Here is a 910,997-nt window from a genome sequence, read left to right on the forward strand (position 1 = left end):
GGGATTCAGAGCTCGAGCCATGAACCCAGCCAACCTCCATCCCAACCCAGCTGCTTGACAGCTCAGCCTAATGATCAGAAGTTATTTACATAAACTAACACTGTTGTGCTAGAATGCTGACTTGGAGCAAGTTATATCATCACCGTGTTTCAGGGATAATAATGACAGCACCCAGCTTACAGGGTCGTATATAAAGAATGAGCTCCTGCAAAGCACTTAAATAGTATCTTGTACACGGTAAGCCCTCAAGACACATTGCCTGTAAATTTTATATCTGTCTCCCTGAGTTGCAATTCCTTGAAGGATAAGTAAATTTTCTTTAAAGATTTTATTCTGGTTTGCTTAGCTATTGTTTTAAACAGCATATAGAGAGCTTTAATTTTATACTCCTAGGGACACAGTACTCTGGGTTTGTTTTCTCATTTAATTCTTTGAGCAACTCGGGTTATTATTATACAAATAATAAAAACAGTCAACGGAGGAATTAGTGAGTGTCAGGGTTGTGCAGCCACACATGACTGAATCAGGTTTTAAATCTAAGTCTTGGCTCCGAAGTTAGAGGACTTCACAGTTCAGGTATTTCCCCGCATTGTGGCTTTGGCTTCAGCTGACACCTTCAGGAAACGTTCGGTCATTGTGTCATATGTCAATACCTAAAAGATCTTAGGAAGGTAACCATAGACCCCAGGCCCATGCTGCACCACTGCAGGGTAAGCTGTGGTCGCCTTTTGCTGCAGGTTGTTGTGAGTAAAAAGGTTTCTAAAAACCATTTCAAATATCTGAGTGTTGTATAATCTGGACAATCATTTTATCGAAGAACTCTGCGGTGTCACAGTTTTAAGTGAGAGATTCAGCATTCAAAAAGGAAGAAAGAGAGCATCTGTTCTGAATATTTCTGGCAAAACACACTAGAAGCCAGCGGCAGGCAGTGTTGCTTCTAGGAGAGAAATGAAAGATTTGGGAACCCAAACGGAAGGCTGCTTTTCATCCATGTCTTCTGTACCCTTTGAAATTCTGTGCTATGTGCATGAATTACCTTTTAAAAAACAAAGTAACTTAAGAATGACAATAATGACTGCATGCCCTGTCTGGCCTCCCACTGAGGAAGCCACAATGATGACACTCTGTACAGTTAGAAGACCTGGCTCAGGCGTCTGCACTGCTCTAACAAGTAAACGTTGTTCCAGCACCTGAGTTCGCCATCACTTCACGCCAAGTTCCGAAGCTTTGGTCATCAGTTTTCCACTTCTCATTAAGAATTCCTCAGTAGAAGCTGGTCATGGTGGCACATGCCTGTAACCACAGCACTTGGGAGGCTGAGCAGGAGGCTCACTGGAAATTTGAACCCTGCCTGTTTCAAAAAACAAAAACAAAAACCAAGCAAACAAAATGTGTGGTAGTATTATGCTCATTCTGATAACATACAGAGAGACTACTTTATCTGGCTGGGGTCTCGGGATACTTAGCTACTTCCTCAGTGGGTTGTATATTTAGTGGTAGAGCACTTACCTAGTACATGTGAGGCCCTGGAGTTAAACTCCAGCACCACTAAAACACAACGGCCAAAAACCAAAACAACCACAAGGCTGTTTCTTTTTTTCTCAAATGGTTTTCCTTTTATCTTTTTTTTTGCTTTTTGCTTTTTATCAGTACAGGGATCAAATTCACCACTGCCTGCTTGCAAGGCAGGCGCTTATGCCGCTGAGCTAAATCCCCAGCCCCTTTTCCTTTTATCTTCTTGGTACATTTTAGATATGTGTAGTGATAGCATTCATCACTGGGAATTCGGTCCCGAACCCGGTATCTCTTTTCTTTTCTCCCGTTACCCCACCCTCCGTTCAGTCCCTTTTCCTGTCTTTGTTTAAAAAACATTATTTCCATTTCTTCCTGTTCTTTCCTTCCCTGTCCCTTGTTGCCTTTCTCCTTTGGACATTTGCTTTCCATTTCCCAGCATCTGTTTCACATTTTGGCCCTTGTTAAGATTTTTGGTTTCACACAGCAGAGAAACCATGCGACGTTTACACATGTGTGTCTGATTTGTTTCACTTAAGAGAAAGGCTTCAAGGCACATTCATTTAGCTGGTAACGTCTCAATATTACCCTTCTGTATGGCAGAGTAGTACTTCATTATAAAAATCCGTCTTCTTTATCCACTCATTAGTTGACGGGCATTTGAGCTGTCTACGAGATCCAGTTATTACAAACTATGTCTACACTCCCACCAACAGGGGAGAAGGGCTCTTTTTTCCCCACAGCCCCTCCAGGATTTGTTATTGGTTGACTTTTTGATGTTAGCCATTTTTTCTGGAGTGAAATGGAATTTCAGTGTTGTTATAATTTACATTTCTCAAATAACTAGTGATATTGAGCATTTTTCATATATGATATTCATTGGCTGTTTTTACTTCTGCATATGAGAAATGTCCATCCATTTCAGAGGCCCATTTTTGGATTAGGTCTTTGAATTTGGGGGGTCTGATTTTTTTTTAGTTCTGTATATATTCTAGATATTAGTCCATTGTCTGAGGAATAGATGGGAAATGTTTTTCCAGTTCTGTGGGTTGTTTCTTCACGCTGTTGGGAGTCTCATTTGCTGTGCAAAAGCTTTTTAATTTGATGTGATCCTAGTTGTTGATTCTTTGTAATATTTCCTATGAGACCAGGGTTTTATTCATAAACTCTTTGCCTACACCTGTCTTTAAGAACTTTACCTATTCAATATTCCAGCAGATTTAGTGTTTTCATCTTAATATTTAGATCTTTGGTAATCCAAGGGTTTTTGTCCTTGACTCTGTTAATATGGTATATTGATAATTACATTATTATTGATTTGCATGTATTGGACTCTTACTGCATCTCTGTGATGAATCTCACTTGGTTGTGGTGTAATCTTCTTGATGATTTGCTCATTTTGTTTGTCTGTATCTTATGGATTTTCTGTCTGGGTTCATTAGGGAGATTGGCTGGTAGCTGTTGGTTTTGTTTGGATCTGTCTCTGGTTTTGGTATCAGGATGATGCTTGCTTCCAGGAATGAGTCTAGGAGTAATTCCCTTTCAATTTCATCAGAGAGTTTGAAGAGTAGTGGCTTCTCTAACATTCTTGTAGAATTCAGTAGTGAATTAGGCCATGGGCCTTTTTTTGTTGGTTTCTTCTCCTTCTTGTTCTTCTTCTTCTTCTTCTTCTTCTTCTTCTTCTTCTTCTTCTTCTTCTTCTTCTTCTTTTTCCTCTTTGATTCCATTGATTGATTTTGGATCATTTATTCAGAATTTTTCTAACTTTTTTCTTCACTTTTGGTAATTCATATGCATCTAGGAATCTATTTCTTCTGATTTTTCCATCTTGTTGGCGTGCATGTTTACCAAGTAGAGACTGATGATCTTACAGAGTTCTGTGACATCTGTTTTGATTTCACCCTTTTTATTCCTAATTGCATGCATTTGAGTCTTTTCTTTCCTTTGTCTGACAAGGTTAGCTAAGCATTTTGTCTATTTCCTTTAATTTTTCAAAGGACCAACTTTTCAATTCATTGATTCTTTATATTGTTTTTTAAAATTTTATTTTAAGAAAATAAAACAGAATAAAGCCAATCAAAACAAAACAATGAAAGTAATACAGGACTTCAAAACAGGATAACAGGAAATCAACAATGGCTACCATAATGCCTCTTGTTATCTTCAAAATAGCTGCCCATACCATCAGACATAATAAAATCAAACAACATGGAACAGAATAAAACCAATCAAAATAGAACACTGAAAAAAACCAAACAATAAAATGGAACAAAACAAAATGGTGAGAACAATATTGGATATCAAAAATAAGACAGAAGAAAACCCCCCATAGTCGCTATATTGCATACTGTTATCCTCTAAATAGATGCTCAGACTACCAGCTTTAGGCCTGAAAAGTCAATCAAACAATACAAGCATTAAGTTGGTTACGTCCTCAGTTGCTATCAACTCATTTGTTTTCCTCCAAATCATCTAGTTGCTTATTGGGTTAGGGGTGGGGTGGGAGAGTTCTTGTCTCTCAGCCTGTACACTGGCTGGCTCACAGGAAGGGTGAACTGATTTATTGTTTCTCTTCCCAGCCCCACATGGCAGCCCTGGCTCATGGGGAGGGTGAACTGGCTTTTTGTTTCTCCTCCTGGGCCCTGCTGGGCTCTGCTGGCTCATGGATTTTTTGTGTTGCTTTCTTAGTCTCAATTCCATTAATTTTACTAATGTTGTTATAATTTCCTTCAGGTTTAACTTGCTTTTCTTTTTCTAGAACCTTGAGTTCAATATTAGGTATTTATTTGAGTTCTCCCTGCTTGTTTTTTTTCTTTTTTGAGATAGGGTCTTGATATGTAATTGAGGCTGGCCTTGAACTCACTATTTAGCTTACACTTGACTCCAACTCTTAGTGATCCTCTTGCCTCAGCCTCCCAGGTGCAGGGATTATAGGCATGTACCACCATGCCTGGCTTTCTGCATTTTTCTGATGTGAGAATTCACTGTTGTAAATTTCCCTCACAGGACTGCTTTCATTGTGTCTCATAAGTTCTGGTGTGCCATACTGGCATTACCATTTAATTATAGAAATTATTTAATTTCTTGTTTAAATTCTTATATGACTCATTGGCTGTTCAGAGAGGGTATTATGTAATTTCCATGTGTTTATGTAGTTTTTGTGGTTTCTTTTTACATTTATTTCTCATTTTATTACTCTATGCTCTGATAATATGCATGAGGTGATTTCAATTCCCTTGCATTTACTTAAGCAATTCTATTTTGGAGAATATCATGTGGAGCTGAGAAGAATATGTATTCTGATGTTGTGGGGCGGAACACTCTGTAGACATGTGTAAGTCCATTTGTTCAAAGTTTTGGTTCAGCTCTGATATTTCTCTGTTGGTTTTTTGTCTAGTTGATTTGTTTATTTGTGACAGTGGGGTATTGAGGTCTCCCATTACAATCGTATTAGTGCTTTTCTGATTTTTATATCCATTAGTGTTTACATATATTTATGATTGTCATCTCTTCTGGTTGGGCTGTTCTCTTAGCAAGGGATGTAGTGACCTTCTTTGTCTTTTCTGATTAGTCTTGGCTGAAATCCATTTTGTCTGCAAATAAAACAGCTGCCCCTGCTTTTCTCTGGGTTCCTGTCACATAGAGTATTGTTTTCCATTCTTTAACTTTCAGTCTATGAATTTCTTTTTGAACTGAATATATTTCTTGTATGTAGCATATTGATGGATCTTGTTTCATGACCCATTCTGCCAATTTTTCTGATTAGTGAATCAAGAGCATTCATATTGATAGTATAACTGATAGGTATCGATTTGTCCTTGTCATTGTATTATTTTCCTGTTGCTGATTCTTTTTCTTTTCCTTCTCCTTGAGTGCATGTCTTGCTTGGCGGATTCATTCTACTGGGATTCTTGGGATTGTTGTCTTTGTTATCTCTAGAATGTCCTTCAGAACATTTTTGAGTCTTGGTTTGGTGGTCATGAATTTCTTCAGGTGTTCTTTCCCATGGAAGTATCTTATTGCTTAATCAGTTTTAAAGATAATTTTGCAGGCCACAACAATCTAGCTTAGAGGTTGTTTTCTTTTAGGATTTGAAATACTTCATTCCAAGCTCTGCTTGACATAAGAATTTGCGTTGAGAAGTCTGCTGTGATTTCAATGGAGTTTCCTTTACAAGTGATTTTTTTTCATCCAACAACTTTTAATATTTTATTCTTGTGTTAAATTTCTGGACTCTTGGCTACTATATACCTTGATGTAGTTTTTCTCTGAGTATGGTATTTGGAGTTATATGCCTTGCTTGTCTGTATGTCAAAATCTTTTTTCATACTTAGCACATTTTCTGCTATTACTTCTGTGAACAGATTTTTGATATCCTTTGTGCTGTCTTCTAATTCTTCATCGATCTCCATTAATCTTATGTTATTCTTCTTTGTACTTTGCAGTTGCTGGATTGATTTTTGTTGGTTTATTGCTATTTCTAAGAAACTTTTAATTTGATGATACCAACTGCAGTCTGGTATTCTAGCTTCACATTGATCCTTCCATGTGTACATTCAATTGAATTTTAAAACTCCTGGACATTTGTTTGAATCTCTTTTAGAGAATCAAGTTCTTTCCTATGTTGGGTATTCATGGTTTCCATTTTTTCCTAAGGACCTCAATTTTTAAAAACATTTGTATCTACTCTAGTTAACTATGTTCTTGATACATCATCTCTGTTGTAGTCTCTATAACTTCAGTCTTTGGTTCTCACACTGTGAACCAGGAGCCAGGGAGAAAGTGAAGGTTGCTTTTTCCTTTTTTTGCATTTTGGTCTGTCTCTTCAATTTCCCTGTAGGCTAATGTTCTCTTCAAGTCCTTCCTGGGACCCAGGGATCCACCTCTTTCCTTCTTCGCTTCTCCAAATTGTTAATGTCCAGAGTCTCAACATATACAAGTTTTTTTTTTTTTTTTTTTTTTGGTACTGCGGATTGAACTCACCACTTCATACTTGCCAGGCAGGTGCTTACATCATTGAGCTAAATCCCCAGCCCTACAATTTTATTTCTATGTGTTTTCTTTAAATGTGTGTGTGTGTGTGTGTGTGTGTGTGTGAGAGAGAGAGAGACAGACAGACAGACAGACAGACAGAGAGACAGAGAGAGAGACAGAGAGAGAGTTTTGCTTGTTTGAATTCATGTATATTGTCTTCATTAAGGGCTTCCTAGAGCAAAATAGTGGAATGTTAGTGATTGGAGTCCTGATCTTTCTTTTGATATATTGTGTTATGCTTTGTGTCCAGATGTCCCCCTAGCAAAACCCTCATGCTGTCATGGGTGCAGGCTTTTAGAGTTTGTGACTGATTCATGGTCTAATGCTGGGATTAAGGGTCTGAATGCTATACCTGCCTAGGGCAGGAAGCCTGCATACAATATAAGCATGGAAGAGGCTTGCCCTCCTTTCCTCTCTTGTTGCATTTGCTGTCTTCCACAGACATGAACTGTTGCCCCTCCTACCACACCCTACCGCCCTACAGCTGGTGGATTATAGACTGAAATCTCTGAAAGCTGTGAGCTAAATAAACTTTCCCCCTTTTAACTTGTGAGTGTTAGGTATTTTGTCTCAGCCATGAGAGAAAAGTAGCTAAGGTAATTGGGAAACCAAAGCTGTGAGAAACTTATTTAATGCCACAGAGATAACTGCATTTTTTAAGGCCCTAAAAATTTTTGTCCTATAGCTGAGGTGATTAGAATGCTTTCTAGTTTTTTTCTAAAATATGGTTTTCCCTGTAATGAATGTAATTTTCTTGAGCCATGAGAAAGGTGTGATATAAAGCATAAACCACTCATGCTGGGCATGGTGGTGCATACCTATAATCCCAGTACGTGGGAGGCTGAGGCAGGAGGATCATCACGAGTTTGAGGCTTGTTTGGACCACGTAATGAGCTCAAGGCCTTGAGTGTGAGGCCTTGTGTTGGATCCCCAGCACTATAAGAGTAAATAATCCCTCTCCGCAGCAGTTCATTTGTTGTGACATGCCCTACAATGATGGATATCACAGAGTTGCTCATAAAAATTAGAAATAAATCTCTACAGCTTAGGGATTAGTTATATTAACTACAGTATTTCTACATAGTATGTGAAATCATTGCAAATCACGTTGTAGGAGATGATTGAATGACACAATTAGATATCCATGAATATTATAACATAAAAAAGTAGTGCATAATTAAAGGAGACCTAACCAAATGGAACCGTATATCACATTCACGTTCATGAAGTGAAAAAGCAGCATTAAGCTGCCCCCTCTCAGTGTTGATCTGGAGAATCAGCGTCCTCCCAGTGGAATCTCAATGGCATTTTTCTTGGTTGCAGGGTGGTTGATTGACAAACTGACTTTGAAACATATATGGGAATCTAAAGGTTCTAAAATATACACAGCAACAGTGACAAGAAAGGTAGTGGGTTATACTATCAGCTTAAAAAAATATAAATTAAGTGTGCTATTGGCACAAGAATAGACTAATTAATAGAAGAGAATGTAGAATTCAGATACAGTGTCTTATGTTCCTATGAAAGGCTTTGGCTTTTACTCCACATGATAAAGGAAAAATTAACTCCAAGCAGATCCTAGACATAAATGTTAAAACAGTACAGCCTCTAAAGAATGCATGGGGGTGTCTTCAAGACAACAAGGCAGTCAGTTTCGTAAACAGGGTACAAAAGTATTGACCATAAAATACAGATAATTTGGATTTTTTTTTTATTTAAGAGGAAAAAGAGAAAAACACAAAACAAAACAAAGCGGTGTAAGGGTACACGTAATACAGAACTACAAAAAAAAAAAATAACAGTAAGAAATCACCTGTTAGTAGATTACATATTATCATCTTGAAAATAGTTGCTCAAATCACAGTATCAAAGAATACAAGGTGGACATTCAAACAGGGAGACTGCAAACAGCTGTGTTCAATGATCCAAAAACATTGATATAGTCAGCTATTTAACACCCCTAAACACACTTGCTGTTATATCCGTTAGAGCTCTTTTTCTTTTTTTTTTTCTTTTTTTTCCCCTCTCTTTTTTACAACAAAATTTACACATTTTGGATTTTATTACTCCTTAGTGCTTATTACTTTTTGGGGGGGGGGAGAGAATACAGTCAAATATGGCAAAACAAAGCTGTCAGTCAAAACCAAGGATAGACATAGCACATGGTGTAGAACAGAGTACAAGGTTATCAACAATGGTTATCAACGTTGTCTCTTGTTTCCTTAAAAAGAATTGTCTATCTCATTAGATATTATAAAGTTGGACAAAATAGTAGAGAACAAGACCAATAAAACTTAGGCATTGTAAACATTACAGGACTTCCAAAGAAGACAATAGTCAAACCAGAATGGGCATCTTAGTGAATCTTATTGCCTTCAAAGTAGTTGCCTATGTCTTCAAACTTGATACTATCATATAGAATGGAACAGAGTCTAATCAGTCAAAACAAGATCGTGGGAGTATTACAGGACTTCAAAACAAGTTGGATTTCACTGGAGTGAAGAACTTTTATGAAAGGCTAAGTTGCAGATTGAGAGGAAGCATTTGCAATATAGAAAAATATATCCAACAGAGAACTCAAATCCTATAATGTGAGAGTAAAAATATAAACAACCCAGTTAAAAATGGACAAAACACTTGAACAAGCATTCCACAGAAAATGATATTCAAATATTCCATGAATGTCTGAAAAGGTATTTAAGAATAACTAGACACCAGAGAAATCCAAATGAAAACCAAGAAATACCAGCTCATATTCTTCAGGAGGACTAAAATAAAAAAGAATGGTGAGCTATTTTTTTTTCTTTAAGACAGAGTCTCACTGTACAGTTCAGCTGGCCTGGACTCACTATGTAGCTTAGGTTGGCCTTAAACTCAATGTGATCCTCTTGTCTCAGCCTCCCAAGTGCTATGATTATAGGAGTGTGCCACTGTGCCTGGCCACAACTTTATTGTTATTAACCAAAATTTTGAAATAAAAATTTCCCCTATCTCTAAGATGATAATATGTAATCTATTAACTGGTGATTTCTTATTGTTTTTTTTTTTTTGTAGTTCTGTATTACTTGTACCCTTACACTGCTTTGTTTTGTTTTGTTTTTTCTCTTTTTCCTTTTAAATAAAATTTAAAAAAAAAGAAATAAAAATCTCCCTTACCAGGGAACTGATAAGCACATTGTACTGTTTATGTAACAGAATGTAACACAACAAAAATGAGCAAACACCAATCTACTACTACATGTGACATCATGAATGAATGGCATAGACATAGCCTGAGAAGAAGAGGAAGAAGAAGAAGGAGGAGGAGGAGGAGGAGGAGAAGGAGAAGAAGAGGAAGATATAAACATTAGAGACTGTATTATTGCACTTACATGAAAACAGATAAAGCAAATCCATATGTTAAAGGTTAGAATAACATTTACACGTAAACATATGGACTGGGAAGGGACTGGTAAGGGCTTTCTACAGCAATGGCATGTGCTCTATGGTGAACTAAGGAGTAATTAAACTAGCACATACTTGCATTAAAGAGTAACACAAGGTATATGCAAGATTAGTGAACTTGGTCAGGTATAGTACTTCACTAAACAGTATTACAGGGCAATTTTTGGTTTCTTTCTTTCTTTTTGGAGGGCTTCCCTATGTGGTTCAGGCTGGCCGTGCACTCACTCTGTCACTAGGCTGGCCTTGAACTCACAGCACTCCTCCTGTCTCAGCCTCCTGAGGGTGGGATTACAGGCACCACCACGCTGAGCTCATGTATTCTAATATCATCTTTTTCTTGGATATATTTACCAAAAAGAAAACCATGATAAATTATAATAACAGGGGGACAAAAACCCATAGAAAGTATTTTTTTTTTTTAAAGTGGGAGCTAAATCTCTATTCCATCTCAATTTACTGGACTAAACACTGGGCCCAGCTAAAAATAATCTTGATCCTTGCAGGCTGGGGGCCAAGCTACGTTTGGCAGAACAGCACACGGAGTGGAATGGGATGGGGGCTCACAGCCTAGCAGGGACGGCTCCCAGCAGGCTGTTTAGGCCACTCCTGTGGTCATCGACTCAGCCATTTCCCCACAGCAGGCCTCCAGCAGAGCGCCGGGCCTCAGTCCATTGGGAAGTGGAGGTGAGGGACAGGGAGTGAAGTCCACCGGCAGCAGGATGGACACAAAGGAACCCAGAGATGCTAAACCCTGGTGAGTCCCAAACAGCTTTCCCTTTCCTCCTCACCTGTTCAGACTTCCGATCCATTATTTTTTGTAGGCCTTGATTCATTTTTCAACAACTCCACTTGAAATGCAGTGCTGCTGTTTGGACAAGCCAGGGGCAGAGCTATGGAGACGGTGGTGATGAAAAGTTCCCCAGGTGGTGCTGCTGCTGAGTCAGTACAGGCGGGGGCATTCGCTGCCCTTAACCTCCTCCTGCCAAGGGTGCCCATCTGACTGGTAGGAGCAGCTGGCGTAGTTACCCACACCATGGCGACACTCACAGGCTTAATTCACGTTCCTAACTTGCTTTGAAGTGTTCGGCTGAAGGCACAGTTGACAGGAATGGTTACGAGCTCCAGCCAGTTAACAAGGCATGGAGCATGGCATCCCCGCCCCCCGAAAAATCTACTAGCCTGGCGCCTCCCCTGTTCGTCCTGCTTTAGTCAGCACTGCCACTCAGCCACCAGGGAGGACTCTATTTCTACATTTTGTTCATCTTTAAAAGGAAAGCATAAACACAGAGTAACTCATAACAAATGACACCAGATGATTGTAAACAATTTGCTGTTGTCCGTAGAAAAAGAACTTGTACTCCAAAGTGGGATGCAGTCCGACTTTTAAGACCAGGCAAAAATGTGCCAAACTCTAACGTCAAAGGTAAGCAATGAGCCAAACACCGTGGGTGCTGTTGGAAACCTGACAAAAAATAAACCCATCCTGTGTGATAGATTTGGAAATAAATTAGGGTGCCAGCTTTCTATCCCTGAGAAGCAGAAACACTAAAATGTTATTTTTTTAAAAATCACCTGACCGAGGCTACTAAGACTTTTCCTGGGATGTGGTGTCTCTTGTGTAGAATTCACTCCCTGAGCAGATCCATGAGCAGACAGAAAGGTGCTGGTTTCAAAACATAATAAAAGTCATGGTGACAGTGGTGATGATAATAACATGGAGGTACCGAGTGCTGGATGCTTTTCCAAGGTTTTACTTTTCATCTGAGGCCCACAATAACCCCAGAAGATAGACTCTATTTATGTGTACTACCTCTATTTTACAGATACAACCAAGGCTTGGAGAAGTTCATTAATCAACCTGCTTATAGTTGTATAGTGTAGCAGGCAGCAGTGGTTTTCATATCTGGAGTGCTGGAAAGCAGTGTGCTTTCCAGACCTTCAGAAAACAAATGCCTCTTTTTTTTGTACTAGGAATTAAATTTCAGGCTTCGTGTAAGCTAGGCAAGCTCTCTACCACTGAGCAACATCGCCAGCTCTTCTCACTTTGTATCTTGAAAGAGGGTTTCACCAAATTACCAGATTGGCCTTGAATTTGTTATTCTCCTGCCTCAGCCTCCAAAGTAGATGGGACAACAGGCAAGTGCCCCTATTCCGGAGAAAAATGCCCAGGGCTGCTTTACTGTGGGTGGCCTTTAGACTACATTTTGGCAATGGTGGTCAAGACCAAAGAAAGTAGAGAGGTCGGTCAGGAATGGAAAATTTCCAGTATTTCTCCAGCACTGGCCTTCCCTCTCCAGCTGGAGAAGAGGTCTTTCATTGCCCAGATGGTGCCATGCGTCCCTGTAGTGGATAAAGGGCGCATCAGCCTTCCGTGGCTTGAGAAAAAGAGCCCTTTAAAACACCCAGTTTGATTTGTTCAGCTTCCATATTTCTCATGCAACCTTCTGAACTTCATTTGGTTTCTTAAATAGATTTTTCCTACCAGGAAGAGCTCATGCTGACCTCATATGACTTCAGCTAGATAGTTCTGGTTCTCACTGATCATAAGTAAATGCAAAAACTCTCTCAGGTTTCTGTGGCAAGGAGAGACTTTGATACATCCTCCACCTGCCTCTTTTCCTTCAGAGTTCACGCTCTGTATATGCCAGGACTCCCTGGACGCTCCAGCTTGTCTACCAGGAGCAAATGCCCTCATGCGGTGACGGGACGGCCCATCTGTTAGCCATTTGTGCTTATTGTTAAAATAGAATAAACTGAAATTCAGGTTAGGTAGCAGTCTTTTCTTGAGCTTTAGTTAGTGTGAGTAGACTCCATGAAATCGAGTTCCTGAGCAGAGTGACTTACATTGGGCCCATAGTATATGGCAGAGACTGAAGCAGAGTTTGTGTAGCCTGGAACAGACTGGCTGGGAAGACACCTCCACGAGGGCTTGTCTGGCCCAGCTCCGTCTCTTAAACTCACCATCAACTCACATAACAATGAGTAAGGTGGTGATCCTAGTCGGACTCTACTTTTGAGAACTCACAAAGGCTGGACAGATGACACATGAGCTCTGCAGTTCATGGGTGCAAAGTTTTTCTATGAAGGCCCAGACCATCAATAGACTATATTTTGTGGGGACACATATAATCTCTACTACATATTTTTCAACATCTTATTGTTCATTTATTTATTTTTGCAACTTATCAGAAATATACAACAGTTCTTTGCTCTTGGTGCAAAAGTAAGCTCTTGGCGGTTTCTGAGGAGTCCTGCTCAGGTTTGCTCTAGTCCTGATCTGACTGCCCACCGGTGGAGACATCTTTCAGACAAGCTACTTGATCCGATTTATTCATTTACAAAGAAACAGTAAATTGGGGCTGGGGATTTAGCTCAGCGGCATAAGCGCCTGCCTTGCAAGCAGGCAGTCGTGAGTTCGATCCCCGGTACCGATAAAAAGGAAAAAGACAAAAAAAAAAAAAAAAGAAACAGTAAATTGAAAGCCACTGTGTTCCTCTTCAGGCTAGGACTTCCACCTCTGCCGGACCAAGAAGTCTGCTGGTCATACGAGAAGGAGCAATTGGTGAGAGCTCAGAGGAGGCTGGAGGCTGTGCGTATCGTGTGCTGGCAGGGCAGGAGGGGCCAGCCAAGGTGACATGCGGGTATCTGCAAAAAGGTCTCAATCAAAGATGAGGCTTCCTCCAGAGAGCTAAGGAGAAAATGCTCTTGGTCAAGAGTGACTGGAGTCATTGTCGGGAGTATCAGCTTCAAGGAACCTTGCAGATATTTCCTAAGGTCTTCTGTCCTAGTTAATTTTCTCATTGCTGAGACAAAATATCTAATATCTCTAAAGGTAAAGAAAGGAAGGTTTCTTTAGCTCACGGTTTGTAGAGGTTTCAGTCCATAACTGGCTGGCTCCAAGGCAGGGCGATGTAGCTGACAGGCATCACAGAGGGAGAGAGTTCATGGTGGGCAGAAGGAAGCAAAGCAACAAGGGACAGCCACAGCTCTCTCCTTACATTTTATCCAGGCCACTTAGGGCAGGTAACCGCCCTTAATCCTAGGGCCCTTGAGTCTAGCATTGCACCACAAATCAACCCCAGCGTCATACATTCTAGATCGCCATCTCTGAAAAAGCCCCACCTATGACTGCGTGAACTTGTGGGGGACAACTGGATACAAGCCATAACAACCTCCAAGCTCCTTGCTTTCATTTCTGTGACTGGTAGCCCCCAGCTCTATAGGGGCCCAGCAGCTCTCTCCCATCCATTCCAACAAGGGAAATGCCCAGCAATGTGGATAACCTGAAGCACACCCTGGTGAGGGGGCACCCACCCCAGAAATCTGGGTCTTCCAGGACCCAGCTATAGTTCAGTACATCAGTTTCTTGAAGTGGTAACACTTCCTAAAAGAAACCAATGTAACCATCTTTGCTCTTTATATTCTACGTAAATATAGTAGACCGTCTAACTGTATCATGTCTATATTTCACTCTTTAGACTTTTACTTAAATATAAAATATACAGATGAAGAGATTCATGTAATTGACTAGATGGTGAACAGGATCGCAGAGCAGTGGGGGAGGTGGTGACAGAAGTGTAAACAGAGCCTCGAGCTCGGGTTTAACCTCCTATTGTGACTCACAGGCTGGAGAGGACCGGCTGGGAGCCGGCAGTGTGGGAGAGCTGTGCCCAGGGAGAAAGCTCTTACCTGTCCTCATCCACTGCTGACATCCAGTGACCTACCTTTTAAACCTCTGGGTCTCCTTCAAACCTCTTCAGATGAAACTAGTTTTTACAACTCAAGCTGGAGAATGGCTCTGCTTATTTAGAACAGCCAAGAATCAACAAATCCTAACCTGATGATTCACATCGAGGGGCTGTGGTTAATCAGTCTCACTCACTGGCAAGCAGCCACCCGGTAAGTCACAGGGTAGAACCATGGTAAGTTTCTTAAACTATAAGAATGTGTCGCAGACTCATTGCCTTTATTTCAAAAGGATCAAAATCAAGTAAATTCTTTCAGGGTTTGAGTTTATGGTAAAGTAAGTATGATGACTAAATAATTTCCCTCCAAATGAGGGTGGATTGAAAACATACCCAGAACGAACACCCTCCCCCCACGAATAGGTATAAATGTTGAGATTTAAGTAGGTCAGTCCCACTAGAAAAACATTAAAGTGCACCTGGAAGAGACTAAGGTTTTTCCTGGCACCAGTGTTACCAGAGGACTGAAGCTGCATACAGTGTAACTATTGGTTAAGTATCTTATCCCGATCAATATGAAGCCTTGGATTAGCAGATACAATTGTAAACAGTTTAGCCTTTGGATGGACACTAGATAACTATCCAGATGTAAATGCTGACTCTCTGCTCTGGACTCAAGCTGTGTGGGCTGGGCTGGACCAGAAACTGAGCGTATGCTCCTGGCACAGAGTATAGATGGACAACACAAACATTTCCTATTTGAGTCCTCTAGAAAGGTCTCTGGCAAAAGACTTTCAATTCTTAACACCCAGTAGAGCATCTGGTACTTAGTATCTGTTTCTTACACCAATCAGTTGTTTTGTCTGCTCAGGGTATTAGGATGAGTTCACTCCTAATTAAGTTCGCTGCCATAATTACAGCGGAAATAAAAATTAGGTAGACAAGTGACTTTCATTCAAGTACTGCAGAATGTTTTACTTTTGAAGTCTGAATTATTAAGGGTAGATTAAAAACAGCATCTTGTTTGAAGTTAAAAGTACAGATGATCTCATCACAGAAAAAGATTAAATGCAATTCTATCTACCTTATGATTATAATAGTTTACTGGGTTCAATAGCCGTTGGAAACCATCGTATCCTTTCAGTATCTAAATTATTTGGTTCTTTTCCCTGAAAAGGTAGAAAATACTGTGAACCTTTAATTTCAAGAGCACAAAAAATGGTGCTATATATAAACCAACCACAGGACAAAGGGAAGAAATAAAAGATTAAATGTTACATTCTCTTAAGAAATATTTTCTTTCAGGATTACATAAATATCTTTGTGCCTTTTCATTTTTTTTTTTTAAATCAAGTAACCCTGTGACATTTGGAAGCAAAATAACTACACACGGAATTTTTGCATAGAGTCAAGGAAGACTTTTTTTAGAGCAAGTATAATTACCCGCACACATGGCATATTGTTCAGTGTCCTCTGAACTTTGCTATTTAACTTCATTTTCTAAAGATGTTTGCTTCTAAGTGTAGTTAGGAAAATCAGAGAAGGTTAGGGGACTTTTGCTTGCTGAATATTACTGTGGATTTTATCTAGAATAGTTTGTCTGCCTTTGCAGGTGCAAAGTTTAGTACAAAAATAAATAATAATAAAAATAGTTTAGTAAGAACCTAGTAATTTGGATTTACTGGGGACCACACCAAAGGTCCTGAAAGATTTTAAATGGTGCCTTGTGGGTCAATGGTGACTTGTGTGGTCATATCCACTGGGGCAGGGGACAAAAGCCTACAATTCCTGAAGTCTCTAAAATTAAATTCCTGGGGGCTGGGGATTTAGCTCAGCGGCATAAGCGCCTGCCTTACAAGCAGGCGGTCGTGAGTTCGATCCCCAGTACCGATAAAAATGAAAAAGACAAAAATAAATAAATAAATAAATAAATAAATAAATAAATAAAATAAAATAAAATTCCTCTGTTCCTCTCCCCTGGCTGTCCCTTCTCCCCTGTTCCCTCCACACATCCCAATGTGACTGATCTAGGTCAAGACTTCTTAAGAAAAAATTTTTTGCTTTTTGGGGGGCCTGGCATGAGAGCACATGCCTGTAATTTTAGCTCTCAGGAGACTGAGGCAGGAGGATTGCCTAAAGTTCCAGATCAGCCTAGGCTATATAATTTCAATGTTAGCCTGTATTACATTGCAAAACCCTGTCTCAAAGACCAAAAGAAAAAAAGAAAGTAGTTTTTAAAGTTGTTCCTTCTTCTAAAATTAAAAAAGAACCCTTCATTGCACAGAGAGCAGAAGGGACTTGCTGAGGTTAGCTCGTGGTACTCAGGGAGGGTCAGTGCACCTCGGCGAAACCCACAGGCATATGGAGTGGAATTTTATAATTTCTGCTCCAGTGTGCCAACTTCTAGAAGTTGGGTCACCCTCCCTGCTCTAGTGCAGAGGCCACTGCCCATGCCAGAGCCACTTAGAGCAGGTTCCTCCCTGGGCTTTGCTCAGTGCCAGATGGGACCATCAGAACTAGAATCTGCCCCAACCCCCAACCCCTTTGCTAAGCCCAGGTGCCTGGACTGGGGCTGTTCTGCAAGGAGGAAGTTACTGCAAGGAGAAAGGGTGCCGTTTAGGTTTCATCTGCCCGAAGGGATGCAGTTTCTTAGCTGGTACAGGGGCTCAGGAGCTGGCAAGAGCCAGGCTCAAGGCTGGGGATGCTCGTGGCACTCCTGCTCCAGTCTTCCTGGTCCTCTTGTCCCCTGGTTTCTGGTGGTTCAGGCAGGGGGAGGTCTCCAGGACCAACTGGGGAGCAGCATAAGCAGCTAGTCAGTTCTTCCGAGGAGTGTGTGTGTGTGTGTGTGTGTGTGTGTGTAGAGGAGGACACAGGAAGTGTCAGGGCGGCACCTTTCCTGCTTTGGTCTGCAAACCCCAGATGCTTCTCTCTCTTCCTCCTTCCTTTTCTCCAAAAAGATACTTACATGCTTCTCTATTGCCAAGGTTTCGAGGGCTCATTCTTCTTTTAAAGTGAAGAAGGATACTTACAAATTTCCACTGAAGTGAATTTGCACTTAAAAAGGATAGTCTTGGTGGTGCACAGTTGTAATCTCAGCACTTGGGAGGCTGAGGCAGGAGGATTGCAAGTTTGAGGCTAGCCTGGGCAATTTAGCAAGACTCTAGTTCAAATAGGGGTGTAGCTCAGTGATAAACAGTTTTCTTAGTAAGCAAGAGGCCCTGAGTTCAATTCCCAGTACCACAAAGTACTTGGAAAAAAAAAAAAAGTACACACACAAAAAAAAGTATAGTTAGAAAAGTATGAGCATTCAAAGAAGTTCCTGGAATTTTTAGTTTTATTTTTGGAGAGAATGGCAAAGATTAGGGCCATTTTTTTTTTTTTTTTTTTTCTTTTTTGGTCTTTTCCCTTTTTATCAGGTACCAGGGACTGAACTCACGACTGCCTGTTTGCAAAGGCAGGCACTTATGCCACTGAGCTAAATCTCCAGCCCCAGATTAGGGCCTTTTTTTGAACCCCTCAACATATTACATTCCTTTGATTTCCTCCAGCCTAGGCCTCCTCAGGAAGCCCGCTGCCCCTCCATGCAGGCCGTGAGCCCTGTGTCCTCGCTTTCAAAAGTGAGTGCTCAAACCAAAAAGAGTTAAATAAAATGTTCTCTGTTTTTAGATCTTGACCAATCAGTGGCATCACCCAAAACCATTTGTAAAGCTATGGCTCTTACATGATGAAAGGCAGAAAAATGTCAAAAATGATTAAAATTAATTATCAAAATTGCACGTTTGGAAGAGCGAGGGACATTTTTGTTTGAATGATAAAATACATACTCAATTTATAATTTATCTACAACATTTATTTTATTTCAGCAAACTAAAGGTCTTGTGTAACTTGCATTCAACCCACAGTGATAACACATTAAAATTTTTAATTGTATTAAAATGTTAAAATTTAAGCATAATCAAAATATAAACTAAAGTGAATATCAGTTTTGAGATTGTCATTACTTTGCAATGTTTTAAAAAATTACTGTTTTAAAATATACCTTGTATTCAATTAGGAGGCAAAGTAAAAATATAAAACTTGAATGACACTTTAAATAGAACCAAAGCTGAACTTTAAAATTTAACTTTTAAACATGGATTAAACCTCTACAAATAGGTTTATAAAAGTTAAATGATTGCAATCCACAGGCTAGTAGCTATCTAGTATTAAATATAGTCAGTGTTGTTTTATAAAATGGTATCAACATTTACATATTGACACTTTAAAAGTACAGTTGTCCTTTTTTCGATGGGGGGAAACTCTGCCTCTGTAGGTGGGTGCCTAAAACGTTGCGTAGAACTAAACCCTAAATATAGTTTGCATTTTCCTGTATGTACATCCTTACAATAAAGTTTAACTTAAAAAGTAGCCACAGTAAGAGTAGCCAGAGTAAGTAATAACACAATAGAACAATTATAATTGTAGACTATAATAAATGTTATTAAAATATGAATCATATTTCCGGAATTTTCCACCTAATGTTTTTAGACTGTTGGTTGACCATGGGAACTGAAATTGTAGAGAGCACCAACAAGGTGTGCGGGGAGATACTGCAATCAGAATCGGTCTCCACTGAGAAATTTCGCCACTCACCCTGGTGCAGGCTGCTGAGCCGAGCACACAGAGCAGCCGGAAAGGGACTAGTCAGCGTCCCTGACTAATAGCACTTTGTTATGTAAAGGTCTTTTGAGTTTCCACTCGGAGAGAGGAAGGATTTGACAATTTAATTAATTTGTCTTTTCTTACTTAAGAGCTTGCACCACCCAAAGCTTTCCAAAGCTGTTTTTATTTCTAATGTTGGCAACAGCACAATCCACACATTTTGAGATGCTGAGCAGGGGGAGGGGGAGTCACAGAAGGGCTCCTGGGAATCCTAGATCCTATTGTCTCAAGGAGAAAGTTTAGGGGCAGGAGTTGCATGAGACAGGGCAGAGTGCTGGTCCCAGGGCTGGGGGTGCCCGCACAATCTTTCAGCAATTGACCGGGTGCCTGTCTCAGGGTGGAACCATCTGAAGGGTAAGGAGAAATTACCCTAACCAGACTCTGGGGTCAGAATTCAGAAACAGATATTAGTGTGGCAGGCATTTCACCTTAGTTGGCAATTACAAAGAAACAGTCACGCTGAAATTTTACTTTTCATTTTGCTGTGAGAGTAAGTGGTTCTTTTTTTTTTTTTTGGTCTTTTTCCTTTTTATTGGTACCGGGGATCGAACTCACGACTGATCGAACTCATGACTGCTTGCTTGCAAGGCAGGTGCTTATGCCGCTGAGCTAAATCCCCAGCCCCAAGAGTTTCTTTCTTTTTCCTGTTTGTCTCTGTCGCTGTCTAGTTCCCTTCTCCTCCACCTGTGTTGCTACAGTGATTTTTAATTGGCTTGGAATCCTTCAGTTAATTTGTGTTCTCACCCTGGTGCTAGAACAGTTTTCGTTGTTTTTTGGCAATGACTTAGTGACTATAACTCATGAATACACTTCAGCTGGGAGTGGTGGTGCACCCAGTAATCCCAGCACTCAGGAGGCTGAGGCAGGAGGATCATCATGAGTTCAAGACAACCTGGGCTATATAGTGAGTCTGAGACCAATTTGGACTACACAGTGAGACTCTGTCTCAAAAAGAACAAAGACAAAAAACCCACAATACATTTTATTCATTTTAAGTGTACACATCAATTTTTAAAAATGACCACAACTTTAGAATGTTGTTATCATCTCCAAGAGAAATTTCCCTTTCTCTTCAAACCCTTCGCTGCTTCAACCCACCCCAGGTAACAACTATTGTCCATCTCCATGGATTTGTCTGTTCTGGACATTTCATACAATAAGTATCATACGATATGTGATGTTTTCTTTTTTTTGAGACAGGTTCTCACTATGTAGCCCAGGCTGGACTTACTTGCTTAAGAAGCCCCAGCTGGCCTCGATCTCATAGTGATCCTCTTGCCTCAGCCTCATCAGTGCTGGGATTACAGGTGTTATTTCTACTTTTTTGGCTATTGTGAATAATGTTGCTATAAACATTTGTGTACATGTTTTTATGTAAACATATTGTGGACTAAATGTTTATTTCCCTTACATTCCTAGGAGTGAAATTAGTCATTAGTAACTTCATGTTTACCTTTTATTGGGGGGAAGAAGTCTGTGGTGCTGGGGATCAAGCCCTGGGTCTTTTTAAAAATTTTTTTGTATTTTTACCGGTACCAGGGATTGAACTCATGACCACAGGCTTGCAAGGCAGGTGCTTATGCCTGCTGAGCTAAATCCCCAGCCCCAAGCCCTGGGTCTTGTGCATGCTAGAGATGTGCTTTACCACTGAACCATATCCCAGCCCCATTTTTTAGTCTTTTGTAGAATTACCTGATGAGTTTTGAAAGGAGTTATACCATTTTATATCCCACCACAGTGCATAAATATTCTGATTCTCCCTATCCTCCCCAACACTTGTTGTTATCTGCCTTTTTTTATTGTAGCCGTTGTAACGATGGAAAGTGGTATTTCACTGTGGTTTTGATTTGCATCTCCTTAATGACTAATGATGATAGTTCTTTTCTGATTGGCTATTCCTAAAGAGAAAGGAAGAACAAAAATGTTTGCCAATAACCCTATTTACTGCTATGGTCCAATGTTTGGATAGAGATCAGTTCATGGAGCATAAACATTAAAGGGGCCTTAGTGGAGGGCTGGAGCCTGCTTCACAACGCAGCTCACCTGCACTCACAGATGTTCACTGCCTCCGTCTGAATTTTTCTGAAACTTTTGGTCACTGGGTCGAATTACACTCTCTGAAACAAGGCAAAGCTCCCTTTTCAGGCTAGCATCTTTCTCTTGTTCAAAGCCACCTGTATATTTTTATTAATTAACTAACTTTTGTGGTATTGGGGATTGAACCAGGGCCTCACTCTTACTGGGCAAGCACTTGACCAGTGGGCGACATCTTTAACCCTTTATATTTTGAGACAAGATCTTGCGAAGTTGCCCAGGCTGGCCTCCAACTCGTGCTCCTCCTGTCTCAGCCCCCTGAATAGCTGGATTTACAGACCTGCATGCCTGTGCTGGGGCCTGCCTACATATTGTTAAAGATTGCCTGTTTCCTTTCCCTTTTCAATTAATGAGCCGCCTGGGGCTGGCTTGTAGCTCTGGCTACTTTTATCGGTGGCTATGTCTCAGGAATCTCCCTGAAAGTCCACCTGAGTTGTAGGTGTCAGGAGGACACAGTCCAAGACCTCGTTGAAACATGCAGAGGTAACTTGAAGAAATGTTCTGGATTCATCTTGCATTCTTTTCAGTCACTGTAATTAGTTTGAAATTTCAAATCTTTCTATTTATTTTGTTTTTGTATGTGTGGCTTGACTTATTTGTTTATTTTGGTTTTCTGAGACAGGGTCTCACTTTGTAGTCCGGGCTGGTCTTGAACTCATTTTGTAGCCCAGGCTGGCCTCAAACTCATGGCAATCCTTCTGTCTCGGCCTCCCAAGTGCTGGGATTACAGGCCTGCACTGCCATGCCTGGCTCAAGTCTTTTTAAAAGAAGGAATATAATTTTATATTTGTTCTAAGAGAACAAATATTTAAAAGGTATTGGGAATGCAGTCTATGAAAACAGGGCTCTCTGTCTTCTTGTTTACTGTATTAAAAAAAAAAAGACACTCAACTCTCCCTCGACTTGGCACAGGCTGAAAGCTCTACTCCCACCGCACGCATGTGTGTACCTGTCTGGGTGCAGGCTCCAGGCGATCCTCCCTGATCTTCTGTGAAGTTAGTTTTCTTTTGTGTCCTGAGCTCTCCCTCTTTAGACCTATAAAGAAAGGATTCTCTCCTGCTTTTACTCAGATTCTGGACTGGTAGCTTCATCTTAGATCTCCTGTATTTGAAGGAAAAACTTTTTGATTGTGAACAACATGCCTTTCGCTTTATGTTATGTCTCTTATTTCCTGTTTTTGAGCCTCCATTCCTTCTAATCCACACTGAGGATTTTCCCTTGAAGACACCTTTCCCGGCTTTCCTGTTCCGGGAACACAGCCAGCTCTGCCCACATCCTTGCCCAGCTGCCCTCCTCAGGCTCGCTTCCCTAGGACCTTTGCTCAGATCTCAGCTCACATCATGCTTCCCCCAGAGGACTCCCATGATGGCCCTCGGCCCTTGAACATGGCACAGTGACAGGACTGCAGGGCTTCTGCCTGTGTCAGCTTCCAGAACAGCGCACTTCACAGGTGCTTGATACCTGCTTGCAGGATTGCTACGGGAGAGCAACAACCCTGTGGAAAGCACCTGATTGCACAATCTCTGCCATTCCGTGTTGAGCAAGAGAGGAGCTAAGGAATGGACCAAGAAAGCCAGAGCAGACAGGAAAAGAGAGAGAAACAGAAGTCCTTGCAGGGCAGGCTTCAACACGGATAGCTGGAAAGACCACAGGGGCAGGGACTAAAGCCTGTTCCCCACCTGTGGTGACGCAAAAACCAGGCTTACCATGGTGAAAAGCACGGTTTTTATGAAACCAGTAAAGAAGATGACCTCAGCTCCATCTCTCCAACCTCCCCTTGAAAACTCGTTTCAGTTTTCATCACAAACATAAAAAATGGCTAGATAGGAGTATTTTTCATTCCATGTCAGATAACTGCTTAGTTAAAAATATCAGCAAAGAGCCAGGCGTGGTGGCTCATGCCTATTATCCCAGCACTCGGGAGGCTGAGGCAGGAGGATCATTGCGAGTTCGACACCAGGCTGGGTTACAAAGTGAGCTCAAGCCTAGCCTAAACTGCATAGCAAGACTGTCTCAAAAAGACCAAAAAAAGGGGCTGGGGATTTAGCTCAGTAGGCATAAGCGCCTGCCTTGCAAGCAGGCAGTCATGAGTTTGATCCCTGGTACCGATAAAAATGAAAAAGACCAAAAAAAAAATAAAATAAAATAAATAAAAAAAAATTTAAAAAAGACCAAAAAAAAAAAAATTCAGCAAAAATGGGATCCAAATTCTAGAGATACAGTTTGGTGTGGAGGTGCATGCTATTTCCTGAGACTTTTTGGCTGCTGTCTATGGTGTCTGCTCGTCGCCCAGTGGATTCTCCCTCATGGTAGAAACTGATGACGTACAGACGAGATTCTCGGCTCAGCCCCACCGCGCAGCCAAACTCGGTCCCCTTGATCAAATTGGCTCTTCTTTTCTCTTTGCCCACTGAAATCAAGAGTGTCAGGTCGGAGCGCTTCGGTGGAATTGTTTCCACACGTGTTTGTCTTTCTCCTGTGTCTATGACGTGGAGAGAGTCAGGTTATAATTATAGGACGGAGCGCTGAAGTGGCTCTGCTCACACACACACCGAGGCTGAGCTGTGCTCCTGCCACTGGTGTTTAGGCCCCCCGGTGACAGCCAGCGGGCATTTAGTCACATGATTGTTTGGGGTGTGCAATCATCAGAGACTAGAATGACATCACCAGAGTGAATCACCCTGGGAGTCAGCAGATCTGCTCGGCAGGATTTGTCAAGGAAAATGAAACAATTAGCCACTTTATTTTCTATCCCTCCCACCTCGCATGTGATTAGTATTGTTTTTCTAGTGGCTTTTGTTTTACACTGAGGAAAAATTTTAGCTAGTTCTTTCCAGTACAGGTAAGTGTCAAGAAGACTCAGGTTTAGCCAGGTGTGGTGATGCACACCTGTCATCCCAGCTCTCCAGGAGGCTGAGACAGGCGGATGCCAAGAGCTGGTGGCCAGCCTGGGCCACACAGTGAGTTCAAGGCCAACCTGAACTACACAGCAAGATCCCGTCTCAAAAAACAAATAAACAAACCCCACAGATACAAATAAATCTTCAGGGACATGAAATCTTTAACTGCAATTGTTCTAATTTTTCTTTCTCAGTGTGGTTATCCAGTGCTGAGCTCTCTCCACAGTCTATGTGTTCTCACCTCTGACTTTTGGGGTGTGATGATTCCTCTGTGTGGCACGGCATGTCCTTCTCCTTGGTCCTCTCTTTTCTGCCCTATCCGGCGACCTTTCACTCATGCTTTAAAACTATTTCAAATGACTTCTCCAGCATTTCCCGGTCTCTGTCTGTCCCTCCTTCCTTCCCCGTCAGGGTCTTGCTGTGTAGCCCAGGCTGGCCTTGAACTCACGGTCTTCCTGCCTCAGCCTCCTGAGTACTAGGATCACAGGCGTGCACTGTTCCACCTGTCTCCTTTCCCACTCTCGGATCAGACAGACTCCTGGCTATTTCCCACCTCTCTGGCCTGTAGTGTATCCCTTTATCCCCTGCCTAACCTTAATCACATTATACACGAACTATTTGTACATGAAGGTTCATGAAGGCAGAAACTACATCTGACTTCCTTGCTTTCCCAGCATTTGGCACAGGTTTGGCAAATAATAACCCCTCAACATATGTTGGTTCCCTGTCCCTTTCCTCCCTCAATTATTTATTTTTATTGCTGTTCAATATTTGAAACATGATTGAAGTCTCATCATATTTTAGATTATAAACTTTGAAAATAAGTTATCAAGTACATGCAAGTTTAGAGTTGCTACATTTCCCTGACGAATTCAAAATTTTATCACAGTCAGTGAGTCACTTTATCCCTAGTAATGCTTTCGTCTTAAATTCATTTATTGGATGTTAATGAAGCTACATTAACTTTGTTAGAAGGTATTGTCAAGTCTATCTTTTTCTCTTTTGCTTTCTGTCCTTCTGGATCCTTAGAGTTTTGCAAATCTTTTTTTAAAAGGCATATATCTGGCTCTAACACTTTTTTTTTTTCCTGGGCTTTTTGAGACAGGGTCTCTCTGTACAGTTCAGGCTGACCTTGTCCTCACTTTGTAGTCCAGGCTGGTCTCGAACATGCAGTGATCCAGCCTCCTGAGTGCTGGGATTACAACACCACACCCAGCTTGGTTCTCACAATTTTTGGTACCAGGGATTAAACGCTAAACTGGCGCTTACATTGCTGAGCTAAATTCCCAACCCTAACATTTTAAAGTCTAATATTTCCTGTATCTGTGATAGGCAAGTTTAACCCATTTACATTTATTATGACTGAAAGGATTTTGCCCTAGACGCTGCAGCGGTGGGAGGCTGGGAGGCAGAACCAAGGGGCTCTATCTTGAGGTCATCTTCCCCGCCCTTAGGCAATTTACCTGTGGCAGGAAATTAATTCCAATGGGCTACTTGTGCATCAGTAATGCCCCCTGGGCACCACCCCAAACCAAAGCTATATGTATGCCCCCACAACACGTGCCTGGCAGAGAGAAAAGCCAGACCTCAGTGGTCGTGGGGTTATCTCTCTGCATTCTTAAAATAAAGGCCATTTTTATTTCATATTTCTATCTTTTTAGCCGCGCCAAAAATTCTATCAGTGACTACCGATAGTTGGACTTGTTTCTATGATCTCTGAACTTGTGCTTCTTAATTGTGCAGCTTTTTCTACGCTTGTTCCTCTCCCCTTCCTCTAATAGTGCAGCACACTTACACTCCCGTGTTCTTCCTTTTTCATAAACCCGTCTGATGTGCTCCTCCTATGGGAGCGTAGATTGAACCAGGTTTCTGGCTTTTTTCTTGAAATTTCTTCTTTTAACTAGGAAAATGAGAAGATCACTAGGACATATTTCTAATTATTCATTACATCAGCAGTAAAGAAGAATAGGTAGGGGCTGGAGATTTAGCTCAGCGGCATAAGCACCTGCCCTGCAAGCAGGCGGTCGTGAGTTCAATCCCCAGTACTGATTTAAAAAAAAGAAAAAAGAAAAAAAAAAAAAAAAAACACTTCATACAAAAAGAATAGGTAAGGGGGACTAAACCAAAACCAAAACCAAGCAAACAAAAAACTCCAACAAAAACAACAGCAAAACCCTTTCCAGCAGTTCTCACGGGCGACCAAGGCAGTGTAACAGCCAAGTAGCTAGATCTGCATATGAAAAGTCAGTGCAGCGTGCAACCGGGATACAGAAAGAGAGGGGTGAAGTGTGCTCCCAGGTTGAGGGCGATAGCCACGGGGAAGGCCCCACGAGCCACACGCCTCTCCTGCTATGAGTTGCATGAGCTGATGAGGAAGCAATTCTGTAACTTGTCACTGCTTAACCTCAAAACCTCGTTCATCCAGTGAGCCACAATGGCATGTGGTCTCTTGGCTAGAAATCTACCATGAACAAATACAAAAGGGAAGCGATAAATAGTGTCCTCAGGCACAATCACATGACCGGGCACATTAAAATATACGAAATTTTAGGATTATTATTTAAATAAAGAAATATCATTTTAATGCATTGCTTTGTAGTCTCTCTCTCCCTTGTTCCCCCTGTAAAAATAATCTAAAGCAAGTTTCTTGATCATGCTAAGCTTCAGTTTCCTTATACCCTAAAGGAGGCAAAATCTGCACATAAGGGGCTAGGGATTTAGCTCAGCGGCATAAGCGCCTGCTTTGCAAGCAGGCAGTCGTGAGTTCGATCCCCGGTACCGATAAAAAGGAAAAAGACAAAAAAAAAAAAAAAAAAAAAAAATCTGCACATAAGATTGTCATGAGCATTCAATAAATTAAAACACATTTGGTTTAAGGGGAATGAGTACTTTTTAAAAAGGGAGCCACTATTTTTGATGAGGTGTAGGCACAGGGAGATGGGGTGGGGTCCGGGTAAGTATCTGTCTCTTTGTTTCAGGGACCTAACCTGAGTAAGACAGAAATCCCTGCAAATTTTCAAGATACCCCCAGAGAGCAGTGACGGATAGCAAGGACATCGGCAAATACTCTGCTGTAGTGGGCGTGACACCCTTGAAGAGAGCATACTCTTCTATGTCTAAGTCCTGATGTCTCCAAAGTCACTTTGGAAGTTATCAGCGACCAGCATGCTACCAGCATTCTCCTTTTTTAAATTTTGAGATAGAGTCTTGTCGTGTAGTTTAGGAGGTTGGCCTTGAACGTCAGCGATCTTCCTGCCTCAGCCTCCCTAATGCTGGAATTATAGGCATGTGCCACCATCCCAGGTACCAGCCTCCTCCTCCTCAGGATCCCTTCCAGGCCCAGAGGGGTTAGAGTTGGAGACATATTTTTCCTATATGATCAAGGTTATTTGTGTCATCAAACTCAGAAATACAATGGCTAAAATAAGGCTTTTAGCTCCAGGCTGACATCCCAATCACATGGAAAATGTGTTCTTTCTCTGTTCCAAATAAGTGATTTACAAATACAACACTGAGACACAAGCCATTAGGACAGTGGGGACCTCAGTCCTTCAGACCTTTAGTTCAGGAAGAAGAAGGAAAACTCCCCGGACCACAGAAGGTGGGGAAAAGTTGAGCTCTACATTTTTTTTCTGAACTGGGCATCCGCCAGGGCAACACGTGAACCATTGTTTTGCAAAGAGCAACACTGGCTCCCCGGGGACGGCCAACGATAAGGACACAGCATTAGGTCTGGCCCCACAGCTACCCCTACACCCTCACCATGTTTGCATGCCTTGTTACTTGGAGAGTTCTCTTAGAGATGAGAAGGCCACCTTCCTGCCTAGGGCTTTCTAGAGGCTTCCAAATATTGTCTGGGGGAACCTCTGTGCGTATGAGCACTCCTTAAATGGGCCAGGCCAGTAGGCAGCTCTCCAAAGCCTCCTCACTTGTTACTCTCATCTGGGGTGCTGCTTGCGCTGGGTAGGAAGGTACAGGGCTTCCCTCACTGCATGGGACCCCTGGAGGCCTGCGAGGAATCAGGTAGGACAGAATTTCTGCGCTCAAGAGATTTGTAGTTTGTGAAGCAGTAAATCTTACGCATTAAAACAGCACAAAACAGGATCTGAGTCAGCCAGCCTTGGTGTGAATCTACCATTTCTTAGCTATATACTCTGAGTTTCAATTTCTGCATCTTAATATGGGAATAATGAGGTGGGAGTGGTGCTGCATGCCCGTAATCCCAGCACTGAGGCAGGAGGACTGTTGTGAATTTCAGGATGGTTTGGACTACATAATGAGAACCTGTCTCAAAACAAACACTAAAACCTCCCCTAAAAGATATATAAACAATAAACGTAACTGTCTCATAAGATCGTCATGAGGACCTGCCACAGGAAGTGCTCCATAAATCTTAGCTGTCATTACGTCATTATTTGGAAAGTTCAGAATGAGATTCAGCTAATCAGGGCTGCGAAGGAGTGAAATAATCCTTTCTTCAACACCCCTTGAGGTTTCAGCTGCTCAGGAAGAAGCATTGCTCTGGAGGGATGGATGGTGGAAAGAGGATCCCAGCATGCGTTTAGACCTCTGCTGGCTTGTTAAAGCAAGCTCGGTTCAGTCTTGGCTCAGTTCCGCATCCAATCCCTTCTTGAGCTTGGAAACCAAACAACTGGAATTTCTGCTCTGAAGAATGTGCCAGCAAGGTTGGGATTCAAGACATACACCAGCTAGGAATGATGGTACAACCTGTAATCTCAGGAGGCTGAGGTAGGATTGCTGTGAGTTCGAGGCCAGCATGAACTGTATACTGAGATGCTGTCTCAGAAAACAAAACAAACAACAACAACAACAACAAAAACAAGAGGCAGCTTTGACATAATAATGAAGCAGTATATTCACTAATAAGAACAAGTAACATGGTAAAAACTTGCAGTACCTATTACAAATATTTATGGCAAGAAATGCTTATTGATACTCTCAACTCTGGATTTTGGAGTAAGATATTCGGAATGTGTTAACACTGTCAGTAGCTCTGTAGCAATGATAGCACTGAGGCTCTTTTCTTACCTCGTGGCCCTCGGTCCTGGCTGGTTTTTGGTGTTTGCTTCTCTTCCCAAACTGTCTGGACCCACCAGTGAGCCCTATTTCTGAACTGTGCTGCAGGTGGTTTGGGAGGAAAGGCCAGAGCCTTAGGGTTCTGGGATTGTTTTCATATGTTAATGCAGGCACCCGGAGTGAGGGACAGGATAAGGTCTCATTTTAAAGAAGCACAGTGACTGTTTGCTGGGGCTTTCGCAGAGGACAGTGCTTCTTTTGCAGGCTTAATGACCATTCCGTCTTTCTGGGAGTGCTTCACTGAAAGGGGTGCAGATGGAGGTCACTGAGACCCTCCTCTCCTCTCCTCTCCTCTCCTCTGCTCTCCCCTCCCCTCCCCTCCCCTCTCCTCTCCTCTCCTCTCCAGTTTGCTCGGCTGCTGTTTTGAGATTTGTTCCTTGTCAGAGGAGAAAAGGTTTGTTTGTTTGTTTGTTTGTTTGACCAAATGACTATGTAGTTTTGCTTTTGGAATAAATGTATGTGTTCAGCCACACTTACCTCTTCCTCTTAGCTGATTGGAGAAGAAAAGCAAGTACAAAATGAAACACATAGCAGTGATGCTATTTTTAGTTTAGAAATGTCCTTGTGGAATTAGAAGGTATCATCGAAATCACCTACAGATGAGAAAAATCAAAGCCCAGAGCAGACAAGTAACTTGTCCAAGTTCACAAAGCAAATGAGTGTAAGAGCCATGAGTGAAACCCAACTTCACGGACTCCTGACCTCAGTCTCTTTTATTAGTGTGTACAGCAACAACCTTGGAGAGTTTGGATTTTGTTCCCTTCCAGTAGTCTAACAACAAGCAAAATGAGCCAGGAGATTCAGGGAATCACTTCCAAAAGCAACCTGTTTTCTCTTGGCCATGCTGCAAAGACTGCCGTTTCAGTCAAGTTTTCCAGCATTTCATATAAAAGCATGAAAATTACCATGGCTTCTTAAAAAAAAAGAGATTGATTTAGGCATTCAGGGTTTATAAATATAGACAATCTGCCTTCCACCTACTTCCATTAAGATGCATTTTTTAAAAAAGATTTAGAATACATATTTTGGTGAAATCGTTAATATCTTTCTTCTTTCTCAATGTTATATTAGCATCATCTTACTGTGTAATCATAATTTCCATTTTGCAAATGTTTTTAGTTTACGAATGTCACAGTGTAACTGCTTCATTTCTGATGAGAATGAGGTTGTGGGTGGGGCCAGGTAGAGAGGCTTTGATACTGTGGGCAGGGTGTTTGTGAATGTTTGGGCAATGGAATATTTATGTGGCACTGTGGGTGTTTTGAATGCTCTGGAAATTAGCAAGCAAACTCCACACACGAGCTTGATGGAAGTCCTCCAAGCTTCAGACCACACAGAGGACTTTCAGAAGACTGAATGGAATCCAAGTAGAACTGCAGTCCAGCATGCTAGTGTAAATGGAAGGCCAGGCAGATCAGAGCAAATGACACCCATGTAGGCCCCCAGGAGGCCAGGGCATAATGTTGGTCCTACCGCTGGAGGTTGTATAATCATAGCTTCTGCTTCATGGAATCGCTTTTGGGATAAAAATAAAAGAATGTGTGTAAGGCCTTAAGCACAAAGCCTGGCACATAATAAGCACTTGTTATTGCACGAAATGCCAGCAGGCTCTTGGAGAAAGACACATACAAACTGATTTTCAGTCAACTAGCCAAGGCCCTCACTTAAGCAGGGAGGCACCGGGGTGATAGCCACTGGCCTTGAAGTTGGCTAGATATGATTTTAGACTCCAGTGTTTTCTAGCTGTTATGTGATCATGGAAAATTCTCTGATTTTTTCCAGCCTTAAGACACATCTCACAGGGATACTGTGTGGGTTAGTAATGCGGCCCAGGCGGAGCTCTTGGCTTAGGGCCTGACATGGAGTAGACATTCAGGGAATGGTGGTTGTTAGTCCAGGTTCTTAGAGAAAGGGGCCAAGAAACCAGCAAGGTGAGGCAGACATGTCAGTTGAAAAAAACTATTGAGGCTGATAGAAACCAGGAGAGCCAGTTCAATGCCTTTGGGGCCCATGTGGGTTTCCTGTGGCTCCTGTAACAAATTACCACAAGGTTAGCCATTTAAAATAACAGGCCAGACATGGTGGCACACACCTGTAACCCCAGCACGCTGGGAGGCCGAGGCAGGAGGTTACAAATTCAAGCCCTGTCTGGATAATTTAGTCACTCAGAGAAACCTTGTCTCAAAATGAAAAATAAAAATGGGCAGGAGATATAGCTCAGTGTAAAGACTCTGGTGATCTCCAGTACAGGAAAAAAAAAAAAATCTGTCATGTTTCTGGAATCCAGGAGTCCAAATGGGCATTGCTGGGTCCAAAGCAAGGTGTGGACAGGGCTCCCTCACAGTTCTGGAGGGGAGAATCTGTATCGTGCCTTTTCCAGTTTCTGGTGACCGTTTACTCTCTCATTTTCTAACGTTAAGGATAGTTGTGATTATATTCAGGGTTCACCTGAATAACCCAGGGTAATGTCTTTATCTAGTATCCTTAACCTACGATGCCCTTCTACTTTACAGTGTAGCCTGTCCTGTTTTCTGGGATTAAGACCTGGCTACCACCAGGCCGGACACACCAGTGGCTGGGAGGATTGCAGGTTACTTTTCCCTGGAGCAACGTGGAGGGGACAGGAGTATACTAAGGAAGGACTGAACTGAGGGGAGACGTTACCAAGACAGCGGTACAGCCTAGGGGTTAAGGGCAAAACACAGGAGACCAGGGACGTAGAGAGGCAGGTGGCAATCACGCGGGGATAAGCAGGGTGACATCAGTGGAGTCATGTGGCAGAGTAGAGCTGAGCACTAGCCTCTGGGCAGGGGCACATTAATGACCTCTAGGAAAAGGCATGAGTGACTTGGCCACCTGACCGGTGAAGGCAGAGACCAAGTCTTGCTTGATTGCACGGTGGGGCTCAGAGCCAAGGTAGTGTGCACAAGAGCTTCAGTCCAGCAGCCCTGCCCACCCTCCCAAGCTGGGCACGGCTGGGCCACGGTGAATAAACCACAGCCCCTCTTTTGCTGCTGACTAGCTGAACGATCTTGGCAAACCAATTCAACCCTCTGAGCCCCCTTGGCTTATCCATAAAGTGAGGGGAGAGACATCTTCCTTAGAAGATTCTTTGGAGAGTTAATAATGAAGGAGAAATAATTTGAATATCTAGCTGCTCAAATAAATGTCAGTTTCGTGCCTTCCTGATGGCAAAGGCAGGAAATCGACAAAAGCTCACTGAGGCTCAGAGCGGGATCTAATGTTACCCAACACCTGCAGGAGCCTCAGATGCCTCCCCAGCAGCTGGAATTGTTTGGTTTCTCAGTTGTACCCTTCCGCGTTCTTTCTTTCCCCTGTGCTCCCAGGAAAATTCCAAGAGAGAGGGCTTCTGTTCAGTCCTTTTATATATTTATACCTCTAACATTGCCAGGAGGAGATGGCTGTCTCCTGAGGAGGAGGGAGCCTCGGTGGACGGGCACTCATAGGTAGACACACACATGCTCAGCACTCCATAGCCCTGGGCTTCCTGGGCGCCGAGAGCAGCTTCCTTCCACCGCGGCTCTCAGGGTCCTGCACTCGCTGGCCCATGGCCTTCTTGCTTGAACTGTCCAGTCCGAGAGCTGCACCATTCAGAGATCTATAGGCACTGCATCAGAGAAGTTGCTGGAACTCCAGGATTTGGGGTGGTCTCAGACTCAAGGTCAAGTCTGGGGCTGCTCTTTGATATCTGTGCCTCAGTTTCTCTCTGCAAAGCACAATAATGACAGCATCCGCTTCACTGGGAATGTTACAATGGTCAAATAAGAGGAGTATAAACTACTCAGTACAATGCAGGGCTACCAGTAAGTATTATAAATGGAGGAAATGCAGAATAATTTTTAAGAATAAAAATAAATTTAAGAATAAAGAAGTAAAAGTTATTTAGGGTGTTGGGAAGAGAAAAAATGGTCAAAAGGTACTTCTCACTCTCCTGTGACTTCAAGTGAGAGCAAAGGGGGCAAACATCCCAGGAGCTAGAAGCTTGTGGGAGGTCCACTAATACAAAACCCTTTCCGAAAGTTGTCTCCTGCAGGGGCCTGAAATTCCAGCCACTGGAGGACCAGTCTCTTACCCAGGATCCTAAGTCTTTAGGAATCTCTGCTAACATGGGGAGATAGCACATTAAATCACTAACATTTTTGCTCATAAAGTTTACCACGTCCCTGAGAATAGAGGGATGAGGCCCAGGACAGGTACTTTTTGAGAGAGGGGGTGTACTGAGCAGAGTGAGAGCCCCTGAAAGAGACACCCACATTCTGGGACCTGTGCATGTGACTTTGTTTGAAAAGAGGGTCCCTGTAAATGTAATTGAGTGAAAGATCTAGACAGGAGCTATCCCTGGATTATTTGGGTGGACCCCAAATCCATCGACAAGCACTAACAGAACAGAGACACGTGGAAGAGACACAAGGAGAAACAGTCCTGAAAGACAGAGGCAGGGAGAGGGGTGATGCAGCCAGGAGCAGCGGGCACTGAGGTCCCACAAGCTGGGCGATGGAAGGAGGGTCACCCAGATAGACAACACGTGGCCCTGTTGACGCCTTGGTTTGGGCCCTGAGATACATTTTGGATTCTGACCTCTAGGACTTTGAGGTAATACATTTTTGTTGTTTTAAGACTCCAAGTTTGTGGTAATTTGCTTCGGCAGCCACAGGAAACTCCTACAGGTTGTGAAAAAGGGGAGAGAATGGAGGTCTGAGGTGTGTCTGGCTACAAGCCTGAGTCCCAGCACTGTGAGACAGGCCCAGGCCTTCACTGAGATCCTCTGCGTACAAACCGAGTCTGTCTCCCACTTTGCCTAAACTCATCTGCCCGTGGTGGTTGGTTGCTTCTTGGTCCCTGCTCCTCTTTCACCAGCGCCCCTCCCTTTCCAGGGCTGGCACTTGGCTCCCGCTGTACGCCTGGCCCAGCCTGGCACTTCTGGACCAGCTGGCACTGACTGCCCCATTCAGCCAGCGCTCGGTTGTGGGCTTCATCCACGATTTTCAGTCCTATTTCTTTCTTTCTTTTTTTTTTTTTTATTTAAGAGAAAAAAAGACACAGAAAAGAAAAACAAAAAGCAAAAAAGACAAACAACAACAATAAACTCAAAACAATAACAATATAAGCTTTCAAAACAAGATGATAGGAATTTAACAATGGCCGTTCTATTGGATATTGTTACCTTCAAAAGGGCTGCTTAGATCACCAGATACAGACTTGAGAAATTGATCTAATCCTGTGAGTATTAACTGTTCTCTTCCAAAAACTAATAGAGCTTACTTAGCTATCTTATGTGTATATATACAAATTTGTGTCATTTTTCTTTTCCCTTCCTCTTTTTCCCTTTGAGCACCTTACACAATATTTATTGTAAATTTTGGATCTTATTTGCTCCTTTAGTTTCTTACATTAGGGAGACAATGCAGTATTTAAACACGTGAGTTTGATTTATCTCACTTATGAGTATGGTCTCAAATTGTGTCCATTTGCATATAAAAGCTTTGATGCAATCTTTCTTTATAGCTGAGTAGTACGTCATGGTATAAAAATGCCACATCTTTTTTATCCATTCTTCATTTGAAGGGTATCTGGGTTGTTTCCAAGATTTGGCTCTTACAAATTGTGCTGCTATAAACATGGGTGTACATATATCGCAGAGCTATGATGTTTTCAGTTTTCCTGGGAAAATGCCCAGAAGTGAAATTAGCTGAATCAAATGGAACTTCTAATCTTAGCTTTTTGAGGAACCTCCACACTGATTTCCACAGTGGTGGCACCAGTCTACACTCCCACCAATAGTGGAGAGGAGTTCCTTTTTTCCCACAGCCCCTCCAGCATTTGCTATTGGTTAGCATGATCTTGGTCATTCTTCCTGGAGTGAAGTGGAATCTCAATGTTGGTTTAATTCGCATTTCTCTAATGACCAATAATGCTGAACTTTTTTTTTTGTCTTTTTCATTTTTATCGGTACCGGGGATCGAACTCACGACTGCCTGCTTGCAAGGCAGGCACTTATGCCGCTGAGCTAAATCCCCAGCCCCTGCTGAACATTTTTAAATATATGTATTTGCTATTTGTATTTCTTCAGCTGAGGAGTATGTATTCATCTCAGATACCCATTTTTGGATTGGGTCTTTGAATTTTAGGGCCCTAATTCTTTTAAATTCTATATAGGTTCTAGATAAAAGTCCTTTGTCTGAGGGATGGTTGGCTAAGATATCTTCCCAATTCATGGTTTTCTTTTCACTCCATTGGAGATTTTTTTTGATCTGCAAAAATGTTTTAGTAAGATGAGATCCCATTTGTTGATTCTGGGAAGTATTTCCTGTATAGTTTGATTTTTGTTCATGAACTCTCTGCCTCCCCCTATGTCTTCAAGATTTTTACCTGCTTTGTCTCCCAGCAGAATTAATGTTTCTGTTTTTAATATTTAGATCTTTGACCCATTTTAACTTTAGTTTAGTGCATGGTGATAAACATGAGCCCAATTTTAGTTTTTGGCATATGGAAAGCCAGTTTTTCCAGCAGCACTTATTAAAGAGGCCACCTTTCTTCCAGTGAAGATGTTTGGCCTTTTTGTCAAAGATAAGGTGGTTGAGTGTGTTTGTAGTTGTGGCCGTATCTTCTAATCTATTCCAATGATCTTCAGGTCTGTTTTTATTCCAGTACCATGATGATTTTATCACAGTAACTTTGTAGTATAAATTTCAAGTCAGGGATTGTGATGCCTCCTGCCTTGCCTTTGTTGCCCAGAATTGCCTTTGCTATTCTAGGTCTCTTCTGGTTGAAGATGAATGTTAGGAATGATTTCTCTAGATCTGTGAGGTATGTTAATGGTATGTTGATTGGAATTGCATTAAATCTGTGTAACAGTTTTGGGAGAATGGCCATTTTCACAATGTTTGTTCTTCTTATCCATGAACAAGGAATGTCTTTTCATTTTCTGAAATCCTCTTCATTTCTTGTTTCAGAGTAATGTAATTTTCAATGTGTAGATCTTTTACTTCTTTTGTTAGATTGATTCCTGAATGTTTCATTTTTTTGGATGCTATTGTGAAGGGCGTGGCTTCTCTTATTTTTCTCTCAGTGAGTTTGTTGTTTGTTACAGGAATGCTATTTTTGAGTGTTGACTCTGTATCCAGTGACATTATTGAATTTGGTTATTACATCTAGAAATCTTTCAATGGAGTTTTGTTATCTGCAAATAATGATAATTTAACTTCTTTCTTTCCTACCCTTATTCCTTTTATTTCTTTCTTGTGTCTAATTGTTCTGCCTAATGTTTCCAGAACTATATTGAATAGTAGTGGTGATAATGGACATCCTTGTCTTGTTCCTGATTTTAGGTTGGAAGTTTTCATTTTTGTCTATTTAGTAGGATGTTGGCTATTGTTTTATCAAATATGGCTTTTATCAGATTGAGGTAAAGACCATCTCTCTGATTTTCCATAGGGTTCTTACCACAAATAAGTGTTGGATTTTGTCAAAAGCTTTTCTGCATCTATGGAGATGATCATGTGGTTCTTATCTTTGACTCTGTTGATATGATGTATTATGTTTGATTTGCATATGGTGAACAACCCGTGAATTCCTGGGATGAATCCCACTTGATCATGGTACATAATCTTCTTGATGATTTGCTGCATTCTATTTGCCAGTATTATAGTGAGGATTTTTCCATCCATGTTCATTAGGGAGATTGACCTGTAATTCTCTTTTTTGATTGGGTCTTTTTCTGGTTATGGTGTTAGGGTAATAGTTGCTTCCAGGAATGAGTTAGGGAGACTTTCTTCCCCTTCAATTTCATTGAAGATTTAAGGAGTATTGGAATTAAGTCATCCTTAAATTTCTTGTAGAATTCAGCAGTGACTCCATCAGGACTTGGGCTTTTCTTTATTGGTAAGGTTAGAATTAGTTTCTCAGTTTCATGAACTGAAATTGGATTATTTAGCAGTTTTATATCTTCTTGATCCAGCTTTGGCAATTCATGTTTCTAGGAATCTGCATTTCTTCTGTGTTACAGAACCTATGAGAGTAAAGGTTTTCAAAGCAGGTATTGATGATCTTCTGTATTTCCACAGGGTCTGTAGTGACTTCACCTTTTTCATTTCTTATTGCAGGATTTGAGTTTTCTCTCTCCTCTTTTTGACAAGATTGGCTACGAGTTTATCAATTTTATTTATTCTTTCTAAGAGCCAACTCTCTGATTCTTTAATTCTTTGTATTGTTTTCTTAGTTCCAATTGCATTGATTTCTGCTCTGATCTTTATAATTTCCTCCCTTTTGGCTTTGGGATTGACTTACTCTTCTTTTTCTAGAAGTTTGAGGTGCAGCATTAGGTTGTTTATTTGTGTTCATTCCATTTTCCTGATGTGGGAATTCACTGTTATAAATTTCCCTCTGAGGACTACTTTCATTGTGTCCCACAGGTTCTAGTAAGTTGTATTTGCATTTTTGTTTGATTGAATATAATGTTTAATTTCTTCTTTGATCCATTGGTTGTTTAGGAGAGTGTTATTTTTTTTTTATCTATTTATTTTTGTCTTTTTCTTTTTTATCGGTACTGGGGATCGAACTCATGACTGCCTGCTTGCAAGGCAGGTGCTTATGCCGCTGAGCTAAATCCCCAGTCCCTAGGAGAGTGTTATTTAATTTTCATGTGCTTATGGGGTTCTTGGGGGGGTTCTTTATCATTAATTTCCAATTTTATTGCCCTATGATCAGGTAATATGCATGGGATTATTTCAAATCCTTTGCATTTACTTAAGCATGTCCTGTGGGCTAGTATGTGGTCTAGTTTAGAGAATGATTCATGTGCAGCCAAGAAGAATGTGTATTCTGATGTTGTTGGGTGGGACACTCTACACATCTACTAAGTCCATTTGTTCACAAGTTTGATTCAGTTTTGTTCTTTCTTTTTTAAAACTTTTATTTTAGGGAGAATAAAATAAAGCAAAACAAAATAGAATAAATCTGATCAAAATAAGGCATTGTAAGTGATACAGGACTTTAAAACAAAGTAATAGGAATTCAACAATGGTTACCATAATGCCTCTTGTTGTTTTTGACATAGCTGCTTATACCTTGAGATACAGTAAAGTCAAACAAAACAGAAGTAGAATAGAACCAATAAAAACAAAAACAATGAGGGTAATATAGGACTTCAAAACAAGATAATAGTAAATCCAAAATGGCTATCATAATATATCTTGTTATTTTCGAAATAGCTAGCTGTCCATGCCACGAGATACAACAAAATAAAACAAGATAAAACAGAATAAAACCCAACCAAACAAAACAATGAAAATGATATAGGATTTCAAACAAGAAAATAGGGAATTAACAGTGGCTACCACCTTCAGAAGGAGATCCCCCATAGATGCTACATTGTGTATTGCTACCCACTGAATGGATGATCAGACTACTGGCTTTAGGCCTGAAAAGTCAGGGAAACACTAAACACTATAAATATTAAATTGTATTTTACCTCATTGGCTGTCATCACAGTCTGTGTTTTTCCAGATCAGCTCATCAGTTATGGGAGGGCTGGGGGAGGTAAATATTGGCCCTGTCTCTATGCCCACGTGCTGGAAGGGGCTGGCATCTGGCTCTTCCCCAGTCAGCCTGCCCATAGTGCTAACTTACAGGAGGTCTTAGCTTCTTGTTGAATTCATGCTCTTCTCTCCTGCAGTCCATGAACGGCACAGACTCACAGGAGAGGGCTGGCGTCTGCTTCTCCCCCAGTCAGTCTGTGCATGCTGCCAATTCTGTTCATTTTTGCTGATTTTTTGTTTGGTTGATCTGCCTCTTTGTGATAATGGGGTGCTAAGGTCCCCAGTTATAGCTGTATGATTGCTTATTTGATTTTTCATATCTGTTAATATTTGTCTTACATAGCTGGGTGCTCACTAGTTCACAATGTCTGCAAGCAGCATAGCTATTCTCACTTTTTTTCTGGGTTCCTGTCACATGAAGTATTGCTTTCCATCCATTGACTTTTAGTCAATGAATTTCCTTTTGAGTTAAATCTGTTTCTTGTGCACAGCATATTGTTGGATTTTGTTTCTTACTCCTCTGCCGGTCTCCTTCATTGTATTGGTGAGTTGAGGTCGTTTACATTGATGATAGGTTCTAACTTGTCTTTGTCATGTTATCTTTCGGTGGTTGACTCTATTTTTTTCTCTCTGTTTAATTGTTTGCCCTGCTTAGTGGTTTCCTTCTGCTGCTGCTGTGGTTATTTATCTCTTTCTAGATATCTTCCAGTACACTTTGTAGTGTTGGTTTGAATGTCATGAATTCCTTCAGTTGTTCTTTTTCATGGAAGTATCTTACTTCTCCATCAATTTTCAAAGATAGTGTTTCAAGGTACATCAATCTGGGTTGGAGGTTGTTTTCTTTCAGGACTTGAAAGTCTGCCATGATTCTGATGGGTTTTCCTTCATAGGTGATTTGTTTGTTTTCTCTGAAAGCTTTTAGTATTCTGTTCTTGGGCTGAATTTCTTGGATCCTAATTATTATATATCTGGGTGAAAATTTATTTTGGTTATGGATAATTGGGGTTCTATATGCCTCGCTTATCTGTTTATCAGATTTTTTCCATGCTTGGAAAATTTTCTGCTGTGATTTTTGTAAACAGTCTTCTCGTGTCCTTTGTGTTGACCCTGCTTTTTTGTTGACACCCATCACTCTTTTATTGTTTCTCTTTGCATCATTATATTGTTTCTCTTTGTTGTTTCCTGGTTCCTTGTTATTTTTAAGAGATCTTTTCTTTCATGTTCATAAGCTTCCATCCTGTCTTCAAGGTATGAGAGTCTATCTTCAGCTTCATTCAAGCAGTTTTGCCAGCTTTCAAAGAAATTTTTAATTTCCTGAATATCCCTTTGAATCTGTTTCGAGCATTCTAATTTTGTTTTATATTGCTCATTCAAGGTTTCCATCATTTTCTTATGTTCCTCTTTTTAAAATCTAGATCTTCTCTAAATACACTCAACATTTCTTTCATAATGTTTATCATTTCTTTTTTTTAACCTGGGAGATTATTTCTGATCTGATTTCCTTTATAGCTTCATGGAGTTGTCTCTTTACTTCAATTATCATTTCAGAAAGTTCAGTTGTGCAATTTCCAGTGTCTTCAATTTGATTGTCTCCTGGGTTTGTTCTCAGGGGGCTGGAAGACTGAGACTGCATTTTGCTCTTTCATTTTGTCATTTTCCTCTGGGACCTGTATGGCTGGCCAGGCATCTTCCTGATGGATTGCACTGGGATGCTGGGCTGGGTAGAGCTTTGATCCTCTAATATCCACATGGCTAGCCAGGGCACACTCCCAAACTATGGTGCTGGAGCTTTGCACTGTGATGGGCAGAGCTCAAAATCTTTAGGACCCATAGGCTAGGGTGGTCACTCCCTGATGGATGACTCCAGGGCTCTGAGCTGGCCAGGGCTTGGTACCTCTGGGACCTGTGAGGCTGGCTGGGCATTCCTGCAGTGGATTGCACTAGGCTGGGCAGAGCTCAGATCCTTCATGCAACTAGCCAGGGTGCACCCCTGGAGTATGGTGCTGAGGCCTTGCACTTGACTGGGTGGAGTTCAGAACCTTTAGGCTACACAGCTAGTTGGGATGCACCTGTGGAGTATGGCACCAGGGCCTTTGCAGTTCTATTTTTCTGGTCCCCTCATAGTCTGCTTGCCTCCTGAGTGTAGCTTGGTTCACTGTGTTTAACCACTGCTCTTATAGAAGTTCTGACCAGAAATTGCTATATCTCTAACCTTGTTGAGTGTCCCTCAAATGCAATCAATTTAAGGATCTAAAATGAGATCACCTTAGACTATTTGAGTGGGCTCTACATCCAATGACAAAAATCCTTACTTGAGACCTACAGAGGAGAGACATATGAAGAAGACACAAGGAAAACAGCCATGGGAAGGCGGAGGCAAAACAGACATCTCAGAGAGAAGGCTTTTCATTGGTAGTCCTCAAGGTTCTGACCAAGAATCCGAAGGCTGCTTGTGATTGGAAGTTACTGACCTTCCCCCTCTTCCTGGCTTTAATACAATGAGGCCATCACAGCAGATTTAAAACCTGCCTTAGGAGCACGACAGGAGTTCAGTGTCACTGTGGTCTTGAGATGAACACCAGCCCCCACCAACTGACCATTAAATTGCCACAGAACTTCGGAAGGAGGGACACTTTGCTGGTTCTTCATTATCTGTTGCAACCTTGGTCAGGTTGGTTATAATCTGTAGACTATGAACAATCTCTTTCCTCCATGTACTTTTATTCTGGTGTATTTGACACGGTTATCATCGTATGTGGCTGTCTACAACTTTCTTTTCAGTTCACCTTTATTTTTACTCTCTCCTGGTAAAGAGTAGAAGAGGACAAAAGAGAACACTTGACAAATCTTTAAACAAAGATGCTTTTAATGATCAAACACATCGTCTTTGAGAACACCTGGTACTGGGGGGCTGGGAGTGGATCTTTCTGTTTTTCCATGATGTCAGGTGGCAGAGGGGCTGGAATGCAGGGTGGAGGCAGAAGGGAACCCACTTGCCTGGTAGTTGTTGGTCTACGAACTGAGGTAGGTGCTTTGCAGATATTATCTCATTTTGAGGCTCACAACAATCTCCGGAGTTAGAAATTCTTGTCTCATTTTATAGGTAAGGAAATCAAGGATGATAGATCACAAGTCTTGCCCAGGGAAGTGCAGTTGGGATTGGGAGTGAGCTCAAAGCCGTGTCCTGATGTATGTGCCGAATACAATGAAGTGGCATCTGGATATTAGCTGGGAACTGCGCTAAAACTGCAGCCCAACCATGGGGCCATGTCACCCTGCGATGCATCGAGGATTGATGCAGGGATTAGAAACCTTGGACTCCTTTTAATGGAGCCTGGTAAGTAGAAAGTGAACTGTAGTTGTAGCCGGGGAGTGGCCTCCTGAAAGTCAATGTTTTAGATGGTATCTTCTATTAATTAACATTTCCAAAGCTTTTTGAGATACAAAGGTAAGAGGTGTAGGCTTGACAATGATGACTATGCTGTCACCCAAAAGGAAAGGAGGCCTTCCAAGGACATGGCCAGGCCTGTTTGATGTCCAGGAGAGCACCAGTGGCAGGCCTTCTTCAGCCTGGCACCCTCCCTCTGAATATATGTCAACGTGAAAGTTGGCAGGGCAGCAGCAGGCCAGGCTCAAGGAAGCATCCGGGCTTTCCTGGAAGGCTCTGAATAGTTATCTATCATTCTCACTTGGGTGAAAAGGAATTTCATATTCCAACCAGAGATCAGGTTCTGTTAGGGGAGAGGAAAGCCCAAGGATCAGGTTCCAGGGGTTAGTAGGAGAGAGGCCACAGAACACTGGAGCACAAAAATCGAGGAGTTAAAGACGGGCTCCACCGTTTTGCATAGGGTTGGACCTTGCAATGAGATACATAGTATTTTAATTCTCCAGACCTAGGAAAAGGCATAGATCTAGGCAAGAACTGAACACATGCACCAGAGCCACAGAAAGGGACAGAAGCTTCCAGGGAAAGTGAACAGAAGCACAAAGAATGAGCGAAGGACAGAAAGGTATTTCAGAAGATTGTGGTAGAAATGATGCCCTAGGCAGCCTGAAGAAAGCAGTCACAGGGAAGAAGGTTTATTTTTGGGTCTCACTATGCAGTTTAGGTTGGTCTTGAACTCATGGTGATCCTCCTGCGTCAGCCTCCTGTGTGCTGGGATAACAGGTGTGAGTCACCACACCCAGCCAGGAAAAACATTTAGAATTCTCTCTCTCTCTCTCTCTCTCTCTCTCTCTCTCTCTCTCTCTCTCTCTCTCTCTCTTTCTCTCTCTCTCTTTCTCTCTCATGCCAGGGATGAAACCCAGGCCTATGATTGCTAGGCTAGGCAAGCATCTACCGCTGAGCTACATCCCCAGCCCTTTTTATTTTGAGATGGGGTCTTGCTAAGTTTCCCTGGCTGGCCTCAAATTTGCAATCCTTCTGCCCCAGCCTTCTGAGTAGCTTGATTACAAAGAGCATATGCCACTACAGTTGGCATTTGATTTTTTTGTTTTGTTTTGCTTTTTGTCAAAAACAGAATGTGCACTGTGTCCGCGGTTTCCCTGTTGTGGCTTTATTATTATGGGGACACAAAAACCTGCAGATTCAAGTGCTCATCTTACACAGGGAAGCTGAGGTCCAGAATGAAACTGGCTTTTTCCAGATCATACTGTTGACAAGGAGGACCTGGAGTCTAGGTGGCCCGACTCTGTAGCCATGCTTGGTCCACCAGCCCATAGCAGCTTTCCACACACATTACAGAGTTATCAAAGACACAATAAACCAGGAAGATGGATTTCACCATGGGAAGACGCTGAGCTTTAGATCTAGCAGATATGAGTTTGAATCTTGGTTCCAACATGTAGTTGCTATGTGGTCCTTGACAAGTATTTGGCCTCCTCCAGCTTTATTTTTCTCTACCCTGCATTTCATACTCCAAGCACAAAAACTGCAGATGACAATGATGAAAAACATCATAGTTAATATAATATTTTTTGAATCCCACATGCCAGTCACAGTTATAAGCACATTTCATATAGTGGAATAATCCTTATAAGTCTGTTAGTAGAGATTATCCCCATTTTACAGATGGAAAAAGCTGAGGCACAGTTTGAGGCCTGGGGTCATGGGATAGATTGGAGGAGTGAAGAGACCTACAAGCCAAAGGAAGAGCAAGCCTGGTTCCAGTCCTGTGCCTTGCATGGCTTTTGTTCAGTGAGGCAGCTCTAGGGAATGTGAATGGAGATCTGTTTCTTCTCCTAGGTCCTCTACCTTGGTCATTTACCTCCAGAGCTTCTCTCTCTATTGTAGGCTTTGATTTCTTCATTGTTTTCAGTTGTAGCCCTGGCAACTTAGTTTACATTTCTTGTCAAACATTTTTCTTGCTTTTTTGCAGCTTAAAACTTTAAAAAAAAAAAAAAACTATGGTACATCTTAGTCACTTTCCTGTTACTGGGACAAAGTACCCAACACCCACAACCTAAGCAGAAGAGGTAAGCTTTGTTCATGCCTTTTTGGAGGGTTCAATCCATGGTGAACTGGCCCCAAAGCAGAAACAGTATGGTGGAAGGGCCGGGTGCCACAATGCCAGTGGTGGGGAGCACTCAGGCCTAAGGCACAGAGCACAGAGGCCTGGCCTGTACCTGCAGCCTCAGTGAATAACAGCAGAGACACTTCCGGTCTCTTTCGGGCCAAGGCCCCAAGCCTCCGCCGCAGCCAGCCTATCTGCTTCAGGGTTTGAACCCAGGCGGTTCTAGGAGGTGGAGCAGCTTTCTCCCCCTCCCCCACAACCCAGGGTCAAGCTGGGGCTCTGGGCTGGGAGGGAGGAGCAACCTCACTGATGACACTTGCCTCCCCCAAAGCTCCTTTTAGGGAGCGCAGGCTGTTCCACTTTCCGTAGCTTAGCAACCTGAGCCCGACAACTGATTTATTGTGAAAAAAGCCTACCTTTCTCCAAGCTGGTTTATTTCCCTTTTTCCTTCTTACTTCCTTCTCTTTCCTTCCTCTCCTCTTTTTTTTACATTGTGCCATATCTCGGTGCTAGCAAGCTTCCTGCTGTAGCCTGAATGTTTGAATGCCCCTCTCTCCCAGGACTTAAATTCTCAACCCACATTGGATCAGCGAAAGAGCAGACGCAGAACGGACAGGCAGAGCTCATGGGCAGTGCTGGCCAAGGTCAGGTGGAACCTTGTGTCCTTGCTAGGAGCTGTCACCCTGCTTCCTCAGGTCTTCTGAATGCCTTGCCCATGACGACAGCCTCCAGCTGGTTCCTGGCTTCCAGCCCTCTTGACCACAGCTTCAGGGAATTTATCTGAAACCACATCTCAGTTGCTTCAGCCCGAAAGCTTCTGTGGATCCTAAACATGCAGACATTTCATTGTATCGTGCACCTGCCAGCCTTATCTCTACTGCACACTTTCAAAGCTGGGCTCTTCCTATCTTCTCCACATCTGAAATGTGCTTGGGGGGAATGGGTTCTTTAGAGGACTGGTCCTTCCCTAAGCTCTGCTCCTAAACCTTTCTTCTTTCTGTCTGTGTCCTTTTAAGGCCTGGGATCTTCCCTTGATTTAAAATGGGGTTGGAGAATAGAAATTTGGCTAACTGAATTCAGATCTGCCTCTCGCCTTTTATATTAGTATGTATTTGTGATACATAATAATAATAATTACATTTACCCTGGAGAATTGGTACCTATAGATACTGCTTCATAGTAATTTTTACTGCCCTGGATCACACCTCCTCCTGTTCCTCTCATAGATTCCTTTTGGCTCTTGCCAAGTGTAGGGTGGGGACCCATCCGCCCCAGCAGTTTGGAGGCCACTCAGAGTCATTGTTACTCTGGTCTCCACAGAGAGAGAGAATGGACTACTGGTACACAAAACGGCCCAGCCCTAAGCAGCTTTGTTCATGCTCACAGAGGTCTCTTGATGCCCACTGCAGAGCTGGTGGGCAGGCCCTGGCTCCCGGCAGGCCCGGAGAAGGCAGAGGGACAGGAAACTGTACCTTCCCTACTCCAGCCTGGCAGCTCTTGACGGCCCCGGAGTCAGACCTTTTGCTGATGTGCTGGGTGAGCTGGGAGATACTTAGCTTAATTGCTAGGTTTTTCCTCAGTGTGGTAGAAAATCAAGAGTAAAGAAAGGAAAAAAGAAAAAGGCCTTTATTGAGGGCAAGGGAAGGCGGCAGTAGAGTACAAGATTCCCCCTTGGGGCAGAGAAAGAAGCCATCAGCTTTTGGGCGGTTTGAAGGGGGTGGAGTTTGAAGGGGCGAAGGAATGCTGTTTTGACAGTTGATTGGGGAAGTGACCAGTGCGAAAGGCGGGATGTTCAGTTTTTGGGTTTGCAAGAAGAACATGGGAGTCGGTGTTGAAGGGAGGCGCCGTGCTGAGCCTGGCAGCGCCTCACCCGCTGGAACCCAGCAGACCTCCTCACTCTTACCCGAGCACTAACGTTTCTAAGGCCATCCAGTATGGTGTGGCACTTTGGGCAGAGCTGGGGGTGAGCCCCTGCCTTCCACTTAGCAGCTGTTTGGACTTGGACAGATAACTTAATCTCTCATTTTCTTCACCTGTAAAACTGAATAACAAATATCGACCTTACAGGGTTCCAAATTTTTGCAACCCATCAGGCATAAAAAGGCACTCATGTATACTGTCTATCTAATATTGGAGACTTATCAGCGTTAAACTCTGTGCTCACCTTCAAGACTAAAAGTATAAGAATGCAAAGATGAGTAATACCTTGTCAGTATGTGAGAAAGTCAGTAGTCTCAGCAGGAATGGGAAAACTATTGCCAAAGGGTCAATTCTGGCCCAGTGTCAGTTTTGTAAATAAAGTTTTATTAGAACACAGCCACACCTGCTCATTTACATATTATCATGGCTGCTTTCCTGCTATAGCTGTGTGGTTGATTCATTGGAACAAAGGCCGTATGACCCACAACGCCCAATATATTATTTATTTGAATGTTTGTAGAGAGAGTTGGCTAAGGAAAGACAGGTAGGTGCACAGCTGGACTGAAGCCAGGTGTGGGAGAGATGCAGATCATCTCAAATGATAGCCCAGAAAGAGAGAGAATTGAGTCTCCCCTGAGTGGGCAGGCATTGGGACTGGTAAAGCCAGGCTGTGAAGGCTGAGAAAGAAAGTGGTTCCCAGAGCCTGGGAGTATTGGAGGGGAGGGCAGAGATGGGCATGTCAAGTCAGATCATGAGATATTTATTTATTCATCTATTTATTTTAGCATGCTTTTTTATTAGTGTGTGTTTGTAATACACAATGATCACATTCATCTTGGAGAACTGGTCCACCTAAACATTGCATCTTAATCCTTTTTACTTCCCTTCCCTTCCCAGTTCTCTCTCTCTCACCCCCAGATCCCCTTTCCAGCTGCACAAAGTCTACCTCCCTAGTCCCTATAAAGCATCTATTGTTTTACTCTTAAAATTATTTGCATTTTGAATTCCTCATGTTAGAGAAACCTTGTGGTATTTGCATTGTGGTCTCAAGATGCATCCATTTTCTACAAATGACTCTAGCTGTTTATACTTCATTGTACACAATTCTTTATTCATTCATCAGTTGAGGGCTGTATCGGCTGCTTCTGAGATTTAGCTGATCTTGGATTCTTTTTTTGTCTTGTTTGTTTGTTTGTTTTGAGACAAGGTCTCACTGTGTAGCCCAATCTGGCTTGAACTCCTCGAACTCCTCCTGCTTCAGCCTCCCAAGTGCTGGGATGATAGGTACCCATCATCCCATGGGATGATGCACTACCACACTGGCTCAATCAAGGAATTTTTAGAGATATAATGCATACATTGATGGAAGAGTGACTAGAATAGAGGTCAATGGCTCATTCAAAGTCACGTAACCTGAACGTAGCTCTATGACTTTATATTGTTATTTCATAAAATGCAAAATACATGAACACATACAGCCTCACAACCACTCTGAGAAGTAGGTGTTGCTAGTCTTATTTCACAGATGAGATTAAGCATTACTCAGGCAAGAGTTGGCATTTTGGGGTTCTGAAACCAGAGGAGGGACTTACAACTGGCAAAGGCACAAATTCCATGCAGTTCCAAACTCTGCCATGGGATCATGACTCAGTCACCTAATGCATGACATCAGTGACAGGCTCGCACATGCACAGGAAGCTCAGACCTGCGTACTTGACCAGTTACTCAAAATCCAAAGCATCTTCAGTGAAGAGCGGTTGTGTGTGCACGGAGTGAAATGCTGTGAGAAAAACTCAAGACTAGCAGAAGACAAAACCACCATGAAGCATCTAAGCTGTGAGCAGAGAGGCTGTAGAGGATGGTGGTTCAGAGCACAGGCTCTGGGTCTAAATCCCTGCTCTTTCATTTAATCACTGTGTCATCCTGGGAGAATTAGATAACCATTCTGGACCCCAGTGTGCTCATCTGTAAAGTGGGTATAATCACCCCCTCACTATGATCGTGGTACTGTACACCTCATAGGGTTGTAAGGAATCCATGAGATAACCTATGAATAAAATACAGCATCTGCTAGCTCATAGATATTCAAGAAAAGTTGGCTAAAGATTTTGCTATTAGCCTGGTATTCACCGACCTTTAGCATTTTGATTTCCACCTGTTCCTCCAGGCTGGCCTTCCCAAGTAGGTCTACTCATGGTCTCTTATTAACAACGCCCTATTTCTCCCTTTTGAATTGGCTTTTCTTCTCTGCTTTCCTCCTTGTCTATCTGTTGTTACCAGGCACTGTTAGGCTATCTCTGCTTTCCCAGAGTTCTCGGCACTTAGTCTGGACCTTTCCCTTGGTGTCCCATTGCTGTTTCTCATCCTGAATATTCATAACCAACGCTTCCAAGGAGCAGGAGTTCCTAGAACTTAACACTGGATTCTGCACACAGTAGGCAGACACCCATCCGGTGTATCTTCCCTTACTGGGTAGCTGTTGGGTGTAAGAGAACTTTGCCAGTCCTTTCCTGGGCACGCACGAGCCCATCTAGATCCTCACAGTGAAGGCGGACATGTGAGCTCACAGGGCAGGAATAGACCCAGGACCTTATCTGAGGGAGCCCTGCAAGGGGCGAGCAATGTGTCTTCGAGAAATGCTTGCGGGTGATGACAGAGGAGGAGGGTGGAACCTAAGAGGGAGATCCTGGAGGTGTCATACCCCAATGGGTCTGGCCCTGAAGAAGAGGGAGAGCATGAAGCTGATGGCTTCCCAGGTGGAAAAGGCAGCAATTTCTTGGAAGTGCAGGACTGCTACGATCAGAGGACGGTGTGAGGACAGGCACTGTGCTGAAAGGGGACTTATACTCCATCGTCACCTGCAGACGTGCCTGGGGACAGACGGGGCTCACTCCTGTGGCTGGTGAAAAGCAACCTGAGAAGGTGGTTTTTCTGTATCTGACACTAAAGGGACTGGAGGGGAGACAGGCTTGGGCAGGGTAAAAAGACACCCAGTGATTAATTCTAAGAGTGCCCATTTCATGAATGAGCTCGAGCATGTGGGAACCTGATTTTTTTTTTTTTTTTTTTTTTTTTTGTCTTTTTCTTTCTTTATCGGTACTGGGGATTGAACCCACGACTGCCTGCTTGCAAGGCAGGCGCTTATGACACTGAGCTAAATCCCCAGCCCCTGGAACCTGGTTTTTGATGGCCCAAGAGATATTGGGTAGCCCTAGGGAATGGAGAAAGAGCTTTTGCCTTGGATTTAGGTATGGAAAAAGAATTCAGGGGCTTTTGGGGGGTATACCTACTGACTTGGAAGTGCTCACTTCAGATACAAATTCCAAGACTCAGAGGCTGCTGGGTGATAGAATATTGAGCTTGGAGTTTGGGGCCCAGGGTTTGAAGTGGTAGCAGGTGTAGCAATGGGTCCACGTGCTAAGGAAGAGAATGTTTGTGGGTGGACTTGAGTGGAGAAAGAGGAGACTGGAATTTCATACAGCAGCCAAGCTAACAGGTTAAGAGGCTCAGCCTAGGTAGATCATGACAAATGACAAGAGTATGACAAGGTAGGTATGAAATGGGAAAGTCAGAGAGGCAGAGGTTATTCTAGGAGGTGGGTGGGGTTGGTAGGAAGAGAGAGGTTGTGGGTGGATCGGGGAAGTCTCTAGGGCATTTGAGGCCAATCTGAAAATGGGCAGGATGTCAACTATGGAGTAAGGACAAGGTGTTCCAGGTGAAGGGCTCAGCATGAGTCCTGGAGGTGCGCTTGGAGGGGAAAACTGAGTCAGATGGTAAAGGGTACTAAGTGCTAGGCTGAGAAGTTTAAATAGGAGTCTGGTTATGTCAGTATCAGTCTGTTACAGACATGATCCAAACTGGCGTTCAGAACTCAGCATGAACAGAAGTGGGCCCCACCAGGGAGGCCTACTAGGCTGTTGCTGGTCTGGTGTAGGAAAAGCCTCCCTCCCTTCTTGCTGCCCTGACCCTAGCTGCTAGTCAAACAAGACTCCTGATAAGTCCAACAGGGTTAAATAGGCCAGTCGGTAGTGGTAGCCACAGCTCAAGAGTGTGTCACAGATAAGCAGGGATCCTCTCTCACATTTGACCTGAGCAGAGGCCAAGCTCTCTTGGTGGGAGGGGACAGAGGATCACATAGCTGCACCTGGCTCTTTTCTTTCCAGCTGGGCCTCTGCTCAGAAACAAGACTCTTTATGAGGGCTCTGTGGTCAAGGGACCCCTCCTTTCGAATGAGTCACTCCTGCACTCACCACCGTGTACACTCGGCACTCTCATCTCAGACACTTCTTTGAATCCAGAATGGGTCTGCCCCAAGGTTGTGAACCCCGCACATGCTTTGCACAGAGTAAGTGTGCAATAATTTTGCCAGAATTCAAACCCAACAAAGCAGACACTCTTTTTCTGCCCAGAATTCTTCATTCCTGTCCCCAGATGCTCAGACAAATCCTCTTGCTGGCTAACTGGCACTGCGGGGCATCACTTGGCAGAGATAGAGGATTACACCAAAGGAAAACATTTGCTTGGCATTCAGCACTTTCCAAGGGGGAGGGGTTGTTCTTCCCTGTGGTGTTTTGCTGGGGTTTGTAAGGAGTTAATTAAGTCACAGTCCCTAGGACTTTGCCATAAAAAGTCACTCTACCCAGAAAGAATGCGACAGCCGTGCTGGCAGGCAGCTTTTCTCCTTGCTTAGGGCCAAAGCTACCGTCTGGGCTTTGCCGGCCCATGGAAACACAGGTTCCTGCAGCCACTGAGCGTGATGGCCAGTGCCTTGCCTTCCTCTCCCTCCTGACCTATGCCTGCAATGCAGGGGCTCCCCTGAGTGTAAACAGCGACCTGGTTCCTGAGTGGGGGAAACTTAAAATAGGAAGAATCCTCGGACGACTTTGGTGTGCTGAGCGCTCCTGTGAACAGGCGCTCTGCCAGGAGTTCCTGCATGTGAACTCATCTGCCCTTCCTCCTCGGAGCCACTGGCTCTTCAGGACCCTCATCCTTGGTATCTGGTGGACAGCTGGGTCTCCAGCACATGGCCCAGGCACAACTGATGATCGTGGAGGGCTGACCACATGCCAGGATCCTCCAAATTTTTTTGAGTCCTTGTAACTACCTTCTTAGGGCAGGTGTATTTGTATCCAGTTTTTACTTTAGGAAATGGGAAAGCCTTGGAGGTCAAAGTAACTTGTTATGACTACATAAATTAGCATCAGAGCCAGGACCAAAGCCCAAGTTACGCAAGTCAAAGCTCTGAGCTGTTTCCCTATGGGGCATTCTTTAGTGACCAAGGACATTCCTCTGATCCTTGGACTCCATTTGCCTTCCCTTGAGGTTTCCTAACATAGGAATGGTGTCTCTCAAGATCCCCAAGAGTGGTCATCCCCTGACATTTCACTTCTCAGGTTAGTCAAGTGCCCAGGAAGATGCCACACAGGTGACATTACCCTCCTGTGCTCTGTCTTTTGTGGGATGTTTCATCTGCAGCTTGACTTCTCTTAGGTGACAGATGGCCTGAGCTGGTTTTGGCTTCACGTGCACATTGGCCAGACTTGGGCAGTTCTTCCAGAAGCGTGCGGGACTCCACCCTGAGGCACTTGGCAAACTCACCAGTTGTTCCACGGTCCCAAACTGGGTAAGGCAGACTGGAGAACTAGATAGGATGGGTCAGGCTCACTTCCCTGCACCTCTGGTTCCATGAGGGTTGTCACAGAGCCGAACAAACTCAAAATTCTGGAAGTCCTCTTGGCCCTGCCAAGCAATCCCTGTCTCTCAACTCTCAGAGCCAAACCTGTGGAGCCAGTCCGACAGCTGAGAGTCTCACAAAGCCCCAGCCTCCAGCTGAGGGAGGGACTGGCTTCTCTCAAAAGCCAAGCTACCCAGGAATGATCATTGAAGAGTCTGCCACATGTCCCTATCCTTTGTCTTCTGGCCTCTTGGGGTCTTGCAGGACTATACTGCTCTGTACCTCTGGTGTCTGTCTTGCTCTTGGTTGAGTACGCAGTACCAAGCACATAGTAGGTTCTCAAGAATGAATGAATGGCTTTAGACGTGCCACCTTTCCTCGGAGCCTGGAAAAAACAACTCACTATCTTCTCTCAAGTTCTCTAGCCCCGGTAGGGGTAATGTTATCCCTTGACCTCCTTGGTAGACATGCCTACCTTTTCTCTCCTCTTTGCTGGTCAGGGTTCATTTGCTCTAAGACTTCCCTCCGTGCTAAACTCACCCTTAGCTTGCTCTTAATCTGTGTAGGTAATGGTATGGTGCATATGTAGCTAGAAAACAGCTTTTGTATGAGTTTTTATTTTCTCCTCCAAGTATTTTATTTCCTTTTTGCCATCCTATCCCTAAGCAGCCAAGCCTTTCTGAATTGGTCATTTTGGAGAAGGAATGTCACAGGGTAAAGGAAGAAATGAAGGTGACTGCCCAGGGACAGGAGAAGGGAGATGAGATGGTCAGCGGTTGCTTGGAGGTGCTGAGAGGATTCTCAGTTTAGATTTGGCTACACGGAGAGGCCATCAAGACCTATTCCTTAATTTCCCCGATGAAGCATTTGAGGAAACTGATGGTGCTCTGTGGCATGGGAATGGGCTGTCCGGGTATAGACTTTCTGGAACATGAGGCCTTTCCATGTCCTTTATTTTCTGAGTGGCATCTGCAGGAGCACACAGAAACTACAGTTCATTGTCACTCACTTGAGGTGAATCTCACTTACCTCTGTCCCCTCATCCATAGGGAGGAACCAGACCCCAAGCCCAGCAGGGTGCTGTGGGCATTCTGTTAAGTTGGCAGTCATGGCCCTGTGCCCATCTCTGCCACACAGCAGGTGCTGCTGACTATGCTTTTCACCCCCTTTCTTTCTTCCCTGTTTGGAGGAGCTGGGATAGGGGAGTTAAAAAAACTCCCAAAACAGGGAGCTAGACCTTTGTCCTGTTTTGAAGAAGATGGCGTATGTGAATTTGTCCCCATTTAACAGCAAAATTTACCAGTTGTGCAGCTGCATAATGGACATGAAAAGCCCACACCGTCCTCTGGGTCATGGGAGGGCAGGCTCTTGTTTGAGAAGTGGTGTATCATGTTCCACAGACATTATACACGACATCAATATTTGATGGGTCCCTGGGAGTGTGGGCTGGTTGTCTGGCCAACTGTGTTGTGACTGTATGTTGTCACATATCTGATGTGCCATGCCAAGGTCCCATATCCTCAGGGAATAAGCGGCACATTATTCTGCAAGGAAAAGATGAGGTGGCTCTCATTCTAAATAGGCTATTTTGTTTTTAATTTTTTTTTATTTCGAAGAGAATAAAACGAAACCAAACAAAGCAAAACACAGTCAATTAACCCAAAACAATGAATATGATATATGACTTCAAAACAAAATACAAGAAAATCACTAATGGCTACTATAATGTCTCTTGTTATTTTCAAAAGAACTGCCCATACCATTAGGCATAATAAAAACCAAACAAAATCGTACAGAATAAAACCAATAAAAACAAAACAATGGAAGCAATATAGGGCTTCAAAACAAAGTAACAGGAAAACAACAGTGGCTACCATAATGCCTCTTGCTATCTCCCAAGTAGCTGCCTATAGCATCATTCATAATTTACATAAGTGGGTAGTGCGGTCCCAGACACTTCCCACACTGGCTACAGTTTCTCTAGAGTGAGACTGTTTGGTTCTTCTAGCCAGTGCTGGCTGTGGGTATGTGATGGTGGCCAGTGTGTGCCCTGATGAGGGCTGTCTCTGCTTTACCCAGCATGCATTGCCTCACTGATGGCTGGTGGAGTACATTCAGGGGTGGGGCTCAGCCTGAGCAATGTCCGCGGGTCTGCTCCCAGCTGGGAGCTGCTGGAGGGAGTCAGCAGCTTATCCACCCGACTCCAAAGTGGTTTCTGGTCAATTGCTCTCTCCCACAGGAGGACTGAGCCCTCTGCACTCACCGCCAGCCAGTGCAGTCCTCTGTGTCCACTGCTCGCCTCCATTGCTATGTCTCTTTGCAGAGGCCCCTGGGGTCACCAGCCACCACTGTCACTGTGAAGTGCATCTCCAGGTTTCCCTTGGGTCCAGCTCCTGGTGAAGGTGCTTCCAGCTACCTTCTTCTTCAACTAAGTTTTTCTCTTTTAGTCTCTCTGTGGGCTTCAGTTCTCACTTTAGGGTCTCCCTGGGACCGGGGGCCCCACTTCCTTCCTTCTTGTCTTCCCCAAGATGCTATATTCCAGCATCTGGACTGTTTCTCTCAGAGAGGCTGTTTACTCTGCTGCTTACTGCTCCGCCATCTTCCCGGAAGCCCAAATAGGCCATTCTTTTCCTCGCTCTCTCATTTGGAAGAAAAGAACACCGATCCTTTCCAATTATTGACTGTATTGTCTGCTACACTTCATCCTCTTTGGGTGTCAAAAGGCTCACTTGAGGAACTGTTGAGTCTACTGGGGCCTGGAACATTGAGAAACTTGCCCAAGGTCAAACAGTCAGCCAAGGTCCTAGGAGGGCCAACTAGCCAAGGAGAAGTAGTCCGTGAGTCAAACGGCCCTGAAAAATGAGGTCCTCTGAAACAGTGTTTTCACACACTGGGGACTGGGAAGCTCTGACAGTCTTGGGGAAAGGGGTTGAGAAACCTTGCCCTCCCAGGGCTTGCCAGCCTGCCTCCTGCCTCCATTCTAACATAGAAGACCCACTCCACTTTCATTATTCTTTCAAATTTAACTTGGATGGGAAGAGAAAGCTACTGGGGGCTACGCCATCTGTGAAACAGAATTCAAAGAAAGGCGAGCATTCTTAATTTTAACCTGGTTTTCCAGGTCACAGAGGGTGTGTGTTTGCTAATACAGAATGGTAGAACATTTTTTTTAAAGTTTTAAAATACTAGACCTTTGTATGTGGGCCTCCTTTGGGCTCTTTCATTGACCCCCATGAATGTCTGGGGAATGTATGCCATGATGATCTGTGAGCCCTCAAAAGAACTCCAATTAATGAGATAGAGAATCACCCACTGAGATGACTTCAAAAGCATGGCTGAGTGTTTTTTTCCCCCAACATCCTGTGAATGTTCAAACACATTTTTAAAAAAGACAAAACTATGAGAAACAGGAATGGGCTGTAATAAGGGGCTAGAAGAATCAAGTGAACTATTGTGGTAATGTTATATCCATTCTTGGAAAGAGGTGATATTTTGCCCTTAGTGTCAATTTTACATCCAAATGGAAGAATCATTTGCAAATGCTTGAAGGATTCACTTCTGGGATTTTCTCCAGACCAACAAGGAGGACAGCCAGGCGCATTTCATTCCAGGGAGGCTGTGCCCTCTGCCTGTACATGTCTTCTGCTTTTTTCTTCTCCCAGGATTAAGTTTCTTCTACTCCAAAGGTAAAGGGTTGGGGAGCATAAGGAAGGGTTTGCTTAGAGCCTTCATGCTCTGGGAAGAAAGCCTCTGTCTATGTTCTGCAGCTTGCTTAAAAGCTGGGCTTCCTGCCTGCCACCAGACCCCGCCTCTTGCTGTAAGGAGACCTGCCCTTCGTGCTGGAGCTGCCATAGCTCAGGCTTACAGGAAGCTGTACCTGTGGACTATTGTGCTGCCCTCCCTGAGGGCAAACCTTCCCCTATCGCCAGGGCATGTCCTGCCACCTGTATTTATTGTCTGGTCCAGCACTCTGTCCCCGAAACTCCCTTGAGGACTATTAAGCCTCAAACAATGGGGACTTGACTACAGGAGTCAGCCAAGTCCATATGGACATTTCACTAGTGACCTTGAAAGGACCGTAACTGCTTATTTATGTTTGACCGAAGACACCAGCAGCGCTCAGGGTTCTGATCGCGTTGCCCAAGAGGAGGGCTGGAAGTGCATGGCAAATGCTTTGGGCTGTGGCCCAGGGCGCGTTTTAGAGGTCAGGGAGTGGCATCCTGTGCTTCTTTACATAGTATCACGCGTGCACTGTGGTTATTCCTCTACTGCCTGGGCTGGAAGCCAGCCCTTTAGCAAGATTATAAGGTCAGGCAAATTTATGTTGGCCCAACAATTGTGTATGTCCTTCCTCCAGGTCCCAGAGGATTGCCTGGCCTCTTCTCCTCGCCTGTGTCTCTAGCTCCCAAGCCTGCCACTGGGCTTCCTGGCTGGGTCTCAACACACAACCTCCTTCCTTTGTTTCCTCAAGGACTCAGATTTACATACATACACACACACACACACACACACACACACACACACACACTCCACTGGTGGCATTTTATATACCCAAAACAATTTCCACTTACTGTTAGAGGCTGGGAAGAATGATCTTTCCATTCCAGGAAGCACTCATTCACCTCACCCCTGATCATTTGTTTTCTGATCTCCAAGTGAGGTGTACAGCAGGCCCTCCATAAGCAGGAGAGCAAAGCACTCACTATCTGGGCAGAGGCAGGTCTTGTTGGATAGAGTTTGGGTTGGATTCCAGGCGCTACGTGCCTTTTGCCTGGACAGCCTGTACTCTGAGCTACCTCACCAGTGTGTGTACTCCAGAGGAGGGATTTTTTTTTTTTTTTGGTCTTTTTCTTTCTTTTTTTTTTTTTCGTTTTTATTGGTACCAGGGATCGAACTCACGACTGCCTGCAAGGCAGACACTTATGCCGCTGAGCTAAATCTCCACCCCCCTAGAGGAGGGATTCTAATATGAAGGACTCCGAAGCGGAGAGGAAGGGACACAGGATCCTTGAAGTTATTTGTAAGTTAGCTCATGTAGGTGTCTGTCTGAACCTTGTGCTCTGAGATCTGTTGCAGGCTGGACTATGCCTCACTGACTCAGAGGAATTCATTACTAGGAATACAAAGAATCTAACCTCTAAGGAGCACTGATCCCACACCATCGTTTGAGTATAATTGAATATGGTTTGTGCCCTCTGAAACTCATGCTAAAATTTGGTCGTTGTTATGACAGTGTTGGGACATGATTAGGTCATTAAGAGGGATTAATGCCTTTATCACAGGGCTGGATTGGCTACTGCAGGGGCCGATTGCTACAAGGTGAGGCTGCCCTCCTGTTCTATCTCTTCTGCACACAGCCGTTTCTCTTCCACCTCTTCCATGAGGGCACCACAGCCTCCAGAATCAAGGGCAAAAATAAATTTCTTTCCTTTTTAAATTACTCAGTCTCAGGCATTCTGTTATAATGACAGAAAACAGACTAAGGCACCTACTGTGCCGAGGCCTTTACAGTGGGTTGCAGGTTCAGAAACAGGGCTTGTTTTGATAATTTGATTAAGGTTAACCTGTGACAACTTTGGAAGGCAAGAACATTACACACATTTTATACAAAAAAAAAAGCTTGAGACGCAGACAGGTGAAGTGGGATCCTTGCCGTTGGAGCAGAAACTGTGATGCTCTAATATTAGTAGCTTCACAGGCATGCCCCATCACCTCTTTCCAGACAAATATAAAGCCCAGCTTTCAACTTAATTTTCTACAATGTACAAATCTTTAAGATGTTCTTCATACTTCCAAAGCATGGACCATTTGCCCTACATTTTCTTGTATCTCTACCAGCTATCTTTTATTTTTTTTTTTGCGGTACCAGGGATCGAACTCATGACTTCATGCTTGCCAGACAGGCACTTATGCCACTGAGCTAAATCTCCAGCCCCTCTACCAGCTATCTTACCAGGCCAGACATGGCCTTGAATTTGGCCACACACCACTTCATGTGTGTGCCTGTCTGTTCCAGGTCTACTGAGAGCTGGTGGTATTTTACATCTGTTTAACTCTTAATATTTGAAGGAATCCTTTCTGCTTTCCAGCAGCCTTAGAGTAGGCAGGGCTGTGTTTTGTCCCTTACAGATGAACAGGGGTGAGTGACCAGGCTCTCACATGCCTAATTTGGGAGTAGAGTCCGAGTTCTCTCATTCTTAAGTCCAACCAGCCTCCAGATTCATCTTGCTGCCTCTTCCCAGAGGGCCGGGGAAGCAGAAGCAACTGCCTACAGCAAACATGCTGCGGCTTCCTCCACAGACAGAGTTCCAGGAGCGCAGGGCACCATGGCAACTGAAAGGACAGAGTGTGCACATGGCGGCTTTCCTTCTCGGCCCACTCCAGTGCTCATGAGAAGCTGAGGAGCCACTGCGAATTTTATGGTGGGTCAGTCCTATTCTATATTTTCTATAAAACAGATCAGGGCTCTTTCTGGTCAAATGCCCTCAGTTTACAGATGAGCACAGAGTTTGAGGCTATAGTAGAGAGAGGTTAAATGACATTGCCTATGAGCAGGGACACATTTCCACAGTCTTGTGTTGAAGTTAGCTTGGTTTCTGTCCGCGATCTGGAAATCAGGTTGTCAGCAAGGCAAATGGCTGCTGTCATTTTAGTCCTCTGCTCAGAAGAAGATGCAGGAAGTGATTGAAATACAAGGCCAGCATCATCCTGGTTGCTCTGAACTTGAAACCTATGCTCAGTTGACTCTCCTGATTCCCTATATAACATGAAAGGAAAGAAAAAGATCTCCATCTTTGCATTGACCTTGACTCAAACCTGTCTATGCTCCGTCCTCTGCAGATTGCTGCTTTTCTCTGGGAGCAGTTGGCTTCTCAATGCACATTTACCCAGCGCCTTTTTCTCACCAGGCCCTGTGCTAGGTCAGGGGATACCCAATAAGAAAGACAGATGTCATTCCAGGCCTCTGCAGGACCAGTATGGCTGCTTAAAATGATGAATGCTGGAGCTCATTAGCTCTATGATGAATCCTAAGAATGCCCTAATGTTGGGAGCCGCGTCTGTGATAGCTCGCCTTGCGCGGCGGACGTGCGGCCTGTGGTAAAGAGCAAAGCCTGAGGTAGATTACCCCTCCCATCGAATATGTTAGTTTCCTGCTTACCGCGTAAACAACCCGCTCAACAATATAGTCTGCCTGGCAACTGATGATGTTAGCCAATCAGCTTGCCTTGCTTACTTTAACATGATTGGACACTGTACCCGTATATATACCGGTGCCACCCCTGGGCGGAAGAAGAAGCCAGGTAGAAGCCCAGAAGTAAAAGCCCAAAAGGAGCCACAGAGAGCGGACCGGTAGAGGCTTTGGGGCAGACTGAAGCACAAAAGGAGCCGCGGGGAGCGGACCAGAGGAGGCTTCAGCTGGGAGAACCCAGGGCAGGCTGTACGGAGAAGGAAAATAAAAAGAAAAGGTTGTCCACTACCAGACTTTGTCGTGTGTCCTTCCTGCCGGCCGGGAGCGGACATCGACACCCTAATACTAGCACCTGTTTGCTTGTGTTTTGACAAGGCTGTGTAGCTCAGATCTATGTAGCCCGGGCTGGACTTGAACTCTCAATCTCCTTACTTCAGCCTCCCAAGGGCTGGGATTCTAGGAGTGTGCCACTGTACACGGCTTTAGAGGCAACATTTGTAATTTAGGCTGTTAAGTATCCTTCACTTGTTCTGGATCCTGATCTGCCTTTCCCATCTTGGTGTCTAAAAACCATTCCCTGGTTGTTTCCTGATACCCACTTTGGATTCTAAATCTTGATCTATGGGTGTTTTTAAGGATGATCACACTCCTGTGTTCTCCTGCCTGGCCTGAGCACCTACATTGGTCGCCGGGCCAGGACCTGGGTTCAGGGTGCTGAACCAGCCAGATTCATCTTTGTTTTCAGGGATACACGCTGGCTCCCGGTCTCTGTTCTTGCCCAGGACTAGGAACTCTTGCCCTGTTCACTTGGAACTGCTGAGAATTCCCCGGGGCTCCCCTATTCACACTCTACATCTTCTTTGATTTCACCTCAATCTCTGTCTTTGGCTCGGACTCCTGTGTTTGTGGCACCTGAATTTTCCTTCCTGGATGAACTTAGCCCAGCTGCGACCTCAGGCATGTTCACTTCCGGCTCCTGTGCCCACCAGCTCGGCCAGCTTCCACTTCTGTATTTTCTTGGCACACTTCATTTGAGGCAACCTGGAGCCTGGAGCTGACCCATCCTCCTAACAGGCCTTTGATAAATATTTATATAGTTGAATCAACTCAGGAGTGGCTCAGAAATTCCAGGAGGTTCAAACAGAGTCCAAAGGCGCTGTTGTAGCCTGATGGTATTTTCCAGCTTTAAAACATCTCTCATCTGTCCCTGTGACTCCAGAAACTCAGGAGAGAGTGTCATAGGTCAATCAGGATGGGTGTGGGGACAACCTGCCACACCAGACTTGCCTGTCTAAGAACCTTGGCAGTCTCGAGCCCAGCCCTTTGTCCAGCCCGCACACAGCTCTGGATGGGATAGAGCTGGAAACAGGTTCTCCGTGTTGCTAGCTGACCTGGGAGTGTTCTTACTTCGCTAGTTCTGCAGAACAGCTCTGCCCACACAGAGAGTAGAGGCAAAGCCTGGCTGTGTGACTTTTTGTTTTTCCTTGAATACCTCTTTGGATTTTTGCATGGGCTGTTCTTTTGGACTGGAAACTTTTTGTTGGCATTTGTGAACTTTCTTCATACACGTGGAAGGCAGTCACTAAAAGCTAAACTATCAAAGCTAAAACCTTATGAAGCAGCTGACCACATCCTGCTGAGGGCAGCCGGTGCCATAATTTCTGTGGTCAGCTCTGCCACCATGTCACAAACTGGAGCACACTTTGGCTCCCGATTAATGTGAGCTTTTAACATTTCCTATGTTCTTTTTGTATTTTGATGATTTCAACTTTAGGACAAAAGAAATATTTGCTTTCTAAAAGAGTGGTTGAGACTTCACATCCTGATAGGCAGCCTCTAGAATGACCTTCATGTTCCAGAATTCACATTCCTGTGTAATTTCCTCCTCTGGAGTCATTCGACCTATCCTAACAAGTAGAACAGAACAAAAAGAAGGAGATGTTATTACGGAGATTGAGTTACACAAACACAGTTGTTTTGCAAACTTCATGACACTTTCTTAGCTTGCTTTGATTGTTACTTTACTTGACATTGTGAAGGACGCCCTGATCCTGGGAACTGGTTATGTAGAGCTGTAGGAAACAAGACTGAGGCGGGGCAGGAACACAAGCAGCACAGAGCGAAAAAGATGGAGCAGCCCGAACTCAGCTGCTGCTACTGCTGCCTCCTCCTCCTCCTCCTCCTCCTCCTCCTCCTCCTCCTCCTCCTCCTCCTCCTCCTCCTCCTCCTCCTCCTCCTCCTCCTCTTTCTCCTCCTTCTCCTCCTCCTCCTCCTCCTCCTTCTGCTCCTTCCTCTTCCCATTCCCCTCCGTCTCCTCCCTTCTTTTTCTCTTTCTTCCTCTTCCTTTTCACCTTCCCCTTCTCCTCCTCCTCCTTTTCCTCTTTTTTTTAAACTTGTGTGTCTCATTTATTTCATTTGAGATTATGGTCTCAAGGTGCATCCATTTTGATAGAATGACTCCGGTTTACCCTTTCTGGCAGAGCACTGTATATAAATCCCACATTTTCTTTATCCTTGCTTCTAGTATATGGCCTCGTTCCAAGATTCAGCTATTATAAACTGTGCTGTAATAAACATGGCTATGCATACATCACTGTGGTCTGATGCTTTCAGATCTTTTGGGAAAATATCTAGGAGGGGAACAGATGGGGCAAATGGAACCTCTAGCTTTAGCTTTTTGGAGAATCGCCATACTGATTTCCATGGGTGGTTGTCCTAGTTTGCACTGTCACCAGCAATGGAGAAGGGTCTTTCCCCCCATAATCTCACCAGCATTTGTTATTGGTTGATTTCCTGATGAAACTCACTCTTTCTGAGTAAGGTAGGATCTCAGTGTTGTTTTAATTTGTACTTCTTGAGTGACAGTGATGAACATTTTTCTTACTTTTTGTACTTTTTATCTGAGAAGTATCTATCCATTACAGATGCCTATTTCTGGACTGGCTCTTTAAAATTTAAGGGGTCTGATTTTTTTTTAGTTCTTTATATATTCTAGATGATAGTCCATTGTCTAAGGCATAGCTAGTAATTTGTTTTCTCATTCTATAGCTTGTTTTCTCCAATGGTTGGGGATTTATTTTTTTTCAAATTTACCTATTTATTTATTTAAAGAAAAGGAAACAAAAAAAATACATGGAGATAAAAAAGGGTAGAAATAATACAAAATTACAGAAAAATAAACGGTAAGAAATCGCTGGTTGATAAGTTACATATTGTCATCTTAGAAATAGCTGTTCAGGTTATAGAATTAAAGTATTTAGAATGACATTCAAAAAGTGACACTACAAACAGTTCTGCTCAATGATCGAACAAAAACTCAGTAATGTGGTTATCAGTCCTACACACTTGCTTTACATCTCAAAGAGGGTAAGATTAAACATATCAAAACAGAACAAAACAGTTAAAAAAACAATTAAAGAAATACAGATTTCAAAGCAAGTCCACTGGATATCTTCACTGTTTATCTAATTGTGTCTAGTTTCTTACAAATAGTTGTCCCCGTCTTCACCCACATTATATACATATTACATATTATAGAACTAATAAAATCATTACAGGATGATGAAGGCTTTTTAGTTCTTCAAGATCTAACTTTGGGGAAGAAAATAATAACTACCATTGCATCTCTCATTCTCTTCGTGGTAGCTGTCCCCATCTTTACATATGCTGAAATTGAACTTAAGAGACTAGACTAATATCATTCTGATCAGTGAATAATAGTATTGCTAGAATTTATATCATAATGCTACAAAATTAGCCTCGGGTTACTTAGTGTCTCTTCTTCAGAGTATCTGTTCATTACATCTTGCATTATATAATCTGTTCAGTTGGGGGTTTCTTTTATGCAAAAGCCTTTTAATTTGATAGGATCCCAGTTGATTCTTTGTGACATTTCCTATATAATTGGGTATTTGTTCATAAAGTCTTTATCTACACCTCTGTCATTAAGAATTTTTCCTATTCTATCTTCCAACAGATTGTCTCATTTTAATATTTAGATCTTTGATCCATTCCTATTTTAGTTTAATGGTGGTTGTGAAATACAAATCCAGGTTTAATTATTGGCACATAGCCAGTTTCCCCAGCACTATTTATTAGAACAGCTGTCTTTCTTCCAGGTATTTGGCCCCTTTGTCAAAGATAACTGAGTGTGGTGTGCTTGGAGTTATTTCTGAATCTCCTATTCTATTCTGTTCTTATTAGGGTCTGTTTGTTGGTCAGTACCATGCTGTTTTTATCAGGGTAGCTTTGTAGTATAACTCCACTGGGGCTTATGATGTCCCCACCTTTGACCTTGTTGCTTAGAATTGCTTTTGCTGTTTTAGGTCTCTTCTGGTTCCATATGAATTTTAGGATTGCTTTTTTCTAATTCTGTGAGGTATGCTTTTGGTATTTTGATCAGCACAGCATTATTTGTAAACAGTTTTGGAACTATAGCCATTTTCACTATGTTGGTTTTGTATATCCAAGAACAGGGGATATCTTTCCATTTTCTGATATCCTCTTCAATCTCTTTTTTCAGAGTACTGTGGTTTTCAATGTAAAAGTATTTCACATGTCTTGTTAGAATTATTCCTAAGTATTTCATTTTTTAAGAAGCTATTGTGAAGAGTATATTTCCCTAATTTCTCCCTCAGTAAGTTTGCTACTTGTGTACAGGAATGTTAATGATTTCTGAGTCTTGATTTTGTATCCTGTTACTGCTGAATTTGGTTATTGAATCTAGAAGTCTTTTTAGTGTTTTTGGAGTCTTCTGTATAATTATGTCATCCACAAATAATGACAATTTAACTTCTTCATTTCCTTGTTCCTTTTATTTCTCTCTCTTGTCTAATTGCTCTGACTAATGTTTCCAGAGCTATAGTGAATAGGAGTGGTGATACTGTACATCCTTTACTTGTTCCTGATTTGAGAACAAAAGCTCCAGTTTTTGACCATTAAGTATGATGTTGACTGTTGATTTGTCATACATGGCTTTTATCAGATTGAGGGAAAGATCTTATGTTTCAATTTTCTGTAGGCTTTTTATCATGAGTGGCTGTTGGGCTTTGTTGGGGTCTGTGCCTAGATCCCCAACCCCCGAACAGGTGCACAGAGAAGGCCCAAAGGAATGAAACAAGCGGCATGAACTGACCCTGGGAAACTGGTATTTAATTGGAACAGGCAAGGAATTGAGTGGAAATTGCAGGAAACCTGAGCAGGACCTTGGGAGGAGTTCAAGGACCCCTCAGAGCAACAGATGATGCTAATTAAGGAAAACTATCCAGAAAGTCTCCCGGTGGCCTCAGCTGTGGCCTATCTTACCCCCTGAAATGTCTCCTTGTTCTCAGTTCAACCATGCCCAGCCCACGCCACAGCCCTGCACGTGTATTCAGTTTCAATGGCTCCAACAGGACTTTGTCATATACTTTTTCTGCATCTATTAAGATAATCATATTTTTTGTTCTTGGTTCTGTTACTATGATGTATTACGTGTATTGATTTGTGTATGTTGAACCATCCCTGCATCTCTGGGATGAATTCTACATGGTCATGGTGTATTGATGATGATTTGCTGCATTCTATTTGCCAGTATCTTATTGAGGATTTTTGCATCTATGTTCACTAGGGAGATTGGCCTGTGATCCTCTTGCTTGGAATCTTCTCTGGTTTTGGTATCAGGATAATGTTTAATTTCAGGAATGAGTTAAGGAGTGTTGCTTCCCTTTCAATTTCATTAAAGAGTTTGAGAAGTAATGGCATCAGATCTTCTCTAAATTTCCTGTAGAAATCAGCAGTGAAACCATTAGGGACCTGGACTTTTCTTGGTGGGCGTTTAAAAAATATTATATCTTCAATTTCACTGACTGATACTGGGTTATTTAGAATTTTATATCTTTTTGATTCAGCTTTGATAATTCATATATATCTAGAAATCTATGTCTTCTAAGTTTTCGATTTTATTCAAATACAGGTTCTTAAAGTAGATACTGATGATCTGGATTTCTGAAGGATTTGTTGTGATTTTTGCCTTTTTCATTCTTGATTGCATGAATTTGGATCTTTTCTTTCATTTTTTGATCAAGTCAATTAAAGGTTTGTTAATTTTATTTGATCTTTCAAAGAACTAACTCATTGATTCATTAATTCTGTATAATGTTTTTTAAATTTCAGTTGCATTAATTTCCACTCTGATCTTTATAATTTCCTTAATCTTACTAGCTTTGGGTTTAACTTGCTCTTCTTTTTCTAGAATCTTGAGGTTGAACATTATGTTATTTATTTGCGCTTGCTCTGTTTTTCTGATGTGGGAATTCACTGCTTTAACTTTCCCCCTGGAATGCTTTCATTGGGTTGCATGAGTTCCAGAATGTCATATTGGCATTACTGTTTCCTTGTAGATCTCTCTAATTTCTTCTTTAATTACCTGTGACCCCTTGGTTGTTTAGCAGGATGACATTTAATTCCCACGTGTTTATGTAGTTTTCATGGTGCATTTTGCCACTGATTTTCAGTTTCATTGTACTATGATCTAAATGTGCATGGGATAATTTAAATTTGTTTTTTCCCAAATCTATTTTATTTCAAGGAGAAAAAAAGAAGAAAAACTGTAACAAAATTTCAAAATGCATTTTCAATTCCTTTGCGTTTACTTAAGCATGTTCTATTAGCTGGTATGTATTCTATTTGAAAAACATTCAGTGTGCTGCTGAGAAGAATATATATTCTTTTGTTGGGTGAAACACTATATCTACTAAGTCCATTTGTTAAAAGGTGTGGTTCAGTTCTGATATTTCTTTGTCTAGCTGATCTGTTTGTGACAAGGTGTATTGAGGTCCTCCATTACAATTGTTTTAGTGCTTATCTGATTTTTCACAGCCATAGTGTTTGTTTTATATCACTGGGTGTACTGGTATTTGGTATATATATAATTGTCAGCTCTTCCTCTTAGAGTGTTCCCTTAACAAGACTGTGGTGACCTTTGTCGCTTCTGATCAATCTTGGCTTGAATTGCTCTTTGTATTCAAATAGAATAGCTACCCCTGCTTTTTTCCTGACACATGGAGTATTGTTTTCCATGTTTTGATTTTCAGGCTATGAATTTTGTGTTGAATTCACTGTGTTTTGTATATACAGCATATCATTAGATATTATTTCTTGATCCATTCTGCCGAGCTGTGTCTCTTGATTGGTGAGTTGAGACCTTGTCATGTTTGAGAACCTGCACGCTAAGCTTCCTGCCATTTCTTTTTTTCTTTCTCTTGTTTCATTTCATCCCTTGCCTCCTGGATGCATTCTATTGGGATTCTTGGAATTGCTGTTTTGTTTGTCTTTGTCTAGAAAATCCTTCAGAACTTTTTGGACTGCTGCTTGGTGATCATGAACTTCTTTAGGTGTTTTTACCATGGAAGTTTCTTATTTCTCTGCGAATGTTGAAACATAATTTTGTAGGGCACATCAATCTGGTTGGAGATTGTTTTCTTTTAGGACTTGAAATACGTCGAATTCTCGTCTGACTTGGCTGCATTGAGAAGGCAGCTGTGGTTCTGATGGATTTTCCTTTATAGACAATTTCTTTCTTTTCTCCAACAGCTTTTCATATTTTACTCCTGCATTGAATTTATGGACTCTTTATTCCTATATGTATTGTAGTTTTTTTCTGTTTGAAGTTCTGTATGCCTCATTCTCTGTATCTGAAATTCGTTTTCCATTCTTGGAACATTTTATGGTAATACTTCTGTGAACAGGTTTTTAATGTCCTTTTTGCTGTCTTCTGGCTCCTCACTGATTCCAATCACTCTATATTAATCCTCTTTGCATTGTAACAGCTGTTGAATTGAGTTTCATGGTCCCTTTATATTTTTAAGAAGTCTTTCTTTGATAATTGCCAACAGCCACCCTATCTTCTAGACTGATATTCTATCTTCACATTGATTGACTCTGTTGTATATATTTTCAGTAGAATTTTTAATCTCCTAGATTTTTATTGAGTCTCTCTTACGGAGTCCAGTTCTTTTCTATGTTTGGCATTCATGGTTTATATGTCTTCTTAAGCTCCCCTATTTAAAAAAAATCTGCATATATTCTAGACTAATTATTCTCTTCATTATGGTCATCAGCACTTTAATTATCTCTGTTTTTGTTTTTTTATTCTTCTGCCACCATTTCAAAAAACTCAGCTAGATGGGTTTTGATTTCTTCTACTTGAATGCTCCCTTGATTTGCTCTGGGTGAGTTGGGGTTACATTAGGGGTTGCATTTTGCCTCTGTGTTTTCTCATTTTCTTTCTTTCTTTTTGTCTTTTTATTTGATTTTCTGTGTGGAGGTTTATAAATTGCTTCTGGTAGGTAATTTTACTACAAATACTGAGAACTCTTTGGGAAATGACTACTTTTCAGAAGCTGTCTTCTAGGCACAGCTGGATTTTGGCTTTTGAGTCTGTCCCAGAGTCCCGCCTTTTCAGTTTATTAGTAATAAAGATTGCTGCCTGTTTAGTCTTGTACCTCATTCTTTGATGCTGGACTACAGTAACACCTCTGTTCATAAACACTTCTGTTTACAAATAACTCAGTTCACAAATAGAAGCATCTGACAAAATTTTGGTCCCATTTGTGAACTCCACACTGGGCGATGAACATTACTGTGGTCCTTTCCCCACTCTGACACGTGGTCTTGGCTTCCTGTATTTGAGATCACAGTTGCAGACAGACACAAGCATACTTGCTGTGAAGCTTTTTTAATACATTCAGAGCATACAATACCGTACAGTATTATTTCATCCAGCTCCAAAGAAAGTGCACAGCAAAAATGGTGATAGAAAGGAAGTGCAGAGTGGTAGTGAAAAGTGTGCAAAGCCACGGTGGGGATTTAGCTCAGCGGCATAAGTGCCTGCCTTGCAAGTGTGTGGTCGTGAATTCAATCCCCGATACTGGTAAAAAAGAAAAAGACAAAAACAAAAAACAAAAAACAAACCATGCATGTGAAGATTAAACCACTACTGGCATACCATTTCCAGACCCCTCCTGCATTCAAGGAACAGAATATAAACAAGGTCAGACTGCTTGTCATGTGGAGGGCCAATGCAAAAGCTTGGGTCACAGGGCAATGTTCATGGAGCAGTTGCACAAGATATTCCCACACACTGTTAAGAAGCATCTTTCTGACAACCAACTGCCTGAAAGTTGCTTTCTTCTGATAGACAATGCCCCAACATACTCAACAAAGAAATGCTAGGTATGAGTCAATAGGTATGAGTCATTGGTTTTTTGTAGGTAAAAACTTCAACAAGACACCACTTTTGCAGCCCAGGGACCAGCAAGCTATCTGCAACTTCAACAAGCTGTCCACAAAGGTACCCCTCACCAGGCTTTTTAATATCACTAAAAGATGTCCTTGACACTGAAAGAGTTCTGGAAGAAACATTCCAATGTCCTCCACTGCATCAACCTCATTGACAAAGCTGGGGAGATGTCACATACTGGACCTTAAACTCAGCGTGGAGGAAACCATGGCCAGAACGTGTCCCTGAACATGATTTTGTAGAGTCTGATGCACAGGTAGTGGAGAACACTATGTCCATGGGCAAGAGTACAGGTTTGACATCAATATCGCTGACATAGAAGAGCTTGTTGAGGACCATAAGGAGGAGGTGGTGATGGGAAATTTGCTGAACTGCAGAGTGAGCAGCATAAGGTGCTTCTGGAGGAGCATTCCACTGAAGAAAAGGATGACAGGGATGAGGTGAGTAGGGTATGATGAAGTACATTATGGAAAAATGTAATGAGTGCCAGGATGTCTTCAAGAAGCACCACCCAGACATCCGTGGAACAGAGTGTTGAATTTGATGAATGATAACATGATCTCTCATACCTGGAGGGTCATGAGGTACAGGAGAGAACAAGTGGCACTGGACAGATTTTTCATCAAAATTGACCCTGTAGCTAAGAGGCAAAGAAGAGAAGAAAGCCCTGAAGGGGAGCTCCCCAAATGTCCTTATGGCTGAGGACTGTCCCCCCAAATACTAACTTCCTCTCTACCCATCGTCCTGTCCTCCACACCAGAAGTCACCTCCAGCAAGGTTAGTGTCCTCTCTCTTCATACTGTGCTGTGCTGTATGGTGGTACCTCAATTCATAACTTGATTTGTCTTATGATTTGGGGGAAGATGGCCATGTTCAAATCTATGTGGGGAAGACGGCCATGGTTGTATTTGTCACTCAATATGGAGTTTGTGAAGAGAAGCACAATTTTGTTAAATGCTCTCATTTGAGAACCAAACTGTTTGCAAACAGAAGCATTCATGAACTAAAGTACCACTATACTTTATTTCTTTTTTTTTTGTAGTTAAAAAATATATATGGTTCAGAATGGATTAACCTTATTTGCATTGAATGTTATATGAAAATTTGATTTGGTTCATGACCAAAATTTGTTCATTATCATGTTTGTAGGGGTCAGAACAAGTTAACTTTATTTACATTGAACCTTATTGGGAAATTTAATTTAGTTTATGACTAACTTGGTTTGCAAACACAATCATGGAACATTAAATTCATGAACCACGGTACCTCTGTGTGGTATTATTCATGACTCCCAGACAATCTAGGTATTCACATATAAGGAAGATCAGTACTGGCTAAAGTAGTACAATCAGTAATAAAAATAGCATTAATCATAGTCTAGAAAATGACAAACTGTGATAGTGACTAATTTCCCACTTTAACCCACAGGTATGAGATTTAAAGTTATATAACAAAGTCTAAGGCAAATCATAAAATTATGCACAGTAAGTATCCCCTTAGTAGAGGATTTTACTCTCAGAAAAGAAACTTTAAAATAGATACAAAGAAAAAATAAAGAAAAGAAAAGAAAAGAGATTAGCAGCAAGGCTGAACAACAAAGGAAGCTTGCCCAAGCCTTGGGAAACTGATGAAGACAACAGGAGGGAAAGAAATTAAAAAACAAGAACAACATAAAACAAAAGACTAAAAACAATGTTCATTAAAAAAATAAAACAAATAAACCAAAAATCACAAAAGAAGAAGAAGAGGAAGAAGAAGAAGGAGGAGGAAGAGGAGGAGGAGGAGGAGGAGGAGGAGGAGGAGGAGGAAGAAGAAGAAGAAGGTAGAAGAAGAAGAAGAAGAAGAAGAAGAAGAAGAAGAAGAAGAAGAAGAAGAAGAAGAAGAAGAAGACCAACAATAATCACCACCACCCAAAAAGTGAAGGGGTGGGGATTTCTCTGTGATTTCAAGCCTATGGTTATTTTCTAGGATTTACAGTTTTGCAGCAGTGTCCAATTCAGGATGCGATTCTGGTCACAAAGGAGACAGCAAGAGTCCAGATCCATACTGGATAATCCCAGGAAGTCTGCAGTAGACCTAGAGTAGGGTGCCTATTCTGGTAGTTGCAAATACATAGAAGTTCAAGCTGATCTTGACCGCTGGTTATGGGGTTGGGGTCTGAGTGGTTTAGCTTATAATACTCTGGGTGTTGCTTGCTAGTTTGACCGTGGCTCCCTGACCCTCTCTGATGTCTTCCGTGCTTGTCCCTCACCCAGTCACTGTGGGTTTTTAAAACTAGGAGCCTTGAGATGAAGCCAATCCACAGCTGTTCTGAGTCCCCGGTTCAGTTGGCTCCTCCCTAAAATGGCATCCAATCGAGCACTGTGTCCAGTGGACACTGCAGTTGCATGGACTGGAGTCACTCTCCAGCTGTTGAACCTCACAGCATTCACTGCTGTTTCACTGGTGCATGTCCCCCTGGAGGGCTCTGGAGTCCCTGCTCTCACTGTCTCTGTAGATTCCATCTTCCTTTTACACCAGGATCCAGAAGTTGGGGAGAAAGTGCAGCCCCTTCTCTTTGTGCACTGAGGTCTGTTTCTTTACTTTCTCTTTGGGCTCCCATTTTCCCCTTCAGATTCGTTCTGGTTCCTGGTGATCCGCCTCCCTCCCTCTTTTCTCCCCCACGCTGTTATTTTCCAGCATCTGGATTCTGAACTTGGAGAGGCTGATTTGTTGCTGTTTATCTCATTGCTATCCTCCAAGAAGTCTCTAAGTTGGTCCTTTCTGACAGTTGTCTTAGTCTGTTTTCAGCTACTGTACTATAATACCACAGATTGGGTATTATCATTTAGATTTAAAATGCTCCTCAAAAGTCTCACATGTTTGTAAGGTGATCAGATCACAGGGATCCTGTACTCATCAGTGGATTTATCCATTGATGAGTTCAGTAACTGAATGTGTTATCAGGAAGTGAGGCCTGATTGGAGGGGTGGGTCATGGGGATGTTACCAGAAAAGTGTGTATTTGCATCCCTGGTTCTTTTCTCTCTCTCTCTCTGTCTCTCTGTCTCTCTGTCTCTCTCTCTTTCTCTCTCTCTCTCTCTCTCTCTCTCTCTCTCTCTCTCTTTCTCTCTCTGGTTCTTGGCTGCCTTGGAGTGAGTGGCTCTGTTCTACCTCGTCCTTCTGCCATGTAATTTCTGCCTTACAGCCAACCAATCATGAACTGAGTTCTCTGAAAACCATGGACCAAAATATGAACCCACTGCAATAATGAATCCATTCCTTTGATAATAGTAAATCCAATTATGAGAGCAGAGCTGCTATGGCATAATTTTCTATTAAAGGCCTCACCTCTAAATACCATCACAATGGCTATCCAGTTTCAATATGGGTTTTCTAAGAGTCATTCAAATTATAGCAGTAGTGACCCTAAATATTGCTGACGGCCTTCCTGGTATCATGCTCACGGTCACCGCTGATTCCAACTAGTTTTCTCCAATGAGCTCTTGATCTGCATCCGTCCCTTTATGGCTACCCTGGTGCTGTGCCATCACAGAATTCATACTTGGTTATTACAGAGCTGTGCACTGCGGTCCAGGGGAACCTTCTATCTTAGGAATGTTTTGGCGACTCTGAATGCTGCTCTGATCTCTCCCTCTTGCATGGAGCTCCTCCTTTTCATGGTCCCTTCAGTTAGTTGCCTCCTGAGAGCTGAAACTTCCATCTCACCTTCCGTCTGAAGTCTTCTGGAGGTTTTGCTGTAGGAAAACAATTTCATCTCTAAGAGGAATTCTGTCCCTAAACGTTGAGCCAAGATCTTTTTCCACATGCCTCCAGTTCTTCAAGGAACCACAGACGGCTCATGTATTAAATGTCATCTTCCCAAGGGAATGCACAGCAGAGTGAATTTTTTGGGGTGTTGAAACTTTTTTCTAGGATCACTTCTCTGTTGGGATCATCTTTTAACTTCTTCTTGGTTGGCATTTCCCCAGAATGCGACAAGGACTTTTAAATACCCTGGCTGAGTTTTACCTTAGCAAGAAACTCATTTTGAGTTGGTAGATTCTCCATTGAACTTTATGCCACAGCCTCTGACTTTAAAAAGATGACGAAAGAAGAGATTGTTGGATTGGGCTTTGTGCAGCCTCAGTCGTGTTGTGCAGGACATTTCCTTTGGCTGCGCTTTGAAAAACCCAATTTAAATGTTACCACCTGCCCTGTCAGTCTCCCATTTGGTGCTACCTCACAGGCCCTTTTGTTATGAAAACAATGGCTTGAGTTTGTGGAATGACCTCTTCCCCTCATTGCTACTTTCCAAAAATTTTGAAATTATGTCAAATGTTTTCATGATTTAGTTTTCCTCTCTTTCTTTCTACTTCTGAGACCACCTGTATCTGTATTTTCTTCCTTCTATCCCTCATATGTGAGTCTTCTGACTTACTTTTTTTTCTTTCCTGGGATCAAACCAAGAGCCTTGCATGCACTGGACATGCACTCCGTTACTGAACTACATTTTCTATTGAATGGGGCGTGGTGATATACATCTGTAATCCCAATGCCTGGGAGCCTGAGGCAGCAGGATTGTTATGAATTCAACTCCAGGCTAGGCTACATAGTGAATTCAAGGCCCTCCCAGATTACATAGTGAGACCCTATATCAAGTCTCAAAAAACAAAACAAAACAAAACAAAACAAAACAAAACAAAACATCCACTGAAAGTATACAGAGCACAATGAATCAATGTGAGGACAGAACATCAGATCTAGAAGACAGGTTTGCAGTTAACCATCAGGAAAAAAAAGATTTATTAAAAATAGCAGGGGACCATGAAAAATCAACACAACAGCTGCTAACTGATGCAAAGAAGAATAATATAAGATTTACCAGAGTCAATGAAAAATCAGAGGATATTGTGAATAACATAAAACAAACAAACAAACAAACAAACAAAAAAAAACCTGGTCACAGATGTAATGGCAGAGAAGAAACAAGCCTCCCTGTGAATCAGTGCCATGCAAGGGCCTCCTGAGGGACAACCAGACCCTAGCCTTCTCCCGTGAGTCAGTGCCATTCATGGAGTGTGGGAGAAGAAAACAAAAAGTTCCAAGAAGCAAGCTCTCCCTGTGAATCAGCTCCATCCCAGGCTACTGTGGGGCAGGCAGCTGCCAGCCACTTCTAGCGTGTGGGCTGGGAGGCAAGAAGAGCCAACCCCCCATCCCACCTGTCAGATGCAACTGGATAATGTGGAGACACACAGGCTGTGATGATGGCTATTGAGGTAAAATACAATTTAATGCTTGTAATGTTTAGTGTTTCACTGACTTTGCAGGTCTAAAGCTGGTAGTCTGATCATCTATTCAGAGGATAACAGTATGCAATGTAGCATCTACGGGGAATCTCCTTACGAAGGTGGTAGCCATTGTTAATACCCTATTATCTTGCTTGGAAGTCCTGTATCATTCTCATTGTTTTGTTGGATTGGGTTTTATTCTGTTTTGTTTTGTTTGATTTTATTATATCTCATGACATGGTCAGCTATTTCTAAGATAATGGGATATATTATGGTAACCTTTTTAGAATTACTATGGCCTTCTTTTGAAGTCCTTTATTGCATTCATTGTTTTGTTTTTATTGGTCCTATTCTGTTCTGTTTTTTTTTTTTTTTTTTTTTTGATTTTTACTATGTCTGAAGGTATGGGCAGCTATTTTGAAGACAACAACAGTGATCATCCTGACTCAACCTCCTAAGTGCTGGGATTACAGGACTGCACCACCACACCCAGCTTGCCACATTATCTTTTTTTTTATTTTATGAAAAAAGGTAAAACAAAAGTTCATAACAAGATGATAGAAGAATAACAATAGTTAGTATATGGCATATTATTATCTTAAAGTAGTTACTCAGAGTACAAGATATGGGCATAAAAATTCTATGATTAATATGAGCACAAACATTTCTTTTCTATGAACTAAGAGACACTAATAGTATAACTAACTTGAATTTCTTCTCTCTTCCTTTCCTTCCTTTACTTTTTCACTTATCCTAGTTCCTTTTTCCTTTTTAACAATTTCTTCCCCATCATACATTTTAGACCTTATTTACTGTTTCAATTTCTCACACCAGAGAGACTATATATTGTCTCAAGTTGCATTTATTTATCTATAAAAGTCTCAAGTTTATCTTACTTTATAGCTGAGTAGGACTCCATCATATAAAAATAGCACATCTTTTTTGATGGGCATTTGGGTCGATGGGCCTTTGGGTTGTTTCCAAGGTTTAGCTAATACAAATTGTGCTGCAATACACAGGGGTACACACATATCACAGTGGTATGTTTGGGAAGATCCCCAGAAGGATTAAACACAGAAGAGGAATAGCTGGGTTGAATGGGGCCTCTAATACTAGTTTTTCAAAGAAGCTCCATACTGATTTCCACAGTGGTTGCACCAGTCTACACTCCCACCAACAGTGGAGAAGGGTTCCTTTTCCCCACACCCCCTCCAGTATTTGTTATTGGTTGATTTCTTGATGGTAACCATTTTTTCTGGAGAGAGATGGAATCTCAGTGTTGTTTTAATTTACATTTCTCAAATGACCAATAATGCTGAACATTTTTTCATATATTTATTTGCCATTTGTATTCATCTGAGAAGTGTGTATTCATCTTAGGTGCCCATTTTTGGGTTGGATCTTCAAATTTGGGGGATCTGATTTTTTTCAATTCTTTTGTGTTCTACATAAAAGTCTTTTGATGAACAATTGGATAAATTTCTTTCTTTCTTTCTTGGTTTTTTTTTTTTTTTTTTTTTTTTTTTTGAGACAATGTCTTGCTATGCAGTCCAGATTGGCTTGAATTCACTTTGTAGCCCAGGCTGGTCTTGAACTTGCAATTATCCTCCTGCCTTAGTCTCCTGAGTGCTAGGATTGCAGGCGTGAACCACCACAACTGGCTTCAATTAGCTAAAATTTTTCCCTAAACTGTGGGTTGTCTTTTCACTCTGTTGGTGATTTCTTTTGATATGCAAAAGCTTTTTAATGAGTTACTAGTTGTTGATTTTTTGAAATATTTTCCATGTAGTCTGAGATTTGTTCATGAAAATATCTATGTCTTCAATATTTCTACATAATTTCCCTTCCAGTAGATTTAATATTTCTGTTTTAATATTTAAATCTTTGATCCACTTTGACTTTACTGAATGGTGATAGATATGGGTCTAGTTTTAGTCTTTGGCACGTAGAGAGCCAGTTTTTCCAGCACTATTTATTAAAGAGGCTATCTTTCTCCCAGTGAGCATGTTTGGCTGGTTTGCAAAGATAGGATGTCTGAGTGTGTTTGTAGTTGTGTCTGCATCTTCTAATCTGTTCCACTGATCCTCAGGTCTGGGTTTGTTTGCCAGTATCATGCTGATTTTATCACAGTAACATTGTAATATAATTTCAAATCAGGGATTGCTGCATTCTGTTTGATAGCATCTTACTGAGAATTTTTGAGTCCATGTTCATTAGGGAGATTGGCCTGTAGCTCTCCTTTTTTGGTTGGATTTTTCTCTGGTTTTTGTATCAAGGTAATATTTCCCTCCCAGAATGAGTTAGGGAATATTGCTTCCCTTTCAATTTCATTAAAGAATTTGAAGAGTATTGACATTAAATCTTGGCATTAATTTCTTATAGAATTCAGCAGGGAATGTGTCAGGACCTGAGCTTTTGTTATTGTTGTTAGTAAGTTTTTTTTTGGTACCGGGATTAAACTCATACCTTGTGAATGCCATGCAGGCGCTTGTGCCACTGAGCTAAAACCCTGACCGTTAAGTTTTAAATTACATTTTCAGTTTCATTAATTGATATTGGATTATTCAGAATGCCCATATCTTCTTGGTTCAGCTTTGGTATTCCATACGTATATAGGAATCTGTCCATTTCTTCTGTTTGCCATCCCATGAGAATAAAGACTTTCAAAGTAGGTGTTGATGATCTGAATTTCCACGGGATCTACAGTGATTTCACCATTTTCATTCCTCAGTGCATGAACTTTAGTCTTTTCCTTCTTTTTTTTTTTTATAAGGTTGGCTAAGGATTTATCAATTTTTTTATTCTTTCAAAGAACCAACTCTTTGGTTCATTACTTGTCTGTATTGGTTTCATAGTCTCAATTGTGTTAATTTTTGCTTTGATCTTTATAACTTCCTTCCTTGTATGGACTTTGGGCTTGACTTGATCTTCTTTTTCTAGAAGCTCAAGATGCAGAATTAGGTTGTTTATTTGTGCTCATTCTGTTTTCCTGATGTAAGAATTCACTGCTATAAATTTTCCTGTGAGGACTGCTTTCATTGTGTCTTACAGGTTTCAGTAAGTTGTATTTGCATTTTTGTTTAGTTGTAGGTATTATTTAATTTCTTCTGTGACCCACTGGTTGTTTAGGAGAGTGTTATTTAATTTTCATGTGTTTTGGGGGTTCTTGTGGGATTTTTGCCATTAATTTCCAATTTCATTGCACTACGGTCAGATAATATGCATGGGATGATTTCAATTCTTTTGCATTTACTTAAGCATGTTCTGTGGGCTTTTATGGTCTATTTTAGAGAACATTCAATGTGCAGCTAAGAAGAATGTATATTCTGACATTGTTGGGTATAACACTCTGTAAACATCTACTAAGTCCATTTGTTTACAAGTTTGGTTCAGTTCTGATATTCCTTTGCTGATTTTTTTGTCTAGCTGATTTATCTCTGTGACAACGGGACATTAAGGCCCCCTGTTACAATTGTGTTATTGCTTATTTGATTTTTCATGTCTATTAACATTTGTCTTATTTGGTGGATACATATTTATGATTGTTATCTCTTTCTCTTGTAGTTTTATCCTAACAAATACATAGTGACCTTCTTTATTTCTTTGGCCTGTTCTTGGATTGAAGTTCACATTGTCTGCAAACAGAATAGCTACCTCTGCTTTTTCTGAGTTCCTGTTGCATAGAATATTGTTTGCCATCCTTTGTCTTTCAGTCTATGAATTTATTTTTGAGTTAAATGTGTTTCTGGTCTATAGCACATTGCTGGATTTTGTTTCTTCATTCATTCTGCCAATTTGTTTCTTTTGATTGATGAATTGAGGCCATTTCCACTGAGGGTTATAACTGATATGTACTGGTTTATCGTCATAATGTTACTTTCCACTGTGGGTTCCCTGCTTTTTTCCTTCTGTTCAATTGCTTGCCCTTCCTAGTGGTTTCTTTCTGTTGTTGTTCTTGGAATTGTGATCATTTTTATCTGTGTCTAGAATATCTTTCAGCATTCTTTGTAAGGTTGGTTTGGTGGTCATGAATTTTTTCAATTGTTCTTTGCCATGGAAGTCTTAGGTCTCCATCAATTTTGAAAGGTAAGTTTTTCAGGGTACATCAATCTGGGTAGGAAGCTGTTTTCTTTCAGGACTTGAAATACTTCACTGCAAGCTCTTCTTGACTTCATGGTTTATGTTGAGAAGTCTGCCATGATTCTGATGGGCTTTCATTTATAGGCAATCTGTTTCTTTTCTCTAACAGATTTTAATATTGTGTTCTTAAATAGAAATTATATGCTATTACTTTGGCAAATAATCTTTTCATGTCCTTTGTGTTGACTCCTGCTTTGCCACTGACACTTACCAGCCTTATATTGTTTTTCTTTGTATAATCTTGTAGCTGTTGAATTGTTATTTCTTGATTGCTTGTTATTTTAAAGATATCTTTCCTTTTGTGGTCACTAGTCACAATCCTATCTTAAAGGTCTGAAAATCTATTCTCAGTTTCATTCAAGAAGTTTTACCAGCTTCCAAAGGAAGTTTTAATTATCTGGATATCTGTTTGATGGACTCTATTTCTTACTTATATTGATCTTTCACAGTTTCTTTAATTTTCTTTCATTTTTTAAAATTGGTACCAGGGATCGAACTCACGACTGCCTACTTGCAAGGGAGGTGCTTATGCCACTGAGCTAAATCCCCAGCGCCTCTTTAATTTTCTTATCATCCTCTTTTTAAAAAATCTATCTCAACTGTAGATTTACTGAGCATCTACTTTACGATTATTGCCATTTCTTTTCTTTTTTTGCCTGAGAGGTTATTTCTGAACTGATTTCCCCTAAAGCCTCAAGGATTTGTTTCTTTACTTCAGTAGCTATCATTTCTGAAATTTCAGATGTTTCTTGAACTTCTTTTGGTGAACTGAATGTCTGAGAGTACATCTTGCTTCTGCATCTTGTCACTTTCTATTTCAAAAATTTTTATTTTGTTTTCTATATTGATCCTTGTAAGTTTTTGTAGTAGGTAACTATATCACTAGTATCAAGGCTTCTCTAAGAAAAGTTTGTTCCTCAGGGATGTCTTCTGTGTGGAGGAGGTTCTTGGCTTGTATGTTTCAAGATTCTACTTTCCCAATTAATTAAGAGTTAGATGTTGGGGGCTGAGGATTTAGCTCAGCAGCATAAGCACCTGCCTTGCAAGCAGGCGGTCGTGAGTTCGATCGCTGGTACAAATAAAAAGCTAAAAAGTTAAAAAAAAAAAAAAGAGTGAGATGTTGGTATCTGTTTGGTTCAGTCCCCAGTTGTTTGGTGCTGGACTGTGGTGAGGTTATTATCCCAGGACTTCCCAGTATTGTTACAGAAGGGAAAACAACTGATTACAACAAAAATGACATCTAGCTAAAGTAATATAATTAGCAATAGCAACAGCATTAAGAACAGTTTAGAAACCACAATCTGTAGTAGCTATTAATTTTGTACCTTAAACCTTGGGAGCAAAATCTACAATCATAACAGAATTAATTTTAAATTGGGAACTTTTTAAAAAAGTGTTTCCCCCAGGGACAGTGGTTTTACCTTGTGGTGAGGAGACTTCAGAAGGATAGTGATAAAGATAACTGAAAATAAAATAGAAGCAGGGCTGGAGGACAAAGACGATCATGCAAACATGGGGAAACTAGAGAAGGGGGCAGAAAAGAAAAAGAGTGAGGGATTAGCTGAAGCTGGTCTCTGTGTCTGGGGATGGGGTTAGTTTTCTGTGGCTGGAGCTGTCCCAGCCATTTAGGAAAAAGATAAGAAAAGTAAAAAAGAGAAGGGGGAGAGAGAGAGAGAGAGAGAGAGAGAGAGAGAGAGAGAGAGAGAGAGAGAATGGGGTGGCCCCATCTGCCTGCTTCTATTCAGTGTGTCTTTGTCCCAAACACAGTGCTGGTTCACCTAACTTACCACCTGTTAGTTCACATTGTTATTGTTGCTACGGGCTTCTCCAGACTGCTAGTTATGCCTGTCTATCCTGTGCATGTCAGGCTGTGTCACTGGCATTCCCTCTGGTCTCCGGGCCTTCTCCCATGGTTCACCTCGGTTGAGGCAGAGGCAGGGAAGGGGCTGTTTGCTGGGCTTCCCATGCTGTTTACCAGGGTCACAGCAGCAGGAGGGGAGGGGTGACACCTGATCTTGACAAAGGAGACCAACACCTTCACTGGAAGAAAGACAGCCTCTTTAATAAATGGTGCTAGAAGAATTGGCTTTTCTTATGCTGAAGATTAAAACCAGGCCTATATCTGTCACTATCCATTAAACTAAAATCAAAGTGGATCAAAGATCTAAGTATTAAGACAGAAACACTTGATTTGCTGGAAGATAAAATAGGTTGAACTCTTGAGGATGTAGGTATAGGCAAAGAATTTATGAACAAAACACCAGTTGTGCAGGAAATATTATAAAGAATCAACAACTGGAATCACATCAGATTAAAAAGCTTTTGCACAGCAAAAGAAACCACCAACAGATTAAAGATACAACCCACAGAGTGGAAAAATTTTTACCACCTGTTTCTCAGACAAACTAACTAATATCTAGAATATATAAAGAACTAAAAAAAAAAAAAACCCTCCTCCCAAATTTAAAGACCCAGTCCAAAAATGGGCATCTGAAATGGATAGACAGTTCTCAGATGAAGTAGAAATCAGAAGTAAATATATGAAAAAAATATTCAACATCACTTGTCATTCAAGAGATACAAATTCAAACAACACTGAGATTCCATCTCACTCCCGAAAGGATGGCTATTATCAAGAAATTAACCAATAACAAATGTTGGCAGGGTTGTGGGGAAAAAGGAACCCTTGTCTATGGTTGGTGGAAGTGTAGACTGATGCAACCATGGTAGATATCAGTGTGGAGATTCCTTAATAAACCAAAACTAGAGGTTCAACTTGACCCCACTATTCGCCTGCTTGATGTCTTCCCAAAAGAATTAAGAGCGTCATACCACTGCAATATATGCAGACCCATGATTATAGCAGCACAATGTGCGATAACTGAATCTTGGAAACAGCCCAGATGCCCACAATAGATGAATGGATAAAGAATATGTGAGGTGTTTTTAAATATACAGTGGAACACTACTGTCACAAAAAAAGGATAAATGCAAGACATTTTTAGGTAACAGGATACACCTTGAGACTCTATTTTAAATAAATTGGACACACATGTGTAACTATCATGTTTCTCTGGTGTGAGAAACCAAAAGCATAAAGACCAAAATGTATAATAGAGAGTGGGAAATATGTAGGGAATGTTCAATGGGAAGGGGGACAAAGGAGGAGGGAGGGGAAAGGAAGGGGCGGAAAGGACAAAAAGGGAATAGAAGGAAAAATGGAAACCAAGCTTTTGAAATTGGTGAGAGGAAGAGGGCTTGAAGGGAGGAGAGGAGGACAGGGAAAAGGCCAGGAAGAGATCATCACGGACACAAATTCCTGCTGATGAATGTGAGCCTTGTGTTTATGTACCAATCATGTCCCAATAAAACTAAATTTAAATTACTCAGCTATAAAGAAGGATGATCTTGAGGCTTTTATAGGTAACTGGAGGCAGCTTGAGACTATCCTTAGAAGTGAAATAAATCAGACTCACATTTGTAAATATTGTATTCTCTCTAGTATAAAAATAATAAAAAACTGAAGAGTAATAAGATTCCAAATGTATAGAAGATATTATGATAATGAAAGGGAAAGAAAGTGCTTTAAAGGGTACACCTGTGAGTATGTTTAAGTGTGCTAGGTAGATAACCTACTACTTAGTTTTCTTTAGTTCATCAAACAGAATGGTTTGTACTGTCGGTTGTCTACTTTTTATGCTTTGATTTTGTGACTTGAGCAACTACTTTTAAGATAACAATATGTAATTTATCAACTAGTGATTTCTTACTTTTTTTTTGAAATTCTGTATTTCTACCCTTTTTTCTTTAAATAAAAACAAAGCTAAGTTTAAAAAATGAAAGAAAAAACTACTAAGAGGAAAAAGGTGAATTAGGAAATTGTCCCCCAATAAAGGACAAACTGCTTTGGGGTAAATAATCCTGTATTAGGGGGAAAAAAACAAAACAGTGACAACAGTTACCCAGCATCGTTCTGCCATGTGTGATAACTTTACAAATTCAACAGGGCAGATTTTTTTTCTTTTTCTTTTTTTTCTTTGACAAAAGCCACAGACTGAGCGATGTTCAGAGATTTCTGCAGCTTAGATATCTCGGTTGGGCCAAATGAACTTGGAATATCTCTTTGTTCACTTCAAGTCCAGTCTTCTCTTCCCTGGAAAGTGGGAGCCGTAGCAGGCTGTGGAAAAGCTCTACATCTAGGGCGTTAAACTGTGTTCCTCTGGACTTTGTAAACAGAGGCCAGAGGCCAACTCCAGGAGGAAACGGACATTCTTGGGGAGGCCTGGAAGGAAGCTTAGGTAGGACAGTCAGGCAGCCATCAGTCACCCTGTAAATACAGGAGCCCAAGAACCTGGCCTTTGTCATGGCGTGGACCTCAGGGAGCAGCTTTTCTTGGAGCATACCCATGCAGAGTACAATTAAAGTGCCATAAAGGTTTTGACTCATCAAGTGTTGATTGCCCCAGCATAGGAACTCAGGGGCGATAGTACATCCAGGCCTCTGCTCGGGCTGTCTTAGACTGGATCAGAGAATTGGGCTGTTTGTGTATTTCCTGCCTTCTTTCTACTTGAGTGTACCGAGTCAGGCTCCGTAGGACAGCGAAGTGCTGGGAGTTGCCACAGGGATTATAGATGCGTGTCCGCGTGGGCATTTTCTTGTTTTCCTGGTGTGGCAGCACTGGCAGCACCTGGGACTTGTTAGATATGCAAATTCTCGGGCTCCCTCAGATGTTCTAAACTAGATGGACGGACCCCAGCAATTTGTGCTTTAACAAGGTATCCGGGTGATGCCGAGGACTGCTGCTGTAGGAGGGGCTCAGGGGGAAGAAAGCGGAGAAAGTGGAGCTGGGGCCTCTTTGGGCTGCAGGAGGACTCTGAGAAGGTTGGCAAGCCGTGTCCTGGTTTATCTGGATTGCTGGCTTGAAGGGCCTCTGAGGCATCCTCCCATCGAATTCTGCTTCCTGGAAGGGGAATCCCATCAGCAGGAGGAGCCTTGGGCAGCAAGGGGTGAGGTAGGGAGATTGCAGGGGTTCCTGGGGAGAGGGTTGTCCAGAGAGCTGTCTGGCCTGGAAGGCCCAGGGAGACCACCAGTGCCTAACTTGCAGGCTAGGCCAGGACTGACCTCAGGGTGTGGCCAGCTTTCTCTCATGCTCTTGGGTACAGATTCCAGGCTGTTTGGTTGTCTTTGAGGTATTGATTTCTGCCATGTTACCAGGTAAAGCCCTTCACAGCTGACTTGCATGCACAGACATCCTCAATGAATAATATGCCTTCTGCATAACTGTTCACAGTGTGCTGAGCCTGTTTCCTGCTTTTCCCTACCTGTCTCCTTCCAGAGACTTTTTAGGTCCCGCCAGTGGGGTGCAGTAGGAAATGATGTTCCAGGCACTTGACTGAGCTTTCAGGCTTTTTTTTTTTTCCATAGCTATTTTGGCAACAGGAAGATGAGTGTGTTATCATCAGTAAGGCTTGAGGTAGGAGATGCCTGAGATGCCTGAGTTGGGCACGTCCATTTAGTCAGTAAGTCATAAAAAGTTACTGATTAGAAATCATTTAATGAAAAGTTATTGGTTAGAAATCATGAATCATCTCAGTGCAATGATTAAATTCCAGAACTCAAGTTTTACAACCAGGCGGGGAAAGTTCTGTTCTACACGTCTGGTTTGCACATTTATGTTGAATAACTCACTCGTCCTCTGCATGCATGGTGTGTTGGCCATGGTGGTCGGCACATGCAAGCAGGCCCAGTTAGGCTGGGCTGGAAGGATCTTGGCAGCCAAGGTGAGGATGGGGTTAGACACAGGATCAAGAGGCAGGCACCGGATGCAAGAGGCAGACTCACTGTGGAGTTGGACGTGAAGGAGTTGGCCAAAGAAAATCACTATGTCTGTATCAGCTTGAAAAATGGTGTGGGATTTTTGAGTCCCAGTGTGCCACATGGAAAGGGCCACCTGTTGCTGTTAGTGGGAAGTGTGGCTGGGTGGGCATCCACCTCAAAGTCCATTAGATCTGGAGCTGGGTAAGGTTGTGTGAGGCTTTGTTTAGGGGACCAGCCAAACAGGCTCCAAGCATAGAGAAAAGGCTTCCTAGGAACTAGGGTGGTGGAGCACTGGTGCCTGTTGCAACCGATGTAGGGCTGGAAAGGCAAGTCCAACACCCATGCCCGGCTACACAGTCTGGGATTGGCTCCGGACCAGGAAAGGTGTTCAGACCTGTAGGAGGCAGGCGTCGGTGCCTGAGCTCAGTTCTACCACCAGCAAACACGCGGGTTGAATTCTCAGAGTTTCCAAGGATGTCATGGGTTTTCCAAGCTTTAATTACAGCCTACCTTCTACATCTTTGAGTTGATTCCAGCCTGCCCGGGGCAGGGCGTTCTGGAGCTTTGTTGGCCTCTTGAACTCAACAGGTTACAGAGGAAATCAGAATCAGGCCAAATAGGTTCTGAATCCTGGCTCTCTGCACTTAGATGTTTGATGAGCCTGTCTCTTGGCTCTGCTGAGCCTGTTTTCTTATCTCTGAAAGGGGCTCTGCCTTGTGAAGATTAAATTGGTACAGGGAGGGAAGGGTGAGTCATCTTGCATCATGGAGAAAGCTGGAAATCAATGTGAGTTCCCTTATCTTTTCTCCCTGCCCTGACCCGAGGCTACACTTCTTACTGAGGCTGCAGCCCCTGTCTTGTTTGGAAAACTCAGATGTGTTGTGGGGAACACACATGAACCTGTCTATGTCAGTTGGGTTGTAGACACTGGCTTGGAAGCATAGTATCCAGGTCAGCTTCTTTCACTTGGGGAGCCAGAGGCAATTTTCTTTCTTTCCTATTAGTGAGAATCTATGTCAGATATTCTATCCTAGAGATCAAGTTCAGTCCTCTGGGCATGGAGTCTGCTCTTTGGATATCCATTGCAATTACAGGAAAGGCTGGGATCTGGCCTCACTCACAACACTGATCATGGACAAAGAGTCTGGCTCTGGTTTCATGTCAGGGAGACCACTGTGGGGTGTGAGCGTGGGCACTCTGGCAGCCTTTCTCCTGTGTACCACCAGTTCGGGACAACACCATGCTGTATTCCCCTCTGTAGGAATACATTTCTAATATTCCTGTCACATAACCAGGACATGAATTTTGATTGCACCACTTTAAACCCCCTGCTTATTTCCATATTCCTGTCTCCACTACAGTCTGAGCTGTGTACACTGCTGTAAGTAGAATCTGCCAGAGGAAGGGAAGGGCCCTTGACCTTCAAAATGTAATCCAGCTGCAGGGCTGCCTGGCACAGCAGAGAATCGCAGCTGTATTTAATCTTCTCAGAGCAGAGTGGCTGGAGGTCTCCCAGCATCCTGGCGCCGTGAGGGGAGGCTGGATTTGCCCCAATTATGCATTTGAGCAGAAAAGTGCTCAAAAGAGAGAGTCAAGGTCACAGCGCTGCGGCTGCTTCTAAGTCTTGTGTGTAAGCAGTGTGTGATGTGCCTGTTGTCCTGGCTTAAACAGAAACACCTGAGAGCCTTTGGGTCCCCAGTGGTTTTTGCTACACCAACCGGTAAAGTGCACATGGAGATTTCAGGAAGAAAGGAAGGAAGGATCATGGTTGCAAAGTATGCAGGAGGCCTCCTTTTGCGGTAGGACAGTTCTGGAGGAGGTGGGGAGGGAAGATGAAGAGGAGGGAAGGCGGAGGGGCATGAGAGGAAGGCAGCTGGAAGACTGGCAGTTGGCCACAGCCGAGCTGTTCAGCTCTGCACTCACGGAGCCCCTGCTGTGTGCTGGGGGTAAACTCAGCTTTTAGCACACTTCAGCACCCAGTCTTACTGCTCCACTGCAGTCGACTACTAGAAAGCAAAATAAAGGGTCTTTTGGAGAAGTCACTGTGAGTTTCTGTTGCTTGGGGCATCTCCCCGAATGCAGCTGGGGAAGTGTCTGCCTTGGCAAACTGGCTGTGGCCACGGCTCCTTTCTAAGACGTCAGCGTAAGTCCTGAGGAGCTGGACTGTGTTGATGTTAGCTCTGCCTCAGCTCTGTGGTATAGGGGAGTGTCTAGTAAATATCTGTTGAGTGCACAGGAAGGGAGATTCAATTAACTATTAGGACAAATTACCCCAGAGACTGAGGGATTTCTACCCAGACCTAGCCCATGATACCAGGATCTTTTAAATTTTAATGTGCATATTACTTTCCCAAGGATCTTGTTAAAATCTCACATGGGCCTTACTTCTCAGAGTCATTAGAAAGACTGATGGCTGCCTTACCAGTGGTAGAAGATTGTAGTTTGGAATCCAGAAACTGAGGTTCGCTATCCTGTCTGCAGCTTGCTGAGCTCTGTGGCCCAGGACTGGACAGGATTGCCCTTCACTACTGATCCCGAGAACATTGTTCAGCAGAGTCATATGGTGCGCTCTCCCCTGAATGTCCCTTGTGACCAGGCCTTCCTAAGTGCAGCAGGACCTCATGGGTGTGTGAGGCCAAGGGCTGCCTTTTATGATCTTTAAGGTCCAAAGTTTTCTGTCTTGAGTATTATTTCTGGACAGCTCCAACTAATCTCTGGAATCCAACCCCAGTCATTCACTACCTACATGAGATCTCCACCAGCGTTTTAGCACTGCTGTCCCTACCTTTTCTGTCATAGCCTTTCTGACACCAGTACCTCTGGGTTACCTCTACCACCCCGGCTTGTAGTAGCCCTTTTTTAGTTGCTTTTATTGTGTTGCCATACCGATCTAAAGTATAGGTATCGTGAGTTCCATTTGAAAGAACTGTAAGGACCAGAGAAGTGAAGTCCTTTGTCTGTGGTCTCACAGTAAGTGACAGTGTGGCTCAAACCCATTGCCTCCGACTCCAGGACAAGTGCTGTTATCTGCAGACTTGACATCTGCTCCAAGAAGTCCGACTCCATGGTGCACTGTGGTCTCCTTCCTGGCTTGTATTTTGATGGAAAGGCTTGCTCTGGGCAGAGGGCAGATCCCTTTTATATGGGTACTATGTTCTGCTGAGCCAGAGAAAACTCAGACTTTCTCAGTTTATAGGTAAATTTTGGTGCCAGATCAGAATACTGAGGAGTCACTTGACTCGATGGGATGGATAGGGGTTGGCTGGGGATGTCACTGTCACTTCATAACTTAATTTGTAGGGTAAGCCTTTGGAAGACATTGATTTGTGTTTCTAAATGAATAAAGCCTCCGTCCTGAGCCTTTGATGTGGGTAGAAAGACTCTTAGTCACAAAGGTCTGATAATAAGCGCCTCACAATGTAATAATGAAGTACAGTTTCAAAGAGCCTATTTTATTTCATCTTGGTCCTCTCCATGGCTTTTAAGAGCCAGGACTGGTATTATTATTCCAGGACTGGTATTATTATTCTGCCTTTCTAGATGGATGGGAAACTGAGACTCAGATTCAGGACTTGCCCAAGGCCACAAATCTAGGTCCCCTATGGAGTTAGTCTCAGTGATGATGTTCTTTAGAGTGTATGGGGCACACTGGTTGCTTCTCTTGGGCACCGTGCCACCATCCACTGAAAGATTTATTACCGGCAATTTGCTTATTCTCACAAAAGTTCAAGCCTTTAGAAAGCATGTGAAAATTACCAAACAGAGCAGTCGGAGCTAAGTTGGTTTTCAAAGCGAGAACAGGAGATGGTCCCCCTACTGGGGGGTGGGGGAATGCTTTTAGATATGAGGGGACAGGGAAGACACCAGTCCCGAAACCTAGCAGTAGGCAATGGTAGGCAGAGGGGTGCTGGCCAATAGGCTGGGGTCAAGTCTGGAGGATGCGGAAGAGGCTGGTTACTTCCAGAGTCTTAGTTTTAAGACCTGAGGGCCAGAATTCTGGAGGAAAAATTGTCAGGGAACAATTTCTGGCAATAGTATTGGGACCATCCCTCCCCCCCACAAAAGGTGTGTGTGTGTGCAGATCAGGAGCCAAGAATAGAGCCTCATATTAACTAAGGATTGCTTTTAGATTAGATCCTGGAGAGAACTGGGTTTAAGTATTTAGGTTGGCCGAGTCCACTTGGGTAGGGCAGAGGTCAAAGTGGGGAAAGGGCACAGTAGTCCCTACCGTGAGTTTTGTAGACCTCTGTGGTTTCTCAACCTGACATTCTGCTCTTTAGGGTGCTTCCGAGTGTGTTAGGATGGCTCTGTGCTAATCACGGTGGGAATCCTGGGTCAAGCGAAATGCAGCAGGTGTTTTTAACACACGCTACCTCAGCACTTCAAATAAGCACGTATGCAATGTGAAAGCTTTTTGAAAGCACAATTTGCAAAACTTTTGGTTTTGGCCTAGAGGATAGCATCTCACGGGAAACTGTCCAAGTCTTCCTCCGCGGAGTCGGTGGTGATACTTTTTGTTTCCTGTACCTGGCCCCTGTGATTTTCCTCCTGAGCACACGGGCAGAAGTGTAGCCGCCTGAATAAGGCAGCACAGTGATTTTAGGTCGTTTCATCTGTGACTTGATGTCTTTTCTTTCGGTCTTTTCTTCCATGCCTTGTTAAAACTTGGCTGTTATCACATACTAATATAACTTTTTCTGACTTGGGGGATCGGACTCAGGGCCTTTGCATTAAGCTATACCCGTAGACCTTTTTATTTTACTTTCTTTTGAGAGAGGCTCTCTCTAAGTTTCCCAGGCTGTGCCTCCGCCTCCCCACATCCTGGGTGAGGAATGCACCATTACACCTCACTAATACATTTTAAAGAAGTCTGTGGTGTTTTATACATTGGAATTGGTAGCCTTTCCAACCAACGTTCAAACTATACTGACATTAAGAATAAAAGATCAACATCGTCAAGAGGTGCTCGCCATTTTCTAACTCCCAGGACATATACCACTCTTCTGTTGTCCCAAATAAGTGACATGGAGCATTGGCAGCCAGGCTCTGCTGTGTCTGTGGATCTGTTATCATCCTGTGGGTGACCATTGCCATCTGGCTGCACCTGACAACAGTCCCAAGTTTCTGTTTGGGCTCTGCTCCCTTCCTGTTGCTCCCTCTGACCTGAGTGTCTCCACAACCCCATGTTGGAAAGGTCTGCAAGGGCCTGAGGTACTGTGGTCGACTCCTGTTTCACAAGTTTGGGTGCCCAATGGAATTACCTAGAAGGCTTTGAAAAGCAGATTGCTGGGCCCCACCCTAGGAGTTTCTAATTGAATGAAGGAGTAGGGTTTGGGATGGAGCCTGAGAGTGCCACCAGGGTTACCGGTCAGCAGATTGTCCTTTGAAAATTGCCAATCTGCAATGTCCAAGCCTGGGTCAGTTGGGAAGCTTAGTAAAATGGGTGGTGTGGGGAGTCACTTCGATTGCTTCAAAGCCCGAGGCATTTGAGGACCGGTAAGGACATGACCCCACTGTCTGGCACATGCACACCACAGAAACACAAGCATGACTTAGCAGAGACAACCACACATGCATCACAGGGCTATGACACAAGAATGTGATGCTTGATAACAAACAAAGCTGCTTGCTAGCTTTCGTTGCTATCTGTTCTGCATGCTTGCTTTTCCTTGGGAATTTCACCCCAAAAATAACCCTTCAGCTCCCCGACTCTGACAAACTGCATAGTCGGGGATGAGGTGAGTGTCCCCTCGGTGTTGGTGGAAACTGTGCCTGACAGCGAGGGAGAGTCCCAGGGTGTTGATGGCATGCTTTCCCTGGCCTTGCCCTGGTTACCTGTAGCTACCTCGGGAAGGTCCCCATGGAGCCATCTGAGACGTGGTGAAGGTTTTAGAAGTGATAGACGTGCAAATCCCTCCCCACCACTGTAAGCTTGCAGGGCAGATGGCTTGGTTATTTTTTACTCTTCCACCACGTGGAGCAAGAGGCAGAAGGCCACCTCCAGCAGGAGGGCCAGCCACAATAGACTGAAGGGTGGATACCACGTGGCCTGTGTAACTGTTACTGATAAATGATCCAAACTCTTGGTGAGACAGCCACAAGCTCATCAGCATGGTGCCCTCCAGTGGGCCCATTGTTAAAGTCTTATGGGTCTGTGATGCTGTGGGCTGGCTGTCCCTGCTTGCACACTGAACAGGTCACTGCAGCTGAGAAGTCTCATACATTAAGGGCACCAGCAGACCCACCATCACAGACACCCCACAACTGGAATGCTGTGTACCACAGGCACCTTTATACTCAACAGGTGGCCTTGATGCCAGGGACAGGGACCACAGACCTAGCCCTTGATGTTGAAGTCCTTGCTCAGCATATGACCCAGGCCCCAAATGTCACACACCAGGCTTTGATGTTCTCGTGGATGCAACTTCTCAAATGAGAAAGGGGGTTTTGCAAAACCGAATGGCTTTCAGTCTGGTAACCTCCGTGTGAGGAGGTACTTGCGCCTGCATGCATATAGAATGTTGCATTTATTTCCCTGACCACCAGATACCACTATGAGAAGACTTACAAGAAATGGATGAGGAGGCATCCACCATCCAGGCCTTGCAGCAAGACCCACTCACCCAATGGTAGGAATCCTTGGGATCCATTTGATGCTCAGTAGCAATAAATTGCACTATGGTGGCAAGGAGGTTAGTGGTATGCTTCCCTTTACTGTTGTTGTGGTCTTTGTGTGCATTTGTAAGAAGTGCTGTTTCCCCAAACTCTGAAGGGGCAGGATGTGGGGAACTACTTCAGATTGCTTCAAAGCCCGAGGCATTTGAGGACCTGCAAGGATATAACCCCACTGTTTGGCACATGCACACAACAAGATACACTTACTTATACAGGCATGACTTAGCATAGACAATCACACATGCATCACAGGGCTATGACACAAGAATATGATGCTTGGTAACGGCAAATATATATGCACCAAACAAAAAAGGTGCTTGCTTGCCATCCTTGCTTACGTTGGCTCTGCATGCTTTGTTTTCCTTGGGAACCTCGCGTGCAAAAAATAATCCTTCAGCCCTGCCAACAGGTAGGTTCCTGGTGTCCATCTCAGCCCTACCAAATCAAAACGCTAGAGCCAGTGCTCTGTCTGCCTTTCCCTGGGCAGACTCTGCAGTCCTCTGCCCTCTCCTTTGCCAAATAAGAGTGCTGGGATGCAGACTCCTCCTCCTCAAATGATGGTTGCTATGGAAACCCCATCACCTCCAGTTGGGCTGGGAAAGGTCAGAAAGATTTATATTTGCCATTTGGTTAGTTTGAAGAAGATCTCTATCTGGGTCAATTCTTTTTCCCTTTAACAGAAGTAAAAAAAAATCATTTTTATAACATTGTTTATCACATATTGCTTTCAATGATATCCTATGGTGTATCATTAGCTCCAATTTATGCATTTTCATGCTATGGCTCATAAAGTTTACTAGCGACTCAGAGTCCCATGATTTTCCCATTCTTCAGCACTTGAAGATCACATTGCAGGTGAGTGTAGATACCTTAACTTAAAGGTTAGGCTCCTCCCCTCTTATTGGAGCCAGGCAGGCAGAGCTAATGGTTCCACCTGATCCAGGTATCACTATAGGAATCCCCTGGGCATCAGCCTATACCTCATTTTAGGTAATTTTTTTAAATACAGAAAAATCTCTTATATTACAACTTTCAACAAAGAATTGAGACTAAATATGGATAATGTAAGTGTAGTTAGGTATGCTGAAAAATTAAGTTGAACACAGAGCTTTTGATCTTGCTTGACATAAAATTCCATTGCATGAAACTGGGACTCACTAAAATGAGAAAAAATATTCATTTTAGTATATGTAGTGCTCAAGAAAGCACAGAACAAACCAGTTGTGATTAGGATTTAGTGAAGAGCAGAACTAGAATTTTAAGTCTGTCTATGAAACCTGTGCATCTTGAGACTAGAAAGACTATCAAAATACCATGCCCTAGTAAGGGGCAGGAGAACTGGAACCTCTCAGGTTGCTGGGCATGCTAAGTGGCTTAAGTACTTTGGAAAATAGCTTGGCAGCTTCTCCTAAAGTTCAGTGTATCCTTAAATGATGTAGTAATCTCATTTTTAGATATTTACCCAATAGAAATATACGTCTATACAATGACCATACACAATATTGATAGCAGTTTTGTTTTTAATAGTCAAACACTAGACATTACCTAAATGTCCAAGAACAGGTGAAGGAAAGAAACAGTGGAAAACTCAGCAACAAAAAAGAGCACAATGAAAAAGCATAGCATAGATGAATGTACAAGAGGGAGGCTATGGACAGGTTCTGATTTTAACTTCCGTTTACAGCGGAAGGACGGAGGCCCAAGAATAGCTTGCTCAGCATTAAACAAGCAGCAAGCAGTGGTCTGTGGGGTCTGGTCCTGTCCAGCTCATCCTGGGACCCACCTACCTGATCTCCACGCCAGGTTAAAGCCGGGTCTCTCCTCTTGACTTTGGGCCATCCTGCTGGACCTTTTTCTGACCCCCTTTTCTCTTTGGACGCCACCCACTTATTTTTCCCAGAGTTTTAGACCAGGCTTACTGTCTTCCTCTGCACAGAATGTGACCCTCTGAAAGAGTGACATCATGTGGATTTTTCTCCTTCTCCATCTTTAATCTCACCCAATGTTCTTCCACCAGTCTGCACTCTCCTGCTCCCTCAAACCCTGTCTCTGCCTCCTTTTCTCACTCTGTGTCTGCCTATACCCTGGTAGATTTTTGTCCAGCTTGGTTCTCACACATTTTCTTCAGTGAGGAAATTACATTCTCTATGCTTCCAAAAGTTTTGACAGATTTAGGATGGCAGGATGCCCAGTGCAATCTGAATTTCAGAGAAGCACACATTTTTTGTAATATAAGTATGTCACATGCAGTATTTGGTTATCAATTTTTTTGTTTTGCTTTGTTTTGGGCACTAGCAATCAAACTCACGACCTCATGCTTGCCAGGCACATGCTGTGCCTCTGAGCTAAACCCCGGCCCAAAATGCAGTATTTCGTACATTCTTACACTAAAAAATTATCTGTTGTTTCTCTGAAATTCAAATTTCATTCAGTATCCTATATTTCACATAACAATTCTAGCCTGCCCAGCATGCCGTCATTTTGGTAAGACAGACAGCGTCTGGCAGAAGCCCGAAGAAGACATTTCCCTGAGAAAATCGGTCTTTCCCTGTGTGTCTACCGTGCACGCTCAGCTGGTTTAATCCTCCATCCCTAAGTGTTTCCTCTGGGGCCCCTCGCTCTCTGTACTCGGCACCTTCACTGTGGGACCCCAGCCTGTCGCTGGCTGCCCTCTCGCAGCTGCTCCTTGTCATGTCATTTGGTCCAGCTTCTCCAGTCCAGCTAACCTTTTACAAGAGAGGACGCCGCCCCATGGCGGCCCCCACCCCAAAGGTACCCACTAACTTCCCACATAGCCGCCCCCGGAGACATATTCTGACTCCATTGACTAAAGCCATGTGTAATGGGAGTATTCACTATACAGACCAACCCCAAATAAAGCTGTGTAAAAAAGGAGATATCGAGCACTGGACAGAGGTTAAAATGCCTAGTTCTGATCCAACCCCGATGCAGTCTACAACCACTCAGAGACTACAAGAAACTGGTTAAAGAAGTCCAGACGGGCACTTATTGAGCCTGAAACCTCCACCCCACCTTCAATGACAACAGAATTGTTCCAACCTTTAGAAGTAGTGGCTGAGCTACTTAACAACTCCATTGATAGTAGTTTGTCAATTCCATGCTGGCTGTGTCTGTCCCCAGAGTCCCCCTTCTATGAGGGCTACATTACAGTCATTGATAAACTGACCTCTGATTCCTCCAGATGCAATATGTTTCTTCCCCAATCTTTATGGAAGAGTACCAGTTTAGAAGGGATAAATGGTACCTGCATATATCATTCCAGCCACACAGCCCCAGAATATTGTGACCTTTCTCGCTCCTATAGCATTACAGGAGCTGGTGATACTACTCCCATAGTGGCCCCGGCCAGCCATTGGTGGGCTTGTACATCAGGTTGGTTCCCTTGTATGACTTCGAAAAAGTTTGTAGTTGACCAAGATGAGGTGTGTGTACTAACTCAGGTCCTGCCTAGAATTTATTGGCACTCTGAGAAAGAAGGAAACCAGATTCTCACCTCTGCTAGTCTCCAGATAAATAAAAGGAGTCCGGTTCTTCCTGTTACGGCAGGGATCAGTATATTCTCAGCTCTCGGGTTAGGTGCTGCATCCATAGGAGTTAGTATACACCACTATGACATGCTATCTCAACAGGTAGATGAAGAAATAAAACGAGTTCAAAATGCTATTGAGGTCTTAGAAGACTCAATTAATTCATTAGCTGAAGTAGCTCTCCAAAATCGCAGAGGGCTAGACCTCCTGTTAGCCGAAAAAGGAGGACTGTGCTTGGCTTTAGGAGAGCAATGCTGTCTGTATGCTAATAAGTCTGGGGTGGTAAAACAAAATTTAGCCGAACTCCAAAAAGACCTACAAGAAAGGGAAACACTAAGCGAGAAACTCTGGGATGGGCAGAACAAATGTTCTCCTTCCCATCATGGATGCAAACATAATAGCGACCGTAGCCAGTCCTCTTGGCTCCGTCTGGCCAGGCACAGACTGGCTCTGCCATGGTTAAAGGTCCAGGGCATTCAAGTCATCAGCACCTTCCACTCTGCCTGGGATTGTAGCAGAGACATTAACTGAGATGATTCTCTCTTCCATTCAGCTCTGCTTACTACATGTGAGTCCCAGCAGTAGGTGAGGGTAGACACCAGGCAGGTCTCCGATCCAATAGACCATTGTTGAGTGCATGCCAGACAAAGGAACTTAGAAATGTATCTTTAGTTGGAAAATAGTTTTTTTTTTCAAAAAAGGGCCTATATTTAGTTTTATATTAATAATTGTTTAAGACAAGTAACAAAGCAAAACTTTTTAAAATGTATTTTTATTAGTGCCTATTAATTTTACAAAAATGGGTTTCAATGTGGTATTTTCATACATGCATATAATGTTTTGATCACATCCATCCACTCTCCCCAGGAAATCTTAAGCTACCTGGTGAGATGTTTTATAATTCTTTCCTTTTTTTTTTTTTGTGGGCACAAAACATGTGTAAACCATTTAGACTTCGGCAAACCGAGTAAGAAGTTGTCTATGAGGGTGGCTGATTTATGGCTGCAGTATTTTAGAGGAGGGGGATGATGAGGTATTGGAGTTTGGGGCACGGTCCAGAGGCAAAGTCCATCAATATAGCACCACTACCTGTGAGCACAGCAGTAAAAATCTGTGCACTCATAAATATTGTAGAAGGAAGTCACACACAGCTATCGGAGAAGAAGACAATAGCATATGTAGTCTAAGCTATTCAGACACAGGGTAATAAGGGAATTCCAGGGCTGGAAAGGAACCGAGGTCCCGACTGAGAGAAGGCGGAGAGGAGCGAAGAGGAAAGTGCTGTCTGAAGTTGGATCTGCATGGCTGGGGAAGTGTCTGGCTCCAGGGAACAGAGGATGTAGCCTCCAGAGGTCTCTCTGCAGGGTGCTTGGGGGGGCCCAGTGGGTGACACCTCTGCCTTGTTCCTGACTTTGGCTTCCGCTGGAAGGCTGCTGGGGAAAGGGTTAGAGACAAGCTGGTGTCCCTGCGGCAGCTGCCCCTCCAGCCTGGTGTAGAAGTTTCTGCGAGCTGCGAGCTCAGGTTTAATGTTCTCAAATTTTATATATTCCTGAAGCATTTGGGAATGAGGCAATGCCATGATTACTGTAGGAAAAGATTTATTTTGAGAGTTTGTTGAAACACAAATTTCTGTCTATGTGCATCCCTAGAAATTCAGATTTTGAGGGTCAGGGGAAGGGCCCTGTAATCTGCCTTTTTAATAAGCTCTCCAGATTGTCGGTGTCGCTCCCGGCCGGCAGGAAGAACACGCAACAATATCTGGCGGTGGTCAGGCTTTTCTTTATTCTCTCCTTATACAGTCTGCCCCGAAGCCTCTACCGGTCCGCTCTCCGCGGTTCCTTCCGTGCTTCTTTCTCTACAGTCTGTCCCGAAGCCTCTACCGGTCCGCTCTCCGCGGCTCCTTCCGTGCTTCTTCTCTACAGTCTGTCCCGAAGCCTCTACCGGTCCGCTCTCCGCGGCTCCTTCCGTGCTTCTTCTCTCGTGGTGGGAGAGGCACTCACTTTTATAGGGTTACAGTGGCCAATCAGTTCAAAGCGCGCGATGCGGGCTGATTGGCTAACATCAGTTGTTGCTAGGCAGACTATCTTACAGGGCGGGTTGTTTACCAAGCAGGAAGCAGGAGATAAGCGCCATCTTCCTGCCTCTGGCTCTTGAGTGCTGTGGGCATGCACCATCCTGCCTGGCCATTTCTACTGTTTTACTCACTGTCTGACTCTGTCTCACGCTATCCTTCTTTCGATAGCACACTCGATGGGAGGGGTAATCTAGCTCAGGCTTTGCTCTTTCTTACAGGCCTCACGTCCGCCAAGTAAGGCGACCGGGCTCGGCCACGGCTCCCAACACCAGATGATTTAGTATCAGTTGGATGTGGACTGTACTTGAGTGGATCCTCAGTTCTGTGGAAGATAGTGCATCATGCAGAGCCTCTGCTTAACACAGTATTTTTCTACTATCTATATCCGGTCAAATGCATCCTAAATAATGCCTAATTCTTCTGCATGGCCTGTGAATTTCTTCAGTGTCCCAGACCTAAGTCCCAGTTCATTGTTTGTTTTGTGGCCCTGGATGACACTACAGCCTTCGCATTGTGTCATGTTTTCAGCCCTTTATTATTATTTTTTTTTTTTGAAATGGGTCTCTTTAAATTGCTAGGCTGCCCAGGCTGGCTCAGACAGGTGAACCTCCTGTCTCATTGTGAGGTAGGCTTATATTAGGTTCCTATTAGAAAGTAGCATTTCTCTCCCACCTTCTGATCAGCTCTGACCAGCTTGATGTTCTCCAAATAAGTCCCTGTTTACCTCCTAGCTCCATGCAAGGCTAATACTACTGTGATTATTTTCACCTCCCTGAGTTGCAGCATCTTTCAAAGCCCCGCTACAATGTCCATAGCCTCTGCCCTGAGTTTGCCAGAGTTTCCTCTTTCCTGCCTTAAACAGCTCCTTCTGTGAATTTGTATCACAGCATCCATAAATGACATTTCTCTGTCCAGCCCAGAGATTCTCAATGTTTTGTGGCCACTACCCAGGATAGACAACATCCTCTTCCACCTTAGGGGACAGTCCCATGGTCATTCTCAGAGTCCAAAAACCAGCTTCACCTGAAGACTGTCCTCTTCAGCTTGGGAGAGCTCAGAGAGGGGTTGCGAGTGTAGACTGACAGATTGTAGGGATACCATACACAGTTCCCCGGGAATTCAGGCAATTCAGTCAAGAACCAAGCCTAATCTGAATCAGGATCCCTTCGGGTATGGGAGGAAAATACTAAATATCAATACTAAATATTACTATTTACACATATTTTTTTCCACCTAAAAGGAAGAATTTTGCTTTCCTAGTATTTTAGATTTAGCATCTCGCATATCATAATACCATATAGGCAATTTCCTCTTTTAGCATGTTTGCTGTGAATGTCCCCCCAAATCACAGAACTAACAAGTAACAACCAGAGTTTGAAATCTGCCTGGTAAGTCATTAGAGAAATTAAATCAACAAGGAAAATGGCAGAGCCTGCAGCCCTCTCACAGAAAGGACTCTGCCCAGCCCCATTACAAAATAAAAACAATGATGATCTAATCAGAGGCGACAGGAAGACACATCATTGGACTTACCCAGAAGTCTGTATTGAGCGTGACTGATGTGTTTCCCTCCACAGCTTCCCTAGGCATGGCTGGTGCTCGGCACAAGCTGGTGATGAGAAGCATAAACGGACCTGCAGAACATTAAAAAATTACATAGCTGGTCCATGTTGACAAACCAGCACATTTAAAACAAGAAATATTTGAAATCCGAGAATTCTGAATTCAACATCTTGCAAATTTCATTTGATGATGTCACCAATGCTTAAAAGCTTTTTCTTTTCTCATTTCCCCTCCCCTTTTAAGTTTCTCACTAGCAGTGACAAAGTGCCACGTACCGTAATAACTAAAGGAAACGAAGAAAACCACACAGCAAATAGAAGAATAAGCATTTCCCTGCCCGCACTGTCGGAGGGGCATGGGAACATTCCCAGCTGTTAGAGCAGATTATGAAACATTTGGCTAAAATACAGTTAGCCTAAGATACTTGTTGGATTGTTTCAGCTATGAAATAGACTCGCTGCATGTGGGTACCATTAAATGTTTTCAAATGTACCACTGAAGATATAGCCTCAGAAAAATTAATTCTTTAATAAAAACTATGATTTCTGGCTGAGGGTGGGTCTCAGCAGTTAGAGACGTGCTTGCTTACTTAATGTCTGTTGTAGGGACCTAGGTCCAGTCCCTAACACCGGGTGTAAAACTTTGCTTTGGAAAAACCTGGAAGTGTCTTAATAGTCACTGCTTTTACTAGAATACAGAGATTCTTGGGTGAAAATACAAATACAGAATTGTAAATGAGATTCTTTTGCTGTGTTATTTACTGGCAACAGCAGAGCCAGAAGTGTGGTAGGATACCATCAGTGTGTAACTGTTACAAAGACAAGACTTTCCGGGAACATAGAATTCTAACAGTGCTTTATGATGAGACACAAAGTCGCCATGAAAATATTTTTGGCACAGAACTCTTTTTTTTTTTTTTTTTTTTTGGATTACATATTGTCATCTTAGAAATAATTGTTCAAGTCACAAAATTAAAGCTTGTAAAGTGGACATTCCATCAATGATACTGCAAACAGTTCTGTTCAATGATCCAATAAAACTCTGTGATATCATTTTCTATCTTATACACTTAAATATACATGCAGTTATATAGTATAGAGCACTTTCTTTTCCTCTCTTTTGTACAATGACTATTACACATTTTGGGTTTCATTGCTCCCATGGTTCTTATTACTTTTTTTGGAAGAGAGTAAAACCAAATGTGACATAACAGAACAGAATCGGTCAAGTCAAAAGGGTGGACATAATAGATAATGTAAAAACATAATACAAGGTGATCAACAATGGTTACCATAATGCCTCCCGCTATCTCTAATAGAATTGCCTATATCGTTAGTTACAATACAATTGAACAAAATAGTAAAGAATAAAACCGACAAAACCAAAACATTGGAGACATTGTAGGTCTTCAAAAGTAGATAAAAGTCAACGAGAATGGGCGTTATAATGAATCTCATTATCTTCACAGCTGATGCCTAAATTTTCGAACCTGATACTATCCAGCAAAACAGAATAGGGGAACATCAGTTAAAAACCAGATGGTGAGAGCAATACAGGGCTTTAAATCGAGGTAATGGAAAGTCAAAGTGGGTTACTATAATATATCCTGCTATTTTTTTCCTTTAATTAAATGGATAAAAATAAAAAAGTAAATAATGGACTGGAGATTGAGATAAAAGAGGGCATAACAGCGAAACAGCACAGATCAAAACATAACCATTTAAGCAGAATAGTGTTTCACCACCAGATAATCCTGACCTAAAAGTAGTTACCATATTATCTCTTTCCTTGAAATCTTTGAGTACAACTTCGTATACTGTAGCATTAAGTATATCAAAACAATGTAAAATCATTTAAGAGAATGACAGCATTACAGAGCATTTAGAATCGACTAACAGAAAATGAACAATGGTTTCTGTATAATCTCCTTGTCTTTAAAAGGTTTTTGCTTATACTATCGTACATAATAAAATCCAGTAAGATACAACCTATTTGGACCATTGGAGACAGAAGGACAAAAGCTAGATGAGACTTCAAAACAAGATGATACTAAATCAGTATTACCTATTAAGATGTCATTTTCTCCAAAATAGCTGTTCCTATCATCCAATCTTCTCTGCCTCATTTCTGTTGAGCTCTTATTCTGTCAGTAGCTGTCAGTTTGTCTTCTTCACTTTGTTCTCTGCTCCATTCATTGTGGCCTCCATTATTTCTGGATTCTTTGTATTTTTCTTTTTTTAGAATATCCTGCAATATTCTCTGTAGAGTTGAATTGGTGGTTGCAAATTCCCCCAGTTCCTCTTTATCCTGGAAGCACCTTGTTTTTCCATCAATTTCCAGGGACAGTTGTGCAGGATATCTCAATCTTGGCTGGAGATTATTATCTTTCAAAGCTTGAATTATTTCCCCCCATGCTCTTCGTGATTTGATGGTTTGTGCAGAGAAATCTGCTGTAATTCTGATGGGTGCTCCCTTGTAAGTGGTCTGTTTCTTGTCTCTGACAGCTTTTAATATTCTGTTCTTGTATTGAATTTCTGGAATTTTTATTATTATATGCCTGGGTGTTGCTCTATTTGGGTTGTAGGTAGCTGGGGTCCTGTATGCCTCATACATCTGAGTATCTTTACCTTTTGCTAAATTAGGAAAATTCTCCTGGATTATTTCTGTGAGTAGCTTTTGTAGTTCATTTGTTTGTGTCCCTACTTCTTCTTTTATGTTCTTAATCCTTAAGTTATGGATCCTCTTATCATCTTCTTGTCTTTGTATTATTGCTGTTTGTTTCTTTGTTATTTTTAAGAAGTTTTTCATTTCATTCTCCCATATTACAAGTCTGCCCTCCAGTTCAGATAGTCTGTCCTTAGTTTCTTTCAAGCTGCTATGCCAGTCTTCGATAGACTTCTTAGTTTCTTGGTAGTCCCTTTGAACCTGCTTCACGTATTCTATGCTTTCCCTGTTTTCTCCATCAAACAATTCTCCCCTCTTTTTCTGTTCTTCCATTCCACCATCTGTTTTTTCTTGGGTGGTGCTTAGCATTTCTCTAACTATTTTGCATACTTCTAGCTTCAGGTCGTTGATAACTTCATTCCTGAATTGGTCTATAATGCTCTCTATATGGCGCCTTATGTGTAATGGTGCGGTGTCTGCTATTGCCTGTTTCTCAGAATTGGGGGCCGAGGAGCCTTTCTTGTTGCTGCCTCTTCCCATATTCTCTGTTCCTTATATATGCAAGCTTATATGAGAGGCCCAGCTTCTCTCCCTGTCAGCCGCAGCCTGATTGAATTGCGCCGGTTAGGTGTTCCCACTCACCGCTGCACACCAGGCAGCCTACGTGGGGCCCGCCCCTCCCGGCCTCTGTCGGGCTCTGGGATCTGGGTTGGGCCAGCCTACGGGGTCCACCAGCAGCGTCACGCAGGCCAGGCACTTTTCACCAATCCCGCCCGAGAGGGGAATGTGTGGCTGGAGTCGCCACCGTGCCCTGCTCCTGCAGGACTGCCCAAGCCCAGAAAGTCCTCCGCTGGAGTCAAACTGTGGTGGAGTGTCAGTTTCTCTCACTCACCTCGCCACTAGTCAGTGTACGCCTCCTTGTCTGTCCTGTTTTCGACTCTGTTCACAGACTCCCGTTCCCAGAGCTTCTGCACGTCTCTCCTTGCCGAGCCGCTGTGGAGGCAGCCAGCCACCGCGTGGCGGGAAACCCAAATCGCAGCTTCCAATGGCGCAGGGTCCAGCCTCAGCAGCGAGACTTTTCTGTTCCTGTTTTAGCACCAGGACTGCATTCCAAGTTGGTTTCTCTCAGCCGAGTTCGTTCCTGAGTCAGCAGAGCATAACTCCACCTGCTTATGTCTCTTTAGTCCGCACCATACCTGGCTTCTGAGCCTCGTTTTCAGAGAGCCTCCGGTAGTTGCTGTTATCTGTCCGCCATGTTCTCCCGGAAGACTGGCACAGTACTCTTAAGTGTCCTTAAGCTTGAAGATGAATTACGCGTTTTTAACCATAAATAACTTGTTTTAAATGTGCTGGCCTTCTCTGGTGACTACTAGTCAGTAATGTGTTATCTAACACATATTTTCAAAAATACAAACTCACTCGCTAAGAATGGGGAGGAAACAATTGCTTTTTGAATGGCAGGAAAACATTTTTTAAAAATGAAAATCAGGCTGGTATTAGGGAATTTGTTGCTTTTATATGATGCTACAGCTGAAAATGATCAGAGCTGACAATAAAAATCTTGGAAATAAAATTTTCAAATGTCTTTCAAAAAATTTCAAAATGAAGCGTATCAGTGAGATTAGAACCCTTTGCAAAAATGCAACATCTTCCAATCATTTGGTCCACCCACCATGCACAAATTGACATCATTGGCAGAAGAGTAATTTATGACTGACATTTCAACAAAAAAGTCTTTATATAATTTTTCTCTCTTCTGTGGCAGGGATCAAACTTAGGGTCTTGAACATGCTAGACAAACACACTACACTTGAGCCATAGCTCAATCCCAAAATGTTCATAGTTGAGAATCATGATTTCATCAACATAACCAGCAAAATAATTCTTCCAATTGAGGATACCCATCTTTATAAGCAAACTTGTCAGCCATGATAACATTTGAAATCAAGTTTAGGAATAAAAGCAGTGCTGTGTTTTAATGGAAAAAATAAAACAATTTCATAACAAAAAATCACCATCAGAGTGGGAAAAATTTTAGTTGTTCCTCAACAAAGGACTTATATCTATAATAACTAAAGAACCAAAAAAAATCAGACCTCCCTCAATATCAAAGACAAGGTCCAAAAATGGGCATCTGAGATGAATATACACTTCTCAGATGAAGAAATATAATGGCAAATATATTAAAAAATGTTCATCATTGGCCATTTGAGAGATGCAAATTAAAACAACACTGAGATTCCATTTCACTTTGATAATGCTGTTTTTAATCCACATTTTAAACATAGTGAAACATATCAAAATGCTCCCCTCCCAGAGAGTATCCTTTTAGCAAGAGCAAAAATGTTTAGTTCATCTGTAACTTCAAAATTTCTATTTGTGATTGTTTTATGATTTATGTTACAAATAAATCTAGAAAGCTCTTTTGGGGTGCTTGAATTAACAGTTTCTGCTAAGCAGATGCAGTGGAGAAGCAGAGGTCCATGCACATGGTGGCAAGTCTGTGGCTCCCACATGGGCCACATGAGGAGCAGCCTCTGCTCCATCCACTCACAGGAAGGAAAGCACGCTTTGGTCCAGCTGTTTGTCATAGGAACAGTATCAGTGTCAATTCAGGAGGCCCATACCACTAAATCAATAAACGGTATTTGGAAGCAAAACACATGCAATCTAATAAACTATGGAATGAGGCAGCTCATATGAATGATCCTAAGAATACAAAACTTTATCATCACTCTCTATGTGGCAGGCAGAGCCCTGTATCTTCCTCCCAAGGACTCCCCACAGCCTTAAAACGGTTCTGAGAGGTGGGTGAGTCAGGTTGCAATATCAGTGGGGTTTGTTTTCCAACTGCGATGCCTTCCAGAAATGGGTGGTGGTCTGGGGAGAATTCAGGCAACCATGCAGGTTCCTTCATCTCTCCAGGGAATCTCAGACTCAAAACAAGCCTGCTCCTATGCCCTGCTATGTAAAACTGGTTTCTAAAATAGAATTGGGGGAAAAATAGAACTGGGGGAAAAAAAAGTTTGAAATTTAAGCTTCATGATGCCATCAATCTGCTGGTCCCAGGAGATGAATGCTGAGCTATTTTCCCAGCAAGTAGAAAAATCTAAGCTGTGCTATGGGGCTCCCTTCTGGCCTCTGCCCCAGGGTTTGGGCACTTTCCTCTCTAGGTGGTTGACACTTCTTGGCTGCTTCCTTTTATCTGCCCATACAAGGCACAGAAGTACAGCAATTGGTTGTCATTCTGGCACTAAGTGGTCTAGGCAGAGCCAGCCTGGTGGGTGTGTGACTTGTGAGTCACACAGAGTCCCATGTTCAGAAGGACTTTGTGCTTGGTTTAGTGATCTGCTGTTGCTGCCATAAAATTCTTAGCTTTCAACCAAGAATCTTGTATTTTCATTTTGCGCTGGGCTCTGAAAATTATGTAATTGGTCTCAGGTCGAGGCCAAGATGCAGTAGTTGTAGCAGAGGCTCTGCCTAGACCAGTTACTGCCAGAATGACAACCCATTGCTGGACTTCTGGGAGAACCGTGGTAGGTGATACACCACAGAGACTAAAAGAGGCGGGACTGATGCTTCCAGCCCAGATTTGCACACAGGAGAGAGAATAATTACAGCTTGCATTCGTCAAGCACCTGCTCCCTCTCAGGCCCTGCCAATACAGATACTCATGTAACCCAGTCTTTTTAGGTGGCATCCTCTCATCTTATTACTCCTAGAGAAATTATATCGTTCCTAAGGACTCAGGATCACAATCCTCTTTCTGCCTTGTATGATCCTCAGTTCCCAAACTCTCCAGGCATGGTGGAGTAGTCGAACCTCTGAGCCTGACTGTGCTTGATGGATCATGAAGAATGAAATCCAAATGATCCAAACACCATTCTGGGACTATATTTAGGGCACATCTCTGTCTCTCTCACCTGCTTACCTTTTTCACATCTTCCCCGTGCCTCTGCCCAGCACTGTCTGAAACATCTCTGTCAGAGCAAACTTACTGCTGGCTGATGCAGTCGGAGACCCACAGGGGTGACCCCAATCCCCTGTAGGGAGCAGAGACCTTTGGTGGGTAGTAGTACTGGCTGCCAGGACAATGAGACAAGCTTATAGTGACAAGGCTCCTCAAGACTGCCAGGAGATAAGAGGGCACACACTCAAGTGGCCTCCTGCTGCTGAACTCTGGCCAACTGTGATGCTTTTGCTAATAAAAAATCTGGTGAACATCCGAGAGGACCATAAAACCATAACCTTGAGGCTTTCTTTTTCAATAGTCAGAGGTCTGCAAGTCAACATAATGTTACAACCTAGACACTATAATCAAATAGTAAACAGCAAAAATAAACACACATTCTAGGCAACCATTTCTTAGATGTGGCCGTTAAGTTACATTAACAGGATATCTTTTCACTTACTTGGGATACTTTTTCCAAACACTGTACTTTGCTTATCTTGTTAATTTGTGGTATGGATCCAATGATAATGTATTCAAGTGCTTTGTAAAGTCAAGGCTGCCAAGTTTTCCGATCAGTATGATTATTTTGCAAAACTCTTGAATCACATATTCGAGTCAATGCTGATAATGGTTCCCAAAGTACCTCTTCTATTGTTTGAACACATCTGTTACAGTTTGTTTTTCTTTAATAATAATATAGTGTCTGGGCCCAAGTCATAGCTCTGTTTAAACTATTTTAGGAAGTTCTATTTGTACTTCTTTCATAAATCTGCCTATTTATATAAATGTACAGCACATGTAATTATATACAGGACATCGTACTTGGTAGTAAGAAACAGTTGTGTTGCTGGCTTATGCACTGGCTATACTGTACTTTTTGTCATTATTTTAGAATATATTCTTTCTACTTAAGGTTTACTGTAAACAGTATGCACAATGTATCAGCAGTGTCCTTGTATGTCTTGTGTTTACTGCATCTGCCGATTGCATCCTGACCAAGCCTAATTGGCCTTGATCGCTCAGGTTGTGCAAATCCGTTCCATGATCACACAGTGACAAAAATGCCTAATAATGTACTTCTCAGGACACATTCCTGCTCTGTAGCAATGTAACCAGTCTTCCCTCAGTGCTACTAGTTTGTAAAACATCGTGGGTCATATCTTGCCTCTTATACCTGATTCTCACTTATAAGGATTGTTTATTCCCTTGTTAATTAAAAGACTTACTCTCTGATACAACTCCATTTTTCTTTTTTGAATTCAAAAGCCTCTCTGAGGCATACCAGTGTATGCTAGTAAAATAAATCATTGTCTCTAAGTTTAAGTTTTAAAAAGTGGATTATTAATCAGAGACGTTTGAGACCAGTTGGAAACAGGGATGATGGGACCATTATTATCTCACGAAGGTAATGACTCTCTCTTCTAAATTCTTATTTTATATGGCATTTATTTGCAGTTTGGCACAATTCACTGTTGGAGTTGGTGATTTTATATTTTGGGGTTATCGTCCTAGATGGATCCTGACATTCATTTCCACTGTGTAGTGAAAGTGTAACTCTGAACCAGTCCCTCTTTTCTGAGTCACAGTTTCCTTGTCTACAAGGAAGAATGTCATAGTGATGAGAGAAGTGTCATTACTATGCAGGTGCCAGTCCTAGCGCAAGTGCTATAACTATGTATGTTAGCTTTTATTGGCACATTTTCCTTTGTCCTAATCTTTTCTCACTAACACAGTTTCAAATTAAAGGTTACAACCATCACAGCCACACAAGCTATGAAGGACAGGTATTACCTCCTTCCTATTTCTGTAGTATCCTTGGGGGGGAGATACTGGGAATCAAACTCAGGACCTTGTGCTTGCCAGGCAAGTGCTATGCCACGAGCTATCTCCCCAGCTCCTCCACAGTGTCCTTCTAACCCAATCATCTGGCTCATGCATTTCATAGTTAATTTCTTCCCTGTCAACGTTTGCTATACACCATGCTCATCTTTCTCTAACTAGATGGCTTTGTCCCAGTCTCCATGGCCCCATTCTTGTGGACCTCTAACCAATTGTCTCCCCATGTTGCAGAGCTTACTTAAAGGTCTGAAGCCTCAGTGAAGCCTTTTTACCAAATTTAATTCCTTTTAATTTTTCTTTTTTGAATTCAAAAGCCTCTCTGGGGCATATCAGTGTGAGTTTCCTCAGGATTTGGTGGCTATGGTATGGCTTAGGGTGTTATTCTAACTAGACTGAATATTTTCCTGAAAGAAAAGAACATGGCAGTGCATACGGGTTGAGAATCTCTTATCCAAAATGCTTGGGACCAGAAGTGTTTTGGATCTGAGAAATTTTCCTGCCTGTGTAAGACAGGAAGCAATATGTATATTTACATATACATTAATTCATTTATGTTTCATATACACATAGCCTGCAGGTAGCTCTGTACAATATTTTCAGCACACCTGTATTTAGATTATGGCTCCTCACATGAGGCCAGGTGTGAATTTTTCCACTTGTAGTGTAAAGATGGTGCTAAAAAAGTTTGTTTTGGAGCATTTTGGATTTTTATATTAGGAAGTTTTGATTTATATAATACCACCAGTTACAAGAGGATACTTAAGTGTATTTTTGAGTGTTGGGTTTTCAGAATTTATCTGGTGGGAATTTGGGTCTGGTTGGTGGTTGTGTCCCTCTTGAAATGGTTTCCTCCTTTCTTTTGCCTAGTGGTCCTCAGTTAACCAACCTGGGGACCCCTTTTACATTTTCTAGCCGGGATTACTCAGGTGGTGTGAATTCTATCCCTCGGCCCAGGAGACGGTAGACTTGTGCTAATGAATTCCAGGCATTTTTGAAGTGGGAGCTACTAGACAAATAGAAACTGATGGGAGGAGAAAAAAAATGGTGTGGTTTTAAACCCCTGGGTTTAATGGCTTATCCTGATTGTGGCACTGTCTTAAGGCTCATGCACAATCTAGGATGTGTGACTTGGTCATCACACCTTTAGTCCAGAGGAGGAACAGGAAAAGGCATGCTATTCCCATTTGCAGAGATGGAGGCAGAAGCCTAGAACTCTGGGTCCTCTCTTCTGTGTTCCCAAAAAGAGAGAAGTTGATAATCTCTCACGAGGGAAAGACAGGCAGGCAGTCTTTATCTACAAGCTACTCCCAGCTCCCCAGACTTATCCTCTTCCAGGTCTGTCCTCTTCTCCTGACAGCCTGGGACCTACCCTGACCCTTTGCAGAAAGCCATCTGTTCCTATGTGTGTCATATTTAAGAATTACAGCGTACTTTTAGATCTAGTAGCTGCTTTTTCAAAAGTGCCATGAGAAAAGCAAAGTGGACACTCTGAGACATTTGGGTTAGCCTGAAAAACTGCACTATTTAGTTGATGATAAAATCTTGATAAGATTTTGGTGAGATAGAAGACAAAGAAAGTAGAAAAGAGGTCTTTATTGCGGGGATGGGAGGGCTAAGAAAAGGTGCGGGCACTCTCAGAATGAAGTAGAAGTACTTTTAATAGGTCTGGCTGGGGGAGGAGTTTGGGGCTGGGAAAGGTGAGTAAAATGACGTATTAAGCACTGATTTGAAGGAGCATCTGCCTGTGTAAAACAGGAAACTAAGATTTACTGGGGGCTGGGGGTGAAGCTTGAGTGGTGGTGGAGTCTTGGGAGTGGAGAGGGCTCAGCACGTGCACAAAAGGGGAGGGGGAGGTTTATCTCTGGGATAAGAAGGAGAACATAGCAGTTACTCTTGGATAAGCTGCTTCTCTGCGCCCGGCACTTCCAAAACTGCTCACTGCCTTCTGCCCAGGCTTCTGTGCAGAGCAAGAGAGCATCTGTAAGAGGCATCAGAGCAGGGCCTTGGCCCAGTAGGAGCTCAAAAAAGTACAGGTTCAGCCTGTATTTTTAGACACTCTCTTGCCTTCTCTCAGAAACCTACTGTATAACTAAGAGTTGCTGCCTAAATTTAGCACCTGAGAAAATCAGGCTGAGGACACATGACATACTCCTTTTCCTCCTAAAATAATGTCAAAATAGCCCTCTTCCAGGGACATTTTTCCTACGTTTCTAAAACAGCCAGGAACATCTGATGGATGCCCCAGGATTGAATTACACACTGTCACAGAGCCTCTTGTTTTTGAGGTTTTGTGTTCTTGGTCAGGTTGTGACATGTACAGTCTTGGAGACTCCACAATATTCTCCATTGTCCTGGGTATATGACAACTATGTGTCAGATAGAATTAGACAGTGGCCAGCCAGCTCCCAAAGTCTAGCTACCACCTGGTGACCAGCATTTTCTGATTTTTAAAACTGTGCGTTCGGTAAGAGAGTTTATTTATCTTGGCATTGAGATGGAGCCAGGCTCTGGCCTGAATCCCGTAGGCAACTGTGCCCAAGACAGGACTGGAGAGACCCAGGCTCCCACACTTGTGCACTCTGCAGAAGGGAAGTGAGGACTACAAGCAGGCTAAGTCAAAAACATGATGGCTTTGGTTTTTATTAAATTTGTCAATTCTAGGAGTAAGGCCAGAAAACAGCCCATGGGCCGAGAAGTCACAATAGTCCGTTTGGCTTCCTGTGTCACCGAGAGGGACTGGTGAGGAGGGTGGCTGGGTAGTGAGGGTGAGGATCTGCTCCCAAAGGCTTAGAAGTTGGCAACTGGCACGCTTTCTGGGGGAGATTTCTTCTGGCGACGTCTAAAGCTGCTCCACAGGCTCACTGCAAGGATGCCGACTATGAGGCCGACCAGGAGGCCACCTGCTGCTGCTGCTGACACAATCCCGGGGGCTACACCAGAGGCTTTTTCAGTCTGGACTGGGAGTGACAAGCTGTTCTGAAGGGTGTAGAGGTAAGGGCTCTCCTGCAGAGGAGGAGAGGAGGGTCAGAGGATTGGGGTACAACTTGGCATTTGTCTCTGTACTTGGTCCCCAGCCCTAGTAGGCACAATGATCTTGCGTGTTTTCACAGCCCTTCCCTGTTGGCAAAGCGCCATGATTTATACGGTGCAGGAGCCTTCTGAACAAGGATAGGTCTCTCAACACCCAACCATAACCTCCTTTAGCTCCTCCCCAGCATCTCCTTTCCTGTCAGATCTGTCTTTGCAAGATTGCGGACTCATCAGTGATAACCGAAAGACTCATGGTGGCAGCTGGCAGAGCTCCCACTCTGTGTCCTCCAGGTCACTACTGGACACTGATCACCATCCTGGGAGTGCCAAGGGTCTGGGAGAGGTCACTGCAAGAGGACAATGGGCTCCGCAGTGGATTAAAGCAGCACAGTGTGAAGGGCCAGGAGCAGAGTCATCTGGGTCTGCCCCCCAGATCCTTTTCTTTCTTCTGTTCTCCTCTATTTTTCTCTCTGTGTTTTCTGGGTGGGGTCATGGGCCAGGAACTGAGCTGAGTATCCAGGGCTGGCACAGGAGATCTGCTATCATTGCCCAGCAGGGAAATGAGACACACACAGAAGCAAACATAAAGGAGAACGTGTGCAAGCAGCGAAGAGTGATCAATACAGGGGGCCACGTAGGGCAGGGACAGTCGAGGAAGACAGGGTGAAATCACAACCCAGAGCAGCACCAGCTGGGCTCAGAAGGAGGTGTACATCTCCACAGGCAGGCAGGGAGGGGAGGGGAGCCACCAGGAGCAGATGGCAGAATAAAAACACAAGACAGACACCAGAGGTACATCTGGGAAGTGGATCCCTTTGTCAGGAGTGTGGAGTATATAACAGGGGAGTGGGTTCCTCTCTGGATTCCTCCAGTCCTGGGCAGTGGGGTCCAGGCAAGGATTTCAACAGCCTGAAAAGGCTGGGGTTGCCTCCTAGGGAGCAAACCCAGGATGATAAGAAGGGCTAGAGAAAGAGCAGGGCTGTGTCTGTGGTCCAGCCGAAGGAAGTGGGCATGGAGAGAGAGGTCGAGGACTGCAGTCTTTGGTTTGAACCCCAAGTCCCTTTTTAGTGCCTGCAGAGCTCCTCCATGCATGCTTGAGACCCAGGATGCACGGCTCCGGACAGCACTAAGGAGTGGCTCTGGGCACCAGGCAGTGCTCACTAACTAGGTGCCTCCCTCACATCTCCCCTCCCCACCCCCCGAGTTCTGGTGGCAATGACAAGGTTGGGAGAGTGGAGTAGGATGGTGGTGAGTGACAGTGTGCAGAGGCCTGCAGAGGCTCCCTTGTGCCCCCAGATGAGAGGGGCCTGGCTTCCTCCCACCAGTGGGACATTTACTCACAGTCGAGGGGCACTTGAGTTTGGTTCGGTTGTAGGTGAAGTTGTTGAAGGTTGTCTTATGGCCCACTGGTTCCAGCTGGAGAGAGAAACAGATACATGACTCCCTCCGGAACGAACAGAGACTTCCCTGATGGAAAAGGCAGCTCACACACACTGCATTCCCATCTTTTCAAAGGGTAGGCGGGAACCAGCAGGCCTGGGCCAGAACTGGGCCAGAACTGGAACTGGCTTCTGATTCACAGCGGTGAGTCTGAGTTTGCTTGAGTTGATGTGCCTGAATTTAACCAGGAGGCCAGGAGACAATGACCAATTCAGAGTCCACAGCATGTTCTGGAAGGGCTGGGACCATAACACCCATCTCCTGGCTGCTTTCATGGGAGTTTAGGATTGCAGACACCATATTTTTAATGTTATAAAATATTGATAATCATATTTACCTACTTTTCCAAGTGTGTGGGGCTAGTCAGTCTCAGGACAACTTTGAAAACATATTGGTTACCATGACATTCCTAGTACACTCGGTTTGTTAACCTTAAGAATCTGGAATATTTTCACTCGAGCTGCTTTATGTGTTTATTGACACAGATGAAAAGATTTACTTGAAATATCCCTGGGACTCACTGTGCTTAGCTGGGGGTTCTGCTGAATGTTTCCATCTGAGAAACCCCGAGACTGAGCTGAAAGCTCATATTCAGCAGCATCTCTAGCCCGTAGCCTGCCCCTGACCTGTAGCCTGTATGGGGAAGGACAGTCCTGGCACGTGCCTGCATGCCAACTCCGTCCAGCGTGTCCTCTGCCCATCCTACAATCTGCTCCCTGCCCGAGCCTGATCACCAGCCACTGCCAGTGTGGAGATGACAGTACTCCTCGCCCAGCCCACGGTCTCACTTTCTGTGTCTTAAAGCCTTTTGTACTCATTCCTGAGTGACACAATTAGAAGAGGCAGGGTGGTTCTGGTCCTGGGAGAGACACCACGGTGACTTAGCTGAGCACAGCGGGCAGATGGCTGGGTCCCCAGCAGGTGGCTGTGCCATCAATGACCACGCAGCACCACTTGACACCCCCCAGGTTGGGGACAGATGTCACAACGCTGTCCCAGATGCTCCAGGTACGGTTACTGTGAGCATAGATTGGGTCTTTTTTTTTTTTTTTTTTTTTTTTTCATTTTTATTGGTATCAGGGATCGAACTCACGACCGCCTGCTTGCAAGGCAGGTGCTTATGCCACTGAGCTAAATCCCCAGCCCCGTGAGCATAGATTGGAAGGTGACAGGAAGGCATGTGTGAGCTGGGGGGACTCACATACATACACAAGTGTAATTTCCACTCACAGAGAGCTGAGGAAACACAGTTGTGTTCTAGCATCAGGCCCTCTGGGACACTCCAGGAACACACTGGCACAGAGGAAGATTGTGACCGGGTGGGCGGATGAGTGCATCAGTTTCTCCAGTCCCACCAGCTCCTTCCCTTCGGCTCCCATCTCCTGTGTCACCTCCCATCCCTTCACCGGCCTGTCCTCGCCTCGTCTCCCTCTCCTGTCTTTGCTGTCTCAGCTGTCACTCCCTTCTGACTTCTGGAGAGTTTCCTGTAGCTGCTGCCTGCCCTGCCCAGCCTTGGTCTCTCCTGCCCACTTCAACTGGTCTGCAGCCTCCATTGCTTGATGGCAGCCAAGGTCACCAATGACCTGTGTGTGGCCAGACCTTTCCGGCAGTGTTTGTCAAAGATGACCCCCGCCCCACCAAAACACCTGACACTCTGAGACCCCGGGACACTACACTCTTCTCTTCCTCTCTCCCCGCTTCAAAAGGTGGAATGATGCCCACGGGCTCGGGAGTTGGTGCCACTGATCTTTTCTGCACATTCTTCTGTGGGTGTTCTCAGTGAATCCTCTGGGCATGGTTATTTTTGTGTTTTAACTTTTCATTTTCACATATGAGAGAAAATGTGATACTCGTCTTAATGTTTCTGGCTTTTCCTAAAAATGACAGTTTCATTCTTTTTCATGGCTAACTACTCCTCTGTGGTGTGATATGTTTATCCATTCATGGAGGGGACCGAGGCGGACTCCACTTCGTGGCTATTGTGAATAGTGCCACAGTTCACACACACACACACACACACACACACACACACACACACACACGCAGCTAGCTGTCTTTTTTGTATGCTGATTTGATTTTCTTTACATGCACACAGGCAGGTATATTTTCCACATAGCGGGATTCTATGGGAGTTCTTGTTTTAGTTTTTTGAGGCATCTCCATACTGTTTTCCATAGTGGCTCACACATGCAGACACACAGACATTCTGTCTGGAAGTGTACGGATGTTCTTTTTCCTTCACATCCTTACCAGCATCTATTTATTCTTTGATAAATAAACCATTCTGATAATAATTCTTTGATAATAACCATTCGGGGGCAAGGTGAACTCTCAGAGTAGTTTTGATTTGCATTTCACTGACATCTAAAGATATTGAACATATTTCCAAATATTTATTGGGCATTTTAATCCGTGTTTTTTTTAATAACACATCATTGCTATCAGCACCATTTTTACCTTATAATCTCCAGCCTGCCCTCGTCTATTAGCTCAGGACTTCCTCAGGCACTTCAGGCTCATTCCTGACCCCAGGCCTACACACGGGTCCAGTTTCCTGTCCCTGGGACACATGGGTCCCACACTCCTGCCTGCCTAGCAACCTCCTGACATTCAGTTCACAGATCCCTGTTCCTTATCTCCCTATTTGACTTTTATTTTTTAAAGCCCCAAATATGGCCAGACCCTGTTGACTTTTTGGGTGACTTGTTTATTCCTTATCTCTTCCCTACTGTAATGTAGACTCCCCTAGAGTAGGGACATTACTGTTCTTCTCCCTGTGGAATCCCTGGCTCCTGGAACAGCACCTACCCCCAGCAGGGCTGGAAAAACAGTTATGCAATGAGTGGATGGAGGAATGCAAGGCCCCCAGACCTGTGAGGGAAAACTCAGGCACAGAAGTTCTCGGGTAGCTGCAGGAAGCTGAGCTGTTATTGCTTACACCAGCTTTCCCTGAACCATACACTGTAGTTACTGATGCAGGCAGAGTGCAAATAGATCTGGTGACCGCAGGCCTGTCTTGGAGGCTCAGGAGCACTCCATGCGGGAACTGGCACCTGAGTACCACTGCGAGTGGGCAAAGAGGTAAGAAGGGCAATCCAAGATAAGGTAATGAAAAAGTACAAGCACACACAGGCGTGAGACTACATGGGTGGTGCCGGAACTTGCAGAGGTTACCAGATTACAGACTTGGACGTTTGAAAGCAGGCGGGTGACCTGGTCAGGTTTTCTTTTAGGTACATCATTTGGTTGTTCTGTAAGGACCAGATCTAAGAGTGACTCATAAATCCTGCATGTTAAAATCACCTAGGGAGGTTTTTTAAAGTGTTGAACCCACAATCCACTCTAGACCAATGACATCAGAATCTCTGGAGATAAGAGCAGCCCGGGACTTTGTTTTTGTTTTTTTAAGTATTCTTTATGGATGCTAACATACATACAGAAACAAGTAGAAATCACAGGGTGAGCAGCTGATCAATTGGGATAATACAAATGTATTAATGTCCAAACCACTAAACTGATATTACCAGTATTCAGAAGCCAGCCCTGACTTCATGCACAAAATATTGCATCATCTTGTTGTAGGAATGTTTTATTCATTCTATCAATAGTGGGGATTTGGGAGGTTTCTCATTTGGAACTGTTATGAACAACGTTGCTAAGAAACTTCTCCTATGTATTTTTTGGGGGAAACATGTGTCCCTTTCTGTCAGGGATAGATCCTGGAATGAAATTGTTGGGTCTCAGGAAATACATATGTTCAGTATTTGCTATACCGAAGGTTTTTTGAGTGGCTTAGGACTCAGGGCCTTTGGAAGTCCCCAGGTGATTCTAATATGCAGCCAGAACACAGAATCGCTGTTCTAAGAGCAATAAATCTGGAGACAGGTGACAATTAGGAGAGGTGACTCTTAGCTGGAATAGGATTTCTAGAGTGGAGAAAGGGGGAGCAGTAGGAAAGTAGGTCCCAGAAAAAAGGAAATAGTTTTTGTAAGAAGAATAAACAAGGTAAAGAAAGATAAAAACATCTGGTGGTGTATTTCTGGCTTTGCTTTTGTGCAAAGGTCTCTGGAGAAGGAGGTGTGAGCTATTAAGAGAGGAAGAGTAAGAGATGAAACAGCTTAGGGTGCATTTGTTGCCCGGTTGGGTACCCTGGGAACATCCGCCGAAGCCTGCAGACACTATGTCATGGGACTCAGGTTGTGAGACATGAGTTCACTGGCTATATATGTGTTTATCAGGTTGGGAGCAGAGGGGAGGGTGGTGAGGTACCCAGGACACTAGGAAAAGATGCAGACAGCCTGGACTCTCGTCTCTGGTGTACTACTGACCAGCTGTGTGGTGCTGGGCAATTTACATCTCTGTAGTTTAATCACAAAATGTTCTGGCTGGATGACCTCTTAGATGTATTCCAGCTCTAACAGCCTATTATTTATCTGATGTCACTCTAGGGGTAAAATTCCAGTAAGAAGATGATTGAGAAAGTTGGCATCATGCTCTCTAGCTTTGTGTCTGAGATGGTTTGGGATGAAAACACTGCACACTGTAATCATTTCCCCAAATTACATAGCACAGGATCAGAAACCCTTGGATGATTTTAGTTTTGTTTTACTTTGTTTTTGTTATTTTTAAATATGGGGGAAAGCTGAGATAATATTTGGGCAGTGTTGTCACCAATAGGGCTCTGTGGGCGTGTTCATCTTTTCTTGTCTTTTTATACCTAAAGCTCTTTCCTATCTGTATGAAGCAAAAGCGTCCCAGTGGATGAATGGGATGAACTGCTAACCTGCTTTGGAAGAGAAGGCCAGAACTATGCTGTTAATCATATGGTGGGAAGGCAGGACCACTGGCCTCTGTCTCCTGTGAGTCATCAGTGAGGCCACCGAGTCCCGGGAGACTCCTGGAGGGTCCCAACTTTAATACCACCCAGCCGTAGACTACCACCCAGGTAGGAAGGCTGGAGAATGTGGAAAGAAAGGCCAAGGGCTTAGCTTTCATGGCTCTTCTTGGACTCTGTGGATTCCTCTGAGGTCTTGGGAATGAAATGGGATAGAAATGGTTTTCTGCTTTTTGGGAGACTCTGGCTGCCTGATTGTACTGGGCATTAAACCCAGGGCCTTTGCACCTAGCTGTATCCCCAGCCCTCTTACAGTTTTAAATTTTGAGACAGGTCTTGCTAAGTTGTCCAGGTGGGACTTGAACGTGTAGTTCTCCAACCTCAGGGTCCCAAAGTTCTGGGATTACAGGCATGCGTCACCACACCCAGCTTTTGGGAACGAAGACATGTGATTTAGCCACTGAAAGACAACTTGACTTCAAAACAAACTCTATAAAAGAAATCTAACTGGCCATGGAAATTACATTTTGCAAGCTTTAATTTTAAAAAATACTGTGGGAACATTTTGGTGGCAATTCAGAGTCCCGAGTGAAAGGGTGTGGTGGAAATGTTTAGAAGTGGGCAGATAGATGATGTCAGCAGAAGGAAAACCCCAGGACAACCTAAATAGAGGAGAGCTGAGCCTGCAGTTCTATAGACCCAGCATAAAACTGCTCACAAGCTGTACTAAGAGGTTGCTGGCCAGGCAGAGGGAGTGTAGCCAAGGAGAAAGTCAACATTTGTGAGTCAACTGAGGAAGACACTGGACATTTGGGTGAACTGCCAGGTGTGGGAATATTTGCACAGCGGTGGTTAGCAGAGACACCAGAGGCTTAAAACTGCACTAGAAGTTGCAGAACTGTAGACTGTTTGGTCACCATGGGAGAACCGGGGAAACACACAGGTCAGCGTGGGGATTGGGTTACAGGCTGAGCCTAGATCAAAGGAAGCTACGGGATTGGGAAGGTGTCTCATTTGGTCCGAGCAAGAGGATACAGGTATTGGGGGACCAGCCAAGTACTGCAAACACAGCTGGTCATTCCACAGCCAGTGGCCAGCTGCAGAGGGTGGAAATGAGGACAAGGCCAGGGGCCCTTGTGGACCCGAGGTGGTATGTGCTTTTCATAAGGTCCCTTCCCAGCTCACTGGAGAGGACCGGACAGGGTTTCAGCCTGAGAAAATAAGCTGTGTGCATCTTTCTAAAATAATAGCTGGGAGTGTGAGACGGGGCACTGGAATGTAACAGAGCTGACATGTGTTGCAAGTTAATTACCGTGCTGGCTGCTGTGTGCCTTGATCTCAACTAATATTCTGTATCATTTTCGTTCTTCCATAGATGTTAATACAGATCACTTGCTCTAGGTCACACAGGGACGGAATGAAGGTGGAATTTTTACTGAGTCTACCTGTTTGCAAAGTCAGCCTCTGGCAGTGCCTGGGCGTCACTGAGAGTTGCATATGTGCATGCATATTTTGAAAACGACACATCAGGACAGAGTGTGCTGCCACCATTCTGAACTTTGGGGGGAAAGGAGTCATGTGAGTAGGTATGTCACTGTGGGAGGCAGTGACCTGGGGCCGTCCCCCTTCACATATGGCTGCCAGGCCCTCAGCCACTCACCATGTTGTTCCAGAGTGCGATGGCCATCTCCGCGTGGCCACGTTCTGAGAAATGAAGACAGTCCTCAGAGAAGAAGGTGGGGTCAGTGCTCCCGAGCTGTGATCAGAGACAAGCAGGTTATGATCCTCACAGTGCTACCTCTCCCCTCTCGTCTCCCTGCCCAGCAGATGCTTCGAACATTTCTCTTTTTGTCCTTTGAGTTCTGCTGCCAACTGGTGGGAAACCCCAAATTTTGCAACTTTTTAAAAAAAACACATGAATTGTAGCTACCCCCAGTCCATCTCTTTTTCGGCCTGAACGTTGAAAAACAATAATTACAACGTTAGGAAGCTTTCACTTCTATCCTAACCTAGCAAATATAAGGGTGGCTTGGTCACCACTGATTCTCTTTCTTTCTGTCTATGTTCTAATGATAACAAAAAGGCAAAAGAACAATGCTTGGGAGCCCAAATGATGGTAATAAAGAGCCCCCATGGATGAAGGAAATGCACCCATCATCCGAGCTAAGGCTCCACCGTTAGCCTCCCAGCGATGACATCAACTCACCTTGTCCAGCGGGATGAGCGTGTTTTGGAAGAAGGGCTGCACCACAACCGCAAAGTCCTCGCGCTGCGTGTACTTTTCTTGGTAGGACAACCTGGAGATGTCACTCTGAGAGTGGGACAGGCTTCTTAGGGCAGGATAGGCAGGGTCTACTCTGCTGCCTTGGCTTGGCTGTGACTACAGTCAAGCCATCGTACACAAAGACGACTTAAAGGTGCTACACCAATGTGACACACATGCACATTGCTTCCGTATCCCTCATTGAGCACATGCACCCCAAGACCTCTGCTGGATGTCAGGGTCAGCTGAACTCAGTGGCCCCAGTTAGAAGAGCTCCCCAACTTCCCAGACCTGCTCCGTCCATTCCAAGGTGCAGCCCACCCTCCCTGCATGCAAAGGCCAGTTAGATCCAGCTCAAGTGAGTGGCGAGCATTTCAGCCCAGCCCCCCAGAGTGCCCATGCCCTTTGGTGGAAGAGAGTCCATGGTTGCTGGATTTGTTTAGTGCCAAAGTAAGAAATGTAAATGGAATAGACTAGAAGTACTTATCCTCAAGGAGCTTACCATCCATCTGGGAAAAGGAGGCAAGATATAAAAACATAAGAACCATAGACAGCTCTAGGGTCCATCATGTGTACCTTGGACTTGATTTGGGAAACCCTTAGCAGAAGGAGAAGGCTTGCCTCTGGAATGGAGATAGATCACATCCAGAGAGGGAGCAATAGAAGCAGAGGCACCCACGGGCAGGAGAGTGTTGGGGAAGGAAGTGGAGGAAATAGGGAAGGGATGGTGGAAGGGAGTGAGGTAGTAGCAGGTGGCCACCATCCCACCTCCTCTGGGTAGAGGACACTCCAATGACATGGAGTGCACTCTGAGGCCAAGGCTGTATCTGCTCGGGGTTGGTCGGAGAGTCTCCACTATGGGCTCTCTCCCTGCACCCTTCCCTTGCTGATCAGTTAGTCTGGACAAATATTTGGGGGGCTGCTATCTGTCTTTTAGGGAGAGCCTTGCTATCAGTAAAGCCCTGCTGAGCACACAAGTTCTGAGCCCTTGGTTGGGAAGCCAAGGGGTGCTCCTAATAGAGGACAGTGGGGCTCACCTGGAGGTTCCAGGTCACTTTCTTCAGCTCTTGGATCACAGGAGAGCTGGGGAAGTGTCGGAGGCAACTGCAGGTGCTCCTGGGAGATAAGAAGTCTGGGGGTGAGGCTCCTGGGGCAACCTGGCTGTGTCGTCCTAGGAGACTGACTAATGGGGACTCACAGCCATGCACAAGTAGCCCCACAATATACACTTGCTGTTGCTTGGACCCAGAAGGTCATAGAACTGTGCTTGTTGGAGAAGCTGGCACCTGACTGGGATCTCCTCATGCATGGCTGCCCATTTTTTCTCCTTCCCATGCTGGTGGCCCCTGGGGTTTCTGTAGCTGGGAGAAGCTGGAGTCTTGGGAACATTACCATCTCTTTGGGTACAGACTCACTCCTCATCATCCTGAGGCTCTCAGCTCTATGTCTGAGTGTGTATGAATCTCCCTACTGCACGGAGGGCTCCTGCATGGGACGTCTGTTGGGGCAGGGCACCAAGGTGTTGGGACATGCTAGCAGCAGATTCTGAGGAGACATCTCACCAGGGAGAGGGGTTTCTTAATGGCTGCATGAAGCAACTAGGCACCTTCACATCAAATCCATTTAACTTCAAATAGGACTGCCCAGCCGCCCGCAGAACCTCCTCCCCTTAGCAACAGTCATGCACACTGAGAGCCTTCTGACCTCAAGATGGCATACTCCCGCCAGCATCCCACTGATCCGTAAGGAATTTTAGCCCTCAGCAGGAACTCTTACCTTGCTTCCAGTCCCAGCTTTCAAGCATGAAATAAAACCTCCTGCTCTCTGAGAGCCCACAGCAAGTATTTCCTCTCGGCATCCCATCTACCTTGCAAGGAAGGTGTTATCCCTACTTCTAGGTGGGGGAGTTTCTCAAAAGTCCCCTGACTTTACAACAGCAAAACCAGGACTTGACAGTTGGAACTGTCATCAGTGCTCACTGTCCAACGCTGCGTTTCAGCAGAAGGACAAGCCAAGGTTGGACTTTGGAATCCAAGAAATGCCGAGGGGCATTCAGGATCATTTAGTTTGTTCCACTTGACAGAAAAAGCATGCTGGGATCCAGAGAAATGAAGGCACTTGCAGAGAGCAGGCGTTCATTAATGTAGAGGCATCTACTAAGTGGTTTCCTAAGCTGGTGACTAGTTCCTCCCATTCACCCTCTGAATAGGCCCACCTGGCTCTCCCATGGTACCCCCCCGCCGAGTCCCCCCCCCAGGTACCCTCCCCACCATTCCCTGCTCACTTACTGTGCTGCCAGCAGCGCAGTGCAATGCCCGCCTTGGCCCTGGTGCAGGCCAGCCAGCTCCATGATGTCTACTACGTTGATGAAGGCCCTCGGAAGCTGCAGGGAACAGAGAGGTGGGCTTCATGAGTCCCTGGGCAGGTGCGGGGAGAAGTCACTGGGGACTGCTGGAAGGAGCCTGAGGGATTGGCTTTTCCACGTGTGCGGTGCTAGGGTCTGAACCCAGGGATCTGTACTTGCTGGGCAAACACTTTGCCACCCAGCTCCATCCCCAACCTGGAGGTGATCACCTTTAATCCAATTTCACCCTCTTCTGTTCTACCAAAAAAGCAAATTTCACCCTCATCAATTTTACCCTCAGAGGCCCAGAGGGTAAACGTGATTTGTCTGATTTACTGATTTTTCTTTAATGCCCCACTTTATCACGTGGGAAGCAGAGACAGAGACATCCCATTGCCAGTAAGCCACAGGGTGTGACTGCAAACCTGGCAGCTCCAGGGCCAACCTCTGCTATTGCGAAACCCAGTCTTGGAGCCAGTTAGAATTTCCTCTGCAGAGGACCTGGGGCTGCTGCCCCAGCACTCAGGTGGCCACTCACGGCGGAGATTCCAGCGTCTCACTGAACTTGTCTAAAGGCACTCAGGACGGAACCCTTCCCCAGCGAGGGCGCTTACATGTGGGCTGCTACCTTCTCCTACCTCCTCATACAGGATGTCCAGGGCCTGTCGGATGTGCTGGACATACTCCTCGGCCGAGTGGTTCTCCTGTGAAGAAAAAAGGGGCCTCTCAACCCCTGGGTTCTACTCTGGGGAGACAAGAGCACAGGAGGGCTTTGGGGTCTTAGGTGGAGAAGGAGAGGAGTAGGGTGGTCCCGGCCAGTCTTCTTGCAAGTGGACCCCCTGCCAAAACAGGACAGGAAATTTCAGGTGCAGGATAGAGAACAGCTGGTCAGCTATGTGGATACCAGGGACCAGCATTTGTGTGTCTAAGAAAGAGCATTTCCTCAGCAGTGCTGGAAGAGTGGGTCCGTCTAAGTCCTTCTGGAACTGGGGACCACTCAGGCAGTAGAAAAGGCACAGCCTCACCTGCTATGTGCAAACCAGGCATCGTTTGGGCAGATTCAGGTGCCCGGGAGCCCTGGCAAGTGTGACTCCCATGAAGGAGGAGCATGTGACAAAGTCAGGCCCCCAGGCAAGGTTAATGCCAGAGATCACCAGTGGGGTTGCTCAGGAGCCTACCGGATTGTCACAGTAATGACACAAGTCATTGCTGCCAATGAAGAGGGTGATCAGTTTCCAGTCCATCTCCAGGTTGATCTCCTGAGGGGGAAAGATCCCGAGTTTAGTTCCATTTAGGGGTCTGCAGGTGGTACTTACCAGGCTACCCAGCCAGCTCCTCAGGCCACTTTCATTCTCTTTGCATCAAAAGAGAGTAGGTGAAAGTGGGGTCTCCCCACCCTCCTGGTACCCGGGAGAAAGAAGCTTCACAGAGAAGTGGTGGTTGTTGAGGGTATCTATGCCCAAGGGGAGCAGGGTATTTTCCCTTTGCCATGCATTTCCCACAGCCTGTTACAGGCCAAGAGGATTAGCAAGTCCTGAAATGGATCTAAAGGCCTCCACAGAGCCAACAGAAAACATGCAGATAGAAGCCAGTGCCCAGTGTCGATTCTTAGCAGTGTCCTGCGGGCCTCAGTCAGGGGAGGGAAAGGAGGGCCAGAGGCTGGCCGGGACCTAGAGGTGAGGTGGGGTCAGGCCAGCAGCCAGGCCCTCTTGCAGCTGCTTCCCGCTCACCCACCACCATAATAGGAGTCCTGCCAGGAGCTCCATTCCAAGGCATAAACACAGAGCATCTTAAAAAATGGGTGACAAAAAGTGTCAGAGCCTGGGCCAGCGGTAAGGAGCAAGACTTGGAATGAGAAGCCTATTTTTAGCACCTTGTATTTATATAAGAGGACTCTGGGTAGAGGGGGGAAGGCACTAGAGGCCCAAACCACGATCTAGGCCAGTTCTCTGTCCCTCTTCACCCTCCTGCAGTTGGCCCTAGAGGCAGGGGTTCCAGGGGAGCCCTCCACATAGGTGGTAAGCTGGGACTGTCACAGGGCCCTGCCACCTCTCCACGAGGATATGGCACCTTCTGGGTGGTGGTCCAGGGGTCAGTACTCACGGTGCTGGCTTTCATTCGTTCTACCAGGTCTCGGGCCTGGGCTGGCATGTCCCTAACAGGAGGAAGAAAAAGAGGACGTCAGCGTTGCTCAGGAGGGCTCCAGGGCCTAGGGAGAGCAGCGCTACAGGATGAGTAGTGTCCTACAAAGGTTATTTCTCAGGCTGCATCGATGAGCTGTCCGCTCTCCTGAATCCTGTCATGGACTGCGGGGTCACACTGACTCAGACCCCACTACCCATCATTTGTAGCCAGGGTGGAGGCCTAGATGGCCATTTGGGTTGGGACTGGTCAACTTTTCTTTCAGGGATTTTTCTGTGCTTATATCCTCAAGCTTTACCATTGCGAGCTAACCCTGTTCCTTATTCAGTTTTAAAAATAACGTCTGGCCGTTCTTTCAAGATTATGGTACACAGCGTATTAACTATTGTTATTCTCTATTTTGTTATGAAACTTTTTTTTCTTTCAAGACAGGGTCTTGCTACGTGGTACAGCCAGGAGATGTAGCCCAGGCTAGCCTCAAACTCATGGCAATCCTCCTGCCTCAGTCTCCTCCCACATGGTGGGATTACAGGAGTGTGCCACCACGTCCAGCTTTGTGCATATGTAAGAATTCTTTCTACATTAATGTCCACTTTGATTGCATTGAATAAAAAATTAAATAAAAATAATCTTTGTATTTGAGTCTTTTAACTTTTACTCTGACCACGCTATTCCTTCAATGCTTTTGTTTCTCCTCTTTGTAGTTAGATTCCCACAGAATTCCCTGCCACCCTCCTCTTTTGTTTTTTGACCCCTGCCAAAAAACAGGATTAGTTCTTCGTTCATCTCCTAGGTGTCTTCATAAATAAGACATGGCTGTTTGGTGTTCTGGGTAAGTTAGATGTATGCCAATGAGACACTATTCGGCCACACAAAAGGGACAAACTGTTGCTATACTTAACAATATGGATGAGTCATAGTGTCTCAAAATAAGTTTGCTGGATGGAATAAATCAAATTCCACCCACCGCCAAGAGCACATATTCTTTGATTCCATTTACAGAAAATTCCCGAAAATTTAAACTAACAGTAGCGGAAAGCAGGTTAGTTGCCTAGGGCCTGGGAAGAGGTTAAGGCGGGAATGGAGGGAGAGATTAAAAAGGGGAGATTACTAGGAAACCCTGTGGGTGATGGACGGGTTTATTACCTTGGCCACGGTGATGGCGCCACTGGTATGTACGTATGTCAAGCCTTATCAAGCTGTATGCTTTTAATGTGTACTTTATTGTGGTCAATTATATCTCAATAAAGCTGTTTCTTTAAAAAGATATGGATATGAGAAGTTAAGTCAACAATGGGCATCTAGTCAATGGAATCTTCATTGAAGAAGCCATAAATGAAGTAACCAATACAGGAAAGCCATTTAAAATTGGCCACTGAGCAAGCCCCATCCCTGCCCTTAGTTTTCATTAAGCAGAATGTCTACATCTGGGATCATCTGGATGCTACTGCTATTTATGGTGATACCAGGAAGCTACAAAGCAAGCCTGATAGGGTAAAGGTGACCACAGAAGTACCCATAACCTTTTACTAGGTTCAAGACATGACTAAGGGAACTCACAGATGAAGACCGTCCACTACTTCCCTCTTCCTAGGCAACCTCTTACCCTTCAGTTTCCCATGAGCCTTTGGTTTCCCATGAGCCTTTGCTCTGAGCCCATTTGGCATCTCCTCCATTTCTCTTCTCATTCCAGGGCTCTGGGCTTCTCCTTTCAGCTCTGCTATGTGAGCTTGCAGGGGCTACTGAGCCCCACCTGCTGGTGTGACTCTTTTCACCTTGCAAAGCAGGAGGCTGGGTTAAATGATTTCAGTAGTCCTGGCTGATTGTCATTCCCTCCATGAGGTCCTGGGCTGGGGCACATCCAGGTTTAGACTGCACACTTCTGTTTTCTCCCTGTACTCTATGACTCAGTATCAGTCTATTTCAGTCTGCCGTGTTGTCATATACAATACTAACTTTACCCAAAAGTTTTTTCCTGTTTGCTCAGTGTCCTTAACTAGAGCACAAGCTCTTTATAAACAAGTTCACATTTAGATTCTTTTGTATCTCTTAGTAACCGTTGAATGAATTCGTGCTTATTGGTCAGTGGACGGGACATTAGCTATTGAATAAAGCTTGAAATTAAATATCCTAATAATAGCAAATGTTTGTGCATGCATATTGTATGTTGTACTAAATTCTTTCCAAGGGCTACACATCTTATTCAATCCTGAGAAGCATCCCTGTTTTGATGAAGAAACTAAGATTCAGATATGTTAAGCCACTTGCCCAAGGTCACACAACCAGCGGGGAGCAGAGCTGGGATTTGGACAAAGCTAGTGTGCTCCAGACCTCATGATCTTGGGTACTCTGCTCTGGCATTTATCTCTTAGGAAAATTCAACCTCATTCACACTGAGAACCAAGGAATGTCAAATCAGCCTTAAGTCAATGGCTTATTCTTGTTTTCCCTAATACTAGTCATCAGTGATGTCTACAGACCTCAGCTACCTCTTCGGCCCCTGGTGGAGATGCTGAGCAGCAGAATAGACAAGGCAGTGAGGGACGGGAACTGAGAAAGGAGTTTGAATGGGAACAGACAGAGAAACCCAGCCAAGCTGTGCTTAATGAGGCCTGGGCTGAATAATAATGGTAATAGTAATAATAGTAATTAAAGGTGAGTATAGTGGTCCCACAAAGCCCAACTTTTCACAGAAATTCAAGTCCTTCCTGCTGACATTGAGGAACGGACATGGCTTCCTGTGGCTCAGAGACTGAGCTGTGAGTTCAGTCAGAGACTGAACAGTTCACAAAGGAACGCTTCCTGTAAACGGAGTGAGTCAAGCCAGCGCCGTTTCCCTGGTGATCTGAGCATAGCGAAACTCCTACAAAGCAAATACCAAGCAGGCTCCGTGCAGAAAATCGATGAACCCGGTCAGGCATTTCAGCTTTAATTATCTGTGTTGTTGTCAAACCAGAGATCTCCGTGAAAACAAACAGCCGCCTGCTATTTGGAGGGTCCTGACACCTAACTCCCTGTGGTGAGAGTGTAGCCTTTTGTAGTCAAAGCCTAGGAGTCCTGAGACAAGGTAGAGAGGAGGCAGACAACCACAGGGACACACACAGAACCTTTCATATACTAAGAGTTGCCCCATGTGGTGCCTCTGCTGGACAGGAGGTGGCATCAGCAGGGACAGTGTCCAGAGAGATGTGTTCCTTCTGCTGCCTTGGAGAGGCTGGGATATCACAGAGGTTAGTGCTACAATCGGACAGTCACATCCTGGATTGTCTGACAGCTCGCTGGGTGACCTTGGCTATTTACGAGCCCTGCTGAAATTCAGCATCCTTCTCATAGTGTCCATGTCTGGAGGCCTAGGGCTTACATGACACAGCCCACAGGGAGGGCTTGGCGCAGGGTTAGCATACAGAAATGCGCCGTGCATACTCTTATGACCCATCAGGGACTAGGCCGCCCTTCCTGCCACCTCCTGCTTCCCACCTGGATCGCTCGGCCTCTCCTCCACGTTCCCTCAGGTACCCAGGGCTACTCACCGAGCTCTGGCTTCTTCCACTGCCACGTTGAATCCTGCCGTCTCCTTCCAGGTACCAGTAGAGAATCCAAAGATGGAAGGGTTGAACTTCTTTAGAATGTCTTTGGAAGGGGACAGGGCAGAGAGCACAGGTGAGAGAGCACCAGGAACTCACGTAGGCTGCAGTCTGGGGGCACAGGTGTGGGGCAGGAGGGTTCTGGTCTTTCTGAGACCCAGCTGATAACCTGCTCTTCCCTTCTCCAGGCACAAGGTCCTGGCCTCATTAAGAGTTGTGACAGCCATAGCGATGGTACTTCTTGGTGAGTCTACTTACTGGGCAGTGTGGTGTGGGTCTCTAAGGCTCCATCTCCTCCAATGCTGGGAAGAACAAATGTCATCGTTAAAATCACCCAGACTCACTGCTCTGTGTGTAATCACACTAGAGTTTCTGCCCCTGGATCATCATTCCCATCACCCTAAGGGCTATATAAGCATCACAGGGTCTCCTTGGGTCTTGGAGCTGGGCCGCAGGGACCCCACCTCATCCCTGGAGGCAGGAGAGGGGAAACACACTCCACCTTGGGAGAGCAGGCATTTCCACTGAGAACGAACTGAGAACATCCTTACCTCCAGGAGAGCCCCCTCCAGGACATGAGCAGGTCGCTGGAGTTGCTTGCTCGGGCTCCCACTGCTGTCTGAGAAAACAAACAGAAGCAGTTGGGTCAGGACATAGAGCTGGTGTAGGACCTAGATTTGCCTTTTCTGAAAACAGTAGCCAGTCTTCTCCAGGCCACCTTAATCTCAGGGTTCTCACATTCATCTCCCCAGACCTCTACCAGTTACAAAGAACCACGTTGTATTGATTCTTTCTTCCGTTTGTCATGCTCCTGGTTGAGACTCTTATCTCCCAGGCATGGAAAACACTCTACCTCCTTCCTGACTTCATGGTCTCACATCTCCCAACACCAGGGATGCTGCCTGCTTCTCAGAATACACTTCTGAACTCTCCAGCCCTGCAGTGTTTCCCTTACCTTGAGGGTCAGGGCCAGATCCCACCAACAATGTAGACACCATAATCTGATGTCTACTTTCCTTCCTGGTATGGTTGATACACTGGGCCAACTTGAGAAGTCCAGAAATTTAAGCAACTCAGCAGGGAGCCAGAGTCCTTACTTTCTAACCACCCCTCAGCCTGTGCAAGAGGAGGGCAGGGAGATTTTGGAAAAATCTTGGAAAGATGTGGAGATGTCGCCCGACAGAGTACAGCTGGATGCCTTCCTTAGGTTGTTCAGTATTGGAGATTCTGGTCAAAGCTCAAAAGACCAGAAGGCTGATACAAATCCTGCTAGTAAAGACTAGGCCCAGGTGGTTTCTGCTAAGAAGTTCTGCATTGGGTGCTGCACTCCAGAGAATGTGTATTATGAGTCGGCAAAAACTTTGTCTGTATGTTGCCTGAGATTAAGGGCAGTGGACTAATTAATCTGGCAAAAGAAATTTCAAGGCAGTCAAGTGTTAAGGCTGTGGCACTATTGTTGGAACTGTCAGCCAGATTTATGCTGCAAATAAAGAGCAAAGAGCTCAGCAGGATGATTTAAAACACTGAGTTTGGCCAGAAACAAAGCTCCAATGAAGCTGTGGACTGCAAAGATAGAGCTAAGGAAATCTTGATTGTTGAGAAGCAACAGGAGAATAGAAAAGATGGCCTGAAGCCATTACAGAAAGTAGCAAATCTTGAACTTTGGCAGCCTCAAAACTGCAAAAGTGAAAGACTTTGCTTTCAGGTAAAAGCTGCATAGAAAATTGGTTCCTCAGAATTGGATTCAGAGTGCTGGGTGATCGAGGTACTCGGCAGCCAGGAGAGGGAAGCCTGGCTAGCTCAGTGGACAAAGCATGAGCCTTGGGAGGGGGGCCGGAGAAAATGTTATGTTTCTAATGTAATATAATATTGATAGATGTATTGTTTAACGCTCTTAAGCGTTAAACTTGTGTTACAATGTTCAAGTTGTAAAATGATAAGAATATGCATATCTTTGTATTGGAAACCAGTTTAAAGAAATGTGTTTGATTCTTAAATTGGCAAGAGATGGATTGTTATGGTTGATGTTATGGTTAATACTTGAGAAGTTTAGAAGTTTAAGTGAATCAGCAAGGAGCCAGGTCCTTACTTTGTAAACATCCTGTGCAACAGGAAGGTGAGGAGATTTTGTGAGTGTCACACACCCCCTGGAGGGCGGGTGCCTGTGCACTATATAGGGGAGGGTGATACGGTCTTGTTGCTTTGTTGTCTTCGGCCTCCTGGAAGTGTTGCCCTGTGCGATGGCACCCTGCCCCCTGCCTTGGAGCCAGCTGATTATGGACTGAAACCTCCACAAACTGTGAGCTAAATAAACCTTCCGTTCCTTAATTTTGGGTGTCAGATATTTTGTCTCAGCAATGAGAGAAAAGTAACCGAGACATTTCTCCTCATCTAATCTCTCCTCTAGTCTATATAAAAGTTTCAGGTGTAGGCACATTGATCTGTCTCTATTTCCCAAGCAAGAGGGCCTCCAGTTGCTCAGCCCCAATCCCCACCCACTCCATTCTGCCCAGAGTGCTGAACCTCCTCCTTTCCATCCCCCTCAACCCCTAATTCATTCACTAAAATGTTCTTCATTCCCACTTCTTCTGTAAAAGCTTTCTCTGTATGTTCTGTCTTAAAATTCTTTGAAATCTGTAGAAGTAACACATTCAGCAACCAGTGAAATAATACAAAGATTTTTTTAAAAAAAGGATAATCTACTCCCACCTTAAGAATCTTGGGCCAGATGCCAAATCCACATCCCCCTTTCCATCCCCCACCATGGTGAAATCCTGGCTGTAAGCCAGGTGCGCTGCCTTCTATGCATGTCTCATCTTTGTACCGGGTGGCTTTGTTTCCTCAGAAAGGAGTACTGTATTTTGAAAGTCCTGTGATGCCACCCGTGCTGTGCGATCACACATCTCTTTCTGAATGCATTTCTTTTGTCCTGGCCAGACAGGTTTTTAGAGGGCTCTGGCTGTGCTGCTCTCTCTTTTTTCTTTTTTTTCCCCAGAATTGCTGATGGAGCATCAGGCACAGAGCAATCACTAAATAGTGGGCTAATGCTATGCTAATGCTAGTAGTGGGACTGAACTGTTGGCCAGGAATTGGGCTCCTGCTGCCTCATGGACTGGGGGCACTGGGCAAGGTGTGGGTGAGACTCTGTGTCTGGGTGGGTGGAAGTGAACCCCCTGATAAAGGCAGGCAGTGTATACAAGTACCACAACATGTGGATGAGATGTCTGGGAAATTGCTTCTCCCCAGGGTGCAGGGACCCTCATGAGAGTGGAGTTTGAACACCACTAGGGAAGGTGTGGGGCTCAATGCCAGCTCTCTGCACAGGGCGTGGCTGGCTCCCAAGCACCCACTTCCCCCCAGCCCTGTGCGTTAGCACTCACAGTCAGCGAGTCACCCAGGGCTGCAACCACTTTGATGTCTGCTGGTTGGAGCTTGTGAACTAGGGAGACAGACAAGCAGAGAGATGATTGGGGTTGGAGGAATCTGCCGAAGTATGAACTTTCCCAGGCCTGCAGTGCTACCCGGGCCCCAGGTTCCCGTGGCTCTTATTTCCAGCTTAAGTCTTTAGCAACTTTTCCCCTTCCAAAAAAGGAACTGATCCTACTTATGCAGAACCACCAGCCCACCGAAGGTCATGGGCTTGATGGATCGCATCCTCCTTGAAAGAACCCTGCTCCCACTGGGATAGTCCAGGAAAGTTTCAGCTGCTGCATCATAAGCATAGGGAGCTCGACCCCAACTCCTGTCTGTATTCAACTGAGCAGGAAAGCCTGAGGGGTTGCCACTGGGACTAATGGGAAATCAGAAGTGTAACTTGGAGAAGTGGCTCATGTTCCTCCTTGTGGGAGCCCACTGGTGGCCAGAGCTACCTCCTTGGGGCCTCCTAGGGTTTAGGTCTACCACACACGGCCATCAGCAAGGCCTGCTGGAAGTGTGTCTCAACCGTCCCACAGACCTGCTGCTTTGCAAGACCCTTTAGTGAGGGGCTGATGCTTTTTTCACTCACCTGAGGTGGGGACGCTATTGGAAGGCTTCCACTCTGTGCACAGGAAGTCACTGCCCCAGTTCTAAATCAGTGGAAGAAAAGACACAAGGCCAACACTCATTGAGCAGAGATGCTGACCCAAGAAGAGCCAGCTAAGGGGGTTTTGGTGAAAACTGGAAATACGTTGCTGCAGGGGTTCATGGGAATTGTGAGAGGGCTAAGAGGAAAATTAGAGGAGAAAAGTGGGTGTCTGCCTGCTCCACATACCCCCACCACACAGGTGCACGTCTGCGTGTACACACACTTGCACGTACACGCTACCCTCCCATCCTGGCCCATCTGTACTCTTGAGTGGAGCCAGCAGCTGCCCCAAAATGGGGAAAAACAGTGAACTCTCACTGCCATGTGGTTTCCTGAAGGAACGCAGGACATGAGTAGCAAAAGTGACATTATGGGCATGCCTTTGTGTTTCAACACTAAGCCAATTTGCACTAATTACAATGTGAGGGCCTAAGCAATCATTGTCTTTTGCATATCTTCTCTGTACACCTGTGTATATTTTTGCAAATTTAACTTAAGAGCCACCCAAGAGAGGGTGATGTGATCTAGTTCACATCAGTCCTTCATTCATGGTGATACTGAGAATTGAACCCGGCACCTTCATACTGGGTTACAGCCCTACACCTTTTGTAAAGTTCTGAGCAAGGGTCCTAAGTCACTTAGTTGTGTAGGCTGGGCCTCAACCTTGCATCCTCCTGCTTTCTGCATATCTTTTCTGTATACCTGTGTGTATTTTTGCATATTTAAGAGCCACCAATTTCTTGTATGTTTACAAATGAATGCCTGTAACGCTACATAGTTTTGATCAACCTTCCCAGCCTCTGTAGTAGAGGGCTTTTCTCCAGGTGCTTGGGTGGGGTTTAGAAGTGGAAAGCAGAAGGCCCAGAAATAGCTAGAATCCAGAAAACTGATGGAGACCTTGAATCTGTATCTCCAAATCTCTATTGCTCCAAATATCTATTGCTGGGTGCACAGGAAGCCTCCACTGACGGGTTGGTTCTCTAGGATTGTGACCGCCAGAGGCTTTGGGAGCTCAGCTCATCTGTTTAGGCAGGTAACGGTGAAGACAAGTTTTGTTAAAATATCCCTATTATGGAGGAGTGAAAATGTCTTTTAAATATTATTCGCCTAACCCAGGGGAATTTAGTTTATTCCAATGGGTTGCTCAGTTCAACACACCAAATAGATTTCTTCTTCTGTTTGGAAGTTTTACTGAAATCCAGAATAGACTTGTGGACAAATGACAAATATTCTGAGAAAATACACTTTAAAAAAATCTACATAGCCATCAGCACCTTAAAATTATGTCCTTTCATTGGGGAGCTAGAGACACGGACATTCCGTGGAGATTAACAGACACAGCCTGGAACTTGACAAAGATCGCCTGTGACAGGGGAGAACCACAGGCTGCATCCTAAGCCAGGGCTTCCCAGTCCCCCTGGGATCTTGTAAAAATGCAGAGACGGATTCCGCAGGACCGGAACAATGCCCACAGTACTGCACTTCTGACAAGTTCCCAGCTAAGAATGATACTGCCTGTCTGTGGCTACTTTAAGCAGGCAGCTGTTTCTAAGCTATTTCTCTAGCAGGGGAAGCAAAGATACACAAGAACAAAGATCCAAGGAGTCAGGCCCAGGGCTCACTCTGCTCACACTGCCTGCCAATAGTTAGGACAGCATCTGAAAGTAACTGTGAAAGAAATTAAGGGCTGATTGACAAGTTATAGCTCACATTTCAAGATTTATGATAGAATTTGATCACTGGGTTCAACACAGGACAAGACTCCACTGGACTAATGTGAACCAAAGACAGTACTTGTTAAAGACAGCACAGAGTCCAGCCCAGGGCTGTTACTGCTCATACTCTGGAGCTTAGGAACTGTTCTTTAATAATTTTATACAGATTAGTTCTGACTCTAATTTGACTTGGAAAAAGCTATCCCTAATCGCTGATCTCCAGGCTTGTTATCCACACAGTCATCAGAGAAATTTCTTAAAGGTGCGGACTGGGCCAATTGGGATGGTGAATACCTATAATCCCAGCACCCTGGGAGGCTGAGGCAGGAGGATGCAAGGTTCAAGCCCAACTCAGTGACTTAGCAGAACCCTTTCTCAGAATTTTACAAAAGGTGTAGGATGTAACCCAATGTGAAGGTTCTGGTTCAGTCCTCAGTATCGCCATGAATGATGTGAACTAGATCATATCACCCTCTCCTAAATCCTACAGTGGCTTCCCATCCCAACTCCCACCTTCTTGCTTGGAATTCAGGGTCTATGAGATCTGGTTCTGAGCACTCCTCTGATTTCATCTCCTGTGCTCTCCCCTCATCGAGTGCCCTCCCCCATCCACTGTGACCTCCTTTCTCTTCCTCAAATACATAGAATTCAACCCCCTTTTTAAGTCTTTGTGATCTCTCATCCTTCTGCTTGGAGCTGTGTTTCTGCCTCTACTTGGGGCACCATCTTCTTGTCTTGGCTCTTATAGCTCAAATCACCCCTCTTTGAAGAAGCCCAGTCTGCACACTCTGTGTGAATCTGCCACCCTTCCCCTGGCCCCATCATTCTGTCTAAGATTGCCCTCCTTGGCACTATTACTATATGAGAGGACTGTTTTTAGCTCTTTCCCGAGCACCTTCCTCCGTGGATTATAAACTTCACGAGAGCTGAGACCCACCTGTCAGGTCTATTTCTCTAACTCCCTGAATAGTGTCTGGCATATAGTAGAACGTCAGTAAGCATCTGTATTGGGCTCTAACTGCTCAGGTAAGGACAATGTGTGATCTCTCTCAATCCTCACCAGCACCTAGCTTAAGATGGGTGTGAAATCAATGGGTGTGAACCATGAAACTGCTGTGAAGCCATGGGTGTGAAGCTGAGCTGATGCTTGAGCTCCTGGTCTGGTGGCCGATAGATATGTACTACTCCAGGGCTGTCCTGCAAGGGCTGATGTGTCAGGGAGGCTGTCTCGTGACTGGCAGTCCCTAAACCCCTGGGCTGTGAATGCTCAGTGTGGGATGATTGACTTGAACCAAGAAGCCCTACGGGTCTGTGTCAGCTTCCTGTTGGGCCCCACTCTGGCACTGAGATCCCTTCCCACTTGGCTTCCACCTTTGGAAGCTGATGGAACACCGCTGCCACTGCCTCCTCTCTGTCTCTTCTTGTCTGACTCTGTCTCCACTTCCCCGGAAGTGGAAGAGGTGTTGGCGAGCAAGGATTGCCAAGGTCAAAGGCACTTCCTCTGACTGGTCACCGACATCAGGTAGGCGACCTGAGAACATGTTCAGGCAGCGCTGGGGCCTCCCAGTTCAGCAGTTCCCATTATGTAAGAGGAGTACATTTCTGCTTAAGTGAACACCCTGAAACCTGTGCCACACCCCAGGGCCCTGGCAAGTGAACACAGCTTGTGTTCAAGAGACAGACATGAGTCAGGGGTTACCTCAATGGCTGGCTTGGTGGGGTACGTGTAGTCGCTGTTCTGGGGGGTTCTCAGGAAGGGCTCCTCCTACAAAACAAAATAATCCATACGGACAGGTCATCTGACAGTACTGAAGATTGCTTAAGCAGTAAAAATTCTGCTGTCTAGATTTAACATGGTTCTTCTGCATTTAAATAGAGAGAACTATGTAGACATAATTTCATTCATTCCCTAGAAGGTTTTATGTAGCAGCTTTGGCAAGGGATGTAGGATAAAAGGCTTAAGCAGTCCCCGTGTCTGGGCTTTCCTTTCCACCCTAGCAACCAAACAGCAGCTCCCCAGTTCTCAGATTTACTTTTCTTTCGTTCGTAATTTCTCTGGCTAGAGATTCACGTGTCAGCCTTTTTCGGTTTCCTGGGAAGTGTTATGATCATCAGTATGTTTTATTATGTTTTTGCTTTTCTCTCTGCTTCCTCGGAACTGTGTGTTATATCTTCTTTTGGTTTCCTAGCTTTATGATGGTTTTTCTTGTGAAACATACTTTTCATGCTCTACTTACCTGTTTCCCAATCAGTTTTCAAACAAGTCCAGTCTAGACACCAGGTCTACCTAACTGCGGGTAATGGGTTAATCAAGGAAGATGACCGTGTGTGAGGTGGAAAATGGGAACATGATGGGAAAGCAAAGATCAAGTCAGGATGGGTGACTCATCAGGAAATATCCAAGTGGCCACAGAGCTGGGAACTCTCAAAATGCACTTAGGGTGCAGAAAGGCCATAGTGTGAAAATTTGAGAAAAGAAAATCAAACTATTGAAACAGAAGTCTTTAGGGATAAACGGTATGGGCTGAAAACTAACTACTCAGGAGTAAACTCCACCAGGAGATGTTTTAATCCACTGCAGAGGGTCAAGGGAGAAGATGAAGAGGAGGAGGAAGATGAAGGGAGGGAGGAGGGGGGTCTAAATGCTCTCAGAGGGGACTTGCTTTCTCCTGTTCCTGCTGTAAGCACTTCATCTTGTCTCACACCTGACCCCAGGCACACAGTCACATTCCTGCATGGCACTGCAGACATCTGGCACCGCAACTTGCAAATGTCCCCATTTTACAGACAACAACTGAGGCCTAGATGGGGCAAGAACCCGTTCCAGGTTAGAGACAACGTTGTAAATGCAAAGCTGGGGCCAGTCCTGACCTGGACTGGTCCCTGGCCTGGTTCCTTTCCTCGCTTTGGGACCAGGCCAATGAACAGAAGACCCTGTAGGACAGACAAAGAGGGTCCCTTTGGAGGACAAAGTTTATATGCACAAAATATTCAGTCCCCAACACAGATGTGCTCTCCTGGGGCACTGGACAAGCCTCCCCTTTCCTGTGAGCCTTGGAATTCCTGTCTGAAACCTGGACCAGAGGCCGTCCTTCCAGGGACATACACTTGAGGCCAAGGACAAGACAGAAGAGGGCTCTCAGTAGCCTGTCCCCATGGCTGCCTGGCGGTTCAGTGTGCACGGCTACTCAGAAGGGCATTCTGGGAGCCTCCAATGAAGAAATGGAGCTGCTCCTGCACTCAGAGTGGGGTTCTCAGCGTGAGGATGAGGGCAGTGCACAAGACACCAAAGCATCCGAGAATGGTGGCCCCATGAGTGCAGCGATGCTGAGGGGTTGCTGAGGACCAGAGAACTGCACTCCTTAAAAATGAGGATGGAGTGGGGAAGAGTGCTGCTAATTATGATCATCCCTACAAGGATGCCCCGACTGGGCCCAGGGTCAGGGGCTGGAGCTGGATCCAGACTGACCAGCAAGAGAAGAAGCAGAAGCAGACACATCCTGCCCTTCTGTGAGAGACACTGGAATGCCATGGAGCATGAGAACAGGGCCAGGACAATGGCAGATAGATGAGCTAGGTATGGGCACTCGTTTTTACGGACCATAGACTGACTGCTTTAAAGGCTATGAGTCTAGCAGGTTCTGCAGAAAAGGTACTGAACCCACCTGGCTCTTGAGGCAGCGGGGAACAGGAGCAGGTAATAAGTGAATGGGGGACAGAGAAGCAGCCTAGTTCCAGCTACCCCAAGGCAGCAGCCTGCCTGGGAGCCAGGTGGCCACCTGCTTTGTGTCCACAGCATGAGACAGGGGCTGTGGGACAGGTCATCCTGGGTACGTTACTAGGTATTGAGTTCCACAGAGAAGGAGCTTCTCTTCTGTGCTGCTTGAATCAACACAACTCAAAGGCGGCCACATCCCAAGGAGAAACATTTCCACGGGGGAGGGGCCAGCAGTCACATCTGAAGCCTGTGTTTGAGGCCACAGTGGGGGAGGAGGAGGGAAGGAGGCCCCACAGCAGGCCATGGAATGTGTCCTGCTACCTCTTCCCTTCTGTGCCCAAAATGCTGTTCTTTACCTGCAGATGGCACAACTTGTGGGTGGGCAGCCTTGGCAGCATGACTTCAACAAGTGTGGAAATTAAAGTGCAGGTGTCGCTGCTCCACGAGGGACATGGCGGCGGTGGAATCTGGTTACTATACGGGAGAGGGCGTCACCCATCTCTAAATCCTGTCCCTCTGAGATCCCAAAGTCAGCTGATTCTGTTATGTGATGGGAAGGTGGGGCCAGGTAACTTTCCATGCAGACAGTGGGGCCTGAGGTTTCGGGGGGCTGAGGGGGGCTGGGAAGAGGGACAGCAGGGCGGGACCCTGGGAAAAGCCCATTAGTTTGGGTGCTGGGATAGCAAGACAGAAATGGAGGTCAGAAGGAGCAGAGTTTGGGGAAATGGTTGCTATTTAGATATTATTTGTTCAAGCAATTATTTTTTGAATGAATGTTTGCTGAGTTACAGATGAGGGTGGGGCAGGGCAGGATTAGGAGGATTTAAAAGGTTTGTGCACTAAGCCCATAACTCAACAGAAAAAGTGCTAACCCATAAAGTTTAAAGAAACCCAACAACAGTTTCGTTTTCCTTCTCATGGTAAAAGATAGGATAAAATATTTGATGTTATTTCAGTGCTCTACCCTTTCCTCCTCCTTTGTTTCTGGTTCTCTGCCACATATTTAATCTACTTTTTGGGTAACCTTACACCAAAGGAGGAACGCTTCAGGGGGAAACTTGGACTGAGAAATGAAGACAGAAATCAAAAGACTGAGGAATCCAGAGATTGAGGAAAACCAAGAAGTGGGAACCCTCAGGGTGACAGGATGGAGACAGAGAGGGACAGAGACAGAGGAATGGAACTGAACCATGGAAGTTGGAGAAGGTCACATTTTCAGGATTAGGAGAAGAAAGGAGGGCCATTAAAAGAGATGAGAAGGGGCAGCACCCCGAAAAACAGAAAACTCGAGGTGGTTTAGCATCCACAAGCCCAAGGAGGAACACATTTAAAGGAAGAGGGGGGTTAACTTTCACAGCAGAGGTCAGAGAAAGGAACAGCTGGATAAGGATGGAGCTGAGCTCTCAGGTGGTTCAGCCAGCTGCACTGGGGGGAAAGGGAAGGCGTGGACAGAGGCCGATGGAAGCAGGGAGGGAGCATCAGTCACAGTCACTGTGCACAGAGCGATCCACAGTTGGTTGTGAAACATCCCCTCTAACCCGAAAACACACAGAAACCCAGGTGCTGCACAGCTGCACAAATTCCTGGCAGAAGGTACCCGGGCAGCAGTGTAGCTGGCGGTGGGGGAGGAGGAGCAGGAGACTGGAAAAGCTCCTTAGCACACACATCCATCTCGGGTCTGCCTCCCGCTGTGTCCTGCCTGTTGCTTCTATGTTTAGACACAGCTAGGACAGAAATTATGTACTGCCTGTCCCTTGTGGGGACTTTTGCATGACTCTGAGGCACATGGGAGAGAGCAGATGGCACCTGAGGCACAGCACAATGAAGCTGGCCTGGCCAACAGATGGACCCTCCTGGAATGGGTTCCAGGGTTGCTTAGCAACAGCTTCTCGCAGGCGGGGCTTCTACTGGCTGGGGAGGCTGAGTTTCTTCTGCGTTCACCAGTGGTGCCACAGAGCTCCACTCAGCTCACCAGTGGTTCCACAGGGAGGAGTATCACCCTCGTGGAGCTCCCTGCCTGGTCTGGTCTGGGGCATGGCAGAGTTGTTTTGTGATGTAGATATCCCTGACCCAGTGGCTAGATACCAACCTGGTAGTTAATATATATTTTGGGGAAAATTGCAAAGGATATCTGATTGGTGTGAATTATTCCTTTCACTATTACATGAAAGCAGTGTTGGCAATTAGAAAAAGGCCCTTCATGGTTGAAATTCAATATGGCACACAAGAACTGTAAAAATATTGAACTACCTAAATTGCCCAGTCTCTCCCTTGGCCCTCCTGAACATCCAAAGGATCTAGCCATTACAGGGGGACCTTGCCCACCCTCTGGCATGCATGTGACTATCTGGACTGGTGGCACCCATGAGGCATGGATGGTTACATGATTTGACTGTCATGGCTTAATCCTCAGACCTAGGAAGTGAGCTGTGTTACACTGCATCCATCCATTCCCGCTCTCCTAGTGAGGCTGAGGGGCATCAGACTGAGCCTGCATCCAAGGCTGGGTGGAGAAGGCAGCAGGGGCCTGGGCACAGGTGACCCCTCTGCTGGGGGCCCAGCGGACACACGGGGGAGCTGCAGGCCCGTGCCCTGGCTCTGCGCAGCCAGGAGGGTAGGAGAAGTGGGTGCTGCCTGACCCAGGAGGGAAACCCAGCCTCCCTGCTTAGGTCAGGCCCTCTGCTTTTATTGCCTCTGCAGGCGCTTAGGCCTTGCCCTTATTTGGTTAAAAAGCTGTAAGATAGTAGCTGAAGGCAATGGGAATCCAAACCTCCCCCAACTCGTAGGCCTGAAATCAAGCTGAACAACCATCACTTACATATTCCTCCTTAAAAGGATCCTGAGTTGTTCTCACCCTGACTGCAGCCTGCTCTCCTGCACCCAGCAGGGACTCTCCCTGTGCTGTCCTCTCTGATCATCTCCAGGCTGGGCTCTCTGCAATCCATGCTTTATGTGCTCTGATCACTACTCCTGAGCCTGCCTGGTCTCTTGCTGTGCCCTCTCACCTGCAGCAGATGGTTCTGTCTGCCACAGAAGGTGCTGCCAGAATGAGCCTTCCCATGGCTGCTGTTCAATTCCTGCAGACCCTTGCTACATCCCCTAACCCTTCCCTCCTTCCTCGCTCATCCCCAAGAAGCAACCACCTCTGCAGCAGATTCTCATCAACTTCCCCCCTCCCTCTAGAATGCGGCTCCCTTCCCCTCCCCGCCCCCACCCCAGATACAAGATGGTCAGTGGGGCAGCTGGTCTGGGGAAAAGAGGGAGGGCAGGGCTGGGCTGAGCTCCAGTTCTGGAGAGGAACAAATACCTGGGTGGGGCAGGGCAGGGAGATGTCTGCTGTCAGGTCCAGAGTATCAGTTTTGCTTCCTACAGGTTCAAGCTGATCAGGGAAGAAGAGAAAGTCACCAGCACGCCCATTCCCTGGCAGCGTCCTGCAGTGGGGAAGGCTCACAGCTTAACTTTGGGGGTTTTGACTCTGCCGCTCCTTGCTCTGCCCACCGTAGGATACTGAGCAAGTGACCGACTCCTCTGGGACTGAGCATCCTCAGAAATTCCTAACACTGCTCTGCTGGGAAGGGCTAAAACGACATCCCAAGCTTAGACTGCCCAGCACGGTGTGGGCACATGGGAAATGCTGACCGGGGATAGATTTCTGCATAGATTTTGCATAGATGCTGTAGATTTTTACATAGCATCTCTCATGGTTCCAAGCACAAAAGAAGACATGTAAGACCCAGGCCATGTAGAGCCTAGATTCCTATGTTCCATTCTATAGACTTCATCCCCCATTTTTCTCAGTATTTGGGGTTGGACCCAAGTCCAAGTAGTTCAGTTTGCACTGAACTACTTTTTTATTTTTTATTTTGACAAAGAGTCTTGTTAAGTTGACCAGGCTGTCTCAGCCTCCCAAAGTGCTGGGATTATAGTCATGGGCCACTATGCTTAGCCTAGGGCCTGGATTTTTGTTTGTTTTTAGTTTAAATGAAAAAAAGAATAAAAATGATGATATAGAATTTCAGAACAAAATAATAGGTGATTAATATATTGTGTATTGTTACCTTCAAAGTAGTTGTTCATTCTAAAAAAGTTTATGAGAATCGATTATATAATGCATGATGAAATGAACAACTACTTTGAAGAAAAAGAGACACTAAGGTACCCAGTGCTGATTCTGTAACATCATGATGTGAAATCCAGCAACACTATTATTCTTTGTTCAGAGTGATTTTGGTCTGTTTTGTTTTATTTAATTACAACACACGTGAAGGTATGGACAGCTATTTTGAAGAGACTGAGAGACATTATGACAGCCATTGTTAACTTCCTTATTGTCTGGTCTTGAAGACCTAAAATGCCTTCATCATCCTGTTCTGGCCATCCTGTTCTATACTATTTTGTTTTGTATGAATTCACTGTGTGTGAAGATATGGACAACTATTTAGAAGAAAACAAGAGACAATATGATAGATGGTGAAGATCTCCAGTTGTCTTACTTTGAAATCTGTGTCTCTTACAATTGTTATCTTATGATCTGTTTTGTTGTGTTCTGTTTAATTTTACCCTCTTTAAGAAGAAAATTTAAAAATAAAGTAGTTCAGATTACAAGGTGTAGGCATGAAAAATGATCAAACAATGTTTGCGAACTAATAGAGATTAGTGTATAGTTATCTATCTTGTGTGTATATATAAGGGTTCATACTTGGCTCTAGATTAAAGCCCCAGCAACACCCCACTTGTCTTACCATATTGACCCAAAGGGCTCTAGAGAGTTGGGAGTGGAATTTCTGGCCTGGGTTGATGCAGTCCGGGGCAAAGAAGGAGGTGTCTGGACGCCCATCCTGAAAGAGGCCAACATCCTTCCTCATCATCCTGCTCAGTAAGCAGGAGCCTCCTTGATGGATCAGACCCCAGGGACAGGCCATGTTATCCCTGCTCCCCTGGGAGGGTTCTAAGTCACCTTCTCTACAATGTCTGCTCATCTTAAGTAGGAGACAAGAGCAGATCCACACACAACCCTAAGCCCCCACTCTCCTTTTTGGCTCTATAGTTCCCCCTTACTTAATTAAAAAATGCTATGTTATTTTTAGGCAGTGCCCCAGCTCAGGCCATAGACTAGTTCACTACTGGACCAGCCAGGCAAGGAAAAGTGATGTCCCAGCCACAACTCACTAGTGCTGATGGTGTTGGTGGGAGAGAACGGACTGAGCCCTGGGCGGACCTGGGTGAAGCTGGCATCGGGGTAGAGTGCCACCTGGCTTCAGCTTTTCCCTCCTGCAGCACTTGGGCATGCACAAAGGCCATTCTCTTTCTGGCTTCCAATTAGGCGAGGCCCTTGGGAGGAGGCCCCTGCCGGCTCCACTCACAGACCTCTCCTGTCCTAGTGGAAGCACTGGGTAAGGAGCATGGCCAAGGGTTGGAAACACAACACCAGGACCCTCTTTTATAATTACAGGGTTGAATGTGATAGAGACTATGTGTATGGCGGGAAGTTACTAACGTAGGGTTAGATACCTTTGAATCTTGCTTCTCTGTGCCTCATTGACTATCTGTTTAGAAGCAAGAGTACTTCTGATTTTAGGGAGGATACAAGGATGATTAAAAAAATATATAAAAACAGGTGCAAGGTCTGGCACATAGCAAGCGCTCCACACAGTGGACGCTGTCCTTGGGGGCTACAAGAACTACCACATCAGGCTGTCCCTGGGAACAAGGCTGTTTCCAGCACACTGGGTGTCCTGGACACTGGAGCTGCAGAGGAGCATCTGGGGAGCTCTGTCTTGCCCATTTTATCCTCAGGCTTGCAGAAGCGCATGGCATCTTGCCGGGGCTGCCGTCCTGCTACGCTGGGGCTGGGTAGGGAGTGTACCTCCAGGATGGGGAGCCGGATGTTGAGGAAGAAGGGCTGCAGGACCACAGAGAAGTCCTCCCGGGTGTCATAGCGGCCTGATTCCACCAGCTCACGCATGCTGCTCTGGAGACGACATGTACACGGGGACCTTCAGCACAGGTAGGCATGGGCCGGTAGGGAAGCACCCCTGTCCTCACCAGCCCGGACCCGGGACCCTGCCCCTGAGAACCCAAAGACAGATGATCTTTCAGGAGAATTGGGTTTTGATTTTGATCCGAAGGCATAGGCAGGGGAATCCCACAAGGAATAAAACCTGGATACCCCCCAGGCTCCCTTCTGTTGGCCCATCTACCGTAATGGTGGCCCTGTGGGGCTCACAGTGAGCGGGGTGAGTGTGACTCAACCTCTGGTGTGGTCTCCTGGGCACCCAAAACTACTGGCCAAGATTGGGGTGAGGCCCCTAAGTGCAGCTCAGCCATGAGAGCATTGTCATCCAGACTCTGCTGAGATGACTCCAGCTGGAGTCATCTCACAGCCAGGTGGGACAGAGGAAGGCCCTGGAGGCTGATGTCTTTGTCCCCTGCGTGCCTCCCTGGGGTCTCCGGGCTGCGATGTCAGAGTGAGTGCAGAGAGCATAGGTGAGTGCCTTTCTTCATCTCACCTGGTAGGCTCGGGTCAGGGCGTCCATCCTGGCCAGCTCATAGGAGTTCTCCCTCAGGCTCAGGACGCAGTTGCACAAGATGCTGCACAGAAAGGGAAGCAGGAGAGCCCAGAGCCAAAGCTCCGTTAAAGCACTGCAGCCTTCGGGCTGCCAGGGTGGGGAGGAGGGGCTTGCTCAAGCTCTGAGTTAGGAGCACATGAGCCTGGAGGCTCTGCAGCATATGCCCGAGGCCAGGCTAGGTCCAGAGAGAAAATGGGGTCTGATCGGCACCCTCTGGGTGAACGCAGCCCTGGTGATAGACTGCAGGCGCTGGGCAAACGAGTTTAGGCAACAAGAATATGGTGCTTAATTAAAAAAAAAAAAAAAAAAACATGACAAACGCCATCCTCTGGTATTGCAGCAGGTATTTTCTGGCCTTTGATGTTCATGCCCCAAACACTCCTTCAGGCCACACTGTCTCCTTTTGTTTTATGGTGAATTAATGTACATCTATATGTACGTAATGTGAAAAGATTAGGTGTTCGGTGTTTTTTTTTTTATTTTTTATTCTTCCTTTTTTGAGACAGGATCTTACTCTGTAGTTCAGGCTGGTCTTAAACTTGCTATGTAGCCCACATTGGCCTCCAACTCACAGTGATCCCTGCCTCAGCCTCCCAAGTACTGGGATTATAGGGGTAATATAGCAGCCCCAAGTGCTGGCTGTTTCCCATGGGATTGTAGGGTTAACAGGGCCACAGCTCTCTGATCCGGCCCAGAATCACTGAACAGCATGGTACCACATTCCAGAGGTGTATCACACCACATATTGCTAGCCCAGGAAAAAGTCAAAACTCAAAATTCCAAGACTGGTTATTATAAAGTTGAAAACTCTAAATTATGGAGGGACTGTATTTTTAAGCACTTTGAACAGTGCTGGGTACACAGTAAATTCTATGAGATTTGTTTACTCGACAGATGTGTACATAAGGTATAAGTACATAATACATGGACTTGCTACCCAGCCTGTGCAACAGAACACTCACATCAGAAGTCCCTGGTGTCCCTTCTAGTTCCCTTCCTGCCCATAATGTCTGACCACACGCACACACACCTCCAGGGACGTTGCCCCTGCAGTCTGGGCTACTCTGTGCAAATAGCTTGTGGCTCCCACAGTCACAGAAGTCCCTAGCTGGCACCTGACACCTTGGGATTGGGTAAGAGGGGCCAGAGCCAATACTCCCATCTCCCAGAAGTGGGTGATTCCAGCCCAAGTCATCTTTTACAGACATGTACATGTGAACAGACAAAGTCACAGAGACCCTGAGGGCTCATTGCTGCATGTGGACCAGACCATGGGGTAAGGTCTCCAGCCTGGGGGGTCAGTAGCAGCCTACCTGGCCTGCTGCACGGGGCACTTGTCTGGGTTTCCCAAGAACACCTGCCGCATGATACTGGGGTTCATGAAGTCCACGAGGTTGACCAAGGCTCTGGGAACCTGAGGGCCAAGTTGCAGGTGAGAGAGGGGCTCTGGGACTTTTTCCCTAGGCTGCCTTGGGACCTGGAGATGTGGGAGCTGGCAAGTCTGGGCCCTCTAGATCAGTCTGTTCTGCAGTGGAGCTTTGGGGAAGAGTCTACACAGGGCCACCTCACAGAGCACTATAGGCTGTGCATCACACGGACACACAGAGTGACCCTTGCATGCACTGCAGCACCTCCTGGAGTAGGAAGATAAACTCTAGGGGGTCAGCCCTGTCCAGCTATCATTTATCTCCAGAATATTAATTTTAAATTTGCTAAGATATGCAACCTACTTGCCAGGCCACTGGTTCTGACAAGGTCCCACCAGCCCAGCCTGGTCTATTGCTACTGAGCAGGCAAAGGGATTCAGCTACTAAATAAGGCATCTGGGGGTCAGAACGCACCCTCCTGGGTATCTGGACAGCCTGTGTTTGCTAGGGGATAGTGCTAGGGTGGGCAGACTTGAGACTGCTTTCCTTTCTCCAGATCTGAGATTCCTTGGGGCCAGTTCCACATGCGATGAGGCTTCCTTGGGAATGGACCTCAACTTCCAGAAGGGGAAGGAGCCCATGCTCTAGGCTCTGTCCCTGAAGGAAAGGGAACCTTCACATTCTTCCCCCACCCACCTTTACCCCCACTATGCTGGAGCTGTCGCCAGCTTGTGGGAGCCGCCACCCACCTCTCTATGTAGGATGTCCAAGGCATTGAGGAGATGGTTGAAAAAGTTGGCTGAAGAATACAGGTCCTGGGAAAAGACAGGAGAAAGGAAGAGATGTTGCTGGTTTGGGTGAGAGGGCAGTCAGGGCAGCTGCAGATGTCTTTTCTGATTCCAGAATTCTCTCTCTGGCCTCCAGCTGTAACTAGCTCAGCATGACAGACTCTAAGAACAGCTGACTAGTTGCTGTTGTCAGAGATGGGCCACCAGGGGGACTGGCATCTTTGGCCAGAGCTTTAGTGGATGTGTGCTGGCACAGGGAAGGGTTGGTTCTAGGGATTGTCCTCAAAGATCTGCAAAACCTACTGGCCAATGGTGGGAGCTGGCCCCTGGCCCCATTACCAAATCTGTGCAGTGGTTGCACAAATCATTGGTTCCAATCAGCACCGTGATGACCTTCCAGTCTTCGTGGAAATTTATTCTCTGCATGGAGGGAGGAAAGTCCTTGATGATTGCCATCAACCAAACAAAAACACCATAGATCTAGGAAATCCAGTCATCCTCTACAATTTCCTTGGCCTCTTGAAATAACAGAAATAATAACTGACAGATTTTTAGGTTTATTTATAGACCACAGATGGAGGGACTTTCGAGGTTATCGTGACCAGTAACAATCCTCTTCCCACTGACACGACATCCTCTACAGGGTACCAGACAAGGAGCAGCCCTCTCTCTGCTCGAATGCCTCTAGTGATCACAGGCTCACTGTCCCCCATGGCAAACCGTTCCATTAATGCTATAAATGAGCACAGATCTGACTCACAGGATCATCTTTCATCTTCTGCACCAGAGTCTTGACTTGGCTCATAAGTTCTCTGAAACAGAAGGAAGAATCAATTCTTCCGTGGAGCCAATTTCGTGTGTGTCCTAAAGCTGCAGTCAGAGGTAACTGCCACCTCACAAGTTACTCACTGTTGCCTTTCTAGGGTGCGACATGCAAAATAGCTCCCAGGATTCTATCTTTTAAAACCATTTTTAAAGATCTTACAACTAGACCGCCAAAGGATTTAGCCTGCTTTGTGCAGCCTTGCCCTCCTGGCTGCCTGAGAGCCGAGTTTGATGTGGAAGCATTACAACCCTAAAAATGCTCTCATCGAAGAAACCATTTTCCCCTCTTTGGTATCCCCAGAGGCTGTGGCTTTTTTCCTAAAATGACTGTTGTATATATACTAGTACATATTATATATCGATGTTATAGAGGTTATTTTGTGAATGTATCTAAAACTTGGAAATTCATGGAAGAAAGAGATCTCAGAAAACTGAACCCCCTTGTTCTGGCCCCTGAGATAGGTCTCAGTGCTCGAGCGATCAGACAGTGACATGGGTGATCAGGTGCAGGGACCTGTTCCAAGCCATTGCCATTAGCAGGCCAAGTGAGCAAGTCTGGGGGCTGTATCCACCCCCCAAGTGTGAAGTCCTGAGTAAGATAACAACGTGGGCCAAATGACTGGGCCAGGAGCTACCTGGGGCAGGATACCCAGCCCCACTTTGAAGATCATCATAGAACGTGGCTTTGGGGGCCTCTGACCTTCTCTGTTTTGTTTCTTATTAGCTCCATTAGAGGGCAAGAGAAAGCAGAGGCTTCTTAGCCTGGAGACTGGCTGGCCTGCTCATGTGGGGCCTTCTGTGATTGCCCCCAGAGAGGCCAGCCTCTCCAGCCTCCCTGGCATGGTCTGGTCACAGGGACAGCAGGGAAAGGAGCTGTATCCTCTGCAGTCAGTGCTGCGGATGAATAAGGTCCCTCTCACCCAGAGGCCAGCACTGCAATCTCAGAGTGTCAGCAGCATGCTTCATTCGATTCCCCACCCCACAGCCCCCCATGCCATACTCAGCCTTCGCTCCAGGAACGGCCTGGTTGAGGAATGCATTGGTGTTGCTGGCATCACCAGTGCCCACCGCGTAACCAGTGAGGTTGCTGTTAAACTCCCGGAGGATATCTGAATGAGAAGCAAACGGGGCACAGAGTGCTCAGGGTGCCTCCCTTCATACCACAGGGTCTGAGTCCCCATGGTGGGCTGTGCCACTGTCCTTATGATTCCTGAGGGGAGGCAGGGAGGCCAGGAGGGTGCCCAGCCTCTGTGAGCTGAAATGACTTGATGGCACGATGGCTCAGGCAGCAAGAGCCTCTCACTTAAAAATACCTTCATATAATTCACGGTGCAGTGAAGGGTCCCTGCTCATTTATCTCAGGGCCCCCAGGCTGGTTGAAACACCAGAGGCTCAGAGAGTCTGGGACCTTGCCCTGGGTCAGGATTCGCAAGCTCCTAGAGAGGATAAGGGCTGGACCCCACATCTCTAGCCTCCATCCCACCACTTTAGCTGCCTGTCCACAGCCTGCCCTCCTTCCACAGTGTGGTCCAGACAGGAACATTATATGTTCCTTTCTTCACTGGGAGATACTCCTGGAAGCCTCAGTAACCGACAGATGAGAGGACAGACTTGAGCCCTTGGCGGTTACTTACTAGGTAAGGTGGTCACATTCATCAGGGAGCCGTCCCCTCCTGAACTGCAGGGAGTGAGCCAGCCAGGGAGAGGGAGAGAGAGAATCAGTCCACAAGGTTACAACAGGGCTACCCCACCCTTCGCAGAACCAAGCAGCGCCTGCAAGGGGAGGCAGACCCACCTCCTGGTGTTTGACAGATTCTGAGAAAGCTTGAAATTCACCTATGGATTGGTCCCCCCCCAAATCTAGGATTTGAAGGTAGAAAAGTTATTCCTTTCCTTGGCCACGTCAGGAAGAAGAGCACCTAGCTGAGAACACCTGTGTGCCCTGGTTCTCATCTCCCAACAAGTTTATGAGGCAGATGTGACATTTCCCACTTTACAGAGGTGAAAACTGGGAGGTGGCAGGGTTAGCGATGGACCCAGCCTGAGCAGGAAACCTGCAGAACACAGATCAACCCTTTTGCAGCCAGGACCAGGTAAATTCTGTCGGAAGGTTTGGAGCACAGCCTCTCCCTGCTTTCCAAACTCCCCCAAATTTCATCTCATGTTACCTCAAGGCACTCTAAAAGACTCCACTTCCTTTTATGCATTTAAATTAAGCATAATATATAGGAGACAAGGAGAGAAGTTTTTCTATTTTAACAAAATTCGACACTGAGATGTCCCGTATTTATTGTTACTTTGCTTCTGGGCCTCTTTCCTCAGTCCCAGCGTCTTATTCCAGGCCAGCTGGTTCTCAGGACAGACTCTGCACCCCTCCCAGTAGCAAAGAAGGGTGACCATGAATCAGGCCTTGCTGTTCCTCATTCAAGGAACGCTTGGAACTGAGCGGACTGTTTCCTGTGGCGGGCTGAGTGGGGCTTTGTCACAGGCTGAGCTGGCAGCCAGGTGGTAGAGAACAGGCAGCCAGGGAAGGCTTCCTCTTCTGCCCGCTGCCCAGCCATGGCTGAACCTAAGAGAGCCAGGGGTTGAACATTGTTCATATTTCCAGTGATTTTCCCACTCTGCACAAAGCTGCATTATTAGCTGCTTCCTGAGTCTTTTTCTGAAGCAAAGAGTAATACTGTCGTTCTTAAAAAATTTTTTTTGGTACCGGGGATTGAACTCATGACCTCGAGTTTGCCAGGCGGGCACTTATGTTAAACTCCTGTCCCCAATACTTCATATTTGATAAAATCCCCATACCACTTCCAGTTCTGACCTCTTTTTCCCTTCAACAGACATGTAAATGTGCAACATACACCAGCACATCAGGTACTTTCTACTGTCATTTGTTGTTTAAAGGCATCTTGGTGCTAATGAAGCGTAGTGTTGGGCCAACGTAAACGGGTCAGGGAATCTCTCCCTGATACCATTTTAGTGTGAAAATGTCTAGAGAAAAAAATTCTACAAATTAACAGAGAGGAACCAAACTATTTTAGCCGCTACTCTGATTAGAACTATGAAAACAGGAAAGAAAGCAGATCATGTCAAACAGACTCAGGCTAGTATAAATTAGATTCTTCAGTGAACATAATATAGATGACACTCTGAGCTCAGTAGCTGGGTCTCGTTCATATGTTGTCACCCACAGAAAAGTAGAGGAGGTGCTCAATAATTTCTGTTGAGGAAGCTTTAGTAATGTGAGATTAAAGTCCTAATACCAAAAAGCAAAGACATGTATCCTTTGGTAAATAAATATTTTGGTCCATTGAATGATCCTAAACAAGCCAACATATTTCAATAGAAGAAAAGATGTGGTCTTAATACCTCTGCCTGCCTCCTTGATGAGTTGGCCAAAACTGGGACCACTCGCATGATCTCACAGGCCAAGAGGCCCCAGAAATATTCACAGCCAAACCCCTCCTGTGGGTCCGGCTCACAGCCACCCAACACCCCAAGAGTCCTGCATCCATTTCTCTCCTGATTCTGTGAAGTCTCCTTTCTGCTCTGTTTGCTCGATAGAAGAGATCCAAATGGGTTCTTCATTTATCTAGAATCATTAACAGACTAGTATTTCCAATCTAGAAGCATGGATGCCTCCAGAGTGTTGCTTTGCTCAGGTCAGTTTACTACATGAACTTTTCCTGGAGGACGGTAATAGGTATTATAAACCAAGAGTCCTGGAATTGAAGGAAATACTAGCTTAAACATAAAATGAAAACGGATTTCTTTAATGCAGCACTTCTCAGAGCCTTTATTACACTAATAGTCATGAAAATCCCCCCCGCCCACAGAAAGGATATAGTCTGTCATGTTTTCCCCAAAACACAGAGGATTTCCCCTTCTGGGATGGAATTAATGATCCATGGAACACACTTTGAGAAACTAGTTTTGACCATAACAAAATCATCTCTTAGATTCTGACCTGGAGTTTCCATCTTTAACACTGGTGCATTTAGGAGCTGAAACTTTAGGGTACACGAATGGTTTAAAGGAAAAGCACCCCTCGGACAGGGAGTTCTAAAGTTAGAACTAGAAAAGGCAGTCACTCCCTCGAAGGAACAGAGCACCCACTAGATTCTTCCACAGGGGCAGAGAGACACGTGAAACACAAGATTGCCTTTGCACAGCGTTAGGATTGCAGGAGCCCAGCCAGGGGAGCTGTCTGGGAACCTGGGCCAGTCACCTCACTGCCCCGGGATTCAGTCGCTTACCTACCTGTCCTGCCTTTTATCTGTGTCGCCTTCTGTTTCCCCACTTTATGATGGGAGGTCACTGCCTCATTGAGCTGAGACCAAGCACGGTGACCACACCTGTGCTTTTGCTGAGCTGGAATAAGCCCCCTTTCCTCCTCCTCCTTTTTCTTTTCCTGGTAGCAGCACTGGGTTAGTAGGGAGTGACCCAGGCTCTGCTTTGTTTTATGCGGTCCACTAGAGACCACTGACCTGGCTGAAGATACAGTAGAAATTTGGGGGTCTTGGAGCAAGAGGATGCCCTGGGCTGGGGACCTCACAGGCCTTCTGGGGGTGGCTTTGTGATGATGCTTCTCTCCTGCCCTGAAAAACCTCCCTCTCTCTGGGACTCTGCTCACCTCTGGCTGAAGAATTTCACAGACCTTCTCACCCGCTGTTTCCTGTCACATTCTTGGGGGAGATATTTAAATTAGTTCCCCAAAGAACAGACCTGTAATAAATGTGCTCCTGTGCCACCCGCTGCTCATTTGGGGGCTCACTGCCCTCTAGTGGCTGTCTTTGGTCTATCGTTTTCCCAGATAAAATGTGAGCTACTCGCCACCAATCCCAAGGAAATATTCACCATCACACATTTTATTAGGGAAGAAAGCAATAGAAGAATATCCACAACCAGCTGCTCACCTCACACCCCGAGTTTTTCTGTTTCTGCATCCAGACCGCCCTTTCTGATCTCTTCCACGTGTCTAATGGCAAATCCTGCAAGGCCTGCTGGGTACCACCTTCCCTGGGAAGCCTTCCCCGCTGGAAGGTTGGTTTCTCCCTCTTCCCTAGCGTTCTAGTGCTCAGGTGCCTTTTATTTTTAAAGAGCGCTTCTCAATCGTGCGTGCACCTTACACAGAGTCCCCTCTCCCACCGGCCTTGACTCCTAACATTGTGCCAGGACAGAGAGGTACGCGGGGATCCCTGCCCATTGTGACTTTGCTTAGTCATTTCCCCCTGAAAGCATGTGTTGGAGTTTTTCTGTCAGAGACGGACATATACACAGAAGCAAAACGTGACTGTAGAACAACATGAATAAATACACATAGACGGACGTAAGGACATCCACACTCGCATACAGACATGCAGTTGGGAGGTGAAGACTCAAGACTTTGATGTTTTTCGGGTACATTTGATGTTGGATTTGCTGACCGAGGAGGCTGATAAGAACCTTGATTTATCTTGTCTGTATAATTTAAAAATAAAAAAGATTATCAATAGTAAAATAGCCTCTCCATCCACCAAAGGTTCATATTTTGTGGAAATGAAAGCCGCTTTTTGGCATTTACAGGAGTCGAACCCCTGCCCAATCTTTGGGGGTGAGCCCTGGGGAGAAGTCAAAGGTTAGCCTTACCTATAGGACAGTCCCCGATACTGTGTGATGACATCAGCGAGGTCGCCTGGTTTGGAGCCAATTCCACTGCCAGCCTTTGAAAATACACCAAAAACCATAGGAAAATGAGCGTGTTCAGGAAAAAGGACTATGACAGAGCAGGGTTTCCAGAGAGGGCTCAGTGCGCTCGGCACAGAAGGAGCAAAGCAGGCCAGGGGACGTGACCTCACCTCTGCAGCCCTGCCCCCCCCCCCAGCCTCACCCCTGCCCTGCCTATGGCTCCCTCCTGACTGCACTCAGGCCAAGCCCTTCTCACATGACACTTTTGGGGGCCCACATGGAGCACAGTTAAGACTGCCTTGAAATCTCTCGAGCCGTACAAACCCGAGCGACTGTTAATGACATTATTATTATGTTCCTCGTTTCCTTATGAAGGGAGTGTTCATAAGTGAGCTGCGCTGCGGTGGACAGATTTCTCACAAATCTCACATTTCTCCTCTTCCTCCAGGACCTTCATAAGACATTTGCAAAACCTTAGAGGTGGTGCCAGAAAGTGACCTCAAAGCAGCATTGCCCCTGGCTGGGAAGATGGGGGAAGAGCTTTACCTGCCGCTGAGGACCCCTTGGTGCTTTCTGTGCAAAGGTGGCTCAGATGTGAGTGCTGGAGCTGACTGTGACATACATTTCAAAGGGACAAGTATGCCTATCCATGTGAGTTTAGAAGGATTTCGAACCAAAATAACCTACTGTTTTCTTCTTAACACATTTTTAAAAAGTGTTACTGGTTGTTTGAAACCTCTGCTTACTGAAACAATTTCCTTTAATCCTGTAAAAGATTTCTTTTGTTCATTTGCTTGAGAAAATAGCTACAAAATCTAATCATTGCCACTTTCCAGGGCTACCAGAGTCCCAGGGGAGGGGGGAGGGAATGCAGGGGACAGGATCACACGTCTGGGAGTTAGGAGGGCAGGGATCTGGAATGGCCTATCCATGCCCAACTTGCCCAGGGCCCAAGGGTCCTTACAGTCAGAGAATCCCCCAACGCGGCCACAACACGGACATCTGCGGGTCTCAGGGCATGCACTGGAAATGTAAAGGGACAGGCTTGAGTCTTCAGGAAGGAGGCTGCTGTCGGAACCTAGCCCTTTGTGCTTCAAGCAAGACCTGCTTGAGTGTTTGGGCCGTGCAGGACTGGGCATCCACGCTGCCACAAAAGTAGACATTACACGAGGAGTGTTTCCTCCTAAGAGACGTGATAAACTAACCCCAGACCTGAGTTTGGCAGTAGGGGGTTAGGGGATAAACAAATGGATCAAAGGAACGGAGGAGACAGGCCAGTAGGGTACATTCTATCACTTTATGGTAGGGGCTGTATGGGAGGCCAGCTGTCACCTGAGTGCAAATCCAGGCCAATGGAGATAAAGAGCTAAGTTCTGAATTCCACAAGAATCTGAAGAATAATCACACGGGGCCTCTCCTTGTCCCCAGTTGTGAAGAGCCCAGGGAACCTTCCAGATCCTACTGAGGGCTGAAGTGGCTGTACAGCCAGGATCACAAATCCACACACCCAGTTTCCTGGTGGGATTCCTTGGCCACTTCTCACCCTCACACTTCACCACACTGTGAGACAGAGCCTCCTGCAGGTGAGCTCACATGTGTCCTCCAACAAAAGTACAGGAAAGAGCTTCTGGCCTGCTGGGCATGATATTGCCAGAGGCCAGTGTGGGGCAAAGCAGGTGCCCAGCCCAGACAGGAAGCAAGCTCTGTTCATAAATGTGGTATTAGCCTAAGAAAAGTCTCATCAGGTTTCCCAATGATGTGTAAGTCTTTGAGAAGCTTTGGGTCCTAGTGGTCACGCTGGGTTACCTGACGTGGGAGGCGAGGCAGAAGGGGTCCTCTCTCTGCATGTTAGCCAGGTTCCATGGCCCTAAAAGCACAGAACAAATCTCAGAATCACAGAGTTGAAAGGGTCCAGAGAGGCTGGCTGGGCATCAGATTCACCCAGAGGGCTTTAAAATGTATAGATTTTAGGTTCTACACGTGACAACAGATCTCTAAAGGGCATCTGAAGTCACCCTGGATGATTTTGAGTGTCAGCCAGGTTGAGCTGTTAATCGACTCCAGACCACTCCTTTACCCAATGTAAGGCTCAGGGCTTCAGCAAATGACCCAGCCCACCTCACCCGCCCCAGTTTGGTAAAGAGCAAGGTTATTGCCAGTCTGTCCTGATGGTTCAACTGACTGACAGCCATTGTCAAAGGAACTTATTCTGCCTTCTGAAGTACTGGTGAATGATGGCCTTTGTAAAGGCTGTGAGCCCTCCTGAGCTGCCTGGAGGGAACTCTTGCTCCCTTTCCTACCCATCGTGTTGGGCCAGCCCTGGCTTGGGCTGCTCACATTGCCTGGTGAGTCAAAAGGGAGCAATTAGGGCCAGGGATTTAGCTCAGCAGCAAAGTGCCTGCCTGGCAAGCGCAAGGTCCCAAGTTCAATCCCCGGTACCAAAAAAAAAGAGAGAAAAATTAGCAGATACCTCTATACCGTTCTTGTAGGTACTCAGGTATGGAAAGGCCTGTGGGGAGAGGGAGTGAATCATGGCAGCGCATGTAGCTTGCTTCTCTGTTTACCAGCCTGCGATAAGTGCCAGCTTAGACATTCATCCCCCATCGGCCTCCCCCTTCCATGATCTGAGCCCAGCCCCTTCCACCTATGCTGCTCGCTGAGGCTCTATTTCAGAATGCATTGAAGTCTTCTCTATATGAAACCTTAGATAAACCATTAATGGCTCCTGGCGACCTGTGTGTCTTCCTGCCCCACCACCCCTGATGGCGGAGGACCCTCGCTGCCTCTTTTTCCCCTCCCAACAACAGTACACCTCTTCCTGCTATTGACAGCTCTAGCCTCCCCTTACTGGGCTCCTTTGCCACCCCCTGTCTGCTCCACCCTGCAGCAGCCTGGGCCTCTTGTTGCTCAGGCAAGAAAAGTCAGATTTTGGTCCCGTCCAGTGCAAGGCCCGGCACAGGATTCTCAGTGTCAGGCCTGGAATCCTCCTGGGTATGCAGAGAATTATAGGGATATGGGCAGCAACCATCGAACCCCAAGAATCCTTCTAACAATTTATGGGTGGAAATGGGGTCTTGTTCTGCTTTTCCAGCTCCCACTTCCCACTTAGCACCCTGCTTTTGACCTCCTATCCAACCAGCTAGCATTCTAGGTCTCAGTTCCTTGTCCTTCCCAGATGGTGCCGGAGCCAGTGGCCATGTGCACACAGGCTAGGCCCCAGCTGCCCTTAAAGTTCTCCCTGTTATCAGCCTCACAATGAAAGCCGGATGTGGCTGCTGTGTTTTTACCGCCCAAGAAAGTCGTGTCCAGCTGGCATTGTGCAGGGAGCACTGCCAGGCAGAGACCAGGAGCACTGAAGGGCCTCCAGTCACTGGGGTCCAACCCTCCAGTTCACCCAGAAGGGACATTATGGGTGTTGACGTGGAATATTGAATGGGGTGGGTCCATGGACAGAGCAGGGGCTGGGGTGAGAACGTAGGATGAAGTGAGCTAGAGAGCGCCAGAACCTGGAGAAGATGCTGTCCATGGAGGGTTGTACGTCTCATCGTACCTGGTTTGGACAAATGATATCAATGCTGTTTTCAAAATTGTTCTGTGTTGTCTTCTGGCCAACGGGTTCCAGCTAAACCAAGAAGCAAGAAGACAGATTATGAGACAGAGGTGGCCAGAATACAAAGGTCAGAGTAGAGGCCAGGGGTGTAGGAGAGAGGGAGGAGCACAAGCAATTAACTTGGATGGAGGCTGTCCTTCCTCGGCCATCCTACCATGTTTTTCCAGAGGGCGCTAGCTGCACGGGCGTGAGTCTTACTGCTGAAGTGGAAACAGTCAGGGGCAAAGAAAGTGTTGTCAGGTAAGCCCTCCTGGCAACCAACAGAAAAAAAAAAAAAAAAAAAAAAAAAAAAGCAGCAGTTACTGAAACGTCACCTGGCACCACAGGTGCTCAGAACAGCTGGGCACCACCTGTGGGCTCCACTACCCCCAATTTGGGCTTTCTTTACCGAGGTCTTTGGTATGTCCACTTTTTCAAAGAACGGCTGCAGGACCACTGTAAAGTCCTCCCTTGTGTCATATCGTCCGCTCTCAATCAGCTGGTGAGTCCTTTCCTACAGAGGGAGAAGGGCACAGAGGTATGAATCTGCTGCATCCTTGCTAGATCTGTGATGTAGAATTAAACTGAATCTAACTGTTGGGTAAATCGCCTTTTAGCAATGCCACAAGTACTCAAGAGCTAGCAAGTTACCTTTGATCAGCCCTAAACTCAGCCCCTGGCTCCCATCTCTGCTGTAATAGCATATATTTCATTTAGGCTGTAGAAAGGGGGAGGCAAGAACAATCTAAATCTAGTAGCTTGGCCCCCTCCCCCCTTTTAAAGCAATTCTGATTAAAGACTTGGGGGGATTGTATTTGATTAAGTGGCATTGGATCATCCTTACATTTCTGTCCTACTTTTGTTCAGAAAAATCAAAGACAAACCTACAACAATGCTGTATTATACTGCTTGTGCTGTGTATGCGTGTGTGTATATTTTGCTGTCAGATCTATGTAAGTGGGTAATAACTATCATCCTCCCAGCTTCTGCTTGGGCTCGGTTCTAGGCAAACCAGTTATCCCAGTTCTGACTTGCTTCTATCAGACTTCACCATTTCACTGCTCACTAGAGTTTCTGGCATTTGGGGCCAAGATTCTGGCTGGAGAGGAAAGTCCGGTTCATGTAGCTGGGAGCATTAGTGTAGTCACCTGGGAAGTCATATGCATTATCTTTTCCTAAGGGCAACCAGAAGGAGAGTCCCAGGGACAGAGAATTCTCATGTCTGACCTCCTGGGCCAGCCTGTTCCATTACAGGCAGAGCCCTGAGTAAGACACAAGGGAAGGAAAGTGGCCACTCAGAAGACTTGCGGAAGATGCAATCTGCTAATAGCTGGGACTTTCAGGAAGCCCCGTCCCTCTCAGAACTTCATTTCCTTATCTGTAAATGAAGCATATTAGGCAAAGCCAGGGCCATCTCTTAAGCCCTTTCCAACGGGACTGGTTCCTCTGGAGGTCAGCCACGATGGTTCACAGTGGAGCAGTGGAGAAGAATATTGTGTAGAGTCTCTGGCATCAGCCAAGAGCTAAATACGTGACTGTGGTTATTAATACCAAAGATCATCTTCAGGGAAAGGGGTGAGAACTATATCTTTTGGAGGGAGAAGGGACTGAGGTGATCCTGAGGGGGTGAGATGGCCTCAGGTGACTGACACGTGTCTCCAGGACACGAGATCATGGTCTCAGCGGTGACCAAGATCAGACCTATGATCAGCCAGCATGTCTGTTGGTGAATTCTGGTGAATCCAATCATTTCTATGAGTGATTGATTCCAGGAGCCCATGGATGCCAAAATCCATGGAAGCTCAAGTCACTTATATAAAAATGGCTGAGTAATTGCACGTTAGCTACACACACCTCTCCTATTCCTTAAACTACCTCTAGATTGCTTAGAATACCTAAAACAATATCAGTGCTACGGAAACAGTTGCTGTGCTTTATTAAGGAATAATGATAAAGGAAAATGTTTGTTCCAAACAGACGCATTTTTTTCCATCTGTGGTTGGCTGAATTTGCATGCATGGAACCCACAGATCTAGAGGACCAACTGTGTTTCTCTCCTTTTAGTCTGCTCTGTATCTGAACCAACTTCCTATGTTTAAAGACCCCACCATAAGAATAGCCTGCCTCTTTGAGTAGAAGCTGGAAAAGTCACCTCACCTCCCACGCATCTTTATAACTGTGGGATGGGCCTATAAAGGGGGTCTCCACCAAAGCCCCATCTCAGGGACAGGACAGGCTCCATTTTGCTGATGAAGGCAGCCATCTCTGGCTCTTAAAAGCAGCAGTGACAGTGCACTCATGATTTCTCCAATGGCAAAGTCTCTGGCCTGATGTTGAATCTTATGATAGCTCAGCCCCCAGGAACCTATGGCTCTGATTCCTAATGGCTCAGCCTCCAACCCTAGCTAGCTCTCCAGCTCTTCTGAGACTCTGCTTAAATATTATGTCATTAAATTAATCACCAACTATATGAGCTTTTTGTTGCTGGCGCCCAAGAACCTCGCCCAGCACAGAGCTGCCCTCCTGGCCATAATCTCAGCTGTCTTTCCTCTCCTGGTGTGACAGCTTGTGGCAGAAGGAAGTACGGCTGGAGAGTCACCAGAGGGCTGAGCGGGGTGACAGGACAAATAAAGGTTCATTTCTGTGCATCCCTGACTCACCCAGAAGGAATGGCTACCTTCAGAGGAATCTTCAGGGAGGTGGTTCTACCCATGGAGTTCATAGGCTTTTGGAGGATGGATTACCTCTGTAAACTACAGGCCACACTGAAAGGAAGGTCGCACTGTGCCCTTTGAGTGACTGGATGATTGTTTTGGGGGAAACTCAAGGTGATCCAGGGAGTAGACTGTCTGGTCAGATATGACAGCAAAAGGGCTAAAAGAACAACCCACAAGATAAACCAGCTATCACCTCTCCTGCTCATGCACTGCAGGGATACCTATTCCTCAGGATGCAGAGAGAGGGCTTGTCTCTTTAGGACGTTCAAGACTCTCTAGAGAGGAGGTATCATGGCTTCCATTTGCCACCCAGGAGCTGGAAACCCAGAGAGCTGGGGTTTGGGTCTAGACAGATCCACACCGAGACTTGTTTCCTTAATATCATTTACATCTTGTATCTAGATGTCTACCAAAGCCTCACGCGGTCAAAGGTGGGGATTTTCAGAGGTGGCTGGATGTAGGGCATGTGATGCTGGGATCAAGGATGTGACACTGGGATTGACTGTGCAATGCTAGGATCGAGGGTATGAGTGCTACTCACTTAGATAAAACACAAGAGACAGAAAGAGAGCAGCTGCCTGCTGCAGCCTGCTCTGCGATGCCACTGTGCCTTGGTGCCAACCATGAACTGAAACCTCTACAAACTGGGAGCTAAATAATCCTTTCCTCTTTTCACTTTGAGAATCAGGTGTTTTGTCTCAGCAATGAGGAAAGTGACTAAGCCAGCACCCACTTGTCTGTGACAAGGGGCAGTATTGCTTTTCACATAAACACCAGCAACTGGGAACCAGTGAAGCCCGTCTTGTGATTGGACTCTGTAACTTCATGCCAGTTAGCTGAACCGCAGCCCCCCACTTCTTGCGTGTCTTCACACTGGCCAGCAGTCATCGTCCATCCAGTCTGGGTCCAGTTCCTCAGCATTGCTCATTCCCCGAACTACACAGTGGCCCTCTGCCAGCCCAAAAGCCCCTTCGGTTACCTGATACTTCTTGTTTATATCAATGAGGGACTCAAGTTCTGTTGAGTTGTCATCAGGCAGCAGGACACAGCGACACAGGTTCCTACAGGCCAAACCAGAAGATGCCCCACCCCAAGGTCAGTGACACAGAAACAAGGCTCAAGATGCCGAATCTATTTCTTTTCAGTGGGAAGCGTCAGGAATCTGTGCTAAGGAGGGCCTGGCTGCTTAACTGTGGACTGAGCCAAAGGAGGCCACGTCCCTGCCCTGGATTTGCTCTTGGAAATGAGACAACTGCTTCTAACATCTGTGTGAGAAAGACTTCCATGGCTCCTGCGTGGCTGTCTGAGGACAGAGCTGTGAAGAGGTGCCCTCCTTCTAAATCATAATTGCTAATATACACTGAATGGTATTTGTCACCTACTATGATAAGACTTTTGTGAGTTACACCTGCTTAATCCTCATAATTATCCTAGGAGTTGCATTACCACTGTCTCCATGTTATAAAGAACAACACTGAGGTCACCCAGCCATGTGTGTGCTGAGTATGAGAGCAGGGAATTAAGCCCAAATCCTCCTGGATCTGGACCTGAGTGTTTTTGCTGTTGTTGCCATAAAGGGGATTGGACCCAGGATCTGGGCACTAAGCAACATCCCCTCAGCTCTTTCAAATTTGGCAGGAGGTGGTGGGGAGACAGAGTCTCACTGAATTGTTAAGTTTCCTAGCCTGAGTTTGAACTTGAAATCCTTCTGCCTCAGACTCCCAGAGTACTGGGATTATAGAGAGGTGTATACTACCACGCTCAGCCCTTATCCTGAATTCTGAGCTGCTTCTGCCTCATCTGCAGCTCTGCTCTGGTCTGTTATCTGCCAAGTCTGGGTTTCTGGTCCAGGGAGCTAAGGTGATAATGTACAGATGGCTCAGGGTAGACCCAGCATCGTTACTGATGACATCTCAGCCACTGAGATAGAGCAGAAAGACAGAGTGTCAAGGGCAAGGTGACCTTGAATTCATCTGACTCCAGCCTCCAATGACTTGGCCATTTCAGATTCAAGTGAGGCTGGCGATGAGTTGCCCCCAAGAACCAGTAGCAAGAGATTTTCAGAGAACTGCTCCAAAATAGGATGAATACACGCAGCCCCTGGGTGGCCTAGTGACTGGAGAATTGGGAGCCAGGGGATGTGTCAGCAGTTGAAAATAGCATGCCTGACACCAGCTGTGTTAATAGGCGCCTGTCACCAGGCAGCCATCCTGTCTCAGCTCTCAGCACCCTGGAGCCTTCTCAGCGGGACCTGTACAGTCCAGGCCCCCAGGCAAGTTCTGGCGTGGACCTTCAGGAGATCAGCCAAAATCGGTCTTACTTTCCAAGAGCAAGTCTGGCCCTTGTGAATTATTCATTCAGTCATTCAGCAAGCAGCTGTGGGGCACCTACACAGTGCTAGCAATGACTCAGAGTTCCCAGGCTGTGGGGGATAATTACCACGTGGCAATGACTAATTACCTCATGGTGTGTCAAGGCTATGGTGGGGGTTGGAGGGGCATTGCACTGCCACTGTGACCTGGGCTAATGGTCCAGAGGACTTGTAGGACAGAAGGAGATGAAAATAGCCATGCTTTGGTTATAAGGGCATCTAGTTCCCCAAAGTGACAGAAATGTGTAATACTAGAGGGGGCAGCCATCTTTGTTTAGCTGTGGAGGCTGAAGGATGAAGCTGGTCTCACAGGCCTCCCAGGGTGGTTGTTCTTTAGGAAAGACTCTGTTCTCTGGACCTTACTGATTCTGACTTGGTCCCCTTCTCCTTTAGAAAGTGACAATTGCCCTGTATTTGTGAATGAGCAGTGTGGAGCACACCTGCTAACCAGAGGGACTGTATATGGGGATGGTGGTACTCTGGACACATCATGAGGTAGATCTTAGCAGCCTGAGTGCTCCTTGAACCCTGCTCACACGACCTGACTTCATCCTTGATATCTTGGTCACCTCTCCCTGAAGGATGCGGGATGGAGGAGAGATTGTGGCTGTGATGGCAACAGAATCAGGGTTGGGTTCCACATACACCCTGAGGGAAGTAACTGAGGCCTATATTGGGGTCAAAAATACTGGGATGCTCCCCCATGAGATTGCTCTGAATTTTGTCTGATACTTATTCTCTCTTCCTCACTCCTTGTCTGTCTGTCTCACACACACACACACACACACTCACATGCACTCGCAAATCTGCCAAGGGTCCATGGTCCTCTAGGGAACGGGACAAAGAAGCTTCCCTCTGACCTGAGGATCAGCCGCGGGCAGCTGACTCTGCTGTCCTTGTACAGCTCCCTCAGGTTAACTATCTGGAGCACCTTCACCATGTTCACAAATGCTCGAGGAACCTGGGAAAAGGCAGAATCAGGCAGCTGGAGCGTCTTCTGTGGGCCTGGGCCTTCTCCTCCTTGTAGGTTCTAAGCCGGGGATTTCCATCTAGGCTCATCCCTTTCCTTCACCCCCTCCTTCTTCCTCCCTTCTGCTCCCCATTGACACTGTACATTCAGACTGCTGGGGACCAGGCAAAAGGGACCTGCAGGGACGTCTCAGCAGAACATCTAAGGCCCAAGCCAACGGCCCGTGGAGCCTCTCAGCGGCCATTTACCCCAGCCCCATACCTCAGCATGGAGGATGTCCAGAGCCTGCCTAATGTTGTCCGTGAAGTTCTCAGGGGAATTTGTGACCTGCAGGATAAGAAATGTCTCCTGAGTACCTTTTATTTCTCTACAACCCTTCCTTTGTGGGCTTTTCCTCTTCCTGTATATCAGTCAGAGTGGACAATGTTAGAATAGAAGGTTTGTCTTTGGGGACCCCAGCCTCCACCCCAACTCTATACCCCAGGCTTGCCATAGCTGTGACCTTCAGGGAAATGCTCTGTTTTTGCATAGAGCTAGCTCTGCATCTATGCCATATTAACTGGATACACAGCCTTAGGTAAAGCATGGCACATCTCTGGGCTGCTCCACAACAAGGGCCGACATCTGAAAGCAGGGTCTGAGGATTTCCACAGTGGTGACCGTCACTGGTCCCAAGCCTCATCACTTCTGCTCGGGGCTTCATATACTGGAGGCTACACCCCAAGCAAGGGCCGTGGGGAGACAGCAGGAGAAGAGTGCCTTACGGACATCCATGCCCAAATGTACATTTTAACTCTTATTTCTCACCGTCTCTTGGGCACCATTCCATTTGCAAAGATCTATCTCTCTGATTCCTTTTGTCGACCATTTATGTTGCTTTTTATTTATAATTTGCAGTACTTGAGAGAAATGTAGTGTTTAAGTTTGTGTGTCTGACTCCTTTCACTTACCATTACATTTTCTAGGTGAATCCATTTCCTACAAAATGCCTGAAATTTACCCACGATAGCCAAGTAATGTTTCATTCTGTACAGATACACTTGCTACATCCATTCGTCTGCGGGTGGACGTATAGGCTGCTTTCAGGATTTAGCAATTATGAAGTGTGCTGTCAATATTGGTATGCATGATCGCTATAATATGTTGCCTTTAGGTTTTTTTTTTTTTTTAAAGCAGATGGCTTTTCTGACCAAGGATCCTGTTTTAAGACTATGAAATAGATCAGAGCCAGGCTTGGGCCCATGGTCCCACCTCCTCCCCTACGCCTAGCAGACCCCTGCTTTTCCTGTGCAGCCTTCAGATCACAGCTTGAAAACACATGGCCCCAGATGGCTGTAATGACAGGAAAGTGGGCTGTGAGGAACCTGGGGGCCAGGTCGCCCTCTGGGCAGCTGCGCACAGGTTGCAGTAGGGTCTTACACCTGGGTGTGCCGGTCCTCTCTCTGTCCAACACACTCGCTATGGGGCAAGTCTCGTGCACGGCACCTTACCTCACACGCGTGCACAATGCTCACAGCAGCTTTGACTTCAGACCCCGCTGTGCGCATCACCAGAATCACACAGTGATGCCTTGTTGCTGTTCTGACGCAATGCCTGTGTGTCCCTCTCTGGCAGGGCCAGCTGCTCGAGGACAGAGCCCGTCTTTCATTTGCCATGCTCAGTGCTCAGATAAGTGCCTGACATAGCATAAGTGCAAGACTTGGTGGCAGAGCCTGCGTGGTTTCTTTAGTTCAGAGACACTGAGGTTCCATGAGGAAGCGCAGAACTCACAAAGCAGCAGCCTTGACTCTTGGCTTCCCGTCAGCCCTGAATGGCACAACTCTGAACCTTCCCTAGAGGCCCTCATGGGAAATCAACTTTCTCTGTGCAATAAAGCTGGACATGGCATGTGCTGGAAAAGGAGTTGTCTATGAAGATTTTCTGGATCACTGGAATGCTATCGTGGTTTTTAGACTGATATGATAAGGTTCTCTTGATAGGAAATACTGTCTTCATCAGAATCAGTCTTACAACCAATTCTGCTCACCTGTCACCTCTGTCCTGGGAGGTGAACACCCTCCCGGGCTCAGAGTTCATCTCAGTCTGGCTCCCATCCAAGGCATGAGTCAGAAACTGGGCCATGGAAATCCTTTCCTCACTTGAGGATTGATGAAGGGCCTAGAGACCTACCGGGTCACTGCAGAAATCACAGAGATCATTGCCTCCTATGAACACAGTGATTATCTTCCAATCTTCCTCAAAATTTATACTCTGAAAGGAACAGGAAACAGATAAAGTTAACAAAAACACAACATACTATACACCAATGGGAGGGGATAAGTCCTCATGTGTTGGAGAGTCCAGGGGACATGCATATTTTTTCTTTGGTGGTTTTGGGGTGCTGAGGTCATAGATGCTAAATGGTTCACTAATTTTAGGTGGGGTCCTGAGCTTCCTCATGACTAACAGATTCCAACTAAGCCAGTGGGAGCAGAGTCAGATGTCCTCTGAGCTTTAGTGCCCCCTAGCTTAGCAAGCGAGTGGGGGGGGGGGGGAAGGGATGCTAACCCTGGCCTTGGCCCTGGGAAAGGAAGGTTCCAGGAATCTCTAGAAATCTGGGATTCTCCTTTTGCCTGTAGAGGAAAGGGCCTTCCTCCACGAAGAAAGAATTCTCCAAACTCAGATGGTTCAGTTACCTGTGGACAGATCGGGCTGGAGAGGCTGGTCAGAGCGACATGGTAGCACTAATTGCGGGCTCTGAAAATACTGTGCCATCTCTGTCATCTGCCTCCTCCAAGAGGCAGCAGGGGAGCATTTGAGGTCACTGGGCTGGGCAGAAGGCATGTGGCCACACGCATTCCATAAACTCCAGCCATGGGGAGCCATGGCCCTCACAGCCCCCTATGCTGTCCCCAGCATCCATAACTTTGCCTCACTGACTTATGCTTCCAAAATAAGTGGAGGGAGAAAGACAGAAACAAAATTCAGAAACGTTTGACACCAACATGGAAATATTCTGAAATCTCCCAATAATAGACCTGGCAGCATGTTCAATTATATACAGAATAACAAATTCTGATCCCTCTCTTGCATTTCTCTCTCCACCTGGGAACAGCTGTGCATAAAGTCTGCATTGAGAATCTGCTTCCTTCGAGGAAGAACCTAATGTGGTTCTTACAGAACCCAGGTCAGCGGTCTCTCTCCGCTTCCAGGCCCTCCCAAGCAGACTGGCCGTCCATTCTTCTGTGCCCTGTTCTTTACATGTGGTCTTTCCTATGGAACACACAGCAGCTGTTTCTGAATCTCATTCTTCATGTCAGTCTCATGAGCCTCTTAAGGACAGGGCTGTGCTGTAGTCCCTGAGTATTTCTGGCCCCAGCCCCAGCACAGTGGCAGATTCATGCTAATTCAAACTCAGCTGAGTCTGGACAAGTGAACAGGAACCTCACCTGACCTCACCAGGTGCCTGCTAAAAAGCTGGCCTTGCTCCTGGGCGCTCTTCAGCCCACAGCTGATCTTGTCTGGGTCCATAACTGTCTCCCCCCCACTTCCTGTTCTGGGAGTCCCTCTCTGACTGCTCCAGACTTACCGTGTGATTCTTCATCAGGTCCACCAGCGTCCTGGCCTGAGGGATCAAATCCCTGTAGGAGTGCACACAGGAGGAGGTTGGGTGAGAGGCAGGGACTGGCAGGGAAACTTGGCAGAAAGAAAAAAACCAGATATGGGGGTGGAGGGCAGGCCTGCAGGAAAGCAGGACTGAAGGCCAGGACACAGATCTCCTTCCCCAAGGAGAAGGAAGGGTAGAGCTCCGCACATGTAAGGGGTGACACTCGTGACTATTTTGTGGTTGACATATTTGATGATTTCCTTTCCCTTCTTTTCCAAAGTAGGCTCGTTCAAGTCAAACGGATGTCCACACATACACGTCCATGCACAGCTCAGCATGTCCATCTTGACAGATGCCATGACCTGAGAGTGATACGGCTATGTAGGACACTCCTGACTTAGACATTTATTTTTGCTGCTTGCTAACTGTGAGAAGGCAACTTAAGTTCTCAGTTTAAAAAGACTGCAAGATTTTTAAGGGCTCTGGGGGCAGCAAAGAAGACCAGTAAGTCAGCCCCCTGGAGTGAGAGCCACTGCAGGTACCAGTCAGCTTGCGTTTGAATCCTAGGTCTGCTACTGACCAGCTCTGAGGCCCCTGCAGAATGTTTTACCCTGAAAACCCTCAGTTTTTGCCTTTGTGAAACAGTGACCATAGGCATCCTTCTTCAACGTAATTACAAATGTTTAGCAAAAACAAAGACAGAAAAAAGAATATTATTTGTCCCTTTCTTTCTCTCTTCACTGTTAGCCCAACTGGCCTGATCTTGGTCACAGCAGAGTGGGGATCAGATGACCCCCAAGGGGACTATGACTTGACTTAACTTACTTGGTTTCCTCATCTATAAATCTGAAGTTAACCGGGCAGCTGCTCTGTCTGTGGACCAGACTCTTGGGATCACTTTCGGACTTGGTTTTTAGCATGAGTGAAACCTGAGCACCTGACCCTCCGCTCTGTCCCTCATACAGCATCCCTAAGGTGGCACATAAGGCCACTGTGTACCCACGAAGAGTTACGATCAGGCCTGGAACCAAGCCTGTGGGATGCAAGTCCAGAGCGTGTGGCCAAGGGGAAGCATCTGCTCAGTCTCTTAGCTTCATGTTGTCCTGGTTAATATGGAAATAATAATCCCAAGCCCTCCCTACACCCAAGATTGCTCGCACGAAGAAGCCCCAGGGTTTCAGGAAAAGCAAGGCCAGAAACCCGGGGCTGCATGGATCACACTCATTTTGGGTACTCCTAAGCTGTCCTGAGTCTTCATGCTTGGCTTCCTCTCTGACCGAATCATGCTCAACACTGCCTCTCTTCTACTGCCAGAGGACGTATGCTTGGGAAAAGCAAAATCATGGCAATATCAAAACAAGTAAAAAATTTAAGGCAGTAAATCCGTCTCCGTTCACTCCTGCCTCACTAGGCTTTGTAGGACCCACTTTTCCTACCAGAGTAAATGGGCAAGGTACTGAGGGGGTTCGCAGCCTCAGGACGGCTCTGGGAGCTGGGAGGGCATCGGGGACACTAAGAACCAAACTGCAGGGATCCCAGGAACTACCCAGAAGGTGAGATTTGTATTATTCTGGAAGAAAACAGGATTAAACAGAACATTTCTGTTTCTTCTCCTTTGATGGGGTACGGCAGGCACTTGTTCTCTGACCTGGCAGCAAACCCCAGGTGACACTCAAGAATCTGGAATCTAGCAGCATAACAGAGCCCGGGGCCAGGAAACCTGCCAGCTTGCTCTTGGGGATCAGCCTCTCAGGTCCCATGACCACAGCACAGCGATCTCAGTGCTCACTAGTAGTTCCCCCCGGGGACCCTTGCCGCCTGGATGCACCAGTGCTGGGGCCACCATCCTGACCCAATGTGTGTACCCTATTCATAGCTCAATACAGCCTTTGCATTCAAAAGGGTGTTCAAACTTTACAACTGCCCTATGAAGGAGGTTCACAGCCAGTTCCTCTTTGGAGAAACCAGGGAAGAATCTAGGATCCGAACTCAGGGACTCCCTGTCCAGGCTGCTGCTCTGCCCGTGAGTCAGGAAGGAGTACAGAGCCCACAAGAGAGAGGGAAGGCAGGGCTCTAACACAGAGCATAACGCAGGCACCACTGGGACCTTGTGTGAGTCCTTGAACAGCTGCTGCTTTAGGGTGGACACGAGATGTATAGATGGGGTGAAGCACATGCCAGGCATCAGTTACTGTCCCTAGTTGCTGGGGGTAATGTTGGGGTGCACTAGCAGATTTCTGTGTCTGACAGCAAAGAACACCCCGAAGAGACGAGCCCAGATGCTGTAACGCAGGCCCCTTCTCCTGACCAAGCCCCAGTCTTGGGCCATGAACCCCAGCCTAGGTCATGCTCCTCACTCTGACCCCCTGGGTCAGTGCTGTCCTCCCCCCAGGGTGCCCTGGCTCACCCAGCGCGGGCTCCTGCCACAGCCTGGTTAAAGAAGGCTCCTACACTGTTTGCTTTACCAGTGCCAGTGGAGAAGCCTTTCAGGGAAGGGTTGAATTCTCGGAGGATGTCTGCAAACATAAGGCAGAGACATTGTTAGTGGCTAGCCTGAAGCAATCTGCACGTGCCTTTCGTGAGTGTCCCTGGAGGCTGAGGACAGAGCAGAGCTTCCCAAGTTCACCCCGCCTGGGAGGAGATGTTCAGCAGGCTGACGCCTCACCACCTGGATGGCATCAGTAGGTGCCCAGTAAGTTACTACTGAATAAATGTAAGTCTGGGCTAGGCAATTTTTCTCATGTGCTTTTGCCTTTTTCTAAGTATATAAAGCTGTACTAAGATATAATTCATCCCATAAGATTTACCAATTTAAAAATATACAGCATGATAGCTTTTAAATATATTTGTAGTTGTGCAACCATCACCGTGCTCACCTTTATTTTTCATATTTGTTATTTTTATTCACTTTTGTTTTTCAGTACTGAAGATTGAACCCACACTGAGCTACAACCCTGGTCAGCACCTCTAACCTTTGAGACAGAATTTTGCTAAACTGTGAAATTGCTCAGACAGGGCTCAAATTTTCCATCCTCCTGCCTCAGCCTCCCAGAGTGCTACTAGGATTAGGGGTGTGCACTTACCACACCCAGATCATTGTCACTTTACCCATTCTTTTCCCCAGAAAGCATTCTGGGCTCATTAGCACTAAGTCCACATTCCTGTCAGTAATTTACTTTCTGTCTCTAAAGATTTGTTTATTCTGAACATTTTATACACATGAAATCATACAAAATATTTTCCTTGGGACTGGTACCTTTCACTCAGCAAGTTTTCAAACTTACTCCTGTGGTAGAATATATTAGTGTTTCATTTCTTTTCACTGCTGAATAACACATTCCATTGTACAGACACACATTGCATTTATCCCTTGGCCAGTGGATAGGCATTGGGGTTGTTTCTACGGAACTGCTGGACCATATGGTGACTCTTAAGAGCCTTCTGAGGAGCGGTACAGCCTTCATCCCAAAACAGCGGCCCATTTCCCAGCCCCTCTAGCAGTGTATGAGTACATGGTCACTGCTCTTCACTACTAAGAGCCTTGTCATTACTGGAGATTGTGATGAGTGTCTCACTGTGGCCTTGATGTGTGCTGGTGACTACTAATCTTCAGCGTCTTTCATGTGACATTGGCCATTTATTTGTATGTCTTCTGTGGAGAAACGCCACTCAGATCCTTTGCTCATTTTTTATTACGCTGTCTTTTTGTAATTCAATTCTAAGAAGTCTGTATAGTTTCTAGAGTCAAGTTTCTTATTAGACATATGACTGTATTTTCTCTCACACTTTGGGCTGCAATGACTTTCCTGCCAATGTCTTTTAAAACACCACATATATTTCCCCCCTTTTGTGTTTTTGGTAGCGTATCTAAGAAGACTTTGTTTAACCAGGGTCATGAGGATTTGCATCTATGTTTTCTTCTAAGAGTTAATTTTAGCTCTTATATTGAAGTCTCTGATCCATTTTGAATCAATTTTTGTCTATGAGGCGAGGCAGGAATACAACTGTATTTTTTGTTTGTGACTATCTGGTTGTCCCTGGCCATCTGTTCAAAAGTTCACTATTGCCCTCATTGAATGGTTTTGGTCTCCTTGTTGAAAATGCATAAACCAGGAATACAAAGGGTCATTTCTGACTCCCAGTTCTGCATGATTGACCTGTACGTCTATCCTGATGCCAGGGACACACTGTCTTAATTAATGTAGCTTCACAGCAAGTTTTGAAATTGGGATGCATGAGTAACAATCCTCTGATTGTTACTTTCTTAAGATTGTTTTGCCTGTTCTGGGTCCCTTGAACTTCCTAAATTTTAGGATTAGTTTTACCAGTTTCTGCTAAGAAACTAAATATAATGAAGCCGTGTACTAATTTGCAAAACAATTTTATAAAAGTAAAAATTTCCTGGCTGGGGCTCTGGATTTAGCTCAGTGGCATAAGCACCTCCCTCGCAAGAACACGGTTGTGAGTTTCATCCCTGGTACCAATAAAAAACAAAAAAAATTTCCTGGCCCTTGAACATGGGAAGTCTTTCTGGTGGTTTTTTTGTTTTGTTTTTCTAAGTTTTTTTTAGACAGGGCCTCACTCTGTAACCCAGGCTGGCCTTGAACTCACGGCAATCCTCCCGCCTTAGTTCCCAAGTGCAGGGATTACGGGCATGGGCCACCATGTCCAGCCTAGATCTTTAATTTTCATCAGCAATATTTTGTGACCTTAAGAATTTAAATTTATTCCTAAGCATTTTGTCATTTTGATGCTATTATAAATGGGATTGTTTTCTTAATTTCATTTTCAGGTCATTAAATGTTAATGCATAGAAATACAATTGATTTTTGCATATTGACTATGAATCCTATAAATTTGTTGAATGCACTTATTAGGTCTAATAACTGTTAGTGAATTCCTTAAGTATATATATATGTATGAATGATAATGTCATTTTCAAGAAGAGGTAGCTCTCTACCTCTGTCGCTTTTTCTTTCAATTTTTCTTGCCTAACTGCCATCACTAGACCCTCTGGAATCCTGTTGAATAGTGGTGGGAAGAGCCCATATCTTCATCTTTTCTGTCTCAGAGGAGGCAGCAGTCATCACCTCTCACCAGGAAATGTGTGATCTGCAGGCTTTTAGCTAACGCCTTTTATCAGACTGAGGACTCCCCACCCCCCCTCCCTGTTCCTCTTTATTGCATGTTTTCATCTTGAAGCAGCATTAGATTCTATTAACTGCCCTTTCTGGTCCATTGAAATGATCCTGTGGTTTTGTCCTTTATTCTATGTATATAGTATATAACATTAGTTGACTTCCGTATTTTAAAACTTTGTATTCTTGGCCTAAATTGCACTTGGTAATAAGATATTCTTTTTTAAAAATTGCTAGATTTAATTTGATAGTATTTCTCAAGGATTTCTGTGTTCATATTCCTAGGAGATTAATCTGTAGTTTTCTTTTGGTATCAGGGTAAAACTCATTAGAGTGAATTGGGAAGTATTTCCTCTTATTTTGGGAAAGGTTTGCCATAAACTGGTAACTGGTACTAATGTTTGGTAGAGTTTACCAATGATACCAGAAAAGCTTGGCTGAGGGAGGCTGGGAAATTCTAAAATTATTAATTTAATCTCTGTATCTACATACCTATTCTAAATCCCCTTCCCATGTTACCTGGGACTGAACCCAGGCAAACACTGAGCCACAGCTCCAGTTTTGTATTATTTTAAATTTTGATACAGGGTCTTGCCAAGTTCCTCACACTAGCCTTGAATTTGTGATCCTCCTCCCTCAGCCTCCCAAGTAGCTGAGATTACAGAATGTGCCATCCTTCCCACACATTTCTGATTGATTTCATTTTAGTAGTTCGTATCTTTTTAGGATTCCTTTGCCCATTTCATCTAAGTTATTTCATTTATTGGCCATTCCTCCACTGGCTCTACACTTGACTTTTCATTTCTGCAACTTGGCCAAGAACTCCTTAGAGAAAGATCTGTATAAAGACTTCACATACTCTCAATAAACATTTATGACCTAAATTAGGAATAATCAGAATACCAGGAATAAAATAAAGGTTAGCCAGGATAGAAAAATTGTTCAACATCATATAGTCACTGAGAACGGAACCCTCAGTTAGAACTCTGATGTCTCAGCCCCAACGCAGGGCATTTTCCTGTGTCCCACAGTCTACTGAGAGGGCCAGGGGATAGCCAGAACTTTAGGGCTTCATCTCACCAAGCAGGACGCTTTCCAGAGCCAAGAACTGCTGCAAGGTCTGCTCAACACAGGTGGACTGGACTCAGTTCTGTGGCACTGAGGACACTGTGCTAATGGATTAAAACTGTATCTGCTATTAACTCAATCAATAAAAGAACTGCAGAATCAGATCTGAAAATGGTTTGTCCTAGGAGGTGGTGGATTCCCCGTCCCACTGAACACTGGCTATCCAGCTGTTTGGCAGGAATATCACCAAAATGAATTCTACACTGGATCAGGCAAGGACTTGCAGGTACATTCAGTGATCTCTGCCAAGAACATTCCATCCCCTTCCCTTACTGGATGGAATGCAGTTCTTGGAGCTCCTTTTCAGAAGACAGTGTTCACAGTCTTCTCCTTTTCCCTAAGCTTCATGCCTGGTTATAATTATCTCTTCTTGTGTCTATGTTTAGTGAGCCACGCCCCCAAAGAGATTTAAGTGATACCATCAGACCTTTATTTTATTCCCCAAGCATCCAGCACTGGATTACATTTGCACAGGGTGTTGGGCAAAAATTTTGTTCTGACCTTTACATCCTCATAAATTTGCACACATTTTCATGTAGTTATTTCCCCTCCTACCCCGGTTTTCTGGCCCATAGACTCAAATGGTTTTCACCTCTCTAGCAAAGAGTCTGAATACCACCATTCCCCAGGGCTAAGTGAGTCAGGGGACTTCACCAGAGGGCTAATACTGCCTCGGCCATTTGCAAATCACTATGGTGGAAGATCTTGAGCCAGATCATTTCTAAATATCTCATCTACAGTAATGGCCTGGGAATGAGAAAGCCCATATGCTAGGCCATCTCAAAGCCAAATTCATCACACACATAAAAGCCTCCCAAACTATTTCTCAGCAATAGTTAAATAGCTTATTTATAGCTCTTGTGTGGAGAACTAGAAACAAATAGGACAGGCAGTACTTGTGGAGTAGAACTGTACCGATTTAAATACTACACAACTTGCCAATAATCCAAACAGACAGCAAATGTGAAGCTGAATCAGCTCTGCCCTCTGGGGAGATTAAGCTTCCCTATCATCAAAGTCTTTGTGACAAAGGGATAGATATATACCCGAAAAGTTAAAGAGAATGAGACAAATTAAACTCCTTTCAGGCAAAATTATTGGCCAGAAGATTTTCAGAGGGAAGAATTCAATGTTGACATCTTCTGCAGATGCATGTTAGGGGGCAGCCCTGTGATGTACCTATACTGAGGAGAATAAAATGATGGGGCGGTGCACACCTGGAATCCTGGCTCTCAGGGAGGCCTCGTGAGGAAGGCCAGCCTGAGCAATGTAGCAAGACCTTATCTCAAAATAAATAAAAAGAGCTAGGGACATGCTCAGTGTCCCTTGGGTTGAATCCCCAGTAATGGGGAAAAAGAAGGTTTAATAAGACTGGACCCTTCAGAGAATGTAGACAGGTTTTTAAAAATCCCAAGAGGCTGTTGCTGATAAGATTGAGGAAAATGCTGTGGAGCCCCAAATACAGCTATGTTGAAAAAACCTGATCACTGGTAACTTTGTGTCCTGCAGCTGTGACACACTGAACACCATGTTGTGAGCAGTGACAGCTAAGTAGCCCACTGTCTGTGTTTATAGCCGCCTTCCAGATGCGTGCTTTGCTCAGAATGACAGGCAAAGCCCTGTTCTTTTGTCTGAATGGTGTGTGTGTGTGTGTGTGTGTGTGTGTGTGTGTGTGTGTGTGTTTTAGTGACTTGCTCTTAAGAGTTTAAACCCTTCCCTCTTTCTTCCTCGTTGGACAAGGTCGATTTCTTTTAAAAGCAACAACACTCCCCCCACCGCACCTCCACTCCACCCCCACTACTCCATATCTAAGGCTTTAATCCAGCTTGGGGAGCAGAGCCTGGGGCGGGGGAGCCCCAGAGAAGCAGCGCCTCCTACAGGCACAGCTGTGCCCTGCAGCCTGCCCCACGTGCGCATGCGCCACAGCTGACCCCCCCCCCCTTCCCCCTCCACCCACCCACCCTGCACGCATACTCACTGGGCAGCGTGGTCACCGAGCTGATGTTGTGGTCGCCACCGATACTGTTTGTGGGAACCAAGAAAGAAAACGAAGGTTAAGAATGTCAGCAACGGCAGAGCACCTCAGACATGATCAAGGGAAATCTTTCTGCGGCAGCCTATAGGGTTTGCTCTTTCTCGATCATTTTGATCATTTCGGCAAAAAAAGCAAACCGCAATACAACAGCCCCGCTCCTCTCTACCTGCACGCTGGAACCGCCTAACAAAACTGCTGGTTAAATGGTCATGGCTGCTTTTCTTTCCCCTTCATTTTTCTCTTCCTTTAATCTGTGACACTGGGGGAGGGGGAACTAAGTCCTTTGCACTCAGCCTTCCAGAGTCAGAGTGACCCTTTGGGCAGCCCCCACCCCAATTCACAGCTGTGCATTATTACTAGCAGTGAAAAATGGGGTTGTTTGTTTTGGCCTGCTCTTTTTGTTTGGTTAGAAAAAGCCATTTTTAGAAAGGCATCTTCTAGAAGTTAGCAGTTCCCCCAATCAATGCTAAAATTCTAGATAAATCAAAGGTTGCAAATCTTAGAACGCTAAGGCTGGGCTTCTAGTGATGAAAATATTCAGCAGTCCAGAGTTGACTGGAATCTGCTTTTCTGCATCCCTTTGTGCTGTGCCAACCTGCCCGGGAACACCTAAAACAGTGATGCCAAACCTTTCAAAGTTCTCCATGATAATAAACCAGCTGACTGCAGCACGCATGCCATAGGTTTGCCACCACTGACCTAGAAGTTTCCCAAAGTTTTGGGGTTTAACTCTGTGCAGCGACATGCCAGTAGATGACAGGCTTCTACTGTCACTCTGGCTAAAGCTGTGTGAGGTGGACACACCCCATACCAGGCCCAGGAAGCTCCAAAGGTGGCCAGGTTAGCCTTTCAACACATGGTGGGGACCTGACCCATGCAGCTTACAGCTGCAGCTGGATCATAAACAGAGCAGGAATCCGCCTGCTTGCAGCAATACATGACCGGGCAATGCCCCAGACTGGCGTCAGGAACCATCTGCGGTGCTGCTTGTTCTTTTAACATCTGGCTATGTGACCTTGGTGACCTTTATCCTCTCCGTCTTATTTCTTGCTCTGTAAATGCCAGCTCCCATTTAGATCTGCTTGTGTCAGGCAGTCCCATCTCCATCAGTTCTCAGACAATATTTTCCCTGCATCTAAGATGAGGAGATAAGCTCAGAGAACTAAGTAACCTGTCCAGTGTCACAGAGCTGGGCATTCAAATACAACTCTGGTTCCAAAGGCCAAGACATGTTCATCATTAGGCCACTGACTCCTTCTGAGATTATGTCACAGATGGAGAAATGTAAGGGCGAGAAGTGCTTTCAACTGAACATGCGTATAGTTTTCCCCTACCCCACCCCAAACTGCTCCTGTTCAGGTCTCACCTCCTGCTTAGAGAATGCAGTGGTTTGGGGAAGCTGATAAATGCCTTTTACAAACTGAACCTGGAAGTGGATCATGGGAAAAAACTACTGGTCTACCCGTTTCTTGAGGTATTATTGTTTAGAAGGTTCAAGGGAAACTCACCTCCAGGACAGGCCTCGGTACTCAGTCAGGACATCCAGGATGTTCCCAGGCCTGGACCCAGCGCCATTGCCTGCCTGAAAAGAAACCACAGGAGGGGTTTCCCTGGGGTCCCCAGCCCCAGATCGACCGGAAGACCCACGTCCATGTCCTGGCCAGGTACTTTCAAAAGGACTTATTTTAGGGTCCTGTGTTTCCCATGTTAAAAAGTTATAGCATATATTATAAAAGGAAACATCTCATTATTAAAAATAGGAATAACATGAAATCCTGTACACTTAGTATCCAGTTGAAGTAAGCAGAGGGTTTTTGTTTTATTTTTGAGACGCGTTCTGTGTAGTCCAAGCTGGGCTCAAACTTGACATTTCTCCCGTCTCAGCCTCCTGAGTGCTGGGATTTTAGGTTGGGTCACACACTACAGTCTTACATCCCTTGCCTGAAGCATATTATTTCTATAAAGAGCTATTCTAAAGGGCGTGCTGATGACTGCTCCCCACCAGCCAGCTGTGACCCCCCCACGCCATGGTACCCAATTCTTCTGCCACCTCCTAGGTGCATCACACTCAAAACTGCTGCTCTCCCAGGAAGTCCTGAGCAGCTGTGTGGTTCTGGATGCTTCCTTATCCTGACAGCATGTTCTAGGAGACCAGGGGATTGAGGGAACAGGAAGTGAGGAGGATGAGCTGCTTGTGCCAGGACCAGCCTGCCAGTCCTTCCTGGAAGGTCTCAGCAGTAGGACCTTTGGGTGAGTGGCTGCTGAGGGCCATGGAGGAGGCCTCTGCAGCACAGGGGTAGGATCCACACTCAGGGTCTGGAACTCTGAGTTCTGCTGGCTTCAGCAGTTCCAAGCCAGAGAGAGGGAAACTTCCTTGTCAGAATGTAAGGAAAGTTTTATCATAAGAATACAAAGTGTGCAAATGTCACTGTGAATAGGCTGCAGACATAAAAAATGTCAGCCAGTCCTTGGGGAGGACCCAGCTGGAGACCTGGGTTCAGCTGACCCAGGGGCAGCAGCTTGGCTCTATAATGAGTGACTAGAGAATGGAAGTTTGTGTCTAGAAACCTCTGGGCAACCCTATCCCCAACCCCATGCACGGTAAAGACCTCATTCTGTCATTGATCTTTGTAAAGTCTGGGGTCTCAGCAATGGGGCACCTGCAATGTGAACTTGGTAACCTTAGGGGGCCCCCCTCTCTTCCACTGGCTCCTGCTTCCTCCCCCACATCGCACTCATTTCTGTCCCAGCATCTCTTCTTTCTCTCACTGGTACCTTCCTTTAGTTTTTCTCTGTAGACAAAACACAGCACCAGGTCTTGAAAGATTTCCTATATTAAAGCCAGCTGACCTGGCCAGCAAAATCCCACGACTGGTGGGCTGGATGATGCAGGGGGGGTACTTCTGTCAATCATGCTACCTTGAGGGCCCCTCCAGATCCGGCACTGGGAGAGAAACAAGTTGGCTAGCATGGAGGAAAGGACTGCTGGATGCTGAGGTGGCAGGGCGGAGATGGGGGACCTGGAGATCAAGGCCTCATATGGCAGCATTTCAGAGTGAGGAGCAAAGCCTCTCGCTTTCCCCTGTATCTCATTTCATCAAACTCCCCCGCATCTTCCTTCTACAATCAGAGCAACTTACTGTGAGAGAGTCGCCTAAGGCACCGATGACCTTGATGTCAGCTGGCTTTAGCCTGTGAACTGAGAATGCAAACTGGAGTGAATGGAAAGTGGGGGTTCAGGAAAGCCCTGGATCTAGGTCCCCCAAAACCAGTGAGCATTGTCTAGGCAAGTGGAGAGTCAGTCTCAGTAGCCGTACACCCTGGACAAAACACAGGAAGAGCCCATCCTGTCCTGACAACTCCATCGCAGCAGCCAGGGTGCTCACCTGCCAGTCTCATGATTTGTGGGTGATGCCAGGTGTAACAGGCAAGAGACAGGCCTTGGCAAGGCAACTTGCAAGGAAGGAAGGAATTCTGCTGCAACCAACACTTAATCTATTCTAGGATCTGGTGATGGTTGGGATAAAATATTGCATTGTCCTGTAAAAGACCTGCTTGGTTTTGCCAAAGTGAGGAGGGAAATACATTTACAACCAGTGAAATTTTTAGCTAAGGTAAAAGTTGCATAACACAAAATTAATAATTTAAGGTAAACAATTCAGAGGCAGTTAGTGAAATCACAGTGTTGTACAACCATCAACACTGTCTGGTCCTAAACATTTTCGTTGCTCCCAAAAGAGACCCTACGCCCATTAAGCAATCATTTCACAGCCCCTCTGCCCCAGAAACTAGTACTTACCTAGTGTCTCTACGGGCTTACTCAGAATGTATATTTTACATAAAGAGATTGTGTAATATGTGTCCTTTTCTGCCTGGCTTCTACTTTGCATAATACTTGCAAAGTTCAACCATACTAGAGCATATATCGATATTTTGTTCATTTAACTGAATAATATAACACTGTACGAATGGATCTATCACATTTTTATCCATTTATCCATTGATGGGCATTAGAGTAGTTTCCAACTTTTGGTGATCATGAATAGTACTGCTGTGAACATCTGTATACAACTACTCACCTGAACCCCTTTTAATTATTTGGGGTATGTACCTCAAAGTAGAACTGGCAAGTCAGATGATAATCCTATGTTTAACTTTTGAGGAACCACCAACTTGTTTCCCACATTCTGGCTCTAATTTTTTATTAACTTGAACTTAAACACATTCTGTGACATGATTAAACAGCTATTCCTGCAACACACACCCTGAAACCAGCAGTGGCTGGGTGCTTACGCGACAGTGACCAGAAATGGACAGGCCTTTCGGAAACTCATTGGCTAAGGGACTCTATAAGGAGAGGCATCTCTAGTTGTAATAATTCCTAGCCTGGTGATTGCTGCCAGACGCACAAAGTGATGGACCACTTAGAGCTGGAAGGAGTCCCCCTTGGGGTGTGGCAGAGGCAGTGTCAGAACCTTTCGGGGAGAAGATGGCATTTGAATTAGTCCCCCGGAAATGGCGAGGCATGGCAGGAAGCCGAGGCAGTGATGGCCAGAGGACAGCACACAATGTCTATAGAGCACAGCGAGTTGTACTGTCGGCTTAAGGGGAGGCCACATGAAGAAGGCTAACAATATTAGCAACAGCAAAAAGGTAGGTTCGGGCCACAGGCCTTTCCTACCTAAGAAGTTTGGAGATTAGCGTGACAATTGTCATATATGTAATTATTTGCATATACTAGTCCTGACATATGCTAACATATGTCAGCATGAATCCAGATGCGTTCTGAGCACTATGTCTGCAGTTTCTTGCCATGTATAGTTCAGTCCCTCAAGCCATGAGTTTACCTCCCTTCGCCCAGGCCATCCTGACTTTGCCATGGTTCCCACATGTGCCTTCCACTGTCCTTAGTGGTATGATGTTGCACACTAAATTGCTCAAATAGCTTTCCTGCCTTGCAAGAAGCCTAGTACAGAGTTTGCTTCAGGCAGTGGCCACCTAGGAGAAAGAAGCCCATCGCTACAGTGGACCATTGTTTAAGATGGACAAAGAAAATCTGTCTTCAGGAGGACTTCTTGATGGCTTTCTTTGCCAAGACAACCTGTAGCACCTGCAGTGAATCACAGAAGACGCTTTCAACACAGGTGGGCTCCATATAACCCACAGCATTCAGCAACACCCAAATCACAGTTGACCAGCATTTACACTTGCTTGGGAAGCCATGCTCCCCTTGGGAAGGTGTTCAGAGGGATCTCTAGGTCTTCAGAGACCTCTTGCCCACCTGTTTCTATAATGCCTGCAGAGGGGGACCTGCTATCCGACTGACCATTAGCTCCACTGAAAAAGTCCCTACCACTTCCTACAAAAGGAGGCAAAATGACACATACTTAGTTGTGAGTATATGTATGCAAGATATATAGATAGCAGTCCTCAAACTTGATTATGCATCTGTCTGCAGGAGAGCTTGTAAAAACACAGATGGCTGCCCTCCGAGCTTCTGAGTCAGTAGGTCTAAGGTGGGGTCCAAGGACTTGCATGTCTAATAAATTCCTAGCTCCTGCTGATACTGCCAGTCCAGTCTGGGTACCACATTTTAAGAACTACTAATAGAGACACCTTTTTATTCTAAAGCTGTGGCTGTGGTTTGTTTCTGCACCTGTAGAAACCTAGAGCCACTTACCCTGTGTGTGCCTATGAGCTCATACAAGTGGACCTAGCCCTACAAAGTCTGATGCTGTGTTTGTAGCTTTGCCTTTTTAGATTCTGGAGCCATAAGGTATATGGGGTGTCTGTCCTCCAAAGGCATGCACACTCATACATGTACACACACACACACACACACACACACACACACACACACACTTCCACATGATAGTAGCCTGCTTGGCCCTTCCCAGGCTTCCACAGCTACACGACATAGTTAGAAGAACAATATCAAATCATAAAGCCAGCTGCACACATTAGCACACGTTTACAGGGCTAAGCATGAGGATGCTAAGATGACCCCTTCTTCAAGAAATCAGGCTATGGGTAAAAAAGGAAACAAAAGTGGAAAATGACACCCTCTTCCCTGCCTTCCCGAGGGGTTTATTTTAGCTCCCACTGATGACAGTCAATCACCACATTCTTACTGCCATAATAGAGTAAATTCTCTGAACACTCTCTGGCGCGCAAAGGTTAGGGGAAATCTTTGGGGCTGGTAAAATGTGGAAGAGACGGCAGATTTGCTTCAAAAGCTTTATTATTATGGTTTCTAAAAAAAGCTAGCTGAAACTGACCATTCCTGTCTCCTAAGTTTGTAGTGGAAAAGAGCAGAAACACCAATGTACATGCACACACGCAAAGCTAAGTCTCTTGCCCTGTGTGCGCTTGGTCACTTCTCCATCCCTGGGGCACAGTATCCAATATTCACAACTTAGAGGAGGAGAGGTTTATTTTGGTTCAAGTTATCAGCCCATGGCTGGCTGGCTGGCCCCAAAGCAAACAGGATGTGAGGGGAGCAAGGCAGAGGAAAAGGTGAACAGTTCCCAGAGGCCAGGGAAGAGAGAGAGAGGAGAGGAGCCAGGAATAAGAATAAATCCATCTGGGTCACGGTCCCAGGGATCCACCTAATAGCACATCTCTCTACTCATCTACGGGTGAATCCATGCCCATGATCCAGTCACCCCCACACAGATTAGAATCTTGGGGGACATTTTAGACCTAAACCATAACAGTGAGTATATGTGTAAATACGTGTTTCTGGAAGAGGAGTTTTCCAGCTTGATGTTCAGGTGGATTCTTAGCAAAAGATAATAAACTGAATGAAATAAGTGGAGAAGAATTGACTTACCTAGATTTTACTACTAAATTAGAGCTCAGATGCACGGGATCGGTCTAACATTCTATAGATCATGATTTGAGATTTGTGAATGTTGTCATGTATGACAAAGACAGTTTAAATACAAAGGGTGATCAACAGGTATGTGTGTGTTCAAATAGAAAATATTTTTTTGGTACAGTAAAAGAGACATTGCCGTTAATCTCCCTCAAACACTTTCCCTCACTTCAGACAAATGTATTCCATCGGTCTGGCTACTTTCTGAAGCACTCTGGATGTCCTCCTTGGTGTCTTTATGACAGGTGACACAAATTCCAATGAATGCTGCTGCTGAGTGCCATCCTACAGAAAGGCAGGCTCATACAACATGTGATGGTGTGACCTCACCCACTTTATTCTAGGGATCTGGCACCCTGCAACTTTCGGCTCTGGCCCAAAATGATCACAGAAGAGGACTGTTTTGAATCTATTCATCACCACAATCATGAAATTAAAGACACTCCCAGGAGAAGACTTCTAGTACCACTTCAGCAAGTGGCAAGAAGATAGGCCGTGTGTGTTCAAAACAGCGGGGAGTAACTTGAGGGGAATTCATGGAAAGTATCATTGTATTTCTCTACCATACCTCATATAGCAAAGAACTTTAGCAATTGCTCTCTTTAGCAAAAGAACTATTTAGAGATAAGATTAAACTCCTGGGACTTGATTAGCCAAACATTATCTGGTACAAATTGTCCACTATCATGAAATAAATTGATAAACATATCATTGCGCACAAGATTTCTATGGAAGGAACCTCTTATCAAAAGGCCATCAGAGTGAGCTCTGATGAGGCATCTTCAAGGGGAGGAAATCTGTGTGCTTGAGTATGAAATGGGGAAATGCTCCATGTTCTAAAAGCTAATCCCAGGAGAAATGTTTGGAATGCTAATGCAAAGTCTTATGTAACTGAACAATTTAAACTATCTGGGACTGAAATGGGAAAACCCAACTGTTTTGATTATTGATTGGTGATGCCCAACCCGTTTGCTCTCTGATCTTAAGGACTTGTGAAAACACTTCCACCATGATGGCAACTTGCTGGCACATGACTAGGACCTTGTTTCTACCTTTGGAGTTTATATAAATATGCACTTTGTACACTGTAGGAGCAGTGGGGATTGAATCCAGGCCTTCATGCTGAGCTATATCCCTAATCCCCCTCCTTCCTATTTTGAGACAGATTCTCATTAAATTGCTAAGTTGCCCAGCCTGTGTTCCCTGATTTGGTGTTCCAGAGCAATGGGGCTACAGGTACTATATGCCACGGTGCCTGGTTTAATGTGGATGCTTTTATATTAGTTTTTTAGAGAGCACAATGTAGCTAATGGGTCAAATAATGATATTGGAAGCTTAGATAGGAATCGAGGGCTCACAATAAATAAACAAACCATTCTGGTTTATACTATTGGTGACAGTGGCACATAATTGCTTTGTGGATCCCTGTTCTCAAAATCTGTGAGTCTTTCCCTCTGTGTGGATTTAGAGACTTACTTCAAGATAGCCAACATCTGTAGATGGCCAACACACCACATCCCTTCCCACTCTGCATCTCCCCTCCTTTGACAAAGCCATTTCTTTTCTCACTGGGATACCTCAAGTCAGCTACTCAACTCAGCAATTTTTTTTTCTGTCTTTTTGAGATAGGCTCTTGTTATGCAGTTCAGGCTGGCCTTAAGCTCACCTTGTAGCCCAGCCTGGTCCTGAACTCACAACAATTCTCCTGCCTCAGCCTCCTGAGTTCTGGGATTATAGGCATGCGCCACTATGCCAAGCCCAGCATATGTTTAAGTTATCCAGATTCTGTGAGGTAGAAATACTAGCTAGTAACATGAAATGTTGATGCAAGTGATCACAAAGTTGTGAAGCCCACAACAGCTGGTACTTGGCTAACTGCGCATGTCCCCTGACCGTACAAGCTTTTATGTTTTTTTAACCACCAAACTCTAATTGGTTATCAAGTGAATTATTTATATCAGCTCTCTCCATGTCATCCCCAAAGCATGCAGGACAGGCAACCAGGCTCATCACCTGTGAGCTCACAACTGTGATAAGAACAAGGCCCCTGGGATACAGAGACCTGGTGTGGGGTGAAATATCACTCTCAGGGATGTATAGATTCCTGTGTCTGTGGACTGAGGGAAACACTGGAAAAGAGGTTTTCGAAAATCATTCTGAGGGTGAAATAGTTAATTGATAAGGTAGTCTTAGTGAAAAATGGTTTTAATGGGAGACATTTTGATTGGATGATTTTAAGATCTGTTTCAACCCTTAGAAGTGATTTGATGAATTAGAAATGCCCAGCCCTGTAATCCAACCATTCACTAAACATTATTGGGCTCCTATCATGTGCCAAGGTATCAAAATGAGATGACCAGCTCTGATACATATCAAATTCCTTTGTTTTGATTGGAAATTGCAAATACAGTATCCAGGAGAGGGAAAGAACTCACTAGAAACATGACAGTTATCAAAGGAAATAATAATGTGGCCCTTTGCTAAGACTTTTGTCCTTTCTCATCAGTCACAAGTGTGGTTTGAACCCTAATTATAGATCAATTTCATTATCATTCATTTGGTTGGGGTAACTTTTCAGGGGAGACTTAGCACAGTTATTGATGTGTACGTCCCCATTTGGAAACCAGGAGTGTTTTAGTCCTATGCCACCTTGGTTAGCTTGGGAAGGCTTAACTCTGCTTACTTAGACAGCTCCATCACCAGATATCCCAGCTCCCAAGGCCTTGAGATTTCTTCATTTTGCATCTTCAAGTGCCAATACATACAATAATCATCACGGAGTAAACAAGAGATTCTCCTTTTATCTAGTTTTTAGATATTGAGATATATTCTAATGGATTGGTTGTTATGACAAAAACATAATCTGGACAGATTGCAAAATACTCTGATCAATGTTCCAGAATGATAAGATTAAAAAGAAATGGATATGATTTCACTATAAACAGTACGGCTATTAAAACATTCAGATTGATATTTTATGTCTCTGTCTCAGTACACACATCTATATACACATATATCTATAGCTGTATCTTTGAGTAAGAGATTTTACTGCAGGGAGACCTACATAGGAAGCTGATCATCTATTTTTGCTGTTAAAGTCCAGCTGGTAATCTAGCCCAAGGCAATGAAACAAGAGACAGAAGTCTTAAAGACTAAACTGCATATAACTATAAGATCTTTGTCACTTCTGTGTCGTGCAAGCGCTGAGAATTGTTTCTCAGTGAGGTGGTGGAGTTCTTAAGAGAGGAAGCTTATAACGCAGGGTGAACAGAGCAGGTGCCTGCTCTTCAAAAGGGTTAATGTTGGTGTCCCAAAGTGAGTTACATCTTAGCAGAGGGGGACATAATAAACCAAAGACAACCCACAAACCTGTCCCCTTCTGCACAAGACAAATTCCCTTCCTAGTCTCCACTATGTTATAACCCCGTCAAGAGGGATATCACCTGACATGGGATATTCAGCCTCTACAACTGCGATCTAAATAGACCTCTTTTCTCTATAGGTACCCTGCTTTAGGTATCATGTGATAGCAACAGAAAACAGATCAGATGCAATCGTGTAGCCCATCCCTGCAGCTTAGAACCAGCGTCGGTTTTAGATCAAAGTTTAGATGAGAAAATTTTTCAGTTAGATACCCATCATTTGAGTGTTCAAAGGTAAGACATGTGTGAAAGGTGAGCTCATCAGGGCATCTATCTGCTCTACTCACAGCACAAGATCACAATCTGACTACAAAGATTTTTCATCCATGTAGTCATGTGACAGCTTTAAACTTAATTTTCCTGTCTTTTAACATATAATCTTGAGGCCGTGAGTAGTAATAGATCAACTAGAATACAAACTCCTGGAAGGCACACATAGGAGACACCTAACAATCCTCTAATGGATGAACATATCCTGTCACCCTCCAGGACCAAGTAAAGCAACCTGTGTCACTGACTCTGTGAGTTCTGTGGATCACCATGAATCTCCTGTGACTCTCCACAGCCACACAGGTCACATGCACAATGCCACTGCTTCCAGACCACTTTCCTGGGAGCAAAAGGACAGCCCTCAAGCAGTCTCTGTCTGGAAAGTTTGCTAGCTTAGATTTCCATCACTGTCAATCTGAAAGACATGTTTTAGAAATCCCAAGGGGGAGTAACGTGCAGAGCTGGGGTATTTTTCTGTCTGTGGAACTCTGAGTACCCTGGACCAGGATTCTAGACTGGCTATTTTGCTTTCTGTTGGGAGGAATTTTGCTTCTTTTGAAGAACAGTTCAACCTTCAAGCCTTCAAGGCAGGGACAATGACATCAGTTAGCTCAGCTAGCATCATACACAACATGCGTGATAGGGGGTCAATACTCAAATGCTTTCTGATCATGATTCTCTATTTTCTTTGAAGAATAATCACACACAAGCACAGCCTCATGACACACATGCCGAGCTATTTCTGTTGTCCTTGAAGAGTCCTGCTGGCGTGTTTCAGATTGTGCAGAAACCCCTTGCCCTCTTAAGGTTGCTCTGTTTTGGAGAATTTTACTTCTTGAGTGAGTTTAAAGAATCAGTGAATGCACATGTGTACCTGAGGTGGGAGTGGAGTCGGAAGGGTCCTTGTCGGGACATCTGATTTCCGTCCCTTCTCTCTCCTGAAATGAAAGAAGAAATGAAAATAAGAGAAATAAGAAGAAATGGATCGCACTACATTGGAAACTGGCTGAGAAGTGGCCCTCTATGTTGAAAAAATATCACTGAAGATAAAAATCAAACCCTGGGATGCTTTCAAAAATTTCTTCACCCCTTCAGTCCTAGTATGCCACTGTTCCCTGGTCTGTCCCCTCCTCTCTCTTAGCCCAAGTTCAGACCTTTGCTCTTTCTGCCCTGAAACATGGCACCTCTCACCAACATCACCATTCTCAATCTGTGGGTCTCCTCCACTTTCTGGTCATTTCAGAGTGGCCTCTCCTGGCAGGATGTCGCTATGGGATTCCCCTCCCAAATCCTCGTTGCAGCCGGGCATTTTTGTCTGCTACTATTGTCTGTTATTATACAGCCTAGAATGGTATCTGGCATAGTAGATGCTCAACAAGTACTTGTGGGTTGAACAAATAAATTACTCCTCTGTATCAACTTAAACCCTGAGTCCATTTTCCCATACATAGCCCAATAGCTCTCTAAACTTAGACCCTAACCAAACTCCTCCAAGTCCCTGGCCACACATTCACCCGTTCTCTCTCTCTCTCTCTCTCTCTCTCTCTCTCTCTCTCTCTCTCTCTCTGTCCTTTTCCTCTTTCCATTTTCTTACCCTTCCATCTACTTGGCTCAAACCTATCTTCAAAGGCTGAGGTCATGGGTATCCAGCCTTAGGAAACCTTCCTCTTCTCTGTGCTCTCAGAATACCTATGAAAGCTTTAATTATAGTACTTATTACATTGCTCGATAATTACTAGTTGCCTTATGTGTTACCAGCCTGAGTTGCTTGGGACAAGAAATGTATCTCATTTCTTTTTACTCCCTCTGCCTTGAATCCATCTAGCATTCCATTTATTCATTCAACAAATAGTTACTGGGCACTGACCCTGAGTTTTCCCTTGAGCTTGTATCCTAGAAGGACTCAGCAGATGCTTAATGAGTATACCCCAAATGAATGTATGACTGCCTCTTATCAGATGATAACTCCAACACTCACAAAGCACTCAGGGCATGCCAGATACAGTTCAACTTATTCATTGCAATTTCACAACATTACTTGATAGAACTATTAGTGTCATTGTTCCCCAGGTTAAGAACCAACAGATGGGAGGATAAGAGTCTTGGTGAGTGACTCAGCCAGTAAACGGAAGAGTCTGGATTTGAACCCAGAGCAAGATTCCGTACTCACTATGTCACTGACCCTGGGTGTGTCCTTACTAGTACGATATTAGAAAGTCTTTCACACTGCGTCTCTTAGGATGGAAACCCAAGCCACTAACTAAGCCTCTACCACTTGGCTAAATATCACTGTCCTTCCTAAAATACAGAGGGGTGAGGATTAGAACCAAATCCCACTCAACCCCTTAGGTCTCCAGGTCCATGAGAACAAAGACACCAACCTTAAAGGGTTTGTCCCTTCCTCAGAGGAGTAGAGTACCCTACCTAATTTCAACAGGAAGTATCAACAAGACACAGAGATAACCGTGGGCCGATAGGAATAAGTGAGGGCTTCTTTGGTTTCTATACTCTGTGGTCCAGAGTTCACCACATTTCTCTGCCTTGTCCTAACCATTCGCTTCAGGTTAAGGTCTCAGATGAACTTGTTAGAGGTCTGGGAAGCCTAAAGTCATGACAGATTGGGATCAGACACTCCCAAATCCCATAATGCCTAGCAGCTGGTGTCTCGGGTACTTCTTGGGTAGGGAGATCTGCTTCCCAGCACCAAAGGAACCATGCTCACTGCCTTCCCCACCCCAACCAGCCCTGACTGAGTTGCAAATGCCTGGACCTGTCCCAGGGGCACACATGGAAGTTTCCAAAGAGTCAGCAGCAGGGAGTGGCTCTTGGTTCCCCTGAGTGTTTGGCAATCACAGAAAACCTTTTCTTACCTTGTGCTGCCTCTGGCGCTTTAGCAACCTGGACTGGTAGTTGCTGTTCCTGTAGGTGAACAGGTAGGGGCTCTCCTGCAGGAAAAGGCAGCAAGCAGGTTATAATCACGAGCCAGAAACCTGTCTGCTGAAAAATTAGTGCTCATCACCCAGCAATGCCTCTGGTTGATTTGCAACATTCATTCATCCCCTCAATGATCACCAAGCCGTGTCCTGGCCTCTCTTGCCTGGGATACCCATTCAGAAACATACTGATGCTTTGAAATGTCCCCTAGGCAAGTCAACATCTGGCTTTTTCTAGTTGGGAGATTGTGTGCTAACAGGCTAAGTAGTCAATGAGAAGAGAACTTAATTTTAAGCTGCCTGATAGCCAAAGTAAAGAGGGAAGTAGGGTGAAGAACATACTTCTGATTGTATAGTAAGACAGATGCTTTGATTAGCATTAATTGGTAGAAGTTATTTGTTCCTGTTTAGCCTGTTCTGACTCATTTATCTGACCACATGTTAGCCACAGATTTAAGACATAACCAAAATGACCTTCTTTCAAGACCTCTTGGATACTCATCATGCCTTCCTCTGTCTTCACTCTGAAGCGTTGGAAATGGTGTTTGAGGCCCAGGGAAAGTGTGTGGGACCATTGTTTGGGACCGGAGGACCTTGGCTTTGTTCCTGTGCCTTCCACAGCTGTGGGAGGCCTCTGCAAAGCTAGAACGGTCCCCCTAGTGCTTAGATGTCAGCCTTAGTGCATCCTTGAATGCAAAAATATGTCCAGGCCCAGAAAAACAGGCGCCTCTTCTCGGCCAAGTCCATGCAGCCAGTAGCTCTTTTCCCTCCATTCAGTCCAGCCCTTCCTACCTGAGACGGACACTTCATTGGCCTCCTCTCTATTGTGCTGAAAGGCTCATCTTTCTGTCCCACTGGCTTCATCTAGAAAAGAAGGGGACCTTTAAGACAAACAAGTTTTGCCAAGATATCAGTCACCCAAGGTACCTTTGACCAGCATTTCTCAGAGTTTGGGTCTTGGATCAGCAGTGTTAGTGCCATGGCAGTGTTAGTGCCATGGGAAACTCAGAGCAAACGAATTTCCAACCCTGGTTCCAGACCTGCTAAGTCAACTGCTGCTGATCGCAAGGCTTAGGAGGAGTTGGTGGGGTTTTGACAGTGAAGGACCTCCTAGTCCTGACAGTGCGTAGGAGAAATTGAACACAGAGAGGATGAGACGGAGCCCAGTTAACAGGGCAGACTATGACACTGGTGCCCAGATCCAAGCAAATGTCTCCCAGTGGGTCACACAGTTTCCTGGTCCCTTAGGGGCCAGTTGCCCAGCTCACCTTCTTGTCCTGCTTCTCACTGCCCAACTTTTAGTTGGCTCATTGATCACATTTCCTTGGACAGTGGAACGAGACAGGAAGGAAGGGGCAATCCATGGCTTGCAAAAGGCCCACCCTCCCCTCATCCTTTCCACTTCCTGTGTCAACATAAACCCAGGCCCAAAGGGGAAATAAGCCCCCTGTGACTCAGTTTATACAACTGTGAATGGAACCAGTTTGGGGCCTAGGTCAGTCAACTCCCATGTCTCTAACTGGGGCGCACATTTGTTTTTGTTTGGGGGTCATTTAAGATGTTCATTCTACATGCATAAATGATTAAAGCAAATACCATGATGGCTTTGAAGGTTCACCGATTTTCTTTTGCATGTGCTTTCTAGCATTTGAGAGCTTCGTGTTTGGTTCTCAGCTTTGCAGTCCAGAGTGCTGGGCTCTGGTGGCACCCTTGTCCTCATGTCTCTTTTGAAGGACTCTTGACAGGGAACGCAGGAAGCCACTGACTGGGGCACCGCCCCTGGCCTGGCTCAATCACAGATTCTGCGTCTGGCATGAGCATTTCAGATCCCCCAGCAGTATCTCAGCCAGAAGCTGTGCCCCAACAGCAAGGAGTCAGGAGGGTCCTTTACCCAACACGAGAATGGTTTTCAGCAAATGGGGAGAAAGTCAGATAAGGAGGTGTAATTAAGGTCACATTTGGAAAAGGAGTGGCAACTCAGCAGTCCTGGGTTTGGGGAGCAACTGGGCTCCCCAGTGCCCCTTTTGGTTTTACTCTGATGGTGACCCAGCGTGCCCGGAGCTGCTCCTAAGGGTGTGTTCACCCCTCGATTGCTGCTGCTTCTCCTCAGCCTTCCAGCAATGTAACTGATGAGACTCTGGAGAGGAACCTTGAGAGGACCAGCTGTAAAGGATTCTGATAGAATGGGCAGAACTGAGCCCATTTCTCAAGGACCTCAGAAATAGAAAATGTATGGATTTTCCCTCCAATAAATCCATTCCTATTAAGCACCTTATCTGTTAGTCACCTATGCCTGTCTGTTTCCCACTAGTCACCTTTACACCAGCTCCAACCCTGTATCCTCAGCAAAGACGGAAAATGACCTGGTTACCTCGAAGAACCTCTCTTCGCCTCACCACCCCATTCTGTGCACAGAGGTGCTTGCACTATTTTTTTTTACTGCAGGGAGGCTACCTTTTACTCCTTTTATCTGGCCCTTTAACTGCGTGCATTTTCTTGCCATTACAAAATTAGCTAGTGTATGAGGGAGGAGAGAAGACTTTTACCAAAAATCCTCTCTTGGGGCCTTGGGACATAGCTCAGGGGTAGCACACTTGCCTAGTATGAGTGAGGCTTTCCTTCAATCCCCAGTGCCACCAAAAGAAAAATTCCTCCAAGGAGTAGAGTTCTTTAATTCTTTCTCAAGTATGGGCAGTTCCCACATCCCCTATCCTGCCTGATGGCTCTAGCGTTTGGAGAGGCACTTGGACAAAGTTGGGTCAGCAATTGTTGGAAGGATTTGGGACTTGAGTTTTCTAGCTGTGGGTCCCTTAAACCTTACCTTTGCACAGTATTTTCAGCAACTACTGAAGTGGCAGCCCAAAGCACCAGAATGAGCTCTGCCCCAGACACTAACTCCTCCTCAGCTGCACACCTGGAGCCCACACCGTGGGACAGTTCTAGGAGCGCCGTCCATGAGGCCACTCACACCACTGCAGGTGCCTTTCTTCCCTGCCCTCTGAGCTCAGCCTGTCATGGGATGGGCTGGGGAGGGCAGAGGTCTATGCGGCCTGTGTACAGTGGCATATGGCACTGTGGGCTGGAGATCCTTCTCCCCACAGGTGTGTCCTAGGTGCAGTCAGGACAGAGGGTTTGGCCTGGGCTCCATGATCATAGTGATCCTACTGTCCACTCTCTGCTCCCCACCTTAGAGGAGCTCTCACCTGGCTCTGCTCTGCAAATGTGAGCACAGGATAGGTGTGCCCAGCTCTCACTGGGATGGCCCCAGTTAAGGCCAGTGTAGCAAAAATCAAGGAGTAAAGACCCCTGCCTGCCTCAGGTCCCGGGGAGCAGGACCCCAAACTCGTTAGTCTTTTCAGTAGCCCTCAGGCTGGCTGAGGTCATTATACCCTTTTTTGCAGGTTAAAAAAATGTAGGGACCAAGAAAGACCAAGCCACTTGCCTCAAGAAACAACCAAAAGCAGGACAGGAGCCAGACTCCCCGCCCTGTGCTTTTCCCATAACCTGTCGCTGATCACTCGTGGATGGACACTGTGGCCTGCAGGAACTGTCAGTGAGTTCTACCAGCACCATGGACAGCCCTGTGTTTTGCCAAGAGGAAACTAAGCAAATAGTTACCCTCGGTGCCTCTCCAGTCCTCTCTTCCTGGGCTGCGGGAGCCTCCAGGAACCCCCCGGGGAAGCTGTGTGCTATGGGTTTCCGGACAGGTGTGGGGAGGATGGCTGCTTCCTCCTCGGCACCTTGAGACACGCACCATGCTCCAGGCCCGAGTCCAAGGACTTCATTTGTTCTCTGTCTCTTTTCCTCATGCCTGCTGGGTGGGGCTGACCGTCTTTGCCCCCTGCTGCCACATTTGACACACTCTTTTCTCCATACCCCCTGCTCTGGGTCCCCCACCTCAACATGTCACCTCTAATTCCACCTCCACAGCCCCTCTGAGCTCGCAGCCCAGGTTGCCTTCGAGTGCACAGCTGGCCCACCTTGCTGGCTGAGTGACCGCTGACCTGGCTCCTCGGGTTAGCTGGCCTTCCCAGCACAGGGCACACTGCAGGTGCCAGTTGTTAGTGAGGAGAAATGTGATGTGGGAGGAGAAGGAGGGCAGAGGTTTGGCTGAGCTAGAGCCATGGCTTCTCTGCCTGAGAGGTGGGTGGGAGGGCAGCCCTGCTTGGAGGGCATGGCATTCTTTCTCTGCCTCACACGGTAGATCAGCAACAGAGTGCTTCTCTGGGAAATGTCCCACCCTCGGCTCAAGTCCACTAACAACCATCCCTGCCCAAAGAAGCCAAGTGCCTTGTCTGCGGGCCAGGATGCTTCCCTCCTGTGGGGGCTGCTGGGCTGTCGCCTCCCTGCCTGCTCGGTCCTCTACTGGCTGCTCATGTACTCAGCCTAATACACCAGCTGAGGGGATAAAGTGGTTCCAATCTAAGAGGGAAGAAAAACAAATTTGTCACTGGGATTCTAAAAATAGGGCAGCTTGGGTAGGGAAAAACAAATGGCAAATCGAGGTCGCTGCCTGGTTCTCTGGAAAGTTCCTGAGCCTTGATATTGCATCCTGGCACTGACGAATTAATCCCCGAGATTGCTGGGGCAGCTTCAGGCTCTGGGAGGCCCGCTGTCATCCCAGCACTGAGAGCCAACACACACAGAGTCCTCGCTATGGGCCGGGACTGAGCTGCACACAGGATGTGTGGGGTTAGGGGGTAGGGGTGAGAATCAAGTTTGTTTTTCCCGTACAGGGGATTGAATGCAGGGCCTCACCCTGAGCTACATCTCCAGTGCTATCTATTGATCTATCTATTGATCGATTGCTCTATTGATCCATTTGAGTCAAGGTCTTGCTAAATTACTCAGTCTGGCCTTGAATTTGAGATTTTCCTGCCCAGGTCTCCTGACCAGCTGGGATTACAAGTGTGGCTATCAAGCCCAGCTATGACTGGGGCTTTGCAGAAGGGAGTTGAGATCTTGTGTCCACCCAGCAATAAGAGGTGGGATTTGGATCAAAACCCGTATCTTTACCACTCTGAAGTCCATGCTGGTTCCAGGCACTACTCAGAGCTTTTAAGTCTGCATGATGCTGCCTGGGTATGTGGAAAAGCTGGGTAGGGGTGAGAGGGGAGCCCTGCCAAAGAGCCCCACTCAGAGCAGGTGTCCCATACAACCTCTAAGGAAATGGCCCTGTCCCTGGGGACAGCAGGCCTGTCCCTGGCAAGCAAAACACCAGCCCTGGGACCAGGAGGTTGAACCCTTAGAGGGAGTGCTTGGCTGGCACTAGGCCTGAGAAGCCTTCCTGGTGCCCTACAGCCCTGGTCAGCACAGTGGACACTGGGGACGTTGTGCTGGTGGCAACGCTGCCTCTTCCTCTGAGAGCCACCCCCACCCACTCACCATGTTGTTCCAGAGGCTCAGGGCCAGTGTGGTGGGGTCCTGGGACGGGGGTTCTTCCTGGAAGAGAAGCAGGAAAGAAAAGAGCTTATCAGGGGTGGCGACTGCTACATACTCCGCACTCTGCTTAGCCTGGAGCTGGGTGGCACAGAGCTACCTTCCCTCTGCCCCTCACCACCCCCATCCCAATCACTATCAGTGGCATTTATGATGGCACTGCGTGGGTTCAGGTCTCAAAGGTCAGGGCCAGTAGGGGCAGGGTGGTTGTCTGATTGTTCTGAGTGTCACGGGCAAGTCTCACGGAGCCATCTGGGTGTGGTTAGGATGGGGAAGGGGGAGAGAGGCTGCTCTTCCCTTTCTCTGCTCACCTGCCTGTCTCTCCCTCCTCCTCCCTCTCCTTCTTTCTTTCTTTGGACAGCACTGACTGGCAGTGAACACACTATGTAACTCAGGCTGGCTTTAAACACCTTGCCCCAGCTCCCAGGTGCTGGGATCGCAGGTGTGCACCACCACACCCAGCTCTGCCCCGCTTTAAACTTCAGGTGTGTGCTGGAGGCAGCACAAGGCCCTCTGTAGACAGGAGCCAGGAAGGGGGCTGAAGGAAATAACAGTCCCAGACATAGCCCTGCGGGCTCAGCCTGCAGAGACCAGGTAAATGAGTGTGGCCCCATGTCCGGGGCCATAAGATGTGGGCAGTTCTCTGCCCAGCAACCCTGTGGGAATGGATGTAGAAGGGCAGGTGAGGAGTGTTGGCAGTCTGGAGATGCCATCCTGAGTAACACAAGAGCTGAGAGGTGGGAAGTTCTTCCTGTGAGTTAGCTCATAGGACCCTAGAGAGAGGGAATAGCAGCAATCTTGATGTCACAGATTTCAACTCAGGCACAGCAAGGTCAGCTACTTGCCCCAGATGACATAACTGGTCCATTCTAGAGCCAGGATTGGAGACCAAGCCTTGTAGCCTAAGTCCTTGCCTTATGCAGTCCCCTTAGAGAAATTCTGTAAGAAAACGTCATTTTTGCATTGACTCTGAGACTATGTATCCAGGTTCTGTAAAGCTGGACTGGACTTGGGATTCTGTGAGAGCCAGTGCATGGTCCAGGCTCCCCGAGTCTGCACCCTTGGCCTCGCCTGAAGCTCACTTACCACAGGAGATGACACCTCGTAGAAGAAAGGCTGGAAAACCACTGCAAAGGACTCCTGATCGTTGAAGCTGCTGGAGGCCAGGAGGCTGTCCCAGGTTTCCTGAGAAGGGAGCAGACGGTGCATTGAGGAGTCCAAGTCGGCCAGAGCTGGCCAACCTCCCAAGGCTTCTCAGCAGCCCCTCACTCAGGGCCACCCATGCGAGCACGTGCTATTTGGAAGGTCTCCCGCATCTCGTACTTTTGGGGCTACTGATGACCTATGCTGAGCTCTCACTTGCCCCTGAGTCCTTGACCTTTGGTCATGCCAGAGAGCACCTGCGGGGCACTCGCCAGAAGCTCAAGAAGCACTCAGCAGCTTGGCACCACGAGGCCCTGCTTTCCCCCAAGGCACCGGCCACTACTTCTTTAAAGCGCTGTCAATTTCAGAATGAAAGCAGCGTCCCCCAGAGCACCGCTTCCAACTGTCTTCTTGAACACAGGTTGTCGAGATGACTCAGGTTAGTGGGAGCCAGACATTGAGTGTTTGCCGAGGAGAATGATGGCTTTTATTGAGTCCTCTGTGCTCTGCAAGGATCTCTTCTGTCAACCATAACACTTGTCTTGAGGAGCCCTGGCTTCTTGTTGGCGTAAGCCTGGGATATAGCCCTACCTGGGCACAGCCAGCTCACCAGCCACAGATGTGGCTGAAGCAGCAGCGATGATACCAGGCAGTTCAGAATGAGTTTGCAAAGTTCCTCACTTTCTGCTGCCCAGAGTAGATGCACGGCCCCACGCCCAGCGCTGATGCCCCCACAATACACACAGAGATCATGGGGAAGCGAATGCAGAGTGGCATCCTCTGGATCCTGACTCAGACTAACGTGGGTAAACTCAGCTTGTCCCAGACCTCCTTTCTGCTCCCCAGCCTCCCCATGTGTGAGCCAGCAGCCCAGACCTCAGAAGTGGGCTCACCTGATAAGACCACTGCATTACAACCGTATCCAGCTTTGAGGTCTCCCCTGAGCAACCACAGGCCTCCGGTGAGGGTCTGCTGTGAATCAGAGTAGAAGGGAATGAGAGTCTGGGGTGCCTCTAGGGGGGAGAGGGGGCCTGGTGGGGCCTTGGAGTCACTTGGGGCAGGGAGGGAGGAGCTGGGAGCCCTAGGGGATCTAGGGGAAGAGAAGTAGCAAATGTTAGGGACAAAGAGGACGGAGAGGCAGTGGGGAGCCCTCGGCCCCAGGGCCAGATGGGCCACTGAAGTGATCATCTTTTTCTTCCGCTCCTGCTGCCCACACCCTGTCCTTCCCTCCCCTACGCTCTCCTCCTTTCTCTTTTTCCTCTTCCGAGACTCCTTTCCCCGTGGTCCTGTCCCTCTGTTCTTGCTCTGTCCAGATGTCCTTGCTCTGACTTTTTCTACATGAACTTCCTTTCCTGGTTCAAAGCCAGGATTTTTAAGGTGTGGTGCCAAAAAGTTTAAATTCTATGAAATTTATCAGACACACATGCAGGTCAAGTTCTGAGAAGTACACTTAGGGGACGTTCTTTCCCACCTGATTTCCTGAAGTAATACTTCTTGGCTTCTAAATGCTCAGATCGTTATGGTAGAGGGAGGGTGTCTGGCACTCCACCACCCTGACTGAATATTTAAACCCTTAACTGGGTCCCCCAAATAGTACTTGCCAATAGACTCTCTGCCCCGGGCCTGTGCTAGTTATATATGCTCCTACAGTTCTCCAGCCTTCACACTTGGGGTCCCTGCAGGGACCCCAAATCATGGAGGAACCAGCTCAGAGCCCAGCACAGGGCAGGTACCCAGCAAACGTTAGTCCTGTTTCACTTCTATATTTACCTGAGCAGAGTCCCCTGATGCCATCGAGGCATGGCCACGACCTCAGAGAGATCCACCAGGTTCACAAATGCTCTGGGGACCTAAGCGGACACAAGGGATATGAAGGTGATTATTTTAGTCAGGGGTTGTGAGGAGAACAATTACAATCAGGACACAGGATTTATAATATTATTTGTGATGGCACCCAGAGTTAAACACAAGAAAGTGCAGGAAATCTGTCCACAACACTACAGACTCAGAATATTCAGCCAAGGGCCTGGATCCCACAGCAATGTCCTGCATGAATCCAGATGAAGACATGGAGACCATGACAGTGCCTCCCATGAGTCCAACTGGAGGTCTAGAGGCCATGAGTAGGAGCCACACCAGTCTGTTTCATGGATCCATGCTGGGAAGGCCCAAAGGTCAGTGGTAGAAGCTAGAAAGTCTATGCCAGTGGGGTGAAGGAGCTGTGCTGGTAGGTTAAGGGCCGAGAAGTCATGCTCATAAGGACCAGGGCTGCCCTGAAAAGTACCACAGCCATCTTAGCGACACGGAGGTCCTCCAACAATGAGAACAGTTGAGTACGTGCTAGGAAGCCAGTGTGACAAGTTTCTCCTGAAGATTAAACAGCACACATCTTCCCTTCTACAGACAGGAAACTATGTTTGATATAAGGACAAAGCTCCCCCAAAGTGAACCACAGACACTCACCAACAAGGTCCCAAGCTTCTCTGATGATAATGGCTGGGGGAAGCTAATCATGACCATCTCCTCCAGGAGAACCAATGGCTCAAAACAGCAACGCTTAGGAGAACCCACAATGCACAGCTCTTCTCCACATCTCTATATATGCTGGCAACTTTCCTCAGGTGGGCCATCTATACTCAGTACCATACTGACTTAATTCAGCTGGTGTTAGGTTGACCACCAGTTTTTAATCCAAAACAATTACCCGTGGTCAACTTGATAACATACACGTTTCCTTAAACTGTAGTCTTTAGTGGCAGATTTGTGAAAGTTAACATATCTTGGTGTATTCAGATTTAAATTAGTACAACAATTACAGTGGTCGCTAAGTTGCCATGGCTGCCCAAGGGCTCTCTGGAGCCTGCTTTGGGGACTGTTTCTCTTGAAGATATTCAGTTGGGATCGGTCCATAATGGCCAAACCTGCAGCTGTGTTATCACCTCTTCCCTCCCTCTTGGTTGGCAGGATACCTCCCAGCTCAGAGTCAATGGGGCCTCAGACCCAAGAAGCTCAGGGGCAGGCAATATCACAGCACGGCCTTCAGGTCTCAGAACCTGTTGAGTTACTATGGTAGTTCTAGGAAGAAAACTCAAGCATTCTCTAGCTCTCTGGCCATCACTGCCTCAGACTTGGTCAGAGAGTAACCTCAGGAAACAGCAGAACCACGAGTCCCCAGGAGCTGAAATGCTTCTGGAAACATCCTTCTGTGAGAGTGGCATGCCCTGACCTGCACCTGACTTGCACTGTTATTTCAGAGGCTGACGAGATGGATTCTCTGGAGAATCCTCTCCTGGGTCTTGCTGGCCCACTCAGGAGTCCATTTCCCACTAGCTGCCCCTGGCAGAGCCCCAGGTCTTACGGGGCATAGAACATTAGCCTCACCTCCTGGTGCAGGTAGTGTAGAATCCCAGCCAGCTTGTCCATGTTGCTCATCAAGGGTCCATTCTGTGAGAGAAGAAATGAACTAGTGAGGTGGCAGCAGAGTGGACATGAGGCTGAGGATGCCTGGACTTGGGCAGGTCCCGCGGGGAGAGATCCTGATCAAAGCCCTGAAATCCCTCTTCCCACAACAAGTGTAGAGTTCCCAGTGCAGCTTTTTGGGGTTGGGGGTGGGGATCCATTTCTGGCTTCCCCAGCCTGTCATCTAGCAGGAGAAAAAAATAAATTCACAGGAAAGGGCAAGCCTAAGTGTTATGGTTTGTATCTCGATGTCCTCCCAAAGCTTCTCACAGTTAAGAGGGGTGGGTTTGAGGGGGAGCCTGAATCTAGAATTTGTGGTTCATTCATGATCCGATGCTGGGACTAAGGGTGTGAGGTGACACTCGCCCAGAGTGGGTAGTCTGCATACAGTATAAGGGACAGAACTCCCTTGTTGCTTTTGCTGTCTTCCACCACCATGAACTGTTGCCCCTCTACCATGTGCCAACCTGCCTTGGAGCCAGCCCATAAGGGACTGAAACCTCTACAAACTGTAAGCTAAATAAACCTTTCCTTTCTTAACATTGAGCATCGGGTGTTGTCTCAGCAATGAGAAAAGTAACTAAGACACTAAGGTCAGAGCAAAGTCAGAAACACCTGGCATGATTGTAATGCTTGAATTAAGGGGTTCTTACTTCCAAAGACTCATGGAATTACTCTTTTCCACAGAAAATTAGGTCTGCAGGTGAACGCATCAAAGCCTAGATTTAAGGCACCCAATGGGCCTTAAAACTTCTAAGGATATAAGACAATAGTGGTGAACCTATGGCATGAGTGCTGTAACCAGCTGTTTGTTATTGAAAGCTCTAGAAGGTTCACCATCGCTGATACAAGGTAAGGAGCTCTTTTCTGAAATGCCTGGGGTTTTCTGGGGTTTTGGAATATCTGCACAGACTGTACTGCTTGAACACCCCTGCCCAAATCTAAAATGCTCAGAAAGCTTTGGATTTCAGAACATTTTGGATTTCAGATAGGGATGTTCAACTTGTACTATGTTATGCACCCTCTCCCTAGCATATTTGCCATGAGAAAGATTGCTAGAGACCACATGAAAGGATCCACGTGATCTGAGTATGTGAACACATCTGCTATCCACCCAACATGCTCCGCCTCTTCCTCTTTGCTAGTGATGACAGTAAACAAATGAGACCACCTCAAAAACTGACTCTGGTTTACCTTCTCAGTGTGAAATATCAATAAACAGAAGACACACTCCCAAGCGGCCTGAACACTGGTGCTCCTGGAGACAACTTGGTTTAGAGAGAAAACAAGGATGGCCGAGGAGTGGATCTGTTCCTTGGAAGAAAGGACAACCCACGAGACGGGCTGCCAGTCACAGGTGAAGACCACAAGGCAGAGCGTGGGGAGGAAATTCAATGTCCTCGTCTCTCCGCAGGCTGGTCCTGCTTTGGGAGGCCGGCTCAGCCCGGTCTCTAAAGCCTTCTATGTAGTTTTCTTCCAAGTCTTTCTCTGAGCTTGACAGCATCACAGCTGCCCTCCCGAAGAGCCCTGGGAGCTGTCTAGAAATGTCCCTGCTGCCCTTCTGTGCCACATTCATGAGTGTCTGTCTAAGGGTCTGGGAAACCCCGTTGGGCCATTTTGAGTGCAAACTCCCAGTCGAGGTGTATTGTTCAGAGCTGTAGTGGGACTCTGGGCTCAGCCAGGCATTCCAGGCACTGAATGCTTAAGCTAGCAACTGTCCTTATCTTTTAGCGGGAGATATTATGCTCCTAGAAAATGCCCCTCTTCTATAAGTTCACGTATAACATAAACTCTCGGAGCCCAAAATCAGGGAGAAACTTATTTTTCCCAACAAACTTGTATCCTTCCATTTGTATCTTTTACCCCTAGATTCAGAAGAATGTCTATTACAAACACATGCCCAAAGCCAGATGTAGCTTTCATTAACAAAGTTATTTTAAAAGTGCAATAAATTATTTACTTGGGGTTTATTACAAGGAAGATGATTGCTAGGTTAAAAAATAAAAACGGTTTTAGGATTCTTCACTCACACTGCCAGTGCACACTCAAAACACGCTGACACCTGTATCCAAGTGGCATCACTGATACACAAACGCCTATGTTTTCTTGCATGCCATTGATTTTTACCCTGTTCATTCATAAAGCTAGATGTTAACTAGGAAACACTAAATAAGCACCCAGAGCCCAAAAGCATTAGTGTCACTGCCATGAGCCTGGTCATCATTTACCTCGGAGGCTGAGCCATTACTAGTGACTAAGGGACAGTTCCTGATCTCACTGCCTCATGACTCTGACCATCAGCAACCCTTAAAGAATAAATGGGGACACAACCCCTTGCTATTCCTCACTAGAGGAGCCCAGATTTTCAGAGGAAGAGAACTCCAAGTCCTAGTGCCGGACAGTAGTTTAACACCTCTTCCTAATGGTAAAACCCTCTTTCTTATATGAATTTTTAGGAAACGCTGAACCACAGCCAGAATAAGCTGCTTTGTGTAATCAGGTGGGGGCCAGGAGCCCCCCTATTCAGACTTTGACCTCAGAGGTACCTCCTGTGGACATTTTGACAACTACTGAAGGAGTGACAGTCCCCGAGATATGCCTGGAGGAATATAAAAATACACAGTAAGTACTCAACTGAGGATGTGGTGCCAAACCACAGGAAGAGCCCAGAGAGAGAACCAGGCTGGGGTGCGGCTGGGAAGGCAAGTCACTGTGTGCTTTGGCTGAGGAGGGTGGGCTGGGTGCCACGGTAGTGAGCTAAATTTATGGGAATCAGTGGCTCAGGGCTCAGAAATCAGGAGCAAGGCACAGTTACTTTTATCATATGTTTGCAACCAATTAAAAGTGTGAGGTTCTACGTGTGAATAAACTCAGCCCTTATGTATCAACACGGGCAATCTCGAGGCAATCTCACATATTAACGGAAACCATTCAGTGGTGGGAATGTACATGAGACAAGCTACTTTAGAGGGCAACTAGGCAGACTCCATTAAAACTTGGAGTCTGTCTCTGAGCACTGGTGATTCCATACTGAAACTCTCCGCACTTGTCTTCGAACTGTTTTGACAAGGACTCACAGTGTGACATACATTCGCTGTTCCAATCCAGTACACAGACCCATATGGAAAGGAAGCGAAGCTTTCATGAACCAGTAGTTGCTTTAGTTTAGTAGATGGAATGGACTAGGCTATGTTGTAATTTACTCCAGCTTGTTTGTGTCTTGGAGCTTTTTACACTGATTTTGAGGGACTCATGGATATACTCCAGTTATGGTTTACAGCTAGATGTTCCTGGACAGCCTCTTCACCCCCAGACAGGGCTTTTGAAAGGTGACTGAATTAGGAAGGTGATATCACCGGTTTGCTGCCCAGGAGGCAGAGCCTGAATAGAAGACACAGCTCCCTGTGGGGATGACCTGGAACCGTCTATCTTCCTTCCTTGATTCTCTCTGCTTCCGGTCCATCATCCATGAGCAACTCCCTTCCACCGTGCCCCTCCGCCACACTGTCCTGCCTGGGAGCCAGCCAGTAGTCAAAGTAAACCTTTCCTTCTTTAAGTTGTGGCTGTAAAGTATTTTGTCCCAGTGAGGAAAGTGACCAACTCAGTTCCAATACACAATTGGAAAATCATCGTATCTAGAGAATACCTTCACACGTTTAAGTAAATGAACAAGTTTGTTTGTTGTAGTGCTGGTAATAATAGTTAAATTAAAAATACCTAAGTGGCCATCAATAGAATAGTGGTTAAATAAAATATAAATTTACATAACAAAATACACTGTATTCAAGCTGCAGGAATAAATTCAATTCATGTGTTATCAACTTGCGTAGCTCTCAAAAATACCTAGTTAACAAAAAATTTACAAAATATAATACTGTCTATGCTAAATCTCATATCCACAGATATGCATAAAAATAATGCTAAGGTTCACAGGCATGTTACATAACATCTCATCCACATTAGAATGACTATAATCAAAATAAAAGAAACTCTTATATACCATTGATAGAAATATAAGCTAGTACAACCATTATGGAGAACAAAATGGGGAGGTTCCTCAAATGCTTAAAAACAGAAATACCATAGGACCCAGCTACCTCACTTCTGATTATAAAAAAAATGAAATAACATACCAGCTCTCTGGTTATGATTCTTGCGCACTCGTGTTTACCAAGCACTATTCGCAAGAGCAAAGATAAGGAATCTTTCTAGGTGCCTACTGACAAATGATAAAGAAATGTGGTGTATGAACATGATGGGGTATTATTCTGTCCTAAGAGGAATTAAATCCTGCCATTTGTAGCAAAATAGATAGAAATGAGGACATTACGTAAAATAAGCCAGACATAGAAAGACAAGTACAGAATGTTCCCTTTTATGTGTGAAAAAATTAAAATTTAGTGATTCCTAGGGATTGGGAGGTGCTTCAGGGGCTGGGGAGGGAGATCGGGAATTTGATCAATGCACTCTGTATGTACCAAAATATTACACTGAACTTCATTAGTATGCACAATTAACACATGTAAATAAAGAATATTAAATTTTAGAAAAAGACCCTGGGACGGAAAACAGGAGTGGGATTGGGTGGTGGTCAAAGTCCATTCTAGCTTCATCTGTAATTTTCAGTCTTTGTTTAAAAGCATTTGTCTATTTCTTGTGGAACTAAAAATTAACAAAAGCAAATAATGCATAAACGGAACACAGGTACAAAGGAATGTAGGTAGAGCGCTTGACGGGCTAAAGAAGGCAAGAACTCATGTGGAAATGCCTGCCTGCCAGGTGGAGGGTAGAGATGACTCATGAATGAGTGTGTGCATCCATGAACGCATATTCGTGTGTTAAACAAACTCTAGCATGAACAAACTCATCACAAATGCAATAGTATGCATCAGGGGCTGGGGATTTAGCTCAGCGGCATAAGCGCCTGCCTTGCAAGCCTGTGGTCGTGAGTTCGATCCCTGATACCAGTAAAGATACAAAATACAAAAAAAAAAAAAAAAAAAAAAAAAAAATAGCACGCACCTACATGTAAAAAAGCAGTAAATCTATATGTGAATACAACAACATAAGGAAAAGACATATAGAGGGATGCAGCAATGCAAACGTGCTTATCTGAATACTTTAATACATGAACACAGACATTCATGAATTAAGGTTGGTATGCATAAAATGACTCAAAAGGGGGGAGTGGTACAGAATTAGAAGGCATGCAAATTTACTTGGCATTGACAAGAAACGAAGGTGACCTGAACAATGATCCTTCATTATCAATATGCTACACGCCCAGGAAAGCTGCAGGAATGGGCCTGATCAACAAAAGCTGACCGGGAAGAAGGATTTCCCCCGGCCTCCTCCCAGGGTCCCCATCACTCAAGGAAGGGGAGTTCTTACGGCGGCCAGGGGTTAGGGCAAGCACATGGCATTTAAAGGGGGGCCACAAGCAAGCAGGAGAGATGCCCAGAGATGGGGGGAAAGATGCCTCAAGAAGCTTTGCTCGTTCCTGTGCCAAGGCCTGGCAGAGGCCCTGAGAGAGCGACTGGGAGGACAGTGGGCAGGCCACGGGACTGTCATAAGCAGCAGGGACAGCTTGGTGGCAATCATGCAGCAGATTCCTGGAAAGAGTCTGTCTGCCACCTATGCCACCATAGCCCAGGCTTCTCAGCTACCCCTCACTGTTTGTAACCTGTCAAAAAAGACTTTAGTCATAGGCAGAAGCTTACATGAATAGCAATAAATGAAGCCACAGGCTTCATGGCCTATTTCCAGGAAAGCCAGAGCCTAGAAGCTAGTCTACAGTTGACCTTAGGTCATCAGCAGACTTCCCAGTCCAACTAGAGTTCACAGGTCAAGGCTGACCACAGACTATAAACCCTGCTTTATTTCTTGAATTCGGTATTTACATGGATTCAGAAGCAAGATGGGCGAAATCATTTTTCAGTAACTAGATCAGTTTTCTTCAGTTGCAGAATGACCATTGAATGCTTATCTGTATTTTAAGTTATTTTTCCCTGATTTGAGGAATGGTTTAAAAAAAAATCTATAGCTTGTGATGGTCATGGATATAATTATAAATGTGCTTAATACCACCAAAGTGTTCATTCAAAAATAAAAATGAGCAATTTTTTATGTTATGGACATTATATCACCATAAAACCTGGAGAAAAAGAAGCAAACACAAAACACATGCCCTTGCATTTCCATTCCCTCACTCAGCCATTCATCTGCTCTGATTCTGAAATAGGTGGTCCCGGCCCCCAGCCTAGCAGAGAGGGACCAGACAGGTTTAGTTCACTGACCCAACGCCAGCATCTGTGACCCCCCAGCCTCCTAACCGATGGTTTACCTCGTGAGCAGAGGGACACAGGTAACACAGGCTTGCATTGCTAAAGAACACATTGATGAGTTTCCAATCCTGTTGAAAATCAAGTTGCTAAAGAGAAACCACATAAAAAAGAAATATTAGTAAGATCTTCAGCCAAAAAGAACTTTTTTCTTTCTGTGTCTTTCACTGTTATACACCCACTCCCACCAGAGCTATATTCATGGTTTTTAATTGGAAGAAGCGAATGGTGGGAATCTAAAATAGTATAATCATTAGAAGGCAATTTGGCAAAATATAAAAATATTTTAAGGGCACACCTTTGAATCCAATAGTTCCATTTCCCAAAATTTATTTTAAGGAAAAAAAGTATGCATAAACTACTTAGCTATAATGATGTCTTGTTCCTAAGAATGAAAAGCTAGAAACAACATGTCTAAAATAGGCGATTACTGTGTAAATTACGGCACATTCATAAGATGAAACATTATGTGATTACTACTAAAACAGTACTGGAAAATGTAATTATTGTCAGTGGAAATATACTGAGAAAAATAGGCTATAAAAAGTATCTACATCCAGTAACATCCCTGTTTTATAAAATATATACTGCTATTTATATACTGAGCAAAAACATGGAAAGGACTATGTGTCAGTTATTAACAATAATTATCACTGGCTATTCAATTTAAGATGGTTCTTAATATTCTCTTTATCTGTAATGATTTTTCTGTAATGAATATGTGTTGCTTGTATAAGAAAATACAAACTTTTATTGTGTTCTCCTGAGGCACCACATCTGCTTGAGAAACACTGACCTAAGAACCAAGCACTTTAGATTTTAGCTCTAACTAGCGGTATGATTTGGAACCAGTCTTCTTGGAACTTTAGTTCCCTCATCTGTAATATTTTTGATTTCGACTCAAGACTTCCCAGCTATTTGCAGAATAATTATATTCTATTGTCATAGAAATTCTGAAATTCTCCTGCTGGGGTGAACCGAGTCTTCATGTCACAGCTTGCATGTTGGCTGCTGTCCCTGTGTGGCTTGGAATGACCTCCAGTTTAATTCCCAACCCTTTAATGTCCAAGCGCTGACACAGACAGCAGCTTCCCTTGGCTCCCTGGCTGCAGGCACAGTGCTCAGTTAGAATCAGCTTGGTGTAAGGCCTGCCTTGATTAGACTGTTGATTCAGGGGCAGCACAAAAGACTGGAGGATACTTATTACAAACTTATGTAAATAATTCAGTGAAGAGCATCTGAACTATTAGGAGACCGGATAACAAGGTGTCCAGCATACTATGCGTGATAGAGGCCTTGGTCCTAAGAACTAAAATTAAGATGGTAATTATTAATGTCACCAACCACATGTCAGTGACAATCACAGCTATAGCTACAGAATTTTACTGAGCACTGAGTTTGTAACAGGCATGTTTGTTCCTCATTTAATTTTTCATAAACCTTATGCAGCAAGCTCTTTGATTATGCTCATAAGTAGGGAAACTAAGTCTTAGGAGGTTAAGTATCAGACCCAGCATCATGCAGAGTGGTAGAAAATACAGTCAGTCTCGAACTAGTCTCTCTCTGAAACACAATCCTCAAGTGGGAGGTCATTTACCCCATCAGCAGTAGCACAAGCAAACCATTCTGAAAGGAAGAGTCGACTAGTGACCTTCAGACAGCCCCGGTGGAAAGGATGCTTTTGAAGAGGCCCACACTGGCTGCTGTGTTCACAGCAAGATGGTGCCAGGATCATCATCGCTCTGAGTGTGTGGTTTGATTGCCCTGTGGCGACGATCAACAGTCAAATACACCAGAGTTACGTGGAGCCTTACCGGGTTCTTCTTCAAGCTGCTCACCAGTTCTTCAGCCTGAGTCCGTAATTCTCTGTGCAGGAGGAGGGGAGCACAAAGAAAAATCAGGAAAACAAAACTTTCCAGGGTGTGAAAGCTCACCGCTTAGCCCAGCTGAGGTGCTAGTGTCTGAGCACGGGGGGGGGGGGCATTTCAGCTTTGACTTAATAACCTGTGTAATCCTCCATAAATCTTATATAGCAAGCTCTTTTGTTACTCCCTGAAGCCTATTTGGCCTTGCCAGCCCCTGAAATTCTACCACCTGCTTGCCCGTGACCATCGGAAATACCCAAGCCTGGTGAGAGACAGAAAAGGAGCTTACTCAACACCACCGCGGACAGCAGCGCTTCTCCAGGGAGGACACGTGGGCAGCAGAACAGAAGGGTTGAAGTGGCTGATGATGTCTGAAAGGACTAAAGAGAGCGCTGGTCTGAGCCTTGGCCTTGACAACTGGAGGTCACCTCTAAAGACTGCTCCCTGCTGGGGAGAGGTGCTAAGGATACCACCCCTTTGCAAAGCACAGCCTTTGCACCCTGCTCTGGGCTTTGAAGTTACCCCTGGATCTGGTCCTGGAAGCGACTGGAGCCGAGATTGAGAACCTGTGTGATGCAGGCCAGGCCCAGTGCTGGACGTTTGCATGCATTCCGTCATTTAACCCTGTGTACCAAACTCAAGACAACACCATTTCCAGTTTAGTGCAGGGGGAAACTAAGGCAGAGCAACTCAGCAAGCTGCCCAAGGCCTCCCAGCTCCCGGAAGTCGCTAGGATTTGAACCACAGCTCGTGGATGCCAAGGCTTTTAACTGTCTGGGCTGCCCTCCAGTTCCCTTCCCTCCTCCCGAGAGTGACAGCAGGGTGGGTAAACTCCAGGGAACACACAGAGAACACAGCCCAGAGCTGACAGCCAGAGCACTGCTAAAAATAGTGCTGTCAGGAACAGTTGTGTCTTACTCCCTAGAGAGGAGAGGAGAGCCGGAGAGTGTCACGCAGGGAAGGTGCCTCCACCTCCAGGCTCTTTGCTCTCCCTTTCCTTTGTCCCCATCCAGGAGTGCCTGGGGCTTTACAGCACAGTGCCAGCAGGAGAGGGCCTCTCTGCAAGGGGAGCTGACTCTGCAGGCAGCCCACAGGGAGGGTGTGGGAGAGCTGGGCTGGAGGTCAGAAGACTGGCCGCTAGGCTCTGAGGCCTTGGGCAGCCACCTCACTCATGTGTGATGTGGTGGTATTCCCTTCCTTTTCCCTGATTAAAATTTTCATTTTCTCCATGTTCCTCCCTGACAGCTTGCAGAAGGAGCCCACGTCACATGGCTTTGAGCCCAGTTCAAGACGACAGGGACAGGTGAAGATAGTCTGTAAGGACCAGTTACAAGACACAAATGTCTAGTGATAAGTCTGTAAAAGGGAATTGCTTTCTAATCCCCAGTACTTAAAATAAAAGGCAATCAGCCTTTATTAGAGAGTGCAGGAAAAAAGTGGAGAAAATGAGAAATCAACCTCCCGGCAGCTGCATCTGTGGGATAAACTACACTTCGTCTTCCTAGACACCCCCAAATATGCTACTTCATTTCCTTCAGTTTTCTGTGCCATATAAAGGTAAACAAGGCCAGGCCTCAGCACAGCTGTGAAGCCACCAATTCAGGGAGCCTCTGCTTTTGGAATCCTTGTACTCTTCCCCAGGGGAACTGCCTACCTCTATGGCCACCAGAACTCCCTCGCCTGTCAATCAGGTGATGCGGGAGGCGGGGGAGCTGACAGCAGCCCCACGCTTCCCTGCCGGGTCACGAGTGGTGAAAGAGGCCCAGTATCCCACTCATCCCATCCTAACCAGGAGCCTGAGGCTCTGGGTCCTTTGTGCAAATTCCTGGCTGGATTCCAGGGCACCGCCTCCGTCCCTTCCTCCACCAGCATCTGCTCCACAGAGCTCATCCCCCCACTTCTCTCCTTCATCCCCAGGTGAAAGGTGGCCTCCCTTGGTCATGATTTAGGAGCTCCAGGCACAGCAGACTGACTTCCTGCCAAGTTCACTTGGCTAATGATAAGGAACTTGGGGATTTTAAGGTGACTTGATATCATCAAAAGGAACCTCTGATATTAGCAAATAAAAAAGCCCAGGTTACAGAGACTGTAATTACACTTGGATACAGAAAGGCCCAAGTGTGAACCCTAATTATCTCCAAATAGTGAGATTACAGTTGACTTCTGTTTCCTTCATTTTCCTGGAGGAACAAGCCGGGACATTCACCCAGCTGAAGTGACCCAAGGCCAGCCCTGGGCTCCCGGGGGAGCAGGAACTGCAGCCGCCCTTGCCTAGCCTGTCCCAAGCCCCTCTTCTGCATCTTTCAGTCTTAATGCTTCCTGGCTTCTCTTTGTCCAGAGACCTTCCAACACATTGCTAGCGCATGCTATTCAGGGTGTGTGACTTCCCATAGCCTGGATCCCTCTTAAAATGCCTTCCTTTCTCCGAGGATTTAGCTCAGTGACATAAGCACCTGCCTGGCAAGCACGAGGCTGTGAGTTAGATCCCCGGTACCAAAAAGAAAAGCCTTCCTTTCTCCCCAGGTCCTGGTGACAAAGTGGCAGTACAGTGTATTTTTTTATTAGCGGAATTGCTGTGTCAGGAGGGATGGGGACACTCTAGAATCTGGCCTGAAAGCCAGGACTCACCTGTCATCATTCCCATGCACCCCCGCCATGGTTCTTTCTCAGTCCTGCAAGCAGAGGTGATCCGTGAGTGTCTGGCTGCATTTGTCACTGACCATCTGCCTTTCCTGGTAGAACCCGCACCCTCCTTCCTGGCCTGACCCAAAGGCAGAAGGGGATGATGACCCCAGGGTAAAGGGAGCAGGATTCTACCCTTTCCCATTCCCCTCCAGTCATCTAGTGGAGCCACTGGAATTCATGGCCCTGGGCTGGGCAATCAGAGGTTGGTTCTGGTCCCTGCCCTGTCCCCAGACTCTAGGGAGCCTGGAGCAGGGCCTTAACTGTCTGGCTCTTGATTCCCCCCACCGATTAAGACAGTGGATCAGAGATGTCTCAGGCTCCGTCCTGCTCTCTGTCTCAGGGCAGGTACCTTTCACTGGTGTCCAGGTTGACTGCACCAGAGTCTGGAGGCTGGAAGAGATACGTGGTGTTAGCAAGTCATCCAGGGAAGGCAGCAGAACGTGTTTATTCTGCAGGGAAGGCAACCCAGACCTCTGCCCCAGCAGCATCTCTGCCAGGCTTCTGAGCAGCATGTTTTTCTCAGTGCTTTGGTTTGAATGCATTATAAAGTCATATTAGTATTCTACACAGAATCAAAGACTGCTTTGTGGTGACCTCCCTCCCCATAATCTGAAGTTGACTTTGTTTATTGTCATCTCTCCCTGCTAGAATGTAAGTGCCCCAAGGGCAGGAGCTTTCACATTCTGAACTTGCCTATATTTCTTAGGCCTAGAACATTGCCTGATAGGTTGTCAGTGTGCAGTGAACATCTGTTGAATAAGTATTTTCTGAATGAACAAAATAAGTTTCTAGTATCACCCTTGAACAACACAGACACTGCTTTTGGAGAAGTCCTCCTTTTAAGGGCTATAGGTGACACTGTGGTAACCACACCCCCTGCTGGAGGGATGGGGGTCACACCATTTGCAGGCTCCTAGGGATGCTTAGAATTAGGTCTGAGACAGAAAGGACTTAGTGAGTATTTGCTATTGTTAGCAGTATTATTTTCAGTTTCTGACCCACAGTCTCTCAAAATTCCTAGAAGGCAGGGTGTCAGGTGTGGTGGTGACAGTTTAGAGAGGGAGGCCACTGCTGTCTACACCCAGCCTGCTACAGAACCCCGAGTAGCCAGCAGCTGTCCCATCCACCCTCTCAAGTGAGAGCCAGGCTATAGGACTGGTCACAGCTCTGGAGCTCTCAAGGGAGATCAGGCTGATCGTGAAATTCCTCTCCCTGGGTACAGGGTTCTCTGATCCTCAGTAAGAGGGACTTAGAAAGGTCACTATCACAGGGAGGGAAGAAAAGTTAAATAAAAACCACTGTAAAGTGAAAGTTGAGGACTGTAAACACAGGTTAGCTAGAGAAGGGAGAAGGCTTTGGAGGTCCTAGCAAGGCAGGCCAACCTGTGCCCAGCCAGAGGGGCACTGTCCTGCAGCTTGGACTGATGGCAGTCAGAGGTCCATGAATCCATAACTGCCAGATTTTTCAAGAAAAGCTGGAAACATGCATTTTATTTAAAATATCCTGATTCCAGTGTTGGCAGCTCATTCAATTAGAAACACAATGTGAGCCAGGCACGTTGGTGCACCCCTGTAACCCCAAGCACTCTGGGAGGCTGAAGCAGGAGAATCACAAGTTTAAGCTCAGCCTGGACAAGTTAGGGAGTTGGCAAGACCTGTCTCAAAAAGCAAAATGAACTGGGGATCTAGCTCATTGCAACAGCCCTGAGTTCAATCCCCTGAACTATGATAAAAGGGGGGAAAAAAGTCTTAAAACCACCAGTTTGCTGCTTCTGATAATTAGTTGATGGACAATAGACCTTGTCCCCAAAGAGAAGGTGGTTGTAAAGAAAGGTGGGGAGAAGGACAGGACAGAGTATAAGAGGGACAGGGACAGGAATGGGGTGGGGGTCCAGGTGACAGGGACAGCTGGACAAACCCTGCCAACACCCACTTCGCCCCTTGTCCCTTACCAGCCATTGTCTCTCCCCTGCCCTCAGTTACTGAATGCCTGCCTCGCGGCATCAGTGACACGGAGCCAAGCAACACACAGGCTCTTTCCCCAAGGAATTCGATACAGTGGATCGTAACCTCTCATCTCCTGGTGTGGCACTATCTATGAGACCTGAGGAAAACAATTCACAGGTAGGACAGAGCAGCGTGATCCTATTTAGGTTTCTATGCCACCTATATCCCCACGAACTGCTATAAACTGGAGTGGGGCTGATAGTGAAGAAGACATAAAATGTGGCTGGGTCCTCCGTTATTTGAAAAAAAAAACTTTGTGCATACTTGCAGATGTAATTTTTGCAGTTTTAAAAAAAGGGGGGCCTTTAACAAAACAGTGATGATTATTGTCCCAAATGAGTGACTGTTCTTTGGTTATGTAGAACTCCAGGAATGTAAAACCAATGCAAAAGTGTGAAGCATTACATAGACGTTTCTTTTTAAATTCACTGTACACCACTATTTTCCCCTGATTATTCTTTTAGGCATGCAAACCCAGCGAGGTTCACATGCATCTCTCAGGACAGGCAGGAAAAGGCCCACAGGAGCTGTGCCTTCAGGTTTGATCCTGAAGGTCAAGTAGCCCAGCAGTGAACGGGCAATGACGCTGGGCTGGAGAGCACCGTGACCGAGCTGCGTGCACGTGCCCTGGCTCCCAGGATCACCCAGGGAGGAGGGGAGCAAGTGACAGCCTGGCGCTGTCAGGCCTGAATCATTCATGAACAGGAGCGTGCCCTGGAATCTGGGGTGGAACGGTGGAAGGCCCTGGGGGGGTTGCCTTTAGGAATCTGCCTGGGTGGAGATTCCCCTGCTCAAGGCCTGCCCATGGTAGAATAATCCAAACCTTCCAGCAAGCAGGTCACACCCTCAGACCCGGAGTGTCAGTGTCATATGCAGAGACACACAGGCTCAGCAAAGCCAACCTGCTACCCAGGACTCAAGAACCCTTTCCTCATCGATCTCCTCCTCCTCTTCTCATTGTTCTGAGGTGAGCCTTGCCCTTCCCCCATCAGCATACAGCTAAGGAAAGGATAGAGCAAGGATGGGGACACTCTGGCTGCCAGATGCCACCCGCCCAGGCCATCTCCCAACATGAAGTCCCCACCTTCACATTCCAGCACCCCGTTACCCTCCTCCTCGCCATGCCCACATGCCCCATTCATGCTGGCCACAATTGCTCAGTGAGTACTGGGGGTTCTGGGTCGGGACAGCCTCACCCAATGCTCAAGCAGAGGTGGTCCAGAGAGGTTGGTGATTTGAGAAGAGAAGGTGGGACAGGCTCAGGGGATCTCAGACACTGGATCAGTTGGCACTGCCATGGAGTCCTGGGTTGAGGCCAGGCCAGGGGGAAGAGGCTACAGTTTCAGGGAGGACAGACTTCAGCAAGGACAGGGGACAGATTCCAGGAAGAAAAGGAAGGTGGACACCAGGGGAAGAGAAGAACCTCAGGTGTGGGAGGGCAGCGAGGGCAGCTCTGGGCAGAGCTGAGGCCCAGTGAGAAAGGGTTCTGCCAGTTGGGGTCACTGGGTAGCAGGGCTACTGAGCTTTGCAAGGCTTGGGCACGTGGGATGCGGACACCAGGGACTAGCGGGGAGATGCTTCCCAACTCTCCTGGTGAATCACCCCTTTCTTTCCTCTTTTGTCATTGCTTCCTCTTCCTGGACCTCAAAGAAAATATGCCACTTAGAATTTATGAACAATAAGCACAAGAAAAGATGCTCAGTGTCACTGGTTGTTAGGGAAATGCAGATTTTAAAAAATCACAATAGTGAATACTATTAGGATGGCTAATTAAAACAACAAACCAAAAAAACCAGAAAATAAGTGTTGTTGAGAACACGGAGAAATTATTTTACCCCTGTACATTTTTGGTTTGAATATAAAATGGCACAGCCACTAGGAAAAGTAATTTCTCATGGAATTACCGTATGATCTAGCAATTCCACTTCTGGGTATAAAATAAAACAAAAAAACCGAAAGCAGAATCTTGACGAGATATTTGTGGGCACATATTCATAGCAGCATTAGTTACAACAGCCAAATGATAGAAGCAGCCTTAATATCCATCAGTAGTTGAATGGATAAACAAAATGTGATATTTCTGTACAGTGGAATATTATTCTGCATTAAAAAGGCAGAATCTGGCATCTGTGGACCTTACGGTGAGTGAAGTAAACCAGTCACAAGACAGCAAATAGTGTTTGTGTTCTCTAGTATGAAGTGGCCAGCATGGTTAGCCCAGAGAAGTGAAAGTCGAAGAGTGGCTGCCAGGGACTGGACAAGGGAGAAAGAGGAGTTGTTGAAGGGGTGGAGAGTTTTGAGTTCGCAAGATGAAAAAGTTCCTGAGGTTTGCACAAAAATGAGAATATACTTTATATTCCTGAACTACATGCTTACAAAGGGTTAAAATAGTAATTTTATGGATCCATATTTAGCACAATTATAAATAGTAACATTTTTAATGTTATGATTTATGTACTGAGGATCAAACTCATGACTTCACACTTGCCAGGCAAGTGCTTACACCACTGAGCTAAGTCCCCAGACCAAGAATTTCTTTCATAAATAGAAAGTTTAGAAGGTTGCTGTAAAAATTTTGTGCAATGATTTATCAATGGATTTATTAATGACAAACTCCAAATGCTTCCCCACCCTGATATAACAGGAGGTATTTATTTGACTTTTAAAATAAAAACCCAAAGCCTCTGGATTTTAGAATTTCTTCAGCTCATAGTGCTCTCTCTCCAAATGCAGCATTCTGCCTGGTTAGCAGGAGTTTATTCAGCCTCACCGACACCAAACCCGAGTCCTTCCCTGAGCTACTCTGAATACTCACAGTTTCCATATCGCCAATGGCAGCTATGAGTTTGATGTCAGCAGGCGTCAGAGTGTGCACTGTGAACACAAGAACCCACGCAGCAAGGTCAGATCTGTATCCCCAGGTCGTAGGCTGAGGGTATCAGATGAGTGTGGGGAGCCGACCTACATCCTATAGCACTTGTACAGCTGCCAAGTCAAATCTGTTGGGGTTGGAGTGGACAATTGACCACGCAGTCGCTGGGGATCCCGGGAACTGTATGGAAACAGCCTCCCTCCACTCGGGGCCACAGTGTTACCTGGACCTGGGCTCTCCGAATAGATGTCCCTTGGAAGGGCGTGCATGGTCCCCATTTCCCCCACTTCCCTGAACTTCTGTTTGCCTCTCATTTCCCTCTACTCTGTGACTCTGCCTTTCTGGGTCATCATGAATAAGAAAGAAGGTAACAAATTAAATTAAAGGCGGCCTAAAATTAAAGCAGCCCTGGGTACTCTAGGGTTAGCTTGAAGATTGCTGAAGAATGACACTCAAGGCCTGTGAATATGCAAAAACATACCATGTAGGATGTAAGCAAATTATATTTATGGAAGTCTCCCTGACTTGAATAACCAGAACTTTTGGAAGTCAAGTCTCCTTAGAAAGCTGACCAAACTCCTTAATTATGGTATGGGGACATTTAAATGCAAATCTGCTAGGGATTCCATTTCCTAAAAAGTACATCAACTTATTTCTCTGCCTAAAGTCTTATCTAACAGACAAGTAAGACTAGAACACCTCACTGATCAAGTCGGTCCAATGTAAGCATAAATAAAGCCATTAAATGAAGTCAGCCCTTTAATATGGATTAAAGCCAGGGAAGACCCACTCGAGAACAGCATTTACAGCATCCAGGTATTAGGCAGGCCTGGACCCTAATGGGGGCAAATAGCTTGAATGGCCAGTGTGATTACATTATAGAAGTGAGGAAGCCATGTGAGTGGACGCCATGTTTGCCCCACAGGGAGGTAAGGCCCTAGAGGTTGCTCCACCCAGGATAAGCACCCTGGGGCCATGTTGGTTTCACTCCTGACCGGAGCATTGGGCTCTGTCTCACCATAGAAATGATGGTGTGGGGTGAAGAGAGGGAGGTGGTGGAAAGGGCTGAGAATTGAAATAGAGGGAGAATTGAACAGCTAAAGGGTCCCAGAAGAGTGTGTATGGGAGTGGGGGTATGTTGGTCACCCCAGAGAGAAGAAGCTGGGCCTTTCCTGTGTATGGCCAGTGCACATACCTGACTCAGAAGGCATGTTCAGTCCCAGCTTCTTTGGGCTACACGAGAATGGAAAGTTCTTCTTGGTCTGCAATTGAAATGAAAAGTCAGCTGCCTTGTGGGGAGAGAAGCACTCAAACTCTGAACATGTGGTGTGCAAAGGGCCATGTATTTGCTCTGGCTGGGCTCAAAATCCAGAGGCAAAATTTCCCGAGGTTGTTTCTCCTAACCAGTTCTCCTGGTAAAGCGGACGATGCTTTAGCAGGTTGATTCTGACAGTCTCTCAGAAAAAGTAGGGTGGAGACAGAATAAAACTTACTTCTTGGAATGGTGAAAACTTCCTGGAAACAGTGGTGATGGGCTACCACAATGTGAATGCGCTTAGTGCTGTTAAATTCTATAGTCAAACTAGTTTTTAAACTGTCCTATTACATGTACTTTACCATAATTAAAAGAAAATAAGAGACCCAGTTAATCTAGACTAAAAAAAAAATCAGTCCTATGCTATATCCATTTGTACTATTGTTCCTCTTTTATTTTGATTATTTTCCCAACAGAAAATAAGGAGACATTTTGCTTGTTTGTTGCTGAAAACCAGATTTTTGGTTTTAAAATTTGTTCTTTTGTTTTTGGTGCCAGGGATCGAACTCATGACCTCACACTTGCCAGGCAGGTGCTTATGCCACTGAGCTAAATCCCTGGCCCAAATTTGAATTGAGATAAATTTGAAATGAGGAGATGCTTCTTTGCCCTCGGGATTGGAATGTTGTGAGCCCAGATGGACTTCCAGGTAAAAATCCTGAGCAGCTTCTACTTCTAAGAATAAAGTAGAAGCTTTGGGGGAAAGGAAGACTATGTCTTTTTTTCTCCCAGAAATCAAGAGAGGTGGGGGAAATCCCCAGGGGAAAATGTGGAGGAAGTGGCTGGCCACGTCTCATGGCCACAAAAAGATGTACGCTGATTTCACTTGAATTACTAAGTAAGAGACACAATATGCTCATCACTTATCTCATAGAGGCTCTGGGAAGGCCTCACCCAGATGCCTTCAGATAACGCACCACATCTGCTTCAAGGTTCACAGAGATAACATCCATTTGTCGTGCTTTCTGGATGCTTTTGGGAATTGGCTGCTCTGTACAGAAATGGAGTCCCAAATTCCAGGAGAGAGGGTCATGCTTTGCCAGGCAGCCCCACTTTCCCAAGAAAGTGGCTCACCTTGACCATTCCCTCAAGGCCTCAAGAAGAGACATGCCAATCTGTGTTAAGATTCGGATCTGTCCCATGGATGGAAACCTACCACCCCTTTACTTCTCGCCAAGAAAAGCTCTCACCTCTGGCCATAGCTGGCCTTCCAGTGTGCTCTTTCCAGAAGATGTGTGGATTTGGGTGATCCCTAAAAAAGGCAAAAATAGTGCAGGTATTTTAGATGGAATGAACTGCTCTGTGGTCCTCACATCTTTCCGCCAGGCCTATCCTTGTGCCCAGCTCAGGTCTGACTTTGTGTTAATCCAAGTTCCACTCCCATTCCTCCAGCTCTCACAGTCTGGGACACCATGCTTCCATGAGTGCAAACTCTCGGGAAAAGAATCCCCAGGTTGAACTGCAAAAGCGTAAGCTGAAAAGCGTCAGCAATAACATGTGTCATGCACAGGCACTTGTCACAGATGGCTCTGTAGGTTCCTCACAAGGACAGAAACCCTGTCTACCCACCTCAAAGGTAACGTCAGACAAGAGCTGTTTGGGAATCCACCACAAACAGAGAAGGCAAAGCACATTCCAGAGTACTCTGAAGGAAATGTGATTTTAGAAGAGCTAAACATGGGATTCCAAGCAGCCACAGCTGTAGTCAGTATCTAGACAGGGGCTGCATCAAGGGGTCTTGGGAGATCACAAAGACATAATCCCTGTCTCAGTTTTCCTTTGTCTAGCCTTTTAAAACTTTTAAATTTACCAAAAGCAAACATTTAAGTTTACTTTTCTAAAGAAAAATTTACAAATGACAAATTAAACTACTTTTCAGCATGCGAGGGGGTTTTTGCATAAAACAGTTTTGCACACAGTAAAACTGAACACTCTAAAAGAAGCAAAATATCACCCACAATGCTGCTATTCTCACATTCAAATGTGATTTATTTTTTCATCCTCATGACCATGATGGGACATTATTTCATTCCTCTGTAATCAATGTGCGTGCAATTCTGTATTCTGCAAGATTCCTTTAAATATTGTTTTTCACGTTGTTATATGAGCTTGATACTTATTGTAATAGCTGCATGATACACTATGATCCTGATATTCAATCAGCAATTTAGATTCCTTCCTATAACTTTTCCATACCTGATTCTCTCCCTGAAGTGTACACTTTTGGTTACAGCCCCCAAACACCAGTAGGCAATAAACTTGGGGGACTCGGCTGGATTTTTTTCACCCTAGCCTTCTGCAGCTTTGTTACCCTGAAAATAACCCATCTAGAGTTACATAAGGAGAGGCACTATATTTCCATTTCCTGCCCACCGTGAGATCACACTCCGATTTCCACGTGGAAGCTTCTGCATGTAACGATGGCTGAAACCTTCAACCAGATCTCAGTGACCCTTCTGAGAGTCCCAGAAGAAAGTTTTTCCAGCAGAAGCAGCTTCCTGATGGGAAGGTACAGGAATGGAGGGGACCATGGAAGGCTGGAAAGGGCTGGGACAGAGGGTTTGTAACTAGAGGGCAGGTCAGATGACCCTGCCCAGACAGACAAGAGCCAGGCTGGCCAGTCTGGTCTGTGAGCAATTGGGAGTCATGGCAGGTATTTGAAGGGAGGACTTTCAGGTTATTTTAAGATAATCATGACTTGGAAGTAGTGGGATAGATGAATCAGCATCACAGAGACTTGAGACTATTTTGGTAAAATGGTAGCCATCACTTACACATGGCATCTATAGATCAGGCAGTCTTCTAAATACTTGCACAAAACAACCCATTGGATCCTCACAGTTTTATGACATAAATACCTCCCTCCCCACTTTACAGATAAGAAAGCGAAACCCAGAAAGGTCAAGTGGCACTGTAAAGATGACATGGCTAGCAACTAGCGATGCAGGACTAGAAAATGGACAATCTAGCTCCACAGGACAAGCTAAGCATAAACCACATGCTCAAGAGCTAGACCAGAGCCAGTAAATTTTGCTGGAAAGGCCACATGGCCGGTATTTTAGGTTTTGCAAACCATCTGGCCTCTGTCACAATCCAGCTCTACAGTTGCATTGTGAAACAGGGACAAGTAACATGTAAACTTACAGAGATGAGTTTGAATGTCACAGAAATACTTTTTATAACCACCTAAAACACAGAAACCTTGGTAGATTCAACACACTGATTGGAAAGTTTCTACAGAGAGCCAAAAGATGGCCAGAATGTCTAACACAGCCTTGAAAGAGAACAACAAAGTCGGGGATTTACTCTCAAGCTATAGTGATCAACAAAGTACAGTCTTAGAAAAAGAATAGATAATTGGAACAGAACAGAGACTCAGATAAACTCACGTAACTATAGTCAACCAATCTTTGACCAAGAAGCAAAGGCAATGTAGTGGAGGAAAGATAGTCTTTTTAACAAATGGTGCTGGAAAGACAGGTCATCGACATGCAAAAACATTTCTTAATGTAAAAATAATTGTTAGCTCACAGGTCATACAAAATCAGGCGGCAGGCTGGGTCTGGCCCACAGTTTGCTGCCAACATGTGCAAAGAGAGATCATCCCGGTGAAACAGGGAGAGGGGATTTCAGGGAATCAGTGACAGCCCTTGCATGACAGAGTGACAGAACTGAACCAGTAAAAGTACCGAGTCCAAAGGAGAATAAGAACACAGAACAGATAGGGCACAGTGAGGCATAAATGTTATATTTAAACCCAGCAGAAAAGACAAGTGGAGGTGGGTTGTTGAGAACTTCACTATGTATAAGGCGTATAGTGAAGAATTTCACCATGTCAAGGAGAGTGGTGTGTCCATGCAGCCCCGCAGTTCGGTCTAGACCAACAGACACAAGTTGGTCCTTGGTCGAAGAGCAGCAGCTACCACAGAACGAGCTTCCCAAGGACTGGGGGGTAGCTCAGCAGTACAAACTTTGCCTCACATGTACGAGAAGGCCTGGGTTCGATCCCCGGAATGGTCTGAGAAGAGGCTGGGGGCGGAGGTGATGGAGGACACTGTATAAACATGACACAGAGTTAATAGCTTGGCTACCCCAGTCAACCTCACCAAGCCTCAGATTTCTCTCTATAGGCGAGATTGGTGATATCTGCCTCCCATAGTTGTTCTCAAACATGGTTAAATGCATGTAAACGCATGGTAGGGATACAGTGATTGGTAGTTAAAATTGTTATAACTTCAGCATCAGAAGGTGGGTTGATATTGATAATTTTTAGGATCCTTTCTGTATTCTATATTCTGGGATTTCCCCATATAATAAAATGCTCAAGAGTCCACATTTTCAACTCAGTTGTGCGACTCGTGTGTGATAGCTGTTCTGGAGCATCACAAAGCACTTAGAATCTCAGCACTATGTCCACACCTGAAACCCAGAAGGACATGTAGGGCCCTGTGGTCCTGTCTCCACTGAGTTTTGAAGGGGTTTGGGTCCCCTCCCCATTTTCTGCTTCCTACCAGGCACATGGAAGGAAATTCTTGCCTGTTTTCATAGTACCCCAAGGCATTGCAGAGGAAATTATCAAAACACAGAACGTGGCATCTTTGAACTCCAATCACAGGATCCCAAAGGAACCTGTCAAGCTCATAGATCTCTGAAGGGCTTTGGTCCCCTGAAAAATTCTCACCTCAATTAAGTCAGTAAGGGAAAAAACCAACTATTTTTCTACCCTGACAGAACGAAAGAAAAATCACTGTGTATGCTTGGAGGAACAGGTCTGGCTGAGCTGTCACCCAGGTTGGACAGAGCTGAGACCACTGGGGTCTGAAACCAACCCAGGACCTCAGCCAGGTACAGTCACACTGGCTCCTGCCTCTGCAACACAGCTCCTAAAGCAGCCCTGCTCTCCTCCCCTCCCTCCTGTCCCAACCTCCCAACCTCCCCACCCCCACCCACCAAAGACTTGGATTCTATTGACTTGGGCAGTGTGATAGCCCAGCAGCTGACCAGCAGTGGGGTGGGGCAGTTTCCCAAGCCAAATTAAAGCAGCGTGCACTTTCTAATTTACAGATTTTCTTCATTTCTGTCCTCTTCGACCAGGTCTAGCACAATTTTTCACCCTCCAGCCCTCCCAGTCCTCTCTATCCAGGGAGGATAGCCGTTGGGTGACCTTCCACCCTCCAGTCCTCCCTATCCAGGGAGGATAGCCATTGGGTGACCTTGATGAAGCATTTGATCTCTCTAAATGTTGACTTCCTCCTGTAGAAAGGAGGGAAGCAGGGTGGAGAGGATCAAAGAGCAGGAAAGTGCTGTGTAAGGAGAGGGCTGTCCACGTGCGAGGTCACTGTGCTCCTTGGATGAAAGGATGGGGTGTCCGCTGGGCACCAGGGAGGAGGGGCAACCCAAGTGGAACTGAGGTCACGCCTTGATGCTCGTTACATTGGTGTCCTCACAGCAACCTTAGAGACAGTATTTGTGACCCTCTTGGCATTTTTATAGGCTCGCAGAAGCCACACTAGTGAGGAGAGGGCAGAGCTCCAGCCTGCACTGCCCTCTCTAAGCATGGAGCCCTTTGGTGAGTCTGAGAGGGCTGAAGTTAGCTAGCGTTGTCCCCTGTGCTGTGCTGGACCATAATCAGGTCCTCTGGGTAACCCTGTACTGCATAGGGCAGCTGTTCCCACTCACATACAAGGCCTACACAATACTGCTGGGGACCTATGGGCCCCACCATCTGATACCATCTGCCACAAGCTATGGGCACTGATTCAGGAAACCATGAGCTATGGCTGGCAGCTGCTCCAACCTCAAAGTTCCAGGGCCCTGAGGAGCACAGGTATCCATCTGTTGGCATGGTCCCAGGGCAGTCACACGCCAGTCAGTGGAAGGTGACACAGACTGCTTGGGGGCAGCTCGGTGGTCTGTAAGTATTTGTCTCTAAATTCTAGAATGGCTGAAGAGGACAGATCTGAGGTCAACTCATTTTTCTACTTCAGAAAACTGTGATCCAAGGAAGCCAACAAACTTGCCAAAAACATCTCTGTAGGACACCAACAGGGCCATGTGTAGAACTTGGTTCTCCTTAACCTAGACTGCTGTGCATTCCCGGAGAGCAGAGGCTTTTTGAAAGGCAGTTATAACAAGGCTTACCTTGTGGGTTGTGATCTACTCTGAGTTGCCTGCCCATGGAAATGCATTCCGTTGCCATGTCTACAAGACCAGTGTTTTCAGCTGCCTACATTCGTCAGCCTACCTTTGCCATCAGAATACCAAATAATAATTTAGGATGAACACTTCCAAACCCTTTGGGTAGACTCAGCTCCTGGTCTGATGAGATTAGGAAAGCCACTAGAGGTATCTTTGAAAAGTCCCCCCAAAATAGCCCATGCCAATGGCCAAAGGCAAATACCACTACCCATTCTAGAGTCCATTCCAGGCAGAGACCAGTGTGTCCTTGTCTCCCCCTCTGGCTGGCTACACAGTACCCAACCCACAGTCTGCATCACAAAGAGGGCTGCAGTCCTCTTGGGAGAGGGCTTACTCAAGGGTCAGGGATACTCCAAGTTGACTTGTAGCTTTGCCCTTGGCTTTGAATGTTTCACTCTTAGATTGTATTTTTTATGACTTATGGGAAAAATTGAGACAGATCCAGAGGTAGGAAGGAACAACCTTGGAGAAGACAATCCAAGGTGACAACAAACAGGCAATGCTTTGCCAGTGGCAGGCTCTAGAGTCCTAGTCCTTCCCATGCTACCGTTGTCCATCACCACCTCCAGCTTCAGCTTGGCCTCTGTGACCATGCTCCCAAAACTTTGTGACCAGATGTCCCCAAGGCTGGAGAGCCGGAGTGATGATTAGGGAACCCCAAGAAGAGGGGAATCTGAGGAACCCTCGGAGAGAAAAACCCAGGCAGTTATAGTGTGAAGGGAGGAGTCTTGAACCCACTATAGCCTCAGAAACTCAAGAGGAAGTGGTGGCCAAAGGCAGGAGAAATGCACAGGTTTCTTGGGGTGCCCTGCTGGGGGGCCTGGAAGGAAACTCAGTGGTAGATAGAGCGCTGTCCTGTGCGGTGCTCGCCTGTGTGCCTAGCCTGTGAAGATCTCCTCCACCAGCAGGACAACGCAAACAACCAAACACAAACCTCCCAGCGGAGCCTCCCTCTCTCCCTCTCCCTCTGAGCCAAGCCTTTGCTTCCCTACACAGTCCGGGGACCTTTCCTGCCTGCAGCTGGCTCACAAAACCACTGGCATCCTGTTCCCCTACTGAAGAACTCTGCCCACTTCCCACTACAGCAAATTCAACTTCAGAGCTTGCTGGGTGCTTGGGTCAGTCATTCAACCTCTGGAGGGTTCGGTTTTTATAAACGTGAAAGAAAGTTTAGAGTAAATCATTTTAGAAGTCTTTTTTAAGTCAAAAGCACTGTGATAATCTTTACGGCTGTCCTTGTGCTGAGATCACGAAGTCCCGCTGTCCAAGGCTTCACTACCCCCACCCCCAACCTTTCCACCAGCCCTCACCCCTGTGTCTGGGGGTGGCTGCCCTGGCCCCCCGCAGCCTGCGCCTCCATGCAGCCTGGCCAAGCCCGCTCTACTTGCAGATCGCACTGCTCCCTCCCCTCACGAGCCCTCTCCTCCCTGCAACCCCTGGGTTATTTTAGTCCCACCAAGCTTTGCAGCACTCAGGGAATTTCACCTCCCACTTGAGACTTCTCCAGCCCACGTCCGCCCCTCAGTTCTTGGAACCCTGTTGCCTCTGTTACAGCTACTTGCACCTATTTTGGTGCTTAATTTCCTCCAGTGATTTTATGCAGATTTATTCTCTCTCCCCAGAGGGTTCCTCACTTTTGGCTTAGTATCTGCCAGCCAAGCTCAGCCCAACTTGGGTTCTTCCAAGGGTGCTCAGACAGTTAATTGACAGCAGCAAAAGTGCAAATTGATGAAAATTGTGATTGACAATAAAATCTTAAAAATCTACAAGGGCAGGTGAAATTCCAGGAGGGTACAGTTCCTGAGCCCCCAGAGAAAATTCCATACTGTGCCTGCTGCTCAAGGCAGGGGAGGCAGAGTCTGAATGACACAGGCAAGGGGGTGGGGGATAGGAGGTGGGGGATTCTGAAGGGAGAGGAGAGTGTGACCCCAGAGTTCCAAGGATGGCTCCGCTGCACCCAAATGCGGGACCCAAGTATGTTCCCTCTCCTCGTATCAATAGGCCACTGGACGTTCAGCAATAATCTCCCCACTCTTAATTGGAAAGAGCATTTCTAGAAGGCTGGGAAGGGGGGAGCAGAGGAGGGAGGGCCGGTCCAGGAAAGACCTAGATTTGCTTGTTTCCAAAGTGAAAAGGTGCTTCTGCGCTCTCTCAGTGAGTGCACAGGCCCTCACAGGCCCTCACATGATGTGCACATCATTACTAAGGCAAAGGTATGACTAAGGCAACGAGATTTTAGTCGCACAGTCTCCCAGGGGAACTTCTGACCCATTAGAGGAGAATGAAGTTCTAGCCAAAAAAAAGTATTTTGTTAGATACAGTGATTTCTTGCCAACTTGGTTTTGCCAATTACAGTTTTAAGATAATCCTGTTCCCATTTTATAAGCAGAAATGTTTAAAACAGGGATCTGTTTTCATATGTGTTGATTGCTGAGGCTATTTTAAAATTTAAACAGAAGTCGCCTTTTGGTCCTTCCCTTTCTAGGGCTGTACTGCCACAGGGTAGTGCTGAGACTTTGGACTGAACTCAGGCTCTGCTATTTATTAGCTGGGTAACTTTGGGTAAGTTATTTACTGTTGGAATTTGCTCATCTGGGAAATGGGAACAATGGCACAACCCATGGTAATTGGCAGCTGGTGTACACAGGCTGCCTTCTGTCACTGCAGTCTGTATCCATGGAGTCAGCCAACAGTGGATGGAAAACGTTGGAAGGGTGCATCTGTACCAAACTGGACTTTTTAGTTCTTGTACTGTATTGTTTAGAGAATAGCAACTATGTATAAAGTATTTTCATAGTATTAAATTTTAAAGATTATTTAGAGGTTATTTGAAATGTACCAAGGGGATTGTGTGGGTATACACAAATACAACGTCATATTATGTAAGGAACTTGAGTATCCATGGATTGTGACACACAGAGGGAACCAATTCCCCCTAGCACTAAGGGACAATTGTATGTGCGTGTTTAGTGAGGGTTTGACTGTTCCAGGGAAACTCATAAGGAATTTCCCTGAAATTATCCGTCAGATGTAAATGTCCCCAATGCCTTATGAAATGAACATTTATAACTCCTCTGAAGACTCCACTGTCATCCTAGGCCTCGAGAAATGTCACACATACATTTTTAAGGAGTCAGAGTAGTCTGAATGGAAAGTAACCAAGCACCTAAAGAAACAAGAGACCCAAGAGCAAAAGGATTTACAACACTGGTACCAAAACCTAGCAAAGACAGTAAGAGAAAGGGCACAGATCAATCTCATTCATGAACACATAAGAAAAAATAAATATGAACAACCTAAGGTCAGCAATGGATGGATACTTCAGTATTATCAGATCTATTAATATAATTCAACATCATAATAAATCTAATGGCAAAGAATCACATGAATGTTGAATACTGAAAATACCTTTGACAAAATTTAATATTAATTCTTGATTAATATGCTCAGTAAAACAGAAACTTATGAGTACTTCCTTAATGTGGTTATACACGCTTATAAATGTATGTTTCTATTTTTCAGTCTCAAAGGTTATCGATAACTCAGTAGGGAAAATATTTTATTTCCTATTGCTTTTTGGAACCCTGCCAACACGCAGTCCTGAAATATATGAAAATATATTCAGCTTCTTTTGTAATAAGAGAAATTAAAATTAAAATGCCACTTCTTACATTTGCGAAAATTCCATTTAAGTTGTGCAAAAAAGCTACACACACACACACACACACACACACATGAACTGCTGGTGGGATGCAAAATGGTATAATCTTTATGGAGAGAAATTTAGTAAGGTAATAGAACTATGTATGTGTTCAAGTCTTTGACCCAGAAATTTATTCTATAATATTTGTCCAAAACATGAAAATTGTTCATGACAGTATTATGTACAATACCAAAATATTACAGACAACCTAAGTCTCCTTCTCAGGAGGCTGGTGAAATACATGACACATGATGGGCTATGTAATCGCCAACAATGAAGATCTCTGAACTTAACAGACACAGAGTTGTATTGCAGGTTATCTTTTAAGGTAAATGCAAAAATAATGGAGTATACATTTTCAAAAAGAAACAAAGAATATAAACCTAACACAATGGTAGAAAAGGAAAGGACAGTCAGGGACGCGAACAGGAAGAATCTGATCCATCTTTTCTTATGCTTTTGACTTTTGAAATGTGTTAACATTTTACATACTCAAAAAACAAAGTAAAATCAATAAAAAACACTAAATTGACCAAAAAGAGACAAGGTTACTTTCCAATTACTTAATTACAACAGAGAGAATGAAAGAAAAATTAATTCAGGTCACTTTGAGCGTCATACTTTGATTATATTTCCCAAGTGGGCTCTAAGAACAAAGAACAACAAAGAAAATTTGAATTTCATTGGTTGTCAGTGATGTCACTTTCAAAGCAATCCCAGTATTATGTTATATTATTGGATTTGGCAAATAAATGGACTTATCGATATATTTATAACTCAGATTTGAATTGTGGGAGAGGATAATACAAATATAAAATGAGGTAAGGAGACCAAAAAGCTTAATTCTAACTAAAATTAAATATTTATTTATAAATTTATTGTGTTTCTTAAAGGAAAGCTTAGCTCTGTTACCAAGAAGGCCTAGACATACTAATTCTCTAGAAGGAGAGGAGAGCTCAGTGAATTATTTCTAAGTTGGGAGAGAGGGGGAGTCTCTTGGATGGAGCAAAGTCAACACACAAGAGAAGGAATAGTAGAAACAGAATCACCATGGTGCCAGTTCAGGCAACAGTTACCAATGGGGGCTGGAGGTTTAGCTCAGCAGGGAAGCGCCTGGCTGGCAAACATGGGGTCCTGAGTTCGATCCCCAGTACCAAAAACATTAAAAAAAAAAAAAAAAAAAACCAATGGATAGTAAAAACCACTTAGGTGAAGGACAGTCACATGGTCTCACAATGTCTTTCTATAGGTAATTTATGAACCACACAGCAGGGCGACAATTTTATAAGGGACGTCTGGTAGATACCATGTTAACCAGGTTAGCAAGTTTGGTATCACTTGTGTGCTAACGTCCCTTGTGTTCGCTAACAGGATGCAACAAATGCAACCCATGTTCTATTCTAGATTCAAATAGATTGAAAAGATAGTACAAATAAATGAAATGGGCAGTACTCTAATGAATCTACGATAGTAAGCAGTGACTGAAAAATTAAAAAGTCATTTTACATTACAATGAATGGTATCATACTAGAGAAGTAAATCAAAAAATCGTTTCAATAAATGCAGAAAAAGGGCTAGATACAATTCAACATCCATTTACAATTTTTTAAAAATATCTTGGAAATGAGGAATCCAAAAGGACTTAGTTTCATAAAGAGTACTGGTTGGATATCCCTTATCTGAAATGCCAGATAGGTTTCAAATGTCACTGTTCAGAAATGCTTCAAAATCTGAAAAGTTTCTGAACTCAAAAAGGTTTTATTTTGAAGCACTTCAGGTTTTCTGTGCTCAGCTTACACTGTATGTACCCAAAAAAAGCCTGTGACAAAAACCATATTCACTGATGAACAATGGAATAGTTTTCTTTTGAACTTCAGAATAAAAATGCCTCCAATCATCACTTGTATGAGAAATTGTAGAGCAGGTATCAGTCATCACAGTAAAAGCACAAAAACAATTAAGAGGTAAACTGGCAGAAAAGGATGCCGGGATTCCATCACTGTAAACGGGATTGTATACACAGAAAATTCCCCAGCATGTACATACACATTTATAAGAACTTAGTGAAATTCAAAAAATCAACAAGTAAAAACCAATGTTATGTTTATATGTCTATGCTAGATATTTTCAAAATAAAAATTTAAAATTTCATTTGCTACACAAGACAACATACACCTCGTTAACAAAACATGTGCAGGACCTCAACTACCAATATCTGTTTTCCCCAACTGGCTTCATAGAATTCAAAGCAATCTCTACCAAAATCCCAACAGGTTTTCTTTGCCAGAAATTGACCAGTGGATAGTCAAATTTATGTGAAACGTCAAAGCCAAGATACTTCTATAGAAGGAGAAACAAAGAGACTTATTTTGTCAAGTAACAGAACTTGCTGTCAAGCTACAGAATGAAGGCACGGGGAAGCACAAATGGACTGTGAAAAAGATGAGCGTATGCACAAATTCTCCACCTAGGAACACGGGAGGCCCACAAACAACTGGTTTGTTAATAAACACGCTGAGACAACTGAGTATCTGCATAAAAATTTAAAATTGAATTCCTTTTTTATATTGCTCACAAAAACCAATGCCTGATGCATTAGTGTAAAGCAAATGTGTAAAGCATTTAGAAGAAAATGTAGGATATCTTCATGACCTCAACATAGGAGAGGACTCAGCAAAGCACACAGAGAAAAAGGCTTAAAATTCGGGCACTTAGGAATAGACAGAGACTATGCAGATGGACAATGGCCTGACTGTAGAACCTGCCCAGCAATCGGCCCAGGGAGCCAAACCACAAGTCTGCAGCCACCAGCCCAGATGATCAGGACCTGGTCAATACCTGCCATGTTCTGCTTTTTCACCCCTGCTTCTGACACAGGGCTAACAAAAGAAACCAAATGCACTTCACAAACAAATCGCTTAAGACACCCTGCCTCTGGGTAGCTGGTCTCTAGCCTGCCCGTGCCAACAGCCTCCCATCAGGGCAAGCCTTCCCCTTTGACCACTACACTCATAAATCTCTCTTTCCCTGCCTGCCCCTGAGTCTCTACCAAAGGCAAATTATAGCTTGCTCAAGAGGGCTCTGAATCAGCAGTCTCTGTGTTCTCAGTTGGGTGGTCTTTACTTATTTCCACAGAATTACGAGTTTTGTTTATCAAAGGTCTCCATAAACAGTGGAAAGATAAGCTGTGGAGTGGGAGAAGGCATTTGCCACACATGTAGCCACCAAAGACACAGGGCACAGCATCCCTGAAAACTCCTAAATCCAATGGGGAAAGATTCACCTACAGAAAAAGCAGGAATGTGCATAAATGGGCACTTCAGAAAAGAGGGATTCAATGATCAACTTGAAAAACACCTCCGTCTCGTTAATTATCAGGAAAGCGCAATAAGCCAGAACAACAGAAGGAAATGGCACAGCTGGCATGATCTGTCTCCCAGGCTCCCCGGGGTCCCCTCCTTAACCCAGTGAGCAGCAGGGCTGGGAGAGACCCAGGCTTCCTCCTTCGCCTCTGCCCGCCTGGCCCAGCCCAGCCTCATGGGAGAGGTGAAAGGCCATACTTAAGGATTTTTCAGTTTAAAAGATTCTCCCTAAATCAAGGGAGAAGCAGGGATGGTGGATGGGGCAGAGGGAGTACAGCTAAGGCCTACCCGCTCCCAATCTTTAGCCTGGGGACTGAGGGCGGGGATGCAAAATCGGGGTGGCCCAGGCAGGCCCATCCATGCTCCAGAGGCCATTTGGTAACACTGAAGAGCGTGGGTCACCTTTTAGAACACCCTGAAATCTGTCTTTTCTGTTCTTTCAGAAAACAGCAAAGCCTATAAATACTAATAGTAATCCTCAATGCGTGCATCACAGTGATTTCCATTTTAAAGATGATAAAAATCAAGGTCCAGAGAAGTTAGAATTTTCCCAAGGTCACAGGGTGCCAAGAACTAGAATGCAGGTCTTTTGACTCCACATCCATAGCTCCATCTTCTCCCCGCTGCAGGCTACACCCTAGGTGGACCTCTCATCTCCCCCAAACCTGCCCTCAACCCCGCACCTCAGCACACGCAGCCCTCCGTCAATCTGCGGGCCACCTGTGCCTCCCACCCAGCCATAGCCTAAGCAGGCACTTGGGTTCAACTGTGTTCTGTGCTTTGTGTCAATCAGTAGGGCACGTAACTCCTTGCCTGAGCAAGAGAGGACACGAGGCGGGATGGGGCATCACTTGTGCCTGAGCAAAAGCACACTCACCTTGACCCAGCAGCAGCAGCCCCACAAGTAAGACGCCTGGCTGCAGCCCCATGCCAGCTGCTCAGGTGTCCCGGGCCTGCGGGCGAATGGCTTTCTTCCAAGGATGGATGAGTTAGCACACTTCTTCCTGCTTTTATCGCCTCAGGGACTGATCGTGCGCCTGTCATAAATTTTACTGTGTTCACCTTTGAAAGGGGGCAGTGGCTGGCTGTAAACGATAAATATTAACATTTAAGGAGAAGGGTTAAAATAGGTAGCATGTTCTAGGCATAGGCGCTTGGACACCAGGTCCTCGAGGCAGTCTTCATGTGGCCTTCCACAGTGGGGGCATGGAAGCTGCTGCCGGGACAGAGACCAGACTTCCGGGAAGAGTGCTGGCCGGGAATCTCGGTCTGGGGCTGGGATGGCAAACCTACCATAGCTGTGGGCACTTGGGCATGTCTTTAACTTGGCCTCAGCTATCTCCGAAGACACAGGCAGGGAATGCACTTTGTCACAGCTGTAAACTATAAAGCCCCCTCCAAATGGAAGCGTTCAGCCTAAAATGCGTTCTCGCTGTGTCTCAGAGTGCCAACGTGTCCCTTGATTGGCATCAGCCAAGGAGGCTTGTGTCTGTCTCCTCGTCCCAAACTCATGGGTGGCTAGAAACGGGTGTAGGTGGGGTGGTCAATGCCTATACCATGCATTTATTGTCTGCGTGTTGAATTGAGAATCTCAAGCAGAGTTGTGAGCCATAGAACTCAGTCTGACACATTCAGAAATTTCCTTTGGGGCACATGAAGTCAGCAGTGTTGAGCCAGGTCTAAATTGAGCTGGCATTTAAAGATTGAGTGACAAAGTGCCCTTGAGGGCAAAATTGACAGTTTATCCCCACAAGTATCAAGGAACAATTGCCTTGGTTAATCATATGCGTGCAAATTCTTAAATTGTGCTTGTCTTCAGCCAACCTTGTGGCAGCCGGACTCCCAACTTCTGGGATCTGGTTGGGAGCCCTGAGCTGGCTCCCTTTACCCAGGGCAGATTTTGATCTCCTGAGTGATCTGGATATTTTTCTCATGTTTTAAAATTATCCTTGTAGCTCTGTTGTCTTAAGTCTAAGTAAAGTCTGAGTGGGCAGCTCTTTACGCAGATTCCTGATTTTAGGAGATTTTCTTCCTTCCCCAGCTGCTGAAAACAATGTGACGTGGGTGACCCCTGATGGAGCCACACCAATGGTTTAGCCTCAGCTTCAGGACTGCATGCAGGTCTTGGGCCATGCCAACTGGACATTGACTGGCCCCAGGGTCTGCAAGAGGGTGACACTCACAGAAAAGAAAAAAGGAAACGTGCCCCAAAGCGGGGCCACCTGAGCACAGAGACTTTTGAGCACCTAGATGCTCACCAGCTCCCCTAAATTGTACACAAGTTCAACGAGCAACCCAAAGCAGCCGTCTCACTGTGAAGGATGGCAGGAGTCTACCCAGCTCCCAGCAGAGCCACCAGCAGCCCCAGAGAGCACCACTGAGCCTGCTTGCCTGGAACAAGCAGCCACAGGTCCCCACTCTGCAGGGCCAGCAAGGGGGCATGGGAAGCATGATGGGGTGGGCGTGGGGCAGCCTGGCTCTACCCTGACATGCTCACTTCTGTCTCTGATCACTTCCCTGGGCTGGTCACACACTGTCCTCTCACCTCTCTACTTAAGAAATGATTTTTTTCAAAAAATTATCTTTTCATCTCTGAGGGGTGTTTCATTATAGGCTTGAGTTGTCTTTTAGATAGAAGTGTTCTGTGTCCAGACCATTCACCAAGGACTCCCCTTCCACTGTGTGGCAGCAGGGACGGCAGAATTTCCCAGGCACCAAGCCAGGTGCCATAGTGCACCCTTTAGCTTGATTGGCACCTGCTGCCTATGTAATCTGTGAGCAGCTGAGATGGTGAAACACAGTCACGTAAACAAGAAACACGTTCTATGATCTGTCCATGAACTTTCATTTTCCGAGTTGTGCTATCAGAGGTGGTGGAGGGACAGGACTTAGAGCAGGAGGATGCTCCTTTTCAGATGTTGGCAGCTGCCAGCTGGTGGGCCTTCTGGAAAAGACACAGTGTTTGGAATTTGTGCCCACAAGGGGTGGCAGTGCGTGCTTTGCTCAGAAGGTAGCTTCGTGATTGAAAAGGCTGCTTGCCAAGGATCCACAAAGAGGGGTGAGACCAAGCATCAGGCTCTGGGCCCCTGTGGGTAAAGGATGTGGTTCCCGCCTTGGAAGAGTATTTTGTAAACTGTGAGTTACAACTATTATCTCATCACTAGGATATCATAATAGTTATCTATGAATTTAATTCAGTAAATTATCAGCTCATTTAAAGAAATGAAGTAAAATTTCAGACATCTTAGGAATATAACAAAGGTAAGCGATGTTGGGGGAAATTTTTTAGCTATATGTAGGAATGCAATATTTGTTTCTTAATGTAGGTCAAGGTAAAAAAAAAAGTTGAAAACTACTGACTGAACAGCAGATCTACAAAGAAATCCCTAGACTTTGAGAATAATCAAAACTAGGTTTGTTTCTCTTTCTGGTTAAGGACACGCCTAACCCTGCCTGCCTGCGCTAGAGAATGGCTGGGAGCAGTGTCTGTGAATGGCTCAGAGCTGTGGTAAGATAGGTAAGGACAGGGAAAGTCCCTAACGATTGTGACAGAGCTCAGCTCAAGTGTCCTCTTCTCTGGTGCCTGGGTGAGCTGCAACAACGAGATAGGAAGCATCCAGCAGTAGTCTGTCACCTTGGACAAGTACCCATGGCGCCTAGTTTCAGGAACAAGGACTAGGCACACACATGAGCAAAACTGTGCCCAATACAGGCAGCCGGGCTGACTCAGCTGCCGGTGGCAAAGGCTTTGCTTAGAATCAGGATACTGAAGACAGGAAGAGAGCTGCCTTAAGGAGTGAAGAAAAGAGACAAAATGGTAAAGGGATTGCTAATGTAGTTAGGGGGACATAGTATAATTTTTGAATATCACAGCCTTAAGTAATAACAAGAGAAAGATCAAGAGGGCAAATTCAAGCAGAAGGAAAGGACACTCCCTGGGAGAGGGCACCTGGTCTGCTTGACCTTGGCTGAGTCCCCAGTCGATAGCGAGTGCCTGACTGCACAGGCGTCCATTAGCACTGGGACTAAACTAACAAATGAAAGCCAGAATAAGGAAAAAAGACCAAGATTACTATAGAAAAGATCAGCTCACAGAACAGACAAGAAAAGGTGAAAGGAGTACAAATCCCGTTTTAGGACAGAGAATTGAGGAAGAAGTCAGGCACTGGGGAGCACACAGCATGATGGAAACCACAGAAAGCATGAAGGACCGGGGGAAGCTCCTTCCCAGGCCAAACCATGGTGATTCCCCGTAGCAGCTGGGACCGTGGCTGAAAGCTAGAAGCCACCTGGGGAGTGTTTCAGAAAGTATCCGTGCCCAGGCTTCACCCTCAGGTTCTGATTTGGTCTAGGATGGGACTTGTGTTTTAGGCTATTGGTTTTTTTGTTTTGTTTTGTTTTGTTTTCTGTGATGCCTAAGGTCTCACACATGTTACGCGAATTCTCTGCTCCTGAGCTACACCTCCAGCCGCATCGGTTATTTTAAAGATTTCGAATGTTCATCCAAGACTGAGGGTTACAGCTCTCAGGAGCCAGCACTCTCAGGGAACCTCCAGGCAACCAGCACTGAGGGGCAAAGAGTTCCATTCCTGCTGCATCAGACAAGCAAAAAGCCCACCCTACCCCAGGACAGGCTACTGACACCTGACACCATCAGGCTGACTCGATGGGCTCTCCATGGGGGGAACTCATAAAATACTGGGGCTAAGATGCTGGGACTTCTGTCTTAGAGGTCAGCATAGATGAAAGGGTCAGATGCTGATGCCTGTGAAGGCCCAGTCATGGGCACCAGATAAACTGTGTCACCCGTTGCCAGCTGTAGTCACCCCCTTGGTCTGAAATGACCAGTTAGGGGTCTTGCACCCTCCTGAAAGGCTACAGGGATCAATGACTTTGCCCATCTGTTAAAGATGCCCATTAATGTACCACATTTGGTTCAGATCTAAACAGCATGTTCCGAGCACCCACCAGGGGCCGGGCATCTTGCTATTCAAGTTCGTAAATATTGCCTTATTCAATACCATCAATTTTATATCCTAAACTGCCTGCATTCTTCAAGGGGTTAAAAGTCCTGACTAATGTTACCCAACTAGTAAATTTAGAAGGAGGCTCCAACCCAAGCTTCTCCTCCATATCCATTCATTTCTCTAGCATGACTAGGAGATGCACCTGGAAAAATGGCTTTAGTCACCCTCAAGCAGGAAACCCAGGAGACTCTTTATCTCAGGCTGGTGGAGGGTGGCCTTTGATTTACACACCCAGAGTGACAGCAGGGTCTGACAGTGTGACTCCCTCCCGGGACCCTGAGAAGTGTCACTTCCACAGTAAGCCTAGAGGACTGTCATTGTTGGTACCAACCCAGAAGGACCAGAGACTAAACAGGATTGTGGGTCCCATCTACCCAAGCTGCGTTCCCTCCTTTCCTCTTCTTGGGGACAATCCCATCCAGTGACCAAAGTGAAAGACTAGGTCAGGACTGGCCAGAGAACACCCAGCTGGGCTGTAGCAGGCCCCTAGTTCAGTTCTTCTCTGCCCTCTGTTGTACAGAGGAGGAAACTGAGGCAAAGAAAGAGCCTGAGCCTGGACTGGACATCCTGGTCTAAGTCCAGTGCTCTTCTCCATTCGTCATACAAGCCTGGGTCACCATGATCAATGCAACAAAGTTACTTTGGGTCCAGTTCTTTTTTGATGAGAAACTTAAGAGCCAGAGATGATTAATAACTTGTCCACAGTTGCTTAGCTAATAAAGACAGAGCCTAGAGCTCTTTTCTTTCCACCATGCCCAGGGGTACCATGGAGATTCGGCACAGATACCAAGATAACCTGCACCCGCCCCATTTCCATTCTGGGCAGAGAATCCCACAGAGATGGGCTGATATGCCTGGTGGTCAATGCACACAGAAGTTCTTCCTGGATCTTCCAGAGCCAAAACACCCTAGACCAGGTACATCCCATTCCCAGGTAGCAGGGCCAGAGAAGACCTTGGGGAGAGAAGTGGTGTAAAATCTACTCCTCTGCTCCAGGAGGATTCCACGGTATGCTTGCTAAGTGACTGAGCTTTCCCTCACCCAGTTCCCTTTGCCTCCTCTCTCTCTCTCTCTCTCTCTCTCTCTCTCTCTCTCTCTCTCTCTCTGTGTGTGTGTGTGTGTGTGTGTGTGTGTGTGTGTGTGTGTGTGTGTTAGGATCTGTCCTTCAAATCCAAAGGAAATCAGCAAGACCCCCATCTCCTCCCAGGAAATCTCACATGCTTCAAACCATGCCAAGAGGGTCACAGATCCCATAACCCCAAGCAAGCATCACCCTGTAACCCCTCTTGCCCCTTTGGTCTGCATTCAGAGGAGAGCACCTGCCCAGGAAAGCCTCACCTGGACTCAGGGTCCAGAGAGGGATGTCATCCACCCAGGCAAGCGTCTTCAGGACTCTAGAATCCAGGAAGGGACAAGAGCTTCTCTAGCTCCCCAAAAGACAGCTTACCAGCGAGGGACGTCACTCTCAGGCAGCTCTGCACAGCCTCTGTGGGGTAGAGCCTCTAGGGCTTTGACTACGGGACAGGATTGCTGCAGTGTGTCACCAGCGTGGTTCAGGGCTGGGCAGTGAACACTACCGGACATTGGCACGTGGGTGTTAATAGCCTTGTTTGCTCTGCCAGGTCCGTTTCAGTGTACTGTTTACCTTTGATGCTCCTCTTGGGGAGAGGACTGCTGTGAAGGTGGACAGAGAGGAGGCAAAATGGAGCTAGCCTGCCAGCCCCGGGCCCCTGATACAGACCAGCTCTCACAGCTCGCTGGACAGACAGACTTATGCTGAGCTCCCAGCCACTGGGACATCCAGGCACCCTGAGAAGTTATCCACTCAGGTTCTGGTCCCAGCCCGCTCCATCCTGAGGGAGCACCCACCCACCCCCACCTCCACGCAGCTGGTGGAGACGGTATCTTTCTGCCTGCAAGCATCCAGGAAAGGCCTTCTCCTAGCCAGAAGATTTGCACCCAGAAGAGAAAACTTGATGAACCTGAATATCCAAATTTCACATCTTCTCCTTCCTAACCCATGCATGTTTCTGAAAACAGATTTGACTTTTAATCTCCACAAACGTTTAGAAATACACTACCCAGAGTGCAGGTGGAAAGCTGGAGTTTCAATCCTCATTTTTCTGCTCCAATGCCCAGTTCCTTTAACCCAGGGAACAACGCTTCTTTGCTTTTGTTCAGTTGGGTTTTCCCCTGGACTGGTCCTCAGAGGCCTCCGTAGGACTGCATGGCAGCAGGAACATGCAGGGGCAATGGTTCTCCAGGGAGTGGCTGGCATCTCAGTGCATCCCTGTGGGAATCCTGGATGGCTCCTCCTACTGCCCATTCACTTTCTTCTTTGCTTATGGAACAGTCAGTAGACCAAGTCTGGTTGTTTCTCTCTGCTGGCATGGAGACCCATGTTTCCTTAGTCATTGTGGGGCTCAGAGTATTTGCTTAGCAGATGGTCCCATGGATTCCTATGGAATTCCTGCTGGTCCATCCATCCATCTTCCAGTGCATCCTCCACCCAGCACCAGGTGGTTTTTCTAAAGCACCTGCATCCATCTGTCCCTGGCCTTGTGGCTTCTGCTCCCACCAAGCTAGATGAAGGTCATGGTCATGGTTTGCTCAGCCCAATGCATGACGAAGTCCGCAGACCTCATCTTAGCTGCCCTTGACACTGCCCTCTACCCCTTGCCTCGGGCAGCTCTGCCCTTGGCCTCCAGCCTACTGGTTTCCTGTTTTCTTTTTTCTGGCTGTTCCTTCTCATCCTCCTCTGCCAGCTCCTCTTTGGCTGCCAGAGCTCCTCCAGGCTCTAGCCTGGACCCTCCTCCCTCACAACATCATTTAAACCTATGTGTCAATCATTCCCACATTTCCACTGCTGGCCAGATGTCTCTCCTGAGCTTCAAGCCCCATAAACTCATTCCCTGACTCCACATTCCCACTTTGATGTTTCCTGGCCTCCTCACACTCCAGGAGTAAACTGATAGCCTCATTTCCTTCATTGTCCGCACCCCTATAGAAGGTGCACCCCTATAGAAGGTGCACCCTTATAGAAGGTGCACCCCTATAGAAGGTGCCAGTGGGTTGCAGACACAGCAGGAATACTCCTTGTTTTTCCCAAGAGATCTCCAATTGCTGAGACCCACCACTTTCATATCCCAAACCAGCTCATGAAACCCCTCCATGTGCTCCATCTCCATTGCACAAGCATGGCTCAGGCCACACCTGGGCCAACCCTGCTCTAACACCCTGGACTGGCCACCTAGCTGCTTCCCATTGCCTGATAGACAAAGATCAGCCTTCTCAGTACGACGCAGTCCTCCTCTCCAGTCTCAAGGCTTGCTCCTTCTCCCTGTCTTACCTCTGGCCCACTGGGCTCTTTCACGTCCTTGAACTTGTAGTTGCTTGTTCCAACTCTGTTCTGTCTGTCTGCTTTTAAACTCCAGGAGGACAAGAACCATGAATTCCACGGCTGTATCCCTAACGCTTAGCACAGGGCCTGACATTAGCCAGTGCCTGATAATCACTACATAGATGAACTTCACTTTGTCAGGGTCAGAAACTTGGTGAATTGAGACTGTGTCCTTGACTGGAAAGTGGGTACCCACAGTCCCCTCATTTTCATGGCTGCTTGTGCAGTTCCTTCACCTTTGTAACTGCTTGTACCCAATGGGAAACCACACCCCAGAAATGCGCTCTCAAGAATTAAAAGGATCCCATTGCTGCTCAAGGGAAGGGGGCTATGCCAAGTCGCTGCGCCTTTATCCTCTAAATATAAGAAATCTCTTAAAAGCCTGAAAATATCTCGATCCTGTAAAATATATACAATCTGAATGATGAACCAATCAAGAACTGTCAAATATCCTAGAAGGTCAATTGGAATTTCACTATTTCCCTTGCTGTTTTCACCTTGGGGTTGGTTTTATTTTTTACAGTAATCTTGGATCTGTGACTTAGATCTGGCCAGACCTGCTTGTCTATGTGGATCTTGGTTCTTGACTAAGAGTAGAGGCACCGAGAGCCTCTGGGTCTCCTGCCTGTGGAATATCCGCTCACACCCACGGTAAATTGGCTCATAGCCTCAATTGTACTCTTGGCATTGAGTACCATAGATGTTTTACTTAGTAGTCAAGTCAGGGTATTTCCATTTGGTTAATGTTGCCCACTGGGGCTGCATCCTGGGTGATCTGCCTGTCCCTTCAATTTAACCCATGTCCTGAAGAGTTAATTGCCTCGGAGAGGAGGATGGTAGGGTGAGACCTGGGCACAGTTGCTAGCAGTTGGCTGTTTGAGCTAGACCAGCTCTGAGGACAAGTGTGACTGTGGGTCCCAGATAAAACCGTGGAGATCACCTCACTTCCCAAATACTGGTCCTGAGAGGGTGGTTTTGCTTCAGAGAGACTGTGCTCCCTGGCGTATTCTGCTTGCAGGGACTCAGACTGTCCAGTGTGTGTTTGGAGCTGCCTGACCATAATGTCAAAAATACAAACAAATGTAAGAGACTGTGATGGCGTAGATCTTGAGTGTCCCCCTTGTGAGACAGCTAAGTGGTCAGCCCAGCTTGGACTACTGAGAGGTGGTGGACACTGAGACAAAGGCACACTGGGTGGTCATCAAGGCTGTGTTCTTGAAGGGGATTAAGGGACTCCAACACCATTTCTTGTGCTTTTTCACTTCTTGGCCATAGCTTGAACAGTATCGCCCATCCCCACCAACACCCCCGCATGCACCCCACTATGATATTTTGCCTCATCATAGGCCAAAAAGCAACAGAGTCATCTGGACAGACTGAAACCTCAAAAACTGTGCCCTAAGTAAACCTAACCCCTAACCATAACCCCAACCCTAACCCTTATCCTAACTGGACAGTGGACAAATAAATCTCTGTTAACAAGTCAGTGATTTCAAGTATTTCATATAGTAACAGAAAGCTGATAACACATCGGCCAATAGAATGCTACTTTTCTTATGGTAAACTACATACACAAGTGTATATGTCTAATAAACATAGTGGAAAAGGCTCGTAAGGCTGTTAGAAAGTCACCAGGAGTTACTAGATTATCATTAAGTGGAATTTGATGGTCAACATGGTCTTTAGCCTTATTGTTACAATGGTATACGTTATTCTACATGGAGAATATAATTCAATGTATTTGTAGAACTAGATGTTTTTAAGATGGAAAGAGAACTGGAACCTTATAGGTGATTACATAATATATTGAATTATGTGACTGACCCCCAAATGTTGCTGCTTTTTCAATGAGTCATTGGGAGCTTCAGTTTTCTCATCTCTAAAATGGGAATAATAGCCAGGTGTGGTGATACACACCTGTGATCTCAGGAAGTTGAGGCAGGTGGATTGCTGTGAGTTGGAGGTAAGCCTGAGTTCTATATAAGACACTGTCTCAAAAAAAAAAAAAAATGGGAATAACTTCCTCCTTGAGCATTGTTGAAAGAATGAGAAGAGGCCTGTAATCCCAGCACTCGGGAGGCTAAGACAGGTGGATCACTGTGAGTTCGAGACCAGCCTGGGCTACAAAGTGAGCTCAAGGCCAGCCTGAACTGCATAGTGAGACCCCATCTCAAGAAAAAAACGAGGAGAGGTAAGATCTTTTCTAGGACCCAAGTGCCCCGAAGTCTCGGTTCCATGTCTTCCCCATAGCTGTTCCCTGCTCCACTCCTGTTTGCTCAGAGGACATGCCTTCCTCCCCGACATTAGCCTTTCACGGTGCTCACAGACAGAAGGATAAAGGCAACCCCTCCTGTTGGCTTGGGATCTCAGCAGAGTCACAAAGGCCCAGAGTGATCCAAAAGGCTCCCAGCACCGCTTCATCCACTATCTAGTGCTGGGCCCTGTGCTGCTTGTGTAGGAGACCATGGAGTCCACTGGGCCCTACCTCCAATCCCTCAGGACACGGATGCATCATGAAGATTGGTCAAAGGGAAGCAATCAGTAAGCCATAGAGGAGCCCCAGGAATTGGAGAGGCATCCTCCAACCTCAGGGAGCACTGGAACAAGTGTGGCCCCTGAGCAGCCCCTGTGTGCAAGGGAGTGGCTGGGTGACAGGGGCAGTCTTGGACAAGCTGACTGCCAAGTGTGGTACTGTGAAGGTGGGGTGGGGCAACCAGTCCTACCGAGAAGATCCTTAGGGGTGAGCAAGCCCCGAGAGACCCCCGGTGGCCAGACACCAGGTACTGCGCATGTCAGGAAACCCCAAAGCACAAGCCTCAGCAATGGAAGTGTTCAAAGTCACCACAGAACCCCCGGGGCAGAACCCAGATCTGCAATCCACCGCACTCCAAAGGCACTAAAGCCAGATACTGCTGCCAAAAGCCACCAGGCCCCTTTGTTCCTGGGGTCCCTCTCCCCTTTCCCTTCCTCTCTGCTCTTGGAGCAGCCTGGCTCTCCCAGCATGTGGCGAGAGATGTGGGTGATGTTCCTCTGCATCGCCAGCGCCCCAACCTGGACTGGCCGAGAGATGTTTCTGTTTCTGATGAAACAGAGCTCGAACTTCCTGTATCACTGAGGGCCAGTTGTCTTATCCCATGGGTGTTGTCCCTGCAGGGAAGAACAGGTCTAAAGACAGACTTGCTGGCACCAGATCACTGGTGGAGACGGTGACATGTGTCTTCACCTGTGTATGTGGGTTTGTGTCCTAGGCACCAACAGACACAAACTGAGCCTCCACCCGATGTTAAGGCTCTTTTGGTTTCATGCTGCTGTCCAGGAGCAGCTGTCCCAAGCCCCACGGGAATGGTACCAGCTGCCATGCGCCCATGCGGCTTCTCCCAGAGCCCAGAGCCCCTGTCCTAGCAGTACTGTGCATGGCCTGAAAAGCGGCTTCTCCTCTCCCAGGGCCCTCTCTGCTTCTTCTGCCAGTAAGATCCTACATATTCAGTGACTCTGTGGCTCCCTGTCTTTGTCACTGGAAGATGTCTTGAAAAAGATGCGACTGAATTCCAAGTGTGTGACAGTGATTTATAGAGGACATAAGGATTGGACTCTCCTTCCTATAAGACTGCTTTTTAATTTCTCCTTTTGCTAGAAAATAAAACAATCCTTTCCCCAACTCTAGGCCGAGCCATGGGGTCAACCTTTCTTCTCTTCCCCCTGTGACCGTCACCTCCCTAGAACCTGATGTTCCAGGTCTGCTTGGCCCTCCTCCCACTCCCCCGACACTGGGCTGCAGGTGCTCACAGGGACAGTATGCACCTGCCCTGCATAGCACAGCGACCTGCACCCAGAGGCGTCAGCCCCAAGGGAGGTCTGGTGTCCACATGTACTTTCTGAGCTACTTCTGTATGCTAACCGTGGTCTCTGATCTCCTGGAACTTCTGTTCTAAGCACATAAGGTCAAGAGGCTTTCATAAAATAGTTTCTCAATGCATGTAAAGTGACGATTTGGAACCACAACTGAGGACCCTCTCCCAGTCTCATTTCAGAGCTCTGGGATGAGCAGCAGCTTGGAGACTTTCAGAAAGGCTAGGTGGCTTCACAGTAGAACAAAGGAAGACTGAAGCAAGAGGGCCCAGCAGGGACCTCCTAGGTCTTGGTAACTCTCTCGGGCCTTCATCCCAAGAGAAACAAAAGGCCAGCAAAGCATTGCAAGTGGAGAAGGAAAAGCCTTGTGTTTTAACAGTGACTGATGATATGGAAGATGGGTAATAGGGAGCCAGGAGGAAGCAGGGTCCCCTGCCAGGACATTGTCACCCACCACACAGGAGACAGAAGAGGGCTGGCGTGGAACAGCTGGAGGGAAGGGTACAGAGAGGTTCTAACAGCAAATGGGGTGCAAACGGGGGAGGAGAGGTTCTGGCCTGGGTGCTGGCGTGGACGGTGGCTTGCAGCCCGAGTAGGATGACTGTGCTAGGGTAGAAGCTTGGAGGAGGATGCTGAGGAGAAGCACAAGTTCAGTCCTGGACACAATGAGTGTGTGGTATCTTTAGGACACATGCTCAAGAGATGCCACAGAGGCGGGTGGCATGTGACTAAGAAGCTCAGAAGACAGCTACTCTAGGGCCAGAGCTACTGGGGAATCCGGTGTGGTCGCTCAAGCTGGACAGCAGAGATGCCAGAGAGGAGGAGAAGAGGCCAATGACTGTGGCCTGAAGGGCTCTCAGGCTGAGGCTGGGCACGGGAGGAAAGACCTGCAGGGCAGACAGAGAAGCAGCAACTGCAGAAGTAAAAGGGGAGAAGAATGTTTCCAAAGAGGCCCGGGAAGAACTGCAGAGAAGCCCCGGGTGTGAGGCCTGAAAAATGGGGTTTTAGCAAGGGGAGTCCTCAGAGCCTCAGATCAGTGCGGTGCCCCGCCCAGGCCTCCCATTTACTCATCAGTAGAGGGATCCCTCCCAGGCTATCATTCCAACAAGCACCACGGCGGAGGCATTTTCAGCTCCTGCCATCTCCTCCCTTGAGTGTTTTGGGGTCATACCCCACAGCCACAGGCCCCAGGTGTGGGTGGGAGGGATGTACTGCTCTCTGGACATTCCATGCATGTCTGGCCTCCTGTGAGCCAACTCCACATTGGTGTCACTAGAGAAACAAAAAAGACAGGAGGTATGGCCCTTCCCCTTATCAGCTGAACATTCAGAAACGATAAGCAAGTCTAGAAACATGGAGGAAGAGGACAGAGCACAGAAGCATGCACAGAGCCACCAAGTGCACAGTGAGGGGTGGCCTTGGGGAAGAACTGGAGCCTGGCCTTGAAGAAGAGATAAGGTCCAGAGCCTGAGCAAAAGCAGGAGGGCAGATGTGGGCTTGGCCTGGTAGGTCCCGCTGGGTGCGACCTGGCTGCTTCCATCTGGGTCCGCAGATCCAGGCCCAGGCTACGGTCAGTCTCACAGATCCAGAGCCACATGGGACAGATAGCGGATGTCACCCTGGGGGCACCTGGGTCAGTCCAGCCTGGACAAGATGAATGGACACACAGGCTCACAGCACATCATAGCCAAGCTGCCGAAACAGCACCAAGCCCAAGCTTGTCACAGACCCTTGCCGCCCGTCTTCATGCCCTGACCAAAGCGACTAGGGTCACTTCTCACCTTGACGGGGAGCGAGCCGCTGTCTTCTCTTCCTGCTGGCCTCTCAGCTGGCCTCCCGGCTCCTCACGGGTTGGTGGACACTGCGCCCTGAGGTCCACCTCTGTAGCTCCAGCTAGGAGAGGCTCCCTGGGGTGGCTCATCTCCAAGAACACCCTGCTGCCCACAGAAGGGAGGCAACTCCGGACCCACCCACATTCTCTGCATAAATTTTCCCAGGCTTCGTCCCTTTTCTGCCGGGGGTGTCCCCTGTGTGCTGCCTGCTGAGCTTCACCTGCCCCCACCATGCGATTCCTGTGACCTTCTGGGAGGAGCGCCGGCCCCTCCCCCAGATGGCCCACCTGATTCGAACCTTCTCATCTGGCCTCACCTTGAAAGACACCCTGTGAGCTGAGCATGCAGCTCTGGCCCCAGATTGCCCCCATGTCCATTGGCCTAGCGTGCTTCCCTCCCCTCTGTACCTGACAGGCCTCACCTCCCGTTCATGCCAAGCTCCAGCTGTCTCAGGTGGCACAGCACAAACTGCAAATCAGGGGCATTGCTTAGGTCCTCTCCCAAGGGCGCCCCCAGGCAAGTCACTAGGGCTTCGGTGAAAGAGGGGACAATCTCTCCTTTAAGGATGGAACTCTGCCAGCCGTATGTGACATCCGGCTCTCTGCGGGCCTCAGGAACATGTATATTGTTCCCAGGTCCCTCTCACCAGTTCTGACCTGGCCTTCTTGGAAGTTCCAGAATATTCCTGACCGCTCTGACAGTACCCAAGTCAGCCATCTGTTATAGGTGACAAACACCTCCAAGGAGAGACTTGTCTTTGTAATTTTTTTTTTTGCATAGAAAAGCTATGGTTAAATGAAAATGCTGATTCACTTATTTTGGGAAAAATACTTCTCTGTGGCTCCGGCTGTCCCCAGGACCAACCAGGGGCCTCGCTACCTGCACCGGCCTTCTGATCCCCAAACCAGTGCCACACCTTGTCTCGTGCCTCAAGCCAACACAGTCACTCACCCTGGCCTCTCCTCACTCTCTAATCCTTCAACACAGTGACCGTGGGGAGCACAGGGCCTGGCTGACCAGGGATGACCCCCAGCTTGGCCAAAGAAGCAGAGGTCCCCACAGAACTGACAGATCCAGCCTCACCTGCTCAACCACACTCAGTGCTAAGCACATCGAATGGCCCCCAAGGACTGAGAGGTGGTTTTACAAGTCTTGATGTGGTTGGTAAGAGACCTCTGGTACAATCGCTGCCTTTTTTCTTCTTTAAAACAAAGTTTAGAACCGTCTGAGTAGAACAATTCCATCCTTGTCAAGAAAAGCAAAATAGACTTAGTGAAAACTGAATGGTATTCATATTTTTGTAGGCCCAGAGCAAAAACTTGTCAATCCAGGACAGCAGAAGTGGAAGAGATTTACAAGAAATGAAGAAGGAACATTTAATGACTTCGTAGATTTCTGTATTCTTTAAATGTTTCTGTATTCCTTAAATGTTTTCACAGAGAAGTAATTTTTTTTGAAAACAATAAAAAGCAAAATGTGTGAGCACATCTGTAACCCAAGAGCTGGTGTTAGCTTAGACTCTTATCTGGGCGGGCGTTTGCTCTCCCAGAAGTCCGGCTTTCTCTGGGGACATCCTCGATGGAAGAGGTCAGTCTTTTCCAGAGCATCTCCAGGAGGGAAAGCTGCAGAGCCGAAGTGTGGGGCAGTGGCTTTGAAATCATATCAGCGGCGCTACCCCTGTGTCCTGTTGGGATCGTGACAGAAGCAGCACCTGTCACCCATCTGGTCAGAATTCCACCAAAGAAAGAAGCAGAGCCCTGGTGCCCCCTGCCACCACGGCCTTCCAAGGGGCTGCCTCCATTCCCTTCAAGATGGTAGCATCGGTGGTCACCAGCTCCTGAGGCCACCTGCCTCCTCCCCACAACCTTCAAGCTGGGCCCAAAATGTCCCCCTGGTGCCCATCCTTCCCAGAGAGCCCACTACTCACAGGCATCCACCAAGTCAGAGCAGAGGCAGCGACAGCGACCTCCTCCCTCATCCTTTCCTCTGGGAACGAAGACCCAGACATTGGGTTGACCAGAGGTGGCAGCCACCCAGAGGCACGGCCAAGCCCTGCTCTTGGGGCACCGGACACATTCGAAAGCTCACTGGAGGGCCAGTTTCTCACAAGTCCAGCCGCCTCCTCCCCAGGGCATTCCCTGGCCCCAGGACACAGAGGAGGGGCATTTCCAGGGCTCAGATGGCAGCTCCCTCCCCTGCCCTCTGCCTGTACTGCACCCCACTCCACCCCTGCACCCCACACCTCCCTTGCACCGAACACCCTGAGAGCCTCTACTTCAAGCCCCCGCTGTCACAGAGCTCCTCCCTTCTTTTCCCCTTGGATCACTGGTTTTTCCTTTATAAATTACTGGGTTTTTTCAGTTTTTACTTTGTATTAGCGCACATTCACAGTTCACGCTGACGCATATGGACATACGCGCATCTTCAATCGTTTTGCAACCCATTTCCTCCCCCTCCTCCATCTCTTCATCCCCTTCCCATCTGCCCCTGCAAAGCCACCTTGCTACTCCCACATCTTTCCTGGGGTTCCTCCCCTGGCCTGACCTGGAAGCACCCTGTGGTCACACTGCCCCGCACCATGGCATTTGAGGGATCACAGTTTTGTTTAAGAACAGACACAGAGGTCTTTAAGCTTTTTGTCTATTTTAGTTCCAACTGTTGGCATATACTAGCACAAAGTAGCTGCTCAATAAAACTGTGTTGAAATTAATGAAGCCATGAGTTAGAATGTAGACTAACACCCAGAATCAAAACTGCTCTCAGTGGTACAGGGAAGGAGTAAAATGAAGACTCCTTCATCCGAAATTCCAAACTTTCCTTGTCCTCTCGGCCCCAAACCTCCATCATCTGACCCCTTCCTCTTTTTGTCCTTTAGCGCCATGGAGCTCTTGTGAACCACCCCAGGTCTCTGAGCCCCCATTCCCTCACTGTCTGAGCTGCCCGCCCAATGCTTCACTGGTCTACTTTGGTTCCCGTCATCTGTGGGTATGTGTGCACTACTGATCTAGCAATCTAGCAAGCTCCATTCCGAAAAGGTACCAACCAGGTTCTACTCCTTCCCACCCAGTCCAAAGCCAGCACTTTATAAAACAATAAAGTGACTAAGTGACTTGATGGCTGAATTCCCAAGGATCAAACCACGCTGTCACAGGACTCCATATTCCCGAGGGACTCGGGGACTCTCCCATGCCTCTCCAGGGATGTGGGCTATGGCACACTGGTCTCCCAGTCTCCCACATCTCTGGGCACCCACTGTGCCCACTCCAGACACACTTGGTTTTTTCTACATCTACATAGGAGGAGAGCTTAGGGGCCCCCATATCATCCCAGCTTTGGTCCTGACTTTCTGGGAGGTTTTGGTTTATGTGCCCCACCTTTGTGCCTATGTACTTTTCTTCATCAGCCTTTTATTTTGATATAAAACCTGTTCCAACATGTATTAAGTATTCTCTATGATTCTCTTTGCTTTCCCTCATGGCTGTAAAATGTCTACCACATCTCCACGCATCACATTTATCATAACAGAGACAATGATGTCCAAAGGCAGGAAGCAAATGCAGAACACTTTTTGCAAGTCTGCCCTTCACCTTTCATCAGAAAGAAAATCTTTTCTGGAGTCTCCAGCAAATTTCTTTTCTCTTGGAGGACATGGCTTCCCCTAAACCAGCCATGGGGGTAGGATTATCATAGCTGGCTTAAACTCAGCGTGACCCGTCTCCTGGGCTGGGGCTACCTTGCCTGAGTACATTGTTACTAATGTCTCGACAAAATTTGGATTCTTTTTCTTTTCTGTTTTGTTCTGTGTTTGAGACAAAGTCTCGCTACACAGTCAAGGTTGGCCTTGAACTCCCTGGGTGATCCAGACAGGACTTGAACCTGGTATCTTCCTGTCTCCTATGTGCTGGGGTCACAGACACGGCCACCGTACTCAGCTCAAAATTAGGATTCTAATAACAAGAAAGACAGGAAGCGTGGTATTTGCATAAAATATCATGTTATCTCTAAGGTGGTTGGTTCTGTGTGGGTGGGTGGAAGAGGAAGAGGTGGCAATTTATTGTTCTGAGAAACCAGGAGGATTACCTGATGTTGTAGAGGAGCCAGTGAAGCAAGGAGACATTTGCAAATTACAATCTGCTTCCGTTTGCCTCATCTGGCCAGCTAGCAGATTTAACACATCTTTTTTTTTTTTTTCCTTTTTATCGGTAGCGGGGATCAAACTCACGACTGCCTGCTTGCAAGGCAGGTGTTTATGCTGCTGAGCTAAATCCCCAGCCCAAGCTAGCAGATTTGAAACCTTTTTTAATTTATGTTTTATTTATTTAATTTTTTTTTTTTTTTTTAGTTTTTGTTTTGTTTTTGCTGTAAGAATGTATGGTAAACTTCTGCAATAAGCCACTACATTGTTACCTTGCCTTTGTAGTTTTCTGTCTGAAAGTATCCCAGAGAATCTTTACATACACTTCTCAGCACCTGGACCAGCAAAGCCATAGAGAGGAGAGTCCAAGGTCACTCCGGAAGCTGTGGCTGAGCAGAGACTGAGAATCCCTCCTCTTCCCAGGAGGCAGCTGCTGCGGTGGGAACTGCATCCACCCGAAGCCTTCCTGGACTCCAAAGTCCAGGCACAGCTGCTCTCCGGTTCTGCTGGAAGAAAAGCACAGCCACGGGAGCCCCTAGCTGTTTGGGTAAGGTTGCCATTTCCCCCAGGGTGGCCCTGGCTCCTCCAGGCCCTTGAGGATTAAAAGGAACACAAATCTACAGGACAGCAGAGCTCGCTGTGTTCTCATTTACCTGGACGCTGTCATCTCATGCCCTAGTGTGAGAACTTTTTTAATGAGCTGACCTTTTAAAATGGAATGATTCCATGTTGCAAAATGCAGGTTTCAGGCTTCTTTAGAAAATGTGGATGCTCTAGAAACACTAGTGCCCACATTCCTGCTTGGCCATAGTTGGCATCCTCCCTAAGAGTGTGTACCCCCACTGCCCCCTCCTTCTCCCTGGCGGGGATGTTAAAGGACTGTTTCCAGGTACCAGGTTGCCAGACCCCAGCAGCTCCTAGAGTCCGATTTTCCCTGGTACATCCTTTAGCTCTTCCAGAATGGGCTGTGCATACTTGGGCAGGTCTGGCTCCTTCAGAGCCAGCCTGTGGTTTACCCCAGAGGATTCCTCTCTGGAGCTAGGATCACTCCCTCTCCTCTGTCATTTGCCCTGGCTTGTCTGCCACCATGTGCTCTGATGTGGGCCATTAGTAATCCAGACCGCGTCATTAGTGGCTGAGCTCCCAGGTCATAAAGAGGTGAGAGTTTCTCTGTTCTCTGCCCAGGTTCTCCAAATGGGGAGTTTTGTGTCTAATTCTGAAAGCTGGTGTTTCAGAAGCACTGATCAACTTACTAGAAACCTGCTGGAGATGAGGGGCCAGGTGACTCCATCACATGAGATGGACAAATCTAGGAGCCCTTAGTGTAGAAAAGAGAAGAGCCAGACAATGTAACTGCTCTCTTTAAACACAAGAAGGGCAGAAACCGTTCCAAGCACACACATTGTCTCTGTAGTTTTGACACAAAGACTAACACACGGAAGCCACAAGAATATAGATTTTTTTTTTTTTTGTCTTTTTCCTTTTTATCGGTACCAGGGATCGAACTCACGACTGCCTGCTTTCAAGGCAGGTGCTTATGCCGCTGAGCTAAATCCCCAGCCCCCAAGAATATAGATTTTTGCCAAATCATTGTATACAGACCAAAGGGGCTGCCTTGCTAAGTAAGGAGCTCTCTTTCACAGGAGGGGCACACACAGAGATTGGTGACCACTGAGGCACACTGCAAGGATGATTGTGTCAAATGATTCTTACATCTTTTTCCCCTGGCCATTCTGTGGATTCAAGCAGTACAACTTTGGGGACCCCCCACAGACCCGAGGAGGCAGAGACGGAGCATGGGAAGCTGTAGATCCCATAAGAAGGGAACCAAGGCATGGAGAAGCGAGCTCAGCTCGGCAGCTCCCTGTGCTGACCTCCCTGTTTGAGGTCAGATCAAGAGGGTGAACTGTACATCTATACCTGCCCTAAAGCTCACATAGGTTCATCAATGCAAAGAGAGCTAGGCAGAGGTAGTGGACTGTGTATGAGGGTTCTCAAGCCCCTGTGTGATGGTCATCACACAAGCAAGAGCCACCCTGAGCTGATGACTAAATGTGGTCTGAATGGTGTTTTCCAAACTACAGGTTAGAACTCATTAGTGGGTTCTGAATCCATTTGGTTGGTATAACTAGCATGAGAAGGGGGGATGAGGGGAAGGAAGGGGAAATTAGAGCCCACGACAAGAACAAATTATTTCATTGAAATTTTCATTCTGTGTGACCGAGGTGGTGTTATCTACTCACAGGACTTCATGTGCCACCTGTGCCCTGCCAGAGATTACGTGATTTCTTTCCAGACTTCTAGATTCTATCCAACTAGTGAGAGAACATTTTAATTTTGACGTCTACTGAACATCTCAAGTTTAATGGATCCGAAACAAAGCTGGCGGTTCGGTTTCCAGGGCAGCCCAATAAACTCCGAATGCACAAAGCCCTACTAAACATCAAAGCCCTGAAGAGTGAACGAAAGAAGTTTCTGTAAGGGGGTGATTCCTTGGAGGAAGGGAACACATGCAGTCAGTCTCCCATTTTTAAATGGTGTTTAGCTGTTCAGAGGATCAGACAGAGAAGATAAAGAGGTGATAGAAAGTGTTCAGTCACTTGGGCCGGAAGAATTAAAGGGTAGACTTCGAGATAACCATGACCTTTGAGAAATGAGGAGGAGAAATCCATGAAAAAGAGACTCTGTCCAAGCTTCTGGCCAATTCCTGATCTCTGCTGCCACGATAAATTCCAACAACAGGGAAAAGAATGAACAAACTGAACTTGGATTTGACGTGTTGCTCAGGAGGCAGTTTATAGCTTGATCCAACCAAGTCAACTGCCTGCTGAAACAAAACAAATCAGTTTTTTGTAGGAAATAGCTCATAGAACTAGGGTCTCCATCACTAAGCATTTATCATGTCCAGAATAGTCAAAATTATTGCACATATGAAAAAATGGAGGCCATTGTTTTGTTTGTTTCGTTTTTGTTTTGTTTTGTTTTGGTGAGATGTTTTTCTTTTCTTTTCTTCTTCTTTTTTTTTTCTTTGCATAGACATTGGCTTTTTTCTTCCTATATTTAAGCCCCAATCTTTTTTTTTTATTTTATTAACACATTCTAGATATACATAATGGTAACATTCATCATAGGGAATTTGTGCCTGTATGTGGTATATCTTGCTTCCTTTTTTCCCATTCCCCTTCCATTCACTTCCCTTCTTATTTACAAACACTTTACCATTCTTTTTTTTTTTTTTTTTTTGTCTTTTTGACACAGGGTCTCACTATGCAGTTCAGGCTGGCCTTGAGCTCACTTTGTAGCCCAGGCTGGTCTTGAACTCACAACAATCCTCCTGCTTCAGCCTCTGGAGTGCTAGGATTACAGGCATGAGCCACCACACACGGTTATGCTTTGCCATTCTTAAAAGTCAATCAAAAGAGACAACCTTGAGGGGGCCTAGATGTTGGAATTAGCAGAGCGTAATTTTAAAGGAGCTAATACTGCTAGTCATTGTGAGATGAGAGATTATGTTTGTAGCAAATGAAAAGATAGGAAACCTTAGTAAAAAGTCAACTGTGTTTAAAAGAAAACTTGACTGTCTTCTGAACCGGAAAAATAATATTTGAAATAAAAAATTAACCAGATTGTCTTAGAACAGAATGGAGACAATAGAGAAAAGAGGTAATGAGCTTGAAGTTAGGTCAGTATACAGTATTCAACCTAAAGAACAAAGATAATGTGAGTTCAATGCCCAGTATCAAAAAAAAAAAAAGAAAAGAAAAGAAAAGAAAAGAAAAGGGAATCCAGGTGTGGTGGCATAGGCTTGAAATCCCAGCACTCGAGAGGCTGAGGCAGGAGGATCACCTCAAGTTCATTCCTGGACTACATAGAGAATCCTGACCTAGAGAGCAAAACCCTGTCTCAAAAAAACAAAAATTAAAATTAAAATAAAGAACAATGAGAAAAAGATTGGCGAAAGGAAGGAAAAGAGGCCTGAGGCTCTGTCTCAGTGGGACAGCACTTGCCTAACATGCATGAGGCCCTGGGTTCCATCCCGCCAGTTCAGCCTGTCCACCCCCCAAAAAAGAATTTCAAAGGCCTGCAAAACAATACGTAAATGCTGAACAAATATAGTTGGAATCCAGAAAAGAAAGAGGACGGATTATAACACAGAAAGGAAAAAAAAATTTGAATAGCCAAATGTCCTGTAGTTTGATAAAAGCCATGCATTTCCAGATGATGAAGAAACGTTTCGTCCCAAGAAGGATAAATACAAAGAGAACATTTCGTAGACACACCGAACTCACACAGTGGCAAACCAAGTACAAAAAGCAGCCAGAGGAAAAGATTCAAGTCACTGCTGACTTCTCATCCAAAAACAAAGGAGGCCATCGTTTAAGAGCTGAAAAATAAAAGGCTTCTACCAAGAATTCTATATCCAGCAAAAATATCCCTCAAGGGGCCGGGGATTTAGCTCAGCGGCATAAGTGCCTGCCTGGCAAGCATGAGGCCATGAGTTCGATCCCTGGTACCACACACAAAGCCTTCAAAATGAAAGTAAGATAAAAATATTTCTGCAAAAAGAAAAGAATTCGCTGGAGCCTGGGCAGGGAGGGAGAAAGCTAGCATGCTACAGAGCTCTGGAGCAGCTGAGTCAGAGGCCAGAGGCTGTGACAGAGCTGCAGAGACTAAGTGATGACCAGGGCAGTGTTGGACCCACATGAGAAGAATCCTTAAGGAACAATTTCTATTGATAATGAGCTTGCAGTCACCTCTGCTACACAGATATTCCTCATTTAACAGCCACTTGAACTCACTGTCTACTACTCAGATGTATAAGCCATCTCTTTTTGTTTATAGAGCCTCGGTGTCTGTTTTGTTCAGGGCACCTTGCTTAGACAGTACTGTAATTTTTGCTGACCATGCAGTCCTGTGCTTTTTGTTGTTATGCATGTACGGGTTATGCAAATAAAAGCAAAGGGATCAAGTTGGAGTTTCCTTTGACCATTTCTTTGTTCTGAATCTGCAATGTACATACGATATGCAGTTCCTCACTTAGAGACCAATTCAGTAAACAAGCTTGTCGCAGCCCAGAACTCAGTCATTAAATAAAGAATATCTGTAATAAAAGAAGCACTCTCCACCCAGAAGTAGCTGAGTGGGGCTCCTCTGATGAGGAATGACTCCTTTGCCTTGGTGCAAGGGGAAAAAAGCAATAGGTTTTACTCCTGCTTCCTAATTCAGACACCGAAGAAAGGAAACAACCTGACCTTGTCTTTAAAATGACTGTGAAAGATACCTGCCTTCTAAGGAAAAAGAAAAAAAAATAAGTAATTGGTTTCATATGCATCATACTGAGGATCATACTTCGCAGCGCTTCCGAATTGAGAGTTGGAAACTTCATGGGTTCTCATTCTGAACTCAGCCTGTATGCTTGAATGAATTCCAGCGTATCTAAATCCCACTGTGTCTCAGAACAGAATTAGCATGAAAGGCAATGGCAGATTGGACCTGCAGGCTTTGGACACATGGCCCAGGTAGGACCAGGGAACCGTTCCATAAAATGAATTCAGTTAGCTCCCCAGGGAACCAGATGCAGCCTGAGCGGCAGAGGAGGTGGGATTCTGCAGATGCACAGGTGTAGTCGGTGGATACAGAGGCACGATGGCACCGTATCCTTCCTCCAAAATATGATGGCATCTTGCTCTCCCTTTTGTAATCTTCTGCTTTATTCTTGGTAAGCACAGACCTAGTGTTAGTGTTCACTTGTCCCTGTTTATGTATATTTTGGGTGGCATGAGACCCAAAAGTACAGTGATCATTTTTTTTGAAGCTTCCGCAGAATGGATGCTGTGGAGTTGCTTTGATGGGAGCCCCTGGGTTGCCAGAAATTAATTTTCTTTGCTGCCTGGGCTGATTACACTGCTGCTATGATGCAGAGAAAGCTTAGCTATGGCACCAGGTCACAACCATTTCACTGAGAATGGTAACAGGTAGCTTATTGTAAGTATGACATTTGGATCTGTTTGATAAGAATTATGGTAAAAGAAAAGCTACATTTAGCAGGCAGCCATTCCACAGTAAGTGTCCAATGTAGTTATTCTGAGACTAAGGACCTGTGACTGTACACGGGTATCGTTATGTCTCTGAGTGTTGTAATACTCTCACCCACTCTGATTCTGAGCTGGTCGTTTCTTTGGGTTTATTTTTATTTGCTCACGGTTATGTTCAGTAGGATGGTATTCATATGTTCCCACTAGAGGTTCATTAAACTTCTGGCCTGTACTGTTAACTGCAGAGTCACTGGACCTTCTATATGCTACATAGCCATGGAAATTCCAAAAGCACAACACGCTGGCCTGGCCAGATCACTGACAATGAAAACAACCTACATGGTGACTTTATGTGGCATTGATAAGAAGCTTTTGCTCAAGTTCCAAATATTATTCTTCACACATTTTGCATATTTCAAGTAGATCTGCACATATTCTTTTCTATCAGAGTGTGGTGGTAAGCCTGAGTCCATAGCTGTGTTCTCAATAAAGTGTTCAAATCCTTAGAAAACGGAAGGAGAGTTCACAATTAGCCTTTATATACTACAAAAAAATGCTAAAGAAAGCTCATGGGCTGAAGGAAAATAATATAAGAGGGAAATATGGATAATTAGAAATAAATGAAGAATATGGAAAGTGGTAAATAGTATAGCAAATACAAAACACAAACTTTGGGTGTACACTCCTAATTACCCCCTCAATTTGCCCATCCCTCTAGAAGCATGATCTTAATTCCCCAGCAAAACCTTGCTAATACTGTAGCTCTTTTTCCCACGCCCCAGCAAGAATTCTTAGCTCTACCTTTGAATAAAAATGTATTCAGAATATATTCAATAGTAGAGCATTCTTTCCCCTTTTTTTTAGACGAGGTCTCACTAAATTGATGCTAGACTCAAACGTGCAATCTTCCTGCCTCAGCCACCCAGAGTGCTAGGATTATAGACCTTCACCAACAAGCCCAGCCCAGCCTGTTCTTTCTATCTCTGTTTGCCTGCTGTCATCTCCTGCCTGCATCACTGTGCAGCCTACACAGGCATCTCCCTATTTCCACTCTGGCTACCTGGAACATCTGTATGAATTCTTTGGTCTTCTGCTTGGCACCTTGCACAGACTGCCTTCCTCATGCTGGGGGAGAACACAGTGATATGGCTGTCGTATTTCTCTGGTCTGACCCCCTTTACCGGACCTCTTCCCACTCGTGCTCATGCTGATCTGGCCATTTTACTTTCATTCTTTTCTTCAAACTCAGCAGGATCCTGCCGCGGGGACTTTCCATTCCTTCTGGTATCTTCTCTGATAACCACATGGTTCCCTCCCTAAGTTCTCTGCTCATAAGTTTACTTTATCACTAAAGTAATTTCTAATCACCCTAAATAAAATAACAATACAACACACATTCCCTCTTTTAGTTTTCCTAACACTTATTTTCCTCATATTCAGTTAAATAGTTGTTGAATGAAAGAATGAATGAATAAATGACATAGCTATCTACAATTCAAGACCAAGTTCAAATACAAGGCTACAGAAGATCAAAAGAAAGAAATTTTTGCAGTTTATCCTGTGCCTATCACATATATCCTGTGAGTTATATTATTTAATCTTCATTACCTTCAGGTTAAGTAATTTATTAACATTAATGTGTCAAGGTCCAATGAGGTGAAATATTTTGCCAAGGTTGCATAGATAGTAAATGACCCAAACCTTGGTCTTTTGATATGCATACATGCACTGCACTGCATAGCACCCGAGACTCAGTGTGGCTCAGGTGCAGGGGGAGGAAGGTATCTGAGAAGGCTTTTTGAAAGAGGTGGCATCTTAGCTCTTAGATTTAGACAGGTGATTCACAATGGCAAAGGAACAGGGGCTAAAAGAGAATGTACCAAACCATACTAAGAGAATTTGTCTCTTTTGCAAGCCTGCCAAACCTTTCTATCAAGGAGAGCTGTCTAAAATGGAGCCCATGACCTAAGTAGCAAAAAGAATTACAAAGCAAATTCCCCTTTAGCAACCTAGGGTCCTTCAGAGTTTGCTAAGGACTATCACATATATCATCTCACTGGTCCCAAAGAGAGCTCTATGAGGCAGAATAGCAAGTGTCACCTCCTCATTTTATATCTGAGAAAGCCAAGGTTTATTGGGCACCCATACCAGTCTTTCCACTTGAGATTCAATGCCCTTCCAAGGTACGCAATTTCTACTCATGAAGTGCTGAGCAAAAACTGTGGGTCTCCAAGTCATGTTGCTGCAAATGAATCATGTGACTGAAAGAGTTTTGGCCCAGACAGGACACTGTAGCCCATAAAGCCTCAGGCGGAACCAAGGAGCTCTCATCTCCCCCACCCCTAGGAATTCACCTGTGGCTCTATCTTCCTCACCCCTAGGAGTTTGTCCCTGGCCAAACGAGTGCCAATGAGATACCTGTGCATCCCTAATGCCCCCTCAGGCACCACCTCCAACCTAAGCTACATGTATGCTTCCACTCCACGTGTTCCACGGAGAGATCGCCGACCCCAGGGGGAGATGCCGCACCCCAGGGGATTGGGGGTGTCTCTCCCCACATTCTTAAAATAAAGGTCATTTATATTTCATACTTCTTATCTTTTCAGCCGCCACCCCCCATAATTCTATCATATGGTTCCCTGACCAGGAACGGCAGATGAGAGACTCCTGGGGGCCCTCCCAGTCTGAGTCCCCTGCCGTTCAGGACCAGGACCAGACTGCATCCTGCATTAATTCCTCACTTCTACACTCGGGAGCTGTAAACTTGTCGATGCTAGTTCGCAAACAACACTGGCCCAATTTACCACAGGTGAGCAACCCCCAGAGATTGCCGCTGGGCCAGGCTCCACGCAGGTTTTCTCCCCCTTTTCGTGGATTTGCGTGATGCTCTCATGTCCTTAGACAGCCCAAGGCAGAGTTTTTCTGGACCAACCTGGGTTCACACTGAAAGACTCTCACGTCCTTCAGAGCTTTAAGCTCTCACAGGCAGAGCTGTTACTAAAACCCACAAGAAATCCACTCGTGGATCTCGGTGACAACTGAGAAATACTAGATTTGGAACTGTAACTTTTGTTCGTTGCAAAGGACGGGTGACAGCCCAAACTTTGGACCACAGTCTGTTTCTTGCCTGAGATTTAGCCATAAAAAATATCTTCCCTACTTCCCAAAAGACCACACCTTTGCAATGCTTGATTTCCAATCTGAGTACTCTTAAATTTAAAAAACCATACTTATTTATAGCTTATCACAATGATGAGAAGTTTACAAAATTCTCTATCTTTAAGCCTTTGTTTTGGGAATGTGCATCCTTTCCTGCTGTTCCAGGATCCCTCCCCTCCCCACACTTAAAGAGATAATAGTGTCTTTCTTTGCAGCCTTTCGGAGCTTTCTCAGAGTCTCCTTTCCTCTCTGCTTCCCCCCCCCTCCCCGCCATGCACGCCGACCCATTCCCCGCCGAGATGAAAAGTATGCCCAAACAGTGTTGAGAGATACACGTGGGGTGCTTTAGGCTTTCATGCTGCGCCCCAACTCCACGCGTTATCTTGGCTCTCATGCCATGCTCCAGCTCCGTGTGGGGTTTGGCTCTAACGCCACCCTAACCCGCACACCCTGCGAGCAGTTCCAGCTCCACGTGGTGGCTCAGCTCCAGGTCGGTCTGGCTACACACTGCGCCTCTGCGAGCAGCCCCAGCTTCACACGGTGCCCCAGCCCCACGCAGGGTCCCAGCGTGCAGGGTCCCAGCACGTCGCATCCCAGCTCCACTCCCATGTGCCGCATGCCTGCCACCACCACCTCCACCTTGCGTGTGTTTCCAGGGCAGTTCCAGCCCTGCCCCACATGCTGCATCCTGGCACACACTTGGCCCTCATTCTGCATGCCCCACCCCTATGCTGGGCATGCTCTTGCCGCGGGCCAGACCAGTCCCCACCCCCCAAGCACAAGCGCCACTCTGATCACAAACACAGATAAATAACAACTCGGCAGCTCGGCTCAGAGATGCTATTTTTTACATTCTCAAACCATTTAATCAAGGTTAAATAAGCCGACAATAGACAAGACTTTGGCCGATAAATGGAAAAGTGGCCACCTGGTAATTTTATCAGCCTTGTTTTTCAATTAAAGCCTTCATTAATCTCCATAGCGTTATATGAGATACCTCAACTAAAGTTCCTATTACTAAGACAATTCATAGTTGCTGATGTAATGGTAAAATTTAAAAAATAATTATAAATTCCTTTTGCTGGGAATGACTAGCTCTTTTCCAAGACAAGGGTTATATAATACTTGCAAAACAACAAGACCAACACTGTGGCAGAAGCCAAACTTAAACCTTTCCCAGCCTGTCTGCCTGCCCTGGCTCAGCCCTCCACCGAGCCATAATTAACTATATTCAACTGATATTAAATGACACCATAATTGATCTCACTCTAAAATAAAAGAAAAAATTAATAAAACAGGCCATCCTCCAAAAATCAGATGGCATTAGACATTTTAACAACATAAAGAGATACTTATATATGACATAAAGACATGTCAGTTCCTAAAATTCTCTAGACCTGTCCTCCTTATGAGAAGCCATTACTAAAATTATAAATACCCTGTTAATTATATTTGACTCCTGCATACTTACTTAATTCTATAGATATCTTCTACTATAGTCCAAATCCCAAACAAAAAGGCAAAACTTGACCTTCAAACCTCATAGAGACCTTAATATGGCTTTTCGTGTTTTTGACAACAGAGATAACAATAACACTTGTGACACTTGGAGTTCTGAGGCAGGTAAACCAACACAAGGTGGAGCTGCCTGCCCCCCCCCCCGCCATGGACCATGCCTCAAATGCAGCAGAAGACATTGAGCAAGAGAGTGCCCCATCCTGACATTCCTTTGGGAACTTACTCCAGGGCTACTGGACTGTCCTAGCCACCAGAGAATGGGTAAGCCATCCTAGCTTCCAGCCCTCACAGGAAATGCCAACACTGCCAGATACATTGCCGACAGATCTGTTTAAACTTGCTGCTGAAGACTGACGGGGCTCAGGGCCAACAGCAGCCCACTTTAAGGTGTCTGTCTCAGAGTCCAAAGTCCCACTAAAAGTCTCAGGTAAGACATTCTCTATATTTGTGGACATAGAGGCCATATATACAGAGTTCCTGAGTTTTCAAGCCACTATAGTAAGTCCTCAATCTCTAGGAGACATTGAGGATCAACCTATGCCATTTACAAACAGGCCCTATTTCGTGCAAGTTCCAAACTGCTTCTTCCCAATCCACCCAGTGGTGCCAAATCTTTCCTCCACCACTCCAGTCTACAGTCCTAAATCTTAAAAATGCTTTTTATTCCCTTGGGTTTATACAGGCTGACTCAGACACTGAGGCCTCAACAGCTTACACCTGTTATCGCTAGTAAACCTCTCCTCAGTGATATAAACCACCCCCTTCCTTTCTTATTCACCAATTTCTCAGACAACCCTAGTCAAGACTGACAGATAAATTTTGTCTTCTATTCCAAGGACTACAACCAGGTTAGAGCGACCCATACGTGATATTCTTGGCAACCTCAACAGTGATCAAAATTGCTAGACTGCCATCCTGGTTTCACATCACTCAGGCTAAGTGGTGCCCTTCCAGCCTTAGATCTAACCATCTTTTTTGCCTACTCATCTCCATTTCACAAGACCTCACAACTACAACTCTCAGGCTGCCATGTTTTGTTATCCAATTTGGTTTCTAATTTCTTATCCTTTTTTACAGCAGGACTCTCAACAGTATTTCCTAAAGACTCCCACATCATGCATATCAGAGACAAGCCTTACCCTCTTAACCTTTACCCTGTCAGATGGGGGAGTAATCACCTCTCATAACTTCACTCCTCCTAACAGTATTTATTTTTCAGAATTCTACCTTACTGTGGCAATAATTCTACCTCAACATGGTCCTGATAAAATGACATATCAAAATCAAAGGCTCCTTTCCTTTTACCTACCTGGATCCTTAAATATGACAGCGCCGTGCCTCCTCATAACAACTTGTCTCTTTGTTTTTCCAGTCTAACATACGTGCACTCACCAGTGATGAAGTTGTTCTGGCTAAAACACCTGGCACCAGCTTCTACATGGGCATCAACCATCATCCCGTCAACTCCCCTAGACCCCAGTACAGCGCCCCCTTCCAGCAGGAAGCAGTAAAAAAAAGAAATCTCCACCCCTTTTCCTAATAATAATAATCATAAGATGGGATATGAAAGAGTTTTGGCCCAGACAGGACACGCTACATGTATGTCTCCACTCCACGTGTTCCATGGAGAGATAGCTGACCCCGGGGTGAGATGCCACACCCCAGAGGATTGGGGGTGTCTCTCCCTGCATTCTTAAAATAAAGGTCATTTATATTTCATACTTCTTATCTTTTCAGCCGCCGCCCCCCACAATTCTGTCAGTGACTACCTGTGATGACAGAATCAGCTCTGTGGACTTTATGATCTTTTTAAAGTTTTCAGTCTTTTTTGTAATATATACATAAAATTTATCATTTTGACCACTTGTAAGTGTACAGCTCAATTGCATTTATATAGTTGGGTGCACTGGTATTTGGTGCATATATGTTTATGATTGTTATCTAAACCTTTAGGATTGTTCTCTTAACAAGTGTGTAGTATGACCTTCTTTGTCTCTTCTGATCAGTCTTGGTTTGAAATCCACTTTGACTGCAAATAGAATAGCTACCCCTGCTTTTTCCCATGTTCCTGTCAAGGAAATATTGGGAAAATATTGGGAAATATTGATTTCCAACCTTTAACATTCAGTCAATGAATTTCTTTTAGGGTTAATTGTGGGCTTTATATGCAGCATATTGTTGGATCTTGTTTCTTGGTCCATTCTGCCCATCAGTTTCCTTTGACTGGTGACTTGATGCCATTTACATTAATAGTTATAACATATATATATATATATTTATATATATATATATATTGACTTATTCTTGTTATATTATTTTCCTGTTGTTTGTTCTCTTTCTTTATCCTCTGTTTAACTGCTTGCCTTTCCTGGTGGATTTATTCTATTGGGATTAATGAATTTTTTGGAGTGCTAGTTGATGGTCATGAATTTGCTCAGGTGCTCTTTATCATGGAAATGTCTTATTTCTCCATCAATTCTGAAAGATAATTTAGTGGGGTTTATCAATATGGGTTGGAGGTTGTTTTCTTTTAGGCATAAAATACTTCATTTCAAGCTCTCCTTGACATAACAGTTTAGGTTAAGAAGTTTACTGTGATTCTGGTGGGTTTTCCTTTATAGATCATTTGTTTCTTTTTAACAGTTTTTAATATTTAGTTCTTGTGTTAAATTTTTGGAATATTGACTGTTATATGCCTTAGTGTAGGTGTTTTTCTGATAATGGCTACTTGGAGTTCTATAGGCCTCACTGATTTGTACATCAAATTTTTTCCCATGCTTGGGAAATTTTCTGTCAGTACTTCTGTGAACAGGTGTATGTGTGTGTGTTATCTTCTGATTTTTTTATTGATGCTGATTAATCTTACATTATTCTTCACTGCATCATCTCGCAACTGTCAAATTGCCTCTTCACAGTTCCTTGCTATACTTTTAAGAAGTCTTTTATTCAATGATTGCTAACTGCAAACATGTCTTCTAGATCTGATATTCTATCTTCACTTTGGTTGATTCTGCTGAATATAGTTTCAATAGAATTTCTAATCTTCTGGTTATTTGCTTGAATCTATTTTATGGAATTCAGTTCTTTGCTATGCTGGACATTCATGGTTCCCACTGCTTTCCTAAGCTCCTCTATTTTGTATCTAGTCTAGATTCACTAACTATCTTCTTCATAATAGTCATTACCTCTTTAGTTATCTGTATAATTATTTCTGATTTTTTCTAGAAACTCATTCATCTGCTTTGTTACTTCTGCTGCAATCACTGCAGAAAGTTCAGCTGAGTAGTTTCTGATTCCTTCTCCCTTGAGGCCTCTTGGATTTCCTTTGGGTGAGCTGGAGGTCTGGGGCTGCATCTTGCTTCTGTGTTTTCTCACTTTCTATTTTTTAAAATTTATTTTCAGGTTCGATCCCCGGTACCGATAAAAAGGAAAAAGACAAAAAAAAAATTATTTTCAGCTTGTAAAATGCTTATGATAGGTAGCTTTATTACTAGCAGCAAGACCTCCTTAGCAAATAACTACTTTTTAGAGATGTCTTCAAGGTATAGCTGGCTTTTGGCTTTTGAGTCTGTTCCGAGAGCCTGCCTCTTCAATTTATTAGTGATGAGCAGCTGCAGTCTGCTTGGCTCTTTGGAATTGGGCTGTGTTTATGACTCCCCTCCCCCAGATAATGTCTGTATCAGCATACAAGGAAAACTGACTGATCACAACTATGTCACCTTCACTAAGATAGTACAATTAGTAATAACAACAGCACTAGGCACAGTCTAAAAAAACGACAAACTGTGATAGCTGTTAATTGGCCATCTTTAGCCATGGGCACAAGATTTATATATAACAAAATCCAAAATAAGTCACAAAGTTATGTACAGTAAATATTCCCTCAATAGAGTGATTGTATTTCTCAGGGAAAAAAATTTAAAAGGGATAAGAGGAAAAAAATAGAAAAACAAAAGAAAGAGATTAGAAGGAAGCCTAAAAGATGAAGGAAACTTATCCAGGCTTCAGGAAACTGGTGATGAAGGCAGGAGGTAAAGAAGGGAAAAAACAAAAATAAGAACAAAACAAGGTAAAATTGAAAACAGTGTTCACTCCCATGAAAAAACAAAACCAGTCAAGTGGAAAAAAACAAAAGCAAAAGAGAGAGACAGAGCGAGACTGAGAGAGAGATTTCAGGCCTGTGATTATCTTCTGAAGTCTACAGTTTTGTGGTAGTGTCCAGTTCAGGGTGTGTCTCTGTTGTAGACAAAGGAGGCAGAGTCCAGATCCATTCTAGATGATTCCAGCAAGTTTGGAGCAGAATTAGGGTGGGGTGCTGAATAATCCCAGCAAGCCTGCAGGAGGAATAGAGCGAGGTGCTGATTCTGGTACTTTCAACTCTGCAGAAACATGGGTTGATATTGGCCTCTGCGGATGGGGTTAGGCCTGGTTTGTTCAGTCTACACTTACTGGTCTGACCTTGATCCCGGACCCTAGATGTCTTCCATGCTTGTCGTTTACCCAGTCACTGTGGAATTTCAACACCGGGAACCCTGAGATGAAGCCAACCCGCAGCTGCTCTGAGTCCCTTGTTCAGTTCCCCTCCCTAAATGGGATCTGGCCAAGTGCCCTCCCTGGGAAACTTGCACCGGAGTCCCTCACTACTGCTTAGTTCTCCTGGTGTGTTTCTCCCCACAGGCCTCCAGGGTCACTTGCCTCACTGTCTCTGTAGATTTGGTCCTCCCCTCTCACAGCACGAGCTGGGAGCTGGGGAGAAAGTGCAGATCACCCCCTCCGTTTCTGTGCCGAGGTCTGTCTCTTTAGTTCTCTGTGGGCTCCAAATTCCTTTCAGAGCCTTCCTGGGTGCTGGGGGTCCACCTCCCTCCTCCTTTTCTTCCCCAAGTTGTTATATTCCAGTGTCAGGATTCCAGATCTTGGAGAGCTGACTCATTGTGTTTACTGTTCTGCCAACTTCCCAGAAGTCCTGAATTTCATTTAACACTCACAGTGTTGTGTAGTTATCACATCATCCAGTCCTGAGCTATTCCATCACCCCAAAGTGTAATTCTCCACCTATTAAACGCTGGCTCCCCAGTGTCTGAATCTTCCCCCAGCTCTGCATGCATCTATTCTGCAGATAGTCCCTGACTTACAGTGATGGTGTCACTGCGCAGGATCAAAGGAAGTTCCTCTAAAGAGCAAATAGGAGCCTCGACTTGGCCCAGGCAGATTCTTGATGTCTTATTGGGAAAAAGCATTTTAGGGCTCATCAATGAGAATCATAGGCAGATTTATTAGGAAAAGTTAGAACACTAGAACAAATCAGAAGGTTTACTTAAGAGGAACTGATGAGAACACAGCTCTGATGATGCTCATTCTGGCCCTTTAATACCCCAGGATCCTGGCTAAGAACAGGGCTAGTTTTTAATAGAATGGTTGAGGTGGGTCTAGGGTCTGGTTGATCATTATCTCAGTTATGGTTTCTCAAGATGGCTCCAGAGAAGTTCTTAATGCTCAGTCTGATCCCCATAAAATGGTTGTTCCTGCCTACGGCAGTTTTAGTTTTGTGGAGGCTCTGTGGGACTCCAAGATAGGTTTAGGGCAATGACTGGAGATTTCTGGGTGTGCACTGGAATCAAATGTTCCTGTAAATCTCTTATCTTGGCTTCCTCAGTTTTGAAGGGAGATTATGTAGGTCACATAACTTTAGGTTAACCCATCGTAGTTTGCCAGCTTTTAGACAAACATTCCCTAAATGGTCATGACTGCATATAGAAATGAGAGGATCTGACCCAGAGTTTTAAGGTAATAAAGGACACAGATGCAGATAAAATCAAGTTTTGTTCTGCTTTTAGTTCTCTTTAGGTATCTGTAGGCCAAAGTGAAAATCTTTCTTTCTCTTTCTCTTTCCTTCTTTCTTTCTTTTTCTTTCTTTCTTCATTTCTTTCTTCCGTCCTTTCTTTTTCTTTTTGCTTTCTTTTCGTACAGCAAAAGCAGCTTCTAAACTCCTGACTGCTTCAGAAGAAAACACAGTCATGCTTCTCATGAGTAATGGGTGAAGGGCCCAGGAGTTCTTCCTCTGTTCTATGGTAACCTGATCGTCTCAGGTCCCCCTGTACTTTTTCTTTAACTTATGATAGGCCTTCAGTAGAAACCGTGCCTAGAATCGTGAATTGTGATATCTTCCTGGGCTGGTGACATGCAGTCTGGTCCTCTCTTGCAATGCTGCGCGGCAGCAGTGGTCACAACTGGTCCTGGGAACTGATGCGCTATATTATACTGTGCTGTCCCACGGGTTAGGGGCATTATGTGCATTTCCACCTTATAACATTTTCAACTTATAATTAGTTTATTGGGTGCAAAAATTGCACCCCTATCATCAAAGAGCCATCTTTATTTTCCACCTCTGGGCATTTCAATACTTTAGGCACTTCATGTATGTGAGGTCATAAAATATTTATCTTTTTGTGTCTGGCTTATTTCACTTAGTAGACATCCTGAAAGATCATCCACACTGTAGGAAGTGTCAGAATTTCCTTCCCTTTTAAGGCTCAGTAATATTCCATTGTAAAGACAGACCATGTTCTGTTTATCCACTTATTTGTTGCTATGGTTCAGTCCTGCATCACCAGAAATGTTTCTTTCCTTGAGGCTGCCAGCCCCAGCATCCTGCTTCCTCCTCCCACAGCTCTTCCCACACAACGGAACTAGATGCACAGAGAACCACCTGCTTGACATCAGATGCTGTTGTGAGGACCAGTCTTTCTGGATCTTTCTAGCCTTCTAGGAGACAATGCTGTGTGAGGTTGAGGCAATGGAACTTCTCTTTCCTTGAAGAATGAGAATACCTTCATCCTTCCCCAAAACTACGAAACGTCACTCAGCTGCCCAAGCTGCTCAGGGGAGAGCAAAGAAGAGGCCTGCAGGGAACAGCCGCCATTTCTATCTTGTTCCTCACACCATCTCCTAAGAACTCCCTGCCCAGTTGGTTGGGACCTGCTAGTAGCAGAATAGTATGTGGCCCCCTGCTGGGCACTGGCGGTGATGCAGCCCTGGCCTTCTGCCATCACTGGCCACACATCCCTGCGCCACCCTGGTCCTGCCTGATGAAGGGGTCAAGCAGTCTGAAGTCACTGAGGGAAAGACTAGATGAAAAAAGAACCCAGGCGGACAACAATAACCAAAAGCAGTCCCTACATCCCCAAAATGGAATTTGATTCAATACTAAAAATACATGAGCAGTCAAGACCAGAAGGACCTAGAGGAACCTTAGATATACATTACTAAGGGAAAGAAGTCAGTTTACAAAGTCCACATGCTATACCATTCCAGCTAGGTGACTTTCTGGAAAAGGCAACATTATGGGGACAGAAGAGACCAGTGATGGACTGGGATGGGGGACGGAATGAAGGGAGGAGCACAGAAGATGAGGGCAGGGAAACTGTGCCTGTGATACCACACCTGTGGATACACCTCACCATGCTTTTATTAAAGTCCATGGAAATAGCCTCCAAGAATGCACCCTAATATACGGACTGAGTGATCCTGGTGGTCCCAAATGCATCCCATGTGTGGGGCAGGGTGGTCTGGGAACTCTACATTTTGTGCTCAACTTTTTCATGCACCTAAAGCTGTTTTAAAAAATAATGTCTGTTAAAAAACAAAATGAGCCCAGTGTAGTGGCCCAGGATTGTAAATCCCAGCACTCTGAGAGGCTGAGGCAGAGAGATCCCAGGTTCAAAACCAGCCTGGGCAATTTAGCTATCTAGTGAAACCCTGTCTCAAAAAAGAGGGGGGGATGGGGGGGCTGGGGATGTTTGTTGCTCCTTGTGAAAGCCCTGGGTTTAATCCCCAATACCACACACACACACACACACACACACACACACACACACACACAAAGCCCAACAAAACTAAGCCAAAACCAAAATGCCCTGGAGCACTTCTCACCCCTCAACCTCAGGGCTCAGAAGCCTTTCTGTCCCAGGGTGAGGGGATAGAGCCCCACTTCCTCCTTAGCCTGTTAAGCCAGCTAAACGGAGTCCTTCAAGCCTCTTCCCGGGGTCAGCATTTAGGGTAACTTGCAGAGTCTTCTGGTTGGTTCCTCAGTTTAAATGTCACCTCTCGGGCCTCCTCCTAGTCATCTGCTCTCCTGTTGTCTCCTAAGATTTTGACCTGGCATGCGTTACTCTCTGAAATGACTTGTTCATAGATTTCTTAGTCACCTCAAGTAGATTGTAAGCTCCACCAAGACAAAGAATTTACCTCACCTCTGGATCGGTGGGTGGCACAGAATAGGGTTCAATAAATACTTGCTGACTGAATGAATAATTCTGTCACTGCCCAGCTGCACAACCAAGAGTGAAACAGTTCAACCCTCCTGGGCCCCAATTTCTTCTTCTGTAAAATGGGCAGTTCCAACCAGTGACCATGCCCTCTTCCTGCTCCATGCTCTGAGCATGTCAGCAGACTTGAGTGACTTATTCTCCTTGGGTTGCTGAGGCACAGGGATGACCAGGCAGCTCATAGGGAGACTCACATAGCCTGTTGGTCCTTCACCTTTCTGGTTTGGCTGTGCAGATGCAGGAGGGAGGTTGGAATGTGTGTTGGGAAGACTGTAGAGTGCCAGCCCCAAGGGGGCAGGGATCTTGTGCATCAGTGACCTCTATGGCCAAAATAGCTACAGCGTGAGCAAAGGAGCCACGTAGGACAGCAGCCCTTAGTACACTTGTTTGCACGGGGGCTAAGTGCCCCGTGGTATGAAAACACAGTGATCACCGCTCCCATTGGCGGAGCCCTGTGCAAGGCATCTGTGCTTGCATCACCTCATCTGATCCTCCTGACAACCCCATGAGATAAGCACTATTAAGTGTAATTATCTCCAATTTACAGACGGGATAACCAAGGCTCAAAGAGTTCGACCTGCCTAAGGCCACATTGCTGGTAAATAGCAGAGCCTAATCTCAAGCCCTTGCTTCAGACCCAGTTCTGGTGGATGCAACATGTTGGTTGTGCAAAGCTCTGAGTGTGACCAGGAGAAGGAAGCCCTACCTGGGGACCAAGGAGGCAGGAGATACAGCAGAGCGCCGAGCTGCCTGTCGGGGAGCCTGCCTGTGCATGCAGCTTAGGGCTGTCCAAGCTGAGCTAAAAGCAGGATGGTGGCAGATGGGTAGGCAGGGCAGGCCCCAACTGTGATCCAGCAGCAGCCAGGTGACCTAGAGGGGAGCACCTGCACAGACTGTACGACCTCACGTAGGCTCTGTCGACCTCAGGCCCAGGCACGCATGGCCCAGGCGAACAGTCCTTCCTAGGGCACAGATGCCAAGGATGTGGACAAACCAGTTTGAGGAACACAAAACCAACTCAGAGCTTTCTCTTCTTCCCTGACAAGGCATCAGAACCTACACCAAGAACTGTTCAAAGTGGCTTTGCCCCACTTCCAAATCCCCACGTCCTTGCCAAAGTCCTGTAAAGCTCTCCCTGAATCATATCTACCTATGCGTCCAAAGCAGACTCTGCTCCCTGGGAGCCCACGCCAAGCCACCCCACCCCACCCCACCCACCTGTGGGTACCCTGAGGCTGCATCCTGCAGGCTTTTCTCTCTGTTTCCTGCTCCAAAACCACCTTCTGTACCCCAAGCCCACCTCAATCCTCTGGCCTGGCCTGGCCCCTGGGTCCCTCTGTTTGAAGGATTTGTGTGTGCAACTGCCTGTCCTGCGTGGCCAGGTCCTTCTCCTCTCCCTCCTTCTCTTCTTCCTCATCAGGTCTTACTTGGTGTGGGGGTCACAGACGCCAGAGCTCTTGCATCAACCCCTGTCACGGAGCCTGGGGCATCACCAGCTTAGCAAACCTCCCTGAGGCCCTCCGGCCACAAGCCACCCTCACAGTGATGAGGAAATGGAAGGCTAGGGGTGAAGGCCAGGACGGGTGATGGCCCATGAGCTTGCCCTGTTGGTCATCAAGGGTGCCAGCAGAGCAGAGGTCATCTCCAAAGCTGGTGCCAGGGGATTGGAAGGGAGCGTGATGGTCCATATGCAAAGCCAGTGGGAAAGGGCATGGTGTCAAGATTTTTCTCTTGCTGGAGATGTGGTTTCCCTTCTGGACTCCCCGGGAGCAGTGTCCTGATTCATCACAGGCTGTTGTTTTTGGGTCACTCTGTGTCACCAGATGATTGAACTGGTCTGATAGCCCATTTAATGTCCGTTGTCCAGCTTTATTGCTCCCTCTTCTGCTCAGAAGTATGTCAATCTGGACGGGAGACGAATCCTAGGTTGGAGGTGGGGGCCTGCAGAGGCCCCTGGCTGAGAGCTGGTGTGACCCAGTCCCTAGCCCGGCAGGGCGACCACAAGAGACAGGCACTAGAGGGCGCCAGTGAGCTGCGTTTGGCGGGCTCCGTTTCAGAACAGTTGCCGCTGGAGGGCAGGTGGAGACCGGCCCCTGAGAGAGGCCAACCTGGTCCTTTAGGTCCTTGGCTGAGCCCTGTTCTGGCTGAGTCCCAGGCCTGGCCAACCTTCTCCGTCGCCCGGCACAGAGGGCCTTGGAATCCAAGAAGAACAAGAGGTGCTGGCCCCGGCCACCCAACTCCTTCATGTCAGCCTGGTCAGGTCCTGCAGTCCCTTCCCCTGGGCTCTCTGGTCTGGCTTTGGTGTCCAAGACCTGGATGCTTGTGGGTCTGAACTCAGACACAGCTGGCTGTGTGACCCTGTGCACACAATTTGACTTCCCTAACTCATTTATAACAGGAGAGTCTGCTTCACACGCCTGCCTCAAGGACTACACGCCACCGGGAAGGTGAGGCACACGGCTGCACAGCTCCTGGGGTAAAGGATTCCCCGAGCAGTGCAAAGGAGCCTTTAGCCTTGTCCTTCTCCTCCAGCAGGGTCTTGGTCCACAAGACACTCACAGTCGGAAATGGAGCCAACACACACACACACACACACACACAGACCTTTTTTTCTTTTTCTCAGAGTAGTGGGAATTGAACCCCCAGCCTTCACGCTGAGCTCCATCTTTTTTTTTTTTTTTTTTTTTTTTTTTTTTTTTTTTTTTGAGACAGCGTCTTAATAAAGTAAGTCATCAAGGTGCCTGGGCTAGACTCAAATTTGCAGTCTTCCTGCCCCAGCCTCCCAGAGTGCTGGGATGACAGGCATGTGCTACCATGCCTAGCTAGAATTTCTTGATAGTGACACAGAATATGTAGGAAGCCATGGATGTCTCCGCTCCATGACCTCAAACCATAGAAGATGCATTCATTATCCGGAGACAGCTATGCCCATTAGCCTCCCTTCGCTCTTGAAGTGTCCCAGTTTGGACATAAATTACACCCACTGGGCAGCCCCCATGTGCCAGCTCCTATGAGGGGAACGGAGGGTCTTGCCCCCCGTGCTCACCAACCCCAGAGGAGACAGACAAGGAGATGCCAGCCTTGCAGCGGGAAGGTGGAGCTGGACATGTTGCTGGTGACAGTTCGGGCTTCCTCCACCCCATGTGACCTTGCCAAGAAACACCCTGCCTTCCCCCAGCCTTCTTGCATTTGTTTACATTTACTGATTTACAAAACACTTCCAGGTTACTGGCTGCCGCACATTTCATACCTGTCACACGAAGCAGCAGGCTTTTTGCTCATCATCACCTGATTTTTCCCAACCTCCAGAGCTTTCGTTCAAATATCGGTGTATTTTCTTCAGAATCGCAAAAAAATTCCATCAGTTTTTATAAATATCCATTTTCCAAAAGCGGGGTCTTAATTTGTTTTCATTCTCATGGAAAGCGCACGACAGGAAACATGGCAGGGATCTGGAGGCACACCGGGAGCGGCCACTCCTCCCCAGAGATGCCAGAGACACCTCGGTGACATTCAGGGAAAAGGTGGGGGGTCGGCCAGGCCCACCCTGGCAGCTCAGGTGGGCTGGGGAGGGCGGCTGCTCCCGCCCAGATGGCCACAGGCAGCCCGGACCCACTGCCCGCCAGAGAGGGACGCTCGGGACATTCCGACTGGGAGGCCGAGCCTCTCGGTAAAGCCCTTCTGTCCTCCTGGCCCAAGTCCTGCTGCCCAGCTAAACCTTGCAGTGGTGCCCTGGTCCAACCCTGGTTGTCCCACAGGAATCTGATCTGTCCCGCATCAGCTAGAGATGGCCCTCTGGACCCGGGTCACTAGATGAAAACGCCAACAGTGCTCAGCGCTAGAGGAACATTGCCTTATTTAGATGTGCTGCCGGGGACAGGGACAAAAGGAAGGAGGGGGAGGGGGCCAGAGCAAATAGGGCCAAAGCAGAAGGAAGCCGGTGATTCTGAGAATTAAGGGTAATGATGACGTCATCAGGGAGGGTTTCGATAGGGTCAGGGGTGGGGGTGGGGCACCACAGCTCAGGCTTGTGACTCATTTATAGGATCAGGCTTCCTATCCAAGAGAAGTCCCTCATTTGGTGAGCCATTAATTGTTTAACACGTGTTTGTTGAGCTGTTATTATGTCTCAGACTCAGGACTAGGCCCCCAGAGGGAGCGATGGCTACCAGGGCCTGGGAGCTGGAGGGGAAGTAGCGTGGGTGTGGGGCGTGAGGGATGTTAGGGAGGAGGCCAGGGGCATGGCAGACAGACAAGATGGACTGGCAGGCTGCATCCTTGGGAGGTGAGGTGGGTAAGAGGGAATTGCCTAAAACTGGGGGCGGGGAGCCCACTGGGGTAGGGCAGGGAGTCGGGGCGGCAGGAAGAGGCTCACAGCTGACTGATGCCACCTGAGACCTAAAGAGAGGTGAGGGACGCAAGGGCAGCAGCCAGCCCCTGAAGACGCTGTTTCCGGCCATGAGGATCCCGGGAGTGTCAATGCCAGAACCCGTGGTCACATGTCCTCTCCTTAGAGCACAGCCCCACCTGGGCCGGCAGGAGGGACCCTGACAGACTCTGGGGGCAGGACCAGCTGCAGTGACCAGGTCCAGTGGTGTCCGTCTGTGCTGGGGGCTTTGTCACACATCACCTGTCCTTGGAAGTGGCCTAAGGCCCCCAGCTGGCGGGTGTCACAGCTGAGGTTAGCAGGGGGCAGAGCCTCCAGGCCCCCGTTCGCAGGGTGCAGAGCCTGACTCAGAAGCCGGGGCTCCAGCCACTGGCAAGCCCCTCCGTGCCACTAAAGAGCTTCCTGCAGCCTCCTGCTTCAACTCCAGGGTCAGCAGTCCCTCGCAGTACTGCCCAGACACTGCCAGCCCCACGGTGACCTGACACCTGCCAGGCTCCTGCACTTGCACCCTGCCGGGGTCCATCTCAAGCCCAAGGGCCTGGTGCCTGAGTCGGAAGCTGGGGCTCCTAGCTGTGTGATCCCCACATCCTGTCCTTACCCTGGCTCTGGGGAAGCCACCCAGGCTCCCTTCCAGAGGAGGCAGGCACAGCAGCCATCAAGAGGATGGGGACACCATGAATGACCTTCAGCCCTGGAATTCTCCTATTTCTGTCTCTCATCTCCCCCTCTCTGTCTCTCTCTCTTTTCTGCCTTTGGATTGAGCTAGGTCTTACAAAATTGCCCTCAGCCTGCCAGAGGCTGGGATCACAGGCATGCGCCACTGTTCTTGGAGACGGAATTCTCTTCTGTAAACAGGAGACCCAGTGAGAACTGTAAGGATGTGCTGGGTGTCAGAGACTTTCTCCTGCAGACAGCAGCTTTGGGTATCTCCGAGGCTCTGGGCAGGCCCGTTCCATGCAGAAGGGAGCGCCCGTTCCCGCCTGGACGCGGGCACCAACGCTGCCCATGCTTCCTGTTTCCATTAACTTCCCACACGTATTTTTGTTGCTCTCTCCAACGTTTAACCTTGGGTCTATTTCAAGGGAAATGTAAGTCTGCCTCTTCTGATTCATACCCCCTGAGCTCATCAAAACCAGAATGATTTGGTAATCGCTGCTGGGTTTACTGGATGCCCTCTGGGATCTGTAAAAATCTCTGTTCCTCAGAAACAGGAAGTTTCAACAGAAGGAAGGTTGCAAAACTCAGCGTTTGATTTGTGTCTACCTATTGGACGGGCCCGTGCTGGGGACACTTCCTGCTTCCAGATGGATTCTGTCCCTGCTGTGCACTGGGGCTGGGGACCCTGAGGTGACCTTTTCTGCAGACAGGGGCTGCTGTGACAGAGCACCTCACTCAGGGCAGCTTACAGGGTGGGCGCCCAGCCTCCCACGGCTTTGGAGGCTGGAGGTCTGAGGGGAATGGACAGTGCACATTTCTCACCCGGCCTCCTTCCCTGGCTGGCACAAAGCTGTCCCCTCCCTGCCTCTCCCTCAATTGTCCCTCTGTGTCTTTGTCCAAATCCCTTGTAAGGACACAAGTCACACCGGGCCCACGCTGGTGATCTCCTGTTAACCTCTCTACACGGCCTTTCTCCAGGACAGTCACACTCTGAGCGTTTTAGCACAAATTCAGAGGGACAGGAGCACACGTCAGCCTCTGCCAGCAATGACTCTGCAGTCCTCTTCCTGAACCACGGGTCCCCCTCTGGTCTCTGTCCGAGGTCAGTGTCTGGGGTGAAGGGGTACAGGGTGCTTTCCTGGGGCTGCCATCCATGTCCAGTGGTGGGATGGTCCCCGGAGGCGATCACCATCACATCTGATCATTTACTAGCTGGGTGGTAGCCCTTGTGACATAACCCAGAAGCCTCGGATCCTTGGCTGCACGGTAATATCTGTCTGATAGGGAAGGTTTGTAATGATCATGGTGAAATTCACAATTCAAGTTCTTTTCTCAGGCACGCTGCCTGCCGGTCCCATCCCCTCCTGCAGGATGCTAAGGGCACATTCTAATGGCTCCCTGGGGAGGAGCAGGCTGGGAAGCATGAGACATGAAGGCACAGTGTTAAGATGCCAAGTCTGTGACTGAAACGCTGACCGCTTGTTCTTAACTCCTCAGGCGTGGGCCAGACGGGCACGTGGTCACCTCGCACAGTCTGTGCTGGCCTCTCTCACAACACTGCTCCCTTCTCCTGGCACCTGCTTCTTCCACCTGAGGCTTAGCTGGGAACAGCTACATTCTGCAGGCACCAGGTCTCCTGGGCCCAGCCAGGAGGAGGCAGAGGGGAAAGCTCTGGAACTGACCTCACCACAAGTACCCACTGGCGGGACCTCTTTGAGCCCAGAGTGGGAAGGGGAGGGGATCTGTCCTGGTGCAGATCTGCATGGCTGCGCAGCGGGGAGCACTGAGCTTGACACCCTCCCAGCAGTCAGGCTGAACCCGGCTGTGAAGAGCCAGCGATGGAAGGAAAACAGGTCCACAGGCTGGCCAGGCCCTCTGCTCCAAGAGAGCCCTCACATTCCAAGGGGACACTAGCAAGTGATGTGGCAAAAACCATCTCTGCAGTGCTCCCCTTTGAAAGGTCAGAGAATGAAGTGCAGGAAAGGTGTCAGTTTAGTTTTTATTAATATGTCGGGGGGGGGGGCACTGGCATTTCCCCCCAGAGCAAGCCACTTTCTCTCTGCCCGGGAGGGAAGGAGAAGTCCCTGCCGCCCTGGTCTCCAGTCTGCTGGGCTCACAGCGCCCTGCACTGCACGCACACCTACTGCGGAGCAGATAAAGGATGCATCTCTCTTCCAAAAGAGGAGTATTTCCCACTCGGAGTGGGAGGGAAGAGGCTTCTTCTGGACTACATCACCTCTCCAGCATCATCCCACTGCCAGCCTAGAGTCCTCCCCCTGCCACCTCCCAGAATTACCCACTCCTGGAAACACGACCGATGGCTTAGGGATGAGTAAGGCTCGTGTGCGTCACGGCCTGAGAGCGGGGAGGGTGAGCAGGTTCAGTGCTGCTGCCTGCACAGCGTGCAGCACTGCTCCGGGACCCTAAGCAACGGGGGCCCAGGCCGAGGGGGAGCAGGCTGGGATTCTTTTAGCAATGAGCTAGAAGACCCATTTCTTCGTATGCCAGAGCCCTGAGTGATGGTAGCATTCTCAGCACGGAGCAACATGTCAAAATCTTCTGGGTCCTGGACACAGGGGCCCCTGAATTCCAGGGGACTTTGATCCTCTGCCCCAGGCACCCTGGCCCCACCCCAGCACAGCCAGGCCAGGAGCAGCCCCAAAGTTGGCAGCCAATCTTGGCTACCTCAGAAAGCTCCCCACTCCCAGGGCCCAGCCTGCAGGGGTGTGTGTGTGTGTGTGTGTGTTTATGCGCTCAAGAACACTCCAGCCCTGTGTGAGCCAAGCAAATATTTTTGGTCTGTTTTCCATTTTCCAAGTCTTATTTCAGAACATTTGGTGGACATGGGATCACAGCAAAGGAATGTATTAATTCGATACATTTTGAAATATCTCTTAACATTCTTAGAGTTACCGTGCAGGCTGAATGTGCTCATCTAAGCAAAACAACACACGAGCCAGACTTTGCTGGCACTTGATAAATAGGGCAAAGCATCAGTTTCCCCATACCTAGAATGGGCGTAGGCAGGACGCGGATGGTATGAAAAATAACACCTGGACCTCGAAGCATGAGGCGGCCCCACCTCAATGTTTGGTGTAGCCTGTCGCACAAGACAATGTCCTACTCAGAGCCTCAGCTCCCAGAAGGCCACTGTCCCAGACTTAGCTCAGCTCTGAAAGGCTATTGCTTGGGACTCACAGAATTTCCTTTGCCCAAGATGACAGCAAACGCATTAGATGGAGGGACCTCATTAAAACCTTTCAGGACAAAGGAGCTGGAACAGGTTAAGGGAATGAATGGTTAGAGGGCGCCCCGATCTCTCAAGCACAGGTGCTGGGATGTAAGTGAGATGGGCCGCTGGACATCCCCGGCTGCCCTGGGTCCTCAGCAGCAGCTCCTGTCCCATCAGGAGGGATGAGTCCTCTTGCTGCTTACGGCTCTTTATTAAGATCAGGCTTGGTTCATTAAGAAGCTTCTCAGAAAGCTGGCAGAAACCTTGAGCAACTCACTCAGGAATCCAAAAGATAGCACTTTCTTTCCTTTCCTGTAACTCACTTGAGACCCCTCGCCACCAGAGCAGTGGAAAATTAGTCCATCTGTGCAGAATCCCCTGCCAGCTGTTCTCAGCGTGACTTTCTGGGAGGTTCCCAGAGCACCGAGGCGCTGGGGAGCTTTCCTTAGGGTCACACAGCCATGCAGGCCTCTGGTGGGACAGCCACTGCCCTGACCCCGTGGTGCAGTTCTCTCTGTGCCACACAGAGGCCAAGAGCCCTTATGCCACCACGGGGACATCCAGAGACAGGGGAGGCTCTGCCTGCCGGCTCCATCCCCTCCTGAGACCCTAACCCAGAGAGAGAGCGAGGCTGTTTGTCCTCAAATGCCCTCTAGTCCCTCCTATCAGCCTGGAGCTTTTTCTCTAGTTTGAAGGCCAGCTGGCCAGAAGCTGCTCCCTCTCCAGCTTCCCCCAGGCTCTGTGTCTGTTCTCTTAAAGGCGTGGCCTTTGAGGACCCAAGTCAGGAAGGCTCCTTTATTTCTATGCTGCAGCCCATTATGTCTGCCCTCCCGTTAGCCATCAGCACACAACTGATGGGGTGGTGAAGAGGGGAAAGAATAAATCCTGGAGAAAGTGGGTTGATACCAAAACTCTCCTGCCCTACAGACACTGATGTGCAGCTAAGGTAACGGTGATAACACGGCATTGGCGTCACAGACATTGCGGTCAAGGAAAGAGCAGTCGTGTATCCCGCTGACCACCAACGAGGGAACCAGTGGGATTGGACGGGGAGAGGAAAGTCTGAATTTTAAAGGCAGCTAGGACAATTGGATATCAAAAAACGAGCCCTGATTCATCACATCACACTCAAACATCATTTAGAGATGGACACAGACCTTAGTGAAAAATCCGACTATAAACAGTTTAAAAGAAGATGGAGAAAATCTTCATGACTTAGCAGAAGGCAATGTTTTCTTAAATGGGTCCCCCAACATAAAAACTATTTTTTAAAAGCATCTAAAAGTCAAGCATGGTAATCCCAGACTTGGGAAGTTGAGTGGATTGCAAGTTCAAGGCCTGCCTGGACTATGTGGTGAGAGTCTGTCTCTAAAAACAAAACCCAAAATTAAAGAAAAAGATTGATTATTGGACTTCCTCAGCACTTTCTTAGCTCAAAAGATATTGCTAAGAAATTAGGCAAGTCAGTCTGAATAATTCGCAAAACAAGTCTGTCAAAGTTCTCACACCCAGAATGTATAAATACCAGCAAATCAATAATAAAAATACAGCCAAAGACATAGTTCAATAAAAGCAAGTGAGCCAAAGACTTGATGAGACATGTCACAAGAGATTACGAGTGGCTAGTAAACAAATGGAAATTGCACAACATCATTATGTTAGTCAGCAGATGCAAATTAACACCTTGGCACAAAAACCCTTCACACCCACTAGGATGGCTAAACTTAAAAAGACCAACAATCACAAGTGTTGGTGAGGACATGGAGCGATTATAACTCAATCATTGTTGGTCAGGGTATAAAATGGTACAACCATTTTAGAAAACTCTCAGGCAAGTTCTCCTTAAGTTAATCATATATCACCCAATGGGCCACCAATTCCACTCCCATGTATTTATCCAAGAGCAATGAAAACATATTTTTACTGGAAAACTAACCCAAAAAATGTTCCGTGGCAATTTTATTTAAAAGAGCAAAACACAAACTGATCCAGAGGTCCATCAACAGGAGGATACATGAACACATGGTGGTCTCTTACAGTAACAGAACACTAACCAGCAATAAATATGAAAACCAGCAGATGCCGCATAGGTGAATCTAATTTATGATGATAAAAATCAGAATATTGGCTGCCTCAAGGTAAGAGCTGGCAATTGCCAGGAAAAGGAAAGAAGGCAATTTGTGGAGTGATACACTGTATCTTGCTTGAAGCTGTGGTTATGCACCTGTCAAAGTTCATTGAAGTCTACACTTACAATCTACCCATCTCACTGGATACAGAGGAAACCTTTATTAAAAAAAAAAAAGGCATGGTGCACACCAGTAATCTCAGCACTTGGGAGGTTGAGGCAAGAGGATTCCTGTGAGTTCAAGGCCAGCCTGGGGTACTTAGCAAGAATCCATCTCAAAAAATTTTTTTAATAAAATAAAAAATAGAGGCTGGAGAGAAGAGAAATGGGAAGTTGTTTTTTAATGGGTAGAGCTTCAGTTTTGCAAGACAAAAATTTCTGGAAGTTGTTGCATAACAATGATAATATATTTAAGGCTGCTTCACTGTGCAATTAAAAATGGTTAAGATGGTACAATTCATATGTATTTTACCATAATTTTTTAAATAAAACCTGACAGATCTTACTCATGATAATTGAAAGCACAAACAACTTGATTCCTAATACAATAAATTTGTAGTTTCTTAAAAAATAATACAGGCAAGGTACGTGGTGGCTCACGCCTGTAATCCCAGCACCCGGGAGGTTGAGGCAGGAGGATCCTGGTAAGTTCAAGATCAGACTGAGCTACAAAGTGAGCACAAGGCCAGCTCGAACTGTATAGTGAGACTCTGTCTCCAAAAAAAAGGCAAAATAGATCTAATGTCAGGTATATTTTCCTACAGTAAAAGTAAAATACATTGAAAAAGGTACTGAGTGCAAGGCACCCACCCCGTCCCTGACCTTCCAGTGGTGTCACGGCTTCCCAGGTGAACAGCAGTGCCCACCACCCTTGCTGGCCAGGCCTCAGAGTGGCCAGGGGAAGGTCAGAACTTTGCTGGTACCAACAGGCTCCTGGTCTTTGGTATGGACGATGGGGCAGTGGGGGAGACCCAAAGCTGATACAGAGCTGCTTACAGGGCAGGTCCATACTCCGAGGTTTCCTAGGAGCTTCACTGTGTTTCCCTGGGATACTTTGGGAGGCAACCATCATTCCCATTTCACAGATGGGGAAATAGAGGCTTAGCATAGGGATGGCGTTGCACAAGGTCTCACAGTGAGACATGCCCCTTTACCCCATCGCAGTGTGTCATCAGCTCCCGTGTGAGACTGAGAGGTCCCCCCCCACCCCATTATGGCTATCTCTGCTCTAACAGTATAACCAGGGGTTCCTACAAACAACCCCAGCGCTGAGTCAGATTTTAAGGACATGGCAGAAGAATGCTCTTTAGAAGACAGGCCCTGCCTCAGCCTCGGAGAATGTGATAGAGGGAGAGATTCTACCTCGTCTGCCTCATGTCCCACCCCACCTCAAAGCCTGGAGCTTCCAGGCTGTCGCTGTGTCGTTAGACCTAAGCAGCTGCCATGGGAGATGCAGCCACCCGCGCTGACTATCTGGGGCTTTCTCTCAGGCTGGCCTGCTTGTCCTGGTCCACTCCACGGCTTTCCCATCGAGGCCTCTGCTGACCACAAGCCACTGCCAGTGTCTCACTGGGACTCTCCACCTGCCAGCAGGTTTCCAGGGACACACACAGCAGTGACAACCCTCTCCCCAGCCCCAGCCTCACCACACTCTGCTGCGAGACGGGAGACCCACTTCTCTCAGAGAAATGCAGGATTCTGTGGTCAGTATGCAGAGGTCACTTGGTCTTTCCTTGGAGACTGATATGGTCCAAGCAACCCTGGGCATGGAAACCAAACAGGCTCAGATCGAGGCTCTAATCAACAAGGAGGAAGAGGAGCCCAGGTGCTGGGGCAGTCACCTGTGCCTGCAGCTGAGGCCAGGAGGCACCTGGGACCACTGAGGAGGGAGGGAGGGAGGTGCACCTGTCCACAATCCTCCACCAGAGAGAGCCACCACAGAACAGTTTCCCTTTGAAAATAGTGGGGAAGGGGTGAGCCAGGCCGATGTTTTTCCAGCATTCTGCCTTCCTTGTGAGAGGGGAAAACTTTACATGCTTGCACTAGCTTTCCTAGTACAATAGATGTAGAGGTTCACAAGTATTCACACAATGCCTTTTGTATATTTAGAAGTAGCTCCACCACTATCTCCGAAGTGGAGCATTTGTTTTTTTAAAAATAAACACATAGAGAGAATGTGCCTCAGTACACAGGTGACTGTTGCGCAAGCCACCCACCCACCTGCTTGGGTGGGGACCAGCCCACAGATGTCACCCGGCTGCTACCTCCTCCAGGCACACCCTACTCATTAGGCCCCAGCCACACCTAGCCGCCCCATTCCTGATTGAACCTGAATGCCAGGAGTGGCTGGTGGCTCCTTGAACCCTGAACAATGGGCCGTGCAGGAGTTAATCTGGCCCAGGGCCTCAGGCTCCGCAGAGGTCTGAGCTGGCCCTGGAGCTCCGCCCTCCCTGCAGCCAGCACCCGGGCCTGTGGGTCCTGCAGGAGAGCCTGGCTCCTGTGCCTTCATAAGGGCCAGAAGCAGTCAGAGGCCCAGGAGGGAGCCAGGCTGAGCTCTAGATAGTAAAAATAGACTCTGTCTAGAGACTGCCTACCTCCGTGAAGGGTGAGCAGACATTATCTCACCTCTGCTCAATGTCCCCCAGGCAGGTAAGGGATGGGGCTTGTTCCTGCTTTATAGCTGGGAAGCCTGAGCAGAGTCTGGGGCAGACAGAGAGGAGGCCACAGGTACAGCCCTGCACCTGCCCTGCCTATGCCTGGGCAAACACCTCTGCTGGCCCTCCGGGGGGTGGCACACGTTCCAAGTGAAACACGTTACCTGTCCCCCACCCCACAGAGAACCTAGATCTCACTTCCATTCCCCGACCCAGGCCACCTCGGAGTGCTGTGTGGCATAAGGGCCAGCTGCCCAGCCTGCCCCGCCTGGGAAGTGCATCTTGCAGGTACTTCTTTTTTTAAATTTTTTAAAATTTTATTATTTTTTGTCTTTTTGAGACAGGGTCTTGCTGTGCAGTTCAGGCTGGCCTTGAGCTCACTTTGTAGCCTAGGCTGGTCTCAAAACTCACAACGATCCTCCTGCCTCAGCCTCCTGAGTGCTGGGATTACAGGCGTGAGCCACCACGCCCGGCTTGTCTGCCAACTCAGGACAAACTGGATCAGGGTCAGGCCAGTGGCAGCATGCTGCTGTATGTGGAGACTCCTGGCTTTTCTGGCTCCGTTGGTGCCAGGAGGTGAGTGTGACAGCCATCTCTGCCTGGTCACTGGACTACCCACAGGGCCACAATGGAGTCATAGGCCACAGGATCAAAGGCACAGAGCCAAGGCAGAAAGAGCCCTCGCTTGGACAAGAGATTCCCATGCAGCAAAGCCAACCCAGCAGCACCCAACCCAGGGAACCCCACTCTTGGGCCTTGTATGTTCAATGAGGGCTGGGATAAATGAGACCCCAAGTCCTCCACTATCATTAGGGGGATTTCCCCGACTCCCATCTCCTCCCTGCCTCTCTCAATAAAATCCAGTCTAATTGGGGATTAGAATTAACTTGCCAAAATTAAAGGCTGGGCAAGGAATAATCGTGGCTGGCACAAAGCGAGGCTTGCTGGAGCAGCTCTGAGGGGACGGCCCTGGGCCTCCTGAGGACAGGAGAGGGGGGGCAGGAGGAGGAAGGGGACCTAGAAAGCTTAGAGACTGCACCCACACTTGGCCTCAGGAAAGTCTCCTTAGGTTCCCAGGTCTCCAGGGCCAAAGCACTTGAGCTCAGAGACCTGTCCTGGAAATCTGAGCTGAGGGACCAGGCTGTGCAGGGTGGCAGGCTATGGGCACCATCCTAGGGAGCCCTAGGAGGCAGGGACCAGGGCTTGAGGACAAACTTGAGGACAGTCCCCTTAAACCTAACTGTGCTGTAGACATTCACCTACCGGGAAGGCCAGGGCAAAGGAGCCCCAAGTTCCACAAGCTCCATTACTTTACCTTTTGAACTGGCTAATCATTTGCAGAATCTATTTTGATTTACAAAGTATTTTTCCCACACGTGATATCATTTGAACCTCAAAAAAACAAATAGGTGTTCTGCCATTTCCTAAGAACTGAAGTTCTGAATGTTTAAGCAAACATGCCTAAGGGATCCCAACCTCAAAGTGGTGAAACCAGGCCTAGAAGTCTGCTGATCAATTTCCAGGCACAGCACTCTCTCCAGGATGTGGTGTCCCTGTCTCTAGCACTATGCACCCAGAAACATTCCATCAGGACGCAGACGGCAGACAGAGGCTCTCCCACAGCAAGGCTATGGTGGTCTGCAAAAAGAAAGCCCCCAAAATTCACCACACTACTGTCCCAAGCCTTTTGTGTGCTCCTAGATAGGAAGTCGGCCTGACGCTGTGGATCTCCCCTGGTTTGAAAGGGCTGGATTTCCGTGCTCCTTCAAAGCTCCCCGTGTTCCTTCTTTGAGAAACGGAGTCATCATCTTCCTTCATAGATCTGAAAGGTCATGAGGAACAGGGCATAGTCTTCTGAGGGGACCAATCAGGAAGCAACGGGAAAATGTGAGATGAACTCTCCAGCTACAAGCACTGCCTTAGGATGTCCTAGGCTGATGGGAAGGTTGTAAACTCCCTGTCTCTAAAGGAGTTCAAGCAAAGACTGGGTGACATTCTGCCCTGGGAATGTCAGGAAATTAAAACTACAGATAGTTTGAGTGGGAAGAATGGAATGCATAATATTCACATTAAAGTGATCCTAAAATGGGGATTATTTCTGCTTTTATTTGGATGCCTGACACCCTTCTATGGGTGCTATATTGAATCAGAGCTGTCACTGATTGGGATGGAGTAGGCAAAGTGGTCCAGAGAGGAACCGAGTGTGTGTGTGTGTGTGTGTGAGCCCTCAATCACAGCAAGCTCAAGTTCTGGCACAGAAGGTACTCCTGGAACTCTGAGCTCTGACTTTGAGGCTGTCCTTCTCTGCCCTCCCTTATAAATAACAAGGTCACTCCCATTGATTTGGGTGACCAGCTAGACACTCGCCTGCATCTTCTGGGCAGCTGTGCCCTTTGCCACAGTGATCAAAATAAGTTGTCAGGTTGGGTGAAGACAAGCCCCGCCTTACTGTGGGTGCTGGCTGGGCCACCTGCATCCAGGAAACAGCTGGCCGAGTCATTAGCCATCCTTCCTTGTGACCTGACCTGAACAGATCTATCATGGTTAGGAATTCTCCAGGGACATCCGGGTACTGGAGTCCAGTGGAGGACTCTGATGGTGGCATCCCAACATGGATACTCTGAATCAGAGTGAAAAAAAAGTGAAGCTTCCAAGTAATTTAACTACCTGATGCCACCATTCCTTCTGTATTCTATTTCACTGGGTCATTGTGGAGGTTGAATAAAGTAAGCTGTGTGCCCCCAAGTCCCTATGTAGAAACTTTAACCCTCAAAAGCTCAGACCACTGTGTGGTACCTTTCAAGAGGGGATTGAAGTGAAAACCTTAAGGCCGGCCCTGCTCCAATCTGACTGGCATCCTCATAAAAGAAGAGATGCCAGGGAGGAACACCCATCAGAAAAAGACCATGTGGGGACACCAGGGGTGCACGTGTGCAGATGGCGGCCACATGCAGAGGCAGCCAGAGGGCAGCCATCTGTGCACCAAAGAGAGAGGCCTCCAGAGCATTAGCACCACCTGCACCTGACCTTGGCCTTCCAGCCTCCAGAACTGTGAGAAAATAAGCACCTACTATGTGCTATTTGCTTATGACAGCCCTACCGTACTAGCATAGCACAGAAAGCACTGGAATAGTAGCCGGCATATAGTGCTCACTCAAAAATGCTAATTGCTGCCATTAATATTTTTGTTTATCTCAGCTGTGTACCCAGTCTGTGAGTTTCCGACTGGTGCTATAACAAATTACCATAAACTTATAAGTTTGAAACAACACAAAAGTATTGCCTTATGGTTCAGTGGGCAAAAGCCAGGGTGACATCAGACCACTTCCTTTCAGATGCTCTGGGAGAGGGTCTGTTTCCTTATCTCTCCATCTTCCAGAGGACATCTTCAAAGCCACCGGGGTGGCATCATCACCTGTGTCCTCCTGCAGCCCTCCTTGTTCCTGATTACCTCAGGCTCCCGCGGATAATCGAGGGCCACCTCCACCTCCAGGGCTACAGCTCCATCCCATCCGTGAGGTCCCTTTGCCGTGAGAGGGAACGTCTCCGCAGACTTGCTAGCTTAGGTTGTGGGCACCCTTTGAGGAGCACTGTCCTACCTGCCACACACAGGTTGTTTTTAAGTAAAAAAAGCAAGCCACAGGACAACGCATATAGGCCATTCTTATTTATATAAAAAGCACTAAGTAAATGTGGAGAAAATACAGAGCAAGACACAGAACTACTAACCTTGTGCTGTTTTGCAAGGCACCAGTTAGAGTTTAGATTCTTTGTGGATTATTTTGTAGCTTTTTTTTTTTTACAATGACTATGTTTGTAATTTCTTGTGTAATTTTTCTGACTTTGGTTTTTTTTGAAATATAGTGTCTACAGCTATACCACCCAGAAAATGCCCCGTCTTGTCTAAAACAGGGTCTCACTATGTAATTCAGGCTGGCCTTGAACTCACTATGGAGTCCAGGGTAGCCTAGAACTCAGTCCTGCTTAGCCTCCCAAATACTAAGATTACACGGCTGTACTACTGTATCTAGCTCTACTTACATCATTTTAAAAAAGAAATGTTTAGCCACCCAAAGAAGAAAGGAGACATGTACCCATTCATCCAGTGGGTGGTTAGGACAGCAAATCAAATCAACAGCACCCAAAGGTCTCAGCAAGTGAGAGACAGAACAAGGGAGAATGCTGTGCGGGTGGGCATACACTGGCTTCCGAGGGAACCTCAGGAGACTTCTGCAGAGTCCTTAAGGATAAGGAGGAGTTTTCCAGGCAGAAGAGGCAGCAGAACAATGCTAATGGGCCAGACAGAGTCTGCCCTCCTGACTGCATGGTTGCCGGAGTACAGGATGGAGGGAAGAGTTGCGCAGGGCCCAAGGCAGGGAAAGCGGGCAGGGGCCTCCACCTGTGGCCCTCTGCCTCCTGTGCTTGTCCTGACTTGCGGAGAGGACACAGCTGTGCCTCAGGGTGCAGCTGTAGGTGGAAGAAGCTGCAGATGGGGAATGGACTTAGATTACAAGGCAGCCCGCCTATCGGTGGAGGCACGTGGGCCTAGACAATGGGCTGGATTCCTGGTCCTGCAGGTTTCGAGCTGTGTGGCCCCAGACAAGCTGTTCAGCCTCTTTCTCAACTTCCTCGTCTCTAACCTGGGGTAATTGGTGGTGTCTACCTCACAGTCACCATGCAGTACATGCGGGTGCATGGTGGTGGCATTTTGGGGGACCCTCTGGGGTTTCTCGGCTAAGCTGCTACTAAGCAGTGCAGCCCTGGCTGCTGCAATTGGGGTTTACAAAAACTATTATATATAAGATGCATAATTTATAGTATTTATAATGGTCACCCAAAGAGTTAAATTCAAAGAAAGTGCAGGAAATCTGTCTGCACATTAAAGACCTAGAAAATTCAGCTGACGGCCTGGATCCCACGGCAATAACCTGTATGAGTTCAGGTGAAGAACTAGAATCCACGACAATGACTCATGTAAGTCTGATCTGTGCTGGGAAGGCCCAAAGGTCAGCAGTGGAAGCTAGAAAGTCCATGCCAGTGGGGTGAAAGGTTCTGTGCCAGCAGACTGAGGGTTCTGCATTGGAGCCAAGAAATAATGCTCAAAATAAGGGCCAGGGCTCTCCCCAAAATTACCACAGCCATCCTCAGCGACAAGGTTCTGAGCTCCTCCAATGATGAGAACAGTCGAGTTCATATCAGGAAGCCAGCATGACAAGCTTCGCCTGGAGACTGAACAGCATATATCTTTCCCACTGGAGCCAGGAAGCCATGCTCAAAGTTAGGACCAGAGCTCCCCCAAAGTGAACCGCAGCCATTCTCAGCGACGAGGTCCTGAGCTCCTCTGGTAACAGCTGAGTTCCTATTACAGAAGCCAGCATGACAAGCTCCTCAGGGGAACCGACAGCTCCAAACAACAGCGATGCTTAGGCGAACCCACAGTGCCACTATCTTCCTCTCCACTTCTCCTTTTTATGCTGGCAGCAGTCTTCAGAGGGGCCATCCACACTCAGCACCACGCTGATTCAGTTCAGCTAGTGTTTACGCTGACCATCGGTTTTTAATCCACCACACTGGCCAAGTTGCTTCAACCCTCAGGATTGGCAGGCAAGATCACTTTGGGATCTCTCTACCACCAGGCCACTACCCTCACCACTTACCTGCCGGGGGTGTCCACGGTGTGCCTGGAAGCACAGGCAAGGGAAACGGTGGTTGTGAGATGTGGTTACAGTGGCGGAGGCTTTGCATGGCAGCAGCCATGTCACTTGGCACAGAGGAGGCGGACAAGCAGGGAGAGGGGCTCCAGAGGAGCGAACGTCCCAGCAGAAAGATCTTTCCAAGGCTTGGCTGGGCAAACCTATGTGTCACTAAATGCCCAGCCCTGGGGGGTCATGCTCAGAACTCCTCAGCAATGTGGCACAATGCTGAGACATCTGTCGTGGTCTCAGGGACTGCTGCAAAAAGAGATCAGATGTGTGCCAGGCAGCTCTTTCAAGACAGAAGGCATAGGTGTCAGCCATACCAACAGTGGAGGGGCAGGTGGCCGGGTGAAGGAGGGGTCTGGACACTGATACTGCCCAGGGCCTGTGGCATCCTCAAATGGCTTGTCAAGAGCCAGGGGATGTGATCCATTCAGGCAGCTCCTGCTCACAGAAGGCCCTCTTCATGAGCAGGGGCAGGACTACTCAACAGGGCCTCCCACCCTGCAAATGGCATACTGGTGGCTCACCTGGGAAGCGGTAGCACCCTATGTGTGGTTATTAAAGCCACTGCCAAATGGGGTCGGGAAGCAGCCGATTGGAAAGGGTGCAGGCTATGGGTTCATCCCATCAGTTAGGGAGCCTCAGAAAGGAGCAGGTAGAAATTACAACCTCAGAGGAAGCTCAGCCCTGCCATCACTAAGCAGCGTAGCCATGGCCACTCTCGGTTCTGCCTCCCTGTGATACATTAGGGGAGCATAACTGAAGGGTGATAGAAAGGATCGTTAGGCAGCACTTACTAAGCCTGAGTCACTGCAATCCCATTTATCTCATGTGATCCTTATGACAAAGTCATGAGGTGGAGGACGCACAACCCTCATTTTGCACATGAGAACACGGAAGTTTGGGGAAGTTAAGTAACTGGCTCAAGGTCACCCAGCAAATGCCTGGCTAAGCAGGGCTTTGAACTCTTGGATGTCCAGATCCAAAGTGCCTGCAGAAATCTCAGCTAGGACCTCTCTGGTCACCTCTGAGCTCCATCCTAAGCAACAAAAAGCAGGAGCTGCTGCCTGGTTCCCTTGGGATCCACCTGGCTGCTGTGTAGGGATGGCGCTGGCCTGTCACCAGGCTTGGCTCTCTCCACGCCCACGCGCCTGGGCTCTCACAGGCCTGCAAAAGTCCCTGCCTGCTTTCCTCATATCCCAGCAACAAGTCGTTGCCTTGAGTTCCCACTGAACCCCGCTTTGCAAGAGCTCAGGGCCTAAGTCCTCTCCATAGAAACTGCCTCACCTTCCCGGTAAGAAAAAGAAGAACTTTTGTGAAGACTTCAGCAAAGGCACTTCCCATCCATGGCTCACCTAATTCTCTCAGCCCCGCAGGCAAGGGAGGTGATTATTATCATCGCTTTGATGGTCAGTTGAGGCAGAAAGATGACCAAAAGCGGGTGATGCAGAGTCACCTTGGTGACCAGCTGGGTGACCTTGGGCAAGTCACTCGGATGTAGGAACCGGGGCTTTCTTCTCCAGACTGTGGGAGGGTTGAGAGGACTTAGATGCAGAACCCACACACAAAGCTCTGCCCTAGTGGCTGTGGAGGAAGCATTCAAAATAACTATTTTTGTTCAATTCCCAGTACAAAAAAAACCTTTATTTTTCAATTTTTTGAGGTCCAATATTTTAAACATAGTCTTTATTTTTGAAAGTAGTTTTAGTTGCACAATAAAATTGAGCACAAAATACAGAATATAAATATATGTATCAAACATGGATGTGCACACACACACAGGTGCACAAACACAGAGTCCTTCACTATTAGCACTGCCAACCACGGTGGTACAGTTTTTGGGTTTTGGTTTTTTTTTTTGTTTGTTTGGTGTGTTTTATTTGTTTATTGGTTTTGTGGAGTTCGGGGGAGGTACTGGCACTGAGCCACAAACCCAACCTTTTTACCTATTTTTCATTTGGAGGCAGGGTCACGCTAGTTTACTAAGTTGCCCAGACTGGGCTCAACCTTGTGGTCTTCTTGCCTCAGTCTCCCATAGTGCTGGGGTTCCAGGCATGCAGGACCTCACCCAGCTCAGCGTGGTACATTTCTTACAACCCATGGACCTACACTGACCCGTTATTATCACCCACACCCCAACATTTATGTCAGGGTCATTCTTGGAGTTATGCACTCTGTGCGTGTTGCCAAGTGTGTACTGACACGGAGCCACCATTGTGGTATCACGGAGAATAGTTTCGCTGCCCTAAAAATCTGTGTTCTAGCTATTTACTCCTACGCAACCATTGATCTTGTTACAGTCTTAAAAGTTTTGTCTTTTCCAGAATATTATAGAATTGGAATCATACAGAATGTAGCCTTTCAGGCCGGCTTCTTTCACTTAGTAGTATACATTTAAGGTCACTCTGTGTATTTTCATCTGTGTATTACATCTTTTTAGTGCTGAATAATATTCCTTTGTCTACATAGGCCACATTCCATTTATCCATCACCTACTGAAAGGTGTCTTAATTACTTCAAAGCTCTGGCAATTACAAATAAAGCTGATATAAAACTTGGGCACACATTTGTGTACGTATTAGTCAGGTTATCTGTTACAGGGACACGATACCTGACACCCACAGCTTGAAGGAAGAGAGAAAAAAGAAAAGGCGCAGAGGTTTAATTAGCTCACCACTTTGGGAGGTTCAATCCATAGTTGGCTCCAAGACAGAAACTTCACGGTGGAAGGCGCATGGTAGAGCAAAGCCTTCAAGCTCATGGCGCCAGGAAGCAGACAGGAGGAGCAGCACCAGAGAGAAAGCAATGACAGACAAGATAGAAAGCCAAGATCACAGCTCCGTGACCCAGCCGGACATACCCAGGACTATTCCACCAGCCCCTTAGGCAGAGCCCAAATCAGTCAAGCTGGCAGGATCCGGTTTAAACATCAAATGTGCATACTAACTTTCAGCTCCCCTTCCCTGGGTAAAAGCCACGGAGGAGGACTAATGCATCATACAGTAACACTAAGTTTAGTGTCACAAGCAACTGCGTATCTTCCAGAATCACTGGCCTGTTCTGCACCCCCACCAGCAAAGAAGGACACTTTTGCTGCAGGCAGAGGTGAAAAGTTAGCTCCTTAAGAGTACACTGCTGTTAGCTGAGATTACAGAGCCCCGAAAGCCTCTGTTCTTTGGGTGGTTTCCACTTGACCACACTTCCCCTTGGCTGGACACAAACACACTCACTTCCCACTGCACTTGAGAGCGCCCAGAGGCCTCGCTCCCTGCTCCCATCAAGCCTTGCCAGAAACTCATCCTTGGGGCTCTTTTTCAGAGTCTCCAGGGCCCACATCCCACGTCCAAGATTTCCTGTTCCTGAGATCCCCTGCCCATGGTGCCTGTGGCCCAGCTCATCCAGTGGCCCTTCTCCGATCAGAGCAGGCTCAGCCAGCCCCAGTGTCTGAGGGATTCCTGGAACTGGGGATAAAAACAAAAGGCCCCAAGGCTGTGGATTAAGAACTGGTAGTCAATTTAATGCCAGCTGGATTACATCAGCATGGCGCTGAGTGTAGATGTTCTACCTGAGGAAAGTTGTCAGCATAGAGACGTGGAGAAAGAGAAGCTATTGCGTTGTTGTATTGAGGTGCTGGGGCATTGTGGGTTCTCCTACAACTTTCTGTTTAGGCCACTGGTTCTCCTGGAGAAGCTTTGGTCTTCACATTGAGCACTACTTCCTGGCTCTGGAGGGGAAGACGTGTGCTGCTTGGTCTCCAGGATGAACGTGTCACGCTGGCTTCCTGGCATGTTCTTGACTGTGCTTATCGGTGGAGGAGCTCGGGGCTTCTGTGTCGCTGAGGATGGCTGTGGTGCCTTTCAGGACAGCCCTGGTCTTTGTTGTGAGTGTGACTTCTCAGCTCCAGCGTAGAACTCTCAACCCACCAGCACAGCTCCTTCAACCCACTGGCATAGACTTTCTGGCTTCCACCGCTGACCTTTGGGCCTTCCCAGCACAGATCCGAAAAAGAGACTGGCATGAGTCCTTCCTGTGGGCTCTGGACCTCCAGCTGGACTCATGGGAGGCACTGTCATGGGCTTTGGGTTTTCATCTGGACTCATGTGGGACATTGCTGTGGGATTCAGGCCCTTGGCTAAATAATCTATGTCTTTGGTGTTGTGGACAGATTTCCTGCATTTTCTTGTGTTAACTCTGGATGATCATCATAAAACAATATTATATCCATGTCCTGATTGTAATTGTTCTCCTCCCAACCCCTGACTCCAACGGCCTGCCTTCCTTCTGTCTCTCTCTGTCTCCTTTCCTTCATCTTTCCTTCTGCTCATTCTTTGCAATGTGCAATTCATGTAGCAGAAACCATTTTAAATGAACAGTAAGGTAGCATTTACTACACTCACAACATTGGGCAACCTCCACCTCTAGGTTGTCATCCATAAAGAAAAACCCGCACCCTTAAGGAGCCCTGTCTCCTTCTCCATGGTCTTCCCAGCCCATGGCAGTTTGCCTCTTCCCCCTTTGAGTTCATTGTTTTTGTTACCAGAATAAACCAAATCATACATATGTGGCCTTTTTGTGTCTGGTTCCTAGTACTTTTCTTCCATCACACTTCCTGTAACTCCCTGAAGGAGGAAGGGGCCCCTTCTGCCTCTGTCTCCTTTTCTGTCCCCTTGTCTTATACCCCCTGCCCATGGTACACATGGCCCAACTCATCCAAGCCATGCAATTTACTATTTCTTCTAATTATGCCTACCTGAATACTTTAAAGGTTCACAGCTTCTTTCAACAAACAGCTCACAAGCCCTCAGGCGAACTGAGACAAAGAAATAGTCACTAAACTGTGATAAGGCAATGTGAGACCAGGGCATCCCAGAGAGGCAGCTACCGCAGCCTGAGGATGCCAGCAGTCAGCAAAGTAACATGCCAGAGGTGGGGTGGGGTGTTGTCCACCTCACCACTCCAGCACTCAGCACTGTTCCTGACACCTAGAATGGGGTGAATGTACATGGCTGTCAGTCAATTAAACAAAAAAATCCATTTCTCAGCTAACAGCTAAGTGATGCAAAAGAGTTGTCTGTACTGCAAAGTTAGGACAGCATATCTGAAAACTTACAAGCAAGGAGTTGAGCCCCTTTACTGAGAGGTGTTTTAGTCCAGATGGACGTGCAAGGAGAGAGCCTGGCTGGTGGGAGAAGACCACGCAGGGCTTTGGGAGCTGCTGAAGGGGGCTGAGCTTTATCTAGAGGGCCAAAGTGAGCCCCTGAAGGGTCTTTGGTCGCACTGCATTTTAGAAACTCATCTTCCTAATCCATACTGCAAATCATGATGACCTACAGAGAGATCAGGGAGACAGAACAGACAGCATTCTCGTCTGGAAGGCTGCAGACTTCATTAAAAACAATGGATTCAGTCATCACAAGCGGGCCAGGTGTTCTGATGGATCCCATGGGTCAGGAAATGCTCCCAGAGACAATGAGTGGACTTTAAATCAAAACCTGGGGAATGAAGATGAGCCAGTCAGTTAAAGAGAGAGGCAAAGAGCTGTCCCGACTACACTTCTGAGAAAGTCCTGAGAGGGATACGTTGAGGGAACTGAGAAAGTCCAGGGTGGTGGTTGTGAAAAGCTGAGGCCAGAAGCTGGATCCGAGGAGGTGGGGGAGACAAGCAGGGGTGTCAGATCCTTCTGGATCTGACACATTGTGGACTTACCCGAAGCAAAATAGGAAGTCCTTGGTTATGTAAACAGATCCTATTTTGAAAAATAGGATTGACTGCATTTATTTCTCTTTCGAATTTCTGTACATGTGATATTCCTGGTCAGCTCAAATATCTGCTTATCCAAGGAGCTGAATTAGGATTATCAAAGAAAAAAACTCAGCGAGAGATAATACTTAACTTCTGACATTCACAATAAACGTTTTCAGCCAGACAAGAGTCTTGAAAGAAAAAGAATGTTCTAGATATCCTTTTAAGATATCAAGAAGCAGACTGATCATGAAGCTTTATGTGAAGAAAAAAAGAGCTGGGCGGGGGGAACACACCAATGTTTAATCCAGAGGATGATGGGGAGGAGGCCAACTAGGATCCAGGAGAGGAGTCGGGGGAGCAGCCTCATCTACCACCTTCTAGATAAATCCCAGAGAGCCCGCCGGGCAGTCAGGGGAGGGAGGGAGGAAGAAGGGGTCCTTCAGGGCCATGGAGGAAATACCCTCCAGCATCTATCTAGCGGTCTTCACATCAAAGTCAACCTGGTGGTTTGGTGTCATGAGGCACAGGGAGAGTTTGAAATGAGCTTTCTCAAGCCATCCTGGGTTCTCAAGTGGTTTAAAAGATGTCTGCACCAGATCTTTAGCTGTGGTTTCTGCAGAAGAAACTAACTAGAAGCAAAGAGATTGGAAGCCTGCCAAAGTTTTTAGGACAGTACCTTGCATGTGGGGAGCCTGTCAGTCTTATGCATAGTCTTTAGCTAAATCCTAAAACAACCCCGGGCTCCAGAACCTACCTCCAGAAGAGGTAGGCCATAAACATATTTTCAAGGCTCTATTTGGGTTCTTGCTGAACCTAATCCTAACTGATGTTCCTGTACAATAGGCTTTAACAATGTTGTTTTGGGTTCAGGGCCCTAAAATCTATAACAGCAAGAAACAGACCAGCACCCCTCTTAATCCATGTGGTGTTTCAGCTGCAAAGCAGAGCTGGAGATACGGGTGCTGTCCTGATGACCGAGAATGGGTTTCTGCTGGGAAGCTCGCAGTGGGGCTAATGGAACTTGCCCATTTGACATGGACAGTGGTGGTGTCACACTGCCATGGGATTGAAGGAGCCATGAGGGTCAAGGCAGGACAAGGGGAGCCACGGAAAATGGCGTACCCCAGGAGGCACAGCTTGCAGTACTGACTGCACCCAGAGGCTAGGGGTGGCCAAGACTCAGATATGTCTACAGAACTTCATTGCAAGGAAGTTCAGACAGTCAGGGCAGTGGGGGTGGGAGCTGGACTTCAGTGGGTTGAGAGAAGAGTGGGAGGTGAGGAACCAGAAGCCATAGCCAAGATCTCTCTCTCCAGACTGGGCAGTGAGACTGAAACGGGAGGTGGTCGGGGAGGGGTTCTATCATTTCCAAGATGGGCAAGACTTGATCTCGTTTGCTGCTGCTTAGGGAAGGCAGACAACAAGGTAAGAAGAGCTGGAAAACGGTTAACGGGGGTCTCTGAGAAGGAGGAACATGATGAGCTCGGAGCTGGGTAGTGGGGAAAGACTTGGGAAGTAGGAGGGACCTTTCTGTGCAGAGGGAGAAAGAAGGAAGCTGACAGGTTTGTCAGCCTGGTGAGGGAAACTGAGGAAACCCCCCGTGATGGCCTCCCTCTTCAGTGGAGTGGAAGATGATGTCATCTGTGGAAAGTGTGGGGGTCGGGGGACACTCAGAGAGAGAAGAGGCAGTCTGGGTGGCCCTTGTGGGGAAGAAGAGAGGCACTGGCCGAGACACCAAGGCTGAGCACTAGGGCCGCTGCGAACATGAGCTAAGTGGGGCACCAAACTGCTCGGTGTGTGGCGTTCCTCGGAGCTCTGGCCCTGCCTGTGAACTGCCTCAGCCCCGGACCCCTGCCAACCCCTGTGGTGGCTCCTCAAAGTCACAAGCCTAATATTGAACTCAGGGCCTGGGCCTGGGCCTGGGCCTCCCCACCCACCCAGCTCCTCCTCCTGCCTCTGTGTTTCTGTTCCTGGAACTTGGCCTCCCAGAGCACCTTCCTGCCATCGGGCTCCACGGCTACACTCTGGCTGTCAGTCGGGCCTCTCTTGTCCCCGCCTCCTCCTCCCCTCCCTACCTGTCCTCAGCAGTTGCTCCTGCTCTGTGTCACCTGCCATTCAGCTGCACCCCGGTAACCCCCAATACTTGAAGTAAAGCCCCCATTTTCCCATTTTTGGGTTCTCAGTTGTAAACAACAGCAGTTCTGGGAAGCTCTGCTGCCCACGGCTGCCCCTCCCCCCCCAGATGTGGGAAGGTCCCAGTGTTCCTGCTGCACTGACAACGCCCTGTCTGTCTTCCCTGGATCTCTCAGTGAACTTGTAGTTACTGATCCTCCCCCGAGGAGAGGACGGCCAGGGTGGGGGCATGAAGCCTTTGGCACCCCCTCTGCCTCCCCAGTCTAAGTACATGGCACAAACAGGTGCCAGTGTGTGACACAAAAATTCAAGCCTACCATTTGAAAGAAGGTCATGGCTTCTTATGTTCATCGTCCCCCCAAATCTGCACACACTCAGCTCGACCTCCACAGCCAGCCACACCTGCATCTCTAAGTCTGCTCAGATGGCTCCCTCGGCCAGGCTCGCCCACATCCACTCACTTCTTCTGAGGTCCTGCCTTACCCTTCCAGCCCTTCCCTCCATGGAGTCTTCTCTGAAACCCCCGCCTGCCACAGGCCAAGACGTGTGCAGCCCCTGTCCCTCCATTCCCGCCAGGCTGAACTTCCCCAAGGGCAGCTTCCAGTTTCCAGCTCTTGCATTTCCCAACGGAAACACCTGACAGTGAAGCAGAGACACCTTACACACACCCGCACAAAAAGTTCCCTGCTCATCTGTGTTCCAGAGTGCCTTTTGCAATTCCATGCACTCAGCAGGGACACAAGAATACATGTGAACAAATGAGAGATTTTCTTCCCCATCTCTGTTATTCCAGGACAGTAATCGTCTCTGAACACTAAGTTTAAACTGTGGTCCTTATGTCTGTGAGATGACCAGCGTGTCTGTTTTCCTTGGTGAACACAGTCTGCCTTTTCAAGTTCTTCCATCTTTGGGAAACAGATGAATGCCTTGTGCTCTGGTTCAAGGTAGTGATTGTACCACCAGCGTGGAGGGGAAGAGGAATTTCTCCTGGAGCTGAGATTTTCCTACACACCCAGCTACTGCAGGAGACCATGAATGAGAAGACGTGAAAAGTATGAAGAGAAAATAAGGCAGATCATACTATTAATACCTCTTAGCTTTCCCTGCTAACTTTTCACGATTTTTTTAAAATTTGAAAATAGAATCATTCTCAAAAATGCCGTGTAAATTTAAGTTCATACATACAGGGGCAGGTGGGTGATGAGCTGGGATTGGGAACAAAGGTGATCAGGGCTTAACACTTAGTGGCATGGTGATGAAAATGGGAAATAGGTCAAGGGGGTTGCACAATATTGTGAAGACATTAAATGTTGCAGAATTTTTCACTATATGAGTGACCCTGAACTCACTGTGTAGCCCAGGCTGGCCTTGAACTCATGGCAATCCTTCTGCCTCAGCCTTCCGAATGCTGAGATTACAGATGTGCGCCCCCACTCCCGACTATAAGTACTTGTTAAGATATTTAGTTTGATTAATCATCTTCTAATTCCAGAGCAATTTTACTTAGTTTTTATTTAAATCAGTGGAACTTTCCAGAATCAACAACTTTCAGACTATGATAGGTTGGGCCATGGCATTTGTCCACTGGGCACCTCACTGAGCGAAAGGAAGAGGATCCTGCCCTGCTGTAACTTCTCTCCACGCCAAGCAGGTCTGACGGTAAAGAAGGCCAACTGGACCAGTTCCAACTGCTCCCAGCCTTGTAGGAAGCAGTCCAGTTGTCTCTTCAGGAAGAAAACGAATCTCTGCAAGGCCATTAGTGGACCTCTGCGCTGGAGCCTCTATTTGGGGGCCTGGTGGGGCCCGGTAGCCGGCAAGACCAGGCTGCTCCTGAACAAGCATTCATCCATCCTTCAAACACAGAGAGCCAACAGGAAAATCGCGCCCTTCATTTCCAACATGGCGCTGGAGCCCCGGGACCAGTGTCTGCACTGCAGTGAAGCTGCCGGGCCTCCTTAAGATCCTCCTGGTTTTAGCACTTTGTGGCTTCTCAGTGCTTTTCCATACTTGGTCTCATTGTTCCATGTACTGAGAAATGGCAGCTCCGAGAGAAATTCCTTTCCTCATACGTAGTAGCAGGTCTACTGAACACCCACAAAAGCCTAGAGACAAAGTTGTGTTCACTCGGAACTCAACAACAAAAGTAGATGGTTCCAGAAATCCCTCATCAAGAGATTCTAAGACAGAACTTTGCTTAATCCGAATTTGTTGGAATTGGAATCAAGGATTTATCATCAACCCAGGTCGTGCAACTGGTTTGGACCAATTCAGCCTAGACTCACAGGTGACTGCAAAACCTCCCCAGTGGACCCAGCAGAAGTCGTTCCTTACTGGTTTTTTCCATAAAAGACTGTCTGGATGTTCTTAAGGCATTTACAGCTGCACGAAGAAGCTTATGACTCCCTCTAATAAGTGTCTGGCAGTCAGTAACCACTCTAATTGCCATATAGACAAAGAGGTGGAAATTTAAATAAAAGTCGACTCTGAAATGTGACTGAAAGCCAGACAACACATGGAACCCACACCTGGGTGAGCACACGCTTCTCAGTACAGGATCATCCCACAGCCCAGAGAAGCTAAGCACCTGCTCCTTGAGACTTACTTCATGAGGGTGAACGCGTCCACTGCAGAGGAAAGCACAGGTGCCTCGGAAACCTGCGAGACCTTGTGCACGGTCCCCCTGTCCATCCGGACAGGAGCGGTCACAGTGAGATCCGGGACTGAGACTTTTGAGCAGCACTGATCCCCTGAACCATGCGGACCCAAAAGGGATAGAAAAGATACTATCACCACTTCCAGGAGGATGCTCTTACAGAGCTGTCACTGCATGCCCCTTAACAGGTGTGGAAAGGAGACTCGAGGGCTTTCAAAACAGGTAATGGGAATAGGGCTAGGATTCAGGGCTCCCTGGCTCCCTGTACAGGGCTCTGGGCTCCTCCAGAGAAAGAGGCCCACACCTCAGCTTGTCTAAAGCACATTGGAACAAGTGTGTAATTTCCACAACTAATTCCCAGCCAGCTGTCATTCGCTACAAGCTTTAACTAATGACTGGTTTGCCTTCCTACGAGGAAAGAACACCCCCAAACAGATATTGTTCAGTCACTCCAGGTTCCCTGGGCTACAGGATGATGGGAACTGGGCTGACATTTCTGAGTATTTCACACCTAACGACCTGCTGTCTTTCAGAAAGGAAGTCTAGAGATGTCGTCACGGCGCTAACTTGCATGCCTCAGTTTTCAGAGCCCTTTTCTGCACCCCACCTTGTCTGACCACGATGACAACCTCAGCAAAACATTTAATTGCTTCTTTGAAGGTTTGTGGATTTCCAGAATCAACCTGCTTCAACAAAATACCCTTAGACTTTTATTGGGCCACGGTTTGGCAGCAGTTGGCAGCTTGCTGAGGCCCTGGGCAGTGGGAAATCCAGGAGGATGCGTTAGAAGGACATTAAGGGGCAAAGAATAAAGAAGGCAGGCTGGGGGTGGGGGCTCTAACATCCCCTAAGCAATCCACTCCATAGTGTCAGAGTAAGTTTACAGTGAACCGTATCCCCGGGAGAGAGAGACCTGCTTCATCCACCAGGTCAAAGCAATAGAAGAAAAAGAGAAGCCGAAGGAGACAGGAACAAAGATGGAATAAAGCAACCATCAGAGGCTGTTCATCTTAATTCATTTTATTCTACAAAATGCTACTCAACGGAAAGTGGAAAAGCTACCAAAAAAAAAAAAAAAATACCGCGAGGGAAAAATGTTTTAATATGTTCTTTCTTCCATAGCAGCAAGCTTTTTCTAACAAGCTTTCTTTAGTGCAAATACTGTAGGCTTGTGTTACATACAGTAAAACAACACAACACAACAACAACAGATACCACCAGAGATGCTTCGGAACACAGCTACTCCTCAATTTTCGAAACTATACAACGATTTTGGGCTTACAGTCCTGCCTGGAAAGGGCGACAGAAGAGGTCCAATCGAACCATTTCCAAAATCAGGGGGAAAAAATGTTTAAAAGGTGCCCGGAAAGGTAATCACGTTCCCCACAGAGCAACAGAAACCTTGTACAACTTGTTTGCCTACAGGATCTAATAGTAGACTTTACTCCACACCATCAATGTATCTCAAATACAAATACACAAAGCTCGTGGATTTCCACAATATACCAAAATACTATATATACATCTCCCACTGTGAAAGACACCTGATTCTTAGTCTTTATACAATGTCAAATATTTTCTTCCTCCAAATCAAGTCACCACAAACTAAAATAAATGGAATAGTTTTTTAATCATAGCAGAGCACGTAATTTTTGAGGGACACGGCAAGGTCTTTCACTGTATTCTCTTACAATGTTTATTTTTCGACAGCCACTGTCCCTAGAGGAATGACAACCCACCTTTAGAAACACAACCTTTTTATAGTTTATCCAGCACATGTCACACATCACTTTGGAAACAAAAAAGCAAAATTATTGTAAATTTTTTTAAAAGAAAGTGAGAGAGAGGAACTTTTAATGCTATATTTCTATTCAGGCTTGGTACAACACATAGATGTAAACATTTAAAATAAATAATAAAATAAATGTCAATTTCTTCTCCCTCTTCCCTTCTCATGCCCCCTGTCAAAATCCGACCCTAACCCTCTTGAGCATGTTGTCAGCATTAGAAAATTAAAACCCTTTGTTTTACGTGGCCCAAAACACAAGAAGCATGAGAAGATGCCAAATTAGTAGTGGGATGACTGGGTTTTCTTCTAAAAAATGGTGCAAGACACAAGCGCACTTGAAAATACACACACAGGCGTGCACACACGTACACACACACACACAAACACACGCACGCACACACACATACATACCTGCCAATAAATAGTGAGATGCTGGCTTTTAGGATGAATGCCAAGAAAACTCAACAAGCAGAACATAGCAAGACCCCTTTACTTAAGTTTAAAAAGAAAGTTATACACACCAATATCCCATTGGTCCACAATTCTATAAAGACTTGCTTGGGTCACCCCTCCAGCCACCTGAGGGGACAAAGGAGCACAGGCTGGACACCAGGGGGGCAGAGACCATAGGGGCCTTTGAGAACAAACTTCAGACTGAAGGCAATCTCACCTCGGGTCTTTGGAGAAAGGCCTTCTCACCTCCAAGTGTTTTTATTTAGCCACTACTTGGGGGTCTTTTATAAGGGGGTCCCCTTATCCCTTAATCTCATCCTATTGGGTATAAATATGAAAGTGCCTCACAGTGCCTGGCATGTAGTAGGTGCTTATTCTTTTCCTTCTGAAGGGGCCACATGGATGTCTGATCAGGGAAGGAAATCAACCTGCACGTTACATGGCGAGGTTGCAAGGAGCACTGTTGGTCCATGAAGAAGGGAGAAATGAGCTCCCATGTCCAGACAGGCTGGCCCCCATGACACTTAGAGTCAAGTGGGAACACAGAGATTCCTTCCCCACAGGCTAAGAAAAGCAGCAGCCCCTGATGGCTCTTGGCTTTGAGATGCTTGTGTGACTGGCCACAGTGGGAATAGCTGGTCTCCCAACAGACAGAACGATGACTCTGTCACAACAACCTCCACCCCCAGGGAATTCTCTGCTTGGAGCTGGCTCTGGAAATTTCCTAAGCATCACCTGGGATGTGCTCTCTTTCCTGTGTCAGCAGCCATCCCCAGCCACCCAGCCAAGGGGAGGACTGTTCCCAGAGAGGCCAGCCAGATGGCCATGAGGAGTGTTTCATACTAGACAATCGAGGAGTGCCTGCAAAGTGTCCCAGAGCTGTGTGCGGCCCAGCTGGAGTCCACGTAGCTGCCTCGAGGCTGAGTTCACAGGGAGGCACGGCAGTTCTTCGCCCAAGCACAGAGGAATGGCCGCTGCAGCTGTTCCCGTAGCTGGATCCGTGGGAGGGAGCAGCAGGCCAGGCGTCTGGCGATGCTGGAGCAGGGATGCGGATGTGCGTGAACTCGGAGAGCAAGCCAGGAGGAGGAGAGCCAGGGTGCGCTCATGACTCAGGTGTGAACATTCAGCATTCTCCAAATAACCTCGGGCTCTGGGGAAGCCAAATGTCCTCCTGGGACAAAACAAGAGGTCTGCGAAGGGCTGCAGGTCGGAGGCCTCTGAAGTCCCGAGGGCTGGCTGGTTCCAACACCAGCGGGGCTTGAAATCTGAACCGAGGCCAACCTCTCTGGCTCAGGAATGTCCAGCTTGGCTCCAAGTCATAGACTGTGACCTGCATGGGAATCCACACAGCACAGAGTGGGACATACAGGGGCTTTTAGAAAGAAAGGGTCAGAAACCAGCTTCATCTAAGATATAGCTGTATGCACAAATAACTCCCACCTGGCTGCAAATACCACTTGAGATGATTAAGCCTTCCCAAGCTCAAAGCACCCCCTTTTCTTTGCTCATATCCTGCTACTCCTGGCTGCCTTCGGCTTCTCTGATTAATCTGAGATCAGAAAGCCAGTTGGCCAATCTTCTTAGGAATGCCCCTCCCAGAGGCCCTGGAAGCCAGAAGGCAGCCAGGGACCGCGGGAAAGAATGTTTGGAGTGTTCTGAACAGAATCTTTTCTCTTTTACTCCCCTCTCTCTAGGTGGCTGACCCTGGCATGCATCGCCTGCAACCCTGCTGGGCTGCATATTTTAAGCATAAGGCCCGGCCTTCCTTTCTAACTGCACACTTCAGGGTGTGAAAGGAACAGCCCGAGAAGCCATCTCTGCTCTCTCCAGAGCTGGAAATTTACATGCCACTGGGCTGGGTTTAATAGCACCCATGCCATTTTAAAGGCTGGACAGTGATCTCTAGAGCTGGGTCACTGACAGCACCAGCCCTGCAGAGCCAGCGGGACGAGAAGCCACCTTCCCAGACAGGAGTCAACGTGGTCTGGGGAGGCAGGGCCGGGGCTGCCCTGTGCTCCTGCTGGGGGTGAGGAGACCCATGAGAAGAGGGCAGCTCTCTGCAGCAGGAAGCCACACATCCTAGCTCATTTCAGCAACCGGCCCGGGTGGCACATCAGCTCCAAGCCCTGGCGTGTGGCCAGCTATGTGCAGCGTATTAACAGGGCCAGAAGGGCACCCTGGGGTGGGGGTGGGGGTATGAAGAGACAGCATTCACTCCTGAATCAGGTGGCGATGACCACAGAGGCCAGACAGGATACAGCACTTCATTGAGATACGCGTGGCCAGGTCAGACGGGGCAGGCTGGGTGCCAGGCTGCTGCTACCACTGACACCACCCCAGGGGCAGCCTCCCATCTCCCAGCCCTGTGCTGGGCCCTTCCATCCTCTGAGGCTTGGGGAGGAGCCACCTGCTGCAATCTGGGGAGGGTCCAGGCCCACGCTCATTAAACTCGGTGGGTGGCGTCACTCTGAGAGCCAGGGAAGGGCGGAGGCCAGCAGGGCCTGGAGTGATGTGTGGTTCCGAGGGAGGGACGCCTCCCCAGTCTGGAGAGAAGGGTCCAGGGGCAGAATGGTGAGGCAATAATTACAGGAGACGCCCTGCTCAAGACACCGGGGGAAGGGAAGCTGTCTGGGACACCCATGTGGCTTTGTTGGCACTACTGCTGGCCTGGTAATTAGGCACTTGGCACACCCAAGCTGGCCCGCCATCTCACACCCTTTCTTCTAGCCACGTCGATCCTGATCCCGCGAAAGCTGTCTCTGAGGGTGAGGAGGCAGGGTCCTTCGGGCCTCTTGGTGACGGTGGCATTTCCTGGGGCGCTCAGAGAACCCTGCTGCTGGTTCTGGAGACGGCAGTGCCCTGGGGAGTGTCGGGGAAGAAGGTTCTGTATTGCACTTTGTTCCCTTCTGGACAAGTCAGCCCCAGCAGAAGGGTCACCTGCTGCCCCATCTCCAGAAATGAAGAGTTTTAATATCCAGATTACCCCGATGAAATGTCATGGCGGATTTGATAAAAATCAAGGAGTAAAACCGACCCTGGGGAAGGATGGGGCAAGTCAAGGGGAGGAGAAACCAAAGGCACTGAGCATGCGTGGTGGGGCAAGGAAAGACACCATCACTCCAGAGACAACAGCATGACAAAGGGACAAGAAATGTTCAGGCCGGCTCCAGGTTCTTCAGAAGCCACCAAGCCAAGTTCTCCATGGCTTTTTAAGAAAGAGGGTTTGCTTCCAAGACGAATGATGCAGAAGAGAAGGTCCTGGGGCTTCCAAGAGATCAACAAAGTCCTCTAACGCCTCACTGTCAGGTCCCACTTCCGGGTCCCCCAGAGCAAGCTCCCTGGCAGGTCCCACTCTTGCCCTCGTGGCCCTGGAGGCTCAAACGTGCTGGTCCCTGGGAAGGAGGCAGTGGCGGGGACCCCTCCAGAGCTGGAAGGAGCACGGGGTTACAGGGCCAGCAGAGTGGGGGAGTTCAAGGAGTCTGATGACTGGTCCCCGCTGCTACTGCTTCTGCGATGAGCCTTGGAGCAGGACTCAGAGGGCGACGCGGGTGACTCCTGCTCCAGGACGCTGGGGTAGGTGAAGACGAGGTTTGAGGTGCCTGGAGTGATGGCAGGCGTGGAGGTCACCACGATAGGGGTGTGCAGCGGCTCCTCCCCGTAGAAGCCCCCGGCAATGCTGATGGGCTTGATGACGGAGCGCTGGGCCTTGTCCAGCACTGCTGAGGAGGACGAGGGGCTGTCCTCTTCCAGGGGCTCCTGTTTCACCACCACAGCACCCACTGCACTGCTCCCACTGCGCATGGGCTGCAGCCCGGAGGCCGGGGGTGAGCGGCGCTCCTCGGGGCTGATCTTGCACACAGGGCCATGAGCCACCAACATAAACTCCAGCTTCTCCTTCTCCTTCTGCAGCTCAGCAATCTCTTTCTGTAGGCCTGATTTCTCCTCCTCCAGCTCCTCTGTCTCCTGCAGGGGAAAGAAGGACGTAAGGGACGGCAGCCTCCCAAGGACCTGCCGCTGGACAGTGTCCGTCTAGGTGAGAAAGGGAAATGCAGCAAGGTCCTCACATGACCTTCTGTGACAGCAGCCAGCTCACACAGCTGGCCACTGGCCTTACTGGGCTGAGTCATGTGGTAGCTCACGACTCCTTTTATCTCTAAAGGAGGAAAGTCAGCTTGGATGAGGGGTAAATAATCGTAGCTGCTGTAAGGGTATTACTTTGAGCCAGACGCTGTACTAAGCATCTCACAGACCATTTCCTGCAGCCCTCTAGAAGCTTCTGAAAGCAGATGTTATCACAACCCATTTCTGCAGGTGAAAAAACTGAGATACAAAGAAATTTAATAATGTACCCAGAGTCACGGAGCTAGCAGGTTGGGCAGTCCAGGTTTGAATCCCAGTGGATCTGAAGCCAGAGTCCACATTCTACGGCCACTGGCTCCCCAGGAGTAATAGAGGAGGGAGCCCAAAACACAGCCCTCAATGCAGCCCCACCAGGTCACTTCCACTTAGCCCCTGCTGGCCGCCCTGTGGACATGGACCCTGAGCCTGAAGCCGTGTACTAGTGGGCGCTCAGCCACGCACGCTCCTCCATGGTGCCTGGCTTACAATGAGTCTCAGCCAACCCCTGTGGGACCCTCCCAGGTCCACTGCAGTTTTTGAAGCTCCCATCTCTGGACTCACAGAACTAGGAGCGCATTCAGTTTAGCCACGGAGACAATGGGGACACCTGACAGCTGCGTGGTCGGCCACCCCGCGAAGACCTCAACCCCCTCTTTCCCACGAGTGCACTTGGAAGGGGCAGCTGTGGGAGGGGAAAGGTGTGAGTCACCAGCCTCCTCCCCACTTTCCCCTCACTCAGATTCCTGCTCATGAGTGAGGAGATACCAGATACGGGCAAGAGCTTCATTAAGCAGAGCTTAGCATATTCCGGGGTAGAAAAGTTTCCGTCTGTCTCAAGGGTCTGACAAACGTCATGAGCTTGCAAGAGGCTTCCTGTGGAGGATGTGGCTCAGGGGCCTGGGTGGCTGGGTCAGGACCGGGGGAGGCAGGGGTGAAGGGTGTGAGGCTTCTGGGAGGAGGCAGGAAGATAGAAGGACCTGGGGGAGGGCTCATCTGGGGCTGGCGGTAAGAGACGCCTCCGGAGCACCCAGCCAGGAAGGCGAGCAGTGGGAGAGCTGTGCGGTGGACATGACGCATGCGTTCCCATGGCGTCTACCTCGTCCAGGAGGGAGAACTCCTGCCATCCGTCCTGCTCCGTCTCCATGGGGCATTACTACGGGCATCGTGGGAACACACAATACACACTCAGTGTCTGAGAGCAGGGTTTCGGGATAGAGCAAGGAATGGTAACGAGACTACGGAGGCTCCTGATGAGACGTCCTCCAGGGCCCCATCCTGGGACTTGAGGACCACTGACAGTCTCTCTGATCCCCCCACCTGGAAAACACTCTCCCCAGAGAGCCAGCCCTGACTTTGGGCCTCCTCACACGGCACACAGTCCTCCTCGCAGGCCACATGCTGGAGGCAGTTATGTGACATTGGTCAGGTCAAGCTTCCCAGAGGGAGGGGCAGGGCCATGGGCCCGCAGGGTCTGGGCAATTAGGGAGCATGACAGAGTGACTCAGAAGGGCAGCATGAGGTACCAAGGCTCATGACAGAGGTGGGGAACCCTGCTTGGTACACAGGAGATGAGAAACCACAAGAAAATGCAAATCGGCTGGGACATTTGTGTTGACAGTGGCACTCCCCACCCCCACTCCATTCCAACCAGAGCCCGTATGCCAGCGCTGGGCCACCACTGCCAGCAAAGCATGAGGGCAGCTGGAGCCTTGGGAACAACCCTGGTGGGGTGGGTCTGGGTCTGCCTTGGCTCCCAGGAGCCAGGGGTACTGACACCCTCTATCCCTTCACGCCCCGGGTCCCCAGCAGGTCTGAGAGCACAGAACACTCAGCACTGAGTGACACAGCCTGGTGGCAGAGGTGTGCCCCGTCCCCCACCATTTTCATCCATCAAAGTTGACCCATGTACTCAAAGGAAAGACCATTCTCCGCAGACTCATCCACAGGGCACTTGAGCAGAAAGAGCCACTCCGAGTGCTCCCACCCTCACAGAGCTCCTCACCGCCTGCAGCTTCTCGGTCAGCTCCCGGCGTCGGTTCCGGCACTTGGCAGCAGCCAGCTTGTTCCTCTCCCTCCGGATCCGACGCTTCTCTTCCTCTTCGGGAGACAGCTAGAGTTCAGGTCAAGAAGCATGATTAGGACGAGGTGAATGGTTCGAGCATTTTTTTTTTTTTGTCCCCCGCCCCTTGGTTCGAGCATTTTTAAAATCTGTATTGCAAGTAAGGTAATCAGCCCTTCCAGAACTGGGGAAGGGCGGGAGGAGGGCAAGGAGTGTCAGGCGCAGGAGGTCCCAAAACCTACGGTCACCACCCACCACCATCTCGCTGCCTGGATGGGGCCTGTTGCAGAATTTGTCCCTGAAGGTGATGCCTGATGCTGTGTGTTTACAGGGAGAACAAGGCAGCAAAGGTGTGGAGACTCAGTGGCCTGGCAAAATTTGTCATGTCAGCTCTGATGCAAAGCCCAGGCCACTAAAGAGCCCCCTCCAGCTGGGCCTGGCTCAGCAGTGGGCCTGGCCCCACCTGCTGCAGCAGCTTCCTGCAAAGCCTGGCTAATTACTCCTCCCCAACACTTTGCCAGCTCTGCAAGCCTCATTATCCCCATTTGGGTAAGTAGCTGGGCCAGGAGTCCCCACATAGGCAAGATCCGCCTGGGGGAAATAGTCTGTTGCCAGAGGGAGGCCAAGGATACTACCCTACTCCTGACGCCTCTGCCAGCCCACATGCCAGCTGCTCAGAGCCCAGCCCTAAGGAGCCTGGCATGGTCCTCAGCTGGACCAGACATGCAGAAGGAGGAGCACCCATGCATGCCAGGTCCTTCTACCCTCCCTCTCCATTTATTCAACCAGTGGGCAGCTTCTATAGCAAGACACAGTTCAGGGTCTTGAGACTGATCTGTAAATCAAAGGAAGATCCTCTGCAGTGCTCCGGGTTGAGCTCCTCACAGTGACAGTGGTTAGAGACCCACAAGTCAGGCCAGAAGGCAAGAGCTCCACCCCACTAAGTGAGGTCAGGGCTCTGCTCATATACAGGCTTGCCAGAGATGTGACCCCCACACTCTTCTAAGGCACAGGTGACCCAGGAAGATGGCTGAGAGCCAAAGCAGAAAGTGCACATCTTCTATGTGTCCAGTGCTACAAGGGGCTTAGAATATTCCAAGAGGAACCAGACCTGGCTTTACTCACAAAGGACACACTGGGGAAAGCTAAAGACAGCCTTGGGGAGGGAAGATACTCCCTTGGGGGGATGCTGCCCCCACTGCAGCAAGAGCCACTGCAGCAGCTAAGCCAGAGTCACAATCCAGGAATACTCCTCGATACCCTGGCAGTCTGTTACCGTGATGTCCTGACTAGCAAAGCAGGGTACAGGGTCACAAAGGGCAACCCATGACTGTCTACCTGCCTGAGGTCATGAGGCCACTGGGCCAAAGTCTTGCACACTTGCTATCCTTAAACTTGTCTTGATCTGAGCCCACCAGGGGTAGTTCCCAAAACAGCCTAGGGCCCTGATGAAGCGCTCTCACTGTGAGGGACACAACAGAAAAAAGGGCTGGCCTTGGTCCACCCCCAGCCTTCCTTCTCCCAGACAACTTTGGGTCCCAGAAGTCTCTTCCCTGTCTGGTGAGGTGTAGTAACTTATGGGAGCTGTTGACATAAGAAGTGTTCAGGGGTGGTGAGATCAACACGGTACGGCTTGTGTGTGTCAGCACCGCCATGACCCGCCCACAAGCCACACACACCCTCCGCTCCCTGCTTCGTCACAGCCGTCTCATCTGGGCAAGCTCCAGAGGGCCGTGGGGCCCCAGGATGGCTCCTGCTAACAGGTGCGGGAAGTCGGGGCACTCAGACAGAGAAAAGGCCCCCAGGCTAGGGAGCAAAGTGCTGAAGTTCTAGGGTCCAGCTTCGCAGGCTTCCCAAGGCTTTGATCATCTGAGTTCCTAACTGATATGGAAGGAAATTCTTCTGGTTCTCTCCCTTCCTCTCAAAGAAAGAAGGAAATTCTCCAGGCAGACTGTCTTAGGGCACAGCTAGATGGCATGGCGGGAAAGAAAAGCCAGGGTTGAAGGTCACACTGGTGGATTCCAATCCTGCCTTTGCTACTAACTCAGTATGTGTCTCAGGACAGTGGTTTTCTCCTTTCTGGGCCTCCATTTGTTTATGGATGATATACAGAGGGAAAATTAGAAAAGATGGTTTCCCAATCTCTTCAAGACAGAAATGTCTGAAAGTGGCATGAGGGAGACCCAGCAGAAAATGAATGATCAGAGCACACCTTGTTTTGCTGTCCTGTTAGCCAACAAGAGTTCCTCTCAAGCCTGGCTGTTGTATGATGTCATTTACACCCAAGGAGAATCTGGTTCATCAGTGACCACAGAGCTTTGCACCTGAGACTCTCTGCAGGAAACATTTCTTTCTTTCTTTCTTTCTTTTTTTTTTTATCGGTACCAGGGATGGAACTCACGACTGCCTGCTTGCAAGGCAGGCACTTATGCCACTGAGCTAAATCCCCAGCCCCACAGGAAACATTTCTAAAGAACATTATGTTCACTGCTACTGTAAGATTTCCAACTGAAACTAGGGAAAGTCATGGTTAGGGGCAGGGTCACCCCCTACCCCAGTGGCAGAGGCCCAACATGCAACCATGAGGTCCACTTATTACTGTGTACATCCCCATGGGCCTTGTGCTATGGCCCTGCCATTAACAGGTACTGGATATGAGGCCCAGGTTTGTTTCCAGAGGAGCAGGGCTCCCAAAAAAGCATCCAGTTCCTTGGGCTGGTTATCCTTATAGTTCTAAGCACCGTACTGTTCCTGGATCCACCATTACCCACAAGGAACCATGTTATTTAAAGGTCCTGTACTGGCATGTGGCGGCCTGGGGGTCCTAAAGTAGAATGGGTGGTCTGGAAGGGAAAGGGGTTCCCATGCTGGCCCTAGAGTAGTTTTCCAGGTTCACTTTTATTTGAATGAGAGTTCACCGCTAAAGTATTTGCCTGTTCAGGGCTCATAATGGCATGGCCTGCAGGAAGAGCACTTTGAGGCGAGTCCAGCAAACTGGCTCAGAGCTGTCAAAGTTGCCCGCCCACTCACCAAGGGAGCACAACCAGACAGGCCTAGCCCTGCTGCATCCCCTGCCAAGGAGGGCAGCTAGAGCCCTTTGAAGGCCTCAGCCCCTGCTTTCAGGAATCATGGGGTTCAGTGTCACCTCAACTCACTGTGGATGCAGATCACAGGACTTCTGAATATTTGCAGATGCTTCCTAAAAAAGCACTTGCCATTCTCTGACTGCCTTTCCTGCCAAGTTAACCCTCTTTCAAAGCTGAGGGCCCCCTCATCAGCCTAAGCAGCTGGACAGCTCCCGAGCCCTCACCCAGAGTCACCATACTTCTAGGACATACAGAACATTTCCAGGAACCTGTAAGGGCTGCTGCTTTGAGTCAAAGGCCTAGGACACTGAGGAAGATCGAGAAATGTGTGGTTAGTACCAGCCCTGAGTATGGTCTGCTGGGTGCCTGGCCTGCTCCAGACCCTGGGACACAGCTAAGGGCTGCTCCCAAACAGCTCACAGCCATGGCGCAGTGGTGCTCACTCTGTAGCCTCTGCCAACGCTCACAGCAGGACGCTGCTACAGGCAGTCAGGACAGCACTTCCTATCCACTGACATTTTGTAGCTACCGTGTGCTTTCCCACACATGATCTCCTTCGAGCATCAAGTACCAGCTGGCAGAAACCACTGTCCCCATTTCGAAGTAGACGAAACAGATTCTTCTGAGGGACACAGGTGAGATAAAGCCAAGCCTGACTCGGATTGTAGCTCCACAAGGCACTGCCCTGTCTCCTCTCATCGTCTGGTTCCCCGGTCTCCTCGGTGCATCCAGAACATTACCCCTGCTCCCCAGAAGTCTGCAGAAAAACCTGCTGTGCTTATAAAGCCCCACAGGTGCCAACATTAACATGGCTCCTTTCTGCTGGCCTGAGCTGTACCTGCTCATCTCGCCTCCTGCGGCCCACGGTGGTGCCAATGGTCTTGATCACGCCGGGTCTTGGGAGGGCCATGTGTCCAGGGACAGAAGCCAGGCCCGGCAGGGGGCTATAGGGATGCGAGCGGGGGTAGGGGTTGGACATGGAGGTGATCACTGTGGGCTGCACCATCCACTGCAGGTCCTGGCTGGTGGTGATGGCGTTGATGGTGGGGATGAAGGCACTGCCCGAGCCAGGCATATCTACCCGGAACTTCTGAAACAAGCAGAAAGGTATGATTGAAGCCGATATAGTCAGTGTTTGGAGAGAAAGGTCAGAACCACAGGTGGGCTGCCTTGGATAATCCTGGGTAGGTACCACAGACCCAAGGATTAGGAGGATCTCAACTCCTTCTGGGGTCTTGGATCTGCTCCCCAACTGGCATCCTCAGAACTCTATTCCCAGGTGGCTCAATGAGGATGCTCCCATATCCCAAATAACTCCTAAGTCACCCTTGATGCCCAGCTGCTCACTCACCCTGCAGCCCTCCAGGGCACACATCTGCAAGACGCAGCACCTGGGCCTCTGACGCCTCTGAGACACCTGCTAATTATTCTCCGGGATACTAGCTCAGGACACCTCGACCTGAGATCTGCACATTATCAGCTTCGGAGCAAGAAAGATCATGAAGAAACATACTGTGTCTGCACTGGTCACTTTCCAAAGAGGTTCAGAATGGAGCCATGATCCCATCAAGTCAAGGCCATGAGGATGTGTCTTATAGACCATGAGTAAGATATCTGTAGCCAGGCTTCCTTCTTCTTTCCCTGTATCAGCATCTCACCTGAACTGGACATGGGATCTCTACTGATTATCCACACATCTATCTGTCAGGGTTCACATATGTATTTGCAGGAAACTACTGCTGCCAGCTCAGAGTTTGCTTCATGTCTCTTAATTTATGCCCAGACCATACTGCAGAGCTCTTTGGAACATCCTTCAGGAAGCATTCGACTTAAAACATAAGATGATGACAGTACAGAAATGAAAATGGGCCAGTTCCTCAGCAGTTAGGCTCAATCTTCCTCCACAGCAGTGCTGGGCAAGTGAGAAAAGAGGGGAAAGAAGAGGGCCTCCCCACTCGTGGGAGAAAAGCCCCAGTGGACCCCAGGTAAATCCTCACCCTTGGATGATGCCTGTGCCCATGAAGAAGTTCTCCAGGTTCCCCCCTTCATCTGGTAGATGAAACCATGACAGTAACCACAGCCTGCACTCACTAAATGACTGGTGCTATGCTAATGTCTCAACCTACATCATCTCATTAATTCTCCCTCGAGGGCAAGAATGACTACTATCTCCATTTTCAAGGCAGAAATTTAGTCTGAGGATATTGGGTAACTTATCCAAGGCCATACGGCTAATAAGCAGTGGGGTTAGGATTCAAACTCAGTTCAGCATAACAGAGAGGCTGGAGCTCTCAACATGGCGCCATAAGCTTCTTTAGAGTTGCTTCATTTTTCTCAAAATCCAGCTCTAAGCAGCAGTATCTGCCTCCATTGTCCTCAGATAGTGTCCTTCAGATCACCCTGGCCAAAGATCCCTACAGACCAAGGCGGTCCCACAGATTTGTTTGACCCCCAGTGAAAGCCTGTGGTCATTAGCACAAATTCTATAGTGTCTTCCATTCCAGTCCAGTAGGGCCAACCAGGATTGGAAGCCAAATGGCCACCACTGTTATCTCTGTCATGGGTAACAACGACTGGGCATCTCTGTGTAAATAAAATGAACCTCAGAGTACCTCACTATAGTTGGCAAAGCTGGGAATCCTTCCTCACTCACCTCCCTGGCCCAGTCTGGATAGTAAAACATGGCTGCCTCACCTCCCAGCTCCAAGCCAAGGGCATTCAGTGAAGAGAGCTGCCTCGCACCATGTATTTCCTAAGAGCTGTCAGAGCAAAGGATTATGGGATTCTCAAAGGAAGGTTGCCCAGTGCAATGGATTCTGGGATTGCAAAAGGCAGCTACTTAGAGAGACAGATTCTGAATCATACCTCTAAAGACAAAACTGATTTGGGCTTTTTACCACAAGCTGATTGAGAAGAAGCAGGTGCATGTAAGAGAGGGATGTATGCAGCGAACATGAAAGAATCCAAGTGAGGAATGATCTCCAATGAGGAAAAGCAGATGGCCAGGCCTGGGCTGTTGGACTGTGAGGAGACACAGACGTGAAACGGTGGGCATGGCTGGGGGTATGCAGAAGCACTGAGTCCCAGACAGCAACTTTTCTCTTGGGATGCCAGGTGGGAGGGACCAGAGTCACACTGCACTTGGAGTCAGGAGACCTGGCTTAGCTAGGCCCGGCTTTGCACTGGGCCAGTTCTTGAGGACTCCATTCCAGGACAGAAAGAGGAACTCTAGTGCCCAACTCCAGCTCTGTCATGAGGATTAAATAACTAGCTATTTGTAATCACAGGCTTCGAGGCACCCTGGGGATCTCATCCCTGGCTGCACCCTAGAATAATCCAAGGAGCTCGTCCAAAACACTAATGTCACAGCCTTACTGTGAGAGTGCTAAAATAATTGGTGGGGGGATGGAGTTCTGATAAAGCTGTTTTTTTAAACCCCCAAGAAGGTTCTAACACGCAACCGGGGTTGAAACACCGTGTTCAAATGGAAGGTATACGGTCACCGCCTTCATGGTCACCGACTATGGTCACCCTCTTGCCTTCATCTCTCCACGGGTCTGTGTACTCTGCACTACACAACTCCACGAAGAACAGCCAGCTTCCACTCTCGGGAAGCACCCAACTTTTGTCTTCTGTGGCTCTCCTCAAACCAGGTTCTGGGTTGGAGGTGTCCGCAGTGGGGACTGGGGCCCGATAAAGAAGGCTTTTGTCTCCAGAGGAGCCTCTCTGAGAGACACACAGAGGTTTCAGTTAGATCTGGCAACGCCAAACGTATCATTCAGAAAGCAGCACTGGGGTAGGAGGAAGGAGGTGAGGAGAAGAGTCTGCAGTCCGCACCCAGTGTCAGGATCAAATTGTGACCCTCCTCCATGGGGGAACCGTCAGCTTTCCTTCCAGGAAAGCACCCAAGAAACACTTTCTCCAACAAACAAAAGTGTACCTATTCTAGCACTGGGGAAACAAGCAAAAATCTGAAGCAAAGTGGGGAGACTGAGATTACTTAGGGATGGGGGTTGCCTCTCAATCCCCCTGCTCTACGGACGGCAGGTACTTAGGTCCTCAGAACACGCTTCCTTATAGCAGTGTTGGTCTAGACAAAACAAGACAGCAATTAAAACAAGGCAGGAGGTAATGACTGCCTCTGAATCGCATGTATACCTTGTTTCAGACAGGAGGTAAAGCCATCTGGATAACACACTGGCTCCAAACTGCAAGGAAAACAATGTCCCATTCCCAGAGGGGACTGGGGCCCGATAAAGAAGGCTTTTGTCTCCAGAGGTTTCAGTTAGATCTGGCAACGCCAAACGTATCATTCAGAAAGCAGCACTGGGGTAGGAGGAAGGAGGTGAGGAGAAGAGTCTGCAGTCCTACAAGTTAGCCTGGCGTCCTTCTAAGCCAACAGACCCAAGGACCGGCCAGCGCCGTTGGGGATGAATCGTGGTTCTCTGTGTGAGTTAACATTTCACCACGCTGCAGCATCAGGGCAGATTTGCATGCTGCAGTAGCGGGATTGTGTGGGCAGTGAGGGGTGGAAGAGGTGACCTGGCTCTCCGTGACTCCGCAGCCCCTAGGAAGCAGCTACAAAGGACAAAACAGCTCCCACTGACCCCCTAGAGTGGAATATGGTAAGCTTTGCAACTAGAAAGCAAAGCCAAATAGGGGCCAGAGAGCAAATATCTCAGGCTTTGAGGACTACAGAGTCTATGTCGCCACTCAACTCTGCCATCATGTCATGTGGAAAGCCACAGACAATATGGAAGCAAACAGGTGTGCCCAGACTTCAATAAACTTCATTTATGAAGATAATTTACCAATCCCATCCTACAAGGTCATTCTCACCTCTTGGGCTCAGGTCCTCTGACCCAGAGAGCCAAGGAGATGGGCCTTCTTCATCAGTTTGTACCTCCAATCCTTGTGTCCAAATTCAAGCCCTTACAAACTGTGCTGTGGGTCTCTGAGCATGGGAATCTCAGTGTCCCTCTAGAGTACCCTGAGCCTGGAGCGCCATGGGCTGCTGGTTGAGTACTATGTGCCCTCCCATTGCCCACAAGAAGTGGCAAGGACACAGGGCCGGCTCCTACAAGCTAAAGAAGTCCTACAGTCATCCATTGATAACTTGGGAAAGTAACCTTTGGGGTCTCTTCAGGGGGGCTTTAAATTCAGACATGAGGTTCACACCCATGGCCTTTTGCTGACTGAGGGTTTGGGCCTCTCTTTCTTAGAGGTCCCCCTTTCCCAGAGGGCTTATCCCAGGGACTCCTGAGCCAGGTAGAAATGATCCTTCACATGGAAGGCATGGCTGGTATTCCTGGCCCAACCTCCACTGGAGGTTACTTCTCCACTGGATTGATTCTTACCAGGGATCCCCAGCCATTCACACCTCGAGTCCTGTGGACTCTGTGACTTGCCCCAACGGGAAGGCAGGTGTGATGTTTGGGAAAGAACAAGTCTCTTTCTCTATTTTTAGATTCCAAGATGGGGAAAGGAAAATTCCAACATCCCAGAAGCCTGGCTGCAGGGAAGAAAAAGGGTAGGAGCAAATGTGTCTCAACGCTTCCCACACTGCCCCCGTGGCCATCCAGCAGCAATAAATACAATGCCAATGCTCTGCCTTCTTAGGAAGCCAGAATGTCCTCCAAAGCCTTCAAAGCTGTCAGTATGGAATTCAACCAGGCTTCACAAACTGCGCACTGGACAACATCGTGACGTTTGACTTCTCATTCTTCTCCAGGGAAATGCCACTTATGTCACAATGGAAGTTGTCACTCGTAACTCATGATTTCCAAAGTCTCATTGTACACGCCAGCACCTTTGCTTTCTCAGCTTCACTTGAAATAACCTCTTAATTCTCTTTTACTGTTTAGGTGGAAAAACGCAAGGAAGAAGGGGGCTGGAGGTTTAGCTCAGTGGCATAAGTGCCTGCCTTACAAGCAGGCAGTCGTGAGTTCGATCCCCGGTACCGGTAAAAAGGAAAAAGACAAAAAAAAACAAGGAAGAAAAGAAAAAGATAACAGTTGCTGGTACGGAACCATCCCAGGGTGTCCTGGATTCCTTCTTCCCAGGGTCCTTCTGGTCAGAAACTCCACTCCACTGTCCTGGGGACCTTTTCCTACAGCCACCAATCCTCTGAGCTCTGCACTCCATAGGGAGCCTAACATCTCATCTTGCTTTAGAATCACAGGTTGTCAGTCACATAACAGGGCTGTGCAATCTCACATCTTCTCCCTGCAGCCCAGGAAGCTGAGAAGGAGTTGAATTACAGAATGGGGTTTGGAACAGATATATTTACCTCAATCAGAGCAGCTGCCATGGTTGTGAAATGCTGCGGCCACCAAAAGTAACCAGAAGACACAAAGTACGATACTGTTTTTTTCCTTCTTTCAACATAAAAACCAGAGTTTCCTTAGTTCTGAAAACCTGCGTCTCTATTCCTGTTTAACAAAGGAAAGAAAAGTATAGATGGCCAAGGCAGGGTGCCACAGGTGCTGGCCTCAAGGGGAGGGAGCCGTTTCCCAGGCAAACTGTCAAGGCTGAGAGCCACGGAGCTGGGTCACACTCTAGTTTGAACTCAGCCTGGTCACTCAGACTTTCTAGGTCAAACTTGGTTTCCCAAAGTTCGTTTGGTAATTCCTGAATATCTAATTCACCCTTACAGGGCCAAAGGTTTGTTAGGACGGAGGATTTCCAAAAGGATATGTTGCAAGCAATTCTAAAAGGAGGGTATTGCCAAAGTTTTCTGGGGCTGACCACAGCCACAGCCCTGAAGTAAGTATTTAGTCTCCCAAAGATAAAACACAAAGGGCACAACAGTGATTTAGATGTGGAAATTCTTGTGTGTTTATACTAAGATAGACAAAGAAAAAAATCAGGTTTCCTAATTTATATTCACCTTCAACAACAAGCAGGCAGAAATGCGCTCAGGGCTTTAGATACGGAATTTCAGCTGCCACTCAGACAATACATGACTATTTCACCCCATTCACTTTGACAAAAACGTGAGGTCGACTTCCCCCACCAAGAATCAGCAAAAGAGATGAATTCCTGGAAAAGCATTTCGTTCATTCCTAATCTACATCTGTAAGATCAAGGAAAAAATTAAATTCAAAAGCAACCAGGTCCTTAATTTACATCTCCCATCTTCCCACCAATTCTGAATGAGCTGCATACAAACACACACTTATACAAACACATAAAGAAAATAAGCCTTGAGGATGCGGTAATATTGTGTTGGCCCCTAACGAAGAGACATCAAAATCGGAGAAAAGGAAAAAAATATTTTCCAAGCAGGTTTTATTTAGAACAAAAATAAATAAATAAAAAACTCATTTTGAAGTCAAGCCATTCCTAGTTAACCACTGTTAAATACACGGCATTTATTTGTCCCGAAATAAAAAGAAAAATCCTAAGAATTTCAAAAACTAACCAAGTTGACACTCTTTCGGGGCTGGAAAAATACATCCTCAAGATAGTTCTTCTACAAATGTCCCATAGGGGGCACCAGAGAGGTTTGATTGAGGCCGACTTGGGAATCACAGTCATTTCTGGTAAAAGTTCTTTGATGTGAGGAATGTCCCAGCCTGGTACAGTTGGCAAAAGTTCACTCCGGGGAATTTTGTGCGTGCATGTGTACGTGTGTGCGTGTGCGTGTGCGTGTACGTGTGTGTGAGTCGGGAAAGAGTGGCCGAGGAAAAAGAGAGCTGGTCTGATGTTCCTCGATTCCAAAAGGAAATATCCCGCTTGATTTATTTTCACAAGTTATCCGGGAAACAGGCAAATAGTAGCACTGGAAAAGTTCTTGGTCTTGTTTTTGTTTTGTTTTGTTCTGTTCATTGAAAGGGGGCCTGGCTGGTGAAAACAAGTTATGAAATGACCTGTGTTTGTGTAACTGGCTGGATTGCGTAATGCCCAGGCCCAGAAACCTAACAGTCAAGCAGCTAGGCACGGTATATATCTGGGAGGTGTTGTCCTAGGAGAGATAGGCAACAGAAAACATAAACAACAACAACAACAACAAAAAACAAACTCCAGGAGGGGAAGGTATGTGTAACTGTTTCTAACAAACCTAAAATCACCAGTTACCAATCTTTGAGATTAAAACTTTAACTGCAACAGGAAATATTTTTCATGATTCAAGTTCCTGCCTTATACCAGAACTGAGGCTTTAACAAAGAACTGTCTGCCTTCCACTCTCCAAGTCTCTGGAATTTGTCTCTGGAATTCAGTTTGCCTTCTGTAGCTAGAGAAGAAAGCTCTGGATTGAGTACCAACAACAAACTTATCGGGAACATTGGACCCTACCAATAAGAATCAACAACTGTGTCACACTGATAGGAGGAAGCCCAGCAACTAACCCCCAGAAAAGTCTACTCATAAAGGCAGCTCAGAGAAATAAAGTGATTACAGGATTTATCTGGTATGCAATAAAGTTATCTTGAGCCCAAACTCAGCGAGGTCAGAGCGCAGACTTGCAGGGGAACAGCCCTGAGGTCAGTCCTCAGTATCTCAGAAAAATTTTGTGAAAAGTCACAGCAATGATGAAAAAACTCTCCCCAGTGCCGCTCCATCGTCCATCCCACGTTAGGCAGAAAGAAAACCTCGTCTAAGCAAATTACCTCGCCAATCTCTCCGGTTTGAAAGGCACACTGCTCACACTGCTGGGTCAAACAGGCAGGCGAACATAAGAAACTGTGTGCTGATGGTTGCTAATTGCAAAATCCTCATGTGTTACAGCATGCTAGAAATTAGCCAACAGCTGCTTTTTGCTTCGGTAATGAGGCCCTATTACACTCTGCTGGACTGAGTTCCCTTCCTTCTTCCTACCACTAGTTTCCTGTCTGATTTGCTTCCAAAACGGAATTGCCCCTGCTCACATCCTGGGCTCAAAGCCCTAGTGACACAGATTATTCAGTTGGGGCATTGATGTCTGTTCCGACTTCCCATCCAGGCCCCAGGTCAGAGCAACGCTGGGCAATGAGAATGTTAATGTCAAGGATCACTGTCTCAGACGTGTTAGCAAAAAGAATAGAGAAGTCCAAGAACAGAGAATCCCTTTCTGATTCCAGGAGGAGGAGAGAGGTGTTTGGAGTTTTGTTGAATTGGAAAGTGAGGGAATGGATATAAACTACCCTAACCCATTAATTAATGATGTTTGAAGCCAACACAAACTTGCAGCTGGGCTGAGAAGCAAACATAATGAACTTTTCAGGTAAGATTTTTAAACTCATCACCACAGCGCTCATGTTAAGGGCACCTACTCAATGCATAGACCATGCCTTCTACAGTGGGTGCTTGGGCAGTACAGGGGTACGGGAACACAGAAAAGCCACGTAGGACACCCACCCGGTATGGGGAATCAGATCTTCTTTGAAACAGATATTCTTTTTCAGATCCAATAAAGAGCCATGTTCACATTTTATTCTCCAGCGGGGTCCACTCCTTCCAGGAAGCCCACCCTAGCCCCTCATGGCTGGCTGGCTCCTAGGGGACAGGGTCACTGCTTAATGCTGCTGTAGTTGTCTTGGCTAGAGACCCCACAGATGCTGACCAGAGCAGGCTTCGGGTTGCATAGGGCCCTGAGTGTTAACCTAGCTTCTTCACAAGACAGAGGGAAGTGGGGAAGCCGCAGCTGAAGGAACCCACCCCACCAGCAGCTTTGTGGTACTTACAGCCACACTGATCACAGGTACAATCACTCCAGTGTAAACCAGTCTAGCTGCTTTAGAAACCACTTGTTTTTCTGCTTCTAGAACCAGCCAGGAGACAAGAGATGTCTCTTTCCCTTACTTCTCTCTGTGGGTCTCCTTGCCCCAGGTACCCCCCAGACCCTTGAGGCGCTGCTCTCAGCGCAGTGCTGGCTCCCCGCCGCCTAGACCCCAACAGGAAACTGACGCGGGCGCGCAGGCTGCAGGAGCCAATCAAGGCCAGCCTCTTTTCTGACCTTCGCACCTGATTCCCAGAGGCACCCCCCCCCCATCTCTCCCCATTACTTGAAGCAGCCCAACCACGTTTCTGAGTCCCTAGTCTTTTCCCGAAATGAACTAAGACTGATGAAGGCCAGAAGAGACGGAGAGGGCTTTCCCTGGGTACAGGACTGTTGGGAAGGATTAGTGCTTTCTCCGTCCATCGCTGAGACAAGGGAAGGCGGAAGGCGGGGTCCTGGAAGGAGGGAACAGACTTAAGGGCGGAGGACCCGCGATTCCAGGAGCTTTCCTGAATAGTAAAGGGTTCGTTGGTCCTTCAAGTGCAGTTTAAAAAAAAAAAAAAAAAAAGTGCGAAGGGGGTGGGGTGGAGCGGGGCGAAAACCCACAACTCACAACCCGTAGGGATGTTCTTGCCAAGCCAAAAAGAAGAAAAGCAAGCAAGCCAGAGGCAGGGGCGATGAGAGGAGGGCGGGAGTCCGCTCGCGCCGCCAGGTGCACCCGCGGCCCGCACCTACCTGCTGACCGCCGCCGCTGGAGTAGGACTCGGCGTGCGCAGGAGAGCCGCTGCTGCCCCGGGACGAAGTGTCAAAGTTCCCGGGATAATCCTGGTACATGATCCGCGGTGGGGGCCGGAGAGGAAACAGGGTGTCTTTCTTCCCCCGCCCTCGCCGCGGCCGCGCTCAAGCCGCTGCGCGCTCGCTCCTCCGCCGGCCGCGGGCTGCGCTCCCGGACTTTCCCCCGCGGCGGCGGGCGCGGACCGGGAAGTGGCGATACCCGGGAAGCGTCCCCCGAGCGCCTCGCGCCGCACTTCTTTCCTGCTCTGCGAGCGCCGCGGGACCAGTTGTCCACCCGGTCCCTCCCTCTAAAAAGTCGCCGGTCCCTCGGTCCCTCCCTTGCGCGCACCCTCCCGCCCCCGCGCGCAGCCGGAGCCGATCCGCGACCCACGACCCCTCAAAAAAATTGGAAATGAAAAATGGCTAGGAACCCGGCGAGCCTCGCCTGTCAGATCTGGGGTCCCCCGGCCCCAAAAAAAGGAAAGCAAAAAGAAAAGCTGGCCGCTCGGAGAAACTTCAGTTTCTTCCTTTTAGAAAAGGAGCCCGAGAATAAACTTCCTGTGGCCGGCTCGCCGCCTGACTTTCCGAGCGGCTCGGACACTCGGCTAGAAGGCGGCGTGCGCCCGTGCCGCGGCTCCCAGCGCGCAGGCGGGACAGCGGCCGGTGGGCTTCCAGCTGCGCCGGCTGAGGGGGACGCGCTCCTGCGCCCCGCGCCCCGACTGCACCCCGCGCCCGCGCCCGCGCCCGCGCCCGCTCCCGGACGGGCCCGCCTCGCGCGTCCGCGCCTCGCCCTCTCTCCTCTCCCTCTCTCTGTCCCCGCCGAGCACCGCTCGCTCGCTGGTTCGCTCGGAGCCCCTGCGCTCTGCCCGAGATGAGTCACTACAATGGCACGAGTTCAACTCCACACTCTTTATTCTCTAGCCCCTACCACATGGATTCACTCACGTCAACCCAGACTCCACCTCGTGGGGAGGAGCGCGGGAGGCGGCGGGAGGAGGCCGCGGGCAGGGAGGGGAGGAGGAAGGGGGCGGGCGGGCGGGGAGGAGGCGGGCGCGACGCTCCCCGCCGGCCCGGCTCGCGCCCGCGCTGACGCCAACCGCGCACCCCGCGCGAGGAAGGAAGGCGGTGGCGAGGGTGGAAGCGGGTGGCTCGTGTGGTTTAGGGGAGCCGAGGTAGCCCCGGCCCTCGCCACCCCTCCGGGCCCGGCGCCCTTGGTCTGTTCCATTGGCGCACGTTGCCAAAGATGGTCATTTGCGTTAGAGGACGCGAGTGCGGGTTTCCTCGCTTTCGGGTGACGTGGAGGGAGAGGGATTCCCTCGCCCGCTCCCCGGCGCTCCGCGGCCTCTCCCCTCCCCCGCCCCGGCAAGGGGCGCGGGGCGGGGCCCGAGAGCGGCCGCGCGGCCTGGACTCCGGGCTTTAGAAAACAATCACAGTCCTGAAGACGAGACGGGCGGCTCAGTGCGGCGCCACCGCCAGGCCTGGAGCCCGGCGCGCGGAGCCGCTCGCAGGGAGGGCGCGGCCATGCGCGGTCGTCCGCACCCTCCGCGGCGCCGGCGGGTGCAGCGGGCGCCCTGGGCGCGCAGGGTACCGCGCCGCCCTGCGGCCGGGTCTCGGCGGGGCGCGGCGCGGCGCCGCCAGGCGGGGCTGGCCTGCCTATTTTTCCCTGAGCCGCGGGCTGCCCACTGCTTCCCTTTTTTGTGCTTTTTCATTTGTTTCGGTCCTACAGTTCACTTGTTAGGGGTAGCTTTGAAGACAGAACTCACCGCTCAAGTCACTCGGGCCTCCCTGGGTAGCAGGCATTTAGGATGCATCCAATAGGACCAGTCAGGCCTTATAAGCAAACTCTAGGCTGTTGCTGTTAAAAAATAAAAACGGAAGAGGGAGGCCAGCGAGGGTGTGCCCCAAGTTGTCTTCAGCTGTTTTGGAGCGAAGTTCAGGGCGCGCATAGCTGGACTCGGGTCCTCCCGCCTCACTGGGAGGGGACAGGCACGGGGTAAAGAGCACAGGCCTGGGAGTACGGACGCCAGGCTGTTCTGTTTGCAAGCCATAAGCACTTGGGCGAGTCCCTTGACCTCTCTGGGTCTCACTTTCCTCCTGTATAATGAAGGGTTTGAGACCTAACCTTCTAAGGCCTTTGTCTGCTATGGAGCTGCAATCCTGCAGAGGCGACGTGTGGCTAGAAAAGCACACTGTCCCAGGAGTCAGGATTTTGGACCGGGGCCTGCGTTGGCCTCAGTTTACCCAACTCGTAAAAGAGCGCCATCCGTATCCCAGAGTCCCTGAGGAGAACCAAATAGGGAAGCTATGTCCTTGGGATTTCACTGTGGACTACGAAGCGCAACGCGCCCTAGCACATGCAGTCCCAGTCCTCAGTTTCCTTATCTGCGAAGTGGAGGCGTTGCTAGGAAAGAAAAATAGGGCCGGGAACTCGAAGCTTTCCCGGGGCTCTATATAAAGCGCTGGCGTTTCCGGGACGGCTGGCGGCATCTGGCCGCCCCAAGGGCCCCAAGATACGGTAATCCCAAACAATACTCGGGGTCATTGTTTACAGTTATAAAACACATTCTGTCCTGAGCTCCATCCCCAAGGACGTGCGCGCACGGCGGGGTGAGGCCGGCCTGACCCTTCGCACCTCCGCCATTGCCCGCCTGGCAGAGTCTGCAACTGCGCGGACCCAGACCGAGGGTGTGGGGTCGGCGGACACACGCGCCAGCTGTGGGTGCGTGGCTTTTTTACATCCCTGCGTCCTGGCCTGCTGGGGTGTTTACGCGCCTCTCCCAGCAGGACTGAGTAAATGCAGTCTTTTGACGCAAAACGGATCAGCTCTTCCCCAGCGGCAGCAGCAAAACCCAGAAAACTGGGGGTGGGGAAGGGGGCAGGGCTCAGAGGAAGAGATCGTGACACTTTGCTACTCGCCTCCCAGTTCCCTCCCCGCGCCACGCGGGCCGGAGGCCACGCTAGCGAGGTCTTGGAGGGGCTGCAAAGGGAGGTGCGGCCGGGGCGCGCGGGGTCCTCCCCTAAGCAGGAACGTGTCGGGGAGGCGCGAATAGACGCACTTTTGGTTTTCCTTTGAGCGGCAGCTGCTGCCCCACCCTCCCCCATCCTGCGCTTGAGAATCCGGGTGCCGCTGGGTCTCTCCCACACAGTCCTTCCAGTAACGCGGGGGAAAAGGAGGGGGAAGGGGAACAGGAGCTTCCTTCGCGGCCTCGGCCGTCCGGGGCGCGCCCAGCCTCGGGCAGGCACCGCCGGGAGCGCGCCTGCAGGCGAGCGCACCCTCGCGCGCTCCCCCGCCCCCTCGCTGCCAGCTCCCCCGGTCCTTTCCTTTCTTGTGGGTTCCCGTAAAGCCCAGCAGCCCCCAGACGTCTGCAGAGCATCACGGAATCTGTGCTGATGCAAGTCGCTGTCCTCCCTTTGGTGCGCCCCGGCCTGCCTCGGAGCGCTTTGATCCCGGCCTTGCCCTGCTGCGGAACTCCGGTTGGATTTGTCTGCCCGCCGCCGGGAGGACTGCGTTCTGCAGTCTGCCCTTGCATTTTCGTCCTTGAGCGCCAGGCACAGGGGTACGCTCTGGTGCTGCCTCTAGCCCGGCCTCCCCCTGCTTCAGCTGGTGCCCGCAGAGCTACCTACGCCCAATCCAGAATGCAGTCTCCGGATCCAGTTCAGTGAGCCCTTTTTGTGGAGAAGCGTTCTTGGGGTCACCCGGTTAGCCAGGGTCCTTTGGATCTTAAGAATGTTAAAGATAAGAATGAAGGCAAACCTTTACTGAGGGCTAACCAAAAAAAAAAAAAAAAAAAAAAAAGGATTGTCGCAGGTAATCCTCCCAACAATCCTTTGAGGTGGGTCTCATTCCTGGCCACAATGAAAAAGTGAGATTCAGTTATTTGTCCAAGGAAACTATTAGTGCCTTAGTGACCGGTTGACTGTACAGATGAGGTTCTTTGATAGCAGACTCTCCCTTCCATGTGGCATTACCCACCTTCCACTGGAGCGTCTTTCTCACTGATCTGGGGAAAGCAGGACTTCATTTGCTGATGGCTTTAACTTACTCTTGTAAATGTTCCTTAGCTTCTGCTGAATAATTAGGTAGCCCCAGCCCCAGTACCATCCTCAGCTTCTGGAAGAGGTCATGGCAAGTGGGTGGGGAGGAAAAGGTAGGGGGTGCTGGCCTCTCATGACCTTTCTGGCTGTCTGGACATCTTGGCACCCTTTGTTAGCTTGTCCGTGCAGCCCAGTGTCTGGCACCTGAGAGATGACCTGAGTCTCAGAACGGCTGCTTCCTGTGGGCTGCCTTGCCCCAGGTGTCGGAGCACTGGACACTCATGAAGTCATTCCACGCATGTGGCCTTGATTGTCTTTGCACACTGCATACTCACAAAGGGTGTGGGCAGCACTGTGAATACTCCGGGTTGCCAAAGAGGAGGCCAAACAGTGGCAGCACAGTAGCTACCTCAAGATGTTTTATCCTGTAACCGGGTGTCAGAGACTGAACTCCAAGCTGTCTCATCTGACCCTAAACCTGGAGCACTGCCATTCTTGAACTGTTAGGAGCAAACGTGACTTCTTAATGGTGAAATGACATCTACCCATCACCACTGAACAAATTCACCATCATTTCTTTAGAGAAGCCATACATTTTTGATGACCTATTATTTGCAAAGTCCAGATGCATCTTATAATTGATACCACTGTAAGTGTTTCTGTTTGTCCAGTGACTCATGACTGGGTCAAGGGGCCACTGGGAGGCAAATTTCAACCCAGGTGATTCAAAGAAAGAGACCTTAATGGTGAAACTCTTTAGAAAGATTTGGGCAGAGTTAGAGAAGGAGGGCCGGGTAGCGCAAGCCTGTAATCCCAGCACTCTGGAAAGCTGAGACAGGATTGCAAGTTCAAACTCAGCCAGAGCAATGCAGCAATTTAGTGAAAACCTGTTTCAAAATAGAAGAAGAGCAGAGGATGTGTCTTAGTGCAAAACCCCTGGGTTCAATTCCCGCTATTGGAGGTAGGGGGAGGAGAGGGGAGGGGACAGGGTGGATCTTGAAGCATCTGGAGTCTGGTACCAGTTGGAAATTGTGGCCACCCCTGAGGCTGAAAGGGGGAGAAAATGGAGCTGTAAGAGCCTAGTGAGGCAGTAAAGGAGGGCCGCTAGTGGGCAGGAGGGGTAGCCACTGCTAGACAAGGTGTACTGGAAGCGGGCATGGTGGCACCAGACCAATTTCTCCCAACTCCCTGTCTCTGGCCAAAGGATAGTGTGGTCCTGCAGCTTGGCCTTACAAGGCACAGAGAAAGGCAAAGAAGGCTGAGTGCAAGGTGGATCTGGTAGAGTCTGGGAAGGGGAAAGGGAGACCAACTCAACAAGTTCATGAATGGGAGTACCCAGCAGAGAGGCTAATGAAGCCCCCAGAGATTACGTGATCGAGATTTTTATGAGGGGCGTACTAATCGGTGGCTGTCACACCTCTCTCTCCCAGAGGAGACTGAACAGAATTCCCCACAGAGCTTTTGCAAGCCGCTCCTCCATTGATCCCTGAAAGCTCACTGAACCACTGTGCAGATGGAGGGGAAGGAGAGGGCGCAGTGCTTCTCAGGTGTGGAGGAAGAGGAAAGTCTAGGAGATCCAAACCTGGGGGAAAGAATGGTGTCAGCAAGAATGGCTTTCCCCCTGTGGCCTTACACCACCTCCCCAGGTCCAAGAGAACCCTCCAGCTCGGGTATTCTGAGATACAGTACACACAGTTCTGCCATGGTTCTAATTTCACCTGTGGGATATACGCCAAGGAGAAGAATGGAAGACAATAAAGTTCAGAAAATACCACTCCAGATTGAATCTTAATAGTAAATGACATCTTCTCTGAGTGGGGGTTATACCTGTCTGTAGACATGAAAAAATTCACCAAAGCCAGGCATGGCTGAGCATTCCTGAAATTGCAGCTGTCTAGGAGACCATAAATGTCAACCTTGGGAAATTCATCAACTTAGATTCTGTTGCAAAATTTAAAAAAAAAAAAAGATAGCGTTGGAATGGATACACAGCTCAGTAGAAAGGCCCAGGGTTCAATCCCCAGTACCACTACCCCTGCCCCAGATCATCAAGCTTTACCCTTGAGGTTATAGCACTTTATTACTTTACTTTCTTCTTCTTTTTTTTTTTTTTTTAGCAAAAGCAAACAATAGAAGAACTTTTTGTCACCCAGGACTATAGATTTACTATAATGTGGTACATAATGATGTTCCAGCCAACAAAGGCTGCCTAGTGACATCATAGCTGCTTAGTTTGTGCACAGATATTCTGCAATGCTCACACAACAAAATTGCCTAGCAACACATTTTTTGGACCACATCCCCATCGTTAAGCCATGCATGACTGTCTATTGAATTTTGTGTAAGATGTTTAGGAAATCGTATGCAAATGAGGCCTTTCTGGCCTCTTCCTTCTCCTCCTCCTCCACCTCCACAGGCGCTGAAAACGCTGAGTAGGGTCACTATCATGGAAGGCAGGCGAGGGTACTTCCTTGTAACGAGTGTTTTTGTTGTTGTTTTAAAGCCGGATACATTCCTAAGATAAAATGACCAGTGCTATTATTCCAAAATATCTTCATGAGTCAGAACAGAAGTCACCACTGCTAGGAATGTTTGTCGGGCCCTAAGGAGAAACAGTCCAGTTTCCTTGATTCTCCTTCTGTTCTCAGACCTGCACAAAGAGAAGCAACACAGGATTTGGTGTCAAGATGGGAAGCATAGCTCCAAGCACAGGCCCGCTCTAGGAGCCATGTGACCCGGGCCGGGCCCTGGACATCTCCAGGCCTGTGCTTCTCCATCTACACCAGGAGACCGGACTGAATTCAGCATCTGTCATACGGCAAGGGAGGAACGGAAGTCCTGTAGGAGGCAAAGCTTTCTCCTGCTTCTCCTGCATCTGAACAACATTCCTGCCAACACCTCCAAGTTCCACTTTGAACTCTGTCTCTGTGGCCCTCTGTCTCTGTGGCCTTTGTCTTCTGATGATCTAGGAGATCAAGGGGAGAGGCACTGCCAGGACCCTGCCTGGCAGGGTTTCCCTAGTGCAGCAGGAGACTCAGGGAAGTTCTTTCCATTTCTAATGTGGTTTGGGCTTGGGACTGTCCCTGGGTCCCTCTGCCACCTGTCAGCCTGGCTACAAGGATTTATTCCGCACTTGCTAGGGAAGCTAAGAACCTAGAAGGACCCTGCCCTCAGGCAGTTTATAGTCTGGCTGAGAAGAATAGGGAGCAACACACAGAATAGTGGGGTCATACGGCAATAACAATGTTCTTACTCAATCAGGACACCTATAAAAACTTTTTACAGGGACTGCCTTGTACCAGATATTGTTTTAATTAGGTCATACATATTAACTCAACTAACATTTGTAACAACCCTGTGAAGGAGTTAAAATTATTATTCCCATTTAACAATAGAAAAATCAGTCAAGATTGATAAACACACCCGGTTCCAGAGCTAAAAGCAATGATGGTCTTCCAGCCTCAGTGCCTTGGTACAGATGTTAATGAATTCTTGCATTAGCACAGCATTGAACCTTCACAAAGGATCTCTACACATACAGTCACATCACTGACTAGAGGCTCATCCTGTCTCTCAATGGTCTTTGCATAGATTCAAGGTCACACTGAGGGGACACAGGAAGAGCTCACAGGGACACCAGACACAAGAGACCCATTGCTTGCACCAGGGCTCCCTCAGGCTCAGTTGAAGCTATATTATTTGGCTGGTCCAGAATCTATCCTTTCTCCTTCTGGTGAGAGCACTTTGATTTTGCTTTGGAGACCCTTCATCTCCCCATTCCATGTACCAGGGCTGACCCTCCTCTGAGCTCTATGACGATCACATGGGCACATGATCTGGTCCCGGCTAGAACATCTCACATTCCTGGCTTCAGTTACTGATTGTTTCAGGATTGTACAGATGACTCAAGCCTGGCTTTTGAGAGTTAAACCTAGGCTTTGACTAAAACCCTTGAAAAATAAGCACTGTCTTTTTACTACTCCTTGGGGACAGGCTACTAGGAACACAGCCAAGCCAGTGGGAAGTGGAGCCAAGCCATGGGGAGCAAGTGTTTGATGACAGCAATGATCACCTGTGCCCCAGCATGCCTTCAGTGGTTGTTCTCCTGGATTTTCCAGTTATATGGCAAGAAATTTCCTTTTCTGTTTAAGCCAAATTGAGTTTATCTGTCACTTTCAACTAAAAGAGTCCTGGCTAATGTACTATGAACATATAAAGAGTAACTACTGTCAATGCCTACTGTTGCTAGACATTTCCAGAAGCACAAATATAGGTAAGAAAGTACCAGTGTGGGAAGCATGTCCTCCCTGCAAACCAGCGCCATACCTGGGCCACCGCTGCCAGAGGGACAGCCGGACCCCAGCCTTTTCCCGTGAGTCAGTGCCATTCATGGACCGTGGGGAGAACAGAACAATAATTCACCAAAAAGCAAGCCCTCCCTGCAAAGCAGCGCCACGTGTGGGCTGCCGCTGATTGGGAGACAGCTAGACCCCGGCCCCTGCCAGCACAGAGCCAACACCGTCCCCCTGTCCCCACTCTGTAAGCAACCGGCTGCTCCAGAAAAACGCAGGCTGCAATGATAGCTATTCGGGCTAAATTCAATTTGATGCTTGTGTGTTTGGTGTTTCACTGATTTTGCAGTTCTAGGGCAGGTGGCCTGATCATCTATTCAGAGGATAACTGCATGCAGTGTAGCATATACTGGGGATCTCCTTCTGAAGGTGGTAGCCAATGTTAATTACCTAGTATCTTGTTTTGAAGTCCTGTATCATTTTCATTGTTTTGTTGGGTTTGGTTTTATTCTGTTTCATTTTGTTTGATTTTGTTATATCTGATGGCATGAGCAGCTATTTCAAAGGTAGCAAGACATATTATGATAGCCATTTTAGATTTACTATTGTCTTGTTTTGAACTCCTTATTGCATTCATTGTTTTGTTTTTATTGGTTCTGTTTTGTTTTGTTTGATTTTTACTGTCTGATTTTTACTGTATCTGCAGCTATTTTGAAGACAACAAGAGGAATTATGGTAATCACTGTTGATTTTCTATTGTTCTGAAGTTCTGTGTCACTTACACTGGTTTGTTTTGATTAGCTTTATTCTGCTTGGTTTTATTCTCTTTAAAATGAAAAAAAAAAGAATTGAAAAGAAAATGTCAGTCTTCAAGGAACTTGGAATCCAGTGAGGATGAGAAAGATCCTGAAATAACTTTAAACAAGTCAGAACACAAGGCAGCCACCAGGATTCTCTGGTTAACAGCGGCCAAGAACGTATCAGCCTGGAACACACCAGAAAAGTTCTCACGCAGATGGCAGCAATGAACGTGGTCTCAGGAATCTCATAGAACACGGACAAATGAAGGTGGAGAATGCACTGAATTGCAGGGAATTCTGGGTCTCAGGGAAAGAGGACATCCACGGGAGTTGACTGGGACCAGAACAGTCCTACGGTATCTCCAAATATCTGAAGATATTCCCTGTAGAAAAGGAGGTAGGCCTATTTAGAATGACCTCAGAGGACCAGCAAGGACTAAGAGGGTCCTAAGGGTGCTGGTGTTGCAGGAGGTGGACTTGACCTCATTTTAGGGAAAATGCCCCTGTCTGGAAATACTGGAAAACTGTGGATGTTGTGTAAGACGCTGGGGCTGCATGGTGGACTTGGTGAAGGGGCTTCGGAAACCAAATGAAGGTCTGAATTCGCTGACCCCAAAAATTCTGTGAATGCCCTGCCAGACTTGGGAATCTGCGTGTTTGGGTGGAATTCTGAGGGCGAGGCTCCTAGGCACGGACTTGAGAAATGGGGAGGGAGGCAAGAGCAGCTGTGGGATTCGGCACCTCGCCTGTGGCCGGGAACTTTCTTTATAAGTATATAGTTTGGGAAATTTGAATATGGACTGAGCATTAGATGGTGCTCCGAACTGTTTCTAATTTTTTTTAGTCCCGTATGACATTAATCATATGTGTAAAATAATCCATATTATCCAGGGATGTATACTAAGAAACACAGAATGAACAGGCATAATGGTTGTTATTTTTTATTTTTTTATGCTGGAGATTGAAGCCAAGATGGTGTTTATGCTAAATGGTAAATACACCTTAGCCTTTGTGTTTGGATTTTTGATGTAAGATATTTCATCAAGAAAAGCAGGGACAAATTTTATATATTCATACATATATATGCATATTTTGTGCACATGTATGTTATATATGTGTATGTCACATGCCGACTATAGCTCATTAGCAAATAGAATGTTGAACAAAAGAAGCCATATACAAGTCTGTTTTGTTCCACTGTCTTAAAGGCAAAATCATATTTTTGGCAAAATGGATTTGTTTTTTTGTTTGTTTTTTGTTGTTGTTGTTGTTGTTGTTGTCTTTTTTCCTTTTTATCGGTACCAGGAATCGAACTCACGACTGCCTGATTGCAAGGCAGGCGCTTATGCCACTGAGCTAAATCCCCAGCCCAGGCAAAATGGATTTGTGACATTAGAAATCAGAACTTGGTTGACTTGGCCCCAGAGAGCAGCCTGAGGGCCTCTGTGTGGCTCAGTTGTGTGTCTCGCCTGGGCAAGGCACACATAGGTATGTTCACAGGTGAGAACTTATCGGGATGAGCACATGCCATGTGCACCTTATGCATGTTCTCTGTTTCAGTTTACCTCCAAAAGCCACCTCCTACACACACAGGCATGCATCATGGGAGACATAGAGAAGCCAGAATCATCTAGGTATCCTGCAGGGTCCGTTTTCTAATACGGGTGAAGCTGTGATCTGGGCTAGGCTTGAAGCAGGAGTCTCCCAACAATTCTGAAAGTGACCCTCTGGGGGAAGACCCAGCGGACACGTACAATGGACTACAGCCTAAAGGTGAAAACTGGAGCCTCAGGCTGATAACCCTGGTGGCAGGATGGAGGACAGAAGGGTATGACAAGAGCCCAGACTGATGACTGAGGAAGCGGGCTGCCGTCACTGCCCAGAAGAGAGGTAAGGAGCACTGCAAGGAGCCTAGGTGACAGCAAGACCGCTGTGCTTCGAGGGAAGGGTCCACATTCAGTGTCCCCTTCCGGGTGTCCGCATATGCTCGGAAGGACCTGTGCAGACTCAGCCAGGCCCTCCAGGGATGGCACGGGGGGATTGTAGGTGCTCCCCTGTGGACCTAGTGGATGTCCCCTGATAGTCAGCTCAGCCATCCTGGCACCCGAGCATCAGCTTTTTATGTTGCTGGACACACGCCCTGATGCACGGGGCACCCCCCGCCCCAACGCCTCTGCAGACACACATGGCTCGGGGAACCAGGCTCTTATCTGCACCAATGAGCACATCATGCGATTTCCTGTCGGGGACACGTGAGTACTTGAGAGGGGAGGGGATGTTCCTGGAAAGAAGGAAGCTAGGGAGGAAGGATGGAAGGGACCCCACTGGTTTTTCTTTTGAAGCAGCTGTGATGTTTCCATAAACAGCCCCAGGTTTGTAGGCAAAAGATAGCAGCTTGATTCCTGTCAGTCCCTTTATCTCTCCACACCAATTCATTTAGACGCAAAGTAAAGCAAAGAATGTGCCCGGTTCAAAGCAAACAGAAAAGGCTCACACCACAAAGGCCTGGGTTTGAATCCTGGCTCTGCTGTCTGGAGCGAGGAACTCTGGGCAGTTTTTGCAAGACTCAATTCCTCCAGTGTGGTGTGGGGATGTTGGAAACACCAAGATCTCAGGGCCCAGTGAGAGTGTGTGTGTGTGTGTGTGTGTGTGTGTGTTGAAATAGCCTCTCTAAGTCTATTTATTTACATGCTACCTTGCTGCCAAAGGGTTTCTGCAGCTCTGAGGAGGACTCAGGAGCCAGCCCAGCTGGGAAGGGGCTGGCACTGGCTGAGGCTCGCAGTGCTGCTGCCTTTCACTATAGCGAGGGTTGTGGCAGGGCTCAAAAGAGTGTCTGAGGACGACTTTCAGACTGGGCAACTCCACACAAAGAGGGAAAGTGGGAAAGAAAGGAAGGGAAGCTGAGTCCAGGGAGAAGGAAACCGGGTTCTTGAGCTCCAAGGCTCCTGTGCACCTGCTGGCCGCCCTCATGCAGGCACCGCAGCATTCACAGCTTCCCAGTTTCGGGAAGAGCCAGATCTACAGGGTCCTAGAAAGGTCCTGAGCACTCATTGGTCCAGTGCCCTCACAGCATTATACACATGGGGAAACTGAGGCCCGGAGCGGGAAACAGGCTTGCATAGGAGCAGAGGCTAAGCTGGGTCCAGGCTCCAGTTTCCCGATGTCCAGGGCAGGGCACTCTTTCCACTGCCCTTTGGACCCAGGAGGAGCCCTGCACACATCCTACACTCTGGCCAGCGCACCTGGAATCAGGCACATGGGCCACTTGGTTCCCAGGGAGAATCCTGGGAGCTTACGCCAGGAAAGCTCAGCCCCCTGCCCTGAGTAGTGGGTGGTACCCCCCACCCACCCACCCACTGATGTGCCTGGGGGCTTCTGAGCAGTGCACACAGCCAGTGAATATAACCCACAGCCAAGAGCAAACACAGAGCCTCATTGTTAGGGGCACTGATTACTGCATTGGGTTGGGCATTTATTTATTATCACATGTATTTCTTTTCATTAACAGAAGGCAAACATTCCCCACCCCTGTAACCAGAAGGCCACTACCTGCACTACAGAATGGGAATGTCTCTCCAGGCTGGCTCAGGAGCAGAGCCACCCCACCTCCACGGTCCCTTATCAGATCCAACTCAGGTAAAGGTAGGAGAGATTCAGGTCAGGCCCGGAGAGGACCTCCCACACCGTCGGGACCCAGCAGCGCTGTGACTAATGTTGGAAGCTATGGTGTGGGATCAGAGTCAGACAGATCTGGTTCTATTCCTAGATCTGTCTCTTGACTTTTAGCAAAACTCTACACCTCAACCATGTGTGGGGCACATGTCTATAATCCCAGAATGCTGAGAGGTTAAAGCGGAAGGATCTCGAATTCAAGCCCAGCCTGGGTAATTCAGTGACTTAGTGGATCCTGTTTCAAAAATTTTTAAAAGTAAAAACAAGTGGAGATGTATCTCAATGCAAAGGTCCTGGGTTAAATCTTCAATTCTACTTTAAAAAAAAAAAACACAACTAGACCCTTAGAACCTTGATGTCCTCACCTAGATGATAAGGATTAGACAATCTTATGTGTGAGAGCAGCGAGCCTGCAACGTGACACATAAGCACTCAACAAACAACCACAAAGCCAACTCTACAAAGTGAACCTCATTTCTGCAGGTGGAACTGTCAGCTCGCCCAGGCTGATCTGGACTCTGTGATCCCTCCTGGGGTCTTAAAGACAAGAGGGACGTGATAGCACATGCCTGTAATCCCAGCACTTCAGAGGCTGAGGTAGGAGGATGGACAGCAGTTTGAAGCCAGCCAGGGCTACATAGTGAGTTCCAGGTGGGCCAGAACTAGTAGGGACACCCTGTCTCAAAACAAAGACAAAAGACGGCGATAGCTCAAACGCAGTCTCACTTGGGGACAGGGAGGCATAAACTTGGTGGCCTTTTCAGATCACTCTGTGCTGCTGCTGCAGCTTTCAACACTTTTGTGTCTTGTTGGCACCAGGTGGGAGTTCCAACGCCAGCCCATCCCCTGGGTGAGTCACCTCTGCCTCTCCCCTCTTCCCTGCCAGCGGTGCCTTTCCCTTGGGAGGTCCAGGTATCCTTCCTGCCCCTATTTCATAAGATCCAACCTCTCTGAGCTCCGCCACTCCCAGCAAAGGGAAGATTTAGTTCAGACTTTCAAAAAAAAGAAAGCTTCCAGAAAACCCAGGTTCTTAGGTAGTGCACCCAAGGAGGAAGGGCTGCGTGTGAGGGAGAGCTGGAGTCTGGATCCCAAGGGGACAGGGATACGGAAAGAGCCTTCCTTCCCTGGCTCCCTCCCGAAGGGCCCTGTGTTTGTGTGGTTCCAGGCAGGGGCCAGACAGGCGCAGGGCCCCCAGAAGGAGGCCATCGCCCACAACCTCACCCTGGTTGTCTGCGGTTTGGGGGAGGAGCTTCTAACTTCCAGAATCTTGAATCTCATCTTCTGAGGGATAGTTTGTTATCTCCGGCAAAAGGCTTAGCAACAGCGCTGGGCATGGGAGCCTAACAAGATGACCTCAACCGGTCGATTCGACTAAAAGAGTTTGTGGACTTCCCAATGTAGTGAGGAAATTCTGCAGGGTGATATTTAAAAAAAAAGTTGTAATCTATAAAAGATTTCTATTTTTCAAATAAATTTGGAAAATAATGGGTTCTTAAAGGGGTTTCTTTACTCAGGACTCCTCAGAGTCTTTAATATGCCCATGCAGATGGTGACTCTCCAGGATCCATCACCCAAACGTGTCCTATGAAGCAGTGATTCAGCTGTCCTCTGGCATTATGGTGAGAAACTGAGGCACGAGCCCTTAAAGACAGAGTCACTAGGGACTCCAGGGTCTGTAAATTTCTAATCCCAAAATAAAATGGCCTGTATCTTTTCTGATTTTTAAAATTGTAGGGGACTGGGGATTTAGCTCAGTGACATAAGCGCCTGCCTTGCGAGTGCATGGTCGTGAGTTCGATCCCTGGTACCAGTAAAAATAAAATAAAATAAAATTGTAATCAGAAGTAGAGGAAGTGGGAATAGAGAGAGTATTTGCATGTATTTTACGTGCTCTGAAGGCCAGAACTAGACTCAACGAATAGTAGTTCCTGTCGAGCACAATTTCCATTCCACCCAAGTAAGAACCCTAAAATAATCAGACCTGTTTGGAGGCAGCCAACTGGTGGGGTAGTGAGCTTTCCGTCACAGGAGAAGTCCAGGCACAGTGCATGGGTGGTGCGGCAGACTGAGTGGGGGTCCTCAGTGTTCATGTGCAAGCCCCACACCTGTGAACAGGACGTTATCTGGAAAAGTCAGTTTTGCAAATGTAACAGGGTTGATGTAACACCTCTTGGGATGAGGAGGTCGTCTTGGATTATATGGGCAGACCCCGATCTCAACAGTAAATGTCCTGGGGAGACTGAGGTAGAGGGTAAATGCACAGAGAGAGCAGTGAGAAAATGAAGGCAGATAGCCACAAGTGGCCACAAGAGAGGGGTTTAAGAGGCACAGACAACCCCCTCCTCCATCCTCACCCCTATGGCACCCCGTGGAGCACCCCACCCCACCCTGTGGAGCATCCTGTGACATCATGATTCCAGACTTCTAGGACGCATTTCTATTGCTTGAGACCTGGGGAAACCATTCGGGATGAAAGGGTTCTTAAAGGGGTTCTCTACTCAGGACTCCTCAGAGGAGGAGTAAGGAAGGGAGTCCAGGCTGAGTGACGTGAGGCCATCCGACCCTCAGCACACAGGCCATTACCCCAACAAGGCTGCCTCTGCCAGTAATGGGAAGCTGCGCCGGGATTCCCCATCTGTCCCAGAAGGAGAAGCCATGGATGTACTAGACCCAAATCAGGAAAAGCAAGCAGGCTGCTGCTTGCCGTAACTCTGCCATGTCTATCTGCAAGGGCATCTGCTCTGACCTCTTTGGAAGTCAGTGCCTCAAAGTCAGAGAACATACAACCGGCTTCTGGACCCCAGAGGGGAGAGACCATTTGTAGTAGTTGATCGGGTGGCGTGGCAAGCGGGTGACATCAACGCTGGGTGAGGAGCTGGGCCAGGACAGCAGCGCCTGGGCCAGCCAATATTAGTCAGCTGGTCAGCTCCTGCAGTGTCCAGACTTGATTGCTGTCTGGGCCTCCTGCCTCGGTGACAAAAATCAGCCCAGTGACACCCACCAACACCCGCGCGCATACAGGCAGGGGACGACTGCCAGGCACACCCCACCCCATGTACAGCCTGTTCCCGCACTGTGCTACACGTGTGCACTTTTACACGAAGCCAGGAGCTCTGTCGCAACAGCCTCTCTGCCCAGAGACAAGCGCGAACACGCCCGTCTGCCCATCTTTGCTTGCCTTTAGTTCCTGGCAAATTAAGGCCAAACCCAAGTTTCAGGGCAAAAGAGGATCAGTTAGCAGGTGAAGGAGGAGCTGGTGGTTTGCAGGCTTCAGCGGCAGTTGGGGAGACCTGGGGATAGGAAAAAGGTGAAGCTAGTGCCCCCCTCAGTGCTGCAGATTGCCCAACTGCCTGCAGTTGTTGGTAAAGCAAATCTCTCTGCTCTGTCCCCACAGCCAGGAGCCCAGCTGGTTGTGCAAACCAGGGCCAGCTGCTGCCTTCCTCCTAGGGGAGTGAGACCAGCTTTCCCACAGGAGCCCCCGCCCGGGTACACCTGTGTGAGCAGCTGACTGGTCACTTAGGGCCCTCCGTGCCCTCTCTTCCTCCTTCTCTGCCCCACATCAGTCACGCAGGACCCACACAAAACCCCAGAGACCACAGGACCTCTTTCTAGACCTGGGTTTTCCTCCTGGTTTCTCCCTTCCCTGTCTCCAAATTTTCACAAATGTCAGCATCTGTCCCCAAACACGAGTCTAGTGGGGCAGGGACCTGGGCAGTCTCTGTTTCTATGTCAGCAATGTTTTGTAAACCGGCCTCTCCTCTGGCTGGGGGAGGGCTCGCTTGTGGGGTTGTTTTGCTCAGCTGGGCCGGGCTGGGCTGAAGCCCCCCTGTCCTCAGCTGCCTTCTCCCCGCCCTTCACCACCCTAATTTCGGGCTCAACTGTGCGCATTTAGGGCTTAATTAAACTCTTGTCTTGCTTTCAGAAGAGACACTTTCCGCCCCGGGGAGTTGCTACCTCCCTTTGTGGGGAGAGCAGGTCTGAGCAGGCTCTTCCCTGCGAGGAACTGTGTGTGCTGTGGGAGCCAAAGAAGACGCTGCTGAGGCTGCCGGGGAGGGAGCCGCCAGCACGACACCGGTGGCCTCCCGGCCTCTGCCGCCACCACCCCGCCACTGCGTGTGGCGCTCAATTATCGCGGGTCACGCTGTCCAGGTCACTCTGTTCTCGGTGCCCTGCCCCACCCCACCCTGCCCAGCAGGGCGAGCAGCAGCCTGCACTGCCACCCGCCCACCGCCAGCCGCACCTTGGTCTCCTGCAGGGCCAGGCTCCCACCCCAGAGACCTCGCCCCACCCCACCCGGAGGAAAAGGGCCTCTGTGACCCAGACCCTCAACCCAGCCCAGACACGTGGGGGCCCAGCTTCCAAGCCCTAGGATGGACTCTGTGGTGTAGGAGTTTCTAGAAAATGTCCCCCTGCCAGTTAAGGACCCGGTGTCCTTAAACAGAGTAGTTCATCTTTCTGAGCCCATTTCCTTGTCTGTAAATTAGAGGTCCTAACATCCCTCCTTCCCCTGCAGGTGTGGAAGGGGTTTGAAAGAGATAATTTACGAAAGCATTTTGCTAACGTTAAAAGCTTCACAAATACTAAAAATTATTTAGACCAAGACTGAGCAGGCTGTGAGCAGAATTGCCAGCACTGTACATAGCATTTCCCCCCAAAAGATCTCCACCCCATAACCAGGGCCCCACCCGTCGGCCCTGCAAGCTCACGTTCTCTACCCCATCTTGCCTTATCCCGTATCCTTTTCTTTCCTTGGGCTTAAAAGGCCTCCCGGGAGCAAAAGCACTGGTGTCCTCCCTCGGCTGAGGTTTTTCCTAACAGGGAAATTGAGGCAGGGAGCAGGAAGGTTTTCCAGCCCACACAGCCAGTTTTGAGAGATGGCCAGGGCCGAGAGCCAGGTCTTCTGACACCCTGCCCAGTCCCCAAGTTCCTGCTCCTGTCACTGGAATGAATCTGCTTTCTGATAAAGCCTTTAAGCTCATGAGACAGGGGAGCAATCATTAAAAACAGACAGCATGCCGGAGTATGGGGCTCTGTAGCAGGAGATGGGGGACCCTCAGAGCTGCCCGGAACCCCAGAGGTCTCCCATGTCAGCCTGTTCGGAATACTGAGCAGCTGCTTCGTGACACGGCCCCGCTTCTGAGGTCCTCCTGCCCTGCTGCCCAGGTGGCAGGGCAGAGGATATGTCTGTCACTCACCCCGCTGTGCCAGGAAGCAGGGTCCTCCCGAGAGGCCCACGGACAGGGCATGGGAAGCGGTCCCTGAAACCTGGGTGGCAGCCTATGGGGCGATTGTCCCCAGGAATCCCGGTCAGCTGGGGTGACCCTGCTGCTTGCATCTTCTGGGAACTTCCCTGTGGTATGACACTGAGGCCAGGACACAAGGCTTTTCATCTTGTCCTGGGAGAACCTGTGGCTGGCCGCTACCTCGGAGCACTTCAAAGCCTTCTGGTGTGATGTCATCGGCCTCAGCAGCCCACAGGAGGTTGGGAAGGAGTCAGGGGCCGGGGAAGGGAGAGGTTACTGCAGAGCAGTGGCTGTGTCCACAGTCACGCCATTGAGTAAGTTGGCTTTCTTTTGCATGCCTCGGTTTCTCTATCTCTAAAGTGATAGTTAATAATGCCCAAAGCTGCCCAGATGGTTTGTGGCACTGGACTAGTGACAACAAAGACAAAAGCAAAAGTGCTTGGTCCACCGTAGGGGAGACTAAATGGTGGCTGCCTCAACAAGCCGGTTTCCTCATCTGTGAAATGGGAATAATATGTCCTTTCTCACAGGTAGGACAAGGCCCGATAATACAAAGCATTCAGGGTCAGTGTACAGTGAGCGCCCTATAAATGTTACTCGTCTTCCTGGGCCAGCACAGTCCAGGCCTATGGCCTCCTCCTGTTTTCCTCCTGAGCTCAGTAGCTCAGATTCCCTCAGCAGGCAGCCCAAGGCCCTTGCTGCTGCCCCGTCAGCCTCTCTGCTTGTGCTTGAGATAGGTGGAAGCCCACATTGCCTGAGCCACCCCCGGGGGCCGAAGGCTGTCAGTTCTAACCCTCATAGGATTGGGAGCTTATTGTGTGGCCTGAAGCCAGCCTCCTGGCTTCTCTCAGTTTCCCCACCAGTAAAATGGGGCTAATGACCATCAGCCTCCTGCACCGAGGTGTTGTGAGAATTAATTAAAGTTTGTAAAAGGCTTTGAGATCCATGGATGAAAGGCCTCAGAGAAGGGCAGAGTGTTATTATCCATTATTAGTACTGTTACATTCTATCCAAGGATCTCAAAGCCTCTCACAGACAGTAATTAGTACCTTGAAGAGATGTTTTGAGGGTGATTAGTTCCATTTCACATATGGGAAAACCGAGACACAGAGAGAAGTTCAGTCAGAAGAGGGCAGAAGAGGTAAGAGCCAGCCTCGTATTCCTAGAATGTTGTGGCCGTGGGGATTCTTGTACCCTCAACCCCAGGGGACACTCAGGGCCCCTCCCTCGGACCAGGCTGGGAAGGTCCACCAGGGCGTGGTGAGAGGCCCCAAGCAAGGTCCTCACCACCGGTTTCCCTGGATCTTCCATGTGCATTGTGCTTCGTCCAGGGGGAGGGCTCGGGACAGCTGTGTCCAGTCTGGCTGGGCTGCAGAAGCTGGCACGGGGGACATGACAGCAGAAGATGCAGGCACAGAGCAGCCCCGTTGCTCTCATGCCCTGAACACAGACTCTCCCTTTCTTCTTCCGTCCCAGTGTCCCCCTCAGTCACCTTTACGTGGGATCACACTCAGCGCTGGCCTCCCCCGCAGTCTTTATAGTGGCATCCAAGAGCGTGAACCCACAGGGGTGATGAGATGGAGGTCAGGTGACAGGATGTGTAAGGGGTCCCTGTTCTGGAGGGCAGCACCTGGTGCTTGTGGCCGGCTCCATGGTGCCCTGCTGTGCAATACTGTGATTTTTTTTTTTTTTTTGACAAACGCATCCCAGAAAGAGCAATTTGAAGATATGCTGCCCTTTTTTCCCTAATAAGGCACAATAGTAAATAGGTAAAATGAAATTAATTCATTAACGTAGTCAGCTGCAGAGGTAGGTGTTCAACAACAAACTCAGCCTCAGAGCATGCATTGCTGGCAGGGCTGCCACATTACACGCTGCAGGCTTTCCTCCTGCTGCTCAGCCCCGCTGCCTACGAAGCAGGGCACTGAAGGAGGGATACTGATATTCAGGGGCGTGCTGGTGAATATAACCAGCGCTCAAAACGATAACATACACACCAACCTCACAACAGCAATCTGATATACAACGTTTGGCAATGATCCGGGTACCCCTCTACCATGGCTGACTTTAGACTATGGATGTGACGTTACCCAGCTCACCAAACTCCTGAAACTGACAGCTACCTTCAGGTGGTTTCACAACTCCTTCAAGTTTTTATCTCCTGAGACAAGTTTCCCCAAAGTGAGGGAACTGACGTCATACAAAAGAAGTCGCCTCTCACCCAAAGTGATTCCTTCCTTGATGGTTCTCAGTCACCAAAGACTGGCATGGAACTTCCGTTTCCGGTAGATCCCTGACACAAGTGAAGAAAAGGCGTTTTCTGCTCCCTCGTACATGTAGGGTGTTTTCTCTTCAAGTTTCTTTGGGAAATGGCAAGCGGGTTGGTAAAGTAATGGGTGTAAGATGGGTATGTCTCTGTTGATGGACAGAATGGAGCTAGAGGGGGGCAGGGAGGTTTTTCATTTTTCTGAACCTTCGAGAATTTAGAGCAAGTTTTAGACATGATGCCACTTGACCCCTAAATATTCCATTTCCTCTAAACAACATCCTCTCTGCATTACTACATTCAACCCTGCAAATGAGGAAATCAAAATGATTTTTACACCATCATCCAATCAGTGAGCGTTATGCAAATTTCTACAACTGCCCCAGCAACTCCTCATTTGCATTTTGGGTCCAGGATCCAAGACAGGGTTCAAAATTGCACTTAGGTGTCATGGCTCAGGAAGCTGATTGTCCATCTTTTACTTTCTACCTGTCAGAGGTCTCCGAAGCTGGGCCTGGATTGCTTTCCCACGGCCACGCTAAGGCTGTGTATTCACGGCAAGGTTCTGTGCCGTTCTGTGCATCAGCCCACATGAGAGGTTGCTGGGCTTTCCCACCAGTGGGGGCGTCGATCTTGCTGCCAGTTCAGGTTGGTGCATGCTGGGTTTCTCCCCCACACGCTGACCGTCTTTCCCTTTGTATTTGATACGAATGCAGTAAGGAGATAAGACAACATCAATATGCTGTTCCTCATCAAATCCCCACTGCTAGTCTTAGGATCTTGTGATGACTCCAGCCTTAATCAGCCACCACTAGCGCGGTTGCTAAGTAGTGAATGTCTTTGTTTATCACTTGTCTACATTTATTTACTGGCATCCGCTGGGAGGAATGCCTTTCTTCCTCATTCATACGTTCTCACTGATACAGACTTGCGGGTTCCTATTGTAGCCAAAAGGTTGTGATCTGTTCCTGTAGTTATTTGAATGCTCAAATTGCCCCAGATTTAGCCAGTGGAAGGAAGTCCCTCCAGACAGACTCCTGTGTCATTCTGACCTATCTCCATGAATCTTTGAGCAGCTGCTCCCTTCCCGGTGCACCTTGCAATTTCTCTGCTCCAGCTCAGATCAGCCATTTCTTCCAGTGGAGAATAGCATTTAGAAGACAAGGTCAGGACCCTTGGTAGCTTATTGCTACTGAAGTAACATTGCCTCTGAACAATGACATTGGCTGTGAGTCCCAGAATAAAGTTAAGTAAGAGCAGCCAATCCTGGCTTCTTCTTACACCTAACTTTAACACCTAACTTCTGCAGCATGCATGCTTCAGCCTGCCTGTGGTTTTTCCCAGTTGGGGAATTGATTGAACCCACGGCCTTCAGACTGGGCTACCTCCTCTGCCCTTTTTAATTTTTTTTTTTTTTTTTTTGTCTTTTTCGTTTTTATCGGTACCAGGGATCGAACTCACGACTGCCTGCTTACAAGGCAGGCGCTTATGCCGCTGAGCTAAATCCCCAGCCCCGCCCTTTTTAATTTTAATTTTTTTATTTTTTGAGAAAAGATCTTAATAAATTGCTATGTCTCCCAGGATAGACTTGGACTTTCAATCCTCCTGTCACAGCCTTGAAGAATGCTAGGGTTAGAGGTGTGACCACCGTGCTAAGCTGCCTGTTGATTTTGACATAGACATTTTAAAATCATGTCAAGAAAAAGAGGCTACTATTTCAATCTTACTGAGAGTCTTTTTTTTTTTTTTCAGAAGATACATAGGTATATATGTTGGATTTTTAAATACTCTTTTGGGACATCTATTAGGTAATCAAATTGTTTTTCCTCTTTTGACCTATTTATATAAATTATAGCACAGACTTCATTAGTATTAAGCCATATTTGCTCTCCCTGAACAAACTCTATTTGAGCAGGATGTAATTTTATAATATAATGCTTGACTTGGTGTGCTAATATTTTATTTAACATCAATATACATGAGTAAAAAGAACCTGGCATTCTTTCATTCGTTGCCTTGGTCAGGTGTTGGCACTGTGTGTGATTGGGGGTGTAAGTTCCTGGGGCCAGGGAGGCGGAGGGGAGAGGTGCGGGGTGGGAGAGAGACTATGGTGGAGGGGAGGCAGATACACAGGAAGGTGCATCAGAAGGGTAATTTTAAGATTACCCTTCCGGTGGGTGGGTGCAAGGCTCAGGTTTCAGCCAGGTTTCCTGCTGAAGCCCAGGAATGCCGAGGTCAAGAGACTGTGGCAGCCAGGCATGGTGGTGCACGCCGGCAATCCCAGAAGCAGGAGGATTACAGGTTCGAGTGTAGCCTGGGCAAGTCAGCGAGAACTTGACTTAAAATATAATTGGAAGAAGAAGGGGAGGAGAAAGAGGAAGAGGAGGAGAAAGAAGAGGAAGAGGAGGAGGAGAAGAGGAGAGAAAGCAAGCAATCAAGGCGTCCAGATCTCTTTAGGCAGAGGCACAGAAGCTGACTTACGGACTCTGCTAAGTGGAGAGGGGTCATGATTGGAGGTCTTTGGGGGACAGTGACACAGGGAAGGGGTGGGTCAGATGACCCAGAAGACTGCAAAAGGGAAGCAGCCTGTTTTTCTTTTCATGAAGGTGTTAAGGATTAAAAACTGGTGATCAGTTTAACACCAGCTGAATTAAATCAGCATGGTGCTGCGTGTAGATGGCCCGCCTGAGGAGAGCTGCCAGCATATAAAGAGACCTGGAAGCGCCTGCCTTGCAAGCAGGCAGTCGTGAGTTCCATCCCTGGTACCGATAAAAATGAAAAAGACAAAAAAAAAAAAAAAAAAAAAGAGACCTGGGCAGGAAGACTAGTGTTGTGGGTTCTCCGCAGTGTCATTGTTAGAGCCATTGGTTTTCCTGGAGCAGCTGGCCATGCTGGCTTCCCTGATATGAATTCAGCCATTATTGGAGGAACTTGGGACATTGTCCCTGAGAGTGGCTGTGGCTCACTTTGGGGCCTTTGCTCCTTACACTGAGCATCGCTTCCTGGCTCCAGAGGGAAGGTGTGTGCTGTTTAATCTCCAGGAGAAGCTTGTCATGCTGGCTTCTTGGCATGTCCTCGACTGTTCTCCTAGGCAAAGGCGCTCAGGACTTCCCTGTCGCTGAGGATGGCTGTGGTACTTTTCGGGGCAGCCCTGGTCCTTATTCTTGGCTCCACTGCAGAATCCTCAATCTCCTGGCACAGCTCCTGCACCCTGCTGGCACAGACTTTCTAGCTTTCACCACTGACCTTTGGGCCTTCCCAGCACAGATGGGTAAAACACACTTGCGTGAGTCATTGTTGTGGGCTCTAGACCACCAGTTGGGAGGCATTGTGGGAGGCGTTGTCATGAGCTCTAGGTTTTCATCTGGACTCATTGCTGTGGACCCAGGCCCTTGGCTGGATTTTCTAGGTCTTTAGTGTTGTGGACAGATTTCCTGCACTTTCTTGTATTTATAAACAATGCTATGAATTCTGTGTCCAGTATATAATTGTTTTTCTTGCAACTTCTGACTACAACAGAGGGTGATACAGACGAGCGCAGGGCACAGACCACAGCCAGGGCAGCTGGTGGGTGGCCTCTCTCCTGGGGTCAGGCAGGAGAATGAGGTGCCTGAGACCCAGCACTCAGCAGGGCTGGAGCTGTGGGGGAGGGGAGCGCCCCCATTCTCCCCCTGGGACCTTTTCACTTAAACAAGTTCGGGGTCTGAAATAGTGCCGGGCACAGAGTTAGGTCCACTACAAAGGTCATTGTCCTTAGTATTTGTAGGAAGTGGTTAGATGCTCTCCTTGTGTGCTAAAAGGCAGCTCAGTGATCAGTGCACTCCACTTACGGCCCAAATCTGTCTTTTCTCCCTTCTTCCCTGTGCTTTCCTGAGTTCAAGAACTTTCAAGCTGCCTTTTGTGTCAACCACACTGTCATTCACATCCCAGAGGCCCCACAACAAGCTGCATGAACCTGGGTAAACCTAGGTCAAGGTGCTACGTCCAGGGCCACCTGAGCTGCAGGGCTGGTGGCTGCTGTGAGGCTGAACAGATCCCAGGGTCAGAATGGGGAGTTATAGCTGGGACCTGGACTCCCACTGTTCAGACAGAGGAGCGGAAGGAGAGGGGATGGGCAGCCAACATTGCTCCATCCACCCTGGCAGTAATCTGTCTGGTCTGCAGATCCAGGAATGCAGTCCAGACACTGCAAATTCCAAGGCAGAGGCTGAGGCACTTTGCCTGGGGTTAGATGGATGGTCTCTGCAGGTCCTCATTTAAATGGAGAACTAAGCAACCAGCCCCTACCACATGCCCCATCCATATGGGCCCATTTTCGGGCATGCCCATAGTTCCAGAAGCCTCCCTCCAGGCCTTGCGTGGGTACTGGCCCTTCCCAGGGCCCCTGCTAGGGCTTTCCCTCCCCTGGTAGGACACTTACCCCTCCAGGGACAGGGCCTGCAGGGAAAGGAAGACAGGAAGGGTGATATCTGGTGACTTCCCCATCCAGGGTTGCCTTCCCTGGGCTCTGGTGGGCAAGTAACATGGTGACACTATCGTTTACTCAGCACCCGGCACAACACCCGCTTTATAGAGGGGAAAGCTGAAGCTTACAGACTGAACCTTAAGATAGCGCAGGTGCCAGTGGGGGCCAGAGAGGGCTAGGAACTTGGATCTGTGCAGCCCAGTGCCTGTGTTTCGCCACCTGTCTCCATGCAGGGCACAGTAATTAGTGAGCACCCTCATGCTGGGCCAGGCGGGGACTGCACTTTGGGACGCAGAGTAGACCCTGGAACCTTGGGCCGTCCACTGTCAGGGGCCCGGTTGACATATTTACCCTCTCCAGGGCCAGGAACCTCTGGAACAAAACAGGAACAGTGACAGTTACCCCAGCAAGATGTAAATAAGGCAGAGACTGTAGGGATGACCCAGATGCCACCCGATCAAGGTCAATGTGAAATTTCATCCCAAGTGCGGAGGAACACAGTCCCCCACTGACACCCCAGGGTGGCTGCATGGCCCCTGGGGTGTGGTGAGATAGGAGCTTTGGTTCTCGGGATCCCTCAGCCTCGGGGCGCTGCTTCTGCACCTCTCTCTCAGCACCACCCATCATGATAACCCAGGTGCCCTTCTCCTGGCCAGCCTCCCTCCCCCCTGCCTGACACCTTCAGCCCTTCTCTGCACATCCAACCCTCCCAGCCCCTCGAAGAGCAAAGAGGAAGGGACCTACTTACACTGCAGTCTCCGTACCAAAGATAGGCACAGGGGAAGTGATTGCCTTTCCCCTTCTAGCATCCTCCGTACGGACACCTGCACTTAGGAATTCTATGATCTGGACAGCATAATAAATCCATCTTTCTGTGCTGTGCTCTGCTAAGTCCATTTGAAAATCAGATACAATAAAATAACTCCATGGGGCTCTGCAAAACTCAGGCTGAAGCAGGACAACCAACATGGGTTCTAGCCCCACGGATAACCCACTGTGGCCTCCTGCAGGGACATGATTCTCCCTGTACCTGTGGCTGGGGCAGACGAGGACAGGATGGTGTGGCCCTGCTGATTGCCCTCCCCTTTCTGCAGAAGCTCTGGGAGGAGTGGCAAGCCCTCTTCACTGAAAGCCAAGTCACAGTCTCAACCCTCCCGCCCCGGGTCCAGCACCTGACAGACTGGCCACTGTGTCTGCGGCAGCCTCAAGCCTGAAACCAGATGCAGGCAGAGGCGATGGGGCTCAGGTTGTGGGTTTGCAGTGTGTGCAGGAAAGGCCAGGGAGGGAGAAGTGGGTCCCGTTTCCTGGCCCAACCACTGACAAGGACGGTTTCTTTGAGCAAGCAGCTTCCTCTCTCTGAGTGCTGTGTTCTCAGCTGATGAGAGGGAGGGGCTGGCTGTGTGGTAGGGCTGGGCTGCCAGGAGGGCTGAACACAGACAGGGGTCCTGAGTCGGGGGCCGTGGACAGGAGGCCCCTATTTAGGGCTCAGACCTGGGGGCACCAGAGCAGGAGGAAGAGTCGCCACCCAGCTGCAGACTCCATCCTGCACAAGGGGAAATCAACACGGAAAGAAGAGAAACATACAGGAGAAGCCATGGAGATGGGTGCTCACAGCACCCTGGTCAGCCACTGGTCATTCAGCCAACACTCACAGGGACCATCCCAGCACAGGCTAGTGGGCAAGGCTGTGCCGCCGAGCCCCACTGTACCCAACCAGATGACCCTCTCCAGCCCATTGGGGTGTGTCCCTCTGCTACTCCTCCACTCAGGTCACCCAGGCCACCTGACTTTGCCCCCATCCATCTGGGTTGTGAATGGAGGAGTGTTCTCAATGATGCACATTTATTGGGTATCAGGTTCCAAATTATGCACTGCGGCATCCATGCTGGGTCATCCTTTGGTGAAGGACTTGTCCAGGCTGCTGGAAGTGTGGCCAGTCTGCTATCTGCCTCTTTGGGGATGGCTTCGGCTGCAGGGAGCGGGTGCCCCCAGGCACTCACCTCTTTTCAGGGTGTTGGGCGCAGGCGCTCAACATACCATACCCCACCCGGGACTAAGGACCACATCAGCTTCCGCAATGCGCTACGTCCCTCTCCAAACTAGCCACCCTGTGCTCACTCCGTATTCGCCCCGTGCTGATTCTGTGGCAACCCCTGATTGGCCACAGCTGGGTATATTAACCAGAGCCCGCGTCCCATTCCAGCCCTGCCTCCTCGTGAGCAGCTCGTGGCAGCCTGTGATTGGTCACGGCCAAATATATAAGCCAGAGCCCGCAACAATAAAGCGGCAGTTACCTGTTACCAACAAGAGCGTCCTCTGTCTCATTGCAGGGGCTGCGCCGGTCACAGGGCAACCTAGGTTCGAGATTGCATTTTGAGAGCAGAAAGGATCTAACAACCTTGGCCTAGCACACAGGGAGCCTGTGGAGCGTGCTCGTCCCTGAACTCCAGAGGGACTGGCAGAGGTTGGCACTGGGGCCCAGTCCAGCTCAGCTTCTTTTGCCCATCCCTTGTCCTTGTCCGTTGCATATGGGGGTCAATCCTGAGGCTATGACAGCCCAGCCTGTGACACACAAAGGGGACATGTCCCCTGCTTTGGAGTGCTCAGTCTACTTGGAAATAAAAATAGCAGTAACATCAGTAATAACAGCTCTGCATATGGAGGGCTCCTTCTCATCCAGGCAACGCGTTTGCACCCATTAGCTCCAGGATAGTCAGATTTCTCCTGATTAAATAGGAGTGAAACCCAGTTGAAACACTGTAAGTGAAATACAGAGACTGTTGGTTCTGGTAACCAGAAAGTCCAGTAGACTAACTACTGGGCATCTAATATTGTCACAGAGTCAGGAATCGGAGGCCGCCCAGGGCACCAGGGACATTGGTTCCTTCTGGGGCTTCTGAGAAAACAATTGTCCGAGGCCTCTCTCCTAGCTTTGGGTTGGTGTTGGCACCCCTTGGCTTGCAGCCGCATTGCTCTAGTCTCTGCTTTGGGCATCGAATGGCCTTTGTCCTGTATGTCTTTTTGTCTAAGTTTTTCTTTTCTTATAAAGACACCAAGCGTTAGATTAAAGCCCCCCTAATACAGTACGGCTTCATTTCAACTTGCCTATATCTGCAAACACTTTTTTTTTTGTTCCAAATAAGAACACATACCAGGGATTAGGACTTGAACATAACTTTGTAGGGGACTCATGTCAGGGTTCCTCTGACCAGCACAGTGTCTCCACTGGAAAGAAAGTTGCTGCGACTCTGCGTAAAGCCGTAAGTATGATTCCCGCTGGTGTGCTGTGGGCCACCTGTCCCCGCCCTGGGAACCTATCTCTGTGTCCAGGATGTACAATATTCTTCTTGACCAGAATCATGTGTTCCCACTTCAGGAAATCAGGAAGTGAGGTCAGCCCAACTGGACCATATAGTCAACAGAAAACACAAGTGATCTCGCCAAAAGGAGGAAAGTGGATGCCAGGCAGGACAAAGGGACAGGGTCCCCTGAGCCTCAGCACCCCCAGGCACTCTGCGGCTGGGCCTGAATTCCAGTTTGCAGAAGGTCAGGAGCCTGCAGGGCCCAAGGGTTTAGGCTGAGGGGAGGGTGAGACCAACTGTGCCAGGCCTGGCCTATTTTTCTCAGGGTCAGTGGGTATCACTGATGATTTGGGAGCTGCAGACGCAGCTGCCTTGAGAGGGGCAGTGCTGTGGGCAGCTGCTGCAGAGTCAAGTGAGAAATGAGCAGGATCAAGTGGGTTAACTCCTCCCACCAGCCACGGAGCGTGGCCACCCTAAGTCTCACCATGTCCCACTCTGTCCCCACCCCCAGTGGTGCCAATTTCCTAGGACAGGTCCTAGGAGCAGCTGGGACATCCCTCCCACATCTGGTATTGCCCTTCAAAAACCCCTCTCAGTATCCCATTCTCATGACTTGGGTGTGAGGCAACCTCAGTGCAGTGAATCACACTCTGATAGCGGGAGAGGTAGCCAGCTGCTGGGGAGAGGGGGAATCTGTGCTCAGGGGCCCAGTGGGTGGTGGCCCCAGGACAGGGCTGCCTGCCTGCTGTCTACAGTGAGGAAGACAAGCAGAAGTTGGGGGAGTGGGCCCCTCAAAGCCTAGAGTAGAGTCCTTGAGCTAAGGTACGAGCAGGAACCTGGGACTCCAGAAGTCTCCCACATACAAGAGATCCCTAATGTCTCCAGGTGTGTGTGTGCATGTGCGTGCGTGTGTGTGTGTGTGTGTGTGTGTGTGTGTGTGTGTGTGTGTGTGTGTGTACACTGTCTGTAAGGGGCCTTCCAAGGCTCCTCTGGCACACCTGTCTATGGAGAGGATCTCAGGCCACGCCCAGAGCCGCACGGCTGCCCAGGTTCCCAGAGATGGAGAGAACCCTGGCCCACTGGGCCTCCATCTTCCCGGTGACTCGATGTGGCACCTCGCTCACTTTTCCCCTCTCTGCCCCCACTGCAATCAGGGAAGAGGAGCCATGAGGGAAGTGTGAGGGCAGCCCTGGGACTTCTCAGTGACCACCTCAGTGCCCCACCGCTTCCCACCTTGCTCCCGGGGGACTCGTTGCTCTGATGCCGGGAAGTGGCCCCTGGGGAGGGGATCTGGGTCTGCATCATCGGGAAGGCCCGCCTGGTCTCAGCCTTCTTCCCAGGACTCCCCCAGTGCTAGAAGCTGCCAGGTCCAATCCCCTCTTACCCTTCTTTCTCCTGGACCGGTCAGCGGTTTTGCTTTGGGGTTTGGGGTTTCCCAGCCCCCCAACCCCCTGGTCTCCCTTTTCTAAGGTTGATTCAGAAAGGTGAAAGCAGAGGGTTGATGTGAACATCGTCTCTGCCCATTGGTGGTTCTGGGTCATTCATAAAGTGTGAAAGGAAGCCAGCAGCTTCCTTTCATCAGAAAAGCAGAACCTGACGCCAGCAGCCTTGACCTTCAGGACGGACCAGCAGGGAGCTGGGCTCAGGAGCAGCTCTGTGCTCCACCCAGAGTGCTCCTCTTGCGTCTTAGGCTTGAAAGTTTTTCACAGTCTTATGCGAAAGGCCCGCTACATTTGTGTCTCCATTGCGAGACATCGCCCGCTCCCCACAGCCCTCTGAGGAGGATGCTCTTAGGATCCTTGTTTCACAGCTAAGGAGTTATCGAAGAGTGAGATGAAAATCTTGTTCAAGACCACGCAGCGGCCACGTGGTGGAACCCTGCAGCCTCCTCCACCCCTCTAATTTCTCACTGGCCAAACTACTGGGAATGTGGGCGTGGAAGGGGAAGTGGGGGACATAGTGGAGGAGGAGCAGGAGAAGCGGGATGAGAGGCCGCCGTGGCGATGCGGGGCTGGTGCAGGAGGCACAGGGTGAATGTGGGAATCACGGAGGAGGCAGAGTGATAGAGACGGGCTGGGGAGGAGTCCTCCTTGCTCCTGGAGGGCAGATACAAGGCAGCGGACATGCTGGAAAGGATCCTGTCACAAGCCACTTACCCGCCCTGGCCCTGCTCCACTCACTGGGGAGACTGTAGAATCTGAGGATCTGGGAGGCTGGCTCAGAGGCCCTAGGTGTTTCTTTCTGATCAAGCAAAATCTGTGTCCTGATGGCTGGGACTAGGGCCCCACAGAGACCTGGAGGGATGGGGTGGGGGCTCCAAATTCTAGAAGTTCTTGAGGTGAGGAGGAAACATAGGCCTCAATTTCATGCCTACACCAAACCACCCTGACCTCCCCAAGAACATCTGTGGCAGGACTTGGTTCTCAGAGCTGGAAAGAAAGCCCAGGGACCATCTGACCACCTCTCCATTTACAGACAAGTCACCGAGGCTGCAGGAAAGGAAGAGAAACTCCCCGGTCCCGGTCCTGTAAGTAACCCTGTCTCTCAGCCAGCCCTTCCCACCGCCCTGGCTCTTTATTTGAGACAGTCTCAGCAACCAGGCAGGAGGGTACAGGCCAATTCTGAGTTGCAGGAGAGGAATGATAGAGCATCTGGCTGGGCCAACTGGATCTCGGGTTTGTCCTTTGGGATTCCGTGTTCTCCTGGGTCAGGAGTCAGCAGAGCATCATTAGAATATCAAGGAAGCAAACAACAAATCTGGGGTCAGGCGATGACTGCTTATGACTCATCCTAGAGCTAAAGTGCCGAGTCAGCCCTGGAAATTGGCAAAGGAGGCCCTGTCTTTAGGAGAGCTTTTGCTAGCCTCTGGTTTCCAGGGCTGGACTCTTCACCTCAGCTCGCCCTTGACTTGCAGCCAGGGCTGGTGAGGACCAGATGTGTTATTCACATGAGATGATAGGGTTTGAACAGGATTTCTCTCTGAAACTCATGTTGAAATTTATTTCCATTAGGAGATAGTAAGAAATGGGGCAATGTGGGACCTCTGCCCTAATAAATAGATTAGCCCACTTGTGTGATAAGTGGATGAATGGGTTATCTCTAGGGTAGATCTGCTTATAAAATCCAGTTTGACCAACCTTGATCATGGGCTGCCTGATTCTCATCCTGCGCTGTCCTAGGTCACCCAATCTATGTTATTGTGTTGTTAGCTGAAAGCCAACAGCACTGATGACAGAGAGCTGTCAGCTAAGCGTGTGGGCCTGGGTGAGTCCCGGCACCTCTCTGGCCCCAGCTGTCTCCTCCGCGGGGCCTAGAGTGGCTCCGTCCTCTGCCATTTGAGGAGCTGCCTCTCCCATGCACTATTTGTACTGTGAAGGAGGCAAACTGGCTTTTCCTTGGGTGCAGGGGATTGAACCTTCACACAGGCCTTCACATGGAACTACGCTTCCAGAGGCTGTTTCCTCCTCCCCGCTTCAAAATTTCATTTTGACCCATATTCTTAGTAGGTTACATTGCTGCCCAGGCTGGGCTCAAACTTTTGATCCTCCTGCCTCAGCATCTCAGAATCCTGAAGTTACAGATGTGTGCCACCACGCCTGGCTCAGGTGAAGAAAGCCCATTAGAGGAGGCATTGGGCTCCGGGCCCTTTAGCCAGGCAACCCGTGCCTTGAGCCTTCCCATCCCCTGCCTGAGACGGCACTGCCTGGGGTCAAAGCTGGGGCTGCACCCTGGTTAGAGGGCCTGGGGCTTGGGGCCAGGGCAGGTTAGAGCATGTGGAAAATTCTAGCTGCGGCATTTCTGCACATCACATGTGGCCCTGTCTTCCACTAGACACACCCACTTCGGTGGGGCACCAGCCTTCAACCTATGGCATGACAGTGTGGAGGACCAGAGTCCTGAGGAAAGTGACACCTGACCCCCCTCCCCTGTGACAGCTCTCTGTGCCCTCATGAAAGCGGCCTCTGGACCCCACCACACAGGGGGTGCCCACCACCCCAAACACATGGCCCACCCATCAGAGCTCCTGCTTCAGGCAGGGCCCCCAGGGCCAGCACCCAGGCTGACTCAGGAGCTGGTGTCTCCGGAGAAAATTCCTGCAGCATAGAAAGGGTTCGGAATATGAAGCGGCTGGCCACACAGAAAAACCAAGCTCCCCAGCACCCAGCCGGCCACCCTGCTTGGCCTCTGACGTCCGTCCATCTGGTAGTGGTGTCCCTTCCTTCTTAGGATCCATGTTTTAAAACCCTGCATGTTCCCCAGCCACTCTCTGACCAGATGACCCAGGCTCTCTGTCCCTCTGCACGTAAGTGACTTTTGCTGAAAAGCAATCCCCACTGGGGCACCAGCCTGGTGGTTTCAGGCTGTGCGGTTTACCTCATGACGTCATTTTTCCTTCCTCCAGAGAAACCAGAAGAGTTTTGTGTAGGCCTGAAGTTTAGCTGTTCAGGGGGATGCGGAACCAGCTGTGCAGGTGTGCAAGGTTTAGGGCTGGGTTGGGCCTGGGTTAGGCCCTGGCTGGGGAAGGGATTCCCAGACTTAGTTCAGGTTTGGGGTCACTTGGGTTGGCTGCTGGGGGTTTTCTGGGTCCCAGGCCACTGAGAGTTAGCAAAGAACTCTGTAAATATAGGAGACATCAGTTCAGGCCAGGGGCTCCCCTTAGCTCATAAAGAAGGGGAGGGAGTTATAATAGCAGAAGCTGGTTCTGAAGTGCCCGGGTACCACCCCTGCCCACTGGAAGAGGTGTGAACTTTTGGGGGCCCGAATCACCTTCTGTACTTAGGAAGGGAAGGGAAACTGAGTTCTTCCCTCCTAACCCTGACCTCGTTCCCAGTCTCTGCTGGGGGTGGACACAACTCACACGTAGACCACCTTGTCCAGGGCTCTGTGCTTCATCATCTCATTCACGATTCCAACAGGCTCACCACGGGGGTTTTTACGGAAGGGCTGACTTTCAATGACACAGCAAGGCTCAGAGAAGCATAGGACTTGCCACGTCATGCATCACAATGGCCTGGCATGCGGCAAGTGCTGGGGATGGTTTGCTGCCTTTGCTCAGAAAAGCAACCTGGAGTCTCCCGCTGCTCAATCCAAGGACCTAGGACAGCAGAACCTGGGCTGAGCTGGAGCCTCGATCCTGAGGCAGCCAAGGATCAGCTCCTCAGGAGGAGCCTGAGCTGCAGGCTGGGTCAGGGGGACCAAGGCAACGTGGAAGCATCTCAATTCCAGTCTGTCCTCTCCTAGCCTTTCATTGTTCCCAGTGAGACCCTGTTTCTTCTGCTCAAACTGAATTCTTACAAGGTTGCTGCCTGGGCAGCTCATCAGAGGACCAGATGGCACCCAAGGATGGGGAGGGGACCAGTGGTTGCAGGGCAGTAAGGCATGTGCCTGTCCTCAGAACTGAGCTCCTCTCAGGGAGAATGACGGGGTCAGTGACCACCACAGCTCTTATCACAGGACTGAATAATCTTGGTCCTTCCTGAGCACCATGAGGCGCCCAGCCCCTGACACAGCAAGTCGCAGCCATCTCTGGTTAAATCCTTGTGAAATCACAACTCATGAGGTGGCCACGGTTACCCTCATTTTACAGATGAGGCAACTGAACTTCTTGCCCAAGGTCACGTGGCTTGGAGGCTGTAGGGATGGGATTGGAATCTAGAGCTGTAAGATGATGGCCTGTGGTCCTGACCACAGGGCACCAGGGACTGGACCGAGGCCGAAGAATGCACGCCCTGGGAAGACGCAGAACAGGGTACTGGGAGCAGGGCCATGAAGGGCCAGGGTCATGAGCACAGGCAGGGAGGAGACCCAGGCCAGTCTCAAGAGAGGGACCAGCCCAAGCTGTGGCTCAGGAGGGACCTGGGAGAGGGATGAGAAACAGTGCCATGGGGATAGAACACAGGGCTCAAGGTCAGGCCCGGCGAATGGTGCTAGGCAATGGTCCCTCTTTCCCAGAGGAGGGAGCTGCCCAGGGTGACGCCATCCCCTCCACTCCCAGCCACCCTAGCATGTCTCTCCCTGTGACCCTGACGCCTGCCAGGGCCAGCTGCTGGGACTTAGCAATCAGGAGAAGGCCCTTGCAGCTCAGAGACAGAAGTCTTGTGGTCTCAGCTAGAAATCTGGAGGCTAATCCAAGCAGATAGCCCTCGTGGGTGGTCTCAGGGAGAGCCAGGAGGGACCCGGGGAGGGCTGGCTCTGCTCAGTCCTTGGCCAGGACTCCTGAGCTCAGCTAGAATAGGCGCATCTGTGCTGCAGGCTGGGCTAGCATTAGGACCTCCATGCCCCAGAAACAGCCCCTAAATCACCCCTGGACCTCAGCAGCTAGGCCTAGGAAGCAAGAGCTGCCTTCACACCGTCCTGGGAGCTCCCTCTGCCCCCAGCCCTGGCCACCCTCTCCTTTCCTAGGCCATCTCCTACCCCTGGCCATCAGGACTTGGGCCTCAGCTGATTGGTTCTTCAAGGCATTGGAGAGGAGGCAGGCGGGCCCCTGAGTTGAACTGGGGCCTCAGGAGGAGAAGCAGCATTGCCTGGGGCAGGGAGCTCTGGGCCAGAGGCTCTGGGGATGGTGTCTGAACCTTGTTTCCCCTCCGTGTGTCCCTGGCAGGAGGCCCAGGCTCAGAGCCGGCCTCACAGGCCAATGCGTGACTGAGAAGCAGGCTGCTGGGCCCAGCTCTGGATGGGAGGGGCCTGGGAACAGAGTTGCTGGGCCTCTGAGACCCCGTGGGGCCTGCCCAGGCTGTGTGTGGCGGCTGGGGAGGCACGGAAAAGCCCTTTTCTTCATTAAGCATTGGGTGGAGATTCAAGGAATCAACAGGAATGCCTTTCCAATTATGTAGCCTTGGGCTGGCGGCGGGCTCCAGGGAGGCAGGCAAGTCTGCCTCTCTGTGCTTCCCAGCTCCTGCCTCCCCAGCCTGGGTCATCTGCTCTCGAGACTTCTCCGAAGGGGCGGGTGGTATTTCCCCTGCTGTCTAGCTGGTCAGTCGCCCAGCTGCAGCCCCTGGCTCTGGAATTTGAGCACAGCAGAGCTCTTCACAGGACACTGCTTTCCTTAGAGTGGGCTGGGCTTGGGTGACACAGAGTCCTGGCCACCAGCAGAGGCTCTGACATTCCATCTGCAGTGAGGCCACAGGGACTCTCCAGGTAGCTAGGATGGGGAGGATCTTCAACAGCGCCAAGCCTGGAGTTCTCTGGGAGCCATCGAGTCCAGAGCCCTGCAACTGGGGGACTTAGTGACACCCAGGCAGACCCACTCCAAGAATGTGCACTTGGCTTCAGTGTCCAAGCCGCCAGGGCTCGGGGCCTGGTCTGTTCACTGCAAAAGTCCCCAAGTACCAAGTGTCCATTTGCTGTCTTCAGTGTCCTCATTGCCTGACCGGGGCTTGGAGTATGTCGGTGGTGGCCTGGACATCTAGTAGGGACTGCTGGAGGAGGTGGGGATAGTTGATTGCAGCTTCGACAAATAGGAGCTGATAAGATGGGTGAGGTCAGTACATCTAGAGAGATTTTGGGAGAAGAAATGGGACCAGCGAGTAGCTGGATGTGGGGATTAGAGAGGTGGGGCACAAGCCAGGGCGCCGCTGTCTGAGCCAGAGGCTGGAAGCGGCTGACCTCTCCTGGGACTGCCTTGGCCAGGCAGAGGGCCCCCTGCATCTGCCCAGTCACCTGCTATCTCCGGAGACCCAGAGCCCAGTGAGTTCCAAGATGGCAGCAAAGAGGTCACGTGGTCCTCTGGAAGCTCACACACCCCAGTGTCTGCCTATAACTTAAATCATGGAAAGCTCAAACACGCCCGAGACGGAAAGGGAGTCTCGGGAGCTCCACTGAGCACACCCCTGAGATTCAGATTCACCAACACCCCCTCCCCTTCTCACTTCTCCCCACTTTTCTTCCATTAAAAACAGCCTCAGACCTATTCTTTTACCCATAAATAGTATTTATGGTCAACTAAAAAGTCTTAGCACTTGTTAATAAACTCAACAATGACTTTTAATGTCATATAAAGCCCGGTTCGGGTTTAAATTTCCCAGGTGGCCTTCCAGGAGCAGCAGGGGACTTGCTTTCCTGCTCAGGAGGGATGGTCACAGTGGGCCCCAGCACAGCCTGTGGGTCAGCTCGGGTCAGCATGTGCAGTCCATTTGCTGTAGGCCAGAGTGCACAATGAATTACGGAGAACCTCATATCAACTCAAATAAACGGAGGAATCAAGCAGTGGTTGAGAAAACCCGGCCGTGGGGATATTTCCCTGGAGCTCTTCCTTCGTCCTCAGAAACGGGCAGCCAACTGGAGCCAGAGAAAGTGTGGACAGTTCTTCTCTCCCAGCAGGGAACAAACTCGGGCCATTCTATCACAGACCCTGCTGTCAGGTGCGCAGGGTCCCGGCTGCCTTGCCTGCCCGGATGGCCTGAGTGCCTGTCCCCCAGGCAGTCCTGCCTCCCCGGGGCAGGCTGGGAACAGGCGGGGGTGGGGGACGCAGTGCATGGCCAGGCCCCCGCATCTGCTGGTGCCTCTGTTTGCACAAAGTCATCTGGTTTCAATCCAGTGAAATCTTAAAACTTTCCATGGGAACTTTTTCTATTTTGAGCTCCTCCCTAAACAGACTCAACCTGAGCAGGCTGTGAACTCCTGAGCTGCTGCTGCTGCTTGGGGGCGGGGGGACTCCACACGGCCCCCAAGTGGTAAAAACGGACGTGGCCTGGAAGTCCCTGCTCGCTGGGCCTCAGTCTCCTCTGCTGTGCAGCATTTGGCAGTGACAACGAGACCTGGTGGCTGCTGTCAAACCTAGCACCGCCCTGTAGTTAACTACGTGACTTCCACCAGGCCCCTCGCCCTCCCTGGGCTTGGCTTCTCCATCTAGAACACAGATAATAGAGTCGCTGGGATCACATGAGCTGACACCAGCAAAGGGCTCCTCCGTGCAGCGCCTGCTGTAGGGCAAGGCCAGTGCTCAGTGCCGGCACATTATTTCTAAACAGAGGCCTGATACGTATTCCAGAATGCATGTTTCTAAGCCAGTGGCACAGGCCTGCAATCCCAGTGCTCAGGAGGCCGGGACAGGAGCACTGCAGGGGGCTCCAGGGTAGCCTGGAAGACACAGTGAGTTCAAAGCCAACCTGAACTACATAGCAAGACCCTGTCTCAAAACAAAAACAAAGGAATGGATGTTTCTAGATCCCTTTCAAGAAATCTAGAGCAGTGCTCCACAATCAAACACACTGATACTTCCTTATTAAAAATATGTGAATATTAGCCCTATTTAGGAATAATAAAGTCAAAAGATAGCTTCATTTGCAGAGGTCAGATTTTGCCCCATAAGTTATGGGAACCCTTTTGGATGTTCAGAGCTGGGAGGAGCTGCGGTTGTGGACAGGGGACAGAGGACCTGTGTTGCTGTTACAGTTACTCAGTTAGGAAGAACAGGTGGCCTCTCCCACTATCTATAAAGCGCTTCCATGAACTCCAGTTTAATGTTCCTGGGAATCTCAATAGCTTGCCCCATATTGCTAGGGCTTGGGTAGAAAATGTCCTCCAAAAGGCTCATGTGCTCAGTACACCTGTGACAGGGCACTCCCTTCATCAGTGACCAGCCCACCGCCGAGTTGGCTCTTCCTGGATTTGGGGCCTGGTGGAGGAGCAGGTCGCTGGCAGTGCCTTTGCAGGGTCCGCCCTGTCCCCAGCCCCTTCCTCTCCACTTCTTTAAAAGCTGTCATGCAGTGAACAATTTTCCACCCGCACGCCCTCTGCCATGTTTCTATCAAGCCAGCTGACCATGTGGAACCCTTTGTCTTTTTAAGCTGTTTTGGTCAGATATTGGTACTTGCAAAAAAAACTAACACACATTTTAGTGAAGCCAGGGGTGCGGGAGGAGGCAAGGTGCCCAGCGTCCCTGCTGGCAGAGTCCGGCTTCCCCCTGCCTCTTTGCGTCTCTTCTCCCCACACCTCAACGTCCCTGGTTCAGCACCTCAAACTCGTTGGTGGGCTCCCCGGGGAGCCAGCTGCTCCTGGCCAAAGGCAGTTATGGGAAAAGAGGAGTTGGATACAAGTGTGGGATGGGAACGGGGACCCTGAGTCCCTACCGCTGACGGGGATTGTGTCCTAGCCTCCTCCACAGCTGGCTTGGGGATTCCCCTTCACCGTGTGCCTGCCGATTACACACAACATCTCAGCTAATAATAGAACACAAAGAGCAAACAAGACAACAGTTGGGGTGGATGAAGGCGATTAACGCTTATAAAAGTGCTTTGAGCTTGCAAACACGAAGCTCCGTCCCTCTCCCTCGAGGAGTCAGCCTGTCAGGCAGCCAAGGCAGCCCAGAGCCTCGAGGCGGAGGGACAGCAGAAGAAGAAACCCAGGCCTCAGATGAGTGCTGAGGTCACCATGAATGCCTGTCTGATGGCCTGGGGTTGGTCAGCCCCAGGAGGCTAGCAAGGGCGCCGGACCGCTGCCTAAGCTGCACCAAAACATGCCCCGTCCCCTGGGGCTCCTGGGCTGGCCAAGATGGTACAGGTAGGGCCACCTCACGGCCTGTCCAGGGCCAGCAGCCTTGGCATAGGCAGGGTAGAGTCACTTCCAACACAGCTACTGCTTGTGGGCCTCAGTGTAGAAGGCAAAGTGAACTCCACCACGGGGACTCAAGAAGAGTCTCGTCCTAGCCACACAGACCACAAGGTTGAGGGAAGCCAGCCTCGGGGCTCCACCCATGCATGTGAGACCTCACTGGCTTCCGGGCCTTGGGACATGATGCATGTGTGGGTGGGAAGGCCATCAGGCTCCCCCGGGGAGGGCCTGGCCCCTTGCAGTTGGACAGGTGAGACCCTGCATAAGCTAAGGACCACCTCAATGGGACTCTGGGCCAGGAGCTGGTAATTCAGAGGCAGGAGCCAAGAACAAGTGCAAGCAGCCCTGAAGGAAGTGGCACAAGGCGAGGAAAGAGCCCTGGAGCCAGGCCAGCCTCTGGGAAACTGAGGCAGACTGCAGCAGCTCCCAGCAGCTCCTAGGCCTGGGGTGGTGGTGGTGGTGCTGGTGGGGAATCAGCTCAGGGACAAGGCCTGCACTCTGCCTCGGGCTCTACAACAGTGGGAGTCAGCCAGCCGGGGTCCTTCCTGAGACAGGTCTTGCAAGTCAGGGCCAAAGGCGACCTCCATAGGCTTGTGGGCCAATTAGAGAAAGCTGCACTCCAGGCAGCTGCAGTATGGGGCCCAGGTTTACCACGCCTGTGTTTCACCATGCCCACCCCATACTTACCCTGCCCGCATCAGACCCACCTGCCTCAGTGTGTGAGGCAGTTCCGACCCGAAGGTCCCATGCAGACTCGGGACTCCCTGCCTTCCCCGGGACCTCAGAGGTCTCCTTTCCACCGAGCCTGGCTCAGGCCACCAGGGATCTCCAGCCTGGCCCTGCCACGGCCCATCCCAGGCCAGGTTTTAGCCTCAGTTTGTCCCTCCAGGGGCCTCCTTTTATCTACCTGCATTAGCACTGGAGCAGGCTGTCTTGAAGGCCCTGAGACCTGGTGATCCGCTGACAAACACCAGAGCGAAGCTTCCCCACCTGCTTTCTCCCCAAAGCGGCAGAGCCAGTCCCAGATACAAGTAACAGCCAGGCCAGGCGCAGAGGACACAGAAGGTGTGAGGAGTAGGGGCGGGTACCCCGGGCCTGCACTGTGTGGCACCTCGCTGTTCTCAGGAGACCACTGGGTTGTGTGTGGGTGGCCCAAGGCCTGTCACTCTGGCCCCTTCTCACACTGTCAACAACAGACCCTACAGAGAGGTGGCCTGGTCCCCCAGAGCCTGCTGTTGGACTGACAGTGTGGGCCCAGCGGTGCAGAATAGGAACTGTGTCTTTGCTCTTTTGAACTTCTAGCTCCCTGTCAGCAGAACGAGGATAAAATTTCTTACCTCCTAGGGTCATTGTGAGCACAGAGACGATGTGGGTAGGGTTTGACCCCTTGGTCAGCAAGTAGTCATCGCCGCCACCACCATCAGCACAACCCAAGGCTGCTGCCTGCTGTCCAGCAGATTTCCCCTCAGCCCTGCCTGCTCCCACCAGCCCTGCCCAGGGCTCCTCAAGACAAATGTCACCTCTCCCGGGCTGTTTCTGGTCACTCTCTGGGATCTCCCCGCTGAGGCTCTCTGGCTCTGAGAGCTTCCCTGGATTGTGGTTGTGTCCCTGGGTGAGCCCTTTGGGCAGTCCAGGTCCCAGGCCTCTTGGTTGAAGGTGGTTTCTCAGTGACCAGCCGGTGTTCCAGAAAGGAGTTTGAAGGCCACACCTGGCACTGTGCTGATCCACTGAGGCCAGGGGCTAGGCCTTCCTGGGGCAGCTCAGGGCAACCTTGGGCCCATTTTATGGTGGCTCTGAGGCATCGAGGTTGGCTGCTGAGAGCTTGAGCTGCTCACCATGCTTCCCCAGCTGAGTGGGCATAGCTGGGCTAGAGCTGGGGGTGGGCTTAGGGCTCCTTAATGTAGTAATGGCGACAGCTGCCCCTGTCCTCTGTCCTCTGTGCTCGTTAGATCCCAGGCACGTGATGGCCTTCGTCTCCTGTCAGTCTGCTGGCCTGCCAGGTGGGTGCTATAACCACCGCTCCCTGTTCCAGACACACCAGGCCCTGAGTGCTGACTGGCGGGTAACCTACAGTGGCTGAGGGAGGATTTTCATCTCTATGGCTCCGGACCTGGGCTCACTGTCCAAGCATCTGCAGGGTCTGACTTGTGTTAGGCCAAGGTCTGGGTCTCCTAGTGGCCCAACTGGCAAGGGAGGACACTTCCACCCTTCTCTGGGATCTTAGACAAAAAGGAGACCCTCCATTATCCTCCTCCTGTGGGTCTATACAGAGCGGAGTTTTCAGCCACTCCCAGAGTCCCCACCCAGGATGGCCCGTGCTAAGTCTCTAGGAGCCTCCATCTCCAGGGCGAGAAGCCGTGGCCAGGTGCGGAAGGGCCCAGGCTCCACACCTTCTGTGCCCTCCTGGCGTTTGGCCTGTTTGACCCTTGGCTCTCGCGGCCCCCGCCACACAATGTCCCCTGGTCTCCATCTGGACAGGCTGTCTTCCCTTTGGTGCCAGCCACCCCTCTCCCACGGAGCGCTCCTCCGGGAGTCGCAGGCCTCCACCCTCTGCTGGCTGGTGCTCCCTCCACCACACTTGGGCATGGCTTCTGTTATTTCTTCCTTGGGGTGCCAGCTCTTGGGTGCCCGGATCCCCACAGGGCTGCTGTCCTCCTCAGCCCGCTCTCATCAGCCACCCATTTCAGCCTACACATCCCTTCTCCAAACTCCACCCTGGGCTCAGCCTGCAGATTCGACCCCGCCTCCTCGTCTGCCTGCAGGTGTCTACCTCAGGGCGGCTTCTTCTGCCCTACTGGAACATTCCAGCACATTCCATCTCTCATGTTCCCCAGCTCTGCAGTCTTTCGGGCCTGAACTGGCATTTTTCTGCTGTTGGCTATCTGATAACTAACCAGGGTTAGTTCAGCCCAAATACTTTCCTATAAGTTACAAAGAATTATTGATGGGACATATTTATAATAAGAAAAATCAAGGCATACTCCAAATGGTTGAAATTAAGCGGTATGTGAACTATGAGATACGCCAGAGGTGGGTGAGGATTGTAGCAATGTGGCACAGAGGTGCAGAGCAGGCCAGTGTCGTGGCACATGCTTGTAGTCCCAGCTATTTAGGAAGCTGAGGCAGGAGAATCCTGAATTCAAATAAGCCTGAGCAATTTAGTAAGATTCCATCTCAAAGCAAAACGTAAAGGGCTGGAGATGTGGATAGCTCAGCGCAAGGCCCTGGGTTCAACCCCCAGAACAGGGCCAATACATTTTGTTTTTCTGAGGTTTTCTTTTGTTTTGTCTTTTAAAACAGGGCCTCCTGCTGGGAATTCAGCTCCACAGCATAAGTGCCTGCCTGGCAATCGCAAGGTCCTGAGTTCGATCCTTGGCACCAAAAACAAAAACAAAAACAAAAACCAAACCAAACCAAACCAAACCAAAAGAACTGGGCCTCCCTATGCAGTTCAGGCTGGCCCTGAGCTCCCTTTGTAGCCCCGACTAGTCTTGAATGTTCAAGGACCCTCTTGCCTCAGCCTCCTGAGTGCTGGGGTTATGGAGGCCAACCGCGTCCTGCTCTTTTCTGTTGTTTTACAACATTAAATTTAATAGGAAAAAGACTGAAGGGAAGCCGCTTTAATCCTCAGACCTCAGCCGGGATATCCAATCCTGTCCCAGAGCACGCACAAAATACGTACTCAATGCACAGTAAACATGGTTATGGCAGGAGGGAGGCATTATGGGTGATTTTATCCTCTGCTCCCCTCCTAAGGAGAAAGAGACCCCTACCCAAATTTTGGTGGGAGCAATATAGGAGAGCTGGAAGCACGGTTCTGGCTGTGGTCCTCCCAGATCACCTGAGCCCAAGCTGATCTGGGACCTAGTGGCAGCGCTCCCATGGGGCTCACCATGGGCCCTTTGAAGACACCACGGGGAACCCCGTGAACCCACCTCTGCTGGCTCATGTTTCCAGTGTCAAGCAGAAGGGGCAGGGGCTGCCAAGGGTCCCCTAACCCTGCACTCCCTGCAACCTGGGGGTCGCCCGTGGGCTGGCAGGCGGGGTGGGTGGGGGCGGGGCTGAGGCCGGGAAGGGCGGCAGGATGGGCGTCACACCGTGTCCTCTGCAGTTCGTGGTATTGGCAGCGCCTCCTCAGGGCCCCTCCGCGGCCGGGCCTGGCCTGGCAGCAGCAGGACTGTGCGTGGGCGGGGGTGGCAGCGGCTGCTCACGTTTTCACGCAGGCAGCCGTGCTCTCGAGGCCCAGAGCTCCGCCGGACCTTGGCTGCTGGTTCCCTGGCCAGCCCGAGCTGACCTCAGGGAGGCTCAGGGAGGAGAGAGGCCTGAAGCTCCAGCCTGCGAGGTCAGTGCATCCAGCCCGACTCCGCCCGCCTTCTCACGGCGGGCTCTGGAGCAGCACATCCAGGGCACATCCAGGGCTCAGCGCAGGGCCATGCAGAGGCCTGGTCATGAGCAGGTTGGGGAGGAGAACCGAGCCCGCTGGTCATCTGATGTCCCCTCCTCAGCAGGGCCTGCCCTGCCCCGTGGGGATGGAAACTCCAGGACTGTGACACCTTAGTCTCTGCTGTCTCTGGCATCTAGAGCAGAGCCTGGCATCCGCTGATGCTCATAGCAATGGAACACGCCCCTCGGCCCATTCCGCAGTAAGCAAAGGAGTAAGTGCGGCCAGGGGGCTACGACTTGGTCCAGCTCGTTCTTTCTCTGGAACTCCTTCCGGATCTACCATGGCTGGAAGCAAGCACTACAGATCTACCTCACAGCTGCCATCGGGGCAGGGGTGTGTCCCACTCAGCTGCCTGGCCCTGCAGGGGCAGCACTGGCTCTATTATCCGTGCAGCCTTGGGGCTGGGAAAGGAGTGGACTGGGCACTCCACAGGCGTCTGGAGAACACACACATGGACTTCAAGATCTGCTTTTCCCTGATGCAGCTCTAACCTGCAGCACACAGAACGTGGACAGTTGGACACTACCTGGCAGTGCCGCTGTGCCTGGCCTAAGCTTTTGGAGCCCAGACCTGTTGGTTCCAGCTATGCTCCAGCTGGGCCCGTGTTGGTCAGGGTGTTTCGGCTCCAGGATGTCCTGACCTCACTGCTACAGCTTCTGCAAGCCTGTCTACCACCCGTGGGTATGGGGCATTGCTCTTGGTGTCTGAACTGTAGGAGGTGACAGACGCCGTGTCCTTCCCCGCGACCCTGCTCCTCGCTTGGTGCAGCTCTAGCAGCCCTCACTGGGACATGGTTGTCTGCCTGCTCACCCTGCTTCCCCAAGCAGCTCAGAAACAGCTTGGGGGCCCGGCCTGCAGCAGATCAGTCCAGAGGCAGTCGCAGGGCTCCAGGCCCCACAGTTAAGATTTTACAGGAGATGCAAGTTTATTGTCTGTTTACCCAGAGAGAAGGACCCCGCTTGATAACATGACCTCAGGGTTAGGACTCATGGAGGTGCGGAAGTGGGGCAGTGGGGGTCTCTGGTGCCTTTTGGAAACCTCAGCAGGCAAGCGTATGAGTCAGGGGAGGAATAACTGATGGTGTACTCAGTGTAGCTTAAACATTTGCAAACAAAGGCTCCTAGGGGTTTGGGCAAAGTGAAGTGTTGGGAACCCCGGTTGGGGTGATCAACACAGGCTCCTCCAGGAGGGGACCTGTTGGGAGCCGCAGCCCCGAGCCCGGTCGCCTCACTTGGCGGACGTGAGGCCTGTAGTAAAGAGTAAAGCCTGAGGTAGATTACCCCTCCCATCGAGCACGTTAGTTTCCTGCTTACCGCGTAAGCAACCCGCTCAACAATATAGTCTGCCTGGCAACTGATGATGTTAGCCAATCAGCTTGCCTTGCTTACTTTAACATGATTGGACACTGTATCCGTATATATACTGGTGCCACCCCTGGGGGGGAAGAAGAAGCCCGAAAGTAGAAGCCCAGAAGGAGCCGCGGGGAGCGGACCAAAGGAGGCTTCGGCTGGGAGCGATCCCAGGGCAGGCTGTACGGAGAAGGAAAATAAAAGAAAAGGTTGTCCACTGCCAGACTTTGTCGTGTGTCCTTCCTGCCGGCCGGGAGCGGACATCGACATTTGGTGGCCCGCACGGGGACTGATCACCCCCGAGACGTGACAGCGGACAACGCTCCAGTACAGAGCTGCGAGACAGGTGAGTTGGGGATAAGCCTGGGCTCTGGGTGGCGCGCACCTACAGGGCTTTTAGACTCCCCTCAGGCTCACGCGTAAGTGGCGGATTCCTTGGGCCTCACGCGGTGAGTAACATATTAAAAGATGGGAAACATGCTAGGTAGCAACACTAAGAGCGAGGGTGGTTGTGGAGAAAGCTCTCAAGAGCTTACAAAAGTACGCAGGGTATTTGAGCAGGCCCAGTCGGGGAGCTCCCGAGAGGGGCCCGTCAAGGGGAACAAAGATGCTAAGGAGAAGGACGGGGCTCTAGCCTCGGAGTCGTCTGACTCCGAGGACGAGGGAAAGTTAAATGACAAGGAGGCCAAAGAGACCAGCTGTCAGGAGCCTAAGTCGCTCGATAAGGAGTCGCAGGGTTCTTTCCCAGTAATTCAGGGTACCACAGAGCCATTTGTTGACTTTGTGGCCCGAATGCAAGATGCTGCCGATAAGATATTTTCTGATCCGGGAGTGGCTCGACCGCTGGTAAGGCAGCTGATTTTTGAGCAATGTACAAAGGAGTGCAAGGCAGCGATAGCTCCTCATAAGAACAAGGACCTCAACGCCTGGATTAGGATATGCAGAGAGATAGGGGGGCCGCTCTCCAACTCGGGAGTGGCTGCTCTCCTGGCCGCGGCTGTACAGCAGAGGGGACCTCGCGGGTTAGAAGGGGAATGTAAGGCTAAAGGGTGTTTTGCCTGCGGGGAGCCAGGACACATTAAACGTCATTGCCCAAACAATGCAGATGCTAGGCCTCGCCCTAGGAATGAAGAACCATATGTTTGTGGGCGATGCAAGAGGGGATCACACAAAGCTGAGGAGTGTAGGTCGGTCTTTGATGCTCAGGGCAACCGTATTTGTGGACGAGATGCTAGAGAGCCAAAAAACGGCCAGAGGGGGCCCCCTTCACAGGCGGGCCCCTGCCCCAGAGACAGGACAGCTCAGGATGGCAGCCTTCAACAAGGGCCACCCCTGGGTCAGCAGGTGTGGACCTCAGTGTCGCCTCCAGACTTATATTAGTGCCTGATATGGGTGTTCAAGTGGTTGAAACCACCTTTAAGGGACCGTTACCCGAAAATTCCGTGGGTCTGGTGATCGGGAGATCCTCCACGGCCCTTCGGGGTCTCATAGTAGTCCCGGGGGTCATAGACTCAGACTACACAGGACATATTAAAATTATGGTTCAATCTCTTGTGGGTACTATGGTAATCAATAAAGGAGACAAGATAGCGCAGCTCTTGCTGCTCCCCAGTCTCCACAAGAGATTCCCCTCAAAGCAGAAAATTAGAGAAAGTCAAGGTTTCGGTTCCTCAGGGGAAGTCTTCGAGGGACTCCATATAATACTTGATAAAAGGCCCATGCTCTCACTTAAGGTCAATGGCAAGAATATAACAGGGCTCCTAGACACAGGAGCTGACCGTTCCATTATCTCTAGAAAGGATTGGCCCTCCAACTGGCCCACCAACACTGCAGATAACACGCTGCAGGGCCTGGGGATGGTGTCAGCTCCTCAGGTTAGTGCTTCAACCCTGCTCTGGTGTGATGAGGAGGGTCATCAGGGCCATTTCCAACCATTTGTGTTGCAGTTGCCAGTGTCTCTATGGGGAAGGGACATCCTCACTCAGATGGATGTCACGCTTACGTCAAACTGCTCCCCCCAGGCTAAGGATATACTCAGGAACCAGGGATATACCCCCGGCAAAGGCTTGGGCAATGCCCTACAGGGTCGGACATCCCCAATACCAGTAGAGAACAAAAAAGGTAGGCAAGGGCTGGGTTTTTCTTAGGGGCCGCTGAAGAAGCTCTCCTACCCACTTCGATCAAAATCACCTGGAGGTCAAATGATCCGGTTTGGGTACCTCAGTGGCCCCTGCCTAAGGAGAAGCTATTAGCCTTGTCAGAAATAGTCAGTACACAACTTAGATTAGGACACATTAAGCCGTCAACCTCCCCATGGAACACCCCCATTTTTATAATTAAGAAAAAGTCTGGCAAGTGGAGGCTGCTCCATGATCTAAGGGCGGTCAACGCGCAGATGCAGTCCCTGGGGGCGGTCCAGAGGGGGCTGCCAGCTCTCTCAGCCATCCCTCAGTCCTGGCCAGTTTATGTTATAGATCTTAGAGACTGTTTCTTCTCAATCCCCCTGCATCCAGAGGACACTCATAGGTTCGCCTTTACTTTACCCACCATTAACCAAGAAAGCCCTGATCTCAGATACGAGTGGATAACGCTGCCCCAAGGTATGGCCAACAGTCCCACTATGTGTCAGATTTACCTTGATTCCCTACTGGCCCCCCTACGGAAATCCTTTCCCAAGATAAGATGTGTGCATTACATGGATGACCTTTTGCTCAGCGGCAGGGACCCAGACATGCTAAATAATATGCTCGGCCAGTTGGTCGAGGCCCTGAGACAAGCTAATCTGCATGTTGCCCCCGACAAGATTCAGGGAGGAGAAATGGTGACCTACTTAGGCGCGAAAATCTCCCCTATGCTAGTCTCTCCACAGAAGGTCACCATTAGGACGGATGGCGTTAGGACCCTAAATGACATGCAAAAGCTATTGGGAGACATTAATTGGATTAGGCCATATTTACATATACCAAATTCAGATCTCAAACCCCTGTTCGACCTTCTGAAGGGAGACCCAGATATAGCCTCCCACAGGAGGCTCACTCCTGAGGCAAGAGCTGCCTTACAGAGAGTGGAAAAAGCCTTAGGTGGGGCTACCTTACACAGAATTGAACCAGGGCGACCCTTTGATGTCTGTTTGCTACAGACTAGTCTACAGCCCACAGCGGTGATTTGGCAGAAAGGACCATTACTGTGGATACACCCTAAGGTCTCACCTGCAAAAGTCATAGAGCATTACCCGGAGGCAGTCGCTTCATTGGCCCTTGAAGCGCATGATAGAGCTGTCCAACATTTTGGCTCAGGACCACAAGCCATCCGAGTACCCTATACCGCCAGCCAGATCAAGACCCTGGCTGCCTGCATAGATACATGGGCCATTCTGAGATGTGTTTTCCATGGGGATATAAACAATCAATACCCTAAAGACCCTATCTTGTCATTTGTCACTCAGCACCCTATAATTTTTCCAAAGGTTACTGCCTCTGAGCCATTAGTCCCAGCAACTACAATATACACAGATGGCTCCAAGACGGGGATAGGCGCCTATGTGATCCTAGGCAAGCCCCCGGTTACCATACAATTTAAACCTGATCAGCCTCAGGTGGTGAAACTGCAGATCGTTAAAATGATTCTTGAACGGTTCTCAGAAGCCATTAATATTGTCTCCGATTCTAGGTATGTGGTCAATGCTATGCAAGTGCTTGAGACTGCCGGTTTAATTAGATCCACTTCCACAGTGGCTGGGCTGTTCCTGTCTATCCAGACATTGCTTCAGAACAGACACCATAAGGTCTTCACCACCCACATAAGAGCACATACATCCCTGCCAGGGCCCATGGCACAGGGGAATGCGGCTGCTGATACTGCCACTCGCCCGTTATGGATTTTTACCTTACTAACACCAATCGAGCGAGCCCGTGCCTTCCATGATAAGTTTCATGTCAATGCCAGGACACTAGCAAACCATTTCCATGTTTCCAGAGCAGATGCACGAGATATCGTGCGACTATGTGACTCCTGTGCCACATACAAACCTGCCATACCGATGGGAGTAAACCCTCGAGGTTTGATCCCTGGTGATGTTTGGCAGATGGACATCACACATATACAGGAGTTTGGGACTCTTAAATATGTTCATGTTTCCACAGACACCTGTTCTCACGTCATATTCGCAACAGCAGAAACAGGTAAAAAAGTGTCTAATGTGATCAATCATTGCCTGGCGGCTTGGGCCGCATGGGGCAAACCAAAAATATTAAAAACTGATAATGGACCAGCCTATATAGGCAAAGCCTTCAATGAGTTCTGCAAAATGATGGAGGTTCAATTAAAACATGGTATCCCATACAATCCCCAAGGTCAAGGAATCATTGAGAGGGCTCATAGAAGCCTCAAAGAAATTTTACAAAAACAAAAAGGGGGAGTAGGCCAAGGCCTGGCCCCAAAGGCACGATTATCCATGGCACTATTCACACACAATTTTTTAAATTTAAATAATGATAATTGCTCCCCAGCCGTGGAGCACTGCAACCCTTCCCCCAACCATAAAGGGTGGGTGAAGTGGAAAGATGTCCTGACAGGACAATGGATGGGCCCGGATCCAGTGGTCAGCTGGAACCGAGGCGCGGTTTGTGTTTTCCCACAGGAATCGGGACGAGAACCACTGTGGGTACCGGAGAGACTGACACGGGCGACAAAGCCCTCGACTGAAGATCAGACCTGCCCTACCGGAGATCCATCACAGACCAACCAACAAGATGAATAAAAATAGCGGTAGCCCGAAATGGACAAGAAGATCCTCAGGCATATGCATGGCTCGCTCGCCTAGCCTACGACCGAGTCTAGGGACGGTGAGCTTCCCACACTCCTCCTCTAAAAAATTATGACATAGCTGGGTAGGAGAGTCAATGACGGGTCAGAGCGTACTCCCCCGGTGCGACTCAACCTAAGCCAGGCCCTACCCCATCCTGCACGTAAGCCGCTGGACTGTTAGATGCTGCCCAGGTCTAAATTTCTCTCCGAGGGGATTTCTTTACGGAGAGGAAATGAGTGCAAGCTTGTGTGCATCCAGGTTCCGTCCAGTTTGTGCCTGGCCCTAGAAAAAGGACGAGGGCCTCAGGGCCTTGGCAGACCATGGGACGGCCGACCAGGGTCTAAGCCAAGGACCTACGGTGGGCCTACGCATAGGGCATAAGCCTCTGCACCCAGTCCAGAAAGGGCTACGATGCGCACATTCATAAAAAATAAAAAAGGGGGAGATGTTGGGAGCCGCAGCCCCGAGCCCGGTCGCCTCACTTGGCGGACGTGAGGCCTGTAGTAAAGAGTAAAGCCTGAGGTAGATTACCCCTCCCATCGAGCACGTTAGTTTCCTGCTTACCGCGTAAGCAACCCGCTCAACAATATAGTCTGCCTGGCAACTGATGATGTTAGCCAATCAGCTTGCCTTGCTTACTTTAACATGATTGGACACTGTATCCGTATATATACTGGTGCCACCCCTGGGGGGGAAGAAGAAGCCCGAAAGTAGAAGCCCAGAAGGAGCCGCGGGGAGCGGACCAAAGGAGGCTTCGGCTGGGAGCGATCCCAGGGCAGGCTGTACGGAGAAGGAAAATAAAAGAAAAGGTTGTCCACTGCCAGACTTTGTCGTGTGTCCTTCCTGCCGGCCGGGAGCGGACATCGACAGGGACCCAGGAGGAGAGGGGACTTGGCACATGCATAGCCTCAGGCAGTGAGCTTGGGTGGTCACGGTGCATGGCGGCTGGCACCTCCATGAAGACTCTCGGGGACAGACAGAAAAGGAGGTTTCTTTAGGGGAGGGAAGAGGCTGTCAGTGGAGCTGGGAGGCAGGGACATGGACGGAAATAGAAAGAGCAGGAAGGGGCAAGGAGCAACTTGTACAAGAACCAGAAGGAAATTTAAATGAAGATGGCCCTGTCTGAGGACGGCTGGGCGTCCACAGCTGAAGTTCTGGGGCTGTGGAGTCAATGGATGCAAGCTGAAATAATGAGGAAAAATATTACACTTGTATTGGACATGGGCAGACTTTTCTTCTTCCCTGAGCAATAAAGTATAACAACTATTTACATAATAGTGACATCATACCAGGAATTATAGATAATCTGGAAATGGTTTAAAGTATATGGTAGCATGCTCAGAAGTTAGATGCTATTCTATTCTATTTTGTTTAGGAGACTTGAACACCCACACCCTGCCCTGGGTGTGGGAAGGGGTCCTGGACCCTCCTGCCCCCATCCCAAGGGACTGCTGTACTGACTGTGTGCCAGGTACAAAGCATTACATGTCCTGACTTATTGAGCCCTTCTGCCTATCCCAAGAGGTTGCAGGAGTCCCATTTTGCAGAGGAGGAATCTGAGGTCGAGTGGCTTGCTCACGTTTACACACCTCGTAAGTGGCGGAGCCAGGACTTGACTCAGAGAGGCTGGCTCCAGAGACCGTGGCCTCCATGCTGACCACCAGCCAATTAGCCCATGGCTCAGTTTCACTGCACGGAGCTTTGGGCTGCTCAGCACAGCAACCGGATCCATCCCCAGTGGCAGATGCAGCAGATGAGGCTGGGGGGCCAAGACTGTGTGGCTGGGATGAGGGAAGGTGAGGTGCCCCAGGGGCAGCCTGGCATCAGGGTGGTGGGGAGGCAGGAGGAATAGGCAGGTCAGCCGTCTGGGTTGGGTAATCCACAGCCTACACACACCGAGAGCCCCTGGCACGGAATCAAGGAGTCCTTTCCCAGCCTGAAGTAGTCATCCCTCTAGTCCCGGGATGGAGCTCTGAGGCAGAGCAGGACCTGGCGTGCGTGTGCCTGGGTGTCTGGTGGAGGACACACCCGGAGGTGTCTCCCGGAGCTGACCTTTGCCCCAGGCCTCCTATCCTCAGGGAGGATCAGTGTCCAGGTGGGCTCATGAGAGTCCTAGTCCCAGTCAAACCCTTCACAAGCCCCCTTAACCTTTTTCGTCCCCTCCAAAGTTGGCCTGGGCGGGCAGCACTCTTACTCAGTGGACACTGCTTTACTCCAGTGAATTTTTTGGTCTGCCTAGGAAATGCCCCATGCCTCCCCTCTGACTCCCTGCAAGGGTGGGCTGTCCTGGTTCTCTAGGGTCAGAAGATCGAGTGATGGGTGTGAAAACCTGGAACAGGACCTGCATGTCACAGCGGTGCTCCAGGGGAAAGGGAAGATAGTGCTTCTGACACGCACCCTCACTTCCAGGTGGCACCGGGCACGCTCCTCACCTCTGCTGTCTTAGCATCTGCACAAACAACCAAAGGTCTCCAGGGCCCAAGAGTTCCATTCTGGGGCAAAAGCGAGACCATGGACTTGAAAGGGACTGAATTTCTTGGGTGGTTTCTAAGGGGGTGTGGAAGGCGTGGTCCAGCTCAGAATGAAGAGCTGTCTGTGGACAGAGGTTTGTGCAGGGGGTGGAGGGCTGTGGTGGAGGAGAGGGGCATCTGCTGCACCTCTACACACACTCGGCTCATGCTGGGGTGCTGTGCTGGCTGCGTGCTGGACACTCCTTAGTTGCTTCTAGGGCTCCTGCATCGCCATGATTAACACGGTTTATCACAACCTCGAGCGTGATCTCCCAGATTCATAAAATGCAACTCTTCCTAGGTAGGGTGTTCAGGGGCCAGAGAATGGTGAGGGAGCAGATCCAAGTAGTCTGGAGAAGGAAAATATTGAAAATATTGTTGGGCGTCTTGGAGTTACTTCCTATTGCAAACGGCTCCTGAAGCCCACGCGTTTGGTAAACCTCGGTAATTTTCTTTAAGAACAGCAGCAACCCCTTCCACCTGGCTCCCTTCGGATAGCTGGCTATTATTTCAATCAAGTGTGTCCTGGACTTTAACCTGCAAATAGGACACAAACTTTGAAGTCACAATTTCTTTCCAGTTATGGGTGGGCCCTGGCTCAACTATCTGGAAATAGGTTGGCATTCGGATGTATTTATGTAGCTACACTGCTCTCTCTCCACCCGTAAAGGGCCTGCCTCTGCTGGTGACAGGTAGGTGACACCAAACTCCATGGCCCGAGTCTCCACTGGAAGCAGCAGATCAGGACTTGACTCCAGCTTCACAGGATCCAAGGCCCACTCTGCCACCCCAAGTCCCTCTCCTCATTCGGTAAATGGCAAAAACGGGGTTACTGAACGATGGAAGCCTGTTCTGAAAATGCAGACCATTTTCAGGTGATGTGAGGTGATTTTGTGGCTGTGTGAACATCAAAGCATGTGATCACCCAAAGATACGTGCAAGATCACCAGGCTGTATAATCCTGCTGCGTAGACACAACCATGTATGAACGCGAGGTACAGGGCCTTGTGCAGAGTAGATGCTCAATAAATCTCCTGCATGGGGGGAGGCTGGGTAGTGGAAACAGAATGAAACAGAGAAGCCTGGATTAAGTTCTTGTGTTATAAGGAACAGAGAAAGGAGGAGATAGACGGGAAGGAGGGGAAGGAAAAAGAGAAAGGGAAAGAAGAATGGGTAGTAAGTAAGTATACACACAGGCCTCAGACCCTTAGTTCCATGTTTTGATCTAAACACCAATCTCATTTAGTAGTGAGGATTTAAGAAGACAGTGTTTTGTGGGTACAGCAGCACTTGCCTGTAATCCCAATTCTCTAGGAAGCTGAGGCAGGAGGATGCAAAGTTAAGAGCCCAGTTAGGCAACTTAGGGACTTAGCAAGACCCTGTCAAAATAGGAATATGAAAGTGCTGGGAATGCAGCTCAGGCAAAAGCAGCAGACAGAAAAGCCAGTGCATCAGCCAGCCCGTCTGACGGCTAGTTGCACCTAATTTGGCTCTGCTGGCTCTATACGATGCAGTGCTACAGATGCATGAACAACAGGTGAGGTGTCTTGTTTTGTTTTAAAAGTGTCAATAAAGGCATTATGCTATACATAGAAGTAGACATCATCTTCCCACGAATCGTGCTTCCAACCGTCACATTAAGAACCGCAGGCCAGGCCTGTGCCGGGGACTTGGGGCTCTGCTATTTATAGCCAAGCGCTAGGCAAAGCCAGCGTGGTCACCGCTCTGGCGTGGCTGATCCTCCCCAGTAAGTGTTTACAGCCATCAGAAACCGAAACCAAGTCAGAGCAAAAGTGAAGTGTGCTGCCCTGATCTCCTTGCTGTGGGAAAGCAGAGGCCGGGGAGAAGCAGGTCACTGGGCCGCGCTGGTGCAGCCAGGCCCCAAGTCGCGCTGAGCTCCAGCGGGGGTGGGGATGGTGGGAGGGAGGCGCCCACAGACGCAGCTCTGCTCTCATTCGGGCAAAACTCAAAATGACTCATGTTTGGTCTTCCGGGCAATCCAGACAGGGCCGCTCTCACTGGCAGGCCTCTCTGACAGGGGCATTCTGACTTTAGAGAAAGGCCAAAGTCAACATCAGAAAATCCTTCCCTCGGCCTGCAATACCAGCAGCTGCTTCGCAGCGGTTACCTGCTGCCCAGCACTGTCCCGGTGCTTTCTGCCCTTTTCTTCCTGGAGTCTCAGCACGGGAGGCAGGCACTCATTCCCATTTCAGAGACAGGAGAACAGAACGGATTAGGTAGACAGGCCGGAGCTGGCTCAGCCTAGCCGAGCTCCCACCACCTAATGCTTCGGTCCCTTCCCAGGGTGGCAGTCAGTGACATCACACAGGTGGTAAAAATTGGTCATGGTGGGCATGCGCACACCAGGGGGATCCCTAGCAGTACACATCGGGGTCCTCCTGTTACCTCTTCTGCCTCCCATCACCATCACCCCCACTCTCACCCCACCACAGGATATCTGCTTGTTAAATATTCACCAGCTGCTAAGTGGGCAGAGCCAGGATTGAAGCACAAGTCTCTGGCTGAAGCTGGAATCTCACGCCCTGGAAAACGGGCTTGGCCTGTAGCCGGAAGTCATGTTCTCCTGTCCCCTCTCCTGGGTCCCGCGGGGGTTGCGCCATTGGGCCCAACTATTATTAGTAAACATAACCGAGGCCCCCTGTGTGCTGAGCTAAGGATCTGATTTAAATCACAAGGGCTGAGTAAGCTGCAGCCGGGATTTATGGGGTAATAATGATGTGCTCCCCTGGATGGGACTTCTCATCTTCAAAGCATTTTATAGCCATTTACTAATTAGTCTGGGGATGCCTCGGTGCGCAGGTACAATGCCTGATGACCGGAGAAACCAGTAAGAAGTGTTTACAGACGTGCCGGTGACCCTTGCCCATTTTCCAAGTGCTAGTCGCTTCTGTTGCCAAGATAAGATCTCAGACTTGTGTTTGAACGCCCTGGATCTGAAATATAAAGTGGCTCCTGTCACTTTCCCCTAAGAGAATTAGCTCAACTCGCTTGGGAGAAGGAGTTGAAAGTCTTTAACACAAAAAATCACGTATCTTTGTCCCTACAAACCTACACACGGTGTATCAGCTCTCACTGGCAACGGAGCCTAGTCCTTAAGGGTGCTCGGGCGGATCACGGATGTGCGCCAGGAGGGGCCCTGGACTGCGGCCAGCAGCCCGAGTCAGGCCTGACCCAGCACTGCCTAGCTGGTGACTGCGGCGACTGAGCCTCTCTGGCCCCATTTCCTTATCTGTGGGACAAGACAGACCCAGTCACTCATGTACATCAAGAATGTGCTGTAAGCACACTCACTGATACCCCTAAAAAACACACACACACACACACAAGTACACACACACTGAACTACAACCCAAGCCCTTTTTCATTTGGTTTAGAGACCAGGGGGTCTTGCTGAGCTGCTGAGTCGCCCAGGCTGGGCTAACTTGGCTCCCCCTGCCTCCGCCTCCCAGAGCGCTTGGGTTACAGACGTGTGTCATCACACCGGCTTGCGCCACCTCTCCGGAGTTAGCTGTGCTTGCTGCACTGATGTACCAGGTGGTCACTAATTATCTGCTCAGCCCCTCTACGCTGCCAGTCATCCTCCGATAGAACATCGATGGGTTGCCTAACAGACCCGAGGCGAGCTCTCAGCTTGGTGGAAGGTGGCTGAGCAGTTCTAAGAGACCATGCCATGGGGTCTTAGGAGGACCTGGAGCAGGACATAGCTGCCCTGAGCACGAAACAGACAGTCCAGTTTCACCAGAGTGTCCACAGCCCCGCTCTGCCAGGGACCAGCTGCATGACCCCAAGCCAGTCCTTTCTCCCTAACACACAGGGTGAACTGGACCAATGCTGGCCTCTGTTCCTCAGAGCCCCCCAGGGAGCTTCTGAGCATGTCCCGTCCTGGTCCCCACTGTAGACCTGTGGACCCGGCCTGGGACATGCACACCAGGATGTGGCAGAACTCCCTGATGGCTCTGCTGGGGAGTGGCTATGACCCTTGGAGCCAGCTGGTCACCCACAGGAAGGTGCTCCTGATCTTCTGAAGTTGCTTGAGCATTTGGGCCTCAGATTCCCCCTCTGCACACAGATAGGAAACAAGGTGGCTTCTGAAGGCCCTTCCAGTTCTGACAGTCTATAAACCTAAGAGCTTGCTGAGGTACCTTGCTTAGCAGCCAAGCCCCAGTACAGATACCAGATCCACCCTAGTGACAACCTATGACCCCAGCCTTTGTCTTTCAGGGGAATTCACACAGTGCTGTGTGAGCCTGAGAAGCTCCCATCAGCAGCTCCACTGGTTTGCATGCAGCAAACCCTAATAACCTCTGGCCCTGCGGTGTGGGGACAGGCTCTGCGAACGACTACACAGGAGCAGGCTGGTGGGGCTGGGGTTGCTGGAACCCCCTGGTTCCTGAGTGCCAGCCTTGAGCCTGGCTGAGTGGGTGTCTATGCCTGCAGATTGTCAGATCCTCTAGGGGCTTCCTTTCCCACTGGACGATTGCCCAATTGAAATGTTGGTTGGAACACACACACATGCATGCGTACACACACACACATGTGCACACAACACTAATTTCAGGTGAGAAAAGCCAAGGCATGTTCAACCTTGAAACTTCACAGAAGTCTTAGAGACAAAGGCTTTGGAAGAAGGGAGTGTGTGTTTATGACATTTTACTTTCCCTGGAAAATTACTGTATCACGACTTGTGAGTTTATTTCTTCCAGCTAAGAAATACAACGAAGGAACAGGGAACAAGCGGCAGCGCCAGGCGCTAGCATCCAGGGCACCGCCAGCAGCTGGGGTCCCGCAGAGCAGGGCTGCCTGGGCGAGCAGAGCTGCTGTGTGAGCGGAATACTGCAGCGAAGACGCTCCAGGCGGCTTCCAGGAAGCGGCCGTGTGCGCTGACAGGCATGTGGACTGAGCAGTCTGGCTGGCCACCTCTCAACACTGGTGTTTCCTAGAGCTTTCCGTCGGCAAATGCAGCCTCCTGGAACTGAGGGACAAAGGTTTTGAAATAAGCCCTGGTGGGAAAGAGTGGAGAAAAAAATTGTGGTTAGTGCAACAACTCAGAAAACTGCAACTCAGAGTTTCTGATCTAACTCAGAACAGTTGTTAGTTACTGACATGCAGCTTGGGTTGGATTTTTGTCCCCTGCTGATGCAAAGCCCCCTGGATTTTCCTGAGGGAGACACATGTAGTTCAGTGCTGTCTCTTCCGGACACTTAGATGGCCTGCCACAGACCTGCCTGGCTGCCAGCTCCTTGGGAGAACAGTACACTTGGCGGCATTTTCCTGGGACAAAGGCAGGGTCCAGTCAGAGCTATAAGACAGATGACTGTGTTGCCTGGTGCGTCATTTCAGTGATCTGAATGATCTTGAGCGCTGCATTTCCCCCTCAACTGGCCCTTTGACTTCAGATGCACGAAAAGGAACTAGTGGGTCCCTTTTCGTGCATATGGTTCCCAAGTGGTCTGCAGCTATTTCCAAGTGCACAGGTGGGAAGCAAGCCAGGCCGGGTACTAAAAGAATCTTCCTCCAAAATGTGGCAGGATCTGGGGAGATGGCAGGGCCTCTGGGCATCCAGATTGCCATCTGCAGAAGCAAGGCCACACTCCTAGCAGCAGATGTGCACCCCCTGGGTCCCTCTCCCCGGCCAGGTGCCTGGGGCTGTGAGACAACCCGAGGTCCCTGCTGGGTGGGAGCTCTTGGTCTAGAGGAGGCAGCAGGCCCAGAAGCACTGTAACACCAAGTCAGGCTGCAAGGGCATCTTTGCGGGGGTGTCCCCCGCCCCCAGCAGGACCAACTCTTCCCACCCCCCATCGGGCCACTCAGGGTGCGCAGGCTCTCCCTCAGTTCTAGTTCTCCTGGAGCGTCTGCAGCACCTCAGCGCCAGCTCCTCTCTGCAAGCTCCTTGACACTAAACACATAGACCCCTGGCTTCTCTCGACCCTGCGCCCCCGAGAGGCTGTCTTTTCTTGCGCCTGTCTCTTTGCTTTCCACTTCCTTGTGCATATCAGGGCCCAGGTCACAGTTACTAGAATATTCGAAGGCTTGCATCACACTTAGCAAAATACTCCTCAGTCCAGTCTCCAGCTCTCTCCCCTCCCAAGTGTCCAGTCCTGCATTCCTAACCACCTGCAGGACATTCTGACCTGAAAGTTGCTCTGTAATTCTAACCGACACATTCCGTGTGACCTTTTCATCCCTATTAAGGATCCGGCCGCTCTCTGCTTCGTACAGCCCTCACCTTCCGTCTCAGCCAGTTTCCACGGCTCCTAAACCCCCGCAGTGGTTCATTCGCAAGACTTCCCTGCTCTGGTCTCGTCAGCTTACAATACAACTGCAGCAAAAGGTGCCTCCCTGGGCACGAGGTCCACCTCGCCTGTCTGCTGCAACTAGATGGAGCCCCTCGGGGGATGGTCTGTGTCGCTGTCCAACCGAGACCTCAGGGCTCCCGAACTCCTGGCCTGCGCTCTGTAGGGTTCATGATCTGGCTCCTACTCATTAAAAAAAAAAAACCAAAAAAACAAAAAACAAAAAAAACCCCAGTTATCCTTTGTTTCCGCTATGTTTTTTGGAGGGCATCTACCCCTTTGTAAAGCTAAGAAAAAAGATTCTTTGTAAAAAATGCAGGACACCCTCCCCACTGAACACACATGGGCAACTGGGAGAGCACACTTTCTCAGCCACGCGGCCCCTGCTCCCCACTGCCCCACTGCGGGACCACCTGCTCTTCCTCAGCGTGCCACCTCCCATCTCTGGGCTTTGCTCGCAGTCAGGCCAGATTCCCTTGCTCCCCAGGTGTTCCCCAGTCACTGCAGGTTTTGTTCCTGCTTCTTCCAGGGCTCTGGTCCCACGTGCAGGGGCCTCCTTGCCAACCCACACTGCCTTGCTCTGGAAAGGAGGAGCGCGTTTCCCTCAGCGTGACGGACTCCCGCGGGGTCAGCACACACTCTGTGAAGCTTGTCGTTTTCAGCGACACAGCTCATGATGGCCGCAGGTTTGGGAGTAGCAGTTAGAGAGCACCGTTTGTAAGCTACTTCACAGGCAGAGACGTGCAGCTCCGGAAGGCAGCAAATGTAATGCTCACACACCAGTGAAGAAAACTTCAGTCCTTTCTCAAATCTGCGCCCAAGCCAGCAATCAGTGAGCCGGATGGATACAGCACCCTCCCGCACCCCTCCTGATCACCGCTGCTGAGGGGCAGAAGCTCAGCGCCCCTGACCATGAGTACATCACCGGCCGCAGCCACGCTTAACGCACAAAGCGGGGCTGTGATGTGACAGAAGGAGCCCCAGACCGACAGTGAATCTGCGGGGACACAAGGAGCCCTAGGCCTTGTCCTATGGTAGCAGAAGGTCATAAGGCCACCCCGATGTGCTACTGGCGTGGGACGATGTGCAGCAGTGTCAGCTGCAGCCCAGACGACACAGCCACTGGTTCTCACATGCGTACACAGCTGCTCTCCCCAGGGGTCCAGATGTCCCTTCTTAGAGGGCCAGAATTGGGCAGGCTGCTGCCAGCCTCTCAGGCCTTTGCCTGGCTGCTTCAAGTATCCCTTGGGGATGTGGACCCTGGCCAGGGTACAGGCGAGGGCTGCCTGGAGAGGCTGCAGCTAATCTGCACCGAAAGTGCTGGCCGCGGTGATCCACCCTGGGCCATGGCCCCAGCTGCGCAGCACCCTCCTGGCCCAGAGTCTCTCGGGCTCTCTTTGCCTTGGAAATTTCTGGGGAAGGGGCTGCAAGCTCCTCGCATGAAAAGGTCTTGGCAAGAGCTTTCCTTTTCAGAAAGTTCTAAAGTTTCCTGTGCATCTCGGGCTTTCCCTGCCAGAGCAACTGCCTGCCACCGAGGGGAAGCATGGCGAGGGCTATTTAAAGGCACGATGCTACCAGCTGTGCGCAGTGAGTGCTTCTCAACTTGGATTCTCAGTAAGTCAGCAGAGGGAGGGAGGGAGGCGGGAGAGGGAGAGCGACAACTGGCTCCCACCCATTTATAGATGTTTTTACAGCACTGTTTTCATTTCTTTCAATTTTTATCAGAGAAAATGGAGAGTTGCCCAGAGTGTAGCTTGCTAACGGCATGAGTTACTTGTCATCTTTAAAAAAAAAATCTATGACCCAAAGGTGAAGCTTTTGGAGTGTGGGATGTCTGAGGGGCAGGCTCTTTACCTCCTCATTAACTGCCAAGGGGGGCTCTCATGAGAGAGAGGCCTGGAGTTGCCCAGCGGCCCCGATGCGTCTCACACTGGACAGAAGTCTATTTTTAGATCAAATTAGAGCTCAGTAGGCCTTAGGGCGAAAGAAGGTTCTGACCCGCATCACTGATCTCAACCCCTTTGCTTAGGGTTTCAGAAATCACAACCCAGTTCAATTCGAGAGTCCCGTTAGGGGGCTGAAATGCAGACAATGGGCCCCAAGCTGCCACTAGGTCGGCTCTGGCTAGCAGGGGCTTCCACTCCCACACGGGGCACAGGAGGTGAGCTGCAGTGCTCAGAGGCTCTACTCTTCTGGGCTTCGGGCCCAGGACTAATCTCCTCTCTGGGCTGCGAGCCGAGGCCAACAATCCCAAGGCCGCGGATGAGGAGAGCAGGTAGTGCAGTGCGGGCTCTGGGCAGCCGGACCTGAGCTCCCGGCCTGCAATTCACCGCCTACCTGGCTGGTCCCCGGGGCAGTTTCTTCATCTGTGAAGTAGGGACAACTGTGTCTATCTTAAAGAGATCCTGTGAGGATTTAATGAGATGGTACCTAGTATGGTACCTGGTGTAAGAGATGATCAGTGGATGCCCAATGTGACCATGGGACAAAGCTGGGCCCAGGGGGCAGGGCTCACAGTCTGCTGAGACAGCCATGAGACTGCGTGACTGCAGAAGGGAGAATCTGTGTGTGTGGAGGGTCCAGGGCCTTTCCCCAGTCCATTCCCTTCTCGTTTAGCAGACTGACCGGTAGCTGGCTTCAGGCACAGCCACTTTCAGGGCTGGACACCTGGACAAAGCTTTCTGGGCATTGTACCCCTTTCCAGATCAGTCTCACGCCGCCTCTGACATACTGGTGGCATCTAAGGGGTGAGCTCTGCAGCCAGGCCCCTGCTTGTTTCCTGCCCACACCTGCCTGGCAGGCGCCTTGCGTGTGGTTTGGTTAAAGGCTTGGTCAGGGAGGAGGTCACAGCTGTGGATTAGAAGGGTGCTTAAGAGTCACATGGTTCCGGCTGCTGCGGGCAAGGGCATCCTCAGTTGGCCTGCTTCTCTGACAGACCTTATTCTGCAAAAGCCTAATCAACTGGTTTCCTCCAAAACAGGACTTGAGTTCTGGAATTCAAAGATGCTTTTCTTTGGGCAGCTGGAGGATGAGACACAGGGTGTCTGCCAAAACCAGACCAGTGTGGGGGTGGGTGGGAGAAGTGGTTCCGGGCACGACCCTCACTGTCAAGAAATCAAGTACACGTAGATCAAGTCAGAGGTCCTTTTTGCAAACAGAGGCAAGTTTCAAGCATCTGAGTCTCACTGGTTTTACCAGTTTTATTCTGCAGCTGTGATTTCAACGGGCACGTGTTTTCAATCAGTCATATGAAAACCAATTGCGGTCTGAAAATCAAAGCAGCCCTGTAAATAGTGTCACACAAGGCCCGCTAATCATGCGTCGTGGTTGTGCCTTGTCCTCTCTGTCCTGAACCACCACTGTAAATACTGACTCATGCAGGGTCCTCGCCTTGTGTCAAAGGGTCACCCTTCAATAGGCCCCTACAAAGAGACCTGGCTTTATCTCAGTGCCACCCTCCTCCCCAAGCTCCTTCTCGGGCCCATGTGACAACCACTCACCCCCTTGAGGTGCTTCGACTGGCAAAATGGGAGCTTGTTTCACGTTGTTGCCTGGCTGAGAGCAGTGCGGTTCTCTGGTGTGGGCTTTGGGAACAAGTGAGCAGTTGTGACAGTTCGCGGGCACAGCCCTGCTAAAGCACAGCCTTGAGCAGCCTCCCGTTTGTTGCCAGGGGTCCACGCTTCTCCGAGGGGGAAATAACACACTTGAGATGCAAAAGTCTTGGAATTATGCTGAGAACATAAATTAATCACGCGCTGCCAGCACCAGGCGGAGGCCTCCCCTCAGCTGACTCGGTCTCCCTCCTCTGGATTCTGAGGCCCACAGAGCACCCACCTCCAGCTGAGCCACGGTCTGCTGGGGTTTGTGGTGTTTAGATTTGTGTCTAGACTGTGCCTTATCCAGCTCGCCTCCTTGCCTGGGAGAAGGCTGAGGCTGTGGCCTCAGTGCAAGCTGAGTTAAATCAAATGCTGTTTTTAAGAGGATTTCAGAGATCCATTTCTAGACATCAAAGAACTGGGATGAAATCTGGTGCCTGCCGAGTCATGGGTATACTAAAGTGATCAGAACTGCTTGGCGGTTCCCTCCTGAAGTCCCCGAGGGCCCCTGGAGCTCGGCCTGTTCTTCGGGGCTAGTGTAGTCTGCACTCAGCTTCAGCAACACGGGGCAGGACTGCTGCCAGGCCTGCATGTACCTCTCTCGCCTCACAAGCCTAGTGCAGGGTATGGCGGCAGGAGGAGGAGGAGGAGGAGAAGGAGCAGGAGGGCACAGGGCCAGCCGGTTACATGAGAGGAGGCACAGGGCAGCGCTCTCTGTGGCCTCCTCCTCTGGGCTCTGTCTCTGCAGGTGAGTGTCTCCCTCCTCCCTCAGCTGACGCTAGGCCCCTGCAGGGCACGACCACGGGTCAGGTGCATCCGGTTCTGCAGCCCTAGCTTCAGCACAGTACCCCTATCGGCCAGCTTTCTATTGCTGGGACAAAATGCCCGATGCATATGACATAAGGAAGAAAGGTTTATTTAAATTGTGGTTTCAGGAGTTTTGGTCACGGTCAGCTAGCTCCAGGGCAGGCAAAAACAACACGGCGGGAGGAAGCGCACGGCAAGGAAAGCAGGGAGCAATGGAGCTGGAGCGGAGAGGGGCGGGGACCACAGACCTGCACACGCACGCGCGCACACAGACACACACACAGACACACACACCGGTAAGGGTGAGCCTTCCGGGGGTACGAACCGCCCACTGTGGCACCCGCCTGCCACAGGTTCGCCATCACTGAGGCTGGTACTCAGGCTCAGGCTCCCATCACCCACATCAACACCCCCAGAGGTGTGCTTTACCATCTCCTGGGCGCTGTCAAATCAATTAAGCTGGCGGTCAAGATTAACCCTCACAGACTCTAGCACACCGCTTCACACACACTTCTCAAACAAATGGAAATTTCAGCTTTGAAGATACACTGCAGAATGACAGAACTTTTTAAGATAAGGAAATCTCCAAGCTCCTACAATCCCTCTTATGGGGAAGGGAAAAGCAGAGAGTGTACAGAAGCAGGTGATATTCTGTGTCGGTTTAGGCCCACTGTAGGTCCCCGGGAGGCTGAATTCGGGGTGGCTCATCCTCAGTGTCCTTAGTGCTCCAGCAAGTGAGTATCAGTCAGGTGCCCAGCGGCGTCCCTGCAGCCCCAGCGCCAGTGTGCAGAGCGTGAGCCAGTCCTGCCGTCTCTTCCTACAGGCCGCTGCTCCTGCCACCAGAACCTGCTTGCTGAGAGGCTGAGCTGGGCGGACAGAGTGCAGCCGGCGGGCCAGGGTTGACGCCAGGCAGGTGTAGAGGACCAAGGGATGTGGGGCTACCTGAGGCCTAAGAACCCAGAGCAGAGCCCAGCCCTGGGCTCGTCTGCTCTCCCCAACTGCACCTGCTGGTGTGCCAGACAGCAGGTTACCTGCTTATTCTGCCAGGGCTCAAGAGCAGGAGCCCAGCACAGGCCAGGATGTGACAATGGCCACGTGGACGCCCATGGAGCTACAGGGATCTCACCCCAACATGGCCACAAGGAGGGCTACTCATCAGCTCACCTGCTGGGGGAAGCAGTCTTCTGGCAGTGAGTCACATCAATGTCATAGAACACTCTCTGCTGCTTAGTCAGCAAAAGGGAAACACCGAGAGAGCCCTGAGAGGAAGTGCTCAGGGGATCTGGCAGGCTGGTCATCGTGCGGAGTACGGGGTCCAGGCCCTCAGTCACACCCCAGAGGGGACTGTGCCTCGAGGCCTCTGCTCAGCAGTGCTAGGAACCAGCCTAGGCCCACGGTCTAGTCCGAGACCCAAAGCCCCGAGAAGACACAGTGCATCTACTCTTCAGGGCACAGAACAAGTCTCCTCCCTACTCTCACGGGAGCTCTGATTTGTTCCCTGATGGAAAATTTGGCTTCTTTTATTCCACCTCAGCATGCAGGTCATAGCTGATGTCTTCTCCAGCTGTCTAGGGCTCTGCCTGCTAGATTTAAGCACAACTTTTGGTCATCTGAGCCCTCAGGGTCTTACCCTTCTCTCCTGGCTAGGTTTTCAGAGATGGCCCTTAGAGATCTAGGGGAGGCACAGTGAGTGGCCAAGGCCCTTGTCTTCTTGCCCAGAAAGCTTAAGCTCCCTAGTGAAACACTATCTCCATCGGCCTGGCAATTCCAGAGGAAGAAGCTTCAGTGAGAGGATCCCCGAGGTCTCTGCCCCTGGCGGAGAGCAATGACCCTCCAGAGACGGTGGTCTATAATGGAAAAGGTAACCGGACAATGGGAACTCGAGGTGGGCCCTGCTGGAGTGTTTTGTGGGGGGCTCCACACAAGGGTCAGGGCTTTTGGCAGGTGGAGCCCCGCATGCTCTGCACCAGCCTGGGGCTGTGTACGTGCTACCCCCACACGGGTGTACAGGTAGCTCTGTCAGTTAGAGAGAGGGAGGGAGGGAGGAGAGGAAAGGAAGGACAGACGTACAATGTGGGAAAATGGTATCCAGACACGGTACAAGACAGGCTCATTCAAACACCGGGCTGCGGCTCATTAGTGAGTGATGAAACCCATTTGGTGATCCTGACAGCATCAAAACAAAGTGAAATAAAGTCAAGAGTGCATCACATGTGGTAAGGGGAAACACTGCTTTGTGAAGCTGTTGTTGAGTTACGTACACTGAATTGGGGCGTGACATAAACATCTGGCTGGTTAAGGTAAGTCTGGAGGCCACAAGTCTACGGGAAGGGAGACCCCGGCGCACGGCTGCATACCTTACACCAGCGCCTCCCAGCAGGCCCGCTACTCGTCGGCGTCTCTCTCTTTGCCAGTGAGAAGTCTGGTTCAGGGCTGCCCAGTGACTTTTCTAAGATCACAAAGCTATTTGCTGCTCGATTCCAGAGAACACACTCCCTCTACCTTGTCATGACTTCCCATGGAAGAGTGCTCCATCCTTGGAGCACTGTATGAATCAGCCCCAATCTCTTATCTCTGAGACTCAAAGAGATGATTCGCAAAGTATTCTGACTTGACAGTCTTCCCTCACCCACACATCATTATAGATGAATTTAGTCTCCACCATCAAAATGTTCACTGGAACAGCCAACAGCTGGGTAATACATTCCAAGAGCAATCTACTGCCAACTCCTATGACACCTGCAAAACCCTCCGAGGGCTCTCCCTCTTGTGTGTCTAAAGATGTTGACTGGTCCCTTCAGCCCTCATCCAGGGACCTGCACCAAGTGGCTGCTTCTTGGAATTATGAGTGATAACAAGGGACAAAAGGGATGAATCTGACTTCCTCCTCCTTGCTCTAGTGGAAGTACTGGTGTACTTCAGTGAGAAGTGAAACTGCTCAGACTGCTTGGGAGGAAGAAAACAGGGCATCGGAGGGATGAGGTGACACGGGGAATATCACAAATGTTCCCTAAATAGTGAGACCAGCGCCAGGAGAGCAATGGGCACCCTGAAAGTTCCTTTAAATAGAGGTCATTAGGCACCTTAAAACTCCTTGAGGGCTGCCGGGAAGTACAACTCCTGCAGAGGGCTGTACCATGGGACGTATTATTACCCAGGGTGACCGACTTGTGGACCTGGGTGGGGGACGCTTGTGTGACGGCCTCTGCTGCCACCTGCTACGTGCCCTCAGGCAGGTGAGCCACGTCACCTGTCTGTGCCCCCGACCCTGCATCTGTAAAGTGAAGGGATGGTGTCTGTGGCCACTGCTAGGACTAGTACACTATTAGCCATTATTGTTACTGTGATTGTTATTATTATTATTACTACTTCGGTATCAGTCCACCCTCCCTAGTTAGAGACAGTTTCACAAGTGAAAGCAGTGATTTAATAAATGATTCTCTGTGCTTTGCTAGAGGGGTTCCCTCAAGAGCCTTAATAAGCATCATCAAAGGCTCCATGCAAGTCTGAGGTTGCTATATATCTCCCCTCGGTCTCCAGATCTGACTGAGGATTCCAGGGACGATGATCGTTTTTTTTTTCCATCCTTCAGGCCCATAGACGACCAAACATTCCCACACTCACAGACCGCGCCTGCCCTGGTAACGGGCTGGTCCCTGCAGGCGTAAAGGAATGCATGTGAGCGGGCTCTGGTCCTCAGGGGACACACAGACGCTTGACTCCCAGGGCACAGCGCTGCGTGCTAACCCTGGAAGGGAGCCAGGAGCTTGGCTTTTAGTCACTGGCCAAGCCCTCCTTGGCCCACTCAGGACTGCTATTGAGCAAACTTTCAACCTCTCGAGTTTGCTTTTTATCTGCTTAGAGCTATGCCAGGGCATTATGCAGTAGGCCAGAAGTCTAGCACGTTTAATGACAATAATAATAATTTGTATTTATACAAGTCCTTAAAGCATATCGCAAACAACAATTAATTTTCCTTTGCAAGCCTGGGCGCTAGCTAAGTAGGAGCCCTTTTACTTTGCAGAGAAAGGATACTTTGGATCGTCAGACATGTTGGGGGTTTTTCCACCTATTCAAAACTCAACTCAAGGCCAGGCCAAGGACCTAGAGCACCTAGGCTGAGGCTGACAACCCAGCTACAAGCCAACCACAGCGGGCACTCCTGAGCCACTTACTTTGCTCATCAGAGAAACAACTGGCAGGGGCTGGGGCCTCTTGAGCACCTTACAGTGCCGAGAGTCCAGGGCTTACAGACGTAGCTAACAATGCTCTTCCTTCTCTGGGTGCAAGTCTGGCCCTCAGACATTCACCCTAAGGTCCTGCTTCTGCTCCCTGAAACAAAACCATCCGTCACAAACCGCGGGGGCCAGTGGTGCTAGGTATCTCTGGCATAAAGTTCTCTACCTCTGTGGTCAGCCTTGGGCGGAGTTTGGTGGCTCAGAGCTCCTAGGTGTGGTGAGGCCTGGTGAGCCGAGCGGTGGGCGGCTGGAGGCGTCCCTCGGCCCCGGTGCCTGGTGCGGAGGCCAGGCTGTCTCCCGTGCACTGCGGGAGGAGGGCCTGGGTCTTGCTGGCTCTGGGGCCCCAGGTCTGTTCGGGTTTAAATGCTCCTCTCCCTCCCCCTTTATTTTTATTTTTACAGGGCAAAGAATCAAACTCAGGGCCTACACCATGCTAGGCAAGAGAAACAGCTGTGCCCAGCCCACCAGTGTTTTCTTTGTAGTCTATGCAATGGTAGTAACTCCAGGGACTGGCTTTGGAAACCAAGCCAGATAATAGTCTCTTTAGATGATTTTTTTTCTTTTCGTGTATGTTTTGTGGCACCGGAGACTGACTCCAGGGCCTTCTCAATGGGCTATATCCCTAGGCCTTTTTTTTTTCCTTTAAATTTGAGACAAGGTCTCAATACATTAATAAAATTATTCAGGCTGGGCTTGGATTTGTAATCCTCTTGTCTCAGCTTCCCAAAATGCTGGGAGTTTTGGGTTGTTGGTTGGTTTTTTTTCTCCCTTTCTCTCTCCCTGTCCCCACCTTTCCTCTCCCAACTTCCCTCCTTTATCAGAGTAAATACTTGGTGATAAACTTGAGAAACAGACACACTGGTACTGAGCTGAGGACCGACAGAAGGACAAGGAATTCCACGACCTTCCTCCTCCCACAGGGGAAACAAGAGAGGAATCAAGACCGGGAGGGACACAAGAGGGGCAAAAGGGATCCTTCACGGAATTTACTTTCAAACAGTGAGATCTTCTGGGGGAAAACAACTTCCTGGTGACTTCTCAGGGTGCTTGCTGGTTTGCTTTATGCCTGAGAAGACACCACCCTGGCTCTGCCCAAAGCACACTGTTTGGGTGATATTTTTCTCACAGTGGCTTATCACGGGAGGAATTTCGGGCATGCGCTGAAGGTGGCTGTTTTCCGGAGACCTCCACCAGTGTGAGTGTGCGGTTTGGCTGTGGTGACACAGCCCCTGCTGCTTCCACTTCCCCTGATTCCTACTGTCTGATCTAGACTCAGGTGATGGTCCCTGGCTTGGATTTGGGATGGCTCACTGACCTGGGGATGACTGGGAGAAGACAAAGGGACTGGAGATGGGACCTCAGGGTGCCAGTCTTGGACAAAGGCACCCTGCAACCGCTCCCCAGCTGCTTCCAAGGGGAGAACACAGATTTTGATGTCAGAGAGAACTGGATTGAAATATGGAGCTATCCCTTACTGCTCGGTGGAAATCTTTGGGTTTCCACTTATTTCTCTGCTGTGGCTACTGGAAGGTGACAGTGCCAGGCACAGGCTAAGGACTCACCATGTGCCAGCGTGCTTTTCTCCCCACTCCACTGCCATGACACAGCAACCTAAACACACCCCGAGGGACTCCTGCTGCACTTTAATTCAACAGACATTATTGAAAGGGTTTGATTACAACCTCATTTTAATCCAGCCAACAACCACAGGTATGGAAATAGGTCCTGTTATTCTACAGCTATGGCACCCATGAGGATATCAGTTTGCAGAGGGGAAGGAACCTGTCCAAAGTCAGTCATGAGGAAAAGCCAAGGACCTGGACAAGAATCACAGTCCTGCCAAAGCACCTTCCAGGGTCTTCTGGGCAGAAAGGGTGTGTCTTTGGATGTGTCCACGTCCACTAGGTAGGCCCTGCTGGGCACCACCCCAACCCCATGTGTGCAAAGGGGCAACACGAGGAGCTTGTATGTTTACAGCAGTGGGAACATGTATCAACAAGCAGGTGTCCTTCTCTCAGGCCCTGGTACCATGCTACTGTCCATGGCCAAGGCTGGATTGACCTCCCCGGCCCAGCTTCCCCTCCCCACGGGGTGAGACAGCGCTGAAGTGCACATGATCCTTCATCTTCTGAGGCCACAGAGAGGGAGGTCCTGTATCTACAGGATGCACCTATTCCTTAGCATGGAGCTCTGTGCATTTTGGGGCTCAAGACAGTGATGAACTGCATTCTCTCTTCCCATTCTTCAGAACCGAGAAAGGGGATAGAAAGTAGACAGTAAGCTGTTGGCTACAGTGGACTCAGTCTCTCTTCTTGCCCCCCCCCTTACCACCTCTGAGCTCTGGGAACTGTGGATAGATGCAGGATGAGAAGGGGAGGACAGCAATCTCTTAAAAATTCATCTACATAGGGGTTGGGCATTTAGCTCAGTGGCATAAGCACCTGCTTGGCAAGCATGAGGTCATGAATTCAATCCCTGGTACAAAAAATATCCATCTACATGGCTGGCCTGAGTACCACTTACAGCACAGACCGAGGAGTGGCACTGGACTTGACTGCAATGCTGTATCACCCACAGAAAGTTCAGCACAGCCTTCTCCAAAGCACTCTAGCAACACCCTCTCCTGAGAGGGTGTCCCGGTGGGACGTCATCACTGCACGTGTTGGGCAGTGTGTAACCCAGTGCTTTGCGGGGTGGGTCAGTTCCCACTACTAAGAGTTTGTCTGGATTGCTAGCACATTTCTTGGTGCTGCTAGTATGCTGCCCTTGAGACAGAACATGCAGAAAATCACATGTTTAAGTTGTGCCAGGTTTAGGTCAGAAGTCGGCAAGGAAGAGCCAGGCCTTGGGCTCTCCAGCATTGGCACCCGAACTAACCAGGGCTATCGTGCCTAAATAAGAGGGCCGCATCTCTGCGGCCAGCCCTGAGCCTGGGAGCCACCCTGGCACTCCAGCCCTGCTGCAGGGAACAGGTGTAAAGGAGGTGCTGGCGGCCAGCCCACTGAGCCATGGTCTGCAAGGCCAAGGCCAAGGCGAGTTGACCTGCTGCTGGCCAGCAAGAGTGCTGTGATGGACCTCACAGGCTTCCGATATCCCAGGCATCAGGAGGGGCTGCTGCATTGGGAGCGCAGCTTCTGGGACATGGGCGTGAGGGGGCCGAAATCCCGCCATGCTAGGCTTGCGAAGCTGTGCGCTCACCTGAGGCCCAAAGAGAAGGAGAGCTTCTGCTTTGCCCCAAGGCCTGAGTTAAACCCTGAATCAACTCAAACAGGCCACTTTTTTCTTGTTTGGACAAAGGTGTCTTACAGGCCAGGGTGGTCCTAGTAACAGGACCGCTGAGTCATGTGTTTCTGGTTTCTTAGGAGATATCTGATGCAGAAGCTTCATTCAGATGCACACTGTGCATATTAGAACCTTGTTTCAATTGGCTTTGGGAGTAGAAGGTGAAAGAGAGAGCTCCTTTCTTGTCTGCACTGCACAGGCATCTTCAGAGGCCATTCCTGTTTTTGTTGCCACTGTCCACCAATTTCTGGTATCTTCCTTTCCCATGCTCAGCCTTGGAAACTAAGGCAAAGCCAGACCAAGCAGGGGTGGGTACGGCTGGGCAGACACACAGATTCTTGAAGGCAGTATTTGGTTCCCTCTCTTGCCATGTTTACCAAGCAGATGCTGCGGCATTCAAATCCCCATTCCCTTCCACAGAGGTACACACGGGTGACCCTCCTGAACTACACCCCAAATACAGTCAGACCTACACAGCGGCAGAATCTTTTTTCCAAAATCAATACACACTATAATGACAAAGTCACCAGGCCAGTAAACAAATACAGACATATAGCAAATGAAACACTGCAAAAATACAGCAAAATAAGCTCTCACCCTTTGTGGAGTTCAGCAGGGTCAGAGTATGCTCTGTGCTGCCAACAACTCCAGGAGAAAAAGAAAGAGACCCTTTCTCTAGTGAGCTCCTTATTAGTCACTCTGAGAGCTCATCCTGTAAGAGAATCACCGTGAGTACAAAGGCTGTAGAACGCTGGATTAGGAAACCCAGAGATCAGCAGATTTTCTTTAAAGGCCCAGTTAATAAACAGATACTTTCAGCATGGGAAGCCATAGGCTACTGCAACAATTCATGTCTGCCCACCATAGTCAAGATGTGAATGAGTAGGTGTGGTGTTCTAATAAAACTTTATTCGCAAACACAGGAATCCCTTATCCAGTCCAGTCTTTCCCTGTGCAAAGGAGGAGAGGTAAGGTGACTGATCCTGCAGTCACAGAGCCATTTAGATGTCCACCCAAGACCAGATTTGTAAGGCGTGGTGGGAGAATCAGAGCTACTCACGCAGGTCTAAGAGCCACCAACACAGAGGATGAAATGGCATCTGCATAACTGGAGGTTTTGACTAAGATGTTTAGCTTCACCAGAGAAGACGAAAAAGCAAGCAGAAAATGACGGGTTAAAGTCTCTACGTAGGCTAAAATGTATGTATCACACTCAGGATGCAGAGATGGGACCACAGGTACAGTCTCCTGAGGCGTGCTGCTGACGTTCACTCATCAAGGAGACTCGGGAATGACCTTGAAGTGTCTCTAGAGAAATGCTGGGAAAGAGGGAAAAGGGAACTGGAAAGTCACTGGCCTTGTCCGCGAACAATACGAGAAGAAAACAGCAAATTCATTTTTTCCAGTCAGCAGCTAGTCAAACATCTAACAGGACATAAATGGTCATGGAGGACAAGCCCTCTTATCCAGGGCTGAGAACAGGTTGTTTGGGCTGTCAAGCATCTTCAAAACAAGTTTTCTTGGTCTCATGACAGGTTGTGGCAAGAACAAGAAAACAAAAAGAGCGGAAGATCCCATGATCAGGGCTCTGGGCTCCCACGTGGGCCAGCTCTGCCTGCACGGTCAAGTTTGCTTGCGGAGCGTTCAGGTAAAGCTGGTCTTAGGGTTAATACCCCTTGCCAGTGGCACCACTTAATAAAGTAATTCCTCTAGAAACTCTCTGGCAGCAGGATAATCGTTCTAGTCTAGGAGGAATAAGAGGTCAAAGTTGCTCTTAAGCCCAAGGGTGCTATTCTGTTTGTACCTACGCCCTGCTTTGTTTTAATTTCCCCCTCATGCTATGTGGACGACTTTTTTCTGTCACAGGTTGAAAGCTACTTTCTCAGAGGTGGATTTTTCCATCTCAACCACAGAATCCTTGGTCAGGGTGGGGCAAAGAAAGCAGCAGGAGGCCTAAGAGGGCAGGCCAGGCTCGGCTGGGCTTAGGCAGGGCCATTTGCTCCCACCAGCAGCGGTGACCTGCTCTGGGGCTGAACGAACTCTGCCTGTAGGAGAGGAGTCTGGGCACAGAGCTGAGGGCAGTGATGCAAAGGAAGCCTGTCTGGCAGGGCAAGACTCACACCTAGTTCAGACTCGAATTCTGGGGACTGTGTGACCTGGGCAGCACACTCCCTTCTGGACTGCCCTTCGAGCTTGGTACTGTGACCTCAGATTCCTGGAGCAGTGTGCACTCCTCCCCGCTAGCATCAGGCCCGGACAGTGGTCTCGAGTCCTGGAAGAAACACGTACAAGAGGGCACCCTCCCAAGGCTGTCTTCATTCTGCCAGCTGTCTGCAAAAATATTCTGAAGGAAGAGAAGCAAATCTTCCCTGGGACCCTCCAGTCGGAGGCAGCAAGGGCTGCTGTGTGTTGGTGCTCAGATGTGGAGAGGATCAGGGATACGAACGAGAACACCTTCAGCCCTCTGCAGCACACACCCGCACAGTGGGGACACTGGCCCTGAGTATCCCTGCTTAGGAAGAGAGCTGCAGGTCCTGTGTGGAGTGAGGAGAGAGGGAGAGAAGGTGAAAGGGAGAGAGAGAGGGAGGGAGGAGGGATGGAGGAGGGAGGGAGGAGGGAAGGAGGAGGGAGTGAGGAGGGAGGGAGAGAAAGAAAGACGCTCCCCCACACTTGCATACATTGTTCTGGTTGATTCCTGGGCCATCCCAGTTAAATTCAAATGTCAGGTGACCCCCAAATAATATTTGAGTACAAACATGTCCTATATACTGTATGAGACATTCTCATACTAAATTCACGTGTTATTTATCTAAGCTTTAAATTTGACCCAGCACTTTGCATTTTCAGTGCTATGTCTAGCAACTTAACTCAAGAGCAGGCCCTGGAAGGCCATCTGAGGTGGCGGGGAAACGGTAAAGGGGTTCAAACATTCCTTTGTAGTATTCTGCTGCCCTCAGCCGAGACCTTTGGTTTTCAGTGCCTGTATGAGTATTTCTGAGGCTGAGAAGGATCTAGGCTGAGCACTGTCCAGCGAGGCAGACCACTACCCACAGGGACTCTCGGTGTAAGGAGAACTTCCGGCCTAAGGAATGCAGGGCCGGGGCTGTGGCCGGCGGTCACCCACACGAGGAGCATGTCGGGCCCTTTACAGTCATTTCCCCGACACTCCTCTCCTGTGAGGGAGGTTGTCCACTCTGTGGAACTCTGTTGCCCGCCGCCTTTCCCTTTCATCTTTCTGTCCCTCCTTTCATCTGTCCTTCTCTGTCCTTCCCGGGCCCTGCCTGTCCTCCACTGCTGGCTTCCTAGACCTCAGGAACCAGACAGCGTTTCTTTTCTTCATGGTGCACAGGTTGGTATTTCCTACAGATATTTACCTGGAGCTTTCATTTCTCCTCCGGTTTACATCCCTTAAATTAGTGCCTAACAGCTAGTTTGAATTTAATAAACCATGCTGAGTGAACAGCAGGAAAAGTGCCGGTGATCTGGGCAAATCTATAACCTAAATGTTACCACTGCAGGTCTGTGCTGGTGTTCACCAAGCTGAGTGTCAGCCAGGCAGGCAGCCTGCATGCCAGGAGAGCTGGGCACAGCCACCCGCTTGAATCTGGGATAACTCAGCGCTGTTCAAGAGCAGGCAGCCAGTCAGAGGTAGGGGCTGGGACGTATTCTCACTTCGCAAGTCAAGCTGCTGTGTGACCTTAGACAAGTCACAGGCAGGCCTCAACTTCATAATTTGTAAAACACTGCTGTAAGAATTACAGGAGTTAAATATAGAAGCCATTTCCAGCTCTGCTGCATTTTAAGTACTCAGGATGTTTACTAACACTAGCATGAATCATCTAGAAGATGATCAGGAGGGACTTGATGACCTACTGTCATCTGTTTTGAGAAAAATAATGAAGTCTTGTCTTGACAGATAAATTCCTATAAAATTCATTTTTCTGAACTGGAATATTGAGTGTTTAAGGATTATCTAATCCCCTCCCAATCAATAATGGTAAAGTCCAGTTTTCTAAATTTTGATAGTTTCTTTGTCTTTTCTTTTTGAGACAGCATCTCACTAGGTAGTTCAGGGTGGCCTTGAACTCATTATATAGCCCAGGCTGGCCTTAAACTCACTATGACCCTCCTGCCTCGGCCTCTTAAGCAGGGGGATTACAGGCATACACCTTTGTGCCCAGTTCAAGAACTACACAGTTTCTTGATTCAGAATTCTGATTTACACTGAGTTACTGAATAGTTAATGCCCTGGGGAGTCTCATTCTTGTTAGAATGGAATCTCAAGCAGTGATGGACCATTCCAGAAATCAACCAGCAGGAATTGTAGCTGGGCTCTTCAAACTATAGGTAGCTGAGTTTTAGGATCCAGAGAACAGCAACCGTGAGTGCCTGTGTGTGTGCGTGTGCGTGTGCGTGCGCGATGACCCTGGGCGGCTCTGACGTGCTCTGTACATGGCGAGCCCTTTTATGTTTCTCAGTGGATTTCATGAAAGCCGCAGCTGCACAGAGGTGCGGCCTTCCCAGGTGCCCTCTGATCAGATCCCTGCTGTGCCTCACTTCTTACACGCGCTGCTGCTCTGAAGCCTGCCCTCCCCATGGCCACAGCACCTCTTTCAGGCAGCTCGGCCCTGACCACCCGCGGCCCACGAGGCAAACTGCTTTTCCCCTCGGGAGGGACTGTGGACTCAGGACTACCCCAGGTGCCCTCACCTCACTTCTGCTTTCTTGGCTTCCATTTTCCACCAGGCATGACTAAGTGTCAGCCTGGGAGATAGGAGTCACTGGGATTTTCTGCCCTCTTCCCAGACAGCTGTGCCTTTGGCCTCCTCCTTCCCTCTTTGTTGCTCATAAACCTTAATAAGGAGTCCTATGCCACATGGACATTTTATGTTCTCTTCAAAATGTGTCAGGACTTTGGGTCTTAGAAGAGCTCTTTCTACTCAAGAACACACGGGGCTTTCCCCACAGGCATAGCAGCCTCCAGTCCTCCTGGTGAGCCCCTAGACAGAAGGTTCCCCCAGCTGCTCCTCGGAGGGCTATCTGGGCACAACCACGCAGGCACATTAACCTCCAGCCCTGACCCCACTGTGCTGCTCCTGGAAGCCAGGAAGCAGGCAAGCGCAGAGCAAAGGTGGGCCATCGGAGGTGGCTTGGGCTGGGGCTTTCATCCTGGTACTGCATGGACTTCTAGGAAATGAAATGAGAGCTTTCTATCCATTATTTCATTTTGCTTCCATCACAATGGTCAACGCTCAGCATATTCGCATCCAGCCGGACTAGATCATCTGTAAAGTGCTTTCCATGTTCTGCATTCTGAAACGTCCCCACTGTCAAGCTTATCATCCCAGAGGCACTGCTCCTGGTCATCCAGCTTAGCGCTGCTGTTGCACGTGGACTCTGCAGATCACTGAAAAGGGTGATGCTCCAATGGCTACTTGCCACTCTGGCCACTGTTCTCAGTCCTCCACCTCAGTGAGGCATGGATCAGTTCGTTTTCAAGGTGGCCCTATCACAGGCTGGATGATGTGACAACAGGCAGGAGAGAAACCTGATTCTGCAGGGGGAAGGCCTCTGCTTGTCATTACGATCTGCACAGAATAGATGGCCCTGATGCTGCCTCTTTTTTTCTCTATAATTCATGCCTTAATGAGAAGTGATAGAAGCAAGCAGCATGGCCCTCCCGCCCTGGCTGGGCTCCACGTCACCCACGACAGCCCCGAGCAGCCCTGGTGGCACCTGTCAGGAACCGACACGCACACTCAACAGTCAAGCCTAATTTCCAGGAAGCTGTTTTAACTTGACATCTGAAAATGTTCTGCATCTAGAATTATTTTACAGGGTGTGTGTTCGGGGCATATGCGTGCACGTTCCACAGCTGAAGTGTTCTATAAATATCAGATGCAGACGGTACAAAAAGCATCACGTACAGGGCGTCCTTAATTTCCATTCAGTAAGATTTTCAATGTCTGTCTGACCTCTGGCAGCAGAGACTGAAATTTCTCAACATGAATAAAAAAGTACGCTAAGCTACCTTAAATGTGCTTTTCACTTAAAATCCCAGCAATGCAAGAGACTTAGTGATTGCCGGAGCGCTACCAGTCCCAGCGCTCTCAGATGAGGGTGCTGAGGCCCAGAAAAGTAACCCCGTCTCTCCCACACGGGAAATTAATCATGTGCCCAGAAGAGACCCTGGTCTCCTGTTTTCTGGCCAACCTTCGTTGCATCTTCTTTACTTGCTCTGCAACTCACCTTCCAGCAGTGAAAGACAGCTCTGATTCTATTACTAAATGTTACTCTTTGACGTACTATAAAAATACAAAACCAGATTCTCTACTCTTTCCTTTCTGACTCTGAAAAGCACTTATATTTTTCCAAGAAAGAAAATTTAGGACCACAACTCACAAACAAGGAGGTGTAGTGATGGAGGAAAACATTTCCCCAATGACCGAGGTAGCATCACTGGAATCCAAGCCTGAGCACTCAGGAGCCGAGTAACAACAAAACCAAGTGAATTTCCCTGGCCAAGACGCGCTGCCCTTCCAGTTCTCTTTCACGGGCCTCTCCTGACAAGCCAAGTTCAGCGCGACCTCTGCCTTGTGTGGCTGAGGCCAGAACATAAATCCCCAAGTGTTTTCCACTGAGAAAGTAGGACGGATGAGGGTCCCATCCTTAGGACAGCTGTAGAAGAGCGCAGAGGGCGGGCCTGGGGAAGCGGGTGGAAGGGCCCTGCGGAGTGGGCTGAGCTGCTCCGTTTCTAAGGGAGAGAGCTGAGCTGGGAGCACGCGTGCCAGGCATGGTGGGCTCTCGGAAGGCCAGTGGGTGGAGAGTGGCTTGCTCAGGGAGAGGCTGGGTGAGCAGTCACTGATGACCAGGCCTTTTAATGAAGCTAATTCAGGCTTGAGTAAATACGATACTCTCTCTGACCCATGCAACTTGGAGAGGATGCCTGAATGTCAGGCAGAGCTGGCTTCCTCCCCATCTCTGTTGTTTTCTTTGACAGGAGAAAAAACAAAACAAAAAAAAACTACTCAACTCCCTTAAAGATAGCTTCCAAAAGGTTTCTCTCGGTGAGTTCGAGATTCCTTCATTCCATCTTACTTGCATTTAGTTTTCTTTGTTCTCTGCAGCTTCTGTATTTCTAAACGCTGTGAGGAAAAGCCCAGGAGGGACGAGACAGCTTGCTTACACAATAGTAGGTGTTGGGGATGACAGCCTCGGGACCTGAGCCTTCCCTGGGTCCTCTGTCAGCTCATGGAGGAGCTGGTCCCTTTGCTGTCTTCTTGCGGGGCCTGGGCAGCCCAAGCTGTGTTGGCTTGGGCCTGGAAAACTCCCTCTGCTCTCCCAAGGGGAGTTCAGCTGAGATGTGGTTGGGATTTTTTTTAAAAAAGGGAACTATTCCTAGGAAACTTGGGGCAAAACAGAAGACAAAAAAGAAAGCCCATGAATCACAGCTGTGGTTGGGCTACAGGTTCTGTCTCTGAGGTCTGATCCCTCATGTGCCTTGGGGCACAACTTCCTGGGAGCCCAGCAGGGGCATTCTGCCCACCTCAGAGTTCTGCCTTCTGCCCACGTCACTCCCCACCCCCCGCCCCAAGTAGCTCCAGTCACAGTGCCCTTCTTGCACAGGGACACAGGGAATGAGCAATCACAGCTGGCCACAATTTCTACCTTCATGGTGGACACCTCGTCCTTGGCTTCCAGATGGGAAATTCCAGAGAACAGATAGGGAGAGGGAGGAACAGGACGGGAAGTGAGTCCGGGTGGACAGAGAGGAAGAGGGGTCAGCAATGGTGGACAGACAGATAGGGATGAGCAGGGAGCAAAGAGGGGAGAAGAAAAAAGGAGAGAGGATGAGAAAAGAGGAGAGGAGAGCTGAGGGAAGAGAGGGAGCGGAGGAGAGGAGACTGTAACCAAGCTCTGCCCAGGGTTCTCTCTCCCGATGAGGAGTGAGGAGAAACGCAGGGCACTGGGGTCCACTGCTGGTGCAGCTCAGGCACAGGGAGGGCTGACGGACGGGCCAGGCCCTGCACCTCGATCCCAACAGACACAGGGTGCCTTGTGGGTGCTCCACCACTTACACTCCGGGAGTAAGTATCCTGGCCCCGAAAGGATTCTCAGGTCTCAGGGCTCCAGCATGCTGTGAGGGCAAGAGAACTGGGGTTTCTACACTGTGCGCTACAGAGGCCCAGGGCTCCGAGTGGGAGGGGTAAGGACGGGTGCAAACTGGCTGGACACGTCTACTCCCCTCTCTTCAATCAAGGGAAACAGGGCTATTTTTAGCTGTTTTATTTAGAGGCCCAACACATGAGGCTGGATTAAAGCATTTGGCAGCTAATGAGAAGTTTGGAGGGAAAAAGAAAAAGTCGATCTTTGGGAATATTAGAGCGCTGACACTGAAAAATAATTGAATTGGTCCAGAATGAATGATTTTTAAAAATCCTTAAAAGAGAAGATTATTCTACAAAGACAATAGGATGACAGGTAAAGAGTGTGTATAGGGAGGAGCAATATATGGAAAATTAAGGTCTGTTCAGGGAGGACCAGGAGACAGTCTTTTTCTGTGCTTTCCTCCATCCCTCTTTTTCTCCCTCCTCATCCTTCTGTCCTTCCATTCTTTTTTCTTTTTTTGTAAGCTGCTAAGGATTGAACGCAGGGCTCTGTGCTACCTTCTACCCTTGAAGGATGTCCTCAGCCCTGGACAGGCTTCTATATAAGAAAGCGGTTATCTCTTTCAGACCTTGAGGAAAAAAGAGAAACAACAAATACTTGGAGGGTTCAAGATAAATTACTCCCATGTGTGGACCGAAGAGTTATTTCTGAAATATTCTTTAGTGATTCCTTTTATATTAATAGATGTTATATGTAACAAGCCATTTCAGTAGGTGGTTTAGGGTTAAATTCTATTCTAGGATCCAACCTAATGCTTTATACAATGAACTCCATGAAAAACGCCACACCATCTATTCATAGATTTCCTAGACTAGAAAGAAGTACAAAACAGTCACCTGCTCCAATCTTTTAAGATACCAAGGTATCTGTCTGTTTGATTGTTTGTTTGAAAGTGTTTGAAGTAGATTAAGCAACCTCAGGATGGATTTTTCTGCTTTTCAAACTGGCTGTGTTGGTATCAGAAAGAAAACAAACAAACAAACAAACAAAATGTATGGGTGGGCAGCCTAGAACTGCTGACTCTCTGATCAACCCACTGGAGCCGCAGGATCTGTTACTGGGTTCATCTGAAGAGACTAACGTTAACTCTGCGTCTTTTAATTAAAAATCTTTTTTCCTTCAAGGGATGAGATATTTGTAGTTAACATTTATTACATGCTCAGCATATCCCAGACCATGCTAGACAATTTACCTACTTTACCTCATGCAATAGGAAACATCCTAAAATGATCCCCCAAATTCCCCACCCTTTTTGTGTTTTCCAGGACTGTGAACATGATGGATTTAATTTTGGTAATATTTAAGTGATATGTGGTTTATTATATGATACAGATGACTTTAAGAAAAAGAGATAAAATGACCTAATAAAATAGTTACCTTAAATCTGGATCTACAGGTTGGAGATACAAATATCAGAGATTGATAACAGGAGAAGACATGGACACCCCACAGGTACTTTGTTATTAGCAACACAAAAACTGTATACCCTATATGATACTTACAGTAAGCTTCTACACTGAGCTTCACTATTTTATAGACAAGCAGATCAAGACTTGAGGAGATTATACATTTCCCCGAAGCCACACAGCTAGTGACAGAACAGCTTTAAACCCAGGTGCTATGGTTTTGGAGTCGGCCTGCTAACTGCCATGTACATTTCCTGGCTGTGGGTCAAGCGCCAGGCCTCTGAGCAAAAAGTCTCTGACAAGTCACCGAGAGTGAGGCACTGCATCTGTCTGCCAGGATGCTGGGGTACAGAAAGTTCCGAGGGTGGAGGCTGAGCCCTGACTCTACAGAAGCGACTAGTGTGCTCTTAGAAAGTCAGCTAATTCTCTGCGCCTGAGGGTTTTGTCTGCTTTTAATGGAGGGCAGTACGAGTCTCCACAGGACGGCAGGGATGAGGCTGCACTGTACGTGGTGAGGTCCGCAGGGAGGGCAGGGGCACTGGCACGGCACACGGGTGTTGTCTTTCCTTGGTGTCCTCGACTCCCGTGTTGGGTATGACCTCAGTTGTTTTGTTGAACATATTTGAAAATAAGTGGGGTTTTTTGGGGAGGAAATGATCTCATATTAACTTTATTTGGAAACCATAGAATAAGATGGAATGCAATTTTTCTTTGTTTAAAAAATTTCTTAAAAGCCATGACATGGACATGTTGACATGGACAGCTACTCCAAGGACAGCAGTACCTATTACGGTAACCACTTCTGATTTAGTTTTAGCTTGATCTGAAGCCTTGTATTGCTTTCACTAGTTTATTTTGACTGATTTTATTCAAATCTGTTTTGTTTGATAGTATCAAGTCTGATGGTATAGGCAACTACTGTGAAGACAAGAAGATACACTAGGATACTCATTCTGGTTGGACTATTATCTTCTTTTGAAGAACTGTAATGTCTCCAATGTTTTGTTTTTATTTGTTTTGTTCTGTACTGTTTTGTTCAATTTTATTATGCCTGATGATATGGGCAACTCTTTTGAAGATAACAAGAGGCATTATGGTAGCCATTATTGATCTCCTTACATTTTGCTTTTAAGTCATGTACCATGTTTTTGATTGTTTTGATTGACTCTATTTTGTTTTGTCTCATTTGGTTTTATTCTATTCAAAATAAAAAAAAATCCAGTTGAATGATAAAGGTCAAAACAATACCGATGTACTGTGGAAGGTATAATATATGTAAGAGTAAAGCATGAGTACTATAGCACGAGGGCTACCTGAGGACAGAGAAAGAAGTACATAGTTTTAGGGTTTTTATGTATATGTGAAGCACTACGATATTAATTCATGATAGCTGTGATAGCTTAAAGATATATTCTTTTTTTTTTTTTTTGTCTTTTTCCTTTTTATCGGTACCAGGGATCGAACTCACGACTGCCTGCTTGCAAGGCAGGTGCTTACGCCACTGAGCTAAACCCCCAGCCCCCAAAGATATATTCTTAATGTATAAATAATTAAAATATAACACAAAGAGGTACATCTAAAAAGCTAGCAGAAGAGATAGAATGGCATACTCAAATATATTAATAAATCAAAAGAATACCAGAAAAGAAGAACAGAAGAAATTAAAAAACAAATTGCAAGATGGTAGGACTTAAACCTAGTGAGCTCATTAATTATATTAAATATAAATTAACCAAATACACTCATTAAAGGCCCAGATTATCAAACTAGATTTTAAAAAACAAGGCCTACAAAGCATTTCCTTGACATGTAAAGACACAGATAGCATAAAATAAGGATAAAAAATTTAAAACCATACAAAATTATACAGAAAAAAGCTGATGTAATTATTTTAACCTCAAGCAAAGCAGATTTCAAGTCAAAGACGATTATCACAAATAGACATTTCCTAATGACAGGAAGACCAACTTATCAAGACAAGAATCCCAAATATGTACGTATATTATTCACACACAACTCAGATATGACAGGGTGATATGCCAATAAATCCACTATAAATTTGAAAAAGTTACATACCTCAACCACAGAACATCATAACATAGAACATAATCCACACTAGAGTGTCCACTGTTCCCCCAGGAACTGCAGCTGCACCAGTGTTCAGCAGAGGACACGGAGAGCAGTAAGAGAATCAGACCAAGCATCACTCAGCTCAGGTAAGGATCAAAATACAAAATCTGAAGTATGGTTTTGATTGAATGTGTAATGCTTTCACGCCATTGTAGAGTCAAAGGATTTTAAATTAACCACTCTAAGTTATAGACTCTTCATTAAAAACAATCTTTCCACTCCATTGTAAATTATATGTAAATTATACTGCAATTAAAAATACACATAAGGAAAGTCTTTGCCTTCAAAGAACTCATGATTTGGTTAAGGAAACATACACAAAGGTGTAAAGAAAAAAAAAAAAGAGATTCCAAAGCACTATGTGGCCCCTGAGATGAAGCTAAACCCCAGGGCCTTCCAGTGTTAACTCAGCAGCTGACCCTGGTCATCAGGTCGCCCCGTGGGGAGGAGTACAGTCCTGCTGTGTAGAATAAAGTGAAGTGAAGCGCCCTTCCCAAGGTCTCGGAGCTTATAGGATTATACCGTGCAACAGGAACTGGGACATGTATGACCCCAGCGCCCGTGCTCTTCCGGTAAAGGGTATTTCACTTGTGAAAAACAGAATGTGCTGGATAACCATGAGCAAGAAGCACACGGCACAGAAAGCCCTGGCCAGTGCCAGGAAATGTCCTTTCTGCATTCACATGTTTAGAATTGTGCTCACAGCTGATTTCACTCAGCGGGCTGAGGGGCTGTTCATAAGCCATTCGGGTGTTTATGTCATGGGCAGGGCTCCCCAAGTGAATTACAGCCTTTTATGCACTGCATACAGCCTTCTCACAGGACAAAGAAACAGGGCGTATAAGCAGGGCTGCATTTGACCTCTCTCTCTTTTGGGCCCTTCTTATCTAGCTTCTCCATCAACCTCCAGCCTGTGGCTCGGGACAGTTCTCTGGCTGTGTTTACCCATCATGTGGCCTCCTGACACAGCCTTGTAGTTAACAGCACTCAGTTCAGTTGAAGAATGGAGCCTGATACTATTTCTTGTTGCTAGCCTGAGCTGCTGGCTTTCTCTCTTATTAAAGTGGAGTCCTCTACACTATCGTAGAAAGCAGATTTTTTAATGTTACTTTAGACGTTTGCTTTAGACTGGTGCTAACAGAAAGCAAATGTCTCTTAAAACTCTGAACCAATCTGTTAAGATAAACAGGCTTCACTTACAGTATTCCTGCACTGAAATCACAGGCTGTGGTCTGCAGTTCTTTAAAGACTCAGTTCATACACACTAAAATGTCTACTTAAGAAACACCCTCTCTCTCTCTCTCTCTCTCTCTCTCTCTCTGTCTCACTCACTCACTCACTCACACACACACAGACACCAAGATAGCTTTGCCATGGAAACCATAAAGACGTGTCTGGTTCAGACTCACAGCACATACCACAAATAACGGCCCATCTTCCAAGGGCAGAGCCTATGTATACACAGGGAAAGCCCAGAAAATTGAATGACTGCAATACTTCAAACACAAAGCTTGCGGTATAATGCCTTTTAAAACTGTATTTCAAGAGATAAGTAAGTCTTCATCATTATTTCTAGCTGCAGTTGCACTCTGTTCTTTTTTTCCTTAAACGGAATTTCAGACACTGTGGACATGGATGTGAAGGGGAAACAGGAGGAAAACGGGCACGCTGCCGTTCGCTGCTTTGGTTCAGAGAGTGCGCGAAGCTAGTGTGACTGGGATTCTAGAGAGACACGCTCGCATCGTCATCTAAGAGTCCGAGCCTGCTGCACATGAAGGCCTCCCGGGGGATGGAGCATCACGGGGGGGGGGGGGGGAGGCAAGAGCAAGGCGTCCTCCCACTCCAGAGCACTGCGGCCCGGAAGGTCAGACTTGGTCAGCAGACACTGCAGAAACTGTCAGAGGCTTGGTCTGATTGATCTCCCCTGCTGGGCTACATATTCCATTAGGCTGTCGACAATTTCCAATTTGTGATTCGTTATATTCTCATCATGGAGCATAAAGCTCGCCTTGGAGCATGGTAGGTGCTTAGTAAGTACTGGCTGAGCAAACCAAGACCATGCTGAACAGACAGTCTTCATCGGAGCGTCTCAGCTGGGATCACAGGTGCGAGCATACGGTTGTTTACAGTGATAGAGTAATAACCACACACCACTGAATATTTATTTGTGGAAACTAACATTTCAGTCCACTGCGTTTCAGTCTAGGAGGTCATGATCTATGAAGACTTTCGTTCCAGATACCGAGGTCTCACCAACATAAACACACAAACAAACAAACCACCATAAAAACTCAGTGTATTTCTTTATCTGTTCCATATGACTGAGGTAAGAGCCTTTCATACTTGGAGGTCTATGATCAACAGATGTACCTCTAAACTCCAAATAGCAGCCAATTTTAACTCCCACCAGAGCATGTCTTCTACGGTATTAGTTGGTTTAAACAATCCATGTATTTGTTTATTCAGTCAAGAAACATGCAGGTCCCACAATGGGCAATGACTTGGAATACACCACAGACATGTAATGAGAGATACAATTCAAAGAGCTTCAACTCCATAAAAGAGAGGAGTGACTAAATCCACCTACTGACCAGTAAGTGATAATTTTTTACTGTCACCATAAATTTCCTGTTTAAAAAACACAGGAAAGTAGCTGCCAACATTTTCAATACCACTTATCCACAGCTAAACTTTCTATTTAGCACTTCTTTTTCAATTTGAACAGAGGTAGATTTCTGAATAAATTCTACGATCTATTAAGAAAAGGAGGCAGTGGGCTGGGGATTTAGCTCAGCAGCATAAGCGCCTGCCTTGCAAGCAGGCAGTCGTGAGTTCGATCCCCGGTACCGATAAAAAGGAAAAAGACAAAAAAAGAAAAGGAGGCAGTGATGGCCAATTTGGGGGACCAACAGAGACAGTAGGATGGAAAAACATTTTCAGATTTAGGTCCATTTTTTTCCTGATAAGACTACATAAGGGCATCGGCAAGCTGCTTCGATACAGGATTAAATAGTTAAGTAAATTTGCTTTAAAAGTCTCTGTTGCAACTGCTTATTCTGCCATTATGGCATGGAGGCAGCCATAGATGATAAGAGATGGGTGTTGCTATGTTTCAATAAAACTTTGTTTACAAAAATAAGCAGGATTTAGCTGGCGAGCAATAGCCTGCCAACCCTGGACTAGACAAACAAAACGCTCCTCTCTGCAGGAAATAATAATAGACTCACTTACTTCGCTCTTTTGGCCATTTCATTGCCGTCCCATCTGGGGCTGTATGGGTAATTTTTTTGGGCTTGGGAGTAAAGCTGTCCACTGTTGGTAAAATGATAGACGGACTGAAACGTGAGAGTTGGCTGATCTCGAGGAAAAAACAGCGGCAGATCAACTGAAAAGATAAAGAAAAGGAAAGTTAGTGCTAAACACAGCTTAAGGTTTTGTTTGTTTGTTTGTTTGTTTTTCTTAAAGCAGAATGTTGGGTACACTATTTGGAAACATTTTATTGGTTGAAGCTTAGATAAAAGTTGTGGAGCCAGGGAAATACAAAAGTGAAGGATCTTCAGGGGGGCAAATCACATGCACGTGCAAGAGTAAGAGCGTGAGCAGGAGGTGCAGCGCTGGAAGCACTCCGCGGAGCAGGCACGGAAGCCCGCGCAGCGGGGTGGGGAGTCCCCGCACTCAAACGCCCTCGAGCCCCCACATCCAAACTTTCATTCCCAAAGCGGGCTGTGTCACTGTTTTAAGTCTCTCTGATGCTGTAGACTCTGGCAGTGTGCTCCTCATTTATAATCTAATGGAGGAGGTGGGACGGAAGTTGTTTTACAAAAACAGACAAAACACACAACAAAGGTAGCTGGTAATCTTTCCGCTGTATGGGATGCAGCAACCAGACCACCAGAAAAAATAAAGTTATCATGCTGCTTCCAATCAAGCAGTGGGTTTTGATATTCAGCAGTTTCCATTTTTTCCATATGTGTTACCACATGTATTTTTAGCTCCCGAATCAGAGGGAGCTCCCTAATGAAGGCAACAGGCGTGCGGAGCTGAGCCCTCGTACGCCTGCTGTGCACCGTGATGCGCCTGCTCTCTGCAGTCAGGGGCTTTAAGTGCTTCAGCTTTCCATTTTGGGGTTTTAAAACTTAAATTTTAAAAAATACAATAATTTGCTAGTTTTAGGTAAAGCAAGCCATTATTAAAAACACAAATTGTTTCCATAACACGTTAAGGCAGATAACATGTTTGTGTGAATGTTAACTATTTCTTGGGCAAAGAACCGACACACTGTCAAAAATAACAAAGAAATACAGAAATTTCTAGCTTTTCAAAGTACTTACAGTTTGTTAATTAACATTCCATGAAAGAGACATTATTATGACCAGGTGCATTTAACAGATGAGCAAAGGGTGGATGAATTTGTTCACGTCATAGTAAGCAGGGTAAGAGTCAAGTCTAGAACCAGGATTCAAATTCTAGGCTTCTACTATATGACAATGTGTCCTCTTCCTCTAAAGGATCTGGCAGAACCTGCTTGTAACTCACTCGCTGTGCCATAATTATGTTTTAGTAAGCTGAAGTTCCATGTGAAGAAGTAACAGAGTTAATCTTTTTGGCTACATGAGGTAAATATATTAATATACACTAGATAATTATAAATCTATCATCATCTTAGACAAGGCCCACTAAGCACGAACATCATTTCTTGAAGGAAAGTTAGGTTTGTAGCCAATATTTTTAAGAAAGAAAAGAAAAAAAATTCTGAGGAACAAAAACCCTCCAGTCGGTAGGGCCTCCAAGCACCCTGGACTATGATGCTGTCTGAGTCAGCACTGCTGGGGGTTTCTACAGATGAATCATGCTACAACCAAGGAAGGGGCAGGACTGTGAATGTCCACTTTTTAGTCACATTTGTCAGGTGCCACAATACGGCAGCTGAATACTTATCTATTCAAGCCAAGGCAGAGATTTCACAGCATACGGGAGCACCACAAAACAGGAAAAAGACTAACCCAAATCTGAAATTCAGAAACCCTTTGGGATGCCCTCACTTACCAAGCTTGATTTGTAACTTCCTCAATTGCTTTCAACAAATACTGCTTTCTAAACTTCTTCTATCTCTGCTGATTAGTTATTTAATATCCTCTGCTTAATTTTAGAAAAAAGTTTATCACATATGAATTACCTTTACCTGTAATTGTTAAAATACACACAAGTTTCCAAATATAAAACATAGGAACGGGGTTTTCAAGCTACTGGCTTTTTTGGACTTTGGAGTATAATTACTCTTTAAAAATTTTTGTTCCAAGATATAGAATGTTGGTATGTTGTCCTGGCCCCAAACTCCTGGGTTCAAGCAATCCTCCTGCCTCAGCCTCTTGAGTAGGTAAAATTGTAGGCAGATGATACTGCACCTGGCCAAAATATACTCTATGTCTTTCCTTGGTTGGTATTTTATTTTATAGAAATGGACTGCTTGCATTACTATTTTGATATGCTAAATAAATAATTTTTCTACCTATCTCTGAACTATCTTTTAGTCAAATGCCCACTTAGCATAAAAAACAAACTTAGATGTGAATGTAATTAATTTACCTAAGTGAATGAGTTGTTCTGAGCTTTTCTGTTTGTTTGTTTTTTGAGGCAAGGTCTCACCATGTAGCCCAGGTTAGCCTCAAACTTACTGTGTAGCCCAAGATGATGTCAAACTCATGATCCGCCTGCCTCAGCCTTCCAAATGCTTGGATTTCAGGTGTGTGCCAACACATTTGGGTGTCATAATTTAAAAAATAAACAAGCCAACAAACTATATGTGGATGTGGGTACTATAATCCTAAAGGAGCACTGATAACATGACTTTTTCCACAGAGATTTGGCTAACAGAGTATAAAAGAAGCCAATACTAAAATTCGAACTTTTTTCACATATAGAGTAAACTGGATTATTAAGGGAACAGGAACAGAGCACTTCAGAGAAAAAAAAAGTCAGTAATCTACATGCTAATTTACGTATGAGAAAATAAAAAAAACAAGTATCTCATTAGACTTAACTCAGTTATATTCTTCCTATGTCAGTCAACAGTTAACAAAAGGTGCTTTCTTAAAAAAAGTCCTACAAATAGAATGATTTAATAACTATAATATTTATGAAAAACAGCATTTTTAAGAATCATCTGAATGGTATAAATTAGTGAGAACTTGAAAATAAAAGCTTCTGTCCCTAACTTTTGCCCATGTAACTCTGATTTCTGATGCATAATAAGCCAAGTACTTCAGGCCTTCAACCAGCTCACTTGCTCTGAGGGCTCCTGTCTGGCTGGCAGCAATGTGGACTCCCAGTATTAATACCGCACACAGATAATTTGCTTCTGCACAACCTACTGACTCCTTTGGCTCCTGGAGCAGAACCATTCCCTCCGGATCAGTCATTTTCTACTTCCTGGCCTGCACGCCAAGACTGACTCTTGGTCAGCTTTCTATCCAGGGAAGGGACGGCTCTCACTTGTTCAACAGACTTTCAATGACTTGCTGGAACAAGTCACACTACCCAAGCCTAATTGTCGTAAATCAAGTGGGTCCCAGGGCTCTGCCAACTCTGGAGAAGTGGCCATACTTAAGCCTTGTTCCCGACAGTGCTGTGAGGATGAATTCTACTGGTCGAGCCCCAGAGCTGGCGGCGCTTGCTGGGATTTCCTGCTCTGACGGAAGCTGAACACACGGGTGTGCCGCTGGCATCTGTCCACCAATCCGTGGAGAGCAGGTAGACTGCTGTAGAGCACTGGACCCTAAAGGCTTGTTCTATCAGCATAAAAAGACTCCAGGAGGGCAGCACCCAAGTCCCTAAGATTCTCTAGAAAGCCCTTGCTCCTCCAAATACTGAAACAATGGAAAAATTAGCTCTGGACAGCCCAGAGGTCACATGAACCACTGGATTCACAGGACAGCCTGTTAGATGCTCAGGACATTTCAGTCATGGTTCTAAGAGGCTTGCTTATATGATTTTTCCAGAAAACAGCAAAACATACGATGGTCAGGAGAGGACAAGATACTTCAAAAGCAAGTAATGACAGCTAGCAACCTAGAGCAGAGAATACAGGTGGACAAGGTGCAAAAGAAACCCAGTTTGGTGCCATTCAACGTAAGAAACAAAAGTTCTATACATCCCAGCCAGCCCTCGTGCTGTTCCCACACAGGTGAACCCCAGTATCCTCGTAACTGTAGCAGACACCCCTGGTTGCCTACCTAAAAGCCATTTTCTCCTCCCTCCCTCCATTTCTTACTTTCTTACTGGGGGGTACCGAGAGTCAAACTCATGACCCCGTGTTTGCTAGGCAGGCGCTTGTGCCGCTGAGGCGTATCCCAGCCTTCCATCTTTCTCTCATATGGGTGGAGGCCTTCCTTCCACCCAGAATTTCAAATGCTGGATGTCTGCTCTCTTACATTTTTGTAAACCAAAACATGAAAATTTGACTCACTTGAGCCTATGGGACCTGAGGGGAAGTTGGTGAGGGGTCTTCTGAGAAATATTTTCCTGTCTGATTAAAGCCATGTCTAAGAATAATTCCCTACTTCATTCCAACCTTGACCCTGTCATGTGAAGTCCTGAGGCTTGGAGCTGTGGCACCCATCTTGTGACTATGAGGTCAGCGTGGCATCGCTGGCTGCTGAGCTGATCACTGCTTGAACTGCCTACTCTGCTTCTTGTTTTGTGAGATGCCTGTCAGTCTTAACTCTTCTCAGACTTACATGTGAAGGCACTGACATCTAAGGAGATGTTATTTCTTGTACCTTCTGTTGAAGAAGGCAGAAAAACTGTATAATCTCTTTCAGAAATATTTCCACCAAGCCTGGTTAAAAAACATTCAAGACATATAAATAGGAAAGTTTTACTTGTCTGGAAAATCCAGTTTTGTGGAGTAGTTCAAACCTTGAAAATGCCAAACAAATGAGGGGTTAACCAAAATTGCTTCCCCTGGAGTCACATCATCAAATATTTCTGTCATTATTCACAAGCCAGCCATTACTGTGCGTCTTCAGACTGTCCGCACTGTTCGTGGTGTTCACATGTTCTCAGCTAGGAGGGAAGGTCCTCACGGACCCGCCTGGTGTGGCTGGGTGCATCCCCAGCTCCGGCTCTCAGGCCTCTGCAGCAGTGCTAACCGCTCCCGGACTCACTTGACCTGGCCTGCACTGGTGATTCCATCTGTATGATTCTCTCGGAGCGCACTGTACACAGCTCGCTCCCAGGGCACCCCTGGAAGAACGTCCACATCGCACCAACTACACTCAGGACCTGTGAGACACATGGCTTCCAACTGGGAGAAAATTCACCACCACGCAATCAAAATACTCGCCTATGGGAAGCAGAAAAGTCAACATACCCCTATGAAGGCATTAAAAATTAAACGTAGCTGGGCATGGTGGTGCACAACTGTAATCCCCGCACTTTGGGTGCTGAGGCAGCAGGAGCACAGGTTCAAGTTCAGCCTGGACAATTTAGCAGGACCTTGACTCCAAAAGTAATAAAGATATAAAATAAAAAGTAAACGAGGGCTGGCGGTGTAGGTCAGTGAGAAGACTCTGGGTTCAGTCCCTAGTGCTGCAAATATAAATAAATGAGTAAAGGAAGAAAGGAAGGGAGGAAGGAAGAAAGACAAAGAAAGGAAAGAACAAATAAAGACAAACGGCCAGCTCACAGGTGGCTGAGGCAGGAGGAGACTGAGATGGGGCCAGCCTCGGGGACACAGCGAGACCTCGCCCCGCAGTAACAGTGGGCGTGCAGCTCACGGTGCAGTGCTTGCCGGGCACGAACATGTACCTCAGTACTGTGGCAAAAATCCAATACTGCCTCCTCTACCGTCGCTATCTTTCATTCCGTGCCAGGGGAGAGTGAACAGTATTGGAGTTTGCTAAGTAAACTGGCCTTATTTTTTACTGGTTTACACTGGTTTCAGATTTTCACCGTCTTTTGTGTAACTGGATCCTGGGAACAGGTTATCTCTGGGGTTTTAACAGTATCAAACTGAAGCTTGCTGTACATGCTACAAAAATCCTGTTGTGGAAGGATAGAGCATTATATGCCGTTGTAGCTAGATTTAAAAAAAAAAAAACAGAACAAAACCGGCTTGGTTTATTGGTGGCATCATGGCCAAAATACTTTAAATACCGATTTTTCTCATCTGCAAAATTTGGAGAGTAATTCCTCTGTGTTTGTTGAAAGGATAAAACAAAACCTGGGTAGGCGCTAAGTAAACGCTCACGCTTTTCCTCATTCCCGCTTCCTCCCAGCTGTTTTGTTCTTTTCCATCTAGTGTTACGTACTGTGTCACATTTATGAAATCTTGCTAACTATAGTGTAAGCGTTCAGGTGCTTCTATTTTAACTGTTGGATGGGAATCTCTCCAAACTCTGGGGACACCCACACCTCAGTGGGTACATCAAATACAATTTAGCCTTTTCCTGACGACACTGCACACATGAAGAGGCCATGCTGCAGGATGGCCTCCAGGGTTAACAATGCCTAAGTGCCACCTACCTCGGAGCCCACACGTCTCGAACTGCTGTTAAGAGATGACAGCCATGAATGCAGCATGGTGAGGGTGCCAGGGTACTGAGGTATGACACACTGTTTGCTCCTGACTACACTCTTTTCGTCCTTTGATTCCTTTATCTAGCAAATCCCCTTTTTCCAAGGCCAACTCTGCCCTCACATTCAGTCTGTCTCTCTCTCTTCTTCTCTCTCTCTCTGTCTCTCTCTGTCTCTCTCTCTCTCTGTCTCTCTCTCTCTCTCTCTCTCTCTCCTCTTTCATCTGCTTTGCTCCCCGTGTGTCTCCATGTCTAAAGGGTATGCTTTTGCTGCTGGCCCTGAGCAGACCTGGTGGCGTGCGCAGACGTGCACACTGTGCTCATGTGCAGGGTGCGGCTGGAGCCCTTGCCATATTCCTCAGGCACTGTTCTGAGACTGTCTCCTCCTCTTGCTTTTTCTGCTGCTTGTTTCTTTCCAGGTTCAGGCTGTCCTGGATAGCTGAGGTTTTAGGAAACCTTCCCTTTGCTTATCCTCTGGTTGGCATTTGCTTTTGAGGTTCTTTACAGACACATATTAATCATTTCAACACCCAATGGAATGTGCACATAAATTTGTAAGAACTTCAAGATGAAAGGTAGTGTTGGCCAATAACGAGCCAGGGTTCCGTCACCCGCCCACTTGGATGAACCGAGACTAAGTGTACCAGTTTAAGTCAGGATCATTGCAGACAGCCTGGCCCCTGAGTGATTCTGTGGTTCTTTCCAGGTAGAAATCATTGCAGAAGACTGTGAGCTCAAAAAGGGAAGGGGCTCTGGAGCAGCTCAGGACTCCAGCACTTCACACAGTGTGTGACAATGACAGACAATAAATGCTCAACTAAAGGAATGCATGAAGGAAACGGAAAATAAAGCTTACAGGAGATTCCATTTCATAGCTACTGGATTGACAAAAATGTGAAAACCAGACCATACCCAAGTGGAACCCTGGCAATCTCCACTCCATCATGACAGAATGTAAACTGCTACAACCTCTAGCACAGTAAAAATGAAGGCACATGGGCAGCCTTTCCATTCCAAGAAGCTGCCTGCCATGTGTGCACCGGAAGATGCAGCATCACCTGTGACAACAACACTGGAGCCATCTTAAATGTCCACCACGCGGACAGTGAATAAATACACCGTGGTGGATTTCTCCCAGGGAATGTCTCACAGCAGTTTAAAGGCATGAGCTAGAGTGACAAGGAGCAACACACATGAATCTCAAGGACTCAAGATTCAGTGAGAAAAGCAAGTTACCGATGAAGGCGTCAACATATGCTTATAAAACTTAAAAACATGCACATATTATTATGAATGTCTGTGTAATAAAAGTATAAAAACATGAAGACTCCATGAAAGACAGTAATTACCTCTGGTAGTTAGGGGGAAAGAGAGCGGGATGAGATGGATTAGGGAGGGGCATAGCGTCATGCTATTTCTTTAAAAAAAATCAAGCTGGGTGCAGTAGCACATGCCTACAGTCCCTGGACCTTGGGAGGCTGAGGCAGGAGGATTGCAAGTTTGAGTCCTACCTGGGTGACTTAGTAAGACTGTCTCAAAAATAAATAAATAAATAAAAATAAAAATAAGAATATAAAGAGCCCCAGTATTGGGAAAAGAAAGAAAGAAAAAGAAAAAAACAGTTATAGTAAAACATTAAAATTTGACTAAGGAGGCTGCTGAATGTTTCTGTGCTCTTAAATACTCATGCAAGCTTTAAATAGCTACAGGATTTTAAAGCTTAAAGAGCAAGGATGTTAATATTTGGGGAAGGTTGCTGAGGAATGAACCCAGGCCCTTGCACATATTAAGCCCACACTACCACTGAGCTACAGCCCCAGCCAAGACAATAACATTCACAGTCACAGAAAACTATGATTCTATTCATATCAAGTTAAAGAAAGAAAAAATACAATTGAGCTGTTACCTGTTGTGTTTATCTGAATGACTGTTCATGGATACACAGTGCGCAGCACAGCTGTCAACAAACTCAAGGGGCACTTGACACACAGCTGAGAGCATCCTGGGAGCGGCGGTCACTGGCACTGTGCCTGCTTCTGCGCACGGGTGGTATTTTACTAACCCTTAAAGTACCCAGGTGTACTGCATCTGATCTTCATACTTACATATTTTCCTTTTTCAGTACTTTAAAAATGGGAGTGTTTATAAGAAAGCTGAATGGCTTTTGGGGAGAAAAATAAAAGAAAACCCAGGTTGGTAGAGCAGCAGGTCACTGAAGGAACCCAGGCCCTTGAGCCTACAAACAGGACAGGAGCGTGGCAGGAGTAAACCGGCCGTGACCGTGCAGCCCGTGCAGGCGACGGCAGGGCAGCACGCGGGCACCCACGAAGGAAGGGGACCCTGCCTGCGGGGAAAGCTCTGCCTGAGGAGACAGCCTTGGAGCTGGTGTCAGAAGGTTAAAGGATGAATCAGAACCACTGAGGAATGTTCCATGGAGAGGCACGAAGACAGTAAAGCATTAGCTACTGTGTAGACAGCGCAGTTCCCCACTTGTTATTGGACTTCTTGGTATCAAACCCATTAACTGCAGGAAAGCCGGAACTGCCCATTTATTTCCCACTGCATGCCCGCCCTTGTTAATGTGCCAAGAAACAGGTGATAGAGCCGAGGGAAGCAGATGCTGGCCCGGGGTTTATCTGGGCTCACTCTCTTCAGGGCTCAGATTGTCTGAGATCCGGCATACTCCCGAAGTGTACTCTCAAGCAGGGCTGGCCCTCGTGGAGAGGGAAGGAGGACGCCAGTGGCCAGGGTGGGGCGGGGTCCCCAGCATGGGAACCTTGCTTCACCTATCCCTCCCCTAGCAAGCATCTCCCCAGTTCTGATGCGTGCACACTGCTGACCTCTGCCCTCCCACCAGCTGTGCCAGCTGTGCTGTCTGTCCCCTGCACACGCTCCCTGCTCAGATGCTGGCCCTGTGCTCTGCAGACGTCTCCTTCCCCTGACCTTGGCTCCTGCTTCAGTCCGTGTGGCCCATTACTGTGTCCAGCCTGGGCACGGGCCACACCCCACCTTCTTCCAGGAAGCCTTCCTTGCCAGCTAAGTGATTTCTGTCCTTGGGGTCCATAAATCTGCTTCTCAGCTGGGCTGGGCAGCATCAGTGTGCTTATCTTTATGTGTTCACCTCCACAGTGGTCAAACACACAGTAGGTGGCCAAGAAATACTCAGTGACTGAGTGGCATAGATCACCCCGCTAGAGAAACATGGAATGGTCTAGACATGTAAGACAGAACCAGGCTCTTAGGAGGCACAGAAAGCAATGTGGCAAGAGAGAACACATTAAGTAGTGTTTAGTACTGTTTTAACTTCTATTTTTAAAAGAATTTAATCATAATAAATAAATTCCTTGCCTGGGAGTATTAAAAAAGAAATCTGGCTAAATTAGGGAAGAATTTACGAATCCTTAAATAAATTAAAATGTATTCAAATGCGAAATCCTTGGCACTTAAAAGCTGGGCAATATCTTTAAAAAGTCATAAGCTTCTAATTTCAAAAAAATCATGGACAATGTACCAAATGTAGATGATTAGAAACAAAAATTAAAATGCAGTCTTTGGTTAAGGTGGGAAGGCGGCTGGCACTGGTCAGCTTAACTTGCAATCTTGGAAATTTGGAACAATCGATGTAGATACCAATTTGCAAATACTGGAACTAGCCCAATGTGAAGGATGATTAATGTGGACTTAGGAAGAGAAAGAAATTCCTCAAACTGACCTAGTCTTTTTATTTTTTTTTAAAGGATCTCATTTCAACATTTGTATTCTGGAGAAAACAACATGCATGCAATGTAAGAAACGCTCCCTGGGCATTGGCCAGGAGCCTGCCCTGGGTCTTCCCTCCAGACAGTGCAGCTCAACCTCCAGTGCTCCTGGGAAGGGAGGCCCTGGTGGGAGCGGCAGGGGTGTTTATACTGCAGGACTGATGAGAGAAAGGTGTCCAGGGACTTCTAGGAAGCTTGCTGAATCAGATGATTTCCAGCAGGACTTGAAAGACAATTAGGATTCTGACAGGTAGTTGCCAGGAGAAGACTGTGACTGAAAAGGGGGGGTTGGGAGAGACGGAACCAGGCAGCGGGAAGAGTCAGAGGAGAGGACGAGGGAGGGAAAGTGGGCGGTCAGGGCAGATGGCACACGGGCAGGGGGCAGAGTGCTGGCATGGGGGGCCTCTGCACAGAGACGTGAACCTGCAGAGTGTTCTCCATGCACAGCAGAGGAGGGTGGTCACTGTGTGGGAGCACGGCTACCCCTGGACATTCCTGTGCACATCTCCCGTACCACTCATTCCAGTGGTCAGACATTCCCCCCAGCTCAGTGCAACCGTCTAGAATGGATGGGGCTTTGGAAAGCATAACACACAAGGAAGCCTTGTTATCAGAGGAGCTTATCTGGGGAAGCGGAATGTTTAAGGGAGAAAGTGCTGTGGGGAAGACAACCCAGGTTCCCCTTAGTAGTTACCTGGTTTGACAGACACACTCGCCTCTCTGAGTTCTTTCCCATCCACAAAACTGGAAAAACTCTAGCTTCGGGGTTCACAATAGAACATGGACAGCATGCTATCCTGTGCCTGGCACATGGAGATGAAAAAGGCTGGAACCTAGTGGAATGTAACAGCGGGATGGAATATGGAAAGAATACGGCCTTCGGAATGTGATGAATCTAGGCGTGATTCCTACTCTGCCAGTTCCAACCTGGGCGACCTCAGGCAATTTATTAAACTCTCTAGGTCCAGGTTTTCCCATCTTTAAAATGGGATAATACCTACCCTGCAAGGTTACTGAGCGGTTTACGTTACAATGAATATATGTATGGAATACTTGGCACACAGAAGGTATTTATAATTGACTCCTATTATCATTCATTTTTTCTCTAGAAGTAATTAAGAATTCTGTGTCTGTATAATTTTTTTCCCGGTGTGACCAAGAAAAGGCAAGCAGTTGAGAAAATACAACCCACAGATCAAAAGGAGCCACGTTTCTTTAACTTTTCAGCTTAGTTTTGTCCCTCATTTCATTAGAAGTAAACCCAGGAGTCCTTAGGTACTCTTCTCTTTAATTTGACAGTCTTCTTGGTTCAAGTGAAAAAAATCACAATTCTGGGGAATCTCAGGCAAAGTGAGGCCCTGCAGCAAGAGCTGATCACAGACCAGAAACATCTGCCTCGCCAGGAAACCCGAGGGAAACCTGGCCACAGTGTTTTTGAGCTTCAAAACGAAAGACTGCCCGCATTCTCATAGGCACTTTATGGAAGGTAAAGCTTTTGTTTCTTTATTTGTGCATGTCTCGTTGCTTGGTAAAGACGACCAGAAACGTGATCGCTGCGCGGATGAAGGGTTCTCCCTCTGCTTGCTGCAGTTCTCTTGGCCAGCTCCTTTTTCATTATTGCTTCAAAAACAATGACGGAGGATGCAGTGGAGAAGGGGAAATTAACGTTCTTCTTTGGTAACGATTCCAATTAGAGTTTCATTTGAGATAAAGGTATGGTCGCTGCCTAAAATACGATTTTTAAACTGCCTTATTATATTCATACTTAACCAGAATTAAAGAGGACAAACTGTAAACACAACGCGATCATGTTGAGGCAAGCCCTTGACTTAATGAGCTGCTTGACTTGCACAGCAAGTGGGAAGCAGTAACAGTTCTTAATCGAAGGCCCTGGCTCAGTGTCGTCCCAAGAAAAGCAGCTCCATGCTCAGCAACCATTCCTGATAGCTAAGTTTTCCAGATACCCGAGCATTTTCATGCTTGGAAGCTCCAAAATTTTATCTTTTTCACTGTTTAATGAAAATCTCTCAAAAATAAACTCTGCATTTACTTCACTCTTGTCTGTCTTTTTGAGACAGAGTTACACTATGCAGTTCAGGCTGGCCTTGACTTTGTGGCAATCCTCCTGCTTCGGCCGCCTCAGTGCTGGGGTTACAGGCATGCACCACCACACCCAGCTCTCTTATCCTGTTCTAAATGACTCAAATTATGATTATATCAATTCATACGGTCTTCAAAGGATACTGAAGCCAAAAAGTATGCCAGCCCCTACACCAGGCAACTAGTGCTGTTTGTAGCTTCTCGGGCTCCTTCCCTGAAATTCCTGGCCTAGTCTACCAGATCAACCTCCTAGATTCTTCTAAAGATTAGGGTATCTATGCCTAAAGCTTCTCTCTAGAGTGCTTTAAGTGCTCAGGACTGGGGAACTTGCCCACTAAACTTAGAGGGTGTAGAAGTCAGAATTGGGGTACCCTGTGAGTAAATCTCACCAATTCTGGGGCACTTCTTTAGTCTGCATCCTCTCTGCTGCTTTTTAATAGGGTGCTTGTACACAGATAAGACATTTACTCAAAATCTCCACATGTTGTCACAACAGAGGACACACTCCAGCCGCAGTTCAGCAAGGGCTTGGAAATCACCTATGCACTTTATAAGCAAGGAGATCGTGTACCAAGAGTGACCTGCCCCATCTTCTGGAGCAGCTGCAGAGAGGACCCCAGGGCCCTGACCTGAGTCCATTGGGTTGCTTGGTCGCAGGCCATTGAACCACATAATAAATCTCCCTGCAGGAACTACGCAATTTCCTCGACAGTGGCTGCCTACACAGTGTGACTCTGGGCTCCTCATTAACCCAAAATAGAAAAAAATCCCAAGAACAGACAATGGAGGCATGGTGGGTTTTTGTTGTGTTTTTCAGTCTGATATATATATATATATATATATATATATATATATATATATATTTTTTTTTTTTTAAACTTAAGAAAAAGCAGGAAAATTAAGCTGGGGTGGTGGCTCATGCGTATAATCCCAATATGCTTAAAGGCTGAACCAGGAGAATCACAAGTTTGAGCTTTGCCAGTGCAATTTAGCAAGATCCTGTCTCCAAAAGAAGATGGAAATGTAGTTCAGTGAAAAAGTCCTGGCCCTGGGTAACACACACACACACACACACACACACACACACACACACACACATCAAAAAACAAGAAATCAACATTTCCTGATTTACCATGTGCTGGATGCTTTCTGTCCGTGAGTCTTTCTCCTCCCTTTCTACTGGGGATAAGTCTGTCCCTGTGGGCTAGGCAAGTTAGAGAATGTCAATCAGAGAACGAAGCTGCACCTGGGAGGAAGAGGCTGTGCAGGGTGAGACCCTGCTCTGCTGGCTCTGGCGCCCGGTACTCCCCACCACTAGGGCTACACGTGTGATTTGCTGCTGTCTCTAACATTCTGGAAGAAGCTTCTACTTGAGTATTTCAGCTCATCGATCACCTCAGCCAGGGCTTGCTGCAAGCAAGCAAATTCTCTGGCCCTTGAGTAAGAAGGCACACGTCTGAGAACTGCCTTACAGTCAGGGAGGGAGGAAGAACGTGATGTGTTTGCCTTTCAGACAGGTTAAGCTCAAAGGCACTATGATCGCAGATATTTAAGAATTTGTAGTTTTGATGTTACAATTTCTTTGTTTTCCTTCTTTTGATTGGGAAAACACTTGCTGGTCCTGTCCACAGGCTTCATGGTCCCTGACACGCTGTCCCTGAAGCTCTTCTCCCCTGGTTTCTGCTCCTTGTCTTCCACTCAGTGTTTTTGCCGCCCTCCTTTCTCCATCTGCCCGACACCTCCTAACTCCCAAAGCTCAGCTGAGGGGTGTGTTAACCCTGAAGGCCTGGCCCTTCAAACAATCACGTCGAGAAACATCCTCTGGTAACTTCCTTTCTCTGTACCCTTTGCCAAATGCTCTCCTACGTTCCAGTCTGAGCCTCCCGGAGGCCTGGGGAACATCACGATGCATGCTTTCTGGCTTAAACATGCTTTCATCTTCATCATCTCATCTGTACCTGCACGCTGGGCAAATGATCCAGCTTACACACAGACACAGGGAGACTCTGGGTGTTCAGAACAAGTTCGTGTTGGAGTTCACCCTGAATTCGGCCTTCAGGTTCTGTATCACCACACATCAAGCACGGATGCCAAGTCAACCCTGATTCTCTTCGTCCTACTGCTTCCTCTCTGGAGGGGTGATGTCCTGCAGAGGACTGCCCTGTAGGCCACTCTCCCGGCGAGTGTTGGGTGTGGTGGCTGGGACAACACTTTTGTTCACCATGAATAAACGTAAGAGGAAATGTATATTTTTAAAATATACTACTCTGCTTCATTCAGCTGGTTATGGTTTGGGTTGACCCTAAAGTCCCCCACACCCACCATGCACGTGGACCTGAAGTAACTCAGAAGCCTCCTCGGCCTCCAGGAACTGGCCCCTACCTGTCCTGCACGCTGAGGCAGCTAACAGACTGCAGAGCCGTGTGAGAAGTGCTGCCGTAGTGGCCGAGGCGGAGGCCGAGCAGACACTCCTCACGTCTCATCATGTGCCATTTTGACCTGGTAGGTAAGATGCAGATGTTGGGAGTGACAGCCTCACCTTCCAAACCCTGTCTGTGACTCCTCCCCAGAGCCCCTTTCTCCAGCCTCTCAATGTGCCCTCTGCTGCTTAGTGGCTTCTACTGGGCATCTTCTGCCCTCACCAGCTGCTGTCCTTCCCCAGAGTTGTTTTCAGGCGCTTCCTGTCACAGGGAATTCCACCAGCCCTGTGCCTCAGGGGTTACCCCTATGTGTGCCATGAGCTTTAGTCTCCCAGCTTGGGGCTACTTACCTAGTACCTCCACTTATCACATAAACATCTCAAACTCAATGTATCCAAACCTATTGTCTTCCTTCCAAATTTTAGTCCTCTTCTTTAATTTCTAGTTCCTCTTCAGCTAACCAAGCTGGGAATTATACAACAACCTGCAATTCCTCCTTCTCCCTCGCCCCCGAAATCCAAGTGTTTGCCAATGTCCCGCGTCTACTCAGAAGTATTGCTAGAACCTGTCCTTTCCTCTTTCTCTGTACCCCCACAGCTTTACTACCGTGCATTCTTTTGCCTGAACAAAGTGGTTTTTCAAACCCTGGCCTGTTCCCACTTGGATTCATCCTCACCTGGCCCTCACTGAGGCACCGGCGCAGCCCTGCGGAGCACCCTTCCAGCACTCACCATCAGCAATGGAATCCATTTTGAACAACCGATACCCAAGAATCATCACAATAAGGGACGTTTTTCCTGTCTCATCTCATTATTCCCTTGACTCACAAATCCTATAAATTCAATTTTATGGATGCTTTTCAGTCTTCAGAATGTTCTACATCAGTCTACAAGCATGCTGCTCTCTTTGTTCAGGACAGCGTTTCCTCTCTCTGGAAAATTTCCATCTGCACTTAAAACCTGAGTTCCAGGACATTTCTGTGGAACTCTCCAGAGGAGGTTTTATATACTTGTATTATATGCCTGTATTAGAGCCACTTTCACAGTATGTGTACTTAGGTTTTGCAGGACTGTCCCTCCCACCTGAGTGCAACCTGCCCTGTGCACCAACCCACTTCTGTGAACACAAGGCCTGCCCAGGGCTGGGCTGATAGTAGATACTCCCTGTTTGCTAGGCTGACTTGAATGTACACAGGGTTTTCTGTTTGCAGCAGCCCTTTATCCTCTGCATGCCCTGCAGTTCTAGGTAATACAGCCCCACAGACAGAGAACTCGAAGCAGCAAATGGCTGGGTGGAGGCAAGAGCCAAAGGACAGAAGTGGTCAAGAGGCTGTCCACGCCAAGCCATGTGGCAGGTACTCCTTGCTTTTCACTGTACTTCTGGGCTACTTTTCATGTTTGTGTTTCTTTGACAAACAGAATAAACAAAATGCTGCTTATGAATAATATGCTGATATGTCTACAGACTGCAAAACCATGGTCCACATACTCGAAAGGACAGGTTATATTCAGAGGGCTTCATTTCACCAAGGCTGTTTCTCAGGGCAACTGGCCAGCAAAGCCTTGCGTCTGAGGACAAAGTGCAGCCCTGCGGAGGAGCACGCATTTTCTTCCACATGCCTGCTTACTTCCCAGAGAGAACTCTGCGTGTGTTGTCGTCTTTTCACTAAGAAAATATGATTTTAGTCTTTCTGACCTTTCACATAGGAAAAAAGGGGAGGAGAAGACGACTTTGGAAGCTACTTCTGCCAGCTTATGAAAACTAGAGTTTTAATGCTGTAGGCTGAGGATTTTCACTCACACACATGCACGCACACACACACACTCTAGTGAAAGGATGTGGCCTTCATGCTGGCTGTCACAGTGCACAAGAGTGTCTCAAGAAACTGAGATTCTTTTCAAGGCCCGTCCAGCAGTGAAGTCCAGTTGACTCAGTGAAGCCAATACCCAGAGGGCAGCCTGGCGAGGCACAGCAGCAGAACAAACCCACCACAGATCACAAATAGATTATTTCAGAGGCCACAGATGGTGATCAGCCCTTGCTCAAAACATCCGATGGCTGCCCGGGATAAAGGCATATTTTGTTTTGGTATGTAATTTCCTCACTACTTAACTACAAAAGTGTATCAGAATTGAATTCTGGTGCTCTTTCTAAATGGGAGCTGAGTCACAGGTACCTCAGCGCTGTGTCTGCAGACTGAAGTGGATGACTCACATCTGTAAAATTCTGAGGGAAAGTACCAGCCGACCCCTTGCTTAGTCATCTTTTGCATGGATGCTGGGTTCATGAGCTCTGTAAACTATAATGAGCGATCTAGCCTTTTACCATCTCTTTATTCTTTTCTAAACAGTACAAATTACATATCTAAAAATAACCTCATCTACGCAAGTGAGTCACTTCGACCTAACAAGCTTCCACAAGTAGTCACCCTGCTACACTGTACTATTTACTTGTGAAGGTACAAATCTTGTTGTCATATTAGTCTCCATTTTTCTTTTCTTTCCCTTTTCCTTTTAGATCAAAATTTGAGGGAGAGGGGAGGAGGGTTTCATCAAATATTTTAAAGAAAATATGGTTTACTCCTAACCTTGGACATGGGCAGGGGATGGAATAGGGGCGGAGGAAGAAATTCTTTGAGAGCTATGAAAGAGCTTACAAAAAGTGGAATTTTAATATTTTAGGGTAGACTGATCAAAGACTTTTCATTTAGTGAAGAGCATATTAGCTTTCAAAGGAGAAAGATTGGTAATTCCATTTGCTTTAAAATCCTGAACTGTGAATTTATGATGTTTCTGACAAAAGACCCAGCCATGCTAATAAATGCATATGTATTTAATATTAATCTCTTTGCTACCAGGAGCTGATCTTGCACCACACCCTGAATTCTCTAGACACACAGCTAAGCGTTGGCACCCCACCCTCTTGCTGTATAGCTTTCCAACCCTCGGGCCTGCCCACTGGTCTTCAGCTTGTCTTCCTGGACCTGGCACTGCTGGCTCTTAGCAGCCCCAGCCCAGGCCTGTCCCAGTTAGGCAATAAGTACAATAAATTCAACTGGGGGCAGGAGTGGGTCACCTGCATGGAGCTTATTGCTTCATGAAGTAAGCAGCAGTAGGCAAATATCAAAGCACAGTCATCTACAGTTCAGCTTTGATCAGAGGAGACTGGGGAGGTTTCTCACCCATGTTTGGCCAGGAATGGAATTACCTATACTGTGAGGTTAGAAACTTTCCACTGCTTCCCAGCTGCTCTCAGACTCGTGGCCTCATCCAGTTATGTGAACAGTCCCAGCTGCAGATGGTGCTTTGAGAACAGAGAGCTGAAACCACTGGTCCATCTGAAAATGCTCTAGGAAAGCCCATTGCCCAGATCTAGCCTTGGGAGTAGCTGAATCACCTACATTCTTCCCAACCCCTACTCACTTGATTTGGCCAAGATGACCACTCAAGTCACTTATCCTCGAAAGCAGCTATGCCCTGCTGTGGCAGGCTGCTTGGTCGCTTTTGCAAGGTCTGCACTAATTCAGCCTCAGTCCTAAGCCCCAGCAGCAGTCTGTGCACTGCATGCAGGAGCAGCTCTCATTCATGTCCTGACTCCTCCCTGAACCACGCCACAGGCTGAGCCCCCTCCTGGACACAGAGCCCCCTGGTTATGCCTTCATCTCCTCTAAGCTTCCCTTTTTTCAATGCAAAAGGAGAAGAACAGCTATCTCTCAGGGAAAGAGCCGCGGCACATGTGAGCACTTCAGGCTGCACGGTGCCTGGACCATGCTGGCCTCCTACCAGAGCAAGCGGTGGCTGAGTCCCTGCCTAGTGCCAACCACTGTGCCACCTAACCCTAAGGCACATGCGTAAGATTCACACCTAGGTCTTGGGCTTCTGTGTATACCTTTGCCAGCATAATGAAGCAAGCACAGATGACCACTGAACATCTATCCACGGTAATATGTGCTGAAATCTCATGTTACACAGATCAAGTGTCACAAGGATGACAGAAAATTCTCAGAAATGGTATAAGAAAGGTGAAGAGATAAGAGAGAGATGCTAAGGGAGGCCAGCAAAGAGACTACGGCTGAGGGGGACAGAAAACCTGGGGCAGGATGACACTGTCTCCTGGGAGGTCCCTGGATGAAAGTGGAGTCTCCACCGGATGAAGGAGGGGCAGGGCGTAAGAGCTGGCCAGTGAAATGATCCTTTAGCGAAGCGATGAGCTAAAAGCTGGGGAGGCGGTGTGGGAGCAGCGAGCATGGAAGTTACTAAAACGTTGCATTTCTAGGCATGTGACGGATTCGGATAGGCTTTCCCACGGTTTACCCCTCACAACCCCCTGGGAGGTAAGCAGGGTAAGAAGCACCTCGCTTCTCAGCTGAGGGGATAGTCTCAGGCTGAGAAACCTGAGGACCTAACCCTGTTTCCTGGCTATGCTCTTTCTGTCCTCTGAGCAGTTCTCAAGACTAACTGTGCATCAATTTAAGTAGGAAGCTAGTTCTAAAACACACAAATTGGGCCAACTGCCTTGCTCCCAACCCCTTTTGGTTTACAATGGAGGGTGTAGGAGGTGCTGGGGGGAGATCAGACCTTTTCAAGGTTCTAAAACGCCATATGCAGCCAGGGCAGTAACCACAGCACCATCCTGCTCTGCAATGTGCTTTCCTCCCGAGGAGTCTGGTCCACCATTAAAACTGGGTGGAATGGATGTTCAGTTCAGGGATTGAGGAAGAATCGTCTCCTACGGCGCGATGTCATGCCAGCTCCATCTGCCTGGTGTAGGTCTCATCTTCTATCCTTACCAGCCAGAGCAAAGCAACCGTGGGGCTTTCGGGAAGGCTGAGCGCCTTATGGATGCTGGGACAACTTCTATGGTGAGGGTGCATCCTGCTCTGGGTGAGCCCTGGTGCTGCAGCTCCTGTCCCCCGCTGTTTCACCCGAGACAGTCCCCAGGCTGGCGTCTGTGACGCCGTCCCCAGAACCCTCAGGCACTCAAGGCACTCTTCTGCTTTCCACGGACTGTCGAGTATATAGACTTCTCCTCTAGACAATGAGCCACTTGGATCATCTTGGTATGTGAGACTACATGTTTACCTTTGGGGGGACCTCTGCAGCCATGCTGAATAAACCTCGGCCCAACCTCAGCTTTCTGCTGCCCTTTGGAGCAAATGTCAACTTCTACCCAACCACAGTGTCATCTGATCATTCTGATTTATACTGAGTCCTTGAACTGAGTCGAGCCTGCCTCCCCTATCTTTGAGTCTTTGCCTGGGTAGAAAGCTGCCCCTTTATCTCATCTCATCTCATCTCATCTCTCCTTCCCTCCCCCAAACTACAATTTTTAGAGGATTTTGCCTTCAGGATCATTCTCACATGGGACATCCAACTTCCTAAAGCTAGTTGATACATTTCTAACCCCCCGAAAATAAAACTGGTGTTTCATTTAGTTTTTAAATTCTATCACAGATAAACATCTGATTTTATTAGGGTTTGAATTACAGTTTTGAACACAATATAGTCACAGAACCGCACTGCTGCCTTGTGACTAAAGTGGCCTAAACACTGGAAAGAATCCCTTACCTCCTTCCTGTTCATCATACCATACTCCATATGGTAGAAAGGAATCTGAAAACTAGATTCCTTTAGATGCTTTATCAAATGAATTCTCTACCACCCAAAATAAATCTCCCTTCCCCTCCACTCTGCAAATGTATGTGAACTTATCATACCGATACTTTCTGCCCCTCTGTACATAGGCCAACTAAAAATCCATGCTCTTGAAAGTAGGAACAGCTTCTAGAATCTACCACTGCATAGAACAGATCAGCGAGCATCTGAGATAATTAACTGTTACTGATAAGCATAAATGTCACAAGCAAAGGATAAGCTCGAACACAAATACATACATATAATAAAACTTAACCCAGCATGAATCTGGGGTACTATGTGGCTATCTTTACCTAAAATCCTTTTTAAAACCCTGGGATTGGTTCTGGTTTGGAATGTCAGTGGAACACACTCATTGCAAAGGGCATGGATGTTTAACAGGCTTGTTTCCTTCACAATGCGTGGACACATTGATCTCTCAAAATTCTGTCTTAAAAAAAATTAAAAACTATTTGTAGTCCATGACCGAGTCATGTCACTGCCGTTGGAAGTGCAGCTGTCCCTGTGCGAGCGAGCCTATGTCACAAAGCAAGAAGGTCATGTTGGTTTGCTACCTGGGCGGGGAGACCAGCAGGAAGTTGCCCTGGTGGCAGGTGGTGGCTCTGGTCCAGCTTGCAGCCCCACCAAGTCAAACACGCTCAAACTTTACTGGGAATGGTGGGTGAAAATCCTAAGACTCAGGCCTATGTTTTCCTAAAGAAGTCCATGTATGGGAGGCAGCTTGTCCCTTTCATATCGAGCATGGCCAGGTGTTTCACAGAGATCGGCTGTACGCTTGCAGACAGCCACCTTCTACACTGGGATAAGCAAGTAAGATACTTCATAAGATGCCAGGGCGTAGTCTATACATTCCAACTCAACGAGCCTGCCTCCCCTGCAGACCTGACTCCTGAGTGCCACGGAGGGATGGCAAGATCACTTCACTAAGGGATCAAGAAATAGCAGCCTCACTGTGTGAGTAACAAAAGCAAGGCAGGACAGAGCTGAGTTTGAATTTGGACCTCTGGGACTTGGTTTACATACTGCTCTGCATTTATCACCTGTGAGATCTAGGCAAGTTACGCTCTGCTTTCTACTTTCCCAGTTGTAGAATGGCAATTAGGATTTTTATCTTGCAGTATATCACAAATGACAACTATTAGTGTGATTGGATGGAGGGCCAAGACTTTCTCTTACACAGAAGCAGCAGAAGACAGATAGCAACAGGCCAAGGGAACAGTCAGATTACCCATGCAAACAGCAGGTTAACTCTTGGTTCAGAGTAAGGTGGTACAGAAAGACTTCAAGTGGGCAGGTAGGTGCCAGATGCCATCACTTACAGCATTTGTTCCTCGATATGATCATTTCTTACGAAATATTATTTTCTGCATTAGTGAGACATAATGATCTTCTGATTTTCAGCTTCACGGGGGAGGAACCATACACACCTTATTCATTCACTTGACAGAGTGGCCCAAAACAGGTGTTTAATAAAACAATTTCTAATTGAATAGGGACCCTGTTTCCCAGCATAGACTAGTGGAGAAAATCACACATACTTTTATAAAGCCAAGGAAGTATTTCTTCCAGGATTTTCATAATAGGAATATTTAGCCAAGTACTACTAGTACTATTAGTCAAATACTATTGGATCCCCTGATGTGATCTTTCAAGTTAATTTTTAAAAAGCCAATAACAACAAAATTCCAAATATCTCAAGATTTTTACTAAATAGCCTAGGTTGTTTTTAATCTTTCCAGAGCTCATGTTCACATCTGTGGCCTCCCTTTTATGGGCTCTGGAGCTATAAATCTGAAAAAAGACAGATAAGGTAGGAACCTTGTTAAACAAAATCCCCACCAAAATGACAAACATTCAAACAGGAGTGGCCTGCCTTTATCTGCCACCACCCAGTTTTGACGGAGTCCGTTTCCCTTCTACAAAGGATCTGCTGTCTGTGAAGTGAACACTTTACCCAAGAGGCCAAAAGTCACTCCCCGGCTAGGTATTTCCCAAAGGACTTGTACTGTATGTTCCAGAGCCTGATTGCTGAGTTAACTATCTGGGCTGCCATAAAATGCCTTGATTTTTATCTAAGGTTGGCCAGATTGGGCTTTTTGATAAACAGCCTACTTCCCTGAAAAATGCAGATATTTATCCATACGCTGACTCATTCCTGGGGCAGACAGCACAGAATCCCCTACAGAAGGTGGGGACTGCAAAGGCCAGATCTTCCAAGACAGGGGGGCTGGGGGGCGGGAGGCAAAAAAAAAAAAAAACCCAGGAAAACTGAGGGTTGTTTTGGATTATTTATAGAAAGTTTGCAAGCAGTCTGCTAAAGTTGGATCCTGGCTGGTAACTATTATGGTTTGGATCCTGTAGAGCTTTCATTTGAAGATAAAAGAGACCTGACATGTTTATTAAGTGACTTGGTTGCTCTAGAAGTTGGGTGTGCATCTCTGGTGACAGATGTATAGTGATTATTTCTGTTGGTTACAAATCTCCGCTTTGGTCTGCCAAAATGCTGAATTTGGTTGCATCTTTGTAGGTATGAGATACTTGGCTTTCATTGGAAATTACAACGTAGTTTCTGCAGGATTTCTCTGCAGGGAAATAATCTCTATGGTAGGCATCATGACACACTATACACTCAGATTCTGAAGATGATTAAGCCAATGGATGACTGTAACTGATTTATGGAAACTGCAGGGAAATTTTCTTTAAAATTGCAGAACCAGACAGAATTATGGCCAGGGTACTAGGGCTGCTCAAACCAATGGGACCAGCATTTGTGATTCTAGGACACTCAGTCCCAAAGTGGGTCACTGCCACAGCATTAAGGGACAAAAAATTACCTTTCCAAGTGAGGAATCTGTTCCCAGCTGCTTTCTTACAACTAATACGCACATTACTATTAATGATAATATTTCAGTTGATTTCCTTAAAATTTTTATGCAATATTTGATACAGACTAAAAATACTTTTTAAAACACACACATGTATTTTGAAGCAAGGTGAAAACCAGGACTCAGTTGACTCTATATCCCCTCTAGGAACAAAGTCCCAGTCTGACCCCCAAATCCCATCTGCCCGTGTAATTCCCCGATCTCTCTCTCTAGATACAAACTTTCCTAAAAATGCCTGGTTGTCATTTCTTTGCTGTTTAAAAATCATAGTTTTAATGTAGATTTCCATATTCCTAATAATAAATCGTTTTGGTTTTGATTTTTATATATGATAATTCTGCTGCACTGTATGTTTCCTGTAACTTTCTTTTTGGTCAACATTAGATTTCCTACATTTCATCTTTATTTTGTGCAGACAGTTTATCATTTTCATAATAGTGTGAATTTAACGCTATTTACTTATCCAATGCCCTGTCAGAAACGTTTGAGTTTCTCCCAATTTTTACGGTAACTAATGCTACACGACTGTTCTTTTTGTGGCTTATTTCTTTTGAGACAGGGTCTCACTGTGTAGTCTGGGCCGGCCTGGAACTTGTGGTGATCCTTCTTCCTCAACATCCCAAGTGCTGGGATGACAGGCATGCGCTACCACGGCCAGTACATGACTGATAATCAGTATCTCTTTTCCTCCTGGGGACAGACAAATAGGTTTACCATCCTTATTGCAGAAGGTGAAGTCATCTGACTGAATTTTGGCCACCGGCCTGTGTATAAGAGGGATACACTTCACTCCCAGACCCGAACGCCACACTGCCTGACATGCCAGCTGGAAGCAGAGGCCATAGTGGAGGATGCAGAGGCCACAGGAAATGGTGGAAGCACTACGGAGAAGAACCTGGGTCCCAGAAGGCCTCACGAGGCACACCGCCTCCCAGCTTCCCACCCCACTTAACTACTGTCATAGGATATAAACCTTTACTGTGTTAGCCAAAGACTGTTACAGTGGTTAGACTTTTCTAACACGGCCTTCATTTCAACGTGTGTACATACGTGTGATGTAGCCAGAACCGGGGGTTGGGGAAGGCTCTATTTATGCATTTATGTGGGTTTTGGAGGTTGTAGTGATAAAATAGCATCAGGAGGGATCCTCTTAGTGGTGGAGTGTTCTACCTCTTGATTCTGCCAATGTCAATATCACTGACTACAGTTGTTCAAAAGATTCCCACTGAGAGAAAATGCTCAAAGGGTACACAGGATCTCTTTGCATTATTTTTTATACCCACATGTGACTTACAATTCCCTCAAAATTAAGTTCTTAAAAGCCACAAAGGGCTGTATAGTAAATATGGAGTAACATTAACAAAACCGATGGCAGACATAAAACGGTATCGGGCACTCGGGGTCAGACGTGTGACTCGGTGCCAACTTTTACCTTTGGTTTTCTTACCTTAAAAATAGACAACCCGCGCCCTCCCATTTCATGGGGTTTTAGGAAGACCAAATTAAATGAGGAGCTAAATGGGAAAGTACTTGGAAATTCAGCAAGGTCGGACTACTGTTATTTACGAGACAATGGGGGAATGACGGGCAGGACATCATTCCATTACGGTTTATTACATTAGCAAACGTGAGCTGCAGAGCTGTAGGTGCTGGCCTCTGGGTTAGGTCAGGGCCAAGATGGCGAGGTTAGAAATTGTACGTGCATGAGAACAAGACAGCTATCATGTGCTTGTTCCAGATCCAGACACGCTGTGTACTGTGCTACTTTCCCTCAGAGAAGGAAAACCAGACAAGCAGAACAGAGTGGAGTGGGCTTGTGCAAGGGGACTTTCATATCGTGCATCTTTGGTCTGCCAGATGTCTGGCTAAGTTCCTCCATCCTTCCTGCAGTCAAAGCTGGGAAGATCCAGAAGTCATGGAGAGAGGATAGGACAGCATTTTGGTTTTCTGCCTCTCAGGTCCTTTTAAGAAGCTAAGTGACTTAACTCTGTTATCACCTTATGTGAAGCTGGCCAAATGTACTTTATGAAGAAAATGAGAACAGAAACAAGCAGAGAACGGAGGTCCTTACTTCCACGTCTTCACAACAAGCACTATTTAGTACACGCCTGGGGCGTTGTTTCAAGGGACTTTCTACTAGTTGAAAAGCTAAAATCAAAGAGCAATTCCTGTTAACGAGGTTGGTTCGCTGCAGCCCGCATGACCTCAACGGACGGTGCTGACGTGACTGACTGCGAACGCGAGGGTGTGCGGGCTCCTTCTGTTTGCTCTCTCTGGAGTCCCCCAAGTCTGCAGTCTGGAGCTGTTCACCTCCCACAAGAAAGGTCTTTTGAAGTACTGAGTACCCTTGGGGAGAGGCCAACTGAGCCGTTTTCATCTTCTGGTAAATACAGCACCAGCCCCCTGCAACGGGTTCCACTTTCTCACTGACTATGGCTGTGGCGGAACATTGGAACTGAAGGCTTTGGCTCACTCTGTGCTTCCAACGTAAAACAAAGGCTGTGCTATTTGGAGATGCTTTGTTATGACCACCGTTCACTTTGGCGGTCTCAATCAAACAAGAGCTTACACTTCACAAGCTTTGCACTTCTAAAAAAATTGCCTGACATAGGAGACAGTTTACAGTACATATGAGGATTATAAGCACATATCCAAATAAAAAGATAAGAATATTAACTTAAAGACTACCTGAGCGAACATGTTCATTGGAAAAAGGCTCAGGGAACCTTAATAAAGACTGTGAGGACTTCCAGAAAGCGACTGTCCCAGTCAGCCCTATATCCTTAGCATTCACTATGACACCTGGCACAGCGTATGCTGAAATGTTCACGCAGTTAAATCCTGCTCTCACCTGGGGGCGGGGGGTGGTGCATAAAAGGCAAACTCAACTCTACAAAAGCTATGGCCTTAGAGCTCACTAAGCCTCTGTATCTCCCCTGAAAGAACAGCTGGGAAACTGCAAAGAACTATATTTGTAGCTTTCTTGGTAAACAATGCTGAGTGGAGACAATGGTTTGGATCAGAAAGTGCTGGGTGGTTGGCATTTAAAATGTAAGTGTAATTGCTAGTTCCCAGGCCTCAAGCACACTGATAGGTTCCCTCTGGCAACTGTCTTCACCAGTCTCACCTGTATGCAAAATTTGCTGTTCTCAGGCAGCTACTATGGTTTCCCTGGAGATGGGGAATCCTTAATCCACCTTTTCAATAGTAGGAGACTTCAAAAGAACCGTAATACAAAGGAACAGCTTCATAGTTGGGAGTATTGGAGGAAAAACAGTAGGGATTCTAACTTTTAGCTTTTCGTTTACATACAGGAACTAGAAATTAGAATACCTACTCCCCAGGGCCACTGAGGTTAGGATCTTCTGACCATATACCTACTTAGGGCCTCTAATCGTTACAGAAGAGGCATCATGGTTGTACCCTCTTTGCTAATTTCTTTCAAATTATAGTACTTACCAAGAAGTTAGATTATTTTACGCCACTGTGGGCTCCAGTTTCCCCAAGAACAGATAAGATTAGAAAAGAAAAGGTAGACTACTGCTAACCCAGCAGTGCAGGACTAGAAGCATTAGTAACTTGGGGCAATCTGGAATAAGGAGGTCTTAGTTCAAACGCTGTTTCCTTCAACTGCTAGCTATGTGACTTCCGCAAAGTGGTTTCATTTCCTCTTCTCTTAAATGGGACTATAAGTGGCCTGACCTCATTGGGCTGTTGAGAAAATGGTACAGAATTATGAATGTAACCCAGCTAACAGAGTACTTTACATACAGTGAGCACTCAATAAATGCTGTATATATAACAATTTTGTTGTTATCATCACCTGAGCTGGAGTCATTTTATTCTTCTAATGACTTCTGCATAGATTAGATGAGAGAAAATACCAGGTTGACTGGGAGTAAAGAAAGCTGCAGATAAGATGCTGGGTCCTACTGACAAAGTGTGTGTTCATTTTTTCAGAATCCAGCAAAGCACAACTGACTTTACCATGTTAACCAGGGACATGAATACACTGACAATGCTGTACAACTATTGCTGCTATCCATCTCCAGAACCTTTCCATGCCCTCAAACTAAAATTCCATACTCACTAAATGCGACTTGCACTGTCCCTCCCCCAGCCCCTGGCAAGCACCATGCTACTTTCTATCCCTATGAGTCTATCTCTAGTCATCTCACCGGATCATACTGCGCTTGTCCCTTGGTGAGGTGAGTTGTGCTTCAACATCTCTCTGTCCTTCTTCCACCGCAGGACGAGGTGCAGGTTTAGCCAAAGGTGATTCTTCACCCACAAGTCACTCCCAGAAGCTCTTCAGCCCCTCCTAGGTCAGACCACCTAAGAACCTGGACTCCATTTGTAGGAAAAGTGCATCAACAGAGCTTGGAGTTCCAAACCAGAGCCCATCCATGTGAAGTATGACCGACATTTGGATGGGGATGGCCAGGTGCTTTGGCTTGGAAGGGGCTCCACGTTGAGACCAGAGCCTGGAACCCACATGATTACACATCAGTGTTCACACGTCCATGCTTCACCTGGGTGGCCACAGCTTCCCCAAATTAAACACACCCCAAACTGACCTCAAGTCTCCAGATTTGCTCCTCTTCACACATTCCTCCTGTCTGCTATTGGTATCGCCGACCTAGATGCTAAACAAGAAACCTGGGAACCGCCCGGCTCTTCTTCTGTCCTCATCTTCTCCTTGGGATCAATCAAAGTTTTGCCAGTTTTGCTTCCAAAATATTTCTTGAAAAAACTGTCTTCCCTTTAACCCTTATTTATGACTGCTTCAGTGTAATCTGGACTTCTTTTTTAGGTCTCCTGCTCCTTATTCCAGAATAATCTATTTTTTAAAAGAAGAATGGTTTCTGATTCAAATCATTCTATTTTTTAAAAGAATAGATTCTGATGACAATATGTAATCTATTAACTAGTGATTTCTTACTGTATATTTTTTTTCTTGATATTCTATACTACTTGTACCCTTTTACTGTTTTTTTCTTCTCTTTAAATAAAAAAAAAAAAAAGAATAGATTCTATCTGTCTACTGAGCTCTCCTTAGTAACGCCCTGCTACTCTCAGCACAAAGACAAATTTGTCAGCCTGGTGAGCAGTGCTGTGTCTGGGCTTCTGACTCCCTTTCTGGCTTTGTCTCTCCCACCCTGGGATCTACTAAACACCTGAGAAAGTCTGACCCGCTTCGGAGTTCTTCCGTGCGTTGCCCTTCTTCCCCAGCCAGCCCTTTGCTCACGCCAGCCCCTGACACTGAAACGCTCCCGCGGCCCGCCGCCCTCCCACGGCCTGCTACCCTCGTCTGCTGGTGTCTCCCCTGCGCTTCCAACATATTTCATTGTGCTGCTTTTACATCTTGTTTTCACATCAAGTTTTACATCCTGACTGTCATGCTGGTTCTATGACTGCATGTCACTGCCAAAATTCATTAAAGTGTTCACTTAATTTAACTGGATACATTTTATTATTATGCATTATACGTCAAAAAAGATGGAGGCCTTCAGGACTCATGAGAGTTGTATTTGTCCAGTTAGGAAGTATACAATGTTCAAATGGAAAATCCATTAAACCTTAATCTAAACATTATTTTGGGATATTTTTCAATTGGTACGTTAGGCCAACATTGAGATGTCAATAGTACAACACCAAACACATATTATTTACCTTGCATGTTATTTCAATTATGAATTCAGGCAATATTCTGCAGTAGTATTAGCAGGAAACTGACTTTATTACCAGCAGACATGCTGGATATTTTACATTGCATTGTTGAGCATGTCTCAAAATACTATTTATAATCATCACTTTTTCAAAGTTACAGTGATTATTAGATTGGTCACTGGATATTATTATTTAATTTGTTAAAAGAAATGTTATCTTTCTATCACAACTTTAAGTTTGATGGTAATTTAGGATTTCTTTTTTTGGTACCAGAGATCGAACTCACGACCTTCCGCTTGCCAGGCAGGTACCTGTATTGCTGAGCTAACCCTTGGCCCTTTGAGAATTACTTTAATATAAGTGGCTTCCTTTGCAGTGCACTTTATTTTATGCATTTAAAAGTCCTATTTTTGCTGGGTGTGGTGGTACATGGCTGTGATCTTAGCACTTGGGAGGCTGAGACAGGAGAATCACCATGAGTTTGAGGCCAGCCTGGGCCATACAGTGAGTTCAAGGCCAGCCTAAACTATAAAGTGACATCTTATCTCAAAAACAAACCCAAAACTGTTGTTTTACACTGCTGGGGACTGAATCCAGAGTGTTATGCTTACAAAAACATGTCCTGAGGAATGGATCTAGAGCTGGGGATATAGCTGGCGGGGGGGGGGGGGGTGAGCACTTGCCTGGATGCACAAGGCCCTAGTTTTGTACACTTCCTTCCCCTAAAGGACTAAACTCATAAAATTTGCCAAAGGGGTCTTTGACACAAAAATGAGTTAAAAACTCCTGACCCAGGTAACCTCTAACTGTCCTTAGTGTTAAGAATTCTGCTAAAAACTTGGCATAAACACTGGAGGCACTGTGTTCTAAACAGTAAATAGCTAGAAGTGCCTTGTGCCTCGGGTGGACTGTAAGAATGAGAAGCTGGCTTTTGGAAGCCCAGGGCAAGTTCTTAAAGGCTTTTAACTAACCATATTTTTTTAATTACAGGGAATGAAAGTGGGTAGCAATGTCCATTATTTGGGACCACAGCTTTTCATTTCTAAATAAAGTCTTTTAAGATTAATGGATTCTGATTTGTTTGGGTCCTGACTTGAACAAACCAATTATTAAAAAAAAAAAAAAAAACAACACTTTTTTTGGTACCAGGAATTGAACTCACAACCTCGCACTTGCTTTGTGCTTGCCAAGCAAAAACATCTGAAACAGCCTGGAAGCTTATAGACAGACTAGGTATTAGGTGATAGTGAAGAACTAGATGTAATAATGTTGTGAATATACCACATATTTTTAAAAATCTTTCCCTACTAGGAATACATGCTGATGTTTTTATAGGTGAAATGATACAGTATTTCACATCTGATTCAAAATATTCTGGACAATTTTAAAAAGTGAATTAGGTTAAAAAGGAAAGAAGAAAGGATGAAACTAGGTAGATAAAACTGTACTACTGATGATCTATAGGTAGTGGGCACAAGGGGATTCATTATATTTTTAATCTCTATTTCTGTATTTGTTTAAAATTCCTACAATATAAACTGCTTTTTTATTTGTTTGTTTTTGGTACTGGGGATCAAACTCACGACCTTGCACTTGCCAGGCAGGCACTTACACTACTGAGCTAAATCCCTAGCTCTTTTTTTTTTTTAAAGACTGATTCATAGGCACTCAGGATAGCTCCAACCCACAGAAATGTGGATTATATTTGGTTAAAAAGGAAACAACAGCGGGGAGCACGTGATACATGTCAAGGGGCTGTCGTTTGCCAGTCCCCTTCCCCTTGTCTTAGATCCCAGGCTAGTCCCGCATCTGCAGCTGCCTGGGTTCCCGTAGCCCTTTGACCTTGCAAGACCACGCTGACTTTGTATGATGAGCTATTCTCCTTGACCAAATTTGCTATGCTTAATTAACTAGACTGAATCAGGTATTTGGTGATCAGTTTCCGGTTAATTCTTTAATTAAGCCATTAAGTTTTGCTCTTTCAAAGGCCACAGAGTGAAATCTCTGCCTGAAGCCTGCATATTTGTGCACCCTGAGCACAGAATTGCAGCTGGGTGACCTCTTGCTATCCCTGCAGACCAGCTCTAGCTCGTGTCTTGCTGTCTTGGCTAGTCACGTCATCTCGGCAGGTTGTTTACTCAGGATCCTTAGAATCGAGGACTGCGCTCCATCTCTGTCTTGCGCTCTTGTTCTTGGGGCTTGAAAGTTCTCTGTGGAGCTCTGACAGCTTCTGAAAGTCACCACACACACCCAGGAATACTGCCAACCGATGAAGCAGTATTGTAACGTGTTAACATACAGTATATGGAATTAATGCTAGATTTTAAGCTGTCACTTAATCTTACTATGCCACAATTTTGTCACTTAATCTTACCAGGCCCTAACTGTCTTTTGTTACGTGGGGTAATTCTATGATTAGCCTTAGAAGGATGTTGGAAGATTAGACTACATAATTCATGCACAGTTCTGAGGACAGCGTCTGGGTGTGGTGTTCACTGAGTCTCTGCTAATCTTACTGCTATTATCCCCAACAGCAAGAGCTCTGCACCAAATATGACCCTTCTTCACCAGTGTCCGTGGGATTTTAATTAGAAGGAAAGCTGTATTTGGCTGGATTAGTATCCTGTGCTACACTCTGTCACAGTTTCATTTCTTTTACTGAGTGAGGTGCCTTCTCTGGTTAGAATTTCTTTATCTGAAAGCAGCTGCACACATTTTTAGGTCAAGATCACTGAAAGTTTTCATGACCTTTCTTTGATCACCCAAACTCAAAACTTACTTGAATTCAATAACAATAATAGAGAGAATCATACAGCACATGTAAAAAAGTAGAGAAAAAATCATTACATGATTGTGCTTTTGATTTACAACTTCTTCCTTAGAAGAAATCCTTTACCATCTTTAAAAAGTTGTCATGAAACCCAATGTGTTGCAATAGGATATTCTTAATGAAGATTAATGACAGTAATTTTCAATCCAGCATCAGAAGTTATGAAACAGACCTGTTAAAGTAAACTCTAAAGATGAAACACAAATTTCAATTTGAATCGAATCACGGCCAGTGACTCTAAGGGACCCGAGCGCTCTGTGTTGCACACGGTGACTAGGGTGCACTTGTACGTTTTGTGTGATCAAAAGATGAAAAACGTGCGGTCTGGCAGCGAACCACCTTCAATAAAGTCTGGAGATAAAAATTAACCAAAATGTTTGAAGTATCCAAGGGACCCAGGAGTTCTCATAATAAAAGCAAGAAGACACTTAGGAAGCATTTCTTTTGTGTTTTCCCATGCTGTTTATCTTTGAACAACACAGAGAATGCACTGGTTTCATTTTTTTATCCTTAATTTTAATTCCTGTTACTTTGATAGTTATTGTTTTTTTGCACTGAGCATCTATTAATTTATTTATTTCATACACATTTTATTCAAGGATAAAAAGAAAGGAAGAAAAAGAGGAGGAGGAAGAAGAGGAAGAGAAAGAAAAACTACAACAAAATTTCAAAACATACCAATCAGGTCATCCCCAAATCATTCACCCAGAGCACAAGACATCTGCCCTCCATTGTCCCAACAGCACCAGTACAAGTTTTTCTCTTCAGCAAACTCAGAGAAATCAGTAATATAGTTATTATTATTGTACTAGAAATGACACAATTAAACTAAGAATCTTTCTATTTCCCTGCATAAGGTAAATATGCTGATTGTAAAATAGTGTTACAATCTTCAGTGCTGCGGGGTCAAGCCCAGGGACTCCACATGCTTGGCAAGCACTCTGCCATTGAGCTTTATACTTGTTACAGATTTGTTTTGAAATCTGTTTTAATATATACCATTGTGGTTGTTCCTATCTTGATTACAGTTTGCTCTTCAAATATATTCATTTAAGAAAAATAAAAATGTGATTTGTATCTCAAAAACCAAGCAAGTTTTACGAAGCACGCGTTTTGGTTTTACTGAATTATCTAGGAGTCATCTTGCCTGTTGCCTGCTGTGTATTCTATCATCAAACAGTGCTCTGTGGTGGGGAGATGAGAGCCTCACCACAGGGCTCAGGAACTGAGCGGCTGTTCTGGCGATGGCTTTGCCTCTTCGTGGTGCGGTTACGGTGAAACAGCAATGCAAATGATTTCCTGGGTTATTCTAGGTATTTTGCAGATGTACAAAATCAAAGCTTGGCAGGGCATTTGTGACAATAAAGAGAAGCCTATGAGTTTTATTTAAAATTTCACAAACAGCCCTGACTTCTAATTTCTTGGCCTTGATGAAAAAACTGATTAAATGTCTGGTAGAATTAGTCTTAAATTATCGATTTCTTCCAGTTTAAAAAATAATAAAGTTCTATCAGAAACTGAGCCAACTGAAAAACAAAGTAATTGCTCTATACTTAATGTATACCAATGAATGAAAAGATAGACAGATAAAGACAGATACAGAAAGAATATATTATGAACACTGATCATTAAAATAAAGGGGAAAATTAGATTAAGAAACTTGTCTTCCACCAGCCGCGGCCCTCCCCACACTGACTGGGATGCTGGGAATAGCAGCGGCAGTCCTGCAGGGGGACCCCGAAATAACTAAGAGAAGGCTTCTTTTAAAACTCTAAGACCGCTTGTCATAGTAACAGACATCTACAATGCTGTCCGTACACTATACCCGGTGACGTAGCGCGGGCCACCCGCAGCACAGGGAAGGGGCCGGCACAGCACAGCCCTCTCGGCCAGCAGCATCATGTCACTGTGCACTGAAGGATGCACACACAGACACAAAGACCACAGCTCTAGGAAACCAACTCAAACAGTGGCAGAAGGCTTAAAAAAACAAAAAAAGAAAGGAAAGAAAGATTAACGAAGACCTCAGGTCTTGCTCGCTGTGGTCCAGCACGGCCTGAGCTGCCTCCCTTCCCAGTGATCTTGTCCTTGGCTGGGGGACGCCTCTGCCCGGGGAGTCTTCTCTAAGCACCCTCAATGGCAGTCCCTACTGTCTCAACCCGGCCCTCAACTCTGCTCCACGCGGGGTTTGTCACCACGTGAGTGTATGGATTTGTTCAACAGTGTCTTTATCATCGTCTCTCATGCGACTCCATTATAAAGGCTTTTTTCTCTTTGCCTTCTCTCTTTTTCTTTCTGTCTCTGTCTCTCTCTTGTGTGTGTATAATATGAAGGTCTCATTTATCACATTGTGATATGAAATACATACGTGTAAAAGGCTAATAACAAAATATTTGTTTTAAAAACGCGTATCACTGCCTTTTACTCTACCTGATCTCTTTTTCTCATGAACTATGCCAGGGGATGGAAAACTTTCTGACAAGCGTCAGATAGCAAATACTTTAGGCTTTGTAGGACATATACAAGGTTGCAAATTCCCATTTTTATGCATGTATGTACAGTACTTACTTATTTTGAGGCACTAGGAACGAAACCAGAGCCGTTACACTGATCTGCACCCCCAGTCCTTTTTTTAGATTTTTATATTGAGACAGTCTGACTAAGTTCCTCAGACTGGGTTTGAATGTGTGATCCCCTGCCTCAGCCTCCCAGAGCGCTGGATCACAAGTGTATGCCACCAAGCCCAGCTTGTTTTGTTTCTTTTTTTCTAGGAATCTTTTACAAAGATAAATACTACTCTTAGCTGGAGGGCTATGTAAGAACAGGTGAACGGAAAAGAAATGGAAAGGAAAGGAAAGCAAAGCAGGCTGAGGGTCAGATTTTGCTCACAGGCTTAGTTTCCTTCCTGAGACAGATCAGCAGCATCCTAAGCTCAACTCTGAGTTATCACTTCTATCCCCTCATACCTATTACAGTGCTAAGCATACAGTAGTTCTTAGCAACATAAGATTCATTAAAGTCATTGGGGGTGCAGACAGGAGAAGGGAGAACAGGGCCAGCTCGCGTCTGACAGCATTACGAGGGAGACGCGGTGGCCGGCCGTCCAGGCAGGATGTGTACATCACGGGAAAGACAGCTCTCCGTCACAGGATGCCTCCCACCGCCTCGCAGGTCACAGCTTTCAAAGCTCTCCTGTTCTAAGCAGCAGCTCTGCCACTGTACACAGCTGCCTCCTGCCTGTCTACTCACAGCACAGCTGCGCAGCTGCCCAGGAAGGAGGGCACCCTTCCCCAGGGACTGCCCTTGTTCTGTGCCACTTGCTCTGGGTATGTAGTTCTCGTGCCACCCAGCGTTCCAAAGGTTGCTGGCCTGAAGACAGCATCTACCTGCAGAGGTAACAGTAACTTGGCAAATATGGGAATTACCTACTTAAGTGCTACGAATTTAATTCTCATGAAATGGCCAGGAAACCTTCCAGGACAGTTTCTGGAGGCAAGTTTCTAATTTTGCTGTAGTTCTGACTCCTGAGACAGTGTCAGTAATGAAGGAAGGGAGGAAGAAGTGCATGGGAAGCTCCAAACCATCCATAATCATGGCCACAGCACCCAGCACCAGAATGCCAGAATACTGCAGTATTTCCTGAGAGATCCTACAGCCTGCACAGTGGTTTTCTCTAAGGCATTCTTGCTTCTACTACTCAAGCAATCAGATCAGAGCCACCTGCCCCAAGAGGTGGTGGGGCTCTTTCCTCCAGCATCCAAAAGCCCAAGGTGACCCTCAGCACTTGCCCTGGTGACGGCTGTCTTGCTGGGCCTGAGCGAACAGAGAGGGAGGGGCAGCAGAGATGCTATTTCATGTCCTGCTTGGTCTTCAACCTGCACAAAGCAGTGGAGCCACCCCCAGAACACTGGCTCCATCTCCAGGCACTTCCGTCCTCCTCTTTCACATCTTGAGATCCCAGAATAATTCACTGCAATGTTCTTTGTCGAGTCTGTGCCACCCCATATTCACATCCCCATCTTTATGGAAAGAGAAAAAGGAACAAATGGTCCCTTGGGCGTTGTAACCAAGCAAGCAGATGCTTCCAAAGGAAGGTAAGTGGCAGATGCGAAACTGCCTGATGGAGGAAAACACATTATCTAACCAAGCTTCAATCTGATGTAGCAAGACCCACATTTTAGATAAGAAAGAAGCAAAAGGGTAGAAATAAACTTATTTAGGGACAGGTGAAGAGTTTAGTGCTAGGACAGGAAACAGCATTGCAGTCCCTGGATTCATATGAGGTGTGACCTGCCAAAAGCTGCCAAAAGAGTCAAGAGTGCGGGCAATGACTTCAGGGAACAAGGAGCACACAGCTAGAGGAGGAAAGGAACGGCAGCCTGGGAGGGGCAGGGTCTGTGCAAATGACTACTGCAAAGCAATATTCTTGCCTTTTTCAGAGGCATCACAACACAGCGAGAATAGCACTTATGGACCCACTTTTTGCATGCCTGACATGGAAAAGCTGAGACAGAAAAGTAGAAAAAGAACTGTAAGAAATACTGGGTACATGACAGCATGGAGACAATATTCTGCAGGAAATCCAAAAGCAACAGCAACAAATAGAAACACTGGATGTACTAACAGTTTCAGCAACAGAGCGTGAAAGATTTTTTTACTCCTGGACATCAATGCCAGTGATAATTTCTTCCTCCTAGCTATGGTATGCTAACGTGTGAGTAACCCCCTTAAGGGTTTACGTGTTGGTGGCCTGGTCCCTAGTGTGGCAGTGTTAAGAGATAGTGGAAACCTTAAAAGGTGCAGCCTAGTAGAAAATAGTTAAGAAGAGATTAATGCATTTGTCCTGGAATGGTTTGTTATAAAGTAAGGCCACCTGATGCACTTGTACCCTTCTGCGTGTGGCTGGCTCCCTTTTTGTTTCTCTGCCATACTACGACACAGACAAACAGGGCCACCTGATCTTGAACTTTTAGCCTCCAAAACTGTAAACTAAACAAACCTTGCTTATTAATAAAGGATCTTGCCTCAACCATTTTGCTACAATAGCAGAAAACAGACTAACGTAACATTAGCCAGAACCAAAAGTAGTAGCAGGAGGCATCCACGTTTTCCTCAGGTCAGTGGGACCAGGGATGCCAGTAGACAAAAAGCTGGTTGCCAGGAGGCCCAACTGTGAAGCTTCCCCCTCCCGCTTCCTTATCGCAGAGATTAAGCTCCTTATGCTAGTATTTCCATGAGACTTGGTGAGCAGGAAGTTCCTTCACATATATAAGAGAAAACGCAGCAGAGGAAGGCTTGTCCTAGAGATATGAACAAGGTGTAGTTGGAGGACCACCTGAGCTGAAAATCTTTCTCTCTCCAACTCCATCTGAGCCAGTAATTACTGCTGAGTGATATCTGTCTTTTTCAGATGCATTAGTGCATAACAAGCTACCAAGAAGGTGCTGGATACGAAGCCCTGACTAAATGACTGTGACTGCTGGGCAACCCTGAAAGAGTAGGGAGGCCCAGCTCCCCACAACTCTCAAATATTTGGGTGTTGAGAATGCTAGCACAGGTTTTACTCAGGGGTTTTCTTTTCCTAATGCTATGGGATTTGAGGCGTCTTCCTTTATTATGTGTTAGTGTGAGATCAGCTTAAAAACAGAAGGAAATATTTTATTCTAAGTAAACAACCAAAAAGGGAAAAAGACTTTTCCAAAGCCGGTCTGTGTATAATGTGATGCCTTGTGCACACAGGGCCTTCCTGACACAGTTTACTGAAGTGCCCGGGACCTTCTGTCTAGTGAGTGAAACCAGCTCAAGCCCACCGCTTTTTGCCAGCCTGATCTCGGAAAGCTCCAGTCCTGGGCCCATAAGACCAGGCAAATTGTGTACCAAATTACTAAAGAACGAAGGTCTTGGTTGACTTGCAACTTGAATTGAACACCACTGGTCATTGTCTCATATATAGCCAGGAAATAAATAAAAGAGAATCTAAATTTTCACCAAGACAAAGCTGGACCAATATTTACTGACTGAGTGATTGACACAACACAGCCACTTAAGCAGGGCTGCTCTGTGGAAAACAGTGAGCAGGAACGTTAGGGGTACACTGAAATGCGGCTTCGCCTTAAGTTATACATCATGTATTATCAAAGTGGTGAGTTTTTCATTTATAATGATGACAGCCAAGTGACCAAAGCAAGTATGTTCTGAGTAATTCTGAAAGTCTTTAGACCTGACACCGGAAAAATCTTGAAACCGATATCTAGGTAAAGTTTCTTTTGCTACACAATATTGACATTTTGGACTCATTTTTGGTTGTGAGTGGCTATTGTGCACGTTGTTAAGATGGTCAGCTGCACTGCTGACCCACTGTTTGGCAATGGTGATACCCCTTCCCGAGTCGTGATCATCAGAGATATCTCCAAACATTGCCAAGTATCCCACAAGAGCCACACCGCCTTAGTGGCTGAGAACCACTTGTCCAGAGATATTCTGCCTTCAAGATCACACATTAAATATACATACGCTAAAGTAAAAGTAAGCAAATCAGACTCTAAAGATTCTCATATTGATTATTACATGGCATTTACAACATTTAAAAATATATATTGAAATGCTGAGAGCAAAAGTATACTCACTGTGTACAAGAAAACAAAAATCCTTCCACATCAGCAGCAGGGTAAGTTTTGTAAAGCCTTCTGCATCATATTCCACGACACCTCTGAGTAACAAAAACACATACACAAACAGAAAAGCTTTATAAAAATAAGATACAGCAAAGATGGAACCAAGTAAAGAACGCATTTGTGAGGTTAAGGTTACTGAATCTCATGTAGATTTAAGGCGAATGCATATTACCACACAAAGGATGTGGGATCCGGAATGCGAACATCTAGGTTTAAGCCACCGCTTTATCACTTACTATCTGTTATGACCTCAGGCAAACGCTAATGTTTGGAGCCTCAGTTTCCTTAAGTGTGAACAAGTACAAAATTTGCAAACTTCATTAAAGAGTTGTGAAAAACAAAACAAGATAAACCATAAAATGTAAACATTAATTACTAGTTATGAATAAAAGGACAAATCCAGAAATCAAGTCAGCAATGATAACAAAATACCAAATACCATCATGCTGACTACACAGTGATCCTTAGGCCTCACTTCACTCCTAAGTGTGGGATTATGTATTACTTTTCTTTCAAAGTAAGTGGAATCCTTCTACCTGTGTGTTCTACCTCCCGAAGGGTTCAAGAAGGCATAGCAATGCTACACAGGTGTGTGTGAGTTCAGGCAGCAGGGGCACACCTCCAGCAGAATTTTAGTGGTGCTGCCTCATTCATTTCCCCCAAGAGCAGAGTGTCGGGGGTATGACGCCACTGTAATGGGACGAGAATAACTGGACACCAAAGGCAGGAAGCATCCTCTCACACAAGGAGGTGTTTGATGTCTTGGGGGTTGGCTGCCTTCTCCCTGGCCAATCAGACCAATCAAACTGTTTATACTGATGAGGAAGGGGCACTCTCCACCCTTGGAAAGGTGAAGGAACTAGGATTTGGAGGCTAAGTGAGCTGCTCAGTGTTGGTTAATGCATCATTCAGATCTGCTGCCTTCAGGAGGACTGCACATTTGAGCCCAGCTTGAGCAACTTGGTGAGACTTTTGTCTCACAATATAGAAGGGCTGGTGATGTTGCTGTGTTGTGGCCCTGGGTTCAGTCCCCAGTAGTGGGAAACAAACAAACAAAAACAAAATAAAAGCAGCAACAAAAACTTCTGCTTTCAGTCAACAATGTTGTGTACCAGTTTCTGTCTCCCTCTATGAATTTGTAATTTACTCAGTGTTATAACAGTGATATCTAAATGTTTTAGATATGATAGTATCTCAGTGATAGTATCCGTATCCAGTAGCCTTTTATTATGCATATAGTATTGAACTACAGTATAATTTATACTGATTGTAAACAAGTAGGTTACCATACTACATGCACAACGTAACATACACAAACATGTACATTAACAAATGTTATTTAAAAACAAATATACATATAGCTTTCATGTTTTTTTTTAAACTCCACCACAGCTGCGTAGCTCTTGGGGTGTGTGCACCCTGCTCTGGAGGTCACTTTATTAGCTTCTCTATTTTAATTATATATACTAAAGGTAATCTTACATAAACATTGGAAGGTTAATGTACCATTTACTAGTCACTATATCATGACTACTTCCTCAAAATGTTCATAAATAAAGCTGAAAAAACTGGGCCTGGAGATTTAGCTCAGCGGCATAAGCGCCTGCCCTGCAAGCAGGCAGTCATGAGTTCGATCCCTGGTACTGATAAAAAGGAAAAAGACAAAAAAAAAAAACAAAAAAAAACCGCTGAAAAAACTTAAGTATTAAAGATTCATGCGACAGTCACTTAGTTTGGATACTGTTATTTCTATATTGGATAATACAAATAATGAGAACATTGCTTAACATTATTTTGAAGAATCAGAAATTCTGCTTGTAACTGTCCCACAGTTTCAGAATAATATCCCAGAGAATCGCCAGCCTTATCCTTGGATTCATTTTCTCTAGTCCCAATTTTCTCGTTTCTTTTATTTACTTACTTTAAAATCCACTTTTGTGTTCCTGTATATATATACATGCTCCTACTGCTATCAGCCTGCCCTGACATAAGGTGGGCTCAGCGGGCCACGGGAACCAGGAGCCTGATAAGCCCCGGGGAACACAGCCTCTCCCACGGCCGCTCCCACACAGCCACGCCCCAGGAGAAGCCTGGTAAGGCCCAGATGGCATGAAAGGACCAGCCACCAGCAGCAGGGCCTCTGCAGCAGCAGCAGCAGCAGCAGCAGCAGCAGCAGCAGCAGCAGCAGCAGGAGGAGGGACAGAGGCAGGCATGGAGGGCAGCTGCACTTCCGCGCTTGTTCCCGTTTTGCTCTCTGCATCTTCTGACTCCCCAAGCATGAGTCACTGCTCTTACGTCTGACACGAGATTTCCCTTCCAAATTTGTGTGCCCTGTTGGTAGTGCTGTCTTGCCAGTTCCTCCTCTTGTAGGTGTGCGACTTCCAGTCTCAAGGCCGTCTGTGATGAAATCTGTCCCAAATGCCTGCCTAGTTCACCTCCTGACTGCCGTGAGACGATGGAGGTGAAAGTGATGTGCAAATACAGAAAACTTACTAGGCTGAGGCCACTCTCACTGCTGCTGCGGTGCCGGGCCAGGTGTGCCACACCATGCCACTGCTGCGGCTGCGGAGAGGAGGCTTGATCCCACCGTGTGCTCTGGAGTGCCTGAAAACTGTCATCCCAGAGCTGTGTACCAGAAACAACCAAAATGGCGCAGGGACTCAGGAGGACTAAAGGCTGCTTCCTTAATCAGGCCTCCAGGTGGGGGTCGCTGGCGCACGGCTTAAACGAAGCAGAACTTACGTGCCAAAGTGACTCAGGAAAGCAGCGATATACTCTCTTCTTTTGTGATATCCTTGAATCACATACTGCACCTGGAATAGAACCCAAAGCTGAGCGTTCGTGGAGAAACAGTTTTTAATGTTTTATTAAGAAACATTTCAGAGATTGAGAGAACTGGACAGAACAGGAAAACGCAGGCTCATGCTCTCGCCACCTGAACTCACCAGCTGCGACTGCTTTGCTTCCCTTCTTCATCCAGCCTCTCTAAATCTATCCAAGGAAATTAGAGACCTCAGGACGGGTCACCCTTAAATGCTTCAGTATGTAACTCCAAAATATAAGACAGTCCCCTACAGGATCACAATGCCATGATCATCCCCAACAAATTGAGCAATCGCTCTCTGGATCGTACTCTGTCCATTTTCAAAATCTGCCAGCTATCTGCAAAGCATTTTAAAAAGCAATGCAGAACCAAGGACCAGGGATTTGATTTGTTTTTAGGCCCTTTAAATCTTCTGAATCTATAATAATAATGATAGCACATCCTTAAGCGTGAGTACCTGCACAAATATGTGTGTTCCCACACGTGCACACGTGACACTGACTCTTCAGTGTGACTGGTCCAGTCTTCTGGTCTCATTGCTTCTATCTTTCCCCCCTTTACCTTCTCCACTGTCTATAAAGTGGAAATTAGAGCCAAAGGGCTGATTAGACTCGGATTAAACACTTTGGGCAAGAAGGTTTCATAGGTGGTACTGGGCTTGCTCACTTGGTTAAAGCGATGACAGCCAGCCCACTCCATCAGAAGGAGACGCTCCACCTTGCCCCGCTGAGTCTGTATCACATCCCGCCCTCTCTCCCTCCTCACATCCCCTAGGGAGTAACCTATGCAGTATTTCTCAAAGCATGTGGGGAGCGAGGTCCCCATCAGGCATTCACTTAATCTGCTGGGAGATTCTTGTTTGAATCAATTATTAGAGGATGAAAAATCATGATTTGATTTAAAAAAAATTCTATCATTCTTTTTGCTTATCAGCTGATACTCTATAAAAAATCTCTCTCATTTGGGTCTTCCTTTTGTTTTCTTGAACTCCTATTGAAAAGACAAGATAATGCTTAAATCTTCCTTTTTAAAATCCTAACACTGAGTAAGAAGTACTATATTACAAGATTTATTTTATTTTGCCCTTTATATTGCTTTGTAATCACTGAGAGTTTCCATTTTTAAAAAAGTGAACTCAAAAGAAAAAAAAAAAAGAAATATGAACATAGACCAAAGTCTTGAGTTCGATCCCCCGTACCAAAAAACAAACAAACAAAAAATATAAAAAAGTGAACTCGCTGGGGATTTAGCTCAGCGGCATAAGCGCCTGCCTTGCAAGCAGGCAGTCATGAGTTCGATCCCTGGTACTGATAAAAAAAGAAAAAGACAAAAAAAAAAAAAAAGTGAACTCATTAAGCTGGGTATGGAAAGTCAGCCATTTACACACCAGTTTCTAACATGAAGACACAGTCCTCACACCATCCTCTTAACAGCTGAAAGACACAGCAGGAAAGGGAGACACTGCCCCCGCCCCCCATGTTTACATTGGCTGTAGCCACACTGCATTTTCTCGGCTAACAAGAGCTCAGGATAAGTACTTGGAGTAACCTTGATGCAAGTGATACTGGTGGCCATGCTGCATGCTTTAAAAGTCAAACAATTCCGTTTATGTAATAAGGGCTTCTGTCAATTTATAAAAACAGTGCTTACTTTGCAGGCTCAATGCATGATCAGAAATGTTATTTTCGGAAAAGAAAAACAGATGATAAGTTTGCTTAAGTGGCTTTGTTTAAAAAGGGGATGAAAACAGTTCTGTGTACTTGGTTTTAAAAACAGAAAACCATTTTAACAGAAACCCACAACAAAACTGGCTATAAAGATAGATTCCAATGTAATTATGGAAATTCACTTGAAGAGATTGTTCCTAAAAGCAGCCCATACTGTCCTCATTTGGAGCAAACAGAAGAACACCAATTTGAAAAGACAAGCAAAATTAATGAAAGAGAACCAGATAAGAAAAACTGACCGGTTCTTGTGTTTCTGGGAAAGTGATATTGTAATTTTTTTGAAGAAAATGTATGACTAGAAATTAATCTCAATTGGAGAGCTTCAAAAAGGCTTTCTTTTCAGTTCTGGAAGACCCAATTTGCATTTTTTTCTATAATTCTGGGACAGAGATTTGAAGGCAGTGCAAAACCCCAGAATGTAAATAAGAATTCTGCCCTCCAACTGGTCTTGGAGGGGGACAGCGCCTGGGGGAACCTGGTCTAGAAGTCGCCACTTACGAGAGTTAAAGGCCTTGGAATCTAAACCAGGCCCACAGACTGCAGAGTTGCCAGGTTCTAGTTTCTCTGACATTTGACAGAAGCCTTTGAGATATTATTGTGCTTTTAAAATATTTTCTATATAAAAATGAGCTGTCTTTTGAATAAGAGAGACCAACAAAAGATCTCACTTGCAAGCCAATATGGGCAAGTCAACAGGAGAAGGAAAATAGCACTTTGACAAATAAACAGAGTCAGAGCCCATGTTGTTGAGAATGGTTGCTTGTGTGTTAATGTCTCTAGGTTCTGGCCAAAGACACTCACTGGATGTTAACAAGAGTATTTTATACTTTTGGAAATATGTGACAACTGCTACAGTAAATCCAGCTCATTCATACAGCTAAGAGAAACTTTAGATAATAATCTGATGTGCTGATCTGCTGACCTGGAATTCGGCCCTCAGGAGCAGGACTCTGGCAAACTGCTCCCAGACATGACAGGAAGAATCAAAAACTACTAAAGTGAGGTAGAGAAAGGCAGAAAGAAATGAAGGTAGTTTTAAAGAATTACCCTGATACCAACTAGCAGCAAACGCAAGGATAGATGGATGCACATGCCTGCTAACTGGGAAATAAGTGTTCAAAACTTCAGAGCGGTAAAAAGACAGAAAATGTAGCCGAAACATGGGAGGGGGGGGTCAAGAGAGCCATGACTTAAATCCCCAGATACACAGTTAAGAGATGAAGACATGCCTGGAACAGGAGGTCAGATTCCCCCGAAAAGGTAAAAGGAGGATAAAGAAAGTGGGGGGAAACAGATGAGCTGCAACGTGAGGCAGGAAAGGCAGGTGTGGCGGGGCTGGGGCGGCCGATGCAGGAGGCCAGGGGACTTGCTTTTTACCTTGTTGGTGAGCAGGTGGCACACTTGAGGGACATAATCAATGAGGCATCCTCCTCCAGGAAAGGCGGGGAGATGAAGGGCTGAAGAGCCTCCAAGTGCGCTGAAAGGACAAGAGGACAGTAAACACTCCTCCCCGGGACACAGCGGCTCTCCTCGGCGGCAGGACCCTGGGCGGACCGCGACGGCACCGCGGTCACTCCACCATAATATGTCTATGTTTTAGTTCTGTTTTTTTTTTTTTTTTTTTTTTCCAAAAAATCAACACACATCTGTCACACAATTATTATATTCATTGCAAGGACTTTGTACTTCTTAATTCTTTTTTCCTTATATCCCTCTCTGCCTTTCAATCCTTCTCCTGCCACTTACACGAGCACTGTTTCCACTTTTCCCTTCTCTTTTTTCACTTCTCCCTTCCTTCCCTGTCTGGTTTCCCTCCATTCGAACATGTTCTTCCAGTTCCTAATATCTATCCTCTATTATCCTATTTCCCCTTTAGGTTTCTCATACCAGAGAACAATGTTTTCTTTATTCTATTTTATTTTTGAGACAAAGTCTCGTTTTGAAGTTTGGGCTGGCCTTGAATTCACTTTAAATAGTCGCAGGCTGGTCTTGAACTTGCAACCTCCTGCTTCAGCCTCCTAAGTGCTGGGATTACGGTTGTGTGCCACCACACTCGGCTTTGTTTTCTATATTTTAATCCATTCTGCTAATATTACCATGTACATGCTACCCATCCTTAAAACCAATTAAGGATCTTATCACCCAGAAGTACAAATTAGCAAAGCACAGCTGGATGGCTTATCAACAACAACAAGTTATATGTATTATTGAAATACCCTCTTAGTCTTCAGTATGATGCCTGCTTCAGTGTGGACAAAGATAAGGTGCCCTTTAAACACATAACTGAGCTAGGAGGAGCTGATGCAACCTTGTAACAATATACTTAAGAGACTAGTTGTATAGTTTCTCAGCTCTGTTATCTTGTATCTAAAAGGTATACAAGGAATGTACAGTCTACACAAGAAAGTACAGTCAGTAACTGTTGATCCAAACACTAACACACGAGGATAATTCAGAAATAGTTTCCGCAACTCAGAAGTAAAATTTTGCAATTTCAGTTAACCAGTATATAATTATTAGGAAAAAATGTCCAAATTTTATAGCATGCACTTCATTCAACCATAACCTTTCCTTTTGCCCCAGTTTTTCTTATTTTAATATATATATATTTCTATAAAGCCCTTAAAAGCTCTCTGTAATATGATGAGATATTTTAAAACCTCTAAAATTCCTTCATTCTATGATTATCCATTATCCAGGTCCCCACAATGACAAGGTTGTAAACAGACGAAAAGTATGTTAACTGCTTACAAATTCACTCCTGAAGAGAGGGCCCGGCTGGCTCAGTCTAGAAGGGTTTGTGATACAAAGAACACAGCTAAGTACTAAAAGGACCCGAGACTCAGTCTGTACTACCACAGAAGGCAAACATCCATCAAAAGGTTCTTAAGAGTCCATCAGAATGGAAAAATGCTTGAGAAGATATGGACATGAAACATACACCCATTTTATATCCGTTGTGGTGACTGGGACCTGTACTTTAGAGAAACAGCCCTTGGCATTATAAATCCCCCACTCCCTACCAACAGATCTGCTTTGATTATATAAAATACAGACTAAGTTTTTTAATCATTTATTACATGCGTAGAAGGAAAACAGTCCATGGACAACTCTGTGAACTTCAACCCCTCTGTCCCCCATTTCTTGATCTCTCTCTGTTCAAACTGTATTAGCTGGAAATACAGCCAAGAAACGAAGATTACTATAATGAAGGAAAGCAGCAGAGGTGTGAAGAAATTCAGAGCCTAGCTACAGCATTTGCTGCCGGGCCACGTCTCTGCACACTGCTTCTATGACTATTAAGATCTAACACGTGTTGCCAACTGCTTTATCATATTACCTAATTTAAGCCACCTCACATTTCAATGAGGTGGCAGTTACTGTAATTTTACAGGTGAGGAAATCGAGGTTTGGAAAGAAGGGTAAATTGCCTGAGGTTCGCAGAACCAGTGAGCAGTAAAGCCCAGACGGGATACAGGTCTGCCTGCCAGGCATCACAGTCTGTCTGCCCTTTTCTCCCCTGACCCCACAGAAATAGGCTGCCTCTGTAAGGGAGGGAGGGCAGTGCTGGAGACTAAACCTGGGGCCTCATGTGTGCTAGCCAAGTGCTCTACCACTGAGCTACGCCCGCAGCCAGAGTGAGCCGGGAAGAAAGTGTGAGTCTGGCTTCCCGTCTGCTGGGTCAGGACCCCAAGGAGAGCAACGGGCTCCCAGAGCACTCAGGCCACGGCTAAGGCAGACGCCGGGGTGCACAGCTCACCTCCCTTTGCACCCTCTGCACGGCAGGCAGCCAGCCAGCCAGCTAGGCAGGCGCTGATCTCCACGATCCTCCTCCCTCGGTAGTGCCCCGCCATTAGGTTCTCTCCATCACGGAGGCCATAAGCCAGCCACTCCCCACCGGCCGTCTCCTTCTGAAAGACTTTTCTAGCTGTGTGTGGCGAGCCTCAATGCGTGAAGCACTCCAGTACTACAAAAGCCAGTTTTTAACTGAGTGTTTTTGGAGGGATGCTTAGTTCACCTTTTGTCTAACAGCAGTTTCTTAGCCTATAAGGGTACAGAACCCAACATCCAGGTCACACACTGATAAGTGCTGCTGATTCATGCATAAATATTCGCCTCATGGGTAAATATTTAACAGGTTAGCTATAGCCTGAATGCTGCCCTCATTATGCTGGATAAACAAAGTCAAGTGCCATGATATAAAAAGGCCATTATCTGTTTAGAGGGTGGAAGGCAGAGGTAAGGCCTTGTGATGTCTAATTACTTAATATGGTGAACCAAAAGTTCTTGGGTTGAGCAGGTACAACAGAACAGTCACCCCGAGTGGAGATCTCAGAGCTTGCTCAGATCCCCGGAAGGGGGGCCAAGGAGGGAGGAGGCAGGACCTGACTAGCCCCTGCGGGAGCTGAGCTGGGGCCGTGCTGGGGCAGGGGAAGGGGAGACGAAAGGAACCACTGGCGCTGCTGCTTCTGATCTCCAGAGCAGGCCGGGAGGAAGCGGGGCCAAGAAGGGGAGGAAAGGAATCGGGCGCAGCGAGATGGGAGCAAAGGAAAAGAGGAAAAGCAGCTGCTGGGATGAGGAAGTACCTTCTATTTCCTCACAGGCTACACTGAAACAGAAAATTAGCTGCTAATTCTTAGAAATCAAACCAATTTTGTGGGTACAAATGAGAAAGATCAAGTCAGAGTTTGAAAATCCGTTGCACCAACAGAGTAAAAAACTAGATGAAAAGGTAACCAGGAAAGCACTTCTGGCTCCGTTTGTGTCTCACTTAAAAGGTACACTTACGAGCCATCTCTGGTGAAGGGATTAATGTACTCTTTTCCACGCAGACAAAGTGAGCGGAGCCCTCCGCGAAATCCCCTCTCTTTGCAAACCCTGGGAGTCTCCAACACTGGAGACGACTTGGCTGCAGCGCCACAGCACCAGGGCATTATTTTTCAGTAAAAAGTAGTTAGCCCACCTGAAAGCCTGACTCGAACAGTGGGTTTGATTTTGACCCATCACAAAACAGCAACTTCCCAAATATAATGAGCAAATATAATCCAGACTGGAGAAATACAGAAGGGCTGGGCACTCCCCATCACTGGTCTTGCTTCAGGTCAGTTGGTTCTACTCAGCTTTCTCAGCACGGCACCGGGGACAACATTACTCTCAAAAAGAAAGACACGAAGCATTAGAAGGGTTAGAGTAACAAAGTGCGCTAGGGAACAGGGCTTTGGCACACGCGTCTGAATGCTCCACATCCCAGGGTCGGTCACAAGGCACGTTCAGAGTCTTCGGCTCAGGGTCAGTGCCCTACCGCTGGCCGGACTGGGCTCTAAGGGACAGGAAGCTGACCTGGGTCCCTCCTCCACAGTGTGATTCAGGGCGGTGTGGGAGGCTGATGCATGGGAATGGGAACCTCCAGGACAGTAAACAGAGCCGAGCTGTCTGTGGCCCCCAGCGAAGGGACAGGAAAGCCGACAGGAAGATGTGCTGACTCCAATCCAAGCAACACACAGCAGCTGCGTTTGTAACTCTACTGAAGGGCTTGACGCCCCATTCTGAATATGTGACTAGAACACCACTGCAAAGTCTCTTCAAGGTAGATGAATGCTGGGGACCTGAGGAATCTGGGCCACTCAGTGGTATGCTTCCGGGTGGCCTGTCAGGAAAGTCATTAGAAGTCAAAAGTCACTGTTATCTACCGAGTATGCACTTTGGCAAGACCCTCTACTTAGCATTTCAGGGTCTCTAAACTTCACAACCCTGCCAAGTTAGCCCAACTTATAGGTAAGAAAACTGAGGTTCTAATAGTCTAAGGGTCTTGTTCAAGATAACTCTGCAAGTAGAACACGAACCTAGGTCTTTCCAGTTCCAAAGTCTGTGCCCTTTTTCCATGAGGAATGCTTTCACAGAAAAACAAAAACATCTAATGTCTTTTTGTTTTTCTGTGAAAGTCTCATGTCTGTCTATACAGAGAAACAGGCAGTACATGGTTGAAACTGTCCTCAAAGAAAAATTCATCACTTTTTCTTAAGATATCACAACTGAGAACAAACTGATTAGGTAGAATGCTAAAAAATTAACTGTAGACTTAGAAAACACATGACATATATACCATATTAAGGAGAGACTCTGGTTTTGATTTGTTTTTTAACTGGATTTTTTCTAGTGTAGCATTTTCTAGTGTTGCTTTTGTATCTCATCTTATTTTATAGACTCAACTTTGAGCCTTCAAGAGTCTCTCAATCCTTCTGTTAAACTAAATCAGAGTATAATTTAAACATGGAAAAGTGAGGATAAGGAGTGCAGTGTATGAGCCGGGAAAGTGTGGGGCTTCACCCTGGCTCCCCGGCCCTGCAAACCTCACTGTAGGTCTAAGGAAGGTTTTTGTTAAGAGTTCTGTATTCCATTCCTTGTTTTCCCTGTTTAGAGGGCCATAAAAATGGAAATGCTCTGAAACCAGAGAAGTATGAGTAAACAGAAAATGTTCCTTTTTGGAAAAAAGTCTAAAGAAGTTGAAATTGCTAAGTTAAATTACTCAGATTTGATGGAATTATGAGAGGGATTTTAAAATGTGAAGGCTCCCTGTAAAGATAAGTTTGATCAGCTGTTGTCTGCTTAGGATTAGTAATAAAAAAAAGAAACTTAAAGGCAGAAAGAAGGTTGGTAAGTAAATTCCTTACCAAACAGAGCGGTGAACAAAAACCTCATCTACTAAGCACTCGTAACTACAGAGCAGCACTATGCAAAGTGCTTTCCCTATATGAATCTATTCTCCACACCAGCCCACAAGAAAGGAATTATTCTATCTTACAGATGAGTGGGCTGCATGTTAAAGAAGCTAAATAACTACTTGAGGGTATATAGGTGGTGACGGCAACAACTCATCTAACTCCAGATCCTTCTGATGTCAATCTGCCCACTCTCAGGTCTTGGTTGTCACTTCTGACACTTTTAAATCCTAACCCGCGACTTGACCTCTGATTCTGTTTCAGGCAGATGCCTGGGCTGACCAAGCCCTTGAGTCTGTTTCCAGGAATACTTAGTAAACATACTCAGGTATCTTAACTGAAGGGATTAGGGCCTTTTTTCATTCTAGGAAAATGAACCCCTGGAAACCTGGAAGAACTCGGAGGGCCAGAGGATTTGAGGGCCACTTTCCGGCAGAGGAGGTGGAATGCAGGCAAGGAAGTCTTACATTTCAAGAAATATAAGAGGTGAGCTACTGTAGTTGCAAATAGTTTGTCCAACAAGGTGAACACTAATGAAGTCTGTTTAGAAACGTGTTTTTTAAAGTTTGTTAACATCTCACAAAAGCCTTTATGGGGCAGCAATCAAAGCTGATGTCCGCCGTCAAATTTTGTTAAGTGTGTGGAAAACAGTTTAAGTAAGGTCCCCCAAAGACCTATGGACTTGGCAGACGCTGTTCTGCCAAGAACTGGGATAACTTACTCAGCGTGATGCCCGGCTCCCAGGGTCACAAGGAGGCAGAAGGAAAGAGAATCTGCTTCCCTCCTGCTGCACCCTCTTCCCCTGGGCCACGACCTACATTTCAGCTACTGCAGTCTTCTTAGGAATGAACCTATTTTCAAATGCCAGTGGTCACACATGCGTGCATTCACTGTGAATTTATTATAAACTTGGAAGCTCCACGGTATGGTTTCTATGCTGTTATACGGACCTGTTACCTGGAGTTACTTTTCTAATAAGTTATCTTTAAAACATTTTTGCCGAAAAACAACAACAACAAACTACAAATAGTTTCCCTGAACTAAACCCTGAGACATTTTCCCAGATTCCCTCCTCACTGTGCACCAGTTTCAATGATGGTCAAAGGCAAATGTAGAAAATAAGAAAAAAATTCTTCTTCCTGCCCAGCGCAGAACAAGGTGGCTGCCTGGTCCTGGTAAGCGGTATTCACGAAGGACGCGGGCACATAACAGGCTGCCCGCATCACCAGTCTCTGCACTCAGAGGACTCCTCTGCAGGTGATGGGAGCTTGGCCTGCGCACCAAATGGAAAGGCTCCAGAAGATGACGTTGCCGTGCCAGGGAACTTAGAACTTTACAAGCTGTTTCCAAATGCTCCTTGCCTGATTGTTTACAACAGCTTTACCAAGTAGGTACCAAGTATTAGTATATTTATCCCTGATAGGAGAAAATGGAGGCTCAAAATGGATGACTTGCTCAAACTGGAAATGAAACTGGGATTGTAACCTGTCTTTACAGCAGTAGTGTTCATAACAATCTGGAGAGTTTACTAAAGACTCACATACCCATATCCCACTCCAAAGAGAGCAGCTAGGTCCCGCTGGTCTGTGATGGGGCCTGGGCATCTGCATTTTAACATTTTAACATCTTCACACACTTCTGAATACTGCTCTCTCCCAGTCTGCCTCCAGTCCCAGAGGCACCAGATCAATGACTATTCGTAAGGTACTGTAGATAACAGGAAGGAGAAAAACAGAGGTGTACGCTTGAGGTCTTGTCTGAGAAGTAAGGCATTTATGGAGACAACCAGAGGCAGGTGATTTCTGCTAAGTGCCTCCATGGAACATGCAGTGTGGTTCCAGGCAGGTACCCAGAAGGCAGGGAGCACACAGGCACTACGGTCAGCGGGGACAACAGACCAGCGTCAAAGCCACACTGAGCGGCTCTCCTCCGGCCCGTGGAGGAAGGCACAGGCACACTATTTCCAGCTGCCTAGGCGGTCTCCCGGGAAGAGGGCGTCGGCCTGCAGAGTGCACAAGAAGAAGATCCTGTTGTGAAGCCAACAGTGAAATGGAAAGAAAATCTGAGGTTAAAAACAGGTTTACTCACAGAGTGAGACATATCCTAAAGATAAAAAGTCTGGGTTTCAAGAATAAATCTCAACAAGGCTCACTGCTTTAAAATTCTCCTTTCCACTGTGAGCTTCCAAATTTGTAGCTCCAGCTCTGACATTCTGTGAACTTAGAACCCAGATAGCCAATTGCCTACTCAACACTGCCACTTGAAGGTTTTAAAAGTGCATCTCAAACATAACTGGATTACTAGCAAACCCTGCCCACAACACCTTCTGCTCCGGCATGCACCCTGCTCAGTAAAAGGCGGCTTCCACCTCCTGGTTCCAGACCCAAAGCCTCAGTTATCCACGCTTGCCTGCTCTCTTTCTGACTCCACATCCGGTCTGCCTGGTCCGGCTTTCCACACCTGCCCTCTGGATAGCTGCCTCCTTGGGTAAGCCGGTGCTGCTCCTGCGGCAGGTCCCTGGCCTGGTTCTGCTGCCCGTCTCTCCGGAGACCTCTTCCCCTGCTTCTGGTCTTCCTCCATGCCACCTCCTCAGTGGCCACACTCCTACTGTTCCCATCTCTTGGGGCCCTTCCGCTTGGGTGGGCTTCTTCCCAGGGCCTGGACCTCCATAAGACACTTTGCAAGCTGTCCTTTTCATTGTGTCTCCCATGACCCTAGAATCACTAGACTAGAAACTCTTTAGGGTAGGATCTCTGTCTATTTTGTTCACTTCTATGACCCCAGAAAAAAAAAAGAGCAATGCCAAGCAATTGGTGCTCAGTATCTACAGTACCTTTAATCTGAAAATCTGCAATCCAAAATTCTCCAAAATATGAAACTGAGTGCTGACATGATGCCTCAGTGGAAAATTCCACCAATGGCTTCACGTATTAAGCTGCACTCAAAACATAAGTACACTAAAAATACTGTAGAAAACTAACTTTAGACTATGTCTGTAAGGTACATATGAAATATAAATGAACTTCATGTTTACACTTGCTCCTCATCCCCAGAATATCTCTTTATGTATACATATATGTAAATGTTCTCAAATCTGAAAGAGATTCAAAATCTAAAAGTTTTCTGGCCATAAACATTTCAAACAAGGTATACTCAAACTGTATTAAAATTGAATGAATATAGGGAAAGATAATGGGAATCAAATTTCCAAAATAGACATTAAAATATATATATATAAAATATATATTATATATTTTATAAAACATATATAATCTATATATAAAGTCATAATATATATCTTTTCTTAAATAGCCATTGTGGAAACGAAGATTTTAAGGGTGTGGGGAGGGCAAAGGTTGGCAAACTTTTTTGGTAAAGGGCCAGGCAACAAATATTGTTGACTTTGCTACCATAGAAAATATGTAAGCGATGAGCATGGCCAAGTTCCAATACAATTTTATTTATGGATACAGAAATTCGAACTCCATATAGTTATTACAAGTTATAAAACATTATTTTAAAAATGTTTCTCTAATCAAAATATGTAAGAGCTTTCTTTGCACGCCAGACAAAACTAGCTGCAGGCTGGATTTTCCTGGGCCTTAGTTTGCTGACTCCTGATCTAGGATTATAAGACTATTTGACATTTCTATAGAGGTTCAACAGAAGAAACATATCCAGGAGGAAACACTGGCAGAAAGACCTCGAACAGGTTATCAGCAGAGTGAACAGCAAGCCCTTGGGTCAAACCTCTTAGGAAGTGCGTCGGATCAGCCAGTGAACCAGAGCTGGCCTTCCGTAGGCACAGTGAGGTCAGCAGCGGGCCGCCGTGGGCCGCCGTGGGCTGTGGGAGCGCTCGGTGCCATTGGATCTTAACTGTGTTAGAAAGAGCTATTTATATGATTTCGAACGAAGCTCGAGGCATATTCTGGTGCTTTTGACTTCTAAGTTAGGTGAAAAAACTGCCTACGAAAGCCTTCCTCCCACCCAAAATACTGTTAGTTGGTGACTGATCCTCTGAAATATTAAGATGAATCATATATGCTCTTTTCACAGTGCGAAAAGAGATAATTTTAACTCTGAAAATGTCACTTTGCGTAGTCACAAACCACATAATAGAAAAGCAGTCCAGCTTTAAAGTTGTAAATAAATAAAACCCCCTTCCTGTGAGGAAAGCGTGTACTTGTTTGGATGGAGACGGTTCTCAGGACCTGCCTGCATGGCTGGCTGCTGTGAAAACACTAAACCGTGAAGCCGTGTTCAGTCCCAGCCTGAGGCTGGCAGGCAGCCCTGTGCCGGCCTCTTCCGTGGGGCCCTCTTTTCTGGCGAACTACACACTCAGCCCCTCCTTTCCCCAGCAGAGGCGCTTCTCACCTGCAGGGCCAGTGGCCTCCTGGGCCCTCCTGGCTTGGACTGCCTTGGGCTACGGGGCGCCAGCTGCCAGGCGGCTCGGGCTCTGCCCCAGCACAGGGAAGGGCGCCTGTGTTTCTTTCTTCACACTGCATGGGGAAACAGGTCTTTCATCCCAAGCTGTTTTCTTTCTCTTGTTACTAAACAGGTCGCTCCCTCTCCACACCTCCCCACTCCCTTTTTCTGCAACTTCATCACTTTTCCACATTGCGTGTTTGGCACAGGAGGGGGAACCACATCAAATGAAGGAATGCGACCGCGAAAGCTGCCTCCAGAAACGGGGCCCCAGACTTTTTTTTTTCTTTTTTTTTTTTTTTTTGTCAATTTACCGTTTTTGGACTTGTTCTCCCATAATCAAATCCTCCCTATCGTGTTAACAATGTGGTGGTGTGTCAAAACATTGGAATTCTGCTTCCATCAGCAACCCAGAGCTTAATAGGAAAATGAAGCAACAAAAATGTTAGGCTTGCTGCTAACCTTGGGATAGGCCTGTAGTCAAGACGGGAAGGTCTGCTTCTCCATGAAACCTGGGCCGAACCATCAGATGTGTGGGAGCTCCAGGTTTTCAACGGAGGTCAAAGTCAGTGTCCTGACCCCAGCTAAGGTCAGTTTCTAAAGCAAGAGAGACAATCACTGCACGTGCCAAAGCTGAAGCATGAAAAGGCCCAAAACTTAGTAAGCCAGAGAAGAGTTCAGACTGAAGTACTTGTAAACATGTCAGACACATTCATCTTCCTGGCAGCAGTGCCCTGGCCTGGCTCCGTGACACTCACAAGCCGGTGTGTCAAGTGGGTTTTTGTTTTTTTAAGTTAGTTAGTTAAAGCCCTGTGTTCAACATATAAACCATTCAGGTGCTAAAACAAGGTGCCACGATTCCAAATCAGAAAGAAATTGTATTCTGTGTACTCCGGATAGTTAATACTTAGCAATGATTGGTAAATACATATTGTCAAAAAATACACCAGTTAGAGGTGCAGCACCTTTGATTTAGTGATTTATTTTTTGATAACTTGGTAAATTAACTGGTTCATAATATGGAGATAGGTGTTTATGCTGTTGTTTGGTCTGGTTACATGCCACGTTGGTTAATGGTGGACTCAGGCTGCGTGCAAACATTATTTGTAGACCCTACAAGCCGCTGAAGCACTCAGCAGTGATTCTCTAGCTTTATCTGCCCCGGCACATGCAAGGAACATGATTTCCCTCCAGAGACCGCCCCGGAGATGGGATGAAAGAGAAGGAGAAACACCCACCACTTCACCTTGTTCTGCAGTAGCCTATTAGAATCTCAAGGGGGAGAAATGTGTTATTTGAGAAAATAAATAATCAACAAGAAACTGTGTAACTGATTCTGATGTGAACTAATAGGACAGGTTTTCCAAGTGGCCCACCTCTGTGTAAGAAATACACTGTGTCAAACAGACAAAGGAAGAACCCTTTATCCTAAGAACATGGGAAGACCTCAGCTATCCAGGAGGCAAAATTGTTGTTCTTCCAATTCTGGCAACATCCGTCTTGGCCCCTGCTCCATCTTTAAGAGCAAAGTCCGTCATGTCACACCACTAGCTCACCATCCTGCCCCTTTCCAGCCCCGCCGACTCCCACTTCCACTGCATGTGCCATCGATGCTGAACCTATGGCACTCACAGACAGCTCTAAAGGGTTCACTATCACTGCCATATACCACAGCTGCCCAGTGGGACAGCGAGTGTGACAGAGCCGAGGGGGCAGACAACAAAGGAGGAAGGACAGAGCGTGCTTAGGAAGGCCCTGCGCCCCCCGGCTCTGCAGCGAGCAGCCGAACACGGTGGTTTGACCCTGGTACCAGCTACCGACCAAGAAATGCCCTTGCAGGTAAACAGAGGGTGTTGCTGTAGTGCTGAGGCAGGGCCCACATACTGGACAAGGGAGCTCTCACCCTTCAGGACTCGCCACCTCTCCAGGAAGTGTGCTCCAAAGCCACCTGGCAAGCAGGGGGAGCTGCTTTCTACAGCACACTGGGGAGAGGAAATCAAGAAAAGAGATGATAAAAAGAACATTTGAGGCTTGGGAGAGATGAGGGACTGAGGAGGCTATAAATATAGTCAGCATTTTAACAAAATTAAGATGCATTACATAGATTCGTGTCATTTAGCAAACATTTTATCTCACTAAATAAATTGCTTACTTACTAATGGAGAAAGTGGGAGTTCAGTTAATAGCCATCTGTGTGAAATTGGGAGACTGTTTTTCACTATCATAATTAATGTACCTGTACTTTATTTTCTAAAAAAGTTATTTTAAATACTGCTTTTATCAAATTATTTAAAATAGATGACTTTGAATAGTAATGAAAAGCAGGGCCCGCACATTCTCAAAGGCACAGGACGGGGCGGGGGCAGCAGGAAGCCAGGGGCACCTGGGCTTGTGGGTTCTGATCCTCCAGAGTTAGAAGAGTTTGCTTTCTGTAAGGCTGTGGCAGGGAATGCAGCAGCAGAAGAAACCCGAGGCAGGGAATCGGTGTAGATGAGGCCCAGGGTCATTGAACTGGCCAAATATGATTGAGGTAGCTCTGACAACTCTTAGAAATCATTTTCTTGATTGCTTGACAGAATTTTGATTACTGTTGTTTCTTTAAGCTTTCAGAACATGAACACTCAAACTTTACTATAAATTATTCCAGCATATGGGGAATTTACTTCATGTCTGCCTCTGCAGGATGTGAATGCATTGATGCTGTGTTGGGGGCACCAGTGGACATGAAGCAACGTCTCCCGACTTACAGGGAAGCAGGACAGGATGACTGGACCAGCACAGTTAATGCTCATCAGTCCTGGTACTCTCCACAGAACTCTGGATAGACACCTACGGTCCAAGAGGAGAAAGGAAGAAAGGAGCCCCAACTCTGGGCCACCTACCAATGGGACCCAAAGTCTACAGGGCCCAACACGGAGCTTCCAGCCATTTACAAGGGGCCCCAGCTCACCCCAGCACCTCCTCTATCCAGCCAGACCGACTGCTTCTCAGTATAGGCTGAGGCCAACTCAGGAAAACCCACTTTTCTGAAAGCTTGAAAGCTCCCTCATTTCACTAGGAGTCCCTGGTGGGATCAAGGTGGAGCCCCATTCATATCATGTCCTCGAACCCCTATGCTGGTGTCTAAGTGTGCTGGTGGTCTAAGCAGATTCCACATCTGGATCAGGCATATTCTAGATGACTGGAGCCTCCTAAGGAAGGATCCATTGAAAATGCAAACAATGAATTTTAAATAACTTGAGTATCACTGGCCCAGGGAGTTAACACACTGTAGTGAAATCTTCCAATGAAGATACCAGGTAGCCAGCAGAAATAATGAGACTGCTCTACAGGTAGGTACTGGTCAAGAAACATGGCCAGGATACATTGTTAAAGGGAAAGGAAAGTTGCAGAACAGCATGTAACGGGTCATATATTTTTGTGACTAACTTAGAGCAACAGAAGTTTCAATTAACTTAAAAACACCCTAAACTACTTTAATAGGGACAACATTGCTGGTTTTTGTTTGTCTGATTTTTTTGCTTTTGTTTTTTGTATCAGGAATCAAATTCAGGACCTTGTACTTGCCAGGCAGGTGCTGTGCCACTGAACTAGATTCCCGGTCCACAAGGCAACACTATAAACACTAAATCTACATATTTTGCATTTCTCAGTAAACCATGTCTCCCCTCTACCCTCTTACTGAGGCTAAGCCTTGTAGCTTACTGTCCCATGGAAGAAGAAGAGGACGGCACCATCCAAGTCAGAGAAACCTGAGCAGAGGGAAGGCTGCACCTCTAGGTGGGCACAGAAGGAACCCAAAGCAGAAAGAGGAGAAACTCAGATAGTGCCTGCTTTGGCTGTGTGGTGACTGTATAAGAACAAAAACTCCAGATTAAAAGAGGGACATCCACATAGAGAGGCGTTCTCACCCCACTGCCTCCTTGGCCATCACAGAGGTCATTTCTGCAGCAACCTCCAGACCAGGAGGCTACCCTGATAGGGACTGCAGGAGGACCCAGTGATTATGTTGTATCTGGTACTGTGTTCTCTGGTGGTACAGGAAATGTGCAGTTGGTACATACTGTCTTTGGTGGGTGGTTGGGGGAACAGACAGGGAGACAGAAACAGAGATAAAGACAGAGAGACGTTTGGTTCTGCCGTCGAACCTCTTATTTCTTCCAGTCTAATGGATCTGTAGACTGTGGATATGAAACCTACTATAATTTAGAAGAACATCAGTAACAGCTACGGACACCTCCCATGAGCCACACACTGTGCTGAGAGCTTTCACTTATTATCTTTATTCAATCCTGACCAAAGGGCTGGAAGGCTGATAGCAGTGAGGCTTGGCAGGTTAAGTAACCGACTCAGAGGAATCATCTATTAAATGTGGACCCTGGGTTGGACCAGGTCATCCAAATCCTGAATACACGTATCCTGACAGCGCCCCCTAGACTGCTTGCCCCAGCTACTAGGTGGGCTTTGACAGTCATCGAGCTTTCCCGGTGTCCAACCAAGGTACGATCAGCTAACTCTGAAACATTTTTCTGACTCCGACATTCTACCCTGGTAGACTCTTTGGATTCACAGAGCTAGGAGATATTTGGGTTCACAAAGCTAGAAATATGCCTTGTTAAAGGAGGCCTTAAAAGAAATCCTCTAACAACAGAAAGAACCAACCCCTAATGTTGGAATCTACAAATAAAATGTCTTTTAGGCAAAAGGAACTTTGGCAAGATATAACAAAGATGAAAGATCTTGACATACAAGATTGTCCTGAGCTCAGCAGCATAGTGTCTGCCTGGCAAGCACGAAGTCCTGAGTTTGAGTCCCAGTTAAAAGAAAAAGATTGTCTTGGATTATTTGGTGGGTCCAATGTAGTCCTTTAAGGACGGGAGTCCTTCAAAGTGTCTGGAAAATGAACACAGAAGAATGGGTAAGAGAAATACAATAGATGAGGCAGGAAAGATCTGAGGCATAAGAGGGACTGGACCTGCCATTGTTGGCTTTGGAAAAGCAAGAAGGGGGCCATGACCCAAAGAAGGCAGGAGGCCTCTAAAGCTCAGCTGATTCCCAGTAAGGCCATGAATCTCAGCTCTGCACTGCATAGTGCAGATTTCTTCTGAAGTCCTAGGAAGTAAACAAACAGACTCTCTACTAGAGCCTTCAGGATGCGATGCAGCCCCCCAGCACCTTGATTTTAGGCCAATGAGTCCTATATTAGGCTTTAGACTTATCAAGCTGGAAGACAATAAATTTGTGTTATGATGCTAAGTTCGTTTAATTTATTATAGCAGCAATAGAAATCTAATAACAAGCATTCAATATACAACTGTTGGGGACTGGGGATTTAGCTCAGCGGCATAAGCACCTGCCTTGCAAGCACGTGGTCATGAGTTCGATCCCCAGTACCAATAAAAACAAAAACAAAAAAATATATACAACTTAGAGATGTTTCCAGAATTGAGAAAAAAATATATATACAACTGTTTTTTGAAGGAAATGTGATAAAATGATGTTATCTTTATGCAACAAAATAAATCATGATAATAACAGTGTATGTCTCACTGAATAAAACAGAATCAGTAAGTCTTTTTCTGATACAAATACATAAATGGACAAATAAACGTGGAAAGCTTTACTTTATAGTAAGAAGCCAGCTAATGAACATGTAGTAAAAGATGAAGCTCAGGACTCACCCAGGGAAGTTAAAATCAGGGAGTGAATGTCTGATGAGAATTTTGCCACCTTCCCTACAAATTCCTGAATGATAACATCAGAGTAAAGACCTTGTGGACACAACTTAACCCAGTGATCTAAGTTAACGTTGTCAATCCTGGAACAAACTGGCATCATGTGCCTTCTGACGTGATACTCAGGCACAGCATCATGTCTGCGGCATAGCTGCCAAAAATTTGTGACATGAATCTAATCAAGAGGAAGCATCAGATGAACCCAAATTAAGGAACAAAATAATCAGCCTGTACTTTTCAAAGCATCAAAGTCAAGAAAATAAAGACTGAGAAACTGTTCCAGACTAAAAAAATACAGAGACGTGACAACTGAAGGCAATGTGTGATCCTGCACTGGATCTTGGACCAGTGTTAAAAATAGCTCAAAGGGATATTATAGGAACAAGTGACAAAATTAGACTACGGCTTGTGAATTAGATAATAGCACTGTGTCAATGATACATTTCCTGATTCGATAGCTGCACTTGTGATTATGTAAGAGACTGTCCATGTTCTTAGGAAATACACTCTGAAGCATTCTACGGTGCAGTGCGCCAATCCCCAGCTTACTCTCAAATGGCTCAGAAAAACACAAGCATAAGAATAAATAAAACTACAGAGAGAAAATGACAAGGCAAAGGGAACGCAATGTAGACAGCTGGAGACTCTGGGAAGAGGTGCAAGGAAGGTTCCTCATTCTATTCTTGCAACGTCTTGTAAATGTGAAAATCAACATGAAAAGTCCCCAAAGCCCCGCACATTATACTCGTTCAATTCTTAGGCTTTCTATAGAATCACTCTATGTGACACATATAGAGAATTTTAGGGAAAGAAACATGCATTCAATGAGTTCAACTTTCTCTTAAGCTAATGTTAATACATGTGGTTTAATTTAATTTTATTGTACAAGACTTTCTACAACGTAGGCAAGCAATAAATTTCTATCTGTAGACTGAATATCAAGTAGTTTCCTTTTAGTAAGAAAAATTAGTATCCCAAATAAAGGCATGGTGACACATAAATTATTTTTCTGACACATAAATTATATAAAATAAAAACATTTAAAAATTAGCTAAAGTATAAATGACCCATAAAAATCAGGCAGTTAATTATAGCTCTTGCTCTAGAATTGAGCTTGCCATATGCATTTGAAATCCAGTTTGACCATTAAATATAATAATCTTGGGACAAGAAGCTTAAAAGTTCCCTAAAACTCACTTACTTACCTGGGAAATGGGGATAATAATAGTAAGTCTCACAGTGCTAACGTGAAAAAAAATTTTTTTAACTTTTTATCGTTAGTAGGGATCGAACTCACGACTGCCTGCTTACAAGGCAGGTGCTTATGCCGCTGAGCTAAATCCCCAGCCCCTGCTAATGTGAAAATTAAATCATAAAATCAAGGTTATTTATTAAGTGCCTTACACATAGTTTTAAATGTTATTTTTTATTATTGTCATCACTGAGTCTTAAAATACTTGTTTACTGTTCCTGTTATAAGAAAACAAATATTCAAATCAAATTAAAAAATAAATTAACTTTGGGGAAATGTACTGCCAAATGCCTGGAAAAAAACTCGTGTTTTTCATTAAGCTAAAACACCAACTACCCTGGAGGAAAGTGATGTTAAAGGGCTCGAGTTTAATTAACTGCCCTCCACTGTGTCCCGCTCCGGACTCTGAAAACACGCTCCTTCCAACACAGAGTTCCCCGAGCAGGTTCGCCTTTCTGCGCCTGTGGGTGCTGCCGCCCACGACTCACCTTCTTCGCTCCTCTACTCGCTCCCCGTCCCTCTGGTCAAGGCCCACCTTTTCCTCTGCGTCCTCAATCCCAGCCAGCGAGCTCCCTTCCTGCTCACTCGCCCAGTGCTTCTTCCTCCAAGTCTGCTGGACGCTGGATAATGCTCTTGTTGAACAAATGGACGTTTACTGACCGACGCATCATACTTAACAGTACAGATTATTCACACGTTAAATGACCCTGGCAAATACGCTCAACCATCTCTGTCATTTACTCACCATCCTTAAGCAGGTGACAATTCATGAAGCTGTTCTTGACCACCATGAAATGTCACTACTCTTCATTTACTGAACAAATCTTACTGGCAATGGCAGTGAACAAGACAAAGTTCTTGCTCTCATGGAATTTATGTTCTAATAAGAGATAACATAGTAACAAAATGGTTGTAAAATAAGAAAATAAAATATAATGCCAAAGTGTAAGACCATGTATGTGGGCCAGTCAGACCAGTCAGGAAAAGCACTTTTAAGGGCCCGTACTTAAACTGAGACCGAGATAAATGTAGTCAAACATGTAAACATCTGGAAAAGGCTCTTTTGGCAGGGAGAACAGGAAGCGCACCAGCCCAGGGGTGGTAATGAGCTCAGGGAGTGTGAGGTCAACACCCAGAGTGGGAAAAAGGGTCGAATGCATGTGCAGAGGCCAGATTAGGAAGGAGATACTTGGATTTTATTCTATGCTTGGGAGAGGATTTTATATTATTTCTTATAATTTGTGGATATTTCATGAGCTTATATAAGCTCTCCACATAATAAATGCTTAAAGTACACAGAGTGTAAAAGCAGCCAGCTGGAGTGAAGCTGAGACTCTTAAGACACAGCCTGGCAGGTGACTTCTGTCACTCACATGGGTTCTGCCAACCTGAACTGCAGGTCAGCAGGTCTGTTGTACTGTTGCTATGGCAACTCTAACTAGATAGCTTCCTTTCCAAGGAGATGAACCAAATACTGCACTGACAGGCTGGTTTGGTTCCCCAAAATACATACAAGGATTGTAGTCCTCTACAAGTCATAACACTTAGCGCAGGGAGCGCCCAACTCACTGACCAAGTGGATCCCTAAAGTACGCTTGTTTTTAAGGAGTTTGGGGGTGGTGAGTTTGCCTTTAGAAATAAGGTTGTAGAAGGTTGGGCTCTTAGGCTACTCACAAAGCATTTAAAAAATTGATGATGTAGTACAAATACTGTCAATTTGCATTGAGAAAATAATAATGAATTCTTTCAAAATGCAGCAGTTAAAAATTAAGTCACAGTTTTTAACTTATCTTGATGTTATTATCTGAAGAAAAGAACGTTTAATTAGAAGAAAATTAGGAGAAAAGTGGAAATTTTATTTTTTGGTACTGGGAATTGAACTCAGGACCTCATACTTGCCAGACAAGCACTGTGCCACTGAACTATATCCCCAGCCCAACAGTGGAAATCTTAATGGACATTCTCTTAAGGCACCCTGGGTATCATTAAGGTGCTAAAGAGATTAATGTCACTGATTTTTTATTATTACTACTTTGGATTCAGACATCTTGCAGATAGTTTACTCACAATTGTGGTCACTGTTGGTCCAGAAACAAGAGAGTAAAACAAAAGGAAATCTAATAGAAAAGGTTAAGAGAAGGATGGTCTAAAATACAATTCAGGGATTATGAAACAGTACAAAACTAAAAGAGGAAAATGAAGGAGAACAGGAAAGAGGAAATTCCTATGAGAATAGGCAAGAGCTGATTGTTACCAAAAAAGGAAAGCTAGAAAAAGGAGAAAGAAAGAGAAAGTAAGGGGCCAAGAGGAGGAGAAAGGTAAAGACCAAAGATGGGCTGCTCTCAGGAAGGTGTGGAAGGGAGGAAAGTTTGCTTTCTCTTGTTCCATCATATTGGATGTTTGAACATTAAACGGCATATTCCTCCAAGACCGCATCTATATTCCACATAACTGTGTTATCTCAAATGCCCAGCACAGTGCTTTGATTGGAAGAGAGCTTATTAAATTACCACCAAATGCACAGAGGCTGCAACAACAGCTTACAATAAACGCCTTTTATGTGCAAGGCATTTGTAGGCATTATTTCACTTAATGCTTGTGATAATATTAGAGTTATTAGAAACATTTTTTCGGACGAGGAACCTGAGATAAGTAATTTATCCAAGGTCACACACTTGGCAAGTAAATAATGAGGGCGACATTAGAACAAAGTCTGATTCCAAAGTGCCCGCTATGAAAAACAGAAATCATCATGTTAAGCAACATAAGTCAATCAAAGAACAGTATTGCACGTTTTGTCTCACATGTGAACTCTAAAGAAAAAAAGACTCCACAGAAGCAGGGAAGAAAGGAAGGCAGGGAAAGGGTGAGAGAGCAGGTGTGATCAAAGCATGCTATGGGCATGGACAGAAAAAACTATAATAAAGAGGAAATAAGCATCAAAGCACAATCATTCTAATTCATGAAAAACAAGACAAAAATGAGGTGTCTGCTCTTAACACCTCTGCTTTATGACCACCTCATTACTACAGTAATGCCAAGAGAGAAAGAACTGGAAAGGTTGGACCTTAGTAAGTATCTAAACAATCCTTCTTGACATTCATTGGAACTCACAGTAACAGACATTCGTATCCCAAATTCCTTTCTCCAGAACCTTCCTCATCTTTAAATTAACACAGTGTAGCCCTGGCAACATTTCACCCTGCAGACAGTGATTGGGAGGGCAGCCATTGCAGATAAATTTCATCTACTACATCATACAAGCATATCAACAGATACAGAAAAAAGTGTTTGATAAAAACCCAAAAACTATTCATGATAAAATAAATCCAAGCAAAAAGATTACAAGGAATATACCCTCAATACAAAGAACATTTACAAAAATGCTACTGCAAACACCATACCTAAAGGCAAAAGACTGAATGCTTGTCTATCTAAAATCAGGACCAAGGCAAGAATACCTGTTCTGACCACTTTTATTCAGCATGGATTTGGAAGACCTAGGTCAGAAAGCAAAAAATTCTAACTGGCCTTTTTTACATATCGCATGTTTATTTACAAAAAAGTTCACAGAACTAATACAAATTCAGTAAGTTTGTGGGATACAAGATCGAAATACAAAAACTAATCATATAACTACAATATGAATATATTGAAACCAAAATTAAAAATATATACCACACTACCATTTTTAATTGAGAGAGAGAGAGAAAGAAAGAAACAGAGATGGACAGATAGATACAGATGGAGAGGGAAGAACCTAAGCATAATGTAAATATAAAGAAGTATTACAAGAGAATTCTGTCCTGAGTAGTGTGGTTACATAAATCTATACACTGATAAAATTGCATAGAGTTTTACGTACACCCACATGATGGTGAGACTGGGTAAAATCTGTGGTTTTATTAGCAATAATGCAGCAATGCTAATTTTTAATTTCTGATACTGAACTACATCACTGATGGAAGTTAGGTGAAGGATGCACAGGATTCTCTGTACTATTTTTGCTAATCTCCAATGAGTCTTTATTTCAAAATGTAGTGGTTCTTTTTAGAGCAAGTTAAAGTTCTAGTAATGGATATTATTCACTATTTCTAGAGTAACGTACAGCAAACTAAGTAAATTTCTCTCTGTTTCCCTCTACAAATAAGAGCAATCAGTGGGGAACCAAGCCTGGGTTCTGATAACGGAAGAAGGAAACAGTAAGAAAAACTTGGTAAAGGTGCTCACATGAGAAATATAAAAACCAACAGAACAAAACAACAAACCCCAAAAATGTGTGTGTGTTTTTTAAAGAGGGTAAAACAAACCACAACAAAACAAAACAAAGCAGATCAGAAGCAAACAATGTAAGTGACATAGATTTCACAGCAAGACAGCAGGAGAGCAACAGTGGCTACCAGAATGTCTCTTGTTCTCTTCTAAATTTCTTCTAAATTCAATGAATTCATACAAAACAAAACAGCATAAAACTAACCAAAACAGAATAAAGAAGGCAATACAGGCCTTCAAAACCAGACAATAGGAAAATCAACAATGGCTGCCATGATGTGTCATGTTCTCTTCAAAATAGCTGTCCATACCTTCATATATGTTGAAATTAAACAATACAAAACAGACTAAAACCACTCTGAACAAAGAACAGAAGCATGACTGGATTTCACAGCATGACTGTAAGAAATCAGCAATGGATACCATAATGTCTCTTTTTCTTCAAAGTAGCTGTTCATATCATCATGTATAATACAATCGATTCTTATAAACTGTTTATGAGAAGTTCTAGGCATGTATAAGCCTCTATATGTACATCTGTCCTTTCTGCATTAGAGGGAAAAACGAAACAAAAGAAAACAAGTTACCAGAAAAACAAGAAACAAAAAAGACAAATAAATAACAATAGCAAGGAGCCCAAACAAAAGTGTGTTTTAATCCTGATTATCATGTCTATTCTGACTTTTACAAATCCTCAAAGTAATCGGCATCTCAGTTAAGCCACTTCAAATATTTTTAAAGGAAAAAATAAGATATAAACACATTTCAACAAAGGATAAAAAATTTTAAATAAACAAATTTATTAAACCTGATTGAGCAAGAAGTTATATTTTTATTAATGTTTTATGTACTACATTTTCTCAACATATATAGCTTTTTTTCCCTAGGTCTCATTGAGTTCTGTATACTGCTAATATATCAAATTAGTAAAATATCACTTTTCTTACCATTTGCATGTACATTTCGAAATAAGGGGCAAACCACTGGTTTTTTCCTTTTCTACCAATAATAGATTTATTTAATATTCTCTTGCTAAATACACAGCTGAAAATCTTGAGGGGGAAATATATCAAAGGCATATATATATATTAATTCTTATACATGTAGCATGGAAGATATATTTTACTACATTTAACATATGCTAGAAGATATTCAAATGATAAATAGATTCTAATTGTCGATAAAACTGGTGGTTGAGGTTCCTCATTGTATATTTACTTATTTTATTTTACTTTGTCCTTTTGAGACAGGGTCTCGCTATGCAGTTCAGGCTGGCCGTGGGCTCATTTCGTAGCCCAGGTTGGTCTCAAACTTACACCAATCTGCCTGCCTCAGCCTCCTAAGTGCACCATCACTTCCAGCTTCCCTCATTTTATTTTTTTGTGATAAGAAAATACAAAATTAATGTTAACTTCCTCATCATACATACTTCTAAAAATAGTGGAAAATGTAAAAGAAGACTATAGCTACAACTCAATTTTTTTCTTGGTATGGGGAATTAAACTCACAACCTCATGCTTTCCAGGCAGGTGCTGTGCCACTGAGCTATATCCCTACCCCAAGATTAGAGCGACAGATGAAGCCAACGATGGCTACAGATCTAAGTAAAAGTCCTACACAGTGTTCACTGAGCCCTTAATAGTTTCTTCTTAATAGGGCCCAAATGAACCTGTCCAGATAACAGCTTAATAATTGCCTCATACCTTTTGGTCGGTCTCTTTTAACTCAAGTAAAAAGTGAAAAGAATGAGCATTTCCAGGAATGTTTTACGTTTTCAGGAACATTGTTCTATTAGTAGTACTAATTTTAATAGTATCACCAATAACATTGCTTCTGACACTAGAATGTGTCCTATGACTATAAAAATGTCTATTTTATCCTTTATCACTTTACCTCAAAAGATGGATAAAGAAACTTTAATCAGTTTTAATGATAAAAAGAATATGTAAATGCCAAATAACAAGCCTTAAAAATACTTTTAATACTGATGCTAAAGATGAAGTAGAAATAAGTTTATTTTTAGAACTCATATTCATCTTGTAAATGTAGAAAAAAATTCCAAAAGATATACAAAATTTAAAATACAATTATTTGGGATTTGGTCTAATGGGGAGCTAAGGGGAAGGATGTTCACTGTACTTGTTTTGTAATTTTTTAAGTTTCAAACTATGAGACGTATTATGTACTAAAAATTTAAATTAAAAAAGAGACCTTCAATCTTACTAGAACCAAAGAAAAAACAGTATAACACAATAAATCCAGCACCAACAACATGTGCTCCTACAGAGGAGGCACCCACATGCTTTTTAAATAGACGGATATAAAATAAATCATACGACTAAAATTAAATTTGCATACTTTTGCATTTTCTAAAACCATAGGTAAAATGATTTTCAAAAATCTTAAGATTGTCCAGTGTACAGAAAATACAGGAGGATAGAGAAATAAGCTAAATATCACCATGAAGAAGTGAGCAGACACCTCTGGTCTACGGGACACCGCACAAGAAACTGACCTGGTGTTTTCAGAAGTCAGTTTTATGGAGCCAAAATAAAAGACAGGGGGAAAATCAGTCAAACAACATAGAGTGTTGAGTGATGACTTGAACAATTCAGCTATAAAAAGACACAGAAGACAAATGAGGAAATCTACATCTTTAAATAAGGAATTATTGGTAACTGCGATAATGTTATTTGTTACATAAACATTTTCTCTGAAAGGATACACATGGACATACTTAAAGGGAAATAACCATGTGATTGGTTTTAATACACACAAAGCCCTCCTCCAAAGAAAAGGAAAAGAACAAGAAAGAAAACAGGAAAGAAGGGATAAATGGGTAAGTATGACCAAATGTGGTTAGACATGAAGGGCAGCTTTCGGGGTCAATTATATTATGTCTCCTGCATACTTGAGAGTTTAGTCAGAAAACTATTTTCAAGTTCCAGCTTAGGAAAGGTTAGGGAAGCAGCTGATCTCTTGGGCTTTCTAAAACCTGACTACCTCTCTTCTGAGGACCAAGAGGAAGTAAAAATGAAATTTGAAGTCCCCTTTAAAGATTTTGGCTACATTTACTCAGGGAACACAAACCTTTTAATGTTAATGCAAGAAAAGTACATGGTGGAGCTGGGGATTTAGCTCAGCGGCATAAGTGCCTGCCTTGCAAGCAGGCAGTCGTGAGTTTGATCCCTGGTACCGATAAAAAGGAAAAGTACATGGTAAAGCTGGGGAACTAACTCCCACAGGCTGCACTCTGGAATCATCTAACATACTGAGTCTGTCTTTACCACTGCCCTTCCATTTGCATAAGAAACTGAGCGCTAACACTTGGATGAAACCACTCTGCATGTATGCACCAAAGTTTCTGTTGTTTTCTTAAATGTGTAAAATATCTTGTTTAGAAGAAATACAATTATTTCAATATATGTGTTCCAAGAAGCACCTTTTCCCCTGTCCTTTTAGAGATTTATGTCTAAGGAACTGACCCAAAGTACTTGGTACCACTATACTCCTGCCCCGCTGGACACCAAATCCACAGGCTTCTACTGGATCTACCAGTGAGCAGGGTGCTTGCTTGGCCCTGCTTTTCCATTCTCTTGCATTTTATAACTCTCTTTAGAGAGAAAGAAAATGATTTCTTCCTTAAAATGTATCACTGAAGCATATGCCTTTGGTATCTTTCTCTTTTACTGAGTTGGGAAGGTGGGATTCTATCTCCCACCATCAAGTTTGTCCCTGGTAGGCTCCAAGGTTTCCTGTACTGTCCAGCTCAGTCATTACCAACCTCAGCCATCCTTATGCCTTGGTGAGAGCCCCGCTTTCTGGGAAGTTCCCAACACTCTCGCCAGCTCTTCTGGTGTTTTGTGTTTCTAACTCAAACAAAGGCTCTTAATTGAACTGTGCTAAAAATTTCTATTTCACATGCTGCCCTCTCTCCTTAAGACTGTAAGCAGTTCAAGGGCAGACACCTGTTGTTCTAGTTTATTTAATTTCCAGGTATAGGTCCAGGTTCCATCCTGACACATAAGATAAAACAAAAGGCAGGAAAGCAGGAGAGAGGACCAGGGAGGAAGGCTCTCCCCAGCCCAGGAATCCTTGCAGCCCATTCTTGTTTAAGAGAATAAATACTGAAGAAGTGCAAAGACTTATGGGAAGCCACAGTGCCTGTGAGTCATATATAGATCGGGAATTCCAACATTTCTGGAAGGAAGAGTGAGACCAGAGCAGAATATTTCTCTTTTAGAGACTGCAGAAACAAAACCTCAGGTTAACAACTAGAACTAGAATGGTAAACCTTTAGGTTTTTCTCACTCTTAATTACTTTAATCTATATCTTGTCTTAAAGTTTGAGAGTATTTTACCAAAGAGGCATATGAGAATTTCTATCCCACATAGAACATGTGTAGATTTCAATTCCTAGGGTAGGATCATGCAGCCTGGTCAACAAAATCATTGTTCTTGGTTGGCAGGAAACCCTAATTGCAGGCCAAATGTCTAAGAAAAAACAAATGGTCTCAGGAGGGCTCTCAGGAATAGAGTGCTCAGTGGCTAGCTGAGTCCTTGACACAGAGGTGCTATGTATCAGCGAGCACGTGCGGAATAACGAGTCGCGTGACGACCACTTTGGGGTTACAGTACATACATCATGTTCTGCTGATAGGGCAGGCTTCCCTCCGTTTTTGCAGTTGGCAGTGCTTCTGATCCAGTATCTAGAAACTTAAAAATTATTTACTGTTCCTTATCAAGGTAACCCTCTCTCCCAGACCACACCTTCCAGCAGGAATCTGAAGATCAGGCTAAAGTCCAAAGTCTCTATACTGGCGAAGTTCCCACCTCTAATCTGTGAGATGCCAATCCTTGTAGATCCCTAATAGGTAATCATATCGTTCTCCACCCATGCAGCTGCTACAGAGAAGTTACCTCAGAAATAAACAATGTAATCAACACCCCAGGTCCGCCCCCAGCTGAGGGCAGAATCAGGAGACTGAAGGAGACGCTGACTGCTTGCTGTGGTCACACGCCCTGCTTGCCAGGTTCGCCAGGAAAGGATCTGAGGGAATGGACAGTGAGCTGACCACGCACAACTGCGCTGGCTGGGAATACTAAAATGTACTACTGCAAGGACGTTGCGAGGGACCCGATGTAATTTAGCCTGACTGTACATTTTAGGTAATTTGGGCAAGGCCACTGTAAAAGACTGGCTTGAGAACAAGAGATTGGGAAGGCAGAACTACGACCACAAACACCTTCCCATGTTTGCAGTTTCCCAAGAGTAAAGGTACAAAAGAGAGAAGAAGGGAAGCCTGCATGGGCTCACAGGAGTAGCCGCAGCCAGACAACTGGGCGTCACCTAACTCACCCGCTCTCGTCAACCCCGGCCAGCCGCTCACTGGGGAGGCCGCCAAATGCCGCGCACGAACTGTTGGTGGGAGTTTACAGAGTAAGCTGAAGAACAGGGAGAAACAGTGAGCACCCGAGCAGGTAGGGAAGAGAATAAAAGACGGGAAGGCAAACAGAAACTGCGGAGGGCACACAGTAAAGGAAGAAGCTGTCTAGACGGCAGCGCCCGGAGGACATTCTGGGCCTGAGAAAGAGTGCGCAGAGTCACAGGTTGGGTTCTAAGTCACGTAAAGTGAGATTGGAAGCTTCTGGTTACCTTTTAAGTCTCCAAACTTTTGTCCTACGGTAACTATAAATTAAACTCAACAATCTAGCTGCTTTTTTGCTTTTATAGCAACATCCAGTAAGGAAATGTTTCCTAAACTGCACGGCCTGATATAAACACAACATCGTGAGCTGGTTTCCCTCGGCTCCACCCGGGTCTCTCCTGAACGCGCCCACTCTGGAGGCAGCAGAAGAGCTCACCCTCCCAAGTGCTCAGCGAGCCCGCTGCAGGTAGCCAGTCCTTTTCCTACATGTGCGCGCGCGCGCGCGCACACACACACACACACACACACACACACACACAGCCTTCAGCACTTCCTCCCACCCCCAATTTTGATGAAACAATGTTTGTGCCATTTGTGGAACAAGTAAGTGAAACGAAAATAAAAACCAAGGCAACCACAGGCCTACATCCCAGAAAAGCATAAAAGTAATTAGTAGAGAACTGGCCATACTCATCCTAAGGAAAAAGACCTGAAAGTAGACTGGCTGACACCCTCCCCCACTGGATGTGAAACCCCTTGAAAGTGTACAGAAATAACCACCACAAATTCCACAAACATTTTTACCTCTTTTAACAGTGTCTTTGGTGTAACTTTATTTTTCTTTCCCTCAAGAATTCAAAGTGCTTACACGTACAAATGAAGCTAAATACTCATAAACACTTAAGACAAGGTGCTAAGCTAATGTTGTCTCTCACTCAGGCTGGTACTTTAAGTATTTTTTGTTGTTGTTTTATTTGGCTTTTAATAGTGCAATAGTTTTGTTTTCTTACCTATTTCACCCTTCAAGTATATACTTGCAATCAAACCCAAATCCTCAGATTTGGGTCTGCAAGATGCATCAATCCTTATCCTGCCACTTAGTGAGAAGTCACAGTGCCAGGCTTGCAGGGAGATTGTGAAGATTACATGAAATCATGCGTGTGAGTCACTGAGTACCGGGCTTGACACGTAGCAGGCGCTTGCAGAATGTCAGATGCTACTCTTCCCCCTCCCTCTCCCTAACAGTGCTGCTAATGGAAACAGTTGTAACAGTACTGCAGCAGTCATCAACAGTGGCACGTTCCACCGCGTTTGTAATGAGGGAAGCCTGGAGTCAAAGCCACACACTGCAAAGCAGGGGCCGCTGCAAGCATGACGCAGATCTTCACGCAAATGATAAAAGGGTGCCACCCTCCCCCTGGACTGTGCCAAAGGATGCCAGGCTTGGCAAGAAGGGCACCTAAGCAAGTGGAGCACAGGTGGGGTTTCAGCCCTGGGCATTGCCTTATCCATCACCATCACCACTGTCATCCTCTTACCATCAAGAAATTGCAAGAAAAATCAGGGATCAGAAAAGATGTGGCTCACAAAAGTAACCTTCATCCCGTCACTAATCATTCTAACACTTCTGAACTCCATTATGCACCGGGAACCCTGACTTTAGCTCTGGAGACATCCTCCCCCTCTGTAGGAGTCTCTTGGCTCTGTGCGTCCTGCTGAATTACACAGGGTACCATTCAAAATCCTCCTGCTCGGGCTTTCCCTCCTCTATTACAATCTGGAACCTTTGCCAATACTTACCCACCCCTTCCTTTTTTTGCTAGAATACACGCTCTGTGGACTCAGACTGGTGTCCGCATCGTTCAAATACACACCCCAAACAGCCAGGAGCAGCTGCCACATAGCAGGTCCTGCAAACGACGGTGAGTTCATCGCAGGCCCTTCTGCCTTCAAAGCCATATCGTCCCCTCAGTGTCTGCCCTCAGGAAAGCTTTTCTGAGTTCTTTTAGTTTTCTATGAAATAACTTGAACAAACTGCTCAATTTGGAAGGAAAAGAATCGAAGTTTTAATGTTCTAACAGTTGCAGTGTGGGTAAAACAATTTACCCTCCTAGAACTAGCTAAATTATTCTAGTGTCCTTTAGAACAAGTAAATGTATATTATTAACAACTGCTATGTTATATGCACATCATATAAACATCGTTGGTTGGTAATGCTTATTTAATTGAAACAAGCTAACTGCACCTCGTACTCTACAAAACGCTCAGGACCTAACCTAGCTTAAGTCTGAGACCATGTTAATTTAGCAGAAAGGACTATGCTAAAGCTCTGCTGGGCTCTGGTATCAGATTTAGATTTGGGGAAACGTGGGCAAACCAATAGGTCTGGGCCTTCATTTGCAAAGCAGGGGTAATTACAGTATACAGGACAGGCAAGGCAGTGCGGCAGTAACAAACGACCCTCACCTGCTCACATCAGTGTCTCTGCACCAGCCCATGGGAAACCGGTTCTGGGCCTAAAGGACTATCCTGGGCAACTATCCTGGCAATGACTCAGTGGCCCAGGCTGGCTGGAGAAGAGAGTGACTAAAGAATTTGGGTAATGAAAAGGAAAAGAAAAAAGGAGGCTTTTTACCAACCAGCTTGAAAGTGACCCTGTCAACTCTGCTCACGTATCACTGGTAAGAACTGACTTCACGCACAGTCCGCGCCGACTGCAGGGGAATGGAAGGTACTGTGTCTGTGTGCTTAGGGTGGTGGGACAGGAGATGGGATTTGGTAACTCAGATCCTTACATCTGCCTTCCCTCCTTCATCAGGCTGAGGTGCACACCAGGTGAGTGGGATTAGAAATGTGCAACTCTCAGAACAAACGTAATCCATACGAAGCGCACAGTAAGGGCTTGCTAAAACTACAAACTATAGCCAATACTACTGGTGTGTGGCAACACAAGACGCTTACTTTCAAAACTTCCCATTGGGTAAAAATTCAGATTGAATTAGGATTTAGTGACTGATATTTTTGTACACTTATCTGAGCATCTGAAGTGACCCTGCAAAGTATGATGGGAAAGGCATTCCAAGGAGTCAGTACCATGATCCCGAGTGACCGGATTCCTGGTTAGACTGCAGGTAACTGTGAAGCCCCCTCTGCTCCCGTGTGCCTTGAAAGCTCTTAGGAAATGGACCCTACACCCTTTCTGACTCAGAGATCAGGCTGGTTCTAGAACTCAGTCTTGGCCTAAACATTCTATTTTCATATCTTCCCCTGCTGGCCTCTAACAAATGCAAATACAAAATTATGTTCTTTTTCCAGAAAGCTACAAAATTCAAGTAGAATTGTGATTATTTGTGTTCATGGGCTCACTTTTCTATACGTCTGAAGAACCATGATGAATAAGTTCAAAATTATGCCATTTCCTAGGGGTATGTACTGAATTAACAAACACTTCTAAGAAACATGCTCCCATCACATAAACTAGAGCAACCTTCAGAGCAACTCCGGGAGATGCAATTTGCCCAGCTGTTTCTGAAGCAACTAGATCATGGAATTAAAATAGATATTTTTGACTCCTTAGAAGGAACTTCTTGCTCAAGTTGTAAGAATACATAGTCTTTGATAAAGGGTGTTAGAAAGTCACACTGTAAATGGGAAAAGGGAGGAAGGAGAGAAGACAAGGAAGGGCCGGGGAGGAGGAAGAATGGAGAGGAGACAGCAGGCAGGGAGGAGGGGAGTGGGAGGGGAGGGAGGGAGCGGGGAAGGATCAGACTAAGACACTGAAGGCAGGCTGAAACCACCGACGCCAGGACACGACAGTGGCGCTGCTCATGAATTTTCATTCCAGAAAGCAGCAGCGGACCAAATCTTTCTCGTGTCTTCTGACACTGATTTTCCTTCTCTGGCCCAGCAGAGCTTTCCTAGCTGGTCCTGCACTCCTTCCTCATCACAGCGGAGGTGGGAGGTGTGAATTACACCCAGAGATTGATCTAGGAACTGTAGCCCTCCCATTTCTAAAAGCTTTTAACATCCTCTGGCGAAGGACGCCCTGGACTGCTGGTCCCAGGTCTCCCCCAGCCAACTGGTCCTGGCGGCTCGCCCTGCGTGATCCCCTAAACGGAGGAACACCCACGTCTGCTGGGACCACGGCGATCTTTCACCACCCGTAGCTCCATCTCCATTTTGTGGCCTGGCTCCTAGTAATCCTCTGTGTCTTGCCAGAGCCTTGTCTTCATTTTGTAACCTGTTCCTGCTGATGTACGGCACTTTCTTGCCAGCATCTTTGTCAGTCTCGAGCCTTAAGATCGCTGGCACGAAGCTGGGGAGGATTAGTAGGCTGCAGCACAAAGATGACACTGGGGAGAGCGCCAGGGATTACGGGTTTGGCCAAACTTGCTCCTGACTCTCTTCTTCCCTCTATATTAAAAATCTACCTACACACAAAAGAAGAGCTTTTAAGCACATCTAACAATGGTCTCTTAGTGACAACTAAAGGCACAAACAAAAGGCTCCTGGCATACACAGTCTCACAGCACACACCGGGGCCAACTCCAGGTCCTCCCTGAGTGGTCCTGGTCTCCGGCATCCCCTTGGGAGCGCCACAAAAGACAATATATATTTATATTTATCAATGCACATATGAGGCTACAAATAAATGCTGAGGCACTTGTATTTTGGGGTGATTGTTATGTGATACTGGAACGAAAATCTAAGAAATTCACAATAATTCTTCAAAAATTGGCAACTTTGTTATTTCTGCTACCACCTTGTATACTAGAATTTCTTTTCTTACAATTAACTCCTTTAAAAAAATAAAAAACACTTCACTACAAAACAATAGCATATTGCTTTTGAATGAAACACAGAATACAACTCCTTGGTTATTAATGAAATTTACTCCACTCACCCCTCCCCCATTAAAACACATGTGCTCTCTCTCTCTCTCTCACACACACACACACACATATCTCCCCTTGGTAAATCTATGAACAACCTCAATTTTTAGATAACTCTACAAGATCAACACTGAAGTATTAAGTCTATTTTTCATTTTCTTTTTTTTGTCTTTTTGAGACAGGGTCTTGCTATGTAGTTCAGGTTGGCCTTAAGCTCACTTTGTAGCCCAGGTTGGTCTCAAATTTGCAATGATCGTCCTGCCTCAGCCTCCTGAATGCTGGGATCACAGGTCACTATGCCTGGCCGAAGTCTATTTTTGGAAAGGTCAATGATGCTATCTGTTGTTAGACTCTGAATGGCTGCCGTCAGTCAAGTGAGCATTAAGAGGAAGTTATCTGAACTATTATTTATAGATGACAAGGCTGATTAATTGCTCAGGCAAACTCACAGGCTGCCTCGTACTCTGTACTTTGCCCTTTGGCTGACTGTGTTTGTGTACATGTGGTTGGCAGTGGGCAGCCCCTGGCTTCCTCCCCTCTGAAGTGATGCACTGCTCTAGCAGGAGTGAGGAAGAGGGCGTCCACTCACTCCTCTAACAAATCAGCTCCCTGGCCTTCCATTAGCAGAGGGTACAAAGGGACAAACATTCAACACAGAGGTAACTTGGGGAGATGAAATGATGATGACCCATGAAAACCAGTCCAGAAGCCGGGGCAATGCGCAGTGAAGTGAAGGATTCAGGGACCAGATCCAGTGCCCCTCTGTCTTCCCTCAGAGCTGATCACTGGCAGCAGCTGAGAACCCACCCGGGAAAGGTCTTTTGGGAAAGTCAGTCTTAAGTCACTACAAATAATGGAAACAAGAGTGGATATGCTGCATTTCCCTAAGAGGCACATTTCACACATTTGTTAGTAGAGATACAAGTGCTAACTGCAATTAGCAGTTCACTTTGATTAACACATATAGAATGAATAGGCATTTACTTACTTATTTACTTTACAAAATAACAATGTGCTAGGAATTGCCTGGCTCCACCCATACTGTGCCTCAGTGCAAACCCTAGAGAAGAAATATTTATTTAGCTCTTTGTGGCTCTGGATATTTGGTTCCACGCCTGCTAACAACAGCTTCAAAATTTTGGCCAGGAAAAAAAAAACATCAGTCTCCAGGCTTTTTAACCCTCCAATTGTTGCCCAACTGCCTTTCTGTTACCAGTGAGGTGACCCTGGCTCAGCACATGAGTCAGGTTATCTGTTCCTTACTTGCTTTACTGACAACTAAAGGGACAATGCAACTCTTGAGCGCTCCTTTGAATTCATCTCAGGAAGCCTGCCTGGTCAACCATAGCTCCTCAAACCAACCTGAGTCTTGGCCTCATGTTCTGGGCCCCGGCTGAAGTCTATACAAAAGAGTAATTTGTTCAGAGAATTTACTGCGTACTCACTACTTGTATAGTTGGGGTTGGGCATACAGAAATGAACAAAGTCATTTGTAAATTTTTAAAATTTTGAAACAAAGACAACATCTACAAAAAACCCCTCCTAACTCCCTTAATAGCAAATATCAGCTGGGAACAGGAGGAGCTGGGTGGCAGCTACCTAGCCAAGAACATGCACGTAAAATGTGACACTTGCTACAAGCACACAGTGAAAGCTCAAAGGACGCGTGTCAGCCAAGTGAACTCAGCATGCGACGCGACTCACACGACTTGGCTTCTGGGATTCCACCAACTGTCACAACTTCCAAAATCAACTGTTTGCCCTCAGCGCTGAGTCAGCAAAGGGATTAGCACTGTATTATAAAAACATCCAAGAAGCATGAGAACAAGACACTGAAAGGTACCCTGGGCCAGCATGATGGTTAACAAGTACACAAATTCACGCCAAAAAATCCCCCAGGTTTGTTTTTTTTTTTTTTTTTTTTTTTTTTTGGTACTGAGGATTGAACTTACAATCTCAGGCTTGCCAGGCAGGCACTTGTGCCCCTGGGCTAAATCCCCGGCCCAACCCTGAATTTTACATTTTAATAATCTTATATAAACAGCGGGTACTTGCGGAGGCCCATTTCCAGGGTGGTAGATGGGATGGTTCTATGGGATCCCTAAGGCTGTCAGTCTGCTTTTTCCTCCACTAGCTCCTCAAGGGGTTATGTTGTTCTGGTCACAATGTTCCCCTCTCTGTTCTGCGACTAAAATCGCCACACACACACACATCGCCTCCTTCCTTAGGGTCTACAATAGGTCTAACTTTAAGTTTTCTGTGTTTGGGGGGTGGTGACGGTATTATCATTGGAATTTATTTTGAATACAGTTAGCACATTAAAGGGCTCTCTTCTTTCTATCCGCTTGTATCCTACAGGTCATGACCAAAGATATTTTATGCCAGAGTGGGTTTCTGCTCACCTAAAGGGCTGAAGCAACACTGATTATTTCAGCCAAACAAACCTTAAAACCTGAAGGCCGAGGCTGGGGATTTAGCTCAGCGACATAAGCGCCTGCCTTGCAAGCAGGCAGTCGTGAGTTCAATACCTGGTACCCATAAAAGGAAAAAGACCAAAAAAAAAAAAAAACCCTGAAGGCCAGAGACCTAGCCTTAGGCTTTCTTGATGTTTCATTACTGGAGCTAACGGCAAGAAGAAGAAGAAGCAACAGTAAACTATTTGGATATGGAGCAGGAAAGTACCTCTTCCAATAACCCAAAGCTGTTAAAGAAAGCGCTTTGGTTGAAGGTTTTCAGACCAATCTGAATGTGTAAATGCAGGCTGCAAACTTGCCTGAAAGCTGCACTGTGACTGGGGGTTTTTGAGAGCCGGCTCCTGCTCTCCTCTCCCCAACACCAAGGTCAAGGTAAGCCTGCTCCCCTTCTGCGCACAGGCTCCTTCCTCGGAGGGTGCTATGACTTGGGGTTCCAGTTTTATCTGAAATCCTCTTATTGGACTCCCTGCCTTGGGCAAAATCTCAGATTTGGTTTCTTGTCTCCTATACCCAGTGCCATCAGAACATTAGAGAAAGGACGCCTGATTAGGTAGCTGGCTTTGGGTTTTGTCACAATTGTCTGTAGTGATGGCCTTCTTTCCTGGCTTCCTGCTTAAAACACCATTGCTAACCTCTGAGATTACATTACCTTCTTTCCATCTTTATTTTAATCTTATTTTATGTCTGTGATTTTAGTTAATAGGTTCTTATTCTTAAATTCGAGGAGAAATAGAAGTTGGAAAGTATGTGTTTCAGCAGCTCCCCAAATGATTCTGACGCGGGATGAGGCGTGGTTACACAGGTGACACGATTCGATTCTCTGGCTGCCTTAATTCCTTTGAACTCTTTTCCGCCTCCTCTCTAAGGTTAAGGGAGGCCCTTGTAGATAACGTAAAGGGGAAATGCTGTAAATTATTGCACCATACCCATTTTTACTAAGTGTTTTTGGTACTTGTAAAAGGGAAAGAAGCTAACATCTCCAAGCACTTACAGAGCACTAAGTCCTCTGTTTTGTGATCTTCCATATGCTAGTTCTTTTACTTCATCATCAATTTAGTAAATTAAGCATTATTACCTGCATATTTATAGATAAAGCTCAGAGAGGCTAAATGCAGTAGAAAAGGATGCTTATCAGCAGGCACTGAAGCTGTGCTTCCAACTAGGCATCAAGGTGACCTTCAGAGTCTTTCTCTCCATAGTCATGCTTCTCAGAAATACACAACAACATCCTGCCCCCTGCAGTGCGCATTCTCACTGGTAAACCAGAGTATAAACCGAAAGATGATGAAACTGAGGTGAAAGCAGCAGTCAAGTGACAAGCTCAGGGCAGATCCCCGCTTCCAAATGCCAGGCTTCATCAAAACCAAAACAAACACACAGAGAATCCCTTTCTGTCGAAGTCTCAACTGGATTTATTATGCGCTACATTGCGAAACACGAACTGCTTACCACTGAGAAAATGGATGATGGCTAATAAAACCTGGCCGCTCACAGGGCCCCGTTTCCCAACCCACAAGGCACCAAGGACGCTCCACCGAGGCCCGGGAGGCCTAGGGCGTGCGCTACTCTGTCGGTTTAAACTAAAGCTTTGGGTGTGCGATGGACTTGTCCAAAGCGACTTGCTGTTACGCAGACCTGAATTTTCTCTATTTTATGGAAGAACTGTTATATCAACCTGGCACTCTCATTTCTGCTAGTAAGTGGGCTGATGGCCTGTGTCAACTATGCTGAGACCCTGTCCAGTGACAGCACCATTCTCTGGTTCCCCTAACAACGGGGCCCCCTTCACAGACACCCTCCCCCACACCCCAGGGTGACAACTGTGTTCTCTCCCTGCTGAGGTACAGGGCCATGAGCTCATCCACAGGGTCCTGCCCTTTGTCCCTCAGAGTTTTCACATCATGGTAATGTTTTCCCAGAAGGAAATTCGAATGTAAAATCAAATGAACAATAAACTACCTTGACAATTAGAGGAATTCTGTAAAGATTTTAGATTATTACTATTACCTACATAAGACCAAAGAATGAGACCCTGTCCAAAATTTTTTATTTTATGGAAAAAAGGTAAAACAAAATTTCATAACAAAATAATAAGAGAATAACAATACATTACATGTGGTTATCTTTAAAGTAATTGTTCACGGCACAAGACATGGCATAAAAATTTCTTCAATCACTATTAGCACAAACCTTTTTTAATGAACTAAGAGATGCTAACAATATGATTGACTTGCATTTTTCCCTTTTCCTTACTGTCTTTCCCCTTGCACCCATCCCAATTCCTTTTGAATAGTTACTTCCCAATTCACAGTATCTATCATACGTTTTAGACCCCTGTCCAAAAAACTTTTAGGCTAAAAAAGATAAAGGGAAGATCAAGACAAGCACAAGCTACAGACACATTCTTGGTGATACTCTTATGGCCTGTGACAGTTAGCATACCTTTTCCAAAGCTTTTTAAAAAAATGCCAATGTAGTATTTGGGGAAAAAAAGGAAAAAAAATTAATTATCTTACTGTTTAGGCAAAACCAAGGGGGCCAGGGAATAACACAGTAATAGAGTGTTTATCTAGCATGTCTAAGGCCCTGGGTTCCAATCCAGCACCTCAATAAAGTAAGAGTCCCATGCAGAGCATAGACCCAACTACTTGGGATGCTGAGGCAGGAGAATCCCGAGCCCCAATTTCAGGGCCAGCCTACGCAATACAGTGACATCATCTGTACTTTTAAGGGATCCTGTATTAAAACAAACAAGCACCTTTTGACCTCAGCATTACCTTTACCTTTATTCCAATCCTTCTGGTCTCCTCTGCTGGAGCCCAGTCTTCCCCTGGCATAGGATTCCCCACGTTGGAACCCTATCAGGAGGCACTGAAACAAACAGTGTGCAAACACTGAAAATTACGGTTGCACTAACCAGTACAAGTAATAGTTACTGTTTATTCAGAGAGGTTTCAGTTTTCTTGGCAGAAAACAATGTAAACAAAGTCAGTTTGGTCACCATAAACTAAGTTCTATCCAAGAAAATCTCTCCTAGAAAGAGGTTGGCAACTTTTTAAATTCTGAGGACCACCAACAGAGTTCACAGGAACTCTGAAGCTTCCTGTGACCAGGACACTATCACAGAGACAGCACCTGGCAAGCTGGTCCCCTTTGCTTTCTGCTGAACTCCCACCTGGCTGCCCGCTCCCTCCCCCTGGCTTAGAAGGGGAAGGTTAGGGAACATCCTAGCAACCTCCCCACTCCTCTCTCCAAGGCCTCTCTCTACTTCTTAGCCACACTACCCTCTGCTCTGTGCCTTTGCACATGCTTTTCTCTGGCTTGTGTGTGTGGCTAACCTTACTTACGCCTTAGATCTCCTTCCCCGACTGGGAACCTGGGTCGGAGTCCGCCCAGGGCTGCAGAGCCCCTGCCATGGTCCGCTAGGAGCAACCCCCACTGGAATGTCAGCTCCTCACAGGCATGACTCACCTGTCTTCTGCTTTGTTTTATTTCTCTTGCCCTAAAGGACTTGACACCTGGCAAGTGGCTAGCAAGATCTGTTGACGAAATGAAAGAAGCAAAACAAGGAAGCAAAGGAGAGAAGACAAAAAGAGGGAGCAGAAGGAAAGTCCGTGAGGGAGTTGTGGGGCAACCGCTTTGAGGTGCCAGTTTGTGACGCTAGTGCCCTCGGTTTTACTGATGTCTACACAGATGTTACATGGGGACGCAGTCTCATTTTCCTTCTTTAAGTTACAAAGATTATGCACCTTTGGTTTTCTTGGGCAATAAGTGGGCAGACTCCAAGCTCCTGAGCGGGACAATAACAGACAACAGTAACTCCTTGTATTTTTACAGCTTTTAAAGAACAGTTAGATGATGCTTTTGTCAATTCTGGGAGGCACACTGAAAGTAATTATTTTTACTCTCTTTTTTACACATGAGGAAACTGAGGTTCAGGGACTTGGGACCCGTCAAGGTCACATGTTCACAGAGCCCCAGCCTCAAGGCCTTCAGCACTGAGCTCCCCGGACAGGGTATATAAATCCAGCACCTTGCCTACAACCTGGGAGCCAGAAGTATTGGCTGCCATGTCCAGTAAATTATAACACGCCCAGTTTATTGTCCATAGGAACCACAAATAGAACTATTACTCAAGAGCAGCTTTCTTCACACATCCATCCTTACCTAACCAAGAGTCACATTCGCAAAGCCCCACAGATCATGACTGTTATTTTGTTAACCTGGTTTAATGAACACTTTTCTCCCAACACCAACAGGACGCTAAGCTCATGGTAGAAAGCTCTTTGATTTCTGTCATCATGTAAATGAAAATGATCATTTAGAAGTAATCAATTTTTATTTTTTTCTTATAGCTTGAGGAATAACTGATGTACAGTACACTGCATGTTTTTAAAAATGTGCAATTTTAATGACTTTTGACATGTGTTTATACCCAGGAAACCACAATCAGGATAATGAACATATCCAGCATCACCAAAAGTTTCCTCTTCCTCTTCGTAATCTCTCCCTCCTACAGCTATACCACCCAGTCCCCAGGCACCCCGGGTCTGCTTTCTGTCACTATAAATTATTCTGCATTCCCTAAAGTTTTATATAAAGGGAATCATGCAGCATATGCCCTTTCCTTGTCTGCTTTCCTCCACTCAGCATGACTGTTCTGAGCTCTGTGCGCTTGGTTGTGTGTAACAACAGTATATTCCTTTTTACTGCTGTCATCTGTTATGTGTAGTTTAGCCATTCTCTGTTGATGGGCATGTGGCTTGTTTCTTCCTTTTGGTTATGGTAAACAAAGTTATGATAAATATTCATGCGCCAGTCTTTATTTGGACATATGCTCTTTTTTTTTTTTTTTTTTTTTTTTTGACTAAGCACCTAGGAATAGAATGGCTGGCTCAGATGGCAGGTACCTAATCAACTTTATAAGAAACTGCCGATTTTTTTACATTTTACATTCCTATGAAAATTCTAGTTCTCCTATATCCTTGCCAACACTTGTTTTAGTCAATTTTTTAAATCTCAGCTATTCTAATGGATGTGTAGTATTATCTCATTGTGGCTTTAATTTGCATTTCCCCAGTGATGCATATCTGTTCAAATATTTTGACTCAATTCTATTGAGCTATCTGTCTTCTGATTCAAAAGTTGCTGTGGGTCCTTTAATATTCTGGATAAAAGTTCTTTGTCAGATAGATACAAAGATATTTTTTGCCTTCCCCCCATACCCCATCTGTTGGCTTATTGTTTTTGTTTTTCCTAACAATGCCTTTGAAGAGCAAATGAACATTTAATTTTGAAAACAGTGCACTGATTTTTCTTTCATATTTCATGCTATTCTGTATAAACTGATATTTAAGAAATATTTCCTAAACCCAAAGTCATGAAGATTATTTCCCTATGTTTTCTTATAAATGTTTATCGTAGTCTGAATTGTGTCTACTCACATAAGATGGTAACTCCCAAGGTGATGTATTCTGAAGATGGGTCTCTGGAAGGTGATTAGATCACTGCAGGTTCTGCTTTCATGAGATTGGAGCCCTTTAATAAAGACCACAGAGAGCTAGCTGGTCCCCTCTGCACGTGAAGTTACAATGAGGATGTTCATCTACGGAGGAAGCAGGCCCTCATCAGACACTGAGTCTGCCAGTGTACTGGCCTCTACAATTGTGGGAAATAAATTTCTGTTGTTTATATGTGACCAGTCTGCAGTACTTTGTTATAACACCTTGGAGGACTAAGATAACGTTCTCTAGTTTTACGTTTAGGTTTGCAAATCCACTTTGAACTAATGTAGTTAATAAGGGAAAAAAAAAGGTGACTCAACTTTTCAGGTATAACTAATTACTCCAGTATCGTATTTAAAGTGATTATTCTCAGTCGAACTATCTTGCTACAAGACCCCAATGGTCCATATAAACGTGGGTCTATTTCATTATGCTACTTCATTATCTACCTTTCTGTATGACAATTCCATACTGCCTTGATTATTGTATTTTATAGTAAATTGTAAAATCAGGTAATATAAAGTCTTTGCTCTCTTTTTTTTTTTTTGTACCAGGGATCAGACTCTCAACTGTGCGCTTGCCAGGCAGGTACTTATGCCACTGAGCTAAATCCCCAGCCCCAACTTTGTTCTTCTTTATAAAAACTATTATGGTTATCCTGAGTCCTGGGCATTTACATATACATATATTTTAGAATCAACTTACAAATTCCTTTGAAAAAAGTCTGCTGAGATATTTGACTCATTACATCTTTAGTCAATAATTAATTTAAGAAGAACTGATGCCTTAACAGTGAGCTCTCTGGTCTATAATGCACAATTTTTCCATTTATTTTGGTTTCCTTCAATTTCTCCTTTATGATATTTAGCACAACAGTTCTTGTACATCTTCTGTCAAATCTGTCCCTTTGTATATCTGAGGTTGTTGTAAGTGGTAATGAATAACACAATCCTTTTTCTACAGTGTGGATGTAAACTTGTCCTTCCATTCTGTGCATCTGTAAGCTTTCATTCTTCTGTTCAACCAACATTTTCCATTCGATAAACTTTTCATGCCGGTGCTAGGATCTGAAGACCCAAATCACGGACTGTACTGGTGCCTGCTGTTTTGCTGTCAATCGCTGTGATACCTACCTAGTGCCATTTACTTGAATTGCGTTGCACACTTCAAGACCTTGTTACAAATGTTGCTGCTTTGTTTCTTGCACAAAATGTACCCACCCACCTAAAGCAGAAGCCCCCTTTGAGTAAAAATAAAATATATTTATTTGTAAATTTATTTTTAACACTTAGGATATTGGTAAGCAAACAGAAGCTAAAGTATTTAAAAAGGCCTCTAAAGTGCAACCAACAAAACTGTCCAAAACTCTGTATTCTACATTCAATATTAACTTACTAGTAAGCAAATAAAAAACAGGCACTAAACCTGTGTTGGTTGTGTGGAACAACAGCCATGGATTCAGGGTTGCAAGGAAGTGTGTGTGCTTTGCTTTCTGCCCTCAGGAAGCTGAGTTCCAGAGGAAGAAATCATTGCAGGGACCATTCCCTACGGATCCTGGATGTCTACACTTTATTTGTTCCTTTATTTATTTAGGCACCAAGGATCAAACTCATGATCTCGTGCATACCAGGGAAGTGCCACTGAGCCATATCCCGGGCCTTGCCCTGTATGTACATCCTGGCAGCATCTTAATAGCAGGACATAAAGGTCGCCTGGGCCTGTTGCTGGGAAAGCCTAGTTCTACAATGGCTCCTGCTCACTTTTTGTTTTAGCCGCTGGCATGTGTTATTCTAACAGATAGTTGTTAGTGCCTGATTAAGTCTGTTTACAAGATACAGGCAGTTGTTTACAAGACACAAGCCAAATTCCATCCTTAGATATCCAAGAATTATTTCCAGTGATTCAGGTCCATTATTGGGTCCTGGCCCTATCTACTCCTCAGTAAAACTTACGCATGCACTCAGCTTGTTTATAATTTCTTAAAATGTGGCCCACCCCAATAGTAACCAGTTTCAAACTTATCTATCATAAAGATACAAGACAGGGTAAAGAATCTTCCACAGTGTTTTTAAGTGTTGAGCCAGTTAGAAGGATGGGGCATTATACCACTGCCACGCAGATAAATGTGTATTCCCCAGAATGAAAGCATAGGAGGCACCAGGAGCAAACAGCTGAGATGGACATTATAATAAGGCTCATGTGATGGTACACAGCTCAGAAAGTAAAAGTCCTAAATTGAAAATATGGTATTTAGGATCTCATCAGTGCTTTCGATTTACATTATCATCTTACACAAGACTCAACTTTTCTGACTTCCTTCATGTGGACCATCTCAATCTGCATTATAAGTGTTGCTGACAGAGGCTATAAACTAATAAATGTGATCATCAGGTAGCAATAGCTGCTTTACGGAAACAGACTGCATGCTGTGCTAGGGTTATCTTATCCAGTGTTCTTGAAAATGAAAACGGTGTGACAGTGAGACTGGACTGTCCACTTGTTTGGCTTGTGAGGTGCCTAGGGGATTGAGGAAGGACACTTGGGGGTGGGCCACGGAGCTGTGACCCGGGTGTGCTATCTGAGTCCTGGCCCTCTGACCTCCCTGGCATAGTTCTCCTGCTGTTTCTGGGCACCTTGAGGTGAACAGCATTCCTCTGCTAAGCACGCCCTGCTGGAGTGTTTTTGCTCTGAAGCCAGCTGACTACGTACTAAAACCCCTGAAACCGTGAGTTGAATAAACTTCTCCTTTAAGTTATGGGTATTGATTGGGTACTTTTTTTTTCTCCCAGCAATAGGAAAGCTGATCAATACAAATAGGAATCATTAGTGACAGACATGTAAATAGTGATGTGTGGGGGCACATCTGTGTCTATAGTACAGGTAAGAAAATTTAGTTTAAAATCAGCCATGGTCCAATACAAAACTTACTGATATTTATGAACCCAACAACATAAACAATAGATACTAGACTTGCATTTTATTTCTGATACCAAGCAACCCTAAGATCCAGTCCCTCAAAATACATACATGTCTGCCTCATGAGTTGGGGAGACAAAGCTGTCCTTTTAAGGTAGAAACTAGTAGAAGCATCTTTAAAAAATAATTCAAAGCTTCTGTTACAGAAAAATGACAATGACTACATGTATGTGCTTTAATTTGATTATTAAAAGCCAGAAGCCATTACACTAAAAATAGTTTTTAAGATTTCTTATAGACAGATATGTAGACAGACAAACTAACATGAGTAAGTAAGTTTTACACTAAAATGGAGCAGAAGCCCTAATCTCATGGCCAGGAACAAAACAAAAACACAACAGAAGGAAAACTGACCAGGTCCCAGTATTTCTGTCAAGAGCACATGCCCAGTTGATATAACTTCCTTCCACTAGATTCCACATCTTAAAATAGCCCCACTTCCCAGCAGCTCCAGCTGGGAACCACGGCTTTCACACACGGTCTCTGAGGTGCCCTTACTACAGAGCTCTGCAGATGTAGGTGGTCACCTGTTGAACGTACATGTGTCAGCGCTGTGCAAGGCGTGGCTCCTCCCTCCTCATGCCTGGTCTAGTGGCCACACTCTGCAGGCCTTGAGGAGCTGCACACCTCCCTTTCGCCACTCCCAGCAAGTGTCAGGCTGGGTTGCACGGTGCACGCCAGAGCCTGGGAGTGCACCTGAGGGAAAAGTCAGTAACTGAGGCTCACAGAGCACAGCTACCAGGGCACACACACAGCCAAAAGCCTATTAACTTGCTACGTCAAGTGCTGGCTTCTTTGCATCAGACCCAACGGCACAGGCTGCTGGAGCAGCCTACTGCTCTCCCTCACTATGTTTCTACCTGCCCTGCCTTGCTTCTCTCCTCCATTCTTTTCTTTAGAATGTATTCCCTGTCTCCCTTTTGTCTCCTATGAGTATGACAGTGATAACCTCTAAAATGTGCCCATAAGACAAAAATTCTTATCACATATTTCTGGATTTTCCTCAGCACAGTCCTTTAGAGGGTACTGGGACTGGGAAGTGGGTAACGGACAAAGCTTTTAAAAGAAGTGGGGTGATGAGTACCTGCAGTTCACCATATTATGTATTTTTTAATGTGTCCATAAAAATGTTAAAGAAAACGAAATAATTAGGGAAAAACTTACTGCATCAATATTTTCCCTCAAAAATATGGTGGAAACTAAGGCAGGAATTAACCACGGATTTGGATTTGGATGCAGGAGGGCGCTGGCTCATTTGCGGGCATGGGTCTCTCTCCTCTTCCATAAGGTAGCACGGCGTCAATGCGTTCACTCCTCTTTGCTCTTTCCTACTCTGTATTCAACCTTGATACTTTATATATTGGGCTTTCACCAGCTTTTATAGACAGAAACCAGTAACATTACTCTTAAGAGCAACTCTGGCAACAGGCACTTTTAAAAGTAACTTTATAGAAAAGATATCTGTAAGAGAAAAAACATAAAACCTCAAATATTTGTGAAATAAAGGAAAAGCAGTGAGTCAGGTAGTTGGCTTTCTTTGCGAGGTAGTTTGTCTCTTTCTAATAGTAACTGGGGAGATCCCATGCCTTGACCTCTGCCAGGGGATTACTCACACACCAACATAGGTTCAGACAAAAGATGCAGGGAAAGACTGGAAACCAAGACTGAAAACATTTTCAAAGCAACCGAAATTTAGTGTCACAGGAATTCCAGGCAGCTCTAAAATCATGCCCAGTGATGTTTCTGGCAGACATGCTTTCTGGATCATTCATGAAACTATTTAAAATTACTTGCTATATTAGCACAACAGATTTCAGAGATTAAAACACAGGTGTGTATTAGCATTGCACAATTCTGCGGAGCGAGAGAACATGAGATCATTCCACCTAGAAACAGACCCAAACGCAAATACCCACCTGGGGTTCAGGTGTATAGCTGTGTCTGCAGGCAGGTGAATTTATCTCTGAAGTTTTGTTCTGATATAAATATGCTCTGATAAGAAATGTAGACTTAATATATTAATACTTCTCTAAATTGGGTGTGTCTTTTTAGCTGACAACCATTGTATACTCTCGCCTGTATGTTATTTTAAACCTCTTCAAAGACTTGAGAAATAGGATTATAGGCACTCATAATTTAAATACTTTCTCAGCCTCAATAGTCATGAGAGCAGACAACAGTTTCAAGACAGTAGAAATGTATTTCATGAGCCAAAAAAGAAAATTATCAAGATAAAGCCTTGTGAAAATATGTGACTTAAAGCCATCTCACAAAGTAGTGTACACTTTATCCAATAATTCATTTAGCATTAAATAGTTCACATATGTAAGTCATTACCCATTATTGCATAAGTTTCCAAATTACTTGGGGAGAGAGAGAGGGAAAAAGACGCAGCCCAGGAAAACTGAAGAACAGAAGGCAGTCCTGGTTCCTGCTGCCACAACAGCTCTGGATCTTTGGTGAGAGTGTCACAATAAGCCAGAGACTTACAGTACAGAAGAAGGCAAACAACAGTGAAGACACTACTGACCCAACTGAACAGGTGTACATGTATCTTCTACGCTCACATGCAGACTCTGACTGCTTAACAGACGGACGGAGTCAGATTTGTCTGACTGACAGCAAGAAGAAAAGCGATACCTGGTTCTCTTATGTGTGTATCTGTGAGCAGTTACATTGTGACTTCTTGATAAGAAGTCTTTCTAAGAGAAAGAAAACAAAACAACCGCGAGAAGGGGAAGCGCACACAAACATAAACAAGGCTGCATTCTGTCACCGCCACCATTTGGCTAACAGATGTTGGTGTCTGCCCTCAGCGCTCCAGCAAATCCGTGTATCTGTATTTCGGTGTAATGTCTTCTATCCCAGGTTACATAAAATGCCGTGTGGCTGGCTTGACGGGCTATTTGTGCATAAATCTTGTAGAATTATAACGGAGCGAACACCTGTCAAGCCTGTTTAGATGCTGTCTGGCTGAATCGGTGATTGGCTCCATGATAAGGTGGCTGCTGGGCTGAAAAACGCCCAATCTGTAAGCACACCGAGGTGCCGTCACGGGTGTCACTATGCAGCTAAGCGACTGCTTGCTTTTTTCATGTCTCATCATTACATGACCTTTTGCTTATTAAGAGAAAAAATATATTTTCCAAATCATTGGGACATTTGGGGTTAAAGAGACTCATTAATATGACAACCTGAAAAGAAAAAAAGAAAAAGAATCCTCATTTTTGGATCCAAAAGAACTGCAAGCTAGTTTTTACTTTCTTACTGACAATCTTCACACCCTAAGGCAGAGAGAATTTAGTTTCCTAAACTATAAAGTGAGAGGTCTGGATTAGGTTTGCGCTCCCAACTTTTGTAAGCACAAGGGATATTTTAGCACACCAAAACCTCTACTGGATGAATCAAATGACAGAAGTTTTAATTTAAGAACCTGTGCAATGAGAAAATTCAGTGACAGAAAAAATTCTGCATGCACTGACAGCTGAAAATACAATCACAATTTTGTAGACACAGCAGAGTCAACATTCATTTTTTAAATGACGGTACACAGATGTTAGACACTAGTCCACAAACAACAGTTGGTCTACATATGAATTTGTAGAGTCTTTGCAATTGCTCCATAGCAGACAGCCCCCAGCCCCATTCTCTGTATGAAGAATGGGAACTTAGAACTATTTACAGATGCTCTAACTATTTTCTGGTGTTGGCCTTCCATAATTCAGTCCTACCACAACCATTTACTAGGCCACGTGGCTCAAACACAAGGAGGATATTTCTGTTCCAGAGTTTCCTATCTGAACAGACTAGGTACCCTAGTGAGGTATCATCGTTGTACTACCGCATCTGTGATTCTGGGTGTGATCCATCTTAGCAGAAATTCTGAGATCTCCAAGAATGTAAAACAATCATTTAACTTTTCCTGGTGCCCTAGAAATGTTTCTACACAGACCCTGAAAAATCCTCCTATAGAAACTGTACTCAGCAGCAGTCATGAGCTCTGACACATCTGTGTACCTCCCAAACTCCCCCAAAATACAGATTCCAGGGCAATGAGCTCCTTGAGCCTCAGATGATCCATACCTGGCTCTTCCAGAAAACCTGAACCTACACGGAAAAAAATGCTGAGTGGAAGGGAGAAGTGGTTTCTACCCAAACCAAAGCAGGCCCACAGTGGTCTTACTCCAAAAGTTAGAGTAAGTTTGGAATAAGATTCAAAATGTCACTGAGTTCTCCGAGACCCTAAGGCAACGAGGCCACAAGTAGGGGCACGTACAGCACGCTGCTCTTCAGTCGCCGAGAACTGCACCCTTGGCATCCACGTAACGGACAGAAACCGTCAATAGACAGGCAGGTATTGTTCAGACAAGAAGTAGAGAATGATAAACTCACGCATGTCAGAGTCACCTTGAAAGACAAATTTCTCAAAATTGATCTCAGATAAAACTGCATAAATGACTTTCTTTGAAGGATAAAAATTCTGACATTTTTACCTTTAGGAGACTTACTATTTAACTTCTGTAACTAATAAAGTCCTTTAACAGGAATGTGCTACGTATCTATCAGTGACAAGTCTTTCTTTTCTTTTCCTTTTTTTATTGGTAGAGGGGATCAAACTCACGACCACCTGCTTGCAGGCCAGGTGCTTATGCCGCTGAGCTAAATTCCCTGCCCCCAGTGACAAGTCTTTCAAAGCGTGCCATCAGTCTCATCCCTAAGCCAACCAACCAACAGAGAAAGACTTACCAACAGATAACTGAATTAAATGATCAACGAGAACTCAACGCTTACTTACACCTTTATCACAAGACTATAAAACAGACAACTGCCCCCAGTTTCACAAATAAACTTTAAAAACAAAATCAAAAGAAAACTAGTATCATTTCAGATAGTTTCCCTAAGAACTATCTTGGGGAAATTATTTAACAATTTATACAATCAAAAATTATTACTTATATGCAAATTAAATCTCTCTTGATGCAAATCTGTCTCCTTTTAACTTCTGCTGGTTATATATTTTCACACATGCAGTAATTTTTCTCATAAGAATGAATTAAAAATAAAATGCCATTGAACTTAAATTAAATCTTGAAGTTCAGGATGTTTCTGCTGGACCAGGTTAGACAAACTTGACAGTAAGGTTTAACGTTACAGCCTGGCTCTGTTATATACTATAAATATCCAAACGAAACGGGAGAAGGTCCTGCAGTGGAGGAAAGGAGAAGACCTGCAGGACAGACAAATGCTGGCACGTGCCAAGGCTGGCGAACGCAGTGTGCAGGCCGTACCCACCCTGCTGCCTGGTGTTGCACAGTTTTACTGGACACAGCCGCACTCCTTAGTCTGCGTCCTGTCTCCGTCCTCTGCATCACACCAGCAGAGCAGCACGGCAGACAGAAGAAGTCCGCTGACCGGTGACTTGCAGTGGCCTTTGCCCTGGGCTAGTGGCGGAGCTACAGGACTCAGACTCTGTCTTCCCTTCTCCATCTACATTGCTTCCTACATGAGCTCATCTAGTTTCATCACTTTAAAGGCCATCTACCTACCAATAACACCACTATGCTTCATCTGGGCAGAGCTCTATCCTGAGTGATAGTTCACATATCCAACTGCCTATGTTTCACATGTACTTGGAAGTCTAATAGATTTTTAAAACTTAATGCATTCAAAACCCAACTCCTGGTCCTACATCACCAAACATGCTTTTCCTGTAGTTTTTAATTTCAATAAAGGACAACTCCATTCTTCTATTTGAACCAACGAAAACCAACTAAATAAAAACCCTAGTATCATCTTAATTCTACTGTATACACGATCTATTGGCCAATCATCAACTGTTTCAATGCTTAAAAACCTGCTGGTGATTATCTTAGTGCCACTGCACTGCTCAAAGCTAGAGGTCTCACCAGGATCCTTGCAGAAGCCTCCTCACATGGTCTCCTGGCTTCCACTGGACCCTTCCATGTATTCTCATGACTACAATCAGTGTACTCGTGTTAAATGACAGTTGGCTCACACCATTCCCCTGCTTAAGGCATTGCAATGACCACTTCCGCCCCCAGCTCTCAGAGTAAAAGCCAGTCTTGCAAGAGAGGCCCAGAGGACCTGACATAACAAGAACTGCTGCCCGCCTTCTGCTCTGTCTCCTTCCCATGCAAAGGCTCCAGCCACGCAGGACCCCAGATCACAGGCAGTGGGCTCCACTCTGGGTCTTTGGCTTTCTAAGTCTCCGTGGAGCTTCGCAGCCCCTTTTTCTGCTCAAATGTCACTTAATCAGTGAACCTTTCCCCTGTCTTATCCAAAACCACCTCATGCTGCACTGGTACATCCACGCTCTTCCCTAGTTTACATTTATCCACGTACTCTTTGTCTACCTCTACAGGCAAGAAAGGGATCTCCATGAGAGCAGGAGTACCCGTCTGCTCTATTCATTATTATTTCCCCTGTTGTTTAACAGATGAACAGATGACCCTCCCAAAGACTTAGAACGCAGTCCTAAACTTCTGATTTTATTACGCACACTAGTGGGGAAATTTCAATTCCTTAGAGCATCGTGCTTCCCAGACAAAGTAGCTAGAAAGTCCTATTCTAATCGAAAGCAAGAGACCTTGTCCCTCAACAATTTTTTTTACTTGAATATCTGTATAAAAAGGAATTTATTAATCTTTTTCTCTTCATTCTAATTCCCTTAAACTTTAAAAATCCTATTTCTCAATCTGGTTTTAATTTATTTTCTTCTGGATTATGTCCAAAGCTTGCAAATCCAAAGGTCATGTACCAACCTGTACCATGGATTGTTTAAAGCTGTCAGAATTTTTCATGGCAATACAGAGCTGTCAGTGTTTTCTTGGCAGCACATTGTCAAATGATGCATCGATAAATCAAATAGAAAGGACACTGTCACATCAATCTAGCATCTAAGACTCTACTGAATTAAAATCTAAAAACAGCAGGGGAAGACTGGGGATGCTGGTGCCGTGAAGAAATCAGCCTGAGCACACTGCCGCCAGTCAGTGGGGTTCAGAAGTCTGGCTCCCTGCTGTATTCAGTGACTGGGGGTCAGATCACTGGACCTGTGCGGGGTTCACCACATTTGCTTTGATGGCTACAAATATATTTCCCAGCGCTCAGAACCCCAGCATATCCCAGGTACTACACCTAGTTTTTAAAGTTCCCTTGTCAGTTGTTTGGATTTGGGGCATCTGGCTGCCTAGTCCTAAAGTCTGGTGAAGCTTAAAGGCTTGAACTACTGTGGTGAATTTTATACACCAAAGGGGCAAAAGATAAAGAGACGTTTATTTATACTGCATTAGTGCATTTTGGTCAATTAGTATCTTTCAAAAATAAATGAGAACTCATATCAGAGCAATCTCGGTAAGGCCAACCCAAAGGAAATGTCCTCGAGTGAAGCCTCCTCCACCCCCAATTTAAATGTTGAAATCCTCCCTGCCAATGTGATGGTATCTGTAAACAGGGCTCTGGGGAGGCAATCAAGGTTAGAAGAGGTTCTGAGGGTGAGGCTTTGCTCCTTTGGGGATCTATGGTCCTTTTTAGGAATCACCAGAGAGCTTGCTCTGTCCACTCTGCCAAGACAGTAAGAAAGTGGCCTTCTGCAAAGCCAAGAAAGGGGGCCTTACCAACCATCAAGCAGCCGGCACTTTGATCTTAAACTTCCCAGCCTCCAGAACTCCAAGAAGAGGACTTTTGTTGGTTAGGTCATCTAATCTATAGTATTCTCTTTGAAAGCCTGCATCAACTAACACACAAAGTTACAGATATTCAAAGATAAGTTAATTACCAAGTCCCAGAAAGTACATTTGGAAAGGTCTGTTGATGATTCTTTTTAATTGATTTCCTTTTCTCCTCAACAAGGGACTAGAAGAGAAACACTTGTTGATTCCTTTAACGCACGCGCACACACGTGCTGCATGCACATGTGGTGTATGCCAAGAACAACCACACCTTGCTGAGTCAAGGTTTTCTTTGCAGGGAAATATCAACTGACAGAACGGACAGCTCTAGAAAACCTGGGGAAAACAGACATGCCTGGGCACAGTCCCACAGCCCCAGACCTTTGGCCCAGAGTTTGTACAGTGCTCTTCTTGTCTGAAGGAGTCACAGGAGGAGGACAGGGAAGGAGACAAAACAGGATGGGTGCCTTCAGGGTAAAGACACGAGTGGAAGGGAGACAGTAAAACACACCGACAGGCGTCTCCTGTCTGTGACTCTACAGAGGTGATCCTCCAAATGCACAAGAGCTTGCTGTTGCCCTTCTGATGCATAAAATACAATGAATACGTGGGTTGTGGTTGCACACACGTCATCTCAACAGGAGGCTGAGACAGGAGGATTACCATGAGCTGGAAGTCAGCCTGGGCTATACAGTGAGTTCATGACCACCTGGACTACATAGCAAGATCCTGTCTCAAAAATATCAAAACAAAAACAAAAGCAAAACAAACAAAAAAAAAATCCCCAAAAGCAACAAACAACAAAACCTCAATGAATATGAAAGAATTAAAAAGAGAAAAAAATGTATATTATTAAAAATGCTGATCTGTAAATCTCTAAGAATGTACACACATCTAATCATGCTATTATATCCACAAAAAAGGAATGCCCAATTCCACTAAGGCTCATACCCTAAATAGTGTGTGTCACACACACACACACACACACACACACACACACACACACACAGCAAAACACAGACGGGGTAGGTAGTGCTCAGCAGGGTTATAGTTCCTAAATTCCTAAGGCTTCTATTCCACTTTAATCATATCCCTAAAAACTCTAAATAGCATGCAACATGTTAAGAAATTCCTTTGTTTTAAAATTACATACACAGAAATCAAATAGCTGTTGTTCCTAAGTTAACCAAAGAGAAGAAAATGAACTTTAATTTGAAGAGAATAATGTCCCAAGCTATACCCTTCATTGACACGTCTCTTAAAAATTGCTAAATACTTCATGTGGCATATAAACTGAGTGGAGCCAGCCTGAGGCAGATTAAGGCCTGGCCAGCTGGCTGGTACGTGGATGTGAGCTGTCAATCATGGAGTCCAGGACACACAAACAGAACCCAGTTTCCAGGCCATGTATCCAGGACCAATATGTAAGGCGGTGCTGCCTTCAACTCTTCAATGCACAAGATCAAGCAGGTTTCTGATAGGACAGCCTAGAGCTGGAGCCATCTAGGGGGTAAAAGATGGTGGCTGTTAACCTTGTAGCCTCTGTGCTCTCCTTTCCTCCGGGGCCTGCTCCACACTCTGCAGAGCACACCTCTTTTCTTACCTTGAACCAATGTGAAACTTTGCTGCTTTGTCATTAGTCTTGTCCAATTCTTTGTTTGGGACAACAAGAACATAGAAAGAATCTCTAGGGAGCCTAAGGCATCCTAGACCCCAGTAACAATCCCGCAATCATAAGTGACATAATTAATATGAAATTGGGAGTCAACTAAATCAAGGGATAAAGAAAAATATCAACCAAAAAAGTCTGATTAAAAATAAGCAAAAGGCAATAAACATGAAAAACAATGAAAACACAAGGAAATTTTCTTCCTTTGTCCTGTCATCAGATAGTACTAGTAAGAAAGCCAACTGCTTACAAGAGTGCCATTACTTTGAGAAGACATACTAACCGGAAAGAACACCCTCAGTCTTTCACCTGCTAGCCAGATGGCGCCCCTAACCACTCAGGGACATGTCTCTTCTGGGTAACCTTGTAAACACGCAAGGCTTGCCCACACCCAGCAGAGGAGACCAGTCTATTTCCAAAGCCAAGACAGATGAGTCAAGTGAAGTAATCTACTGTATAGGAAAAAAGCCTTTGAAGAACACCAAGTCCTGATGGGAAATGAGAATCTCACCATCACCTCTCCCCAGTTTAGGTGTGACTGTGATCAGTGGCCTTCAGGGTATGTACAAAGACACTGTTAACTGTGTAAGACTGAGCTAAGACTGTATGTCCATCAGTAAGGATCTGATTTAAAAAATCACATTATGAATACAATTGAATCTCTAAGATGCGTAAACCTAAAAAAAAAAAATCAAGTAAGCCATTGCATAGTTTACAAGTACACTGTCAGACAAATGTCAGGATAGTTTGTATGCACTTGTGCCTTCACAGGAAGTCACAGGTAACTAACTGGTCGCCTTTGTGAAGGGGAACTGGAAAATTAAGGATCTGAGGCTGGAGAAATGAAGCACATGTCTTTTTATACCATGTCCTTTACTTTAAATTGTATATTCTTTTATCCTGTTTGTTTTTTCGGGTTTTTTTTTTTTTTTTTTTTTTTGGTGCTAGGGATCAAATTCATAACCTCATGCTTGCCAGGCAGGCACTTACACCACTGAGCTAAATCCCCAGGCCGGTTTGCTTTTTCTTTACCTTAAAAATATTTTTTCAATGTGAGGAAAAAATGCATTTCTTATGAAGTTAAATTCTTTTCCCCTAAAGTTTCTACTCATGAATCTTTGCTTAATCTCTCAGAATGACAAAATATAAAAGAGTAACAAGAAAAAGCCCTCTAATATTCCTTTATAGCTATTCACTTTATGTACAACTAAAAGTAAGTTTTAAGAAAACGTGATATTATCAATCAAACTTAAAGATATGGAGCACAGCTTTTCAAAGTTACTTTAAGCAGGAATATTTCTTATATTTTAATTGTTTTTTATTTTCAGCAATAGTAGCTAAATTAATTATGTTAATAGCAATTGAGAGATGAAGTTAATAATTCTTGCTTTTTATACACACTAATTATGAAACTTTGGACATCAGAGTTAAATCAAAATATTGGCTTTATTCTTCAAACAAATTTTAATATTTTTTGGAATAGAAAGGCATACATGTTCATTGTAGAAAACTTGAAAAATAGAGAAAAGCAAAGAAAAAAAATTAAAAAGTTATACTCAAAGAAAGTCACTATTAATTCAGGCTTTCTTTTTAAAATTTCCAATGCATATTATTTGTATAAATAGAATCAAGCTGTACTTGTTTTTTGAAAAGTCTGCTTTAACAAACTGTTACCCTTACTTATCTTGTTTTAAAATTTGTTTGACATTATAAAATACATATTACTTAAAAATTTTAAAACAAATAAATTTTCACTTAATTTTAAATCTCTTTGATAAATGTTAACTGTTAGTTAAGTCAAACAAAATTCAAATTTTATCCAAATTTTACAAAGTGAAATGCTAAATATAAATTTATTCAAATAATGGTTTTTGTTTTAGTTAGTTAGATTGTTTGTTTTGAGACAGAGCTCTTTATGCAGTTCACGCTGGCCTTGAGCTCACTTTGTAGCTCAGGCTGGGCTTGAACCCACAATTCTCCTGCCTCAGTCTCCTGAGTGCTGGGATCACAAAAGCATGTACCACCATGCTTGATTAGGGGGTTCTTTTTGAGACAGGATCTTACTATGCAGTTTGGACTGGCCTTGAACTCATTTTGTAGCCCAGGTTGTGCTCAAACCAACAGTGATCTTCCTGCCAGGTCTCCTGAGTGTTGGTATTATACGTGTGCACCACCACACCCATGCCTAAGCAAATAATGGTTTTTGAAAGTTTGAAGTATTTATGCTTCTAAAATTACTAAAGCTTAAGTCTTCCAGAATGCTCTACATTAGAAATACGTTCCCAGGCCACTAGTTATCTCAAGTGCCTGATAGGGTTCTGTGATGCTTATCTAATCCCTGGATATTTAGATTATTTCTCTGAAGAGGTCATAAAGGACAGCAAGATAGATGAATAAATGCTTGCCATCTAAAACACCTCAGTTAGGTTAAAACTATATTAATGATACCGAAAGCCTGGAACGGCAAGTATGTGCATTTTGAAAGTTTTAAATATCTATTGTCAAATCATCTTCCAGAATAGATAAACAAGAAACAATGCCACCAACATTGGTTATTCTTAAAGTAAAATTAAAATGTCTTTAGAGGAAAATATTCCTCCTCTTAATCAAAGACACCTACAATAATAAAGTAATATGCTTTGAGCTTCCTTTGTTACTACAGCTTGAAATACATTTCAATTATGTGGTTCAGAGAAGTATTTTTAAAAACTGATCCATAATCCTTACTACAGTTTGAAAGTTTTAAATAAAGCCCGTCCTCAATGTGAGCAGTTGAATACACAGCAGTCCACTCATGGGAGCTGAGCTCACTCTCTCATGAGACAGCTGGGAGCCTTCCTGCAGAAGGACAAAGGAAGCTTTTAGTGTCAAACCAGCGGATGGCTGGGGGAGAAGGCTGACTCTTGCCTACAGAGCGCCTGGCCCTCTGGAAGTGTGGTGAGTGAGCTGCCTCACTCAGGGAGCAGGAGTGAGGCTTACTATGCTGACCGGAGGGCAAGCTGCTACATCTGTGCCCGCATGGGCCGCGAAGGAACCAATCTGAAGATCCTATCTTCTCGACATTTTCAGGTCTGACTTGAAGCCATTCAACTTTTTGACAGGTCCTTTTTAAATGTTTGATTAGAAACTTGCTCATGACTAAGCTTCCTGTCCTCTGGGAATAACAAATATGCTGATAACTCTCAACAAGGAAATGGCACGGAGGACACAAGGACCTCAGGCCACAAACCACTTCATTTTTGCATGGTCCTCACCTTTTTGAACCCCAAAAGGGAAAATCTGGAATAAATGGAAAGAAAAAATTCATAGCTACTAGGAGTGACAGTGAACACACAAAATAGACTGGGCAAACATCCATGCTGGTTTTATAAGCAGGCCATGCCTTACAAAAGTACCAGACGTACTCTGGTTATATTACACGGGCCAATGAGAAATGGCAGTCCAAGACAATCAGCATCTGGCTAACATACTTAATTTGATACAAACTCCCACTTTTATACGAGCCGAAGGACAGAAAGCATACATATTATATGTCCTACCCACCAACTCGGGCAATTTTGATCTTTCTAATGCAATGGTTGGACCATGTGTGTTCCAGACGTTTGTTAAAGGTGTCTTCTAGGCCTACGCCATGAGAATGCTATGTTGGAAGTTCTATGGGCACTCGGCTTCTTGAGTTCTGTGACAACAAACTCTTGGAAGGGGGCCAAGAGCATCTTTCCAAGTATTAGTAAAAACTTTCACTTATTTATATAAATAGAAAAATTTGGCTCCTATATTTATTAGCTTATGGCCTTGGGAAAATTACTGACTTCGCTAAGCCTTGGTTTCATTCAACATCAGTATGAGGATGATATCAATGGTACCCATCCTGAGATGTAGAAATGCAGATTTTATGAGACTGCAGGAAAATCACATAGCATCTGAACATTATTACTATCTCAATTTTACAGGTAAGAAAGGCTTACTACTTTGGAATACATACAGCAACTAAATCTCAGCCAACAAAATTTGCCTTCCAAACAGACTCAACAAACTGCCTTAACCAACATTTATAGTAGTCTGCTATTAAATACATGGATTGCCTACAAATATATTTCTGAAACCTTTAAGGATGCATGTAAGTGTTTTTCTAGGTTATGCTACCTAAATTCTCTCTCTGTCTGAAACTGATTCACTATTTACAGGTTATAAGACTCTTTTTTTGTCTTTTTGAGACAAGATTTTGCTATGTAGCTCAAGATGGCCTTAAACTCACTTTGTAGCCTAGGCTGACCTCAAACTCATAGCAGTCCTCTTGCCTCAGCCTCCTGATGCTGGGATCATAGGCGTGTGCCACCACACCTGGCACTAAACCCCTTCCTGAAGACACAATCAAACCACTTTCTATACAACTAGTGACTAGTGTGAATATTCAATCTGAATTATTCATTTGGATATATTTGTACAAAATATATTTGGATATATTTGTACAAAATATTAATCAAAATTAAGAGTTGCATTCATAAGATTCTGTTACCAAAAAATAGCAAATTCCTGAAAAGTTTATTTTCTCCTCCAATCCAAGGTCCCTTTTCTCTTTTCAAACTATATTAACAGCAGTTCATAGCTTTAACCCTATTTACATGTAGATACTAAATTCCTATTCCATTGTGACCTGTTCCCAAGTCTTTAATCCTAAATTTCCAATTTCCAACTAGTCCTCAGTATCTCTACCTGGAGATCCAACAGACAATTTAAATTCATCATGGCAAGAAATAGGTGGGTCACTGAAAAGGAGACTAACCATTCTAATGAAGGAATCGTATTCCTTAAGAAGAGAGAAGCACCTCAGGGTTAGCAAAGCACGAAGACATCATTCATCCAAACAGGGAGAGTGGCAGCTGCAGAAGAGGCCTTTGCATGGCGCTGCAGCCACAGGGAGAAGATCGCGGCGATGGCGAGCCCAATACAGCGGGGGGAAGTGAGCCAGGAAAGAGCAAACCCTTCTCATTGTCTCTCTACCTCCTAATCTCTTCCAGCTGAACTCAACCAAAAGCCAGGAGACAAGAAAGCTCATTGCAATGAGCTAACATAGCTTAACCACCCAGCACACAAAGCAAAGTGAAGTGGTCCAAATGGAAAGACACCATTTTGGCATGTACCTACCCACCCCCAGCAGGTCCTTTCTGTGGTGTCACTATTCTGGTTAAAAAGGATACTTGCTAGTGCACTCTTTGGTCATTCGGCCCTGTGTCATTACCTAGACTTTGGCGATGGCCTCTTGTAACTTACTGCTCCTCCTGCTTCACACTTCTTTCCTCTCTAAGCCAGCATCCTCCACATCCTGCGGTTACTTCATAAACATAAACCTCTCAGAATGATAAGTACACTGACAATTATCAACAATGAACTGACAAAGAGGAAAAAGAGGACCCTGGACCACAAATCACTTTATGTGCACTCGGGAGGCTGAGGCAGGAGATGCTGACAGTTGGAGACCAGCCTGGGCCATACAATGAGCTCAAGGCCACCCTGAACTGCACAGCAAGAACTTTTTTCAAAAAAACAAAACCAACCAAACAGCCAAGAACACAAACCTGAGTGTATTAGCTTGTCAGAACTGCTACAAGAAAATACCACAGATGAGTGGCAAAACAAAAGAAATTTATTTTTTCATGATTTTGGAGGCCAAAAGCCTGCGATCGAGGTGTTGGCAGGACCGGTTTTTCCTAAGGCGTCCTTGGCTTGTGGAGGGCTGTTTTCTCTCCATGTCTTCACCCTGACTTCTCTATCTCTATATTTGGGTCCTAGTTTCCTAGGACACCAGCCCCCTGGGTTAAGCCCGCCATAAGGACCTTATTCTAACTTAGCAATCTCTGTAAGGCCCTGCCTTCAAATGCAGCTTCATTCTGAGGTCCTGTGGGTTGGGGCTACATAATTCAGACCATGATACTGAGCGTGCCTTTTCTCTGCTTAAAAGCCTTCACCCTGCCCCTCCATTTTCTATAATCTTATTCCAAGTTTCTAAACTTGGCATGCAGCATGACCTTACCCCATTTGGTACCCAGTTACTTTTCCAGCTGCATCTCCTGTCTTTGCACTCCAGATATTGAATCAAGTACCATTTTCGAAACATAATCTTCCATATATGCTATTTTCTCAGTCTAGAATACTCATATGTGAAGTACTCTGTGAAGTTATTTTTGATGCCTGAGGCAGAGCCAATTACACCCTTCTCATTTCTCAAAGAACCATGAACACCCTACTATTATAGCATGTATCACTCTGAATTGCAATTAATTCTTCAAATGTCTTTCTCCCACACTATAATGGGAATTCCTTGAAGGCAAAGACCAGGTCTGTTTCTGCTTATCGCAGATTCTTCAGTGCCTAGAGCAGAACCTGGTACACAGTGGGAGCTGGACAAATATTTCTTGAATGAAGGAAATGAAAAAATAAGTGAAAACATGAGCAAGTCAAAAAGAAGAAATGGTTTCTCTTTTAATGCCTCGTACAGTGGTATGATATTTACCAACCTAAGTATGTGCTTAATAACTGTTGAATGATTACTAAGCCATGGGGGAGAACCAGAAACAATGAAGGGATCTGGAGCTATTTACTCAAACAAAAGTCATGGAAGCTGATTATCTTGGGGGTAGAAAGGAAATGGGTTTTAAAAAGCCTATAAACTTTAGGGGATCCGCGCCAAGAACCACGTGACAAGGCAAGCTGAGCTGTGCTCAGGTCCAAGAACAAAGGGTTCCTCGTTTAAGCGATGGAAGGGCCTGTTCCAGAAAGCAGCTGGGCAGAATTTCCTCACGCCAACAGCTCTTAATGTATGGGAAAGAGCGAAACAACGCAAGCAAATGCAGCAAAAGAGAATCACCAGTGTAAACAGTTTGGATTTTTTTTTTAATGCATTGGACAAATCCCAAGAAGAGGAGAAAAATGTTGTGGGATAAACATCTGTTCATTCGGAGCACGACAGAGTGCTTGACAGGCTCTGCGGCCTGTGTGTGTCCTCATGTGCCCGAGGCTGCTATTTGTGCTTCCACTGCTCAGACAAGCCAGGAGGAGGCCCATTCCAGGCCAAGGTGCACTCGGCTAACTCCAGAGGGGCTCAGCTAACTCTCTCTCAGTGCGGCTGACACAACAAAAACCACATGAAAGGGGACAGTGACTACCAGGGTATGTGCAGCCCTGCTCTGCTGTGTGTGCACAGCCTTCTGCCACTCCTGTGTTTTACTGCCTGCGTGGAAGTGACCAGACACCACACATTCCAGGCGGGGTCACTCGCCTTCCCCGTGACTCTTGGCATCAAGATTTGAGGTCTGCTGAGTTGAAAGAGTCTGTGTTTTCTTGTGCCAGATGTGCCCCTTGAAATGGATTACCGAGTCTAGGGGTTTCTCTTAAGAAAAGACCTTTCAGGAAAACTCCAATTTCTAATGATTTTAGTTTCTACCTCACCAACTGAGCAGAAGAGCCCAGGCATGGCAAAGGGGCGAGGGGAGGGTGGGAATAATCTGCCGACTTTCAGTGGGCAGTGTCTTTAGGGCATCTCCTTGACCCCTGATCATGTCACCAGAGAGCCACGTGGGTCACTGCTGAGGTCTCTGACTCAAGCCTGTCAGCTCAGCCCATCCTACGGCTGGATGCACACTGTATCACGGTGGGGACAGGCGCTGACCCTCCCTTTACCTTTTTTCTGGCAGTGTTCATATCTTCTCCTGCTCTACCATGCAATTTGCCTCGTTCTTCTCTAAGTCCTAAGGCTCACAGTTTTACTTATTTTTTGTTTTCACGGTGTTTACTGTCTACTGGTTTAGTAAGTATCGGATGACTGCATTCTGCTTCTCTACCAGACCTTCAACTCCAGCCTTGTGAAATCCACACAGGATTCTAAACCCTGAAACCTGTGGCACTGCCCTCACCTAAGTCGTATGTCTTAGACACACTGTCTGTCATCTGCCTTAAGGCCCGAAGAATATCCCTTTTCTCCCCTCCCAGAAGCACGTAGCTCTCTGGGTCTCCAAAGCCTCCAGGAGAGCCAGGTACTGGCGTGGCATGCAGTACCAGAGACCATACTGAACAGAATGATTTAAGGGCAGCCCATGGCTGTTGGCAAAGCTAACTCTAAACCCCTGTGGCTCACGGCTCAGCTGGCTGCAGGAAGCACTGGCTCCAGGGAGCTGCCCACTCAGAAGAAGGCCATGGAGGAGCCACAGGCTGGGGGGCATCTAGGGAGAGCTGGCCTTCACCAGGCTGGCTGAAAAGGACAATTCCACTGCCTTGTCTTGGGGTACTTCACCCTATCTGTCCACACTTGCACATTACAAGATTATTAAAGTATTTGATACCCATTTTAATAGTGTATATTTTTATAACTGAAAACTCAATTTATTTTTCCCTGTAAGGACTGAGTGCTATTCCATAGTTTAATTTTATCTGAAGGGGGAAACGCTGACATCTTGCAGTTAAACAAGTCTTTGTCACCAGAGGCCTATGACACAAATCTCAATGATATTTTAGGGGAACATGTATAGCTTTTCCTCACTTATGGCTATAATTGCTGCTGGAGAAGCCCCAACATGTAAAGGTTGATGCTTCTGAATGTGCTGAAAGATGTTGGAACTAAACCATGCAATGACAGCTATCAAAATGTCACCAATGCAGTGTCATATTCAGTCAAGATGTTTAAAAACTCCAGTGCTCAATGAACGCTGTTTTAATTGTACGAGAAGGAGGATTACCTGGCCGCTGGTGGGGAAAAAGAAATGAAGCAATGTGCAGGAGAGAGCTGGCAGAGAGCTGGCTGTGCCCGAGAGCCGTCACCCTGATGCTTCACCTGTGGGGCGGGTACTTCAGACAAGTGTTCTCAGTTACACAGGTGTCAGCTCCACTAATCAGCACGCCCAGCCTATAGGTGATAAATGCGAGGCTGAGACAGGTTAAGGAACTCGCCAAGTATGACCGACATTTCAGGCGCACTTTGTCCTCATTGCTCTGGTGTGAGCCCAAAGGTGATCCTCTCTCTGCCTCCTGCAGGGAATATGAAGAAAGCCGAATCCAACATTGCAAGTTTCTACATAATCCCTATGTCAATTATTGCAACTTCTAGCTGCCGGGCCATAAACTCAAAAGGCTTCATTATAGGAAAGAATAATTGACTTGAAGAGATAGTTTTAACAGATAAAATTTTATTTTTAATAACTGAGGCAGAGAAAACAGTATAATCTGGTGAATTACATTTGAAATTGAAAGCAAACAAAAGGATGCCTGAATTTGAGTCCTAGATCAGTGGTGGCAAACCTACGGCACGCATGCTGCTGTATGTAGGAAGAGCCCTCTCTGTTGGCACACAAGCCAAGTCATCCCAGCAGCTGAACATCAGACAACAGATGTTTTTTCTAAAATAAAATCTCAGTACTCAGGTTTAATTGCAGTGTTGGTGCTTTGTGACAGACAATTGGGGTTTGGGTTGCAGTTTGGGCACTCAGTCTCTGAAAGGTTTGCCATCACTGTTCTAGATCTATCAGAATCTATCTGGTGTACAGCTGAAATAAGGACTCCAGCCCTCAGTTTACCCATGGTACAAAATGGAAATGGGACCTCACACAATAGATGGTTAAATGAGCTGCAGCTGTGTCCGCTGGGCATTAAGTAACCACTGTGCAAAACACTTTGACTCCAGAAGGGCAAACTGACAGGGTACAAATGCAAAAAGGCACACACCACTCATCTCCCTTTCGTTGAGCAGGCACCACCCTGGGGTCTGGGCTAAGAACCTGTACAGCTCTCACACAGAGCACTTGCTAATCCTTGCTTGAAAAGTGGAAGGAGAGTGTAGTTTCTAAGTAGTTCCAGAATAAAGGGAAGAAGATCTTTGGCAAGTAGGGCCAAACCTGAGACTCTGAAAATAGGGATAATAAAGTACAATTGTTATTTATTTATGTTGGTGCCAGGGATCGAACTCACGACCTTGCGTTCGCTGAGCTAAACCCCTGGCCAAGTATAATTTTCTTGAAAGGCCTCTAACTTCTCTTCCCAGCCCCACTCATGCCCTCACCCTTATTCCTAGTTTTTGAGCCTTGTGGACTGGAAACTGGCCGAAGCTCTGAGTGGAACATGGCTTCCTCCAGCACCTGAAACCCCAGAGCCATCCAGGAACCCTGAGGGCCACAGAGCAGCACAGGTTCAGCAAAACAAGAAAGTGCCAAACAGTGTTCTTCCCCCAAAAGGGAACCAGTTGGGCATGTGCTCTCTGCTCCACAATGACATTCCTCAAATGCTTTGTAAGCCACTTAAAAAGAAAACAGCCTGCCCATAATTCCCTGAAGATGTCTGGCTGGTTTCAACAATTTCTCAGTCATGTGCCTTCCCTCTGATGGGAATCTGCTGCAAAGCTGGCTCTGCAAAATTGGAAAAGCTCACAGCGAACCTCACTTTACAGTTTAATTTTGCAGTAGTATCCAGAAAACTGGCTAAATGACATGAAACCTAAAAACAAATATGAAAAGTAGAAATCTTTCATGTACTGATTTTGACAGTTCACACACAGATCACAAGTTCCTGCACTCTGTAAACTCTCCTGTCGTCCGCTGCCTCTTTCTAACCCCTTCCTTGTTTGTAGAGACACCTTTCCGTCACTACATTCTACCTACCTAATCTTAGAAATATCCACCCATGTGACCCTTTCCAAGTTCATGTAGTTCACTTATCTGGATAAATATGTGTGCAATTTGCATGTGCATGGTAGTGTGTGCCCACCTCCCGGCCACCAAATATTTAGAAAGTACTTCCGGTATGAAAGGGACTATGAGGAGCCGCATTTGCGTGGCTGCACAGCGCAAGACAGGATGTGTGATTTGCGAGCTCCTCTGCAGCCTGGTGCAGTGGCTGTGTGATGAGAGGAACCCATTCTCAACACAGTGGATGTCAGGCGACACTGACATGTGCTGCACACACGAGGGACCAGAAGGGCACTGCCTATCACCTAGCCAGTGGTGGCGAACCTGTGGCACACATGGCACCGTGGGCTGCTTGTGCCACTGAAAGCTCTAAAAGGTTCATCACCACTGACCGAGACACAAAGCGCACATGTCACCCAGACTCTGTGCACGGAGCCCAGCCCGAAGGCACAAACAGACTGAGAAACCAAACATTTTCTGGGTTTCTTCGGAGAATGTGAAACCCTCTGAGCCACTTTTACCTGACTACACACACTCACGGTCACTGACCTGTAGCCCGGAGCTCTCAGATGAGCACGTACCAGTCCACTCACAATATCCTGGAAAGTCCAGGGACACTCTAGCCTCTGTGCCTAGATCACCTGTCTCTTCTGCCTGCAATCCTTGCCTTCACCTCCGGGAAAACTATTCCTCTGCCCTCCAGATGCTGCCCCTCCCGCGAGGCCTTCCCGTTGGCCTTAGCAGTTAAGGTCCTGGCTCTCTTCACAGGCTCCCACACTCCCTGTGCGCACCTCCAGGACAACACGTTCCAGCTAGGGGTAGGGTCAGGGCTAGTCTGTACTGTTCTCGTGCAGTGGACATCTTCATCCTCATTCCATAATCCCTGGCCCTGCCCAACAGGTCAGGAGAGTGCCGGGACAGGCACACAATAAATGCTGGCTCAGTGACTAATGACATAGTGCTTCACACCTCCTCTACAACAAACAGAAACAAACAGAAAGGCTTTGACATACATAATTCCCTCTGCATGTAGGAATTTTAAATCAAATGTTTTGTCTTTCAGACATTCAAGAGAAAAGGGAATCTTGTTGATAATGTTAAAGCTCCATAAAAATGCTTTCCATACCAGTAAAAGTTCTAGCTATAAACTAAAGCAGAATTGTAGTTGTTAGGCTGTTTGAAACTTCAAAGAAAGGACAAAGGCTTTAATAAGAATGAACGAAAATGTCTTACCCTGTCAACTATAAATTGGTTAATTTTTAAAAAACCTCCCACAATTCCTATTTAAAATTTCAAAATGTAAGGCATCCACTAATAAATACCAAGGCAGGCAAAAGCTGCAGTAGGCAAGTAGGATCAATATATAGATTAGAAATATAGAAATATCAAACAATATTATGCTGCTTTCAGCAATGTTGAAAGAGTAAGAATATAACTTCCAAACAACGAAGGAGGCAGAAGGAAAGGTCCAGGGAATACAAATGTAAGTGTGGGTGCTGCCAGTTTTAAGAGAGGAACACTCCTCGGAACTCTTACTGGGAGCAAAGCACAGTAATTCAGAAAGAACCTCCTTGTAAGAGAACAGAGTGTGAATCAGTACTTCACAACTTTCTTGACATTATATAAGTGGTCATTTTTGTTTCTCCTCTGGATCTCTGTCCCTATTTGAGGGCTTTTATTGACAGTTTAGTGGTATAGTTTTACCAATTGCTGCTAAAGCATGTGCAATTGTTTTGTTGTTTTTATTTTGAATTTTGGGTTATTAGGTAAGGGTAAACACTGTTCCATGTCCATTAGTTGTTTATTTCTTCTTTTGTAAATAGAATGGCATTATTCCTTGTCAGTTTACCGCTTGGAATTTTAAGTGTTCTTCTGCTCATCTTATACAGAAAGCATGCTAATTTTTGGTTTTGGTGGATAGCCTAATTGTTTTCATGATAGCTCTGACACACAAAAGAAAGGCTTGAACAAGTGGATACATTTTTTCATGATTATATCATTAGTACGTCTGAGATTAGAACCCACAATTGTCTAACTCCATAGGCCATGTCCTTATAATTTGCTCAAAAGAATGCTGAATTTGGGTACAAACTCAACTAATGATACAAGACTATGGTTGGGGATATTATAACTTATTTCTGGTATTGTCATAGCTATCTTTTCGTGTTCTGTATTACTTTCAAAGCATGTCTACCTGGAGCAGCCTCCTGCCTCTCATTTATTGTTTTATAAATGCTACGTATGTAAAAGTAAACTAACCAAATTTTCCAGGTCAGTACAAAACAAAATAGCTGACTGCCTTTTAAAATATGGTCTTCAGCTATTCCAATTCCCTTCCTCTGAGTTCAGGGGTCAAGGTTCCTTTCCAGAGGGCTGCCAGAAATCTTACCTTGGGATAAGGGGGAGAGGGAGGGTTTCAGGGGACTGGGATGTGACCTTCCCATAGGACACACTTGATAAATGTTTGTTGATGATGATAAAATATTTTTCTTTAGTTTTCTAAGCTGCTCAGGACAAACTTTTCCGGTCAAGATTAGAGAGATGGAAAATTCCTACCCACAGGGAAACAACTAGGGTATTATTTTTATAAGGAAAAAGTTCTTATAAGAACATTATTTTTTACTGTCACAGAAGTCTAAAAACTATAGATCAGTACATTTATTTCTAAAGAGAGAAACAATTCACTTTGAAGTTGGCTATGTCAGATTTCTATCAATTGAATTGAATAGAGTAAGTCAAATTTTCCCATTAAGTTCTGCATAAACTGTGTCACACAGAATGAAATTTGGCCTATTACTCAAAGATGGCCTGAGAGTACTTAAACTTATTTAACTCTATTTTTTTCAACTCATGTATTAAAAATGTAATTCAAGTAAGTCACAAAATTAAAATTAAAAAAAAAAACTCATATCCAATACAGTAAGAGTGGACCTATAATAAGGTAAGCTTTAGATGGCTCTTGCTATTAATACTATAATCTTATCCTCTTAAAGTAAATTCTAAAGCTCTTCTGCAATCAATTATTTTGTAGAATGATTCCTGATGGCTTATTTACATTCCAGGGAAAGACTATTCAAAAACTATTAAATACTTTTGTATTCTCTAAATAGTGAATAAAAAACTATAATTTACAAATGTTTATAACTTTCTTATTCTGTGACTAGTACCTGCCAAATTTTACAGTCAGGAATGGGTACAGAAATATAAATAATATATGGGCTTGAGAATCTCCGAATTAGTTGCAGAATGTGTGTGTGTGGGGGGGAGTATCTGGGTATACACAATTTTTAGACATATATACATGTTTTAAATTCAACAGGGAAACAACTACAGCTGAGCATAAACAGCCAAATAAAAGCAAAGAATAAAAACATTCAGTATTCACAGTTATTGTCAAACGTGTGAAAATAATCATAATGAAGTGAAATCATTCATATATAAGTAACTTTGAAAATACCTTAAAAATTACCATATAGAAGAGACCTGTAAAAATATAAAATTATTGCTCTCAATACATGTTCATAGATTTTTTTAAAACACCCTCAATCACAATGTTATCCTAAAATGCTTTTTTTTTTATAAATCACACGTAAATATCTGATCTATTTTTCTGTAGTCTTAATAAAAATACAGTTTTTAAAGTAAAAAAAAAGCAAAGAACAAACCATGCTTAACTCCGTCTGGTAGAAAGTTGGTAAGAGGTGCTCTGGCAAGGAGGTGACACTTAAGGTGAGTTGCGAGGAAGGACAATCTTCTCATGCTAAGTCTCTTAACTGTGGGCACACATATGCAGAAAAATGAACCTGTACTCACTACAAAAATTAACTTACAAGCACCAGAAATGGAAGAATTACTAATGACTAGCAGAATATTTCACTAACAAATTTGATTGAATTTTTCTAATCTTCTCAAAGACGGAGGTCTAAAATAGGGATATCCCTAGAAAATGGGGATAAATATTTTGCTCCATGCCATGAATTATCCATGTATAGAACATCTCATTTCATATTGCTCCTACCTTTCTCCAGCATCAGCAACTGAGCTGCCTATGACCCACAGCCCCATCTGGTGGTTGGTAAGGAGAGTTTTGTGTTATGTGTTCCTGTCCTTGTTATTTTTGCAAGAAGGAAAGCATGAATAAATCATTTTCCACATTGTCTCTACATTTCTCCTTATGGTTCAATATTCTAGCAGCTGGCCTTTAGAACACAAATATCTGTTTACAGATTCTCAACAAATATTTATAAAACTGAGCTATCAGTAAGACAGGCTTTTGTACAGGACTTTCCACTTTTCCTGAGCACTTTTCACATGTATTATCTCAGCATCATTAACTCAGTCATCTTAATATGAAGAGGATAAACAACGTTACATCTTTTGCATTAAAATACAGGGTACTATATAAGGAGATGGCTCTGCCTTATCAAGCAATTATTTGCTGAATAAATGAATCAATTTCCTATTCTCTCTCTTCCAATTCTTAATCCATTACTTTAGGAACTGCTCTTCATCTTATACATAAAACAAAAGGCACTATTAATCAACCATAAGTGCTACGTTACTTGCACCTGAACAACTGGAGGCTAAGAGTTGTGACCATAAAGAACTGTCTACTACAGCTGCTGAAACAAAGCAGCTAAATATTCCAAAACTGTCCAAGTACATTTTTCCTTACATTTAATTTAGTTTGCCTTTTCTAAAATATTGACTTTCAAGATTTAAAAAAAAATTCAATTTTTTTGGAATAATTAAATACTTAAATTGCAAAAATATTAGCTTACAAAAGCAAAAGAGATAAAAAGGAGATGATACAGACAAAGCAAATGAGAACATTTAAAAGGTAAAACTAGCAAGAAAATACTGTAGGGTCTCAAGTTTAGACTTTGAAAAAACATGAAGGAAAGAAAAATGAGAAGAAAACATGGTGATAACCAAACCATGTTCTGTGAAAGATCTGCTGATTCTCAACTCTAGATTGTGTTCATTTAATATATTCCTGTTTGAGAAAAGACATACAGAACGTCATTACCAAGAACTTTGCGGGTAGTTCTGCTGTTGGCATTTCCTGCACACACACATTTTCTCTGCCACTTTCAGCACGTCTTTTATTAAAACTTGTACTAGTGTCAAAATTTTGTTCTGTAAACCTAAGGGGCCTGACCATGTGATCGTTAAAAGGTTTGTGGTTGTTGTTTTAAACACTCTCTGAGCCTATAAATGATTTAAAAATAAGGGCCAGGAGAGGTAAAGTAAGGAGCCAAAAAGAAAATGGGACTTAATACACACAAATGCCGGCTAGAAGGATGATGGTGTTTTCCAGTCACACACTTCTATCCTAAAGGACATTAATTGGGGTAACCCCAAACGGCTGTTTCCACTCAGGACATACCCTGCAAGGCCAAAAAAGCTGCCCATCACCCCACTACAACCACTAGTGAACCCTCAAACCAAAATGTTTCCTTTGAAAAACCCCCACTGCTTCAAATTTAATGTTATTATTCAAGAAAAATGTCCAGGCTGAAGTTTTACATTCAGGTTTAGGTTCTGAATCTATAAAATGAGAAACAACACTGACCTCTCTTCCCGAGGTGTTGCATACTTTGTTTAATATAGCACTTGAAGGCCCTCAGTTTAAAGACACTTGAGAAGTACAAAGTATCATTATCTTAATTACTATTATTATAAGGCTCCAGAGCTTAGATTGGCTATATTCTACCGTCTAATGTACTGAGTAGTCACCCACAGTCAGAAAGGTGATTTCCAAGAGTCACGTGTGCGTCCTTTGCTCTTGTGCGCCTCTCAAGAGCCACCCCAACAGATAGGAGATGGTCCAGTGATTTGGGCTTTAGTAACATTGCTGGGATCTGACTTCTCTGTAACTCTGCTGAATCCCAGGGCAAGGACGGTGCTACTCCTTTACAAGATTCAAATCAAAGGCCCAAACTCAAGCATGCATGTTCTGAGAAAAATGAGGCAATAACTTCTAAATAAATAAGTATTGAGGCAGAAGTCTTCCAAGTTAAGTGTGTACTCAACTCCCTACTGTAGCTTGTGAAAAGCAGACTTCTGAGTCCCCAGATCTGGGCCCTTCTTGAGACAGAATGGTCTGAAATCTGTAACTATAGTAGTTGCTAACGCAGGTGGTCTGTGAACCACCCTTGGGAGAAACACTGCTCTGGAGTTCCAGAAAGCCAGCTAATAAAACAGCCAAATTCTGACATAACATGTCCAACCAAACTTCAGAGGTCTCAAAGACAGCATTATGCAGTGGAACACATTACTTTTGAACACAGATTCAATAAATAGAAACTCAGAGGCTAAGATTTAGATTACCAATCCAAAGTCTTGACCAAAACCAAGTTGAACTGAGAAAGTGTTTCAAAGCTGCTGAGTAAAGAAATTCACATGTGTGTGAAAGAATGCAGCAGGTAGAAAGCCACTAGGTAGCAAAAGCAGGTACTGCATTTTTCATACTCCAAATACACTAACTAGCAGCTCAGAAAACAGGTGTGGCAAGCAACAACCAATCAATATAATGCCCAATAAAGAAAGCATATGAGCAAAGGGAAAAAAAGGCAATTTGTGAATAAGCCTCTGTAAAGAGAAGCATCCAAGAAACAGGATCCAAAATCTTAATGTGTCTTTGCATCTTTAAATGCTAAAGCCATGGAGGAAAAAAAAATCTTCAAGTGAAATGCTATGAAGTGTTAATGTATCAAAGTGTTACCACTAAGAATAACACACAAAACTGCTCAAGGGTTTTATTACAAAGACAAATACAGAGATAGGAGAGCTGTAACTGAGTGAAGGAAAAGACGGCTTCGCAGAGCCACCTAGTTCCTGCAGGTTTTTCAGGGATGAAACAAGATCATACATGTAAGTCCCCAACTAAGCTACAGACCTGAACTACTGGCACATAAACTTTATCAAACTTCTGGGATAGTTATCAGCAAATTGAGTGGATCTCCATTATCAGACTCAATACCGAATACCCATCCTTTAACACTTTGCTCCATCACACCTCTTCCACAGGGCCTTCCCTTTCTGAACTTTAACTCTGCAAAGGAAACTTACTAGTGATGATAACACTGGTTTTGGTATTCCAGTATCATACTATTTTTAGTGACTCAAATGCCAATATTACTGTTGGAGAATGATTTCTGAGTGGGTGTGGGTGAGCAGCTCCGCTCATCTTTGCCTCTCCCTGGTTCTTGTTCCCTAGTTACTTCTGCAACCATTCCTGTCTCCCTAGCTACTCAACCTGAATGCCTTCACTATGTCTCAGCTCCTACAATGGCCCCTCTGCACGCCAAGATGAAAAAAAGCTCAGGCTGCACTTGGAGAAGGAGAAGACCCCTTGAAGTTGGGGTACTTCCTCCCTGGGGAAGAGCCGGCAGAGCAAAAAATCCAAGTTTGTGTTGACACCACTGGAAGAGCTAAAAGCTGCCCTCAGCACAGCAAAGTGCTCGATAGCTGGACTCAAGGAGGTCCTCTGAGCACAGCATAAGGCTCCAAAGCCCTGCTGCGTACCACAAGGCAGTTCCAGGGGGCCCAGGCAGAGGAGCTGTGCCCCCAAACCCTTGGAGCACGTGGCTTTTTATCACAAGTTATTTAATTCAAGAATCTGGAACCTTAGCAAGGTGGACGGCTCAGTTTCTGCTGTGGTCTTGTGGGACAGTGGAGGGACAATGCTATGGTAATACAGGTACTGTCGGACAGCTTCAATTTCTCAGGAAAACACACCCTCAGGAAACTCAGCTATTCTGACATGATACATTCACTTCAATCACTCCTTTAAAAACCATTCTTTAAAAATAAAAGCAGTCCCTAGCAGATGAGGTTTGTTACATTTTTGTGGCGCCTAGTAAATAATCCAGCCAGCCCATCATATAAACCTGCCCTCCTGGCGAGGTGTCAGTGCTCATGAAAAGAGAGAAAGTCTGCGTGGAGACTACGAATCCTGGAAGGCAGCTGCTGACTCAAGAAGGGCCTAGACATTCTCTCCAAGAAAAGTTTGAACTAAAGTTTCTGTTTAGGGAAATCAGGAGATGTATCAGGCAACCAATCTAAAATTTTTAATTTGTCAAGGAAGGGACCAAATTTTATTGAAAGCATTTCTGATTATCTTGCTCTAAATTATACTCACCTGTGAATTATCTGGATATTAGTAATCAGTTACTAACTATAGCTCGGCAGGAGCCGCAGGAAGACATGACTGTGCAGCAGAGAAGGACGCCGCCATCTCCGTCCCAGCTCCTCGGTGCCCAGAGCAGCCGCGCTGCTGCAGCGTGGAGCCGTGAACACGGCCTGAGTCACTGCAGAGCTGCAGACACAGTGTCTCAGAGGAATACAAAACCTCACGGGATCCTTTTAGAACTTACGGAACAAAGCCAAAAGTCGCAGGCATCTGCAAAGGCCCTGCCTGCTCCCCACCAATGCCCAGGGTCTTCTGACTACAATACCGCCTTCTGCTGGGCGCTGCTTTCTTTACAAGGGAGACCTCTGGCAGCCGTTAGCCCTAAGGCTCCTGTCAAACACTGACAAGGACATTGGGCGGTGAGAGATTGCTCATCACTGTCTCAGTCTTAAAAGATTCTTTAAAAATAACACATTCCTTAAAGATAAAGAAAGAAGGTTCAGACCCTGGGAGGGTCCAGGTCGGTTCCTGCGTCTTACAGGGCAGACTCCAGGGAGGGCGAGGGAACCTACTCCCACTGTTCCACGCCTGGGGACGAAGGAGGACACAGGCCCGGGACACGGGCTCTCGACTCCCTCAGCTGCTCCTTCCCAGCCTCACTGCCTCCCGCAAGGGCAGCGCGGTTCTTCCCCGGCTTTCTAACTGCTCAGCAGCGGGACGTCTGTGAACAGGTCCTCCTTTCACAGGCAGCAAGTGCCACAGACTGTTCCGTTAGTGTATCTTAGCTCAGCCTGGTTACAAGTTCAGACTTAAAACCATCGGAGCGCTCATCAGCAATTCCATGATCTGGAGAGGAAGGAGAAAGAGTGAGTTCACCCCTTCTGGCTGTTGTCAGGAAGAAGAAGTGGCAGCACTCCAGCTTTCCCTCTTCCCTCCGTGTCGCCATGTGTCCCCGGCACTCTTCAGTTTTTTACTATAAGCTCTGCAAATGGCAAGAGGAAGCCAAGTGGGAGAGAATACGGAGCACGAGCCTCCGAATCAGGCAGGGCCAGATTTCAGTGTCCTTTCTGCTTTTCACTTGTAGCGTAGGTTACTTAGCTTGTCTGAAACACAATTTCCTCACTTACAAAATGTAAAGCATCAGCTACTTCCTACACTTTTTGCAAAGATGAAATGAAGTCATACATGTAAAGCACATAGTGCCTGGTTCACAGGAATGCCTCAGAGAAATCTGTTCCCTTCTTCCCACTTCTGCTGCGTTGGATTTTTTTTTTTTTTCTTTTTTGGTTTTTTGAGAAAGGGTCTCACTACATACTTCAGGCTGGCATTGAACTCAGCATGAACCTCCTGCCTCAGCCTCCCAAGTGCTGGGATTATAGGCACACACTACCATGTTCGACCGTGTTAAATTTTAAACACATAATTTAACCAGCCTCCTCTGTATAATGGAAGATAATATACACTTTGGATGAAAAGACACTATATAAAACAAAATGTGATTATTAACTATCAAGACAAATACCTGCAGGCATTCATTCACTTTATAAAATATGCAAAGGTACCAATTCACTAATAAATATGCTACAGCATGAGCTTGTCCTAAGATGCCAATTTGCTGAAGAGAAGAATGTGCCAAAGTGCCCTGAACGTTGACTAAAGCAGCTCGAGAGGTTAGTTCTCCCTAAGAGAGGCTGAGCACTAAAATAAGAATCAACAACCACTCACCTCTGCATAAGCAGAACCTAGGAAAACAGCAGCGGTAGAAGCATGTGGTGGGATTTATGCAAGCCTCACAAGAAGCCTACACTCTCTTTCACTCCAGATCTGCTGGGACTAGTTATGAGAATACGCAAGTGTGTAAGGTAGCCAGGTATTACTTTTAACTGTGGAAAATAGAGATGAAGACATGCACACCCTACCTAGCCTGCAAAAAATAGGGACGACAATGCATTCCCTATCAAGTCTGCAAAGGTAATCACTGAGAATGCACTCTATAAAGCAGAAGTGTAAAATTAAATTATTACTTAGCCAGCATACAAAGATACGGAATGAAACACTAGGATAAGGAGGCCCCAAAGTACAATGACAAGGCAGAGGATGGAAGCCATTACTCCAACTGGGAGGACACAAAGCCAAGGTTCCAAAGAAGTAGCACCTGAGGGCTGAGGACAATGTGGCCAGTACTCAGCAGGTAGACCACACCCGATTATGCCAAGAGAACAGGCTCTGGTTAGAAACATACACAATACTAACTTACATTGAGCTTAATTCCAGAAACATGCAATTAAAACAATAACAATGCTGTAACCATTTCTACTCCTTGTCTTTAGATAGTATAGTACCCGATAGTACAGTACAGTATAGTACAGTACGATGGGCTAGAGTTCTTAATTCCTGTCTTCACTAGAACGAGTTACATGTTACTCGTCTATCACACCAAAGTGCCTTGCTGTTAATACTGACGAGCCGAGATCACAAGGTTAACAGGGTTTTTTGCACAGGCCCTATGCCAGTCTGAGCTGCATGGATTTCTACAGGTGATCGCAGATCCGTAAGGCTACCGGGGGATGATCACTTACTGCAAGGAGACTTGGAAACATGAGGAGGAGGAAAGCCCACGCTGGTGCCTGTTCCCCTGGCCCTGAGATGAGGTGCGAGTACTGGACACAGTGAGGGGCAGTTACTCACAGCTGTTCAGGTAACAGTTAGATGTGAGTGACAACTGGGCTTGGTGTGCCCTGCACTCCTCTTTCCTGAAAGCAGATCAGACTGGACCTTTGAGGCTCCTCGTGTATGCATTTGTATTAGGTGAACTAAGTGAGTCCAGTCTAACATAGCTGGATCCTAGCCATCTCCTCTCCAGGTGAGGTGTACAACTGACAGCCACCAAAGAGAAAGAAAAAAGGCTGGGTTACATCCCTCAAAATGTGGTTAGGAGGCAATATGGCTTGATGAGCTCCAGTACCTCTAGTTTCCTTGGTAACCTAACTATGTACTAAATGGTTTCCATGGCAAAACATGTTCCGGAGTCCAAATAACCAACCTACACATACAATTTGGAATGTAACTTATTAGTGGGGGAGCTGCCCACACTTGAAAAAATTAATAAGCTTAAAAACAGCCTTAGTAATCGTATTGCAGCATCAAAGCAGATGCCTCTGGGAGCCCATCTGAAGGGCACCATATCAGAGAAGGGGCCAGGGAAAGGGAGTCGGATCTAAAGCGTGCCAGGCTGAGCACACACCACTGTCACTTCAGTACACAACACTCTTAAGAGTTGAGATCTTGATCTGAAAGTACTGGGCCAATAATCACAGAACAAGAGTAAAGTATGCCTGGGGTCCCTAGAAATCGCTTCTAAGAACAGAAATAAAATCCTCAAACAACCTAGTAAGGTATTCAGTTTACCATCAATGTACTCCAAGAAAAAGAAGGTATTATATCTTCTTTTTCAGTTGGGGTACTAAGACCTCGTCACAGGGATATGGAAATGTACAGAGACATAGATGTGGTCTCAGCTACAGGGGTTACTTACATAGCACACAAGGGGCAAGGATGCCCAATGCCCCGCACAGCAAAGGACAGAACTATCCAACAAGATGAATGTAACACCTACATTGAGAAACGTGTCTTACTACTGAAAAAATTCCCTAGTGGGAAAAAGTCATAATTTTAATGCATTTATCACTTGTTCTTTCTTCTTTAAAAACAAAACGAAACAAAACAAAAAGGGGCAAACAACCAAGTAATGCTTTTACAGGTTTTACCTCTTTAGTCAGTATCACAAGATTATAGACTTAAATAAGCAAATGATCCAAAGAGTATTTAAAATGATTTTTCAAAAGGAAACAACTTTAACTTTTAAGACAAGCCAGTGCTCAAAAAGCAGAGGTAAACAGAGGCTCTACTGAGAGGCTTGCAGGGTAAACCTGGGCTGGTGCCTATCTGAACCTTGAGGTTCAGAGTCTTTGGCTAACGGTCAGGGTACGTGTAGGTCTATCTTTCTCTCTGCAGCTACTGTAGATGTTCTGTCTTACACGCAAGCATTAAGCACCGTCATTAAGTGTAAAGGCCCTAATTTTTTCCAGAAAAAGGCTCCAAATTTTTAGGCCTACAGTAGGCAGAACCTCTAGATCTTTCTTTGTCCTGCTTTTAGTCAAACTCTGGGTCCAGAACAATCTGCTGAAGTCAGAAAACCTAGCTCTAAATCTTTGGAAGGTTTAAGCTCTAATTCTAAACTGAACTAATGAAAAAATCCTGTATTGATTTTTCTTAAAATTCCTAGAAATGCGAAAACTTTGATATATTTAATGGTTCTGGAGATCAAGAGCCAAGATAGGATCAGCAATGGATCCACTGGGGCTGGAGGTCTGCTTAAGCCTTCTAGTTCCAATTAAAACCCTGCTAAGCCTCAGGCCCCCAGAATCTAAGCAGCACCCAGTCACTCCGCAGTTCCAGCCACCAGCTTTCCAAGGCTCAAAGCGGCACATCTGATCTGATGTTATTAGTGACCCACGCTTCCTTCTGTGTGCAGCTTTTTCATATCTTTTGTCCATTTTTCTATTGAATGCTTTGCCACTTTATTAATTGTAAAGAGTTATTTGTTCTAAATACGAATCCTGTAATAATTATTTTAGATTAGTAATCTGTATTGTTACAAGAAATAGCAATTTGGATCTTAATTCAGAGACATGAATGATCCAATGTAGGAAATGTTGAATATACACATGGGAAATATATCAGTAACTTGTGAGAAGGAGACAAAAACATTAAGTCAAAGGAACTTCAACAAGTAAGTTTAAGAATAGTAGCTCACTTCAAAGGATAACATCAAGAAAATAAAAAGATAGTATACAGAATGGGAGAAAACATTTGCAAATCATATATCTAACAAAGGTCTAGTATCCAGAATATATAAAGAAGTCTTACAACTCAATAATAATAACAACCCAATGAAAAATGAGCTAAAGATCTAAATAGGTATGCCTCTCAAGGAATTAAAACATACATATGAAAATTTCTAACCTGAATACAGTATTCATAACAGCATAATTTGTAATTGACAAAAGTAGAAAAACCACAACTGTCCATCAATTGATGAACTGATAAATAAAATGCAATTGATATGTATACACACACACATGCTGTGGGTGTACTGTTCCACATTAAAAATGAGTGAAACAGAGCTATGTGCCAAAGCATGATGAACCTTAAAACCCTGAAAACAGGAAGAAGTCACATTTATTGTATGACTCCACTTATATGGAATGTCCAGAACAGGCAAAGTCAGAAAGTAGATTTGTGGTTGCCATGGGTAGAGAAAACAGGATGGCTGCTAATTGGGGTGTGATTTCTTTTTTGAGGTGGTAAAGATGTTCTAACATTGACTACAGTGATACCTGTACAACTCTGTGACTATACTAAAAACCACTGAAATATTCACTTTAAATAGGTGAGTTGTATGTGAATTATATTTGAATAAAACTTAAATTTGAGGTGAAATTTTCGTATTTCAGCCACAGCATATTTTCCTTTGGGACATGTTGAGGGTAGGTGTCACTAAAACACAAACAGAAAATACAACTTGTACGAGGCGATGACAGTCAATGGATCTGCAAGGCAGGCCTGGAAGTCCGCCATTCTGACGATCCTGGTTCTGCCTCACCAGGAGCACAGGACCTCCTGCTACTTTCTGACGTCCTCTTTAATCCTCTTCAGAGTTCTGTAGTTTTCTTTGTACAGGTCTTTTACTTCTTGGTTAGGTAAATTCCTAGGTGTTTCATTGTTCTTCAAGCTACTGTGAATGGTATCATTTTCACAGTTTCCTTCTCACTGAGTTTATTATTTGTGTACACAAATGGCAATGATTTTTGTGTAATGATTTTGTATCTTGTTACAACAAAAGAATAAATCAGAAGAGAGAATGGGGGAAAACTTTACCATCTACTCCTCAGGATTAATATCTAGAATATACAAGGAACTCAAAAAAATTAAATCACCTAAAATTGAGGACCCAATCAAGAAATGGGCAAGAGAAATGAACAGACATTTCACAGAGTAAAAAAATATAAATGTCAACAAATATTTGAAAAAACATTCAACATCTCTGGCCATTAGAGAAATGAAAATTAATGTAACTCAGATTCTACCTAACTCTGGAAAGAACAGCAATCATTTAGAAATCAAACAGTGACAAATGCTGGCTTGGCTGTGGTGAAAAAAGAACCCTCCTACATCACTGGTGGGAATGTGAAATGGTACAGCCATTATGGAAATCAGTATGAAGACTTCTCGAAAAACCAAAATTAGAAATCCCACAGGACTCAGCTATCCCCCTTTTAGGTATCTTCTCCAAAGACTTAAGACATCCTCCTACAGCACTCTATGCCCAACAATGTTTACAGCAGCATAACTTGTAATAGCTAAGTCCTGGAAAAGGTCTGTATACCCATCAACAGATGATTGGATAAAGAAAATATGGTGTCCATATAAAATGGAATGCTACATGGCTACAAAGAATGACAAATTTAAGACATTTGTAGGGAAATGAATACACCTGAAAAATATGTTGAGTGAAATAAATGAAACACACAAGCTTAAATATCATATGATACCTCCCACTTGAGTAAGGCAAAATGTAACCGAGGAGAATAACAAAGGATGGCTAGAAGAGGACAAGAGGATGGATCTCTTACAATAGGAGAAAGGACCAAGGGAACAAGGTGAGAAGTGAGGAGAGAAAGAGGAAGGAAGAAGAAAGAAATGCCACGTACAGGAACCTGATGATCTCAATTAATGTAAGTCTTATATGTCATAGCATGAGCCAAGACTAATGCTATCAACTACAATGAAAACTGGGACAGAGGAATTAGAAGAGGGAAGGGGGGTGAAGGGAAGGGGAAGTGCATTCAGAAAATAAAGGAAGCTCCTGCAGCACACACACCTAAGCATTCCCCACAGTCCTGTGCGACACTTGGATCCCTAAGTTTATTCGTCCCGTGTAACTGCAAGATTGTGCCTTCTAACGCACTTCTCCCCACTTTCTTACCTTTTGCTGCTTTTTAAATTTTCTGCTAGTACATGTTTACAGTGCACACTGCTTACACTCATCTTAGGGAGCAGGGACACACCTTCATTCTCTTCACTCCCCCTCCCTCCTCTCGTCTTTTCCTCCTTCTCTACATCCTCTTCCCACCGGCCAAAGCCCTATCTCTCTGTTTCCTATTCTTTTTATTTCAAAAATCAACTAAGCTTGTATATCCAGTTTATGTCACTCATCATTACAGTCTCAAACTGCATCTATTTTCCTACAAATGACTCAAGTTTATCCTCTCTATGGCAGGGTATTACTCCCTTGCTTATAAATAATTTTCTCTATATGTAAGTAATTTTCTGTACTTCCGAGAAGATGGTGGGCAGTAAGCAGTGGAGAAAACAGCCTCTCTGGCAGTCATCTTGCAGATGCTGGAATAGCATCGAGAGGAAGACAAGAAGGAAGGAGGTGGGTCCCCTAGAGCCAGGAAGAATCTGAAGTGTGAACTGCAATCTACAGAGAGAGAGAGAAAAGAGAAACTTAAGGAAGAAGCAGCCAGAGGTGCCTTTGCCCTGAGACGGGACTCACTGCAGGAGGGGAGCTGTTCAAAGTGGGGGACACATGGTCACAGTGACGGTGATGGCTGGTGACCCTGCAGGCCTCCGCAGAGACGCAGCGCAGCAGTGGAGGGGAGCCTCGGACGTGGAGCACGGCACTGCTGACAGCCGGGAGCCATCTCGGAGATGGGCCGGCTGAGCTCAGAACCCAGGACTGCTGCCAGCTGCGTCTAGCAGCCCCCAGCTGGGCGCAGACCTGTGCACACTGCTGGACTGCAACAAGCTCCATGAGTCTGGTCTCAGGGCAGGTCGCAGAGTCACCTACTCCCCAACCAAAAACAAACAAAAACCTGCTGCCTTGTCGGGATGACTTGGGACTGTCTCCACAGGTTGTCTACTAGTGAAACCAAAGAGAATTCTGAAAGTGGACTGTTGGTCTTTTTCATTTTTCTCTTTCTCCTTCATTGCTTTATATGAGCATGAAAGTGGTCGCTCACCTCTTTGTGGGTTCTCTTCTGTTCTTCTATCTCTCTCACCTCTCTTTTCCTTCAGTCTTCTGCACCAGTTTCTCCAGGTTGCTGTGATGCCCCATTGTCTTCCAATCCTACTTATCTCTTTCTCTTCTTCCCCTTCTTTATTTTCTCCTTAATCCATTTTAAATTTGAATGCTCAAGGGCAAAATTGACATATTATAGACTTACATATTGCATATAATTATCTGGTTTACATTTTTTATATAATCAAAAACGCAGTTGATACAGTTAAAGTTGCAAATTAAGGGTTAGCTCAGTTTCTTGTTTTCTAGGCTGTGTTTAGTGTGTATAGTGGTACTGGTACCATTATAGCCAAAATTGACATAATTGTCCTTCACAGCTGTTGATCTTGGTATTACATGACTGAGATTAACTAAAGGTCACAGAAAATATGATGGCACAGTACCAAAGACTCAGGGACTAGGCCAAACAAGCAACAACTTTTCATCTCCAACAACCCAAAGAGGTAAGATCTTCCAACAGACTCAAAAACCAAAAACCTGGAAGATACCTCAGAGAAGTAATCATCACTGAAGGGTCCTAAACATTACCAATAAAGGAACCCACCACAGGCAATTTATAGGCACCACCCAGGGATTAAACAAAAAAAAAAAAAAAAAAAAGGAGGGGGGAATTAAAAAAAAAAGAAAGAAAATAAAATGAGAAGACACTTAAGCAAAATGTAACCTCAGATAACCAGTTCACCAAAGGCAAATCCAGGGGGCAATGAGGTGGGGCAATCTGGAAGCCCCCAGCAGGCCTATCTGACCTGGTAACAACAAAGCAACTGAATGAGGCTCTGGGAAAAAATGAAATCAGAAACAATCTCTCAGATAACTACAGGGATTACCAAAATACACACCATTCTTACAATGTTAGAACAGACACAGACCAAAAAACAGACCAGTTTAAGCCAATTAAAGATGAGCACAGGAAAGAAATGGAATCCATAAAGCAGATTCAAGCACATAGCCAGGAGAATAAAAACTAGATCAAAAGCATTTGAATCAGATCCAGCCAGTGTGAGGACAGGATCTCAGATGTTGAACACAGGCTTGCAGTTAGCAACTAGGAAAACAAAAATTTCTCAAAAACAGCAAGGAAATCAATCCAAAAGCTACTAGATGAGACAAAGAAGAATAACTTAAGACTAATTGGAGTAAATGAACAAGCAGGAGATACCACAAATGACATTAAAAAATGTTAACAGACATTCTGACAAAAAACTTTCCTGGTAGAGAAAAAGAACTTGGCATGCAGATTAAAGGTACATAGAACTCAAATTAGCAGTGATCAAAAAAAATTAATAGTCATGCATAACATAGTCAAGATTCCAGAAATCCAACACAAGAATACAATCCTAAAAGCTGTTAGAGAAAAGAAACAAATCACCTATAGAGGAAAGCCCATCAGAATCACAGCAGACTTCTCAGCACAAAAACTCTCAAATCAAAGACAGCGTGGAGTGAAGTATTCCAACTTGCAAAGGAAAACAACTTTCAATCCCAAGTGATGTACCTACAAAACTATGGAGAATAAGATACTTCCATGACAAAGAATATCTGAGGAAATTTATAATCACGAAACCAGTACTCCCAAATGTCAATTTTGAAGGACATTCTAAAAAGAGATAATAAAGACTACTGCTCCATGGACTCCAGCAGAAGGAATGCACCTGAGAAGGCAAACAGAGGGAGGTCAAAAAAAGGGAGAGCCAACAATAGGAAAAAACATGACAAGGATAAGTCAATACATATCAGTTGCATACATCAATGTTAATGGTCTCAATTCATCAATCAAAAGACATAGATTGGCAGAATGGATCAAGAAGCAAGGTCCAACAATATCCTGCATACAAGAAACACATTTAATTCAAAAACAAACTCATAGACTGAAAAGTCAAAGGATGGAAAACAAAACTTCATGCAACAAGAACCCAGAGAAAAGTAGGAATAGCTATTCTATTTGCAGACAAAGTAATTTTAAGGCAAGACTACTTAAGAGAGAAAGAAGATCACTATACACCCTTGTAAAGGGAACAATCCAAGAGGAGGAGATATCATAAATATATATGCAACAAATACCAGTGCACCCAACTATATAAAACAATTACTAACAGACATGAAAAGTCAAATAAGCCCTAGTACAATTGTATTAGGAGACCTCAATACCCCACTGTCACAAAAAGACAGATCAACTAGACAAAAATCAGTAATGAAATACTAGAACTAAATCAAACTTTAGAACCAATGGACTTAGTAGATGTCTATAACGTGTTCCACCCTACAACAGAGTACACATTCTTCTCAGTTGCACCTGGAACATTCTCCAAAATAGATCATATACTGGCTCATAGAATATGCTTAAGTAAATGTAAAGGAATTAAAATTATTCCATACATACTATCAGACCACAATGCAATGAAACTGGAAATCCACTCCAGAGGAAACCACAGGAACTTCATAAACACATAGAAGTTAAAAAGCACCCTAGTGAACAACCAGTGAGTCACAGATGAAATTAAAGAAGAAATTAGTTTTTACAGTCAAATGATAACAACACCACAACATATTGGAACTTGTATGAAACAATGAAAGCAGTTTTAAGAGGGAAATTTATAGCAGTAAATACCCGTATCAGGAAAACAGCAAGTACATACAAACAACTTAATGTTGAACCTCAAACTTCTAGAAAAAGAAGAGCAGGCTAAGTCAAAAGATCATACAAGGTAGGAAATTATAAAGAACAGAGCAGAAATTAACACTCAGAAGACTAAAAACAAAATACAAAGAATCAATGAATTGAAGAGTTGGTTCTTTAAATAAAATTGACAAGCCCTAAGCCAAACTTACCAAAAAAAAAAGAAAGAAAGAAAAGGCTCAAATTCACACAATTAGTAATGAAAAGGGTGAAATCACAATGGACCTTACAGAAGTTCAGAAGATCATCTATACCTACTTTGAAAGCTTGTATTCTAATAAGATAGAAAATACAGAAGAAATGGACAGAATCCTAGATACATATGAATTAAGAAAGCTGAACCAAGAAGACATAAAATCCTAAATAATCCAATATTAATAAATGAAAACAAAGATGTAATTTAAAACATATCAGCAAACAAAGCCCAGGCCTTGACAGATTCACTGCTGAATTCTACAAGAAATTTAGAGAAAACCTAACACTACTACTTTTCAAACTCTTTAATGAAATTTAAAGGGAAGCAATATTTCCAAATTCACTTCTGGAAGCAAGCATTATCCTGATACCAAAACGAGAGAAAGATCCAATTAAGAAAGAGGTCAATTCCCCTAACGAACATTGATGCAAAATGCTCAATAAGATATTGGCAAATAGATTGCAGCAAGTTGTCAAGAAAATTGTATACCATGATCAAGTGGGATTCATCCCAGGGATGCAGGAGTGGTTCAAGACATGTAAATCCATAAATGTAATACATTATATTAACAGAGCCAAGGACAAAAATCATATGATCATCTCAATAGATGCAGAAAAGCTTCTGACAAAGTGTAGCACCCATTTATGATAAAAAAGTACAGAGAATGGGAATAGATGGTCTTTATCTTAATCTGATAAAAGCGATCTATGACAAACCAACAGCCAACATCATACTAAATGCACAAAAACTGAAAGTTTTTTCTCTAAACTAGTAGCAAGATAAGGATGCCCACTATCTGCACTCTTATTCAACATAGTCCTGGAAACTTTAGCTGGAGCAATTATACAATATAAATAAATAAATGGAATAAGATAGGAAAGGAAGAAATTAAATTGTCATTATTTGCAGGTGACATGCTATTCTACTTAGAACACCCCAAAAACTCCACCAAAAGTCTTGTAGATTTAATAAGCAAATTCAGTAATGTAGCTGGTTACAGAGTCAACACTGAAAACTCAATAGCCTTCATGTATACAAATAACAAACTCCCTGAGAGAGAAATCAGGGAAACAACACCTTTTATAATAGCATCCAAAAAAATAAAATACCTAGGAATCAATCTAACAAAGGAGATAAAAGACCTTTACAATGAAAACTATAGTACTCTGAAAAAGGACAATGAAGAGGGCAGTAGAAAATGGAAAGCTACGAGAACAAGAACTCAACAAGAAGCTAAGAACTCTTCTCAGTCGGGGCCATGTATGGGCTGACTGAGGGAGACGCAGACGTCAGCCCTCCCCTGTGAACTGGCACCATCTGTGGACTGCGGGGGAGGAGAACAAGAAGTCAACAGAAGCAAGGCCGCCTGTGAGTCAGAGCCATGTGCAGGCTGACCAGCCCCTTCTGGAAGACAAGAACCACCAATGCTCCTCCTCTGCCTTCCACCCTCTTCTGTAAGCAGCTGCCCGACCTGGAGAAACACAAGCTGTGATGATAGCCAATGAGGTAGAATAAAACAATGCTTGTAGTGTTTAGTGTTTCCCTAACTTTGCACGCCAAAATCTGATCATCTATTCAGAGGATAACAATGAAGGATCTCCTTCTGAAGGTGGTGGCCATTGTTAATTCCCTATTCTCTTGTTTTGAAATCCTGTATCACTCTCATTGTTTTGTTTGGTTGGGTTTTATTCTGTTTTATCTTATTTGATTTTGTTGTTATCTGATGGCATGGGCATCTATTTTGAAGATAATAAGATATACCATGGTAGTCATTTTGGATTTACTATTATCTTGTTTTGAAGTCCTGTGTTGCATTCACTGTTTTGTTCTTATTGGCTCTGTTCTATTGCTATTTTGTTTGATTTTACTATGTCTGAAGCTACAGGCAGCTATTTTGAAGACAAGAAGAGGCACTATGGTAACAATTCTTGATTTCCTATTATCTTATTTTAAATACTGTGTCACACTGTCTTGTTTTAATTGGCTTTATTCTGTTTTATTTTGTTTGGTTTTATTCTCTCTAAATTAAAAGAAAAGAAAATGGAGAGCTATCCTGTGTTCTTGGGTGGGAAAAAACCATATAGTGAAAATGGCCAATCTTCCAGAGATTTGTTGTGGTTTATTTAAATGTTTCTTCAAAGCCTCATTCAGTCAAAGAATTAACTAAGTCTAGCCTTTGTGATTGGTCCACTGTCTAGCGCTCGGATTGGTGGTATGAGTGTTTCACCCGCCCAGGGGTGGAGCCAGTGTAATGGCCAGAGAAGGGCAGCCTTTCTCTTTTGCTTTCTCTTGCTGTATGCACCAGCCATAAATGTCTGCCCTGCCAAGCCACACTGCCTGCAAGCCAACAAAATATAGACTAACACCTCCAAAAACTGTATTTTCCTCCCCTATCTTTGAGTGTCAGGTATTTTGTCTCAACAACGAGCAAAAAATAACTAAGACAAGATTCAATGTCATCTCAATCACAATTCCAATAGCATGTCTTACAGAATTAACAGAAAACCAGTCTAAAATTCATGTGGAACCAGAAAAGACCTAGAACAGCAAAGACAACTGTCTTAGTTATGTTTTACTCGTCGCTGAGACAAAATACCTGATGCATCAAGGTGGGAAAGGAAAGGTTTCTTTCTTACAGTTTTTGGAGGTTTCAGTCCATACTCAGCTGGCTCCAAGGCAGGGCCACAGTTCATGGCAGCTGCAAACAGCAAGGCAGAAATGGGCAAGAGAGCCAGACACACCTTCTTCCTGCCATTACATTACATCCTGGCTCCACCCCTAGGCCAGTGTAGCACTCACACCCCCAATCCAGTGCTAGACAATCAACCAATCACAAATGTACAATGCAAATGCATGAGGCCTGGGGGCCACCAACATAAACCATGACAACTACCTAGGGCAACAAAGATAAGACAGGGGCATCATAATCCCTGACTTGAAATTATACTATAAAGATACTGTGATAAAAACAATGTGGTACTGGCAAAAAAAAAAAAAAAAAAATCCAAAGATCAGTTAAATAGATTAGAAGATGTAGAAACAACTCTAGACACACTAAGCCACCCATCTTTGACAAAGGTGCCAAACACATTTATTTGAAGAAAGATAGCCTCTTTAAATAAATGGTGCTGGAAATACTGGCTCTATACAAGCTGAAGAGCAAAACTGGACTCAGATCTTTCACCATGTATCAAGCTAAAATCAGAATGGATTGAAGATCTTAATATTAAAACAGAAACATTGAATCTTCTGGAAGATAGAGAGTAGATATCTTGAAGACATTAGTGTAAGCAAAGACTTTATGAACAAAATCTCAATTGCACAGAAACTATCACAAAGAATCAACAACTGGGATCTTGTCCTATTGAAAAGCTTTTGCACAGCAAGAGAAACCACCACCAGAGTGAAGAGACAGCCCACAATGTGGGAGAAAATGCTTGCCAGCTTTTTCTCAGACAAAGAATTACTAGGGAGATCATATAAAGAACTCAAAAAAATCAACCCTGCCAGATTTTAAAAATGGGCATCTGAGATAAATACAGACTTCTCAGATGAAGAAGTACAAACAACAAATAAATATGCAAAAAAATGTTCAAGAGAAATCATTCAAGAAATGCAAATTAAAACAACACTAAGATTCCACCTCACCCCAGAAAGAATGGCTAATATCAAGAAATCAAGCAATAATAAATGCTGGAGGGGCTGTGGGGGAAAAGGAACCCCTCACCACTGTTGGTGGGAATGCAGACTGATGCAACCACTGTGGAAATCAGTGTGGAGAGTCCTCAAAAAACTAGGCCCAGCTGCCCCATTAGACCCAGCTATTCCCCTTCTGGGAATCCTCCCAAAAGAATTAAAAACATTATACCATAGCAATACATGTCACCCATATTTAGATAGCAGCATAATTTGTAATAGCCAGATTTTGGAAACAATCTACGGGCCATCAACTGAGGAATGAATAAAAAAGATGTGGTATTTTTATACAATAGAGTACTACTCAGCCATAAAGAATGATAAACTGGAGACTTTTACAATTAATTGGGTGCAATTTGAGATCATACTCATTAGTGAAATAAGATACACATGTATTGTCTCCATGTGAGATGTTGAAAAAAAACAACATATATATATAAATATAGTCAAGACAGTTATACTACTGATTTCTGACTTCACTGAAGAGAAAGATTTGTGCGGGCATTGTTCAGACAATTGAATGCAGATGTATTGTGCCCTGGGGAATGATTTGGTGACGACAATACGCAATGTATGTACCACTGTTGCCCCCGAATGATGTTTTGAAATTTCATTTTAGTTTTCTTTTTTCTTTTTCTCCTTGAAATAAAATGGACTAGGGGGGAATCTTAAATTTTTTCTTATCTCTCTATGCAGTTCTGGCTGGCCTTGAGCTCACTTTGTAGCCCAGGCTGGTTTAAACTCCCAATGATTCTCCTGCCTCAGCCTCTGAGTGCTGGGATTACAGGCGTGCATTACCATGCCCGGTTGCCATCTTTAATTATTTTGGGGAAACACTTAAAAGGAGAATAGCTGGGTTGAATAGAAAATCTAGCCGGGTGTGGTGGCTCACACCTGTAATCTCAGAACTCGGGGGAGGCTGAGGCAGGAGGATCATTTCAAGTTTGAGACCAGCCTGGGCTACAAAGTGAGCTCAAGGCCAGCCTGAACTGCATAGAGACCCTGTCTCAAAAAAAAAAAAAAAGAAAAGAAAAGAAAAAAAGAAAATCTAGGTTTAGTGGGGTTCTTCTGTTTGTTTTGTTTTGTTTTTTGGTCTTGCTTTTCCTGCCCTGACAACCATTACTCTCTTCTCTATTCCTACATATTGGACATTTTTAAAAAGATTCCACTAATAAGTGAGATAATGTGGCACTTTTCTTTCTGTGCCTGACTTACTTCACTTGGCATCCCAGTCTCCTGTTCCTCCACACTATTCATGCAAACGGCACTATTACTTTTGGGGTTTTTTTTGTCTTTTTCCTCTTTATCGGTACCAGGGATCGAACTCACGACTGCCTGCTTGCAAGGCAGGTGCTTCTGCCGCTGAGCTAAATCCCCAGCTCCTACTTTTGGGTTTTTGTTGTTTGTTTGTTTTGTTTTTGGTACCAGAAGTTGAACTTAGGACTTCACACTTGCCACTAAGCTAAATCCCCAAGCAATATTTCCTTTCCCATGGCTGAATAATATTTGTGCACACATGCACGCATGTGTGTATGTGTGTGTGCCACAATCTCTTTATCCATTCAAAATGTAAATAAATAATTCTAACAATGAAAATAATAAAGGTCAATTACTGAAATATCTAACGCCTACACAGATATTCCAAGGGGCTTAATTGATATATGAACAAAAAAAAATCTACAAATTTAAAATGACATTCTTGGGCCAGGGATATAGTTCAGCAGCACAGCACAAGGTCCTGAGTTCGATTCCTGATACCAACTACATACAGACATACATACATAAAATGACATTCTCTAAGTCTGTTTTTGCAAGGAATCTCAATATAGTATTACAATTAATAAGACCTTCAAAACTGTCAAAACAATTTTCCTTAGGTTTAAAACACAATTGGTCATACTAAATTCTGAAACAGTTAAAGTTAGGAAAAAGTACTAGGTTATGGAAAAAAATGAGAACATGAAAGTGTTATCACCATTTGGTCATAAACTCCTTTTCTCAGGGAAACATGGCTATAAAAATCTGTTCCAGGATGAAAACTTGGCACAAAACAACCCAATCTTACATCATACTTTTTAAAGTTTAGGGTGGAGCAGGGAGAGGAGGGATTAAAAGGCAAGACGGGAAAGTTCTTTGCATGTAGAATAAAAGACACTGTGAGTAACATAAAATATTCACTGATGTCAAATTAATGGTCTGGGTCAGCTAACATTTAGCAAGGTGGTAGGTTTCAGAATTTTCCAAGAATAAGCTCTATTTTGTTAAAACTATGAAGGATGACATCTAGTGATGGAAGGGACATTCATCCCCTCTTATGGTCCTGGTAAGTCGTTAGAACTGCTAGTGAAAGACAGCGTGTCTGCATTTAACAAGGAGAGAAACACTCTAACACAATCATTAGTTCTCTGTTGTGGGACTCAAAATCAGACACACTGGGGTCAAATATTACATACTTTCTAATAAAAACTTCACACTATAAAATCTGACAACACTGGCATTGGATTTTCCCTCCAAAACAACAGCAAGGGGATTTCACTTTATATATGCATATTACACATTAATAGCCTTAGTCATTACCCACTCACACCCAACACTTGTAATCAGAAACCAGGCTATTACCTTAGGCGCTAAATAATTACATTTTGAAACTAAGCTATGGACAAAACATACTATACAGTTTCTAGGGAGAAACATTTTATTCTTAAAACTCAAATGGCACGTCTACTTACCCCATCTACATTGTGTTTTAAAACCTAAGTAAATGATAATTAGTATAATAGCCCCTTCACACATTAGCGTGTAGCTGAAACCCTGTCATGAGAAAGCAGTGGAACACCTGGGAGCTAGAAGCTCTGCAGAAGAGATACAACTCACAAGAACTTCATGGAGGCCAAGACTGAAACTCAAGAGCAAAGTGCCATCGTGCTGGCTTCAGCATCCTGGCTCTCACTCCCTCTGGAGTTCTTTTGTCCCACTACCAACTAGATTAGCAAACTGGGTGCCTGCCGGCAGGGAGGCAAGAGAGTGGTAGAGCACTACATGAATCTGTCATCACACTACGAGATGAAACAACAGGGGTCAACGCTGCTTCCTAACATAGGTGTCACGTTAGCTATTTTGAATGAAAGAAAAAAGAAAAGAAATGCAAAGGAAAGAAAGACAAAATGTATTCTTGTGCAAAAAATATCAAGAAACTTAAACAAAGGATTCTTAGAAAAAATGATCATTCATTTTCCCAATCTGTTGGCTCATGACGGCCCAAGGTCCTGGGTTCAGGACATGTTTACTAACTGAATGCACACTGATAAGCCCAGTCTGCAATGAACACATGCTGGGTATGCTGCACAGGCACACATGCACACATGTTTGTTATAGATCGAATGGATATTTGTCACCCTAAAATTCTTATGTTGAGGCTCTAATCCCCAAAGTGATGAGATGACGAATCAGTGTCCTTTGGGAGACAATCGGGTTTAGGTACAGTCAAGAGAGTAGAGTCCCCCTGATGGGATTTGTGCCCTGCCGGAAGAGGAAAGAGATAGATGCCAGGTCTGCCTCTCCCTGCCTCACGGGGTTGAAAACTATCATTTCATAATTTTAAGTCACCTTTTTATATACTGTTGCCTACTTCCATCACATATTTAATGTAAAAGATTAAAGAGAACTTAACTGAAACCATAGGTGAGAGGCATTTAAAGACCTGGTAGAATTCAGACTTCAAGATGGCATGAGAAAGAAGCGCTAGAATCTGATGACAGGCTGGATGCAAGTGGGAGGAGAAGGAGAGCACCGTGCCCAGATATGGAGGAAGCACTGAGTTAGATAAGGCTGATGAGTGATCATTTACGAGGAAAAATAATTAGCTTTTCTTTTGAGCAAGAGTATGATGAGATCAGATTCATGTATTAAAAAGATCACTCTGTCTGCAGTGTGGTAATGACTGAAGTGGAGAAATTAGTCAACAGTCCAATTAGAGACGACAGCAGCTCAGATAAGTGATCTTAAATGATATAAGTTTAATCAAGAAGCACAACAAATAAAGAAAAGTAAAACAGTTTCAGGAGCCACACATCTGGAATATCAGTAGGATGTCATTTACAGTGCATCCACAATCCGAGTCAGCCCCTGGAAAACCGGAACAATCAAGACAAAACTCAGGCAGACACGGTGCCACCAGATAACCCGGAGTAAAACTGTTGGTAACAATTTTAAACAAAGTAGAAAGTTACACTCCTCCAAATTGAGGAGAACCCCCAGGAGTACCTACAGTTCAGATGCCCAGGAGACTTGGTACACAGGGGACTAAGAGCCTGGTGGCACTGAGGCTCCTCAAGACAACGCATCGTGCCGTGGCATGACCTGTCCAGCAGAGGCACAAAGGGTACCGAGCAAGGGAGTGACAGGGATGACACTACGCTTTAGAAAAATTACTAATGTGTGGCAAACAGTGAGCTACAGAGACCTGAACAGGGTCAGGGAGGAGGGAGAGGTGACACGGGAGCCTAATACGGAAGCAAAATCAGCAAGCAATTGTTAAGATAGAAAACGGCAAGGGGAAGGACAAAACAATGGAGGCTTAGTGTCCTGGCCGGGGTTACTGGGAGGGTGATAAAGCCATTAATGAAAATCGCATAGGAGAAGAGTAGATTTTGGAGACAGGAGAGAGGCGGTGTTAGGTGATAATTTGTGTTTTAGGCATCAGACTTGAAGCTACTGTGATGATTCTAGCTTGACACAGTTTAGAAAGCATGGAAAACAATCTAGAATAAGGATCTTAAGTGAGATACGGACTGCTTTCGGAGGATATCCTACTCTTAAAGTTCTGCTCATTTTTCTGGAATAAAGTCAATGGCTCTTAAGATTTTTCAGAGATCTGCATTATCTGCTAAACCTTTAAACACGTGTCGGCTTTGTATATAATAAAAGTTCAAGGTTCTGGGGGCTGGGGATTTAGTTCAGCAACATAAACGCCTACCTTGCAAGTGTGCGGTCATGAGTTCGATCCCTGGTACCGATAAAAATGAAAAAGACCAAAAAAGTTCAAGGTTCTGTAGTTTCATTTTGCATGTAGGTGTCAATGTCTTTTACTTTGCTTATTTAAAACTTACAGTGCTTCCTTTAGCTGAAGGCTTGTTATTCATCAGTACAGGAACATTTTAGGACCTTCTTCTTCCACATTCTAATTTCTTTTTTCTTACTCATAACATGAACCAGTGCTTTTGTTAAGTACCACTTCACGCTCAGACTGTCCGCTGAGAAATATCTTTCTTCTTGTGAGTAAATATAAATCAACAGTGACTGCACAAAACAGTAATGATCAATAGTTAGAATTTTGCTATTGAAAGATAATAGTGAACTGAAATGTCTCATCTTCATAATGGCAAAAAAACTCTGATCAAAACCCTTGAGACGTTTAGCAGAAATATGATAGGCTTGACTTTATAAATAAAAACCCATCTTACAGTTTTAGAGTCATCATTACACTGTAGAGCAAAAAAGCAGAATTTACGAGAAATAAGGCACAAAAATACTATACGGCAGTAAACAAAACCTAAGGGTCAAACAAGTTTAAGACACATGTATCACACAGACTTGAATTATCACAGATGTATGTACATCTTCTTTTTAAATGTATTTTCTGCCTAAAAAAATACTAAGTAAAAACCCTGCACTATCACTAATTTAAGTGGTTGGGGAGGTGGAAGCTTTGTATTATAGTATTTCAAAACATATATTTGGAGATTGATTTTCTCCAACTAAATTCCTTTTTTTTTTTTTTTTGATAATGCTTAAAAAAACAAAAAGGCTGATCACTTGATCTTTTGAGAAGCACGGGCAAGACAAAGGCCCAAACTCACTAATGAAAACTTGCTGAACTCTTCAGAATTCCACTCTAAGTCGCAAAGAAGCCTTTGGCCCTGCTCCCAGCCTAGTGAAATGAACGTCTCCAGTCCCTGAGGGCTAAGACAGCTTCTTCCACCAAAACTAAATACACAGCTCCCCTGACAGCTGGCTGTCTCAGCACACGCTGGAGTGCGTATTTATCAAAGGAAAAACCCTCTCCAGGAGTGTAATATTTATTATAGGATTATCTGAGTGACTCCAGTAAACATGAGTAAGGCTAAATTAAACCACATTTACTACGATGCACTATTGCTTAAATCCTGACACAAAATTGCCTCAAGAGATCAAAGGGTCTCCTTTTCAGACAACTGATAAAAGAGTTTTCAAAGGTGAGAATTATCTTTTCTTTCAAGTCTATCTTTGTTGAATTACACAATTTCTCTAATTATTCTAAAATTCTTTTGAGTATCTAAAATGAAAATGACCCATTATGGTACATGCTGAATTCAGTAGTACACTTAAGTAAAATTACAATATAATGAATTCACTTATTCCATTAAAAACTGATTTCATGTGATTTATCTGAATGTCCTTATTCAATCATAATTTTAAGTAGTATTATTTTAACTTTAGCTCCCTTTCCCCTTTTTGTAGGTTTTCATCAAGTCCTAGTTTATTTCAGCCTCTGTGGAATATAGTTAGCCACATGTCCTAAGAGACCATTGCTAGGCACAGTGTGGGGCCAAGGCAGGGCCACACTAGCAGGAGATGGGCCACGGTTCACTGGGCCTCAGCTTACGGAAATAGGGGCTCATAGTCCTGAGAGACAATATGACAACTGAGGACACAGGAAGGAAAAGTGTGGCTGGCAAAGTCCCGCGAAGAAGGTCTAAGAGAAGATCTGGGAAGATGAACAGAACTTTTAACAGGAACGGGAAATACATCTGTGTTCTCACGGGTAGTCTGAGCAACACATTCAGGAAATCGCGAAAATCTCAACTTGGTTAAACAACAGCACACACGGACAGTCCGAACAGGGTGGAAGGGTAAGCTGGACGGCAACACAGAACTCTTCGAAAGCCTAACTGAGAGCTGAGTGCCAGTTCAGCTAACACCCGCGGCACGGATGGCCTGAGCAAGGACACTGACCGGAATGTGCTTCAGGAAGATGGCCACCGTTGTGCACTAAACAGGAATAAACGGGAAGTTAAATAGGAACAGATTAAAAGTCAAGAAGTGACATGGCACCTGAATGACCAAGTCAAGTAATGGTAGTAGGAATGATGAAGCATGACAGACATTGCAGAGAGCTCACTGCTGGTACGAAACTCCGGGCTGGTTCAGGGGAGTGGGGTGGGGTAGATGCCTTGAGATGGAGCCCCTGGGCACTGAGGAGGGCGAGGGAGTAGTAAGAGGAAGCTGGCACAAAGCAGAAATGTATTAGCCCCCTGGAGGGAGAGGGCATCATGTTGTGGGAGCATAAGCAAATGCTAGGAAGATAGCAGGAGGATTAGGTGGAACACTACAGCAAAAGCAGTTTGAACATTTTAAAGTACTAAACAGACACATTCTTATTTTTTCACAGTGTTAAATATTTAATCTCTTGAGAAGCCACAGAACATTGGAAGAGCCAGGCTTTCCAAAATCTTCCAAAGCCCTCTCTCCACCAAGTGAAACAGAAATGTGATTTCTTCCTTCCTTGATCTCTTACAGTATTAGGAAGTATATCCTCAGATATGTGTAAAACTTGAGAAGACTAACAGAGCACTGAACGTCAGCCAAGCACCATATTAGGCCCTCCCTACCACAGGGATAGATGCAACTCCCCAACACAGAAGAAGAAATGAAGCTTTGGTTAAGTAACTGAGCCAAGATTTCCCACCAATAAGTAGAGGAACAGAAGGCTTTGGATGCCAAATCTTACTGTGTCTTTTTTACTAAACTACAAGTTGCAATTTGCCATACCTGTTTTTATCCCCTTTACTGTATTTTCAGCAAATAGAGGCATGGGCCGTATTGTATCTACAGCCCCTGAAGCACCCAGCAATGGACTGTACACTTGGTCAGTCCTCACTGGCTGTTGGTGCTGAAAGAAAGAACCCATGTATATTTGTAGGCCTACAGGCCTCATTCATAGTGGGCATTTATGGGCCAGCAGGCTCTGAGTACTTAGTTCCAAGGCAGACTGTAACCTAACAACAGAAAGTTTTAAAAACAAACTCTGTACTTGAGAAAGATGCCACCTGGTCTGCCTCGGGCTGATGTCTTTTTATGCACCGAGTGGGAACAGCATAGGGAGTGATGGAAGCTGGTTTTCTTCAAACCACTTCCACAAACTGGCTGACACTAAGGAAAGCGCCCACATCTCTCAGGAAAGAGGACTGCACAGTCTCCGATGCCCATCTCACCTTTGGTTTCCCTGGAGGAACTGCCAACAGCCTGGGAACAAGGGGAAGGCAGGGCACGTTCAGTGCCAGCTCTGATGATGTAACCATAGGAGTTACAGCTTTTCTGCCAGGAAAAAAAGGCAACTGGTTTAAAAACTAATTTTTTCTTTTTCCTAATAGTCAACCACAATCTACTTTGCATCACCCACTAGTGTTTTTGTATTAACTCACCAAAAATTTTTTAAAAAATGAACAGAACTTAGTGCCAAATTTAAGTTTTGGATCTTTGGAAAACAAACGCATAGGGGCTGAAATATGTTTATTGCATAAACATCCCTGTGCACAAGAACACAAAGTTCTCCAAAGTATCTACTCTACAAGCCATGTAATAGGTAGTGGGTGTCATGAAAACAATAGCAATCTCAGCACCAGAAGGGCAACAGCCATGCGGGCCAGGGCTGTCAGAGGCCCTGACAACTACTGCTGGACCGGAGTAAACACGCAGACTTCAGAAGTAGGACTGCATTTCAGGGCTTCATCAAACTAGAATTTTTTACCAATGTAACTGACAGATGTTCCCTTTTGTTAGGACTGTCTAATTTGGGGACATTTGGTATTCATATCTTTAGAAAATTTTAGGATACAACAAATTGATCCCTTTTCCTACATGTGTTGGCAAGCCCGTTTTTCTTTCCCTATTTTTGGAACTAGTTAATGTGAGCATAATTCCTTCACCTCAGTAGTGCCTGGACAAGCTGGGAGAGAGCAGCAATCACCAGACAGAGGGGGCTTTCTGCTATGCTTAAGGTTTCTCCTTCTGCCAGTGCACCAAGATGTGGGAATGTAAGCTTTCACATGACAATCTTTCCCTCCTGGGGATCAGGCTACTGGTCTCCCTTGAGCCTCTGCATGTCAGATGCACAGGGCTGGGGACCTCCTAGAAAGAGCCACAGCAGAAGCCATAAGAGTGCAAGTCCGAGCTAGGATAAGCTCAGGGAGTAACAGTGCTAGGTGGTCCACACAGGATCCTTTGCCTGTAACTCCCCCAAAGAATTCTGTGTCTGAGTCTATAATCAGTGATTGGGTAGCTAAGAGCTGACTGCCCATCATAAAACATGGGTGACAAATAAGAGCTCAACACAGTATCAAAGATAATACCGACCTCTCTTTACTACGTCCTTAAAAACCACCAAGGGCTGTGGTCTTACGAAAATGGCACTACTTCTGTCCTATGCTCCAAACTGAAAACAGTAACCAAACCAACAGCACCCTCTTATCCACAGGGTATGTGCCAAGCCTCTCCTAGATTATGAAACTGCAGACAGTACCAAGCCCTAAATACAGTTTTTTTCTATATATACACACCTATGGTAAATAAGTCACAGTAAGAAATTAACAGCAGTAAGTATAATAGAGTAAGTACAAAACTTTTACAGTCTGAGGCATGTCAACAAAACTAGCGTGAATTTCTTTTTCCTTCTTTACACTTTCATGAATAGGAAAATTTTTTCTTTATTCTATTTCTTTACTTTATTGTTTCTTTTTTATTCTAATCTATTCTATTTCTTTATTTTAAAGAGAATAAAACAATAAAATGGAACCAAACAAAACAGAGAGAACAATATTGAATATCAAAAACAAGTCAGAAGGAAATGCCCCATAGTCGCTATATTGCATACTGTTATCCTCTAAATAGATGCTCAGACCACCAGCTTTAGGCCTGCAAAGCCAATCAAACAATACAAGCATTAAGTTATTACTTTTTTTTTACTTCAGCAGCTATCATCTCAGCCTGTGTTCCTCCAAATGAGCCAGTTGCTCACAGGGCTGGGTGGGTGTGCCTTTTGTCTCCCAGCCTGGACTCCAGCTGGCTGACATGAAGAGGTTGGCTTCTTGGTTCTCCTCCCACTCCATGACTAAAAGACTTTTTCTTACTGTAGATCTTAGTAATCTCACATATAACTTTTTCATTCTTTCCTTATTAAGTGGAGAATTTATAGGAAGGAATCTACAGTTTTTATTTTGACATATGTAAAATGCCAGCATCACTGTTCTTATACTTTTGAGCCATTATAAACAAAATAAGGATTGCTTCAACAAAGTGCTCCGACACCACGATGGCCAAAAAGATAACTAAGATAGATCCTAAGTGACTCACAGGCAGGCAGCACACGCAGTATGGAAATGCTAAGCGAAGGGAAGATTTGTATGCCAGGCAGGATAAAGTGGGATCGTGCTACTCAGAAAGTCATGCAATTTGATGAGTTGTTTATTTCTCTAATTTTCCATTTAGTATTTCAGCTGACAGAGTTTCAGAAAGTGAAAGGGGGAGAACTACTGCAATACCTTTAGCAAATATATAAACCCTTACGAAGTCACGCCCAGGTTCACTACTTAGCATTTTAGCCCTTCTCTGAAACCTCATTTGGAAAACTTCCACTTAACAATATCAGAACTGGGCTGGGGATTTAGCTCAGCAGCACAAGCACCAGCCTGGCAAGTGTGATGTCATGAGTTCAATCCCTGGTTCCAAATAAAACAACAAAAACAATATCAGAACTTTTGGCTGTTTACTTTGGTAGTATAAATACAGTTATACAAAGTGGTTTTGTAGCAACTAGGCAACATTTAAGACCTTTAAGTGCAGTTTCCAACTTTTCATGCAAATTACTTTTTAACCTGTAAGACTGCCAATTAGGCAATTGTCACTCTAAGTTGTATTTGTACAAGGTATTAAAACAATGATAAGACCTGGGCATAGTGGCACAAGCCAGTAATTCCAGCATGCAGGATTAGTGTGAGTTCAAAGCCAGCCTGGGCTATACAGTGAAACCGTGTCACAAAAACAGAAACAAAACCAAAAAGCAATGACAAGACTTGTTCCTTACCCTAAGTAGCTTGCAATTTAGCAAAAGATTTTAAAAATGTGCATCACAAACTAAACCTATGTGATAAATTATAAGGTTAATATAAATTCAGACCCAGGGAAGGCCAGACTAACAATGTTAGGGAAAATGGCTCCCAGCGACGATAGCTGAGCAAAGCCTTGGGAAATACCTATTTCAACAGGAAAAGGGCTCAGAGAAGGGTGCTGCATATGGAACAGCTGTTGCAAAGGCACAGAGGCAGACTAGAGATGGGCTGAGAAAACTGCAGACAAGTTTGACCAAGGACAGAGTATATAAAGGCAAGTACTAAGAGAAAACACACCTGAAAGACATGATATACCCGGCCTTTAACGTAAAGGAGGAGGAGCTGCTGAAAGATTTTACAAATAACAAAAATAACTTTCAAAGCACACACTTGCTCACTAGTTTTTCTCACTGTTTCCTAGATTTCTAGAGTGAAAATTATTTTATCTGCAAACTAGGCACAGGAACTCTAAAGAAAAATAATTTGACTGATGGAAAAATTGTTTTTCTGAGCTTTTCATCTACAGCATAACCAATATACAGAGGTGCCTCAGTCCACCAAACTCTTTTGATTGCAAACAATATGGTTCACAAACAGAAACATTCGGCAAAATTTTGCTTTTGTTTGCAAACTGTTATCAATTGACAAACACAACCGTGGCCATCTTCCCCACACAAACACAACCATGGCCATCTTTTCCAAAATCATACAATAAATTAAGTTCAAGAATCAAGGTATTATTGTATTAATTTCCCCTACATCTTGAGATTGTTTCATTAACTCTTTATTTATTTGTTTATTGGCAACTATAGGCTTTTCCCCATGGCTCCACTTATAATAAAGCTATTTAGTCTCTGAGCTACATTCTGAATCCTTTTTAAAAGTTTTATTTTGAGTCAGTCTTGTTCGGTTGCCCATGTCAGCCACAAACTTGGAATCCTCCTGACTCAGCCTCCTGAGTGCTGCATGGCTACTGCAGAACCAGAATTTGCTCAATTATTTACCCATTCTTTCCTTCTGAGCGCCAATTTGTCGCTGCTAACCACTCACTCACTTGTTCTTCTGCTATAACTGCTCCTGTAATAATGACAGCACTAATAGTGACTATTTGCTGAATGTTTGCTATAGTGCCAGCAGCACAGTTAATGCTCTATTGACAGTATTCAATATGATCCTCAAAACAACATTATGAAATAGCTGTTATTATTCCTATTGGATAACTGAAGACACAAATTCAGAGATCTTAAATACTGTGCCAGCTGGTGAGAGGCAGAATCTGGATTTGAAGCGTGTGTCCTGGATTCGGGAGCCTTTGCCTCGTACAGTTCACTGTGCCACCTCGAGCAACTCAGCCTACAGCCTCTTACTACCACGGTCAGTATTTTCAATCGCAAAACACGATGTTCACTGAGCACCTGCTACTCTAAAATCCTGTTCTGGGTGCTGCTGGGGATACAAACATACACGAGAGAATCCCCCATCTCCCACATGTAAGCACAGGAGCCGGAGCACGGCAGTTTGGGACGCCTGGGAATCGTAACTTAGAGCGAATAAGGCCAGAAGGAGTGAAAATGGCTCAGCATACGAATGCTGGACGGTGACCACATCCACTCACAGGCAGAATCGGCCAACCTTGACTAAATGACTTACAGCGAACTGTAATAATGTATGTCAGAGTCTGCAAAAATTCACTTTGCACATGAAAAATCTGCCCTGTCAGAAGTTCTCAACCAAATCTACTTATGAACCTCAGCCTCCTTTGAAGTAGAAAAAGCTACTAAAGCATTTAGCCAACAATAAGCACATGGGAAGCTGGTCCTTATAAAACTCCTTACTGACGAGTAACATTTCTGGACTTGGAACACAACTGTGAAACCAAACTACTTCACCACGTAGCTGGCTGCTGCATGAAATTATGTACAGTTATTAGACAGAGTTCAGACAAACTGTTAAACTGCTTGATTTTCATATTACTGTCAGTAACTTCTGAATGTTTTTGCTTAATAGTTTAAAGAGGCTAGTTATATTTTTACAAATAACTTTAAAGTTACCAATATGAAAGAAGTCAGGTCAGACTTGTTCAGCAGTATTCCTTAGGTTAAAGCCATCTGAACCCCAGGGGACATCTGGAGAGAGTCATAATTTTGGGTCTCCTCTATCTACTTTTCTCTCAAGTATTCTGAGGCACAGTATGAATACTATAAATTTCACAAATAAAATCCACGAAAAAATTACAGCAGCAAATACTATCTTATATGTACTCTACAATCAAAACTTCAACTACAATAAATTTTTAAGGAAACAAAAATTAATAAAGAGAAATAATTTTAACAGTTCATGTGTGCCAAAAAAGCAAAACTATGGAAATTTATGTCTGTTTGCTTTATGATTTTTGCCAACTACAAAGGGTCTCCTACTGGTTAGCAAGCAGGAGAACCGGGCGATATAACGTGAAGATGCTGATACTTACTGCTCAATTCGTGGTGATAAGTACAGTTTGGGGTACACCTGGGTGGCTTCAGTGTCCTCGAAACTGACAGAAAGGAGGGCCACATCTTCTCCAGGATCTTCGTTTACATCCTTAGACAAAGTGAAAAACATAATGTCATAAGTACCGCTCTCTGGGTGCTCATTTTCTGTGAGTCCGTGGATAAGGTCCACTGGCACGGAAGCTGGGGTTTCAGTTTCTCTAATTCCAGCCAAGGAGCTTGCTGCGTCCTTGGCAACAGCCCCCGCCATTCCTCCTTCCGGACGGTGGCCCTCAGAGTCTCTGAGCAGCCTCCCATAAGACCCCCACCATCTCACTTGGCCCCACGTCTCAGGTGGGCGAGAAGAGTAAAACCGGTGGTGACGAAGAATTCAATAAAAATATTGCTAACTAACTGCAGGAAGTATATTTCCATTATCACACCTTATATCCTAAAACACCAACAAAATATTAAATTATTCCATAATTTCATTAATCCCATCTCTATGTATTTTATGTTATTTAAACATATTGCCATCAATTAAGCATATGGCAAGAGATTAGGACACATCTACTTTATTAAAGTGATCATAGATGGCTTATATGGGAACAAGAAGCACGTATCTTAAATGCCCAGTTAAGAACATTGTAAGATAAAGCCATTATTGATCCAAGTGTCACAACACTGACCAACATACCAACGTGTATGCTGAGGTTAACCACAATCCTGAGAAAGCCTAGTTTACTGTAGTTTATAATTAAAAGGCAAGAACAACAGCACTGGGCTGTCATAACCAACTCAAGTTAGCACTGATGAGACATAAAGTGTCCTGAAGCAAAACTAAGGAAATTTATGTCCATTTGCTTTATGATTTTTGCCAACTACCAAGTGTCTGCCAGTTCTGAATTAAATACTAAATAAAAATAACTATTAAGAGCTGTTGATGTCAATTTATACATACCACATATCAGTAACCCTTAGTAACATGGTAGTGACTCCATGTCAAATATAAAAACTGCCCTGTGTTTTCACACCAGCTCACAGGTACCTGTGGGTTCAGCAGCCCACCAGTAGGTCCAAGCTTCAAGTGCAGACTCACTGTGGCCAGACACAGAAGACCCCAGACACGACGTCCTCCTGTCTGCAGCCCCATCCCCTCACTTCCTGCGTCTGAGGGCTGGTCAGCACACTCACCCTGACCAGCAGGAACACATTCAGACTGTGCTCACGATGTACAACTACAGCATGTATTTATAAGAAAGGCCATAGCCTCCCCTCTCCCAAACTAAATAACTTTTTAAAGAAAGAAATGAATCTCTTTGGGCTCTACATACTCCTCTGATTCTCTCTCATCCTTCTCCTTAAATGAGCTGTCTTTACTTCTTGACTTGACTACCCTCCCTCTCATCCGTTAGCCCACTACAACAGCCCACACACACTACAGCTCGAGGCTAGTCCCCGCCAGGCCACCCACTAAACACTGCAGCGGCTTCTCTGCCCTTTTCCTCCTTGATACTGAAACAGTATTTGACATGGTGAGCCCTGATCTCCGGACACTTTGTTTGCTGGTTAGTTGGTTTCTAAAAAACGACATTCTCCTGACTCTTTGGCTACTTCTCCGTCCACTATCTTTAAACTTCTTAAGTTTTTCATTATAAAAATTAGTCTTATTTTAATAGTTGAACCACACAGAGGTTTATAAAGAAGCAGCTCTTAGAGCCCACTCCCTGCCTCTACTTCCCTTCAAGGTAACCAATACTCGTAGTGTTAAACAGCTTTCTTTCTCTGTGCTCATAAAACACACACTTGCATATAAACAGTTCTTTAACCTTCTGCTTTGTTTTCCCTAATGGGATCATATTATACATATCACTCTACCAATTGCTTTTTAAATAGCCACATAACATTCCACGGTGTGGATTTATCTTTTATTTAACCATTTCCCTAGCAACAGACCTGTAGGTTGTTCCTAATTTGTAGCCACTTGATAGTGTTCCAATAAATATTCTTGTGTGTATTTAGATATATCTCTCAGTGATTAGACCTGCATTCTTTAATAGACAATTAAAATTGAATGTGTTGGGTTACGAGTTTTTTTTTTCAACTTACAATAGAATTTATTTCTTTCTGAAAATTTTGCAGCAATTCACATTTGGGCTCAAAAATTTCAGCATCAATATGAGAGCCTGTTTCCCCTCATCCACAATAAATGGATAATGCTGGCTACTGTCATTCTTTTTAATGTTGGAAATCTGAGAGCTGGAAAACAGTATCCAGATTCAATGAGGAGGCTGAGCAACTTTTCACTTATTTCTTACACATTTCATTTTTGCAAATTTCCTAATCAAACTCATTACATGTTTTTTAAGGTATTTGTTCTTTGTAGTTATTTAGTAGGTTTATTAATTCTTTCATTTCCCAAGTGTTAAAATATTTTCTTGCAGTCTAGTTGGTTTTTTTTTTTTTTTTTTTAACCTTTTATTTTGGGCTTTCTTCTCTCATCACAGAAAACTTTAGATTTTTACAGAGTTAAATAAACCTGATCAATAACTTTGAGGTTATACAAGTGTTTCTCTAGTTTTTAATAGTAGTATGATTTTATAACTCTGGAATACATTTTTAGCTGGCAGAAGAAACACAGTATTGTTTTCGGGAGAAGGTGAGTGGGTAAGAGGCAGATCTTAACATATTACCTGGCAAAAGGATGCCACCCAATGTTTTCTGAATGAATAAATAAGTCAACAAGTAAGGTAATTCTTGACCTTTAGTCTCCACTACCAGGGTTCCTAGGAATCTAGTTTACAACAGTTGCTGTCAAGTCTGGAGGGTAAGGAATGCTCCTTGCTGCTCCCCAACTGTGGTCTACCAGGAAAGCCCAGCGAATGTGAACTTAGCTCTCACTGCATGCGCTTTTACAGATGATAAAATAATCAACCTTGAATTTTACTTTTTGTAAAATGAGCATGGAAAGTTTAAAAATACTGAGGATTCTCACAAACAGAAACTACCTGATTATATAACATATAACTCATTATCTACCGAAGCTAAAGGTTGGAAAAAAATCACATTCACAGGAACAATTCATTTTATGAGTGCAGAAATAATCTTATTTATAGATTGGTCACCATTAGAAAAAAAGTAAAAAAGAAATAACACTAACTTTATAATAGTATTTCCCAAGTACTGAGTTCCTGTGAAAGGTCAAGGCTGTAGGCTATGATTACAAATCACAAAACCTTGCAAAAAACAAACCAAAATACCAAGAACCACTGAAATCCCTTTTCACCAGCAACTTTGTTCTATGCACATATGGATCATTTGTAATTATTTATTTCTCTTTCCTACTTTTAAACTTTCCATTTCACTATTATTTTAGTAAAAAACAAATGCTTAAAGTCCTGAAAGGAAAAGGAATCAGGTTTACATAATCAACATTTATCATCTGATGTCTTACAAAAAATCACATGAAACACAGGTCTCAATATAAAACTAGTTATTTTCAGAAGTTCATTTCATGAATTGCCATAATGTTTTATTCCTCTTGGAGTAGCACATGTGTTTTCCCTGAATTGGCATTTGATTCCTAATGGATACTTAAGTTTGCTTAAATAAGCCTAAAGAGCTCCAAAAATACAAATCCACACAGTGCTGTTTCTAGTTTCTGCTACTCTAACAGGCTTGTACATGTGTTCCCTCCCATCTGGGAAACCAGAAAAGAAGCTCTTGTACCACGGTTCTTAGAAGCTAACATTACAGATGATTACTGTAACCACTAATGGCAGCATTTGGAAAACAAGGGATGGTTATAATGCAGTAAGGGACATTTTTAAATGTACAAGTATACATTTTCAGGGCTTGTTATCTGTACCATCTGAAACTGCCACAGGCTAAAATGAGGGAAAAGATGCTCCCATGCTAAAGTTAAATATTGTCTTCTGCATTTATATAAAAATGTGTAAGGCAGTGAGATATATACATATATAGAGAGCAAGCCAGGCCACAATTCTTTGCTGAGATTTAATAGTGGTACAGGCTCAGCACTTAACCTATACAGGGGTTTCTGTGGCTTATGGTAAACATCCCCCATTGGAATTCACTCCTTAGAGTCTGAAAGCTTCTTGTGTTCATTTTTGCATCCAACCATGTCTGGAACAAAGTATGCACACAGCACACCAACTGGAAAAAAAAACAATTAATGCAAGAATGATGGAAAGAATGAGTAAGTGAATGGAATTAACCACTGCTTGCTTTTCAAATGTGCAAAATATTTGTTTCTAGGTCCACAGTTTAAGACTGATACAATTAAATAGAAAATTCTCTCAATTAGTAAGATTCCTAATGTTTATTTCTTTAGCTCCTTAAGTCAATGACTAAAGATTTTATTAAAGAAAACTCAAATCTCAACCATGGTATCAGGCATGAATTCACAAACTAAAAATCAATATTTCTGTTTACATCATAATGATTCATTTATATAACTATTCTCAATTGAGGCTCTCTGCAAATATCAAAATGGCGTGGAAGAAAAAACACAACAATTAGCCTTGGAAATGAAAGTAAACACTGGTATAATTTATCATTATGCTGTATTCTTTTGATATGCTAATTAGTACAAGGAAAGATAGCAGCCACTAAATAGGTCCTTGTGTGTTGAGAACCTTAGTGTCAATACAGGTACCAATTAACTAATTGCTCATACACATTAGCCGAACCAAAAATGTTACAAACCACAGGTCACATAGGAAGACTGTAATAAAAAGCCATTGTATTTCTCAATTGAAAAAGGTTTACAACAAATCTATAACCATTACTAGCAAAACCAGTCTGGAGGGATGAGTGACTACAAAGAAGCTCTTCTGTATTGTGTCAAAAATCTGGTTAGCACTAGTTAATTAACACTTAAAATGATAGTAAACTAGACTTGAGATTAACCTATGGTGGCCTAGATCTATGTAAACACTCCTTATACAAAAGCTATTAATTTTTGACAAGGTACATAAAACCTAAAAATAGTCAAAACAGAATCTTAGGTTTAAATATACTAAGTGAGGTTTGTGCTATGTGACCTGTGCCACCATGCATGGCTGAAGATGAACCCCCACATGCTGACTCATGACCACCGTTACCATCCCAGCATGCTACTGGGCTTAAAGAGACCCTATAATCAATCATCAAAGCAAGCTCTCATAACTTGAAAAGCCATGTGCGGCAAGGGTGTCAAAGGGTTACTGTGTACTTGTTCTCTACTTAATGTCTAAATGCTCTATGCTCTAAAACAGCAGTGGCAAACCTATGGCACAAGTATAATTGTATTTCTCTTTTAGACAAAAGATGCTAATGTATGAGTTGTCTTTTTCTAAACTAAAATCTCCATAGTCAGGTTTAACTGCAGCGTTGGCACTCTGCCATAAATAGGTGGGTTTTGGGTTGCAGTTTGGGTATTTATCTCTAATAGGTTCGTATCATCACTACTCTAAAAGATAATAAACAACCATTTCGTATTCCAGTGTTACCCCGAACGGGATTGCCTTGTTTACAACAGGCACTCAACAAGTAGTCCAATTGGATAGAAAAGTATATGGTTTATGTGTTTTAATGTTTATTTTTAGAAACTATTAAAATCTATAAAGGTATGAAACTAAAGGCTGTAGCGGTCACTCTGGCAAATAAAGTGCATTCTCTAGATCTTTCCATAGACTCAGGGAAGGTGGATGGCTTCTCCAGAGACACTGCTGAGGATTGTGGAGCCTTAAGCCCACACTGTCAACATTCCTTCAACAATGTACGGTTGGCCATATTCTATGATTAACTAACTCTACTCAGTGAAAAGAAGAAGCACTGATTGTCAGGTCAGAAAAGGATAACTGCAGTGTTCTTGAAATAGCCAGCTCCTACAGGGTGAGCTAAGGACACTAGGACAGAGCCACTGCCACCTGCCCATGTCTTCCACAAGTGAGTGACATCTTGAGTCTATTAGTACGAGATGTCATGATACAATACAGAATTAGTTTTTAAACAAATTTACATCATGCTAATTTTCATAAACAAATATCCTTTCATGGCTTTCGTTTATACAGGAATCTGCTTGCAAAGCTGTACTTTCCCTTAATATGTTGGTTATAGCTGCTGTTTATAAAGCTAAATCGAAACACATGTTATACAAATAAACTTTAGAGGTTTATTTACATCCTGACTCTTTTTAAAATAATGATGATGAAGATGCTGTTGGTCAAACAGTACTGTGCCATCCATTACTACAGCTAACAGACAAAGGCCTGAAATCCACCAGCACTTACTGAATACTGACAGTGATGTTCCTGAAGCCTGTGCAATGGAGCCTGTCCTCCAGGGCAGAAGAGAGGCTGGGTGAAAAGAAGCTTGCTGCACAGCCAGGGTCCTTGAGGTCAACCAATGACATTTTCTTGCTTCTGCCAATTTCTCTATTCAACGAAACTATCAGAGGAAGAATCTGTACCAAAGGGTTTCCTCTATTTCCTTAACCACTGTAGTTTCAATGAATCTGATAATAAGAACCCTCAAGATTTAAAGCATCAACTTTTTCAGTTGTTTTATAAAGCACATTGATTATATCCTGGGATACTTCTGAATTATTATTTCACACAGACCTACTTACACAAATCTTGTGTGAGATTTTATCCAAAACCCTGCCTCCCTTCTAAAAAAGGAAAACTGTAAGCTTTAACTTAACTACATATGGAACAGATGTGAAGAGCATTTGCCACATTCTTAGTATGTCACTGGAACTTAAAGAAAAGGTAGATAACGTTTCTACCTAAATCCTTTACATAGCGCTTTGTAGAGGACAAACAGACACAGATTGAAAGTGGCAGCTGATACCATGAACATCTGTGCTACTGCCTGCCTGAGCCTCCAGGCCCTCTTGGGAAGCCCCTCTCTCTTCCAGACTCCATTTCCAGGTCCAGAGTCTTAGCATCTGTGAAAGCATTATCAGTTCCTAGCCCCTGGGATCAGCTGGCTGATCTGGGACAAGACTAGTTCTTTCCTCAAGATTTGTGATGAAGGGTAGGCCAATTCCCCCACAGAGCAGAAGAAACTGTCTGTAGCCGCATTCCAACACATGGAAGAGGCTGGGCTATAGCAGAGGAGAATAAAGTGAACTCACAGACAGAAGCCAAGAAAAGAAAGGCCAGAGTCCTGGCAACATCCACAGTCTTTGTTCCCATGGGTCTACATCCCGTTCTTTTGGTGGCTTGGCTATTCAATCTACTTCTGGCTTTAGAAAGCAAATAAATTGCCCTGTATGCTTAAGTTGGTTCTCCTTCACTTACAGGCAACATTTTCTTTTGTAAGTTATTAAACTGACTAATATGGATGATACTATAGCAAATCAAATTTTATAGGACTCACTGCTTTAAAAAAAAAGATTTCATCCCTGGGTCATCTGAATTCTGCTTACTACAGAACTTCTTTTTTTTTTTTTTTTTTTTTTTTTTTGTCTTTTTCCTTTTTATCAGTACCAGGGATTGAACTCACGACTGCCTGCTTGCAAGGCAGGTGCTTATGCCGCTGAGCTAAATCCCCAGCCCCTCTGCTTACTACAGAATATGGAATGCTGGGCCCTCATGCAATGAAGATGGCTGCACAACTCCACATCTGAGAGGAAAGGTTTGCTAAAGCAAGGATGTCTCCAGGGCTGTTTCTCAAGAACCAGCATGATAACCCATCCTGGACTCAGAACACTTTGTACTCTTTGCTTCTCCTCAAAGAAAAAAATGTGTAAGAAGTGTCCAGGCTAGAAGCAGAAAGCCCACAGCTGATGCCCTCTGAATATACACAAAATGCTTTCCAATCAGTCCTTACAACTTAGGAACTGTCCAAATATGGTGCATTTTCAGCTATCAATTTTTTTTTTTTTGCAAAGACACTGCATGCTTGTTTTTTTTTCCCCATATGACATGCCAAATATGGGCATTATGGGATACAATAGGCTTGCACAGCTTTTGCAAATTTATGTGAAAATGCCAAGCACAGAACCAAGGACAAAAAGGTATTTGATAAATGTTAAAACTTCTCCTGATCCTTCCAGATTCTTGGTCTGCTGTATTTTCCATTATCAAATCATTACTCCTACTATTAAAACTATACTGTGTCCTCTCCTCTGCAGGTGGCCCTGAGTTCTAGAATTTAGATTTTCTTAGCAGGTGATTTTCTATGCTAAGACAAAAGGGAAAGAATCCCACAAGCCAGTCATATCTTTGCATCCACCCACTCAGCAGGTCACTTGCCTCAGATTGTCTGGTGCTCATGGCAATAAGGCAACTGGTTATTTCCAACCTATTTCAGCACCTGGCACCACACCTGTACTCACTGGGGGACAGCACCATCCACACATCACACCAGAGAACAGAGAATGGAGCCTCCCACAGACTACCCTTGAGGTGGTCAGTGATCTCTTGATTTGTGATATTGGCAGAAACTAATGGAAGCTTAGAGCTCTGAAGAAAAAAAAAAGAGGTTTGAGCCGTGTGTCTCTGGAAGTGGTTATAGGAAAAGGCAAAAAGGAGGAGGGCAAGAAAAGGAAGGGGAGGAGTGAGGGAGGAAGAGGAGGAGGGAGAGGAGTGGAGGAGGAGCAGAAAGAGGAAGCAGCAGCGCCAGCAGCTCCACGAGTCAGTGTAAACACTGAGCCTTTCTCCCAACTTCAAAAACTTTCCTGTCCACAACAGTTCAGCATTCAAACTCCTCCAGGCTACCCTACCAGCTTCACACGCCTGTACTCTTAACTGTGCGGCTTCTGATGCTCCACGCTGTCGTTCCATGACATCTTTATCTGCCATTCGGTCCTCAATGCCTTCTCCCAGTCCTGCACCCCCAACCCCAAGTCCCAAACTGCACGTATTCTTTAAACTCCAACTAAGATATCAAATTCTCTCATGATAGCTATCATCTGGTTTCCCCTGTGCAATATTTCACATCTATAGCTACATCTTCCTATGACATTATTTCCTTGTGTCTTTTGTGCTCTAATGTTGTTTACATACATGCTCATCATTTACTTGATTAGGTTCCCCAAGAACAGTGACTGTGTTCCATTCATTTGTGTGCTCCCAGTATGCAGCCTGGGAGTACACATAGGTTTGCTACATAGGTTTGCAAATGAACTACCAATCAAAAAATGGACTTTATAAGCAAACTTTTCTACTAGAAGCAGCAAAGACCTACATAAAGTATTAACTTGACTTTCCAATATAAGTATCAATTAGTGTAAACTCAATCAGAGCAAGTTATTTTTCTTGAGTTTCAGATTAGATTATTCCCAAAATAATCCACAGTACTAACAAACAAGACAGTGTCACGAACTAGAGTAGAAAGAAGACAAACACAGAATGGGAGAAAATCTTACATGGAATCAATATTAAGAATACATATAAAGATTCAACAACAACAAAAATGAAAAACTTGATTTAAAAATGAGTAGAATGCTTGAATAAGTATTTCTCCAAAGAAGATTTATGAATGGCGAATAGACACATGAAAAAATGATTAATACAAACTTAAATGAGGTATTACTTCACACATATTAGAATGGCTTTTCTAATAAACAAACAAACAGAAAACAGCAATTGTCAGTAAAAATGTGGAGAAATTAAAACACTTGCATACTGTTGGTGGAAGAGTAAAACGGTGTAGGTGCTATAGAAAAACCGTATAATGATTCCTAAAAAATTAAAAATAGAATTATTATGTGATTCAGCAATATCACTTCAGAGAATATGCCCAAAAGAACTGAAAACAGTCTCAAAGAGATAGCACACACCCATGTTCATAGCCACATTATTACAATACCTACAACCTGGAGCAACCCAAGTGTTTATAACAGGTAAATGGGTAAGCAAAATACGGCGAAGCCATACAACTGAACAACATTGAGTCTCAAAAGGAAGGAAAATCTGATACATAACAATGTGGATGAACTCTGAGGACTATTACGCTAAGTCAAATAAGCCAGTCACAAAAAGATAAATAGTGTATGATCCTACTTATATTTGAAACTCGGCATAGTCAAAATCATCATGATAGAAAACAGACTGATGGTAGCCAGGGAAGAGGAGAAGAGGAGTTGCCTGATGAGGTCAGAGTTCAGTTTTACAAAATGAAAAAGTTATGAAAATGAATAGTGGTAATGGTTCCACCACATATGAATATACTAAATATCCCTGAACTGTACACTTTTAAATGGTGCAGGTGATATATCTTCAGATTATGGATACTGTACCAAAATAAAACAAATTGAAGAAAAAGTTTCTATGACACATTTCAAAACCTCGGGGAAAACAGAGGAAAAATCATAGTACAATAAGGTGCTTTTCAAATATATTCATTCTGGTCACATCCAAAATGTCTGCAGGACAGATTGGGGAAATTTACTCAAAATTTAATTCCTGAGAAAGGAGCCAAGTAGAGGGATGTGGCTCTCTGGTGGTCCCTTTGGGCATGTGATTATCAGTGAAACTATCCTCCGGTTCTGATAAGAAAGAAGGATCAACTAACCAGAAATGGTAAGAAGGACCTTAGAGATCTGGTCCAGTCACTAACATCTGTACTCTGAGAAGTAGGCATCCTAAGAGCACGTGTCTTGAGAACAGCCCAGGGGAAATCACAAGCGCAGGTTTTCAGGACCCTGGTCATCACTTTAACTAAAGTGATGACTGTCCTCTGTGGATTACAGAATGGGTACTGGGAGAAAGATTATGTATGTAAAAATGTTCCTAGCTTATTAAAAGGAAAAGGTTGCAACTACTGATTCCAACACTCACAGGCTTACAGACACGCTGAGATAAGAAAAGTGATTTATCTGATGTACGTTGCTAACTAGTCCCACGGTTGAAACCCAAAACCAGGACTGTGACTCCCTGATGTAATGCTTTTTTTTCCCCCTTACTACATCATTCTGCTGTATCCCAAAATGGGGCTTATGTGAATTAAAAAGGAAACAAAGAGAAGAATAGATCAACTGTGTCCCTACAGTGAATTATGAAGAGTAGAAATAGTCATATGAGGAAAGATGCATTAATAGTTCCGTAAGTGAAAAAACTATAAATGTTGGACTTAGCATAACTCTTGAGTAGGTGGATTTGTTAGAACTTTACTAATTATAGAAGTGCTGGTGCTAGATTTAGAAGGAGTATAAATTGAGTTAGACTATCATTGGCTTGGATTCGTGAGGAATATTCCTGTAATTCTGAAACTAGCAGGTTTACATAGATCGATTGACGAACATTTGCAGGTTTTTTTGTGCTTATGAATAGAAATTGTGACATTTCACAATGTATAAATAATAATGAAAGTATTAAAGTACCCCTCAAGTTGTAATTCTTCAGGGAAGCAATTAACAGCTTAACATTACTAATTTACTCTGGAATGTGGATTCAATACACTGAACAAACAGTTTATACTAAATAGGTATCTAGGTGGAGCCATTAAGTGACATTTACTGGGTTGACTACTTATCCGAAAATTGATAAATACACAAGAAACCTTGTATAATAATACAAAGCAGATTTCACAAACTATGTTTTAAAGAACAAATAAAAACTATGTTAAAAATAGCGAGAACAAAAAGACCTTCCCAATGCCTCACTAAAATATTCTGGGTTCTCCCTCCAGATAAAAACCATTGCTAGACCCACTATCACTTGTGTAGCCCAGGAAGACATATATTGCAGGTCACTTAAATTATGTCTTGAATTATGTCCATTCTCCTACTACGTTGAGTTTGCCTTTGGGCTGTCCGTGGGATTCATCTACGGGTTTACTGGTTCACTTACTAAGTGAACATGCATTAATATGCACTATGTTTTATGCAATACCTAGAAGACACTAGGGATCTATACCCTCAAAAGCATAAGAGTTCAGTGAGGAAAGTAACAAATAAATTAACCACTAGGTTAAAACCATTACAACAAAGGTGTACTCCTTTGACAAGACAAACGGGGTGCTAGAGAGAGCAAAATGGGGTGTCACATGAGGCTATTCAAGGACGGAATGTCACTGAATGGAATCCAAGAGATCTAAGGAAATAAAAAGTATAAGGGAGTGGAGGAAAGATACTGAGGTAGAAAGGCACATGGCATAATTAAGGCACTATTTAGGAATGCTACTCGGGAGGCGTCGGGGAAGTCGATGCTGGACCAGTTGAAGAGTTAGACTGCAGAGAACCGCGAGATATTCTAGTGGGGGAGCTTATGTTAAGAGCAACATGAAAAGGGATACGAAGTGGGTAGTGACAGTACCAGATCAGTTTACAATATCCTAAGAGCTTGGGAAGGCTGCACTGAAGGAGGACAAGGTTATACGTGGAGTGAAGGAGGGAAACCTATAGCAACCTAGAGTGAGAAGGTTGTCTACATAGAAAGGAAAGTTGGTGCAGGGTTTCAGAGCCTAAACAGAGGGAATAAGGTGGCCGTCCAGAATACACCATAACCACAAAAATGGGAGATTGGTTACACAGAGAGGGATGTCACCTGTGCATTTTGTTATAATAATGCTATAATAGGGATAATGGGAATGAGATTCATCACCTGTAGAGAAAAAAGGTGCAACTATGCAGAAAGGCAAATAGAACAAAGTAGTGTACTGAACTAGAATTGGAGGCATCAGCATGACAATAGTTACTTAACACACACAGATAGAGACCGATATGAGCCTACAATAATGACAGCAACTTTGACTATAAACCATTCAATAATAGGAATACGTTCATACTGCTATAAGTAAATACATTCAACATTTGATGAAAAATGGAGCATTTATGTAGACTCAAAGGCCTTATCACAAAATATCTACCATTGAAAGAGAAAAATAAATTGATTTTACAAAAGAGAGCCTGGTAGACATTATGTTAACCTCCCATTGCTGTGACAAACTACTTGAGAGAATCAACTTATAAGGAGGAAGGCTTATTTTGGCTCAGTTTCAGTGATTTCAGTCTATGACGACTTGGTCCTATTACTCTGGCCTCATGGAAACAAAACACATTATACTGAAGCAGAGAAAGCAGAGAAGGCATGTTGGGCCTGCTGACCTCATGGCAGACAGGAAAGGAGAGAGATGGGAAGTGACTTGGAGTACCAACATCCTCTTCAAGGCCACACCTCCAGTAACCGAACTTCAGTCCACCGGGCCCCACTTCCTACAGAGTGTACCACCTCCCAACAGTGTCATGAACTGAAGACCAAACCTGTAACACATGGGCCCTTGGCAGACACACAGCATGCCAACTGCAGAAGACACTACCTTAAACAGGCAGTGGACAGGATGATATCACCATTGAGGCAACAGATACCATGTCATCCTGCCACCAATGCGCATGCAGAGCCCAGGTGAGATGGAAACATCAGACAAACCCAAAGTAGTACGTTTAAAAACCGTTGGGGAGGTCAAAGAAAAGCAGAGGATCTTTACAGATTGAGGAGGTGCACAGCTGAAGATAACACATGATGCTAAACTGAATCCTGACACCACCAAGAAATCCTTGGAACAGTTGGTAATCTCGGAATGGGGTCTTAGAATGGGATAGTAATAACATATCAATGTTAGTTTCTTGATTTTTATGACTATGTTATTATTTAGGAGAATTATTCTTACTTGTAAAATATATATATGGAAGTATTCAGAGGTAATAGCGATCATGTCAACAATTTACTTGCAAACGGTCAAAAAAAGAAGAGTGCTTTTACCATCTCTATATTGTATTATAAATTTGAGACTATTTCAAACTTTCAAAAAGAAAAGTAGAAATAAAAAAGTTTTTTCTTTTTTTCAAAAAGAAAAGTAGAAATAAAAGAAGCTGGAATTTAAAAACAGAATCCCTTTATATGCTTTAAAGTCTCACAGAACACATCTGTACAATAAAATACATATAAATTTCAGATCATAACATAGGCTTAGTAATTCCCCCAAATACTGCCATTTTCCCCAAGTTTAGAACCTCAGCACCAGGCTTGGTCCCAGCAATCTACCCTGAGTGGCTGACTCCCGGTGGGCTGCAGTCAAGATTTGATACCCAAAGTAGTCAAACCTAGCCTAGCAGGACTTCTTACAGACCCTGCTTCATGAGACTTGCTTATTTCTGCCGGGTGCTGCCCTTCACACACTAACTTCCACCGAGAATAACCCACTAGGATAGACACTGCTGTCACTGCGCTCCAGGACGCCCCTCGGTACAAGGCACCACGCCGCTCATCACAGGACAGACAAGATGAAGGAGACGAGTTCCCAGAGCACCAACCACTTCTGCCTTCTCCTCTTCTCGCTGCTGTCCGAGCAGCCGTTCCTCTGCCGTGACTCTCCCCCATGACAGCTGTGTGACGAATGCAGTGGGGGAATTCGGGGCTTCTTATTATTCTGCCTTTACTCTAGTTCATTAGGGGAATCCCACAGCAAGTCCCAAACATTTACAAATGTACCTTGGAATGTGAAGGTTAAAAAAAATGCATTCTTAACTTACTGTATTAAATGAGTTTATGGAGTTTGTGATAATAACTTAATTGGCTAAAAGTGGAAAGAACAAATGACACTGGAGGAGCATAAAACTAAATACTACTACTTGCCAATAATTTGATATTGGATAAGAAAAGCCAAAGCCCAATCTGGGAGAGATTAGGAGTTCTGGACACGTGAACTTCGGAATCCCAAACTTCCAATGTTTTCACTTGGAAACAGATCCCCTAAGAAGCTCTCAGAAGTCACAGCCAGATCTCTGACTGGAGGAAACAGGACTGACAATGCAACTGTGCCTTGGATTCTTCATGCCTGTGAGAATTACAGCATTGTTCCCACTCCAGTGACGGCAGGAAAGGAAGTGACATAGGACAGCAGGGGGAGGAGAATGAGAAGCCACTTTACTAAGGCAATACTCTCTCCACCCAGTTCACACTGCAACAGTGCATTTATAATTCTGATTTACCCATCAGGAACACTGGCTACAAAGCCGTGCCAGAACTTGGAGATGCTTATTTGTCGAGTAAATTTCCCCATAAAACCAATGCTCTGAAAAGCAAAGTATACTATATAAGGACTATATAATTACTTTTAAAGTTCTATGGGAAAGGAAAAAAAGATACTCCATCTAGTTAAAAAAATAAAAACAAAACTCAACAGGCTCCAAACCACTGGCAAGAAGCTAGCAACTTTACTGTTCAAACAATACAGAGTATTCAAATCAACATAACCTAGGGACAATTTTAATACAGGAATTTATGGGAAAATGCAGCACGGTTGTGTTTCTTGTTGCTAGCACTAGGTCAGGGAGGGCAGTGGCTTTGGTCTACCTCCAATGGTCTCTCTCCAAAACACCAACTGCCTGAGTCTATTCCTGGAACTGCTCTGACCTCCCCTTGTATCTCATCCCCATGCACCAGCGTGGTGGTAATATGTGAAGCAAGTTCAAAGATCCCAAAGTAGAAGACGCTGTTTTCCTGCATCCTACCTACTGTAACTGAAAACTGGGAATTTACTGGAATTGAGGATTTATTATGAGTCAGATGGCTGATAGCCTTTCCAACCAAAACATCTGCTCTACAAAGGCACAACTGCTACAATCCATTTCCTCTTGGATCTGGAGAATGACCAACTTAGCGCTTAGCCCTTTCCTTAAAGACACAGAGATTTCAAATGGCAAATGGAATAAAGGCAAATCTCTACTTCATTTTTCAACTTCTACAACTTTCTTAAATGGTATTAAAAATAAAAGCATTAATGTAATTTTTGGACATTAATAAACTGCAATCAGTTCAGTAGAATAACCCAGGACTTCATCAGATAGTTCGCATTTGCATTAGCACAGCTGAAATCAATTCTTTCTTCAGTATTTGAGGAAAGAAGGGTCATAAATTACACAGCAGAAAGGATCTTATTATTCACTCCACACGTATTACGGAGCACAAGTCAGGTGCTGCTAGGAGCAAGTGAGGAATGGGTAAATAATGGCCCTCCTCCGGGAATACCTTCCAACATGTGACTCACAAACAATAAACAAATAAACCAACTCATAAGCAGTCTTCAGAATATTACCCAGGCTTCAAAAGTTACAGTGCCTTCTGCTTTGGGATCTGGGAACTTGCTTCACGCATCACCACCATTCCTGGCGCACTGCAGTGTGTGAGAGGATGAGGTACACGGGGAGCGCAGGCATTCCAGCCGTCCATGTGCCAGTCTACAACTGCCATCAAGTTTGTTTGTTTGTTTGTTTGTTTTCCAGCAACTACAAAGTACTGAAATAGCTTTTAGGGACCAGACCCTAACATAATGATTCCAGTTCTAGTGACTGCTAAAAAAGACTCCGCCCCGGATTCTACCCTTAGTAAGTGTGAGTTGGCCAAGAAAATATGTACTTTTCAAAAATCTTCCCAAGGACTGAACTGCTCAATCAGGTTTGGGGTCTACTGCCCTAGAGTACTGACCTACAAGCACTTAAAATTTCATCTATTAGTAAAAAGTGCTTGTGTCTCTCATCAATGTTTATCTATTGGTTTGTTTGTTTTTCTTTTGCTTTTATGCACTACTGGAGATTGAAGCCAGGTCTTCACACTAGCTCTTGTTTCTTTTTTTTTTTTTTTTTTTTTTTTTTCCTTGTCTGAGATGGGGTCTTTCCAAGTTGCCTAGGCTGGGCTGACCTTGCAATATTCCTGCCTCTGTCTTCCAGTGTGGGGATTATAGGTGTGTGCCACCATGCCTAGGTATTATATTAATACATGATGAACAAAAGCACACATAAACAGTAGAATTTCTAAGACAGTGGGATAAAAATAAATATAAACAAAAGAATTTCCCTGTGGCTGGGTGGCCTATCTGCTCATTCTGCAGCTTCCTGCCTGGGGTAGGCACTGCACTGGGAACAGACAGCAGGACAACTACTGGATTGGCCCACTGATCTACAGCTGGGAAAGAAGGACTCTGCAGGCCCTCACACTTCTCCACACATTACACTTCTAGCACAGGTATTGAGAATTAGGTAGAAGGGCATCAGAATTACAATCATCTCACGGACAAGGGTTATAATCATCTCAGGGACAAGGGTTATAATCATCTCAGGGAAACCCTGACTCACTCTGCTTGCAAACACACACCTGCCAGTTCTTAATGGCACACAATAAGGGAAAACTCAACCTGAAAAATAGACCTCTGTCCTGGGTTCAGCGGTCATAACTCTGCTGTGTCATTTATTTCACTCATGTGAATAACCCCTTGCATACTAGGTCCTAGGCAATGAGGTATTGTAGAAAGATCACAGACTTTGGAGTTACAACTAATGAAAATCATGGCTCCTCTCCTTCCCTCGTAGGTCAAACTGGCGGATAAGTTATTTAAAAGTCAATAAGCCCACTTCCTCAACTGTAGGTAGGAAGAGTTTTCAAATTCCTATCAGCTATAGTAGCCACCCTTGTCACCATCACCACCACATCACTGCACATCACCTTCAACTATCGATGTTTCCCAGCTATGAACAGCAAGCTTGGCGCTATTTCCTTAGAAATGAGACCTTCTGTGCACATTCTGCTGGCAAATTCTAATCTGCCTGTACAGAATCTGTTTCTTGCCTGATCCCTGTGCCCATGGTAAATGGGTAGCACCATAACATCTGCCTTCTGAACACCCCACCTTCCCCACCCCACCCTGGCCAGGCTGTGCACAGATGCCCTGATCTTTGAACTCAACTGCACACCTCTTAGGCCCATAATCTTCACTTGGCTTTCCATTTGGTTTCTAATTCCCATGCTGTTGTCTCTCTGTAAGCACAAAATCTCATTCAAACACTTACATGTGATGAAATTACTCACTGAGTTTGGCCACAAGAAGGAAATATTTTAAAAGATCTATTCGTAATAGACACATACATGTACCAATTGAAAGAATATTTCTACTAAGTTGTAAAGTAAGATAGACATTTTCAAGAGCATCAGACCTCTTAAAGAAAACCTTTCCAACTTTCTGTATTACTATGGAATGAAATCAAAACAGTTTTTAAGAATCTGTCTAAGAGCCAGGGATGTAGTCCAATGGTAGACCTCTTTTCTAGCATGTATGAGTTCCGGGTTTGATCCCCAAAACCAGAAAAACAAAACAAAACAAAAATTATCTCTAAGAATCTAGAAAACAAGCCAAGAATCAATATCAAAAAATTAGAGTAGGCAAAAATGAAAACTCTACAAAACCAAAATTAAGAGCAGAACTAAAACAAGCTAACTATATGCATCTATAAATTAAGAACGTAAGTTAGAAAATAGTCTTTGGACATTATAAATCTGGGTTATGGTCTAGTAAATGTAATTATTAAATAGAAATATTAAAAATTTGTAAGAGGTATTAAAATTCAAAATTCTAAGAGGTATCAGGAAATAGCAAACCTGAATAGATAATTTACAACAATAAAAAGAAAAGTTATTAGGAATTAAGTGTTTTAAAATATGTCAACAATCAATGAATTTGTTGGAGCATGCATTCCTTTTCTCTATATTATTTTTTGGGAGAATGTTTTTAAACTCTTCAAAAACAGGTAATATTTTTTGAACCTGCTTCATAAGTTGAATATAATTTTTATTTTTAAAAATAAGATACATGCAACATTTGAGTATCACTCTAATAACGAAATAAAAACCTTCATAAACAGAATAAAAGACCACGTTAAAACAATTTCCTCTTATGATCCAGCAGTTTTATTCTTGGACTGCATGAAGGGCAAAGGAAGACAATATAATTCATCACATGAGGACAGAAAGCATAAGAATCATATTAATGCAATAAGTGCTCAAAGAAAACTAAAACACCATTTAGAGTACTTTGGCCAAGCAAATATACTACAACCAGGTTGTCAGACTCTCCAAGAGGCTTTAGGGATTCGGTTTGTGGTACTGGTAGATGTTAGAGTTTGGCAGGAGACCTGGGGCTCAGAAACTTAAATCCATTTGCATACCAATTGCAGAGTCATACAGTCCAGAGATAGGTGACATTACACAACAAAAAGCTAACTCATTATTTAATGTGCATACTTATCTAGGTACTAAGTACTCATAAATTCATAGGGTTAGTACATTATTTCCCTAAAATATCAGTCTAATACTTTATAATCATAAATCAGAGTCTCAAGGAATGGAATACTCCAAACCCCTAATATATGCATTTTCTAAACAAGAGAAAAAATTAGAACAAGGCAGGGGAAAAATGTGTTTTAATAGAGCCTGATGTACCAATCCCACCCTAAGGATAAGCCTATCAAGGGGGTACTGGGAATCATGCACGCTTAATGTCTATGAGCCATGTCCTCCAGGACCCACCTCTACTTTCACATGATTCAAAACCTGCCAGCAAAAAATAATCCTTTACTTTGGATAATGCTGAAAAGACTGTTGTCAAATTCTGATTCTATAACATTTTTTTTCCTAATCTTTCCCTAGCTTTGGCTTTACGCATTTTTATACATGAATATATTCAAACAGTCTAATATTGTTCACCTGTGATCCATTGCATCTCCCAAAGAGAATATCACATGCTTATACTCTAATCTATTTATATACTGACAGTAACTTTCATGTTTTTTTTTTTTTATTTCCTGGTTCTTAGAGAATCAAGAGTAGTTATATGGCTAAATAATTAGGCATCAGAAAGAAAGAAGTATTAACAATTATAAGAAGAAAAGGTATGTTTTATATATGATATAATTCTATATCATCATTTTAAAGTTATATGATTACAGAATTCAATAAAATCAATTTAAAATAGTGTTAACAAATGATTTTAGTAAACAAATGATTTCAGTACATACTATGGTCCACAGCTAGAAAATGCAATGGAAGAAACCCCATTTAAAATAGTGATAAAAATGTCAATAAGTGGGTATTAATTTAAATCAGAAAATTGGAGGGTTATTCAAAGATGACATAAAGTCTGACAGCAGAATTAAAGAAAGATGGAGGAATATAATTTGATCCATGCTGGGAAATCTAAATATAGTAAAGATGACAACATTCTCTAAATTATTATGTAGATTTAATAAAATACTGATTTTACAGAATTTGATATTGGTACTAAAATACGTGTTAGAAAAGTAAGCCAAAAATTCCCAAGCAAAGACATTGAAGTTATATCAATGATTTCAAACTATCAAACTGTAAAATGTTTACAGAAAAAAATTAAAAAATATAAAATATTAATCAAAACAGAAAAAACTCATAACAATTCAAATAGAAACATAAAGGTTGGGATAAGACAAGCCAGAAAAGCCACGCAAAGGGAAGTAGTTCGGGTGAGCAACTGAGCACAAACAGTAAAGGAGGAAGTGAGCTGAAGAGTACCACAGAGGGAAAACACGTGCAGAAGAAACACACTCTGCCAGTTATGGAAGAGAAACATCGTAACTGCCCCTCAAAGCAGAAGAGTATCAAAGCAGTCTCAAACACTTTAAAAAGAAAACTCCTATACCTTCAAATAGGTCAAATATAATACTAAGCATCAAAAGGATAAAGAGTGCAGGAGATCTAGATGCTAAACAACGTAAGATTACTTACTATCCATGGCATGTCCTTAAAGAGTGAAAAACCAAGTTTACTTGAACTGGTATCCAAGGAAATGAACCAGGAAAAACGAAACATCATTTTAAGTTATCATTACATAACTACTAATTTAGCAAGGATAAACAGAAATGACAGAAAACATAATCAGATCAAGGTTGGAAGACAATAAAACTTTGATGCTGGGTCCCTCATTCACGCCTATCACAGGTCTTGCCTGATTGTTTATGGTCAAGTGTTTATGGTCAATATGTAGAAAGGGTTCACTTTCTACATATTCCAGTATATGAACCTGAGTTTTATTTTCCTGTTCCCAGGTCCTTTGCTGACAGGCATCATAGCTCCCCTATAATTATAGCCGTGCTTGACCCTTACCATGCTTTTAATCAATTATTGCACCGGTCTCCTTCTGCTAGCTTGAATTCTTTGTTGCTACCTAGTACTTTTACCTTTCTCGATTATCATTTGATCCAACAGATCAGTTTATTTTCCCAGGTCCAGTGCATGGCCTAACTCATCCAACAGAAAACAGATGTGATCAAATATGAAAGAACAGTTTCACATTGTTGGAAATATGACAACTTGGCCTAATCTTTCCTAATGCAACCTGAAAACATATAACAAACTATTCTTATTTTTGACAAAATAATTCTACTTTGAGGAATTACTCCAGGGAAACAATCCAAAGGAAAATTAAAGGAATAGTACATGTAGTTCAAAGCAATACCATTAGAAATAAGAAAATGAATGAGAAAAGAAAAGAAGAAAGGAAAGAAAGAGAGAAAGGAAGAAGGATTTACATATTTAATGGAATGAAAATAGCTGATAAAACTATGAAACATTAATTAATTGAATATTTTACAACCGCTGAAAAATGGCAACTATGTAAACCATAAATACATGGAAATGATTATGAAGAATACTGGGGAGATAGTTTACAGATACTAGAGGTGCAAACTATTTAATAACTATCTGCTTTAACCTCCACAACCACAACAGAGCCTAGAATACCTAGTATACCTCCTGTGCTTTCCCTCAACTCAAATCTACCAAGGAAAGTTGTTCCTTTTATTCTATATGTTATTTTCTTCCCAGCTAAATAATACCTAAAATTGTTGCAACTTTCCTGTTTCTAAATGGAAGTAAAAATGTATGTCAATAGGTTTCCAAGTTTTGCACAACTCAAAATATACAGTTCAGTTTTAAATGGCATTTTGACAAGTGCCAGCTCTTTACTCTTTGCTTTGCCTGAATATTTTCCTCTTGGGCCCTACAACTGGTCACCAAACTCTGAAGACTCTTCCTAGGTTCAAACCAATACAGGCCCTCACCCTACAGGAACCTGGCCTGGCACGTGAGAGGTTTCCTTCCCACTAGTGAGCAATGTAGGGAAAACCATGAGGCAGAGAGGAAGAGGAGACCCTGGTTTGAATCCAATCTGGATCTAACGTCAAACTCCACTATTTAATGTCTGATCTAACTTATTTAACTCCCCTGAATCTCAGACTTCTCATCGTTAATAGAGGACACTAACATCTGCTCTTGTGGACCTCTGAAGGCCCCAAATGCCTAATATTTAATACAGACTTAGCCCTTCCACTATCCCCCCGTGCGTCAGACTCCACTAACCTGCCCAGCCTTCAGCACATGCAGCCAAGTGCAAGGCTAGTTCTTCTCCGGCAGAGCCTCTGAAACTCAGATTCAGCTGGGAACCCCAGGTCGTTTGATGAGGGTGAGGGATGAATTCCTCACTCATAGGACTCAACATCCCTTGCATTTCCTCAGAAATGCTCTCCTGACATTGCAATCCCTTGAAACAGACCCCATGGAAAGCAATGCTACGACTGTACTGAGTGTGAATCTGCACAGTCTCTAACTTTGATTTAACAGTCTAGTTCTCTGCAACTATGGTAAGTAACTTTCTGTTTGGAATGAAGCCCTTCATAACATCTAAACACAGAATGTGTTCTTTAAGCCACCTCATTTCCTACACCTATAGCCCTGGGTCTTTAAACGTATTTGGCAGAAATTCAAATCGCTCACTGCCCCATCACCTCCTCTGTTAGTTTCTTCACTTACATGCCTGTTAGGATGCACCTGGGATGACATTAAGGCTCTGGAGACAGCTGTCAGAACAATCACCTCCTTTGTTCTGGAAACAGCACTTCCATTAATGAAGCCTTGTAATACATGAGATTCAGAAGGCTGAGTTCCAAATCTTTTCATCTGAACCCTAAATAGTCAAAGTCTTTTTCACAGAAGAAGCTCTAAATATGTCTCCCCATCGCCTGCACTTATTTGTATGGCCAATTTGTTTTTAAAGTTAAATAAAGGTGTGAAATGGAATATAATGATAATTTTCAGTCTAGCAAGAATACAGTAAATAAACCAACGGTCATAATACATGTGATAAAGACTCTGTTTGGAGATGTGGGACAGTACGCAAGCATGGAGGAAAAGCACCTGAACCAGACTTGCTCTGGAAAGGCCACCTGCAAGAATGTCCTAGCTATGCCATCCCTCATCATTGCCTTAACTCTTAGCTCAGCTTCCTTATCTATAAAATGAGAGAACTACTTTGGTGGAAATTTATTATCAATACTACTCCTTGACTCTTCATGTACTTTGTAAACTGTTAGTCCTATTCCTGGGAAAAGTCCTACAAACACATAACATAGAGATAGACATAGATATATAGATACAAATATATAGATTTAGAGAAGCACATAATGGTTTATAACATACATAATGTCCACAATAGGTTATACTTTGCCATTATTGCAATGTTCTAGACAGATTTTGGTATAAAGAGTTATTTTGAACTCATACTAACCAAACTATTTTGATGCACCCACCTTTATAGCTGATCTTAGCAACATGTAGATTGAAAATGCCAAACCCAAACAATGGCTGATAAATATTATATGTAAGACAGCTGGAAAAATTATTATATAACGCATATTCAAAGTGTATATTGAAAAGATACTATTTTCCAAGTTTGTATAATGAGAAAATTAAGCCATATTTAATTTTGGCTCCATAGTCCCTGTTTTCAATCACTTAGCCTTCAGCGACAAGGAAAAAGCTTGCATTTATTTACCTTTTATATATTCATATCTCAGACTCTAAGAAAGAAAGCTACTCCAAGTTTATTATTATTTTTCAGTTGAAGTATAATTATCCCATATTTTCTTGGTAGTCAGTCACAGGTTGATCAAGGTCTAAGGCTAGAAAAAACTTTCAAGATAGATTTTAACATCGTCAATATTTTAAAGATTGATGAATAGGATCCACGATGAGAACTAACTTATTCAATGTCATCCAACTGATGAATACCATAGGCAGAGATTGAACTAAGATCAGATTCTTCTGGGCCCCACAATCCAGAGATTCTGTTCTCCCCAACCTCTGCCCTTTCCTGGTATTTCCTATGTATGCACAATAGAAAACACTTTGAAAGGTGAGCCAGTAATACCTTACATATTACCTACCCATTTAGTTAAAAGACTATTAGTGGAGTCAGTATTGTTTTCACATCACGATAAATCACATCAGGGTGTTTGTTGTAGGGCTCAGGCCCTGTTTAATTCCTTTAGGATTAGAAAACAAGTTCTAATGGAGGTTAAAAGTTAATGTGAAAACCAACTGACTTTCCTGTCTTTATATAAAATATGAAATTAAAAATTCAATTTATCAGAGTAATATAACAACGTGAAATATTATTAAGCTGCAGGAATCACAAAAATAGCACCATCATGTAAATGAAAAACCAGTGATATCCAATATTTATACAGCACTTGGCAGTTAAGAAAATGGTTTTCAAATATCTCATTTGATACTTCCAAAAAACCCCCTAACAGAAAGATAAGTGGTATATTCTAATTTCTCACAGTGAGAAAACAGATGCAGAAAATTAAGTAACTTGCCCAAATTTTCACTTATAGAAATGGCAAATCTGAGACTTGACCCCTTCTCCTTTAATTCCAGAGAACAAAATCATTCTACTCAGTCATGGACCCTTTGGTTGGTATACATAGAACTCACAAAAGAATCTATCCAGAGGTAAATCAGAAGAAATCTGTAGCTAAAAGAGTAGAAATCAGAATAGAGCAGGCGTGGTAACACATACCTGTAATCCCAACACTTGGCAGACTGAGGCAGGAGGACCACTGTGAGGTCAAGGTCAGTCAGGTTACACAGCAAGTTCAAGGCCAGCTTGTGCTTGATAGTGAAACCCTGGCTCAAAGCACCTCATCCCGCCAAAAGGAAGAAGAACAGAGCTCAGGGGCTGCACCAGCCTACACTCCCACCAACAGTGTGAAGGGCTCCTTTTTCCCACAGCCTGGCCAGCATTTGTTATTGGTTGATTTTTTGATAATAGCCACTCTTTCTGGGGTGAAGTGGAATCTCAGCATAGTTTTAATTTATGTTTCTCAAGTGATCAGTGATGCTGAACATTTTTTTCATAATTTATTTACCATTTGTACTTCTGGGCGATGTCTATATTCGTCTCAGATGCCCATTTTTGGATTGGATCTTTGAATTGGGGAGGTCTGATTTTTTTTTAGTTCTTCGTACGTTCTAAATGTGCACAGATATTGTGAATAGGAAGAAACTGTTCAAAAGGAAAAGGGAAACAGGAAAGAGGAAGGGAAAGAGGAAAAAATGAGAGAAGAAGGATAAAATAAAAACCGAGCTTTTTGAATGGGAGCAGAGCGGGGCTTCAAAAGAGGGAATGGGAATGGGAAGAAGAGGAAACCAGAACAGAGACCAGTACAGCCGGGGGGGGGGGGGGGAACCCTAAGCGAGACGCAGACCATCCACTTCAGTCCAAACTACATATTCCGACAGATGACAGCTAAAAGAAAGGTAACAGAATAGAGACTACAACAGGTAATTTACTTTTCTCAAGGACCTAAGTCCCATGTGCCAGAGGTAAGTACTGTCATTCTGCCATCTCTTGATTACTACCTTCTACTTCTGTGTTAGGAGTTAAAAAGTCGCAAGTATAACTCCTGTTAAGAAAGAAAGGCAAAATTATTCTCAAATCATCTGAACACTGGAGGGTGAAAAATCCTGCCTAATGGATTATATCTGTGGCTCTGCAAGCTCATCTGAAGACATGAAAAGACTCTAATCCAAATCCCCAAAATAGTGCCAATTCATCTCCCCCCCCCGCCCCGCTCTCTCTATCACACACACACAACAGAACTTAAAAATGGGAACTGTTGGATAATTTCAAAACAAACATTAACAGAATTGAAGACAACTTATTGTGACTTCATTTTTAATAGTATTTACCTGTACTGTACTATGTATTAAATCATAGCCACTCTGCCATGAGGTAACAGGTAACATATTAAGCCTTCTTATCCATAGGATTTCAAGTCGGAAGACCTCAACTGAAGTTCCAGCTGAGATCATACTGGTTTATGAGCCTGAGCAAGTTACTTAAAGTGCATTAAAAGTGTTTCTCATCTGTAATATGATGATAATGAAAATCAACCATCTATTTTTCCCACATAGTCGTTTATTATAACTTCAAAAGTAATTTGGGTTTCATCATCTACTGTAATACCTAGAAATTTTATCATTTAGCTCTAAGTCAAAATCTGGTTATAAAGAAAAGAATGAAAATAGGATATGGACGCTGAATTTTACAATCACTTGGCAGGATCAGAGAATTTGTTAAATGCCCTTAGGGACTTCCAGCACCTAAACAGTGGACTGCAGACAGAGGTCACCAACTTGAATTAGTTCAATGACTTACACTGATAATTTGCAGTATTTCCCTAGATTTGGCTTTCCAAGCTTGCTTACTTGCTCTCTCTTTCTTTTTCTCTCTTCTTCCTTCCAGTCTTCTTTCCCTTCTTTCTTCCCTTTCTCCCTTTTTCTCTCTCTCTCCTCCCTCTCCCTCCCTGTCTCTCCCTCTGTCCCTCTCTTCACCCTCTCCCTCATTCCCTCTCTGTCTCTGTCTTTCCCTCCTGGTCTGTCTGTCTGTCTTTCTCTCTCTCTTTCCTGCTACAATATCTGAGAAAAGTGGTCTATCAACAGTTACCCCAGCCCTGTACAAACAAAGGCTACTCAATACAAGCAGACATATGAATAAAGGAGACATCTTCCCTCACTGAATCACAGTCACCCAGGGGTTGGCAGAGGGCTCAGAAATTAAAGAATATAGTTGATACATGGGTTCTGTACTACAGTAGATAGGAGTAAGAAATTCTGGTGTGCTACTGCAGAATAAGGTAAGTACAAAAATAATAATGTACTGCATCCAAGATGCTAGAGGAGTTCCGAATGAAATTATAAATGTTCAGAGACACAGATATGTTTACCATCTAAACATTAAACAATGTATACATGTACTGAAACACTACATGGTACCCCATAAATATGTACAATTTTTGTTTGAATATATCACTTCAAAAAAATAAAGGGATGAGGAATAATATCATGACCATTTAATAGCCTTTGTCCATTTTCAAAAAAGAAAGGCAGGGGAGGGACATAAACACATTAATTTCACAGTATCTTTTGCCAAGTTACTGAGCTAAGTACTTGCAATACAATGGAAAACAAGACAGAGATGCCTTTCCTCTAAGTGCTTAAGATTTGTCACATCATGGTTGCACATGTGTACACACACGCACAGGTGAGCATGGCCTTTAGTGGCTACAGAACTCCCATGAGATATGTATTGCAATGACAGCAGTTCAGGATTACTTTTCCAGATTGCCCTGAGGACCCAAAGGGCTCCTTACGAGTAAAAACACATGTTGCCTTAGAGCAGGGTCCCCCAGCCTTCCTTCAGCAGGGCAGTGCATGGAAGTTACCTGGAGATCATTATTACAAACCATAGCTGCTGAGTTCTGCCCCCACTGGCTCTCATTTACCTGGTTTGGGGCACAGCTCTGATTGGGAATTCCTAATGCTCTCCAGGTATGGCCAAGGTTGAGCCCCACTGACTTAGAACATCTTGGAATTTTCTGAGAATTAAATTAACAATCTGTCCTATGAAAGTCTCCTCACTTGGGAGGACAAAACAGCTATAGAGGCCCCAGAGTCATCTTAACCACACCTGCAGCTCCAGAGCAGTTCCACTTTATTAAGTCCGGAGGTCAGGCAGAGGATCTGCACAGTGGGCTTTAAAGCCAGCCCTGGAATCCTGCTGTAAACCATGGTGGTGAGTATCAGGAGGGTACTTAGGATTGTAGTCATTTAGAACTCTAAACATCTTGATAAGAAAAAAAAGACAAAAACAAAAAAGGAATCCTTTATGCACCAGTGACTAATTACAAGTATACATATCTTGTTTACTGAGATGTCTCTGAAATACTTTTTGAGTCAGCACTGCAGAAAAATCAGAAAATACAAATAAAAAATGTTGCCCACAATCTATGACTAACTAAGTCATACTTTCTCTTCTGCATATACATACAAACAAAATTCAGAGGTTTATATAGCACATTCTTTTCTGTAATAGGTTATTTTCAGTTAGCAATATGTTGTGATGAGACTTATGTTAAGATGACAAATTAAAATGCCAAAATCATCATTGATGAGAATCAAAAGCTCATATTGGGAATGCCCCAAAGGGCAAGTCAAGAGATATCAGGTTCTACAAAAGCTGAGATCTGAGACAGGGCAAGAAATGGGTACTCAATCAAAGTCTACAAAGCTGCACACACTCGTGGGGTCTGCAGGTTCCAAAAACTTCACATTCTCATCAGCCTTGGCCTCTAGCATTTCACTACAATTTCTAGTTTAGTCTTCCCATGAGCACCAAGGAGCTTCTGCTACAAGTGAGCACAGGATTGTGCCCAGATCTCACTCAGGGCCCCTGCCCCTGTTTGCACTTCAGAATGTTCTGTGATCTTAATTCTTTGATGAGTTCCAGAAAAGACTCAGAGTAGCTAATGCAATCCTGAGCAACAAGAGCAAAGTAGGAGACATTACAATCCTGAATTTCAAGTTCTATTACAAAGTTATAGTGATAAAAACAGTATGGTACTGACAAAAACAGCCACACAGATCCATGGAACAGAACCCCACACACCTTCAGCCATTTGACATATACTGGAGAAAAGATGTAGTCTCTTTTAATAAATGCTGCAGGAAAAACTGGTTATGTGTGTACAGAAGAATGATTCTAGATTCATCTCTCTCATACTATATTAATAGCAAATATAAATGGATCAAAGACCTAGATATACAAAGAGTAACACTGAATCTCCTTGAAGAAAAAAATATTGACAATTCTTGAAGACACAAGAGTAGGTAAGGACTTCCTAGAAAGAATCCCAATTGCACAGATCTAATACCCAGAACAAGAAATAGTATCAATCACACTAAAAAGCTTCTGCATAACCAAGGGAACAACCGACAGAGAAAAGAGATTACTTACAGAATGGGAAAAACTTTTTGCCAGCTACTGCTTGAAAAGATGACAAATATCCAGAATAAAGAACTTAAAAAAATTAGACCCTTCAAAATAAAATACCCAATAAAAAATTGACAACTGAAATGAACAGACAATTCTTGGAAGTATAAATAGCCTATGAGTATATGAAAAAAGTGTTCAGCATATTTGGCTCTTAGAGAAATGAAAATCAAAACAACATTGAGATTCCATCTTATTTCAGTAAGAATGGCTGCCATCAGAATCTTAAAAAACAAATCCTGGTGAGGTTGTGGGAGAATGTTTGTAAGAATGCAAACTAGTACAAACACTAAGGAAATCAGTATGGAAATTGCTTAATAAACTACAACTAGAAATTCTATTTCACTTAGTTATAGCTCTTTGGGTATCTTGCCAAGAGTTAAGGTCATCATATGACTTTATGCTGTGATCCGTGCATGCTCCTGATTATGGCACCACAATTTACAACAGCTAAATTATGAAAGCTGCCTATATGCCCATGAACAGATAGATGGATAAAGAAAATGTGGCCTACATACACACACTGGAGGACTATTCACCCAGAAGGGTCAATCTGAGTCACTGAATGAACCTGGAAAATGAACAGATCCTGAGATCATAATGCTAAGTGAAATAAATCAGACAAGAGAAAATAAAATATCACATAGTTTGTTTAATATGGGGAAACCCAAAATATAAGTAATTTAAAGAAGAAAATAAAAGAGAGATGATTTGAAACAAGAGAAAAACTCAGAAGACAGGGAGGACATCTGAAAAGAGGAAAAGGAAAGGAGGGATCCAATAATGTGTATGTACTAATTCTCTGAGATGAATGTAATTACTATGTATCACAAATATATATTAATCTTTAAAAGGAAAAATGATTCAAAAAATGTTTATCCAGCAGTTTTGTGGTAATGATGGGACTTACTTTGTCCCAACTTCTTAATATCATGAGCCACAAATTCACTCTTTAGACGCCAGCATCAGGATCGCATGATCATACCCCCCATCTCCAGCACCAGCCACAAGCCCAGGATTTTATTTTCTAGAGAAAATGAAAACTCCAGAAAAGACCTATTACTGAGTCTATCACTGAGTGAGCATCTGCTAATCTCACAATGAAGATAGTTCACTACTTGATCTTTTCATAATTAGGCCCTCAATTAAAAAGGCTGCTTTTCTGTTAAGATTTACTTAAATTGGTATCAAAATTAATTATGCATTCTTAGAACAAAAATAGATTAGAGAGTTGCTGAGGGGCAGTGATAGATTAGACAAAAACTAAAAACAGATAAATGTTTCTTTTTTCCTAAGTTAGAAAACAACTGAGTTGACTGTACATGTATTTTGAAGATAATACAAAACCATGAGAAACAACCTTAGAAACTACATTGAAATTAGATTCATGAGTGAGTTATAGAGGCATTTTTATGATTGTCTTTAAAGCCTGTAAAATTATTAACTTGAAGGAAGGGAAAAGTGCACCTTAAGAAAGTTTTTACTTTGTTATTTCCGTCTGAGTGAAATTTTACTTAGTTAAACAACAGAATCATAGGACCAGCAAAAGATAAAGGCCTCTGCAGCAAATGGAGTGTTCAATCAGGTCATGAAAGTACCTACAGACTTAATAAGTTTAACCCCAAAACAGTTGTTTACATGCACCAAACAAGTATTGATACATGAACCTGTCCATCCGTGAAAAGAAAATTATAAATCTGCCCACGGTAAAGACATACAACATTTACTTTGGAGTCTAAATTAACTCACTGCAGTTAATAAATACATAATGAACTTAATTAGAAAGGAGAAAACCTGTTCTACAAACTCAAAAGGGTATTATTTGATTTTTAAAACTCAAGTCAAGCTTTCCCTGCACTTGGGGCTGCAGCAGAGTTAGTACACTGGGTCACATACAGACTAAGATATTCTTGGCTACGGGCTTCTCAAAGACATACTACTCAGAATTTCTTCTTCTATTTGTCTAAGCTATAAATCATATTTTTCTACACTTGGGCATATCCTGTCTACAATTTACAGATGGACAAGTTCATCTGAAATTGACTAATTAAAATATATTGATCATAAAATATGTACTGTTATCTTTTTCCTTAACACATCCTGAATCTAATCTTAGCTGAAAATGTATAAGTACTTATCCCTGTACAGCATAAGACAAGAATATAATTCAATGAAACCTTTACAAAATGTCAGATTAATTACATTTTTTCAGTGCAGATGGATTTAAGGAAATCATCTCTGAAAACAGTACTTCATTTAAAGTAAAATAAAGACAAAAATCTTCTGTGATAAGTCAATGTGTAGGAGATGCCAAAATATTAAAACTGCCATATATTAAAGATGCTTTGATATGAATTTTAAAATAAATACAAGTAGTTTGTAATGATTCTGAGGCAATGTCCTAGAAACACTAACGTTTTTGTGTGTAACACAATAAGAAAAATCAATGATATGGCACCTAAGAAATAAACTGAGTCATGAAGGGCTAAAAAAATTGCAAACTTTAGAAAGGTCATTAATACATAAGTAGTATGTTAAATAGCCATTCAGTTAAGAAGCATTCAGAAATATATAAGTATTCAAAAATATCTATAACTGAAGCTCAAGTTAGTATGAGGTTGGTCACACAGACAAATTTTACCTCTCAACACAGGTCGGCATGACATTTCTGAAAAATTACTATTTTTATGAGGTTTTGAAATTCGGTGTCATAAAAGTCAAATGCATAAATCACTTTTGAAGAATCACTCATTATACAATGACTTCATGTTCTGGAGTCTTTCTGGAGTTAAACATCAACAGTGACAAAATATCTCTTGGCCCAATAAAGCTTAACATGCACTTTCAAATAATTTACATTATTTGCAACAAATATAATACTTGTATTTGTAACATAATACAAATAATACTCTATTCATTGCAAGCCACAATGTGGTATTTAAAATCTTATCTACAATATGTCTGACCAAAAAAATGCCATTTGGAACAGCAATTAAGTTAGGAAGTGTACAAAATAAAAAGAGTGAAAAACATAAGACTGCATTGGTAATGCTTTCCTTTTATTATTTTAATACTGTTAACTTTCATTCTTCAAGAGCTATCTTTATTTTTTCAAGTCCAATTAAAGAAGAAGAAATTAGTTTCATTTGCTTCTAAAAGTATACTAAGTAAAATGACATTGGGAGGGCCCAAATATACATTGGGTCTATTAAAATAAATCGTAGGGGACTGAGAACATGTCCAAAACTGTAGACACACATGGTTACCTCAAGCTTCTCTTTTAATCATGGTTTCCTGAGAGAGTGAAAAGGCAAAATCTCCGTAGGCCACATTTTCAGGGACCACGGACCCCAAACCACCGTCTCAGAGTGTCAGGGCCCACAGCCTGCTCCGTGAATCCTTTCAGTGGGTCAAACCCCTACAATGCCAACAGCCCACGGGTAAGACATCGACATTATCTCTTTGGGGAACTACCCAAAACAAAGATAGCAAAGGGCGGCTGCATGATAAACAGTTGTGCTCCCACCTACCCCTTCACTCCCTCAGCTCCCTTAATACCTACAGAAAGAAGGAAAGTGATTGAGCTACAGATTCCATCTGACTTCTATGTTCCAATATAATTCAAAACACAGAAGAGCAATGAGCAAACTGACCTATACACTTCTGCAGTGGCTGCCACCACACATCTGTCTCATCTCACATCATAGTCTCGGCCAGCTTTCCGGTCGAAACTGCCACGCAGATCTTGAAGATGCCCTCTGAACACACCCTCACCAAATGACACCCTCCCTTCCAAGACTGGCTTCCTGATTTTCTTAAGACTTTCTTCAGAAGCCCCTCTGGTAGATTCAGCAGTGCTTACTCTCCAGCCTTTACAGCTCTCTAAGCCTTTCATTCATTCAAGTGCAGAAGTTCTGCATGGTTGTTGCTGCTGTGTCAATTATCTGTGTACAACAACAGCTATCACAGCCCTGGAGTGAGAAGAACATACAGGCAAGCTACACAGGAAGTCACCTCTTCCTCCTGCATCCTAAGGATGCGACACCTTCCAGATAACCCAATTTGTGGTAAGAACCAAGTCCATATAATGACTTTATTAATAAATGACAGCTACCAAATATATACACATAAGTAAAGAGCCATCATCTATTTCAAAGACAGTCTAAAGGAGGGATAAAGACAAGAGTTAGACACCTGGTTACTTAAGGGCTAAGTCAAACCTCAAGGACACAATGTCCTCAATCTCCCAGGGACAATGAGAGTGTACATACAACAGCACAAAGCATCAGCAATCTCAGTTAAGTAAGAGGGAAGGAAGACCATCACCCGACACTCCACAGGACAGGGAGACAAGACTGAAAGCATATGAAGACTAGGAAATATTTAATAGTCATTGAGAAAAATGTGTTAAAGGATTAATAAGAAATTATTGTGAAGCAATAATAAGGAAAATTAGAATTACAGATTTCTAGGGGCCAAACTGGTATGGGTCTAGAGATTTTATGCAGAACGTTCTACCCTCTGACTGCAAGGTGCAATGCAAGCAGCAGCCCTCACAGTGGACAGTGGACGCAGTCACAAGAGCTGTGAAGGTGGCCCTGCAGCAGCAGGTCCTTGGGTCCAGGCTGGACGGAAAACCCACTGTGTCGTGGTTGCAGCCCAGAACCAGCTCCAGAGATGTGGAAGAGTGGGAAAGGCTGCTATTCAGGACTTGAAAAGCAACTGAGGAGTGCTGATGAAGTGCAAGGAGCAGAAGAACTGAGAAGGGAGAGAGCAGAGACGGAGATGAAAAGAACTTAGTGAGCCGAAACGTGATGAGCGGAACACTGCCTTAGGTGCCCAACTTGGCTGGCAGGCACCCGAGGACGCGCAGAAGACGGGACCCAGCGGGAAGGTGGTCTTGCAAAGTCCTAGGGTTCACAGAATCAGCAGAGGCTACCTGGAGACAGCCGTGAAGGTGAAGGACAAATGATTATGTTTTAATACTTTCACAATCAGATGGGACAAGTGAGAAAATGTGTGGCCTCCACAGCAGTGGGAAAATCACTTTTCACTTAAGATGGGAGGGTGAATGTATACAAAAAAGCAGAAAAACGAGAATACATTTCTAGATGAAAGAACCCAGGACACATTTTCTCGTAACTATTAGATTGACTGGATTAATATAGAATCTTCTAGTAAAATACTCTAAAAGTCTTTCATGCACCACAAAAATAGCCATTGAACATCTCAATGATTACCATTATCTGAAGATTTATTATATGCTAAGCACTAAAGGAGCTGCTCTATATTATTATATTCATTTCATCATTAAAACAGACTGTGTATAAGGTCCTACACTCATTCCTGAGATGAGGCACACAGCATAAGTTAAACAATTTGCCCAAGGTCAGAGTCAGCAACCAAACCGGGGCTAGACCCAAAGGGGAACCTGGTATCTTTGCCATTCTGAACTCTTAACAGAATTCAGATGATATCATGTGGTCCCTCTTGTACTCCTTTTGCTCTTTCATCTGTTGTCTTCAAAAAATTTCTTTTAGAAACTTTGTAACACCAATTCTCAGCTACATGTACACTGTGCTGAGAATGCACGGTCCTGTCTTCCGGGAAATGCTGCACTTACAACTTCAAAGTGAAAAATCCATTATGCTAACGATAATTGCTGTTCACTTTCAAATAACTGAAACACCATCAGTAGTTTATTAACTTCGTTCTGTTTTATCTAATAGCAGTATGCTGTGCTTCTATCATGAAATCTCAGGCAGCTATCATTTAGTCTCCATGTTTCCTCCCCTAAAAAGAATACAATTCTAGGCTGTGTCCCTTCATTACTATAATTTATTACTAAAAAGCATACTGTGTGTTATGTATTATTGCTGCCATTCGTGTGTGTGTGAGACACTGTGGGTCAGGCCCAGGGCACCTTACCACTGAGTTACGTCCACTCCGCTGGCCCTCCCTCCCCTTTTTCTGACACAGGGTCTCACTAAGTTGTTGAGGCTGTCAACAGTTTGTCATCATCCTGCCTCAGCATATTTCCAGCTGTGCACCTCCACTTGTGGCCATTATTGCCTTAATTATTATACATGATTGTTTTTTAAAATTTAACTATATGTAAAACATGTTTAGAACATTTTATAAAATATGCTCTCCTTTCGGTAGCAGGGTCACTTCCATTTCCACAGAATAGACAGGTTTGATCTTGTGAAAGGTAATGAGCTGAAATAAACTAAAGAAATTATGACTCTCTTCAAATTTGGCTCAAAAGGGATTCAAGGTCATTTCTGTTCATCAACCTAAATCCTTTTAGGGCCAAAATGAGAGAAACAGCAGATAAAGAAGTGATGTTAGCAAAACCTTAAGAAACGTGAAGGAGGTCTGGGAACTGTGGCTCACCTAAGGCCTTGGGTTCAATTCCAGCAAAACACACACAATGTTAAAATTGCCACCAAACAAACTAAGAGCATCATTTTCTGTACTAAGTAATTTTCCTTACACAAAACACTCTCTCGCCACAGTGGACACTCATCCCCCTTAGCCAGAAACTGGGAGTCAGATGAGTGTGGCCTAGCCTGATGCCCTACCAGTACCGCAGACTAGGATGCACTTGGCTTCTAGGAGAGAAGCAGCCACGCCATTTGCCTTCCAGTGCAGGGCTGCGAGAAGCCAGCCACACAGGTAGGACACTGTGCACACAACTAGAAGGGCCCTCGCTAGAAGCAGGAGCTGTCACCAGCCTGCTCCGTACGTGACCTTACTGTGTTTCCCTGACCTCTCCTCCCTGCTATAGGAAGATTGTTTTGTAGGCTCATTATTGCTTCACCAACTGCAAGGAAGGAAATATTTCTATGCAATAAAAATTCTTCTAGTGTTTTTTACTCCCTTCTCATCCATGCAAAACAGGAAAGCATGACACATTGCCTTTTATGGTTACAAAAGATCCAGATGAAGGTTCTTAATGTTCTTAGACAATTGTGCTCACAAGATTACCACAACACTTTCCTAACTGAATACTTTTTGAAGAGGAAAAAAATGCTTCATATGCTACAAATTTAGTATATCTCTGGGGAAGACATATCCTGACAAATACTAAATCAGGTCAATAATTAGTCAAATAGTTTGAAATAATGATATTAATATGTTTGCAGATGGCTACTTAAAATGAAAATACTAAAGTAATTTTGATGAGCTTTAAAGTACTTTTCTCTTCTCTTTCAAACACTTGAATCACGCTTTTAATAGTGGAGCCTATAGAACGCTGACAACCTAGGGCAGATTGGTTTCCTAACATGATTACCTATTTTATTTACATGTTATTCAACAGCCACCACCACAGGAAGCCATCACCTGACCGCTAGCCCACCTCAGGCAGTACCTCCCATTATTTCTAAGAGGTCTTCCCCTTCTGAGGCAGATGACTATGGATTCTTCTGCTTCATTTGAGGAGCTGGCCCAATAGGTAAATCCAGGTAGAGATCAACACCCGTCTCTCTTCTCTGACTGTGCTGTTGCTGTTTTCATTTAAGGTCCTTAACACTCTTCCTAAAATACTGTTTTTAAAATGAGCATCACAGAATTTTAAGGCTGAATCTCAGAAATTACAACTCAGATTCCAGTCTGGAATTAGAGATAAGAAGGCTGGAGTTCAGAGACATTTCTTAGTTTTCCCTAAAGTCACACCATTAAGGAAAAGGATGACAAAGGGCATCCAATTTAGCTATGTTGAAAAATCTAACCTAAAAGGCTGAATTTATGAAAGATTGTTCATTTTATGAAAGGACCACTAAATATTTTCTTAAATAATGAGCCCTATATTTCAAGACTCTATGAATAAAAACACATACATTAAATCTATAGGAATGTATCTATAGCATAAAGTTAACTATGAGCAAGATTCATGACATTTTTAGGCAATATATTTGTAAAATGATGTAAAATAATTTTAATTGTTAGTGTTGCCATCAATAAAAGATCAAGATAATTTTAGTTTCTTCAAAAGACATCATGTAAAAACATGATGAAAATATAAACATGAACAGTTTATCTTCTAAAGTCTATGACACTATTGCAATCAATAAAACGAAATCTACCCACCCACCCTTCCTTCAAATTAAAGGTAATGTTTACATTTACAGAGAATTACATTCCTTAACAAGCATTGTAAATCCAAACAATGTAATTAGGCTCTGAACTTCCCATGAAAAGACTTATGAAAGTTACCTGACCAAAAGCCTAGAGCTAAAAGTTTTATTTGAAACAATAAACAACAGTCATATTTAACCTATTTACTACATAGAATACAGTTTACATCAACAAAAGCATAAAACTTTCATAAGCTACATGTCCTAACAATGGAAGCAAAGAACTTTTATCTCTAATGGGTTCTCTACTTGTACTACAACAAAAAGAAAAGAATAAACTCTGTCTCTGGAGTCATAAAATTCTGAAGGCTTTCTTTAGAAATATGGGCAAGGGTTTTTTCCTTAGATGAAATACTTCAGACACTGATACAGTGAGTACCAATCTACCCACTCTGCAGATCATGAAACACAACACTAAATACACAGCATGTGCCTTGTAGCCCCAGCCCCTTCACAGCTCTTCCCTATCTCCCTTCACAAGTTTCTACCATCCTGAAATTTCTGTTTTGAGGAAAACGGTATACTTTATGACGTCCTAAGAAATTATTTTTATTGCCATCTTTGTGCTCTGTAAATTTCTCTACACTAAACTTAGAATTTAAATTGCTAGAGGAATTGAGATCAATATTCTCCAATTTACTTGAGAATATGTTTTCATTTATGTTTGACATGAAAATAAACAAGATGGTTCATGCTCCAAGTATAAATAACTAAATTAAATCTGAGAATCACACAGTGATGAATGAATGAATGAATGTGTGAATGGTGAATGAACAAACAAGCTAGCCACCACATACTTTCCACTGCTTGTCTTCCTCTCAGTCAGTGCTCAGCAGCACTGGACACACAAGACTATGCTTTCTTCTACAATATCCCTCTCTAGGCTCTGCAATGCTACTCTGTCCTGGTTTTTCTACAAACTCACCAACCACTCTTGGCAGCTGTTTGTTGATATCTCCTATACTCGACCGTACTCCTCAGAAGCTGGGCTTTTCCTGCCATGTAATTCCAGGCATTTCAATGGATGTAAGCAATGTCTTCATGCTAAACACATCTAAATTTACATTTCCACTTCAATCCCTTCTCAACTCCAAATTGACATATCCTATCTACTGGATATCCTCCCTTGATGTGTAAATCACAGTTCTAAATTACTATGTCCAAACTGGAATTCCTGCCTAACCTCACGCCCTGGTCCCCCACCACTGACTTGTACCTCCCGCAATTCCTATCTTCCTTAACTAAAAATCACCATGTAGGCAGTGACTCAAGCCAGAAACCTAGTGGTCTTCTTTGCGTCCACTTTGTTAGTATTTAATTTTCCTGACTTAATGTATTTCTTGAAAACTATACTTAATTTTCTCCTACCTTCCTGAGATATGGTACTCCAGAAAATTAAGGAAATAAGTCTGATATCATGATATAATGATTCTTCTGGTATTTCCTGTGAATTTTCTTCGGGAAGGGGTTGAGATAGTGGGAGGCTATTTAGGAAAAAAATATTTATTATTTATGACCAAATAGTGTATTGCTAGACAGGCTGGGTGCTCACAACAACCCATGTGGAAGAATCTTTGTTCTAAAAGTTAAAAAAAAAAAAAAAAGCTGACTGTAAAAGAAACAAACAAAATTTCACATTCATTTAGCTTTGAAATAGTTAAATTTAAATTACCTCAAAAAGAACAGCCTTTTTTACTATAATGTAAGCTCTAGAATCTTATGTGAAATAAATAGCATTTCTGTACAGTACCTTGTCTACAGTCTATAATCAAAGATAATTACACTATGAATAAAAGCCAAAAGTTAATACAACTTTAATAGCATCTTGTACACACTATAAAAATATTTTGAATTCATAAAACATATAGGAACAAAGAGCAATAATCTTCTCTTAAAACTTTAGCCCTTAAAGAGGGAAACTTCCCTTAATATTCTGTAAGAAGATACTCAAAAATAGCAGGTTGCACTTTGTTGTAACAAAGATTCATGTACTTTTATAACTAACTAGTTCCCATTGATTATTAATTACACTTAATTCCATTGTCAATACAGAGGCAAACCTTTGGGTAATTCTAGAGTTTGTCTAGAAGACCTAAAGGCTCAAAGGTCTCCTTGGTCTCTTAAAGTGAAAGACAATAGCACTGCAGAGAATATTTACAGAATTATAAGTCATTAACTCCTACTGACAATTTGCAGCTAATGAAAGAATATGTCAAGTTGAGAAAACCTTGCTAACCAACTAAATTAGATATTGATGATACACAGATAAATGAGGCCTGGAGTCTGTCCTTAAAGATGCATAATACAGATACATCTCCATACAAAATAAACAGAAAAAATTGAACTGATAAAACTGTCTAGAAAGTGGTCATCTAGAATTTAAATGATCTTTAAAAAAATCTGTATGTTAAGTTACTCAAATAGAGGTATTACCACAAAAGTTTTTAAACTAAACTTTTAGAAAATATGGATGAAACTTTTTATCTCAAAATATTTTTAATTTAAATCTAATAATCTATAATGTCATGTATATAATATAAATTATATAGTAAAAAAGAAAATGTATGAGATAAAGTGGAAGTTCAAGGTTTTATTCAAGTGAAGTAAAAATAATTTTTATAGTTTCAGGCATTATTAATTCTAATAAAGTGAAGTTGAATAAGGTGTCTGCTTACAGTGACTTATGAAATATACGTTGCAAATACTGCCTACCACATGTTAACAAAGAAAATGATTTCCCATATCAACTAAAAATTGCACAAAACAGAATGTGCCCAGTGAACAAAACCAAGTGATAACCCCTAAAAAGACACATAATATATAGAAGACCTTTTTATAGTGACTATAATTTGAAATTTAACTTACTTTTTATCCTTTCTTACCTACGAGTAAGTTTCCCTTGCCAGAAGGGAATGCCAGACTGTACTGAGGAAGTACTGTCCACTCAAAGGGCGGGGCCTCAATTCCATTACTAAATGGCTAAGAGCCTAGAGACTCAGTTAATCTGAATTTTAAAACAAAACAAAACAATACAGCCCTCTATGTTTTTAAACAGAGCTGCCATCCAGTCAAGGGAACTGTGTGCCCCAGCTTACTGAGACCCAGGTTCCACTGTGGTCAACGGGAAAGGCCTGTTTGTTAGACCTCCGAGAGTTATACTGGGTGTGCTTTGGATTAGAAATGGAAGCAGGAGGCCACAGCTGTAACCTAGTGGCCTCGGTTCGATGACCAGCACCACCAAGGAGGTAGCAGCAAGGACAACACATGCCTAAGTCTTCGTAAGGTGGAAAGCCTTCAGGATGCTACATAGATGTGTCTCCAGTGGTCACTGAGCTGAAAAAGACCTGCGACTACCTCAAGCACATCCTAGGAGAGCTCCTTCAAACACATTCCCCCTTCTCCTCTGGTCTGTTTCCAGACTCACATTTGCCAAAATATACTGGCAGAAACACTAAATAAATGTCTATTTTGTTAAATGTACACTAAGTTGAAAATAAAGCTTAACATTCCCAAAGAATAGTTATAGTTCAAACAAGAATTTGCAAGTCCAAATTCAGTTAAATCAGTGGAGAGTCTCTCAGTGGCAATGACCAGGCACCTTCCAACCGTCTTTGTGTGCTTCCCTCCCGCAAGGGTTTCATGATTTTCATCTTCCATCAACCTTACTAACACTGACGAGGTCAGTGATCAGAAAAGAGAGGAGAGAAGTCCGCAGGGAAGGAAGCCGCACTCCCCAGCACTTGTCCAGAGTATCAGGTGGTACTACGTCTCAGGCAGAGAGAGGTGAGGGAAGCTCTGGCTGTCACCCTTGGGGGCAGGGAAGCGTCCTTCCTTCCCATCTCTGGTGGGTTGAGGCAACCGACGCTGCCTCACATCCTCACACACACAGACTGGTAAAGAGCTATCTAGCCAAGGGTCAGTAGTGTTGAGCCTGACAAACCTTGGGTAAGAGAACGGCAATGTGTGCTGAGCAAACTTAGGGCTACTCACCGGGAACTGTCTACACTCCAGTGCCTAATAGTGCCAACACTGTGCTCCCAGTGCTGTGTAGCCAAGACTGCGACCCTAGTAGACTCTTCTGGGGTAAACATTTATATATAAACTCTTGGATACCACTCGACCCAGCAATCCACTTCTAAGGCTTCCCTTCCATTAGCAACTCAGATACATGCGTGTGTGTTCACAGATGTGCACCGCAGCCCTCTTCCTAAAAGTCCTGACCCTCCCCAAAAAGTTGAAGACAATCAATGTTAGGACCCATTAGTTACATTAGGACACATTCTTTGTGGAATCCAGGCTCCTACACAATCTTTGTTGCTCTCCTTGTCATTTTGCAGTATTAGAGATGGAACCTAGGAACTCATGAGTTCCATCACTGAGTTTCACAGGCCCTTTTTATCTCAGTAAGCATCTGGCCTGGCACCAAACCTGCCATCCTCGTGCCTCTACATCCTAAGTAGCTTGGGATTCAGGAGTGGGCCACTGCACTCAACTATTGTTTTTTTAAAGGATAATACATGCATGTTTGCAATAAATGGAAAATTTTTAAAAGCCAAAAAAAAAAAAAAATCACCAAGAAAGTCTGAACAGCTATCATATTAATAATGGTTACTTTTAGGAGGTGGCATTTTATGGGTTTTCTTTTTTCAATTTTACATATATTTTTAAAATAATGATCATGTGTTTATTTAAAAATTTAGCAGATTTCTATTTTTTAAAACAGAAAAAAAAATAGGCTAAGAGCATAGAAAATCAAGGAGATCATCTTAAACAGCAGCTCTTATTCAAGAAAAGAAAAGAGGACGCGTAGAGAGCTCAGATGTTACCTGATGACCAGAGCCAGATCCAGAGAGGACTCCACTTCACAGGTGAAGAAAAGGAAAAGCAGAGGCAAGAATTAAAAACTGAACACAAACTAAATGCTAAAAGATAAAATAAATTATGTAGGACTTAATTCAAAATAATCCATCGTACAGGAGAGAAAAGAAGGGAGTTATAGATTAAACAGATTAGTCTTTAATAGAAACTAGATAATGGGTTACATGCTACAACAGTCTCTACCCTTTGCATACATTTAAAATTTTCCATTAAAAAATTTCTTAACCATGCTGAATAAGTACTTCCTAGCTCTACACCATGAAAGACCTAGACTCTCGTCAACTCAGCAGCAATGACTACCCCAAGACCCTAGATTATGAGAGTGAAGTATTTCCCATTATAAAGAACCCATGATTTGGGGGAGAAATGGCTGGCTCCCACAGTTCCCACAGCAGACAGGAAAAGACATGAGAAAGGTGCTATGCAATTACAATATTTTCTTTTTTTCATTTGTAATAAGATGCATTATGTATATGAACCAACTTCACACAAGGAATAGAACATCATGTACTTAAAAATAAAATTATCAAGAGATGGATGGAGAGAGGAGGGCAGGGAAGGGATGGGATATAAACAAAAGAATTAGGATATAAACAACTCCCCATGAGGAATGCAATCAGGTCCTACAGATGCGCACTAATACAATGTTTCACAAATGAAAAAAAGAAAACCAAGTAAGTTTAACAAAAGCTACTTAAAGCTGTTTGGTACTGTGTCTAATGCTTTTAAATTTATTCTGTGCAATGCATAAATGATTTGTATATAATTTTATAAAAGTAGTCATTGGGTTAACATTTTAATAAAACATTTTTATGACAATCATAGTAACAGGAATGATAATAGATAACATTTATCGAGGGTTCATTGGTAGTCTCCAAACTAACCAGTTACATATATTAATTCATTTCATCTTCACAGCCACTTTTGGAAGTAGGTATATCCTCATTTTATTTCAAATGAGGAAACAAAAGTTCACAACTAATGAGCAGCATAGCTGGAACAGTAACTGACTGTGTGTCTGCATTTCTTTGGTCTGCAGTGACTGGCCAGTCAACCTTCCTGTTGGCCAGTCCTGCTCGAAGCTAGCACCATGAATCCCACGGGGGGGGGGGAGAACCATCTTAATGGAAGACAGGAGAACTAAGAGCTCTCGAAAGAGAATGCCTATCTGAAGTAGTTCCATTTCAGGGAAAGAAAGGCTCAAAGTCAGCTTGGGCTATTTGCTTAATTTTCTGTAACTCTCTGACCCATGATATTCCAAAGGTGTATGGCGATACATCAGATAGGATTTGGTGTATAAATTATAGATTTCCTTTGCATAGTGTTTGGCACATAGTAGGTACTCAAATATTTACTGAGCAAGAGAGAAAATAAGAATATGAGGTAATCACATATTTCAGTGTACTCTACCTAAAGCTAAAGAAGAAAACCAGGTAACATTCTGATGGCCCTTTTCTTTTCAAATAGTTATTGAAAGTTTGAAGGGGATAAAAAGGAAGATGTCACGGAGAATAGACAGCAAGAGAAGCGCAAATGCAGTATGGAACCAAGACAATCAATAACAAGGATAACAGATGAAATGACCTTTTCTCACTGCTGTGCGCATCTCGTGGACAGCGGGTCCTATTCTCACTTTGCTAGGAGTCTCCCTCACGTTGAAAGCTGGCGTGTAACTAAGTGTGGCCCTTCGTCACTCACACACACTCTCCATTAAAACCTTCACTGAAATGGCAATGGGAAAAAAAATCAGAGTGCAATATTTTAAATTCACATACTCTTTTTTAGTTTTTATCAAACCAGATATTCTGAGTTGCTATTCACTAAAAACTATAAGATATGTCAGTGCTGGGGCCATATGTTGAAAGTCAACAGAATTCTTTTTCTTCTAGCATTCTCTAGCTTTCATTGGCAGGTTTTCTTAGATTTGTCATCTGGCAAAGCTCATTTCGCACAGTTGAAGATTTTCCATAGGTTATGTGTTGGGAGCCGCCGACACCGGTCGCCTTACTTGGCGGACGTAGGGCCTGTGGGTGGGAGCGGAGCCTGAGCTAGATTGCCCCTCCCATCGAGTGAGTCAAGTTGGCGCCTGCTTCCTGCCCCCTGATTGCGCTGGCGACTTAAACAACCCGCTCTGTAAGATAGTCTGCCTAGCAACAACTGATGTTAGCCAATCAGCCCGCATCGCGCGCTTTGAACTGATTGGCCACTGTCACCCTATAAAAGTGAATGCCTCTCCCGCCACGAGACAGGAAGCACAGAGAAAGCACAGAGAGAGATAGAAAAAGTCCACGGCGAGAAAGGGCTGGTGGCAGAGTGGAGGCCTCGCGGGGCCCACGCGGAGATAAATAAAGGCAAGGTTGCACACCGCCAGACTTTGTCGTGTGTCTTTCCTGCCGGCCGGGAGCGACCCCGACATTTGGTGACCCGCACGGGGACTGATCAACCCCGAGACACGGTGGTGGTGTGCAACGCTCCAGCGTGGTGCTGCCGGACAGGTGAGTTGGGGATAAGCCTGGGCTCTGGGTGGCGCGCACCTACAGGGCTTTTAGACTCCCCTCAGGCTCACGCGTAGGTGACGGGTTCTTTAAGTCACACGCGGTGAGTAACAGCCCTTAGAGGTTGAGAATGGGTAATTTACCGAGCGCGGAGGCGCGGCCCTTGGTAAAGGCCCTTAGGAAGCTTTTAAAAGCTAGAGACCTCAGGGTAGGTCAAAAAACACTGGAACTATTCATAGCAGAGATAGATAGGGTGGCTCCCTGGTTTTTACCCACAGGGCATTTAAACCTGCCGTCATGGGAGAAGTTAGGCGGGGACCTCGCCTCGGCGGAATTGGGAGGCGATATTTCGCCGGCTATTCGCCCCCTGTGGGAAATGATACATGCGTGCCTTGACTCCTATGCCGAGTTGTGCCGTTAATTGTGTGCGTGCGCCGCTCGAAAAAAGCAGAGAGAGGAGAAAGGGCCCCCGAGCGCTCTCTGGCAGGGAGGAGATAGAGAGCCATCCGCTCCGCCCTGGAGCTCTTCTCCAGAAGCGGCTCCCCGCCGAGAGGCCGCTACAGGGAACCCTCCCTTCTCTCAGCCGGCACAGGAAGTGACGCCCCGTTCCACTCTCTCGCGACCGCCGTCCTATGACGTTGCGCTGCGGGGCGGACGGTATTTTCATGGGCGGCTACTCTGCCGAGCAGGCTGAGAAAAACGCCGGTTGAGGAAACGGGGGCTGGGGATTTAGCTTAGAGGCATAAGCGCCTGCCTTGTAAGCAGGCAATCGCGAGTTCGATCCCTGGCACCGATATAAAAAAAAAAAAAACGAAAAAGACCAAAAATAAAAAAAAATTAAAAATAAAAAATAAAAAACAAAAAGGGGGAGTAAGCCAAGGCCTGCCTCCAAAGGCGCGGTTATCTATGGCATGACAATGGATGGGCCCGGATCCGGTGGTTAGCTGGAACCGAGGCGCGGTTTGTGTTTTTCTGCAGGAATCGAGACGAAAACCACTGTGGGTCCCAGAGAGGTTGACGCGACAAGTCCCTCGACTGAAGATCAGGCCTGTTCCACCAGAGGCCAACCGCAGACCCAACAACAAGATGAGCCCTAAAAGAACTGCAGGACAATCCCTTTTTGGGGAGCCTGGAATGGCTTGCTCCCCTATGTTTTACCATTGTTAGGTCCCCTGTGCTCCTTGCTTCTGCTCTTACTTGTAGGACCATTCTTGCTCCGATGGGTTACATCATTTATTAATGGGCGCCTTGCGGCGGCCTGGCGTCAAGTACGCCTGGTTGCCCATGCGGCCCTGGCAGCAGCCCGTGATGGGCACAATGACCCCCAGGCTTACGCATGGCTCGCTCGACTGGCCTACGACCGGGTCTAGGTGTGGCGGGTCTTCCGCATTCCTTCCCTATTGACACCACACAGCAGGGTAGGTGAGTCAATGACGGGTAAGAGCGTGCCTCCCCAGCACGACTCGACCTAAGCCAGGCCCTACCCCATGGCGCACGAAAGCCGCTGGATTACTAGAATCTGACCAGATCTAGATGCCTCTCCGAGGGGATCACACGGAGGGGCATGAGTGCATGCCTATGTGCATCCAGGTTCCGTCCAGTTCACTCCTGGCCCTGGAAAAAGGACGAGGGTCTCAAGGCCTTGGCAGACCCGGGGGCGGCCGACCAGGGTCCAAGCCAAGGGCCTACGGTGGGCCTCAACACAGGGCATAAGCCTCTGCACTCGATCCAGGGCGGGCTGCGATGCATACATTCATTCAAAGTAAATAAAATAGGGGGAGATGTTGGGAGCCACCGACACCGGTCGCCTTACTTGGCGGACGTAGGGCCTGTGGGTGGGAGCGGAGCCTGAGCTAGATTGCCCCTCCCATCGAGTGAGTCAAGTTGGCGCCTGCTTCCTGCCCCCTGATTGCGCTGGCGACTTAAACAACCCGCTCTGTAAGATAGTCTGCCTAGCAACAACTGATGTTAGCCAATCAGCCCGCATTGCGCGCTTTGAACTGATTGGCCACTGTCACCCTATAAAAGTGAATGCCTCTCCCGCCACGAGACAGGAAGCACAGAGAAAGCACAGAGAGAGATAGAAAAAGTCCACCGGCGAGAAAGGGCTGGTGGCAGAGTGGAGGCCTCGCGGGGCCCACGCGGAGATAAATAAAGGCAAGGTTGCACACCGCCAGACTTTGTCGTGTGTCTTTCCTGCCGGCCGGGAGCGACCCCGACAGTTATGTTTTCAGCCTGAATCATAATCTTTTGTAGTCATAATTTGCTGAAATTCTGATCACATTCATACAATACTTAAAACATTTTGCTTTTTTCAAATTTAATATAAGAATGTCTCACCATATACACAATTAAACCAATATCAAACTGTCTTGGCAGGATGTTTAATTATGGGGCAGGACTAATTAAGTTTTAGGACTTAAAATCTCAAATCTACCACAGAGTTACAAACTGAGTATTTTATATATTCTTAACAAAGGCTGTCTGCATCAGCTAAAGAAGTTCACAAATGTTACATTGCGTGACTTGGTTCTGATTTATGGCTGAGATTGTTAGAACTTGTATTTCATTCCCTTGCTACACATGTACATTGTAAATATTGCATAAGAAGATTGGAATGCAATAGCCATAAAAATAATTGTAGGGTATTACATAATCAGAAGTCTGTTTCTATTCTTTATTAGGCTGGTCTTGTCATACCAGGCAAAGTATATGTACTGAATAAAAATATAATGAGTCCTAGAATTATATTTTCTTTAAAGATTTTAATTGTTATAATTGTGGATCCTGTTTCTTCTTACAAAGAATCGAGAGAAAGTTTGCTCAAATAATATAAGAACTTATCTATATTATTTCATATATACACACACAAACACTGTACACACTTGCATATACTTGTTCTTTTTTAAGTAAAATTCTTGCTGAGTATGAATAGCTAGACCTCTGTTTCCATGGGCTCTGCATCTGTGGATTCAACCATCCCTACTATGGAATTAAAATACTAAAAAATATTTTTAAAATCCATCTGAACTGAATATGAAATGAATATTTTTCTTCTCATTCTTTAAATAATTCAACAACTATTTATATAATGTTTACATAGTAGCAGTTATACATAATCTAGAAGACATTTAAAGTATTCAGGAGGCTATACACAGGCCATTTGCAAATGATACACCATTTAACTTAAGAGACTGGAGTACACACAGACTTTGGTATCTGCAATAACCCAAAGAACAACTGTACTATGTTCAAGGCACTGTGATAGAATACAAGGAAATACTACGGTAAATTAGACCAATTCTGCCATACTGAGCTTCAATCCTCATATATATCAGCCCTGCTTTCCTATTTGTACTGCTAAGAGTTATTACCCTCTTCTGGTCTTTTACAGTCTCTTTCCTTTAATATAACCCTCCCCAGTAAAGTGTTAAGATGCCACTTTGATTGTACCCTGCCTGTTTTAAAATCTTAAGTGACCTTTTATTGTGTGCTCTTTAATCTGCCATTTCACACTCAATCATCTTATTTTACATTGAACAGAATTCAAGTTCATCTCCTTCTAGATCATTCCTCAAGTTTCCACTCTTTCTAAAAGTGAGAGTTTGCATGAGGCGTGCATGATCAAAAAGTTTGTTGCAATCTTCAAAAATGTATTACAGTGAAAAGTAAATTGCCACTAATTATCCTCAAAATATTCCCATTCATTCTTGTCACTTTCTGAAGCAATTCTTCCAGTCCTCTTCTTGGAGTGTTTTCTGGGTTTTGTATCAGGAATTGAACTCAGGATCTGGTGCTTGCCAGGTAGGCATTTATGCTGTTGAGCTACATCCCCAGCCCTTTTCTGAGTGTTTTTAGTTACTGTCGTGGCTATCCTGATGTCTTCAATGATTCACAACATTTGCCTTAGCCAGGCATGGTGGCACACATCTGTAATCCCAGCACTGGGGAAGCTGAGGCAGGAGGATCACTGCGAGTTCAAGGCCAGCCTGGGCTACAATGTGAGTTCAAAGCCAGCCCAAACAGCATAGTGAGACCCTGTCTCAAAACAGACAAAAAAAACAAAAACAGAAAAAAGAAAAACCTATTTACCTCTCATGGTCATTTTGACTTTGGGGAACAGTCACAAGTCTCATGGTGCCGGATTCGATGAACAAGGTGGATGAGCACACACTGTGATCTTTTTACGAGCCTGCCTTTCCACTTAACGGCACTAGGCAACATCATTCACTGGATTTTTTTTTATCAAATTTCATAAAGGCACTGACAAACGAGGACGCCCAGAACAAATTCAGAAAGTGGCAAGAACGATGGGTAAGCGTGTACAAAGCGAGAGGAGTGCTTTGAGGTGATTAACGGCAATACGTCTTTTCCTGTAAGCGTTTTTAAAATTTAAGCATTCACCATGTTTTCCCATTGCCCCTCGTATCAGACCACGTCTGACAGGTAAGATTTGAACAAGTAGAAACCGTAATGCAGACTTTACCAGACTGAGAAGGACACAAAATCAAAATCAAGAATAAAGGATGCGTCAGGTTAACGGGTTAGCTTGGAACATAAAGTTGATTTAAATGACTATCGTGACAAGATAAAGCTCTTTTAGACCCTAGTATCTATCTTTTAGCCTTTCTACCTACTTAATACCTATGTGTTTTTAAAATATGTCCACAAATCCTTTAATATTTTTACCTTCAAGATGTAGAACCTAACTTCTTTCCCAAAAGCCTGCACTGGACCCTTGATAAACTCAACAACTTCAGAGGCAAAGCCGTACAGGGCACTGTGGCTTTCTCTTTAGTGACTCCTGGAATCGCTTGCTCTGGAAGATGTCAGGTACTGTGGTGTGAGGCCGCTCAAGCAACCCATGCAGAGGCCCATGACAGGAGTCGGCCCCTCTTGCTAACAGCCATCTGACTGAGGCTCTCTGGACACAAGCTTCCCTCACCCATGAAACTTTCAGGTGACCACAGTGCCTAATCACATCCTGACTGAAATCACACAGAAGTAGCTGGCTAGAACCTCCTAGAACAACTGTCAGGTAACAAATATTTACTGTTTTAAGCCACTAACTTTAGGAGCAATTTATTATGCAGCAAAAGATGCCTGCCTATTATACTACCTATCAATAAATGTCTACCAAGAAGAATACTAATGTCTTCAATATGAGTCTTTTTTTTTTTTTTGCTTTTTGCTTTTTATCGGTACCGGGGATCGAACTCACGACTGCCTGCTTGCAAGGCAGACACGTTATGCCGCTGAGCTAAATCCCCAGCCCCCCAGTAAAAGTCTTTATGATAATACTCCATATGCAAACAGTACACTAAAGAATAAACAGGTTTTTAATTTCTAGTATAAGCACAGTAAGAATAAAAGACCTCATTTATCATACTTATTATAACATATATTCTCAGTATTAAGTATTACTCCCATGACAATCCAATAATATGGTTGAATGGATAGGTGGATCCTTTATCAAGGATGGCTCTAATGGAGATTTTCCTACAATACAGACTTCATTTTTTCCTCATGGCACTAGGTTTCTCAATAAAAGGAAAAAAACGCAGGATAAATGGAGAGGAAATAAACTCCTTAAAACCTTCTATAGTCGTTTTATTGCTTCTCAAAATTATTTTATCTTTTTACTTCAAAATAAAATATAAATACAGAAAACTACATAAACATATATACAAGTTAGTAAATTAGTAAAAGACAAATACCCCTGAAGCGAACCACACACTCAAATCAAGAAACAGATCTTTACTCAGTTAACCAGTTGTCTAACCCTTTGAGCTATGTAGAGAGGTACAAATACAGTTTTCTTTCCCTCAGATAAGGAAGAAAGGGTCAGATTATTTAGCTTTAAAAAGACAGAGGGACTGAAGAGAACCAGACCCAAGGAGCCCCTTTATCATGGCTAGGATCTTACAAACAGAGCTCTGATGGTACTGAGATTTGGCTGCCAGCTATAAAACCTGTGGATGAAATGCCAGAGCACTCTGGTGAGATTAGGAGCAGTAAGACATTCAATGCACACTTAGTGTCTTTTTAAATTTTTAATACATAGCGAAAATGAAACAGAGATGAACTTTTCAAGTAAGAAATTGTGATAATGGTAGCAGGTTCAGATCTCATAACAAAACCAGCATTCTGGCTTTGTAGGTTTTAATTTTGCTTAGCTTTAAGTTACAAATTAAACTGCTCTAATTTGTTGTTGTTGTATAGTAATAAAAGTCTTGCTAGTGTGTTAATGAGGTAAATAAATTAAGCTGAATTTTTTGTTGTGTGCCATCCAGTATAAATTGGTTTACTGCAATTTATTTATTGCTTGGAGCCCTAGTATAAAACCTTAGGCTCATTCATGTTCATTCTCAAGCATATGGGATATGGCAATTTTCTAAACTGTATCAACTCAGTATTATACTCTTAGAATCTTTCAAAAGGATGATTCTAAAAAACCAGAAATCAGTAGCCTCACGTTGATACCTGGTTTGCTGCAACATCATGGAAACAAGAAGACTGAATCATTCTAAAATTATTATGCGTACTTGCTAAACCGTATTAAGGTTGGGAAACAGATCTTACACAGCCTTCACAAGGCTTATAAGTCTTGCTCTTTAAAGATGTACTAGTCTGGAGGTGCTAGTAAAGTTTCCTTGACCAGCTATAACGAATTTTGAATGAAACCAAGTTGGATTACTCTACCTTGCCTACAAGACAGCAATCATGTAACTATAAGATATGCAGTGCTGGGCCAGAGATGTAGCTCAGCAGTACTGCACATTCCTGGCAAGCACAAGGCTCTGGGTTCAATTCCCAGTACAAAACGAACAAAGAAACCAAGATATGTAGTGATGAGTTAGGTTCCATTTACTGACAACTGATTGTGCTGTTTCAGAACAAAGAGGGGTGAAATATGTTGACAAGACTACCTTTGGGTCTCCACCAAACAATTCCTGCCCTAAAACAAGTGTTGTCATTCTTCTGCTACATCAGAGGCTAACAGAACTTAGTAGGCCTTGAATGTGTCACTACGCCAGATAAGGAATTCCACTGTTTCCTGCAAAGAAAACAGCTTTCTCTACAAATAGCTTCCACAGCAGCTAATGTGGCAGAAGCAAGCAGACTGAAGGGAACCAATCTGGACTGAAATCCATGCTCAGCCACACAGTCCTGGTAACCAACCTATTTAACCACTCTCACCTGAAGTTTCATTATATTTAAAACATGGAGATCACCCATTACATTGCTTTGAAGCCTTATAATGTTTGCATTCATTAATCAGAATGGTTTTATCCTTGTTTGTTTGATTTTATTATTTGTGATGGTATGAATAGCTATTTTGAAGAAAACAAGACATTATAATAGCCAGTGCTGATTTAATATCATCTTACTTAGAAGTCCTACCACGCTTTTGTTCTGTTTTCATTGGTTCTATCATATTGTATCCTATTGGATTTTATTATGTGTGATAGTATAAACAAATTTTCTATGGAAAATGAGAGTAGCTATTGTTCATTCTCTGTTATTTGGTTCTGAATGCCCTGTAATACTTTCATTCTTTTGAATGGTTTTGTACTATTTTTTTATGTTTGATACTATTATATATGAAGTTATGCTCAACTATTTCAAAGAAAGAGACATTATAGTAGTTAGTGTTAATTACAAGTTGTCTTGTGGTGAAATACTGTGTTGCTTACATTATTCTGTTCTGATCTGTTTTGTTATATCCTGTTTTGTCTTAATTTCTTTAAAATAAAAATTTTTAAAAATGGAGATCAATAACTTACTGTATGAGTCAAGATTTTTCTGATTACATTTTTTAAAAATCCAGCTCACACACAAAAAAGGTGGCTTACTAGAAAACTATGAAATGCACTGTATGACTCCAAGGAAGAACATGGTTATAGCACCTAGAGCCAGAATAACTCCTCAAACCTCAAGAAAACCTCCCTACTGAGGCCAGCTGCTGTCTTTCTCTCTCAATCTTTTCCTCTCGCTCCTGCTTCTTTGTCCATGTTTCTTCCCTCACTTTCACCATACAGAGCACAGGATGCAGAGTGAAAGCCGCTAAGCAGATACAGAGGGCTCAGGGTATCTGGTGTATGAATGCTGAATCGAGACGGTTAAAGGTAAAACACACACAAAATTTCAAACACTTCTACACATATAAATATTAAATAACATTTATAAAGTCTATAAATGCACTTACATAAAGGTTAATTTATATATAATTTTATTTTTATTATATGATGAAATAGTATTTGAACATACGTAATGGGTTAAATAGAACACAGCATTAAAAATGAATTTTTCCTTATAGTTTCCTTATAGTTCTAATGTGGCTATAATGTTTCCTTATAGTTCTAATGAACTATAATGTTTCCTTATAGTTCTAATGTGGCTACTAGAAAATGTTAAACTATATGCATAGTTTGTATCGTATTCTACTGGGAAGTGTATCCAGAAAGGTTTTTCCCACCTGAGGAGGAACATGGCCACTTACAGTGCTGAATTCAACTGAACCTCTCTTACAATGGCAAAATTCTGACCAATGACCAAAATTCTGTCTAAATGATAGCAGGCACATTAAGTCACACACCTCTTGAGTAAGTAGGTAGTTGCAAGTCATAACACAGAAACATTGCAGACATTACAAACCCAAGAGAAAGCACTGCAGATTTCTACACTAGAGTATTCATCAAATGTGCCTAGATAGTTTTGCTAAGCCCTGGAAGTTGGCAGCTTCACAGCAAGTCTGACTTCAAAGAGGAATTCATGAAGATATCAGCTTTACTCTATATTTATACAAGCTGAAAATGAAAACTTTTCAGTACAAATATCAGTATTATAAACTATGTCGCAATACTGGAAATATTTTAATTTGCCTCTGATGACACTAAGGGACATGATAGGCTGTAAAGTCTACAACAGTAGTTCTATTACTGCTTTGGGTTCTTCTTACAAGTATTAAATATAGTCTCTGTTGATATTTAATATATTTGAATTTAAAATTGAGAAATTTTTTTTCAAAATTTTTAAGAGAATAAAACCAAACAAAATAAAACAGAATAAAGCCAATCAAAACCAAACAGTGAAAGTGATACAGGACTTTAAAACAAGATAATAGGAAATCAACAATGGCTGCCTCTTGTTATCTTCAAAATAGCTGTCCATACCATTAGACATAATAAAAATCAAAGCAAACAAAATAGAATAAGACCAATCAAAACAAAACAACAAAGTGATACAGGGTTTTAAAACAAAATAATAGGGAATTAACAATGGCTGCCACCTTGCCTTCTTAGCCATTTCCTCCCCTTTCACTGTATCACCATACATTTTGGATCCCACTAACTCCTTCAGTTTTTTACACTAAGAAGACAAGACTGTGTTCACTCATGTGAGTCTGAACCATTTCACCCAAGAGCATGATCGCAAGTTGCATCCATTTACCCACAAGAGCCTCGTGATTATCCTTCTTTATAGCTGAGTAGCTTTCCATTGTATAAAAAGGCGTATCTTTCTTATCCAGCATTCTGCCATTGATGGGCAAGCATTCCTGCTTTTTCTGGTTCCCTGATGCATGGAGCATTATATTTTCTTCTTTGACTTTGACGTGTCTTGTTTCTTGATCCACTGTGCCTGTGTTTCTATCTACTGGTGAATTGAGGCCATCTACAATAATGGTTATAGCTAACATGCTCTGGTTCATCTCTGACATGACTTTTTTCCTGCCACTGGCTCCCTACATTTTCCCTCCATTCAACTGCTTGGTGATCCCACTTCGCTGCTGTTCCTGGAACCATGGTCATTGCTTTCTCTCTCTCGAATGTCCTTCAGTACTCTTTGTAGGGTTGGTTTGGTGATTATGAATTTCTTCAATTGTTCTTTGCAATGGAAGTACCTTATTTCTCCATCAATTTTGAAAGATAGTTTTGCAGGGTACATCAATCTAGGTTGTAAGTTGTTTCCTTTCAGGACTTTAAATACTTCATTCTAAGCTCTTAACTTGATGGTTTGTGTTGAGAAGTCTGTCGCGATTCTGATTATAGGTGATCGTTTCTTTTCTCTAACAGCTTTTAATATTTTGTTCTAGTGTTGAGTTTCTGGGATCTTGATCATGTGTCTGGGTGTAGGTTTATTTTGGTTATAGCTCGGTGGAGTTCTGTCTGCCTCACGTATTCACATGTCAGCCAGTGGGGTGCAGAGCAGGCCTCTCTATAGACATTTGCAACTTCTCCAAGGTACAGCTGGCTGGTTCTCCTGGCTCACTCTGGCTACCAGCAAGAGAGGCCTGATGGTAGCTGGAATCCTCACAGGGGCTGGGCTTAAAATTTAAATAAAAAAAAAATGCTTCTTGATGTTTCCTCATATTTTTTATAGAAATTTTTTAGATATTAGGTTTCACATTTAAGACTGTGATTTTTTTGAGCTAAAATTTACATAGTTAAAGGTATGGATTAAAGGTCACTTCCTCTCTTTTTGGTATAAATAACTAGTTTATATCCTACATTATTTGTTGAAAAGATTTCCCTTTCTCCTTGCACTTTTGTCAAAAATCAGTTGTTCTACTGTGTTCTATTGTGTTGGTCTATTTCTGGATAATCTAGTCTACTACATTGATCTATATTGATATACTTTTAATTTTAGGCCATTATCACACTATCTTGATTACTTCAGCTTTATAGCAAGTCTTGGAAATCAGAGATTGTTAGTTCTCTAAACTTGCTTCTTTTTCAAAGTTGTTTTGCATATGCTATGTCTTTCAAAATGAATTTCAGAGTCAGATTGTCAATTTCTAACCACCACCCACCAAAGACTTTGACTTGCTCAGATTCTATCAATTTTGTCAGACCAATTTAGAAAGAACTGACAACTTATAATATCACGTCTCCCAACATATTGACACAGCAGATCTATAGTTTTTTATGTTTTTCTTTTGTTTTGCTCAACAATGTTTTGTCGTTTTTAGCGTAAAGGCAACCTGTTAGAAGGGGCTACAGGAAAGATTGGAATTTTTTAGTTATCATAAAAAGTAGAAGGATATGACCCTCAAAAGTGAAGAAGCAGATTTTGAACAAACATAACAATGCCGTAATGGATAGCTACAGCTCACTGTCTTATGTTTATTTCTCTTCCACAAAGACAGGAAGAAAACATAAAAAAATAATACTTAAATACAGAATGTAGGCAAGCTGAGCCAATCCAGGGTATGGCGTGAACAGACACCATGTACAATACAATGCCTCGGTTTTCTGCATCATTCATACTGGCATACTCTGCATTTGTGTGCTATTCCTTAGCACTCCAAATATTAATAATGTGCTAGAAGAAAAAAACCCTAAATCACAACATCTTTTGCACTACACTGACTTGTTTCCACTATTTACCAATTATATATGTGCACTACTCCACGTTACTAAAGCATGCTCTGCAGCAACGTAAAGTATGCTTGAATTACTACCACCTATGGGGACAGGCTAACAGAACAGGTTAACTAATAATCATTTCTGATATAACTGTATTCTAATATTATAAATTTAACAGTAAGAACACAAGACCAGAAAAACCAGAAGTAAACTAAACTGTAGATCAATAAAAGAAAAACAATACAATGACGTTCACAGAGGTACCTGTGACTGTTCATTTTTTGTAAAATAAAAAAAAATATATACACACACACACACACACTACTGTCACAATTACTGTAAGTCATATTTGGACACTGAAGACAAGCAAAAATTTGAACTCTGAATTTTAGATGTGAGCAATCAGGAAAGCAGAAATATGAAGTAATAAATGCAACTCTATATTACTTTAAATGAAATTCTTCCTAGTAAACTCAAATACTTTGAATAAGTAATAACTTTGAAATAATAAATGACTAAATACCCAAAATATTGATACTTTGCACTGGCTCCAAGTTCACAAGTGGTGTTAGCCAGTTTCCCTATCACTATAACAAAATACCTAAGATAGCCAACTTACAAAAGTCTCTTTTAAGTTCATAGTTTTGAAAGCTTCAGGCCACAATTGATTTGTATTGTTGCTCTAGCCTATGACATGGCAAAACATCATAGGGGTCACGTGGCAGAGAAAAATCATTCACTTTACGAACAGGAAGCAAGAAAAGAAAGGAAGAAGAGAGGCCAGTCCCACAATCTCTTTCTAGGTCATTCCTTGGTGATCTAGGTACTTCCCATTAGGCTGTACCGTACCTCTTCGGGTCCTGGCCATCTCTCAGTAGGCCCACCCTGGGGACCAAATCTTAACACATGGGGCTTTCAAACACATTCAAGATCCACACTAGAGCAGAAGTGTATTAAATACTGTCATGTTTGTTATCTCATTGACATTCTCAACAATCCTGTGTGGTGTGCTTAGCTGTTTAGAATAGTTCTGATTGCTTTAACAAATACTATAAGCAAGGTGACTTACAAACAACAGAAAGATGGAAGTCTATGAGTAAGGCTCTGGCAGATCTGATGTCTGGTGAAGGCCCTCTCCTGCTTCATAAACTGTGCCTTTTTTGCTCTGCCCTTACATAGCTCTCTGGGGCTTCTTTTACATGGTCATTAAGCCCACTTATGAGGGCTGTACTCTCATGATTCCCAAAAAGCTCTGCCTCCTACCATCACCACCTTGCATTGATAGGGTTTCAACAGTGAATCTGTGGAGGGCTCAAACGTTCAGACTGCAGCAATAGTTCACCATACTTTAAGTGCTAAGGATGCTAAAATGTGACAGAGGATTGAGTAAATTACATATTACTAACAGATTATTTAACAATAAGAGCCACACATGGTAACACGCACCTACAATCATAGCATTCTGAGAGACTGAGACAAGAATAATTCAAGTCCGGTCTGGGCAACTTAGCAGCTCAGTGAGAACTTATCTCAGAATAAAAATTTAAAAAGAGATGGAGATGCAGCTCAGTGCAAAGGCCCTGGGTTCAATCCAGAGTGCTGAAGGGCGGGAAGAGGAAGGGAGGGCAGGGGAGGAAGGGGAGAGAAAGAGGACTTCAAGAGAGTTGAAGGTGGCAGTAAAATATAAATGAAAAAAAACCACAGTACAAAGCCAGTCACTCATTGAACCAAAACGCTTACCCATGAATACCATGTGCCTTTATGAAGGAATATTACCTTCTACAATCTAGAAAAGGGATTGACAAACTACCCTGGAAGCAAAATCTAGCTGAACGCCTGCTTTTGAAAATAAAGTTTTATTGGAACCCAGCCACACTCATTCATTTACATATTGTCTCTAGCTGCTTTCATGCTATGACAGCAGAGCAGAGTAGTTGTGACAGAGACCATATGGCATAACAGCCTCCAATCTTACCATCCTGCCCTTTAGACAACTTGCTGGTCCCTCGCCCAGCCAGGATTGCTCTCTAAGCCCTGCTCTGCGTCTAGGGAGAAGTGGGACTAGGAAAATAAACTGAAAGCCCTGGTCGTGTTAGGTCTCCTACTTGCTGAAGAATCTGAACAGAGCGTATTTTCCTGAAGAGTAAATGCTCAGGTCCTCTCACTGCTTTCTTTGTCATGAAGTCTCAAACACAAATGTTGGTTCACATGTAGCAGTGATAAATCAAACTTATTACAGGAATAAGTAACACCCTACTTTTATGACTCTTCTAGGCATACATTTTTATTTTTATTAAAGTATGCCCATTCCCATTCGATTAGACAGAAACTATTCCCATTAAGATAAGAAGATAAGGGGTTCCTGTGAATTCTTGATGCTCTTTCAAGCATCAGACAACTGTTTTTACTTTATAGTGAGACTGCACAAGAGTGATTTAAAGTGATCTTTCTTCCTAAACACTGCTTATGGATCCAAAAAACTGCCTCAAATAAAAAATATCTGTGAGGTCAGTCTTTGAGTTTATAATCATTTATGAGGATCAGAAGGCTTTTTGTGTTTAATGCCTGCTCAGATATAATTATAATCAATACAGAACATTCCAACAAGTTTCACAGATTGTAAATAAAGGAAATGTCTGGGACAAAGTATGGAGTTCCTTCCTAGCAAACAGGTAAAACTAAATGGATTTCAAAGAATTCTAAACTAAAAGGGACAATGCAAAAATTGATACTCCCTTGAAAAACATCCCAGGGTCATTAATCTGCCTGATTTTCTTCTAAGTGTAGAAAATTCAAAAACAAAAACCTCTTCCCTACTAATAAGGGAAGGCAAGAAGAATGAAAAATTTCTAAACTCTACAAATTTACTGAAACTCAATTTTTGACAACAAATCACAGAATGTAACTGTCATTCATATACTTTAAAATACTCTTGGCATTTCCTAACTACATGGTGAATGGTAGCACCACTTGAAATGAGTGTTCACCAGAACATTTCCTTTAAACTTCTAAGGGGAGAACATCAGAAAAATAATCATTGTTACAGTTTGGGTCTGGAATTCCCCAAGGGCTCCTGTGCTGAGAGCTTCTTCCCCAGCTGGGGGCACCGCAGGAGGCCGCAGAATCTTGAAGACACGGGACCCAGCTGGAAGAGGAGGGTCATGGGGTTTGCATATATGATTTCCTCCCTCCTTCTATCCCTCCATTCCTCCCTGTCTTTCTCTTATCAGTTGTCTAATAAAAAATCAGTGTTTAGGTGCCCTGCACAGTACTGCCATTCACGTCTTCTACACAGCACTGCTTCCCAACATAAATTTTGCCTATTCAGGGCACTCAGTGGCAGCTGTTTTTAAGCAGCACAGAATATGTGGGGCTCAGGATACTGAGTGAAAAACTCAAGTTCAAGGTCCTGTTTTGTGGGGAACTACCTGGATGACACTGCTTTCAAGAAGAGTGATTATTTCCATTTTGGATAAATTTGGCCCTATCTCCAAGGACTCTAGGTCGGCAATCTCTTCACCAGTACTGATATGTACAGAGCTGGCTAGGCCACTTCCTTGTCCCTTCAATTGGCTTTCAGCAATGCATATGGGCTGGCTGAGGAGCTGACGTGTAATCTCTGAAGCAGGGCAGCAGGACAGTCCCTGTTTCCCTGCCCAGTGACTCCCGAAAAACATGGTTAAACTGGGCGGGATGAAGGGCCACCACCTCACTCTGTAGGCTGGGATCAAACCCCAAGAAATGAGGCTACGACCTCCCAGGGCAGAAAAGATTGTACATTAGAGCTGAAGCACCAACCCCAAAATACTAGGTCTGTCAGGCGTTTCAGGCAGATTACTCTCTCTGTTTCCTTCTCTCTGTGTATCGCAGAGGTGATCTGAGGCCTCCTACCCAGCCCAGCTCACAGCACTCACTTATTTCTGGCCACTCATCCTCCAGCCACCCTCCTCATGGAGAATTAATAAAACCCAAACTGGGCCCCGGGTTATGGCTTTTGCTCCAGTGAACCCTTACCCTGGCTGGACTTGGGACCCTTGGCTCCCCATAACTATAAATATGTCTTAGTGTCTTCACTGTCCCCTTGGGCTGTGGAAGTGATAGACTGGAATTCATGTGCTGGAATGCCAGCAACTTTCTTTTGGGATCACGGATGTAAACTTCGCGGACCAAGACAAGGACCCGGGAGGGCTTTCTATACCCTTTCTTCATCCACAGGGTCTGGTAAACTCCTGCTCACTACCACCCGTCCTGGCCCCGTTTGTTTATCACAGTGTTAGGCTTTAGATCCAAGGGTCACAGTGAATCAACAGGTTATGGCCAACATGCAGTGGTATTCTGTTTGGCCAGTGCAGTGTTTTCAAAATTACTTATCACTGCCATCACTTAAAAGGCAGATATTTTTGACATTTAAAAATAAAACTAGGAGGTTCTGTATTGCTTATAATAATACCTGCATATCTATCAATGCTTGGCCTGCACTTTCATGTGGAAAACAACTCTGTAGCTGTACAGTAGCTGCTGCCTCCAAATGAAGCACGTAACTTGTGAGTTCATTACAGTTCTCACCATGTCTTACTAGCATGCCATCAAGTCAGAGCACACCTTTCCAGTACTTCCCTGGCCCTGGCAGTGTTTGCACTGTTAACCTAGAGTTGAATGAAAGCAGGCTGACTCTAGGTCGGCAGTCTCTTCACCAGTGCCAGGCTAAGAAGGCTGCTCCTACACTGACCGGATAATCTCCCTATTCACAGGTCCTCAGATGCTGTCCTCCACATCAGGGACCTGTTTGGGCATCATTTGGTAACCAGTGAACATTTACTACCACTCCCTGACTGTCCTAGGCTCTTAAAAATGTCTTTATAGCCTGACTCTAACTCCCAATTTCTGCCTCTGCTTGGTAGATGGGCTGTTTTGTACTGAGAGTGCCTGAGTGAATGATCACAGAGCCACAGTGGCTTGAGAAAGATGACTGTCTCCCAACCTGCCATATACGACCTGTTTTAGTTCTTTAGCACCAATTTATTTCCATATACTCCCTAGATTCTGACTCCATGGGGAAATAAATTTCAGCAAGTATGCCGTCAGGATAAACAGGCTCATCATGCCATATAAAATGATGCCAAAAAGATTTACTGAAGAAACCAGAAGCCCAAGCACTTCAGTCACTGGTGGAGCACTGCCGCTGGTCTAGCCTGCATGAGGGCTCAACCACACCAGAACCGTTTTGACTACAAGCAATATAATCATTTCTTATCTAACAAATAAAAGTCATTGACTTTTTGTGCAAGGTTGTTTGCCATTTCTACTGTCAGAAGGAAATAGCTTCTATTTAATCTTCTAGTTCAGTGGGATCCATTAATTTTCCTACATATTTCTCTGTGAATCTGCTAACAAGGTTACTAACTCTGAGGTTTTCATTTCATTGCATTCTGTATAAAACTGGCTTTTAAGACTAATATAAACACACATCATTTTTACAAGTAAATCTGTTCCTTCAGCCAAAATACTATATTCTTACTTTCCAAGTATTTCTTGTTCAGACAATAAACATTTTAAGTGAACAAACTGGAACCTTTTCTTTAGGTCTCTCATTGTATATAGTTTTCCAGTAACAGGGTGTGTTGTTAGGTTCAGTAATTCTCAGAACCTAACAAGATAGAAGCTAGGCATACATATAAGTCAGTTTCCATTCTAACAAAATTAAGATCTGCTGATTGCCATGACCAAAGGTTACCATACAACTTCGTGAATTTAGATCTTACACCTCAATAAATATTCTGTATTATTTCTGGCATGTTGACAATTCTTTCTGGTGTGTGCAACTTTATTTTGACTTGTGAATGAGTTTATCCTTTTGTTGTCCTTGTTATACTATTCAAAAAAGACACTAATGTTGCAATTCAGACATTTCATCTACAAGAAAAAAAAATCACTTCATATTTTGGGGTAGGAAAAAAATCTTTACCTTTAGCAAATAGGTTCTACTTTTATCTGATTGGAAAGGGAAAAGCAGAAACATAAAGTTAAAAATTCTTCAAATAGAATAGTATAGGAATTTGACATTGAAGGAAAAAAAGTAGATTATGAGCCAGCATATACCTTTTTTTTTCTTTGATATTTGGGAATATCAGAAGAGGCAACACCAGTGTGAAACAGAAAGATTACTCGAATAAATAAGGCACACTAAAAAATCAAAACATAGAGACTTGAACTGTAAATTGTGAATTAAAACACTGACATGAATGTTACGCCCACATATACTAACTGAATTTGGATTTAAATGACCTAGAGAAGAACTAAAGAAGACATATACAGGGGTCATTAAGAATGCACTCTAGCTGGACGTGATGGCACACACCTATAATCCCAGCACTCAGGAGGGTCCGGAGGGTCTTTGTGAGTTCAAGACCAGCCTGGGTTACAAAGTGAGCTCGAGGCCAGTTTGAACTGCATAGTGAGATCCTGTCTCAAAAAAAAAAGACGAAATGTGCTAAAAGAGCACAATTATTGCTGATACCAAATTAATTCATGCTCTGTAATCACAGCTCTATTATGTACATTTCCTGTACCACCACAGTGTAGAGAAACTGATGGAAATTGCTGATCTCCATTCTCACCTGAACTTCACAAGCAATGAGTTCACAAAGGAAAATCAGCCAACTGGAAACTAAAATTAAAGTTTAAAGAAACAGAAAAATCCTGTGTTTGTATATAGGTAAAAAGAAAGTAAGTTTTTCTCTTATAAGGAAAATATTTTTTAAATTTTATTCTATTATTATAGTCTTTATTCTACCCAACCATATCTCCTATCACTAGCAGATTAGCATCCAATGTTATTTACTGACTACAATACTATGGAGAGAAACTTGCTGAAGGATTTGGTTTTCTCTGTAGACAGTTTATACCATCAGTTCTCTGAATATCATCAGGGCAGAAGTTTTTCTTACATTAGACTGAAATTTAAAAACCCAAGGTTGAAATATAGCTATGGACAAACAGCCAAGTCCTAAATCACAACCAAAACCCTGCGACGAAGCTGGGTATCTCCTTCAGGCTTCCTGTTCAGAACCCGCCCTCTCTGCCATTCAGTTTCACTCGCACTGACCAGAGTCTAGGCCCTTTGAGCTACTCTGCATTTACAGATCTCTCCCAAAACACAGAGTCTCAAGCTCATAATTTGCCTCCAAATACTTTTAAAGAATGCTACATGTACACAAATCTAACTGGATTCTGACTGTCTTGGGCAAGCCCAATTTTGAAAGTGCTGGGTTCAGTTACGGCAAAGAAAATAAAATGCCGTCAGCAAGCCTGGTTAACAAACAACCATGCTTAGAGACATAATGTGTAATTGACATTTGCTGTGAGTATTTCATCCTAATAAGATTATTAATAAAAACTACTTCCCCCAGTGTTTAACTTGCTCATGCTACTAAATTTTACCTTATACCAAAAAACTCATTTTCAAGTGACTTTAAAGGTAGATACAGTTTTGAGGCAATGCAAAAACTCAATACATCACAATAAATATTTCCAGCAGAATTTATATTCCAAACAAAATGCTGACAGGTTGTATAAACACTATGTTAAATAATTACTTTTAATTTATGCTCTCATACTGATAACTATATATTTTTACCTTGAGAAGATACGTGGGAATATTACTGAAATCCACTGGCAACTTCAAAAGGAAACGTGCTGAAAATTCACCAGTCTGTAGAAAGAAAGGTATAATAAGATAAAAATAAAAAATAAATTGGAAAGTGACAATTACAGCTAAGGCCACAAGTTCAACCTGTTCAAAATGCAAGCATCTTCAATTTGAGTTTCCTAATATCAAGCAAGAAAAGAAGGCTGCAAAAGCAGAGGTAGATCAAAAAGAATTCTCAAATTTTCAGTTACTAAAAAGGATAATTTGAATTTTTAAATCTAAATTTTAAATGTGCAGTAAAATTATAATACAACAGTATTACTTTTTATTTCTTACAAGTATAAAAAGAATCCATGAATGTCTATTATATTTCTAAATTCAAGGAACAGTAATAAGACTACTTCCTAGATTCATTTGCTTTTATTGAAGCATTCACAGAACCTCACTAATGTTTGTAACTCCCGCGACCACAACGTACGTCCTTCCCCTCTATAGGGGAGGCGGGGGTATGCGCAAAGCTTGAATTTCCTCCCACACAAAGCAGTCTGTTCCTGAGCACTCCAACGAAGTTTCTAGCCTCTAAAAGTCTATATACCATCCTCATCATCAATTAATTTTTTTTGTTAACTTCGTTTACAAAGAAATCTCTAAAGGAAGGTGTGCCCAGGTTTGGCAACTGAAAATATTTAATTAAGTTATAAATAATGGCTCCTAACATCTATTCATTTATGGGGAGAGGTTACTGAGGACTAAACTAAGGATCACAGGCATCAGGCATGAGCAATCAACCACTGAGCTATACCTCAAGCCAGCTTTTTCTCAAAGGGAAAACTCAAGTAAAAGAAACACTTATCTTCTCAATTTTTATGAAGTGACAGGTCAGGCAACCATCTTTTTTGGGGTCACTTATTTTTTTTAATTTGGCCATTGTGTAGGGAAGGGGCTTTCCAAGTGGGTGGTACAGAGCCCTAGGAGTTCAAAAGCTGGTAGGGTTCTGGGTCCTCCACTGTGTCTCACTGCAAGCATTCAGCTTGACTCAGGCTTTTGACATAGTGAGCTTCTCCAACACATGTCTGGCCCAAGAACTCCAGGGTAGTTTCAGAGCTATCTTTAAAGAAATTTATCTGTGTCCTTGCTATTGTGTAACTACTAAGAAGCTCCCCGTACCTTCTTGGCTTTCACTCATTGAAAAAAAAAATGAACCATAAAATTCTTCAGAACACATCTTCAAATACAGCAGAAATTTACAGACATTTTTCTTTATGAACTACAAACACTTATACCACCTTTTACACATGATTCCACAACCATCCCCACTTCTTTGCACAAAAATCCTAGCAACTGGCCTCAAGGTTATGGCCCTAATTTTAAAATTCTGACCTAAAACCTTGAAAATGCAGGCAAAAATACAAACCTTGAGCTCAGAAGATAACAGTGATAACTATCATCAACCTGCTTGTTTTTTTTTCTTTAAACTGCTTACAACATCTCTTAACTTGCATCAATCGCTGGCTAAGGACAGAACATTTTTCCATCACCACAAGTATAACCTTGTAACAGAAAAGCAAAAACGAGAATTGAGTAAGCAAAATCAAAGTGGAGGCAAGACAGATGGAGTAGCAGAAGCCACTATGCCACAAGCATGCCAATGGTGACAGATGAGACTGATGGTCAGAGATGAGCAGCTGCTCTTAATATGACATGTCATAATGCGTAGACTCCCTAAAACTCAACGCTGGGGACAACACGGGCCACCTAAGACCTATGAATGGCTTATCATTTTGGGTGGGGAAAAGTTAATGAGATCCTAGGATAATTCTTACCTTCTGCTATACTCCAAGATTTCCATACACGTGTGATTCTAGAGGACTCTAAAACTAACATGCCCTATTAAGAATAGTTCTTTGGACTGAGTCACAGCTGGACCTAAAAGAGTCTGTTGTTAGGTACAAAAGGGTCATTCAGTGAAAAGGTAAATACATAGACAATAGAACAAGTGACAGTACGGAGCTAACTGGGAGTTTTATAAGAGGGACATCTAGTTTGCTAGGAGTCAAGGGGACAGAAAGAAAACTCCAGAAGTCTTTGCATGGTGCCATGTACAGTGCTCTACAGTGCTCCAACTGTCCCCTGCTGCTCTTACATGGTTTTCCCTCTTTACTCACTCTCTCCCATCAGCATGCAAACGTGATCTGTAAAGATTCTTTCTTAACTTTCCAACCCTCTGTAGTTCCCATCCCATTTCTTTATAAAACTACCTCCTATTTTAAAGTAACGAGCCCATATTGTAGTCTTTTGTTCTCTCTAGTTAGCCTTTCCTCCCCATCACTCTACCGAGAAACAGCTCACAAGGTCATGAATGTCCCCTCCCCTGCCAAATTCCAGTCATTTCTCAGTCTTCATCTTCGCGTTCTGGTGGTGGCATTTGACACCGCTGATTAACCACTATTTCCCAGGACATACTTCACTCGGTTTCCCAGGACCCAGCTGCCAGAGTCTTCTCCACACCTGTACCACTTTCTGTCCTCTCTAAGCCCTGAAGCACACCGAGGCGCACCTCCAACGCATTCTCTGCAGTCCACATGGTCTGCTCTGGGCTCATAACTTTTTTTTTTTTAATTTAAGGAGAAAAAGAAAAAAAAAAAAAAACAGAAAAAGGGTACAAGTTATACAGAATTTTAAAAAAAATAAACAGTAGGAAATCACTAGTTAATACCTTACATATTATCATCTTAAAAATAGTTGTTCAAGTTACAAAATTAAAGCATATAAAGTGGATATTCAAACAGTGAGACTGTAAACAGTTCTGTTCAATGATCGAACAAAAACTCAGTAATATAGTTATCTATTATACGCTTAAATAACATGCAGTTATATCCTTTACAGCACTTTCTTTTCCTCTCTTTTTTACAATGACAACTACACCTTTTGGGTTTTATTACTCCCACAGTTCTTATTACTTTTTTTTTGAACAGAATAAAACCAAATGGGACATAACAAAACAGAGTCAGTCAAATCAAAAGGATGGACATAATACATAATGTAAAACAAAATACAAGGTGATCAACAATGGTTATCACAATGCCTCCTGCTATCTTAAAAAGAATTGCCTATGTCCTCAGTTATAATAAAATTGAACAAAACAGTAAAGAACAAAACCAATAAAACCAAAAAATTGAGACATTACAGTACTTCAAAAGAAGATAATAGTCAAATCAGAATGGGCATCATATTGAATCTTGTCTTCACAGTTGTTGCCTATACTCTCAAACTTGGTACTATCAAGCAAAACAGAATAGAGTAAAATCAGTCAAAACAAGATGGTGAGAGCAATACATGGCTTCAAATCAAGTTAATTGGAAATCAAAGTGGGTTACTATAATATATCTACTATTTTTCCCTTAATTAAAAAGATAAAAATAAATAATAAATAATAAAAAAGGAGATTGAGATAAAAGAGGACATAACAAAAAAACAGCACAGGTCAGAACATGACCATTTAAGCAAAATAGTGTTTTACCACAAGATATCCTGACATAAAGGTAGTTACCATAGTGTCTCTTTCCTTGAAATTTTTGAGTATAACTTCATATACTGTAGCATCAAACATATCAAGACAATGTAAAACCATTCAAAAGAATGACAGTATTACAGGGCATTTAGAATCAACTAACAGAAAATGAACAATGGTTTCTGTATTATCTCCTTTATAAAAGTTTTTGTTTATATTATCACATATAATAAAATCCAATAAGATACAACATGTTAAGACCTATGGAGACAGAAAAACAAAAGCTTTATGGGACTTCAAAACAAGATATTAAATCAGCACTAGCTATTATGATGTCATGTTTTCTCCAAAATAGCTGTTTATACCACCCAACCTTCTATGCCTCATTTTTATTGAGCTCTTTTTCTGTCATTAGTTGTCAGTTTGTCTTCTTCATTTCGCTTTCTGCTCCATTCATTGTGGCCTCTCTGCCACTGTTTCTGGAATCTTGGTATTTTTCTCTTTCAGAATGTCCTGTAGTATTCTCTGTAGAGCTGAATTGGTGGTTGCAAATTCCCCTAGTTCCTCTTTATCCTGGAGGCACCTTGTTTCTCCATTAATTTCTAGGGACAGTTGTACAGGATATATCATTCTTGGCTGGAGGTTATTGTCTTTCAAAGCTTGAATTATTTCGCCCCATGCTCTTTGTGATTTGATGGTTTGTGTCGAGAAGTCTGCTGTAATTCTGATGGGTGTTCTCTTATAAGTGATATGTTTCTTGTCTCTGACGGCTTTTAATATTCTGTTCTTATACTGGATTTCTGGAATTTTGATTATTATATGCCTGGGTATAGCTCTGTTTGGGTTGTAGGTGGCTGGGGTCCTGTATGCCTCATATATCTGAGTATCTTTACCTTTTCCCATATTAGGGAAGTTCTCCTTAATTATTTATGTGAATAGCCTTTGCAATTCATTTGTTTGTATCCCTGCTTCTTCCTTTACATTCTTAATTCTTAAGTTATAGGTCCTCTTATCATCTTCTAGCCTTTGTATTGTTACTGCCTGTTTCCTTGATATTTTTAAGAAATTTTTCCTTTCAAGCTCCCACATTACAAATCTGTCCTCCAGTTTAGATAATCTATCCTTAGTTTCTTTCAAGCTGTTATGCCAGCTTTCAATAGTTTTTAGTTTCCTGGTAATCTCTTTGAACCTGCTTCATGTATTCTACGTTTTCTCTATTTTCTCCATCAAACAATTCTCCCCTTTTTTTCTGTTCTTCCATTCCACTATCTGTTTTTTCTTGGGAGGTGCTTAGCATTTCTTTAACTATTCTACTTATATTTTGCTTTACTTGGTTAAATACTTCACTTTTGAACTCGTCTATCAGGTCCTGGAGATATCGCTTTATGTCTATTGGTGCTGTGCCTGATATTGCATGTTTTCTGTCCTCATTCTCCTTTGTATTTACCTTTCCTGGATCAGTGTTCTCAGGATTGGGGACTGAGGACCCTTTCTTGTTGCTCCTTCTTCCTATACTTTGTGTTCCTTCCATACAAGCGTATATAGGAGGCCCAGTTTCTTTCTTTGTCTGTAACAGTTTGTTTGAATTGTACCAGCTAGGTGTTCCCACCCACTGCAGTGTACTAGGGAGACACAGACCTGGGCAGCCTATGCTGGGCCTGCCCCTCCAGGTCAGTCAACCTGCTGAAGACTTCACTGTATTAGGGTACACTGCCAGGCACAGGGACCTGGTTTGGGCTAGCCTACTGGGTCTTAGTCCATGGCATCACCCAGGTCAAGCACTCCCCACCAATCCCACTTGAGAGGGGAATATGTGACTGAAGTCACTGCAATGTCCTGTTCCAGCTAGTCTGTCTGGTCCCAGAATGTCCTCCGTTGGAGCCTCCTAGTCTATGGAAGGGTCCTCGTTCCTCTCACTCACCGCAGGTCGATGCAGGGCTCTCCGCCACCTCTATTCTCAATTCGGTTTGCTGATTCCCACTCTCAGAGCTTTCGCATCTTTATCCCTGCTGTGCCAATTCAGATGCAACAGCCATGGCAGGAAATTCAAGCCGCAGTTTCCAGAGGCATGGGTTCCAGCTTAGCAGTTCCAATCGTAGCACCGGGATTGCATTTCCAGTTGGTTTCTCTCAGCTTAGTTCATTCCTGGGTCAGCAGGGTATGTCTCCCCCTGCTTAGGACTCCCCACACCGCACCATTCCTGGGATCTAAGCTGGCTATCTCAGAGAGCCTCTGTAGCTGCTGCTGTCTATCTCTGGCTCATAACTTTAAATAGTATTTACGTGCTGATGAATACCAAATGGTCTAGTCTCCATCCCACACCTTTTCCTCGTTCAAATTTAATTTATCCAATCTCCATGAAAAAAACCAAATTCCCGATGTTATGTTCCACCCTTGATATTTATTCCTCATTTTCAGTACCTGGCAATTCCATTCTTTTACTCTTTTCAGCTAAAAATTTCAGGACGATCCTGACCAATACCTTTCTTTCCCATCTTACATTTAAAGTGGAAGCAGATCCACTGACTCCAGCTCCAAAGTATAGCCTTAGTCCAGTCACTTTGCACCTCTGCCACCGCATGGTCTTGGCCACCATTATCTCTAGGCCAGATGACTGCAACTGCACCTAACTGCTAAAGTCCTTGTTTGTCATCACATGTACAGTGATTAGTTCAATGCATTAGTGAAATGGGGCCCTCATTTGCTAAAAATTCTCACACAGTGGGGAGAGGCAGAGCCAGGGGCATCCTGTATGTTCAGGGAACAGCAAGAAGCTTGGCGTTACTGGATCAAATGAGCACTAATGCTGGTCACAGGTCACTAAGGAATTCTCTTCTTCACAGTGTAAGCAATTTCTAAGCCCCAGAAAGCTGTGCAAAAACCATTGATAAAATCAGGTAACACTAAATGGCTATTATGAATTTGGCAAACGTGATCAGCTATTGCTGGGGATGTTAGGACAGGTGCTTAGAAAGAGATGGCTGGAGATGAGAACTGGAGAGATGATGATAAATCAAATCCTTTTTTCACTTTTATTTTATGAGACAAACCACCTACCAATGAACAGAGAGCCATTTCTACCCTAGTGTAAGATGTCATTAAAAATGAAAGTTTCAAAGTTTTAGTTCATTAAATTCAAGGTTCATGTGTAATACATATAGACACACATGTGAAAAAAATAACAAAAGAGGTGAAATGTAAAATTTTAAAAATAAAAAGAACTTATACATATAAGGCAATAGGAAAAACAATTATCTATTTAGCACTTGAACTCATTTGAACTACTAGTTATTTTCATCCACATACTGTATTTCAGCTCTTTTGCCCTGTTTTAGTTTCTACTTTTTATTCTACCAGTTATTTTAGACCAAAATTCTTTTAAAAATCCTCAGATGATCCTTATTTTATCCTTTTTCAAAATGTTGACGCTAGATCTAATACACATTTATGCTTCTCGGCAACAGGTTGATTGATACAATTGAAGTCATAAGAAAAGAAATGTTATTCCCAGGACTATAATAAATTTGTATTTATTAGCAACAGGCTGATGTATGATACTAAAATGGTAATAAAAACTTAAGACTAGAAAGGAAATATGTTTTACTAGAAGCCATAAAAAGTACTTTATGCCCTCCAAGTTCCCTGCCTACCAGACTTTATCTTCCTGCTGAGAAAGTAGAGGATTCACTTCTCGGCTCTGCCACTGACTCTGTAACCTGCAAGCTCATCTTCTGTCGGTTAAAGCACACTCAGCTAATAAATTTAAGGTACAAACATTCTATGAGGCGGAAACAACAAGTGAAAATCCTCATTCTACCTCAGATAATGACATTTTGTCTTTGTATTGGAAGGACCCACAGTAATTCAAGCAATTTATGGTCACTTCATTGTAATGCCAAAGATTGCTTCCACAGACATCTCTCTCCTCAGCTGAAAACAAGACATTTTAATGCAGCCAAGTGAACGGAATAAGTGTGTGTGTGTGTGTGTGTGTGTGTGGGCACTTGTGCACATGCACACACACAGACTTGGTCAAATCTCTTGGATAGATGCAGCAAAGTACCTGACCTGTGACTGTGAAAATGTCAGCCAGCCTCCCAGCTGTCTTAATGGCACTGTCCCCAGCCTCAGCAACGAGTGTGTGCATCCTCTCTTTCTTCAAGTCATGGAACACTGGCAAGCAGCTTCAACTAATTAGACACTGCATATTGGCAATTTTTTAGGTCTAACTTTTCATCTGGTAGTAGCAGCTATTTTGGGTTTTCTTCTGCTTTTGGAAGTGAAAGGTTTACATCTTCTGCCAAACAATTCCAAGTTCAGGTCGTTCTGTAAGGAGAAATCCTACTTCCTCACCTAGAGGTATTTCTCTTACAATCAAGAAGCTTTGATCTGAAACTGACTATTAGCATCCAGATAAGCTACACAATAATAAACAATGAACTGTTTTGTGTAACTTTAGCTGAATGACAATCTAGCAAGGGTGATTCTTCAAACAGAAACCAAGAAGCCTAAATTTGGAGATCATTCCTTAGCACATGCATAACCATATACTACATGTGATGAGGAAAGCCAAAGTTAGCTTAATTAGAATTTTACACTTTATAAAATGTTTCCAGGGGTATATTATTCAATTACCTCCAAAATCCTGGTCAACAGAAATAATTAATTTAGACCTATTTTTAAAGAGAGAAAACGGAGGCCTAGGACAGTTCAGAATCTTGCCTACAATGACTGAGAGAGTAATGAATCACAGAGCTAAACTCAAGATCAAGATGTCTTCACGCACTCCTGACGATGGGTGAACAGCCCAGAATGTATCAGCAGTACCACCTGTAAGTATAAGGAAGCAGCTTCTCAGGTTTTTAAGAATGCACACTTTTAGAGCAGAAATGGAAGGTTAAGAACGTAAATCTGTGTGGCAGAAAGATCTGATAATGAGTGCAGTAAAGACCATCTTCTCTGATGGAAACAGAATTGTGTAAAATGTATTAAACATGCATAGTCTTGGATTCATTACAGAAAGTATTTTTCAAATGGACTATTTGGACAAGCAAACCCAAAACACATGGGTTTATAGGCAGGCAAAGAAAAACACACTGATTCTTTCAATGTTTTTTTAGAGTATATTAATTTTCATGTTTAACTAATAAACAACAATTTACTTCATGTAAAAATGTGCTCAAGCTTCAATATGCCACTAAGACATAAGAGATGTAAATTCCTGGTCAGTTAACTAATTGTAAATATGCTCACGATTTTTCCCAGTGCATCACACACGCCCCTGTCCTTCCCCAACCATGTAACCTACCGACCTGTCCCATTGATAGTGCCCTGTCTACCTCCTTTCAGGGCTAAGGTCAGGTCCAGTAAAGACTTTCCTTGGTCATTCTATTGCTAAATTATTCACTTTTCTGCTGAACACATATAAAGTCTATAAATTCTTGTTGACATATAATCTATCCAGTATTGCTATTTCGTTTTTTACAAATATAGAATGAATCTTCTCAACAGAATTTCAACATCTTCAGGAGCAAAATCTAAGTCTGATACAGATCTTTTCTCAATCCGTAGTACACAGCTCGTCCATAAATGTACATTACTCTACCCCAAATTAGACTTTAATTTATTAAATTGTGTATTGCTGGTTTAATGCAGCAGTCCAACACACAAAAATAATTTTAAATAATGCTTTTGTAATCTTTTATAATATCTACCTTTTCAATAGCTATCTGGTTGCTGCCAGAAAAACCAAAACACGTGATTTATATAACTTCATTTGCGTATGTAATAAATCAGTGAACAGAACAGAGTTGAAAGATAATCCCTGTGACATTCCACAAGACATCTGAGTGGTGACAAGCTAAACCCTGTCATTTAAGTATAGCTTTTCCACAGATTAAAACTAAGAAAGAAGAATAAAGACTCTATAGTCTATTCCACTAACTATAGAGTTAGTGGAATACTAAAGGTGAATGAGCAGACGCTTTATTCAAGATAAGGTAACCTAAGTCCACATCCGCTTTCCTTAAAAGAGTAAAACACATTTGTCGTAACTGTTTATTGATTACTAAACTGCTGTTGCAACTGACTACTGTATTCTTTTTTTTTTTTTGTCTTTTTCGTTTTTACCGGTACCAGGGATCGAACTCACGACTGCCTGCTTGCAAGACAGGCGCTTATGCCGCTGAGCTAAATCCCCAGCCCCGACTTCTGTATTCTTATTTAAATGTTGTAAATCATCTACTGCGACAGTTGAGTGTAATTTCTTTTAAAACCCCCAGAATATTCTGACCTGCTGCAGTCTTCTAGGTTCATTCTGTTTCCCCTTATTGCTCACAGTCAGCCTCTCCGAGAACACAGCTGCCACAGAGCTCCCCAGGCACGGCCTTGCCTGCACCTCGATTTGGCCAGGCAGACCCATTCTGGACTCCTGACCTCCACAACACTAAGGTGATAAACCTAGGTTGTTCTAAGTTTGTGGTAATTTTCTGCCACAGTAAAAGAAAACTGGCAGAGTCCCTCATTCAATACATCTTGGCTCAAAACCAAGCTGCTGTCTCTCTGATAAGATCTCACGTTTCTCACCCCGATTCCTGATCTGGTCTTTAACAAAATTTCACCCTACCCTCTAATTTGTTCATCCCTCAAGAACACACATTTGTATCTTGTTCCTTTACCTGTTCATGTGCCTACATTTTCACTTACAAAGTCTAATTCCCATTTCTGTGGCTTTCCCAAAAAACTGTCATAAAACTGGGTTACATTTTAGCTCAGCCCAAGGGAACGAAGTGGGAATGCAAATTTTAAACATCTAAATTGGACAGTAATTCCTATTCCCACACAAGTCTACCAATATTAAAGACAACATAGGTTCACCAAGAAAAAAACCATGCCAAATTAATCTAACATTCTTGTGAGAGGATAATAAGTTGACCATTCCATTAAGGGAAATTTTGGGACAGAGCATAAACTAAGTTTGACAAAGTTTTCCTTAGTAGTCATGAGAATAGATTAAAGTTTCCATATAATCAATACTTTGAACCTTGAACCACCTGTGTTGGTGGGAATGTAAAATGGTGCAGCCATTATAGAAAATGGCACGGATGCTTCCCAAAAAAATTAAAAATGAAATTTCAAATGATATAGCTCACTTTAATACACATACACACGCAAAATAATTCAAAGCAACATCCCAAAGAGACATTGCACAATAGCCCAGGGCTAGAAACAACACTAAAGTCCACCAAAGAATGAACAAGTAAATAAAATGTGGTGTCTACACATGATGGATACTAATGTAGCCTTAGTGAAAAAGGAAATCCATCATCACATTCTACAACGTGAACGAACCTTGGAGAGGGACCTCACGCTAAGTGAAAGAAGGTAGTCACAGACAGGTAAACACCGCACAATCCCACTCACATGAATTACCTCACACAGTGAAGACTGCAGATACAGAAAGGTGGCTGCCACGGCCGAGGGGAAAGGAATTAGCGCTGATGGGTATGGAGCTCCAGATTTGCAAGATGAAAAAGTCCCATACTTCTGCCACTGAACTACATGCTTTTGTAAAGATGACAAATTTAGTGATATATAAGAAAAAACGAAAGAAAGAAAAACTTGGACTAAAAAGATTTATAAAAAAAAGAAATTGTAGTCAGGTTAATTCAAAGATATTAATTATATGTAAAACCTAGGAAGGATACACTTTAAGAAAAAGTAGGAGAGGGCATATTTAATTTAAGAAAAGGAACATTAAGTGAAAACTGAAAGAATTAACAAGAGAAGACTACCTAACACTTGTACTGGGCTCTGCGTAACTGGATCTAATTAATACATTTTTTAAAACAATTGATTGTGGTGTTTGGGATGTATCTTTGAACAAAACAAAGATCTCTGACCTCGAGAAATTTTACATTCTGGTGAGGAGGGACGAACAACAAACACAGTAAGTATTGTAGGCTTCTCGTAATTCTTCCCTGGTGTGTGACAGGACCTAACGAATAGAACACAGCAAAAGTGACGACGTATCACTCCGAAGATTAGGTTGTATGAGACTGATTTCTGTTTTGCTCACACACTCTTGTTCTCGCTTGCTCTGATGAAGACAGCTGACATCTTATGACTGGCCTGCGTCAGGCCTTTTAGAGGTGAGGTACGGAGGGCAGCTTCCAGACAGCAACTGGCGCTGAGCCCAGTCCAACACCCCACAGGATCGCAACTGTGCCAACAAGCACATGAATAAACTTACGATGAATCCATCTCCAGGGGTGGCTGGAGACAATAAAACCCTGACCAATACCCGGGTGCAGCCCAGGAGGGAACCTGAAGTAGCGAGTTCACCCAGATTCCTGACAGAAGCTAACAGAGTAAGCATTATTTTAAGCCACCAAGTTACTGAATGATTATTTGACACAGCACCATGTAACCAGTATGCTAAAAGAGATACTTAAAAAAAAGAGGAGAGTAAAAGGGCAAATAATTGTCAAAGTGAATTACAATTTTAAGAACAGGAATTACAAAGATTGCACATGAATGTTTAGAACAGCATTATTCATGCAAGTCAAAAACAAACTCAAATGACCATCAGTTGGTGAACAGTTAACAAAAATGTGTCACCTCCATCCAACCGAATACTCCCCAGCCGCAACAGCAGCAACAAAAAGGCCTGATACGTGTGCAACAATGATGGGTCTCAAATACACAGCAGGGGCTCCTCAGTCCGTGCCTGACTCCAAGATTCCGGGCACAAACCAAGTTAGAGGACAACTCACTCAAATTCAATGGCTACGTTCAATGGTGACCTTACAGGCAGATTTGACTCAGTTCTCATCCAGTTCGGTTTATGACTAGAATCGTGGAAAGAGTTGAGTATGTGAACCGAAGTATCACTGTATTATCTAAGCAAAGGAATTCACCACAAAACGCCAAATACTGAATCATTCCATTAACATGCAACTTTCAGAAAAGAAAGTCTGTTGGGCATGGTGGTCCACGCCTGTGATCCCGGCACTCCGGATGCTGAAGCATGAGGATTCCTGTGAGTTTGAGGCCAACCGAGGCCACATAGCCAAATTCAAGGCCAACCTTCATGACATAGTGAGACCTTGATTCAAAAAAATGAAAGACAAAAACAATCTATAGAGATAGAAAATAGCTGCCTGCTTGTTTAGGTGGAAACTGGATTAACTGCAAATGAGCACAAAGGATTCCACTGGGATGATGAAACCATGTTTATCGGGAACATGGCAGTGATGGCACAAAAAGAACAAATGTACTAAAATCACTGAGCTGAACAATTAAAACCGATAAATTTATGGTATGTAAATTATACCTCAAAAAATTTACTAAATAAAAATGCAAGAGTTCATAGAACACCACTGAAAACATACTAGTAAAAAGCTGAAGAAGGAAGGAAACCACAATGTGACTATCTAAAGGAAAATAGCAGGTAGCAGAGAACGTACGCAGAGACCTGGAGGATGAAAAGCCTGGTGTGCCAGCAGCACAGCAGGGCGCATGGGAGACGCCATGAGAGGGGAAGCTAGGAGATGAGGTGATCGGCACAGGTGATGGGTGGAGGGTGACGGTGGCAGTAACCATGCAGAGCTGGTCAATCTCTGAGAGGAGTCTGGCTCACCTGTGGACAAAGTGGGCAGAGGAATGACATGACACCTTGTGTTTTTAAAAGACCATACAATGTAATGAAAGTATAAAGAGAAGGAATCAAAGGTTCCACATAACTAGCTGGCTCTGAAGCTACTGACCTCTCCTTAATGACTGCGTCAAAGGAAAAATGAATTCCTGAAAAAAAGGAGTCTTAAGATGTGGCCCAGCAGTCAGCTGCACCTGAACCTGCTCGGGGCTGGTAACACACGGGGACCAACAACAGTGCTGGGGGTGACACTGAATGGCCCAGGTTTCACAGGGGCTGGCTCTGAGAACAGTGAAAGAGACGAGCATTCAGATCCCTTCAGTGCTATGAGAAAGGCAAGGGCCTGTGACACAGGGCCATCTGAAGTGGTTCCCCATTGTCTGACCGTCTTACCCAGTTGTTCTTCTTTCCGGCATAAATTTCCATGTTCTCTCCATACTGAGGCTCCTCCAGCAGCGTCTGATACTCAAACATGAGGCGTGAGCTCTCGCGCAGGCGGCTGCACTGAAACTGGTGATACTGCTGCACAAGCTCCTTCACCACCAGCAAGAGGCACTCGGGGTTGGCGGGGTTCCAGGAGGCGAGGTTCTGCAGAGCCACAGACAAGGAGCAGTGAGAACACTGTTCTTACAAGTCCCGCGTCACATTCACGCGGCAACACAGAGGGAGCAGGGCATCAGAGTCTACTCCAATTAGCCTGAGCCCAGGGGTGAGGTGAGCAGGTCTTGTGATCTTGGTGATTCCTCCTGCCTTCTACACTCCAGCAGAAAAAGCTACATGATTCCATCAAAAATAGGCAGAAACAGTAAAGTATACCACAGAGTAGTAGCAAAACAAGACATCTAAATATCCCAGCAGACACAATGTCAGCACTAGAGGTTTTTTCATATTCTTTTATAATTTTAACCCTTTTCAACTGACACCTAAACTCAGTATTATATTTTAGAGTAATTTAACTATAGATTCACAGACTATTGACCTCTGTGACTCTAGATGTAAATAGATGCTCACTAAACATTAAAGCCTCAAGGAAATATAAACACAATACTAATGGTTTGATTTGAAAAAGATAGGAGTGGAATAAAGATACGGAAAAATACAATTAGGAAATACAGAATTGGGGGCAGAAGCAGGAGGGAGCTGTGAAATCGTATGACCAGAAAACCTGCTGGAAATGGGGGGAGACCTGCTAAGTGGATCCTTGTTAATCTCTATTCATTCATCCATAAATATGTCCCAGTGTCTACTATGTATCAGCCACTGTTCTAAGCAGAGAAGAAAATAAGCCAAGTTTCAGGTTTTAAGAACTTATATTTCAATGAGAAAAACTAGTGAAAATGTCATTGAGAAAACAACATTACACATTCTAGAAGCCTAGTGAGGAGGTTCTTCAGGGAAAAGAAGTGATGACCCACATCAAACAGTGCTGATGGAATTCCCTACTGAGTCTGTTACACGCAGATCCACCGGTGGTGTCCTCAACAAATGCTGTTTTGGTGGAATAAAGCTTTACTATTAAGAGTTTAGAAGAACAGATGGAAAGAAACTGCACACAACTAGCACACACAACTCAAACTGGGAACTCGAGCGAAACATGAGGTCAAAGGAAAGTTGCATATGGATCTTTGCAGACTGATGGAATATTCCTGCAACGAGTGGGGGAAGCGATGATGTCAGAGAGGGAAGGAGCAAATACCAGGACAGAAGGTAATGAGGAGGCAGGCAAGGTGTGTCAGTTACTAGGCAGGTATTTCAGAGCCCCATCCAGGAAGCCGAGGAGAAGCTAACTAAATAAGCATGGACGCAGAGAGGATACTCCGTGTGGTAATGGGAGCTTGTGGCAGCTCGCTTCTGCAAGCTACATTTTCTCCATAACATGGGAAAGAAGGTGGTCATCTAAGAATGAGGAAGGAAGAGAGAATTCTCGAAGTCTGAGATGAAATAGTCATTTCCTAAATGAAATAGTCATTTAGGAAAGTTATTTAAGAGGGTAAATGAACTGGAGAGATGCAACAGGAATTCCAGATAGCAATAAAAGCTCCACTGAGATCACAAGTATGACAAATTAGCCTACATTCCACTGCTTGAGTATAGATATGAAGAAGGAGGAATCTGGCTAAAGGTTGGGTTTTGTCAAACAAATCCAATAGACAGAAAGAAGGAAGCAGATCTTTGAGGCTGTGTAAAATCATTCCAACGATGGGTCACGAGTATTAGGCCGAGAAAAAGCCAAGCTAAGTTTTTAAGGAGCTAATAAAAAGGTAGTAAGACCACTGGATTGTAGGGCATGGTCAGCCTGAACAACGCTGGGAGTGGAGATGTGACAAAGAATGAACTGGACAGACAAAACGGTGTGTTTAGAAGATGGAATGTTTGCCACTGGAGATGATAAAGGCTTTATATAACTGATACCAACAAGGTCTGAGGTATCCTAACCATATGCAAGGCTACAAGAGAGTGAAAGACAAAATCACTGCAGGAAAAGTTAGGGACTGAGAAGCCCGAGTACTGGAAGAACCATTTAATTTTCATGGATATTAAAAATTATCCAATACCATGACACGAGTAGTACGGAGAAGGTGACCAGAAGCCAGGTGCTAAAATCCTTAAGAGGAGCATGGAGGGGACCTTTACATAACAAGGGTGGATTAATGGGTCCTGGAGTCTGCTCACAAAAGTTTCAAGCTGAGGGTGGTTGGGAACAGTAAGGAGTGTTTATTCGTCACTTTTCCGTCACTAGGATAAAATATCCAACACCCAAAACGTAAAGGAGGAGAGGGTTATCTGGCCTGTGGTTTCAAAGGTCCAGCTGATGGCTGGCTGGCTCCAAGGCAAGAGAACAATCGGCTACATTTATTTGAGAAGCAAGAACACAAGCAAAATCTTGGCAGATCCGCAGTAGTGGCTCTGAGCTTCACATGACATCACCTGAAGAACCTGAGCACCACTCCCAGTGCCTGGGCCCTATCCAGCCCAACCCATATTCTGACTTAAGTGGTTCAAACCAGAATGTGTGCTGGATATTGGGGACTGTTTTCCCCTAAAAGCTCCAACATGATTCTAACAGCAGTAAATGTTGAGAATCACTGACTTGGAAGACACAGAGAAGAAAAGTTTGTGATATTGTGAACTTGATAATAGGCCATGTAAATATCTAAAAATACCCAATTTCTACAAGTGTAGAAATCTAGCACCAATAAAGGAAAGCACTAATATATCACAAAATATTTAACAGGTAATAATTACATAGCTTGCCAAATACTACATAAATCCTAAGATTTTATATATTCAAGTTAAGCATTATGGCAGTCTTGTAAGTTAACTATTATTCCATTTTACAGATGAAGAAACTAAGGCAACAGGTAGTTCCAAATCTAGACTAAGTCACAGAGCCACTAAACAATAAAGTTGGGGTTTGGCCACAAGCAATTTGTCTGTAAATCCCTGCTCTTAAGAACAACACTAGAGATTCTCAATCATTTTGATTTTAGGAAATTTTACATGGTTAAAAAGTATTGAGAACCCCCAAAGAGCCTCTCTCTACATATATGAGTTATATGGATTAATATTTACTATAATTAATATATGCTGTATTAAAAATAAAAACTGAGAAAATTTTTCAAAATATTGAATTCATTTTAAAATGACAAACCCACTATATGTTAAGATGAATAACACTTTTTAATGAAATAACTACATTTTCAGAAAATGGTGAGAAGTATGGTATTGTTTTGCATTCTTAAAAATCTCTTTAAAGTCTGATTTAATAAGAATTGGATTCTCGTATCTGTTTCTGCATTCAATCTGTTGCAATATGTTATTTTGGCTTAAGTATATGAAGAAAATTAGCCTTAGTCACACATGCAGCTTGAAAAAGAGAAGTGCTTTAAATAGTCTTTTCAAATGATTCTGGATATTCTTTGATACTACAACAAAACTCAACAAGTGGAACCAGGCACAGTGGTGTGCATCTGTACACCCAACTACTCAGGAGACCAAAGCACGGGTAGATCACTTGAGTGCAGGAGATCAGGGTCAGCATAAGCAACATAGCAAGATCATATCTTAAAAACAAAAAATATGCCCGGGATTTAGCTCAGCAGCATAAGCGCCTGCCTGGTAAGTACAAGGTTGTGAGTTTGATCCCTGGTACAAAAAAAAAAAAAAAAAAGAACTAAACAAGTGGTAGCTTCTCGAAGGCTAGCTGGAATGTGGATTGGAATCTTTATGAATAAAGACTTCATATTTTTACATGAATTCCATTTATCTATCCTGTCAATTGAGTGGGTCATAATTATGTACATTATACATTGATCATTTAGAAAATACTGATTTAATGAGTTATCCCAATACTGACAAGTTTCATTCATTTAATAATTAAAGACAGTCATTAATATCACCAATCTCATAAGAAAATCTTTAAATAATTAAAGACATCAGCCTCTGGGGAGAAAACACATGTTTCCCAAAACACCCACTGTCACTTGAAAGCCAGAATCTTATCAGTGGCAACAAATATTGTCAGTTGTTTTAAGTGATAAATGTACCTTATATGTTTCAAAAAAAAAGTTTAGCAAACACTCAGATCCTAATATCCTCAGATCATCTACCAATCATTCTTTCAAGGAAAAAGATAAGCCCAAGAACAAAGCAGCTGGTCCAGCTTGTAATTCAAACCACCACACTCGTAGTTCTTTAAAATCTGTATTCATTCTCAATACCCCCAGAAATCCAATCTCTAGATCTCCAGCTAAAAACATAATTAAAATCTAACCTAAGGGGTAAAAAAGCCTTATAAACAAAAACACAGAATCATTTATAATATCATGAAATTATAATCAAAATGCCTGTGTCTTAAGTTACTTTTCTCGTTGTTACCCAACAGTCACAAGTTAAGAGAGGAAAAGTTCATTTAGCTCCTAGTTTAAGAAGTGTTAGTCCCTGGTTAACTAGCTCCACAACAGGGCAGCATGGCAGAGAGGCATTGAAGGGGAGGAACAGCGCGGGGCAGGGCAGGGCAGGGCAGGCAAACGGCAGCAGCAACCTTCCTTCTATCCATTTATATTCTATCTAGGCTGTAGGCCTATTGATTGGCACCCCCACACCCAGGATGGAGCACCCTTAATCCTAACATCACATCCTTAATCCCAGCATCACACATCCCAGATGCAGCCACACGAGAAAAGCCCCACCTATGATTGCATGAAGCTTTGAGGGGACATCCAAATAAAAGCTATGGCAGCCAGATAATAAGAAGTGTTTTTAAAACCATTAAAGTCATCAAAAGGAATAATAAGCAACCAATGTTTCTATGCATATGTTACAACAACAGAAAATACTTGTTAACATTCTAAATGAAGACAGAGATAGTAATCTGTACATATATAACACATTATGATCACATCTTTGGATATCCTCATTTCAGTTCTCCACAGCAAAAGCCATTTATACACAGAAAATTGACTCGCAAAAAAAATCAATACATGATATCCACAGTTGGAAGTTATTTAGAAGGATTTTTCTCTTCTCATTGTTGCAACTTCTCCAAAATTTTTGAGCATATATTTATATGTGTATGTACATATATGTATATATAAAGCATATGCACATACTTTCATTATGGAAAATACAAATGTTTTACACAGAATAGTATACTTCATCCATTTCACCTCACACTATTTTCCAACCTCGAGAAGGATATTTAAGAAATTCCATTCCATGTGCCACTTACATGTCTTGTAAGATTGTGAGATCAGACTTCAACTGTCTTTTCTTTTGTTTTTTGTATCAGGAATAAAACACAGGCCCTTGCACTTGCCAGGCAGGCACTGTGCCACTGAGCTATATCCCTGGTCCTTCAACTGTCTCTTCTAACCAACTCCTGCTGGAGAACAAATCACTGCACCACAACCCTCACAGCTTACCCTCATTCTCTCCGTAAATGTATGCTTCAAGTAACCTTACGCTTTTCATTCTTACATTCCAAGCCTCACAAAACATTTCCCACAAGCTACTGTAATATGCTGGAACACAGTAGTCACAGTTGTAATAACTGTAATTTATTATGCTTCTCTCAACCAAAACTCTCAGTGTTACACTCATCTGAACAGGAAGTCTTAGGAAATGACTGATGGCTACATTTCTAACAGAACAGTAACTGAACAAGCATGTATTTTTAAAATATCATTTCATCTGGAGAATACAAAAAATAACAAATTTGTAACTGACCTAATTGTCAGAGGACTGAGTAGTACCAGCAATGAGCATCTGCACCATGCATTAGCACAGAGTTATGTACATACAATACCTCTGCCGTCTAAACTAATCTAAATGAAATGTTGTAAACATATTTTCTTAGCATCTTCATTTTAAAAAAAAGTACAGTTAATACAACATGAATTTGGAGATGGGAAAGGGAGGCCGAATTAAGAGAAAGTAGGGTTAGGGCTACACTGGGCAAGTCTCCTCCCTCTGCCACACAGCTTCCTGCTAATATTTATCACCATGCAGCTATCAAAAAAGACACCACAGTTTTGTTTTGTTGGGTTTTGCTATCTTTATAATCAACTTTTTAATTTAAAAAAATTTTTAAAAGGCAACACAACATTGTCGACCATATTCCTTATAGTTGATAATTTGAACTTGCAGAAAATGTTTTAGGATTTTCTTCTCAAAAAGATTCAACAACTAAGAACAAAATGAAGCAGATAGGAAGAGAACATTGTGTACTCTTGTAATGCACTCAAAGATATAAATATTGATGAGCAAAAAGGGTAATTTTGTGATTCTCAGTGGCTTTCACCTCAAATGTCCTAAAAACTTTCTTTACTCTTAGGCACAGCATATTGAATCTAAGACTTATGATTGTTGGGATATTAGAAACTTTGTTAATTATAGTCTCTGAAAACTCAGGAGAAAGGAATTAGAAAAAAATGGAAATCACCACTACCCAAATTAATAGGTAACAGACTAAAAATTTCTGGCATTAATATGGACTAATGAAAACAGTCTTAGAAATATATTTAGGTTAAGTTTTTACACCTACTTAGCAAATATAACTGACAGGTAAGTCCAATGTATGTTAGTGAAAAGTTTTGCAATCTGTATTAGTGACACTGCTAGAGGCAGTAGAACTTGTCTGAGTGGAAGGCCCTCCAAACTTCACTTCAAACCAGGACATTCAGAGCTCTCCAAGGTTCTGACCACCTCTCAACCAACAGTTGACTTCTCTAATGTGTGTGTGTGTGTGTGTGTGTGTGTGTGTGTGTGTGTGTGTGTGTTGTCTGTCTATCTGTCTGTCTGTCTGTCTTAGTCTTTTTTTTTTTAATTTTAGGATAAAAATCTATCAGTTCATACCCTGAATTACAATGAGTAAAAATCTTCTGGCTACTAATGGTAACGTGATGACCTTTATCCTCAAATTAACGGGAAACACAATAGCTACACATTCTCGAGAAGGACAAGGATAATATTGTGGATAAAGTACGCAAATACTATCATAGCTGAAAAGTAAACTTTCCCCATGACTTTGGAACAGTATTGACAAAATTCAAAAAAGAAAAGACAAAATAAATCATAAGCATGAACTTTTCAAAATGCCAGTCACTAGGTAGCCTCACCCATTAGGCAAACAAAACATCTAAGAGAAAAGTTCTGGAGTATCTTCAAATTTCTACCAATAGACGAACCCACTGGTGCATCACCCCAAATTTCTCCATCAGCACAAATTTGTGCTAGAGTATCAGAATCTTTAGTGCTGGCATACCTTACTTGTTTAGTTTCTTCCACAGTTAATTAAGCCCACTTTAAATCTCTAAAATATACAAAAGTACCCCAAAATTATACCTATGGCTCTATTTAGAAAATTCAAAAGTAAACAATGTCTCCTGCTGCCCTTAAGAAAATGCTATGTAGACTGCCTTTCAAAATGCAATCCCTAGGATCACTCAGGTCATTTCCACTTTATGCTTCTTTTTCATTGTATTTTTTTGTTTGTTTCGTTTTGGGGTTTTTTGATACCAGGGATCAAACTCACAACCTCACGCTTGCCAGGCAGGCACTTAAGCCACTGAGCTAAATCCCCTGTCCGCTTCTTTTTCTAAAATTGATGGACACATGGGAGCAAACAAGGATGAGAGAATACAGAAGAAAAAAAGCATTGAAGCACATGTCACGGCCCAGACTTGTTGTAAAGCAAGTTGATTCTTTTCTATCTATGACATTCCCTTATGCGGGACAGGAATGCGCGGCAAGGAAAGCACGTGCTCCAAAGGAAGAGAGCCTTCATCGGTCTTCTGCTTCTCTTAACATTACAGCCAATTAGACAATAAAGACAGTATCTTGTCTTCAACACGTAACAGAGAACACTAGAAATACTAAAATTACTAAAAATCAACATGTTGAAGAGTACAAGATGGAATAATAACTAAATTTACTTTTTCTACAGGTTTTATCCATGTCCACAAAGTTTTAAGATGGTACATTTTAAATATCAAATCTATGAGGCCAAATGCCCAAGTTTTATGTCCACTATTTCTCAAAAAAGGTATGAACAAGTATTAGTACAAAGTTCAGTGAAGAGTGAAATGCCAGTGTAAATTAAGACTTGATTAATGAACCACAAACGTTAAAAAGCTTTTTGTACCCCAGATCAGTCACAGCTCTGATACGAACATTTACCTCGGCCACTGACGCCACACCTAACCAATGCCACGGGGACGGGGAGTAGTCAGACTGCAGTGGCAAGAAGGAAATTAGCAAACATGATTTCAATTTAATTCAAATTGTTTTTCCTGGGGATGTATTTAAATTTTCCAGGTTGCTCGAATATCATCCAGAGATGTGATTTTGAAGGAGACAGCTTGTTACTGTTTTTCCTGGCTGTACTACAAGAAACAACAGTATGAGCTTATTTTAAGTTAATGTGTGCTTCTGTGTTTCTTTACAAGAAATTAACTGCAATCGTTTAGTTAAAGCAAACACTTTTGTTAGGATTTTACTTTTCATCAGAAAATATCTTCAAAAGGTTTCTAACTGAGAAAGTTAAGGATCCCAGCTCTGCCCATGGATTTCAAACTTGGTACTAATTATTTAAATCAGACTGAAGAGCCAGGCACAGTGGCAGGCATCTACAGTCCCAGCTACTAGGTATGCTGACATAGGAGGATCCCTTGAACCTAAGAGTTCAATGTTAACTGGGCAGCATAACACAATCCTGTTTCAAAACAAAACTAACCCAAAAAGTGTACACTTTAAATTGTAGTGAAAGAGCATCCAAGCTTAGCAATTCTTGGTTAGCACTAAGTATTTTAGAGCCAGAGTGGGGTCAAGACATCAAATGATGCCCATTCTCACAGAGAGGTACCCTTTCCTGCCTGAGTCAGGATCAGACAGTATGGCAGATCCTCATTGCCTTCTTACTGTGATAATCACAAAGACATCCACAGGAATGAGAAGGCGGTACAGTACAAGACGGAAAACAAATACCTCTGGCTAAGCTGTTTATTATAACTACAGCCACGCTGGCAGGCTCTGACACATGGTCTCTGACCCCTGCCCTGGACTATTCCTAGCTAGACCAGGCCCCAGACTAACACGATTTGTATTATGTAGCTGTTTGTCCTCACCTTAGCTGAGCAGCCCAGGCTAAATTCCAGCCCTGCAGTATTTACCAGACCGTCCTCCTAGTCAAAATCACAGTTATGAACCTTCCTGCTCAGTGGCCTTAAAGCCTCCAATGCCCTAGTAACACAATTTGTGTGCAAATGGGCAGCAGAAAGTCCGGGAGAGAAGTAGACTACCTCAGGTTCTTCTTGGTATCACAGCCTCATGTACCTAGGGAGCCTAAGGGGGAAAAAGCAATTCAAAGTAGACACATAAATGAAAAAATATCCTCCAAGAACACTATATAAAATAGTAAGAGCTGTCTGTGTACTTGTTCTTCTCTCTAAAAGCTCTAGCTCTGAGATCCAACTCCATAATACATCTGTGATCTAAACCTACATACCGTACACACCCACTGTGTGATGTCCAACATCCATTCTCCTTCCTGGTAACGCACCTAGATTTTCCTTAGGAAACCATCTTCCCCATTCCCACACATGGCTTTTGAGTAAGGCCCTCTAACTAAAGCTCCACAGGTCCAGACTCCTGACCTCACCAATACTGTCTGTGCACACAGCCTTAATGATTAATTCTTCTACAGACATAAACCCAATGAAATCAAACGAGAAATACAGACATCAGCTGGAACTGCTGGGGAATAATGGTCTGCTTTCTTCCTACGGTCGAATATAAAGTCTGAACTGAAATAATAATTTTTCACTCATAACGGTAGGAATTAGAGCAGCTATGTGGGTATGGAAACAAAAATCAACACAATGGACAGCACAGCAGAGAAACATATTTTAACTATAGCACCAGAAGTCCAGTGCAACTCTGGACTTTCAAGTTCTGTAAGCCAACAAATCCCCTTTATTGTTTAAGACATTTTGAATCAGGTTTCCATTGCTTAAAAATGAAGAGAAAGGAGGAAGAGAAATAAAAAAGGGAAAACGAGGGAGAAATAAAGCTTATGTGCTGTAATACTGCATCACCGCTACACCTTCTTCAGGAGAAAGAGTAGAAAGAGAGGAATATAAACTCTTATTAGGCCATGTCACTATCCAAGAATCTTTTAATTGAAACTATAGGTGTCAGTTTGGATATTTATGGTATCTGTTCACATTTATCTGCAGAAAAAAAAATCAACACAAGAAATTAATGTATTTCTACATGACAAAACAAGATCAATGATTTATGATCATTTTTGTTAATGAAAAACAAAAGGAAGGAAAAAGAGAAGGAAAAAGAGAAGGCTATACTCCTGTATATTTTATAACCCATTAAATGAATTTAAGCTCAAATGGATCTGAAATAGGTATCTGAGATGTTCCTCTTTTCAGAGGTTTTCAAACACCAGTAAGACACTGCATTCCATACAGTAGGTGATCAACCTACATTCCCCAAGAGGTCAGCAGACCTACTACAGGATGTAAAAGAGAAAAGGGAACAACCAGTCCAGAGCAGAGAAGCATGCTGTGATTACTCACAAGTGTCTTGGGGAGCTATGCAACAAGCACACCTCAGCTGCCGTCAGCACTGACTTTGAGAGGTCTTTGCTGGCTTTATAGATCCTTAATCGGGAGGCACTGTTACCTTTTCTCCACTGGACTAGAACACACTCAACACATACAAGCTGTCAGGGGATACCACATAAACACAGGCTCTATGCCAAGCTAAGAATGTGTGTCTCGGACCAGTATCCCTTTCCATTTCCTGCACGTGATTTCTCTCCAGGGAGGCTTAAAATGTGCCCCCTCAAAGCAGCCACAAAGCCTGCCTTGGAACCATGTTTCATTGTTAACAATACAAGGTGATCACTTCTTTTTTTTTTTTTTTTTTTGGTCTTTTTCGTTTTTATCGGTACCAGGGATCGAACTCACGACTGCCTGGTTGCAAGGCAGGAGCTTATGCCGCTGAGCTAAATCCCCAGCCCCTTTTTTTATTCTTTTTTTTTTTTTTAAGGTGATCACTTCTAATCAACTTCTTCAAACTAGTCACCCTCTCCAGCCTCCCAACCCACACCTTGTCATTTTCAAGCTGTGATGCCCCTCACAGTCAACTAAAGAAAAGTCTGATATATGTTTCAAAGTTTTCACAAATAATCACAAATATACACCCATCCAATGAACTGCTTCCAGAACCTTAACAACACTCTACCATCATAAGCCATCAATTTTTATTGCCACCAGCTCACTAGCATTAAAGAGGGCTCCTTTTCTCTATAAATACCATTTTTAAAAACATATCCTTAGAAGAAGACTGTAGGCATGCAATTTTTACTGACCAAAGGAGCCTGATATCTGACAGCACATCCATGAACTTATCCACCTACAACTTCGTTTCCCTTGCTTGCTGTCATCTGTATGACCATGGAAACATCTGAAAAAAGCAGGTTTTCATATCCCTGCCCTTGGCAACACTGATTTAATGTGTCTGGGATGAGACCTACTCTCTGGCCCTACAGAATCCATTCTGTGATTCTGGAGTTGTGTTCAGGCATCTAATTAGCAAGGTAGAAACCTAGAATATTTAACTGTCTGACAAATATTTCCTTTGTAATTAAAGACCCAAATAATTTCACACTAGACCTTTATGTAAGATACACTGATCTAAGGATGGCTAAAAGTTCCCCCACTGCAACTTCCCATTAGTTTCCACTGAAGTTTCCCAGGAAGGTGAAGAATGTGTTTTTCAAATCTCCAACCTGCTTCTAACAATGATTAACACCTGGAATCCAAGACTGCCCATATGTTGAGTGCAAAGCCAGAGCAGTGTAGGGGAGAGGACCACATAAGCTTAAAGAACGAAAAGCTAATATCATTCTTGCCAATACCTGGTGCCACTGCGGCAGTGAATTTTACTAAACTTCACCCTTCACCTGCCCAGATCTGTCACATCACCCAGGTTCCTCCTGAGATTGCATCATCCCTGATTTAATGTCATTTCTGCCCCAGAAGAAAAGCAGCAAATAGCTTGCTAAATGGTGTGCTCAATCTTAAATTGGACACATCTATTTGCATTTAATTTTAAATCATCCTTTTTTCGCTCAAATGTTTTTATGATTGTTCCAATAATATTAAGGAATTACAGAGCACTTGCAAATTGGCAGTCTCAGTCTGAAGACATGCTTTCTTTGACCCACACAAAATTTTTATTTGAAAATCTTTAGAAAAGGCATACACATTTCAGTAGGTCACAATCTCCACTAATTCTGTTTTACATCTTTTGCACTCGTTTTTGTTTTGACTGGTTCCTCCAGACATCTCTGTGTATAATCTCCAAGTTAAGATTTTAGGACATTTCCTAAATGAATTGTTTAGTTCTTTCCATAGCTCTTTCGTTCATAGTCCATGCATCAGGTGTTCATTGATGTTATATAAAACACAGCAGAAAAAATAGAGTTCCCCATTTACAGAAAAGATAAAAATAAAGCTCTCCAATTCAACACATCACTACTAGTCATCAGGAATGACTGACTGTCCAGGGGTAATAGTGATCGTAAGATATCACTGTCCTTTTGTGAGACCATAAAAACTATCTGAAAATATAGACATGTATCTTATTGATCTTTGTGAAAATATTGTATCAACACTATGAGTTATTCAAGGTGGGTACTCAAATTATTTTGAACTGAAAGATCATCAGTACTCAATTTACTATAAATTAGGTATATTAATACATCCATTTTCCACGTCAATAGAGCTACTGGAAGCTAAGTTTATCTGGAAATAAGTACAAGTAGACAAAAGAAAACTGGACAGCAACTCTGAAAATACAATATGACAATATGACTAAAGCCATCAATTATTAGAAGTTTGAACAGTCTGAAAACGGTACCTTACAAGCATTCTAAGGTATAATCTCCTTTTAAATGCTTGCATACTTTAAAATGTTTTTAAAAATAGTTATTAAAACCAGCAAAATTATCATGGATCAATAGATAAGGTCTAAAGGATATGAAATAGCACATAAAACCAGCTTCTAGTTCAAAAAAACCTGCCTGAGATGTTGATCTTCCTGTTTTTCATAAACCTTTTAATTGTGCTTCCAGAAAACTACTGAGCATCTGCCTCTATGTAGCTAATTCATTTAATCTTGGAGCTCTCACAAGGAAATAGAGAGTATACCGTGCCAAGATCACTATCTTCTCCAGCCAAAATCGTTATGTCTTGGAGCCAATTTCCTCTTGGTAAATTCTGATCAAATTCCTTCCATTTGCAGCTTCCTTTAGTAGTGGTAGTGGCTGCACATGTCACACACTGGGGAGTACATGCCTGCGTTTAACAATGTGCATTATGAATTTAGCAGTACTACGTGTACCTGTGTACACAGGTAAACATACTTCCATGTATGCCACACATAAAGATGCATATGTTCTTCCAAATCCCTTTATGTGACTCTCTACCATTCAAACTTCCTTCATCCAGAGAAAATTCTCTAGTATTGAATATCACTTTGGAACTCTGCATTAATCAACTCTTATGAAGCTACAATAAAATGATTATCAAGGTTAGTATCAATAATTCTAATGCTAAAAAAAGTCTCTCAAATGCTTCTGAATCATCATGAAAGATCAAATTATATGCTACTTTTAGTGTAAAGAATATTTATCAAAATTATGTTTTAAAACAATGATCCATACACAGCTTACACAGTAAAATTTTTATTCGTGTTAATATTTGGTTAATTGTTATGCCTCATTTTCCAGTTTTGTTTTGTTTTGTTTTGTTTTTTGTTTTTGTTTTTTGTCTTTATGAGACAGGGTCTCTCTATGTAGTTCAGGTTGGCCTTGAGCTCACTCTATAGCCCAGGCTGATCTCAAACTTGCAACAATCCTCCTGCCCCTGCCTCCCGAGGGCTGGGATTACAGACATGCACCACCATGCCTGACATTCTCATTGATTCTTGATAAAGTAAAAATCTATAACTTTTATAGACAACTCTAATCTTTAATATGTAAACATCACATATATTATTGATAGAAAATTTCAGGCAGTCACAACACTGTGTTTTCAACCATGGTAACAAGTTCTTACAGTCTTTCAAGTGCCAAACTGTCAGCTATCTAGTTACTACTGCTATTGTTTAAAATAAACTATATTTCATATAATTCATCTTTCCTGATGAATCAAGAGAACATGTGACACTGATGTTTTTAAGAAATAATGATACCATTGGGGACTTTAAATAAGTTGATATCTGTTCTTAAAAAGACTTCAGGACACTGTATCTTTATACTCCTTCTATTTCTACGGATAGATATTTCTACCTCTCATATACATATAATACACCTCAATGTGATATAACCAGCATCACTGTAAATTCTAATCTTCAGTCACATAATCACCTAAGGTGAAACTAAAGATGCCTCACTAATATATATGCATATATATCTCAACTATTTCACATAATTCAAAATTTCAATTGTGGAGAAAGAGGTTCAGTTTGGCTTGTGACTGTGCTTCAGGCAATTGAAGATGAAAGAAATCTAGGACATATATCCATTTACCAATTTAAACAATACAGAGAAACACAGGAATGTGTAGACTATGCCAGGAGGATACAATTAGTAATTTCCAGTGTAATTTTGTAGAACAAATGACCATTTCTTGCACTATAAATTGCTTCAACTGCTAAAAATTGTATCAACAAACACTTTGATTGCTAAAAATGATGCTATAAGTTTACAAATATAACATGATGCTAAAAAGCTAAAAAAGCTATATCGCTCACTGTTCTTAATTCTTTAATTTGGCTAAGTAAAGATCTGACCTCGTGCTTGCCAGGCAGGCGCTTGTGTCACTGAGCTAAATCCCTAGCCCAGTAACAAATTTCTTGTCAGGGATATAGCTCAGCAGCACAAATGCCTGTCTGGTAAGGGCAAGGTCCTGAGTTCGATTGCTAGTACCAATAAATAAATAGTTAATTTTCAAAACCTTCATTAATCTTTTATTCTAAATGTTATAAACATCCTTTGAAATAAACACTTTGACAGGAAACACTGAAAAATAGTACAAACTTCAGATTTTAACTTAAACAATAATTAAATTTTAAAAGTCCATAAAAGCAGTAACAAGAATAAAATAGAAATGTGTCCAGGCTGTCTGCAGGAAGTCAAAAAGTTATTAGGTTAATGAACAGTATCTCAAGGTCTTATTTTTAGCCTTAAAAGTTTGAAAATTACTGTTATAAATTTTCTGAGTTGGTAAAATATAAGGTCCCTGTGATTAATTCATTATGAACTAGAAAACATACATATAACATAAATCTATAGCTAATTCACAAATTATTTCTACTCAGCTCAATTTCACATATCAATTCAAACACATAAATTCAAATGTTTGACGTACTTATATCGAATTTTCCTTACTCTAAAATGTTTTTAATTTAATTGGAATGTATTTAGTGAATTTGGGCTTACAAGCAGTACCTATACAGGGGTTGAAAGTAAAATAAATGGCAAACTTACATTTTTAATGTAATAAATTAGTTTTAATTTAAAATCAAACCTCATGGGGACAAATTTCACTGTTTTTAAATAATTACCATAGGAAATAATTTAGCTAGACTTCATACTAAGCTTGGAAATATCTTCAATATAATGAAAATCTGTTCTTAAATATGCAAATTAAATAACTGTTTTATCGATCACTAATCTTATAAATTAATTTTTTAATCTCTGAAAAGACTCCTTTGATTTTCAAAAGTGAGTGAAGATCTCCTGATAGACTATTTCAGTGATTCTAAGTAATTAGGTATCCTTCTTTAAAAAATTCTATAATAATCTAGACTTTTACTTTTCAATCTGGCTTCTCCATAAATGTTCTTGAAACATATTCAAGAAAATACATTAAATGTGTTGAATGTTTTGCTTACAATAATATTGTACTTCTATGATATTTTCATAATCCTAACAACTTAAAAACATTTTTTAAAAATGTATACAAGGTCTACTGAGTCATTCTCAATGCTAGGCTACAAACCACTCTGTGGTTAAAGGATTACATCAGACCAGTGGAAGGGTTGGGCTGGCACTTTACTTGCAGGTTTAAATATCTTGGCTCTTCAAAGCTCGTGTGGGGGCTACATCTTGGCATAAAATTCTCAGCAGGATACAGATAATTTCTCGAAAAAATGTTTTTAATGGCTAAGGGTTTTTTTTTTTTCTGCTTTTAAAAATGTTGGAGAAGGGCTAGGGATTTAGCTCAGCGGCATAAACACCTGCCTTGGAAGCAGGCAGTCGTGAGTTCGATCCCTGGTACCGATAAAAAGGAAAAAGACAAAAAAAAAAAAAAAAAAAAAAAATGTTGGAGAAAACATATACTAGAACCAAGTTCAAAATTTATAAATCCTTTTCTTTTTAGTGTGCCCATCCCTACAGCTAAAACACGTACAGAAATATAATCCCAAACCTTAAGGCTCCCAATAAGTATAAAACCTCATTGCTATCAATAGTTTAAGAGCAAGGTCAAAAATCACAATTAGCTGCTCAATTATAAAGGGAAACTAAAGGACTTGAAAGTTCAGCCGTCTCCCCGGTTATGATTACACACCGTCCCTGGTCATTTTGGTTCCCACACATCTGGTTTTGCCTCTGATTTTAAATTCAAATAATATTTTCTTTATTCCTCACAACAGCTTTGTGAAGTAGGTACTAATATCAGTTTTATCAATAAACAAAGGTACAGCTGCTAGGACCTCGGCCAGTGTCATCTGTCTAGTATCCACAGACCTGAGACTACTTCAAGTCTGGCTTGCCCATATTCATTTTCACTAGCTATAGTTCCCAGCTCTGCTTAGATATTAGAATTGGCTTTCCAGAATCACTGCTGACCAGATTTTAGCCCTGATGAAGTAAATAAATTCAAAAATATCTGCAAGACTGGATCCAAACATCAATATGTTTTAGATGCGCCCATGAAAAGAATCACAGCAATACAAAAACAGAAAAGTAAAAATTCACTTGTAAAGCCAAGTTTTGATGTAAGTTTCCTTCTTCACCTGACAGTAATCCATTTGCCACTCACAAGAAAGTTACTGCCTTTTTACATTTGCCTATTTTGAAGTATACTGGGAATATCACACACTCACAAAATATATAAAGTAACTCTAATGTTAAACAGCCTCTGAACGATGCACAATTTATACCCTCTTTACTGTCACTTTCCTTAATTATACCTTGCTTTTCAATCTTTTTGGCATCTCTGACCTGAGATTTTCCCCTTTTTGCCTTAAGAAGTCATTGAAAGTTACCTGGTCACAGCAGCACACACACACAGTCCCAGCACTCTGGGAAGCTGAAGTAGGAAGACCACAAGCTCAAACCCAGTCTTGGCAACTAAGAGGTTCAGTGAGACCCAAAATAATTTTAAAAGTTTTAACAGGACTGAAAATGTAGCTCAGTAGAGACCCTGGGTTCAATTCCCAGTACCAGAGTTTGCTGATACCAGACTTTATGCTTCTGTTTACATGAAAATTCTTGAAAAATATTTTTGCTAAATGTGGAGTTGTTTTCTTTCATCTCATTGATGCTATCATTAAACTATCTTCGGTCTTCCATTGTTGTTGTTAAGAATTCAACTGACAGTCTAATAACTGTTTTTTCATTTTATCTGGCTGTTTTTAGATTTCCAACATTGCTTTTGGTTTTCTGTAATTTTGTCATGATGTGTCTAGAAGTAGATGCAGCCTGTTTAGGATTAATTGAACTTCCTGAATCTGAAGACTCATACTGATTAATCCTCATGTACTGAATATATTCAGTTCTATTTAAAAAAAAAAAAAAAGCTTTTTATTGTAAGGTGTAACAAGTTTAGAAAATGGAGATGGAAGCTCAATAATCACAAAACCAATACATGTGAAAGGAATGGGACACAGGCACACAGTTAAGCTGATCAGTGGGTCCACCCCCAGAGCGAGAATGCTACGGACGTAAGGACCCAGGTGACAGTGAACCAAGACAAACGAGTGTCAGCCCTCAGACGGCCCCTTCTTCATGACTCTCTGTTAGGATGCACTAGGAGATCCTATAGAGCTCGAGAACAATGCCGGCAGGCACAGAAGACAAAGCAAAGCCCAAATGTCATTGTTTAAGCTCTAAACTTGTCATGCTCCCAGCTAGTTCTATGACTGCTCTTTTCTACCATGTAAACAATAAACTTTCTTCTGTTCATTTGTTCATTCTTTCTCTTTCTCTTTTTCTTTTTCTTAAAACAATTTAGTTACATGTTCTGTCACTTGCATCCCACCACAATTCATTATGTGATTTCCCTTCCAGAAGTAATTTCAACTTCATCTGGACTGTTATTTTCCACATTGAGTCACAGAAACATCCATCCTCAGATCATAGCACTCACCCTCCAGCCACATTTTCTCCACTTCTCAACTGTGAGATGGAACACGGTGCCTACAGATACAGGAGAAATGCTATTTCTCTGGACATCCTTCCAGTGTCATTCACCTTGGTATTCCTAGTACAAGGCTTAAATTTAGGACAGACACAATTATATATTCATAGAAGGAATTAGCTAGCAAATAAGGAGATGAGACTGTATCACGAAAGAGCATCAGTCAGAACATACACAAGTCTGATCTTAAAATAAGCCTTCCCATGGGCTAGAATGAACCACGTGGCAGTAGATTAGAGCTGCAGAATTCATGTTTTGCTTAATTGATATACATGTGATTACATACACAAATATTTACAGATACGTGGATTTTCTTGCTCTGTTAGTTGAAAGGACCTAAAAGCAATGATACACTGGTCACAATAAGCACACCTACTACCCTTATTAGTTGATAATACCTTTCTCCAACAAAAAGAATCAAGGCTCCTAGGCGAAAATGATTTTAGAGCAGACGTAGAACGTATAAAAGCTGAGCTTATAGCATCTCATACCACCAGAAAGTAACAATTCTCCAACAAACAAAATACCTATGATGCTCAGCATAACAAAGGAATGTAGGAGCCAACTGAAAGAACTTAAAATGGCCAAAGTTGGAACAATTTGGTAGCAAGATATATAAAACCACACTGTATTGTAAAAACACAAAAAATTAAGTATCTGTGAGTCTACAGTGACAGAAAGGTTAAATAATTAAGTAGGTAGGAACCACTCCAAAGAATTTCTATGGATGCTCTGTCTTCTAAGAGAAAGAGCCTAACTCTGCTTCTAAAATATGAACCGCACACATTGACTTCCTCCCAAACAGTATAGTGTAAAACTGGAAGGAATATACAGAAGTCTAACAAATATTCCCTGAGGCCAGGTAGTCAAAGCCAATGTAAACCGTGAAAACCAATCTTGATAGTGTGTACCTTTGATATCATGTAATAAAAATGGCAGTGTACCTTTGAGGCCCTCCTTTCAAAGGACACAACCACAGTACAGCCAAGAGAAAGGACAACACCAGACAAATCCCAGCTGAGGGACCATTCAGTTAAATACCTAACCAATTACTCCACAATCTGTCATCAAAAACAGTGCAAGTCTGAGAAACCTTAGAACCAAGAACAGCCTAAACAGGAAACAGCCAGGAGAGCTTAAGTCTGACATGGTGTTCTACATGCACGCCTGAAACTGAAAAAAGGTTTTAGAGGAAAACTACAGAAACGTGAATAAAGTCTGGACTTTAGTTAATAAACATGTGCTAACTTTGGTTAATTATTTGTCACAAATGTACCATAGTAATAATATATCAACAATAGGGGAAACAATGTGGGGTACACAAGAACTCTATGTAAATAATTCTGTAAATCTAAAACTAAAAGTTCTAAAAGTTGTTTTTCTGTCTTTTTGTTTTCTTAAATTAGCCCTTCTAAGACCTTGGACACCGCTAATTGTAAGGCTACCCTTGGAATAAACACAGAATATGAAATAATTTCAAGATCTTGAAAAAATATTAATAAACAATCATTTAAATATTGTACATTTCTAAGTGCATAATAAAAATTTTATTCCCCTGATAAGCTAGCACTTACACACTAAGTCTATAACTAGTCTAGTAGTTTACTTAACAGCAGAGAGCTAAAAAGTAAAAACATCAAAAATTCCTGGCATCTTCAATACCATAAGGATAAAAATGATTCTCAAAATCGTGAACACCTCCCAAAGGTTTAATGTGCTGCTAAACCACAGCTCTAAGGCGGAGAGAAAAGGCAAGTCTACAGCAGTTTCTTATGTGTGTGTATCTTTTATGAGGCAGGATTTCACTATGCAGTTGAGTCTGGCCTCAAATTCACCCCAATCCTCCTGCTTCAGCCTTCTGAGTGCTGGGATTACAGGGGTGTACCACCATACCCAGTTATGGAAGCGTCTTTAAATTACAGCACGAACTCGTCATTAACAGTCCTTAGCTTTGTGTTCCTAATTTCTTAGAATTGTGCCTCAATCTACTTCAAAAAACATATTTTCTACTTGCCCATGCAAATTCTACTCTAAGCAAACTGGTTGGTCCCTGCTTCCAATATGCCATTCTTGGTACATGATGCTTTCTCGTCCCCCTGCCTACATTCAGTAAGTATCCCTTTCCTATGTATCTTCCACGTCCTATCCCATTTGAAGACCCGGGTAACCCTTCCTCTCCTACAAAGCCTCGGATCAAACTAAACTGAACAATCACTACTCCATTAGAATCCCTGTGTCATTAAGTGGGACTAGGCATGCTCATCCATTAAAAAAATAAAACTTCAGTGTAAAAGTTATGGGTATCTGGTAATACAAATAGGTACTGGAAAACCAGCAGTGAATAAGACGACAGTCCTTGCCGCAAAATGCTCTTGGAATTACGGAGAAGAGAGAAAGGTAAACAGTTGGGCTTGGGCTACGGCTCAACGGTAAGCACAAGGTCAAGAGTTTGATTTCCAATATCAAAAAAAAAAAAAAAGGAAAAAAGAAAAAAATCACTCACAAAAAAACAAGAGAGCGATTACCAGAAATACAGTAACCCTACACAAGAATATAAACCATATAATGACCATACATTGTACTGAAACTTGCTACAACATTTCTCTTTTAATGTTTAAATCTAGTTTCTCCAATTAAAACACAGTCCTCTTGAAAAACAGATCTTCATCTCCTATTCAGTAAGGTACAGAGATTACCCAAAAACAACTGATACTTTATTAACGCTAACTTCTCCCTTATCTTCTTAAAAGAAACATGGAGAATCTTTGCTCATAAACACTAGACTTAAAATGCTGAATTAACAGATGAATTTTTAGTAAGTCAATAACCATAACTAACTATCATTATTCACGGTAAGGGAAAGAAGGTTAAGGTAACCACCATTTATTTAGTTAACAGTGTTAAGCAGAGCTCTTTGCTTTCCATAACTAACAAACTTAAAGAAAAAGACTAGTTAAAGATAAGTCTTCTATTTTCTGAGGAAGTACTACAATCAGGAGCAGATCAAAAGAAAAGAAACCAATTCTAAAAGATGTTTCAGATGAATTCATAATGTCATAGGAGAAATTGTGAAATAAACAAACTAAAAAAATTATGAAAACATGGAGGACACTGTGTGCATAGAGAGAAAAACACCAAAAGTAAAACTACACTAAAATATTAATACTTGGCTATAACTGAGACTACAGACTTGTATTTCCTGGTTCGTATCAGTATTTCATATGTTGTTAATAATGAAAATACAGTATTATCATTTTAAAACAACTCTTAAAAGGGAATGTTGAGAACAGGAAGTGATAAACACAGGTAACAGGATCAACTAAAAACATCAACAACAGATTAACCTTCAAAACTGATCATTCTACAACTCCTCTGGAAAAGCATATTCTTGTAGTCTGAACTCAGCACCTCATTTTCCCAAAAGCATTTTTACAAATTCAATGAAGTAAATTGAAACTAGCAACATCTGCTAAATGTTATATTTGCCATTGGATTTCAAAAAATAACTTGGTTTGCCTTTTTTATTTGTCTTTGAGTGAACATTTTAAATGTACCTTATTTGTGCTTTGAGGATGTTCTGTTTTTCTACAACTATGCTTTCAAAGCTATGTTTATAACACATGCTTTCAAAATTCTATGTGTATATGCATCTTAATTCTCTTCTTCTAGTTCATAACTGGCTACAAAAGCAACAACGCTAAAAAAAAAAAAGTGAAACCACAAATCATTTTTAAATGAGGAGCCTTCCAGAGTCTTCCTTTAGGAAGTATATTTGTAAAAAAAAGAATACCATCAACATTCTTCCTACCTCATAAAATGTTTCCATGACTGCTACGTTAAAATAGATAATAGTAGCACGTGTAGAAGTTTTAATTTCTCATCACATACGCCAATTTTCTATTACAATCTATCAATAATTTTCTCAGTCACTTGGGTGCATGCTTTGATTACAAACTGCAGTGGGTAGTTCTTATTCTATACTGTGAGAACCTACTGCAACTTAAACATCAGGTTTTCATAACGGAGGAAAAGAAGTGCCTTACAGAACATTTCATTAATTCTATTAATTTTACTAAATATTTTGTTAACATCAAATATTTTATTATTAATAACTAATTTTTATTAATTCTGTATTCTTACCAACAAGGTTTGTGATATTTCATAGTTCACTAAGGTTTTTGTACTTTTGCTTTGAAAGTAAAAAGGAAAATGAAACCTTTCTCAAAATATAATGTAACTGATACGTTTCCAAATGGGATGCACTCACTTTGTATGAACCTTCTCAGAAAGAACACCAGAAAGCTACATAAAGCATAAGTATAGTTTTGAAGGCATTCACTGTTCTTGCAGAGAATCTAGTAGAGAGAAGAGACAGCATCAGAGAGGAACAGACTTCTGCAGCTGTGTTCACCTCAGGGACACAGCAAATTCCGGCGCAGCAGGGAGGCTGGGAATCCAGGCTAGGCCCAGTCACAGAGCTGCTGCTTAAGCTCAGAAAAACCATTGGAACTTTTGGCAACGTGCTCAGAGACCTCAAACATGCAGCCAGTTCCCCTCAAGACTTTGATGGATTCTGGCACAACCTAAGGCAAGAAGTTAAAACTTAAGAAAAAGTCTCTGTAAGGCAAAGCAGAGCTATCTGCAGCCTTTCAAGATAAAATTTAGAATCTGGGTCTCATGAGGGCAAAGATCCATGTTGATTATGTTTTTAAATATTTGATAAATGACATAGCATTCAGTTTTTAAATATGTTATGAGCTAAGACACTTCTAAACTGTCTAAGAGCACTGATCACTACACGCTCCCATGTACAACAGGAGAGAGCTATTTCAGGAACAGAAGTGGCCTTCCCAAAGCCATAAACCAGGCTCACTCAACTCCTCAATTCAACAAACATCTTTGCTGGAGTGAGCTGATCAGCCGAGGTACCCATCATGGGAGATAAGTGTCCTCCCACCTGGAGCTTCTGCTGCTTTTCAGTTTCGTTTTTGTGCTGGGCTAAATCCAGGCCTTATGTGTGCTGAGCTTATACTCTACCACTGACCCTCAAGCTCAGCCTGACCTATGGACCTATCTGGCTGAATAGCTGATATTCACTTGAAACTATTCAAAACACCAAAAACACAGTCATGTTGCTGATAACCAAAAACCAGACAAAATGAACAGACCTAAGGATATTTCAGATATTAGCTCAGAAGGCCTTAAAAATAAATATGATTAACATGTGCAAAAAAAAAAAAGAGAAATCTATGTAGAACATGAATGAAAAACAATGAAATCCACCAGAAAATCAGAAAATAAAAAAGAAACACAATTGTATAAAATTAAGTTGTAGAATCAAAGGATATATTATCCAAACTTAACAATTCATTAGAGAAATCTAAGAGAAGAAAGTAGTAAGCTGGAAGACACGCTTGGTACTGCATAATTGTGCCGCTCACTCGTGTACGTCTCCATCCGCCAGTCCTCTCCTGTCTACGCTGTTCTCAAAGTGGGCTGGGCTGTGCACACAGTTTCCTTTGCCAGCTGATACAGTGTCCAGCTTCTCAACAGGGTGACACAGGCACAACAGCGGGAACAGCTGGTACACATCTTGGTGAGGCTGCCAGGAGTATGCAGGAGACCCAGCGGTGCCCACCCTCAGCCTGATCACTGTACCTTCCTACTCAAAGGCCCCTCCTGCCAGCACCTTGGAGGCCACCAGCAGCCGCTCCAGCTGCGCATACATCACATACAGTCACCAAGACATGTACAACAATATTAACAGTAATACTCTTCATGATAGCAAAAAAACTGAAAATAATCCAACTGACATTCAACAGTAGATACATAAATAAATTCTGATATACTCATACAATGGAATACCATCAGTGCTGAGCGTGAATAACAGAAACCAAAAACTCTATATAGGTGAAGCTCATAAATAAATGTTGAATAAAAATGCCAGACACCCAAGTACATCCGCTTGACTCCATTTTATGAAGATAAAAAGAAGTTTAGAACGGGGATACCTAAGTCAGCACAGTAGATTACTCCTGGGCGAGGCATGGCAGACACAGAAGAGGCAGGCGTGGGGCTCCTGGACGCTGGAAACGCTCTGTTTCTTCATCTATGCCCTAGTTACATGGGTGTGTTTACTTTTTCAAATTTACCATGATAAACACTTAGGAATTACATAATCTTCGGTGTGCTCGTTATTCATCAATAATAGTTACACTAAAATATGAACTATTCATAAATAAGAAAAAGTATGTTTCTAAGGCCCTGACACTCAGCATATATGCATGGCTCTGGGAAAACGGCCCTCTCCATATTCCCACAGTACCTCTACACACACCTCTACCCTCACCCTTAACACCTGATGCTAAAATCCTCTTATTTATCTGTCACGAGCACTCTGCCTAGCTTGAGAGGTAAACATAAGTCTTCTACAGGTCTCAAACAACGAATGAGGTAGAAATTTTAAAATGGGAGTGTATTCTACTTTAAAATGTGGTGTGGGACAAGGCACTTAGAAGTATCTAGGAATAGGAACACACACATCTAGATGGCATTTTTCAGTAGTATAACATGCAATCCACTTCAGCTCGGGGCACTGCAGCATTTTTGAATCTCATTTACACAGAAAAGGGAACCACTCTGCAATGATCCATTCAAAAGGTGTCCTTCTGCAGGGAGCACAGTAAAGAGCAGAGGAAGAGTGACAGGTACATTCACAGTCTGTGCAAGGAGAGAACAGTCAACAAAGGCTCTAACCACCATGGGGAAGAGCCACAGGAACTTTAGTTTCACTACCCTACAGAGCTTAACCTAAACACAAAATCATCCCCACTGTTTTCACCAGAAAGTCAGATAACAGTGGTTTCCAGTCTTACTATAATTGCAACACATTCTTCTTGTTTAAATTTATGGTACAGCCTTCCTCCTTTATGCAACTCTATTTTGAATTAAAGTGAATTACCATTATTACTTTGCAAGGAAAAAATTTCAAAATATCCTTTGAGGAGCTGAGCATACCACAGAGTGTTGCAAAACAGAGGCCAAAATCATTGTTTTGGAGGTTCTCTTAACTGATTTCTATCTCTTAAATTTTTCCGACTCTGAAGTTTTTTCTACTGTTTTAAAACTTAAATCTAAAGTACATTTTCTCATCCTGGAAACCAGCAAGTCCCTTATGGATGAAGAAACTTTTTAAAAAATGTTCATTCAATAAGAATGTACTGTGCACCTCTTATACCAGACTCTCTTCTGGACAATAGTAGTGAACAAAACAATTCCATTCTCTATTTCTAGCTGATAACAAGCAAAGGGTGACCCACTATCCCATCTTGCTTGAGACTGTATTATTTTAACACTGAATGTCCTGAATCCTCCAAATCTTCAGTCCTGGGCAAATAAGAACAGTTGATCATCCTAGCAGAGAAAAACACCAAATGTGCTTGTCAATTCTCAGTTGCCATAACAAAATACCTGGTTTAGATAAACAGCTTACCAGGAAGAAAGATTTATTCTGCTCATGGTTTCAGAGGTTTCAGTCTCTAGCCACTTGGCCCCCATCACTTGGTGCTTATATCCAGGGAGAACATCATAGGGGCAACTCGCATGGAGGAAAGCTGCCTGCTCACCTTGTGACGGCTAGGAAGCAAAGAGAGAGGGGTTCTACTGTCTCCCTAAGGACATACCCCAAACGGTCAACTTCTGCTAGGCCTCACTTCCTAAAGTTCCCACTATCTTTCAACAGCCACCACCACTCTGAGGACCAAGCCTTAACTTCATGGGCTTTGAGAGGCATTTGAGATCCAAACAATAACATCACATAAATATGCACCTCGAAATCATCAAATGCTGGCAAGTGCAATAAAAATCATAGAACAAGGCAAAGGGAGAGAGTAACGAAAGGGAAAGGAGTTGTGGCTTTGTACAGGGTACCAGCAAAGGCTCCTCTGACACAAAGACATCTGAAGAAAGGAAGGGAGCAAGCCATTCAGGTAACAGGGAGCATGAATGAAAATGGGGACAGCACGTGGAAAAAGGCCCTAACGCGGGAGTGTGTGTAGAAATGTCTGGAGGCCTTGTGGCCGGACAGCAGTCAGCCAGGACCACGGGTCAGAAACCAACGGGGGCAAGAAAAGCAACCCTTTTCTTGGAGTGAGAGACATAGAATAACCTGCCTGTCACTTAGGGCACAGCACAGTTCCAACTTCTTCAAGATGAATTTAATCCCACAATTCCAATCTCCAGTCGGTTCCCTGTCTCGTTATAGTGGAGCCTCTGCCTGGTCACTGAGCATCCTTGACCTCATCTAATACAGTGCATGTTAAAACACTACAACTACTCCACAGTGCTGCCGCATAGCACTTACGTCTGTTTGTTTTCATATATTTACATCTTTCTTCCCAGAATTGAGTCTCCATGAGGTCAACTTCCATATTACTTAACATTAGACATGTACTATAAGATCAATTAAGTACCAACAGACAAGATTTTTCTCAATTTGTCTTTTGTTGATTTGAAAGGAGGGCACCAGTAAGTCAACACTTCACTCATAATACAACACATGAAACAGTCTGACAAGTACAATAGGGCAACTGTAAAAGAATAACCACTAACAAATTAACTTACACTGCAGGAATACCTCTTAATTAGAAACTGTTTAGGATATGAGGGTCACAGCTAAAGTGCAAATAGCAAAACGCTTGCTAAATAACAACCTCTCAAATCAACAATCGGCACTAAGTGGTCCTAAAAAATAGTTCCAAACAGATTTTCATGTTGTTGTCTAAAAACCCTTCCATGATCACCACCAATCCCAATTAACTGTTCCTTCTGCTATCGCTGTATGTATGCCTACATGATCATCTCACACACTGAATAAATATCTATGTCTAGCCTACTGCCCAGAGGACACACGACAACACAAGCCTCATCTCCATCAACTACAGCCCTACATCAACACTCAATTAACGTTGGTTTAAATAGTTGATGAACTATTAGTACATGTGATGCAAAACAATAAAGGAAATCTGCTAGAATTTAAAAGTGTTAACTTCAAAAGTAGCTTTCAGAAATACTACGAGCTTACTGCAATACTGATTTTATTTCTAAGAAAATGCTTCAAGTTCAGTTATGAGCTCAAAGAAAAAGCAATGTCATCATTTTATAATCAAATCTAAGTATCAAAATATATAGTAATCCAGCTTCTGCAAACAGACTTACCTCAAAAAATAAAGAATATATATCTAAAAAGATTTTTGCTCACTAGAAAGAAAAACTCCATATTAAAAGTTAGAGCTATAAAGTTGTAAGATCCAAGATCAATATACAAAAAATCAACTATTTCTATATAGCAATAATACAAAGGTGAAAATGAAATTAAAACAATTGCATTTAGAACAACATCAAAAAGAATAAGTATCATGCCAGCATTAGGGTGCACACTTGTACTCCCAGCACTTGGGAAGCAGAGGCAGGCAGATCACCATGACTTGGTAACCAGCCTAGACTACATAGTAAGTTCAAGACCAGCCTGAACTACATGGGGAGACCCTGTCTTTAAAAAAAAAAAAAGAGTAAGTGAGTGCAAAATTCATACCTGGGAAGGAATGACATGCTGTTGAAAGAAAATTACAGAGACCTGAAATAAACAGAAAGACATTTCATATTCTTGACTAGAGGAACTCTTCATGTCATTAAGATGGCAAAATCTTTAGGCAAAATCTAGAATGAGGACAATGAAACTTTTAGAGCTTTCAAGGATACAAACGGGGTTACAGATTCACCACCACCTCACTAAGGGTTCAACACAAATCCTACCAAAAGCCCAGCTGGAATCTTTGTAGACATTTACAAGATGACCCCAAAACCGCTGAGGAAATACAAGTCACGTGGGCCATAAAAAGGTCAAACCAATCTTGAAAAGAACAAAATTGTAAAATTCACCCTTCTCAATTTCAAAACTCATTATAAATCTACCTCAATGTAAATATAGGCATACTAATCAATGAAATGGAATTGAGAGTTCTCACCTTCACAATTGAGGTTCAACAAAAATTCCAAGAAAATTCAATGGAGAGATGTGCCAGGACATCTGGATATCCAGTTTCCAAAACAATTAAACTGGGTGCCAACCTCACATCACATACAAAAATTTTAAAAGATCAAAGGCCTACATGCAACAACAAAAATTATAAAACTTTTCAAGGAAAGCATAAGAATAAGTCTTTATAATCTTGTATTATAGAATAGTTTCTTATATATAAAGCCAAAAGTACACACACACACACACACAAAAAAAAAAAACAGATAAATTGGACTTTCTCAAAATTCTAAATTTTTTGTCATCTAAAGGATACTACCTTTTTTAAAAAAAGGGCAATGTGTAGGATAGGAGAAACCAATAAAATATGTATCTGGTAAAAGGCTTTTACAGAGAATTTATTAAGAACTTGTAACTCAGTTTTAAAACCACAAATAATTCAAGGGTTTGAAGAGATATTCCTCCAGTGAAGAGACACAATTGGCTAATAAGCACATGAAAAAATGCTCAATGTCATTAGTCATCAAGGAAACAAATCAAAACCACAGTAAAATATCATTTCTTACATTAGTGAGAGCTATCATTAAAAGACACAAGTGCTGAGGAGGACACAAAGAAATCGGAACACATAAATTACTGCTAGTTGGGATACAAAATGGTACAACTACTTCTGAAGGTAGATCCGGAAGTTCTTGAAACACTGAAACACAGAGTTGTGATTTGGTCCTGCAATTCCCCTCCTAAGGAATATATCCAAGAGAAACGAAATAAAAATGTCTACATAAAACAGTAATTGATTAAACAACCAAAGCAAGGAAACAATGCAAATGTCCATCTCTTGACCAATAGGTAAACATGGTACACACTTATAAATGGAGTATTATTTGGCAATAAACAGTAAATTGATACATATTATAGGAAAAACATGCTAAATGAAAACCGTCATAAAAGATAACATTCCATTAATAGGAAATATCCACAAGAGGCAAACTCATAGAGACAGAATACAGATCGGTTGTTCCCTAGGTGGGAAAGAGAGCACAATGATTCTAATGGGTTAAAGGTTCTTGTGGGCATAATGACAATGTTCTAAATCTGTGGTCAGTTGCACAATATAGTGACTATACTAAACAACTGAATTATAGCTTTAAATAGATAAATTATGTGTTACATAAATTAAGTCCTAAGAAAACTATTATTTTTAAAAAAATTAGACCTGTCTCGAAAGTAGAAAAATGATGCTTCACTGGAAATAATGTTAAGCAAAAGCAAACAGCCCTCTGTTAGATGTTCCTATAAAACATAATTCAGTCCATGATTCCCAGGAGCAGTTCACAAACCAATACATAAAAATAGCGTAATTCAACAGGCCCGAGAACCCCAAAGCCTCTAGTTCTAGGTCCAGTGGGTTCTAGGAAGCTATATTTTCCACAGAATTCCAAAATTATCATAATGAATGTGTAGAACTAGGAAACCACTGAGCCATCATGATCCTCAGTCAACAACTGTATGATTTTCTGGAATCTATGAGATAATCTATTGCTACATCTGGTATTTATCTAGTATTTCACATTCAACTGACAATCTGATGGTACTTAATGGAATTTACCTCCCTGAACAAAAAAATCTGAGTTTAGAAAGTGGTGGCTTCACTTTTTGGGCTTCCCTTACTTAAAATCTTCAAATCCTCTTCTTTGGAGCAGGTTTATATAAACTGAATAAATAAAACATCACACACATTCTCTAAAACTGTATTGCTAGAACTGGGCACATTGGGGAGTTTGTTATTTTGCTCAAATATTTATATTTTCAGATACAGATATATTATGGAATAAAATGCAAATTTTCATGGATTTAAAATAGTATCCAGAAACTTCAAGAAACAATGGATGTGTTTGAACTGCACTTCGGATTCTAAGGGTACACATTTATCCCTGTCTGTAATTAGGCTTGGGTAGAAAAATCTGAGGCAGCCAGGCATTCTGCTTTCCATTGCATGGGTGATGAAATACGCACTTCTTCATTCGGAACATTCTGTAGATGAGTCAGGTTGTTGGTTGACAGCGCTCTGAGCAATTCAAGAAAGCAGGAAAACGTCTGAATGGAATTCGAAGCCTACACCGTAAGATGTTAACGTGCTTCAGAGGCAAGCTGTGCTCAGGAAAACGTCTTCTGGGGATCAGGCCTTAGAGTTTATTCTGTTCTGATATTTTAACCAGACAGATATTAAAGTGCAACCTCCAGAGCTATCTGGACATCAATTGGGTAGTGCAGGGTGCACTCTAGTTGCTTATCTGGGGTTACCCAGGCCCCAATCCATGAAGACACCATGGGTAAGCCTATTTGGGACCTGGATTACTTACCACTAAAGAGAAAATGTTCCTCTAGACTTCCAATCTTTCTCTTAAATCTAGTGCTCTGATCGTGTGTGTGTGTGTGTGTGTGTGTGTGTGTGTGTGTGTGTGTGTCTGTTCTTTTTAAGCTAATTGCACAAAAGAACTTGTGATAGCAACACTGAAGAATGAAACATCAAAGAAACAGAATTATAGTATCAGTTCTGAAATAGTTATATAAATCTGTTATCAATTTCTGTAGCACTAAATTAGACAAATGGAAAAGAGGAATCCTAAGGTCTTTTCTAGCTCTTAAATTCTGTTGTCACAATACTTGCCAATACTGTAAGATATGTACTACAAATTGCAAATATAATTCAAAAGTAGAGGAGAATGAGGAGGAGGAGGAGTAACAGAAGAAGCGGGAGTAAGAAGAAAAGGGGGAGGAGTTTCTAAACAAGCATTTCTTATCCTGCCCTCCATGGTGTCCTTCTGTTACCACCTCAGCTCAAACAAAGCCTCTTCTCTCTGTGCCAGCTTTTTGCAACAATCATCAATTCTGGTCTTCAATCTGCCCTTAATCATTAGATTGATACATGCGTTGGAACAATTTCCCTTTTATCATTTTCTTCAGTCTACTGCAGGCTTGTCCCAATTTATCCAGCCTTTTCTCGCCATGTTATCACTGCTACTGTTTTCTGGAGATTGAATCTAGCATGTTAACACTGAGAAACAGCCCCAGCCCTTTTTTACTTTGTATTTTTGAGAAAGGGTCTATGTAAGTGTCTGTAGTAATCAAGGTTAGGCTCAAACTTGCAGACCTCCTGCCTCAGCCTTCCAGAGTGCTAGGATTAGAAGCATGCACCACCATGCCTATCTTCTAGCCCTTTCCTGTATTAATTTCTATCTCAGCAAATCCGTCAGTACTTTCATCTGAAATACATTACACAAATCATAGTTTCTTCATTTTACAATTCTCCTACCTGAAATACTCTCTACCACATCTTTCATTTTGTTCTCCATTCTTTCACAAATAACAATCTTACCTACAACTGCAAAGCTTTCTTTGGCTACCTTCTTTAAATTCTGGAGGCCTTTAGCCTATAAATTTCTGGTATCTAGCATATGCTTTCCTCAACTGGGCAAATTTGACACAGAAGAGGTCTACACCTCCACCTCATCTTCTCCAAGTAAGCATCTCGACATTCGTATGGGTTGAATAGATAACCCATGGCACCTACAGCCTTTTAAAACATCTAATGAACTGCTCATACACACTTAAAATCTTTAAAACAAACCAATCCTGCACTTGGCAAGAGCATTTTCACATCTGTGTTCTACAATTTAAGATAATTTTTTAGGTCTGAGTTAATATATCCTCTTTTATAAGAGGGTGGAAGAGACAAAGATTTCAAAGTCATACAAAACTCAATTGCACAACTTTAACGAGATGAAACTTTTCCAGAAACAAAACTAAGAACACAGCTTTAAACAAAATTTAAACCCCTTTGCGTACAGAAATTGCTGTAAACTCAGATTTTAGCAGGGAAGAAAACAGACATTCTGTCTGGTAAAAATCATTTAAACAAACGGCACATGTTTTTCTCCATCAGCCATGCAGAACACACAGCTTTCATAACTGCATGTGTTTTGACAAGCATCGATACCTTTTCCCCTAGTGGTGAGTACCCCTGCTTTAATTCCAGAGACATTTCACTCAGCTACAAAGGTTTCAGTCTTAATAAAGAACACTGAATCCGGTCTTCACCCTTCTGATGATACTGAGATAATGCGGATTCAAGTCCAAATTTGCCACTTTCACTTCCATACAGAAAAAAAGGCCTCTTAAAAAGCCAGGAAACATTCCCAACAGCCCTGTGATGAAGTGTTTGTAAACATTATAAAACTGACTGCAGAACATGAAGTATCACACTGAGACAAAGAAAATGTTTTCAACATGTCTTCTTAAATTGAAGCAAAGCTATTTCAACCAACGTGCTAGGAAGTTTCCACTAATTCAAAATAGCCTGAAAGTAACACTGCAATTTATTTCACAGGACAAAGAAAAGAAACTTAGGGAAGAAAAAAAAACTTAAATGTTTAACAAATTTATCTGTTAGTTATCAAAAGCCAATTTTATTTCTTCACCAAAGATCTTTTAAACAAGTCTGCAGTACTCACATGCAGAGCCAACGGGTCTGGTAGGAATTCGGCATCCTCTCCAAAGATAAAATCAGGTGGCAGCTCTGGATACTGGGCATTGAAGATGATATCCCCTAAAGTAAAAGAGAATGGCAGGCCACTCTTAGTTCCTTACTAACACATGAACACTCTGGAAAATGTATCCCAAAACTTTAATTTATATTTAGCTTTTAAAATTTTGGAAAATTCTGAATAATTCTACAAATAAAAAGAAGAACAGATACACTTTTTTAAATCAACATTCACAACAAGCAGTTCAAAAAATAGAATATGCTATGAATATAAATTCCCAAGTAGAAGAGTAGAAGCAGCTTGTTATGGCTAGATAGAGATGACCCAAAACCTAATGCGCGCATACTGGGAGTTTTGGGAAGTGCCTGGATTTAGGGTGCGTAAATCAGGGTTAAATTGTGGGATGCTGGCATGAAGGGTGTATGATTACTAAATCAGCCCACCGAATTGTTTAGCTTAGCTCTAGGTATGGCTAACAGAAGGCCCCCCCTGGCTGTGGATGGCACCACCCAAAAGACTGGCACCCTGGGAGGGATAAAACGGAGAGTCAGGCTTGCTGCTGCTGCTTTGCTGTCTCCTGTCTGCTTGCAAGGGCTGACTTCTGTGATGCCCTCTGCCATGCAACTGCTAACTGACTGTGAACTAAAACCTCTATGATGAGCCTACTACTTTCCTCCTTTAACTTGTGAGGATCTGGTATTTTGTCTCAGCAACAAGAAAAGTAACCAAGATGCAGCTCCATCTAAAGTACACGCTGGTTACTTTTATAAGAAACATTACTGTGCAATCACTTCCTGCTAATTAAGAAGGCCTTACTAAAGACTGACTCTGTATAAACACAGCTCCTGCCTTGTAAAAGTTAAACATATATACCTTTGGTATAATGGAAAAAACACATGGCTTGGAATCCAAAAGAAATTTTTTATTTATATCCACAAAGTACTTTATTTATTAGCTCAGAGATCTTGAGCAACTTTTGACCTCTTTAGACTTCCATTTCTTCACAAGGAAAAAGGGGATATAATAGTGCTGACATCACAGCATGCCTAGTATAGCACCTGGCATACAATAAAAACTCCTATGTAATAGGAACACTACTTGTAGTAGTTATAGTAGTGTTCTTAAACATAACACAAATTTCAAAGTCTCATGAGCAAATCTGTGTTTTAAGTACTCCTACATTTCTTTTCTGGCCCCTCTTTAACTCTTTTCTTTTCACCCCTATTTACTCCTGTTAGTGGTAATAAGCAGTCAAGTTTATCACCAGTCTAACACACATATTGGATTGTGTAAGGGTCTGTGTATTCATGTGCATGCACACGACCTCTGCATGCATGCAGACCATACTGCTTTTTTAGTCCAATTAGTTTTACTATTCAAATAGTAATATTCACATGATATCCAAGTTTAAAGATTTAGGCTTTAGTTCTTAGTTGAGTCCTAAATCTCTATGTGCTAGGCATTGCAATGTCAGAATTAGCGAGCATAAAACATGATCACAACTGTCTCTGCTTACATAAGGTATCTACACTAGTTAAATTCATGGAGATAGACAAAAGAATGGTGTTTGCAGCAGAGGGGGAGAGTGCAGAATGGGGAATGTTTGTTTAATGGTATTAAATCTCAACTTTGTAAGTTGAAAAAGTTCTGGATATTGTTCGCACAATAATGTAGCATCTTTGCTTATTCTTATTTTATGGAAAAATGGTAAAACAAAATTTCATAGCAAAATAATATAAAATAATAGTTAATACATTGCATGTTGTTATCTTTGAAGTTGCTCAGGGTACAAGACATGGGCACACCTGATTCTGCCAGGAGCCATGTGAGCACCGTGTCCAGAAAGACCCTGCACAGTCCTGCAGGTTGTGAAGTGGCCCTCTAAACAACTTCATTTTAAGCAAATTCCCTTGGCCATACCTTTAAGGGTTTTTTTATATGTGAATAGTTACCAACTTGAAAATAAGAACCTGAACCACATACTTTATAAGAATGTTTTAAAAAGTTATGGGCAGAAAAATTTCTCCAACTGAAAAAAAATTTATCCAATCAATATGAGCACAAACCTTCCTTTTTAGTGAATTAAGAGACACTAATACTATAACTGATTTGCATTTTTTCTTTTTCCCTACTGTCCTCTCCCCTTTTACCCGTCCTAGTTCCTTTTTCCCTCTGAATCATTTCTTCCCACTTCACAGGATCTACTGTACACTTTATACCTTTTTAGTTTTCTCACACCAGGGAGACAATACAATACTTATGAGTTTGAGTTCACACTCTCTCTTCTTTTTTTTTTTTTTAACAGGGATCAAATTCACAACCTTGCACTTACCAGGCAGGCACTTGAGCCACTGAGCTAAATCCTCAGCCCGAGTCTGATTTATTTCACTTATGAGTATGGTCTCAAGTTGCATCCTTTTACCCTTACCCAAGTCTCAAGTTTACTCTCCTTTATGGCTGAATAGTAGCCCATTGTATAAAAAATACCATATCTTTCTTATCCATTCCTCAGGTGATGGGCATTTGGGATGTTTCAAAGACTTAGCTATTACCAATTGTATTGCTCTAAATATGGGTACACATGTATCTCTGCGCTATGCTATTTTAATTCTTCTGAGAGGATACACAGAAGGGAAATAGCTGAAACAAATGAGACTTGTAATCCTAGTTTTCTTAGGAATTTCCACAGTAGTTTACCAGGCTACAGTCTCATCCTTAGTGCAGAAAGGTTCCTTTTTCCCCACAGTCCCTCCAAGCACTTGTGATTGGTTGATTTCTTAACAACAGCCATTCTTTCTGGAGTGACATAGAATCTAAGTGCTGTTCTAATCTGCAAATCTTGAATGACCAATAATGTTGAAGATTTTTTCATATATTTATTTGCCATTTGTTTTTCTTCATCTGAGAAGTATGTATTTACCTCACATGTCCTTTTTTTACTGAATCTGAGAGGTCTGATGTTTTTCAATTCTTTATATGTTCTAGATAGAAGTCCTTTCTCTGAGACACAATTGGCTAAAAATTTTTCTCACTCTGAGTTTCTCACTCTGTTTGTGACTTCTTTTGCTATGCAAAAGCTTTTGAATAAGATGAGATCCCAGTTGCTGATTCTTTGAAGTTGTTTCCCCCAAAACATCTTTTTTTCTACCAATCATGCTGATATTGGATAACCACATGCAAAACAATAAAGTTGAGGGTATTTATGAAGATGACGGAACAGTAAGCAGCAGAGTAAACAGCCGCTCTGAGAGAAACAGTCCAGATGCTGGAATGTAGCCTCGTGGGCAAGACAAGACAGAAAGAAGAGGGTCCCCTTGACCCAGGTAGACTAAAATAAAGTAAGAATCAAAGCACACAGAGAAAATTTTTTTAAAAAGAAAAGGAAAGGAAAACTTAAACAGAAGGCGGCAGCCAAAGGCACTTTCACCGGCGCTGGTCCCACCGTGCGAGAGGCGCCAGCGAAATCAGAGACAGAGTCACAGTGAAGCGGTGGCAGGCCAGGGCAAAGCCTCAGCGGGGATGGGGTGAGTGGCGGAGGGGGGCAGACCGGAGAGCCCCACCGGCCGGCGGTGAGTGCGGGGGACTCAGTCCGCCCCAGGAGTGGGCCATCGGCCAAGCCCCGTTTTGGAGTCGGGCAGGATAAGCCCAGAACCAGAACTGCGGCCCGCTTCGTCCAGCCACGCCCGGTGTAGAGCAGACTGATGGAAACTGCTTAGACTGAGCCCTGCCTGTGCGCGGTCCAACAGCCAACGCTGAGGTTTCCCTAAAGCTACCCTAGCTAACCCTCCCCACCTGGCACACACTAACTTGGTGAAGACTCCCTGTGGTTAACCAGCCTTCCCGCCCCTGCTTACACTCCAGTAGTCACCAGCAGATTCGCAAAAGCAGCAAACAGCAGAAATACCTAGCCAACACGCTTTGGAGCACTTATAACCAATACAGGAAGTGCCAGGGTCCCCGCTACCCACTTCTCTGGAAGAAACCAGGAACATGACAAGAGGAAGAAGCAAAAGGCAGTCGCTGGCCTCCAACCCAAGCAGTCCTGGTCCAGGAGAGGTAAACACGGAAGACATCGCGAGTCGCACACCTGCAGTTTCCGAAGTAACAGCAACTGTCATAAAGAAACAACTCCATGAAGATATAAAAGAACTTAAAACACAAATACTGTAAGTAAAGGAAGATATAAGAAACATAATAAAAGAATTGCTAAGCACCTCTCAAGAAGACACACATGAAAGAATAGAGGAGCATGGAGAAGGAGGGAAACCTTCAATGAAGAATATAAAAAAATTTAGAATACACGAAACAGATTCAAAGAGATTACCAGGAAACTAAAAACTCCATGGAAAGCTGGCAAAACTGCTTGAAAGAAACTAAAGATAGGCTATCAAATCTTGAAGACAGGTTTACAGCTTGCAATCACAAAAGGAAAGATCTCTTAAAAATAACAAGGACCTGGGAAGTGATGACACAAAGGCTAGACAAGAGGATCTATAGCTTAAGACTAAAAAATGTGAGTGAAGAAGCAGGGGTAAACACAAATGATGCAAAGTCTATTTAGAGAAATAATTAAAGAAAACTCCCCAAGCATAAGAAAAGGAAATGATATTCAGATAAATGAGACCATACAAAACTCCAGCCAGCTATAACCAAAATAGATCTACGCCTAGACATACAATAATCAAGATCCCAGAAATTCAACACAAGAACAGAATATTAAAAGCTGTCAGAGAAAAGAAACAGATCACCTATAAAGGAAAACCCATCGGAATCACAATAGACTTCTCAACACAAACCATCAAATCAAGAAGAACTTGGAGTGAAGTATTCCAAGTCCTGAAAGAAAATAACCTCCATAGTCAAAAAGACAGATAGTAGCAGGCACTGGTGAGAATTTGGAGGAACTGGTAACCTACACACTACTAGTGGGGGTATGAAATGATGTAGCTGCTTTCCAAAACTAGTCTGGCAGGTCCTCAAAGAATTAAACATAGAGTTACTGTTGACATTCCAATTTCACTGAGGTATATACTCAAAAGAAATGAAAATACTGTATTTCAAATGTTCAAAAAAAAACTTCTACATGAATGTTTATAGCAGTATTATTCACAAGAGTCAAAAACTATAAATAATTAATGTCCATCAACTGATGAATGCATAAAGTTGATCATACACACACTGCAAAATATTCAACCATAATTAAGAAAATAAAAGTACTTATACATGCTACCATGTAGATAAACTTTGAAAGCCTATGATAAATGTAAAAAAAAAGTCACTTATTGTATTACCATTGTATGGTTCCATTTATATGAAATGTCCAGCACATGTAAAACCATAGATACAGAAAGTATAAGCCAGGTGTAGTGGCACACACCTTTAATCCCACACTCAGCAGGCTGAGGCAGGAGGCTCCTTGGAGTTCAAGACCAGCCTAGGCCACAAAGTGAACTCAAGGTCAGCCTGAAATGCATAGTGAGACCCTGTCTCAAAAAGACAAAAAAAAAAAAAGAAAGAAAGTACACTAACAATTGGCAGGACCTGGAGATGGAGGGAACAAGCGGAAATGCCAACTGACTAGTTTTCTTTTTTTCTAGCAGTGGAAATATCTGGAATTAGTGTTGATGGTTGTACAACTTTGTGACTATACCAAAAATCACTGAATTGTATATTTTATTTGAAGGATGAATTGTTGGTATGTAAATTATATTCAGTAAAACTGTTTTTTTAATCTGTTGCAAAAGAATTGCCCCATTTTAAGAAATCTGATCTTAAACATTAAAAAACTACAAAGCATTTACTGTGATTGTAAGTAAATTTATTTTTTACAAATAAAATCATCTTAAAATGCAAGTTGGATAATCTTACATTTAAAAGAATTCTGTAATGGGTGTTTTTTAAAGAATATTTTTATAAAATAAATGCACATAAAAATTTCTATCTTTTAAGAATTTCCCCAAATATATCAATTTAAAGAAGGGTTCTAGGAATAGTAAGCACGCATTTTAAAGTTTCACTTGACTTTAAAAAAAAATTTAAGGCAGCCAAAAACTCTCAGCACAAAGTATTTTTAAAAAGTAATGCTGCATACCCATTAATCATGATATGTAAACTCGAATGGATTGAGAGACACCTAACAGATCAATAATAGATAGCTCTAAATGTGTCCGTAAACAATTGATATGCAGGCCAGCAAACAGGGAAAAGGACTCACTCCAGTTGTTGGTGGCACCAACCAACAGCCTTGGAGCCTGGACAGACTACAGAAGGGAAGAGGAGTTGTAGCCTTTGCTGTTTTGGACATCGATGTTTAGTTTCTTTAACCTGCCAGTGCAGACTTATACCAGTGACTGCAGTGAGCTTGCAGGCCTTTGGCAGTGACTAGGGCTGCATCCTTCATGCCTCTTATTCTGTGGCTTCCATCTTCTTGGGCTGGGCAGCTACTGGATGCTCCAGTACAGAGATGGCCACTGTGGACTCTCCACTCTCTGGTCCTGTAAGGTGTTCAATAAATCTCTATGCATTTGGCGGGAGGTACCGCGGATCGAACTCACAACCTCACGACCTCGCCCTTGCCAGACAGGTGCTCACACTGCTGAGCTAAATCCCTGGCTCTTTATGCATTTTTATGTATACATATCCTATTGATTCTGTTCCTCCAGAGAATCCTAACAGATGTGATGAATTGTCATCCCCTCAGCAAAAGGTCTTTTGAGAATGACAGAGTAGGGAAATGGTATTATGTGTCCAAAAATAAATATATTATGCTTACTCTATTATATGTACTACAAACATAACAGACTATTTTCAAACAAAAGAAAGGGAATTTAAATATCTCTCAGAATCTTATAGTATTATCTTTCAGAATTTCTCAAATTATATCCTCAGCCTCAAAGAACTCTTAAAATATTTTGCTGTGATGCTCAATATTCTCTTTGAAATAAACTGTAGCATTGTTTTCTTGCTATAGAGAACAGTCAGTAAATCAGTCAGGAACGTTATTAAAAACCCACCAGGCACAGATGTGCACACTCGACACCTGGGGAGTTATACAGGAAGTAGAAAACGTAACACCTGACCTCAAGGCAGAGAGGGTGGAGTAAAGACCAACACAAATCCTGGAGAAGAGCAATAACATCGCATTCCCTTTATTTCACCCTGGAGAAGATGATGCACTGAGTGCAGATTACTCGATACGGCTTACTTCAAACTTTTCATAAAAAGGAAGAGTAGGCAGGAGAACAAAGAAGTAAAAATAGAAGCTTAGGTGATACAAGGTGAGTTTAAAAAAAAAGAAAAAGAAAAGAAACAAAATACCTAGAATGTCCAGAAGTAGTATAACCACCTAACCACCAAATGGGAGTTTCAGGTTTTATTTTGCATTACTCCCTGAAAATTTCCAGACGGTAACAGTAAAATCAAGGGGGAAAAAGTTCCTTTCATGCTTCATCATATGACACACACACAAAATTACAGGCATTCCAGGTCCAAGCAGGTGACACTGTTCGGCAAGTACCAGCTTCATCCCAGGAGATCCAGTCCCCAGACTGGCAAGTAGACTCTACGCCCCGCTCCCCAGTCACAGAAGACGTCACGCCTGTCCACAGGCTCCTCTTCTGACTCTTCACCAGTGAAACATTCCTGCTATCTCAGACTTTAAGCAACTGTCAAGAAAACAGTTTCAAAGAAACAATTCAAATTATCATTATCAGTTGCTACGTTAAATGACTACTTACTGAAAATCTAAGCATGAAAGTGTCAGACCAGAATCCTGTGGAAATACCAAGATGAAAGAACTTTAAAAAAAAAGGTAGGGTTCAGGAACGGTTTTAGAGAAGACTCTGGAGAAGTGACTCATTGCGAGAGTTCACCCGAACTCCTAAATAGTGTGTCCTTACACTGGAATTTAAATCTCCCACCACTACCTCGCCAATTCTTTTCACTGATTCTTAAGACTTTACAAAGCAAGTTTAATTCCTCTTTAATGTCATAGCACTGAGTTACGCGAAGGCCACTCTTGTGACCTCCCTTTCAACCTCGCCATGACTCACCTCTGGCCCAGGGTGAATACCCCCGTTTATTTCATTATTGGTGCCAATTCTTTTATCATACTGCTCTCCTCTCTTTCTCTGAATGTGTACCAGTTTGTCCATCACCTTCTTCGAGGAACTAACTGTAAGTTTCTAAGTGTAAAGAGGACAGAAAGAAAAAATCCCAAGCCTTGGTGTTACACACTGATAAACACCACTGCAGACTGAAAGCACTTTCCTGCCACCACATCAATGGTGACTTGTGCTGAGTTTTACCAAGCAAAAGGCCCGAGACTTTGTTTATATATAAGGCTGCTAGCCTACATATGCCTGACTGTTCATGGGGATAGCTGAACTTCACAATCCACTTAAGATTTACCCCTATTTTACTTGAATCTTGTTAGATTTACCTGTTTACCTCCCTTCATAATACTCCTAGACTTAACTCCAATTAGGGTTATTGTCATTCCTAACTTTAACTCACAAATGAGTTGGCTCAGCATACTCCTGGAAGCCTCCCTCTAGGGCAGCTACAGTTCAGTTAATCAGTACTTTTAAACCAAATCTATTCAATAAGACTGTGAACCTGAAGAGCCATCATAAGGGTATTATCAAAAGTCTGATGAAGAAATTTTTTGCCTGCAAATCAAGTAAGCCATTAATGATTAATGACTAGTTTCATTAATGATTCTATCCCACAGTAATCTTTTTAGCTTGAGAGGTAGGCTTTCTTTTCCATTATCAAGGAAAAGAAACTGTAAGGAATTATCGTATCAGAAAACATGGCTTAGGCTCGGTACAATAAAGGATGGAAGGGGGAGTGTCACACGGAGGGTCTTCCAGCTGCACGGAGGGTCTCCTTCCATGTAGGAGTTCTCTCTACCTCGGCCTTCTCTCAAGACCTTTAGACCATTCCAGATCTTTCTTTGTCACTTCAAATCACTGAAGCAGTACCATGCCACAGAAATAACAATGTAAATACTTACAAACTCTTTGTTGGTTTGGTCTGAGTTCCGATTAGTTTGAGACAAGGTCTTGCTAAATAGTTCAGAGAGGCCCTGAACTTAACTATGTAGCCCTGGCTCCTCGAACAGGCTGCAATCCTCCTGCCTCGGCCTCTCAAGTGTGGGATAACAGACGTGTGTCACCATGCTTCAATCTGAAGCTTATTTGTAGTCATATTCAAAAAGTAAAAACAAACAAATGAAATTAAATTTTAAATTTTTATTTTTATTAGTACGTGTTTGGATTGCTTTGTGTAGGGTTGATACATATAGATTTAATTCCTGTTCTCATTTCCTTCTCCTCTCATCCTCTCTCCTCCCTCCATCTCTCTCTTTTTTTTTTTTTTTTTTTTTTTTTTTTTTGTCTTTTTCCTTTTTATCGGTACCAGGGATCCAACTCACGACTGCCTGCTTGCAAGGCAGGCGCTTATGCTGCTGAGCTAAATCTCCAGCCCCCCCCATCCCTTAATTCCTTTTCCTTTGAGACAGCTCTATCTCCCCACTTACTATTATCTATGTTTTATTTTGCTCTTTATTTATAATTTGGGTTTCTCATATGAAAGAAACCATGTGATATAAAAGCTTATAGAGATTCTCCAAAAAAGTTAAAACTAGAAATTCCATTTGAGACAGCTATTCCTCTTCTATGTATCTTCCTAGAAGAGTTAAAGACATCATATTACAGCGATACATGTGTATCCATGTTTATATTAGCACAATTCTTAATTGGTAAGACTTGGAAGCATCCTATATGTTCATCAACAGATGAAAACACACAAAAAAAGGCAGGACTGATACACAAGTGGAGTACTACTTGCCATAAAGAAAGAGAAACTTGAATCATTTTTAGGAAAATGGATGTATCTTGAGACCATAAGGTTAAATGAAACAAATTTAAATTAAATTTTTAAAATTTAAAATAAAGTAAAATTCACTCTTTGTGTAATTATGTGAATTGTATCTCACACACTGATTTATGTAAATATAGGGTTATCAAAATTAGGATACAAGAAAAATTCTGTCACATTCTAAAATATCCTAATGCTATCACTTCATACCATTTCAACATGTAATAATACAAGTCATTAGTGAGACGTTTGTCATGCTTTTTAATATTAACCCTTCAAAATCTGATGTATGCTTCCCATAGCACTTTCAGGTCAGACAGTCACAGTTCAGACCCCATCACCACGTGTGATGACAAGTAGTCACTGTACAGGACAGCACCGGAAACTCCGATGAAGGAAGAAGGCAGTGCAGCCAACCAAGCAAAGGTAAGAAAGGAGCCCTGCTCAGCTATAGAGCATGCTCACACTGAGGTTTTTATAGGTAAATAGGTGCAGAATGAGACCATACTCACAAGTGAAACATGTCAAACTCACATGTGTAAATACTGTATTGTCTCCTTAGTGTAAGACATGGTAAGAGTACATAAGACACAAAATCCTCAATAAATACTGTGGGAGGGCAAGAATCTGCTCAAAGGGGGAAAAATAATATCAGGAAAAGGAGAAAAAAAAAGGAAGGGAAAAGAAAAAATATCTAAATTTGTATAAACACAAGATAGCTAACATGATTGTGCTATAAATTCTATTATTTCTTGAAACAAATAGTTAACATTCATAGAATTGGATCAATTTTGCATGTGTGTGTCTGCTGATCTGAGGCGCTCTTTTGAAGATCACTGTGTAAAATAACAACCTTAGTTGCGTTCCTAGCACCTTGTTTTGAAGGCCTATATCATCATTGTTTTGGGCTCTTTGCTATTGTTATTTGTCTTTTTTGTTTCTTGTTTTTCTAGTAATTTATTTTGTTTTGTTTTTCCCTCTATGCATAAAGGATAGATGAACATGTTGGTTTATACATACCTAGAACTTCTCCTAAACAGTTTGTAAGAATTATATTATACGTGATGAAATGAACAGCTACTTTGAAGAAAAAGAGACATTATGGTATGCATTGCTGATTTCCCATCATCATGCTGTGAAATCCAGTAATGCTTTTATTCTTTGTTTAGAGTGGTTTTAATTTGTTTTGTATTATTTAACTTCAACATATATGAAGATATGGACAGCTATTTTGAAGAGGACAAGAGACAGTAGGGCAGCCACTATTGATTTTCCTGTTGTCTGATTTTGAAAGCCTATAATGCATTCATTATTCTGTTTTGATCAGTTTTATACTATTTTGTTTTGTATGAATTCATTATGCATAAAGATAGACAACTGTTTAGAAGAAAACAAGAGACATTATGGTAGCCACTATTGATCTCCTGTTGTCTTGCTTTGAAATCTGTGTCACTTACATTATTTTCCTCTGACTTGCTTTGTTCTGTTTGGTTTTACCCTCTTTAAAATAAAAAATAAAAAATGGTGCTTGATGTGCATGTGAAGAACTTTTCCTAAAGAGTTTATGAGAACTGAGTATATAATGCACAATGAAATGAACAACTACTTGGAAGAAAAAGAGACACTAAGGTACCCAGTGCTGATTCCGTAAGGTCATGATGTGAAATCTAGAAATACTATTATTCTTTGCTCAGAGTGATTTTAGTCTGTTTTATTTTCTTTAATTTCAACATACATGATAGTATGGACAGCTATTTTGAACAGAATGAGAGACATTATGACAGCTATTGTTGACTTCCCTATTGTCTGGTCTTGAAGACCTAAAATGCCTTCATCATCCTGTTCTGATCAGTTCTATACTATTTTGTTTTGTATGAATTCACTGTGTGTGAAGATATGGACAACTATTTGAAAGAAAACAAGATACAATATGATAAACAGTGAAGATCTCCAGTTGTCTTGATTTGAAATTGGTGTCTCTTAAACATTGTTTTCTTATGATCTGTTTTGTTCTGTTTTGTCATGTTTAATTTTACCCTCTTTAAAAATAAAATTTTAAAGAGAAAAAAAAAACAGTGCTGGAAAATAAAAAAGAAAACTCATTCAGCTTTCCACAACCATATCCGGGCAAAATATGCTCACTCCTCCAGGAGACAGCACCTTCTACTGCTGGACAATTATTATTTGCTAAGTTCTATCTTAGATCAAAAAGGAAAATATACTTTCCAGTAACTTTTCCACATTAGTGCTAAATCTGCCCTCAGCTGTTCTATGTGACAGCCCCTAAGCCATTTGCAGATGACTACTGCATCTTCATTTGGTCTTTTCTTCTCTGGGTTTAATATGCCCAGTTCTTTCAGTGGTTTGTAATGAGCCAGCTTTCAGGAAAATAAGCTACATGAGTCTTACATATATCCAAGAGAATCTACTAGCTGCTGAGTCTTAGCAAAGGGCACAACATTCCATCTCCAGATGTTATGTTTTACATGGCCTTTAAACCTGGATTGCTGTATACTGATTTCAGTGCAAAAATAATATTTTGAGCCAAATGTTATAAATTAGCATTACTTCATTGAGCAATAAATATTCTACTGCAGAAAATTTTAGTCTTAGTAATCTTCTAATGCATATTCACAAGATATTTCATTAGTGCAATTTACTATCATTTCTTTCTTAATGACTATAACACATCTGGTATTCTAAGAAGAAAGCAAGCTTTCCCTACCATTCTATGATTGTTGTAGTTTTCCAAAGTACTTAGGAATCAAATAACAGTAATGAGCATGGTTGTGAAATAGTAAAAACCTCAAAAACAAAGGAAATTTAGCAACTAAGCTTGATTTTTATACACACATATATACTGAAACACCACTGATTTAGGTAGTCTCTAAAATATATGCAGCTACATTTTACTTTTGATAAACTATAACAGTGAGATAGATTAAAAGGTTGTCTAGAACATACAGAGTTTAGTAGTTTTGAATTTACAGAGCAAGAGATATTGCCATTTGGAAGACACTAAGAAACACATTCTGAAATGAAAAGCAATAGAATAGAAAACCGTTCTTTCCTTGGGAGATAAAGTAGATACTAATGTATTTAAAAGTGAAGTATGACCACGTCTGCAACATACTTTAAAATGGTTTAGCAAAGAAAATTAAGACACAGATAAAAAATACCCATTTACCCACATATATCTGTGAGTAGAGAAATTTTCAGAGGGTAACTACTGTCTTCTTAGTACATGTGTGCAGCACCTAATGGTTACACGCATCTTAGGGAGCCGGTACATGTACAGAACACATCATAATTCTTTTTTTCTTAATCCCCTTCCCTTTCCTTCCACCTACCTCCAGACACATGCATGTATTTATGTATGTATAGATTTATGTTTTCTTGGTGATTTTTATTGTTGTTAAGGAATATAAAGGGTTAAAAACAATGATACAAAGGGAACTTCATGAGTAAAGCTATGGGTGGGAGGAAGAAATCCAAGCACAGCCAAGGCAAGTGACAGATGCCACCAGTACCTCGTCACCTTCTGGGGTCCACTTCCTGCACCACAAGTCACCTGCCGCTCTAAATTGAGACACACCACAGTTTCCCAACCTAGACACGACTGATACTAGGGAGACAGATCATCCTTGGCTGCAGCGGATTGTCCTGTAAATTACGATATTTTTAATAGCATCCCTGCTCTTTACCCTCTGGACAGTAGCCAGTAGCCCTCTTCTTACTTCCCAGTTGTAACAACTAAATAAAATGTCTCCAGACATTGCCAAACGGTCCTTGGGGAACTAAACAATATCCCACCAGCACCTCAAACCTGATCCCATTTGAGCTATAAACCACCATCTATTTTAAGTAGCTACGTCTGCCTAAGTCCATTCTCTAGCCTAGAAGAACCCTGACCAGTACACAAAAAAGGGTACTCTGGCTGAAAGTGAAAGACCTCAAGAACAACGCTCAAGAGTGACAGATAGAACAACCGTCATTCCCCACCACACGACGGTACTGAGGATTGAACCCCATCTGCCCACTCTAACGCACTCTATTTTGGTTTCTCCCTCTCAGTTCCCTCCATTTTTCACGTGCTCTCAGGCACTGCCTGCCAAATAAACTACATGTACTCAATATTTGTTTCAGGGACTCAATATTTGTACCATGGACACCACTAAAGAAAATGCTATACTAAGTAGTGAATTAGATGACGTCAAAAGGTATTCCATTCTAATAGTGTGGGTTTTCTGGAATTCAAACAAAGCAAGAAGTCTGAATGTTCAGTAAAGAAACATATGTTCTTCCTAGAGAAATGACATGTTTACTATGTCACCTACCCTACTGTGATTTTTCAAAAATCCCATTTCTGATATTTCTACTCATCCAACAGTGAGTCCACAAAAAGACAGCACTCAATATGGACCCCTGAAAAAAGGAAGGTAGCATTCCTGAGCCCAAAAGGCATGGGAAGAAACCAAAAAAAAAAACCTGAACAAATCAACAAAGCAACCTGCAAGAATAATCCGAGCTATGAAAGCTGCCTGCCATACTGATTTAATCAAACCAAAAGCACAGCCTGAGTCCTGAGAGAGTCTGGCTTAGGATTCAGTACGGTCAGACATTTTTGCAAAGTACAGCAACTTCTTACAAGAGTTCTAACTAGTGGGGAATAAGGAGAGGAAGGTGGAAAGGATGGTCTTCAGGCTCAGATGAAAAAGTGTAAGACGAGCATAAATCATGTGGTCACTCCAGAAAGCAAGAAAGCTATCAAAGACTTTTGGAGTCATACCACCAAGACTTCAGCGCCATAAAGAAGAAGGTCCCAGCCAGGAGTATAAAATCCCAGCACTGAGGCAGCTGAGGCAGGAGGACTACCAAAAGTTTCAAGGCCAGCCTGAGCTACACAGTGAGTTCAAGGCCAGCCTGGAACTCTACCTCAAAAACCAAAGAAGAAAAAGAGAAGAGGATATCACTGATCCAAGATGGTCATGTTGAAGGTGTCACCAGTTCCTGCATCTTTATGTTGCTCTAATGTCGTTGTGCAAGCCACTACACTGAAATCTGGAATCTGCTCCAACAGCTGTTCTTCAACATATTTTTCTACCAAAGAAACATATTCATTAAAAAAGTGAGTGTGAGTTTATTCTCCTCTGTGGCTTCAAACTCCTCACAGTACTTGTCCATGAAATTTCTCCATAATTTGCATGAACTCATCATCCATGATAACATCCTCTAAATATCCAACCATGGCATTAAATTCTGCAGCAGAGTCAGGGAAGGACACGCCAAGTTTTCTTGGCGCAGGGCATCCCCTCGCGTAGAGCCACATCTATTTGTGTGCAAAGGCACCCCACCTCTTCCCCATCCGCAGAGGCTCAGCACCTCTGCCTGAAAACCATCTCCAGGCTCTCGGAGCCCCTCACCTGGCCAGGTAGTTACTCAATATTTTGAAAAACAGCACATAAAGGAAAAATATCAGCATTTATCTTATCTTAAAGGGATTATACTCAGTATTAACAAATAGGCTGCAGTTATTATCTACAATTTCTTCATCCAGATGATTATGTGGTAATTCTACATATTGATAAATTCTACAATTGATAAAAGTATTTATCAAAATGAATACCACTATAAAAAGAATTTTGGTATAGGTAACTGATTCAGGTAAGAATTCAGCTGAAAGCTCCTTTCACTATGAAACTGTCATGCAGTCTGCCACTATGAAAAAATATTTGAATGAGCAATATAATGTCTTATAGATAGTAAGATTTCTGTTAACATTGTAATAGTAGCCATAAACAACTTACCATGGACACCACTAAAGAAAATGCTATACTAAGTAGTAAATTAGATGACGTCAAAAGGCATTCCATTCTAAAACTACATAGTTCTTTCACCGCACTTAATTATGTGGATGACATGACATGACTCTGACAGACTCACGTTTCTTAAGAGAGATTGTAGCAAGACTGGTAGGCAAAGGTAGAATATTATATTGTAATTAAGTTTACTTTTGATCGTGTGTGTGTGTGTGTGTGTGTGTGTGTGTGTGTGTGTGTGTGTGTTTCTGGAGCCTGAACCCTGAGCCTCACATATGCTAGGTGAGTACCCTCCTACTAAGCTGTATTCTATACCCTTTCTCCTTTGAGACAGGGTCATAAGTTACCTGGGATGGCATCCAACCTGTAATCTTCCTACAGCGACCTCCCAACGATCCTCAATTATGGACATGCACTATCATGCCAGATCATGTAAAATTTCCTGCAGATCCCTCCTGTTTCATAAAATAAAACTGGGTACTTCTGTAAAGCATATAATAAAGTTAATTTTTTTTATAATTTCATTTTTTAAAAATTTTAAATATAATTTTGAATGGAAACCCAATTGTTCATGCACAAACGCTCAGTTTTGCTATACATGTCTCACCTACCTTATTGTCATGATTATTAAGCTATCTTGACTTGTTAGTTTTCTTTCCTCTTCTTTCCCATATTAAAGTATTTTATAAAGTGATTCAAAAATAAAAATAAAAGAAAGTGATTCAAAATTATTGCCTAATTTATAAATCAAAAAGATATAATTAAGTAAAGATGACTCAAGTCAGGTAATACAGCTGAGTTCTAAATCCACATAAGTGAAGATTACTTGGTAACTATTTTTAAAAACACATACAGGAAAACAGAGCATTAAAAAGATTCTTCTCTATATCTTGAAGCTGAAACTGAGCCTTTATTTCACATAAATCTGATTAACTTCCCATCCTATTTTCACCAACTTCTGCTTGTATTTGTATCTCCTTAGAAACAAAACAAAAACAATCAATCAACAAGTTGTTACTCTTCAAGTGTCTCAGAGATGTCCACCCAAGAATGGAAGCTGTTCAGTTAGCTTCCTGCTATGGCCTGGAATCGGAGATGGTGGAACTTAAAAGGTAAGGGCTAGTGGGAAGTCTTCAAGTCACGGGGGAGAGCATTTAAGGGGACAGTGGGACTCACCCCAACCCGCCCCTCCCCTCCCTTTTCCTCTCTTAAGCTTTCCAACTTTGAGGTAGAGTTTTTGTTCTGCCATGTGCTTCTCCTGTGATTTGCTGCCTTGCCACAAGCTGAAAAGCAATGGGGTCAATCAACATGGACTGAAACATCGAAACCTGTCATATAAAGTAACCATTTCCCTTTATAAATTGATTATCTGAAGCATTTGTTATGCTGGTGAAAACTAACACACTTCCCTGTCAGATGCTGGCCAGCTGGCCATCACCTTTCCAGCTGATGTACAGCACAAGGCATCAGTATTTGCCGCTGTGTTTACTTCCTTCCTATCTGGCAATGCCATCTGCTTGTTCTTACTTCCTGCACAACTTTCTCACCTGGAGCTGCTGATTCTTCTTGATTTCCTCTTTCCTACTTTTACTGAGACGCAGACCAATAGGAAAAAAGATGTTATTTATTTCTTAATATGTTACAGTGGAAAAAAACAGTGCAGTTGGACTCAAAAGGTCTGGATTTGAGTTCTGGTGTCTGACTGCCCAGTTATGTGACCTCAAGCTAGTCGCTGAAGCTTTGTGAGCCCTCTTGTATATGCAAAGCAAGATATCTGGCTCTCAGAAATTTGCAGGGAGATTAAAATGAGATCATTTAAATTAATCTACTTTGGAAAATAGTGCTATTCACTTGTTAAATACTTCTAATTCCCAGCTGAATTGCACAAACCAGAAATGCAAGGCTGATGTGGCACAGTTTGACACAAACAACACTTGCCAAAAAATCAGGAGAAATAACCACAGAATGCTGGATGGGGGGAAGAAAACCACACCAATCACCCTTTCATTTCTGAGTTCACTGTTTAACAAGGAGTCTTTTGCTGACTCCATACACAGGCAAAAACCAGAACACCAGCGGCAGGATCAAACGTCCACACAAAGGCCAATCTTGTGCTGCGCCTCATGCTCAGTTTCCACAAAATAGTGCCGACACAACCTTGCAAAACTCCACTCACTGTCATAAGCTCTGTGAAAACCACGCATTAGCCTGCAGAATTCATGAAAAAAACTAAATAATACTTCCTACTGTCAGCTCTGAAATGTCCAGCAACTAGATCAAAAAGATGTTTTAAAAAGTGGTATGAAAGATTGTTTGAGTTCACAAATGATCTAAACAATAAGCTTAACAATGAATAAAACCAAGGCCAAAAATCCACAGAAGCCAGGGTAGAGAAACATCTATTGAAATAAGATATCAAGATGCTTAAAAGCAAGAATAAATAAATTTAAATGCTTAAAGGTATGTACAAGAAAATATTTTTCAGAAACAATGACTGAAAAAACAGAAATAAACTGCAACCCAAGTAAAACAAGCAAGCTGTAGCCAATGTTTAGAGAAAGTACAAAAAGAAACAGAAAACAGAAAGTAATGCTGTCCCAGTGACAATCTTTCTGATTAATTTAATGATAACAAGGACAAAGACAGTAACGCTCCTGCCAGGGAGAATGACGCAAGTCAGAAAGACGCGATCCGTGCAGGGTCTGTAAGGGCGAATTCTGCATGTGTGCTGCCGTCCTCAGGGGAGGAGCAAGAAGGGGCAAAACACAGGGCACCGTATTTCAGACGCACCAAGGTCACCGCAAAACAATAGGAAAAAAGATAAAATATTAAAATACCACAAAACAAGAGGAAAACTGGAAATCCCTTATAACACAGGGGCAAAGCCTATATTCTGACTACAGTAAAAGAGGTAAATATTTCATATTATGGTTTTCCTGTCATAAAAACACTGTTCTTTTATCTAGTAATATTACTTTAATGATGCTCTGCAGCCTTTCTCCTCATAAAATATTAATTAAAAGATTTAAGCAACAAATTAAATATCTCATTTCACAAAACAGAAAACTCAAAAACCTACAGGATGGCCAGGCTCCAAAAGGCCTGCATTTAGACATGCAGCATGAACTCCTTCGTGGGAATGATAAACGCCTTGCACGGGGCTGCTGACCAGACCACTGGATACTACAGAAAACAATTCTTCCTTTTACAGAAGCAATTTGCCACTCAATTACCAACACGTGCTGAGCCCCCAATTTGGACAAAATCCTCTAGAGCTTCATAACCCAACTGTAGACTTGTTCTCCTCTCCTCTCAAAAAAGCTGCTCTTACAAAGTCCTAGTAAGAAAGATCTTTCCATTTTACAAACCACAAACAGCTCTCTGGGGTTCTATACAGTCCTCAAGAGTCACTTTGAGGTTCAGAACTCATTGACAGGCAGCCAGAGTGACCCCAAGCACTCCTCTGGCTAGAACCCCTCTACTTTTGCAGGGTTCATAGGACTCCATAGTTTAGACTGTGCAAAACAGTTCTCCTAAGCAGACCACATCACTCATCACATATAATGATAAAATAACAAGCATCTGTCTCTCCTCTCAAGAGTAATCATCAGAGCCAGAGCACTGAGGACCAGTAATCTCTGCCGTCTTTGATACTCTTCAACAAGCAGCCTGGTCCTTCACCCACCTTCTGCCCCTTAGCAGATGACCTCAACTCCAACCGTAGACAGACAGACAGACAGACAAACAGACTGACTGATCTGTGTGTGTGTGTCTCATCACATATATATATATACCTCTTCTCTTCTCAAAACCCATCCCTTTTTTCCTAATCTTTTGATTTTTTCCCTCTCCCTAACTCCCATTTCCATCTTCTACAGGTTTTTGTTCCACTCCTGTTCTTCAGGGTCTATGTTCCAGTTACAGTACTATTGCTACTGACCAAATGACTACAAAACTTAGAGGCTTAAAACAACCATCATGTTATCAAGCTCACAGGTTCAGGGGATTAGAAATACAGGCAGAACGCAGATAGGTAATTCTTCTGCTCCTCAAAGCCTTAAGATCAGTCAATAGTTCTTGGCTGGTAGAATTCAGCTAGTTTTAAGGGTCCACATGTTTTCATTCACATCTGGTTCTTGGGCTGGGCTAACTCCATAACACTGCCAACTGCAGTGCCTACACATGGCCTCTTCATGTGGTTTGGCTACCGGACAACATGGCGACCTCAAAGTAGTCAGACATCTTCTGTAGTGGCACAGGGCCCCAAATACTGTACAAGTATTTCTGCTAGCAAGATGAAAGCTGCACTGCCTTAATGACCAAACCCTGGTAGCCATGGAAAAAATTTGCATCATGCCCTATTTAGTCGAAACAGTCACAAGCCCACCAAGATTCAAAGAGGGAAATTATACTTCAACCTTTGAAAGAGGGAACAGTATAGATGGTGTAGGTAAGAGACACTGCTACGCTCTCTTCGGAAAATACAACCTCTCATAGCCTCCTACTTCACTGACAACACACTTTCAGTCTAAAGTTATGTTCAATTCTGTCAACAGTCTACTGTCAGTGCTATCCAGAGTACCTGCTTTGGTTTGAGTATGGCTTGTCCTTGCAAAGGCTCATGGTCTGGAAGCTTGGTGTCCACTGTAACAGCATTCAAGTGATAACGGAAGATAATTAGGTCACAGGGAGGGGCTCCTTCCTCAGGAATGGCTTACAGAAGTCGTGAAGAAATGGATCAGATTTCATGAGAAGTATCAATTCCCCAAAACAGGGATTCTTAGTAGCAAACACATCAGAGATACATGCAGAACTGTCCCATCAGACAGATGTCAACCAGTGCTACATGTGTGCCAGTTACACGGGAAGCGCTGGTGGCTCAGAGGCACCATGCAGTGAGACATATTAAATACAGCCTCATGGTAAACATGTTGATGCCCTCTTCTGCGTATGGCTCTTTCACACGCACATCACTATTACAATGCCATCCACCATTACAGTCAAGCAGATGCTAGGATCATGCTCTTGAGCCCTAAAACTGAAAGCTAAATAGGCCTCTTTTCCTTATGAAGTACACAGCCTGTTATTTTGGTTTGTTTTTGGTTTGTTTGTTTTTGTGGGGGTTTTTGGTTTTGGCTTGGTTTGGTTTGATTTCTTTGGTACCAGGAATCAAACTTAGAACCTTGTGCTTGCAGGCAGGCGCTGTGCAGCTGAGCTATATCCCTGGACCGCCTCAGTTATTCTGCTGCAATGAAAAACAGACGAAAACAGTAGCCATATCCAGAGAAATAAGGAGAAGGTAATTATACCCAGTTGGAAAGTGATTAGCAAAATTCAAGAGGACAACCAAATTATGAACCCAAAGAATGATTAATGAATTGCCTTCCCTAGTAGGTACAAAATATTCAAAAGGGAGATCAGGAGACAGACTTTAAAAGGAAGGTCAAGGATAAGCCGTCAAAGAAATCTAGTTTAGTAAAAATCAGGATAAAAAGAACACTGTGAAGGTTTATGACAGTATTGAACAAAGGGTCCTACAAATATTGTGCTTCAAAATTTGTCATAAGTAGGCCCTCGATAATAACTAACTGGATAGTACATGGATGATTATGAAACACAATGTTTTGAAAGGTGAGGAATCTTGTCTTTCTCTTGTACAAGAAATGGCCATCCTTTCAATTGCCTGGAAGTTGTTTTACCCAAGCATGGTGATACGACTACACTTAGAAAAACATGGGAATATAGATAAGAAATATTTTAATTAGCTGAAAAAGAAAAGTTTGCAATTTGCGGTACACTGAGATAATCAAATTGTCTGATTTTAACATTGTTACATTGTTTTTTGTTTGTTTTTGTGGAGGAGTCTTTTTGAAACAGTTTCATTATGCAATTCAGGTTGGCCTTGAACTCACTTTGTAGACCAGGCTGATCTTTGAACTCACTGTAGTCCTCCTGTCTCAGTCTCTCAAGTGCTAGGATTACAGGTATGCACCATCACACCCAGCTTATGCATCATTCTTTAATCATGATAGATTTTAGGCATACTGTCAGACAATTCATTATATGTCTTACTAATCATTTCCTGATATGCTTATCTGTTCTATTCCAAGGACATACTCAAAAGTTCTACTATAATTAGGATAAATTCAATTTAACCTTTCCTTCATAACCTTTCCCTTATAACATTCATCATTATTTAATATGAGTAACTTGTTGTTCACAAAGAAAAACTGGTAAGTCTTATGCTAGCCCAAATGTTGACAAACTATTTTTGTGATTTTTTTTTTTTTTTTTTTTTTAGTTCTTTCCATCTAGTACACATGTCAACCTGGTAAATTCACATAAGCATCATAGTTCTTATTCCCTTCCTTGACTGTATAAACAGCGCAGCTGTTCCCTTTCAAAGATTTAGATACATCCTCATCCTACTAATACAGTCCCCAAATCAATGTCTTTCCAAGTAAGACTTGCCACATACGACATCTATTATTAATGGCCTTGTTTCATTCATTTAATAAACAAATAGGGGAATTAAAATGGCAGAGTAGGAATCAGCAGAAAAATTGTCTCTCCAAGACCCAAAATCTTTTTTTTTTTTTAATTTTTTAATTTTTATTTAAGGAGAAAAGAAAAGAAAGAAAAAAAAACAGTGAAGGGGTACAAGTTATACAGGTTTACAGAATAAAAAAATGCGCAGTAGGAAATCACTAGTTAATGGATTACATATTGCCATCTTAGAAATAATTGTTCAAGTCACAAAATTAAAGCTTGTAGAGTGGACATTCCAACAATGATACTGCAAACAGTTCTGTTCAATGATCCAATAAAACTCTGTGATATCATTTTCTATCTTATACTTTTAAATATACATGCAGTTATATAGTTTAGAGCACTTTCTTTTCCTCTCTTTTGTACAGTGACTATTACACATTTTGGGTTTCATTGCTCCCAAAATCTTGATATCTGGAAAAAAACAACTACCAAAGCGGGGGGTGGATCTCTGGGACTTAAGAAACAACTGACAGCCAAATTAGAAGCTATAGAGAAGTTGTAGGAATGAAACGACAGCCAAATTAGAAGCTATAGAGAAGTTGTAGGAATGAAACACAATTCAGAGAAAAAAGAAAGAAGCAGTCTCTCACTGTGGCTCCCAGGGAAAAGAACCTGTCTCCACAGACAAAAGGCAATCCCCCAGGGCGAGAGGTCCAGGGAGAATAAACAAACTGGGTGAGCAGCACTAACCTGGAAAAAAGCTCACAGCTATTGTAAAATGCAATGGAGTTTTACTCCGATGTGATCCCTTACCCACAGCAGATAACCATCGGAGAAGAAACACAGTGCACTGCCCACCATATTGCCAGAGAGTATTTAATCAGGTGCCATTTCAGCATGGAGTGGATTACATATGATTGAGACCCAAAACAACTACACTTCAGGATTCCTTGTGTGAGCCTCCCACAGTGACTGGATTAGACACAGCCATGGGACACAGGGGTGAAAGGGTATGGGCTAGACACAAACCCTGTGAGAAGTGTAAGCGCAGACCAGGAAGGTAATGGGACTCCGCTTTCCATCACATTCTACACAACAATTACAACAACAACAGAATACACATTCTTCTCAGGAATACACGGGATTTTCTCCAAAATGGACCATGTGCTACCTATAACACATGCTTAAGTAAATAAAAAAAAACTGAAATTATTCCATGCATATTATCAAATCATATAAAATGAAACTAAAAATCAATGGCAAAAGAAATCCCAGAAAGTAGGCAAGCACATGGAAATTAAACAATACCCTCCAAAATAATCAAGAGATAATTCCTAAAATCAAAAGTTTATAGCTGTGAATATTCACATAAGAGAAACAAGAGTGAGCTCAAGTAATGAAACCCCTCAAATTCTTAAGAAAAAAAAAAATCCCAAACTAGTACAAAGAAGTAAATTATATAAAGCAGAACAGAAATTAATTAAATTAAGACCAAAAAAACAAAAAATCAATGAATAAGATAGCCAGTTCTTTAAAATAACAAATAAAATAGACCAACACTTACCCAATCTAGCCCCCCAAAAAAGACAATTAGAAAGAAAAGAAAAAGAAAGAAAATGAAATTAGAAATAAAAAAGGCAAAATCAGAACAGACAAAACCAATATCCAAAGATTACTAGTAACTTTGAAAACCTATATTCTAATAAAATGGAAAATTCCAAAGAAATGAATAGATTATTGCATATGAATTACCAAAACTGGACCAACAAAATAAAAAAACCCTGAGTAATCCATTAACAGGCAGTGAAACTGAAGTAGTAGTTTAAAAAAAAAAACCAAGACTACCAAGGATCTACCTCCAAAGTCTACAAGAATTTTAGGAAAGTCCTTCTAAGGTCAATACTTCTCAAATTCTTTAATGACGTTGAAAGGGAAGGAATACTCCGCAAATCATCCCCAGATGTAACATTACGCTGATTCCTAAAACCAGAAGAGGATCCAAGCAAGAAAGAGAACTACATGACAGTATCTCTAACAGCAAACATGGACTAAAAAATCCTCGACAAGATATTGGTAAATAGAATGCCACAAATCATCAAATATATTTGGTCATATATATTTGGTCATATATCACGACCAAATAGGATTCATCCCAGGCGTGCAGGGGTCAACATACAAGTCAGTAAATAAATCAACAGAACCAACGACAAAAATATCACATCATCATCTCAATAGACATGAAAAAAAAACCTTTGACAAAATCCAACATTCATTCGTGATAAAAAAAAAACCCTGAAGAAAACAGGTATAGAATTTTACCTCACTGATAAAGGCCATTTGGGAGTAACCTACTGTCAACGTCACATTAAATGGGAAAAAGCTGAAAGTTTTCCCTCTAAAGTCAGGTACAAGCCAAGGATTATTCACCTGCTTTCACTATCACCACTCTTGTTTAATAGAGTTCTCAAAACATCAATCAGAGCAATCAGTCAAGAGAAAGAAATAAAAGAGGGGTAAGAAAGAAAGAAGTCAAATTATTATTTGCAGGTGATAGGATCCTCTATAGAAGAAGCAAAAGTTCCATGCAAAAACTCCTGGAATTAATACACAAACTGGGCAATGCAGCAAAATACAAAATCAACACTCGAGAATCAGCGGTGTTCCTGTATTCCAGTAATGAACACACTGAGAAAGAAAGTAAGAGAACAACTCCATCCACGAGAGCACCAAGAAAAATTAAGTGCTTAGGAGTTAACCTAACCAAGGAAGTGAAAGATCTGAAGAGGACATCAGAAAACAGAAAGATATCCCATTCCTAGATAGGCAGAGCCAACACTGCCAAAACGGCCACACGTCCAAAACTGATACACAGATATAACACAATTCCAATCAAAAGACCAATAGAATTCCTCACAAAACTACAGCAAGCAATCCTAAAATTCATATGCAAGCATAAGAGACCCAGAATAGCAAACACAATCCACAAAACCAAAGCAAGAGGCCTCAGAATCCCAGACTACAAAGCCACAGTTATCCTACAAAACTACAGTTACAAAAAAAAAAAAAAAAAAACAGTATTGGCAAAAACACAGACATACAGATCAACGGAACAGAACAGAAGGTTCAAAGCCAGCTCCAGCACGTTCAGCTACCTCATCTTTGACAAAGGTGCCAAAAACATACACTTAAACAACTGCCTCTTTAACAAATGGTGTTGAGAAAACTAGCTACCCACAAGTATAAGATGGAATCTAGATCCCTCTCCCACTATGTACGCAACTAAAACCAAAATGGATCAAAGGCCTGAACACTGAACCAGAAACAATCTGCTGTAACATAAAACAGGTAAAATTCTTGAAGACATAGGTGAAGATTTTCTGATCAGAACCCCAGTTGCACAATAATAGCAAACCTACTGTTAACAGGAGTGGTGAGAGAGAGAGAGAGAGGGTGTCCTTGACTTTCCTGAGTTCAGAGGGAAAGCTTTCCGCTCTTCCCCATGTGACCTGACAGCAGGTTTATTATAAAGACCTACCAAATCAACAAATAGGGTCATATAAAATTAAACAGCTTCTGCACAGCAAAGCAAACAACCAACATAGTAAAGAGACGGCCTACAGAATGAGAAAAAAGTTTGCCAGCTACATGTCAGATAAAGGACTAATATCTAAATATATAAATAACTCAAAGAGTGCCCCTAAAATTAAAGACCCAATCAAAAAATGGGCAACTGGAAAAAAATGGGCAACTGAAATGAACATATACTTCTCAGGAGAAATACAAATAATTAGTAAATACATGAAAAAAATGTTCGATGTTTCTGGCTATTTGAGAAATGCAAATTAAAATAACACTAAGATTCCATCTTATTCCAGAAAGAATGACTATCATCAAAAATTAAAACCAGGGCTGGGGATTTAGCTCAATAGCATAGCACCTGCCTGGTGAGCCCGAGGCCATGAGTTCAATTCCTGATAACAAAAATTAAAAAAAAAAAAAAAAACTCAAAACCAGGTGTGGTATAATCCCAGCACTTGGGAGACTGAGGCAGGAGGATCACTGTGGAGGATACAAGACCTGCCCCTTCTACAAAGCAACTTCAAAGCCAGCCTGCACTTCAGAGTGAGATTCTGTCTCAGAAGAAAGAAAGAAAGAAAGAAAGAAAGAAAGAAAGAAAGAAAGAAAGAAAGAAAAAAAAAAAGAAATCAAATAATAACAATTGCTAGTGAGGCTGCAGGGAGAAAAAGGAACCTTCCTACATTACAGAAATCAGTATGGAGATTCCTCAAAAATGAATACTAGAAACTATTTTTGACCCAGCTATTCCCCGTCTAGGTGTATTCCCAAAAGAGTTAAAGGTATTATATTACAGCAATACAAACATATTCATGTTTAAATCAGTAATAATCCATAACAACTAAATCTTGGCAGCAGCCTGCATGTCCATCAACAGATGAATGGATAAAGGAAATGTGATATTTATTCACAATAAAGTACTCCTATGCCATAAATTGTCATTTGTACATAAAGGGATGACATTTGAGACCACAATGTTAAGCACACTGCATCAGACAAGCAAGCTTAAACAGCACATACCTTCTCTTGTATGAGAAATTCCAAACTTAAAGAGAAAAATAAAAGATAACAGGAAGTAGGGAGACAGATACTCTGCAAATAAGCAGGGACCAAGAGATGGGTCGGTGGAGGGAGCAAAGGGATGAAAAAGGATTACAATGTGTTATGTACGTGTACCAACTCCCTACAAGGAATGTGATCAGTACATACTACAAACTCGTAACTAACAGAATAGAAAAACTGAGCAAAGATGATAAACACTTTCTGAATGTCTACTATACATGTGATCCTGCAGTGGGCCTCAGAGATCACAGAAATCTTGTCCCCGAGTTCAAAAATGTATTATCGGTACCAATAGAATATCAAATTCTGTCCTGTCTCAAATCCAAATTTCTTCCTTCATCCCTTCCCTAATACATTATCAGAATTTGGGCTGTTTCCACAATGTTGTTAGTGTCTGAGGCTCACAAATATGACCTAAAAGCCACTTTTACAAAGTTCACCTTTTCTCTGTAAAGCAACACAATTTATCTTAACTTTCCCATAATTAATGTTAGGAGCCAGAACATACAACGAAAACAAAAGCTACACTACTGCTGCTATGGAATACCACTTTAGGGTTCCTTTTTATAAAGATGGACAGAAGAATAATCAGAGGGAGGGAAGGTCTGCACCATCATGCAGTATTAAGGATTCTATAATTCATGTATGAGTTTACATCCTTTTTTAAAAAGGTTGCCCTCTTAGATGAACTGAGCTAATGATATTCCCGATTTACATGAAGAAAACCAAGCTGCCAAAACGTGACCTCTAAGTCCTATGAAAGAGAAAAACTGCTCATTTTCTAATCCTTACAATGTGATAAACCCACTTTGGTATTTTAATTTGAAACAACTAAAATGGCACTTTTGTTTGAATACTGAATAGTGATAAAATGTACTTCGAATATTTCTGTGTTCCATACAGTTTGAAAATATACTACAACTATTCAAACCCTATCCCTAGTCAGCAGTCTTAATGACAGTAAAAGAAATAGGAAAATATCAGTATTGAGGAAAACAAACATGAAGAGGAATTAATTGGGCAATAATATGCCCTAAATAACTAGACTGAACTTGAAAATCAAAGCCAAGAACTAAACAAATGAAGAGCCCCGTTGTGACCCTGAAGACTTCAGCATGATTTCCCTTGCAGTGGTGGGGAGGGTCACTAATGCTCATACCTGTTAGGGAAAAGCTGGGCAGCATGTAGAGATGGTGTGAAAGATCACTCAAGGTTTCTCCCTAGACCCACAAAACACATAAAATAATTTCCAACTGCCACTTAGCACCTTCAGAATTTGTGGGTTTGAAGGTTTTTGTTCTTTCAAAGGAAAAAAGTGTAACAAATAACAATAGCATGCTTCCTGGCCTTAGGAAGAGGGAGACAGGAGTGCTCCAGCTGCACTTCCTGGAGAAGTACGCCAGCTGCTTTCTGCAAACAGAGATCACATTGCCAAGATTCACAGGACAGCAGTCATGATGCCTGGCCGAAAATACTGATCTGCTGCAGGGAGGATGTAACGCAAACCACAAAGGAACTGACAGGAAATCAGCCCTGGGACTGGCACTCAAAACATTCAAGAAGGCTAGGAATCCTGGACCTCTGAGAGCCAAATCCCATCATCTTCCTCTGTCTGAAAAGAATAGCAAGAAAATTCCTGTACAAAGCTCTTCGGTGACCGTTCCTATTTCATGGCACTGCGCCTGCCTGAACTGTTTCTCACAAGTGTTAAAGAGGCCTTCAAAGTAAGGCCTTCGCATTACTTGACCAAAATCACATGTTTGCTGCCACGTACCTCCGTCCTCGCAGCCATGAGCCCACTGAAAGCCTTGCATGACTCACAGACTGTGATGATGGTAAGGAGAACTAACATTTGGAGTTCACCAAATAATGAGTCATACTCCTGAAAGAAAAGAATTGCTTGCTATTGGCAGGCCTTTCGTATGAAATTTTAAAAATTGCTTTTAACATTAATATTAATTCCATAAAACTTGGCAAAAACTAAGTGAGAAATGTGGTATTTGGTTGTCTTATGTCATGTAAAAGTCCAGTTCATGCTCCAAGAACAAGGAGGAGGAGAGATCCACTCCCTATTCCTAGACGTGCCTTCTGCACTCACTGCTGCCAACTGACTCTTCTCCCACACACTTTCATACTAATTTTGACCCCTTAAGAATCAAAAAAGAAGTCTTGCCTCCTTTCCACTCAAATGCCGAAACGGAATCTTTCAGGATCTCACCTTTATAAAAGGAATGTTTGAAAACAGGCCTTTTGGCTGTGACATCAGTGAGTTGCTGAGGCCTCCAAGGGCCGGAGGAAACATTCCCAGTCCCTCGCAGTGCTGCTGCACTCCTACGGTGCAATCTGGCAATGGCCAGCGACCAAATCTTTAAAGCTGTTTTATGGTATTTAACATATGGTCATAAATTGCTCAGTGCTCTAAAGAGGGGCTAAATTTGCCACCCCTATTGATGAGACATGTTCTTATTTATTTAAATTTAGTGGCAAACTGGCATTTCTCCAGACGGAGGGATTTAGGCATAAGTACAAAGGAAGAACTAACTAGAAATGAGTCGTAACTTTTCCATGCACTGAATGTAACTCATTATCAAACAAGGGCTTACCACCAAGCAAGACATTAATAGGAAAAGATTCCAATTTCTAATGACTACGGAAGGGGGAATATAAACTGTATTCAACACACAAGAACTGTAAAACAACAACTCTCTTTTTCCTTAAACTACTTCTATTTCCATCCATCTCTCTTTTCCTTCTCTCTCACAAATTAGATGCACTTGGTCTTCATCTGAAATCCTGCATCTATAAAAATACCCGAATCCTCTCTTATCCATCTTTGCTGTATTTTTTGCTAAGTTGCTTATTTTTTTGATGGCTCTAATTCTCTGTGACTAAGGACATAATCCTACCAAAATATTTTGTTTCCTTCCTCTTATAAGCTAGTCCCCACAGCTAAAGACAGAAGAAAAATAAGGAGAAGATTACTGTAATTAGTGATATTAATGTGAATGGAGTAAAAAAAGAACTATCAAGGGTGAAGTCATTAATAGTTTTTTTCATGACTGATACAGAAATATCTTAAAAATCAGAAAATGATTATTTTACCTAAATTTGGAATGTGAAGAAGAATTTCAATAAATATATTGACAGCAGCCACTATTTAAAAAAGTATTCTTTTTGGAATGGCAATGCCACCATCTTGCAAAAGAGGGAATCATTCTGAAATACAAAGATAACTAACAGAAATGTAGGCATTTGCTGACACTAAAATTGTATCATCAAATTATATTATACGTATTTATTCACTGATCAACCCAACGTATTAATAATCAAGTTAAATATAAATGGTCTAGGGCCAGGGGTTTAGCTCAGTAGTACAAGCGCCTGCCTGGTAAGCGTGAGGTTATGAGTTCAATCCCCAGCATCAATAAATAAATAAATAGATAAATAAAAATAGTCTAAATATTCCAATGAAGAGACAACAATCATTAGACTTACAAGATCCAGTTATATATTGCCTATATGAAATCTGTTTTAAAGATAAAGATCCAATTATGTAAAAGAAAAAAATTTAGTAGCAATCAAAATTGATTTCAGGTGGCACACACGTGTAATTCCAGCACTCAGGAGGCTGAGGCAAGAGAATCGCTGTGAGTTCAAGGCCAGCCTGAACTACCCAGCAAAACTCTGTCTCAAAACAAAAACAAACAAAAAAAAAACCACACTGATTTCAGAACAAACACATGTCGAACGGTAAAAAGTATAAATTCAAGTCTTAAACATTTATAAATAATAATCTTCAACATTTATGTATCCAGTAACTGAGCTTCGAAATACTCTAAGCAAAAAGTAACAGAGTAATAACAAATCTAAAGTGATAGTATGTAATTTCCATATCCCTCTCTCAACAAATTGCCAGACTTAGACATAAAATTAATAAAGATATATATATATATAAACACAAACTCAAAGTTATACTCAACAATTTCAATATCCATATCTAAATTACTATAACAAATAGAAAATCAAAAGTATGTTACTTTTGAACAACTCTATCAAGCTTAATCTAAAATCGTTATTTACAGAACACGTTACCAAAGGATAATAGAACACACATTCTTTTCTGATTTTTAAGACTAAAACAAACAAAAAAAACCTAACTAGGTACAGAAGGGAACTTAACCTGATAAAAGGAAACTGAAAAATACACAGTCAACATTAAACTAGATGGTGAAAAAGATAATCCTTTTCCCCTAAATAATGAATCAACGTAAGAATGTACTTTCAATCCATTTAGTCAACAATACACTGGAGTTTCTAATCAGTGTATTTTTTCAAGTCAGTGTATGAAGGCAAAATAAATAAATAAATAAAAGACAGAACAGAACAGAAAGTCCAGAAAAAAACTCACATACACATGATGAAATTTTTTTGAAAAAGGTTCAAGGGCAATTTAGAAGAGAAAGGGCATTCTTTTCAATATATGGTATTCTAACATCCATATTTCAAACAAACCAGTACCACAAACAAAAACTGACTCAAAATGGATCACAGACCTAAATGTAAAATCTAAATGTATAAATCATTTAAAACAAAACATAGCATAGAAATCTTTGGGATGTTGAGTTAGGCCAAGATTTACTAAGATAATAAATGGAAAAGGCACTGTCATAGAGAAAATACTTGCAAATCATACATTTTACAAAGGATTTGTATCCAAGCAGTATGAAGAATTCTCAAAACACAATATTAAAGCAAAGCCAGGCATGGTGGCATGGGGTTACACATCTGTAATCCCAGCACTCAAAAGGCAGAAGCAGGAGGACTGCCAGAAGTTCAGGGCCAGCCTGAACTACAGAAAAAAATCTTTCAGCCAGGCATGGTGGCTCACGTCTGTAATCCCAGCACTCGGGAGGCTGAGGTGGGAGGATCGTTGCGAGTTCAAGACCAGCCTGGGCTACAAAGTGAGCTCAAGGCCAGCCTGAACTGCATAGAGAGGTCTTGTCTCAAAAAAGACAAAAAAAAAAAAAAAAAAAAAAAAAAAGAAAGAAAAAAATCTTTCAAAAAAACAATCTTTCAAAAAAATCTTTCAAAACAAAACAATAAAGCAATGAAGTGAGGAGTGGGGAGGCAAAGGCTGAGCCCTTGACTAAATACCACCTGAAGAAATGAAATGCACAACAACAAGGCTGAGGAGGGCTGGTAAGACACGGTGAGCACCCCTTCTCCAAAATGGTTAGGACCAGAGTGAGATTTCCGAGTTTTCATACACTGGAATACTTGCACAGACTTTACCAGCTGAAGATCCTTACTACAAGCACCAGTAAGACACTAAAGAAGTTTTAGATCAGAACATTTCAGATTTTTTAACCAATAATATTCTTAGGTTCCTACCTAAGTGTTACTATACGTTTTGTAGTAGATGATGAAAACTTAAAAGACACAAAATCAAAACACTAGAACAGCCACAGACAAGATGAAAACAAAGATGTGCAGAATGGAAACAAAATTAAATCCTAAGACATTTATTAATCCAAAAGAAGTCAGAAGAAGAAAAAAGGAATGAGAAACAGAAGAAGCAATAAATGGAAAATAACGTTAAGCTAGGAGACCTAAGTCCCACAATAGCACTAATTAGGTTAAAATTCATCAAAACACTAATTAAAAGGCAGAGATTCTCTAAAATAACAAAAAACAGAAATCAATGAAATATAAAATAGAGCAAAAACTCTATAAAATCAAATGGTTGTTATTTGCAAAGATCTATAAAATTGTTAATCTTCTTGTTAGAAAAATTAATTTGCCAATGTCAAAAAGAAAAGGGACATAAGTAGAGATCATACAGACAGTAAAAAGCATAATAAAGGAATATTATAAATGACATTAAGTCAATGTACTTAACAACTTGCAGGCAATGGGCAAATTTCTTGAAAGACATAACTATGAAAATTCAAATAATCTTTACATCTGTTAAAGAAATTACATCCATAGTTTAAAATTCTCTCTCTTCCTTTCCCTGTCTCTCTCTGTCTGTCTCTGTCTCTGTCTCTGTCTCTGTCTCTGTCTCTGTCTCTGTCTCTGTCTCTCTCTCTCTCTCTCTCTCTCACCATATGTCCAGATGGCTTCACTAGTGAATTCTCTCAAACATTCAAGGAAGAAATGCTCTTGGGGCCAGGCATTTAACTCAGAGGCAAAAGCACCTGCCTGGCAAGCATGAGGTAATAAATTTGATCTCTGGTACCCCCCCAAAAAGAAAGAAATGTCATAAACTCTTTCACAAAAGAGGACTATTTCCCAACTCAATTCATGAAGCCAGCATTACTCTGAAAACAAAACTAAGCAAAAAACAAGTACAAAATTACAATATCCAAGAAACTAAAAAGAACATGCAAAAGCTAAGTGTGGTGGCACATGGTTATAATCTCAGCACTTGGGGAAGCTGAGTCAGGAGTATCAAAAATCCAAACCAGCAAGCAAATGATTTGGCAAGACTCTGTCTCAAAATTAAGAAGTTAAAATAGGTTGAAGAGGTAGCCTTGGAAAAGATCTTGAGTTCAATCACTAGTGCCACAGAAAAACAAACTAAATAAATAAATAAAGCAAATCCAGCAATACATAAAATAAATAATGCATAATGATCAAGTAGGGTTAATCCCCAGAATACAACATTGGTTTAAACTTTGAAAATCAGTTCATTCACCGTATTAACAGAATAAACAAGACAAACTGTAAGAGACAGAAAAAAACAAGTCAACATACTAACATTCTTAAAAACTTTCAACTTTTTACCATAGATGAGAACTTTATCAGGACTGATAAAGGAACTCATAACAGACAATTCAACTTGAAAGACTAATTCCTTAAGATTAGGAATAAAGCAAGGATCTCTGATTTTACTGCTCTACTCAACACTGTGCAAGGAAGACTATTCAGTGTAACACTTACACCTCATGGTGGACTAGGAGACCCATCAGCAAACAGTCCTCAAACTCTTCCCTCTCTATTGGTCCTAAAAATTGAACCCAGGACCTCACACAGGCCAGCCAAACACTCTACCACTGAGCTACAAACCAGTCCTTTGTAATTTTTTTAAGATAGGGTCTGGATAAGTTACACAGGCTAGTCTCAAACTTGTTGATCCTCCTGTCTCAGCCTCCCAGAATGCTGGAGAACAAGCATGGCCCACTACGCCTGGCTCACTCATGCCTTCTAATAGAGCCCTCCCTTGCTTGCGGACTTTGGGCTCTGCTCTTGCCCTGGGGCCAATGGGCAATAGCAGAGCTGACCCAACAGGCTGTGAGCAGCTCCTCCTCCTTCCCCATGAGAAGATGCCTGATGAACCGAGCAGAACAGGAGTCCAGGAATTGCCCAGAGATGTCAAGGAGCCCAGCCAAGATCTGGAGAGCTCCCTGCAGGACCTGTGGCAGGAGCTCACACCCACACAGTCCTGAGCTAAGGAAGTGCTGAGTGTTGTCATTTGTAAGCAATATTACTGGCATTATGATGGCAGCAAATAACGAATATAAGACAGGGCTTAACGCTTATGTAGGATTTAAGAGATAAATTTTACCCTCAGGGATAGCTTTAGCTGCTATCAGAACCATGTTTCTTTTTTTTTTTTTTTTTTTTTTATTTAAGGAGAAAAGAAAAAAAAAGCAGGGAAAGGGTACAAGTTATACAGATTTACAGAAAAAAAATGAACAGTAGGAAATCACTAGTTAATGGATTACATATTGTCATCTTAGAAATAATTGTTCAACTCACAAAATTAAAGCTTGTAAAGTGGACATTCTATCAATGATACTGCAAACAGTTCTGTTCATTGATCCAATAAAACTCTGTGATATCATTTTCTATCTTATACATTTAAATATACATGCAGTTATATAGTTTGGAGCACTTTCTTTTCCTCTCTTTTGTACCATGACTATTACACATTTTGGGTTTCATTGCTCCCACGGTTCTTATTACTTTTTTGGAAGAGAGTAGAACCAAATGTGACATAACAGAACAGAATTGGTCAAGTTAAAAGAGTGGACATAATAGATAATGTAAAAACATAATACAAGGTGATCAACAATGGTTACCATAATGCCTCCCGCTATCTCTAATAGAATTGCCTATATCGTTAGTTATAATACAATTGAACAAAACAGTAAAGAATAAAACCGACAAAACCAAAACATTGGAGACATTGTAGGTCTTCAAAAGTATATAAAAGTCAACAAGAATGGGCATCATAATGAATCTCATTATCTTCTCAGCTGATGCCTAAACTTTCGAACCTGATACTATCCAGCAAAACAGAATAGGGGAACATCAGTTAAAAACCAGATGGTGAGAGTAATACAGGGCTTTAAATCAAGGTAATGAAAAGTCAAAGTGGGTTACTATAATATATCCTGCTATTTTTTTCCTTTAATTAAAAGGATAAAGATAAAACAGTAAATAATGGAGTGGAGATTGAGATAAAAGAGGGCATAACAACGAAACAGCGCAGATCAAAACATAACCATTTAAGCAGAATAGTGTTTCACCACCAGATAATCCTAACCTAAAAGTAGTTACCATATTGTCTCTTTCTTTGAAATCCTTGAGTACAACTTCGTATACTGTAGCATTAAGTATATCAAAACAATGTAAAACCATTCAAGAGAATGACAGCATTACAGAGTATTTAGAATCGACTAACAGAAAATGAACAATGGTTTCTGTATAATCTCCTTGTCTTTAAAAGGTTTTTGCTTATACTATCGTACATAATAAAATCCAATAAGATACAGCCTATTTAGACCATTGGAGACAGAAGGACAAAAGCTAGATGAGACTTCAAAACAAGATGATACTAAATCAGTATTACCTATTAAGATGTCATTTTCTCCAAAATAGCTGTTCCTATCATCCAATCTTCTCTGCCTCATTTCTGTTGAGCTCTTTTTCTGTCAGTAGCTGTTAGTTTGTCTTCTTCATTTTGTTCTCTGCTCCATTCGTTGTGGCCTCTCTGCCATCATTTCTGGATTCTTTGTATTTTTCTTTTTTTAGAATATCCTACAATACTCTCTGTAGAGTTGAATTGGTGGTTGCAAATTCCCCCAGTTCCTCTTTATCCTGGAAGCACCTTGTTTTTCCATCAATTTCCAGGGACAGTTGTGCAGGATATCTCAATCTTGGCTGGAGATTATTATCTTTCAAAGCTTGAATTATTTCCCCCCATGCTCTTCGTGATTTGATGGTTTGTGCAGAGAAATCTGCTGTAATTCTGATGGGTGCTCCCTTGTAAGTGGTCTGTTTCTTGTCTCTTACAGCTTTTAATATTCTGTTCTTGTATTGAATTTCTGGAATTTTTATTATTATATGCCTGGGTGTTTCTGTTAGGGTTGTAGGTAGCTGGGGTCCTGTATGCCTCATACAACTGAGTATCTTTACCTTTTGCTAAATTAGGAAAATTCTCCTGGATTATTTCTGTGAGTAGCTTTTGTAGTTCACTTGTTTGTGTCCCTACTTCTTCTTTTATGTTCTTAATCCTTAAGTTATGGATCCTCTTATCATCTTCTTGTCTTTGTATTATTGCTGTTTGTTTCTTTGTTATTTTTAAGAAGTTTTTCATTTCATTCTCCCATATTACAAGTCTGCCCTCCAGTTCAGATAGTCTGTCCTTAGTTTCTTTCAAGCTGTTATGCCAGTCTTCGATAGACTTCTTAGTATCTTGGTAGTCCCTTTGAACCTGCTTCACATATTCTATGCTTTCTCTGTTTTCTCCATCAAACAATTCTCCCCTTTTTTTCTGTTCTTCCATTCCACCACCTGTTTTTTCTTGGGTGGTACTTAGCATTTCTCTAACTATTCTGCATACTTCTAGCTTCAGGTCGTTGATAACTTCATTCCTGAATTGGTCTATGAGGCTCTCTATATGGCGCCTTATGTGTATTGGTGCGGTGTCTGCTATTGCCTGTTTCTCAGAATTGGGGGCCGAGGAGCCTTTCTTGTTGCTGCCTCTTCCCATGCTGCCTCTTCTCTGTTCCTTATATATGCAAGCTTATATAAGAGGCCCAGCTTCTCTCCCAGTCAGCCACAGCCTGATCGAATTGCGCCAGTTAGGTGTTCCCGCTCACCGCTGCGCACCAGGCAGCCTACGCGTCTCCCCTCCTGGCCACCGTCAGCCTCTGGGATCTGGGTTGGGACAGCCTACCAGGTCCGCCGGCAGCGTCACGCAGGCCAGGCACTTTTCACCAATCCCGCCCGAGAGGGCGATGTGTGGCTGGAGTCGCCACCGCGCCCTGCTCCCGCAGGACTGCTCGGGCCCAGAAAGTCCTCTGCTGGAGTCAAACTGTGGTAGAGTGTCAGTTTCTCTCACTCACCTCACCACAAGTCAGTGCACGCCTCCCTGCCATTTGCAGATTGCCGTTCTCAGAGCTTCTGTGCGCCTCTCTCCTTGCCAGGCCACTGTAGAGGCAGCCAGCCGCCGCGCGGCGGGAAACCCAAATCGCGGCTTACAATGGCACGGGGTCCAGCCTCCACACCAAGGCTTTTCTGTTCCTGTTTTAGCACCAGGACTGCATTCCAAGTTGGTTTCTCTCAGCCCAGTTCGTTCCTGAGTCAGCAGAGCATATCTCCACCTGCTTATGTCTCCTTAGTCCGCACCATTCCTGGCTTCTGAGCCGAGTCTTTCAGAGAGCCTCCGGTAGTTGCTGTTATCTGTCCGCCATGTTCTCCCGGAAGTCCCAGAACCATGTTTCTATTGTTGTTATTGTTGTTTTGGTCTTTTGTGACAGAGGCTTGAACTCATGAAGATCCTCTTGCCTCAGCCTCTTGAGTTCTAGAATTACAGGCATGCATTACCACACATGGCTTCTGCTGTTGCTTTTAAAAAAGATAACTGGCAATTGCAGTGTTCATTTATGTAAGATAGAGTCTCATTACAATGCTTGTGTTGGTCTACAATACACTTCTGCTTCAGCTTCTTAAGCAGCTGGGAATAAAGGGCCATGCTACAGTATCCAGCTTTAGTGATTGCCAAAAAAGACTATTCAGTGCAATAAAACAAAAACAATAAACATAGATCACACAAATTAGAATGAAAAAAAGTTGCAGGATTGTTTTTAGGGACATAGCAGCATATGCTTAAAAAAAATCAGTTGCAGTTCAGTAGATTAGCAACAAAGAATCAGAAAAAGAAATTTCAAAGAAAAGTTTATGCTATAAATCAAAATTATGAAATATTTAGAAGTAAATTTAATGTAATTTGCATAAGATATATTTACTGAAAACTGTAAAATCTTACTGAAAGAAATTAAAGACACCATAATGAATGGAGAGGTTACCATTTCCATCTATCAGAAGACTTGATGTTATCAAAATATTAATTCTCCACAAGTTAATCTCCAGATCCAACTCAATTCCAGGACATTTTTATAACATTTGACAAGGTGACCCTACGACTTCTATGCAAATAAAGGATTCAGAATAGCCAAAACAGCTCTGAAAAGGAGGGAGAACTTACATGATCTTATGTGAAGACTTCCTAGAAAGCCTCAGAACTAAAAAGTATTATATTTACATAAGGACAGATTTATCTAGAGAATACAACAGAAGTCCAGAAATGGACTTGCATTTACAAGGTTAAATAACATACAATCAACATTTAGATCAACCATAACAAATGCTGGCAAAAACTTAGAATAACTAGAACATTCATAAATTGCTAGCATTAATGTAAAATGCTACAAACTACACTGGAAAAGAGTGTATTACATACTTAACAAATTATACCTTTCTCGAGTATTTATCCAAGAAAAAACAAAAACATGCCTCCACAGAAAAACAGATGTGTACGGAAGTGTAACGGCAACTTCATTCACATGATCACGAACTGCATACAAATGAATAAGGAAAAAAGCCAACTGTGGTCAATCCATTCGCATTATACTATTCAGGAATAAAAGAAACAAAGCACTGACACAAGCAATAAATTGGATGAATCACAAAAACATGCTGAAAGAATCCATATATCAAAAGCCACATACTGTATGATTCCATTTATATGAAATTCTAAAACAGCAAAAATGGTTTCATAGTTTAGGAGAAAAAGTGACTTAGAACGATCAAGGATTGACCTGTGGGGAAAGGAAATGCTCTGTATCATGGCTGTGGACGGTATACAGGTATTTACAGCTGCCAAAATACAGGGAGCTGTATTCAAAATGCAAACGTTTGAGAATCTGTAAATTGTAGCACAATAAAATTGATAGAAGAGTAGAATATAAATTCTTACCAAAGAAAAGTGTGGATTAAATTACACAATCTAATCCTACTTTTATAAAGTACTCAGAAGTTAGTTTAGCAGTTATTAGAAAGTATCTGTAAGTAGGGGCTGGGGATTTAGCTCAGCGGCATAAGTGCCTGACTTGCAAGCAGGCAGTTGTGAGTTCGATCCCTGGTACCGATAAAAAAGAAAAAAAAAAAAGAAGGTATCTGTAAGTCACTTTAATTAACTACAATCAGCATCAAAGCCAACCATAAGTAAACTAACTTTAAAATTTAAACAAGTAATATTAGTAGATACTGTTAAGATATTTCTAATATTCCATAAATTCCAACACAATAAAATATTCTGAAACACCAATACAAAAGCATCCTGAAAATCTAAAGCAGAGATAATGTCTAATCCAGCAAATTAGCACTTCTTACTTGCCTTTCAAAGAGCACTTTTTAGAACATTCACTAAATGAAAGGTGACCTGCCTCCTAATTAGCCTCTAAAAATATCTTGAATGGTAGATAATAATAATCTTTAAGTAAATGAATCTTTTTTTAAAAAAGATAAAAATAAAAGTAAAATGGACTACGCTATCAAGGAAAATTACAATGCCTCTCAGCATGATGCAAAATACTAAGTCACTGGACATAGTACCTAACTTCTTACGGGCTCAACTGTTGCAAATAACAGTAAAAATAGTTCAGTCCTATTTTCCTTTGAAATGTTCTTGGAGTAGGAAGAATACTAGCCTACAGAGCTTCCTAAACAGAGACCACATGCATTACAGTGACAGACTTGTGATACAGGTGAAAAATGACATGTATGTTACTATGTTTTTATTAACTTGGTTTGTCCTATAAAAGCCAAAACTGTGAAGTGAAGCAGAATTAGGAAAAGGAAGGTCTGAGGGAAGTACAAGGAACAAATCAGTGGTGCCAGCTTTTATATGCATTGTCATTAGCTGAGCTGCCACTGGGATGGCCTGGGACCTGGAGTGTCGTGCCCACTGGCCTTGAATGCCAGCTTAAGGCATTTAGTTCACTGAAAGGCTGAAGGGAATAAGGGAGGGGCTAATGCAGAAAGATTACCTTGTTAATATGTTCCAAGCAGATTACTTAAGCAGTAAAATAATTTTTCATAACACAGTTATCACAACAAAAAAGGCCAACAGCTTAACAACGGCAACTAGTTTATGGACCTATGGCCAAAGTTCACAATGTAAGACATAACAAAGCAAAGAAAAATAGAAAATTGTAAGCAATGAGATTCAACCAACAGAAACTTGGTGTCATTCTCCACTGATGCAAAAACTTCCCCATGATGCCACTGGGTTCATCAGTTTAGATGTCACTTCCTACAGTTGGTAGAAGTCACCCAGTGTCTCTAACTATGCTGTTATGAGTAGGTTTTTGAACACAATGAGCAGGAAAAAAAAGACTAGTCTCAGCTTACTAAACTGACTGGCTAGACTTATTAAACATTTCATAAATCTGAGATGCTAAGAAGCACTAGTGTTATGGACGTGCGCGCACACACACACACACACCAGCCAAATCCTTCAGGGAGGTACAAGTCAAAAGTCAGGCTGAAGTTTAGTAGAAGTTTTATTTTCAAGTTGTCTGTAAAAACTTTCTGCATTTATGTGGCCACTATTTAATTAAACACTGCATTCCATTCGAAAAGCAGGTCTGAGACTGATTTCATTTTGCTGTAATCATTCTCCCAAAATTTTATGGTTAAACTTGGTAATGTAGTATTGAATCCATAATTTTATATTGAACAGAACAGAATATATTATCTACATCATCATCTATTTTTTCAAACTTTTTCCTCTGAAGGAAAAGTATTTCAACTTCAAAACCATTGGAAATAATTTTTCAGCATGCCTTTCTCTGTTGCAAATGGCTTTGATAAATATTCATCATTCCTCTCAAATGATGCACAATGCTATAGCTAAGACAAAGAGAAAAAGTCTACTGCTTTATTTGGAAGCTCTTCAAAAAGAATTTCTGAAACAAGGTAATGGACACCTCTCAGGCACCCATCAGGTTGTGCTTACACTGTGCTAACACTGGTTTCTAGAAGTCAGGTTGATAATACAGGACTCGGAGCCACTGGCCACGTCACATGGATACTTGGCCCAAGCTGCCAATCAGACCCTCTCTGCCAGGAATTTGTATTTTATAACTTCCTCTCCAGTGACTGGAGATTGAGCTCCCATGTAAAGAGCTCCGAAAGTCATTTTTACCAGTAGGAAGAGAATCAGAGAAGTCGAGGGGGAAAAGAATAAAATGAACAAAGTGACAATGGAGTACGCCACACACCAGGACACAGAGGTGGACTAGCTACTACAGTGTCCACCGACTTGCCAGTCCCTCAGAGACCTGGCTACACTTTCTCCCCTTAGGCCCCTTGAAATTCATCGAATTCTTTATAAAGAAAAATAAGCAAGCTCTTCGATGTATCTTAGCTCCAATGAGCTCCTTACAACCAAACACTCCATGATTAAAATAAACTGTTAGTATAAAATAGAGAAATGTTAAATAAAAGATAATTTTAATTTGAAACCAAGGCCAGGGATTTAGCTCAGCGGCATAAGCACCTGCCTGGCAAGTGCGAGGTTGTAAATTCAATCCCCAGTACCAAAATAAAATAAAATAAATTTGAAATTAATGTTATCAAACTTTGACTTACTGGCCATAGACAATGTATCTTGCAATATTTCCATAATCTCTCTTCAGAGTTGCATAAACTGTGTTATTCAAAGAACTTGCAGAATTAAGTTCTGTTAGTTCTTCATCAAACCTCATCATTGCTAGATCCAAAGAAAGAACATGGTTCATTCATTCTATAAACACATATTAAATCTTTCTAAATGCCAACTACTAAACTATACATTGGAAATAAAAGCATGAGCAAAACAGCTTCACTCCCAGCCCTATTTAAATGTGCATACATACATACACACTGTTATGGCTTGTACCATATGTCTCCCCAAACCCTCATGCAGTCATAGGTAGGGCTTTTTGATGGTGGCTCCACTAGAGCATATGATACTGGGATCAAGGATGCGATGCTGGGATTGATTTATGGCGCAACCCTAGAATTACAGTTCCCCACTGTGGGCATGAGTGCTACCTGTCCTAAGGGTAGGTAGCCCAGACAAAATATAAAGGGACAAAATATAAGGGACAGAAAGAGGGGTAATGCAGTTGCTTACTACTTGCTACTGCTTTCTACCCAGCATGAACTGTTTCTCCGGTGCTGCCCTTCTTTCATGCCACCCTATCTGGAGCCAGCCAACTACAACTAAAAACCTCTACACACTGAGCTACAATAAACCATCCCTCCTTTAACTTTGGGTGTTGAGTATTTTGTCTTAGTAATGAGAAAAATAACTAAAACACACAAAAAACCTCGATAATTTCTAGAATTAAATGTTATAGACTAAGATAAGCTCTTGCTCTGAATTTTGCTATAGCTAGTAAATTTTTACTACCTCAAAGTACCATCTTAGACTTTAGTACGTATTTTAGTCAGATCATTCTTAATCACTGAAGATTCACATTTCCATTTCTGTTTAAGTATGAATTGTGTCTTCCCTAACTGAAATTCAAGGACTTTTCTTTAATTACAATCTCAATCCTTTGACATTTAATAGTAGGAAATACTTTAGCCAACAGTTGTTTCTTTATATTAAAAGAGCTGTGAAAATAATATTATAGTAATACCTTAGTTCATGAACACTATCGTCTACAAACAATTTGGCTCATGAACAAAAGCATTCCATAAAATTTTGCTTCCATTCACAAACTCCCCAATAGGTGACAAACACAAAAGGCATCTTCCTCAAAATCATAAAGCAAATTAAATTTGTAAACCGAGGCACCATCATATTTCTAATGTATTTAATCCTCTAGGCCTTTAATTTCAATTATTTAATTTTGAATGTGGGTTATTCTATAGTAGTAACAATGAACCTTTTAGAGCGTTCAATGATAACAAACAGCCCTCTGCAACAAAATAGGTTCACCACACTGCTCTATAGGAACCAACTCATGATTCACACCTAGAAATATGCCCTCCCCTTTGCTCTCATTCTCATTATTAACAAAGCAAAGTTTCCTTTAGTAGTAGATTTATACAGGCTCTTTGCTAATACATAAAATATTCTGAAATATAAATTTTTGTTAAATGATATTTTCATTACTTTTCAGAGGCCAGAGAAAATTACATTAAGACAAAATTGGTTCACAACCCAAATCTGAAAAGTCCTATACATCCTTCCAGTTTACTGAATTGTTAAAAGCAATGTCAAGTTATTACTTCCTTGTATAATAAATAACTTCTAAAGACTGAATTTCTATTGACAAAAGGCTGACACAAGTAGCACACTGCTACATTCTTCCTAACACTATACTCAACCAAAATCTTAGCGCTGGAGCTGGGGAATTATTAGCTCAGTGGCATAAGCACCTGCCTGGCAAGTGCAAGGTCATGAGTTTGATCCCTGGCACCAAAATAATAATAATAATAATAACCTTAATACTAAGATTCATTAAGCTATGCAAGCATACAGTCATTCCATTCTTTTCACAAATATTTCACTGAGTATTTCTACTCTGCTAGAAAATGAAGATAAAATTTAATAAAAACTCTAACATCACTGAGTTTAAAGTTAGAAAATAAAATTACAGTAAATCCCAAATAATTTGATTTAGACTTTGTCAAATTATAGCTTAAATCATAAACCACAAGTTATCAATGTGATTTATGAGAAATTAGATAAAGAAATTGTTTAAATAAAAGTTCTAAGACTGTTAACCCACTGACTTGGCCAATATTCTTTGCTTTAGAAAAACAAAAAAGAGGAAATTTACCTATCATTTACTATAGAGTAAATCTACTCTTCTTCATTTTTTTCTTACCAGAAAACTGTTACATTCTAGGCAAAGGCATTTCATTTGCTGTGACAGTTATCTACCAAGAACCTTAAAACTACATAACCTTGTAAGTATGCATGTTTGAATACATTTATTAAGTAGTTGTTGAGAATTGTATTTGTTCATCTAGAAAAGATGAATATTATATTGATTGCAGGTTAAATTCAATCATAAATCTCCTAATAGCCACAATGATATTAATAGATTTGTTTATAAAAAGTTTATAATAAGAGTAAGAGCATACATGTCTTCATTCTTTATTTTTTAAATAAAATAAAAGATTAACTTAAAAAAGCAAACAAATAAAAAAAAGAATGAGTGTAACAGATAATTTCACAGTGATGCAAAATTTTATGGTATTCCAAAAGGGAAAAATAGATTCTTTAAAAATTCATGACTTACTGTGAATGATTTCTTCTATACAATAAATTCTGGCTGATACAGTAAATCTTGTAATTCTAAGAATTTGAAATTATGCACAGAATGAAACTGCACTGACTACAGAACTTAATAAAATATCTAATTGTCCTGTATCACTACTACTATAAAGACATCATGACTGAAATCCTCTTAAAAATGTTTGTGAGCTATTACAAGCTGATCTAATTTTGAAATAATTTACAAATTTTTATACAGAAAGAAACTTTAAATGCCCATGCCCTAAATACCCTGCAAACTAAGGAAACTAAAGCAACCTGTGAGCACAGCAAGAACTCAATGAGAATAGGAAGACAAACAACGGCTTAGTAAAAGCAGTCAAGGTGGGTTTATTTTGGTTTTCTAATTTTATGAAAATTGTGCAATGTTTAGAAAACAGTGATTTATATTTCCTAATTTATGTAGTTCATTTCATTTATTTTTGGTAAGTTGACCATATTTTCACAAATACCAACAAACAATGTGCATCAGAAAATTTGAAGATGTTTATGCCTTGGCCTCTATACTGAAGCACTGCCATATCTCAAAAGATACAAATTTAAGAGTTGGACTCAGTTTTTAAAAGCAAGAGGTGAAACGGCACCTTAAACACCTCACCTTTCCAAAATCTGTAAGGAATGTACACATTAAAGCGCATTCCTTACTCTGAATAAATTCTCTCGCTGGCTCTGCAACCCCACCATACCCTGGTTCTGACAAAACTCAAGCATATAACCAACAGTCTTCAGACAGCTCTCCTAAAATAAACCCCCTGCCCCCATGATCAGTTACCTCTTCATTTTATTTGACTGTGATTGTTTAGGGCTAGGATCGTTATACTCACTTCATTTATTATTTACCTCATGAAGAGCTAAAATCCTTACTATATAATGATGATATTGAGCAAAAAGGAGCTCAGATCATTCCCTGTGACAGCCAGAAGGAGTGTGATCCCATCCTCTCCTCTATTCCCTTTGCCTCTCGCAGGGAGCCGGGGGACAACTACCTTAGCTCCAGGGACTTCTTGGTACCACTGTGGTTGCTTTAGCACCACCCCCTAGACTGAGCTGACAAGAGCCATGGGCAGCCCTGACTGATGTCCCTCTCCTGCACAGAGCCTCTCTAGGCACTGCTGAAGCTTCTTCAAAGACAGGTGAAAAATTACAACAGCATGGAAATTAGGGAGAAACTAAAGTCTCCTGCCCTTAATCTTGCAATCTTCAAACCTCAATAGGCCATGATCAATACTGCTGCCCCTCCTGGAGACCCCTCAGAACCAAAGTCGCTTTCATTTCAGCCCCGCCACTTTCTCTGAAAAGCAGGAGGTGTCAATCAGGTTGCTGCTTCCCCCGCTGTTTAGCATGAGCTGTCACCATGACAGCAGTCTGTCCTAGGCACTCCGCTACTGCTCCAGGCGTCATTTACCTGGCCATAGCTGCTTCAAACAAGGACCTATCTCAGATGAATCTGCCCTACAGCCACTGAGGTGACTCCCCTCTACAACCTTCAGACAACCCCACCCTCATCTGAGACTACTCCAACCGTGCTGAAAAACTGCAGGAAACTCCATGCATGGGGCTGAAACTCCTCTACATAAACAGCGTTCCCTCCCACTCTGAGTCAGCAGAGAAAGGCTCCTTTTAGTACACTATCCAGTGTGCTTCAATGTGATCCCAACAAAGGCTCCCACAGGTGATCCTATTCATGATTCTTAACTGGGATAGAGTGAGCTGAGCTGGTAGCGGGGTGTAATGGAGAAGGCCTGGTTTTCTCAGCACTTGGGGGGCTGAGACAGAAGGATTACAAGTTTGAGTCCCACTTAGAGAACTTAGCAAGACCTAGAACCTCAGAGACTGGAAGAGAGGGAAACAGCCAAGAGCAGCAGAGGGTAAATAACAGTGGAGATAAGCAGTGACCAGCAGTAAGCAGCACTGACTTTGGAGGCCTATGGTGACCAACAGAGAACCCCAGAGGGGCAGTGGAAGCTGCCACAAGACCTCCAGACAGCAGCAAAGGGGCTATAAGACTTGGCTGCTGAAGAGTTGATGCAGCGGCTAGAAGCTACTCTAACACTAAAGTTGTAACACTGAGAGATAAGGGGCACTGGTGCACAAATTCAGGGCTGCACCACCAATGGCTGGGAGCTCCTGGCACTCAAATCCTGGAGTCAATAACATGAAGGAAGCTGCGCTTTGCCGGTTTGCAATGTCAATCCAAATTGAGCAAAAGAACCCTTAAGGAACATAACAATAACAAGCAACAGCTTGACAGAACATCATTACTAGTCAATGAATGTCTGTATCAGGGCAATCATAAAACTTATAAAGGGTTTCCTATGAAAATCTTACAATAATGAAGTTATAGGACATTACAGGAAGTAAATACTTCCTGACATAAACATGCAGAACACATGTCCATAAAATCACATTACTTCTGTCTCAAGATTGTGGACTGACCACATTTATTTTCTCCTTCTGACTCTATTCCTATTTAATGATAATGAAAACATAGATAAAAATCCAATGCAATAAAAGGTTGTAGAGGAAGGAGAGGAATCAGCCATCAGTATATAAGAAATTTCAACAAAATTCTAGAAAGCAAATGCAAACAAAAATACAGTGTTTGGCAAGATAGGACAAAAAAAAGCTGGTGTCTACAATAATGTAAAAAAGAAGTTACTAAGAAGACTATGAACAGAGTGGTTAAAAGTTCATCAAGTGCCAAAATGACATGATAAGTGTATATCTACAGGACAAAAAAATATGCAAATGTCACTTACACACACACACACACACACACACACACACACACATACACACACACACAAATACAGCAAACTTTGGAAAATGGTTTAACTCCAAAATATGACATTGGGACTCCCTTATATTAACTCTTCACATACAGTACAAAAGCACTGCTCACCTATTTAGCAGCCCTAATCAGTATTTCATTGACTGTCTGAAATATAGATGAAAGCCTTTTATTTGAGGAAAACCTGTAAAGTAACAGTAGGGGAAGGCAATAAAAATACAGGCTCTAGGGAAAGTTAAAATAACTCAAGTAACAAGGGAAAACTTCTAAACATCTGTAAATTTTATGATTTGAAAGTATTTAAAAGTTATTTCTTGTTCTTAACATAAAATAAGAACAAGATACTATGAAAGAAAAACAGCAACCAAGAAAGAGAGCTTAGTAAGAAACCTTAAGTAATAAGATAGGACCATGAAAATAAAAAATGCCAGCAGAGTTGTAGGAAAGGCAGAAGAAGAGAAGGAGGAATGGAATCTCAGCAAGTTAGCTGAACTGGGTTCCAGCAATATAAGTACATGACCTATTTCCTAAGAAATAATTTCGCAAGACATAGAACCCACATTACACAAATTCTACAAAACAAGATAAAATCGAAGAAAATAAAAGCAAAACCCATCGTGATCACTATACAGAGTCATGACTAAGGAGCAATCATCCAAACAATTTATTAACAACACACTGAAGACAAGTATACGTTTAGAACAGACAATATGTTATCAATCTTGAAAATGCAAAAAAAAAAAATAGCATTAGAAGACAAAAGAAAGCAGATGAAGAGAAGATGGCTGAGAAGGGCAGGAGCTAATATCTTCATTGTATAAAGTGTGAAGTCAAAGGACACTGTTAGTGGTTCTTAGAAAACCAAATAACACCAAGTGTTCATCATTATTATCACATTGTTCTTAGGAATTCATGCCAACTGTGTGCCAGGCACTTACTAAGAATTTTTAGGGCTGTCCATTTAACAATTGTATAATACAACTGTTAAAGTGATCCTTGAAGAAAACAAAGTAAAAATATTTGGACTGGGGACATAGCTCAGCGGCAGAGTACTTGCCTAGCATGTCCAACACCCTGGGCTAGATAAAAGGCACCATAAGCAAAAGTAAAAATTTTTAAGCTGCATGGTAGGTAACCCGGGTAGAAAGCACAGATGGTCATGGAGCTGAAGAGGAAGAGAGAAATAAGGGGTGTAGTGAAAACAGGCTGGTGCTTTATATACTGGGACAAGAAATAAACAGTTAATAATGTCTAAAATTGTATAACTCAAGAAACAGGCAAAAGTACACCACCTAGAGAATGGAGACGATCCCCAGAAGAACTAAAGCAACGCATTTATGGGCTGCGGAAGTAGCTTGGCAGCACAGTGCCTGCCTGACAAACTTAAGTCCAGTCCTGGTAACAAAGAAAAGTAAAACACCAAAAACCACAGCTTACCAACATGTATCACCATTAATAGCTAAGTTCCTTATTCATCGTTCTAAGAACAAGAAGATTTCAATGCTCTGTTGACCACAAGTATAACGACCAGTGACAAAATTCTTGTTCAGATGACTGATCCTAACAAACCTGTCACTTTCACACTGGCCTAGAGTTTCAGGAATGATACCAGTGGCAAAAGGGGTTGAATCAATCTAGACAGATGCTGTAGAAGGTGCGTAAGTTCAGCAGTAGATCTTATATACTACCCAGCTGAAGTCATAACCCACAGTCAGGAACTCAAGCCAGCCCTCACACACATTCACGGGAGTCTGCAGAACGCTGGCTTCCATTATGCTTTGGATTATTTTGCTTTGTCTTGTGGTACTAGGGATTGAACACAGGGCCTTCTGCAAAGGCTACATCCTAAGCCCATTTTTAAATTTTTTATTTTGACAAATGATTGTGCTAAGTCACTAAATTGTGACTAAGAGGTTCAAACTGACGACCTCCTCCTTCAGTCTCCTAGAGTACTGACATTGCAGGCATGCACTGCCAGAATCGGCCCCATCACAATCTTAATTTTGAAAAAGCAGCACTCGTATAAAAACCCTGAGTTAAAAAGAGGCAGTCTCCCCAGGGACAGAGTGTCTTACTCTGCCACATTTAATCTGCTCCCTTACCTTATGCCACCAGGCGGGCTCTTGGTAGGTTTTCTGCATTTCTGACCCTTGCTACACAACAGATTACATGGTGATAACACACCTTACCAATGCCAAGAGTCTCTGTGAAGATGGACTGTTATGATCAGGTGGCAATCAGGAGGCAACTGTGAATACACGACTGACAATGATTCTTAGCAGCAGAAATTCTAGAAGGTAGTTAGCAGCTCTAGATAGAAGCTATTCCTACCTAAAAATTATTCTAAATAGGTATTTTAAAGCAATGAATCTCTTGGCCAGGCGTTGGAGCATGCCCATAGTCTCAGCACTGGCAGGCTGAGGCAAGAGGATTACTGCAAATTTGAAGCCAGCCTGGGCTACAAAGTGAGTTCAAGGTCCACCTGAACTGCGTAGTGAAACTCTGTCTCAAAAAGACAAAAAAAAAAGCAATGAATCTCTTTTTGAGGTATTACATTAGGGGCCACCTACGGAGAAAAAAATGTATGTAAGAATTACTGTGCATGCCCCAAAATCAACAATTATCTTCTTTCTTTTTTTGGGGGTGGGGGGTGGGGGGTGGGTGGGAAGAATGACAGAGGGTCACCCAATGCAGTTCGGGTTGGCCCTGAACTCAGTATATAGCTCAGCCTGGCCTCCAACACACAATGATCCTCCTGCCTCAGCCTCCTGAGTGCTAGGATTACAGGTGTACACAACCACAACTCACTTTTTAAAAATGAAGAATTTCTATGTAGATCTATTTGATTGCAACTTACTCCCTGCCAACTGCTTTATTTTTAATAGATCTAAGACTGAACAAAGAAAATTACTAAATGCTACTGATCAGCATCAGAAGATAGCACATATCAGAAATAAAAACTAAATCACAAGGTCCAATAATTAATACTGCAATCTCTATTTCAGGTAAACCTGTCATCATATACTTACATTTTAATGTCTCTCCAGCGTATGGTATGTGCAGCTTGAATCGGTCACAGTTAGGCCCAGGAGTCAAGGAAGTGCAGCTTTATGAAAAGCACAAAGAGGAGATATTTTAAAAACAAATTTTAAAGACCAATTTATAATAGTTAAGTAAACAAAAAGTGATTCATAAAGGCAAAGTAAAACATTGGGTTGCAGAATAAAAATGAAAGCAAAAAAAGCCTTTATGGTCATGGAGGAGAAGACAGCAAGCCTCGCCCTAAAACCAGTCATCTATCTATCTCACAACACAACTTATCTCCTCTAGCAACTCACACCATCAGTACTTCAAATACACCTCTCAAAGAAGTGCATCTCAACTTTTAAAACTAGGTATATCATCCAAAACAGATCTCCCGTCTTTGACGCCAAGAATTATAAGAGAAAAGTAATTTTATGGTCATATTTTAAACATGGACTTTAAGCTTTCACTCTGTTAGAACAAAAAAGCACCCGCTTTGGGCCTTTTTCTGGTACCAGATGGCTTTCTTTCTTTCCACAAAGGTACACGCTCCTCTAGATTTGGCACGCTGTGACTTTCATCTGCAGTAGAGCACTGTGCACTGCACTTTCTTTCAGATAAAATGCAAATTTTACATGGTGGGACTGAATTAGTCACCCAGGTCTCAACATTTTTTTAATGTATTACTTCACAAAGTTCTTTCTTTTTACACATATTTACTTTACAAGGTATCTCATGATCTTACAAGTCAGAATTTCAACTACATAACAGCAGTACTGGCCTCATATTTTAATAAAATGCAAATATAAAATCAACTGAGAACGTTGGATGTCTTCATTTCACTGTTTAAAATTAAGATAATTTACAAAGCAAGGAGACTGATTTTCTTTCATAACTCCAAAAGTAACCCTAAAGCAATTCTAAAACTTGAATTTATAAAAGCAGTTTAATTGATGAAGAAGTTGGAATAAATGCATGACTTCCTTAGATGGCCGCTTGCAAGGGAAAGGTCATTTGGAAATAAAGTCAACAAATACTGGCTTTAAAGACAGTAGCTCAGTCCTCATATCAGGTTTACTATTTCTTCTTCCCAAAACTATCTGAATGTGAAAGAGAGAGAAAAAAAGCCTTTGAATCAGATGTACTTAACATAAATAACTAGAGTATCCCTCTTTATTGTTAGGAACTTAAAAAAGGTATCAGTTTCAGAAATCAACAACAAGAGAAATACAAATTAGAACAACAGTGAAATATCTCCTTATTCTGGAAAGAATGCCTGTCAGAAAATCTAGTAACAAATGCTGGGAAAGGGGCTGGGGATTTAGCTCAGCGGCATAAGCACCTGCCTTGCACCAATAAAAATGAAAAAGCAAAAAAAAAAAGCAAAACAAATGCTGGGAAAGTGGCAGGAGGATAAAAGGGACCCTTCCACATTGCTGGTGAGAATGTAAACTAGTACAACCAGAATGGAGACAAATATGACAACTCCTCAAAAAACTAAAAATAGCACTTCCGGGAGAACATGGCGGACAGATAGCAGCATCTATGGAGGCTCTCTGAAAGACCCAGCTTAGAATTCAGGAATGGTGCAGAGTAAGGAATCATAAGCAAGTGGAGATATGCCCCGCGGACCCAAGAATGAACTGGGCTGAGAGAAATCAACTGGGAATGCAATCCTGGTGCTATAACAGGAACAGAAAAGCCTCAGTGTGGAAGTTGGAGCCCGCACCATTGGAAGCCGCGATTTGGGTTTCCCGCTGCCGCTGCTGCGTCTACATCGGCTCAGCAGGGAGAGAGACTCACAAAAACTGAGAACGGGAATCAGTGAACAGAGTTGAAAGCAGGACGGGCCGGGAGCTGTGCATTGACCTGAGGTGAGTGAGGGAAACTGGGACTCTTCCATGGCCTAGGAGACTCCAACAAAGGACATTCTGGGACTGGGCAGACTTGCCAGAACAGGGCGCTGCAGTGACTCCAGTCATGTATCCCCCTCTCAAGCGGGATTGGTGAGCAGTGCCTAGCCTATGTGACGCTGCTGGCTGAGACCCAGTAGGCTAGCACAACCCAGGTCCCAGCACCTGAAGGTAGATTGACCTGGAGGGGCGGCCCCGCATAGGCTGCCTGGTCTGCAACTTCCTGGTGCGCTGCAGTGGGTGGGAACACCTAACCAGGTGCAATTCAATCAGACTGTGGCCGACAGGGAAGGAAGCTGAGCCTCCTATATACACTTGCATATATAAGGAACAAAGAATATGGGAAAAGGCAGCAACAAGAATGGCTCCTTGGCCCAAAATCTTGAGAAACAGGCAATAGCAGACACAGCACCAGTAGATATAAAGCGCTATCTCCAGAGCCTCATAGACGAGTTCAGGAATGAAGTTAATAATGACCTGAAGCTAGACATAAGCAGAAGAGTTAGAGAAATGCTAAGTACCACCCAAGAAAACACAGATGGTGGAACGGAAGAACAGAAAAAGACAGGAGAATTGTTTAATGGAGAAAATAGAAAAAGCATAGAATAAGTGAAGCAGGTTCAAAGAGATTACCAGGAAACTAAAAACTCTATCGAAAACTGGCATAACAGCTTGAAAGAAACTAAGGACAGACTATCTGAACTGGAGGGCAGATTTGTAATATGGGAGCATGAAATGAAAAACTTCTTAAAAGTAACAAAGAAACAAACAGCAATAATACAAAGACTAGAAGATGATAAGAGGGTCTATAACTTAAGAATTAAGAACATAAAAGAGGAAGTAGGGACACAAACAAATGAACTACAAAAGCTACTCACAGAAATAATCCAGGAGAATTTTCCTAATTTAGCAAAAGGTAAAGATACTCAGTTGTATGAAGCATACAGGACCCCAGCCACCTACAACCCAAACAGAGCTACACCCAGGCATATAATAATTAAAATTCCACAAATCCAATACAAGAACAGAATATTAAAAGCCTTCAGAGACAAGAAACAGATCACTTACAAGGGAACACCCATCAGAATTACAGCAGACTTCTCGGCACAAACCATCAAATCACGAAGAACGTGGGGGGAAATAATTCAAGCTTTGAAAGATAATAACCTCCAGCCAAGATTGATATATCCTGCACAACTATCCCTGGAAATTGATGGAAAAACAAGGTGCTTCCAGGATAAAGAGGAACTAGGGGAATATGCAACCACCAATTCAACTCTACAGAGAATACTGCAGGATATTCTAAAAAAGAAAAATATGAAGAATCCAGAAATAGCGGCAGAGAGGCCACAATGAATGGAGCAGAAAACAAAATGAAGAAGACAAACTGACAACTAATGACAGAAAAAGAGCTCAACAGAAATGAGGCAGGGAAGATTGGATGATAGGAACAGCTATTTTGGAGAAAATGACGTCTTAAGAGGTAATACTGATTTAGTATCATCTTGTTTTGAAGTCTCATCAAGCTTTTGTTCTTCTGTCTCTATTGGTCTAAACAGGTTGTATCTTATTGGATTTTATTATATGTGATAGTATAAACAAAAACTTTTATAGACAAGGAGATTATACAGAAACCATTGTTCATTTTCTGTTAGTTGATTCTAAATACCCTGTAATACTGTCATTTTCTTAAATGGTTTTACATTGTTTTGATATATTTGATGCTACAGTATACGAAGTTATACTCAAAGATTTCAAGGAAAGAGACAATATGGTAACTACTTTTATGTCGGGATTATCTTGTGGTGAAACACTATTTTGCTTAAATGGTTATGTTTGATCTGCGCTGTTTTGCTGTTATGCCCTCTTTTATCTCAATCTCCATTTTATTATTTACTTTTTTATTTTTATCCTTTTAATTAAGGGAAAAATAAATAAAAAATAGCAGGATATATTATAGTAACCCACTTTGACTCTCCATTATCTTGATTTAAAGCCCTGTATTGCTCTCACCATCTTGTTTTGACTGATGTTCCTCTATTCTGTTTTGCTTGATAGTACCAGGTTTGAAAGTTTAGGCAACAGCTGTGAAGATAGTGGGATTCATTATGATGCCCATTCTGGTTGACTATTATCTACTTTTGAAGACCTATAATGTCTCCAATGTTTTGGTTTTGTTAGTTTTGTTCTTTATTGTTTTGTTCAATTTTATTATAACTGATGATATAGGCAATTCTATTAGAGATAGCGGGAGGCATCATGGTAACCATTGTTGATCACTTTGTATTATGCTTTTACATTATTATGTCCACCTTTTTAATTTGACTGACTCTGTTCTGTTATGTCACATTTGGTTCTACTCTCTTCCAAAAAAGTAGTAAGAACTGTGGGAGCAACAAAACCCAAAATGTGTAATTGTCATTGTACAAAAGAGAGGAAAAGAAAGTGCTCTAAACGATATAACTGCATGTATATTTAAATGTATAAGATAGATAGATTTAAATGTATAAGATAGATAGTACTGAGTTTTGTTGGATCATTGAACAGAACTGTTTGCAGTCTCACTGTTGGAATGTCCACTTTATAAGCTTTAATTTTGTAACTTGAACAATTATTTCTAAGATGACAATATGTAATCCATTAACTAGTGATTTCCTACTGTTTATTTTTTTCCATAAACCTGTATAACTTGTACCCTTTCTCTGCTTTTTTTTTCTTTTTCTCCTTAAATAAAATTTAAAAAAAATAAAAAATATAAATAAAAATCCCATCTGACCCAGTTCTCCCTTCTAGGAATCTCCCCACAGGAGTGACCGTCATCCTTACTACAGTGACACATTCATATCCCTGTTTACAGAGCATAATTCATAATACCTGCACCTCAGAAACAGATGAACAGATAAATAAAATGTGGTATTTCTACACAGTGAAGGACTACTTTGCCTTACAGAAGGCTTAACAATGCATCAGCAGATACATGGATGGATCTTACCACCACTACGCTAAGTGAAATAAATCAAACACTCAAGTGTAAGTATCACATGGTTCCTCTTATATGAGAAACCCAAAACATAAATAAAGAGCAAAATAAAGGTTGGATAACAGGAGGTAGGGAGATCTTTTTCAAATGGGAAGAAGAACAGGTGATACATGGAAGGAGGAAAGGAAGCGAAAAAGGATTTTTAAAAAAAGAGAATTGAAGAAAAATGGAAATGAAACTAGTTCAAATAGGAAGGTGATGAAGAGCTGGGGGGAACAAGGGAGGGATGAGAAGGGAAGGGGACAAAATAGATTTAAAGCGCGTCATGTACATGTACAAACTATCCATGATAAATGTAATTATTATATATTGTAAAAGTACTAATTTAAAAGTAATAATTAAAAAATAAAGAGGAGACTGAGACAAAAAAGTAAACAACAAAGTTGCACAAGCAACTGAACAGTAACTTATTTTAAGACTTTAAGAACATATTTCTTTTCAATATAAAATAACCTTGAGCTAGGCATGGTAGCACATGCCTGTAATGCCAGCACTGGGGAGGCTGAGACAGGCGGACTGCCACGAATTCAAGACCAGGATGAGCTACTTAACGAGTTCAAGGCCAGCCTGAACTACACAGCAAGACACTGTCTCAAAAAAAAAAAAAAAAAAAGAAAAGAAAAATAAATAAACTAAAATAAACTTCAGGGCACATTTTTTAAATTTTATTTAAAGAGGAAAAAAAGCAAAACAGAAAAAAGGGTAGAAATAATACAGAATTTCAAAAAAAAAAAAATACTAAGGGCACAATTTGTAAAAGGTACCAAAGTATTTCCCTTTTTCCAAGCTGGTGACCTGTTATTCAAAATGCTGAGTATCAGAAGTGTTTCAGATTTCAGGGTTTTTGTATTTGGAATAAATAGTCATACACACATAATGAGATCTCTTAAGGTGGGACCAAAGTCTTAGGTTGCATGTGCAGGTTCTACATCCTAGCCTGAAGGTAATTTTATACAATATTTTTAGTGAGTCAACATTTTGACTTCAAACCTGACATAAGATCAGGAGTGGAATTTTCCATTTGTGACATCAAATGACACTCAAAGTTCTGCACGTTGAAGCATTTTGGATCTTGGGTTTTCAGATTAGGGATGTTTAATCCACAGTATAATATTTCCTAATCCGCAACTAGTTACTTGAAGAATTAGAGAAAACACATAAATTCTAGCATTACAAAATAGAAAAGATAACACAGTGATAGCAAAAACACCATAAAACACTAATAATATCCAACCTGCAATGCTTTAAAATGAGGAAAAACATTCACAACCCCGAATTTTCGGAGCCTGAGGATCAAATTATCTATACAGCAAAATGGAAATTAGTAGTAGTACAGGAAATCCTCAGGATTCGATGTGAAACTGTCTTGTTTCTAAATGGTTACACTCACTTCTAAGCTACACTTCATATTATTTACCTTACAATTTAACAGAACTGGAAGTTTTTGTGCCCTGCTCCTTTGCTTCCTCCCTTACCACATCGCAAGCTGTTATAAAGTATATTTCTCCATCTGAGGGATTCACTTGCTCACTTGCTGTTGAGGGGGAGGAGGTTTCACTTAGGTAAGGCTCACTGAGCACTGTTCTAGGTATTAGAAATACAGTGGACAAGACACACAAGATCTTCGGTCTCAAGGTATTTCAATCCTAATGAAGGAAAAGAAATGATAAACAGCGCATTTACATAAAGATGGTTTAAGATTACTAAATGTTACGAAGAAAATAAGACAGGGTGCTACAATAAAAACAGGTGCCACTTTTATACTGGAAAACCAAGGAAGACCTCTAGAGAAGGTTAAATCCTAAACTTGAACAACAGGAAGGCACCAATCATTCAGTTCCAGCATACGGCATTCCAGAAGAGAGAGCAGGTGCGAAGACATGAAAGCAGAAACGAGCCTGATGCATCTGGGGAAGAAATCTTTATATATCTCGGCGACACAGCTGGGGCAAGTGCAAGAGGGAGGAGCAATGGACAAGGAAGGGGCAAGCAAACAGAGATTATGCAGAGTCCTGCAAGAGGTGGCACTGAACTCAGCTTTCACACCAGGCACAAAGAAGGGTTTTAAGCAGAAGAGTAACATTATCTTACTCTGTTTTGAAAAGACCACTGTGTCTACAATACAGCGAAAGAAACTACAAGAAATAAAAGATCAGAGTTTCTTTAATTGTGATATTACAGAACTTCACATCCCCTTTTCACAGGCATGTGCGTGTGATGCTGAGGATAAAGAGGACCTGACACACCCTAAGCAAGCACCAAACTGCTGACCTGCATCATCCCAGGCCACTGTCACATTTCCAACAGTCATTATTTCTCGCAGTTTCTTGCATCAAAATTTGATAAATAGCTTGGCTGGTTGGTTCTAGACCGCCACCCATGAAACTGCAGCCAGAGATCAGTAAACAGATAACTAACAGAACAGGGAAAACCATCCACCTAGCAAATCATTTCCTTAACAAGTATGAAACAGCTACTAAAGAAAAAACTACTGGTTTCATTTAATTTATATTTGTATAAAGCAACTTATCTTTATACACTTACTTTCAACGTTTAAAAAGTCAATATTCCATCTCTTAGATCATTAAAAAGGAAGGTTTATAATAATTTCGATGGGAGAAATTTTTATGCCCATATCTTGTACCCCAGAGACTACTTTAAAGAAATAACATGTACTGTATTAGCTATTATTATTCTTCTATTATTTTGTTATGAAATTTTGTTTTACCTTTTTTTGCATAAAATAAAAACCAATATTCCAAACTGAGTAACTTTTAACAAAATAACACTGTTGACAGTTTAAAATGTAACTTCAAATTTGTCCCTTAACTATAGTTCATTAGTGCTTACTAACTCTCAGGCGCTGTGCTAAGAGGAAATACCAGCCTGATACGGTGGCACACACCTGCAGTCCCAGCAGGCTCGCAGGCAGAGGCAGGAGCATCATACCTTCATACTTAATGAGGCCCTATCTCATAATAAAAGGAAAAATGGGCAGGGGATGCAGCTCAGCAGCAAGGCCCTGAGTTCAATCTCCAGTAGCACAAAGAAAAGATAAAGAAAAGGAAGGGAAGGAAAAAGCAAAGCGAATAGGGAGCTGCAGCAGGGAAGGAAGAAAGGAAGTGGGAGAAAGGGAGGCAGGAGGAGAGTGGGGGGTAAGTAGCAGCAGCGACAACAAAAACTTATTCCAGTATTACAGTGTAAAAAGGTTTCACATAAAGAACTACGCTATTTAATATACCTTTTCCTGATTTTGACTTACTGCAATATACCAGGAATGCACTATTTTAAAGTTTAACATTTGGGAGAACCAAGGGAATTGAACTCACATTCTATACATTACGCAAGTAGCAATTACCAGGTGGGAATTCTTGATAAGATCAAAGAAGGTAGTTTACTCTAGTTCTTTATTAAAGACACTGCAGTTAAACATTAATATAATAAAATGCTAAGCATTTTATTTTGCATACTCTCATCCTTACAGTCTCTTATTTTACCTTTAATCATATGAGTCCTAGTATTATTATTTATTTTCAAATTGTGGTTGTTTTCTCCACAAGAATGCAAGAATCTTGGTGCTAATAACTTTTACAATTTTTTTAATCTAACACAATACAGCACCCAGCACTGTGCTAAGCACTCAACAATGATAAAATTTTACCATGTATTAATAATCATAAACTAAACTAGAAGTTGTCATTTTGCAGGTGATGTCACTAATGCCTTGAGAGTTTCATGGGCACTCAGTAGGAGCACTGGGATTGGTCACAGATCTCTGGCCACATCTTAAATCAGTCTCTGGCTTAAAGCTAAACCTATTATTTGCTACTGTCTGGAAAAAAACAACGATTTAGACCATTTCTGTCCTTTAGCCCACCCAAAAAGAAGAAAGTAGATGAATCCAGGTTTCCTTCCCTGAGGACGTCAGCTTCCTTTGCCCTATTAATTACCATTTGGCAGGCTCTCCTACATAGCTTCCTGTTTTCTTGATAGTGACGTGTGTGCTTAACCAACGATATTTACCATCAGCTAAGAAGGAAGTCTTCCACTTTGGCAACTTAAAATAACAGTGAACTGTGAAACAAAATAGACTCCAAGACCAATAACTGCCTTGTAAACACCAACTGCAATGAATAATTGTAAGTTCATGATATTCAATACATTTTCATTTTACAGAATTAATTATGAACTTAATCTAATATCAATTCCACTCAAACTATATCAGTTTCAAGGTTACTACAGTTCCTAGCTGACACAGTAAAGAAGCTGGAAAACTGCTATCCTAACATCTGCCTAAACAGTTCTCAAAATGCAAAGGCATTCATGCTTCTGATACAATGAATCTGACATAATCAGCCTTGAGAATCACAGCCCATCTAGTTGACTAGACCAAATTTCCTAAACTCAAGTCTGGGGCTTTTTTCAAGGAAACACATGAATTAAAATTACCAAAAGAATGCAGCAAAATTGCACTGAGGTAGATATTTTTACATTGTTCTCTGGGGGAATAGTACTATCTACTTGATGACATATCAGATTCCTAATATGCCAAGTATATCCTCTATATCTCTAATGCCTAAAATCTATTTCCAGACCTTACTAGAATATGATGTTTTAATGGATTTCAAAATGCCATTACCAAAATAAGTGACTTAACTTAGAATGTTTTAAAATTAAAAATTCAGATATTCAGAAAATGTGTTTGCCAGTTCATGTGGCATCAACTGCTATTCCCAGCTTTTGTACCCTATCTCCATTTATAAATGATAGGTTTCAATTCTAGAGTAAGGAGTATTTTTAAATAGTGGTAGGTGTTCCCATAACAAAAGCATGGTTTAAACTACAATACAATTTCAGTAGAAATGATAGGCTCAAAGACTGCTTTTGACAGTCAATCAAGAGAGGGAAATCATTTAACTGTTTTAGCTGGATACTTAACTCATTAATTTTCAACTTTTCTTCATTTCTAATACATACATTTAATTCTTTCTATTAACAGATTAAAGAAGAAAATGAGTAGGCTTAGCCCAGTAAGTGCAGAATAAGTGATAAAATTAGGCATTCACTCATAATTTTAAATTTTTAAACTAGAATAATTTTTAAACTAGAATAAAAAGGTATATCCTTATTCCCAGAAAAGCTATCTATAAAAAAAAAAACCATAGTCATGTCATAATAGCAACATATTTTTCCTTTTGTGATGAGACAAGGATACTTGCTCTCTCACTATTTTCATTCAACACAGTCCTGGAAGTCCTAACCAGGAACATGGGGAAACAAAAGGTGTACAGAGTGAAAGGGAAGAAATACAACTGTATTTATGTGCAGAAAATATGTGCATGTAGAAAGCTTTTTACATCTTCGTATGCACTTTTGAAATAATCCTGTGAGCTTACAAAATTGCTTCACAAATATAGAAAATCTACTTCTATATACCACGGTTAAAAAAAAACTTTTAAAAATGTGTCATCAAAAATAACATCAAACATGATGAGGTTGTTGCTCAGGGCTGATTGTTTTCCCAGCATGCACAGGCCCCGAGGTTCAATTCACAGCACTGAAAAGGAGAAAATGAAGAACATCAAATGATCAAATTCAATGTGCAAGATCTTTATGCAGAAAGTTATTACAGTATCAAAAGGAAAATGAAGAAAACAAAGATACTAAGTTTAAATATTAAAAGATACATAATGCAAAGCTGTCAGCTCGCCCTAAACCTAAAAGGAGTTCTAAAATATAAGTGGAATGCCAAGAACCAAGAACCAAAACCAGACAAGCCAATGAAACAAAATAAAGCATCACATATTTAGAAAATTTATGACTGACAAAAGCAGCTCTGTGCTTCAGTGAAGAAAACAATTTTTTTTTTTTTAATAAATGGTGCTTGGTCAATTGCACATTCTTATAAGGGAAAACTTGAACCCCATCTCGTGCCATCTACAAAAATCAAGACCAGGTGTAAAAAGAAAAGTATTTTTAGAAGATAACTTGAGTAAAGAGTAATAAAAAAAAGTCTTTAAACTTAGATTACATAAAAATCTCCCAAAAGAATTATAAAGAAAAGGATAAATTACAGCACATTAATATTAGAACTCTGCTCATCAGAAAACACCATTCAGAGAATGAAAAGACAAACCACAGAATGGGAGAAGTATCTGAAACATGTAACATTTGAACTTATTTCCACCATTCACAAAGACCTGCAATTCAACAAGAAAAAAACAAGTTTTTAGCTCTAAGTTGTTAGACCAGAAAAAAACTTTCCTAAGTGTGGATCCAAATATGTGAAAAAATGAAAAAGTTTATGTATTAATTAAAATATGAAAAAGTACATGACTTAATTAGTCACTAAGGAAATGCAATTTAAACCTACAATGAGATACTACAACCCACCAGGATGGTTAAAATTAAATTGATAATAAACTGCAAGTATTGAGACGACTATAGAGGCTGGAAACTCTGCACACAGGAAGAACTAATTGGCAAACCTGTTTTAGAAAACTATAGCATTTTTAAACATGAAAAAATGTACACATGTGATCTAGCAATTTTATTCCTAAAATAGCTGATATGCATACCAATGTTCACCAAAGATATATACAAAAATGTACACAACAGTAGCATTCTTTGAAATACCCTCATCCAGAATAATTAAAATGTAATTCCAGAGTACTTGCCTAGCACACACAATGCCCTTTGTTCAATTCCCAGTACCACCAAAAAAAATGTAATTTCAAACTCAATACCAAATGCCATCAGCTATAGGCTTAGAAAAAAAACTTAGGATGTAATCATAAAATGAAATATTATTACAGCAATGAAATAAACTAGACATGTAACAATATGGATGAATCTCACAAATATGTTATTGAGTGAAAGAATGAATATATCATGATTCCATTATTTAAAGTTCAAAATCAGGAGAAAAAAAACTGTGTTATGGACGCTAAAAATAGAGACCTTTTTTTGTCCCATGGCGGTCTGGGAAGTTTAGATTTGTAATCCCATGGAAATGTCATTGGAATTCTAGCAAATTAATCCCAATGTATCACTTCCAGTGCAGCCCACAGCAAAAATAAAGGCACTAACTATTTATAATTATGGGGAGCCAAAGGGTCGAGTGAGGCCCAGATAAAGACCTCGACCCAGGTTCTAACATGGATTGTATTAATTCCTGACGAAGAGAGTGGCTAGAGGATGAGTGACTTCGAGAAAGGCAGGAATTACGTGAGCACTGTGAGCTGGGCTGGCCAGGAGGCCCGAGAGCCCCTCTGCAGTGTGCAGAGAGGAGGATACGCAGAAAGACCCACCAATCTGCACGACACAACCAAGGTAGCACCGAATGTCTTAGTTCCTGACGTACAAACTTTTCCACCCTGGGAAGTCACACTCTCTTATGGCGAGGTTCAAACCCAGTTGACAGTCCTGGAGCGTAGCCCCGACTCTGCCATCCCACCTGACTCAACAACGTCTTGGGAGACACTGGGGTGGGGAAACAGCCATTGCGGCCCAGCTTCAAAGATCACACTTGAGCACCTCAGCCAGCCTATTTGGGGAAGGACACGGCCTCTCAGCTAGGTACCCATCAGCACAGGGAGTCAGGCTAGGTTTCCCCAAAGTGGAAGGAACTGCTCTTTGTTCAAGGAGAGTTGTCCAGGTGGTCCTCCACACTAAGTGATAAAAATAATTAATCAAGAAAGTGATTATTATAAAAATAACAGTTTCTCTCTAAGGGGAAAAGGCAGTCAGGACTAGGAAGAGGCACAGGAGCGACTCCTGACATGTTGCTGATATCTTATTTCTTTATGGTGGTGACAGCACAGAAATGTCTATGTTTTAGTATTATGATATAAATACATGTTTTACCTGTGTTTTCATATCCCCCCGGGTGTCTCTAATGAATACTGAATTTTTGAGAATCATTGCTTTCAGTTGTCTTATGTCTGAGCTTAGAAGAATCACAGTAACTTGAGCTGGATTCTCTATGGTCATTGGGTCAACGTAGCCACCTGTGTTGCAAACAACTTTTTTTTTTCTTTCCAATGCTAGTAAATCATTTTGAAACAGCATGTTCTTACACTCTTTACTTCTCCTATATTAAAATTTTTAACTCAGTAGACAATTTTCCACAAATCTCTAATAGGGGTACACATTTATTTTTTCCAAAAGAAATGCACAAGTATTTGTTGACCATTCTGTGATGGGTACAGAAATGCTACAGGTAAGTGGTCTATATTCAGCTGAATATGTAGACAGTCCCCTGTCTACAGAAACAGAGAGGGGAGAGTAAAACTATTATGCAGTCCTCAAGAATGAAATTAACCCTTACCAGAACCCTACAGAAGGGCCCTGGTAATTGAATTTGTCCCCACAGAGTAATTTAAATGTCTTGAGGGAAGAATGAAAGTTCCACAATCTGGAAGTGTTTATGGTGGCGATTAACATGAGTCTGATGCCTTTAGCATGCTGTGATAGGCTTCATGGGTGAATAAATTGTTTAGCCTATACTAAAATCCTTGAGAAATAGACAAGCAGTTTACACTTATTCTTTAAAAGAATTTGTGGCTAGAAATTAATACCGACAATGCAAGCACAGGTATATCTTTCCTAAGGTTCTTGCTTTCAGATTTTTATTTTTTTATTTGTACACATTTGACATACGTATTTTTACATTCATTAAAAGGAGCAGGCACATGTACGTCTGAATGATTTTCATTCCCTTTTCTCTCCTCTCCCTCCTTTTTCCCTCCCTCTCTGGATCCCATTCATATTCGTAAAAGATCTATCTCCCCTTTTTCCTATTGTCTGTCTTTTGTTTTTAGATTATTTATACTTCTGGTTTCAGATAAAAGAAATAATGTGATATGTAACTGTCTGTGCTGATTTACTTCACTTAACACTGCTACCTCAAGCTGCCTCCATTTTCCTACAGATGACTAAAATGTATGCTTCTTTATGGCCAGGAGTATTCCGTTATGTACAAATGCCACATTTTCTTTATACAGGCATCTGCTGATGGAGGCCACTTCTAAGAGTTAAACATGGTACATTTGTTATCACCGTGACAGAAGATCTTCAACTCTTTCAAGAAAATGCCTGGGAGAGAACAGCTATGTCAAATGGAATGCCTATTTTTAGTTTTCTGAGGAATCTCTGGACTGATTTCCAGAGTTATACTAGTTTACATTCCTGTCAAAAATGTATAAAGGTTCTCTCCCCCGGCAGCTTCACCAGAAATTTTTTATTGCTTAATGTCTTGATAATAACCATTCTTCCTCAACTAAGATGGAATCTCAACACTGCTTTATGTTTGCTTGGTGATCAGAGACACTGAGCACTTTTTTCACACATGCACTGGCCTTTTGTGCTTCTTCTGAACAGTGCCTGTTCAATTTAGCTGCCCATTTTTTAACTGGATCTTTTACTTTGTAAGGTGGGGAGGACCTGGTTTATTTGAGTTCTTTGTACAGTCCTCTGTCAGAGGAATAGCTAGCAAAACAAATTTTCCCATTCTGTAGGTTGTCTCTTCTAGTGGGTGTTTCCTTTGCTGTGGCTTTTTAATGCAATATAATCCCATTTGTTGGCTCTTAATGTTATTTTTGTGTATGTGTAACTAGGGTTCTATTTAGAACATCCTTTAAGAGTTTTACCTATTTTATCTTCCAACAGAGTATTTCTGTTGTAACATTCATGTCTTTGATCCATTTTTATTTTATTTTGGTACATGGTAACAGATATAGGCCAAGATTCAATCTTCTGTGTGTGAAACACAAATTTTTAACAAAACTATTCATATAACTACTGAGTAGGCCTAAAATTACTCTTAAGGCATAAAGTACGTGGTCAATCTTGTATTTCTTTCCTTAGTCTCTCCCTACTTTTTCAGGTTTACTTTTCAAATATGATATGTGAAACTGCTGTGCTATAATATACATTATTTTTACAGTATGGCTTATTTCATCTTTCTTTTATCTAATTCATATGGTATATGTATTATACTATGTATTTATAATTAAAATTTTATGTATTGGGGTTTGTCATAGTTTAGGGTATGCTACAGTCTGAATGTCTGTCTCTTTCCAAAATTCTCGTAACCAAATGTAGTCCCCAGTGCGCTGGTATTAAGTGAGAGACGCCGCATCATGAAAGCCCTGCTTAGTAAGCCTGGTGTCTTTTTAGGGGCCTGCAGGAGACTTCTGCCCCGCTTCCCCTTCTACCATGAGGACGCACAGAGGGGACCATGTAGGAGGAACAGGTCTTCCCCAGAACTGGGAACAGTAAATTTCTGTTGCTAACAAATTACCCAGTGTAAAGTATTTTGTGATAGCAGTCCAAACAGACAAATATAGAGCAAATAATCAAAAAGGTTCAGCAATCACTGCTCTAAGAGATAGAAAAAGAATCTCTATTCTGTAATAAGCCAAAAATCGAAACATGAAAATTGATGCAATTTAAATAACAATTCAAAACAATTAACATGATTAACTGCCAAATTAATTGTTAAAGAATACAACACAATTGGATTTTAAAAAGCAGAGAAACCACTTGTACCTAAAGTAATGAAGAAAAAATGGCCTATCAAGAATGAATTGGATCAGTCAGGGCAAAGGAAGCAGAAATATTTCTCTGCAATTGTCCTTAAGCAGAGCAAAACTGGAGACAGACACTCTGCTGGACAGGAAGCTCTAAGAAGAAACAGTGTGCTATAGCCTGATCTCTTAGCATGCAGCAGTGTACCCTGGCCCACAGAAGACACCTGAACACTATTTCAGAAATAATACCAGTGAGAATGTAGAGCTAGGAAAGACCAACACACTCAAAGATCATGCCAATGTAAAACAAATTACATAAAGGTCATGGTCAAATTGGAATTCCAACTGTGGGAATGCGTAATGTCAAATTTATAAATGTTATAGAGGCCAATGCTAGTTTACATACTCATTTTCCACATTTCATGTACAATGTAATTTTATAAAAGGTAATTTTTAGGACCAGGGATGTAGCTCAGCAGCACAAGTGCCTGCCGGGCAAGCACAAGGTCCTGAATTCGATTCCCAGTACTAAAAAAAAATTAATTTTTATACTAAACACTATTAATTATTTCAATAAAAACAGGGCCATAGGGCCCTGTTTAGGCCATCATTTTCACCTGTTGACTTAAAGCATGTCCAAAGGGAATATATTCCTTATTTACTGGCTACTAAAAGCTATATTTTATATTATTTGCTCACTTTTCTGTACTCTGAAGGCTTTATATTTTTATATTATTTGCTCCTATTCACCTAAATCCCATCTAAATCCTGCATAGACAGCAAAGGACTGATTTATCTTGGTATGCCCCGATAGTAAAGATTCTTAAAGGGAATATACAGAGCTCTGATGTGTTTCCCTTATTTGCTTTGAAATTATATACTTTATGTTGGCATCGTCACAGTACTTACTAGGTACTCTAGCTTTGTATTTCTTATACAAAGTAAATTTCAGTGAGTAGAGAAAATATGGGTGAACACAGATTAAAGACTGAATTGTAAACATTCTCTACTTAAAATCTGTGCTTCTTTTAGTACACATAACAAATACAAAAAGCAACGATGCTCTGAGTTTTCACTGATACAACTGAAAAATTTAGCAATTTTAAGAGAAGTCTTCATTCTTAAAATCACCTACCATTGTTGGGGTCTGTACCTAGGTTCCCCAACCTCTCAAATGACTGCACAGTGAAGGTCGAAAGGAATGAAACACACGGCATGATTTTAGGGCTACAGGAGAACTAAAATCCTCAGCAGAGCTCGTAACTCTACTAGCCAGCGGCTAAGTGACCCTGGGCAGCCCATAGTTAATCAGAATAAGCAAGGAGTTGAGTGGACAAGGGAGGAAACCTGAGCAGGATCTTGGGAGGTGTTCAAGGACCCCTCAGAGCAACAGACGATGCTAATTAAGAAAGACTATCCAGAAAGTGTCCGGGTGGCCTCAGCTGTGGCCTGTCTTGCACCCTGAGGTGTCTCCTGGTTTTCAGTTCAGCCGTGCCAGGGCCACGCCACAGCCCTGCACGTGTACCCAGGTCCAACATACCATATTTTTAATTTTTTAATTAGATTATACAGTATCTATTATCTTACTTCTGAGAACTGTTTTAAAAAGCCAAATCAACCAGACATGGCAGCACATGCCTATAATCCGGCACTCAGGAAACTGAGGCATGAGGATTGCCGAGAGTTTGAGACCAGCCCAGAGTTCATAGTAAGTCCCAGGATATCCTGACTCCAGAGAGAGACCCTGTCTCAAAAATCAAAGAAAACAAATAAATAGAAAGTCAATTCCTAGACTATCAGAAGATGGAAATCTTTCTAGAGTAGTGTTATTTGGAATCCATGGACCAGTTCTGGTCTATAAACAATTATTATTTTATAATGAGAAAAGCACAGAAATTAAGTGTATGGATTTTAAAAATTTTAAAGCACTGTGTAAAAATAACGTTAAGGCTGATAAAACCAGTAAAAAAAAAAGGTCAAGGCTGGTATTTCTTGCTTTTTCATCTCATTTTTCTACTAATCTGTCTTATGGTGCTTTACAAAAGTTATCAGTTTGTGATTTACTGGAATTTGTTCAAAGCTCTGATCTATAAGATAATTTGAGAAACATTTCACTAAAGATTCTGTAATGCTAAAGACAAACGATTTTACTTTGATGTCCTCCAACCTCCTTATCATCTTGACTTTCCCATAACAGCACCCTGTTATTTCCCTTTTTCTAAGTGTTCTTTTGATAGCCCTAAGTGGACAGGAGTATCAGTAGACTTCATTGCCTAAAATTTGCCACCAGATCATCTGACTACTCAGAACTAGTAAGGCTACTTGATTTTCATCCAGATGTAGCTCTAACGTATTCTTAGATTCATTTCTCATAAAAAGATATTAATTGATGACCCAGTTAGAAGGGAGTCACTCAACCTTGAAATATGAATGCTAGCATAAATTTGTAGGATTTCCTCATAAATCTTTAGAAATCCTAAACGTCATGCTCACTTTTACAACCTCAGCCTCCACATCTAAAGAAATGAACTGTTCATATCCTGAAATCATAGTTACAAATCTACAATCTCTTAAATTCCACCTATCTGGCTATACTTCCCATCTTCCATTGAAGTACACTGGCCCTCTGAAATCTTTTCTTAAAAATTCCTTTAATTTCTTGGGGCTGGGGATTTAGCTCAGCGGCATAAACGCCTGCCTTGCAAGCAGGTAGTCAGTCATGAGTTCGATCCCTGGTACCGATAAAAACAAAAAAAAAAAAAAAACAGTAAAAATTCCTTTAATTTCTTACATAAATATGTGTGATTATATACATAATATTTATAAAAACCTACAAATGATAGTTCTAAAAGATATTTCTTTATATAAAATTTGACAAATATTGTCTAAGGAAAATTAAATAAAGCCAGAAACTATTCCAGAAAGCTAATAATTACATCATACATTTAATTAAGATTTACATCATTCAAACTTTCAATTCTTCACTAATTTGTAAAATGGAAAAACTGAAACAAAATGAGAATGAAAGAGACTTGGAATTCAAGTCAAAAGTAATCAATGAGAAACTTAAAAGAACTACCTGCGGTTGATGTCTGCCCCATTGCAACAAGGACATTTTGCCCCTCCTCAACCCTTTTAGCTACCTACGAATTCTTCTCAGATTACCTACTGCTCTAAGATCTAGCCCACCTGTGACAAATTATCACACAGAAAACATTCCCATTTAAAACTATTGCATTTGCTGAATCATTTTTGATACTAAATGAGTCTTTTGTCTTTTAGTCTCCTAAGAAGTTTCTATCTAAATTCTACCCTGTAATTGCTTTCTTTTTATTAGACCATGTTTGCATTGCTCGTGGGGAGCTGATAGGTATCACATCTCTGTTCCTCTCTTCATCCCCTTCCTTAACATTCCCACTCCCATCTCTTTTTTTTTTTTTTTTATCAGTACCGGGGATCAAACTCATGACCGCCTGCTTGCAAGGCAGGTGCTTATGCCGCTGAGCTAAATCCCCAGCCCTCATTCCCATCTCTTGACCTGCTTTCCATTTGCGAAAGATCTAAAGTATCTTCCTCGTTCCCATTACCTTTTTTCTATTACCTTTTATTTTACTTTTTGTTTACAATTTGTATATCTCATATAAAAATGTGATATTTAAGCTTACGTATCTGATTTATTTCACTTCATGTTATGGTTTCAAGATGCATCCATTTTCCTGCAAATGCCTCAAGTTTATCCCACTTAAGGGCAGAATAGTCCTCCACTGTACAGAAATACCACATTTTCTTTAGGCATCATTTGTTGATGGATATATACGTTGCTTGCAAGATTAAGCTATTATGAATTACGCTACTATCAACATGGATATGCATGTATCACTGTAATCTTCTGTAAAGAGCCCTAACAGGAGAGGAGCTGGTCAAAGGGAACTTCTAGTTTCAGGTTTTGGAGGACCCTCCATACTAGTTTTCATAGTGGTTATACATTCCCACCAACAATGTACAAGGTTCCTCTTCTCCCCCACAGCCTCGTCAGCACTTGTTACTATTTGATTTCTTGATGATGGCCAATCTCTCTGGGCTAAGATGGAATCTCAGTATGGTTTTACTTTGCATTTCTCTAATGGCCAGTAATGCTGAGGATTTCTTCATGTATTTATTAGCCATTAGTGGTCCTTATGTGCCATGTCTATTCATTTCACTTGCCCACTTTTTACTGGCTCTTTTATTTTGGGGTGCCTAATTATTTTAAGTTCTTTATATATTCTAGATCAGTGGTGGGGAACCCACGCACACATTATTTGTTTTTCCATTAAGTAAAAGATGTTGACATATGAGTTGTTTTTTCTAAACTTAAGCAGTTTTAATTGCAGTGTTGGCTCTTCACGATAAAGAAGTGGGTTTGAGATTGCAATTCAGGCCCTCCCCTCTAAAAGGTTCACCACCATTGTTCTAGATATTAGTCCTCGGATGACTAGCTGGCAAAATTTTTTCATTCTATAGGCCGTCTTTTTACTGTGTTAGTTGTTTCTTTTGCTATGAGGAAGCTTTTTCATTGGATATTATTGCATCTATTGATTCTCAAAGTATGTACTGTGCAGTCAAAATTCTGTTTGTAATGTCCTACCCTATGCCTCTGACTTCAAGCATTTTACCTATTTTGTATTTCAGCATGTTAAATATCTCTGATCTCACATTTACTTCTTTGATCCATTTTGATGTTAGTTTAGAACACAGTGAGAGAGACAGGTGTAGATTCAATCTCCTGCATGTTGACAGTTTTTTCAGCACTATTTATTAAAAAGGCTATCTTTCTTCCAGTGTATGTTTTTAGCCCCTTGGTAAAAGACCAAACAGTTTTATGTGCCTAGGGTTGGTTCTTCATCTATTCTGTTCCATGATCTATATGCCTGCTTTTGTGCCAGCACCATGCTGTTTTTATCACTGTAGCTTTGTGGTATAACTTGAAGTCCACGATTGTAATGTCTCCACTTTATTTTTACTAGCCTGGGTTGTTTTTGTTATTCTGGGTCTCTTCTGGCTTCATGTAAATTTTACGATTATTTTCTCCAGTTCTACAAACAATGCTGTTGGTATTTTCACTGAAATTTTGATAAATCTGTATAGCAATTTCAGAAGTGTGGTGATTTTGACTATATTCATCCTGCCTATCCAGGAACAGGGGATACTTTTCTGTTGTCTTATGTCTTCAATTTCTTTTCTCAGAGCAATGTAGCTTTTGATGAGTCAGTACCATTTATGGACAGCAGGGGAGGAGAACAAGAAGCCAACAAGAAACAAGCCCTCCCTGCAAGTCAGCCCCATGCACAGGCCACTGGGGAGAGAACCAGATGCCAGCCCCTTCCAGCGTGCAGGCTGCAAGACAAGAAGAGCCAAGCCCCTACCCCTATATTTTCATAGTTTTGCTTGCTTCAGTTTTATTCTGTTCTGTCTTGTTTGATTTTATTACATCTGATGGCACAGGAAGCTATTTCACAGATAAGATATATTACGGTAGCCATTTTGGATTTATTATTATCTTGTTTTGAAGTCCTTGGTTATGTTCATTGTTTTGTTTTTATTGGTTTTATTCTGTTCTTTTTTGTTTTATTTTACTATGTCTGAAAGTATGGGAAGCTATTTTGAAGTCAACAAGAGGCATTATGGTAACCATTGTTGATTTGCTATGATCTTGTTTTGAAGTCCTGTGTCATACTGCTTTGTTTTGATTGGCTTTATTCTGTTTTATTTTGCTTGGTTTTATTCTCTTTAAAATAAAAATTACAAAAAAAAAAAAAGTAATGCAGCTTTTGTTGTAAAGGTCCTTCACTTCCATAGTTGGGTTAATTCCTAAGTATTTAATTCTTCTTGATGCTATTATGAGTAGTATTTTCTTTTATGAATGGTACTTTTGTTTCTCAGATTCATTATTAGTGTATAGGAATACTACTGATTTTTGTGTGTTGATTTTGTATTTTGCTACATTACTGAATTTAGTTATTCTAAGAGTCTTTTAAACTTTTTTTTTTTTTTATCAGTACCGGGGATTGAACTCATGACCGCCTGCTTGCAAGGCAGGTGCTTATGCCACTGAGCTAAATCTCCAGCCCCATATTCTAAGAGTCTTCTGGTGGATTATTTTTTGGGTCACCTGTATAAAAGATACTATCATCTGCTAATAATGAAAATTTTAATTCTTTCTTTCTTATATACATCTTTCTGATTTTTTTTTCTTGTCTAACTGCTCTTGCTAAAGTTTTGAATACTATGTTGAACAGGAGTAGCAATAGTGGACATTCTTGTTCTGTTCCTGATTTTAGAGAGAAAGCTTTCAGTCTTTTAGTTTTTTCCCCATCTAATATGATGCTGGGAGTAGGTTTATCATAAATGTTTCTTATCAAGTTGAGGTAAGGTCTTTTAGGATCTATTTTCTTCAATATTTTTATGAAAAGATGTTGAATTTTGTTAAAGACTTTTTTTGCACCTACTGAGATGATCGTGTAATTTTTGTCCTTGCTCCTGTGTATGTGATGGATTAGACTTACTAATTTGAGTATATTGAACCATCCTGCATTCCTAAGATGAAACCTACTTGGTCATGACGCATGACCTTTTGATGATTTATTGTGTTGTTTCCCAATGTCTTGAGGATTTTTGCATTTGTATCACTAAAAAGATTAGTACATACTTCTCACTTCTGGTTGGATCTTTCTCTGATTCTGGAATTGGGGCAATGCTACATACCAGGAATAACTTGGGAGTGCTCCTTCCCTTTGAACTCATTACACAGTTTGAGAAGTATTAATACTAGATCTACCTAGAAGTTTGTATAAAATTCAGCAGTGAATAATCCATCTGTACACGGGCTTCTCTGATGCAGTAGGTTTTCTTACTGCTTCAATTCCACTTCCTCTTGTTGGATTATTCAGGTTTTTTTAAATCTTCTTGGTTCAGATTTCATAATTCATGTATCTCCAGGAAACCTTTTTTTTTTTTTTTAATTTTGGTACTGCTCATGGCTTCATGCTTACCAGGCAGGCACTTACGCTGCTGAGCTAAATCCCCAGACCAAGGAAACCATTTATTTTAAATTCTCTAATTTATTGGCAAACAGGTTTGTGAGGAAGTTGTTATTAATCTTTTTTTATTTTAGCAAAGACCATTGTAATCTCACCTTTTGCATTGGTTTGGGTCTTTTTTGTTTGTTTGTTAGATTACGAGTTTATATTCTTTTTTTTTTTTCAATTTTAAAAACCAACTCCTGAGCCAGGCACAGCGGCCCACTCCTGTAATTCCAGCACTCGGGAGACTGAAGTAGAAAGATCCTTGAGACCAGCCTGGGCTACAAAGTGAGCCCAAGGCCAGCCTGAACCATATAGTAAGGCCCTGTCTCACACACACACACACACACACACACACACACACACACACACACACATCCAACCAACTCCTGTATTTGTTGATTCTTTGCCTTGACTTTTGGGGTTATTGTTGTTATTATTTGTGGGGAGTTTGAGATGATTATTTGTTGGTTTTCGTTTCTTTGGTATCAGTTTCATTTTTTTTCTCCGATTTTTATAACTTCCTTCCTTGTACTAGACTTGGATTTGGATTGTACATACATGAAAGGCATGGTTACAGTATAGTATTTAAAGCTCCCTCTGTTATTGTTATGTGGGCATTCACAGCTATACATGTTTCTCTTAAGACTGTTTTCGTCATGTCGATATGTTGTGGTATGTTGTACTGGTTAGTTCTAGGAATTGTCTTTTTTGTTCCTTGATTGCTTCTGTGAGATATTTTAAGAGTATATAGCTTAGTTTTAAAGCATTTATATAATTTCTAGGCGGTTGTTGTTTTCCAGTTTCATGCACTATGGTCTGATAATATGCATGGGACAATTTCAATTCTTTCACATGTATTTACACTTGCTTTATTCGCTAGTATATGGTGTAGTTTAGAGAAAGTTCCACAAGCCGCTGAGAATTTGTATTCTTTGTTGGGTGAAACACCTCACAGATATCTATTAAGTCCATTTGTTCAAAGGTTTTGTTCATTTCTGCTATTTCTTTTTTATTTTTTTGTCTAGTTGATCTATCTATGATAGTGGAGTATTGGGGTCCCGACTGTATTTGTTTGCCTAGTATTTTATGTCCAGTAGTACTTACTTTATGAAGTTGGTTCATACATGTAATTGTTATTGCTTCCTGCTGGACTGCTCCCTAAAACAATATGTGACAGTATTTTCTTCTTTTGGCTAGTTTTGGTTTAAAGTCCACTTTGTCTGAAAATAGCACAGCTATTCCTGCTTTTGGGGGAGGGTTCCCCTTGCATGGAATACTGTTTTCTACTCTTTGATTTTTAGTCTAGGAGTTTCTTTTTAAATTACATGTAGTTCTTGTACAGAGCATCCTATGGATTTTGTGTCGCGATCTATTCTGCCATAATGTGTCTTTTGATTGGGGGATGGAGATTACTTACATTGAAAATCATTACCGGTTGGTACTGACTGACTTCTGTCGTTGGCTGTTTCCTAGCGCTGACTCCATGTTTCCCTTCTACTTTACAGCTCACTCTGTCTCCTGTATTCATTCTATTAGACCTTTCGTCATTGCTAGTTTTATTGTCTCAGAGATTTCCTATGTTGGAATGCTGATTTGGTGGTCATGAATTTCTCTAGTGACTCTTTATTATGAAAGTATCTTATTTATCCATCAATTCTGAATGATAGTTTTGCAGGATACATCATCCTAGTTGGAAAAACTGTATACTTTTAGGGTTTAAAACACTTTGCTCCCAGCTCTCCTGGCTTTTACAGTTTATGTTAAGTCTGCTATAATTCTGATGGGTTTTCCTTTATAAGTGATTGCTCTAGCAGCATTTAATATTCTGTTTTTATGTTGAACTTCTGTGATTTTCACTATGTCATGAAAAGGTTCTTTTCTGATGGTGGCCATTTGGGTTTCCGTATGCCTTGTGTATCTGTATAAGTTCTTTTCCTTCATTTGGAAAGTTTTCTATTATTTCAGTAAACTGGCTTTTTATGACGTATGTCCTATCTTCTGATTTTTCATGAATTCTAATTAATCTTAGTCTTCTTTGCATCATCTAGGAGCTGCTGGATCCATTTTTCATGATCTGTTGTTGTTGTAACGTAACTCTCATTACTCAGTCACCGCTAACAGCCCTTTTAGTTCTGACACTCTGTCCTCACAAAAGTCACTTCTGAATACCTATTTGGAGCCTTTTTATGGACCTTAATTCATTTCTATGCTGGCCATTATGCCTCATATCATTTTGTTTAACTCTGCTAGCTTTTTTTAGCAGGGTCTTCTATAAACGTGCTGATTATTTATTTGGCCCAGTATCTGTTACATCTTCTGTGAGCTTACCAAATGCCTTATTGATCTCTTTTACTATCTCACTTACATCATCTTGGTGTATGGCAAGTGTATGGCTCTGGTTTTCTCCCTTTTAATGGATCAGCTTTGGAAGTGTTTGGAGACATTTGGCTAGCTCTTCTTCTTATGTTGCATTTTACCGTTGTTGTTACTGGTGGTGGTAATAGTTTGGTTAGCTGGTTTTTGTGTTAGGCTGGCAGGCTGACTGTACGGATTTGTTTGTAGTAGGGAGTGTCATGATTTGTTCTTAATGTCTACTTCTCAGTTGTGACCCCTGGGCATGGCTAACTATTGGCCTTTGCCTCTTTCTCAGGATCCAACCACCTCTGTTAGTTGGGATGAGAGGTTAAAGTTTATTTGGCCCAGTACCCAGTTCTCCAGGAATGGGCCACATTATAGATATCCTCCTTCAACAGTCAAGTTCTATTCCTGCAACCAGGTCATTAAATGAATGGTTGCTAAGTAACGAAGTATATATAGTATGGATACTATATATAGACAAAACTAGTCAAAGGAAACTCCCAACTTGATGATTTTGCTTGTATCTGCATAACTCTTACATGCAGTACTATGGTGTATCACAGGATGTAAAAGGACAGTACTGTACAGGAGGTCCTACTGAGGAAGAAAAATTACAGTACTGTAATGTATAACAATATAAAACCATAGTCCTGTATAGTACTGTATGAGGAGATCCTAGTGAGGAGCAAAATTCATGACACTGTACTATAGAAGAAGCCACCATGAAGCTGCACTGCTGCTGACATTCCTGCACCATAACCCCAAAGGCAGGTTAGAAGCTTGAGCACTGGGTTGTAAGTCTAAGCAGTTGTTAAACAGGCAAGTTATTAAATAAGGAATTTTTGTATTGTTAATGACCATAATGCAATGCAGACATTGGATCCCAAGAAAACCAATTTACAGCAACAGCTATGTCACCTTGATTATAACAAAATCAGCATCAATTATAGCATCAAATAAAAACTGAGTATTGACAAACTTAAGAAGCAATAATGCACCATCCTTAACCACAGAAAAGAGATCTACCCAAAAAGACAAAAAAAAAAAAAAAAAAAAAACCCCAAAGCAAGGCATGGTGGTACACACCTGTAATCCCAGTACTCAGGAAGCTGAGGCAGGAGAATCACTGCAAGTTTGAGGCCAGCCTGGGCTACAAAGTGAGTCCAAGGCCAGAGACACTGTCTCAAAAAGACCAAAAAAAAAAAAAAACCAAAGAGAAAGATCGAACGATATTATAGTAGGAACATTAAGACATATGAGGTATTGCCTTACTATTGTTAACTTACAGTAAATATTTATTAAGTGGAACAACTGTACCTCTAATAATAGAACAATCAAAAGCAATAGTGTAAAGCTAGGTAGCTAGCTACCGATTCATAAAGCTTAATAGTTATGCTGCTAATGGTAGAAGGCTGAGGAACCAGAAAACAAAAAAAGCAGAATTTGAGAAGTTAATCAGTGAGGTATGAAAAGAAGGGGATAGGGCTTCTGGGAGAACATGGCAGATAGATAGCAGCAGCTACGGAGGCTCTCTGAGATACACCACTTAAAATCCAGAAATGGTACAGGGCGAGAAGTCCTAAGCAAGGGGAGATATACCCTGCCGACCCAGGAACGAACTAAACTAAGAGAAACCAACTGGAAACGCAATCCCGGTACTATAACAGGAACAGATAAGGTCTCAGCGCAGAAGCTGGAGCCTGTGCCATGGAAGCCACAATTTGAATTTCCTGCAGCCGCTGCTGCGTCCCAATCGACACGGCAAGGAAAGAGGTGACAAAGCTCTCAGAGTGGGAAGCGGTGAATAGAGTTGAGATCAGGACTGGCCAGGAGCCCTGCATTGACCTGTGTTGAGTGAGCAGATTGGGGACCCTTCCACAAAGTAGGAGGCTTCAGCAAAGGACATACTGAGACCAGGCAGACTAGCCGGAACAGGATGCTGCAGTATCCTTAGTTGCATATGCACCTCTCAAGCGGGATTGGTGGGGAGTGCCTGGCCTGGGTGTCGCTGCTGACTTAAGACCCAGTAGGCTAGCCCAAACCAGGTCCCATCGCCTAGAGGTGCACCCTAGCAGTGAAGCCTTCGGTAGGTTAACCTGGAGGGGCAGGCCCAGCACAGGCTGCCCAGGTCTGTGTCTCCCTAGTACACTGCAGTGGGCGGGAACACCTAGCCCACGCAATTCAAACAAACTGTCACTGATAAAGAAAGAAACTGGGCCTCCTATATACGCTTGTATATAAGGAACAAAAAATATGGGAAGAAGGAGCAACAAGAAAGGGTCCTCAGCCCCCAATCCTGAGAAACATGCAATATCAGACACGGCACCAATAGACATAAAGCGATATCTCCAGAGCCTCATAGACGAGTTCAAAAATGAAGTTACATATAACAATCTAAAGCAAGATATAAGTACAATAGTTAGAGAAATGCTAAGCACCACCCAAGAAAAAACAAATGGTGGAATAGAAGGACAGAAAAAAAGGGGAGAATTGTTTGATGGAGAAAACAGAATACGTGAAGCAGGTTCAAAGAAATTACCAGGAAACTAAAAACTCTATCGAAAGCTGGCATAACAGCTTGAAAGAAACTAAGGATAGATTATCTGAACTGGAGGACAGATTTGTAATGTGGGAGCATGAAATGAAAAACTTCTTAAAAATAACAAGAAAACAAACAGCAATAATACAAAGGCTAGAAGATAAAAGTATCTATAACTTAAGAATTAAGAACATAAAACAAGAAGTAGGGACACAAACAAATGGACTACAAAAGCTATTCACAGAAATAATCCAAGAGAATTTCCCTAATTTAGCAAACGGTAAAGATACTCAGATGTATGAGGCATACAGGACCCCAGCCACCTACAACCCAAACAGAGCTACACCCAGGCATATAATAATCAAAATTCCAGAAATTCAATATAAGAACAGAATATTAAAAGCCGTCAGAGACAAGAAACAGATCACTTACAAGGGAACACCCATCAGAATTACAGCAGACTTCTTGGCACAAACCATCAAATCACGAAGAGTGAGGGGGAAATAATTCAAGCTTTGAAAGATAATAACCTCCAGCCAAGATTGATATATCCTGCACAACTGTCCCTGGAAGTTGATGGAAAAACAAAGTGTTTCCAGGATAAAGAGGAACTAGGGGAATTTGCAACCACCAATTCAACTCCACAGAGAATACTGCAGGATATTCTAAAAAAGGAAATTACCAAGATTCCAGAAAAAGTGGCAGAGAGGCCACAATGAATGGAGCAGAAAGAGAAATGAAGAAGACAAACTGACAACAAACGACAGAAAAAGAGCTCAACAGAAATGAGGCAGAGATTCTATGGTAGGAACAGCTATTTTGGAAAACAAGACATCATAATAGCTAGTGCTGATTTAGTATCATCTTGTTTTGAAGTCCCATCAAGCTTTTATTCTTCAGTCTCCATCAGTCTTAACAGGTTGTATCTTATTGGATTTTATTATATGTGATAATATAAGCAAAAACTTTTATAGACAAGGAGATTATACAGAAACCATTGTTCATTTTCTGTTAGTTGGTTCTAAATACCCTGTAATACTGTCATTCTCTTGAATGGTTTTACATTGTCTGGATATGTTTTGTGCTACAGTATACAAAGTTATACTCGAAGATTTCAAGGAAAGAGACACTATGGTAACTACTTTTATGTCAGGATATCTTGTGGTGAAACACTATTTTGCTTAAATGGTTATGTTTTGACCTGCGCTGTTTTGTTGTTATGCTCTCTCTTATCTCAATCTCCTTTGTTTAATTATTTACTTTTTTATCTTTTTAATTCAGGGAAAAATAAATAAAAAATAGCAGGATACATTATGGTAACCTACTTTAATTTTCTATTAACTTGATTTGAAACCCTGTATTGCCCTCACCATCTTGTTTTGACTGATTTTCCCCTATTCTGCTTAGCTTGATAGTACCAAGTTCGAAAGTATAGGCAACAACTGTGAAGACAATAAGATTCATTATGACGCCCATTCTGGTTGACTATTATCTTCTTTTAAAGTCCTGTAATGTCTCCAATGTTTTGGTTTTATTCTTTACTATTTTGTTCAATTTTATTATCACTGATGATATAGGCAATTCTTTTTAAGATAGCAAGAGGCATTATGGTAACCATTGTTGATTACCTTGTATTTTGTTTTTACATTATCTATTATGTCCATCCTTTTGATTTGACTAACTCTGTTCTGATATGTCGCATTTGGTTTTACTCTCTTCAAAAAAAGTAATAAGAACTGTGGGAGTAATAAAACCCAAAATGTGTAATTGTCATTGTACAAAAGAAAAGAAAAGAAATTACTCTAAAGGTTATAACTGCATATATGTTTAAGTGTATAAGATAGATAACCATATTACTGAGTTTTGTTGGATCATTGAACAAAACTGTTTGTAGTCTCACTGTTTGAAAGTCCACTTTATATGCTTTAATTTTGTAACTTGAACAACTATTTCTAAGATGAGAATATGTAATCTATTAACTAGTGATTTCTTACTGTTTATTTTTTAAATTTTGTATTACTTGTACCCTTTTTCTGTTTTTTTTTTCTTTTTCTCCTTAAATAAAATTAAAAAAAAAAAAAAGAAGGAGATATTGTGGTGGGTAAAAGGACATTGCTAGTGGTTAGAGAACAGTTACAGGAAAGAACAAAGACACAAAAGCAAAAAAGAGCAAATTACATAAAATAAAATAGAAAAAAAGCTGCAGGAGAGAAAACAAATTAAAGGGGAAAAAAGTTGGAGGAAAAAACAAAGTCCCCCAAAAGTCCCAATGAAGGAAAGCTAAAGATAGTAAGTAAACAAATAAATAAACAAACAAACAGTGGAGTCCATGAAAACCTTCCTGTGTTTTTCAGAGAGGTTGTTGTCCAAGATCTGCAGGTTGGAATCCAGCCAGTCAGTTTTCTACACCTCACCGCAGCCACCCAGGGTGGACCTGCTCGCTCGCAGCACACTATGCGGCCGTCAGGGTTTCTTTAAGTACTCACACCCAACAGCGTTTCAGCAATGGAGAAAACTGGGAAATGTATTCTGTACAGTATTAACAAGTAATTCCTATCTTTCCCTTGCCCAACTAAATAACCCTCAATGAACTGCATAACCTCTCAGACCTGATGTTGTGTGCTTAGAAAATTTAAAAGAGAATATTAAACTTCTTCACAGATTTATTGGGTGAAAAGAAAGCCTTATAAAAAGAATTTTATACTACTGAAAAAATGTTAAATTCATTTACTGGACACTGAATCTATTGATAGCTCTGAATTCATTGTTGGCCTTGGTCAGCATCCACTATCAAATTCAAAGTAAAATAAATTCTGTATTATTTCTAAGTGTTTATTAAAAGTTCCATCACTTCTACAATTATACTTTATACTTACACATGCATTCCTAATGATAAACCTACACTGGAAAGAGCACGAGACATGCATTTCTTTAAATGTCATCCCTCTTCTGGAACACTGCTTCTATCTTCTATCCTGTAACTGTCTTTGCTTTTAAAACCAACACAAATCTCCTCTTCTACTGCTTTTAAGCCATAATCATTTCTTCTACAAATTACGCAGGTGAAATTTTTTACTGAAAAAAATGCCAATAATATAGAAATGAAAGTTCAGTTACCCTTACAATGTTCCTTTTCTCTCCCAAATTATTCACTACACTGGGTTTGCTAACGATCTTTCCACATCTTCCCTGGGACACTTAGACACAAATACGTACTTGTATACACACACATAAGAGTACTGTCACACACATTCTCATATCTACTATTGACTAGTTTGACACTTGGGAAGACTAGACAGTACTTGTAAGTGGTGGGCTACTGAGATCACTCCACTCAAGCAAATTTCTTAGGGTCAACAGCTATTTGCTGTGGTCCCACTTTATGCCAGGTAGAGGGGATAAAATGTGAAACACAACAGGCACCATCTTTGCCCTCAAAGAGCTAGAAGTCTTTCGTAAGAGCATTAAGTACATACAATATCCACCCTTCTTCTCAGGGGATACATTCCAAGATGCCCAGTAGAGGCCTGATCCTTCCAAGCTCTACCTATATTGTTTTCCTTCACATGCACAACCATAATGAAGTTTAACTTATAAATCAGCCACAGTAAAAGATTAACAACAATCACTAATAGAATAGAATAATAATAGCAATACACTGTACTAAAGTTATGCAAATGTGGTCATGCTCTTGAGTCAAGAAAAATATTGTTTTTGAACCACAGTTGACTTCAGGTAACTGAAAGCACACAATGAAAAAATAGCAGAGGAGGAAGGACTACTATGTAAGGATTATATGCAATAATATCTTTTGAGTCACTTATAATGATAACATTATTAATGGTAACAGCTATTATATTATAGTTCTTACTGCTGAACATAAAGTTGCTTGAGTTAGCCCATGCGCTAGTACCATAATTTTAACAGCATAATTATGTTGTGGGTCAGTAATCATCAAGTAAAAGGCTTCTACTCCCAGAAAAGCACACACATTAGTAAATGCCCCTCTCCTCCTTTAAAGGAGGTGCTAATAATATAAAGGTCTGGCTCAATTTCAGTACCGCTTTTTCTAACCTTTAAGTAGAAGAAAAACTAAAATGCTAAAAGAGAAGTAGCCCACAGTAGTAATTTCAACTTCTCAGAAGCCAAACTAAACCAAATAATGAATATATCAAGTACCATCGACTTCAGCAAAAGTGAAAATTTTGTGCTTCACAGGACATTATCAACTAAGTAAAAACATACCCCATAGAATGGGAGAGCACGTTTGCAGACCACATATCTATCTGAGAGAGATTGATATCCAAAATCTATAAAGAAAATCTAAAACTCGGTAACAAAAACCAATTTTTAATTGATGCAGATAGGATCTGAATAGACATTTTTCCAAAGAAGTTGAACAAATAGCCAACAAGCACATAAAAAGATGTTCAACCTTACTAGTTCTTAAATGTAAACTAAAAGCCACAGAGATACTTCACAGAATTAAGACAGCTACTATCAAAAAAAAACCAGCACCACAACAACAAAAATAGAAAGTAACAAGTATTGATGCTCCTGAGGATATGGAAAAATCAGAATCTTTGTGGATTTATTGTGACAAGACTAAGTAGTACAGCTGTTGTACAAAACAAGCATGGTGATTCGCAAAAACTCAGAATTACCACATGATCCAGCAATTCTACTTCTGGGTATATATACCTGAAATACACTGAAAACAGGTTCAGATATTTCTATCGCCTTATTAACAAACAGTGTAATTCACAACACCAGATGCAATAGATACCCAACAAAAGGTGACCGGACAAACAAAATGTGCTATAAATTCATAATGGAATAATAATCAAAAGGAAGAATTCTTTTACATGCTACAGTTACATGCTATAGTTTGGATGAACCCTGAAGACACTGTGCAAAGTGAAGTAAGTCACAAAAGGCCAAACACTGCATAATTTCACTTACATATAGGTACTCAAACTCGTCAAATTCATAAAAGCAGAAAATGGAAGAGTTGTTGCCAGTGGCTGAGTAAAGTGCAGAATAGGGAGTCAGTGTTTAACAGGCACGGCTTGCTTTGCAAGATGAAGTTTTAGGCATCTGGACAAAATGGCTCAGGCCTGTAATTTAGCATTCTCGGAGAACAAAGTAGAAGGATTCCAAGTCTGAGCTATCCTGGATAACTTAGTAACTTAGCAAGACCTTGTCTTCAAATTTTATAAAAGGGCTAAAGATGCAACTTAGAGTAAAAGTCCTGAGTTCCAGCCTCAATACTGCCAAAAAAAAAAAAAAAAAAAAAAAACCCAAAAACAAAAACAGCTTTAGATATATATAATGTCTGTATGCTACATTTACAAAGCTATGTAATGCCACAGAAGTATAAATTTTAAAATGGTTAAAATGGTAATTTGTGTTATGTATACTTTACCACATAAAAAAGAGCGTGTTAAGCTCAAAATTGAAACTATATGTTAACAATTCCCTGAAGCACAAAAAATTTAACTGAAAAGTCCATACATGAAAAAACAATCATTCTGAGGACATTACACCTACTTAAAAGTAGAATATCAAAATGTCCTACATACCTTCCAGTTGATTCAAGATTTGTTATTCCCAATTTGGCAAGAGCAAAGGTTGAGATTTAAAAAAAAAAAAACTTTTCCACAACACAAAAAGGATATTTACTTCAAAAAGTCAGAAGCACCAAGGTCAAAAGGATAAACTTAACTTTCATAACATGTTATGAAAAAGATAACCAAATTACTCAGGAAATGTGACCCTGAGAAAGAAGGCTATAAAACTGTTTCTCAAGAATTATGGCACAAAAAAGCAAGGTAGAAGAATTCCAAGTCTGGGCTATGCTGGAATGTAAAAGTGGGCTATTCTGCCTTTCAACATAAGCATAAGGCTCCTTTGAACACCTAAGTGATAGTACAGAAATGATTAATTTGGAACCTTAAACAAGTTTATGTGCATGAAAACACATACCAAAAGACCCTCACCTATTTTCTCAATGCAAAGAACTTGGCAAATTTGTCATCTTAATAAAATAAAAACTACTGAAAAATTACCTTAAAATTATACACAATAAAGGAGACAAAAGACAATAGCAGGATTAATTTGTTTTGCTCCCTGAACAATGTGAAGTAAAGTCTAGATGAGATGAATCTCTTGGTCCTCGTTACACATCAGGGTAGCTACTTCCCTCCACTCGTCCCCTACCAAAATGAGCTCACACTGAAATGAAGTCAGTGTAAGACATAAAAAGCCCAAGCCTTACAATCACTTAAATCTAAAGACCCAATTTATCTTCGTACTTAACTGTCCGCAGAAATTCCTAAGCTCAGTGACTGCAGAGCTCACTGGTTCAAGGCCACCGCCACTACGCTAAATCATTAGTATAGAACAGAACATTAAAAGGCATGGGACGTTACTGTGAGACGTCAAGCCTTTGTAAACAGTTAGTTTACAATGATTATATTACTCTATTATACTATTATAACCAGAAGACTAAGACAGGCAGCTTCCTGAGATAAGCATGTAAGGAAAGAAAAGATTACGGATTTGCACATGAGGAGTAGAGGGCAGCCTACGCTTCTTCTGATTAAAAATGTCCAGTGAAAAATTTCTGAAGTGCATACAGTAAAATCATTTGATGTATGAGCACTATACATGCTGAGTTACCATGTTTATGGTACCTACGAAAGCACCCTGCGCTCTAGCCGATATTCATTCAGCCTTGTAACACTACAACAGCCTACACACTCCCCATTCCACTACAACTCCACAGGCGCCACTTACGCCACCAGCCTCAGGCAGAACCCCTCCCTCCAGTCTGCACAGCTGAAGCAGGGCGTGGATACAGGCTAAGCGGGGACTGCACAGCTGGAATGCACCGCTGATTCATTCTCTTTCAAGCAGACAAACCAGGACAGCCCTGAAACAGGTGAGCATGGTACTCTAAGAGGGTGAAGATGGACCGCAGGCCTCTCCATGCCTAAACTCAGAAGTCACACACCACATTTACCACATCTCACTGGTAAAATCAAGTCAGAAAACTTGTTTAGACACAAGAAATGAGGAAACCAGACTAACTCTTAATGAATCGAATGACAAAGTTACAAAGGACAGCAGAGGATGGAAGCCATGATTAACCAGGAGCCTTTATGATAGCAACTCAGCATAGCAGTAGCATAGAATGAAAAAAAGACGCTTTGCATGCACCCACACACAAAAATACCTTTAGAAGGAAATAAAAAAGTATTGTTAAGAGGGGTGGCCTCCCAACAGAGTGAAGAAACAACCCACAACGTGAGAGAAAATGTTTGCCAGCTGTTTCTCAGACAAAGGATTACTTTTGAGAACATATAAAGAACTTAAAAAAAAAAAAATCAGTCCTCACAGACTTTAAAACCCAATCCAAAAATGGGCATCTGAGATGAATACACACTTCTCAGATGAAGAAGTACAAACAACAAATATGTGAAAAACATTCAACATCACTGGCCATTTGAGAAATGCAAATTAAAACAACACTAAGATTCCACCTCACCCCAGACAGAATGGCTAATATCAAGAAATCAATCAATAACAAATGCTGGAGTGGCTGTGGGTAAAAAGGAACCTTTCTCCACTGTTGGTGGGAATGCAGACTGGTATAACTACTGTGGAAATCAGTGTGGAGATTTCTCAAGAAACTAGAACTAAGATTACATTCAACCCAGCTATTCCCCTTCTGGGTATCTTTCCAAAAGAATTAAAAACTTCATACTACAGTGATATATGTGCACCCATGTTTACAGCAGCAGTTTGCAACAATTAGATCTTGGAGACAACTTAAATACCCATCGACTGAGGGACAGATTGAAACATGTTGTATTTTTATACAGTGGAGTACTACTCAGTATAAAGGATAAACTGGACACTTTTACAGGTGAATAGATGCACCTTGAGAACATACTCATTAGTGAAATATTTAAATAAGACATATGTAAACATCACATTGTTTCATTAATGAGACAAGCTGAAAGAAGAAAACATGTATCTGTGTATGTATATGCATATAAAAAATAGTTAAGATAGTGATACCACTGATTTCTCTGAATTTACTGTAGAGAAAGATTTGTACTGGTGCTGTTTGAACAACTGAAGGCAGATGTCTTGTGCTCTGGGATAAGATGGGGGTGACAATGTGTAATGTAGGTACCACTGTTACCCCCTGTTGGATGTCCTTTAAATTTTTGTTGTAGGCGTCGTCTTCTTCTTCTTCTTCTTCTTCTTCTTCTTCTTCTTCTTCTTCTTTTTCTATCTATCTATCTATCTATCTATCTATGAGTAAAATGGACTTGAACAAAAAAAAAAGAGTGGTGGCTTCTAGAGAAGAGGATTAGAGGAGAGGAACAGGTGAGAGACTTACCATCTATCTACCGCCTTCTAAACATTTCCTAATATGTACTGTGTATTACACATACGTTACTGCTTCAGAAATGAAAAATGTCACGCATATTAAATAACTGATATAATTAAGAGACAGTGAAAAGTGGGAGGGAACATGTATTTATGTATTCTAATATAAGTATGTATAATACACTAATATATTAAGCATATCAAAACCCTTAAAACATACATACTCTTTGGTCCAATACCTGGAGTTTTCCTGATGCACAGGAATACATGCATCCATAGGGCACATTTTATTTTATAGCCCAGAGAAAATCCTATAAATAAATCAGGTAACCACCCAATAAAAACACCTAGTTGCTACCTAATCACACTACAGAGAAGCTCCGTAACCCAACCATGTTTGAAGGTCTTCAACTTCACATTGTAGAGCCCCATTCTTGGATAAATGCAGATATTCGAAATTTATTGGTTTGAGGAAAGTTATCAACAGAGACAGAGAACAGAAAACAGACAATGCAAGGTACAGAAGACTCTTTTAAATGGAAATTGATATCCCCACAGAAATAAAAGATACTATATTCATGAAATTAGAACAATGCTTTTTAGACTTGGTGTTACAAATCAGGCCTCCAAAATTCAAAGGGAAGATATTTTACAATCTAGACTTTTGTACCTGTCCAAATAATCAAATTTAAAAATATTCTCAGGTTCTCAAGAACCAGAAAATTTTATCTCTTTTTTCTTTCTTGGGATATTAGGGAAGTACATATTCCAACAAAGCAAGAGGGCAAAACATGGCAAGATATGAAATTAAATTCAGGAAAGGGACAAAGAGATGACCAAAAATGCTAATATGGCACACCCATAGAGTAATCAATCCAAATTACAAGACTTCCTTCACCATTCTTCTCTACCTCTGAACTGGCATAATATCAATCCACTAAGAAATAACTAAAAAATAGGAAGCCATTCGTGATTCCCTGTTAAACCCCCAAATTCAATATCCTCATCATTTTACTGGCTAACTAGCTAACCATCCATCCATTTCTTTCTATTTCCATTGGCACTAGCATATACTAAGTTTCCATCATTTCCCTCCTGGTCTATTGTAATGGCCAGTTGACCAAGTATATTGTACCCTGAATCAGATATTTTCCACAAAAATACAGGTGATTTTATTTTTAAACTTAAAAAAGATCACTCCTACTACTACTTAAAATCTTTTAGTAGCTTCTCGATATGCTCAGTATAATCTGGCCCCTGACTGCCTCTAGAATTCCTGTCTCTCTCTCTCTCTCTCTCTCTCTCTCTCTCTCTCTCTCCCCTCTCTCTCTGTCTCCATTCCAACCACAGTGGCTTTGGAAATCCTTGAACACACAAAGCTTCATCCTTAGGATTTCCTCTTTTACAATGAATTACCCTCATCTTTCATGACTGAAAGTCATCTCCTTAGAGAGCATCTCCTTAGAGAACTGACCATCAGTTCTCAATTAGCCCCTCACCAGGCCAGTTTTTCTTCATGTCATTTCCTTGGTGAATTAAAAATACGGTTTTTATTAACTGAATTATGATAGGTTTCCTGATGAAACACCATATAACTATTTAAATGAGGTCACTCTAAAGGTATTTAGAATATCTAGAATATATGGCTAAGAAAAAAAAATTTTTTTTTTTTTGAGACAGTATTTCACTATGAGTCAGGCTGGCCTGGAACTCACTTTGTAGCCCAGGCTGCCCTCAAACTTGCAGCAATCCTCCTGCCTCAGCCTCCTAAAGCACATGCCACCCCACCCAGCCTAAGCAAGACAATTTTTAAGCATTAGAACAAGACAGCTGAGGAGAGTTTGTCCTACTTAATATCATACTAGTCTATAAAGCTATAACACAGTTAAGATCCTGTGGAAATGACACAAGGACAACAAGGCTGACAGACTGAAACAGAAAGTCTAGAAACAGGTCAATATATGATACGAAGCAGATATGGCAAAGATAGCTTTGCAGATCCTTGGGCAAAGAATCATCTCCTCAACAAGTGATTCTGGGTCTATTAGGCTTTCATACGCAGGGAGGGGTGCTATATGGGTATCTTGCTCCACATTTTATGGAACAGACCAAAAAAAATAGTCTATCAGAGATCAAAAAGGTAAAATGAAAACTTTAAAATTCTTAGAGGAAGATATACAGCTTTTAGAAAAGCTAGCATTTCTTAGATCTCTCTCTCTCTCTTTCAGATACATACACAAGCACAAAACCCAGGTAGAATTGAGTTACATCTCCATCCCTTTTTGATTTGACTTTGAGATATAGTCTCACTAAGTTGCCCAGACTGGGCCTTGAACTTGTGATTCTTCTGCCTCACCTTCCCAGCTAACTAGAATATTTTAAAACCTATACAGAAATACAAATGACCCATTTACAACCTTTTTTTAAAAAGAGGACATCCTCAAGGGCTGGGGATTTAGCTCAGTGGCATAAGTGCCTGCCTGGCAAGTGCTAGGTCATGAGTTCAATCCCCAGTACCAAAAACAAAAAAACAAAAAAAGGATATCCTCAAAAGGAGAAATCTAAATTATCAATAACATATCAAAACATTTTTATCACATTGGTAATGAGAACTATAAATTAAATTCATAATGTGATATTTCAAACTCATCAGTTTGGAAAAATTTAAGCTTTATCAAGTATTGATAAGACTACAAAGCAATGGTAATTTCTCACTTATTTCTGGAAAGAAACTGATACAAGCCAGTCATAGTAAATGAAAAAGAAGATGCATACAACCCCAAGGCCCACAGTTCTATTGTAAGAGTAGCTTTCAGACTTTTTCATCACCACTCACATTTTTCACTGGGACCCAATACGCACATACCTATTTAAGTGAAATAAAAATTCTCAAAACAGTGCTTATTCTTACCATGTATGACACATTCTGAGAGTTTCCATCCTGTTGTTATTCATTTCTTAAATGTTGGAGTGACTCATTCAATTGATTTTACACCCAGTAATGGGTAAACATACCAAATTCCAGAAACTTTGCCTCAGAAAATATTCTCATGTATATACCTTCTTATACGCACATAAGAGAAAGTTCACTGTGATGCTCTTTGACAAAACAATAATTTTAACAAATTAATTAAAAAATCACAGGCAAGGGGCTGGAGGTTTAGCTCAGCAGCATAAGCGCCTGCCTTGGAAGCAGGCAGTTGTGAGTTCAATCCCCGGTACCAATAAAAAGGAAAAAGAAAAAAAAAATCACAGGCATATTCATGAATTAAATATAGCAGTAAAAGAATAGAGCTATATGCACTAAGATAGACAAGTCTCATTCACTTAAAACTAAGCAAAACAAGCAAGGTGAAGATGAACTGTATTTGTATAAACCTTTTAAACATACACAATACTATCACATATTATTTAGAGATACATTTTTATATAATAACTACATAATGTATGAAGCCACTCATAGGGAGAAAGGGGAATGGAATCAAGAACAGATAAAGAAAAGAAAGTGATCTAGAAGAGCCAAATGAACATCTATATGCTACCGTATTCAAAACTATCCGTCTTCAAAATTAAACTGCTGCCCCCTGGAACAGCAGTGTCCTTACAGACACAAGACTATAAAGGAAAGTTCAGTCTCCTGGCGCTAGAGACCAACACAACCAAACTTAGGTCAGTCTTCAAAGCTCCAGCACTCACCATCCTAAACTGTTCTATTAAGTAATCAAGTACTTATACTAAGTACCTATTTTTAACTAAGTAATGAAATTTAGAACATGGGCAAAAAATGCAAAAGTAGTTGTGGGTGGATGAGATGTCACAGCAGATGCCCCAAACACAGCCATGTGCCAGCAAGGGTGAGTCACTGCCATACGCTGAAAAGAGACCCTGAGGCTCAGCCGCCACAGGTTGCAGCAAGCGCTCTCTGCTCTTCTCCGTTATCCTTGCCAAGCATCACTCCAGCATGCTCAACAGACACTTCTCTATCTTCAAGATTATGAAAATCACAAAAATGACAAAGTATGGCAACCCTACAAATAGCACATGCTTGTGACCAAAGTAACACACAGCGCAGAACTAAACAACATTCAGTGAACTCGTAATTCTTCAAAATCAGTAATCTGGCCCCTTCAGATCTCCATATATATTTTACCTAAAAGAGTAAACCCAACACTGTAAGTATATAAGTTTAAAAATATTAACTCGTTTGTCAGAGAAAATCACTAAAAAGGATTCTATGCAGCAGGATTTGAGAACTACATTACTGTACCACTAAATACCCTTTCAAGTCACCATAGCGTATCACTCTGATCCTCAAATATAGTAACTTCCCGAGGAAAGCCTTCATTCTTTCATTTCACATTATATGTGAAGATACCATGGCAGACCTGAAGGAGGCACAAAAAGTTAAGCCAAACTCTGTCCTTAAAGATACTGATGGCCTAGCAATGCAGTTTAAAAATGTAAGTCTTCAATAAGGTACAAAGAGCTATCGGTGCTGCAGAGAAAAAAGATGAACTGCTATTTAAAAAAACAATCTTGCCTGTCTATTCCCTCTATGAGCCAGACGCAGGAAATCGATACTTAGGTACCTCTGGGGGGTTAAGTGGTTACACTCTGTAAGGATCAGTTCTTCTGACCTCTAAAAATCAGTCTCCTCATTTGATACCTTCCATGTACAAACAGTAGCCCTCTGAGTCAAGTGGAAATTGAAAATGTGGTTCCCAATTCACATAATCCTAAAGGATGCAAATCTAAAAGAAAAGGAAATGCCAAGTGACACACTAAAAAAAAGCCATTCTTTACCTCCTTTCTGTCACTGTTTTGCAATGGAAATTTGAGGAATTCATACTTTGACAGACAGAGGATGGAAGAAGAAATTGCTAATAAGCTTCTAAAACACTTTCATGAACCTTTCAGACAATACTACATAGAAGACATCAATAACTAACCCACACATCTACAACTCAGGGATTCTTGACAAAAGCACCAAAAACATACATTGGAGGTGCCAAGAAAACTGGACAATGACCCATGAAGGTTGAAACTTAATGCCTATCTCCCACTCAGTTCAAAGACTAGAAATGGATCAAAGATCTTAGTCCTAACACTACTAAAGAAAAATATACAAAAGCACTTCAAAATACTGGTACACGCAATGATCTTCTACATACAGATCCAAAAGCACAAGAAACAAAAGGAAAAATTGACAAGTGGGATAACCTTAAATTACAAAGCTTCTGTACAGCAAATGAAACAATCAACAGAATAAAAAGATAACTTATACAACAGGAGAAAATATTTGCCAGCTAGTCAACTGACAGGTTAATATCTGGGATACACAAAGAAGTAAAAAAAAAAAAAACAACAAAAACCCTAAAATGAGTAAATGATCTGAACAGACACTTCTCAAAAGAAGAAACACAAATGGCCAAGCCAGCTATGGTGGTTCACATCTATAATCTCACCACTGTGGGAGGTTAAGGGAGGAGGATTATAAATTCAAGCCCAAACTGGCCACCTTAGCACCTTGGCAAGACCTTGTCTCTCAAAATTTAAAAAGGTCAGCGAAAGGCCCTAGGTTCAGTCCTCAGTATGGAAGGAGGGAAAAAGGAAGGAAGAGAGAGAAGAAAAGAAAGGAGAAAGGGAGCGAAGGAGGAAGGAAGAAAAGAGAGAGACAGACAGAGCCAGAGCCAAAAAGAAAAGAAAAGGGAGGAGGAGGAGGGGAAGGAGGAGGACAAATGGTCAATAAATATATATGAAAAATGCACAGCGTTATTAGCCACCAGGAAAATGCAAATGAAAACTATAATAAGATGCCATCTTGCCCCAGTTAGAATGGCTATTATCAAAAAAATTTTAAAACTTGCCATTAAATAGCAAATGCTGCAAGGATATAGAGGAAAAGGAATCCACTGCTGGTGGGAATGTAAATTAGTACGGCCACTATAGAAAACAGTACAGCAGTTCCTCCAAAAACTCAAAATAGTTCTTCCATATGATTCTTCTACATAAAGAAAATACTCCTGGGTATGTCCAAAGGAAATGAAACCAGCATACAAAAGGGACACCTGTATGCCTATGTTTATTGCAATATTATTCCCAAAAGCTAAAATATAAAACCAGCATATGTGCTCATCATAGATGAATAAGAAAACATGGTACACATACACAATGGAGTATTATTCAAACATAAAAAGGCATGAAATCCTATCATGTGCAGCAAAACTGATGAAACTATAGGATCTCATATTAAGCAAAATAAGCCAGACACAGAAAGACAGGTATCCATGTTCTCTCTCATGTCTAGAAACAAATAAACCAACAAGTCAGCCAGAAAGTAAAAGAATTATTACTAGGGACTGAGAAGGGTGCAAGTGGGCAGGAAATCAGGAGTCAGGGTGGAAGAAGGATGATGGATATGATCAATGCATGATACTGTATGCATTCATGGGAATAGCACAGCAAATCTCATGAACACGAACAACTAATATGTGACAATTTTTTTTAAAAAAACAAGACATCAGCAATGCTCTGAACTAAGGCTTTTCACAAGATTTTCTGTAGAGCAACTCTGTTAATGCAGATCAAGGCATTTTTGCTTTCTAAAACTAAAAAAAAAATAAATTCCATAACTAGTTGGTATACTTCCTTCTCTCTTTTTAAGTTGATTATTTCAGTTATTTTGGTATACTTATGAAAAGCTGACTGTCATAACACTAAATGCCTTTAAATAGGATTTCAAGTATTTCTTAGGCAGAACTAATCCAGTCAGGGCCAGGATCATTGGGTCTACTTTAAGTTTTCTATCAGTTCCACTATTTGCCCTTAAGATAAGCCAACTGAACATGGAGGAATTTGGGAACACCCGAAAGGAAATCTTCGGAAGAGAAGCAACATGGCTTTAACTGGTCTCAACTATTCAACCTTCGAGCCAGTAAACATCCCTGGTCATCAGTTTCTTTTTTTTTTTAAATGACAGCTTTACTAAGATATAATTCACATACAATAAAATTTACCCTGAAGTGTACAGTTCAGTTGTGTTAGTGTATTCAGAAAGCTGCACTACCATAACTGCTATCTAATTTTAGAACGCTTTTGTCACACCCAAAAAGAAGCCCCGTACCCGTTACCAGGTACTTCTCATTCCCCCCACCCCAGCAACCCACAGGATTTACTTTCAGGGTCCACGGACTGGCCTATTCTGGACATTCATATAAACCTACAGGATTCATATAAGCCTACAGGACAATACCTGGAGATTTGTGGCTTTCATGTGGCACAATGTTTTTGAGGCTCATCTGTGCTGCAGAATGAATCAGTACTTTTCTCCTTTTGATGGCCGAATCGATAGTTTATATTTGCAAATATTCTATATTCTCCCCTGGAGAATCCTATATTTGGATATACTACACTTATTTATCCATTCATCAGTTGATGGACTTTTGAGCTATTTTCATAGGATTTGGGGCCTTGAAAAACCTCAGTCATCTAATTCAGTTGCTCATTTTATTAATAAGGAAACTGAGATCCAGTGAGAAAATTCTAACTGCTTCTGGCCATAAATAAGCAGAAGCTTCACTCTGCACCTGAGGTGCCTTTGTTTCTCCAAGCACACCCCCTTCCTAGAAACAGAGAAAATCTTTCAGGGGTATGATGCTGCAAGCAGTAAAGTGCAAGATGAGTTGGGATGGAAAGGAAAAAGATGTACGTAGAACTAGGTATATTTTCATTAAGCTAATAGAATTTAAGGCCAACAATTTTAAATCTTGAAAAAATGAGATAAGAGCACAAAGAAGAAATCAAAATTTAAAAAGGAAAATCAGAGAAGGTAAGAAACTGAAATGCCCTAAGTCCATTTGACAAATTCTATTCTCAGACCTGAAGAAACATTAACTGATTTCAAGGTCCCAGAAAGATGAAACCAAAGTCAAAGCAACAAATGACAAGAAATGACCACAGCAAACAAAGTCTATCAATCTACTTGCTGCAGTAAGGGCCAATGGAAAATACCCTCTCGAGACCTGACCCTGATGACTTCAATCAGAGACAAAGTTTATCTGAAGAAAGCCCTAGAGGCAACAATCTATATTTAACTTGTCTATGGCAATCTGGGAAATCAAAACTGAAGGAATCCTAAGCATGAACTTCAACTCACAACCCCTACTTCCCACCCACCACTGATGAGCTGGAAAGCCTGTCTGAGCATCTGACTGTTACCTGAGCACCTGGCACAAAATTCTAAACCAGTAAAAAAATTCAGAGGTCAATTCCCAACCCCTGGCTATTAATACTAAGATAGTGTGTTATGGATTAAAAACTGGTGGTCAGGGGCTGGGGATTTAGCTCAGCGACATAAGCGCCTTCCTCACAAGTGTGTGGTCGTGAGTTCGATCCCTGGTACCGATAAAAACAAAAAAGACAAAAAAAAATTAAAAAAAAAAAAAACTGGTGGTCAACTTAACGCCAGCTGGATTACATCAGCATGGTGCTGAGCACAGATGCTCCAAATGAGGAAAGTTGCCAGCATAACTGGAGATGTGGAGAAGGAGAAGGAAGGGCCTTACTGTGCTGAAGCTTTGTGGCACTGTGGGTTCTCCTACGAGCTGCTGTTTGAGCCGTTGATTCCCCTGGAGAAGCCTTGGTCCTCACATCGAGCACTGCTTCCTGGCTCTGGAGAGGAGGACGTGTGCCACTTGGTCTCCAGGATGGGCTTGTCACGCTGGCTTCCTGGCATGTATCCAACTGTGCTTGTCTTCGGAGGAGCTCGGGGCCTCCGTGTCGCTGAGGATGGCTGTGGTGCCTTTCAGGACAGCCCTGGTCTTTGTTGTGAGTGTGACTTCTGAGCTCCAGCACACAACCCTCATCCCACCAGCACAGCTCCTTCATCCTGCTGGCATGGACTTTCTGGCTTCCACTGCTGACCTCTGGGCCTTTCTGGCCCGGATCCGTAAAAGAGACTGACGTGAGTCCTTCTTGTGGACTCTTGACCTCCAGTTGGACTCATTGGAGGCACTTCCATGAGCTCTGGGTTTTCATCTGGACTCATGTGGGATTCAGGCCCTTGGCTAAATATTCTATGTGTTTAGTGTTGTGGGTAGATTTCCTGCATTTTCTTGTATTAACTCTGGGTGACCATCATAAAATAACATTATAAACTCCATGTCCTGATTGTTCTAATTGATCTCTGCACAATCCCTGACTGCAACAGATAGTTTTTAAAGACCCTAACATGTAGTTAATTTTTATATTCAAAGCCAGAAAAAAAAGTTAATTACCTTCTATCAACTCCACCAGAGTTCTTTCCACAACTTTCTTTTTTTAAAAAAAAAATTTATTACTATGTGTTTGCAGTTTGTGCAGCTTACAATCATATTGGGACATGGATACATGTACATACCATAGCTTGTTTCTTTTTTAATCCCCTTCCCCTTCCCTTCCTCTTCCTCCCTCTTGCTCCAACTCTCCTACCCCATGTTTCATTCTCGTGGATATTATTAATCTTAGTTCATATTATATCACATTCCTTTCCTTCATAAATGGGCATAGTGGCTCATGCTTATAACCGCAGTCCTCTGAGAGGCTAAGGAAGGAGGATCACAAATTCAAGCCCAACCTGGGCAACTCATGACTTAGTTGAGACACCATCTCAAAATTTAAAAAACTAAAAACCAGTGATATAACTCAGTGTGACACCCCAGAACCATTTAAAAAAAAACAGTACCATAAAAAATATAAGAATCAATGTATGCCTACCATTAGCAAAATGACTAACAAAAAGTACATGGATATAAGAATTTGATTAATGAAATTGAAAGCAATGCCAGATCTTTTAAAAAGCATCCTACTATTCCAAAGAAGTATCTTAGTCCTGTTAATCTTACTACTGAAAAACATACATCTATATCCTTTTATTCAATTTGTAGAGAGAAAAAAACTCCAACATAAAAACTAAAAAGAATATCAAGAATGTAATACTGGAGGCCAGGGATTTAGCTCAGTGACATAAGTACTGCCTGGCAAGCACAAGGTCACAAGTTCGATCCCCAGTACAAAAAAAAAAGAATGCAATACTTCCAGTAAGAAAAAGTGATGGTGATATGTCCAAAGTCACAAAAGCCTCCTAATAGAGTTTCAATGGCAAAATTAGAACAAGTAAGCAACGACAAAAAAAGTGACAATGGTACAGCTGCTGTACGACTTATGATGGGCTTACATCCCCACAAACCCCTCAGAAATTGAAAGTATCACAGACTGAAAATGCCTTGAATGCACCAGAGATTAACACACAGTACACTGACTGTAGGGTGTCAGCGGTTTCCCCTTGTGATTGGCCACTGCTGGCATCAAGAGGATTGGGCCACATGTCACTGGCCCGGAAAAAGGTCAAGGTTCAAAAATTCAAGCACAGTTTCTACTGATGACACATGATTTTCACACCATCACAAAGCCAGAAACTGATAAGCTGAACCATCGGAAACCAAAGCTATCTATTAAATGAATACTTAAAAATTATACTGACATAAACAAATGACTGAGTATTTATTTACTAAATAAATGAGGAAAAACAGACAGTGCCATCTTATAATAGGATTCAAATCAATAAATGTATAGGAAATGAAGGAAACAGAAAATCACTCTTAGACAAGTCCCAGAGTAGTAGTAAGTATAGATAAGAACTCTCAGTGGGTGTTAAAATTAACGGACAAAAGTAGTTGAAAAATGGACAAATGAGAAAAGTACATTGAAAAAACAGACAAAAATTCAGGCATTGTCCACAAGGTACTAATTACAAAGGACAGGTCAGATAACTTTATTATGGGAAAACACCTGTTGACACAATCTCAACCAAGTGATCAAAGTTAATACACCAGTAAAAGGACATAGAAACATCATCGGATGCTCTGGGATCTAGAGTATTCATGGGAGGAAAACACATGCCTCAGCCAGGTGTGATGGTTCATACCTGTAACTCCCAGCACTCAGAAGGCTGAGGCAGGAGGATCACTGAGAGTTTGACACCAGCCTGGGCTACAAAGTGAGCTCAAAGCCTGCCCAAACCGCATAGAGAGATCCTGTCTCAAAAAGACCAAAAAAAAAAAAAAAAAAAAAAGAAGAAGAAGAAGAAAGAAAGAAAGAAAGAAAATGCATACCTCACCCAAAGGAAAGGAAAATAATAGAAAAATCCACATAGACGGACATTTTACATCTTTAACGGTGTCAAAGTCACTAAGAACCAAGAAGGACTAAGGAACTGCCACAGATTAAGCAGACTAACGAGACTTGACAACTGTAATTTATATTCTGAACTGGATCCTGGACACAAAAGAAGTACATAAAAGGGAAAACCAGCAATACTCAAATAGGACTTGTAGAATAATCAATAATATTAAAAAATGTTGACTTACTGTTGTATTTTTCTAACTTTTTTTTAAATCCAATTTTATTTCAAAATAAGATGCACCTTTGAATACATCATTTCTAGATATGAGATCCTGGTGTTTCAACCTCATTGTGAGGAATGACTCATTTTGGCTATTGTAATTTTCACATTAAGAGAGATTATCAGGTGATGTCAGATGCAGAATCTCAAACTGAATTCTTATCATGTATCCTGAATTGCAGTAAACAAGGAAGCAAGCCAATGAATGAAAAACACACTTGCTAAAACCCACATGGCACACTGTTCACAAGGAGATAAGCCAGAAACAGAACGAACATTCTGGCCATAAAGTAATAGCCTACAACAGAAAATATCATGCAATACAAAATGTCAAGAACTAAAGAAGCCAAGTGGAATCAGGCTGGAGATGTGGCTTAGTGGTAGACTACACACAGATATGGATATAGATATAGATTAAATATATAAATAATTTTTTAAGCCAACTGAATCACCACATGAGAAGATCACGACAAACAGCTTCTAGGGGATGCAATGTGTGTAAGTCTGGTGTGAGAGGTTTATTATTAAAGGTTGAACTGGTCCCAGTCCATGCACTGGCACTGTATTAGTTCGTATACATACCCAGATTTCAAGTCCGTTATCCTCAAACAATTCGTAGCATCCAGTCCCACCTTCCCATTCCGGACCACGCTAGATATGAATGGGGAGAGCAGAGGAGAAATACGGTTCAAGGCCACTTCTGGGGACATTTCGACTTGACTTGTAAGTCACCACTGAAAGCAAAGGGAAAAAATTGTGATAAGAGTTTACAGAGGCCAGCCTGGAGAGCCTAGGAAGTCCCTGTCTCAAAAAGAAAAAATAAAATAGTAATAAAAAAGAAAATAATAAATAAAGCTGTGATTACAAATGCTCTTCTACTTTGGTTGTACTCAAGAGGCCTCCACTAATGTGCTTCGCCTAACATACAAAACCCCCCATTGGGCTAGGAATCCCTCGTGTATCCCATGAGGACTAAGAACTTCATGGTAATAATATACACACTCAAAAACAAGCAATACCGGCTTGCAATTGTTACTAGAAATTTATTGCTGATATACCTCCCTCAATAGGAACAACTATTCCTACCTGCTCACGGCAACTCTCTCCTGCAGGGACTATATCTTGAATCTCTCAGGTTTAACAAAAGTACCTGACATACAGTAAGTATTCAATAACATTTATTTAATAAATAAATGAACAAGGGCACAAAAGCTAGAGAAATACTTATGGATTGAGATAATACATCCTTAAAAAACTGATAGGGGAATGAATATAGCAAAAACTGAGGAACAGATTGGCAAAAATCCACATAACAAAAATATAGACCTAACAAATATTAAACAACAGAATATAGATCTTTTAGTCTTTGAGTTTAAGGCACTAAGAAGTCTTTATACTTGAAACTACACAGCAAAGCCAGTAAGTCATATCTAAGTTACTTAGAAATTAATGGGGTTGGAGGAAGTACATGAATTCTTGTTAATAGATTTCTAAATGAAAGCCTCCACTTTCAGAGGTCAGTAAGTCAATTCAGAATATCATTTTATTCCTCAATCTTAAAGGAATTCCCACATCAAAAACCAATTAATTTCTAGACAGTCACAATTACAAATAACTACTGTTCCAGTTCTAGTTCTCAGGGGTCATACCACATGACAACATACAAGACACTGCTAAAACAAAGTGGCAAACTAGTATTTGTTTTAATTAATCATTTCTGATAGTAATAAAGAGAAGGACAGCAGTGATTGTTCAAAAAACACTAACATGTGTAGTATATAGGGATGACACCCAGGAGTCCGTTCGTAGTGGTAAACGCTTTATACTTTAGCTCCTAAGTCACCCTTTGTGCAAACATAACACAAGCGCCTCTTCTGGGCCTTCAGCAGTTGACTTGCCCCACGATTCTAATATGTCATCACAAGTTCATCAAAAAGAATAGTTTTGTGTTTTCACGGTTTGATTGTTTGATAATTTTTTCATGCCTTTATTTTGTAAGCTGAACAATTACTTTGAAGATAACACAATATTATATTAACCATTGTTAATCTCTTATTATCTTGTTTTGAAATTCTGTATCATCATTTTTAGCCTTTTCTCGTTTTAAAATTTTAAAAAGCATCTCATATACTGTACTATCAATCATAAAAATCATGTGCAACCAGGCATAATGGCACATGCCTATAATCCAAGCACCCTGGGAGACTGAGGCAGGAGATCTTAAATTCAAGCCCGGCCTGGGGAACCACGGAACTCAGCAAGCCCTTGTCTAAAAATTAAAATTAAAAAGGCCTGAGAATTCACTGTAGCTGCTCTTCAAAACCTGGGTAATAAGAAAGACATTTTAATTCCATTTTGCAAATGATACAGAGAAATGTTGATTTCTTTTTGAATAGTATATTAATCCATATTATTGTTTTTTGTTTTTGTTTGGGGTACCGGGGATCAAACTCATGACTCAGGCTTGCCAGGCAGGCATCTGTGCCGCTGAGCTAAATCCCCAGTCCCCTTGTTTTGGAGATTTTTTTCTTACTTTTATTTCTATCACAATTCCTGAAAGGATGCTTATCTAGGTCATATGAAAACACTAATACTCATTACAGAAAAAAGCAAAAGGACTTCACATATGAAATTGTGTGTTTTCCCACAGTTACTACTATTATTTTACCTCTCAATTCTAAAAAACAAAAAAAGGAAACAGCCAACACATTCTCAGCATCTCACTATCAGCTCCATACTACTCACCCTTCTCTATAATGTCATTCTCAACAACTCTGTTCCCTGGTGAATTTGATTTTCATTTTACCGTTAAACAGTTAAAAATTCAAATCCAGAGCTCTCTTAAAACTCCATTCTTCTCATCTTTCTCTTAAATAAACAGGAATACCTTTGGTGACTAATTAGGAAAGTATCAAGGTGATTTTTCAGCATACATCATGCAAAATGTAGTCATGATTTTAAACGAATGATTGTTTTACAACTAGAGATAAACTAGACTACTGCTGACTTACTGCTGAAGCTGGCCTAAATGATTCACTAGCTGCCCCGGAGGACAAACCAAACTAAAGATGACAACCATCATTCGAATTCAACAACTGTCATGATTTTGTAAATGACACTGGAAGGAATGAATTTGTCTTTATTTTCAGAACAGTCATAATACTATCTTTTGACAGTGCACAATCGCAACCAGCATTAAATCACAAAGAAATGTGACTATTCTAACAAACGGGAAAATAACGTATACTGACTCCAAAATCAGAGATTCCTGAATAGCCAAAGATGATCCCTTGATGCAGTGAATAGGGACATGAATGAGAAGAGTATCCAGTAATAAGTTTTAAGACATTTTAGGCAACCCTATAATAAATCCCAAATAGGCAAAAATTGTGGGTGGCTAGCCTGTTTTGAATGCCAGTTCTGCAACGTGTATTTCCTGACTTTTGACGTACTGCAGAAGGAAAATGCAAAAATGCAATTTTCACGAAGGTCTGCTACCCAAAAATAAGGTCAAACAAGGTCTTTCAGTGGGCAGCCTAGGGAAAAGACGTCTGAAGCACTGTCCAAGCTCTCGCAATTAGGCTAGGATGACAAACACGGAAACGTGTAGCCGGTTGACGTCACGGAACGGAAAGGGGTGGCCTCCTGCTGCGTCATATCGACGTCATACAGCGCACGAGGGAAGTTACACGGGGGACGCAATTTCTCAAAGGGGCAACATCAGGAAAAGCAAATCGGTTCTGACCCAAAGAATAATCACCCTTCCCCCGGGGAACGTCTAAAAAGGGACACTTTCCCTTCTAAATTGTATGATCCCCTTATCAAGCAGAAAAGGGATTAATCCTGAGGGCTTATTCAGGGACCAGAGGGTGAGCCAGATGTGGAGAAAGAAGTCTCTGGCCTTGGGAGCTCGTTCTTGAGGGGACCAGCGTGATGAGGGTGAGCAAGGTATCTTTGAAATGGGGGCCTTCTCTAGAGGAAGGGGAGGCCAACCCACTGGCCATTTTAAACCGTGATTCTCTGAGCCACCTGTGCGATTCGGGATCCAACCTCCCCGCACCAGCCCCAGTTTAGGTACCTGGAACTTAGTCCGATCGGTAACCGGCGACTACGTAGGGTACAGGTTACCCGAGCGCGCCCCCGACCAAGGCACCGACCTGCGCGCGCACCGCGGGCCCGATGCGTGCGCGCTCTCGGGACGCCCTGTCCCGCCTCTCAGGGAGCCGTGTAGCGTGCGCGCTCCCGCTCAGAGGCTGGCAGGGCGCTCGGAAAGGCGTCCCCGCGGTGCCTGAAAGTTTCCTGTCAGTGCCTACCTCGCTGGGGTGGAGGGCCTATGACTCTCTCAATATCGGCAGGGCTGTACTACGTGAGGCGTTGCAGGGAGGCAATTCTTGGAAGAACTGGGGCAGTTGATGGACGAGGTTATTTCGGGCAATCGGGTGGGCGACCCGCGTAGGCGTGTGAAAGCCCCGTATCGTCAGGGAGAGTAAGAGCGCTGTCTCTGGGTACGGGGCTCGGACTAAGGGCAAAGGGCAAAGGTCAGCGTCCAGGTTGGTCTGCTTCACCTTTTAGCAATGGCAGCGTGCGGGGAACCCGGGAAGCAGTGTCAAGAGGAGGTGGCGGCGGCGGCGGTGGTGGTGGTGGGCTCCTGCATGACAGACCTGGTCAGGTTAGTTGGGGGCCAGTAGGCAGGGTACGAGGCTCGCAAACGAGGGTAGTGCCTGGGTGCTGCAACTTTGGGAACTGACTGTGTAACTGTCCGCTGCAAGTGTTTGCAGCCCGCATCTGACATGGCAAACGCAAATTTTGAATTTTTAAAGGTAAATAATAGGTGAGAGGACATAGAGTAGAGGGAAGGTTTTAATGAACTTGAGCCTATTCCTCCAAGACTAATCGGTTAACTTTATGTCATTTTGCCTACACAAACAGTTACAGTGAGGACTCAATATTTTCTCAGCCGTAACTCTATGCAGTTTGGGCATTGTTCTAAACCGGTTGTATAAAAAAAATAGTGAATTGAGCAGGGGGTCAAAATGACCATCACTTGTCTTTCACCCTATTGATTGGCTTTCCTGCAGTATTTTATAGTTACGATTTATTTTTCAGGGTTACTGTCACCATGAGTTACCTTGTGGTAACCCCAGTGTAAGTTAATAAAAATCCACAAACACATTACACCACTAAAAATTATAACCAAATAACGGTAGAAAATACAATATGAGAAAATATTTGAGTTAGGTCAGTAAGATTAAAGGAGATGGCTTTCTGAAAATAAAAGTAATTTACTTCATTGTAGAAAGAAATCTCAAACTTTCCAAAATAACCCTACCATTCAGATTGTCTCATTTTAAAATATTAGAGATCAGCTTTGGACGTATAATGCTATTCTATATTATTTTAAAAGTTTAGGTATACTACAAGAACATATGTATCCTTTCCCAAAGAATAACAAAAACCTGGAAATAAAAGGGCTTTTGGACAATCACTGACCCCACCTGTATCAAAATTCCAAGCCAAGATTTAAAAGATGAAATATAAAATAGGGAAGCGATTCATGGGATAGGCTTTGACAGAGTAGGAGAGTGTGTAACAGCTGCAAAGAAAAAAATTTTAAATACCAGTGGTCTTTATTTTTCCACAAATATTTGAGCTGCTACCATCTCAGGTGTTGTGCTAAGCTGACCTGCTTCCTTTAATGACAGCATAAGCTTTAATTTAATTATACACATTTGGTAAAGTGGCCTATGAATCTTCAGAAAGAGGTCAGCAAACTTTCCTACAAAGGACCTCACAGTAAATATTTTAGTCTTTCTAAATCATGTATAATCTAGATTATTTTTTAAACAGCCCTTCAAAAAGGTAAAAATTATTCTTTAAAAAGCAGCTTGCAGGCCATTAATTGTCAGATCCCATCTAGAGCATCACCAACTTAACAGCCCAGTATAGTATGATGTTACGAGCAGTGATTTCAGGAGAAGATAATGTGGCACCTGTTTAATGTTATATAAAAACAGCATGTCATGTATGAACATGCCAAAATGCAACTCACTAGTCTGTATGGCTAGTGCACACTAATAATTTTTTTAAATACAGCATATATTTTACTCTAGAAATAGTTCCATCAAAAACAAAAACTTTAAGAGCAGGGAAACAGCTTAGTGTTAGAGTGCATGTTTAGAATAACAGCGTTAGGGTTAAAATTCAAAAACACTTTCATGTCAGCAAGCTAAGAGCTTCCATGAAGCTTAACCATCAGGTACAAAGAATAACTAGAGTACTTTCCAAAATTACTACTCTTAGGGCTAGGAGTATACTTCGGTGCTAGAGTATATGACAAGCATACACAAGACCCTAAGTTCAACACCCACTACCACAAATAAAAAGGCTTATTCTCCCAAATTTAGGGTAGTTGGAACAAGTAGAATCAAAGATCCCTTTTCTGTCAGGATTTTTAAAATCTTGTTTCATAAATAGGTTTAGAGATTACTCATCTCAGCCTTTCTGTTTATAGTAAACTGACACTCAGAAAAATAAGAAACTTACATTATGGATAACCTTTCTGATTTGTTATCCCTTGCCAGTTTTTTCCTTTATAGGTCCTACTCTTTACATGAATCACAAGTGAAAATTTTAGTCCCCCATAACTCTCTCGTAATTCCCTAGGCTGTAAAGATCTTTGTGGAATACCTAAGTATAGGATTTTTATTTAAAACCCTGCATCTGTGATAACCTTGGGTCCAACTTTGCTAATTACAATACATGTCATGATTGTAATAGTTTCCTAATGCTGCTGAATCAAATTATCACATATTTCATGACATAAACAATACAAATTGATTAGTTGAGGCTCTAGAAGTCAGAAGTCTGACATAGTTCCAACTGGACTAAAATCAAGATGTCAGTGAGAGTGGGCTCCTTTCTGCAGGCTGCAAGAGAGTATCTGCTTTCTTCCCTTAGCTACAGCAGCCCTCATTCCCCCACTAGTTGTCTTCAAAGCCAGGACAGTCAGTCAGTCAGCTCTCTATCACATGGCATCGCTCTTTTTCCATTATGAGAAACTTTGTGATTATACTGAACCCAACCAGATAATTCAGGACCATCTACTTACCTTACAGTAGCTTATTAGTAACCTTAATTTACCTTTGCTGTAGAACAACATATTTCAGTTCTGAGATTACATTGTGAACATCTTTTTGGGTGGGATCTGTTATTCTCCCTACCTCAGGATTAAATGAAGTGAAAAATTTTTGAGACTTCTAAGAGAACCTTTGAATCCTATCAAACAGTTCATCTTCATATTGTAGAGATGAGGTCCCTAAGAGAGCTTAAATGGTTCATACCAAATCACACAGCCAGCCAGTAGCATAGTAAAGCCTAGAATCCCTATCTCCCTGTCTTTGTTTTTCCATTCTGTCATTCTACCTCTAACTCTGCCTGGTAATATTGCCCTTTTCATGTATAGCTCATTTGAAAGTTTGTAGCCTGTCCATTCATTGTTTTTCTTATTAGTTGATTAGGAATAATAGCTAAGGATTTATAATTCTGAGATCTAAAAGTAGTATTGTCATTATTACTTTATTTCTGAATGTAACTGTAAGCAGCCTAGACACCAGGCCTATACTGTGAAATCACTTTACAAATAACATTACTTAAATAACTAAGCCCTTTGGGTGGCATCCAAGTCTAGCTTTTTTTATATATTACATTACTATGTGCCAGACACGGCTAATTCTATCAATGGACAATTTTTTCATTTCTAGTTTCAGTCTGCTAAGAATAGTAAGCTCTACATAGTAATAAATTTTAAAAATCATTAGCTATGTGATGTGGCAAACAATGGACATTATTTAATGTCCATCTGTATTTATCATTGTCCTTGTCCTTTTTGAATATTAATCTCTGAAGTTTCATGTTACATGTTATAATGGACATTATTTAATGTCCATCTGTATTTATCATTGTCCTCGTCCTTTTTGAATATTAATCTCTGAAGTTTCTTATAGATAAGAAAAATCAAACCTGTTTTTTATTCAAAAAGACATCTTGATGAAAATTGATATAATGAGCCTTTGTGGATGTTTGGTTCCTAGACCTTGATTAATCATCTTCTTAGTCCTTATTTCTTATGATGTCCATTTTTCAGTTATTTATTTAGCTAATTTTTACTGAGTTTATACTATATGCTACGGACTTCTCCAAGTAGAAAAAATACACAGGCAAATATATATGCTTCATGGAGATAAACAATAGCAGTAAAAATAACAAAATACATGGTATGTTACTACAGGGACAAATAAAGCATGAGAGGAGGATGTGGGTACTAAGTTCAGATCACTGGCCATAGAAAGTCTCACTGAGAAGGTCATTTAAGTAAAGGCTTAAAAAAGAAAGGGAAGCAGGCCATACATACACCAAGAATAGAATAACATATGGAAAGGCCCTGTTCAAGCGAAGGAGTCCAGTATGACTGAAGAATAAGGGATGGGAGAGCAAAGAGTGATTAAGGGGCACTGGGTCGTACTCTGGGTGCGATGAAAATCTACCAGACGATTTATGCTGAGGAGTATCATTGAATTTAGATCTCAATAGGATCATTTGGGGACCATATGAGGATGAATGAAAGCAAGAGCAGAGGTGGGGAGACAAATTTAGAGTCAGTCACAGAAATCCAGGCAAGATATGGTAGTAACTTAAAAGTACTGCAAATGGGTCCAAATGAGCATCATTTGATTAGTATATTTTTAAGGTAGAGATGACAGGATCTATTGAGAAGTAAGAGAAAAGACTCCAAATTCTGTGCCCTCTATACCCAGAAAGGGATGCTGAGGTGAAATGCAGAAGATGGTTGTGAACAAAGACTGTAGGGTGAGGATGGGACTGTTTGAGGATCTCGGGGTAAACATGTGAGGGTTACGGTACCTAGATGTCCAGTTGAAGAGGTCAAGAAGAGAGATACTAGTTTGGAGTCCGGAGGAGACCAGCCTGGATATAAATCTGGGAGTCACCAGTGTATGGATAGTGCTTAAAATTTTGAAACAGGATGAGATCATGGAGTATCTAAATTCCTGGGGCCCTTCAACATTTAGAGGATGTATTTTTCATATAATTTATTTCCTGCTTTCCTTTCCGTCTCTCTACCTCTAAAACTTGCTTTGAGACAAGCTTAATACAAACATATTTCCACAATAATAGACTATGATGTCAACTAATACTCTTTATGTTACCCACTTAAAAGTGATGACTTAAGAGATAAAAATCTCAATCCTTGGCAAATCATAAATAATTGCTTAATTCTAAAAATATTTTAATCAGATAGTGCAATAAGTGAATTTAGAAGCCTTAGAAAAGTTTGTATGTGTTTGATATAGTAAAGTACTCTCTAACCTGGATCCCACCAGTAGCCTTTTGACTTGTAGGTATTTTGATCAGAAAATTCTCCTTTAGGGAATGTAGCTCAGGGGTAGAGTACTTGTCTGGCATAGGTGAAGCCCTGGATTCAATCCCCAGAACCAAAACAAAGATACACAAAAAAGTTATAAACGAGTGCATTTTAGTCACATTTTCAGGAAAATAAAAGCCAAAAGAATATTAGCCCAAAATTATATTGTCCCAATATTATAGGAATGTATCATCCTGCATTATTTTTCTTCCTTAAATTGGTTGTGAGAATTGCTTATCAGTTGCCAATCATTTTAACTGGTATTTTAAAACATGTTTGTAACTGTATTTCTTAATATAAAAATCAATTAACCATAAGAAAATTGCTGATTTTTATCCTTTTAATGAAAATAGACATTAAAAAAAACTAAGTTGTGCTGGGTGTGGTAGCACACACCTATAGTCCCAATAACTTGAATCACCATACAAGGAAACAGAAAACAAATAATTCCAGCCCTAACCATTACAATTTTAGGAATTTTCTTTATCCTTCCTCTCTGTTTGTTTGCCTTGCCTAGTGGTTTTTTCCTGGTGGTGTTCTTGAAGTTGTAGTTATTTTTATGTCTATCTAGAATATCAATATTCTTTGTAGGGTTGGCCTGGTGGTCATGAAGTTCTTCAGCTGTTCTTTGTCATGGAAGTATCTTATTTCTCCATCAATTTTGAAGGATAGTTTTGCAGGATACATCAGTCTGGGTTGGAAGTCACTAGGATTTGAAATACTTCACTCTATGCTCTTCTCAACTTGATTGTGTTGAGAAGTCTGCTGTGACTCTGACGAGCCTTCCTTTATAGGTGATTTGTTTCTTTAACAGCTTTAATATTCTGTTCTTATGTTGAATTTCTGGGATGTTGATTATTATATGTCTGGGTGTATATTTTGATTATGGCTAATTGGAGTTCTATATGCTTGACATCTGTATGTGAGTTTCTTTTGCCATGTGTTGGGAAATTTTCTGCTATTACATCTGTAAATAGTCTTTTTATATCATTTGTGTTGTCACCTTTTCTTTTACACTTACTAATCTTACGTTGATTTTCATTGCATTGTCTTGCAACTATTGAATTGTTATTTCGTGATTCCTTGTTATTTTTAAAAGATCTTTCCTTTCCTGTTCACTATCTGTAATCTTGTCTTTGAGGTCTGAAAGTCTGTCTTCACGTTCATTCAGGTGGTTTTGCCAGCTTTCGATGGAATTTTTGATTTCCTGGATTTCTCTTTGAATCTGTTTCATGCAGGTTTCCATCATTTTGCAGTGCTCTTTACTTTTTTTAACTATGTCTTCTTTAGATGTGTTCAGCATTTCTTTCATCACACTTGCCATTTCTTGTTTTTCCTGGGAGATTATTTGTGATCTGATTTCCTTTACAGCTTCATGGAGTTGTTTCTCTATTTCAGTTGCTATAATTTCAGAAGTTTCAGGTATGTGGCTTACATTTTCTTCTATGTCCATGTCTCCTGGGCTTGTTTGGGATGGACTGGAGGTTTAAGATTGCATTTTGCTGTTTTGTTTTGTCATTTTCCTATATTCCCCTAGGGCAGCTGAATGCAAAGTCTCAGTTGTTTCTTGGGTTGAAGATGATTGTCCATACTGGAGGGGGCTTCCCGAGCTGAGTGGTGATCGTTAGGCAGGCCTTACCAGGTCCTAGCGGCATTCAGAGGCTCCCAGAATGGGTGGAGCACACTGCATGGACCTTCAGCAAGCCCCACACAGCACTCCAAGATTCTGAGGCTGATTGGGCTTGCGGGGTAGAGTGCTACCAGGTCCCAAGTGACCTCCAAGGCTGCCAGCGAGGTGGAGTACGCTGTGCAGGCTTTCAGCTTGCGCCATGTGGGCACCAAAGCTCCCAGACTGGTAGGGGTTACTGGGTGGCTTTATGCCATTTATGTTGTCTTTTGATTTTTCTCTAAAGCAAGTTATCTTAAATTACTTGTCTTTGTGTCATGTAGCAGCTGGTAGATACATTTTTGTATGTTCTTTTGTGGCTTTTAAGGTATCTTTGAGTATATGTTCTGACACTCTGTCCTCACATTAATCACTTTTGTTGCCCATACCTTGAGTAGAATTTTTAATCTCCTAGATTTCTGTTATCTTTTCATAGACTCAGATTCTTTTCATTTCTGGTCATCCATGTCTTTTATCATTTTGTAGAACTCTCCTTTTTATTAGTGTCTTTTGTAAGGTCGGTGATCATTTTGTTAAGTCCATTTTCTGTTCAGTTATATCTTCCTAGAACTTGCTGTGCACCTTATTGATCTGGGATTTTTTTTCTTTGTCTTTTTTTAAATTAATTTTATTGGTACTGTTTAGATATACATAGTGATCACATTCATCCTAGGGAATTTGTACCTGTACATGATATACCTTGATCCTTGTTTCTTACCCATTACCATCTCCTCCCTTCCACCCCTCTTTCCCTCCTTATTTACAAGGCTGTTTCCACTTTAGCCTTCCTTTCTCATTTTTTTCTTTGTCCTTCCTCCTCACCCCCAACTCTGCCCCCAGTTTCCCTCTCCTTTTGAAGAATTTCTCCCTATTTCCCAATATCTGTTACACATTTTGGTTCTTATTTACACTTCACTTTCTCACACCAAAGAGACAATGTGATATTTACACATTTGTCCAATTTAGTTCACTTAGGAATATGGTCTCAAGGTTCATCCATTTAGCAATAAATGTCTCAAGTTTATCCTTCTTTATGGCTAAATAGTATGCATTGTATTTTTTAAAAACACATCTTTTTTATTCCTTCATCAGTTGATAGGCATTTGGTTGTTTCCAAGTTTTAGCTACTACAAACTGTGCTGCTGTAAATGGGTGTACATATATCACTGTGGTATGATGCTTTTAATTTTTTTGAGAAGATACCCAAAGGGGATTAACTTGGTCAAATAGGACTTCTAGTCCTAGTTTTCTGAGGCATCTCCACATGGATTTCCACAGTGGTTGAACTAGTCCGCATTCCCACCAACAGTAGAGAAGGTTTTCTTTTTTCTAAAATCACCATATTTGTTATTGATTTCTTGATAATAGCCATTCTTCCTGGAGTGACATGGAGTCTCAGCATTGTTTTAACTGACATCTCTCAAATCACCGGTGATGAATTTTTTTCATATATTTATTTGCCATTTCTACATTTTCATCTGAAAAGTGTATCTCCTTTTATCATTTAGTATAGTTCAGCCGTTTTGCTTTTGATTTCCTCCCCATTGATGCCCCTGGATCAGCTTTGGAGGCATTGGGAGTTTTTATAAACATTTTATTTATTTGTGTCCTCATGTGTTTGGGGAGGGTGATTGCCTACATGTGCCCTCTGATATGTGCAGGTCAGTTATAGTGCAAACACTTTCTTGTTATGGATAAATAGATAAAGAAAATACGATATTTACACAGAGAGAGTGCTACCGTGCCATAAAGAAGGATAAACTTGAAATGTAGGAAAATGGATGTACCTTGAGACCATAATATTAAATGAAATAAATACAACACACAATCTTAAATATTACTCTTACATGAGAAACCCAAAAAATAAATCAAGACCAAAACAGACAAACTACAGGAAGTAGGGAAATAGGTCTTTTTCAGATAGGAAGGATAATCAAGAAATAAAGGGAGGCTGAGAAACTGAGAGGGGAAAGTGATACAAAATTAACTGAGATGTATTAATACATGAAGAATATAGCCATTATGTACTGCAAACATGTACTAATAAAAAATAAAAATACTTTGGGAAACTCGTTAGTGTGTGCTTTTCTAGTAATGTACTGTGGTTGTGGTTAACCACAGGGCTTTGCCTCTGTCCCAGGATCTCACCACCTCCATTTATATTTGGGAGCAGAAGGTGCAGTGTGATTGGCCCAGCACCCATTTCTCCAGAAATGAACAATAGTGTTAATTATACAACATAAACCAGATATTGGCATACAGTAAAAACCAATTAATAGCAACGATAGCCCTGGCAACAGCAACAATAATATAGTCAAAGACAAACTGGATATTGATATACCATCAGGACCAATTAAAGATACTACTGTATCCTAACCACAGAAAAGACATCTATAACTATAAAATAGACACAAAGATGAAGCAAATAGTGAAATACGACGATCAGTATTTACTAAATGTAACAACTGTGCCACCATTCATAATAGAAAAGAATTCAACATCAATAGCATAGTTACCTAAATATCTAAAGATTAATGAAGTTTAATTGTAAAGAAGAGGGTGGTGAATGGAGAATGAAAGAAAATCTAAAAAATAAAAGTTAAGAAAGAGAGAAAACTGATATATAAGGTCACATTAAGGAAAAGAAAATACAACTAGGTAAAAGAAACAGTAAAGAACAAATGAGAAAAATAAGATCAAAGTAAAGAAAATAAGGAAAACTAAAACCTCAAAAAAGAATTTTAAAAAATGTTGTGTTTTTGAATGAGTGGTTACTGTCCAGAGTCTGCAGTATTAGAATCCACCAGCTATGGAGGAGGGATGGTGAATCACTGTAAGATCTATTTTGTTTCCACAGTGTCACAACTTGTGTCTCGGTCCCCAGCTCCAGGCCTCATGCCCTTAGGCGTGGAGGACTTTTCAGAAGTAGCTGGATCTCAGTGTGCGATTCGGAGACTGTGTGTGTGATGCTGGGGTTAAGTCTGGGGTAGGTTTGGCATAGTTCTGGGTAGGATTGAGTGTGCCCCAGTTTAGTGCTGCCCGCTCTCAGGGCAGGTAGTCTGGGTGGAATATGAGGGACAGAAAGAGGGCTGCTGGGGTCCCCTGCTGCTTCACTGCTGTCTTCTCCCTGCCATGAACTCTCTGTCCTGTGATGCCCTCTCCATGCCACCCTGCCTTGGAACCAGCCCGTTACAGATTGAAACCTCTTCAAACTGTGAACCAAAATAAACCTTTTCTCCTCCAACTTTGGGAGTTAGGTATTTTGTCTCAGCAATGAGAAAAGTAACTGAGATATGTTTTGGTATGTGAATGCCAAACCTGAGCATACCTTTCTCCCTGGGTTTCGTTTATTAGAAGTGTCTGCCCTACAGCGCTCCCAGTCTCCATGCCTTCTGTGCATACGCTTCAGGCTGTAGCAGTTATGCAAGCTAAGGTGTATCCTTGCTCACCTTGGTAGATGGGGAGAGTGAGCAGACCGCTGAGTTCTGTGCGCGGGGTGTCAAGCAGACCACGGGACTTAGTGTAAGCACTTTCGGACTGAACCGCGTCTGAATGCCACACACAGCCATCCTGGGTTCTCACCCCCATGTGCTTCCTGGCCCGAGCTTGAACTTCTTGGGGGTGGTGAGGTCTAGGTCTGAAAGACTCTGTAACTGTCTTTTGCCAGCTCTCACCCAATCACTATGGTAGGGTGAAACCCTGAGCTATAGTTGTTCTGAAGTTATTCTGTGGCTCTGTCTTAATTAACCAGAATGGCTCCTGATTAACCCTCGCAAGTTCTGCTGGCACCGCCCTGGGCTTTTTCTCCAGTTCTAGCCTGCCATGCTAAAAGAGTCACTTTCAGAGTAAAGCCTCATGCTGTGTTTGCAGCTGAATAGCTGTGGGCTTTCTTGGGGACCCTCACTGCTGCCACTGTTCCTCCCTGGAGCTGCCAGCACTCTCCGCCTTACCTCGAATCAGGAGGAGTGGTGGGCAGCTTTCTGGCTTCGTTCTTTTCTCTGTGTTGTGTTCAGTTTCTGCATCTTCTCTTAGTTTCTAGTTTTCCGATCAGCTCCTTCCCAATTCTGGGAGATCTACTGGGTTTTTTTATTTATTGTTTTTTATTTGTTTGCTTGTTTTCTTCCTCCTTGTTTCCTAGGTATCTAAATTCCAGGTTCCCGAGGTGGTATACAGCATTTCACTGCTGGTTCTACCTCACTGTTTTTTACCTTAAAGACCTGATTAGTCTCTGGTTTTTAAGTGATCTTTTTAAAATACTATTTAAATGAATATTTGTCATGATTGAGAAAACACTGACTTTCACATAAAATGGCTGTTAGCTTTTTGTTACTATGACAAGATACCTGAGATAAACAACTCAAAGAAAGAATTACTTGACTCACAGTTAAGAGAGATGTAAGTCCATGAACAGCTCCCTGTTGCTTTAGGCCTGTGGCAGGGCAGAAACACAGCTGAAGGACATAGCAGAAAAAAACACTTCACCTCATGATGACCAAGAAGCAAAGAGGGACAAACAGAGAGGGCACAGAGGGCCTGCAGAGCCGTCCCCCCAGCGACCTGCACCGTCCAGTCAGGCCCGCCCTCTGATAGTCTGTTGAGTGTGAACACGTCCACACATTCATCTATGAAGTTAGAGTCCTTAACATCTAGTCACTTCCCAGAAGCACATCAGCTGACATCCTGGCCTACAGTAGAATGCTGTATGCCTCTCAGAGGACATTTTAGGTCCCAACTGTAAGAGTACACAGAGTGTTTTAAATACTATAGCAGTGAGTCACAAGAACTGAGTTAATACTCAGGATAAAACAGTATTTTTTAATTCTCACTTTCTCACAGTAATGCCTACCCTATGCTTTTCTTACAGAAATATTAAGTTCAAATATAACTAGTTCTTGAATATTCACAATGATGGGAATGCAAAAGAAGCATGATCGCCAAGACCAAAAATAGTAGATAAATTAAAATTTAATAATTCTAGAATACATTATTTTTCTGATGCTGATTTAGCCTTCTAATTATATTTTGTTTAGGATAAAATTAAAATCCATTTTTATTTCTTTAAACTATACCAGCAGATGGTAGGAAGATGTAGCCCAGATAATTATAATGTGTGATGACAGAAGTCATTTTGGAATTTAAACTTTAATTAATTGGCAATATTGGAAAGAAAACATTGGTTCTGTAGTTGTCACTATTATTATTATATAAGTTCATACTTGTCTTCATCAGAAACTGTAGCAAATTCTTGTCTTACTAGTCCCCTTTTTGCAATATTTTTCCTCATCATAATTTTCCCAGTTTTTATTACCGCCTCACATATGTTTGTGATCGTTTTGTTTTCCAGCCCCTGCGTCTCCATCCCTTATACATGCATGTACGTTTTTCCTGCCTTCTCTTCCCATAGCGTTCAGCTCCAAAATTAACTTACTGCCCCTCTCCTACCCAAGTTTCTATTCTTTCTCCAAATCTAGTCTCAGTCGGCAGTAGGAAGGTACAGGTGGATGTAGTGTTCACCACCCTTCCACTCCTGGCATACGTAGCGTGAAGAATGGGCATGGTGGCAGAGGTTTCAGTTTATGGTCAGCTTGCTCCAAGGCAGGAACACCATGGCAGAGAGGTGTCATAAAGAAAGCTGCTCACCTCATGGCAACCAAGAAGCAGCAAAGGGCCAGCTACCAGAACACACTCTTCCAGGTAATGCCCCCAGGTACCAGCTTCACCAGCCAGGCCCTCCTTAGTAGGTCAGTGAGCTATGAACTCAGCAGTGATTAACCCGAGAGGCTAGTACCCCTCCGTACGTGAACCATTGAGTGACACTTCATATTTAAACCATGTCATGTACATACATGTATGTGTATATATGTCCAAAAATAGTTGTTGACATTAGATATTATTTTTAAATAGATTTTTAATATTTTGAACTGTGTTGCCTCTCCAACCCCTCTTATTCCAACCTCCATGCACATTGGAATAATAAAAACAAGGTGCCCCTGTTTGTCCCCATTCTGATGATTCCTTCTGGGCTAAGAGTATTAAAGCTTCCATCACATCCCACTATTCCATTCTGGAAATGGGTAACTGGTTTACTTTTCTCCTTAAGCTGTAGTCTTTCACAGCCTCTTTCCTTGCATTCAGTCCATTGTATTATTAGGTTTATAGGCATCAGCTAGCCGGGCTTTCTAAATGTTTCTTTTAAGCTGTAAACTATTTACTCAAAAACATTTACTACTGACCATTTTATAGTGGCTCTTATTTCATACTTGTCTTCTCAAAATAAACAACTGGGAAATAACTGTTTCAAGTATTAGAAAATAGGCAACACAGAATGTTATCCAAAAGAGAAAGGAAACAAGCCAGGTGAGCCCAGGAGGTATATTCCTGACCCTGGCCTAGAGGAGGAGCTCAGGAAAGCATGATGGTATCAGTGAGTTAAGAAAACAGCTCACAGTTTAGAGAGGCTGAAGAGGCCAAATTTGTTGGAAAGTGTCCTGGAGATGGCGCTAATCAAGGAGCTTAGAAACCTGCTGCAGATTCCCTGAAATCTTGTTCCGTACTAAAATAGACACACATAGAGAAACTACACAAAGCCCGCAACTACTAAAGATCTGTAAACTGAACATTTCCCAGAAATTACACAGGAAGAGAGATGTTGGGTTCTGTCTAGCCAGAGACATGGTTGAACCTCCAAAGCAATCAGTGGAGATCCCAAAAGGACAACTTAGTAAAAGGGGTAGTTTACCCTCCAGTAGAGCCAACACAAAACCTACGTTAATAGATCTCAACAACAGTTTAAAAGGATCAAGCTAGTCCACAGTTTGCCTTAACTACTTGGAAAAACAAAGTTCAACACTGGAAAACAGTAAAATTAAGATGCTCAACAATGTAACATTTGCAATGCTCAGCATCCAGCTAGAAGTCATAGACAAACAAAGGTGCAGGAAAATATCCATAACCAAGGGAGGAAGAAAGATAACCAATAGTGGGAAATACCGAGTGGTGGAATTAGAGACTTTCAAAGAGCCATTATAAATACGGTTAATGCAAAGCATGAACATGAGAAAAATGGAAGACGTATAAAAGAACAAAATGGAGACAGGAAATAAAAAGCACAAATATTTGAAATTAAAAATTCACTAGACTCAGGGGCCAGGGATATAGCCCAGCGCCACAAGCATCTGCCTAGCAAGGACAAGGTCATGAGTTCAGTCTCTGGTACCAAAAAGAGAGAGAGAGAGAGAAATGTATTGGACAGGTCTAACAGCAAATTAAATATAAGAAGGATTAAGTGAATTTAAAGACATAGTGATCTGATTGGAGCATAAAGGAAAACATCTGCAGAGCCTCTGACCTGTGGGGCAAAGGCTCTGAAGAGTATAATTGGAATCCAAGAAGAAAAAGAAAGAGACCTCCAAAAATATTGAAGAAATAATGATTGAAAGTTTTTTAAAATTTTATGAAAACCATAATTGAGAGATGAATTTAGTATAAGAATTTCATTGAGCACCAAGATAGATAAACACAGTGCAAGCCACACCAAAGCCCATTCTAATCAAATTCAGTGAATCCTAAACACACACTCTCACAAGCAAGGTAGGGGCACATAACATATAAGGGAACAAGACTGATGCAGACCTCTTGTCAGAAACTGTGCAAACTAGAGGAAAATGAGATATTTAAGGTGCTTGGCAGCCAACATAGATTGTGTATCCTTAATATGAAGCAGAAATAAAGACTTCTCGAAAAACTGTAATAGAGTTTATCACCAGAAAACTCCTGCAGTTGTACTGCAAGCAACCTGGGAGGGGAGTCATTTCTTTCTACAGCACATTCACAGTGTAGACTGCCTACCCATCAGCCGCATAGTAGACATCTTTTTTAGTTAACAGACGAAGTATTAGTAAACAGTCATAGTATTGCTGCTTGTATTCAAGTAATTTTATTTTGCTTAGTATTGGCCTCAAAAGTGCAAAAGTAGTTATGCTGGCAGGTTTTTATAATGTTATAATTATTTTATTGTTACTCTACTGTGTCTGATTTATGAGGGTGTGTGTGTGTGTGTGTTTAGGGAAAAGTATAGTAGTATATAAGCTGAACTTGGTATTGTCTGTGGTTGCAGCCATCCCAGTGGGGGTTCTGGGACATACTCCCCATGGATAAGGAAGCAGTACTGAATTAAAACATCTGTAGCCAGGCATGGTAGCGCACACTTGTAATCATAGCACTCAGGAGGCTGAAGCAGAAGGATCACCATGAGTTCGAGGCCAGCCTAAGCTCCATAGTGAGTTCAAAGCCAGAGTAAACTACATAGTGAGACTGTCTCAAAAAAAAAAAAAAACCTGTCTGTGAGCAGAAACTTAACTGTTTCTTGTCATCATGGATGAAGCAGGGTGGGGATATCTCCTGTTAGGCAATCTGCGGAGGCCTTCTTGAAGAGGTAAAATTGACCAAAGATGTGACAGAAGCCTTGTGGGACCATAACACAGGAGAAGACCACAGTGTACTCATCTTTATTGTCACTCCTTTGCCTGGCACCCTTTCCTCACACATGAGTAGATTTTAAATAAATAGAAGTCGAGGATGTGACACCAAAAACGGCTGGCCACTTCTGGGTACAGTGCTGCCCATAAATTTGAACGTAGCTGAATCTAAAACAAAATGACTTCTTAGCTAGTAAAAAGTAAAGGTTAGAAATCAGAATTGGTTGAGAACTATTGTTAGAGCATGCTTGTCATCCCAGCATTCAGGAGGCAGGAAAGTCAGGGTGAGTTCAAGGCCAGCTTGAACTACATAGTGAGAGCCTGTCTCAAAAAAAAGCTCCACCAAAAAAGAACTATGCAAAGCATAATTCATGTCTCATTTCTGTAAATCACATATGTTCAGCAAATTTAGGTTGGGGACCGCAGAATGAGCTTTATTTTTATTTTTATTTTATGTGCTGAGAATTGAATGCAAGTCCTTTTCCCCAGGCTGAGCTCCAACTTGTAGTTCTCCTGCCTCAGCTGCCTCAGCTGTACAGGGATTTAGAATGCTTTTTTTTTTTTTTTTTTTTTTTTTTTCATTATTGGAGATTACTGAACCCAGGGCCTTTGCTCACAGCTACATTCCCAGCCCTTATTTTATTTTGAGACTGGGTCTAAGTTGCCAACACTGGGCTTGAATTTGCATTCCTCATGCCTCAGCCTCCCGGGGTGCTGGGGTTAGAGGAGTGCATCAGCCAATTTAGTGTGAATTTTTATTTGAGAAATTAAGATCTTTTTTACAGAGATACAAATAAATGTTACTAACTTTATTTTTTAAATTTTTATTAAAGAATTATACATATTTATGGGGTACAAAGTGATTTTTCAACTCATTTTGTAATGGTCAGCTCAGAGTAAATAGTGTTTTTGTCACCCCAAGTACTTACCACTTCCTTCATGACACTCTTTGGAGGTATTTTCAAATCTACAATGTAGTTTTTCATAATGATTACCTACTGGAACACCAGAAATTGTTCTCTGTCTAATGGTAACACTACGCAGTAACCAGTGTCTCCCCTTCCCTCCACCTCCCCCCTCCAGCCTCTGGAAACCACCGTTCTACTCTACTGCTGTGAGTTCCTGAGATTCCACAAATAAATGAGATCATTTATCTCTCTGTGCCTAGCTTATTTCACTTACCATAATGCCCTCCGAGTTCATCCCTATTGTTGCAAATGACAGCTTGATTTTGAAATTACTCTCACCTTTTAATGTGACATACGCAAATGCTGAGAAGAACAGATATGGTTGAAGAATACAGGGCGTAGGAATAATAAATTAGAGTAATGAACTTTAATTGGGTATAAACTAATGTACAATCTCCTATTATGGAGACTGACGGGATGTTAGAGGCGTGTAGCCAGAAAAAGGAAAAGCTGATGGAAAAACCAAAAAGCAAGACTGACTTAGCTTTTGGCCAGTCAGTATTAATGTCACCATTAGGTTGAAGGACTTCTCGTCCAGTTCTCACCAGGTCATTCCTTCCTTTGGTTGGAATAATTTCTAAGGTCGCTAACAACCACCTCATTGTCAAGAAGTTAAAAGCAATTGATAAGTTGTTCTGGTAACACCTGTCAGTGAATTAACTCAGAGCACAAAACCCAGCCGTTTCAGGAGTTGACAAGTATTATTAAACTGTTTTTTCAAGAAGAGAAGCTGGTTCAAAGAGGGAAAAGCTGTCAAGGTAATATAATCAGTAAATGGTTCAGGCCTCCTGCCTCAAACTCCAGGCTGTAGCCACGAGGCTTGTGGCAAGGAGGACTACAGGGCCGTCCAGGAACAGGGGTCACTACTCCTTTCTCTCCGACTCAAGCACACAATGCTTTTTAAAATTATGAACCTGTCTTCCATTCAACGACATGTGTTAAGCCAATTCTGTTTGAGTTTTACCCTCAAAGGTTTTTTCTCTTAATGTTTTTTGAACCTAAGGTCGGGGCCTTCACACTGAGCTACATTCCCAGCCTTTTTGAGACAGGTTCTTTCTAAGTGGCCTGGGCAGAACTCAAACTTGCAGTCTTCCTGCCTCAGCATCCCAAGTGCTGGGATTATAGGCTTGCATCACCACGCCCAGCCTGTTTTCACTTTTAAATGGTAGCAAGTGTTTTGTTTTGTTACCAGTACTCGTTTTTTTATTTTTCTTTTCCTTTGAGCCCTTGAAGCTGTGTTCAGTGCCCTGCTAAACTTCACGTTTGAATTAGGGCAAATCATAGACTCCTTACATCCAGGGGGTTGTGCTCTGTGCGGGTCCTTTCTTAACCCTGAATATAATCTGGTTTCATTAGGGAAAAATGTCAGGAAAGCCTAATTCAAAGAAAATTAGGATTTATAATTCAGAAATGCTTCTGCCTGTTTGTAATTAACTTTCTAGTTGCTCTCTTCTCCACTTTCTAAATTTACTTTTTAAAAAAATTAAACATGCAATACATGTTTAACACTGCAAACATGCAGTGTTTTACTTTGTTTTGATTTTTGTATTTGATTGTTTGTGAAACACGGTTTTGCTATGTAGTTCAGGTTGACCTTGAACTCACCAACTATCCCAGGCTGGCCTCCACTCAGGGCAGTCCTGCCTCAGCCTCCCAAGGGTCAGGACTATGGCCATGGGCCACCATGCCCAGCTGTCTTAGTCTTTTTAAAAAGAAGCAGAGTGTAAGACAAAGACTTAAGTCCACACGTTCTATTCAGCACTATACTAGAGGAAGCAAGAACAAGTGGCAGAGATCAAAACAGGAAAAAAAAAAAAAAAGACCCCTTTATAAAGTCACTTGATGTTCTTGAGTTGGCCACACCTCCAAGAAACTGGTAGTTCAGTCCTTCAGGACAGCCTGAAGAACCACAGCACAGAAACAAAGAAGCCCTGCAATAGGAAGAACACAGCACGGGGCCAGAATCGATTGGGCTGCACCTACAAGGAGCCAGTCAGTGCCCATGAAGAATGTGTACTTAGGAAATAAGATCGCAAGAGCACACTAATCTGCAGTAGTAACAGTGGTGTACCATAATGCACTTACACAGTCTTGTGATAAGAATGTAAAACAAAACATGAACTGTCTGGCTCCCACCTTTTCTGTGGACACATTTCACTTCCTATGCATTTACATACACATTTGACGCATGACATTCCTACCAGCCATGCGCTGACCGCATACACAGTGATGGTCCCCATAGGAGTACATGGCCATCAGGGCTGGGGATATGGCTCAGGGGCATAAGGGCCTTGCTGGCAAGTGCAAGGTCCCGAGTTCAATTCCTGGTTCCAAATCAAAAACAAAAAACAACCAAAAAAAAAGCTTTCAGGATTATATTGCCATCTTAATTTATATAAGTGAGGTTCCAAAAACAATACAAATGCACTTGGTGCATTTCTTAGAACATACTCCTGTCATGAAGCATTGCATGACTGTACATACATCTTTCTCCTTTTTTAAAAAGTCACAAATCATAAAATAAGCTCTGTGCTCTGTAACATGCTCTTTTCACTCATCTGTTACTTGCATCAGATGGATTCTATCCCACTGTCAGCAATTGGATTTTGCCCTATAGAATATACCACAACATTTGAGTTCCTACATACATGAAGGATTGATACGATCTGAGGTTGAAGTTCTTGCCTGTGGAAGGAGGATGTTGCTAAAATTGGGAATCAGTGGGGAAAATGTGGTAAAATCTGGAATTGTTAACACCATAAAATCATAGTCACCTCTTCCAGTTTCTGTCTTCTGCCCCGATCAACAGCTTCATAACCTCAGTGCAGAAGCAAGAATGGATGCTATGCAGGGGAGACCGAAAAAAGAGACAAAGGGAGACTTCAGAAAATTCATTCCCTCTGCAAATGTCTGTAATCTTCATGCTAAGCACTTTGGCTAAAATGGAAGACATCGTAGATTTGGTTCCCGTCCTCGTGTAAGGAAAGTCTAGCATTGGAAAAAGAAAGGCAGGGGCAGGGAAACTACAGAAGTAAGAGGAAAGAAAATAGTAAAATACCAAAGGAGTGGTGAACTTGATTGCTGAATAAATGCAGTGCTTGTGTTAATATCATTTATGTATTTAGAAATGAGTTTAAATCCCAGCCATCTGCTCCCACATCAAACACATATGCCATACCCCTGATTTTACCCTCCCTACATATACTCATCCCAATAATAATCTGGCCACATAATTCTCATGGCTTCCCACGGCTGATAATAAAAGAGATACTTGATCCAAACCAGTGAATTTGACCCAGTTCTAAGTATAAATATAGTGAAAGACATAAATTTCTTCAGTGACAGTTTCACTAATTAAGTTATTCGGCCTGTTTTTAGCCACTTTGGGGTTTTTCTTTTTAAGGTGGTTATGAGTGTTGTTTGTCATGGCATCATTAAGCCAAGAACTCACATAGTTACTCACACAGATTACTCATCAATGCCTGTTCATAACAGAATCCTAAAATGTTTAAGATTTCTGATGCAAATCAAAATCTCATCATCACTTGTCATTGCTAAATTAAATGACAGGATAATAACATTACATTAAAACCATTTTTCTCTTGATTGAGTACCTTTTTGAGAAGTGAACCTTCTAGATATATATTTTCTTCATCAGTACTATACATGCATTTAGAATGTAAGATAAAAATAGAATTGAAAGGAGGAGTGGGATGTTTTCAAATTATTGATGAACTTCTTTTGAATCTCAACCGTATTTGACAGTGTGGTACTCGGGAATGGAGTAGTTTAGCCCAATTTATTAACACTTTTAGAACCACCAAAAGGAAGCTCACAGGCTTCATGCCCTGCAAACAATGTGTTAGTGACCTACGGAAACTGGCACTGATCTGTTACTCCAGGAATATACCTTACAATGGTTTCAGCTATATCATAGCCTATAAATTAATATAAATTTATAGTTCACAGTCAACTTATCATTGAAAACTTCTCTTAGCCTTTCCCATCTAAACTAATTAACCTTTCTGTTTATACCTGATTCCTCTCCATCTGCTCCTTCTAGCCACTGGCCACTTTGTGGCTAGGACAGAGGTCTCCTTCTCCACGTGCCCTTACTCCCAGAACTCCTTTTCCATTTTTTTGTTTGTTTGTTTTGGTTTTGGTATCAGGAATCGAACTCAGAGCCCCGTGCTTGCCCGGCAAGCACTGTGCCAGTGAGCTACATCTCCAGTTGTTCTTTTCCATTTTAAAGTTGGTCATTTCCTTTCATCCTTCAAAGATTTTGTTTCGTCGGGCCAGGGATATAGCTCAGTGACACAATATAGCAGGTGATACAGCTCACCTGCCCTGCAAGTGCAATGTCCTGAGTTTGATTCCCAGTACCAAGGGAAAAAAAAAAGATTTTGTTTCTTCACATCTTCTGTCTTCACAGATAGGAAAATCTTACCTCGGAACAACCGTTTATTCTTTTTGCCTCATTTCATACTGTCATCAGGCAATAACATTACAATAAAATACTTAGCTTTTGGTGAAGTCATCGAAGGTTTAGAATGAAGCAGGACTGCCTGTGAGTTGATAATATTGAATCTTGGTGATAGGTGTGTAGGGGTAAGGGAAGTCATATACTATTTGCTTTACTTTTATATGTGTGAAATTTTTTCCATAGTAAAAATTAAACTCTTTAAAGAGCCATTGTTTTAAATGCATGTTCCTTTCATGTAAGTACATAAAATGTGGTACACTGGGACCAAAACCTGATCCTGCCCTGTCAGCATCCCACCTCTAACAAGGAAACAAGATCTCTACTCCGTGGAATTGCAGTGTCTCTTCCTTACCGACATGTACACGATCCCTAGAATCCTGGCATACCTCCCGCTGCTTGTTAAGGTGACCAGATCAGCCCATACAGAAATACACTGACCCTATGTGCCAAACCCCACTGTGAATGAGACTGTGCTGAGCACTGGAAATGGGAGTGTGAATCCAAGGTCCCCATCAGCAGACCTCAGAAGTAGAGTTACAGCATGGGCTGTAGGGGAGAGAGAAATTTCATCAGGCAGCTGCGCTCTGTGTGAAAGGGAGGCTCTTCATTAAGACTAAAGTTCACAGCATCAGATAACCTTTCCTCTTCTAAAGAACTTAAGCCACTTTCAGTTACTAATGTGCTTTTTCTTTTTTCTGTTTTTAAATTATAATAGTCTTACTGCTCGTTTGCCAAAAATTGGAGAAACCATCCATGGACATAAGTTTTTTATTGGCTTTGGAGGGAAAGGTGCCAACCAGTGTGTCCAGGCTGCCAGGCTTGGAGCAAAGACATCCATGGTATGCAAGGTAAGCGCTTGGATTTTAGGACAAGCTCATTGTTTTTCTTCTTCATAACCATTATAAACTGAACAAGTCAGTGGCTCTAATACATTCATAATGTGCAGCATTGCTTCTGTCCAGCGCTGCCCAATTAGCATCATTTAAGACTAAAGCTTCTATATTTCTTCTTTCCTCCTCCCCTCTAGCCCTTGCAATCACCAGCCTGCATTCCATGCATATAGAATTAACTGCTCTTGACATTACATATAAATAGAGTGCATAATACATGGTATTTTATGTCTGGCTGCTTTCATTTACTGATTTACTGTTTCTGAGGTCGGTCCACACTCCAACATGTGTCAGTTATTAGTCCTTTTTATGTACTTACCACAAATTGTTTATCCACCCATGAATAGACTGATGGGCCGTTTCCCCCTTTAGGCTGGTGTGATAGATGACTGCTGGGAACATGCATGTACATACACTTATTCAAGTCCTCGTTTTCATTTCTTTTGAGTGCTCATGTTTTTAAAGATCAGAATAAGAGAGAAGAATCTTCCTGGTTCTTTGTATCGGTTTCTGCCTTGTTGAATCCTCTGGGAAGCAGCAGGCCTCTCGTAGGTTAATGCTACATTTCCTGGACGTTAATGTGTTCCTAACTAGAGATGCAGCGTGAGGAGGATTAGCCTATTGGGGGTTTCTGTAGTCAGACTTCTACACAGCAGTATGAGTCATTCCTGTGCAGTAAGTTTCACTGCGGCCCTGCAGCTTTCAGAAACTTAGTCTAGGAACTGGTGACATACTCGTCGCCAAGTCATTTTCCTCTAATGTCGCATCTGAGAAAGAAATCTGCACCTCAGTGAACTCCGTATTACTCACGTTCTGGCATATTTCTGCTGCCAAGTGTGTGGAGATGTGATATGTACCATTCACTGGTCCTGTTTCCGCCCATCCTTCTCAGATAATGTGAAAGTAAGTGAAACTCAGTTCTACTTTTGCATCTTCCGTTCATCTTAAGGTGCTAGAATTATTAGTATAAGAAAGGAAGATTATGTTGGTGTTTTATGTAGGGAAAGCTAGACAAGGTCTACACGGTAGAGGGTAAGAAGAAACGTGAGAAACTTAAAAAGCATGAGCCTTGCCCTGTGAACCATATAGATTTTACCAAAATTTCTCCAAAATATATTTCCTATTACATATAGCACTTTTCTCATTGCGAAGCCTGTAAGTGATGCTGTATGATTATCACTTTATCTGCTAATGAACTATAACTTTTTTTCTAATTTATTACTACTTTTGAGTGTCTTATCAAAAATACCATGTGAAACAGAAAATTTAAATCCTCAATTGGCTAGGTAGAGCTCTTGACTTACAATATTATTATCATAAATTGGCAGTTACATTTTATGAATTATGGGGTTGTGGGAGAGTGCTGTTGAAAAGCTTAGGCCTGAGCCACCCGGACTTGGTTAGGTATGAGGGTCTCACGAGTAATCGGAGGTGCTGAGAAAGACCCTAGGAACTGAATGATACAATTTCCTGGCTGGGAAAACCTGAGCATAGAATGGCATTCAGGGACCCAAGACACTATTCTGGGAAGAAGAGAGTGTCCTAAAAGTGGAGGTATGAAAAAAAAGATGAGAGATCTCTGTCCTTTTGGAAGGCTCTGTATTCATGGAGCCATGAGTCAAGATTAAATGTCCCCTGGGATCTCATCCAGCTATAAGATTTGATGATTGGCTTTATTTTAGGTCTGTTGAATTAAGGCAAAGAGAGAAATACAGAGTAAAAATATTTGAATTATGGAACTGAATTTGAGAAGTAAACCATGAAGCCATATGAGTAGATGTGAGGGAAAAGACAAGTATCTGTATCCTGGGACGTCTTCCACTGGGGAGGCTGCCTAAAGCCAAGCTGCTCCTTTGATCTTGTCTGTATATGACTTATGGTATCATCTGAACAATTTTGAAAATTCTACATATTTTCTGTGCGCACCTGGTTTAGTCATTCAATGTTTGTCCCCACAGTAGAAGTTAGCCTAGATGTCTCAGAGTGAAGAATAGAAAACATGACTTCTAAAACCTATCAAGGGCAGCTTTGCTTAGGAAACCTAGGACCTTTAGCCAGAAACTTATTTAAAAGTATAGCATAATATTCGAAAGAAAGAAAGGAAGGAAGGAAGGAAGGAAGGAAGGAAGGAAGGAAGAAAGAAAGAAAGAAAGAAAGAAAGAAAGAAAGAAAGAAAGAAAGAAGAAAGAAAGACAATATTTTATGACATCTAGCCATTAATCGTGATATTTTCCATTGTGATATACATTTTTATTAAGCAGATCAGCCAAACTTGCTTTATAACAATTTTTTAAAAATGACGGCTTCCAAGAAGAAATCAAAATCATGAAATTAATTAAGATACAAATGAAAAGATGGGACAAAAAGAAAACTGGTAGACAATTCTTATGGTTTTCCTAGCAATACTAAGTTACCTACTACTGCCCTGCAAAAAAAACCAAAAAACAAAAAATGGAAATGAAGCTCTGATGAAGTAAGATTGTTTGATGTCCTTGTAAAAACACTTGCATTGAGCTAGGGAAAATTGTTTGTGAAAGTACTGTTACAAAAAATATTAAGCAAGGGCTACATCAGTATTTATATAGTAACACGTATATTATAAGACACTTGAAATACAGTAATTAAGAATCGTATGGATCATTTATAAATATCTCATTGTTTCTGTAGGGTAAACTCTGAGTTTCTGTGTTTGAAACTCAAAGGGTAAATAAGGACCAAAATATATAATCGATACTGTGAAATAGGAAGAATATGTTCAGAGCCCAGGATTACAGCTCAGTGCCACAGTGCCTGCCTGGCAAGTGCAAGGTCATGAGTTCAATTCCTGGTACCAGAAAAAAAAAAAGGAGGAAAATGTTCAAATAAGAAAGGGAACTAGGTAGGGAGAAGGGGGAAAGGAAGGAAGGCAGGGGGCTGGGGATTTAGCTCAGCGGCATCAGTGTCTGCCTGGCGAGTGCAAGGTCATGAGTTTAGTCTCTGGTAAATGGTACCAAAAAAAAGAAAGGAAGGCAAAAGAAAAAAATGGAAGCAAAGCTTTTGTGAATAAGGAAGAGAAGAGGGGTTGAGGGCGGGTAGGAGGATGGGGGAAAAAGAACCAAGATACATCATGTACAGGCACAGATTCCCTATGATGAATGTTATCATTATACATACCTAGAGTGTACCAATAAACTTAATTAAAAATGAAAGTCAGTATTTACTTAAGTCAAGGGCCATCCCTACTGTCTAATGATAATTAGAGATAGTCTTTACAGTTTAAAAATCCAGGAAATATAGTATAGAAAATGAAAGTCTTCTTCCCAGAGGAAAGACCCTACTAGGACATCTCTCATAAGACCTCATCTAATTTGTACATATATTCCCCTCCACATTCCACAGAGGCCAAATGTCAGAAGAAAGTTATTTCTAAACATCAAACATAGGCAGCTCAGGAGAACCATGTTGAGTAAAAGGCTCAAAATGCAAGGGCCCAGTGTGAGCCCAGAGACCTTGCTGTCTGTTCAGAGGCACAGAGCCATAAGCAGGCATGGACCCAAATGACCCAGGTCAAGAATCAGCAAACTGGATTGGCATTCAAAACTTACCTGGTCTTGCTTCCTACAAACATGAGATTATCTAAACTAATTCAAATAGCAGCTGTTTCCCTTCAGAAAGTTCAGGCAGGAGATATAGTGACCAAGGGAGTCTCTTAGGGCAGTGCTACTCAAAGTCCAGTCCTCAGCCACGGCCAGACTTCAGGATTCACTGATTCAGACAGCAAAATCTAAAAGTGAGCAGAGAATTGCTTATAGCAATTTCATGCAATAATTTTTTAGTTGTTGCATATACTAGTAGTAATAAATTAGCCCTTGTATTTTGTGTGATTGTTTTTATATAATTGATTGTATTTTACAAAATTATTGATTCCTAATAGATTGTAACCTAGAAAAAAAAAAGCCCTTCACCACTGCGAATTTGAGAGTACCCATCATCTTAGCCAAAAAAGGTGCCTTCTGTGCTAGATTACTGTGGGAGTATCCACTGATCTCACATTTAGATTTTTATTTTCAAAAATCCAAATTGGTCATCAGATCTGGCCAGGTGACATATAATGAAGTGAAACCTGTTCTTTCCTCAACTCAATTGAAAGACAACTGGCTAAAGCCACTTGACTGTATGTCAAACAGGGGTGCAAACAATACCTCTCTGTGTCATCTTAATATAGAAGAAATGATGAAGAAGAAAGAAACCAACTGGATTACCAGAAACCTGCTCTCAGACAGGCAGGCCTGCTAATGGAGAGTTAGGATTAACTTCATATCTCAGAGAACATTTCTAAGGGAAACACTTTTATCTTTGATGTAAACACCAGGCAGTCTTAAATAACTGACATTTTATGCATTCTTCTTTTATCTTTTATGGTAAGGCCACAAATGACAAGTTTAAAAGTTAATACGAAGGAATTATTTAAAACAGCACCTGCTGAGTTTTGTCATCTCCTCAGTTCGCTGCTTACTATAATCCTCAAGCAGCAAAACATCACTGAACGTCTGAAACACAAGGACTGAATGGCTTTAGGCTTGGTGTTACATCCTGCTTGAGTATATATGGTAACTTCCAGCAGAATGTTCAATTTTGGTCCTCCGTATTCTAGTTTACCGCAAATGTATGTTGAGGCATGAAATTACTAAGTGGTTTCTGCCATTAAAAGGTTCCAGCCATTCTTACGTGATTTTGAAAAATAGAAATACCTTATATTATAGTGCTGACTAGCTACCTTCCCCCACCAATATCGTAGTGCTGGACCAGGGAAGCCCACTGAGGCCTCACTGCCTTAACAGCCTTGCGTGGGCAGAGTGCAAGAAGCCCTGGGTGCCCTGGACCTGGCTTCTTCCACCTGGAGCAGGCTCACTCAGGCAGGCTACCTCAGGTGATGTGGGCTTTAGGAACTTTTCTGCCACAACATGTGTCACTGCTGACTGTGAGAGCGCCTAAATTTAAGAGGGAAGTTGGGAACGAAACCTCGTTAAAACCATTCTGCAGCCACTACTCGGACTGGCTCTGCTGGGTGTTGGTGTCATGTCCCTCCCAGGAATGACAGGGGTCCTGGAAAGCAGAAGAGAGGGCGCCTGAGATGATCAGATCCTAATGAACACCTTTAACGTGCAGGGCTTGGGCAGGGACCTGTATATTTTATGCTAGAATCTCCAGCAAGACTTATGCCAAAACTAACAAATACAGAATGGCAAAGAATATTAGAATGGCTTTGAATTGTGGAATTGATTACGAGTGCTGTGGGAGTTCTGGAAATGAGATTAGTGACAGCCAGCACAGGGAAGGTAGATGTTAAGTTGGTACTTGAAAAACAGGTAAGATTGAGTAGGTGGAAGAGAGAGAAAGGACTTGAGTTCTCAGAGGTGAAAGCAAGGAAGTAGGCTTGACCATGTGGTAATCACATTGAGTTCTAACACGGTCAAGTTACAATATCAAGTTAATAATGACTTGCTGCTGACCACAGTGAAGAACAGAGAAATCTATTTTATTTTTCTTCTCTTTGTGGGGCTCAAACCCAGTAGCACTCTGATCACTAAGCTACGTCCCAGCATTTTTTAGTGTTATTTATTTTTTGATTTGAAAAAGGGTCTTACTAAACTGCTCAAGCTCACCCAAATTTGGAATCCTCCTACGTCAGCCTTTCGAGTATCCAGGATTCCTGGCATGTGACCCTACCTAATGGACATCTGATTATATTTACCAGATATGACTTGCAGAAAAATAGAAGCAAAAGGAAACATACTTAGGCCACATCAAATTGAGATTGGGGTCAGTAAATAGAAGCCAAGGAAACTTCTGTTACTGTATCCTGTCTTTATCCACATGTTAGAGGCCTGGTAGGCCACTTGCTCCAGCAGATTCTGCAGCCCACAACTTTCTGTCTCTCACTTAATTTATTAAATCGCCAGGGCAGCAGTACTCAGGACTGTGCTTTTCATGTTTCTTACACACAAGACTTTACAGACACCCCTGACTTGGAATCTGCAACCCTGTGATCCTCCACCAAGGCCACACACTGTAAGCACCTGGGGCACCTGCTGCAGCGCCTGATTCAGTCTGATTCAGTCCGGTGTGTAACCAGGCCATCAGGATTTTTATAAGCACCCTGGGACAGCTAAGACTGAGAACCACTGATTTCCTGCCTACCACAGCGAACTCATACCAGTTCCCATACCACAGCCTGGCTCAGATGGAACAATTTGAGACAAAGTGCAAAGAATTTTAATTAGTCTGATAATGGCAGAACTGAAATTAGACTCCAAGTTTCTCAACTTCCATGTGCACCATTTGCCTCATGGCCAAGACGCTTGCATTTAGTTTTTGTGTCCTTTGGTGGCCAAAGTGTGACCGAGAAAACAGAGAAGCTTCTACAGATTCCTTTACAATACTCTTTATTAGCCCATTAGTGCTTTATAACAGATTTTTTAATCAGGACTCCCATTTGTAGTATTTGCGGTGTTTTTCATGGTAGTCTCATTTAGCTTTCAAAAGCAGAAAATAAAGCCCTTATTTCAGGTCTGCTCTTCTGATTTCTGACTATCAGTTTCCAGAAACTAGAAAAAAAGCTTGAATTTGAGTCAGAAGCAAGCAGAAGAGGTTGAGAGGTGTACATTTCTCTCAACTTTTTTTTTTAAGTCCATAAGCATAAAAGAAAGAAGATATACAAGGTTTGTAGGGTGAGGGAAGTAGCATTTGGCATTCATCTCTATAATGCAGAATGAAAAGGAGAGCCATTTTAAATAGGATATTGATTTCCACTGCTTTTCGTTCACATTTTACTGTGTGAGTTGGATCCACTTAACATTTAAAACTTACTCCCAAGACCCAAAGCACAAGTATACCCCATTTGATAATACCAACCTCATGAAAGTAACAGGAGAAATTGAACACTAGTATACTTGCTTTGGTAGCACATACACTAAAATTGAACAGTACTAGTCACACTAAATCATTAGTGGAGGCACTAATATTCTTATTAGAATAATAATGATGAATCTCAGAAGTACTTACTGCACCCACATTCTTGTTTTCAAGATCACATGTTCTTCTCTTTGAAAATAAAGAGCAACAGGAGGAACTGGGAGCAGCTGGGCAGGAAAGTGGTTTGTAAGATTGGGTCCATAGGGGCTGGGGATTTAGCTCAGCAGCATAAGCACCTGCCTTGCAAGCAGGCGTTCATGAGTTCGACCCCCGGTACCAATCAAAAGAGAGAAAAAAAAAGAGGGTCCATGGGTAGGGGAGTAGCTCAGTGAGAGAGCACTTGTCTGGTGTGCACGAGGCTCCAGGTTCAGTGGCCTGCAAAACCAATCAAAACTGAATGCAAGCAGCTGTTCCCAGCGCCCCTTTCCCAAAGAACAGGCTGCAGACAGCCCCACTGCCTTGAAAAGGAGGATGTAGCGCCGAGGCTTTACTTAACCCCTTCCTGTTTCAGATGTGCTTCCATAGACAAAGTTATTTTATTTTCTCCTCACTTGCTGATTTTCCCAATAAGGAAATTGAGATGTAGAGAGAATTAAAGTGGCTTGCCCCAAATCACACATACAGAAGGCTTCTACTTTCCGTAACACAAGTGAAGACACTGTCTTCTGTCCTCTCTGTTCCTTCTTTCCTGTAACCTAGATGCAGAAGTGATGGAGCTTCTTAGCTAGCAGCAGCATTACTTGCCCAGTGTTTTCCTTTGCCAGATTTTCACTTTTAACAAGCTAACATCAGACAAGGCAAAAACAAAATTACTTTGTTATTCCTCTCACATACAGTTTAGAAGCCCAGCCAAACATATTTGTCAGGAAATTCTTATTAGAATAAATATGAAAACATAACCATCATCAAAAGATGTAGCACGGCAAGTAACTCCCTGAGCAGGAAAGAGAAAGCAGCTATAGTAGATTCTAGAATACCACTGCAGCAGGACTCCAAAATGAAATCTCCTGGAGCGTGAAATCTCTTCCTAATTATGCCTCTGACGCACGTGATAGTCTGCCTAGATTATGCTTGTCTCTATATGTCTTATTATCCTTTGCTGTTATCAGTTTCTTGAAGATAAAGCTACATACTTTTGAGTTTCCTCTTCCCTGCAACAATCCTCCTAATCCCTGTGCTCCCCAGTGTCTGTATTATCACCTCCGTTTATCAGTGCTGTCGCTGATGTTCACCTTTAGCAGACTTTGTCTGCACAAAACTGTTAACAAATGGAAGAGGCATTTCATTGCCTTAATGTGTACTAAGCCCCACCTGCCTAGAAATGACGCTTTCTTAATCCCTCTAACAGTCTTATAATGATATCTTCCCAGTTATAGAACTCTATGATGGGCATGGGAGAAAACTATTATATAAAACAAGATGACAGGGCAAAGAATCTGTTTCTGGTATGAATCTTTGACCTGTGACCTGGACAGTTTTGCACTTAGCTGGCAGATAAATAGCTGAGCTCTCCTAAGGGATACCTTTGGCAGGTGAGCTACTTCAACCGCGAACTCACCCGACAATAGTGCTCACTGCTGGATGCTCTATGCTGTAAATATGGTGGTTCTGCTAGTGAAAAATGTTGTACACTATTTTAGATTATTGCTTAACCAGCATTTCCAGAAAAGGGATAAAGGAAAAAGAGTTCTTTGGTGAAGAAGGTATTAGATATGGATATAAATCATGCAAACTCAGCCCAGAGGACAAATCCTATTTACTGCCTACTTCTGTAAATAAACTTTCATTGGAGCAACATACATCACACCTGCTTGTTTCAAGATCTTCTTTGGCTTCTTTTATACTGTATTGGCAGAGTTGAATAAGAGATCATATGGCCAGCAAAGCCTAAAATATTAACTGTCTGTTTCTTTAGCCAAAAGCTTTTCACTTGACCTATGCTGTCCAAAATCTTACAATGTAATTTTATCCTCATTCATTGGGGATCTTGACCAAAGTAAATCTTTAGGTTACTTTCTATTGATGAATCCAAAAAGAAACAGAAAAATACCAAGGAACCTTAGATGCATGTTACTAAGTGAAAGAAGCCAGTTTGCAAAAGCTGCTGCTATGTGAGTCCAACAATATGACATTCTAGAAAAGATAAAATTTGAGACAGTGAAGAGATCAGGTGGTTGCCAGGGACTAGCGTAAGGAATGGATGAATGGGCAGAGAACGAGATTTCTAGGTACGGAGACTATCCTTTATGGTAAGATAATGATGGACACATGGCATTATACATTTATGGCACCTACAGAATATGAAGCCTAGTGTTGGGAGGTACCACAGCTCAGAGATGGAGCATGGCATGTGCAAGGCCCCAGGTACAACCTCCAGGATCAGAGGGGAACAATGAACCCTGGTGGAAAGTGTGTAGTTTACAAGTGTCAGTGTGGGTTATAACAGATGTACACTCTGTGCAGGACGTTGATAGTGAGAGGTGGGGGAGAGTGGGAAGAAGTTATATGAGAACTCTGTACTTTCCACTTGCTTTTTTAATAGTAGAGGAAACAACACACATCCAGGGCTCATGTGACTCAGCCCACCACCACTCACAATCCAGCACTTGCCAGGTGGCACTTATGCTGCTGAGCTAAACCCGGCCCAAGGGAAAAGGGAATGTGTTGTGGCTCATGTAACTGAAAAACCCAGTGACAGGGCCTGCTGAGGCAGTTTAGGGGTCCATCAGACTATTAGGAGTCTGTATCTCTGTGGCTGTCACCATTCCTCTTTTAGTGTTCCCTCTTTGTTCAGGCCATCCCCCAGAACACTCCTCAGTAACTCCCAGCTCACATTATCTTACAGCAAGAGGCTGTAAGAAAACAACTTATCTTCCCCAATAGTCTTAAGATTTCTAAGATCGATTCTTAGTGGACTGATTGAAGTCCACTGTGACCGGAGTGGCTTCTTAATCAGGCCCAGGTCCCCTGACCAATCTAATCGTGTTGTCTGTGAATAGAAGAGGAATGATTGTGCAAAGGACAATTCAGAGTGCTGTTCACAGAGTGGATGCCAGGATGCAAAACAACAGAACCCCACTACACCAAGTTACCCAAGCCAGCTAAGGCTTTAAAAACTCCCTGCTGTTTGTCACACATATCAGAGTTACAGAAGGCAAGATACCAGGGCTGAGGGTGTGTGTGAGAGGGAGAGCAGTTGCCTAGTATATGTTCAAGGCCCTGGGTTCAATCCCAGTGCCAGAAGAAGAAAGAAGATTCAAGAACATGGAGCAAGTTGTTATAAAAATGTCTTCATTTGCAGTGTGAACACTGAGATCCTTCATACGTGTTGAGGATTGATGATGATGTATGCCTCTCTGTGCAGTTGTCAGATGAACAGATCAAAATGAGAATGGAGCTAGAGACCTTGTAACCATCATTAAATGCTTCACATTTTAGGTAGGCTATCAGTGAAACATTAAGGCAGTATGCAACAATTCATTCAGCTGAAATCAAGTCTAGCATCTTACATTAGGAAGATTAATTAATGTTTATAAAGTACTGTGCAGATATGCCATTTTAAAGTGCTAAGTATTCTAAAAGCTACATTGTAGCATTTTACTAAATGTAAAAGATCTAATGTTCATCATTTCTTGTTACAGGTTGGCAAAGATTCTTTTGGCAATGATTATATAGAAAACTTAAAACAGAATGGTATTTCTACAGGTAAAATTTATCTTTTTTAAAATTAGTGTTTATAACTTTCTTCTGCAATCTTGTTATAAGAAAATTTAACATAGAATAGAATTATTAGATCCTCCCCTGGTGGCCAGAAAGTTTTTATGCACAGCTTCATCTGATCTTACTTAAATGTTCCCTCGTGAATTTTTTTTTATGCATTCCTTCAAATGGGAATAAAAGGACGGGAGGTTACAGACCTTCATCTCATGGATATGTGACCAGGAAAAACAGACACTGCATTTCACAAAAGGTATTTTAAGAAAAAGTCACTGAACGTTACAGCTGGAAACAATCATAGAAATCATTGAGTCTAAAAACATTGTCACAGACGAGAAAACTGAAGCTCTAAAGGATTTGTGTGATTTTAAGAGCACCCAGCTAGTTAGAGTTAGAGCCAGGACTGGAAAGCGGGTCTCCTGACTGCTATTCAGAGCTCTTGGCTACTGCCAAGGGCTGTCTTGACAACGTTCTGTTTACGTGCTGGACCGTGATTCTCAGCCCGAGCGCAGAGCTTAAGAATGAAGAAAATCAAACAAGTCCATTTTATGTGTTCAACGTTTTGTTTCTATCTCAAGCGTATCATTTCTTTCACTAGAGAAAATAAATGTAGTGGTCTAGAAAGTGCATCTATATATGACTATGAATAATATTGGGGTGATTTGATAGGTGTCACTGTTACTGAGAAAAGGTGCCACTAAATATAATGATGCTTATTTCCCACATTGTATAGGTGATGGGTATAAATTAGCACCAATTACTTATTTTTTAGCTCATTCCAGATGGTTAAAGGTTAAAAACTTTTTCCAAGGATTGGTGTCACATTGAAATTGTTAAAATAAATTATCCATGGCAGGCTGCATGTGCATGATTGTAACTTTCTTTTTTCTTGTAGAATTTACATATCAGACTAAAGATGCCGCTACTGGAGCTGCTTCTATAATTGTTAATGATGAAGGTACGTATTCACATACAGACGTGTCATTTCCTGAAACAGATCATTTCCACATCCAGATTGGGATTTTGACCCTCATCCTATGGACCTCTCGCTAAGTACACCATTCTAAAACCTATCCATTGGCTTTTCCAATCAAAATATAAGTATTTCCTTTTATTTATACTTCCCATTATGATCATTTAAATATAAAATTATCCAATCAGTATATAAAGGGTGATCCAAAAATGTAGAGTACATTTAAATTTTTTTTAATTTAATACGCTAAAAAATACATTACCAAAAATGATTATTTTTGGCATGAGTATTTTGAAGGAGAAAGGGGACTTTGAGAAGTGAGTGGCAGTGTGACTCTTACTGTGCTATGTGTTTTAACTTAAATATTCATTCTATTTTTTAATCACCTTTCATTGATTAAACACTTATGGGAATTTCTGTCAAAAATCCTCATCCTCTCTATTCCCTGGACCTGGTGCTGTGTAACTTCTAGCTCTTCCCCAAAGTCAAAATGACCATGAAAGATGAATATTTTGATTCGATTCAGGGCATTGGGATAGCCACAACAGCACAACTAAAGACATTCACAAAAGATCACTTCCAGAACTCAGAAAGTGGCAAGAGCCAGGCGTGGTAGTGCACGCTTGTAATCCCTGTTCGCAGGAGGCTGAGGCAGGAGGATTACTGCGAGTCTGAGGCCAGCCTGAGCTGCACAGAGAAACTTTGAATCAAAAAGACAAAATCAAGAAAAGAGAGTCTAAGAACAATAGGATAAGTGTATTTAAAGCAAAGGAGAATACTTTGAGAGGGACTGATAACGATGTATCTTACTGTAATAAATTTTTAAGCTGTAAATATCAGCACAGTCTTATCCTATAATGACCTTTTACCCTTCACAGGATCCTAAAGGTATTTGCCTCCCAGAGTCTGTCAAATACTCACCCATCATTTCCATTACACTACATAAGTAAATGTAAATAGGTGCAAAAGAAAATTTCATGAGTCATATAGGCTATTTAATGAGCAAATGGCAGCAACTAATTACATATTTCTAACTTACCATTAATGTTCAATTTGTCTACTCTTTAAACAGTAGTCATATATTTACAATTAAGTCTGCCACAAGGCTTTAACATGGTTGAAACATAATTAATATGTATCAATGTTTCCAATGATTTTTCCTGTACATATATACAGTAATGAAGTTTAATTTATAAATTAGCAGTAAGAAATTAACAGTAATAATAAAGTAGAATAATTATAGCAATATACTATAGCAAAATTATATTAATGTAGTTTCTGTGTCTCTGTCTTAGAATCTTACTGCACTATATGGTGATGCAAGATGATACAATACCAGGCGAGGAATATAGCTTTAGTAGCACAGTAGTTGCCTGGCAAATCAAGGTCCTGAGTAGAATTCCTGGTACCAAAAAAGAAAAGAATAAAAAGATGATACAGTGCCTGTGTGCTAAGATGAAGGAGAGATGGGTGACATAGCATTAGGCTTTCCGCTGAGATGAAGCAGGCGGTGCATCATTTCAGGGATGAGTCTGATCATCAGGGCGAGTCTTAAGTGATAAGCTGGTCCATGTGCGCGTGCCTGTGACGTTTACCTGGGTGCATTGGACAAAGGATAATTCTCCTCCCAGATGGCATGCGATTTCATTATGCTACTAAGAATAACAAGCATTTAAAATCTCTGAATTTATTTCTGGACTTTTCCATTTAATTTTTTCAGACCACAGTTTGGCCACAGGTAACTGAAATTTTGAGAAACAAAACTATGGATACGGAGGATAGCAGTTTTATGTAATAAACATTGTATTTTAACTGAACTTCAGTGATCCTAAAATTAGAATAATAATTGCTTAGGGAAAGTAGGTATAAGTGTTCATTCTAACAATAGAAACTCTATCTTCATTACCTTATGGTGCACTGTAAGTTAATTTATTACTGCCAACAGCAGCTCAATTCATGTCTTAGACTTCTTATTCTAGGGAAAGCATCACTTTCCTTCTTTCTTAACTGTGAAACAAAATCTGCATTTTCCATTCAAAGACATACCATTATAAATTGTGTCCCTATTATTGCAGGCTTTGCTAACTTTAGTATAATAATGTCCTCAGGAGTGTAGATGGTAGAAAAGCTAGGACCAGCACAGAGCTGCGACAGTCAGGCTCTTTTATTGCAGGGTGAGTAGTGTGTAAGGCACAGTAGTGAGTTCATCTGCACTGGTTAAATGGAGGCCAGACTGAGCGTGCCGCTTGACTGTCCGCTGTAGTGCAGAGAGCTATCGTCTTGAGCTTGTTGCTCTGCAGCCAGGGCCAGTCAAGAAATACAGGTTTGGAAGTCAGCAACACAGGCTTCAGTTGACTCTGACAGAGCGAATGAGGTCACTGAAGGAGAAAAAGAGGAGAGATGCTATCTTTCAGTGAGTGGGCACTATGAATTTTTCCAGGATTGAGGTTAAGCTTATACTAAACTGTTTCCACTTTATTAAGTCTTTCTCACGCCAAAAAATACATTTGTAGTAAGATGATAGACTAGAATTTGTTCTATGTTGAGAAGTAATTTTAGGTCATGTCTACACAAGATCAGCACGAGTATCCTGGAGCACACACACACACACACACACACACACACACACCCGCATGCTACAGCCCATTCCCCCTGATCAGTGATGTCCAGTAGAAATAAAATATAGCCATGTGTAGGATTTAAGTTGTCCAGTAGCCGCAAGAAACAGGTAGATACCTTTGATAATGTATTTATTTAACCTAATATATCTAAAATATTATTCAGCCAGTAATCAAACACCTAATTTATAATGTTTTTAAAGTGTAATGAGCTATCCCTTACTATGAATCTGCAAAAAAAAAAAGTATAATGAGCTATTTTAATCTTTTTTATGTGCTGTACTTGAAATCTACTGTGTATTTTCTACTTAGAGTACATCTCAGTTCAGGCTAACCACATTTCAAACGCTTAATAGGCACACATGCTATAGTTACTTCTGTACCAGATGCCGCAGCTCTGAAGAGATCAGATAAGCTGTACCACGTAGATGGGATTGTGGAGCAGGCTCAAGTCATGAGGATGTATCCGGTTGTTTAGTCTCATTTCTTCCTCCTGACCTGGTACACTGCAGACCAATCCTCTTGTCTCTCTACTTCATCTGGCAGAATTTTCCATCTGTTAGATATTATAAAATGTGTTCAGATCAACAGAACCACTTCCAGAGTACCATAGGGTGCATACATGAACTGCTTGCACACTGTAGGACATCAGTTTTAACTGTTAAGTGTCTTTATTCCTATTCATGCTCTTCTGTATGGAAGCTGGGGCTTAGAATTCTCAAACCTTACCATATAGTTTGTATCAGCATTTTCCACAAAAGAAATGTTAAAAGTATGTTGTGTATCTTTGCATAACTAATATTCTTTGAAATAATGATCAGGCAAACCTTTTTAAGATGGTGCTTGAAGTAATGAAAATAGGCCAGGCACGGTGCCACTTGTCTGTAGTCTTGGCTATTTGGGAGGCTGAAGCAGGGGGCTTACTTGAGCACAGAAGTTCAAAGCCAGCCAGACGTCATAGAGGGACTGTCTCCTGGGAGAAGACACAAAGTAATCAGAATAATCTGGATCTCAGAGCAACTACAAAATACACATTTGAAACAAAATTTAACCTGAATGTCCTAGGAATGTTAAAAGTTAATACTTCAGATTTTGTACTGACTTTATTATAACATCAGATGATTGTAGCTTTGCAGAATATCATTGCTCAGCTTCGCTTGGCTTTAATATAAATATGTAGAATTTCTTTATAGGCCAGAATATCATTGTCATTGTGGCTGGAGCGAATTTACTTTTGAATACTGAAGACCTGAGGGAGGCAGCAAGTGTCATTAGCAGAGCCAAAGTAATGGTCTGCCAGCTAGAAATAACTCCAGCAACTTCTTTGGAAGCCCTGACAATGGCCCGCAACTGTGGAGGTAACGTTACATATTTGTCACTGTCTGTAAAAGCTCTTACGGCTGTCTTAATTAAAGTTAACCTTTTAAGTTAAGCAAAGCAATACTTTTTTGTAGTAAGATATTCTTTCCTCCATCTGTGAGATTCACTGTCTTACAGTTCTTGATAACATTAGAAAAACTTACAACTAGGATAAAACTAATGTGAGGAGGATTATCTGGTCCCCCTCAGTTAAGTCTGCAGTCGAGCCAGCAGGAATGATGGGCGGAGGCCTCAGCATCTGCAGCAGCCGGCGTCCAGGACGCTTGCTAGGCAGTGAGAGGATCTCCATTCTGAGAGGTGAAGGTTAAGCGCTATGTCACGTTCCGTCGCTGCCTAGGTCAAGTTGGTTAACATCTCTGGGTGTCAACAATTCCTTCTCTCTCCTTATAAAACTTCATCATTTCAGAAAATAAGTATTACATATATTACTTTCTGTCAATATATATTAAGCAGCTCTTCTGTTTGACTTTTGATTTCAAAAATTTCCAAACCCACCAGAACAGGTAGGACGGTGTCATTAAACCCATCACTCAGAAGTTACCACCTAACCCAAGGCTACTCTCGGTTCATCTGCTTCCCCACCCCTTCTCCCCACTTCCTGCTCTTATTATTTGGTTCTGGGGAGTGACCCAGGGCCTTGCACTGAGCCACATCCTCAGCCCTTTGTTTTGAGACTCAGTCTCATTAAATCACCCAAGCCAACCTCAAAATTTCCATCCTCCTGCCTCAGCCTCCCACGTAGTTGGGATTACAGAAAGTGCCCCCATGTTTGACTCAGATAAATAGATACTTTCAAGGTAGCTTTTGTTGCCTTTTTGTCTCCTTTGTCTAATGGCAAAAGCATCTCTTGCATTGCAGCTCTATTTCTGGCTCTTATTAACTTTGTGGTCTTAGGATTAGCTGCTTTTCCTGACCCTCTCTGTAAAATACGTACAGAAATACACCCTACAGAATTATTCTAAGGATGGAATAAAATAAAATGCAATGCCAAGCATGTTACAGCACATGCCAAAAAATCCCACTTTTCTGGTTTCCTGTCCACTTTTTTTTCTTAATTAAAATTAGGCTAATGTCCTGACCCTAGTACCATTTGGCCAAAGAAACCAAAATAAAAAGCCACTCTAAGGCAATGACTTTTGCCTGGTAGTCTAGCAATAATTCTGTGATTTACAGTGAGAATACACAGAGAAACTACATTGACTTTTCCAGATAAAACTTTCACAGCAGTATACAAAACTTAAAAAAAAGAAAAAAGTAGAACAGAGTACTTGTAGAATGTGTGTGTGTGTGTTTACATAAGTGATTTCTCACAAAGTATAGAGTGTTCTCTATACCAGTAAATGGGAAATAAGTCACTGAAGTGATTTTGTGGAGAATTTTAAAGTGTGTGTCCTGATTTAACAAATTTTCCTCTTGGCAAAATATGCCATGGCAAATTCTCACTGACATTTACTGTATTTTTAATGGACTCAAAGCTGTCAGAAAGAATTCTAAGCCAAAATCCATTTGGTTACATTTTCTCAAAGTGTCATGGAGAAAGCCTAATGCTTATGGTAAGCGTTGTCTGCACTGCGCTCAGCTCAGCTGGGGGTGTGAACACAGCGTGCCACTCCCCACCGCACTCTCGCTCCTGCCTCTCTATAGATGAATGCGTTTTCTTACAACTTGTCTTTTTTCCCCCTATCCCTTGCTTCTTGGAGGTCACTTTTTGCTCTGTCCAAGTCTAGTTGCCTGTTACCTGTCCAGCTTGTGGAGGAGAGGAACTTACATCCGCCACAGCTGAGGAGCCAGCCTTTCACAGGTGAGGGAGCGAAGTCCTTGTGGGCAAGCCACCTGACCCTGAGCTGGCAGCTGGGTGGGGCCCAGCTGTCATTTGGGTGGGGCCAGAAGTCTTCCTCTGTCAGCTGCCAGGCAGCTCTTACATTTGAGGAGCTGGAGGCCCTGGGGCACAAGAGAATTAGGTGATGGTGAGCCTCAGACCACCTAGCATACCTTACATTCTCTGCAAGCCTAAACATTAGGGTGCCTAAACATTCCCTGTGCATGATCTTCCTATCCAGTAGTCCCCCTCTATCTGGGGTAGGGCGATACAGTCCAGACCTTCGTAGATGTCTGAAACTTCAGATAATACCTAACTCTAATGCATCTTAACTAAGCATTTATCATATACAATGGCCGTAACTTTTGCACTTTGAAGTACAACAGCAAAATTAGCACTGATATCTTTTTTCTTCATCACAATTTTATGGATAGAAGATGAGTTCTTTCCAGGCATGATGGCACACTCCTACCATAAAATCTCAGCTGCTTCAGAGGCTGAAAGTAGGAAGATTAAGTTTGAGGCCAGGCTGGACAACTTAGTGAGACCCTGTCTCAAGATTTTAAAAATAAAAACAAAAACTAAACGCACTGGGAGGATAGCTCAATGTAGAGCGCCCGGGGTTCCATCCCCGGTACCAAAGGGTAGGGGATTTGTCCTTGTTGTAGATCTTAGCAACCTCACCATACATATTTTTTTCTTATCTAAATCAAGAACTTTTGCCTTCTCACTTAAAAAATACTTTATGGCTTCTCTTTGGCATATCCAAATTGCCAGGTTTGCTATTGCTGCACTTTGGAATCATTACTAGTTAATATAAAGGTCACTCGAGCACAAGCACCTTGTACCACAGCAGGTGATCTGATAACCAAGATGGCTGTCAGTGTGGAGAGCTGGACGGCGGAAATTGTGTCCCATTTGGGATGGAGCAGGACGGCATGTGATCTCATCACATGACTCAGAATGGTATACAACTTACAATGTATGAATTAAAGGGAGGAAAAGAAAGTGCTCTAAACTATATAACTGCATGTATATTTAAGTGTATAAGATAGAAAATGATATCACAGAGTTTTATTGGATCATTGAACAGAACTGTTTGCAGTATCATTGTTGGAATGTCCACTCTACAAGCTTTAATTTTGTGACTTGAACAATTATTTCTAAGATGGCAATATGTAATCTATTAACTAGTGATTTCCTACTGCGCATTTTTTTCTTCTGTAAATCTGTATAACTTGTACCCCTTCACTGTTTTTTTTTTCTTTTCTCCTTAAATTAAAAAAAAAAAACAATGTATGAATTGCTATTTCAGGAATTTTCCTTCATGTTTTCAAACCCTGGTTCACCATGGTAGCTAAAACTGTGGAAAACAAGACCACAGGTGGGGAGGGGCTACTGTCTGACATGAAAGCACTAACACCCTGCCTTGGTATGTGCTTTGGGCCTACCACGTTCTTCCTTGTACATCTGAGCCTCAGAAGTACCCATGACAAAGATACAGCAGCCATTATTCTTTTAGGCTGAAGATGAGGAGGAAGACTCAAGTTAATTTGCTCAAACAGCCTCACACTTGTAAATGGAAAATAGAATTGCAGAGTCAAAGACCCAAGTTCTGTCTCCTCGGCCATACTTTAAAAACAAAGCTCCAGGGCTAGGAATTTAGCTCAGTGGTATAAGTGCCTGCCTGGCAAGCCCAAGGTCGTGAGTTAGATCCACGGTACCAGAGAACAAAAAAGTTCCACAAACTTACTTTCAAGGAACTGTGCCTTTATGAAGAGAAGCTCTGGATATGTAAAATTCAATCCTTTTAACCATCCAGTGTATGGCCTACAGTTTGAGTATTTTTGCTGCCTGAGAAACAGAGAAGTAGCCAGACATGGTAGCACCAGCCTAAATTGGTAGAAATTGGGAGGCTGAGACGGGGGTTACCTCAAGTTTAAGGCCAGCCTGGACTACATAGTGTCTCAAAAAAATTGACAACAAAAAGGAAGAGGAAAAAGAAAGAGAAAAGAAGCCGTAGAGTATCTTCAGCAGTGTCTCCCTGTAGACTCTGCCCCACTGTGCACGCACAGTGCACACATGGCACACATGGCACACTTCTGTCTGGAAATCACCCAGGCAGCCTGCAATCTCTGGCCACGTGCGCTCTCCTCTACTTGGTAGACTAGCAAATGCAAGTGCAATTTAGGTATTACAGAGTGTCTGTGTCTATGTGTGAGTGTGATGCATCTTCATTCCCAGATGAGAGGAAAGTGGCTTAATGGAAGGAGAGCACTGGTTTGGGAATCCTGAAGAGTAGCCTCAAACTCAGAATGACTCACTAAGCACATAAGGAACCTCAGTCAAGCAAGTCCGTTCTCTGTCTGGACCTCCATTTCTTCTGTGAAGCAGGAGATTCTGGCCAAGAGTTCTCGCAGCTTGTTAATGTCACTGTGGACTGATCACAGAGCGTAGCAGGCGGAGCTCACAACTGCTGAGCACCGTGTGTCTAGCCTGTTACTTCTTGAGGTGACATGTGCTAATGAACATTATTACATTTTCAGAAAAGATGACAAAATCATCATTAGCATCTGAGTTTACTGTCACGGTGTGTTACCTGTTAACAAACAGCAAAATTTGAATTACATGCCTTATATAGCTAAATTATGTATCAATTATTAAAATATAGAAGAAAAGATCCCCCATCTTTGAGTATATTATCTCAAAATTCTTTTTCCCTCTCTTTACCAAGATTAAAATATTGGCTTTATTTACTTATTTTGCCCTTCCTCCTCCAAAAAAAAAACCATTGGTTTTAGAGACAGCACCTACAACATTAAAAAAACCTGGTCTCCTAGTACGGCCCCGTCCTTGCCAGGTCACAGTACAGGGGGAAAGGCCCAGTGTGAGCTGCTGCGGCGGCGGCCAGTGATGAAAGTCTGCGTGTTGGTTCTGGTCTTTATATCCATTTCAAAGCAAGTGGAACATTACAGGAACAATTATAAATAATTGACATTGTAAGATCGCCAAGATTAAATCTTAGGTATGATACAAAGTGTCTTTTAATGCCTCTTTAGTTATTTTCCAGTTGGCAAACAAAACTTCCTGGCTGGCCACCTAGATTTTGACAGTAACATTATCCAGCCCAAGACCTAAGCTTGTACAGGTTTTGCTGCTCAAGTCACAGGAAAGAACCTCCAGGGCAAGAGTCAGCCAGCCAGCGTTTGGGTACTCAGCCTCCTCACGCCTCCTCAGCTCAGGGGGACATTCCCCCCATTTCTCTAAGCTAGTTCCTGGGACCTTTTTAACTTCTCAGCCCCTGCCCGCCCTTGTCAGCACATGAAGAACTTCCGTTCGTCTCCCTGTATCTCAGCCCATCCAGCTGCTGCCCTGGCCTCGCCAGCTCTTCCCTGACATTACCGTGTCAGCCACTGACACACGGTAAAGATAGGCAGGAGATCGGTCCATCTTACACCATGATGAGTAACAATTACTGGGGGAAGCTGCCAGTCGCCTCTGCAGTCCTGTCCCATGGATTCCCTCCCTTTGCCTGGTCCCAGCGTGACAGCATCTTTTCCATCCTGTCCATTACAAATTTGTTCTTCTCTCTAACTCCATCTACTAATTCTTCCTGCTTCCTGATAGTAGAGTGTTTCTGTATAGTCATGGTAGCATGAGCCAAGATGGGTTTCTTCTTTCCTTTTCCCCTAAATTTTGTTAATCTAAACTATCAGACTGTAAGCCCACGTATTCGGTTATTGTTGGTAAGAATCTTATCTTAGGCAAATCAGGTTTGATTGATTTTATACAGTATTTGTGATATCTTTTTTTTTTTTTTTTGTCTTTTTCATTTTTATCGGTACCAGGGATCGAACTCACGACCACACACTTGCAAGGCAGGCGCTTATGCCGCTGAGTTAAATCCCCAGCCCCTCAGTATTTGTGATGAAATTTGTTATGACAGAAAATGTCAAACATACAACGATGCACAGAAAATAGTACAGAAAGCCCATATATACTGTCATTAAGTTTCAGCAGTTATCCAGGCAGAACTTCTGTACCTCAGCTCATTACTCCCTAATCTCCATTACAAAACCTACATGTTATATCATTCATAGTGTACCTGCTTTTGGTTTTGTTTGTTTGTTGAGACAGGGTCTTGCTATGTGGGCCAGGCTGGCCTCAGACTAGCAGTCCTCCTGCCTCATCTCCTGGTGCCATGTTTATAAGTATGGACCAGTTTTTTGTGGAAGTTACTATATATGTATAAACAATGATATCTGCATGATCTGTGGAACTTAATTTACAATCACATTTCTCCCCATCTCCTTTTACAACAGGCTTTTTCACTTCTAATAAATTCAGAAATCTTCCTCTGACAAACCAGAGCCCTGCTTCATCCTTTTTAGCAACTGGAGAGTATTCTGTCAGGTGCATACAGTGGTCTTAGCCACTCCCCTTTGGTAGATGTGTAGATTTTATTTTTATTACAAACAGAGTCATGTAAGCATCACTGATGACATACTTGTAAGCCTGTGGCTTCGTGTAGGATAAGTTTGGAAAAGGTATTGGTAGATTGGCGATGTTTTGAGACAAAAGGAACTTCTCTAACTTCGCTCCTCTCTGTACTAGTCACTGTTCTCGCCTGCGCTCTAACACAGGTGTGTGCAGACTTGAGGATCACAGGAGCTGAGCCAGAGTGTTTAGATGTAATGTAATACATTACAGTATATAGGGGCTTACCATACTATTTTCTGTGCATCATTGTATATTTGACATTTTCTGTCAGATGTAAAGGAAAGAACATATTGCTAAGAAAACCTCAGAAGTAAGAGGGAGTGTCCGGATGCGGGAAGTGGGGCCTTCTGTACATTACCGACATCACCAAAGCCTTGCAGAAGTGGGAGAACCTTGTCACCAGGCTACACACTCCAGCAAAAGGCAAAAGAATGGGTGGACAGGCGGGGTTGCTGGGCTGCATGTAAAGGACAATATAATGATAGTAATAATCCTCTGCTTTTGTACAAAACTTTACAGTTTACACAGTGCTTTTATGTCCATTTTCTAATTTAAGCTGCATAACAGTCCTGTGCAAAACTCTAAGCAGCCAAAAATATACCATAGAATTTCTGTGCATGGATGTTGTGTATTCTAAAACAACAGGCATGTGGGACTAGTGTTAGCCACACTGGACCAGACCACTGGCTTACCCAAAACATCAAGGAACACCTGGGAAGGTAAAGAAATACACTTCACAGCCTTACCAGGCTGCAGGGATGGGCTGTCTGTGTCAGCACCAGCTGAGTAACTTCTCCCCGGGAACATGCAGTGGATCACTACCAGGCTAACTGTGTAAGAACCTCCTGGAGCACTTGTAAATGTGCAGACTGCCTGATCTTACCCCTCCACCCTAGAAATTCTACTTCAGTGGGTTTGAGATGAAGTCTGAAAATCTTGCATTTGAACAGTCTCCTGGTGCTGCTGATGTGTAGGACTATGCTTGTGAACCACTGTTCTAAAAGAGTCTCTGAGAACTGTAGCTGGCGGATTTTACACTGTGGCTCTGTAGTCTGTAACTCTTTAACAGTTAAGTCAGTGGACCGAAGTTGATAAAAACACTAACCAATCTAGTTGTGTGCTCTGCTGAATAAGTGTTGTGACAAAGAGAGATCTTCCTGCAAATTTAACTGCTAAGATCAGTAAAATAATTCACAGTTTGGCTCCAGAAGCTGTCTTAAAAGATACTGTGATTTCAGGATTAAAGGTGTGGATTGCTATTGACAGAGTCCTGGCATAGAGAAGAGTTCTACTATTTCAGAAAAGGTCAAACCTTGAATTTAAAGCCAGGGGTCCCTGGGTAGGGGTTTAAGCTTAACCACAACCCAGGGAAAGGCTTTCAAAATAGGACTTCACTTCTCTGAGTCTCATTTTTCTCCAAAAAATTCCCTTCTGTGACATGCAGTGGCTGTGGCATTCTCCTTTCCCTGTTCCTGCTGGCTCTGTTCATCCTTCTCTTGTAGCCTCATAGTCAAAGCTGGTACTCAGCCCTAATTTTTCAGACTTCTTAATGCTTTGTTTTAAGTTTCCAGATTACTCACAAAAGCCGAGAATGTAAGCTTGTGTGTGTGTGTGTGTGTGTGTGTGTGTGCATAATTGTGATATAACTGCAAAGCATGGGTACACAAAATACACACGTGTACCTGAGTTTCCTACGTACTATTTTTATCAGGGAGATTTTGAACTATTAATTTTCTGTCATTTCTTTTTTCTTCCCTGGAAAAAGGAATTATGAATTAGCCTTGCAATGAAGCACGTAAAGCAACCCGTAGAAAGGTTGAGTAGCCTGTTCACGTTCATACATGTCCTTTTACGCCACAGCGTTTTTCTTGTAATGTTCCTGCCCCTGACATAACTCTGGAATCACCTTGGCGTAAATACTGATGCTCACCTTCAAAGCTGAAACGCTAACATTTCGATGCTAGCATGACAAATGGAGGAAATGCAACTAAGAAGGAAGCAGTACTCAGCTCTCCTAGAGGCTGAGTTTCAGATTCTTCTAATCTGTCACCTAGTGGGTATTTAATCTGAGGAGTGCAAAAATGACTGCACTCAGCCATTTGCCCCAAGAAATGTCTGTAAGAACCCCAGTCTTAATGTACTAACCGTTCAACCCCCGTCTCTGCTTTGTAGTGAAAACATTGTTCAATCCAGCCCCTGCCATCGCTGACCTGGCTCCCCAGTTCTATGCCCTCTCAGACGTGTTTTGCTGCAACGAAAGCGAGGTGAGATGCTTCGGTCCTTCTGTGAGCAACCAGAAGACCTTCACCGGTGGATAAGGGAAGGAGGCAGGGTTAACCTCATCCTTTGGTCATGAGAGAGTTCCTACACACAGCTGAAAGCTGACTTTTTCAGTTTATAGAGAGAAGGAAATCAGTAACTCCAAGGGCTAGAGGTGAAGCGTTTACTGAGCCACCTCTGTAATGTGGCACTTACCAACCCTCAGTGTTAGCCCCTTCACTTTGTTGGTATTTTTCTTTTCCTTTCTTGTTATTCTATATTCTGTGTCTAATTAGTATTAGAGTTGCCAAGGTTAGCAAATAAATATACAAGATGCCCAGTGGAATTTGAATTTCAGATCGTCAGTGAACAGTTTACTAGACATACTTAAATACTGCAAAAGTATTTATTGTTTTCAGAAATTCAGATTTCACTGAGCTTCTGATCTTTTATCTGGAAGCTGTTAAATCAGCCTTACCGAGTATAGAGCCCCAAAATATCTGCTACTTTCTATTATTTGGGCAGTATCACATCACTGGTAGATAGTCACAGGTTCTCCATGGATAACACAGGAAAGCCTTTAGGGGGCTCTGCATTGAGAGAGCTGTTTTGAGACTTATGATGCATATGTCGGCACAAAATATCTATCACTCTTTCCTGAGTAGTAATTTGTTCCTCTTCTGAGGCCAGATAGCATTAGAGCAGAGCTCTCTTTCTTTGTTGGGATGCAGGATACAAATACACATAAGCAAATGCAACAGAGAAACAGTAATTCATGAATTGTTTAAATTTTCCACTTGATTTGAAGCCTGAATGACAGTTGCTAGAATTTCTTGACCTGTTTCATGATAAAACATACAGAACACAAAAAGAAGACTAGTACATGGAAACTAATTTTAACAAAACCACAATAGGTTATGCAATATTTTTGAGCAATCACTATGTCCAGGCCTTGGGCTAAGAAAAAGGAATTGTGGAAGATGGTGACCATTTCACAATAAGGGGTTAGATTACTTTCAACTGACAAACTGGCTTAGATTTCCTTGCTAGACATTTAAAAGGCAATCTATTTATTCTTCAGACATTCATCACAGTCCAAATTATATATTCAGTTCTTCTATCTTCTCCATTAAATTACAAGTTCCATGAGGTCAGGACATCTGTCTTACCATTGTAGCCCAAGAAGCTGTCCCTGTGTGTATAGCTCTCTTGGTGCATAATAAATTACTACAAAATGCAGTGCCTGATAACAATACTAGCCACTGTTTCAGCTTGTGTGGATACAGAAATCAGACAGTATGGCGTCAGTGTCTGCTCTGCAGTGCCTGGGTCCTCAGCTGGGGGATGGAATTACCTAACATCTTCGCCACGTGCTCGATAGAAGCTGCTGGCGTCTTCTGTGCTGGCTGGAACATAATGCAGCCATAGACCACAGCCTCTGCTTGTGGCCTGGAATTCCTTACAATAGGGTACCAGGTTCCAGGATCTACCATGAGAGAGAAGAGCTCTAGGCAGGAGCCATGTTGGCTTTTATTATTTAGCTTTAGAGGTCACGACACAGCATCACTTCTGCCCCAATCCGTTGGTTGGAGCAGGAATGTCCTACCACTTCATAGAACACTATATTGTCACAATGTATTAGATGTCGCCATTGCTGTGACACAATTCCCAATACCCACAACTTAAAGGAGGAGAGGGTTAATTTAGCTCATGGTTCAGAGGATTCAGCCAATGGTTGCCTGGCTTTAAGGCAACATCACGGCACAGGGCATGACAGAGCAAAGATGCTTAGTTAACAGCAGCTAGAAAAGAGAGGGAAGGATGGAGCCAAGGACAAGAGCAGACTTGCAGGTCACACCCACAGTGGCCACCCCCAGCAAGGGCCCACCTCCTAACAACACACTCGGCACTCCTCACTGGCTTCACTTACTGATGAATATGGTGCCCCATAATCCAGTCACCTTCCAAACTACAGCTCTGAGCTCAGAAGGTGGGGGGGCCTTCCATCTAAAACATAACACACTGTGTAAAACAGCACTTTTGTGATGCACATTAATACGGTGATCTTTGGGAAGTGACATCTCCACACACACCAGCACATAGTTGGCACCTAGCAAATGCTTATTATATGAATGAACTCTAAGGAAGTTGGGTCTCAAATACGTAACACAAAACACAAAATTTTAATTTTCTTATGGGTAGATTCAAATAATTTACACTAATAATGTAAATTCATGCTTAAAATAATCTTGCTGAGCTGGTGTGGTGGTGTATAACGATAATCTCAGCTACTAAAGACATTGAGTCAGGAAGATTTCAAAGTTCAAGACCAGCCCTGAAATTTACTGAGACCCTGTCTAAAAATTTTTAAACTTGGGTGGGAGACTAGAGATACAGTTCCACGGCCCTGGTTCAAAAGCAAAAAAAAGAATCTCCTGCTTTAACCAAGCCTCTGAGACCTGAGATATAGATGTAGATATAGATATAGATATAGAAATACAGTGAGAAGAGAACAAGTGTGACAAATAAAGTAAGCATGTTGGTCCACACCTACAATCCTGGTACTCGGGAGGCTGAGGCAGGAAGATCCCTGAGAGTCTGAGGCTCGCTTGGGCTACATAGAGAGTTGAAGGCCAGCCAGGACTAGTACCCAGACTCCGAAACCACACACACACGGGAAAGTGCAACATCTTCTTGGAGCGTTCCAGTCCAGAAGCAGGCAGAGGTGGTAGAAGCTCTCATTCTGTGGGTAACTGGCGCTACTAGTGTGCGGCCCGTGGGGACAGCAGCAGTGCCGTGACTGGGAAACATGCCTGTGCGGCTGTGGCGCCCCTGCTAACAATGAAAGGAGGGGACTCCCAGCCCGAGGGGACCAAAGGACAGAAACCCCGCCGCTCACCAGGAGGGAAACCAGCACATTGGCAGTGTCCCGGCTGCCACCTGTCTCCGGGTTAGAGACCCTCGGGGCCTAGTACACAGAACTCAAACCACCGGACAGTCAGGGATAGGCCAGGTGGGGGGTGAGGGTGTGCAGGGGCCTGCAGACAGGGAGGCCGGGCGCTGGGGAGCTGAGCCGACGGTCATCTAAAGAGGAGTGTGACCAAGAGGAAACTCATACAGCCAAACAAGGCAAAAAAGACCACACATACGTGACTGATACTCGTTTTAAAGGAAGAAATTGTAAAGGAAAACAAAGCCACAGTATGTGAATATGAAAAATATCCCATTAGAACCCATTGAAAATGAAAGTTTTTGGAATTTTTTTAAATCATTCACTAGAAAAATAAACATTATATTAGAATAAAGAAGTAGTAAAGTAAAAGATCCAGTTACCCACGGGTGGGGAAAGTCACTGAGAAAGCAAGGCAAAAAGAAATATTTTTGAAATATTGAAGGGCACTACACTGACTAGAGGGAAAGATGAAAACAATAGAAGAACCGGAGAGTCAGACATTCCACGAGAGGGAAAACCACGAGATGTTTCCTAGAATTAAGAAAGGACGTGAAAAGCGTATAGGCCAGTTTTGCCATTTACATGTAAACTTTGGCAGCAAGCAACAAGTGCCAGCCCTTTCTGTTCCTTATATTTTATCCAGGCGACACACCTTTAGGGTGGGTAGCACTCACGTCCTGGGTGGGGCGTCCTTAATCCTACCCAGAACTGCGCCAAACCAATCAGTAATCACATACCCTTCATCTCCATCACACATTCTAGAGCCAGCCACCCCTGGGGAAAAGTCCCCCCTGGACCTGGTGAGGCTTCGTGGCGGGGTCGGGGGTACCTTGTAGATGCAAGCCATAGCGTGTACCTTATGTACTTGAGTGTGAGTCTCCTAAGAGGAAACATAATGCCATCATCACCCTTAGGAAATACCGGTCATTTTAGAGTGTCCTATGAGATATCCAGGCCATACTCAAATTTGCTTGTTTATTCCAAGAATGTCTTTTATAATGAGGTTTGTTGTTGTTATTCTTTTTTATTTACTTTTCTGTACTAGTACAGTATCCATCAAAGTTTCTGTCACATTGATTGTTATAAAAAAAAAAGAAGAAGAAGAAGGGAGACACATTTTCTAGAAAAACAACTCTAGGAGTGGATTCTGTTTAATTATTTTCACCTACTTCCTGTTCCCTTGTGTATTCCAGGCCGAGATTTTAACAGGCCTCACAGTGAGCAGCCCGGAAGAGGCTGGCAAGGCTGCCCTTGTGCTCCTGAGGAGGGGCTGCCAGGTTGTGGTCATCACCTTGGGGGCTGAAGGATGCATGATGGTGTCACAGACGGATCCTGTTCCAAAGCACGTTCACACCGAGAAAGTCAAGGCTGTGGACACCACGGTAGGTTTTACATTGTAACAATTCATTTTTGGCCTTCCATAATCGTTTAATGACTAAGATAATGAGATAAAGCCTAGGAAATGATACGGCAGAATGGAACATTCAGCAAGAGCATTGTGTCTTAATCATCTCAAAGTCACCATCAATAACTCTTGGTGAACCTCAGTTACCTCATCCATAAAATCAGAACACCAGTAAAATTACATCTGTGTTTTCTGTTCTCATTCATTCTTTCATTCAGTACCTGTCACATGCTTGGCACTGGGGGTATGGGAATGAACCAAGCAGAATCTCTGTCCCCCTGGAGCTTACGTTTCCAGCTGTGTCTTACAAGCCTCCTGCAGAATGAATGGCAGGAGCCTTGTTTAGCAGAGATCATTCTTTTAGCCATCAGATAATAACAGCTACCGTTTCCTGCATGCTTGATGTATCTTCTGCATATGTGTCATCCGAGCTTTACAATTACATGAGGCAGGTACTGCTCCCACCGCCTTCCTGAAGAGGAAGCTTCCTTAGGGCCACGTATCCATTAAAGAACAGGGCTAGTTCAAAACTAAGCTTGTGTTCCTCGCATAGACGTACACGTGTGGGGGGGGGGCGCTGTACACGTGCTAGAGGAAAACAAAATAGGAATGAAAAGGAAGCAAGTTTGAAAAAATGGTTCATGGTTTCGCTACAACCTGAGAAATAAAAATTATTTGTTTAGTGGTAGAATTCAGAAAAACTGACTGGAAAATTAAGTAAAATTTCAGGAAAAAGAAACTAAAGTTAAGGAAGAGGAAAATTTTTAAGATTTTGTATGGAAGGAATTGATCCATTATTTATAATATATATCCTGGTTTGTCTTTATGCTGGAAGACAACTTTAAAATGTGGATCATTTATCAAAAAATAAGCCTCAGTGGAAATCAGATGAAGATGCAGATATAAATATGCTGTGAAAATACATAAGCGCAATAAATGCTTATACAGCATAAGCTCAAAGCTCCAGTTGCCTTTAAAATGTGCTTTATGAAGTACTTGCTAAATCATGCTTGGTCTTATAATTTTCTTTGTATTTAGTAATTTCTGGAACCATTATGGTATTTTGTTTTGTTTTATCAAGAAGATCAGGAACCTGAATTTGAGAGGTTCTCTGTTAATTTAGTATCGCATCAGACTAGCGAGAGTTTATCTTCTCTTGCTAGGGTAAAATGAGGGGACCTCAGAGTTGACAGTACTGCACGGGCACCCAGAAGTGGCTCAGCCCCTTTTTCAGATCTCTTTAGTCACTACTCCTATTTGCTGGAAGGGGCAGAAACAAAACTCAAACATGGTTATTTGATGCACACAGTTGGAAAGTTTGCAGATCTAGCAGGATGCAGAAGCTAAGCTGTGGCATGAAGGGTTTTCTCCTACTTCCCCTGTCAGCTCTGCCCTGCTCACAGTGAGCCTTGAGCTCAAGCAGGTCTCTCCAAGCGTGATTCTTGGCAGCTCCACATACACAGCGTCCCACGGTTGCTATCCCTGGTGTTAAAGAAAATCAAACTCTTATCAGAGGATGGAGAAGTAGATGATGGAGAAGTAGACGTTGATCAGGCAGAAGAAGCAATATGTGCCAATCACAGAATGATCCTGCACAAATACACTGCTTGGGCATGGGACCGTGGGACTACATTAGAAAGACTAGCCTTAGACAGGGTCAAATTAGTAGTAATGGTCCTCAGAGTACTGTAATTCCTGTGGAAAGACTGGATTTCTCAGATCCTGGCCAATTATTGGTATAAGACCATGCAATACAACAGTGTGCGTACAAGGCTTTCACATTTTGGTGATACTGTTTTTGCCCTTCCTTTGGATTCAGTAGCACTTTTTAGGTTTCAGGCACTGAACAGGTTTGAATGATAAAGATCCAGAGTCCACATCCCTCTCAGGATAAATGTTCTTTGTTTTCCGTGAGAGTAGCCTGATAGAGTAGGAGGGCTCAAAGACCACCATCCTAGAGCCCCAGCCTGCTTCTCCTGAAAATGTGCTATCACTTTTAGGAAGTCAGGTCACTTCTCAGGGCCCTGCGTTTGGACCTCACCTCACTCAGAACGCACCCATTACATTAATATTGTGACCTAGAAGTAACTGCAATGGAGAGGAAGTAGTATCTAATTTTCCTTTTGACTGTAGAGATCTTTAATCCTTTCATTCACTCATTCAACAAATACTGAGTTCTGATCCCATGCCCCAGTGTCTACGGCCATCCCACGCTGATTGTGCCTGAGCTTGTCTGATCACATGTGCCCCCCAAAAAAGATGAAAAAGGAAGAGAATAACCAATGTATTTTAATATGTCCAGAAATTTTCAGTGTACTTGAAGGATTTCAGTACGAATTAGTAATTGGTATGTAGAAAACTGAGGGGGAAGAAAAACATGACACAGATTTCCACGCTAGGTCATCTAGATTCTAAGAGGAAAAAAGTATGATTAAGTTAGTAGAATCTTTGTGCCTCATAAGGTTGTCCATGCATAGCCATAATAAGGCAAACGGCAGTTACTGATTGAACTGAAAATGGAGATTAGGAATCACAGGGCTAAGATGCAGGGATAAGGTGAAGGCGTGTTTGGGTGCCCAGAAGTAAGTGCTCACCTTTCATAGGCGGAAGTCAAGAGAAGCCATCCAAAGTGGGTTTAAAAATAACATCATAAGCCTGTTACCAGAAAGAATTTAAAGTATTTGCCTCATGGAAATGGAAAGGCTGGAGGGTTTATACTCTAAGCCTTGCCTTTTTAAACTCTGTGGCCCGGTATGCTGGTACACATCTGTGATCCCAGCAACTCAAGACTGAGACAGGAGAATTGCTGAATTCAAGGCCAGCCTGGGCTACATAGTAAAATCTGGTCTTAAAAAATAAATAAATAAATAAACAAATAAACTATGTATATGAATGACTTCAATTTCAAAACAAGCTAAATAACACAATGAGACCACTTCACAGTCACTAGGAATGCTATAATAAAAAACATATTAAAAGTGTATCTATGATATAGAGAAATTAGAACTCTTATGTACTACTGATAAGAATGTAAGATGTTCAGTCACTTTAGAAAATGATCTAGAAGTGCCTCAAAAAGTTAAATATAGAGTTACCATAGGACCCAGAAATTGCACTTATAAGCATATACCCAAAAGAAATGAAAACATATTTATACATAAAAACTTGTACACAAGTGTTTGTAGCCACATTGTTCAAAATAGCCAAACATTGGAAACAACCCAGTGTTTATCACCAGATGAAAAGATAAATTGTGGTACGTGTGTCTGTATAATATAATATGCACAACCATTTAAAGGAATACTGGCACATACCACGACCTGAAAACACTTTCAAAGCACTATGCCAAGTAAAGAAAGCCAAGTACCAGAAGTCACATACAAGCTCATTTATATGAAATATCCCAAATAGATAAATGCATAGACACAGAACATAGATTGGTGGTTGCCAAGGACTGGAGGAGGAGGAATGGGGAAATAGGCAAGGAATTTTGCTTCAGGGATAAGAATTTTTGCTTTAGAGTGACAGGATGTTTGAAAGAAGCTGTGCAGCATGGTGAGTATGTACACTAAATGTCACCGTGTTATTCACTTTAAAGTGATTATTATTAAACCTCAAATTATTTTAAAGGAACGAATTCCTGATCATGCTCTGACAGGATGAATCTTGAAAACATACGAAATTTTTTTAAAAAAACAGATACAAAAGGCAACATGTTGTATGATTCCATTTCTGCGAAACACGCAGAAAAAATAAACCTATGGAGGAAGAAAGCAAACTGTTGATGGAGGAGGATTTGGGGTGACTACTAATGAGTACGAGATTCCTTTTTGGGGTAATGAAAGCATTCTGGCATTAGTTGAACAACCTGTAAATATAGTAAAAACCAATGAAGTGCATCGCTTTAAAGAGAGACTTTTATAATATGGGGATTATATTTCACTGTGAAAAAAAAAATCAGACAATCAGCCAGAGTTCTTCCACTGAATTCCTGTGCAGACCTACCAAGTGGGCTGTCAGCATCCCCCCAGTAGAGCGGAGGTAAAACTGACCGGAAAAACCGAGGTGGTTGTTTTCTGGCTCCGCAGTGTGCCGCATCATCTTAATGCTGTCTTGGTCCTCTCATGCAACGCTCTCACTTACCACGATCCTTGCCTGCTCAGAAGGTTACTAAAGAGGCGCTAATTCACCTGGCAGGATGAGGAGCTCCCAGGAGGCTCCTTCGGTGTCAGGAGGATATTACTTGCTCTGAGTCCATTTGAAACCTTCTCGCTTGTCTCCTCCTCCTAGCCCCTTATGAATACATCAGGGACCACCTGAGGGAGGAAACCTCATTGGGTGGTTGGCATGTTGTCCACTCGAGACAGACAGCGCGCGCTAGAGGAAGCCGTTTCCCATTCCATGTCTGTCCGCCGCAGCCTGCTGTATTTCAGTTTTGCTCACTGCTAATAGTTGAATATTCACTTCTATTTTTGCATCTGTTTTTCCCGTTGTGCTACAGTGAGATGGTGGCGATAGCTGCAGATGTCCTCCGCTCGGTTTGGAAGACATGACAGATGTAGCTCTTTTCCCAGTTCTGTCCATTATCTGAATCTCAGCCTCAACGTGACAGGGCTTGTGTCCTCACTGTGTTCTAACTCAGAGGTTAGGGTAGTGGTGGCAAACCTATGACATGCATGTTATGATGTTTTTCCTTTAAGAAAAGATGTTAATATATGAGTTGTTTTTTCTGAACTAGAGCCTTGGTGTTTCAGTTTAATTGCATGTTGCCATTTGGTGTTACATAAGTGGGTTTTGGGCTCTAAAATGTTCACCATCCCTGGGTTTGTAATTCTGCTGTCTTGTAGTCAGGATTGTTCTGAATTCATATTCTGTGTGCATTTCCATGCATACCCAAGCATGGTAATATTTCAGATTATCGTGGTGGTATGCTATAAAGTAATGTTAGTTGTACTGCTCTGTAATTTCTGTAAAATTCCTGATACATAAATTGCTTTTCTTTGTGTCAGTGATTAAGTCCTAGAACAGTTAGCCCATAAACTAACTTAGCCTTCTCAAGAATCACTCACTGTATAATAATGTGACACAATTCAGGAGATTTAGTTAAACCAAGAGTGAACAAAAGCTAGGCGCCTAAGAGATTTACCTTCCTGTTCTTGGTTCCTTTTTATCCAGTCCTGCAGTATTCAGAGTTGCTGGTGAGGCTGCAGCCCCCAGGACTACCCAGGGCTTGAGAAGCCACTCTGAACTAGAGGTTATTACAGTAGGAAGTGGAGATGGCTTCTGTTGAAGTTGGCAGGGAAGCACTGCATTGGGTTGAGATGATTGCTGGGGCTGGCGGGTTCCCTACAGGTTTCCAAGGTGACTGCTCTTTGGTGTCTTCCCCTCATCCTGGAGTCTGACCTTCAGCCATCCAGGTTGGTCTCAAGGACAGGTTCCTGTTCATCAGCCTCTTGCCATCCAGAGGGACATGGGTCAGGCTTTGAAAATCCCACATCCTAGGAGTCATTATTCCCACCTTGGTAGGGTCTTTCATCCACCCTACCCACCAGGCACTTCCACTCGTGAGAAGCAAAACTTGTATTGCCATGTGTAATCAGAACTGGCGAATGCAGGTGATCTTGAGAGGTGTTCCCATCCCAGACAATCTGGTACTCACCCTACCTAACCATAGTCTGCCAAGTGGACTGAGTACTCCAGTACTGACCTGGGCACTGCCGTGGTAGTCTCCATGACTCTCATTCAACTGCATTTCCCAGCAAACCATGGTCTTCTCATCTCCTTATGTCTGATCAGTATATACTTTCTGGTATTTTTTTAGTAATTCATAGGGTTTCTAAAGGGTCTCATTTCAATCCTCTGCACATGGACATCCAGTGTCCCTGGGATCATTTGTTAAGGAGGCTGTATTTTCTTTTTATTTTTTAATTTTTTTGTCTTTTTTTTCATTTTTACCAGTACCAGGGATCGAACTCACGACTGCCTGCTTGCAAGGCAGGTACTTATGCCGCTGAGCTAAATCCCCAGCCCCTGAGGCTGTATTTTCTCCAGTGTATATTTTTGGCCCCTTGTCAAAACTCAGATTGCTGTGGATACAAGGATTGTTTTATGTCTTCTGTTCTATTCCACTGTTCTGCATGTCTGTTTTTGTACAGTGCCACACTGTTTTTGTTACTGTAGCTTTATAGTATTACTGGAAAGTTGGCACTGCTTTCTGTTTTGCTGTCTTCACTCAGGATTGAGTTGGCTGTTGTGGGGTTCTTCTGGTTCCATATAAATTTTAGTTTTTTCTAATTTTGTGAAGAATATTGTTGGTGTTTTAATAGGGATTTCATGACATTTATATATCACTTTTGGTAAAATGGCAGTATTGATGATACTGACTGACCATCTAAGAACAAGGGATGTCCTTCCAATTTCTAACGTCCTCTTTAATTTTTTTCTTCAGAGTCCTGTATTTTTCATACAGGAGTTTTTACACCTTGGTTAGTGTGATTCCTGAGAATTTAATCTTTTCAATGTGATGCGGATGGAATTATTTTCCTCATTTCTTTGTCAGTATGCTCATTGTTGGTATATAGAAAGACTGTTGATCCTGTGCCATGTCTGTTTTTAATTCAAGAAGAGGAATTTTAATCTAAAATCCCTTCACATTTTGATCTTGGGAGACTCATTCTATTGATACTGTCATTACTTACAATAAAATTGGAAATATTTTTCTAGAACTTCCATGAAAGCCTCATCTCCTTTATCCTACTAGTTGCTTTATTGGGATTTTTTCTGCTTATAAAATTAATTCAGTCTGTTTCGTGTTCTTGGGAGGAAAAGCATAGAGAAAAGTTAAGTACTCATGATACTACCACTTAGGACCACTATTAACCTTTGATTTAAATCCTTCAGGGTTTTTTTTCCTATGCACATTCATCTACTTTTGAAGGCTAACAGCAAATTCAAATATTTGTAGCATCAAGGGATTAGGGTATATAATTAAGAGACTTCTATAACTCAAAAAATCAAATATTTCATAAATTTTGAGAAAAAATTTATGAAATGTAATGTAAATAAGCAGTTCACAAAAGAAATACCAAATAATTAAAAATGAGATAATTTTTATCTCATTAGAATTCATTCAGTGTAGCAACTTAGCAACATCCTGTCTCAAAGTTTTAGAAAGGGCTGGGTGTGTAGCTCAGTGCAAAGGTCTGCAGTCAGCGCTCAGTATCGCATAAACAAATAAATGCTTGTTTTAAAATTAAGAGTAAACCTCATCTAACTGTTAGAATCACTATCCACAGGAAGCGGACTAGAGTGGTGAGAAGGTAGAATATAAAGAAATATCTGCTTCTTATTCCATATTCTCCTGAAGTGTTTGAGTGTTTCCATAAGCCTGTATTTTTCATGTACTACTTTATAATTTGAACTAAATAGGACTGTGGGACAGAGCCAAAAGCTTTTCAGAGCCACATCTGGCAAGCAGGACTGGTGAGAACGTTTTTCCAGGGGTGTGCATGCTGGGTGTTGTCCTCACAGAGGAGCCGGCTTGCATTCAGCCACACAAAGAAGCTCTTAAGCATCCAAAACGTCTGTGACTGGGCTGAGTGACCCTTGGCTAGGCCAGCTTCTGAACGGACAGGGTCCTTGTGCCAGAGAAGTACTTTGACCTCGCCTTCTTCCTGTTCAGCACTCAGCCTTCATCTGAATATTCCACTACATATTTTGACAGGGTATTTTTTTTTCTTAATCTTTCTCAAGAAACAACTTTCCTTTAAAATATGTTACTTTATACAGTTCCCCTGGAAATACCAGAATAAATGTCAAATCGTCACTGATTCTGTTCATCATTCAAATGTACAGCAGATCTTCAGAGAAACTTTCCTCCTGTTTGAGTTTTGGGTTTTTTGTTTTTGTTTTTTCTGAATGATGGTAGATATCTCATATAACTCTTTAACCCTCACTCTCACAACTAATCATACATGGAAATGTTGGCTTTTGCCACATTTCTTGGATTTGGTGAATAGGGTGACCTGGAGGATTTATAAAGGGAACCAAAAAGAAATGCCATCTCATGTTCAGATACTTAATAATTTATGTGATCCCGCTTAAAACAGTCCTGAATGGAACCTCATGAGGAATGCAGGACATGTGACATAATGCTATGGACCAGACTGTGTCCTGCCACATCTGTACTTTGAAGCCCTAATGTCCAAAGAGACTGTGTTCAGAGATGGAGCCTATGTAGAGGTAGTTAAGCTTAACTGAGAGCAGAGGGTGGGGTTCTGATCCCATAGTATTAGTGTTGTTATAAAAAGAGTTACTAGGGCTTGAAATCCACCTGCACACAGACACACAAAAAGGCCATGTTAGACACAGCAAGGCCGTGGCCACTGGGAAGCCAAGAGAAGAGACCTCAGAATAAAATCCATCTTGCTGGTGCCCATTTTTATTACATAAATTACGAACCACTCAATCTGTGGTATTTTCTTCTGGCAGCCCTAGAAGAGTAATGTGCAAGGAAATAGTGGAGATGCTTTGATAGCAACCTAAAGTGATAGTGATCAGAGGCAAACCAGCAGGACCAAATGAGTCACCTTCTGAGTGAGGTGTCACAGGGGCTTTGTGTGTGGTTCAGCTATCATCATTCGTCTCCATGGCTAAAGGCCAATAACATGCTGAGGTACCTCTATCTTAGTTACTTTTCTCTTTGCTGAGACAAAATACCCAACGCTGCAGGTTAAAGGAGGAAAGGTTTATTTAACTCTGTTTGTAGGGTGTCAGTCAGAATTGGCTGGTTCCAAGGCGTAGTCGCATCGCAGAGGAGACAGAGGTCATGGAAAGCAGCAGTGTAGCAGCAGCAGCAAGTGATGTCAGCAGCCCTCTTCTGTCCCTCACAGTCTCTTCAGGGTATCTGCCTTTAAAGTGGGTGGCGTTCACACCGGGGTTGGCTATCCATTATCCACACCCAGAACTACAGCAAACCCATCAGTGGACTAATTTAGTAATCCTTCATCATTGATCCCAGCATCACACACTTAATCCCAGCTTCACACATTCTAGATCCAGCCACCACTGAAAAGCCTACCCATGACCCCATGAGGCTTTGTGGGGACGTCTAGATACAAGCCATAGCAACCACTAACTGGCCATGCTGCTTTGGACTTACATCGTGCTCCTAAAAGTGACCTACTTAAAAAGGGTGACCTCTGAGATTCCTTTCTCCTTGACCTCTGAAATTAAATTCTCAGGAACATGAAGATACCCTGGGCTAATGATAAAAGCTGAGCACTGCTACATGCCAGGGCCCACGCTGGGCTCTGCATGGCCTCACATTCTGAAAAAACTCCTGCAAGATAGGTCTTTGTGGGGCTGGGGATTTAGCTCAGCGGCATAAGCGCCTGCCTTGCAAGCAGCCAGTCATGAGTTCAATCCCTGGTACCAATAAAAAGGAAAAAGACCAAAAAAAAAAAAAAAAAAGATAGGTCTGCCTATTTTAGAAAGAATAGACTCCCAAAGATGACAAGCCCTGCCCAGGGACACTCTGTCGTCAGGTGGCAGATCCAGGATTGTTGTTAGGTCTGACTGACTCCAGCTCCCATATACTTCCTACCTCTGCCTCTTGATTTGGTGGCAGTCCGCCTAGCCTTCACACTCTCTGATTTAACATTCCACCACTGACTTTCTTGTCACTTGTCATGATGCAGGCTTCTATAATCTGCTCCTTTTTTCTAGATCTTCAGAAGCTGCCAAATCTTGCAAAGGCCTTGTTTACTTTGTACAGTACACTGCATCCTCACTTAGATGGAATAGTCCATATATATCCCAAGAGCAGTGCCCGGTAAGCTCTCAAAGACGTTAGCTCTTCAGTGTACCCCATGATAGCTGATTATTCACTTTATGTGGGTCATTTGGGGTTACTAGAAAAATACCAGCAACTTGCTTCACCTACTGTAAGCAGATGGACAGAACTACATCCACCAACTGTTCACCTTAAGTTTCAGCCACAGCGGGGCAATGGTAGGGCCACTTGGGCAGTAGTGTGGTGGGATCACGCCCCTGAATAACAGGTTCTGCAGTTCACATCTATTCATTCAGATCTGGAGGAAACCTAAACATTTTTCTTGTTCGGTACTAGGGTTTGAACTCAGAGATATTCTGAGGCACATACCTGGCACTTTTTATTTCTTATTTGAGATGAGATCTCACTACGTTGCCCAAGTCAGTCTCTTAACTGTGATCATCTTGCCTCAGCCTCCCAAGTAGCTGGGATAGCAGCCATGTGCCACCAACCCTGCTCACTAAAGTACTTTAAGTAGGAGCCCGAGCTGTGAAACCATAAAGGCAAAGAAAACGTGACTCTTCTTTTTAATGTTCCCGCTTCCCTGCCTACCAAACTGTCCATCCTCCAGGCCCCGCTTCAAGAGTCCTTTTTAGGCAATCCCAGTGCTCAACATAATGGATGGCTGCAATAACAGGCCTTCTGTAAATAATGGGAGAGTTCTGGTTCCTTCTGGGAAGGTTCTTAGTTTGGGTGCAGAAGTCACTGTGTCTCTCTAAGCCTTAGTTTTCTCGAGGGACTGATCTACAGGATTGTTTACGTTCCTGATATTCTTCATGTAAGAGGCTAGGGAACAGATAAATTTGAGATGCAAAGGCTTCTTTCTAAATGAATTGTAAACAAATCAGTTTTCCACTTTGAAACACATCCTTGAATTGTTTTACCTGCAGTCACACAGAAGCCAGGCCAAAAACAAATTGAGTTTCAGAGAGCAGATGACACCTCTAGAATTGGCATCGGAGAGTAAAGAAACCCAAATACAGTTGTGAAACGCCCTTGTGACTGTAGGAAGACATCAATAAAACTCTCTATGCAAACTCTGCTGACCCCCACTGCCAGAAGAGACGAAGAAGACAAGGAGAAGTTCAGTGACTGTAAAGGAAGGACAGGGCACAAGGTAATTACCAAGGAGAATGACAGACGAGACGAGAAGACATCTGTCATGCCCAGGGGCCGCGTGAGCTGTGTTAGGTTACTTCCACATCAGCGGATCACCTCATTTCTTAGCTAATCAGGCAGAATTCAGGATCTGAAATTATCTTTCTTAATCCTGTATGTGCTCAGCTGAAAACCCGGGGCTCTAAAAATCTACTTGTAACCGTTTTACCAAAATGTCATCTTCGTTTTGAAGAACTGAACCAGGGCCAAATGGGAAGCCATGTATTGCACTTTCCCAGCTGGAAGGTGTATGTAAGGTGCCCAGGACCCGCCAGGACAGGGGCTGCCCAGAGGGATCAGGGCCTTTGCCCTTCTTCCGAGCTCAGATGGTGCAAGAGTGAAGGCAGGACCTGGGCACAGGGAAGAGGGCCATGGAGTGGAGAGAAGCAGTCACGTCAGCCTCAGAAAAGCCAAAAGACAGCCGCCAGTCTAGCCATGGTGTTCGGTGGGCCTGGACAGGAGCTGTTCCAGAATGGTGGAAGGTTAGAGCTTGCTTACTTAACTGCGACTAGAATTTCTTTTCTGCTCAGCGTCCTGCTCCTCAGCGTCACCTCTCACCCTTCCCTATGTGACCTGTGATTGATGTGACACCTGGCAGTGACCTGTTTTGCCAGTTTTCCTAGGCTGCCATCATGGCATCCTAAGGACAGATCTGCTGGGGCTGATGGCTTTCCATGGAGTGGCAGTGTCTCTTGAGGAACCTAAAACTATGAGGGCTAAACAAAACATCTAGAGTCAAACAGTAGGGCAAAGAGTTGGAGCCATTCCCAGGGTCCTCATCACCCATCAAAACAGGGCTGCAGTTCCTAACTCTGAACAGCACAGGTATGCCCTGTCGGTGAGTGGTTTGTACACTTCGTGTGTTACCTATCCAGATGGTGCATGTTCTGTGAATAAACTGTTCATGATGTGAACACTGTCTGCACACCCGTGCCTATGTGTGTGTGAACAATATAGTGGGACAGGGTTTAAAGGTGTGACAAGGTCTCACTATGTAGCTTCGCCTATCATCGAACTCACGATGTAGCCCAGGCTGCTTCCAACTTGAGGTGATACTCCTGCCTCAGCCCTCTGAGTGCTGGGATTACAGGCATGTGCCACCACACCTGATTTAAAGATGTAACTCTTTTTTTTTTTTTAATGTAACTCTTTAAAACAAGTCTTGCTTTCTTCCTATTTTTACCCCATAAAAACAGATAGAGAAAATCGCTTTATCCTAAGGTCCACCCTGACAAAGCTGTGATTTGAGGATACAACAGGTCTAGAATTCTTATCTTCTGAGAGAGTCTTTAAAAATTAAATTTTATATCCTTTTCTTCCCTTGGTCAAAATAAAGCAAAATTAGGCAACCCACTTGGGACCCCTCCTGTCTGTTAGGAGCTATTCCTGTTCTCAAAAAAGTTGTCCTACTCCTAAAAAATAAATAAATGAACAAACAAACCAAAGTTGAGAAACGCAAGACCACAAAGACCACAATTTTATCTGCTATGTGACTTCCTCATGACTGTCCTGTTATCAGTTAGAAAAATCCTTTTCATCCACTTAGTCTTTTTAATTTTTAGTGTTAGCACTAATTGTTTAGATGAAGTTGTGACTAATTTACATAAAGTACATATTTTTCCTGCTTCCCCCAATAGTCTCAAAGTAAATCAGATTCCTCCCTCCCTATTAATGAAATTATCTTTCTTATAAGATCCTACATGTGATCAATTAAAAACCCAGGAATCTAAGGATGAAATTGTAACTCCTTACCAGAATTGGCATCTATTGCTTCTATAGGAAGTAGGACTTCTGTAGGGATCTTAATTCCTGCACCTCACTTTGCTTAAAACCTACCTTGTGTCTAAATATGAGAAAAACTCTCTTAATTTCTGGAGACAGATACAGTGAGGAGGTTTCTGTTTTATCCTTAGAATGTTGAGCATTTTGTAGGAGTTTCTTCAGATCTCTGGGTCACAAGATTGGGTTTCTTCACATCCAGTGATCACAGTTGGGACCCTTGGGCTGGCTGCCATCTTATTCTCAGAAAATTCTGGAAGTTTCAGGATTAAACAAAAGTAGCCCCTAGAACTGAAAACAGTCCTTTAAGAAACAGAGATGGGCATAGTGATGTAATCCTACTGACTGGGTAGGCTGAGGCAGGCAGATCACAAGTTCAAAGCCAGACAGAATAATTTAAGGAAACCCTATATCAAAATGAACAGTAAAAAAAAAATCTGGGACCATAGCTCAGTGGTAGAGTGCCAGGCCCTGGATTCAACCCTCAGTGCCACCAAGAAAGAAAGTTCCTGTGCAAGAAAGTATGGCAAGGCATGCTCCGTACGTGTTGTGCACAGTGCTCAGCACACTAAATGTCCTGCAGGCCACACTGGCGTAGGCAAGACAGTCCCCGGCCACAGGAAGACCGCGCGGCCCTGGGGCCAGAGTGAGGTGTGCAGGGAGGGTGCCCTGCCTGGGGGAGTCCTGCGACCCGAGGAGCCCAGAAGGAGGTGGAAGGCAGCAGGAGAGCGGGTGGAAGGGAACCCAGAGGCAGACATGGGGTGGCTCCAGCGAGGCCAAGCTCAGGAGGCTGGCATGGTTGTGCCCCTTCCAGTCATCCTGGGGCAGGGGAGACACCCAAAGTGGGATTCTTTTTCTATCCAGCGTCTCAAACCCAAAATGAGCCCAAACAGTTGTCGAAACACATTTCCGTGACCAAAGCATGAGAAGCAGGGGCCTCTGTCACATCAGATTCTCAGTCCCACTGGGTCGGGATTACGAGTATAAGGTAGGAAGACGAGGGGGAAGGACAGGCCAGTGGAGGGGAGGAGTATGTATGGCTTGCAGGAAACAGGCTGCGGTCCTCCAGAGGTGGGCGCCACCTCTGTTACTCCCTTCGTGGCTTGGTGTTGGCTGTCACAGCACCTGGTCGGTGTCTTGGGCCTTGAAAGGGGAGAAGAAAGATGAGACAAGTCTAGATCAAGTTTATCTAGTTCTGGGCAAAACATTTCTTAAGTGATCAGCTTGTCCACATGGAGAGCTGAGCAGAACCTGACCCGAAGGTTCCGGCAGCAAAGGAGCCAGGCACAATGTGTAGGCGAAGATGCCAAGCCATTTCACCCGGGTCCGGTGCCCATCAGACAGCCACTGGCGGAAGTAAAGCATCTGTGTTCAGGCAGAGGGGTCCTCAAGCCTCTGAAGAGTAACCTAGGCAACCGTGATCATCAGAGCACACAGGCAGAGGTGTTACCTGCAGCAGAGCAAGGAAGGAACTAATAGTACATCGCCCAGCTGTATGACTCCCAAAATTAGTGGTTTTCTTAATTGAACTAAGAACAGTGAAGCCCGCGGGTTTTCCTTGGTACCAGTGCTAGTGGGAATATGCTTAGAGTGCGGGGAAGAAGGGCGCGGAGGAGGAGGTGGGGTGGAGACGGGAGTGGGCCAGGGCGAGGCCTTTGCACTTTCTTCTTGGCAGTGGGGAGCCATTAAGAGTGTGAGTGTTTATTCCAGTCTATACTTTATAAAAAGATGAATGTGACCGCAGTAGAAAGAATAAACTGGGGAGCACAAAACTGGGGGTAGGGGGAACAGGCCAGTGGCTGAGGTGTTGATCTGGGGTACTGATCTGGGTCGGGGCAATGGCAGCTTGAACTGGGGAGGTGCTGTGGGCTGTTGAGAAGTGGCTGAGAGCGCTTAAGAATTCACAGGACACAATAGAAATTCATTTTAAGAGAAAGAAGACAGTCATCTCATAGTCAAAACAAATAGCACGTTCCGTCTGGCTCGGTGGTTTTTAGCATGTTTTTAACTCCTGACTCCCCCAAAGGCTGAAACCTGTTTCCACTGGGATTATCACATCATCAGTGATTCTCTACAGACAGCATAAGTAGACACCTATATAATTTACAGAAGCAGTCGAACAGCTCAGGTGGTTGCCTGTGCACCCTTCCATTGGCCGGCCGGCCTGCCTGCCCAGCCCCATCTTAAGGAAGCTCTGATCTGTGCCGCAGACAAGCACTTAGAACAGAATCCATCCTTCCCTTGAAGTAGGAGCCACTGAAGGCAGCTGCATCCTGTTACCAGTTCAGATCTCTTGCTCTTCTGTGTGTGATCTACACACTGGATTACTCCCTACAGAAACACGGGTGTTTACTGAGTGTCTCCCTTCCCCGAGGAGGGAGCGGTGCGTGGGCTGCGGAGACAGGAATACCAGGTGTTGAGGCCAAGTCGCGTACGGTACGCTGTGAACCGTCCACAGCAGCTTTTAGGACAGTTACAGTCAGAACAATTGCTCAGTTCCTCCTTCTTTGTCACAGTGCAGACCTGGCTCAAGATCCAAGAATGAAACAGCAACTGTAAGGAAGCAGAAACATTATAAATAGCCCAGAGAGCCCTTTTACAACAGCAACTGCCTGCTGATTTTGTGGCCTAACAGCTCCAGCAAAAAAAAGATATAAATACAATGTTGTGCAGTGACTAATTACTGAAAATTCTGGGCATCAGCAGAAGTGGGACCTGTGGTTGCTGCTAATGTGATCAAATGCTTTTGCTGTTTAATAATCTGGTAGCTCTGTATTATTTAGCATGCAGTTTTCACAGAGAACAATGATTTCATTTCAAGTATCTCTCAGAAATAAAAAAGCAGCTGTTAGAATATGAACATTTGGCAGAAAATGTTTTAGCAGATCTTTTGCACAATACAAAATGCGATTGGATTAACTGTTTTCTGTCTAGAATAGTGGAGTCGCAAGAAAAAGGCTGCTGACCACAGAGGGCAAGCCCAGGCCTTAGAGCCCTGTGAATCACTAGCAGACATTTGAGTTCTAAATCCTATTTATTCACTGAAGTGTAAAGTTATTTATATACAGAGCGTATATAGAAGAATGGGGTCTTTTTCATTCCATTTTTAGCCTGCACTCAAGATTCCATTTCTTTCATTAATTATAGAATACATTAATCCACCACAGGAGTTTTGGGCGGAATGGGGGTTTTCACCCATTCTGAGTCTCCGCAGCCTCTTCTCTGTGGCCGTAAGGACAGCGGGGCAGAGAGGACTGTGACGAGGACCACAGTCTGGCCTGCCCTGGACCTGAGAGGTCGGGGTACCCACGGCACACCCACGCCCACAGGGACAGGGTTCTTGGGGCTGGCCAGCCGCTGGCCTGCGCAGGGCCGTGCCAGTAAGTGAGGGGCACCCTGACATATCTGCTGGCCGCCGATTCAGCCAAAGACCACTGCGGTGGAGCTGCTTTCATGTGGCCATCTTGACTCAGGGGTAGTTTTTACACTGTTGTTACAACTGTCGAGCATGAAGTGTTCTTTCCTAAGTTACCAGGCACTGTGCAAAACAAACGCTTTTCCCCAGTGGCTGCTCCTGCAGTGGACTGGGCGGCGGACAGAGTAAAGGAGCAGGAGCACTGCCAGACGTGGCTGCAGATGGCCTTCAGAGCAAGGCCCAGGTGGGATGGAAGAAGGAAGGCTCAGGATAAACGGAGCGGCGAAGGAAGAGAGTCACGGGGTCTGTTCTGTATATGCGGTGGTCGGAGACAGCGTGTCTGCCATCGAGGTGTGAGAATCAGATCAGAAGAGCTTCATCAAGATGCTCCACGCTAGCAGAGTGGGTGGTGCAGCCTGAATCCCAGCACTCCAGGAGGCTGAGGCAGGAGAACCACGACTTAGAGCCCAGCCTGGCAAACTTGGCGAGACCACATCTCCAAAAATGTAGGGCTGGAGATGTAGTTTAGGGTAAAGGCCCTGAGTTTAGTCCTCAGCAGTGAGAAGAAAAAATAAAATACCATACATCAGTACAGCTGTGACTGGTCAGTGCAGAGCCCATCACCAGCTGAGGAAGCTGAGCATGGACCCAGAGAGCCAGGCAGGCCCAGAGGTCAGCAGTGGGCTCTGTAAATACGAACCATTGCCTGACTCGGGCCAGCAGCCACGTGTCACCGATCATGGGGCCAGGTCTGGGTGACCTCAGCACCACAGCCATGCACATCCACGCTGAAGGCTAAACAGGCCAAAACGCCCCGTGTAAGGTGAGGCATTTCTTCTGTCTCAATGTTAAATCAAATTCCAGCAGTGTAGGTATTATGACCACCTGTACTCTTCAGGGTTACTAAATATGTTTAGGGGGCCAGTAAGTAAAGAACCTGGCACTTCTGGGGTGAAGGTCTGTAGAAGCTGAAGTGTGATCCATATATGGAAGGTGAGAAGATGGTGTCGTGTTTAATACCACGTAGTCTCTTTGGAGTGAAATGCCACCCTGGATGCCTCTCGGCCCCGCCTCACTTTGACTTTGCACTTGACCTCCCGTTGCTCCTGCTCTGTTTTCATCTCTTTTAATGAAAGAAGGTTTTAGCCCCATAAGCCTCATTCCAGGTAGAAATACATAATTCACGAGGATCCTGATGGCAGAGAAGAAAAGGCACGCCAATTTGTGTCAGCATGTGTTGTAAATTAAAGAGTACAAGGAGAGTTTAATGTAATGTAGAATTGAAATTAAAATAGAGCCAATATTTAGGATTCCTCCACCTCTTTTTTTCCCTCCCATGACACGAAGGATTGACTTTTTCCCAGCTTCACTACTAATGCGATTGATTTTTCTTTTCTGCTGGAATCTCCATCCTTCTCCTAAAGTGTTACCTGCTTATCTCTGGCATCCAAGTGAGACCTTTTCACCCGTGCCTTCTAATTATGCCAGAAGCAGTTATGGAAAGAAGAGTGAGCCCTTTCCAAGTCCTCACATCCTTCATGTTTGCAGCATAGAAAAGGTGCCCCCACCCCCCTTCAAAAGCTATTAATCCTCACCTCCACTGCTTCTTTTTTCCCAAAGCTGGAAAATCAAAGACTGATACTGAACGTCTGTCGGTGTTATGTAATACACACTGCTCTGTACACTCATGAGAATTCTCGAGCTCACATCCGTGGCCTCCCCTTTGAAGCAGTCCACTGGGGAAGCGCCACACTCCGCCCCATCAGAACCACCACTGTTCAGCACCTGCTTGGAGCTCTGTATCCTTTCTTTTTGCCGGAGTTACTATTCTTCATAGGTTGCCCCATTATTTCTGGCTAATAGTAGAAGATCCTAGCTTGATCCCATAAAAAATCACAAGACTTGATTTTAAATGACCCGCTCTTTCCAGAAAAAAGGAAGGAAGAAAAACAGTCCGTAGGAGAGAGCACCAGACCCAGCATCACTTGCCACCTGGGAATTAGAAATGCAGATCTCGGGCACTGCCTTGGATTTAATGGTTAGAAGCTTTGATGGTGGGTCCCAGCAAGCCCTGTCTGTACAAGCTTCCAGCCAATTTTGATGCCAAATTTGAGAGCTTAAATTTGCCTCTATTGAGGACATTTAAAAAAAGTACTACAAACTTTGAAGCTACTGCTAAAAAGCTTCAAAATACTCTAGGGAAAAGTTGGACTGCACGTGTGGCCTCGTCAAAGGACCGCTTTAATGGGGCCTGGGCTTCAGTCAAAGGTGTCCTGCTTGTTCCGTCTAACACTGACCTGGAGCCAGCTCTGACACTGGAGCTCTCATCTGGAATTTGAAAGATGAATTGACATGAGATTCAAATTAAATCTCACCCTATAAATCAGAAAGTACTCCACCAAGGGAAGGACTCATCACTCTGCAGGCAGGATTTACCATCCCGCTGGCCAGATGCCCCTTTTGTCTCTCTCGGGATCTGGTGGGTGTATCTCCAGTTCTGCCCTTGCAGCTCCCCAGGCATGCGGTGCTCCGAGGAAAACCACTGCATGATTAGTGGCTACAAAAGCCTAGAAAAATGTATGTGTTCAGCCATGCTTTTTCCGCTGGAGTCCCAGGGATGCTTTGGAAAGCCCTCGTGCCCAGAGCGTGGCACACATCAGCGAGGAAGGCTTTGCTCCGTGACCAGCCACTGCACGACTGTGTGAGGCAATCTTGTCCTCCGAGGAGGAAGTTTAGCATCCAGTTTCCTGCCACACCTCAGTCATTACAGAAAACCCAGACAGAATCCCTTAAGCCAACCAAACGTACAGGAATGGAGATTTCCACACCAGCGCAGTTAACGTGCCTTCTATGGCCTGGAAGAATGTGGGTGCGTATTTACCTTGGAGATTATCTTTTACAAACAATTCCATGGCAGGAATTTTTAAACAGCTAGCTCCTGGGGCATCTATAATTTAATTTGAAAACTTTACAGACTTTAGTAAACACTTCTGAGGAGGAAGGACGCTAAAGCCGTTGCCCCAGTGATTTAATTGGAGTGGAGTTTAGTGAAGAACGAATCCCATTGGGCCAACAACAGGTCAGCTAAAATCAGATTAGGGTGAGTCTCATGGTTTAGCTACTGTTAGGTTATTGGTTAAGTAGAAGATAATAAGCTATTGGTTAATTACAGAGCGAAAACATGAAATGATTTTACTCAGAAGTGTGTGCCTATTTAACAGATCTGTAGAGACAGAAAGTAACTTAATGATTCCTAGCCCTGGAAGAGGAGTGGGCTGTGACTGTTTTTGTTTTTATTTTTGTTTTGAGACAGGGTCTTGCTATGCAGTTCAGGCAGGCTCTGAATTCACTATGTAGCCCAGGCTGGCCTCTAACCCACAGAAAGTTTCCTGCTTCAGCCTCCCAAGTCCTGGGATCACAGTGTGCACCACCACACCTAGTTTAGGTGACTGTCAGTGGATATGAGGTTTGTCTTAGGGGCATGAAGTTTTCTAAAATTAGACTGTGTCGATGGTTGTTCAACTCTGTGACTAACTGAGGAACACTGAATTGTATACTTTAAATGGGTAGACTGTACGGTATCTGAATTATATCTCTAAGCTTTTTGGGGGAGCAGAGGCTGGGTGTTTAGTTCAGTGGCAGAGCATTGGCTTAGCATCCACAAGGTCCTGGGTTTGAGCCTTAGCACTGGAGGAAAAACAAAAATCTTTTTTTGTTTTTAAATCAAAGCACTAACAAATTATATAGCCAAGGAGGACACGGTGCTTACTGGAAAGACTCAAAATAAAAATGGCCAACACTAGAATCCTCCCTGAACATGCAGGGGCCCTGGGCTCAACCCTAAGTAATGTTTAAAAGAAAAAAAGATTGGGAGGAGCCACAAGCAGTATCATACTTGATCAATTTGAGATACTGATCAATTTAAATATAAAAGAGCCAGAAAATACTGGCTCTTTTTTTTTTTTTTTTTTTTTTGTCTTTTTTCATTTTTCATTTTTATCGGTACCAGGGATCGAACTCACAACTGCCTTGCCTGCTTGCAAGGCAGGCGCTTATGCCACTGAGCTAAATCCCCAGCCCCCTATACTGGCTCTTTTAATCACAATATTTTTAAAGCAGACTATCAAAGCCTAATAATTGAAATTTAACTATCATGAATTAAAGTAGCTGACACAGGCAAAGTCATTGGATATTTGTGACACAATGATGCATCAAGTTCACTAAAGATTTATCTCGAATGAGAATCTGCAGTACTTACACAGTGATAAGAACTCTGGATTCTCACTGTCTGTCAGATGACTGTAAACCGCTGTAGCCCAGAAGGTAGAAGGCTGAGCATGGGGAAGGATGTGACCCCATTTTCATGGAGCACACGTGCTGATAAGAACATGGGCAGCCTGTGATGAGTGTGGAACCGGGCTGTGTGTAAGTAGCCCCACGTCTCCCAGCCCGTGCAGAAGAGGGAACCTGTCCTGTCCTGGGAGGGCAGGCCAGGCATCCTGGTCCCGTCCTCTTGCTAATTCCTCATGGAGAGCTGCAGGCTTGGACAGGGCTCGCTGGTGGTCATTGAGGGAGGTAGAGGACAGGAACTGGCCAGCAGGTAGAGGGGCCTCTGACCGTGGAAGGGACACAGGGCTTCCTCATGCACCAGGAGCCCCTGACCCGGCCCCGGCAGTGCTCTGGCCCTGCCCTCAGCAGTGCGCCACTTTTTTTAATTATTATTATGCCAATTCCAAAGAACTTTTTAAGACTTTTTTTCCCTAATCACCCTCCCTCTTCTCCCATGAAATAGTAATACCACAAATACACACACATTTATGTTCTGTGACTCCTCAAAGAGCCACAAACATTGTAGTATTCGCTATGCTTTTTTTCACACGCACCTCGCCCTACCATGAATGGGTTCCTGCCCACTGCTCACATGGCCCCAGCAGAGAATGCGCGTTCTGACTAAAGCGCAGACTCTGAGCAGGGCTTCCTGCTTGCTTGTGGAGTGACTGGTGAGGTTGGTCACATGTCATGTGACCTGATGTCCATCACTTCCAGAATAGCCTGACTCAGGTTCCAGCACAGTGAGAGGAATGTCCTTCAAAGTCACACTGTTCCTGCGCCATCTGTCCAGCCTGCCCGCTGCCCTCAGAGCTCTGCCACCACCTCCTCCAGGGTGCCAGCCCTCTGCCCAGTGGTGGAGAACAGAGTGCTCCATCAAGCAGCAGCGCCGAAGTGCAAGGCTTCTCCAGCTGTCTCCCGGGCCCACTGCCCCGGCTCTGTGCCTCTGACCCGAGGGCCTGTCAGTGTTCATGCCAGGCTCCTGGGCTCCACGTGAAAGCCTGTGGCTTTCCAGGCTTCTCTCACACCAGCGAGAGGGTCCTTTATACTTCACATTGCTTTAGGCCCCACACAAGCTCTCTAAAGACTTCAGAGTCTCTCCCCAACTCCACAAGGCGTAGGTTTCGGGCATCCCAGCACACACATGGCCACTGCTAGAGCTCTCAGGAGCCTGGCTGCCCTGGCCACCGAGGGTACAGGACACTGCCTCTGCCTCCTCCTGGCCTCATTCTTTCCTCCGAGCTGGAACAGAGCCAGTCCACCTCCCTGGGATCCTGCAGATTGTCCTGCAGGATGCTAGTAACTCTTTGTTCTTGAGAGCCCTGCCTGTCCCCTTCTGAGCTTTCATGGCAAAACTGAGCAAAATAAGGGCCTCAGAGATGAAACCATCACCACTGGCAGCACCTTTCTTGCACACTCACTGTGTGTGTGCACTGTGCTGTACGTGCATTTTACAGCAGCCCTAGAAATTGCCTTCCCATTGTACAGATAAACAAACCAACCAAAAAGGTACCAGAATAATGCTCCAGAAGTCACTCAGCTAGTAAGGGATGGAATCAGGTCTTAAACCCAGGTCTGTCTGTCCTCAAGCCATTTGTGTTTTGTACCAGTTGAGAATGAAGGTGTCCATTTATGTGAATAAAAATAAAAATGACAGAAGGGCTCTACTGCAGGGAAACAAGCACTGAATCTGCTGTTTTTAATTAGTGTGTACTAACTTCCAGATACTGGGTTACCCAGTGACATTTGCATGTATGTAACATACTTTGATCCTTAAAGGGTGAGAGGTGGGCTGGGCTGTGGATCAGTGGCAGAGCCCTGGCCTACCACACAGCATATGTGAGGCCTGTGCTCAAGGCCCAGGACAAAAAAAAGTGACAGCACTAACAAAAAGAAATAGAGGCAGGATGTAAATGCTCTTTCTGTGCCACTTCTCTCCAGTGCCCCCTGCCTATCAGAGATTAGCTCTTCTCGGAGGACAAAACATGACTAGTGCCAGTGAGGTCTCGGGCCTCAGCCTCAGCCTCCTACACACAGTGACAAGGCCGGAGCCCTGTCCTAGAGCTCAGACTCTCCGCAGAGCAGGACTGGCCTCCGGGCTGGCCTCGGGGTGCGTTACGGCAGCACCTGGCTCGGCTCCATGACCCACTCGCCCCTGAAGGCTTCTGACCTCAGCTTTATGTAGACAGCAATCCTGACCCTCTCTCAGTGGGACCTGGGCCCCAGGACGGCGCCAGAGACCCCAACATTTCACCTAGGCTCTCTTTCCTCTTTCCTGAGTCCCCCCAAAGGTCATTTTTTAAGCAGAAGAATCAGTGTGTTGACCTGGGATTTCGTCATGTTCCATCCCGTTTGATTTCACTGGTTTCGAAACCACAAGCTGGCTGGGGAATTCAGAGCGTAGGCTCCGAATAGTTCTGTGTAGGGAGAGGTTCTGAGAAGAAAGAAAAGTGGTATCTGCTGTCAGAAGGAATGTGTGAAGACATCTGGGAGGAATGCAGGACTCTAACCGTTAGGGTCCCTGGGCAGTTTGGGCTGTGAATCACCCTACGCGGGTCCAGATTCCTGACAAATGAGGCGTCGGGATGACCTCATCCCCGCGAGATCGGCCAGGGTCTGTTGTGCTGCCTGACAGGATCTTCCCTTGGGGATCTTCATCACAGGGAGCTTTTCCAAACCACACTCAATACCCGCCATTCCTTCTCTCCCGCTTTCCTGACAGCTGGAACTTGGTGAGCCAGGGCTGTCACAGGCTCTTCTGATCGCCTCCTTCCTGCAGGGTGCTCCTGGGACAGCACGTGCTCCTTGCTGCATCATCGGGCGGTGTAACCAGTCAGGACTCCCTTCAGCCGTGGGCTGGGCACAGCACTGGGCCTGGAGGAAGACAGAGCGCCAGGGTGGGTGGGCACCTGAGCTGGGCAAAGCCCAGTGCTCTGACAGCGAGCCGGGCCGTGAATGTGTGCTGACTAAGCCGGGGTCTGGAATGGCCTAGAACTTGACCATGGGCTTTGTTCCAGGACGGGGCCAGGCTGAGGTGTCCTGTGAACAAAAACCCAGAAGTAAATGGGAAGAAGCAAGAGGTAAAACGAAGCGCGGTTTGGGGAACTTTGTATGACGTGTTAGGAGTGAAAAATGTACCCTAAGGAAGATGAGAAACATTCAGAGGGCTTTAGGCCTGGAAGGGATGTGGGCAGATTGCCGCAGTGCAGACCCGGACCGAAGGGTCCCGCCTGCCGGGCTGGCAGTGTGCGCCTGTTATCCTAGCACTGGGGGGGGGGAGGGGCAGAGGTTGGGGGGTCCTGCAGGCTCCAGGCCAGCCTGAACTGCAGAGTGGGACTCCGTCTCAAAAAACAAACAGACAGAAGAAGAAGAAGGAAGGGAGAGAGACAAAGAGAGAGAGACAGAGAGAGAGAGAGAGAGAGAGAGAGAGAGAGAGAGAGAGAGAGAGAGTCCTGACCAGAGGCAGTGGCCAGGCAGGAAGGGAGCGTGCGCCCCCAGAGGTGATCTGCAGGAGGCAGCGGAAGTAGGGGTGGAGATGAGAGGACCTCAGAAACAGGATTTAACTGGACAGCTGGGAATTAACAGGCCGGGACAGAAATCCCAAAGACCCCGGGTTTTCGGTGTGGAGGGGCCACAGCGGACACAGCGAAGAGTCCCGCACTGGGGCCGTAGGGCCAGTCTGATGTGCTGAGGTAGAGCTGTCCACAGAGACAGGAGCCCGCGGACAGGCTCACAGGCAGAAGTACAGGAGCACACCTGGTTGGAGCATACTGTGAATATTGAAATTATTTTACTTATTACATTAAAAGACGCAGTGCCGTTAATGCCCTTCAGAATACCCTGCCCTACTTTGAACACACCTGCCGCATTTCCTGCACTCTCTGAAGTTATTCTGAAGCCTGAAGTCTCCCTGAGTTTTATTAGTTGCACCGTCCTAGCTGCCTCCAAGTCCCGAACTGGTTAAAAGTCTTGACTTTGGGGAAAAAGTCAAAGTCACAGTGTGCCGGATCCAGGAAAGAGGAGCTGAGGAGGCAGGAAGCCTGAAAGGAACATGGACTGCATCACCCCACATAAAGCCACGAAAGAGGACTTCCAGACCTGCCTGAGACAGTGCCAAGAACCGTGGCAAAGAGAGTGCGAAGGGGCTGCTCTGAGGTGGATTAGTGGGGACTGGAATGCACTCAGCAGAAACAAAATCATTTTTAATGTAAAGGCTCACTCTGCATGATCACCGCTTCTCAGGCACAGATGCAGAGCCTGGCTGCCGAGGTGGGTTTAGGACCGTCATCCCACCAGGTGAAGCTGTGGTAGCGGTTGGGACACCAGGATGATGGGGAGTGAGAACCCCAGGAACACCCGTGTCAGTGGTGCGGGAGGAGAGACTGAAGGACCGAGGGCCCAGCCGGGCACACCCCGCCCCACTTTGCTCTCTCCTGGACCCCATCTCCTCCTGCACCCTCCTGCCAAGCTTCCTGCACTGCTGAGGCCCCCAGACTCCATCCCAGCGCGTTCTCTGCCCCTCTGGTTCCTGCATCACTGTTTCTCCCCCTCTGACGCTCCCACCGTGCGGCACCATGAGGGTGAGCCGTTTCCGAGCCCCGCAGGTCCCAGGTGCCCCCCGCTCCCGGGATGGCTGCCACTGTCGCCCGTCTGGAACTACCTCAGCTCCGCGGTGGTGATCCGTGTCCTACTCCGACCGCACCGGCTCACCCACTGCTCCCGCATCGCCCTTTCCATAGTCATCTCCATTGTCGTCCTGCCTTGTGAGCACCTTCTGACCTTCCTTCCTTCACCTGGTTAGACTCTGACTGTTCATCTGAAAAATTCTTCTCTGAAATTTTTGATTCCCTTTTCCATCTACTTGTCCCCTCCACCTGCTCAGGACCACCCTAGTTCACGTTCTCTTCGGGGCTCTTGCCCCAAGCTGGTAGAGGAGAAAGGGACCCCTATAGAGGACCCTCGCAGGAGGCTCACGGTCCACACTCTGTCCTCCCCGCCGCTCATCGCTACAGAAAACACAGGCCCTCCATGGGGAAGTGGGAAAAGCTGAGCACTAGCCAGAGCCCAGTGTCTTTGCCCAAAAATAGCATCTCCACCTGTTCTGTTGCTGCATTCTCACAGATGCCCTTGCTACAGATCTTGACTGCCCTGTACCACCTTTTTTTTTCATCCGGCAAGTTGTTCATTTCCTCGAATCTCGGCTTCCTCCGCCCCAGTGTAAGGACCCAGAGGGTTTCTGCTGGCTGTTGTGGGACGCTGTGCACGTCAGAAGCTGCCCCTCTGGTGAGATAAGCGTGGCCTGCAGGCTCACATAGCACTGCTTGATGTCACCACACACCGTATGCCCCGCTGTGCCTTCCTCCAAAGGTCCTTGCAAAAACATGAAGGCAACAACATGAAAGCCCCCAGCAGAGGCCCTGACCTGAGAAGAATCTCCAGAGAGGAGCCACTGAAAACACGGACCTGTAGTGGATGTGGGTGAGGTGGCATGACCATCTGTCAGGCAGTGACTGCCGGCCCCTCAGGGTTTATAGCACGCTCTGTCCTTGCTGGAGCCCTGGGGGTGGGGTAGTGGGAGGGGCAGGGAGATGGACTGAAGAGGGTGGTGTTGGCCAGAGGGGCTGGTCGGAAAGGGATGGGCACCAAGCTCCCCACGGTGATTCTGTCTCAGGGCCGAGCAGCAGAGCTGCTGTGCTGATGCTACACCCCAACTCTGGCCTTAGGAGCCCCACCTCTCAGCTTCCTCCCCTGGGAAGGGGTCACCTTCCCAGCCACTCACCGCCCAGCACCTCTACACTGTCCTGCTCTGCCCGCTCAGATGTGAAGTCCTTTCCCTGTCCTGTCACTACACTGCTAGCCAGTGCCTCCCCGAGGACCACAGAGCAGAATTTCTCCAAACCCCAGACCATGAGGGGCCTCAGGAAACAGGGATTTCTGAATGCCACATCCATTCTGTGAAAGCAGCTCCTTCCTGAGAGGAGATCATTTTGAGAAGCAGTGAATAGTGGCCACACAGATAACTGTATGAAGAAGGATGAATTATACCACCACCCGTTGCGGCACAAAAATAATTCTCAGTGAAAGGTTAAAACCATCATGTTGTATCAATAAGAACTGTTCCATTATCCCAAGGATGACTGATTGGAAAGTACTTTACTTACAGGAACATCACAGTGATACAATACAGCTTCCACTTTTAAAGCACTTTCCTTTAAAAAAAAAATCATACCAACGTGTAAAAATAGTTACACTGAAGATGTGAATCAACAGCCAAGTAATTTACTGGCACTTGAAAGTCTTGTGATATAAATAGATTCAACAATGGGAGGATCAAGTCACTCTGGGCCGAGGCAACCTAACCTAACAGGAAAGTCGCACGTGGTCCAGCCAGGGCCATCTGGCCACCCCGGGAGATTCCTCACGATGGAACCAGGACTGCTAGGTCAGGTCAGGTTTCAAAGCACCAGGCCAGGCACTGGGGGAGACCCAGGCGACAGAGATGTGATCAACAGAGAACATTTCCCAGACTGCAGCCTGCACACAGCAAAGCGCAGTGTGGTCAGGAGAAAGGAGTACAAAGGACTGTCATGTACAGAAGGGAGGTCCTTTCTGCCTAGTGATTTCTTTTGTCCCCTGCTCCCCCACACACACCCGTCTGCCCGTGGCCCTCAGACCTCTCCTGGGTAACCGAGGTAAACAGCAAGGTGGCAGCGGGTCTGGACACACACAGCACCTCTGCTGTTCACCAGCTGTGTGACTGTGGACCAAGTGTCTAGGCTGTCTGATTCTGAGGGCGGCTGGGGACAGCAGGGGCCACTTGAAAATGCAGTGCAGCCAGTGTCCTATGCACGGAATAAAGGCCCAGCTTTGCTGCCTGATGGGAGCCCACGGTACTGTGTGCTCCCTTCTTGCCCCGCCCCTTCTCTGGAGCAGCAGGCCTTCCGACCCCTTGCCTGCTTAAATTCAGAGCTTAAACTCTCCGCTGCTGGGGGCCAGGAGCCACTCTGTGAGTGTGTGTCTGGCCCGACCACCGCGCCCTTTTGTGAAGAGCATGGAACCTGGGTGTCTTGCTTCTGGTGAGGCCAAGACCTCGGCAGGCAGAAGGTTCAGCCTCCTTGCTTTTAAGAGATGGTGTAACTATAAAGGATCGTCAAGCTGGATCGAGCCAATTCCTGACCTCTCAGAATGGTTTTGCACGTGAGGAGTGAGGAATGCCTGTCAGGATTCTGGCCGGTTGCACCATCACTGCAGTTCTTCAGCTGTCAGGGCCAGGAAGTGTCCTGCTGGGCCCCTCAGCTTTCAAGCTTAGGTCCTGGGCTGCAAAGGAAACTGCCCCAGGGACATGGGTGCTGCAGGAAGGAAGTCCCTCAGGTCACTCACACTCACCTGTGGCAGGTACCCACATACTTTTTTTAAGAAACTGGAATCAGGCAGAAGTGAAAGGTTGTCCCATTTGCAAATTCACATAGTGACTGGTCCCCAGGGTCAGGGATGTTTCTGGCTGTGGCTGGCTGGAAGGGTGGTTGGTTTGTTTCTGTGCTTGCTTGTTGAGTGAGGGTCTCATTATGTAGTTTAGGCTGCCTTTGCACTCCTTATATACCCTAGGTTGGCCTTGAACTTGCCATCTTAGTGCTAGAAATACAAGCGGGGGTGGGGGGGAGGCCTGGGGATTTAGCTCAGCGGCATAAGCGCCTGCCTTGCAAGACTGGTCGTGAGTTCCATCCCTGGTACCAGTAAAAATACAAAATACAAAAAAAAGAAAGAAAGAAAGAAATACAAGCGGGTACTACCATGCCCAGCTCCGGGTTTTAAATGCTTTACTAGTGATTTTAATTTTTAATTTAAAAATACCTCACCAGGCATAGTGGCACGCACCTGTAGTCCCAGCACTGAGGAGGCTGAGGCAGGAGGATGGCGGTGAGTTCAAAGCAAGTCTAAACAATACATAGCAGGATCTTTTCTCAAACACAAACACCTAAAGAGTTGCAGTACTCCCACACTCTTCACCTGGTTGCACCAGTGTTCACACTGTGCCACAGTGTGGCAACTCTCAGAGTACGTAAATACGCCCTCTTTTGGATGAACCACCTATTTTGAGAGTAAGTTGTAACCATCATAGCTCTGTCTTTTCTTCTGTGGGTTTGAACCCAGAGCCTCTGTACTGCGCCGCCTCCCTAGCCCTTTATTTTGAGAAGGGTCTCATTGAGTCAGTAAATTGCTGAAGTTCACCTCAAATTTACGATCCTTGTGCCTCAGCCCCCAGCTGGGATTATAGATGCCACCAGCCCAGCTAACTCTTTACCTGTTAATACTTTTAGATATATCTCTTAAGGACAAGGACACAGGGATTATCAATTTTAAGATATTTATCACTGAAATAATTGGGGTTTTTTCCCTTGGTACTGGGAATTGGAGTCAAGACCTTGCACTTGCTGGGGCAGTGCTGTGCCACTGAGCTGTATCCAGGAACCCCGCTGAAATAATCTTACAGGCAACCAAATCATGTCAAATAGTATGTATAATTTTTGTCAAATATCCAATGTAGGATCATGTGTCACAGTTAATGTCTTATGCGTTTGGTACCCTAAGACATCTGGCCAGTCAGTATAAAGTTACAAAGATCGCCTCCTATTTTCTGCTAGAAGTTCTGTTGGTTTAGCTCTTACATTTAGCTCTATAGACTCAGCTTGAGTTAACGGGAATAGTGCAAGAGTTCGCACTTTTATATACAGATACCCACTTTTTCTAGCGCCACTGGATTTTAAAAAAAACAGTTTCTCCATTGAATTACTTTGATACCTTTGTTGAAAATAAGTTGACCATTTATCTGTGGGTGTTTGGGGCTCTTCTGGTCAAGAGGTCCACTTGTCTGTCATGACATTGTCTCGCTGTCCGCTCACCACAGTCCTGAAATGGAACACTTTACACCATTCCATTGGGTTCCACTTCAACAGTTTGGTTATTGTAGGTCCTCTACTTTCCATATAAATTGTAAGACAGCTCACTTTGTAGTCCAGGTTGGCCTTGAACTTGTGATCCTCCGGTCTCAGCCTTGCATGCCGCCATACTTCCCTGTAACTTTTAAAGTCATTGTGTCAGTTCCTAACAATTCTGAACTGGGATTTTTATTGGAATTGTATTGAACCCATAGTTGAGTTTGACAGACTTGACATCTTAATAATAGTGAATTCTCTAGCCCATGAATCTCTCACCATGTATACTTTAATTTCTCTTTCTTTAGCAAAAGTACACAACTGTTACACATATCCAATTAAATTAAACCCTAATCATTCAGATTTTTATGCTGTTGTAAATGGTATTGTTCTCAACTTTTTTCTTATTCTTCATTGTTAGTATACAGCCATGCCGTGTTTTTATTGCCTTTGCATCTGTTATCCTGCTAGTAGATTTTCGCTGAATTTCTTAGGATTCCTACATAGGTCCCGGGGGCATCTTCAAAGAAAAAGCTCGACTTCCTCCTTTCCGATGTGTATATCCTTCCTGGTCTTTTCACACTGGCTCGGCAATCCAGTACCGTGTGGAGTTCCACACAGGAAGAGCAGAGGTCCTGGGCTGTTCCCAACATGCAGGACAAACCATTTGGTCTCTTTTATCATAAATGATGCCCACTGTAGATTTTTCACAAATACTCTGTCAAGATCAAGTTACACGTTCTATTTCAAGCTTTCTGAATTTTTTTTATCATGAATGCAGAATTTTGTAACTCTTCTTTTCCCTATTGATATTATAATAAATTTTGTTATTCTCTGTGATGCTCAGGGATGAACCTGGGGCCGTGCACACACTAGGGAAACACCCTGCACTACACCCCACCTATACTGACTTTTCATGAGTGTCAGACCTCTAGCCAGCATTATTCCTTGGATAAATTTTACTTGGTCATGATGCTTTGTGTTTTTATTCATACGTGTGTGTGTGTGTGTATACAGTTTGTTTTAAAAAAATTTAAGATTTTGAGCTGGACCTGGTGGCACATGCCTGCAACCCCAGAAGTCTGGGAGACTGAGGCAGGATTGCAAATCCAAGCCTAGTCTAAGCAATTTAGTGAGACCTTGCCTCAATAAAAAGGTTAGGAATATAGCTCAGAAAAAAATGCCCTGGGTTCAAACCTCAGCATCACATACACACACGATTTCCTTTCTATATTCACAAAAGATACTGATCTACATTTGTTTTGGTTGTTTGTTTGTTTGTTTTTGAGACAGGGTCTCACTGTGTAATTCAAGCTGGCCTTGAGCTCACTATGTAGTCTGGCTGGCCTTGAACTTGCACTGATCCTCCGTCCTTGGCCTCCTAAGTGCTGGGATTGTGAGTGTGTGCCACCATACCCAACAGATCTGTTTCTTTCCTTGTCTTCATCTGGTCTCAGTATCATGGAAATGTTGGCCTTCTGAAATGACTAGGAAAATGTTCATTGGACTCTTCTATTTTCTGAGTCTGCATAGATTAGTATTATTTCTTATTAAATGTTTGCAAGAATCTTCCAGTGAAGACACCTAGCTTGGAGTTTTCTTCTTGGAGAAACTTTCTGATTTTTTTAATTTACATTCTTTGAAGGTGATGGGTTTCAATGAGGTCAGTGACTCATGTCCAGTATTTCAGACCCTGTTCTTTGTTTCGTCCCGTCAGCGGTGTCTGCGCTTCGTTTTGTACTCTACAGGTTGACTTTCTGCTGTCCGTACACGAGTGAGGACACCTGGTGTTTGTCCTCCTGTGTCTGGTTCGTTTTGTTCAGCATCAGCAGTTTCCAGTTCCATCCATGCTGCTGCAGATGACAGAATGTCATTCTTTTTTATGACTGGGTAGTATTCTATTGTTTAAAAATGCCACATTTTCTTTCTCTTTTCATCCACTGAAAGGCAACTGGCTGGCTCCATGTTTGGGCTATTGTGATTAGCACTAGAATAAACCTCGGGATACAAGTGTCTCTCTCTTTTTTTTTTTTAATCGGTACGGGGGATCAAACTCACACCGCCTGCTTGCAAGGCAAGTGCTTATGCCGCTGAGCTAAATCCCCAGCCTCACAATTGTCTCTTTTATACAAAGATTTAATCTCCTTTGGGTGTCTGTGCAGCTCATAGGATATTGCTGGCTCATGGGACATTTTTAGGTCTTTGAGGAATCTGCATACTGTCTTCTGTAATAACCATGCTAATTTACATTCCCACCAACAGTGTGTGAGAACTCCCGTCTCCGCCTCCTAACCAGCACTTGTTACCTTTTGACGATAGTCATTCTAACTGGAATCCTCCGTCCCGTTTAGCGTAGGAAGAACTACATTTTGCAGTCTACCTGAGCACTGTGAGTGAAAAGAAATCAAGCTGTGAAAATCCCTGACGCCTAAATAATGCTTCCAACATACACAGCTCTGCCAAACTCTGCGTCACTGGCTTTGGAAACGTAAAACGCAGTTCAAATGGTTATAATTCAATGTTTTCACATACCAGCACAATACTTCTTTTACTTTTTCTTGTAATTTTCAAAATTGAGACGTAACATTAAATCTTTATGGGGTACATTACCGTAACTCAGTACATGAATACGATGCTTATAATCAGATCAAGGTAGTAAGCATTTCCACCTCTTCAACCTAATCGCTGCTGTGCTTGGGGAGTTTCATACTCTTCTAGTCATTGTGAGATATGTCATAGATGGTTTTAACCAACGGTTACCCTACTGTGCTGAGAAAGAGCCAAAAGTAATTCCTCTGTTCTGTGTTGTATTTGTGTTTGGTGCCGGGGATCCAACTCATGACCTCACACTTGTCAGGCAGGTGCTTATACCGTTGAGCCAAATTTCCAGCCCTCTACTCTGTTTTGGTGCCCTCGAGTGAACTTCTGTCCTTTCCCCTCGCCTTGCCCTTCCCAGTGTATAGTGACCATTTCATTCTTCTACAAGACTGACTTAACTGACTTCCACAGGTGAGAACTTATGGTATGGTACAATATTTCAAAGGTTGTCTGCAGCCAGCTAAGTGCCCTGTAAGTTGTCAGATATGGTGGCGCATGCCTGTAATCTCAGCACTTGGGAGGCTGAGGCAGGATTGCTATGAGTCTGGAGCCAGCTTGGGCTACATAGTGAGTTCAAGGTCATCCTGAACTGCATAGTGAGACCCTGCTTCATGAAAACAAAAACAAAACACCCTGTTAGGTAACAGGAGCGTGTAAAACTAATTCCTGTCTATGATGCAAGAATATTTCCCCCTAGCCCTGTGCCATATTCTGGTCAGGTTGCAAGGACAAAATAAAAGTTATGTAAGTGTGGCTTACCTAGCCATGATATATTTTTAATATCTTAAATGGTTTTTTAAAAATATTACAAGCTAACCGAGCATGGTGGTGCACATCTATAATCCCAACACTTGGGAGGCTGAAGCAGAAGGATCATTTTGAGTTCGAGACCAGCCTGGGTTACAAAATGAGCTCAGGGCCAGCCTGAGCTGTATAACAATCCTGTCTCAAAAATACAAGAAAAAAAATTACAAGCTTATAGCAAATCAATATAAAAGTTCATACAAGAAAAACATTACCCTTGTACCTTGTAAATAAGAAAACCAGACGTAACAACTTTATATCCATCCTTATTCTTATGTTCTTAAAAATACATGCACACTAAAAAAAAAAGATACATGCACACTCATATCATATAGATACTTTTCTTTTTCCTTCTCTCATTCTTTCCAAATAAGATTATACTGAAACTTCCTGTTTTGGCTTAATAGACATTGCTCTGGGTAAACACACAACTTCTAACAATTCCCTAATAGCTGCATAAACTGCATACTTCTCCATTTTAAGAATGTATCAACACTTATTCATCCACTGCTGCTTGACAGTCAGTGGTTTGCCTTTGGAGACAATGCCATCAGCACCTCTGCATGCAGATCCCTTGGGTACGGGAGCTTCTGATCTGGGAGAGCTCTGGGGGCAGGCTTGCTACGGCAGAGGGCACAGACTACAGCTGAACCCAGTGCTCTGTAAATTACTAAGTACTATTAAGGGGGGTGTGTGTGTGTGTGTGTGCAGGGAGAAAGCACAGTAAGCTCAGGCACACACATTCCTATTTCCTAGTCATGGAACAAGTGTCCATGTGCTTGTTTACTGGTGATTCCTGTCATGAAACTGCAGTCTCTACCCATTTTTATCTAGGATTTGACATGTTTCTACCAATTAGGTGCTGAGTATTAGGGAAGTGTTCCTGTGTACTAGAGTAAATGAAAAGTTCATTTGGCTCTACTCACTGTCTTTGGGTTTATAATTTTCTTTATGAAATTAAAAATGTTCATTATTGCTCATTATTGCTTTGGGATGTACTGGCTTGCTTGTGGTCTCTCTGCTTGAAGTTACACAGATACCTAAATTTTTATCTATTTTGCTATTTTATTTTTAAAGTCTAACCCTCTGCCTACCCAGATTGGGAAGGGAGGATGCTGGAGATTGAATTAGGATCTTCGCAGTGAGCTGCATCCCCAGCCCTTTTTTCAGATAGGTTCTTACATTCTAAATTCCCGATAAGGCTCAGACTTGTGATCCTCCTGCTTCACTCAGCTTTCCAGAGTCCTGGGTCAGGGGTGGACCGCCACACCCAGCTGATCTGCCTGTGAGTTAATTTTGAGTGTAAAGGAAGGAGGACTCAGGACTTGGAATATTAGAGTTTGCCGTAGCTTTCCCCCGGTCCTGGAGGTTCTCCCTGGACACTCTCCCACTGAGCTCCATCTCCCGTCCTTTCACTTCCCATTTGAGTTACTGAATTGCCCAGGCTGGCCTTGAACTCGCAGTCCTCTTGCCTCCGCCTGCCAGAGCGCTTTTACAGGTTTGTTCATTCCGGACCTTCTTCCTCTGGTGTCTTTGGTCTTTGAGACCCGCGTTCACTCTATAAATCTGGCTGATAAGGGCTCCATTCTTCAAACGAGGAGGTGTTCAAAGGAGGCTTTCTTAGCATCCAGCAGCGTTTGTGAGCTGCCACAGTGTTCAGCACTCCACCCACGGTGGATTGTACTTCTCTCATACTGCCCATACAGCTGTCTATGCTGGGCAGACAGCTTCCCGGGTACTCAGCTGTAGCTGACACAGTCTGAGGCCAAGGCTCTTCATAAAGCCGCAGAACAGCCTTGGCATTTGTTATGCAAGACTTGGGTCTAAGGAACCAGCAAGAGTGAACAACTAGAAACGCCCGACAGCTGCTGAACGCCAGAATGTTTTCAAGTGAGACGGTATAATCACATTAAATTGTTTTAAGCATATCTGTTAGATGAACACATGAGGTGTCTCCTATCTGAGGGCGGAGGGCAGTGGACCTACTAGGGCCTTCTTCAGCTTGGGCCTCGGAAAATGGAAAGAAAGCTGCCAACGCCCTGTAGTTAAAGAATAACACACGGATGTCTCTCGCCACCCCGCATGTATTTTTAGTGGAGAAATCACTTACTTTAGGGCTACGCAGTGAATATACAAGATGAGCCTTGGGCATCTTGTAATAAACCAGAAAGCAAGTATTCAAAAACAGAGTGACTGGGCTGTGTATGCGTAAGGAACAAAGAAGCCAAATGAAAAAAAGCTCCCCGTGGCCAAAGTAGTTTGAACAACAAAATAAATAATGTATTGGACAACAGCCCAGATAAGGATCCATGAGCTCTGACTGTAATGAGTGACTGGATACATAGGAGAAGAGAGACAAACCTTAACATACGGAGTAATTCAAACTAATTTATATCAATGCTGCATCTTTAAAGACACAGCATAACTTCCGTTATAACTCCTCACCCTTTAAGAACAGAATATACAGGCTGGGGATTTAGTTCAGTGGCTTACACACCTGCCTGGCAAGCGTGAGGCTGCAAGTTTGATCCCCGGTACAAAAAAAAAAAAAAGAACAGAACACACTTGATTTACCTCGGAGGAATGCAGTATGAAATGAGAGAATGGCTGGGATATATAGCGTAGTGGCCGAGTGCTTATCTAGCATACCAAGGCTCTGAGTTCAATCCCCAGTATCAGAAAAAATGAGTGAATGAATGAATGAGTGAGAGAAAGAAAGAAAGAAAAAGAAAGGAGCAAAGTGACTCCACAGTGTAGAAACCTGGCAAAGGCTACCTCAGCCAGGTGGCTGCTTACCATCATCAGTGACAAGCCAGGCTGGAGTACACACAGTGATACGGCGAGAACCACCCTTCACTTGTGTGGTTTTCCTTGCAAAAACCATAACACTGTGACCACTGAGAAAAGCAGATGAATCCCATTTGAAGCCCATTCTACAAAATTGAAAAACAGATGAATCCCATTTGAAGCCCATTCTACAAAATTCTTGACCAGTTTCCTCACAACTATCAAAGTCAGGGCTGGGGATTTAGCTCAGCGGCATAAGCACCTGCCTTGTAAGCAGGCAGTCGTGAGTTTGATCCCCGGGACCGATAAAAAGGAAAAAGCCAACAAAAAAAAAAAACAACTATCAAAGTCATCAAAAATAATGTCTAAGTGTTTTAGCACAAGAAAACATAACAATTAAATGTAAAGTGTTATCTTTGATACAATCCTGGAACAGAAAAAGGACATTAAGCAAAAAACTAATCTGAATAAAGTATGTTCGATTAATAATGTATCAATATCTTATTAATTATAATGAATGCACTACTAAGACCGTAGGTCTGTGGGAACTTTCTGCACTTAGATATTTTCTGTACATCTCTATTAAATGTATTCCAATATTTCAAATACAGTTTGGGCAACATTGACCGCATGTTTTCTGGTACAGGGTGCTGGTGACAGTTTTGTGGGCGCTCTGGCCTTCTACCTGGCTTACCATCCACATCTGTCCTTGGAGGAAATGCTCCAGAGATCCAACCGCATCGCAGCAGTCAGTGTCCAGACTGCAGGGACGCAGACATCGTATCCATTCAAAGAAGACCTCCCACCTACTCTGTTTTAAATGCTGTTAACCCCAAATAAAGACACCTGAAAATAAAGTGCACCCATGGGTGACCAATCAGCAAACACTTATTAGAACTGTTTTTCTTTGCAAATGTTATATCTATTTACTAAGTCATCTTCCAGCTTACATCTTTGCGACTGGCCCTCAGTTGTGGAATACCAGGAAGAACAGCTGGTTAGAACAATTATGTCACTTTGGCCAAAGTGGTACAATCAGCAGTAACAACAGAATCAGTCACAGCCTAGTAACTTGGCACCTTTAACCGTGTGAACTGTATTTGTGGCTCTATAATAAAATCTAAAACCAGAAAATTATATGCAGTAAATAAGTCCTCAATATGTCAATTTTACCTTTAGGAGACAATTTAAAAGGAGTTAGGGAAAAAAACAGAAGTAGGAGAGGAAAAGACTAGAAGAGAAATCTGGAAGACAGAGGAATCACACAAAAGGAAGATTAGAACAGAAAAACCACCACAAAGAAGCTAGTAACGACATTCACACTCATAAAAACAAGATCAAACAATGAAGAAATACAAAACGAGAGAGAGACAGAGACAGACAGAGAGACAGAGAGAGTCCACTTCCAGGTTGTTCTCCGCTTTCACCAGTAGACAACGTGTGGAGACCGAGTCCCGATCGTGCCCATTTATCCCAGCAAGCCAGCAGTAGCTTTGTGGCGGGGGCAGCAGATAATCCTGGTGAGCCTGCACCTTTATTTCCCTGAAGCTCAGGCTGCGTTCTGGCCATGGGGCTGAGACCACTGCCATTCAGCCTGCAGCAGCCAGTGCACCTCCAGGTGGTCCCAACTCAGCCGGAGCCAGCAGCTGTTCCAAGTTCTGGGCTCAGCCAGCCCCTCTCCAACATGACTCCTGGCCAATCAGTTTCTCCGGAAAGACGACCAAGTCCCAGCACTCACCCCCAGCTAGCGCAGGCCTTCCCATTCCTGCTCCCGTACACTGCTGCACCTCTCTGTGGAGGCCTCCGGTGTGGCCAGCAGTCACCATGCGTCTGCAGCTTTGAACTGCTCCTCCCATGCAGCGAGTCCCAACTTGAGGACAAGACTCCAACAGCTGCCTCCTCCTCCTTCGTTGAAGTTTCTCTCTTGGCTTTCCCCATGGGCTTCCATTTCTTACTTCAGATCCTCCACTTCCCTTCTTCTCGGCTTCCTCTTGGCTTCCACGTCTGGACAGCAGCTCTCAGGGAAGCACTTTCCCTGCTGCGACCACTCTGCCATCTTCGAGCTTACATCTATAATGCTTTTCATGCATTCATAAAAGCCAACTAGAATTAGATTCCACAATCCAGATCTGTGCAAACATAAGCATGCTTCAGGGCTAGAAAATTTGGTTGCCAACAGATTGTTAATGTGTACACTACACATCAGGGGTGGCGAGCACCAGCACCAAGAGCCAGAGCACAGAATGTTCAAGAAAGCAAAGGGGCCTAGGAACCGATCTCCCAAACACCTTCAGGAGAAGCTTCTGATAGCTGAACCTGTGATATAGAAAGCCAGAAGTTTGGGTATTTCTTGAAATATTTTACTGTATGTATCAGCAGCCAAATGATGTAAACACCCACCTTTCACTCAAGGACTGAATAGAAGACCGTTAGGCCAGATATTAAGGCTTTTATTTTTTAAAACAATTTCAGAATGGCATAGACTCTTTACACTGATATACTAGGATCACGTAAGATTTTTAACATGACCACTATGCAGTTTCAACCTAAAAATAGACAAGATTTCATGTGTACTGCTTTGAACCACAGCTCTAACAAAAGATGCCATAAAATAGCTGACTCCAATGCTGCAGCACTTGAGACTCAACTGTTCACATCTAATTCCATCTCCAGAGCTGCTCTCATATTTCTTCAAGAGCCAGACTGGCCCTGGAGAGGGACACCTGTTATTTTGGGACAGCACTGGTTCCTTAATGCTTGTGGCCAGGTGGGCACTCAGCGTTCTCCCACACACGGACTTTCACTGAGATAACTGGCAAAACTTGAGGGGAAAAAAGCCACGTGCAGTACCATAGTTCTCATCTGAAAATCAGGATTAGCAGTGGGGTTTCCCAGCTCACCTAGCTGTGGAGTGCCACCATGCTCCGGAAGCCTACACGGCAGTGGCTTTATGGAAATACATGGTAACTCTGCTTAGTGTTTGTTTTTGCTTTGGGGACAATGTCTCACTGTGTAGTCTGGGCTGGCCTCCGCCTCCCAAATGCTGGGGTTACAGGTGTATGCCACCATGCCCAGACTCCTCCAGAGGAGGAGTCTAATGCTGTCTTTAAAAGATCCTAGCTACTACTGTGGTGACCTTGGTTTAAAAACATGAACCAACAGCATTTTTCCTCACTATACAAGCACAAACCAAAGCCGTAAGTCCTCTTGGTTTCCTGTCATCCTTTATTCCACTGTTACTACGTGGGAGTTGCTGTGCAGTCACCGGAGTGCTATTGTGCCTTTTCTGTGAAGTACTAGGAGGAGAACCCGGAGCTCTTACACAGGTCTCACTACGGAAAAATGTCTTCTGGTACATGAAACAATAGCTACTTCTTAGTAATGTGGCTGATTTTCTAAATTTCAAATAGTGAAGGAAGACATCACTAGAGATAATAGCACAGGCTATTTATTAAAGGTTGTAAAAATATCCAGAAAGATAAATAAATGTAACACAATGACACTCCTCCTCCTCATGGAAGGCCTTTCTTTCACCACATTGTTCTCTTTCACCACATTGTTCTCTTTCACCACATTGTTCTCTTTCACAATGGCCTTCAAACCACAGGAGGCAGTCCATGCCGGGCCTTTCCTCTTCTTTTATTAGAGGCCATGGGGTTTCTGATTCAGAATCCCGCCCTCAATCTTTTCATTTATAAGTCAAATTCATTTTCAATCCATTGTTAAAGAGAGCGTATTTTTTTCTGTTCCATGAAGAGGACTTTTTTTTTCACTGTGGGGGCAGAAAAATTCAAAAGCATCATTATCATTTTTATTAAAAATACATATCACCAAAAAAAAAATACATGTCACACCCTAATGCCTCTGCTTTTTCTTATTTTACTATCCCTCTGAACTGAGAATGGAGCTAATTTGCAAACTCAGCTCCTCAATCTCAGAGCCCAGAGAAGACAGGAGAAACAGCAGGAAAACACAAAGGGCCAGTCCCGACACCCCTGGTACTACCTGAGGCCATGTTTCAATCCATTTGAAATAGTCACATAAAAACTGCAAAAAATGGAAAACACTCAATGTCTCCACCCAGCTGATAGAGATCTACTCTGTAGCAGGTAAGCAAAAATAAGGCTAAAAGTTAAGACTTCAAAACAGCAGCAAAAACTGAGCAGACCACAGAAGGAAATAACAGCCTGATGGGAAGAGCAGCTACCAGGGAAACTTCTTCCCAGGGCCACTCGGTGCACTCAAGTTGGAAGCTTTAGTTTGGTAAGCAAGTATTACAACCAAACCTCAACACGGTAAGTGCTACAGAGTAGTTCCCTGAAACAAAACCCAGAGAGAAGGCTGTCTGCCTGGAGGGAAGACTGGTAGCCACATGCTATGAAACAGGGCTTCCACAGTTCCCAGGAGCCCTACGGCCTGCCACTAACCGGCCACTCCCCCAACTACCGGCCAGCCTAATTCCACCTAATGCCATAAACAAACAAACCAAAACTTGTACCCTAGGAAAATCTGAAACTCAAAGGACTGTGACCTAACAGCTCATTCGTGCCTGCCATACAAACAGATACTCTCCCTGTGACATGGAATTAGGGCTAGGGAACAGCACTTGCCTACTGCATACAAGCCCTGGACTTGATCCCAGTCCCACAAAAAGAAAAAAGAGAGGGAGGAGGAGAGAGGAAAAAGGAAAGAAGAGGAGAGAGGGAAGGAGACAGGGAGACAGGGAGAAAGAGAAATTAGTTAGGAAGCATGTTTAAAATACATTCCTGCCTGGGGATTTAGCTCCATGGTGCAGCACGTGCCTGGCAAGTGCAAGGTCCTGAGTTTGATGCCTGGTACAAAAAAAAAATCCTACTTTTCACCTCTGCCCCATCACAATTTTGGTTCATCAAAGGTAGGGTAAGACTAGAAAACTGTATTTTTAAAAACTTCAGCCAGGGGCTGAGGATTTAGCTCAGCGGCATAAGCGCCTGCCTTGCAAGCATACAGTCGTGAGTTCGATCCCTGGTACCGATAAAAACGAAAAAGACAAAAAAAAAAAAAAAAAAAAAAAAAACTTCAGCGAGGTATGGTGGGGTACACACTTTTACTCCCAGCACTTGGGAGGCTGAGGCAGGAGGATTCCTGCAAGTTCAAGGCCAGCCTGAACTACACAGTGAGTTTAAGGCCATTATGAACCATATAGTGAGACCTTGTCTTACAAAACAAAACAAAGTCTCGGATAATCTGATAAACAAGTGGATTTAAAAACCATTAACCAATCAACAGAATTTTACCTATTAAAATTAATAAAAATATACATACATACATTGTACATAAGGGAAATGTTCACATACTTCAGATCATCTAAGTATAATGACCCTCCTAAGTCTCCAAGGAAAAGTACAAAGCATTGTAAAACTTTAGCTAAAAACCATGATCTTTCCCATGAAACAATGTTGTTAGTTACAAGAAGTATTTTCCCCATGTTTTGCTATATGGAACTTTACAACTGGTTTAAAATAAGAGAGAGAGAGGCTGGGGGTTTAGCTCAGTGGCTTAAGTGCCTGCCTTGCAAGCACTAGGTCGGGAGTTCAATCCCTGGTACAAAAAAAAAAAAAGACAAGAGTGTTAAAAGTAACTCAATAGCAAGTACTTGCCTAGTAAGAGCAAGGCCAAAGGTTCAACCCCCAGCACCACAAAATGGGAGTAAAGTGCAGAGGGAATACAGCCTAGGCATGGTGGCACAGTCCTGTAATGCCAGTACTCCGGGAGGCCAAGGCAGGAAGACCAACCAGTTTGAGCCCAGCCAGAGAAAATTAGCAAGACCATGTCTCAAAATAACTGTTTAAAAAAACAAAAAAAAAAAAAAAGAAGGAAAGACTAAAAAGCAAACTTGTATCCTGAAAAGGTATCTGAAAATTTTTTTGAGACAGTCTCATTATGTAGTCCAGGCTGGCCTGGGAATCTTTTTGTAGCCCAGGAAGCCTTGAACTCACCATCTTCCTGCCTCAGCTTCCCAGAAGGCTACAATTACAGGTATGTGCCACCACATCAAGCTCCAGCTTTAAAAGACTATTTAACCCGGAGTAACTAATTAAATTAGTAGCACAAGGCTTTATTCTGGAAAATTCTTACATTGGGGGCTGGGGATTTAGCTCAGTGGCATAAGCACCTGCCTTGCAAGCACATGGTCGTGAGTTCAATTCCCAGTACCGATAAAAAAAAAAGACAATTCTTACATTCCTGTATTCATTCCTTTAATTCAAAAAATGAACATTTTATTCTACGGAACCATACTCGGCAGTGTGGAGATCACACACTGTAAAAGACCCTGACTTAATGCATCAGTGCAGCACGAAGCGTCCATTGGAATGTCCCACAAACTCCCTAAGAACCTAGAAACCAAAGGAGACAGCGATAGTGACGGAGCTCTCAGGACAGGTAAAGCCTGGCCCCTGCAAGAGCAGCATCTGAACTAACACACGAAGGGTGGCAGGGGGCAGAAAGGACAGTCAGGCTCCAGGCTTTGAATGGCAGGCTGACCACAGGGGGAGGTCCTGATTTAAGTCGCAGTGGGCTGCAGCAGCAGAAAGGGCGGGACCTGGAGTCCGAAGGATGGAGTCCAAACTTTGGCTCCATTATGCATCGACTCTGAGTTCCTGGCCAAACTTCTCCAAGTTCTCCACCCTCAGTTTTCTTCCTGAGAGAACCCCATCTCCCTTTCAGAGCGCTGCCAGACCCAGTGAGCACTCAGTATGTGTTAGTTGAGTTGGATGACACACTGCTATCCATAACATAAACATAAGGTAATTTTCTGTCAAAATATTTACTGCTTAATTCACAGAAAAACAAATCCGTCAACTTCTTTCCCTAGAGCTAACCTAAATCTATTCTGTTTCAATTAAAGTCTGTATTGTCTTGTTTAGTCATGCAAGAAATTAAATCTGACAAGTTTTCATTCTCTTTATGATAAACAAAGTTTAATAAGCTTATGCCTTAACCCCTAATCCTTCCTCCTTGGAAATCAGCATCTAGTTTTATATAAGAAGAGGGAGTCTTGGGCTGGGGATTTAGTTCAGCGGCCTAAGTGTCTGCCTGGCAAGTGCCAGGTCCTGAATTCAACCCCAAGTACCAAAAAAAAGAAAAGGGAGTCTGAACAGTTCTTGCCACAGGGTGGACTATAAAATGCTCCAATACCTGGGGATGTTTCCTTACCTGATCTCCTTCACGCCACCGCCTGACAAAGCATTATCCTCAAACTAACTTTACTCACGGCAGTAAACTATGCTGGGCAAATCGCCAGGCTATTTGGCACCTTGAGCAATGGGGGAGGCCTCACGGCAAACATCTTCATCACAAAAGTCTACAGGGAAGGGTTGGGGATTTAGCTTAGCAGCATAAGCGCCTGCTTTGCAGGCAGGCAGTCGTGAGTTTGATCACTGTTACTGATGATTTAAAAAAAAAAAAAACAGACAAAAGTCTACAGGGCAACTGCATGTGGTGGCAACAGCTTGTAATGCCAGCACTCAGGAGGCTGAGGCAGGACTGCTGCGAGCATGAGACCAGCCTGGGCTACACAGTGAGCTCAAGGCCAGCCTGAACTGCATCACAAGACCCTGTCTCAAAAAAGAAACCAAAAGTCTACAGGGCATTCTGCAGGTAAGCAGAAACCCAGGTAGTCTGCTAACCAAAATGCTTTTTTTAAGAAAATACAAAAGTTATGCTGTCCAGACATGAGAATTCCTTATTAGCAAAGTACTACTAATTGCCCTTAGTTCACTAAAAACAAAGGTTTGTACTGGTATTGTTTGGACAATTTTTCATGCCTATATTTTATGTTTGTGAGTAGCCACTTTGAAAACAACAATACACAATGTATTAACCATTGTTACTCTCCTAGTATCTATTTCCTTTTTTTTTTATTGGTACCTGGGATGGAACTCACAATCACGCACTTGCAAGGCAGGCACTTATGCCGCTGAGCTAAATCCCCAGCTCTCTAGTATCTATTTTCTATGAATTTTTTTTTTTTTTTTTTTTTTTTGGTACCAAGGATTGCACTCACTGCCTCCTGCTTGCCAGGCAGATGCTTACACCACTAAGCTAACCTCCAGGCCCTCCCTATTATCTTGTTTTGAAATTTTATTTTCTTCTCTTTAAAATAAAAATTTAAAAAATAAAACATTTATATATGAATCTTATTCTCCCAATTCTTGAATTTATGATTACAACTATTTTAGTCATATGCGCTCCCAATCTCAAAACTTAAAAGTCAGTTTGACCAGTAAGTTCCCAATACCAGCCCCACAGTAAGAACAAAAATTCCAATACTTTTTATACATATGGGCTAAGGGCTGGGGATTTAGCTCAGCAGCATAAGCGCCTGCCTTGCAAGCAGGCAGTCGTGAGTTCGATCCCTGGTACTGATAAAAACGAAAAAGACAAAATATATATATATTATGAGCTCTTCATCAGCAGTATTATGCAAATTCCTAAAAATAAACTGTAAGGGAGCTAAAATAACAAGAAAGCAACTACTTTACTGTATAATTCATCACTGCACTTTTACCAGATATAAAGAAATCAGAGGGAGAATAACAGCATATCAATCCAATAAGAAAGTTTATCATTCGAATAATTTTTTCAACATATGAAGAATCATCCTGAAATTAAGACTTCTAATCCTCAAGTATAAACTTAGAATTTGCTTTCATTATCATAATGAATGATCAGAAACATGACCACCATAACAACAGCAAAGGATTTTACTTCTATTGAAGAACTTCTCAAGCAATTTTTGGCAGAAAATTGGGCTTCCCAAAGCATAATATAAATGCCCCCACACATTAAGTCATTCTTTATCTTATTCAGAAGTAATTACAAACAGCACAAAAATGAAACAGCATCCAGAATACTAAAATAAAAGTTTGTTCACTGGATTGTTTTGCATAAATCTGCACAGCAACCCAGAAACACATCCAGAATGGGCTTCTACCCACAGCCATTGAGTGTTGACTGTTTGGCTCTTTTAGACTAGTCTTTCTCTCTAAGACCATTTAAAATTACCACTGATTATGGCATTTTGGTGGAGACACAAAGTGGAAAATCAAATTTCCCGCTCCCCTGCACCAATATGTAGGCCTCATAGTTCCTTCTCTTTTCGTTGTTGTTATTTTTCTTATTGTTGTTACTGTTTTGAGATAGGGTCTCACTGTGCAGTTCATGCTGGCCTTAAAAATCACTATGTATACACTTGGGAGGCTGAGGCAGGAGGATGGCTGTAAGTTTGAGACCAGCCTGGACTAGAAAGAGGGCTCAAGGCCAGCGTGAACTGCATAGTGAGACTCAGAAAGATTTTAAAAAAAAAAAAAAAATCACTACAAAGGCCAGCCTGGTTTCAAACACAAAGCAATCCTCCAGCCTCAGTCTCTCAAATGCTGGGCTTATGGGCATAGACATTATATTTCTTTAACTCAGATCTGAGGCCCGTCACTTGACCATACACAAAGTCCATACACTCCTCTTAAAATTTCTTTGTAAACAAGGCATGGTGACATATGCCTATAATCCTAGCACTGGAGGCTGAGGAAGAAAGATCGTAAATTCAGGGTTAGTTTGGGCTACAAAGTGAAACCGTGTCTCAGAAAAGCAAGGGAGGAAGCCCACGTACCTTCTCTGCTCCCCAGTGCTACTGGCTTTCTCTGTACATGGCCTGTAAACTACACCTCATGAAGTGTTCCACGCTCCACCCCCTCTTCAGTAAGGCTCCCGCCTCCCTGCAGCTTCCTCCCACTTCTCAGCAGCCTGATCATGTCACTCAGCACTGACCAGAGTGGCATTCTCTCCCTCTCCCACCAGACCGTAAGTATCAAGAGCACCAGGACTGAATTGTCTTGTGGCCTGGTGTGGCTAGCACCATAATAAACATTAAATACGTATTTGCTGAATGATTGTCACAGTGTCAAAGGGGCCACAAAAACTACCAGCAAAATTCAGTCTGGAAAGGAGGCAACAGACCTTGAAAGCACTAAAACATTTTGTGAATCTTACCAATTGGATCATAATGCAGAAGAGTCAGTTTCTCCCGAAGTCGGCCTCTCCTGGCGTTGAAAGTAATACCTGTCCCGGCTTGGCTCACCATTTTCACCAGAAGAGTTCTAAGATTAAAAGTAAGCTGTTACAAGCACAGGAAATATACTAATCCGAGTCATAAGAGGATGGCACATTTGAGAATTCGTGGAATCATATTAGTTGTGGATATTAATTGTCCCTAAGGTTTTATTCTAAGACTGCCTGTTTCCCATTAAACATAGATTGAGGCTGGGTACAGTGGTTTAAGCCTGTAACCCCTGCCACTCAGGAGGCTGAGACAGAAGGATCTCAAGTTTAAGCCCAATCTGGGAAACTAAGCAAGAATTTGCCTCCAAATAAATTTTTTTTTAAAATGGTGACTGAACATGTAGCTAGATGCTTGCCTAGCATATGCAACACCCTGAGTTCACTCCCCAATGCCACAAAAGAAATTTCAATGGTTTTGAATTCCAAATTTTGGCCTATTACAGAGTGACTTGGTAATGACCTAAACGAAAGAGTAAAAACAATAAGCTACAGTAAAGATCTATCCTCAGACATCTAACTTTCAAGAACAGATGTCAGAAGAGGGAAAGTACAAAGGACTGGTAACCACAACTGACGAGCCAGGCAATTGTAAAAACGGCTGCTCAGAAGAGTCCTGTTCCACAGCACGAGTGGGAAAGGCACAATCAGAAGAGGATGAAGTTAAGAGACTAAATTTGAGGGCTGGGGATTTAGCTCAGCAGCATAAGTGCCTGCCTGGCAAGCAGGAGGTTGTGAGTTCGATTCCAGGTACCAAAAAAAGAGACTGCAATTTCTACATGAATAATGTGCAAACCCTGTATTCCTTCTATAGAATATAAAGTACAGTCAGCCAAAATCATAACGTCCATGTTTGCCTCGCTGGACTTTTAGTAGCTGTATTGTTGGTTACTTTCTCATGTGTCTTGTCTCCCCATGTATGAGTCGAAAACAAATCTGAAACATTTAAGACATTACATATCCTTGCACCCCTTTCAACATGTGGTACAGTGCTTCCACAGAGGCGTACAATATTTGATTAAGACATGATACTCATTCATCATGATTCAACAAATCTCTATCAAGTGCTTATTCTATGGAAACTATTATGGGAAGCATAAAGTTCTCAGCGCCTGCATCTGTATCTTTTAGGAGCTAAAGTTATGGAAAGGAAGCTGGTAAACAAGATATGCGCAACACATCTCACAAAAAGGTACAAGCAACGTGAAGCAGGAAACCAGTCATAGAGTTCTACAGAATCTGGGGGTGGGACTTTTGACACAACTGGATTATGAGAAAACCCAAGCAAATCAATAAACATACTGGGCCAGAAAATGTTTTTCATTAATTTTTGTTTGGCTGGGTTTTGGTTTTTTATTTTTAAACACTGGATCTCACTGTTAGTTTAGATTGGCCTTGAACTCATTATGTAGCTTAGACTGGCCTCAAATTCACAACAATCTTCCTGCCTCAAATTCCAAGTGCTGGGATTACAGATATATGCCCCAACACCCGGCTAAATTCAATTTAAAAGTTACAGTATTTTTGATGTCTTTAAAAAATGTCTTTAATTACTAAAAATGTCTTTAATTACTAAAGAAAAAATCTTTTTCTTTTTGTGAGATAGACTCTCACCATACAGATGAGACTGGTCTAAATCACTCTTCTCCTCCCTCAGCCACCCAAATGCTGGCCTACAGATATGCAGCACTGTGCCCACAACATTTTCTTCTGTAACAAAAAAACCTTCAGTTATTGTCTACCAAGTATTCTGAAAAGGCTCTCTGGTACATCAAATCTTTCATCTGCCATTTTTGAAGTGCTTATATTATAAATGCAAAAACTTACAAACTCATTTTTTAATAAGGCTCTATGGTGTAATAAAATCATAGCTTTCTTTGGATACATTCCTAAAGTCACTCTTTGACAAATGACACCTGGCCCTCAGTTTGAGGAAAGCATAAGGTGGTAGTAGTCCAAAGAGCATAGGTCCACACTTGACTTACGAACAAGACAGTAAATTCACAAATCTGGGGCTAGAAAAAAACACAAGGGCTCGTGTAGTTACGCAGAGTTTTCAAATGCTCACTGAAGCATTTGGATCTATGATTTTTCAGTTTAACCAGGGTGTGAAAGTATTCAGCAGAGACTGGACTTCAAATTTTGATGTCTTTCCAGGTTAGCAGTAAGAGGTAAGACGCCTGGCGGCAACTGCACTAACTCTGTCGGCCACAAGATCACAACAAAAAGCAACCAATACCCTACACCAACAATGGCGAACCTTTCAAAGTTTTCAGTGATTACCAACAGCCTGCTGTGGCAACCATAGTTCATCCCCACTGACCTATACTACAGGTCCCATAGAGCACTGAGTTGCTAAGCTACGGTGTTAATTTTATTATAATTTTTAATTTATGCTCTTTCTAACTTATGACAGGCTTATCCCTGGTCACCTCATCATAAGTTGAGAAGCATCTGTATTTTTGAAAGATCATAAGGACAAAGTAATCAAATCTGTAACTCTCACACCAACGTTTATGAAATCAAGGCCAAATACTTAAATATACAAGGACATGCTGGCAGCAGCTGGACTAACAAATCTAACATAAGCGAAAATCAAATGAAAAACTTTTACTTACTTTGACTTGCTCTTGGCAACTTTTTGTGTAATGAAAAGATTGTGCAAGAGAAAATAAAAAATATAAATTTTAGTAGCATTCTTAAGCAAAGTTCATATAGTCGTCAGTAACCAAAATCACTTAACCCATGAAGTTCGTGGGAAACTGTAGTATATACCATACTGTATTACCAAGGCAGGGAGTAGCTTAGTGCTAAAACGCTTCCCTAGCATGAAGGAGGTCCCGGGTTCAATCCTTGGAATGGGGCGGGGCTGCAGGGGTTAGAGAAATATTCGCTAATACAACTACTCTCTAGTCTAACATCTTTTTTTTTTTTTTTTTGTCTTTTTAAGACTGGGTCTCGCTATGTAGTAGTCTAACATTTTTTAAAAAGCCAAGATAAAAAGATGAAACCAGACCAATATAATTCTTAACGTTGCGCTCCTTAACGTAATGCTTTACACTATCACTTCAGTTGGACTACTTTTAAATCCTTAGACTGTAGTATCTGCTCCTTCTCCTCCTTGAAGTTGCAAATATCTGCTCTGGAACAAGCTCCCGGTTTAAGAAGCCAATCTTTGCAAACTGCAGCAACTAGCACACAAGGTGCATGAAGTCAGCCCGACGCGCTAGGGACTTCACTGCTCCGGCTGAGTCACCTCGGGCAATCCACCGTCCCCGCCCCCCCAGAGTTCTAAGTGGGTGGCACAGAAATTCCGTGGTCTTCCCATGTGGGATGTGCAGTGATTCTTCTGACATACCCCTATGGAGCGCAAAAAAAAGAAAAAGCGCCCACACCAGACCTCAAGGTGCGGCGAACCGTAAATCAACACCGGCTGGTCCGGCAGAGCCGAGGAACACACTGGCCCGCGCCGTAAAGCGCTCCGCGGGTGGACTCCCCGCGGGTGGAAACCTGGCCGGTGTGAATACCCGCCTCGCACCATTCCCAGCTCTGTCAAGGGCCCCGCCCTCTCGGCAGCCCCGCCGCCGTCTCCAACCCCACTTACGGGCGACCGCGGAAAGGAACATGGCTACCGCACCCCTGGACTCTCCCTGACTGGCCTACAGGGCCCGTAAACAACTACTTCCGGGGCAGGGACGGTTCCGCAAGAGGACTTCCGGGCGTTGCCCAGGGCCACGCCCCCTCGGTTTTTAAACTTTTTGTGCTTTGCGCGGGATGTGTTTGCCTTTTGTAATAGTGATCGTTGGAATCCCATTCTCTCTGGAAGGAGACCTCGTGATCACTCTGGCTCACACCCGAGGTCTGAGTCCCGCTCCTGAGCGAGAATCAGGTGCTGTCCTTATCTATCAAATAATCACAACCTTAGGCCAAAGGAACTGTATGTTCTACTTCATTTGCTTCAGATTACCAGCTCCTACAAACATTTCCGCAAATGTTGCCTCCTGTTAGCCTCTAATCCAGCTGCATTTCCGCCTAGTAAAGGCCTACTCAGCCCCTTGGAAATTAGGAACCCTGCTGTAATTATCTGTTGCATCTCCTTAAACTACTGCATTCAGAAACACCTTTGGGAGCAGTGCATGAAAATGGGGCTGGATGACTGACTGGGACCACGCAGGTTACTGGCCTAAATTGGCACAAAACAGAGTCAGGATTTAAACCTGGTCTTGCCTGACTCCAAAGACGAATGCCTTTCTCAGTAGACACTGGAACATACCTCTATACTGATTCCTCCTGTCTCTGCAAAAAACCTGGGCTGCTCCAACATCAAAGATCTCATCTGTATCCTAACTTCCCAACAAGTAATCAGGACTTTGGGGTTGTTTTAGCTCATCTGGTATTTTGATCTATATGTTTTTGCAGACATAGAATAAAATCCAGGGTTTTTTTGTGTGTGTCTTTTTGTTTTTTGTTTTTTTGTTTTTTGTTTTTTTGTTGTTGTTGTTGTTGTTTTTTTTTTTTTTTTTTTTTTTTTTTTTTGAGACAGGGACTCACTATGCAGTTCAGGCTGGCCCTGAACTCACTGTGTAACGCAGGCTGGCTGTAGTCCTGTTTCAGCCTCCCAAGTGCTGGACTTTCAGGTATGTCAGGCAAAATTCTATCTCATAGATTACCTTCACTGAAAGCAATAAAATTATGTAGAAAATTCAGGGGCAGGGAAGTAGCTCAGTGGTAAGAGTGCTTGCCTAGGATGCAAGAGGTTCTTGGTTTGAGCCCTTGTGCTGCATAAAAGAATTTAAAAAACATAACTCTCCAGTACAATTCAATTTTTTAACTCAAGACTGTCTTTGCCCTTAGAACCTAAAGGTTCTTTTTTCCCCCTAAGAATTCTTCATATTCATCTTCCCATACAACAATTGAGTTCCTTATGGCATCTAAATCCTTCCTTATCTATCACACTTATCTTGTGTAGGTCCTCATCTAGGGGAAGAAAAAGTTTCGTGTTTTTAGAGAATACAGATTCTTATCTGGTAAATTCCTTTAGAGGATTTATAAGAAAACAATAGAAGGCCAAAAGCCAAAGAGCATGAATTATACCCTGTATGCTTTAGAAAGTCACTTGTAACATTTTAGGGCTCAATTTCATTCTCAATATGGGCACTGAGTCAATGGTTCTTAACCCTGACTCTCCATGAGAGTCTTTCCAAAGATCCAGGTGACACCCAGAGTTTGTAAAATGTCTCAACCCTTAATTTTGTATTTAAAAAAAGGTCAAGCACATGAAAAATTTGGAAAATGGTACAATAGATACACCATATACCCTGACCAAAAAAAAAAAAAAAAAAAGCTGGACATGACAGCGCATGCCTGTAATCCCAGCATTTGGGAGACTATGACAAAAGAAGAGCTGTGAGTTCGAGACCCGCCTGGGCTACAAAGTGAGTTCGAGGTCAGCCTGAACTGCATAGTGAATCCCTGTCTCAAAAAGACTAAATAAATAAATAAAAATGAATCATAAAAAAATTTTTAAAAGTTAATAAATCATATATTCAACTCAGCAAAATGTTATTCTGTTGTACATGTCTATCTCGATATGTGTGTATTTAATTCAGTGGGGTTCTTTCACAGAACTGTGTGACAGTAAAGGCACCACCCATTGCCCTGAAGTACGGAGTAAGGTCATTATAACTACAATGCTATTATTATTCCTGAAAAAAACCAGGAGCAGTTTCCTTGCCGTTAGTCCCAGCACTTGGGAGGCTGAAATAGCAGGATTGCAAGGTCAGGCAGCGTGAGCTACATAAACCCTGTCTCCAAACCAAACAATAAAGGGGAGTTTCCTAATTGTCCACGTTCACATTATTTTGTACAGCTACCTTCTTGATGAAGGTTCATATATCATTCTCAATTATCATGACTCTTTAATCTCTTTCAAATCTAACACAAAAGCCTTCATTTATTTTTCTATCAGGAGCCAGAATGTTCTGTTGTCCCATTTCTCGTGCTAAGTTGCATAAGCTCTAGACCTCTCCGTTGTAAAGGTACGTTTTTTTTTTTCTTTGCAGTTTTCTCAGGAAACTTTGGTGTATGGGAATACCCTGTCCACAGCAAAATTTCACTTCACGGTTTTAACACCCATTGCTGTCCATTCTCAGCTCAGTAATTACCTTTGGGGTTGTCAATGATGACTTTCTAATTTTTACCAGAGCTTTTTTACTAGCTGGCTTTCTTCTGTAAAGAAAAGCTTTCCAAGCCGGATGAGGTGGTGCACCCCTGGAATGCCAGCGCTCAGGAGATTGAGCAGGAGGATCCTGAGGGTTTAAGGAGAGGCCAGGCTGGATGGTGAGTTCAAGGGCAGTTTGACCCTGTCTCAAAAAAAAAATTCCTCCTAACAAGACAATAAAATAGTTGTTTCTCTTTATCGATAATCATTGTTTTCATTCTTTTGTGTGTGCTGGGGGGGAGTACAGGGAATTGAACTCATAACCTCGCACTGGCCAGGCAGGCGCTCACACTGAATTACTGTTTTATAAATTTTTCCAAATTTGCCCATGATGAGCCCCTTCCATCTGGCCCAGTGTTCTTGAGACACGGTCTCTTCTTGCTTCCTGTCACAAGCTATTTCAGCCCAAACCGTCAATCAGCTATTTCCCTAGTACTCTGGTTCCTTGTCGGGGAGGGGAGTCAAAACCACAGTCTCATATCCAGCCACGAGTGTAGATTAGTGGGTTGGAAGCCTCTGTGCGTCTGGGGATGGAGCCAGGTGGGGACTGGGTCTCAGACCCGGGGGCCTCTCCTGCTGCTGAGCTATAGTCCCAGCCCTTTTTTAAAATCCTGAGTCACCTGGTGGGACTCACACTGATAAGCTCTGACTTCAGCCTCCCTAAATGCTGGGATTACGGGCACATGCTACCTACTGCACCCAGTTTAAGCCTTATTTTAAATCATGGAATCTTCATTTAAGTGAGAGCTGCTCCGATGTTTGTAATATAAAATAAAGCTGCACCTCGTAAAGGATGATGTCCTCGGAACCCTGGAACCTGTGGTTCCCAGGCTGTCTTCCATCCCCACTGCTCTGGATTCTAGTTCAAAGATTGGAGCCTAACCCCCGGGCCTTCCGTGGTGCCTCCTTCCACGCTGCCGGACCGTGCAGAGAGGGTATCTGACCAGCAGGGGAAGATCACGATCCACAAAGAGGAAGTGGGAAACTGAGTAAAATGAAGCTGACCGATGGCAGGTAAAACAGAGGCACAAGATGGGGTTTGTCAGGGGGACCCTCAAGAGGGTTTCCATGGAGAGGAGCAGGCAATACCTTCAGGGCAGACTCCCGGAAAGAGAGGGCATCGTGACCTTGGTCCTGAATTGCTGCAATATGAAATTGAGCGCATGTCACTTCTGCGCCCTCCATTCCCAGCGTACGTGACAAGATCATTTTTCTTGTTTTTTTTTTTTTTTTTTTTTGTCTTTTTGAGACAGGGTCTCTATGCAGTTCAGGCTGGCCTTGAATTCACTTTGTAGCCCAGGCTAGTCTGGAACTCATAACGATCCTCCTGCCTCAGCTTCCTGAGTGCTGGGATTACAGGTGTGAGCCACCACGCCCGGCTGGTAAGATCATTTTTCTAGTGGCTCAAATCAAAAACCAGCTTGCCACCTCTTTCTCACCCCGTCAATAAGTCCTGCACTCAAATGTCACCTCACAGCGAGGACACCCCTCCCTTCCTTATATCTTTGAACCCCAGCTCTTTATTCTCCCTGTGTGTTGTATTTTCCTTAAATGGCGCTTACTAGCATTCCATTGTATTTATGTGCTTGTTGGCTTCTTTGTTGTCTTTGTCTATCAGACTATAATTTAAGATGAGGACGTTTGTCTTATTCCCTCATGGCTGGGTCCCCAGTGCCTGGAACAGGGCCTGCCACCTCTATTAAATATCTGGCAAATGAATGAATTTAAAATGAAAAGCACCATGCAAAATATTTACAATGTTTAAATTTATGTGGGCATGCTGGGCATAGTGGCTCACACTTGTAATCCCAGCACTGGGAGACTGAGGCAGGAGGATCGTTGCAAGTTCGAGACCAGCCTGGGCTACAAAGTGAGCCCAAGGCCTGCCGGAACTGCATAGAGAGACCCTGTCTCAAAAAGAAAATAAATAAATGAATTTATGTGGGAAAAGATATGCATTTGTGTACTGTCAAGTTTCAGGGTTTTTAAAAATGTTTACACTTGCTTTTTTTTGAGACAAGGTCATGCTGTGTAATTCAGTCTGGCCTTGAACTCATGAGCATTCTCCTTCTTTGGCCTCTCAAATGCTGGGGATACAGGTGTACACCACCACACCTGACTTTAAGCTTCCTTTGAAAAAGAGATTGCATGTGAGACAGTGTTTTCTAGTCTCATCAGCTGTGCTGCATCCACCTGTATTTACACTTAACACATTGTTGGCAGCCAGTGTTAATTAAAATGTTTATTAATGCAAATGTAATTCATGTTTGGGTTTTTTTAATTTGGATTTACATAATGAACCTTCTATGTCTTCCAATGTAAGAACCGGCGTCGCAGGGAAGAAGACCCCAAGGACTCGCTCGTAATGAGGAGTAAAAAGTTTATTTCCATGCGCATGGGGTCCCCCAGGCAAACAAGTGCGGAGGGCCCTGAGGGGGAATTGTGCAGGGTTTTTAAGGGCGCAAACGGGAGGCAAGCGAGTTTACAGAAGCAGATTGCATTGGTTAATTTTGAGCAGGATAGGACTTGGCAGAAGTTGATTGGAGGGGTTTGGGGTTGAGTAACCATGGAGACTGGGGGTCCTAGCCCAGTCACATCACTATGTGCCCAGAACAGAACAGTTACTTGTCTTACTTATCACGTTGAGACAGAACAACCTTGCAGGTGCATTTTTTCTTTTTTTTTTTCTCTGCTCTGATAGCTCTGGGGAGTTAGGCATTCCTTTCTGCTCTGCTCTGATAGCTCTGGGGAGTTAGGGAGTTAACCCTTTCATCCCCCCCTTCTTCTGCATAATACCTCTAATCTTAGAGGTCAGTTATAGCTAAGAGAGTATGTTGTTGTCTACGGACCATTATTTTTATCTGAGAGACTTGGGAGTTAATAAACTGAGTTATGTGATTTATAAAGAAACCTGTAGAGCCATCAAACTTGTTGACCCAAGTCTGGAAACTGTATTGTTGTTTACCTAGCTCTGACAATCTCGGGAGCCCCCGGTGTTTTTTTAAATTACTCTCATCCTGTAGACTGACATTATCTTAGAGTGGCACGTCTCCAGCAATATTTGGAGAAGAAAGTGGAGAGTTAATTATCTCAGGACAGCTTGTCTTTGCTAGTGAGTGCGAAGGGGTCACAAGTTATGAGACACTGGAATTTAAGTTTTACAAAGACCTGATATCTAACTCATTTGATACATACAGAACAAAAGGAAAGCACCGATTGGGGTTTGGGCCATAGTATTACCTGGTAATTTTTTTGAAGCTAAACAGTTTTTAAACCTTGGGGCAGGCTTTTTTTATGACAGGTCATCACCGGGTCGGGAGGAGGTCACCAGAAACCCAAATTTTTTATGGCCTAGACAGATAGGTGAGGGGAGAGGGAGGCAATAAGGCGCCATACAGAACATAAAATGGCGGTTATGTGTCAAGGTCAGAGTAAAGGGCCAAACTCACACGCAAATCTCTCTGCACACAAGTAGGTTACTTTAAACAAATGTAAATTAATTGCCATTTTAGTTTTTTTTTTTTTAACGGAGAATAGAGGCGCCTAGCAGTGATTAACAACCCTTGTTAGCTTGTTTTAGTACAGCTTTTGTAGTTTGTAGAGGGCAACAATGGTTAACATATCAATTAGGTGAGATTCTTGTAATTTTTTACAGAGGAGAGTGTTACTTAACATATCAATTAGGTCACTTAACATATCAGTTAGGGAAAAAGGATAAAAAAAAACATTTAGTAAGTCACTTTACAGGTTTGTTATAATACACATATAACGAAGCTATTTTTTAAGAGTACAACATTTTTCATTGATTGACTCATTAGTATCTGTTTATAACCTTGCATGTGTCCTTAAAATCACAAGCTTTTAAGAACTTTGACATAGTTTATCAACTTGTTTACAACATAAGGCCCAGTAGGAGGATTAACAAAGGTCTTGTAGCTGTCATTAAAGCTGTTAACCAAAAGGAGAAAGAAAACCAACATTTAAATTTACTCTGTTTTATCATACAAGTAACAATTTTTAAGTCAGACAGAGGCCTCCTTGGGGTCTCTATAAAGGAGGAGAACACAAAATTATCAGTTATATTAGACAATCTTAAGCTTTAAAGTGTCCTTGGAAGAAATGACAGTTTACTTATTTGCAGGCTGATGGTCTTTTGAAGTTGGGACTTGTCTGCATTGGGAACGTTGAATCCAGGCAGGCTTTTAGCTATTTTGACAGTCCATTGTGGCTCAAGAGATTTACGGTGAGGTCGCTTGTCCAGGTGCCTAGGCTCTTTAGCTGCAGTGGGCAGCAGCGAAGTAACCAGTGCATGAAAGTCACAGCTAGCTGAAAAGTCTGGGGGAGACTTAATAAGATCTTGATTAGTTAAATTAGCTAATTTTTAGAAACCTCACATAAAACCTCAAAAGAGGAAATATCTGCAACATAGGGGGTGTATCACGCATGCAAAGGGGCAGAAGGAAAAGAGACTCACCCAGTTTTCGCCAGTTTTTAAGGCCATTAGTAATTATAGTCTTTAAAATCTAACTTATCTTTTTATCTTTTTTGAACTCTGAGGCTGGTAAGCCCAATCGAGTTTTTTTAATTGATCTGTAAAGCTTAGGTTAATTTGAGTTACTAGGCTATAAAAGCCAGGCCATTGTTGGACCCCACGGATAAAAAGGGAGACCAAATCAGAGAAACTGCTATCAGAGCTGACTCAGACTAAGTAGAAAACACTTATATTTTTGAAGTTTAGGCTTTTTATTTTTGTAAAATCTATTTTTTAGTGTTTTTAGGCATAGTCCCACGATAACCAGTGGTTTTTATTTGTTGCAGTACTTTTAGATTTACCAATTGGCACTGAGGGCATCTGAAGCTCACAGACTGGGCTAGCTTGATATTAGCCCCCGGAATCTCTTGGAAGTTGAGCTGCCAAATGCTGGTCTTTTTAAGTGCAAATGGGCTCTTGAGAGACATAACTGTTTTTATCAGAGAAGTAGGATGGAACTCTAGACAGTAGCTTATCAACTACATAAGGTCGATGTTCCATGAGGTGATCAATGAGGCAATGAGGGGTCATCCTCAGGCAGCAAAGTAGCCGAGTTTGAAGCTGTTGTTTCCAGAAATAGTGCCTGATAATGTATGGCTCAGGAATTAGACATCCATCAGTCTGGTGGGGCCTTGATGAGAGTCTCCAGTGAATAGGAGGAAACAATTAAGAGTTTGTGTCTAAAAGTCAATTTTTAAGCCTCCTTTATGAGGGGGCCATTGAAGAAATCACCGCAGACAGGGTGGCCATCTGGTTGCCACAGAACCAAGTCTCTTGGAAAGGTAGACAACAGGCCTCTGTCAGGGTCCCAAACTCTGGATCAGTCCTGTGGCTCTTAGAAATTTTGTACTTGTCTTTTAGTCACAGGGACTGGAATCTGTTAGATGGCTCACAACAACCAGTGTAGTCTTTTTTTGTGTAGACTGGTTCTGATAAGGTCGGGGGGACTCGCATCAGAGCAGTTACTTTTTTGGCTGGCCTCTCTGATGTGATTGTTACTCTTTCAGCGGCCTGATCTGCCAAATTGTTTCCTCAGGTGAATAGCAGCAATCTGCTGACAGCCAGACTGCTGCCAGCAAATTTAGGATTTGTGGAGCCCTCTTTTTTTTTTTTTTTTTTTTTAATCTTAGCTCTGGCCAAGGTTAAGAGACCTCGCTCTTAATAGATGGCTCTATGTATATGTATAGTAGCAAAAGCATATCTACTATCAGTATAGATGTTTACCCTCTTTTTTGTGGCTAGTTTTAGTACATCAGTCAAAGCAATGAGCTCCGCCTTTTGGGCAGAGATGCCAGGCTCTAACCCTTTAACCCAGAGTACCTCCTTTTTGGTGGTCACTGCTGTCCCGGCCACTCATCTGTCTCTGCCGTTTTGGATGAAGCTGCTTCCATCAAACAGTTGTCGGCATTTTCCAAAAGCTGGTCAGTAAGATCAGCCTGTAGGTTCCGCTGCAGTTTGAGGATGTCAGCACACTCATGGAGAGGTGTCCTTTGTTCCTCCAGGTCATCATCAGGCATAAGGGTGGCTGGGTTTAAAGCTGAAGAAGTCTTGAATATCATTGACTCTGGGTCTAGAAGCAGGGCTTGACAGTAGAATTCTGGCATTGGAGAGCCTTTTTTTTAGGAGGGGTTTTGATAAGAGTCTCTAAACTGTGAGAGGTTACCACAGAAATCACTTGCCCAAAGCGTGTTTCTTCGTTTTCTTAAGTAACATTGTCACAGTAGCTAGTATTTTAAGGCAGGGGGCCATACTCCTGTTACTGGATTAAGTCTTTTGGAGAGGTAGGCTATAGGCCTCTTTTAAGGGCCAATGTCCTGAGTTAGGACTCCTTTGGCAATGTCCCTGAGTTTATCTATGAACAAGATGAAAGGCTTGGTAACGTCAGGGAGTCCCAGGGCTGGGGCCTCTGTCAAGGCCCGCTTGAGCTGTTGGAAGGCCTGTTTACATTTATCAGTCCAGTTCAGCGAATTTTGAGTTTCTCCCTTATGGGAGTCATATAGAGGCAAGCTTTTCAGTAAAATTTAGCCTACAGTATCCAATTGCCCCCAGAAACTCTCGTCTGTTTTTTAAAAGTTTTTTCTCATAGAGCAATTTTAACATCTTGGCTATCTTTTTGTAAATTTTTTAGTTCTCAAAGACCTTTTTGTGTTATCTCTATTAACTGGCTGAGGGGCATTTTTTTAAACCTCTCAAACCTTTGTAATTTTTGTCTAACATGTGGGGCCGACTGAGTTACAAAGAGAACAACTGGCGATACTGGGAAACCTCCTTACCTCTGGATGTCCAGTCAGGGTGGCACAAAAGGAGAACATGGTTTTGGCATTCCGGATCAGAGAGCCGGCTTTATCTGGATGGCACACTGCTTTTTGTCCAAGGGTGTCACGTGGCAGGCCATCATTTTACCAAAATTATATTCTTAACAAAAAGGGCTTTTTTATAGGTAACAAAATTGTGCTGTATAATCTCCCAGATGTTCACAGTACATGTAAGAACTTGTATCTTATTTTTAGTATCACCTATAATCTCATTTTAATGGAAACATTTTGCAGCAAAGTACAATCTTATGAATACTTTTACCAAAACTGATCTAATACTATCAAATTCTGAACACATTTACTTTTTGTCAAACCTGTTATTTGTAGTACTATAGACCAAGACAAATAAAATTCACATCCTCTTGAGCCTTCTACAACTTACAATAATACCTCTCAAACTAAGCTTTAATCTTTTTTTACATTCTGGCATAGCCAGACACCTTTACTTGAAGACCACTCTCTTTGTCCCTCTTTTTACTATTACCAGTCAATTACCTTTTTTCTCGCTTTTCAGACAACATTAAAACTCACAACAGAACCCTTGAAGTCACCTTTTAGTAGTCTAAATCATATTTAATTATTTTATGTCTTTTTACCACATTAAAATGCGGTTGTTTTTTTTAAACTATAAACTTTTTACTGGCTCAATTACAGTATGACCTGGTTTTTACTTGGTAAAGTTGATATGATTTTTAATAACCATAGATATACATATATATGTGCACATGTTTACATTTTTACCAGAGAGAAAAAAATACTCCTTTTAAAAGGCATGCTGAGGTTGCAAGCAATCAATTGAAGTCTTACATATTAAACAAGGTGCCACAACATTAAAGACACAAACAAAGGGAGCTTCTTGTATAGTTTGGTCAGCTAAAGGAAATAATTTTTTTATCATGAACCTTGAATTTAATAAGCCATATGGATCCTGCAACAGAAATGGGCAACAAGCCCCTAAGTTAGTAACAAGTTTAAACAGGCAACCAAGGAGAGGGCGGAGGAAGGAAAGGTTTTACCCACGGTGGGGGCTTTTCCCTGAGGTCCTGCCATATCAAGATGTAGGCGACCTGGTCGGGGTGGCCCTCTCGTCCGGGGCGGAAGATGATGTTCTTAACTGCTAAGATGAGGGGAAGGTGGAAAGTCCCCTCCGGTGGCCAACCCACGGAGAATGTGGGCCACTCAGACGAGCAGAAAGTCTGTCATTTACTTTTTTAACGTGTAAGGAGAGATTGTGAGCCCTCTCTCGAACGTCCGACCAATGGTCGAGGGTGAGGGACAATGGGGACGATGTTGTTTGTCCCATGGTGTTCTGAAGACAAAGAGTGGTTAGCGTAAGCGTGACACAACAAATAACCGATCACAACAGTCACAACACACAGGACAAACAGGCCGGCCACCTCACTCTCACGCATTAGTTTCACATCAGACGAGTCACCTTAGGGGGTGCCTCCAGATTGGCCCGGACGGACCACAGATTGGGAATGAAATTCCCCAGACCGATAGGAAAATCCTATCGCAGACGGTGAGTCACGGAAAACCGTGTGGGGCGTCCCCCGGTCACCAGAGAACAGATAACAGAAATTGCCCCTAGATTGGAGCCGCTCGGCTTGGGGTGTAAAGTACTGGTAGATCGATCTCAAAATGAAAGTAAACAAAAGTGACCGGTCGTACTCACCCACGGTGTAAGGCGGAGCCGTTGAGGTTGTCTCCCGTGAGATGTACTATCTCGCTGGGGCCTCCATATGTAAGAACCGGCGTCGCAGGGAAGAAGACCCCAAGGACTCCGCTCATAGTGAGGAGTAAAAAGTTTATTTCCATGCGCATGGGGTCCCCCAGGCAAACAAGTGCGGAGGGCCCTGAGGGGGAATTGTGCAGGGTTTTTAAGGGCGCAAACGGGAGGCAAGCGAGTTTACAGAAGCAGATTGCATTGGTTAATTTTGAGCAGGATAGGACTTGGCAGAAGTTGATTGGAGGGGTTTGGGGTTGAGTAACCATGGAGACTGGGGGTCCTAGCCCAGTCACATCACTATGTGCCCAGAACAGAACAGTTACTTGTCTTACTTATCTCGTTGAGACAGAACAACCTTGCAGGTGCATTTTTTTTTTGCTCGGTTCTGATAGCTCTGGGGAGTTAGGCATTCCTTTCTGCTCTGCTCTGATAGCTCTGGGGAGTTAGGGAGTTAACCCTTTCACCAAAAGTACAGACCAAATACAGAATCATGGTGGCCTAGAGGGACAAGGCGCAGTCCTTAGAGGAGGGCACCCTCTCTGGGACGGAGGACGCTGAAGGGGTGAGAAGGTTCCATGGTTCACCCTGGATTCTCAGCCCAGAAAACGGAAGAAGCGAACGTTCATTTTGGCCAGGGCTTTTTGCATCATGCCTGGTGGTATCTGTGGACATTGTTTTCCCAGTAATTAGTGATGGGATTCAAACCCAGGAATCGGCAGTTTGTGTCCGTTCTCTGCCCATCGCCCAGCCCCTTGTCACATCTATGTCCTGCCCCCCTCATGGCTGGGAATTACGACCAACTTTCCATCCACAGGATCAGTGATGTTGGCTCCCTGGCCAGTGTCAGAGGCCTGCAAAGGAGGACAGGGGTGAGAGGAAGTCTCCACCAGAGAAAAGCTTGGGCCTCCTTCGGAGCTGGTACACGTGTGAGCTCAGACACCCCTGGCAGATCAGGAATCTTCAAACTAGGCCCTCTGCCTCAGCAACCAAGTATCACAGAGAAGGCTTCCCATGGAAAGCCAGGGGTAACCACTGGGTTTAGTCTCTGTGTGGCTGTCCTCAAGATGCCTCCCAGTGTCCTCCTCCATCTGGTGCCACCATCCTACTTCAGCTCTGCCTCTCTTCACTGGACCTGCTGGGCGTCAGCACCTTTTAGGAGCCCTTCCTGACACTGTCCACCCATCCCAGCCCTCACCCACCCTTCACTCAAAGTACTTGCTAGACTTCCCTGGACTCCCTGGATCACTGGTCTGCCCACCACACTCCCTACCCCAACACACACCCGCCAGCATCTAAGAGCTTCTGGATCTGTGCGTCACCCCCTGCTCCCTAAGTAGGAGCTCCTAAAATGGATACTGATAGATCCCTCCCCCATCTGAGAGGCAGCACAATCACCATGGTAATGGCTCAAAACTGTGCCATGCTAATGCACACCTCCTTCTCCCCAGAAGCCCCTATGACTTCTTCCTCCCAAAAGTCTTTGCCAGAGCTCATGCACGTAAAGATTTACCCAGTCCGCTACACTCACAATATAAATCAGCTCCCATCAGTACCCAGAGCCCTTCCCCCAGCAGAACGGTGGGGGGGGGGGGGAGAACCTGCCCTTTGTCTGCAGAGAGCCACCACAGCCTTCTTTGTGGTGATCCCTCCATGCCCCCCATTAAACTCTTTTCTTAAATACTTGCCTCCTCTCTTTTAATATCCTGTGCTGCTCTAGATTGAGCACAAGTTTCCACTCAATCAGATACCATCCCCCACACGCACTTGCCACATATGAGTACCCCCGCCTCAGGCCATTCTCTCTTCAACCCTACAGAGGAGAAGGAACTGGGAAGAGGACAGAGGCAAAGGCACAGAGGTATCCGGAAAATGGACCCTGAGCATTCTGCTGGAGCTGGAGGGTGGGAAGAATCAAGGCAGTGCTCTAGAAAGATGACTTGGCCCAGGTGATGGGAGACCCAGGAAGGCAGAGCTGGGAATCGGGCCTTAGTTCTGTGTACCGCGGGAAGCCTGGAGTTAGAAGACAGGAGGAGGTTCTAAAGTGGGGGCATCTGAGATCAGGCCGTTTCCCTGCTCATCTGGGGAGAGGCGGTGACTCCCGCAGCCTCCCAGAAGGCTGGCCAGAGGGTGCCTTGGGAGCGACAAGTACTATTCCCTGCTCTGTATGTCACTGGTATGCAGTTAGCACAGTTACTTGGTGTTTCCCTCACAATTAGCAAGTTCTTTGTGCTTATTTATTTATTTGACACCGGGGATCGAACTCATGACCTTGCACTTGCCAGGCAGGCATTTTAAGCTGCTGAGCTAAATCCCCAGCCCATTTGTGCTTATTTATTACCCTCAGATCAGACAGTGAGCATTTTTGGAGAGGTGCAGAAGGAAGGATGGTTTCAAGCTTTGGGGACCTATGGCAGCTTTTCCTTGAAAAATTAACATAAGCCCATCCATTGGCAGTTTTACCTGCTTTTCAGGGGTTCCCAACAGTGGCTGCACAATGGTATCACCTGGGGAACTCTAAATGCTTGCCTCCCATCCCCAGGGCGTGATGTGGGTGAAGTCTGGACCTCAAGCTTGTTTGTTTGTTTGTTTCTGTGAGGTCCACCTTTGACAGGCCAGTCAACCACCCTACTACTAAGCTGTATCCCTCATAACCACAGAATTTTGTAAACCTCCTGAGATGATTGGAATGTACAGCCAAGACTGAAAAATACTCCGGGCATGGTGGTTCTCACCTGTAATCCCAGCACTCTGGAGGCTGAGGCAGGAGGATCTTTGTAAGTTCAAGACCAGCCTAGGCTACAAAGTGAGCTCAAGGCCAACCTGAACTGCATAGAGAGACCCTGTCCCAAAAAAAAAAAAAAAAAAAAAAAAGATTGAAAAATACTAAGCTAAAGATTCATGAACCTCGGGTGAAGACCGCTGTCCACACTGTAAGTTTCAGTGTGTTCATTCAATTCGCTTTGCATGATGGGCAGCATTTATCTAGGAAGGGAAAGGAGAAAGTGGCCACCTTGATCACTGTTCTCTTGTTGTGCGGGACAAAATACCTGACACCCAAACTTAGGGAAGGAAAGGTTTACCGAACTCAGTTTGTGGAGGTTTCAGTCCATGCTCAGCCGGCTCCAAGGCAGGGTGGCACGGCAGAGGGCCACAGTTCAGTGTGGCCGAAGACAGCAAAAGCAGCTCGAGGACCTCCTCTTGCACAGGATAAGGATGTTTTCAAAGTGAGGCCCCTGGCCCCCTGCTGAGTTCCTTAGTTATACTTGTAAACTTTTCAAGTGGACATAATGTATCAACCATTACAGGGGCCAATTGGAAATAAGGAGATATTGAAGCTGAAGTACAGACCCTCATACATCCCAGAATACCTAGAAAAGAAGTGCTGACATGGAAGACCAGGGCAAGAACTGCCTATGGGCAGGAGGCACAGCAGGCCACAGACGGCGCCTTTCCTCCCCAGCGTTCACCTGCCTAGGAAGGTCAGGGAGAGCGATCAAAGTGTAATCCAGCAGAATCGCCAGCAGCACCAGCATTTGGAGCTTGGCAGGAATGCAGAATCTTGGATCCCATTTCTCTGAACCTGTGTTTTGACAAAAAAGTTAAAACTTAGGAATGGGAGAGCGAAGGATCCCCTGTGTAGAATGGAGTAGAAGTTAAAGAGGAACAGGGATCTCCATCTATTTTAGTTATTGATAAGTTAATGGGCCTGATTCAGTGTCTGGTACATAACAGGTATCAATACGTATTTGTCAAAAAAATGAACAAGAGTCCAGTTTTAATCAGAGCAGGGCGTAGTGGCACATGTCTATATTGCCAGCACTCTGGGAGGCTGGGGCAGAAAGAGCACAAATTTGAGGCCAACCTCAGTTACACACACAACACACACACACACACACACACACACACACACAGAGTCAGTTTTAGACAGGTATGGTGCTATGTTCCTGTAATCCCAGCCACTCAAGGGGCTGTGACAGAGGATTGCAAATATCAAGCTGTCCTGGGAAATGTAGCTAAGCTGTATCTCAAAACAAAATTCTTAAAAGGGCCGGGGGTGCAGCTCAGTGGCAGAGCACTTGTGTAGCAAGTGTGAGGCCCTGGCCTGGGTTCCATCCCCAGCACTGCAAAAACAAAGCAAAACAGAACAGAACAGAAAAATGTCAAGTCACTGGAGCCAGAGCATGCGGCGAGTGTGGGGCCAGCAAGCAGCACGTCTTCATGCTAACTGCTGGGCAGAGGCCCTTCTGGCCCCGTGTCCAGAACAAAATTGGTCTCGACACCAGCACAGACAGAACCTTCGGCCTTGGGCCACAAGAGCATGTTAAATTATCTGGTCTGAGAAGGCTACGTGGAGAAGTAGCTGAGAAGGTAACTGGGCTTCTCAGGCAGATCTGTTACCAGGTCCAGGTGCCAACCAGGGGCAAAGTAGGCAGCAGAGAAGCCCCAGCCTGGGAAAAGCTTGCCTGTCCATGGGGGTAACTCCACGAAGCGGCCTCAACTATGTTTATAATGCTGTACTCATCTCTTTCCTATATTCAAAACAGATGTCAGAAATGCCGGCGGTTTAGCTCAGTGACACAAGCGCCTGCCTGGCGCTTGTTCATGAGTTCGATCCCCAGTACAAAAAAAAAACAGATGTCAGGATGATATTTCCCAGGGTCAAAAGCAACTAGCAGCCGGGCGTGGTGGCTCACGCCTGTCATCCCAGCACTCTGGAGGCTGAGGCGGGAGGACCCTTGAGAGTTCGAGACCAGCCTGGGCTACAAAGTGAGCTCAAGGCCAGCCTGAACTGCATAGCGAGACCCCGCCTCAAAAAAGACAAAAAAAAAAGCAACTAGCATAGTCCTGATGGGTTAAGTTCAAATTCCAAACAATATGGCCAGACTGGGCAAATGTTAAATCCTACAAAAAACAAACTGTTTGTTACTATCTGACCTTAGAGGAATGGATCAGTAGCTCATATTTGAAGAGATCATTATTGCTAGATCTCAAGGATGCCAGTCTGAAAGAATTGCTGTCTGTTTTCCTATAGGTGGCACTATCCTGACTTTTTGGGTCACCTTGACAATAGATGTTAGGATTTTAGCCACTATATACCGATTTCCATTAGGCTCCAGAAACACATTGCACAGATTTCTAGCAAATTCTTCAAAATGTCAGACCTTCTGTCTGTTTTTTCCTAATGGATTTTTTTGTTGTTTGGTTTTACTTTGTTTTTTGAGACAGGATCTCACCATGTAGTCCAGGCTGGCCTAGAACTCACTCTGTAGCCGATCACTGAACTCACAATGATCCTCCTGCTTCAGCCTCCTGAGTGTTGGGATTACAAGTATGCACCACCACACCTGGCCTGATGATTGAGGGGCGGGGGTGTGGGGAATCCAACTTAAGACCTCGCACTAGCCAGACAGGCGCTGTGCCACTGATCTATAATCCCGGATCTCAATCATCCTTTTAAACGTTCTGAGAACAGGAAAGACTTTTTTTTCTGTACTGCAAACTGAATCTGAGGACACTGTACTATATCTCTTTTTTTTTTTTGCCTAGAGAAACTTTACTTTTTTTTTTTTAAGGGTACAAGTTATACAGATTTACAGAAAAAAAATAAACAGTAGGAAATCATTAGTTAATGGATTACATATTGCCATCTTAGAAATAATTGTTCAAGTCACAAAATTAAAGCTTGTAAAGTGGACATTCCAATAGTGAGACTGCAAACAATTCTGTTCAGTGATCCAACAAAACTCAGTGATATCATTATCTATCTTATAAACTTAAATATACATGCAGTTATATCGTTTAGAGCACTTCCTTTTCCTCTCTTTTGTACAATGACAATTACCCATTTTGGGTTTTGTTGCTCCCACAGTTCTTATTACTTTTTTGGAAGGGAGTAGAACCAAATGTGACATAACAGAACAGTTAATCAAATCAAAAGGGTGGACACAATAGATAATGTAAAAGCATAATACAAGGTGATCAACAATGGTTACCATAATGCCTCCCGCTACCTCTAATAGAATTGCCTATATCATCAGTTATAATAAAATTGAACAAAACAGTAAAGAACAAAACCGACAAAACCAAAACATTGGAGACATTATAGGTCTTCAAAAGTAGATAATAGTCAGCCAGAATGGGCGCCATAATGAATCCCACTATCTTCACAGCTGTTGCCTAAACTTTTGAACCTGGTACTATTAAGCAAAACAGAATAGGGGGACATCAGTCAAAAACAAGATGGTGAGAGTAATACAGGGCTTTAAATCAAGATAATGGAAAATCAAAGTGGGTTACTATAATATATCCTGCTATTTTTTATTTATTTTTCCCTTAATTAAAAGGATAAAAATAAAAAAGTAAATAATAAAATGGAGATTGTGGTAAAAGAGGGCATAACAGCAAAACAGCGCAGATCAAAACATAACCATTTAAGCAGACTAGTGTTTCACCACAAGATAATCCTGACATAAAAGTAGTTACCATATTGTCTCTTTCCTTGAAATCTTTGAGTATAACTTCGTATACTGTAGCATCAAATATATCAAAACAATGTAAAACCATTTAAGAAATTGACAGCATTACAGGGTATTTAGAATCAACCAACAGAAAACGAACAATGGTTTCTGTATAATCTCCTTGTCTTTAAAAGTTTTTGCTTATACTATCATACATAATAAAATCCAATAAGATACAACCTGTTTAGACCAATAGAGACAGAAGAACAAAAGCTTGATGAGACTTCAAAACAAGATGATACTAAATCAGTATTACCTATTAAGACATCATTTTCTCCAAAATAGCTGTTCCTATCATCCAATCTTCTCTGCCTCATTTCTGTTGAGCTCTTTTTCTGTCATTAGTTGTCAGTTTGTCTTCTTCATTTTGCTTTCTGCTCCATTCATTGTGGCCTCTCTGCCACTATTTCTGAATTCTTTGTATTTTTCTTTTTTAGAATATCCTGTAGTATTCTCTGTAGAGTTGAATTGGTGGTTGCATATTCCCCTAGTTCCTCTTTATCCTGAAAGCACCTTGTTTTTCCATCAATTTCCAGGGATAGTTGTGCAGGATATATCAATCTTGCCTGGAGATTATTATCTTTCAAAGCTTGAATTATTTCCCCCCACGCTCTTCGTGATTTGATGGTTTGTGCAGAGAAATCTGCTGTAATTCTGATGGGTGTTCCCTTGTAAGTGATCTGTTTCTTGTCTCTGACAGCTTTTAATATTCTGTTCTTGTATTGAATTTCTGGAATTTTAATTATTATATGCCTGGATGTAGCTCTGTTTGGGTTGTAGGTGGCTGGGGTCCTGTATGCTTCATACAACTGAGTATCTTTACCTTTTGCTAAATTAGGAAAATTCTCCTGGATTATTTCTGTGAGTAGGTTTTGTAGTTCATTTGTTTGTGTCCCTACTTCTTCTTTTATGTTCTTAATTCTTAAGTTATGGATCCTCTTATCATCTTCTAGTCTTTGTATTATTGCTGTTTGTTTCTTTGTTACTTTTAAGAAGTTTTTCATTTCATTCTCCCATATTACTAATCTGCCCTCCAGTTCAGATGGTCTGTCCTTAGTTTCTTTCAAGCTGTTATGCCAGTTTTCGATAGAGTTTTTAGTTTCCTGGTAGTCTCTTTGAACCTGCTTCACGTATTCTATGCTTTCTCTATTTTCTCCATCGAACAATTCTCCCCTCTTTTTCTGATCTTCCATTCCACCATCTGTTTTTTGTTGGGTGGTGCTTAGCATTTCTCTAACTATTCTGCTTATTTCTAGCTTCAGGTCATTAATAACTTCATTCCTGAATTGATCTATGAGGCTCTCTATATGGCGCTTTGTCTATTGGTGCGGTGTCCGCTATTGCCTGTTTCTCAGGATTGGGGGCCGAAGGGCCTTTCTTGTTGTTGCTCCCTCTTCCCATATTCTTTGTTCCTTATATATGCAAGCGTATATAGGAGGCCCAGCTTCCTTTCCTGTCAGCCACAGTCTGATTGAATTGCGCCCAGTAGGTGTTCCCGCCCACTGCAGCACACCAGGAAGTTGCAGATCAGGCAGCCTACGTGGGGCCCGCCCCTCCAGGTCACCCTCAGGTTCTGGGATCTGGGTTGTGCTAGCCCAGTGGGTCTCAGCCAGCAGTGTCACGTAGGCTAGGCACTTCTCACCAATCCCGCTTGAGAGGGGGTACGTGGCTGAAGTCGCCGCAGCGCCCTGCTCCCGCAAGTCTGCCCAGTCCCAGAATGTCCTCTGTTGGAGTCTCCCAAACTGTGGGAAGAATGTCAGTTTCTCTCACTCACCTCACCGCAACTCCGTTCACCGATTCCCATTCTCAGAGCGAGTCTCTCTCCCTGCCGAGCCGATGTAGACGCAGCCGCCGCGCGGCGGGAAACCCAAATCGCGGCTTCCAATGGCGCGGGCTCCAGCTTCCACACTGAGGCTTTTCTGTTCCAGTTATTGCACCAGGATTGCACTCCAAGTTGGTTTCTCTCAGCGCAGTTCGCTCTTGGGTCAGCAAGGCATATCTCCACCTGCTCACGACTCCTTACTCCGCACCATTCCTGAATTCCAAGCTGGTTCTTTCAGAGAGCCTCCATAGCTGCTGCTATCTGTCCGCCATGTTCTCCCGGAAACCACTATACTATATCTCAGTCCTTTTTATTTTCTATTTGGAGTCAGAGCCACACAAAGTTTCTGTCCTCCTGTCTCAGCCTCCCAGGCTGGCCTTGAACTTGTGATCTTCCTGCCTCCATCTCTTAAGTGCTGGGCCTACAGATGTACACACCACACCCGGCAACAGAATGCTTTTCACAGCAGTGCCGTTTTGCTCCTTCCCACAGTGAACAGAATAAACAGTAACTGTGTTCCCAGAGATCTGTCCACCTCTGCCTGCAGCCGGAGCCCACATCAGTCATGTCATTTCCTGTTATTCATTCTGTCCTCTGACCTGATCCTCAGCCTCCTTTCAATTGTCCCCAAAAGTGTGGTCCCACAGAAGGACAATCCTGAGGATGTCTCTGCAGCTTCCCCCGGGACTTTGAAAGGCCCTTTCCGCCCAGGGTGTAGTCCCCAAGTTGCCAGGTGCATGTGGATGGACAAAAAAATTCAACGTTACACTCATCGGCTCTTGGACACCTGAATTAAATGCCTTGCACTCTCCTGTCCTGTCGTAGACCCATGTAAGTCACCAGGCGCATTCCTTGGCTTGTGAAGGAAAGTGACTGGCTGTGCATTGCTTGGAACACCAGTGGCAAGTCGCCACAGCCACGCACGTTCTTAGTCCCTGGAGCCGCTTTCCACTGGGCCTGTGTTTCATCTTGTTGACCTAGAGAGACACAGAGTTGTCATGTTCACAAGGATGACCTAACTTCAGCCTCTGAGGTTTGGGATCCTGCCCGCCTGGGTTCCACCCTGTTTTGCCTCCAAGGCAGGAGCCTGGTCACATAGCCAGCAGATTGTGGTTAGTTTCCTGGCCTCCACCCGAGCAGGGACACACCTGCACCCCTGAGGGAGGGAGAGCCTGCGGAGGGTCCCCGCAGCCAGGGCTGAGTCACACAGCTGGAGACACGTCAAAGGACGTTAGAACAGCAGTTTGGCACTAGGGGCAAGAACCACACAAAAATGCTTCTGTATCTTAACAGCCAAGTCCATTTTCAAATTGAATCGAGAAAAAAAAATCAAACTTTAATATTTCTGGCTCCAGCATTGGGATTTGCTATTCATGTGCAATTACCCCCAAATAAACTTCAGCTTCTCCTGAAGTTTACAAGCGGTCAGAGGGCCTCCCCACCTGCTAGTACTGCAGCCCGCAGCCTCTCCCATTCGCCTGCTCTAAGGCCATAAAAATTCAGAAAAACATGCCATAAGTCACTATTTACATCTTTCCACCCAAGCCTCTTTCCTGTTGTGCAAAATTATTGGGGATGTAACTTGAATGAACCTGAGCTTTCCTCCTGCCTTGGGGGCTCCACTTGCGTGTGGTTTTCTAAGTGTTACTGTTATCTTTTTTTTTTTTTTTGGTCTTTTTCGTTTTTATCGGTACCAGGGATCTAACTCACGACTGCCTGCTTGCAAGGCAGGCGCTTATGCTGCTGAGCGAAATCCCCAGCCCCACTAAGTGTTATCTTGGAGTGCCATTGTCCCCGCTGAGCCCCACTCCAGGGCTACGCACCCCCATTCCTCACGCACAGAGGAGCATTTCCTCTTCTCTGTTGTAAGTCAGCTCAGCCCCTTGCAGTCAGTTCTGACACCATCCCATCCTAGCATGGCTTTAACCACACCTGGCTCAAGTGGTCTTGATGTCATACAGTGTGCAGCTAGAAGACAAAGGCAGGATCCAGATCTAGTTTGACTTTCCACCCGGGAGCCATGTGAAATGGAGGATACAGAGTCATTCAAAAGATGTCTTCTATGATTCGGAATAATCGGGTCCCGTTTAATTTGGTGCATGGCGAAGTTAAAGAGCTACGTGATTGCTTCAGTGTGTTTTGCAGTTTCCAGAATCACTAATTAACTCTGCGACTTAAAGGTTAATGAGATAAAACATCTATAAATCACATTGATGGCTGATGCAGGAAGAGAGCCCCCAGGCCTGCTCTGTTGAACTCACGGTATAATCACACTCTTTCACGCTGTCCATTTGATTAAATTTGATTATGTGTAACTATCTATGAATAAGTGTATAATTATAAAATTTGTACTTAAATTATAAACCACTTTGCCCATGGCTCCTTTCTAAATTTAGTTACCCCACACCAATAAGGAAATAAGTGAATCATTAATCATTTCCAGAACGAACCCTTCCCATGAAGGCTGAGAAGTGAGCCTTCCCACACAGAGGAGAAGCATATATATCAAAAATATACTCCTTAAAATTGGACACTAAAAAAGAAGTTCAGAAAATAAAATTGTGGTTTGTATTTATTGAAGTGTTTTGGGATTTAGAGAACAGTCTGATGAACTCTTTTGTAATTTAATGGACTCTAGTCCATTTAAATTCTTTACTTGTATCTGTGGATTTTCAGGACTTATGAGAATAGACTCCCATCCTCAGGGAAACAGGTTAATACCTTGACTCTATTTCTTATTATGTTTATGTTTTTGTGCAAGTTACTTAAACCTCTGTGCCTCAGTTTCTGCATCTGTAAAATGGGAATAAAAATAGTCTCTGTTGTGGGACACACCTATAATACCAGAATTCTGGGAGGCTGAGGTAGGAGGATCATGAATTTGAGCCCAGCCTGGACAACTTAGTGATTTAGTGAAACCTTATCTCAAAAAAAATATTTTAAAGGGCTGAGGGTATAACTCATTCTTTTTTTGTACCAGGGATCAAACTCATGATCTCACGCCTGCCAGGCAGGTGCTTATGCCGCTGAACTAAATCCCCAGTGATATAGCTCATTTTAAAGGCCCTGGGTTCAATCCCCAGTACTGAGATTAATTAATTAATTAAAGAAGGGAACTGGGCATGGAGGCCCACACCTATAATCCCAACACTTGGGAAACTGAGGCAGGAAGATCTCCACAAGTTGGAGGCCAGCCTGAGCTACATGGTGGGTTTAAGACCAGCCTCAACTACATACTGAGACCTTTTCTCAAAAATTAAAAAATAAATTTTCAAAAAAGAAACCAAAAAACACAAAGGATGAAGCTATAGCTCAGCGTGAAGCCTTGAGCTCAATCCCTAGCACCAGTGAAAAGAAAAAAAAAAGCACTTTGTGGAGTGTAATATTTAGCAGTTTGCCTTTTCTCAAGGACTTTATGCACCTGCTGCCCCCCCAAAAAAGATTTTCTTCTTTTAATTTAAAAGATGAAAATAATTGCTGCACGCTGACCCCAGATCCTTGGGAGGCAGCCCAGGGTCTCACTTCCATCGGACAGATGCAGCTGCGGACAGCGGTGCTTCCTCGGCATCCTTGAGGTGTGGCCGTTCAGAGGAGCTCTTCACCCTCTGAGCTCTTGGCCAGACTCACTTCCTCCTGGGAGAGTTTGTGGACGCATCTCAGAGCGGGAGCAGACTCCTTCAACAGCCGCCCACCTCTGGGTGCCCTGCCGCCTGTGTGCCCAGCAGGCACGGGGGAAAAGATGGGGCAAATCTCAGCAGCTCCAGGCTCAGGAGTGACCCTCATTTCAGGACCAAGGAGAAGGAGCCCAGGAGGGAAGAGGAAGCGGCTCTGCCCCAGCAGGACCTTGGGCCGCAGCCCAGGTTGGCCAGCCCTGCTGACCTTGCCTTTGTGCTCAGAGCACAAAAGAAGCTTTGCTGTGGCTGTTGCATCAGCGGTTCCCCATCTGCCCTTCCCTTCTCCACCCCAGGAAGCGGTAAGAAGGGTTAAGTAACAGCCCAGCCGTGAGGCAACCACTCAGGAGGCGGGAGTCAGGGGCAGGCTGCCTCGCTCCTTCCAGTCAGGCTGTCCTCAGGCTCAGGCCCATGCAGGAAAGTACTCAGCTGACCCAGCATTCTCCCCACTCTCCTGCCTCGTTGTTCATTCCTTCTCCCCAATCTGGAGGAGCAGGAGTGACAGCAAGGCCTCCAAGTCCTCTGCTTCACCTAAGATAAACCCTGGAATCTCAATAGTAGCTCTAGAAGACCTCAGAGGCTATCGGAAGCAATATTCCCATTTTACAGATGCTAAAACTGAAGCCCAGGAATGTAAAGTGACTTATCCAGCTAGGCACATCAGCCTATTCATCTCCTCTTCCTTGCACAATAAATGGCTTACACTCAGCCAACTCTTGGATAGTAGTCACCATAAGAAATGAGTCTTAGTGGCCCATGAAATCATGTAGCCTGGGCACTCGCATTCTTAGGCAATCCCAAGGAGTGAGGTTGAAATCTACATTGAGCATAGGCTGAATCGTCTTTGGGGACTGAAGGAAAGCAGGCCACTGTCAGGGTGAGACAGACAAAGGCAGGCTGGGGGAGAGAAGGCCCCATCTGGAGCAGCTGAGGAAGCCCAGCCTATCCCCGGGTCTTCCCCAGGCCTACAAGCCCATGGGATTCTGGGAAACTCCAAGGCTGCCAGTGCAGGTGGACAGATCCCAGTCTGACCTCAACTACCAGGCCCCCTTTGAGGGCTCGGAATGAGCAAAGGAAACGGCCATCAACAGAAGAGGATAAGATGGGACTCCAGGGTACTAGATGAGCTTGATAATTATTGATGAAAAGAAAATTACGGACATGTTTGATTTATAGGGTATATAAGAAACTGCAACCACGTATGAATTCCTCCTCTCTCCCTTCTCTATTAATGCAGGGTTCCACTGGTACTCAAAGTAGGCCCCACCCCACTTGCAATAGAGAGCTGCAGTCCAGTGAGCTCCCTCCCGCTGAGGAGGGGCCTATCGGCAGGAGCTCTTGGGGGCCTGTTTTACAGCCACCTGCCTTAGATTTTAATCTAAAGGCTGCAGATGACGCCGCGTATCGCGTGTTTTTAGGCTTCTCCGAGACTCATTCACTCTGTGCAGGAGGCCTCTGTGTGTGTGACGTGGGCCGGACCAGCACCCACCCTGCCTGGCGTGTGTGGTGCTGCTGCAGGCGATGAGTCCTTTGCATCACGTCTGAGACTCACAGAGCGCTCAGCCGTGGTCTCACGCTGATGCCCAGGGCCTGGAGGCCAAACAGCTTCTGGTTTAGGGGTCCAGTTTTACAATCCAGCTGCTCTTCTTGAATTTCCTTAATCATCTCTCCCTTCCATTCAGCTCAAAGTGGGCTTTAGGCATTTTAGTTGTTGGCTGAATGCTGGGCCCCTTTAGCTCTGTGCCTTGGGTCCAGGGAGGCCACATCAGGGCTTCAAGGTGTCCAAGGGGCTCCCATTAGTCACCAAGCCTGGCACCCCCAAACTCTTCTCCCAAAGAATGATGAGTAAACAAGAGCACGTGGAGCTGCGCTGTGTAGCAGGGACATGTGGGGGCTTACAGAGGAATGGGGAGATCAGGATCACCCCACGATAAAATTACAGAGGAGAAGCAGGGGACAAGAGAGGATCACTGAGAAGACCAGGTGGGGGAGCCCCAGGTAACGGAGAGGTCCAAACCACTATCATCAGTAATTTTCTATTTTTGCCTAATAAACTTACTTATACGAGTCAACTTAAATATTTGTTTCCTTTCACTTTCTCCTTTCAAGGAAGAAGTTGGAAGAGAGCTGACCCGAGGATTTGGAATTCAGAGCTCTCCATTTACAAGAATTCTAGTGGGGGAAAATCCTCTAAAAATGAGCAGCGTATCTTTATCCCATTCCTGGCACAGATGACCTATTATTCAGAAGAAGAGCAGAATTACAGAATCATAGGGAGAAATTAGAGATAAGAATATTCAGTCAGCATCTTCATTTTATAGATGACAACACTGAGGCTCCCAAAGCTTAAATATTAAATAACGCGCTCTACATCACTTAACCAGTCATTGTGGAACTGCTGTGTGTGACTAGAACTCTGTCTGGCTCCTCGCACTCAGCTTTTTCACAGCTTTTATCCGGCCACGCAGGTTCCATCCTGGCTGCTCTGGGGTTTGAGAGCTGAAAGTTTGCTGTGGAGCTCCCTCCACTGGCTCTGAGCAGCTGTGGTCAGGCCGGGGCGCCCCAACCCTGACTTGTAACACAATCACCTGCAGGGCTGGTTAAAGCACAGATCGCCGGCTCCCTCGTGGTGTTTTTGAGTGGGTAGGTCTGGGATACCATTCAGACTTCTATTTCTAGCAAGTTCCTAAGTGCTGCTAATCTCCTGATTCACAAGTCTTCAGTCGAATAGCTCTGGCCTGGGTGAAAGAGCGCTGATGGGAAGCCAGAATACTTGGGTTCAAGTCCCAGCACTGGAGCCCGAGTCGTTACCTTGCCCATCATATCTAATCTCCTAGCATCTCATCTCTATGTGTTAGGCTGTGACAGTAACCACCACCACCAGGTTAACGGGAATAATAAATGAGACGCACGCAAAATCACCAGAGGAGCGCTGCCCAGGTACCGTGTGAGCACCTAGGCTGAGAGGCAGCACTCTCCGCTGACAGATGGCCGGGCATAAGCCAGGAGCATCCACGGGACAGAAGCCTCCTTGGCGCTTCTCAGAAGTAGCACAGATCCAGGACAAGGGGTGTTTATTAGTCCACAAGTTAACACTTGAGGAATTATTAGGGCCTGGCCCTGTGCAGGCGCTGAGTTTTGGAAAGGTGTGTGACACAGTCTCTGCCCCGAGGTACAACTACAAGGAAGATGCAAATCCTAATTGCCCCAGTGACTGGCGGCCTAAGAAGGGAGCCCTGTGCCTCGCAGCACAGCGAAAGCCTCGAGAGTCCAGCCTGGCTCGGAGGGAGCGCCTAAGTAAGGCTTTGGTTGAACAGAACTGTTTGCAGTCTCACTGTTTGAAAGTCCACTTTATATGCTTTAATTTTGTAACTTGAACAACGATTTCTAAGATGACAATATATAATCTATTAACTAGTGATTTCCTACTGTTTATTTTTTCTGAAATTCTGTATAACTTGTATCCTTTTTCTTTCTTTTTTTTTTTTTTTTCTCCTTAAATAAAATTAAAAAAAAAAAAAAAGAAAATTAAATAAAGTAAGGCTTTGGACGAAGAACAGTTCCTTACAAAGCAGCCGAGCAGTTGAGCGCCCAGGCTTATGCGATGCAGCCCAGAGGGTGAGCCTGCCCCCCTTCCGTGGTAGGGGCACCGTCCGTGGCTCCCCGTGGCCAGAGCGCCCCGGGTCTGGGAAGGGGACCTGCAGGGAAGGACAGGGCGCGATTCTGCACAAACCACGCGGCTGTCACCCTAAGGAGCTGGGCTTGATTGTGAGCCTGGTGGCAGACACCCAACAACTCGCCCTCGGACTCCTGGGGGGGGGGGAATCCTCCTGAATCCCCAAAACGAAGATCGCGAGCCAAAGCCCTCGCCACACCGCACCCCAGCGCCTGAGAACCGCGGCTGCCAGGAAGCGCCGCCCTCCGACGCCCCCGGAGCTGGGCGCGGCCTCGGGAACCCGCTGGCTGCAAGGCCAGGGCTCGCGGGGCAGCCTCTTCCCGCTCCCCTCCGCCGAAAAGGCCACCCTTTCTCCGAGCCTTCCGCATTCCCTGCTCCCGGGTGTGGCATCGCGCGCAACAAAAAGATGTTATCTAGCGCGAGAAGCTGGGGGGCGTGGGGTGCAGGCGCCCGGGGCGGAGGGTGATGCAATGCAGGAAAAAGCCCGTGGAGACCCACACCTGGGCGCACACCCGCGCGTCCGCGCAGTGGGCAGGGTGAGGGTGCAGGAGGCCTGCGCGCCACGCGTGCCAGGTACCCCCACCGGGTCCCACAGCGGCGGGAAGGGGCAGGGCGGCTGATCTCAGGTCCACTGAGGTCCCTTCTCCCCGGGCCAGGCCCAGCCTCTTTTCCATACTGCGACTTGGGGTTCCCAGTAGGCATTGATTGAATAGGGGCGCGGAAGCCAAGCCATCTGTCTCCTGTGGACGCGGAAGCAACTCGCCCTTCTGGGAGTAATTCCTTTTACTTGCGAGAAGATATTTTAATAATCATAAGGTTGTGCAAGGATAAGATGGAAACTTCCTCTTCCTTATCCAAAGGAGACCGTGCACCCACTAGACAACGTGGGGGCCACGCAGGCTCTGCGCGGTCACCGCACACACGGTAGCAGGCGGCCCGCTGTGGGACAGAACGCATCTCACATCTCAAGCATCTCGCATCTCTGCAGGGTTGTGGCAGTTCTGCAGAAGCTGGCCTAGGAGTTCAGGCGGGGTCCTGTCTCCAAATGGAGCCCTGAGGAACGGGGCAGGAATGTGTTGGGCCAGTGTCACAATTCCCCGAGTCCTGGAAAACTCAGGAGATGGATGCAGGGAAGAGCTGGACCAGGGCTGTTCCTGTTTGCTAACTCAAGAGACTGTGACCTTGAAGACAGGTGACAGCTGGTGGGCACCGTACTCTGTTCTCCTGATAAGCCACCTGGGGTGACCTAGCCAAAGCAAAGAACCCATTGAACTCTGTCTAAAAAAGACCACAATGGGCTGGGGGCTTAGCTCAGCAGCATAAGCGCCTGCCTAGCAAGTGCAAGCTCGTGAGTTCGATCCCCGGTACCATAAATATTTTAAAAAAGACCACAAGATCTGGCAGAGGGGCAGTCACTCCAAGCAGGATCCCCCGCTGAAGCCCACCCAGAGGGACACCCCTTGCTGGAGCACTCCAATCCTCGTGTTTCTTCTTGGGAAATACTAGGGTTTAAAAAGGGAAAATACTCTCTTTTGAAGAGCTGTCCCAGGAAACTGGATGTCCCTGGAATCGAAGATGAATGTCCTGCCAGATTTACTGAGCTGGGTCCCAAATTGGAACAAGGGAAGGAAGCCGGGCTTCTGAGGATTAAAGGACTTTTGTTTTGTATTATTATTATTTTTTTTTATCGGTACCGGAGATTGAACTCACGACCGCCTGCTTGCAAGGCAGGCACTTATGCTATTGAGCTAAATCCCCAGCCCCAAATATCTTTAAAGTAATCATTTCTAGTATTAACATCAGGCTGAGGCTTTAGTTCAGTGGTAGAACATTTGCCTAAGAGATTGGAGGTGCTGGGTTCAATCCTCATCACTACCAAAAAAACCCCAAAAACTACAATATAATATCAACATCTACCCTACTATACATATCATAAACCATTTTATAAAAAATATGTCAATGTAACACACGTAACATGTCACCAATTTTCATGTCACCCGAAATCAATGGACATCAGCATTTGGGACACTTCCTTAAATCTCGCTGTGCACAAATGAGCCAGCACACAGACAGAGAAACTGATCATCTGTACATACTTGTTTTACAGTCCTGATTAGCAGGAACACACTGTTCCAGCAGTGCTGGCTGTCACCCTGCGGCAGCTCCCTGGGGCCTGTCTCAAAGTGAAGCTCCTGATGGACTGTCTGACATGGATGTTGTATCCAGTCCCACCCACATCATGGGGACTGACAGCTGCGGGCTGAGAAGTAGCTCATAAAAAATCCACGTGCAGATATCCAGAGGAGCAAAAGTCCCGTGGACAGGTGGAATTCACATGTCTGCTATGGGATGCCACCAGGACTGCTTACTGATTGCCTTCGTGTGTGTGCACACATGTGTGTTTGCCTGTAATAGTCTGTGTAAAAGGTCCTACCTTCCTGCTACGGTGTGACCATAAATAGAGTCCCCCGAGATCCATATGTTAAAAGCTTAGTCCTCCAGGTGGCACTGTTGGGAGGTGCTGGGCGTTAGGAGGCCCTGTGGTCATGGGGTGCACCTTCAAAGCCGTTATGGCCCCTGCCAGCTGTGATGCACTCAGTCTTCTGCCGTGCGACACTGCCATGACGGGTCTCCCCTCCAGATGCCCAAATCCACGGAGATATCCAGTCTTGGACTTGAAACTTCAGAGCTGGCCAGCAGCATACCTTCCTTCTCTGCTGGATGGAGCCCATGCTGAAGGTTTGCTCCTCTGTGAATCCTCCCCCTCGAGTTCACCCTGCAGCACCAAGCACCCTCTTCTTAGATCCACTCACTGTGAGTGTGCGTTGCGTGTACACCCATCTTTGCCTTAACCTCAGCATGGAGCACCGCAGCTGATGCAAGGGAGACTCATTGTCTTCACCTGCAGGCAAACCCTCCTTTCTCAGGGAACTCACAGTACACCCTCCCTATTCAGGCAGTGCTGAACTTGCACATGGTCTGTGTTACCACTGATCAACTGTTGTTTGGGAATCAAAATGAATTTCTCCAAACCCAAGTTGCAGGTGAGAATCAGATTCTAGAGCCTACAAAAAGTCAATTTAAACCATAATATAATTTAAATGATTTGAATGTAAACTTTTAAGCCGGGTGCAGTGGTGCATAACTGTAATCCCAGCACTCAGGAGGCTGAGGCAGGAGGATCGCCAGGAGTTCAAGGCCAGCCTGGGCTACAAAGTGATTTCAAGGTCAGCCTGAACCATACAGTGAAACCCTGCCTCAAAAAAAGACTAAAAAAAAAAAAAACCAAACAACAACAACAACAAAACCCATACTAAATGTATACTTTTTTGACTTATACTTAATGGGTAAATGAAACCAAGCACATAGAAGTTTGTTCAAGTTATTGCCATCAACTACAAGCCTATGGTTAACAGTATTATTATTATTTTGCACCAGGGATCAAACTCATGACCTTGCACTTGCCAAGCAAGCACTTGGACCGATGAGCTAATCCCCAGCCCAAAAGTATTATTTCTCCACTATTCTTCCTCTCGGCTGGTTGTTTTACCTGTTTTTCTGCTTTCTTTACAAGTCTCCATGGCAGTTGGGTTACCGAGGAGATGGTGGACTTGTGAGAGACCCTGTGCTACCTGTGGCTGCATCCCTTGGGTGGTGAGTGTGACAGCGTACCCTGGAAGGGACACTTGTGCCTCACTGTGTGCAGCCAAAGTGGCCTCTGAGAACACAGAGAGGAGGACTGGAGAATGTTCTTTCTCCCACCAAAGGCAGACACTCCCTGGCCACCCACTGGGGCATAGGTTTTTGGTAAAATAGGAATTAACCACCCGGGGAATGGGTGCATCTCTTGTTAGTGGGCCTCCAGGAAAGCATTTCAGCTGGGAAGAGAGAACTGTGGATTTAGCTCAGCGGCATAAGGGCCTGCGTTACAAGCACGTGGTCGTGAGTTCGATCCCCAGTACTGATTAAGAAAAGAGAACACCAGTCTTGAAAAGGGAAAGTACCCCCTTCTAAGGTCAGGATATAGCTCAGGGGCAGAGTCCTTGCCTGCCAGGTTAGAGGCCCGGGTTTGATCTCCAAGACTACAAAAAACAAGGTACCCACCCACTAGACAAATAACCACGGTGTATTTTGAAGTTCAGAAGGCCTGGTTAATGGGAAGCTTCCGTGTGACGTCAGACATCTTGCTTGGAGTATCTGATGCTCAGGAGAGTAGCCCCCAAAGTTCTGAGTGAAAATTATTTTGCTCCTGGAATTCTATACTTAGCCAGATAAGGGGAAAGCGTGGAACGAAGATATTTTCAGTAGTGTAAGAACCAAAAAATTTACCTCCCACACACCTTTTCTTGGGAAGATAGTAAAAGATCTGATTCAGTGAAATGAGAGCCTAAGCAAGAGCGAGGAATGAAGGCCTTCTAGAAAGCAGAGGAGCCGCCCGAGGGGAAGCCGAGGGGAAGACACACCGGGATGGTGCTGGAGCCCAGGCGTGGCCAGGCAGCCATCCCAGCTGGATCCAGGAGCAGAAGGGGCCAGGAGTGTCCTGGGTACGGCGGGGTAGTGGGGGGTTCCTGGACACGTGGAAAGAAAGCTTTCTAGATATTTAACAGATCCACATGGAGACTTTGGAAAATATTGACAATAGTTGTTTAAAAAGCAAAAGAAAAGCTGTGGCAGCTGTGAACTGCAGGAGGACGGAAAAGCTAGAGAGAATGTAATCACACAACACCATCGTCCAGCTGTAGTCTTCAAAGTTACAGAACCACGATAATATGGACACTATTCATTTAATTAAAAAATCATACCACCCTTCTGTGGGAATACAAAGGAGAACAAAACGTCAGAAAACCAAAACCTCCATTATCACCCCGGAAATCAATAGTCTCTGTCACCCTCTTGCATTCAAGGCAAGGCCAAGCCAAACGCCTGACTGATTCACCCAGCGAAGATACAGGAGCTGTTTTGATTTGTAGACAGTTTCTTACTTCCCACGACAGCAACAGTGCTGGCCCAATGCGCCCTCTCTGTGTCTTTTCCACCCACCAAAAACGACGACACGGAAACAAAGGGAGCTGGGGACTGGGACACGGCCGCAGGCTTTCCACGGCCGAGGAGCCACTCTGAGACTGTACCTAAGCAGTTTGATATTCTTCGGTTCTATTCCGAGCTGTGGGCTGTTGATGATTTGAAAAATCAAGTCTCCTAGGTCCCAGCCAGAAAGATAGGAGAGATGTGATTTTTTAAAAAAGTGTCCAAGGTCCCTAAGAAGAATGCTGTGGAATGTGGAGAGGATGCCAAAAGTCATTTTTTTTTCAAAGAGATAATGGTGGAGCTTTTTTTCAGAAATGAGGAAATATAAAAACACATGATCAGGGGCTGGGGGTTTAGCTCAGCAGCATAAGTGCCTGCCTTGCAAGCAGGCAGTCGTGAATTAGATCCCTGGTACCGATAAAAAGGAAAAAGACACACACAAAAAAACACGTGATCAGACTAGAGAATGTTAAGAATAACTTTAAAATTCTTAAACCTCCTCAGGGGCCAGAAGGCAGACAGCAACTCTCACCGTGGCCTGCCGGCACACAGAGGCGGGAAGAAAGTGTTTTCTTAGCGTTTGGGAGGTCACAAGCCTTTCCCTGGAGACTCACACTAGCTGGGGTTCAGTTCTCTGCCTTTGTAAACCATCTGGATAGACAGACGCAAGCTCACCCACCAGGCACCCCAGCAGGGCTTAGCCCCTGTGCTTGGAGCAACACTGGGATGGGTACAGAACTTAAAAACAAGCCCGGCGGGGGGCCAGCTGAGTGGCGGACACGTATCTAACAGGTGAGACTCTGTTCCATCTGCAGCACTAGGACAAAGCGCGAGGACCCAGAAGAACACAGCCAGGGGAGCTGAAGTAACCATCTGTGGAGCCTCTTCAAGTTGGTGCTGCTGCTCTGGACAAAACCCCAGCTGTCTTTGGTAACTTCCTTCCCGTGACTTGACACACTTCTCAGTTTTATTCTGTGTCACACAAGCTAGGCTAACATAGAAGCACCACGGAAGCCGGGTGTGGTGCACGCCTGGAAGCCGGCCACTCAGAAGCTGAGGAGGACTGTAAGTTCGAGCCCAGCCTGGGGCACTTTGTAGCTAGGGGAGGCTCTTGTAGAACAGAGGAAGAAAGAGGGTGGAGGAGGAGGAGAGTGAGGGAAAGGAGCAGAAGGAAAAGGAGGAAAAGAGAGAGAGGGAGGAAAGGAGGGGGCAGCCACCAAGCAGGCTGGTAATGTGCATCTCACTGCAGAGGCTCTGGGTTCAGTCCCTGTTTGGCGGGGAGGCATGGAAAAATTTCCCAAAGGAGCCCTGGTCCTTTGATGGAGATGGTATTTAGGGAACCCCGGTCTAGGGTCTCGTGTTAGTGGGTTGATTTTTCTAGGAAATAGATTACTTTAAATTGATCATAAATCCAGATTTATGTTTCCTATCCATTTTTTAGGTTTTATTTTGCTTAACTTACTTGATTTTTGTGTCTTTGTGCTGAAAATCCCCCTAATGGTGTTAACATAGTTGGCTATTTGCTTCATCCACTCTATATAGAATAGTTTCAGAATTATACTAATATCAAAATTACTAAAAACTTGATTATCAAAATAGTTTATTTTTTCAGAATTTTTTATTGTGTTTTCATAGAATGTGTCCCCCAATAATTCACTATCAAATTATTCTCTATAAGAGTTCTTTTTTTGTTTGTTTGTTTGTTTTGGTTTTGGTATGAGGATCAAACTCATGACTTGTGCTTTGGGCGGATGCTGTGCTGCTGAGCTGTATCCTCGGCCCAATAGTTTCTTTTAAAAAGGGGTCAGGCTGGTGGCTGTGTAATCCCAGCACTAGGAGGTGAGGCAGGAGGATCACTGTGAAGTCAAGCCCATCCCAGGCTTATAATGAGTTCAAGGCCAGCCTCCTAAATTAATTCCCTAAATAAATAAACAAATAAATCAAGTAATTCCCTGAGTTTTGCCACCAATTTAATACATATACAGTTATTGTCATTTGTCTTTTGAAAATAATGATCTTTCCATTTCAATTTTGTTTCTAATTATGTATACTATTTACATAGCTCCGAAATCAGATCTGTCAAATCATCTATTCAGAACAATCTGACTTATGTAAATAGGAGGAATGTATCACTCTAACCCTTTTGCCCAGTCTCTCCTACTCTCAGAGGAAACTTAAAAATTTTTTTAATTTATTTATTTTTCTTTTTTTGTCTTTTTGAGACAAGGTCTTGCTAGGCTGGACTTGATCTCACTTTGTAGTCCAGGCTGGTCTCAGCCTCCCAAGTGCTGGGATTACAGGCATGTGCCACCACCCCTGGTTTAAATTTAATTTTTTTTTTGTATTTTTTTATTTTTATCAGTACCAGGGATCGAACTCACGACCACACATTTGCAAGGCAGGTGCTTATGCCGCTGAGCTAAATCCCCAACCCCTAAACTTAATTTTTAACATGGATTTTTTTCTCCCCCCTCTCCAATTTTGAAACATAACTGACAAAAACTGTATATATTTGAGGTACCAGTATACAATGTAATGGTTTACAATATACTTACACACACACACTGTAAAACTGATTATCCGGACCTCCAAATAATATAGGAGAAATATTATAACTCCCAATCTGTTGGATGTCTGATACACTGAATTCACCAAAATCAAAGAATGAGGGCTGGGGATTTAGCTCAATGGGGTAAGTCCCTGCTGGGCAAACCCGAGGTCATGAGTTCAATTCCCCATAACAAAACAAAACAAAACACCCAAAGAATGAATCCTAAGGAACAATGCAGGTTAAGACTAGGAAGTATTTATGGAAGGGGAGAGATCCTGAGAGAAAGGAGAGGTCCTCAGTGGGCTGCCCACGAGCCCAATTCTAGAAGAAAGTTTTATGGAGCAAAACTGGGAGGTGGGCACAGAACCATGAGGCGGGTACAATGTGAAACAAAACTGTGATCGGCCAATAAGGTCCCAAGTGTGGTTGCTTAGATAATATTGACCCAATGGGAAGCGAGCAGGTGTGTGTAGTGGGGGAGAACAAGGACCTTTCCTGGAAGGCGTGGGTCAAGGTCTCGGTCCCCACTCAGGTGATGGATGCCCATTAGGATACCACCCCTTACTGCTTCCCCCTGGGGCAGCGGGTGGGGTCACTTCATCTCCACCTTGAGGCCTGGCCTCCAGGGAACGCACCCCCACCCACGGTTGTAAGGTGTTCTCATCCTCTGCGCTGACTCTGCTGGAGCCCAGCCCTGTCTGACTGTCTATAATTTTTCTACCTAGCTTAGCTGTCTATAATAAAATGACCACCCTAACCAAGTTAATTAACCCATCTGTCACCTCACTAAGTTACCATTTTGTGTGCATTTATGGTGAGAATGCTTAAGATTGAGGTACCAGTATACAAATTTCAGGTACACAAAATACAAGGTTTTTTGGTTTGGCTTGGTTTTCTGAGCCAGGGTCTTGCTGTGTAGCTCAGGCTGGCCTTGCACTCATTATGTAGCCCAAGCCAGCCTTGAATTTGTGGGACTCCTCCTGCCTTAGCCTCTGCAGTGCTGAAATTACAGGCATACACCACTGTGCCAGACCAAAACCCAGTATGATTAGCAACTGCCACAGTGCTGTGTATCAGATCTCTGTAGCTCATTCACATTATAAATGAAATTTTGTACCTTTAACCAGGGTCTGTTTCCCCAACCTGTCTTATGTGCTCTTGATGTTATTATGCATTAAAATGTTATTATGTATTATTTGATATTTTTATGCATTGCTTGATACTATATACTCTCTTTTTGAGACAGGGTCTCCCTATGAGGTTCAGGTTGGCCTTGGGCTCACTTTGTAGCCCACGCTGGTCTCAGACTTGCAAGGATCCTTCTGCCTCTGCCTCCCAACGGCTGAGATTACAGGAGTGCACCACCACGTCCGGCTAATACTTCTTTTTGTAAAACAGTGGCATATGACACCTGTTTCTCGACCATGCTTTTTCATCTTAGCACATGCTAGAAATCATCCTGTCAACACCCTGGGATGCCCTCCTGCTCAACTGTGTGCTATTCCTTTGCAGAGATGTATTATGGCTCATCTAGTACTTTTTGGGAAAATAAAACAGAATTTAAGATGAAAAGCATTCAAAATGTGACTTTACGTGCAAGCAAAAGTTCACCAAGAAGATACATGTGGGGATTTAAAGGTATTTAACACAGCCTTAAAATATATAAAGCAAGCAAAAATAAAATAAAATATATAAAGCAAAGTTTAACAAGACTTAGACCAAGAAAGGCCTCCTGGTCTAAGGCCTTTTCTTTCTCCCTTAGACTGAGTTCCTGAAAGACCAGGATGGTATTTTTCACCACTGAACCCTCAGTACTAGCACACGCCTGGCATCTGGAAGGCTCCGTTTGTGCCTGCCAAATACTCTTGTAGGAGGCAGAGGCAGAAAAGGTGTCACCTTTACACTACAGGGACAGAGCAGAGCTGGGGGCTGGACAGGAAACCAGTCAGTGTCCGATGGATGGACTAAGGGTCAGGGCCGTGGCCTCAGGGTCTTGAGGACCGGTGACAAGCTGTCCGAAACAAGCCCAGCTGAGAAACACAGCTCCTCAGTGGGAAAATGCAGGTCTTTGGGGTTTTAATCGAGAAGCTCTACAAGGGGAGAGTACTCGGAGGTCTTTCTCTGGGGGTGTGAGCCGGAGCTGGGCGGGTGGCCGGGCACACAGGAGGGCAGGAGATGAGGGTGCCCCTGGCACCTGGCCTTCTGTCCCTCGGCTTCACTCTGGGCTGGTGCTCAGGTGACTTCGAAGGCTCTGCCCCGGGGGAGGCCAGCTCTGTGGAACAGAAAGCTGGGGGTAGGGAGAAAGGGGAGTGCAGAAGGGCAGGGGGATAAGAGATGAGACTAAATTAATTTTGGAAACCATTACATCTTTGAAAAGACAGCGTGTTTTCAGCAGGGACAGTGAATCACTGTGATTTGCAGAAGGAGGCACAAAGCAATTAGCCATCTGGATGCAGTGGCTTCCAGCCCCCCAGCGGAAACTTCAAGCCAGCGGAAGACTGGTCATTACCCAGCCCGGGCCCCGCGCTGCAGGCTCCGAAGATGACTGTGTGACTGCAGCCTGACTGCAGCCCACTGCGAGTCCAGAGGCCTGGGACACGCAGGAAGTCGGCCACAGACACAGAAAAATGGGCAGGAAAAGCGGCACCAGCCACAGGGAGCCAGGACTGCCTCCTTCTTCCTGTGAGCTTCCCTCCCCTGCAGTCCATCATGACTGCATGAGTAGTTTACTCACTCAACAAGCATTTGTTAATCACCTACTAGCTCCCAGGCCTGTGCTAATACATTAATAACGTCATTTAATCCTCCTGACCTACATACGGGGAGGTCCACCCGTGGTACAATCCCAAGGAGACCCAGCCTATAGTATTCGATGTGAATAGCATTCCCCAGAGTTGGAAAGCAGAATTGTCTGATGCAAGAGAGGTTATCTTTTAGAAAATATCACCAAAAAATGCAAAACAAGTGGATGTAAATCTGTCCAAGATAGTGGCAGGACTAAGAATGAAACTCCAAGTCCCACGGCCTCTCCTGTAAATTCTAGGTTTACAAATTGCCGCCTGTCTGCCCCACAGGCTGTGATGGGAGCCTGAGAACTGTAGGTACCGTAGACAGCTGCAGTCTCGTGTAGTAGTTACCCCAGCTTCCCCAGCCTGTGTGACCCTCAGCACCCAGCACTGCACCTCACTGCATTTAGAGGGGAGTCTGCAGCAAACCCACCTCCCTTGCTGACCCTGGGAGGGCCTGGGAGGAGCGCCTGGCTCCGGAAGCCAGATGGGACAGGGCTGGATTTTCTGGGATCTACAAACTGAGGAGTTCTTGGCATTGGGCTCCATCCGTTTCCACAACTTGGCACATGGCTGTACCACAGGGAGCCTACTTCCTGTGAAGAGGGGGAATCAGGAAGGCAGGACACCACCCAGACAGACCTGAGGTCAGGGTCCCCATCCCCTCCATGTCCTCTCACCTGCCTGAGTTCCCTGTGAGCCCCTACAGTGCCCCCGCCATGCTAGGCTTTGGTAAAGTGTCTGTCCAGAGCCTCAGCCAAGAGCCGTCTATTCCAGTGTAGGGTTTTGCAGTGGCCTAGATTTATAGACATGGCGAATCTTTTAGAGACCAAGAGCCCAAACTGCAACACCAAACCCACTTTTTATCACAAAGTGACAAGGCATTAAAAGTTTTAGTTTAAAAAAAAAACAGTAACTGTTATCTGATGCCTAGCAGCCGGGCAACTTGGCTCAAGTGCTGACAGAGACGGCTCTATGTCCCTGCTGTGTGCTCATGAGAGGTTTACCACCAGTGGCCTAAAACGCCCCAGACTTCAGTGGCCAAGTGACTGCATGTGCAGCTCATGCAGCTGCGGCAGGTCTCCCACAAGGAAGGCAGAGGGGGACAGAGAGCATGGGCCAGGAGCAGCTGGGCATGGGAAGCCCCACCCTGCCTCCCTTGTGACCGGGGAGGTCCTGCCCTCTCCTTTCTCATTACGTGGCCAGTGAGGCTGGCGTTTCCATCCCCCCTCGCAGGTACACTTGAATTAGTGGAGTTTAAATGACAGGAGGGTTGGACCCTCTGGCCACTCCAAGGTCCAGAGAGGCTTCCATAGCTGCTGTGCCAAGTGCAAGCTCAGGGTGGTCAGATCTCTTTATTTGTCCAGAAAAGTCAGAAATCTGGATTTTCACATGAACTTTCCCAGTTTTCGAAATCCTGTGGGGATAGATCAAAACGTGTCTGCAGGAGGTCCGCCGAGGTCAGGGTGGGAACTCCGATGCCCACGATGTCCACAATGTCTGGGCACACGCGCTCCCTTCCTTATCTCCTGTTTTCAGCTTCCTGGGGGCCGCCTGGGGCTCTGCCTTCCCTGGTGGCCCCTGTCACCCACCTTCAAAGGGAGCTGGGCCAGCTCTGCTGTGGCTCTGTGGGCTGTGGGCAGAGCAGGCTGGGCAGGGGTCCCCCACCTGGGAGCCAGGCCAGCCCCGTCCTCCCGCTCCCTGGGGCAGGCTGAGGGGCGAGACCTCCGGCCACGCAGCAAGGAAGGAGCCGAGGCGTCCCCTGGGTGTTCACGGAGCTCCTGCCCCGGGCGCTTCCCGAGCCCCTCGCAGCGACCTCTGCACCCCGCGGCCTGGGCAGGCACCTCGGAGAAGCCGGGGAGGCCAGGCTGACGGCTGGGCGCCCGCAAGTGAGGAGCTGCAACTCGTCCACCCAGACCTGGACCTCGAGGTCAGCCAAAGCTCACAGCCAGCGGCCCGGGCCGAGGGACTGGTCCCCTCCCAGGGAGGCCGGAGAGCAGGACAGCTAACAGTGGCCGAGATCCAGTGTCTCCGATGAGACCAAATTTGAGTATTAAACCTGTAACAGTAATATTGTATCAGTGCTCAACCTTCTGGAGCTGATCACTGAAATGTGGTTATGTTTTTCTGGGAAGTATTTAGGGAGAAATAAAGGGCATGCCTGCAATTTTATGCTTTAAACAGTTCAGGAATAGTAGCAATAATTTGTACTTTGCAACTCCTCAAATGGCTAAGCATACACATAGTGTGTGACCCAATAATTCCATTCCTTAGGTAAACATCCATGAGAAATAAAAACATAGGTTCACACAGAAAATTATACACAAATGTTCCTGGCACCGGGCGTGATGGTGCATGTCTCTAATGCCAGTACTTTGGGAGGCTGAGGCAGGAAAATCACAAATTCTGGCCAGTTTTGTGACTTGGCAAGACCCTGTATTGAAAGCAAAACAAAACAGAACAAAATAAATTTTTAAAAAGGGGAGAATGTAGCTCAATATAAAGGTCCCCCGCACTGTAAGAAGGAAAGAAGGGAAAAAAGGAAAAAGAAAGAAAGAAAACTGGTTCCTAGCAGTAGTGTTCACGGTCAGATGGAGAGCAACGCCAATGTCCACACTAATGAACGGACAGTTAAAATGTGGCATGTCATACACTGGGCTGTTTTTCAGCTATAGAAAAAGAATGAGTCAGGTGTGGTGGCACACGCCTGTCATCCCAGCGCTTGAGAGACAAGGCAGAGTGTCACCAAGAGATCGAGGCCAACCTGGGCTACCTTGTGAGTTCAAGGCCAACCTGGACTATGCAGTGGACCCTGTCTCAAAACAAAAACAAACAAAAAGCCAGGCCACCACGTGGATGACTCTTAACATTACACTAGGCTGGGGATTTAGCTCAGCAGCATAAGCGCCTGCCTTGCAAGCAGGTAGTCGTGAGTTCGATCCCCGGTACCGGTAAAAAAAAAGTTAAAAAAAGAACATTACACTAAGTAAAAAAAAAAAGTGAGTCACAAAAAACAGCACAATTACATTTACGTGAAATTTCCAAGGTATGCAGATCTGTGAAGACTAAAAGTCAATCAGTGATTGCTTAGGGCTGAGGTGAACCAAGGGCAGGGAAGTGTTAACACTGGGCACAGTGTCTTCTCTGAAGTGATGAAAATGTTCTAAATTTAGCTGTGATAAGGGGTGCACTATCTGTGGGTACCCTAAAACCACTGGGTCGTATGCTGTACTGGGCGGGTTCTGCCGTGTGTGATCTTTACTTCCATAACACTGTTATCCAATACTCAGGCACACACGTGTAGTGACAGAGCGTGATGGGGCGGGCACGTGGGGGGCCGTTAATCCTGACCGTGAAAGCTGGCAGAAGGCTGTCTGGGAATTCATTATACTGTTCTTATGTCTCTCCTGAGTTTGAAATTATTTCAAAATCTAAACGTTGACTTTTAAAGAGAGAAACTGTCAAGCATAGTGATGTATGCCTGTTCAGGGAGCTGAGGCACAAGGATTGCACGTTCAAAGCCAGGCTAGACTACATAAAAAGAACCTATCTCGAAATAAAATGAAGAATAAAAGGGGCTAGGTGTGTAGCTCAGTTGTAGAGTAGCCCTAAGTTTAATCCCCAGTACTGGAGAGAGAAGAGGGGAGAGGAGATGGTGGGGGAGATGAGAGGGGAGGGAGGAGGAGGGGAGGGGAAATAGGAGGGAGGGGGAGGGAGGGGAGGAAACAAACAGAGAGAGCTAACCATCTTCCTCCTAGAAGTGGGGTGTGGAAGGGTTGTGGTGCTGGCTCTGGAGTCCAACAGGAGGCCAAAATTCAATCTGCTGTTCACTAGTTGTGTCATCCTGATCTCTCCGGGCCTCAGTTTTCTCATCTGTAAAATGGTTGCTTTCCTAAGAGAACTTTCATGAGGATTATAGACTGTACCCATCAAGCTCTTAATTCTCTTATGTGGTGTCAATAAATAGACATTATTCATTCAGAATCAGTTTTAAAGTGATATATTCTTTCTAATTACAAAAGTAATTCAGGCCATTCATTATGTAAAACTTGGGAAAATGCAGTTATACAAGCAAAAGAGTAAAAATTGCTACTGTCCCCTAGGTTTCATGGCCGTCACTGTTAGCGTTTGGGAGCGCGTCCTTCTGGGCTGTGAAACACTGACAGCGTTTAGCTTTGTGTGCGTGTTTTGTGACATGCTCTGTTTAGTGCACTTCAGACATCTGCGCAGTCTCTACATATCGGGTGCTGGGCTTAGTGCTAAGGACTCGCATAGGAGGGAGACCAACACCCCGCCCTTGAGAGAGTGAATCCCAGAAGCAAGACTTACTTGCCAGTACTCTGCAGGGACAGTTGGATGAAAGCCACCTTAAAGGGATCCTGTCTTGCTCAGCGTAGACTCGCTGGAGGTTTTGTCAGAGATTCCCGGTGGTGAAAGAGACATTTCACACCTAGGAGTGGAAAGCGGAGGCCACCTGCACACCGGATGGCTACTACAGGTGGAGGACGCCAGGCAGTAAGGTGGATCGGAAGGGACCGTAATGGTCTGTCAGTGTCTCTGGAGCACAGCGCAGCCTTAAAGGGTTTAGTGCAGATCTGCAAGCTTGTATAGCTAGGTTTTTAGAGTCCCAGACTTTGGAGCCAGATTGGCTCAGTTCAAACCTGCCAGCAGGGTAATCTTGGGCAATTGCTTAACCTCTCTGAACCTTGATCTTTCACACATGGGTGATAGAAAAATACCTAAAGAACCACTGGAATGACTCTCCTGTCCTTGAAGGAAGACCATTGGTCTCCATGTTGGCTCAACCTCGCCCTAATTCTGCGAACTGATACGTACAGAGCTGGGTAGGGTAATACCTGCCCCTTCAGTTCACTTTGGCAGTGAGAGTGGGTCTAGCCGAGGTGCAGATGTGCAGCCTTTGAAGCAATGCAACAGGCCAGTGATGCCTGGCCTGTAATTTCCAACTGCTAAGCATCAGCTGGGCCAAGAGACACCGCAGGGTCAGCTGAGACAGGCTGGAGAAAAAGCCCGTGAAGACTCAGCGCAGGAAGGCCTCACATCAAAGCTGACGCACCAGTCAAAACACAAAACACTGCCTCGCACCGTGTGATGCGGATTCCTGCAGACTGAGATGCTACCTGTTACGGAATCTGGTACTCTTTCTGCAGACCCCTCTGTCCACAGTGGGGAGGTGCTGCACGCCCAGCTCACGCAGGCACCACTTCCTCCGTTCTCACAGTCACTCAACACCAAGCCACGCCCCTCCTCACAAATTAATAAAACCTGGGTTGGGCCCCGGGTCATGGCCTGGTTTCCCGTTAGCCATTGTTCCAATCAGATTTATGACCCTTGGCTCCCCACAACTGCAGATAGGCGTTTGTCTCTCTATTCTCACTTTCAGTGGCTGGGAATTTACTTATTGGAATTCCAATAACTTTTCCCTGGGATTACGCATGTGGATTCCTACAGACCTCAAGGAGGACAGAGCACGCTATCATAACAATCAATCAAAATTGTTGCAAAGATTAAACACATTCACAGCCAAGGCATATGCTCAGAGCAAAGAACATCTGACACTCGGCAGGCACTAAGGACAGTTTGTCACCTATCATCACCTTAGTCCTCTTTTGCAGCAACTTAATAACTTTAACCCAATATAGAGCAGGGTGTGACGTGCAGGGGCCCGGGGTCAGGGGCGCAGGCTGTGTGCCAGCTGGAGCAGGGAGCCCGCTGCCACCAAACGCTGAGCCTTAGGAGAGGTCAAGAAGCAACCTGATTGCCAGCCTCCATGTCCCTGCCTGCCATCTGTCCCTGCCCATCAGGAAAGCATCCCCAGGGCTGGCTGGGGGCCCACACAGCTGCCTCCTCTCTGAGGAGAAGGCTGTGATGGGAATCCTTTTCCTTTGGGAGGAAATGGGCAGGGGATGACATTTACGTCCCCACCAGTATGCAAATCATCTGATGAGGCCAGTGATTGTACAGGAAAATACATCCTGTTCCCTCCAGAACATTCCCCTGACGTCTGGAACCAGTCTGGGTGGCCAGGGTCACAGTCGCTGTTCAGGGAGCCCCACTCTGGAGAAGAGGGGCTGTAGGTGAGGTGACCCCAGGCTTGGCAGCTAGGAGGACACTGCCCAGCACAGTCTCCCAACTTCTCTCAGCCAATGATGGAGCAGGTTCCGGCCTCTGGGGCTCACTCAGCCCCTCAGCAAAAGGGTGACTGTAGAGGAGCCCTTTCCTCCCTAGGTGTGAAGTTCCTGAGGTGTCAAATGGAAGGGTTAAATTGGATCATGGGGTGGGAACTGGGGGATGCACATCCTCAAGTCACAAATGGGTTCAGGGCCTTGCAGCCGCCCCTCAAGTCTTCCTGGGGAGCTGTGAGAAGAGAAGCTGGCATCAGCTCCTCTCACAGGGGGAGCCACTGACCCAGGCAAGTTTAGGTGACTTCTGTGGTCCCTTGTGCTGGATGCGGGCAGATGGAAGCTTCTGGAGGACAAAGATCATCTTTTTCTGCGGGGAGGAAAGCGTTTGACTTCTTGAAGCTGAGTCTTGCTAAGTAGCCCAGGCTGTCTTCAAACCCACAGTGCTCCAGCCTCAGCCGCTGCAGTGCTGGGATTCACCACTCGGGGTTAAGATCTGTTTTACAGCACCTGGCACCCTGCAGATGCTCAGCAAGTGTTTGTCGGATAAGTAAATATGTGTTTCATAAGTGGATGACACTTACATTCATAAATGCATGGGTAGGGAGCCCCGCAGGCGGGGAGATGGATGCTGAGGCAGGGTCTCGGCCGGAAGGAAACTAACAACAGGGCTGGTTAGGGGTCAGGGGAGAGCGGGGTGAGGGCAGGTGCAGCCTGAGATCCCGTCCTGTCCTGGGGTATGCGTTGTGCAGCGGCTGCTGCTCGAGGTTCTACTCTGTGCACATCGGCCTCTGGCTCACCTAGGTTTCCAACGGGAAACTGAGCAAGCCCAAGGAGGTGGTGGGTGGTGCAGGATGAGGGAGGTCCGGTGGGCTTGGAGAGGGACCACAAGGGCGGAGCTCAAGCGTGGGGCTGGGGACCGAGCCTTCCATTCCTGGAGATGGGAGTGGACCCAGCGCACAGAAGCATGTGGGTGAGAGGGTAAGGAGTCCTGGAGGGCCTCCCAGCACCCCTCCTGCCCCCACAAACAGGCTGAATCAGCTATGAAGCCAAGGCTACAAGGAAATGCCCCCCTCGCTTCTGAGGGGAGATCTGGGTGCCATGTCCCCCCTCACCCCCTGCAAGTTCCCTCTTGCCTCACTCGTTTCCAGAGCCCCGCGGCCTCTGTCCATGACACCGGAGCTCAGCCTGCCAGAGCCCCGCTCCCTCCTCTCTCCACCCTTGGCTTTCTGGGCCTCCAGCTCTCCACTGTGCATCCCCTCGGACCTCCCCTTCTGCCTCCACAGGCCTGTTACAAAGGCTGCCTCCCTGCCCTGACCCGCCCCAAGGCTCAGTCCTCCAAACTCTGGTGACGGAAAAATCAGCTCTTGGGAGTTTTGACTGATGCGACCACTACTAACCCATGGCTAAGGCAGGGACGAGTTCACCTCAGGGTAAGGGAGAGACCTTCTAAAATAACTTCCTCAGGCCTGCGCTGGGGCTGTCCCTGACCCTACTGGAGAGCTGCCTCAGGAGGAGTCCTAGCGGGTGGCCTGACTTCGGCTTCCTTCCTCCCCTCGTCGCCAGCTGGGGGCACTGAGAGAGGAGTTTCTTGGTCAGTTCTGTCCATTTGCAGAGTATCATTAGGGTAATCATAGACTACAGCAGGGCTGTATCCATTCAACCAACATCCATTAAGCTGAGCATCCAACCTGTTACCAGAACATTCCTGGAATGGGGGGTACAACCTGAACAGAACAAGTCTCTCTTCTTATACATGCTGAGTGTCTCTGAAATACTTGGTACCAGAAGGGTTTCGAATTTCAGGTTTTTTTTTTTTTTTTTTAAACTTTGAAATATTTGTAAATGACGTATCTTAGGATTGGGACTCAGGTCAAAACACAACATTCATTTATATTTCATAGGCACCATTTTAAACACGTAGCTTGCAAGTAATTTTGTACACTATTTTTTTCATAATTTTATGCATGAAATAAAGTTTGTGTAGGTGGAACTATGAGAAAGCAAGGCACCACTGTCTCACCCACCCACGGGAACAACTGCCATGTGCTTCAGAGTTTGGAGTATTTCAAATTTAAAATTTTTGGACTAGGGATGTTCAATCTGTATAACAGAAATTTATTAAAGTACTTCAGCCCTGGATGACACAAACACAACCTCCTGAAGGTGACGATGCCCAAATGCTTTCAATGTGAAGCTTTGTTCCTAGCTGCCTGTGGTGTTACAAACCTGTAATTCCAGCAGTGAAAGTTTGAGCCCAGACAGGGCAACCTAGCAACTTTGCAACTTAGCAGGACTCTGTCTCAAAATGCAAAATTAAAAAAGGCTGGGATGTCATTATAGAAGGCGCTGACAGGGTCCACAGATGTGAATCTGAATCCCTGTGGGGCCAGTCACAAACTCTGGGTGTCCCTTGGCCAAACTGATTAGACCAAGAATAGTCACACAGCCCAAACTGACTCAATCAGAATGCTCCCAAATGGGTTTTCTCTTAAATTCTTAAAATAAACTTTAAATGAGCTGGGAATTTAACTCAGCACGCATAAGTGCCTGACCGGCAAGCACATGGTCGTGACTTCAATCCCAGGTACCCGCTCCCACCAAAATTAACTTTAAATCAATAATTATACATTGATACATTATAATTGAAAAAAATTCAAACCTATTAGTATCTTTTAGTCCCAACCCCTAATTGTTAATCTCTCCAAACAACCAAAATCTAGGCTTTTTTCTATGCATTTGAATACTTTTAGAAATACATGTCAGGCATGTATTAGAATACTTTTAGAAATAAAGCCAGGCATGGTGGTACACGGCTGTAATCCCAGCACTCGGGAGGCTGAGGCAGGAGGATCATTGCAAGTTCGAGACCAGCCTGGGCTATAAAGTGAGCCCAAGGCCAGCCTGAACTGCAGAGTGAAACTCCATCTCAAAAAAGACCAAAAAAAAAAAAAAAAAAAAAAAAAGAGAAAGAAAGAAATACATGTTACAAGCATATACAAATATCTATTTTTTCAAATGGTTTTTGCTTATTTTTTATGCTTGAGTGATGCCACACTGTGTGTCATTCTGCCAATTACTTTCCTCCTTTACCAAAATGTCTCGGGGGTTTTATTAGTACACACACCCAGAGGGCAGGTGAGCCATGAGCAGGTGACCTGTGTCCACTCCCTGACCCAGCTGTCTATCCGCAGTCTCCTCAGGGAACTTACGAAAGCCAACACCTTCTCCTTTAGGACTCAGGCTAATTACAGTCATTCTTGTTATTTTCAGCCAAAAGTCTGAATTGATTCAATTTTTTTTTTTTTTTTGTCTTTTTCCTTTTTACCAGTACCAGGGATCAAACTCACAACTGCCTGCTTGCAAGGCAGGCGCTTATGCCGCTGAGCTAAATCCCCAGCCCCTTCAAATGTATTTTTAAAAGGACCATTGCTCTTATCATGCTGGCCGGGGGTTCACAGAGTCTCTCTATTCTTCTCTCCTCTCTTCCCTTCCTCTTCCCTCCTGGTTCACACGCCCCTTGCCCCATGGGCCACGTTCAGTGGGGCTCAGAGCACCCCTGAGGTCCTTCTCGGGCAGGAAGAGAAGGGCAGAGCAGGGAACCCCGGCCCTGGGAACAGCAGACCCAATGAGCAGTTATTTGACTTCCCGGCGGACTTTTCCAGAGGGAGCACAATCTTAGCACTCTGTTTTACTACCCAGGCCTTGTCAGGGTTGGCTTTAGAGCCAGAGAGAGAAACAGACACAGAGACAGCCAGGAGACAGACAGAAAGTCAGAGACACAGAGACAGAGACAGACTTAGAGAGAGATGAGAAACAGAGGCAGAGAGAGACACATACACACAGAGGAGAGAGAGAACAGAGACTTACCAGCAGAGTCTGCCCTGCTTTGTGTTTTTAATTCTCACACCCCCCAACACTGAGTGAAAATTCATTTTGTCAAAAATCTGCATAGCAGTTTCTGCTTCTTAGAGACAGATACAACATAAACATGTAAACACAGGCTGTCTGTTCTTTTGCAATGGTGTGTGTATTGTCTTATTTTATTGACAAAAGAGTAAAAACAAAGGCACTAAATTATATCAAAATGAAAGCAGGGAATGTGGCTTGAGCTTTACGCCTTGCGCTGCCAGCTCCCCAGGTACGATGCCCGGCTGGCCCTCGGTGCCGCCTGCTAGAGGTTCTGAAGGCAGCCTTTCTCACGTGGGCTCATTTCACAGCAGAGCAATCCTGAGAAGTAAAATGGGCTGTGGACCCCGAGCTCTACTTCAGAAAGGACTGACCGTGGAAAAAGAGTTAGTGTCCTTTTGGAGAAGAAACTCCCACCCCAAAGCCCCTGGTGCTCGTGAGAAACGCACAGGGTTGGGGGGCAAGAGCTGGAGGAAGCCCATGAGGGTCTCCTCCACGCCCGCCAGCCCTCAGGACACCCACTGCAGACGCTGCTGAGCAGAGGAGGACTCTGGTCCTCGCCTTTGTTAGGTCACGTGATCAGAGTGGCAGCTTCCATCTGCCCAGGGAGAGAGACACTGGCCTGTGGAGGCCATGGTAGCTTGAGTTACACAGCTGCTGGGCCCTGGATGGCCACCAGGGACAGGCCATGACCGCGGGACTCCAACCCACCAGGGTCCCAGGGCAGATGTTACATGGGGACACTGATTCACCCCATGGTTCCTGTAGATCGATGATGGCCAACCTTTGAGTGCCCAAAGTGCAACTCAAAGTCACTAACACAGAGTCATGACTACAGGTGAACCTGAACCCTGAGGTTTTAGTTTAGGAGAAACAACTCATACATTGACATCTGTTGTCTTAAAAGAAACACAAGAACACACATGCTGTGGGTTCACCATCGCTGCTCCTCACGCAGCAGTTCCCCAAGGCCTTGCTTCAGAGGGACTGTAGGCATAGGAGGTGGGTTGTCAAATTAGAAATGTACGACAGACACCGGTGACATACTGATTCAGGTAGCTTCAGACATCAGTTTTTATATTTTAAAATGTAAGTATGAGAGCTGGGGATTTAGCTTAGCGACCTAAGTGCCTGTCTAGCAAGCGTGAGGTCATGAGATCGATCCCCAGTACCAAAATAAATAAATAAAATAAAATAAAAGTATGTCCTGTGGGATATTTGGGGTATACTTACACAAAAGGTATTTTTGTTTTTCTGAAATTCAAGTTTATTGAGGTGTCAAGCCCTTCCCCCTCCACAGCGCCTCAAGGCTAAAGGACTCGGGGAACCCAGGCTCTTCCCGAAGCCACCACAACCCACCTGAGGTTCTGAGAACTGGCGGTGCCCCTTCCCGGCCGCCTGCCAGGCCATGTCCTTAGTGCCACTCTTAGGGAACTGCTCTTCCCTGCTGCTCCTGTGCTGTGGCCCACAGGCTGACGGACCCTGCTGGCTCTTATCTGGACTGTGGCTCTGCCCCCAGTGGCCATCCCTGCCCACACTACACCAGGGATGAGCTTCTAAAAACCAAGTCCCTTCTCTGCTTAGGATCTCTCAGGTGTCCCCTTCATCGTGGGATAAAGTCAAAAATATCTCATCAGTCTGCTACTCCCACATCTTTCCTGTCGTGTTACAGACGGGCCAGCCCAGTCCCTCTTCCCCAGCCCCACTGGCCAACAAACGTCTGCCGGTCCCCAGGCCACCTGCCCTTGTGTGCTGTCCTCTGTCCCCTGCTGCCCATCATCAATCCTGATACCGGTTCCTTTGCCTCCAGGTCTTCCTCTACAGAGTGATGGTGTGCTCCACCCCGCCAGCTTCTCGGAGTCTCAGAGAGAATCAAACAAGAAAAGAGACATAAAGAAGATTTGGGAAGCATGAGGCATGGGATGACAGGTGGCTGGAAGAGCCTAAACGTACCTCAGACGCCCACCGGCAGCTCTGGACGAGCGTGTGGGGAACCAGGGTATAGCAGGCTGAGCAGCAGGGGGACTGATCAAGGGAGCTCCCAGAAGCTCCCCCTGAGGTCAGGCTCTGCATGGGAGGCCCTGGGGAGGCAGGCAGGTGGTGATGGGGCGCAGGAGAGCCGGGCTTTGGCCCCTTCCTTCCAGCTCAGACAGGTGAGTCATCTGGACCAGCTGGCCCCAGCTCACCCTCCTCCTCGCCGGCCAGGCTCAGTGGCACAGAGGATGGAGCCGAGCACAGTGAATGAGTCATGGGGCTGAGTCAGAGCACACTCAGCTCCTTTCAGGACTCTGACGAAGGCTGCACCACCAAAGCAACCCTTCCAGCCTTGCTCTCCTCCCCCCTCCATCCCGGCCAGCCCTCACATCAAGGTCTCTCCACCCAGGCCCTGCCGCTGCTGAGGCTGGGTGCGGAGCAGCCATGGGAGGGCCACCCAGGCCACTGGAATCAAAACCCCGTTCAGGGAACGAGGGAGCCAGACTGGGGCACGGCCCTCAAAGTGAGGGTGAGCCAGGAAGCCACTGCCCCACACCTCCAGCTTGGGGCCCTCTATTTCCCAGTGGGTTGTGCCTAGGCAGAACCAAACAGCATTCTGTTTTTTTCTTTGAATGAATGTGGCTACTTTGACACACATAGGCAATGTCTAAACTAATAACCAAAGAATGCATTCTAGTATTAGCTGTTCATATTGTATGATAACCAAAGTTTAGTTCTTTTTATTTTTTAATAAATAGGGAGTGTCACTCAGTGGTAGAGTGTTTCCCTAGAATGTACAAAGCATTGGGTTTAATCTCCAGGACTACAGGCAGGGAGGGAGGGAGACGCAGAGACATGAGGTCTTGCTCTGTTTAGGCTGGTCTAAAACTCCAGAGCTCAAATGACCCTCCTGCCTCAGCTTCCTGAGTAGCTGGGACTTCAGGCCTGCATCATCATACCTGGTTTAAATTTTGGCTTTGACTTAGCAGCAATCACTCGAATGTTAGAAAATGTACAGCAGTACAACTGGCATGATATTTAGCAGCCATCTCATTTTAGTCTTTCTGTGTGATAATGGCCTTTTTATTTTTTATTTTGAGGCATGGTCTTGCTGAATCACTAAGCGATCCAGGATGGCCTTGAACTCAAGATCCTTCTGTCTGAATTCCTCACAGTTGCTAGGATTATTGTGCGCCACTGCACCCAGCAGCTGTTTTACTAAGAAGCAGAAGCTCAGGTTGTATGTGGTAGAGCTTGCTCATAATCTCAACACTGTGGAGACTGAGGCAGGCGGATTCCCAAGAGTTTGAGGCCAACCTGCACTACAAAGCAAGACCCTGTCTTCCAAAAAGACAAAAACAAACAAAACCAAAAACCTACCTCAGATCCAAACAGAAAAAAGGAAGTCGAGTCATTTGATAATTTCTATATTCAGCCTTTCTACAAATACACTGTGCTACAAAAAATAGCCTGCATTGCCAGGCATGGAGGCACACATCTATAATCCCAGCACTCAGGATGCTGCGGCAGGAGGATCGCCAGGGTTCAAGAGCAACCTGGGCTACATAAGTGAGTTTAAGGCCAGCATGCATTACTATCAAGACCCTGTCTCAACAACTAAAACAAAACAAAAAGACAAGAATAAAACAGAGAAACCACAGCTGGGGTGTGGTAATGCCTGTAATCCTGGCGTTCTGGGAGCCTAAGGCAGGAGGATCACAGATTCAAGCCTCGCATGGGAACACAGCAATTTAGTGAGATGCTATCTCCAAAACAAAACAAAACAAGCTGGAGATGCAGTTCAGTTCAGCGTAAAGTCCCTGGGTTCAGCCCCCAGTACCACAAAAATAAAACAAAACAAGACAAAAAAATTAATCCCAACACACATAATCACTGATATTTTTTCGCTATTATTTTTCTATAACTTCTCTTTGCACAATTGTAATCATACAGTATATATGTTTATGTACTAGTTTTTTCATTTGACTTTATGTTCTAGGCATTTTAGACTTCAGCATTTTAAGTAGTTCTATATTATTCCACAAGGAGAAGGTCTTCATCTTTTATGATTTATTTAACCAGTTTCTTATTGAAGATATTTAAGTTATTTCAAAGTTTTGGGTATCAAAATGCTACTTATTGCTTTTTCATTGATTTATTTCCTTGGGACAGACTCTTGTAAATGGAACTGATATAAGGTAACAAGTGTGAACACTGAACATTTTTAAGTCATTCAATAATAAACATTAACAAATTGCTTTAAGGCTGTACCAATTAAACTGTCAGCAGAAATATAAAAGCCTACCTTCACCGAAAGGCAAGGTTGAGACAAATTAACAACTTGTTCATTTTAATGTATGACCCAAATGTTTGTGTTTAGACTCTCTGATCCACCAATTCTGCTGCCGGATTTATAGTAAAACTGCCAGGTATTTCTTAATGTGCAGGAGGGAGTCACTGGGAATATACTGTGGCTATTGGTCCCTAATGCATTGTTGCAGTCTATGAAGCGGGGGATATGGAGAAGGGCTTCTCTTTTTCCTTCATACACTTGTGTGTCATTCAATGCTTCACAGTGAGGATGTACTACATTTTTATAATTGGCAAAATGATGAAGATATTTCTACTTTGGAGGAAAAAATTCTGCAAAAAGCCATGCCCGGTTTTCATCAGGAGTTAGTGGGCCGGTGAAGTGCATCAGAATCCTGGCTCCTCATCTGAGATGACCTTGTGTATTCTGTCAGATGGTGATGACAGTCTCAGGGTTATCCTATCACTTATTTGAGATAATTCCTATAAAATCTGTATCAAGCAGCTTCGCATTTAGGACGCACTGATACGTGTTAGGTTTTGGGGGGAGCGGTGGCGCTGGGAGTCGAACTCACGACCTCGTGTTTGTTAGTTTTAAATTCTGACAGTTCTCTTAATTTGTGGAATCTCTTCTCCCCTACCATAATCTGAGCCGCTGTTTCCCACCACTGATAGCAGTGACATCCAGCCTCCAGGGAACAAAGCTTGTGCGATGCCACCACAGCCACAAAATCTGGCGACTCCTAAACCACGACCCCTGGAGCGGCACCGCAAAGGCGTGAGGCAGGAGGAAGCGCAGAAGGCCCGAGCACGTGCGTGTGCGTGCGTGTGCATGTGCGTGTGTGTGCATGTGCGTGTGTGTGGCGTACTCAAGCACAAACGAACGCCCATTCCATTCCAGATGGCTCCAACGATGCTCAGCATCTGAAACGAGCAGCTCTGAGAGAGCTTGTTTTCCGTGGAGCAACAGCTGGGGGTTGGGGGAGCCCCTCAGAGAAGCAAAAATAAGAATGTGAGATTTTTTTAAAACTGAAATTTCCAAGCATATGTAACACTTCACGCTTATTTTCAGAAAAAAAAAAAAAAAAGAACAAAATCACTTTTTAAAAAGAAAAGTCTAGTAGCAGAGCACGAAGCCAAGCAGTTCAGTCCAAGTCTAAGCACACAGAGCTGAGCGCCTGCTCAGGCTTAGCAGGAGCGGAGCGGACCCCACCGTCACCCGAGGCCCCACTAAAGCCTGGCTCTCCGGCGGTGTGCTCCACAACACGCCACCTTAGTTCAGCGTTTTTTGTGACTCAGTTTCCTGACCTGTAAGATGGGCTCATAGGACTGAGCGAAGCACCAAGTGCTGACCCTCAGGGCTGGGGATTTAGCTCAGTGGCTCAAGGGCCTGCCTGACAAGCACAAGGTCATGAGTTTGATCCCTGGTACCAAAAAAAAAGAAAACCAAAAAAGCAAGTGCTGACCCTCATTCTTCGGGGACACTGCTTGTTAGCCCTGCCGGCCTCTCCTCAGACCCCCGGCTCAGCCATGGTCCCCAACCCGTGTGTGTGTGGGGGGTGCTGGCCTGGGAGGGTGCAGAGTGAGGGGGTGCGGGCGGGAGTGGCCGTCGCGGGGGTCGCGTCCGCCTGTCCCCGCAGCCCCCCATTCCTGCCCCCCCCCGGCCCCCACCCCCACCCCACCCCGCTCGGGCGGACGCGGCGGGAGCTCAGCTGCCGCCTCCTCCCGGCCTCTCTGCAGTGGATGCTGCTATTTTCGGCCCCGCATTATTTCCTGCTGTGATTTTTCGGGTTCTAATTCGGGCTCTGAGGTAAGCCGTGACATCCGCAGCGCCGCCGCCGGAGGCAGGGCCAGGCGCTGGGGCGCGGGGTGGGGGTGGGGTGGGTGGGGTGGGGACCTCCCGCCCCCTGGGGGCGCCTCGGGGGCGGCGGGGCGCGGACAAGCCCGGAGTCGCGGCCTCAGCGGTGCCCTGCGTCCCGCGCCGAGACGCGGCTGCAGATGCGCCCGTGTCCGCAGTTCCCGAGGTCTTTGCACAAGGCCCTTTGGGGAAACTGAGGAAGCCGGGCCCAGGGTCCTCGGAGAGGGCCGCGGGAGGCCACGTGCACACAGAGCCGCGCAGGGCTGCTCCTGACCTCGGTGCTGAGCACGCTCTGAAGCCGGCCACCGTGCCCCAGGGGTGCCAGCGCAGGGTCCCCGCCCGCAGCGGCCTGGGTCCGGCCAGCAGCACGGTGCCAATCAGACCCCTTCCTCCGCGCCCGCCCTCCCCGCGGGCCTCATTATATTTATGTCGTGTTTTAAAAATGTCTGTGTAACAGTAAGCGTTTCACCCCAAATGGGCCCCGGGAGGCTCAGCCTGCGAACCACTTCCTTCACTCCCGGGTCCTGAGGCCTCCGGGAGGGAGTGGACACTGGCTTTGGATCCCGGGAGACGTGGGTTCAAATTGACTTTCCTGCTTTGATCTCCGTGAACTTCTGCTTCATTTGACTACAGGACATTGAGCACCTTTCAGACACCCTCTGGGAGGGTGAGGGCCTGGTTTGCATCTTCCAAATGACACCCTCTTGTCCATTGCCACCCCGAGTAGGCAGCATCCGGGAAGATTCCATTGTTGGGTCTTGGTGGTGCTGGGGATGCAACAGGGGGCCCCACCCTCGCGAGGCAAACCAGTGAGCTACACCTGCAGTCCTTTTTAGTTTTGAGACAATTCTGTAAATTGCCCAAACTCAAATCCTGCTTCAACTTCCTATAGGTAGGATTATAGATCTATGCGGCTGTTTTTTTATTATTTTATTTTATCTTGTTTCACTGAGTCAAGATCTTGCTACATAATCCTGGCTGGCCTTGAACTCACTGTATAGCCCAGGCTGACCTCAAACTCTTGGCAACCCTCCTGCCTCAGCTTCCCGTGTGCTAAGATTACAGGTATTAGGTCACCAGGCCTGGCATTTGTCTTGTTTTAAACTAAAGGTAGTGTTATAATCTGAACGTTGGTGTCTGCCTCTAAATCTGTACGTTGAAACCTCACCCTCCAATGAGATAGTCCTAGAGGTGGGAATTTTGGTAGGTGATCAGATCACAAAGAATCCTACCCCGACATGAGTAGGATTACGTGCCTGTGTACAGAAGCCTGGGGGACCCTGTGCGCCTCTTCTTCCTCCATGTGAAGCCATCCAGAAGGCCTCATCTGTGCAGAAGCCTCTTGCCAGACACCAGATCTACAAGTACCTTGGAGGTCTTGAACTTTCCAGTCTCCGAAACTCTGAGAAATAAGTCTCTGTTGTTTATAAATGACCCAGGCTAAGGGATTTTGCTTCTGTGGTACAAATGGATTTAAACAGGTAAATAAACTGAATCCAAAATAAGATGAACTATTCTCTAGAATGAGGAGGAGTCGGGAGCCCTCCCCCAGGCAAATGCATATAGGGCATATAAGAGTCAGCTTTCTTCTACCAGGTTAAAAAGGGGTCTGTTCACCCCTGCTTGTCCCCTCCCTCCTGCAAGCATGCCTCTCCCCTCCTTATCAGATCTTCCATTTTCTTTGGGGTGCCCCTCAGCGGTCCAGTTCTTTCTCCCCACCTTGAGGGGTTTCCCACAGCGACACCCCAGTTTGGTTCCCTTCTTGGCTCTCTGCTTCTCCGTCCATGATTCAGTCTTCCTCTTTGGTTCTCTTTAAGGGTGGCCCTTTCGCAGCGCTCATCATGTTTCCCCGGGCCCCCCACCCCCTAATCCTTCTTGGCCTTCTTTGGCAGAGGGGTCGCATCCATTCTGGTGGGCTCGGCTGTCTCCTTTAGATTGACACCTCCAGTCTCTGATCCCAGTCCCAGTTTTAACGCCCGTTGGATGACTGAACGTAAGCCCAGCTATCACCTCCGATGCTGTATACCTGGAAGGAGTCTCTGGCTTCCCCAAACCCAGCTTCCCTGTCCTGTTTGGGCCACAACCTTCTCCGGTCATCAAGCCCAGAGGTCCCATCTCTGTTCTCTTTGCCTGTCCTGCACGTGCTCGCAGGCAGCAGACCCGTGGCACGCCTCCTCTGGGCTGTCTCTAGTGCCCATCTCCTCCCCGCTTTCCTGCCTCTTCATCTGACCGCCAGCTCTGGTGGGCACGCTGACTCTGGCTCACTCTTCTGCCCACGTCTCTCCTTCCTTTAACGTCTCCCATTTTTCACCTGCTGGGAAGCCCCGAGAGCTGTCCTCCAGCACTTCCTCGAGCTTGCTCAGGGCCAGCTGGACCCGGGACCTCTGCAGAGTATCGCAACATGGTGTTTAACACAGGTGCTCCTGATAGCACCCCTGTTTTTCAATCTGGCTCACGTTAGCCCCCTCCCCTGAATTAACCAGAGAGCCTAAATTCTAATGCCAAGCAAGGTCATGAAATGAGTAGGGCAGGGAGACCCATGGTGGCAGGGAGTGGCAGGAAGTGGCATCTTGATCCAGTCGAGAGTGGCTGCTGTCTTTACGCACCCACTCCTTACACTGCCATCAGGTCCAGTGTGGACAGGTTTTTTCCAGAGTTTAAAAAGAAACACTGATTTTTAAATTTTTACATGAAACTTTATAACTTTTTATTTATTTCTTTTTCTATATTTATTTATTTATTGTGGTACCAGGGACTGAACTCATCACCTCGTACTTGCCAGGTAGGCATTTATGCCGCTGAGCTAAATCCCCAGCCCTGCCTAACTTTTTAAAAAACTCTGTAAGCCCAACAAAAATTTAGGCTAAATTTAACCTTCGGGTAACTGAACATAAAGGTTTCATGCTTTGCAGTAATCCCTGGGGTGGTGCGAAGCACTTTGAACTGGAGCTTTCTAGTTCTGGCTATGACATAATGACCTAGATAACCTTGGGTGGGTTCATGCCCTCCCTGAGCCTCAGTTTCCTCATTTATTTAATGAAGGATCCTATTAAATGGTCCCCAGAGCCCTGGTACCTTGGTGATTCTGTGATTTTATGGTTTATCCAAACCAGTGGGGAAATCCTGTTTAGTTGAACTGTCGGTTAATGAGGACTGCCATAAATACTCAGCGTACACGGATTACCAAATTTCAGAGAACAAGAACACAATAAGCCTTTGGCTAACTGAAATTCTCCAGGGTTAACTGGAAAATCCCCTCAGTCAAGGTTATTGTTGAAAGACTTTCTGTCATGCCAGAGTGCAGTTTCCTGCCTTTCTGAGCACAGAGGAACCCATGAGTCACTGTCTGGGGATGGTTCTGCCACCTAGGCTGACGGGAGCCACAGCAGCAAGGGCAGGAGATGCTCCCGGGCCTCCTCCAGCCAAGGGCCACTCAGTGCAGGTGGCTGTA

General features: G+C 43.9%; 5 protein-coding genes and 6 long non-coding RNA genes across 25 annotated transcripts; 4 read left to right on the plus strand and 7 right to left on the minus strand.

The window, feature by feature from the left end:
- Nucleotides 1-407: 407 nt before the first annotated feature.
- On the minus strand, nt 408-11,178 carry LOC134471545 (uncharacterized). The gene is made up of 2 exons (XR_010040981.1): nt 10,779-11,178; nt 408-1,351 (listed from the first exon to the last, which is right to left on the minus strand). It is a non-coding gene; the product is annotated as an uncharacterized LOC134471545 (long non-coding RNA).
- Nucleotides 10,307-117,107, plus strand: LOC106028357 (uncharacterized). The gene is made up of 5 exons (XR_010040983.1): nt 10,307-10,744; nt 13,492-13,552; nt 14,616-14,889; nt 115,335-115,556; nt 116,821-117,107. It is a non-coding gene; the product is annotated as an uncharacterized LOC106028357 (long non-coding RNA).
- On the plus strand, nt 82,572-101,618 carry LOC134471548 (uncharacterized). Its single transcript, XR_010040984.1, has 3 exons — nt 82,572-83,020; nt 90,373-90,455; nt 101,300-101,618. It is a non-coding gene; the product is annotated as an uncharacterized LOC134471548 (long non-coding RNA).
- LOC134471544 (uncharacterized) lies at nt 95,813-97,882 on the minus strand. Its single transcript, XR_010040980.1, has 2 exons — nt 97,657-97,882; nt 95,813-96,048 (listed from the first exon to the last, which is right to left on the minus strand). It is a non-coding gene; the product is annotated as an uncharacterized LOC134471544 (long non-coding RNA).
- Plb1 (phospholipase B1) lies at nt 108,753-226,882 on the minus strand. 3 transcript variants are annotated; one of them, NM_001173028.1, is given in 60 exon segments: nt 108,766-109,144; nt 110,513-110,587; nt 117,106-117,201; nt 117,652-117,756; nt 118,746-118,824; nt 119,997-120,091; nt 120,691-120,756; nt 121,231-121,311; nt 122,156-122,207; nt 125,725-125,767; nt 125,769-125,774; nt 125,777-125,824; nt 126,037-126,080; nt 126,330-126,397; nt 129,159-129,217; nt 129,785-129,845; nt 133,259-133,324; nt 138,585-138,656; nt 140,020-140,115; nt 141,144-141,248; nt 141,787-141,868; nt 143,160-143,260; nt 143,963-144,028; nt 144,341-144,421; nt 144,762-144,813; nt 145,827-145,935; nt 146,461-146,504; nt 150,452-150,525; nt 151,455-151,513; nt 152,297-152,357; nt 152,961-152,999; nt 154,041-154,112; nt 154,255-154,350; nt 154,489-154,593; nt 157,776-157,857; nt 160,028-160,128; nt 160,399-160,464; nt 162,307-162,387; nt 163,706-163,757; nt 166,131-166,239; nt 171,968-172,011; nt 173,533-173,606; nt 175,165-175,223; nt 183,468-183,531; nt 185,464-185,538; nt 186,319-186,390; nt 190,912-190,968; nt 192,052-192,150; nt 193,002-193,080; nt 193,879-193,958; nt 195,490-195,552; nt 201,911-201,997; nt 203,723-203,774; nt 204,063-204,153; nt 206,402-206,445; nt 206,808-206,848; nt 211,280-211,338; nt 212,532-212,598; nt 213,842-213,903; nt 226,792-226,882. In NM_001173028.1, coding segments are annotated over 60 exon segments (4,386 nt in total). In that variant the 5' UTR covers nt 226,844-226,882; the 3' UTR covers nt 108,766-108,928.
- Nucleotides 196,291-199,123, plus strand: LOC134471549 (uncharacterized). The gene is made up of 3 exons (XR_010040985.1): nt 196,291-196,419; nt 196,770-196,924; nt 198,024-199,123. It is a non-coding gene; the product is annotated as an uncharacterized LOC134471549 (long non-coding RNA).
- Nucleotides 226,883-293,485: 66,603 nt separating the features above from the next.
- Fosl2 (FOS like 2, AP-1 transcription factor subunit) lies at nt 293,486-314,599 on the minus strand. 3 transcript variants are annotated; one of them, XM_003472999.5, is made up of 4 exons: nt 314,423-314,599; nt 304,826-305,077; nt 300,845-300,952; nt 293,486-298,686 (listed from the first exon to the last, which is right to left on the minus strand). In XM_003472999.5, the coding sequence occupies exons 1-4, from the start codon at nt 314,519-314,521 to the stop codon at nt 298,168-298,170; spliced, it is 978 nt and encodes a 325-aa protein (XP_003473047.1). In that variant the 5' UTR covers nt 314,522-314,599; the 3' UTR covers nt 293,486-298,167. The 3 variants fall into 3 exon arrangements, with proteins under 3 accessions (XP_003473047.1, XP_063086499.1, XP_063086496.1); XM_063230429.1 differs by lacking the exon at nt 314,423-314,599 and adding an exon at nt 312,600-312,989; XM_063230426.1 differs by lacking the exon at nt 314,423-314,599 and adding an exon at nt 310,277-312,582.
- A 56,286-nt stretch (nt 314,600-370,885) lies between these two features.
- Babam2 (BRISC and BRCA1 A complex member 2) lies at nt 370,886-754,512 on the minus strand. Of its 7 annotated transcripts, XM_063230442.1 has the most exons (12): nt 754,353-754,511; nt 750,857-751,008; nt 702,991-703,067; nt 652,675-652,769; nt 619,508-619,702; nt 605,937-606,011; nt 542,431-542,540; nt 443,634-443,733; nt 440,448-440,518; nt 437,658-437,740; nt 399,371-399,524; nt 370,886-371,218 (listed from the first exon to the last, which is right to left on the minus strand). In XM_063230442.1, exons 2-12 carry the CDS (start codon nt 750,982-750,984, stop codon nt 371,155-371,157), a joined length of 1,152 nt encoding a protein of 383 aa, XP_063086512.1. In that variant the 5' UTR covers nt 750,985-751,008; nt 754,353-754,511; the 3' UTR covers nt 370,886-371,154. The 7 variants fall into 7 exon arrangements, 6 of the variants coding, with proteins under 6 accessions (XP_063086512.1, XP_063086522.1, XP_063086515.1 ...); XM_063230452.1 differs by lacking the exon at nt 619,508-619,702; XM_063230445.1 differs by lacking the exon at nt 605,937-606,011.
- Nucleotides 754,195-841,297, plus strand: Rbks (ribokinase). 5 transcript variants are annotated; one of them, XM_063230493.1, is made up of 9 exons: nt 754,195-754,213; nt 776,023-776,155; nt 786,793-786,856; nt 787,764-787,826; nt 791,653-791,817; nt 800,331-800,422; nt 804,564-804,752; nt 828,306-828,368; nt 841,057-841,297. In XM_063230493.1, the coding sequence occupies exons 2-9, from the start codon at nt 776,144-776,146 to the stop codon at nt 841,228-841,230; spliced, it is 822 nt and encodes a 273-aa protein (XP_063086563.1). In that variant the 5' UTR covers nt 754,195-754,213; nt 776,023-776,143; the 3' UTR covers nt 841,231-841,297. The 5 variants fall into 5 exon arrangements, with proteins under 5 accessions (XP_063086563.1, XP_063086558.1, XP_013011409.2 ...); XM_013155955.3 differs by lacking the exon at nt 754,195-754,213 and adding an exon at nt 754,760-754,943; XM_063230488.1 differs by lacking the exons at nt 754,195-754,213; nt 791,653-791,817 and adding an exon at nt 754,758-754,943.
- On the minus strand, nt 788,994-809,389 carry LOC134471565 (uncharacterized). Its single transcript, XR_010041006.1, has 4 exons — nt 808,966-809,389; nt 791,287-791,432; nt 790,843-791,015; nt 788,994-790,219 (listed from the first exon to the last, which is right to left on the minus strand). It is a non-coding gene; the product is annotated as an uncharacterized LOC134471565 (long non-coding RNA).
- A 2,545-nt stretch (nt 841,298-843,842) lies between the features above and the next one.
- Mrpl33 (mitochondrial ribosomal protein L33) lies at nt 843,843-854,212 on the minus strand. The gene is made up of 4 exons (XM_003472983.5): nt 854,113-854,212; nt 853,127-853,145; nt 850,443-850,549; nt 843,843-844,182 (listed from the first exon to the last, which is right to left on the minus strand). Exons 1-4 carry the CDS (start codon nt 854,132-854,134, stop codon nt 844,133-844,135), a joined length of 198 nt encoding a protein of 65 aa, XP_003473031.1. The 5' UTR covers nt 854,135-854,212; the 3' UTR covers nt 843,843-844,132.
- Between the last annotated feature and the right edge of the window lie 56,785 nt (nt 854,213-910,997).

This window comes from Cavia porcellus, unplaced genomic scaffold (assembly GCF_034190915.1).
Source record: "Cavia porcellus strain 051 isolate PalLab524CR breed Dunkin Hartley unplaced genomic scaffold, mCavPor4.1 scaffold_1, whole genome shotgun sequence".
NCBI lineage: Eukaryota > Metazoa > Chordata > Mammalia > Rodentia > Caviidae > Cavia > Cavia porcellus.

Coding starts and splice junctions, on each gene's coding strand:
- Plb1 (XM_013155695.3), bottom strand. CDS start 204,383: ATGCATGCAAACGTCCAGCACTGGGCCTGGCCTGCATCACACAGGTTC. Junction 141,869..143,159: donor TGCCCCGTGCAGCAGGCCAG/GTAGGCTGCTAC, acceptor CTTTCTGTGCAG/CATCTTGTGCAACTGCGTCC. Junction 120,092..120,690: donor TGGACATCCTGTATGAGGAG/GTAGGAGAAGGT, acceptor TGTTCCCTGCAG/CTTCCGAGGGCCTTCATCAA.
- Rbks (XM_013155955.3), top strand. CDS start 754,849: ATGGCAGCGTGCGGGGAACCCGGGAAGCAGTGTCAAGAGGAGGTGGCG. Junction 786,857..787,763: donor ACAGAATGGTATTTCTACAG/GTAAAATTTATC, acceptor TTTTTCTTGTAG/AATTTACATATCAGACTAAA. Junction 804,753..828,305: donor TCAAGGCTGTGGACACCACG/GTAGGTTTTACA, acceptor GCTTTGTTCCAG/GACGGGGCCAGGCTGAGGTG.
- Babam2 (XM_063230442.1), bottom strand. CDS start 750,984: ATGTCCCCAGAAGTGGCCTTGAACCGTATTTCTCCTCTGCTCTCCCCA. Junction 652,770..702,990: donor CGCTGGAGAGACATTAAAAT/GTAAGTATATGA, acceptor CTTTTACTTTAG/GGGATATCATCTTCAATGCC. Junction 371,219..399,370: donor GAAATGGCCAAAAGAGCGAA/GTAAGTGAGTCT, acceptor CTTTCCCACCAG/GGCTTATTTCAAAACCTTTG.
- Fosl2 (XM_003472999.5), bottom strand. CDS start 314,521: ATGTACCAGGATTATCCCGGGAACTTTGACACTTCGTCCCGGGGCAGC. Junction 300,953..304,825: donor GCAGGAGGCGAGATGAGCAG/GTACAGCTCAGG, acceptor CCTGAACTCTAG/CTGTCTCCCGAAGAGGAAGA. Junction 298,687..300,844: donor TGACCGAGAAGCTGCAGGCG/GTGAGGAGCTCT, acceptor TTTCCCCTGCAG/GAGACAGAGGAGCTGGAGGA.
- Mrpl33 (XM_003472983.5), bottom strand. CDS start 854,134: ATGTTCCTTTCCGCGGTCGCCC. Junction 844,183..850,442: donor TCTGCATTATGATCCAATTG/GTAAGATTCACA, acceptor CTGCCCCCACAG/TGAAAAAAAAAGTCCTCTTC.